This window comes from Bos mutus, chromosome 8, assembly GCF_027580195.1.
Source record: "Bos mutus isolate GX-2022 chromosome 8, NWIPB_WYAK_1.1, whole genome shotgun sequence".
Classification (NCBI taxonomy): domain Eukaryota; kingdom Metazoa; phylum Chordata; class Mammalia; order Artiodactyla; family Bovidae; genus Bos; species Bos mutus.
Window position 1 is genome coordinate 58106686 of NC_091624.1, and position 1094153 is coordinate 59200838.

Genomic DNA, 1094153 nt, shown 5'->3' on the forward strand with positions numbered 1-1094153 from the left:
TTCAGTTTGAATAAGAACTCAGTAAGTAAAAGGCCACTTGACAGAAAAATGGGAAATGCTTGAACAGGCACATCACAAAGGAGAATATCCAAAATAATCAAAAAACATGAGAAGATGCTCATCCTAATGAGGGAAGTGAAAGTTAAGTAATTAAAGCAAACAATAATCAGGGAAATGCAATTAAAACCACAATGTGATACCACTATAGGTATCGCCACATCAGTATAGCTAAGATGAGAAAGAGAGTTGATGAAATGGAGCAACTGGAACTCCACGCACTGCTAGCGGAGCAGTAAATTGGTATCAGCACTTTATGCTGGCCATTCTGTGGGAAGCTGAAGGGATGCCTAGCCTGTGACCTGGAGATTGCACTCCTAGGGTATCCTCAGTGGATCTCTGTACATATATGTCCCAAGAACCACACAGAAGACTGTTCAAAGAAGCACTATTCATATAGTCCCAAACTAGAAATAACCCAAATATGGGCCACGAAGGGAATAAATTGTGGTAACTTCAGTACTACAGTAAACAGTGAAAGTGAATGAACTCTTGCTATATGCAAAAATATGGCTGACTCTCACAAATTTAATGTCGACTGAAAAAAGCCAGATGCAAATGAGTACATATCATATATTGCTTCATAACAAATTACCACAAAATTTAGCAGCTTAAAGCAACACATATTTATGATCTCAGTTTCTGTTGGTTTCAGGAACCCAGGTGTGGCTTACCTGGGTACCTCAGCCTCGTGGCTGTAATTGAGGTGTCAATTGGGACTGTGGTCTTGTTTTTGTTATCTTCATACACACCTGACTGGTAGAACAGTCAGACAGGATTTCTATACTGAGGGCGCTAGTGTCCCAAGTGGACAGTGGGGAATTGTCACGGAGAGATGCCCAACTCCTTTTCCCCAACTCTTGTCTGTATGGGAACATGTAATAAAAATAAAGCTCAGCTCAGTTCAGTTCAGTTCAGTCGCTCAGTTGTGTCCGACTCTTTGCGACCCCATGAACTCCAGCACGCCAGGCTTCCCTGTCCATCACCAACTTCCGGAGTTCAGACTCACGTCCATCAAGTCAGTGATGCCATCCAGCCATCTCATCCTTTGTCGTCGCCTTATCCTACCCCCAAACCCCCCCAGCATCAGAGTCTTTTCCAATGAGTCAACTCTTCGCATGAGGTGGCCAAAGTATTGGAGTTTCAGCTTCAGCATCATTCCCTCCAAAGAAATCCCAGGGCTGATCTCCTTCAGAATGGACTGGTTGGATCTCCTTGCAGTCCAAGAGACTTGCAAGAACCTTCTCCAACACCACAGTTCAAAAGCATCAATTCTTCAGCACTCAGCTTTCTTTACAGTCCAACTCTCACATCCATACATGACCACTGGAAAAAACATAGCCTTGACTAGACGGACCTTTGTTGGCAAAGTAATGTCTCTGCTTTTCAATATGCTATCTAGGTTGGTCATAACTTTTCTTCCAAGGAGTAAGCATCTTTTAATTTCATGGCTGTAATCACCATCTGCAGTGATTTTGGAGCCCCAAAAAATAAAGTCTGACACTGTTTCCACTGTTTCCCCATCTATTTCCCTTGAAGTGATGGGACCAGATGCCATGATTTTCGTTTTCTGAATGTTGAGCTTTAAGCCAACTTTTTCACTCTCCACTTTCACTTTCATTGGCTGCATAATGGCAGGAAGAGGACGACACTGGTACTAGGGAACACTTTCTAGTGCTCTGTGTCCACTCCCTGGGCTCACAGGTGGTATAACGTAGGGGCCATCCTCCATTTCTTCAGAGTTGTACAGAGAGTAGGAAGAATTCTTCTTTAGCAGATGTCACTGACATTAAACACAAGGGGAATGGGACTTCCTGGACCTGGGCTTATTCACCACCAAGGCTCACACCGACTTCTCATGTCATGGCAGCCAAAATGCATGAATTGGCTGCATCTTGTCAGTAAAGAGGACACAACATCCTCAGACCCCAGCTTCTTGGATCACAAAATTTTTTAAATTAGGTACAAATGGATAAACATGCTAGATTGTCACCAGTTTTTATGTCAAACCATATACAAAAGTCCATTCAAAGCTCTTTTTGTCGGAGTGGAAAAAAAAGGAAAGTGTTTGCAGCTCTTACTGTTTTTGAGGGAATATATATATGTATATAGGATAAATCTTCACTTATGAACTAACCCCAGCACACAATGTAGTAAGAAGTGAATTATAATCTCAATTTCTTTGCAACATGAAGTCAAGAATATATTGAAAACTTTAGGTAGTCCAGGATATACAGTTCAGCAAAGCAGCTGCCCAAAGATGGTCAAGTCTTATGGATTGGAGTTTTCTTCTTGCAGCAAATTGTATTTCCCCAAAATGAAGATAGCAGTATTTCAAATTCCACAGTCTCTTCCAGAGTCCTGCTAGTCTCCATTAAAATTTGGAGTTTGTTTACCTTTCCCTTAAAGTTGGGTTGGACTTTGTGGCTGTCTCAATGCATAGAATGCAGCAGATGTGATTGTATTACTTTCTTAGGGCTGCCATAACAAAGTACCTGGATGGTTTAAACAACAGACATTCATTCTTTTACGGGCTGGAAGTCTGAAATAAAGATGTCAGCAAGATTGAGTGTTTTTGGAGAGCTCTGAAGGAAAATCTGGGCTTCCCTGGTGGCTCAGATGATAAAGAATCTGCCTGCAGTTCAGGAGACCTGGGTTCAATCCCTGGGTTGGGAAGATCTCCTGGAGAAGGAAATGGCTGCCCCTTCCAGTAGTCTTGCCTGGGAAATTCCATGGACAGAGGAATCTGATGGGCTACAGTCTATGGGATTGCAAAGAGTCAGACAGGACTGAGAGACTAACACAAGGGAAAATCTGTCCATGCCTCTTAGCTTCTGGTGTTTGCCAGAGATCCTTGGCATTCTTTAGTTGGTAGATGCATAATTTCATTCTCTGCTGTTGTTACATAAGGCATTCTTCCTTATGTGTCCCATCTCCAAATTCCCCTCTTCTTCTAAGAGCACAAGTCACTGGATTAGGGCCTAACCTAATATGAGCTCATTTTAATTTTATTGCCTCTGCAAAGACCCAATTTCCCAGTAACATCACATTCGCAGGTACTGGGGGTTAGAACTTGAACATGTCTTTTGAAGGGACACAGTTCAATGCAAAACAGTGAGCTTAAGTGATTTCTAAAGTTGTCATAAGAGGCACTCCAACTTCTATCTGAAACTTTAAGAATGCTCACCTTTGGAACCCAGCTACCATTTTGTGAGGAAGCCCTGGACACACGAGGTCACATATAGGTATTCTGACTGGCAGCCACAGCTAAAGTTCCAGCCCACAGCTAGTATTAATCACCAGTCATGTAAGTGAAGAGGCCCTCAATGACTTCAGTGCCAGCCTTTGAGCTATACCAGTTGGTGCCGAGATGAGCTGTCTCCATTGATCTCTGTCCAAATTGCAGATCTGTGAGCAGAAGAAATATGGTTTGTCTTTTAATCCATCAGGTTTTAGGTAGTTGATTTAGGATAGCATTTGATTACTGGGACACTACCCAGTGTCCAGTATCCTACCTGAGACAGCTGGAGTCTTCTCTGGTAGGATAGATGTCCTTGAGATCTGGCTGTGGGTTTCTTTGGAGTTCAACTATCCTTCTTTTAGGACACAACCTGAAGAAGATTGACTAGGTATGTAGGCATTACCTGCTTCAGCCTGGCTTAAGTAGAGATGTAGCCAAGTATTTCAAGTTTTTACTGCCTTGCTAGTAAGGAACTCTCATCCTCTGGAGTTCCAGCCAGTGGCATTGAAATGTGTTTTTTTTTTTTTTTAATTTATTTAATTGCAGGATGATTACAATATTGTGATGGTTTTTGCCATACATCAACAAATCTGTCACAGGTCTACATGTGTTCCCCCCCCATCCTGAATCCCCCCTTCCCACCTCCCTCCTCACCCTATCCCTCTGTATTGTCCCAGAGCACCAGCTTTGGGAGCCCTACCTCATACAGTGAATTTGCACTCGCCATCTGTTTTACATATGGTAATATACATGTTTCAATGCTATTCTCTCAAATCATCCCACCCTCACCTGAAGTGTGGTTTCTGACACTTGCTAGCTGTGTGGTCTCAGCCAAAGTACTTATGCCCTCCAAGCTTCAGTTTTTTCACCTGTAAAATGGACATAATGATACTCTTCTCTCCTTTATGTGTTTGTAGTTCTATGTATGACCCATTATAAGTTTGCCATAAGAAAGAGGTGACTGCTTTGATTGAAAATTCAAAATTTTTTTTCTATATGAAATAATCTCATTGATGGAGGTTATACAAATTTATAAAACATATCCATACTTAGTAACTAACTGTAAGACCACACACTACCTTGGAATCATGATTCTTCAGCATCAAATAAAGGACAGTAAATATTTATTACAGCAATATAATCTTTGTTGCTACAGGTCACAAGAACATATTTATTAAAAAATTGGTTGTGCTAAGCCAGGAGTTACTATTTGTCAAAAAAAAAAAAAAAGCCCACATCAAATGCTTGGGAAATTCTGACTAGTTTCTCATCTCTGATGACAAGATTTGTTTCCTATATTAGAAACACACATGGCAGGAGACGTAGTGAATTTTGTAGGCATAAGTTTGGAGACTGCGGGATTAGCTAGATTTGAGAGAAACATTTTCTTAATCCTGGAATTTCAAGTGGGAGCCAAGCTTAATGCTTCCAAGTAATGCTGTTTTTATATATAAGATTCTATGTATTAATTTCTGATCATTTTTATTCAGCCTTTTGTATACATCAGAAACTTGAACATTTATTCATTGCAAAATAAATGTGAATTTCATACACATAAGCTTTTGGCAGGAAGAAGTTTCTTTCAATGTAGTTTATTTAGTTTTGCATATTTTTTCCTCATACTAGTGCTTACTAAAGGGAATCTAGTCTTATTTATATTACTGTCTTTTTTTAAAAAAAACTAAAAAGATCTTTTCCTCTTGCTTTTCACAAACCTAGGTTCTACTGGTTAATGACTTTTCCCCCTTGCTTTCTGTGGAAAGCATACAGACCCTAAATGCTAAGTGGAAAGCAACTAAAAGCCAAACTTGCAATTCCGTGCACTTGAAAATGTGTAGCTGGAATGCATCCTTGGTCTGGAGCCTTGATTCTGTTGCTAGGTGGCAATGTTCCCTCAGCAAAAGGATGGTTATTCGTGTTTGCAGGTCCTTTTCTGAAACAGAAAGGAAAACACTGCCTTACTGCCTTTTCATTAGCAACTTTTCAGCCAGACTTCCTGGTTTCAGCCCACAAAGAGGCATCAGCACTGTCTGAAACTGCCAGGCTGAAATGATCAAAACAAAAATTTCCTCCTGCTAGCCACTGTACATTGCAAAACTGGGCAGCCTATGGTATAAAGCACATGGTTGCTTCTAATAACTGTAAAAATCCACTTTAGGTGGGGACCAGAGTTACCCAGGCCATTGTAAACAAATAATACAATCTTGTTTGTCCGGTGATTGGTGGTATAGTATTAAGTTCACAGAAGAGCTCTAGCATTGAAGTCATGAAACATCTGTGTATGCTATAGCTACAAATTACTGGAGGTTCCTTTTAAAAAAGGAGTTTTTTCACTTCAGTATTAGACAGGAATGACAGATTCAGTAAACTAAAATATATGCCAAAATTTTAATTTCAGATGAAATTAATTTTTTTAAATTAGCTTTATTGATATAATTTACACACATAAAATTTCCCCTTTTAGGTATATACATCTATGAATTTTTACGAATGTATACATGATGTAACTACTACCGTACTTAAGATATAGAATGTTTTCATCACCCCCCAAATTTCTCCATTTCCCTTTTTAATCAATCCCTCACTCACCCTCTGTCCCTGAGAAACATTGATCAGATTTCCATCATTATAAGCTTACCTCTTCCCCTATGTCATGTAAGTAGAATCATATATTACATAACCATTTGTGTCTGGCTTTTTTCATTTAGCATAATACTTTTAAGATTTATCCTTGTGGTTGTAGGTAACAGTAACTAAATTTTTTCTTTTTTTAGTATGACCCATTGAATAATTGAAACTTACTTTTAATTTTTAAAAAAGTATCTTATTTATCTGAACATTTCTAAATCAGTGGGCCTGGAGTAGAACTTAAAACTGCATTTTAACAAAAACCCATGGTATTTCCCATGCAGGTGATTCTTACATCACACCTTCAGACACCAAGAATCTGAAGCAGTGGAGTTGTGAGTCTCCTTGAAAATCTGCTTAACTCATTGAATATCTTTTACCAGAAAGACATTCACAGAAACTCAGTACTTCCACTCAATTTCTGGAGATTGTAGGACTGACCAAAGTTCATAAACTCCAGGTTACAACCTGTAATGTTGTCACGTGCTTGACTGAAAAACTCAAGTTATATGAAAAAAGCAAGTTATTTCAGATTCTCCCACTCTCTTTGCTCATCACCTTTCCCGTACTTCTCAGAGCAGGGCATTTTTTTGTCTTTCTATAAGATTTTAACAGAGCACAGCCATTCGCATCCCATAGCACGACCCGTTGGTATGTACCAGTTACCCCACAGGCCAGTCCCTCACCTCCGCATAACCAAGCAACGATTACCACATGCCTATTAATGGTCCTGCCCAGCTATTGGTTAGGCCTGCCGTGGCCCCTCCTCCAAGCGACCAGCTGCCAATGAGCGACCGTTAGTCGGTCATTCAGACAACACTTGGTAGAGCAGTGGTCATCAGGCGGGCAGTGGAGTAAGATGCGGTCCTGGCCTTCTCTCTGGGATGAGTTGGGGGCCCAAGGGAACATGCTAGGTGCTGTGTCTTGCACGGCTCCAGGATCCTCACCAAGGTCATCCATTGGCCTTGGCCCAAGCCTTAAAGCAGCAGTGAACCTCTCTCCCATCCCCACCTCTGCAACCAATCACAGAGGCAGTCTGCCTGAGTAGGCAGTCTGTATGTAACAGAGCGCAGTGAATTCTGCTCTTAGGCTCTTAACACAGCAGCCATTGTCATGCATCATTACTCCCTGTTACTAAACAATTGGTCCTGCTTAGTCATTGGTTGGTACCTTAGTGGGCCCCGCCCACTGACAACCAACTGTCAATGAGCCACCCATTAGTGGGCCTGCTAGTGCAGCAGTGGGTGCCGCCCACAAGCATCCAACTGTTAAAAAAGGACAGTTAGTGAGGGGATTGAGACAACAGTTAAGTGATGGTTGTGAGGTGGAGAGTGAGGTTGAGGCAGATCCCGGCCTTATCTCCAAGGCCCTCCAGCTCATCTGGCCCTAGGCCAGTGGGTGAGCTGGGGTGCCCAGAGAACAGGCTTGGAGCTGTGTCCTGCAAGGCTTTAGAGCCCTCACCAAGGCCACCCACTAGCCTTGGGCTGGGCCTTGAGGCAGCGGTGAACCTCTCCTCCATCTTGGTCTCTGCAACTTAATAGCAGTGGCATCTGCCTTGTCCCACAATCTGTGGGACCTGGTCTTCCCCTCTTTGGGTGGCCTGAGGACACTGAGGGCCAGTTGGGTTGGGTGCCTGGCTCCCTCAGTGATGACAGCTGACAGAATCTGGGCAACTGGCCCTGAGGGAGCTCCCAACTAGCTCTGCTTCCTCTTAAATCAGGATTGGGACCTTAGAGGGTGAAAGGTCTGTGCCTTGGGACCTCACCCTTCCTTGTCAGAACAGAGAATAATGTTTGTTTGGTAGAGATTTACAGAAATGTCATTACCTGACCATGATATGACCTCAAGAACAAAGAATCTGACACCAAGAAGTTTGCAACAACTAACCACACCCCTCCCTCACCTTTCCTATAGAAGGGCTTTGCTGAAAGCTTTTGGGGAGTTTGGGGTTTTTTAAGGCATGAGTCACTCATCTCCTTGTGGGACTTGCAATAAACCTTTCTCTGTTCCAAACCCCAATGTTTTGGTATCATTTGGCCTCATTGTGCATCAGGTACACAGATCTGCATTTCAGTAACAATATGAAGCCTTGCAACTCTATTCCTATTTGAATGTTATTAAATCAAAAATGGATTAATCATTTACATATCATAAAAGCTATACACAGTTATGACAGAAAGCTAAAATTGCAAAGAAACTTAGAAAATTAAAGAGCAATGAGTAGTCATATCACCCAAAGAGATACTGAGATAATCATTTTATTTTTTTTCATAGTTGTGATAATTATGTAATAATGCTTGGGTCCTGTACCACATATTCAGATTTACTTGATAGGGATATGTTCTGGACACAACATTTTTCTTACTGTTTTAAAAAATTGAAGTATAGTTGATTTACAATATTAGTTTCAGGTATATATTACAATTCAATGTTTTAATACATTATTTTCTGTTTGAAGTATAAAAAACAATGGCTATGTTTCCCTGTGCTGTACAATATATCCTTGTTGCATATTTATTTTTATACATAGTTGTTTGTATCTCTTAATCCCCTATAACTATCTTGCTCCTCCCCTTTCCCTCTTTCTGCTGGTAACCACTAGTTAGTTCTCTATGTCTCTGAATTTATTTTTCTTTTGCTTTACTCATTCATTTTAATTTTAAGATTTCACATGTAAGTGATAACAGATAGCATTTGTCTTTCTCTGTCTGACTTGTTTCATTTAATAGGCTCTGCATCCATCCACATTGTTGCAAATGGCAGAAGTTCATTCTTTTTATGGCTGAATAATATTTCATTATACATATATATATGTATACACACACATACACACACACACACACACACATACACACACACACACATACCACATCTTCTTTATCTATTTATCTGTTGATGGCCAGTTAGGTTGCTTTCATATCCTGGCTAATGTAAATTATGCTGCTGTGAACATTGGGGTACATGTCTGTTTTCAAATTAGTGTTTTGTTTTTTTCAGATACATACCCAGGAATGGAACTGTGGGATCGTATGGTAGTTCTATTTTTAGTGTTTTTTTAGGAACCTCCATACTGTTTTCCAAGGACTCAACATTTTTCAAAGACTCCACAGGTGATCATAACAGGCAGTCGAGTTTGAGAGCCATTGTTCCAAGCACCTGCCATTGACCTGTTCTCTGTACTCTTTCTATAGTCTAGATTAACTCTTTCTATATTCTAGATTAACTATATTTCTACATTCTATATTCTACATTAACTATTTCTATATTCTGGGCCCTGCAGAGTGGGTTGTATAACTTATTGGCAATCAATTGAAATCATAACTGTGCATCAACATGAAAGGGAAAATCTAATAACTAGTCCATGCTGGAGCTATGTCTACAATTGGCCATTAATGATGAACAGGGGAGCCCTGCTTGAAGAAATAAGATTAGGTCAGAATGGGAGAAGATTATAGCCAGAAATTATTAGGTTTCACCAATAACCCCTAGAGTTGCCTGAATTCTGTGATTAGTGAGAACTAATCAGGGCTGAAGAAGAAAAGGGGTCGTTGATAGCAACACTCCAATAAGACTTAATAATAGAGTTAAGATTTGAGCACCAAGGCAGACATAAGGCCCTGGAAATGATACAGGCATGCCCATTGCCTCAACATCCTGTCTCTAACCAGCAACTATGTCATGGATGGGGGATATCCTCAAAAGGGTATACTTAGCACTCCCCCAACCCTAAACTTCTCGAAGGCTGGCATTGAAGACTCTAGTTTGCTTTCCATGTGGTGCTAGTTATCAGAAGGGAAATCACCGTGCAAGTCCAGTTACCCAACCCAAGTTGCAAGAGTTTTAAAATTCAGTGGCAATATTTAAGTACAGAACTTTGAAAAATGGGTTGAAAGGGACTCAAGGCTTATTTTATGAGTGGTCTCAAGGAACCTCTTAAGGTTGGTTGTACTGATACAACTCCAGAATCAGAGCTTCCCTCCATCCTTAGATTCAGAGACCCTCAAGGGAGGCACTAAAATGGTCTGGGATCTTCTCAATACTTCTTCTTCTCAAGGGGCCATGCATCAGAAATAGACATGTTAACCCTTATACTGACGGTGGAAGAAATGTGTCAGGGGACTCAGGGTAGAGATTCTGTTGTGCACATCACATTACAGTCGTTGCAGATACCTTGTAATATAATTTACTATAAAATTTTGGTAGTAGATCAGCTGTTAGATATTGTTTTTTTTTGTTAATAATATGCAGCACTTACATTACCATAAATGTTATTTTAATACTTTGACCATTGCATTTCAGTATTACCGATATTCTTTGTAATCTTATGTGTTTCATTTTATGTATTTGCAGGCACAAACAGGGTTTCATTTTATATTAATCTGAGTCATGATGCTTGTCACTTCTGTTTTTTTAGTCTAGAGGTGTTTTAGAAATTGGGAGGAGAAAACTAGCAGGGGGAAATAGGGAAATTTTATGTTGTTGTAGCCTACATTCTTTCATTCTGCACTTTATTTCTTTTGTTCCAAGGATATTCTTTTATCTGATAGTATGACTTACATATGCTTATTTGCTTTCTATAAGAACCCCATTTGAATTACCTTTCCCAGCAAGTAATTATTTGCCTCCCAATGGGAAGCTAGGACGACTCCTGCTGGTTCTATTGCGGAATCAATAATAGGGTACATTAATGAGTCTCAGAATTGCTCCCAGGAGACTGTTTTCCTTTCTGTGCTCTATCCTGTTGATGTGGCCTCTCCTTTTCACAGCATTGGAAATTGTGAGTCAGGTACAGTCTACTTTTTAGCTTATTCTCTGTGTCTCCAGATCACAGGTGGAGATGTGACTTTTAAAAACATCTCCTATTCAAAGGTCCAAAATTGATAGTAGATAAGTCCAGAAGCAGTTTATGTACCACCTTCCCCACACTGATAATTTAGGAATAAATGTCAAGAATAGAAATGGAAATTATCCATTCCAGGAGGCCTAATCACAAATATTCTCAGGGCTATTTGGGGGGAGGAGGAGGGGGGGGGGGGGCTGGGGCACGTGCTACAGCACTGCTCCTGAGCTCTTTTCTCAGGACACAAGTCAAAATGGCATCTCAGAAGCCTGTTTCATCAAATAGCAACAATAAAGGACCCTTACATTGGTACTAGTGAAAGTTAATGTTCAAAACAAATAGTAAAATGTGTTTATGTGTTTGTTAACACCTCCCTGTATACTGAAGAAAATTGTATTTCACCATATGCTTTTGTGAGTCCCACATAATTTGTTTCTATTTGTCCTAGTATGACATGAGGTCAGCCCTTATCTTATTCAACACCTTTGGTTAACCACTTAGAGACAAAAGGAAGGGTACAGGGGCAGATTAGCACAAAATGCCATGTCGTTAAACAGTTCTTTACCTCATTAGTCCCTTGATCTTTTCTTGGGTCTAGAACCTGAGAAGAAGCTACAAAGATACCCCCTCTGCTGTTGACATTACCTGCTAGAAGAGAATCGAATATGATAGCCTGGCAATGGTGTGGCAGAGAATGTAGAGAATGCCTTTCTGTTTATTCTTTTTATTTACTTTTTTTTTTTTAATGTGGACCATTTGTTAAGTCTTTATTGAATTTGTTACAATGTTGCTTCTTTTTTTATGTTTTGGTTTTTTGGCTGCCAGGCATGTGCAATCTTAGCTCCCTGATCAGGGATCAAATCCACACCCCCTGCAATGGAAGATGAAGTCTTAACCACTGGACTGCCAGGGAAGTCCCCGCTGCTTATTCTTTAAAATTATAAATCTCCTATATATATTTTGCACCCTCCTTTATAGATATTACATAGTATTTATTTCATTTAAATGAAATAAGCTTCAGTGGTTGCAGCACACAGGCTTAGTTACCCCATGTCATGTGGGATCTTTTTGGACCAGGGATCAAACCCATGTCCCCTGCTTTTACAGGTGGATTCTTAACCACTGGACCACCAGGGGAGTCCCTTTCCTGTATTTCAAATGAAAAGTTTTAAGTCAATCTGATTCTTTCTCTGTTATATTTTCTTATTCTCTCTAGATAATTTAGTATATTCATTTTATACTTGAAATTTTTATAGGTAGGACTTTGGTAGGTATTTTAAAAATTATTTTTCTTGGTCATCATCTGGTAGACGGAGTCTTCTCATCTGAATATTTAAGCATTTTCCAACACAGTGAACTTCTTCTGTTCTTCATTCAATTCTTCTCCTGAAGCTGAGACATTAGAGACCCAGAGAAATACTTCTGTGACTTTTATCTTGTTTTCTAATACCTTTCTTCTCTCTTCTTTTGCATGTTATGCAAGAATAATGTGATTGATATTCCAGCCCATTGATTTTACCTTCATAGGGTCCATGCTATTGTTCAGCCCTCAATTAAACTTAGTTTTGTATTTCAGTAAAATTCCTAAGGGCTTATTATTCACAGCAAAATTTTTGCTTGAAGAATATCCTACCAAATCTCTCTCAGGTTACCAACTCTATTCTTCTTATGTTCCCTGTATTGACATCTATGAGGATTAGTTCTGTTTGTTGAGTTTAGCTAATTTTTCCTTGAACAACTTTTTTCAACCTATTTTTGAGCTTAAGTGTATTTCAGGGTTCTTCTTATAAATATTTCCCTTTATCTCATATCAGGTTTAGAATTGTTCAGTTCTGTTGGGTTTTGCTATAAGTGCATTCCCTCTGTTTTGCTTCTTCCAGAAATCCCTAGGGATTTTTGAATTATGGTGGCATATCTTCAGGTCTGCAATACAATGACATAGGTCTATGGTTGTGTATGGTTCTTGTCATTAATAAAGGCTATGTTTCCCACCTGGTTATTCTTCTTGCATACATATGACTTGAAATCCTACAAGGAGAAGAGATGAGCATCTGGGCAGGATTTTTGGATACTTGGCAGTAATAATAGCATCTCAAACCAGTACTTAATGATACCCAATGTGTGCTCATGTGGATATCTACAGAAAAACTGGTATTTATGCCAAAGTACCAGAGAGGAAGGGGCTTCCCAGGTGGCTCAGTGGTAAAGAATCTGCCTGCCAATACAGGAGATGCGGGTTTGATCCCTGGGTCAGGAAGATCCCCTGGAGAAGGGAATGGTTCCCACTCCAGTATTCTTGCCTGGGAAGTCCTATGGACAGAGGAGCCTGGCAGATTACAATCCATGGAGTTGCAAAGAGTTGGGCACCGCTTAGTGACTAGGGAGCAGCAGCAGCACCATACAGGAAGGCTGAGGTTCTTTGTGCACCCGGGCCAGCTGACATCATGACTTAATATGAGAATTCGATTTTAAGGAACAGAGGTACTTTTGGAGTCAGAAAATACTCATCTCAAGACAAACAGAGCTTCAGTTTACAGCTGTTTTAGGTACGAGCAGCGGTGTAGTTTGTCATTGTTGTTACCAGAGCTCGTGTTTCTCTTCATTGTATTACTCAGCTATGACTGTGGGACAGTATTTTAAACTATAAAAACCATTGGATTTCTGAGGACTAGAGAACACTAATTTGTGAAACATTTGGAATTTTAATTCTTGGTACTTGGCATGGGTGCGTGGCTCTAGAATGGTAGTTCCAAATCTAGTTCCTCTTCATGCTACTTTGAAGAGGATACAAGGAAAAGAAAATCACTGTGGAATTCAGTTTTGGATTCATGTGGCTTGTCCTTAGGTCCTGGAATCCACTACTCTGGCCCCTCACCATCATAGTCTCCACCAGGAAATGGCCTCACACAGCTTCTAGTTTGTTCATTTCATAAGCTCAAATCGTAGATGTGAGCTAAGCTTGTAGGTTCAGTTGTGTTGAAGTGTGACTGAAGTTTTGTATGGAAGGTGATTTTGTTTCAAACAAACATTTATGGAGAAATTAAAGCCCCTATTACGTTAACACATAGAAAAAAATTCAATGAGATTATTAAAAATCTAAGAGCTGCAAAGGAAATTTAAAAGCTTGTGCCCAAATACTGTGCCTCCAGGATTCAAGTTTGTTTCAAAACTCAAAGAGGAATATGATTGTCTCATAAAACTAGGCATCAGTCTTATAGTCAGAACCAGAAGAATATGAAGGATGTCTTCTATTTTCTCTCTCCTGTTTCTTGGTCTCCCCTCAGAAATCATTAAGTCTCTGCTATGTTCTTTGACTTCCAACAGCAGTGCAGTCTGGATTATACCATATGCTGGGATCTAGAGAAATAACTTGGCTTAGAAATATTAGAATATACTAGATATTCATATGTACTTTGTAGGGGTAGATTGATTCGTTGATGTTCATGTATGTTCTACTAACCCTATGAACTTCTGAAAGCCAGAGCGGTGAGACAAGTGGGTTTAGATTAATCCAATTTTAGAGCAGTTTGTGGGAGCTCCACCCATCCCATGGAGGATGTTACAGGCCACAGCTGTGAAAAAAGGAATTGAGACTCCATGTGAGTGAACAAAATACGAAACGAGGATGATGAGAATAATGGACTGTAATTTCTTTCAGACTTTAATTTCAACAAAAGGAGGGTGAATTTGTTTTAGGATCCACCTTCTCTCTAGTAAATTAAATGGGAGACAATTCACATGTTTCAAGTTTGGCATATTCTTTATTGTTTTCCTTAGATTTGTGTTACAAACTCTGGTGAACTGGCTTAAACATCATGATTATGCCTGCATGCGTGCTAAGTCACTTCAGTTGTGTCCGACTCTTTACAACCTTATGGACTGTAGCCCTCCAGGCTCCTCTGACCATGGGATTCTCCAGGCAAGAATACTGGAGTGAGTTGCCCCTAGGTTCCCCATCTAGGAATCAACCTGCGTCTCTTATGTCTTCTGCATTGGCAAGCGGGTTCTTTACCACTAGCACCACCTGGAAAAACCCTTGATTGTGCATAGACAATGGAAAATAGAAAGTGAATTTAAGAATCCTGTTAGGCTTTAAGTTAATATATTATTGTACCCATTTTGGAGGCTTTGGGCAGCGTAGCTAAGCTAATTCTAGGAGGGTTCTAAGGAGAAGTGATAAAGTAATTAATATTGCGAGGACTCCTCCAAGTTCCAGGAGGACCTCAGTACTTTAAAGTATTAATCACCTTTGATGAAGTAACCAACTTGTCCTCATTTGCCTGGGCTTTTTTAGTGTCCTATAAACTTTCCCCTTCGCCTTGTGTATTAGGGTTCTCCAGAGAAACAAAATTAATAGGACATATTGAATATATGTGTATAAAGACTTATGTGAGACTCTGCTTCACAAGATTATGGAGGCTGAGAAGGCCCCTAGTCTGCCCTCTGCAAGCTGCAGAATCAGGAATCTGGTTGTATAATTCCATTTGAAACCTGAAGGCCTGGGAACCAGGGGAGCCAATGGTGTTTCATCTGAGTCAAATGGTCTGAGAACTAGGAGCATTCATGTTCAAGGGCAGGAGAGGACAGACATTCCATCTCAAGTAAGAGAGCAAATTTGCCCTTGCTCCACATTTTTGTTCTTTTCAAACCCTCAATGGATTGGTAGATGCCCACCTACTTTGGTGGAGACAGTGTCCTTTACTTGGTCTATTCAAATGCTCATCTCTGCCAGAGATGCCTTCACAGATATACCCAGTAATAATGTTTTACCAACTATCTGGACATTCCTTAGTCTGATCAAGTTGACACACAGAATTAACCATCACACCCTGTGTGTGTGGAGCCCACCATCAGCGACCTTAGTCTCCATGTGCCATCCTGAGGTAATGAGAGGCAATCAAAAAAGAAGGGGAGGGGACATGTAAGTTTCCTCTGTCCACCTGTTCCTGGTTCCTTGAGAAGGACAGAGTCGTTAATCAGCATCATAAGAACCCCAGGCAGGTACTGGCTCTTTTTGTTTGTTTTCTTGTTTACTTATGGGTAGGGTTATTGCACTTTTAAATCTGCAACCCTGTGTGTCTCCTCTTGTCTTACTATCTCAAAACAAAGCAGAGTCTGCTTCCCAGAGACAGACCAGCCATTCTCTTCTCCAGCGGTTCCCAACCAGGAGGATTTTGCCCACCCCTCCTCTCCCCATCCGCCCCCGCCCCCCACAACATTTATCAGTGTCTGAAGATATTTTTAGTTGTCACATCTGGGAGTGGATGTGTGATATTATTTTATGGGTAGAGGTCAGGGATGCTGCTAAACATCCTCCAAAGCACACCCCTCTTCCCAACAAAGAATTATCTGGTCCTAAATTTCAACCGTGGTGCAAGGATATAAAACACTGTTCATCTTCTTCTGTTCCTTGAGGTTGTGCATGTAAATGGGCCAGGGTACAGCCATCCTTTTCTCTGCAAATACAATTGTGTTGTTCACATGTAGAGGAGTAGGAGGACTTACTCAGATCACCCTAGCCATATTTTTGAACATAGAGTCAATGAGAGAACCTTGCATTGTCTATCTTGTTAATGATTTAAAAAGTAATAATGTCTTTGCCTTTTGCCTATTATTCCACCTATTTGGTTCTCTCCATTAGGAATTCTGTAAGGAATTTGGATATTCCTTGTTTCTGGGCTGTAATACTATCACAATATCATGAAAACTTTGCCTTCTTCCATCATCCCTTTCTGATTAAACTACCCAGAATTTGTTTTGTTATTTGTGCCTAATTGAGACTCTTTGGCAAAATGGCAGGCAAATGTAGTATAAATGTAGCAGTCAGTCCTTGTCACAAAAAAGGGGGAAGTTAAATGAATTGTTTAATAAGAGCAGCAAATTTTTTATTAGATTCTCTGCTGTAACTATTCCTTTTCTCCTCTTCCTCCATTTGTAGTAGCTGCATTTGTTAAAGTAGGAATGGTTCAGGTAAAGTTTTTCTCCTGGATCTTAGGGTCAAGTCCGCTCTCTCCCCTGAAGTTATACCTAGGCCTTGGGTAAATGTGTATGCGTGCTAAGTTGCTTCGTTGTGTACTACTCTTTGTGACTCTATGGACTGTAGCCCACCAGGCTCCTCTGTCCATGGGATTCTTCGGGCAAGAATACTGGAGTGGTTGCCATTTCCTTCTCCAGGGAATCTTCCTGACCCAGGGATTGAACCTGCGTCTCTTATGTCTCTTGCACTGGCAGGCGGGTTGGGTACCCCGTGATAGATAATACAGGTTTCCCCTGTGATCCAAATGCAGATTCCCCTGAAACCTTCCTAGGCTGAAATGATACAAAGCAAAGAAGCAGTTACCTTATGACACATCTTGCTAACAGATACACAGAGCAAATCCAGATAAAGCACAGATGCTTATAGACACAGTTCAAGGCTATGGTGGCTTGACGCCGAGATGCTGAGGGAAGTTTCCAGGGAAGGAGCTTGGTGGTGCCACTCACACCGCTCAGGGTTCCTTCCTCTCCTATAAGGGCTTCCTGCAAGACAAACACTATACTATTTTTGCTTTTTTTTTTTTTTTCCTTGGTAAAAGCGAAAATCCTCTTTGGGTTTCTTTTGGTTAGAGAAAGCAGGTGCTAGTGTAGGTCTTTCATAAAAGAGAAATGGTGTAAAGCAAACTTTTGAAAAGTGGCAGATAACCTTTGATAATAAAGGAAAGCAAACAGGAAATAAGGGAGAACTGATAAGAAGTGTGGATGTAGACTGTTCAGATGTCAGTGCTCTATGACAGAGCCTGGCAACCTCTGCATAAGATAGAGAGTAAATATTCTGTACTTGGTTGTCTGTAGGTTTTTTGTCACAGTGACTCTCTCTGCTATCATGGCGTGAAAGCAGCCATAGGCAACATACAAGTGAACAGGAAGGCCTGTGTTCCAATAAAACTTTATTTATAAAAACAGGTGATAGGCAGGATTTAGTCTGCTGGTTATGGTTTGCTGATCCCTAGTTTTATGTTATGCCAGGCTCTTGGGGTTTAGCCCCCATGTTTACACTTAGGGTCAATTTTCTTACAGTTACTCATTCCTTCTATAATCATTTATTGAACACTTATTTGTTTCTCGAAAGATTTCTATAACTCAAGCAGCTTACAGCCTGGGCTGGGTGAAGTATCTCCTCAATCTTGCCCTTTCAATTCACTCAGGCCCAACTTTCTACTGCCAGAACCTACATTTCTTTGTCTCAGGAATTTCTCTGGCCATGAGTTGTATAGACTTGTAATCCTCACTCTTTCCTAATACATACCTTCTCTTGAATCTTGGTGGGCTCTGTGACTGCTTTGACCAATAGAATCCAGCAGATGTGAGTCTATATAATATCTGGGCCCATGCCTGAAAAAATTGCTAGCTTGCATTTCCTATCCCTGGAAACATTTGCTCCTAGAATCTAGTTGCTGTGCTATGACAAAGCCCAGAGAACCTCATGGAGAGACCAGTGTGGAAAAGACCCAGTATGAATTTGCTAGCCATGAGAGTGAACTGGAAAATGGATCCTTCAGCTGTAGTCAAGCCATCCCAACTGATACACTGTGTGGAGTAGGAATGAACAACTAAGCTCAGCCCAAGTTGCAGATTCATGGGCAAAATATATGATGTAGTTGTATTTAACCTTTAAATTGGGGGATATATTTAATAGATACGCAGGATACTCACCTTGTTCTAAAAGTAGTTCCTAATATCAGATTTTAACACATGAAGGAGCTGTGCTGCTGCTGCTGCTAAGTCGCTTCAGTCATGTCCGACTCTGTGCAACCCCATAGATGGCAGCCCACCAGGCTTCCCCGTCCCTGGGATTCTCCAGGCAAGAACACTGGAGTGGGTTGCCATTTCTTTCTCCAGTGCATGAAAGTGAAAAGTGAAAGTGAAGTTGCTCAGTCGTTCCTGACTCTTAGCGACCCCATGGACTGCAGCCTACCAGGCTCCTCTGTCCATGGATTTTGCAGGCAAGAGTACTGGAGTGGGGTGCCATTGCCTTCTCCGGAAGGAGCTGTGGTTCAGAGAAATAAAACATGCTTTGCCCAAAGTTTCACAACTAGTAAATTGGAATTAGGATTTCAAGCCCAGGCTCTATTTAATCCACCTTGCTGTTTCTATAAGCCAGAAACTGAACTGAAATAAAACAGAATAAAAGAAAAAGAGGCAATAATAGTGAAGTTAAGATGATAGGGGAATATAGGGAATTGCTGAACTAAGGTTGTCTGGTGCTGCTTTGAGGGGAAATATTTCAGGACTACCATTCTTTCCACCGCTCCCCTCACGCCTGAGTCCTGCCTGTAATAACTGTCCCTAATTTCTTTCTTTACTGCTGTTCTAATGCTTATGACATGTTCTATTTGTCTCCTTGAAGTGTCTATGCTGCTGCTGCTAAGTCGCTTCAGTCATGTCCGACTCTGTGTGACCCCATAGATGGCAGCCCACCAGGCTCCTCTGTTCCTGGGATTCTCCAGGCAAGAACACTGGAGTGGGTTGCCATTCCTTCTCCAATACATGAAAGTGAAAAGTGAAAGTGAAGTCGCTCAGTCGTGTCTGACTCTTAGCGACCCCATGGACTGCAGCCTACCAGGCTCCTCCTAGATACCTTTAATATATGTATCCCTATTCCTAACTTCCTGGTAGCTCAGCTGGTAAAGAATCCGCCTGCAATGCAGGAGACACCGGTTCAATTCCTGGGTCGGGAAGACCCCCTGGAGAAGGGATAAGCTACCCACACCAGTATTCTTGGACTTCCCTGGTGGCCCAGCTGGTAAAGAATCTGCCTGCAATGTTGGAGACCTGGGTTTCATCCCTGGATTGGGAAGAGCCCCTGGAGAAGGGAAAGGCTACCTACTGCAGTATTCTGGCCTGGAGAATTCCATGGACTGTATAGTCCATGGGTCTCAAAGAGTTGGACATGATAGTGACTTTCACTTTCATGTCTGACTTACGGCTTGACTTATAATAAATATTCAATAAGTGTTCTTTGGATGAATCCTGGAATGTATTGTGGATGCACAAAGAACTTTATCAGTTAGACTGGAGATACAGCTATTAGATGTGCTGCCTATAACCTGGAAAGCCATGCAAAGATGTATAAAGCGTTAATAAGCTCTCCCAATCTATCCAACCCCACCCACACTTGGTTCCCTAGGGTAATCCATGTTAATACCTGGTTGCATCTCTCCATACTTTTCTTCACGTTTGTACGTATTTATACACAGTACATAGTTTTGGGGGTTGCTTGTTAATATTCAAATGTTGTCTCACTTTCCATTTCTCTGCAACTTGTAAGCTAGTATTAGGATAAAAAGCACAATTAAACCTACTAGGCTTGAATCCTGCCTCCTTGCTAACTAGCTCTGGTATGTTCAGAAAATTATTTAACAATCTTTGTGCTCAGTTTTAATCTATAAAATAAAGCAGAGAAAATAATAGTTCTCATTTTATAAGATTGTAAAACACAAAGTGCAGAGCTGACACATACATAGTAAGCATTCTAAAATTGCTGGTTACTATACCTGACATCAGTAGATTGGGATTTAACTCATTTTTAAGTAGCTGTATAATATTCCATAGAATGGAGTTTCCAACATTCATTTGACCATTCCTAGTGACAGCCACCGGAGAAGGCAGTGGCACCCCACTCCAGTACTCTTGCCTGGACAATCCCATGGACGGAGGAGCCAGGTAGGCTGCAGTCCATGGGGTCACGAAGAGTCAGACACGACTGAGCGACTTCCCTTTCACTTTTCACTTTCCTGCATTGGAGAAGGAAATGGCAACCCACTCCAGTGTTCTTGCCTGGAGAATCCCAGGGACGGGGGAGCCTGGTGGGCTGCCGTCTATGGGGTCACACAGAGTTGGACACGACTGAAGTGACTCAGCAGCAGCAGCAGCAGTGACAGCCATTGATTTCCTTGTTTCTCCTTTAAATGTTGCTACAATAAACATGCTTGGACTTAAATCTTAGTGCTTTTACTTCTGTGGGATAGATTATTCAAAGAGGGATTGTTGTGTCAATTTACTTGAATAGATCTATATCTGGCACAGGAAGGAGTGTATCATTGTCCATGTAACTGTCTCAGAAATCAACTATTGCAACTCTAGCCTGTTTTAAGGGGCTTGGCTAAAAACCAGGCAACTGTTGTCTGTAGGCAGAAATCCCATGAGCTGTCATAAGTCATATGTCCATCTTACTTTTGCTTAGACGTTCAGATGGGTTCTTTTGGTCTGAGGTTCAAATACTTAGTGGTGAGAATTTTGTCTTTTCTCTGAAAAGTCTTCTGAAAACTTTTCGAATTTTAATAACCATGTAGGCGACAGTGTCAGAGAAATGTCCAGTAATGAAATCACACAGATACCATCCATTTCTTCAGCTTGGAAGGATAGCTGTATAAAATTAAAAATGCAGAAAGGAATAATGGGCCAATCCTCTACAAACTGAGTATACCATGTTCTTTCATATTTCAATTCCTATGTGATTCAGTTCTTAACTGATCTCTCACTTGGAAATCTATTGGTAATTCAAACAGCCCTGCATGAAAATGCCTATTGCCTAGTACAAAATCTGTATCCAGTGTTTCTTCAGTGGAATAGGCTATCTCTTTTCTAAATTGGGTTCTTCTTGTTCCCTATTTTTCATTTCCCCTTTCTGTTGTACTTAGACCTCAGATCTTTGGATAGACTCACAGTACCACCCCTGAGATTTAGAAATAGATTACTTTCAAATTGCCATTTCCTTACAACAAAAGCAGCTTTCCTGATTTCTCAGGCACTAAGCACTTTCAAAGTTCCTAAAACAGAACATGTAATATTCCTTGACATGCTGCTGCTTATCACTGATCAACCTTTCTAAATATTATTTAAAAATATTTATTGCTCTCTTTCTGTGGGAAAAAAAGGATCTGGCTTCCTTCTGCTACATTCTAGTGGAAATGAATACCAATATGCTTCCCAAAATAAACAGACCTCAGGCACCCATGAACACCAAAAAGCACTCAACCATACAGAGGTATTTGAATCTGTACGCAGCAGCCATTTTTTTGTCCGTGTAAAAACAAAACAAAACGAGGCCAAGCCCTTAGTCTTCATGAGTTACTCCCAGCAGTCTTTTGTCATTCTGAAACTGGAGAACATGGAGCAACAGATATAAACAGTATGAAGAAAAATAAGCAATTCTTAATAAGCTGGTTTACTTTAGTATTTTCTGTGAGAAGCTTCAACAACAGCAATATGGCTTTTGGAAACTTGGCTGAGCCCTGAAATGGACTGAAACTATTGCAGTTGTCTTCAAATAATTTGAAAGGGGAGTTTTATTTTTTGTTTGTTTATTTGTTTAAACCTCCTCTTTTCTTGACCCCCTTTCTACTCTTACTCCAAGTTCAGGCTCTAACCACATTCTGCAAGTATGTATTTTATTAACCAACTTATTTTCGCTTCTAGTTTCTGGCATTGGAAGTAGAAGGGAGAGGAGTTATGAGGCTTTACTTAGGCTGCTTCCACGACTGGAAAAACGTACCTCGTAGTAAGACTGGTTTCAAAAATCTCCTTAAATTAGGTCTCTTTTCAGGGTGTCTTTGCCCCTGGCCAGTTGTCCAAACTGCAAATTGATGTGGCAGCTCTTCTGAAACACAGTCAAGCAGCCACGCCAAACAGAGGAATCAACCGCAGTCACACAGGAAGGCCAGAGCCGGGCCGGCCGTGTCTGTCAGCTCCCAAATCTCCACTCTTCACCTCTGTGCTCATGCTTTCCTGCACCTCACTCAGCTACAGAGCACAAGGGGCTCCTGAGTCCTGAGTTCCTATAATAACATGTTTGTTTAACTTTATTAGGCGAACTTCCCAGGTGTCGGAGTGGTAAGGAATTCACGTGCCGGTGCAGGAGACATAGGCTCCATCCCTATATCGGGAAGATCCCCTGGCAAAGGAAATGGCAACCCACTCCAGTATTTTTGCCTGGAGAATCTCATGGACAGAGAAGACTGGTGGGCTACAGTCCATGGTATTGCAAAGAATCGGATATAACTGAGCATTCAGCATAAAACTTTTCTAACTTCTCGTGGAAAGACAAACTCTTACTTATGCCAAATGATTCCTATCTAATCTTTTTCTAATTTCCTTGCTTTTCCAGGCCAAGTTGTACAAATCTAAGAAGGATGTAGCATTTCACACGTACGAGTAAAATGTCCATGTTAAAAGACATCATCTTTCAAAAAGAGTTTAAAATACCCTGTTAAAAACAAAACAGAATGATTAAAATAGAAGGAAGGGCAAAGTACATTAAGTAAAGGATGACAAAAATAAGGCATATGATGATATTTAGTTAAATATGCCAGAATTAAGAAGTAAATCATTAAACCAAGAAATGTTTATTGAGAAAAGGTAGAATCCTCCAAGAAGATAAGAGTTGTAAGTCTTTATACCCCAAGTAACAGAGAACCACAATACATAAAGGAAATAATGCTAGAAATGCAAAAAGAAAATTTAAAATGCATGGCAACAGTGGCAAACTGTAACAAAACTCTATCATACTTGATATATCAAATACTCAAAATTTAAATAAGAATGCAAAACTTTGCAAATTTTAGTATTTAATCAGTAAGAATGACTTAATAGATACATTAACTATGTTTCCAGTGTGAAGAAAATCACCTTTTTTTCTAATACCTCTGAATAATATGTAGCTCTGGGCCAAATATTAGACCACAAATAAAATCTCAATAAATTCTAGACAAATATACAGGGTTATATTCTTTAAACATAATTAAATAAAAATTTTAAATTGATATTAAAAAGTAGGTATATATCTGCATTTAAGTCACACAACTAGAATAAAGAAAGTTTTTAAAGTGAATTTTGGATTAGAGATTTTAACAACTTATTGACCGGAGACATATTAATACATATTTTGTTACCTGAACATTATTGACCAGAGACGTTCCGGTATTCACTTACATAACAAATTGCCAGCCACAGGCATTAGTTTCTGCAAAAATCCTCCGGTCAATATGTGTTAAAGAGCTAAAATTATGAATTAGATAGAAATAAGTTGGCTTAAAGCTCAACATTCAGAAAACGAAGATCATGGCATCTGGTCCCATCACTTCATGGGAAATAGATGGGGAAACAGTGGAAACTGTGTCAGACTTCATTTTTGGGGGCTCCAAAATCACTGTAGATGGTGACTGCAGCCATGAAATTAAAAGACGCTTACTCCTTGGAAGAAAAGTTAGGACCAACCTAGATAGCATATTGAAAAGCAGAGACATTACCTTGCCAATAAACAAGGTCCGTCTAGTCAAGGCTCTGGTTTTTCCCGTGGTCATGTATGGATGCGAGAGTTGGACTGTGAAGACAGCTGAGCGCTGAAGAATTGATGCTTTTGAACTGTGGTGTTGGAGAAGACTCTTGAGAGTCCCTTGGACTGCAAGGAGATCTAACCAGTCCATTCTGAAGGAGATCAGCCCTGGGATTTCTTTGGAAGGAATGATGCTAAAGCTGAAACTCCAGTCCTTTGGCCACCTCACGCGAAGAGTTGACTCATTGGAAAAGACTGTGATGCTGGGAGGGATTGGGGGCAGGAGGAGAAGGGGACGACAGAGGATGAGATGGCTGGATGGCATCACCGACTCGATGGACGTGAGTTTAAGTGAACTCCGGGAGATGGTGATGGACAGGGAGGCCTAGCAGGGAGGCCTAGAGTGCTGCGATTCATGGGGTTGCAAAGAGTCGGACACGACTGAGCGACTGAACTGAACTGAAGTGATTATGAGAGTGAGGTCCAATAGAATATGGTCAAAAATAAAGCCAGAAAAATAGATTTCAGTATACAGGATATTTTTTAGTCATCAATCCCTGTGGAAGGGAGGAGACAGCAGGAGAAAAAAGCCTGTCATTGGTGTCCTGCATTGGATACAGAAGGGTGGACCATAATACTCATGCCTTGATCAATCACTGGATTTGGAGGAACCCAGGAAGGGTGATCTTATGGCTGAGGTAGCTGTCTGGAGCTGAGGGAAACCCTGGAAGAACTGAGAGCCATAATAACAAGTTCTTCCTTGAAAGGGAATCTGGGCAGTACATCTGTGTACCCACCTTAACTTGATTTAAAAAAGCAGTGACTTAGAGTTATCTCTGAAAGTTTGGCGTGGTGGTCACTAATACCAGTACTCTCCATCATAGCAAACATAAACAATGCAATAAAACAGGAGGAAAACAAGTGGTAAGAGGTTTACATATAAGTAGGGTGTACAAGGTAGGAGAAGACAATGGCAACCCACTCCAGAACTCTTGCCTGGAAAATCCCATGGACGGAGGAGCCTAGTAGGCTGCAGTCCATCAGGTATCAAAGAGTCGGATACGACTGAGTGACTTCACTTTCACTTTTCACTTTCATGCATTGGAGAAGGAAATGGCAACCCACTCCAGTGTTCTTGCCTGGAGAATCCCAGGGACAGTGGAGCCTGGTTGGCTGCCATCTATGGGGTCACACAGAGTCGGACACGACTGAAGTGACTTAGCAGCAGCAGCAGCAGCAGGGTGTACAAGAGGTAATACTATTATATGTAGCCAACATTACTGCTACAGACAGAATGTAAGAAAATAAACCACAAAAAAAGAAAGAATGTATGTTACTAGGTATTTAGAATCAACAGACAAAACTCAGTAGCTTTTCTAAACATCTATACCAGTTATCACCAGAAAAAAAGCACATTAAGTGTGTTAAAATATAAAAAGAAATAAATCTATAATAAGTGTTTATAAGTAAAATAAAATGTTTTAATAACAAGGTGATCAAACCAATATAGACCCCTCTCCCTCAACTATAAGCACTTTGAACTGCTAGATAAAATATGAACAAAAAAGATTAAGTTCTCACCAGCACTAAAAGAAAGGACATCCCCCAGAGGGAGAGCTCAGATGAAACATAGTCTCTTAGGGCTAAGGACTTGGAAATGAGCTCCACCAACCTAGAGGAAACAGAGCACAATGCAAATTCAGCCAGAAGGACAGTTCCCACAAGAACAGTAATTCCCTAGAGGTGTGCAACAAAACAGTCTTGTCGAGAATGATAAATCCTGGATCCAACCAGGTCTCAGGAAGGACTGCCACTTCTGGAAAGAGAAAACTAAAAAAATTATATCCACTGGTCCTGGGAAGCCAAAAGAAAGTTTGAATCTATGAGCCTCAGAGTAGAAATTAAACGTACCTTCTGTAAGACATCAAAGTCTCATGTCTGAACCATACATAACATGGAATTATACATTTAGTATAGCATTCCCCATGCTGAAAAAAAACAAGTGTCACATTAGTCAAAACTCTAGGTAATCACAGCTGAAGCAAACATTTAAACTAATAAAACCATAGACCACTTTTACAATTCCATATTTATAAAATTCCCAACAGGGAAATAAAATCCCTAATGAATATTTACTTATTATAAGAAAATTCCATGCCATATTAGGAAGTGATCAACACGAGACAGCTATCACCAGCAGATAATCAGGATTATTATTACTCTAAGACTATAATAAATAAAACAATCTGAACAACTCTTAAGAATAAACATTTATTAATATTTACATAATTATATTTTTCTAAACAAAGATTGATGATTGGTATCAAATGGATATTATTGATTGGTACCAAATAGCTATGTCTTCCAATTTCTTACTGATACTTTTGTTTACATTATAAGCAGCCCTGTGTATCAGGGGATACTGGGCTCCTCCCCAGCCTTAGGAGGAAAGTTATAATAGTCAGTCATGCTCATTCCATTGCCTTCTGACTTAGGAAGGGCATGTGGCTCAATTCTGGTCAACAAGATACAAGGAAAACCTGCTGCAGGCTTTTGGCAAAGTCTTCATTGATCAAATAAACGTACATTTCAATGTGTATCCCCCTTTTTGCCACATTGGACAAAGTGCATGAGAATAAGGTACTTGAAGCTGCTATAGCCAGCTTGTGCAAAGGCCACATATTTAGGATGAAGAGCAGAAACATGGAAAGACCTTGGGTCCTTGATAATATTACTGATCCACTGAATTTGACTACTCTGGAGCTGCCTAGTCCCTGAATTTTCTATTATACAGGGTAAACTTCTTGTACTTTAAACAATTTACACTGGGCCTTTTGTTACTTACAGTCCAGATCAAATCAATTTATTGATTGTACCAGGAAAAAGAGGAAGGAAGGAAAAGAGGGAAGGAGAAAGAGAGGAATCAAGCATGTTTGAAAAGAACCAAATAATTTTTCTAGAAATGAAAAATATAAATGTTGAAGTTACAAACTTACTGAACAGGTTAAACAGCAGATTAGACACAGCTGAATAACATTAGTGAATTGATGATAGATCTGAGAAATGCAAAACAAAGTCTAAAATAAGAGCAAAATGAAGGAGTAGTATACTGAAAGGTAGAATGAAATGGCCTAATTATATTTAAGTTCTCCAAAGGAAGAAAATAAAAAGAATGATGGGTAAGAGGCAATATTTGCTTATTTAATAATGAGGAATTTTCAATAATTGATGAAACACACATCAGTTCTCAAATGAGAGAAAAACAATGAATCCAGAGCAGGATAAACAAAATAATTCTTTGATGTACTCATCATAGCAAAAACGAAAAGAGGGAAACCTTAAAAAGTAAGATTATCTATAATGAAAAATATAATGACCACCTCTGCAAAAGTATCTCTCTAAGTCTATATACCACTGTCTTCCTTTCAAAACTCAGAGGCACCCAGATTTTGTTCAAGTACTGGATAGAGTTTTATTGACATAACTAACAGAGGAAGGGCTTTCACCAGTAAAAAAATTTTTAAAAGATACATGTAATTAATCATTTTTAGACAATATTCAGTAGACCTTTCAGGACTGAGAGAATGTGGTCCCTGAGAGAATGGAAACAAATGAAATCAGACCCATAAACATTTTGGATTTCTGCACAGACACACTTTCTGCATGATGACGCAAAAATGGAGCAGAGCACAGCAGAGCGCAACAGTCTCAATGAGGCGAAGAGACAGGATCAGAATTCAGGAATCCTAGGATGGCTGGAATCTATCTGGAAGGCTAATGTAGAGAAGAAAGCTCTGTAAAGAAGAAGATCTAGAAATCTACACAGCAGACCCCTTAAATATTGAACAAATACTAAGCTTTTCATTAACAGAATTAGACTTTTTAAGGCCAGAAAAAATTAGTACCAGAGAAAAAACAACTACCGGAGTGTTGGGAGATGAACACCTCCTGGGATAGTACAGGCATGGGAGATGAGCTGTCCAGGGTGGAGAGCAGAAGTCATCAACCACTGAGACAGCCTCTGACTTTGTGTTTTGCCAATCTGAGTCCTTGATTTTCATTCTCAATGTTTCTCTTCTTCCAAGAAGCTTTCTGGAACTCCAGCAGTAGTATCCACCTTCCAGGAAATAGGAAGAAAGAGGGCTGCTGCTGCTAAGTAACTTCAGTCGTGTCTGACTCTGTGCAACCCCATAGACGGAAGCCAACCAGGCTCCACTGTCCCTGGGATTCTCCAGGCAAGAACACTGAAGTGGGTTGCCATTTCCTTCTCCAATGCGTGAAAGTGAAAAGTGAAAGTGAAGTCGCTCAGTCGTGTCCGACTCTTAGCGACCCCATGGACTGCAGCCCACCAGGCTCCTCCGTCCATGGGATTTTCCAGGCAAGAGTACTGGAGTGGGGTGCCGTTGCCTTCTCCCAGAAAGAGGGCAGGTGAGGTTAAAAAGTGTACCAAGCTAGCTGTCCATATTCGAAGGACCTGTCCCAGAAGTCTCACCTATCAACTTCTGCATATAGTCACCTAACCATAGCAAGCAGCAAGATAGTTGCTTTCTTTGTGTTTGTTTTTGATTTTTAGTGAACTTGTTGCTCTCATAAATAGAATTTGCTTCTGTTACTAAGGAATATGGAAGAAATGGATATTGGTAGAGGCTTCTGGTTGCTGACTCAAATTCAGTCTCACTTTCTTCTTTGGCACATGGCTGCTTAGCTAAAGATGGCTTTCCTAGTGTCCCTTATTGCTACATATGACCTGGTCGTTAAATTCTGATAACTAGAATGGGAGCAAAAGCGGCGTGTGTGACTTCAGCTTCACTTAGTTAAAAGAAAATCTCTTGCTCTGGTTATTCCCTTTTCCTCCTACAGTGTGTTTTAATATGGATGTGCCTGCAACTCATCTTTGACAGACATTTGAGGAAAATCCCTTAGAGATGGAAAAGAATCAAGAATGAAGGAAAATTGGTTTTCCACATGGACAAAATAACACCAGCACCGTATCTCAGACTACACATAAATGTAAATGTGAGATGGCTCTAAGACATAAATGTGATAAAATAAAATTTCAAAAACTTTTAGGAAAAAAACCTTAGGGTCTCCAGATCAGAAGAATTTCTAAGTAAGACACAGAAACAAAAATTATAAAGGAAAAGATCTTAAAATTTGACGTTAAACTTGTAATGATAAAAATATAAGTATGTTACAAAGCTAAGATAGGCTGTGGCTAATCTCTGATATACAGATTACTCCTACTCATTGATAAGAAAAACTAACAAATGCACTAGAAATATGGACAAACACTTGCACAATCAATCTAGAGAAGAGAAAATTCTAAATGGCTAAGGAACATACAAAATTAACTCAACCTTGCCTGATGAAACACAAGCTGGAATCAAGATTGCCATGAGAAATATCACTAACCTCAGATATGCAGATGATACCACCCTTATGGCAGAAAGCGAAGAAGAACTAAAGAGCCTCTTGATGAAAGTGAAAGAGGAGAGTGAAAAAGTTGGCTTAAAACTCAACATTCAGAAAACTAAGATCATGGCATCTGGTTGCATCACTTCATGGCAAATAGATGGGGAAACAGTGGAAACAGTGGCTGACTTTATTTTGGGGGGCTCCCAAATCACTTGCAGCCATGAAATTAAAAGACGCTTGTTATTGGAAGAAAAGCTATGACAAACCTAGACAGTATATTAAAAAGCAGAGACATTACTTTGCCAACAAAGGTCTGTCTAGTCAAAGCTATGGTTTTTCTAGTAGTCATGTATAGATGTGAGAGTTGGACTATAAAGAAAGCTGAGTGCCGAAGAATTGATGCTTTTGAACTGTGATATTGGAGAAGACTCTTGAGAGTCCCTTGGACTGCAAGGAGATCCAACCAGTCCATCCTAAAGGAGATCAGTCCTGGGTGTTCATTGGAAGGACTGATGCTGAAGCTGAAACTCCAATACTTTGGCCACCAGATGCAAAGAACTGATTCATTGGAAAAGACTCTGATGCTAGGAAAGACTGAAGGCAGGAGGAGAAGGGGATGACAAAGGATGAGATGGCTTGATGGCATCACCGACTCAATGGACATGAGTTTGAGTAAACTCTGGGAGTTGGTGATGGACAGGGAGGCCCAGTGTGCTGCAGTCCATGGGGTCACAAAGAGTCAGACATGACTGAGCAACTAAACTGAACTGCTGTTGAACAGGTAAATGCCAATTAATAAAACAAGGTGTTTTTCCTCAAAATGACAAAGATTGGAAACATCTGATGCTGTTAGAAAACAAGAAGGCAACCTCACCATCTATACAATGAAAAATTGTTGAATAAACTGGGATAAATTTATACTGTAAAGTATTATGCAGTAATTTAAAAGAATGAGATAACTTTCTATATATTTGGAAAGAAGTCTCTGATATTTTTAGATGAAAAAAGCCTGTTTCCAAAATAATAAGCATAGTATGATCTCATTTTTGTAAAAACCAAACAAACCTGCTCCTTGTAAGCAAGCAAACTCTTGTAAATGTATGTAAAAGAGAAACAGTGATTCCTGTTAAGTGGTTCCATTTATTAAAGAAATTCCTGTTTTACGACATGGGAGATTTCTGGACGCTGTGAGCAATACACTTTCTGCACTGCTGTCCCATTTACTTGTTTTCTATTATTTATACAATTTATTATACAAATTTTGGCTTTTATAGTAATATGATTCCCCAAGGGCATATTCATTAGTAGATGAAGGCTTAGCAGTGAGACATGCACAAGCTTGAATGTTATTAGTGCTTCTTCCATACCTATATGACTGTTTCTGAAATACTTCAAACACAATCACATCCAGATCTTCAGAAGTTAAATCTGTGAAGAATTCTGCTCTCAAAATAATTCTTATCTTATTCTGAGATTGGAATAAACCATTGTTCAAGAAGTTTTCTAAAAGCTGTTAATCTTTGTGGCAGAATCTGGCCCATGGTCAAGTCAGTTTCTATTAGTGCATTTGGCACTTGGGTAGAAACATTAACTTGTTCATGCCATTAGGATGCTATTAGTTAGCTCACAAGTAATGGGCTAGATGGTTCTCCATGTAATGGAGAACCTATTTCCAGGGAGATTCTTAAGCAGAACAGGGTTCATTATGTTCACTGATGCTGTGATATTAGGAACCAGCAGTGAAACAGAGTAATCACAAGGATATACACAAGTGGTATTAGAACAAAGACTTAGAGCAACATAATACAGTAAAAAAATTCACTGGGCTTGATGGGGTTGGACCCCAGACCCAGTTGTGTGACAGTCTGAAAATGAGGGACCTGCACTGACTTTCTAAAGTTCCGTGAGGCTTTCTCAGGGGCACAGGTGGGAGGGGTGACACAGAGAACTCCAACGTGGGGGCTCTGCTCTTAGGTTTGGTGGTAACAGAGCAGCTCTGCTTCTCTCAGTTTTAGACACTAGGGTTCTATGTAATATTTGGTTTGAAGTAACAAAGTTCGAAAACCTCTCCACCAGATTATTTCCTTGTTCCCAAGAAGGTCTCAAACTTTTATGATTACAAACACAAATGGAACGTGTTACAGTGGACTTTCTTTAACTTCCAATTTTCAATTTGTCAATAGGAGTGTTTCCCAAAGTGTGTTCTTTAGAACTCTGGTGTTAATAGAAAAAAACAGGGGGCTACTATCAAGAGAATATGTTTTGTAAAATCTTCACTGCAGTACTTGTCAGAGCCTTTCGTATGTTTAAGCACAATGTGAGTTTTAGACGGACATTCCCTTAAGATGTTGCAATTCTGATTTGCTGCCTTTCTTGGTTTACCAGTTTGGCTCCGTGTATACTAGAAAGTAGCTTTCCTTTCCCAGCCAACTCCAAACTATTAACATTTTGAGTCAGTACAGATTTCCTTTGCTGTGGGAACTTCCAGACCCCTGGTGAACATCTGCTCCCTTGGGTGCTGAGACTAGATTTGATCAGTGTGGGGAAATTAAAAACAGTCCAGCTTGTATAAGCCCGATATCTCTCCAAAGTGGGCTGGACAGATTCCATGCCAAACACAAGTTAGGGCTTCCAGGTATGCTAATAAACTGCTGCCCCTCTGACTATGTAAACAGAAGACTTCTGGATTCTGACAGCCACCTGGCACAGTGGATTTGCTCTCTAGAGTAATCTGATGCTGTCATAACATAAGTAAATAGCAACAATAACTAAAATTATTGCAGTTAGAATCCAGAAGGAAACACAGCGAAATGGTATCTATGTCTTTTCCTAAGTAGAACTAAGAATGATTTTTCCTTCTTTTTAATATTTTCCTAAATTATGTGACTTCTAAACAAAACCAATAATAGGTTTTAATTTAAAATCAGACATAATTTAATTTATTTAGAATAAAGCTATCTTGAGCTTGAAGGCAATCACCACCACCCAACTCAGTGCAGAGGATGGGTAATATACTGAATTGGCTTAGCTAAAAAGAAAATTTCTTGATTAGCTGTTAAATAGAAACAAAACAGAAATACAAGTGTTAATCTTCCCATTCCACCAGCACTAGTTAGAATGCTGTATCAGGTACAAGGCTATGCAATTTAAATTTATCATGAATATATTTGAAAGATATTTATGGCTACAAGGAACAGAATATCTGACTAAAAATAGCTTACATAATAGGGATTTATTCTCACATAACTCGAGTTTGTAGGTAGTGGCACTAGGTTGAGCTTTTCTGAGATTCTTTTGGCCTCCCCTCATGGTCACAAGAGCTTCTTATGTGGCAGTAGTGGTAAAGAACCCGCCAGCCAATGCAGGAGATTTAAGAGACTTCCCTGGGTCTGGAACATCCCCTGGAGGAGGGCATGGCAACCCATCCAGTATTCTTGCCTGGAGAATCCCATGGACAGAAGAGCCTGGTAGGCTCTGGTCCATAGGGTCACAGAGAGTCAGACACGACTAAAGGGACTTAGTTCACTTGCTTGGATGCTCACCAGATGGCTGCTGTAGCTCTAAGCAACATTCTCTCTAGTAACAAAAGCAGGAAGAATGAGAGGATTTCTATTCTATCAAAGGAAGAATTTTCCCTGGAACGTTTCCCATCATATTCTCAGATCCTGTTGACTAGGATTGGGTTATTTGCCCATTTTCTGGCATCAAAGGATGCTAGGAAACTGAATACCTGGTTTCTCTCATCCACGGTGGAAAACAGTATCTTTCCACCAAGAGGGACCATGGGCAGATGGCTGCAGGAGAGGCACCCAGGAGTGTCTGCCACAGTGGGGAATTCTAAGCAAGTCCAAAAAAGAGTATATCCAGAAATATTGTTTATAAAATCCTTTACAAAAATTGAAGCATTTTTAGCTTGAAGATACTAACAGTCAGATTAATGACTCACTTGGAAAGTATGACATTTTAATACAACAGATAGCTAGTCACCATCATCTACAAAGCATTATTCTAAGCCCTTATAAAAAATATGAAAGTGTGATGAGGAATGGAAAGGTATCTATTACATGCTTACTATAAGTTCAGGCACTGAGCTTATAGTGATAGGTGATTTAAATATACCATTTCTATTTACTCCTTTAAGGGAGACTTTATTGGGTTTATTTATTATTGGATTCTAGATGAGGTAATGGAAGCCTCAAAAAACAGTCCATTTATGCTATCTTACCCTCCTGAGCGCTCTAGCCTCATTCCACTCCCACACCTGGCAATACTTCTTCTAGGGAAAAACCATAACCAGATTACACAAGTATAAAGAGCATATGACTAAGTTAAAATATGAATACTTATGCATTAATTAAAGATAGAACAGGTAAATATGGATGATCTTGAAGTTGATTAGGCTTTATTTTCCCTTTAAATTTGCTTAACCTTAACTGTGATTCGAAATAAAAAGAACTTTTGGAAATTTTATATTTGTTCATGCTAGTGTGCAAAAATGGTCCACTTTACTAAATAGGAATAGTTTATTTCTATATCTAGGTTGTATCAATATTGTCACCCTGTTTATTTAACTTATATGCAGAGCACATCATGAGAAATGCAGGGCTGGATGAAGCAAAAGCTGGACTCTAGATTGCCAGGAGAAATATCAATAACCTCAGATACACAGATGACACCACCCTGATAGCAGAAAGCAAAGAGGAACTAACTAAAGAACCTGTTGATGATAGTGAAAGAGGAGAGTGAAGAAAGTTGGCTTAAAACTCAACATTCAGAAAACTAAGATCATAGCACCTGGTCCCATCAGTTCAGTTCAGTTCAGTTCAGTTGCTCAGTCGTGTCTGAATCCTTGTGACCCCATGAACCACAGTACGCCAGGCCTCCCTGTCCATCACCAACTCCTGGAGTTCACCCAAACCCATATCCATTGAGTCGGTGATGCCATCCAACCATCTCATCCTCTGTTGTCCCCTTCTCCTCCCCTCCTCAATCTTTCCCAGCATCAGGGTCTTTTCAAATGAGTCAGCACTTGGTATCAGGTAACCAAAGTATTGGAGTTTCAGCTTTAACATCAGTCCTTCCAATGAACACCCAGGACTGATCTCCTTTAGGAAGGACTGGTTGGATCTCCTTGCAGTCCAAGGGACTCTATATATCTACACTCTATATCTCTCTGTAAACACATGATATCTGTCTTTTCCTTTGTTCCTTTCTTTCACGTACATAATGCTTATTACATATAGTTTTTGCCTGAATTGCTACAGTATAACCAGCCTTTGAGCCATTATAACTAGCTGGACTAAAGTATATTCATTGACAGGAAAATGTTTAACAATAAATCAACTGAGAGACAAAAGATGTCCAATAAGTTAATATGTGAAGATCCAGTTTTTGGTTATAAAAAATAAGTACTTTCCCTAAAAGACATTACCAGATGACAAACACAGCATTTCAGTGGTTACCTCTGAATGGTTTGTAGTAAATGAAGGCATTTATTTTTAACTTACTCTTAGTTTTTCTTCATTTTTAAATTTTCAAATATAAATGTACTTTGATTCTATATTAAGAAAAACAATAACCAAAAAGAAAGTCATGTTTTGACTGAGAAAAGAAGAAATTATGAAGATTGAAATCTTAAATGATGCCCATGTTATTTTCTACAGCCCAGCTATACGATGGGAAAAGTACATTTCTAGGCAAAAACAACAAAATGTTAGGTCCATATCATTTCTGTCCTTTATTGAGCCCATCTTTGCATGAAATGTTCCCTTGGTATCTCTAATTTTCTTGAAGAGATCTCTAGTCTTTCCCATTCTATTGTTTTCCTCTATTTCTTTGCATTGATCACTGAGGAAAGCTTTCTTATCTCTCCTTGCTATTCTTTGGAACTCTGCATTCAGATGGGTCTATCTTTCCTTTTCTCCTTTACTTTTCGCTTCTCCTTTTCACAGCTATTTGTAAGGCCTCCTCAGACAGCCATTTTGCTTTTTTGCATTTCTTTTTATTGCGGATGGTCTTGATTCCTGTCTCATGTACAATGTCACGAACCTCCATCCATAGTTCATCAGGCACTCTATCAGATCTAGTCCCTTAAATCTATTTCTTACTTCCAAAGGGATTTGATTTAGGTCATACCTGAATGGTCTAGTGGTTTTCCCTACTTTCTTCAATTTAAGTCTGAATTTGGCAATAAGGAGTTCATGGTCTGAGCCACAGTCAGCTCCTGGTCTTGTTTTTGCTGACTGTATAGAGCTTCTCCATCTTCGGCTGCAAAGAATATGATCAATCTGATTTCAGTGTTGGCCATCTGGTGATGTCCATTTTTAAGTTTTCTCTTGTGTTTTTGGAAGAGAGTGTTGGCTATGACCAGTGCATTGTCTTGGCAAAACTTTATTACCCTTTGCCCTGCTTCATTCTGTACTCCAAGGCCAAATTTTTCTGTTCCCCCAGGTGTTTCTTGACTTCCTAGTTTTGCATTCCAGTCCCCTATAATGAAAAGGACATCTTTTTTGAGTGTTAGTTCTAAAAGGTCTTGTAGATCTTCATAGAACCATTCAACTCAGCTTCTTCAGTGTTACTGGTCGGGGCATAGACTTGGATTACTGTGATATTGAATGGTTTGCCTTGGAAATGAACAGAGATCATTTTGTAGTTTTTGAGATTGCATCCAAGTACTGCATTTCAGTCTCTTTTGTTGACTATGTAGTAGACTATGTAGTAGACATAGTAGACTATGACGGCTACTCCATTTCTTCTAAGGGATTCCTACCCACCATAGTAGATATAATGGTCATCTGAGTTAAATTCACCCATTCCAGTCCATTTCAGTTTGCTGGTTCCTAGAATGTCGATGTTCACTCTTGCCATCTCCTGTTTGACCACTTCCAATTTGCTTTGATTCATGGACCTGACATTCCAGGTTCCTATGCAATATTGCTCTTTACAGCATCAAACCTTGCTTCTATCACCAATCATATCCACAACTGGGTGTTGTTTTTGCTTTGGTTCCATACCTTCATTCTTTCTGGAGTTATTTCTTCACTGATCTCCAGTAGCATATTGGGCACCTACCGACCCGGGGAGTTCATCTTTCAGTGTCCTATCTTTCTGCCTTTTCATACAGCTCATGGGGTTCTCAAGGCAAGAATACTGAAGTGGTTTACCATTCCCTTCTCCAGTGAACCACATTTTGTCAGAACTCTCCACCATGGCCCGTCCATCTTTGGTGGCCCTACATGGCATGGCTTAGTTTCATTGAGTTAGACAAGGCTGTGGTCCATGTCATCAGATTGGCTAGTTTTCTGTGATTGTAGTTTCAATCTATCTGCCCTCTGATGTCCTCTCTCAGCACCTACTGTCTTAATGGGGTTTCTCTTAACCTTGGACATGGGGTATCTCCTCACAGCTGCCTCTCCTGATCTTGGATGTGGGGTATCTCCTCTCAGCCACCGCTCCTGACCTTGGATGTGGGGTATCTTTTCTCAGCTTCTTGCGGTGCCATGCAGCCACCGCTCACCCCACCAGTGCTGCACAGCCACTTCAGTGCAGGAGATCCCATTCCTGGGGTGGGAAGATCTGCTGGAGAAGGAATAGGCTACCCACTCCAGTTTTCTTGGGCTTCCCTTGTGGTTCAGTTCATACAGAATCCTCTGTATAGGACAAGGAACTCTGCTCAGTAATTTTTAGTAACCATTATGAATGCTCCTGAAGATGGTTCTTCAGGGGAAAAGCTGGAGGAACAGGGAGAAACCACCTCCTGAGATAAATTCTAGAAACGCTACTTTTGTCATAAGAAACTGGCCCTGAGGGTATGCAGTGGACCAGCGAGTTCACGTTCCTGTGACCGACGACCTTGGCCTACCTGAAAGCCATGGCAAGTGCTCAGACAGAAGCGGGCATGGCTGGCCCGGGACCTTCCACCACCTGGATGGAAGGTTATGGCCTTACCAGAGTCTTTATTTGAGCCTCTTGTAGCTGGCTATCAAAAGGTCTCTTTGCCCAGTCTATTGTCTCATTGTAGTTTCTTCTTTATGCCTTTATACCTAGTTGTGAAAGATTTTTTTCTGCTTGCTTTCAGATCTTTTTCATTAATAGTTGCTCTGAAAATAGTTGTAATTTTGGTGTGCCTAAGGGAGTATGTGAGCTCATAGTCTTCCTACTCTTCTGTCTTGGCCATTCTCTATGTCAATACTTTTTGAACACTGGGATGACACTCACATAATTCACTCTTACTTCAAGTATAGAGCAGAGTTAGTCTCTAAATTAATAAGCCATTGTGCGTTCATTCTCTTGTTTTCTCTCTCTCTCTCCACTCCTATGTGTTACATATGAATAATGATTTGGAAAAATGGTACCAAACAATTTGAATGTAGCCAGATCATCAATGTAACCAATCATCTTACATCTATATAATGACTTCTTGGAAATAATGTTCTTGTCCCTTGCAGAGGGAGACAATGACCTTCATTAAACATTAGGAAAAATTAATCTTTTATTTTAAAAAAATTGCACTCAGTTTTTCAAAGGAACGATTAACTTGCTTTTAATAATATGGGAGTGGTAAAAGCTTCTAATTCCACTGTCTTGCTCACAATGGAGAGCCTTCCATTGTTCTGAGCTTAAGTTTCTGGGTTTGAGCCCAAAATCTAGAGAAACTAAAGGCCCTGTTGGACTTTTCAGTATTTGCATTAGTCACCTAGGATGCTACATGCTAATACCGGTCATGTCTGGTGAGGGCTGTAAATGCTGCGGGGCTTAAATACGTTGGAGAAATCTGTATTTTTGAAACCACTTTTGTTTTCTGCTTTTTGTATGCATAAACACTCCAGTCAGCTTGTCAGTACTTGGTCCTTTTACATTTGATGTTCAGGCACACAGAGCTGGCTATTCTTTTCATTTGAGTGTGTACCTTTCTTTGCCACAAATTTTGTGTACACTCCCAAAGGGAGCTAATGTATATGATGCTAAATTACGGTCATGGAAAATATATTGTAGTTTTTGAAAATCAACTAACCTCACAAAATTCTAATCAATGATAAAGGTACAGGCTGTATTTTTATTTATTAGCCCACTCAAAATAACAGACACAGCTGCTTCCACTCCTCTGCTTCTCCATTTATATCACCAAACAATCTTTCCTTGAACCTAAGACTTTTTTTTCCTAACCCTGGGAGTTTGATTGCTTGACACTGTTGCCTGTATCTTGCTGCTCTACTCTTGCTAAGTGAGATAACAGAGTGCAAGCATTCTAGGGGGAATAACAAGTTAATCAGCATTTGGCTTTGAGGCACTGTTATGTGAAAAGAGCTATATTCTATACTAAAACCAATTACATACATCCACCCCATCACTAAAATGAATTCAGAGGACATATAGATAAAATTAATCTAAGATTGGAATAGATTGGGTGAGTGTTATTAATATATGGGAATATGTTTTACAGACTGCCTCAAAAATACTTTCCTCTTGCAGATTACAAGATTGGCCTAGAGACTAGGTATAAAAAGGATGAGAAAATTCTCCTGAACAGATACATGTCTGCTCAAAGTCTCATTTTCCTAAAAACGGAGCACTAGTATATTCTGCTCTGATGCTCACTTTCCCTGAAAGTGGGTGGTGAAAGAAATGAATGGAACTACTAACTTGGACCAATTCTAAAGAAAAGAGAAGTAATTATAATTATGTGGAAATGATAGAAATCTGATTTTTATTAACATGGAGAATGTCAGAATGAAGAGGGGAAAACTGAGAAATAATTATATATATATATACTTTAGACTATAAAAAGTAGTTTAAAAAACACAGAGAAAAGACAAATGGCTAGTGAAAAGAGGTTTCTATAGATAAAATTCTTTCTCTCCAATTGGAAATGTTTCTGATGCAAAAAAGTTTTAAATGTACTTGATGATATAGGAAGCTAATTGTGAGTTTGTAATATCCGTATAGATGCCCTTGTAATCAGTCATTGAATTCCAGGAGGCTTAGACATAGATTAGTAAATAATTGAAGTAGCTGAACTCTTTAGCTTAAGTGTTTTGATTAGTTATTAAAATATCATACCCATTTTTTCCTTCCACCTATGAGAGAGTAAGATTGTGGAATTATCTTTCCACCATAAATAATGAGAAAAATGGAGGAAATATAGGAAGAAACTATTTTTTGGACATTAGACAAAAGGCAAAAATGGTCTTTATCTCTGAGAAAAGAGAAATAAAAGAGGTGATGCCCCTCCCGTTGCCTAGGTATCTCTTCTGGGACAATTCTTGGACTGTGACACAAAGAGCTTGACATCTTGAATTAAGGAGACAGAGATTAAATTTTGGTGACTAGAAATCTGTGGCACTGAGTACTGGAGAGAACGGAGTTACACAGAGAAAGAACCCCTGAAACTTGTGTAGGGATTCCTCCATGTTTGACAAAACACCAGTCTGCAAATGCATATGATAAGAACCCGTGAAACAGGAAAAGAACAACTTCTGAGGAACTTCTGAGGAGTTGTAAGATGAATAGTCCACAGGCTCACACATTGATCATTAGAGTTTCTCCAAGCCACCTGGAGGGACTTCAATTAGTACAAAGGGCATCCAAAGGAGAGCCCCAGATGGATAGACCTGAGAAATGGGGCTAAATTAGCTACAGAAAAAGGGTCTTCAAGACCAAGTCTATAAAAGCTTTCTAACTTCAAAAAGGATCAACCTTTGACAGTAACTTACTTACTAGCAAAAAATATTCAACATGTTTTTAAAAGGAATACAAATGGCCCCAAACAATATAAAATCCACAATGTTCAGTACTCACTCAAAAATTATCAAGGAACAAGACAAAGGTGCTTATATTTAACATAGTATTTAGCAGACCAATTAGGCAGAAAAAGAAAATTCATCCAAATTGGGGAGGAAGTAAAATTTTCAGTATTTGCATAACATGATATTATATGTAGAAAATACTAAAGACTCTAGCAAAAACTGTTAGAACTAATAAACAAATTCCATAAAATCGCAGAATACAAAATCAACTTACAAATCTGTTGCATTTTTATACATTAATATCAAACTATCAAAAAGATAAGAAAATATCTCATTTATATTGTTTCAAAAAGAATAAAATTACCTAGAAATAAATTTTTTAAATGAGATGAAAAACCTGTACAATAAAAGTATAACAAGTCAACAAAATAAATTGAAAAACACAAATAAATGGAAAGGTATTCCATGTTCATAAATGGAAAATTAATATTGTTTTATTGTCCGTATTATCCAAAGCAATGTACAGATTGAATGCAATACCAAGAAAAATTCCAGTGGAATTTTTTACAGAAATAAACAGTCCTGAAATCTGAATGGAACTACAAAAGATTCTGGGTTTCCAGGTGGCACGGTGGTAAAGAATCCTCCTGCCAGTGCAGGAGAACAAAAGATGTGGGTTTGATCCCTGGGTTGGGAAAATCCCCTAGAGTACGAAATAGAAACATGCTCCAGTATTCTTACCTGGAAAATTCCATGGACAGAGGAGCCTGGTGAGCTACAGTCCTTGGAGTCACAAAGAGTCAGACATGACTGAACATGCATGCACACATGCCCGTGCACACACACACACACACACAAACACACAAAAGACCCTAAATAGCCAAAGCAATCTTGAGAAAGAACAAAGCTGAAGGCATTATGCTTTCTGATTTCAAAATTTATTACAAAGCTATAATAATCAAAATAGTATGGTATTGGTTTAAAAACAGACTCATAGATCAAGGGAACAGAATAGAGAGCTCAGAAATAAACCACACATATGTGGTCAATGGGCTTCCCTGGTGGCTTAGATGGTAAAGAATATGCCTGCAATATGGGAGACCTGGCTTCAATCCCTGGGTTGGGAAGATCTCCTGGAGAGGAAAATGGCAACCCACTCCAGTATTCTTGCCTGGAGAATTCCATGGACAGATAAGCCTGGTGGGCTACAGTCCATGGGGTCGCAAAAAGTCAGACAGGACTGAGAGACTAACACACATGTGGTCAATTAATTTACAACAAAGAAGCCAATATTAGACAAGGGGAAATGACAGTTTTTTTCAATAAATGCTGTTTGGAAAACTGGAGAGCCACATGCAAAGAAAAAAATGAAACCCAATCACTTACCATCCATAAAAATTAGGCCAAGATGGATTAAAGGCTTGAACACAAAATCTGAAATCATAAAACTCCTAAAATAAAACATAGCTGATAAACTTCTTGATACAGGCCTTGGCATGACTTTTTTGGATTTGACATCAAAAGCAAAGACAACAAAAGAAAAAAATAAACAAATGAGACCACATTAAACTTAAAAGCTTCCTTACAGCAAAAGAAAACTATCAACAAAATGAAAAGGCAACCTACTGAATGGGGGAATATATTTGCGAGTCATAAATCTCGTAAGGGTTTGATATCCTAAATATGTGAATAACTCATACAAGTCAGTAACGAGAAAACTACAAACAATCTGATTTTAAAACAGGGCAGACGATCTGAATAAACATTTTTCCAAAGAAGACATACAGATGGCCAAAGGCCACATAAAAAGGTGCTCAACATCACTAATCATCAGGGAAATGCAAGTCAAAACCGCAGTGGCTAACACCTCACAGCTGTTAGAAAGGCTATTATCAAAAAGAAAGTTTTGGTGAGGATGTGAAGAAAAAGGAACTTTTGTGCACTGTTGGTGGGAATGTAACAGGCACTGTGGAAAGCAGTATAGAGGTTCCTCAAGAAATTAGAACTACCGTATGATCCAACAATTCCATTTCAGGGTATTTATCAGAAGAGAATGACAGCACTAGCTCAAAAGGATATCTGCATCCCCATGTTCATCGCAGCATTATTACAGTAGCCAAGACATGGAAGCAACCTAAGTGTCCATCAGTGAATGAATAAAGAAAATGTGGTATGTGTATATATATATATATATAATGAAACATAGTTCAGCCATAAAACAATGAAGTCTTGCCACTTGTGACAGTATGGATGAACTTCGAGGGCACTTTGCTAAGCGAAATAAGTCAGACAAAGAAAGGGAAGTACTATATGCTGTCACTTACAGTGGAATCTAACTTCCACAGCGACAACGAAAAACCAACAATGTGGCTCATAGATACAGAGAATACATTGGTAAATTGCCAGAGGTAGAGGGTGTGAGGCGGATCAAATGAGTAAAAGTGGCTAAAAGGTGCTAACTTCCAGCTGTAAAATAAGTCACAGGGAAGTAATGTACAGCATAGTGACTACAATGATTAATTACTAATACTATAATAATCAATTAAAATAACTATCATATAATAGTTATTATATTTATTATTAATATTAATAACACAGTATTGTACATTTGAAAATTGCTAAGAAAATGAATCTTAAAAGATAACACAAGAAAAAAATGTAACTGTGTATGTGACAAGTGTTAACTAGACATTGTGGTAATAACTTCACAATATACCCAAATATTGAATCATTATGTTGTATATCTGAAACTAATATAATGTTGTCTGTCAATTATATTTCAATTTTTAAAACTTTGACATGCCTCTAATGACTCAGGAAAGAGATACCAAAAGTACCTCTCTCACCAGAGACTGACAGACTTAAGTACCCACAGGCGAATGGAGAGAGAGGTATGAGACTGAGAAATATTGCAAATTTAAGACGTGTGGCTAGAAAAGAACTCAAGTGTGATTGTTGATACATTGGGACTGATGGAAATTAAATGGATAAAAAGCTTACCAAACTTTGGAGAACATCAAGAACCAACAGTCTTGGGAGAGAATTGGTCTTCTCACAGAGGGCACGTGGGCCAGTGTTATAGTGGACATCTTGAATATGGCAAACTGCATGGCAGTTTTGTAACATGCTCACCAATTCTTTGACACTTTTCTGAGCCTGTGACTGCTTTACTCAGTAGAGTATAAGTGACACTGTGTTCCCTGGTCACTAGCACACTCTTCAAGGCCTGAGCTGCCATACTGTGAGGAAGCCAAAGCCACGTAGAATTGTGGTCAGCAGTACCATCTGAGCACATACATCAGGCATCTCAGCCCAATCATGAAACATGTGAATGAAAAGCTATCTTAGAAGGGAATCCCCTACCTCAGCTGCTTGTCAGCACCCAGCTGAGAGCCCAGAAATCATGGAGCAGGCAGACCATCCCTACCATACCTCTTCTGAATTTTTGACCTACAGAATATATGAGCATGGAATAAAATTTTGTTTTATACCACTGAATTTTGAGGTGATTTGACAGGCAATAGATGTTATGGACTGAATTATGTACCCCACCCACTCCACCAGTGTAATCTCAATGCCTCAGAATTTGATTATATTTGGAGAATGGCCTTTAAAGATATGATTATGTTAAAATCGTAGGGTAGGCTTTAAATGATTAGGGTAGGCCCTAATCCAATCTGACTAGAGCCCTCAAAAGAAGAGGGTATTAGGACATACAGAGAAACTCCATGAATGCTCAGGTGCAGAGGAAAGGCCACGTAAGGACACAGTGAGAAGGTGTAAGCAAGGAGGCCTCAGGAGAAATAAACCCTGCCAAACCCTGTTCTTGCACTGCTAACCTCCAGAACTAAGAGAAAATAAATTTCTGTTGTTTAAGCCACTCAGTCTATGACACTTTGTAATGGAAGCTCTGGCAAACTCAAGAAAAATCTTTCTTCCCCTGTTCCTGCCTGATCTGGCCAAATCACTGAGTGAAACTTCAAACTCCTTTTTCGCTAAGTAACCTTCATCCTCTTTTTTCTCTTTTTGGTAGTGCTGGGTCTTTGCTGTTGTGCATGGGCTTTCTCTAGCTGCAGTGAGCAGGGGCTACTCTTCTGGTTGTGGCACGCCAGCTTCTCATTGCAGTGACTTCTCTTGTTGTGGAGCACAGGCTCTAGAGCAAGCAAGCTTCAGTAGTTGCTGCATGTGGGCTCGCAGGCTCCAGAACATAGGGTCAGTAGTTATGGCACAGAGGCCCAGGTGCCCTGCGGCATGTGGGATCCTCCCAGATCAGGGATCAAACCGCCATCCCCTACATTGCAGGGCTGACTCTCAGTCACTGGCCCACCAGGGATGCCCCCTTATCATCATTCTTAACTTTTATTTAAAATCTGGCTGAATGGCATCCTCTCACAAACTGGATTTGAGATGCAAAGAAAACCAGGGAATCTCCCCCAGTACGCTGCAAGAGCAGAAAAATCCAGTCTGCAAAGGCAATATACCTGATATCTGATATCTGATAAAGCAGATACCCAGAAACAAGCAGGTAAAAGAGGGGAGATTCTTAAACATTTCATTTTTCTAGTCTAATAGGACTTTCTTGAGGGCCAGCTATATTCCATGTATTCTGAGAGATTGGCCTCATATGCCTATCATGAACTCTCTGTGTGAATTCAGTTGCCTCACATTGGTTTCCATGACATGAGACCCAAATAACCAAAGTGTCAAGTTGGGTTCACTGGCAGGGGACATTCATTCGGTGAGGGCCTAGACAGAAGTATGTGTGAAGACTCCTGACCCCAGCCCTTACTCCTGCACACACACAAAAAAATTGAGAACTTTGGTGAGGTCAGGGAATCTTACATGAGCAAGTGGGCAAGATGAGTCAAAGGAACTTGAGCCATAACTGTAAATGTGATCTCATTTGTACTCATAGCTTTAAGAAGCCTGGGAAAATTTTAGTTGCAGAGAAATAAATTGAAAAGTTTGACAGAAACCTACAACAATAGGGACAAGCAGGCCAAAACCAAGAATGAACTGGATTTTTTTTTTTAAGTCCTAAGGAAAAAAGTCCCCCTCCAAAAAGAAAGAAAGGCAAATTAAATCTGCTGGCAGTGTGTTATGAAATGGTTGACCAGGATGAAAAACATAATAAATAGAAAAACAAAAACATTGTTTCAGAAAGAAGCTGCATGGGCCAAAAAGAAAGCTCAGCTGTGACCCAGTTGCTGGTAGGAAGGGAAAAAGAGTCAGCCCTTGCTCTTTCTTAGCTTGTCAATCCTGACCGAAGCCTGATCCTAAGGCAGGTTCTAAACACACAATGGATTGGTTCTCGGATAGAATGAGAAGGAAAAATACTGGAAACCTGGCCTGGGGAGGAACTAGGAGCCAATATACCAACCAGAAACTCAGTCCTAAACAATGGCCCTGAAGCTTCTTATCCTTAATCAATGGCACATGTATTCTGATGGAGAAGCAGACATATCCTGATAGGCACATGAACCCTGATAGAAAGCAACATATACCCTGATAGCATGAACACTTAGGTAAATTGAACTATTATTCTTGAATACTTGCATCCTATGGGAGGATTATACTTCCTTATGTCATTGATGTCAGGCCAGTCCATGAGATTTCCTCCAGCCAATGAAGCATAAGCAGAAGTAGCATGTGTTATTTCCAGACAGTCACTTTGGACCCAGTGTGTGTCATTTCTCCTTTTTCTCAACCACAAGACTGGCAATGTTCCAGACGGAGGCTGTTCGCAGGGTAAATACCATATGAACAAAGCTGCACTGACTTGTAATGAACGTGAAGTGTAATGAGAAATCTTTGTGTTAGAAACCACTGGGATGGGGCAGGGGATCTATTTGTTACTGCAGCATAACCTAGCTTTTTCTGACACACCCTGCAAGATCAATAGCTTTGGTAATGAGAATAGAGCATTTCTGGTCACCAGGGAGAATCTACAGGTTTCAGGGGTTGGCAGTGAAAGAGTATTATGGGAAAAACCAGGGCAATCCCCGTAAGTGCAGGATCCAAGATAAGATATACACGAGACCTGGCTGGAGAGAGCAAAACATAAGAAATCCCCTGGAATAGCAAGTATATTATTAATTGCCACTCCAACTGAAAATACAAAGAACCACTGACCTCCAATAAAATAGAGATTATTTTAATGAAAAGGATTTGAGGGGATTTTGAAATTTTTTTCTTTTTGTATTTGAGTTAGATTTTGAGTCAAAAGGTAAAGTGAGGCTCAAACTGAATGAATTGAGGAAGACAGTCAAAGGGTGACAGATACACATGTACCCCTGAAACCACAGTTGGTTTTGGATATAGTCTTGAATACGGATCTACTGCAGACCCACGTTCTACTTCTGCCTCTGTTATAAACTCCATCTCTAGCCCCCTATTTAAATAAATTCTTCATTGCAGCCTTGCTTTGCTTTATGCAAGTCTCTGTCTGGGGACAGGAAATCTCCTGAAACTTTGCTTGGGGGCAAGGGTATTTCCCCAGGCACACATTTCCCTTCTGTTGTCTGTCTGCCTGCTGGCTTCTCAGTGTTCCACATCAGAATGCTTCTAGGTTCACTGCCCTCTTGTGAAGATATCAGTACCATTTGGAATCCTCTCAACTCCTACCCTTGCTGGCTTTTTGTCTGGAATAGAACAGAGATTGTTGGGACCCTAGGTCACCATTCTCTGCTTGCCAGCCTGAAACTCTGCAGCCATCTTTTAGTCAGTCAGTCTGCCCCGTGCTGGTCCTGCTGAGTGAGTAACTCCTGTGCCCAGCTCTTCTCTCCTGCTGCTGAGCTGTACTCGTCTCATATGGGCACATAAAAAATCAGAGTGACAGCTGGTGTGAACGAAGGGACACTCAGCCTTCAAAATGACCACAACTATTTTTCATGAGTGATCCAAAACAATAAGAAAGATGCCACCAGGTGGGTTTTGTAAGCAAGCTCAAAAATGTAACTAAAAAATGTAACTCCAAGATGGAGAAGATCCAACCTGACAGGTGTAAGAAATGGACCTGTGGTGTGATTTGTCCGACCACAGAAACCAACTGTCGACAATATTGCAGTTGCTAAAAAACTTTTAAGGAAAGGAGTTATTGATCTTCCTCTAAATTGTTTTTGCCTGTCTTTATCTGGAGGAGGCTCTGGGCTCTGGCTTGTCAGGTTGAGGTTGATCCAAGATGGCTGGATTAAAACTTTAACTTGAGCAATGTCATGACGGAGAAGGCAATGGCACCCCACTCCAGTACTCTTGCCTGGAAAATCCCATGGATGGAGGAGCCTGGTGGGTTGCAGTCCATGGGGTCGCTAGGAGTCAGACACGACTGAGCGACTTCACTTTCACTTTTCACTTTCAAGCGTTGGAGAAGGAAATGGCAACCCACTCCAGTGTTCTTGCCTGGAGAATCCCAGGGATGGGGGAGACTGTTGGGCTGCCGTCTATGGGGTCGCACAGAGTCAGACACAACTGAAGCGACTTAGCAGCAGCAGCAGCAGTAATGTCGTGAAATTCATAGAAAATTGGATGAACTATTTAAGATTAAAGGAAACGAAAGAGTCAGGAAAATCAAATGCAATGTGAGATCTTTTATTTGATCATAGGTTGAAAAAAAAAGCTAAAAAGGCATTATTTGAATAATAGGGAAATCTTATATGGTCTATATATGACATTATTAAATTTATTAAATTGCTGTTAACTTTCTTAAGTGAGTAATGATACTTTGATTTTGAAGACAATGTCCTTACTCTTAGGAGATACACATTGTCATGCTAAAATACTTAACCATAAAGTAATATGATGTTTCTAGCTTTCTTTCAAATAGCTCAGGAAAAATAAGAACTACACATATATAAAATTGAGATGAAGGACACATAGGTGGATATTGTATAGGTCTTTCAACTTTTCTGCAGGTTTGAAAATTTTAAAGAGGAAATTTTATCCTGAGAAACCAAGATAAGAGGCAATTTGGGGTTTTAAAAGATGAAGAATGAAAGAAGCCAAGATTTCTGTGTTCAATTATATGAAGAACTAACTCAGAGGAAAAGAATGGGACTTCTGCAGAAAGTCTCCAGAGAGCAGAGGTAGGATCTAGGCATGGGAGAGATCAGAAAGTAGACTTTGGCTTGTAATAAAGAAAACTGTGTAATAAGACTCTCACACCTTGGTTACAGCTAGCTCTAGTAGCAGAGAGAAGGCATAGTTTTAAAAACAAGGATGTGTTTGTCACTTGATATGATCTTTGGATTTTAACTATCAGAAAATGACCAAGCAGAATCATGAGAGCTGCTCAAATTTTAACTCAAGAGCAAGAGAAGACTCCATTCACAGAATAAAAATTTAAAAAGCAGTGAAGAATTTAAAAAGTATTGAATAAGTGTCTTCCCCTGTGGTCCAGTGGCTAAGATTCCACACACCCAGTGCAGAAGCTCTGGATTCGATTCTTGGTCAGGGAACCAGATCCCACATGCCACAGCTAAGAGATCACAGAGGTAACTAAGAGTTCTCATGCTGCAACTAAGACCCAGTGCAGCCAAATAAGTAAGCAAATATTAAAAAGCAAACACACAAGCAAAAAGCATTCCTCTGCATGACTCTAGAACCTCCCCTTTCCAGGCCCTAAACATGTATTTTTAAATTATTGAATAGAACTTATTCAAAATACTGAAGCAACCTATATATGTACTAGATAATACAACCAGTGGTGTAAGAGATGATTCAACCTGATATACAGATGTTTCTTTCCCCTTTTGATTTTCTTTCATCTCTTCTCAGTAGTCAAGATGAAATGCTGAGTCTTGGAGTTTTATATCTTCAACTTCTCCCCAGAACCTTCAGCAATCTATAATACTTAACTGAAGATTGACTAAAAATTATTTTTTAATTTAATCTGTATTGATTTTAATGGTTACCTTCTTTTAAAAGCAACTTTCCTGGATTTCCATTACATATTTTTTCATTTTAAATAAATGTATTAAAGTTTGAAAAGTTGAATCAACTAAAAAAATCATACCTAGAACTATACTGATTTGGACAAAAAAAAAATGTGCAGGGAATATTTCAATGTTTGGAGTTGAGGTAAACATTGGAAGAGGTTTTCTTTCTCTCCTCTGTAATTGAAATGCTAGATGTCAATCACTCCCAAACAAGACTTATCTTTATGGAGAGTTGCCTCCTTTGACCATGAGCTTCTGAAAGTCTCCAGTTTTGATATGGACAGATGACATCTTTTCCCATGGGATAAAGCTATGAAAGTAGTCTGTCTTCATGGTTTCTTTATTCACTCTCCTGAAACTTCTGCAACTTCCCTTGAATTGCATTTTTTTTCTGCACTCTGGTCTTCAGCTCTTCTGTTGCTTTCTTTGATGGTTTCTAAGTCTTTGAAGACTTACTAGCAAATATTCTAGTAAGAAATGAGAAGACTCAAGAACTTCTTTGATTTTGGCTTCCTGTCCAGTACATCTAATGCCTTAAGCAATGGTTGAGAGATATTACATAATATTGTGGCACCTACATCAGACTCAGGAACCATTATGATCTTTTCCTTATGCTCATTTGTCCTATTGAAACATACAGATGCAAGACAGATATGTTACTTTCTTTGACCTTCTTCAATGTCCTCTCATGTCTCACTGTATGCTTCAGGCGAGACTTTACTCTCCTTTTAATGATTATGACTTCACATAGGCATTTTTCTCTGGTTTAAATATCATATTATCATAAATAGTAGTACCAATGGGAGTTAAAACAAGCTGAAGTAAATCACTGAACCATCCTGTTTAAGAATATAGTTTCATTGGTCACAAAAGAATCAAATGGTCTACCCTATATGTGAGGTCCATGAATCAAGGCAAATTGGAAGTGGTCAAACAAGAGATGGCAAGACTGAATGTCGAGATTCTAGGAATCAGCGAACTGAAATGGACTGGAATGGGTGAATTTAACTCAGATGACCATTATATCTACTACTGTGGGCTGGAATCCCTCAGAAGAAATGGAGTGGCCATCATGGTCAACAAAAGAGTCCGAAATGCAGTACTTGGATGCAATCTCAAAAACGAAAGAATGATCTCTGTTCATTTCCAAGGCAAAACATTCAATATCACAGTAATCCAAGTCTATGTCCCAACCAGTAATGCTGAAGAAGCTGAAGTTGAACGGTTCTATGAAGACCTACAAGACCTTTTAGAACTAACACCAAAAAAGATGTCCTTTTCATTATAGGGGACTGGAATGCAAAAGTAGGAAGTCAAGAAACACCTGGAGTAACAGGCAAATTTGTCCTTGGAATATGGAATGAAGCAGGGCAAAGACTAATAGAGTTTTGCCAAGAAAATGCACTGGTCATAACAAACACCCTCTTCCAACAACACAAGAGAAGACTCTATACATGGACATCACCAGATGGTCAACACCAAAATCAGATTGATTATATTCTTTGCAGCCAAAGATGGAGAAGCTCTATACAGTCAGTAAAACCAAGACCAGGAGCTGACTGTGGCTCAGACCATGAACTCCTTATTGCCAAATTCAGACTTAAATTGAAGAAAGGAGGGAAAACCCCTAGACCATTCAGGTATGACCTAAATCAAATCCCTTATGATTATACAGTGGAAGTGAGAAATAGATTTAAGGGCCTAGATCTGATAGATAGAGTGCCTGAAGAACTATGGAATGAGGTTCATGACATTGTACAGGAGACAGGGATCAAGGCCATCCCCGTGGAAAAGAAATGCAAAAAAGCAAAATGGCTGTCTGGGGAGGCCTTACAAATACTGTGAAAAGAAGAGAAGTGAAAAGCAAAGGAAAAAAGGAAAGATATAAACATCTGAATGCAGAGTTCCAAAGACTAACAAGAAGAGATAAGAAAGCCTTCTTCAGCGATCAATGCAAAGAAATAGAGGAAAACAACAAAATGGGAAAGACTAGGGATCTCTTCAAGAAAATCAGAGATACCAAAGGAACACTTCATGCAAAGATGAGCTCGATAAAGGACAGAAATGGTATGGACCTAAAAGAAGCAGAAGATATTCAGAGGAGATGGCAAGAATACACCGAAGAACTGTACAAAAAAGATCTTCACGACCCAGATAATCATGATGGTGTGATCACTGACCTAGAGCTAGACATCCTGGAATGTGAAGTCAAGTGGGCCTTAGAAAGCATCACTACGAACAAAGCTAGTGGAGGTGATGGAATTCCAGTTGAGCTATTCCAAATCCTGAAAGATGATGCTGTGAAAGTGTTGCACTCAATATGCCAGCAAATTTGGAAAACTCAGCAGTGGCCACAGGACTGGAAAAGGTCAGTTTTCATTCCAATCCCAAAGAAAGGCAATGCCAAAGAATGCTCAAACTACTTCACAATTGCACTCATCTGACATGCTAATAAAGTAATGCTCAAAATTCTCCAAGCCAGGCTTCAGCAATACATGAACCGTGAACTTCCTGATGTTCAAGCTGGTTTTAGAAAAGGCAGAGGAACCAGAGATCAAATTGCCAACATCTGCTGGATCATTGAAAAAGCAAGAGAGTTCCAGAAAAACATCTATTTCTGCTTTATTGACTATGCCAAAGCCTTTGACTGTGTGGATCACAATAAACTGTGGGAAATTCTGAAAGAGATGGGAATACCAGACCACCTGATCTGCCTCTTGAGAAATTTGTATGCAGGTCAGGAAGCAACAGTTAGAACTGAACATGGAACAACAGACTTGTTCCAAATAGGAAAAGGAGTTCGTCAAGGCTGTATATTGTCACCCTGTTTATTTAACTTATATGCAGAGTACATCATGAGAAATGCTGGACTGGAAGAAACACAAGCTGGAATCAAGATTGCTGGGAGAAATATCAATAACCTCAGATATGCGGATGACACCACCCTTATGGCAGAAAGTGAAGAGGAACTCAAAAGCCTCTTGATGAAAGTGAAAGTGGAGAGTGAAAAAGTTGGCTTAAAGCTCAACATTCAGAAAATGAAGATCATGGCATCCGGTCCCACCACTTCATGGGAAATAGATGGGGAAACAGTGTAAACAGTGTCAGACTTTATTTTTCTGGGCTCCAAAATCACTACAGATGGTGACCGCAGCCATGAAATTAAAAGACGCTTACTCCTTGGAAGGAAAGTTAATGACCAACCTAGATAGCATATTCAAAAGCAGAGACATTACTTTGCCAACAAAGGTTCATCTAGTCAAGGCTATGGTTTTTCCTGTGGTCATGTATGGATGTGAGAGTTGGACTGTGAAGAAGGCTGAGCACCGAAGAATTGATGCTTTCAACTGTGGTGTTGGAGAAGACTCTTGAGAGTCCCTTGGACTGCAAGGAGATCCAACCAGTCCATTCTGAAGGAGATCAGCCCTGGGATTTCTTTGGAAGGAATGATGCTAAAGCTAAAACTCCAGTACTTTGGCCACCTCATGTGAAGAGTTGACTCATTGGAAAAGACTGTGATGCTGGGAGGGATTGGGGGCAGGAGGAGAAGGGGACGACAGAGTATGAGATGGCTGGATGGCATCGCTGACTCGATGGATGTGAGTCAGTGAACTCCGGGAGTTGGTGATGGACAGGGAGGCCTGGCGTGCTGCGATTCATGGGGTCACAAAGAGTCGGACACGACTGAGCAACTGATCTGATCTGATACAAATAAATAGTTTCCCACTACTGACCATTTAGTAATGAGTGGATGATTATTAATTTCTCTTGAGCATCACAACATAGCATGTCTTTGATTTTTTTTTTAATCAGAGAATGTTCATAAATAAGAAAACAATACCTAATTTTCTTAATTTAAAAATCATAAAATTGAGCATGTTATACCTGCAAATGAAAGAAAGTATTACCTAACAAGGAGAATGTTTACCTGGTAAAACAACAATTTCCCTCTCATTGGATAGGATCTTTACAGATAGTGACTGGGTGATCAAATGTTAGCTTTACATTAGTCAAGCAGGATGGTGAAATCATTTATGTTCTCACTAATTCAGTATCATATAAAGTTTTATAGCATAAACTAACCTTTTAAACAGAACGTTTGCTTTACTGTATCAAACAACCTAATCAAAGGAAAAAAATAGGAAGATGAATTGTTATTGTTCAGTTGCTCAGTCATGTCTGACACTGTGACCCCACAGACTGCAGCACACCAGGCTTCCTCTCTTTCATTATCTCCTGGAGTTTGCTCAAACTCATGTCCATTGAGTCAGTTCTAGTTCTGTCAAAATTTAAATCAGACAGTACATATTCTGAGTTATTATCAAGTTGGACTAGTAAAAGCAAATTATTTAAATATTTGTCTGATGAAATCTATTTTTCATATTTATTTCCTCTGAATCTTCCCTGTAAAGTAAAGCTTGTGATATCTCATAAGAATGTGCACCATAGCTAGGTAAGTAAAATTTTCAAGGATGCTTAAATAATCCATGAAGCATCACCTGTCATACTCAGGCATGTCAAATTCAAACTTTTGTGTATATTAATGATTCATTTTTTACTTATAGTCACTGTATGAAATTTTACCTTCAGTTAAAAATCATAAAATTAGCTCAGAGGAGAAACCAAGATGCCAGAAATGGGATGGATATAAAACTTTCCCTTCAGTAATTTGTTTCACTATTTCATGTTAAAGGCTTACAGTGAAGTTGGATAGATAATTAAATTGCTTTGGAATTTCTCACCCAAATGAGTGAAGAAACAGAAGTTTAAGAGTAAAAAATACTGTTCCTATACTTTATATTGCTTTGTACTTTTTTCAAACCAAATTTTCCAGTGTTGAGGTTTTAAGGACAACCAAACTGATGTTGGTTTAAGGACAACCAAACTGGAGCAAACTCTCTCCAGATTTGCTTCCTAAAGCTCATCTGCTTGCAGCCTATCCCCATTCAAGCTGGTCTCTCATTGTCACATACACACTTAGCATAGCCACTTACAACTGTGTGTAACTTTCTCCCTTGCCAGCAATACATTTCCTCTCCCTTCTACTTAGTCATATTCTGGAGGAAGGAACTGGAGGAAGAGTTGCGGAGGAAGAGTATGGCTCCTCTAATAGTCAAAACAGTTCTCTCAATTAAAAACTGAGAACCTCTGGCATACACACCAAGGAAACCAGAATTGAAAGAGACACGTGTACCCCAATGTTCATCACAGCACTGTTTATAATAGCCAGGACATGGAAGCAACCTAGATGTCCATCAGGAGATGAATGGATAAGAAAGCTGTGGTACATATACACAATGAAGTATTACTCAGCCATTAAAAAGAATACATTTGAATCAGTTCTAATGAGGTGGATGAAACTGGAGCCTATTATACAGAGTGAAGTAAGCCAGAAAGAAAAACAGCAATACAGTATACTAACGCATATATATGGAATTTAGAAAGATGGTAATGATAACCCTATATGCGAGACAGCAAAAGAGGCACAGATGTATAGAACAGTTTTTTGGACTCTGTGGGAGAGGGAGAAGGTGGGATGATTTGGGAGAATGGCATTGAAACATGTATAATATCATATAAGAAACGAATCACCAGTCCAAGTTCGATGCAGGATGCAGGATGCTTGGGGCTGGTGCACTGGGATGAGCCAGAGGGATGGCATGGGGAGGGAGGTGGGAGGGGGTGCAGGATGGGGAACACGTGCACACCCGTGGCAGATTCATGTTGATGTATGGCAAAACCAATACAATATTGTAGTTAGCCTCCAATTAAAATAAATAAATTTATATTTTAAAAAAATTAAAAATAAAAACTGAGAACCTGTCACCTCGCAGAACCATCTGGAGACTTACCCAATTAAAAAGTGTCAGCTACATCTCCTCTGTGAGGTATCATTATACACATAATACTCATTTATCTTCCTCGTACATGAATTCCCTCAAAAGCAAAGACCTTCCACATCTTTGCTAGTACTTGGTACTGTCAGCCTTTTTTATTTTGGCCTTTCTAGTGTAGTGGTATCTCATTATGATTTCAATTTGCATTTCCCTAGTGATTAATAATATTGAGCATCTTGTCATCTGCTTATTTGCAAGTTGTTGTCTCTTCTTTGGTGAAATATTGTTCAAATATTTTGCCCATTTTCTTCTATTGGGTTGTTGTCTTCTTATTACTAAGCTACAAGTGTTTAATAAATACTTTGAATACAGTTCTTTACTAAGTTTATGTTTTGCAAATGTTTTCTCCCAGTATATGGTTTGTCAGTTCATCTTTTAAAATGTCCTTTGAAAAACAAAAGTTTTCAATTTTGATGAATGCCAATTTTTTAGTTTTTTCCCTTATAGAGAATGCTTTTGGTATCATGTCTAAGAAAAATTTTGCCTAACCCAAGAGCACAAAGATTTTCATATTTGTTTACTTCTAGATTTTTGGTTTTAGTTTTTATATTTAGGTCTACAATCTGTCTTGAGTAAGTTTTTGTATATGGCATGAGAAAAAGAACTAGATTTATTTTTTGTGTGCAGGTATGCAACTTTCCCAATGCCATTTGTTAAAAAAGATGATTCTTATCCTATTGGAATTCCTTGGATACTTTATAAAAAATATATTGGAAATATATAGAAAGTTTATTTCTAGGCTCTCTATATTCTGTTCCACTGATTACGCCTCTCCTTATGCTAATACCACATTGTCTTGATTGCCAAAGCTTTACAATAAGTCTTAAATCAAATAACTATGTCTCTATGACTTTTAGGATCTGCTTGTCAATTTCTAACAACAACAACAAAAAAGCCTCCTGGAATTTTGATAAGAATTGCATTGAACTGATAAGTTAACTTGGATGGAATTGCCAGCTGAACAATATTAAGTGTTAGCCATCCATGAATGTGAAATAAGTCTCTGTTTATCTATCTTCTTAATTTTTCTCCACAATTATTTATGTCAAAGTGTTAGTTGCTCAGTTGTGTCTGACTCTTTGCGACCTCATGGACTGTAGCCTGCCAAGCTCCTCTGTCCATGGAATTCTCTAGGCAAGGATCCTGGAGTGGATTGCCACTCCCTTCTCCAGGGGATCGTCCCAACCCAGGTATCATCCCAACCCTAGGTCTCCCACATCGCAAGCAGTTTTCCCTATACAAGTCCTGTACTTCTTTCTCAAATATATTTTTAAGTATTTCATATAGTATCATGAATAAAACTGTTTCCTTAATTTCATTTTTGGATTGTTCATTGTTAGCTTTTAGAAATAAAATGGATTTTTGTATATTGATCTTGCATACTGGACCTTGCTAATCTAGATTTTGTTCTAGTAGGGTTTTTTGGTACATTCCTTAGGGTCTTTACATACAAGACTATGTCATCACAAGTAAGACAGTTTTATTTATTTCTTTCCAATCTTTATGCCTCTAGTATCTTTACTTCTTGCCACACTGGCTAAAATCTCCAATACAATCTTGAATAGAAGTGATGAGAGTGAATATACTTGTCTTATTCCTGATATTACAGGGAAAGAATTCAGTCTTTCACCAAGTATAATATTAATTGTAAGTTTTTCAGAGATATCCTTTATCAGGTTGAGGAAGTTTGTTGAGAGTTTTTATCATAAATAGATATTGAATTTGACCAGATGCTTTTTCTGTATTTATTGACATTATAATATGGTTTCTGTCCATCATTCTATATTAATGTTGTCCATTACATTAATTTCAGACATTTAACTGACCTTATATTTAGGATAAACTCTACTTGATCATGGTGTATAATTGATTTTATATGGTGCAGAGACCCATTTACTATTTTGTTAAGAATTCTTCCATCTCTATTCATGAGAAATATTGGTCTTTAGTTTTCTTATATGACTTAAAAGCAATATTATATGTGTGTACCTTAAGGTACAATCTCTTATGAAGTTTACAGCCATGTTGGAAAGTCAGAAATAACAAAAGAATATATATTTTTTACATATACAGTTAGAATTTTGATTGCTCTAAAAGAAAGAAGTAACATTATATGAGTTTTTTTTTTTCAGAATATAAATATTTTAATCATTCAAATAGCAAGCTTAATATCTGTTTCAAATTCTTTATTATACATCATGGTTGCACAATTTGAGGCTGGTTAAATACAATTGGTTTTCAATTTTTCTTTGAATATTTTCCAGATTACTACATGCAAGTGACCATGAAAATATTTGGCATTTTAAAATTTTGAAGCTCTGAACAGGCACTTACATGAAGGAAAACACAGGACCAAATGGAGAGGAATACGGGATATACTTAAAAACGTATAAGGAAGACCTCTCCAAAGGTGTGATTGACATTCAAGTTGAAACCTAAAGAATGAGCTGGCTGGAAAAAGGGAGAGAGCTTGTGGCAGGTTTCAGGCAGAGGTGACAACAGGTGTAAAGACTACAGTCAGGAAAAACTTTGATTAGAGAAACTGAAAAAGGTGTATGTGAGCCACCTAAGAGAATAGAAGAGAAAGACATGAATGACTAATGGACTGAGCGGGGAAAGAGGATATAGGATTGAATGGTAAACCTGCCTTTAGGACTTCCCACTTCTGACTGTACATCCCAAGAAAGTGATTTACTCTCTCTGAGTCTCCATTTCTTTATTTAAAGAATGGAAGAAGTAATCTCAACTTCAAATAGCTGTTCTAAGAAATAAGATGGCATCTGTTAAGCACACGGCCTAGTTCTCGGCACATGGTAAGTACACATGAAATGGTAGCTACTAATGTTATTGCCATGGCTGTTTCTTTCTTTTAAAATGGATGTATATTTGATTTACAATGTTGTTTTAGTTTCTGATGCACAGCAAAGTGATTCAGTTATAAATGTATGTATATTCTTTTTCAGATTGTTTTCCATTGGAGTTTATTATAAGATATTGAGTAGCATAGTTTCCTGTGCTATACAATAGGTCCTGGTTGTTTATCTGTTTTGTATATAGTAGTTTGTATCTGCTAATCTTAAACTCCTAATTTATTTCCCCCCTTTTCCCCTTTGATAACTGTAAGTTTGTTTTCTATGTCTGTGAGTCTGTTTCCATTTTGTAAGTAAGTTCACTTGTATTATATTTTGGATTCCACATATAAGTAATATCATATGACATTTGTCTTTCTCTGACTTACTTCACTTAGTATGATAATCTCCAGGTCCATTTTTCCTAAGTTCTGCCTGCCAATTGTTCTACAAACCAACCATCAATGGAAATCTTTGGATCTTATCAGTGGAAGGGAGTTTTAAAATTTTGTTACTCAATCCACTTAATTTACAGGTAGAGAAATTCATCAGTCTATAAAATAGCTAAGAAGACACACACTTGTCCAAGGTTACACTGAATGACAGAGCTGAAGTCTCTTGATTTTCATACTTGAGTTCAATTCTGCTTGAAATGCTGAAGTACTTTGGTTATGTTCCGTATGTACAGAATTATTCCTTCTGCTTTCATATTTTTCTAATTCTTGCTGTTTAAGTTCTAGCTTGCTATCATGTAAGCCTTCGGCTAACCAATGTACTCATTTGAAAAAAATCAGAAAACAGTAAAAAATAATTAAAAGATGAAAAACCTAATTGGAAGAGAAATATTTTGAAAATGGTCAAAAAGAGTACAAGATAATCAGAAGAACTATATATGCAAAAAACATTGTAGGAGAATAATGACTTTGTTATAAATGATGATAGTTTTCTTTTTAATTTTCTAAAGAACATTTTCCAGGAAAAAATGATGTTTGATGCAAAGTTTAATGTATACTCTTCATGTAAGTAGGTTTACACTGCTAAAAAATTTTTAAAGTATTTGTATCCTAAATATTTCAGCTAAACGAGAGTGAAGATTTTGAAGAAGGGGAGGGCGGAGGGAGTGACCTGGTGCTGTTTTTTCCCTATGACAGGAAGAGTTTACCAAGAAACAGAAGATGGATGCCACATTGTTGGGTGGTAGGTACTGTGGCAGGTACTTCTATAGCCAGAAGGACTTCACTAAAGCCCAAAGCAAAAGAGGAAATTCAATAAGTGGTTCTTGCTGACAGCTAAGACACTGCGCAGAGAGCTGAGGAGAAGAAGCATTCTTTTCTTCCACTAGTTCAGCATCACCTCGGCTTTATTCTCTTGGGCCTCCAGCCTGGAGTGTCACCAACTCATCCTTGACTTGGGAGAGTGTAGTGCAGGAAATTTACTGAATACATGAGAACAGTACTAATACTGCTACGGTTACTTGGATCAAATGACATAAGATGAAGTAAGAGTCCTCTTATTCTTATTTACATAAACAAAACGTACTTACTATAAATAATGCAAATAATATGAAAAAGAGTGAAAAACCAAATCCTCTGTACCCACAGTATGTGGTATCTTGTTCTATTTTTTTCATTCAACCATATGTCTTTTTTAGGCTCTTCTATGAAATAAATATAAATCTACCTCATTTTAAAAAATAATTAAATTTATTTATTTTTAATTGAAAGATAATTGCTTTCTAAAATTGTGTTGGTTTCTGCCAAACATCAGCATGAATCAGCCATAGGCAAACCTATGTCCCTTCCTTCTTGAACCTCCCTCCCCATCCCATTCCTCTAGGTTGTTACACAGGCCCAGTTCCAGTTCCCTGAGTCTTACAGCAAATTTCTACTGGCTATTTATTTTATATATGGTAATATATTTGTTTCCATGTTACTCTCTCCATAACATCCCACCCTCTCCTTCCTTCCCCAATGCCCTCCACCCTGTGTCCATAAGTCTGTTCTCTATGTCTGTCTCTATTGCTGCCCTGCAGATATGTTCATTTTTATCATATACTATGAAAGGGAAAGTGTTAGTCACTTAGTTATGTCTGAGTCTTTGTGACCCTATGGACTGTAGCCTCCAGGCTCCTCTGTCCCTGGAATTCTCCAGGCAAGAATACTGGAGTGGGTAGCTCCTTTCTCCAGGGGAATCTTCCTGACCCAGGGATCGAACTCTGGTCTCTCGCACTGCAGGCAGATTCTTTACTGTCTGAGCCACCAGGGAAGCCCTATTATATAGTATTCCACAATATAAATGTACCATATTTAATCTAATCATCCTCTAATTGAACGAAATTTCTCTTTTTCCAATTTTTTGTATTATAAATAAAGCTTCAATGACTAGCTATACTTATATTATAAACGTCTGTGAATATTTCAGAAGAATCAATTCTTAGAAATGGAATTAAGAACTCCAAAAAACTACTTATTTTGAATTTTGATAGCTATTTCTGAGTTGTCATCAAAAAAGATTGTACAAATTTACACTCTAAAACTATGTGAGGGAATTCCTTGGCAGTCCAGTGGTTAGGACTCCATGCTCTCATGGCCAAGAGCCTGGGTTCAATCCCTGGTCAGGAAACTAAGATCTCACTAGCTGTGTATTGCAGCCAAAAAAAAACTGTGCGAAATTGCCCATTTCCACTTGATAATACTGGTATCAATCTATTAAATTTTTTAAACAACCTGGTTGGTTTATAAAGTATACCTTTGGTTTATTTTACATTTTATTTATTATTTTGAGAGTAAGCATTTTTATATTTTATCAGTGTTTTAATTTTTGTAAGAAAATTAAGATCATGGCATTTGGTCCATCACTTCATGGCAAATAGATGGGGAAACTGGAAATGGTGACAGACTTTATTTTGGGGGACTCCAAAATCACTGCAGATGGTGACTGCCGCCATGAAATTAAAAGATGCTTGCTCTTTGGAAGAAAAGCTTTGACCAATTCCTAGACAGCTTATTAAACATAGACATTACTTTGCCAATAAAGGTCAATCTAGTCAAAGCTATGGTTTTTCCAGTAATCATGTATGGATATGAGAGTTTGACTGTAAAGAAAGCTGAGTGCCAAAGAATTGGTGCTATTAAACTGTGGTGTTGGAGAAGACTCTTGAGAGTCTCTTGGACTGCAAGGAAATCCAACCAGTCCATCCTAAAGGAAATCAGTCCTGAATATTGATTGGAAGGACTGATGTTAACGGTGAAACTCCAATACTTTGGCCACCTGATTTGATGAACTGACTCACATGAAAAGACCCTGAATGCTGTGAAAGATTAAAGGTGGGAGGAGAAGGGGACGACAGAGATTGAGATGGTTGAATGGCATCATTGACTCAATGGACATGAGTTTGAGTAAGCTCCGGGATTTGGTGATGGACAGGGAGTCCTGCGGAGAAGGCAATGGCACCCCACTCCAGTACTTTTGCCTAGAAAATCCCATGGACAGAGGAGCCTGGTAGGCTGCAGTCCATGGGGTCGCTAGAGTCGGACACGACTGAGTGACTTCACTTTCACTTTTCACTTTCATGCATTGGAGAAGGAAATGGCAACCCACTCCGGTGTTCTTGCCTGGAGAATCCCAGGGACGGGGAAGCCTGGTGGGCTACCGTCTACGGGATCACACAGAGTCGGACACGACTGAAGCGACTTAGCAGCAGCAGCAGCAGGGAGTCCTGGCTTGCTGCAGTCCATAGGGTTGCAGAGTCGGACACGACTGTGCAACTGAACTGAACTGACTGAATTTTTGTGAATTATCTCGTCATTTCTTTTCCCAGTTTTGCATTTTATGTCTTTTAATAATTTTAGGAACTCGTATGTTTTATATACTGTGTTTTACATATTTTACAGTCTTTCACTGGGACATTTTTTCGGGGGGGTCTTATTTCATAAATTACTTTTTATTTTTTGAAATAAGATCTTTTTATTAATGGCTCCTAGAATTTGAATCTTACTTATTAGGAAGGCTTTCATCACCCCCTAAAATTATACAAACTGATATACTATATTTTACTCAAGTTCCTTTCTGATGTTTTTCTTTTTTAGTTTAGTGTAGAATTTAATTTACTTGGATTTTGTGTGTATGATGTGATACTGGAATCTAAATTATTTTTTTCAGGATTTCTAACCCTCTCAATATCATTTTTGAACAATCTGTCCTTTTTACTCTGATTTGAATTTCTCCCTTTATATATTCTGAATGTCCCTTTGTCCCTGAATTGTTGTTTTTGATTCAATTTTTCCCTATTTTTATTCTGAACCAATACAACATTCTATAATTAGCATAAACTTGGTATATTTTGGTAACTAAAAAATAAGGTCCTTCCTCATTGTTCTTTTTTTTTCCCTTTAGTTTTTTTGTTTGTTTTCATCTTTTTCTCTTCCACATGAACTCTAAAATCAGCTTCCCAAGTTCAGTAAATCTCCTGTTAGGATTTGAATTGGGATTGCATTGAACTTACGGATTAATTTGCAAAGTTGACATCTTTAAAATATTACATCTTTCCTCCAGAAGCATGTATAGCTTTCCATGTATTCGGGTCTTCTTTTGTCTCTTCAAGAAATTTTTTTTTTAATTTATTTTATTTTTAAACTTTACATAATTGTATTAGTTTTGCCAAACATCAAAATGAATCCATCACAGGTATACAAGAAATTTTAATAGTTTTCTTCACATGGATCTTGCATTGTTCTTGTTGGTTTATTTCAAGGGGATTTTTAAAAAACTTATGTTACCATTGGGAATGGGATCTTTAGATTTTGTTTTTCTACAGAAAAAAGCATATGAGAATGAAAAGAAAGCAAGAGTTGAAAGAATATGAGAGAGAAGAAAAAGAGAAATTCAAAAAGTAAGATGAGATGATGCAGGAGGAAGATGGGAGAAAATGTGATTTTTATTGAGTGTTTATGTGACAAGCCCTGTAGCAGAGGCGGTCACAAGCACCATTTCATGCAGTTTTTCTACCAGGTGGCTCATCTGAGAAAATGAAATTTGAAAAGTTCAGTAAGGAAACCTGGAACAGGAAGCGGAAAGAGAGCAGGTTTGAAGTGAGATCTGGGAATCCATCCCAGATTCCATTCTCACCAGCTGTGTGATTTTTGCTCCAGTCACCTAATTACATTCTTTGCTTGTAAAACTTGCATAATATCTGCTCAGGTGATTGTGAGGATTAACTGGAATAATGTATCTAAAGTGTCTGTCACATTAGATGCCATTCTCCATAAATGCCAATTCCCACCCAGGCACCCATCTTCCCACCACTCCCCATCTTCCTGCCAGGGCAAAGTCAGAGTCCGCTCAGAACAGCATGAAGCCTTCATGTCAATATGCAAAGGGATGTTTGTTCCATGGGAACCTTACACCCAAACATACACTGTAGATGAAATAGTTGTTAGGAGCCATGATCTGAGTCTGAAAAAAACCCACAAAAGCCTAAAAAAAAAGTCATTTTTACAAAAGGAGGCATTGTTGGAATGTGAATCCTTATTCAAGTCCAAATCCCCAGTGAGAAACATGCTCTCTTTCTGTCCAAACAATAGCTTCTTGTCTTGAGACAATGCTGGCTACATAGCCCTGGAAAGCATAGAATCCCCATGGCAATGGCAGCGTTTTCTCCCAGGGACTCTGGAAACAGTGTCTGGAGGAACACCTGACCCAGGGCCCTGGCCATTGACAAGAAGCTTGTTCCCAGTCTGAGCAGCAGAACACAGCTAGTCCTGGTGTCTGGCTATGACGCCTCGTGTTTGCTACAGGTCTCCCACCCTCTTGGAGTTGTCCTTATGAGATGTGACTATGAAGTTGAAAGAGAGAAATTAGATAAATCATACTGAGATGCCCCAAAACGGTGTTCTTTTCCGGCATGTACATTTGCTCCCAACATGTCGCTCTTACTCATCTAGCGCGTGTGTGAAGTGGCCTGAGTTTAAATCCTCCAGCTCTGCAGCTGGGAGCTTCTGAGGAAATTAGCTCACCTCACTGAGCTTCCTTTCTCTCATCTGAAAAATGGGGTTAATAACAAGGACCTCAAAGGATTGCTATGAGAATTAAATCACATAAATACAAAAATGTGCTCATAAAAAATCAGAATTGTTCTTTTATCATTCAGGGAATTTCATTTGGAGCCCATAAATATCTCCAGTGCTTCTGTGTTTCACTTTTCAGGGGAAAATTTGATTTCTGCAATAGCCAAATGTCATATGATTCTTGGACTAGTAAATAATGTATGCAATTAAGCTAAGCAGCTGTATTTTTTACTTTTTTTAATGTGAAGATCTCTTATAAACACTGAGACTAGTTCCATATGTAACATGAAAATTAACCTCAACCCATTGGATCTATATTCAAATTGTGTCCAGAAGCCAATCACTTCTCAGCATCACTTCTTCTACTACCCATCCTAGTTAACACTATCATCATCTTTCTCTAGGATTATTGCAAATAGCCTCCTTCTAACAGGTCTTCCAACTTCCACTATTGCCCTAAAAATATTCTGAGCAATGGTAATATCAATGGAATAAATGTGTCATCTCCCCAGAAGAATACTCTGACCATAATTATTTAGATATTCACTTATTCAACAAATAATTATGAAGCCTCTACCACATGCCAGCATTGTTCCAGGCTCTGGCAAAACAGAAGCAGATCCCTGCCTCATAGAATATATATTCTTGAGAGGTGCAATGGCCATTATACAAGTAAACATGCACAGTGTAGCTTATACCAGATGGTGATGGGCATTATGGAGAGAATAATGGGAAGTAGGGGGAAACACAGCACAGGGAGTAAGGGCTGTTATTTTAACATGGTAGCTTGGAAAAGCCTTCTGACAAGCTGACATTTGAGCAGAGACCAGAGGAAGAAGAGGGAGAGAGCCACATGGGTATGTGGGCAAGGAGGAAGGGCTGGCATTCTAGGCCAGCAAGTGCAAAGACCCTGAAGCGAAGCAAAATGGCCAGAATGGCTTGGGCAGTGTGAGTGAAGGGAAAATAGAGAGGTGGTTACAGACATGGTGGGAATGGGAACGGGCTCAGTGTGGGCCTTGTGGGCCATCATGAGGACTCGGGCTCCTACTCTAATGAGTGCAAAGCTACTACAGGATTTTGAAGGGAGAGGGGCCTATGATTCATTTATATTTTAAAAGGATCATCCTGGCTAACGACTTCTGTACAGCAGTGGATCTCCAAGTTGTGTATGCATCACAGTCACTTCTGGGAGCTTGTTACAACTGTGGGCCCATCCCCAGAGTTTCTGATGGAATCGGTCTGATGTGGTGCAGGAGAATTTGCATTCCTAACAAGTTCCTAGGTGATCCTGATCCTTCTGGTCTGGGATCACACTGTGAGGATCACTGATATAGAGAAGAGTTTTAAGGAGAAGCAACAGTAGAAGCGGGGGATCCAGTGAGGTGTATATTTGCAATATTCCAGGAAAAACTGGTGACAGCTTCAATTCAAGGTGGTAGCAGAAGAGGTGGTGAAAGTGGTTGGATTTTGGATGCAGGTTGAAAATAGATCTAATGGGATTTGCTGAAGGACTGAATATGGGGATCTAAGAAATAAAGGAGTCAAGGACTTTAGACTAACCATCTAGATGAACTGCCATTTACTGAGATGGGAAAGACTGTTGGATGTAAGTGAGGCAGATAGCAGGAGTTGAGTTTGGGGAATGTTAGACTTGATGTGCTTCCCTGGAGAAGGAAATGGCAACCCACTCCAGTACTATTGCCTGGAAAATCCCGTGAACGGAGGAGCCTGATAGACTACAGTCCGTGGGGTCTCAAAGAGTCAGACACGACTGAGCGACTTCACTCACTCAGACTTGATGTGCTTATTAGATATCCAAGTGGAGATGTCAAGTAAGCTTTTCTTTTAGGAATGTCTGGAATTCAAGAGAGAGTTCTCATCTAAAGATGGGAAAGTGGGAATCATCAGTATATAGACGATTTCATAAAGACTGGCTGAGATCATTGCTGGAGATAATCTAGAGAATAGGTTTGGGGACTGAGTCCATGGCAGTCAGTCCAAATGACTAGAAGCCAAGGTGATGAGAAGGACCAGAAATAAGACTGAGAAGTGGCCAGGAAAGTGAGAGGAAAATTTAGATAGTGTAGTGGCCTGGGTGTCAGGGAAGCAAGTATTTCAACAAGTTCAGTTGCATATGCAACAAAGCCACCTTATAAGTGACCACCAGATATCTGCTGTGAAGAAGACACTGGCTCCTGTGGAATATGCCAAGTTTTGGGGTGGCTGTTTATGAATAAATGATGGCCACAAGAAAAGATCGTCACTGTGATTTAAATGTATTATTCTGTTTATATATACTTTTGAGTTGATTTTACTTCTGCAACCAAAAAACACAGCATTGACACAATTTAATTATTGACATAAACTAGAATCTTTTCTTTCATCTTCAAATTTTCTGTGTAGCTGACTCTTGTCCTTGAAGCATATTGTCCAATTCTGAGAAATAGAACTATAAATCTAAGTAGTTGAGTCTGTGATCAGATTGGTGGGAATTTGCATGAGTAAATTTGAAAAATGTTTCAGGAGGTACAGACTGTTTTTCTTGCCCCTTCCCTTCATTTTCTAACACTGAGTTTTGGAAGTCTCTGGGTTTTAAGTGGGAAAAAAATGAATTGTGGAAACAAACGCTTCAAATTGTTAATTCATCAAGTTTTGCACAATCTGGTCTTTAATCTTTCACTTTTTCCATATGCATCAGGTTGGAAACTATCATATGGTTGTAATGTTAGGAGGATTGGGGAAGACTAGACTTGAGATCAGGGTAGGCTTTCTGGTAAAGAGGAGAAGCATGGAGAAGAGGATCTAGATTTCTTTCAGAAGCCTGGATCTTTGGAAGACAGTCTACAGTTGGGGTTGAGAGACGGATTCTGTAATTGGTTAGCTTGGGTTTGACCAGCTAAGTAGAGGACATGAAGAATATATTGCCAGAGCCCTGTGCTACTCATCCCAGTGACAAACAATGGTGGGCAAGCCAGTGCCCTGAAGTTCTTACTACAGGAAGCTGTCACTTGCCTCTCAGTGAGAATTACAATGGCAGGAAATTCAGAAAGTGCCAAGCAGAGCCATTTACTGCATCTTTTATCAAGATTTTCGATATATCAGATGGCAAGTCAGCCTAACTCAGTGACCTAGTTATAGAAAATCCATTTCACAGAATTTTACAAGATTTCCTTTTGTGAGTTATAACTTCTAGGAATTCATCTTTAAACCTCAAATAGTATATAAAAACATACACCACAGACTGCATATCGCTTTTCGATGTACGGAAAAATACTACATGTAACTTAGCATTATATTCCCAAAGTAAATTGGGTAAAGAAAACAATGCCCAGTTTTGTGGGTGATGTTACTGATGCGAACTCTGCTTTACTCCAGAAGAAGTGAGTCATACACATAGCATGTTTATTGTATGTTACTTCTTTAAATGGCGGGGAGGGCCTCTAGATGCTGGTAACCAGCATTCATCCCCATTGATGCTGCCCAAATTGACTATAAGGAGAAAACAATTGTTTATCATTCAGGTTTACTTCTCAAATGGATTATTAAAACACTTAGGACAAGGTACATAATCCTTCCATGTCTTCTTCATTCAACAAATATTTCAATTATGTTTCAGGGACTGATCTATGTGCTTGCAGTATGTTCGTAAACAAAACAGATAAAAACCCTTGCCTTGGGCAGCCAGAGCCAGTGCTCTGGGGCAACCCAGAGTGATAGGTTGGGGAGGGAGGTCGAAGTAGGATTCAGGATGGGGGGAGACACATGTATGCCTATGGCCAATTTATGTTGATGTATGGCAAAAACCATCACAACATTGGAAAGTAATTACCCTCCAATTAAATGAGTTAATTTGAAAAAAATATTCTGAGACAACTTAGTGACTACACAATTATAAAAATTTTAAAAATAAATGAGTGCAAAAAAAATTGACAAGCTAATTATAAAATGTACATAGGAACAGACAAAATGATTTAAAAAAATCTGCCTTTTTGGAGCTTATATTCTAGTGAGAGAGAAATATAACTAAAAGCATAATAAATATATTTCATAATATTGATATGTTGGAAAGTTATCAAATGCTAAGGAAAAGTAAAGCATGGCAAGGAGTTGTGCTTACAGACATATTGCCATTTTTAATAGAGGAGATGACACTTGAGTAAAGATTTGCAGATAAACTAGTCAGGTAAGTGGATTTCTGGGGGAAGAATGTTTCAGGCAGATGGATGAGCCAGGGTGAAAGTTTTATGGCAGAAACAAACCAGGGATATGCAAGGCATAGCATGGATACCAGTGTGACAGGAGTGGAGTCACGAAGAGAGAGTTAAACAGAAGACGAGGTCAGAGGTAGATCCAGAAGCAACCCTGCTGGTAGAGGACCTCACTGGCCATTGAAGGAACCTGGTATTTAGACTGGATGAAATGGGAAGCCCTGGGAGGTGTTTAGGCAGAGAAATTATTCCATCTGAGTTACAGCATAGAAAGATCACTCTGGTTTTTGTGTTGGGAATAGTCTCTTAAATAGCCCATTCTGGAACAAGACAACCAAGCAGGACACTGCAGCGATAATCCAGGTGAGAAATTATGATGCCTCAAACCAGGGTGGTGGCTGTGGGGGTGGAAGGAAGTGGTGTGAGTGTGAGGAGCCAGTAGTGAGACCAAAGTTTGGAGTAGGAGCAGTTGGGAGGATGGAGTCTCATTAACTGAAAGGGGAAAATCCTCTGATGGGATTGATTTGTGGGAGAAAATGAGAATGTCACTTTTGGGTATATTAAATTTGACATGTGAGTGAGGCATCCAAGTAAACATGCCAAGTAGGGAGCTGCGTATATGGGTCCACAGTTCAGGAGAGAGTTTGGTCACCTACAAGATAGACATTCGGGAGTCACTGTCACTGGGATACACCAAAATTAATAAGTCTTGGGGAATAGGAGGATTACAATAAAGACTGAGGAGGAAGAACCAGTGACATGGGAGGCAGATGAGAAAACATATGGCATCCTGAAAGTCAAGTGAAGAAATTATAGAGGCTGAAGGCATGAGCAACCATACCACTGGATAAGGTAAATTTCCTTTTCTGTAAAATGCAGGTAACAATATTGCCTGCCTCCTAGGGTTAAAAGGGATAATTTATGTGAACAGCCAATAACAGTATCTGATGCCACTAAAGGCTCAAAAATATTACCTATTATTTTTATTCCTTAAGTTTAAGGTTTAAATGTTAGTTGCTCAGTCGTGTCCAACAATTTGCTACTCCATGGACTGCAGCCTGCCAGGCTCCTCTGTCCATGGGATTCTCCAGGCAAGAATACTGGAGTGGGTTGCCATTTCCTCCTCCAGGGGATCTTCCCAACCCAGGAATTGAACCTGGGTCTCCTGCATTGCAGGCAGATTCTTTACAGTCTGAGCCACCTCTGGAAAAAAGCACTTATGCTAAGGCTGTTCCTGTACAGGCTAACCCCTAGAGGGTGCACAAGGCTTTCCCTTTGTCCCCATTAGTGTTTCCACAAGAGACCTTAATACTAGATGTAGAACAAAATGGACCCCTAATGTCTACAGAACCATTTGTAGTAAAGGCAGAAAAATCCAATGCAGTGGGTGTCAGAGTTCCATGTGGATAAGAATTACACGAGGGGCTTGTCAAAATAGAAATCCTCAGCCAGCCCAGCCGCTAGAGAGTCTAAGTAAACGGAGGGCATCCAGGAATCTGTGTCTTCCCCACTCCAGGTGATTACAATGCTTGCGTCCCCACGCTGCTGCAGTGTGGGAGCAGTGAAAGAGAATAATAACTGGCCTGTCGTGAATATTTGGCAGAAGGCAATGGCAACCCACTCCAGTGTTCTTGCCTGGAGAACCCCAGGGATGGAGGAGCCTGGTGGGCTGCGTCTTTGGGGTTGCACAGAGTCAGACACGACTGAAGCGACTTAGCAGCAGCAGCAGCAGTGAATATTCACTTCCTTTCTTCTTCTTGGAACCTTGAAAAGACTTTTGCTTTTCTTTTTTCCTGTTTCTACAGTGACCTGGTGAGGTAAGCCAACCCTGGGCCTTCCTATAGGTGGGAAGTTCTCCCAGGACCAGGGTGATGCCACAGAAGGCAAGCCAGGGTGGGTGGCTTGGGCTGGCTTTTAGTCTGTTCGGAGGACGAAAGCAATGCCTCCCAGGTGGGGGTGGGGGTGGGGTCCTGTTTCAGTGTTTAACAAAATTCAAATTTATTTCTGAAATTAAAAACTCAGGAGATTTCACATGCAGCCCAGGTTTCCTACTTCTCCAGGACAATAACATTTCAAACCTGGTTCCCCATTCCCACCTAGCAAAGTTGCTTCCTTTAGTATATGGATTCTAAAACTGCCACTCTCCCCTACTTTCCTTTCTGCCCCCTGCCATATCAAGGCCAAGTGCCAGTTGCCATTTACCATCAAACTTATTCTTATCTTTTCCCCAAAGTTGAAGGAAAAATATTTCTTTGGAAAACAAAGATATAACAAGGAGGCCTAGCGTTTCAAGAATAAACTTTCTCACACTAGCCCCTCCCTGTCATTTACATTACTTGCCTGGCTTCTAGGCATTTAAGCTTGCTATCTCCTGTCTACCTCTTAATCCAGATGTGAAAATGTTGTTCTTACACTTAAAAATGATCTGGAATATTATTCAGTATAAAAGGAGTGAACTCTTATACTGAACTAACATGCACAATAAAATGAATGAATTTCAAAAATTAGACTGAGCAAAAGAACAGATCTAAAAACACAATAATGTATAATCCCATTTATATGAAATCCTAGAAAACGCAAGACTAAACTGTAATAACGGAAAGTAGAGCTGTGATTTCCTGGGGTAGAGATTGGCTGCAAAGGGCATGTTTGGGCATGATAGAAATGATTTGTTATCTTAACTATAGTGGTACTTATATATGGCAATATGCATTTGTTAAAATGCATGCATTTTATTTCATGCAAATTTTATGTACTAAAGATGGTTTTTAAAAGTTACGTAGTAGAGTTGTCAGAGAAAAGAGAGAAAATCAAGTGGGTCCTTGTCTAATTTTTTTTTCCCATCATTGTCTACTATAGTAGATGGCATCATGACCAGTATTTAAATCTCCTAGAGATACAAATAAGGAGAAGGCAATGGCACCCCACTCCAGTACTCTTGCCTGGAAAATCCCATGGACAGAGGAGCCTGGTAGGCTGCAGTACATAGGGTCGCTAAGAGTCGGACACAACTGAGCAACTTCACTTTCACTTTTCACTTTCATGCATTGGAGAAGGAAATGGCAACCCACTCCAATGTTCTTGCCTGGAGAATCCCAGGGACGGGGGAGCCTGGTAGGCTGCTGTCTATGGGGTCGGACACGACTGAAGCGACTTAGCAGCAGCAGCAGAGATACAAATAACATTTGGTGCAGGGCAGCAGATCTAGATGAACTTGTGGAGGAGATGCAGAGGTGGGCACAAGTTTCCAGGGGACTTTAAACTGCATGAAGAAATCATTCTGGACCTCCCTCCATATAGAGAGAATCTGCCCTGCCCTGGGAGAGGAACTCATGAGCTGGATGAGGCACTGGCAGAAATGTAGGGGCTTTTGTTCTTTCCCTTTCCTTCATCTCCCTCACCCTCTTTCTACCTTTTCACTAGACTCACTCAGTAACATCAATCTACAAAAGCAATTTTCACATCTGTTGAGTAACATTCCATATACAGAATGGAATGTGGTCATTCTTCTCCAAGGACAGAGCAGGCTTACCTCAAAATACACAGGACATTGCTGTGTAGGCTATTGGTTTGATTGTGTCTCCAGTTTGGTGACAGACACCCTGTTTTCTTTCCTATTTTTTGTGTTCCTTAGTCAAGGTTATGGGAAAAGCCTTGTGGTATATGAAAGAGTGACCTTTTATGGCTAGATTGACCTCCTTACAGGAATCTGTCAGAGCCCTTGGTAAAGTGGGAAGTGACATACAGTAATATGGGGGTGGAAACAGACACCGCGGGTACCCCACCCATATCCTCTTGTTCTTACCGCTTCCTCACTGGCTGTCATTTCAACAGCAGCACCTATGCTTCTTTGCCTGAAGCTTTCCAAAGTGGCTGGACTACTGATTTTCCAGCAACATACCCGAGATTCCAGGTGCCCCTCATCCCCATCTGCAAGGAATGGTCACGTTCTTTTTTTATCAAAAGCTATTCTGTTAAGTGCGTTCTCTTCGGGATTTTAATTTGCATTTCCGTGGCTGGATGGCATCACCGACTCGATAGACATGAGTCTCAGTGAACTCCGGGAGTTGGTGGTGGACAGGGAGGCCTGGCGTGCTGCAATTCATGGGGTCGCAAAGAGTTGGACATGACTGAGCAACTGAACTGAACTGAATGTCCAGTGATGTTGAGCGTCTTTAATGTACTTATTAGCCTATCCACATATTGCCTTTGGGCTTCCCTGGTGGCTCAGATGGTAAAGAATCCTCCTGCATTGAGGAAGAGCTGCATTCAGTCCCTGGGCTGGGAAGATGCCCTGGAGTAGGGCATGGCAACCCATGCCAGTGACATTACTTTTATGTGGAATCTTAAAAAAGTAATACAAATGAACTTATTTACAAAACAGAAATAGACTTATAGACATAGAAAACAAATTTATGGTTATAAAATAGGAAAGCAGTGGGGAGGGAAAAATTAGGAATTTGGGATTAACAAAAACATACTACTGAATATGAAACAGATATACAAAGACCTACTGTATAGCACTGATCACCGAGGAAAGCTTTCTCGTCTCTCCTTACTATTCTTTGGAACTCTGCATTCAAATGGGTATGTCTTTCCTTTTCTCCTTTGCTTTTCACTTCTTTTCACAGCTATTTGTAAGGCCTCCTCAGATGGCCATTTTGTTTTTTTTGCATTTCTTTTTCTTGGGGATGGTCTTGATTACTGTCTCATGTACAATGTCATAAACCTCCATCCATAGTTCATCAGGCACTCTGTCTATCAGATCTAGTCCCTTAAATCTATTTCTCACTTCCACTTTATAGGCATAAGGGATTTGATTTAGGTCATACCTGAATGGTCTAGTGGTTTTCCCCACTTTCTTCAATTTAAGTCTGAATTTGGCAATAAGGAGTTCATGATCTGAGCCATAGTCCACTCCTGGTCTTGTTTTGCTGACTGTATAGAGCTTCTCCATCTTTGGCTGCAAAGAATATAATCAATATGATTTTGGTGTTGGCCATCTGGTGATGTCCACGTGTAGAGTCTTCTCTTGTGTTGTTGGAAGAGGGTGTTTGCTATGACCAGTGCATTTTCTTGGCAAAAATCTATTAGCCTTTGCCCTGCTTTATTCTGTACTCCAGAGCCAAATTTGCCTGTTACTCCAGGTGTTTCTTGACTTCCTACTTTTGCATTCCAGTCCCCTATAATGAAAAGGACATCTTTTGGTGGGGGGTGTTAGTTCTAGAAGGTCTTGTAGGTCTTCATAGAACCGTTCAACTTCAGCTTCTTCAGCATTACTGGTCAGGGAATAGATTTGGATTACTATGATATTGAATGGTTTGCCTTGGAAACGAACAAAGATCATTCTGTCATTTTTGAGATTGCATCCAAGTACTGTATTTCAGACTCTTTTGTTGACTATGATGGCTACTCCATTTCTTCTAAGGGATTCTTGTGCACAGTAGTAGATATAATAGTCATCTGAGTTAAATTCACTCATTCCAGTCCATTTTAGTTTGCTGATTCCTAGAATGTCTACGTTCACTCTTGCCATCTTCTGTTTGACTACTTCCAGTTTGCCTTGATTCATGGACCTGACATTCCAGGTTCCTATGCAATATTGCTTTTTACAGCATCAGACCTTACTTCTATCACCAGTCACATCCACAACTGGGTGTTGTTTTCAGCCCAAAGAATTAGAGGAAAACAATAGAATGGGAAAGACTAGATACCTCCTCAAGAAAATTAGAGATACCAAGGGAACATTTCATGCAAAGATGGGCTCAATAAAGGACAGAAATCGTATTTACCTAACAGAAGCAGAAGATATTAAGAGGTGGCAAGAATACACAGAAGAACTGTACAAAAAAGATCTTCACGACCCAGATAATCATGATGGTGTGATCACTCACCTAGAGCCAGACATCCTGGGATGTGAAGACAAGTGGACCTTAGGAAGCATCACTACAAACAAAGCTAGTGGAGGTGATGGAATTCCAGTGGAGCTATTTCAAATCCTAAAAGATGATGCTGTGAAAGTGCTATACTCAATATACCAGCAAATTTGGAAAATTCAGCAGCGGCCACAAGACTGGAAAAGGTCAGTTTTCATTCCAATCCCTAAGAAAGGCAATGCCAAAGAATACTCAAACTACCGCACAATTGCACTCATCTCACACGTTAGCAAAGTGATGCTCAAAATTCTCCAAGCCAGGCTTCAGCAATATGTGAACCGTGAACTTCCAGATGTTCAAGCTGGTTTTAGAAAAGGCAGAGGAACCAGAGATCAAATTGCCAACATCCGGTGGATCATGGAAAAAGGAAGAGAGTTCCAGAAAAACATCTGTTTCGGCTTTATTGACTATGCCAAAGCCTTTGACTGTGTGAATCACAACAAACTGGAAAATTCTGAAAAAGATGGGAATACCAGACCACCTGACCTGCCTCTTGAGAAATCTGTATGCAGGTCAAGAAGCAACAGTTAGAACTGGACACGGAAAAACTGACTGGTTACAAATAGGTAACATTGTGTGTCAAGGCTGTATATTGTCACCCTACTTATTTAACTTGTATGCAGAATACATCATGAGAAATGCTGGGCTGGAGGAAGCACAAGTTGGAATCAAGATTGCGAGGAGAAATATCAATAACCTCAGATACGCAGATGACACCACCCTTATGGCAGAAAGCGAAGAGGAACTAAAGAGCCTCTTGATGAAAGAGGAGAGTGAAAAAGTTGGCTTAAAGCTCAACATTCAGAAAACTAAGATTATGATATCTGATCCCATCACTTCATGGCAAATAGATGGGGAAACAGTGGCTGACTTTATTTTGGGGGGCTCCGAAATCACTGCAGATGGTGATTGCAGCCATGAAATTAAAAGATGCTTACTCCTTGGAAGGAAAGTTATGACCAACCTAGACAGCATATTAAAAAGCAGAGACATTACTTTGTCAACAAAGGTCCATCTAGTCAAGGCTATAGTTTTTCCAGTAGTCATGTATGGTGTGAGAGTTGGACTATAAAGAAAGCTGAGCACAAAAGAACTGATGCTTTTGAACTGTAGTGTTGGAGAAGACTCTTGAGTGTCCCTTGGACTGCAAAGAGATCCAACCAGTCCATCCTAAAGGAAATCAGTCCTGAATATTCTTTGGAAGGACTGATATTGAAGCTGAAATTCCAATACTTTGGCCACCTGATGTGAAGAGCTGACTCATTTGAAAAGACCCTGATTCTGGGAAAGATTGAGGGCAGGAGGAGAAGGGGACGACAGAGGATGAGATGGTTGGATGGCATCACCCGACGCGATGCATATGAGTTTGAGTAAGCTCCGGGATTTGCTGATGGACAGGGAGGCCTGGTGTGCTGCAGTCCATGGGGTTGCAAAGAGTTGGACACGACTGAGCGACTGAACTGGACTGAACCGTACAGCGTAGGGAGGGCTTCCCTGGTGGCTCAGATGGTAAAGAATCTGACTACAAGGCCAGAGATCTGGATTCAGTCCCTGGGTTGGGAAGATCCCCTGGAGGAGGGCATGGCAACCCACTCCAGTATTCTTGCCTGGAGAATCCCCATGGACAGAGGATCCCAGCAGGCTACAGTCCATGGGACCGCGAGAGTCAGACATGACTGAGCGACTAAGCATAGCACACATTATCTTTAGTGAAGTGTCTATTCAAATTTTTGCTCATTAAACAAAAAAAAAATCAGTTATTTTCTTCTTGTTGAATTTTGATAACTCTTCATAAATTCTGTACACAAGTTTTCTGTCTGATATGTGATTTGCAAATATTTGCTTCCATTCTATGACTTGTCTTTTCATGTTTTTAGTAGTGTCTTTCACAAAGCAAAAGCATGTTGATGAAATACAAGTTAATCATTCAGTTCAGTTCAGTTCAGTCGCTCAGTCGTGTCCGACTCTTTCTGACCCCAAGAATTGCAGCACGCCAGTTTTCTCTTATGGCCTGTACTTTAGGTGTCATACCTTAGAACTAATTTGCCTATCCCAAAGTAATAAACTAGAATTAACACCCAAATGTTTATGAGTCATTTGGAGTTAACCTCTGTTTAAGGTGTGAGAAATGAATCAAGATTCATTTATTTATATAATGATGCTTCTTCCAGGTATTTTACTTATTTGTTTTTATCTTTTTGGTCACACCAGATGATATGCAGGGTCTTAACTCCCCAACCAGGGATCAAACCCATGCCCCTGCATTGGGAGTGTGAAGTCTAACCACTGGACCACCAAGGAATTCCCCTTCCAGGTATTTTTAAATAATACATTTCAGATAGAATCCCTTTCAGTAATCACTTCACTTTTCCAGTCTCTGCTCCCAAGATGTAGCCAATATCAAGATCCAGCTTTTACAGATTTGAATATAAATATGTGTCTATAAAAGTAAGGAATAAATTTATGTTTTTGAAATCCATCCATCTTGATATATGTTGATCTAGTTTAAACTTTTTAACTACCATGTAATATTACGTCAGATGAGTCTATATCACCTTTTACTTATACATCTCTTTTTTAATGGACAGTCAGGTGGAAACCATTTTTTCAGTAATATAAACACTGCTATAATAACCATGCTTGCATATGCTCCCTGTACACATGTCTGACTTTCTTAGGATCTATAAGAGAAATTCAGTGACCAGGTACTAGAATGTGCTTTTTCACTAAAATGGCCAAACTGCTGGACAATCCCACAACGCAGTATGATTTATAATCCCACAGCTTTACCAGCTCATAAGACTGAAATTATCATCACATGATAGGTGTGAAATAGTTTCTTTTTTAACAACTTGTGTTCACCTGATTACTCCTGAGGTCATGCATCCTTTTGAATGTTTATTGGTCATTTCTGAGTTGACTTTTTCCTGTGTGTTCCTCATCACACAGATTTTAAATTTTGATAAGGATATTGGTCAATATTTTCTATATAGAACTTAGTATATCTTGTTTAATAAGCAGGGCACCCAAAGCTGGTGCTCTGGGACAACCCAGAAGCATAGGGTCGGGAGGGAAGAGGGAGGGGTGTTCAGAATGGGGGAAACACATTTATAGCTGTGGCCAATTCATGTTGATGTATGGCAAAAACCATCACAATTTTGGAAAGTAATTATCCTTCAATTAAAATTAATTTTTAAAAAAGAAATTGTTTTCTACTCTGAACTCATAAGGTTTTAAAACCACTTTCTTATAATTTTTCTCATATCTAATTTTTCAGATGCATATTTTCCCCACAAGTTCAATCTGTTGAGATTAAGTGTTCATACAGGGAAACGCACAACTCTGAAGTGTATAGTTTGACCAGTTTCAACAAATATAGTCATATAACCTATACCGCAATCAAAATGTAGAATGTTTCCATCAGTCTAGAAACTTCCTTTGTGCCCCTTCCCTGTCAACCTTCCCTGAAGTCACCACTGTTCTGATTTTTTTTCTGCCATACATTAGATTTAGAGTCTAGAACTTCCTATGAATGGAATCATGCAAAGCATAGTGATTTTTATCTGGTCTGGCTTTGTTGACTCCACACAATAGCTTTGAGATTATTTTTCCCTATTTTGGCATGTATCCATAGTTTCATTTTTATTGCCAAATGATTCTGTGCTGATTCCAGCTTGGAGTTATGATAAATAAATTTACTCTGAACATTCCCATAGAAGGCTTTTTGTGGACTTAGTCTTTCTCTTCCCTCAAATAAATATCCAGAAGTGAAATTCCTGGGTGGCCACTTGAGTTTTAAGTTCAGAGGTGACGGTCACTGGTCAACTGGCATGGATTAATTGATTGCACTTGATGAATAGAAACCATGAAGCTTTTTTCTTTGATTTTCTCAGAGGGAAGGGATTTTGCTGTCCTTTCCCAGCCTCCCTACCCTCCAATGCCCCCAAGATCTATAGCTGTACAGCCCTGTGATTCTTGAATATGAGACATTTATTGGAAATACTCTGGAAGCACTACTTCAGCTTGGAAAACATTATTTTATATGGAAATAGTTTCCAGTTTCTTTCAGGAAGATCAGAACCTGTTTTGCAAATAAGATATTCTGAGGAGACCCTATATATATATATATTACATATATATAAAATACTTTTTAAAATGGAGCTACTTTAGTTTTGTGGGGACACCTCTCTGTTTGCCTACTATTCCCATCCTTGCTAAACACATCTTTAATTTCCACGGATTGTGTTTTGAAACATTTCAGTATAAGGAACTTGATGTTTAGACACTAGCCAATCTTCTTGTCTAAAATGTATGGATATGGATATAGATCTGCTGCTGTGACATTTTATGTGTTCAGGTGATACTGTAACTTTTGGAAAAGCAATACACATAAGAGACTTTAAATTGGAATTCTTCAATCCTCTGACCAGCTACTTGATTCTAATGGAAGCAGCCCTGCATATAGCTTCTAAAAGATGAGAATATGGCAACTAAATGGGACCTTTGTGATTTTTTTCAGAATTTTAATTTCCTTGTGATTAAAAAGGAACTGAATCAATAATGAGAAGAGGTATGCATGTGTGTATGTTTACTGAGCTATCTTAATTGTAATATCCCATTTTATTAACAATTATTATTATTTGCATTCTTCTGGAAATCTAATCAAGTGAGTTTTTTCTTTTGTTCTGTTCTGTTGATTTGTTGGTGCTGTTCAGTCACTCAGTCATGTCTGTTGACTCTGCAACCCCATGGACTGTAGCATGCCAGGCTTTCCTGTCCTTCACTGTCTCCCTTAGTTTGCTCAAACTCATGTCCATTGAGTCGGTGATGTCATCCAACCATCTTATTCTCTGTTGCCCATTTCTCTTCCTATCCTCAATCTTTCCCAGCATCAGGGTCTTTTCCGATGAGTTGGCTTTTCACATCAGGTGGCCAAAGTATTGGAGTTTGAGCTTAAGCATCAGTCCTTCCAGTGAATATTCAGGAATGATTTCCTTTAGGATGACTGGTTGGACCTCCTTGAAGTCCAAGGAACTCTCAAGAGTCTTCTCCAACACCACAGTTCAAAAGCATAAATTCTTTGGCATTCAGCCTTCTTTATGGTCCAACTCACATCTGTACATGACTACTGGAAAAACCATAGCTTTGACTAGACAGACCTCTATAGGCAAAGTGATGTCTCTGCTTTTTAATATGCTGTCTAGGTTGGTCATAGCTTTTCTTCCAAGGAGTAAGCGTCTTTTAATTTCGTGGCTGCAGTCACCATTTGCAGTGATTTTGGAGCCCAAGAAAATAAAATCTCTCACTGTTAATATTTTTTCCCCATCTATTTGCTGTGAAGTGATGGGACCAGATGCCATGATCTTAGTTTTTTGAATGTTGAGTTTTAAGCCAGATTTTTCACTCTTCTCTTTCACCTTCATCAAGAGCCTCTTTGGCTCCTTTTCACTTTCTGCCATTAAGGTGGTATCATCTGAGTATCTGAAGTTATTGACATTTCTCCCAGCAATCTTGATTCAACCTGTGAGTCATCCAGTCTGGCATTTCACATGAAATATTCTTATAGAAGTTAAATAAGCAGGATGACAATATACAGTCTTGACATACTCCTGTCCCAATTTTGAACTAGTCTGTGGTTCCAGGTCTGGTTCTAACTGTTGCTTTTTGACTTGCATACAGGTTTCTCAGAAGGCAGGTCAGGTGGTCTGGTATTCCCACCTCTTTAAGAATTTTCCACAGTTTGTTGTGATCCACACAGTCAAAGGCTTTAGCATAGTCAATGAAGCAGAAGTAGATGTTTTTCTGGAATTCCCTTGCTTTTCCTATGATCCATTGGATGTTAGCAATTTGATCTCTGGTTCCTCTGTCTTTTCTAAATCCAGCTTGCAATCTTGACGTTCTCAGGTCACATACTGTTGAAGCCTTGCTTGAAGAATTTTGAGCATTACCTTGCTAACATGTGAAAAGAGCAAAGTTATATGGTAGTTTGAACCTTCTTTGGCATTGCCCTTCTTTGGGACTGGAATGAAAATTGACCTTTTCCAATCCTATGGCCATTGTGGAGTTTTCCAAATTTGCTGGCACATTGAATGCAGCACTTTCACAGCATCATCTTTTAGGATTTAAAATAGCTCAGCTGGAATTCCATCACCTCCACTAGCTTTGTTCATAGTAATGCTTCCTAAGTCCCACTTGATTTCACACTCCAGGATGTCTTACTCTAGGTGAGTGACCACACCACTGTGGTTATCCGGGTCATGAGGACCTTTTTTATACAGTTATGTTGATAATGCTTAACAAATGGGGAAGAGACTAGGGGAACTTCCTTTGTCTAGTTCATAATGTGACTTGAAATGATGTTTTATCAAGTTTTAGTGGATTCTGTAGCTGTGTTAATGCATCATTCATTTGTGGACTTGAGAACCTGAGTTGTCCCTGTTACTGGTCCCAGATAAATAAGAGAAATAATAGCATGGATTAGAACAGCTGTTTTCTTCTGATTTTCCACTGATATGCCTTTTGGGGGCAGTGGGTAGCAACCACATCACCTTTGGTTGGTATATAGTGTAGATGGATTAATTCAGGAAAGATTATAGTAGAGGGGAATTTTAGCCCCACATGCAAACCCTTAGGGGACACTCAGAGCTTTATGTCTTCCCTCACCACCTCACCATTCTCCCAGAGGAAAAGACCTCAAGTAAAGGTCACAGAAAAAGTGGACAACAAAGATACATATAAGCCACTGTACTAGGGAGCAAAGTTCTGCTGGGAAAAGGAAAGTGTTGTTAGTCACTCAGTCATGGCCGACTGTTTGCAACCTCCTGGACTATAGCTTGCCAAACTCCTCTATCCATGAAATTCTCCAGGCAAGAATACTGGAGTGGGTAGTCTTTCCCTTTTCCAGGCAGTCTTCCCAACCCAGGGATCGAACCTGCATCTCCTGTACTGCAGGCAGATTGTTTACCGTCTGAGCCAGCAGTGAGAAGTAAAGTGTTTATCAATAAAATAGAAATGAGATGAAATATTCCTGGATCTCTTTGGAAATACTTTGTGTTCTTTCTTCCTTTCTCTGAACTTATAAAAATAAATGGTTCCTGACCTCATTCTTTTGCTTGAAAGGAGATGTCCCCATCTTACAAGATTAGGCCTAAAAGTAACTTCATACTAGGCCAGGTAACTTAGCTTCTAGGCCAGGAAAAATGTCCCATGGCTTATGCAAAGTCCATTCTGGTCTGCCTGAGAGTCCATAAGGACAGAGACCCTCGAACCTTGAGCAGGGGCTGTGGTCACAAGAGGACCCTGGTGTTTCAGGTCCTGCCCTTGTACCCACTTGGGTTCTGCTCAGCTTTTGATTCTTGACTTGCCTCTTTTTTTTTGTTTTGTTTCTTTTTCTTGCCCTTTTCACTTTCTTACTTAACCTCTATTTACCTGGCTTGCTCCTTGACATTGTCTGATGCCTTGATTTTGGAATCAAACCTCTGGCCCTTACCTTTCCTTGTCAATTCAGAAGCATCTTCAATTGTAGTTGGTTCCTCTATTCTGGACTCCAAATGCTGGTATGAATGGATGACCAGCACAGGTGCCTCAACTTGGTCAACTCTTCTTGATTTGAATACCAGTAGGGACTGAAAATTTCAGTGAGTACTTGAAATACATTTTGAAAAATAAGCGCTATCCTTGCCTTTAGAGGATTATAAGACAATGGAAACAAAATAGACTGAATACAACATCAGCAAAATTATATAAAGTATTATTATTTGGATTAAGTTTCACCTGGTTCATTAATCCTAAGGTTATCTGAATTCATTTATTGCCTTGGAATAAGGTATTTAAACTTACTTAGATATTTAAGTAAATTTACATTGTAGTAGAATTTGGTAGAAAAAAATTGATCTGTAATTCAAACACATCTGAAAAGAGTTAAATTAGAGTTATAGCTGTACAATGAAAGGATCATTTGAGAATAGCTATCAGGAAAAGGTAACTCACAGGTTTAGAATTAAATCAGGGAAGAATGTGAGTCAGTATTCAATTATTAATTCAGTGAAGTGATAAAGATAATATTATTTTCAATTATTATTGTGAGGTCAAAAGATTTATTGAATTCATATAGCCCTTAGATAAATCCCATAGCCCTTAGAATAGTACTTGGTAATATTATGGCAGACTTTGTCAAAATGAAGCTTGAATATAGACTCTCCTCCTTCTCCCAAGAAAATTAGTTACTAATATGATCTGTAATGATTATTTACACAAATAGGTACAACAAAATGAGAACAAATTACTTGGAACCAAATTGGTTGATTGTTTATAAGACACTGTCTAGCAAATTATAGACACCTTCCCAACCAACTTGAATTTCATCTAAATTAGAAATGCATTCTGAATTTTTGATAAAATGTTTTCTAATCATTTTCTGTCAGTCCAATCAAATAAATGATAACTAATATTAATAAATACAATATTCATGTTGCAAGATATTTGTTCCCAGCACTCTATTAGAAGAGGAGAAAGTAGAATTACAGTATTATGTTAGTTTCCTTAAGTTTTCCAGGTGAAAGGAACACTAGTATCCAATCAACCAGGTTCTGAATGGCTTATACCAGATTATCTCTGAAAATCTTTTCACCATTCAGTTCTTGTTCAAAAAGACTTCTACATAATATTTCAAATTCAGCTTGATTTTGACGACCATCTAGACTGGTTTTTAGTTCAAATAGTTCAAATCCTCATTTGATTTCATCCTCTCCCTCTGATTCTGCAGCTCCTTTATTAGAACACCAAATAAACTCTAAAATACAGAGCAAAAAACACGTGTCTTCCCAGGTAGCTTTAGTGGTAAAGAACCCACCTGCCAATGCAGGAGTTGTAAGAGATGTAGGTTAGACCCCTGGGTTGGGGAGAGTCCTTGGAGGAGGAAATGGCAACATGCCCCAGTATTCTTGTCTGGAGAATCCCATGGACAGTGGAACCCAGTGGGCTACAGTCCATAGGGTGGCAAAGAGTCAGACATGACTGAAGTGATGCAGCACATACAGCAAATACTATTTTTCAAGTGTCATAAAAGATAAATCAAGTGCTTGAAACCAGAGCAATCAATTTTTTTTTTTTTTTTTTTGCGACCACATAGCAGAAAAAGAAATACTCACTCATTTCTCTCTCCCATGCATTTTTTTTCACCAATCAACTTTTTGGTCTGTTTCACTACTCACAGAAATTTCCTTATCAACTCTGATTCTAGTTAGAACAATTCATCTAATCTTTTTAGATCTGCAACGTCAACCACCCATATTTTTCTGACAGTTCAGATTGTAAAAGATACTAGAATGTGTAATCTAATTTCCTCATCTTTCTCATTGTGGCATCCTGTAATAATTGCAAAATCATAGTTAAATACCACTATGATGATACTGTTCATTGCTCTTCAGTTTACTGAGTTGGTCATACAAAATCCGTATGCAGATATGCATTCATGTACAAAGTTAAAAAATAGTCATAGGACTGTAGAATTTTAAAGCAAAACAGGTCTTTCAAAGAGCATTGAGTCTAGCATCTTCATTTTACAGATGAGGAAAATGAAGAACAGAAAGTGTAGATGACTAATGCAAAGTTCTCCAATATTCTTCAAGGTATCGTTTATTGGGTCCAAAAAAATTATAGCAGCTTCTAAACATAGCATCAGCTGACTCCTAAGATTCAGCATTCCTCCTTCTTTCCACCTCAAACATTTAATTCATCATCATGTCTTATCCACCCATCTATTAAGATCTCCCAAATTTGGCTCTTCTCTCTATTCCCAACATTGCAACTATATTTAGGTCATTATTGCTTTGGGAGTAAAGTCCAAACTCCTTATCTTGGCAAGAGTTGTTTATAGGCTTCACCCTGTCCATCTCTCTTTTTGTCTTCACTTGCTTCTTCCATCCAGTGCCCCAACAAATGATAAACTACTTGCCATTCTATGAATAGACAACGTTCTTTCTCATTTTTAGTTCCTTACACTTCTTTCCTTCCATGTCCATTTACCTGACAAGTCTGTTCACTCATTAGATCTTAGCTGTTATCCCTCTATCCCTTCTGATTTGAGGCCCCTTTATGTATTCTTATGGCACTCATATTTCTCATAGTACTCTTTCCCTCTCAGTATTCAGAATTCTATATTGTAATGGTCAGGTAGCTTATTAGGGTCCATGTTTAGACTGTAAGTTCATTAAGGATCAACAAAGAGTGTATCGTATGGAGTTGTTATGTCTTCAGAACCTAACCTAATATCCAGCAAAACAAGTGTGATAATAATAGATACTTTTTATTATTTGCTTTTTATGTTAGACATTGTGCTGTTTGTCACCCACTTTATCAGTATTCCTTCTGTGATAGTTAATTTTATATGTTAACTTAGCTAGGCCATGGGACCCAAATACATCTGGATGTTGCTGTAAAAGTATTTTTAGATAAGATTAACATATGAATCAATACACTTTGGGTAAAGCCGTTGCCCTCCATAATATGGGGGTCCTCATTCAATCAATTGAAGGCCTTAAGAAAAAGATTGACCTCCTCCAAGAAAGAGGGAATTCTGCCACCAGATTGCCTTTGAACTCAAGATGCAGTATCAGTTTTTTCCTGGGTCTTGCCTGCTTCCCTGCCTTGCAGATTGTGAACTTCCCAACCTTCACAATCTTGTAAGCCAATTCCTTAAACTCTCTCTCTCTCTACACACACACACACACACACACACACACTCACTCACCCACCACTCCCTGCCCCCCCCAACACACACATTCTGTTTGTTCTGTTTCTTTGAAGAGTCCTTAACTAATACACCTTCCAGTAACCTTATGATGAAGGTAAAATTATTTTCACTGAGAAATGAGGAAACAGGGTCACAAAGAAGTTAGTAAGTTAATTGTTTGTGGTCATTTATCTAGTAAGTAGAGATACCAAGCCCTGAATCAAAGGACTTGACCATAAAACTCATGATATTAACTGCAGTATGCTAGGAATGAATGAATGAATAATTAAATGAATAAATTAACAGATAAATGAGACTAACTCATTCTTTATGTAGACATCAGAAGTAGTTAAAAAGTTCTGAAAACTGTAATGATTCATGTCTTCTATCTGAAATAGACCTTCAAAATCATCTAATCATGCAATCTGTTATTTTATTATTAAGAAAACTGAGGCTCACTGTTGTCATCCAGCTAGTAAATGACTTGGGAGTTTTAAAATCCAGATCTCCTGAGGGTCAGTTCTTGAATCTTTTCACCATACCAACACAGCCTCTGCCACAACAATGTATGGTCTTTGACTCCACTTCTCTATGGAAAATAGACAACGTGAAGAAATGTCTCTGAGGTAGAATCCTGGGGCCACGATGCTGCCGAACTCTAGGGAGTTCCTTCTCTTCTCTTTAAAAACTGTATATGTCAGAGTACTAATACATGTGAATTTCAAGTCTACCTGATGAATTCTTCAAACCATAGTATGGTTTAACCATCTGGGGCAAACCAATGAGATAAAAAAAGAGAATGGAATTTGATAATATGAAGTTGAACTTTACTGAACTCTTCAGCAGGTTAATAACTTCCCTCTTTCATCTTACTATAGTCAGTGAAAGAGAACTCTGTAATTTGATCCATCACAAAGGATTTTAATTTTTTGCTTACCAATAGGTTAATGGTACCTGTAGGATTTTCATATATACTCAGTGAATACTTTCTAAATAAATGATCTGTGCATATTTAGGAATGATGATTGAAACTGTTAGATGGATGGAGAGTTCAAGACAGAAGGTAAACTCACCACAACTTCCCAAATATGTCTTTTCCTTTATAACCATTGGCTTGAGTGTTTTGAAGCTGCCCAAATATTTTTTTTTATTAAAGTATAGTTGATTTACAATGTTTTGTTAGTTTCTGGTATACAGCAAATTGAGGATATTCTGTTTGGAAAAGAATACAAAACATTAAAGTAACTGTTTTACTTTGAGACAGAACTTGTGGTAATTATAGAGTTGTCATTCTGCAGCAGTGCAAAATAAATAAATGCCTCTGTGAGTGTGTGAGTGTGTGTGTGTGTGTGTGTGTGTGTAAGAGAGCGAGGCAGAGAGACAAGAAGGAGGGAGGAAGAAATAAAGAAGAGTAAGAGGAAGAAGAAAAGAGAATTCCAGCTGGGTGATCTAGGGCTTCTCTGTTGCCAGACAAAGATTGTTGAAAGAATTAGAGCTTAAGTAACTTTCATAGTGTTTTGTACAAATTAGAAATTCTGACACACTCCAGTACTCTTGCCTGGAAAATCCCATGGATGGAGGAGCCTAGTAGACTGCAGTCCATGGGGTCGCTAAGAGTCGGACATGACTCAGCAACTTCACTTTCACTTTTCACTTGCATGCATTGGAGAAGGAAATGGCAACCCACTCCAGTGTTCTTGCCTGGAGACTCCCAAGGACGGGGGAGCCTGGTGGGCTGCCGTCTCTCGGGTCGCACAGAGTCGGACACGACTGAAGTGGCTTAGCAGCAGCAGCAGGAATTCTGAATGTTACCAATTGTATTAAATGTTACCTTATTTAAAATAGTAATAGCAGCAACTTTGCCTCCTGAGCATGAAGAGGATTGAGGGAATAAGGAAAATCTTTATGTCCTTCTGGAACCTCTTTCCACTGCTTTTGGATAAGTAACTAAAATAACAAAAAATAAAAAATAAGGGAACTGCCTATGAGTATCAGGTGAGCGTGAGTTTAGAGTCCAGTTTTTCCAAGTCACTCTTGAATGTGTATGTTCTGAGTAGTGTCATCAGCCTCGTATTCTCTGGCTTTTCAGTTCACGTGTGTGTTATTCTTTGTCTCTCTCCTCAGCTTCTCATGTTGGAGTTGTGATGCTGGCCAATCTTTTCAATTAGCTTAAACAGCCATTAAAACTCATCCATTAAAATTCACTTCCCCACAGAGATAAAGAGCAATTTTCTGCATAAACCTCTTAGGGTTGTTATAAAGATCAAATAGAAGAAAGTGTGAAGAAGCTTTTTGCAGACTGCTTTGCTGGAAGGGCAGAGAAGGAGATTGGAACATGGCATTTAGAATCAAAACTCTTCTTTTTTTAAAGACTTTTATTTGCTTTCTTTGCGCTCTATGCCTTAGTCTCCTCGTTTATAAAACAACAATTACCATTTATTAGACAGCTTCCATCCCATTGGTTAAATTCTGGTCATGGTACTTGATTTATATGTATATATCACTTGACTCCCACAATCATCCTAAGAAGTATGATTTTATTTTATTTTTGGGGTTTTTAAGTGGGGACATAAATTACTGACAGAATTTGGATGAGAATTAATGCTCATATCTTGACTTTTCCTCTGTGCACTTAATATGGGAAAGAATCTATAGCACATAAAAGGGAAAATTAATTTCACTTTTAAGAGTCGGACACAACTAAGCGACTTCACTTTCACTTTTCACTTTTATGCATTGGAGAAGGAAATGGCAATCCGCTCCAGTGTTCTTGCCTGGAGAATCCCAAGGACGGTGGAGCCTGATGGGCTGCCGTCTATGGGGTTGCACAGAGTCAGACACGACTGAAGCGACTTAGCAGCAGCAGCAGCAGTGTGAAAACATGTGAAGATTTGGTAACACTTGGTGGTAGTGATATAAGGAGCCCTTATCTTATTCTAAAAAAAAACTGTGCTCTTTCGAAAAGTTTTATAATGAAGAAGATATTTTTAAAATTTCACTCACTATATCTGCTATATAGCATTAGTAACCTTAACTATTCCTGGAAACATTGCCTTAATATCTTGCATCAAGTGAATTAATAACACCAGTGTTTTAAATAATTTTTTTTCTGTTTCTATTTCTGAGAGAGGGTGTAGAATTATATGGCTTTAAGTTGACCAGACTCAGAATAGTCTCCTGAGAGGAATGAAAAACGTGTAATCATGAGTTCTGGTAATCAAGTTATTTGTACACAGAATAAGTAATTTTCAAACATAGCTGGGAGATTAGAGGTAAATCCAAGGACTCAAGTAGATGTTCTCAGGAATATTTTCTTCTGTTTCTCATCCCTTTACTTTTCTTTTCTCTACTTGGCTTTTACCTCTTGCTCTAATTTTACACAGGTGATTTCCCTCTAACAGAGGAAATTGCTGCCAACGTCCCAAGAAATACATTTTCACAGCACTACATCCACATAGCAAACCTCATGGAAGAACTATGATCGCCCTGCTGGGATCACGTGCTAACCCTTGGCCCAATCACTGTCTTCCAGGCAATACCTGTCATAATTGGTCAGGCCTGGATGCCATGTCCATCGCTGTAATCACCGGAGATTGATATCATCACCAAAATTGCTGGGAGTGGGGGAAGAGTCTTTGTCCCAAAGAAGGGAATGCTAGAAGGAAAAGGAAAACAAAATAAAACATCTAAGACAAGATCTCTCTTTGAAAAATATTATACTATGGTCTTTGAAAGTCTGATTTCACTAAAAGTGAGAGGAAGAATTTAGTAATGAGATTTATTGATACACATTTTTCATTTCATAGTTTTTATGAGCTATAGCAGGGAAACTTTGGAGAAGGAAATGGCAACCCACTCCAGTGTTCTTGCGTGGAGAATCCCATGGACGGAGAAGCCTGGTAGGCTGCAGTCCATGGGGTCGCACAGAGTCGGACACGACTGAAGCGATGCAGCAGCAGCAGCAGCAGGGAAACTATGCTGTACAATTCAAAGAGGGCACAATTCACCTAACTTCATTGTAGAGTTATATGTGGAGTAAAATGTGAATAAAGTCTCCTGATGTTGTACAATGTGGTGACCTTAAGCTAGAATATAATGGTTAGAAATTGGTCTAGTGTGAGATCTTAGTACCCCTACCAGGGACTGAACTTGCGCCTCCTGTGCAGGAAGAACTAAGTCTTTACCATTGGACCACCAAGGAAGTCCCGAAGTGCAAAGTTTTATTTAGCTGATTACATGTACATATAGATCAAACATAATAAGCTGATTGCATATACATATCGATTGGATGTATTTGCAGCTTCAGGACATGTTTTTGGTTGTTAGACACGGTGTTTACATCATGAGAGCTAGAGTTGTAAAGAACAACTGTTGCCTAAGTTGCTTCAGTTCAGAAGAGCTTTCTCTTGACTAAAAAAAAAAAACAACACAAAAATCTCACTACTTCTGTCCAGCCTTCTGCTTGATAAAACATGCTTCTAGACAGAAAATAAGCAGAAGAGAATCCCTTTTACTCTACCTAGAATACATCATTGTTTTCTAGAATGTAAATATTCTGTTTATATATGTCTGCCCAAAAAGATTGACTCAAAATGGTTAATAGTGTTAGAACAATTAGGAGTGCTGTTAGTTTTCAATATTTTAAGCACACATATTTTAAATTATATCAAGACCAAAGCCAATACAGTAGCTGTCCATTTTCTTGAACTTCTGTCTAAATCAATGCTTTTAAAATGGTTAAAAGAAAAATAAACTTCACTGCACATCTGTGTGCAATCACATCTAATCAAACAACATGCAGGACATGAAGGATGTGGGGCTTTCATGGGTTTTATAATTTGCTAAGATGAGAATATGAGTTCTTTAGGCAAAAGAGAAATCATAGCCTACAAATCATTATTTTCTTTTACATGTAATCACTGAATACATATAAATGTGTTATGATAGTAATTCACAAAAGGAAAATAATGCAATTTTAACAGTAAACTTGACAACATGAATAACAATTTAAACTAGTAGTGGAATAGAAAAAGGACTTCAGGGACAATTGAATTTCTCACCAGATGTATTGATTGAACAGGTGTCATTATTCGTGCTTTTTCAACAGGTGGCCTTCAGAGCCAGAACTGTGTATTATCTCATCAGAGTATACCTGGGATGGCATTCTTCAACATCAGTTGGCATCAGGCTGATGATATGATGGTGTCAACTCTTTTAACCTTTATATGCTTTCTTCTCTTTGGCTTGACATGTTCTTGCCTTAGTTCATAACTTTCCTTCTCCCTTGCCTCTGTAGGACACTTCCAGCCCCCTCTTTCTCTGCGTCAAAATTTATCTGTTAATAACATGCCCTTAGCACATGTACTTATTTATAATGTCATTGCCCCTTGCAAGCTTTATGTAAATATTTAAGTGTCAGGGTTGGTTCATTAGTTACTCCTATATAAACCTGAATGACCGATCTGTTGAATAGTATACACTATGAAAACCTACCCCTGAATTCTGACTCTTTATAATGTATGTTCTCTGGCTGTTTCACAACTCACTTGCACATACTCAAAAATTGGCACACCAGCTGCATACAGTAGTTTTGCTCTAGGCCTGGATGACTGTTCCATAGGTTAGAGTCTGCTTCCTGGAGCCGCCTTGGTTTGTGAAGTAGATACCAAAAGATTTAGAATTTAAAATTTTGGAGGAAAAATGACCAATGGGAAACTGATGCCCAGACGTCACTGTGATGTGAGCCAGGCCATACTCTAATTTAAGGCAGAACTCGGGGAAACATTATTTATCCCACCTTCTAAATTAATGCCCTTTTTTCTAGTCCTTTTAATTCCCTTGTGAATTTGATCTTGAAAATTAGATATTTGTAAAGGAAACTGAAATCAACCATCCTCTGTAAAATAGGTTTGAATGAAAAATTACTATTGCTAGACTCCTAAATTTTATTATTTAATGGTCAATATTTCACTAAAGTAAAAAATTATTCCTTAGTTTATCTTCTTTTCCAAACATAATTTTAAAGAATAGTTTCAGACTTACCTACAATTATTGAAAAAATAGCACAAAGAGTTCTTGTATATCTCATAGTCAGTGTCCCCTATTATTAACATCTTACAGAAATATAATATACTAGTCACAATTAATAAAGCAACATTGGTATATTACTATTAATTTCATCTTCTTTTTAACATCATAATTTGGATTTACTTTAATAGAGGCACTTCATAATCTTTATAGAGAATGCTTAAGTTTATCTGAGGTGTTAAATGAAAATGATAAATAACTCATTACTATTTTAAGTTATTCTTCATATTTCTGATCTTATATCCTCTTTTCCAATGGACAATACTCATCCATTTGTTTAACAAATACTTAGATTGGTTTTATTGTGTTCCAGATATTGTTCTAGGTTCTTTACAAATAGTAAGCATTTAACCGCATAATACTATAACCTACATACTATTATTATCTTCAATTTACAGACTGGAAATAGATTATCGAAAATGTTAAGTAACTTGCTCACAGTCACACAGTACAGTCTTGCTCCAGAATCATGTTCTTAATCATGTATTACTGTGCTTCGATCCTAGAAGGCAGAGTCCTGGTATTGTTCATTTCTGTAATCATTCTTCTACTCTAGCACAAATTGCATATGGTAAGGTAAATGTATTAGCTTGTGCTGCCATAATAGAATACCATAGACTGGGTGGCTTAGCAGAAATTTATTTTCTCACAGTTCTGGAGGCTGGAAAGTCCAAGATCAAGTTGCTAGCAAGATTGGCTTCTGGTGAGACCTTTCTTCCTGGCTTGTAGATGGCCACCTTCCCACTGGCCTTTCTCTGTGTACACACATTCCTGGAGTGTCTCCCTCTTCTTATAAAGACTTCAGTCCTATTGAATTAGGACCCTGCCCTTATGACCTCATATAACCTTAATTATCTCATTAAAGACCTACCTCCAAATACAGTTACAGTGGAGGTTAGGGCTTCAATATACAGATTTTGGGACATGGGGGCCACAATTGAGTCCATAACACTACATAATCACAAGTCTATTAAATTGAATTTACATTGTGAAGGAATGCCCCTGGAGAAAGGAATGGCAACCCACTCCAGTATTCTTGCCTGGACAATCCAACGGACAGAGGATCCTGGTGGGCTACAGTCCATTGGGTCGCAAAGAGCCGGACTGTTTGAGAACTCACACACACACAAAGTACTGCGGTCACTGTCATCCAGACATGTCGGTTTTGTTGTCGCTGTTCTGTTTGTATTGCCTCAGATGCACCTTTACTTGAAAGTTACAGCTCAATCCCAGGACTTCCTATTTTGTAGCACTTTCATCCTCATACTTTACCTCTTATTCTTTTCAATTCATTTCCAAGGAACAAGATATTTGCCATTGAAAAAATTGTTATAACTAAATATTTATCATTTTTCCCCATAAGCTCTTATAAACCCATCATACCGAGATCAAAGCAGTTAATTTGTCACTGCTAAAAAAATATTATGCTGTCATTTTAAACAACTCACTTTTATATTTTGGATCCCAGCTGGTGATTTATTTACTTGCTATCTTCTCTTTATGAGGCATTTTTGAACTTCAGAAGTAATTAATTGCAAACAATTTAAACAAAACAGAAATACATAAGTAAAATATGTCATCCGTCTTCATTGTTCTCACTCCATCCCTACCAAATTCCCTTCCCTGAATTAACCATCATTAACAGTTAGGTGTGTAGCCTTCCAGGTTTTGCCTTTGCATAGATAGATAGACAAATGGTAGGTAGATAGATGGTTAGAGAGATATGTCTACACATCCATCTATCCATGCATGCAGTTTTCCTTGCATATCTTTTAACAGTTATATCATACTTGCTGCTCTACAATTTCCTTCTATTGATCAGCAATGCATCAAAGTGATGATTCGCTGTCATCACATAAAGATCTGCAGAGTAGGTTATCTGAACCAGCCCTAAGCAAATGCCTTTGGATTTACCCACCCACATATTTTTTTTCCAACCTCTGAGAACATGTGAACAGGATCTTCAAGGGAGAAAAATCTTTTAGAAATTGTTTCCTATAAACTTAAAGTAAAATCAAACAGTTGCCTTATCCTGCTCCCCAACACTTTTATCAAATTTTCCTTATATTTAGTTATTTGTGGTATACATACAGATGGAAGCATTTAGGCTTCACTTGCTTCACAAATGACTTTTGTTTTACACAAATATTATGAAGCATGTTCTTACCTATCACTGAGAGCAGGGCAATTCCAGCTTCCAGGGCATTTCCACCTCTTGCGTTGTGTACTACCATGGGAGGAGGTGCAACATCAAGCATTAACAATTGAAAGCATTTAATTATCACAGTGATAAGCCCCCTTAATTTGATTGCTGCAGAGCTGCCCAAGAAAGTGCCTAGAAAATGGGAAATGAACTTAGCATAGATAGAAAGCTGAAAGACCACAACATATCATAGCATCTCTTCTCTGCTTAATGGTGAAACCGCAAGTCATTACTGGAAATAACCAACTAGTTCCCTCTGTCTTTCATTTGCCAGTCCGCTCGCCAAAAATACCCACTGTCTTGTGAAAACGCAGATGTGTGGCAAGCTCATGGGAGAGGAACTAATGAATAGAAATGAAAGTAGCAGCCACCAAAAGCAGAATACTGCAGTCAACTTTGGAGTAGATGTTTATGGATTGTTAAATCCTTTAAATTACTAAATTATATGAATTTACTCCAAGGTGGTGATAATAAGCCACCAACACATGTTGGACGAGCCCTCCCTCTCTGTAAGGGCAGGCAATGATGTATTCCCTCTTACACCCTGTTCTTCCTTTGCTTCTCCTGCTACTCCATCTTTCCACGTGTGTACATGTCCACAAGTTCAGTGTCTGCTGAGGTCCACCTACTTCAATCTACTCCTTGTCAAGGAGGTATCTCCCTGTTCTAAACCAGTATCAGTTACCTATACCAAGAGCTTGCCAAATATTTAAGTTTTTTTGGACATATCTTTCAGTGTTGTTTTGTGATTTAACTTTCACCAGTTTTACTTCTTGATTCCCTGTGATACAGACTTTCTGAAGGCTTTGTACTGAGTGTGTTTAGTACTTCAGAGTTTCCAACAGGCTTCCTTCAGGACCAGCTCAAAAAATATCTCTTCTATGAAGACTCACCCAAGCAGTACAGTGAGGTTTATTGTGTACCATGTCTTCAGTATGAACTTTGAAATAGGAAATGAGAAAACATGGTGTTTTTTTTAAACTCATAAAGTATAGAACAGTCTTATTGACTCTATGGGAGAGGGAGAGGGTGGGAAGATTTGGGAGAATGGCATTGAAACATGTAAAATATCATGTATGAAACAAGATGCCAGTCCAGGTTCGATGCACGATACTGGATGCTTGGGGCTAGTGCACTGGGACGACCCAGAGGGATGGTATGGGGAGGGAGGAGGGAGGAGGGTTCAGGATGGGGAACACATGTATACCTGTGGCAGATTCATTTTGATATTTGGCAAAACTAATACAATTATGCAAAGTTTAAAAAAAAAAAAAAACCCAAAAAAAGACATCTTGCAGAGTAACCACAAAAAAAAAAAAAAAAAATAAGGGAAAGCTCTAGGATGGCCAAGGAGGATGATTCTTGGACACAATTTAAGGCTAACACCAAGCAAAAGCATGTTGTAAATGACAGAGTCTAATTTAATGGGCAGCCAGTCAAGGCAACACACATACCTGTAGAGTCAGAACAGAAGGATAAAAACAGAATTAATGTATTCTATCAGCACACACACAAGTGGTGTGCACTAAAAGGAAAACCTGCTCTTTATCACAGGGCTGTGTTGTGAGGAATGCAAATGTATTTAGAATTAGAATCATGATTTTGTTTGGTCATGTCTCAGCTAATGCAGCATAATTTTCTTTTGTTTTTTGTTAATTTTTATTAGAGTATAGTTGATTCACAATGTTGTATTGGTTTTCTGCTGTACAGCGAACTGACTCAGTTATACATGGACATATAGTCACTCTCCTTTAGATTCTTGGCCCATTTAGGCCATTACCGAGTATGAAGCAGAGTTCCCTGTGCTGTACAGTAGGTTCTCACTGGTTATCTATTTTATATATAGCAGTATGTATATGTCAATCCCAGTCTCCCAGTTTCTCCATCTCCCTCTTACCCCTTGGTAACTGTACATTTGTTTTTACATCTGTGATCCTATTTCTATTTTGTAAATAAGTTCATCTGTACCACTGTTTAGATTCCACATATATGCAATATCACATATTTGTCTTTCTCTGACTTACATCGCTCAGTATGACAAGCTTTAGGTCCAGCCATATTGCTGCAAATGGCATTATTTCATCCTTTTTATGGCTGAGTAACATTCCGTTGTATATATGTACCACGTCTTCTTTATCCATTCATCTGTTGATGGACATTTTGGTGCTCCATGTCCTAGCTATTGTAAATAGTGCTGCAACAAACACTGGGGTGCATGTAGCTTTTCGAATTATGGTTTTCTCTGAATATATGCCCAGGAGTGAGTTTGCTAGATCATATGCTAGCTCTATTATTAATTTTTAAGGAACTTCCATACTCTTCTCCATAGTGGCTGTACCAATTTAAATTCCCACCAACAGTGTAGAAGAGTTCCCTTTTCTCCAAACCCTCTCCAGCATTGACTGATTGTGTACTTTTTGATGATAGCCATTCTGATCAATGTGAAGTGATGCCACATTGTAGTTTTGATTTGTGTTTCTCTAATAACTAATGACGTTGAGCATATTTTCATGTGCTCAAGTTTAGCCATCTGTCTGCTTTGAATAAATGCCTATTTAGATCTTTGGCCCATTTTTGGGTTCATTTTTTTACACTGAGCTGCATGAAGTGTTTGTATATTTTGGAGATTAATCCCTTGTCAATCACTTCATTTGCAAATATTTTCTCCCATCCTGTGGGTTGTCTTTTCATTTTCTTTATGGTTTCATTTGTTTTACAAAGTTTTTAAGTTTAATTAATTTTTAATACATTTGACATTAAACATTGTATAAATTCAAGGTGTACAACATGTTGATTGATATGTTTATATATTGTAATATGATTGCCACTGTAGTGCTAGTTATCACCTCTATTATATCACATAATTACATTTTTTAATGGTAATAATTAAGATCTAGAGCCGTTTGATTATTATATTATATATAATATTCTTGTCTATAATTTTATAGCATTTAATATGTAGCTTGTATGTAGGATAATTGTATATATAGACTCTTTAACACATACACACAGCCTAGATAATTTCTCCTTCAAGTCAAATTTCTTAACATTTCTTGGTTTAAACAAATCACAGAAAAAGCAATTGTTTCTTCTATGCTCCTATACCACTGTTTGTATCTTTACTTATTTATTATTACTCTCTTTAATGAATCAAAGTTGTATATTTTATTGAATGTTTATATCTTTATTGAATTAGAGTTCACAGGATAGACCCCCATATTTAAGAATTTTAACTTTTGTGATTCTAAAGATTTGCAAGTTACCCTGAAGTTCTGTGACTTGTAAATATTTATCATTTTATTGGGCATATGCACAATTTTGATTTTTGAATGCTGTGAGGCTAGCATCCAGAAGCAAGTCATGTAGCTACTTAGATAAACTGTGCTCAGCACTTATGTTTCAATGTGACTTCACAGTTCTATACTTATCATGACTTTCCTAAGTGATGAGTCCTATTATGTGGTTATCCTATTAGGTGGGATAATAATCCTTCCAAAACCTAGGGTTTCTTGGGTTCCAAGGCTCTGCTCTTCTTTCTCTTATTACTGGAGGGTAAGTTTCTTTACTGCAAACGTATTAGGGCTTAGCACTATTGTAACTCCTGGTGCTTCACATGCTGCCTGGCATACACAAGTTGGAAAGTTTATCTTCCTCCTCCGAAATAATCACATACACAGTGGTGTTCATGTGTACTTTCATACACACACAAACATCAGATCAGATCAGATCAGTCACTCAGTCGTGTCCGACTCTTTGCAACCCCATGAATCGCAGCACACCAGGCCTCCCTGTCCATCACCAACTCCCGGAGTTCACTCAGACTCACGTCCATCGAGTCAGTGATACCATCCAGCCATCTCATCCTCTGTCATCCCCCTCTCCTCCTGCCCCCAATCCCTCCCAGCATCAGACTCTTTTCCAATGAGTCAACTCTTCGCATGAGGTGGCCAAAGGACTGGAGTTTCAGCTTTAGCATCATTCCTTCCAAAGAAATCCCAGGGCTGATCTCCTTCAGAATGGACAGGTTGGATCTCCTTGCAGTCCAAGGGACTCTCAAGAGTCTTCTCCAACACCACAGTTCAAAAGCATCAATTCTTCAGCGCTCAGCCTTCTTCACAGTCCAACTCTCACATTTAATAGAACTATGATTTTAAAATAATCTGCTCTTTTGGATTCTTTATGAATCTGCTTCGTTTCACTAGGATGAATCATTGAGAATTGATTTGATCTTTACCAAGTGTGACCTTTGGCAGGGGTAAGCATGTATAGAGTAGTGGGTCTCAAATATGGCTGTATATTAGAATCAGCTAGGAACTTTTATAAAAATCCTGATGCTTTGGCTGCACACCAAACCAAAGAGTCAGCATCTTTGGTGGTGGGAACCAGAAATCAGTACTTTCATAGTGGTTCCAGTATGCTGCCAAAGTTGACCACCACTGTACTAGAGATTCTCTCCTAACAAGTAAAAGGAAATATAAACACCCTAGATAGAAAGGCAACATCTGGAATGGCGGAAAGAATGCTGAAGTGAGAATGAGAAAACTTGGATCTCAGTTCCAACTCTACTTCTTACAAGCTGTGCATGTGGCTCTGGGCACTGTTCCAGCTCTTACAGTGCAACAAACCACCCCAAAGAGCAGTAGAATAAGACAATGTTTCTGAGAATTTCATTATGCTCAGAAATCCCATGGTTAAGAATTTTAAAAGTGCATAGTGAGCATGAATTGTCTCTGCTTCACAATGTTCAGGGACTCAGTTGAAAAGATTTGAATGACTGAGGCTGGAATCATCTGGAATCTTCTTCACTTACTTGCCTGGTGCTTGGGCTTGGATAAGTAGACTCAACTATGACTGTGATCCTGAGCACCTACGTGAAGCCTTTCCAAGTGGCTTGGGCTTCCTAACAGCATGGCAGCCTCAGGGTTGTAGGACTTCTTTAACAGCACCTCAGGGCTTCAAATGTGAGTGTTTTATTAATTAGCTCACTTCAAAAGTGAATGTTTTATTAACTGAACATCAAAATTGTGTGTGCCCAATAAAATGATAAATATTTACCTGTCACTGACCTTCAGAGTAACTTGCAAATCATTAGAACCACAAAAGTTAAAATTCTTGAATATAATGGTATATCCTGTGAACTGTAATTCAATAAAGATATAAACATTCAACAAAATGTATAACTTTGATTCATTAAAAAGAACAATAATAAATAAGTAAAGATATTAGTAAGATGTATTTATATCCCTGCCTTAGAAGTCAAATAGCATCACTTTGAGTGAACTCTGTGGACGGAAGCAATCACAGGCCTGTCCAGATGCAAGTGGAGGGGACCTAGAACTCATCTGTGTATGGCAGGTCTACCACAGAATTGTGGCCATATTTCACTATTTCTGCAAACAGGTCACACTCAGCCTCGGACTACCATTGGTATTAGCTCTCTATTGCTGTATAACACGTTGCCACAAAGTGACTTGCAACAATACACATTTATTTTCTCATAGATTCTGTGGGTCAGAGATCTGGCCTGGCTTAGCTGGCTTCTGTACTTCAAGGTCTCCCATGAGCTGCAAGCAACGAGTTGGTTGGGCTGTAATTGTCTCTAGATTTAACTGGAGAAGGATCCACTTGCAAGCTCATATGGCTGTTGGTGGGATTTAGTTCCTTGTCACATGGGCCTTCCCAGCCATGACACCTTGCTTCATTCAAGCAGGCAAGTAGAAAAGCAACAGAGAGAATCTGCTCATAAGATGGAAATTGTAGTCATTTCTAACCTTATCACAGAGTGACATGCTGTCACCTTTGCCCTGTTCTGTTGTTTAGGAAAAAGTCACTAGGCCCAGCCCACATTCAAGGGCTGAGGATTAAACGAAGCCATGAATGATGATTGGGGAGCATTGAGGTCATCTAACAGCTGGCTTACCAAACTCTCCTATAAAACAGAATATTAACCCTGGTCTGCCCAACTTGCAGGCTTTTCATGAGAATTCAATAAACTGGTATGTTTGACAGTGCTTTTTAAGATGCATATCACTGTACAAAAGTGAGTAATTTTCCAAAATATATCATATATTTTGATGGTCTCAGAACAGCATTTCCTCAGAGAGAGGGGGCTCACTGCCCATAAATGGGTACGTTTATATAGTGGGAAGAGAATTTAAGTTCTTTTTAATCAATCATTTCACTGTAATTTTCTTTTCATTTATAGCTACCTAACATTGTTCAACAGAGAAGGCAATGGCACCCCACTCCAATAGTCTTGCCTGGAAAGTCCCATGGACAGAGGAGCCTGATAGGCTGCAGTCCATGGGGTCATGAAGAGTCGGACACGACTGAGCAACTTCACTTTCACTTTTCACTTTCATGCACTGGAGAAGGAAATGGCAACCCACTCCAGTGTTCTTGCCTGGAGAATCCCAGGGACCGGGGAGCCTGGTGGGCTGCCGTCTATGGGGTTGCACAGAGTCGGACACGACTGAAGTGACTTAGCATAGCATAGCATAACATTGTTCAAATAAAGAGTATGACTTCTTGTTCTTGGATAAATGGAATTTATTTTTTATTAAAAGCGTTTGATAATGCTTAGACTCATCACATCTTGTACATTTCCAAAGCAAATAGAGAAAAAGGTCAATGTAAGTGTTCGTAGGAATCAAATTGTAAAATATTCATATCCTATAAAGGCCAGTCTTTAGATAAACTGCCAAGAAACTCTTTTTTTTTTTCTTAATGCTACTTTCTAGTTCTTGAACTAGAGTGAATTTTTAATGGCCACAAAATATTGACTGGTGGGTTTATGTATGAGTTTACCCATTAGAGAAAGATAAATGAATGCCTCGCTTTTTTTTTTTAATCAAACAGCTTTACTCAAAGATGTCAAATAATACTAGTAAAATGTTACACAGTGCAAAAACTGAAATCTTTAAAAATCAATTTTAACTGAAAATAATTTACACCTGATAGGTATAAAAATGAAGTTATATGTGAAGATGTATAATGTGTTATTAATTTTACATAAAAATGTATGGATAACTTTTATATATACAAAGGTAAGGTAGATGCCAAAATGTTAAAAGTGATTACTTCTAAGTGCTAATTTGAATCTTTTCATTTTATTCTATTTCCCTTTTTTTGAGTTTTCTAAATAGACATTCTTTATGTTTATAGACACAGAGAAGCTGTAAAAACTAAAATTGAAAACAATCTGTATGTTTCCACTTTTTAAATAATAAATATATGATCATCAGCAACACAATGATGAATGGGAATAACATGGTCACAGGAAACAGAACTGACTTTGGAGCCAAGCCTCTGGAAGGCCCTAGGGCCCCTGGCATAAGCCCTGGGTTGCTTCTAAGCAGATTAGACCACTGTTTAGGGCAAAGCTGAGCTAATAAGAATGAAAATGCCACCACCTCCCCTCTTTTCTTTCTGCTAAGAAATAAAATTCTGAAAGGATTTGAAAGAACTACCATTGAAATATCTACCTCTTGAATGGTTTCTGGTTAAAACTTTGCATTCATTTAAGAAATAATGAAAGGTGAAGACAGATAATATAAGCTGGCTCCAGGTCACCAGCTTTTCTACTCCTGTGTAAATCAGGATAAGGTGATGTCTGCTATCTGCTCCCAAACCAGGGCACAGTAAAGCCTGTAAGGTCACTCTTAAAGTCACTCCTGGCTGCAATGGTAGAAACTACCTCAAACAGACTGCCTGAACCCAAGTCTTGTGTCAGGGATTTTCTGGGGGACAAACCCTAAAATAGAAACCTAAGGAAAAAGCACCCTAGCCACTTGGGTGAGGCAAAATGTTTCCAAGGAGATTGGGCAGGAGAAGGGCTTCTTGGCAAAATTTTGCCTGAAAGGTTGAAGAATGAACTCAGCACTATGTAGATGCTTCTGGAACTGCTGTTGCTTGACTGTTGCTGTATGGTTAAAAAAGTTTTAATCAAAATTGCTGCAAAGAATAATATAGAGACCCACAAAGGAAATAAGATAAGAACAGTTATGTGGGGTTTTGTGAGAGGAAGAGAGCATAAGAAAAGTCTTGAAAAGGGAGATTCAAAGAATGATTCATTTCTCTAATCTGAGTAGATTATGCAGCCCCTGGCAAGTACCTTTCATTTAATAGCACACAGAAAGTGTTTGCTGAGTCTGTGACTGGAATAGGAGTGGGAGGTGGGGATGAGTATATTAATAAATAAGCAAATATTCATTTGCTCTGCCAAAGAAACCCTCCTGTTACCTGCTCCTGGAGATGAAGAAGAAGAGAAAAGCACACGGTGACCTCCATAATCAAATTAACACAGGATGCCTCATGACGTAACACAGGGCAAGACAGAGTTGAAAGCTCTTATCATGATAAGGCCAGGAGAGGAGTTTACAGAGAAAGATGAATTTGCTAGGTGAACCTGACTGGGCATGGGGACAGATGGATTAAACCTCAAGGAGTGAGACACGTGTGACTTCAGAAGTCTACAGAAGATTTTATGGAGTCCTGGATAGTTAGGAGCTATAGCTGGAGAAGCAATAGTTTTGATCCTCTGTCCCTAATCATTTTAGAAAAGCCTGCCTCACATATTACACTTCTAGAAATGCTTATCCTCTATCCTAAACCATCTCCCCATTCTTCCCGATGTCTCTCCCGACATTTATTCTTCCTTTCCTCCTTCCCTCCTTCCCTTTTTCTTCCCCTCTGCATTCTGTTCCACCTACCTTCTTACCATCCTTTCCTCTTTTCCATCTTTCTTTCTTCTTCTATCTTTTCTATCTTCTATCTTCATTCCTCCCTTTACCCTTCCTTCCTTCCCTCCCTCCCTCCCTTCCTTCCTTCCTCCTTTTTAACTTTCTGTAGATAATGAATTACATTATCATTAAGAAAAGTAATAGCGGACTTAAATGTCCAAGGAAGGCACCATATTTTACAGGAGTGGTAAAATAAGAAGGAACACTTTTGTAGAGAAGTCATTCAGGAGGATCGTCAAAGAAAAGTTCCACACAGCAGGACTGAGGAAGGGCATTGCAGAAAGGAAGTGCTGAATGTGCAAAGGAATGGAGGTATCATATAGGGCACAAGTCAGTCCTTGTAGTGAGAAATGTGATACATGTGGCTAGTGGCAGAGGACGAAGCTGGAAGGTTGAAAGTGCAACAACAAGCTGATACTTTCAGTTCATTTCAGTCACCCAGTCGTGTCTGACTCTTTACGACCCCATGAATTGCAGCACACCAGGCCTCCCTGTCCATCACCAACTCCCGGAGTTCACTCAGACTCACGTCCATCGAGTCAGTGATGCTATCCAGCCATCTCATCCTCTGTTATCCCCTTCTCCTCCTGCCCTCAATCTTTCCCAGCATCAGGGTCTTTTCAAATGAGTCAGCTCTTCACATCAGGTGGAGTATTGGAGTTTCAGCTTCAGCATCAGTCCTTCCAATGAACACCCAGGACTGATCTCCTTTAGGATGGACTGGTTGGATCTCCTTGCAGTCCAAGGGACTCTCAAGAGTCTTCTCCAACACCACAGTTCAAAAGCATCAATTCTTTTGTGCTCAGCTTTCTTTACAGTCCAACTCTCACATCATACATGACTACAGGAAAAACTATACCCTTGACTAGACGGACCTTTGTGGACAAAGTAATGTCTCTGCTTTTTAATATGCTGTCTAGGTTGGTCATAACTTTTCTTCCAAGGAGTAGGCATCCTTTAATTTCATGGCTGCAATCAACATCTGCAGTGATTTTGGAGCACCAAAAAATAAAGTCAGCCACTGTTTCCACTGTTTCCCCATCTATTTGCCATGAAGTGATATGACCAGATGCCATGATCTTAGATTTCTGAATGTTGAGCTTTAAGCCAATTTTTTCACTCTCCTCTTTCACTTTCATCAAAAGGCTCTTTAGTTCTTCTTCACTTTCTGCCATTAGGGTGGTGTCATCTGCATATGTGAGGTTATTGATATTTCTCGTGGCATCTTGATCCCAGCTTGTGCGTCATCCAGCCCAGCATTTCTCATGACGTACTCTGCATATAAGTTAAATAAGCAGGATGACAATATACAGCCTTGACATACTCTTTTTCCTATTTGGAACCAGTCTGTTGTTCCATGTCCAGTTCTAACTATTGCTTCCTGACCTGCATACAGATTCCTCAAGAGGCAGGTCAGGTGGTCTGGTATTCCCATCTCTTGAAGAATATTCCACAGTTTCTTGTGATCCACACAGTCAAAGGCTTTGGCATAGTCAATAAAGCAGAGATAGATGTTTTTCTGGAACTCTCTTGCTTTTCCCATAATCCAGCGGATGTTGGCAATTTGATCTCTGGTTCCTCTGCCCTTTCTAAATCCAGCTTGAACATCTGGAAGTTCACAGTTCACATATTGCTGAAGCCTGGCTTGGAGAATTTTGAGCATTACTTTACTAGCGTGTAAGATGAGTGCAATTGTGAAGTAGTTTGAGCATTCTTTGGCATTGCCTTTCTTTGGGATTGGAATGAAAACTGACCTTTTCCAGTCCTGTGGCCACTGCTGAGTTTTCCAAATTTGCTGGCATATTGAGTGCAACACTTTCACAGCATCATCTTTCAGGACTTGAAATAGTTCGACTGGAATTCCATCACCTCCACTAGCTTTGTTCGTAGTGATACTTCCTAAGGCCCACTTAACTTCACATTCCAGGATGTCTGGCTCTAAGTGAGTGTGAGTGATCACACCATCAGGATTATATGGGTTATGAAGATCTTTTTTGTACAGTTCTGTGTATTCTTGTCTCCTCTTCTTAGTATCTTCTGGTTCTGTTAGGTCCATACCATTTCTGTCGTTTATTGAGCCTGACTTTGCATGAAATGTTCCCTTGGTATCTCTAATTTTCTTGAAGAGATCTCTAGTCTTTCCCATTCTATTGTTTTCCTATTTCTTTGCATTGATCACTGAGGAAGGCTTTCTTATCTCTCCTTGCTATTCTTTGGAACTCTGCATTCAAATGGGTATATCTTTCCATTTCTCCTTTGTGTTTTTCACAAGGGAAGTGTTTTTCACTTCCCTTCTTTTCACAGCTATTTGTAAGGCCTCCTCAGACAGCCATTTTGCTTTTTTGCATTTCTTTTTCTTGGGGATGGTCTAGATTCCTGTCTCATTTACAATGTCACAAACCTCCGTCCATAGTTCATCAGGCACTCTATCAGATCTAGTCCCTTAAATCTATTTCTTACTTCCACTGTATAATCATAAGGGATTTTATTTAGGTCATACCTGAATGGTCTAGTGGTTTTCCCCACTTTCTTCAATTTAATTCTAAATATGGCAATAAGGAGTTCATGATCTGAACCACAGTTAGCTCCCAGTCTTGTTTTTGCCGACTATATAGAGCTTCTCCATCTTTGGCTGCAAAGAATATAATCAATCTGATTTTGTTGCTCACCATCTGGTGATGTCCATGTGTAGAGTCTTCTCTTGTGTTGTTGGAAGAGGGTGTTTGCTATGACCAGTGTGTTTTCTTGGCAATACTCTTTTAGCTTTTGCCCTGCTTCATTCTGTACTCCAAGGCCAAATTTGACTGTTACTCCAGGTGTTTCTTGACTTCCTACGTTTGCATTCCAGTCCCCTATAATGAAAAGGACATCTTTTGGGGGTGTTAGTTCTAGAAGGTCTTGTAGGTCTTCATAGAACCATCCATCTTCAGCTTCTTCAGTGTTACTGGTCAGGGCATAGGCTTGGATTACTGTAATATTGAATGGTTTGCCTTGGAAATGAATAGAGATCATTCTGTCGTTTTTGAGATTGCATCCAAGTACTGCATTTTGGACTCTTTTGTCAACTATGAGGGCTACTCCATTTCTTCTAAGGGGTTCTTGTCCACAGTAGTAGATATAATGATCATCTGAGTTAAATTCATCCATTCCAATCCATCTTAGTTCGCTGATTCCTAGAATGTCGATGTTCACTCTTGCCATCTCTCCTGTTTGACCACTTCCAATTTGCCTTGATTCATGGACCTAACATTCCAGGTTCCTATGCAATATTGCTCTTCACAGCATCAGACCTTGCTTCTATCACCAGTCCCATCCACAACTGGGTATTGTTTTTGCTTTGGCTCTACCCCCTCATTCTTTCTGGAGTTATTTCTCCACTGATCTCCAGTAGCATATTGGGCACCTACTGACCTGGGGAGTTCCTCTCTTAGTATCCTATCATTTTGCCTTTTCATACTGTTCATGGGGTTCTCAAGGCAAGAATACTGAAGTGGTTTGCCATTCCCTTCTCCAGTGGACCACATTCTGTCAGACCTCTCCACCATGACCTGTCCATCTTGGGTGGCCCCACACGGCATGGCTTAGTTTCACTGAGTTAGATAAGGCTGTGGTCCATGTGATCAGATTGGCTAGTTTTCTGTCATTATGGTTTCAGTCTGTCTGCCCTCTGAAGCCCTCTCTCAGCACCTACCATCTTACTTGGATTTGTCTTACCTTGGACGTGGGGTATCTCTTCACAGCTGCTCCAGCAAAGCGCAGCCGCTGCTCTTTATCTTGGAAGTGGGGTAGCTCCTGTCTGCCGCCACCCCCAACCTTGGACGTGGGGTAGCTCCCCTCCGCCACTGCCCCTGACCTTGGACGTGGGGTAGCTCCTCTTGGCGGCTCCTGCGCCATCGATTGACAGGCGTCAGATTTTCCAAAGGCTTGTACCTGACACTGGTAACAGCAGCTCCTGAATGCAAACACCTCCCACTTCCCTTGTAAGGCTGCAGTACTCAGAATGGCACACCCTCATGTCAGTCTGACTGATACAAATTCATACACTTCTCCTAATGTTCAAGTGCCTTTGGATTATGCATCTATGATGGTTGACACTGCAACTGCCTGTGTGGCTTACTCAAATCAGTGTAACGGTGATCCAAATTGAGTTTACAGTAAACCCAAACTATGACCTGTGCCACGTGAGTCGCATGCTTGTATGTGAGAGAGAACGGACCATAGGCTGTCTCTCCATTGGGGATAAAGGTTGCTTTTTGGTCCATCTATTGTGCCCAGGAATTATTGGCAATGAAATCAAAAGTCAAGAGCTCAGTGCATGGAAGAATTTTATAAAGGAGTGATGTGAATAGATCTACATTCCAGAAGGAAAATTTAGGGCACTTTAGAGAACTATGACTTTAAGTTATGGTCAGAATGTAGAACCGAATCCCCTTGGAAGAGGTGACTCCTTAAATCCTCAAAACAGGAAAGAAAAAAATCTCTCAGCATGCATTAAAGTTACAAGGGCTTAATGTTAGTGAAACTGAGTAAATACCTTGAAATTTTTCACCCATTTACTCTCAACACAAAGGAGTTGATAGTTTTATTTTTTAAATGAATTGTATTAAAGTGGCTTTACAATAGTACATTAGTTCCTCCTGTAGAGCAAAATGAATCAGCCATACATATACATACACTCCCTCCTTTTTGGACTTCCTTCGCATTCAGGTCACCATAGTACCCTTAAGTAGAGTTCCCTGTGCTGTGCAGTACCTTCTCATTAGTTGTCTCTTTTATACATAGTGTCAATGGTGCATATGTGTCAGTCCTAATCCCCCAATTCATCCCACCCTGCCTTTCCCTCTTTCTTAAAGAAAGCCCAGCTTGACCACCCAGACATAAATGATCTTTATTTTCCTTCCATTTCTCTTGTTAACTCAGTGGTTCTCAAACTTTGAGGTGCATGAATGTAGCTAAATTGTATACACAAAACCACACATGCTGTGCTTTGTGGGAAAGGACTGAGTCATTTAAAATTTTTGCTTTATGTGCAGTCTCTACCCTCTAAGCTAAGTTTAAGAATCTGATTCCAAATCTTGTACCATAATCCAGGAGAGAGATAGGGAAGCAGGACCCAAGGCAGTGGCTGTGAGAATTAAGAAAAAGGGGCAGTGAAAAACGTCTGTCTGGGGAGCAAAAGCTCTGCTTCCTGGCTCTGCCTCTTGTCTCCTGCTCACTGTTCTCATCGTTACCCCTTGTTTTTGACCCACATTCTCCGTGTCTTCACACTGCCCATCATTTTTAAGCTGCTGGCTTGGCAGTGAGCTTCAAGGATACTCTGATGTCTGGGATAGATGCACATTCTTTTATTTCCTTCCCCTCTGTGGAAGGCAAGGGTTCGTGGCAAGTTCTTTAAAAAAAAAAAAAAACAAAACAACTTATTTGACTGCACCAGGTCTTAGTTGCAGCATCAGGAATCTTTAGCCACAACCAAAAAATGCCTATTTATAGATGCCACACAGCAACTGGCCTTCCCTAGCCTTGTGTAGTGTATAACCTGAGCTACTATATACAGTGACCTGGTATATTTGGTGTCAGCAATAGGCAGAATCTCGACCTTACTAACAACCTGGGAGCTGAGAAATGATCGTTCCTGCACTATAATGTCAAAAATTTTAGTTGGTTATAAGGTTTTCAAGAATAAAACATGCGTAATAATTGCTTTTAAGAAAATATTTTCACCTTTGTTCCTGTAGGCTAGGAGTTCATTCTAAAATGTAACAACTGTGTTCAGCAGAAAATCCATCTTAACACACAGTCATTTGGCAATCAGCCAAAATGTATATATGTATATTCAGCTCACCTCTAAATATATGTGGATTTTCTTTTTCTTTTATTTCTTTTTCTTTTTTTGCTGTACCTCCGGGTTTGCAGAACCTTAATTCAGTGAAAGCACAGAGTCCTAACCACTGGACCACCAGGGAATTCCCTATGTGGATTTTCTTTTCCATATTCTTTTTCTTGTTATCATGAGGATAATAACACTTCATATTAGTGCAATATTCAAGTGTGAAAAATTTTTATTCCTTTAGTTTTCTCTAGTCAAACTGAGCTAAATTCACATAAGCTTCCATTTCTTCTAATAGCTGAAAACATTATCTGGCCATTTCATAGTAAACTCAGCTCCTTATGGATTCAGTTTCTTTTTGGGTAGGTTACCAGTTTTGTTCCAGGATTCTCTTCTCTCTTCATTTCCTTCCTTTCTAGGATTGATCTGACATCCACAGCACTGCTTCTGTATCTGACATAGGGCAATTGATGCTTAACTCTAACCAGTTGTCAACACTTGGTCTTGGAGCTACATGATCATCTCATATGAAGACAGAAACTAGAAATCCAGAATTTTATGTGAAAGTATTCCCATTTGTAAATATTGGCAAATTTTTTGCACCTCCAAATCCACTCTCCACCCTTCTTGACTCTGTTTTGTGCAGAGAGGCTGGCCTTTAATGTCAGTATCAATGGGTTGCTTTGTCTTCTAGCTTCGTGTTTCTCTTTAATATTTATTGGAGTATAGTTGATTTACAATGTTGTATGGGTTTCTGGGGAGCTTCCCTGGTGGCTCAGCTGGTAAAGAATCCTCCTGCAATGTGGGAGACCTGAGTTCCATCCCTGGGTTGGGAAGATCCCCTGGAGAAGGGTATGACAACCCACTCCAGTATTCTTGCCTGGAAAATTCCACGGACTATCATGGGGTCGCAGAAAATCGTATGCAACTGAGCAACTTTCACTTTCATGGTGTACAGTGAAGTGAATCAGTTATACATATACATATATCCACTCTTTTTTTTTTTTTAGATTCTTTTTTCATCTAGTCCCAGCTTCCTGTTGAGCTCAGCCAGTGGGAGTCACCGACTAGTGGGTCACTGAGGGAGGAGAGTGATTTCTCCTTCTCCAGCTCCATAAATATTGGGTTGCTTCAGGCTGGCCCTGGTTACAATCCTCTGCCAAAGGGTCCTGTCCACAAGCCCTCCAGGGATGGGGACACGATGGCTCCTTGCACGTACAAGCCCCTGAGTGTCTTACCATGCTCTGTTGCTTCCCTAACTCTGTCCATATTCCGATAAAATGTTCTGTTTCCTACCAAGACGTGGGTTGACTCAGAAACTAATTCCACCTTTACTTTTTTTAAATATATGAGCGAAATAAACATAAATTCTATGGGCCACGTAAAACCATGTGTATGGGTTTGCCAGATGGGTTGTAAATATTTTATTTATAGCACCTGCTATGATATATTCTTGCCTGAAAAAATTAATCTGAATCTCATCAAGTGTTTATTTTTATATTCTAATTTAGGGGGGAAAAGGGAGGTAGTGGAGCAAGTTAAGTGAGAAGATGCAAAATATGGGACATTGTTCTACAGGACAAATGACCCAGTTTCTCCAATAAATCAAAGACATGGAAAACAGGTAGCTGGGCAAGGGGCGGCCAGTATAGAATAAGAGAAACTTAAGAAACAAAATAACCAAAATCAATATGTGAGTCTTGTTTGGACCCTGATCCAAACCAAATACCTTTGAGACAATCAAAATATTATAAAATAAAAATTTTAAATATAATATGAATGTGGTATTATATAGCATGAAAGGCTTGTTACATTTTCAGCTTACTTATCAATTAGAGATGTTTCATGAAGTACCAGTTAGAGATACACAGTGAAAAGTATTAAAGTCTGACATCTGGAATGACCTTTAAAATACTCCAGTCAGAGTAATAAATGAATAAGGTAGGGGAGGATTAATGAAAGAAGACTGGCAAATTGTGGCAATAGTAGAAGCAGGGTAATAGTACATAGAAATTCATCATTTTTTTCTCTCTACTGCTGTGTCTAAAAATTTCCAAAGTAAAATGCTTTTGAAAATGGGAAACAAAGATTTCCTTATTTGAACTCAAGGAAAATTCTACTATGGAACAAGGCTGTGACCCACACTCTGTGCTAGATCTTCCTCTTCCTAAGAAAGGCCCGTAAGTACTCTGCGCCCTAGGTGAGCCTCTTCCGTGCATGACAGTTCATCCTTGCAATGTCCATCCAGAATGTGCTGGCTCCATTCTGGTGTCCCTTCTCCTGTTCTTTTTGTCTCCTACTTGCTTTTACATCCTTCCCAGTTCATTGGATTGACCCTTCTCTCTGGCCTGATTTAGGCCTTCTCCCTGGACACTGGATCTCCCTACACCCTGACCATGTCCATGGATTTTCAAATCCTATTTGGGATAAAAGTTGGAAAATACCAAGTCTAATCTAAGGGAGTATCAAGTTAGCTGGTGGCCACTAGTCTTTTCTTTCTGGAACAATGAATTTCCATTGGAAAACTACCACAGAAGCTTTGTGACAAATTCATTTTCTTGTATAAGTATGTGAAAATCAATATCATTGTCTTTGTTTCATAGATGGGAAAATGGAAATACAGTGAAAAAGTAACTTGATAAGAGACAACAAATAATTCTTTGGAAATGTTGATACTATAAGTCAAATTGCTCTAACTGGCAGGTATTATTTATAATATTTTAATTATATTATAATATTATAATTATTTATAATTCTATTTTTAAAATCACTAAAAAGCAAAAGGCCAGTTTTATTCCTTAAGGGCAGCTGCTGATAAGTAAAATTTAAAGCTGCACAATTTTATACACTCACACACACATACACATGCTCTTCTAATCCAATTAACCTTTTTAAGGCTATGTTTTTTGAAAGAAACCATTAGATTTTTTATTATCTATACATACGTTATGTGTTACTGAAGAAATATTATTTTGCAAAGGTAAGCTTAATAATTATCTTAAATGCTAAATGACTTAAAAGTAGATTTTTTACTTATGGCAGGACTAGGGGATACAACATATTAATTGATTTTTAAGAACTGGAATATAAAAAGAACTAAGTAATTTTCTGAAAATTCTGAAATCTCTATTCATGTGTGTTATTCTATAAGTTATCTTAGTTTTAGTTAATTAACATAGTAAAAATTTTGATGCAAAATACATACATCCTTTGCATCATTATTAGAGTTATAAGAAAAAATAATGCTTCCAGATTCTAGTTTGATGATATCCCCATGAGGTCAAGTTCATTCTTGTCTCCAGTTGTGGGCTTTTGGCACACTGCTATATTACATGATAACTGTGCAAAAGGCATTTGACTTGGGTCAGAATTCAAGCTCTGGTTTTGCCGATTAGTGGATATGAATAGCAGACGCTTTGACATTTTTGTCTCAGTTTCTATATCTGTAAAGTACAGATGTAATATAATACTCCTGACATTGGATTAAAACATGAAAGGTATATTGGCACATTGGATGCCCTCTCTCATGTAGCTCTTAGCCATTATTTTGTACTTAGGAATGAGGCCCTTAACTTCTTTGATTCTGTTTTCTCCTCGTAACAATAAAGACAATGTCTCCTTTACAGGTTAAGGGTGAAATGAACTACACATGTGAACGTGCACTGTCCACTATATTGGTTCTAAAATGTGGGGTATCATTTTGATGCGTGCCAGGATTCATGCTCTGACATATCATTGACAGTAGTTTCTACTTTGGGGAAAGAGATATATAGAAATTGAGAATAAGGATTTTCAAGCAAGCACTTAAAGCAGTTTTTGCTAATCGACTGTGAAAACAAACCAGCTCCATTGTCTTTTAAATGATATGCATTTTTAAACCAAGGCCCTGTTGGAAGATACACACACACACACACAAACACACACACTCAAACACACACACTCATGGAGATAGAGGGTGAATTTTGGGTGGGACGGGGAGAGTGAAGGTGGAAAGGAAGCCTTGGCACTGCGTCAGAGAGTGTACAGAGGAAATAAGTGGAGCCCATTCATAACATGAACATGTACTTCTTATAAGTATGTGAAACAGGACTCTTTCCATTGCAAGTGTCAAGATCAAATGGGCTTCAGCAAAGGGGTTTTTATTGGTTCATGTGACTGAAAACTCTAGGAGTAGATAGTCTTTAAGCATGACCAAATCCCAAGAGGATAGTTTCCTCAAGGAAAATGAGTCTCCTTTCACCAGAAGATCAATGAATGGACAGTGGGGAGCCAAAAACAATACACATCCACAACAGGAAATATTCTAGGAATGAGTTAGAATGAGAAAGGCAGAACTCACATTCTGTTGATATATTTGATGGACACTGATAATCCAAATCTTGGAGGCTTATTAAGGTTCAGATGAGGACATGGATCCTGTGATCATACTATCTGACCAATTTTGTTTTACTAAGAAACAAATATTCTCAAGAAGATAAATACAAATTCCCTAGCACGAGACTTGGCATATCGTATGTTAACTTTCTTTCTCACCCTTTTCTATACTCACTAGAAATAGATTTGCTCTGAATCAATAAGAATACTTTTGGCTACAAGCATTAGGAAACTGGCATGGCTAAAGATAATTGTGCTGCAGGTCTCAGGAGCTTTCGTCTCCTGAACTCAAGAGGCCAGTTAAGTTCTGAGACAGAAATCTTAACCCCAATTCTAAATCCTCAAGAAGGAATCCGACAGGTCCACTGGGTCTGGGAGCTACCACCAATCCATCCAGTCAGCATTGGCCAGGGGCCAGAGCTACCTACTGTAAAAATGGTGCAGATGGCCACCTCAAGAGCCAGTGAATGAAAAAGCAGAGATTAAGAGAAGTGGAAATCATTGTGAGAGAAGGACACACCCAAAAGTACCTATGAGAGAATATTCTTTTAGGATAATGAGTGAATTCCCTGGCAGTCCCTCAGGGTCTCTGTGCTTTCACTGCAGAGGGCCCAGATTTGACCCCTGATTGGGGAACTAAGATTCCATAAGCTGAATATTGCAACCAAATTAATTAATTAAAAATGAAAATAATGAAAGCTTCCTCTAAACAAGGGCCTACCCCTTTAATATCTCAGAAGCATCAGTGGGACTAAAAACTGTAACTGGCAAGGATAACATCAATATTTCTCCTCCATTTAGCTAAGGAGATCTTTATACTGTGAATTGGCCTGGGAGAGTTAGCAATCTGTCAAACACAGGAAGTCCGCCAATTCACTGGCCAAAGGTAGCTGAATGCTAATGAGCCCAAGAAGCAAGCACTGGAAGAAAAAAATGAGTAACCTTCTATCCAGTTCAGTTCAGTTCAGTCGCTCAGTTGTGTCTGACTCTTTGTGACCCCATGGATTGCAGCACGCCAGGCCTCACTGTCCATCACCAACTCCTGGAGTTTACCCAAACTCATGTCCATTGAGTTGGTGATGCCATCCAACTGTCTCATCCTCTGTCGTCCCCTTCTCCTCCTGCCCTCAATCTTTCCTAGCATCAGGGTCTTTTCAAATGAGTCAGGTCTTCGCATCAGGTGGCCAAAGTATTGGAGTTTCAGCTTCAACACCAGTCCTTCCAATGAAGACCCAGGATTGATCTCCTTTAGGATGCACTGGTTGGACCTCCTGCAGTCCAAGGGACTCTCAAGAGTCTCTTCCAACACCACAGTTCAAAAACATCAATTCTTCGGCGCTCAGCCTTCTTCACAGTCCAATTCTCACATCCATACATGACCACTGGAAAAACCATAGCCTTGACTAGATGGACCTTTGTTGGCAAAGTAATGTCTCTGCTTTTGAATATGCTATCTAGGTTGGTCATAACTTTCCTTCCAAGGAGTAAGCATTTTTTAATTTCATGGTATGATGTACTCTGCATATTTATCCCCACCCACAGTTATCATTAAAAAAAAAAACAACCTGCTATCCAGGAGACCTATAAATCCCCCATCCTGCTATATACAGATACCCTTCTACTGCAGAGACCATTCTTACAAAATAAAAATGTGCAACAAGTTACTTTTTTACTTTGTAGAGGACAAAATTTTAAAAACAAATAGAAAACAAAGCTAAACACCTCCCTCTTTTCTAAGTCCTAGCTTTTTAAAAACAAACTTCTTGTTTTAGAAGTTGTTTTAGAATAGTTTTAGATTTTAAAAAGTTACGAAAGAGACTTCCCATATACTCTGTACCCAGTCTCACCTATTGTTAACATCTTCCATAATGTATCTGTCACAACTAACGAAGAAATATTGATGAATACATTAGTATTATTTACCAAAGTCCATATTTTATGCAGATTTTCTTAGACTTCGAGTAACATTCTTTTTCTGCCTCAGAATCCTATCGAGGACACATTACATATGTGTCACGTTTCCTTTGGATCCTTGGGGACTGTGACAGTTGCTCAGACTCTCCTTGGTTTTGATGACCTTGACAGTCTTGAGGCGTACTGGTCAGGTACTCTTTAGAATTGGTGGGTTTGTTGATGATTCTTTGTCTCTGGTTTGGCTGATGTTTTTCTCACAGTTAGAATGAGGTTAGGGTTTGTGGGAAGAAGACGGTAGAGATAAAGTACCATTCTCCTTACGTCATAATCAGGGTACAGACTATCACCATGATTTATCATTGATGATATGAAACTTATGTATACGGCTGGTGTAGTATTTGTTATGTTTTTCTACTATGAAGTTACTTTTTTTCTCTCTCTTTATGCACTATACTTTGTGGAAAGAAATTACTATGCACAGCCCATAGTAAAGAGTGGGGAGTTATGCTGTTCCTTCCTGCAGGAGCAGGATTTACATAAATCATTTGGAATTCTTCTGTACAAAAGATTTGCTTATTCTCCCTTATTTATTCATTTAAGCATTTATTTGTATGAGTATGGACTCTGGGTATTTGTTTTATGCTTTGAACTACAATTCAATATTGCCTTATTTACTCTTTTGCTCAAATTATTCCAACTTTGGCCATGGCAGCTCTTTTGGTTGGCTCCTGTGTTTCTTTGACACATCTGTTTGTGGTCATTGTTGTTGTTTCTGGCACTTCCTTACTTTCTGGCACTGTAAGATGCTCCAGGCATCTTGTACGTTCCCTGCCCCAGCTGTTGAACTTGTCATTTCTCCAGGGAGGTGTGGTTCTTTTTATTGCAAAATGGTATTAGATACCAAGATCTGGGCACTGAGTGTGTTTGTTGCAATAGAGTTGTTGTTTTTATCTCCAAAGGTCCCACATGGTCAGTTGAGTCAGTCGTCGGGCAGGCATTTCAGTAGAGCTTCTCCCTGTGTGCAATCCTGCTTCCTTTCCTCCTATCCACAGGTGTTGATCCCAAGAGGATTCAATAATAAAGTGTCCTGAACACTAAATTCCACCGGGTGCCTTGCTCTCTTTCCCCCTACTCACTGGTAGTATATGAAGTACATTAGTTAGCTATCACTACATTAATGCTGAATAACAAACAATCTCAGTGGCATATGACAATAAACATTTCTTGCTCATTGGTCTGCAGGTCAGTCAGCCTCTGGTGGGATTGTTAATCCTAGCAGGATTCACCGAGGCTTGGCTCTAGGCCACAGCTCAGTTTCAGGTCTAATCTGCTGGTCTTCTGTTCTAGAACCCAGCCTAAAGGAGCAACAGATTCTTAGTACATGTTCTTTCTATGGATGCATGGCAGAGGTACACAAGGGTTGGTGTGAATTGTAAGACCTCAGCTTAGCTGAAAGGGTCACTAACTGCTTTTATTGCAGTGGCCAAAACAGGTCACATGGCCAAATTCACGACCCTGAGGATTGGGAGGATACTCCATGACATGCAAAGCAAAAGAAGGGAGAAAGGGAGGAGCAAATGACTATGAGGAATTAATGCTTCAACTAGAAGCAGTCTGAGTGGTGGGCAAGTTTTCCTAGAACCAAGGGCCCTTCTGAGAAAAGGGAGACTAGGAGTTAGGCTTTTCTTGGAGTTTCAGAATTACTAACACATTATTGGGATGAACTGAGATGATCCTATGAGCAAGGAAGGGCATAAATCCCTCTGATATAAAAGATCGTCACAAGGATAGAAATGGAGGAGATTCGTAGAAGCTAATTCTAGGCACATGTTGGGCTACTACAAAAATGCTTTCTGAATGTCTTGGGAGAGAAATTGTTCTATATGTATAAAGTGTCTTGAAAAGAGCTTTAACCTTAGGAACTCTGGTCCATCCCCTGCATCTTTCACTTATGGAGGACCAAGAAAGGCTAGTGTGATAGACTGAGCCTAGCACTGAGCCCTCTGCCCTTCCCTCATTGATGTTACGGGGCAATGAAAGGACCCACCCCTGGGGAAGTGGCTGATTCCCCCTCTGTACTTCTTGAGGCACTAATAAGCAAGACTGGACTATTTGACATAGTAAGCACCACACTCCTGTAGGCGTTGGCCTTAGCGTGAGGGACTCATGGAGAAAAGACACATTTGCAATAAACAGAAGAGGTTTGCTTCTCAGAGGAATGTAAATGTAAATCATCTAAATTACTTTGCATACCAAGTATAAAGAAGGAAGTTATGTTGATCAGGTAGAAACAAATAAGACATTGTCCCTGCCCTCTAGAATTTTACAGTGTTTTGGGGAATACATGTAAAATGAGAGTGCAAGGTTTAGACATTCAGTATCTTTTAGCTTTCCTATTCCATTATGATAAGCTATGATGCACCTTCCCTTTGCATAACACTGGCTCAGTCAAATGTACAATACACAAAGCCAAAATGAACAAGATGTCTCATGCCAATATCAGCATTCCCTGTAGGGTAGAGATTTGAGTATCTACTGATCTATAACATCAGCCACCTGATTGCAACATCAAATAGTGAGTTGGATGACTTGCCAACCCATATGAGAAAATACCTGATATTTCAAAATGCATAGCTCTGGGCAAGGCTGTTTCCAGAGGACTAATATCTAATGGGGATAATTGCTCTTGTGACAGTATGCAAGTCTGACTACTCTGTTTTACCCTATGAGCTAAAGTAGTATCTTAACATCAGGCCAAAAGACTGATGTTTGATAAAAGATGTTTGATAAAAATAAAGTTGACTTGAGTGTTACTCCTTGGTTTTTGGAGTTGTCACAGCTCAGACAGCAGTGCCCTATGCAGTTCCTAAGTCTTAACTGGACCACCACAGTGAGTTCACTACAGTCCCATCCACAACAGTAGTGGAACCCAGAGCTGCTGTGTTTGGTTTAAGGAAAAGACTGACTTCTGACTTTGGTTACCTGATTTCACTCCAGGTTCTCTGAGGGGACTGGGGTCTTGGGCTCAATTCTATGCGATGTACCTGGGAACATCCCAAAGTGCCCAGCTCTGTCCACCTTCCTCACCTCAAAACTTAACTTCAGCTTTCATATTTCCCGCTGATGAATACTACTCTATTACAACTCAGAAGCATCATGAACCCATGGATCTTTGAGTAATAGTGTTGTCAGGAGGCCCCTTTAGTTTTATTCTACTCACCTAAACAGAAACATATCCCTTGGCATGAGCAGGTCTGAATTAGCCACATCATTCTCCACGTTGCTCTTCATACTGTTTGCCTCTGTGATTGATAGAAAAGTCCTTCTCAGCCCCAGGCCCAGTACTGAAGCCCCAAAATTCTTCCAAGCTGACCCATCCATACTGTGAAAATTAGATCTGTGTGTGTCTTCACAGAGAATAATAAACATTTGTGCTCAATGAATACCCTTGGCATCTCATTTTTCCTTTTTCCTTATACTGTCTTATCATCAAAAGTGACAGAATTCTGAAGTGTTCTGTATGTTTTGCCCTTGGTTTCTATTGAAACATTTATTAGACTCTTGAGAAATTAGATCCCCAAACTTCATGTGGATTATCTATTCAAGATAGTGAAATTATTTAATCAAAATGTAAAAATGATGGGACTTGGAACTCATACTGAATCAGTGATCAAATCATTGTTACATAATATGAAAATTATCTGCTTGCAAATTTCTGGAGGTTGCTGTCAGATGCCATAAATTACCATACAGCATTAAGTAACCAAGAGGTAATCACGGAAATGAAAATTTTTAAAGCAGAATTGTGACAGGAAACAGTGACCTTTATTTTGGTTAATAACAGTATTCTTTCAAGATAGATAATATTTTAATATAACTTTTTGGGTTTATTTTTATTAAATAATATTAATTTATAATTATTAAAGCCCATAGTTTACATTAAGATTCATTTTTGTGTTACACATTCCATGGGTTTTGACAAATGTATAATGATATTTATCCACCATTACAGTATCGTATAGAATAACTTCAGTGCCCTAAACATTTCTGTGCTTCCTCCCCTGAAAACCTGGCCATCACTGATCTTTTTACTGTCTTCAGAGTTTTGTCTTTCCCAGAATGTCAGAGTTGGAATCATACTGTATGTAGCCTTTTCAGATTGCCTTCTTTCACTTAAAAATATGAATTGAAAATTCCTCCATGTCTTTTCACAACTTGATAGTTCATTTCTTCCCATTCTGTAGATGTATCACTGTTTATTTGCTTATTCAGCCACTGAAGGACACCTTGGTAGCTTCCAAATTTTGGCAGTTCTGAAGAAAGCTGCTATAAACATCCATGTGCAAGTCTTTGTATGGATGAACGTTTTCAACTCTTTTGGCAAAAACCAAGGGGCACAGCTGCTGGATTGTCTGGCAAGCATACGTTTAATTTTGTAAGAAACTGCCAAACTATCTTGCAAAGTGACAATACCATTTTGCATTCCCACCAACAGTGGAGGAGAGTTCCTGGTGCTCCTCACCCTCATCAGCATTTGGTGGCATCAATGTTTTGGAGGTTAGCCATCCTAATAGGTCGGTAGTTGTATCTCACTGTCATTTTAAATTTGCTTTTCTCTGATGACATATGATGTTGAGCATCTTTTCATATGCTTGCTGCTGCTGCTGCTGCTAAGTCTCTTCAGTCGTGTCCGACTCTGTGCGACCCCATAGATGGCAGCCCACCAGGCTCCCCCGTCCCTGGGATTCTCCAAGCAAGAACACTGGAGTGGGTTGCCATTGCCTTCTCCAATGCATGAAAGTGAAAAGTGAAAGTGAAGTTGCTCAGTCGTGTCTGACTCTTCATGACCCCATGGACTGCAGCATACCAGGCTCCTCCATCCATGGGGTTTTCCAGGCAAGAGTACTGGAGTGGTTTCATATGCTTACTTGCCATCTATATGTTTTCTTCAGTGAGATGTCTATTCAGATCTCTTGCCCATTGTAAATTGACTTGGCCATTTTTTTTTGTTAAGCTTTAAGAGTTCTTTATATATTTTGGATACCAGTCTTTCATCAGATATATGTTTTGTAAATATTTTCTCCCAATATATGGCTTATCTTTTCATTCTCATAATAGTTTCTTTCTTAGAGAAGTTTCTAAGTTTAATGAAGTCCAACTTTTTCTTCCCTGCATCATATTGCTGTTGTACCTAAAAAGTCATCACCAAATGCAAGGACACCCAGATTTTTTAGTAAATAAATGTATCCTTTTAATTTGGTAAAATATACATAACATACAATCCAGTGGCATTAAATGCATTAATAATGTTGCATTCTAAGAAATGTATTTCAATATACATACATAATTTTAATTGCAAAAGTAAAATAGGTTCTTTTTGAAACTTTAAAAATATAGGAGAGCAGAAAGTATAAAGTAAAAGTCACCCACAATTTCCCTTCCCAAAGATATAGCTATTGATATTTTGGTGTAGAACCTTTCAAACACATCCCTATTCAGTTCAGTTCAGTTCAGTCGCTCAGTCGTGTCCGACTCTTTGCGACCCCATGAACCGCAGCACGCCAGGCCTCCCTGTCCATCACCAACTCCCAGAGTTCAGTCAAAGTCACATCCATCGAGTCGGTGATGCCATCCAACCATCTCATCCTCTGTCATCCCCTTCTCCCCCTGCCCTCAATCTTTCCCAGCATCAGGGTCTTTTCCAGTAGTCAGCTCTTCACATCAGGTGGCCAAAGTATTGGAGTTTCAGCTTCAATATCAGTCCTTCCAATGAAGACCCAGGACTGATCTCCTTTAGGATGGACTGGTTGGATCTACATCCATATTATATCATATTATATTGTATCATATTAAATATATATAACTTTAACAAACATAATTAGGATCATTCTGTTCACATTGTTTGAAAATCTGCTTTTCAATTTAACAATGCATTTCATTTGATATTATGATTTTAACAATCATTAGGTTTTTTTTTAATGTAGCACACTTGTTCATGGTTACTTCATATTCTATCACATGATATAGCATAATGTATTTAGCCAATTCTCTAACATTTGATTTCTAGAAATGTCGTTTTACTAGGTCAAAAATAATGCCTGGTCTTTTAGGCTTTTATTTACTTATTTATTTTATTGTCACTAAATTGCTCTCCAGAAGAGTGTTGCCAGTTTATAAGATAAGAGCATGTGCATTTCTTCACATTACCACCAACGCTTGACAATTAATTTAAAAAGAAAGCTAAATCTCTACCAAACAAAATGCATCGATACAGCTCGCACTATGGGAAAATGAGAGGAAGGGTTATGTTCAGCGATCAGAAAATCGAAATTAACATAGTCATCTTCTAAAAGCACCAAAAATGGAAGAAATTTTAAAACTCATCTGAGAATGGAAGAAACAAGGATCATCTCCTTTAAATAATAATGTATTTTGAGGAAAACCTTATTGTATTTGTCTGTTAAACGTATTCAGGTTTGAATTTCTTGGCAGGACTTAACCTGAATTTCAAAACCTCCAATGCTTTAAGCTGTATATTTTTCTTCAAACCACTGAGCCATTTAGGTCCTGAGGAATGTGAAATGTTAGTTTTTTGCCTTCTAAACTTGTTTAGGGTCCTAACTACAACTACATTCTAAATGATTTGGGCATAATGCCATAAAGATACATAGGATAAAACTTTATTGTCCTTGATTTTGCAATTACTGTCACTATGAAATGGCTGTATCATCATTTTCAACCCCTTCATGAGGCTTCTTAAATAATAAGAGGGGTTATTTTTCTAATAAGAATAATATTTTCCCATGAAAATTGGATAAATCACCAAAGTAAATTATGAATTATAAAACTTCCTACTTTTGGTCAGAGTAATTGAATTGACCACCAACAGGTAGAAGACTGTCTCTGAGGGCACTTTTTTTTTTTTTCTAATTCAAAGACTTCCAAAGATTTGCAAGAAATTAATCATGAAAGTTTTCCTGGGAATATATTTTTTAATTTTAAAGTTTCTATAAATGTCAAATATTTTACTCATATACATTCTCTTTTGAAAGGAGAAAATTTATACTGATTCTTATAGTTGAACATTTTTTGTTTTTATAAAGGGAATAAAGCAGTGTAAGGGATCTAATTTCTAGGGATCTCTACGGTCACACACTTAAAATGTACAAGCACTTATTACCTGGTGTCCAGCTGTTTAAATGAACCCATGCAGACAGAAATTGAGTCACACGTTTATTCCAGTCACGTGCTTCATTGAGATCCATGCAAGAATTAAGCATGGTGTTGACCATGGGAGCTAGTTTTGACAACCCTAACCTTTTGCAAATCAATTAGGACGCTTGACTTGTAGACTGCATATTGTTAATTAGCAAAAAATGTATCCTGTGTTGGAGAAGGTTTGTAACTCACACTTTCTGTTGCAAATAGTCAGACACGATTGAGGGTGTAATGCTTTTCTCTTTGCCATGACATGGCACTTGAGTGGGGTTATCATGGGGGGCTCAAAAAAGTCAGACATGACTTAGCAACTGGAACAATGAAACAATCATAAAATAAGTGATTTCCACACTTACTCAATTGTTTCCCTCCCCCACCTTAGACTGGATAAACTTCGTCTAAATTGAAAATCTCTTCCTTTAGAAAAGCTTATTATGAAGAGAAAAACCGCAAGCTTCTTTCTTGTTAATTTGAGTGTGAAATTAGCATTCTTCTGACTCTTCAGAAGATCCTCCAAAATTTGAACTGTTTGAAATGGACACCAAGCAAGTGCTTACTTTCTCCTGTCATCTTGCTGCTATAATTGCTTAAGGTCAGGAGCCGCACCCTGCACATTCCCAAGGGCACAGCAGGTGTTCTAGAAATACTTAGGGATTGTAAGGAGCCTAGGAAGCCCACCCCCCGCAAACTGTAATTACCAAAATGAGAGGCCCTGGTTGGCGTGTAATGTACCTTAAACAAATGTCTCCAAATATGCCTGAGATAAACGCATCTCATGATGCCATTCAGCTGTTTGACATTTGCTTCTACATACCTGGATGCACACAAATGCTTTTTTCTTCCCATGGGAGCTAAATCATGACAACCCTGCTGAAGGGGTTATTAATAATAGGCCAGCAAATATGGGTATCCCCTACTTTTCAGAAGTTCACTTTAAGCCACCTCACTTTTATGAAGGACCTACTCTGTACCGAAAGAAATCAGAAGATTTTTGTCAAGAGGTGAAAAGCGACAACATCGTTCAACATTTGTTTTATAGTGAGTTGTTACGGAGTCAGCACGCAACCAGAGCAGCGAGAGTGACCGGGAAAACCTCCCTCCCTGGAAACTACACTCAGCATCTCAGCATCAGCTGCCATAGCTTTGAACTGTGTGAGCATCTGTGCTTCATCTTGATTCATTTTGTGCATCTGTTAGCAATATGCGTCTCAAGGTAATTGCTTCTTTGTTCACACCCTTTTGGCTATGAAAGTTTTTATAGGAATGCTCTACTTTCAGACAGCGGGGAAAACTGTACCTAAAAGTACAAATTTGAGGAACAGATTATGTGGCAACCTGGATAGCCTGGACAGACTAGAATTCATCCTTTCAAGTCATGAACTCAAGAAAGCAGCTGTTTGGTGGGGTTTCTCTAACTGCACCATCCTCCCAATCCAGTGTCCACCATGTGTCTGCTGCTCCTTCTCAAAGTCAGTTGGGACAGGATTCCCAGTCTGCTGATGAAGAGACCTTAGGATTCAGGTAAGTGGTAGTTTAATGCCTTGAATCTTCCCTCTCTTCATAGTCTCTCTTCTTTAGAACTTAGGTTTGGTCATCTGGCAGCCACTGCCAATGCTCATCAAGATTTGAAGTTCACCCTTCCTTCCAGGCTCTTCCCTGGATGTTAGTCATGGCCATGTGACTTGCTCTGACTTGCTCTGGCCAAGGAAATACGAATGAAACCATTTAATTACTGAAGTTGAACTTCCAGTCCTTTCACCCCAGTGTGGCAACTGTAGATAATACAGATTATTATGGGATTCTGGAGTAAGGACGATATACGTTGGAGCCCTCCTGCTGACATGCAGTGGACATGAGGAACAAGTAACATGTTGTTTTAAACTGTTTAGATGCAGGGGTGGCTTGTTCCGGCCGTGTCATTTGCCTGATTTAACTGACACACCTCCCCCTAAATGGGATTTGTACTCCAGTTGATTTATTCATTTATTTGATCCCCAAGTCAGAACATTTTCTCATTCACAAGTATAATCCCAGGTCTGGACCTGCTTCCCTGCTTCCTTGTCAAAACTTTGCCACTTTCTAATCTTGCAGACTGCATCCCTGCCTCTGAACTTTAGCCATGGCTAACCTCACAGACCAAGAAGGCAATGGCAACCCACTCCAGTTCTCTTGCTTGTAAAATCCCATGGACGGAGGAGCCTGGTAGGCTGCAATCCATGGGGTCGCGAAAAGTTGGAGACAACTGAGAGACATCACTTTCACTTTTCACTTTCATGTATTAGAGAAGGAAATGGCAACCCACTCCAGTGTTCTTGCCTGGAGAATCCCAGGGACGGGGGAGCCAGGTGGGCTGCCATCTATAGGGTCGCACAGAGTCCGACACGACTGAAGCGACTTAGCCGCAGCAGCAGCAGCAGCAGCATCCTCACAGACAGATCTTACGAATAATGACAGCCCACCTAATCCTTCAGTAGCACTCATTCTAGACTGCACACAGCTGGCTCATTCCATTTGCTAGAACTCCCTTCTGTAGCGTTGAACAGCCCCAGATCCCGCTGGGCCCCATGGATGCATCATCTGATCCACAGCTGTGACTTCTCCGCCAGTCTGAAGGTGGAACAGCTCCTGCATTACACATCCAGTGTCCTCTGGTGGTTCCAGGCCTGGGTCTTAGCTCCTTCTGCTCTGTTTACCCTGTACTACCAGGTAGCATTCCTTCCAGAGTAAACACCGTGTCTCAGGAGCGGCCAGGTAGGAGGCATGAGACGGAAGGACTAACAGAACAGGTCTCGTAGGTGGTAGGAATTAGGGAGTTTGTTGAAGATAAAACAAGCCTCTCTCTTCTCTATGTTTTGCTGATCTTCTAGTTTTGAATTATCTCCATAAAAATAATCGTAGTATGATTTGATTCCTCTGTCCCAGTCATTAAATTTCTGACTGGGATGACAATTCAGGGGTACTCACAAGATTTTGCAAGATTAAAATGTGCTCTAGTGGGAGAAAGGTGAATATAAATTATTAAATGCTCAATGAAGAAATGTTATAAAATATGTAAGGATGAGAAAAAATATAATAAGAGATTACTAAGTAATAAGAGCAGACATTCAAAATGGGATGTGATACCTAATCCTAACTTTGTTCAAGAAAGCATATTTATATTTTTATAGGGAAATAGAGAGTTCCCTGATGTCTTACTGGTTAGGATTCCAGGCTTTCACTGCTGTGGCTCAGGTTCAATCCCTGGTCAGGGAAGTTCCTAAAAGCTGCACAGTGTGATGTAAAGAAAAAGAAAATAGGTAGATGATATATAGAAAAATATTTGCCATGCTGGGCTTCAGAGTAATTTTATTATCCTCCTTTATACTTTTTTGTATTTCCCAAATTTTTCAGAGTAAGCACATGTTATTTTCTAATCAGAAAATAATATTATAAAATATGCAAAGAAGTATGGTTTCTACTTTGGACATGGTCTAAACTATTATACTGACACCCTAAGGATGATAATTCCTGTCCTTTCTTTGCAATCAAGGATCCTCAGTTTTCATAATGGCTTCTTTCTCTCTTCCTTTTCATCTTTGTTTTGCTCTCTTTATGACAAGAAAATTTAACAAAATTACTAAGTACTAACAATTACCATGCAGAACAAAATATGGAGGCTTCCAGAAATGTATATCTGAGGATGTGTACTATATAATTCTAGAAGCAATAGTAATAATTTTGAAGTTTCATTTTATTTTCTGAAAAGAATACGTGCCTGTGAGTAAAGTGTTAGAACAATATATCCATCTGGATTATTATTTTTAAAATATTTATTTGATGAATAGATAAAAAATTATGAATGATTAATTTTGAAGAAATCTAAAGTTGTTGGAAACTGGTTTTAACTAAACCTAGAATAGGAATTTCTTTTTTTTTTTTTTTTTACTGGGGAAGTAACCAACCACATTAATGAAATTCGGCAAACACATTAAGCTACTATGCCAAGGAGGGTAGAAATCTAAAGAAACTCTACCACCAAATGCCAACTCATAACATCAGTGCCTATGAGATACTAAAAAAAATTGTGAATGCAAAGGTATACTCCTCTTAAAGCTGCTAGCTCCTCCTCTTCCCCTCTAGAATAGGAAATTTTTAAGCAGATCCTGCTTGGAAAGGGAAGGAAAGAATTGTCAAGTGCCTGAAAATAAGTGAAAGTGTTAGTTCCTCAGTCGTATCTGACTCTTTGCGACCCTGTGGACTGTAGCCCGCCAGGCTCCTCTGTCCATAGGATTCTCTAGGCAAGAATACTGGAGTGGTTAGCCATTCCCTTCTCCAGGGGATCTTCCTGACCCAGAGATCAAACATGGGTCTCCTGCATTGCCGGCAGATTCTTTTACTGACTGAGTCACCAGTGAAGCCCAGTGCCTGCTTCCTCCAAATAGCAATGAGTCCCCAGCACAGGAATGGTCCTTCTCCAATTCACAGGACCAATCCAAGACTTACAATTGAGCCTGACTTTCTGGGGATCAGCACCAGCCCTACTGTCTGGGCATAAGTAATATATCACATTGTGCAAAACCCCCTTTGAGGCAGTGTACCAGATTTGGTCTAGGCCCCTAAATTCTGTTTTGCTAACCTCCCTTGAACCCAGTTCCCCAGAGAACTTAGCCTGTCCCAGGAACTAGAACCAGGTTCCAGTCTCCCTGGCTTGTGGCCAACTTTCCCAATCCTGATGCCAGTCCTTCCAGTCACAGTCTTCTTCCTCTTTCTGTATCCTGACTTGCTGCAAAATGGGAATCGGTTAAATATATGAGTGAATGAATAAAAATGATGAAAGGAATAAATGGGGTTATTTGAACTGTGAGCTCATATAGCTCCAATTCTTGGATACTGAGTAATACTAAACAGCCTCAGAAAGAACCTAGAGCAGGATCTGTAAGGCTTCAATGGGCAAAAAAAGTATGATCCTCCCCTTACACTGCCCACTTCTCCCCCTAATACAATGCCTGCCAACTCCAGTCCTAAGACATGCCATGAGTGGTCCCCACGGTTAGATCATCATTTGAATACGATGCATTGAGGAGACACAAATTGTTTTCCTGCCATTTTATTAATATTCAGCCTTCCTTATAGTCCTCAAGCCCCTGTGGATCAACCTGGTATTGAAATACTCCTCTTACTTCCATTAAGAGAAGAGAATGATTCTCGAATCCTCAGATAACCTTTCTTTTTCTGTTCCTGCCTTGAAGAAGTTTAGAATCTATAGTCCTGGAAGTGCAGTTAGTGGAACTGGCAGCCTTGCACCCATCCTTGTGGAAAAATATACACTGAAATAAATACCTTTGGCACAGTGTCATGGCTTAGGTGGCATTTCAGAGCCAACCACATGCATCTGAGCAATCTGCCTTCTCATTGACATTCCACCACATGCCTCAAAATTCTCCAGGCAGGCTCAACTAAAAAATCTTGTAAGGCATGTACGTCAGGTAAATTCTAACTATAATTTAGGTGCATTTGAGTGATTCCAGGCCTTTAGATATTAATCACTTGGCAGGACATAGAGTCCAAGAGAGGTGATGTGTGATGACTTTAAAAAGATTTAGGCACTGAATGGTTGAAAGAGTCCTGTGAAATTGCTTCGCCCTCAGTTAATCTAGCTCTTATTTTTAAAAAATCAATTGAAATGTACTTTATTTGGAGACTTTCCCTACAAATACAGTGGCAAATGTGTAGCATGTAGCCTATTAAATAGTAGCTTAAGTAGATATTAAATAGGACTTCCTCTCTTCCTAGGGAGCATTTTTCCCCTCACTAATTGGTAACATCCTTTCCTTGATCCCTGCAAAATGTCACCATTGAGGTCCAGTCCTCAGGAAGCTAAGTAAACTGATCCTTCCCTTGGACTCCTTGTGAATGAAAGTGAAGGCTCAGCCTATGGAACTTCTATTTACTTTTTACAAACTATATACCCCTAGACACAAAGAGTTAAAAGGGGGCTTTGCATCTTCAGAATGAAGTTTTGGAAATACATACAGAACAAACTCAAGGTGTATCCAAACTAGAGATCTGGTAGATTTGTGTTAAAGTCTGGAATATTTTGGATGTACTACCAAGAAGACTTTTCTCTGAATTATGGGTTTTATTTGAAATCCCTAAAATAAAATGGCTTTTGAGTTTCTAAAACATATTTATCTACATGACTTATTATTCAGTTAAAATACTGTTTGTTGTGATTAGATAGATGCATATGTCTATTAAAAAAACTCTAAAATTATTAAAGACTCAGAGCATTTCATAACGATGAAGAAAGATTACAGTTAGATAATAAATTATAAGTATTTTGAGCCCATACCAATCCCATAATTTTATTTTCCATTCTAATACTTTTTTATTATCATCATTGTTTTATAAATATAGTTGATTTACAATATTATGTTAGTTTCAGGTGTACATCAAAGCGATTTGGTTATATATATATATATACATTTTCAGATTATTTTCCATTATAGGTTATTACAAGATATAGAAAATAATTCCCTGTGCTGTACAAGAAATCCTTATTTGTTGTTTATCTATTTTATGTACAGTAGTTTATGTCTGTTAATCCCATACTTCTAATTTGTCCCTTCCCTGTTCCCTTTGCTAACCATAAGTTTGTTTTCTATGTTTGTGAGCCTATTTCTGTTTTATACATAGATTGATTTGTATTATTCTTTAGGTTACACATATAAGTGATATCATATAATATTTGTCTTTGTCTGACTTATTTCACTTAGTATGATATTATGTAGGTACATTCATGTTGCTACAAATGGCATTATTTCATTCTTTTTAATGGCTGAGTAATGTTCCATTTCATATACACACACACACACCACCACATCCTCTTGAATCAATAGTCTGTTGATGGCTCTTGAGTTGTTTTCATGTCTTGGCTATTGTAAATAATGCTATGAACATTGGGGTATCTTTTCAAATTAGAGTGGGCCAATCCTATAATTTGAAAGTCAATAACTGTAGTTTAAAGAAGATGTGGAAATTAAACTTTTAATATATCACTCATGGAACTTTCTGGAGAACAATTTGGCACTCTATGTCAAAAGCCTTAAGTAGAGTATGTCCTTTGGATCAATAATTATACCCTGTTTCATTTATTCTAGGGACATGCAGATACAAAGATTTATATGTAAGGATTGTTCATTGCATCATCATTCATAATGATAAAAATGGAAACAACATAGATGTCTAACAGTTCAGTATTATTTGAATAGATTATTATAAATTCACACAATGGAATGCCCAGTAGCCATTAGCATAATTTTTGAAGTATACTTAGCAAGTGAAAAAAATTTAAGGGACGAACAAAGAAATAAACACATAAATAAATATTTATTATAAAAGTAGCAGAACATTGGAAACAAATACTCACCAATAATGGACTGGTTAAGAAATTGTCGGGAATCTGCACTGGAAAACTATGCAGGGTCAAAAAGAAAGGTGAAGGCCATGGACCCATCTCTGAGATGTATTGTAAGGAGAGCAAATTATAGAATAGGTTGTGTAGTATGCAACCATTTTTGTAACTAGAAGATATGGCTATCAATATTTCTGGAAGTCTGCCACAGAACTAGTAACACCGGCTGCCTCTGAGGAGGTGAGAGGTGGGTAGGTAGTGGGAGGGGAGATTCACTTCTTGTGTAAAATTTCATCCTATTTGAGCATTTTCCATATGCCTGTACAAATTTAAAAATAAATACATATTATGTCCACTGTGATCTTAACTTGTAAATAACTTCATGTCTATCCATCTGAATAGAAAAGATTCAAGATCAAACAAAAAATGTAAACAAGGGTTATCTTTGGGTGGTAGGGTTATGGATAATATTAATTTTCTTCCATGTATTTTCCTATATTTTCTGAGCCTCCTCCCTTCCCAGGACAATCAATGTTGATAAAGATTTTAAGAATATAATGAGAGGAAAAGGGAAAATTTTAAATGTCTAAAGGTTGTTCAGTGGTTAGGACTCTGCCCTTCCACTGCAGGGGGCATGGGTTCGATCCCTGGTCAGAGATCTAAGACCCTGCGTGTCTCACAGTGCAGCCAAAACTAATTTAATAATTAATTTTAAAAAATGTGTAAAGTCCTAATGAGACAGTTGGTGGGGGAGGGGCTTGCTTGGTTCGGTGATGTGAGCGTTGAGCCTAGCACTGCTGCCGTGTTAGTCAGGACTGGCCTTACTTCCCAGGTGCAGTAGGTAATTATGGCTAACTATTCATCTACTCGGAGAAGGCAACGGCAACCCACTCTTGCCTGGAAAATCCCATGGACGGAGGAGCCTGGAAGGCTGCAGTCCATGGGGTCGCTAAAAGTCGGGAAGTACTGAGCGATTTCACTTTCATGCTTTGGAGAAGGAACTGGCAACCCACTCCAGTATTCTTGCCTGGAGAATCCCAGGGACAGAGGTGCCTAGTGGGCTGCCGTCTACGGGGTCGCACAGAGTCGGACACGACTGAAGCGACTTAGCAGCAGCAGCAGCAGCAGCAGCAGCAGCAGCATTCATCTACTGGCTGAGGTCTACACATATATACTTAGTTTTATTACTGTAACTCACTTCTCAATCTTGCTGGCACATTGGGATACTTTGGGGCATTAAAAAAAAATACCAAAAATATACTAAGCTTTACCCCAAATCAATTAAATCTGAATATGTGAGGTGAGAATTCAGCATCTAGTATTATTAAAGTCTCCTCAGGTGATTCTAATGTGCAGCCAAGGGTCAGAACCACACTTTAACCCAGAGCTTTGATCTAATTGAAAATGCGAATACTCCTGCAAGAGTGCTGTGATTTATCAGTAGGTATAGGCTTCCTGAGAATAAAGGTAAAAGACTAAGTGAACTATAGATTGTTTCCCAAACATGGCAAATTCTGAGACCAGGGAAGCTGGAGGCCGAATGCAACTTCTTCCAAGACTCCTTCAGTTTGGGGGCATAGGGAATAGAAAGCTGAGAATGAGAAACCCAAGTTCTAGTTCTGTTTTTGCCACTTCCTGGTTGGAGAACCTGGATCACTTTATAGAACTTCTAGGTATGACCTTGTTGTAAAATGTGCCAGCTGGATTAGTGCAGAGGTTTGGAAAACAGCCTGAGGGACGAGGAAAGAAGAGGTGTGGGGATTCCATGTTACACACCCTACCACCCACCAGTGGATTGACTTATTTATAGATTTATAGATTGGCTCTCCAGTATGCTTCATTTTAAAGAGATAATTCCAGGATTAAAAAAAAAAAATTCCCTAGAATTTGCTGTATGACTTAGGGAACTCAAACCAGGGCTCCGTAACAACCTGGAAGGGTAGGATGGGGAGGGGTGTTCAAGGGGGAGGGGCACGGGTGAACCTATTGCTGGTCCATGCTAATGTTTGGTAGAAAACAATGTAATACTATAAAGCAGTTATTCTTCAGTTTAAAATAAATACATTAAAAAAAATTTTCCCTAGATCACATGGCTTCTTAGCTCTCCTCATTCTACAATCTTTACTTTTTAATGTAAGCCCAATAGTGAACCTAAAATCTGTAATTTTTTCCTGTATTTTCTCATCATTTGGGGGGGTTTGATTTTCCTGATATCATGTGTTTTAAGGTATTCTGTGGAAGCTTCTACTTCCATTGGATGATCAATGACTTTTCAACCCAGTTTTCTTGTTCCAATGTCACATGCAGAAATCCTGGATACTTTTAAGTTGTAAAAAGTAGATAACTTTCCACAGCTCATTCCTTCCCAGGAGTGACAAATCTCCCACTTGTATACCAACTCATATATAACTTCCATACCAGGGCCAGGATAGGGTAAGGCAGGTGAGCTTTTTGTCTTGGCTGCAAAATTTAAGAGAGTACAAAAAAACTCAGTAATTCATACAAAAATCCATGAAGAACAAATTATAAAAATTTTAAATAAAGGGACAATCACCAATAGTTCTCTGACAAGCCATACTGGAGCCCATGGCAAAAAAATAAAAGTATTTCACTCATCCAATCTATCCTAGGTCCCATTCCGTACTGTTAAAAGTACTCACCACAAATAAGTTCTTAAGAATTTGTATAAGATCGAATGGAACCTATTCAAACTATAAGCTTTTGTCCAGCAAAGGAAACCATAAACAAAACAAAGTGACATACTATGGACTGGGAGAAAATATTTGCAAATAATGAGACTGACAAGGGATTAATGTTGAAAATATACAAACAGCTCCTACAGTTCAGTAACAAAAAAAACAAGCCATCCAATCAAAAACTGGGCAGAAGACCTAAATAGACATTTCTCCAAAGGGGACATACAGATGTCCAACAGGCACATGAAAAGCTGCTCATCATCGCTAATTATTAGAGAAATGCAAGTCAAAAAATGCAATGAAGTACCACTTTACACCAGTCAGAATGGCCATCATTTTAAAAAATCTATAATAAATGCTGGAGAGGGTGTGGGGAAAAGGGAGCCCCCAACACTGCTGGTGAGAATATAAATGGGTATAGCCACTATGGAAAACAGTATGGAAGTTCCTCAGAAAACTAAAAATATAGTTACCACATGGTCCACAATCCAACTCCTGGGCATATATTCAGAGAAAACTCTAATTCAAAAAGATACGTGCGCCCAAGTGTTCACAGCAGCACTGTTTACAATAGGGGAGATGGAGGCAGCTTAGGTGTCCAATGACAGATGAATGGCTGAAGAAGATTCGTGTGTGTGTGTGTGTGTGTGTGTGTATATATATAAATATATATATACAATGAAATATTACTCAGCCTTAAAATATGAAATCTTTGTAGCAATATGGGTGGCCCTAAAGATTACTTATTAAGTGAAGTAAGTCACTTAATAAAGACAAATATCATATGATATCACTTATATGTGAAATCTTAAAAAAATTATACAAATGAACTTATTTACAAAACAGAAATAGACTCACAGACATAGGAAAAAACCTTATGGTTATGAAATGGGAAAACAGGAGATGGGGAAGGATAAATTAGGAGTTTGGGATTAACACAAACACACTACTATGTATGAAATAGAAAAACAAAGACCTACTGTATAATATAGAGAATGGTATTTAATGTCTTATAATAATCTATAATGGAAAATCTATAATCTGAAAAAATATATATATACAGACACGCATACACACACACATATATCATGCATGTGTGCTAAGCTGCTTCAGTAGTGTACTACTCTTTGTGACTAAAAAACAGCAACAACTATATATATATGAATTACTTTGCTGCACACCTAAAACTATGACAACATTGTAAATCTACTACACACTAATTTTAAAAAATGTGTGTGCATGTTAGTCACTCAGTTGTGTCCGACTCTTAGCGACCCCATGGACCGCAGCCTGCCAGGCTCCTCTCCATGGAATTCTCCAGGCAAGAATACTGGAGTGGCTTGCCATGCCCTCCTCCAGGGGATCTTCCTGACGCAGGGATCAAACCCCGGTATCCCACATTACCTCCAGATTCTTTATCATCTTAGCCACCAGGGAAGCACTAATTAAAATTAAAAAATTGACCACACGAAAAAATGGAATTTGTATAAGAATGGAGAGATGGAAATACATTGACAAATTTGGAAGAGGTCTCTCAGAAATTTTGTGGCTCAAATAGATTTTGGTAGGCCTAACAGGAAAAGAAAGAAAAAATGAATGAGAGATATCTTTATGTTTAATTTTGTGGTCAGGAAGAGATATTTTATATTCCTATTTAAGACTGAAAATCCATTAGGTTTCTTGTGCTACTGTGCTCAGTCATGTCCGACTCTCTGCCACCCCATGGACTATAGCCCACCAGGCTCCTCTGTCCATGGTATTCTCCAGGCAAGAACACTGGAGTGGGTTGTCATTTCCTTCTCCAGGGGATCTTCCTGACCCAGGGACTGAACCTGAGTCTCTTGCACTTCCTACATTGGCACGCAGGCAGATTCTTTACCACTGTGCCACCTGGGAAATCATTAGATTTCCTACATCTTGGTAAAATTCAGAATGGCAGATTGAAAAATTTTGGAAGGATAGTAACTAATTAGTAAATAAAGATGATTATTAAGGCCATTTCAATCACTGAGAGGGCAGCATAACATAATTCAATTACTTATGTATTTTTCATCACCTATGTGCTATGTTTCATTAATCTATCATTCAGTTCAGTTCAGTTCAGTCGCTTCAACTCTTTGCGACCCCATGAATCGCAGCACGCCAGGCCTCCCTGTCCATCACCAACTCCCGGAGTTTACTCAAACTCATGTCCATCGAGTCAATGATGCCATCCAGCCATCTCATCCTCTGTTGTCCCCTTTTCCTCCTGCCCCCAATCCCTCCTAGCATCAGGCTCTTTTCCAATGAGTCAACTCTTCGCATGAGGTGGCCAAAATATTGGAGTTTCAGCTTCAGCATCAGTCCTTCCAATGAACACTCAGGACTGATCTCCTTTAGGATGGACTGGTTGGATCTCCTTGCAGTCCAAGGGACTCTCAAGAGTCTTCTCCAACACCACAGTTCAAAAGCATCAATTCTTTGGCACTCAGCTTTCTTCACAGTCCAACACTCGCATCCATACATGACCACTGGAAAAATCATAGCCTTGACTAGACAGACCTTGTTGACAAAGTAATGTCTCTGCTTTTCAATATGCTATCTAGGTTGGTCCTAACTTTCCTTCCAAGGAGTAAGTGTCTTTTAATTTCATGGATGCAATCACCATCTGTAGTGATTTTGGAGCCCAGAAAAATAAAGTCTGACACTGTTTCCCTATCTATTTCCCATGAAGTGATGGGACCGGATACCATGATCTTCGTTTTCTGAATGTTGAGCTTTAAGCCAACTTTTTCACTCTCCACTTTCACTTTCATCAAGAGGCTTTTTAGTTCCTCTTCACTTTCTGCCATAAGGGTGGTGTCATCTGCATATCTGAGGTTATTGATATTTCTCCCGGCAATCTTGATTCCAGCTTGTGCTTCCTCCAGCCCAGCATTTCTCATGATGTACTCTGCTTATAAGTTAAATAAGCAGGGTGACAATATACAGCCTTGACGTACTCCTTTTCCTATTTGGAACCAGTCTGTTGTTCCATGTCCAGTTCTAACTGTTGCTTCCTGACCTGCATATAGGCTTGACCTGCAAGAGGCAGATCAGGTCGTCTGGTATTCCCATCTCTTTCAGAATTTTCCACAGTTTATTGTGATCCACACAGTCAAAGGCTTTGGCATAGTCAATAAAGCAGAAATAGATGCTTTTCTGGAACTCTCTTGCTTTTTCAATGATCCAGCAGATGTTGGCAATTTGATCTCTGGTTCCTCTGCCTTTTCTAAAACCAGCTTGAACATCAGGACATTCACGGTTCACATATTGCTGAAGCCTGGCTTGGAGAATTTTGAGCACAAAGCTTGGCTCCCTCAATATAAAATTCTCCTTGAGCCTGTGCTTTAAGATCTTGCCTCAAATGGCTTCATCAAAGAAAATTAGCCACACTAGGGTATCAAAAAAACTGCGGATGAAACATATTGTTCCAAACCCAGTGGAAATGTATTAATTCCATCTAAATCAACTGTACAGGAAAATTGATTTCCTATCCCCAAATCATTTTTAGTAATAAGAATGATATACATTTAAGATCATGACACAATATATAGTCAATTTGTTAATTACTCAATGTAGCTGGTTTTAGAAAAGGCAGAGGAACCAGAGATCAAATTGCCAACATCCGCTGGATCGTGGAAAAAGCAAGAGAGTTCCAGAAAAGCATCTATTTCTGCTTTATTGACTATGCCAAAGCCTTTGACTGTGTGGATCACAATAAACTGTGGGAAATTCTGAAAGAGATGGGAATACCAGACCACCTGATCTGCCTCTTGAGAAATTTGTATGCAGGTCAGGAAGCAACAGTTAGAACTGGACATGGAACAACAGACTTGTTCCAAATAGGAAAAGGAGTTCGTCAAGGCTGTATATTGTCACCCTGTTTATTTAACTTATATGCAGAGTACACCATGAGAAACGCTGGACTGGAAGAAACACAAGCTGGAATCAAGATTGCTGGGAGAAATATCAATAACCTCAGATATGCAGATGACACCACCCTTATGGCAGAAAGTGAAGAGGAACTAAAAAGCCTCTTGATGAAAGTGAAAGTGGAGAGTGAAAAAGTCGGCTTAAAGCTCAACATTCAGAAAACGAAGATCATGGCATCCGGTCCCACCACTTCATGGGAAATAGATGGGGAGACAGTGGAAACAGTGTCAGATTTTATTTTTCTGGGCTCCAAAATCACTACAGATGGTGACTGCAGCCATGAAATTAAAAGACACTTACTCCTTGGAAGGAAAGTTAGGACCAACCTAGATAGCATATTGAAAAGCAGAGACATTACTTTGCCAACAAAGGTTCGTCTAGTCAAGGCTATGATTTTTCCTGTGGTCATGTATGGATGTGCGAGTTGGACTGTGAAGAAGGCTGAGCACCAAAGAATTGATGCTTTTGAACTGTGGTGTTGGAGAAGACTCTTGAGAGTCCCTTGGACTGCAAGGAGATCCAACCAGTCCATTCTGAAGGAGATCAGCCCTGGGATTTCTTTGGAAGGAATGATGCTAAAGCTGAAACTCCAGTCCTTTGGCCACCTCATGCGAAGAGTTGACTCATTGGAAAAGAGTCTGATGCTAGGAGGGATTGGGGGCAGGAGGAGAGGGGGATGACAGAGATGGCTGGATGGCATCACTGACTCGATGGACGTGAGTCTGAGTGAACTCTGGGAGTTGGTGATGGACAGGGAGGCCTGGCGTGCTGCGATTCATGGGGTCGCAAAGAGTCGGACACAACTGAGCGACTGATCTGATCTGATCTGGTGAAGGAAAAAAAAGAAAGGCAGACCACCATATGGCCAATATATGGCCTCTTTGATTGAAGGGTCTCTTATTATCTTTTTAAATTTATTTTTAACTGGAACATAATTGCTTTACAATATTGCATTGGCTTCTCCCGTACAACAGCGTGAATCAGCCATAAGTATACATATGTCCCTTCCCTCTTGAGCCCATCCCACCCCTCTAGGTTGTCACAGAGTACCAGGTTGAGCTCCCTGTGTTACACAGCAGCTTCCCATTAGCTATCTTTTTTACATCTGGTAATGTATGTTTCAGTGCTACTCTCTCAATTCGTCCCACCCTCTCCTTCTCCCACTATGTCCGAAGCCTGTTCTATGTCTGCGTCCTATTCCTGCCCTGCACATAGGTTCATCAGTACCATTTTTCTAGATTCCATAAATATGTGTTAATACATGACATTTGTTTTTCTGACTTACTTCACTTTGTATAACAAGCTCTAAGTTGATCTGCCTGTAAGGTCTCTTTTCAATTCATTCAACAAATGCTTATTAAGCATCTACTAATTCCAGGCCCTGTTCTAGGCACTGGGTTCAGGAGTGAACAAAATAGACAAAGATCTTGATTCTTATTGAGGTATATATAAGAAATCATCAAAGGGAGGTGAGTATAAATGGGATAAATTATTATTCGATTTAAAGAGAGGGAAATAACACATAGGAAATAAATCAATTGCCTCTGTCAACTACCTGATTAATTTCAAAATCCAATCCTCACCTACCTAATTGCCTTCCAGGGTCCGCCTGGAATGCCCACACATACAGCATGTTACTATAATGTGGAATCTAAACTGGTTTAGGTTTTACAGCAATGGTGAGTAAAGCAGGTGGTAGAAAATGTTGCCATCTGGGAATACAGGGCTAGGATTGCCAGATGTTGACCAAGAACTGAAATACCCATTTCTGTGTGAATCACTAAATGTTTAAGTTATGACAGTTAATTCAATTTTTGCAAAAGTACCACTGAGTCTAAAGCAACCTTTCTATAGCTCAGAGACCACGGAGTTTGTAGCCTTGGTCTTAGGTTGGAGTCCAGCAAAACCAGAGAGTCTTGTGGGACAGATGGCTCCAACTTGTAGTAATTACAGGGCAGGAAGTTCCTATATTAGCTAAGTCATTATTGATCCTTTGCGTGTCAAAAGGATTTTAATCCATGATTTGGATAATCTTATGTCTCACTACTTGATTTTAGTATACATTCATTCATTTGCTCATTGATTCATTCATTAAACCTTAGTAAATGACATTTCTGGCTGAAACATTGGTCTACTCAGCTTAAAAATGGCTCCTGTGTGGTCAACCTTGTAGGTAGGGCCTTCCAGTGCAGTGGGCCTTTGATGGCCTTCACCCTGTGAGATACAATGCTGCCTGTGATAATACTCACCTTGCATGAGTGCATGCTAAGTCGTTTCAGTCATATTCGACTCTTTGCGACCCTACGGACCTTAGCCCGCCATAGTCCTCTGTCCATGGGATTCTCTAGGCAAGAATACTGGAGTGGATTGCGATGCCCTCCTGCAGGGGACCTTCCCGACCCAGGGACCAAACCCATATCTCTTACATCTCCTGCATTGATAGGTGGGTTCTTTGCCATTAGTGCCACCTGGCAAGCCCAATGCAACCCTTGAGTAAGCACAAAATATACAGATACATTTGATTAGAACCAGAGGATCATTTGGGGGCTTCTCTAGTAGCTCAGTTGGTAAAGAATCTGCCTGCAATGCGGGAGACTCTGGTTCGATTCCTGGATTGGGAAGATCTGCTGGAGAAAGGATAGGCTTTCCTTTTTTTTAACTCCAGTATTCTTGGGTTTCCCTTGTGGCTCAGCTGGTAAAGAATCTGCCTGCAATGCAGGAGACCTGGGTTGGATCCCAATATTGGGAAGATCCCCTGGAGAAGGGAAAGGCTACCCACTCCAGTATTCTGGCCTGGAGAATTCTGGGTTGCAAAGAATTGGAGCAATTTTCACTTTCACTTTCAGAGGATCATTTGGGTTTCTGTGTTGGTTCAGATGATAAAGAATCTGCCTGCAATGTAGGAGACCCGGGTTCGATCCCTGGTTCGGGAAGATCCCCTGGAGAAGTGAAAGGCTGCTGCTGCTGCTGCTAAGTCGCTTCAGTCGTATCCGACTCTGTGCGACCCCATAGACGGCAGCCCACCAGGCTCCCGGGTCCCTGGGATTCTCCAGACAAGAACACTGGAGTGGGTTGCCATTTCCTTCTCCAGTGCATGAAAGTGAAAAGTGAAAGTGAAGTCGCTCAGTCGTGTCTGACTCCTAGTGACCCCATGGACTGCAGCCTACCAGGCCCCTCCGTCCATGGGATTTTCCAGGCAAGAGTACTGGAGTGGGTTGCCATTGCCTTCTCCAGCAGTGAAAGGCTACCACTCCAGTATTCTTGCCTGGAGAATTCCACGGACGGAGGAGCCTGGCAGGCTACAGTCCATAGGGTCACCTGGCTGAGCAACTAAACACAGAGGATCACTTGGATGCATTTCTAAGGGTGGTGATGGAAGGATGTCACTGAACTACTCTACTCTATCTAGAATATATGCCTGGTGACTTTGCAGTGTGGGTATCTTATCTTTCAGAAGAAAGCATTCTTTTTCGTGCATTTGTTCAGTCGCTAAGTCGTGTCCAACTCTTTTCGACCCCATGGGCTGCAGCATTCCAGGCTTCCCTGCCCTTCACTATCTCCTGGAGGTTTCTCTAACTCATATCCATTGAGACAGTGATGACATCCAACCATTTCACCCTCTGTTGCCCGCTTCTCCTCCTGTTGACCCTGTAACCTTTCTTTACCAGAAACACCGTAATCTTTCTGCTGTTTATGAGATTGTCCTCTAGGTGGCGCTATTTATAGCTCTCTGAGTCTCCCAGGGCCTGCTTGCCTGCCTTCCCCCAAAGCAAGGCCACTTTTATTCCTTAATCAGCCAGCTTTGCCAGCAAGCACAGAACAGAGGAGCTCTTTCCCAGCTCTTTTAGGAGCTGCAGTGCTTTAGGCGGACTTCTAATTGATCCTTCAGGTAGCCATCGTGTGCCTACCCGTATTTCTTCAGGTTGCTTTGCATGGTGGCTTGGATAACTGCTCCTTCTGCCCAATTCCCTCTAGTAAGTCTTTCTCATTAGGAGCCAGGGCTTCTCACTTCACATTGTTGTTTTATGCATGCAGACTGCCTGCCCAAATAGATTATGAAGACTTTAAGGGCTTTGTATGCCTCAGGCATCTGGCATAGGGCACTGCTTGTGACAGGCACAGTCTGTGAGTTGTTGATGTAGGTTCTGGTATTGTGTTTATTCATCTCTTACTGAGTATCCATTGCAGGCTAGGCACTCTTTTGGATGCCCTGAAAACAGTTATGAAAGATAAGGTCTCTACTTGCAAGCAGCTCTCAATCTTGTGAAAGAGAATGAGAAAGAGAAATAGACAGTGGTGCAGTGTGTGGTGTGAAGCAGCCATGCTAGATGATTCTGGAAACAGGAGAAGTGCTATTCCTTCCCTGGGAGCGTCTTTTGTGAGTGTGGTTGTGGCTTTTTCATTCTTTGACCCTAGCATCACTGCTGGAGACCGAACTGTCCCTTTGATAGTTTCTCTTTGCCAGTGCCCAGAGAGCAGGGTTGCATGATGGTGGAGGTAGAATGCCACAGAGGAGATGAGTTTTCCATTTTCCTCTGGTGTTCCCTGCTCCTAGGGTTTTGTGGTTTGCTTTTCAGCCATCAGTAATTGCCTTTGAATTCTCCAAATGGTTTATCTTCTCACTGTCTATCTGGGGGTGATTTGAAATAGCAGATTTACTTTTAAGTGGTGTAGAAACGTATTTATTGAAAACCTATTCATTTCAAATGACCCCTATCTTGTGAAGTCTTCTTCAGTTCCCCTGAACAGAAGGATCCCTTCCTTTTTATACCTTTATAGTGTTACTTGTCGGAGAAGGCAATGGCACCCCATTCCAGTACTCTTGGCTGGAAAATCCCATAGACAGAGGAGCCTGGTAGGCTCCAGTCCATGGGGTCGCTAAGAGTCAGACACGACTGAGTGACTTCACTTTCACTTTCCACTTTCATGCACTGGAGAAGGAAATGGCAACCCACTCCAGTGTTCTTGCCTGGAGAATCCCAGGGACCGGGGAGCCTGGTGGGCTGCCGTCTATGGGGTCGCACAGAGGCGGACGCGACTGAAGCGACTGAGCAGAGCAGTGTTACTTGTATCCCAACTTTAATACAAATTGATTTCATTTTCTTTTATTGTGTTTAGAGCTACATAATGCCCTGAAACTTCAAGCCTGTTGAAGACAAGGACTATACTCATCCTATTATCTGTCTTCTTGCACTTTCATCTTAGTTATTTACATATGGTAGGCAATGAATAAATACATTTGTTGACTTAATGAACTAAGACTTTGTAACACGATTCACATTTAGTTGAATATTTTAGCATATTTGCTTGTAGAATATGGTCACAACTTCAGTAGTTTCTACCTGGATTTTGTTTGCGTGATTTAGGTTATGTGACTATTTGCTTGGCAAATGCTTTCCAGATACATATGCAAAGGTTTCTGAATAGATCTGGGCTCAGACTTGAAAATTTCCTGTTTCCTTATTGACACTCATATACGACTTTATCACTGGAGAGTGTTGGTTTTCCTTACTTCCCAATTTATTCCCAGTGCTTGAAGGAACATCCTCCTCTTTATTTGTCTAATCCATTCAAATATCTGCTAAATGCCAAGGACGGCCCCGATGCTAGGCATGCAGGGGTGATAAAATAGACTTTTCTTGTTCCACGATGTGTTGAAACAATTTAATTCTGTTCATCAAAAAATCGGTCAATTCAGTCAAAATGGAGTACCTGATAGTGTAAGAGCCCAGGTTGGGAGACATTTTCAAAAATCTTAGATCTTTGGTTAAGAAACCAGACACTTAACTTGAAGATTCTTGACTTTTACTTGATTTTCTAATGTTTTCTATCTCTGCAACTCATGTATAGACATATTTAGAGGATGCAAACTTGTAATTTTTTTTCCCTTGATGCCATTTAAAATTTTGGCATGTTGAATTTCAATGTTTAATTAGTCAGTTAATTTTAAATTTTAATTTCACAGCATTCACATAAGGGGGTGAAGCTGGTGAAGTTTGCCCTTTCTGCTTTCCTAGCCAAGGTGAAATTTTATTACAGTCGACTTCTCCAGGTTCTGCATCCTTAAATTCAACTAAGGGCAACTGCACTTCCTAGGCCAAATATCCTTTAAACGGGAAGTCTAAAACATAGATCTTGTGTCTAGAGGACTTGTTTGATCTAAGTCATGGTATGTGTGTGTCTAGGGGTGGAGGTAATGGTAAATGAAAGAAGGCAGTCACACACCTGTCATCTGACAATATGACAATATCCTATACGCACTCTTGACCTGCAGCAATAGTAGAATCATGCCATCATTTTACATTCTGGATCAACAGGTTGCACCAGAGACTTCTCAGAAACAACATAAACTGTGAAAAACGGATTCCTTTCTTAAGATACAATTTCCTCTGAGGCTCCATTAAGGCAGAAAGCAGTATGAGTTACACCTCTTGTAGCTATTAGATCAAATAAAATTTGAACGAGCAAGGATTTTTTTTGGCTGTCACATGTTACAACAAAATATAAGCAAACCACATTTTAAAGTAAACTACCTCAATCGAAAGTGGAAAAACAAAATACCAGAATGGAATTTTGCTGTGGCGATCCTGGTTTTCCCATTTTTCTTTCATTCTTTCCTTTATGCTTATTTCACATTATTTTGCATTTTCTCATAAGTCATAATTTCATCTCGGTCTAGAATGGTGAAGTCGATTTACTTGGCTGTTGCCTTTTTCAAAAACGAGAGGAGAGCTTGTAAGAAGAAAACAAAAACAACTCCAATGGCATGAAAAGTTGGAAGCTAGCAAGGAGGCTCTTGGAAACTGGGCCGCTTTATTTTTCTGCTCAGGATTTAGATTTCTGTCTCCAGGAACTTTGTGGATAGTTTCACCTATTAAGTCTCCCTTGCCCCTCTGCGAGACAGTGACAATCCCGTGTCCTCCCCAGTCGCACTGCACGGTTGAGTGTATATTATTTTCTACGACTCAACTTGGATCAGAGGTGACGGGACATACTTTCTATCCGAATGGCGTTTTAGAAATAGGAACGGGAAAGAACACTTAACTAGGCGAAGAGCCGCCCCACGGGATCTGCTCAGCGCTGCAGAGCGGCAGGCGGGAGGCGCTAGCGCCGAGGCTGCCTTCGGGGGAACCGGGCGGATGTTCGCGGGGCGGCCGGTGCTGGGGGCTTACGGGGCCGAGATCCCCGCCTTCCCGGAGAAGCCGCGGCTGCGTTTCGGAGGCACTGGGCAGCCGGCTGGCGGAGGCCGCCATATTCCCGGTTTACCACGCCCGGGCGGCGGGGCGGCAGCGGCAGGTCGGCGGCGGCCCGGGCTGCGCCTCGGCGACCCGGCCCCGCCTCCCGCCGGGGGCAGCCGTGACCGCTGAGCCCGCGGGCCCGACCGAGGGCGCGGGAGGGGAGGCGCCCGCAGAGCCCGAGGGGGCCGGCTCAGCCAGGGAGCGGCGCGAGCGAAGCGAAAGCCGCACTGGGAGGCGCGCCGCGGCGGCTGCGAGCCCAGGAAAGCCTTCCAGGAGGGCCGGGCGGCACCGCCTCCCGCTCCCCTCCTCCCGCGCCCGTCCCCTCCCTCCACCTCCTCCCTCTGCCGCCGCCGCCGCCTCCCTCCCGGATCTGTGCTCCAGTTCAGAGAAAGAAGAAAATGTGTGTGTGTGGCGAGGGGGAGGGCGAGCACTGAGCAGCCGCTCTGCGCCTGGCAATCGGGGCCGGGGGTGGGCGTCTGGCGGAGGCGGAGGAGCGCGCGACGGCCGGGCGGGCGGGCCAGCGAGCCGGGTTTGCGCGCGAGCCGGGCGGTGGGCGCGGGCAGGGCCGAGGGCGCCCGGGAGCCGTGTCAGGCGGCAGCTAGGAGCCGGCGCGTCAGGCGCGGGGAGCCGTCGGCGACCGCTCGCTGCGGGGACGCCCCGGTGGATGTGCTCTCGCCGCCGGGCGCACGGCTTAGGGGAGCCTCGGCGGCGGCGGCGGCGGCGGCGGCGCGGGGGGCCAGGCGGGCCGCCTGTTCCCGGGGAAGGAGGCGCGGGCGTCTGAGCGAGGCCGGGCGCGGCGGCCTTCCCTAGCGCGCCCCCCGAGCCAGCGCCCGCGGCCGCCTCCCGCGCCGGCCTCGCTCCTCCCGGCAGCCCGAGCCGCCACCAGCCGCCGCACCCCCGGCCCACCTGGTGGCCCCGGCCCTGGCCGCGGCCCCCGCGGCGGTTCCCCGATCTCGTCCCGGACGCGCGCCCGGGCGGCGGGGGCTCGGCGGCCACCGCTGCCTCGGGGGAGCGAGGGCGGGAGGGTGTGTGTGCGCGCGTGTGAGCAGGGGGTGCCGGCGGGGCTGCAGCGAGGCACTTTGAAAGAATGACTCTGGAGTCCATCATGGCGTGCTGCCTGAGCGAGGAGGCCAAGGAAGCCCGGCGGATCAACGACGAGATTGAGAGGCAGCTCCGCAGGGACAAGAGGGACGCCCGCCGGGAGCTCAAGCTGCTGCTGCTCGGTGAGTACCGCCGTGGCCGTACGCAGCGGGCCCTCCCGCCGGACCTCTGCGCCCCCCGCCCACCACCCCCAGTCCCCGTACTGCGGCCCCGGCCCCCGGGCGCGGGCGGCTTGCCCCTGCCCTCCCCGGGCGCGGCCCCGGCCACTACCCGCACCCTGAAGGGCGCGCGCGCGCGTGCAGACACAGGCACGCGCAGAGGGGTCGCGGCTGCTCTGCCCGGGGCCTCGGCTTGTCCTTTTCGGTAGCCCTGAGGGCTGTGCACTCGGGGTGCGCGTTTGTCTGCTGTGCATCTGCTGAATGGCAAATCGCTTCGGGGAGAAGCGCGGGTGGGAAGGTGGGCAGGAGGGTTGAACTTCCAGTGTCGTGGCCGCGGCGCCCGGTGGGGTGGTGGAGCGGAGAACTGTGTGTGCGTGTGGCCTTAGGTGTCAAGCGGAGCCAGGGCGTGCGGTGGGGTGGCCTGTGTGCATCTTTTATCAGTGCTTTTAGGGGTCGGGAGCGAATGGTGGAACGGTGGACAGACTCGCGACTGGACTCTCCAAGGAGTGATGATGAGGGAGCCGAGTGGTTGGCTCTCTGAGGAAAGGGGGCTAACGTATTCCGGGAGCGGGGAGGTGAGCATGTATATGTGTCACACGAGTGCTGTTCTCTAGCCACCAGACCACCGAAAGGAGGGGCCCAGAAGAGTTTCTTAATGGTGACAGGCGTGTTTCTTGTCTCCACCATCCCTTCCAGATAAAGATGAGGGATACGGGAGGGTTGTGCTGTGTGGTTGTTGACAGCGATGGGTATCTTTTGTTTAATGTGGCAACCCAGATGTAGGCCTGAATTCACAATAGTTGCCAGTACAGCCTCTCAATTACTCTCATGGGAACAAATAGAAACCTTTTGTTTAAAACGGACAGCATTTAATATCTTTGGAATCTGGGCTAGAAGGAAAACGGGAAGTGAACACCAAAAAATGTCCCTTTAATCTCTAAAAAATAACCCACTATTCTGCCTTCACATTAAGTTAGCAAGAAAATGCCATTTCTCCACTAGGAATTTTATTGATTATTATCTCTGGGAGAATGTTCAGAATCAACATTCAGGCCAGCGCGACATAACTCTGAGCTATTGTGTTAGGAAGAACAGCTTTGCAGTAACAGGCCTGAAAAATGTCTGCACTCGTGTTCTGGATATTTGCGTGTATAATAAATAGGTTTCTCAGACATTTCTGGAGGAGAATATTATCAATTCTGATTTGAGAAGCATGCATTTTCCTTCTTATCTTGAGCATTCTGTCTCCTGGTTCAAGGAACCAATTGCCTTTGGGAGGGAACTGCTTATGTACTGGATCGTTTACAAGAAGGAACAAAACATAATGATCACGAATAGTTACAAATGGTTAATTCACATGCCATGCTTAATGTCTTCATTTTGAAACCAGATTAGATAAATGTGCACGTTTATAAAGAACAGAAGGCAAACCCTGGATAAAAGGGGCGGGCTTTAGGGAATGAAGCCAGGGAAGGGGAAAACTGCAATTGCAAAAGGAAGATCTTTTTATTTTTTATGTTTATTCTCATTTTGAGCTACTTCTCATGGCTGAAAAGGTGTAGTTGAATGTTTTCTGAATTCTCAAGATTGAGAAGAAACTAGAGTGGGTAGGAGACAAGAATGGAGTTTAAGTGCATGATTAAGGGGAAAAGCATGTGTTTTAGAAAGACTTGAGGATGGTTTTTCTTTTTCTTTTGCCCTGTGTAGAGTCTTTATTTGTTTGTTTGGCTGTGAATAGGGCGTTTGAGGTCTCTCAGGCCAACCCCATTGCCTGAAATGTGGCAGCCCTGGGTTCCTAGCAGCTGAATTAGAGCTCAGGGAATTTGTCTGTTTCGGGCCTAGGTTTGAATGTCTAGAAGGAGGACTTGGGGAAATACCCATAGATGGATGCTTAGTTACATACTGTGGACTTAAGTAACATATTATGCTTTAAAAAGTGAACTTGGAGATAATTTTATAAGGACAAAAACTAAAGTAAAACAATTTTACCACTGAAGTGGTAGTGTGGAGAACTTTTATTCTCCCCTTCGTATTAGATTTTTGACTAAGGTTTAATACAGCCTCACCCCAGCCCCCTGATACGGCCTATTAGAAGTGGTAGAAAAAGGACATTGGTTTAGCACCTACATTTATTAGCACTTTAAAAGTGTACAACTTTTTGTTAGAAACCCAATCCCTAGACATCACGTAAGGTTTACTACAGCTCCATGTTCTGGGTATGTTGCTTTTGTAACATAACTACTGCAGTACCTATACTATGTAGTCATGCTGTATACTCACTGTAGATTTGTGTGTATGCTTCTGATTTTTGAATCCAGAAGAGGAGTGATGGTTGATTTGGATCAGGGAAGGTATCAGAAGGAGTTCCTTTTGAGGGATGCCTGATGTGCTGCTTTGATGAGTGCACTGAATCTTCATTCATGTAAATGAGGCCCTTCAAAAGATTCACCAATATTTTTAACTACTTTATTTAAATTAAGGGATCACCATTGTATTTAAATGAAATTCAATGTAAAATTATTTTCAAAGTAAATTTTAGTTCAAAGCATGACGCCATTTTAAGGAAAATGGGTGTATTTGGCAGGAGACCCTTGTTCACATAATTAGCTAATTTTATATTGTGAAGAAATTAACAAGAGAAAATAGTGGTTACCTGCCTAGATGAAAGCTTGGCAGTGAAATTTGGTCTGCCTTGATACATATCCAGCAATTATGCCAATATGTTTCATATTCTATGATACTTACTTATTTTGATGCTTATTTTTTAAAAAGTGAACTCAGAAACCTACTGTCATAAAATGTATTAAATTTTGAATTGTTTATTCATTTTCTGAATTCATTTAGTATTTTAGAATTCATGTTAGTATTTATTTTCTTAGACAACTCAAAGAAAACTGTAGTCTACATAGATATACAAGAGAATATTTTAATCTGAAGTTTTTATATACTTCTTAGATGTAATATACATTACTTCCTTTAATTAATTAATATTTATAAATATTAACTAAATATTTCTTTGGTGGTACGTAGGTCACTATTTAATATAATCTGTGTTTAAGTCTTTATAAAACAAGTGCCATTGAATACCTGCTTCCGGTCAACTATATTCTTCTGGAAATTTCGGCTTCTTAAAGATACATTTTTTTCTCCCCTTTAACATGTTCTTCTTTTACATGTTTTAAACTCTTTACTCTTCAGATCTTAATCATCAAATAGAAAGATTTAGCAAGAAAGATTTTGCTGTTTTTTTTATTGATTGGATTCCACTTACTGAAGAGGCAAAGTTTAGGCCAGTTTTAGATGAAAGAATATATGTTCTTGCTCTTCTAACTGAATTACAAATGTGGTTGAAAATTTTCTTCCTGTTCTAGACTGGAAGCTTAGGAGGGTAGGGACAGATTCCCTGTTGCACACGATAAAATCCCAGCTTCTAGCACAATCTCTAACTCATAGAGTGCTCTCAGTAAGTATTTATTGAATAAGTAAGCTTCTTTATAACCTAATAGAAATTGGGACCATAAAACAATGAAGACATTATAGAGACATGGAGAAATGTAGAGTTTTTATTCTGTGATAGAGGAAATCATGACCTTTGAAAATAACTATGTGTAACTCTTTGAGCCAATTGATTACAAATTAGTTTTGGGATCGGAAGTGTTAATGTAAGATGTTTTATCGCATAGTGAACCAGTGTATTACAGTTCTGTGCTGGTTGCATTTGGGAATGATAACAATCATGTTTAAAATATGAAAGTTTAAAGGAAAAAAAAAAAGAAATCATACCATGTCTTGGTTACTTTTTTTTGTATAGAAGCTAGCTTAACCCTCTCATCTTTTTGCCATCTACTTTTCTCCATGACACACTCAGCAGAGTGAATTTTTAAATTCTGTAGCGCACAGGTGGTGACTGAAGAGATTTTTACAATTTACCTATATATAATTACATGAGAAGAACCACAGTGGTTAACTTTTAGGAATTGTAGAAAGAATGATTTTAATTTGAGCAATATACATTTGTACTGAAGAGCGAACAGTTACAGAGCAGGAAGGTACCTGGAAGGTTGGGAGTGTTCTGACAAATTTAGAGTATGTGGAGAGTTCATTCATACAGGTCTGGGTAAAAACACCCACCCCACCACCCCTCTGTAGAGGTCACTGGCGCAAGGATGGGGGTGTCGATTGCCCAAGTTAACCTAGAGGTTAGTGGCTGTCTAGGATGGCTACTCAGAACTGCAGAATGAAAGCTTCCTTCTAAGCCCCCTAATAACAGAATCTCCCTGGAAATACCATAATATGGTGATTATGAGGCTGCTTTAAGATCAACTAATTTTATTTTTGCTACTCTTTTAGTTTCCAAGTTTTGAATATGTTTCTAAACGTCAGGATTTGTTTGAATGCATTTCCTCTTTTTTTTTCTTTCCTTATTTTATTTTTTTTTGGAAACAAAGTATTTATAGTTTGTATCCGAAGAGTGAAGTGGCAGCGTCCCTCATAAAAATCAAAACTGGAGCTCTGACCAAATAACAAAGCCTTCAGAGTAAAATTTTTGCTTTGAACCATGTAGGTTCATTGTCTGGATCTGCCATATAACTGCCAATCTCGTACTTATGTATTAATGTATTGTTTCTTCATATGGGAATTTTGGGGGCAAATTACAACCCTACTGAACAATGAAGCTATCTAGTATATATCTATTCAAATATTTTTAGGTAAACTTAGGAAGGAAAACCAGAAGAATAATTTAGTAGCCATTTTGTTACAAATAAATTTTATAGCCTCTTTTTCATTAAAAAAATCAAACAACCCAGCTGCACTTTATACGAGATGGCTTATGTTCAGTTTTCAGAGATGCCTATTAAATATAGTTATGATTTTTATTACAGATGAATTTTTAAGGACCTTAAACAGCTTTTGCAGTTGTGAGGCTGCGTGCTATGCTAAACTTAGCAGTAAAAAGGAACACATTTTTCTTCATGCTCCAGGCAAACTTATACTTGAAAAGAAATGAACAAGATTTGCCAAGCATGATTTTGATTCCAGCATTCATATTAGTTTTTCTTTAAGGGGAGGTTATTAGTTCTTTTGGTATTAATGGAAGTGTGGATTGAGGGTTACAGAGGAAAAATAAGAGAGCTCAAAGGGTACATTTGAAAGAGAGAGAAGCCATTTTAAGAAGGTTAGGATTGCTTTCTCCCTGAGAAGGTGGAGAGAATCTGTTTTCTCCAGACTCTCTGTTTTGGGTTGAGGGAAATGCAAGTATTTGTAACAACAAATTTTAAGTCTCATTTTCTGGTTGAAGGGGGAGGGCAGTGACTTTTCAAAGGGAAACTTTTATAATGGCTTTAAAGCAATGTTATGATCTCTGCAGAATTAATCCTAGGGAAGTGTGAAATAGTAATAGAAGGAAAAATGTGTGATTGTTGGTAATTAAATCTGTGGCACTAACTGACTACAGTAAACAGTGAGTGTTTTCTTGTTCTGCCGGATGGAGTACCATTAAAGAAAGAGCTATTCTCAGACCCAAACATTATTTTGTGTGAACAGCTGTTACTAATAAAATTATAGGCAGTTGTTTGAAAATCACCTATGATTTGTTTCCTTACCGATATGTAAAGAACCTGTCTGATTTCTTATCTGCCATGTAATAAAAAGGAAAAAAAGGACCTAAATATTCTGTCATAAATGAGTTCATAAATCTTAGGTCGTCATGAATCTGGGCTTTATAAACAAAATAAACATCCATATCAGTGTTGAGAACCAAAGACTGAATTTGCTAAATAGCTCTGGGGTTGACCTTTGTACCTAGCCATAATTTCTGAAATCAGTGCAGAATATTTTGTTAAGAGCCTAACATTTCACTTTGAAGAACAAAATTAATATTATTTAAAAATAAAGTTATCAAGATCTTCAAATTCATTTATTTAACAAACACTTGCCAGTTTAGGGAAAACAAACATTTCCTCTAAAATTTCTTTTTTTTTAAACCAGATGTACCATAAGAAAGAACAGTTGCATATGGAATGTTGGTCAAGTGAACAGATATTAAGCACCTACTGTGTATAAAATAATGTGCTGTGTGGGACACACCCTTGTTTCTTATTTGCCGGCAGGAAAGACTACAAGCAATTTTCACAGTTCTTGTTGTTTTACAGTTGACGCCCTCAGCCTGACATGTCCTTCTGGGTGTTATCCTTCCTGGGGCTGGCTTTTTGATTGGCTCTTAATACAAAGAAAAAGACAAAATAATCTGAAGGCCATTCTAGAAGCTTCCCGGGGATTACACAACTGGGGAAGCAGATGGTCTTGAGAATTTGAACTCCTGAGTGATATATATTATTTCCTCGGAGCCGGTGTATCTTTTTTTTTTTTTTTTTTTTTTGCCTTTAACTGTGAGAAACAGTTAGTGACCATTTGCCCTGTGTTTCTAACTCAAGTGGAAGCTGTATGTGTTTGTTAGTTGCTCAGTTGTGTCCGACTCTTTGTGACCCCATGAACTGTAGCCCCAGTCCATGGGGCTACTCATGTAGCTCCTCTGTCCATGGAATTCTCCAGGCAAGAATACTGGAGTGGACAGCCATTTCCTTCCTCGGGATCTTCCCGACCCAGGGATCTAACCTGGTCTCCTGTGTTGCAGCCAGGTCCTTTACCATCTAAGCCACCAGGGAAGCTACATGAGGACAAAGATAGTGGCCCTTCTTTTCTTGGTAACTCTGCGAAGCACTTTCTCTTGCTCAGTTTACAGTCATTCTGGTATAACTGGGGACTCAGTATCTGGGAACTTGTGGATGTAGGACGATGGGGGCAGGGTGGGCAGCTGGGTTCCCAGAAGCAAGCAGAGAGCAATTGGAGGGAGTGAGTTTAAACATTTTGCTTTCTTCTAATGGGTATCATTGATTTGTTCTCCATTTACCACACCTCTTTGTCCTTTTGTGGGCCACTTGGGGCATGGTGAAAGAAATTCTGTTTTAAAGGCAAAGTCATTTTTGTCTCTCTGCCTGCTTCTCATTCATTGTCTTAGGAAAATGATTCAGTTGAACATTTTCATAATTGTTGCAGGTTGAAAAGTCGATCGTAGTTTATCCAACAATTTGAATGGAAAACTGTTACACAGGTCCTTTGAAATTTGAAGATTCTACACACCTTTATTATAGGATTAATTTTGGATTGTGAGCGGTTTGACTGCTTTGAAAACAAAATAGTTTTTTCAAGGAAGTGTGTGATGGATTGTGGTGTGGTCAGAACCAGAATGTTTTTAATGCTATTATATTTCTGAAACCTCACAGAAGGGAACAATAATTGATCCACAAATTAAAAAAAAAATAGTTAGAGTGAGACTTTTTGTCTCTGTTGCAGGAAGTAGATAGTGATGTTTAGAAACATGTTCATGTATATTTCTGAGAGATAGCCTCATGTTTTTTCCCCCTTTGGAGAACTGAAATCATGAATTAATTGCCTCTTTCCAAAATTTGACACCCCCCCTTTTTTTTTTTCAATCATCATCACTTAGTAAATAATTGAAGGAGAGTTTTTCTTTTGCTTCTTTTATGGTTTTAAATAATTTTTTTTCATGGTTTTCATTTTTACTTTATGTCTTTTACATTTCTATCTGGTGAAGAGGTGGTGGGGTGATTGGTGGCTTTTTCCATGTATTTCCTGGTGACTGCTGCTGAGCAGTTGTTTCTAGAGAGAAATGAAGCAGTCTCATCCACCCATTACTCAGTCTTCCAGCTTTTTGCTGCAGGCCCCCCCAAAGACCCTTCCATGGTATCCCACCCACCCATTTACTCTAATCGCAGTGTCCTTAACCAAATGCAAGGAGGGATTCCTTAGATTCTCTGGTGGGTGCATTTCTTTAAGATTTAGGGAACTTCCAAGTTGGTGCTTCTTTTAAACATCATGTGGCTGTGAGCTGGTGAGAGGGGAAGTTGGGTGCTTTAATGCATTAAAAGACACTTGCGAATATGCTTTTAGGAGATGATTAACTTTCTGCAGCAACGCTGTGGTCTGCAAAACAAAAGACGTTATCAAACAAAATGTAAAATTCTCCTTCCATTTCCAGAGGGCGGGAACTTGAGATTGGTGCGTGGTTACCAGCAGAAAGCTAGCGAGCCCAAGCTGGATCATCTATCACAGGCCACCCGGTTTCAAAATAGGATGCAGTGCGTGTGCTAGAAGGGGAGAAGGAGCTGGGGTCCTCTGTTGGGTAATAGTGCATCTTCTGCATTTGTTGATTTGAATGTCTTCACCTCACTTACTTGAGAGCTTTGAAACATCTCTTTCTGTGTTTCTTTCCCCATAGGGACAGTGGCTTGAGCAGCAGCCTTTGCTTTCGTTATACATTCAGTCTGAGTAGGTTTTTTGGTTTTATTTATTTTTTAAGGTAGAGATGCAATGAAATTTTCTTGCCATGTGAACTGATATTTTAAGATCTACACTTTTCAGAGCTCATTCGTTATATTATAGGTTCTTTCTGCAGATGGCAAATGCAATTTTCCTCTTGTCCTAAAGAGCTGACCCATTTCCTTTGACTTGTTCTAATAATATAGGATGACTTTAATTCTTGTTCCTGGTTTGCCCTTAAAAGAATGCTGAGGTACTTGTTAAGAGTTTAACTCTCTTTTCTCTCTGACTCTTGTTGAATACCAGTAAATAATGCAAAAACAATGGCACCCTGGCTTTGTAAGAGTTTATTTGAGCAAACCACGAAATACTCCTATGGCTCTGCACGTTGCCGCAGTCACGAGTATCTTTTCTAAAGCCCGTAACTGAAAGGCCATCGAGAACTCCTACCCTACCACTCTGAACTAACCCGAGGGTGTTTTGTTCCTTTGTTCCTTTACTGTTTCTATAGAAACCCACAGAATGCAGAGATTGGACCATATCTAAGGGCTGTTTGAACTTGGAAGTTTTCTTTGCTTCCCCTCTGCAGCTTTGGCATCTCAGCCACTTTGCAGCCCCTCTCTTACCCCTGGACAAGGCACCTGAGACTCCACCTCCCAAGAGTGATCAGCCACCATGGGAGGCATAGCCAGGTCAGGTGCGCTCCCCCTGGGCACTCTCACTCTCCTCTCTCTTCCCCACAGGCAGGCACAGACGGCTTGGAGGGTTCTGGGCCAGAGCTGTGAGGCGGCGTTAGCGAGTCTGCCTGGAGCTGCCCTCGTGCTGCCTGGCACACTGCTGATAGTTTCACTGCCTTCTCAGGGAGTGGTATCAAAAGCCTCCTGTCATATCAGCATGAGTCTCTTGCTTCCTGTAGGAAGGGTGACATCCTAGGAGACACGGAGGCTCAGTTCTCCTGAGCGGCCCTGCTCAGGCCTGTGTGTGTTTTCTTAGATACTCTTAGGCAGCTACCTTGGACTCACTCCTCCTCCTGCTCCTCCTCCTCTTTCTCCACTGACGTTTAAGTAATGCTTTTCATTTGCTTGCAAGGAATCTCTGCTGCCCAAGTGCATTTCTGCCCTTTTTCAGTGACGGCAGGTTGCCTTTTTGACCCTGAGCACTGGGAGTGCCTCACACACCTTAGTGGAGCACATTGAGCGATGCTTTGTATTTGGAGCCAGTGGGTCCTTTTTCCAGGGCTTTCTAGGAAAGATTTAGAGTTAACCCTTGGATGGACCACCTGTGTCCTTTTCTTCTTCCATTATGGTGCCCATTTTTCCCTTGGGGCTTTCATTGAAACCAGAAGAATAGATAAGGGTTGACACATTCGTACTATGAAGTAAGACATGTCCTATTTTTTAAAAATGTATTTGTATGTGTGTATACACACACACACACACACACACACACTTCTGTGGCCTCTGAACTGCACATAATTGTCATGACCATGATCAGAGAAACTTCCTGTGTCCTTTGTCTACTTTGTCTGCAATCTGAAGAAAGGGCTCTGTGACCAAAGAAGGAACAGCTGGACTCAAATCCTAGCTTTGGAGAAACATTGTTACAAGAGCCCAGACCCACTGGAGGTGCCAGGCAGGCTCTTTGCATTCCTTGACCCTACTTTCCTCCTGGCCTACGGCTGTCTCATTGTCTTATCGGCTCCAGGCTCACTTTCTTGATTTCAGATTTGGAATGGGACAGGTGCAGGGAAACAGGAGAACAGCTGCAGGTGAGGGAGAGTGATGGGGATATTGAGGGGCTTGGCAGGGCAGAGGATATTGCTGCTTGTAGAGGTGGGGTAGCTAGGTGCTCCTTAAGCTGTGGAGGAAAGGAGGAGAGCAGAGAAGAGGAGCTCTGTGCTGTGCCTTGACTTGGCCACACCAGCAGGCCAAGCCCGGCCAAGGCAGCTTCCACTTCTCAGCTCCACTCAGCTCCCTACGGAGTTTCTGCACTGTCGTCACATCTACCATGCCCTTCCTCTCCCAGATCATGGGAGGCATTTTTGTTGCATGCACTCTTTGGGTCCTTTTGCTCCCAGAGGTGGTTAGATAGCTGAGGTCAGACTGTGTCCTGAGGAAAACCATTCACACATCAAAAGGAAGAGTTACAACCAGACTCCTCCAAGTATTTTTTTTGTTGTTATTGTTGTTGTTTTTTCCCTGTTAGCTGGTTGCTATGCTATGCTAAGTCACTTCAGTCGTGTCTGACTCTGTGCGACCCCATAGACGGCAGCCCACCAGGCTCCCCCGTCCCTGGGATTCTCCAGGCAAGAACACTGGAGTGGGCTGCCATTTCCTTCTCCAATGCATGAAAGTGAAAAGTGAAAATGAAGTCACTCAGTCGTGTCTGACTCTTCGCGACCCCATGGACTGCAGCCTACCAGGCTCCTCCGTCCATGGGATTTTCCAAGCAAGAGTACTGGAGTGGGGTGCCATCGCCTTCTCCGTTAAGGTGATAGAAATGCATCTATTACTGTATAGAGAGCTCTGCTAATCTGGTAATGGGTTATTAGGACGTCTCTTGCTCAGGAAATCTGCTTTCCCAGTGGCTTGCTTCTCCTATAGTAGAGTGCCTTTTCAGTTGCCCAAGGCAGTAAGATAAATTGTATCACGAGATATTCTTGTCAGTGTATTCTTGCTTGGGTGGAGTGATGTAATATAAAAGTCATTTGTAATTTTTAGCTGAGAAGGGCACCTGTGTGTTGGTTGTGTTCTCTTAGGAGCTGTTGACATTCTGGGCTGTCATATCCAAGTCCAGGAGTAGATCATTCAGGGTCCCTAAAGTCTGTTTACAACCATCATGCAAAATGGGCTTCATTTGTCCATAATATAATTAAGTGGATTTCTTGATTCAAAATGTAGGCAAATATATTTTGAATAATTTGAATAATTTTGAATAATTTGAGAGCAGAGCTAATGAATGCTGAAACAAAAAGATACTTGAAATCAGCCTCTTTTTTATTAGAGGCTGATCTAATTCTAATCATTCCCTGTGGATTAAGAGCTAATGAATTAACATAGTATTGGCATCTCTCGAGCCAACCTTGGGCCAGACATGGATTCTAGAGGTGGCAGGGTGTTGATGTGTTCAAAAGTAATGAATGGGATAACCTCTGCACATCCCATTACGTGTTGAGTCACCATCTAAGATGTTGTCTGAAGCACCTTAGAAATGACTAGAACATTTGGGGCACATGTCAACTCTTGTAATAAGGGGTCTCCTTGGTTTCCCATCTTCTGGTCAGAGGAGATACCTGTATCTTGCTTGATCAGTTTCAGATAAATAATTTGTATTTCCCCATCCATATGATTCTTGACAAAGGATTGCATTTTAATGGAGGAAGTCATTAGACTTCAGGGAAATCTTGACTCCAAATACATTTTCACAGAAGTCACCAGATACGTCGTTTGAGAAACACATTTTCTGTAGGGCTTTCCACTCCAGACCATGCTTATGATGGGAACAGGGATTCTTGTCTAGGGTTTTTCTAAATCCCTAGGGTCTATCTGTGAATTGCTACTCAAATTACAATGTATCCTTCCCAGAATTAAAGTGTTATGCACCACTAATACAGAATTACATCATCACACAATCATTTATTTTTTCTATAACAAATATTCTTTCTTTATATATCTTCAAGCAGTATGCTACTACCTGAATTTATATTGCTTTTTATTCTCCTTTTAAAATGAAATAATGAAAAGCATTTGAGAGATATATCCTCTGATGGTATGGTTGCTTAAGGTTTAATAAACTTACTATAAACAAACTATTATATATTAAACTTACTATAAACAAACTTTAATAAACAAACTATTGTATTGAATATACAAAGTTTGAGTCAAGGAGTACTTTTCTTCCAAATAAGAATTTTCTTACATGATTAAGAATTACATTTTGTTATTTTCATGGCCTTTGAAATGACTGTTCATAATATTTTTTTGTTGTGTTTTTCAGTGTTTTTGAAATTTTATGAATAATGCAGTAGTTTATTAGACAAAATATGGAAAATGTTTTAAAGTTTATTCATAAGTTTAAATGCACCATTCTGATGCAAAAAAAACATGATTTTTTTGTGTTTTGTATATTCCTTTCTAGACTGTTTTATTTTTATGTTTCTTGTATGGATGTAATCATACTGTACAATTTAACATGTTATAAGCATTTTCTGTGTGCCTATATAAACTTCATATTAATATTTAGAGTTGGTGTATAATATTCTGTTAGAGGGTATATATTAATTTGCTTGCTTACTCTTTTTTTCTTTTTTAGCATTTAGGTTTCTCCCAGTGTTTCAATTTTCCAGTAACACTGTAATGAAGTTCTTGGCATAGATCGCATTTTTTTAAAACACACACAGTTGCACACTTTTGTTAGAATAGATAAATAGAACTGTTACTTCTAAGTTAGAGGATATGAAAAATTTTATAATTCTTGATTACATACATCTTAAACATATTCTGAAATGACTGTGTATCATTTACAACATCATGAGCATTATAATAAGATTATAATAAATTGGTAGGTACGCACTTAAAACGTGCACGTATTTGATCACTGGTAAGATTGACCGTTTCCTGTATGTTTGTTTCTAGTTGAATTCCTTAGTTTGTAAGTTGTCTCTTCATTTCCTTTGCCTGTTTGTGAACTCGAGCTTACAATGAAATTAGCCTTTTTCATGTTTACTGCAAATAATTTAATCCCCGTCTGTTGTTTTTCTTTTACTTTGTTTTGTATTATTTAATACAGAAGTTTTTAATTACTTTGAAGCCAAATCTGGTGATCTTTTGCTATTCTTTTTTAAAATAAAAATCTTAATCTGGTTTAGATACTCCACAAAAATCAGATTTGCTGTTCTTGTTATGGATGAAACTCAATTGAATATACTGTTTACACATCACTGTTGTATGGTTCTTTTTCTTTCAAAATGAAAATGAAATGCATACACATAAATTTACAGCATCTCAGGTAGTACAGCATAAGTTGTTCTGTATGTGCTCGGCTCTTTTCATCTAGTAACATGTAATGGATATCTTGCCATTTAATATAAATCTTTTGTATCATATTTATGGCTTTTTAGTGTTGCGGTGCATTTTTTTGTTACTGGTCCAGTGCATTAGGAAACATGCAGTGGTGCGCTGTGGCTAGCTTGCACCTGCTCATCAAAGCCAGTTTTATACATTTCTTCTCAACTCTGCATTTACTGACTTCATTTTGGTAGCTTGAAATAGCCATGATTGGGGTATTCATACCACAGAAATAGGCTAATATTACGAATAAGAGCTCTCCCTTACCCACACCTGCAAAACTAGTTAAAAAGTTGCCAGCACACCACCCCTGTATGCCAGCATACCTGACCCCTTGTTAATATATATTTAGTTTGAGGCCATTAAATTTTTTTCATAATCACTGCTTGATATTGTAGGGGATCCGTCTTTGTACATGTATATGTTCAGGTAAGTTCCTCAAAGTTGTATCATTAGTTCAATGATAGGCTTCTTTAACATTCTGATACACATTACCACCCTCTGCCTTTTAGAAAGGTTGTGTTGATTTATTTCCCACTTCTAGTTTATGTTATTAACTGTTTTGGCACATCTTATTATCATTAGATTTTTTATTAATCTGATGGGCAAAAAAATTCTTGCATTTATTGAATTTCTGTTATAAAGCCTTCAATTTCTTTTCTAAACTGCTTATTTACAAAAATAACTAACAGGTGCCTCTATCTGTTATTTAGTTTAGGTTTCAGGTTTACTTTAGATTTAGTTAGATTTTTTAAACCACTTTTAGCTTCAACTTTAATAACTGAGATATTTCTAGAAAATTGACCTTTTTATCTATGGAAGAATGGAGTGCCCTAGGATGAATATCTCCAAGGGAAAAAGAAAATAGAACTGATGAGGTTTGGCTGTGTGCAAAATTGTACTGTAATACAGAAGCTTTTACTTGTAATGAAGTCCAGTTTATATTTTTTCTTTTGTTGCTGATGCTTTTTGTGTTACATATTGCTAAATCCAAGGTTACAAAGATTTACCTCCATGTTTTCTTCTAAGAGTTGTATGCGTGTGTGCATGCTAAGTCGCTTCAACCGTGTCTGACTCTTTGCAACCCTATGGCCTGTAACCTGCCAGGCTTCTCAGTGTATGGGATTCTCTAGGCAAGAAGACTATGCCATGCCCTCCTCCAGGGATCTTCTGGACCCAGGGATCGAACTCGCGTCTCTTATGTCTCCTGCATTGGCAGGCAGGTTTTTTAACAAGTAGCGCTACCAGGGAAGCCCCAAGAGTTGTATAGTTTTAGATTTTACATTTAGGTCTTTGACCCACATTGAGTTGATTTTTGTATATGGTGTGAGGTAGGATTATGATTTCATTCTTCTGTAAGTGGGTATGTAGTTGTAACAGCATCATTTGTTGAAAAGACATTCTTTTTCCATTGTATAGTCTTGATACCCTATTAATTTATTTTTGCCTTATTTTTATTACTTTCTTAAAATTAGTATAGGTTTATTTGGTTGCACTTTTAAAATTTTCTTGAAATTCTTAGATTATTTTAACATTTTATTGATTTAATTTGAAGTGTTTAAAGCTTTGAATTTTTCTGCTTGTTACTACCTAGTGTTCATATCATTCTTTTATAAACATTCTAAATTTATGATTTTTATCTTTGAACCAGGATTAAGACAGTTTAAAATTTTCCAAGTGGTTGTGATTCTTTTTAGCCTTTGTTATTTATTCCTTGTCTTACATCATTTTGATAACAGATTGTGGTCTGTATTGTTTTTACTTTTTGAAGTTTATTATAGCCCAATATATAGTCAATTTTTGTTCTATGGATACATGTATATATTATATATATAAAATAAAAGAAATATGTTGTGTTATTTAATTTTACTGCTTATATTTGGCTTCATTTCTCCATTCTTGTGTGATTTTAAGTTTCTTGTCAGCAACACTGATTTGGCAGTGGTTGGCATATAAATGTCAAGTGTCAGTAAGTACGTTTTGAATGACTGAATACATATTTGATGTATTACATCAAATATACATATTTGATGTAGTGATTTAATTTTAAGTTCTTCAATATTATTTTTTCCTCCTTATTTCCTTTTTTAAAGCCTCTGACAATTTCTTTCTATGTTATTTCTTTAATATCCTATTTCAAACACTTCACATTTCCTTCAATTTTCTTAATAGCAGAGAATAGTTATATTCTTAGTTTTTTCTTCTGTTTCCTAGAGTAAGTCTTCTAGAGTGTTCTCTTTCTTTTCTTTCTGCACGTTCTGTGCCTTGTCTTCATTTTTTCTTAGGAATGCTCCAAATTTTGTCTGGCCCCACTGTTTGTCCAAAAATAGTGTGGGCGGAATCTCATTGACTTCCTTCCCTATTTGTCTTGGGTCTGTGTGTGTCTTTCTCTTAGCACTTGAGCTGGCAGGCTGGAAGATGATAGTATATATTCTATTTTTAGCCATTCAGTTGTTGGAGTGAGGTCGTGGTGGGGTCTGTGGCATCAGGCAGCTTCAATCTGTGGGCTTTGCTTCTTAATTTTGTTGTATTTTACAACCAGTTCCATTTTCCTTTTCCTTTTGGGTGTGGCACCATTTTGATGAGAAATTATTCTCATTTGATGAAAGATGATGCCTTGCTGTTTGTGGGATTTTTGTTCTGTGCATCTGTTGGGTATATTTCTCCTTATTCTTAGACCACTTTGCACAGGACGCCTGCTTTCAGCCCGCAGCACTGCCAGGTCAGAGGGAGAGATTGGGATTGCTTGGCTATACAGTGTCTCTTTAGCCCCTCTGCTAGGAGAGGTGAGTTTCAGTAGGATGTTACTTACTCCTCCAAGTTGAGGGATACCAGGAAGTCTTTCGGAACCTTGGCTACTTGATTCCCTCAAACTACACTGTTTTACCAGCAGAAGAGCTGTGCATAGACCCCAGCAGATTGGTAGCCTGGTTGATAAGTCCTTTGCTATCATTAATAATAGCAAATGAGATGAGCAAGATGAGATTTCTTCTCTACTTTTTTCCTTTTTGTACATTTTGAGGGATGGAAAGGAAGTTGTTGTTGTTTTTAAGAGCACTTTGCCTTCTTTCCAGGAAGTCTGCTTTATGAGTCTCAATGACTATAATTAACACATGTGAAGTCTTTCATAGAGAGTTATAATTATAGTATCTCTTATATGCTTTAAAGTCCAAGCTTGCAGCCTGTACTTGAGTCACCTCTGTAAGATCTCCCAATTTATTGTTATTTTGTTCTCTTCTGTGTTCAGTGGTAGGAACATCCTTCCCCCAAGAGGAATAACTTCTCTTCCGTTATCTGTGTTGCTTAGAAAATATTCGCATACTGGGCTGAAAACTATCCTGAAACTAGTTTCATCAATCCCTTGAAGACACAGGGACTCTCAAAGCCCCTGGAACACATCTACTTTTCCAAATAATTGAAGTTGTCCTTATGACACACCTGGGGTTTGCTTTCTTCTTTATGTTTAACATTGAGTTCTTTCTATCATTTCTTATAAGGCAGGAACATCTTGCCCTTTATCATTCTAGTTGTTTTCTTAAAAAAGAAAAACAAAAACCCAAGTGGAACCTAGCACTTGAGGTATGTTTTTATGAAGTCAGAGTAGTATCTTTTCCCGAACTGAGACACATGTGAATTCAGAAATCTTTGTCTTTTGTCTAAGCAAATCATCCCAAGAAAAAGCAATTTTGAGTATAGAGGGCATCTGTAACTTTCCTCTACCAATACCGTGATGATTCTTATAATTTTTCTTCAGTACAGAACTATTTATTTGTAGCTCTGTTTTTGACTTGTGGTCGTCTATGATCTGCATACAATCCTCTGCATTTTTGCATTTATTATATATTTGCATATGGCTCCCACCCCATCCCCTGCCAGTTGCTGAGAGCACTTCTTTCTATTGAATTTCATTCTGCTTCTGTTGGGAGCATCTTTCCAAGGCTAAGATCATTTCAACTTTTTTTCAACATCTAGTATTTCTAATCCTTCCTAGTTCATTCTCAGAGAAAAGTAGATGAACCTATCATAATAAGATTTATTAAGAATTACATTAAGACAAGTGTTTTTGTTAATACAGTCAGTAAAGATGTGGAAGGTATTAGACTTCAAATCAGATCCCCACAGTCTATCATTCAGAGTGTGAACATGAAAGTGTTATTTGCTCAGTCCTGTCCACCTCTGTGCAACCCCATGGATTGTAGCCTGCCAGGCTTCTCTGTTCATGGAATTCTCCAGGCAAGAATACTAGAGGGGGTAGCCATTCCCTTCTCCAGGGATTTTCCCAACCCAGGGATTGAACCAGGATCTCCTGCATTACAGGTGGACTCTTTGCCTTCTGAGCCACCAGGGAAGCGCCCATCATTCAAACCTCCAGTTGATTTGGTTTTACTTTGTTGTTTGCATCCCTAAACTAAATAGAACCCAAACTATACTACCTGAATTTGACCTCAGTATTTAATTTGTGTTGGTATAAAAGGAAATCGAGAAATCAAGAAAAGTACATCTGCTTTTTCTTCCTTGACTATGGCCTGGTCTCCCATCATGGCAGGCAGTCTGGTTGCCCTGCTTCAGCGGAACTCAGAGTTCCTGCTTTTGGGTGGATGGGGCGAGTGTGTAAAGTGGTAGCACCCCTGACTCTGCACATTGTGACTGGCCAGTTTTAATCTCCCATCCTAAAGTTTAGGTAGCCATTCAGTTTATAAGGGACACGATCATTAAGGAGCTAAGGAGCGTTTTCTAATTCCTTGACCTCTTTGGATTCTAATTTTAATGTAGAAGAAAAAGAATACTTTTGGAGAAACAGATTTCATTTGGTACCTATTTTCTTTACAGCCAAATTGGTTTAATTGCTTTTTTCTTCCCCTAAGGCAAGTAGTTCTTAAAGACAGAAATCAACTTACAATTCTGTGTACTTTGTTTTATAGAATTTGACATCATGTTCACATTTTTAGCGGTTGCATTAAATTTTCTCATGTAGGAAATTCGATGATTGAGTGTAAGTTGTTCTATTCAGTGTGAGTGTGTTTGTGTGTGTGGGTGTATGCATGCATGCATGCTCAGCCGCTTTAGTCGTGTCTGACTTTTTGTGACCCTGTGGACTGTAGCCCACCAGGCTCCTCTGTCCATGGGATTCTCCAGGCAAGAATACTGGAGTGGGTTGCCGTGCCCTCCTGCAGGGGATCAACCTGACCCAGGGAGTGAATCTGTTTCCCCTGTGTTATAAGAGGGCTTTTTACCTTTGAACCCCTGGGGAAGCCTGATATGTGTATGCTGTGTTGTGTCAGTCAGTCGGTTGTGTCTTACTCTTGGCGACCCCACGGACTGTAGCCTGCCAGGCTCCTCTGTTCATGGCCCTGATGTGTATATGTGAGTGTGTAATTGTTTAATATGAAATAAACTCAGTCCTTCGAGTTGGATGGTGGTGGTCATGGTGGGAGAGAAGCTGATAGTAAATTAGTCTGTTTCTTTAGCAAAAACTGAGAAGAGATCTTGTCCTTCCTTACCCCAGTCTCTTGAGTCTGGCCTGTGCCCATGTGGCTCCGAACCATAGGTTGAAGGCTCTTCTTCACAGTGGGTGGATATTGATTTTGAGGTAGTGGGGAGCCCTTTTTCTAGAACTTTTAACTGAAAAGATGACTGTGTGACAGTTTGATCTTGTCACTTTTCATGGGGCAATCTTTCTCCCTGCCCATGTGTGTGTATACACCTTAATATCATTGTTTTGATTCTCGCCTTATTGAAAAAGGCTTACAAGGGCTTGTTCCTTGTAAGCAGTGCTATCAGGAGTAAGTTTATTTCTTTATTAATTTGGTAATTTACCAGAATGTATTCTATTCTAGTCCTGATTGTTGTAACTTGTTGAAATGCCTGATGTCATTTTTGTTTCCTTCTTTCTTACCCATGAGGATTATTCTAAAAAGAATTTGGCCTTAATACCAATGTTTTAAAGTGTTCTATACCTGGATTTACAACAGGACACATTGTCCTAAATCCAGTTATAGTTAACAAGATATACTATATACCTTTCGGGAGATATCAGCCTTGGAAGCCAAACCTGAGTTTTAAAATAATGCTGAGTGTGTACAGATCAGTTATGGCTGCTTTCCAAGAAGTGCGGGATCTCACAAGGTAAGGACTGCACGTGGAAGTGACCCTGATTTACCAAAGTGCTCTTTTAGGAGCTGCCCTTGTTGTAAGTGTGCTTCTTGTATAATTTCAATGATCAAGGTTCCTTTTAAGAGGAAAAAAAAAATGTGGTTGTGCTGACATTTGCTTTGAGCAAGCAAAGTATAGTTTGTATCTGTTGAAATTGAAATTAATAATGCATGGCTCCACAAGCCATGACTTTTCCAATCCTTTTTGTATGTTCTTGCATATAAATTCTTAGGACTCATGGTAAATCAGATGGTGCAGAGGCTGTTTGATTTTTTTTTTTCCCCTCTCTTCCCTGTTTTCCAGTGGGTGGCTTGCCTAAATGAGGGAATGCAATGAATAAATTTATCAGCATCAGAATCTGTATTTATACTATTATTTTATTTTTTATTAAAAATTAAATATTTTGGTCTATTTTTCATTTTTGCAAATGTCCTTTGTCCCCCTCTCCCCCACAAATAATCTTCTAGATAGCTCCTTACTCTGTTTTCAAGTGTTCTTTTCCAGCGGAAAGATAAGGGACAACTATTAGTGCTAATTTCATTTCATTGAATGTTTTTTCCTTGACAGTTATTCCTTTCCTCTTAGTCTCTGGGTGATGAATAGGTTATCTTGAAACTATAAAGACTTAGGTTCTGTGTCAGTGCTTTTGAGGTACAAATGCTGTCTGGCCTCTGAGTGTGAACTCAGTCCTTTCTGTCAACGGGGAGAATCTGCACTGGTGAAAGACTCTGGCAAAACCATATGATCCAGGTTGCAGAAAATTCTTTGCTCCTCTCTTGTTTGCATGAGAAATAACATCACACACTGTGCTAAACCGTACTAGCAGAAAACTGAAATTTACTCCTGGCATGCCAAGAAACTCATCCAGTCACCTCATGTGATCTTTTACCCCATCCAGCTAAAGCCATAGCTCCGAGGTTAGGAAAATTGTGTGTTACATTGCAAAATCTCCTTGTGAGTTGGGAGGAAAGTCTCAAACCTGCCTTTATTTGTTACTTTAGAGAGTTTTAAGTTAGCACACATATGTAAACATCTAAACTTCCTTCATCACTTTGTAGTAGATTTACAAAAGAGAAATTTTAGGAGAATTGCAGATAAGCATTGTTTCTGAAAGTGTGATAAAACTAAAGGGAAAAAGCACTATCTTTAAGTTTAAATGATACTTAAGAATGTTTAAGTCCTAAGATTTCAGATTATTGGTTTTTTTGGCAGTACTAATTAGACATAGGCTGAGAACAGCGTGGGGAAAGCAATACTAGGTTTACTTCTCAGTGTCTGGTAGAGTTTTTTTCCCTCTAAGATTTTTTGTGTATGTTGATGCTCTTTTGGAGGGGGGGCTGCTGGTTCCGTATTTCAGTGGAAGAAGACAGTCCTAATTAATTGGGATCTTACAGGTCAGGGGCTATATGTTTCTTTTAAATTGCAGCCAGATGGAAATGTGTAATTACATTTCTTATTATACACACATAATTAATTTGTTTTATATCCTACTACTTCCTGAAATTAGCCGACAGGTTAGAACAAATTTATGCAGGTAAAACTGGCATACCTACCTACATCCTTGTATTTCACTACTCAACCTCCCCAAGTTTCCCCTAAAAACCTACATGTGAAGTTTGCTTCCGCTTAAGTAGCCAGGACTTTAAATCAATAGCAGGATTAGAACACAAGCTCCAAGAGTGTGTTGTGACCCTGTATAGGAAAGAGTTCACAGAGCAAGTCTGGCTGCTGTCCTTTGAAAGGACAGGATTGGCCCTTGACTGGATGTCTGCAAACTTCGATTTCCAGAGAGTTCCCACCACTCTCAGAACTGATTAGAGTGGCTCACGGTGCCTGAACTGTTTATATGAACAGTGTGGTTTATGTTGAACACCTGCTTTTCCTTTTGGGAGTTTGGAATTTTGGCAGGTGCTAGGCTGACGGTGCCTACGTGACTGACCCTCCGACAAATAGCCTGAACTCCCAGGCTCAGGCAAACTCCCCTGGTGAGTGGCATTTCCCGGCCCTGTCACTACTGGGGCTGGGGGGATTAAGTGCATCCTGTGTGACTCCACTGAGAGAGGACCATCCGAAGCCTGGGCTTGGTTTCTTTCCAGCTTTGCTCCATGCACCTTTTTGCCTTTGCTAATCTTGCTTTGTTGTGATAAATCATGGCCATGAGTGTGACTGCATGCTGAATCCTGTGAATCCACTGAGTGAGCCATCAGACCTGGGGCTGGTCTTGAGGACCCCTGACATAGACTCCGTCATCAACTGCTGAGGGTCTCAGCTTGATTAATATGGGTGCCTGGGGCAGGGGTTCGCACTGCAGTCTGACCTATGGACTGGGGGCTGCCCTGTGTGGGATGGTGTTTGTGTACACTCCTGAAAGCACCAGATCATCACCCAGACACATGCACGGTGATAGGATTATTATTTTCCTTCTTTCATAATACGTTTTGGTCTCTGAAAAATTATATGCATGTAGAATACTCACATATCTACCCTTCAGATAGTATTAGGCCTCTTTCTCCAAACTAGACCAGGCAGATACCAACTTTCCCAGTGGGCTGGCCCTACAAGAATGATAGATAGTGGGGATGTTTTAGATAAGGACTGCCCACACTCTGTCCATTTCCCTGTTGCTCTTAGTGACTTTTCAACTGTATTGATTATGGTCCTCTTCTGTTCAAACTATTAATTACTTACCATGAGTTGCAAAATAAAGACCAGATCTTCATCTGCTGGTCGGATTCATCTGATCCTACCCTTCCTTCCTTATTTTTTCCTGCTTGCCTTCATGCACCTGACACTCTCACTGAACTCTTGGGCATTAATACTTTTCCTTCCTTTCTCCATCTTCACATCTTTGTCATTATCCTTCCTTTGGCCCTCCTCTGTTCCCTGCCTCCCTCCTTTACCCAACCTCCTCCTCTGCCTGTGCAAAAGCCTGTCTCAGCTGCTGCCTCTTCCTCAACAGCTCTGATCTCTGCTGGTCAGAGTCTGTTTTGAGCTCTCATGACATTTTATCTTTGCCATGTGTCTGCATTTATTGGGTATGTGCAGGAAGCATTGGTGGGGGACAGAAGAAGTGCGGTAGTTGAGGAAGGCAGCCAGGAAAGGTGCATTATTAAATCAGCCACCACAGTGGGCAGTCAGAGCTCAAGCCTGGGAAGAAGCTCTGGTTGATGGCGTTGAGCAGGGCTTCTCACACTTTGTTATGAGACTCACCTGGAGGTCTGATTACAAAGTGTAGGCAGGCTCTCACCTGGAGTGAGATCTGAGACTCTCTATTTCACACAAGATCCTAGGTGGTAGTGATGCTGCTGGCATGGGTCCACAGGCCCCATTTTGGAAAACAGTGATGCCACAAAGTTGTCCACCTGAAGAGTGAGGGAGCTGGGGTATTCATATATCAGCTCTAGTGGTCATTAGTTGGGGACTCTTTGCTACCTGTGGCCTGTCAAGTTGCTGTCCCTGACTTGGAGAGAAAGCCCTCAGGCAAAGAGGGTGCAAATATCTGAGGTCTCTGCAGTTGGAAGTCTGCTTAGATGGTTCAAAGTCTGCTCTGTCTTGTAACTGTGATTATTTATGCATTTCTTGTCCTCCATGCCAGACTCTCAGATCCCTGACGGTAGGATCTGTAATTCATCTACTTTCCTGGCAACATCCAGCACACATTATGGTTTTGTATTTTCCCAGTGAATGAGTGGACTGCTGCTGCTCTCTACCTTGATCAGGTATTACAAGTGCAGTTGACAGTCCAGCCCAGTGAAAACTCTAGTTTTACCTTCCTAATCTCAGGGTCTAAGATGAAGATCTATCAGAGCATCCTTTCTGGGCCTAGATCTCTGAAGGCAGCAGTGACCTGTTGCTTGTGGGCCAGGGTTAATAGATACAAGAGAGGAGATAGCCCTGGAAGAAAGCAAAAATTGCCTCTTCAGGATTTCTAAAGCAGTTTTAAGATGGAAATAGCAAATGGCTCGAGAAGAATTTTGGTGCGGAGCTTTAGGGCAGTTGGCGCTGCCTCATCGAGTTTTCCCTCTTGAAGGCACTCTCCTCTCTATTCCTTCAGGGACTTCTGTTCTTTCATTTTCTGTGTTGCTTCATATTTGGATTTCCTAGATGAGGGACAAAATTTTGGTTTTCTTATCATGAAAGTTAAGTCAAATATTTGATCTGGTTGCTAAATTTCCTCTGAGTTGTCAAAGCTCTTTTTTCTTTTGAATATCCTTTCCCAAATTTCATTTTTCTAGTGACACGTAAAGCCCAGCATTTAAATAACTTTCTATGATGTGGAGCTTTTCTGATGTTTGCTGCTGCTGCTGCTAAGTCGCTTCAGCCGTGTCCGACTCTGTACGACCCCAGAGACAGCAGCCCACCAGGCTCCCCCGTCGCTGGGATTCTCCAGGCAAGAACACTGGAGTGGGTTGCCATTTCCTTCTCCAGTGCATGAAAGTGAAAAGTGAAAGTGAAGTCACTCAGTCGTGTCAAACTCCTAGCGACCCCATGGACTGCAGCCCACCAGGCTCCTCCATCCATGGGATTCTCAGGCAAGAGTACTGGAGTGGGGTGCCATTGCCTTCTCCATTTCTGATGTTTAATAACCACTAAATATTTATTTAAGACCACCTATGTATCTGGTTGGTTAGAACCACCTATGGTTCTATGGTTGGTTGAAAGGAAGTATAAGACTTTCTTCTCTTGGCCCTCAATAATAATTTAAATGGGGATAAAAGTCAATATGAATATGACAGAAAACACAGTAAGTGTTTAGGGCTGTCCACAGTAAGTGTTTAGGGCTGTATATCTTTGATTTGTTTTTTTCCATTCAATCCTGATTTCATATATTTCATTTTGTTTTCAGATTGTGTAAATTGTGGATTCAAATTCATAGTTGAAAGGTATAATCTTGTAAATACTGGAATTTATCTGCAGGTGGAACGGTAAGCTGGTGTGACGAGGGAATAAAACAGAGAATGAACAGTATTCTGGTTCATCTTTGGAAAGTGGGCCAGTATAGAAGAGACTGCAAGGAGATCAAGGACATGCAGCCCTTGTTTACCTCAAAACCCGAGGTCTGGTTTGGTGTCCAGATGGGGCCTAAAGTTATGGCAGATGCCTCTCTCTTGTAATGAAACCAGCAAACAAATCAGGATTCTTGATTCTTTTTCAGCTTTATCTTTTCTGTGTTCTTTCTTTGAGTCCATAAATATTTTAAATACTCACTTAATAATCCTGTTCACTTTGGTCCTTTTGGCCTTTGACAGCTGGTATAATCTCTTTCCACGGGTGCCTTCTATAAGGTGACTTAGAGGAAGGAGTAAGTGATGAGAGTTGTTTCTCAGTGTGTTAGGGGAGGAAACGTGCCTTCCTCTGATTCATTCTCATCACTTACTAAATACAATTGGGTTGACTGCTAAAAGTTAAAAGAATACAAAGAAAAAAGTACAAAACACTAAAAATGAAATCAAGTTTTTCCATATTGACAAATCCTGTTGTCTGGATAAGTATATAACCATTATACTTTATGATGGAGAAGGAAATGGCAGCCCACTTTGGTATTCTTACCTAGAGAATCCTATAGACAGAGGAGTCTGGTGGGCTACAGTCCATGGGGTCGCAAAGAATAGGACATGACTGAAGCCCTTCAACATGAGTGATTTCACTTGAAAAATAGAGCATTTTGATGAAATACACACATAGTCCCCATCATGAATGGCCTGGAAAGATTATGTGACCTTGTGGAGTAGAGTCCTCCAGGTCTGAAGCTTAGTCCTACTAATAGTTTTATAACTTTGCTTAAATTCTTAAGGCCTTGGAGCTCTTTTACTTGTAAACTAAGGATAATATCTTCTATGTGTTTTATGAAAAATAGTAGATAAAATGATAAGACTGAACACGTGAAAGTGAAACGGAAGTTGCTCAGTCGTGCCAACTCTTCGCACCCCCATGGGGATCTCTGTAAATGTCTCTTTTTCTTCTCCTCTCTCTAAGCTTCTAATTTTTTTTTAAACCCTGCATTTATTCTTATGGATAGTGTGTCTCTACTGTTTGGTTGATGCCTTTGTTCTGATTGGTTTGTGTCTTTGTTCTAATGGGGTTGATGTGTCTTTGTTCTAATGGGGTTGATTGGTAGGTGTGTTACTGTTGGGTTATTAAATATTTTGAACTTAACTGGGTGTTACATGCTCTTAAACATTTTTCTTATGTAGGGTTTTAGAATATATCTTTTAAAATAAAAGTTTATTTTAGTAAATTCTACTAAATTAAACGATGAATACTAAGAATTTGCTAGTTTCCTATTTATGACTTTATCTGAGCAAGCACTGATAGTTATTTTTCCAAAATAATCTTGAGTTAATGCTAATAGAACTATGTATTATCAGTCCCACGTTGGAAGGCTAATTATCAGTCTGTAATCTTGGCAAATTATTATGCCTGTTGGTATAATCCATGTCAGCGAGGTGACACATTGTAATTACATATTCATTTTGCTTACTCTTCGTCTTCTGCATGTATCATCAAACAAGCTTTCTTTATAATAGTTGTGGTTATTTTAGTGGCAACCACTTTCACTTGAATTGACAGAAAAACTTTCTCATCTCTGGGTCATGTGGCCTTTCCAGAGGCATAAATGTGATATAGCATCTGCTACGTAATCTTTTCTAATGATATATATGGAGACACCTTAAAGCTCCTTTTGTTTCTGTGTGTGAACTGTTGGATCATTAAGCAGATTTACCAGTGGACTGACAGGTTTCTCTGAATTCTACTGGTATGTAATTGTGGGCCTAGTTTTCATCAGTCTGAATCATTTCATCATTTTCAATGCAGGAAAGAAAACGAATTGCCCTCTTTTTACTTCTCTCAATTGTAATTCGATGTGATATGTTAGATTTTGGTTACTAATAGTTTGTTTTCTCTAATATATGAACTGTTACTAGATGGTTTTCTGAAACAGAAGTGTCTTGCTCAGTTTGTTCTACAAGCAAAATTCCTTCATTAATATGTGCTTCTCACATTGTCTAAGCATGCTAACTTATTCTTTTCTTAAGTTATAATCTAAAACTGATGAGGGAGCAGTCTCTCTGGTTCAGGGAAGCCTAGATAACTCATTTACTAAGTGTTACCTTATATTAGAGCTTCAGTAACATTATTCTGTTTTCCAGCTAGGGAACTGCCCTAATTACAGGAAGTTGTTCTTTGTTTATTTGTGTTGACTTCACATTTTCCATATTTTGTGATTTCGGTAGGGTAGTCTATGAAATTTGATTTTAGAGTTGGCTTAGAGCTTCTAAAAGAACAAATCATTTTTTGTTATTTCTTTTTGTCCATGTGTCCTGAGCTCTTAGCTCATGTGTAGGCCCACAGTAGACAGATAAATATTTGTTGTAATAAACAGTTCTCTAAAGGCTTGCTTAAAGTCTGTCTTTTGTTTAGTCACCTGGCAAGAAAATGAGGTCTTTGTATTGATTCTGTCTTTGGAGGCCTAATTCCTTAGTTCTTCTGCAGATTGGCATCATCTGATCTTTTCATGAATGGAGAACGTTTTCTGTGGCAGCAGATTCTTCTGGGTAAATGAATCTCTCTATCAGCTGTGGAAATACTGAATTTGGGTTTGAAAGAATGCAGAAACATTTGTCTGTCAAGCTTAAGAGATTGTTGAGCAGAAGTAGGGGGGAAGTATTTAAATCAGAAAAAATTTGCTTTCTATTTCGTATTCTTCCTAGCCATCCAGGCTGGCCCTGACTTCCCGTCTGGAGCAAATTCTTTTTTTGATGATTGGAATTGGATATTGTAAGCCAAAATTATTTGCTTGCCAATTTGGTTTGCATTTGAGGAGAGGGATAATTCTAAACACCCACAGGTAGTCTACAGTTGTGCCAGACTGATGGCCTCTGTTACAAATTCATCTTTTTCTTCAAGTCTTTATGGTGGTGGTTCTTAAATACAGTTAGTAAACACTTTTGTCTTTGGTTTCACACAGTACAAAGTAATACGGATTATTTTATCCAGTAGTAGTTTCATGATTTATTTTATTGTATGTGGTATACTCTTTTTGATTTGTATATGTTGATATACCATGAAATAATTTCTAAGTGACTCCTACATAGTCATCAGAGTTTGAGTACCTCCTTAGAGATAGTGGTATATGCGTATTTCCTCTGAAGTCAGAGTCACATCCAGTGCTTCGGCCTGACGTGACAGGGAGCTGTTGCCCGTGACAGCCCACATGCAGAAAGCAGAAGGAATGTAGCAAACAGGGATCCTGTTGTCACTGTTTTAACGGCTAGGAGCTGGAGCGTAGATTTACTAAGGATTGCAGCGTAATAGTCAGCATGAATCTACAGTTTATGCAGTTCATGTTGGGAGTATTTCATAGAAACCAGGTTCTAACTTCCAATCTGCTTTGAAAGTATGTACCTTGTAAATTATTTTAAAAATGCCATGAGAGAAGCCGGGTGCCGTTTTTCCTTGGCGTGTGCTGCCCGTGAGCTGAGTGTGTTCTCAGTATCAGTGGGAACGCCTGGGGCCGCCTGCAACAGGAAGCTAGCGGCCTGACCCTGCCCTTCCTGCTGAGTAAACGGGCCACTAGCCCTTCCACAGGCATTGGAGGGAGGGCTGGGGTCTGATTCTGGACCCTGGCCTCAGAGAGAGAGAGAGCGAGCACGTGCTTATTTGATTTTGCGGCTGTTGTGAATGCCTTCATTGAAGGAGATGCAGCAGATCCTTCCCTTTGGCTAGTTCCTTGGCATAAGTCCTGATGTAGGTCATCTTCTTTCTAAGGAAGTCACTTACCATATGCATCAGCAGTTTAACGATCACTTTTGGGAGCCTCTTCAGATTCGTCTCGAGATGCCCTTTGGGATGAGACACAGTGGGGCCTGGGGACAGCCCCTGTTCCCGGGGTCCCCGTGATGAATGGCTTGGCATGATTACACCGTGAATCTAGGTCTTGAGTCAGGATGTAGGCCAGTTCTAGCCTGGAGCTGCAGCCTCCTCCGTCAGGTCATGCATTTATTGATTTGGTGGTTCAGCCTCCTACTTGAGGCCTTGTTCTGGGCATCAGGCACAGTTCTTAGCCACAGGAGGGGGATCCCAGACTGAGCTCTGTCACCTGGTAAGATGCCAAGCTTTGCTGGGGGAGGAGCTCAGCAAGGTAAGAGGCAGCCTGGAGGAGAATCCAGTGGGAGCAGGAAGTTGGAGCTGGAGGTTCCAGAGCACCTAAGCCCTGAGAAACTTCTGGAGACGTGAAAGGCCAAGCGTGGGCATGCGGGTGGAATTTGGGAGGTGGGCCCAAGCCCTTTTGATTTACATTTTATAGAAAAGGGTGACTGTATAATCTGGAGACCTTGGGGGACCCAAACAGGTTCTTTCTGTCTTACTGTCACCTGTTTTGATGAGACAGCTCCCAAGCCATCTTTTAAGATGAATGAAGTAAAGGTAGGGGTGACATTCAAACCCTGCCTGGGTTTGAATTGTGACTCCCAACATTTGTTACCTGTGTGATAAAGAATTAAAAGTTGCTTTCTCTTTCTGAGTCTCAGTTGCCTCATCTGTAAAATGGGGCATAATCACAACGATTACTGTAAAGAATATATGAGATATGTATTAGCTATATTGTATAGGGCTTAGCAATAATAAATCCTCAACAAAAGTTAGCTGTTGTTATTATTACTGTGCAGCCCTTGTTGATCTATATCTGACTCAGGTCCATAGAAGAAAGTTAGTGACTGTAGGAAACACATTAATTATTTTCTAATTTAATGAGATCAGAACAAGCTGTAGCCTTGAGTCTGATTTTTTTTGTGAAATAGATTATGAAATTAAGTTTTATGTGTATAAGCAAAGGAAAGATATGTGAAAATGTTAATTTATCTAGCCACGGCTTTTTTCTGATAGCTGGGTACGTATGACTTCAGTGTCATTATTTGTGCTTGTCATGTGTGCAGTGAAAAGCAGTGCATTTTCTCTCAAGTTGTAAACTTATTAGTAAATACGGTAAAATGAAAAGAAAGTCCTTAATCACTGCAAGTCCCAGTTAATTCAAGAGAAGGAGGTAGGAGATAGGCCTGGGAGTATTTTTAGGTACGTATTGAGGAACTCTTGGGTCCTGATTATTGTTAGGCTGCAGCCTCTTAGGCCCTAAACTGTGTTCCACTTCTCTGATGAATGCTGTTTCCTGTTAATTCTTGATTATGTTCTGGTAGATAGAGGAATTGCTAGATGCAACTGAGGTGACACCTTCTTTATAAGTAATAAATTCTTCATTCTTATTTCTATATGCAAATAGAAAGAGGGGCAAAGACTAGTCACATAAATGCCTTACAGGTTTTTTTTTTCTTTACTTTTAAGGAATTAAATTTATAAAACCCTGTTTCCAAAATGAAAATGTCAGTTTTTGAAACTAAGGCTTTAACGAATTCCAGAAATGAAAATTCCCCATGATATATAGCTTTAGGTCTTGATGTAAGAATATTGTGTTAATGATATCCTTATGCTTCTACCTTCCCACCTTAATTTTATACCCTGAAAATTTCTTGATGATGCCGTCCTCCAACCTGTATTATTTCATCCCAATTGTGCCATTATTGGTCATATTATTTTTATTCCAGTTTTATTGAGATATAATTGACAGACAGCACTGTATAAGTTTAAGGTGTACAACATAATGATTTGACTTACATCATGAAATGATTGTCATAATAAGTTTAATAAACATCCCTCATCTCATATAGATACAAAATTAAAGAAATAGAAAAAAGTTTTCTTTGTGATGAGAAATCTTAGGCTTTTTTCTTTTAACAATTTTCATATATAACATACAGCAATGTTAATTATATTTATTATGTTGTACATTATATCCTTAGTATTTACTTATCTTATACCGGGAAGTTTGTACCTGTTGACTGGCTTCATCCAGCACCCGCTCCTGTCCCTTTTGCCTTTGATAATCGTAAATCTGATCATTTTTTCTATGAGTTTGCTTGTTGTTGAAGTATAAGTCACCTACAGAACTATGTTAGTTTCAGTTGTACAACATAGTGAATCCATATATCTATGCATTTCATAATGATCACCATAATAAGTCTAGTTACTATCACCATACAAAGAGATTACATAGTTACTGCATTCCCCACACTGTACATTTCATACCCAATGACTCCTTTATTTTTTAACTGAATGTGTACCTCTTAATCTTCCTCACCTGTTTCTTTCCTCCTCCACCTCTTTCCTTCCTCTCTGGCAGCCACCTGTTTATTCTCTGTATCTATAGCTCTATTTCTGTTTTGTTATGTCTGTTCACTCGTTTTGTTTTTTAGATTCCACATATAAGTAAAATCACATAGTATTTGTCATTCTGTGTCTGTCTTATTTATTATAATACCCTCTAGGTTCATCCATGTCATTGCAAATGGCAGGTTTTTATTTTTTATGGCTGAGTAATATTCCATTACACATATATATCACATCTTTATCCATTCATCTCTTGATGGACATCATTGGTTGTATTAATGTTCCTTTGAATTCTACAAATTTGAATAACATAACATATCACATAGTAGTTAAGGCATGGATTCTATAGCTGTAGAACTGAGTTTGCATCTGGATCTCCTGCTTAATAGTTATAGCATTTTGGACATTTGCAAGGGTTCTTTTTGTCCTAGTTTCTTCATTTATAAATGGGGGTATTAACAACAGTTTTAGCTCATCTGTACTATCACTGCTGTGAGGATTAAATAATATGAGTTTTTGTATAATGAGTACTTATATTTGTCTGGCACAAGGTAGGCACTACCTGTTAACTTTTATTTTAGAGTATTATAATAGAGTAATATGATCTGCTGTAACAAAAGTAGGAGCTTATTTCTCATGTATTTTAAATGGAATTTCTTAGTTAATGAGGACCTATCAAACCAAGTAATACTCATTATTAATAAGAACATTCAAATGTTAGAATAGCTACCTTGAGGAAAAATTTCGTATGTAACTGTGTAACTAGGATTTGGTTGTATATGGTCCTCATTTAAACCTAGAATCAAGAAGCTACTTAAAGATGTACTTACGGTATGAGAATGGATTTTTCAGGTGGAGTTTTATGAAAGCCCTTACAGGAGGTACACTAAATGATTTTGAAAAGGGGGAGAGAAGTAATAAAAATAAGCTAAAATGCAGGAAAACAGAAGTAATTCAGCATAGATGAGAATGGAATTGTGGTTCATTTTGAGTTTGGGAAGAGATGACTTGACTGGGAAGTGGTATTAGTGGGGGAGGTGTATTGTAAGTGCATATAGGAGTAGGAATTAGTAAAAATAAGTTAAAGTGGGCCCTAGAAGCCAGTAACACATCAGGAAATAAATGAATCTGAGATAATGGTAGTTCATTCAGGAGGATGGTTAAAGTGTCCCACTTCAGCTCTGAAGAAATAGTAACATTTGTAAATGTCTTATCATAAAGTGAAGCAAGCAGAATAATAGGGCTAATTAAGCCCCTAAAGAACATTAGCATATACCTGGTGTTCAGAAATGAACTCAACATAGTTGAGTTTACAGAGCAGCTTCGTTCAGTTCAGTTCAGTTCAATTCAGTCACTCAGTCATGTCTGACTCTTTGCGACCCCATGAATCGCAGCAGGCAGGCCTCCCTGTCCATCACCATCTCCTGGAGTTCACTCAAACTCACATCCATCGAGTCTTTGGATGCCATCCAGCCATCTCATCCTCTGTTGTCCCCTTTTCCTCCTGCCCCCAATCCCTCCCAGCATCAGAGTCTTTTCCAATGAGTCAACTCTTGGCATGAGGTGGCCAAAGTACTGGAGTTTCAGCTTTAGCGTCATTCCTTCCAAGGAACACTCAGGGCTGATCTCCTTTAGAATGGACTGGTTGGATCTCCTTGCAGTCCAAGGGACTCTCAAGAGTCTTCTCCAACACCACAGTTCAAAAGCATCAATTCTTCAGCGCTCAGCCTTTCTTCACAGTCCAACTCTCACATCCATACATGACCACTGGGAATATTATAAATGTCTCCTCACTTCATAATTTTATTGTAGTTGTTTTTCATCCTTTATTAGTTTAAAATGTGGTATTAGTAACTAATTTTAATTTTATATAAATCATTTCTAAAGGATCTTTTACAGTTAAAAGTCCATGTAGCTAAACTGGTCTTGAAATATTATTTTTTCTGTCAAAGGAATGCTTCAGGTACTACTGTAAACATGAATGGATACTTTATAATAAATGATACGTCTACCTGTACTTTAATGTACTTTTTTCCTCAGAGCAATACATGCAAAAATCAATAGTGTGTTTATTTTCCTTTGTTATTTGCTTTGCTAAAGACTAATGCAATTATAGCTGACACAGTCTACGTATATAATGATTATTAGTATTTTCTCACAACTAATTAAAAAATTGGATATCAAAGCATATTTTTGCATTAGAGAGAAGGCAAACTATAAATTCTGTGGTTTAGACCTTTAGAGTATGAGCTAAATTAAGTTGACTTGTATTGAATTTAATGAGCTTCTAATGCAAATAAAGTCACCATATTTTATATGAAGCCATTAAGGTAGCTGGATATTTAAGGTAGCAATATTAGAATGTGTCTTGTTAGAGGATAAGAAATGTTTTGATTAGAACAGGAAAATTATACAATATAATGTGAGCTACAGTCTACCTGTTTCCTCTTTTGCTTCAAATCTGCTAGCTTTTAAAAAGTTACAGACAGAATAAATTATTTCTATTCCTTTTGTAATGGTTTGTTGAATCAAGAATTTTCATCTTAATTTTTTAGAAATTTTTCATATATTTTTGGACTTTGGCCAGATCACTGTCCTGTCACTCAGAAGTCTGAGAGTCTTTAAAAAAAGGTAAAAAAAAAACCCAGTAAATTTTAGGGTTTATTATTCTTCCTTTTTAGAATAAAACTCATGTCTACAAGGCAATATAGTATTTGGTGGCCTCAGTCTTTGTAGTTCATGGCTAACTTGGATGTGGCATAAATGCCAAAAGCCCAGTGGAAAACTTTAACTTTCTGATGGAAATGACAGTAATTGGCCAATTTTAAATGTTTCTTGCATGATTTTACATTGCAGAGGAAAATGATAGAAACAAAATGAGGAGAGAGGTAAACCAGGAGGGAAATAAATTCTGAAAGGAGTTGAAAATGTAGTGAAGATGTGAAATGCAGTGGAGATGTGAGGATAGAAATTAAAAAGCTGATTGTCGCTGTGATCCTGTCTCCTGCTGCTGGCTGGAGTGCTCGTCCCAGTTAAGGACTGTAGTGGTTAGTGTTGAAATGTGACTGAATTTAAGCCTTCTCTGGTATTTCAGGCCATTTCAATTCTACTGTAGCCTCTAACCTTTAGTATATTCTTTATGCTATGGTGAGAAACATCACTGAAAAAAAGAAGAGAAAGCAGGCAGGCATCAGTAAACTTTTGGTGTACCTCTCAAGAAGCTACCAGGTTAGCTTGAAGAGCCACTGCTTCAGCCACCTGCACGTCCGCATTCCATTGAAAACCACCTGCTTTGCTATGAAGAGTTCTCTAAGCAAGTGATATGTCAGCTGTAAATGGTGAACAGTGCTGTGTCAATAGGGCTATTCTCTAACCAGTGTAAAAGCAGTTTTATTGCCAAAATTTTTTTGTTTCACTTTATGCAGTTTCTATTGTGGATACTTGAAAGCAATTCCTATACTTTAAATATGTACACTGCTTTGAAATCTGAAATTCACAGGACTCTCTACTAGGAACATGTCAAAGGAAATTCATTTGGCAGTGAGATAAGTGGCTCTAGTGGAGATTTTCTTTTCTACATATAAGAAAGATCTATTTGGAGTTATGCAAGAAATGCATTCTTAGGTCATGTGTGTCTAAGAGAGCAAGCAAATAAATATCTTCTCTGTGTATGAAAGGAAGGAAATGATGTTTATTAGCATACTGTAACCACACTTGGCTTCTGTGAATCCATTTTGTAGGAAGGTCGTCATCTAGTGAAACAATGAGGCAAAATTTTGGATTCCAACTCCGGTTGTCTCCAAGGACAGAAACGTCTGATAATGTAGATTCACGCATGCCTTGTATGTGTACATGCACCCACACGTGCATGCACACTTATATCCCATGGAATTCTTGAGACACTGATGCAGGGGTAAGTGTCAGAAGTCTGAGACCTTTAGGAAGGACTCAGGTAAAGGCCCAAAAGAGACTAATTTTCAACAAAAACCCTGTAATTCCATGAGGCACTGAATACCTATAGAAAAAAAGCACAACTCAGAAGTTGTAGTAAATCTTTCCAGCCTTATAATTATGAGAATACCATGAACATATATGGATACAGAGTTATCATTGGCTTTTGTAAATAAACCAGAACGTAAGTTTCATAAAAGTGAAGACAATTAAAAAAAAAACAACTCAGACTTTACTCAGTTCTTTTATGAGATTTAAAAATGATTTTCAGAAGGGGATTACATTACACTTATAAAGTAGAAAGAGGAAAAAGTGATCTGTTTATTCATTTGTACAAGTGTGATGTCATTTACCAAAATGAATTTTCAGCAATAATACTGTATTAAAAGAAAATTAGTAATTGTTTATTAAACCACTGTGTTAGCAGATTGATGGCAGCAGAAATACCTGATTCTAATTGCCCTCAGCAAGGAGGAAATTAGTTTTTTCTCGTAACAAGCAGTCCAGAGGTAGGGAAGGCTTCAGATGTCACAGCTGGGGGCTCTGGCTCCAGCACTGGTGTCTCTGGGATTCATAGGTGCTTAGCAGGCCAGCCATGAGGCTTCTAGCTCCATATCCAGATGCAGCAGATCTAGAGACAGAAAGATCTCTTTCTTCTGGTGTTTCCTTCTTGGAAGCAAGGCAAACTTCCCCAAGCTCCCTCCAATAAAACCGTGGCCACTATTGGTTTTCAGCCCTTTCCTGAGTCTCAGAGTCAGACCTGCCTTGCAAGGTCAGCTCACTCCACTTGCACATCAAACTGGACCTTGGATGCACCCATGGTCCTGCGTGGGACTCAGAACTGAGGGCAGGGCCACCGACTATCTTTTGAGGTGTGTGGGGGAGGAGTGGATGTTCTAACAGAGTCGGACATGACTGAAGCGACTTAGCAGCAGCAGCAGCAAGAGTTAAGGGGGAGTGGATGTTGGGTTGGCAACCAGAGGTATCTGCCTTTGTAAACAGAAAATGATGGGAAAGAATGGAATTTTGGAAAGATTATGAAATGTGTCTATCAAATGAAACTTTAGCTGTCTGGGTTACTTTTAGAAAACAACAATCTATTTTTTGTAAAGAAAAGACATGTTTTGCCAAAAAGTAAGAATTTATTTTTAAAAACCTTCCCCAGTTGAGCAGTTATCCAAGAATTCCTATGTAGCATCTGGCATAAGGTTAGGATCAATCATCATTTTGTCTCCATCACCAAGAATAATGGAGTTCTAAGTCCATGGCTGTCCCTTATCTTTGATCTTCTTAGGATCACTGCCATCCTCCCTGAATCTCATGAGTTAATTTCTCAATGAAATGTAAGTATTTAGACTTGCACTTGCTTTAAAAAAAATCCCTAGTACTGTACTTTAAGAGAGTCTTTCAGATGAGATGCATAAATGAGGAAGGTGTTACTATGTCTTTGTTGACCTTCTGCAGCTTGTGGGGTTTTGTAAAAGCCTTGAGATCTCTGATCATTGTTCCTACAGAGGTTAATGGTCACAGCCATTCTTTATTCATCATGCGCATGCTCTGCCAGGCCCCATGCTTGACAGGTAGTATGTTCACCATTTATTTTCTTCCAAAGGAGAAAACATAACCTTGTACATGCTCCCCATCCTACAATTGGAGCAGGTAGGATTCAAAACCAGGTCTGTCTGGTCCTAAATCCTATGTTTCTGACGTATCCTACTTCTTCAAAAGAAGCAAGATGAGAAAGCCGAAGTTCTGTTCTCCATTGATGGAAAGATGCTAGATCTAACCCTTCAGCAGGTTAATCAATATGCTCCAAGATGCCTTTCAGTCACAGCACAGAACAGAGCTGTACTCTGGCCAATGTGGCAGGTATTCAAGGAAGCTTTCTGGCCCTGCCTCCCTCCCAGTTTACTCTTCCCAGAGAGTCAGTTATCCTGTTAAAGCACAAAGCAGTTGTGTCTGATCTGCTGAGAACTGTCCGGGGCCTCCTGTCCCACCCTGAGTAGAAGCTGATGTCATGGAGGATCTGCTGGTTGTCTGCCTTCCCTGTCCCTGCTCCCTCCACTCTCTCATTTCACCTCCTTCTCCTCTTCCCTTCCTCCTCTGGCTCTGCTCCTTGCTCCATTCTCCTTGCTACCCCTCAACCTATCAGCCTTCTTTCTGGGACTTTGCTTTGAGGTGTGTCTATCCTGGACTGCTCTTGCAGCAGGAATCAGCATAGCTCATCCCTTCCTCTCTTTCAGGTTTTCACTTAGTCATCTCTGTGAGCACCTCATCACCACTCTCCATGGCAACCTCTAATCCTTGTTCTTCTTTCTTTTCTTCTTAAGAATTTTCAGTAGTTTACATCCTGTATGTTGATTGATGTCTCTCTTTCCCTATGTGAGGTTTTATCTGTTTTGTATATTGCTAGACTCCCAGTGCTGAGAAGGGAGCCTGGTACAGTGTGCCATCTTTGTAAATGTTGTTGCCCAATTGAATGAGTTGGGTGATTTGTCCATAGATTAGATCTCTGGCTGTGATCAAGCAGGTGGACTGCTGAGAGATACTCACAAGGACATGGTGTTACTTAATTGGAAAACCTCCTTTAAATGTTTCTACCAGGTTAGCAGTATCTAGTCCTTTTCTGTCACCAAGAGTGAATCAGAGTATCTGATTTCACTCAGCATATTTTACTCTTGATATTCCTCCAAGCACGGGACCTAGATGTTAATTCTCAACTGCATAAAAACTTATCCAGCCTAACTGACTTTGAGCATTTGGAAGCCTTGAAGACAGTCACCCTGATACTTCCATGTGCCAATGATGCTGCCGACGAAGAGACACTTAAGATGATACTGACATTTCTGTAGTGTGCATGGTGCTGCCTGCAGATGATAAGCCAAATGAAGGCAGGACTTCATATGGAAGTAGTACTGTTTTTGCTACCCCAACAGCGTGATGACAGGTAAAGAAGAGAGCACTAAGTCAGGTTAACCAACATGTTCAGCGAGGAAGGAGAACAGATGCCCCTCCCATTCCAGACCAGACTGGAGATACATATGGCAGTGGTGGTCACCAGCTTTGACAGATGAGGCCTTTGTACTTATGGTATCTTGAGTAGTTTCTATCATTTAAAAAATGTTTCTTTCACCAGGAACTGTGCTACCAGAAACTGTGCTAAGTGCTAGGAATATAGTGGTATGAATAAATAATGTTATAAGATCCCTGTCCTCTTTCCCTGGTGGTCAAATGGTTAAGACTCTGTGCTTCCACTGCAGAGCGCACAGGTTCTATCCTTGGTCAGAGAGTTCCACATGCCACTTGGCCAAAAAAAAAAAAAAAAAACCAAGAAAACGAAATCCCTGTTCTCAATGGAACTTCTCAAAAAAAGTAGGGAAAACAGATATATAACCAATACACCCGTAAGTAAATAACTAATAAACCGTGATCAAAACTCTGGAGAGAAAGAACAAAAACAGAATTAGGGAGTGATGGTGGAAGGGCTGGGGTGGATCTCGCCTAGAAACTTAAGCTTTGACCTTTGAGTGGGTGTGAGAGTCCAGTTTTAAAGAGATTATTTTGTTGTTTCACTAGCAACAGTCACAGTGAGCCTTGCATATTAGGTCCCTGTAACAGAGTACATAGTATTGGGAAGTTCCGTGAGATTCAAAGGTTACTTAGGAAGAATGGCTGTTTACAGGAGGTTGGTTATGTTGCTTAGAGCAACAGGATTCTGTTAGAGGGAGAGATTGTGTGCAAACAGCATGTGTGACCAGGATATCTAGGCAGCGGCTATGTGACAAGGGAAAGGGCGGTGGCGGCTATAATTGACATGGTCGAAGAATAAGCAAATATTGATGTGGGACTTTAAACCATGGCAATGCTAGGAAATTCAAGGAAGTAACAACAGCAGTAAGGTATCTGTGTGCTTCAAATATAAGGTTTGTATAAAGTTAAATTCTTCAGCTAAATAAATAGGAAAAAGTCTTCATGTTTTTGTCTTGTTGGGAAGATCAAAGTTCATTTAAATTTGGATTGAATGACAGCTGGTTGGAAAAAATTGTACTTGCACTAATCTAGCAAGAGCCAGTTGCTGGCAGTGTTTTGCACCATGTAAGGGTGAACCCCTTGTACGAGTTAACAGTATGGTATATTGTAATTGACAAAACTGTCCTTTACTCTGTGGGATAGGAATTTCTGCAGAAATGAGCGCTAACGATGGATTCTTGAGTCTGCTCCATGATGTAGTGTGACTTGGGTTTCCATAGGAGGAAAACCAAACCTCACCAAAACTCCACAAACTGCTTTCAGAGCAAGTGGTTTATGTCCATGCCGTAGAATGGCCGTTTCTCTCCCATAGCATTGAGGTCATCAAATGGTAGTTCCCATTAGTTATGTAATTCTCTGCCTTCTCTCAGTTCTTAAGTACTGAAATATGATTGAGAATTGCTTCAATGCTGACCCTGGAACTTGGTCCCGTTGCTGACCTACAGCAGTAGGTCAGAGAGTTTCTGTCTCTCTGGCTCTGCTCTGTGCCCTCCACAGCAGGGTTTCCCAATGTATGGAAGGAGCACCTGCACCAGAGCATCTTCACCAGAACCTCCTGGCTGCCCCTGCTAAAACTGCAGATCCCTGCATATATTATATTCTCCCGAATACAAAACTCTAGGATCCAAATAAGGGTTCATGTTGTAGCTTGGTGCCCACAAGTTCTTAGGACTGTGTAATTATCATGACTTCATCCCACACATTTGAACATTATTGTGATAATTCTATGGTGGCAGAGAGCATCAGAAGCTTAAACAAGTCCACTCCAGAGCTCTAGTCTATACTTATAAATATTATCTAAAATGTTACTCACAGCTGGTTCTTTTCAAATTTTGACCAGATTCTTTTCAGAGTAGATCTTATGATTTACCTGCCTGTTCTCCATGAGCCAACTTGTAGAGAAGTGATGCTGTAAAGAAGGGGAATTTTTTTCATGATGCTTAAAAAAAGATATTTTAAGACAACAAAGGCATGATAATTTGTGTAAGGTTTCTAAAGAAAACAAAAATAAAATGAATTTTTTTTTTAGGAATCTCATATATTTTGAGGACTTGATTAATTATCACATCAGCTCTGTATGATACTTTATAATATTAATAATCACAGTTCTATAGGTAGCTCACCTGAGAATCAGCCATTTCCTGTTGGTAGCCTGCTTGGCTACCTGACCACTTGGTCTACTGGTTTTTTTGAAAATTTTCTTCCTCAATTCTATTTGCATATATGGTATTGATCCAGTATGATTTTTGAGGGAGCGGAAAATAGTCTTTGGATAAAAGGATAAAAAAATTGGGTCTCTTAGTTCCGTATCCCCCAGTACTGAGCAAAATGCCTGGTAAGGTAGCGGAATTCCCGGTCAGTCCTCCGCTCCCTGAGATGTCTGGGCGTGGACTTTCTCTTGGACACAGTGAGTTCCAACTGTGACTTCTCAGGGAAAGATCTCCTCTGCTGAGAGAGTGCAGTTGAGTGAATGGTCATTGGAGTCCCCAGAGTCTCCTCCTGATGATGCCACAGCCAAGGCCAGACATGCCAGTGATGCGGATTATACCTGCATAGGTTGCTGGTACATTTATTGCATTTCCATAAAATATCAGAAAATGAGCACGGACCAGGTGCTCGTAAATCCGCCCAAGCCAGTGCCACAGGCAGGAGGGCCTTGAGAGAGAGAAGCACAGCACACAGCCACCCGCTATGAGGAATGACGGCTCTTCAGAAAGGCCCAAGGCCACAGCACTTCTCTCAGTGGCGGGAGAAAGGGCTTCGGGGGAGTGTTCCAAACATGGTAGAGATGCCTGGAGGCCACCCGGAGAGGAATTTGGAATGGAAGTAAGAAGTTGGCTTGAAACTCAACATTCAAAAAATGAAATTCGTGGCATCTGATCCCATCACTTCGTGTCAAATAGAAGGGGAAAAAGTGGAAGCAGTGACAGATTTTATTATCCTGGGCTCCAAAATAACTGTGGATGGTGACTGCAGCCATGAAATTAAAAGACGCTTACTCCTTGGGAGAAAAGCTATGACAAACCTAGACAGCATATTAAAAAGCAAGAGACATCACTTTGCTGACAAATATCCATATAGTTTTTCCAGTAGTCATGTACAGATGTGAGAGTTGGACCATAAAGAAGGCTGAGCGCTGAAGAATTGATGCTTTTGAGTTGTGTTAGAGAAGACTCTTGAGAGTCCCTGGACTGCAAGGAGATCAAACCAGTCAATCCTAAAGGAAATCAGTCCTGAATATTCATTGAAAGGACTGATGCTGAAGCTCCAATACTTTGGCCACCTGATGTGAAGAGCAGACTTATTGGAAAAGACCCTGATGCTGGGAGAGATTGAGGGGAGAAAGAAAGAAAGACAGGAGGAGAAGGGGACAACAGAGGATGAGATGGTTGGATGTCATCACTGACTCAACAGACATGAGTTTGAGCAAACTCCGGGAGATAGTGGAGGACAGAGGAAGCTGGCCTGCTGCAGTCCATGGGGTCACAGAGTCAGACATGAGTTAGCGACTGAACAACAACAACAAAAGAGCCACATCCACACAATCTCTATCAGATTTTTTGAAGCACAAATTGGCTACTATAACATGGGCTCTGTTATGTGAGAACCTTTAGAAAACAATGAAGTTGCTTTTTGTTGCTATTTGGCAGTCTGTGACTATATACCACGTGAATGTTATCACCGTATGTGAGATCATGCTATTAAAGAAAACTAGCTGCTAAGTTAAAAACGAAATCTGTTTCTACAAAGGAAGTGTTTGCACAGTTTCTTCAGTTTTTTATACATCAGGACAGATGAGTGCTGGAATGTAAGTATCTGATGAAGTCAAGCACCGGTACATTATAGAGGCAGCAGTTAGAGACGCTTTTATGTATTGTCTTTATGAGGCTTCTCATAAAGATAAAAAACATTTAACTTGGGGCCTTCCTGGTGGCTCAGCGGTAAAGAATCTGCTTGCCACTGCAGGAGACACAGGTTTGATCCCTAGTCTGGGAAGGTCCCACATACCATGGGACAGCTAAGTGCATTCATCATGACTACTGAACCTGTGCTCAAGAATCCCGGAGCTGCAGCTACTGTGCTCATGTGCTCTAGAGCTAGCACGCTTCAACAGAGAAGCCACCGCAGCGAGAAGCCCACACGCTGCAACTCAAGAAAAACTGGCACAGCAACAAAGACCCAGCCTAACCAAAAATTAAAACAAAAGCAAAAACATTTATCTTGGTAATGCTTATGTTGGCATTGACATTTTTTTTTTTTAGATATAGAATCGAACACTGGATCCAGGTAGAGGATTCACTAATGAAAAAGGATTTTTTGCTACTGTGCAGTGAATATTTGATGGCATTTTTGTTACCTTGAAACGTTAATACCTTTACAAAAGCTTTTCAGTAACTTCACATTACTTCTCAGAAAAGGCTCATGTTTGTTTAATTTGAGGACATGACTGCAGTTTCCCTTTCCCCCATGTTACGTACATCTGTCTCGTGTATTCTTGTCAGTCCCATGAAATGATTTAGAGTTTCTGTGTGAAAAATACCTTTATGGTTTCTGTAGTCCATAATGCCATTATCATAATTGATGAATCTTTGACCCCCTCACGTCCTTAGATAAAAGGATTCACGTGTGTGTGTGTGTGCACGCATTTTCCCGGCATCAGTGGTCAAAAGGTTCCCCCCTTTTTTTTGTTTAAACAGTGTGTGTCAGGAGTGGAATTTGAGCCCACACCTCCTCACGAAGACCAGAATCATTTCCTTTTTATAAAATTCTTTCTGAGAATAGTGATTCTGCTTTGCTAAAAATGTTCTGTAGAAAAGACTTTTCATAAGCACGTAGACAAACAGGATGAGTGTGTATGAAAAGTTACCAATAATGGTAGCCACCCTTTGCAGAGACTGTGTAATTGTTTTGTGCCTGGAGTGAACAGTAGGTTCTTAAAACATCTGCCTTGGACGGTTTAGATGTGGCCCTGCCTTCAGATAGGAACCTGAATCAAATTCCAAGAAACATTTCCACCTCAGGAGGCTGAATACAGAAGCAGAACACTCCCCTCAAAGCTACCAAATCAGTTAATTGTTAGATTTATAATTCCATCATTTGTAAACTCTTATGGATGGTTAGGCAGTTAACAAGCGAGATGGAAATGATGTGGTATTATAATCAAGGTAAAATTGAGCAGCAGAGTAAAAATCCAGCAGCTTTCTGGTTTCTGAGCCATAAGAAAAAAAGAGTTCTGGAGTAATGATGAAAACATGGAGATTCAATTCTTGTTAACTACCTAATAGCTCTTCTTTAAGATTTGGGCTATGAGTAATAACCTTGAAATATGAAATGAGATTTAAGATAAGATTGGCCAAAGGGATGAGTATTTTAAAACCACTTCTGCTGCTGGGCTTTTAGTTGGCTACAAAATTGAATATACAAACCTAAGAGTGGGCAACCACCCATGAATTTACTTGATTCACAGTAAGGGTTATTTTTGTGCCTGTTCATTTCCATCTACCATGTTCTGACCTACCCCGGAGTACAGTGGATATTCTCACCTTCTGCACCAGGGCTCCTGGCTGTTGCCTTCCTGTAGGACAGCATCTTGTCAGTTGTCTTCTACAGAGGGAGTACAAAGAAGTTCTGTGTTGAAGTGAATTTCTGAGATAGTTGAAAGTATCACCTTCATGAACACAGGTATCTTTCTTATTTTCTTTCCCTCTTCCCTTCTTTTGATGAGTAAGAGGGAGAACATTTTAGGTATTTGCCATTTTTCTTCTGTCTTGGCTGATTAAAAGAAACATGGTTACATGGCAGAATATTGGCAGTGAGGAGACATGGAAAGTAGATTTAACGTTAACCTTTTGGAGAAACAGTGGAAGGCCAAGAAATAATGAAAGAAAAGGCTTGCTAATAATATTACATACTAATATAATTAAATATGGATAAGTTCATGCATTTAGATGGTGGTCCAGATCTTAACACCTCACCACTCACTTTCAAACAGAAGTTATTTTTGTAAGCATGTAGGAGTAATATGATTTTGGCTTGAAATCATTTTAAGTTTACATCACTGATACAGCATGGATTAAGCAAGTGCAAGCAAATTAAAGAAGAGACTTTAGATTTCAGATCTAAAATCAGTATAACTGTGAGAGGTGGGGCTTGAAATATTGCCGTGGTTTTGGAAAAGTTTTAGTGACACCACATTTTTTTGCATGATTCTTACATATGTACAGTGTGTGGGAGTATTCATCAGCCAGAGTTTGAGAATTCATAATTTTGTGATCAACTTAAAGTGATTCATACAAAGCCTCTCTCTCTCTCGTTAAACCATACATTTGGTTAAATTTTGAATTATAAATTGTTTTTTTTCTTTTTTGCTGGTAAAGTGGTGTCTTTTGGGGTGATTTCTTAATTGTCCATGGTGTAAGGTATATGTTGCCTATGAAACATTGTCATAAGTGTAGTTCAGAATTATAATCAAAGAATGGTCTTTAAAAAAAATCTTCCCAAGTCTAATTGCAAAACAATTTTGTAGTAACTTTTTGTGTGTGTGTCTAGTATTATATGTCTTTCTTCATTTTGTACATTTCCTTTAGTTTTATGACTAGATTCTTAATATTACTTGCCAGCCACCTCACTCTCCTGTTTCTTCCTAGGACCTTAATAAATATAACTTGCTGCCCAGTCTCATATATTATAGCTCATTTGAGAGATAGTTGCTCCTAGGCATGTAAGGTCTAGTGTTAGTAAGCACTGATTAGCTGATTAGCAAGTGCACAGACTCTCCTGGTTGAATTATACGTAATCCTGTTTTGTCTTCATAGTACTCTTGAGAAAGAAGTGTGTTTGGCCTGTTCATAGATTTGGAATCAGAAGTTCAGAGAGCTTCAGTAAATGTCCCAAGACTACAAAGAAAGCCTTTATCTAGGATTTAAACCCAACTTTGTCCTACCCCTAAACTGTTGTTCTTTCTACTATGCAACATTGCTTCTCCTGTAACTTTTACCTAGTTCAGAAATTAATATGTCTTCCGGAGCAAGCAGTTTTCTCTCTGCTAGATGTTATGACCTATTTTCTGTTTTGTAATGTTGCTAAGTATATAATTTAAGATTATGCATGTTTTTTATTATCTTTTTTTTTTTAAAGCAAATAATAAAAAAAATTAGGTAGTCAAGAAGGTGATCACATAAGCCAACCTGCACGCAGAGGGGAAAAAAAAAAAGACAAAGTAGCCATGCTAAGTGAGTCATCTCTTCACCTGGTGTCATCTCTCCCCTTGGACATATACCTTGGAGTTTTCAGGCCTCAGGGATGCTTTTTATTGTCTTAATAGTATAAGAAAAGAGAACTCGTTTGACCCTGAGGTCTAGCCAGCTTCACTAAGGATTCTATTTCCCTCTTCAGGAGTTGAGTACTGTTATTGGTTCTGCAGGAAGTAGCATTTGCATAATCATAATGTTGTAAATGCAGGTAAATAGTTGGGTGGTTCATCTCTACACAAGACAAAGAAGATGTAATATAAGTACAAGGGGGGAAAAAAAAAATCTAAACCCAAGATTTAAAAACCTGACAGTGCAAAAAAGAGTGGAAGACTTGACAGAATTTGTGGCTGGCTAGATGGTAGGAGGGAAAGAGAGGTGATAGGGGATATGTCAGATGCTAATTTCCTTCTCTTTCATGGTGGGATGTCCAGAAATACTGCCTAATGCTGTTGAAACAAGAGACAGCTAACCAATTGAAGAACTAAAAATAGCACAATCAAGAGAACTAGGAAAGAATTAGAGGTGAAGGAAGTGTGAATGTGGAAGATAGGAGGAAGGCAGGCAGTAAGTCAGTAGATTTTGTCTGAAGTTGACAAATCAAGATGAGATACATGCCTATTTAGTTAAGCTGATAACCACAGGACAGTAAGAACAGTAGTAATGGAAGGGAGTAGACTTGGGGAATATGGGTCCAGAGACACTTAACACATTTATTACTATCTAGTTCTGTTTGGAAGAATTCAGCTGCATTTGCGTTACTTTTAGAATAAGGAAAAGGAAGAATTTCACCAGTTGTGGATGTAGGGTGTCAGGAATAACTTTCCATACGTTCTGTGACATCACTACTACCACTAGGCTCCTAGGGACTGCTCTTGCCAGCAGTGGAGGCTCTAGTTTCCAAAGAACTGGGCAGAGCGGGGTGAGGCGACAAGTAATGTACACTCACAACCCCTTTCAAGTAGTCAGCTGTTTCTATGGTTGGTTCCTGATCAAAATGGGGCAAAAAACCCACCACCCTTCCTCCAAGATGCAACCTGGACGGCTTTTCTGATCAAAGCCTGCCCGAAAAGCCCAGCACCTGTGCTAATAAGGCTCCTGCAGGCTCAAGATCCTGCTTCCTTTTCTAGAATGCTGTAGCCATTCTGGAAAGTAGAGGCCGGCATTGCCTTTGTTTTCTCTGGTCTGAGGAGTGGCTGAGCTTCTGGGCACCGACTTCCTTCCAGGAACTTCCTGCGAGGGGAAATTTCTTGACTTTTCTGCGTGAACCTTCCAAACGCCTGTGGGCTGAACAATGGCTGCAGCGTTGTTTTTCAAGCAGGGGCTTGGTTTTGTTTTCACCCAAGTGTGGATTGTTGTGTTCATGGCGCCTCCAGGTGGGCGGTCAGGGAAGGTCTTGCTGAGGTAGGAGGCCTGGGAGGATGATAACTTGGTTGTGCCAGTTTTGCTTTTAGCTTTAGTCTGTGTGTCTTGGGATCAGCGAAACAGTAATGGGGTTTGGGTGGGGAATGGAGTCTGATGAAGGAGGTTAAACCAGGGAGTTCATGCCAACGGCTCAAGGATGCACCCTGGCTTAGGAGAATGTGTAAATAGGTGCCTTTATCTAGTCCCTTTTTGCCTCTTTCCAACCAAATTTCTAAATAACCCCCACCTTTTTGAGATAAGAGGAGATAAAAGAGGGTACACTCCGAGGTTCCCCCAGCAGGTGGAAAATCCTGCCTAATTATAGTTGCAGATTTCTCTGTCAGGAATTGACTTGCCGTTGACTTAATCCAGGGCTGCAAAGTCAAATGCCACAGCAGGTGGTTTTAAATGTGTAGCACCATCAGGGTGGGGACTCTGGCATACTAAAATCTCATGGTTCGTTGAACCCTTTGTTGAGCTTCCAATGTTGTCATGTATAGAGAACAGGCTTAGGGTTTCCAGAGCTTCCAGTTTTTCAAGAAAAACAAGGAATCTAGATATGTGTGTGTCATCTCTTAGACGTTAAATGTTGCCACCTAATTTTACAAAATGAAAACTACTGTCTAGAATTTTAAAAACAAGCCTGTTGGGTGGATAACGTCCATGGGCCATCAGTGTTTTCCTCTGGTTGGGACTCTAAATCCTCTCTCCCAGTTGTTCTGCCTTGATTGTCCAAAACAAGCTGTACATCTCCTGGGCACTTTGCTTTCATTCCATCTTGTCCTCAAAGCAATTTAAAGATACTCTTGATTCTCCATAAGATAAATTAGAAGTAGGTGAAAAAGTGAGAACAGAATATAAATGGAATCAGAGTGAAATTATTTGTACACGTATATAAGCATTTCAGTGAAGCACAGATTGGGCAGCTTGCTTAACGGAGAAGTCTTATCAGATATACAGTTTGTAGTGTCTTTGAAACAAGTTGTTGAATAGAAGCATGGCTTTCATTGAAGCTGAGATCAGGGTCTTCAAAGGAACTTGCTGAATCATATGAGAGCCCAGACCCTCATAGTAGGGTAAGTTTTGTAGAACTGTTCTTTCTATTGCCTTCACTAAAAAGCTGGTAACATTTTATGCTAAAGTGTGATTTAGGAGATGAGATCTTGAGGAGGACTGGGCTGTAGGAAAAAAGCGTTCTGTTGGTCTCATGTAAGCTAGTGGGGAGCCAGAGTGGAGATAAACCTAAAATGGTTAGGGAGACAGGCAGTTAAGAAAGAGTCCAGCCTCTGAAAGTAGAGAGCCTGGGTTTGAATCCTAACATAATCCATAATTAGTGGTGGAACCTTGGATAAGTTGCTTTCTTTTCCTAAACCTCAGTTTCTTCATCTGTAAAATGGAAATGTTTATATAATGGACTCACTGTCATAGGACAGTTGTGTGGCTGAACTGGCTTAGTTTGAGTATAGCACTCATTGTAGTTCCTGGTACCCTGTAAGTGTTCTGTCTGTGTGATTGGGTGAAAAAATTGCTGATAGTGGGAAGTTAATTGTCAAAATGATAAAATGTGGCTATCCAAGATGCATTTATAGAGCTTAGATGTTTTGGTTTGTTTGCTGCACACACACACACACACACACACACACACACAAATTTGTTCCACTTTATCCCTGGCCACCAATAATGTGTTAAGTACCCATGTACAGAGTATTTTGTGAGGTTCTGTGGGGTGGCCCCTAGTAATAGACACTCTCAGGGAGTTTGTATTGTGGTTAACAAGGTGAGTGTACACAAACAGTACAGACAGGCTGTGCCAAGGACCATCCCAGCCAGTCAGAGAGGGATGGTCACCGTGGACTTACACCAGAGTAAGATTTCACACAGTGACTGACTGTATTATTTTGGAGCTAGATTTTTATAGTTTGAATAATTCTAAACACTGTACAAGTATATTTTCAGCTATATAAAAAGTACAATGAGGACTTACCTGAGTATTTTTATATGCATCATTAGAGGAGAGAGTGGAACAACAGCAATTAGCTATGCTTTGCAATTAGTAATAATTAAATCTTATCACAGGTAATTTAGGTTGGGCCATCATACTCATCTTTTATCACTACAGAGACTGCTGTTAGATGGCTTTGGGGTATGCAGAGAGATGGAAATCTGTTAGCAGACGTGACTCGTGGCAGGCTGGCGCCCAGATCCAAAGCACAGGCCCTGGAGCAGAGCCCCTGAGATCTTAGGGAAGTTAGGTGCACTCTCTGTGCCTCAGTTTCTTCATCTCTAATTGAGGTATGATTGTACTAGTTTTTCATAAGGAGTGCTGTACAGATTTACACGAGTAAGAATCTTTGAAGTGCTTAGAACAGGGTCTGGCAAACAGTAAGCACAACATGTGTTAGCTATTACCATGGGTCCCTCTTGGAACAATCAATATTAAAATTTTAAAGACTGCTGTTTGGTCAGGCTTGGGCATGCAGCCTATAGTTGCAGAACAGAATACAGCTGCCTGAGCACAGGAGGATAGAAACTCATAACTTTACGGCACTCTGGACCTCATTAGCTCCATGACTGTGGAAACAGATGGCGGCTGGTCGGGGGGTAGTTTGGAGGGGCCCTATTTCAGACTCAGAAACTGAAACCTCAACCCCAGTCTCAGCTGCAGCTCACTTGTTCTGTGATATATAACACAATCTTAAGGCTCTGAAAGTTTCTTATCTGTGTCTGTAAAATGGCCTAACTTCTTACTCTTGATCAACTGTACTGAGTTTCCATCCACTTGGAAAGCATTGGGAGGAGGTAATGGTTGAGAAGGGGGTGGATGAATGAATTATACTGTAAAACACTACTAAAAACGAAAGGAGATGTAAATGTAACTACTAAATATTATTGATTTAATTTTAGGTTTTCATAGGAATCCAAATATAAAGTATTTATCGAGTGAGGAAATTAAATTAATTGCCAAATAAACGCTTTTTATTGATTGCTCAATTTTTGTGTTTCCTGGAAATCTTTAATATTGAACATGAAGACCCAGAATATACAATCACCAGGTTTCCCCCACCCTCATGAACAGAGGAGCCTGGCAGGTTACAGTCCATGGGTCACAAAAGAGTCAGACCCAACTTAGCAACTAAGCCACAACCACCACCACCCCTCTTTTACAAGGAATTGACTTGAATTTCTGTGTGCATTAGAATCCTACCTACTGGAGGTGTGTTCTTTGTGCTGGCAGAACTCTCTCATACATATTAATGGCCTTGCACACATCTGGCTTCTGAGGCCTCCTTTTTGGGGGTGCTTCTCTGCCACAGGGGTTATCTAGAGATAAAGCAGTACACTGGCTGCATATAAAAATACACAGCAGCCTTTAGAGCTGCACACACAGCAGAGCTGAGCTCTCAGCCCACTTGTGTCTGAAAATTTGTGTATGATGTCATGACATCTCTTTTGGAGCACTTCATGTTTTCTCTTAAAGAAAAAATTTGAACATTCTCACGCATTCCTCAAATGAAATTTAGAATCGTTTTGTCAACTTCTTAAAAAAAAATCCCACTGATAATTTTAAGTGTGATTGCACTAAATATAAAGATTAATTTAGGGGAAAATTTACACTTCTACAATCCAGGAACATGGCATGGTATGCCTCCTCCTGCTTAAAAAATGCCTTCTCCTTTTTTACCTCAGTAAGTGAAAACTTGTACTTTTATTTATATAGGTCCTACACATTTCCTGTTAAATTTATTTCTAGGTATTTTAAATTGCTTTTGATTGCTGTAGCAAATAGGCTGTTCTTAAATTATATCTTGCAACTGATGTTTGCTGATTATAGAAGAGCTGTTGATTTTGTACATTTGTAAGTGGGTTTCCAAAGCCCATTTTCTGAATTGCCTGAAAATGGGAAATGATGTCTACATGTGTTCTGTTCATGAACCTAGGAAAAGAGCATGAGGAACATGTATTTTTATTTTATTCTCTGTTAGATTCAAAAAGGTACCTGGGATCTCTAGTTTTATTCACTGCTGTATCCCTAGCATCTGCTTCAGGATTTACTGTGATCCAGACTCAGTATTTGTGGACTGCTTCTTAACTTCCTTAATTCCATTGTTATAGAATTTTTCAGTTGTTTCTCTTGTCTTTTACAAGAAAAGCAATTCTATTATTTCTTAATAGTAATAATTTTGTCTCCTTCCTTTCTAGGACTTGCTTCTTTCGTTTTAATTCTTGTCTTAGTATTTTGCTAGACTTCCCTGTGCAGTGTCCAGTGACAGTCACCATAGTAGGCTTTATTTTTGGTCCTGAATTTAATGGGAATATCTTGAGTGTTTTACTGTTGGGAGTTTGAGGAAGATTTTTATTTAAGTTACATTAAAGATATTTATTTCTCTTCCTAGTTTACTAGAGTGTTTTTTTTTTTTTTTTAAGAACAGGAATAGAGTCAGTACACATATATTGAGGTGATTATTAGATTGTCCACTTTTGAATTATGTGATAATTTATTTTTCCCTCTTTATAGTGCTATTATTAAAGTATTGTTGAATTACTAGAATAATCCCTGTTCTAATATATTACTGAATTTAATTTGCTATTTTTAATGATTTTATGTCTTAAGAAATTAGAATTCCTTCAGTATTTTTTTTATGCTAGCCCAATAAAATAGACGTTAAAAATGCCACTTTTTTTGGCTTTGATAGAATTTAAATCACGTCAGTCCTTAATAGTTTGCCAGAACTCATCTATAAAACTGACACCAGTGGCAGCCTTTGATTTATTTTTTCTTAATATTATTTAACACGGTGTATGTATCATGAACGCTCAGTTGTGTCTGATTCTTTGCCACCCTTTGGATGTAGCCTGCCAGACTCCTCTGTCCATGGATTTTTCAGGCAAGAATACTGGAATGGTTAGCAATTCCCTTCTCCAGGGGATGTTCCAGACTCAAAGATCAAACCATTTTTGGTTCAGTATCTGCCCTTCCAGGCTTTGGCTGGTTGTGTGTTTTCTCTGCAGGAACATAAATTGGGGGGCAGATAATAACAGCAGGGAAAGTAACACTGATGGAAAAGTTCTTTGCTTACTTCAGACATTTCTCCCACTAACATGCTGCTTTACACTTGGGGAGTAACAAGAAAGTTTGAATAGCTTGCTTAAGTTTGTTAGGAAGTAGCAGAGTTGGGATTTGGACCAGGGTCTGTTGCCATGATTCTCATTCCTATATCATGGACCCTGTCTGTCTAAACCTGCGCCAAAATGTAGCCATTAGCCACACATGGCAATTTAACTTAAAATTAACTGAAGTTAAATAAAAATAAAAAATTCAGTCCCTTAATTGCACTATGTTTCAAGTGCTCAATAGGCACGTTTAGATGGTCACTACTGTGGAACGTAAAGACCAGATGGATAAAGAACATTTGTATCATTGAAGAAAATTCTATTTATCAAAGATAGAGTCACTGAAATCTGAAAAATCATGAGTATAGGATTTTTTTTTTAAGCTCTGTTTAGCACTTTTGTTGGTCTTTTTTGTTCTAGACTTAAAATGATAGCTCTGGAAAGCTTGCTTGTTTAAGAAACAGGGCAAACCTGCTAAGTCCAAAATTTAGAGAAGAATTCTTGATCACCTGTTATGTTTTTAGCTCTCCGCTGGGATGGGGATAAGGTTGTTCTAGGAGATGTGTCCACTGTGGTTTGGATGGATCCGAATGTGGAACATCCAGAACAGGAAAGTGCTTCTTCTTTCATCTGTTTTTCTGAGAAAAGTGAAGGTGATGGATTTCTTTTCCTACCATATACACATAAACCCCACAGGATGGGAGCAGGACGAATCCCTACCAACGCCCCCAGTTTTGACCGTGGCCCACAGATGCTGCCTTTGAGAGGCTCCAGGTGCTCTCTGAGCGGTGTGTGCACTTGGCCTTCTCATAGCTGCGTGGGGAATGGAACCGGGGAAGCAAACTCATGTCCAGAGCGGAGGTGATGCAGGTTGACAATGTGTAACTGAGCCCACGTTGGAAGAGGAGAGGTTGGTAATGATGTCAGCTTTCATCAGACTTCAAACCTTTAGCATGAGTTGCTCATGAAGAACTTGACAATGAATTGGGGAAACAGGGATGCTGGTCCTCTGTATCTCTGAAACACATGCTTGAGAGAGATGCTTCTGTTTAGTAGATGCTCAGTAAATAAATGTGCCTTCATGTGTTTAAACACAGAACTGCCCTAGATTTCCTGGAAAATCCATAGGATTGAACTGGTGATGTGGCTAGTAAGTAAGCCAGGTTGGTTTCAGTGCTGCTAAAACCTCAGAAACCATTTCGCCGTATGGTATTTAAATCCTTCGTATGTTAGTAAAACCTGTGATATGTACTAACACACACACACATTTGTAATCTCTCCTCCACCGGTTTTCTCCTTCACCAGATGAAGGATTGGACATCTGAGTTATTTATTGCCTCACGTGGTCCTCTCTGTTTTATGACTTTCTGTTTACACATTGGGCTTAGTTTTATTCTTCAGTGTTGAACCGTCATGTTGGACTAGTTGTACAGGGGAGACAACATCTTGGGCAGTAAGCAAGCTCATTCCCGAGTTTAAGTTGGAAGCTTTGATGGTTGCATTAACTTTCAGGCCCGCAGAAATTCTTACATTGCTGCTTTAGGATCCAGGATAGTCGTTTGGGTGTGTTAGGAAATTATGGGGAGTCGCAGGGGTGTGAAATCATGAAGGGAGCCACAGTTATATTTCCTACCTTCAGGTGGCAAGGCCAGAGGGAGCATTTAGGGATGGAATGAGGCTGAATGGGCTGCTTGGCCACTTTCGGAAGGAATTATTCTATCTCCCAGTGCTTAGAAATAGCAGACCTGGGCACACTAAGGGAGCCTCAGAGCAGACATGTATTTGAATTTCTTCAGTGAAAAAGTACTATGCTATCATGATTTGTCCAAATTAGTTTTTATTTGGAGTAAACTCTTGCACCCTGCAATCGTGCATCACTGGGAAGGATACCGACCTCACACAGATGCAGACACCGGTGGCATCTCTTCCCCTGGCCTCTGTGAGGGGAATGAACTTTCCCACAGGATGTGATTTCCTGTAAAATCCCCACACTTAGTAATTACTCACACAGTGAACCCTAGCTCTGGTTTTCTCCGTGAGTTCTCTTTAAGAGGCCCGGCATATTAGTGCAATGCAAACAGCACCATCTTTTCTTTGGTTTGCCACACTTGTGAAGATTAATTTGGAATGAAATGTAATTGAAGGGCAATTACATCTGATGGCCAGATCTATTAGAACAGAGCAGGGTTGTTGATTGGGAAATGGAAAGCATTTGAGATGGTGTCTGGGAAATACATTAAATGTATCAAATGCCACTGCCTTGTCTAATAGCCTAATTGAAATGACTTTTTCCTGTACTGTTGCATTAGGTTGTTCGAGATAGACTTCAGAGCCCAAGAGGAAGGAAACTTGGTAAATGAGTGCTTAGGTATCTTGATTCATTTGTTATTGTTGGTCTAAGAATTAGAAAACACCTAAAAGAAATCTTTAGTTTTTGATTTTCTGCAGAGAAAAAGAGGAAAATAATCCACTCTGAATTTAGAGGTTCATTTAGCTTGTAGGGACTTAATTTTATCAGAAGTGGCCCTGAATACTTTATACTAAGGAAATGGCATCCTAGGTATCTTTGTTTCACTCTTTGTACAGTTTTAGTTCTTTAGATATCTTTTTTAAAAAAATTAAGGTATAATTTACATAAAATTCACCATTGTAAGTATACAATTAAGTGGTTTTAGAATATTCAGAGAATATTAAATGGTTGTAAAACCATTGCTGCCATCCAATTCCAGAATATGTCATCAACCCCGCCCCCCCCTCCCCCCAAGGAACCTGTCCAACCCTCAGTCACTCTCCCTGCCCCTCTCCCCCAGCCCCAGGTCACTGCTAGTCTACATTCTGTGCCTATGAATTTGCCTGTTCTGGACTTCTCATGTACATGGAATTGTACAGCGTGTAGCTTTGTTCACTTGCCATGTTTTTAAGGTTTATCCCTGTCGTAGCAAGTAACCAGTACTTCTCAGCTTTTTATGGTGGCTGAAACGGGGTAACGGAGGCACTCTGAGCATGGTGAAGTGTGTGGAGTGAGCATCTGCCAGTGAGATGAAGAGGGGCTGATTCTAGGTACAGCCAGTGGCTGAAGCCTAATAGTTGTGTGAGTGACATTCAAATACAAAAAAACTACAGCCTAGGGACATGGACCCTTGGTGGTGTAATGCAGGTTGGCTTTGACCTAGAGAATAGAATCCCCCCCACCCCTCCACATGAGAAGCTGATGTTTGGTCACCAGGCGTGCCAGTGTATTCAGGACAAGGTTAGCTTCCTACTCTGCATTTCCTGTGTTTTGTCCTAGTCTCAAGAGGCATTTAGGGTTAAAAAAGGTTCCTCACCTTTATTTTAGATTTTTCTTGAAGGTACAAGTTTTGAAAAGCAAGTGAAATTAAAAAAAAAAACTGGAAAAAAAAAAGCCCATAGGGAGAATAATGCAGAATGAATCTGAAAGAGGCCGCGAAAGAGGGAAGGAAGTGGCAACTGGTGGATGACTGACCAAACCCAGGCCAAAGAAGGACCCAGGATAGGAATTAGTGTTGACCATGGCAGAGAGCAAGTCGGGCATCATGCGAGGAGGGCAAAACCTTTGACCTCTGCTGAGAAAGCATGTCTGGACACTGGGAAGGAACACAGAGTATTGGAGAATAATGAGATTCATGGTCCCTCATTCATGCTAAGGATTATTATTGGAAAACTGACATTTCAAGAGGCAAGTTTGCAGTTACACACTGACTGTCATTATTTTCCCCAAACTCAATTAATTGATCTTTTAAAGGCGGATTTTTTGTCTTTCTAAATATACGTATTTGGTGCTGTTAGTTTCTAAGTACCACTTTAGTGGCATTTCACTTTTGACATTTTGTGTTTTCTTTTTCATTTTTTTTTAATGCTTTCTTATTTCTCTTGATTTTTAATATGTTGTTTAAAAATGGGCTTCTTAGTTTTTCTGTAGATATCTTTGTGTTATTTATTTTTAAAGTTTTTATTGTTAAATTTTTATTTCTTCCAGTTTTATTGAGATATAATTGATATAAAGCACCATATAAGTTTAAAATGTATAGCATAATGATTTGAATTACATACTCATGAAATGATTACCACAATAAGTTTATTGATTTTTTTTAAAAATTCCATTATACTTAGAGAACATATTTTCTATGAATCTTTTTTTTTTTTTAATTTTGTAGGAATCTTACAAAATTTAAGACTAGTTTTATAGCTCAGAGTATGGTCTGTCTTAATAAATGGTTGTATGTACTTGAAAGTGTTTTTTTTTTTTTTTCCCCGTTGTTCCTGGGGAAAGTGTTCTAAAATTGTATAGTAGATAAATTGGATATTAGTATTGTTCAAGTCCTCTTTATATTTCATGCTTTTCTATTTGTTGTATTAATTTTTGAGAAAATATATTGAAACCACTAAATATAACTGTAGAGTTGTTTATTTCTCTCTGCAGTTCTGTCATATGCTTCTTATATTTTCAAGCTTTGTTATTAGGTACATAAACATTTAGGACTGATATGTCTTTTCCATAAGTTAACACTTGTCTCATTATGAAATAAATTTTGTTATTTTCTTTAAAGTCTGCTTTGTCTATTTTCACTGTGCCTACTATCATTTTGACTTGTGTTAGCATGGTATATTTTTTCCCTCCTTTTAATTTTAAACCATTTTTATCTTTATATTTGAAGTATTTCTTGAAAGCAATGAATAACTGAGTCTCTATATGTAACGTGTCTTTTTTCCTGTTTCTTAAAAAAAAATTTGTTTTAATGTCCCTACTTCATTCTTCTCCCCTTCTAGGACTCAAATTCTAAGTATGTTAGAATCAGAACAATATCAGTAACTTGATATTGTTTCACACATCACTGAGTCTGTTAATTTCTTTCCAGTTTTTGTATCTCTGTGCTTCATTTTTTATGATTTCTCTCACTTTTTCTTCAGATTTACTTATATTTTCTTTTTGGTTTATTATCTGCTATTACTTTCTTCTTTTGTATTTTTCATCTTAGATATTGTGCTTTTAATCACTGGAAGTTCCCTTTGGATTTTCTTCTGTATTCCTTTCTTTCTTCATTATGGTTATGTTTTCTTCTGCTTCTTAAGCTCATAGAACAGAATTAGTATAGCTTTTTGAAAATATATTCTTGTCTGCTAATTCCAATGTGCTTATCTTTTCTGATATAATTTTAGTGATTTTCTCCTACTTCTACATCATCTTTTCTTGTTTCTTTATTTACCTAATAGTTTTGGATTAGATGCCAGACATTGTGAATCTTACACTGTTGGTTGCTGGGTTTGGGGGAGTCCTTTAAATAGTGGTGGATGTCATTCTGTCATGTAGCTAAATCACTTGGAATTAGTTTGATAGTTTTTAGACTTGCTTTTAGGCTTTGGTAGGGTGAGTTTTGATCGAATTGCCAACATCCGCTGGATCATCGAAAAAGCAAGAGAATTCCAGAAAAGTATCTATTTCTGCTTTATTGACTATGCCAAAGCCTTTGTGTGGATCACAATAAACTGTGGAAAATTCTGGAAGAGATGGGAATACCAGACCACCTGACGTGCCTCTGGAGACACCTGTATGCAGGTCAGGAAGCAACAGTTGGAACTGGACATGGAACAACAGACTGGTTCCAGATAGGAAAAGGAGTACGTCAAGGCTGTATATTGTCACCCTGCTTATTTAACTTATATGCAGAGTACATCATGTGAAATGTTGGGCTGGAAGAAGCACAAGCTGGAATCAAGATTGCCGGGAGAAATATCAATAACCTCAGATATGCAGATGACACCACCCTTATGGCAGAAAGTGAAGAGGAACTAAAAAGCCTCTTGATGAAAGTGAAAGAGGAGAGTGAAAAAGTTGGCTTAAAGCTCAACATTCAGAAAACGAAGATCATGGCATCTGGTCCCATCACTTCATGGGAAATAGATGGGGAAACAGTGGAAATAGTGTCAGACTTTATTTTTCTGGGCTCCAGAGTCACTGCAGGCTTTTATTGCAGCCATGAAATTAAAAGACGCTTACTCCTTGGAAGGAAACTTATGACCAACCTAGATAGCATATTCAAAAGCAGAGACATTACTTTGCCAACAAAGGTCCGTCTAGTCAAGGCTATGGTTTTTCCAGTAGTCATGTATGGATGTGAGAGTTGGACTGTGAAAAAAGCTGAGCGCCAAAAAATTGATGCTTCTGAACTGTGGTGTTGGAGAAGACTCTTTAGAGTCCCTTGGACTGCAAGGATATCCAACCAGTCCATTCTAAAGGAGATCAGTCCTGGGTGTTCTTTGGAAGGAATGATGCTAAAGGTGAAACTCCAGTCCTTTGGCCACCTCATGCAAAGAGTTGACTCATTGGAAAAGACTCTGATGCTGGGAGGGATTGGGGGCAGGAGGAGAAGGGGACGACAGAGGATAAGATGGCTGGATGGCATAACCGACTCAATGGATGTGAGTTTGAGTGAACTCTGGGAGTTGGTGATGGACAGGGAGGCCTGGCGTGCTGTGATTCATGGGGTCGCAAAGAGTTGGACATCACTGAGCGACTGAACTGAACTGAACTGAACTGAGGGTGAGTTTTGGAGTTCCCTGGTGGCTCAGATGATAAAGGATCTACCTACAATGCAGAAGACTGTGTTTGATCCCTGGTTCAGGAAGAGCCTCTGGAGGAGGGCGTGGCAAACCACTCTAGTATTCTTGCCTGGAGATTTCCATGGAAAGAAGAGCCTGGCGGGGTATAGTCTATAGGGTCACAAAGAGTTGGACACAACTGAGCGACTAACACTTTCATTTTCTTTTACTTTCCGGGGCTTAGAGCAGTCTTTATTCTGTGGTTACGTAAATTTAACTTCTGATGATTCAATGACCCGTGTATTATTCTCTCTGACTGGTGGGAATGTGAACATGTGTGAACTTTGGAGATTGTTTGGATTATGCTTTCTAGTGCTTCTTTTCCAAGCCTCATGGAATGTTACCCCACTCATTCTTAGATCATTTTTGAGTCAGAGATTCAAGAATGTGCCTCTTCCCATCTCCAGAGCTTTCTTTCTACTCATCTCTCTCTGCAACATGCTGTCATGCAGATTTTAGCATTCTCAGCTTACCTGAACTCTCACCTCTGTCCTTGACATGCTGTTGTGTAGAAACTGCATTCAGGCAGTTATCTGAGGGCAACCATAGGATTTACCTTATTAGTATTCCTGTATTGCCTATTACTCAGTATCTTAAAATAATCATTTTGTATATTTTATTTGATTTTCTAGTTGTTTCCCATTGTTTGTTTTTAATAATGAATATACATTCACACTCTGTTGTAATCAGGTTTGAAAGCATTTATCTTTGTTACTTTAATTTTGTATGGAAGAATATTACCAACTATTATTTTTAAAGGAAAGAATATCTTGTTTACTTCTGTTAGGTGTGCTTACGGAAGAGAATTTTCAACAGTTTTGTTTGTTGGATCCCTAACTGTGTGTTTGAAAAATGAAATACATTAAAGATATCTCATACAGAGACTGATATCATACATCTTTTATGAAATGGTTGCTTGTACAAAATAATTTCCAGGCTTTCTGTACCCATTAGTCCTACATTAAAAAAAAAAAAAAAAAAATTGGCATTAAAAAAATGAAGGAAAGAAAGTGAACTTTTTTTTTTTTAAGCTGTCACTCTTAAAAAAGCCCAAAAACATGTGTCTGTTTATTTTTGGCTGTTGGTTCTTCGTTGCTGCATGAACTTTTCTCTAGTTGTGGTGCGTGGGGACTGCTCTCTGGTTGTGCTGTGAGGGCTCCTCACTGCGATGGCTTCTCTTGTTGCAGAGCACGGGATCCAGGGCCCACAGGTTTCAGTAGTTGGAGCGGCTGGACTCTAGAGCGCAGGGCTCAGTAGTTGTGATGCATGGGCTTAGTTGCTCCTCGGCATGTGGGATCTTCCTGGACCAGGGATTGAACTCGTGTCTCCAGCATTGGCAGGCGTGTTCTTTACCACTGAGCCACCAGGAAAGCCCAGAAAATGAACTTTTAAACTTGTTTTAGTGTTAGTGCAGGGACAGTTGATGTAATATGCTAAAATGATCCTTTGGATTCTCTGTGGTGTTAGTTTAAATAGGTTATCATATCTTTTTCAAATGATATTTTGTGTTAGCCATATATTCTTGACCATCTTGCATCTAGGGCTTTGCTGATTCTGGAAAGACTGCTCCTCTCAGGGCTGGCTAATTCCTAGAGATAGCAACTGACTTTCCTGTGAGCATACTTTCCATATGCAAACCAGCCAGTCTAGAGCCCACACCTACCCACTATCACATTTAGAGCTCTTATAGGTGAGCCATTATCCTCTGCCCTAATATCACCTCAGGACTTGGTATTAAACAACTAGGGGCAGTTCCTCCACACCAGAGCCCTGGAGATGGTTCAGACTAGCCCATCCCATCTGCTGGCCTGTTTCTTCCTGTGAAAACCGCAGTGAGGACTCTGGCCCGCACTTCCCCTCACTGTCTCCTGCCTGGCCCTGGTGCTTCCCCTTTAGGCCCCATGTGGTGTGAGATGTCCATTCTTGGGAACTGTGAGCAACAAACTGTGTTTTCAATGGCAGTTGTCTTCCTGATCTGTTGGCCTCACTGTATCTGAATAAAAATAAAACCCAGGGTACATTTTATACCATTTGGAAATTTTTTTCAAATCTATTAAAATTCATAGAGTAAGCCAAATATATTAAAATAAAGATAGGGCTTGAAAAAGAGATTCCTATCATAACCAACCAATTTCAGTTATTTCCCCAATCTTTGATTTTGAGGGGGTTAGGAGAGAAGAAAATGAAGAGAGTAGAGAAAATGAAAGAATGGAAAGATTTGAAAAGAAAGGGCAGAATGATTCAGTAGAGCATTTTAAGTAGAATTATACAGCTTCTTTACCTCTAATAAGAAACAAACCCGAAGTTGCACCCGTTTTCTTCTCTGATACCCAGAAGTGTGCGTGCATGCTCAGTGGCTGAGATGTGTTTGACTTTGAGACCCCATCGACTGTAGTCTCCCAGGCTTCTTTGTCCATGGATTTTCCAGGCAAGTTGCTAGCCATTTCCTTCACAAGGAGATCTTCCCAACTCAGGGATTGAACCTGCATCTCCTACACTGACAGGTGGATTCTTTACCACTGACCCACCTGGGAAGCCACGGTACCCAGAAGACTAATGATAGTTGTCACACTTAGTTCAGGGTTATTCTTATGTGAGTAAAAAGTAAAGAACTGGCATTGAATGAGAGGCAAGGGATCCATTTACCTTTGCCGTGCAAATGAGGGTGGTTGCGACACAGCAGGTCCCATTCACCTTCCCCCTGCAGGCCCTGAGGCCCCACAAGAGAGGCCCAGGCTGAACATACAGGATTCCCAGAACTGTGGAGCCCCTTTTTCTTTGGGTCTGAACGTTGACATTCTTAGTTTCAGAGAATATTATTGTAGGAAATTGATTTCATTATAGTTAGATTTGTCAGCAGGTATTTGGAAAGCAGAGATTTCCCTGACTTTTAAAAACTTTACTTTGGGTATTTATAATCATAGTGTAAATATTGTGGGGAGTAGAAAGGAAAAAGTAATTATAAATGAATTAAAGATTCTTTAATTCTAAAGATTCTAAAACTTTAGATTCTAAAGATTCTAAAACTAAAAAAAAAAAAGATTCTTAGTAATTATAGAAATAAAAAATAAGTGAGAATAAAACAGTGAGTAAAGGAGGTCAGTCCTGGGTGTTCATTGGAAGGACTGATGTTGAAGCTGAAACTCCAATACTTTGGCCACCTGATGCGAAGAGCTGACTCGTTTGAAAAGACCTTGATGCTGGGAAAGATTGAGGTCAGGAGGAGAAGGGGACAACAGAGGATGAGATGATTAGATGGCATCACCAACTCAATGGACATGGGTTTGGGTGGACTCCAGGAGTTGGTGATGGACAGGGAAGCCTGGCGTGCTGCAGTTCATGGAGTCACAAAGAGTCGGACACGACTGAGTGACTAAACTGAACTGAAAGGATACTCACTGGGTGTTCATTATATGCTGTGCTATAATGTTTTCGTAAACATTCAAAACTGTGATTTCCTTAAAAGCATACTTTGAGGTAGATTAATATTTGCAAGTATTAGTATAAAAATTTATTCAAAGAACTATTTTTATAAAATCCTGATTTGTGATGGCAGTCTCTTTTTATTTAAAGATCTTTTTGTATTTTATGGAGATTTTCAATATTACACACTTAATATTTACACATTTCACATTATCTCCAAGTATAAAGAGATAATAAGACCTATAAAAATAAAAATTATATATAGTAAATGAGATGAAATAGATGATTACAAACTAATAGTTCTTCAATGTATAGTATATGAGAAAAGAAAATATATTATTATAGAGTGAAAGTTGGAAAATTTAAATGAAACTAGAGACTTTGGAGTGACAGAACACAACTAACAAGTGAATAGGAAAGGAAAATTTTACAAAATAAAAGAATTATTATAGGGAGAAGAGGGTTCTTTTCAGTGTTGAATAATCACCCCGGGAAACTTGTTAAAAATGCAGGACACTCTCCCAGCATGATTCGGATGTAGGTATTTATTTGTACACCACTCTTTGGAAAAAGTGTGATATTGAGGCTTATATTGTATGCATAATGAAGTCTTTATTTCTCCTTATTTCTTTCATTTGTTTCTTTATTTCTCTTTTCATAAGTACATGTAATTTGTGGAGTACCTTTGAGGGGCTTCCCTGGTGACTCAGATGGTAAATAATCTGGCTGCAATGCAGGAGACCCGGATTCAAACCCTGGGGCAGGAAAATCCCCTGGAGAAGGGAATGGCTACCCATTCCAGCATTCTTGCCTGGGAAATCCTATGGACAGAAGAGCCTGGTGGGCCACAGGGGTCTCAGGGCTACTAACACTCCTACTTTCACTTTGATTTGGGAAAAGGGAAGTCATCAGAGAACTGAGTTTATCAGGGGTTGCAATATGCTAGTCTCTGGGTTGAAAATCAGCCTCCAGGGGTATTTTGTTTTTTGTACATGATGGTCTCCTCACCTCTCACCCTTCTTTACGTTTTGAGTGACTTTAAACAGGCTAAGCCGTCTGCTTGGCCACTGACTCTACCACTTCCCGTTGGCCTGCACTCCCGCGTCCTGCATGTCCTCACCTGGCTCATTGTTAATGACGTTAGATTGTGACTGACCTTAGAGTCACTTAGTCACAGACATCTTGGCCCAGTTAAGAACTTTAGCAAATAATTTAACCTTAGTTGGTTCTGTAAATACATAATCAGTCTTGCATATAATCATTCTTACATTTGGTCAATTTCATAACCTCCAAAGGAAGTTTTAAAATTTTGGCCTAATGCAGACCAGAGTAACCCATAATAATGTAAAATTTGAAAATCATTTTTTTAGCAGTGTATTTTATGGCTTAGGGCTATAGCTGTACTTTAAAAATACATTTTACTTGATCAATTGTTAAAAATAATCTTTATTCTCTTTGTATTAACAGTAGGATATAGAAGACACATAGCCCATGACTGATCATGGAAAGAGTAAATTCTAGGCCTTGTAGGGCCTTGTTTAAAAAACAATGGAGAATAACCAGCAGCATTTACTGAAAACTTACTATGGTCCAGGTGCCAAGCTGAACACCATTATTTATATTTTTTAATCCTTCCAACAAGTTTATCAGTTAATAGCTGTGCTATTGCTGCTTTTATAAATGTGAAGAAAGTGATATTTAGAAACATCAAGTCGCTCACATTTCATTTATAAAGACAAAATTTGTGTTTTAAAAAACATGTTTGTGAATTTAATTTGTTAATTAAATTCAGACACACTCATTTGTGTCTGACTCTTTGTGACCCAGTGGACTGCAGCATGCCAGGCTTCCCTGTCTTTCACCATCTCCTGGAGCTTGCTCAGACGCATGTCCGTTGAGTTGGTGATGATGCCACCCGCCATCTCGTCCTCTGTTCCCTTCTCTTCCTGCCTTCTATCTTTCCCAGCATCAGAGTCTTTTCTAACGAGTAGGCCCTTCATGTCTGGTGGCCCAAGTATTGGAGCTTCAGCATCAGCCCTTCCAATGAATATTCAGGGTTGATTTCCTTTAGGTTGGACTGGTTTGATCTTCTTGCAGTCCAAGGGACTCTCAAGAGTCTTCTCCAGCACCACATTTTAAAAGCATCAATTCGTCAGTGCTCAGCCTTCTTTATGGTCCAACTCTCACATCCATACGTGACTACTGGAAAAACCATAACTTTGACTATATGAACCTTTGTCTGTTAAGTAATGTCTCTGCTTTTTAATACGTCGTCTAGGTTTGTCATAGCTTTTCTTCCAAGGAGCAGGCGTCTTTTAATTTCATGGCTGCAGTCACCAACTGCAGTGATTTTTGTAGCCCAAGAAAATACAAAGGCTGTCACCTTTTCCATTGTTAACCATAGACTAATAATATGGTATTTGATCTTGTAAGAATGCGCCTACCATTTAATATGTGTTTTTTTTTTTTTAGGACACTGTATTACATGTAAACCCACACAGTTGACATATCACAGAGACAGTGTGGCCAGCAGAAATGTCTTGGTGGCACCAGCTGCTTGCTTAAACAAATCCTATTTGGATTGGACTTTGCCCCTGGGGCTCCCACAGTTTGCTCCCTTTAGCAGGTGCAAACCTATTCCTCCTTCATCCTGTAATGGAGGGCCCACCCTAACGCCAGAAGGTGGGCTCCTGATGCCTGTAACCTCCTCCTTCCTTCAGATGCCTGACCTTCCTTTCATTCAAGTTACTCATGAAATCCCATCCTCTCTGTGAATCTGACCTAGTTCGAAAAGAATAGGCAAATTCCCCATGCTCTTCACCGCCCTTGGAGCAGTCACTTCTCATTAACTGCTTCCCATGCAAGCGTGACTCTGTTCCTTCCCAGGTGTAGTGCAAATGGTGACATGCTGCATGCCCCCAGGGACAGGGGCCTTATCTGTTGTGGATATTATTATTTTATTTTTACACTGCCAACATTTATTTCGATCTTACCGTCTCCAACGGTCCTTTGAAATGAGGTTACTTGATCAGCTGTCATCTCCATTCAGAGTACTGCATCAGGGCTTTATCATACCTGTGCATGAGCTGTACCCTTACTATTTCTTTTGCCCATCCGCCCAAGCACTTGGGACACACTTCTTCCTATTTCAAAAGCCAGAGTAAGTGATGCTGCCCTATGTGACTCTTTACACCTTTCTTCTGTTTCGTTCAGTTGCTGTTTTATGAGTCAGGTGCTCTGTAACTCCCTCACCTGCTGTCTTTGAGGAGGGAGGCAATGTATTCCAGGTGCCCAGTGTTAGGCATGGAGGGGCCCTCCTGAAATGTGGAGTATAGTGAATACGTGTTGCATTGCTGAGGTATGGTCTCCTCCACTTCCAAAACTGTGGTTAGTTTATATATTTTCTCTTCTTTTGGCTGAGAGTAGGGATGAGGATGAGAGGGTGTCATCCTTTGTCACCTTCTTGGGACTCTGTATTCGCCACTGGATTGGGAGAGGTTGAAAACTAGAATTTAGAATGTCAAGAAATGATTCTGTGATTGAGCAGTGCTAATCTAGAAGTGTTGTAGTGTTTGCCTTAGAAATGGATCTTCTCAGGATACATGGCTTCAAAAGTAAGGAACATACTGTATTAAGTGGAAAACATGATCTTCTGGAGTTTGAAACCATTTTCTCAACCCTTCCCACATTCTGAGGATATGAGAAAGGAAACCCGGCAAGGATCATGACAGGGCCTTAACAAGGTGGCTAGGGATTTAAATTTGCATAAGAAATCACCAATTATTTTACTAGTGGTTACCTTCAGATTCCCTGTTTTGGGGGGCTATGCATTTCTCCCTCAGTATGGGGTCTAGTGAGTCATGCCAGTCCATTAAGATGGGCTGATGCTGGGTTTCAATGTAAAAATAGTAATATTATCTACCTTTTATAAGGTTGTTAGAAAGGTTAAATTAGTTGACAAAGGTAGAGGAGGTTAGAACAAAGCCTGGTAAGGAACAAGTGCTCAACACCCATATTGGTGTTACTATTTAATAATGAAAAATGACTCTTTGGTAAAGAAAAAGAGAAAGCAAAACCATTTCGCGTGAAGTTGTTTATCATGGATGTGGCTTATTCATGGACTCACTGAAGAAGAATGGAAGAAAGGAAACATCTTGGTTTTGCGTGGAAACAGAGATCACCTGTCAGCCGTGTGTCAGACAATTTTATGTGCTGGTGATTTTGTACAAGTCTAAATCAAAAAAGTGAATGTTGTAGGCAAAGTGATTAGTAGAGAGCACTTCCTTTATGTCCTGTAAATCTCAAGTGTTAAATTTAATGACCCTCTAAATCTAAAGGTCTATAATGCCTATAAAAAGAGTTAGGATCAATCCATAAAATTAATCTACTAAGTGAATTGAAGTAGGCAGATTAAATACCGGCTTTAATTTTTTCATGTTTATACTAGTCAAACTTTTAACAAATTGATTTAAGCTTTTTGAGAATTATTGACCAAACATCTTGGTTTGCCAACTTTGCTTAATAGAACTTTCTGTTATGTATTATTCATATAAATTGCTTTGCATATGCAGAAACAAAATGTAACAAATACTTTTCTTTGATGACTTCACTAAGAAGTAAAGATTCTAGAAAGTGTACCTCCCCCTGACCCATATGTATCTTGGAGTAATTGCTGTAGATTTTGAACATTTTCAAAGTGGATAGTATAACGGGTGTCATACCTGCATCTTCTTAAACTATTTCAGGCTTATTTTCTGGCTAGCTTTATTATTCTGTGGTTATGCAAGAGAGACCTGGTTTAACAGAAATCATGTAATGGTCGGGATCAAATTTAATGAAAATTGAGCATGTTACCCAGACTGCTAATATAGCATTTTATCTGGATTGCCTTCCTTAGAAGGGCTTTGTTACTGTGTTGGTGGTTAACACAGGAATGACTGAGGACATTTTGTCAGCTGAATAGCACTGTAGCAAAAGTCAAGAGACCTTGTTGCTAGACCTGGTTTTGTCGTTAGCCTGATCTGAGTTTAGTCTGATCTTTTGATAGCTCTGTGCCTCAGTTTATAGATCTGCAATAAATGAGGGTTCGAGGTGGAGGATCTTGAAGGCCTTTTGCAATACTGGGATCCTAATTTTGTATCTCTTTAGCTCTAATGTTCTTTGAAATATGATAAGCCTTGAATACTGATCTGAGTTAATTAGGATTTGATGGTAAACCATCCAGGAAATTTTGAGACACAGTGGAAAGTCACCCAGCTGGCACACTCAACAGTGTCACTGAGCCCAATTCTTGGCTATCATTCGCCTCTTTTATCAACCTTGAGGGTGCTCTGAAACACCAGTCTGAAAATGCAAGTACTCTCAGTTCTTTTCCTTGAGACCCACTATGGCGGCACCGTGACCAGGTTGACGATGCATTCGACACACTTTGCTTTGACACCGATTTAATGAAAGGAATATGACTTCCTATTAACTGGAATTCTCTAAAACCACTTGGTGTACGGTGGGTGAATTGTGAAGAAGACAGAATATTCCAGAGAGGATGCAAATCTAATTTCAGTGCCTCTTCATTGCAACCTAGGGGGATTCAGTCTCCATGATGATATGACCATTTGTCAGTATCAGATGCAACCAAAGCATGAAAAACTCAGGTGATGAGAAAACGAAACAGCTTTCATTATGTAGTTTCAAAGACATCTTAAATTTTTTTTTTCTGGAAGAAAGCATGTTTTCTGCCATTCAGTTAAGTGGGATACAAAATATTTGTGGCCAGACTTTGGAGTTTGATGAGAATAGAGACTTAAGTATTGTGATGTTGAGTGATAACAGTTTAATCAGTTGTTCTTTAACAGTGAGTTCGCGTTGAGGGAGGAGAAATCCCAAGGGCCGAGTTTGGTTTTCAGGGCAGGCCACGCCACAGCAGGTATTAAACGAGGTCACTGGTGCAAGAGTTCATTGTAATTGTTGTTTGGGTCTGTCTCATTGCCAGCCAGCTGTATTCGATTTACTTCCTTAGTTTTGAAAGCACAGCACTTATTATCTGTTCAAACATAGGCAGATTAAACACCAAAAGAGGATTATTTTACTTAACAAAGCAGTCACACATGAACTATCTGCTCAAATATTTTATTTTTGTTAAAAAAGGAAAAGAAGGCTTGCCACTGGGTTTAAGAGCACAGAGATTCACTGCAGGGTAGGGCCAGTTGGGAGACAGGCCCTTGAAGCAGTTTCTGATTTTCACCCCTTTCAAATGGGCACACTGCCAGGCCAGCCTCCTTTAGATTTCGTTCTGGGAAAGGGCCAAGGGGAGACTGCACCTCTCCTTCATGCAGTTTTTTAGTCTAATGGACACCACCTTTTGGTTATTACCTTAAAAACACTGAACTATTTTTACAGCATACAAATTATCATTTTTTATATCGTAAACACGGGAATCACAATAAACACCCACAAATGATTTTGTTGAGAGACAGCAGGGAATACCCAAGGGATCTTGCACTTTGATGCACATCAGAAGCATTTCAAGTCCTTGCCAAAATACACCTGACCCCACACCTCCAGGGACGGGCCCCACTGGGAACACACTTAGACAGGAGGGAGTGACTCCAAGAGCAGCGTTAGCAGCACTCTGCCTTCTCTAACCTCACCTCCACATTGTCCGCATGATTTCTTTCCAGTATTGGAGATAATGGACTTGACCACGCAACATGGTATGTGCAGCTGTTATTGGAGAATGTGATTTTGTCCATGTCTAAGGTAAAAATTTTTTATGTTTATTAAAACCTCTGAGTAGTGAATTATAGAGAACTGCTCATTTTGATAGGGTTCTTAAAGATACATTTTATATTTCTCTGTTCTCTCTGTGGGAAGTGTTCTTCATATTTTCCCAGCCTCAATCTTGTCTTTTGGTTTGAATCACCAGCATGACATCTAATATTTTGTTTTTGTTCATTATTTATTGATGAACAATTCTTAGGCATTTACCTATGAATTATTAAGCATTAGATGGAACGAAACGAATGTTGAGTTTAGTGGCCAAGTGACATATTTCTGATTTAGCATGGTAAACTGAGTTTGTGTGTAATGGGCATTTTGTGTTGAAATTTGGTAAACAACTTAAAGAATAACTTTATAAAAGCTGAAACTTAATTTTCCTGCAATCTTCATTTTCGTTTCCTGTTTTAAGTTAATCCTTTAAAAATGTATGATTAACTTAAGAGTCCTTTGGAATAAAGGCGCAGTACGTTATAGTAGTATATACTGCTAATATACTTTTTTTCTTTCCTATTGTTTGTGTTCCATCACTCTATTTTTGTGGTAGAATAACTAAAAGTTCAGTTCAATTCAGTCGCTCAGTCGTGTCCGACTCTTTGCGACCCCATGAATTGCAGCATGCCAGGCCTCCCTGTCCATCACCAACTCCCAGATTTCACTCAGACTCACATCCATCGAGTCTGTGATGCCGTCCAGCCATCTCATCCTCTGTCGTCCCCTTCTCCTCCTGCCCCCAATCCCTCCCAGCGTCAGGGTCTTTTCCAATGAGTCAACTGTTTGCATGAGGCGGCCAAAGTACTGGAGTTTCAGCTTCAGCATCATTCCTTCCAAAGAACACCCAGGACTGATCTCCTTTAGAATGGACTGGTTGTATCTCCTTGCAGTCCAAGGGGCTCTCAAGAGCCTTCTCCAACACCACAGTTCAAAAGCATCAATTCTTTGGCGCTCAGCTTTTTTTACAGTCCAACTCTCACATCCATACATGACTACTGGAAAAACCATAGCCTTGACTAGATGGACCTTTGTTGGCAAAGTAATGTCTCTGCTTTTGAATATGCTATCTAGGTTGGTCATAACTTTCCTTCCAAGGAATAAGCGTCTTTTAATTTCATGGCTGCAGTCACCATCTGCACTGATTTTGGAGCCCAAAAAAATAAAGTCTGCCACTGTTTCCACTGTTTCCCCATCTACTTCCCATGAAGTGATGGGACCAGATGCCATAATCTTTGTCTTCTGAATGTTGAGTTTTAAGCCAACTTTTTCACTCTCCACTTTTGCTTTCATCATGAGGCTTTTTAGTTCCTCTTCACTTTCTGCCATGAGGGTGGTGTCATCTGCATATCTGAGGTTATTGATATTTCTCCTGGCAATCTTGATTCCAGCTTGTGCTTCTTCCAGCCCAGCGTTTCTCATGATGTACTCTGCATAGAAGTTAAATAAGCAGGGTGACAATATACAGCCTTGACGTACTCCTTTTCCTATTTGGAACAAGTCTGTTGTTCCATGTCCAGTTTAAAGTTAGGAGATAGAAAAGAGAATTTCTTGTAAAACAAATATCCTCTGTGTTGTTTTCATTTTTATGTTGGGTTTGGCATATGCAAGAAAAGTTCAGTTTGAGTGCTTGCTTTATTTTCCACTGTTTTGTAGAACTGCTTGGTTGTGTTCTACCCTAATGTTACTTTTAGAACAACAGTAACACAAAAACTACCTCTTCAATACAAAAATGATTATATTTCCTATTTTGAATCAGCCTAGTTTTGGCATATTTTTTCACTTTATTGAGAGGGATAGAGAAATACAAAATACAGATATTCAATTCTGAAATGTAAACTTTCTTTGAGATCATTCAGAACTCTTGGATTTGGTGGCTCATCAAGATGATCCCCTTAATGGTCTTTCCTACTAATTGAGTATGGAGAGTCTTAAGTTTGAGAGTTGAAAGGACCTTGGAGTTCAACTTTGTAGCCCTTGCTCCTTTAAGAAACTCTTTTCCTGTCTAGTGTCCAAGTGAGGGCTCATTCCAACCATGGACTGAGAAAAGATTGGGCTTTATACAAAGAAGTTTCCCATCTAGAAGAAAACATTTGAGATAAATAAAACTGTAAAGCTGAGAGACTTTGTTTGTCTTGCGTAATCTGTAAACCGACTGTGAAGGTAATTGTGAAAGATGAGTCCACATGCATATTTAGCAATGGTTGACTGATTAAAATATGTCAATGAAGATCATTCTGGTAAAAGTTGACAGTGTTCAGCATTCATATTTTATCGATGCATCTTAAAGCACACTGGGGTGAAGGTAGGTATAGAATGTAAATCTTGCCTTCATGATGCTTTTCATCTTATTAAAGATGGAGATTTAAAAAATAAGATATGTGTTATTTCATAACCTGTTTTTAATACATGTTTTAATGTAATACATGTTTTAATACCTGTTTTTAATGACAATATAGTATTTTTAGGAGCTGCCCAGTATTGTCTTTTGATGGTAAAAAATCTGCCTGCAATGTGGGAGACCTGGGTTTGATCCCTGGGTTGGGAAGATCCCCTGGAGGAGGGCATGGCCCACTCCAGTATTCTTGCATTGGAGAATCCCCATGGACAGAGGAGCCCGGCAGGCTACAGTCAATGGGGTCACAAATTGTCAGACATGACTGAGCAACTAAGCACAGTGCAGTATTGTCTTTTATAGATGTAATCTGACTTATTGCACTGACACCCTATTTATTGACTGACTCAGGTGTTTCTGGTTTTTACCTGTTATTATCTACCCTTACTTTTTTTCTAGACATAATGACAGGGCAGTGACTATCCCTGTACATATATTTTTCTACACTAGTAACTGGTTCTTTTTTAAAAAAATTATTTTTAATTGAAGTATACTAGATTTACAATGTTCTGTTTCAAGTGTACAGCAAAGTGAATCAGTTCTGCATAATATATGTATATATATTCACTCAACTGGTCCTTTCATAATAAGTATTTATTAAGAAATTTCACATAGCACAGAGATGTATAAAATGAGGGGGAAAACTGCCTTCCCTTTTCCTAGTCCTTCCCTAGAGGGAGGGTAACCAGTTCTAAATGTTTTCTTCTTTATCTGTCAAACGTTTTTGGTTTTTAATACACAAGAAGGCAGATGTTAGAATAACGAAGGTTTGGAGTGGATCCACAATGAGGGTGCAGAGATGAGCCTGAAAGTGTAGTTGTGGCCCTCACAGGAAAACTTGCTGGAGCAGATTCTGAGATGGAATTTAAATATGTTATAATGTGATTTCCTGAATCACATAGTGACAGCCATTTAGAGTGGAGGTACAGAAACAAATCAAGAAAGAATCAGAGAAGAAGTGAGCAAGCTTAACCTACTGTAGACAGGGAATGATGTTCCCTGAAGTGGAAAATTTCCTTTGTTGGGAACTGAGGATTCGGTGATGACTTTAGAGCTGACCAACACATGGATGGAAGCTTAATGGAATTGTTTATAATAGCCTCCAGAGGAGCATCATTTCAGGAAGGGAATCTGGTGAGAGCATTACAGTAAGTAGTTTAAACCAGATATGATGAGGTTTTTAGTAAGGGAAGGGTCGGGATAAATAAGGAGGTACATCTGTAAGAAATAAAGTACAGGAAGAAACAGTGGTGGGGAGCAGGGTTGTTTTACACCAGATTGGTTAAGTCTTGGCCACCTGAATGAGGAATCTTCTGAAGGTAGTTCCTTCCTTAGGTTCAATACCAAAACCAGATTCCAGGGAACTGGGGAAAAGGATTCTGAACCAAGCCATCGTTTCCTCTCAGTTTGAATATGAATAAAGATATAAAAAAATATGGAAAAGCTTCCTACCCACAGGAGAATATACATACAAGTCTTTTAATGTTTTTCTTTTGATATATAGTGACGCACCCAGCTCTGCTGGATTTGGCATTAGCCCCACGTTCTCTACTGATGGAGCAGTACATGTCCCCTCCTGTAGCTCTCCAAAACCCACCTCCCAGAGATGTGATTGGGGGGGTCGGGTGGTGTGAGATATTGGTGTGCCCTGCCCCAGCTGCTGTCATTCACCCCCTTATCCCAGCCAACTGCTTTAAGGCCCTCATTGTGAATGAATTTAGGGTTGTGGGGATGGGGGGAATGAGGGGGTAGTTAGGAAGTTTAAGACTGACATGTATATATTGCTATATACAAAAGAGATAACTAACAAGGACCTTACTGTATAGCACAGGGAACTGTGCTTAATATTCTGTAACAACCTAATTGGGGAAGGAAATTTGAAAAAGAATAGATACATGTATACGTATAACTGAATTACTTTGTCGTATACCTCAAACTAACACAATATTGTTAATCAAGTATACTCCAATGTAAAATAAAAAGTAAAAAAACCCAGAGGTGCTCATTGCTGCTGACCTGTGGTATGGTCCATCCCGATCTCGGGCTCCTGCCTCACTCCCTGAGTTTTCTGCTGGGAGACTCACCTGATCTGAATCACTGTCAAATTTCAAGACTTGATTTCCGATTGGTTCCTGCAGTGAGCCACTGCCACGACAACCTGCCTCCCTCTCCAGCGGCCCGTGAGTCCTGTGGTCCTGTTGCACTCCTCCTTTCTTGTTTCTGTCCTACCCTTGAACTTCATCTCCATGTCTGGGTGAAACTCTCTGTGACTGTTCTCTTCAGATCTTGACTTCCAGGCTCCCGAGTGTGGCTGTTGCTCTGTGGCCTGGTGGCACAAGTGCCTGTGCTGAGGTCTAGCACACCTGGGTTCTGGGACCAGCTTTGCACGTGGTGTTTCTATGGGTTCAGGCAAGTGACTTATCTTCTCAGCATCAGTACCCTCATTTTGTTTTAATAAGAATTTTTGTTTGCATGTAATGGATCTCATCCTAAGAAAATGGCTGCTAGAGGTAGACGTGGAGGGATTGATTTAAAATGTGGAGGATTTCATTTAAGGCTTCGAGGCATGTGTGAAATTCTCTTGGAGAGATCCTGGGCCACCTTGAAGAGATCACAGTTGTACGGGAGAGGTGTGCCATCTTTATCAAGATACGTGAGCAGAGAAGCAAATGTCAGTTTCCAACAGGAACCCCAGATTGAAAGTGTCAAGAGCAACTGCCTTAGAAGAGCCATGGGTTTGGGGTCAGATTTCTGCTCTCTTTTGTCCCGAGGTTCCAGGGCCAGTAGCTGTGGGATTATTCATTTTGAGGATGGATCAAACAGCACTGGGAGGCCTCCTACTCTGCACGCTGGAAGTGATCAAACTTAACTTCATAGGGTCACTGTAAGGATGAGTGGGACAAATGGAGCCTGAAACATCATGGATAACCAGTCCATGGCATTGGCCATCATTCTTCTTTACTCTGCCCTCTTGTTAGGGCCCTATGCTAGTTCTTGCATCCCTGGGAGCCTGGATCATCACTTAGAGCCTGTTCTAGCCCAGGGAGCTTAGGCTACCCAGCTGGCTCACCCCACGTCAGCTGCAGTCCACTCCAGACCTTCAGTCCTCTTCATCCCCACCTGTCTGGCCCCCGCATTCCCCCGTAGCCCCATGTCGGGTCTCAGCCTCCCTCCTCTACGTGGGAAAAGGGTAAAAGGCCAACAAGTACCTACAGTTTGTATCCTGGAGTTGGGGTAGTGAGCTGAAGCAGTCAAAGATCTTGAGATGTGGAGGATGTGGATGCCACTTCTTATCAGTTTAAAAATGTGTGGGTGTTAGTGGCTCAGTTGTGTCCAGCTCTTTGCAACCCCATAGACTGTAGCCCACCGGGCTCCTCTGCCTATGGAATTCTCCAGGCAAGAAAACTGGAGTGGGTAGCCATTCCCTTCTCCAAGGAATCTTTCCAATCCAGAGATTGAACCTAGGTCTTCTGAATTGCTGGTGGATTCTTTACCATCTGAGCCACCAGGGAAGCCCCCAGTTTAAAATAAGTAGTCTTAAATCTTGTCACTGTTTTATTACAGTACTGTCCTCTGGCGATTTTAATGTAGTTACTGCCTGCAACGCAAGAGACCCAGGTTTGATCTCTGGGTCAGGAAGATCCCCTGGAGAATGGAATGGCAACCCACTCCAGTATTCTTGCCTGGAGAATTCATGGACAGAGGAGCCTGTCTAGCTAGAGTTCCTGGGGACTTTAAAACACACATACACTGTTTTATTTATTGTTCATGCTGTCTGATAAACATGTTAGTGTTATTCAAAAATAGCATTTCATTCAAAAACATTAATTTCTGCTTTTTAAAATTTCTACTATTATGATAGGTACAGGAGATATTAAGAGATGCATGTTAATAAGAAAAATGGTAGCATTAATCTAGTACTTTCTCTGTGCCAGGTACTCTTCCGGGCATGTTCACTCATGAATCGTCAATAGCTACCTTATGAAGTTTTCTCTTATGTACAGATGAAGGGAAAAAGAGACTCAGAGAGCCTAACTAACTTGCTCAAGGTCACACAGCTATTAAGCAGCAGAGCCAGGCTGTGAACACAGACAGCCTAGTTTTAGTATCTGCTCCGAGGTCTTGCTGCTAAAGTGGTGCCTCAATGTCACATCACCTGGGAGCTGGTTAGACAAGCAGAATATCGGGTTCTACCCCAGCATCCTGGAAGCAGAACATGCATTTTAGTAATATTTTCAGACTGGACTGAAATGCACAGTCAAGTTCAAGAATCACTGCTCCAAACCACTCTGTGTTACCTTTCTCCAGCCATGAGAATTTGATGGCGGGGGAACAGTGTAAGCTGGCAAATGGGCATATAAACATTTATAACTCATGGTACATGGTAACTTTCTGCCCTTTAGACACTTGACTAAAACTTAGCCTGAATGCGAATTTAGTGCTTGGGGCATTTCAGAACCTTTCCCAGACATCCTCGTGGACGCACTTGTGCCTCTTGTCTTTCTCTGTTCACATGCATACACACATATTGTTGTTGCTGTTCAGTCGCTGAGCCGTGTCCGACTCTTTGTGACCCTGTGGACTGCAGCACCCCAGTCTTCTCTGTCCTCCACTATTTCCTGGAGTTGGCTCAGACTCATGTCCATTGAGTCAGTGATGCTATCTAACAATTTCATCGTCTGCTGCCCGCTTCTTTTGCCTTCAATCTTTCCCAGCATCACTCATGGTTTCCAATGAGTCGGCTCTTTGCGTTAAGTGGCCCAAGTATTGGAGCTTCAGCTCAGTCCTTCCAATGAATATTCAGGGATGATTTCCTCTTGGATTGACTGGTTTGATCTCCTTGCTGTCCAAGGGACTCCCAAGAGTCTTCTCCAGCACCACAGTTTGAAAGCATCAGTTCTTTGGCACTCAGTCTTCTTTAAGGTCCAACTCTCACATTCATACATGACCACTGGGAAAACCATAGCTTTGACTATAAGGACCTTTGTCTGCTAAGCAATGTCTCTGCTTTTTAATACACTGCCTAGGTTTGTCATAGCTTTTCTTCCAAGGAGTAAGTGTCTTTTAATTTCATGACTGCAATCACTGTCTGCAGTGATTTTGGAGCCCGAGAAAATAAAATCTGTGACTGCTTTTTGTGAGATTTAATAACAGGGCAGTCACATCTCATGTGTGGCTTTTTGCATTTTGTCATCTCTGCTTTCCTGTTGAGACAGACCCTTTTTAAAGCCTCTTCTCTCTGGGAAGTGTAGCCTGGCCCCTTGGCACAGTAGCCTTCCTGTGCTCCTTTTCCCCCTCCCTTGCCTCATTCTAGTAAAGAAACTTTTTTCTTGTTACATGAGTAATTATAATCCTAATGTAATCACATAACGAGCAGCTAACCTGCCTCGGGGGTGTTGGCCAACTTCAAGAACAAGAATGAGGGAGATTTTTGCCAGACGGAGAAGGGCATATGGAACAAAGGGAATAGGGGTCTGAAGAGCATTGCCTGTTGTGGGTTGAGGGGAGTTGCGTGCGGCCTGGAGCATGGCCAGTGTGTGGGCAGAGATGGGAGATGAGGCTGCACAGTGAATGGCTGTAGGCTTTATTAACCATAACGTGGCAGCCAGTCTGGTAAGAGCTTTACATGAATTTCATCGGCAGAATTGCCTTTGGTGAGATAAGCTTCATTATCTTCATTTGCAGATGAGGAAAAGTTACAGCAGAGATTAGGTAACTTGCCCTAAGGCCACACCGCTAATCATGGTGTCTGGATCTGTGAGCTTGGGCTTTAGTCGTTGTGCTTCCCAGTGTGGGGCCAGCGGTCTGTTTAGCAGCAAGTACTTTGCAAGTCATCATAAATAGACTGCTATGTTTAAAGTGAATACAGTTAACACCAGTACAGAACACGTTTTATTTTTGTTGCTGTTGTTTGATTCTGGGTCATTTTGAGAGACTAGTTTTCCAGTGGTAGAGTGTGTGGGTTCATATGCCCAGGGTTTGTACGCAAGGGCTGGGGTTCAGGTACTTACTACCACTGCAGCATGACCTATCTTTGGGGTTTCCTTTGCCTAGGTAGTTTGGAGCAGTCTTTAAAATATAGAATCTTAAGAAGAAGAAAACACAAGATTCCTCGAGCTGGAAAAGAAGTGTGTTCTGTGTATTCTTTAAATCCTTTATGGACATAGTGGTGATTCTGCTGTTGTGGTCGATAGTGTCGTACTATCTTGTTTTAAGTGAAAAACTTTCTTCTGTCAATAGGTAGAGTAGTAATAGGGATATTTTATTCACCTTGAAATTCATAGGAACTCTCTCTTTCTAGACACAGCAGATTTAATAAGGACTTTCTATTTTCTTTAGTTTCTGCTGCTTCTGCCTTGATTACCATCAGCTAACAGCGTGGTGGTTCTCCTATACTTGGTGATGTTACCACCTCAGCATTTGGTCCTCTCTCCTCTGCATCAATTCACTTTACTTCTAATATTTTGCTCTGTGAACTGCTCTGGGAATACTTACCCTCCTTGGCTCTGACAGCAGCAGGGCATGTTAGCATTATCTGTTTAGAACCAAGAAATACATGCAGTTCAGGAAATGTGGCAAGCATGTAAGTGGTGGGAAAGTTAGTTAGTGGTTGTGAACTTATACAATTCACTTAACTTCAATAGACCTCAATTTCCTCATTTATAAACGAGGAGGCAGGTCTAGGGTCTTTAGAAGAGGCCTTTAAAGATCTCTAAGGAGGTCTAACATTCATGTACTTCTAATGAAATTTCACCACCAGTTCTTAGCTGTCTTTATGTTTAAGAGGGTTTAACACTCCTGTAAATTTAACTGTAATAACCATTTTCTCATGTACATTTTATTAATAGCTGTAATGAATTGTGAATGACAGTTTAATTAGATCATCCGTGTATAATTAGGACAACCATGTTTTTTTCCTAAGAGGATCTATTTTTCATTTGAGTATGCGGCTTACCTTTAACCTAGGTAATTAAGCATTTTACAAAGTAGAAAAGCTTTTTCTACCTTCTTAATAAACATAAAGATCATCTTACATTTTCTTGAAAAGCCACATGAATAAAATACAGAGAGCAATTCTGGCATACGTTTTGTGACCTTAGGCAGTATATTTGGTAGAGTGGTAACAAAACAGTGTGGAATTTAAGAAAATCTGTTTTCTGTTTACTGCTTACTTTCCTACTTTTTGTGTAAAGCAGCTTTGCAGTCACTTCATCTGTGTTTTGAGTGCTAACTTTTTAAAGTTGGCAAGTAGATTTTCATTAAGTGTTCTTATCTCTTGTGAAGGTGCCATATTAAACACGTAGAAGAAAATCAACCTTATCTGATGGATGGCCTCCAATTAACAGTGGAGGAGCCCTTTGTATTTGGCTTTGCAGTGTGTTTTTGTACTTAGATTTGAGCATGGGTGTGCCTGATCTTCTGAGAATTTACACCACTTCCAGCAAAGAAGGAAGTCCCACTCTGAAGATAGACTCAGAAGGAACTGGAACACTGACAAGTAGACCTCTCCTTCCCAGATAGTTGGCTGAGTTGTTGTCTGTGCTGGGCCAAGACCCTCCGCGTTCTGGGGTCAAACATCCTCCCGAGCTGAATGGCTCTCTTTTCCTGCAGCGTCTTTGGATTTATGCCCCCCCAGTGCATCTTGGAGTATTTAGACATTGAGTACCTGAATTATTCAGATGTTCTTGTCACTCCAGTCATGAGGAGGTAATTATGGGATCACAGCTGCTGTAGAGAGGCAATGTGTCATATTATGTCCATTGATTGTTTGAGAGCACTTCATCTGGTTAATCCCACTCTGTGCCAATACGGTGACCCCAGTGTGTTCTTGCATTACAGTGAGTGGCCGAGGTTGGAGCAATACCTTGCAGGAGAGATGGCAGTTGACACGAAGGCCCCATGAAGCTCCACTTGCCCCCAAACATCTTCCCCACGGGCCCAACCAGAGGGGCCTCAGAGAATATGTTGTTTGACCAATGGTTAAGTGTAATGGGGAGAGGGTAGATGAGTGGTTCGGTGTCTGGTCTAAAGAGAGGTGGATGGAGAGAGGCAGTTTCCTGGTGCATAGATGCCTGGTGATAACCTGCATCTTATACTAAGCTTTACAAAACAGTCTCTATTGTTCACCTCTTCGGCTTCTGAATTACCTTAGAAAGAAGACGAATGGAGCCAGATTACCTTGTATGACTGAAAATTGGTGAGCCCTTTTAAAATAGTTCTAAAATATGCTTTATTATTAGATTCTGATTGTAAAAATAGTCTACCGAATTTAGAAAATACAAAATAAGTAGCAAACATCACTTGTGTTGCCACCAAGCAGATGTTGCGTTGTTATTGCTTTGTGTCTGTTTTATATGCTTCAGTAGATTTTGAACAGGTATCATGTGTTCATACTGCCTACCTTCTCTCCTAATAGATAATGAATGTATTCTCTCACTATTAAATATTTCTAAAGCTTTACTTTTATAGTTGCCTAACATGATGTGGGATAACCTTAAAATAAGACGTTAGTCACTCGTGACAAAGGTACTTGAGTAAAAAACCCAGTTTGCATTGTAGGGAAAACCCAGCTTTAATTAAAGATAGCCTTGTATGAATGTGGGTCCTAGAGATTTATATCATGATAGAAATAGAAGGAGCTTTTAAACTTATTTAGTCTGACTCTCTTATTGTATATATATATAAGGGAATTATGGCCCATATTATTTATGTGACTGCTCAAAGTCAAATATCTTTAATGGCAAAAAAGGGACTAGCATTCCTGGTGTTCCTTGTCCACTATATCACCTAACACTTGACAAATACACCATACCTTCCTTTTCTCAAGACATAGTTGAACATGTGACAGCATATACTGTAGTGAGTATCTCTGGGTTTCTTCTGTGGTTTGTAGGTTGGCTTTAAAATGATCCTGAGATTTAAATTTGGCCCACAAACCAAAGCCTCCGAGGGGAGCCCATTTTTTTTGGTTCTATAGGTTAAAAAAATCTTCAGATCTGTTTTGACTTGAGAGCTTTAGAGGCCAAAAATGGATTCTACACTGCCTGGTACTTGCCCTTTGAGGTTATTTGCCTTATATGCTAACCTGGAATTAGTGAAACTACAATAAATAATAATAACAAATAATATTTTATTCACAGATACTGTTCCTATCCATTAAACAGGCATCACTCTTAAAGCAGTGTGTCCTTTGTATTAGACACTTTAAATGTCTTCAGTCAGCAATTACATGTGTCCCAGCTGTTGCCTAGATTTAATTTGAAGAACATGAACCCTGGGTAGGTAAATCAACTTGTCCACAGTCATATAACCATTGGGCTCAAGTGCAGTAGATTTAATTTAATAAATGATCATTTGAAACTTATAAAATAGAAAAAAATAATATCACCTGTATTCTCCTAGCTCTCAAACAGCTATTAGTACCATTTTGGTAAATTTCAGTGTTTGTTTACTTTTGATAATGTTGTATGCCTGATTTTTTTTTTTATTAATTATTGATCAACCTTTTTTTTTGTTTGAACCCCTACTGTGTTCAAGGTCCTAAAAGCAGGGACTTCTACTAATGTATTTAGTGGAAATTGATTCATTTCCTATATTTGAGTGAGTTCCTTAGGAAACCTGTTGTGACTGTCTTACATATTTTTTTTCCTTCCTTTGATTAGAACAGGGGCTAATGAAGTGAGGTTATAGTTTTAGTCCAGCGCCAGTTCACTTTATACTCTCATAAACCGTGTGCACATTCATCACAATGCTCGTAACGTGGAGTGCTGGATCACTGTACAATTAATAAGAAAACAGCACAGCCCACGTTTAGTGGCAGACCGTCCACTGAAATCATTTCTTATACCAATCTTGACTTCCTGTTAAGATTTTCTTATGTGTTTTATCTCATTTTTATCCTCACAAGACTGGGTCTTGGGGAAGTCCAAATAGAGCTCTAACCCACCTCATTTTTTTTTTTTTTAACTTCTGACTGAGAGCTCTTTCAGTCTTTCAGCTCTTTGACTGATGCTGCTCCATCTGTGATGTAAAGCCCTCTGTAAAGGGGTAGAATATATTTTTTCAGTTTCTTTTTAATAATTTTTCTTTAACAAAATGATACCTGTTCTGTGCATTAAATTGTGAAAATACATTAGTAAAAAGAAAAGTTGGTCATCCACCACACAGGTAACCACTTGTAACACATTATTATAAATCTTTCTACCCTACCTTTTTTTGTGTATAGATGTGTGTGTGTGTGTGTGAGAGAGAGAGAGAGGGAGAGAGAGAGAGAGAGAGGGAGAGAGAATGTTTCTGTTGTTGTTGTTCAGTTGCTAAATCATATGCGACTCTTTTTGACCCCACGGACTGCAGCACACCAGGCTCCCCTGTCCTTCAGTATCTCCCGGAGTTTGTTCAAATTCTTGTCCATTGAGTTGGTGATGCTGTCTAACCATCTCATCCTCTTTCGTCCCCTTCTCCTCCCTTCAATCTTTCCCAGCATCAGGGTCTTTTCCAACGAGTTGGTTCTTCACATCAGGTGGCCAGAGTACTGGAGCTTCAGGTTCAGCATCCGTTTTTCCTTAACATTCAGGGTTGACTTCTTTTAGGATTGAGTGGTTTTATCCCCTTGCGTTACAAGGGTCTCTGAAGAGTCTTCGTCAGCACCACAATTCAAAAGCATCAGTTCTTCAGTGCTCAGCCTTCTTTATGGTCCAGCTCTCACAGTTGTACATAACTACTGGAAAAACCATAGCTTTGAATATATGGACCTTTGTCTGCAAAGTGATGTCCCTGCTTTTTAATTTGTTTCTGAGTTTGTCAAAGCTTTCCTTCCGAGGAATAAGTGACTTCTAACTTCATGGCTACAGTCATCATCTGCAGTGATTCTGGTTGTGTGTAATTAAGTTTTCAAGAACTGGTATGTTGTTTACATACGGATTTGTATTCCATGTTTTCCATTTCCATCTTCATTTATCATGAACATTTTCATACTTAATAATGTAATAAAATACCATTTTTCACGACTGCATGTGTATCACATCATTTATTTTACCCATCCTTTCCTGGTGAATTTTTAGATTAATTTTTGTTGTTTTTAACCAATTATAGGATTCATATCCTATATAGCTAATATGTACACAATTTGTAATTATTTCCATGGGAAAAGTCCCTAAAAATGGAGTCACTGGGACAGAATACATGGAATATTACAAGACATGAGAGCTATTGCTGAATTTGCCTATAGCTATCTTTATTTCCTCTAGAAGTGTGGAATGCCAATTTCGCCTAGATTTGTGAGCCCTTCATATTATCATTTTCAACAGTGTTTACCAATTTAATGAGTATTAATTATATCATTGTCATTTGAATTTGTGATTTTTTTTTAACACTAGATGAGGCTAAATTGCTTTTTAATTGATTAAAGGATTTTCCCCCCTAACTTCTCTTCATTGGGAGATTTTAAAATATGATTTACTAGTGTTTTATGCGGTTTAGTATAAACTCTTTGCAGTTTTGCAGATAGTTTGTCCCAGTGTATTAGATCCTACTTTCAATGCATTGTGTGTTAACGAGAGTTCAGACCCTTTGTAGAACTGATTCCAAGGAATGAGCTAACATTAAGTTTATGAGGTCTCCTAAGACTTCCCTGGTGGCTCAGACAGTAAAGTGTCTGTCTACAAATGCGGGAGACCCGGGTTCAGTCCCTGGTTTGGGAAGATCCCCTGGAGAAGGAAATGGCAATCCACTCCAGTACTATTGCCTAGAAAATCCCATGGACAGAGGGGCCTGGTAGTCTACAGTCCATGGGGTCGCAAAGAGTCGGACACGACTGAGCGACTTCACTTTCACTTTCATGAGGTCTCCTATTTCTTAGAGACCATTTCCTTATTAATATTTTTATAACTTAAAAATATAAAATGACTCGATCAATCATTCAGCCTGGAGTTGGTCTTCTCTTTTCTCTTGTGATCACATAATAAGGCATTACCTATAAAAGGGCACAAGCTATCTGATGCGAGCTGCTATCCTGACTTCCTCTCTAGTGTAAGGCAGTGAAGGTCCCAGTCCAGAGTTTGTAAGTGAACTTTTAATAAGGTGACTGAAATGTTCCTGAACAGGTTTGAAGAAACACATACAGTTCTTTGTGAGGCAGGATCACAATTTTCTGATCAAACTGTGAAGGCATGTGGCTGAAGCCCAGTGTTGGATGCATTAATAGGATTCAGAAATTTACTATGGCAAATCACATGGACGGAGGAGCCTGGTGGGCTGCAGTCCATGGGGTCGATAAGAGTCGGACATGACTGAGCGACTTCACTTTGACTTTTCACTTTCATGCATTGGAGAAGGAAATGGCAACCCACTCCAGTGTTCTTGCCTGGAGAATCCCAGGGACGGGGGAATCTGGTGGGCTGCCGTCTATGGGGTCACAGGGAGTCGGACACGACTGAAGCGACTTAGCAGCAGCAGCAGCAGCAGCAGCATCAACAGCAATGGAGCTTCAGAGGTGGCCGCCAGTGGCCATTGCCAGAAGGGAATACACATCTAAATGTGTGTGTATATTCAGCATTTCTAGAACCTTCCTCACTCCTCAGTCCTTATGCTGCCATTAGGAAGACATGTGGGGACATGCCTGATACTGGAGCAATAATGAGAAAGAGGTGACACTGATTGGCTCGATTTGTCCTCTTCCAGGGTATCCTAGGCAGGATTTCATACCCAGCCCTTCTCTGCACCCCTCTTTCTTCTCTGTGTACCCATGTGCATATAGAGAGACTGTGGGTCATTTCAGTCCCATCTGCCTGGTTCCCACTGCTCTCTCCACCCCATCAGAATTGTAGGAGACACTTTTGTCCCCTGTCTCGTAGATTCAGCTGTGCACAACACTGAGCATCCTTTCCCTTCCATAAGCCCAACCAGATGGTTTTTGGCAATTACACTTTCTAGTCTCTACCATGCCCTGGAAATGCATTTGTCAACATCACACATCTAAAAGTGGCCGATCAGCTTCCCCCCTGAAATGAGTGTTTCCTCCTGGGTTCCCCTTTAACACCCTGTGTTAAAGGTGCCCCAGTTTACCCACTCTCCCTCCATGAGCCTCAGTGCCCTCTGTGACTCCCTTTTTCTCTCCCTCCACCACAGACTGGAGTCACACCTGTCCATTCTGCCTTTTCAGTAATGTTCACGTTCTTCCGTCTTGCCTATTTTCACTACAGAAGTTAAGGCTCAGACCTCCTGTCTGGACTTTTCAATAACTTTCTTTGGTCTCATTTCATTGTCTTGTTTCTCCCCTGCAAAATGCAAAATCTGAGCCATCTATCACGCCATGTCCCTGTCTTCTTAGTGGATTCCTAGGATGGAGTTCAAACCACCTCAGAAATTTTCAGTGATTTCTTATAGGCTGTTGAATCAGACTCTTCAGCATGTGCTAAGCAGAAAAAGAACAAAACAGCTACAACAAAACCCAAATCTAAATACGTACTTTCAGAGAGGAGGGAATGCATTTAGCAGCAAGCTCTTCTAATAAGTAGTCAGATATTTTGGCAAGTTAGATATTTGGCAGCTCATTGAAGTTTTATTACCCAAGATGAAAATGTTCTAGAGTTGATTGTGGTGGTGGTGAATCTTTAAAGATCATTGAATTCTACACTTTAGCTGTATGAATGGAAGGTTATATGAATTATGTCTCAGTAAAATTGCTACTAAAAAATTTGCCATACTTTATAGGATTCTAGTTGGAGAAGGCAATGGCAACCCACTCCAGTACTCTTGCCTGGCAAATCCCATGGATGGAGGAGCCTGGTAGGCTGCAGTCCATAGGGTCGCTAAGAGTCGGACACGACTGAGCGACTTCACTTTCACTTTTCAGGAAATGGCAACCTACTCCATTATTCTTGCCTGGAGAATCCAAGGGACGGGGGAGTTTGGTGGGCTGCTGTCTCTGGGGTCGCACAGAGTCGGACACGAGCAGCGACTTAGCAGCAGCAGCAGTGGCATCTGTTATAGTACAATACAAACAGTAAGCAATGACTTAATCACCTTAGAAATATTTATTAAGAAAAATGATAAACATGATAAGGAAACATTTCCCACCTATATTCTTAACTGTGTAGAGTATCCAAAATATTGTAATAGTCATTTCATTTAGTATGTAGTATATTAACAGGCTTTTAAATAATCAATGGTGAGTATACTTGAGAAAGCTGTTTGTAGATCACAAGATAAGCAAGTGATTATAGGGTTAGCATTAAGCTAAAGCATTTGGATTTTCAAGCTGTGCCCCAACTCTGTGTATATGTAATGAAAGAGAAAAGGCTGCACCTAAGATGGTCAGTTTCTGGTTGTTTCATTTTTACTCAAACTACTATTATACAATGACAATGTTATATTAATGTATTACTAGGTCAATTTATAAGAAATCACCTATGAGTATATACTAATATAATTTGGACAAAATTTGTTGGATCTTGGGGTCTTAAACCAGGAGTTTAGTGAGTTTACACATTATCTTGGATTATGAGTCTCTTTCCCTTTAACTCTCACTTTTGTTTCTTGGAACAGTCCCATGGACTGTGTAGTAAGAGGAGAGACTCAGTTTAAATCAAGAGAATAATTAGTTTTACTTCCTCCTTTATTAGTCAAATGGTAAGAAGTCATCATATGTGCAAGCCTTCCTAAACCTTAGTAAATTGTACCAGTGTGCTTCTCTCTACTTTTACTTCCTCACGGAGCAAATGTAGTTTTAAGTCTGCCCTTTCCTTTTTCCTGCCCACTGATTTTTACGTTTCTAGGTGTGATCCTTTTGAGCAAAGAGTGTGTCATTGTCTCCTTTCAGGAAAAAGACATATTTCTGCATACAACTTACTAAAGAGTATGGAAAAAGGCCTTTCTTGTTCGAGACTCAGGTTGACCATTGCTGCTTTTGAAGAAGCCAGGGAGAGAAAAAAGCAGGAGGAAGGGGCCTGCTCCATTACTATTCTGCTGCATGTCTGTTACTGTCACTGGCTTGGACAGTGGAGAAACATATGGCCATTAGGCAAAGTAAATTAGAGGATACAATTTAAATTAATGAAACAAATCATAGGGCAACTCTTTAATGGACTGGGAAATTGTCTTGCCATCAGTTGGTGGAACCAGATGTTGCCACCTTTTCTTTGGGTGACACGAATGTCCAAGGTGCAGCAATGGGTTGCTTTGTTGCTGTTGTTCTTCAGTCACTCAGTAGTGTCTGACTCTTTGCGACCTATGAGTTGGCTCTTTGCATCAGGCGGCCAAAGTGTTGATGCTTTAGCTTCACCATCAGTCCTTCCAGTGAATATTCAGGGTTGATCTCCTTTAGGATCGAGTGACTTGATCTCCTTGCAGTCTCCAAGGGACTCTCAAGAGTCTTCCCCAGCACCACAGTTCAAAAGCATCAATTCTTCAGCGCTCAGCTTTCTTTATGGTCCGACTCTCACATCCATACATAACTACTGGAAAAACCATAGCTTGGACTAGACAGATCGGCAAAGTAATGTCTCTGGGCTTTCTAATATGCTGTCTAGGTTTGTCATAGTTTTTCTTCCAGGGACCAAGTGTCTTTTAATTTCATGGCTGTAGTCACCATCTGCAGTGATTTTGGAGCCCCCCAAAATAAAGTCTCTCACTGTTTCCATTGTTTCTCCACCTATTTGCCTTGAAGTAATGGGACCAAATGCCATGATAATTCATTTTCTGAATGTTGAGTTTTAAGCCAGCTTTTTCACTCTCCTCTTTCACTTTCATCAAGAGGCTCTTGAGTTCCTCTTCATTTTCTGCCATAAGTGTGGTGGTATCTGCATATCTGAGGTTATTGATATTTCTCCCAGCAGTCTTAATTCCAGCTTGTGCTTCCTCCAGCCCAGCTTTTCTCATGATGCACTCTGCATAGAAGTTAAATAAGCAGGGTGACAATATACAGCCTTGACGTCCTCCTTTCCCTATTCGGAACTAGTCCATTGTTCCATGTCTAGTTCTAACTGTTGCTTCTTGACCTGCATACAGGTTTTGGAGGAAGCAGGTAGGGTTGTCTGGTATTCCCATCTCTTTCAGAATTTTTCACAGTTTGTTGTGATCCACAGTCCAAGGCTTTAGCATAGTCAATGAAGCAGAAGTAGGTGTTTTTCTGAAATTCTCTAGCTTTTTCTGTTATTCAGCAGATGTTGGCAATTTGATTTCTGGTTCTTCTGCCTTTTCTCAATTCAGCTTGGACATCTGGGAGTTCTTGGTTCATGTACTGTTGAAGTCTAGCTTGGAGAATTTTGAGCATTACTTTGCTAGTGGGTGAGATGAGTGCAATTGTGCAGTAGTTTGAACATTCTTTGGCATTGCCCTTCTTTTGGATTACAATGCAAACTGACCTTTTCCAGTCCTGTGACCATTGCTGTTCACTTTGGAGTAATTCAAATCTAAAAGAGTGAGCATTTCGTGTTCCTGTCTTCAGAACTCCCTGAGCATTAACTGCAAAGATGGCACTTCTCCACTTTGTTGGTAAATGAGCCAGCTTTTTTAAAAAAGTGGAATCTTAAATTTGTTGTTGTTGTTGTTTTATGCTTCTTGGGGAATGGAGAACTCGAATGATTAATTTCTCTCTCCATGGTGTGGTTTTTGAGTCCTCCCAAGTAACCATTTGGAAATGATTAATTTTAAGTCTTTAGTGAAAGTGAAAGTGTTAGTCCCTCAATCATGTTAGTCCCTCTTTTCGACCTCTCGAACTGTAGCCCACCAGGCTCCTCTGTTCATGGAATTCTCTAGGCAAGAATACTGGAGTGGGTGGCCATTCCCTTCTGCAGGGTATCTTCCCAACCTGGAAATCAAACCCAGATCTCCTGCATTAGAGGCAGAGTCTTTACCATCTGAGCCACCAGGGAAGCCCTTAAGTCTTAAGCTGGGTGGTGTTCATGCTAATAATGGCACCCCCAGCAGGTACTATGGTTTTTGATCAACATCATCATCCCCGCCCCCCACCCAGAGAGAAATTTAAAATTGTGAATAGTGCATAGATTTGGCTCACTTTTATACATTTTAAAACATGTTCTTTTTCCTCAAGTTTAGTTTTCATTTTAATTAAATTTCAGATGATTCATGAACTTTTGAAAGTCTGTCCTTCCTTGGGAACCACACTCTACAGAAGTAAGCAGATTCACTAACTCTTGTTTTCCATAGTATAGTCTCTTCAGTATCCTTTCCTGGTTTTTTTGCTTACTAGGCAGACTTGGAACGTATAGAAGCCTTTCTCAGTATTCCTGGTGTCACTAATTGAAATGCTGCTGCTGCTGCTAAGTCACTTCAGTCGGGTCCAACTCTATGCGACCCCATAGACGGCAGCCCACCAGGCTCCCCCATCCCTGGGATTCTCCAGGCAAGAACACTGGAGTGGGTTGCCATTTCCTTCTCCTAATTGAAATACTGGAGTGATCCTAATTCAAAAACATGCAATCTGAATACCCATGTATCTTGTGAGACAGCCCAGATCATTGCTTCTCTTAATTGGAGCAATGCTCGCTCCCTCCAGCACCTTAATTCCCCTACCTCAAAAGATAATTAGTTTTAGAAGCTCAAAGTGAAGAACCACATGAGTCAAAGGAAAAAAATCTTGACATATTAACCTTGAAAGAAGGCTACTGTAGTTTTTAGTCAAGTCACTTGAATTAATATTTGAAAACATAGTGAAAATAATAGGTCAGTTTTTTTCCCCTGCCTCATGAGAAATATAATGAATGATTTTTAATGTTGTACCATATACAGAGAAGGAACATAATCATCAAGTCCAAAAGCTGAAGGGAGCCCTTGAGGCCTTCCAGGCATGTTCTCCTCCTCTATAGCTGAGTGAGCACATGAGGTTCACTGCTGACCATGTGGCCAGCCTGGGTGGACGCTCTTTCCACACACCTGCCTGTAGATCATCTCACGAGAAATATGAAATGAGGCAGAAAATGGCATTTCAGATCTGTCCTGGGCCTTTCCCTCCATTGCCGTTTTCATTTGTTGCTTTCCCTGAGGGAAGGCCACGTGAGCCATTCTATCCTGAGCAGGAATTTACTGGTTTGATGAGGCCTTCACAGTGCTTTCCAGAGCATGGTGTCTGGTCATTTTCCAACTCGTGCATTTTTAAAGTATGCAGTTTATGATTGAGTGTAACCTGAAAGTCTGGGCCACTTACATTCATGTTTTTTATGGCCTGAAGTAATCAATGCTAAACATCTGTGGGTAGGTATTCTGACTGGTTCCTACTTCTTAAAATGTTGTTATGATGATGACTTGGTATTTTTATGGTATCTTCACGCATCCAAATAATATTCCTTGAATTCCCAGTCTTCTCTAAAGAGGTGTGCATGTAGCAATATAAATAGAAGCCTATAAAGTATGTGTGTGTGTGTGTAACTTAAACCTTAAAAAGTCTCTCTCTCTTTTTTTTTTTTTTTTTACATAAGGAGCTTTATCTCACAGGAAATGAAATTATAGCCTCAGTATTGCAGTCTGGTCTGACTCATCCATTAGCGTAAAGACCTCAGTCATGGCTGTGTCCTTGCTTTTGTTGAAGTTCCAGAGAATGTAGGACAGAAGCAGAATTTTTCATTTCATGTGTATTGCCTACATCAGTGTGGCAAACCTTGTAAGTGTACAAAAGTGGCTATTGTTAGAGTGAGTAAGCATTTTAAACTGAACATACTTCTTTCTACCCAAATTTTTTTTTTTTTTTTTTTTTGCAGTCTTTATATTTTATTAACCATAGAAGATACTTTCTTAACGAGTCTAATAGAGACATTAACTGTGCAAAAGCTGATGAGATTTACAGTCTTAAATACAAGCACCAAGACAGAAAGGATATTGTGTCAGTTCAGTTCAGTTCAGTTCAGTTGCTCAGTCGTGTCCGACTCTTTGTGACCCCATGAATCGCAGCATGCCAGGACCCCCTGTCCATCACCAACTCTTGGAGTTCACCCAAACTCATGTCCATTGAGTTGGTGATGCCATCCAGCCATTCATCCTCTGTCGTCCCCTTCTCCTCCTTCCCCCAATTCCTCCCAGCATGAGAGTCTTTTCCAGTGCGTCAACTCTTCACTTGAGGTGGCCAAAGTACTGGAGTTTCAGCTTTAGCATCAGTCCTTCCAATGAACACCCAGGACTGATCTCCTTTAGAATGGACTGGTTGCATCTCCTTGCAGTCCAAGGGACTCACTCTCAAGAGTCTTCTCCAACAGCACAGCTCAAAAGCATCAATTCTTTGATGCTCAGCTTTCTTCACAGTCCAACTTTCATATCCATACATGACAACTGGAAAAACCATAGCCTTGACTAGATGGACCTTTGGTGGCAAAGTAATGTCTCTGCTTTTGAATACGCTATCTATGTTGGTCATAACTTTGCTTCCAAGGAGTAAGCGCCTTTTAATTTCATGGCTGCAGTCACCATCTGCAGTGATTTTGGAGCCCCCAAAAATAAAGTCTGACACTGTTTCCCCATCTATTTCCTATGAAGTGATGGGACCAGATACCATGATCTTAGTTTTCTGAATGGTGAGCTTTAAGCCAACTTTTTCACTCTCCTCTTTCACTTTCATCAAGAGGCTTTCTAGTTCCTCTCACTTTCTGCCTTAAGGGTGATGTCATCTGCATATCTAAAAGTCCATTAATTCTACACTTAAGAGGATCATTTCTTTATGTAAGCACAATCTCATTTATGAATTACACATGATATGTAGTTTAGGATCCATCTACATATATTATGCTTATAACTGCGTGCTGCTGCTGCTAAGTCGCTTCAGTCGTGTCCGACTCTGTGCGACCCCATGGACTGCAGCCTACCAGGTTCCTCCGTCCATGGGATTTTCCAGGCAAGAGTACTGGAGTGGGTTGCCATTGCCTTCTCCTTACCCAAATCTTTTCCTGTTCAGGCTTCTGTAACTAAGAATCTAGAGTGTTCATCCATCTAGTTACTTAGGCCAAAAATCTAGTCGGAGTTCTCTCTGTTTTATCTCCTTCCTTCACCACCCACTTTTCATCCAACTCCAGACTTAATCCTGAATTGTTCCACTTTTCTCCATCATGTCTGCTGCCATCCTAGTCTGAACTACCATTCTTTTGCTTGGATTACTGAAATACCCTACTTGCTTGTTCTTACACTCCATTCTTTACTTACCGTGTGTGTGTGTGTGTGTGTGTGTGTGCGTGCTCGTGCATGCACGTGTACTCACTTAGTGTCCAACTCTTTGCGACTCCATGGCCTGTAGCCTACCAGGCTCCTCTGTCCATAGAACTTTCCAGGAAAGAATACTGGAGTGGGTTGCCTCCTCCAGGGGAATCTTCCTGACCTAGGATCTAACCTGGATTTCTTGTATTTCCTGCATTGGCAGGCAGATTCTTTACAATTAGCACCACTTAGGAAGCCCTTACTTAGCATAAGTCAAACCATATCACTTCCCTGGTTAAAATTCTCCCAACTAGGGCTGGCTAGTGCACTTAGAATAAAATTCAGGCGTGTGTCCTGAAATACAGCACCCTGTGTGCCTTAGCCTCTGTATTTGTAGCTGACTCGCCAGTATTCTCTCCTCCCTCCTTCCCCAGTAACTAGTACACCTCGGCCACATTGACCCTCTTGTACCTCCAGTGTACTGGCCAAGCTTGTTCTCACCTTGACCTCTGTGTCAGCTGGTTTACTTCCTGGAATGGTGTTTCAGTGTTTGCTGCTCTAATTTTTTTTTTTTTTTATGTGTGTGTGAGTGGCTAGATCTTGAATATTCAGATATCAGCGTTAAATGTACCTTTTTAGAAAGGCTGTCCCTGACTTCCCAAATTAAAATCCCTCCCAAGTCACTCTGTACTTCATTTTTCTTTAATTCTTCAATGCACATCACCTGTCTCCATCAGATTTTTTTTTTTTTTTTAAATTCATCTTCCGTGTGTCATTTGCCAGTCACACTTGGGTGTTCTGTTTGTTAAAACAAGGACTGTGTATCTTGGATCCTGATGCCTATAAGACTGCATGGCATGCAGCTTACACCCAATAAAGTTGTGAATAAAGGATTCAAACTAAAAGTCTCTGAGTAATGTGACTTCAAATATTGAAATACTGGGGATGATTATCTCAGTTATTTTGGGGAATGGAGAATTAGGATCAGGGCCGAGACTAGAATAAGATGAATAAAGTACTTGCCTTGAATACAAAATTTAAAGCAGCTTCTCAGATATCAGTCTGGCACAGGGCAGCACTATGTTTTATTATAAATAAAGTATCCTTATTTAAATTTGTGTTACTTTGTTCATCATGGATTTGGGAGGATTAATTTCCACTTTGAAAAATACTGCATTAAACTATTCTCTCAATTATTTAGTTTTTGTCTTTTCCCCCAGCCCTGCCTGTAACAGACTGTTCTCTCATTTTCCCATTTGATTTTACACTGTAAATTATAGCTAGAATTTATTGAGTCCTTACTGTGTATCAGGCACTGTGCTTTTACTTGGATTAACTCACTGAAAACTCACAGTAAAGCAGTAGGTAGTGGTATTTACAGATGAGGAAATGGGCTTCTAGAGGCCAAGTACTTTCCCAAGGTCTCAGTGCTGTGAAGAGGAATCAGGATAGGCAGCTTATGTGGAATATATCATATGGATAGAAGCAGACTTCTGAGTAGATTGGGATCTCTCTACCTGGAGATAGGGTCAGATCCCATAGATTAAAAATTCAATCCTACAGAACTGTTCTTCACTTTAGATGTCAATCTCAAGACAAGGCTGCTTCTGATTGAAGGGCTAGAAATCAGATATTTCCAGGACCAACTCCCACCCCACCCCCCACCCCCGAGGTTGGGGTAATTTGCTTGAGCAGCTCACAGAACTCAGGAAAACATTTTTCTTACTAGCTTGTAGGTTTGTTATAAAAGAGTCTAACTCAGGACCAGCATCATGGAAGAAATGCATAGGGTAAAGTAAGTGGGAAAGGGCACAGAGCTTGCACATCCTCTCCAGAGTGTGTGTTCTCCCCAAATCTGAAAGCTCTCTGAACCCTGTCCTTTTGGGTTTTTATGGAGGTTTCATCATATAAGTATGAAGTGATTAAATCATCAGCCTTTGGTGTTTGTGGGTGCGTGCTCAGTTGCTCAGTCATTTCTGACTCTTTGTAACCCTGTGGACCGTAGCCTGCCAGGCTTCTCTGCCCATGGAATTTTCCAGGCAAAAATACTGGAGTGGGATATCATTTACTATTCCAAGGGATCTTCCTGACTCAGGGATCGAACCTGAGTATCTTGCGTCTCCTGCATTGACGGGCAGATTCTCTACCACTAGTGCCACCTGGAAGCTTCCTGATGGATTCAAAGGATTAGATCTGATAGACAAGAGTGTCTGAAGAACTATGGACGGAGGTTTGTGACATGGTACAGGAGTCAATGATCAAAACCATTCCCAAGAAAAAGAAATGCAAAAAGGCAAAATGGTTGTCTGAGGAGGACTTGAGAAGAGAAGTGAATGGCAAAGGAGAAAAGGAAAGATTTACCCATCTGAATGCAGAGTTCCAAAGAATAGCAAGGAGAGATAAGAAAGGCTTCCTCAGTAATCAATGCAAAGATATAGAGGAAAACAATAGAATGGGAAAGACTAGAGATACTTCAAGAAATTTAGAGATACCAAGGGGACATTTCATGCAAAGATGGGCTCAATAAAGGACAGAAATGATATGACCCTAACAGAAGCAGAGGTGGCAAGAATACACAGAAGAACTATACAAAAAAGATCTTCATGACCCAGATAACCATGATGGTGTGATCACTCACCTAGAGCCAGACATCCCGGAGGGCAAAGTCAAGTGGGCCTTTGGAAGCATCACTATGAACAAAGCTAGTGGAGGTGATAGAATTCCAGTTGAGCTATTTCAAATCCTGAAAGATGATGCTGTGAAAGTGCTGCACTCAATATGCCAGCAAATTTGGAAACCTTAGCAGTGGCCACAGGACTGGAAAAGGTCAGTTTTCATTCCAATCCCAAAGAAAGGCAATGCCAAAGAATGCTCAAACTACCACACAATTTTGCTCGTCTCGCATGCAAGCAAAGTAATGCTCAAAATTCTACAAGCTAGACCTCAACAGTACATGAATCAAGAACTCCCAGATGTTCAAGCTGGATTTAGAAAAAGCAGAAGAACCAGAAATCAAGTTGCCAACATACGTTGGATCATAGAAAAAGCAAGAAAGTTTCAGAAAAACATCTGCCGTTTTATTGACTATGCCAAAGCCTTTGACTTTTGATCACAACAAACTGTGGAAAATTCTTCAAGAGATGGGAATACTAGACCACCTTACCTGCCTTCTCCAAAACCTGTATACAGGTCAAGAAGCAACAGTTAGAACCTGACGTGGAACAACGGATTGGTTCCAAATAGGGAAAGGAGTACGTCAAGGCTGTATATTGTCACCCTGCTTATTTAACTTCTATGCAGAGTGCATCATGCAAAATGCTGGGCTGGATGAAGCACAACAGGAATCAAGATTGTTGGGAGAAATGTCAATAACCTTAGATATGCAGATACCACCACCCTTATGGCAGAAAACGAAGAGGAACTCAAGAGCCTCTTGATGAAAGTGAAAGAGGAGAGTGAAAAGGCTGGCTTAAAACTCAACATTCAAAAAACGAAGATCATGGCATTTGGTCCCATCGCTTCATGGGCAAATAGATGGGGAAACAATGGAAACAGTGAAAGAGTTTATTTTGGGGGGCTCCAAAATCCCTGCAGATGGTGACTGCAGCCATGAAATTAAAAGACACTTGGTTCTTGGGAGAAAAGCTGTGACCTACCTAGACAGCACAATAAAAAGCAGAGACATTACTTTTGCGACAGAGGTCTGTTTAGTCAAAGCTGTGGTTTTCCCAGTAGTCATATATGGAGGTGAGAGTTGGACCATAAAGAAAGCTGAGCGCAGAAGAATTGATGCATTTGAACTGTGATGTCAGAGACTCTTGAGAGACCCTGGGACTGCAAGGAGATCAAACTAGCCAATCCTAAAGGAAGTCAGTCCTTAACATTCATTGGAAGGGCTGATGCTGAAGGTGAAGCTCCAATACTTTCGCTACCTGATTCGAAGAACTGACTCATTGGAAAAGACCTTGATGCGGGGAAAGATTGAAGGCAGAAAAAGGGGGACAACAGAGGACAAGATGGTTGAATGGTATCACCGATGCAATGGACATGAGTTTGAGCAAGCTCTGGAAGTTGGTGAAGGAGAGGGAAGCCTGGAGTGCTGCAGTCCATGGGGTCACAAAGACTCGACTGAGGGACTGAACTGAACGGAGCCCTACCTGGCCTTTGGCGACTGGAGTCAAATTGTTGATCCCTTCTCCCTTCCCCACTGGTCAGGGGGTGAGACTAAAAGTTCTGCTTCTCTGTTGGAGGCTGGTTCCTGGGACCAGCAGAGCCATTCCTTAGGCTCTTTCCAAAAGTCACCTTATTAACATAACAAAAACACCCTTTTGCTCTCTTCCCTTAAGAAATTCCAAGGGTTTTAGGAGCCCTGTGCCAAAAACTGGGATGGAGACCAAATATATATTATAAAACTGTATATCAAAGATGTTGCTTTTTTAAAAAGTGAGGTAAAGAAAGGTCTGATGGATGTGTCAACTGATAATACATATAGGCTGGCCAGAGCCTTTACGTCTGTTTTCACCTAATTGCATTTTTTTGATGCCTTCCTTCAGGGATGTTTATCACAAAATTATTTATAAAACTGAAAAACTAGAAGTACTCAAAACGTGTTATGACAGGAGAATTGTTCAGTTATCACACATTCTTATGATGGCCTTTTAGACAATCATGAACTGTTTCTGAAGAATAATTAGTATCTTGGAATAATTAGCAAAATATGTTAAGTGAAAAATAACAGTATACAGGACTATTCCATTTTTAGTTTAGAAAATGAACAAAAAAAGGAACATTTGTGAAGTGAAAGTTGCTCAGTTGTGTCTGACTCTTTGTTACCCCATGAACTATACAGTCCATGGATTTCTCCAGGCCAGAATACTGGAGTGGGTAGCCTTTCCCTTCTCCAGGGGATCTTCCCAACCCAGGATCAAACCCAGGTCTCCCACATTGCAGGTGGATTCTTTACCAGCTGAGCCACAGGGGAAGCTCTTGCTCAGAAAAGGAGTCTGGAAAGAAATATACCACAATATTCAGATTTTAGGAACTTTGAAAACTCTCTTGTTTTTCTGAATTCTCTATAATAAATAATTGTAACTTTTTAAGTTGGAAAAATGTTTAATAAAAAGAAAGTTTACAAGGACTTAAGATCAAGAGCCCTGGACAAACAGGAGGCCTTGGTAGATTATAGTCCATCTTCTTCCTAATTAGTTTTCAACCAGAAAAATCCTTGAACAAGTCACTTTGCTTCCCTCCTCTGTAAAATAAGCGAGTTTGGAGCTTCTTAAAATTTTTCTCTGAAATATATCCAGAGGCAGAAGAGAGTGAACAAGCTCTCCTAGAGGAGAGGGCTGGGGGGCATGTTGGCTCAAAGAAACTTGAAAAAGTTTTAGCCTGAATATTTGTATAAACCTCCTGTTCTCCGAACTATACTATGTGCATACAAGCTAAGTTGCTTCAGTCGTGTCTGACCCTTCGCAACCCTATGGACTGTAGCCTGCCAGGCTCCTTAGTCCGTGGGGTTCTCCAGGCAAGAATACTGGAGTGGGTTACCATTTCCTTCTCCAGAGATCTTCCTGACCAAGGGATCGAATGCTTGTCTCTTACATCTCTAACATCATACTGATGTTAGTTTAAATTTTCTTAAATTAGTACGAAGTGTACATACCATAAAGTTCATCATTTTAAACTGTACATTTTAATGGTGTTTGGTATAGTCACAAAATGGTACAATCAACTGATGATAGTTTTTAATACATGGATGTTTACCATGAACATGGTCTGGTAAAATGGACATTCTAAGAAAATGCTCTTGTATCTTTGAGTAACCTTGGAAGCACCTTTTTCAGGAGGATTTTCTATTTTAAGAAGCCTGGACGTGAAAGTGAAAGTTTCTCAGTTGTGTCCGACTCTGAGACCCTGTGGACTGTAGCTGCCAGGCTCCTCTGTCCATGGGATTCTCTGGGCACGAATACTAGAGTGAGTTGCCATTTTCTCCTCCAGGGCATCTTCCCAACTGAAGGACTAGGTAATCTCCCTCTTCCAAAACATTTTCAATAAATTGCATTCTCAGTGCATTTTTGCCTGTCTTTTAAAAATAATGTGACTGGGTGAGTTTTTATTAACAGTTCTGGTTACTACTAACTTATTCATCTCTTCAGTTTCCATTTACAGTGGGTGATTTTCAATTCAGTTAATTTCCATGTTACATTTAAAAAACTATCCAGTACCTTATCCACTACCTTCTTCAGCCTTGCTGGGGATAAAGAGTTAAGTATTACCAGCCCTTGCTCTCCAACGACAGTCTTTAAGGAGAGGAAGTCATGGTGATTGTGGTATTAGAGCTGCTCAGTTTCACGAGCAGGCTTCCAGTATAAGTGGAGGAAAATGAGTGGGAGGCAGAATATGTGTATTTTAAAGTACATAAGCCAGAATGTGGACAGCACATGGATTGCATTTTGACTCAGTGTTATTAAATCACTTTTATCTCAGTGCTATTAAGTCTTTGCAGGTGTGGGTTGATGATGTGCTTGTGGGTAGAAAATTCCTCCTTGAAATTTCTAGTTCTGCTTTATCCAAGTTTATGTGGAAGTAGCCCAAGTTCAGCTTTGGTGGTGCTGAGATTCCATATTTTAAACTCTTGGCCTAAACCAATGGACCTTAAGTGCAGATACTTGGATTACAATTGAGCTCCATGAGACTTGGGTTTGTTCTTAGCAGCTCTTTGTCTGGGTGCTGGCCAATCAAGAGGGCAGGGCAGGGGCATTTGGCCTGAGCTTTCACATTAATTAAAGGCTTTAGATGTAGACTTCTGATGGTTTGACAATATCTCCAAATACAGTCATGAAAGGCACTGGAAGGATAAAATGGATATATTCACTGTACAACTTTAAATACCACAGTTTTTAGAGCTCTGTTTTGGCATTTCTTCTTTTTCCTGGGAGCCTAGAAAAAGTGGCAGTGGTGTGGGTCTCACTGCGCCTATGAGAGGCCCTGAGAAGGTCTGTTTTCTGACTTGTAGAATAAAAGAAACGAGCCCTGCAGCGCCTGCACGTGCAGCGGTCAGTGACTGTTTTCCAGGGGAAACGGAGCACAGCGTGTTCCTCAGACACTGACAGTGTAACTGACATTTTTAGGACACTGAGCAATTCTTGTGTATGTGTGGATTGTGCCTCACAGCCCTTTTGATAAAATGTAGCCCAGGAAGCCAACTAACACGAGAAAGAAGGAACCATTGAGTCCTTGATTGCTTTCAACTACAAGTGACAATTCATGAAACCATTAAGAAGGTAATATGTTATTGGATTTAGAACTGTCAGGGTATGGGATAAGAAAAACTGTCTTCTAAACAATAAGGCTCTATTGTAAAGTGATGAACCATAATGAAAAAGAATGTGTATATACATACATACATACATACATAACTGAATCACTTTGCTGTGCAGTAGACATTAACACATTATACGTCAGCTATACTTTAGTATAGCTAAAGTGTATTCTTGCCTGGAAAATCCCATGGACAGAGGAGCCTGGTAGGCTGTAGTCCATGGGGTCGCTTAGAGTTGGACACGACTGAGTGGCTTCACTTTCACTCTTCACTTTCATGCATCGGAGAAGGAAATGGCAACCCACTCCAGTGTTCTTGCCTGGAGAATCCCAGGGACGGGGGAGCCTGGTGGGCTGCCGTCCTTGGGGTCGCATGGAGTCGGACATGACTGAAGCGACTTAGCAGCAACAGCAGCATACTTTAGTAAAGGCTTCCCCGGTAGTTCAGTGGTAAGGAATATGCCTGCCAATGCAGGAGTCGGGATTCGATCCCTGGGTCGAGAAGCTCCCCTGTGGACAAAGAAGGACATGACAACCCACTCCAGTATTCTTGCCTGGGAAATCCCATGGACAGAGGAGCCTGGCAGGCTATAGTCCATGGGGTCGCAAAAGATTCAAACACGACCTAGCGACCAAACAGTAAGGCATATTAATACTTCAGTAAATTAAATTTTAAAAGATTATGCTGAGCAAGAAGCCCCAAGAAAGAAAAACTGGGTTGCTTTTAGAATTGGATGGAACTGACTGCAGACTGCATCTTGAGAATGGGCAGAGTAGTCAGTGTAAAGGTATAGAGGCTTAGTATGAGTAGGATACATAGAGTGAATATGGATTTGTGGCAGCAGCTGTATACAGGAATACTCTTGTGTTGAAAAGATCTTGGCAAAACCTAAAGTATCAGATTGTGTATTAGAGAGAGTCTGTACATCGAACATGCTGTATTCTAATACCTTACAAAGTGATGCAGTCCACAGTAGGATATTAAATTTATATATTATGTTTGTCCTGATGGAAAGACATGTGAAATGAACTGGGATTGCTCTCGTGCCTTATCCTGATCCAATGGGTAGGGAAGAAAAACAGTATCCCTCAAAACCAATTGTACTTGTTAGATGAAGTGGGCTTTTTAAAAAGCATGATTCTTTTTTTCTGGACATACCGTGCAGCTTGTGGGATCTTCATTCCCTGACCAGGGATTGAAACATGTCCCCTGCATTGGAAGTGCAGAATTTTAACCACTGGACTGCCAGGGAAGTCCATAGCATTGTTCTTAAATAGTCTTATTTCTGGGTATTTAGATGGGCTGAGATAAGAAAAGGCGTAGTACTCGACAAAAGGTGCAAATAACTTTTGGTGAAAATTATCAGCCACATTTATAGAGACTAATGAAGATGAAAAGTAAAATTTTTCTAGACTCACATCCTTCCTTGTATATCTTGATATACTTGTTATTATATAATATGATTGGAGATATATTCAAATTAGCAAAGATGGAACTCCTACCCCCAGATTTAATGTAAGGGCTCCTTGCTAGATTTTATTTCATCAGTGGCTTTGGAAACAGTAGATTTGTATTTCTTGAGGTAGGTCAAAAGTTGCTTCTGCTCAGTACTGTGAAAAGAGATTAGACAGCACCGGATTCACAGACCAACCTACTAGTAGAAGTGTGCTTTCGTTCATTCAGAGATAAAGAATTATGAAGTCTCTCATTGTGCTTTCCATGTGGCCTTAGGAAACAAAGTCATTTTTATAATCTGGAACAGCTGGGTGTTTTTATTTGTTTGCTTTTAAACAGATTTTAGAAATTCTAATCCAGAATAGATTTTTAAAATGTCTGTTTCAAACCCCAAGAATATTGTGTAAGTTTATGAAAATAGGAGAAAAACATGAAATTTGGTTTACACATTTGTGAAGAATAGTTCATTTGTCTCCCATGATAGAACTCTTCCTGGAACAAAGAAGCTGAGTTTTTTGCTTGGTTGATGCTTTATTCCATAGTACAGAATAATACTTTATTTGACTACTTTTATCATTGTACCTGTAGCATTTGCATTACATAGATTTTCTCTTAAGTGAAGCGCTGTATTCGCTTTTAATTTGCAGCAGTTATACAATAGCATCAAAGCGTGCTGCTGCTAAGTCTCTTCAGTCATGTCCGACTCTGTGCGACCCTATAGATGTCAGCCCATCAGGCTCCCCCATCCCTGGGATTCTCCAGACAAGAACACTGGAGTGGGTTGCCATTTCCTTCTCTAATGCATGAAAGTGGAAAGTGAAAGTGAAGTCACTCAGTCGTGTCCGACTCTTATCGACCCCATGGACTGCAGCCTACCAGGCTCCTCCATCCATGGGATTTTCCAGGCAAGAGTACTGAAGTGGGTTGCCATTGCTTTCTCCGATCAAAGCATGAGTATTAAATTTGTATGTGAAATTTACCTGGGAGGGATGGCCAGTCTTGGAAGATGACACCAAGATTCAAAATACTATTAATTGAAGTAATATTTGGAAATTCAGAATTTGGTTAGATGGATGAAAGTTGAATGTAGTCAGGACCACGTGGAGACATTTTTGGACTGCAGGCAGTAGAAGTTAATTATCTTGGATTTGCACAGCCGTGATTATGAAAGTATCGCCAAATCCAGGCTGGGCAGGTGCAGGCTGGGCTCGAGCCCTTGTGCTGGCACTTACCAGCCTTGTCATCTTTGCCCGGACGCTTCACCTCTCCAAGGCCTTTTCTTTTCCATGGAATGAGGGAAAAGTCATCTATCTCAGAGTTTTGAGAGGATAGTGTCAGTCTATTTCACAGTGGCAGAATTTAAAGGGTTGAACACGGATTTATTCTTTATATTTTTTTATTGGAATATAATTGCTTTACAATATTGTATTAGTTTTTGCTGTACAACGAAGTGAATCGGCTGTTAAATATATGTATACATACATCTCCCCCTTCTTGAACCTCCCTGCCTGCCCATCTCACCTCTCTAGGTCATCACAGAGCACCAAGCTGAACTCCCTGTGCTGTACAGCAGCTTCCCACCAGCTAGCTATTTACACATGATATTGTCTATGTGTCAGCGCTACTCTCCCGATTCATTTCACCCTCCCCCTCCCCTTCTGTGTCCACATGCCTTGAACACAAATTTCTTTAGTTTCCTTTACAAGAGACAGGATATTCAGGGAGTGGAGACCACCATTTGCCCTGTCAGATTAGAGATTAGTCTTGAAGTATGTGTTGCTGGGGGGCAGGTGGGCTCAAGTGTACATGCTCTGGAGGACAAGTACTAGATTTATTAGCACATTTGAAGATGAATTGGGAGCCCTGGATTCTAGTTTGGGCTCTATCATCATGATTGGCTTCCAGAAGAGTGTTAAAAGAGTGAATTAGCGACTAGAAAAAAGGAAGTACTTTGTAAACAAGAGAGCACCTTATAAATAAGATTTATAGAGAAAGAGCAGAAGAAGAAAAGGCACCCCCCCTTCCCTTGCCTTCTTATTTGTTCATTTATTAAGCTGCCCCTGCTCTCCATTGGGTATTTACACATGTCAGGGTCTCAGCAGGAAACAAATGGTCCACTCCAGCTAGGTGACTGAGCAGAGTTTTGTTCAGGGACTGTTTACAAGGTATTAATCCAGTGTAGGCAACCAGTAAGAGCTAATGAGTGCAGTAACCAGGGGCCAGCAAGGCAAGGGAGCAGGTACAGGAGCCCAGAGAGGGCCACCTGGCAGGAGCTGTAGACTCTTGAAGGGGACACAGCGTATCTGTGGGGCCCTTATAGGAAGCAAACTGGGGAAATAGATGCCCCTTTCTCATCCTCCTGCTCTGTGGTCTCTTCCTGGTGTCTCCTATGGATTAAACCCAAGAAGACTTAAGCCAAGAGAGCTGTTAATGTGAAAACCTTCCCAGCCAGCCTCCTGGGGCACCAAGCAAGATGATATAATGGAGAGAGAGGATCCCAGGGTGTGTCCGGGGCAACAGGAAAATATCTTAACCTTGGAGTTAGGTTTTGGATTCTTTTCTCCTTTCCTCTTTCCCCATTCCATTCATTCATGTGTCCTGTGTTCCACCTGTATTTGGAGTCTTCATTAGCCCTGGAGCTTAGTGTAGATCCCAAGAACGGCCAGGTGTTGACTGCTCTTGCCCAACATGACTTAATTGAAAACAGCCAGCATGGTTTAGATGTCTTCTCTTTACTTTCTTGATTTTATTTGGGTGTGGGGGGAGTATATAAAAGCCTTCAGCTAGGAGAAAGCGGCCTCTTGCCTGACTCTCTTTCCTTTTCTTTTCATGTCGTTCAGTTCAGTTCAGTTCAGTCGCTCAGTCGTGTCCAACTCTTTGCGACCCCATGAACTCCAGCACGCCAGGCCTCCCTGTCCATCACTAACTCCTGGAGTTCACTCAGACTCACGTCCATTGAGTTGGTGATGCCATCCAGCCATCTCATCTTCTGTTGTCCCCTTCTCCTGCCCCCAGTCCCTCCCAGCATCAGAGCCTTTTCCAGTGAGTCAACTCTTCGCATGAGGTGGCCAAAGAATTGGAGTTTCAGCTTTAGCATCAGTTCTCCCAAAGAACACCCAGGACTGATCTCCTTTAGAATGGACTGGTTGGATCTCTTTGCAGTCCAAGGGACTCTCAAGAGTCTTCTCCAACACCACAGTTCAAAAGCATCAATTCTTCGCACTCAGCCTTCTTCACAGTCCAACTCTCACATCCATACATGACCACTGGAAAAACCATAGCCTTGACTAGACGGACCTTTGTTGGCAAAGTAATGTCTCTGCTTTTGAATATGCCATCTAAGTTGGTCCTAACTTTCCTTCCAAGGAGTAAGCGTCTTTTAATTTCATGGCTGCAGTCACCATCTGCAGTGATTTTGGAGCCCCAAAAATAAAGTCTGACACTGTTTCCACTGTTTCCCCATCTATTTCCCATGAAATAGATCTATGCCATGACCTTAGTTTTCTGAATGTTGAGCTTTAAGCCAACTTTTTCACTCTGCTCTCACTTTCATCAAGAGGCTTTTTAGTTCCTCTTCACTTTTTGCCATAAGGGTGGTATCATCTGCATATCTGAGGTTATTGATATTTCTCCCGGCAATCTTGATTCCAGCTTGTGCTTCTTCCAGTCCAGCGTTTCTCATGATGTACTCTGCATATAAGTTAAATAAGCAGGGTGACAATATACATCCTTGACGTACTCCTTTTCCTATTTGGAACCAGCCTATTGTTCCATGTCCAATTATAACTGTTGCTTTCTGACCTGCAAATAGGTTTCTCAAGAGGCAGGTCAGGTAACCTCACATGTTAAGGTTTCTTTCTGTTTTTGGTGTGGAAGAAACTGGCAGAGGTTCTGATTCGACGATTATGTCTTTAGTTGGGCCCTCAGAGCAAGGATAAGGATATCTGGGATAAGGATAATAAACAGAGAAGCAATTTGGATCTTTTTCTTCCATACTTTGAATTGCTCAGAAAAGTAAAGATACTGATTTCTTCCTATAAATTGTTGATTGCTAATGATAAACAATTTCCTAGCTTTATTTCCATTGGGGATACTTCTCTTTAGATATTACCCCCCCACCCCACCCCCACGGTAGTATTCATGGATGGAATTATATGTTCATTTTTAACTCCTTGCATTAATCTTGTTAAAATGTGTTGATCGCATTCATATTGCTATGAATATGTTTTTCATATACTTTATACTTCAAGGAATTCTGAATCACTTTATTAAAATCATATGAAAATGATAAAGGAAGTGTTAACTTAATATTTCAAGAAATTCCAGATCACTTTATTAAAGGTCATATGAAAAGGATTAAGAATTGGCGACCACAGGACTATGGGGCTAGAAGTCATCTTTGTAATTATGTGAGGCTTCTGTGTTTACCAAGACATCTGTAGTCGTTTAAGAATGCTTCTATGAAAACTGTAATACTTATTTGAATTTTTCATGATTGTTTATAAAGATAGTAATGAAATCCAACCACCAGAAAAACCAAACAAAATTAGGACAGATGTCGTATTGCTAGTTTTCAGTTCTCCTTTTCCACCTTTTTTTTTTTTAATGTCTTGTTGATAGGAAATGGCAGCAAGGGTACTACAATCATCTTGAGTATTATTATTATATTCTGCTTTGCTTACTATCCTAAAAACTTTTATTTTTCTCCCCACATCGTTAGGGGAGGACATTTATTATTTTGAAAATTTCAAGGAGATTTGAAAGTGAGTGAGAGATATTCAGAAATGAAGTTGCACGCCCACCAAAACAACTTACGTTTTAAAAAATGAAGTTTTTAGGTTTAAGTTTCAGATTCACCGTAGAAGAAATGTGTTGTCATTCAGTGAAATGATATCATCTTTCTGTCTTTCCTCCTCCCCAATGGGCATTGTAGCTTTGTTATGAATTCTCTGTAGGCTCATGGTGACCAAAAAAGAATACTGAAAAAGGGGAAAATGAGAACACAGAAGAAAAAAATTCAGTAACAGTGAATTTCTGTGTCATAGTTAAGAGTGGGCAGAAAGAAGGAGAGTTCCTGTATCTTTCCTGAATTGAGTGATTCCTTGACATAACTCAGCCAAGCAAACCCCCTGGAAATAAATACAGTTGCTACTTGCTATCCTGAAGGATCTGGATTCTTACCTGGATACTGTGCTCTCCATATACCCCATTTTAAAGTAAGAGAAAGTGTCTAGAAATTTTCCTGCATGTTGTCTTACTGATGTCTGAACTGCATTTGTATGAGTGCATTGTCATCTCCAGATCCAGATCCTGGCTAAACATCCCAGTCTGCTGAAAGCATTTCAGACATACTGCAGGGAAGAGAGCTTTATCAACTGTTTATTCTGTTCAAACCATGCTGCTTTCATTGTGTTTCTTATAAGATGCATGGTTACAAATCACTATCAAAATTCCATGCTGAGTGGCTTCCAAAAAGGTGACAGTTGTTTATTTATTTTTTTAAACTCTGCCTCTGAGCTGGAGTCTCACTCCTGTCATCTTGCTGAGTGTTCACCCTCGGTGGCACTTCCCCCTCTGGTAATGCTGCTGTCCTGTGATGCTCCTCTCAGCAGGCCCTCAGGATGCCACATCCAAGGCCTGTTCCTGTTAATAGTGTAGTTGTCTGGAAGACTGTGAGCAGGTCTCATGGTCTGATGAGCTGCTGTCGTTTCTCTTGCAGGGACAGGAGAGAGTGGCAAGAGTACATTTATCAAGCAGATGAGAATCATCCATGGGTCGGGCTACTCTGATGAAGACAAAAGGGGCTTCACCAAGCTGGTGTATCAGAACATCTTCACGGCCATGCAGGCTATGATCAGAGCCATGGACACGCTCAAGATCCCCTACAAGTACGAGCACAATAAGGTAGGCGTGGCTCCTCCTGAGAACGGCTGGCAGAGCCATCCCAGGGCGAATGGTCTCTTCACATGTCTGGGATGCACACTGTCTTTTTTAAATGGGCATTTTCCATCTCATCCTAAAATGGGGTTTTTAATAGCTCAGCACAATTGTTTATAAGTGTTTTTTCCTCCTTAAGTCTTTATAAAGTCACAGCTATAAAAGATTGGAGTTGTATTCTTAGTGATATCAGTGAAGGACATGTCTGGATATTTGACAGTAGGTGTATGGATGTTTAAAATGTGGGGGCGTATGTTACATTAAGAAGAGAGTTTTATCAGTTCAAGACAAATTGACCCAAGTGAGGGGATTCAAATGAGAAGTGGTGGCCTTGCCTCAGCCTCCCACTCTTTGTGCTTCCTTGAACAAAGAACAAAACAGCTTCAGACCATTCTGTCCAGTTTAATTTTGGATTTCGTGACTTCCTTTCAGTAGTACCACAGGCTTAATTTTATTTCAAAATAAGCCCATCTGTCACTTCCAGTAACCTTTCAAACACGTTTCCCTGCAGTTGTGTTAAAATAATGGAAAGTTCTAAAACCACTTGAGAAAGGGTTAGGGGAAAAAAATCTAAATTTTCAGCTTTTTAAAAACCAAGCAAACTTTCCCAATATTCAGCATTATTTCTTAATTGAAATAGAAAGCCAGATTTTTTTCTTCAGGTGAAAACAAATGCTGTCATTGCTTACCCTCCAAATATTATAACTACATGATCCCTAACAAGTTTGGTGCATCTGAGGGTGTCCTCAGGTTTGAGTTTATGCTGGGAGTGTATGAGGGAAGCAGAATTGTAGAAACGTCTTCCCTTCCTGTTAATCAATCAGAATGTCTAAGGGTGGAGGCAGTCTTCATTCCTTACAACATGTAGGTGCTGATCTTGCAAGTTGATAAAACCTTAACCTTTTGTTGACAAAACACTACATTTGTACCTGCAGTTGTTTGAGGACCTTCAATCAAAGCATTCATTTTCATTCTCTTAGTACTCGTGATAGTCTGCTCTTGAGGATATTTTCATATACCAGGATCAATGGGTACTAACAAGAAGTCTGCATGCCCAGTATGACTCATATGCTGAGATGTAACTCACAAGCATGAATCATTGGTAAAATAAAGCAGTTCTCTGTACCTCCACTTCTTTTACTATTTAGAAGCTTCTAAATATACAGATCATTTTCAAATCAGGCATTTCTTTTTTTGGAGGTGGTTCCTTAAAATGAACTGGCTGTTTCTTATCTAATTGATACCTTCACACTTCATTTTCCGATGGCAGTGAGAGTCTCTCCACAAATAACAGCGAGGCCTTCCACAAATAGTCCTCCCAGCTTCTCCTCTCAAGAATGGAAAGATCTGAGTAGGTTCGTGGAAATATGGTACCTGAATCACAGGAAGCTGTCTGGATACGGAAGCAGTCTGACTTTAAAAGGATCAGGACATTTCCCCGTCAGAAATCTTAGTGTAGTGGGTTTCTAAAATAGGTGGCGTGCTTGTTTTGTTGCAGTTGTGAGTATTCTGTTGAAGAAATTTTTTTTTTTTTTTTAAATACCCTATGACTACAGTTGGTTGATAATGTGATCTGATGAATTCTGGTTATCGCATGTGTGGTGTAATTGATGTGTGTATATATGTCTTATCAATACATATATATATATATACACATACATAATGCCAGTCCTTGGTGGCTCAGAGGTTAAAGTGTCTGCCTTCAATGCGGGAGACCCTGGTTCAGTCCCTAGGTGGGCAAGATTCCCTGGCGAAGGAAATGGTAACCCACTCCAGTATTCTTGCCTGGAGAATCCCATGAACAGAGAAGCCTGGTAGGCTACAGTCCATGGGGTCACAAAGAGTCGGACACGACTGAGCGACTTCACTTTCTTTCTACACATTAAAGTACAATACCAACTCCTTAATTATACCTCTAAACCATTGTGCTCCAGAAGACTCTTTCAAAGGGATCTTGCCTTGATGTTAGATTTTCACATGAAGACATTGTACAGTCATATAGATGTAGAAGATGATGTGAAATTTATGCCTTAATCATAGAACACATAGAAGAATGCTCAATGTATGTTATTTGAGCTCTTTTTATCACTTCTAGTTAAGTAGGCTTTATTGTGTTGGATACCATTCAGTTAAGAATCAACATCATAAAACATTACTGTAATAATACAAATTTTTCTCAGAGATCATAATTAGCCTATGAAATCTTCCCATGTCTCTTGGTTACTTAACATACTACCTAATACAGTGATATTAGAGTGTGCTGACCCCTGAATTCCTTAAAATGTTTAATTCCTTTCAGTTCATAACAAAAATCACTCTCACATTTGCTCCATTTCTCTACAACACACATGAGTTTTAAAGTATCACCCCTTACTTCCTCCATTAACTTCCTGAGCTCTGCCCCTCCTTGCCTTTATTAAAGCTTATTAAGGAAATAATGTTGTCTGTCTCCTTGCTTTTCCACCCAGCTGCCGCTTCGTCCCGGAGTTCTTCTCTGCTCCCTATGTAGCACTAAGTGATCCCACCCCCTTTAGCAGAACCTACAGTGGAGTATTGATAATTGCCTAGCTTGTATTAGTTGTGATGATTTGGGTATTAATCTTATTTTCCTGACTAGCTTCTAGGCTCTTTGAAAGTAAATCTTGGCATTCTTTGCAAGTTCTATCTTGGCATTTTTCATTGACCCTGGCATAGTATCTTGTACACAATAGTGTTCGTAAAAATACTTGCTTTATGAGTAAGTAAATCATTTGTAAGCATAAACAACTGAAAGCCTCCTCTTCTGCCCTGACACCACTCCACCCCCCGGCCCCCCGCCCCCCCCCCCCCCGCCCCCGGCCCCATTGTTGAAGTGATTATTCAGATCCATAGATAGCTGTTGATGCATAAGGGAATAAATACAGTGGGCTGCCAGGGAAGCAGAGAGGGTCAACCAGGCCTAGGCAGAAATTTGCAGTCCAGAAAGATACAAGGGCAGAGCTGAGGGAGAGGCAATTTAGAGAGGAGGAATGGCTGGCGTAAATGTTCAGAGAAAGGGATGTGTATGCAATGTATAAACTGGCCAGTTTAACTTGAACAGAATTCCTATAGAAGATAACTGGAGAAATAAGAACAAAATAAACAAAAGGCTTAAAATATGCTTCTGAAAGGTTTTGAATCCAGGCTAAGAAGTTTGGAAGGCAGCTATGCTAACCACTATAACACTGACGCCTTGGCCAGGCTAAGAAGTTTGAATTTTATTTTCTTCTATTTATGATAGCTACTCAATAATAATCATAATTTGTGTTTTGGTTAGAATTTTCTACAAAAGTTTCTGGTTACAGTGTGCTCTAATATTTTGTAAATATTTTAATGGTTAGTGTGCATTTTACTAGCAATTACTTGGAGGCCATGCCTTGTGATTTGTATTATTTTGTGACCCTAAAGATATAAAATATATAACTGATTGATTTATTAAAAAGCTTCTTTAGTCTATGGCAGCTGCATAAATAAAAACAAACATTTTCCAATATTGTCCAGCCTAATTTTGTTCTTGCTTCTGAGTTCATATATTTTGTAAAGCAAAATGTAGCTTACAAATGATGTGGCCCATTCTTAACTGAGAAATTGTTCACTGTTTTTTGTTTTTTTTTTTTTTACTGTGAAATTGGTCTAGTCTAGGGGACTGTTGCGCCAAAATATTAGAATTTGTTTTGCTCCTGTGTGTTACTTCACTGAATGGAAAGTCTTACTGGTTAGTTAGGGGCTCGCACAGTGGTCAGAGGGAGTCCAGGCTGCAACCTTTGCCCAGGTGATGGCGTGACATTGCAAGTCTCTTCACAGCCCTTGCTGAGTGCTCCAGGGATCTTCAGTTCCAGGGGAGCTCGTAATAAATTGAAAACTTTTACCAAAAATAGATTAATTCTTCCCTGGTTGTGTTTCCACTATCCTGTTCTTGGACGTTTTTTGCCAAACAAGTAATATTTATAGGTGAGCTGGTTGGACTCAGCCCAAGTAAGAGAGCATGTTTGAGGACTTCTGAGTACTTGAACTTGAGTTTATTTATTTCTAAATATTAGTTTGCCTTTTCCTTAAACACAAGTGTTAATAGTTAACGCTGAAAGGGACTAACTATTTGTTGTTTAGTCAAATCAAAAGATCCATTTAAGACTCCACTGGATGCAAGGCATTCAACACTGAAATAGATTACTCTGTCATTTCTTACTTTCCAAAAGAAAGGATGTTTTCATCCCTATTATTTTATGCTTTCCTATTGAGCACAGGCATGCTCTTCTGATTATTCTTTAGTTGAGGCCTTGAAATCAGCTCAATAAAATTTCTTTGTTAACATGGCTAAGATAAGATTGAGTTACAGCTCAAGGGGGCAGATACCAAGGTTTTGAACCCTTGATTTGTGTGTGCTTCCTGTGTGTCCCTGGCAGTTGGCATTCTTGCTGCTTTGCCTGTTGTTGTTTCACACGCACGTGCCTTATTTTCTTAGTTGATTGCCGATTACCTCACAATGAGGAAGCGTCTTGTTGTCTCCCACAGCATGCCAGGAATGTTATAGGAGCTTTTGTACCCTGAACAAATTACTCTGGCTAGTGGGTTCTGGTATCCCTTTACTATTGGCTTATGATTTCTGTGAAATCCAGGTATTCTTACAGCAGTTTTAAAGTATTGGCAGGCCTTTGCTCACGTTGCCAATCCCAGGAAGAGAAAAGAATCTGATGAGTCCTCATGCAGTGAACTCAAGATAGTTATGAGTAGAACTCAGCCATGTGCTGATGTTGGGTAGACATGGCCCTCTTCTGTTCTAGTTTCTACTGTTAGACTCGAAAGTCCTGATGACCAGGGCTCTCTTGGCACCTAGGCTGCAGCTGCCTTTGACCAGCCAGCCAGAAAGTTTCCAGGGTGGAGAGATTGAGGGGACATGTTACTGTAGAACCTCTTGTCCTCCCAGAACCTTTCTAAGAAAGGGCATGTCATAGGGAAAGGACCTGGTTAAACACATTTACAGCTTTCTGAATTTTCTCTAATCCCTGAGAAATCTAAGCTTCCAGAAGCTATTTTTCAAAAGAAAAATGTAGCCAAGATTCTGGAAGATTTGCCAACTTGTTTCTGCCTGCCTTTGATCAGTTGAACAAGAAATTACTGTACTACATTTTTCAACATGGGGGAATTTTCTAAGAGACTGATTTCAATTTAATATTTGTCATCTCTATGATAAGAACATGATAAAGGCAGACCTTAATCAGTATATTTCGGTATCTATCCCTCTGAAGAGTTGTCAGTCAGTGTTCTTTGCTTGCAAGCAACAGAAGCCAACACCAGCATTTAATTAATTTAAGTAGAAAAAGAATTGATGGGCCTATGAGGTCACTCAGAGAATTGAAGAGAAGCAAAAGGACCAACTCCTGGAAACCAGGACAGGTCTGTGGAACTCATGGGAGAAGCATGAACTCTGACCATTTTCAGTCTTTGTCACCCCACTCAGGATTCAAATTCCTGGGAAAACTTGCTGGATTCATCCAGCCAGGCTTCTGTGCTAGCTGTCTGGACTAGGCTGGGCAATTTGATTGACAGTCCCTGAGGGAAATCTGGGTACAGTTAGTAGAAGAGGAATGATGCTGGCACAAATCACAGTTAACCACTGCAAAAATCATGCCACCAATTTAAAAAATACAGTGACACACGGATTCTCCATCAGTGCAGGCTCTCCAGTTGCGCTCCACATTTACTAAGCCTGTTGTAGGATGTGGGGGAAGTAGAGGAGTTAGCGGCATAGCAACACTTATAAGTGAGTAACTGAGCTTGGGCCCACACACTGAATAACTGCATAACCTTGGGATTGTCACATTTCCTCCCTACACATGAATTTCTTTACTCTCTTTAGCCTGAATGTCCTCATCTGTGTTATGGTACAGATGATAATAGGATTATATGAAGGGCTTAATAGATAATCTATGTGAAAGTGTCTTGCAAATGATAAAAAGAATAGTTTGTCAACTATTATAAGATGAATTGGTTATCATGGAGAGAATGAATGCTACTCATCTTCCATCTTTATTAAGACTAAAGCAAACTGAAAATAATTTAAACAGTACAACCAGATTTAGGAGGTATCTAAAGAAAACTTTCCTCAGAGTGACAGTCATTGAAATGGGATACCAAGGGAGGTACAGAAATCTCCTTATCTGGATGTGTTCAAAAATAGAATGTATTTTTAACATGTGAAATACTTTAAGGCAATTTTGCTGAAATAAGACCAGGGATGGACTAGACAACCTCTCAAATGCTTTCCAACACAATTTTTTTTTTTTTTCCTATGCTGATTCTCTGATTCCAGGACTTTAGCAAAGAGATGAACTGTTGTTAAAGTTACTTTATTATAATTTAAAGCTCCTACCTTTTTTGGACATTGTCCATTCCAAAGTACTATGAAAATTTAAGGGAACAAAAAAAGACAATTAAAAACAGATTTGTTTTGATAGTGGTCTGTAGTGAAATGGAGATTTTTCTTTCTTTGAATCTCAGTCCTGTGCTGCTGCTGCTGCCAAGTCACTTCAGTCATGTCTGACTCTGTGCAACCCAATAGATGGCAGCCCACCAGGGTCCTCTGTCCCTGGGATTCTCCAGGAAAGGATACTGGAGTGGGTTGCCATTTCCTTCTCCAGTGCATGCATGCGTGCTAAGTCACTTCAGTTGTGTCCGACTCTGTGCGACCCTAATGGACAGCAGCCCACCAGGCTCCTCTGTCCACATGATTCTCTAGACAAGAATACTGGAGGGGGTCGCCATTTCCTTCTCCACTCAGTCCCATAAGTGATTATAATATTTGTATCTATCTAAGTTTTTTTTTAACAGTGTTCAAAGTTCAAAATCACATGCAGGTTTTGTGGGTATTAGTAGTGATAGTTATTTTAATTGGGTCGTTGGCTACTGGCCACCAAAGACAGCCTGTAATTTTTCACAGGGCAACTGTCAACTCCTGCATCTACAAATTTTTGAGAGTTTTCTTTCTGATAAAGAGTGTAAAGGAATCTGGAGACTTTTCATGGCCAACTTGATCTGTCAACCACATTTTTTTTCTGAGGCTCATTTACCACTTTTTCATTTCTCTCTAAGGACTCATGTTGGGGAGTTGATCAACATGGATTCTCTACTACCTATATCTGCTTTCAAAATCCCTTTGTATACCTTCACTTTTAATATCTTGCAAATACGTCCTAGCCAAATTTTTTCCTCACTCTGTCCTTGTTCCACTGTAGTTCCTTATTCATTTTACACCCATGGCAGTCATATAAAAATAGAAAATGAATATGAGATTTTGTAATTCCCCCTTCCTTGGCCAAAATTAATCCGTAATCCCAAGGCATGCCATATCATTTATGCAGGATGAGTTATCTTGAGCTCATGTTCATCAGAGGAGAACTCTGAAGCAAAGAAAGACTTGAGCAATAGACTGAGGCTGATTTCTTTTCTTATTTTGGTAATTTTTGTATACAGAAAGGTGCACACATCATTCGTGTTGTTCATGTGTTTTTTCCATATGAACACATTTGCATACAGATCTGTTCATCCAGATTAACATGACCAGAAATTCAGAAGCCTCCTCAGGCTTTCTTCAAAATATGCCCAACCCCCAAGGGGGACTACTATTCTGCCTTCTAATAACATAGATTAGTTTTGTTAGTTTTTGAACTTTATATGAATGGAAGCATACAGTATAGACTCCTTTGTGTCTGGTTTGTTTAACCCAACATTACATTTGTGGAATTCTCATTGGTGTTTAATAGCAATGCCCCATAGAACTTTATGAAAGTGGTTTATGTCTGTGCTGTACAGTATGGTAGCTGTTAGCCACATGTGACTTTTGAGCCCGTGAAACGTGGCCAGTGTGACTTAGGTACTAAATTTTTACTTCACTTAATCTTTTAAATTTATTTTTACACATGACTAATGGCTACTGTATCAGATAGTACAGTTGTATAATATTCCATTTTATGAATATACTACAGTTGCTTACATATCCTATCATAGAAATTTGTTGGAGTTTCTCGTTATTATAAATAATGCCATTATAAACATTCCTGTACCTGTCTTTTGGTGAACATAAGCATGTGTTTCTTATCTGTGAGAGTTCTCTTTGCCCTGTATCCTTGGCAACACTTGGTATTACTATTCTGGTGACTGTATAGTGGTGTCACATTGTTGTATTTCTTTGATAAGTAGACATGTTGAGCAACTTTTTTATATATTTATCAGCCATTTGGTTATCTTTTTAAAAATACTTTATACCTTTTTCTTTCCTATTGGACTGTCTGATTTCTTATTTTGTAGGAGTTCTCCATACATTAAGGAATCTCAGTTGAGTAAATGTATTTCAAATATTGTCACTACCTTGTGGCTTTTTATTTTCTTCATAGTTCTTTAAGTGAAAAGAAGTTCTTAACTGTAATATAGTCCAGTTTATTATATATATATATTTTTTTTACCCTTTTGACTTGTGTTTTTGTATCCTTTTGAAGTAATCTTTGCCTATTTTAAGGTTGTGTAGATAATCTGCAGATTTTTCTTCTAAATTCTTAGTTGTTTCGCTTTTTACATCCGGATCTAAAAATCTATTTCAGATGGATTGTATTATATGGTGTGAGGTGGAGTTGGGGATCAGGTTTTATTTTTTTCATATGGATATATAATTAGTTCACTTATTGAAAAGACCATCCTTTGCCCAGTGCAATGCAGTGTCTGTCATCTTTTACTTTGTCATTCAACAAATATTTAGTAAAATTTCCTGTCTGAAAATCAACATAAACCAATTTGGCTGTTTTTAAAAAGGAAAAAAGCAAGTGCTCTAAGGAACATGACCAACTTGTCCAAACACATGCAAGAACTCTGTTTAAGCAGTCTCCTCTAAATCCCTTTCAGCTGCTCAGACCTTGGATGTCCGGGGACTGATAGCCACCATATAAAATACATGTGGCATAGTTTAACACATTTTAGTAGGAAGTTGTGAATCCGGTCATTAGGCTGTTCTTAGTTAACTACTGGCAAAGCATCACATAAATATTTTCCTTGTTCTTTTAAACCAAGTAATGCATGACTTTCCCCTTTAATTTTAAAACAATGCATCTATTTCCAATTAGAGAGTCAGAATCTGTTTGTTGGAACCAAAGAAAGTGAATGCCTAATGGAGTTTGAAGTGATCTAGTCAGAGTATGGGGCTGCCCTGTAGCTCAGATAGTAAAGAAGCCACCTGCAATGCAGGAAACCTGGGTTCGATCCCTTGGTCAGGAAGACTCCCTAGAGAAGGGAATGACAACCCACTCCAGTATTCTGGCCTGGAGAATCCCATGGGCAGAGGAGCCTGGCAGGCTATAGCCCTTGGGATCTCAGAGTCAGATACGACTGAGCGAGTAAACACGAGCGTGAGTGAGAAATGCTAGCGTTTTTCCTCTTCATTCTCGTACCACTAAAGAAATAATTTCAGCTCTGAACTTACTTTTTGCTGTTGTTGACGTTTAAGGTGAGACTTGCTTAGGATTTAGCAAAAAAGGCAGCATGGTCACATATATCAAAGGCTGAAATCTTGTTTCTGGTACTCTATTCTTCTTTGTATTGTTTACCATAAATCACTTATACTACATAGTTGTGCTTTTAAATAGCACATTGTCATTCTCCTGTAATTTTCATGAATATATGCATGTATCCAAACATGAATATCCTCAAGGAAATGTACCCTAAGGAAATAATGACAAGTTTCGTGTCACATTATATGTGACACTTTGCTTTCAAAGGATAAAAAAGAAATGCTCCATTTAAAGCTATGATCACTAGTTTTGACTGATTCATTGTAAACCTATACTTCGAACACATTTATTTTCCTGATTTTATGTTGTCACTGCCACTACTTTGTAAGATGATTACGCAGTTTTCTTACAGTCTTGTGATAGTTGTTAAAAATGTAAAATAACTTAGAAAGGACTGGCGTTAACGGCATATATCAAGAAACTTGACACCATGACTTTGTCAAGATGTGTATGATTATAGACTGGTTGGTGGGTTATCTGCTTCGTTCAATGTACACACATCCTCTGTGGTAAAAAGTATAATGGTTCTGAGCAAAAAAGAAGGCTGTGCCAACTGTAGTAGGCACGAGTCTGTCTGGGAGGTGGTGAACAGTCCTTGAAGTCATTGGTTCTATGGTAGGAGTTTGGCTGTTCAGGTCATCGTTTTCCTCATGTGTATCGAAGGCATTTCATGGGGTCGCAAAGAGTCGGACACGACTGAGCGACTGATCTGATCTGATCTGATCTGATCGAAGGCATTAGCCCTATCTTCACTCTCAGGCTATACTCATGGCAAAGGCATCAGTGTGTCACTATTTGGTTATATTACACTGCAGCCAAACTCTCACTAAAGTTGGGTATTACAATATTTGTAAATTGAGTTGTCCTTCACTTGACCTTCATCTTTTATTCCATATTGTAATGGAAAATGTAGTGTTAACAGTGGTTGTCAGAGTTTTAGGAATTTTGGCTTTAGCAAAGCTGAGTGCAGTGTTGGTGTGCTATTTAGCCAAGAATTTGATATTGACATAAAATGGCCAATACCGTATACTTTGCTGATGGCCTGTGTAGATATCATGTGATGTGTGCCCATCTTTGGGGGAGAAGGGTGGCCTGAAGGAAGAGTTCTTTTTCTTTGAACAGTGACACTTTTTGAGATGCCTTCTAATTTGCATATAGGTGCCATATAGTCCAATAGCAGCTTTGGGTCATCCTAACTGAATATGAGGTTGGAAATGACAATTTTATATTCTTGTAACAGTGCTTCTCAAATGTCAATGTATGTGAACCAAGTGGAGATCTAGCTAAAATGTGGATGGTATTTCAGTGTATCTGGGAAGATTCAAGATTCTACTTCCTCACAAGCTCCCAGGTGATACTGAAGTTGCCTAAAGTAGAGTTATCTTTGAAATAACTGACAACCACCAGAGGCAGTGTGAAATTATCAGTGGGCTTCTTTGAGTAAAGATCCCAGAACTGATACATCCATAGGATTTCAGTTAAGGACATTCAGCAGATTACAGACTTTCTAAGCTATGCCTTCCTTATCTGAAGAGTGAGAATGATAATGTTACCCACTTCCTATAGTCGATGTGGGCATTACTAAGAGAATATAGATACAAAACTTTTAGGATAGTAACATCAGTATAGTAAGTGTTCACTGGATAGTTGGTGTCAAATTGTTCCCAGAAAGTTTTGGGACAGGGAAAACATATGGGCCCTTGGATAAAGCGCAGAATGTGTGAGGAGAAACTGCTAATGTTTGAAAATGTTGAAGAGGCTATGACACAACAATGAAATGTGAGTTCCCCATTATCAAATGTACCAGTGGTCTCCAGTAGTGGCCTGGCCTCTGGTAAAACCTAGGACAGCTGGTCTAGAGTATAAGTAACAGCGGGGACTCAGAAGAGGTTCATGGTTGATGTTGCTGCTGGGGTCAAGGGACACTGACGCTTTCCTGGTGGTCAAGGTATCTCATCCTGACTCCAGGGTGTTTGCAAGTAAGAGGGGGCAGCTAGTCCAGTGAAGAAAGTGGAAGAGGGTGTGCAGGAAAGAAAAGGGAGAGAAATAACCTTTGCCCAGCAAAGCCAACCAACCAGCCAAACAAATAGACTTGAGCACCGCGTCTGAGCACACATGCTCAGAAGTGTGAGATGTAGGTAGTATTCTAATTTCACTAATAAAAAAAGTGTTTAAAATGTATATCTCCAATCTCCATTTGTAAGTTTATGGGGCTGGATTTTAAAACTAGAGTTGGGCTTAATAATTTCCAAAAGGCAGCACTGTGCTTGACTCCATGCACACCTTTGGTACCAGGACACACACATACAAATTTCTTATGAGAGAGCAAGTGAAGTTCTCTGCAGCCACTGCAGCTGTCCATCTACCATGCCCCTCATGGCCGGAGAAAAGACTGCACTGCTCACTGCCGTGTCTCAGAACCTAGCACTCTGCCTGATACACATTCAGGAGCAGTAAATGTCCAAGCAGAATGAAGGAACCAAATCTAATCGAACAAAGCTGGTTGTGTGATTGTGAGCCTTTAAGCTCTTCATTCTTATAATCATCCATCTGACTGCTGCTTCCTGACTATAACTCATGGGGGCTTCCCTGGTGGCTTAGATGGAGTAGGAAATGGCAACCCACTCCAGTATTCTTGCCTGGAGGATCCTATGGACAGAGGAGGTTGGTGGGCTATATAGTCCATGGGGTCGCAGAGTCGGACATGACTGAGCACACACAGATTTTCAGTTAATAGCGTGGTTATTTGCTTCACAGCTGTGCTGTGCTTAGTCGCTCAGTCGTGTCTGACTCTAGCCTGCCAGGCTTCTCTGTCCATGGGGATTCTCCAGGCAAGAATACTGGAGTGGGTTGCCATGCCCTTCTTCAGGGAACCTTCCCGACCTAGGGATTGAACCCTGGTCTTCTGAATTGCAGGCGGATCCTTTACCATCTAAGCCACCAGGTAAGCCCATTTAACAGCTAGTTAATTTTAAAGAACTAAGTGTTTTTCATTTCCTTAGGGCTGAAGGAAATATGAGACATGTATTTTGCTTCAGGGACTTGGAGTCTCATTAGAAAGAGAGAGATAAGATACCCAACAAATTTTTAAATTATCTAATTTTCAGTCAAGACAAGGATTTCTACATGAAAACCTATGTTTTTCTTCCTTTTGTGATTTTCCCTTCTTTTGTCCTCCTTCCTGTCTGTCTGGTGGTACATGTGGTGATATATTTGGCACTGTTGGGCGTCTGTCTGTCTTCTGACAATTGCCCAAGGAGATATCTCTTATGGGAGCCAGGGAAGGTCTCAGCTGCTGCACTTCTGGGCTGCCAGTCCATCTTGCTACATGATGTGAACTTGATCACAAATCAAGAAAGAGATTGGAATGCTTACTCAGCAGAAAAATCACTTGACTCTTAATTACAAAACACACAGTTATGTGAACAGAGCTATAATATGTGAAATTAAGAAATTTGATTGAGTGTTTTCATAAGGACCAGATTTTTCCCCCACCTCTTTTTCTAACATTGAATTTTATAAGAATGAAGATAAATGTGCTTATTATGAAATTTCACATCTGAAAGCAAAGGAAGAAAGTGAAAGTGAAAGTCACTCAGTCATGTCTGGCTCTTTGCGACTCCATGGACTATACAGTCCATGGGATTCTCCAGGCCAGAATACTGGAGTGGATAGCCTTTGCCTTCTACAGGGGATCTTCCCAACCCAGGGATCGAACCCAGGTCTCCCACATTGCAGGCGAATTCTTTACCAGCTGAACCACAAGGGAAGCCCATGAAAAGAAAGTTTAGACGACATCTGAAAGCAAAGAAAGAAAGATCGCTTGTATTACCATGTGGGAAAGTCACTGTGAATATTATGATGGGCAGACATACTAAAATTCAACTGTACACGTATAAATGTAGGATCACTATCTTTTATCCAAAACTTTGTAGTCCAGATTGTTTCTGAATTCAAAGATTTTTCTCTCTTTAGATTTTTGGAAGGTAACCTGAGAAATATGTATTTTGTAAAACCACCATCAATGTATGGAATAGGTCCCTGTAATCAAATACATTAATGTTTCAGTACCAAAGTATTTATAATTAAGGGTATAAAGACTATTAATATTCTTGGAGTAAGTCACATTTTCCTATAAATGCATCATAAAAAAATATCTTTCAGTTCTTGGAACTTTTGAGAATTCAGATTTTAGATACGGGAGTGTGGACCTGTATATAAATACTAATTGTTTTTATTGGCTGTACACCACAAATACTTTTTTTCTGACTTGCTTTCTCACTTGTGCCATATTGAACATTCTTACAGGATAAATTGTTAGAAATGGAGTTGCTGGGTCAAAATGTGTACATATTTTTAAGAGTTTTGATAAAGCTTGCTGAATTGCCATCCTGAAGTGCATACATGCTGTCACTCAGTCATGTCTGACTGTTAGTGACCCCATGGACTGTGGCCTACTAGGCTCCTCTGCCCATGGGATTTCCCAGGCATGAATGGTATTTCCCAGGCAAGGAGTGGGTTGCCATTTCCTCTTCCAGGGGATCTTCCTGACCCAGGGATTAAACCTGCATCTCTTGCATCTCCTGCATTGTCAGGTGAGTTCTTTACCAGTAGCATCACCAGCGAAGCCATCCTGAAAGATCATACCAAGTTTCAGTGTAGGGTCTGAACATGCCTGTAATTTACCACATCCTTGCAAATGCTGCATTTTATTGATGTTTTAAATCTTGCCAATCTAATAGACTAAAGCAATACTTTACCTTTTTCAGTACTAATGGTGTAGTTCTTTTGTGTGGGAGGGGGGATTATGCATGGTGGCATGCTGGACCTCAGTTCCCCAACCAGGAACTGAACCCTTATCCCCAGCTGCTTGGACCACCAAGGAAGTCCCTGTAGTTCTTTTCATAAGTGTTTGCCTGTAGACTTTCTTGTAGATTGCAGAGGTTGGGACATTTTCAAGTCATTAAACTGAGACTACCACCTCATGATGTTTTTGGAGCTGCTATATATGTCAGGTATGATCACTTGCAGTGGTTGTTTCATTTAAAAAGTGAGTGGTGATATAGAACCAGTGTCTCTGTTGGTGTCAGCAAGCTGTGTTTAATCCCTTGCTGGCTCATTCTCAAATGTGGTTCATCATAGTGTCCCCTTGGTTCTTTTAACCTGGACAAGTACGGTTGTGCCAACTGTGAGGACTCTTTCAGGGATCATTTGCACAGAAATTTCCTGAATACAGAAGAGGTATTGAATGGCATTCACACCTGAAGTGTTTGGTTTGAAATCTCTTTAAGCGTATCATCAACTTTTAGGTAAGAATGAGTAAGACTGTGCCCTCAAGCCCTGTGCACTTACTCATTTGGTTTTCTGACAGCTGTAAGATAGTACAGCCACACTTACTCTAAAAGAGGAGTTTTGAAGTTTTATCCTTTCATTCTGTAGGGTCTGAAAAGATTTCCCCTAAATCTGAGACAGTGGTTCTTAGATGTTGGTAACCAGGTCTGGAATCACCTGGGGAGTTTAATTACCATGCAGGTACCTGAGGTCAAGCACTAGAGATTGAACCCTGCAGGTCTTAGACTGCCTTGAGAAAAATAGCTCAGTTCTGAGTTTAATCAGGTTATAACAACAATGGTAGTAATCACAGAAGTGATTTTATACTTTTAATTGAGGTATTGTTATTATAATGGTAGTAAAGATCATAAAAATTCTTAATGGCACTCTTAGGAATATCTTAGATGTATGTGATAACTCAGTATTAGTCAAAGTCTCATATAAATGAATGAGGCAGTTTTGGATTCACCGTCCTTAATATCTGGTGGAGTTTTATTTCTTGGTAATAGAAAATAAGTACTTGAAATAAGGACCATTCTTAACTTTTAAACACAGACAAAACAAACACATGCAGCAGTTTTTTATGATAAAGAAATTTTTGTGAAGTGTTTAGTTTTCTAAGCTGAGCAATAGGATACTAGAAGCAAACTAGAAATTTTCCTGTTGACGTGATCTGACTCTTCTGTAATTAAGTTTACATTTCATTTCCTTACAGTTTGTGTATGTATAACTTTCTTAATTTTTCTATTTTGAAATGAGCCTGTGTGGAATCTAGCGGCTTCCTTGGGGATCTTGTTGCAAGCATGTTTGTGAACAATAGATAAATCATTTGTATCATTTTCCAACATGACTGTGCAGGTCAGCACTCTGGAGCAAAGAAACATAAAAGGGTGTTAGCCTACACCACATTAATTTGGGTCAGCCCAGGATACTGCTAATTATGTGACCCAAGGACTAATTATTTTGTGAACCTTGTTCTTAAAAACATAAGCAGATGTGTGAACTCCCATCTGCTCAATCACCCAGATCCCTTTGTGTCCTGAAAACTCATGATTTATGGTCCCCACAGTCAGCTTTTGACTCCATGAAAAGCAAAGGTAAGTCCGACTGATAGGAGAGTCCCAGTGGGAGCAGGGTTATCGTTGATTGCCTCTGCACTGCAAGTGTTCACCGTTGCAGGAAAGGGGGCTCTGCATTCGCTCAGATCAGCAAATATGATCTGGCTTGCCAGATTACCCAAATAGATATGAAAAGTCAAACGTCATCCCTTCACTGTCCTTGTAAGGGCATTTACATGCGTGCGTACTAAGTCACTTCAGTTGTGTTCGTCTCTTTGCGACGCTATGGACTATAGCCTGCCAGGCTCCTCTGTCCATGGGATTCTCCAGACAAGAATACTGGAGTGGGTAGCCATGCCCTCCTCCAGAGGATCCTCCCTAGCCAGGGATCGAACCCACATCTCTTATGTCTCCTACATTGGCAGGCAGGTTCTTTACCCCTAGCAACACCTGGGACACCCAAGGGCATTTACATTTTGCATTCAATTTTAAAATGATTCGACAGGAGTTTTGGTTTGGTTTTGCGTTTCTCTCAAACATGGACAATACATGTAGCCTGGCTGTTAGGTGTGAGGAACAGAGGCATACATGTGGCCTCCCCAGAGTCATACAACCCTGGAGTTGCATTTTGAAAACTGACAATTTACTTTTGGACATTGTTTTTTCTCTCTTCTTTTGAAAGTAAGGTAGATTTACCTGTAGTGATGGGTTTGGACTAGAATGACCAGTGTCAGATTATTTTGCTTCCTTACCCTTTGCAGTCTCACAGAGTGGGTCACTTGCCTACCTGTAAACCAGAGAGAGGCTGAGTGGAGAGTCACCGGTAACCTCTTGGGAAAGGGAAGGGAATTATCATTTAATAAGAGCTTTACTTTTATCTTGGCTGTCTGTCCAATACCAGACAGGTGCTAGAGATCTTAGGAGCTTCCTTGAGGTGTCCCACTTTATTCCTCACACTTTCTGCTACTTACTGTATTCTCCCTCTATAATAAGAAAACCAAGGCTTTATGAGGTAAGATAATATTCAAGGCTACAAAGTGAATATGTGGCATCTCTCGATGGGTATAACACCCACACCACCTGGCTCCATGGCGCAGGTCTTTGTCAGGCCACCTCAGCCATCAGGCTCCATCCTTGCTCACTTCCCTAATCTTGTGTCTGTGACTGAACCTCGTCGGATGGGCTGGGACCTGGGGTGCCTCAAAGCTTAATCTTTTATGTCCAGTCTGCCTTTCATCCACAGGTGCCTGAGGTACCACCCTGAGTCGATCTCCTTCCTATGACCTCTGACCCACATTGCTCGCGGTACCTTCCAGCCCTTGTTCTGACTAGCTGAGATGCTGGCCACTCCTCCCAGGCCTTGCTTCTATCACCACCTAACAGGCCATGATGTCTGCCTGGAGATTGGTGACAGCTATGAATTTTACTTCCTCTTATGGTTATGAACTGTATGTGATACCGAAGGCTGGGCCAAATTGCAAAATAATTAAAACAGAAACTCCAAGATTGCATGTTGAGCTGGTGAGTGAAGTAAAAGAGAACTGTGAAATAAGTTAACTCAGTTACCATGACTCGTGGTAAGAAGCCAGGCTGACTAATTGGGAAGGATTTGTACACACTCTGGGGCCACCACAGAAAACCTTGGTGAAATTTCACAGTCTCCACTTAAATTTACCGTTTTATCCAAAAATAAATTCATGTTCAGTTTTCTACCCTAATTTAGTTTCTGTAAACCCTGTTCTTAAGTCTCAGATGATTACATATCATTGTCATTGATAACATTTTGTGGATTCTTGATTTAAAAAAAATAGATTTCCTTTCCTTTATTATTTTTAACATTTTTGCTTACTTTTTTTTTTTTTTTTTTGAACTTAAACATTTCAGCTGATGTGCCATGTCAGACCAAGTGTCTCATCTGTTACTATCATAACCTGTTAAGGTATATCTTGCACAGCAAGGTTTTTTACTTTTGTTTTTTAATCATGGATGTCCACAAAAAGGATGAGATTTTAATTAAGGAAGATGCTAATTCTAATAGTCAAAGTAATATTATTGACTAGCATGTTTGATGAAACAGAAAAAGGTATTTTTCATCAGATTAACTATATTATTTTGGAATGAATTATGATAACAGCAAGTAGAAAGTAAACTGGACATATCTTCTCTATATGCGAAGCTTCCCTTCAGTTCAATTCAGTTCAGTCGCTCAGTCAAGTCTGACTCTTTGCGACCCCATGGACTGCAGCACGCCAGGCCTCCCTGTCCATCACCAACTCCCGGAGGTTACTCAGACTCATGCCCATTGAGTCGGTGATGCCATCCAACCATCTCATCCTCTGTCGTCCCCTTCTCCTCCGACCTTCAATCTTTCCCAGCATCAGGGTCTTTTCAAATGAATCAGTTCTTCGCATCAGGTGGCCAAAGTATTGGAGTTTCAGCTTCAACATCAGTCCTTCCAATGAATATTCAGGACTGATTTCCTTTAGGATGGACTGGTTGGATCTCCTTTCAGTTCAAGGGACTTTCAAGAGTCTTCTCCAACACCATAGTTCAGAAGCATCAATTCTTCGGCGCTCAGCTTTCTTTATAGTCCAACTCTCACATCCATACATGATAGCCTTGACTAGATGGACCTTTGTTGGCAAAGTGAAATCTCTGCTTTTTAATATGCTGTCTAGGTTGGTCATAACTTTTCTTCCAAGGAGTAAGCATCTTTTAATTTCATGGCTGCAATCACCATCTGCAGTGATTTTGGAGTCCAGATAAAGTCAGCCACTGTTTCCCCATCTATTTGCCATGAAGGGATGGGACCGGATACCATGATCTTTGTTTTCTGAATGTTGAGTTTCAAGTCAACTTTTTTACTCTCCTCTTTCACTTACATCAAGAGGCTCTATTTCTTCTTCCCTTTCTGCCATAAGGGTGGTGTCATCTGCATATCTGAGGTTATTGATATAAAGGAGCTTCCCTTATGTACACAGAAATTCTGAGAGGATTTCATTTTGCTTCACCCAGTGGGTTACAATAAATATAATTTAAATTTAATCCTAAAAAGGTGGGTATTTTTAATAACCCCAGTTATCGATAAAGAGCTTAAGTAACAAGGCTGAAGTTGCAAAAGTGCAGAAAAGATGGATTCATGATGAGGATCCTAGGCCAGCAGTGTGAGGAACACAGGAGTGAGTGTGCTGCTCAGTGAGAGACATGGAATGGGTGAAGTTGAAGAGAAGAGCTCTCATGGGTGAGGGGGGCCAGGGAAGCTCTGCCAGGTGACATTTGCAGTGGTTGCTGAAAGATGGAGAGAATTCTAACAGATGAATGGGAGTGGTGGGGAGGTGAGGAGCAAAGATACAGAACAGGAAAGCACAGGGCAGTTCTGGGGCAGCTTGTGTGACTTGAGGGACAAAGACAGCAGGATGGGTAGGTTTTATGGTGGGAGTTCAAGCTTGAAAGATAGAAGGGAGTCAGATTGTGAGGAGCTTCAACTTCCATACTCCTGAGACTGATTTTTCTTGCCACAGGGCTACCAAGATCCAGGGGTAGAAAAAGGAGGTGATGGGAGTCTATGTTTTCAGAGTTCAGGTGGGCTGAAAGTGTGCCAGATGGCAGTATCTAGAAACTGGAGGAACGCCTGGGAAACGGGGTGATTCGAATCGTAACCAGGATGAAAGGGATGGGCATTGGGTTGAAATGGCAGCTTGAGCGGGGACCCAAAAGCAGGATCTAAACAAGTTATTTTGTTTGTTTTTTTAGTGTAAGAAGAGAACTGAGGGTGTGTATAGGTCAGGGGAAGATGGCTGGTAAAGAGGGCAACTGTTGACAATATGGAGAACATAAAAGAAAACAAAGCCCTGAAGCATTGCTTGAAAACTGTTAGAAGTGAAAAGAGAACTGGCAAAGTTGGGAAATTTGAGGCAGAGAAGGCAGCTTTTACCAGACGTCGTAATCAGTTTCATCAGAACTGATAGGTAGGATCATCTGCTCAGAAAGATGGGCGTGAGTAAAGCTCGAGGAGGTTGGGGGAGCGGTCAGAATTCCGGGGAAAATGAAGGAAAATATCTCTTGCAGGTAATTGGTAATTAGTGAAAGAAAGTGAACCTGACATGAATTACCGTGCACCTTATATCTAACCACGCCTGGACGTTATCGGCTTGCCCTGCTGGTTAGCTGGACTCCATACAGTCATCCCTCAATTTTCCATGATAAATGAGAACAGGTATAACATGAATGATTTAAATATCCAGGGGGTCCCAAAATCTCATCAAGTATTAAGCTTCTTTTGCAAAATGTCTTCGTGTCAGAAGCATCTTTTTTTGACCATAATTGTACGTGTGGTTCTGTCAGGATGTGGAATCCCTCTGGCCCGTGACAGCCCAGTGACCCCAGGATCATTGATTGACTTAGTAAAGAACTTTGTTGTTCTAAGGAACTGGATTCAGTCAAGGAATAGCTTTGAGGAGTCTACTAACCCAGTGAACAAATGGACCCTGCCCAAAGAGAGCAGCAGTTTGGCAGCATGTAACAAAACAAAGTATATAGTCTCTTTTAGCTAGCACTTGCTCTGTGCAGTATTTGCTCTGCGAGAAGGAAAGCTCTGAGATGGCAGGGGTCGTGTCTGTTAGTTCATGCTGAGTTGGAAGTGCCGAACCAGTTCCATGCATGTAATACATGCTCAGTACATATTTGTTACAAAAATGTGTGACCGGAGCTCTTATCAAAGAGTGCAAAGACACCATTCTCCACTACTGTTCTCTGACATCCAGCCAGATCATCTGTCACTTCTGTACTTCTGCTGTGGTCCCTCCTGCACTGGGCCTTTGCACATGCCACCTGCCTCCCCATTCCTCTAGATTCTTTGATGAGATGCTTTCATATGATTGTATCCTTTGCTTTCTGAGCATTTATTCCATTTGGTGATTGTTTATGTGTTAATGTGGTTCTCTAAATAATGTCTTTCTCTCTCATCAAGCTCTGATCTTCCTGAGAGCAAGATGGTATCTGTTCACCATTATATCCCAAGGCCTGGCTTATACAGTGCTTGGCGCAGAGTCAAATACATGTGTGCACACAGACACATGCACACGCTAAAAGTGAGCTTCTCTACAGCATTATTTACAATAGTGAACACTTGGAAATGACCCAAATATCTCTCAACAAAGAAATAGGTAAATTATGCTATAGTCACTGAAATTTAACGCAGCTGAGATAAACAGTGAGAGGAGTTGTATACACTAAATCTGAGAAGTCATATGTGACATATTTATTATTGTATTCTTTAAAAAGCAAATTGCAAACTGTTATGCATAGTGTAATCTTTTTTAATAAAAAATAAAACCCCCCAAATGTATATATTGTAGGTGAATGAGAAAAAGACTAGATGGATACACAGTGAGCTCTTAATAGGTTCATTTTTGAGTTGTGGAATCAAAGCTCCACTTTCAGTTCTTTTGTATGTAATTTATTTGAAAAAAAAATGTAGCTTTTTTTTTTTACTATAAACTTCATTCTCTGCCCTCTTCATTCATTAGTTCATTCAAGATATGTGCCGGGCACTGTGCTAAGCATTTTGTATTTAACTAATAACAAGCTGCTCTTGGGTTGCTAAACTGCTGGCTGGGACCACAAGCAAGTACATGGCCAGTTTAGTATAAGTGTTATAATGGGAGAAACTATAGCATACCTTGGACTGGCAATGGTCTGGATGGGTGAGGAGCACAGAGAGGCTCCCTAAGACTTTTTTGCTCAAGCTTTTATTTTTTGAGTGCCTACTCTGTGCAAACCTTTGGGCTTATTTCAACAAATTCCATGTCCCCCAGAAACCCATAAGCTCTTGGAGAGTGTGTGCCTTTATTTAGCACTTAGTAGCCAAACTGTTCACCACGTGAGCTAATAGCCTCAGATTGGCAAGAAAGAGGGAGAATAACCTGGATGATCCAGTCACAGAACAGTTGGCCCCTGTGTAGTTAAGAGGGCTGTGTGTCATTGTCTATAAAGATGTCACTCCCCCCTGGATTCAGGATCCATGACACTCCTGAGTCATGTTTCCCTTCGGGCCTCCTTAGCCTTTCTTATTCAGTTGCTTTATTCTAATGAAGCATGTCTTGGATTGCCCTTTTTTTTCCCCCTCCCAGAGAAAGTCTTTTTAATTGTTCACTAATTTCTTTTTAATCATGGTAATTTTGAAATAAAATAATTGATTTGAATGAGTAACTGTGGCGTGCCAGGGAGTGGGAGGGGGAGCCAGTGCCTTCTAGCCTCGTATCAAGGACCACTTGTAGCAGCGCCCAGATCCTGGATGGCCTCACTGCCCTCAACATATGCCTTTTTTGGTGTTTTGTTTCGTAGAATATAATCTACGAGTGTAAATAGGGCACCCTTGATGAGAGTCTCTGGGGACAATCCCACAGGAAGCTTAACTCGGGGCCTCTGTCAGGCTCGTCAACCCCTGGCTCCAGCCCATTGCTGCAGGGCTAGCTGTATGAGGGCAGAGCGGAGAGAGCCATCCCCACAAAAGGCCATTCCAGAGTCACTTGGCCTCTGGTGGCTTCCATGACACAATCGGATTTGCCATTCAGAGTTGGCTAATTCTCCCTTTTTTGTTTACAGACCTGATGGGCATTACCAGTCCCTAAAAACTAGTCAGAAGCCCTGACCCTCTCATCCTGCTCTCAGCAAAGATTTAATAGCTGTGTCCTGCTGCAGCGAGGTTTTGTGTTCCTCAGACTTCATTATTATTACAAAACATGCAGTGGAGCTTCATCCTAAATAATTAAAAACCTCTGACAAAGAAAATGATCCCAGTACATCCTGTGATACAGCAAACTGATTTTCCCCTGCACCACAGTCGTCTGTTGGCCTACTAATTCCCCAAGCTCCAGAATTAACAATGGGCAGCTCTGTTCTTAAGAGAATTACCCAGGTTTGGCTCTGATTCCTTCTTTGTAATGGGGCAAAGGGGGTGAGTTGGCTGGGTTCCTACCAGTCTCTCAAGGAGGACTTCAGTGTGCTTCCCATTGTAATTAAGTATCACTGTAATAACAGACATGCCTAGTCCTTCATGATGTGGATCACTTCTGGAAGACAAAACACAGCTGCCCCTATGGTGTGTCATATGTAGTTGTTTTCCACTTTAAAGACAAAAAGTGAGGGAAAAGAAAAACCGAAGAACTGAAGACCAAAAGTGAGGCTGGAAAGTCTCGGGCAGGTCCACTATGTTCTGAGGTGCATAGTAAATGATCAGGGACATGAAGTGACTAAAAATGATTATAATTGTGCTAGTTTCTCCCTTAAGTTGATACCCTGATTAAAAAAGGGAAGTTGAGGAGGGGCTGTTATATATTAAAAGGAACTAAAGAAATGAAATGCAGTAAATATTCTTTGTTTGGATATCCTGATTTGAACAAAACAAGTTTAAAAAGAAAGTAATTCTTAGATAAACAGTGGAATTTAAAAGTGGACCAGGCCTGATACCAATGATTATTCAGCCTGTGTTCTGTGTAATGAATATATTCTGAAAACTGGAGGGGTAAATGACCACTTTAGGACAAATGCCATTTACTCTGAAATGCTTGAGCCGAAAAATTATAAAGGGTGGAGTGGTGAAGCAGATAGTACAGTCTGGCAAAGTTTGGATGATTGTTGGGTTATGGGGTTGGGTTACTGGGTTATGGGGATTCATTTGACCCCTCCTCAGACTTTTATGTATGTTTGAATCGTGGTGCCTTAAGATGACTGAGTTTGAGTAAGCCCTGGGAGTTGGTGACGGACAGGGAAGCCTGACGTGCTGCAATCCATGTGGTCACAGAGTTAGACACGACTGAGCAACTGAACTGAAGGTGACTGAGACGTAAGTTCTTTAGAAGGAAATAGCTATTGTATTTTGTTAAGTAATTTACAAAACATTCCATTTCAACTTCTTTGGTTGTAAATTCCTACATTTTAAAATGGGGATAATGGATTAACTAAAGCTAATCCCCACCCTCACCCTCAAGATTTGTATGTAAAACGTATGACCAGGTTTCCCCTCAGGATACCTCACTACCTCATCATACCTCTGACCATTCTCTACTGAATCGCCTACATTTAGTATTTTCTAACTTAAGAATTTTCCATCTTGCTCTCTGCCTAGCCCTCTCTGTTCCTTGTCATCTGTCACAAGAAGGAAGGGGGAGTGTCAAGAGTTCTACTCTCACCAAAAGGCTATGCTGGCCTGCCCCTACCTTTCTGGGGGCTGGGACCAAGGGGAGGGTCTCTTGGGAGTGCCTCCACCTCACTGCTCACGTCTGAGGCCTCCTGTATCTGTCACGTAACCAGGGTGAGTTCCCTGAATGTGACAGTATTGCCCAGGGATCAGATCCCCTAACACCACGATTTGGGTGTCACCACCGCCATTATTAGCTGTGATCTTGGGCCAATCAATTGCGTTCCCTGTGCTTCAGTTTTTTCCTTGGTTAAAGTGATGATAATAAATAGTTAGCTCACGAGGTGATGATTAAATAAAATAAATATATAAAGTAACTACTAGAGTGCTTTTCATAGAATAAATACTCATAAATATTTGTTACCATTCTTAGGTTTTCTTATATAAAAAACATTTTTGGGAAATAATGCTTATATGATTGATGAAAAAAGTAATTTGTTATTTAGTCTCCCCATCTTATCGCAAAGTACAGAAGAATTCTGTTCAGTCAGTGTATTACTAGCAATACTATTTTTTACTATTAGTGACTTAAAATTGGTATTTTGGGGATTTAGTAACACCCTTTTCTATGGGGTACAGTTAATATAAAGAAATAGCATGGATGACATGCCATTCTAGAAAGAAAAATAGTATAGAAACTAGACATCTGAATTGGAATGCTAGCTTTTTATCTTATTGCCCTTTTGGATAATTTCTTGAAGCCACATCTCCCTCAACTCTGAAATGGGAACATGAGGCCTGCGGGGAGGTCCATGGTGGGGGTAAAGAGAGCTCCAAAGCCATCACAGAGTTCCCGGTTTGTGAGAGGCGCTCTCTGCAGATGTGTCCAAGGTTATGGCAGCTTAGCACAATGTACTTGCTGAGAATGTGGGCAGGGGAGGTGACATACAGGACTGGTAGCCCCTGTGAGAAGATCTGCTGCACCCTTGCTGATGCTGAGGCTGCAGAATCTAATGGCCCAAATCCAAGAACCTGCTTTTCTTGAATTCTTCTCAAGGTGTCAAACAGACAAGAACCTCTACATTCACCAAAACTTGTGCTAGAAATATTCATATGACCTCCTAGTTCACCTCTTCATGACCCAGCTGGGGCAGACTGAGGTTTCTAAACCTCATAGTTAACCTATGAAATGGACAGTTTACCCTCAGAAAGTCAGGAATTGGATGGAAGAATAAAACCATATGACATTTCAGTGGAATTCTCCTTTTACTAAATTCAAACATGAGTGTATTCTATCCACTTCTCCTTAATTTTTCTCCTATGCCAGAGGTTAAGCAAAAGCTTTTGCAAGATATGACAAAAGATTTTTCTTTCTTTTAAAAATCTGTGTTATTAACTAAATAGCTGTATTATTTCCAGAAGGGATTGTTCAAGAATCTACTCAGAGATTCTTATCTATGTTGCATAAATGAAGCATTATTCGCATAAGAATGGCCAGCATATATTTAATTTCCACACCAGTAATGCCATAGAATAAAACCCAGGTCATGTTGATAGTCAATAATGCTCTTCAGCTTCAGTTTTTAACAAAGCATTGCTCATGGCTATTGTTAAAAATCACTCTGCAACACTGAGGGACTTTGTATGGGCTGTGATTACAAAATTCAGTCTCGTAAAATGAAAACATCAGCTCCCTCTAAATGCTTACATGAAAATGGGCATTGACCTAGAAGAAGTCAGTGTGGACGCAAGTGGTAGCCAACATTGAATCTATTAATTTAAGATCATGTCCTCCTTTCTGTTTATTTTACATGTGATGATCAGTTGTAAAAGTTGAAGGAGAGCTTCAAACCTCCTGAATGAATGTGCATGGTCTAAGGAATGGAAGAAGGCGTTTGTGATGGGTGGAGCGCTACAGAGGGATGGGGGGAGAGCGGAGGGGTGGGGACTGACCATTGGCTGGAAGGCCTGACTGTAAAAATGAGGTGAGGACAGAGGCGTCGAGTAGGTCGGATAACACTGGACACAACTCAGTGGACCTGAGATCTATTTACGAGACTAAATTTAAGATTCCCTAGATGCCAAGAAGGCCAAGTGAAATTAGAATCCGTTAAGTTTTTAAGAAACAAATTCGGTGCTTTCAATCTGTTGGAAAGCTGAAAAAGGAGACTTTCTGGATATAAACCTTGGCTTCTGAAAAAGGCAGAGTTTGGTGAAGTTGGTAATTGAAGACTTATTTCTCATCCTGTTTCATGCCTAAAGCAATGACCTGGCTTCAAAGCTCTAGTTCAAAGGGGTCTGTCCACAAGGATCCATTGCTTAACAGTTTAAAATGGGCTTAAAGAGTGGGGGAAATACCAACTGAGAAATGAGAGGAAGGGATTTTTGGAATATGCTCTAACCATATTACACTGAAAGAACAGCACTGCACATATTAGCATGTTCTGTATGCCTGGCATGGAGGCCTCTGTTTTAAGAAATAGTGTGCTTTGCAAAGTTGTGACTGCATGTTTCCAGTAGGGCCAGCAAGGTGGAAGGAGAGCCATCTTTTTCCTTCCTATACTTGAGGGCAGTGAGTGGACCCCACTCACTGGCAAAGGCAAGGCCCCGAAGCTGGAGCACTTATGAAGGTATTAGGCATCATTCACATAGAAAGACACAATGGCAGTGTGTGCTGAGCTTTGCAAAATGAACTTGGACACTAAATTTTCTCTGAATATATGTATAGAGGCAAGATGAGTAAATTGCTAGATTTTTAAGATTTAAAATAAGCACTTCCCTATCTTTTGCCCCCTGCCCCAAACACGGCAAAACAAAACAAAACACCACCCTATTTTGCACAAGGGAAAGCATCCAACGACAATATGCAAAAACTATTGAAACTTTCAGAGGAAAGATAAGAATGCTGTTAGAAAAGCTAGAGATAGGGAGTATGTGTAATGGTTTGGTCAGTGAGATTAGGCATGATAAGAATAGTTGAGAGTATGTATGAGGATTTAAAAAATGGCAAAATGGATGCTGTTAAAAAAATAAAAGCCTGAGTAAAGAACACTAAAGCTGCTTTAGTTTTGCTGAAGTGCGTTTTATCTTTGAATGTTTATGAATTAGAAAGTTAAAGAAGGTCTGAAATAAGGACAGTTTTTTGAAAAACAGATTATGGAAATGAAAGCATTTTCTTTTAATACTGTGACTTTGAATGAGATGCTCTCACTTGACGAGTCTCTGGCCAAATGATTCCAGCACAAAGATGTCAGCTCTTTTGAACACTCAGCGTGGGTATCCCCATCACCTCTCCTCCGTTGCATTTGTGTTAGACATTTTTTAACACATTTCTGATTCTCCTATTTCTCTTAGGAAGTTAGGAAATGACTACTATCGAAACTGCCTTACGCACAGCTTAGGCAATGCTGGGTTGCTTGGGTAAACTTATGAAGTTTTTACAGTCAAATCAAATATTTGTTTGGGGTTTGACAGAGACTGTGGGGGATTCTAGGATCATGCTGTTCTACCTGCCCAAATAACCAATGCAAAGATATGTGCAAAGAGGAGATTAAAACTAGAAGAGAATTAAGATACATTATTTCCATGAGAATGTGGTGTTGAGGAGAAAAAAATATTTTGAATAAAAATTTTACTAAAATGCTAAAGGATAAAGTATAAAGTGTGTCAAGCAAATAAGTCATTGTGTGTTTGGAGGATTAGTTTTTATGTGTTTTGTTAGTAAATAGATAAAAGGAACAACTAAATTGTAGTTTTAAGTTCACTGTGTATGATTTAGTGTGTTACAGAATTTCTGCATATGAAATTAATACAAATTGACTTTGACAGAAACATTATCTCATAACTGGAAAATTATTCTAAAGATCAAGACAAAAGCTCCAAACCGGAATGAGTTGGCAATTTATTAAAATTTCTAGGCTATGGTAACTTAAGATTCTGGGGAAACATAACAAAAGAAGTGATAGATGGCAGTGCATTAGATAAGAATAAACAGCGGTTTATTTTGACAAAGAGAAACAAACTAATTGAATACAGCGAGCAGAACTCATTAGAGACTATGATAATAAAGGGAAAAGAGAAAAGCGTGGAATGATTTTGCCTCATATCAAGGGTCTAGTGAGACAGCAAATTGAAAATGACCTTGCAACAGGACATGGAACGAGGAGTGATCAACACTGTGTCAGCATAGGGGTAATGATTCTTCTTTGAAAATATCCTGAAAAACGCCTGGAATGCCATATTTACAGGCAAAGGCAAGATGCTAGAAACAGGTCAGAAATTAATAAACATTCTTATCCAAGATTAGGTACAATTAATTTTTGAAATATTCAATTCAGTATGTATATTTTGACTAAATAGGGGAATAAATTAAAAACTGTTTTTGAGGGGTTTAGTTAAAAAGATGATACATATTGTTTCAAGGTCTAAACAGTTTTTTCTAAATGTTTTCTAAAGGAAACTGGTCTAAAAAATGACAGTGACAAAGGAGAGTTCAGGCTTATAAGTAGAATATTAGATTTTTCTGGTTTTCTGATTTAATTCTTCGTGTTGCAAATACAATCTCTTCTATGACCCCTCCCATTCTCTCCTCTCTTAGGGGCACATGGCTTTAGTGCTCTGTTGCATCAGACACTTAAGGGACTTTGCTGGGCTAATTGCTAATGAGTCATCTGGAGGCTCCCACTCTGTTCTTCTGATTTACAGGAATGATCATCTTCCTTATCTTTCTCGTAAACCCATGCCAAAGACTGTTTTCCAAAAGCAGACAGTCTTCTCAACCAGAGTCCCATGTGCAGAAGAAACAGACTAAATGTTGAGTGTTTTAGATTCAGGTACTTTCCTTCTTTTTTTTTTTCTTTCAAGGCAAGCAGAACTCCAACCACAAGGTAACCCCAAATAGGTATTTTAAGAGTGACCTTACACTGAGGCATTAGGGGACTGGTGACAGTTAACAGACATTTAAACTGTTCGCTCTTGCAGCTAACCACTGGCCTCCTTCCTGCCTCTCTCCCACCACACCCAGTAAAGTTGTTTAGCTGAGCTGTTATTGCTATACTTTCTTAATTAGATATTTTCTCTGGGAACACTCATTTTGAAAGATAAGAGTTCCAGAAGTCATCCAAGAATTACTACCTTGAAATAATGTATAGTTACAGGAGGAATTGTTGGTAGTTATCTAGAATGAGATTCTCAAACCTTTTAGTCTCAGTACCTCTTTACATTCTTAAAAATTGTTGTGGGCTCTAGCATGGACTTTTGTTTATATGGGTGAGGTCTACTGATATTTACCCTATGAGAAATTAAAATTGAGACACTGTCAAAACACAAGCATATACAAGCACACATGTCATTAATTGTCAGAGCAACAGGCATCATCACATGTTTTGTCGCCTCTGGAAAACCCCAGTGTACCATCATGAGAAAATGTGAACAATAAAAGCACAACATGTCTTACTGTTAACCGTGAAAGCAATTAAACCCCTCAGACCTTCTTCAGGGATCTTAGCAATCCCAGGGGTAGCCAGATCATACTGTGAGAGAACTGCTGATCCAGATTGCTAATTGCTAAGAAATAGAATTATTAAAAGAGCTAATAGTTAGCTCATAATGAGTGTTTAATAAATGCATATTTTAAAGTGTAAGGATGAAATAATACTAACAACATGATATTCAGTAAAAGTACAACAGAACATTAAGTTTATGTATATTATATGATTATATATACTAATTATATAGTAACATCTTGTAACATGTGTAGCATTCATATAATATATTAAGAGTCTGTGTATTTAATATTAAGGCTAATAATATGAACATTTTGCTTCATCTGGTAGGATTGCATATATTCCAAGATTCTCTGAATCTCCGGCTGTGACAGCTAGAACAGACGAATTGTGCACCCTCAGCAAATGTTCCCCGTGTAACTGGCATTCCTTACCTGTGTGCATGAGCATCAAACTACATGTGAAGCAGCAAAACTAGTCTTGTCTTTGGGGAAGATAGAAATTTAGGGAGTAAAGCAGTCGGACAGGAAACGATCTGAGGATTTGTTTTAAGCCTAATAATTAGTCTTTGACTGAGCCCTAAAAACTGTTTATTTTCTTTGATAAAGGCAAAAAAAGGTATTAAATCTATTTTGATTTAAAATTATAACCTGAAAGAACAGGTAAATTTGCTTTAAGATCTTTACCTTTAAATCCAGGATATGTGTCTTCAGTTTTTAGCAACATTAAATGTATCTGCCAGTGTTCAGAAATTGTGCTTCATTCGTTATATCATCAGTCAAAGCAAGCACAGAGCTCTTTGACAAACGTGGGAGACCCCACTCAGCTTTTCTAGGCAGCTGCTTTTCTATGTTGGGGGAGTTGCTGAAGTGGTAGCTGTGCTAAGCTTTACTGTAACTTTAGTAGAGCAGATACAAGTAGCTTGTCCACAGCATTTTCTTTCTTTCTTTCTTTTTGATTGACTATACAGCCACTGATATTTCAGTCTTAATAAAGTTTATTTTACATTCCTTATTCCTTCATTTGTTTTCTAAACACCCTATTATTAGATAATATAAGTTTGAATGTCTCACCAACCAAAATCTTTCCTGCTAACCTTTGTTTTGAGCCAGTGGAATCCATTTTTTTTAAAAATTGAGAATTCATTCTAGGATTCTCAGGGGCATTCTTCCTGCATTGTAGCAACTCATAATGCTCTGACTTTCTAGGAGAAATGGTTCAAATGTGAGAAATTAGATACTAAGCTGCTGCTTTTTTCCTGAAACTCATAGTCACTGCTAAAATTTCAGTTTAAGTAAGTTGTGTTAATATATTTTTCTGACAGGTTTCTCCAGTTTTATTTAATTTTTCAAAATTAAAAATGGCACTGCCTTTCTTTTTAAATGCTGAGAACAGTATATTAGAGCATTTTAATAGGTCACTAAATCATATTAAAAGTTGAAACCTTAAGGGGAAGATTTTTATGTTCTTTTAACATCCGCGTTTATTGAATTTGAATCTGCTTTCAACAAAAGACATATTGTCAAGATGATACCACTTTTCTTGTCCTTAAAGGTAAAGCTCTTATTCCTCTTCTCTGTGCTCTGCTTATAGTCAGTATTCCTGATCACCAAATGTGAGGGGTCACCCCCACACCAAGCACTTCTATGACACCAGCTAATGTCCTACAGTTCAATTCAATTCTGACACTTCTTTACCTGTAGTTTGTTTCAGAGCCCACAGGCAAAAGGTTCAGTATCACAAGACTGCCCCCTAACCTCACTTTTGGTGCTGATCTCAAATCCTGGTTATTCCATGGGCTTCTGACCAGCCAGCTATAAATCAGAGCTTTCCCCAGCCCTCTCCTTGGGTTTGGCAATTTGCTAGAGTAGCTCAAAGAACTCAGAATACAGTTTGCTTACTAGAATACTGGTCTTTTATAAAGGACTATAACCCAGGAAGGGCTTCCTAGGTGGTTCAGTGGCTGAGACTCCATGCTCCCAAGGCAGGGGGCCTGGGTTTGATCCCTGGTCAGAAAACTAAACCCTACATGCCACAACTAATAAATTTATTTGGGCTTCCCAGGTGGTGGTAGTGGTAAAGAATCCTGCTGCCAATGCAGGAGATGCAAGACACACAGGTTCAGTCTTTGAATTGGGAAGATCCCCTGGAGGAGGGCATGGCAACCCACTCCAGTATTTTTGCCTGGAGAATCCCATAGACAGAGGAACCTGGCGGGCTGCCGTCCATGGGGCCGCAGAGAGTTGGATACCATTGAGTGGATGAGCACATACATAACCCAGGAACAGCTAGAAAGAGGAGATGCACAGAGCAAGGAATGTGGAAGGGCATGGTGCTACCTTGTCCTTTCCATAGGAGATATACCACCCCCCGAGCCTGCCCAACCTGTGTGGGAGGAGGTCCTCAAACCTCCTACTTTAGGGATTTTTATAGAGGCTTAATGATACAGGCATGGTTGACTAAATCATTGGCTGTTGGTGACTGATTCAATTGAAAAGTGAAAGTGTTAGTCGCTCAGTTGTGTCGGATTCTTTGTGATCCCATGAACTGTATGTAGCCTTCCAGGTTCCTCCGTCCATTGGATTTTCCAGACAAGAATGCTGGAGTGGGTAGCCATTTCCTTCTCCAGGTGATCTTTCCAGCCCAGGAATCGAACCCAGGTCTTCTGCATTGGAGGAAGACTCTTTACCATCTGAGCTACCAGGGAAGCAGGGTCTCTCTAATCCTGTGGTTACTTTCCCCAGAGCAACCAACCCCCATCATAGAGGCTTTCCAAAAATCACTCATTAACATAAACTCTCTTGTGTTTGGAAAGGGCTTGTTATAGATAACAAAAGACTCTCCTTTCACCTTAATGAAAAGTGTCACTTAAGAAATTCCAGAAGTTTTAGGAACTCTTTACCAGGTATGGGGATGAATACCAAATATATATTTCTTATTATAAATCACAGCAATCACAGTCCTCATCCTTTTCTTTTTCTCTCTCATCCTGGAGGTTCCCTCTTTCACTGTCATTTAAAAAAAATCAGTTTTAGGGAAATACAAGTTATGCACAATCATGAATGATTTAGTGAGTTTGAAAAGGGACTTTTCCATCTCTAGTGAGACAATAACTGTAGATTTGGGGGCTGGTAATTTCAAAATCATAAAGACAAAAGATCATTTTTGTGAGTTGTAAATCTGGAATAGCTCCTGAGAAAGTTAAAAAAAATCAAATTTATAGTATCATTTAAATCTAATTTATACTGTTATTTAAATCTAATTATAAATCTAATTTATGTATTTCTAATTTATTTTTTGTGTGTGCTTTTTCTCTCTTCCCAAACTCAGTTACTAAAACACAGTTAACCCTCAGGAGAGCTGTACGGGTCAGGGATAGACCTTTTTGGTGTTTTGTTTTGTTTTTCTTTTCTTTTCTTTCCCCTTACCAATAGAAAGAAACGAGTTCATTAAAACCTACAGAGCCCACAATGTTCAGCAAAGCTCTCTTACAATTCCAATTTGTTTTGGGACTCTTGTTTTCATCTTCATCTTTATTTTGCTTTGTATCTGGCTTGTTTGGCATTATTAGCTCTTGTGAGCATGCTGATTTCCTAAGAATGAGCAGAACTTACAGGTCTGTGTACTTATGTGTCTGAGGTTCCCAAAAAGCCAAGACCTTGAGCACATCTCTTTTTTTCCCTGAACTCCAATTTTCTTAGTTGTAAAATGAAGATGTGGGACTAAGAGATCTCTAAAGTCCATCCCAGCCCTGCTATTATAGGAACAGTAATAATCCCTAATTTTGAATAGCTTGTTATGGACCAGGAATCTGTGTCTTATTTAACCTTTAGAAATTTAGCAGGTAGACACAACTGTTTTCTCCATTTTACATATAAGGCTTTGACAAGTCACTGGATATTCCCAAAGTTACAGAACTCTGGAGTCGTAGAGCTGGGATTTCAAGCCGTGATCATCTGATACAATTGCTTTTCTCCACTCTGCCTGCTGCTTCCTAAAAAGGGGAAGGTCATTAGCCACCATTTTTATTGAGGGCTTAACTCTATGGCCTGCAAACTGCTAGGCACTTTGTGCAGAGTCTTATGATATAAATATTATTAGCTTGGTTTTGTAGACAAGGAAATTGAGGCTCAGAGATAATAAACTTGTTTAAGAAACAGCCACTAGTAAATGGTAAGGAAATTTTTGAATCAAAATCTCTTAACAGAGCTTTCACTCTTAAATACCCCTGAGGGATCCTAACTTATGAAGGCTTGGTTGAGAAAGGAGGAGAAGGAATGGGAGGGACAAACTCCTCTCATCAGCTTCTGTGATTCCGGGTTGCGGCTGTCCATGAAACATCTGTCTTTCTGGATCCAAGGTGACATGCAAGGAGGCATGGATGAACAATAATGGAGCTTTGACAAGCTGTTAGGGACTGGAAGTCAGTGACCATATTCTGGATAGAATAAGTACCAAGTGCTTGAGTTTGTTTCTTGCCAGGACCACTTTGATGGCCTATGGGTTAGCTAGAGGGACCCAGCGTTTTAAAAAACTGCACCAGAGCAGTGATTCTCAAATTATGGTCCCCAGACCAGAACCATCATCATCTCTTGGGAACTTGTTGGAAATGTAGATTCTCAGGCCCTACCCCAGATCCACTGAATCAGGAACATGAGAGAAGTGGGGCCCAGGAATCTGTTTAAACAAGCCCTTCAAGTGATTCTGATATAGACTCAGGGTTCTGAGCTGCTGCAGCAGACAGTGGGCACTTTCCTTCTGTCAGCATTGTGGCTACCTGCAAGACACGAACATGGGTAAAGGGTCAGTCTTCAAAATTGAAGTTTTGAACGTGTTGCTTTTGTCTTTTACTATTGCACACACAACATTTTATCTTTGCGAATAAATGAATGTCCTAATTGTAAAATACCTGCCGCTTCTCCAAAACAAGGTCACTTGCAGTTTGGTATTAAAGTGCACATCCTTAGAGACCTGATTTAAGAGTAGGAAGATGGGTCCAGGAGGCCTGGACAGATGGGTTTATTGAATTTCTCCCATTTTACAATCTTTTTTCCCTTCATGGAAACAGCTGCCACAACTTTGGCTGTCTGAACAGTTTAGGAAAGAGAAATGAACTGCAATCTTTTGCCCTTAAAGAAAACAGAACCAAGGAGAGAGAGGGTCAGTGGTAGCCAGTACTAGGAGACAGTGAACGCTTCTGGCTTTCTTTTGGAAGAAGCTTCACAGTCAATTGTCATTTAAGGGCTAAACTGTAACACAAAATTGAAAGGAGAGAAGAGTACTTCCTCCTCAAAGTCTCCCTCTCTAAACCCTGACCCTTGTTAAGCTACATGTTACTGATTTCTGGCAAGTTTCTTAATCCACAGTGTCCTTGGGACAGTGGCCCTTCCCTAGTAAAAGGAATGAAATGTTGGGTGTATCACCAGGAGACTAGTGTGCCAACTAGACCTCAAAACTGAACAGCCACAGCCTGCCCTCTCTGGGAACAGATGAGCTTTCCTAAGGCAGTGATCAAAGGCACAATGTATAGACTGGAGTTCTGACCTCAGTTTGAAGGGGGGAGGTGTGGCAGACAACGTATTCTCTAGGCATCTCCATTCTTTGCCACTGGGAAGAACCGAGATTCCTAACTCCTTATTCATCATTATGGAAAGTTTTGCTTTTGTTGCAGCTTGCTTCATTCATTGTGTTCTTTGATGCTTTAATTTTTTTCCCTATTTCAAATAAATCCCCTTTGATTTCATAATCATTTGCCTTTGCTCTTGCTCTGAAATACAGCAGAATAGAGACTTTGGGCAAAATGGCCAGTGTGCTGACTAGAGCCAGCCAGTACGGAACGTCCTGAAGGCAGCTGGTGCTCCAGGCAGACTGGAGGAGAAAGGCTTCACACCCCCATAGGAACTTGCCAGAGCAAGTGCAGGAAGACTCACCTATACAACTTAACGGAGGAAATGTATAATATATCTTTTTCTCCCCCCATTTCCAAACCCGAGGGTATTTCTGAAGTTAAGAAATGTTAGTAGCTTTGAGCATGTTCTTGGGCTGGCTGTTGCTTCTGGCAGTTTTGCATGACTTTTTTCGCACTTAGAACAGCCACCCATTCAGGAATTCAGTCTGTCTTCAGGGAAGTCTCCCTCCATGTCTGTTTAGGGAGCATACTGGGTAAGGCAAGACATCCTTTGTTCTCAGATAAACTCATTTTTCCTGAAACACCAAAATCTTGAGAATTTGAAAGCCTGTGGCAGTGTTAGATGAACTTGGTAGTTTCTACTTCACCAACTATTATTTTGGGTGGGGGTTGGCAGGGAGCAGGAATTGGGCAGTTTGGGATGGGAGTGAGTCAACAGAGCACTGACGAAGGTGTGACAGCCTGAAAGGAAGGAAATTTTCCTCAGAAAATAAAGACTGTTCATACCCTGGTTCTCAAGTGATCCATAGACTTACCAGGGAGGCAAGTATGTTGAAATCCAAGCCTAGAAAAAAAAAAAAAAAAGCCAGCCCCTTTTTCCTGTGAGAAGGAATCACTTACTGATCCTCAGGCTGCCTAGAAAAGCGCCCTTAGCCTGTTTCTTTGTTTCTTCTCTGTGAAAGGGGCAGTGAGCATTCAGGTGAGTGAAACATTGGGGTATCTGAGATGCTGCCGAAACAGTTCTCTGACTCCATATGTCGTGTGATGTCACTTCCCCAGGCGCTGGGAGAGGGGAGGCTGAAGCATGCTGTGGAGAGTTGGGCTAAAGCCTGTGTTGTTTATACTGGGAGATGAGTAGATGGGGGTATGAATTTGATTTCAGTTAACTGATGGAATTCAGATGGGGAAAATGTTTGTTCCTTTATATCTCCAGCTATTATACTATATTTTCCCAGTCACCTCAATATCATAATTGATTTTACTCATCACTTTGTTTCTCTTATAAGAGAGTTTCTTGGGAGTTAAAAAGCTATGAACTGAAATGTTTGCATTGTGATTTCAAGAATTTGCTTTTTCTGTAGAAGGGCGCTGAGTCTGTTAAGCATGCCTTTGGTATATGTGTACGCTAAGAACAACAGACTTGGTGGAGTGGAAATCATTAACAGAGCTAAACTCTCTGTTTCACTCTGAATCAGTATCATGTTCTTAGGTATCTCTTCTGCACATGGATACTTTAAAATAATTTTTCTCCATTACAAAAATAATTAGAAAATACAGATAAATGAAAAGAAAAAATTTCTATCAAATAGCCTTATCATGAATACTTGTGGAATATATCCTTCTCATCTTTTTTTCTCTTGCTTTTCCTCTTTTTCTCTCTTATCAAAAACTGGAACTCAGCCTGTTTTTGAACCTGTTTTTGAGGTTCAAAAACTTGAACCTCATTGTGAATGCCTTCTTATGTTATTTGACCATCATTTTCTAGCCCTGTGTTGGTAACTATGCAGATTCCCGTTGTATGGCTTATAAATAGCTTGTGTAATCCACTGAGATTGTGGGATATTTAGACTGTTTCTAGCTGTTCACTAATACAAGCAATGCTGCAGTGAAATTCTTGAAAAACTTTTACACTCGCTCGATTGCAACTTTCAGATAAATTCCTGGAAGTGTTATTTGCTCATTCCCAAGCTTCTGTGACATCCCCCTCCAGGAGGGCTTATTTTTCTGGGATTCTGTGTTCAGTTTAGATCACTTAAATATAAGATTTCAAACAGCATTTCTCCTCTCTCATTTTGTGTGTTACTTTTCTATTTTGTATTTCATCTGGGGAAAGAGAAAAGAAATTCAAATGGACTCCTTTGTTAAGTGGGCCTATTTTTCTCAAAGCTGAAGTCTTGGCAGTGCATTCATAATATCGTTTAAAATCTCAGCTGATTGAGTCAACAGCACTTAGAGTAGGAATCCTCTATACACCCTTGGTTGGTGTCCATAAAACTCCATGAAAGACAATAATTGGGCAGAAAACAGGTTGTGACTGACAGGGTCAATCAACTCTTTCATCTGACTAAAAAAAATTAGAGGGTCACCATTCATTAATTCACCAAAGAGATTTTGAGCCCCTCCTATGAACCTTTCTGGGTGCTTGGAGCAAACCAGTGAGCAGCTCCTGTACCTGTGCAGCTGACGTGGCAGCATACAGGGGGAGGTGGTGTGCAGTAGTTTGCATAGTGTGTGAGAAGATATCAGTGTCACAAGAGCAAAATAGACGGTAGTGTAAGGAGGATGGGCCACAATGTACAGAATGAAGGAAGATGTTGGCCTCAGTGAGACGCTGACATTTGGGCCAACAAATTTGTAGGCGAGAAGGATGGAGTATGCCGACCTATACCTGGCAGGGACGTGCCATGGGCCAGGACTGCAAGGGCTGAAGAGTTGTTGCATACCCAGGCACACCAATCCAGAATGTACTCAGCCCCAGTGCCTGCCTTGCTTATGGTCATCTGGAGGACAGCCTTGAGCAGCCAGGCCCGTCATGCTGGGGCAGGCCCTGGGAAGCCTATCTTTTTCATGTAGAAAAGTACAAAACATCCTCTGTGTGTACCTGCGTCAGCCGGGTAAACGAATGGAAAAGAAATTGGGCCCAGAAGGAACCAGAAGCTGTCTACAATGAATGAGAATTCTTTCCCCTCATGAGCTAAATAAAATTTAGGATGCCATGAAATTCATGAACTAGGCTTTCTGAAATGAAATATAGTCTAGTGAAATATTTAGGCTTATTGGTAACATCTAAATTGCATGAGAAAGGGTATAATCCCATTTGGAATTCAGTGGACTGTATAGGTGATTTTGAAACCCTAAACCCAAAAGAATCAGCCAGGGCATCTTTCTCAGCTCGCCCCATTTTACAGTGGGGAAACTGAGGTATAGGCAGTTGCAGGACTTGTTCCCAAGCTGGCATGAACTCACCGCTGAGTTGCTGTGAGCCGGATTCACAAGAGACCTGCGTTTCCTCCCTCTGTGGGTCTCTCCCAGGGCCTGTGTGTTTCCATTTCCATCACACTTCCTTGTTCATCAAAAGGACTGATTGATAAATACATTTCCAAATAACATCAATTATGAGATAATTTCCTCTCACCGTTCCTTGAACTGATAATCGATTTCTACTCATTAATGTGCTGTGTGGCATGCTTGGAAACTATAAACAAATTACTGAACTCTATTTTCCTTGAAAGAAAATGTGCTACACACATCATGAAAACCAGATGGAGCTGGTAAAATTCATCTAACCAGGATTTTTCAAACCCAGCAACACAGCAGAACCCAAGGGGTAAAATTAAGTTCCACCTTAGTGAACTGATTAGATGAGATTGTTCTGTTCTGGTCTGATTTGTTTATAGACACAGCTCAGATCTTTCTGTTGAAGCTCACTCTGTCAAATCTGTCCCTTGAGTGGTAACATTGTAAGAATATGGTTTTGTCATCAATAAAGCCATTGTGTATAATATCTATTAGATATTGAGTGGTGGTTGTCAAGAATATAATCATCAGAGCTAGAATTTGCCATTATAATAAGTCTGTATTAGATATTACTCAAAGGCGTTATGTTCAGTAAGAGTAATCCATCTCTAGGAAGAAGAGTTTAAGAATGACTTGCCACAGAAAAATAAGCATTGTAGAATTACAGTTAAAACTGCAGTCTTTTCCTGTATCTTTTCCACATTTTTCACATGGTCCTTGTTATTACTTTTCAGACTCATCATTTTATTCATTTTAAAATATTACTCAAAATCTCTTATAAACTTCAAAATTTCTGTCTTAAATAGTTTACTTAATAGCTCTATGCTCAGTTGCTCAGTTGTGTCTGACTCTTTGCAACCCCATGGACTGTAGCCCACCAGGCTCCTCTGCATATGGAATTTTCTAGGCAAGAATTCTGGAATGGGTTGCCATTTCCTTTTCCAGGGAATCTTCACCCCCCAAGGATAGAACCTTCAACTCCTGCATTGACAGGTGTTTTCTTTTCCACTAGCGCCACCTGGGCACCCCAAATAGCACTGTGACTGACCTTAAGTTTTACTCCTCCCCACTTAATTAAAACCCTGCTGCTGCTAAGTCGCTTCAGTCGTGTCCGACTCTGTGCAACCCCATAGACGGCAGCCCACTAGGCTCCTCTGTCCCTGGGATTCTCCAGGCAAGAATACTGGAGTGGGTGCCATTGCCTTCTCCGAATTAATACCCTAGGAGAGTATTTATCATGATTTCTTTGTCAAATGATTAGAGATTAAAAGGTGGCCCTGAGAAACACAAGAAAGCCAACATACTTGGTGTGTTTTATGGCCCAGGAAGTGTGCACATGTTTTATATGCTACACCTTTAAGTCCCTCAGACACCCTGTTTTAGGGATGAAGAACCCAGCCCACAAAGATTAAACTGCCCAAGTCATATAACCTGTAAGGCGCAAAGGTGCATGTGGACCTCAGCCATTCTGAATTTAAAGCACATAGTTTTCCAGTCTTCTTTCTCCTTCCTTTTATGGCATTACCCTGGACCATTTTTTCCAGACTGAATATAAAAATTTTGAGTAGCATTTTTATATTTGGAGGGGCTTCTGAAAAAAAGTTTTTTTTTTTCCCTACACTGCTTTGGCATGATTCCTACCAGAGAGCCAGAACTTTATCCATCTAATATTCCTGTGTATACTGGCAGTCAAGGTAGATACTAAACAAAAGCAGTAATTCATTCAACAAACTTATTAATCATGACATCAAATTATGAAAACTGTGCTAGGTGCTCGGGTTCAAGGGGAGAATGAGACTCTTCACTTCCGTCCTCATGGAGCACACCATCAGGGGAGGGATGCGGTCATTCCAAGTGTGATGACCAGGTCGAATGGGGAAGCAGCTGGTGTGTGGGAGAGTTAAAAGGTAAGCTTTGAGACTTCCCTGGCAGTACGGTGGTAAGGACTCCACGCTTCTACTGCAGGGGGCATGCATTCGATCCCTGGTTGGGGAGTTAAGATCCCATACGCCATGTAGAGTGCCCCCCGTGCCCACCCCCCTGCTGAGAAAAAAGTGAGCTTTAGTCAGTGGACCAGACTGAATGCAGTGGACATTGTGGGGGTGGGGTAGGGGAATGACTCACTGACTGGAGCTAATAGAACTTGAACCTCAGGGCAATAAATAAGAATTAGGATGACGGAGGTAAGTGGTCATGGCAGAGGGACTCTGTCGTTTGCAGGGCAGTTTAAACCCATTTCCTCCTGCCCTGGCTCAGTGAAAATGTTTTATTCCTGTTAGATTGTTTGAGTAGAAAATAGGATCATAATAGTTTCATATGAAAATTTTTTGGTTACAGCAGAATACTTCAGTTGTATCACATCTCTCCTCAAATAACAACCTTCATTTCGGGAGCATGAACATTTATTATCCACCTGTGTTTCTTCCCACTTGGCAGAGTTCCCAATTTAAAAAAATAATACAGCAGTCTCTCAACAAATGTATAGAATCTGTGCTTGAAAATGTATTAACTTGTCAGCTATCAGTTCCACTTCCCTGAAACTTGAATCTATTTCAAGTGTCCTTTGAAAAGAACTGATGGGTTTTTACCCACTCTCGTCGTTACATCCAATGTTTGAGGAGCTGTTACTGAGGCCATGCAGTGAGTATTCAAATCTCATGAAAAACGTATAGTAATCATGACCTTCGTAATGACAGTCTCTGAAATGAAACAGGGAATGTAAACAAGTTATATGAGAGTGCAGAATATTTGAATAGCTACCCCAGTATTCTTTGGAGAGAGTTGGTCTGCAAGACAAGCATTGGACGCATTATCAGAGAATAATGTTACAGGATAATTACAGTGACCCATTCATTCATAGGACTTTCATCCTTCTTGGGAATGTCAGTATTAAAAATGGTTCATCTCAAGTGTTTCCAAGTATGGCATTTTTTGGCTAGTATATTGAAAATAAATTTAGTTGAAAGGATTTATTACATTTAATTTGTAATATAATAGACATGAAGATCTATTTTAATTGATTTTTCCTCAGTTGCTCTGTATGGAGGATTTTGGCCTTTTAAGGCTGTATTTTGTGGTTAGGAGGTAATGAATGTCAAGTGGAGGGTAGTGCTGTCGTAGAGTTTATGCTCCTGCAGTTCTCCAGTTTTTAATTGCTTTCACAGAGACCAGAGTAGAAGCCAGCTCACTGATTTATTACCGGATAACCAGGGGCAAGTCCCACTTCTTTCTTCTGTAGAATAGGCCTACTTACCTTATAGGGTTATTGGGAGGCTAGAGAGAGATAAGGATCAAATGAGCATTAAAGTTCTGTGCTTAGCATAATGCCTGGCACCCAGTAAGCAATCCCTTCATAAACCTTAGCTGAAAACAATGACTTTAGGTTAGTTCTTACTGGAGCTGTGTTTGCCTGTCCTTGTTTTAGAGTTAAAACAGCAGCAGGAGCAACTGTAATAGACATCTTTTAAAAAGTCAGCAATTAGACTTTGTGTGAATGGGGAGGGTTACAAAGAATGTGATATTTGTTTTTTCACTTTAACTATGATATAAAGTGTCTTTTAAAAGATGATGAAATAATCCTGGTGGTATGCAGATATGGCAGAAAATGCTTTGGTGGAATATGAGGGTGACTGGATTGGGGAAACTGCTGCCTGGCATGCACCTCACTTTGTGTAGGTCTCTCTCTCCATTGTCTTCCTCTTTTCAACCGAACTCTCCTTTCCCCCTGCACCCCAAAAAATAACAGCAGTGAGTTAAGTCAGCCCAATTGTCATGTGAATAGAGAGTGGCTTGGGGTTGGGTTCTTAGTTTATTAATTGACTGACCATGGCACTAGGCATGTGGGATCTTAGTTCCCTGCCCAGGGATTGAACCTGCACCCCCTGCATTGGGATCACAGAGTCATAACCACTGGTCTGCCAGGGAAATCCCAAGGTTCTTTGTTTGTGTACTTAGATGTTCAGTCGTGTCCAACTCTTTGTGACCCCATGCACTGCAGCCCGCCAGGCAGGCAAGAATACTGGAGCAGGTTGCCATGCCCTCATCCAGGGGATCTTCCCAACCCAGGGATCAAACCCAGGTCTGCTGCATTGCAGGTGGATTCTTTACCATCTGAGCCACCAGGGAAGCCCAAGAATACTAGAGTGGTTAACCTCTCCCTTTTCCAGTTTGGCTTTCCTGAATTCTGCAATGGAGCATGGTCTTTCTGTCACTCACTCTGAGAGGTTCCCATCATCTGCATGACTGAAATGTAAAGTGATGCCTCCGCATTGTGGCTTCTGTTATTCTCCTCATTGCCAGGAAAAGGGTGATGAGCTCAGCTTCTGAGGCTCTTTATTGGCATTAAAGTTGGCTCTGATCTATGGAAGTGGGCATTTTCCAAGACATTTCCCCATTCCCAGGAGCTCCATGGAGATGTATTTGCGGGAAGCAAATCCAATCAGCAGATGGACCCGTCTGTAGTGATGGTCAGACTCTCAGCCTAGTAGCTTGTTGGCCTGACTTGTGGTTCCTTCCTTCCTTTGGGGGATGGTTAGCACAGATGATTGTTGTTGAGCCTAATAAAAAGTTAAATTATATTTATGTTTACTGTTCTAACTGCAAGCAAGTAGCAAGTGAAAGTCGCTCAGTCGTGTCCAACTATATAGTCCATGGAATTCTCCAGGCCAGAGTACTGAAGTGGGTAGCCTATCCCATCTCCAGGGGATCTTCCCGACCTAGGGATTGAACCCACGTCTCCCTTATTGTGAGCGGATTCTTTACCAACTGAGCCACAAGGGAAGCCCTACTAACTGCAAAGATGTGGGCTAATGTAACCGCCTGCCCTTTGACTGGAGAGATTCACATAGACTGTGTAGAGTATTTAATTTCTAACACAAGTGGAAGTAGTTCTGGGATGTAGGGTATCCAGCTGACCTTTTTAAAATTTGAAGTGTGTTGGTTATCTGAAGCAATGATAAAGTTGTCTCTTAACCTCTCCTTTGCTATTCACTCAGGCCTAACCTGAGAATTTGTTTTTCAGTGATCTCAGTGGGTCAAATAAATCACACTAAACTTGAAATTTTCGATGGCTTACCTTGCCAGCCTACCCTGAATGTAAGTAGAAATGGTTGGGCTGCAGTCCATGGAGTCACAAAAGAGTCGGGCGTGACTTAGCAACCAAACAGCTGAGTCCAAGGGGCTCTGAGAACCATGGGGAAAGCCGCCTGCCTCAGAGGCTGCCTCCATCCAGCCTTGACATGACCAGTTCCTTTCTCTTGAGGCTGCTGTTAACTGGCTTTGTCTGGGCTCCTGGGTTAAGGGGATAGATTGAAATCGGGTGGGCAGTACGAGGAGGTGGAAGGAAGAGCATCTTGGAACCTGGGTCACTGTCCCAAAAGTTCATACCTTGTCCAGAAATAGGTAGAAAGTTCCCGAGAGGGTAAGTGAGACAGACTCATTTCACCTTCTTTATGGATTTACACAAGGCAGGTCAGAGCCTAATATCCTGTGTGAGGTGCCTGGTCTTTTCTCTGCTTAAGAACAAGAAGTGGTGGAAGGCTTTAGATGCGTTTGTGTAAACCACCCGTGCTCATGAAGTCTGAACATAATGCAAGAGATGTTGTGTTTCTGTCCTGAGCTTGGTCAGTGCCCTGGCACACAGCTGCTTTGGGGTATTTCGTCTCGTCTTGCCCCCGGGCCCAGGTCAGCGGCTGCCTTTCTTTGTCTTCTCCATGCAGCATTTCTTCTTGACTGGCTCCTTCCTCCTGGCCCTTCCCATCCCTTCCTTACCCTTCTGTGGAAACACCTTCTGACGAATCCCTAAATGGCATTATTTGCAGTAAAAGAAGAGCAGCTTGGTGATTTGATTCCTGCATATGCTTTCATTTGGCCGGAGGTGGGGGGTATTTTTTAACTCCTGGGAACACTGCAAATAAATGTAAAATAAACAGACATCTCTGCCTTTAGCCCTGTTAGAGAACACATGAGCGTTTACTTCCTTGGGGCAAAGTCCAGCCTCAGAAAGGATGATAGATATAATAAGGTTTATTTCCTATTTGTGCCCAACCACGAGTAGGTATCAGCTGTTCTACTTTGCATACGAAAACCGATAAAGCTGTTTCTTTGTGTGGGCAAGCATCTGCTCACTGTTACTGCCATTCCATTTCTTTTCTTCAACCAGCTTCAGCTGTGTGGGGTGTTTGAGTATTGTGACATCCTCAGGGTTAGACCCCAAGGGAGGAACACAAAACCTCACCATCCTATGCTCCCTTCCAGTACGTTCTTCCTTCCATTGAGGCAAATGTGCTCCATGTTCCCTCCTCCATTGCCTTTTGTGGGCACATTCTCATAGCCTGGAATATCCGTGTCACTGTCTTCTCAGCCAGGCCTTCCTTCTGCCGGATTCTACCTTGGATGTTCCTTTCGCATTAGTCCTTACCCCTGGAAGAGTGTGCCATCAGTTTGCCCAACCTCAGGGGGCTGCTGTGTTGCTTACTGTGTGTATGGAGCCCCTCTCCTGCCTCCACGGGATGGTGTGTATGCAGAGGCTGGTGTGGTGTAACAGCAGAGGACCAGAGGTCAGAACCGCCGGGAGTCCTTGGGTGTGGGACCTTGTGTGTATCTCCGTTTCACTGGGCTTCAGCATCCCCATCTGTGAAATGGAGGGTCATTTCTTCAGCACCAGACCCACAAGTGTGTGGTCGAGAACTCAGTTTGCTGAAGTGAGTTTAAATGTACCTTGTAATCTGCACCTCATGAAATACATATTTGTAGTGTGAGTTTACTAAAATCAGAAACAGCTTCTTAACCCAGTGGAGCTGTATCATATACACATTTAGCAGCTGCCAAAGTCACCTTACTTAGAAGTGCCCCCTGAAGCTAACTTTGGCTTCCATTGCCCTAGCTGTAGAAAGCGACAGCTGACATGCTAAAAAAAAAAAAAAAAAAGAAATCATTTTTGTCTTTAAGTGTTCAAGAATTCACTAGTAAGTTAAGGATAATTTGACAGTGATTTTAGGGATTTTCATGGGTAATTTTGACCATATATAATTTTTACTTCAAGTGCAGACTTTACAACCAAACCATAGTGTGTTTGCATTTTACTTCACGTAGTTTGCATTACTTAGCTCAGTGCTGAGTGAATGCCTGCTACTGCTGCTGCTAAGTCACTTTAGTCGTGTCTGACTCTGTGCGACCCCATGGACGGCAGCCCACCAGGCTCCCCCGTCCCTGGGATTCTCCAGGCAAGAACACTGGAGTGGGTTGCCATTTCCTTCTCCAATGCATGAAAGTGAAAAGTGAAAGAGAAGTCACTCAGTCAGTCGTGTCTGACTCTTAGTGACCCCATGGACTGCAGCCTACCAGACTCCTCCGCCCATGGGATTTTCCAGGCAAGAGTACTGGAGTGGGGTGCCACTGCCTTCTCCAGAGTGAATGCCTAGATAATACTAAATAATACTATAATAGAGTAGGAAGTTCTAAGACTTTGACAAACAAGCGATAGCATTTGTCCTTCAGGAAAGTTTGGATGTTCATGCTTCCTAGTATTTGGTTTGGAGGAACTGTTAAAACCCATTCTCTATTATCCCTGGAATAAAGTAAGCATTTAGATTCAGCCTACTTGAGATGTAATTTAGGGCACAGCAGTGTTTTGTCCAAAATTTTGGCCTCCATTCTTGTCCCTTCCCTGTACTGTAGCGATTTTTGTGAACACCCACACCCTGGGGAAAGTTGCTCCAATAATTAAAAAATCTCAAGTTGTCCTACGGGAGTACTTTTTCCTCTTATGACAGCTGGTCTCTGATAATAAAGACCCACAGGTTTCACATTTGTCCACTCAGGTAATAAAATTCTACAGTTCTGTTACAGATCAGAGGAGAGTGATATCTTTGTAGCACACTTTGGGTTACTGACACATCTTTACCACTCCATCTGGGAGCTCACCATGGAATCAGACATCAGAAGCAAAGCAAGGTGAGGGTATGGAGGGAGGAGGTCACCAAAGAACAGCTCTGGAATACTTGCCTTTGAAGAAGACATTGGGTCAGCTAAGCCCTTGGCTCTTGAAGACCCCCTCTGAGGTTTCCTAAGAGATATCCCTCTACCCTTCCAATGCCCCCCAAACCCGAAAACTCTGTGCTTTAGAGAGGCAAGGAGAAATATAAGCCAGTCTAAGTGTTTTGAGATGACTTCTGAACAGTGTTTAACCCGTCTCCTCTGAGCAGACCACTGTTCTGGCTGCTTGTTCCTGGTTCCTGAGTGTGGTACTGGGAATGAATAGTGGTTGTGATTTGGGAAGAGGACAGTGCTGAATGAAAGGCTATCATTCTCTTCCCATGAACCCAGAAGATATGTTTTTAAACAATATTATCATAAGAAAGAAGAAACTGAATTGTCTTTTGTCAACTAATTTATAGTTTTTTTTAGCAACCATGTGTAGCCTATTAAATGTGTTGTAGGCAGAATCATAACTAAGATTTTTTTTAAAAAATTTAAATTTGAGATATATTTCTCATTTGATAAAATGTGCCTATTTCAAGGATACAGTTTGAGGTTTTACAACTGGGGTAAGGTATGTGCCGTTGGTGGATAAAAAACTAACACCTAAAAATGGCATCAAACTTTTATCTAGCATTTCAAACATACTTCTCAAACTGCTTCCTCTAACCTCATTTATATGTCACAAATGTATTTATCAATATCACATAACTAAATCATCCCCAAAGGTGACTATTTAAAAATTTTCCATTAGCTAATTAAGCTCATAGCCTTCTTGACCCAGAAGATAATTTTTTTATCCTAGTCTTAAAAACTGTCATATCAGCATATTACTTTCAAAAGTTATTGAACCAAGTGATGAAGGAAAGCAGTTATTTATCCTGTTCAGCAGTGTTTCTTATTGCAGATGTTTCAAAGATCTCAAAGTCCCCACTATCATGACCCTTCTTAGAATCTATATATACATTTAGATATACAAATTAAAAATTTCACATCTATCTGTCTAATTAGAAATTCTAAATATTTTCAGCATTTTCTGTGGCTTGAGTGTTTGGAAGAGCTTAGTGGCAAAGTGGGGAGACCCTGTGTCAGGCCTTGAGTGATGGTAAGTGTGGAGGGCTTCCAGGAAGGGGATGGTGTTGAGCATAGAGAAGGCAGTAAAGTCCTTTGAGAGGAGAGTGAGTCATGGCCCTGTTGAAGGGTATTGGTTCATAAAATTATATACTTAGGAAGTGACCAAATTAAGGAGCATTTTATAGGCTGCACAGGGAAGTTTGGATTTTATCCTAGAAGCATTTGAAAGTAGTTATGAATTTTTCAGCAAGACAGTGATGTCATTAAGGTAGTATTTAAGAAGATTTAATTCCTGTTTTATTCTCTACATTTTTATGTAACAGATATGGTTGTTTACCAATTTAGCTAAGTAAATTATCCCAAGAGGGGATAATTCAAATTTGTCCTTAATCTGATTACCCTGGTTTAGCCTTTTTGACCCCAAAATTATGTTCCTATATAACCGGTCTTCTATAAATATTGTATATGTCCCTGGAATATGGTAAACATAGGCAACCGTGACCTGTTAGTTTTCTCATTCTTTGTCCAGCATTTTCTCCTAGAGCACTTTTGGTTGAGGCTTGTTATTTCCACTTAAAGAAAATGGCTTAATATTGAGGAGTAGAAAATAAAATTGTCTGACTTCATTTAATCAGGTTTGTCCTACAAATTACACAACTAAATTTCCTGTCTTAGATGTGAATTCTTTGTGGTTTTTTTCCAATCAAAATAATGGAAGAAAGAAGAGTTTACATGATTAGTTTATTTAGAAATTAAAATTTTATGTCAGTAAGCATTAACAAAGGCAGTCAGTGGGGAAATAGTTGAAAATAATATTGTTGATAATAAATATATAGACTAGGTCAATAAATACAACTTATCTCCTACTATTTAGCATTCATATTTCTTGAAGAGTTAAATTGTATATTTAAAGTTAATTTGGGGAAATGTCATCATTTAAGAAGAAACTTAATAAACTTTTCTTATTAAAAATAAGCCTATTAACTAAACTATGCTATAAATCATTAAATATCTTCTGATTCATAATTCATAAAGGTTGGTCTGTTTCAAAACGTGAAGGTTGACTTTTTATTTGAAAAACATTATTGCAGTTGGAAAAAACAGGTGACCATCAACACCAAAACCAAAAATTGGTGGAGTGTGTTATTTTGAAGTATAACCGTAGAGCTGTCCTTAGATTAAATTGGTTTGTGAAAGTCATTCAGTCTTGTCCAACTCTTTGTGACCCTGTGAACTGTGCAGACCATGGGATTCTCCAGGCCAGAATACTGGAGTGGGTAGCCTTTCCCTTCTCCAGGGGATCTTCCCAACCCAGGGATCAAACCCAGGTCTCCCACATTGCAGGTGGATTCTTTACCAGCTAAACCACCAGGAAAGCCCAGATTAAATTGGTTTAGTAATACAATTTGCTAGTATTTCTATTACTAAGTAACACACATTCATACACTATATCCTATGATACATATTTACAAAGATGAAGGTATAGTTGGCCTTCTGTAGCAGCAGTTTCTGCATTTGTGGATTCAACCAGCCATGGATCAAAAATATTTGGAAAAAAAAGAAATCCCAGAAAATTCCAGAAAGTAAAAATTGAATTCACTGCATACTGGCAACTATTTATGTAGATTTACATTGTATTTGCAACTATTTACAAAGTGTTAGGTATTTTAAGTAATCTAGAGATTATTTAAAGTATACCGAAGGAAATACATAGGTCATATGCAGATACTATGCCATTTTATATAAGGGGCTTGAGCATACCTGGATTTTGGTATCCAAGGGGGGCCTGGAACCAATCCCCAGGGATACTGAAGGAGGACTGGATTTTGTAATATATGCTGGTGCTTCTTTTACTGCATCTGTGACTAGAGATCAGAGTCTCGGTAATTCACATCTGTTGACTGCCGGTAAGCAAAATTAGCCCTGTTGAGATCTGAGAGGGCTGATATTTGTGCCTGCGAGCTGGTAGTTTGGGGACTGGTTCATATTGTAAAGCTACTTTTTGGTCCAGGTTGATTAGTGATTTGTGCCCATAGCCTACTTGAGTTCTTTCAGTGGGACTTAATGATGTTGAGATGTCTGAAAGGCTTGGTTTATTCCTGAGTGTCTTCAGACCTGTCTCCAGTCCTCCTCCATAATTTAGATGGGATTAAGCCAGTTCTCAATCACAAACAGCTTTAATTCATAGAAAGGACTGCACTTTAAAATCATGATTATTTTTCTGAATCTGTGCTCTTTCGGGTGATGCTCTCACACCCAGTTATTGTCACTCTTCCTCCCATTAACAGAAGAAGGTGCCTTTGTCCTCCTGAGGGCCACACCATTGGAGATGCATTCACACCATGGGCATAAGCCCCTACCACATCCAGGACACTGTTCTGGCCCTTACTGGGAGATCCTTTATTTCTTTTGTTTATACTCAGCCTTGATCCAAAGAGCAAAATAACAGAAATTGAAAGTAGTTGAAAAATGGAAAACAGTATTTGTGATTCAAGAAACTCTGGAATCTGATGTTAGTTTCTGTGGAAGCTTCAGTTGAGAGGATACAAATGAATAGTTAAAGCAACAACAGAACTGTCATTACATGTTGAGGGGCCCAAATGGGTGGCACAGGCAGTCAATCTGAGTGTAGAGTTCCTAGAGAAATCGGATGCTCAGGCAAGAAGAGGGGGCATTTGAGCTGGGTCTTGAGATGGAGCACAGGGTGGGGCAGGGTGGCAGCTGATAAAAGTTGTTGTCTGCACAGATGAGAGATACAGAAAGGATGTTCAGAATGTACTCCATCTTACTAAAGGAGCTCTGATGTCACCTGGTATGTTCTTCGAGCTCAGTAACTACTGTTTTAAAGTCTAATGTGGAGCATATCTTTTAATTCTCAGTTTAAGATGCAAAGCATGAGTATATTTCTTTAAGACAATGTTAATAAATTCTAGACTATTTCAGTAAAAAAGATAGCTTTTATATGCCACCATTTTTAAGTTTTTATTTTAATTTAGACAAAATATTTGACTAAATTTTTTATCAGCTACTTTCTAAGCCTGTATGTATTTTAATTCATGATGCGTGTGCTGTGCTAAGTCAGTTCAGTCATGTCTGACTCTTTGCGACCCCGTGGGCTGTAGCCCACTAGGCTCCTCTGCCCATGGGGATTCTCCAGGCAAGAATACTAGAGTGGGTTGCCATGCCCTCCTCCAGGGGATCTTCCCATCCCAGGGATCAGGTACAGGTCTCCCGCATTGCAGGTGAATTCTTTACATCTGGACCACCAGGGAAGCCCTTAACTCAATGATAGTGATGCTGAATTTAAGACTCCCTCAGTTGTTATTTTTATGTACCTTTTATAACTCATTGTTGTATGCAGCTATAAAGTTATTGTGTGACATTGCTAGAGAAGTTCTCTTGACTGGATTATTTTGTCCATCAATGTGGTTCATATATACCATATGGTTAATATATACCAACTGGTAATGTGATAATTTGCTCAGCCTTGGCAATCAGTAAAGATTGACAAGATAACACAACAAACACTTTTGGCTGTGATGATCTGTTTTATTTTGTTGTTAATTGTTTTTAACCACTGCTTGTCTTTATTTTACCAGCTAGCGGTAAATAATTAAAGTATTATCAAGCATGGTTGTTCCCTCCACTTCCAGGAACATTAGAATCGAACACTATTGTCTGTGTCCCCTTTAAACCATATGTAAAATTCTAATATAACGATGTTAACAATTTAATATGTAATCCTCTTCAAAACAAGTTCTTCATGGGTAGGGATAGGTATCTTGATCATCATTTTAGTTCCAGCACCTGAAATAGTACATGGCACAGTTATCTTCTTTGACTACTGAATGAGTGAATGAGTAATGCTAAAGCTGATTATAATCATTACTCACCTCTTCATTAGCATTTTGTAGCACTTTCCAACTCAGTATTTCATATATAGCACATGAGAGCTGGAGTGATTATTAAAGGTGATCTAATTCCTTTTATTATGAATGGGGAAAAGCTGAGATCCAGAGAAAACATTGACCTGCTGAAGGACACAGAGCCTGTGACTGGCAGAGTTCGGCGTAGAACTCTGGGTGCCGTGTGGTCAGACCATGTTCCCATTACACTCCTTGCCACTGCCCACTGACTACTCAGTCATTTCTCCCCAACAGTTCAACGTTATACATAGTTGGTAATGCTGCTTTCTACACGTATAGCTCCAAGGACTTTGCTCCCTGGTATTTACAGTGTCTAACTGGATTATCCTGAAGTAACATTTTTCAAACCAAGGCTGACATCTAATAGAGCCAGAAAGTTCCAGAAGTTCCAGAATACAGATTATATGAAGCAAAGAGCTTTCTTGCTCTTGTAAGTTCAGTAATTTCACAAAAATGCATAGATAAGATTGGGAGAAGGACACTTTTATTATCATATTGTAAACTACATGCAGTTCTTGAAATAACATTCTGAAAAAATTTGTGCCAGATGTCATCAGTTTGAGCTGAGTTGGCCTATGGTGGTTGGCCTAGTGACCATTCAGGTATGGGAAGGAAACATGGAATAGCACCATGAGTTGTTTGTTAAGAGAAATAAATTAACCAGTTACTGACAAATATAGAAGAGGCCTGGGTTTTAATTTGGCTTCATTTGGAGTTTAGAGTGAAACTGGATTTATTTTCTTTTAGTGTTGTTCAGTCGCTAAGTCGTGTCTGACTCTTTGTGACCCCAGGGACTGCTGCATACCAGGCCTACCTGTCCTTCACTATCTCCTGGAGTTTGCTCAAACTCATCTCCATTGAGTCAGTGATGCCATCCAACTATCTCATTCTCTGTGGCCTCCTTCTCCCCCTGCCCTCAATCTTTCCAAGCATCAGGGCTTTTTCCAGTGAGTCAGCTCTTCACATCAGGTGGCCAAAGTATTAGAGTTTCAGCTTCAGTCATTCCAGTGAGTATTCAGGGTTGATTTCCTTTAGTATTGGCTGGTTTGATCTTTTTTTAGTGGGAAAAAGCCTAATGATAAGGTAGGTCTGTTTACTCTGGGTTCCAACAGGAGTGCAATCAAAATGGGTAGAGTATGGTTTATTTAAAGAAGCTCTCTGCAAAGGTACAAATGGGAACCACCAAGGAGAGTCCAGTGACCTAGGCCGAAAGGAGAATGAGTGGCCCAGAACCTGAAAAGAGTGTATTAGTTTCCTGTTGCTGCTGTAACAAATTAGCACGAAGTCAGTGGCTTTTAAAACAAGACTTCTGGAGGTCAGAAGTCTGAAGTGGGTTTTATGGGCCAAAAATCATTGTATCAGCTGGGCTACTTTCCTTTTTAGAGGCTCTAGGAGAGAATCATTTTCTTAGCTTTCTGGCTTGTAGAGGGCTTTTGCATTCCATGGCCACTGTTCCTTCCTCCATTTTCACAGCCAGCAGCAGTGGGTCAAGTGCTTCTCACATAGCACCCCTCTGACCTCTTCTGCCACCCTTTTAAATGTTTAAGGACTCCTGTGATTATATTTTCACCCAGGGTAATCCAAGGCAGTTTCCCTATTTAAGATCATGTAATTAACTTAAATTTCATTTGCAACCTTAATTCCTTTTGTCATGTAAGACAATATATTAACAGATCCTGGAAACTAGGACATGGGTATTGGTGGGGGGCATATTATTCTGCCTACCACAAAAAGTGAAAGGTGCATAGAGTTTGTTAGCTTCAGCAAGCTGTGAACTTCAGTCGGGAATCCATCTAGCCTAAGGTAACCTTGTAGAAAAAAGCCAGGGAAATAAATGCTGTGCCTTCAAGCCTGCTGCCAGAGCTCGCCATTGGCTGAACCCATCTGAAAACCAGAAGGTGTAGGCACGCTGTTGATGTAGTGGACTCCATACAGGGAGGCAAGGGAGAAGGAGGGACCAGAAGGGGCAAACTGAACCTGTCCCACAAAGGAACTGTAGGCATTCTAGGTCTTGACTTCTGGAAGACTTTCTGCCTCAGTATAGTTTTTGTGCTTGCCTGGTAGCTCAACTGGTAAAGAATCTGTCTGCAGTGCAGGAGACCCGATTCAATTCCTGGGTCAGGAAGATCCCTTGGAGAAGAGTTAGGCTACCCACTCCAATATTCTTGGGCTTCCCTGGTGGCTCAGATGGTAAAGAATCCGCCTGCAAGGTTGGAGACCTGGGTTCGCTCTCTGGGTCGGGAAGATCCCCTGGAGAAGGGCATGGCAACTCACTCCAGTATTTTTGCCTGGAGAATCCCATGGACAGAGGAGCCTGGTGGTCTGCAGTCCACGGGGTTGCAAAGAGTTGGACATGACTGAGCAACTAAGCAAGCAAGCAAGCATAGTTATTGTGCAGTCATTGCTAATGAAGTGCCCATCACCCAGGAGAGGAGTTAGGATGATGGAAGAAACTGTATCATTTAGTTTTGTAGTTCAGCCAATATTTGCTTCCCTTTTGTTATCTGCAAGTATTTATAGTAAAGTCTTCTTTAAATAGTTCCTTCTAGTGTTGGCTGCATGCTGTTAATTAAGAAAAGTTTCATGTGTGTTCATGTAGACACCAGTGTTAGTGAACTTCCCTGCTGCCCCCAGGCCACCCCAAGCCTACTGAGAACAGTAATTGATGAGGCCTCTCAAAGCAGTTTCTCTCCCTTCAGTCTCCAGGAGCTTAATGGCAGAGTGTTTCTTGATGGGGAGCTGTTGCATGTGGGGCAAGACAGTTCTTCCCCCCGCCCCGACTGTGCCTCACAGTGTGTGAGATCTTAGTTCCCCAACCAGGGGTCGAATTGACACCCCTGCTTTCAAAATGCAGAGTCTTAACCACTAGACCACCAGGGAAGTCCCCTTTCTTCCTTAAGTGAGGACTGTCCAGTGTGTTACAGAACATGTAAAATTTGTTGTCTCCACCCACTCAATACCAGTAGGGTCCCGCAGTTGTAGCAACCAAAATGCCTGGCGGAGGGTAGGGGGAGGTGGTCAGCCTTCATTGAGAACCACTGGAGGTGAAAAGGGTAGTATTGGTATTTAGAGGCACACCAGTCTCCCCAGTAAAGGCATATGACTTCCGTTCTCCTGGATTTAGTTTCCTCATCTGTAAATCAAAGATAATATCCACTTCTCCAGGTCACTTGTGTCACTAGTAATAACACGTGTGCATAGTCTGGCAGAAAACCCAGTCAGGAGGGTGGGCAGTCTGAGCCTCAGGTCTGAGAAAGCCCTGGGGATGAGACACCAGCTGATCTCCCTTGGCTCCCTGCCCCGACTGGCCAGCAGATGCCCTATGGGCCATGGGCTCCTCTACTGAGAAATACCCATTTGGCTCCCGTGCAACCTTGATGTGAAATCTCAACCTACGAGTATTTCTTGGCTTCTGTTATATGTGGAAGAAGAATATCTGGATGAAGTCACACTTCATTTCTTTCCTGACCTTCCTAATATAGAGGATAAATTATATATATCTGTGCCTAGGGATTTTTTTTTTTCTTTGCTCAAGCAGTTGAATGTTGCTACCACTACATAATTTACTAAATTCAGCATAAACAGTTGTAATTTTGCTCACTCACAAGTGGCTTGCTGGGGCCATTGGGAGCTTCACTCTCTTAGGATTCGGAATAGATGCAGGGTAGGTTCAATGCAGTTACTCTTCATCCTACACAGTTGGCCTTATACTTCTCTGCATTCTGTATGGCAGGTGTCAGCTTAGCAGTACTTTAAAATAGCATTTTAAAATCTTGTCTTCTCTTGAAAAAACACTGTTATATATAGCTTGTCCACATCTATAAACACGTGAGCATCTTGACCGTAGCTAGTTTTCTTAACTTTGGTTGTTTTTTTTTCCAAATTTATTTATTTTAATTAGAGGATAATTACGCTACAATATTGTGATAGTTTTTGCCATATATCAACACGAATTGGCCACAGGTATACATGTGTCCCCCACATCCTGAATCTTCCTCCCACTTCCTCCCTACCCTATCCCTCTGGGTTGTCTCAGAGCACCAGCTTTGGGTATCCTTCCTGCTTCATGCATCAAACTTACAATGGTCATCTATTTTACATATGGTAAGGTACATGTGGAGAAGGCAATGGCACCCCACTCCAGTACTCTTGCCTGGAAAATCCCATGGACAGAGGAGCCTGGAGGGCTCCAGGCCATGGGGTTGCTGGGAGTCGGACACGACTGAGCAACTTCACTTTCACTTTGCAGTTTCATGCACTGGAGAAGGAAATGGCAACCCACTCCAGTGTTCTTGCCTGGAGAATCCCAGGGATGGGGGAGCCTGGTGGGCTGCTGTCTACGGGGTTGCATAGTCGGACACGACTGACATGACTTAGCAGCAGCAGCAGCAAGGTACATGTTTCAGCTTTTCTCTCAAGTCATCCCACTTTTGCCTTCTCCCACTGAGTTCAAAATTTTCTTGAACTTTGGATCCCATTATAATTGTGGAACTTATGGTTGCCAGGGCTTAGAGTTGATATTTTTATATTAAACAAAGCAACTGCTGCTTCTTTATGTTAAAACAAAGATTCCAAGTTACACAAATGGAGAGAATTTCTACATCATGTTTTCAGGTTTCATACTAATGAGCTAATCAGCTTGATCTGTTTTTTATTATACACAGTGTGACCAAACAGAGATGGATCATAGGTGTGGGGTTGATTTATTGAAATTATTATATGTATCATTATTTCTCATTATCCTGTTTCTGTAGTGAAAGCAAAACCAACCAACCCATTAGGGGAACGAATAGGTTAACTTTTCTGACTATACTGTAAGGATAAACCTTCCTTGACTCTTAGCTTATGAGTTTCATTTTGTTGTTACTTATTAGTAATTCATCAGTGTCACAATTGTGCTATAGATAGTAATCCTTAGAAGAGAGGCCTTGTGTTTGAAGGGTACTGGAGAAGACATCTTCCAAGAGTTAGTTTTTAAGGAGGTGTAGACACTCACGCAGCTGATGTGAACTTAGGGATGTTAGCACAGGGGGACCATTCTGGGGAGGAACAGGCAGGATGCTGCCACTGTGGTTTGGTGTGTAGGGCAGAGCCACAAAAACAGATCAAAAAGCTGAGATTTGTAGCTGGTGTGTTGGGCCCTAAGTATAAAGAGGGAATGACAGTTACAGAAACAGAGAAGGCCTAGGGAAGGAGTTAATTGACCTGAGGTACACACAGCCCTCACCGACTTAGAACACTAAAAATGCTGGCAGGCTGTCACCAAGCAGGACCAGGAGCTTTGAAGGATGAGTGGGCTGGTGAAGCCAGAGACATGGGTGTTGATAGCTGCAGCTCAGGGAACAGCCAGGACATTCAAGGAGAGAGAGAAAAATAGTGGGCTCAGCACAAAATTCTGGAGGAATGATTGCATCCGGGGGTCAGCCAGAGGAGAGAAAGTGGCCAGAGAGTAAACATGTGGAGCTACAGGGGTGGCTGAGAACCAGCCAGTAGTTTCAAGAAGGAGGAGGTGACTAATGGTGTCAGGTATTATGGAAAAGAATGAAGACTGAGGCAGGGTGCAGGTAGATCTTTGGAGACTTATGTTGGCTGCCCATTGAGAGTGAAAGATTGATTGAGAGAGAGGGATTAAGGAATAGTGAGAAGTGATGCACCAACCCTTGGCCTGGCAGGGAAATAAAGATATCAGTGGTCACTCTAGGTATCTGAGGGGGACCAAGTGGTAGCATCCAAACCCTCCTCTATCTTTGATTCGCTCCTTGCTGTGAATGTGGTGCTGTGGTTCTGTGTGGGAGATGTGGGGTTGGCTGTGTGCTATGTTGAGAAGCTCTCCCAGGTTCCACGGTCTGGGTTCCAAGTCTCCGAATGAGCATCCCAGTGCTAGAGAATGAAACACAGAACCCATACTACTGTCCCATCTGGGGACTTAGTGCCATGGTGGAGCCAGGGCAGAAAACCATCCCCTTCCCCATCCCATCTTGGCTCCACATTGTACTGGGGGTGAGCTGGGAGCATCACTGTGGAAAGCAAGAAGGGTCAATTCCTACTCTTAGTTCACAAGCAGGTTTGTAGTGGAAATGCAGCAGCAACTCTTGAATGGGTGCTCACTCCCATCCACGGGCTCTTTGTAAATCAGAGATTGGAACAAACAGAACTGACAGCTCTGTTTAAAAAAGCTTTGGGGGAGTTTGTAAGGAAATTAAAAGAAGCCTAATGCTATGTGAAACATGTAACCTAAATTCAAAACAGAAAAGAAAGAGCTGTTATTGCCTTTTCAACATGCTTTACCTATTGTTTTTGTTTTTCCATTAGGTTAAACAGCAGAAAAGAAAATGGCCTTTTACAAAGAACAGGAAGCTTTCTCCTTTTATTATTAACAGGCATTACCATTCAGGGCAGGAATTTAGGTAGATTCCTCTCTTCCTAGAAGAAGGTGATGGCAACCCACTCCAGTACTCTTGCCTGGAAAACCCCACGGGCGGAGGAGCCTGGTAGGTTGCAGTCCATGGGGTCGCGAAGAGTCATACACGACTGAGCGACTTCACTTTCACTTTTCACTTTCATGCATTGGAGAAGGAAATGGCAACCCACTCTGGTGTTCTTGCCTGGAGAATCCCAGGGACGGGGGAGCCTGGTGGGCTGCTGTCTGTGGGGTCGCACAGAGTCAGATGCGACTTAGCAGCAGCAGCAGCAGCCTCTCTCCCTCCCTCCTTGTCCTGTGGATTATAATGCAGTGGGTACCACACAGGGTCTGGATCCCTGCAGGTTAGACAGAGATCTAGATAAGAAGCATGATATTGTTAAAAAAATGGCATTTCAGAGAATGGTACACCACTAATCTCACAAAACTGAGAGATGTAGGTCAAGCTTTAGATGCCTGTTGAAAATAATTGAATTTTACCATAGAGAATTCCATGTGTGGTAAAGCAAAGAGCCCGAGGTAGCAACATGCTAAGGCCAACAGTGATAAAGAACCCAGTCAATTCCATGTTTGGGTTTTCCGTCACATGTGCATCAGCGTGGGTCTGAATTTCCCTCCCTTGCCTTCCCTAATTGCCTCACTTGGCTTCTCAGCTTTTCTGCAGTTTTAGAGAAGGTGGTGATTCCATTACGTAGAGGGTCCACTTTCCTTTTTTCCATAATGGAAGGGAGAGCTCAGTGAGAGAGGGAATTTGAAAGAGGTATGGATCCAGATGGTAATAATACCTCTTGATTTCATGAATTATTTCCATCCTCTTCACAGAATTCCCTTTCATTTGAATAAATGTTTAAAAGAACTGCCAATAAGAGGTCATGTTTAAATCCCTTCTGTATTTCATGTTGTTGATTTTCAAGGTAAAATAATTGAAAAGTAACAAAGGCTTAATACCCAACCTTACTATTCTAAGAATAATTTTTAATTGCTTACTAAGCAGACCCATTTAGAAGATGCCGAGAGTACAGATACAGGGGCTTCCCACGTGGCTCAGTGGTAAAGAATCCACTGGCCAATTCAGGAGACATGGGGTTGGATCCCTCGGTCGGAAAGATCCCCTGGAGTGGGAAATAGCAACCCACTCCAGTATTCTTGCCTGAAAAATTCCATGGCCAGAGGAGCCTGGTGGGCTACAGTCCATGGGGTTGCAAAAGTCAGCCATGACTGAGCAACTGAGGACGCATGCAGAGTGTAGATCATAAAAATAACTTTAAAGTAATTATCTAAAGAAGTCACCTTGCTGTATACCTGAAACTCATACAACACTATAAATTAACTATACTTTAATTTTTTTAAACGGTTAAAAAAAGATGAAAAAAAAGTTATCTTAGTTTTGATAATCTTTCTTTGTCCTTTCCCTTCTCTGCCACCATCATGTTGGAAGTTTAATTAGGATATCATGTAAGTGGAAGTTTGGGGTAAATTTCATCCTCTTTAAGGTGTTCTCCATCAGAAAAGAGTCACTTAGATGTTACATGCTGCCAAAGGTAAATTATTCATGTCTGAAATGCTGATTATAATCCATTACTCTAGAAAAAATTTCTGGTTTCCAGTTTGTTTGAAGATTGAAATAATCTGCTGAATTACTTGTTAGTAACAGTTTAATAGTTTGTGTAATAGTTTAATAAGTTTACATATAGAATATATATATACCTACCTTTCATTCCTAAGCAATACATACATGTTTCTAAATCTTTCAGTCTTTATATATACAACACATATATATATGAATATAAAATGTACGCCTCCTTTGTTCTAGGCTATCACACTTGGCTTTCATAGGGAAAAGCTGAGGCTGAAGTGAAAAGACTAAGAACCTAGACATCTCTTCAGTTCCTCCAGAGGTAGTGGTTCACAGTAGGGTAAAAACCATATCCTTAAATCACAGCCTCTGCCCACAGCAGTCAGGGAATGAAAATAGTTGTGTGGGCCCAGGAGTGCCTTTCATTGAAAAGCAAGCACTTTCCATGCAAAAATAGAAAGCAAATATAAATGATACTTAGATTATTTATTCATTCAACAAGTATTTAATAAACAAAACCTGTGAACCAACCCCTATGCCAGGAATTTAGCTATAGTTTGTGTTATTTTCATATTCCTTTGACTGGGTTTACTGAATGTATACTTTGATTAAAGTCTATAGTAAATAAAAGAACTAATTATAAGAATCAAATGCTTTCCTATGTTTAATGCAGTTATAAAATATCAATAGGTGCATCTGATAGATTCACTTCTTTTTTTGTTCTCATAGATGGTTATGACATTTATAGCAAATGGCAGAGGGCTTCTCTTTATAGTTCATTTTATTGCATTTTTAAAATTATTATTGGAGGTAGTGGAACTTTCACTAGGAAATTAAAACTCAGCATCTTTGCCCTTAAGTGTTCTACTAGATTACCATTACCAGTGACGGCATTTGTTTCTTGCTGTGAGTAATCTATTTGTTTCTGCATGTTTAATCATGGAATTTTCATTCTAATGATGGGTATATCCCATGTTTTCATGCAAAATACATCTCATTTCAGCCAACAAAGAGGAAAAGAGGTGAGATAATGAACTAGTTTCATGGATATACCAAGCATCATCAAAATGTAAACCTGGAAAATCATTCTTTAGGGGCCATGATTTAAAACATAGCTTACTTCTCTAGCTAAGAAGATGCTTTAGTTTGCTTTTATTGATTCCTATTTTTTTTATGAAAGGGAACTTTTTGTGGGAGGGGAAAAAAAAAAAACTTTTTAAAGTCTTTGACAAGGTTCTCTGGTCTCTTTAATTGTTTGTATCCTCTGCGATTACTTTTGCTGGCTTAATCCTAATTTTTCCTGCACCATTATACCAAGTTTCCTGTCTCTTCTTGTTTTCCTTCTATATTTCCATTTGTGTTTTCAGAGAAATTTTTTTACTAAGATGCCATCTGGCCATTCTGTGTAATTTCTTTGGGTCTGGGACAAGGGCACAAGGCACTTTCATATCACTCCATTGAAACCATTTTTGGGGCAAAAGACAGTAACCAATAAACAATTTGCAGAACTTTATCAAATTCTCTCATTTCCTAGTTTTAAAGTGCCTGGTTATTTGTTCTTTGAAAATACAGGGTTGGATTTTTTTTTTTCTCAGTTACACTAGACTTTCCTATTCCACACAAAACATTGAACTTCTAGGTGAGCAAATCTTCAGATCAGATCAGATCAGTCACTCAATCGTGTCCGACTCTTTGCGACCCCATGAATCACAGCAGACCAGGCCTCCCTGTCCATCACCAACTCCCGGAGTTCACTGAAGACTCACGTCCATCGAGTCAGTGATGCCATCCAGCCATCTCATCCTCTGTCGTCCCCTTCTCCTCTTGCCCCCAATCCCTCCCTGCATCAGAGTCTTTTCCAATGAGTCAACTCTTCGCATGAGGTGGCCAAAGTACTGGAGTTTCAGCTTCAGCATCATTCCTTCCAAAGAAATCCCAGGGCTGATCTCCTTCAGAATGGACTGGTTGGATCTCCTTGCAGTCCAAGGGACTCTCAAGAGTCTTCTCCAACACCACAGTTCAAAAGCATCAATTCTTCGGCGCTCAGCCTTCTTCACAGTCTAACACTCACATCCATACATGACCACAGGAAAAACCATAGCCTTGACTGGACAAACCTTTGTTGGCAAAGTAATGTCTCTGCTTTTGAATATGCTATCTAGGTTGGTCATAACTTTCCTTCTAAGGAGTAAGCGTCTTTTAATTTCATGGCTACAGTCACCATCTGCAGTGATTTTGGAGCCCAAAAAAATAAAGTCTGACACTGTTTCCACTGTTTCCTCATCTATTTCCCATGAAGTGATGGAACTGGATGCCATGATCTTCATTTTCTGAATGTTGAGCTTTAAGCCAACTTTCTCACTCTCCACTTTCACTTTCATCAAGAGGCTTTTGAGTTCCTCTTCACTTTCTGCCATAAGGGTGGTGTCATCTGCATATCTGAAGTTATTGATATTTCTCCCGGCAATCTTGATTCCAGCTTGTGCTTCTTCCAGTCCAGCGTTTCTCATGATGTACTCTGCATATAAGTTAAATAAACAGGGTGACAATATACAGCCTTGACGTACTCCTTTTCCTATTTGGAACCAGTCTGCTGTTCCATGTCCAGTTCTAACTGTTGCTTCCTGACCTGCATACAAATTTCTCAAGAGGCAGGTCAGGTGGTCTGGTATGCCCATCTCTTTCAGAATTTTCCACAGTTTATTGTGATCCACGCAGTCAAAGGCTTTGGCATAGTCAATAAAGCAGAAATAGATGTTTTTCTGGAACTCTCTTGCTCTTTCCATGATCCAGCGGATGTTGGCAATTTGATCTTCCTCTGCCTTTTGAGCAAATCTTACATGTTGTAATTGTACTTTCTCAGTGGGAAAGCAGAATCAATGTTGGCATACAGGCCATGCCAACCTATGCATTATACCAGCTACATCTTTGTCCCTAGAGATTGCATGAGGTGCACCTTTCCACCTGAGGTATAGGACGTGCTAGTTTAGTGTAGAGAGAAGGAAAACACCTGCCTTGGCCTCATCTCCTTAAAAGGCACTCGGGCATTTATTCATGAATGAGTAGAACAGACCAGGGCAGAGAAAATAGGACATTTTCACATCTTCCTGCTTTGTGTCTGGCTTTTGGGGCCATTTAAAAAGAAAGAGTAAGCATTAACAAATGAAACCTGAAGTAGTGAATGAACAGGTCATTACCCCACCGTTCATACTACTGACTCTTCACCTGTGTTTTAGTCTGGCCACATGACGAATATTGCCTATTTTCATTTCTTTCTTTTTCTTTTTTTGGCTTCACTGTGTGGTATGTGGGCTCTTAGTTCCCTAACCAGGGATCAAATCCACATCCCCTGCAAGGCAGACTCTTAACCACTAGACCACCAAGGAAGTCCCTCTGTTTTCTTATGAACATTTCCAGAATTTTAATTTTGAAATTGATGTAACCTATAATTTCTAAGGAAGTAGAGACTATAAATTATATTACATCTAACCTCAAAGTTGATAAACATGAGATAGTGTTTTTCAACTATTGCATTTTTTCATAATCTTAAATACATTCATCTCTGGGCTAAAAGTGATTTAAAACAAAAACAAATCAGAGTCCTTTTCCAGAAAGGGATTCAATACACTTATACTGTGTATTTATGAGTCTACATTTTAAAGTTACAAAAATATAAAGCATGCAAGGGAGATGTGTGATCTGTATGAAATATTTGTATTTGGGTGGCAGGGTGAAAATCAGAAAGAGATTTTTCCAATTTAGGCTCAAAAATAGTTTGAGCCCCTAACTCAGTTTTTCCTATAGCAATAACTTGTCGTTATCATATCCACAGATCTGCAGCAAGCTCTGTCCTCTTGCCTGGAGGTGCTCCAAAATTCATTTAGGTGGTTTATGTAATAGTGGAAAGATTCTTAGAAATGGGACAGGCTGAATATAATAAGATAATTGCTTTTTTCTAATGAAATAGTGCTGTCGTTTTTTTGTCGTAGTTTTACAAAGATCCTAAATTGAAATTTAGTGGAATAATAGGGCATTCGAGTGTAGCCGTTGTACGCTATTCTGTATTATACCCAGCATGTCTGTATCTGTGACTTATGGTTATGAGTACATAGGTCCATTTTTCAAACTGCCAATTGATCAAGATTTCTCAGGGTATGACGCAAAATCTAGCATAATGATGACTCTTCTGATCTATCTGTACTATTAGAAAGGCTGTCAAGTACCTGGTTGAGAGAATAGTTTCCATGGTTATGGTTTTGAAAACAAAATGTTATGCTCACTGTTACTGAAGTCAGGATCTGTTATGCCCGCAGTGGTATAAATAATAATAAGAACTAATTTTATTAACGGTTTGCCTTGGACTAGGTTGTTAGCACTATCTACATACATCATTTCATGTACGTATCATCCCTTTAAGGTAACCACCCCATCCTTATTTTCAGATGAGGAGCTAAGAAGTTTAAAATTTGCTGGCAGAGCCATACAGTCATACGACTCCAACTCATATCGGACTCCTGACTGCTACCAGCAGATTCTCTGTTTTTCTGGGTTAAAGAAAGTGACCTATAGTATGCCCTTCTAAAATTTTCTTCCTGTTGGTATCATTTGGTTGATAACAGTGCTTCTCTATCTTTGTCTCTCTTTTGTTTTTATAAAATGCCTTCAATTTTTATAGAAAGAGAAAATAAAAAATATGTGGCCTACTGGAATGTCTTTTCTCCGTTTGTGAGTGCCTGAATGTATATGCTAAAAGAGCCTCTATTTTGACAGCCTTACCACTGACTACCAGGATACAAATCCATCAGCCTTGTCTCAGTTTCCCCACTGGTAAAATGGAAATCAAGTCATCTCTGCGCTGACTTGAAGGGATTGATGTCATCTTCTTTCAGCTCTTTAGAAAAAGTATAATTGTAAATACAAGGCCAGGGGTATAATTGCAAACATTAGAACAAATATCTGAGGTTTCCTCCTCAGATATTAAGATACCTGAGCTGCCTGCAAAAGGTACTGTGTTTTGAAGGACAAAAGAGAAGAGTTGGGACCACGGGCACTGTGCCAGGAGTCTTCCCAAGGCCCCACAGCTGAGCAGTAATACTTCTAGAGATGATAAATGGATACCTGGAAAGAGGAGGTAAATTCATGCTGTAGGTGGACTAGAAGAGCCAACTGTTTGAGTCCTGCTGCTAGTGGAGGGTGTGAGAACCAGGAGCAGTGGGCACGGGACTCCCAGACCTTAGCAAGGCAGAACAGTTTGCCAAACCATGGTTACCATGGCTATACTTCCTCTGTACAACGACAGTATGTCCCTTTTCTTTAGCACTCTGCCAAAGCTCTTGTACCTCTGAACCCAGAGTCCAGGCAAAGCAGGTACTGCCATAAGTGGGGAAAGTGGTCAGGTGGCCTAAGGGACAGTCTGTTGAAATGAGGGTGGGGCAGAATGGTGTATTTCTTGTCTGCATATACAGACGAGAGTGTTCTTTCAGTGAGAGGAGGAAATTCTGTCCAAGTTTACAAAAGCATGGACCTTTACCTGGCCAGTTAGATCCAGGCAAACCAAGCCTGTCCCCTTTGTGAAGTTCTGGCCCTTTTCCCCTGTCATGCTTTCTCACCAAGTGTGAACTCCTGATTGTGTGTCAGCAGCGGAACCCCGTTACAAATAATCTTCAGCAAAATCTCGCTTTCGATATCCTATTGACTCTGGCACCTGCTCTGTTTACTTAAGCACTCAGTTGATAAGAACAGGAATCTGTGCTGATTTCCACCCAGGGCTGAAAGAGAAAGCCTTATAAGTCAGGGGTGGAGGTGGGGGGGAAACACCTTCTTCTGAAGCTTTACATTGAAGGGGAGATGCCAGGTCATTTGGTATACGGGGTGTGTGGCTACATGAGGCTGAAAAATGATGGAGAGAGGAGAGTAAAGGGAACTTTTAACAAATAGAAGGAGGGAAGCAGCAATTAAAGGAGGTAGAGCAAGCATCCCACTGTCCCACTACGTGCTGCCACCAGCACTTGTAATCACCTCCCCCAAACCAAGCAGGGTAGTGTTGGTGGGAGAGGGGGTAATCAAGGTGGAGACTGACAAGAGGGACCACACAGGGACACAGCCTGCAGATAGAAACAAAAGCAGAACAGTTAGAATAGTTAACTGGCTGTTAATTAAGTTGGCTTAATGTAATCTTCCCAGGTGGCACTAGTGGTAAAGAATCCACCTACCAATACAGGAGGTGTAAGAGTTGAGGGTTCGATCCCTGGGTCAGGAAGATCCCTGGAGAAGGAAATGACAGCCCACTCCAGTTTTCTTCCCTGGAGAATCCCATGGACAGAGGAGCCTGGGCAGGCTACAGTCCATAGGGTTGCAAAGAGTCAGACACAACTGAAATGACTGAGCGTGCACACAATGTAATCTACCCGTCCCATTGAATTTGGGTCCTTTTCAGTGACCTCTAGTAAGGACAAAAATGACCTTAGAGCATGTGTTGTATATACTCTCCATGGGACCAGAGATCTCAACCCCTCACATGGTGATGCCCAAATACCTAGGTAATGATACATTTCAGAAGACTTAACACTGAATGTTTCCAATTTTGTTTCCAGGGAGTTTTATTGTAGAAACTTTTTGTCAGTCATAAAGGAAAAAAGCAGATCTTTTATCTGAAAATCTGGGTTTCTGAATCTTTGCCTTCTAGATGTTAGGTTAACCGTACAACTTTGCCACTCCTTCCCCATCTTAGACTTGTGTTTGTTGGGTGAAATGAACATGTGTGTGTGTATTCCCATCACAGGTTTGGATGGAGAGAGAAAGGATGTAAATTTACATACACCCATGAAGCTCTAAGATGGGCAGCATCTTCTTTTTTATAGTAAGTGTTTATTTATAGTTTAAAAGGTGCTGATCACTTTAGGAGCTAGAGAGAAGAAGAGGAAAGAGAAGTGGTGGTCTCTGTCATCAGGCCAGCCTAGATCCTCTGTGAGACTGACCAGGTGAAGATGCACATTTACTGAAGGAGTAAAGAGATAGGAGTGACTGCCTGGGAGTGGGCATGGTGAGGGGCAGGAAAGACTTCAGAGAAAAGGAGCCATTTGATTTGGGTAGGGAAGGACAAGTAGCAGTTTTGAAGGCTGAACTGGGGGATTGTCGAGAGAGAAGCATGGTGATACGAGTAGGCTTGCCAGGGAAATGAGAGGGGTCCTCTCGGCTAAGATTAATAGTGCAGAGTGGGAGCTGAGGTGACCAGGAGGTTCTTCGGGGTTTACATTGGAAATTCTGTCCTGTAGAGAGTGGGAAACTGGGATGGGAGGTGGGGGATTTTGAGTAGATGAGAATGTGAGTGAGTTTATGTTCACGAGAAACTCTTGGATAGTGGTGTGGAAGATGGATTTCAAAGAGAGCTCCCCCAGTGCAGGAAGAGAGGACAAAGCTGCTGCCGTGGTCCACACAGAGCAGAATGACCTCCTGACCCAAGGCAGTGGATGAGGAGGTGGAAAGGAGGGACACAGCTCAACAGGTGGGTAGGCGGTAGACTTGAGTAATACTTAGTGACTGAGAGTATGAAGTTCAGGAGGCAGAAAGGAGCCAGAACCGTCCGGAGTTTCTAACTGAGGTGATTGGGTGAATGAGAATGCCATTACCTGTGACAGATAAACAAGACTTGCTTTGGGAGGGTTGGGACATGAACAGGAAGTATTTGGAGGACATATTGGGGTAGACGGTGACTAAGAACATCAAGTAGAGTGCCTTGCAGATGTTTGGAAGTTCTGCTAGGAAGACAGGGTGCTATTGGTGTTCTGGAAAAAAACACCAGGTGCTACTGGCATTTCTACATTTTGATGCTAATGTCGTATCAGAAAAATCACAGAATACTTGGTTTGAGATAGAGCGGTCAGTATTATCAAATATTGAAAAAAAGACAAGAACTGAAAAGGGCCCCTCAGATTCGGTCATCTTGGTTAGTGCGGTGGTGAGGAAGTGGAAGGTAAGTTCCAGCAGGCTCGGAGCTGGTGGGCTGGGGACAGGTTGAAATACCAGTTCTGGTGACCATTGTAATTCAGTTTGGCTGGGGGAAGGGACAGAGGGAACTGGAAGATGGGGAATCTCGGGCTCATGGTTAAACCAAGAGCAAATTTTAGATTCTACATGACCATTAATTGAACTGCCAGCCCCACCCCAGTGTCGAGGCTTTGCCTATAGCTTAGGAATTTTGGTGCACTATGAAGCATATACAGCCTTTCATAAAAGACTTTTCATTATTTCTAAATGATTATATTTTAAAAATAGTTTTAGGATGCTTGTTTTGAGAGTCATGTTTTAATTCACCCATCTGTGCGATGAGATACTATGTTCCTTTCTAGAAAGCCCTTGAGAGTCATCAGTCATCCTCTCCCACAGTTAAATAAGTGATGTCCTTTGCTGTCAACTCGAGTCAGGGGGATGCCATCCTGTGACTCATGCGTTCTCGTTCACGGCGTGTTGAGCTGTGTGCTTGGTGCGAGTGCCTAATAAAGCCTGTTGAGGACCTGTCACTGAGCTCGGATTTTCCTCAATGGGCTGGATTCCTGTCACCACACATTCCTTATGCATGCTCTGAGGCACTTCTCAGAGAAGGAAATGGCAACCCACTCCAGTGTTCTTGCCTGGAGAATCCCAGGGACGGGGGAGCCTGATGGGCTGCCATCTATGGGGTCGCACGGAGTCGGACACGACTGGAGCAACTTAGCAGCAGCAGCAGAGGCACTTCTCAATGAAACATTTGTCCTTTTTCCCCTTTATTATGTCTAGAATGATGTAGCCTCTAACATACTGCATTTTGCTGCCAAATATTTATCTCTGGTTCTAAGTTGAATTTTCAGTGATACTGGAGTTCTTTCATCTTTCTTGTTCCTGAGCAAAGAACTCCTTGGAAGGTCTTCTATCCTGTGAAGCAGCCCCCCAGGCTGCTTCACAGGGGCCCAGAAACCTCCCCAGTGCATCTTATGATGCAGACGCGGGCTCCAGCTAGAGGCCAGTGCCACATCCCTCAGAAGGAAACAGCAGAGGCTCGGCTCCTTGGAGAGGCAGCTCCTCGTTCCCCGCACACTAATTAACGGCCATCTCAGAAGGCAGTGAGACCAGTTGTTCTAGTGTCACCCTGGCCAGGCCAACTCTGGAAGCAGTCTTGAGCAGCCAGCTCTCTTGCAATTGGTCAGGAGCCTGTGTCCCAACAGTCTGTGGGGAAGCAAGCCAATTTGGCATTTGATTTGCAGCCTCAGAGATGCCAGCCATGGCGTTGCTTAGGGAAGTTGCACCGTGAGGTTCTAGTGAAATGACTTGAAGATCTGTGGCCGTGGTTGGAATTTAGCCTCAAGAACGAGTATGATTTGCTTGGGAAATGGAAGTTGTCCTATTAAAATGGGCCAGTGGTCCCTGGCCACATAGCACATCATGGAAGTTACATTCTTTCTTCTTTTATTTCCTTGGAATGTAAATGAAGAAGGGGAATGTGATGTTGATTTGCGGGAAGGCTCAGTGGAAGACATTTCTGGACACGTTGGAGAGAGAAATAGGATTAGCCTTTTGGCACTGGCTTCACAGTGGCCCTGAGGAGATGGGTAAATGGGGCTGTTCTCACTGCTCTGGCTGGAGAAAGTCAAGCAAAAGAGCTCTTACCTGGTTTGTGTAAGGCTCTATGTGGCTGGTACTCAAGTTCAGGACATCCAACGTGACTCTGTTGCTTAAAATGACTCAGGCTCGAAGGGCCAGAAGCTGACATGCGCAGACCTCCACCCAGGTCGGGGCTGCTGCTTACACAGCGAGAGCCTTTGTGCAAATGAAGACAGGCGTCCGCTTACAAGAAGGTGTTTCTTCCTGGCTCAACGAGGCACACAGCTGGGTAGGCAGAATGGTGGAAGGGTTTCAGGCCCTGGATTGACCCCACTGAGCGTTCACTTTTACACAGGGCACAACACAAACACAACCATATGTGAACAACTGAGATGGGCATCTGTCTTGACAAAGGACTGGTTTTCATGCATTTGCAGCCAGTTGAGCAAAATCTTTATCTCCCCACTCCTTTTATTTCTAACCTAAAAAAAAAAGTTCATCCTTTAAAGAGTTATGCATGTCCCACCTTTCCAGCATTCTTAAAGAACTCATTCTTTGAGCCATTTTTCTTTGCCTGCACATACCCCTGCTGCCCTTCCTCTCTGAATCTGCTGTAGCAAAGGGGAGGGCCGCAGCCTGCCCATGGGACGAGGTCTTGGAAGCAGCCGTTTCCCTTTCCATCCCCTCCAGGCCGTTCCCGGTGTGTTTTTTGTGGCACCAGCCACAGGAAGGCACATTGAATAGCAGCGCTGAAAAGGCACTTTGTTGGTTATGTTATTACCGTGGGTTTGTCTCTGCCTAATAATTAGTGTTTCCGGCTTTCTGAATTTATTTGCCAAAATATTTGCAGGCCTTTCTTGAACAAATAAGGAATGTTTCTAGACACAAATGACCACTGCTTGCAGGCTAAGTGAACTCCTGGCCCTCTGAGTTTGGGGGTGGGGGCGAATCGGCTCAGGGGAAATCATCCTAGTAAGGGAGAAACCTCCTCTAAGTCACTGGCCACTCTTGTGTCTGAGCAACCTCTGTCCGGGCCGGTTGAAGTGGCCCAGTGTTCCTCCTGGTCTCGGATGGGTCTTTGCCAAGGACTGGCAAGTCTATGGGCTGTGGTGACAAATGCCTGGTCTGAATCCCATCAGAGTTCCTCAGCCTGTTTTCTCCATTGTGTGTGTATCCGTGATACACAGTAATACTGTTTGCCTAGTCCAGCTCACAAAATTATAGTTTGGGACACATTAAAGAAAATATACGTAACAGCGCTTTACTAATCCTAAAGCACTGCAACAATGTGGCTTGTATTACCCTCTAAAGACACTGCTGTCCACAAGCAGACTAACCAGGGAGAGACCCTTACACCTCACACTTAGGTCAAAGTGGATATGCACTTTATCTTTGTTTTCTCCCTATTTAAAGCAGAAAATAAGAAGATCCACATTTCAGCCACCTCCTTGCCCCCTCAGTGACTACTGTGCCCTCCCAACTTGTTCTCTATTGGTCTACCCAGGGTTGCCCGTGCCGATTTAGACCCATTCCCCACCCAAGAAGATCTCACCCCTGCAGTCCTCTCTTTTCTGTCATGATCAGCCTCTCCCGGCCAGCTTGTTATCCTAGCTGCATGTGTGCCTGTGAACTAAGTAACAGAGCAGGTTGAGAGGGGTGGTGGGGATAGCAGCAGGCCAGGGGTGTGTGTCCATTGCAGGGAGGGGTGGCTGCACTTGGCTTTAGGCAGCTCAGCCTCTGACTCTCACTCGTCTCCAGAATTTTCAAGAGAAGGCAGAAATCCCAAGTTTTATGTGACATTTTCCAATTTTTAATACTAGGATCTACTTCATTATTTTTTATTAAAGTATAGTTGATTTATAATTTGTGTTTAAGGTGTACAGTGAAGTGATTCTTATTTTTTCAGGTTTTATTTCATTATAGCTTATTACAAAATATTGAATATAGTTTCCTGTGCTATACAGTAAATCCTTGTTGTCTGTTTTATATATAGGAGTGTGTATCTATTAATCCCATACTCCTAATTTCTTTCTCCTTCTCCCATTTGGTAACCATAAATTTATTTTCTATGTCTGAGTCTGTTTCTGTTTTTCTACATGGATTCATCTGTATCATTTTTAGATTCCACACATAAGTGATATAATACAATATTTGTCATTGTCTGACTTATTTGGGAGAAGGCAATGGCACCCCACTCCAGTACTGTTGCCTGGAAAATCCCATGGATGGAGGAGCCTGGTAGGCTGCAGTCCATGGGGTCACTAAGAGTCAGACACGACTGAGTGACTTCACTTTCACTTTCCACTTTCATGCATTGGAGAAGGAAATGGCAACCCACTCCAGTGTTCTTGCCTGGAGAATCCCAGGGACGGAGAAGCCTGGTGGGCTGCAGTCCGTGGGGTCGCACAGAGTCGGACACGACTGAAGCGACTTGGCAGACTTTTTTACTTAGCATTCTATGCTCTAGGTCCATCCACACTGCTACAAATGGCAGTGTTTCATTCTTTTTTATGGCCGTCACTGTGTTTTTAGTAATCTGCGAATAAACAGAGTGTACCTGAACAACACATTTGTGAGCCATGCTTCACTATGGAGCTCCTGATGTGTGACCTTCTTAGGTGTTTGAGCACGTTTTGGATGGTACATATGATGCAATACTTAGCTAGACCATCAGCCTCCTTTTGGAGAAGGCAATGGCAACCCACTCCAGTACTCTTGCCTGGGAAATCCCATGGACAGAGGAGCCTGGTGGGCTACAGTCCATGGGTCGAGAGGAGTTGGACACGACTGAGCGACTTCACTTTCACTTTTCACTTTCATGCATTGGAGAAGAAATGGCAACCCACTCCATTGTTCTTGTCTGGAGAATCTCGGACGGAGGAGCCTGGTGGGCTGCCAACTATGGGATCACACAGAGTCGGACACGACTGACGTGACTTAGCAGCAGCAGCAGCAGCCTCCTTTTCTGCCTCTGCCTGTCTACAGCCTCCCTTGGCTGTGTCTCTCTCCAATCTACTGTAATATAGCTCCCACTCCAGGCAAGCAACTCTTTCTTTAATGGATGATGACATTATCTTGGGATCTTTTGTCTACACTGCCTGCTTGCTAAGTTGCTTCAGTTGTGTCCAACTCTGTGCGACCCCATAGACTGCAGCCCACCAGGCTCCCCCGTCCCTGGGATTCTCCAGGCAAGAACACTGGAGTGGGTTGCCATTTCCTTCTCCAATGCATGAAAGTGAAAAGTGAAAGTGAAGTCGCTGTGTCTTGTCCGACTCTTAGCGACCCCATGGACTGCAGCCCACCAGGCTCCTCCATCCATGGGATTTTCCAGGCAAGAGTGCTGGAGTGGGGTGCCATTGCCTTCTCTACACTGCCTAGACCCTTCTAATCCTAGGTTTTTCTGTGGTTGACACTCCAAGGAACCACTCTTTCTAGTGGGATGACTTCTTACACCCATCACTGTCCATCTGTTCCTAATTGTTTACACCGTGTAAAAGTTTACAGTAAGGATATTTTCTTCTTTCCCTGTTCCTGGGTAGGAGGTCATCTTTTTTTTTAATAAAGAGATGCCTGTGAGATAGTGAGAGATGGATTGCAGAGAGTGGATACAAGCCTTACAATTATGTGGTGAACTTTAAATTATTTCCCGGGAGTGACTTTTTAGGGGTTTATGTGAGGATATAACCCCTGCTCAGGTGAAGCTACTTTTTAAAAATAATGTCCACAAAGGAATTGGGTAGATTTTTCTGTTGTTTCCGGTGTGAACATACCAATTTAATCTACATCTGTTCTTGGTGCCAGATGGATTGTAAGGAATTTCCATGATTCCACTTCAAGTTTATAATGAAAGTGTATACACTGAAGGAATTCACCACCAGAAAATTGTGTTTAAAAGGGAAGACTCAGCCCCAGCTTACGTTCCACAGTTGCTTTTGACACTTGCCACTGATTTATTACAAGGAGCGAATCATAGACATTATTACTGGGGGAAGTGAAATGGAATATAATTTTAGATTTTCTAACAAGATGGCACCAAGAACCAATGTAAAAATGGATTGTTTTAACAACTTTAGCCTTTGAGTTATAATCCCAATGAGTCACAGCCTTGACGTACTAAAAAATAAGCTGATGCTAGAGTATCACACAGAGGTTCAAACATTCTTTAGGATCTCACCTCATCCTGTACTTTTATGATGAGGTAGATAAAATAGTTTTTGAAAAGATTTCTAATTTTATTTTATACATTAAAAATAACCGGATTCAGAGTTATGATATGACTTGCCCAAGGGCACACAGAGAGATGATTCAAATATTCACCTTCCATTTTTAATTTCTTCCTATAATTTCTGATTTTCAGAATGTGAGGGATCCATCCTACACTTAGCAGCTGAAGCCTGAAATGTTCCAATTAGAATTTATCTGGATGGTTTCTTCTATTTCTCTGTATTTGTCTCTGGTCACAATACACATGTCCCTGGAAAAATAATATAAAGGATAACATAAACATCCATTCAGTCAGCTGAATGGATCTTTTTCTCCATAGACTTTATTTTAATGGGGGAAGAGTCAGAGTGCACAGGGTGGTTAAGGAAAAGGATGAGGAACCCTTTTCTGCCTCCTTGTCCTCTTGCCCAGGAGTGCAATCATTATTTTAGAGGTGAAACTCTTGGTACGTCTCATTGTTTCCTACTCAGGAAAGGCTTAAGGGGGACCCGTTATATACCATAACCCACTGGAACTTGGGGTTGTTATTCGCTTTCATACCGTAGGCATTGCTGTGTAATAGAAGTTGCGGGTCAACATGGTGCCGCTCATAATGACTATCCTTGCAATGAGGTTACCTACAGAATTCTGGGAGCCTGGCAGAGGGGCACATATCTGTTAGAGCCTCACAGTGCATATACTCATCAGAGCATCCCTGGAAACTGATGCCAACTCAGCTTGGTTGAGCCACACACCTGGTCTCTGAGGAAGTGGAGGGGCTCTCCTGCCAAGACTGAGAGAATCCCAAGGTCCAGGGTCAGCAGCATGTGGGGTAGCAGGCAGATGTCTCAGGGTCCCAGCATCCCCAGCCTTGTAAGGTGTGTATCGTCAGCATGATCTTTCAACTTTCCTACCTCTCTAGGCAGTCTTCAATGAAACATCTTCAAAACATAACAAATAGAAATCAGAATTAAGAAAAATCTCATTTCTTCAAAACAGTTGTTTTCCATCCCCAAATATTCACCAGGCTTCTTTCTACATTTTACCCAGTAACATGCTGAAACTGGTTTTGATGAAGACTGAGTTCATATTCTCAGCCAAGGAATGTTGTTTGTTGAGTCTATGCCCTTCTGTTCATACTGTACTGTCGGAATTGATCAGGCCATAAAGAGGGAACGCATTTGATAGTTTCAGTCCAGCTTTCCTCACTTGGGTTAGAGCACTGGAGATTGGGTTGTAGCTGCCAATCCCAGTTCAAGGTCAGCAGCAGATACTCCCACGCCTCCTCAGAACAGGAGAGGTTAGAACTGGAAGCCAGGATAGGGGCTGGGGGACGTTGCTGAACTGTGACATCTGCCTGTCAGGGGAAAGATCCTCAAGAAGTTCAATTTCATATCATTTCTTCTGGCATATGAACCCTCCTAGTAGGGTTTGTGGAGAAGGCAATGGCACCCCACTCCAGTACTCTTGCCTGGAAAATCCCATGGATGGAGGAGCCTAGTGGGCTGCAGTCCATGGGGTCGCTAAGAGTTGGACACGACTGAGCGACTTCACTTTCATGCATTGGAGAAGGAAATGGCAGCCCACTCCAGTAGTCTTGCCTGGAGAATCCCAGGGACGGGGGAGCCTGGTGGGCTGCCGTCTATGGGGTCGCACAGAATCGGACACGACTGAATCAACTTAGCAGCAGCAGCAGGAGGGTTTGATTTATTGAAAATGAAACTCCCAAGTCAAATAGTCACTGAATGCTCTCTAAGCTATATATCTATGGATGAGTAAAAGGGCTATTCTTATTTTTTAAGATTCTGTTATATATCACACAGAGCCTCCTGAATAACATAACTGAAGCCATGGTTTTGAAAGGCACTCCCAACTTTAATATACAAACCAAAATTTTTTTACCTCAACCTCAACTACTGGGCACCCGTGGTAAGAATTTACCTCTGCCTCAGTTTCTCATTTTTTTTTTTTTTAAATGAAATTGTTTTTAAAAACAGTGTCAGGGATTTCTGTGATGGTCCAGTGGTTAAGACTCAGCCCTTCCAAGGCAGGGGATGTGGGTTCAATTCCTGGCTGGGGAACTAGGATCTCATATGCTATACCATGTGACCAAAAATAAACAAATAAAATTTTTAAATAAGTAAAAATGTAATCTCCGTGTGAAGGGTGGTGCCTAATCAGAGTCATTCTTATAATGAAGTCATTCTTTGTCAGAGGACTTTTATTAGTGCCAAGCTATCATTCTAAAAGCTGGTGTAAATTACATATGATTTTGTTTTACTAACTGATTTTTTGTGTTTAATTACTTAATAATTTGGTGTAATAACCCTTCATATATCTGGAACAAAGTAATAATGATTATTGTAGATTTGTTTCGAATGAAAATTCTAGAATGCAACTAAGTCAAAGGCAAGAAGGGGGAAAAATTGGAATAAAATATAATGGCTACTCTGAGAAATACACCTGAAAGGGACATTTATACCAAAATTGCAGTGATTTTTCCCCAGTTTATTGTGTGAAAATTGCAGAATGATGATTGTTTCTTTGCCAATCATTTCTCTGTGGCCATGCTGTTTTAAATATATGCTGAAAGATTTGGCCTTTTTTTCCCTTCCCATTTGTCCTTGCAGGATATGTCAATGCAAAATTTGACTTCAATATGAGATGCTCGATAATTTTTTTATTTAAATGTTTCCAATGTCTATTTTTAATGCCAATCTCTCACCACAAAGCAGTTAAGAAAGGTTCTTTAATATGTGTGTTATGTGTACAGAGATTTTTTTCTTTTATAGGTCAGCATAAACTCCCATAGGAGGCAGAAAATATTATTGAAAATTTTTTATGTGTGGGTCTGTGCTTCAGTCCATTTTGGCTGGGCTGAGTGTTTTTTTTAAACATGAATGCATGAGGCATAAGATCTGGGGGATCTAGACCAGGAGGGACTAGGCAACCACTGCAGGAGTGGTATTCCTCCTACTGTGTCTCTCCACAGTTGAGAGGCCTTTCTAGTGATCAGGTGTAGCCAAGTCTGATCTGTTTTCCTTGCCTGCTACCTTGTTCCCGTGCTGCCTCCAGTGCTGTCCCTGAAGGGAAAGGAGGAATCTGACTTGTGACCTTGGGCTCCAAGAAAAAGGAACTGCCGCTGCCAACTTAAGTCCATGAGCACCTCATTTCCTCTCACCCCTTCCCTGAGACTGGCACAGTGACATGACCTAGACTTGAACATTAATGATGGAAGACTGATCATTTGCCCATTCACTTTTTTGTTTTAAAATATTTGATTAAGACATAAGACTCTACCTAAAATGTTACAAAACATAATAAACTGCACACATTTGCACCAAACACCCAATCCAGGAATGAAAACTGAGATAATTTGCACCTATCTACATGCTAATCCATTCTTTTTTTTTTTTTTTTTTTTACACAGAAGGAAATGTTCTATTTAGAAGTACATGCATTTTTTCCATAGCACCAGACTTATGTATTTTAAAAAGATTATTCAATCAACCATTGACTAAGTGCACTGTGTATCCAGAATAGCAGAGGAAGAGCTGTAACATTTTCTTTAAAAAATGAAACATGTCCTTCTTGAGCATTTGCAGAGAGAAATGTCCAGGTTCCCAGTCAGGAAGAATTAATTAAAGATAAATCACTGAGTCATTTGGAAAGGTCTCTAGTTGCTGGTGAAGAAAATAAAACAGAAAGTCAAAAGTTGAACTTGGCCCTCTCAGAAATCTCAGCAGTGTTAAAAAACAAAGCTCCCTGTCATCATAAATTGGGCACAAGAATGCTAGAGTATTGCTAAGTTAATGTACTAATTAAATTCAAAGTTCTTGTGTGTTTTTCAACACTCTTATCAGAAAGGTGAGGATAACATTCATGTTTCTAACCCACTATGTGGAGTAAGATGTTATTTCTTAATAGAAAACTTTGCCCATTATCCAAATCTAATCACATGTTTTCTCCAAGGAAAGTAGAATTAACTCTTGCCATCAGAACTGCACTTACCTGCCTGCCTGGTTCTCTCCCATCCATAGAGGGTCTTTAGGTCGTGGCACACAAGAGGTTTAAGGCTAGGCAGCACATGCTGGAAAGTGCCCTTTTTCAGGATGCCTGTAGTTAAATCAATTGAGGAATCCTAAGCCAACTCTGGCCTGAGTATGAAGGCTATAATTTGGAAGTGTCAGATTCCCCACCCTCTTTTCTCCCATGTGGTCAGCCAGGACTTTGGGTACCTTGTAGCTCACAGACCCGCTGAATGAAGTTGAGAGGTATAATGATTTATGGAGAGTAGATTCCAGTCCTTCGGAAATTATCCAATCAGTCCTCCTTTAATTAATTATCTTAGTCCCAGGTAAGCTATTGGAGGATTCTCAATATTTGAACGACTATCTCCTTTCACTTTAAAAATCAAGATTCTTGATGAGGTCTTCTGGTCTTGACCAATCAAATCTGACTCCAGTTTGGGTTAGCATAGCTCAGAAAAAGATTTGTTTTTTTGTTTGCATGCATGCTCAGTCTTGTGTCTTACTGACTCTGCAACCCCATGGAATGTAGCCCGCCAGGCTCCTCTGCCAATGGAGTTTTACAGGCAAGAATATTGGAGTGGGTTGCCATGTCCTCCTCCCGGGGAATCTTCCTGACCCAGGGATCGAACCCTCATCACTTGCATCTCCTGCATTGCAGGCAGATTCTTTACCACTGTGCCTCTGGGAAGCCCTTTGGTTATTCACTTGCTAATAATATAGTGTAGTCAACCAGAAGACCCGAAGGGAAAAGAGATGGAGCCTAAGAACCAGAAATGGAAGTTTTGGAGCAACAAAAGGAGAGAGAAGGGGAGTCTCCATCTCAGCCAGCATGGACCTCAAAGATGACGATTGTAAAGATGGCTCCATTTATGTTCAGTCCACAAAATCAGTTCTCAGAAATAAAAGCTGTTTCACGATAGTTCCCCACCCCCCACCCCATTAGACTCACAGGTGCTATCTTACTCTCTTCAGAGTATCCATTAGAAATTACACCCCAGTAAAAATTTTCAAGTTACTATTTAGAATGTGTATGTTTATCTTAAATTGCATGAGTAATGTAATTCTTTGTAGACAAATCAGCAAATGCTGATGAAGATCAGTTTAGAAATTAACCATCCTTATACATTTGCTCTATTTTTGTGTGTGTGAATTTATTTCATGTATATAGATTTCAAAACTAAAAATGACATTTTACTATTTTACAATCTATCATTTAGTTCCTGTATTACATTTTTAGCACCTTTTCATGTCAGTTAATATACATTTGACGCTTTTTTAAGGGTAATGATTTTATTCCTCTTTTGAAAAATAATACACTGTTTTTTTAAGTCAATCACTATGAAGAAACAACTTTAAAAGGATACTCAGAATTCCACCCTTGAGAAATAGCTGTCATCAGCATTTGGTGAACATCATTCCAAATGGATAGAAAGACTGATTGACTTTATTATATCTTTCTACATAAATATTATATATTAATTATTTAATTTTACTTCAACTCAGAAGTAGTAGAAAGAAACTGAGACACTGAAAAAAAAAATCACTGAATTTCAGATATACATTTCATCATAGAGAAAATTAGTTCCTAATAGTTTCTCCTGATAAAAGTAGAAGGTAATAGAAACATCATAATTTTGAAATAGTTTTCAAAGCTATACATTTAATATATACCTTTTCTGTCTACTTGCTGCCATTGAAAGATAGGAAATTAGAAAAATTCTGTGACCTACTTCTCCTTCACCCATCTTTCAGTATGTGAAGGTTATTGTATTATTTTTACATTGTCAAGCTAAATGTAAACATAATTTCCACAATTTAATTTTAGTGGTAGGCTTACTAGATACAGGAGTTACTACTAATTCTTTTTTCAAGTTCAATGAATTTAAACATCTTGTAGTTTTGTTTTTATTATTTCAGATTCTGTTTTTATTTTACTATTTACTTTTTGTTTGTATTATTAATTTTTATTTTAAGATGAGTACTATATTCCCAGTATTATTGTCTTCAGAAAATCTTGTTGAGTACCCTCCTCAATTTGTAGACATTGCTCTAGTATTCCTGGCATTGATAATTACGATGGAGAAGACTGAGGTCAGGAAGATTTTTTTTTCCCCCTTGAATCTGCCTTGATTTTTCTGTCTAGAGGTTTGGTGTATAATATAAAAGAAGAAATGAAAATGATTATTTCAAATCTAACACTGCCTAAACAATGGTGTTTTTTTCTGCTCATAGTAATCTGCATGAGCATTTTCTTCCTATCACTTTCATAATTCCCCCTCATTCCAAGAATTTGACCAACTAGTGTAGTCATGGGATGTCCAATATATTGGAATCCCTTGGAGTTAGAAAAGAGAGCTTTGGTAGATCCCGGTGGCCTGTAATCATGGAGATCAGGAAATGAGTGTATTTGCAGAAAAGTGTAGGAAAAAGTTTGCAGGTCTAATTTACTTCACCTGGTGGCTTCCATCCACTCCTGTGTCTTCAACCGTAGTTCCCCAAATATAGCTGCTTAGCTTGGTTGTTTTGGCCTAAGTATATAATGCTGAATGTTCAGACCTCAGTTTTTTTCTTTTCTTTTTTTCCCTTAATATCTTAAAATCTCTTATAGGAAGCCCATCTCATAGTCACTTTTGGAAACATTTCCACTGTATCAACAACTTGGAATTACTATCTTCAGATTATCTAAATTATAAAGACAAGTTACTTTTGCTCTTTCTCCATTATTAGTGTATCATTATGATACAGGCATTCTGGAACCAGCTTTATAAAGTTGAATGTTTATTCTGCCATTTATATGAGTGACCGTGGGCAAGTTAGTTAACAATTCCTCCACTCCCACCCCAATGAGTAAAGCTAAGAATAGTACCTAGCTTCTGTGGTTGTTGTAAAGATTAAATGCATATTCTATATTACAGCTCTTAGAACTGTGTCTGCCTAGCACACAGTAAGTGTTCAAAGATAGACATTTTTCTGCCCTTACTATCTATGGTTATACATAATTTTTCAGTATAAAAATTTTTCCCTTCTTTGGTTCAAAATGATACTATAGAAGTTATTCTCCTGTCCCAGTACTTTGTCATTAGATTTAAAGTATTAGATTTCATCTCCTCCCTAGTCAGTTCTGCTCTAAAGTTAGTAATGAGTGTGTATCATGCACAGTTACTTCAGTTGTGTTCGACTCTTTGTGACCCATGGATTGTAGCCTGCCAGGCTCTTCTGTCCTTGGGATTCTCCAGGCAAGAATACCGGAGTGGGTTGCCATATATGGGTTTCTCCCAGTAATGTGTTCTTTTGCTAATCTGAAGTTGAAAACTCAACCAATAAGAAGTTGCCTGTAGTATGCATGCTAAGTCGCTTCACTTGTGTCCGACTCTTTGCAATCCTATGAACCGTAGCCCGCCAGGCTGTCTATTGGATTCTCCAAGCAAGAATACTGGAGTGGGTTGCCATGCCCTCCTCCAGGGGATCTTCCCGACCCAGGTATCGAACCCGCGTCTGTTAGGTCTCCTGCTTTGGCAGACAGGTTCTTTACCAGTAGCGCCACCTGAGAAGCCATAGTTCTTTTAAAACTCCAGTTCAAGGACCTGAAAGTAGATCTTCACTATTCCTATCTCCCTAGGCATTAAAAAAAATTTTTTTTAAGAGCAGATTGGAGGTGGGTCAAGCTTTCTTGTTCATTCCAAAGATACTTCCTACCAGATGCCAGAAGTCACTACCTTTCCAGTACTTGCAGGCGGCTTCTCTGCCAGCATCCATGCCAGGAATCCAATTGCCTTGGGACACTTTAGGCAAATGTGGGCCAGGCTTTGTTCTCAAAATAAGATTTGCAATTCTTTCTAAAATCAACCAAAGTTGCAGAATGTGGTACATTAAATTTGGCTAATGATGTATATCTTGGCAGTGTTCTGTTGAAAATAGGTGGAGTCATAGTATATGTGAAAGAACAGTCCCCAATTTTAAAATTCTTTACCAAAATTCATGTAAGCCCTGAAATCTCAATTGTGGGTAGCCTAAAGGTATAAAGTCATATCTGCTAAGAACTACAGGCCTTAAACAGCCGAATAAAAAAGTACTGTTATTTAACAGTTCATAATTTATGCCAGATGACACCACCCTTATGGCAGAAAGTGAAGAGGAACTAAAAAGCCTCTTGATGAAAGTGAAAAACGAGAGTGAAAAAGTTGGCTTAAAGCTCAGCATTCAGAAAATGAAGATCATGGCCTCTGGTCCCATCACTTCATGGGAAATAGATGAAGAAACAGTGGAAACAGTGTCAGACTTTATTTTTTTGGGCTCCAAAATCACTGCAGATGGTGACTGCAGCCATGAAATTAAAAGACGCTTACTCCTTGGAAGGAAAGTTAGGACCAACCTAGATAGCATATTCAAAAGCAGAGACATTACTTTGCCAACAAAGGTCCGTCTAGTCAAGGCTGTGATTTTTCCAGTGGTCATGTATGGATGTGAGAGTTGGACTGTGAAGAAAGCTGAGCGCTGAAGAATTGATGCTTTTGAACTGTGGTGTTGGAGAAGACTCTTGAGAGTCCCTTGGACTGCAAGGAGATCCAACCAGTCCATTCTAAAGGAGATCAGTCCTGGGTGTTCCTTGGAGGGAATGATGCTAAAGCTGAAACTCCAGTACTTTGGCCACCTCATGCGAAGAGTTGACTCATTGGAAAAGACTCTGATGTTGGGAGGGATTGGGGGCAGGAGGAGAAGGGGACGACAGAGGATGAGATGGCTGGATGGCATCACCAACTTGATGGACATGAGTTTGAGTGAACTCCGGGTGTTGGTGATGGACAGGGAGGCCTGGCATGCTGCAGTTCATGGGGTTGCAAAGAGTCGGACACGACTGAGCGACTGAACTGAACTGAAGTGAATGTATGTCATAATTAATCTCTCAAATAGTCAGTGTGTCCCCTAAATGATTGTAAACTACAGGGAAACAAGATGAGGAAGTAGAAAATATTATAACAACTCCTTCCATCAAAACTCACCTGCTATGCGTTTGAGGGCTAAGACAAAAATCTTAAACTCTTCTCACTCAGCAGTTACAAATGTATAGTTGTAGTGTGACAGGAAGGCATTATTGCACAATGGCTTTCTTTTTTACCTTCTTTTTTAACACTGAGAATTTCAACACTCAGTTTCAAAAACTGATACTCTTCATTAGTATCCAGTACTCAGTTTCTAAATGTATGATTACATATTTTTCTCCATGTTAAAAAAAAAAAGGAAAAAGAAAAACCAACTCAACACCATTCAGCATGTGGTTTTAATTTTATCAGACTGTAGGAATTTTGGACATTGTCTTTGCCTAGATGTTAGAAGAAAATATTTTTTCTACAACAGCCAAGCCTTTCATACTTTAACCATTGGATCAGCTTCTCCTTGTGAAGAGCCTGTTTCTACAAAAGAAAGAGTGGCAACTGTAGAATTTACATAAAACTTTTGCAGTTTGCCTTATTGAGCAAATTGCCTCCTTAGCAGTAGAATGTTGGATTAAAAATAGTTGTGTCTATGACCAGACTCACTGCCTAAAGAGGAAATGGATCTTGCTTCCTCACTCTTCAAAGCCATTGCTATATCATGCGAGGGACATTCTTAGAAAAACTTCTCAGTTTCCAGTTTTTCTTCAGCAGGAGCATGTCAGGAAGTGGAAACTAAACTTTCAGCCTGGATACATATTTTCAGGAATGGCTTCAGGTCTATTCATGGCCAGGGACAAAGGTGTGAATCAGAAAGCCGTGGAAAGCAATGAACATGATTTCCCACACACCCTGTGTAATTGTCATTAACCTTCAGTGGCTGGGTACAAAGCACAGTTGTTTACTTTGCACTTCTGATCCAAACAGGTTCTTGAAACAAAGACATTCAGAACCAACTAAGGGAACCCCCTGAAGGAATGACTCACACAACGGAGAGACATGCCACCCAAGTGAAGTCTAGCTAGGGAGATGATATTTAAAAATATAAAAATGAGAATAGCACAAGACAGTGTATCATTAGCACATGCCGTAAATGCTACCTGGAGGCAAAAAGAGAAGTCTCTGTGGGCTATAAAGTTGCTGCCTCTCCTGCAGGCGTGCCCTTATCAGGGCAGTGCCTTTGTGTGACATGGAAAAGGCCTTCCTGGGAGTGGACCCCGTGTGTCTGGCCAGCAGCACGTGGGCAAGGCTTCGGTTCCCACTGCCCCCTTGGCTCAGGACCACGTGCAACAAGTCACATGACTGTGCGAGGCAACCTGCTCGCTCAGCGTCCTCCCCTGGGGGCATCACAGATTTTAGTGTGAGGTAAACCTGTGAAGAGCTCCCAGAAGGATCTGAATTTTTCCCCAGAATGTGCACTTCAGGGATGCCTCTTCATTGAACCCTTCCATGCCCGAAGTCTTTTCCAGCTTCCTTCCTTTTATTATTTGTCTTTATAGCTGTCTTTCTAACCACGTGCACCTGTGTCTGTCCTGAAGTGCCTACCGCAGTGCTGGGCACGAAGTAGGTGCTTAGATGCAGTAAATGGAATAAAGTATTTCCCACGTCACTCCCTGTAAATGATAGGTGGATTAGTAGCAAATAAAAAAGAGTCCAGAAGGACTGGGAAATACCCATTCAGTCAGCCTTCCCCAAAAAGGGGAAGAGAAAGTACCTGTTGTCATGGACTTGAGTACTCCCAAATTCACGTTTTGGGGTTTCCTTGGTGCTTTTCTAAAGATGCATTTTAACAGTATGGATGCTGTGAAGTCTCACTTATCCAAGTAAAATTTTGTTCCCATAAACTTTGACTCCAGGCACCCTGAATCTTCTACCAGGTGTACCCCATCCATTTCTTTCCACCCACTAGGTTGGCACCTCAGTGTAGTATATATAGGTCTACAGAGCTGGATATCTAGTCTCTATCCTAACTTTCAAACCAAGTAGCCATTGTGAATAATTAGAGCAAGAGCTGTGTTATTGAACATCTAGGTTTAAGGAAAAATAAAATGTCCTGGTGGGTGAAGCCTAGACTGGATTTACTTTGTTCCTTTTCCGTCTCTTCTTCCTCATGAATCAGCAAACAGGGAGCAAAAAACAAAAGGAGTATAGCAGTTGTATGTGATGGACACTTGGTGGAGAACCATAAGGAGCGTGAGGTTTTTCTCTTACTAAAATTCAGATTTTTGTGCCCCATATTGAAAAATAGAAAAGCAGTGGAAGGTCGGAGGGATGCTCTAAATGCTGCCTGAGGTTGGGGATGGATTTAAATCTTTACAAAGTATGTCTTTGACCTACATGTGCTATATCCTCAGTTACCCAGAGCAGGGGCACCTCAGGTGAGAGAAGCACGTGGTCCCAAGCCAGTGGAGGATTCTCCTGCTCATTAGTGTGTTCTGAGAGGCGAGCTGGTGAGGACAGTTGCATGCAACTAGTTTAGGTCATGAGAGACCCTGACATTGTAAAGGAACCAAAGGCAAGGTTATATGGAATATATAAAACTGTTCATGAATACTTATTGCTTGTACCTAATACATTTGCATAAAGATTTGCTTTTCAGGGCAAGATTTCACAAAAGCAGAGACAGTGTTTCTGTGATCATATAAGATGTAATCTCTATATAACAGTAGGAGCATTTTTAAAGAACAAGACGTTTTAGTGATTTTAGCAGCTAAAGCAAACATTAATACATGGGGTGTGAAACAGATAATTCTGACACATTGAAAGTGGGTGTCTTCTGGGGCTCAGAACACTGTCTCGTAGTTTTCCACTGTACTATATTTAACAGAGGCTTTTTATAACTCAGGGAGACCAGTTAATAATTTTTCCACTTCCCAGTGGCTGACCATTGTAGATATTGATTCAGAACGCGTTATCCATTGATAAGAATGGTGATTTTGTGTTCCATTAATAGAAATGGACCCCACCAAGATACTGCAAAGGTACAGTTTTTTTCACCAAAGTCATTGTTTTTGTCAATCACGTCTCTTGCTCACCTACCATATAAAATCATCATACGAGATGCTGAGACAAAGAAAATAGGGGGCACAGTCCCTCCACAGGTTCATTGAACTAGTGAAATGTATACCTACCTGCTGAAGCAATTATGCTTGATTTCTAAGCCAGTCGTTAGCAAAGTTTCTTCATGGCTCACTCTCTGGCATAGGATTTCTAGTGTTTCCTATTCTACACTACCAACCCACAGGTAGCAGTGTGCACCTCCTCTCTCCTCGCTGCACATCAGATCTTGGAGTGGCTGAGTGAATGCCCAGGGTCTGTTAAATGGTCCACACTTTTTGGAATCACATACCCCATCAATAAAAATTATTTTGACTTTTGTTGAAGTTATGTTTGATGATGTTTTTGAGTTCTTTGTGATGTAAAACATTTAAATGTTTTAAAAAATTGATTAATTCTGTGTGACAGTGATTCAGTGGTCTGGTTCTAAGTTCAGTTTAAGTCAGTACTTATTTTTAATGTCTTATAAATAAAAAGATACCACACAAGATACGTACCTGTCAGTGGAAGGAGCTCCATCGTTGGCTGTGCCTATGAAATCCCAGTGCTCGTTTTCAACCCTGTTCACCAATTATGTGAAAGTTTTTCATTGAAATTTTGCTAGTGAATTTCCATCTTACTGGGAATTAGTCAGCCCTTTTTTCAAACCAGCTGAAGAGTGTTACATTATTCATCTTTAACAAATGGGATAAAAACCCCACTAAAACTCTTTCTTTAAAATATGGTTTACTCAAGCTTTTAAAGTTTACACATAAGATAGTTTTTTTTTTTCACCTGGTATCACACCTTATGTTGATTTTAACAGCAAAATCACATCATGGTGAGAACATTTCCAAATATCCATTTCCACAGCGCAAGTTTCCTAGCAGTTTCTCTCTTATTCATTTCTAAAATGCTCTTTGGCCTTAAAGAGATAGTTTAAATATGTTTATTTTTATAAAAGTATCAGCCAAAAAACCCTGCTCCTTCATCCCCCTTGTCATGACAAAGAAAAAAAAATATTTGGAACACTTGTCATTTTATAAAAGAAAAATGTGTAACTCTTCTTTGAGTTCTACAGTTCTTGTCAGTAGTTTGCCATCACGTAATTAGGAAACCTCTCATGGCTCAAAATGTCTTCCTGATTAGTTCCCTTCTCCTTATAAATCATCAGTGTTCTTCGCTTTAAGATACTAGAATCTGTACCTCAGCCACTGGGGACATACTCCTGGGGGTGTGTAGCAGCGCGCCAAAAATGCACAAAGGGCTGAAGACTCCCTGGGAACTTCCTGCCTTTCTCTGAGGACTCACACCGTGCACCACCAGACATCTGAGGGCACCATCGTTACGCCATCTGTTAAATACAGGACAACTTCATATCTTTCTCCTTTCCATATTAAACACACAGGTTTTGATAGCGCCTTCCTGTACCCAGTGGTTAGTTATGTGCCCGATACTCGGGAGACCAAGGTGTCCACCAGTGTTTCTCTGCTCTGGCTGTACGTTAGACGGCCTGGAAAGTGGTGTAAAACCTTGACCACTTCCCAAACCAATTAAATCAAAATGCTGTTGTTTTAGTTGCTGAGTCATGTCCAACTCTTTGCAACCCCATGGACTGTAGCCCTCCACGGTCCTCTATCCATGGAATTTCCCAGGCAAGAATACTGGAGTGAGTTGCCATTTCCTTCTCCAGGAGATCTTGCTGACTCCAGGATTGAACCCATATCTCCTGCATTGCCGGGTAGATTCTTTGACCGCTGAGCTACCTGGAAAACCCAAATCAGAATGTGCACACGCTATATTTTAAATGGATAACCCACAAGGACCTACTACTGTACAGCACAGGGAACTCTGTTCACTGTTATGTGGCAGCCTGGATGGGAGGGGAGTTCGGGGGAGAATAGACACATGTATATGTATGGCTGAGCCCCTCTGCTGTGCACCTGAAACTGACACAGCGTTGTTAATCGGCTATATTCCAGTGTGAAATAAAAAGTTTAAAAAAATTAAATAAAGCTATTATGAACAGAATCTAAGAATCTCCAAGGGTGGGACCTAGGCGTGTGTGTGTGGATTTTAAAGTTCCCAGGTGATTCCAGTGTTCACTCGAAGTGCTAAAACTCAGTGACACTAATGCTTAGTACCACTTTGGGCAAGGGTTACATCAGCCCTCCCCACTTCTCCTCTTCATCTTCTTGGCTCTCGGGGCTGCTAGTATGCCATGAGCTGTGTCCATAGGGGCCTCAAATCCCTAGATGGAAACGTTATTGCTGTCACACGTCACAGGGAATTTTATTGTGAACAGAGAATAGCACTTTCTTCATCTGTGAAGCCAAGGTTGTAGTTAGGTCTGTTCTTGGATGTTATGCTTTATTTATTTAGCAAAGCAGGACATGGAGCATGGTTTGGGCTCCTCATTGCAAGATGCTTGTTTGTGTGCTAAGTCACTTAGGTCGTGTCCAACTCCCTGTGACCCTACGGACTCTAGCCTGCGAGGCTTCTCTGTCCATGGGATTCTCCAGACAAGAATACTGGTGGACTCATGCTCATGAAGGAAAGCCAGAAGTTGTAGAATGGCTACCTTAAAAAAAAAAAGGATTGAGTTAGAAGTATGGGGAGGAATGGAAACAAGAAGATTCATTATTGTTAGTATTGGTGGGAATTTATTTTCATTTTATTGTAAGCTCTTAGGTAGTCCTGCACCATCAGATGAATAATAAGTTTTTAATAAAATCACATCTATCACTCAAAAGACATTACTTATAAAGCTGGTATCCAGCCCTTACCTGTTACCCGTTGTACCAGCATTAAAATTTTTAAAATTTCTATTATAGCCACTGCTCCAAGTTACTTCAGTGACCACAGCACCTGAGACCCTCTTGACCACTTCACAGTCCAGGAGCTAAAAGTTGATGTGTGGCATGGCAAGGGAAGTCCAGAGCCCTGCTCTGTTCTGTTTGACTTAGGGTCCATGCAATACCATTGGATGAATAATTTCATCCTAACTTAGTTTGAATGTATATCACAAAGGCACGGCACTTCTGCCATTCTCTAGTCCAATAACTTATTTACAGAAGTCAGTACTTAACCTATACAGGTTAAGAAACTAATGTTAAAAAAAGAAAAGAAAAGAAACTAGTCTAACATCATGCCAGAGCCCCAGCCAGACCTCCCAACTTCTTGGGCAGAACTGTTTCCTCTGTTCTGTATTGGTCATTTTTTTCTTCTTATCCTCAGTTCAGTTGAGTCGCTCAGTCGTGTCCGACTCTTTGCGACCCTATGAATTGCACCACGCCAGGCCTCCCTGTCCATCACCAACTCCCAAACTCATGTCCATCGAGTCGGTGATGCCATCCAGCCATCTCATCCTCTGTCGTCCCCTTGTCCTCCTGCCCCCAATCCCTCCCAGCATCAGAGTCTTTTCCAATGAGTCAACTCTTCGCATGAGGTGGCCAAAGTACTGGAGTTTCAGCTTTAGCAATATTCCTTCCAAAGAACACCCAGGACTGATCTCCTTTAGAATGGACTGGTTGGATCTCCTTGCAGTCCAAGGGACTCTCAAGAGTCTTCTCCAACACCACAGTTCAAAAGCATCAATTCTTCAGCGCTCAGCTTTCTTCACAGTCCAACTCTCACATCCATACATGACCACTGGAAAAACCATACCCTTGACCAGACAGACCTTTGTTGGCAAAGTAATGTCTCTGCTTTTGAATATGCTATCTAGGTTGGTCCTAACTTTCCTTCCAAGGAGTAAGCGTCTTTTAATTTCATGGCTGCAGTCACCATCTGCAGTGATTTTGGAGCCCAAAAAAATAAAGTCTGACACTGTTTCCACTGTTTCCCCATCTATTTCCCATGAAGTGGTGGGACCGGATGCCATGATCTTCATTTTCTGAATGTTGAGCTTTAAGCCAACTTTTTCACTCTCCACTTTCACTTTCATCAAGAGGCTTTTTAGTTCCTCTTCACTTTCTGCCATAAGGGTGGTGTCATCTGCATATCTGAGGTTATTGATATTTCTCCCGGCAGTCTTGATTTCAGCTTGTGCTTCTTCCAGCCCAGCGTTTCTCATGATGTACTCTGCATATAAGTTAAATAAGCCGGGTGACAATATACAGCCTTGACATTCTCCTTTTCCTATTTGGAACCAGTCTGTTGTTCCATGGCCAGTTCTAACTGTTGCTTCCTGACCTGCATATAGGTTTTTCAAGAGGCAGGTCAGGTGGTCTGGTATTCCCATCTCTTCCAGAATTTTCCACAGTTTATTGTGATCTACACAGTCAAAGGATTTGGCATAGTCAATAAAACAGAAATAGATGTTTTTCTGGAACTCTCTTGCTTTTTCGATGGTCCAGCGGATGTTGACAATTTGATCTCTGGTTCCTCTGCCTTTTCTAAAACGGGCTTAAATGTCTGGAAGTTCACGGTTCACGTATTGCTGAAGTCTGGCTTGGAGAATTTTGAGCATTACTAGCGTGTGAGATGAGTGCAATTGTGCGGTAGTTTGAGCATTCTTTGGCATTGCCTTTCTTTGGGATTGGAATGAAAAGTGACCTTTTCCAGTCCTGTGGCCACTGCTGAGTTTTCCAAATTTGCTGGCATATTGAGTGCAGCACTTTCACAGCATCATCTTCCAGGATTTGAAATAGCTCAACTGGAATTCCATCACCTCCACTAGCTTTGTTCGTAGTGATGCTTTCTACGGCCCACTTGACTTCACATTCCAGGATGTCTGGCTCTAGGTGAGTGATCACACCATCGTGATTATCTTGGTTGTGAAGATCTTTTTTGTACAGTTCTTCTGTGTATTCTTGCCACCTCTTCTTAATATCTTCTGCTTCTGTTAGGTCCATACTATTTCTGTCCTTTATCGAGCCCATCTTTCCATGAAATGTTCCCTTGGTATCTCTAATTTTCTTGAAGAGATCTCTAGTCTTTCCCATTCTGTTGTTTTCCTCTATTTCTTTGCATTGATTGCTGAGGAAGGCTTTCTTATCTCTCCTTGCTATTCTTTGGAATCTGCATTCGAATGGGTATATCTTTCCTTTTTTCCTTTGCTTTTTGCTTCTCTTCTTTTCACAGCTATTTGTAAGGCCTCCCCAGACAGCCATTTTGCTTTTTTGCATTTCTTTTCCATGGGAATGGTCTTGATCCCTGAATCCTATACAATGTCACAAACCTCCATCCATAGTTCATCAGGCACCCTATCTATCAGGTCTAGTCCCTTAAATCTATTTCTCACTTCCACTGTATAATCATAAGGGATTTGATTTAGGTATACCTGAGTGGTCTAGTGGTTTTCCCTACTTTCTTCAATTTCAGTCTTCTTATCCTCAGTCTTGTTAAATCTCATTTCTGGACAAATACATAACAAAGGAAGACAGTTCATTTCCATAGTAGAATATTTATTGAGTAGCCCTAGCATTGTGCTAAAATTTAGGCAGTCCGTACCCTGAAGTAATGAGAATTGTTGGAAATTCTATACATATAAACATGGAGCACTTAAATATTAGCAGTGCCAGACGGTATATATTTTGGTGCCCCACAAGTGTTTTATGAAGAGTGTAAATGCACCAGAAGATAGGAATAATTAAGAAAAGCTTAAGTGGGAGGATGGCTAGGATTCTTGGAAGACTGAGTCCCCACTCTGTATCCTTTCTTCACCAGATCTGTAGGTTACCTTTTTAATTAAGGACTGCAGGCTCCTTAGGACCAGTGGTTTCCTTCATAAATGCAAGGCTCCTATGCTGCCGTTTACTGGCTACACACTCAGATTGTTTCTGCCTGCAGTCAACCCACCATATCTGCAGTTGAATCCACGGATGCAGAAACCATGGGTAAATAGAGGGCCAGCTGTATTGATTGTACCACACCATTTTATATCAGTGACTTGTGCATCCACAGAGTTGGTATTCTAGGGGCTCCTGGAACCCGTCTACTGCAGATAATGAGGGATGACTGTATTGCTAGAAGTTACCTCCTCCTACCAAAGTTTTCTTATGTATATAATTCAAGGTATTAAATATGATATTAATGAGTGGAAAATAAAAAGAGAAGAACATTTTCATAGAATGATAATTAATCTAGATAAACTAGTCTCCAATCCCTAACTACATGTGTGCCATTGTTTTTAACCTCTTCATCTGCCTAAGGTTAAAAGAGGTGAATTTCTTCCTTTAACTCATTTTCCTAGTAAGAGGTCATTCTGGTAAAAGATGTTGATGTTCTAGAACAGTTAATATTTCCTACCACCAAGTGAAGGTAATTTTAAAATATATGTAGATGGTGCCCGCAGAAACTGCCGAGGGAAGACAGTGGTCACCTCGTGCTACGTGCAGGAAGAGGTTAGTGTAAGTCAGCCTTCTTTTTGAGAGTCAGTTTCTATGGAGGTTCTTCGGAGTAAAGATCAGAATGTTATCAGAGATGGATTATAGCTCAGATGGTACAGAAAAAGAAAGTAGGAGCTAAATTTAGAAATTACATGAAAACGTTTCAAAATAGATATATAGCTAAGAACACATAAAAAAGGCAATATGCATTTTTATTTTCAAAAAAAAAAAAGCAGTGAAAATGCTAAGTCTTTTTGAGTTATATAAAGGTGAATTTGGTTTGATTTTTATTTCATGACCCATGTGCTATCTCACCAATCAGCCAGTCATGGGAAGCTCATCAGAATTTAAGGGAAAGAGAACATCTGTATATAAAATATCTGATAAAGTCTTCATGCAAGTCTATTTCGGTGTCTTAAGAAAAAGTTTCAGTCAAATTACGACCTTTGCATGTTTTGAAAACTCAACATTGAGATTAATACAGTGTAATGAGGTTTGGGTTTACCTGTGGAGATGAGAAAATTTGTATGTGAATAAAAGTGTGCTGCTATTTGGAAAAACAATTTTAACTGTAAAATAATCACCATTGTCACTCTAAATACTGTATATAATCCATAATTTAAATAAGAGTTTAACGTAGCATTTCCTTAAGATATTAGACTGTTGGAGATGTAGCGTATTTGGTAGGAATCATGGAAATTATTTTATATTTTTGAAATAGATTCCCCAAAGTTGAACCCCCGAAGTGTTCGTTCACTAAATGTAAGAAAAAGGCTGGGTAGAAGGTATTTCACCATAATTCCCCTTGGATCATATCTGAAGTACAAATTAAAGGCTGCTTCTATTTACTGAGACATCAGTGTGTGCTTTTTACTGTGCTGTTTCAGGTATAGTATTACCTTCAGGCTTTATGACAGTGCTGTAATGAAAGTATCATTATCTCAATTTAGGGATAAGGAAATTGAAGCTTGGAGAAGCCCCAGAGCAAGTAAATAGAAGCATGGGTGAAAGGGCTCCAAAGCTACAGACCCTGCCTTAGCTACACCTTGTGATGGTCCTGACCACTTGAAACAACTCAAGCCACACAGTGGCTTTTCCACTGTTACCATTTACCTAACACAAGCCCTGGTTCCCTTGATTAAACCAGAGTGGGTGGGAACTGATAATACAGACATTCATAGTTCATTGTAACCACGGCTTCAGGGTACAATTTAAGGGGATGATAAGGAGAAAATACTGGACAATCACAGGTGCGAAGCATTTTTTAATGGATCGTGACCAGGACACTGAGAAAATGCTCGCTGGTAGGAATCAAATGCGATGTGATTCTCAGTTCCTCTTATGCAGATGTATAAGCCTCCTTATCACACTAAGGATGCACAAATTACACAAACTGTGTGGGAGTTGAGGGTAGAAGGTAGAGAGTAAAATCAGATTTCTTCAGGGCCATGCAGGTATTGTGGAGAAGGAAATGGCAACCCATTCCAGTATTCTTGCCTGGAGAATCCCAGGGACGGAAGAGTCTGGTGGGCTGCTGTCTGTGGAGTCGCACAGAGTCAGACACGGCTGAAGCGACTCAGCAGCAGCAGCAGCATGCAAGTATTGTGAAGCTGCTCAGATTCTGTTGACACAACTCAGTTAATTAGGTAGTTTTGGCCTTAACAGGACAGAGGATATTCTTCACTTTCAGAAATAATTACGCTTTTTCTTATAATTATTGACAATAGTGAGAGGCAGGTAGTAGCTTTCTGACTGTGGCCTCTTGTCTTCTTGGAACATGGGCAGTGTTGCTGATCCTACAGTTTATCAAGAGAAGTAGGGAATCTGTTTTATCTGTCTAATGGAAAAGTTCTCAATTTTAGATGTTAATGGCTTTAAAAAAAAATCATTTGTACAAGACCAAGCAGGTCTACAGACCATCAGCTCACTTCTAGTTTTCTTGACCTTCAACCCCAAGTCTTCCCCACACAGAGGTCACCCCTGAGTCCCAATTTGCCTGAGGCATTTGTAGTTTATACCTCTTGTCTCAGCATCCCAGTTGTTGAGCATTTGTTCTAGTTTCCTGTTTTTTCAAAAATAAATATTATTATTTATTTACTTGACCACATTGGGTCTTAGTTGTGGCATGCAAGATCTTTCATTGTGGCATACCAACTCTAGTTGCAGGGCGCAGGCTCAGTAGTTGAGGTGTGCAGTCTTAGTTACTCCTCGGCACATGGGATATTAGTTCCCAGACCAGGGATCAAACCCTGGTCCCCTGTATTGCAAGGCAGATTCTTAACCACTGGACCACCAGGGAAGTCCCCCACCCCCATTTTTAATGGCGCATTCTTATTATTAGCTGCATTAAAATAATCCAAGATGGATTTGATAGACTTTCACTTAGTATTTCCAAACCCTGCCCATGCAGTTGAACAGATTTCTCAACTTTAGCACTTGGTTAAATCTGAAAGATGTTCCAGCTCTTTTCCAAATCCTTTCCAGATGCAGTGTAACTACATCTTTTTTTCAAAGACAGCATGTGGGCACTCACCGCTAATAATGGAATAAGTGTGGACAAGAGTGACCATGGATAGCCAGTTCCTTCCGGTGTCTAGGGTAGTAGTGAAGGATATGCTGTTGCTGCCTTTATCAACCTTTTGTCATTAGCCAGTCATGCTGTGCTCTGGTCTATAAGCTAAAAGGTCCAGTAACACACCAGATCTTCAATGAGCAGAATCAATGGTAAATTGTTAGGTGTATGTGAAATGTATGTGTAAAATCAAGGTTGAGCAGTCTTGCTATGGTTTGTTTTGTTGTTTGATAATGCTTTTATTTTGTAATAAATTCTTTTGGCCACAATAAGTTTTTTTAACCCTGAAAATGCATAGGTAACAAAATTTAGTACTGAATTTTTGCTCCTCAAGAAAATGAATGGTAATGTATAACTTATACAAAACAGCTTGTTGATATTTAGCATCCACCATTACAGCCAAAGTGATATCATCAACCACAAAAAGTTTGAAAGACACAGATCTTCTGAAAAAAAATCAGCATCTACTTCAAAAGTTAGCTTTATATTCAGTAGATTGTGCCCAAAGATGACATTTTAGCATAGTCAGCTGCAGAAAATGCATTTTTATATTACTGTGTGAAGCATGACTTTTCATTTAAATCAAGTGACTTTCCTTCAAAGTTAATTTAGTTCATTTTTTATTCCAAGTTTTCTTCTGCAGGTGCAAAAAAATGAGGCAATAACTATTCATCTGTTAACTCCCTTAGCAGAAGGAAATCTTTGCAAACAATTAATAATTTGGTGTTCTCTCTTTTTTAATTTGTGGAATCAAGGTACAGCTTTTGATAGTTAATTTGGATAAAGTGAAATATCTATTATTATTTTGAATACTATAAGTGTTTTTGTTTTAAAAATGTTGAAAATAAAAATATTTCATGGTAATGATAAGAATATATCGTTTGGTGGTGCAGAGTGTCATTGTAAAACAATTATTAAATTAAGCCTGTGGAGCAGAAATGTACTTGCAATTAGTTATGACTCACACACAAGTCGTACTTGTGTTCAGACAAGCTGTGATAATCTACCAATCTTGAGTTTTGTTTCCTCAAAGTATCTGTGAAAGAATAATATTATAAATTGATAAAGGAGATACTTCTTATGAAAATATGTGGTCTGAAATGTTTACAAATTTGCATTTGAAAAAATGATAGAGTTAAGAATATCTACCATGTAGCAGAATTTGTTTTGTGCTTACCAGATTCTTCAGCCCCTAAGAGAGAATATTTTTCAATTAAAAATATTAAGGTCTGTAGGGTAGGACCCAATTGAAAATGTTATATTTTCAAATTTATTAACCTAAAATGGTTAATGCAATTTTTAAGAATATTTCAGGCAGTTTTATGAAAGTTAAATATATAATATATCCATATTGAAAAAATAGTCTTTTTTTAACTTTATATGGATATATGAAAGTTTTATTCTTTTAGAAAGTACTTTATGTTTGAAAATATTGTAATAATACCTATATAATATACCTGATGGGACCCGATGCCATGATCTTCGTTTTCTGAATGTTGAGCTTTAAGCCAACTTTTTCACTCTCCTCTTTCACCAAGAGGCTTTTTAGTTCCTCTTCACTTTCTGCCATAAGGGTGGTGTCATCTGCGTATCTGAGGTGATTGATAATTCTCCAGGCAATCCTAATTCCAGCTTGTGTTTCTTCCAGTCCAGCATTTCTCATGATGTACTCTGCATATAAGTTAAATAAGCAGGATGACAATATACGGCCCTGACGTACTCCGTTTCCTATTTGGAAGCAGTCTGTTTGTTCCATGTCCAGTTGTAACTGTTGCTTCCTGACCTGCATACAGATTTCTCAAGAGGCAGGTCAGGTGGTCTGGTATTCCCATCTCTTTCAGAATTTCCCATAGTTTATTGTGATCCACACAGTCAAAGGCTTTGGCATAGTCAATAAAGCAGAAATCCATGTTTTTCTGGAACTCTCTTGCTTTTTCCATGATCTAGAGGATGTTGGCAATTTGATCTCTGGTTCCTCTGCTTTTTTCTAAAACTAGCTTGAACATCTGGAAGTTCATGGTTCACATATTGCTGAAGCCTGGCTTGGAGAATTTTGAGCATTACTTTACTAGAGTGTGAGATGAGTGCAATTGTGCGGTAGTTTGAGCATTCTTTGGCATTGCCTTTCTTTGGGATGGGAAATAGATGGGGAAACAGTGGAAACAGTGTCAGACTTTATTTTTTGGGGCTCCAAAATCACTGCAGATGGTGACTGCAGCCATGAAATTAAAAGACGCTTACTCCTTGGAAGGAAAGTTAGGACCAACCTACATAGCATATTCAAAAGCAGAGACATTACTTTGCCAACAAATGTCCTTCTAGTCAAGGCTATAGTTTTTCCTGTGGTCATGTATGGATGTGAGAGTTGGACTGTGAAGAAAGCTGAGTGCCGAAGATTTGATGCTTCTGAACTGTGGTGTTGGAGAAGACTCTTGAGAGTCCCTTGGACTGCAAGGAGATCCAGCCAGTCCATTCTGAAGGAGATCAGCCCTGGGAATTCTTTGGAAGGAATGATGCTAAAGCTGAAACTCCAGTACTTTGGCCACCTCATGCGAAGGGTTGACTCATTGGAAAAGACTCTGATGCTGGGAGGGATTGGGGGCAGGAGGAGAAGGGGATGACAGAGCAGTTGAGATGGCTGGATAGCATCACTGACTCAATGGACGTGAGTCTGAGTGAACTCCGGGAGTTGGTTGATGGACAGGGAGGCCTGGCGTGCTGCGATTCATGGGGTCACAAAGAGTCGGACACGACTGAGCGACTGAACTGAACTGAATATACCTGATATGTTGGTCAACAAATAATATTTCAAAGATATATAGCATTAACTATTTTTAATAGTCTTTTTCATATTCAAAAGTGTTATATATAGACTATTAACTATATTATAGTCTCATTAGAATGTTAATTTCTCAACACTGGTCCAAATAGTACATTTTACAATTGATTCTTATCCATAATCGTCCTGAAATTGGGTTCTTCCTCAAGGTGACAAATTATATCTATTACTATTTGCCCCCCAAGAGTGCCTAGTGAGATAGGATTCTCTTATTTCTCTTCCTTTCTTCCTATTCAGATTCTAGATGTTCATTACCCTTCTTCATTGGACAAGTAAGCATAAGTGCTATTGATTCTCTTTACAGTCTTACTGTTGGAACAACTTCTTGGTCTCTGAATTAAAGAGACCTTTAGACATGTGTTCTAGGGAATTTCTTTTCTTCTGCAAAATTCTGGGGCTAGGAGCCTTTCACTTTGAGTTTTCTTGAACACAGTTTCTGAAGCCGCAGTGATCCAGTTTTGTAGTGGGCGTCCCAGAAAGACTGTAGGATCCTGAAATTTCTGGGGACACCTGGGCCTCCCTTCATTGAGAAGCTTGTCCTTTCTATTATTTTTTCCATCTTTGTCTGAATGTCTGTCAAGCTGGGCAAGGAAACCTTCTTGATCTGTTTTTCCTGTTGTCAAACAAAATAAAATTCCAAACCAGCAGCACACTCCTCTGGCTAATAAGATTGTAGGAGTCCAGACATTGCAAAGGGCTAAAATGATTATGTTTTTTTCTGAGATGTAATATCAGGAAATGAACCACATGCAAAATGTGAACTCAACAATGAGGATGATGTGAATCTATAAAGCAGGCATTAGCCTATTATGCCAGTGTGGGGGGAGAACCGGTTAGTTGTTTTGCTTGTGTAAAACCAGTCCCCACTTGGTTATTGGGAGTCTCGGTGTTTGTTCACTGTTTTGCAAAGTGTGATTCAGAGAACACCAGTCTCATCAACTGATTTGAGGGGGAAAATGCTGCCATGGTCATACCGTGATGTCTTCACCCTTACTCCATACTCATGGATTCCTAGCAGCATTATCTTATTAAAGGTACTGAGTCCTGTAGTATGAACCATCTATTTTACTTTTTATAAATATTATTCTCTACAGTTGGGCTTCACTTGTGGCTCAGCTGGTAAAGAATCTGCCTACAATGAGGGAGACCTGGGTTCAATTCCTGGGTTGGGAAGATACCTTGGAGAAGGGAAAGGCTTCCCACTCCAGTATTCAGCCCTGGAGAATTCCACGGACTGTACAGTCCGTGGGGTCGAAGAGAGTCAGACATGACTGAGCGACTTTCATGGTACAGTTATTTGACTTTGGCTATAGAACCCACTTTTCAAACAGCCATTAAAATCCCAGGTAACTAATAGTCCTCAAATATTCTTTGACAGCAGCCATACAAGTATACCTGATTCTTTTTAATCTTAGTAAACACGTATAACTTTAAAAGAATCTTCTATTTTTTGTCACTATGACTTTGAATAAACTCTTTGAAAATAAACTTTTTTGTAGCATTGATAATGTATTCATGTGTATTACCATCATAATCATGAAGGTAATAAGTAGCATTTCAAAGAGTGCACAGTTTTTTATTTCATCCCAAGATTTTGCAGACCTGAGGGCACAATTCTTCATAATGGAACCATGTAATTACATCAGTCAACAGACTCTTTGGAACTGCTTGGAGTGTGTGATGCCATAGTGCATCAAGCTCTGACCTACAGATGTTGCTGATCCTGATAATTATGACATGGCCTGCAGACATGAAAAGGGAAAATGATAAGCAGAGGACGAAATAGAAGAATATTTGCGTGTGAAAGGTATAGTGGTAGAGCCAAGGAAGAGATGGAGTTCTTTAAAAGAAAAAGAACATCTTAAATAATAAAGGAGTGTTTTCTCCAGCAAGGAAGGAATCCAATATATGTTAGAATAAGCAAATGTACCTTTTAGTGAAACAAAACCAAAAAGAGAGGTGTTCTGGGGGAAAGCAGTGTGCTTTATACTCATTGATTACCTTGGTGAATGCCACAGTAACGATTAAAAATAAAACTCTAGGATTTCCCTGGTGGTCCAGTGGTTAAGAGTCTGCCTGCCAGTGTCAGGGACATAGGTTCGATCCCTGATCTGGAAAGATTCCACATGTTGTGGAGCTACGGCAAGAGAAGTTGCTGCAACGAGATGCCCATACGCTGCGACTAGAAGGTGGTCCCCACGTGCCGCAACTAGAGAAAACCTTGCACAGCAGTGGAGACCCAGCGCAGCCATAAATAGGGAAATAATGTCGGAGGGAAAAAAATAATGTCAGGGGGAAAAACCTCTCACCATAGAAAAGCAAATCGAGTCATGAGAATCAATTTGTAAAATCTTAAAGTAGAACAATGTGCAGCAGTTTAATAAAATTTTATTGAATATTTTGCTCTCTGGAACATTTTACTTAACACAGATTCACTTCATTAGTATCTAGTATATTGCCTGACACATAGTAGATAAGTATTGTGTTTGTTGAAATAATTAATATTTATTAATGATAATTTTGAAATACCACAAGGTTTCATAGCAATTATAGTACTTGTATTTTATGTATTTTGTTAACAGTTCTTATAACTTTCCTAACTACCCTAAAACAAATTGTTTTTTTGTTTCATAGATGAGGTAGCTGAGGTTCAGGAAACTTGAGAGACCAGCCTGAAGACACAGGGCTGAAATGTGCTGAAGTCTGGTTGGTTCTCAAGCTATTGTTCCTGGACTTCCTCTTTGCTACTTTGGTTCTCTGGGTTACTCAGTGAGAGAGAGATTCTGTATAGTTGACCCTAGATATCAGCAAAGTCAACCAACTAAGGATGAAAAATATTGTTAGGGGGAAGGAATTCCAGAAAGCTCCAAAAATCAAAGCTTGAATTTGTTGTGCCCTGGCAACAACTAGCATAGCATTTACGTTGTATTAAGTAATATAAGTAATCTAGAGATGATTTTAAATATACAGGCGGATGCATAGGTTATATACAAATACCAAGACATTTTTATAAGGGTCTTGAGCGTCTGCACATACCTACTCTGTTCTGATACTGCGTGCAGAGGGATGTGGGTGCTGTAACAAAGGAGAATCAGTAGACCCCTAGCACTGAAAGATTACATACAGGATTCAAAATTTTCATCAGAGACTTCAAAAGGCTGTGTCATGTAGTAATTTGTAATTTTGCTGAGCCATGAGTTGAATCATAAGTGTGGAGAGGCTGTACTATAGGAATGAGTCACTGGCTTCGAGAACCCAGCCAGCAGTAGCTCAGTGTGACTTTGCTATTCTTTGTCAGTTTTGCAGTCATGCCCATAAGAAAATGCAGCAACAGCTGTCACTCTGTGTACAGTGCACCGTACACAGAGAAGTGTACACTGATGAAGTCAGAGAAGGTGAAATGGTCTAAGAAATGACAGTTCTTGCCAAGTTTTTGGTAGGAAATTTTACGGAGTATTTGCAAATTTGAGGACTCATTGATATCCATTATCCAGGATGATCTCTAGAATGTTCTTTCACTTTGAGCAAATGTGGGCAGTTTGCCCAAAGTCTCAGAGCTAAAAAGTGCATATATACCAAGCCTTTTGCACTTTCTGTGCTATTTTCCTTTTCTTTTGCTTTCTAAACAATTAGCTTTGGGTGTTAGATGCTGTCTTTAAATGTTTTACATCCATTAGGTCATTTAACCATCAAAGTAAGTACTGTTGTTACCACATTTAATAGATTAGGAAATAAAGGTTTACAAATGTTAAATAGCTTGCTCAAGGTCATGTTCAACCAGTTCTGGCTGGAGGTGGTATTGCAACGCAGAGATTTGATCCCATCTCTGTATTTCCTTTGAGAAGAAAACAAAAAAAGCCTGAGATTTTTCTGTTTCTTCCCCCCCCCATAATTTAGAATCAAATGCCAAAATGGAGATAAGCACTGAGAGTGGGGGGAAGAAAATGTGCTTCTCAGTTCAGGATTGAAACATACTCAGACAGAAGTTCAGAATTTTACTAAATCAGAGGCCCTCTGTCTGTGCTGGGCATCCTTTCAAATAGAGCTGCCCTAATGAGCTGAATATTTGTGTCTAAGAGCTTCAACAAATGTGGAAATTACCATTTGGTTTTCTACTTCTGGAGTGTAGGAACCGGAATAGGTGTGACATTCCAGCCTAAAGCCGCCCTGAGCTGTTAATGAGTTTTTGAAAATCCTTCCAAAGTGACTATAAGATCTTTTTTATTTTATCTGAAGACTTGGCCTTCTGTGGGCAGGGTAAGACTCACTGTGGTGGGAACTCAGTTCTTCCTTCCTTTTGCTGAAGCAGTCTTGGAAATATCAACAGACCTAAGATTTACCTTAATTTTATGACCACCGAATCGCAAAAACAAGACATTACCACATTGGCACATCCTGTGGTTTCCATGTGGTCTTTCCCTAGAATTCTGCCAGAGTTCCTAAGAGTAGTTACTTGGTTCTCACAATGTTCCCTCTGAGGCTTGCCACCAGCTTGCTAAGAATTCTGAAAGCTCACATTCATTATTAAATATTTCCATCCAGTGTGTTCAACTGTAACTTGAAATAGAGTTATATTTTGCATTTGGTTTATATGATTGATTAACTCATACCTGTTTTGCTTTTATATGTACGATGTTCAAAATAAAAAGGGTAGTCAATTTTAATTTTTATTTGTATTATTAGAAATGACTCCTTTCCTTTTCATCATAGCCTATTTCATTAGTAAGTGGTTTAATTTTGCATAATTACTTGTGATTTTTACTACTTCACATTTGATATTTGGAAAAATAGAAAAGGGTCTAATTTATCTTCCTACTCTAACACACTAAAAAATATTCTTTTCACAGACAGAATACTTTTTACCAAAAAAAGAGAGAGAGAATTACACTTTTGTTGAGGACATTTATATAGGCATTTTTGAAATTCTATGTGTATTTTGTAAAATGCTGTCATAGTTTTAAATAACTTGAGAACTTCAGGTGAAAGCTCTTACATAAATGCAAATTACAGTAGATTATATTTGAATGTCATTTTACAAAACAGCAAGGATAGAATTAAAAAACAAAGCTAAGGAGGCAATAAAAGTGACTTAGAAATTCAGACCTGGATGGAGGCAAAGTAGTGATCTTTGCATATTTTGAGGCCAATATACTTTCATAGATGGTAGACATTGGTTATGGTTCATTGTTGTTGTTCAGTCGCTTAGTCAGGTCCGACTCTTTGCAACTCCATGGGCCGCAGCGTGCCAGGTCTCCCTGTCCCTCACTGTCTCCCAGAGTTGGTGGGAGTTCACATTCATAGCATCAGTGATGCTGCCCAACCATCTCATCCTCTGACACTCTCTTCGCCTTCTGCCCTTGATCTTTCCCAGCATCAGGGACTTTTCCAATGAGTTGTCTGTTCACAGCAGATGACTAAAATACTGGAGCTTCAGCTTCAGCTTCAGTCCTTCCAGTGAATATTCAGGGTTGATCTCCCTTAAAATTGACTGGTTTGATCTCCTTGCTGTTCAGGGGACGTTCAGGAGTCTTTACCAGCACCACAGTTCAAAGGCATCAGTTTTTTGTTGTTCTGCCTTCTTTACGGTCCAGCTCTCACAGTCACACGTGACCACTAGGAGTACCATAGCCTTGACTGTACAGACCTTTGTCAGCAGGGTGATGTCTCTGCTTTTAGCACACTGTCTAGGTTTGTCATCACTTTTCTGCCAAGAAGCAACCATCTGATTTCATGGCTGCAGTCACCGTCCACAGTGATTTTGGAGACCAAGAAGAGGAAATCTATCACTACTTCCACCTTTTCCCCTTTATTTGCCATGCAGTAATGGGACTGGAGGCCATGGTCTTAGTTTTTTTAATATTTAGTCTTAATATGGCTCTTTATCTCTCCTTCACCCTCATCAAGAGGCTCTTAATTCCTCTTTACTTTCTGCCATTAGAGTGGTACCATCTGCATATCTGAGGTTGTTGATGTTTCTCCCACCTATCTTGATTCCAGCTTATAACTCATCCAGCCCAGCATTTCTCTTGATGTGCTCAATGTATAGGTTAAACAAACAGGGTGACAGCAGACAGCCCTGTTGAACCAATCAGTTGTTCCATACAGGGTTCTAACTCTTGCTTCTTGACCCACATATAGGTTTCTCAGGAGACAAGTAAGATGGTCTGGTATTCCCAACTTTAAGAGCTTTCCACAGTTTGTCATGATCTACCAATACTTTGGCCACCTCATGCGAAGAGTTGACTCATTGGAAAAGACTCTGATGCTGGGAGGGATTGGGGGCAGGAGGAGAAGGGGACGACAGAGGATGAGATGCCTGGATGGCATTACCGACTCTATGGACAAGAGTTTGGGTGAACTCCTTTCTTGAACCAATCAGTTGTTCCATACAGAGTTCTAACTCTTGCTTCTTGACCCACATATAGGTTTCTCAGGAGACAAGTAAGATGGTCTGGTATTCCCATCTCTAAGAGCTTTCCACATTTTGTCATGATCTACCAATACCTTGGCCACCTCATGCAAAGAGTTGACTCACTGGAAAAGACTCTGATGCTGGGAGGGATTGGGGGCAGGAGGAGAAGGGGACGACAGAGGATGAGATGCCTGGATGGCATTACCGACTCGATGGACAAGAGTTTGGGTGAACTCCAGGAGTTGGTGATGGACAGGGAGGCCTGGCGTGCTGCGATTCATGGGGTCGCAAAGAGTCAGACACGACTGAGCGAGTGAACTGACTGACTGACACAGTCAAAGGCATTACTGTAGTCGATGAAACCCAGATAGATGTTGTTCTGAAATTCCCTTGCTTTATAATCCAGCAAATGTTGGCAGTTTGATCCCTAGTTCCTCTTCCTTTTCTAAACCCAGCTTGAACATCTGGAAGTTCTTGGCTCCCATAATGCTGAAGCCTAGCATGCAAGGTTTTAAGCATGACCTTACTAGCATGGAGGGCTTCCCTAGTAGCTCAGATGGTAAAACGTCTGTCTGCAATGTGGGAGACCTGGGTTTGATCCCTGGGTCTGGAAGATCCCCTGGAGAAGGAAATGGCAACCTACTCCAATATTCTTGCCTGGAAAATTCCATGGATGGAGAATACAGTCCATGGGATCACAAAGAGTCAGACACAACTGAGCAACTTCGCTGGTGGTTACTAGCATGGGAAATGAGTGCAATTGTCTGATGGTTAGCACATTCTTTGGTACTACTCTTCTTGGGAATTGGGGTGAGGATTGACTTTTTCCAGTCCTCTGGCCACTGCTGGGTCTTCCAGGTTTTCTGACATAATGAAAGCAAAATCTTGATGGCATCATCCTTTAGGAATTTGAATAGTTCTACTGGAATATCATCGCATCCACTAGCTTTATTAATAGCAGTGCTTCTTAAGGGCCACTTGACTTTGCACTCCAGAATGTCTGGCTCAGGGTGACTAACCACACCATCTAGTAATCCAGTTCATAAAGATCTTTTTTATACAGTTCTTCCATGTATTCTTTCCCTCTCTTCTTGATGTCTTCAACATCTACTAGGTCTCTACCATTTTTATCCTTTATTGTGCCCTTCTTTGGGCCGAATGCTCCCTTGATGTTTCCAGTTTTCCTGAAGAGATCTCCAGTCTTTCCCCTGTTGTTGTTTTCTTCTATTATTAAGCACTGTTCATTGAAAAAGGCCTTCTTGTCTCTTTAAGCTGTTCTTTGGAACTCTGTGTTTAATTGGATGTACTTTTCCCTCTCTCCCTTGCTTTTCACTTCTCTTCATTCTTCTGCTGTTTGTAAAGCCTCCTCAGATAACCGCTTTGCCTTCTTGCTTTTCTTTTTCTTTGGGATGGTTTTGTTCACCGCGTCCTGTATTACAGACTTCTGTCCATGGTTCTTCAGGCACACTGTTAACTATATCTAGTCCCTTGAATCTATTCGTTACCTCTACTTCAAATTCATACAGGATTTGACTTAAGTGGATATTAGTTATGGTTCACAGGTGAGGTTAATATTGTAGCTTTCACTGTGGAGGTTAATTTGCATTAAGGGTCAGCATGAAATTTCCTCACTAGACTGTTTTCCCACAGTTAAGAGAGTGCCATGTTTATTTTGTCTACCAAACCTTTGTTCATCTATTCCTCCTCCTCTCGTCACACATCTTTATCTCCACCTGCCAGCTAACTCCTGTCTTCTCTCTGACGCCTTGTCTGGCCATACTGAGTTCTTCTTGTTCAGTCCCAATATACCATCACTCATACAGACTTCCTCATGTTCTGCCCTGTATTCTCAGGCACTTTTGAAATAGTGAGGTTTTGTTGCAATAAACGATAATATTATGTGCTCCTTGAGGGACAAGATCATAAGTCCTTGGTGCTCTGTGTATTCTAGATGTATTTATTTATGATCGTGGAGTATATGTCTAGATGAAGCCATAGGGAAATGATTTGTTTCAATTGCATAACCTTATAGACCAGGAAAATGAAGTTGTAAAGAAGTAAATAATTTCTTCTAAGGGTTATTGCTTGTGTTAGGTGTAAAACCAGGCCTAGTATTTAGGTGTCCCTGTTTCCAGCTCAGTATAATTTCTACTGTTCCTTCCTGTATTCTTCATTGAACAAATATTTATTGAGCATCAGTGACAGGCACTCTGCTAGACCCTGATACTGCAACACTGAGTTTGTCTCGGAACTTGTACTGTGATTAGGGAGAAGGATACTAACAAATATCATCCGGATAGATATACACTAGCTACTGACGTAAGTGCTATTGAGGATTGTGTGGTTCTGAGAGAGTAGGTAATGGGTGGAAGATTTCCTTAACAAACTCGACTTTGGCTTGTAGGAAGTTGGGTTTATGTATGACTTTTAAATCTGACAAATATTTGTTGTCTGCTCACTCTGTGCTGGGCCCCAAAAGAAACGAGAGCCAGGAGCTACAGCCCCTTCCTTCAATGTATGGTCTAGAAGACGGTAAGTCAAGAAATGTAGAAGTTCCATGGTTCAGAAGATGCAAAGATCACATTTTGGGGGAGAGGAGGAACACTGGGAATATCTTCTTGTGAGAGACAGCATAGGATATGGTGCCTGAACAAAAGCTAAAAGAGATATGGAAGGGAATAGAGAAGGTCTTCCAGATGTAAGAAAAAGCACATTGAGGTAGATCAAGAGAGAAAATTGGAGGAGTTTTCCAACAGTAAAAAGTAATCTCATTTTACAGGAAGACTTTTCAGTTATACAACTGTTGAGAATGTTGTCTCTTTCAGTCAACTGAAATTAAAGATGGAAATGCAAATGTTCCCTCTTGTTTCTCCTCCTGGAGCACATAATCCTGTGCTTTGGTTGCCAGCTATATGGACTGTTCCCCCTACCGCCAACCTACCCCTACACCTCACAGGAACTGTGTCTGTGGACTGTCCCCCCACCCCTAACCCTACCCCTGCACCTCATAGGAACTGGGTCTAAGTCTTTAATTGCTGTATTACCTAACATTTCTTTGGGGTTCAATAAACATTTAATCATCATCTTGAAAAGTGTCTGCTCTGTTGAAACTGTTTTCTCTAAGTTCCCTACCTTAGAAACAGAAATAGAACTCCTTCCATATGACATGGTTGGCCCGTTGTAATGAGTATCAAATTCAGTTTTTAAATATTGCCTACACTATTCTGTGTCATCATGTAGCTTTTACCCAATTTAAAGAAGTCTCGGCCATTTCTCCCTATGGATAGTATAATAGTTTGTCTAAATATTATTGTAGGAAAGTGCTGCAGAATTACTTCCCCATTAGCATGTGTTAAGTGGCCAGCTGCTGTATCCCAGGTTCAGTGTAAGACATGGTGTTATTGGTCAATCTTATTAGGGAAGTCCGTGGAGAAGCAAATGATTGGTACCTGATCCAGCTCAGCCACAGATACACTTTATCTTTTATAGCGTTGCCAAGAATAAAAATTAGGGATATCTCATGGAAAGATCTAGATTTTTGGCTTCCCTTGATAACTCAGAAAATCTGGCAACACTCAGCTTGTATCCCAGTGGCAACAATTAGTTGGAGCTAACTAGCAGCTGTCCTCTTTCTTTAGGGTCTGTGTTTCTCAGTGTGCTGCAGTTCTCATCACTCACTATTACCTACATCCAGCCTGTTTTACTCATTTCTGTGGCTTCCTGGCCCTTTTAACGCCCCTTGTTTTGGAGTGCTGTTGCCTTTCTGGGCCTCTTCTCTTAGTTTCCAATAACAATTTCATGGCCAGCCAGACAGTTAATTATGACCACAACAACTAGTGTCTACGTGATGCTTGATAGCTTGCAGTGGTTCTCAAACTTTGCCATGCATCTGAATCATCCAGAGGGTCTCTTGAAACAGATTGTTAATCAGTTTCTCATCCAGAAAGTTTGATGTAGGATTAAAGGATTGCATTTTTATGAAATTCCCAAGTAATCCTGCTGGGGTGTGGACCACCTTTTGAGAACCACTCACCTACTGTATTGTAGCACAGTAATAAGCCACATGGACTTGGTGTGACAAGATGTTGCCCACCAGAGATAACATTTGGAAAGATTAAGCAACTTATCCAGTGTCAAAAGAGGAAGCAGAGTCCGATGAAAACCATGTCTTTAGAATGTGTCCAGTAGGAGACCATCCTGTGCATGCCTGTTTCTGCCTTGCATCTGTCTTCTAACTTCCACAGAATCCTCCAGAGAACCCTGTAAATCAGATGTAGCCAGGAAATCGAATTTAGGATTATACCATGCATGATCATTGTCATATCTCAGGACACAAAGAATTAGAACTTGTTTGTATTCAGTGAGCAAGGGCAGAAGGACAGGGCCTAAAGCTTGACCTTAAGATATAAGGTATGAGACATACCTGCTGGGCAGAGTGGAGCATGCCCCATACCTAATGTTTTGTGCTTGGAGGAGGTCCACTTGAGCAGGTGGGACCAGGACAGTCTTTGGTATCGACATAGAGCAACGGGTGCCACAGAGCCAGGCAGAGCATAGCACTGGGGATTCGTTGGGGAACCAGTGACATATTTTCAAAGCGGGGGTTTCCTGGAAAGCTATGATTGGCCTAGGCCCACCTGGAGTGACACTTGGAAACAGGACTTCAGGATAGTCAGATTGCTGGGATAGGACAGATTGTCTGGGCAGGAACTAGGTACATAAAACAATTTTAGGGATTCATCTTCCAATGTTGGGGTGCAGGGCAGAGCTATAGGGCTTCTCACTTACCAGATCTGATGGTCACAGTCAACGTAGAACCAGCAAGAAAGGTGGTTTCTTCAATTTTGGCACTTTAGGCTTTGTAAAATCTTATTTAAGTAAAGATTAGTCTAATGACATGGATTCCCTTCCGTCTTATGGGATGAGAAGGAAGAGAAAGATTGGGAACCAGACATGCCTAATCACAAGTTTAAATTTATTAAATTCTATTTGCTTGAAACTCTATGGAAGGAATAATTAGGTCATCATGTAATCAAGATAGCCATTCACTAACCTAGTTCAGAAGTTTGTGCAAAATCAAGACTGTTTTAATAAATTAGTAGCCATCTGTCTCCAGTTTTCAAGATAATTAGTTATTATATCTGTTGATTTGCACATTTATGTACTGTATAATTTACATGTGTACTACACCTATGAAATCTATTTTGTTAAGATTGTTAGGCAGTGGTGTATGCTGTTTAATTTGGAGGTTGACCATACATTTTGATTTAAATCTTGTTGAAAATTTTTTAAAAGTCTGTTTACCTCTTTCCTACTAAATGTTGTATATAATGAATATAACAAAGTCCTTTTTCTGTGTTAAAAATTGAGTAGACTCTTCAATCTGATAAGATATGAGGTAGATATAAAGTAAATATTGAAAATTTGGGTGTGTGGGAGTAGAGGGGGCATGGTCACTATTGTGAAAATCAAATCATTACTATTAACTGTTCTTCTAGTAGTTTTACACCCTAATCCTCACAGTGAATCATAGAAACTAATGCTGATTAGTTGAGTCTGACTGAGTTTTTGCTAAGATATAACACTCATAGGCTGCGTATATTATGTGTTTGATTATAATAAACTATAAACATAGAGGGGATAAATAACCCAGTCTTTTTCCCTTTAATAATATGAACTGTTTTAGGATTATGATCATCACCTGAAAATAGTCATTATTTGTAGCATACCATCCTCATTGTTCCTGTGGGAGCTGAACAGTCTGCTTTTCTCTTGTCATCTTTAGGTAGCTTCAGCATTTACTCTGGAGGAAAAGATTTGGGACTGGGTTTTATCTAAGGAAAAGAAAAAAGAAGCAGCATTACTTTATTACAAACCAGTTTGAAAACCAGTATATGAGGAAAGACCATAATGCAGTGTGCAAGCCAAGGCAGTTTTCTTCAATGGAAAGGAGATTAAAACTGCTTTTTTTTTTTTTAAACAGGCTCATGCACAGTTAGTTCGAGAAGTTGATGTGGAGAAGGTATCTGCATTTGAGAATCCATATGTAGATGCAATAAAGAGTTTATGGAATGATCCTGGAATCCAGGAATGCTATGACAGACGACGAGAATATCAGTTATCTGACTCTACCAAATAGTGAGTATTCCTCCAGAAGGCCCTTTGCATCTTCCTCTTTTCTTTCATGGTTTCTGCAATGAGACCGTCTCGGTCCTGTGTATCGTATCTGATTCTGACTGCACAGTTAGGAATTATAGATATTAAATTTGTGCCAGCTTTATAAATTTAGACTCTATGTAAGGGATTGGCATCATGAGTCAGGGAGAGTATTTCTTTTATTGTTTTCTGTTTGAAAACCAACTGAAGACTCTAGGAATCTGCATCCACTAACCCATCTCTTCCCCCAAATTGTAAACCAGTGATTCTCAAACATGTACTTCATTGTGATTTGAAATCTGATAATAATCAATTTTAATGCAAGTTTCTAATCTTATTCATGTGTTGGAAAGCACCTACACAGAAGAACCTCTAATAAATACACTTAATTATGGCTTCTCAAACATCAGACTTCCCGGTTTCCAGACATAGGATCTTGACTGCTTTCTGGGACCCACTGTTTTGTTGATGGATAGGTTTGCTTTTGCATGGAAATTGCGTGTGAGTCTAATTTTGCATGCATCCCAGGATTATTTTGTGAGCTGTCGATCACAATCATGTGTCCCAGGAGGGATTTGCATCCTAGAGAGATTTGTTAATTCTCTAGATTAAATCTTGCCTAATAAAAAGAAAAGTAAAGATTTGGCAATCATTGGATTAATGTAATCAATGTGGTCAGCAATGTAGATAATCAGGCGCCTGAAAAATGGAATTTTGTTTTTTTTAGTGTTTTTTTTCAGATTTCTGTCTCCATTATGTTAACCCAGCATTTGCCTCTTCTATTGGTTCTGGGCAGACAGAAGAAAGGGTGGAAAGTATTCTGCAGCCTTAGGCCAGTTTGTATGTTGAAATGACCCTCTGAACAAGGGCCGGACTATAGGGGAAATAAGGAGCCCTACGTGCAGATTGACATCGCTTAACAGTGCAGGGAAGATCCAAGAGCAGTTGGGCTCTGTTTTTGCAGTAAAGTAGATCACGCTCTTACCCTAGTTCTAGGCATTTGTTTAAGATGAATTATGATTCAGGTCAGCCACAGAAATATTGCCTGGCCAAAACAGTACTTGGATTCCCAAGGTAAATCTGAATTACGTCATTCTGAAAAGTGATGTGAAATGCTCAGGAGACCGTGTCTGTCGTGTTTAAGCCAGTACCCACCTCGTGTGTCTCTGAAATGCGTGCTTCCTCATTCCTGGCTTCCTCTGTCCTCCTTGCACGCTGCCTGTCTTCCTCTTCTATGTCTGCCTGCCTTCCTTCGCCCCGCCCCCTTCCTCTCTCCCTCTCTCCTCTCCCCTCCCCGAGTTCCAACTGTGTAAGTTTCTGTAAGTACAGAGATGAGAAGATGCATTCAGCTCTTTTTTGTTCCAAATTCTGCCCCCTCAACCTTTGACCAGCTGTCTTCCTTTTCCATGCTGCCCCCTCTGTCCTTCTGTTTCCTTTGCCATTTTGGATCTCATCCATCTCCCCACGTTGCTGCTGTGTTTTACCCCTTGTCCTTGTCCCTGCTCACTCTGCCTTCCCCTGCCTGCTGGTTTCCTCATCCGCTCTCAGCTCTGGTCCTTCTTTAACTCCTCCACTTCTCGATTCACTACTGTGATGCCTCTCCTGGCCCCTACCAATGAAGAACTCCTCCATTAAAAAGTTACATTCACCAAGAAATCCTCTTGCCTCCCATCATTTCTAAATCCCTTTCTTTTTACTTTAGCGTAAATCCTGTCTCTCCCCCTCCTCACCTGTTCTAGTCTCTACCTGTCCCCCAGATCTCTTCTCCCTACAGAGAAGTCCTGTGACTAGGGCATCAGAGCACCAGTGTCCGATAATGATGTGCTTACCGAGTTAGGGCTTCCCGTTAGGAAACGATTTGCCTCCTGCTCCTCGTAGGCCCTCTGAGAGATTCCTGTTTGCCCTGAGGACACCTGGGTCAGCTGCTGCAGCTGTATTCTTGAGACAAAGCTCCACCACATGTCTGGTGACATTACTTCAGCTCAGATTTGTGGATTCCTAGACAGGTACCCATGAGTTGCTTTAAGGCTAAGAGTTATCCGCGACAGTTACTCCAGGCCCGTGTTAGCACTGTGATGCTGGGGAAAGCCATCATCTTAGACCTCGGTCACATGGGCTGCATCTGCCATAAAAACACGCTCACTCTGTAGGCACATCCCTCATGTTAGAGCTCAAGATGTGGGGGCACCTGGGACGGGCTGATATCAACCCCTGCAAATGATGACTGTTTAAACAGTTCTAGTTTCCCTTGGTGGGGACAGGGAGAACTCTATTTTCTAAACATGTGGATATATGTGTGTATGCACATACACCTATTTCATTTTGCATATGTTTATGCAAAAGTAATAAAGTACGTTGTAACAACATGTCCCTATATCCACATTTCAGTGTGCATCTTTAAAAAAATGGACATTTTCTTACATAATAAGTAATACCATATTATACCTAAAAACTAATCATCAGTCCTTTTTATCATTCTATATCCAGTTCATTTTCATATTTCCCAAATTCTTCCAAAATGTTCTTTAGAGTCAGTTGATTTTAGGACAACACGCTGCATTTGGTTTTTATGTCCCTTAAGTCTCTTAATCTAGTAGAAGCCTGTTCCGCGTTTCACTGGCATGTCAAAAAGACTGGCCTGGATTGGGTCTGACTGCTGCCTCATTGCATGATTTAACTTTCTCCGCTGCCTCTTGGATTTTCTACAAACTGAAAGTCACATTTAAAGGCTTGGTTAGATCCCAGTTAAACACTGTGAGTAGAGCACACAAGATTTTGTGCGCTGGTTTACACGTCATTGGTAAGTTAATGTTCACCAGTGAGTAGAACATACTCTAAGTGATCTCCTGCACTGGTTTACTTATCATTGGTAAGTTAAGGTTTACCAGTGAGCAGAACACACTCTAAGTGATCTCATGCATGGGTTTATCTGTCACTGGTAAGTTAAGTTTCACAACAGTGTTTGGGCACTGACAGCCTCCATGATAAACCTGTATTTTTTTCCTCCTGCCACCAAAAACAATCTGTGTGGTGTGACTTTGTCATTGTGTAGTCTCCAGTTCCCCATAAACTCTTCACCTGATGTTTTAATTCCAATCATTAAGTCTTGTCTGATATAAGAATTCCAAATTTTATCCGTTGGTCTGCGTTGGCATTCTTCTGTGAAGTACAAGGTTTTCTTCTCTTGATGCTATTTGATTATCCTGAAATACATTTTCTGCCAAAAAGTATATGTTTCAATCTTTTTGTTACAGTAATTTGTTACATAGACTAAATAGCTGGTGACTGTATAATTTATCATCAAACCAGGACATTTTGTGAAGGAAAGGGTTACTATTAATAATTAGAATGAAATAGCAGGTGTAAACTGGAAATCTCCTAGTCAAGCAGGAACATTTGATCATCTTAGCTAAATGAAACCTAGGGAGGTTTCATTTTCCCCTTTGTTTTCTCTAGAAGACTCTTGTTTACTTTCAGGGATTAGAACCAATCACTTCCTGCCAATTATGGAAATTGTGTGTGGAAACCTGAGTTAGCTGGCCCCATGTTTCTGTTATCTTCATAGGATATTTTGGTACTTTTTGTCTTATAGCTCAGTGCCCAAGATGCCTAGCTGGCCTACCTTTAATTCCATTGTGCCAGGAGGCCAAGTATTGGAGTCTCTTTATTCTTCCCCATCTTAGTCCTGGGCACTTTCCTTTTCTTAGCCAGGAAAACCCTCCAAGCACACAGAAAAGACCAGTGGCTCTTTGGATTCACCCATTTGCTTGTGTATTCCACATGTCATTCCATTGTGGTCCAGGGAAGGTCCCCTGAAGTTCGGGAATACTGCTGATGAGGCTGTAGCTCACCTGTCTTGAGCATCACTCATTCCCAATACTGAATTCATTTTCACAGGGTGACTCAACACAATTCCTTTCTCTGAATTCGAGATAGTTGTTAACCGTTTCCTTTCTGACTTTTGTGTACTTTCCACTGATATATCTTTAGTATTTTATCCTGCATCTTTACTTCATGTGGGGGCTTCTATGTTGCTCTATCTTTATGATAAAAATTTTAAAACTTTGTTGATATGCTGAATCTAATTTCTTAGACAGTATCACCACCTTACAGAATTTAAGACCAGCCTTCCTGAGTACTGACTGTCTCTCTTGTGGCTCTTCAGTTTAGATTTGGGGAGCATGTAGATATTAAATCTGATCTCTAGCAGTTTGAGAATTGGTGCCTGCCATGCATATCTGCGTAAAGTTTGCAGCTTAACAGCAGTTTCCTCCAGAAACATGCTGGTTGTGAGAGTCAGGGCAGGCCACTTGCCAGGAATACTGAGAACAGAGCCCAAGCATGCCTCTCTTCTTCTTTCTCTCTGGTGAACTCCTATTTATCCTTCAAGACCCAATTCAAGAGTCACAGCCTCTGAAAGTCTTGCCCAATACCAGAGGTTATATGACACTCCGCCATGTATCTTTGTCTTTTAATGGCTGTGCTGGGTCTTCGTTGCTTCGTGGGCTTTTCTTTGGTTGTAGCAAGCAGGGATGTCCCTCTAGTCATGGTGCACAGGCTCCTCATTGTGGTGGTTTCTCTTGTTGCCAAGCATGGGCTCTCGGGCACACAGGCTTCAGAAGTTGCAGTTCCCAGGCTCTGGAGCTGAGGCTCAGTAGCTGTGACACACGGGCTCAGTTGCTCTGTGGCATGTGGGGTCCTCCCGGACCAGGGATTGAGCCAATGCTCCTCCGTTGGCAGGCAGATTCTTTGCCACTGAGCCATCTGGGAAGCCCTGCCCTGTATCTTAATATTTGTACAAATCTCTTTTGTAACTGTTATCATATTTACTGAAGTGTCTCTCCCCTCTGCCCATTAGAGCGTAACATTGGGTGCTCACGTTTGACCTTTGTGAATGATTGTTCCTTGAAATCACACTTAGATAATTTCCACAGTTTCAGTGACCATGATGTAGGCACTATCTGTCTTTGGCTGTTATAAATGAACTATGATGTGCCAGAGCTACAGGCATTTAAGTCTCTTTTTTCCTGCCGTTTTTGAAGGTCTAGCATCCTTGAAAAGCTATTACCAAAAGAGCTTGAACACTTTATTTTTTTTTTTGCTGAACGCTTCTATGTGTTAGATTCTGTGTAGTTGTTTACATGCAAAGCTGTAGATATTTCTTATTATCTCCATGAAACAGAGGAGAACATAGGGTCTCAGAGGGTCACACAATTAGTAAGTGATAGAAGTAAGAACTAAAGTCAGATTTGCTGCCTCCGGAGCCTGAGTTTTTAATCACTGAAACCTACCCTCACAAAGGAGGATAGATGGCTGGATGGATAGAGAGTTGAAGGAATGAATAAGAGATTGATTGATTGATAATTGACAGGTATATTGATGATGGACTAATAGATAAATTTTTTGTTTGCTTAGTCCCTGATTCATGTCCAACTCTTTTGCAATCCCTGGTGGACTGTAGCCCACCAGGGTTCTCTGTCCATGGGATTTCCCAGGAAAGAATACTGGAGTGGGTTGCCATTTCCTTCTCCAGGGATCCCACTCAGGGATCAAACCCATGTCTCCTGCATTGGCAGGCAGATTCTTTACCACTGAGGCACCAGGGAATCTAGTAGATAAATACCTATGAGTTTAAAATCACTCACCATGAAAGATGCAAATAATTTATTAATCTTCATAATGTTATTGCAGTGCCAGGTGGTACAATGGTAATGAACCTGCCTGTCAATGCAGGAGATGCCGGAAACATGCATTTAGTCCCTAGGTCGAGAAGATCCCCTGGAGTAGGAAATGGTAACCCACTCCAATATTCTTGCCTGGAAAATTCCATGGACAGGGGAACCTGGCAGTCTACAGTCCTTGGGGTTGCAAGGAGTCAGGCATGACTGAGTATGAGCACTATATTGTTGCCTGTATGTAGTTCTATATGTGTAAGATCAAGGGGAAAATTAAGTAGAATTTACTGGGAAATACACCCACAAGGGTTATGATTATCATCGAGAAAATTTAACTGTGCCACCTGGGAAGCTCGATCTATGTTTAACAATATATCAGTTGTTCATACAACATGGAAGATGTAAGTCACAAATAATTGAGAAATACTGTTTCTTTATTTTAGTCTAGAGTTTTAACCTTTTTTTCCCATATTTCATCCAATAACTTTTTACTGGAGTCAAACTAGAGCCATAAAAACACTAAAATAATTTGAGCTTTCCTTTTTCTACTTTGATTAGCCAACTTGCTGATCATAATAAAACAATCAGATGGCTCAAAGGACAGGCAACACTGGTAGAAGCAAAGAGATGGGAAATTCTAGATGAGCAGTTTAGGAAAAATTTGCAGTTGGCTTTCATTTGGCATATTCCTCCAGTTCTATTTAATGAAAGACTAAAAAAGCATTCTAAGATGCAGGAGAGTTTTGTGGATTCCCTTATTACCTTTTTTGTTATTGATTTTTTTAAAAAAAGTCTGAGGACTCTTGACTATCTTTAGGTAAAGAGCACAATAAACAGATGGCTGTAGGTTTACTTTTTTTCCCCCTTTTTTTGCTGTGGTTCACCACCTGCCTTAATATAGTGAGACATCAGGTCAAATGAGTTCACTGCCTACAGTACCAAAAGCTCCCTGACTAGCTAGAGAACACGAATCTCAATCAACTTGTCATGTAGTGTGAAGTCTTCACACTGCAGGCGCTTGGCAAAAGACCGCTCTGTCCATGTTGACTGTAAAGTGAAAGTGAAAGTCATTCAGTCGTGTCTGACTCTTTGTGACCCCATGGACTATACAGTGTATGTTCACCGTAAGGGACCAAGTAATCCCTAATCTTGCTTTCCTGAAGTGCCCTCCAAGGTTGTCAGTAAATCAGAAACCTTTTTGAAATTTCCACATGTTTCACAGCCCATAAATCCAAAGTACATAATTGACTTTTGAGCATAAGTCAGGTTTGGAGTTTACTTCTAACTTCATGTTTAAATTTTTAATTTAAAAATGCACAAGGAATTTGAATGTTGAATTTTAAGTGCAAAATGAGTTTTTGGAGGTAGATTAGCATATCTACCTGATTTCAGGCTGAATCCTTGAGGAAGTACCTTGTTAATTGACTCATGTGCCAAACACTTGAACCCAAGAGTGTGTAGGCTCTGACTCTCGGAGCCATTATAACTTTACTCTTTGTCTGATGGTTAAAAAGAAATGTAAGCCTACTGCAGGCTTTTAGAGGCAGATGAGACATCATATGGTGAGACCATTGAGTCACAGTCTAGCATTTAGTGGAACTACATCTGCCTCTCCTCACCTGTGGGACTTTGGCTCTGTAAGTTTCATTTGCCTCCGATAGTGGTATGTGCTCTGTAATCTCTAAACTCCCTTGTAAATTCTGAAATCCTTTGATTCTGTAACAGTAGATTGCCTTTATCTGAGAAACCATTATCCTATGCAGTCAAGTGAAAACCTGGCACTCCCCAAATTTACCTGGAAATGTATAGGCAGAGAGATTATTCTCTACATAGTTAAATTACTCAAAATGCTATTTTGAGCTCAAAAGAGGATAATTGATCTTGAATATGTTTGCTTCCCCCCAAAGAGTGACAGTAATAACATGGAATGGACCTTTTTTCACCTGAGTGACATATTTACTTCTATTTTTGTTTTCTTTTATCTAATGATCTCCTAATAACCTTTCACAAGAATGAAACAAAATACACCCTGTAATTTGGGCTGTCAGCTGGCTCAATGGTAAAGAATCTGCCTGCCAATGCAGGAAATATAGGAGACCCTGGTTTGATCCCTGGGTTGGGAAGATCCTCTGGAGGAGGAAATGGTAACCCACTCCAGTATTCTTACCTGGAGAATCCCATGGACAGAGGAGCATGGCGGGCTACACAGTCCATGGAATCTCAAAGAGTCGGACACAACTGAGCATGCACGCATCCTGTAATTTGTCTTCCACAGTGAAGAATCCATCAGATTCTAAGACTTGGTCTCTAGTATTGCTTTTTCAAAATGCCTGGAGCTGCTAGAGATGGTAAGACTTAGATAAGACTAACTTCTTTCTAACCTTTATTACAGAGATGTGATAGGGAAAGGGTTTACCTCAATACCTGGTGATCATTCATTCACTCTGCTTGAAGAGTAGACTGGACACGGGAGACACGCTTCACTCTATCACTTTGCTGCTTGCTCGTGTTTTGGCAGAGCGTTTGCATGTTCAGTTGCTTGACCTCTTCTTTACAGCCCTTACCACAACCCACTCAGGATGACATGGTACCCAGATGAAAACAGGGGTGCTGTTACTACAGAACAGGATTGGAAAACCTGTAGGCCAGACTCTGCCTGCTGCCTGTCTTTATAAATTAAGTTTTATTAGAACATAGCCAAGCCCATTTGTTTATGTATTGTCCAAAGCTTGTTTTGTGCCCAGTGGCAGAGTCTGAATCATTGCAACAGAAGCTGAATGGCACATAGAGCCTAAAATACTTACTATCTGATTTCAGCCCCCACCCCGACCCCACAAAAGAAAAGAAAAAAGTTGGAACTTCTTCGTCCATGGAAGAAGACTGAATATTAAAAGGCAGCTAATATTCTTTTTCCATTTCTGCCATGTAGAGAGACCCTAGCTTATGCGTGGGATGCTCAAAATCAACCTGGAGATTCGTTTTTGAGAACGGAGAAAGGAGGGCCTGCTGTCCCTCCGCAGTACGCCTTCAGTAAACTTGCTTTGCCCAACAAAACTTCAGATAGGAAGTGAGCTTCAGGGAGTGCTAGATTGTATTCCCTGGCACTACCTCTAAATGCCATGCAAAGGATGTCCAGTACTAATGATGGAATAAATGACCAGAAACGTTGACTGAGTAGATTTGGCTCTGAGAACAAGGATTGTGTCTCATGTGTCTTGGCTTTGGCCCCATGTGGTGCCTGGTACAGCTGGTTTAGGAGGGCGTGATGGGATTTAACAGTCAGTGTAACCAAAGGTAGGACTGACCTGCTTCTGAAAGGGGCCTAACATAACATGTGCCTGACTGGGAGGTAACCCCACGTCCAGTCTCAGGGGAGCCCAGGACCGTTGCTTTCTCCATCTGGCCCGTTCCTTTATTTTGACTCCTCACCTGCCAAGCCCTTTTTGAACTCTGATGGGCTTACCCTGATGTTCTTCATGAGCACAAGGGCTTCTTGATTTAAAGAATTTTGGTCTATAATTAGTTTAACTAGCTTAATATGACCAGCTCCTCAAACCCAGACATCCTTGTTAAAATGAAAGTTTTGATTCTACAGAACCAGTATCCAAGTTACAGAGACATGACCATGAGAGACCCGCTTTGGTCAGCAACCTTTTGCTCATGGCCATCTCTTGTCTACCATCACTGGAAGCTCTCTTATGAGCCACATCTTATCTGCACTGTAAGATGGCTGTTAGCCGGCATGTTTATCTCCATTGCTAGAACACAAGCTCCTTGAGGACAGGATTCACATCTTTTTTTTTGCTTTGTGGCTCCCACCCAGTGCTATGCACTTCAATATAGGTGCCTAGCCTTCAATATAGGCTTTCAGGGAAAGTTGTTGAATGATAAAAGAGTAAGTCATTTATGTGTCTGCTGATTTCTTCCCATCTCTCTTCTCTTTCCTCTTTAGCCTGTTCTAGTCCCCTTAGGTCTGCACCGTGTAACTCATCCTCCACTTTTCTACGCAATTCTCCAGTGACCAGTTCATAATCATCTCTCCCTTCTTAATGCATTCATAGTTAGCACCTCATAATTTGGCACTTAATTATTTCTTAATTGATTCATCTGTGCTGTCTTTACTTCCCAGGTAACCTGATGTCCCTACAGGCAAAGAATATGTGTGTGTATATATACACACGTATAAGTATTTTTTACCAGCTCCCTGTGCGAGCCCCACTCCTCCAACACACACAGTGATTTGAATTTGACAAAGAACAGATTTTCAATAAATATGTGTAAATTAACTGAAAAATGAATTAAGCACTGTCATTACAGTTCAAGAGAGGCAGACTAGAATAAAAAGTAGCCTTCTGATGCTTGATACATCTTAGAAGTATAAAAATTGTGTCATAATTAGTCAACAGCTTTGAAAATTGTCATATAAAAGATGAATAAATTAAGAAAGCCAAACAGGCAAATTGAAAAGGCCTTTTTCCCCTCCTCTTCTCTTTCTATATCTCTCTTTCACTCTCTCTTCTGTTGATTTTGTCGCTGTTGTATAGTTGATTTGGGACTCCATGGTAGCTCCGTGGTAAAGAATCCGCCTGCAATGCAGATGATGCAAGTTCAATCCCTGGGTCAGGAAGATCCCCTGGAGAAGGAAATGTCAACTCACTCCAGTATTCTTGCCTGGGAAATACCATGGACAGAGGAGCTTGGTGGGCCACAGTCCTTGGGGTCCCCAGAGTCAGACCCAACTTGGTGACTAAACCACCAGCACACCACATAGTTGATTTACAGTGTTAGTTTCAGTGCACAGCAAATTGATTCAGTTATACATGTACATACATTCATTCTTTTTCAGATTCTTTTCTCACATAGCTTATCATAGAACCTTAAGTAGAGTCCCCTGTGCTATAGAGTAGGTCCTTCTTGGTCATCTATTTTATATATAGTTGTGTGTGGATATTCATTCCAAGCTCCTGATTTATTCCTTCCCCCACCATTGTTGTTTGGTTTTTTTGCTCTTTTAATTACAAGGTCAATTTGTTTGAGCAACAGACTTAGTTAGGAATCTTTTGCTGTGACCTAGGCCTGGTCCTAGAGCCTGCCTGAATCACATATAGCTGCCAGCTCCTTCCCCACTTGACACCAGTAGTCAGTCCCTTTATGGTTGACATTGAGATCAACTATCCATATATAACATTCTGAAACTGTTTATAAATGTAGTGATATAGTATCTTTTTATGAGCTATTTAATTTACTTTCAAAAAAATCTGATTTTCTGAGTTGGTTTAGTTTTTTGGCAAAGAAAGATTGAAATACATGCTCTTTCCTGTTTTATCCCACAGAATATTTTCCTTTGAGTAGCTTTCATAAACTGTGAGACTGTAGCCCCCTGCTACCACTAGGTGATCTTATTTTAAATCTGGAATTTTGTATTTAAAACAAATAATTTCTTACAAACAAATTCTCTTCTGTACCTCCTTGAACTCTGATCATGGTGTACCAGATGTTAAAGAGGAAAAATGAAAGTTGAGCTCTTGAGAAGATAAAAGTGTTTGTGTAATGAGTAATCAGAAATCCTGGGCAGCTAAGCCACCTAACCAGATTACCAGCCAGGCTCTTCTGAACAGCAGGATCTACCAAAGGAGAAGGGGGCACATAGGTGGGTCTTCACCAAAACCTGTGCTTGACCATCCCCGCAGGATGGCAGTTTTGCAGAATGGTTCCTTTCTTTTTTTAAAAAAAAAGTTCACTTTGACAGTTTCTTTTACTTTTTTCCTTTGAATCCTGTAATCACATTGCAACCATACGGAGACTGTGTGTTTCTAGTTTCTTAGCTTCCAGTGCTTTAGACAGTGTCAAACAGGATCTCAAGTACCCTAAAACTGTTCCTCTTACAATGAGGTCTTAGTTTTTTTTTTTTTTTTTTTAATGAAGTCGACCTAGTTTTTCTAACCTTCTTTTCAATAATTAAAAATGTAAAATTCTACCCAGAATCATTTTCTGTGCCAGGACTTCATCTTAATATTTGACTTGAACTGCAAATCTCTTATTAATACAGCCTTGGTAGGAGGCTCTTACATAGGAGTTAAAGAACCCCAATACATGGGCCATAGTGTTGTTACATTAAATGCTCCAAGGTGCTATATTCAGTTATCTTACTGTGTTTGGTTGGATTTAGACCCAGTGTCAGAGATTTCTTTTTCTACTTACCACCCATAGGTTCTTTCCCCCTTTTGGTATAGGCTTGTATGCCTAATACTTGTGTTAACTTTTTTAACCCTGGCTGTAATATGGTACAGTTTACTCACTGAGTCATCTCAAAATTTTATTCATGTTTCTTTCCCAAAAAAAAAAAAAAAAAAACTGCTTGAATTTCTAATTTCTATGCTATTCTTGGCTTAGATTTCAATTATCCTTCTAGTCATAGGTAGTAGAGTAGGACTTTTTCTTTTTACTTTAAAGAAGTTCTCATTACATGTCAGATTGGAGCATAAATTAAATTTGAAGGTCAACTCAAAATAGTATTCCTGCCTAGAGAATCCCATGGACAGAGGGCCCTGACAGGTTGCAGTCAATGGGGTCTCAAAGAGTTGGACACGACTGAGCGACGAACATTTTCAAAATTGTTACTGACAAATTTGTCAAAAAATAAGGAATCTCTTTTAAAAATATTCAGAAGAGAGATACCATATTTAATTTGGAGCATATTATTATAGTGATATTCAAGTTTATCCCATATATTTTTTATCATTTAAAGTAATGGATTATATCCTGTTTATGAATTTATTATTGTTCTGCAACCAGAGATGGGATCCTGAAGTTAAGTATAAAAGGAATTTAGCAATTACAAAGTATAATTATAAACAAATGGGCATCATTTTCTTAAGTCTTTCATATAAATCAGTCATGCAAGAGAAGGATGTTTCGTGGATAATCCCCAAGGATTAGAGACACATCAGAAAGTTTCCCAGAAAATGACTCTTTCCAATATACACATTCTTTCCTTCCCTGATAAACTTCCCTGTTCCTCCTCTTCATATAACCCTTTTCTTCCCACAAGTTGGTAAACTTTCAAGCAGGGATCATATCCTGGGGACCTTCATTTCCTCAGCTCCCATCAAGATAGTTGTTGAATTTCAGAATGACCTTGCGTTTTTTCATGGTAGGAAAGGAACCATGGAACTTTTACAAACACTAGTCTCTTTGTTGTCTTGCTTTTCACTGAACACCATCAGAAGCCTGTTTCTTCCATTAAAGATATTGTGTCACAATCATCTGTTAATAAGGGACCACTCCCTCTGTTTGCCCTGGATTAGAGTGAATTCCAGGGCCTGAAAGCTTGATACTGATAGGCATAAAACGGATATACCAATTATATCATTCAGTGGCCAGGCCCTAAAAGAATATTAGGAAGCACATCAACTCAATGAAGTTAAATGGATACTGCCTTTCCTTTCTGTGTTGTCTTTACATTCATCAGAGTCATGTTAATTCAGAATTTGGTTCTTGCACAATGCAGGCCCCTAATAACCCAGAGAGGTAGTTACATGAAGATGGGTACCTAACAACCCCCATCCTCTTTTGTTTTCTCCTAGAAGGTATAACCTACCTTTCTAACCACTACAGTGTTTTCTATAAAATAGTTTTAATTTGGGTCACATGTTGAGCAATTGCTATGTTCCAGTCCCTTGGTGGAGTATTTGTGACCAGCCACTGACAAAGGGAGTCATGGTCCCTGACCCCATGGAGTTTGAGAACCCTAAATGGGCAGTCATCTGTGGGGAAAATGTTGAGTTTTTTTTTTTTTTTTAAAGCAGTTATAAAGTTTTCAATTATTAAGTGTCTCAAAGCAGTGACAAGTGATTAAATCCCCATGAATGGATTGGAGTAAAATGAGTTTAATCGACTAAACGTCCCATTTTCTAGCACAATCCTAAATAAGTGTTCACTCCTAGACAGTTAAATAAGTCCCATGTGAACCATGGAGTTTTCTCTCTCTGACATCAGGAAAGAGCTACTACCAGCCACTTGTTACATACACATTGCCTTGGAAATGTACCTTGTACCTGTCACCATAGCAACATCCCAAGAATGACCTCAGCAGCCACTCAAAATCATTCCTACAAAACAAATTATAGCTATAATTAACTCTCCGAATTTACTCTGCAATATAAGTTTGTCCAGACCTCAGTGTTTCTCTGTTACAGGTTAAATGAATGGAATAATCCAGCATGAACCCATCCCTCCCATATTCCATCAAAATTTTCCTCCCAAATAGGAGGTGCTTCGGTGGAAAGTGCAATTCAGTTAAGAGATTATTCCATTGTTACCTCTTCTCAGAATGAGATGAGAATCAACAAATGAGCATGCACTAGTCTTATCGTGCTAGAATTCCATTTCTAAAGGAATAGAGTGGCTTTTTTCCCTAAACAAATGTGAAATGCAGGAGGTGCTGTGAGTCCCTCCCAAGTCCTGAAGCCCGGGATGAGGGGGCCACATGGGATTGAGGCTAATGCAGGTAGAAGCTGTCCACATTGGCCTCTCTTCAGTCCTGGTATAGCTTCTGAGCCACCCAGATCTTCCTGTAGGAGAAGAGAGTTCATATGTCTTTTGTTTGGTTGGAGGGTTTGTTGTTGTTCTGTTTTTCTAGTCTTGTTTTGGGGTGTTCTAGGTTGAATTTTGTTTGACTTGGTCCCAGTTCTAGATAATGTATGTTGCAACTAGCAGACCTTGATACCAGTTCCTTTTGTGTTTTTTTTTTCTTTTGTTGGACTACATCAGTGAATTGGACCTTTCTTTCCACCATCCAACTGAAGCAAGACAACAAGAATGTCAGACAAGAAGTGCAGTTTGCTTTCAGCTAATTGGAAATGTATGAGAATCTTTAATGACCATTTCCTTGCTTTGAAATATTTTGAAACCTGGGCAATGAATGGACAGAATAGAGCCTAGCAAGCAGCAGGTGCCCAGTATAGGCTAATTGTTAGGTTGATGTTGTTACTCTCTGAACTATGCTTATATTGAAAGGTAGCAAAAGAAAGATGAAGGGGGAAAATATTCTTGCAAGTGTGAATGCTTCAGATATTTAGCTACTATCTCAGTAGTGCCCGAGGTTCAGGAAGACACACCACTGACAGTACTTTTAGGGCAGCCTCTGAACTCAGGTCAGTGGCTTTCAGTCGCAGATGTGTATCCTGACTCTCTCTTACTCCAACATGTTTTTCCCAGAGCTCAGTTCCCCTTCTGAATTGGAGAGAGAGACCTGCAAGGTTCTCACGTGCAGTGTGACAGGAAATCTCCCACTTCATATGCTGGTTCTTTCAATTCTGTGCAAAGTGCATGCGCCTGCATGCTAAGTCACTTCCGTCATGTCCAGCTCTTTGTGACTGCATGGACTGTAGTCCTCCAAGCTCCTCTGTCCATGGGGATTCTCCAGGCAAGAATACTAGAGTGGGTCGCCATGCCCTCCTTCAGGGGATCTTGCCATGCCTTCAGGGGATATTCCTGACTCAAGGATCAAACCCACATCTCTTATGTCTCCTGCATTGGCAGGCGGGTTCTTTATCATTAGTGCCACCTGGGAAGCCCTCTGTGCAAAATGCACATTTAAAAACAAAGTGGCAATGCGTGTTCTGTTGAGTTCATCTTCAAGAAGCAGAAAGCCACAATTTCTCTTCCCACTGGAACACATGAACACCTTGTGTACAAGACTTGGTCACTTTCTGTTCTGACCTCTGGATAAGGTGAAGTGAGTAGAAGTGGTTTATTGGGCAGCTTGTTTCTAAACAAGCTTGCCAATGGGAACTGGAAGTTCTCTGATTCCTCTCAATTAAAGTTTTGTAAATGATAGTTAAATAAATGATGATCTTGCAGATTTCAAAATGTATGTTCATTTCAAGTTTTTCAAATTAGTACCTGGTAAATCAGAATACTCCATTATACAGAGTAACCAGTTATATTTACATTTATGGAGTGATGAGCTGGTTTATCTGTAGAATGAGATACAGGCCACCTCCCAGAACATTGACTCATTAACCCCATCAGGCACCTCCAAGACTGTGCCAAGAAATTGCCTCAAATTTGGAGTCCAGTCCATTTTTATACTTCTTTCCTGCCTTTCAAGCTCATATTCTCCCAGCCTCTCCCTCCTTTTGTCCCCTAGCTACTTTTGTAATAATTAAAAGTATCAGGCTGGTTCCTATCAGTCAGCAGAGAGCTAATTGCCAGCTAGAGCATCATTGATGTGTTTGAGGTAAGGCCACTAGAATACTCATTAGTTGTTTTGTATTAAAAATTTCTAGACTAATACTTTTTTGTCTTAAAGAATTGATACAGCTGCAAAAAGGCGGTAATTTATTTCTTTGTTAAAGCCAGACTTGGCTGTACTGTTTTAGGATCCCATGAATCTTAGAGACTTAATATGGTATTTTTTTCACTACTCAGTTTCAAATTTAACTGTATCATTGATATGGAAACACCACTAGTAAGAAGGATATTTGAATAATGTTAAAACTAACTCTCAGCATAGGAAATCATCCATCCAATCCGCAAATAATCACAAAGTACTATTTGCCAGGCACTCGTTTAGGTAGTAAGGAATAACTGAGGGTGAGACAAAGTCTTTATCCTGGATAGGTCATGTCAACTGAGTATTCCTGCTCTTGCTAAGTTATGCCTCACACCAGACATTCCCTGTTCTGTGTCTCAGAACTCACTCTGTCTTGTTCGTGGGCATAAAGGTACTGAGGATATAGTCTCTTTTGTGTCTATAATGGTTCTACCTTTTCTTTAAATCTTATTCACATGTTAGTTACTTTCTGTATATCCTTTGTAGTTGCATGTTTTGAAATCTTATCTGTGCTCCATCCCTTTCAGGGCCAAAGGGAATATAGGGTCTCTTTGAAATCATGAGGATACCATGTAGAACAGTTATATTTACCTGTTTCTCATCAGTTATGTGATTTCTCACCAATTATGTGATTCTCACAGTTGCAAATATTTTTGTAATTTTAGAGAATAAAATATAACATTTTTGAAATGACAAAACTCTACTGATAGAGAACATGTGTGTGGTTGCCAGGGGTTAGAATTGGGATAAGTAACATAAAGAAGTTTTTCTGATAGCAGAACAATTCTGTATCCTGATTGTCGTGGTGATTGCACAGATCTTTATGTGAAATAAAATTTCATAGTTGTATATACCCTCCAAAAATGTGTGTGTGTGTGTAAAAATTGACAAAATCTAAATAACGTCTGTAGTTTAGTTAATATTATTGGATCAGTGTCAGATTCCTGGTTTTGATAATGTACTATGGTCACATAAGATGTTTTGGGGGAAATTAAATAAGGGCACAGGAGAATTCTCTGTAATATTTTTGCAGCTGCTTGTGAGCCTAAAATTATTTCACAGTGAAAAAGCTTTTTTTTTTTTTTTAATGGAGAAGTGTTATATAAGCAGATAAATTTAAAGTTTAGGTGTGATGATTCTATACACTGGGAATATCTGGCCTTAGATATTGATGCCTCAGTAGCTAGAAATCTTGTGGCTTCACATTAATTGTGAATGACTCAAACTTTGGATAGAGTTGAGGCCATAGTATACTCTTGTCTTATAAGGAAATACATTCCAGGAAAGGACTCTGGTGTTCTGTAAAAAAGCAAAAAAAAAAAAAAAATGCATCCTGACCTTATGTGTCACTCTGTTATCTGTTTATTTATACAAATAACATTTGTGTAAATAATTAAAAAGCTATTTGCTTAAAACTTCAATCACCAGACCTGCTAAACAAGTAGAGGGCAGGAGACTGATTTAATTCTTTTCTTCTCCCCCTTTACTTTTGGTCTGGGTTCTGTTTGATTGTAAGAGAAGAAATGAGAAATACTGTGAACCGTACCATCATAGATGGACAACCTTGCTCTGACTTGCGGAAGGTTGACTGCATCTGTCACTTTGTGATTTTCTCTTTCTTTTCTCTTAGGATGCATTGTTTCCCTTCCTTCTCCACCAGCAGGCCATGTGTGATGGTGTCACTGATGTTCTTACTGTGTCTTCCCTCCTCCAGCTATCTTAATGACTTGGACCGCGTTGCCGACCCTGCCTACCTGCCTACGCAACAAGATGTGCTCAGAGTTCGAGTCCCCACCACAGGGATCATCGAATACCCCTTCGACTTACAAAGTGTCATTTTCAGGTAGTAACTGAGTCCATAAAATCCACTTCCGAGCTCTTAAACACCTAGAGCACGTTGGCGAATATATATTGAAATCATGTATAGATTTTAAAACAATAACACCTTTATACCAATTATTATCATTAGATACACAAATGAAGTAATGTGTCCCTGAGAGAGGAAGTAGAAGAAAAATGCATGAACAGGTTTCTTATTTCAGATTAAATCACTTAGAAATCAGTGAAATCAAAATAAGTTGCTTCAAAAATTTAAAACTACATGGTTTTAAAAATGCATTGATTAACCTAGCCTAAATTTACATAGGAAAATAGAATGAAAATTTATTTATTTCTCCTTCACTACTGCTATTCTTTCTGGGTCTTCAGCAGAAGTAGTCTAATTTTTTTCAAGATGAGAAAAAATAAGACTGCTTTCATTTAACCTCTTATTACACAATCACTCAGATGTACTTTTAGTTAGAATACAAGCCACATGGTACATGGAGGAATGAAACCGTGTGAATATGTTTTTGGGTCTAGAAAGTTGAGTTACTTGGAAGAACCCATCCCATTTAAGGCAGCTACATAGAACACAGGGTTGTGAAGTGGGAGTTAATGTAACTTCTACGGTAACTCTGCCATGTTACTCTGATAAGCGGGTCCTTCATCATCGCCTGCAAAGCACTGTGTGTTTTATTCTAGTCAGTCTCAGCACCTGCGGTGGCATCTGGCTGCCATACACTACTCTGTTACACATATCCATAAAGAGGGTGACACTTCGGAAAGAACTTCTGAGCATCATTTTTTTCATCAATAAAATGGTTACATTAAATGATCACTAAGGTTCCTTATATCTTCAGCATTCTGGATTAAGTTTTGAGTTCATAGCATTTAGAGATCTTTAATTTGAAACACCACATTTCCATCTGCTTCTAACCTTGCTAGAATATTTTCAGAAAACATGTAGCATTTCATGGAGATTTTCATCTCCTCTTTGCTTTATGATTAGTGAAATCTGAAACCATGTCACTATTCCATCTTGGGAGGTTGTTTCCTTCATTTTGTGCACTAGCTTTTAAAGGACATTTTTTGGTACTTCAATAAAAGTAATGACAGAATAATAGTTTCTTGCTACAATCAAAAGCTTATAGAGCTTAGCATGACAGGATTTCAGGGAATGAGGATTTCATATAAATGAACATATTATTCACTCAACACCAGAGAAGAGCCAGCATTTTAATATTTATAAAGACCTAAGAATCTAGTTTTGATGTCTGTAGTTCATAGATCTCCCTGGATCCATTGTTTTGCCCCTCAGATATCTCTTTCATGAAAACTTCTCAAAACAATCACTGGAACATCCTTGATTTCTTAATGTAGGTTTGACACTGAGAGCCAGGAAGACACCAAGAACAACTGCAGTCTCAACACACACTTTCAGAACCCACCTCTCAAACTTTTGTACCTAAAACTCTCATTTTCTGAAAATATTTATCTTGTAAACGTTGTGCACATTTTAGTCAACAGTTTGAAGAAACTTTGATTCAATATTAAGTTCTGCTAGATATTTTCATGTGTACATTAGCATTCAAGTTAATTGATGTTGGTTCCTGAGCAATGAGTTAGCACAGAGTTGATGTGTAAGAAACAAATTCTTGAAATAATTCATATGGTGGCTTCTTACAGCATTTTAATTTTATACTCATGACTTCTAGCAGCATAGCAAGTTGATTTGTGCATAAGGCTTATTGCACCGTGTTGTCGGCATGATTGCACAAATTATTGTCAATATTGGAAGGAAAAAACAGCCTCAAATGCTTGAAGATCAGTGGGATTGTGTTTGCATTTACTTGAATATTTACACACTCATGTTGAAATGTATGGCATCTTGCATCTTTTAAATGCCTTTGATTAACCTAGCCTAAATTCACATAGGAAAACAGAATGAAAATTTATTACTTTCTCCTTCACTACTGCTATTCATTCTGGGTAATACTTTTAGCTTCTGGGTAACATTTCTAGCTTCCTTGAGAAATACATGAAGATCTTCATTCTCATTTTATAGGAAAAGAAACTGAAGACAGTATTTGCCATTAGAGCTGAGCACAAATAAAACTCATTTTATTTCTGACTCTTCTGTGCCTGGTCAAATAAAACACCCTCTTTGCTTGGCTTAGCACAGGATTTCTTTCTTTTCTTTTTCTTTTTTTTTTTTTACAAAGTCATAATTTTCATACATGCCAGGTAATTTTTTAGTAACTGCAATGATTTGTTATGTGGAATGTCTTGACTTTGATTTTGGGTAAAAGAAAATTAGTAGATGGTCAATAAATATTAATTGAATTGACTTTGGTGACCATTCTCTTCAGAAAGTATATTTCTTAAGTTTATAAGTAAAGCTGTATTTATATTAATGCTTTTCTTTATGTGCTATTAATATGAATGTTATTAACCTTGCAGAATGGTCGATGTAGGGGGCCAGAGGTCAGAGAGAAGAAAATGGATACACTGCTTTGAAAACGTCACCTCTATCATGTTTCTAGTAGCGCTTAGTGAATACGATCAAGTTCTCGTGGAGTCAGACAATGAGGTGAGTGTTCTGTGAACAGGCAATGGATTATCATTTTAATATCTGATACAAATAACTGACAGGGCTTGGGGTAAACTGACTTTATTGCTTTCTTGAGTACTGATTTGAGAATTTTTTAAATAACCCAAATAACTCTGTTGTACCACTTAGAACAATAAGATGTTTGAGCAGGTCTGTGTGTTCAGGTCTAATTAGACCCTATTTGATACTTTTTACACTAGACAGAGGCTCTGAAAATGAAAATAACCAAGAAATCCCTAGGCTAATCATCACACTATTCTATAGCCTTCTTCCTACAGGATGGAGCTAAGAGTGCTGGAGTGAGTCAGCCTGTTTTGTTTTGTTTTCATTTTGTTTGAATCATTGTTTGTGTGAGGGGTGGGTCCCAAAGAATACTCAAAATCTCTCTTGGCAAATGTGAGTGATTTTGCAGCTGGGCTCTAAATCAGTTTGTTCTGGAGCCAAGAAGTGTCCTGGTGATGTGGCCTCGCTGCTCTTACAGAATTCTGGAGGCTATTGCATAACTTTATCTCTTCAAAGCACTGAGTGAATGAAAAAGCATCCTTGATATGACTGTCTGGAGAGCTGATTCAGGCTTGTCATCTCCCTATTGCAGGAAATTCTAACAAGTATAAATAAGGATTTTTAGGATGATAAAGGCGCCATCATGAGTCAGAGTTGACTGTGGGGAATAATTAAGGGGCATATAAAGCTGTGACTTTGATCTGGAGTGCAGTGTGTGTATTGGGGAAATGGAGAAGACACCATTCTTTTCCCGCTAGAGGCAGAGTTTGCAGACTGACATGCCAATAGCAGATGTTAAATATCATCCTAATAGGGTAGAAAATAAAGAGAAGGACGTGAGAAATCCCCAAAGGCTGATTAAAATAAGATCTGGCATATTAAAATGTACTTCTTATTTTGTACATTTTGGGGGTACACAAGAATTCTGGCTTCTTGGTCCTTTTAAATATTTTATTTTTCTCCAGGTGTTAGTATTTCCATTAAAATACAGACCCAGTCCTCCTTAGCATTTCTTTTGTATATAAGATTGATAAAAAGTTGATGAACAAATATCCCATATGGAGATAAGTTACCTATTCATAAATTTCAAATGTTTCCTGGGTTACAAGTATATGGCTTTTGAACCAAAGAAGTTCTTTTTTCTTTTTCATGTATATCTTGTTATTTAAGGGACTTCTTTTTAATAATGAGGTTTAATCACCATTTGCCTTCTGCAACACAAAGTGCCTGCAAAGTATAAGATATATGAGAATTATCACACTTTTGAGTTAAGCAGTCGCCATCAGAATTTTAGCTATGATATCTCAACATGTATTTTTATTTTTATATCTTTTTGTTATTCCATAATCTTTGGATATAATATTTTAAAGACATTACATATTTTGGAAGAACATGACAACATTTTTTACTTATTTGAATGTTGAATCAAGACAAAAGATATTTCGAGGGCTCATTCTACTATGTGCTCGATACCAGGGTATCTAAAGAGATACAGAAATGGGGGGAAAAATTGACACTGGCCTAAAGGACCTCATAAAAAGAAAGATGCCTTTGTCAGTATAGAGAGTAGGAGAAGAGAAAGTCCTTAGTTATAAAGGTCGTCATTTCTCTTCTTTAATTTGCTGTCCAGTGAAATAAAATTTTAAGATGTTTTCAGCTACACAGAAAATATAAGAAGCATGCATAATTTAATTTCTTTTGCCACTATTTACCTATAGCTAGAGGAAAACAAATGTTTACCAATACATATTTTATATAAGATAAATGCATTATATTTATAAAGAAATATATTTTGTGATTTAATGCTAATGAGTTTACCACTTCAAAACTTGCAACTCATCAGCTAATTCTAACACATAAATCCAGTTAAAGTTTCCACAGAATGAAAGTTTCCACAGTAACTTGCCATTCAATGTATAGGTACGTATGTACATCTAAAAATACATCAGTTTCTTGATTCCTGTGGTGATGTCTTATGCTGCAAATTAAAATAATAAATCGATTACTATTCATTAGGACTCCCTAATCGCTTGTGCATACTTTTTAAGCCTACCTTGTAATTTTATGGTGTTCTTTTCTCAAACATCAAGTCAAGTCTGATTGATAGTACTAGAGATGGTCTTAAATATAATAAGAAAAAATAATACTGCTCATTAATTTCTTCATCCATGTTATCCATAGTCATCACTGTTGGTAATTGGGAAACACTATCAAAAGTATTTTTAAATGTCAGGATGTAGTCCATTATTCTTTTTTATATTCCAGTTAGAATAATATATGAAAATGTCATTGCCTCTCTACTTTCTTAAATCTTTAACAAAACTCAGAACTATAGAATTCTACTTTCCCCACATTTTTAGTATTTGGTGAGACAAAGCTGGAATAAACTCCTAAAACATTGTGTTCTTTTGAAATCTGATGTTCATAACTCTAATCCAAAGCAGACTTTGTTGTACTTCCCTTGATATATATTCATGAGAAAAAAGTGGGAATGGATGCTGACAGTTGCTTTTTATCTTGGAGAACTGTGGAAAACGCATTGCAGACCACTAGCAAAAGCACTTAAAGGACGTATTTTATTTTAGGTTATTGCTTTGGCTTTTAATATTTTAAAGCTTTATGTATTCATCCTCAGAATTTTTATGTAGATATGCTTTTGTCTGTCTAGATTCTGTATTCCAAGAGTTTGGGGAATGAATTTCTTTATTTTTTTTCTTGGAAGAAGGAAATATGAGGTCAAACAGTGGGTGAGCATAATCAGGGTTGTAGAGCTGTGTTGATTTCCATATTCCTTTTGCTGTCGTGGTTTCCCTGTGAGAGCATACCAGCATGGAGCCAGCTGTTCTGCTGTAATCCTTTCACATGTACATTATTTCAGTGTCCATGAAAGTCCAGAAAACACAATAAAGCATTTGCATAACATAGTTCAGGTCATCAGTGTGGATCCAAACTCCATCTTTTAATCCTGTTTTTGTGGTTCTCTGTTATGTGAATATCTGAGCACTAATATGTTGTTGTTTCTCAGATACTCACTCAGGGACTGTCTTAACAGACCAAGCTTTTTATAGAATCACAAAAACTCGGACTCTTTTTCTCCAACACTTCTTTTTTGAGTGTATGCTTCTCAGTTCAGTTCAGTCGCTCAGTCGTGTCTGACCCTTTGCGACCCCATGGACCACAGCACTCCAGGCCTCCCTGTCCATCACCAACTCCCAGAGTTTACCCAAACTCATGTCCATCGAGTCGGTGATGCCATCCAACCATCTCATCCTCTGTCGTCCCCTTCTCCTCCTGCCCTCAATCTTTCCCAGCATCAGGGTCTTTTCAAATGAGTCAGCTCTTCGCATCAGGTGGCCAAAGTACTGGAATTTCAGCTTCAACATCAGTCCTTCCAATGAACATCCAGGACTGATCTCCTTTAGGATAGACTGGTTGGATCTCCTTGCAGTCCAAGGGACTCTCAAGAGTCTTCTCCAACACCACAGTTCAAACGCATCAATTCTTCGATGCTTAGCTTACTTTATAGTTCAACTCTCACATCCATACGTGACTGCTGGAAAAATCTCAGCCTTGACTAGACGGACCTTTGTTAGCAAAGTAATGTCTCTGCTTTTTAATATGCTCTCTAGGTTGGTCATAACTTTTCTTGAAGGAGTAAGCGTCTTTTAATTTCATGGCTGCAATCACCATCTGCAGTGATCTTGGAGCCCAAAAAAATAAAGGCTGCCACTATTTCCACTGTTTCCCCACCTATTTGCCATGAAGTGATGGGACCGGATGCCATGACTTTAATTTTCTGAATGTTGAGCTTTAAGCCAACTTCTTCACTCTCCTCTTTCACTTTCAAGAGGCTCTTTAGTTCTTGACTTTCTGCCATAATGGTAGTGTCATCTGCATATCTGAGGTTATTGATATTTCTCCCAGCAATCTTGATTCCAGCTTGTGCTTCATCCAACCCAGTGTTTCTCATGATGTACTCTGCATATAAGTTAAATAAGCAGGGTGTGTATGCTTCTAAATTACATTAATCCTCTTGAAATGGTCACAATAAATTATGTTTTAGTTTTATTAAAATATTGAGATAGTTTCCTATATCCCAGGTCCTCCTTTGCACCAAGACGGATTCCCCAATATTGGTTCCCATAAACATTTATTCTTCAAATGTGATTCTTAGCGTTGCTTAATTGATTAAAAAAAAAACGTAAAAGGAGAGCGTAGACATTTGTAATACCTTAGCACTTAATGCCTGTTCAAAACTTGTTTAAACCATTACTTATTTGGATCTCACTGGCTGGCCTCCTGTGCAGAGATCAGGTTTGCTGAGAATGGAGAGATTAAGGCCATGGGCAAGATCATTCAGGGTCCCATTCCCCTGCCCTTCTAGACCAGCTTTCTTTCCCCTGCTTCACAGTGTCTTCCAGAAGTTAGGGACGAGCTCAGAGAAAAAGCAAGAGGAGCTATAAAATGTAGCCAGGAACACAGAGGTAGAATGAAAATACTGACCCTGCAAGGCATTGAAACCACTCTTTTCCATCTCTAAGCTCTTGTTATACTCGTAGTAGATCAGCCAGAGATCCTTCACCAATCATTCAGTTTCTGTATTGCTCTTGTGATTTTAAACTATCTTCAAACAGTAAAATGTGCGTTTCCTTCAGATATTTCTCCTCTGTGAAGTCTTTCAGTTCAGTTCAGTCGCTCAGTCATGTCCTACTCTCTGCAACCCCATGAACCACAGCACACCAGGCCTCCCTGTCCATCACCAACTCCCAGAGTCTACCCAAACTCATGTCCATCGAGTCGGTGATGCCATCCAACCATCTCATCCTCTGTCGTCCCCTTCTCCTCCTGCCCTCAATCTTTCCCAGCATCAGGGTCTTTTCAAATGAGGCCAAAATATTGGAGTCTCAGCCTCAGCATCAGTACTTCCAATGAACACCCAGGACTGATCTCCTTTAGAATGGACTGGTTGGATCTCCTTGCAGTCCAAGGGACTCTCAAGAGTCTTCTCCAACACCACAGTTCAAAAGCATCAATTCTTCTGCTCCCAGCTTTCTTTATAGATTAAAAATGTCTTTATAAATTTTTTCATATTTATAAAAAGTCTTTAAATAAAGCCATTTTGAAATTATTCAACTGCAACCAAAGCCTGAACATTTTCTTTGAAAGTGTGAAGCACATGCTTTGTTCTGCTCTAAAAACTCCAAGTGAAGTTTGGAAATTTTTCTCAGATAAAATTTTCCTCTGGGGGGAGGAAACTGACTAAAAATTGAGGAGAAGAAACCCAAACTCCAAAAGTAAGAGCTAAAGTTAAGGTATCCAATCTTGGCGGGATTGGTTCTAACCCGCCTTTATCCACTCTCAATCAAATTATGAAGTCAGAAACTACATCTTGCTCCTCAGTCATTAGTATAGTTATCTCTGAGTCATGGCCTGATTAATAGGAATACCCCTGAAAGATGTCCTACTTAAAAAAAAAAAAATTAACCCCTTTCCCATTTCCTCATTCCTTTGTTCACTTTCAGCCACTTGTTTCTTTTCTAAATGCCATCACACACCCTTTTCATTCTGTTTGCTCATTATTTTGCTCCTTCTTAATTTCTTTGTTCTCAATGCTTGAAGGGAGCCAGGAGGAAGTGTTCTGATCACCGTTTATGAGTCTGAACCAGAGGCCTGAACTTGGTGCTGGTAGGGGTGTGGGGAAGTAGATACACAAGGATACTTTCTGTGTGGATGTATATTGCAGATCTTTTAAAGACTTTACATGCAACCTGTATTAGTATAATCTCTGAAATAGGTTTTTATTAATTTAATGGAAAATATTGTAAAATACTGTATTTGGTATAATCTGATTTCTGTAATCGCAACAAATTGCATATATATGTAAGTATTATATAGAGAAGGTTATTAGCATCCACCCCTTCCCCTGAAAAAAGAAAGGAAATAGAAGATTTTCTACCAAGACCAAAGTGTAAACAGTGATTGTCACTGTTGCTAAGTGATAGCATTACAAATAAGTAAAATGATAATTTTTTTAAGTAAAATAAAATAAGGCATCAGATTGGAACTTTAGTTCTGCTGTCTACCAACTTTGTTCATTTTTCTTTTGAATTATTTTTTTTTTTTTTTTTTTTACTAATTTTGGAAGTTGCTTATATTCTTGGGTTTGAGCCTTTTGTTATGTGTATTTCCAACGTCTTATTCTACTCTGTAGCTTGCCATTTATTCTCTTAATGATATCTTTTGATCAACAGAAATTATAAACTTTAATAAACATATATTAGATTTTTCCTTTATATTAATATTATATGCGTCTCTCTGTGTGTATATCTGCTTGTGTGTGTGTACATAATCACATACACACAGTAGGATAAAATAAATCACCTAAAAAATCTGGTTGAAAAGACAGTAAGGATTGGAGAGTGAGATTAAGAATTGAAATAAAACCACACAATTAGGTAGCTTTCCAGTGGTAGTTCATAGATTTAGTCAAGTGTCTCTTAGTAACCAATAAAAGGAAGTAATCATAGTCTGTTACAGGGTTCACTTTGTCTATTTAAAAAAAAAAGTTTCTCCTGGGACAGAGCCCTCCAAGTGACTGTTCCAGCAACTTTGTACAGAGATGCTGCAGGAGGTCGTAAATTGTATCTGTAAAATACTCTTCCAGGAAACCAAATATCAGAATTTCTAAAGCCAGTTTATCTCAGTGTAAGTCAGTGTTGTAACATCAAAGTTTGTGACAGGCCAGTAACATGAAGTCTAAATACATAACTTGATGTAAGAATAAAACCAAAAATGGTCAGTAAAGTAGATTTTGTTTACCTTTGTTTTTATAAACTATTTCAGTGATACAGTAAAATTCTCCATGTGTGGTTTGTCTTTTCACTTTATCTTAGAGAAGAGTTTTTATCATAATGTGGTCAACTCACTCTTGGCTTTTACTGATCATATTATTGTATTTTCTTCAGGAATTAACTTTATCCCATAGAATATGATGATTTATCCCATAGAATATGATGAATACAAGCTGTGTATTTAGACTTCATGTTATAGGAATTAACTTTACCCCATAGAATATGATGATATATCCCATATTTTCTAGTAAAATTTAAAAGATTTTTGCTTTTCCTAGGTTTTTTATACACCTCTAGTTGATTTTTGTGTGTGATAGGAAGTAAAGATTTGATATACTCTTGCCATATTTCTGTTCAGTTGATCCAGTATCACTTATGGAATGATAATATCCATCATCCATATCCACTGATGTTTTCTTACCTTTTTAATTATTGAAAGATACACATGTATATAAAGAAAAGTACACAAATTTTAAAAATGTACTGCATATTGGTTTATCACAAAGCATCTGTGTGTCCAACACCCCTGTCAAGAAATAGACCATTGCTTTTTGCAAGACCACCACAGCCCTGCTAGTGCCTCTCCGCCAGCAGGTAAACACTGTTCTGTCATGTCGTCTTAGCTTTTCTCTTTAGTTTTAATGCTTTAGTATGTATCACTGAACACCACAGTTTTTACTAGTGTTTAACTTTTAAACAAAGGGAGTCAAATAGTGTGTTTTTTGACCTTTATACAGATGAAATGCTATTTGTGTAAACTTTGATATCTGGCTTCTTTTATTCAGTGTTACATTTGTAAGCTATATATATTTTATATAGTTGATTCATTTATCAATACATTGCCAAATAGTACTCTGTTGCCTAAAAATACCACAAATTGTTTATCCATTCTACTAAGCATAGACTTTTTGTGTGTTTCCAATAGGGGAATATTACAAATCATGCTACTGTGAATATTCCTGTAAAAGTCTCTTTGTGCACCTTGGTTTGCATTTCTGTTGCCTATCTACGTAGGAGTAGAATTGAAGGCACCTAAGGAATACATATCTTCAACTTTAGTAGATAAGTATTATAAATATAATATAAAGTATAATATAAATAAATATAAAGTATTTGGAAAATATAAGTATTTTCCAAAGTGAATGAACCAATTTACAGCCCCACCAGCCATGCCTGAAAGTTCCTGTCGCTTCCCATCTTTGCCAACCCTTGATATTGTCGTGTTAGCGCTTTTGGTGGCCGTAGACCTGAGCTGAAGTGCCTGCAGGGGCATTGGACATACCCTCACTCCTAGTGCATAGCCTGCGAGATCCCTCATGGTTCACTGAGCCTCATCCCTTGAAGTCTCTCAGCTGCCATCTCCAGAATCAGCAAATAACTCCTTGGGAAAGTAGCCCCCAAACCTGGGCTCATTCCTCCAGACTTGTCCCTCCCCAAATCCTGACCTGTGTTTCTTGACTACTTTGTAGCTCTCCAAGAACGTTAAACGGATGTTTTTTGTTTTTGTTTTTGTCAGCTCTTTCGATAGTCCTCCTTCACACTGATATTAGTGACATAGGAGATGTGCATCAAGTTTTATTACAGGCCTGAGTCTTCCTCTGGGCCCTCTATTTGATCTATTTACTACTCCTGTAGCAATATAGAAGTTATAAAATCACTAGTTTACGTATCTGGAGCATCAAATCTACCTATCTCATTGTTCTTCAGAATTTTCTTGGGTATTCTTGGTCCTTTAGTCTTTCACTTGAATTTTAAGATCAGCCTATCAAATTCCAAAACACAAATTTGATTGGGACTTTAATAAACGTATAAGTAAATTTGAGGTTTGTTTCTCAACTTTATTAAATATCACCATCCATAAATATGACATTGTATAGCTCACCATTTATTGTTTAGAATGCTGCTTTTGTCATTGAAGTGGCCAATTTTTATAAATGTTCCGTATGTGTTTGAAATTGTGATTTCTTATTTTGCGGTGCAAAGTTCTAACATTATGTATGTTAAAACCATTCCATCCCCACTTTGCCAGGGTACTATTTTGACTTCTAACATTGTAGCTTAATTTTGCCTATTTTGAACTTCATATAAATGAAAGTAAATTCTTTTGTGTTACCTTCTTGTGTTCAGGATAAGTTTATTAGATAAATCCATGCTGTGTGTAGCTGCAGTTTTTCATTTTGATTACGGTATATTATTCAGTCGAATGAATATATCACAGGTTATCTTTCCATCCTATTTTTGATGGATAGCTAAGTGGTTTTCTCTTTGGGACTGTTGCAAATAATGGTAATATGAATATTCTTCTCATATTTTTGTCTTATATATGCCTCATTGTCTCTTGGATAGAAGTAGAATTGATCATTCACAAGGAATGTGTATGTTCAACTGTACTAGATACTGCCTGTATTCATTTCCTAGGGCTGCTATAACAAATCACCATAGATTTGGTGGGTTACAACCAGAGACATTTACTAGCTCGTAATTCTGGAGGTTAGAAGTCTAAAGTCAATGTATCAGCAGGCTGAAATCCCTCTGAAGGCTATAGGGGAGGATCCCTTCTTTTTCTCATCCTGTCTCTGCCTGTCTTCACATGGCCTTCTCTTCTGTGTCTGTGTCTTCTCTGCTGTCTTATAAGGACTCTTGTCATTGGATTTAGGGCCTAGTAGATAATCCGAAATGATCTCAAGATCTTTAACTTCATTATAGTCACAGACTCTTTTTCCAAATCAACTTGCCTTCACAGGTTCTAAGGGATACAACATGGACGTACCTTTTGAGGGGGTCACCATTCAACCCACTTACGCTACCAGTTTGCACTTGGAAAACAGCAGTATATGTGTGTTCCAGTTGATCAGTATCTTTGCCAGCATAGATATTGTCAACTTTTTAACTTTAGTCATTATATTAGGTGTGTAGTAGCATCTCTTTGTGGTGTCAGTTTGCATTTCCCTGATTATAATGAGTTTGAGTTCTCTGTATATTTCTTTACCATTGTATGTTCTCTTTTTGAAGAGCCTATTCACTTCTATTGCCAGTTTTATATTGATCTGCCTTTTTGGAAAAACATTAACATAGAGTTCTTTTTATATTCTTTTTTTTTCTTTTTATACTCTTGATGCAAGTTCTTTGTAAGTTATCTGTATTGCAAGTAACTTCTGCTACTCATTGACTTGCTTTTGTATGTCCTTAAATAATGTGTTTTAGTGTGGTTCATTCTATTGGTCTTTTAAATTTTTCTTTTACATATCCTCCATAAGGAATCTTTCCTCCCAATTGTAGTGCATAGCATGTATATTTTGGAAATGGACTTCTTAACATGACATTTGCTATAATGTTTTTGTTTTTTGATTGCTACCTGTACAGTTCCACCTTTATTTTTTGATTCTGTGTTGTTGTTCATTCACTTATTCATGTCCTACTCTGGGACCCCATGGACTGCAGTACCCCAGGCTTCCCTGTCCTTCCCTTCATCTCCTGGAGTTTACCCAAACTCACGTCCATTGAGTCAGTGATGCCATCCAACCATCTCATCCTCTGTCGTCCCCTTCTCCTCCTGCCCTCAATCTTTCACAGCATCAGGGTCTTTTCAAATGAGTCAGCTCTTCGCATCAGGTGGCCAAAGTATTGGAGCTTCAGCTTCAGCATCAGTCCTTCCAATGAATATTCAGGGTTGATTTCCTGCAGGATTGACTGGTTTGATCCCCTTGCTGTCTGAGGGAACTCTTAAGAGTCTTCTCCAGCACCACAGTTTGAAAGCATCAGTTCTTCAGTGTTCAGCCTACTTTATGGTTCAACTCTCACATCCACACATGACTATTGGAAAAACCATAACTTTGACTATATGGACCTTTTTTTAATTCTAAATTCATTTAAAAATTAAATGCTAATATTAACACCAGCATTTTAATGTTATAAACATAAGTAACCACTCGCTTGTGATTTTTCTTTGATATTAAAATAATTTGCATAGCAATTACCCATTTATGTAATTTGGGAACACTGGAGAAAATTTAAATAATTTAATATAAATTAAACTTTTATTTTAAGATATATATATTTCTTTTAGGCAAATGAAAATATATGTGTAAAGTAAAAGTTACATATACTGTAGGGTAATTTGGTATATAATACACAATCATGTGTTATTAAAAATATAGTTTGTATAGCTTGATTGACTCATAAAAGTATACAGAAATGAATCCCTGAAAAGAAGGGGAAAAAAGAGAAAAAATGCCCTCTTGCTTTGGGGGTAAAAAAATAAAGCCATCTGAAAAATAATATGTGTGTTCCCCTCCCCCAACTTAGTTTTTTTTTCTTTCCCCTAATATCCCACTTTGGTCATAAACTTGTCTATTTTTTAAATTCCATACTTTTATGTTTTGAGACTTTGTTATTATGTACATTATAAGTTTGCAAATTTTATTTTTCCTGTTGATTTATCCTTATTGTCATCAAGAAGATGACAGAAATGCTCTTTGCTGAAATAAAGCAGTCATGCAAGAGCAAACCAGAAGTGCTAGTGTCCTTTCTTTCAGCCTAGGTGAGTCTACCGAAGACGCTCAGTCTTTTTTTTATAAGAGGTGGGGACTGAGTAGTAGGAAGCCAGTTGGTGGCAGCATCGGGGCGAGGACAGCAATGGACAGACTATACACATGAGAGACATTTGTTAAACTGATGACATACCTGGGAGGGAAAGAGTATGTCAGAAGCAGAGTCCAGCCATATAGGAAGTAGAAAAGATTCTATTGCAAAGTAGTAGAAAAAATTAAGAGGTTCCCTGGTGGCTCAGATGGTAAAGAATCTGCCTACAAGGTAGGAGACTTGGGTTTGCTCCCTGGGTCAAGAAGATCCCCTGGAGAAGGTGTCACACAGGACCGCTGTGGTGTCACACAGGACAGTTTTACTAGTCTCAACCCCTCTGTGCTCGGCCTCTTCATCCTTGCTGTCTCCCTCCTGCCTGCTCGCCAGCAGCGACTGTTCTTTTCACTGTCTTCAGTAAATGTTGTGTAGTTGGGATTATACAGTATGTAGACTTATCCTATTGGCTCCTATTACTTAGTAAAATGCATTTAAAGTTCCTCCATGTCTTTTTATGGCTTCTTTTTAGTGCTGAATACTATTCCGTTGTCTGGATGTACTGTAGTGTATTAATCTATTCACCTGCACAAGGACATCTTAGTTGCTTCCAAGTTTTGGCAATTACAGATAAGGCTGCTATCAACATCCATGTCCAGGTTTTTGTGTGAACCTAAGTTATCATCTCCTTTGGGTAAATACCAACGAGTGTAATTTACTGGATCATATGATAAGAGTATGTTGTTTTTTTTTTTTAAAAAAAAACAAAACTACCAAACTGTCTTCCAAAACTGCAACACCATTTTGCATCTCCAGTAGCATTTTATGAAGACTGTTGCTCCACATCCTCCCCAACACTGGATGTTGGCAGTGTTCCAGATTTGGGCCATTTTAATGAGTATGTAGAGATATTTCTTTAATTCACATTTCCTAACGGCCTGTGATATGGAGCATCTTTTCATAAGCTTGCTTGTCATCTGCATATCTTCTTTGGTGAGTTGTTTGTTTAGATATTTCGCCCGTTTTTTTTTTCTCATTGTTAGTTTTCTTACTATTGTATTTTAAAAGTTCTTTGTATATTTTAGATAACCCTCTTTATCCATTACATCTTCTGCATTTTCTCCTAGCCTGTAGTTTTTCTTATTATTTTACATTGTTCTTTGCAGAGTAGTCTTTAATCTTAATGTAGTCTAGTTTATCGATTATTTCTTTCATAAATTGTGCCTTTGGTGTTATAGCTTAAAACATCATTGCAATACCAAAGTCATCTGGATCTTATCCTATGTTTTCATAGTTTTGCATTTTACTTTCAGGTTTATGATGAATTTTTTAGTTAATTTTTGTAAAAGATCTGTGTTTGGAGTCCTTTTTTTTAATGAATGGATGTCCAGTCATCCTAGCAACATTTGTTATAAAGACTACCTTTTCTCCATTTTATTGCCTTTGTTCTTTTGTCAAAGATCAGTTGACTATAATTATGTGGGTCTGTTTATGGGTTTTCTGTTTGTTCTTTCACCAATATTATCTTGATTATGACAGCTTTATAATAAGTCTTGAAGTCAGGTAGTGTCAGTCCTCCACTTTATTCTTCTTCAATATGGTGTTGTCCATTCTGGGACTTTTACTACTCCATATAAACCTGGGATCAGTTTGTTGATATCTATAAAGTAACTAGCTATGATTTTGATTGGGATTTTGTTGGATCTGTAGATCAGTAAGGAAAAACTGATATCTTGGTGTTACTGAGTCTTCCTATCTGAGAACATGAAATAGCTCTCCATTTATTTACTTCTTTGATTTTTTTCATCAAAATTTGTAGTTCTTTTCATTTAGATCTTGTACATATTTTGTTAGATTTACACCTATGTATTTTATTTTTTTCTGCTAATGTAAATGATACTGTATAATTATCATGTCATCTAGGACAAACAAAACCTTTATTTCTTCCCAAATTATATACCTTTATTTCCTTGTCTTGTCTTACTGCATTAAGTTGGCCTTCCATTACAGTGTTGAAAAATATTGGTGAGAGAGGACATTCTTGCTTTGTTTCTGGTCTGAGCCAGAAAACTCCTAGTTTCTCACCGTTAAGCATGAGGTTAGCTGTAGGACTTTTTTAGATGTTCTCTATCAAGTCAGATAAGTTCCTTTTTATTTCCAGTTTTGCTGAGAATTTTTATCATGAATAGGTATTGGATATTGTCAAATGCTTTTTTGTCATCAATCAATAGGATCATGTGATTTTTCTTTTTTAGCCCATTGATGTGATGAATTTCATTAATTGATTTTAAGGTATCAAATTATCCTTTCCTACATGGAATAAATCCCGTTGGACATGGTGTGTGCAATTCTTTTCATACATTTTTGCATTTGATTTGTTAATGTTTGTTGAGGATATTTTCGTCTTAAGTTCATGAGAGATACTGGTCTGTAGTTTTCTTTTAATGTCTTTGCTTTTGCTATTTGAGTAATGCAGTTTCATGGAACAAGTTAGAAAGTATTCCTTCTGCTTCTGCCTTCTGGAAGAGATTACAGATAACTGGCATAACTTCTCCCTTAAATATTTGATAAAATTCACTAATGAAGCCATCTGGGCTTTTTGTTTTCTGGTTTGGAAGGTTATTAACTGTTGATTCAGTTTCTTTACTGGATATTTAGATTGTCTTATTTCTTCTTGTATAAGTTTTGCAGATAGTATCTTTCAACAAGTTGATCCATTTCATGAAGATTATCAAATTTAGGGAAATTATAATCTTTTATTATCCTCTTAATGTTCTTGAGATCTGTAATAATGTCCCTTCTTTCATTTATATCAGTAATTCATACCTTCTCTTTTTTCCTCAACCTGGCTAGAAGTGTATCAATTTTATTTATTTACTATTATTATTAATAATCTAATGTGATCTTTTCAATGATTCAGTTTGTGGAAAACAACTAGGTAATTTTCTGATTTCAATTTCATTGACTTCTGCCTAATATTTATTATTTATTTTTGTCTGCTTACTATGGATTTGATTTTCTCCTTTTTTCCAGTTTTCTAATGTGGAAGCATATGTAATTATCTTTCTTCTATCTAATCTCTTATATGATCTTTTCTAATATATGCATTCAGTGCTATAAATTTCCCTCTAAGCACTATATACTTTGCATCCCACAAAGTGTGATAATTTTTTTTTATTTAGTTCAAAATATTGTAAAATTTATCTTAAAATTTCTTTTTCCCCTTTTGTGTGTTTTTTAACCTCTACATATTTTCGGATTGTCCAGTCATGTTTCTGTTATTGGTTTCTAGTTTAGTTCTCTTGTGGTCTGAGAGCATACATTTTATCATTTCTTATATGTGTTAAGGTGTTTTATGACCCACAATGTGGTCTGTCTTATTAATGTTGAGTGTGAGTTTGAGTAGAATTTCTATTCTGCTGTTTTTGAATGAAGTAGGCAATAGCTGTCAGTTTTATTCAGTTGATTGATAGTGCTATTGAGTTCAGCTATGTCCTGATTTTTTGCCTGCTGAATCTGTCCGTTTATGATAGAAGGATGTTGTTATATCAGTTTTCACCTCATATATTGTGACACTCTAATTTTAAAGTGCAGGTTTACATTAAACTGGGGCTTCCCTGGTAGCTCAGAGGGTAAAGCCTCTGCCTGCAGTGCATGAGACCCGGGTTCGATTCCTGGATAGGGAAGATCCCCTGGAGAAGGAAATGGCAACCCACTCCAGTACCCTTGCCTAGAAAATCCCATGGACGGGGAAGCCTGGTAGGCTACAGTCCATGGGATTGCAAAGAGTTGGACACGACTGAGCGACTTCAGTTTCACTTTCATTTACATTAAAGTATTGTTATATCTTCTTGGAGAATTAAGCCCTTTATGTAATGCCCTTCCTTATTCCTGATAACTCTCCTTGCCCTGAAGTCTGCTCTGTCTGAAATTAAAATAGCTACTTCAGCTTTATTTAGATTAGTATTAGTGTAGTGTATATATTGGCAACCCACTCCAGTATGCTTGCCTGGAGAATCCCAGGGACGGGGGAGCCTGGTGGGCTGCCGTCTATGGGGTCACAAAGACTGGGACACGACTGAAGCAACTTAGCAGCAGCAGCTGCAGTGTATATATCTTCATCCATTTACCTTTAATTGACATGTGTCTGAATATTTGAAGTGATTCTCTTGTAGATAACATATCAATTCAGTTCAGTCGCTCAGTTGTGTCCAACTCTTTGCGACCCCATGAATCACAGCATGCCAGGCTTCCCTGTCCATCACCAACTCCCGGAGTTCACTCAACTCACATCCATCGAGTCAGTGATGCCATCCAGCCATCTCATCCTGTGTCGTCCCTTTTTCCTCCTGCCCCCAAACCCTCCCAACATCAGAGTCTTTTCCACTGAGTCAACTCTTCGCATGAGGTGGCCAAGTACTGCAGTTTCAGCTTTAGCATCATTCCTTCCAAAGAACACCGAGGACTGATCTCCTTTAGAATGGACTGGTTGGATCTCCTTGCAGTCTAAGGGACTCTCAGGAGTCTTCTCCAACACCACAGTTCAAAAGCATCAATTCTTCAGTGCTCAGCTTTCTTCACAGTCCAACTCTCATATCCATACATGACCACTGGAAAAACCATAGCCTTGACTAGATGGACCTTTGTTGGCAAAGTAATATCTCTGCTTTTCAATATGCTATCTAGGTTGGTCATAACTTTTCTTCCAAGGAGTAAGCGTCTTTTAATTTCACAGCTGCAGTCACTATCTGCAGTGGTTTTGGAGCCCCAAAAATAAAGTCTGACACTGTTTCCACTGTTTCCCCATCTATTTCCCATGAAGTGATGAGACCAGATGCCATGATCTTTATTTTCTGAATGTTGAGCTTTAAGCCAACTTTTTCACTCTCCTCTTTCACTTTCATCAAGAGGCTTTTTAGTTCCTCTTCACTTTCTGCCATAAAGGTGGTGTCATCTGCATATCTGAGGTTATTGATATTTCTCCCGGCAATCTTGATTCCAGCTTGTGCTTCTTCCAGGCCAGCGTTTCTCATGATGTACTCTGCATATAAGTTAAATAAGCAGGGTGACAATATACAGCCTTGACTTACTCCTTTTCCTATTTGGAACCAGTCTGTTGTTCCATGTCCAGTTTTAACTGTTGCTTTCTGACCTGCCTATAGGTTTCTCAAGAGGCAGGTCAGGTGGTCTGGTATTCCCATCTCTTTCAGAATATTCCACAGTTTATTGTGATCCACACAGTCAAAGGCTTTGGCATAGTCAATAAAGCCGAAATAGATAACATATAATTGGTCTTATTTTTTTATCAACTTTTATAATTTCTGTTTTTAAATTAGTATATTTAAACCAATAACATTTAAACTGATTATTAATATGGTTGGATCAGTATCTGCCATATTTGATATTGTTTTCTATCTATTGCCTTTATTCTTTGATCCTGTTTTGTCTTCTTTTCTGTCTCTTGTGGGTTTAATTGAATATTTTATTTGAAAGCATATAGGTTGTATATATAACTTATAACAAGACAATCTTAATTCATCCCTTCCATCTCTTGTATCATTGCTGTCATTCATTCCTACTTATGTAAGAATGCATAGGCATATATATAAGCACTCATAGTCAAATACATTATTCTCTTATTATTTTGAGCAAATGGTTAACAATTAAGATCAATTAAGAATAAGAAAAGCAAAAGTTTTTATTTGACCTTCATTTATTCTATTTCCACATAAATCTGAATTTCTGACCTATATCATTTTCCTTTTAAATAATTTCTTTTCTTTCAAGGCATATCTGCTGGCAATAGGTTTTCTCACTTTTTGTCTGAGAAAGGTGTTATTTTTCCTTCACTTTTGAGGGATAATTTCATAGGGTACAGAATTCTATGGTGGTTATTTTTTTCCCATCTCAACACTTTAAATATATCACTGCTCTCTCTTCTTGCTTACATGGTTTCTGAGAAAGGGTCAGGTGCAGTTCTTATCTTTGCTTCTCTATGGGAGCTTTTTTCCCCTCTGGCTTCTTCTAAGATTTTTTCTTTGTCTTTTTTGCAGCTTGAATATAATATGCCTACATTTGGTTTTTCTGTTTGTTTTTGCTTTTTAAAAAAATATTTATCCCACTTAGTATCTGAGTTTAACTTGTGGAAATACCCAGTTGTTATTGCTTCAAGAATTTCTCCTGTTCCTTTTTCTCTCTCACTTTCTGTCCTTCTTTTATTCCCGTTATGCCTATGTTACACCTCTTGTCATTGCCCACAGTTCTCGGCTATGCTCCTTTAATGATTTTAGTCTTTTTCCTTTTTGCTTTTCAGTTTTGGAAGTTTCTATTGAGATATTATCAAGCTCAGCAGTTCTTTCCTCAGCATGTTTTTTCTAGTAATCAAATGCTCTCTTCATTTCCGTTACAATGTTTTTGACCTCTAGAATTTCTTTTTTATTCTTTCTTAGAATTTCCATCTCTCTCCTTATATTATGTGTTCTTGCATGCTGTCTGCTTTATCCATTAGCTTCTGTAGCATATTAATCATAGTTGTTTTAAATTACCAGTTGGATAATTACAACATTCCCTACCATATCCGAGTCTCATTCTGACACTTGCTCTCTTAAATGGAATTTTAGCCTTTTAATACTAATTACATGTATCTTGTAATTTTTTCTTGATAGCTATTCAAGATATACTGGGTGAAAGGAACTTCTGTAAGTAGGTCTGTTAGTGATGTGGTGGCCAGGTATAGGGAAGGAGAAGCATTCTGTAGTCCTATGATGAGGTCTCAGTCTTTCATTAAATCTGTGCTACTAAGTTATGACCTTTGCAAGTACTTCTCATATCTTCCCTGTCCCCTCAACAGATAAACCTGCCCCATTACGTGGGATAGCATGGCTCAAATTATTTGAAAGTGGCCGTTTCCTTTCCCCAGCTTCAGTTCAGTTCAGTTCAGTCGGTTAGTCGTGTCTGACTCTTTGTGACCCCATGAATCACAGCACGCCAGGCCTCCCTGTCCATCACCAACTCTCGGAGTTCACTCAGACTCACGTCCATCGAGTCAGTGATGCCATCCAGCCATCTCATTCTCTTTCATCCCCTTCTCCTCTTGCCCCCAATCCCTCCCAGCATCAGAGTCTTTTCCAATGAGTCAACTCTTCGCATGAGGTGGCCAAAGTACTGGAGTTTCAGCTTTAGCATCATTCTCTCCAAAGAAATCCGAGGGCTGATCTCCTTCAGAATGGACTGGTTGTATCTCCTTGCAGTCCAAGGGACTCTCAAGAGTCTTCTCCAACACCACAGTTCAAAAGCATCAATTCTTCGGCACTCAGCCTTCTTCACAGTCCAACTCTCACATCCATACATGACCACTGGAAAAACCATAGCCTTGACTAGACGGACCTTTGTTGGCAAAGTAATGTCTCTCCCCAGCTTAGTTAAGCTGTAATAAAACCCCAGTACTTTAGACTCTTGTAAAATAGTTTCTCTTGAGGGCAGCCCTTGTTAAGAACAACGGAATGCTCTGTTCTTTTCATAATGGTCTTGTCTACATTGAGCCTCCAGCAGTTTGTCAATTACAATTTAGGTTTTCCTACCTCATCAGTGGTTCTCATAGAGATTTTTTCTCATGGTCTCTCCTCTAGCAGATTATGATTCTGTACCCATATAATCTGTCTCTCCAGTTTGGGGGACAGTGGTTTGCTTTATGTCCGTCCTTCTCTGTTGGATTTGAAGAGTTGTTGATCTTAAGTTTTTGTTCACCTTTTTATTTGTTAGGATGGAGTGGCAACTTCCAAGCTCCCTACATGCCAGACTAGAAACAGGAAGTCACTACTCTGTTATTTCAGGGTATTTTAATCACCCAAAGTGAAACTCTTTCATGATCATGTGTCATTCCCTCTTCCTTCCACTCCCTACCTTTAGGCAACCACTAATCTACTTTCTGTCTCTATGGATTTGCCTATTCTGAACAATCATGTAAATGAAATCATATATTGTGGTAACATATTTAAGTGCCTTTTCATTGCCATGTAATATTCCACTGCATGGCCATTTGGGTTGATACACTTATTGTTACAAATAATGCTGCTGTGACCATTTGTGTACACTTTTTTCTTGGGATATGTATTTCCACTTCTTTTGGATACTCCTAGAAGTAAAATTTCTGGATTGTTTGGTAATTCTGTGGTTGCATTTGAAGAATTACCAGACTGTTCTCATTGTAACTGTACCACTTTGTAATCCTACCAGTAGTAAAGTTTACCAGTATTACTTTACCAGTATTAACTAACTTCTCCGTATCCTACCCAACAGTTGTTATTGTCTGCTTTTTTAAAATTTTAGCCATCCTAGTGGTTATAAAATGACATCTTATTGTAGTTTTGATGTCCTCAATGACCAATAACATTTTTATTTGTTTACTGGCCATTTGTATATCTTTTTGTGACAAGTATCTATCCAAATTTTGCCCATTTTAAATAGGCTTTTTTGTCTTTTTATTGTTAGGTTGTAAGAATTCTTTATATATAGTACATTCCAGGCTTTCACTGGGCTTCCCTGGTGGCTCAGATGGTAAAGAATCTGCCTGGAATGCAGGAGACCCAGGTTTGATCCCTGGGTGGTCAAGATCCCCTGGAGAAAGAAATGGCAACCCACTCCAGTTTGCTTGCCTGGGAAATCCCATGTCCATGGGGTTGCAAAGAGTAGCACATGGCTTTCACATTCACTTTTCAAACTTTTATCAGAAATATAATTTACAAATATATTCTCCCATTCTCTGGATGATCTTTTCACCTTCTTGAAAGTGTCCTTTGATGAACAAAAATTTTTAATTTTAATGAAGTCTAATTTCTCTTTGGGCTTCCCTGGTGGCCAATGGTAAAGAATCTTCCTGCCAGTGTAGGAAGCATGGGTTTGATGCCTGGATTGGGAAGATCTCCTGAAGAAGGAAATGGCAGCACACTCCACTATTCTTGCCTGGGAAATCCCATGGACAGAGGAGCCTAGTGGGCTATATAGTCCATGAGGTCAGATACAACTTAGCAACTAAACAACAATTTCTCTTTAATTGCTTATGCTGAGGTATTATATCTAAGAAATATAATTTAAGGTTATGAAAATTTACCCCTATGTTTTCCTCTAAAAAAAATGAGCATTTAGCATTTACATTTTAATTCTTGATCCATAAGAGTTAATTTTTAAATATGGTTAAGGAAAGGCCTTTCCTTAATGCAAAGGCCTTATTCTGGGCCTTTCCATATAAATTTTAGGATCAGCTTATCCATTTCTTGAAAAAACAATCCAGCTGGGATTTGATAGGGATGATGTTTAAGAGGTCTTTCAATCAGGAGAGTATTGCCATCTGAACGTTTGAGGAGAGTGTGAATTCTGTTGTTGTGTCTATTCATATGTGTTGGTTCTAGTTGTTTTTTGTGTTTTTCAAGTCTCCTTTCTATTTGTTGATCTTCTGCCTGGTTGTTCTATCCATTATTGAAAGTGAAGATGTGAAGCTTTTAAACTCTTCCATTGTCTTTCTCCTTTCAATTTTGTCAGTTTTTGCTTCATGTATTTGGGACTTTACGTTTTGGCATTATGTGTTTATACTTGTTAGATTTTCTTGATGAATTTAACTTTTATCATTATAAAATGTCCCATTTTGTCTCTAGTAACAATTTTTTGTCTTAAAATCTGTTTTGTCCCATGCTACTGTAGTCACCTCAACTCTTTTTTGATTACTTTTGTGTAGTATGTCTTTTTCTATCTTTTCTATTTTTAGTCCTTTTGTATCTGAATCTAAAGTAAATCTCTTGTAGCCAGGATATGGTTGGATCATATTTTTTTCCCCATTCTGCCAGTATGCCTGTTGGAGTGTTAGTTTATTTAAATTTAATATTATTGCTGGTTTTTACAGCTGCTGAGGCTGGGAGACTTGTCAATTTTCAAGACTACTGTAGAGCTGGGAAGAGGGGTGGGAATAGCACAAGTTAAGATGCCACAAAACTCACTGTTCTCACCCAGTTCAGCAGTTTTTCTTAAGTAATTGCTCTTTAGATTGTAGCAAGCCTTTGATTCATTTTCAAAGTTTTAAAATTATTGATAATTTTAAAACTTTGTGTGCTACTTCATTTCTTTTGTGGAAGGGTGGAGTTGTGGAGGTTCTTGGTCCATCCTCTGTATGTGCTTCTCTAAATTGATTATTAAAGGTAAATTTGATCATTCTATAGTCACAGAAATACAGTTGATGTGTGAAAGTGTCTTTTTTAACCAATTAGAATGGCAATGATTAAAAAGAAAGAGATGTAGAGAAACAGACATTCTTATATACTGCTGGTGAAATTGATAGTCACTCAGTCATGTCCAACTCTTTGCAACCCCATGGACTGTAGCCCACCAGACTCCTCTGTCCATAGAATTCTCCAGTCAAGAATACTCAGTGAGTGGCCATTCCCTTCTCCAGGGGATCTTCCTGACACAGGCATCAAACCCGGGTCTCCTGCATTACAGACACATTCTTTACTGTCTGAACCACCAGGGAAGCCCTATACTGCTGGTAGAAGGATAAACTGGTACAGTCTGCCAGTTGTATGGTAATTTGTAAAACCCTTTGAGGTGGTTATACCCTTTGATCCAGTAATTCTACTGCTAGAGATTTATGCTTTCATGCTCAATGGCTCAGTTGTATCTGACTCTTTGCGACCCCAAGGCCTATAGCCCGCCAGACTTCTCTGTCCATGGGATTTTTCCAGCAGGATTACTGGAGTGGGTTGCCATTTCCTCCTCCATGGAATCTTCCTAACTCAGGAGTCAAACACTTGTCTCCTACCTTGATAGGCGGATTCTTTACCACTGAGCCACCTGAGAAGCCACGAAAGTGGTCCAGATTCCTCCACTTCACAGCATTTTAAGCATCTGCAAAGGGAGAGCTTTTATTTATTTTGAGCTTTAAATCGTCTGCATTTGCTCCATCTAAGATGAACAAACAAATATTGAGATAAATCGTAGCTTCATAAAACTCTCTCCCTTACTTCAATGAACTCCTTAATTTGCATTATCTCTAAAGGCTGTCTCAGTTTTGAAGACATTTTCAGCAAGTTGACGGAAAATGGATGTTTTCTAATATGGCTAAGCTTCTTTGACTAGCCATTTCATCTCCGTCTTTAGGATTCTCCAGGCAAAAATACTGGAATGGGTTGCCATTTCCTTCTCCAGGGGATCTTCCCAACCCAGGAATCAAACCCAGGTCTCCCGCATTGCGGGCAGACACTTTAACCTCTGAGTCACCAGGGAAGCCCATTCACTCACACCTCCACTTTATGCTTCTTAAAGCAATTAGGAAAAGAAAAGGCAGACTAAAAAGCTTTTTTAAAAAATTTAACCACATTTAATCCATAAGCTTAAAAAATAAGATTTCCTAAACTTTAAAAATATCATTTCATCCTACAAATAATAAATGCTGGAGAGGGTGTGGAGAAAAGGGAACCCTCTTACACTGTTGGTGGGAATGCAAATTAGTACAGCCACTATGGAGAACAGTGTGGAGATTCCTAAAAAACTGGAAATAGAACTGCCTTATGATCCAGCAATCCCACTGCTGGGCATACACACTGAGGAAACCAGAAGGGAAAGAGACACGTGTACCCCAATGTTCATCGTGAGCACTGTTTATAATAGCCAGGACATGGAAGCAACCTAGATGTCCATCAGCAGATGAATGGATAAGAAAGCTGTGGTACATATACACAATGGAGTATTACTCAGCCACTAAAAAGAATACATTTGAATCAGTTCTAATGAGGTGGATGAAACTGGAGACTATTATACAGAGTGAAGTAAGCCAGAAGGAAAAACATAAATACAGTATACTAACGCATGTATATGGAATTTAGAAAGATGGTAACGATAACCCTGTGTGCGAGACAGCAAAAGAGACACTGATGTATAGAACAGTCTTATGGACTCTGTGGGAGAGGGTGGGAAGATTTGGGAGAATGTCATTGAAACATGTGAAATGTCATGTATGAAACGAGATGCCAGTCCAGGTTCAGTGCACGATGCTGGATGCTTGGGGCTGGTGCGCTGGGAAGGCCCAGGGGATGGTATGGGGAGGTTGGGAGGGAGGAGGGTTCAGGATGGGGAGCATGTGATTTTTTTTTAAAAATAAAATAAAAAAAAAAAATATATCATTTCTTAATTCACATAATATATATGTTCATGGAAAACATCAGAAAGTGCAGAAGAGTAAAATAAATGACACAAAAACAGAATTGGCCTTAATCCAACCATTCAGAGATAATCCCCACTAACAGTTTCACATTAACCTTCCAGAGATTTTGTATGCATCAATAAAAATAAAACCTGTATTATATCATCAAAATCAGATGTATTTAAAAATGTATTTAAATAATTAAATCATTAAATATTAAAATAATTAAAATGTAATAAATCATTAAAATTATTTTAAAAATAATGTTATTTTGAATTTATTTTTTACATCAATATATAATGAACAACTTTCTATTTGGTATTAATTGTACATCCATAATATCATTTTTAGTATCTAAAATAGTATTTTTTTAAGATGCAGTCTGATTTGTTTCACCAGTCTTCTACTTTTGGGTAATTTAGTTGTTCTCAATTATTTACAGTTATATACAATGTTGTGATGGATTATTTTCTCCAGAAAAATAGCACATTTGATGGGACTCCAGACTCAGTATTTAATAGGAGGTCCGGATTGCATGAAATTTTCTTCAAAGAGATTAGATTAAGACTCTGTCTGAGGCAAGAATAGCCACCATTGTTTACATTTTTTCTGCTGCCTTAGTTAAATCTGCTACAGTGACATCACTAGTATGTTTTTATCAAGAAGTGATGAAACGAATGAGAGCAATATTTTATTTTTTGAATTGCCAGTTCATGTGATGTGAATTGTCACTTTCAAAAAGGAATAAGGGAACAGAGATTTCTTTTTAGGAACATTAGAATACAGTCCTTTAAGAGGCAACAGGAAAGTAGGAAGTAAAAAGAGTCCTGGTTTGAATTGCAGCTACACCCATTTCAAGCTGTGTAATGTTTATTTTTTTTAACCTTCTTATTTTATATTAAAGTATAGCCGAAGTATATTAGTATCCCTGTGCCTCCCTTTTAATGCACAAAATAAGGATGCTGTTTGTCTCAGTGTTATGAGGATTATTAAAATAAATAATATGTAGAGTAATTGGAGCACATAGCTGTCCATTTGGCAAACGATGATTCATATTATTGATAATTTTAATGGTGAAAGAAATGCTGTTATAAGTTTCATTTCTAAACATCAGCATCTGTGGCTAATTCAGTAGGGATGAGTTCTTTAAAAGAACTCTAATTTGACATTTATGCCTTATAGCTAGAGTAATAGACCTAATTAATATTTGTTCAATAAGATAAAAACATGATAAAAAGTGTTATTTGTGCAAATGCTAAAAAAAGAAAGCTTTTTTTTTGTAAGAAAATTCCTTTAAGAACAGAAGGAAAGGTTTTTTTAATATGCATTAATAAAGGAGCTGAAGTCAATATGCTTTTAAGATACAGCTATTCATATTCATAACTTGTTATCTGCTTACATGTTTTGCTTATCATAGTGTTTATGTTAGTACTTTGGAATTAAAGAGAGAAATTCTCACAAACTTACTCAAGCACATAGTGGTTAATGCAGCTGGGAAGCTGCCTTCCAAGTTCCTTGAACCAGGAATTTAGTTGGTAATCTCTCTTTTCTCCTCCTCAAACAACCCCAAATGACATCTTCCCAGCTTAGCAACCCAACAGAAAATGGAGTTTCCACTCCAACTCAGAACTGAAAATCTCAAGGAGGGTCCGATACACTGACCTAGTGGTCAGAGGCAGATTGGATTTCCAAAAGACTGGGGCACGTGGAAGAGAACACACCTGGCAGGAAAAAAGGAAAACAGTAGCCACTGTAACAGCGCTTCCAAATTGTGGTTTCAGTACAATGAGTTGGAACTGTTACTGAGTTGTGAATTCCATATGGTGAGTCTTGAGCAGTCTCATTAAAAAATAATATTTTATTTTTAAAGAGAAATGTAAATGAAATTGTATAGAAGCTGTCAAAGAATGTCACAGTCAGGAGAATGATCGTTTCATGAAACTTCAATTTCTGTTGTATCTGTGTGTGTGTGTGTGTGTGTGTGTGTGTTTGGACCAAGTGCAATGTAAACTTTAGGTTGCAGTTTAGAAGGATTCCAGGTCTGCATTGCACAGTGCTCTTCACTTGCAAGTCATTGTCATCTGTGGGAAGATGATCTGCTTGTTGCTGGGATCTTTGTCTCCATTAGGAAAAACAGAAAGTTTGGAATAGGCATGTGGAAAATAGTTGCCTCCCAACCTCCCAGTTAACAGAGTTGGGTTCGGGTTTTGTTTTTGGTTTGAGAGTCTGGGGACATATTTTTTCCTGTGGCTCAGTTTAAGGTAAAACTGTCAGAAACTGCTGCAACCGTAAACTCCATTCGGTTTGTAGGTTTTAACTTACAGAATCTCTTCCAGTGACGGGACCAGCTTCCCAGGTTGTTAAAGCACATGCAGTCACACAGGGCCTCACTTTTGGTTTAATGCTCTGATGTCACCATATTAGCTTCTGAATGTGGGCCACACATTTTTTGTTTTGCACTGGGCCCTGCAAATTACGTAGCCAGTCCGGTCCACTAAACACTGAATCAGAGGGATCAGTAGTTTGAGTCAGTTTTGTCCCACCCAGAAGATTGTAGACATCCTTCCCGCTCACTTGTGCTCATGGGGCATGTGATACTGACAAGAGGAATACATCTTTAATTCTCTGTTTAGTTTCACCTGGTGCCTCTTAGTTTTCATTAAAAAAAAAAAAAATAATGACACTAAACATGCTCTTTCTGATTAATTTTCAGCATGTTAATGCATACCATAATCAGCAGCTGGTTTCCTGCCTCACTTCCCCAGCGGTCCCAGGCTGACATGCCCAAAGAACTCAGGCTAAACTAATCCTTGAATCTGTGGCAGCCCAAGCTTATGTTTAATGTATGCCCTATTTCTCCCCATCCCTTCACTGGCCCTGCATCCTTTAAGCAGGCTGTCAACTTACTAAAAAGAAAGAGACAGCATCAGATTTAAAAGTCACACATGCTGTGTATTCATTAAACTGAGTTTTTAACAGATAGTGTTCATGTACCAGAGTGCTTCTCGGCTCATCTTAACGATTGTCCATGAAACTAGGTTAATGGCTAGACCCGGTCCACTGCTAACACTTCCCTGCCAAGAAAACCCCCAGTAATTAAAAACAATACAGGAAACGGATGAAGCATGTTTTATTTTTCATAACCTGAAAAATAAAAATCTTAAAAGTTTTCCCTTTGCTTTGTGATTGAATGTCCAGATTGCCCAGTGCCCAGTAAGAGTCCCATTGGCACAGATATAAAACATATATAATCTTTTGTTTTGATTCAGATTCACTACAGTGACCAGAGGTTCCATGCCTTAAGTTGCTTTCCTACTGGGAAGGAAGGTCTTGCCTGAGGTCTTGCTCTGGAATTTGTCAAACCAAAAGGAAAAGCTCCTAAAAGCCAAAAGCCAAAAACTTCCTGAAGTTGGAGCAGGAATTTAGTGCGGTCTGAGCCATCAGCTCAATGATTCACAGGTTGGAATTTCAGACGCTACCTCACACAGAAGTGAGCTCTTTCAAAGGGAAAGACAGTCAGAGAAAAGAACCAGGGGGAGGAGGTCTTTTCTGACAAAGGCCTGTTGTTGACACTAATAATGAGTTCCCTGGTTTTTTTTTTTTTTGAGTCAGGCAGGCTCTGGTCTCTGGTTTAATTTGTGTTTTTGGGGTCTGGGCACGTGAAGTGAAGTGTTTACCTGCCTTTCCACAAATCCTCCAGACAACAAGCAGATTATAAATGAACCAACATCTAGTTGAATAAAACTCATACATTCTTATTGGACCTTATGCCTGTCTGGGGATGGCTGTGTGAAGGTCAAGGAGAGTTTGCAGTTTCTTCCCTCCCCTTGCTGTATTGTGTGGCAGATTTGTTCTTGTTGAGTGGTGTAATGTAGGGTGCTACTCTAGTGCGGTACAAGGAACAGAGGCAGTCTTTGCTCCCTGCCTTCCAGGATAGTTGACTGATCTAGTTGTCTGATCATCATTCATGATCAGACAGTGAATGAATGTTTGTTGTTAGACGTGATCATTGTCTTTCTTCTCTTGAGAGCACCTTTTAAACCTTAACTGAAGATAAATTTGTAAACCTAATCTTGTTGAATGATATACATAATAAACGCTGAAATTAACATTCAGTTAAGTTCAGTCGCTCAGTCTTGTCCGATTCTTTGCGGCCCCATGAACCGCAACACACTAGGCTTTGCTGTCCATCACCAACTCCCGGAGTCCACCCAAACCCATGTCCATTGAGTCGGTGATGCCATCCAGCCATCTCATCCTCTGTCGTCCCCTTCTCCTCCTGCCTTCAATCTTTCCCAGCTACAGGGTCTTTTCAAATGAGTCAGCTCTTTGCATGAGGTGGCCAAAGTATTGGAGTTTCAGCTTCAACATAGATTTATCAATATTCCAGACCATATGCTAAATTCTTAAGCTAACCTGAAATTTCTCAAGTTATGCCAATCATTTTGCTCATTATTCAGTTCCAGTAACCAACATACATCATCACTAGGGGAAAAACTAGTGGTCATCACTATTTCATTAATCAAGTATACAACCCTCCATTAAGAGTCCGTTTCTTTGAAAAAAGGTAACTCTTTTTGGAATTATTACAATTGGTGTTCTTCTTTTGAGAGAGTATAACAGTCTCTGTAGATAAGAAACTCAGACATTCTTATTGTGCCTTAGGCCTGTGACACGACTGAAGCAACTTAGCACGCACACACCTGCGGGGGATGGCTGTATGAAGGTTGCGGGGAGTTTGCAGTTTCTTCCCTCCCCTTGCTGTGTTGTGTGGCAGATTTGTTCCTGTTGAGTGGTGTAATATATGGTGCTACTCCAGTGGGGTGCAAGGAACAAAGGCCAGCTTTACTCCCTGCCTTCCAGAGCAACACAGGCCCTTGTTTTCAAAAGCTACAACCTGAGGACTTCCCTGGTGATTAAAAATCCACCTTGCAGCACTGGGGAAGTGGGTTCCATCCCTGGTTGGAAAACCACGATTCCACAGTCCACAGGGCAGCTAAGCCTGAGCACCATAGCAAAGAGCCCATGTGCCACAACTAAGACCCAATGCAGCCAAATTAATTGAAAACAAAAGGTACAGCCTCAAAACATTAAAACATGAATTATCTGCATTAGAGGATATTGTAGGGCTTATTCCCTTCTAGAAGGAGCCAGATGGAGGGCAGGGGGTACTGTTACTTCAAAACTTCATAGTCTTGATTAAATATTCACGATGGGTTGAAGGGGGATGAAGAAGGTGGAAGGTTTTGCACATGAGATCTCATGAAAATAGTCCAATTTGAGATCTATATTGTTCTTTCTCCTTTAAGCAGTTTTGTCGTCTTAAAAGGAGAGACTTCTCCTTAGACATTAATATTCTCATTCCATTTAATCAAATTGCACTGGAAGGTCCTTGTGGAAATCTGACAAGAGTTACTGTCATTGTTTCACTTTTGAGCAGTTAATCCTGTATCCTGGTGTGTGTCATTTTCTAATAGTTTCTATGTAGATCTGAATTCCTTAGTAGCTTATAAGCTCCCTGGCAAGAATAGCTCGTGATGCCTATTGGTAGAGCAGCTGACCACCTACATGGTACGTTTACAGCAGTGGCAGTACAGCAGGGTTGCGGGGGAGACCCTTTGCTCCCCAGGGAACATTTGCCGATGTTAGAGACGTTTTTAGGTCTCACAGTTAGAGGAGTACCGCTGGCGTCTAGTGGGAAAGGTCAGGGTTCTGCTCAACATCCTGTAATGCACAGGACAGCCCCTCAGCATGAAGAATTATCCTGCCGCAAATGTCAATAGGGCTGAGGTTGGAAAACACAGCTTTAAAGGAACCCAGAGAACCACCATACCTTTCCCCTAGTTCATCCGCTTGCCAGCTCACTGAATCAAGGATTCCAAAGTTAGAGGTTCCTACATTTGGCCTGTGTCAGACCTCATTAAAATGGCAACACACATCAGGCTTCCCCTGGCACTATATTTTAGGGCTATGTCAATTGCCCAAGATCTCTTCCCAAAGGTAGATTTTGTAGAGAAAGATGAAGTACAGGAGCACAGAGAGTATTTCAGAAGGGAAAGGCACTGGAAAGGCCCTGCTGCTGCTGCTGCTAAGTCACTTCAGTCGTGTCCGACTCTGTGCAACCCCATAGACAGCAGCCCACCAGGCTCCCCCGTCCCTGGGATTCTCCAGGCAAGAACACTGGAGTGGGTTGCCATTTCCTTCTCCAATGCATGAAAGTGAAAAGTGAAAGTGAAGTCGCTCAGTCATGTCCGACTCTTAGCGACCCCATGGACTGCAGCCTACCAGGCTCCTCCATCCATGGGATTTTCCAGGCAAGAGTACTGGAATGGGGTGCCATTGCCTTCTCTGGAAAGGCCTTACCAGAACCTAAAGTTAGTTAATTTTTGCTAAGGACAGCCATTTTTTATAAACTGCCCCGGCCATGGGCCCCATGCACCACCTCATTGAAAACAAGAGCACAGGGTATTCACATAGAGTCAGTCACTCTTTATGGAGTGCTGGTCCGCTCCAGCAGAAGCAGTTCAGCTGTTGCTAGCTTTCAACCCCTCCTCCCTTGGGCTGCAGACCATGGCAGCAAAACCACATAACCAGCACCCTGGCATCTGAGTGCCATGGGCTTGTGTGCCCCTGGTGCTGAACCCAACCTGAAACCAAGTGTTTGTGCGGTTAACACCTCTTCCTTCTGGATCACACTCAGAGAACGTCAGGGACACTCGGAAGTCTCATCAAATATGCCTTATTTATTAGTCAACAATCACAAGGGACTGACTTCCCCGGTGGCTCAGACGGTAAAGAATCTGCCTGCAGTGCTGGAGACCCGGTTCGATCCTTGGGTCAGGAGGAGCCCCTGGAGAAGGGAATGGCAACCAACTCTAGTATTCTTTAGTATTCTTGCCTGGATAACTCCACGGACAGAGAAACCTGGCAGGCTACCGTCCTTGGGGTCACAAAGAGTCAGACACAACTGAGCGACTAACACTTTCACAAGGGACAATGATGGTTGTTTTCTTTCTCCCAAATTCTTAGAAGTATACCTTCCTCTTTTGAAAGTGTTCCAACAGTTATCAAGAAAAAATTCACTCTCTCGTATGTATTTTGAGTTAATGATAAAAGAACTAGGAGAGTTTAAAAATAAAGTTTTAAGGAAACAAGTTTTTTTTTAAAAACAGTCTTCAATTTTTTGCTTCTTACTGATACCAATTTTTTTTTACATATAATTTCCCACTTTTTAGGTGTATAGTTCAGTGGTATTAAGAACATTCACACTGCTGTACAGCTGTCAGTCCACCATCCTTCTCCAGAATTTTTTCTTTGTAAACAAGCCGAACCGATTAACTGTTAACTCTCCAATTCCCCTCCCCTATCCCGCCCCTCCACTTCCCCTCCCCTATCCCGCCCCTGATGACTATTCTACTTTTTGTCTCTAGAAATTTGACTACTCTTGGTATTTCATAAGTGAAAGTGAAATTGAAAGTCACTCAGTTGTGTCCGACTCTTTGCAGCCCCATGGACTGTAGTCCATGGACTTCTCCAAACCAGAATACTGGAGTGGGTAGCCTTTCCCTTCTCCAGGGGATCTTCCCAACCCAGGGATTGATCCCAGGTCTCCCGCATTGCGGGCGGATTCTTTACCAGCTGAGCCACAAGGGAAGCCCAAAAATACTGAAGTGGGTAGCCTATCCGTTCTCCAGGGTATCTTCCCAACCCAGGAATCAAACCGGGGTCTCCTGCATTGCAGGCCGATTCTTTACCAACTGAGCTATCAGTGAAGCCCGTTTCATAAGTGGAATCATACATTATTTGTCCTTTTTTGACTGAGATATTTTGCTTAGCATAATGTTTTCAAGGATTGTCCATGTAGTATGTATCACAGTTTCCTTCCATTTTGAGGCTGAATAATATTTCACTGTATGTGTGATCCCTTGGACTGTAACCCACCAGGCTCCTCTGTCCCTGGAATTCTCCAAGCAAGAATACTGGAGTGGGTTGCCATTTCCTTCTCCAGGGGATCTTCCCAACCCAGGGATCAAAGTCAGGTCTCCCACATTGCAGGCAGACTCTTTACCAACTGAGCCACCAGGGAAGCCACTGTATGTATACACCACATTTTATTTATCCATTCATCCATCAGTAAACATTTAGGTTGCTTCTGCTTTTGGCCATTTGAATAATGCTACTATGAATTGGGTGTTTGTTGTTGTTTAGTCATTCAGTTGTGCCCAGCTCTGCAACACCAGGGACTACAGCATGCCGGTCTTCCCTGTCCTCTCTTGGAATTTGCTCAAACTCTTGTCCATTGAGTCAGTGATGCCATCCAACCATCTCACGGAGAAGGCAATGGCAACCCACTCCAGTACTCTTGCCTGGAAAATCCCATGGACGGAGGGGCCTGGTGGGCTGCAGTCCATGGGTCGCTAGGAGTCGGACACGACTGAGCGACTTCACTTTCACTTTTCACTTTCATGCATTGGAAAAGGAAATGGCAACCCACTCCAGTGTTGTTACCTGGAGAATCCCAGGGACGGGGGAGCCTGGTGGGCTGCCGTCTATGGGGTTGCACAGAGTCAGACATGACTGAAGCGACTTAGCAGCAGCAGCAACCATCTCGTCTTCTGCTGTCCCCTTCTCCTCCTACCCTCAATCTTTCCCAGCATGTAGGTCTTTTCTATGAGTCAGCTCTTTGCATCAGATGGCCAGAGTATGAAATGGATATTTAAATATTCAAGTTCTTGCTTTCACCTCTTTTGAGTTACTGCTTTTAATTCTTTCTTCTTCCCCAAAGTAGATTGTTGGATTATATAGTATTTCTATTTGTAATTTTTTGAGAAACTCTCATACTGTTTTTCATAATGGCTTCAGTATTTTTATTCAAGTATAGGATTCAAATTTTACTCTGTCCTTGCCCGACAGTTATTATTTTGGGTTTTTTTTTTTTTGTAAAAGCAATCCTAATAGATATGAAGTAGTATCTCACTGTGATTTTGATTTCCCTAATGATTAGTGATGTTGAGCATCTTTTTATGTGTTTATTTGTGTGTCTATGGAGAAATGTCTTTCAGTTCTTCTGAATCAGGTTTTTTTTTCTTATGGTGTTGTGTTTTAAGAGTTACTTACATAGTCTGGATATTAAACTCTGTGGTATATGATTTGCATATTCCTTCCCATTCCATAGGTAATTCTAGCTTTTTGAAGTCATTGTTCTTCTAGCATTCTACTAATGGCACACAGTCACTTTAGTAATAAGAAGATAGATTCGTACATGTCAATGATAATCATTCTGACCCATTCTGAAGGCAGGGAGAATGATCAGTATGATCTTTGAATGTCCTTCCAGTCCTTTGGTATTTTGAAAGTGAATAAACAGTTCTTGTTAGCGCTTTTGTAAGTTGAAGTTCTTATTGCTTGTTGACTGTCGAGTCAACCGCATGTCCGCTAGATGGCACCCTAGCTAAAGAACGAAAGTATTTGCATAAAGCTGAAGGTAAACTCCAAAGTCGTTCTGACAAAGACTTGCTGCCTCACACAAATATGGTATTTTTTTTTCTTTTTTGACAAACTGACCACATTTATAAAACGTTAGAACTTAAAGTTAGAGTTTACCTCTATTGACCTACTCCTTAAAAATGAGAAAATTGGGATCCAGTGAGGTTAAGTACTTGCCAAATGTCATAGCTAGTTACCGACAAAGCCAGGGTTTTACTCCGCATCAGATATTTAATCTAATTTCCCATATTGCCATTGCTGACTATTAGAAAGTCTTCCTAGAGTGTCCTGGAGGGTGCTAGGACATAGGCTAGTGTAACTTCTTCCATGCATAAAGCAAACTACGAAAATGAGCAAAATACTGTATTGCTCTTGTGAAATATCCTTGAACTATAGATTAAGAAAACAGAATTCACTAGTTTACCTATTAATCCTGGGAAAATCATTTAATATCCCAGTCTGAGTACACTTATCATTAAACTAAGAGATTGAATTAACTGTATGTAAAAGGAAATGGCAACCCACTCCAGTATTCTTGCCTGGAGAATCTCAGGGACAGAGGAGCCTAGTGGGCTGCCATCTATAGGGTCTCACAGAGTCGGACACGACTGAAGCAACTTAGCAGCAGCAGCAGATGACCCTCAGGCTCTATGTTATGTAAAAATGTAGTCCAGAATCCTGCTATTTCCTTGCAGGCGTGCTAAATCACTTCAGTCCTGTCCGACTCTTTGCGGTCCATGGACTGTAGCCTGCCATGCCCCTCTGTTCTTGGGATTATCCAGGCAAGAATACTGGAGTGGGTTGCCATGCCCTCCTCCCAGGGATCTTCCCAACTCAGGGATCAAACCAGCATCTCTTATGTCTCCTGCATTGGCAGGCAGGTTCTTTACCACTAGCAGCATCTGGGAAGCCCAATACTTCCCTAATTTAACATTTTTTTTCTAGTTTCAGAGCGTAGCTTTATATTTCTTTTTCCACAGTAAAATGGTATGAATTTCTGTTTATCTTTTCTAATGGCTTTGGATGAAAATTTAGGCGCCAGCTAACCATTTTTAAACCTTTTGCAATTTTCACATTTACTAGTGTTGGCGCTAAACAGTACCAGTAATATGTAAGCCTACAATTAAAACAGCACTACTAACAAGATGCTACAGTACTATTTTATAGCAATGTATTGCAGGATGTATAAATATAGCACTTATGTGGAACATTTCTATGGGCTTTCCAGAGCAGCTTGCAGTCCTCAAGGCTGCTAATCATTTACAGATTTTCACTTGCTGTTTCTCACCTGTCTTCTAAGGAAATTGTGACTGCATTACCAGGGTGCTTTGCTTTTCACTTCATGTATGTCTGTTTACAGAATCATCCCACCAAACAGGACATTTTCAGCTTCACATTTGTACAGCTCAGTAATGTTCAGAGTAACAGTTTTTGTTTACCCTGGCAATGAATGTAAGTGATATCTCTTCACATTTGATCTATCACAATATACTAATCCCTCACCAAAGTCAGAGTTATTACCTCCTTGAAAAGTACACCAATTAGTGAAATCACAAATGGCAAGATCATTGGCTCACAGAAAACAGGGATGTGGAGAAAACAATTTAAATTGCTGTGTGCATAAAATACTATTCTCACAGTATATATAGTTCTTGAAGGCAAAGGGAGGTGAAAACCTTGTTCTCCTTTCATGTACTGTACTCTTATTCAGTACAGTATTGCAGTCTTGAGCTTTGTTTTACATTTTTAAAAATTTCCAACCAGCTGCTTTGCTTCTGTGGCTAGCCTTTTCCTTTGTTTCATTCTTCTAGATATCTGGAAAGTATCTGTGTCACTGTCCTTTTCCTAAGTTGTCCCAAGGTTGAGGGCGTGGTTTCCTGGGTTACGTGTTGAAGGAGGACACATCAGTCTGTCCTCTGACCTGTTCCACAGACCTACCTCCTATTTGCAGTAGAGAGAGCAGTAATTACAGGAACATCCTGCACTTGATGATTAAGGAAACCAAGCTGAACAGGGGCTTCTAAATATTTGGCATATAAAGAGAAAAACATGTTATCTCAAAATTCTGATTGACAAGGGACTATCCCATCTTTGTTTTTTGTTTTGAAAAATACCCTAATGAAGAAAGTTCACTTTTTTCTGTGATTGAATTTAACAGAAATGTAGAAGATTTTGGATTTGTCCTGTTTGTTTAACACCCAATTTTCTAATTACTCATTGAAAGGCCAAAAAGATAATGATTTACTAAAATGTGTAAAGATATTAGAGAGCTGTAAAATTATGATTTCTTTTCTGCACATAATGGCATTAGGTTTGGATTACTGATAACATTTGCATGATGTTGTTTTGAATACCTTATTTACATTGATCTATAAAACATAACATTGATTTATAAAATCTGAAATGTGTAATTTCAAGGGGAATCTGTTGAATTCTTCCAAGAAAGTATGTCTTTAGAGGCTTATACATATCCAGATTGGTTCATATCCTAAGGACACGCTGTTAAGTTATTTTATTTACTTTTATCTGTATATTTATTTTAATGGGCTGTTTTTAGTCTTTACAAATGCCATGATTTGTTTTTTAAATCAAATATACAGCAGTCTCTTTTGAAAGCAATTTGAATGTCTTTCAAAATTTCAAATACACATGCCCTTTGCCTCAGAAGTTTTACTTGTTTGTACACATTTGTGCAAAAACTTATGTGCAGAGAATGAAAAGACTAGGGAAAAAAACTGAATGATCATCAAAATGACGGACTTAGAAAATTACTCAAACTTTTCAAAAACATGTAAGCTAGGTTTACATGTGCTAACATAGAATAGTCTCAAAAGCATATAATTAAGTGGAAAAAAACCAAAGCATAGGTAGTACATATAGTATATTTCCATTTATCTAAAAATTATGAATACCTAATACATATTATATGTTTGTATGTACATACTATTTTTCCAAAATGATAGAAGGAAAAATGGGAAGTACTGTGGATCTGTAACAGAAGGAATTCCTACTTTATTTTTTGATGTTAAAATTTTTTTACCATGTATATGTAAGTTTCATTTTAAAATCAAGCAATTAGTTTAGAAACAAATACTTTCATATTTATTAACTATTAAAACATAGATGTGTCACGCATATCATTTGTGCCATCTCAGTTTACTTCTGCTTTTTACTTATGAAATGTTTCTTGAATGTATTCCTTGACGTGTTTTGAATGTTTATGTCTTCAGGGCTTTTAGTTGAGTTGCTGCTTTAACTCAAAGATGTTGATACCTACGCTCAGTAACTTTAGGGAAAATCATGTAAAAAACACATGCAGCTTGTATAAAGGAAAAGATAATTTGGAAATGGGTAGTAAAAATAAAATTGTCAATTACCACTGCTGGAGGTAAATAATCCTTTTTACTTGAGGTTTTCAATAAACTTTTAGACTTTAATTTGACTTAAGTTTATATAATATTTTTAGACTAAGTATTTAATCAAGAACTTGCAATGATTAATATTTGTATCTTTTAGAATTTTACTTTTAGCTCTTAGGGACAAAGGTGAATTTAAGCAGGCTTAGAAAATTTCAAAGCAATTCAAATGTGTGTGATATTTATATCTTGGGAGCTGTATGTTGATTGGTAAGAACTAAAAAAGGGCTTCAGTTGTGCCTGGAGCTAGTTATTGGACTCTTGGAAGTTGAAGAAATAATTGGTGTACAGTGGGAGGTATGTATGCAGTTAGTGAAACTGAAGAACATTTGTGTAGCTCATGGACTCACAGAGCTGGTGGAAGCCAGAAATGCAGCTTTGGTTGATAAGGTCCTTATACAAATTGATATCTGAGATGCACTGAGAGCTTTAAGGTGATAGCTGATGGCTTGGTAGTAGTGATAGAAAATATTGTAATGAGTATTTCCTGTGCCAGTAAGAATTGGAAGCCCAAGCCTATAAAAACAGATACTGGACTCTAAGAGATACAGATATGAAAGTCATATTAGCAGTTCTCTTTCTAACAGGCACTATTTATGAGCTAAGGAGGAGGCAGAAAGGGAGAGAAAATGACTTGGTGACATAAGAATAACTGTAGAAATAGGGAGAAGAGATGTTTAACCTGGGAGAACGTTGATTATTTGTAGGGCTGCTGAAGGTAAATAAATATTGGGGTAGTCGAAAGTGACAGAAATCATTATGTGATCATAGGTCCTTGAGGATGGATCCTTTGCTGGTTAAAAATAAATAAAAAAAGGGGATGCAGTTTGTAGTACTTGGGATAGATTTTAGCCTGTTAGAAAACAGTTATTACAAATTTACAGCATGTTTATGTTTTTAATACAAGCAGACCTTAACTTGAAGGTTCTGTTTCACTAGAATAATTTCATGGAGTCCTTGCCTTTCTAAAATCTCATCAATTCCAGTTGGTACCTGAACTTTCAAATACGAACTCAGTCTTAAGGCTTTGATCCTCAGTAAATGACACAAGCTCCAAGTTGAGATAAAAAGCTGTTACCAGTGTAAATGAAAGCTGTGGAGCAGATCTTGACAAGTCCCAGTAAAAGCAAGCTGGAGGAAGCGGAGTGCTTATTAGGGTGGGCTTGGGCAGGTCTCATGGGAAGGAGAATAACAATGAATCATAGAATTTTGCAGCCAGAAAGGATATCAGTTACCCTTCTTATTTCACAGATAAGGAAACTTAAAGCACAGAAATGTGAAAGGGAAATGAGGCCGTCATCTTCTCCTAATTCATGTTCTCCTTAGTTTATTAGGGGAAAACTCAGCTTCTGTAACAAAGCATCCTGAAAATACAGTGGCCTCAAGAGTTATAGACATTAATTTCTTTTCTAAGGAAGCAACCCAGTTCAGCCCAGCAGTTCTGCTGCTTGTGAACAGTCAGGAGCCCAAGTTCTCTCAGGTCATCGTTCCACATTCCCTAGGGCACGGTTATCATGTGGGCAGGTGAAGCTGGGTCACTGCCCCCATCAGGGTTCATTCAACAGGAAGTAGAGGACAACATGTGGATTACATCTGTGGTCTAAGACCCAGACTCAGACTGGCGCCCATCACTTTGTTCTATCCCGGTGGTAAGAATTTAGTCAGATGGTCACATGTAACTTCAAGAGATGCTTGGACATGGAGTCTGGCTAGAAAGTCAGTTGTCTGGCTACAATTCTGTTATTAAAAGGAAGAAGGAGAAAGCCGTTCGGATGGACAGCGAGTGGTCTCTGCCATAGATGAAGACCAGACTCCCAGTCAGGTGTGGTCAGCAGTTTTGGTTTTCAGAAATCCACAACCATGTCACATGGTTTCCATCCAGGTTATAATGTGCCCTTGAAGTCAGTTTCCTAATTTGACATACATGGCAAGTCTTAGAACTATCTTTGCTGTTACTAACTCCTGTAGATTCCCACATCCTATGCTGGACACTCAGATAGCAAAGAGCATCACTTTCCTGGTCATAACATGCCCACAACCCAGAATCACATGGTGTCAGCCATCAAGGTCCTACTATTATATCCAAACCTGGGAGGATTCTTATGTTTTTTTGTTTTTTTTTTTTAACTGGGGTCAATAAAATAAAATAGCTGTTTTGATTTGGGAACTTGTTATGAATGTTAAGGGAGATAAGACCCATAAAATGTCAGGAAATACTTACAGAGTGGAATGATCCAGGAACTGTGCTAGAAGCTTAGGCTGTTCTTGTCTGTAAGATATCACCCCTGTCCTTAACCACCTCCCAGCCCTCTAGAGGAGGCATGCAAGTAAGTGGGCAGCGATAGTGCAGAGTGACAGCAGAGCACTTCCATAGCAGTACACGTGGATGATGTGGGGACAGAAACAAAAAGGCACCCAACCCTGGGTTGGAGGGGCCTAGTCCCAAGGAAGCATGCCTGGACTGACGCCTAACAGGTAGGCATTTGCCAGACAGACTCCGAGACCTTGAACGTCCTTTTTTAATTTGGCCTCCCCACACTCCTCCAGTGTTCCTTCTCAATAGTCCACTCATCAGGAGTCACAGGGATAAAAAAGATCGAGATTTTTCCTTCATAAGATATTTTTTACCTTTACTTTGGCATTGTGAAGTTGATCCCCACACACAAAGAAAGGAAAGTGGTTTGATAAAGATAACATCAGGACATAATAGTTCTGGGAGATTTTGCTTTCACTGTTTCAAATTAGGAAATCAGAATTCCCTGGGGGTCCAGGGGTTAGAACTTGGCACTTTCACTACTCTGTCCTGAGTTTGATCCCTGGTTGAGGAACTAAGATCCCACAAGCCACGAAGTGTGGCCCCCCCAAAAAAATCAAGTTAGTAAATCATTGTAACATATATATATATATACACACACACACACAGAGACTAACATTGTTAAATATCCCAGTGGCTTGTGAACATTGCAGTTAATTCAGATGTATTGTTTTTCAAGGGAGAATATCCACTGGCTTTTCTGCCATTCATATTATGTAATTGTAGTTTTAGGAAGCATTTTAAATAATGATAAACATAATCACCAGCTACATACCATATCGGTATTTCTGGACTTCTCTAGGGGAAAAAAGTATTTTTATCTACCCCATGAGAATGGTTTAAATTATCAAACTATATACTTCCTCTCCCTGTCACCCCCAATCATATCACGATATTCTCAAGGATCCTCCCAAAACAATTTTATATTTATATTGAATGTATTTAATTTAAAATATATTTAAATATGCAGAATTTAAATATATATAAATTTGAGTCTATCTGCTGGCATCTTTTAATCTTTGAAAGCTTATTTGTGCTCTAATTAAAGAAACTCTGAATCTTAGCCCTTATTCTGAAAGGAGTGGTATCCACAGAGCCATCCATAGGCACAATAAGCGTGACTGTTGATTTCATGAAAGAACTGTCCGTCATCAAAGCCAAGAAGACACGTTAGACTAGTAAAAAGTGAATACTAAGACGTACCTTTTGTAGCTATTTCATATTTTACCCTGAATACTTTGTCAAAACACACACACACATGTATAAATTAATGATTATACCACCTCTCAATAGTCATACTGAAGAATGTGTATCTCAAGTATATGTCTGAGCAATGTCACTCCAAAACTGGACTTAAATTCCCTACTCTACCTATTTATGAAAAAAAGTCCTCAACAAATGCATCTATAATAACATTAATTTTGAAATTGCCCTCAATTCAAAATCACTGTGGAGTAGGTAAAACAAAAATCATAGGCAGAATAACATCTATAGAAAGCCAGCAAGTTTGCACAACGGTTACAAGGTTTAGCAACAGACACTGTTCTACGTAACAGAGCAAGGAAACAGAGAGCCTCGGGGTGAAGGGTGGGAAAACCAGTTCTCGTCTTGGTGTTGCCAGAAATGCTTTGTGGGTTTTTGAGCCAGCTCTTCAACCTTGCAAGCTGCAGTTGGAGCTGTGGTTAACAGAGGAGATTGCGTCTGAATGAACTCAGTGTTCCTTCCTATTTATGTCTTAATGCTTGAGTAGGAGTGTAAAGCTACGTTCACATCGTCCTATCAAACCTTTATCAGGCTGGCCTATCATTGATTAGGAAACATTTATTGTGTACCTCTATTTCTTTGCATTGATCGCTGAGGAAGGCTTTCTTATCTCTCCTTGCTATTCTTTGGAACTCTGCATTCAGATGCTTATATCTTTCCTTTTCTCCTTTGCTTTTCGCTTCTCTTCTTTTCACAGCTATTTGTAAGGCCTCCCCAGACAGCCATTTTGCTTTTTTGCACTTCTTTTCCGTGGGGATGGTCTTGATCCCTGTCTCCTGTACAATGTCACAAACCTCATTCCATAGTTCATCAGGCACTTTATCTATCAGATCTAGTCCCTTAAATCTATTTCTCGCTTCCACTGTATAATCATAAGGGATTTGATTTAAGTCATATCTGAATGGTCTAGTGGTTTTCCCTACTTTCTTCAATTTCAGTCTGAATTTGGCAATAAGGAGTTCATGATCTGAGCCACAGTCAGCACCTGTCCTTGTTTTTGCTTACTGTATAGAGCTTCTCCATCTTTGGCTGCAAAGAATGTAATCAGTCTGATTTTGGTGTTGACCATCTGGTGATGTCCATGTACAGAGTCTTCTCTTGTGTTGTTGGAAGAGGGTTTTTGCTATGACCAGTGCGTTCTCTTGGCAAAACTCTATTAGCCTTTGCCCTGCTTCATTCTGTATTCCCTGCTTAAAGCTCAACATTAAGAAAACTAAGATCATGGCATCTGGTCTCATCACTTCATGGGAAATAGATGGGGAAACAGTGGAAACAGTGTCAGACTTTATTTTGGGGGGCTCCAAAATCACTGCAGATGGTGATTGCAGCCATGAAATTAAAAGACGCTTACTCCTTGGAAGGAAAGTTATGACCAAACTAGACAGCATATTCAAAAGCAGAGACATTACTTTGCCAACAGACGTCCGTCTAGGCAAGGCCATGGTTTTTCCAGTGGTCATGTATGGATGTGAGAGTTGGACTGTGAAGAAAGCTGAGTGCTGAAGAATTGATGCTTTTGAACTGTGGTGTTGGAGAAGACTTTTGAGTCCCTTGGACTGCAAGGAGATCCAACCAGTCCATTCTAAAGGAGATCAGTCCTGGGTGTTCATTGGAAGGAATGATGCTGAAGCTGAAACTCCAATACTTTGGCCACCTCATGCGAAGAGTTGACTCATTGGAAAAGACTCTGATGCTGGGAGGGATTGGGGGCAGGAGGAGAAGGGGACGACAGAGGATGAGATGGCTGGATGGCATCACTGACTTGATGGATGTGAGTCTGAGTGAACTCCGGGAGATGGTGATGGACAGGGAGGCCTGGCGTGCTCCGATTCATGGGGTCGCAAAGAGTCGGACACGACTGAGCAACTGAACTGAACTGAACGGATTGAGTACCTGCTCACCTGCCCAGTGCTAGTTACTGTAACCCATCAATGCATGAGACACTCCTAAGTCTTAAGAATGTCACTCTTTAATAAGGCTGTTAATGAACCATTGGAACACTTTATCTTCAGTTTTTCAAATTCTGTAGTATTTTGGAATGCTCATGCCATTTTTTACTGAGGTACAGTTATTCCAGTTTTGCAGAGAGACCTTTGCAAGCCGTTTGTTTTATTGTCTGTTTGACAATTCAACTGCAAACAGAAACACATGCCACGGTGATTAACTTGCAGATGACTTCAGATTTTTTTGAAATGAGCTTTTCCTTCTCAGTGTGTAAGACTTGGTCATCCACTTCCAAGGGAAGCATTTACTAGCTCTCTTTTATGTACGAGTTTCTCACACTGCCTGAATGCAGGCACGGCAGACCTGCAGCCATCATATATCAGGACCGTGGCACCACATTTCTCACTCCGTTTTACATTTCTCACTCCGTTTTACATTTCTCACTCTGTTTTACATTTCTCTTGGCAAAGCTACAGTTCCTGTTAGAATTAATATAATAATTTCACTTGGAAGGCGTGTTTTTTTGGAGGGGTGTTTTTTTTTTTTCCCTTTGGAGGTCTGTCTGTTCCTCGCCTCCTTTCCTAGTTGTCCTGGCAACAGCCATCAAACTGAAATTACAGGAAGTAGAAGGTCTTCCTTGTTTATTACTAAGGAGAAGGAGAGCTGTGGACTCAGACACAGATTGACTTGTGGTATCCACAGGGTGGCAGCATTACTTTGAGTGAGGTCGAGGCTCTCTAAACCCTTCTCTCCTCTGCCCGCCTACCCATCCCATCCCCATTATAAAATTTCTGCCCACTTCCAGACTAACCACTGTATTCATATCTTCCGTTCACTGGGCTTTACTCAGCTACCTCAGAGTGCATTCAGGTTGCTTAAGTGACGATTATAGCATCTGCTTGTTCATTTTACTGGTTACATGCCAGGCTCACCTAGAGTTAGATCTCAGTACAGGACTCCTTCAGGGCCAAGTGTTCAATCAGAGAAGCCACCCATCCCACTCTAGAATAGTTCTGTTCTTTTGGTAGCCCCTCCTTGTCACTTATTGAATCACCATAGACCTCAGCAATGTAAGACCACAAAGAAAGCTAGGCAGACTCTTCCAAAATCAAGGTATGAGGCATTAGGTTTGGGGGGAAAAGTAGAATATTACTGATTCCCGTGTCTGGAATAATATTGAAAGCAAGTGCCTAAGTGCACCCTTAAGCACCTCTAATTGCTAAATGGGATTCTCCTGACTGTACATGTTGCCTGATGTATTAAGACTGTTAAGGGAAAGAGATTTGTAAAGGAGTACACTGGAAGGGGAAAACTGGGAAAGGCAAAGCATACCAGGTCTCCCTTTATTAGACTTATGAGTGAGTATGTTTTCAGTTACTTTAGAGTTGAATGAATTACTGCCACTGTTTTAGGTATGTGCCATTTTTTACCCCTATTCAAAATGTATGCTCACCCAACAGACTTCTTGTTCACCTGCCATGATGAGGTAGTGTTTGGGTTTGGTGAGAAATAAGAAGTAAGACACAGCCTTTACCCTCCAAGAAGTTCCTGGTCTGTCTGCGTTGATGTAACATATACATGAATAAATGTAAGGAAATTTGTTAAGGGGGTTGATATCACAAGTGATGTTAACAAACCATGTGTGATTTCAGAGATCTTTTTCCAGCTTGATGAATGAGGAGGCCTCAAGAAAGAGGTGGGTTTTAAGCTGAAACTTGAAGATAGGGCAATTTTCAAAAGAGGGAGATAAGAATTAAAGATATTCTGGACAGAACAGTGACGATACAGGCAATAAATCAAAATATATATATATAGGCCTATTCAGGGAAGGTTGAACCACTGCCTTTGGTTAGAGTGTGTGGGGTCAGCCTCTGTATACCATCTTGGGAATGACCTTGACTGATTCATATTCTTTCTTTTTCTAAGTTACATACTAATGGTAGTCTGATGATTACCAATGGGGCTTATGATCACAAAAGCCTCTTTACTTTAAAAATGTTTTTATTAATTCCCTATCTGTATTTGGGCTTCCCTGGCACCTCAGCTGGTTAAGAATCCGCCTGCAATGCAAGAGACCTTAGTTCAATTCCTGGGTTGGGAAGAGCCCCTGGAGAAGGGATTGGCTACCCACTCCAGTATTCATGGGCTTCTCTGGTGGCTTAAATGGTAAAGAATCTGCCTGCAATGTGGGAAACCTGGGTTTGATCGCTGGGTTGGGAAGATCCCCTGGAGGAGGATCTTCCATGCCTGGAGAATCCCCATGGATGGAGGAGTCTGGCAGGCTACAGTCCATGGGGTCACAAAGAGTCGGACGTGACTGAACAACTAACCACAACATAGCATTTGTATTTGCTAATTGGTTTCTTTAATTTATTTGGCTACGTTGGGCCTTAGTTGCAGCACATATGGTCTTTCTTGCGTCTTGTGGGGTCTTTTGTTGCAGCCTGCGGGCTCTCTAGTTGCAGTGCACAGGCTCAGTGGTTGTGGCACGTAGGCTTCTTTGCTCCATGACATGTGGGATCTTAGCCCCCCAACCAGGGATTAAACCCATGTCCCCTGCATTGCAAGGCAGATTCTTTACCCACTGGGCACCAAGGAAGTCCTTATATTTGCTAGTTAAGTAAAGCTGCTGCTGCTGCTGCTGCTAAGGCACTTCAGTCGTGTCCGACTCTGTGTGACCCCATAGATGGCAGCCCACCAGGTTCCTCCATCCCTGGGTTTCTCCAGGCAAGAATACTGGAGTGGGTTGCCATTTCCTTCTCCAATGCATGCATGCATGCTAAGTTGCTTCCGTCATGTCCGGCTCTATGCGACCCCATGGACAGCAGCCCACCAGGCTCCTCCATCCACAGGATTCTCCAGGCAAGAACAGTGGAGCGGGTTTCCATTCCCTTCTCCATAAGTAAAGCTACATTAGGATTTAAACTGTTGAGAAGAGGCAGGTTCATTTTCTTGCTTGAATGTTTTTCCTATTTTACATTTAAGATTGGGTATCCAAAACATCTGTTCTTGATAATCTACCAGTACAAGGATCAGTACAGTAAGTTATTAGTCTATGCATTAGGAATTTTTCCACATTTATAGAAAAGAATTATAAGGTTACTTCTTTAAAGTAATATTAATTTGGCATTTATAAAAGGAAAATGTTTGCAGCTAATTTTCAGTGGAAATTTTAATAGTTTTTTTTTTTTTTTAAAGATGATTTAGTTGTGACTGATCAGCTATACTTTTGCCAATCAGGAAGTCTACTGCAAGATTTCAAACCTGTGTATCCATTTGGCTAGAGATTTTTAGCCCCGTGTTGCAAAATATTTGCTGCTGTAGTATGACTGAGGAGACAACAGTCCAAATTAGTGAAGAAATACAGAATACCTACGATATTTTTCTTCAGCACATCAAGACCCATCACAGAGTATAAAATCACTTTAATGGATCTTGTTCAGCATTTTTTAAAAAAATACGAGTGGTTGGAATAGCCTAGAGAAGACAGAATGCAATTGAGTAGAGGAGAGTACATTGCATATTATAAGGAAAAATACTGTTTTGTAAAACTTCAGCTTCAATTGTGTGGTTTCTGTGTGCATTTGTTACTGGATTGCTGCATAAACTGTATTTTTTACCAAATTTCTTAATAATGTTTGAAAAACATTGTTTTAGAGAAATGTCTATTTCTTTCTTTCAACTGTATACATAATAAGTAGAATTACATCCACAACTGTTGGTCTGGAAGACCTGTCTAAGGCCTGGTGTCAGTGACTAGAGCTATCATTTATGTATATAAAAGTTTCTAAAGTACTTCCATTCTTATCAGGAGCTTCTTTCCGTACATACATGTTCCTGAGAAACTGAGAGCAAAGGAATGATGAGAAGGACTTGCTAACATATTTAAAGCTTGCTGCCTATTTTTCTTGAAAACGTTCTGTTACCTGGTTAAGGGAATTCTGACCAGGGGTACACTGGGGTGAACACCCAGGAGCCTTACTTTGTGAGGTTCTAGTTGGCATCAACAGCTCATTGTTCCTGTATGGTCGAGCCTTTTCCCCCACAAGGGGCTGGTACCAGTCTGACTGGGCTACAAGCAGGAAAGGGGCATAGGCCAGTGGGGAGAGAGGAGAAGAATGCCAAAGCCATGCATAGTATGGAGAGTCTAGGGGGCAGAGTGATGAATGAAGACCCCTGTTATTCCCAAATGCAGAGGCTGAGAACTAGGGGAGTGGAGGAGCCAAGAGCATTGGATACTCCAGCCTTTGGAAATGTCAGCAGCAAGGATCCAAGGGTCCTTCCTCATCTCAGGCCTCCTCCCTGCTTACCTTGTCTCCAGCTTGCCCTGAGAAATCTCTCCATCCCTGTGCTCAACTTCTTAAAACTGGAGGCATCTGACTATAATAACAGAAACAATCCTGATACAACACCAGCCACTGTGCCTGGACCATGTGGTACACTTCCAATAACCACTTACTAAACACTTACATCGGAGAAGGCAGTGGCACCCACTCCAGTACTCTTGCCTGGAAAATCCCATGGATGGAGGAGCCTGGTGGGCTGCAGTCCATGGGGTCGCTGAGAGTCGGACACGACTGAGCAACTTCACTTTCACTTTTCACTTTCATGCATTGGAGAAGGAAATGGCAACCCACTCCAGTGTTCTTGCCTGGAGAATCCCAGGGACGGGGGAGCCTGGTGGGCTGCCATCTATGGGGTCGCACAGAGTCGGACACGACTGAAGCAACTTAGCAGCAGCAGCAGCAGCAAACACTTACATATATTTACTATGGAACTTATTAAACATTTGTCCTGTGCATACTGTGCTATTGATTTCCAAATTCTTTTTATGCAAGAACGTTTGATATTTTCTCTAAAACTAGGAAGGGTTGGGAGTTTGAGCAAAGAAGGGTTAGTTAACTTTGTCTATTACCCAGTGTTTTAAAAACTACCAAAGCCCTAGAGTCATGGTAAATTTTACTATGCAGCCTACTGGGCAGGGCTGTTCAAAACTGACCCACTCATCACCCTTCACAGTTGTTGAATGGGAGGCAATTCATGCCCCTTACTGTAGTGCCTGCTTAAGGCATCAGCTCTACAAAGCTTTTTGTACTTGTCCTTAAAAGTTAATTAGGGGTGTCAGGGAAGAAGCGAATGCTAGGTACATCTGTTTCCTTTTCCCAGAATGGCAGTGAATCCTTTGATCTTTCCAGGGCATTTAAGGAAAGCCTCAGTCATTGACTGTACTTTCATGGCCTAGGTTTTAGATTTTCCACTCCTTGAAACGATGGCATTACAAAAAGATACTATTTGAAGTGCAGTGAGATGTAGACTTAAAAGAAAAGGTTAAGTATTGAAATAGTCCATTTAAAAATAAAAGCTGGAAATATTTATCCTGTTAGTATTTCTTTCACTGAATGTTGTTTCATCTTAAAATGTTAGCTAGATGGGCCTCTAGAGCAGGAAACTGGAGCCTCTAGAGGTGAATGGGCTTCCCTCAAAGTGGCTCTGAGGACCTGGCTGTCCTGACACCCGTCTCTATACCACAGTGTCTGGCTAGATTGAAACATGGGGAATGTCCACTAGCAGCTTAAACATGTTGCTTTTTCATGAGAGTGCATGCTAAGTTGCTTCAGTGGTGTCCGACTCTTTGCAACCCCATGGACTGTAGCCTGCCGGGCTCCTCACCTACCCTTCCTGTCCATGGGATTCTCCAGGCAAGAATAATGGAATAGGTTGCCATGCCCTCCTCCAGGGGGTCTTCCTGACCCAGGGATAGAATCCGCATCTCTTATACCTCCTGCATTGACAGGCAGGTCCTTTACCACTCGTGCCACCTGGGGAAGCCCTCTCAATGAGAATTCTGTTTAAAAATTCTTCTCCAGTTGATATCCAGCATGGCTGCATTGGAAAAGCATGGACCCAGTAGCCAGGGAAATTCAGAATTGGGCCTCAAGTCTCTCCATCTGTACCGTGGGAAAAATGAATATTTCATCTCACAAGGTTTTGTGAATTAATTGAGGTAACATGTGAACCACCTGGCAGAAAGCATATGCTCAGGAAATAAGTTCCTGCACAGGAACTACCAGTTCTAGGCACATTCGTAGAATCAGGGGGGTTGATCTCTAGTTCTACCTCGCCTACCCTTGCTGTTGTCTAGGAGGTCCTCTGGATAGATGCATGGACTTTCATGTTGCCCCCACAATACCTAAGGTTTTCCGAATAGCTTGGATTCATTCCATGCTGGTCTTGCTAAAGTTATAAACTAGTATTCATGAGGACAGTAATAATTAAATCCAGATTGATGTATTGCCTTAGAATGTCATCTCTCCAGCTAGAGATTTGATCTCATTTAAAGAAACTATAGTGCTCTCTCATAATCTCCTTGCCAGTCTTATTTTCTTCTTATTGATCTTCTCTTTGCCTTTTTCTATATGAAGTCGTCTCCTTGACAGAGTAATCAAGAGCAAAGTAGAAGTTAAAAGGTTTGGTTTTGTGTGTGACATTTATCTAGCAATGGGCTTCTCTTTTCCTTGGATTTCTTGCTTTTTTATTTTTATATTACTTTTTAATATAAAATAATTATATTGTTAATTTCTAAAGTATATTAGTCCACTTTTTACCATTTTAATAACCAAAGGGTATACATGTTCATCATTTAAAATTCTTTATATACAGATGACTATAGAAGAGAGTAAAAACTGTTTCATATTCTTACTCAGTATTCTTCGTTTCTAAATTTAGAGGAATACTAAGCAGTTTAGTGTACATCTTCCCAGAACTTTATTTTTTCCACATGAACCAGTACATCTTTTTTTTTTCCTTTTTTAGTTTAAAAATTAGTTTGTATTTTTAAATCAATAATGGTGACAAAGGTGAAAAAGTTAGGGTATAATTTTAAAAATAGCACTTCGTCAGCTGACAACCCACCACCAGTCTGATAACCAGATACACTACTGCCAACTCTAATCTCTTGTTTTTTGTTATTTCCCTCCTATTTCTAAGTGCTGTATTTATACCACTATTTGTTGATTTATTGTTTATTTTCCTTCTGTTTTGGTGGGTAAAAATCATACTGTCTTAACACGCCTACCCCATTTCTTCTCCCATACTTTCCACATATGTAGAGCACAATTTTTGTATAATTCAGTGTTTACGCTGTGTGACAATATAAGTGGTGTTCATTGATGAGCTAAGTATTAATAGTAGATTGTGGTTTCAATCATTTTGTGGTAAACTTTCTTTGGAGTTAATAATTGCCTTATATTTTTCTTTTATTTTCTTTGTGCTTGTGTATGTTACTGATTTTTTTCCTAATTCATCAACAGATCTTTGAAATCTTACAAAAACATCACTAACATATCTGATAACATATCAGCTCCTTTTTTTTTCTCTTTTAATTGAAGATCTCCCTTCTAGTTTCCTTTGTCCTCCTTTTCTAATCATGACCAGCTACATCCTATACACATATCATTCTGGAACTTTGTTTCACCATCATCCTGGGAGTTCACAACATCTTTCCTATGTTGAGTACCTTGTTTCTGGATCCAGTGTTGCCTTTTTTCTTGGTTTATTTCCTTATTTTACTGGGGCATATCCTCCTGTAGCTTTCTGAGTAAGAGTCTAAGGGAGATAGTTTTAAAATTCCATCCATTCTAAAAATGTCCATATTCTGACCTCAAATTTGATTGCTCTTTTGGCTGGGTATAGAATTCTCAGATAGAAACCATTCTGAAAATATTGCATTGTCTGCCAGTATTCCCTTTCAAAAATCCAAGGCTCTTCTGCTTCCTTATTCTTTTACATGCAACCTGTTTCCTATGGAAGGTTTTAGAAACTTTTATTTATCCTGCTGCTGCTGCTGCTAAGGCACTTCAGTCGTGTCCGACTCTGTGCGACCCTATAGACGGCAGCCCACCAGGCTCTCCCGTCCCTGGGATTCTCCAGGCAAGAACACTGGAGTGGGTTGCCATTTCCTTCTCCAATGCATGAAAGTGAAAAGTGAAAGTGAAGTCGCTCAGTCGTGTCCGACTCTCAGCGACTCCATGGACTGCAGCCCACCAGGCTCCTCCGTCCATGGGATTTTCCAAGCAAGAGTACTGCAGTGGGGTGCCATCGCCTTCTCCTAGGTATTCTCGAATTTGAGGAAAGATTTGTTTTGCTGTAGCTCTCTTCCTACCTCTCCTCCCCTCAGCTCTTCTGGGACCCTTTTACCTAGAAATTTAATTATAAGAAATTTTACTTAGAACTCACATGAAAATTTTCTGTTTTCTTTTGCTATAACTTCTTTTGACTAAATGGAGAACTACTTTTGCTTTTTATTTTTCTGAACTGTTCTCTCCAATTTTCTATTTCTTTTTACTGCCTGACAAATTTCCTGAAGTAATCTTCCAAACTATCTTTTTTGATTGTTTGTATTTTAGCTTTTATAGATCTTTTTTAAAAACCTCTCAGAGCTCTTTTTATTCTCCATATGTTCCCTTTTAATTTAGTATCCTTTTAGTTTCAAGAAGGGAGAAGGCAATGGCATCCCACTCCAGTACTCTTGCCTGGAAAATCCCATGGGTGGAGGAGTCTGGTAGGCTGCAGTCCATGGGGTCACTAAGAGTCAGACACGACTGAGCGACTTCACTTTCACTTTCCACTTTGATGCATTGGAGAAGGAAATGGCAACCCACTCCAGTGTTCTTGCCTGGAGAATCCCGGGGACGGGGGAGCCTGGTGGGCTACAGTCCATGGGGTCGCACAGAGTTGGACACGACTGAAGCGATCTAGCAGCAGCAGCAGCAGTTTCAGGAATGTCTTCCTGAGGGTTTTTTTTTTTTTTTTCCCTTTTCAATGTATTTTCAGTTTTTTCCATTGATTTCTTACCTAAGGTTTCTTTTTCTTCCTTCCTTCTTTTTCTTCCTCTCTCTTTGCGTAGGTTTCTCTTTCATGCTGGAAATTTTTTTCAAAGGTTTGGAATTCCTAAGTATTTTACAGTTATTGTTGTTTAGTCACTAAGTCATACCTAACTCTTTTTGCAACCCCATGGACTATAGCCGGCCAGGCTCCTCTGTCCATGGGATTTCCCAGGCAAGAATACTGGAGTGAGTTGCTATTTCCTTCTTCAGAGGATCTTCCTGACCCAGGGATTGAACCTGCGTCTCCTGCTTGGCAGGCAGATTCTTTACCACTGAGCCACCTGGGAAGCCCATATTTTACAATAATGAAACAGTAAGCAGCTTTCTTCTCCATGTGTCCTCTCCAGGCAGTTCTCTGAGTTAGGAGTCCAGGTTTGAGAAGTATAAAAATGGCATAACCCTGCTGTTCCTCTCACCAGTCTCAGTTTCTATACAGCCATGAGTTATAGAGCTTGACTCCACTGGGTTCTTCTTCGTCTCCTAGGACCAGTGCAGTTCCAGTCTTCTGTTCTCAGTGAAAAGTTAGCACTGATAGAGTCTTAGCCTGCCTGACATATGAAAAGGTGTATGATAACTTCAGCATCCTTTCTGGATCAGTGCAGACATGACATATCTGACATATATTCTTAACACATCTGCAGCTAGATTTGTTTCTGTTTTTTCATTAGACTTTGTTGGTGTTTCATTTTGATTAGACATCATGTAATTTCCACCATCCACCCTGATCCTAATTTTATTAAACTCCTAAAGTCATGAAAACATACAGGTATAAGACTTATGCACCTCTTCTTTTATCACAGCATGAATGAGCACATGGTCACTATCACCCAAAATCCATTCTACTTTGTTTCTGAACTTCCACTGGGGACACAGAGCTAGATCAGGAATAGCAGTTCTTACTTATTTACTTGGCTTTAGGGGCTTCCCAGGTGGTGCTAGTGGTAAAGAACCCACCTGCCAATGCAGGAGACAGAAGAGACACAGGTTCAATCCCTGGGTCTGGAAGGTCCCCTGGAGGAGGGCATGGCAACCCACTCCAGTATTCTTGCCTGGAGAATTCCAGAAACAGAGAAGCCTGGCAGGCTCTAGTCCATGGGGGTCACACAGAGTTGGACACAGCTGAAGTGATTTAAGCATGCATGCAGGAAGATGAAAATATTGGTGGGGTGGAAGAGAGAGATTGGGGGATTTCAGATGTTCTTAGAGTTGAATGAAATTTATAGCTTATAAACTTGCAAAACCTTAAAAATGTATTGAATATTTGACAAGTTTGGCACAAGTCAATCTGAAAAGATGATCAGACACAGTGGACATTGAGCATCAATTGAATGTTAGCCAGTTTACAACACACATCCATCCTTAAAGTTGAGCTATTGTTGCTCAACTATGTTTCGAGATCTGTGGTGTCCATTTCCCTCATCTGGTCCTTTTCAACTGTAGAATTAGTTCTAATTGTTTCTCCTTTTATCTCTCATCAAGTCTCCAACGCAATAGGATTGTGGGTTCATAAATTTCTTAACACCTTTGTATTGTCCAGATACCTGAAAAGTTACTTAACCACAAAGGTTTTAAGTTGGATGTACTCTTTCAAGGCTGTGTGCCAGTCGTGTGCCCTCTCCCACTGAATCTCCATGGTAACACCATGTGAGTCTAACAATGGTGTGTCTGTGACCACAGGCACAGATTTTCCTATGAGAATTGCTGTTTGCTCATGTGCTCGTCTTTCCAAGTCTTCCTTCATGTCTTTCAAAGTTGCTTTCTTCATGATACTTGAATTGTTCACCCACACCTCCCACCTCTTTTCTTTCACTGTAAAAGAAGTTGATTCTGTATGTTTTTAAGGTTTCTGTTGGTTTTATTCAAATGGTGTTTTTGTTGGACTTGTCTCGGATCTCACTTGGTTTTTAGTTTCTGGGAGAGATCTTATACCTTCTCATCACCTGCAGAATACGATTTTCCATACATAGTGGAACATTGATACTTTAAATTTTTTTTGTCTGATTGCACAATTTAGTAATAAGATTATATTGCAAATGTTTTGTAAAAAACATTTCATTGAAAATAATTCATCAAGGTTTTGTCAGAATAAAGAACAAAGAGAAGAAGCAAACTCTTCTCTTGGGCAGAATATTGAAACTTTCCACTTTAGCAGTTTACAACCAGTTTTCAGTTTTTCATTGGTGGAATTAATGCTTTTTTGGTGGAAAAATAATAGTTAATCTTTATGAATTTTATAATATATCCGTTGTACCTTCTGTTAATTCCTGTCATGTGCATATTATACAAAATGCTGGGAATTACAAAAGGGAAAGAGCCTATTGTTTCTTAAAGTGTTTCAGTCTAAAGCATAATTGAGTACTTTATTGTTTTTCAAGGAGGGATCTCTTGAATTGGCCCACAGCCTCGGGTAAAATTCATCTGGTGAATTTCTTGTGCCTCCGAATAAGTCATTCAAGATGCGGATACTGATTTTTTTTAAGCAGACAGTAGACACTGCTTTTAAAAAGAGCCAAGACTTCGTTCTAGTGTGCAGTGTCAAAACAAAAGCACTGGTGATACAACAGGGATCAAACAGATCGCTGAAAACTGCAGATGATGCATGCAACAGAATTTTAGCCAAAAGTTTACCTTCAAATCCTATAATCGTGTTTTAGTAGACACACAAACCGAAGTTGAGTGGTTTGAATTTTTTGTGTTTATTTTCTCTGCCCTTCCTCCATGTTGTCTTCAGTCCTCTGGAAGAAAAGAGTAAAAGCAGAGACAGAGCCAATCCACACATGGATTCTTAATAATGTTTTTTTATTAACTAAGAATGTTTGTAGAATTAACTTTTTTAAGAAGCTACTTAAAGTAATATGAAAAATATATCTCCCATCTTCAAATGAGGACTATTCCACAATAACTTTATTGGTTTAAAATGCCAGATGTATGGTGTTGAAACAACTGGAAAGGCATTTTTACATGTGTGCAACATCTGAGTAAATAGATCTATTGCCCTGACCCTGAAAATCAAGCAAATGAATTAAAACACTGAATGTCTTTCTCATGTTTTATCCTCCTCCATGCTGTAGAAAGAAAGAAAATGGAAACTTTTTCCTGGGGAGAAGAAAAGGAAAATAAATTTAGAACCTCAGTATCTGACTAAAAATTATAGAAAAAAAGGTAAATAGGGGGGAAAATATAAGATGAAGGATATTACAGCAAAGATATATGTGCTTTGTCATACATTATAAATTTTCTGAACATAAATTGAATATAAAACATATAGATATAAATTTGCTAATGATTCAGATAGTTTTGTAACTACATACTAGGTGTGTCACTTTAACTTGCTTTGTATCAGTCTCCCACCTAGGAAACAGGAGTCACAGCAATGCCTTCTGCTTAGGCTTGGTGTGTGAATTAAATACTGTTCTACACCAAGGGTCAGCAGACTGGCCCTCAGGCCAAATCCAGCCCCCCATCTGTTCATGTACACCTTGCAAGCTAAAATTGGTTTTTACATTTGTAAATGGTTGGGAAAAGAGTCAAAATAATAATAATATTTTGTGACACATGAAAATGATTATAAAACTCAGTTTTATTGGAACCTAGCCTCACTCATACATTTGTATATTGTCTAAAGATGCTGTACTGATCCATGGGCAGTTAAGTTGTTACAATAGAGACAGTGTGTCCTGCAAAGCCTAAAATATGTACTGTCTAGTCCTTTACAGAAAAGACTGCCAACTCTCTTCACATACTAAAATCCTTTGAATAATGTCTAGTATATATGCACACTAAAACAAATATTAGGTATTATTATTAATATTAGACCTTATACAAAATAAATAATATTCAAATAGCCAAAAATACATGTCACAGTCTGAAATATTTCATCAAATATTGTTCCTGAAAATAAACTAAAGATTTTTAAACAATTTTTATTGTTTAAAGATGTTTAAAAAAAAGCCTTAGGAATAAAATACTCCAAACTTACTTTATAAGGGGCTTAGTTTTAGAATATGTATTCCTTTTAAGAATACGTTACATCTCCTTTCTCTGTAACTTTTTGTTATGTGTTCACTTTATCTGCTCCAATTCCAGACTTATTTCCTGTCTTAATTTTCCATTTTTACCTATTGTCGGATCCTTCTGCAGTGGAAGAAGAGAGAAAAGGCTTAGGAACCAAGAATTAATGGCAAGACCTTTGATGTGTGATCAGGGATGAGTCAGGTCAGGTAGTACCCGCATTGAACAGGGCTCAAAAATGCAGTCCGTACGAGTTCTTTGAGCTTATCTCTGTGGACACAAGACAAACCAAACTCCTACGTAACACCTATTGCTTTGGGCAAAGAATTAGGCAACCACATGTTTCTGGGCCAAATTTGACCCATCCCTGAAAAAATTTTAAGTCAGCAAAGGAGATATTTTACTTAATTGCTTAGATTATTTCATTTTACTGCTGTTTTTCCCAGACTTTACTAACACACTAGGAATTTAGTCAGATTCAATCTGATGTACTAATATGTACGTGATTGCTTTGTGTAGATCAGTCAAATCTTCCTTGGACCTTTTCAGGCTGTTCAGTGTTTACAAGCTCAGTTGTATTGTCCATGCCTGTTTTCATTTTAATCTCTTACCTCTACATCCTGACAGCCTGTTTCTATTTCTCTTTATCCAACTTCTCCAGCAATTTGGCCAGGTCCCTATTCATTAACTATAGAACCAGAAAGTGGACAAGTGAAACAAAGGAAGCTGGCACTCAAACACACTTTGCTCCTTGCTTACAGCTCTAGTACAGTCTGCAGAATCCTTTTTCAGTTTGAGGTATGGGTGGATTACAGGAAAGATGGGGGGAAGGTCAGTGAATTGAAAAGTCAATGGTGTGACTACTCAAGGCATGAACTGTCTGAATCCTAGCTCAGTAATTGAGGAGCCTTATAGGCTTCTCTGGTGGCTCAGATGGTAAAGAATCTTCCTGCAATGCAGGAGACCTGGTTCAATCCCTGGTTGGGAAGATCCCCTGGAGGGCATGGCAACTCACTCCAGTATTCTTGCCTGGAGAATTCCATGGACAGAGGAGCCTGGCGGGCTACAATCCATGCAGTTGCAAAAAGTCAGGCACGACTGAGCAACTAACACTATTGGAAAAAAAGAAGGAATTCGCATATATGTTAAGGAGAGACTTTGGCTTACTGGCATTAAGCATACAGTTAGTAGGACTTGGAGCGCAGGGTATATTGTAGCTATTGAAATTAAACAATAGCCAGATCAATGTGCTATAAAATAGTCTTTGAAAGGAGGTTGCTATTTGGTCACTTGTTGTTGCTTTACCACTGAGCCACCAGAGAAGCCCTGAAGTAGAATATTAGAAAATATGAAAGGAAGTAGTCCTGTCTTCTGTAAGCTATGGGACTGTGGGCTTCTACATCATTTGTCATATTTCTTCTCACCTGTGTTGAGGCTCTGGGGTCTCCTTAGTCTGACAGTGACTGCTTCTCCTTGCCCTGTCCCTCCAATCTCTCTGTCTTCCCTTTTCTGTCCTCCCTGCTCTCCTACAACACGCTCTGGTCTGCACGAGTTCATTGCACAAGGGCCTGCCTGCTCTGTGACCTCATCTCTGCTAGAAACCTTAGACCTGGAGGTCACAGGCAAATGTGCTGTGTTTCTTTGCTTCTCTAAACATCCCGTGCAGGTAGAAGACATCAGTTCATGCACGGGTAGAAATTATACTATTAAAACCTTCAGGACCTGTCTTCAAGCCTAAAGAGTTTGCCAAATTTGATCTCCAATAATCACTTGCAAATATTTGCAAAGACTAAGAAAATTACAGAGGAAATGATATCTGTCCAGCCAAGTTTAGTATCTTTATTATTTCTCTTCCTGTTGTCAATTTGGATAGCAGAAGTGGGATGGCTAGGGAGCTGTCCTTAATTATTTCTCATTACAAATGCTCCACTTACATATTAATCAGTTGTTTTCTTGGTTTACTCTGGGGTTGAGAGTTGTCAGGCTACAAGTCCAGTATTTGCCAGTCCCAAGAATTAGGCAACAGCCCTGAGTCAGCAACAGAGACATCTTAATGGTTTCATAGATGGGGGATCTTACACATCTGAAGTTCAGGGGCCCTGCAGCGAAACCCCCCTGTGGCGGCAGACAGCATGCGGGACAAAGCAGCAGTCTTCTCTACCCAAGGGTGGAGGGAGACCATCCATTACAAGGGGAATTGACATTAGGTTGGCTCATCAGTTACCAGGGAAAGCAGATGGGTGTGCCCTTCTCTGGAGGCCCTTTGATAAACTATCACAGTGGAGATGTTCTGATCCACAGATTAGAACAATCACTAGCTGAGGCCTAGGGGCAAGTATGTTTAGGTTCTGTGATTAAGAGGGAAGGTCAGTCATGTGAGTACCGTGTCCTTCAAGCAGGGACTGGTCAAGCAGGGGATGTACAGAGAGCAAGAGAACAATCGTTTTGGATAGACCAATTATATAAGTATTAACCATTTATAGAGATTTTGAAGATACTCCCCCTTAACATGTGGAGAATCTTAGGCAGAAACCTGGATGATTTTTCCAGTTTTTTATAAATCAGATGTATCTGGACTTGAAACCATGGATAGATTAACTTTGTGCAATTTCAGGAAATAGATTTTACTGGATTTATAGTTTGGCTAAAGATTTGAGGTCAGCGATCACCTTACCAGGAGGTTCTTACATAGCAATTTTGCCATGTCTGATAGTACACTATAGAAAACTGCTATGTGCTGGGCTCACAGCTGAGCGCTTTCCATGCAGCATTCCATTCTGTCCTCCCAAACCTGGGAGATACGAGGAAACTGAGGTGCAGTCACTTGCCCAAGGTCACAAGAGTCATGTTTCAAACCAAGGGAGCTCACAGTCCTGGCCCTTCCCACTCCCACCTCCCCCCAGCAACAGGAGCTCAGCACAGGTGTTTTGAATGTGCGTTGATGTCAGCTCCGACACATATCAATGAGATCCTACTGGAGATACAAAGTACATCAAGCTTTTTCCTAAATAATCAAGGAAAGAAAGAGATGCAGACCAGGCTTGCAAATTTTTTTTTTCATAAAGGCTTTGGAGTTCCTGTCTTTTGAGTTGGTACATTTATTTACCCAAGTGACATATGTAAATGAAATCAATACCTGAGAGTGTGTTCCTAAGTCCTTGTTAAGGATGTGTGTTTTTCAAAGTATTCAGTGTTTGATAAACTACAAATGATAATGATTGATTCAAATTTGATATTATTATGAATCATTATATTAAAAGTCAACTAGTCTTTGCTCTTTTAAAATAACCTTTAATAAAGTAATTTATGAGGTATTCTTTGATAAATTGTGACAGAAGAAATAGTGAAGCTTGTCATGGCAGTAAGAGTGAAGAGTGGTATTTAAAATGCATATCCTAATAATCCTGTATCCTGTATCCTAATAATCTCCTTTCCTGATCACTTTCAGAAGCAGAAATGATGCTAATAAAACTGGTACCTTGTGGAACGTACCTTGGCAGCACATTTTTCATCATGCACAGTATATAGACGCAGCCTTACAAACAGCTAGGCATTAAAATTGAGCGTGATTGTATGACCAGCAGATGTCTTAACTTGTAACTGAAGAATATTTAAGGCATGATAAAATGTGTATCTTTCCCTTTGGCTAAATAGCCTGTTACTTTACCAAAATGCCCACGTAACCACTCTGTCCATGTATCTGGACCTCAGTCATTTAAATCAAGTGTGTCACTTGGCCTTTTTTAGAAGAAAACTCACGAAATGCAGAATCACTGAATTGTGAACACAAGTTATAAGCAAAGAATCACAGGCCCTTGACCCAAGTTCTGGCATCAGTTAGTGCATTTGTGGATCACTCAGACCGTCTGCATCTCTGAGCCCTGAAAAGCTGCATCCCATTGTGTCTGGAGTGCATCCTACCTCAGAGAGCAGCTGAGAACAACTCCTAGATGACTGTAAGGCCCTCAGTGGTGATTGAGCAGTCTTCACGCTTATTTCTTGTGTCTAGTTAAAGGCTATGTTCTAGACCTTACGGAGAATATAAATGAATAAGGCTCTGATATGAGGGGGAAATAGCGACAGGGAGAGGCTGGCAGGTGGGTGACTTGGATCATAGAAATGAATGAGGGTCTCATTTAAATTGTATTCTTTGCAAAGTGTGAGAACTTGTATTTACTGGCAAAGTAATGACTTGCAAAAGTTAGGAAAACTGATGTTCAGATCTCTGGTTTAATGCTGGTTCTTGCTGGAGGGAAATACCACCTTGGCAGAGTGCCAACCCATGCTGTCACTGGCAGCAGGACTACAAGGGCTAGAGACATGAACTAGTGTCCCTTGAGGCCCGTTGATAATTTTTTGTGCAGAGTTTTGGGCAAAGTCATAGCCTGAAGAAAGCCAACTTCCTGTAGGGATCTTGGGCCACGTCCACAGGATCTGGCCTTTTTCTTGATAGGAGGGAGATTTGTACGAGAGCCAAAAGGAAGGAAGGCAGAGGCTGCTTACCTCCAGGCAGGTAATTGTGTCTCTCTGCAAGCCACACTGGAGATGTCTGATAGAGCTTCCTGTTGGCCTCTGCTCCCTGCCAGCCCTGGAGACAGGCAGGCAGTGGGAGCCAGCAGCTTCTTTCATGACTGGCGGGGGCAGGAGTGCATACGTTCTTCATGGGGCCCAGTGTGTTTATGCCTCCCAGCCCCCACTGTAAAATGTAAATGAAGAGGAATTGTTTCACAGTCTCAACATGGAAAATTTTCTTACTTGATACCTAAGTTGCAGAGATCAGAATGCCACAAAATGTTTTACACAGAATCATCACAGGTCCCTCCAGTTGGTCCTGGATTTCAATTCCCTTTTGCTTTTGCTCTTCTTTTTTCCTTGTAATCTCTCCATCTCTCGAGTCAACTCAGAACTACATTGCTTTTAAGCCTTCCCCACTCAAACCTTTCCTGCGTATGTGACCCCAGCCTCTTTTTAACCACTCTTAGGCGCTCATCCATAGACCTGTGCTTCCCTGGTGGCTCAGTGGTAAAGAACTTGATCCCTCCTGGGTTGGGAAGATCCCCTGGAGGAGAAAACAGCAACCCACATCAATATTCTTGCCTGGAAAATTCCTTGCGTAGAGGAGCCTAATGGACTATAGTCCATGGGGTCACAAAGAGCCGGACACCACTGAGCACGCATGCAGATGCAGGTGGCAGATAACATTAGTTCCAGGTGTACAGCATAGTGACCCAGTGTTTGTATATATTGCAAAATGATCACCACAATAAGTCTAGATAACATCCATCACCTCACAGTTTTAACTTCTTTTCTTGTGATGAGGACTTTTAAGATCTACTGTCTTAGCAGCTTACAAATATATAATACAGTCTTGTTAACTGTAGTCATCATGCTGTATGTTACATCCCCAGGACTTACTAATTTTATAATTGGAAGTTTGTACCTTTTAACCACCTTTACCTGTTTCACCCATCTTCTGCCTCCCTACCTCTGGTAACCAGTCTGTTCTCCGTATCTATACTTGTTTTTATTTTTTTGTTTGTTTAAGTTAGTTAGTTAGTTTGGGCTGTGCTGGGTCTCTGTTGCTGCACGCAGACTTTCTCTAGTTGTGGCAAGCAGGGGCTGCTCTCTAGTTGCAGCGCTCAGGCTTCTCATCGTTGTGGCTTCTCTTGTTGCAGAGCACAGGCTCAGTAGTTGTGATACACAGGCTTAGTTGCTCAGCAGTATGTGGAATCTTCCTAGACAATGCATGTCTCCTAAATTGGCAGGTGAATTCTTTGTCCCTGAGCCACCAGGGAAGCCCCTGTTTTTAAGAATCAACATAAATGAGATTATATGGTATGTCTTTCTCTGTCTGATTTATTCCACTTAGCATAATACCCTCAAGGTTCATCTATTTTGTTGTAATTGGCATGGTTTTCTTTTTTATGGCTGAATAACATTCCATTACATGTATATGTATGTGTGCATGTGTTATATATATTATACATATACACATTGTAAAGAACTGACATGTGTGTATATTAAATGTGCTATATATGCATATATACACATTATACATAAATAATTATACATATACATGTATGTATGTTATACATATGTCAGTTTTCTTGATCCATTCATCCATTGATGATGCAGTTTGCTTCCATGTCTTAGCTAGTGTAAATAATGTTGCAGTGAACATGGGTGTGTAGATATCTTTTCAAGTTAGTGTTTTTATTTCCTTCAGATACATACCCAAAAGTGGAATTGCTAGATCATATAATAGTTCGGTTTTTCATTTTTTGAGGAACTTCCTTACTGTTTTCCATAGCAGCTGCACCACTTTAATAGCTCTACCAACTGTCCACAAGGGTTCCCTTTCCTCCAATCCTCGCCCCTACTTTTTTTTTTGGCTTTTTGATGCTAACCATTCTGACAGGCGTGAGGTGATACCTCACAGTATTTAGATTTGCATTTCCCTGACGATTAGTGTTGTTGAGCATCTTTTCACGTAGTTACTATTGGCCATCTGTATGTCTTCTTTGGAAAAATGTCTCTTCAGATCCTCTGCCTATGTTTTAATCAGAATTTGTGTGTTTTTGCTGTTGGATTTGTGTGAGAATCAATATGGGATGTTAAGGATTAGAGGTGTGAGACCCCCTCAACAATAGCCTGAACCAGTCCTTTTCTGATGATCTTGGTTCCACCATTCTGCTTGTGATTTACACGGTGGGGAGCAGGGAGCCTCTCCTTCAGCCCAGGCCAGAGATCAAGATAGAGATTAGCACTCCACCTCTTCACTGATTACAGGCTTGGGAGGAGCAACTCACCTGATCAGTGTTGTCTTAAGTCTGTTTCAGCTTAGGTAACAAAACACCATAGACCAGGTGGCTTATAAATGACAGATATTTGTTTCTCACAGCCCTGGGGCTGGGAGGATCAAGCCTTGGGCAGTTTCAGCATCTGGTGAGCGCCTGCCTCGTGGTTCATAGATGGCCATCCTCTTGCTGTGTCCTCACATAGCAGAAGGTGTGAGGTCTCTTTTAAAAACGTTAATCCCAGTTACCTCCTGACGGCCTAGCTTTTGAAAACTTACATTGGAGGTAAGGATTTCACCATATGTACGTCAGAGTGACAGAGTTCACAGCAAATGGTCTGGGCAAGACTGACATTTCTGTGGCCACGTTTACTTGAGGCAGGGTGACTGCGTGGAGACCACTCAACCCACTGTGCTCACTCTCAGGCAGACTGTCCTCGGTCTCTGTGACCCTTTGCTTTTTCCATGTCTCTAAGGGTGGGGACTCAGTCAGTTCAGTCGCTCAGTTGTGTCTGACTGTTTGCAACTCCATGGACTGCAGCATGCCAGGCTTCCCTTCCCCCAGCTTCACCAACTCCCAGAGCTTGCTCAGACTTGTGGGTGGGGACTAGGTAGGCCCATTGATCTCTGCTCCCTCTGTTCCAGCTCTCTCACCAGGCCACCCTTCATTGCTTTCTGTTCAGGAGAAGTGGTATATGGGGTCAACAACAAGTCAGAAACCTCCTTGGGCCTCAAGTATAAGCAGTCCCATCTGGTTAATAAAGAGCTTTAGTGTTTGGAAGAGAGTGAAAACCTTAATTGACATCCTCTTTCAATTGACTGGTTTTAACCCCAAGAGGAGGAGCATATGATTGCACCACTTCCCTGAGACTGCAGGAGAAGGCAGTGGCAATCCACTCTAGTACTCTTGCCTGGAAAATCCCATGGGCGGAGGAGACTGGTAGGCTGCAGTCCATGGGGTCGCACAGATGGACACGACTGAGCAACTTCACTTTCACTTTTCACTTTCATGCATTGGAGAAGGCAGTCACAACCCACTCCAGTGTTCTTGCCTGGAGAATCCCAGGGATGGAGGAGCCTGGTGGGCTGCTGTCTGTGGGGTCACACAGAGTCAGACACGACTGAAGCGACTTAGCAGCAGCAGCAGCAGCAGCCTGAGACTGCTTTTAAACTTGTCTTCAGAGGTGAACAGATCCTCACGTGTATGACTGATAAATTCAGTGTCTCATATGTTGTTATTTTGTTCTCTTACTTGCAACTCCAGGCCCTAGAGAATTACTAAAAAGCAAGTGACACCAGTCTCCTGGGACACATCATTCCCCCACAGACTTGAGTTTTTACTGAGCAGAGTGGATTGTGCCTCCCTCTCTGCACAGTCCATCACCTTGCAAGATGTCATAAAAACCTGATGTTAGTCTCATTTAGGATTTAGTCTGGGGGCTTTTAGCAGGAGTTTATCAATTTGTTAACATTCCCCTGGGGGTTAAAAATATTAGAAATTCTCACTGTGGAGTGAAAAACAACTTACACGGCATAAAGTAAGAATCGTAATTCAGTTCAGTCACTCAGTCGTGTCCGACTCTTTGCAACCCCATGAACCGCAGCACACCAGGCCTCCCTGTCTATCACCAACTCCCGGAGTCCACCCAAACCCATGTCCATTGAGTCATTGATGCCATCCAACCATCACATCCTCTGTCGTCCCCTTCTCCTCCTGCCCTCAATCTTTTCCAGCATCAGGGTCTTTTCAGATGAGTCAGCTCTTCACATCAGGTGGCCAAAGTATTGGAGTTTCAGCTTCAACATCAGTCCTTCCAATGAACACCCAGGACTGATATGCTTTAGGATGGACTGGTTGGATCTCCTTGCAGTCCAAGGGACTCTCAAGAGTCTTCTCCAAAACCACAGTTCAAAAGCATCAATTCTTTGGCGCTCAGCTTTCGTTATAGTCCAACTCTCACATCCATACATGACCACTGGAAAAACCATAGCCCTGACTAGATGGACGTTTGTTGGCAAAGTAATGTCTCTGCTTTTGAATATGCTATCTAGGTTGGTCATAACTTTCCTTCCAAGGAGTAAGTGTCTTTTAATTTCATGGCTGCAGTCACCATCTGCAGTGATTTTGGAGCCCAGAAAAATAAAGTCAGCCACTGTTTCCACTGTTTCCCCATCTACCTGCCATGAAGTGATGGGTCCGGATGCCATGATCTTAGTTTTCTGAATGTTGAACTTTAAGCCAACTTTTTCACTCTCCTCTTTCACTTTCATCAAGAGGCTTTTTAGTTCCTCTTCACTTTCTGCCATAAGGGTGGTGTCATCTGCATATCTGAGGTTATTGATATTTCTCCCAGCAGTCTTGATTCCAGCTTATGCTTCCTCCAGCCCAGCGTTTCTCATGATGAATCTTAATTGGGAGAGACAAAAAGCAGGAAGCCAGCACGGTTAGATTTTCATTGCACGACTCGGGCACTGGGCTGGATGTGTGACTAGCACTTCTTATCATGAAAACAGGACAGAGCGTCGTGTTTCTCGCCTTGGTCCCTAGCTCAGCAAGCTCTCTGCACTTTCCACCTCCAAGTGCATGCTGTATGTCAGCAGCATCAGCCTCACCTCCAGGCTTATTAGAAATGCAGGCTCCTGGGTCCCACCCCAAGCTGAGTCACAGCCCGTGTCCCCAGGTGATTCATAACACATGCTAATTTGGAGAAGCCCACCTCCATCACAGTGCTTCCCAAAGTTAACCCTACATCAGAATCCCCTGGAGGGCCCGCTAAAAATGTAGATTCCTAGGGCTTACCCCCTAAGATTGAGGGGGTTTTTTGGTGGTTGTTGTTGTTTTGGCAGTGCTGCACAGCATTCAAGATCATAGTTCCCTGATCAGGGATTGAAGCCATGCCCACTGCATTGGAGGCATGGAGTCTTAACCACTGAATCACCAGGCAAGTCCCTGAGACTGAATTTGGTAGGTCTGGTTGGAGGTATGTGGGTGCTAATGCTGCTGATCAGCCACCCACTTTGCTGCTCTTTAGCTTTCCCCTGAGGGAGAAGCTCCTGCCGAGGCCACACAGCATTTGCCAAGTTGGAAAACAGCCTAGAGCAACCCCAGACTGCAGACACTGGCAAAGCTTCAGTGGGACCAGGCCAGTCAGCAGGCTCACCTCCACCGTGGCCCCGGCTGCAGCAGCCCCGGGCACAGAGGGATAGGCACCGCCACAAGACATCTCTAGGACCCAGGGCTGGGCATAGTCCACTGTCTCTACTGTGTCCTAGTATGAGGCCCCCCTTACAGTAGACCTCCATCTGGAGCTTGGGGGATCCAGTTCTGACTTGAACTTAATCATAGAGGCCTCAGGTGCCTCCTTGTTCGTGAACTCAAAGTCAGGACCACTCCTCTCCCCTTTCTAGTCTCTACCCCGGTCTAGCCACTTACCATTAGACTTCAATCTAAAAACGGTCCCAGTAGGGCCCTCCCCTGGGGACCCCATCATACCCCTTCTGGAGAGTGCTAATCACAGTGATAAGCCTTTCGGATGGAGGCTATCTGGTTGAGGCCAAGGTGTACATACCCGCTCTTTAGACATGACTTCTCTGAAGGCCACAGTATGATTTTCTGGAATTGCTACAACTGTAAATAAGAAAAAAAGTTAATTCTTCCATCAGGGATGTCACTATCTAATTAACCATCTTTAGATCCTTTAATTCTTTCAGTTTTATTAGGGCCTTTGCTTTCCTTCAGTCATGAAATTTTCAACCTGTAAAATCTCAGGCTACAAGAGATCATTTCTCAGTGAATATTGTTTCCAGGCTTAAACTTTTGTTACTGGTGATGACAATCGGTAAAAGGCATATAGATTGTAAAAATACTGTTTTTAAAGGCTGTTCATATTATTTATATTAAATATGGGCTGAAATAAACACTGTCCCTTGAAGTAACCCATCCCTCCATATTTAATTATCTAATGGTAGGCACAGAGTGTAAAGGTAAAGAGATTGTGATGCCACAAACTTGGCCTCTGTGCACCAGAGTCGAATTGAATCGAATCTCAGAGACAGTTTTGAATGAAACAGAAAAGAACAGCTTTATTGCTTTTCCAGGCAAAGGAGGCCACAGGGGACTTGTGCCCTCAGAACGGTGTGTCCCAACCCACGGGGACTTGGTGAGCAGTTTTATAGCAGTGTTCAGGGTGGGATTGCTGGTGAGGACCAGGGTGTGTGCAGGACCTGCATTCCTTTCATCTGGCCTAAGGTGGTCTCCTGATAAGCTTCTATGATTCTGGGGGTTATCCCATCTGTGACCTGTTCTCTGGAATGAAGCGTGTTTCATCTAGTAATTAATATCTTTCATTTGTTGGGGGTTTTAGTTCTGCAGACAAGCTCAAAGGTGTTGTTATGTGTATTCCTTGAGGCAGAACCGGGACCCTGTTCTGAGGCTGCATCCCTCACTTCCCTGATTAGCAGCTGTTTGCCCTTTGAAACTCAGGGAAGGCTGAAGCCTGTTTCCTACAAACAAGAAATGGGAGACAGAGGAAGGCTTGCATGACCAGGAGCCCACAGCATTCTGCTCAATTTCGATTGGTGGTGATGGACTTTATCAGGTTTGGTAAAGGTCTCCTTTTGAACAGTAGGCCTTTTCAGCTTGATTTGAATTGGAACACTTTACAGAAGAAAAGAGCAAGACATATTCAGGATATAGGAAATTGCTTGGTGAGCTTAACTTCCCAGAACTTTTTCTGGAACAGCGGTCATAGGGTAATGCAGAAGAGTGTAGTTGGCCTCTATAATGCTGAACTGTGAAACTCAGGACACATTCTACATCGGGAAGGTAAAAGCTGAGCAGAATGTGTTAACAGCTTGAACCGTTAGTCTTCAAGATCATCCTTCAAACATCTTTCATTCACTTCCTTTTAGAAATTTGAGAATGAAGTGGATCCAGCTATATCAATCAAAAGCATTAGATTTTTTTTTAAATTTTATATTGAACTAGAGTTACCAATATTGTATTAACAGTTTCAGGTGTACAGCAAAGTGGTTCAGTGATAAATAGCATTCTTTTTCAAAGTCTGTGAGCCTGTTTCTGTTTTGTAAGTAAGTTCATTTGCATCATTTTGGGGGAGATTCTGCATATAAATAATATATTGTTTTTCTCTGAGAAGTATTTTATATATAATAAGATCCAGAAAAAATACAGTTCAAACTAGCTTAAAAACTAAAGAGTACTTAATTGGTTGATGTTACTAAAAAATGCAAAGCATCACCAGGTTTTGGCATGGTTTGACCAAGAAGTTAAAACCTAGTTTCTTTTTCTTCCTGTTTCAAAATGGTTTCTGGAAGCTCAAGGCTACACGATGCTTCTTCCACTTTTTTCATGAAAGCTGGTTCTCTGTTCCAAAGCTCTTGGCAAAAATCCTGGAGTTTAACTGGACTGGTTGAGCAGCTTGGCTACACTGGTAACCAAAAAACAAGGGAAGCAGTAGTCCAAGTGACAGGAACCTGGATTCAGAGCCCAGCCCTGAATCACCCCAGGTACAAGGAGAATAGGATTATTTGTTTAGTTGCCAAGTCATGTCTGACTCTTTGTGACCCTATGGACTGTAGCCTGCCAGGCTCCTCTGTCCATGGGATTCTTCAGGGAAGAATACTGAAGTGGGTTGCCATTTCCTTCTCCAAGGGATCTTCCTGACCCAGGGATTGAACCCACTTTTTGAATAGGATCCTCTGGCTTAAGCCATTAAGCCACCTGTTAGCAGTAGACATGGGCTCAATCCTCAGCAGGCTTTTCCATTGCCCCAGACTTGGTCATAACACATAGATCCAAGACAGGGGAATGGAGAGTGTTCTCTGTTGTCTGAGAAAATGCAGGCCCAAGGAGGATTCTCCAAATCTGCCACCTTGGTCTGTGACCAAGGGCAGGAATGATTTCGAAGCAAGTGTGTCTGTAGAAGGAAGAGCTGGTGAATAGATGTGGGCTAAGCAAGGAGGCTGTCTAGCTTTTGGCTGGTGAGTGATCACCCAAGTCAGAAGTACCCTTGAAACATCTTCATTTGTAAGAGCAAGCTGACTATTCCTTAAGAATTCATAGAGGTTTTCTGTTACCTAGACTGACTTGATAGATAGCTTCAGTTGAAAACACTGAAGGTGGTGAGCAATATTACATTTGTATTTCCAACTAATTACTATGTATAGGTCCACAGTTGTGTATGAAAATTATAGTGAAACTTAGGGAGACAGTGTGTTCTGATAAATAGGAAATGTGTGATCTAAAAATATTTTTCCATGTGTTTTTCTAATCAGGGAATGTGTGTGTGTATGTGTGTGTATATATATATATATATGTATAGTAAAAAATAATACTTCTAAAAAATATTGATGCACTTTGGGCAAAGAATAAAGTAACTTTGTTTTGACTGTTATGTAATAGACTAATTGTGAAGTCCCTAGTACATATAGGTTAAGAAATGCAAAATGAAGCCTGGTTCTTAGTTTTTGATACAGACCTTAAGTATTTGGCCATGAATGAATAATTCTTGGTGGGCATTTGTGACAGTGTGCCAGGTACAACTTGATTCTCTAGGCTTTGATGATTCTTTTTCTACCTTAAAAGTTCTATCAGTAGATATTTATTATTATTATTCTCTTCTGCTCGTCAGCCTGAGAGTTTGCCTAATGAAAAGAGCTGCTGAGCCTTTTGCATGTAAATCCTGATGCCATGGAAGCTCAGCCCAAGGCCACAGAAATTGAATGCATACCAAAGATGGGTTGGACTTACAAAGCAAACAGTTCCCAGGCTGAGTGATCATGTAATTCACGTCTTGTTTTTCTGCTGATTTTTTTTTCAGAACCGAATGGAGGAAAGCAAAGCACTGTTTAGAACAATTATCACGTATCCCTGGTTCCAGAACTCCTCAGTTATTCTGTTCTTAAACAAGAAAGATCTTCTAGAGGAGAAAATTATGTATTCCCACCTAGTTGACTATTTCCCGGAATACGATGGTAAGTCTTCACTCTTCAGCCAGCGTGTTAGCCAGGGAAATATCCCACCTCCTGAGACCAGGGCCAGAGCTGACACACTCCTGTACTCCATCAGTGCCTCAGAAGCCCACGTGTTGATGGAGTATGAATCATTGTTTGTCCTGTCTTTTAATGACCTGAAATGTTTCACTTACCAACAGTGATGAAATTTACACTTACTTCAAAATACATAAGAAGCTTTCTTTTATATCAGAGGATGGAACCATCCCCTAGTTTTGACTATGTATCAACCATTATAGTTCCCTCTTGAGTTCCCTTTCATTTGGTAACAGTCTGCCTGTCCTTCTCTCTGGAGAGAAAACAGAATTTTGTGGTCAAGAGCCCATGGTCTGAAGTCGATCTGTCAGCTTCAAATACCAGTTCTGATACTTCCTATTTGTAAACCTTGATCAAGTAACTGAATTGCTCTGGGCTTTAGAACCAAACTTTTGTTTTGTTGACTGTAATAGATAACATAAGTGTGAGATTTCAGCATGATGCCTGACACAGATATTTTCTTTGGAGGGCTTCATGACCCCATGAAGCCCCATTATCCTGAGAGAAGGCACCCATCTTTTAAGCTCTGCCTGTAGCACCCACTTTGGGACTCCTGTCTATGTACTTTGCATTATTTACTTCCTTCTTATAACAAATCTTGCCTCCTCAACTAGACTGAAATCCTGGATGACTGAGCACAACACCCAACCCCTTCTGCAAAATATTACTTGCTGACAGATTGGTAACAAAATGCATCCGTACCAGCCACTCTGAAACAGGTGAAAGAGTCACAGCCACTGCCCTGTAAGAACTTATCTGCAGAGTCCACACTCAGCTCCCCACACACGCTCGAGTATAGATTAGGAGTGGCTAACTGTGGGCTTCCTAGGTGGCTCAGTGGTAAAGAGTCCACCTGCCAAGCAGGAGACTCGGTTCTGATCCCTGGGTCAGGAAGATCCCCTGGAGAAGGAAATGGCAACCCACTCCAGGATTCTTGCCTGGGAAAGCCCATGAACAGAGGAACCTGGTGGGGTCGCAAAAGAGTCAGACATGACTGAATGACTAAACAACTAAGTAAAATTCTACTGAAACAGCCACACCCACTCATTTATATGCTGTCTGGCTGCTTTTATGCTACAGCAGCAGAACTAAGTGGTTGTGATAGAGCTCAAGTGGCCCAGAAGCTCAAAATATTTACTCTGTGGTCCTTAAACAGAGAAAGCTTGCCAAACCCAGATCTAAGTGAATAGCATGTAAGAGGACAAACTTTGAATGTCGCACAGCACTGCACCAGCTCGGCCACTTACCGGCGGTGGGGCCTCAGTCACGTTTAAGTACTCAGTTTCCTCCTGGGTAAAAAAGAATTGAATGGAATCACGTATGCAAGTCACGTAGCTCGGTGCCTGGCAGAGAGAAGAACACAAACCCAAAAGTACCTATTCTAGAGGTGCAACAAGAGAATGGGCTGTTTTTAAAAAATACTTTATCAGCATAAGCTATCTGGTGTGTATGTCAACTCAGCAGCGTTTTTGTACTTCTAGGAACTCCTTAAGAAAGGCAATTACTTATTGTAAAGTTTAAAAATAAAATAAAATTTAAAAAAAAAAAAGAAAGAAAGGTAATTACTTCAAAACTAATACTCAGTTTGGCCTCATAGCTTTCCCCAAAGATGCCAACACATTGAGGATGGAGTTTCACTCATCTTTCATCACACGTGTGTTTGGTGTGATGCTGCTCTTGGAAGGGAAACGTTACATGTTAATGAACTGAAGTTCCTTCTCAAATGCACATAGAATTCTAACTTGTAGGGATGTTATCATGCTGGTTTTGTCTGCAGTGTGTTCCCATCCTCTGTCCAAGTAGCTTTTCCTTTGTGCTTTGAGGTCCCTTTAAAAACAAATACTTGCCTATCCTGTTCTCTTTTCCTCCTTTTACTTGGCCACTAGCCTGCCACCAAGTCACAGATGCCCGAGCCTGTAGTCCTCAGTGCTCCTGAGCAAAGCACGGAAGGAGGCAACCTAGCACTGGTTCTCTCCCTCAGCAGCAGGCTGACTCCTTAAACACGAGACCAGCCCAAATAAGGTGGGCACGAAGCGTCCGGCTTACACCTAACACACATGCTTGCCTCGTATGGCTGGAAGGGGAGACTTGTTTTAGTCTTTCTCAGAATTTGGTGAAAATCCACGAATGAGAAATGACCACCACCCCCTGACATAGCACAAGCCTGTAGGCAGCATGTTTTCATTATGTGCATACTTATGGGATGACAGAGCAGACCCACCGAGGCTCAAGGCACCCACACAGCACACATAGAACAGCACACCAGGGTTGGTTTTCCTGCGATAAAGACCCGAAGTAAGTGTTAGAGTACTGTTCTTCCTTCTCTGTGCGGCTTCTTCCTCTTCTTTTTACATTTCTCCTTTGTCCAGTGAGTTCCCGATTCCCCATCACTACAAATAAGAGCATCTTCCTTCCAACATGAGCCCACTGTGAATGTTGTTAAATCTGAAGTTCATTTTTTTTTCACTGTCCATCTTCCCTGGTAACACACGTCACGCATATAGGAAACTTGTCTGTGGAAAAAGAATAAAAGACGCTGATAGTTATTCCTAAAGCAGATGCAGCTGTCATTCCAGGAGACTTCAGGCCCTTGTAAGATGAGCTGAGAGAAAAAATTCTAGGCCCACTCTGCAGTGACATGTTTATAATACACATGTTTATAGTATTATAAATTTCACACTTCCACATTTCTGTACTTACAAGGTCTTAATCATAATGAATGTCATTTCTTTATTTCTCTTCAGAAAGGAAAATTACCATTTCCACATGGACTTGAATTGCAAAACTGTTCATAGAGACTATGGGATTTTTGTTCCTGCTATAATGGCCGTAATGATTTCTTTGTAGTTTATGTTTATTCAGATAACAAATTATGCTTAAAAGCATAACAGACTCCACGTGCTCTTCTTCAGTGAACTTGAGTTATGTTCTAATATACTTTAGAGTTAAAAAAAGAACAAAAGAGTCAAAAGAATAGACTTTCGTTTCCCAAAAAGAGCAAGTAAAATTTCATTCACAAGCCAGAAAGATAACGTTCTTTTATGAAAATGGAAGTCTGCATCAGTTCTAACAATCTACTGGTCCATCTCCGGGAGATGGTGAAAGATAGGGAAGCCTGGTGTGCCGCAGTCCACGAGGTTGCAAAGAGTTGGACACGACTGAGCAACTGAACAATAACAACAATGGAATTAAGTTAAAAATAGTACATTAAATAAGCTAGGACACTAAATTTATCTCTCTCTCTCTCTCTGTCTCTCACATATTTTTAATTGGGGCACTCTTTAATTCAGTATGGTGCCAGTCTTCTTAATCATTGACAATTTCAAATCTGGGCTAAGTCAGGAATTCAAACATTCCTTTTGTAACCTGTACAAGTGAGAATAATCTGCTTTCATGACTCTTCCTCCCAATGTCTGGCAGTGTTGGATATAAGCTTATTTGCTTATAAGATTGGTTTGAAAAGTTTTCAAGTTGACTTTCTGAAGCTTACCATGTATTTTGTTAGAATCTGTAGGCCCTCAGTAGAATTGTCAAAGATTTCTTTATCCCAACCAGTAAATAACAATACTGATTAAAAAAAAAAAAAAAATCTAAGCTGTGGATCCCAAGCGGGTTTTCTGGGAGAGGAGGAATAGAGCTTATAGTGCTTACCCCTCTTTCATGGTATAAAGCTAAATGGAAAATGGGAGAAATTCAGATGCATAGTGCCAAAAGATGCATATAAGAAAGGTGCTTATTCTAGAACAACAGACAGAAAATGAAATAAATTATATAAAGAAAAAAGAAAGAAAGTGCTCAGTCCTTGATAGGTGGTAATGTTTTGGTATTGCTTTTAATTTACAACAAGTTTTAAATTAACATATTTATCAGGGTCTATTATGTTTTTAAAACAGTTCTGCTAAGATATGATTCACATACAATATATAATTCATCCATTTAAAGCATACCATTCAGTTGTTTTTTGTATGTGTCATTAGTTTCATGAATTATTGTAAAATATATGTAACGTGAAAGTTTGTCTTTTTAACCATTTTTAAGCATGCAGTTCAGTGATACTATAATTACATTCACAGTGCAGAGCTGCTGCTGCTGCTGCTCCTTAGTCGCTTCAGTCATGTCCACCTCTGTGCGACCCCATAGACGGCAGCCCACCAGGCTTCCCAGTCCCTGGGATTCTCCAGGCAAGAACACTGGAGTGGGTTGCCATTTCCTTCTCCAATGCATGAAAGTGAAAAGTGAAAGTGAAGTTGCTCATTCGTGTCCGACTCTTAGCGACCCTATGGACTGCAGTCTACCAGGCTCCTCCATCCATGGGATTTTCCAGGCAAGAGTACTGGAGTGGGGTGCCATTGCCTTCTCCACACAGTGCAGAGCAGCCATCTCTATTTCCAAAACTGTGTCATTGCCCCCCAAAATTCTATAATCATTAATTAATATCTCCCCATTTTCCCTTCTTCCTAACCCCTGTTAAACTCTAATCTACTTTCTATCTCTATAAATGTGCCTTTTCTCAATACTTCACCTAAGTGGAATCCTGCAGTATATGTTGTTTTATGTCTGACTTATTTTACCTGACATATTTTCAAGATTCATGTATGTTGTGGCATCTGTCAGAACTTACTTTTTATGGCTGAATAATATTCCGTTGTCTGTATATACTACCCTTTGCTTTTCCATTCCTCTGTTGATGGATCCTTGGGTTGTTTCCTTCTTTGGGGTAGATACCTAGGAATGGAGTTGCTGGTTCATATGGTAATTCTGTGTTTAGCTTTTTGAGGACCCATCACACTGTTTTCCATTTTATATTCCTAGCAACAATGCACAAGGGTTCAGATTCCTCCACATGCTTGCTAACACTTGTTATCTTCCACTTGATTTGATTATAGCCATTCAGGTAGATGTGAAGTGGTATCATACTGTGGTTTTGATTTGCATTCTCTCATAGTTAATAATGTTTATCTTTTCATGTGCTTATAATGAACATCTTTTCATGTGCTTATTGGCCATTTTTATATCTTCTTGGGAGAAATGTTTATTTAAATCCCTTGCCCATCTTTTATCAGGTTGTCTTTTTATTGTTGAGTTGTTGGAGTTCTTGGTATATTCTGAATATTTATCCATTATCAGATGTATGATTTGCAAATGTTTTGTCCCATTCTGTAGGTTGTCTTTTTTAGTCATTCTTTTTTAAATTTATTTTTATTGAAGTATAGTTGAATTATAATGTGTTAGTTACTGCTGTACAGTCAAGTGTGTATGTTGTCTTTTTACTTTCTTAATAATGTCCTTAGATGTGCAAAAGTTCTTAATTTTGATTAAGTCCAATTCATCTGTTTTCTTTTTTGTTGCCTGTGATTTTGGTGTCATGTCTAAGACTCTGTTACAGAATTATCAAATAACTTCGTAATATATCCTGATAAATGTATCATGATCCTTTTTAAAAACATCTAAGACAGTGCTTGGCACTTAAGAGACCCTGGATAAATGTAAGAAAACATAAACCAGCTTTTTTTAATCATCACATGTAGTGAATTAAATTCTACGTAAATGTGGTTTTTTCAGAAACACCAGAAATGAGCCTGCAGAGGACAGTTGTAGACAGACCAGAGGTTAAGAAACAGGTTTTCTATTCTTAAAGAGATTTCAGTCTGGAGAATGTAAAATGATCGATAAAAAAGTGGGAGCAGGTTGGGTGGGGAGCACACAGGGGCAAATTGACGAGAGAGCTTGAGGCAGTTATATGATATGCACACTTGTTATGCAGCTGAAATCAGCACAGTTAACTCAGTCCAACCAGAAGTAAGCTAATCACATCCCTACCTGAAGATTCTGTAGTAGCTCCTTATGTCCCAAAGAATCAGAGCTAAACTTAGCCTGGCCTTCACACTACCTGCCTGTTCTCACAAGATCACATTCTGTGGATAGATGGAGGTGGATGCATGGGCAGCTAAAGTGAGAAAGAGGAGCCGTGACACACAGTCGTGTCGGGGAGGACGCTTATAACAGATCAGATCTACAGTGAAGAGGTCTTCATGAGCATTAGTAACCATGGAGCAAGTGCATTAACAGATCAGCTGGCTGACAGATGTCCCTCTTCTCTCTTGGCCAACAGGACCCCAGCGAGATGCCCAGGCAGCTCGAGAATTCATCCTGAAGATGTTCGTGGACCTGAACCCAGACAGTGACAAAATCATCTACTCGCACTTCACGTGCGCCACAGACACCGAGAACATCCGCTTTGTGTTCGCCGCTGTCAAGGACACCATCCTCCAGCTGAACCTGAAGGAGTACAATCTGGTCTAGTCGTGCCTCCTCGACACCGCCCTTCCCTTCCCTGGTGGGCTAGTGAAGCTAAACAAGAGGGACTGTATTTCTGTGGAAAACAATTTGCATAATACTAATTTATTGCCGTCCTGGACTCTGTGTGAGCGTGTCCACAGAGTTTGTAGTAAATATTATGATTTTATTTAAACTATTCAGAGGAAAAACAGGATGCTGAAGTACAGTCCCAGCACATTTCCTCTCTTTTTTTTAGGCAAAATCTTGTGACTCAATGTATTTTAAATTCTCAGTCATGCACTCACAAAAACAAGAGCTGTTTCTTCCTCTCTCTCTCTCTTTCTTTTCTATTAAGCAAAATGAAGTTGATTTTCCTTTTCCCAACCCATCCCTTCCTCTTGATTTTTCCCACATTACGATGGCCTTTATCATAGTTCCATTCTTGGTCAAGTTTTTCTCTCAAATGATAGAATCAGGACAATGTCATTCAATTTAAGCCATTGACATCAGCTTAATTTAACAGTTTGTGGTTTTTGCTGAAGGATTATAAGTATTAATACTGTGGTTTTAAATGTATTGATCTGGATACACATATAGAGGTCTTTTTATATAAATATATTGTCTTGCCTCACTTTGGGCTGGGACAGTGGATGCCCGTTTAATGGTTAAGTGTCTTGTTTTTTGTTTTCTTTTTTTTGAAGTTTACCTTCAGCCATAACTGGTTGCTCTGCAAACCATATAGAAGTCAGTAAAGCAAGGGCCAAGACACACAGAAGGAGTTCTTCCTTTTGAAATATCATGTGCCATTGTTCTTCCTCTGTTTCTTGCCATTTTTTTCTCCGCCCTCTTTTCTTCAAATTGCAGATGCCAAAAACATATGCCAAGAGACACTACATTATCCCAATGGCTGCTGCCCAGATCCTTCTCATAGGTTGCTCTTAATTTTTTTTTTTTTCCTGAAACTTCTTCTCCCTCTTTTTTTTTTCCCCCTTAGTGTTTGGGCCACAATTTTAAAATGACTTGTAACTATGGATATGTGTTGCCAAAGCTGGCTTTTAAAAAAAAATTAATGAGAGCTTAAAAGATGAAAGCCAGAATCTTAAAATGTGAGAGAGTAAGACTGTGAAGCCTAAAATGTTTGGCTGAGAATGAACCTGAAACACCAGTTGCCAAACTGTTGGTCACTGTAGATTTGATTCTTACAGTCCATCCTTTTATTTGCCCTTAAATCACGTTGTTTAGTGTCCACATTCCATGTTGAGCGTCTGAATCAGCAATGTGGAAAAGCTGTCTTGTGTGATACCCCATGAAATCTGCTTTTATCTTTTCATTTGAAGCCAGTTTACTCTCTCTCTGTTCTTTAAGGTCAAGTAGGTCTGCCAAAAACACTGGTCAATAGTATTACTCTGACACCTTTAATTTGCAGACTCTGAAGTTACTGCTAGTTTACCATCTTTAGGATCTTAAACTGGTGACTGATTGAGTTGAACTTAAGGAAGATTTATGGACCGAAACTCATAAGTAACCTCTCTGTTCTATAGAATGTGTATCTATGTAACTGAACGTAGTAGGAGAGAGATCTAGAATTCTATATGTGCAATTTTTCAACCAATGCAAAAAAAACAGCACATGTATTGATGATCTTCTGTCAAGCAGCTTGAATTGAAATATAATTTAAGAAAACAAATCATGATGGTTTAAACCTGCTGGGAAGGTAGAATTAGGCCATGATCCTGGTCTAATTTTACTACAGTACTATTTGGCAGGAGTCTATAAACTTTTATGTAAATCACTGTTTTGGAACAACAAAGGAGAGAGAAAATTAATGGCTTATGAGATGAGTACCAGAGTTATTCAGTAATAATGGAATGTTCCCATTCTTTGCTCTGCCAGCCTCAAAGTACACAGGTTACCTGGTTTTTCTCTCCTTATTCAGAAAGCACCTGTAATTTAAGTAAGAAACAGACTGCCTATAGGTATAGTGCAATTATGAATGCTCTAATCATTGTACATACATCTCTCTCTTGATATTGCATCATCCTTACTGGCTTTGTAATCATTAATTTTTTGGCAGATTGAATGTGCTGTATTGATATGTATCTATGTAATTGTATGTCTCATAGCTAATTCACATTTTGAATAATGTTATTTTATTTACTTTTTTAAGAGAGGAGAATGTAAATTTGTCAGTTTATTTCTGACTAGGGATTTTTTTTTTCCATTTAGAAAAGAAAAAGAAAAAAAAACCTTACTATCGTACAGAGCGGTACTAGCATCGTGCTATATAAAATCATTTGCACATTCCTAAGCAGAGGTATACTGATTATAAGACCCAAAGGTAATTTCATAGCAAAATACATAAAAGCAGTTGGAGCTTTTATACAAACATGGAAACCAACTTTGTAGAACTTTTGCCATTTGACCTAGGATTGGAATATGAGCTTTTATACAATTCATATTCTTATTTGGCAAACGCACAGTTTAGTATTACCTCTCTGATGGCCTTTATTAGAAAGGCAGTTTTAGAAGCTATTGTGATCCACTAAGGAAATGTTTTAATAGCTAGCGACCACTGCTTGCCTGAAAGGGCGATCTTAAATTTGGTGCAGCAAAAAAAAAAAAAAAAAAAAAAAGATAAAAAAGGAAAAAAAAAAGTATAAACAACATTTGAAGGCCTACAGTGTGTATAGAGAAAACCTCATCACAAGATCATAAGTGTTAACAGTTTTAGGGAATCAGGATATTCTATTTAATAGAGCTATAGTAGATGTAGTCAATTAAACCTGATCTCAGAGCTCCAAGAAGCTGAGCAAAACAGGGAAAGATTGTTATATTTGTCTTCATGAAATTGGGATGGAATTGCTATGCAGAATTGAGGTTTGTGGTTTCACTGTTCATCTTAGGGTGCATGATAAGATCCCTTTTCTTGAGAAGGGAAAAAATTGATCACCCTGGTTACAGTGATGCATAGAAACCGATTGTATCCACACTAGTCAATTGAAGCTAAAGGATTTTCTTTTTTGTTTCTTTGGGGTTTTACTGAACGGGCTGGGGTGGGAAGGGATTCTTTTCAGTTTTGTATAAAAACGAAGTTTACTCATGCTTTATATTATTGTGATTGCAAGCGTTCTAAGCGTGTGCCGCTGGACCCCTCTTGTTGATGCTCTCAGTAACGGAGGCCTGTGGCAAGTTGTGTGGTGACTTGGGCATGTCTTATTCAAAAACAAAAACACAGAAACCTTTCTTCCGCAGACCAAGGCAAGCAGCCGTCTCATGACTCACTTAACACATTGCAGTGTACCAGTTTACAGATGATTTTGCCCTTTTTTGCGTGACATGGCAGTTCCAACCCACAGAGAATCCCTTGTTTGTAAATTGGAGGTTTGTACTATGCCTTACAGAGCTTAAATTCAGAAGTTTGTGCCTCATATCTGAAACAAAGGGAAATAACACACCCATTCAAAAGTAAATAACTCCCTTCAAAGTTGTTTGTTTTTCGATACATTTTCATATAAAGAGCTCTGTTGAATGTCATGAATTGAGTGGGGGAGAAAATATTCTAGAAACCTGCATATGTTGTTTACTAGCAGATGACATCTACAAAAGGTATTTGAAGAACACCGAAACTTGCAATTTTTTGTAGATTAGCTAGCAGGTCTGATATTTAAAAAGGTAATTCAGCTAAAGGACAATTTACTTTTTGTACTTCAGACTATCTTGATTGTCAAGGTGTACGAACTGTAATTTTAAAATTTATACTGCCACATGATTGTAAATTTTAGTTGTCTTAAGTTAGTAATGGGTGAAAAGCTATTTATGCTGGATATGGGTCAAAAATGACTATTATTTGCAAAAAAATATATAAAAATAATGGGAAGAAAGGGCTGCATAATGAGATACTGCAAGACTCAGATACTGGTTGGAAATAATCTTCAAGTTACCCTCAATTTCCCTTTGTTTTCAGTTTCTCAAAAAGAATGAATGAAATGAAATATAGCAGAATGTTAACCCATATAAAAATAAAGTGTACCCAAATATTGTAACGTATATTGCTGCTCTTCTTAAAATTAAATAAGGGTTTAAAACCACTTAATTGGTAATTGACAACATCTCAATTGACAGATAAGGTGTGCTTGGTATACATATTTTCTTCCAAAGACTTTTCTTTGGTTAGAAACACACAAAAATTGAAACTAGTAATATTGTATGTTTATCTATCTCTACATATTTCCAGCATATGTAGCATTAATAGATCTGTCCTGGTAACTATGTCTTTGGGATTTCATTTTGATTCCATCAATTTAGGAAAAGAAATGGCTTAGTTGTATACGATTAGCTAGAGATTTTTGGAGCCAGGCACCTGCTGCTTCGTAGATACTTAGTATAAAGTTGCCATTTGTTTTTCTCACAGGATAACAATTTCTTGCTGTCTCAACTACCAATGCTCTTCAGTAACCCTCTTGCCTCTAGAATCATCTGTTCAAAGTATGCATACACACCTAGCACATAGTAGGTGCTCAAGTATTAATTTTCTTCTTACCTCCCTTACCATGGATCCTCCATTTCCCTGTATGATTCCAACCCAATAGTAAACAACATGTACACGTTATGAAAACATCTATGGGTAAAATTGGATCTCACTTGGATGAAGGAATTCTAACTTCCATATAAGCTTTGGTAGACAGAAAAAAAAAAAAAAACAGGGAGGAAGATATTCTTCAGTACAATATTTTTAAATTTAGAAAAGAAAGATGGAAAATTACTATGTAACTTTGTTCAGGTTACTTTGACTGAAACACATGTTTTTGGTGGATTTCTTTTCCTCAGAGAACTCTCTAAATGCAACTTGCTGGATTCCTCACCTGTCATCATGTTGGAAACCCTTCCTAGACTTATGTATTTAGGGAGTTTTGTCAGAAAACATTTTTAACTTGCAGTATTTAAAAGAATCATATTTACTGTTCTTAAAATGTCATTCAAATGCATGTATTGTCTATTGTTTGGGGATGGGAACTAGTTTTGCAAAAAAAAAACACCTAATGTTGTATAATAATGCCCCAATGATCTTGCTGGTTAAAAATACAGTATTTTTGGCCATAAGTTTGTACTACAGTATTCTTCATTCTTGAGTTTTCCTTCTCTTGAAGTTGCCTAAGCCTCTCCTAGAATGTTTTTGCATTATAAGGAGTATTGGGATCAATCGTTCCTTCTCTAAAGCACTATACGATGCACGTCCATGTCCCAAAGTAGATAGGTTCAATAGTTTTTAAACAAATAAAAAAGAATTTCCTTTCTGAATATAATCAGAAATTTCCAACTTCTTTAGTGGAAACATTTATATTGATAGTATTTATCAAATTTTTTTTTTTTAAATCTTGCCCTAGTTTAGGTTGCAAGCAATTTGTTAAAACAAGGTTAAATAGCTGCTCAATAAAGATTTATAACAAGCCACGTGTCTTCACCCTGAGGCCGTCTCTTCAGAGAAAGAACGCAGGCCTCACAGGCAGAGGCTTGGCTAGGGTTTCCTGTCTCAGGCCTGGGAGCGTGGGTCCACTCCACGTGACAAAGGACCTGAGGTAGATGTCTTTTAAGACGGTGACTTTTAGAAACCATCAAGGCTTTTGAGAGAAGCTGAAATCTAGCTCTTCTTTTTCTGGCAGTTTTGTGAAGTTGGGGTGATAGCACCAAGTTCTTTCCAGAAAATTGGTGTGTATGGAGGGATGTGAAACCAAAACAGGAGACTCCTGCTACTTGTGATAAGGTTTTTGTATTTGGCAGCCCAATCCTTGCTTATGGAATTTTCTGTCTTTTAAAATCATATTCTGTCCATACACTTTTGAAAAGAAAGTGTCATTTTTCCTTAAAAGCCTTAGTTTTAAGGCTCTGCTATCCTTCCCATGTTTTAGAGACTATTTTCAGTCAGTGGCGTCCCTTCTCTTTGTATCTTCCTATGAAGGAAATGGTGTGCTGGGGACTGTCATTATTAGTACGGGCCTGGGGCGTGATAGTTCTCACCGCCTCTCTGCCCAGAAACAGGGATGTTAAGCAGTACCTCTAGCGCTCCTCACTCTGACTGGGGTTTGACCTACCAGGACCTGACCTTTGGTCCATCTCTATCATCATCTTGAAGACCCCTCCATGCACAGAAAAAGACAGGAACTCACTGAATATTATTTGAGCCAAATATTTTAACTTGACCTTTCAACTCCTAGAGTAAGCCTGCCTAGTCAGATTTTTTTCTGACCTATCCTGGAAACAATTAAAAGTTGCTGAGAGCTGCTCTGCTTGGCCCTTCATCTTCCCAGCCTCCTCCCGTTTTTCTCTTAGGATGTGATAGGCAGTTTCTCCTCTTGAAATGCCAATTCAACCATAGCAAAGAGGTGGGAGTAGAACTTGACCCCAAGGAACAACAGTGGTTCATTTGACAGTGTGTACGGAGCAACTTCTATAGTTAGCCAGCGTCTTATTTTTCTCTTTTGTTGTCTGATTCTGAGTCATTTTCATGTTCATCAGCTACTCCGTATTTATTTAAAGCCTTTACTGAAGTGTTGATCAGGTTTGGAGAGTGAAAGGCCGTGGTTAAGGGTAGGTTCTCTTAAGTTATGTATGCATTACCTTTGTTTCATTGCCAAGGCTAACTAAAATTTGGCTCCAGGTATTACAGGGCACTGAAAAGTGAAAGGCACTCAGTCGAGTTAGATTCTTTGTGACCCTGTGGCTCCTCTGTCCATGGAATTCCCCAGGCAGAATACTAGAGTGGTTGCTGTGCTTAGTCTGTCAGTCATGTCCAGCTCTTTGCGACCCCATGGACTGTAGTCCACCAGGCTCCCCCGTCCATGGGATTCTCCAGGCAAGAATACTGGAGTGGGTTGCCATTCCCTTCTCCAGAGGATCTTCCCAACCCAGAGATCAAACCCAGGTCTCCCATGTTGCAGACAGATTCTTTATCATCTGAGCCACCAGGGCAGCCACAAGGCACTGAACCCAGTCTATTTCAGGGAGCCTCCTAGATCCCTGCAAAACAAGGCCTTGGTTATAAAACGAGGGTCTCTAAAATCTAAGAAGATACACAGGCAATTCTGAAAAGATTCTTTTTTTCTTTGAATTCTTATCCCTCAAGACTTGAAATCTGATCTGGGTTGATTTTCTCTCTTCCTGTTTTCTTCAAGAATGCAAAGGCCAGATATTTTTCTGTTCCAAAAACCCATGGGTAAAATAAGGCAGCTTACCCTCTTTAATTAAGAGGGTAATTAAACCAAACCATAGTAGCAAAGAGCTGATGGGGTTCCCTTTGGCACAGGCCTTTGACCACACTGCTTTGGCCCTTAGGAGCCTTGAAGGAGCACTTTTGCAGTTTAGAGGACTATGGGCCTGTCCCGTTGAGATGGGCTGCTGAAACTTAAAAGGTCCCTGAAACTTTCATTCTGTTTTCAGTTTGCCCAGTATATTTCTATGGTGGGTATTTTAAGCATCTTTAGAGATGAGAGTTCCAGGATAAAACAACGGCAAGTGAAACTTGGCAAACCCTAGAAGTCTGCAATTGGAATTCCACACTGTATGCGTAGCTGCTAGGAAGCTCCCATACCTACTGATAAGACCATGTTTGTGTCTACTCTGAGGTCCCCTGACCTAGGACACCATGCATCTTAGGAATCCCACACTTGCCGTTGGGGCACATCTGAGGTGCAGGGCCCACATCAGTTGCTGGAGATGCAATGGCTATGTTCCCAGGCTCAGAGCAGCATTAGCAAAAGGGGCCTGCTTTCTTTTCATGATATGAGACGACCCACCCAGTGGTATCCTGGTAAATGGTTAACAGGGAGCCGTGCAGGACTGTGGTACTGGTAATGAGCACTGATTTCCATGGTTGAAATACTCCTCCACCATTCCCAATTTTAAGCTACTGATTTTTAAGGTCACTACTTAAGTCCCAGGTAGCACAGTGGTCAAGAATCTGCCTGCCAAGGCAGGAGGTACAATAAATGTGAGTTCTATCCCTGGGTCCAGAAGATCTCTTGGAGGATGAAATGGCAACCCACTCTAGTATTCTTGCCTGGAAAATCCCATGGACAGAGGAACTAGGCAAGCTACAGTTCCATTGGGGTCCCAAAGAGTTAGACATGACTGAACATGCATCCACACACAAGTGACTAATGATGTTAAGCATCTTTTCAAACTTTGGTTTATCTTCTTTGGAGAAATGTCTATTCAAGTCCTTTGCCCATTTAAAAATCTTAAAAGGGTTATTTGTTTTTTTGTGTTGACTGCAGGAGGTCATTATATATTCTGAATATTAAACACTTATCAGACATATGATTTACAAACATTTCCTTCCCTTCCATAGGTTGCCTTTTTACCTTAATAATTTTCTTTTTATGCATAAAAATTTTTAATTTTGGTGAAATATAAGTTATCTATTTTTTTCTTTTCTTGCTTTTTGGTATTATATCTAAAAGACCATTGCCTAATCCACGGTCACAAAGTGGTACTCCCGTGTTTTATTCTAAAAATATTATAGTTGTAGCTCTTACATTTTAAGTCTTTGATTTATTTTGAGTTAAGTTTTGTGAAGTAAAGTATGTGAAGATGTGAAGTATAAAGTATGAAGTAACATTTTTAAGTTATATTTTAAATAATCACGTAAGTGGCAATGTAAGATGCACTTTTGTCTCTTGATTCATAAAGCCAAAGTATTTACTATCTAGCCCTTTATAGAAAAGTTTGCCAACCACTTTGGCCAGGTGCAGTCCTTGCAAATAGAGTGCTTAATAAATGTTTAACAAATAGACTCATTCAACAAATATTTAACCCTTCTACTGACTAAAAAGACTTACCAATAGATTATGGGGTGGGAGGGGTTTCAAAATTGGAGTGAGAACTCATTACATCCAAGCAGGAATTAATTGTACCTAGGGGAGAAGAAGCCAAGTACTAGAGATTAAATATTTTTCTGGGCAAAGGCTAATCCTGAGCAGTGATAAAAACTGAGATATAAGAACTATTTCACATATTTTTGGAACAGGACACATAACAATTTGGAAAGACATATGCCATAGTGTACACATGTACACACACATTTCCCTTTCCACGCTAAAGTCACAGGAAATTTATAGAGACAGTGAGCCACCAAAAGGGCTAGAATTACTATCTCATGAGAAGGAAAAAACATTTGTAACACAGGGTAAGGCAAGTCTTGGGTTCACTCTTTTTTGTTAGTAGGCTTTAAGGGCATGGGGCACCTGGGTGGAGAGTAGCAGGGTAAGGAAACCCAGGAGAACTGCTCCGCAACATGGCTCAAAGTCTCAGGTTGTTCCCAGCCAATCATTCGGACTCGAGGTCCCTCTGGTAACCTGAGCAGCACTCAGCCGAGATGGAGATTCCAGCGAGGATGATTCTGGGAGGTTAGCAGGACAGATGGGCTGACATCTCCTCTCTCCTTTTGACCTTTCCCTAATTCTTCTGGTTGGTGGTAGCTTGTTCGTTCTGCATTCCTTACCAGGACCTCCTGTTGTTAAAATAACCCATGTATGTGGTTACTGTGGTAGTGTTTCCCCTAATGAATCCTCACTCTTTTCTAAAACCTTCCGCCAGTGACTTTCATTTCCATCTCATCAGCCACAACTGTGTCACATGGCAACTTCTAACTTCAAGAGAGATTGAAAACATAGCTTTTTAGCTAGGTACAATTTTTCCTTTAAGTCAGGAAAAAGAGGAAATGGATATTATGTCCTAAGAGTGTCTGCCACAAATAAACCTTTGATTTGGAAAAGCCAGTATGCCAGGTGTCCATCTTCTAGTTAATATCTTGAATTGGTCCTTCTCAAATTTTAACGTGCATGCGAATCACCTGGGAATATTGTTAAAATGCAGATTTTGATTCAGTAGATCTGGGGTGGGGGGGTGGGGCTGGGGCTTTAAATGTCGGAAGTCTGCTGACCACACTATGAATAGCAAGGGGTCAAGTCACTGGGTTTTCTCATCCATCGATCAGAAAAGAAATCAACTATACTCTTGTTTTTGGTTTGTTTTAATGTATGAGTTTAATATTTTAAATCATATTCCCACTGTGTGTGTGTGTGTGTGTGTGTGTGAGTGCTCAGTCATGTCTGACTCTTTGTGACACCATGGACTGTAGCCCACCAGGCTCCTCTGTCTGTGGAATTTTCCAGGCAAGAATACTGGAGTGGGTTGCTATTTCCTACTCCAAATATAATGAAATAAGAACTACCCAAATGACCTGTACTGTTCTTGCCAATATTTTTTAACTAGAATCAAATAATGAGGAACCCTCAGATAAATTGAAGCTGTGGGATAGTCTACAAGTGGCCTGAACTTGTCAAAAAAAATCAATAGCATGAAAAGCAACAAAAGGCGGAGGGAAGGCTCTAGATTAGAGACTAAGAAGATAAAAACCAACTGCAGTGGGTAAGCTTTGATTACATCTTAGATTTTTTTTTTAAAGCTATAAAATATATTTTTGAGGCAACTGGTTAAAATTAAATATGCACTGTACATTAAATTATATTATGAAATTGTGAAATTTCTTAGGTGTGATCATCATACAGAGCTTTTGTAGGAAAATATCCTAATTCTTAGGCAACACTGGTTGAATTATACAGGGGAGAAGTATCATGATGTCTGTAGCTTACTTTCAAGTAGTTTAGCAAATACACATTTTGAGAGAGTGAGAGAAGATAAAACAGATATGGGGGAAGTGTTCACAATGGGTGAAGAGTTTACTGGTGTTCATTATAGCATTCTTGCAAATTTTTTCTACACTAGAACAATTTCCAAATAGCAAGTAAGGAAAACTTTAGTCATATTAAAGTTATATAGCACACAGAGATAGAAATTAATTTTTAATTTTATTTAGAAGTATTCTGAGTAACCACCCCCCATCATGTACCCCCCACAGGGCTTCCCAGGTGGCTCAGTGGTAAAGAATACTCCTGTCAAGTAGGAGACATGGGTTTGCTCCCTGGGTTGGGAAGATCCCCTGGAGAAGGAATGGCAACCCACTCCGGTATTCTTGCTTGGAAAATCTCATGGATGGAGGAGCCTGGTGGACTAAACAATAATTCCACACAGACACCCCACCCTACCCCCACCCCCGCATCCTCACAAGGGAGGCTCTAAAGTAGCCCAGTATATGATTATGGTTAAGAGTAAAGATGTGAGAGGCAGATAGTTCTGGATTTAACAGTTCTGGGTCCACCACTTCCCTAACCTTAACCTCTACAAACCTCAATGTTCGCGTCTTTAAAGATGGATAAAGGTGGATAAGCCTAGCACCTTTAAATGAGATGATCCACCAACAGAATTTTATGCTGTGCCTGGAACATATTCATGACAACGAATGGGGGTGTTGTTGCTGTCTTTTAGTGTTAAGAGGTGAGGGCAGGCAGGAGCTGGATGGAAAAAGGGAGGCAAATCAAGAACCCTGAGAGCCTCAACATTCATGCCACCACGGGTGACAAGCTCCTCAGCTCTTGCCCCAGCCAGACCTTTAGGATGAGAACAAATCATGACAACCTGTTCTGGGGCACCGGGAATCTCTCTGGATAGTCCACGTCTCTGAGAAACCTCAGCAGGCATATGAGCAAAACTCCCAAAAAAGTAACAGAGCTTAAAATGAATTAGTTAATTGTTTATAAAAGAAGTATTATGCTGAGTAAGGACTATGTCCAAGGAAGGAGGTTAAACACTAGTGTACTCATTAAGAGAATATTTGTAATAGAGAAAACATTCTCTCCCAAAGAGCTCCCCTCCTTTGTGATCCTGGAGCCTATGACCCACATCTAAGTACTTTCAGGGTAGGCTAAAAATAGTGCTAGACCAGTCTCCCTGCGGACCAGGAGTTGCATTTCTCTGATCCCTGCCATAAGGATAAACATGCATGGAAGAAGATGGCATGGCTTGACTGACAGCATTTGTCAGGGTAGTCTGGAAGACAGCCTTGCAGCCCAAGTCAGAATTTGAACTCAGAAATACCCCTGGACCTGTTTGCATACCGCTGGATAACAGCCCATGCCTGGCTGGCTCAGCTCTTTGTGGGAGAGGTGGGGGGCGGGGAGGTCACTGAACCTGTCAGACGTGTTTGCGCTGGCCAGTAGGTCATTTGGCTCCTAAGGCAGCTCAGGGTCCTAGGCCGCTTCTGGCACACATAATGGTTAAAGAGCCAAAGAAAATAAAGACAATGGCCAGAGGGAAACCATGTTACTCTTACATAAATCAGCCAAACAGAAACAAACAGCACTCAGACTAAAGCGAAGTCTTTTAGTTTATGTAATCATTTACCAGGATGCCTTTGCTCTCTAAATTCTACAGTGCCGGTGCTAGACTGACTGGCCTTACTAGCAATACACTTATTGTTTGTATTTCTTCAGATTCAACGATGTAATCTTGATACAAGTACAGATCTTTCTGACAAGCTGGCTTTTAAAAATCAACTGACACCATATTAAAGAGAGCGCTTGTTATACAATTTGGTTCAAATGTTTAGTTCTTTTACATATTCAGAAATTTTTGTAAATTTGCCACTCCTAAAAATTTACTAACACATGCATTTTTAAAAAACCTATCTGACCACAGATCCTTAAGTAGCAGTAATCAAGAAAGAAAATTTGGTAGGAACTCAAACCAAAACACAATCCCCATGCCAACTCTAAAAAGACCTATTTGCTCATTTATATTGATTGCTTCCTGATCCATGTCCAGCTTATTCTTATGACAAAGTAGGAAGAATTTGATGACCATTTACCATTAGTCTTTCTTATAGAAGGTAATAAAGTAGGCATTGAAATATTAGGGCACTATAAATTATCAATAGAAATCAAGGTATTCAATTTTTTCTACAAACTAATACCCACCTCTTAATTTCTTATGGGTCAGATACATTAGCCATGATTCTTTCGGTTGCAAGACATAGAAATCCAATCTACCTGGCTTAAACAATCAAAGAAATTCACTGACCTAGTAACTAGTTATCTGAATTCAGGTGTTCAAATCATGAGAAGAATATTCTCTTTCTCTTCATTTCTTGGCTCACATTCTATCTATGTTGGTGTCATACACAGGGAGAAATGCCCCATATCTTTGCAAAGATGGCCATCAGATTATTTCATATTTTCAAACTTGTTCTTCTAGAGAATGCGGAACACAGACTTTAAGATGGCTCTGGGAAGTTTCAAGAAGGATTTCCTTTAGCATTCCCTGAACCAATCTCTGGTTAAAAGATGGAATGTTCTCATTGGCCAGGCATGTAGGTCATGTGCACAGCTCTAAACCAATCTCTGTGATTAAGGAGATGGAGTGCTCTGATAGGCCACACCTGGGTCATGTGTTGTGAATGGAACCAGACGCCTTATTTATTATTGTTGTTGTTCAGTCGCAAGTCATGTCCAACTCTCTGCAACCCATGGACCTCAGCACGCCAGGCTCCCCTGTCCTTCACTATCTCTTGGAGTTTGCTCAAATTTATGTCCGTTGAGTGGGTGATGCTATCTAACCATCTCATCCTCTCTTGCCCCCTTCTTCTCCTGCCCTCAACCTTTCCCAGCATCAGGGTCTTTTCCAATGAGTTGACTCTTTGCATCAGATGGCTAAGAACCCTTCTTAGTTCCTTGTAATCCTCAGGGATGAGATAGGATTTCCATATAATGCTGGACACTATCTCCCATAGGGATGCCAAACAAACATGTCTTTTGCTTAGACCATCTACTTTTTCTTGGACTGAAAAATTGCTATAACAATGGTGAATCAGTGTTCAGGGCAGATTCAAAGTTAAACAGCTCAACATTATTCCCAGAAAGACAATGTGAATTTATTTTGAATGCACAATACAGCCCAGGCACGTGGACTCCAACAAAAAAGTGAAATATATTCTAAATAAATAGTAGTGATTCCTGCACCAGATCCACTTCTGTGTTTGTTTGTTCATTGTAGGTAGCATAGTATAGTGGATAAGAGCATGGGCTCTGAGGTCAGACTGGCGTTAGAATCCCAGTTCTATCACCCTCCAGTTCTGTGAACATGTCAATTGTACCCTTTTTTGTACCTTAGTTTCCTCATCTGTAAAATGTGGGGGAAAAAACAGCACCTGCCATACAGGGCTGTTGTGAGGATGACGTGACTTAGGCTGTAAAAAGTGATTAGCACAGTTCTTGGTGCCTGGTGATTACTCATTGCATGTTAGCTCTGTTCATTCAACAACTCTCTTTAGTACTTCCATATGTTTGGTGCCAGGTTTTCCTGCTAAGTCGCTTCAGTCGTGTCCGACTCTATGCGACCCCATAGATGGCAGCCCACCAGGCTCCCCCGTCCCTGGGATTCTCCAGGCAAGAACACTGGAGTGGGTTGTCATTTCCTTCTCCAATGCATGAAAGTGAAAAGTGAAAGTGAGGTCTCTCAGTCGTGTCTGACTCTTTGCGACCCCATGGACTGCAGCCTACCAGGCTCCTCCTTCCATGGGATTTGCCAGGCAAGAGTACTGGAGTGGGGTGCCATCACCCTCTCCAAGGTTTTCCTGAGGGGATGAAAGAGGTGTGAAAATGTGCCTCCTGTCCTGAAGGAGACGAAGTATGTCAGCAGAAAAACAACCACCACCACGCCATCACATTGCAGTGTGCGACATTACAATGATTGCTGCTGAACTGGGGAGGGGGAGAACAGGGATTCCTGGGAACCCTTTCTGAAGACAATTTAATTTGTGCCAGACCTGGGAGCAAAGTGAAATTCCTAGGCCTTGTGTGGTGGGCTGGCACTGTATGGCAGAGTGTGGTCAACTGACAGAGGCACTGGCATCACTTGGGAGACTCTTAGAAATGCAGGGTCTTGGTATCCATATCATTATTTTGTTTCTCACTTTCAGTACAGTATTCTATGAATTCTCTGAGGTATTCAACACTTTATTATAAAAGTAGACCCTGTGTGAGATGATTTTGCACAACTGTAGGCTAATGCTGGTGTTCTGAGCACCTTTAAGATAGGCTAGGCTAAGAATGGTGGATTAGGTGTATTGTTCAGTAGATTAGGTGTATTGAATGCATTTTTTACTTATTATATTTTCAATTTTTGATGGGTTTATTGTGACATAACTCCATAATAAGTTGAGGAATATTTGAATAGTTCATATGGAAGAATAAATATCTGAACACAACTAAGAGTTTGATAACTCTAAAAGGGTGATATGGCCTGCTGATGCTAAGTCACTTCAGTCGTGTCCGACTCTGTGCGACCCCATAGATGGCAGCCCACCAGGCTCCGCCATCCCTGGGATTCTCCAGGCAAGAACACTGGAATGGGTTGCCATTTCCTTCTCCAACGGCCTATCAGATATCAAAATGTTTCAAAGAGCCCCTGTAATCAAATCAGGATGGTATTGATGTAGAAAGAAATAGCTAGCTCAGTGGAACAGCGTAGACTCAAAGAAATGGATCTCAATCAATATGAGAGTGTAATACATGACAAAGATTGAAGTTTAAGTCACTGGAAAAAGAATGGACTATTCAACAAATGATGTTGGTACAACTGGCAATCCATCTGGAAGAAAATAAAATTACTGTCCTATCTTACATATTTTAAAAAAATAAACACCAGATGGATCAAATATTTAAATTTCAAAAGTGAAATAATAAAAGTGCTTGCAAGAAAATCTAAGATGTTGCATGTATAATCTAAAAATGGAGAGACCTTCTTACAAAGACTGGGGCTCTGGAAGTTACACAAGAAAATAGAGATACTTGGATATGTAAAAATAAAATTTTTGATGGCAAAAGATTCCATTTAAAATGATAAAAGAACAAGCAATATATTTGAAAATTTGTAATTTAGATAACAAAGAGTTGATATGTACTACCGAAGACCTCTTACAGATTGTCAAGATAAAGACAAATGACCCAATTTTTAAAAATGAGCAAGGGATGTGGATAGACAATTCACAGGGTAACAAATGTAAATACTAACAAGCTATGAACAAATGTACAAATTCACGAGTAGTCACAGAAATACAAAGTAAAGCAACACTTTAATATTATTTGAATCCCTTCAGACAGCCAAAAATTCATAAGTGGTCATATTTATTGCTAGTAGGGACATGGGTATTTCTATTTTGGGTAGAAATGTGAATTATTTTCATTTTTTTGGAAAGGAATCTGGCCACATCTATGAAATGAAAAATGTATGCATCCTTCAGTTCAGCAGTTTTTTCCCTGAGAATCTATCCCACAGAAATAAAAACACAAGTGCATGAAGACTTACATACAAAGATGCTATTACAGCTTGTTTTTGGTGGCCAAAATTAGAAATAAAAGAGAATGTCCTTCAAATGGGAAAAATGAATATACTATAGTCCTTTCACACTGAGGAATATTATGTATGAAAGACTGAATCAGAGTTTACTTGGATTTCCACAAGAAACTGTTAAAAGAGAAAATCAAAATACAGAGTTCATGTGATACAATACAGTCTCATTTTTAAACTAAGATGACAAACTCTGTCCATATATACAGATTTACATTAACGAGTGTTTGTAGGTCTATATGTATTTACATTAATGAGTGTTTATGAGTCTATACATGATTATAGGAGTATAACAAAGAAGAAAACATAGGTTATTAACATTTGTTAATTCAGGGGGAGTGCGACTTAAGCAAAAAGGGGAAGAAAAGCAAAATAAAAATGTCCAAATTCCTCATCTTAAAGATTTCTACTTCTTAAATTCTTCAGATACCTAACTCCCATAGGAAGTCAGATTCAGAAACAAACAATAGCAACTCCTGCCCACTCACAGTCTTGTGTGTTTGAAGGCAGGCTTCATTGTCTATGATTCTAGCCTTTTCAGTAGAAGTTACATAATAAATAGTTTCTGGTCTTTAGGCAGAAAATATTTTGGAGAAACATGTTAACATGTTGACTGTCTTAGAAAAATGGATGTTAAGTACATTCTACCACCAGGTATAATTATTACCTATTTGTCTAAATACCCATCACCAACCACCCCACTGACTTTTACATTCCACACTCATCAAAACTGAAAATGACTGGGTGGAGAATGAGGGGCATAGAGAGGGGAGAGGAGGGCGCACAACATTTTAGAGAACACACTGAACTTATAAAATTGAATGAAAAATTGGGAATATGTTGGTCTCAGAAAAATGAATTAGAAAATTGGGAATTATTTAGACCAACCCACTTAGCATATGGAGAAGCAAACCCCCACTAATGACTTGTCTGCTTAAGAGTTGATACTTATGTTTACAACTGAAATACACATTGCATTTTTGTTATTTCCTATTGATATACTACTCTTTTTCTTAAAAAATGCTGGTCACAACCTAAGAATGGGTCATATGTGCAATTTGAAAAGCATCATAGGTGTATTATTATTAGTGCTATTTTAGCCTTGTGGACTTCAAAGTCATGTTTTTATTCTATTTGGTGTGATGTGTGTTTTAGTCACTAAGTCATGTCCATCTCTTGCAACCTCATGGACTGTAGCCCACTAGACTCCTCTGTCCATGAAATTCTCCAGGCAAGAATACTGGAGTGGGTGGCCATTCCTGTCTCCAGGGGATCTTCCCGAACCCGGGGTCTTCTGAATTGCAGGCAGATTCTTTGTAGTCTGAACCACCATGGTGCCCATTTTATTCTCTGTTATTTGTTAAAATTCTAACATGCTACCTTTGTCAAAGAGAATGATGTCTTTCTAGCCCTCTACACGCACATTTCCTTGGAATTTCCTTAGAAACAGGGCACTCTTTCCCTCTAAGGGACAAAGTCCTTCCTAAACACATATTGATTTGCTGTGGACTTGCTTGGTTTTTTGTTATTGGGGTGGTGCTAGGTTTTTCGTTTGTTTTGTTTTTTACTATTTTCCACCGCATTAACTTTATGTTCTTCTAGTTTCCTCTTTCTCTTATCTCAGCTAATTCTTTGTGGTTTCAGTTTTATTCAGTCAACTACATTTTATTTAGAAATACCGAGATGAACAAGAAAAAACTCTCTACCTGTAACTAACGAATTAGGAGAAGAAACAAAGAGGCGTAATAAAGCGAGATGTTGAGAGGAACACAGGAGGTGCTCAGGCAGCGGAGAAAGATGTGTCTGACTGACAAGGGGTGGAGATGGTTTCTCAGAAGAGACGTGTTTGGGAAAGAAAGTACCTAATTTTGTCTTGGGTGAAATATAGCATTCCTGGAAGAGGGAACAGCATGAACTGAGACATAGAGGTGGGGAGAACACATGGTTACGTTTGTCTGAAATTCCAGGAGTGATGGCAGAGGTGAGGCTTAGCGGAAGGGAGATGTTAGCTGAAGGGCCCACCGTTTACCTCTGGAGGACGTGGGCAACCACCCAGATTATTCTGTGCTCTACTCTCTGGGAGGAAGCAAGGAGGGCTGTCTTCAGATTTTACAGTCTTAGTCTTATTTCTTTCTACTATCTATAGCCCACTGAAAGTCTGGAATGTCTCAGTGTCTGAATTTTCAGAGCCTGGTAATAGCCTTGACATGGGCTCAGTGGACATTCAGGCAATTAATTCACCTTTGCAGCCCAGCACTTGGCAGATATCAGAAAAGTCATGTTCAGGCTGTGCTCTGATCTTCAAGAGGAATGAAATGGGATTGCAGCACCTTGGGAATAACCTAAGAAAACAAATATTCTTTTTTACTGAGACTTCTTTTCAAAAACCCCCTTCTTTTAAAGATGTTGTAACTGAGCAGGACCCCAGGAAGCCTTCCCAGAAAAGACCTCCATCTTTGTCCTCTGTTTGCCTTTTATCGGTAGAAAAACTTTAGTCAAGGAATATGTTTAATCAAGAAGTGAGAAAATGGAGAAAGGAGGAAAACAGTCAAGCAAGACAAAATAGTACTTTAGCTATTAAACAAAGTCAAGGTTCTTTAGTTCTTCCTCAAGGGCTACAGATAATATTCGGAGCCACGTCCTTTGAGCTGTTTGGCAGATACTGAAACCCCTACCAGGTGGAAAAAGTTAACTGTGTGTTGCACTTAAGACTCCAGACCAGTTGGAACCAGAAGGTTGATGATGCTGACTCCTAGTTATCTCACTAACAACCAATCAGACGAATGCCCACGAGCTGATCACGTCCTGCTCCTTGCACACAGGAAGACTCCTCAGTACCCCCTCCAGAGGCCAGACACACAGCCTTGAGGCATGAGCCTGCTGTGGCGCCCGGTTGCCACAGCAAAGCAATAAAGCTATTTCTTTCTGCTTCACCCAAACCTCTATTTCTGAGATTTAATCCCGCACTGATGTACAATAAACTGAATTTCAGTAACAATGTTGCAAATGAAGCAGTAACTTAAAAATTATTCCCATCCCTTCCCTAGATCTTAAAGGAAAATAAGAGATGTGAATAAAAAACATAGAAATATAAAAATAATTGACTTGTGATATATTAGTTTTACAATCCTCTCTAGTTATCACTGGTCAATAACTTTTGGTTTATGATTGTTTTTATACTACCTTATAAGTGAAAAATCTTCAAAGAAATAATTGATGTTAGAGCCGGGAGATTTCCGTGAGTTTATTCTGGTTCATCCCCTTTCATTTTTACAGCTGAGGAAATTAGGGCCTAGATTACTCTATGCAAGCTGCCCCAAATAATTTTATGTCAGAGAATTAAAATCAACGAAAAAGCTATGACTCAGAGCAGGTTAACTTGCTGGTGTATGTTCTTTTAGTCCCTTAAAGATGCATATGTGCGTTCCCATAATAAAATTTGTATTATACTTTTACATTCAACATATTTTGTGGTTTTTCCACTAAATCATTTTTATTCACATATTTGTTACATATTCACGTATTTAATGACTAGTGTGGATCACAAGAAAATGTGGAAAATTCTTAAAGAGATGGTAATACCAGACCACCTTACCTGCCTTCTGAGAAACCTGTATGCAGGTCAAGAAGCAACAGTTAGAACCGGACATGGAACAACAGACTGGTTCCAAGTTGGGAAAGGAGTATGTCAAGGCTGTATACTGTCACCCTGCTTATTTAACTTATATACAGAGTACATCATGTGAAATGCCAGGCTGGATGAAGCTCAAGCTGGAATCAAGATTGCTGGGAGAAATATCAATAACTTCAGATATGCAGATGACAAAACCCTTATGGCAGGAAGCAAAGAGGAACTCAAAAGCCTCTTGATGAAAGTGAAAGAGGAGAGTGGAAAAGCTGGCTTAAAACTCAACATTCAGAAAACTAAGATCATGGCATCTGTTCCCATCACTTCATAGCAAATAGACAGGGAAACAATGGAAACAGTGAAAGACTATTTTCTTGGGCTTCAAAATCATTGCAGATGGTGACTGCAGCCATGAAATTAAAAGAGGCTTGCTCCTTGGAAGAAAAGCTATGACCAACCTAGACAGCATATTAAAAAGCAAAGATATTACTTTGCTGACAAAGGTCCATCTAGTCAAAGCTATGGTTTTTCTAGAAGTCATGTATGGATGTGAAAGTTGGACTATAAAGAAAGCTGAGCACCAGAGAATTGATGCTTTTGAACTGTGGTGTTGGAAAAGATTCTTGAGAGTCCCTTGGACTGCAGGGAGATCCAACTAGTCCATCCTAAAGGAAATCAGTCCTGAATATTTACTAGAAGGACTGACGCTGAAATTGCAATATTTTGGCCACCTGATGCGAAGGACTGACTCCTTGGAAAAGACCCTGATGCTGGGAAAGATAGAAGGCAGGAGGGGAAGGGGACAACAGAGGATGAGATGCTTGGATGGCATCATCAACTCGATGGGTATAAGTTTGAGCAAGCTCTGGGAGTTAGTGATGGACAGGGAAGCCTGGCATGCTGCAGTTCATGTGGTTGCAAAGAGTTGGACACGACTGAGCGACTGAACTGAATCGATATATCTCATTGTATGAATGTACTATAATTTATTGACCTATTCTCACCCTTGTTGGGCATTTAGATTGTTTTTGCATTATTGTCGTTATTAGAAATAAAACCTTTGGCTTGTCTTATTATTTCTTAAGGGGGGAATTACTAGTTTGGTTAAAGGGGATAGACAAGTTATGCTTTCTGATACACACTGCCAAGTTGGTTAGCTCAGGAAAGTTTTGCAGATTTGCCATAAGCAATAAGCTTCAAGTCTTTCTTGAAATCTTAGCAACTTTAGATCTAACAGGTCAGTTATTCCAGTTAACTTGGGAGTTCAAAATTTCCCTAATTTTCATCATTGAAAAAATACTAATAATTATGATGCCATTATTCATTTGAGAAGCTAAGGGGTCTTATCCTTAAATTGTCAATGCATCTGTAAGAGCTAAGAGAGAAATGTATGAATAAATGGATAATGATCAAGTAAGAAATGTCCAGGAGCTTTCCTGTAGGGGTCACTATTACTGTCAATTTATGCCTGCAAGGTAACTAAAATAGTTATGCATTTAAGAATGCACCTTTGCCCGCAGGTCACAACTACAAATTCTGTGCAGGAAAGGAAAGATTCCCCATGACGCAAAGAAGATCCTGCCTGCAGCAACTAAGACCCGATGTAGCCTAATAAATAAATATTTAAAAAAAAAATAATGTAGGCACATCCATTTTAAATGCCTGATCCTCTACATTCCCTAAATTGTAAATAATAAGACCTTTGCAGCCAGATAGTATCCTAATGTCAAGTTCTTTATATAATGACATATACCACTCTCTTCATTCAATATATTCCTCAGTTTGAACTGACTGGGTTTCCCTTGGGTGTCAGCTGGTAAAAAATCCGCTTGCAATGCAGGAGGCCTGGGTTCGACCCCTGGCTTGGGAAGATCCCTGGAAAAGGGAACGGCTACCCACTCCAGTATTCTGGCCTGGAGAATTCCAGGGACTGTACAGTCCATGGGGTGGCGAAGAGTCGACTTTCGCTTTATGCTACTCCTAGGAAAGGTACTCAGGCTTGCTCTTAATAGAGGAAGCATTAACTAATTGCCTAACTCCAAAAAGTGTTTTCATGGCACATGCTGATTTGAAGAGAAGGAAAAACAATTTTCATTGCAATGGACAATAGGTTCCCTTCCTTCCACCTGCCCTTTTCTGCTTTCCCCATTAACCTCTTTGCCTTCTGCCTCAAAATGTACACAGAAGACAAAAATCAGTTGTTATAATACGGATTCTATCGTTCCATTTGGGTACAAAGAGATGCATTTTAATGTTTAAGGTTTTGTTAGTGCAGCTCAAATCTGATCCCGACGTTCCAGGAGATAGGCGGCCGTCAGGCTTCAGGGCTGGGGCAGGGAACCTGCTGCAAACGGGTCAGCCCTCTCTCCAAAGAAGGAGTCTTTCCCATCATGAAATGCAAAGTAGCCAGCCGTTTTCCATTCCCCCATCCCCGGCGGCGTAGGAAGGGGCCGGGAGAATATTTACCCCCCGCTTTCGCACTTTTCCTATAGAACAGAACCCGGGGGCAGCGGCTTCTCCGAGAGCAGCGCCAGCCGGCTCAGGCCCAGCCGAGGCTCACACAGGCTTTTGCCCGAGCCCGCGCTGGACTGGGGCGTCCGGGAAGCCTAGGGATCCCGTCTAGGAAACCGCGGGGTGCGTGGTGCTGAGGCTGGTTGTGAGAGCCTCAGTTTCAACTGGGCGGAACTCAACCTCGCCCCTGGCGCGCTCGGCTCCTCTTGCAGCTGTGAGGAGTTGAGGCTGGGAGTTGGCAAACCTCACTCACCTGTCGGGACCTGGATCCGGACAGGGAGCGGGTTCTGGAGATCAGGGCACGCTGGTTACCGCAGCCTCGACCTTCCCCGCGCCGGGACACCACGGCCAAGGGGTGTGGGGGCTGCTCCCCGAGACTCGAGACGCCTGGGCTCCGCTTCCCAGCTCCCTACTCCCCCCTCTTGCCCCCGGGCGCCATCGACTTGGCTGGCAGCGAAGGCCAGCTCGAGCCGACGCCAGAGCTGCGGGTTCGAGAGGCTCCGCCTCCTTCGGCCACTTCGAGCCACAAGAGCCTCCGGGAAATTTTCCAGTCTGTCTTAGGCTGCGGTCACTGCTGAGGTTTTCAGAACTTTGCAGGAGAGGGCCAGCTAGGACCTCTGCCTCCAACCCACTCCTTGCCTGCCGCCTGCCTGGGACATCCCCGAGTCCAGGAGATCCCGCTCCCCGACGCCCCAACTTTTGGCGAGCAATCTGCGCTCCCAGACTGTCGAGCTCCTGTGCCAAGGGGCGTGCTGGTTTTCGGGGGCCGGCAACACTCTCCCTCGGCTCGCCTTCCACCTACCCCGGCGTGGGGCTGGGTGAGTTGGGATCTGCGGTGCACTTGAGCGTTCCCAGAGCTCCGGATTCGCCCTTCCAGGGGGGATTGAACCCGGGCGGTCCCGGCCTCTTACTCCGAAACTCGAGTCGGCCCCGGTCTTTTCCCTCCGAACTCCGGTGCCGTCGCGGGTCGGCCGGCGGAGCGTCCGGGCGCTCGAGACTTCGTGGCCTGTCGGGGGCTGTGTGTACCATGGCCGGCTGCTGCTGCCTGTCAGCGGAGGAGAAGGAGTCGCAGCGCATCAGCGCCGAGATCGAGCGGCAGCTTCGCCGGGACAAGAAGGACGCGCGCCGCGAGCTCAAGTTGCTGCTGCTGGGTGAGTGAGCCTCTCCCACCCCTGAGCTCCGGGCGTTTCGCTCCCGGCCGCTTCCCTCGCCCGGATCCCTGGCTGGAGGACCTGGAACCGAGCGGTATGCTGCTGCGCGGCTTCCTCCTCCTCCCAGGGGCTCGCGGATGACAGCAAGTTGGGCCCTTAGGCAGCAGTCCTTTGCACCTCCAGCTGGGTGACATTGGAAGGCAACCCCTTCCTGACCCCAAACAGAGCTGAGAGGTAACATTTGACCTCTGTTTTCTCCGTTGTTTGCTTCTCTCCCTAAAGCCTCATTCACCTCACCCCTCCGTCCCCAGCACGCACCACCTCTGCAGGACGTATTTTGGATGTTGCGGGTTGGTGGTGGGGAGCTGTTTAATCTACATTTTGGGTTCATCCTGGCCCCTGCGCTCTCGAGTCTAAGTAAGTAGGTTGATTGAGCGCTAACGAAGTGTGGAACTGCGCTCTGTTCTTATGCGCATTGCCGCCCAGTGATGCGGACAAGTGATATCCCCATTTTAGAGAATTAAAAACAGGACGCGAAATTGGCGAACTTGCCCAGACTGAGAAAAGGCAAAGCAGATACCGGGTCTGTCGTGGGGGTGCAGCCCAAGCCTTAACCTCTCTCCCCGCTGTGACGGCCTCCGCCTGCCTCCCCGAGCTCCATTTGGGGAGGCCTGTTTGCGTAAAGGCCCAAACCTCCCTTGCTCAGCTCAGCTCACCTTGTGTTCGTTCCTAGGGTTGGGACTCCGGTTCCCCAGCCGCTCTGGCTAGTTCTTCATCGGGCTCTTTGGGCGTCCGCACAGGTCTAGGTAGGACGCTCACTTTCAAAAACAGAAAGAGAATGTTAAAAGTTTGCCCAGTGTACGCCTTAGGGCAGGATCCCTTCTCTTGTGACTTTCTAGAACCCTGTTTGCTGTTAAGGAATATTTACCTTTTCCTTCTTTCATATCAGAGTAGTAGCTGTCAGATCTTTCTAGATAGCTGCAAATATTTCAACTTTTTTCTTTCAACTGTTCTGGACAGGAACCCTTGCTTATATCAGAATCTTTAATCTTTTCAAGGAAAGAAAAGTGCATCTAGTTAGAAAAAAATAGAGAAAGTTTTTCTTCAGTATTGCCTTCAGACCTGGACAAGGGAACCCCTGTGTAATTATTCTTTGGGTTTCGGGGGTGGGGGCGGGGTGTCTGGTCTTCCTCAGGCTGTGCCCCTCCCCACTGGAGGAGTCTGTCTGCAGGTGGATGGTGCTGCCCACCCAGAGTCCACATTGCCCACCACACCCCAGACCCTCACTGGACCCAAAGGCCCAAGCCTGCTCTGTGCACGTTGGGGTGGGGCAGGCCCCACCCCTGAAGAGTGCCTAACCAGGCAGCTGTGCTGGAAGTGTGGGCTCAGGTCTGCAGGTGGGCCTGAGGCCACTCTGGGAGGAGATGGAGCCTAGGTGGGGAAGGGAAAGGATTCTGTTCACTGGCCTGGGCTGCCCTTTCCTGCCTGACCCAGAACTCTGAGGGGTCTGAGAATTCTAATCGTACTTGGCCTTCCAGGTTGTTATAAAGCTACATTTGCCAAAGAAGGAGGATTTTGTGACCGTCTGTTGGTGGATAGCCCACAAAGTAATTATGTGGGCCCCTAGTGTCCTCCTGTCTGAGGCTCCAGGAAGATTAGGGGCAGGCCTGGCTTTAGCTGCATTGTTGTTATTGTTTAGCCCCAATCTTTCCCACCCCTTGGACTGTAGCCCACCAGACTCCTCTGTCCATGGAATTTCCTAGGTAAGAATACTGGAATGGGTTGCCATTTCCTTCTCCAGGGTATCTTTCCAACCAAGGGATTGAACTTGTGTCTCCTGCATTGCAGGCAGATTCTTTATCACTGAGCCACCTGGGAAGCCCTTTAACTGCATACTTTTTCTTTTTAAGGACAGACTGACTCCTCTTTCCTTGTGAAATACTTTATGATCTGTGTCAGTGTGTAAAATTCAGTGCCTGAATATACCAGGAGCTTGACAAATGAAAATTAAGCAGGAAGCTGACCATATTACATGTATTGGTGATAAGACTGTTTAGGGCTAAAATGCTTGCATTTACTTACAATCAAACTAGGGTAGGGATGTTTGTAGGTATGTTTTCCCTGGAAGTCATACTTAATCCAGGTGACTAGAATCTGTTTTTGTACCTGCCAGGCCTTTGCCCTAACCCTCTTATTGCCCCAGCCCTCTTATTGCCCCTTTCAGCACTGCCTGACCTCCCAGGAACCCCTTTTTAATCATCCTCAGCTGTGACTAGCAGGCCATCTCAGTGCTAATCACCCAGAACTTGTTAGAAAGTTGCTATACCACATGAAACTATCCAAAACCCTAAGAATGGACTTTGAAACCTCTGGTTTAGTTTGCTCTGTAAGGGAGCAAGGCATACTTGCATTTCTTAAGACAGAAGAGGAGGAGGCCATGACGCCAAAAACACAGAAATCAGAGAATCCTTTTTTGTCTAAAGTCATGCAGTTTGAGTGAAAATAAAAATCATCTGAACTGCTATAATGGGTGCATTAGATGAGCCACTGCCTGAGTATCTCAGGTGAAAACTGTTTTGCAAATAGAAGTTGAGGATCCCGTGTGGAGGGTGGAATGAGCCAAAAGGCCACCAGCTCTTGACAAGGAAGCATGCTGTTGCAACAAAGTGATTTAAGGACATTTCCAAAGTACATTCAGTGGGGCCATATCCTGTTTGTGCTTAATAAAATCATGGGTCGGTGTGCACAGGGAAAGATAAAACTTGCTGTCCATTTGGGGCTGCTATTTGCAAGGTGTCAGCGTGGTACTTTCTTGTGGAAGGAGATAAGGGAGAAATAAAGGAGATGGCTAAAATTAGTAGAAAGAAATTCTTATCAGTTCCTCAGATAAACGTGGGACAAAAGAGTTCTGATAAGAACCTTGATGAACATCACTCGGTGTAGGAAGAAAGTGTCTCGACAATAGCAATGAAATGGGGAGAAATGTGATTTTTATTGATTTTTGGTATCAAATGAGGCTTGGAAAAGTGCTGCTTGTTAATCAGTTTGAATGTCTCTAGCAACTCTGATGTCTTGATTTTGGATGCAGACCTCATGCTGGAACTGGAATGTGTACCGGGGAATTGGAACTTATACTGGTATAGGGATTAAAAATGTAGGTTCTTAGGTCTGACTGCCTGAGTTCAAACTCTGGTTCTACCCTTTCTTAACTGCAGACTAACTTGGCTCTGTCAACTAGTAAGTGTCAACTAGCATCACCCCATTTTGTAGCATTTTTAGCCACCGGTGAGGTGTTATTTCCATTTTAGTTGACCAGTTGTAGGTTGCTAGCAGTTTGTATAAGTTGTCCTGGTTGTACTTTAACAAAAATGTTTTGCTTGGAGTTCCCCTTATTATTTTCTGAGCCTTAAGCTGACTTTTAAATCTCTTACTCTTCTTACACTAATGAGTTGAAAAATCTGAGTCCCCTAAAGTTTTGTTGCATTGGTTATAACAAAGTTCCATTTCAGAACTATTTGTCATGTTCCTGGGCTGCAAGTCTATTTAGGCTTAATGGCTAGAAAATTATTTTCCAGCTCCAGCTTCTCTCCACTGACCGGTTGGCACCAGACATTCTGCTGTAAGAGCCTTCCTCTGTCCCTTTTTTGGTTTATTTATTATCCATGTTAACTTACATATAGCTAGGATTGTGTGTGTGTGTTTGTGTGTGAGAGTTTTACTGGTGGTTTTTATTTCATTACTGAATCATTTTGGTACTCAAATTGTACCCAATTTGCACACTAGTTCCCGTATCACACCTCCATCAGTTTTTGGAGCATTTCCTTACTTTCTGGCATAACTACATGCTCCAGGTTCATCTTGTACCCCTCTTCTGAGTCCGGAAATCAGTCATTTCACTGCTGGGCCTTGATCATTTTCAGTGGAAAACTGTACATTTTTTTTTTCTGAAGATAATTAAACACTTGAAACAAAGATATCAACTCCCCTAATTCAAATTAGTCGCCAGTATGTAAGTATCTGAAAAACCACATTTTTAAAGCTCTGAGTTAGAAGATGAAAATTTTAAGGTTGTAATGCTATGAGTAGATATAAAAGGGAAAAATCTAACCGTAAAGTTAGATGAAAAACAATGTAAAAAAGTCTTCGTCCTCAAAGGGTATTTTTTTCATTTTTAATGGCTTCTAGTCTGTATCGTCTTTTGTTTTCTCTTTTTCTATGATACCTGAATCACAAGAGAAAAGTTTCCTTGTAAGAACTCCCTTGTGTGGGGTGGCAGGGAACGAGGTGGCTGGACTGAGAAGACAGGAGTGTACAGCAAGTCAGTGTAGCAAAGCTATTGTGTTACTAGAGACAGATTGAAATTCACACAAAAAGAGGACTTTATTGGAAGGATTCTTACAGCAAAGCTATTGTGTTATAAAGACAGATTGAAATTCACACAAAAAGAGGACTTTATTGGAAGGGTTCTTACCAGGGCGTCTAATGAAATGAAAAGAATCAAATAGTAAAAACCAGGACAGCAGATTCCCAGGGCACAATCACTAACGTGACTTGGCTTGGTTCCCTTCCACGCTCTAGAACCCTCTGGGCCTTTCTTGTCCCTGTCGTTGAGCCTGCGGCCCCATGTGAGTGAGGGTGTGAACCTGAATCATTCAGTTTAGTCTGGGAGATCCATAGCACAGACAAAGCTTCATCTGAATGCACATGGCCTGAAGCTGGGTGTCCTGTAAGGCCAGCAGCCGCCGCCGCTGCAGACAGTTTAAGGAATTAGAAGCGCACCAGCGGAAATCCCAGAGTGCTAGAGGAGGAGTAGTGCTCTGAAGGACTCTGTGTGGAACCCCAACTTTCATTACCACAGTTGGCTCTCTGCTAATGGGTAAATTAATGACTTATCATGTTGGCCAGGGTTCCTGGTTGCAGAAGAATAATTTCACTTAAGAATAATTTATTGGAGGGGAAATAGGAAGCTCGAAAAATTGATGGGAATTGAAGAGCAGGCTAAGTGAAAGGGCAGGATCCAAGGGAGTCTTGACACTGGAATCAGACCAGGCTGCAAGAGCACAGCCAGAAACTTGCCACCCAGAGAGCTGAGAGTCACTGACACTGCGCTGGATGCCTACCTCCACGTGAGTGCAGCAGATCATCTGTGATCATCTCTTGCAGCTTTCTGTCACTTTGCAAAACCTCAGGCCATCTGATTTTTCCCATGGATTCGATCCCTGGGTCGGGAAGATCTCCTGGAGAAGAGCATGGAAACCATCTCCAGTATTTTTTCCTGAAGAATCCCATGGACAGAGGAGCCAGGTGGGCTACACAGGGTCACACACAACTGAAGAAGCGACTTAGCATGCACACATATGCACAGGGAGCTTGGGGAGAGGTAGGATGGGGTAGTGGTGAGAACATGCTCTCTGGAGCCAGCCTTTGTGAGTTTAAAATCTAGGTGGTCTAGTGGTTAAGACCATGCTTCTAATGCAGGGGTTTCAGGTTCAATCCTTTGTCAGGGAACGAAGCTTCCACATGCTGTGCAGTGAAGTAAAAAAGTACAAAATAATAAAAATAAGAAACAATAAAATCTAGGCAATGAATAGTCCCCATTGTGCTGCCAACCCTCTGTCTGGGCTCAGTTACAACTGTGTAACTGGGCTCAGTTACAAGGTCACTGATAGAGGCAGAGTGCTTTTTCCAGAAGGGCATGCAGATAGGACAGTCTGACATGAAATCTCCACTGATGTCCCTTCTCAGAGAACATGGACCTGCCATGTAGTCATAACGCAGCATCATGAAGTGAGCAGCATCTTAAGGCTCTGGGAACTTGAGGGGTTGTTGTTTTGTTGTTGTTTTGATGGAGGTAGCCCCTGAGTAGTAAACATATGACCATGAGCAAGACATTCCCTTTTGAACCCCAGGATCCTCACCTGTAAAATGAAAGTTTTGGATCAGGTGACCTCTATTATTGTTGTTCAGTCGCTCAGTCATGTCCGACTCTTTGTGACCCCGTGGACTGCAGTACACCAGGCTTCCCTGTCCTACACCATCTCTCGGAGTTTGCTCAAACTCGTGTCCATTGAGTCAGTGATGCCATCCAACCGTCTCATCCTCTGTCATCTCTTCTCCTCCTGCCTTCAATCTTTCCCAGCTCATTAGAAATTTCTAATGAGTCAACTGTTTGCATCAGGTCTCCAAAGTACTTTAGCTTCAGCATCAGTCCTACCAATGAATATTCATGGTAGATTTGCTTTAGAATTGACTGGTTTGATCTCCTTGCTGTTCAAGGGACTCTGAGGTCTTTCCAATTCTGACATCAGATGGTTTATACCAGTGGTTTTCAAAGTGTGCTCCCAGGACCAGCAATATCAGCACCTCTGAGAACTTGTTGGAAATGTAAACTCTCAGTCCTCAGCTGGCCTTCTGAATCAAATTCTAGAGTAGGGCCAGCAAGCTGTATGTTAATAGGATCTCCTGGTGATCCTGATACACATAAGTTGGAGAACGTGTCTTATAACCTTGGCCTGGACCTCAGGATGGACCAGCCTCTGATTGCCACCCTGGGCTCTAAAGCAGGTACCTTCTCTTTCAGTGGATATCTGGGAGGCCCCTGGGATCAACCTGCCTAGGGGATGCTCTATTTTTTGATGTTAAAGTAGTCTCTCTCACCAACTTGATGAAGGGTCTTCAGAATGTGAACTGGGTAATCTGTAGGAACTGTTCAGGCTTTGTCCCCAGGTGTCATGTTGCTGGGCAAAAAGGAAAGCAGGCACGCATGTACCTACATCTTACCTTGGCAAGAGTCCTTGCAAAAGCAACAGTGTGTGCATTTGCGTGAGCCCTTGAACTTTGATGTAGAACTCCTAAAGTTGTGTTCCTATACATTGTAATGGTTTTATGGCCTATTATCATTAAGTAATTATCTTTCTATTATGGACTAAGTGGTGCAGGGAAAGCCTCTTTTAGTACAAGCCACCAAATATCAGTCTGCTCTTTGAAAATTCAACCTCTTTGGAACACTGGGGCTTCCCTGGTGGTTCAGATGGTAAAGTGCCTGGAATGCGGGAGACCTGGGTTCAGTCCCTTGGCTGGGAAGATACCATGGAGAAGGGAATGGCAACCCACTCCAGTACCCTTGCCTGGAAAATCCCAGGGACAGAGGAGCCTGGTAGGCTACAGTCCACGGTGTCACAAAGAGCAGGACACGACTGATATGGATAAAGGAAAATGGAACATTAGCTGTATATTCCTGGTTGTCAAGTTTTTTGGGTCCCCCCCCCACCCCCCGCCAAGTAACTGATACATTCTGGTATTTTGTATTTGGTCATAAATGAGAGAAAAAGAGAACGTTTATCTTCTATTGTTTTGTCTGAAAGGTATCTTTTGTATGGTTAAGTTAGTTGTCCAAGACCCAAAGAGGAACTATGCCACCGCTTTCTCGACCCTGCCATGAATGACACCTTCATTTTGACATTTTATGTAACTCATCTCCAGAATGTTTTTCTGTTGCTCAGCTACTATGTAACTGGGAAATATAAGCTAATTGTATTCCTAAACAAAATCAGACAAATGGAGATGATAAATCATTTATGGAATCATCATCTAATGTTCCTCGTAGTCTAAATCCTGGTTATCTAAGTCAGTGCCACTCAAAAAGCAGTCATGGGTCCTGGGCCACTATGCGTGTAAGACAAATACAGAAATCAAGAATAAGCATCTAGAAACTTTTCTAGCAATTTAACATTGATGTAGCATCGGGGGTGTTTTATTGTATTTCATTGATGTAATAATCTGCAACTGAATGGGAAAAATTTAAAAACTGGTCCCTTACCACAGAGTTTGAGAAACAAGAGTGCAGACTTTTAAGGATGGGATAGAAAAAGACCAGAGGAGTGTGACTAGGCTCAGCAGATTTCATAGGGTTTGGTGATCAGTAGCTATTTGACAGTGAGCCACAGTGAGGAGGCCAGTTTCTTAGTTGCCAGCCAGTTCTAGTCACTCCTGAGTCTTCATGTTGTGAACTTCATTTCTAAGGAAACATCTGTTCTAAGATGTGCCATTGATTTGAAAGCAGATTTTCATTTACTGTATTGTACACATCAATGCAAAGGCCTCTTGACCTTAAAAATGTTAATTTGTGTGGCAGTAAATCTCAGAATCAAAAATATAAGGCTGTTTCATTTCTTTTTCCCTCTAATAGTACAAATTTAAAATAACGCAAAACTGTTCCAATTATTGACAAATAATTCAATTTCATAAAACTAGTTTAAGTGCTGAAATTAGATTGGAAAATATGCCTCTGTTTTATTTCCATCAGCCCACTGAGTTCAAGTAATCTTATTCTGTGAAACTCTGAAAAGGGTTGCTTCCTGGGTTAGTGGGACTGTTATGAATATAAAGAGCAAGAAACAAATAAGAGCAACCACATGTGGGAGCACTAATGTATGCTCCTGTTTGCTCCAGTGTGGATGGGCCACGTCCAGGTGGTTGGTGGAGTCCAGGAAGAGCTTTACATGAGACCTTGAAATCCATGATGGCTTTGTTCACCACTGAACCCGCAAAGCTGAGCACAGAGCCTAGCTAAAACAGAGGTTGAATAAATATATGTCTCTCTCTCTGTAGTGGCTTCCATGAAATACCAGATGAGTAGTGTGAATGCCTTACAGGCGCTGGCGGTCTCTGTTGTTTGGGGTGTCACAGAAACATTCATGGAAGGAAGACTGGCTTGAAGGGTGAAAGTCACTCAGTTGTGTCTGACTCTTTGCAACTCCTTGGACTATACAGTCCCTGGAATTCTTCAGGCCAGAATACTGGAGTGGGTAGCCATTCCCTTCTCCAGGAGTTCTACCCAACCCAGGAATCGAACTGGAGTATTTAAAGAATTTATCAAGTGAAAATGTTATTTAAACATTTCAACAATTTACCCAGTGAGAATGTTAAAAATATTCTAGTGTATTCATCTAAAAAGCAACTTAAAAGGTGATATTAGACATATTTCCCAACTCCTTTCTTAACATATCCAAAATAGAACACACTGAACCAGATTGAAGGGTCTTCTCTTTTCCTCTCCCTGATTGATGGCATTTCTACTAACAGATGGTACCCCTGATCACCCAGTGCTCAAACCAGAGTCCAGGGAGTCTTTGTTGGTCTTTCCTTTTTTTCCCTTGTGTTATTGGAGTATAATTGCTTTACAATGTTGTTGGTTTCTGCTGTACAATGGAGTGAATTACCTATATGTATACATATATCCCCTCCCTCTTGAACCTCCCTTCCAACCCCACCCTACCCGTCTAAGTCGTCACAGAGCACCAAGCTGAGCTTTCTGTGCTGTACAGCAGGTTCTCAGTAACTGTCTGTTTTATACATGGTAGTGTATATATGTCAATTCTACTCTCACAATTTGTCCCTCCTAACCATGTCTATACTTCAGTTCTGTGTCTCCTGATCTTCTACTACACGTAACACCAGAAATAAAATAATGATAATAAAACATTTATACATCCAGTCACCATTCTAGGCACTTGAACAGTCTCATTTATTTCTTGCTGTGCTTGTAGGTACAGTTAACTATTGTCCACCCCATTATACAGATGAGGAAACTGAGGCTCCAAAACCAGGTTCACCAGCTAGCTTAGACCCAGGGTTTGAAGCCAGACAGTCTGACTCCAGAGTTCTGGTTCTTAGTCACAGTCCTGTTTCTGTTTCCTAGAGCCAACATGTCACCAAAATCTACTTCAAGAGGCCAAATCTCTCTGTGTGCACTTTTTACCATCCTATTTGCCCCAACTCTTGTCTGGATTACTTCATCCTCTACTGCTCTTTGGCCCTGAGTTCACTCTCCACATTGCAACCAGAGTGACTTTTTAAACGTGAATTGGAAGAATTGATGCTTTTGAACTGTGGTGTTGGAGAACACTCTTGAGAGTCCCTTGGACTGCAAGGAGACCCAACCAGTCCATCCTAAAGGAGATCAGTCCTGGGTGTTCATTGGAAGGACTGATCTTGAAGCTGAAACTCCCAATACTTTGGCCACCTGATGTGAAGAGCTGACTCATCTGAAAAGACCCTGATGCTAGGAAAGATTGAGGGCAGGAGAAGGGGGCGACAGAGTATGAGATGGTTGGATGGCATCACCGACTAGATGGACATGAGTTTGGGTAGACTCGGGAGTTGGTGATGGACAGGGAGGCCTGGCGTGCTGCAGTCCATGGGGTCGCAAAGAGTCAGACACGACTAAGTGACTGAACTGAACTTTCCTGCTCACAACCTTTCTGTGTCTTCTCTTTGCCTTCGGATGCAAATATAAAACCTGTGCATGGACCGTGAGACCCTCTATCCAGCCCCTGCCACCTCTCTGCCGTTATTCCCTTCAATCACTAGCTTCTGTCCATAGAGCCTCCTTTTAGGACCTTTCATGGGCCACATGCTTCCTTTTTATATGTCTGCACACAGCAATTGTCTGCTTCCAACATGTGTCCTTCCTAGTCTTCTAGCTACTCATTTCAGAATGCATCTTAAACATCCCTTCCTCCTGGAAGCCTTCACTGACTCCCTGATCCAAAATAAGTCCCCCCAGAATATTCTCCCATAGCCCATTCTACATTTTTTTCTGAATTTATTTTTTTAATTGAAGGTAACTGCTCCACAATAGTGTTGGTCTCTGCCATACGTCAACAGGAATCAGCCATAGGTATAGTCTACATTTCATTTTAAAAATAGTTGTCATTGTGGCTTAAAACTCTATTTCTGATATTTTATTTACTCTCCGTCTCCCCCTCTAGACTCTATATTTGTTGAGCATAGGTACTGTTAGAACCAGTGAATCCTGAAGATCTTGTGCTTGGATGTTCCAGAAACATTTGCTGAATTAACAAATGTACTGCCATTTAGCATCAATATTATTGCTTAAAAGAAAGAATATTTTACCTTCAAATAGTGGGAAGCGCTTATTCTTAATAGACGATACTTTTAATTGGATAAATATACATTATAACAAATTCATATTTGTTCATATTAAACTTTCCCTTTTGGACTAATGAAAATTTTATTACATACTGACATTGGAATGTGGGCTGATGTTCTGGAATCAGTGATGTATTGCATGTGTCTTATTTGTTTTCTAAATTTTCACATTTTCTTATGCACAAAAGTGAATATTTGAGTGTTAAAAAAATTTTTTTTTAGCTTAGAAAGTGGCATATTTATAGCAAAGACTGCTATCAGTCTCTTAAATATCTTTCCTCCTTCTGTAATAAGGTAATCTCTTGACACATGACATGGAGGTAAAGACTATATTTCTCAGTTTACCTGCTGCTAGGTGTGGTCATTTGACTAAGTTTACAGCCCATGGGATGGAAACTGTAGTCATATAGGTGATTTCTGAGTTGTTACCTTAAAAAGAAAGGAGGCTTTTTTTCCATTCCAGAGAAGGATGTTGATTTGGTGGTAGCAGTTAGAGCAACCATCTTTTCCCATGAAATGGAAGTTGGACGTTGAGGATGAAAAAGCAGCAAGGTAGAAGAGGCCTGTATTCCTGATACTGTGAAGGTGCCATACTAGCTCTGAGCTAGGAATGATGGCACCCTTTTTCAGCTAAACTGGTATCCTAGCTAATAAAATATTATGCAATCTGTTTTGCATTCAGCTTTTAAATTCCTAATATCTGGGAGTTCTTTCTCAATCACATGCAATTCTAAGGTAAAAAAACCAGAATGTAATATGTTTGGGGCAACCGTACTCCTGTGTGTGTGTTGTTGTGTCTGACTCTTTGAGACCGCATGGACTATAGCCTGACAGGCTCTTCTGTCCATGGGACTTTTCTGGCAAGAGTACTGGATCGGGTTACCATTTCTTCCCCAGGGGATCTTCCCAACCCGGGGATCAAACCTGAGTTTCTGGTGTCTCCTGCGTTGCAGGAAGGTTCTTTCCCACCGCACTACCTGGGAACCCCTGTTTGTGGAGGAGGGGTCCAATATCCAGTATGATGGGGTCTTGGCTGGCTGGAGGTCAATACCGTATCTGGGTCTCTCATTCTCCCAACATTCTGGTGATGATATGACATTCTTTTATCCTGCAGTTGACTTTTCAGGTATTTGAAAGGGTCTTTTTTGCAAGCAAATAAACATTTGAAGCTACTTGTTTTACTTGATATTGAATTTGTTGAAGTTGAGAAATGTAAAACCCTAGTTGTCCTAAACCTTTAACATTCATTTCACTTTTTAAATATGTATGCCATGACTTTGACTTAGTTCTTTGATTAGCTTTTAATTTACTACTAAGTTAACTCTACTTATTAATTCAGTGAAATTTCCCTTAGACAGTTAAAAACCTATTTACACATTTAAGAAGCCTGAATAGCCTCAAATATATCAACCCCCTGACAAAGCTGGCAAGAAAAAGCTAAGCATTTAAGTGTCTCCAGTGATCTCATAAAAATAAAGCTATATATTACATTAATCTTGTTCTTTTAAACAGTTAAAACTGTCTCTAAAGGTAATAAAAAAATCCTGTTCCTAAGTGTAATCAGAGCAAATCATTTATACTATTAACTCCTATAAATTAATCACAGTTCTAATACTCAGATTACTTTACATCAGATTAAATAAACAATAACAGCATCAAAAAAACCTCAGTGCTGCTCATGATTACTATACCTATTCTTAAATTTAACTTGAGTATTATTACTGTATATTTGATTCATTTCTGATTCCTTCACCTTTTGTGGGTTCCAAGTTCGATGCAATCAAGAGGAGAAGATTTACAATCTCAGTATGAATGTTAGGATAATTTTTCAAGCCCATAAATTTTGTTGAAAGCCTCACTTATTTCTTCCAATTTTTATCATTAAAAAAAAAACCTCCATTTAACCAGTTCATTTTAACTGCATTTTGTATCCATTCCCACCTGCAGGACAACTAGTTTCTTCACTACCTAATTTGTGTTGAAGAGATTGTACAATTTATAAACTCTTCTAGCTGTCTTGTGACATCATCATTTCTGATTCTTTTACTCTCACTGAACCTTGGTCTCAGATTCAAAAATGAGCTATGAGATTGTTCCTTTTTAAATTTATGTTTAATTGAAGAGTAATTGCTTTACAATATTGTGTTGTTTTCTGCCATATATCAACATGAATTAGCCATAGGTATATATATGTCAACTCTTCACATGAGGTGGCCAAAGTACTGAGGTTTCAGCTTTAGCATCATTCCTTCCAAAGAAATCCCAGGGCTGATCTCCTTCAGAATGGACTGGTTGGATCTCCTTGCAGTCCAAGGGACTCTCAAGAGTCTTCTCCAACACCACAGTTCAAAAGCATCAATTCTTCGGCGCTCAGCCTTCTTCACAGTCCAACTCTCACATCCATACATGACCACAGGAAAAACCATAGGAGGGATTGGGGGCAAGAGGAGAAGGGGACGACAGAGGATGAGATGGCTGGATGGCATCACTGACTCGATGGACGTGAGTCTGAGTGAACTCCGGATGGACAGGGAGGCCTGGCGTGCTGCGATTCATGGGGTCGTAAAGAGTCGGACACGACTGAGCGACTGATCTGATCTGATGTATATGTCTCCTCCCTCTTAAACCTGCCTTCCACCTCCCACCACATCCCACCCCTTTCGGCTTTTACAGAGCTGTGCTTTGAGTTCCTTGAGTCATACCGCAAATCCCCTTTGGGTGTCTATTTAACATTCGGTAGTGTGTATGCTTCCATGTTACTTTCTCCATTTGCCCCAGTCTCTCCTTCCTACCCAACCCCCATGTCTGTAAGTCTGTTCTTTATGTCTGTGTCTCCATCGCTGCCCTGCAAATGGGTTCATCAGTACCATCTATCTAGATTCCATATGTATGTGTTCGTATACAGTATTATTCTTCTCTCTCTGACTTCACTTTTTAACAGACTCTAGGTCCGTTCATATGAGGTTGTTTCTTAAAGCTTGTCTGGTATGGTAGAAACCAGTACAATATTGTAAAGCAGTTATCCTCCAATTAAAAATAAATACATTTTTCCAAAAAGCTTGTCTACATTCTGCTTTTGTTATTCTGTGTTTGAACACATCAGTCTAATATTTATATGTTTCTTCTCTTTCAATAGAAACATTGTTATTTAAGAATGAAAGAACAAGATGAATGGAGTGAATTAAATATAAAGCCCTTGTCACAAACCATAAGCCTATCCAAGGTCCACCAGCTGTTAAGCCTTTAAAGCAAGTGTTTGAGTTTAAATGCTGCTTCTGCATTCTAAGATGTCTAGAAGTTGACCTAATCACCCCTTTCATGTCTTCTCTCTGCCTTTGGATTTGTTACTGTGGAACTGCAGACTGTCTACAGGTAGCTTATGCATGAGGAAACTGCTGGAACTTTCCCTGACCGTTTTCAAATTACTCTTCATTTAGGGTAATGAGGAAGTCTTTCTGCCTTGCCTAATAAGTTAATTTGTGTCTCTATTCAAGGATTGACAGGTGGAAGAAAAGAGGAGGCGGCTTTGCTTTGACATAAATTCATCAGGATAATACTGGACACTAAAGGAAGTGTCTATCAATTAGGCATGGCCTTGATAAAGCCAATTTGTTTGTACACATATACACAAACTACCACAACTACACAAACTACCACAACTACCACCAGATAATTTGCAGTTATAAGGCATTTTGAATTTGCCCTTAGAAGAATTAAATCAATTCTGTCTGCATACATTGCAGTATGTATCAAGCTGCATCTTGATACAAACCAGGAAATGGCCAGAAAACTTATTATCCAACACAAGTATGTTTACATGTTCAAAGTGTTTATTTTGAGCATCTAAAATTTCTGTTTAAAGTCATCTTCTCTTTAAGGAGAATCATGTTGACCAAAAAAAGAGAGAGTTTTGTGTTTTTTTTTTTTTAGTTTTTATGATTCAAAAAACTCAAAGAATACTTTAATTTATATTATGCTATCCGATAAAGCAGTAATCAGTAATATTATTTCTGATTTGTATGTTTTCCAGAATTCTAAACATTCTCCACTTCATTTGATACATTGCCTATTTAATGAATTACTTTTCCCTTTAATACTTTTAAACTTTCAACTACTTGAAAAAGCTGGATGTTGTCTATATGCTTGTGATGAATTGCCAGAAATCTTTGATGTAGGTTCAAGAATGGTTTCTGTTTTGGAGTGTGACCTTGGGCAAGTCAGAAAGGCATAGAAGCTCCTTGGTGGTAAAAGGAAGAGGCTGGATTCATCAGTCTCTAAAAATTCTTCCAGCTCTGAGTTTCTGTGGTAACTCTTCAGCCGCAGTGAAAGTGTTACCTTGATCACTCGGGGCAGAAACTGACCCTGAGTGTGTGTGTGTGTGTGTGTGTGTGTGTGTGTTTAGTGCCTGCCCCAGCATAACTGAGGAAATAGTACCTGGTTGCTGTTTTTCTGGGTAACAAGTGGCAGAAAAAGAATTCTTCATATTCCTTTGTTCTCTGTGTTTGAATTTTCCAGTAACATGAGACTTTACATGTGCGATAATCTCAGGATATCAGAACAGGTTTTTCAGGGACAGAAATGTTTCGAATTGGTAATCTAAGTGGAACTTCTGTTTGTAGAAATAGCTATTGACATAAAAATGATTCCTGGGGGCAGGGTAGGTACAATGGGTGAAAGGAGTCCAAAGGTATCAACTTCTAGACATAAAATAAATAAGTCATGGGTGTGTAGGGTACAAAAATAAATAAATGGTAAGTAAATAAAATGACTCTGGGACTTCCCTGGTGGTCCATAGGTTAAGAATCTACCTTCCAATGCAGGGGATGCAGGTTGAATCCCTGGTTGGGGAACCAAGATCCCACATGCCTCGTGGCAGCTAAGCTCATGTTGAAACTGGACAGCCCATGCTGCAACTACTGAGCTTCAACGAGGACCCAGCATAGCCAAAATTAAAAAAAAAAAAAAATGAAATGACTCTGAACTTTCACGATTTGTCATTAGTCAAAAACTTTCTAGCCTTTAATTTACTGTCAAGTATGTGAACATAAAAAGCAGAGACATTACTTTATCAACAAAGGTCCGTCTAGTCAAAGCTGTGGTTTTTCCAGTAGTCATCTATGGATGTGAGAGTTGGACTGTAAAGAAAGCTGAGCACCAAAGAATGGATGCTTTTGAACTGTGGTGTTGGAGAAGACTCTTGAGAGTCCCTTGGACTGCAGGGAGATCCAACCAATTCATCCTAAAGGAAATCAGTCCTAAATATTCACTGGAAGGACTGATGTTGAAGCTGAAACTCCAATACTTTGGCCACCTGATGTGAAAAACTGACTCATTTGAAAAGACCCTGATGCTGGGAAAGATTGAGGGCAGGAGGAGAAGGGGATGACAGAAGATGAGATGGTTGGATGGCATCACTGACTCAATGGACATGAGTTTGAGTAAACTCCGGGAGTTGGTGATGGACAGGGAGGCCTGTCATGCTGCAGTCCATGGGGTCACAAAGAGTTGGACACGACTGAGCAACTGAACTGAACTGACGGATAAGAACATTTAGGGCTTCCCAGGTGGCACTAGTGGTAAAGAACCCACCTGCTAATACAGGAGACCTAAGAGATGTGGGTTTGATCCCTGGGTTGGGAAGATTCCCCTGAAGGAGGAAATGACAACCCACTCCAGTATTCTTGCCTGGAGAATCCCATGCGTAGAGGAGTCTGGTGGGTGACAGTCCATAGACAGGGAGGCCATGAAAAGAGTCAGACATGACAGAAGTGACTTAGCATGCACGCATATGAACATTTAATAATAATAATGGGAGTAAACTCATATAACACTGCTTATATGTCAGAATGATTCTAAGGGTTTTATGAGTTCGTTTGATCCTTACAAGTTATTGAAGTAAGCAATATACTTTTTTTCCATTTTACTGATGAGGAAACTGAGGGTAAATAAATGATTAAATGAGTTTCCCAAAGTCACTTATTACTAGATGTGAAACTGGGATTTGATTGAGCAGGTAGTTCGACTCAGGGATTCCTTACTTTTCTTACGGGCTCTTCTCTCCTGCCCCTGGTAACGAATCACTGTAGGGCATCGTGACTAGGCAGTGGAAGGTAGGTGGAGTGCAGGCAGAGGTCTGGCACCTGCTTCTGGGTCTTCTATTACAGAGCAGTGGCAACGTTGGGCAGGTCATCTGATCTCATCAGTGGTCTCTAATGGAATAGAATGTGAATTGCGTATGTGAGCCACACACCTAATTTACAGTTTTCAAGTAGTCACATTTAAAAAAGAAACAGGTGAAATTAATTTTAATAATATATTTTGTTAAATCCAATATGCCAAAATATAATCATTTAACATGTAATCAATAAAATGCATCAATAAGATATATTCTTTTCTTCATATTAAATCTTTGAAACCTGGTGTATATTTTACACTTGTAGCACATCTCAATTCAGAGTATCCATATTTTAAGTGTTCAGTACCCCTGTGTGGCTGGTGACTGCCATGCTGGACAGCATAGCTCTGAACCCTTGGAAGCTCCTGTAAAGTGAGACCATGGTGATGGATACTCACTAAAAGCACTGCTCTGAAATTGTAGGAATCTATGATGAGAAACACCTGTACTGCTTAAGCGACTTACTGTGAGGTGACTTATTTCTTCCCTGCTTAAGTAGCATGGAGAATACCTTCTAAGATAAGGAATTTTTTTCACTGTTGAATTCTGAAGATTCACAAAGGCAATGTAATGTCAAGATAACATGTACATACCAAAGAAGGATTTTCAGAAAGTAATTGTGCTTTAGTAGGTAAAATAATAAAACTCAATTGTTTCCCCACAAAATTTTGGAAGTTTGCTGTTGATCATCTCTTGTTCCAGGTCTCTGGGACTGAGAAGAGAACCTGATTCAAAGCCCCTGCCCTCTTGATGCTTACACTTTAGTGTGACAATAAATAGATGTGTACGATGATTTGAGATAAAGCAAGAACCATGAAGAAGCAGACTAGGGGGTTAGAAAATGGAGTCCTGGGGGATCAGTGAGTCTAGTGTTGATAAGAAGACTTCTGTGAGGAGATGACTTTTGAGGGGAGATGGCGTTGAGAGATGGGACAATCTACATGAAGACCTAGAGAACAGAGACCAGGGAGTGACAGAGTATTCTAGGCTGGGGAGAACCTAAGGAGGAAATGGGCTCAGTTAGTTTGAGGAAGAGCTGAAGGTGTTGAACTGAGCAACAGAGAAGATGACAGGAACCATGATTGGGAAGGAAGAGTTTTTAAATGCTCTGGGAGGCCAAGGGAGAGCAGTGATTAGCAGAGAGAGGAGATTTGATTGTTTTTTATAAAAGAAAACTCAGGTAATAGGACAGATAATAGACCGTATTTGGTAAGAGTGTAAGCAGGAGGACCAGTCAGTGTGGTATGGAATTGTTGAGGTGATCTGTCATGGTGACTTGATTGACATTGGAGTGATGGAGGTTCCTGGGTCTTTTGGCTTGAGCCACCATGCCAATGGCAATGCCATTTACTGAGATGACTGAGGGTAAGGTGAAGACAGATTGGGCAGCAGGGAGAAGGGGGCATGGAATCAATAGTTTTGGTTTTAGACATTTTCAGATTGGTGTCTAAATGAATGTAGGAGTTAAGATTAAAATTGAAGCTAGAGAGGTTTATCCGGTTCACCTTAGATGTTTGCAGAGAGCACTTTTCTATGACACAGAGAGCTGGCAGTACATTGTTTCATCTGGGAACTGGGTGATTTTCCCCCCTGGGATTTGGATGAAGGCTTTACGATGCATAGCTCTAGATAATGATACACGTGACAAAGCCGAGGATCATGACTTAGCTGGAGGAGTATTTCCCTTTATTGGTACAGGGTTTTGGTTCTGTGCTTGGGAAAGAGCTGTAACCAGCACTAGTAATCAGATGGTAAGCAGGCACACTGGTACAAGGTGTTTGATATTGAATATTCCTATACCAACTGGTAAATAACCATTAGCCTGAGTGCCCCTCCTCTTGATGTTGTCAACCTAGCCATCAGGGCCTCACCTCTGGAATATTCCACATCTCCCTCTACTTGGCAACTAGTAAGTAATGCCTCACACAGTGATTAGCTTCCTTGGCCCCATTCCAGCCACTAGAATGAACCAGCATCTGTTCTGATTCATCAGCACTCATACCACACCATTAGCACTGTTAAATATTTTGAGTGTAACTGGTTCTACCCCTGGGTAGGCCATGACCAAGTCATGTGAAGTTAAGAAGAGTCACCTTCATGGATCAATCACTTGCAAACAATCCAGAATGGTGATGTCCTTGTTCTCTTGCATGAATTATGTTTCCATTCTACATTAGCGTCCTGTGAATATGGCGCAACATGTTTTATGGTAGCCTGTGTCTGGGTTGGCAAGGACTTGACACACATCCTACCACAAATACTACAGATGGCACTCCCTGTCTTACAGTGTGAGCAAGCACTATGAGATTCCAGACAGACCCTTTATTCCTTTACTTCACATTTATACCATGCTGCTGCTGCTGCTAAGTTGCTTCAGTCGTGTCCGACTCTGTGCGACCCCATAGACAGCAGCCCACCAGGCTTCCCCGTCCCTGGGATTCTCCAGGCAAGAACACTGGAGTGGGTTGCCATTTCCTTCTCCAATGCATGAAAGTGAAAAGTGAAAGTGAAGTTGCTCAGTCGTGTCCTACTCTAGCAACCCCATGGACTACAGCCTACCAGGCTCCTCCGTCCATGGGATTTTCCAGGCAAAAGTACTGGAGTGGGGTGCCATATTTATACCATAAATCAAACTTAATCTTGGCTCCAAGACTAATACAAGAAATATCTGAGTTACTACAATGAATCCAGTCCCATCAGTCCATGGCTAATAGTTGGGGAAAGGTGGAAACAGTGACAGATTTTGTTTTCTTGGGTTCCAAAATCACTGCAGATGGTGACTGCAGCCATGAAATTAAAAGACGCTTGCTCCTTGGAAGGAAAGCTATGACAAACCTAGACAGCGTATTAAAAGGCAGTCACTTTGCTGACAAAGGTCCATTTAGTCAAAGCTATGGTTTTCCCAGTAGTCATGTTTGGATGTGAGAGTTGGATCATAAAGAAGATTGAATGCCTAAGAATTAATGCTTTCAAACTGTGGTGCTGAGAAGACTCTTGAGAGTCCCTTGGACAGTTAGGAGATCAAACCAGTCAATCCTAAAGGAAATCAACCCTGAATATTCATTGGAAGGACTGATGCTAAAGCTGAAACTCCAATACTTTGGCCACCTGATACAAAGAGCCAATTCATTGGAAAAGACCCTGATGCTGGGAAAGATTGAGGGCAGGAGGAGAAAGCGGTGACAGAGGATGAGATAGTTGGATGGAATCATCGACACAATGGACATGAGTTTGAGCAAACTCCAGGAGACGGTGAAGGATAGGGAAGCCTGGTGTGATGCAGTCCGTGGGGTCGCAAAGAGTCGGACACAACTTAACAACTGAACAACAACAAAAAATACAATGAAAAAAGAAAAATCATGCTATCTCCTTTTGACTCCACCTTATCTTTTATACTTTGAGCTCTCTCTGTTAAAAATGAAAACAAGAGCAAAAGAGCTAGTGATTCAGTTGTATTTTGAGGGCTTGCATGCAAAATAAAGCCTTAGACTTGATAAAATTCTTTACTCGTAATTTAAATATATGTACACAGATATAAGGGTGTATGTGTATATATAATATGCAGTAATATAATTTTACATCATTTCTAACCACCATTATTGAGTTTGGGGATGTTTTGAGTACAGACTGTGTATGATGATAAACTGGCTGGTGAAGGGAGTTGGGTACCGGGAGAGTGTGGACACAGCTCCTCCTTGATCATCCTGCTCGACTGGAGGATCTCGTCTCCTTAGAGAGGGGACACAGATATGGAGTGATAGAGCTGGATGAAGCACATCCTGAGGGCTTGGTGATGAAAGAGCTGAAAGTGCTGTTTGCTGAGGCCTGCGCTTGGGAAAGTTTGCCTGGAGGTAGGATAACTGATCAGGACCTTGCCATGCTGGTGGTCCTTAACTAAGGAGACAAAGAGAGAAGGCAATTACCATATTCTAGACCATAAATAGTCCTTAAGATTGATTTCCCTTTAATGGCTTAAAAACCATTCTCTCCAGACATACCAATTAACTTGGGATAATTTCTGAGTAGCGCTGGGAGAATTTATTCTCTAAATTTGACGGCTAGTTTGGAGCCTCATGGACTCAAGTGGTTGTCATGTTGCTTACTGGGTCAAGGTTTGATGATGGTGCTTCTGTCACATTTGTTTCAGCCACAGATCCATTTGCCTTTATTCTACAGGCATTAGGGAATTTTCTCTGTGCTAAAAGCTGTGGGTACAGAGAAGAGTAAGATTGACAAATATAAGTGGATTTTCAGTTAAATTAGACTTTTAACCCCCCTGGTCTTCCCAAGTATATAACCATTTAGGAGGCAAGCTGGCTTCCACTGCTTTAAATGCTTTTGGGATTTACAGTAACTTATAATTATGGGAATATTTGCAGTCTACCACCGCCAGCTCTTTCTTTGAGGACAAGACTCTTTTTTACTAGGTCAGCCAGTAGCTTTCCCTGGCATGCCGAGAGAATGCTAAGGAAGTGAGGCAGGCCAGGTTGATGGATAACATAACCGAAGTGGGGAAGACGATAGAGAGAGGCCATGCACTGTATGGCAGGGGACTTTCGAGGCAGGGAGGTTTCAGATTAGGAGAATTTCAGAGAATGTTTTCTGTGGGGAAGATATTCAGAGGAACAGTGATGAGAGAACATTTTGAGGATACATTTTGAAAAATAATAGTATACCTCCCCTTTGGCAGTCTATAAAGGTTGAGGAAGAATTGGAAAATAAAATGGGTGTTTGTTGCCTCACGGTGTTTATTTGAATGTGACACAATGTCAAAACCGAGCTGCACGGGGCCCCAGGATTTATTGAGAAAATACAGTGCAAACACAAATACGTGGACCTCTGACCCAGATGTGCCAAGAACTGAAGGAAGCAGAGTTGTTTGGCTGACCCCTGGTGACAGAGACAATGAGATGGATAGAACATATGTCCAGTTTTGGTCATTGGAATGTGAGTGGATGTGATGTACACCATTTCCATGTATTACTTGGGACATTAGGAGATAATTTCTTTAAGTCATTAAAGGGAAATCCATCTTACGGGAGATTTATTTACAGTTTTCTCTCTTTTTCCACTTAGGCGAGTATCACCTATTTGGCACCTTTAAATCTGGCCCACAATAAACCTCCCATTTCACAATCCTCTTTATTTCCTGTAGTCATCTTTGAAGTTGGAAAGCATATGGTTACAAGATCTGAGTTACCACTTAGAAGGAAGCTGCCTAACCGTGAATGCGTGCATTAGACTTTATATATATGAGTAAAAAATTTCATTGTGTCAAGTCATTGAGATTATGGGATTTCTTTTTGTTACTACATCAGAGCTAGCCCACTCTGACTAATACACTCTTGTTTCCAAGCAAGAAGTCCAGTAGTAACCCTTCTGCTCCTCTCACGGTTAACCACACTGCTAGCTGCTGTTTCTTTCCTCACACTGTGAGAGAAACAGCTGCTAATCCTAGTGAATATATTCCTCTCATATTCAATATGGTTTACAACAGGATTATAATAATGATGTTGCTTTGTCAACAAGAAAGGAGATAAAGTATGGGGGACAGTTTACTGTCAAATTATCAGTACCTACCAAATTCTGGTAGAATTTTCCTGAGGCCAGTTCTGGTTCTACAGGTTTCACTAATGAATGAGTGAGTCTTTGTCTTGTTTTGCCCTGTGACTTCATATTTGTTTGCATTTTAGATCTTGATATTTGCTTTTTATATTACCCATTTTGCCTGGTTTCAGCCTCAAAAAACATGAGAGTTCTCAGGAAGGTGTTTGCCAGATACAGAGAGCATTTGGAGCTACGTACCCTCCCAGGTTAGTAAGAATGATGTCTGAAACAGGATCTTGGGGGAAAACCTTTCCCATTTGTCTCACTTTGACTAAGTGCCAGCCTTTGGCTTTTTGAATGAGCATGATCTTATTTTTTCTTTCTGGTCAGAGGCAAATTGGTAGGCTGTGGAAGCATTTAGTTTTTGATGTCTATATTTCAAGTGTCACTTACTGTCTAATGAATGCTTTAGTGACTCAGAGAGTAAAGAATGTGCCCCCAATACAGGAGACTCAGGTTTGATCCCTGGATCGGGAATATCCCCTGGAGAAGGAAATGGCACTCCTCTCCAGTATTCTTGCCTGGATCCATAATTAGTAGCTTAATTTTTTAGGACTCTATTTACTTTCTTATTTGTAATATATATATTATATATGTATGTATAGCACAGCAGAAAACTAAGATCATGGCATACGGTCCCATCACTTCATGGCAAATAAATGGGGAAACAGTGGCTGACTTTATTTTGAGGGGCTCCAAAATCACTGCAGATGGTGATTGCAGCCATGAAATTAAAAGACGCTTACTCCTTGGAAGGAAAGTTATGACCAACCTAGACAGCGTATTAAAAAGCAGAGACATTACTTTGCCAACAAACGTCCATCTAGTCAAGGCTATGGTTTTCCCAGTAGTCATGTATGGATGTGAGAGTCGGACTATGAAGAAAGCTGAGCGCCGAAGAATTGATGCTTTTGAACTGTGGTGTTGGAGAAGGCTCTTGAGAGCCCTTTGGACTGCAAGGAGATCCAACCAGTCCATCCTAAAGGAGATCAGTCCTGGGTGTTCATTGGAAGGACTGATGTTGAAGCTGAAACTCTAATACTTTGGCCACCTGATGCAAAGAGCTGACTCACTGGAAAAGACCCTGATGCTGGGAAAGCTTGAAGGCAGGAGAAGGGGATGACAGAGGATGAGATGGTTGGATGGCATCACCGACTCAATGAACATGGGTTTGGGTGGACTCTGGGAGTTGGTGATGGACAGGGAGGACTGGCATGCTGTGGTTCATGGGGTTGCAAAGAGTCGGACACGACTGAGCTACTGAACTGAATAGCATAGCTTCTGGTTTATTAAGTCTATTAAATAAAAACTCTTGTTGATATTATTATCAGCAAGAATATTATCTGTTGTTTCCTCTCTAGTTTTTTTTCTTTTTTTTTTAATAGATGTGAGATGATACCTTACTGTGGTTTGTTTATTTACTTGGCTAAGTTGGGTCTTAGTTGAGGCTTGTGAGCTGTTTGTTGCATCATGTGGATCTTTTGTTGCAGCTCGTGGGCTCTCTAGTTGTGGTGTATGTGCTCAGTTGTTCCTTGGCATGTGGGATCTTGGTTCCCAAACCAGGGATCGAACCCTAGTCCCCTGCATTGCAAGGCAGAGTCTTAACCACTGGACCACCAGGGATGTCCCTCTAGTTTTTTCTTATGTTGATGTTTTCTAAGTTGTAGCATCGATCATAGATCTTTGTACTTTGCATTTTGAGGGCAGCTGAAGTTTAGAAACTTCCAGATTATGAGAGTATTCCAAGTAGATCTGTGTCCATAATGGCAGCTCAGTGTAGAAATCTAAAGGATAAATGCTGTTTGGATTACCCAAAATAGTCTTTTCCATTTTTAACTTCAGCAGCAGGCTGTGGTGGGTACAAGTTACTCAGATCCACCAGTAGCAGAAAGATGACTTATAATTTTCATTGCCTTGGCTTTGCTTCCTTCTTCATTTTCTCTGAATATCACATGTGTAAGAAAAGGACTGGAAAGGGGGCAGTACAAAGGATAACCATTGAAACTGAGGGAAATTCATTGTCTGAAATTTGTTTTCCACCTCTGTGGTCACTGTTGGGAGGTAGTTCCTCAGGGATGTCTCCTGTGTCTGCATGTCTTGAAAGAAAGGCACCACTGTCCTTTCCTCAGGCTTTCTTTTCAAGGGTGTTGGTATAACAGTCTTGGAAGACGGTGTCATTTTCCCAAGTTAAGGGCATGCCTGTTCACTGCTTACTCTAAACAACTCAGGTTTCCTAAACTCAGAGTTCCTCTCCTGCAGTAAAACCACAGAGCTTTCTGATATCCATCTGTAGCCATCCTTGATTGGGCAGGAGAACTGATACAAATATGCTGGTGCTCAGTTTCCCTGGTGGTTCAGACAGTAAAGAATCTGCCTGTAATGCAAGAGACCCAGGTTTGATGCCTGGGTTGGGAAGATCCCCTGGAAAGGGAATGGCTACCCTCTCCAGTATTCTTGACTGGAGCATCCCATGGGCAGGGGAGCCTGGTGGGCTACAGTCCACAGGGTCACAAAGAGTCAGACACCACTGAGTGACTAAGCACGTCTTGCTTCTTTCAATGCTCTTTGTGATAAAGGCCTTTGTCTCTGAAACTGGAGTTTTGTGCCTCCTGCCAGCTCTGTGAAAACTGCGGAAGGCTAACTTGTTAGCCTGCAAGTAGGGTAAAATCCCAGACTCTTCTTGTTCTTGACAGTCACCACTGTAGTCCCAGTCTTCTAGGGGCCTTAAATCCACTTTAGAATAAGACAGAGTAAGACAAATGTAACTGGATCTAATCCCTGAGTCATGCTGTTCATTCTGAGTGTGTCTTTAATTCACTTACTTCTTATTCTTCTACTACTCTTTTTTCCTCCTAGTTGTGCATTATAATTTGACATGGGCAAAATCATCCTTAAAGGATGAAGAAGGAGAGAAAGCTTAAGGAGTGAAACCAGAATTCTTTTTTACACAAGTGAGAAGGGGAAGATGGGTAGCATCAGATGTGAATCCCCTCTGTCCCTTTCAAGCAGGAGTCTAATCTTAACATCTCACAAATACTTTCAATAGATGGTTATCGTTTTTCTTTGCTCTGGTCTATAATATTATAACAGAATTATGTATAAGTAGTTTATTTGATCGCCTGTACTTAATCAAACTTATGCAAGCATTGGCACTAATGACTTTTTAAAATTTAAGTTTGTGAATGTAGAGAAGCATGTTATAAACTTCATGGTTGTGTTTTTCCCCACCCTGTTCATATGTTGAACCCATAGTCCCCAGTGAGATGGCATTTGGAGATGGGCCTTGGGGAGGTTTAATAGGGATGAGGTCATGGGAATGGGCCCCTAGTCCAGTGAGATTAGTACCCATATAGAGACACTGGAGAGCTTGGTCTTTGTCTGTCTGTTGGTCTTTTTCTCTCCCCACTGGGAGCACACCATCTACAAAGTAGAAAGAGGGCTCTTGCCAGCCATATGGACCAGCACCTTGATCTTGGACTTGCTAGCCTTCAGAACCATGAAAAATAAATTTAACCTAGTTGTTTAAGCCACCAAGCCTGTAGTATTTTGTTATGGCAGCTCTGAGAACTGAGTATAGATCAGGAAGCAGGCGTTGAAGAGACATTACCTAGTCAGAAAAGCTTGTGAGGGTCTATGGAGTTGATCTCCCTGGGAAACCTTCTTCTGGTTTTCACAGTCATTCCTTATAGTATGTTCAAGTGTGTGAGGCTCAGATGATGTTAGTCTGCATAAGATATGTCTGAAAAAGTTTGGCCTACTCTGCCCACCTCAAGAGCCTTCACTAAGACATTTCAATTCCCATGCCTCAGATAGTGGCTCTATCAAGTCACTTTCCCGGCTCATTAATTTATAGTGGTTTCTGTTTTCAGGCTTCATCAGCAATCACTTATTATTCTGATTTCTTACTATGCCTTCCCAGCATGTCACTTGATATCTCTGTCTTTATGAGCCAGTGATTAATTTGAAATTCTCTTATTATACTGCTCTGGTAACCTGTCCTTTCTTTTATTATCATCGATGGTTGCAGCTTGAGAGAATTTCAAATCATCCCATGCAAATCCATTATTTTCTAGATAAGGAAAGTAAATTGTTTTAACTTGAGCTGCTATAGCAAAATACCATAGGCTGGGTGGCTTAAATAACAGCATTTATTTCTTTACTTCTGGAAGCTGGGAAGTCCAAGATCATGGTTGAATTCTGGTTAGAACCCTGTTCCTGGATGGTAGAAGGCTGCCTTCTTGCTGTATCCTCACATAGCAGAAAGAGGACATTCTGGTATCTCTTCTAAGAAGGGCACTAATCCCATCATGAAGGCTTCCCTGAAGGCTCAAGTGGTAAAGAATCCCCCAAGAGATGTGGGTTTGATCCCTGGGTCAGAAATATCCCCTGGAGAAGGAAATGGCGACCCACTCCAGTATTCTTGCCTGGCAAAACCCATGGACAGAGGAACCTGGGGGCTATAGTCCATAAGGTCACAAAGAGTCATACATGACAGAGCACACAAGCACGCAGTCTCATCATGGGGGCTTCACACTCATGGCTCATCTAAACCTAAATACTTACCAAATATTTCCACCTCCTATAACTGTCACATTGGGGATTAGAGATTCAACATATGACACACAGGGAGACACAGCATTCAATCTAAAACAGAAGGCTTAGGGAAGTTGAAGATTTTGAACCATAACAGCATTTTTCCTTTTGTAGCATCTACTCAGAAAATGACTCCCCCATGAACTCTAACTAATTAAGCCCTTTATAGCCTATCTGATGGCGGCATTCATGCAGAAATTCTCTTTTGAGCTTTGCTAAGACCCAGTGGGTATGCTAATATGTAGGAGACATGGTATCCAAAGACAGAGATCTCAGCTTTGATATTCATTATACTTGTTTTAATGATAATGGCCATCCACCTCCTGAAAAGAGGGGAGCTATGCATATTAATGAAGAAGGAATTCAAGAGGTTGAGATTCTGATTTTGTATCATCACGGATAATATTCATTAGCTAGTTATTCCAAAAATAACCAACATCATGGGTTCATAGGGAGAAATGTTGGTTGACTCCAAAGAAGTTTGTACACACTTGGACTAGAAAGATTTAGTAAGAATGAGGTGGTTTTTTTTTTTTTTAACCCTGATAACAGGAAAATTACTTTCTAATAATAAATATTTTGGTTTGATATAGCCATTTTTCCTTTTTAGGAAATAGTAGCTTTTAATTGCTGGTAATTTATCCAGATCAGTTATAATGCCTTCTCCTGGGTCAGTTCAGTTCAGTTCAGTCGCTCAGTCGTGTCCGACTCTTTGTGACCCCATGACTTGCAGCACGCCAGGCCTCCCTGTCCATCACCAACTCCCGGAGTTCACTCAAACTCACATCCATCAAGTCGGTGATGCCATCCAGCCATCTCATCTTCTGTCGTCCCCTTCTCCTCCTGCCCCCGATCCCTCCCAGCATCAGAGTCTTTTCCAGTGAGTCAGCTCTTTGCATGAGGTGGCCAAAGTATTGGAGTTTCAGCTTTAGCATCATTCCTTCTAAAGAAATCCCAGGGCTGATCTCCTTCAGAATGGACTGGTTGGATCTCCTTGTAGTCCAAGGGACTCTCAAGAGTCTTCTCCTAGGTCAAGGCCTTAAAAAGAAAGATTTTCTTCCTTTCTGGAGTATAACAAAGCATCTACAATGTTTCTGTTTCATTTCAAAGGCTGCCCACCTAAAAATCTAGTTCATCTTGCTCTGGCAAACATTTCCTGAATCACTTCATTGTTAGAATGGCTCCTGCCACCCCTCCCCTCACCCCCTACCCCAACCCCATTAACAGGAAAGGGAGATATCTCTCAACAGAGTGTATTAAACTTATCAAGACGTGCTCTTTGCTAATTGACAGTCTTCTATCTAGTTTTGTTTTGGAATGGAAAAATAATGCTGCTTATAATAGGATTTTAGGACTTGGAAGGAATTTAGAAATCTTAATAGTTCAACTTTGATTTCAAGCTGAGGTTACTGGGACCAAGAGGAGAATTTTGCTAATTAGTAAAGAATCAGAACTAGAACCAAGGGTCCTTGGCTCCCGTCTCAGTGTGCTTTCTGACCCAAGATACTGGCCTCCTTTCTCATTGGCTAGGTCTTTGTTAGCTGTATTTTATCCTCATCTGTGAGAAATGACAGACAAAAGAGCAACTCTCCGTGGCAAACTTCATGCAAGGATTCTTTTTTGAGCCTTCTATGCGACGCAAGAATGTATGAGACTTGTCACCAGAAAACAGGAATCTTGGCTTCTTGAAATATTTCCACACTTATTTCTTTGTGCCAAACACAGGTCGCAGGGTCAAAATGGCATTCACTTAACTCCCAGTGACTATCATGGGCACTAAGCATTCTTGCTTAGTTCTTCTTAGGAAAAAAAAAAAAAACTGAAGAAAAGAAAATTATGATAGTGACTCTTGTCAGTGGGGAAATGATAGAGACTTTATATGCCTTCAAATACAGAGATCTGGTGCATGAAAGGAGAGAGAAACGTGAGGGAGTCTTAAGGTACTTTCTCGGTTCATCTTGCTCTCTGAGTTAGCCCAAGTGAAAGTTCTCTGAGGTTTCTTATCTCTTCTTCCATCACCTTTTCACCTCACCCCTGTATATTTGCTTCATGTCATTCTACTTCCTTGGTAAGAACTGCAGGACTTCCAGGTGGTTAATGATAAGTGAAAACCAGATGGGCTTTATCTTGTCATGTTTTCAGACAATATCTGGAAATGCAGCCTTGTCGGGATGATCAGCTGGTTCTGTTGCCCACATGACCAGACTTACCTTAGTGGCGGTCTGTAAAGAATAGCATTCACCCTGACTTCTACCTGTCTCTGTGACTTTGGACCTCTACTTAGGGCTTTACCAAAGTGAGAGCAGCTCAACCTCTGCCATTTTTATAGGATTTCAGGAACATCTGTTTCCACCAGATATTTGCTTTCTTTTAAATACAGACGACAGGACTGTCTTTCTTTGAGACCTTGTCATACTGTAGTTTTGGACATAAGGAGAACAGAGCATCTCAAATTTTTCACCCAAGTGTCCTTAGCCGCAGAGGAGAGTGAAGGAAGCACTCTGGGCACTTGGGCCTAAGCTCCGGATAGCTCAGAAGGAAATACTTCTGAAGTTTTATATTTACAAAAGTGAATAGAGATTTTACATTAAGCTCTCAAACATTCATTCCCATATTAAAAAATAACATTTCAGAGACTTCCCTGGTAGTCCAGTGGTTAGAACTTGGCACTTTTCACTGCCATGGCCTGAGTTCCATCCTTGGTCAGGTAACTAAAAAACAAAAAAAACAAAAAAAAATCTTTTTTAGATTAATTGCATTGAGTGTTAACGACTTTCTAGACATTTCATCTGTGACTTTGTGAACCCAGCACACTCACACTGCTGACTGCCCTTGGGTTTCTCGTCCCCAGTTTAAGAAGCACAAACCCAGGCTGGTACTCGAGTTCTTCTGTTTTGCCAGGACATTGGGAACCTGTGGTTATTCCTGATAACACAGGTGGGTGTGGTTTGAGAGGCTGCATCAGTGGCTCATCAGACCAAACCATGTCACACCCACCCACTCTCCATTTTCTATACTCCTAAGCTGTCACAGCCATTTGTCCAGGAGGAGGGGCATTGCTTCTATAACAGTAAGAAGTGATGCCTAATTTTAATATAAATGTCACCATTCATGGAAGAATATAAGTGGGCCCACAAAGCCGATCAGTGGGAGCCTGCCGACTGTGAGAAGAGCTTCATGAGGCAGTCTTTGACAGCCACAGATTTGTCAGGAGCCTAGCGTGACCGGATGTTTGCCCTGCTTTAACGAAGGTAATATAATCCAGGTCAGGTAACTAACAAATATAATATAATCCAGGACAAGCAAATATAATCCAGGACATGTAGGGTGTTTATGATTTGGGTGGCAGGTGAAATGATGTTCAAGACTTGTTACATAATTTGAAGGTGCTAAGTGAAAATGTCGAGTCACTTGTGCAAAAACGATGAAGAATGTCAAGATGGCAGCAGCAGAGCTTTAAACTAAGCCCAGGGCTCCTCCGAGTGGGAAGCACTGGGCAAATCACGCAGCTCACATGTCATGTAGCTGGCCCTGACAAAGTTTCTTCAGTTGGGAAAGTTCTGAATGTGGCTAGAAAGTAAAGGAAGAGATCATAAATATGAAAGTTACAAGAGAAAAAAGGGAATGAGGATGACACAGGAGCAGTTTTCTTGTAGGTAGAGGGCAAAAAGGTGGTGGTCCTGACTCAGAGGAGAATGATGCAGGCTGAGAATGGAAACGGAGATCCAGCCTCAGGGTTATAACCAGGTATCTCCCAGGGATCAGCGGTAAGCACTGATGGGTAACATCCTCGTGGACAGAGTAGCACCTCCACAAAGCACCAATTCTGGCTGGTTAATTAATTACAAGATTGCTTTTCACACCTTTCTTTGAAACTCAGTGGCAGTTGTGTTTGCTTTGAGGTCAGAGAACCGTGAGTGAGCTTTGACTATTTGTTCTATCCACCTTGGGAAAAAAACTCAGTCTATAGTATGGAGAGATTGAGGGAATCGTCATGGATGGTGATTTCCATGTCTTAAACGATAGAAACTTAAGCATCACTGAACTCTAAAGGCCGTGAGCATAATTCAGGCCCTAGGACAGAGAATAAGTAAATGCAGTGCTCATTTAATCAGGCAATACCATTAAAGGAGTGAGAGGCCAAACTGCCACATAAATATGAGCAGGCAGGAAAGTATATTTGTGAGCACAATGAGGAGCAATGGTGACTAAGGCAAACCAGAGAGTGTCGGGCCTGTTGAAAGATGCTCAGAAGCAAATACTTCTAGAACCAAGTGGGGACTGAGCAGAATCCTCCCAGAGGTTAGGTTTAATTGCTTGGCCATCAGTCTACAAGCCCTGATAATGAGTCGTTGAGAAAAAGAAGACCCTATGGTAGTTCAGAAAAGCACTGAATCAGTATCTGTTAAGCAGGAGGTAGGCACAGGGCCTCTATTGGGTGTATACAGAGCTGCTTTTCAGCGTTGACGTTGTTCTGTGTCCCTAAGAAGGCTGTAGGCTACCTTCATGGTCTGCTAGGGTTTAATTACTAGTCAGGAAGTTCTTTTATTGCTTTAGACAAACTTACTTCATTTTCATCCTGTTTCCTCTTTGTGTAGAGCTATCTTCTCCTAAGGTTGACATATCTTTCTACATGGAAAGACATATTTTTCTACTTTTGTTACAAGAGTATGTGTTGTTTTCCCCGTTTGAAAATATTGGAAATCCTAATTTGTAAAACATGGTGTGCGGGACCAAAGAGTTTCATTTCATCAGAATAAATGATGGTTCTGTCTGTCAACAGAGATGTTAGTGATTGATTAATCTTAAGTAAAAAGGATTCTTCCTTTGATTTCACTTTTTGCCAAAGATCCTTAGATTTTTGCATCATTCATACTCTGCTTTTCACACTCTGGTTCCTCATCTTGCTCTCTGGACTCCTTTTGCTTCTCAAGAGGAATTGCCTGAATATGTTTTACCAGCTCTCAGTGTTAGGTGACAAGCATTACAGAGTTTTTACATGGCAGACTGGGAAGGAGATACTAGAGGCCATGAGTTTCCAGTTGTGTCAAGGAGAACCTTTATACATTCCTATGTACTCCAGGCATTAGTAAAAGGAGAAATCAATTGCTCTCAAACTTTCCTAAGAATCAGTTCAGTTCAGTTCTGTTGCTCAGTCGTATACGACTCGTTGTGACCCCATGGACTGCGGCTCGCCAGGCTTCCCTGTCCATCAGCAACTCCCGGAGCTTGCTCAAACTCATCTCCATTGAGTCAGTGATGCCATCCAACCATCTTATCCTCTGTTGTCCCCTTCTCCTCCTGCCTTCAATCTTTCCCAGCATCAGGGTCTTTTCCAATGAGTCAGTATTTTTCATCAGGTGGCCAAAATATTGGAGCTTCAGCTTCAGCATCAGTCCTTCCAATGAATATTCAGGACTGATTTCCTTTAGGATGGACTGGTTGGATCTCCTTGCAGTCCAAGGGACTCTCAAGGGTCTTCAACACCACAGTTCAAAAGCATCAATTCTTCGGCACTCAGCTTTCCTTATAGTCCAACTCTGACATCCATACATGACTAGTGCAAAAACCATAGCTTTGACTAGACAGACCTTTGCTGGCAAAGTAATGTCTCTGCTTTTTAATATGCTGTCTAGGTTGGTCATAACTTTTCTTCTAAGGAGCAAGCATCTTTTAATTTCATGGCTGCAGTCACCATCTGCAGTGATTTTGGAGCCCCCAAAAATAAACTGTCACCGTTTTTGCTGTTTCTCCATCTATTTCCCATGAAGTGATGGGACCGGATGCCATGATCTTAGTTTTCTGAATGTTTAGTTTTAAGCCAACTTTTTCACTCTCCTCTTTCACTTTCATCAAGAGGCCCTTGAGTTCTTCTTCACTTTTTGCCATAAGGGTAGTGTTATCTGCATATCTCAGGTTATTGGTATTTCTCCCGACAATCATGATTCCTATGAATAAAAAGGTTTAAATAGTCAATTTTATTGTCAAAAGCTCTTGGTAAGAATGCTTGAGCTCTTGATGTCAGGACAGAGACTTGACCATTGTTAATTTTTACTGGTTTAAATTGTGAAGATGAAAGGGGACATGCTCTTGCTCTCCTCTCTTCTTTCTCTCCATTAGGGAGATTGAGTTTCAACCTCATGGTCAAATTTGGGCTTCCAATACTTCTTTTAAACTAAAGAATTGAAAAACCCTCCATACAAGGAGATTCAGACCATTTATAGCTGGATCTTAAATAAAACAGGAAGAGAAGTGTTGTTACCTCTCTTTTAAAATTGAGATACTTCATGATGTAAATGCATACTGTAAATGCATGATGTAAGTGCATGATATAAATGCATACTATACTCATCACTCTTTGTTTTGCTAGTTTAAAATTTTTAATTTGCTTTATTTCTGTCAGTAGCCCCATGTCCTGGGAAAGGGACACCCGTGACCTTAAACCCTCATGTTACTCAATATGACAGAAGATGATGGTAAGAAAGGAATGTTTCACAGGAGAAATGCCTCAGATTGAAGGAGCCCCAGTGGCCACCAGCAGCCAGTAGTCCACACACCAACACAGCCCTACTTGACTGTTATAGGAAATAGATCACAATAGACCAGGGCAACTCCCTTGGGGTTGGCAGAGCCTGTGTTCTCAGGGCTGGGCTTATCTCAGCGATAAAACTGTTGGTATTTGTTCCCACTCTCCTCTGTTTTCTGCATGGCAATCAAATTGTGTTAACTGGCAGAGCTGCAGTTGACTCTGTAGTGCCTTTGTGGGCATTAGGAAGGGTTACCTCTCAGAGCAAATCCAATGTCCAGATTTGGCCTGCTCATCACCCTTTGTGTGGGGCGTGAGCTGCCTACAGTCCCTTACAAGGGTGCTCAGTATCACGTCATCCTTGGGGCATCTAGCCTCTTCCCCACTTAAGATTTCTCTGTTGTGTGGCTTTCTCTTCCAGGGCCTTCATTTCCCTGAATGACCTAACTACACAATGAATAAATTCACATTAAGATGTTAACAGCAGTGGTTGTTCCAGGTGTGCAGTTATATTGCCAAGACTGTTTTTCATGGTCCAGAATACTGTTTCCTGGCTTGACATCTGCTAAAATTCCTATTCATTTTGCAAGACTTAACTCTAATATTAATTAATCTGTAAAAAAAAATCCTGAGACTCTCAGCTGAGTTAGGTATTTCCTTTTCTGAATGCTTGTGGTACTTGCTGTGCTCATCTGTTTTCATATTTCTTATATTGCTTAATAAGTATTTTTCCTGTCAGTCTCTCCTAATGGGAGAATTCTGCTGAGATCAGAGGCAGTGTTACTCATTTTTATATCCCTGGCTCATGGTTTATTATTTACAGGTAAATAGGTGCTCAACAAATAAATACGAATCAGAGTGTTGAATGAACTGATCAGTCAGACTTAGTGCCCACCATGGTGCTTTTGGCTTCCATAGGGGCCTTCTGGAGACTACTTGTTAAAGCAGTCTCCTTGATCAAAGCATGGACAGCCTGAGGCCAGAACCCTCTTGGCTTTTTGCCTGGATCACAGTTGGTGTTTTGCATTCCATTTGTAGTTGGATCAGGAATTAGTAAGAACTCTATAAAGAGGTATTTTATCCCTGTTCCTTGCTTTTTAGATTTCTTGAGCCTCAGAAGCAATGGGAATATATGTCAGGAAATTTTTTGGTTTTCTGGATTTGAGGCACATTTACCACTTACATTTGTTAGTGTCTTTTTGAGCAGGAAGCATGTCTGTAAGGTAACATACATTGTTATTGGGAAGCTAAATCAACGAAGTGATGAACAGTTCACTCTTCAGAAATCACTTCAGTCTTTAGTGACCAAAGAAGTCTTTGTGGAAGTAGATTTTTGAGCCAGATCTTGAATGATAAGTATGGTTTCTGTTTGTTCATTCAACTGAGAAATACTTATCTGATGTGCTCCATTCTGTCCTTGGGTGTGAAGATACAAAAATGATTCAGTCAGGAGTATACTTGTATTGCTGCTGCTGCTAAGTCACTTCAGTCGTGTCTGACTCTGTGTGATCCCATAGACAGCAGCCCACCAGGCTCCCCTGTCCCTGGGATTCTCCAGGCAAGAACACTGGAGTGGGTTGCCATTTCCTTCTCCAATGTATGAAAGTGAAAAGTGAAAGTGAAGTCACTCAGTCGTGTCAGACTCTTCGCGACCCCATGGACTGCAGCCCATCAGGCTCCTCTGTCCATGAGATTTTCCAGGCAAGAGTACTGGAGCGGGGTGCCATCGCCTTCTCTGGTACTTGTATGAGGTCCAAACTTTTGAAGTGGTTCAGCCCCTGTAAGTTATATAGTTCTCTGCCCAACCTTATGAAATATTGCCAAATTAACAAAAGATAGTTGACTAGATGGGCTCAGTAGTATATCAGCCAGGTTTCAGTACAAACAAAAGGAAAGAGCTTCCACATGGTCAAAGTTTTTTTTTTTAATTTAAAAATAGCAGTGAAACATGTATATTACCATATGTGAAATAGATCGCCAGTCCAGGTTCGATGCATGAGACAGGGCACTCAGGACTGGTGTGCTGGGATGGCCCTGTGAGATGGAATGGGGAGAGGTGGGAGGGGGGCTCAAGATGGGGGACAAATATACACCCATGGCTGATTCATGTCAATGTATGGCAAAAACCACCACAATATTGTAAAGTAATTAGTCTCCAATTAAAATAAATTAATTAATTTAAAAGAAATTTGTTGGAGGAAGTTAGAATTTTATCAAATATCTCATCTTTCTGTATATGGGGAAAGATTCTACCAAGAAGGGCACTGAGGCAGGAACACCAGGCAAGACCAATATTTTAAAAACTTACTGAAAAAGATGTCACAAAAACAATCTTAAATTGAGTCAGAGGCTGTTCATCCATGACTGGATATGATGTTGTGGGTTTTATTTTCAAAGTCAATTTTGCCTTTGAAGTTATACTGTGCCCACTTCAATGCCACTTAGAGCCGGTTCTGCTAAATGTGTCCATCAGTTCTCCAGAGAAGGTTGGGCTGTTGGTAGAAATGCAGCATCTTAGAAGGCACCTAAATGTGGGCAAAATGTCGGCTTTGATGGTGCCGTTCTCGTGGGTCGAATTAGGCTGTCTCAGGAATGCTGTTTGAAGTGCTGCCAGTAGCTATTAAATCAGCCTTCAGCAAATTCAACCAGGATTGAAATTCAAGACTTGCTTCAATATAATAAAATGGCTGGACTTCCTTTTTCTCCCTCTTGGAGTATTTTGGAATTGTCTCAATCTCATTCCTGTTTCTTGCCCTGATGCTTCCACCTGAAATGCATCCTGAGGAGCCTTTGATGTGCTCTAGTCACGGTGCGTCACGCGGCAGCATCAGAACCACTCGTTGTAGGATGCTGGGGGTGTGGCATGGGGAGGAGGCATAGAAAAGAGCAAGAACGTTGGTTAAAAGGGAGCCTTTTTGATATCTCAGTCAGGGCTTTATTACTTATCCTCAGTAAGATCAGTCAACGCATACCAGTTCTGCAGTCCCATGTGATTTGCACCAAGTCCCTTTCTTTATTTCCAGAGAAATAAAGAAATTAATAGTCATCCTTCCAAGGTTGTTATCATCAACTTGCTGAACCACAGCTTAATTTCTTAAGAAAATGATATCTTTGTATTGATGCCACCATTTACATTTATTCTTGGTGCGGTGAATAACATGTTTGGTAACACTGTCTGTAGAGGATGAGCTAAGGCATACTGGCTCTAAGAGAGAAGCATGTCATCGCACAGAGAGACGTGAAGTGGCTCTGAATGTTTCTGTTCAGAAGCATCTGTGGCGCTGGACTTTGTCATGCAGTGCACAGTGATGTGCTCATGGCCCCTGGCCCACAGCGGAGATAACAGCTCCTTCCCTGAAGGTCTGCCCGAGCCCCGATCTGCTGTTTCCAATCTCCTTGTCCTGGGAAACAAAGCCCTGTGCTTGAGCCATCTTCCAAAGGACTCATATCTTGTCTTTGTTAAAAAAAAAAAAAATCACTCAGGCCATGAAGAGGTGCTGTCTTTTGAAAACACCCCTAAAAGCCTTGAGTGCGTCTTTGCTATCTGTCTCTTGTCAGAATGGTTGCAATTTGCATTTCACCACAGTAAAATTCATTTCCCGTCCATGGTGCTGTCCAGATTGACTTTATCACACTCACATGCTTGTCAAGTGATAGCGAGGGTTAGTTGAGAGCAGCAGGAAGTGGAAAGGAAATGAGAGGCGTGGTGTTTTCCAATCTCACGATCAGCATTTGCTTTGGGAACAACAGTTGGGAAGAGAGTCTCATAGGATGGCTCGATAAGAGCAGGGGCCTTGATGACCAATCACACTGCTGTATCTTCCTAACTGTGAAGTCTCAGGCTCAGAGACGTGAAATAGCCACTGGTTTCATCTTCTGCAAGGAGTGTGTGTGTTGTGCTCAGCACAGTGCATGTAATGCCCTTGATAAATGGTCGTTATGTTAACAGGAGCTAAGAGCTAAGGAGAGTTGCTGAAGGCATTTATCACTCTGTGCTCATGAGCGATGATGACCCATTTTGGGTAGGGAAGGCACAGTCCCATCTGTAATTCATTCATTTCACTCCTTAAATCCTTGGTGAGCTAAGCCAGAGCATAAATCTAGAGGTTAATTTAACAAATGTTCATCAGGCTTCAGCTGTGTACATGCCAAGTGGTGTGGGGAATGCAAATATAGAAGATGTGGCAACAGTAGCCACCAGTCTAATGGGGGCATGACACATGGCAAGCAGCTACATCACAGGGCATTTCTGGTGCCAAGTGAGGGAGGTAAAGCATTGTGGTTTGGAAGTAGTCAGAGATTTCTTGCAAAAGGTGACATATAAGCTGGGCATTGAAGAGTGGGAGAAATCCTGGGGACAGATATTTCAGACAGAGGCTTTGTTTATCCCCCATACTTACACATAAATTACTGGTCACTTATTTCTGTTCCCAAGGGCCAGCAGTACTCTTTCTTTTTTATTTTTTAAAATATAAAACATTAGTATCTTCTTCGGAGAAGGCAATGGCACCCCACTCCAGTACTCTTGCCTGGAAAATCCCATGGATGGAGGAGCCTGGTAGGCTGCAGTCCGTGGGGTCGCTGAGTCAGATACGACTGAGCGACTTCACTTTCACTTTTCACTTTCATGCATTGGAGAAGGAAATGGCAACCCACTCCAGTGTTCTTGCCTAGAGAATCCCAGGGACGGGGGAACTTGGTGGGCTGCCGTCTATGGGGTCGCACAGAGTCGGACACGACTGAAGTGACTTAGCAGCAGTAGCAGCAGTATCTTCTTGCTTTAAAAAAACCAGAGCTGTTTGCAGTGGGCATGGACTTTGCAGGGTGCTGTTCTCCCACATGTAGGGAAGATAACTGTAGTTGAATAAACTTGGCCAGGCCAAGGTCAAGCCCAGTGTCCTCCATTCTAAGAAAGGACTGTTAGTTACGAATTCAGTTGTAACTCAGTAGAGGGTTTCTCATGGTAGTTGATAAGTCCTTCGGTTGCTTTCACTTATTGCAGAAACCAGCCAAGGTCTTGTGGTTTTAAAGTGAGTGCAGGACCCTTTTCAAATTGGAAAGGCTAGGGAAGAAGTGGTTTTACCAAGATCGACTGTAGCTTTAGAGCTTAATGTCATCTCAGCTTGGGTTCTTCAGAATCCAGGGGTTCTACCGGTAGACGCTTGAAACTTTGGGTGTAGGATATGATTTGATTTGTTTTTAGTTGTTAACCTGATTTAGTGCTAGTTGGAGACCAGAGCCATAGGTTGGTCTGTGGAAACATACCTTTTCCTTCCGATACTCTGAGCCAAGGTAGAAAGGGCTAGAAACAGTGGTGATCTTCTGAAACTCGGACCCTGCCTTTTTCTTCAGGGCAGACAGGATATTATCCTGGAATTAGAAAAACTGAGTATCTGGAAGAATGTTAGCCTAGATTCAAGGAATAGGCCTACCCAGTCCTGACCCATTTGAGGATCCAACATGATGCTACTGAATTATTTCCTTATCCCTATAACTGTTTACAATTTAGTCTGTACAGTGATGAAATCTCACCCCCATCCACTCACCCCCTTATAAGAAGACTGTAGCAAATGAGGCCTTGCTTGTGAATGGACTTTTCAGATTCTGATGTTTTAGGCAAAAAGCAAGCAGTTCTAGGAAGTACTTTCTAAATGGTGAACAACTGTAGAATAAAAGCATAATCAGACCATCTCATTTGCTCACTAGGAGGGAAGAGTTTTTAAAAAAGACTTTTAAGCAAGCTTTAAAAAACTATGTACACATTTGACCTGAATTTGTTTTTTCTTTTGTCTTTTCTCTGCATTGCCAGTGTGTAGTTGAAGAGCACAGTTAAAAAGGAGAATCTGTAGAAAAGAGTGATTGTGATTCTTTGCAGGATGTGTTGTGACAACCCTGATGAGAGCTGAGATGGTGAAGACTAACATGTTGCCTTCAGCTCAAACACACACACACAAGAATATTAGGGGATGGATTCAAGCACTCACTGCTCTACCCCTGCAGGTCTTCAAATCATTTCAACCTTCAGCAGTTAGGAGCTGCTAAGGGAGGGCATTTGGCTCATGCCCAGTGTGGTTTCAGCTTCCACCTCTGTAATTGGAGTCCATAGCCCTGCCTTGACCTCGTGGATTTGTGTGATTCTACACAAATAATATTTCTGAGAATACACAGAATAAAATAAAGTACTACTGCTAAGCTGCTAAGTCACTTCAGTCGTGTCTGACTCTGTGCAACCCCATAGACGGCAGCCCGCCAGGCTCCCGTCCCTGGGATTCTCCAGGCAAGAACACTGGAGTGGGTTGCCATTTCCTTCTCCAATGCATGAAAGTGAAGTTACTGAGTCGTGTCTGACTCTTCGCGACCCCATGGACTGCAGCCTACCAGGCTCGTCTGTCCATGGGATTTTCCAGGCAAGAGTACTGGAGTGGGGTGCCATTGCCTTCTCCAAAATAAAGTGCTAGCTGGATACAGAATTAAAACGCATCTGCTATTGAAGAGTTTAAGGAATATCTTCGTGCAAATGAATCTAGGACAAAATTTGGGAGTCAAGCTTATAAATGTGACTCTCTGTCCTTTCCCAGTGGACCCAGCCTCCCCCACCACTTCTTGCCATCTTCCCTACTCCAGCTCCCTGATAACTGTTCCTAGGAGGAATAGTTGATGACTGAAACTTAGCCCATCCCAGGGAGAAAAGTGTGCTTGACTTGTTTGATGTGGACTTTCCCATGATTAAATACTTGATTTAAAAAATTTTATTAAGTATAGTTGATTTACAAAGTTGTATTAATTTCTGCAGCATAGTAAAGTGATTCAGTTATATATATTCTTTTCCATTATAGTTTTTCATAGGATATTGAATATAGTTCCTGTGCTATACAGTAGGACCTTGTTGTTTGATTTTTGTTAAAATTATTAATCAAATATCTGCGTATAATATCTGATGCTAAGCCAGGCACAGTCCAGGCATGAGTTGTGTCTCACAGGGTTTGTACTTCAGGAAGGGCAATGAAGTAAACATATAAAGTGTTACACTTCAATGTTCCGTAGTGCTACTTTTATGGGAGTGACACGCCTTAACAAACACAGCTTATGGGGGTTGAAAAAAATACAATTATTTATGATACAGTAGAATCAAGGAAGAATTTATGAAGGGCTTAGGATGAGTAAAACTTAGATCAGGAATTGCAAACTCAAATGCCTTTGGAATTCCAAGCTGATCAGCTAATGAGTAAATCAGGCTACTGTAATGCTGTAGGGAGTGGGGGTATAACACTATAGGGAGTTGTGGTGACTGGGCTAAATTGGAAAAAGTTTGTGTCTCTCCTGAAATGTTGGCCACTACTCAAGCCAATTCAGTGCTTTCCGCCTAATAACGCGGGCCCCATGTACTCAGAACTCACATTTCATGAGAATGCAGAAATCTACTCAGGTAAAATCTTCTAATTTTTGACAATTGATAAAAACAAGCTAAGGTTCCATGCAAGTAAATTTGTGCATGCACACAGACAGACAGACATTTAAATTTGGGGGGATGGACTGAAAAGCACTCCAGGCAGAGAGAGTGAAGTGTTGTACATGAACAAAAACTCAGGTGGTTCACATGAAACTCAAATATTGAGTGCAAGGATTACTTTGTGGCAAATCTACTTGAAAAGTAGGTCAGAGACCTTACATGTCACATAGGAAATTTGAACCTTATCCTCTCAGAATGGGGAGCCAACGAAGTTTCTTGAGCAAGGGAAAGGAATGACCAGATACTAGAATAATCTGATCCACTACAGAGATGCATTAGATCACAGAGAGCTAGGCACTGTCCTATTCTATTACATACCACTGGCCACATGTTTTCTACAAATTATACCATCTCACCCTAAGAAGCTAAGGTAGAGTTAGATACTGTTAGTTTTGTCCACTTAACTCATGAGCAAATGGAGGCTTCCAGGAGTCCCCCAAGGTCACATAGCTAGGGAAGAGGAGGGGATCAGGATTTGAATCCAAGGATGTTTGATTGTTAAGCCTAGATAATTAGCCTCTCTGGTGTACCCAGATTTAGAGAGAGGGAAGGAGAGGTCTAATATTTCCTTTAGTCTGGTAACTTTGTCTTCCTGTCGCTTTACCAGATAATCAAAGATCTGAGCAGAAGGATGGAGCAGCTAGTAATCAGTTCACCCAGAAAGGCTGAAAGTGTTAGGAAGCAATTTGCCATAGGAGGGAGAGCTCTGGCTACAGGAAGAGCGTAGTCAGTACAGTTCTCCTTAGAAACAGTAGGTGATCATCGTCCTGAAAGAGCATTATGTCTCTGCAGCATCTGCCTTCCTGGAGGATGAGGCCCGTCTTCAAGGGCATGTTGACATTGTCATTCATCATCCATCACTATATATGAGATGTCTGAGTTTACTGATTCCTGCTAGGCTGTGACCCACATTTCCTGTTTCATGAGAAATGTGGAATCTCTCACCCCAGAGATGGGTTTGGCATGTAGTCTACGCTCCTAACCTGTGACAGCAGTGATTTCAAAAATCACTCCAAGGAATCTGTCCGCATTGCAGAAGACCCAGGTTCTATCCCTGGGTTGGGAAGAATCCCTGGAGAAAGGAATGGCAACCCACTCCAGTATTCTTGCCTGGGGAACTCCGTGGACACAGGAGCCTGGTGGGCTGCAGTCCACAGGGCTACAAAGAGTCAGACACAACTGAAGCAACTAACACTTTCACTTTCACCATGCTCCCGACCTGTCACAATAGTGATTGCAAAAATGATTACATTCAAAAATATGTTTAAGGTGTACAATATCATTCATACTTATTCGGATACTTGGCTGTGTAGTTTTCTAATCAGGAAAGTGAGTAAGATAAAGTTCCACTAAGTTCTGTAATTTCTTAGTTCTTTGAAAATGAGCTGACTTGGAGAATGTTTATATTGATAAGTAAACTTCCTCGTAAGTTTATGCATAATTTCAAATTTTAAAATGTGCATGACCCAGGAGTTCCGTTTGCTTGTCCCCATAAATTCTTTTAAAAGGTGACATCTCTCACTCCATGCTATGCTACATCTGCCCCTCATTCTGACAGAAAACCAATGCATGCATTTGGATAACTCTCAGGAGACCTGTGGGATAGCTGGAAAGAACACATGAAGTCAAGCTGTCACAAAACACATGGGACATCTGGTCGACATGCCATTTCTCCAGCAGAGAAGCAGAGAGGAGGGACAGTTTGAGGCTCATAGAAAATATGAAATTGCTCTCACCATCTGTGTCTTTAGATCACTTGGATTTTTGTTGAAGGTATTTCCTCAACAGTGTGCACACAGCGTTTCCTTCATTCTGTCTGGAGACAGCAGGGGACTTTCTGGCACTCAGGAGATCTCTGATACAGATTCAGGCTTGACAGTAGGAGGGTGTCACCCCACAAGGAAGGGTTGTGGCTAACTTTCACGCTGGAGGTTCGAAACAGTGCTCTAAATTGGATTTTTATATTTTAATACATTTTCCCGACTGTGCAGTCTTACCCTTGGCTTCTATGGCCTCTGATTCAATGCTTTAGTTAAACTTTCTGTATTTTATCCTCATCCTTTTATTTATTCAGCCACCAGACATTCATTAAGTATCTGTTTGTCTGACCTCTTTGTTTCCAGGGAAAGAACTGTACCAAATATGCAATTGTTACATATTTCCTTAGTTATTCTCCCCTCATGGCCAAGACAGCCAACTCCTGCTGGCTACTGATACTTTTATGTTCCCTATTAATTCAAAATGCAATGCTGAAAAATAGAGAGCATTTTACTGCTTGAGGTTCTGTGGTTACAAGCAACAGACCTCCACTAACTTAAGTAAGAAAAGGAATTCACTGAAGGGGCGGTGGGGTGTGATAGATAGAATAATGGCCTCCCAAAGTTGTTCATATCCTACTTCCTAAAGCCTGTCAGTGTATTACCTAATATGGCAGAAGGGACTTTGCAGGTGGATTATGGATCTTGAAATGAAGAGAGCAGCCTGGATTATCCAGATGAGTCCAGTGTAATCGCGGGGTCCTTACAGAGGGAGGCAGCAAGGTCAGTCAGAGAAGGAGATGTGATGACAGAAGCAGATGTCAGAGGGATGTCATTGCCAGAAAGAGGCTACAAGTCAAGAGTGCAGTAACTCTAGAAGCTGGCAAAAGCAGGTATGAGTTGTTCTCTAGAGCCTCTAAAAGAAAGGCAGACTTGGCAGCCTTTTGATGATAGAACTTCTGACCTCTAGAATTGTGAGAGTATACATTTGTGAGTGCATGTGTGTTTATTGAGGTGAAGTTTACATACATAAAATTAACCACTTAAAAATGATCAGTGACATGTAGTACATTTTCCAAGTGGTACATCCCCTAATTTGTCTAGTTCCAAAACCTTCCCATTACCCCTAAAGGAAACCTTGTACCTATTCAGAAGATGCTTCTCATACTTCTGTTCCCCCTTTTCCCCTGGTCACCACCAATCTGGGTTCTGCTGTATGGATTAATCTATTCTGGGTATTCCACATAAATGGAATTATATAATATGTGGCCTTTTGTATCTTGCTTCTTTCACTTACCGGAATGGTTTTGAGGTTCATCCATGTTATAGCCCATCTCACCTTCATCTTTTGTGCCTGAATAATATTCCATTGGGTGAATGTACCACGGTTTGTTTATCCATTCGTCTACTGATGAATATTTGGGCTGTCTTGACCTTTTGGCTGTCCTGACTAGTGCTGCTATACACATGCATGTACACATCTATACTTGAGTATCTGTTTTCAAGTCTTTTGGATGTAAACCTAGGATTGAAATTGCTGGATTGTGTGGTAACTCTATGTTTCACTTTTAACAGCCAAACTGTTTAGCAACTGAATCACTCTATAGTCCCATCAGCAAACTCCAAGTGTTCCAATTTCGCTACATCCTTCTCAAAACTTACTCTTTCATTTGTCCTCTTAAAAAATTTAGCTATCTTAATGGGAATGAATGGTATCTTACTGTGGTTTTTTCATTGCATTTCCCAATGACTAATGCTATTGAGCATGTTGACCATTTGTGGTCATGTGCTTGTTGACCATTTGTATATCTTATTTGGAGAAATGTCTTGAAGTCCTTTGCCCATTTTCTGTTTGTTTTTATTCTCAACCTTTTATTTTTAAACTTTAAACTTTTTATTTTGTATTGGAGTATAGCCAGTTAACAATGTTGTGGTGATTTCAGGTCAACAGAGAAGGAACGCAGCCGTATATATACATGTATCCATTTTCTCCCAAATTCCCCCTTCCATCCACTTTTGCCCAATTTTTAACTGAATTTTTAGTTTCCCCAAGTTGTGGGAAAGATGCTCTGGGATTCTGGGTCATAGGAATTAATGGACAGTCCATTTGAGACATTTCTTTTATGATGTATGTATTCACATTTCCTTCAGTTCTTATGTCCCTGATTTAAGAGGGAAGAGTGACTGGTATAGCCTGAGGGATGTTCAGTGCCCAGGTCAGAAGAAAGCAGACTTCCTTGATGTCTAGTACCACTAAGACTGCTTGTAAACAAAATAGAAGTGCTACTACCAAAAGAAAGGCAGATGGCTACTAGAAAGGCAAAAGCAAAAGGGACCCACATGGGCATACAAGTAGGTAATAGTTCAGGAAAAGAAGCAAACAAATCATAATGTGATAGAGACTTAAAAGCTCTGATAGCTCAAGAGATAAATCTGTAATTATGAGATAAGGAAGACATAGCAGAAGACAAGCACCACTTAAAAAAGGCTTAGTGGATGGGCATCACAGGCTCCATCATTACTGCCATAGCATCTGGAGGAAAAGGTGATGATCGTATTTGTTCTGCACTGGTCATGCCCCACTTCAGATGAGGAACTCCGTTTTGTGCTCACCACCTTGAAGGCAAAATAGAACGTGTTCAAAGGTGAGAGGCCAGGAGGCTGGATTCATGCCATTAGAGTAATGGTCAGAGGAACTGGCATGTTTACCTGAATAAGTAAAGATTCTAAGCAAGAAGATGTAAATTGGGATAAATGAACTCAAAACGGGGAGGATCAAGACCAAGATCTAAGTAGTTGAAGGAAATAGAAATCTATTTCTCACTTACGTCACAATTCTGTTAGGTCTGTGATGGAAGATATGAGTTTCGTTTCTTGGATCAGATGTCTCCAAAGTCCTTCAGACCTTTGCCTCCACATGGAGTTAGGGAAGGGGAGAAAAGAACATCTGTATGTGTATGTGTGTTCTTGGACCATGGCAGGCAGTTGTAGGCTAAAACTCATTCACGTGGATACACCTGCTTCAAGGAATGCTGGGAAATGTAGTCTTATTCAGAAAGAAATGGTGACACAGACATTAGTGGGCATGATCACTTTCTCAGGGCTGCACAGAGTGGGCCCACAACTCTGGAAAAGCAAGGTATGTTAGTTATTGACCCCCTAGTAGGAAAAAGTAGGAAGCAAGTAAGAATGCCTGCCTTTGGTCTTTTGTTCTCATTAGCTTGGCCTCTTCATCACCTTCTCTTGTCATTTCTTTCTCTTTTCCTTCACCTTCACTGGTTTTAATTTTGTGTTGACTCTGACTTTATGACTTATGAAACTTGCTCTTTTTTTCCTGCCTCTCTGATTTTTATTAATTATGAATAATCTTATTAATGAATTATGACTGTATTTATAACATACACAGTGGATAAAGCAAATTAATATCTCATGGTCCAAATGTGCCTTGAAATCTTGGCAAGTTCAGGTGTGTGTGTGTCTGTGCGTGTGTCTGTGTTCATGTGTGTGTGCATGCACACCTGTTTAAACATTGTATAGTGTCCAATAAAATTTGAGATATATTTTTTCCTTGAAATATCATAAAATCTGACCACTCCAGGTCTGCATGCCCATAAGAATAGCAAGAATAGGAGGTATACATTCTCCATGCTGCCAATCTCTCTTAATCCCTTTTGCTTCTTAATGCTGAGACCTAAAGTCAGTTTCCCGGAGAAGGCAATGGCACCCCACACCAGTACTCTTGCCTGGAAAATCCCATGGACAGAGGAGCCTGGTAGGCTGCAGTCCACGGGGTCACTAAGAGTCGGACACAACTGAGCAACTTCACTTTCACTTTTCACTTTCATGCATTGGAGAAGGAAATGGCAGCCCACTCCAGTGTTCTTGCCTGGAGAATCCCAGGGACGGGGGAGCCTGGTGGGCTGCCGTCTGTGGGGTCGCACAGAGTCGGACACGACTGAAGCGACTTAGCGGCAGCAGCAAAGTCAGTTTCCACTTAACACATTGTACTGTGTGTGTGTGCTTTTTTAAAAACACTCTTCCATTTTATGATCTTGTGATCCCTTCCTGACTGTTGTGGGCACTTGAGTTTGGAATCACTGGCTTTTCTTACAGCTACTTCATCTGAAACATCAGTTAGAGTGGAGGGTGGGGGGGTTGCAGCACTAGAGACAAGATAGGATGAGGGTGGGGTTGGCCAAAGGATGCCAGGATGTTTATTCCATGTGCAGGGGAGCCCAGCTGATAGTATATAGAGCAGTGGTCTCCAAACATTGATTGTGTACCTCATCAGAAAAATAATATTTGCATATATACCCTTCAAAGTAGGAGTTATGACTTAAAAATTATATGTATATACTCCTGTTATTTCCAGATGCAGTATACTCTCAAGGTCATAATTAAAGAAGACTCTAAATCCATATTCCAAATAATTTTCATTATAATTTTCAATTTCTGGGCCAACTTTTCGGTTGGCAGATGTACTTTCTTAATGGCATCTCTAATTAGCAGTTTCTTCGCATTATTTAAGCCTCGTACATTTTGTGATGGTTAGTTCAATTGAACTAGATAATGCATTCCATAAATTCTGTGACATACACATCTCAGCTTATGGCAGTGAGCTGAATGGGAATGAAAAAGTTGGTTCACCTCTGCTAACCCTTCCTGATTTGCACAATTTTATTTCCACTCTTTTCTTAGGAATTCTTTCATTCATCCTGATGGGAAGCCATCTGAGAGATGTAGGTACTTGTATGTGTTTAGATTTTGAAATTCTGGATAAAATTAACATAAATAGAGTTTTTAGAAACATTAATTAATGGGACAAACAAGGATCTGTGTGTGTCGTGGGCAGGGGTATCTTAGAGGGCAGGAGACATGTAGAGCATAATGGGATCTCATTGTAGCCTTATAAACGCTAGACACAGGAGTTAGTACGTTCAGCCTCTGCCCATACCCACACTCAGGTGTGGGTCAGTTGACTATACTTCCCCAGACAGTCTGTAGATTCAGTGCAATCCCTATCAAATTACCAATGGTATTTTTTCACAAAACTAGAACAAATTATTTTAAAATTGTATGGAAACACAGATGTCCCTGAATAGCCGAAACAATTTTGAGAAAGAAGAACGGAGCTGGAGTTATTCCACTCTCTGACTTCAGACTATACTACAAAGCTGCAGCCATAGTGTGGTACTGGTACAAAACAGAGACAAAGATCAACAGAATGGGATAGAAAGACCAGAAATAAACCCATATACCTATAGTCAGCTAACCTATGACAAAGGAGGCAAGTATTTACAATGGAGAAAAGACAGTCTCTTCAATAAGTGATGCTGGGAAAACTGGACAACTGCATGTGAAAGAAAGAAATTAGAACATTTTTAAATATCATGTACAAAAATAAACTCAAAACTGTAAATGTTAAACTGGGTACTATAAAATATTTAGAAGAAAGCATAAGTAGAACACTTTTTTTTTTTGGGGGAACACTGACATAAATCACAGCAATATCTTTTTGAATCCATCTCCTAGTGTAATGGGAATAAAAACAGAAATAAACAAATGGGACCTAATCAAACTTAAGTTTTTGCATAGCAAAAGAAGCCATAAACAAAAAACCTACAGAATAGGAGAAAATTTTTGTTAATGGTGCTACTGAGAAGGAATTAATCTCCCAAAATATAAACATCTAATGCAGCTCAATATTAAAATTAAAAAAACCCAAATCACAAAATAGGCAAAAGACCTAAATAGCCATTTCTGCAAAGAATATGTAGATAGTCAAAAGGCACATAGAAAGATGCTTAACATCACTAGAAATGAAATCAAGACTATAATGAGTATCACCACCCACTGGTTAAAATGACCATTATCAAAATGTGTACAAAACAGTAAATTCTGGAAAGGATGTGGAGAAATGGAAACCATCTTACACTGTTGATAGGAATGTAAATTGGTATAGCCACAGTGGAGAACAGTATGGAGGTTCCTAGAAAACTAAAAATAGAGCTACCATATGATCCTACAGTCTCTCTGCTGGACATGTATCTGGAGAAAACCATACTTCAGAAAGATACACGTGAGAACAAGATGGAGGAGGAGTAGATGGATGTGTAGTACTTCTGTCTCCATGGAAATATCAGGAATGCACCTTCAGACACAGAAGTGCATGCCGAACACCAGCTGAGAGCCGACAGGAGTACCTGACCAGAGGAAAACAATATATAGAACCATGCAGAACTCGGTAGGACGAAGGAACTAGGGGGAAAAACAGGAGTGTTAGTGGGACTGGACCTGTCCCCGGAGGGTGGGGGAACTGAAGCAGGGGTCCGATCCCCATGTTGGGGCAATTGTCTGAGCCAGAGGAGAATCCTTTAAGGCTGAGAGTGAAACAGCTGATCTGTGGCAGCCTAAATGGAATGAGGTCCCCTGGAAGGAGCAGCGGCTGGGTGCTGGAGTTTAGGGATTGTGGAGCAATCCTAGGGCAAGGGCTGCTGTTGACTGCAGAGAGATGGATCTAGGAGATGTGAGGGAGGAGATTGTGGTGGGAAATGCCTGTGGAGGAAAGCCAGGCAGCCATGGAAGCAAGGCGATACTGCTGAGTCACGCGTAGGGGGTGGAGCCATCACCATAGCTTCTGTCTCCCTACACACCAGCATTAGCAGCTGAACAATAGAGAGGCTGGCCCATAAAATGCCTGACACACTAAACTACAGAGCAGGACCCCACCCAGAGTACTCCTTTAAGTGACTGATACAGGGAACTACAGAGTAGGACCCCATCCAGGGTGCCCCTTTAAATGCCTGATGTGCCAATCTACAGAGTAGGACCCCAGCCAGGGGGGCCCCTTTAGGTGCCTGACATACCGAACAGCAGATAAGGACCCCAGGCAAGGGAGCCCTCTAAGTGCCTGAATGGGCCGAGCTACAGAGAAAGACTGGCCAAAGAGGCCTTCTGATTGCCAGCTAGAAGAGGCTCAAAAATAGATCCCGATAGGGCCATAACTCCTGCAGGGGAGACAGTCCATATTCCTGCACACTTGGCGCCGCCAGAGTCCCTGCAATCCAAGCAGCTGCACCACCTTCATGCTCAACTCTCACTGGGGCAGAGCTACCACAGGCAAAAAAAAGTCTTCCATCTGTGCATGCAGGGTTGCTTCGGTCGTATCCAACTCTTAGTGACCCTGTAGACTGTTCCCTGCCAGGCTTCTCTGTCAGGGGATTCTCCAGGCAAGAATACTGGAGTGTATTGGCCAATACTGGTTGCCATACCCTGCTAGAGCTCTAAATTACCTGCTGCCCCAGCCACAACTCCCCTGAGTACCTGGTGCTGCCAGAACCCCTGTGACCCAAGCAGCTGCACCACCTCCACACCTGGCCCTCACAGGGGCAAACCCAAGTCCTCCAGGGCAGCCCCAGGAGCAAACCCCCAGTGGATGACCCACATGTAGAGGTGGAAATAAAACCACAGTTGAAACCCAGGTGCAGTGTGGCTAAGGAAGAAGACCCAAAACCTTCCCACCAGCTGTACAAGCTGCAGATTAAATCCACACAATCAACTAGGCAGAGTGTGTCTATGGAATATATAAAAGGTCACTGAAAGCTCCCACAAAAGAAAATACACTAGCTCTGATAGCAGTGGACATTGGAGAAAAGAACACACAGGAGTAGGACCAGAGTAGAGCCTGAGCTGCCCCCACAGCAGGTCCAGAGATCAGCACAGTGTTGGAGGGCATCCTAGGGAGGTGAGGTGGACTGTGACTTGCAGCAAGGGAAAGGACTCTGACAGCAGTGACTCAAGAAAAATATTTGTTATTCTTATGTTTTGACTTGTTCTATAGATTCTTTTGGATTTTTTTCTTTGTTTTCCCCCTCTGTTGTAGTTGACTTTATTGGCACTATGAAATCTAATTAAGCTTTTGAGATTTTTTTTTTCTCAATCACATTGTTTACTGTTGTTATAAACCTCTGCCTCTACGTTGGGCCTTTGCAGTTCTATGGAGTTTCCCCCTTTTTTTTTTCTTTTTTCTTTTTTTTTAAATTTTAATTTTTAAACCTATTATTACTTTTCTACATTTATTCCTTTGTTTGCTTTTGCTACTGTTCTTTTCCCCTTGCAGTTAATCTTTAATGTATATAAATCTTCTTTATCTATTTCTATTTAACTTTGCATACGTATTTTTTCTTTTTTTTCTTTCTTTCCTTTCCTCTCAACATTTTGTTAGTTTCGTTTTCATTGCTTTATTCCCCAGTTGGCACCTTGCTTTAGTTTTGTTTTCCAGTTTGTGCCTTTGTTAGTTTTCTTCTGGTAGATATAATTTTGGTTTCCTTGGTTCACCAGGTCAGTCTATTGTACTTTATTTTTGTTGGACTGATTTGATTTTGCTTATGTGTGTATATGTATATATTTAGTCACACTTTTTATTGTTGTAAACCTCTGCCTCTACACTGGGCTTTTGCAGGTCTATGAAGTTTTCCTTTTTTCTTCCATTTTTTTTTCTCATTTTTATAATTTTAATTTTTTTAAACCTATTATATGTTTTCTACATTTATTCCTTTGCCTTTCCTACTGTTCTTTTCCTCTTGCAGTTAAATCTTTAATGTTTATGAATCATCTTCATCTATCTCTATTTAACTTTGCATTTCTATTTCTTTCTTTTCTTTCTTCACTTTCCTCTCAACGTATTTGTTTGTTTTGTTTTCATTGCTTTATTCCCCATTTGGCACCTTGCTCTAGTTTTGCTTTCCAGTTTGTGCTTTAGTTAGTTTTGTTTTATCTGGTAAATATAATTTTTTATTTCCTTTGATCATCAGGTCAATCTACTATATTTTTGTTGCACTGTTTGACTTTGCTCATGGGTGTATATGTATATGTGTTATATTCCATCATTTTAATTATTATTTGCCTGATTTTATAACTGCCATTTCTCTGGGGTTCATCTTTGGCTTCTCATTTTTGGATATGTGTTTTAATCTCAGTTAATGCCATAACAGACCACTTGTGGAATCTCCATTCCTAACCAGAGATCAAGCCCTGAGCCTTTGGTGTGTGAGCACTGACTCCAAGATCCCAGACTACCAGAGAACCAACCCTGCTGCTGCTGCTGCTACATCGCTTCAGTTGTGTCTGACTCTGTGTGACCCCATAGATGGCAGCCCACCTGGCTCTGCTGTCACTGGGACTCTCCAGGCAAGAACACTGGAGTGGGTTGCCATTTCTTCTCCAAGGCATGAAAGTGAAAAGTCAAAGTGAAGTCGCTCAGTCGTGTCAGACTCTTCGCGACCCCATGGGCTGTAGCCTACCAGGCTCCTCCACTCATGAGATTTGCCAGGCAAGAGTACTGGAGTGGGTTGCCATTGCCTTCTCTGAGAACTAACCCTAGGGAGTATCAAATAGTGAAAACTCACAGAAAGGAAACCACTTGACTACAAGATCCAGCATCACCCAGTAGCACCCTGTTCAGGATGCCTCATCTGAACAACAAACAAAACAAAAATACAAACACAATCATCAGCAGACAGGATTACCACCTCACTCAGCCTTGGCCATCAGAAGAAAAATAAATAAAAACTCGGCACAACTCTCATATGACCCTTACACAAACCACTGGACAAACCTTAGGAGGGCAGAAACCAAAAGGAAGAAAGAATTCAATGGTGAACCCTGGGAGAAGGAGACCTCAAACACAATAAGTTAAAAAAAAAAAAAGAAAAGGCAGAGAAGTACTACACAAATGAAGGATTAAACTAGAAACACAGAAGTCCAGATAAATGAAGAGGAAATAAGCAAACTACTGAAAAAGAAGTCAAAATAATGATAGTAAAGATGATCAAAAACCTTGAAAACAAAAATGGAGAAAATGCAAGAATCAATTAATAAAGACCTAGAAGAATTAAGAATAAACATGTGGAGACAAACAATACAGTTACTGAAATTAAAAGTACACTAGAAGGAATTAATAGCAGAATATCTGAAGCAGAAGAATGAATCAGTGAGCTAGAAGATAAAATGGTGGAAATATCTTCTGAAGGGCAGAATAAAGTGAAAAGAATGAAAAGAACTGAGGATAGTCTCAGAGACCTCTGGGGCCATGTCAAACACACCAACATTTGAATTATAAGGGTCCCAGAAGAAGAGAAAAAGAAAGGGTATGAGAAAATTTTGAAGAGATTATAGTTGAAAATTCTCCCAACATGGAAAAGGAAATAGTCAATCAAGTCCAAGAGGTGCAAAGAGTCCCATACAGGATAAACCCAAGGAGAAACACTCCAAGACACATACTAATCAAACTAACAAAGACTAAACACAAAGAAATAATATTAAAAGCAGCAAGGGAGAAGCAACAAGTAACATACAAGGGAAACCCCATACACTTAACAGCTGATCTTTTAGCAGAAACTCTGCAGGCAAGAAGGGAATGCAGGATATATTTAAAGTACCAAAAGGGAAAAATCTACAACCAAGGTTGCTGTACCTGGCAAGGATCTCATTCAAAATTAATGGAGAAATAAAAAGCTTTTCAGAAAAACAAAAGTTAAGAGAATTCAGTATCACCAAACCAGCTTTACAACAAATATTAAAGGGACTTAAATAGTCAAGAAATGGAAGAGAAGAAAAAAGATCTACAAAATCAACCCCAAACAATTAAGAAAATGGCAATAGGAACATATATGTCAATAATTACTCTAAATGTAAATGGATTAAATGCTCCAATGAAAAGACACAGACTGGCAGAATGGATACAAAAATAAGACCATATATATTCTGTCTACAAGAAACCCACTTAAAGACTCATTTAGACTGCATGTGAAAGGATGGAAAAATATATGCCATGCAAATGGGAAGCAAAGGAAAGCTGGAGTAGCAATCCTCATATCAAACAAAATAGACCTTAAAGAAGATTACAGGACTTAAGGAAGGACACTACTTAATGATCAAGGGATCAATCCGAGAGGAAGACATAACAATTGTAAATATCTATTCACCCAAGATGGAGAAGGCAATGGCAACCCACTCCAGTACTCTTGCCTGGAAAATCCCATGGACAGAGGAGCCTGGTAGGCTGCAGTCCATGGGGTTGCTAAGAGTCAGACATGACTGAGTGACTTCACTTTCACTTTTCACTTTCATGCCTTGGAGAAGGAAATGGCAACCCACTCCAGTGTTCTTGCCTGGAGAGTCCCAGGGACGGAGAGCCTGGTGGGCTGCCATCCATGGGGTTGCACAGAGTTGGACACGACTAAAGTGACTTGGCGGCAGCAGCATTCACCCAACATAGGAGCACCTCAATACATAAGACAAATACAGACATAAAAGGAGAAATTGACAGTAACAGAATAATAGTAGGAGACTTGAACACCCCACTCACACCAATGGACAGATCATCAAAACAGAAAATATATTAGGAAACACAAGTCTTAAATGAAACATTAGATGAGATTGATCTCATTGATATCTTCAGGACATTCCATCCAAATGAAGAAGAATACACCTTCTTCTCAAGTGTACATGGAACATTCTCCAGGATAGACCACATCTTGGGTCACAAATACAACCTCAGTAAATTTAAGAAAATTGAAATCATATCAAGCATCTTTTCTGACCACAACGCTATGAGACTGGATATCAATTACAAGAAAAAACTGTAAGAAACACAAACACATGGAGATGAAACAAAACATTTCTAAATAACCGACAGGTTACTGAAGAAATTAAAAGGGAAATAAAAAAATTTCTAGAAACAAATGACAATAAAAACACGATAACTCAACACCTATGGGATACAGCAAAAGCAGTTCTAAGAGGGAAGTTTATAGCAATACAAATTCCTACCTTAAGAAACAAGAAAAACATTGAATAAACAACCTAACTTTACACCTAAAACAACTGGAAAATGAAGAACAAGAAAACCCCGAAATTAGTAGAAGGAAAGAAATCATAAAGATCTGAGCAGAAATAAATGAAAAAGAAATGAAAGAAACAGTAGTAAAGATAAACAAAACTAAAAGCTGGTTCTTTAAGAAGATAAACAAAATTGACAAACCCTTAGCAAGACTCATCAAAAAAAAAAGAGAGAAGAATCAAATCAACAAAATTAGAAATGAAAAAGGAGAGGTTATAAGAGACAGTGCAGAAATACAAAGGATTACAAGAGAGTATTATGAACAACTATATGGCAATAAAATGGGTAACCTGTAAGAAATGGACAGATTCTTAGAAAAGTTCAGTCTTCCAAGACTGAACCAGGAAAAAATAGAAATTATAAACAACCCAATTACAAGCACTGAAATTGAAGCTGTGATCAAAAATCTCCAAAAAAGAAAAGGCCAGGACCAGATGGCTTCACAGGAGAATTCTATCAAACAGTGAGAGAAGAGCTAATGCCTATCCTAAAAGTCTCAAAAAATTGCAGAGGAAGGGACACTTCCAAACTCATTCTATGAGGCCACCATTACCCTGATAACAAAACCAGACAAACACAACACAAAAAAGAAAACTACAGGCCAGTATCACTGATGAACATAGATGCAAAAATCCTCAACAAAATTTTAGCTAACAGAATTCAGCAACACATCAAAAAGCTCATACACCATGATCAAGTTGGGTTTATTCCAGGAATTCTCCCATATACACAAATCAATCAATATGATACACCATATTAACAAATTGAATGATAAAAGCCATATGATAATCTCAATAAATGCAGGAAAAACCTTTGACAAAATTCAGGACTCATTTATAATGAAAACTCTTCAAAAAATGGGCATAAAAGGAACCTACCTCAACATAGTAAAGGCCATATATGATAAGCCTACAGCAAACATTATTCTCAATGACGAAAAACTGAAAGCATCACCCCTAAGATCAGGAACAAGACAAGGGTGTCCACTTTCCCCACTATTATTCAACATAGTCCTGCAAGTCCTAGCTACAACAATCAGGGAAGAAAAAGAAATAAAAGGTATCCAGATCAGAAAAGAAGTAAAGCTCTCACTGTTTGAAGATGACATGATACTGTACATAGCAAACCCTAAAGATAGTATCAAAAAATTACTAGAGCTAATCAGTGAATTTAGCAAAATTGCAGGATACAAAATCAATACACAGAAGTCACTTGCATTTTTATATACTAATGATGAAAAATTAGAAAGAAATTAAGGAATCAATTCCATTCACCATTGCAACACAAAGAATTAAATATCTAGGAATAAACTTACCTAAGGAGACAAAAGAACTGTACACAGAAATTTGTAAGACACAATGAAAGAAATCAAAGATGACATCAACAAATGGAGAGATAATCCATGTTCCTGGGTAGGAAGAATCAATATTGTGAAAATGACTATACTACCAAATGCAATCTACAGATTCAATGCGATCCTTGTCAAATTACCAATGGCATTTTTTTCACAGAACTAGAACAAAAAATTTCACAGTTCATATGGAAACACAAAAGACCCCAAATAGCCAAACCAGTCTTGAGAAAGAAGAATGGAGCTGGAGGAATCAACTTCCTGACTTCAGATTACACTACAAAGCTGCATTCATCAAGACAGTATGGCACTGGCACAAAAACAGAAACGTAGACCAATGGAACAAGATGGAAAGCCCAGAGATAAACCCGTGCACCTGTGGGTACCTTATTTTTGACAAACGAGGAAAGAATATAAAAGGGGGCAAAGACAGACTCTTCAATCAATGGTGCTGGGAAAACTGAACAGCTACATGTAAAAAAATGAAATTAGAACACTTCCTAACAACATACACAAAGATAAACTCAAAATGGATTAAAGACCTAAATGTAAGACCAGAAATTATAAAACTTTTAGAGCAAAACATAGAACACTCAATGACATAAATCAAAGAAAGATCCTCTATGATCCACCCACTAGAGTAATGGAAATAAAAACAAAAGTAAACAAGTGGGACCTGATTAAACTTAAAAGCTTTTGCACAGCAAAGGAAACTATAAGCAAGGTGAAAAGACAACCCTCAGAATGGGAGAAAATAATAGCAAATGAAACAACTGACAAAGGATTAATTTCCAAAATATACAAGCAGCTCATACAACTCAATTCCAGAAAAACAACCCAATCAAAAAGTGGGAAAAAGCCCTAAACAGACATTTCTCCAAAGAAGACATACAGATGGCTAATGAACACATGAAAAGATACTCAACGTCACTCATTATTAGAGAAATGCAAATCAAAATCACAATGAGATATCACCTCACACCGTTCAGAATGGTCGTCAAAAAGTCCAGAAACAATAATTTCTGGAGAGGGTGTGAAGAAAAAGGAACGCTCTTGCACTGTTGGTGGGAATGTAAATGGATGCACCATTTACATTGGAAGATGTATGGAGATTCCTTAAAAAACTAGGAATAAAACTACCATATGACCGAACAATCCCACTCCTAGGCATATACCCTGAGGAAACCAAAATTGAAAAAGACACATGTATCCCATTATTCCTTGTAGCAATATTTACAATATCTAGAACATGGAAGCAACCTAGATACCCATTGACATATGAACGGATAAAGAATTTGTGGTACATATACACAGTGGAATATTACTCAGCCATAAAAAGGAACACATTTGAGTCAGTTCTGATGAGGTGGATGAACCTATAACCTATATACAGAGTGAAGTGAGTCAGAAAGAAAAAGATAAGTGCCATATTCTAACATACATGTATGGAATCCAGAAAATGGTATTGAAGAATTTATTTACAGGGCAACAATGGAGAAAGAGACATAGAGAATAGACTTATGGACGTGGGGAGAGGGGAGAAGAGGGTGAGATGTATGAAAGAGTAACATGGAAACTTACATTACCATATGTAAAATAGATAGCTGACAGGAATTTGCTATATGTCTCAGGAAACTCAAAGAGGGCCTTTGTGTCAATCTAGATGGGTGGGATAGGGCAGTAGATGGGAGGGAGGTTCAAATGGGAGGGGATATATGTGTCCCTATGGCTGATTCATGTTGAGGTTTGACAGAAAACAACAAAATTCTATACAGCAATTATCCTTCAATAAAAAAAATAATAAAAAGAAAGATACATGCACCCCAGTGTTCATTGTAGCACTATTTACAATAGCCAAGACGTGGAAACAACCTAAATGTCCATCGACAGATGCAGGGATAAAGATGTGGTATATATATATATACATTGGGATATTACTCAGCCATAAAAAAGAATGAAGTAATGCCATTTGCAGCAACATGGATGGACCTATAAATTGATATTAAGTCGTAAAGACAAATCCCATATGTTACCACTTATATGTGGAATCTAAAAAATGATACAAATGAACTTATTTGCGAAAACAGACTCACAGTTATAGAAAGGGGAAAGGTAGGGGCAGGAAAGGATAAATTAGCAGTCTGAGGGTACCATATACCCATGCCTGTGTATAATATAGATAAACAACGGGAACCTACTGTACAGTGCAGGGGCCTATACTCAGTATTTGGTAAGAACCTATATGGGGAAAGAATCTGAAAAGAATGGATATATGTATGATGAATCACTGTGCTGTACACTTGAAATTCATACAACATTGTAAATCAACTATTTTCCAATTAACATTTTTTAAACTGAAAAAGTGGGTCAGTTGGAGCCACATAGAACGAATATGAAAAGATTTTTAAAAATCTTCACCTCCTCAGCCAAAATGAAGATAAAACAAAAATAATTAAAATCCCAAACAGAAGTTTACTGGAATTCATGAACTTACAGAGAAAGCCTTTGTTTTGGAATTTGGAGTCAGAGGAGTCCAAATCCCTCAAATGGGCTGTTGTTTTTGTTGTTGCCAAAGCTTCCACATTTCTCAGCTGCCTGTGATTTATCTGCCTTCTTCACTGAAGGGCTAATGACCTCAGGATTACATTTAATGCTTTCTTGTCTCTCTTGATTGTTTTCTTTCTTCCCATACCTCCAAACTTGAACTCTTTATGGCCTTGCCTCCTTTTCCTGAGCAGATTTAAAAAAAAAAAAGGCTTTGCTGTCTCTTACACTGTTTGGGAATTAGGCTTGTTGGATATGTGGTAAAGCTCGTGCTTTACCAGGACACCTAGGCCTAATGGGGAAGCCTGTGCATCGTCTATATGCAGTGTGACCAGAACACATTTCAGATGCCAGCACTGCAGAAAGCAGCGGGGAGACTTTGACATAATTGAGTGGAGATGTGAAAACCCAGCCCTACCAGCCAGACCAGGTTTCTATCCATACAATCTTTGGTTTTGAGCACCTTCTGGAAATTCTTAATATACTGGGAATGCAGTCATAATCAAGACCAGGCCTCTGGCCTTATGGAGGTCAACTTCTTATGGCAAATAAGATATGCAGACAGATACTTAAGCCACCACATATACCTTATTTTGTGGTTCTTATTTAGTCGCTAAGTCACGTCCCAGCTCTTGTGACCTCATGGACTACAGCCTGCCAAGCTTCTCTGTCCATGGGATTTCCCAGGCAAAAATACTGGAGTGGGTTGCCATTTTCTTCTCCAGGGGATCTTCCTGACCCAGGGATTGAACCCAGGTCTCCTGGGTTGGCAGGTGGATTCTTTACCACTGAGCCACCAGGGAAGCCCATAGATACCTTATACAACCACTGAAATACATAGAAGGTGTCACAAGATAAGAGGGAAGTGAAGGATTAGATTTTATGGCAGCTGAATTGATGAGGCAAAGAGGATTGTGTTTGAGAAGTTGAATATTTGTCAGGTGGACAAGGGAAAAGAAAAAGACATTTGGATAGATACAATAGCATACACAGAGTGGATGTGCAAATTGGCATCGAGTGTTGGCCGACTACAAGGCCAGGGGGCTGGACAGGATTGCAGGAGAATCAGGTGGACAGCAACTGAGGACCCTGGATTTTATCCTGATGGACAGTGTTTCCTAAACCAGAGTCTATATGCCTGGAATGCAAAGTGGTGGAGGAGAGAGAAATCCATGAGCTGAGGGGGAAAGATTGGTACAGTTGTAGAATGCAGTGATGAAGGCGAGAATATTAGTGGGCGAGTGACTGACCACAGTGCAACACAGAGGGCCTGCTGCGATTGTAAACTGTAATTTGAATAGTAGCACACATCTCAGATATACTGTAGCTGCTTTGGGGCTTTCGTGTGCAAAGTAGGATTAATTCACGGTTGGGGGACTTCCCTGGCAGTCCAGTGGTCAGGACTCGAGTGCTTCCACTGCAGGGACACGGTTTTGATCACTATGAATGACGATCTCACATGCTGCGTGACCCTCCGACCCCCCAAAAAACAACAGGTTGGAGGAACACTGAAAGGTGAAAGTAAAATGCCTGTGAAAAGGAGTTAAAATGGTAGGACACGTGATCCAGACTGTGTAGGAAAGAAAATGAAGCCAGGAGGGAAAATAATTTGAGGAACACTGAGGGTTTCAAGGAAGTCATGGTATAGATGAGCTGCAAGGAGCCAAGTTGATCGGAAACTGTGGTCAGAAAGTAGGGTGAAGAATTTCCAGTTTCACAAGTGTAAGGTTCCAGTTGGGGTCCCAGATTTTTCCTGCACCTCTAAGATTGGCCTGTCCCCCTCTGCTGAATTTATTTAAGATGGCAGAAGAGACCCATCAACAGATGAAATTGGGTGCTGGGAGAATATAACAAGTGTCCACAGGAATGTGGAGTCAAGGTTTCTTTCAGGGGTTCAGGAACCCTGGGGCCTTAGGATTGGGTCAAACTTTGGGAAGAGAGCCTTCTGTTACTTGAGATTCGACTTCAGTGACCTCCCTTATTCATCGGGCATTTGTGTCCTAAAAGGGAGAATCTCATTGGGTTGATTTTTGTCACCCAAACCAAAGTCTTTTGCACCAGTTCTCTGAAGGTAGACCTCGTTTATGCTTGCCAATGTGTCATTGACTATGACTAGGATCTAGGTGCAGGGCAATTCTTTGTGGCAGAAAACCCTTTACAGCAGTTAGTATGCACGGGCCCATTGTGTCATGTCATTCACAACCACCTCATGAAGTAGGTACTATTATTAACTTTATTGTTTTTCTCTTTGAGATACTGATTTTATTTCCTTTGAAAATATATCCAGAAATGGAGTCGCCATATCATATGGTAGTTCTGAACCCACTCCAGTACTCTTGCCAGAAGAATCCCATGGACAGAGGAGCCTAGTGGGCTACAGTCCATAGGGTCACAAAGAGTCAAACACGACTGAAGCGACTTAGCACGTGCACATGCATAGTAGGTCTATTTTCAGTTTTTTGAGGAACTTCTAATCTATTTTCCATAAAAGTTATACCAGTTTACATTCCACCAACAGTGCGCAAGGGCTCTCTAGTACCTTCATTTCACACAGGAGGAAACTGAGGTACAGAGAGGTTAAATAACTTGCCTGTGTGCACATAGCCTGGAAATGGCAGTGCCAGCTTATCTGGCCATGGAGTCCGTGTGCTCGTCTTCTCTATGTGGCTGTGTCTGCAAAGAAATGATTCTAAGCTTGTTTCTTCAAAGGTGACAGCAGGGTTCGTGGTTTCCTCCTACAGCCTGTCACAGCCTACCACATAACCATGGTTTCTTGTGATCCCTGTAATATGGGTCCTTCTCCTCCCCCTTCACTCCAGCCAAGCCTATGAAAACTGCAGGTGGATCTCCAGTACTTGTCTGGGGGTGATGCAATTTATCATTCAAACTGAGACAGTCTGAGAGTGAATGTGGACGCTGTTAATAGATTTGCTAGCCCCACAGGCACACATGAGGACTGTCTGAGGCAAAGCACCTCATATGGTCACTCTAGTGATACATTATAAATTACATGAGAATTGGAAGGAGCTGTAAGTGGACCCATGATATTTCTGATCTGCCAGAGGGAGACAGAAACTTCCCAAACCCAAATTCTAAAAGATCTGGTTCATAATAGGTACTTAATAGATGGGGTTTCATTATATCCCAAAGAGATGTATGGAGGACAGAAGTATTGGGTTGGCCAAAACGGTTGGTGCTTTTTGGCAACCCAGTACATAGCCAGATATAAGGAAGGGGCAGAGCTAGGAAGTGCCAAGGAGCTACTCCTAGCAGTAACTTCTGTCCAAGCATTTTGCAGTTGAATAAACTAATGCTTGCTGTTAAACTGAAGAAATTACTCAGCAGACCCAAAGGAAACTTATTAAACCTTGTTTTTGCCTCTGTCTCTGAGACTGTCATTAAAATATCTGTACCTGGGGAAGAACTTGGGGTCCACTCAGCATGTCCTACTGTAGAAAGGCTAAAGGAGGATTAATAGGTCTTTGAAAAGCCCAAGACTAGGGACTGCAGGCATCATCAAGATTGCCTTTGAATTTGCAGAGCAAACTGCTTCACAAAACCGGGGAAACTTGATTATTGGGAAATTGAAAGAACATGGCCCAAGGGGTTCCCAGGTGGCGCAGTGGTAAAGAACCCATCTGCCAATGCAGGAGACACAAGAGACACAGGTTTGGTCTCTGGATTGAGAGGATCCCCTGGAGGAGGAAATAGCAACTCACTCCAGTATTCTTGGCTGGAAAATTCCATGGACAGAGGAGTCTGTCAGGCTATAGTCCTTGGGGTCGCATAGAATCAGACACCTTTGAGCATGCATACATACACGCCCCAAGGTCACTGAGCAGACAGAAAACAAGCAGCTTGTCTCTGACTCTAAGCCTTTCTTCTTCTCTGTTGTTGGAGGAGGGCAGGGCTTGGGCCACCCCTTTTCCTAGAGAGTCTAGTCCCAGTGGTACTGGGGTTTGGGGGAACAGTTGCAGTATGTGAGAAGGGCAAGTTGTTCTTGTAGGCACAAGGTATTCTCACCTGAAGACAGCAGCTTCACCAGCTCTGCTCCTTTGCACTTGGCTGTACCCAGCCTTAGAGGAAAGACCCCTCGTTTTTGCAGGGTGTCAGAGGGCCAGCCACATAGTTTGGTATTCCAACTTTACAGGAACAGCAGAGGATGAGACTAATGACAAGATTTTAGTGATCCTGATTAGAGACAGCCTGTCCCATCTCCCAGCCTCCCAGGGCTGGATGCCCCAAGAACAGGACAGAAGAGTGACCCGGCAGTTATCTTAGGCATCATGACCAGTGTCATCTTATAGTCTGAGATAAGGGCCACAGTGTTCTCTAGGCCCAAGAGGCTTTTCTTGAGATGAGAATTAATTTGGAAAGATGTATTATTATGAAAGCAATGAATTTCAAGTTCTACTAGCGTATTTTAGGTGAGTCCATAGTCTCTGCCCCTCTCGACCAACTGGTTCATTCCCTTTTCTGGTAATGAATCCTCTTTGTGTTTAAAACCTATTTCTTTTTTTAAAAAATCTTTTTACTTTGTATTGGGGTGTAGCCAATTAACAGTGTTGAAATCGTTTCAGGTGAAGAGTGAAGAGACTGAGCCATTCATATACATGTAGCCATTCTCCTCCAACTCCGCTCCCATCCAAGCTGCCACATAACATTGAGCAGAGTTCCATGTGTTATATACGGTAGGACACTTACTTCTTTATAAGGTCAAAATATGTGCAGAAATAAGGCACTGAAGTATTTCAACTAAACTACGATATGGGAAACATTAAATGAGGGCAAGGTTTTAAGTGAGATAAGTGTTGGAAAAACAGTCATTACTGTTCAGACTGAGAATCCAGATGTAATTGCATAAACATATTTTTTTCACTCTCGTTCAACTTAAGAAATTTTGTCTTTTAAGGTAGCTAATCTATAAGATTGTAGCAACTTGTGACCAAACTTGTTCTTTTCATGTTATAGATTAATATTTTTTCACCGTTATACTTATTCCAACAGCTGAGTCATATTGGAAGCACAATGTAGAACAAGTTCTAAACAAGTTTTTCAAATGATATAAAACTGTCATTGGCCCTAGACATAATACAGTTTACTGGAATTATGTGAGAGACCAGAGTCACTGAGTCACTGATGCAGAACAGTCCCAAAGGTCTGCATATAAAAGTGAGGCAAGACTTCATCTAGTTGCCGTCCTCATTCATAGTTTCACTGCATCACCCTTACTCTGTTTGTGAGTTCTGATGATGAGTGACTTCACATTAAAGTGATGGGAATGCTTAAAATGGTGAGAGAGAAGTATTTATGATTTCTTTGTTTACTTCCATAAAAAGTATGACTCCTTGGAGAAAAGAGTTTTGAGATCATTTTATGGGAAACACAAATTTACTACAGAGCTGTGTAAGCAGCTGAGCCAGACACTGGCGTAATGGGATCTATTGGAACATGAGGAAGTTATGAGTTTACCATTAAAATCAGCCCCCTGGAGCTCTGATTTCTGGTGTGACCAGAAATTTCAAAGAACCTCCTTCAAAATCTTTTTCTGTCTTCCTGCTTCTGAATTCTACAGAGCCCTCTTTGAAAGTGGTCAGTAAATAGGTTCCCAGAGTGTTTAATCTATAGATAGGAAATATCAGTAGTTTAAAGAGACTATGCTCAAATGACTAATTGTGTTGATGGTAACTAACTCTCTCCTGAGAGCCCTTTTGGCAAAGAGAAGTCTTATCTGACTTATGACAGCCTTGGAGTGGGGAGGGGCACTATTGGAATACAGTTGGACTTGACTCTTTTTAAAAATACCTTGATTTGAATCCACTAAAGCCTTGTGGCTACAAGACCCATTCATTAAATGTCTGAATAGATGAAGGATAAGCTGTGTTCAAGGTCTGAGAACTGTACTCTGTTTTATTGCTATGCTAACCAGATGGGCAAAGCTCTGAATGTTCATTTAGGGAGAATGGGATGTATCTGAAATTCTTTCTTTGAAGTATAGAGTGTTTAAGATGAAGAGTATTTGCTCCATACTTTTTTCCCCAAAAGAGGTAAATTCAGGTGTTCAAGTTATGAGTTCTTGAGTGATTTAAACTTAAGGGATATTTTCCCCTCATTAACTCTTCAAATAGCCCATGGATCATATGAGCAAGTGCCTTGGTGTCTAGCTTAAAGCTCTTAGTTTCCAATTGTTTAGAGAGCTGGGAATGTAATTGCTCCAAAGGAAACTCCTGTGTGATATATTAGGTTTCATGCATGCACATACTACTCCCTTATTGGAAACGTTAGCATTTAGCAAAGAAGAGGAATATGTTTCCGAGTTGTTTGCTGATAAAGTGGCATTCAGATGTTTGGCATTTTCAGATTAGCATATCAGGCTCGTATTTTCATAATGTCATTCACTCTGGAAAACGTTTTCTCTGTTTGAGAGAATGGTCATAAATTAGGGAAGGTTTAAAGTTTTCATCCAATCCTTTTGTTACTGAGTTGTTATTGGATAGAATCATGGAACATATGGTATCTCCATAGAAGTTTGAAGGGATAATCATAGGTTTTTAGTTTTTAGATCATGGAGATTATAAGAAATTGCTGACTGGGCAATTCAGTTGTGGTCATTATATAAGGAATGTGGACAAAATGGTGGGAAACATTATGTCTAATTATTGAAGTTATAACACCACGTTAACTCCTTTTTAAAATAAAGCTCACAAATGCATCAACTAGAAATCTTCAGTGGTAGTATCATTAAATACTGTTAATAGTATAAGGTAAATGTTATCCCATTAAAATAGACTGTTTTTCAAATTATTTCACTTTGATCTTCTAAAGCAGAAAAATAAAAACGATAAATATTTATGCTTTTGAATTTTAGATGGAAAGTAAAGTACTTTATATTTTTAAAAATTCTGGTAATTTGAACATTAAAAAATATTCAGGACACTATTATAGCTAACAAATAATAATATGTCGGTTTTCCAAGAGCACCAGTCATAATTATTTTCATCTTCACTCTATCTGATCGTTGAGAAAATAGCAAAGCATCCTCTTTCTTTTAAGATCTCTCTCCTTTAACAAGTCATAATATAGAACTGAAAATACACAGCAGTAGTTCTGTGTTTAGAAGAACTTTTATGTTTCTCAATTTAAAAATACGCAAGGAGGTTCAAGAGGGAGGGGACATATGTATACCTATGGCTGATTCATGTGGATGTATGGCAGAAACCAACACAATATTGTAAAGAAATTATCCTCCAATTAAAAATAAAAAATTAAAAAAGAAAAATGTGCAATAATAGATTTTGTTTCATCATGTTTAAAATAAATGCTTGTCATTACCAATTAAAAATTCCTTGCAGTGGCATTTCAGCACCACGGATAGCACCACCTGGTGCTGTCCCCCGCCCCCAGTTTTAGTCAGTCCACCTCTGACAAGGGTCTTTAGGTATGACTGTATTGCCATAAAGGCTTCCCTGGTGGCTCAGTGGTAAAGAATCTGCCTGCTAAAGCAGGAGACGCAAGAGACATGGGTTTGATCCCTGGTTCAGGAAGATCCCCAGGAGAAGGAAGTGGCAACCCACTCTAGTATTCTTGCCCAGAGAATTCCATGGACAGAGGAGGCTGGCAGGCTATGGTCTCTGGGATTGCAAAGCATCAGACACAACTAAGTGACTAAACAACAAGAGTGTTGCCAAAAATAGTACTTATACTATTAGTGTTACATTAAAATTACCTGAAGAATATCCCAGTTTCCAGCCCCTACCACTCTGACCAATTAAACCAGATTATCTATGGCGGGTTCTGAGCTTTCTAGCATTAAAACCAATAGCAAGTGATAATTTCTATGAGATGGGGTGGCTTTCTTCTAAAACAGAGATTTTTAAACTTAATGGTCTCTTAGAATTGCGCAGGTAACTAAAAAATTATAACCTGGGTTTGTCTCTAAACATTGTAATTCAAGTAGCCTGAGTTGGGGCACAGACATCATTAGTTAAAAAAAAAAATCATCTAGGTGATCCTAAGTAGAAAGGGTTGATAAACAGTAGTCTTCTTTTTTAAAATTTATTTATTTTTAATTGAAGGATAGTTGCTTTACAGTATTGTATTTGTTTCTACCAAATAACAGCACTCTTAAGTAAGACCTGGATTCAGTTTTTTTTTTTCATGTGGAAAGTTTAGGCAAATTTGATATTTCAGTAGGAGCCCTACATTCTAGAAGGAAGCAATGTCTAGTTTTCATGATATTGAACTTGAAGTTGAGAAACTTGGATTTTAGCCAGATTTGAAATCAAATGGGACTCCAGCAGCTACTTTCTGTACCTTGCCTGGACCAAAACTCCAAGCCTAAATGTTGAGTAACAGCATGAAGTGTGAAATCCTTATGCTCCCATCTATTCAAATTAAAAGAAAAAAACCCAGTATATACAATATATGGATTCCAGATTGTGTAAATGTTGTTTCTTCCGTTACTCTTAGCAGTACTGCTCCTGTGTACTTTAGCTGTCTGTGTGCATGCGTGCATGCTCAGTTGTGTCTGGTTCTTGGTGACTCTATAGACTGTAACCTGCCAGGCTTCTTTGTCCATGGGATTATCCAGGCAAGAATACTGGAGCGGGTTGTCATTTCCACCTCTAGGGGATCTTCCTAACCAGGGATCGAACCCATGTCTCCTGCATTGCAGATGGGTTCTTTACTGCTTGAGCAGGGCCTCTTCATTTCACTTGAAATTACCAAACAGGTTCTTTAGTTCAGAAATATAGCATGTATCTTGCTTTGTCTTTATCCTTACACTGTAAATACCCATAAAGTCAAGCATATTCTTTTGTTGCTGAGACTAGTTTTTACACCAAACCCTTGTTTATATTCAGTGCCACCTTGTCCCCTGTGTTCCCTGCAGGTCCACTCTTTCACTAGGCAGATTGTGTTGCATTCCCTTCCTCCCTGAGCTGAAACTAGCAGTATGTCAACACCCAAATGTTTCCCCACCTCTGATCTAGTGACCATAGAGAAGCAGGTACAGGTTTAAATAAACAAATGGTAACGCCTGGAGGAGACAAGGAGTCCAGTTGTTTTTGGCCACTGACTGTCTTTGAACTTTGATGGTTCTCCACCTGACATCAAGGATATGAGTCTCTTAGAGGTTTTGGTGAAAGATCTTTCTCATTCTACTGCTTATCCCTTTACCGTCCCTCCTCCCCACTTCACTCCCTCACAGAGCCTGCAGGTGCCCTGGGAAGTGGAGCCAGCTTATTTACATTCAACCCCTTGAAAGCAAGTCGATTACATCCCAGTGGAAGCTGAAACCTAGATCTTCACTATCAATGTTCCCCTTTCTACATCTCCAACATTCTTTATACAGAAAGGTTTAACCTAGATTATTCTCTTGAAGTTTTCAAGGTTTGAGGAAAGTAATTTTCAAGCAGGGTATTAAAGTAACCTATAAACTAATTTTAGCTGAAATAACTCACTAAGTATTCATTTAACACTAACAGTGTGTTAATAACGGGCTTATTATTCATGGCTTCTACCTGCAGTTCCTAATCACTTACAGACCTGTGCTTGTCTCCCTGCAATATTATCTCCACAAAACTACCAATGGAACATTTAGTAAATTATTACTATAGCTCATTAAATTATGACCCAAAACATTCAGAAGCATTCTGTGTTCACCCTTCTATTTGGATCTGGCTTGACCTCATTTTTAAAATGTGCAGAGTCCCCAGGAGACACACAGGCAGCAGGTTTTTACAAGATTTGCGAGGCATAGAATGCCTTTTAGGCTAATTGACTGCTTTAAAATATTTAATGTCTTTGATAGACTTCATTACCTTGGCTAATTCAAACCAATTTGATTTTTTTATTTGTAGCTAGTTAATTTCAGTTTTTAATTACAGAGTGTGACTCTAACGTAAATATTTTTAAAAACCTTGGGTCCCAGGTCAGAGGTCAGTTTATTGCATTTTGAAGCAAAGCTGCCTCTTGTAAGGTATCTTTTGGAATGTACTTGAAATGACTATCTCATTACATAGTCTGTAGAATTAAGAATATATGTTTGTTCTCATTTTATGAAAGAAAGAGAGGAGGAGGAAAGAGAGAAATGTCTGAAAGTTAAGACTGATCCAAGATAGGAGGAAGATGAAAGATTTGTCTGAATTTTTTTTTTTTAATATATTTCCCAGTCTAAGTACTTTTATGGACACATTTTATAATCCCTTCTCTCTCCAAGTTAAGTCTCTTTCTTCTGCCTTTTTTTTTTTTTTTGGTGTGTGTGTGTGAAACATTTGTTGTCACTATCACTGTCCTTTTTTCAATCACTTTTTTGGCCAAAAAATCACTCACTGCCATTGAAAACCAACTGTAGTTTTCCAAATGGCCTGATTTTGCTGCTTAAGCTGGGGAGTTTTCATAAACTTTCCAGTTCGTGCTGCTTAGGGCTTTCACCAAGTCCTCTGATCTCAGCCGCCTCTTTGAATTGCTCCTCAGAGTTCTGCTAGAATACCAACATTCCCACAGTGTAAATACACTCCAAGTGAAGACAGATTTGCCTATAATATGACACCCTAGCAACAAAGTCAGGGGTTTCTGACTTTCTTCAGTCCATCTGTGACCACCTTCTAGCTCCTGAAAAAAAAGGACCAATGACTATTTTCTTGGTTTGTCTATAAACAGAGGCCTCAAACTCATTGAATTCAAATTCTCTGGACAAAGCTTTAGTTTCAGGTTGAGTAAACTGCATTCTACTCTTTTTATATTCTCATCCTCCAGAAACTAGCATGTTGTAGGAATACCAGAATGACTGAATGAATGATGAAATTGAAAAGTGAAAGGGTTGAAGGAAATCAGTTGCTATATTTTAATATTTCTATGTCTTTTCCCACTTGTGAGTTGACATAATGCTTACCATTTACCCAAATGACTACACTGTTGGGGTTACATAAAAATGGCAAAATAAGTATTTCTTCTCATTTGACTATTAACTGCTTGTAACATGTAAGCAGCACAAAGTACAGCACATGGCCTTTGCCCTGTGCTGTATTTTGGGGCCTTTGTGTGCCTAGTCTCCCAGTCTTTCCCTCTAGTTTTGTTTTGCTTTTCTGTATATCCAGTCTGAATTCTTAGCAAGACTTCACTTCTTCAACATTCTGTGGGTACTTTTTCACACCTAGTTCGGGAAACCCTGGGTCACCTCAGTGTTTGGGCCACTCCTGAGATGGTGTTTATGGGAGAGTCCAGTGGCAGCCAGGCCCTCCCTGCCACTCACCACTATTTCTGGTCTCAATCCAACAGCATGAGACCTTCTTGCATGCCCTTAGCCACTGTGCCCACCACTCCAGAATAACTCCATGGCCTAAATGACATCACTTGGAGCCTCAGTGGACATGAGCGCTTTTTACCTTTTCCAGGACTCCATCTGCGTTCTTCCTCCTCCTCTCACCCTGCTCCTTCAGTGATGCTTCTTGTTGCCTTGATCTTCAGACTCACTCCCCTGTCTGACTGATTTCCTCTAAATGGTTCTTGTTGCTGAAAAGAAATTCCTTTGATCTGTTTATGTCTTCAAGCGACCAACAGCCTGTTCTCCAGTTCACTTCTAAGCATTCAGAGAACTTCATGTTTGCTAAACACTGCTTTTTTTTCTGCTCAGCCACCGTGCTCATCCTGCTCTCTTTGAGGCCTGTATGACAAAGACAAAGTACATGCGTGCTCAGTCGTGTCTGACTCTCTACGACCCCATGGACTGTAGCCCGCCAGGCTCTTCTGTCCATGGAATTTTCCAGGCAAGAATACTGGAGTGGGTTGCCATTTCCTACTCCAGGGGATCTTCCCAACCCAGGGACTGAACCAGGTCTCCTGCATTGCAGGCCGATTCTTTACCACTGCTCCACCTGGGCCAAGTCCCCATCTCCTCTTGGTCTGTTTTCACTCCTGCTCAGCATTTGTCCTCACTGGCTCCTGTCCTTCTTGACATTCTTGACTTAAGCTATCTCCCAATTTTCTTGTACTCTTTCTTTACAAGATCCTACATTGGCTCCTTATCTTTTTAAAAAATTTATTTATTTATTTGGCTGCACTGGGTCTTAGTCGTGGCATGCAAATTCTTAGTTACAGCATGTGGGATCTAGTTCCCTGCCTAGGAATTGAACCCGGACCCCCTGCCTTGGGGCCACATGTTACATGATCCTACTCTGAAGTGTTCAGGGTAGGCAAATCTCTAAAAATAGAAAGTGGGTTAGTGGTTGCCTGAGCTGGCATGATGTGGGCCTAGGGAATCTCTGCTGATGGGTCCAAGATTTCCTTTTGGGATAGTGGAATGTTCTAAGATGATATTATGTGCAATCAAGTAGTGATTGCACAACTTGACACATACACAAAACCACTGAATTGTACACAATGATGGATCAACCTTATAGTATGTAGAATACGTCTCAAAGTGACTAAAAATTGAGGGGGACATTATTTTAGAATTAAGAGCATGCATATTTACTTGTCTACATTAAAGGCATAACTTCTGTCGCGTTATCTATCCCTCACCATTCTCTAGGCTCCCTGGGAGCAGGGACCATGTCCATCTTATAGCCATTTCACAGGACCTGACATAGTAGCTGCTCAGGAACCCTGTTGGGTGGGACAATTCTGGCCCCTCCAGCCCAGGAGAGGAGCAGCTAAAACCCAGCCACATCTGGCAATGTATACTTCTGTTTACCAGTTGTGCCATCTTAAGACACCAAAGTACCAGTGGCCTCAATGCTACTGTGCCAACCTCTTAGTGCCTCATGTTAGTTACTACCTCACTGCCAGGATCAAGATAAGAGCACACCTGAGATGTTGTTACTATTATAGCACAAGTACATTCAAGCCACTTTCTATGGGGAAGAAGCATTTCTTCTATCCCATTTGGAGAAAAAAAAAAAAAATCACAGGCAAAAGAGATACTAGAGCCTGGATATTCAGCCTAAAACGCATCTGGAGGACTTCCCTGGTGGTCCAGGGGTTAAGACTACGAGCTCCCAGTGCTGAGGGCAGAAGTGTGAGCCCTGGTAGGGGAACTAAGATTCCACATGCTTGAGGTGTGGCTAAAAAAGCAAATAAAAAGAATACATCTGGAGCAGTAGCTTGTTATGAAATCAGAGTGTGCATATGGGACTTAGGTTTCTCATCAAGACTTGGCTGAATAGGAGGTCCTTGCTGCCTGGGTGTTGATGAACTTGTTTGATGTGAAGTTCAACCTGAAACTATCAAGTAGGAGAGGGTTCTCTGCTGATCTCAGAAGTGATGGGACATTCTGTTTACAAATAGAATCCCATGAAGGTTTTCTGAAGAGTTATTCTGATTTCTAAATTGTATCTGTGCCGTCTCCACTGGGCCAGCCAAAGAGGGTCTTCTGGGCACAGCCCTGTTTGCTCTGAGCAGGCTGCAAAGAGTGAGCAGCAGGAGAACAAGGGAGGGCCCCCTGGCAGATCCCGGGAGGCTTTACCGTGCCTGCTCACCTCCTGTACCCCCGGTGCTGCCTGAGGCTCTGCTTACCTCCCGCCAGCCTATCCAGTACTCCCAGTTTGGCCACGTGCTCATTTGTTTTTCTGAATCAGTATTTTACTCTAATCTGTGTGCTTTTTTAATCCAGATAATTATTTTTCTCCATCTTGAATTTTTTTAATTTTTTTTTTGAAATTGGCATATAGAGGATTTACTGTATCTGTTAGTTTCAGATACACAGGACAGTGATTCAGTTATACATATGTATGTGTTTACACGTATATATTCTTTTCCGGATTCTTTTCTCTGATAGGTTATTACAAAATCTTGAGTATAGTTCCCTGTGCTATACAGTAGGTCTTTGTTGGGTATCTCTTTTATATGTGATAGTATGTATTCCATCTTGCATTCTTTAATCACATGTTTGAGTTAGGTTAGCTATGTGAGACCTGGGCTAGAAGCTATGAATGGAATGATAAACAATAAAGATGAATCTCTTTCCTCTAGGAGTTTCCAGTCCAGCTTTATTCTTTCTCCTCTTCCTCCCCTTCATTTTTTCTTTTATTATCTGTTATCTTTCAGGCCCCAAAAAGGAAAGTCAATAAATATCAATTTATACCAAGACATGATAAAGGTCATGAGAACTCTTGCTGGCCCCAGTTTGAATACTTTACCCAGAAAACCCCAAAACATACCTTTTAAAACCTGTGGAGGGAAATGGTGGCAAGTCAGAACAAATTGTAACTGTTTCTAGTACTCGTCTCATTTTGCACGCTCTCATACTGAGAATGAATTCATGATTCAAATTCACTCCAGGAAGAAAGTTAAAATTAGTTCTTTATGAAGAGTTCATAACAGAGGAAGCTTGGAAGAGTGACAGTTCTCCTAAAAAACTTTATGGCTGTAGACTACATTTGTCATGCTGAGAACTTGGAACAGGAACTGTGTTTGCTACGGTGTGCATTTTTGTAAATGTGGAAGTTGAAAATAGGAGAAGGTTAATAATCCTGCTTTCTGAAAAAGATTAGTAAAATGTAAGTATGGGGACAATGCATTTCCTCTGGATTTGCAGAACAGATTGGGATCTGTAACATATTTCTACATGCTGCTTTGTCAAAATCATCTGTAACTAATAAATATATGGTACATTTAAGAACAAATGCCTGGTCATGGTGCGTGACTTGTATTATCAGTTACCACACATGGAGGTCATCTTATGGGTGACATTTGCTGCAGAAAGAAATGGCAACCCTCTCCAGTATTCTTGCCTGGAGAATTCTGTGGTCAGAGGAGCCTGGCGGGCTACAGTCCATGGGGTTGCCAAGAGTCGGACACGACTGAGCGACTAACACTGCTTGGAAAACAGTGCTCTGGGGTTCTGGGTATGGGTGTAAGATAAATACAAATAATTCTTAAAACACTGGCAAAGTATTTTAGGCTTGCAGTTCACTCTCCCAAGATTCAAATTTTAGCCATAGTTGAAAGCAGAGAGATAGACTAGTTGTTTGATTTAGTTACAAATTAACTGTGCCAGGACCCCACATGAATTGTGTTCTGAGAGCAAAGAACACAGTTTTGAAAAGGATGGGAATAGGATAAACTTCCAAATATTACTTAAAACTCTGGGACTTAGAATTGTGTTGTCATTCCTGTTGATGATAGTAAGAACTCAGAATATTGAGTGGACACTTTTGAAGCCTTTTGAGCTTTTCTTGGCTAGGTTTATTTGTCTATTAATGATTAATTTTAGTATTTTCATGCACTTCTGTTGAGATATGCTGACTGGCATCACCACTCTGGAGGGCAGTTTTGTTCTGTCCATAAATGTTTTAAAAGCACAGGCAATTTTTTGACTTCAGGTCTACCTTTGAGAAACAACTCCCACATGTGGACAATGATTCGTGCATAACTTGGTTTTTCAACCATAGCACTATTGATATTTTGGGCCAGATGATTCTTTATTGTGGGGGCTGTGTGCATCATAGAATGTTTAGCAGCATCCCTCTACCCACTAGATCCCAGTGGTGTGCCCAGTTGTGACAACCAAAACTGTGTCTTCAGTTCAGTTCAGTTCAGTCGCTCAGTCATGTCCGACTCTGTGCGACCCCATGAATCGCAGCACGCCAGGCCTCCCTGTCCGTCACCAACTCCCGGAGTTCACTCAGACTCACGTCCATCGAGTCGGTGATGCCATCCAGCCATCTCATCCTCTGTCGCCCCCTTCTCCTCCTGCCCCCAATCCCTCCCAGCATCAGAGTCTTTTCCAATGAGTCAACTCTTCACATGAGGTGGCCAAAGTACTGGAGTTTCAGCTTCAGCATCATTCCCTCCAAAGAAATCCCAGGGCTGATCTAGACATTGCCAAATGTCACCTGGGGGGCAAAATTGCTCCCTATTGAGAACCATGGGTGGGACACTTCCTTTGTAATTTCAAATGAACTGCAAATATCCTAAATACCCATCTTTTAAAACAGAGCCATTCAATAGAAATATGATAGGAACCATATAAGTAGTGTTATGTTTTTTAATCACTGCATTGACAGAAATAAAAGGCAACAGGTGAAATTGATTTTAATGCCATATTTTATTTGATCCAATACATCCAACATGTTTTCCTTTCAATATGCAATTAAGATAAAAAATTACTAATGAGATATATATATATTTTCTTAGTATTAATAGTATTCAAAATCTGGCATGTATTTTATGACACATCTCAGCTCATGCCAGCCTGACTCAAGTATTTGATAGCCACTTGTAGCTAGTGGCTACCATATTGGATGGCACAGATTTAGAGGAATGGCTTCTAAAAGTAACTGTGGCATGTTCCTACTGTGTACCAGTTACAGATAATGAGACAGAGAAGTACTCAATGAAAAGAGCTCAAAGGCATGTTGTTAAGTGAAAACAGAGCAGAGGAATAATATGTGTGCTATGACATATGTTAAAAAATTATTTTGAAAAATGAAATGTACATGTATTTTCATATATATGTATATTCACCAATATACCTGTGAAAATACATATATATGCAAATAAACAGAAAATTTTCTAGAAGCGTGCCCATCACTGAGAGAGGACTGGAGGTGAGGGGAGAAGTGGAGGTGGACAAGGCAGAATTTAAATGTCACGTGTTAACTTTTTAAAAAAGGAGAAATGTATTTATGTACATGTGTGTGTGCATGCTACGTTGCTTCAGTCGTGTCCGACTCTTTGTGGCCCTATGGACAGTAGCCCGCCAGGCTCCTCTGTCCATGGGGTTGTCTAGGCAAGAATACTGAAGTGGCTTGTCATGCCCTCCTCCAAGGCATCTTCCCCACACAGGAGTTGAACCCGAGTCTTTGGGATCTCCTGTATTGGCAGGCTGGTTCTTTAGCACTAGCGCTACCTGGAAAGCCCGTGTTTATGTATAACTTGTATAATAGTACGTGCTTTAAAAAGTGAACTCACTAGATTCTGATAGCCTCTGGATATTGCTAGTCTTCAACCTGGGCTGTACCTTAGACTCACGGGGGTGGGGCTTTCCAAAAATATCCTGCCTGGACCCCACTTTGGACCAATTAAATCAAAATCCCTCAAGGTACTTTCTGTCTTAAACACTTCAGATGATTCTAAAGTGTGGTCAGGATTGAGAACCACTTCTTCAGAGGAAGAGGTGGAAGGTGTGTTCATTAAATGATTATCTGTGGACATTTCTTAAGAAAATAATTTGATAAGGATCTGATGGAAATTACCTTGAGACATGTTCTTTGATGAGGGTTTTTTGTTGTTGAATAAGGGCAGATTCATATTTTAAAGATAAACACATCAAATGAGCTGAGGGATGGGTTTGATATTGTTTTGTGAAAATTGAAGTTTTTGACAAGATTCTTCATAATCCATGGCAATCAACTTCAAGTAAAGTCTGCCTAAGAGTCTGTAAAAGTAATGCTAGTCTTTCTCTAAAGCAAGTCTATATGAACTCTATCAAACTAACATACATAGAGACATGACTCAAAGTTGCACTCCATAGAAAATTGTCCAATAGGTGGTTCACAAAAGAAAGGATCATGTAGACTTAAAAAATTATTTACTTAGATTCTTGAGCTCATCATCACCATTTGAAAACATGAGATTAACCATCCTTGGTATTTAGAGAGCACCACTTCAGTTAGACTGATAGGAAAAATCTCATTAACATTTTGTTGCCTATTGCTTGTTCTACGTGAATGCATGACAATTACAATGTCAGTGCCATCCAAGGTGAAGCCAGTGTAATTTCATTTGACAAGATAAGCCCTTCTGAGAATCGGGCCTGAGATCCAGGGTCAATATTGGTTTGGGATGCAGTTCTCATATATTTATCCATCTTTGGCTTCCTCAGCACTTTTAGAAATGAAACAAATCAGTGTTTGGTAAGACTTACAGCCAATGTCTCTCTGTTCCAGGGCTTTGAAAATGCCCAGAAATCGCTTGATTTACTGAATGCTCCATTCATTTGTCCTGTGGTTTAAAGGAGTACACTCTTGTCACCATGGAAACAGACTCACATCCTAAGGAAACTGATTCAGTACCTCCCTCCAAATGATAGTATTGATACAGCATGAGGTTTGAGGAGAAAAGGGTCTACATCAAGTTGAGATGATGACACCCCCTTGATCCACAAATCTCTCCCTTCCTTGGGTTTAGCCCCTAGGTTTACATTTGCGGAACAGTGGTACATGGTGAGAATCGATACTTTAATCCATTGCCACGGAGCTATTGCATTTGTGTGAACAATCCAGATGCCCAGTTGGTTGACTGAATTTGCTGAGCATTTGAGAACAGGTACCCGTGTCTGTTCCCAGAAACCTAGAAATCTGGTATAGGGCTCTAACTCTGGGGTTGGAATACACTAGTTAAAACCTTTAGGAGGCTCTGTGATCTGAAAATGGTTGATTCAGGGAAAAGACTACTTAAAGTGAACCTAGTTAGAATGAGTCCCAATATTTCATATTAAATACTGGGAGTGAGGTGTCTTAACTGGAATTTCATTTTAAAAAATAAAACAAAAATTATAAAGTTATTCGATATTATAGTTTTAAAAATTAGGTTTTAGTATCAAGAATGGTTGTAAATATAGTTTGAATCAAGCATGAAACAAGTATGGCATTAAAAAAATTTATATGTACAATACACTGTGATAAGCATGTGTAGATTTTGATGCCACCTCCCAACTCGCCACCTACAAAATAGACACAAGTATGTTACTTTTGGTAAAATTTCCAGCAGAATTTGGTAGCTAATAGGTATGTTCTGGCATATGGCACTTTTGCCACATGCTAGTGTTTTTATATATATATATATATATAAAAACAGTGCAAATATATGTCAGCTACAAATTGGCACTTACCAAGAGCATTGTCAAAGACTGAACAACAAAGGCATTTGCCATCTGCCTCTAAGGAGATTGAATCCCATGTTGCTATAGCTGTTGACCTTCAACAACCCCTGAGAGAGTTCAGGGTAGAGTGAGACACTCTGTGTTCCAGGAAATCTTGTGGGACAGGTCTTCAGATATTTGGATGTTTTTAGGAACAGATGGAGAGAAGGCAATGGCTCCCCACTCCAGTACTCTTGCCTGGAAAATCCCATGGATGGAGGAGCCTGGTAGACTGTAGTCCATGGGGTTGCTAAGAGTTGGACATGACTGAGCGACTTCCCTTTCACTTTTCACTTTCATGCATTGGAGAAGGAAATGGCAACCCACTCCAGTGTTCTTGCCTGGAGAATCCCAGGGACAGGGGAGCCTGGTGGGCTTCGTCTATGGGGTTGCACAAGAGTCGGACATGACTGAAGCGACTTAGCAGCAGTAGCAGCAACAGGAAGATGACCATTATATCTACTACTGTGGGCAAGAATCCCTTAGAAGAAATGGAGTAGCCATCATAGTAAACAAGAGTCCAAAATGCAGTACTTGAATGATCTCTGTTCGTTTCCAAGGCAAACCATTCAATATCACAGTAATCCAAGTCTATGCCCCAACCAGTAATGCTGAAGAAGCTGAAGTTGAACAGTTCTATGAAGACTTACAAGATCATCTAGAACTAACTCTCAAAAAAGATGTCCTTTTCATTATAGGAGACTGGAATGCAAAATGGCTGTATGAGGAGGCCTTACAAATAGCTGAGAAAAGAAGAGAAGCTAAAGGCAAAGGAGAAAAGGAAGGATATACCCATTTGAACGCAGAGTTCCAAAGAATAGCAAGGAGAGATAAGAAAGCCTTACTCAGTGATCAGTGCAAAGAAACAGAGGAAAACAATAGAATGGGAAAGACTAGAGATCTCTTCAAGAAATATTAGAGCTACCAAGGGACCATTTCATGCAAAGATGGGCACAGTAAAGGACAGAAATGGTATAGACCTAACAGAAGCAGAAGATATTAAGAAAAGGCAGAAAGAATATACAGAAGAACTATACAAAAAAGATCTTCATGATCCAGATAACCATAATGGAGTGATCAGTCACCTAGAGCCAGACATCCTGGAATGTGAAGTCAAGTGGGCCTTAGGAAGCATCACTACAAACAAAGCTAGTGGAGGTGATGGAATTCCAGTTGAGCTATTTCAAATCCTAAAAGATGATGCTGTGAAAGTGCTGCACTCAATAGGCCAGCAAATTTGGAAAACTCAGCAGTGGCCACAGGACTGGAAAAGATCAGTTTTCATTCCAATCCCAAAGAAACGCAATCCCAAAGAATGTTCAAACTACCACACAATTGCAGTCATCTCACACGCTAGTAAAGTAAGGCTCAAAATCCTCCAAGACAGACTTCAACAGTACATGAACTGTGAACTTCCAGGTGTTCAAGCTGGATTTAGAAAAGGTAGCAGAACCAGAGATCAAATTGCCAATATCTGTTGGATCATCAAAAAAGCAGGAGAGTTCCAGAAAAACATCTGCTTCTGCTTTATTGACTATGCCAAAGCCTTTGACTGTGTGGATCACAATAAACTGTGGAAAATTCTTCAAGAGATGGGAATACCAGACCACCTGACCTGCCTCGTGAGAAACGACAACAGGAAGCAACAGTTAGAACTGGACATGGAACAACACTGGTTCCAAATAGGGAAAGGAGTCCGTCAAGGCTGTATATTGTCACCCTGCTTATTTATCTTATATGCAGAGTACATCATGGGAAACGCTGGGCTGGAAGAAGCACAAGCTGGAATCAAGATTGCTGGGAGAAATATCAATAACCTCAGATGTGCAGGTGACACCACCCTTATGGCAGAAAGTGAAGAGGAACTAGAGAGCCTCTTGATGAAAGTGAAAGAGGAGAGTGAAAAAGTTGGCTTAAAACTCAACATTCAGAAAACTAAGATCATGGCATCTGGTCCCATCACTTCATGGTAAATAGATGGGAAAACAATGAAAACAGTGAGAGATGTTATTTCCTTGGGCTCCAAAATCACTGCAGATGTTGATTGCAGCCATGAAATTTAAAAAAAATTTGCTCCTTGGAAGAAAAGCTATGACCAACCTAGACAGCATATTCAAAAGCAGAGACATTACTTTGTCAACAAAGGTCCGTCTAGTCAAAGCTATGGTTTTTCCAGTAGTCATGTATGGATGTGAGAGTTGGACTATAAAGAAAGCTAAATGCCAAAGAATTGATGCTTTTGAACTGTGGTGTTGGAGAAGACTCTTGAGAGTCCCCTGGACTGCAAGGAGATCCAATAAGTCCATCCTAAAGGAAATCAGTCTTAAATATTCATTGGAAGGACTGATGCTGAAGCTGAAGCTCCAATACCTTGGCTACCTTATGTGAAGAACTGACTCACTTGAAAAGACCCAGATTCTGGGAATGATTGAAGGCGGGAGGAGAAGGGGATGACAGAGGATGCGATAGTTGGATGGCATCACTGACTAGATGGACATTAGTTTGAGTAAGCTCTGGGAGTTGTTGATAGACAGGGAAGCCTGGCGTGCTGCTGTCCATAGGGTCACAGACTTAGACATGACTGTGCGACTGAACTGAACGGAGGAACAGATTTTATGATCTCAATCCTTGCATCTCCTCATATCTAGAGAAGCACTAAATCCCGTCATGGTGACATTAGATCCTCATGACTAACAAAAAAGCCTTTTGCAACATCAGTGCTTCATGGTATTGAACTCTACCTTCACCAAACCTTATATATTGAATTCATAGTGTTAGCCTATAATTTTACTTTTTTTTACAACTGCTTAAGTTTTCTAACAAAGTCTCACAGGCAGCCATTCCAGATAAAGACTCATAGGACATTAGAGGGAATCATTTCTAAATATATGTATATATAGAGAATTCAGGTGGCTGAAAATTTGTGGATTAAAAACTTCCTCGTTCATCAGGCTTTGAAATCTTCCTAAGAAAGTCAGTAATACAATGTTGAGCTTTATTCTAAAGTTAAAGATGAAGCAATGCTGAAGGGGAGAGATTTCCTAAGAAAGAAAAGCTGTTTGTAAGGCCCTATTTGACTGGTAGAAATTAGGCAACAGGAAAATAAGATATAGATTTGATGTTTGTTAGAACCCACTCCAGTACTCTTGCCTGGAAAATCCCATGGATGGAGGAGCCTGGTAGGCCGCAGACCATGGGGTGACTAGGAGTCCGACACGACTGAGTGACTTCACTTTCACTTTTCACTTTCATGCATTGGAGAAGGCAATGGCAACCCACTCCAGTGTTCTTGCCTGGAGAATCCCAGGGATGGGGGAGCCTGGTGGGCTGCCGTCTATGGGGTCGCACAGAGTCAGACACGACCTAAGCAACTTAGCAGCAGCAGCAGTATAATAATAAACTAGCTAGCTGAAGGAGAGTGGAATCACATCTTAGCTTCCTGGGTTTTGTGCTAAGCATTGACTTAAGGGATAGAAAATATTATTAAACACTTTTTAAAAATTGAAGTACAGTTGATTTACAATATTATTTTGGTTTCAGGTGTATAGCGTAATGATTCACTTTTATAAAGATATGGAATGCTTCATTAATTTCATGTTATCCTGCTGATCTCTGTATATACCAATTTTAGTGTTCATATGTGTGCTGCCAAAGTGAGCACCACAATTTTTTTACTGTGATAAAATCTATATACATCTTGTATATATCTTAGCCATTTTAAGATGTACAACTCAGTCATTAAGTACATTTACAAAATGGGTGACCGTCACCACCATCCATTTACAGAACTTTTCCATTATCCCAAAGAGAAAATCTGTACCCATTAAACAATAACTCTCCATTCCTCTTGCACCAACCCCTGGAAACCTTTATTCTATGGATACATTCTGTTTCTGTGAATTTGCTATTCTAGCAAGGTACTTCATGTAAGTGGAATCACGTATTTTCCCTTTTTATGGCTGATCTATTTCACTTGGCATAATGTTTTTAAAGTTCATCTGTGTTGTAGCATGTATTGGAGTAGCCTTCCTTTTTACAGCTAAATAATATTCCACTGTATGTATATACCATATTTTGTTTATCCTTTTTTCTGTTGATGGATAAACAATTGTTAAGCTGTGAAATATTGGGATAACTTGCTTGCCTTGTAATAGTGGTTTTTCTAATTCACCCTCATCCTTCTTCCTCTTTGAAATATTTCTTATCCTCTGTTTGACCTCTGCAGAGGGATTTCTACATCCCAGTAAACAAGTTTGCTCAACTAGTCTGGGAAGGCATTATGACCCCACAGATTGGGACGGCTGAGACCAGGTGTGATCAGCTTAACCAAGCCCCATCCTTATTGTCTGGCCCTGCATGGAGGTGCCTTTGGAGGCCTACAGGGAAAGATACCATATATTTTAAAGAGTGCAAGGTGACACTTGTGAACCTTGTTTAAATCTCCATGTAAAAACTCTGGAAAAGAACTCTGATCTAAGTTTGTGTTTGTGAAAGCTCTGGGAGGGAAGACTAAACATTTGAGAATTATTATTCTGGCTGAGGGAGCTCTCTGGAGTAATATGAATTGAGACTCAGAGGAATTTGTGGAGAAGAGCCAAGAATCCCGAGAGACGATATTTCCTCTGGTTCATGTGAAAGTGTTAAGAGCAGAAGACTTTAAATCAGGCTCAAAGAGAAGAGAAAGAACAAAGGCAGGCAGCACTGGAGGAGACCCAGGTACTCAGCCCCATCTGCTCAGGGGAGGGTTTCCATTTTCACTAATGGTACTTCCTAGGGGAGATTCAGCATGGGCTTAGATGCTGGGAAGTTGCTGCTTTAGAATGCAGAGGAAAACAAAGGTAGTGAGTGTCTGAATTCTGTTTCTTATAGGCTTCTTCTGCCTTGCAGTAGAAGGCAGGCCTCAGACTCCATCCCCACAGCAGCCTTTTATGGGAGGAGTGGCAACCATTGCATCTGGATGTAACGCCTCCCCATCTATGCTGAGTGGACAGCCTCTCCTGGTTTCTACCACTCCCTATACACACTTCCTAGACATGATTTTGATGCCTTTAGGTTTAGACATACTGTCTGGGAACCCCTGAAACCCCCTTCCCTGGAAGACCTGCTTAGCTGTGTCACATGAAATGTCTGAGCAGCTGGGCACAGGGTTGAAGTCTGTTACTCAAAATTGGAAATGCTTTAAAATAATGATTTTTGAAAATATATCTACATTTCCTTATTTTTATTTTGCAACAGTTATAAAAATAATAAAGCCCATGGTATAATAAAGACCCCCTTTCTTCCATCTAAATTCAATAATTGTAAACATTTTGTGATATCTTTCTATCCATCTATATTCATATCTATCTTTTCTGTTTTGCTGAGCCATTTGAAAGTTAATTGCAGACATCATAGCATGGCAACTCTAATGCCTTTTAGTTAACATTTTTATATAGAAACAAAACACCATTATCACACCTGAGTATTAATCACACTTCCTATTACAGACTATCCAATTTAGATTAATATTCTTAATTTTCTTAATAAAAAAAATTAGCTTTGTAACAGAAACCTCAGAGACTGGAATACTGAGACAGATTTCAGAGGTTGGAGAATTATAAAGGGAGGAATGAAATGGTGCCATGTGGAAAATATGAGACTTGGAGAGGGAGTCCTGGGTTGCGGTTCTAAATTGTTACATGGCCCCAGGGAAGTCATTTAGCTTTTTGAGTTCATTGGCAAGTTGAGGGGGGGTTGGTAAAATAATCCCTAAAGTCCCTTCTGATTCTCTCGTCAAAAGTGTGATTATAAGCTGCTAATGTAAAGATGTTATGCAAATGATAACCTGGTTTTTTTAGAAAGTGTTTTTTTCCTCTCTTATTCTTGATTAGGGATTGTCTAGTGTTGAAAGGTAACTTACCCTTTTCTCTCATGAAATAATGATCTATTAGCCACTGTACCCCTTGTTCCACTGGAGGAAGAACAGTTTTAAACTTAGCTGACTTCTTTGTACCATTTATCCAGGCCTGTTCTTGTTTTTCTATCATATTTTTGTTACTCGTTGAAAAGACAGTTTTATCCCCTGCCAAAAAGGCTCCCTATTGTGGGCCATTCATATTCCCTGCTAGCTGATATTTTGTTCTTAATGAAACATTGTTTGAGTAATTATGGAGTGCGAGTGCTCAGTAAAATGTCTGGACTTGGCCCTGGTACACGAAACACTGGGAAGGCCACGATGGTCTTCTCTAACTTGACTGTGATTTTACTGATACACGTCGTGTTCTGGTTGTTTTCCAAGTGGGCCAGAATGATTATACTCTTGGGTATAGTAAGTCTGGGAGTTGTGGCTGACTGTGGTAACACAGTCCCACTGAGTCAGTTGCTTCTTTTTCTATGCATCTATCATCCTTTTTTCTCTCTCCCTTCTCCATTCTTCCTTATTCACTTCGTTTGTTCATCTCTTCCGTATATGCTTTTATCATGTGCCTCCTTGGCCTCAGGCACAGGGCAGTTTATTTCTACATTGACTGTAACACATGTCAAAATCAAGGGCTGTGAAAGGGTCATGACCTTGAGAACCCTACTTGAGTCCCATAATGAGAAAGGAAAGGGACCCATGGAATGTGTGTGTGTAGTGTATTAGTTACATGGCAGTTTCTAATCAAGCTTCTGATTTGAGAAACCTGGGACTGGTTGGGAGAGAGAAGTGGGGCCCCTGAGAGCATACGGTGGTGACCAGCCTCAGCTGTGAAGAGGAGGAAGGCTGGTTCTCTCAGGTTTGCTAATGCAAATGGAGATGTGTTGTGATGCTTTGGGTGTGGCCTGGAACAGTCCAGTTTTTTGATGAGTCCACTTTCTTCCGTTCTAAAACCTTGGTCCATTAGGTTAAGAAACTAATCATAAAAATAAAACCTTCCCTAGATGTGGTGCTTGGAATTGGATTGCTTTTATCAATGTCATCTGTAAGCTCATGGCCTCTCCCCTTCCCCACCATAGCATCCATCTGGATGGATCCACCATGGTTCTTTGAATCCATTCTCCATATATTCCATAGCTATGCAACTGTGAAGTACATTTTGGTTCACTTAAAAATGAATGTCGAAATAAATGGTATGTAAGACTTGTTTGGCAACCTGTTTATTGATGTATTTATCTTTTACTAGGCACTGCTTTATTAAATCCATCTATGTGGTTGTGCTCTAGATTCCACACACTCCTATTCATTGCTATGAAACATTTCATGCAACAGAAACACATTTCTTTGGACACATGGACAGTTTTCAGTTCTTCATATTAATAAACAATCCCGTAGTGGTGCATGTGGTCTTCTGCATATGAAACTTTGCTACTTTTTTCCCCCAACTCTTGATTTGAAAATTTTCAAACCTGTAGGAAAGCTGAAAGAGCATTCAGTAATCACCAGCCTATTTTAAAACCAAAATATTCAAGTATTTAATTTTGTTAACATGTTTTCAGCCTTCTTCCCTTCACCGCTATACCAGTCCATTTGGGCTGCTAGAACAGCATACCACAGACTGGGTGGCTTGTGAACAACAAAAATCTACTTCTCAAAGTTCTGGAAGCTGGGAAGTCCAAGATCAAGGTGCCAGCAGATTCTGTATCTGGTGAAGACCTGCTTCCTGGTTCGTGTGTGTGTGTGCGTGTGTTAGTTGCTTAGTTGTGTCCAACTCTTTGCAACCCCATAGACTGCAGCCCACCAGGCCTCTCTGTCCATGGGATTCTCCAGGCAAGAACACTGGAGTGGGTTGCCATTCCTTCTCCAAAAGGAACTATAGAAAGAAAGAAAGTGAAGTCGCTCAGTTGTGTCCGACTCTTTGTGACCCCATGGACTGCAGCCCACCATGCTTCTCATAGGTTACCATTTTTTCACCATATCCTCACTTGGCAGAAGGAGGAAGTGTTGGTCTCCGCAGTCTCTTTTATAAGGGCACCAACCCCATGTGATATTGGTGGGAATTCTCATGACCTAAGCACTTCCTAAAAGCCTCACCTCACAACACCATCACCCTGAGGATTAAGTTTTAACATAAAAATTTTTGGGGACACAAACATTCCATCTATAGCATTCTTGCTGTCTTTCTCTCTAGATAGATACAAACATATATATATACACACACACACACACACACACACAGCGTATATATATATGTGTGTGTGTTTAAGTTTTTTTTTAACTGATTCTTTTAGTTTTAGACCTCACTCCTAAATATTCCTGTCACTGATATCCTAGTAACAAGGCCATTCTCTTATACAACCATAATACAGTGACCATGCCTAAGAAAATTAAACCATTGCATAGTATATAGGGTACCAATTGAGAATATACATGTTTTTATTTTAAAAAATACTGCCAAAATCTCTCCAAAACATCTGTACCAATTTATTGCTCCCAGCAGCAATGCATGAAAACTTCCCCACAGGTTCACCAACACTTTATTATCTCAGTTTAAGTTTTGCTAGTTAGATGGATAGAAAAGTATCAACTTTTACATTTGCATTTTAGAAAAGAAAAATCAGCCATAAAACATGTAAATCAAGTGTAAGGTTTTATTTTTAATTGTCAAAATAGAAATGAGATCCCAGTTTGGCTTCTAGCACAGGGTAATAAGCTCCATGTCTATGAGCAATTTAGATCAGGATTCTTATATTTTTTCTGAAAATTTAGGGAAAAAATATATAATGTAGCTCAATTCTTCATTTTATAAACATAGACCTTTCAGCCAAAAATCTTGTCAGAGAATATTTTGACACAATTATCTTGGGGATCTGAAGTTTTTTCAGTGATGTATTAATAGTATCACTGTAAAATTCATATAAACCGTTAACTTTAATATTAGAATAGCCTACAGGATATGAAGCCCTCATATTGAGAATAGTGAGGAAGCAGAACAGATTGTGTTCCTGCTCTCTGTGACAGTAAAATGGATGCTAAAACTTAAAAAAAAAAAAAAAATTTTAGCAAAAACTTTAAGGTTTGACCTTTGATAATGATAAACATGGACACTCATGACCAGATGTGGATAGAATTTTGTTTATTTTTTATGAATAATAATAAAACCAAATACTGTATCTCTGCTACCCAGTGATTGAAAGTTGATGATAATTCCAACTTAGAAGTGTGTGTGTGTATGTGTGTGTGTATGAAGCATAAGAAGAATCTAGATCACTTTCACCTCAAAGTAACACTGACTGTCATTGAGTGTTTGCTAAGGATTAACCTCTGGCCTCAGTGCTTGTAATAATGTCATCTCCATTTTGCAGAGTCAGTCATTGAGGTTCAAGGTTAGGCAGCAGGTAATTGGAAGACCTTGAATTTGAGTACCAGGAGGCCTCTTCACCTTTAATGTACTCTCTGCCAGTTTTACGTGTTATTTTTTCTCATTTACTATACTAGAAACATCATTTCATGTCAGTAGGTATCCATCTACATTGATTTTCTTAGCTATATAATATTTCTATTGTATAGATTCGCCATGACTAATTGATGGCATCACCTACCACTTTGAATTTTTTTTTCCTGTTGTGTTTAATGCTGTGATCACTGTCCCATTGTATTTACATATGGCTACTTGTCCTACAGTTTCTTTTGAAATCCTAGAATTGGAATTTCTGGATGGCATGATGTCACATTTTGAATGATGCTGATCCACATTACTGTGTTGCTTCATGTTGCTGCACAGGTACTGCAGGAATAGATGGAGTGGGTGTCTTTTTTCTTATACTCCCATTAACACTGGAGTTTTTTTTTCAAATTTGCCCCTCTAATAGACAGAATACAGTATCTCATGGTTTTCATTTGTACTCTTTCATTACAGAGAGGCCAAATATTTTTCATGTGCCTACTTGTATTTTCTTTTCTTGAATTGCCTTTTTTGTATTTTCCTTGTTTTCTCTTCTATTGATGTTGTCTTTAAAAAATTAATTTGCATAAATGAAGAATGAAGAATATAAACTTCAATTTCAGTGAAGAATATAAATTCTTTGTTATGTTAGAACAGTTTTTGCCTAGCAAAGCCTTTGATTTTTCATGTTTTTTAATGGTGTATTTTATATTTCGTTTATTCTTTAAAACTCTGAATTTTGCTAATGCAATATTGGACAAATGTCCACCTTTACTTTCTTGGCATATTGATTATTTAAATATTTGCATATAAGTCTTTAACTCACCTGAGATTACTTTTGACATGCCACACAGATACGGTTTTTCCCCTAATGCCACTCGTGAAAGTGGTAGTAGCAGTGCCTAGCAGCACACGAACCGCGAGCTTCCAGATGCGCAAGCTGCTTTAGAAAAGCCAGAGGGACCAGAAATCAAATTGCCAGCATCCACTGGATCATCGAAAAAGCAAGAGAGTTCCAGAAAAACATCTACTTCCACTTTATTGACTGTGCCAAAGCCATTGACTGTGTGGATCACAATACACTGGAAAATTCTGAAAGAGATGGGAATACCAGACCACCTGACCTGCCTCTTGAGAAACCTCTCTGCAGGTCAGGAAGCAACAGTTAGAACTGGACATGGAACAACAGACTGGTTCCAAATAGGAAAAGGAGTCCGTCAAGGCTGTATTTAACTCATATGCAGAGCACATCATGAGAAACGCTGGGCTGGAAGAAGCACAAGCTGGAATCAAGATTGCCGGGAGAAATATCAATAACCTCAGATATGCAGATGACACCACCTTTATGGCAGAAAGTGAAAAGGAACTCAAAAGCCTCTTGATGAAAGTGAAAGAGGAGAGTGAAAAAGTTGGCTTAAAGCTCAACATTCAGAAAACGAAGATCATGGCATCTGGTCCCATCACTTCATGGGAAATAGATGGGGAAACAGTGGAAACAGTGTCAGACTTTATTTTTGGGGGCTCCAAAATCACTGCAGATGGTGATTTCAGCCATGAAATTAAAAGACGCTTACTCCTTGGAAGGAAAGTTATGACCAACCTAGATAGCATATTCAAAAGCAGAGACATTACTTTGCCAACAAAGGTCCTTCTAGTCAAGGCTATGGTTTTTCCAGTGGTCATGTATGGATGTGAGAGTTGGACTGTGAAGAAAGCTGAGCACTGAAGAATTGATGCTTTTGAACTGTGGTGTTGGAGAAGACTCTTGAAGAGTCCCTTGGACTGCAAGGAGATCCAACCAGTCCATCCTAAAGGAGATCAGTCCTGGGTGTTCTTTGGAAGGAATGATGCTAAAGCTGAAACTCCAATACTTTGGCCGCCTCATGCGAAGAGTTGACTTATTGGAAAAGACTCTGATGCTGGCAGGGATTGGGGGCAGGAGGAGAAGGGGATGACAGAGGATGAGATGGCTGGATGGCATCACTGACTCGATGGACGTGAGTCTGAGTGAACTCCGGGAGTTGGTGATAGACAGGGAGGCCTGGTGTGCTGCAGTTCATGGGGTCGCAAAGAGTCAGACACGACTGAGCAACTGAACTGAACTGAACTGAGTGCCTAGCACACAGTGTCTCCATAAACAGTGCTAGCCTCCCCCTCTCCTTGTCTCTTGGATAGTCTTAGAGGTTCAAAGGAAGGGGTTTGCCATATCCAAGAGCTGAGTTGGGGCAGGGGATATAAGAGGAAGACTGATAATTGGGATTTTACCATTTTGTCAACAGTAACTGTTTATGATGCTCCTCTGAGTGATGTCTGAGAATTGTTACCTTCCACTAAGCTATTTTGGGATCTTGATAGGCATTTTTTCTTGGGACGTGTTTTTCCAGAAGGTGACATCATCACTAGGTAAATGGGAGTTGGTCCTTACTTGGATTTTCATAATGCTATAGCAAGCTTTAGAAAACCCTGATAGAGTTATTACCTTTGCTTTTCCCCTGTTAGCCTGCATTACAGTGGTTCATTTTCATTGTCTGGCAGTGTTTCCATTGCTTGATGCTAAATGGAAACTAAATTAGACTCTCATTGTTATAGGCATGTTGGTGCTTAACCAGACTAATTTAATTTGGTTACAAGCACCTGACATGTCTGAGGTATTAAAAGAAAATCTAAGGTAAAATAATCATGATTTTAAAATTAGCTCTTGTTTCTCTAATGTATCAAGGCTAAATAGAGCTACAGTGGTAGATCATCTGGGGAGAGATGACTCCTGCGCACTTACTGGGTAAATTGGATTTTTGGTAGCATTTGTTTCTTTTATTGTATCAGAGAGTCATCATTCTTTGTGAGGTCATCTTGGAATTCGTAAAGGAGCAGAAAGTAATTATTATAACTAGTGTCATTGTTGTTGTTCAGTTGCTAAGTTGTATCTGACTCTTTGCGACCCCATGGACTGCAGCATGCCAGGTTCCTCTGTCCTCTGCTGTTTCCCAGAGTTTGCTGAAATTCGCGTCCTTTGAGTCGGTGATGCTATCTAATTATCTCATCCTCTGACAGCCCCTTCACCTTTTGCCTTTGATCTTTCCCAACATCAGGGTCTTTTCCATTGAGTCTGGTTTTCACATCAGATGGCCAAAGTACTGGAGCTTCAGCTTCAGCAAGTCTTTCCAGTGAATACTCGGGGTTGATATCCTTTAGGATTAACTGGTTTGATCTCCTTGCAGTCCAAGGGACTCTCAGGAGTCTTCTCCAACACCACAACTTGAAGGCATCAATTCTTTGGCATTCAGCCTTCTTTACGGTCCAATTCTTACGTCTGTACATAGTAGGCCATAACAAAAAAGATAACCTAATTTACCAGTTAATGTATCTTGTATCATACCTCAGAATATAAGACTGTTAGATTTCAACTCTAGTTAGGAAGATTCATCAACAAATTCTGCTGTATGCCAAAACCCAACATTTGATGATTCTAAAATTGCTCAGAGCATCTTTTCTCACATTATTTTCATTTCTGAATCTTTTTCTCAGATTTGCTCATTTCCCAATCTCTCAAAAGCCTCCACATTTCCTTCACTTTTCACCACTAATGCCCCCATAAAAATAAACCAAAAAAAGCAAACACATAAATAATCTCCTAGAATTTGGATATTATAGATTCTTTCTATTTTATATAAGAGCTTTTTGGGAATAGTTGACTGCCTGAATATCTTTGTATTAAGGCTGTGTTGTAAATATCATCATTCTAAAATCACTGTACATATTTTGTATCAAATATGCCAAACAAATGAAAATAATTGTCTTTTAACAAAAATAAAGAACATGCCACCAAACCCTTTTTCTTATTATTTTTTTGTTCACTAAAGATGTTTCTCAGATCTGGTATGAGAATAATCCTTTAATGCCTTTTTAAAAAAACTATATTTCTTCCTGAGGAGCTGGAACTGACCAGACTTTAGGAGCAAGGGAGGGTCCCATGAAGGAGGGCTGCAGCTTCAGTTTGGGGACAGCACTTCAGAATCTGATAGTCTAGTGATTTGGGGTCACTTGGAAAGGTGAATGGGTAAGCCATGTGTATATGACTATGAGGAGATAGTAATTGATCTGATCTTTTGACTAATCCTAAGCCTGCCACAGATGTACTTCATGAGGGAAGAGGGCAGGCTGGGGTGGGAAAAAGGTGAGCTTATGCCAGCTGATGGTTAACTGGATGTCCCAACCAGGATAAAGTTATTTAAAGACCTTAAGTATCTGTAGCACAGAATTTGGATTGTAAAAACTTAGTGGATGAATAGAAATTGTATCCTCCAAAAACCCAAGAAGATTCAGAATTTGAAAAAGAATGAGGAAGGGAGAGGAAGAAATGAACAGTTAGAAGGATGTACATCAAACTGCAAAAACATGAGACAAGGATTCTTGATTTGGTTGGTTGTTGAGTTGCAGACACAAAATTTCTGCAAAAAGTATAATGAAAATTCTTAACCTGCCAGAGGTTGAAATTTTTGCTCTTCTTTGGCTTTAGTATACTGTATTGGTGTTTTTCCTTCTGGCTTACTTCACTCTGTATAATAGGCTCCAGTTTCATCCACCTGATGTATAGAACAGTCTTATGGACTCTGTGGGAGAGGGAGAGGGTGGGAAGATTTGGGAGAATGGCATTGAAACATGTAAAATATCATGTATGAAACGAGATGCCAGTCCAGGTTTGATGCACGATACTGGATGCTTGGGGCTAGTGCACTGGGAAGACCCAGAGGGATGGTCTGGGGAGGGAGGAGGGAGGAGGGTTCAGGATGGGGAACACATGTATACCTGTGGCGGATTCATTTTGATATTTGGCAAAACTAATACAATTATGTAAAGTTTAAAAAAAAATAAAAAAAACATTGCTGTCAAAAAAAAAAAGAAAGAAATTTTTGTTCTTCATTGTCTCATGGAAAAACATTCATCCATATGTGTTCAAAAGGGGGCAGGAACAGGGGAGACAAAGCAGACTATTTGCAAATATATACTGTTTGCATCAAGAAAATCAGAATTGAATTTTTATTTTCATAGAGGATTCAAAGCAGGAATTAGACCCACAATATTCTAAACAGAGAAAATTTCACATCTGATCTTGAGATATAATGTAACTAAATTTTCAGTGTATAAGCATGAGTGTGAAAGTGGCCCTTTCAATATGCACACTGTAGCTTATAACTCATCTTGTTTCTCCTGTGGACAGCCTGACCCTGGCAAAAGTCCTGCCAAGGCCACCCCATTTCCATCTCCCATTAGATTGTTTGGATTTCAAAGTGTAGATAATGGTTACATTATAGGAGAAGATACAAAGTGTGATGTGATGGCTACTTTGAAGATACTTTAAATGCACTTTTAATTAGCTTTGTCAAATTGACTTCATGCTGCACTGCCTAACTTGAATGCATTTTATGATAATGCCCATGTTTGGATGATTATTTCAGGGTAGATATTGATTTAAATGTGATCACATGACATCATTCCCAGTTGTCCTGGGAAATATGGCTGGTCCAGAAACACTGGTTGACTCAGAAAAATCTTAGCATAGTGAGCAAATAACAACCATTCTTATATGCTTTTGAAGTTTTCTTCAGTTTTTAAAAGCTCTAGGTGAAAACAAATATTCTTTCTTTTAGTCTGCCATTCTTTCACCAAATAACAAGAAGTCAGATGTTTCTGTACTGGGTAGATACATATCAAAATATATCCAGGCTGGGAGAGTATATCCTGGTAAAATGGAGAAATAGAGTATTTTGCCATTGATATTTAATCTTTCAGTGCTATGTGTGTGTCGAGCCAGGGAGGCACTTAACGTTTTTAGGGCCCCGTTGTTTTGTTGCTCAGTTGTATCTGACTCTTTGCAACCCCATGGATGGTAGCCTGCCAGGCACCTCCGTCCATGGAATTCTCCAGGCAAGACTCCTGGAGTGGATTGCCTTTCCCTTTCTCCAGGGGATCTTCCTGACCCAGGGACAGAACCTGCGTACTGGCAGGCAGATTCTTTACCACTGAGCCACTGGGAGGCGCTTTAGGGTCCGGGCAGGAGTGCAAATGGAAGACCCTGGCTGGTGTCCCTTGTCACTACCACTTCCCAAGCACATGCAAAGGTCTCTGCATGCACTCAGGCCAGCACATCCAGGCTTTGTCCACACCCCCTCTAAGACACCTGTCTCCTGGCAGGCCCAGGGATGTGCAAACCTATGTCATATTCACCCTCAAGAGGATGGATTGGAAAGGGCCTACGTTGTAAAATTCCAGGATATTAAGTGCCTTGAGCATGGCCTTAAAGCTGGGGACACGGACTAAAAGTGGATATGTGTCCTTGACCCTGGGGCCTCATGGTGCTGTTGGATGAGGAGAGATGGAAGAGAGCCAGAACATGGCTTTCTGCTGGGGGAAGCTCTTTTGTCCCACTCTAAAGGTGGCAGTGTGTCGAGCTCTGGAACATGAGAATAATTGCAGGAGGCTGTTTTGCTGGCCCTTTCGTTTCTAGCCAGCATGCATCTGAATGTCTGTTCTGTGCAGATTGTGAGGCTGGGTATTGTGGGAGGATACGAAATACAAAGCTATTTTTAATTGAGTTGTGGGGGAGATAAGAGCCAAACTGAGAATAATTACAAAACAACTGGTTAATGAGGGAGAAGGGGTAGCCCCTAATTGTTGAGGAAGGGAATTTGGGGTGAAATGGAGTAAAGTGATGTGACTGATTTTGTTACCAACCTGCTTTCTTGAACTCTTTAATCAATAGAAATTGATAGGAAGAATTCAGGCAGAATTCAGGCAAGGCTTTATTGGGAGGGGGAGCAAAAACAAACAACAGATTTCCTTGCGGCTGGAGGGTATGCAAGCTGATGCTTTAAATGGGGTGAGGGTGGGGGTGGATCTGTGGATCAGGTGGAGGGGTGACTTTGGTGGTTTGCTCACCCCTTTGGTGGTATTGTGGGCAGGGTTCGTGTGCAGTACCCTGCTTTTGCTCCCAGCACCTCAGAAATGGCAGTTGGGTTTTGGCTTTTTTGTATCTTATTGTTTATAATTTGCCCCAACTGCCCTTGCATGATTATTTTAGATCCTTATAGCTTCCTGGTATTCTGTTACTGAAGGAGACTTTATCTTGGAGACTTTGTCTGGTACAGGGTTCCAGGCCTGTTTTAGGAACACAGGGTTTAGGGATCATGGAGATCAGAGCTGGCAACTTGTGTTTCTGGAGCTCTCACAGGTATCATAAATGTGGGACTGGACCAGACACTAGGCAGTGAGGACTAGGGAGAAACCGTGGGTGTGTTTGCATTTAACTAGTGAGTGTGTGCCCCAGCAAAAGACGTTCAGGTTAAAAAAAAAAAGCTGAACAATGTGCTGACCAAACAAAATAGGTATGCGATCCCTAAGCTTCTGGGATTGTTGCTGATGATGTTAAAGTGATGTTGCCACATTGAGACAAAAGCTTACTTGCTCACCCACATTTAGGCCTAATAAAGTAACTTGAGTTACGGAAGGTGCTTCATGTAGAAAATAAGTGTGAGGGGAAAAGCTGTAAAATGAAAATTCTTAAAGTTCAGTTCAGTTTCTCAGTCGTGTCTGACTCTTTGCGACCCCATGAACTGCAGCACACCAGGCCTCCCTGTCCATCACCAACTCCTGGAGTTTACCCAAACCCATGTCCATTGAGTCGGTGATGCCATCCAACCATCTCATCCTCTGTCATCCCCTTCTCCTCCTGCCCTCAATCTTTCCCAGCGTCAGGGTCTTTTCAAATGAGTCAGCTCTTCGCGTGAGGTGGCCAAAGTATTGGAGTTTCAGCTTCAACATTAGTCCTTCTAATGAACACCCAGGACTGATCTCCTTTAGGATGGACTGGTTGGATCTCCTTGCAGTCCAAGGGACTCTCAAGAGTCTTCTCCAACACCACAGTTCAAAAGCATCGATTCTTTGGTGCTCAGCTTTCTTTCTAGTCCAACTCTCACATTCATACATGACTACTGGAAAAACCATAGGCTTGACTTGACAGACCTTTGTTGACAAAGTAATGTCTCTGCTTTTTAATATGTTGTCTAGGTTGGTCATAACTTTCCTTCCAAGGAGTAAGTGTCCTTTTATTTCATGGCTGCAGTCACCATCTGCAGTGATTTTGGAGCCCCCCAAAATAATGTCTCTCACTGTTTCCATTGTTTTCCCATCTATTTGCCATGAAATGATGGGACCAGATGCCATGATCTTGTTGAGCTTTAAGCCAACTTTTTCACTCTCCTCTTTCAGTTTCATCAAGAGGCTCTTTAGTTCTTCTTCACTTTCTGCCATAAGGGTGGTGTTATCTGCATATCTGAGGTTATTGATATTTCTCCCGGCAATCTTGATTCCAGCTTGTGCTTCATCCAGCCCAGCGTTTCTCATGATGTACTCTGCATATAAGGTAAATAAGCAGGGTGACCATATACAGCCTTGACGGACTCCTTTTCCTATTTGGAACCAGTCTGTTGTTCCATGTCCAGTTCTAACTGTTGCTTCCTGACCTGCAGAGAGGTTTCTCAAGAGGCAGGTCAAGTGGTCTGGTATTCCCATCTCATTCTTTAGTGTCCAGCAAACAGTTCAAATGATGGTTAAGACAAGTAGAATGAAGAGCCCTTTTCTCTTTCATACTGGAAGTATTAAAAATTTGCTTTGTTTGGAAAACATAGAGGAATCCCCAATTGTCTTTTCATTTCTGTAAAATGCTACAAATAATTATTATATCAAGTTTTTATGAGTGTGAGCCTGTGATCACCTTTCCCAAAGAGGAACTGCACAGGGTTAATTGGAGTGCCCCTAATTCGTGGTGAATTTGGAACCTGTGAATGTGAGCTTATTTGGAAGTAGGGTCTTTGCAGATGTAGTCAAGTCAAGATGCAGTCTTCCTGGATTAGGGTGGGCCCCGAATCCATTCTGACTCGTGTGCTTATAAGGGGAGTTCAGTTTGAACACATATACACAGGAATGATGGCCATGTGAGGACAAAGGCAGACCGGAGTTATGCTGCTCCAGACCAAGTAGCATCAAGGATTGTCAGCCACCACCAGAAGCTAGGAGAGAAGCTAGGAATGGATACTCCTTCAGAGCCTCTCTGAGAGAATAAATGTCTCTTGTTTTAAGTTTGTGGCACTTTGTTATAGCAGCCTAGAAAATGAATACAGGCACCACTTCTAACTTCCTTGTTATTAGAAATGCCACTGAGTTCCTGGTCTCTATGTTGATCATTCCTGCTTCTAACCTTGTCTTACAAATGCATTCAGTCTTCCAAACTATTACATTTCCTTCTTCCTCTTCTTCCACAGTTATCATGCTTATTACTTATCATCACAATTAATATTTGAATTCCACTTTCTGGAATTAAAGCAGGTTTAATTTTGACAACAAATGATGATGGGGATGGTATTGTTACTGAACACAGGTTCTTGTGCCCAATGCGCATTGAAGCCAAACCATAACGTCACAGTTGGAGTAGAGAAGGGTTTATTACAGGGCCATATAAGGAGACAGGTGGCTCATGCCCCAAAAGCCTTGAACTCCTCAAAGTGTTTTTAAAGACAAGGTGAGGGAGGGATGTGGTTTGTTGTTGCAAACTTCTTAGTGTTGGAATCCTTTGTTTTTGCATCTGTCAACGAGAGTCAGGTCACCATGTTCCTGCAAACCTCCAACAAGACAAATGCTATTTTCTGGTCAGCAGGTTTTATGTATTTATTTTTGGCTGTGCTTGGTCTTTATTGTTGCACATGGCTTTCTCTAGTTGCAGTGAGTGGGGCTATGCTCTAGTTTTGGTGCTCAGGCTTCTCATTGCAGTGGCTTCTTCTGTGGCAGAGCTCTAGGGTTCATGGGCTTCAGTAGTTATGGCACACAGGCTTAGTTGCCCCAAGGCATGTGGGATCTTCCCAGACCAGGGATCAAACCTGTGTCCCCTGCAATGACAGGCAGATTCTTAACTACTGGACCATCTTTCTCTCTATGTGTGTGTTTATGTGGGTGCTCAGTTATGTCCGACTCTTTGTGACCCCATGGACTGTCACCTCTGTCCTGCCAGGCTCCTCTGTCCATGGAATTTTCCAGGCAAGAATATTGGAGTGGGCTGCCATTTCCTTCTCCAGGGTATCTTTCCAACCCAGGGATCTAACACATGTCTCTTGTGTCTCCTGCACTGGCATGTGGGTTCTTTACCAGCTGAGCCACCACGGAAGCCCCATCTCTGTATGAATGAACTCTTAAAGGTCAGAGCCCTGAGACTAGGCTATCTTGTATATTTCAGGCTACAGGTGACACTCTTTCACAAAAGGTGCAGAGCCAGCATGACTAAGCACAGGAAAAGCGATATATCTAATGTGGTGTCAGATTTGTTCTTCCCTATTACAGTATTATTCTGCCCACTTAATTGATGAGGAAACTGAGGTTCAGAGAGTTTAAGTAATTCATCCAAAGTCAAACAGCTTTCTAGCATATGAAAATTTTGGGAATTCAGCAAGAATGGGCCCTTTACTCCAAGAAAAAATACTGACTCCCAAACGGAGTGCTCATCTTTAATTAGTTTTCCATACTGCTTTCTCCATCATTCCAAAGAAAAGACAAAAAAGAAACAAAAGAAAGAAAATACAATAAGAATTTATCTGTATCATTGGGGTAAAATGAAAATAATCAAGTCATTCTCCTTTGCTTCCCCATACCTTGGAGGAGTGGGGTGCCATTGCCTTCTCCAATACCTTGGAGGATTAACCCTTAATTATCCCAGCAAAGGCATCTTGGTGTTGATGGAACAAAAAAGAGAGAGCTTATTTGCCTCTTTTTTTTTTGTAACAACAAAATTTCTTTTATATGTTTAATTACAGCCTTAGATGAGACATCAAATTGGCTTTTGGTGGGAAGGGTTTTTTCCCCCCCATAAGTAGGTCACTAGAGATATAATTAACACAAATAATAGCTATCATATACAGATTTCTTTTAGTTGAAGTGACCTCTTTTGCATATACTTTCCCACTGTCTATAACAAAGCAGCTACTTGGATTATGTTGTTCAGCTGGTTTTATAGCAAAGTGAAAAAGTGCATCCTTCCCATAGAAGAAACATGTTACTAACTCCCACAATTGTCTTACTGAAAAACTGTTTTTTTTGTTAAGGTGGAAGTTTATGAAAAGGAAAAACTGATGCGTTATTGATTTTCTTCTCTTAGGCTATATGTTTAAGCAGGAAATTAGTGCTGTAATGCCAGAAGGGGCTGTAAAATCTCTCCCAACCCCAATATGCAAAGTTATACTGAGAGTGACTGCATACTTCATTATCCAAACCAGGGCACTTTTGAGAATGAGAAAGGATATTATTAATAAGTACCTCAGGACAACTGGTATAAACTAGATCTGGTCTTAAACAATGAGGATGCGGTCATCCTCAAGCTATTATATATATAGAATGGATAAACAATAAGGCCCTACTGCAGAGCACAGGGAACTATGTTCGATATTCTGATGGAAAAGAATGTTAAAGAAGAGAGTATACATATATATATATATATGTATGTATGTATGTATGTATTTGTACAGCTGAATCACTTTGCTGTACAGAAGAAATTAATACGTTATAAACCAACTATACTGTTACTATTAAGTCACTTCAGTCGTGTCCGACTCTGTGCGACCCCATAGACGGCAGCCCACCAGGCTTCCCCATCCCTGGGATTCTCCAGGCAAGAACACTGGAGTGGGTTGCCATTTCCTTCTCCAATGCATGAAAGTGAAAAGTGAAAGTGAAGTTGCTCAGTCGTGTTCGACTCTTAGCGACCCCATGGACTACAGCCTACCAGGCTCCTCCATCCATGGGATTTGCCAGGCAAGAGTACTGGAGTGGGGTGCCATTGCCTTCTCCGAAAACCAACTATATTTCATGAAAAAAAAAAAAAATATGGCCATCTTGGTCATTTTAACCCACACTGGAGAAAGGAGTTCAGCCTGTTTTTGCAAACATCCCCTGAAATAGATCTTGATGAGTCAGGCTAGAGATTATTATCATTCAGGAATCATTAGGTTGTCCCTTGGAAATTATGTATGTAACTTTTTTGGATATTAGTAAGACATTGAAAAATTCTCGACCAAATGTTTTGGTTTTGGTCATCCTGGAGCTCATGGTTCTGAGTGGACTGAGGCTCAAATGGCTCTTGGGTGGGAGGGAAGGAAATGAGGGAGTTGGTCTTCTCCACTGGATTGAAACTCACACCCTAGAATTAGTGCCCAGCCCAAGCACTCAGTATATGCTGAATAAATAATGATTGGAATGATTCTAAGCACTTCCTGAATTGGACTGTGATCTTACTTGAGTCACAGCTATACACCAGAAAAGAAACTTCTTCAGAAGGTGAAGCCATAATGAAGACCATGTGATGAAAACTCAAATTTCTGAGTTGGCACAAACTGGTTTGTTGTTTTGGAAATTGAGAGGAGAATTAAAGCAGGAGTAATATTTCATTTACATTTGAGGAAGGCCCTTAGGAAAGAGTCCAGGGTTTTGTGGTGATTAGATGAGGAATGCTAAGGAAAGTGGTATTAGGGAGTTCTTCAAATATTCAGACATTTAGTGAGCACTACTCTAGGGCTTCCCTGGTGGCTCAGATCGTAAAGTGTCTGCCTGCAATGTGGGAACCTGGGTTCGATCCCTGGATCGGGAAGATTCCCTGGAGAAGGAAATGGAAACCCACTCCAGTATTCTTGCCTGTAAAATCCCATGGACAGAGGAGCCTGGTAGGTTATAGTCCATGGGGCCGCAAAGAGTAGGACACTACTGAGCGACTTCACATGGTTCCATGGTTCATGGTTCTATACTCTAGGGCAGGGATTGTCCAAACTGCTAGGTAGAGAAGAGAGTTATTTCCTAATCTAAGGAAAATCGCAGACTAATAGGAAGACAAATAAATGTCACGACAAGACAATACTAGTGATATGTAAAGACCTGATAGGAACAGGAAGAAGAAAATGAGTCTTCCTACTCAGGAATGCAGGGGGATTCACGGTAAAGTGATGGTGGTACAGTGTGATGAGCTGGACGAGTTGGCCCAGGGGCCAGGAGGCCTCCTGGGTTAAAGAAAGGAAGGGGGAAAAGAACATGGGCTGAGTTTTATGTGGTTGATACAACATTGCCAATGTCTTCCTGCTACTTAACCCATGTGTTCTTGAACTGGATCTTTCAAAGGTCAGTTCACATATTTTGATCACAGTGGTGTTGAAAGACACCATGTACCTATTTGGATATCTATAGAAGTCTCTCTCTGAAAATACTGTAAAAATTTAACCCCTTTCCCATGTTAGCTAAAGAATCACACACTGTGGCCATAACTTTATCCATAGAGGATGTATTCTAAGACCCCCAGTAGAGACCTGAACCCACATAATATTAACAGTACTGAATTCTACAAATACTGTATTTTATCCTACATATATGTATCTATGATTAAGTTTATAAATTAGGCCCAATAAGAGATTAACAATGTAACTAATAATAGAACAATTCTAACAATATACTATAATGCAAGTTATGCGAACTTGGTCTCTCTCTGAAAATATTGTATAAGGAATGCCTTTTCTATCTTAGCTAAGGACTTAAACATTGTGGCCATAACTTTTGCAGTTTGAAGTATAGCAGCAAAACTAGCATGGATTTCTTTTTCCTTCTTCACAACTTCATGGATAGAAGATTAATTCTTAACATAGATCTTAGCCACCTCAGCATACAATTTTTTTTCCTTTCCTGATTAAGTCGAGAATTTTTACCTTTTCTTTTAAAGAAAGTACCTTATGGCTTCTCTTTGGCATATTTAAGTTGCCAGCATTGTTACTCTTGCGTGTTGGGTCTATTATTAAGTAAAATGAGGGTGACTTGAACACGAGCAGTGTGATAACTGGACAGTCAATCTGATAAACACATAGCTGCTGAGTGACTAATGGATGGGATATGTTGGATAAAGGAATGACTCACATCCCAGGCAGGACAGAGCAAGACAGTGCAAGTTTTCATCACACTGCTCAGAAGGGTGTGCATTTTAAAACTGAAGAATTATTTGTTTCTGGAATTTCCTATTTCGTATTTTCAGAGCATGGTTGACCACAGGTAGCTGAAACTGCACAAATTCACTTCGTGAATAAGTGGGGGGCGGACTACTGTACTTACATCTGAATAAAACTCGTTTCATGTTCTGCCAGGATGGTGAGCAGGACTTCAAGAGAATGATTGTTTAACCATCCAAAGTGGACGATAGTGCATTGTACTTTGAAAGACCTGCAGTTTTGGGATTCTCTATGCTTTTATTCTTAACCCGAACCTGCATTTAATTACACTAGTATCCACTTTTGCTTCAGTATAGTTTAATTTATTTTCATCTAAATTTATCTTTGGGGTGGAGGAGGATGGATAGACCAGTGGGCCAGGTACTCTAGTTACTGGTGTTTCAGCAAAATGCTTTGGTGTTTGGAAATGGACACCTTGTCTCCTTGCCTGCTCTTATTGAGGCCTGAGGATTTTAAGTCCATCCTTTCTTCTTGTCAGCTCTCGTTTTAGAGCTTCTTTCTTTCCCTTTAAGTAATTTTTGTCTTTGCTTTATTCCTTCTCCAATTATTTTTCAACATGAGCAAACATCAAGCTTTTCTTAGATAATCCATAACTTATGTAGGAACAGGTTTCTGACTTTAGATTCATCTCTGTGTTGACTAGTCTGGGTTTATATGACTCCTCATATCCTTTCAGAGATTGAGAATCTGAAGTCTTATCAGTGCCCAGGTGGTGTTATTTCTTGGTAAACATTTCTGTAAGAATAGAGGAAATGGCAATTTTCAGGAAGAGCCATGAACTGGAAGATTCTAAAATCATTTATGAAAATGCTTACAGTTTGTCTTTTTAAAAAGAAACAATTTTGAGTCAGAATCATACACTAGAAAGTGATCTCCTAACTGTCCTTAGAAGTGAAATGAGCTGTACTTCTAATAGGATTGCTAATATTTTAGCTATAAGCCACAAAGATTATTTGAATAGTTTTCTCCCTATCCTTTGTGTGGTTTATTCATTTTTAGGGAAAAGTAATTGATGTCCTGGGCATTTTCCAAAATAGAGTTTTGCCATTAACAAGCATTTGATTCTTAGGATTCTGTATATTTTATTACTTTTCCAAAATCTTATACAGATGAGCTATTGATACAGAATGAGCCAAATTGTATAACTCTTTGTAGAAGTGTCAGAATGTTTCGCTAGTGATGAAGATCTCTGAATCATGTTGACTACATACAGGAGATGCATGTCAATTAATGACAGCTGTTTCCTGACTTAAAGCAGTTAATGCTAAACTGAATATTTCTATTGATTTTTTAATGAGTACCACATTTATAGCAAATTATAGAAATTTGGCTGTATAGGTAGATAGCTCAAATTAATTTTGAGCAAAAAGTAGCCTTATCTTCTTGCATTTGAACTTTTAAATGCACTTGTGGCAAATATGAGAAGTATATTATTTTTGATACTTCAAGTTGGCAAAACATCTATTCAAAAATTCTTTGTGATCGAAAATTGTTAGCATGATCTGTTGGCTTTGCTTCATATAAGAAGTACTCAGAAATCAAGTTTGGACTTGAAAATACCATCTTGATCAAAATGAGGCCCCAGAAGAAAAGTGGCAGGAAATACTTAGCATTGCTGTTTTTCTTGGTTAGGCAATAAAAATGATTTTGTAGATTAATGAAACAAAAGAACTATAAAATATGAGACAGCAATTAAAACATCTCCATTGTTTTAATTGGTTTTTAAAAGAATCTCAAACTGTGTATTGAGCCTCATCACTTAAGTTCTTTCAGCTTTTCTGTTTCAAAAGCCTTGTACTTACCTCATATGCTGAGAGAGCAGCCATGAACTCTGTCTCCAGTTGTTTCCAATTCTGTGTTGCCTAGGACACTGCCACTTCTTCTTTCATGGTGAAAATAGCACTGTTTCTCTTTATAAGAGCAGAGCTGGGGAAGGTGACATGATTGTGATGGTGAATGAGGGGTTGGGGAGAAGCAGGCAGGACTGATTTAAATAAGTGAATCTTTATGGCACCTTAAAAATGTTTCCTCTGTGGAAACTGAAAAACAGAGCTCCTGCGGAGATATTTTATTCATGTAGAAATGAGATTGGAACTTGGTATGGAAACCCATCAGCTAAACTGAAAATGATGTAAAATCTCTAGTATTCCAGCCCCAGGCAGATTACATTAATAGAGGTTCCCCTTAGAGACCTGGAGAAAGGCTTCCCAATCACTCCATGAACTGGAAACATCAGAACCCCTGGAGCTCTGTTTAAAATGCATATTGCCAGGCTCCTGAAAGGGCCAGAGTTGAACTGAGGAGGAGCCCAAGAATTTGCATTTTTATTGCATATCTCTCCTTCCATTGGATTGCACTTGGTTAAATGTCTTAGGTTGTTTGAGCTGCTATAAAATACTACAGACTGGGTAGTTATTGTACAATAAAATGTATTTCTCACAGCGTGAGGCTAGAAGTTGGAGATGAGGGTGCCATCAAGGCTGGGTTGCAGACGTCTCCTGGTGGCCTCACGTGGTGGAAGGAGCAGAGGAGTTCTCTGGGCTCTTTTATAATAAATATAAGGGCACTAATGTTGCTCATGAGGGCTCCATTCATGACTTAATCACCTTCAAAGGCCCTCCTAATACCATCTATTTGGGCATAAGGTTTTCACCATACGAATTTTTGGGGGAGGTGGGGCACAAACATTTTGACCATAGCAGTAGGAGAATCATTTGGAATTTTCCCCAGCATTAGCCAGATTCTCTCATAAATCAGTATCTTTAGAATAGCAAGTACCAGGAATGTAGCACTCACAGGGACAGAAATGCCCAGCACATGGCATAGCTGCTGCCCAAGGTCAGTGTAATAGGATCCAAGCAGAGTGCCCCCAATTCCAGGTGTTCTCCTCTGGACCACCCTCCTTGCTACTGAGAACCACTCCTGCTTAAAGATTCCAAAAGGAATTTTCTTAAACCATGTGAGTCATTACCAGGAAACCCAGTACACAACCTAAGTTGCCCTGTGTGGCTGGCCCCGGGTCCCGAGAGTCCTCATCAGAAGGGGCAAATGGCAGCTCGCCTGCCCCCATGTGAGGATGCTTTGTTACTCAACAGACTTGTCCAATTAGTCCTGAGTTTTCTCTTGGCCAGACAAACCCTCTTCCTATTGCTTTCCCAAACCGTGATCATCCTGGTTGTCTTAGTCAATACATACCCATGCACGAGTATTTATTGGACTTCCGTGGTGTCTCAGACGGTAAAGCGTCTGTCTACAATGCAGGAGACCCGGGTTCGATCCCTGGGTCGGGAAGATTCTCTGGAGAAGGAAATGGCAATCCACTCCAGTATTATTGCCTGGAAAATCCCATGGACAGAGGAGCCTGGTAGGCTACAGTCCATGGGGTTGCAAAGAGTCGGACACGACTGAGCGACTTCACTTACTTATGTGCTGTGTTATAGGATCCAAAGGATTCAGAGAACAAGAGAAATAAGGCCCTGTCCCCAGAGAGCCAACCTGCCAGTCGCATCAGAATGTCCATACTCTCTTTTGCTTGCTGGTCTCATAGATCATTTACACCAATGTCTAGAATTGTGTCCCCATTTCTGTTCTGTTTATGTATCAGTATATCATCTTCTGTAAAACTGACCTAAAACAGAAAGACTTCTCCCAGATGGTTTCAGAAGACATCACAGACTATGGGAGATGGCTGTGTCTATCTGGGAAGCTTTATCAGCATCTCGATTTGACTCTCCAGGAGGTGGTCTTGACTAAAGATTGTAGTTAAACTTGAGAACAATTGGCTTTCTGTTTAGATGTCCTTGGTCTATCACTTGGAAAAGGATTTATTTTGCTTTGGCCTCTGTTCTTTCCTGGCTCCTAAAAAGAAACTTTTTTTTTCCTCCATGATCCTTTCTGAGTGTTATGCTGAAACTTGAACCTCATATTGCTTTCTCAAATCTCAGAAAGAATTTAAAGTTTTAGCACTAAGACATTTTTCTGGCTCCCTTTTAGTTACATGAGTTTCAACCCTCAGTTTTTTTGTATGTGCATGAGATTCCTGGGTAGAATATCAGAAGCCCCTTGAGAGAAAGAGGGGGAAAGCTTCTTTCAAGATAAAGAGTAAAGGGGCACATTTCACATAAAGAGGACAGTAATTCATGTGTATCATTTTCCAAAATGAAGTACCCAGATCACTGGGGATAGACCAGATGTTTGTAGCTAAAATCTCACTAAAGTCTTATTATAGTGTATTTAATTTGATTACTCATGGAAAATGATACTGGTTTTTCACTCATTACAATCATGTTTCCTTACATAACAAATTTATTTAAATAAAAATTTTTAATATTATATAATCCTACAGATGGTACATGGATATGATAAAAATAACAAGGTAGGTACATAAATAATTGAGTTTGGGGAAACACTGGGTAAATGAATGCCAGGAACAAGCATCCTGAAGGAAAGCTCCGAGTCCTGCAGAAGGCAAGCCCCTCAACCAAGGATGCAAGAAGCCTGCGGAGGTGAGCTTTCGCTTAAACAGAATGGGTATCCATGTGTGCCAACCATGCTGGAGTATTTGTGTGGATTAACGACTTAGCATCTACTCTGAAAAAGGAAATAATTCACATTTAAGGCTAGAGCATGGCTTCCCTGGTGGCTCAGTGGTAGAGAATCCATCTGCCAATGCAGGAGACATGAGTTTGGTCCCTGCTTCAGGAAGATCCCACCTGCCGCAGAGCAGCTAAGCCTGTGCACCACAACTATTGAGCCAGTGCTCTGGCTCCTGGGACCCACAGCCACTGCAGACCCTGTGCACGGCATGTGGGATCTTCCCAGATGCAACAAGGGAGACCGCCACAGTGAGAAGCCCGCACACTGCAACTGTTGAGTAGCCCCACTCACCACAATTAGAGAAAAGCCCACACAGCAACAGAGGCTCAGCACAGGCAAAAATAAATATATAAAATTCTTTTTTAAAAAGGGACTGGGGGTGGCAGAGGATCTCGGCAGAGCATTACAGTGAGAGACTCAGGAGAGTATGAGAAACTCTAAGTGAGAAGCAGGCTGGTCTCCTGCCCTGAGGTTACCAGGCACAAAAACAGAGAACCCACACAGGCCCTCTGAGGAATCTCTGTTACCAGCCAGACCATGGGACCCAAAAGTTACCTCCTGATTTGATTGCAGATCACATCTGCAATAAAGGATGACAATAAGTAAGAACCTCAAGCTAGCAGGCTCTCAATGATAATAAAAGTTTTGAAGTACTTATAACCCATAGCTGTTTTTTTCCTCCCAAGTATGAAAACAGTGAAGGAAAAGCTTCAGTGGAAGAGAAGAGACATTTCCCTTATTGGTATTTGGAACAGAATCTAGAGATAGAATTGTAATTTTATTCCTTTCCCTGCTCTGTGTTTTACCAGCATTGGGTCCTGGAATGAAAGTCCTCCTGGACTGTGCTCTCCTCCCCCCTTACCTCCTTGTCACATCTGGTTATATCTCTTGGTCACCTGATACCAGAGTTTGCCTTCCAACCAGAGGCTTCAGCTTCCCTGTGAATCAAAATGTTGCTCCCTGCTTGAGGTCTCTGGTTCTCCTGCTATCTGCAGAGGCTGTGGAGAAGCGTGCACCAGCATGTTGATTTTGTGGAGGAGTCAGCGAGAACATTCTTACAAAGAGATGAGAAATAAAGCAAAGTGGACTTGTGTTACTGGCCCCAAGCACACATTCCAATACACAATTAGGTGTGATGTCAAAGCTAAGGCCCTATTCTTCCAATCACCAATAATTTTCATTCTGAAAATCACATCCTTTAGATTTTTCTTTTGTGCAAAATAAATGAACAGTGGTGCTCAATGTCTCAGTGTTGAGGTTCTGTTTGGAAGTGATGATATAAAACCAAGACCTGTATATATGCTGCCTGCAAGAGATTCACTTCCGATTAGAGCCACATACAAACTGGGAGTGAGGGGATAGGAAAAGGCATTCCATGCAAATGGAAATCAAAAGAGAGTCAGTGTGACAATACTTATATCAGACAAAATAGACTAAAATAAAGACTGTTACATAATGACCAAGGGATCAATCCAAAAAGAAGATACAACAGTTGTAAATGTATAATACCCAACATAGGAGCACCTCAATATGTAAGGCAAATATTTAACAGACATAAAAGGAGAAATTGACAATAACACTAGTAGGGGACTTTTAACACTCCACTTACATCAATGGACAGGTCATCCAGACAGAAACTCTGTTCAGATCCTTACCTTGAGTTAACTGGTGCCTGTGGTCCCGGTCACGGCTGTCATTGCAGAGAGTGACTTACCTCTCACGTGTCCACGGCCACCTCAGCCCCTAGCTGCTGTTGGGGCCATCTCATTTAGAGCAGAACTCTGAAGAATTAAAGATAAAGCCCCAAGTGTTGGAATATCTGAACCAGGTGAAGACAGTACTCAAGATGATAGGAGGGTGTAACTTGGCCATTTATTTTGGGAAACACTCAGGGTAAAACTGCTGCTGCTGCTAAGTCGCTTCAGTGTCTGACTCTGTGCGACCCCACTGACGGCAGCCCACCAGACTCCCCTGACTCTGGGATTCTCCATGCAAGAACACTGGAGTGGGTTGCCATTTCCTTCTCCAGTGCATGAAAGTGAAAGTGATGTCTGACTCTTCGTGACCCCATGGACTGCAGCCTACCAGGCTCCTCCGTCCAGGGGATTTTCCAGGCAAGAGTACTGGAGTGGGGTGCCATTGCCTTCTCCGGGGTAAAACTAGCACATGGTGTTATCATGGGAAGTGCATGCATCAACAGAGACCTAGAAGTAGACCCAAGACTCAACAATCACTTCCAAGCTGAGTCACCTTGGACAGAGATTAAATAAACTAATCTTTCTGATGTTCAGTTTCCCTTCTGGAAAAAGAGGATACTAACTGGGACATGGAACAACAGACTGGTTCCAAATAGGAAGAGGAGTACGTCAAGGCCGTATATTGTCACCCTGCTTATTTAACTTATATGCAGAGCACATCATGAGAAACCCTGGGCTGGAGGAACCACAACCTGGAATCAAGGTTGCTGGGAAAAATATCAATAACCTCAGATATGCAGATGACACCACCCTTATGGCAGAAAGTAAAGAAGAACTAAAGAGCCTCTTGATGAAAGTGAAAGAGGAGAGTGAAAAAGTTGGCTTAAAGCTCAACATTCAGAAAACTAAGATCATGGCATCTGGTCCCAACACTTCATGGCAAATAGATGGGGGAATAATGTCAGACTTTATTTTTGGGGCTCCAAAATCACTGCAGATGGTGACTGCAGCCATGAAGTAAAAAGACGCTTACTCCTTGGAAGGAAAGTTATGACCAACCTAGATAGCATATTAAAAAGCAGAGACATTACTTTGCCAACAAAGATCGGTCTAGTCAAGGCTATAGTTTTTCCTGTGGTCATGTATGCTTGTGAGAGTTGGACTGTGAAGAAGGCTGAGCGCAGAAGAACTGATGCTTTTGAACTGTGGTGTTGGAGAAGACTCTTGAGAGTCCCTTGAACTGCAAGGAGATCCAACCAGTCCATCCTAAAGGAGATGAGTCCTGAGTGTTTAATGAAAGGACTGATGTTGAAGCTGAAACTCCAATACTTTGGCCACCTGATGTGAAGAATTGACTCATTGGAAAAGACCCTGATGCTGGGAAAGATTGAGGGCAGGAGGAGAGGGGGACAACAGAGGATGAGATGGTTGGATGGCATCACCGACTCAATGGACATGAGTTTGGGTGGACTCTGGGAGTTGGTGATGGGCAGGAAGGCCTGGCATGCTGTGGTTCATGGGGTCGCAAAGAGTCGGACATAACTGAGTGACTGAACTGAACTGGGTTGTGTTGAGGCTTAAAAGAGAGTAAGAGGATCCCCTCGTCTATACCCGCGACCCCACAACTCCTCACCCAACCCCCTACCCAGGCCATGGAGTCTCTTTGCTCTGTGACCTCAGTTCCAGGTGATATGTCTTTCAATGTCTCCTCTTTGCCTCTAACCTATCCATTTTTGCCCCATGTTTGTTTTTTAATTCTTCAAATAACCACAATGTAGAATTGAAGACTATTTTAAAAGATTGGTATTGATCAAATAAATTTATATCATCATTTTATTAATCTTTAAAATCATTTTTAACCTTCTCTTTTCAAAATGTTCTGTGTCCAAAAGCAAGATCAATGACTTTTTAAAAAATGTTTCCGTTTTTGGGGCTGGTGACAGGTTTGGCTTTAACCTCTTATAAGTGAATGGCCTTATAACTTAAGTTTCTCTACCTTGGTGAAGAACTTTGGGGTGTGTCGAGTGATTCTTCTGACTTAAGAGTGCCCAAATCACAGCTTGCTATGTGAGAGTTCCATAATTTCTTTGTTCATGTCAGCTTTGTGGTGTGTAGAACACTGAAGTATTAATCTTTGCTTTGGGTAAAGTAGCACTGGGCCTGAGGTCAACCTTGCCGGGTGGAATAGAAGCAAGCATGGCAGCATCATAGATGGAGGAGATGCAGGGACCCCAAGATTCTGCAAGAGTGGAATCCTAATCTGATCCAGGACTTTCGACCAAGCTCTGACAGTGCAGGGTCTTCCCTCAGGTCCTCAGTTATCATATAGGGCCTTGACAGCCAAGAGTCGTCATGAAATTGGTCTCATCACAATTATACTTAGTTCATATCTCAACTTTCTGCAGTTGTCCATAATATAAGAACTGTGGAGGACTTCTCATGTTTCTTCTATCCATTTAACCATATTTTAAGAGCTGACTATATAGTGGGCACAATGATCATTGTACCCAAATGAGTGACTCCCAAGCCCTACCCTTCCTGGACTAAAGGTGTAATAAGAGACCTATCTGCAAACAAGCAGTCAGGGGATGTGCCCCACTGGGGTGTCCACAGGCACTTTGAGAGTTTATACAGGGCAGGACTAACTCTTGAAGGGAGGAAGTAGAAGACAGTTCCTTCAGAGGGTGGGAAGATCGCCTGAAGAAGAGAAGAGCTACCCACTCCAGTATTCTGGCCTGGAGAATTCCATGGACTGTATAGTCCATGGGGTCGCAAAGAGTCAAACACAACTGAGCGACTTTCACTTTCCCGGGCTGAGGCATTGACAGTCTGGTTTCTAGCTACAGCTCTGAATTTGCATCAGCTTCGCCCTGTTGGATGACTCAGAGCCAGTTTCCTCATCTCTGATGTCAGAAGACAGTACCCACCTTTGCCACCTCTGGAAGTGGAAGTGGAGCAACAAGCATTTTGCTTCACGGTTTGTTAAGACTGCTCTAGAGGACACACACCTGTCAGGAGGCTCTTCCTTGGGCCCCAGCAGCAGCATGTGTCTGCAGGACAGTGGGTCTGCCTGGGCTTAGGCTTCAGTGTGTGGCTGTGAACTTCACATTTGTCCTCATTAGACCAGCATGACTAAGTCTATAACCCTGACATTCTTTTCTGAAAGTAAGCTTTGTCCTTAGAGTCTGATTCGGTAAATCCCCTCTGTCTCTCTTGCTGATCCTGGGCACTTGCAGGGGTTACTAAACAGAATGAGCCCCAGGTTTCTCATCTGTATAGTAGAGATGATAATAATAATTCATATATTGTAGGATGGTTGTGAAGATCAAAGGACATAGTGTGTGCAAAGTACCAGGCACATCGTGACTCTAATGTTCAGCATTGTGGGGACTAGGGGAGTAACCAGAGAGGGTCACAGAGGGTCAGGATAAGGCTTCTGCTTGGCCACTTTCATAGTTGTTCCTGCCACGGTTGACGTCACTGCTACCCATATAGCACCCTGGGTGGTTGAGAAAGGATGAGCCATCTATTTTCCTATTTGTAGATAGTGCAGGTGGCCAAGACTGTGTAAATTCCTTATCACTATCATGTATTCAAAAATACTAGAATATAATCCAAGCTTTCAAAAGGAAGGAAATGCTGTCTCCAGAATGAACTTTGAGGGTGTTGTGTTGTACGTGTGTGCATCTTCAGTCGTGCCCAACTCTTTGCAACCCCATGGACTGTAGACTGCCTGGCTCCTCTGTCCGTGGGATTTTCCAGGCAAGAATATTGTAGTGGGTTGCCATTTCCTCCTCCAGGGGAGCTTCCTGACCCAGGGGTCAAACCTGCATCTCCTGCATTGGAGGCAGATTTTTTTACTGTGGAGCCATCAGGGAAGTCCCGTTGAGGGTATCTAAGTGAAATAAGCCAGTCACCAAAAGTCAAATGCTGTGTGATCCATCCCACTTATGTGAGGTACCAAGAGTAGTTAAACTCCTAGACACAGAAAGTAATGAGGTGGCTGCCACGGGCTGGGAAAAGGGGGGAAAGGGGAGGGGGACTTGTTTAAAGGGGATGAGTTTCAGTTCTGCAGGATGAAATGAGTTGTGGAGATTGGTTGCATAATAGTGTGAATATGCTTAACACTTCCAAACTGCATACCTACAAACAGTGAAGATAGTAAATTTTGTTATGTGTATTTTACCATAATCTTACAAAAGCTTATTGAGCATGTGCCAAGTGTACAGCATTCCTGGCCCAAGGGGAAAGTGAAAGTGAAAGTTGCTCAGCCGTGTCCTGGCCCAAGGGGAAACAATGTGATAAAAACAAACATGGCCCCTGTCTCCCCTTATGAAACTTACAGGCGAGTAGAGGAGACATGTCAAAGGAAGAATGACATTAATGAGCAAAAGTGCAGCTGGAACAGGTGCTCCAATGAGAAGTTCATGGTCCCTTGAGAACCTAGAGTACAGGGACTTGACCGCAACAGGAAAGTCAGGCCAAAAGCAAAGATGAGCAAGATGAAGAAAGACCATCCTCAGAATCTGCAAAGCATGAACCAAAGCTACCTCAAGGAGGCCAGTGTGGCTGGAGCACAGAGGGTGGAGAAAATGTGTTGGGAACAGAGGCTGGTGAACACGGAGGGGCCAGACCCCACAGCCTCGCTGGCCACAGTAAGGAGTTTGATCTTTCTTCCTGAGCCACAGGGACCCCATTGAGGGTCTTGAGCTGAGGATGGGGAGACAGAAAATCAGGTTTGTGCTTTGAAAAGGTCAGTACAAAAGAATATATATTTTTTCCCTTACAAGGAAAGATCTTATCAAATAGTTGTCTCAGTCATCCACATGGAAATATTGAACGAGTCCCCTAGATATTTCTCTGGGGCCTGATATTTAGAAGACACTAGCAAGAATACAGATGAAGACCCACATCCCATAAGTCTAAATAGTTATAGGCTATAATCAAGCTAAGAAACCATTATTAATATGTTGAATCCTCTTACCATGACAAACATATAACTCATGTCAAAAAAATATGAACAAACTATGGTTTTTAATATGACTAATAGTCAACAAAGTATCAAAGATGATTGAATTTAACCATAACTACATTCTCTGGATATTCTGTTGGGTCAATGAAATGTGAATGACTAATAAAATATTTTATAATTAGCCATTTTCTATTTTATAATTTTTGGCTTTTATAGTAAAAATCATTAATTATATTATTTTAATTAAGATTTTCATATAACTCATGTTATTTTACTAGCAACGCTGAATTAAATCACTTTTTGTAACAAGTATATTGAATATATATTGTATATATTACAATTCATCCATTGGAAATATCCAACTTTTCTTGAGTCATTTTAGTTCTCAGATCATTTTTCATTAATTCCAATTGAAGAAACTTTGCCCTATTGAGGTCATATCAACCTGAATTTGTTAAAAAAAAAACCTTCTTTAAAGCAATATTTAAATTTGAAAATGAACCATAAATACATTATGTTCCAAACATGGTGATAAGATCTCATAGATAAATTATCACAAAAACTATTAGCATGTATTTTAATTCCATCACTCAAGTCTACCACTTATATTGCAACTTTTTCTGTCTGTCCAAGCAATATCTCAGTCTAATATTAATGTAAAGCCCCAGCATCATGTTTCATACAGGTTGTCTGGGCATCTATACATATTTAATGGCGATAGGAATGGTTTGATATTGCAAAATGCTCCTTGGCTGCTATGAACAAGTGTCATGAGTTTGGAGGGCCTCCTGAACAGCAAATTGGAATCTGAGGAGGGGGAGGAATATAGACATTTGGTACAACTTGGGAAGGTGCTTTATTGTACAAGGATCAATTGTGCTCATGTGTGTGAAAGAAAGGAATCGGCAAGTCAGCCTTTTCTCCTGTCCAGGTATTTCTGCTCCTCAGACCCTCCCTGCCCTCTGAAGCAGCACCCCAGCCCTGCCGTGGCTGGGATTAGCAATAGGAAAACCCTTAAATATTTAGGGCTTTCAGGCACAGTGGCCAATTGTTTCAAGGTCTTAGGACAAGGGATGTGGGGGAGCAGTTCCCTGGGGCCTAAACAGTGTTAGTCACAAGAGCTGATGCTTAAGATTACTCCAAGTGACATGGACACTTATGTGTCCTTAATAAATTGTGTGTGTGTGATATTTGTGACCCTCTAAAGCACAGGCCCTGGGGTTTAGGATGGCACTACCCTGCAGCGTAAACTGCATAAGTATTCAGCAGTCCCTTTCCAAGTCCCCATGTTAATTTACTAATCCTGATATTGACCAGCACTGCCACACAGTCCTTTCTTCTCACTCCATGCCTTTTAAAGGCTGCTGACTGCATTTTTCACTTGATTTGTCTTATTAGGAACTGGTGAAAGTGGCAAAAGCACCTTTATCAAGCAGATGAGAATCATCCACGGGTCTGGGTACAGCGACGAAGACAGAAAGGGGTTCACGAAGCTGGTTTACCAAAACATATTCACTGCCATGCAAGCCATGATCAGAGCCATGGACACCCTGAAGATACAGTACGTGTGTGAGCAGAATAAGGTAACGTGCTTAAGAACTTTGGAGCCATTTGTGAATGCCATGCTGTCCTCCTCTGGTTAGTCTGTCTCTGAACTGAAAGATTTACTGAGTGCTTGCATCAGAGGCCAGAAGAAGCTCTTGAGCTCAGACTCTGGGGTAGAGCTCCTCCAGAGGAGTATGATGAATTTAGGCACAGTGTTGTGGTCTTATTTCTGCAGAAGCTCTGGCACAGTGGTGGTGTGGTGTGGCCTGGCGTGCAGTCATTTCAGTGCTTTTTTTTTTGGAGTGCTGAGAAAAGGAAGACATATATTTACATTTCCTCTTTCAGCTAAGATACCTGGTTACTTTCTTGCTTTGAGCAATGGTGGTCTTGGGTTTACAATGGACTTTTTAAGAATTCCTAGTCTTAGGAGATATTTTCATAAATGTCCTGCAGACTACTCAGAGAAGTCAGTGGGTTTTGTTTGTTTCTTTTGGAAGCTAGCCCTTCTTAGGAGCTAACTGATAATTTAGGAAGAGTCATGCTTGTGTCTCGACTAGCAAGGGACTCTCCCAAAGTAATGGTATCAAGTTGCCATTTGCTTTCCTCTCTCTGTGGGTTATTTAAAATCCGTATCTGTTTGAGACTATAGGAGAATAATGAGACAGGAAGGTGGGAGAAGGAGACAATATTTTCTAGGGTGTATAGGAATGTAAATCCATGGGAAAATACTATGAGCTCATTAAGAATCTAGACGACAGAATTTCTTTAAAATAACTCATACCAAGTTATAACACGACATGATGATAAAGAGAAAAATTCCAAGATGAGTCCCTTGTGAATTGATTAGAAAGAATTTAGCTGCTTAAAAGCTGGAATAGTGGCTTAAATATGGGCCTCAGGAACTGCTTTATCATCAGCTTGTGGCATTTGTTTTTATGTGTATTATACAGAGTTTCAAAGCAGTAAGTCTAATTTTTTTATTACTCAGTGACTGCATTACACAGGAAAACTCAACATGCACCAAATTTTAGACGTACCTTTATAGTGTGACTACAGCTTTGTGTCTTTACTGTTTCCTTGTAATCTTGAGGAAATGGAGGAATGTATAATATCTCACCCACAGCTTCAGCCTTCAACAGCGTTCTGTTGAAAAGCATGTGTGTGTGCGTGTGTGACAGGCGGGGGTGGTGGTAGTGGTGGAAATTAACCTTTAGAATATCTGGTGCCAAGTAATATGAGAGGTGTGTCATGAACTATTGGGAAATTCTACAAGTAACTATGATTCCTTTACAAGTTGGCTTTGAGTATGTGCATTATATCTTTTTGGGTTTTTTTTTATAAGCATATTTTAATTTTTTGAATTTTCATTATATCTATTTGAATGTGTGCAATTAAAAAAAAAATCACCCTGTACAAGCTATTTTAAAAATTAGGTCATCTGCGGAAATTTAAGATTATTTCAGAGAAGAGATAGGTCAGGAACATCCTCGTGGTGATGTTAGTTAATCTACTTTCCTCTTTGGTAAAAAGGCATTTTGTTTCCCAGTCGTAGTGGGGTGACTGGGAGAAGCTTGGAGTTTAGGAATGGGTTTGTAAACAGGCCTGTTGGGAAGAGAAGACTCAAGTGTGAGTCAGTTCTGCTTACATTGGCAACATGTGTTTGTAAAAATCCAATCAGATTTAGGAATCAAGGTCTCTGGATTTTTGTTTTGTTTTCCCTCAAGGTCTTCTAGAGGTACTCTGAGTTTGTGTCTCAAATAGAAAGGTTTTACATGGCTTGACATTCCACCGCTTTCTTCTGTTCTCTTGATCTGAATTCTTCTTCATAAGGCCATGTCCCCTTGCCTGCTCATCTGCATTACTTCCCTCCAGCTGCCATAACAAAGCACCTCAAACTGGGTGGCTTGAGACAGATTTCTTCCTTCCCAGGTCTGGAGGCTTGAAGTCTGAAACCAAGGACCTGGTTCCGGCTGGAGTCTCTGTTCCATGCATCTTGCCTGGCTTGTGGGGGTTGCTGGCAATCCGCAGTGTCCTTTGGCTTGTGGAGGCCTCCATTCAGTCCCTGACTCTGTCTTCACGTAAAGTTCTCCCCCTGTGTCTCTGTGCTCACAGGGCATTCCCCACTGTGTGTCCATTTCTCCCTCTTCCCATAAGGACAGCAGTCATTGGATTAGAGCCCATCCTAATTCAGTGTGACCTCATCATAGCTTGATATATCTACATAGACTCTGTTTCTCAATAAAGTTACTTTCTGAGATTTGGGGTTTGCATGGATTTCAAGGCAATACTATTCAACCCAGTATGGCCTGACCTCTGCTTGCTCCCATGAATGTCATGTCCATTAGCAAAATACTTTCACTCCATTCTAATATCCCCCAAAGATTTAACCCTAAAAACAGCAGCAACTCTAAGCCTCAAATCTGATCTAATATCAATTCAGAAGGCCTCCAGTCTTTTTTTTTTTTGAGGTCTGTTTGTGTTTAATCAGACAATATGCAAAGTATTTACAACCAATTCCAAATTCCCCCCTCCCCCACCCCAGGCCTGGGCCATGGAATGCGGGACCCCCTGGCCCTGCCCAGAGCCGGGGGTCCCCTAGGCCTCTGCATAGTCATCTGAAATCTACAAAACACTGTTCGCTTAAAAAAAAAAAAAAAAAAAAAAAGGACAGTATTAGGATACCTTATACAAAGGGCGCTGGGCAGTTGGAAGGGGATTTGAGAGCACGCTGGAGTGAACCCAGATTTTGACTGGGACAGACAGGAGAAGACTTGGGTAATACACATGTATGAAAGGAAAAATTGAAATTTCATAGGCAGGCACCACTTGGCCTCCTTCCCCACTGGCAGGGCCTGGCTGGCTCAAGAACCCCTGGCAGCAGGAACGTTATTGCTATGATGAGGGGCAGGGGGTGAAATGTACATGGCTGGGGGACAGAGTAGGGGACATTTTTACATGTTAAATATGGACACACATGGAGGAGGAACACACACGTGTACACACACACATACACACACACAGGGGCCCTTGGCAGAATGCCTACAAAACTGTCAGCTGCCCCATTTAAGAAGGGCAGGATGAGGCCCAGGGAGAAGCCACCACATAGCCCAAGGGCCAAAACACGGTCTCTTGATGCCACGGGCTGGACTCACCACGTGATGCCAGGCCATAAGGTCTGGACAGGAGTGGAGTAGTTGCAGAGGCCATGGCCACATATGGAGGCAGACACTGAAGCCCAGAGAAGCAGCAGGGGCTGCCTGAGGTCACACAGCCAGTCCTGGTATGTGGCAATAGACAATCTGTCCTCTCTCACCCCAGCCTACGCACTCCCTCCCCTACTCGTGAGTTAAGGGTGCCAACTTGGAGAGGAGAGCAGGGGCCAGGCATTGAAACAACACAGGACAAACTGGGGGAAGGAGGACCTGGGGTTCCGTCCTGAGGCCAGGGTCTCACAAACACTTGGATCTTCCTTCTACTTCTGCTTGATTGCCTCCAGAGCCTGTGAGCTCCTTTTCATGATTGGCTAGCGCCAAAGATAAAAAACCACCCACATTCTGATTAAAACCTGCTTCCCTATCCTTATACCCTTCATTTCTAGCTCAGCCCCACATCCACCTCCACTTTCTCCCCGACAATAGCCCCACTGAGCGAGCAGTGGCAACAGGACTCTGTCTGCTATCTCTGAGCCATTCTCAGGCCCCTTGTCCCCTGGGCTACCCCAGTCTGTCCACAATGCCTCCAAGGACAATTGCAATGGTTCCTGAGGAAGACAGAGGGAGCACCGGGTTCCAGTTCCACCTCAACCCTGAAGTGCTCTGCTGCCTCGGGCAAGTCACATCCTCTCTCTGGACTCAGTGTCCCCATAGGTAATACGAGGACAAGGAATTGATGATCTCTGAGGATTCCTCAAGCCTAAGAAGGGCAGGGTTTGAGGACGGTGTCCAGCCCCACCCACGATCATCAAGTCAGGCTAGGCCTCACCAGCCTGGGAGCCACCAGCAGAGAGGGCTGGACCCAGGAGGAAGGCCTCCAGTCTTATCATTTAAATCCTCTATATCAGGTATGGTGAGACTCTGGATGTGGTCCATCCTAGAGCAGAATTCTCTTTCAAACATGCCTGTGAAACTAGGAAGTGAATTAATTTGTCCCCTCCTCATTTGCTATCTCTGGCTCCATTCTCAATGCCTTCTTTCTACTTCAAGTACCTGCATTCATGAAACCTGCAACTTCCTCTTATCTCTCAAACATATGCCAGGGGTGAACCACGTATTGAAATGGCTTAAAGAGATGCTTCCCTGGTGGGCTCAGACGGTAAAGAATCCACCTGCAATGCAGGAGACCTGTGTTTGATTCCTGGGTTGGGAAGATTCCCTGGAGAAGGGGATGGCTATCCACTCCAAACTGTTGCCTGGAGAATCCCATAGACAGAGGAGCCTGGCAGGCTACGCAGTCCATGAGGTCGCAGAGTTAGACATGACTGAGCGACCAACAAGGAGAGTAAAATGTTGAGTAGAAAAAAATCACTGGATTGGTCCTACAAATCTGGGCTCTGTTCATAGCTCCCTTGTAGGTCTCAGATGGGAGTCTATAAACTTTTTCTATAAAGCGCCAGAGAGGAAATATTTTCAGCTTTGAAGGCTGCACAGTCTCTGCTACAACTGTTCAACTCTGCTGTTGTACAAAACCAGGCATGAGTGATGCATAAAAATGAGTGAGGCTTGCTTATAAACTGTTTGCAAAATGTGAAAACTGTTCTTAACTCATGGGCCAAACAAAACAGACCAGGAGTGGATGGAGTCCATGGACTGGAGTTGCTGACTCAGTCCTAGGGGAAGCTGTGGAACCTCTTCCACGTGGAAATTTTGATCAATTTCTTCTCTATTATTTTCTGAATGATTTCCTCTGCGGGTTAGTCCCGATCACAAATGTGAAACTATAACCAATTACCCTTCTTAGGTCATAAAATGATCAAATGATTAATGCTCTAGGGGTTTAAGTAATTACTTAAGAAACAGTATTTTCTTTACAAAGTATTGCTTCATTTAAAACAATTGACTAGTTAAGATGAGTTTGAACAAAACTAATTAGTTTTTCTTTTCAGTCCTCTAACTTCTGGTTGCTGAATATTTATTTCTATTGGATTTTTTCACAGCTAGAAACACTTTCTTAAAAATATGTAGAGGAGGATTAAGAGCCCTTTTAGAGGGTTTTATTTTAAATGTTAGCAGGATTATGGCTCAGCCAGTTTGTTGAAAATCTTTGCTTGTTACTTGACAGGCTGCTTTTGAGAGGAAATTTATCAGAAACTCAGTGTAACATTTGGTTTTTAACCAATATGTTTACTCAATTAAGATTTAGCTTTGAAGATTATTTTCTTATACATTGCCTGCCTTTTTTTCCTAAAGAAATGATTCATATGTATTTGCTCACTCTGTTGATAAGCCTTAATTTTTATGAATGTCTCTCAAGAGTGTCATGAGCACATATTAAAATTTATGACTTCTTGAATAAATATTACAGAGGCGTTTACTCAGTGTCAGGACTCCTAACATTGAATTAGCTTATATCTTACATTGCCTGGTGATGATTTCATAGAAAAGCTTCTTTTTTTTTTTTAACTCTTTGTAGTGTCTCCAGTTTGAGAAATTCTTACTCTAGGCCTGTAGTATGGTGAAGGAAATCCTAGCTCCTTTTAAGGTTCTACAGAATCTGCTTGGATGATTTAGATAAGAATTTCCCAAGGGCAAAGGACAGCCCTGTCTGACTTTTCAAAAATGCTTGGTTTTAAGAACAAGGGCTACAGATTCTTTTGGTAGCTGACCCCAGCTTCTTCCCTGCCCTCCCACTTATAGGAGCTCACTGGGGTCACATCATATGTGCATGTAACTTGTTGTTATTCAGTCGATAAGTTATGCCTGACTCTTTGCAACCCCATGGACAGCACACCAGCCTTCCCTGTCCTTCACCATCTCCTGGAGTTTGCTCAAACTCATGTCTATTGACTCAGTGATATCATTCAACCATCTCATCCTCTGTTGCCCCCTTCTTCTGCCTTCAATCTTTCCCAGCATCAGGGTCTTTACACACATTTAACTGCAAGGGCTCATCATAAAAACAAAAACAGTGTCTTTAAAAAGGAGAGTTACAGCTAAAGAGACACTGATGTATAGAAAGTCTTATGGACTCTATGGGAGAGGGAGAGGGTGGGAAGATTTGGGAGAATGGCATTGAAACGTGTAAAATATCATGTATGAAACGAGATGCCAGTCCAGGTTCGATGCACGATACTGGATGCTTGGGGCTAGTGCACTGGGACGACCCAGAGGGATGGTATGGGGAGGGAGGAGGGAGGAGGGTTCAGGATGGGGAACACATGTATACCTGTGGTGGATTCATTTTGATATTTGGCAAAACGAATACAATTATGTAAAGTTTAAAAATAAAATTTAAAAAAAAAAAAAGGAGAGGTAAGAGGAGTATTTTGCCTGCTATTTGCCTCAAGTACTTAATTTGGAATTCATTGTTTCTAGAAGCGTGAAGTCTGAAATTCCCTTCACAAAGCATCTTTGTCTTCTTTTTTTTTTTAATTAATTAATTTTATTTTTTAACTTTACAATATTGTACTGGTTTTGCCATATATCAAAACCAGAAGCTTGTGCTGTATTCCAAGTCACACTTGAGGCAGGGGACTTGGGCCCTCCAGCCAATTACAGCTCTTGAAAGCCTGAATTTGGGGGTTTAATTGACTCGGAGAAGGCAATGGCAACCCACTCCAGGACTCTTGCCTGGAAAATCCCATGGACGGAGGAGCCTGGTAGGCTGCAGTCCATGGGGTCACTAGGAGTCAGACACGACTGAGAGACTTCACTTTCACTTTTCACTTTCATGCATTGGAGAAGGAAATGGCAACCCACTCCAGTGTTCTTGCCTGGAGAATCCCAGGGAGCCTGGTGTCGCACAGAGTCAGACACGACTGAAGCGACTTAGCAGCAGCAGCAATTGACTCACAAGGTCTCTGCTAATTTTGTTTCAAGTTTTTCAGGTTCTACATTTAGGTAAGCAGACCTCTTTGTTGTCAGTTTCCTGTAGTGTCTTGAGTTTCAGGCCTTTGGAACAGGATGCCCCCTCTCCTGACTGCTAGGTATATCAGGAACAAGCAAAACAATGGCCCTCAGCCCTGGCTGCACATTGGCATCTCCTGGGAGGCTTCTCTGTTGCTGCCCAGGGTACCACCCACCAGAGAGCTGGAGCTAAGTATTCTTGGCATGCAGCCAGAGCTTTGGATTGTTTTAGAAACCTCCCAAGTGATTCTTGTTAGGCAATCAAGTTTGAGAACCACTGATACTCTATATGTATCTTATCACTATCCGGAGGCATTCAGTTTGGATTCTACTTTATCAGTCTTTCTGTAGAGGAAAGGGAGGCTTCTGGTCATCTCTTCCGTGGGCTGACCTAATTAATCTCCATCCACAGGTAAACTGTGTAGCCAGCATTGAGGATGTTTGTTTAGTTCAGCAGTACGAGGGGGCTTCGGTGAGATGAGGTCATGGTAAACTCGACAGCATCTGCAGGTGAAGTTTTTGAATTCAGGGCAGACTCTGTGTTTGTTTCCTTTGAGTCTTGCATGAGCCTAGCACAGCATCCTGCGAGAGATTCCAGGGGTGGGGTGGGAGTCGGGGAAGGAGGAGCTGCATCTTGTTCTCTGAAGTCATGTTACGGGGCCTTCTCGCCCTCCTTTTCCTATTGTTGCTACATGGAAGTTATTTCTTTTTATTCAGAAAAGACTCAGAGATGCAGGTTATGTTGATAACATATGCAGTGTACAGATATATTTTATAATAAAAATACCTTACAATTTTGTTTTGTAAACAGAGACATTTTATTAGGAAGTTAATATATATTATATATAATATATAGGTTATATATAAGTATATGCAATATATATACATGTTATACAATACAAGTTATATATTTTTATATGTTATATATTTTACTCCTAATTAATAGATAGTTTTATTTATTGAGATGGCAGTTCACTAGGTATATAAAACTTAAACACCAAGCATCCAACTTCACGTTTAAGCAATAAAGTCTGATATTTATGGAGTAGGATTGCAGGAGATGTTTTCTAATACCAAAAGGAGCTCCGATCATGTCTCATATCTGTGTATGTCTAACTCTTCCAGCTTAACTTTTCTCAGAAACCAAGGCTGAATTTCCAGAAGGGTCTATCAAAGACACATGTGAGGAAATCGAGCATAGTTAGGTAAAAATGGTCAATTTACATGCCTCTTTATAGAAAAGTTTCTCAGAGCTTGATGTATCTTAAGACCCCTTATTTTCTAATTTTTATAACGCCTGTTTAAATATACTTTTCAGTCTGACTTCCTTATCCAGTTTGAAAAGTCAGAGTCTGCATGAGTCTCTTCGGAATAGGGAGGCCAATATTCAGACTTCGGCTGTAGCCCAGGGTCACTGGTTCTCTGGCACGTGTTAAACCCAGGCTCTTTCTTCTTGTGTCTTATTGGATATTAAAAATGGCGTGGCGCATTTTTCTCCTTACTAAAAACTTGGAATTCTAGCCAATGTCACAACAATCCTGTGCTGGAGTTTTTCCATTTATCCCAATAGTTCTCTGATTAATCAATGTTGACATTAGTGTGAAAATTGCTTAATCAGCTTGAAATATAATAAGTTGGAAAATGAGAAAGAACAGGATAAAAATGAGAAAGAACTGATTTTCTCCTTAATCATTATCACAAGTAAATCTGACCACCCACTGCCCATTGGGAGATGAAGAAGATTTGAGGTCAGTGATGAGTAATGAGATAGTCTGGACCATTGAAATGTTAATTTCTTCCCTAAACTCAGGGCTAGATATGAACCTACCACATGCAAAGAAATGCTTTTAAAAATCTAGTGAAAAGGGAAAATCTCACAAAGTTACAGTCCAGGAGCTAGTGTGACCATCAGGCTATTTGAACAGCTATCCATTCATCTAATATATGTGAAACATTTTCTTTGCATCTTTTAAATTGCACCCAACTTTGTTGCTATCTTAATATACAAAGGGGAACATGTGAAACTCACAATTCAAAACTCCTTGACAAAAGTTAGAATCATCATTGATGATGCTAGTAAAATTCTTTTTTTTTTTAAATCTTATTGCAGTATAGTTGATTTACTGTGTTGTGTTTTGCTGCTATACAGCAAAGTAACTCAGTTACACAAAATGTACTTTTTCATATTCCTTTCCATTATGATTTATCACAGGATATTGAATATAGTTCCCTGTGCTATACAATAAGACCTCGTTGTTTGTCCACGAAAATTATTATATCCAAGTTCAGTTCAGTTCAGTCTCTCAGTTGTGTCTGACTCTTTGCGACCCCATGAATCGCAGCACACCAGGCCTCCCTGTCTATCACCAACTCCTAGAGTTCACTCAGACTCACGTCCATTGAGTCAGAGATGCCATCCAGCCATCTCATCCTCTGTCGTCCCCTTCTCCTCCTGCCCCCAATCCCTCCCAGCATCAAAGCCTTTTCAAATGAGTCAACTCTTCGCATGAGGTGACCAAAGTATTGGAGTTTCAGCTTCAGCATCAGTCCTTCCAATGAACACCCAGGACTGATCTCCTTTAGGATGAACTGGTTGGATCTCCTTGCAGTCCAAGGGACTCTCAAGAGTCTTCTCCAACACCACAGTTCGAAAGCATCAATTCTTTGGTGCTCAGCTTTCTTCACAGTCCAACTCTCACATCCATACATGACCACTGGAAAAACCATAGTCTTGACTAGATGGACCTTTGTTGGCAAAGTAATGTCTCTGCTTTTCAATACGTTATCTAGGTTGGTCACAGAGAAGGCAATGGCACCCCACTCCAGTACTCTTGCCTGGAGAATCCCATGGATGGAGGAGCGTGGTGGGCTGCAGTCCATGGGGTCGCTAAGAGTAGGACACGACTGAGCGACTTCACTTTTACTTTTCACCTTCATGCATTGGAGAAGGAAATGGCAACCCACTCCAGTGTTCTTGCCTGGAGAATCCCAGGGATGGGGGAGCCTAGTGAGCTGCCGTCTATGGGGTCGCACAGAGTCAGACATGACTGAAGCGACTTAGCAGCGGCAGCAGGTTGGTCATAACTTTCCTTCCGAGGAGTGTCTTTTAATTTCATGGCTGCAATCACCATCTGCAGTGATTTTGGAGCCCAAAAGAATAAAGTCTGACACTGTTTCCCCATCTATTTGCCATGAAGTGATGGGACCAGATGCCATGATCTTAGTTTTCTGAATGTTGAGCTTTAAGCCAACTTTTTCCCTCTCCTCTTTCACTTTCATCAAGAGGCTTTTGAGTTCCTCTTCACTTTCTGCCATAAGGGTGGTGTCATCTGCATATCTGAGGTTATTGATATTTCTCCCAGCAATCTTGATTCCAGCTTGTGCTTCTTCCAGCCCAGTGTTTCTCATGATGTACTCTGCATATAAGCCTATGCCCCAACCAGTGATGCTGAAGAGCTGAAGTTGAACAGTTCTATGAAGACCTACAAGACCTTTTAGAACTAACACCCCCAAAAAATGTCCTTTTCATTATAGGGGACTGGAATGCAAAAGTAGGAAGTCAAGAAACACCTGGGGTAACAGGCAAATTTTGCCTTGGAATACGGAATGAAGCAGGGCAAAGTCTTATAGAGTTTTGCAAAAAGAACGCACTGGTCATAGCAAACACCCTCTTCCAACAACACAAGAGAAGACTCTACACATGGACATCACCAGATGGTCAACACCGAAATCAGATTGATTATATTCTTTGTAGCCAAAGATGGAGAAGCTCTATACAGTCATAAAACAAGACCAGGAGCTGACTGTGGCTCAGATCATGAACTCCTTATTGCCAAATTCAGATAAATTGAAGAAAGTAGGGACCCATTCAGGTATGACCTATATCAAGTATGACCTAAATCAAATCCCTTATGATTATACAGTGGAAATGAGAAATAGATTTAAGGGACTAGATCTGATAGACAGAGTGCCTGATGAACTATGGACGGAGGTTCGTGACATTGTACAGGAGACAGGGATCAAGACCATCCCCATGGAAAAGAAATCATATCCAAAGTCCTTCACAATTTGCTTTCTCTTCACGGCAGAGCCACACTCGTTTTCCAATGGCAGAGAGGTAACAGATGTGTTGAACTGCTCTGTTTTCAGCCCTGCCTTTTCTCATCACCCAGTTTCCTCACTGTGAATGAAAGCCATAAACATGTGCCAAGAGATAAATTAACCCTTGGGTTTATTTTGGAGTCCTGCCGAGAGAATCATCTGCTCACCTGGTTTTACTGAATTTAGAGGTAGATTTTTATTAACTGGTTAATAAACTCCACAGTATTATCCTAGGCAAACCATTCTAGAAAGCATCCTCTATAAAAAGCTTTTCCCAATGCAGGGGGCCCCGGTTTGGTACTTGGTTGGGGAACGGAATCCCATGTTCTTCGAATAAAGATCCTGCATGCCACATCTAAGACTTCTGTGTAGCCAAATAATTTTTTCTTTTTTTAAAAAGCTTTTTGAAAAATTAAGACAGGAACTCAAATGGGACACAGTAACTAATCAACAGAAACAAATTGTTAAAGGTTTGTGTATATGTATCTGTGTGCATGAGTGTGTGTGTAGGCGTGAGTGAGTGGGCATATTTACCAATAAACCTACCTTCAGAGTTAAAAGCATATTCATTAGAAGCCAAAACAGTTGGCTTTTTTTTTTTTTTTTTTCACTGACATGTCCTTTTGGAAACTCAGATGTTTCCAGGGAGCTTTGAGACATTGCATCTTATGTACTTCACCTTGATTTCCTTTTTCTTTACATTTTTATATTCTATTGGATTATAGTTGATTTACAGTGTTGTGTTTCAGGTGTACAGCAAGGTGTACATATATCCACTTTTTCAGATTCTTTCCCCATGTAGATTATTATAGAGTATTAATAATCCCTGTGTTATACACTAGTTCCTTGTTGACTATCTATTTTGTATGTAGCAGTGTGTATATGTTAATCCCAATCCCTTAATTTATCCCTCCCTGGTGGCTCAGACAGTAAAGTGTCTGTCTACAATGCGGGAGACCTGGGTTCCATCCCTGGGTCAGGAATATCCTCTGGAGAAGGAAATGGCAATCCACTCCAGTACTATTGCCTGGAAAATCCCATGGACAGAGGAGCCTGGTAGGCTACAGTCCATGGGGTCGCAAAGAGTTGGACACAACTGAGCGACTTCACTTTCACTTTCACCCCTTTGGTAATCGTAAGTTTGTTTTCTTAGTCTGAGTCTGTTTGTTTTGTAAATACGTTCATTTGTGTTTTCTTTTTTTTTTTAGATTCCGCATATAAGTGATATTGTGTGACGCATGTCTTTCTCTGACTATCTTCACTCTGACAATCTCTAGGTCCAGCCATGATGCTGCAAATGACATTATTTTGTTCTGTTTTATAGTTGAGTAATATTCCATTGTATATATGTACCTCATCTTTAGCCATTCCTCCGCTGATGAATATTTAGGTTGCTTCCATGTCCTGGCTGTTGTAAATCGTGCTGCAGTGACCACTGGGGTGCATGTAACTTTTCCACAGTAAGGTTTTCTTTGGGTATATGCCTAGGAGTCGGATTGCTGGGTCAAAGGGCAGTTCTATTTTTAGTTTTTTCAGGAGCCTCCATACTATTCTCCATAATGGTTGCACCAATTTATATTCCCACCAACAGGGTAGGTGGCTTCCCTTTTCTCCTACCCTCTCTAGCATTTACTGTTTGTACACTTTTTGATGATGGCCATTCTAACTTGTGTGAGATGATACCTCATTATAGTTTTGATTTGCATTTCTCTAATAATTAGTGATGTTGAGCATTTTTTCATGTGCTTTTTGACCATCTATTAATAGAGAAGTGACCTCCTATTGACCTCCTATTAACAGGAGAAATATCTATTAAGGTCTTCTGCCCAATTTTGAATTTTTTTTTTTTTACTTTTGATCCATTTGTATTTTGGAGATTAATCCCGTGTTGCAAATATTTTCTCCCATTCTGTGCATAGTCTTTTCATTTTATTTATGGTTTCCTTTGCTGTACAAAAGCTTTTAAGTTTAACTAAGTCCCATTTGTTTATTTTTGTTTTTATTTTTATTATTCTAGGAGGTGGATCCAAACAGATATTGCTAGTGATTTATGTCAGAGTGTTCTGCTTGAGAGTTTTATAGTATCTAGCCTTACATTTAGATCTTTAATCAATTTTTAATTTATTTTTGTATATGGTATTAGAGCATGTTCTAATTTCATCCTTTTTACATGTAGCTGTTGAATTTTCTCAACATCACTTATTAAAGAGACTGTCTTTTCTCCATTATATGTTCTTGCATCCTTTGTTGTAGATTAATTGACCAAGGGGTGTGGGTTTATTTCTGGACTTTCTATTGACCTTGATTTCTGACACCTAAAACTTTGTCAGATTTAATTAAGTATGATCTAAAATAATGTAAAATAGGTTTCACATCATTACCATTGCTTTGTCTCTTCCCTAAATTTTTAAACATTCTGGCATTTTATATATCTGTAATTAGCTATAAAGATATAGGCACATTTGTTTCAGTTGGCCATTTATAGATTTGGTTAGAAAATTATTTGCTTTTGTGTGTGAAAGGTTGTTGTTGAATCACGCTGAAGACACCAGGATTCTTGGCCCCCGGAGGAGAAGAATTTAATCCGGGGCCAGAGATGAGGCTTGATCGCTCAGAGCTTTTGTGTAATAAAGTTTTATTAAAGTATAAAGGAGATAGAGAAAGCTTCTGACATAGGCATCAGAAGGGGGCAGAAAGAGTACCCCCTTGCTAGTGTTAACAATGAGGTTATATAATCCAAAGAATGTCTGGAGGTTGTAAAGACCTCATCAGACCTACTCCCATAATTTACGTTTTAAGATAACAGAATTAGCCAGAAGGTTTAATCCGAAGACTGTCCTCAGGCAGGATACATTATTGTTATATAATTCTAAGGAATGTGGAGAAAGAAAAAAAGTTTGTCCTTTCTTCCTCCTTGAGAATTCCAGACCCCTCTCTCCTTGGGGACCCCGAGACTCCTTATCAACCTGCCTAGGAACTGACTCTCTCATGTGTGTGTGTATAAAGAATGGAAAGCTAATTCGTTTTTCTAGATTCTCTTTATTAAAAAACACATCTAATCTAGTCTTTTAGTCATTTAAATAGTTACAGTGGAGCTAGTTGCAAAGAGGTTGAAATCAATAGGAATAACTTGGTTTTTAGGAGCCTCAAAACTCTGCCTTCCATTTATTCTGAGCTCAGGTGGTTGAATGATGTCATTTGTGGGAGACCATCGTGATTGGCCAGTGGTCACCAGTCCTCCCCACGACCCCAAACTCTCCAGCTCCTGTTGTATCTCTGCTTTGTGTTGACATGGACTATCTTTCCTAGTGAGCTGTGTGGAGGCTTCACTTTGGGGGTTAATCATTATTTATCATTATTATCATGCATGATCACTATAATTTGGATCAGTCCATTTGTAGAGCCCTGACAGTGTTAGGAATTGCCCCAAACAAGAAAGTCTTTCTTTGCAAGTTCAAGTTAGTTCTTGGTGTGCTAGAATGAGACCATGAATGACATAAAGTTGAATTTGCCTCTGCCTCTCATCTACATCTTCAACAACCTTGGACGGGTCACCGATGCTCTCAGTCCTTATATTTCCTTCCTTAACTGAATGCTATGTTGGCTCCCTGTGATAGTCCAAAATTTAAACATGTAAGTAACCTACCTTCAGAAGCAAAAAATTGCATTTTTCTGTGTCCTAAAAACATTACTTTTCTCACCAAGATTTTTTTGTTGTTATTTTATCTTACTAACTTCCTAATTAATAAGACATTACACCAGGTATTAATATAATGTTATATATAGCATGTCAGCATAAGTTATTTTATTTCATATAACTTAGGAGTTCTTTTCAGATATAGTACTGCGTCTCCTGCATCTACTCTCAAATTTCACCACAAGAACAAGCATCTGTGGACGAGAATGTCCCTTACAGAAATCTTGGGTCACAATGATAGAAAGATGAGGCAGGATTCATGCAGTGTCTTTCAAGTTGCTTGATTTCCTCAAAAAATTTTAAATGACAAGGTTAAAGGATTGGAGAAGAATCTTGCTTAGCATATTGTCTACTGAAAAAAATAACCACAACATGAGAGTTATGAGTTAAATTTTATTTGGAGCAAAATGAAGACTATAGTTCCAGAGACAGCATTTCAGATAGCTCTGAGGAACTGCTCCAAAGAGGCAGGGTGGAAGGTCAGCATGTATGTGATTTTGGTGAAGGGGAAGTGCATGCAATCAGGCACATACCTCTTTTCAGAAGGTTGCTGCTAGTCATGAGGAGCAGATGTCACCATGAAGGATGTTAGTGCTTTTCTAGATATGAGGAGATGCAAGAATTGGGCTCAAAATCTTCTTCTGACAGTATCTAAGTATCTGAAGACCTGTTCTGACAGTTTTTTCCAGAGCACAGAGTGCCTCATTCCTGATCTCTGCCCTGAACTCGATTCAGGGGATGTTGAAGATCAGCTGCATGAGCTCATGATTTAATTCTTGTGGAGGGCGATGGTAAGTGCCAATTTGTAGTTGGCAAAATGATGTGATTTCTGGTGATTTCTTCACTCCCTCCCTCAAAGAGAAGTGTCCTGGTTGGACCAGAAAGTTGGTGGCTCTGGTTGTGAACATCTGATTCCAACCCAGATGGCAGGCTTTGTTTCAGGGGAAACCAGGAACTTGTCCTTTTGATTACACTCTCCATTGTCTTATCCACTAGGGACAAGTCATCACCACTGTAGTTAGAGTTGTTCATTTTTATTTTTCCCATTTGGCCAGAGATGACCTTTCTCACTATCAGTAAAGGTGATCAAGCACCCCTAATCCCATTGCAAAGTCCGTTCGATTTGGGTATGAAAGTCTGCTTATGCTAGTTTTGCATCCCTGCTTCCAGATGGGTAGTATTTCTGCCACTAGAGGTTAATGTGAATGTCTGATGATGCCTAATACTCATTGCCACCTAGGAAACTTAGAGATGAAGACCCAACCCATATCAATAGTAGGCACTTGCTGTGTCTTTGGTTTATGAATCAAGTGAATGTACAAGCTAAAAGTGCTTTCTTGATGAAAATCTGGGCCCAGGAGGCGATAAAACAGACAGCTAGCCTAGAATCCTAGGGCTTCCGGAGTCTCACATTGACTGGCTTTCCTTGAAGCAGGGTGCCCTGAGTGAAGATCTCCTAGTGGCCCCCATCTCCTCAGTGACTGTCCACAGCTCTTGCAGGAACTCCTGCCCCATGCCTCTGTCAGTGGTTCTCTTTCCAGTGGTTGAGAGCATTACAGCGCTGTCTGTCCGGCTGCTGTATCATGTCTGTTTCCTTCAGCTCTCAGATAAAGGTGGTGCCCCCCAAAAATATGCCTTTTAAATTCCAGATGGGCAGTATTAGAGATCTCCTGTTGTTACATCATAGTTTTGGCATTAAAAACAAAATATAATCATCCAAATAGGCTTTTAAAAATTTTTTTTTTACAAGCATCCTAGCTTTGACATCAGCATCTCGACTGCTACCCTCTCTCTCCTTCAGCCCTGGACACAGTGACCTCCTGTCTCTTGACCCCAGGAGTCCTGATGCTCCTTCAAGTCCAGGACTTTGCACATGCTCTTCTTTGCTCTTCCCTCCTCTCTTTGCCTAGCCAAGTCTTTCTTGGTCTCCACTAGACATGAAGGCCAAGAACATGTATGCATCCACATACCTTTGCAACTCCAGCACTGACATACATGCAGGCCAGTTTGCTAAAAAAACTATTCACTGAAGAACCAATTTCTGGGGCAAAGAAATCTGATTTTTAGGATCCCACACATAAGTTTTTTTTTTTTTTTTTTTAACAAGCATCCTGGCTTTGGCATCAGCATCTCAACTGCTACCCTCTCTTTCCTTCAGCTCTGAACAAAGTGACCTCCTATCTTTTGGCCCAGGTGATCTTAGGGCGACATTCTGGCCTCTCCTGAGCTTGTCTCTGACAAGCCTTCCAACCTCATCTGCTCTCCCTGGTGGATGATGTCTTCCAGCACATCCCATGCCTCTCTGTTTGCTCATCTTCTCCATCCATGGAGCATCCTGACACCCGTTCCCTCTGCACTCATAAATAGCTAACTTCATTTATTTGTCTTGAGTAAGGTATCCGCTATAGTAGCAAACTTTCTTTGATACCTTCCTCTCCCATCTTCCCTGGGATGAGGCATGCTTTCCAATACACTCAGAGCAGGTTGTATTAACAAAGTACATTGTAATTATTTATGCATCTCTCCCACTTCAGTCTAGGAGATCTTTGAGAGTAGAAATCATATTCTGTTTATCTCTACATCCCTTTGGGCTCAATAATTATTAGCAAAGTGACATTAAGACCTTGTGTGAAGTTGTCATGAACCCTACGTTTCCTGAGAGCTTTGTCCATAGGGTGAAATCCACAATCTCAGAGGATGACTGAGCTGTTCTTTACATGATGGTTTTTGTATTCCCTTTGGAATTGTGATAATGGGCAAAAAAGAACAGAGACTATAAAACCATAGTTTTCTTTTTCTAAGAAATATTGAGCAATTGGAAATATTGCTTCTGAGTTTCAAGATAGTTCAAAAAAGGCTTGCAGAGTCATGGGGCTCCAAATCCCTTGCAGTAAGCTTGGGATAGGGCATATTCAGCCCTTGGGGTGTGTTTAGTGAACTACAAAAGTACTCCGACTGTGAGAATTGGGTCGGTGGTGATGATTCTTCAAGCTGAATCACCAGGCAATGGTTTTGGAATCCCACGGGCTAAAAAAAAAAAAAAAAAATGGTGTCATAGGAAGAATGGCTTTTTGATGAGCTTGAGAGAGACTCAATAAATAACCCTCTTCAACAACCAAATTCTAAAGTAATCAAGAAGTAAGACAAAGAATTAAGGTGATCAGTTCATTATTGCTAAAGCTAAGGGTAGAAAAGATGGCTCATAACTAAGGCATCTGACCTTTCTAATACCGAATCCAGAATGTGATAGACTGACCCATGGGGTCATCATTAGCTCTGGGAGACCCAGGCTTTACCCGCAGGGGCAGGACTCCAACAGCACAGAAGAGAGGAAGGAGCATAGGGCAGGACCACCCCTCAGCTGACATGCCCCCTAGGGAGAGTGGTTGTCGCCTGTGTCATGGCATGTGTCAGAGGCCCTGTCTTCCCGTACTTCTCTCCCTCAGGGAGAGGACTGTATGTACTTCTGGGCATTAAAATGAGTGTGAATCTGTGCTGTGCTTTATTGAAGATGTTTCATGGTGGCTCGGTGGTAAAGAATCTGTATGTAATGCAGGAGTCACAGGTTCGATCCCTGGGTTGGGAAGATCCTGGAGGAGGGCATGACAACCCACTCCAGTATTCTTGCCTAGAGAATCCCATGGATAGAAGAGCCTGACAGACTATAGTTCATGGGGTCGCAAAGAGTTGGACATGACTGAGCAACTAAGTATGCATCATTTTATCTTAAGCAATTCTTCAGTGTGGGTGCTAGCAGTTGCCCCCACTTTAGAGATGCACAAACAGAGGTTTATGGAGGTTGAATGACATCCCCAAGATCACACAGGTTTTGTGTGTCAGAACTGAAGCTGAACCCAAGCAACTTCCCAGGCAGAGCTGTTAACCCCTATGCTTTGAACTTCTCTATGGTCATATAAGGCCATGTGCAGTGGAGGTCCTGGGTCGTCATTTACAGTTAATTATGAAAGCAGTAAATGATGTGAAAGGAGGATTCTCTGTCTTGAAATCTCTGTTCCTGGCTTCTCTCATTAATTCCTTTTCCTCTGGCTGGAATCCAACCAGCTCACACAACTGTCAGTGCTATCTCAATCAGTATTTACACAAAAGGGTCATGCAATTAAAAAAAAAAAAAAGTCAGAAATATCAGAATGTTAATACATCTGTTGGATGAAGTTTAAGGATTGGTGAGCTCTCTGTTAAGTGAATTTGAGATGGTTGTCTGGAGAATACATTTTTTTCTTTCCTTAGATGAGAGAAGTAAACAAGCCAGAAATGATTTCAAATTTGTTTTGCAAATTGGAACAATCAAAACATAACAGTGACCTTCGAACCAATGCCAGAGAGTTAGGAAAGATCAAATAAAATCTGAAGAATATATTCTGGTAGTGGCATAAGTGGGGTTCTTTTTGGCTTTGACGTTCTGCCTGGATTGCATATCAAGTGCAGTTATGTGTTTTAACCCATTTCACCCCGATCTATTCAGACCTCTAGACCTGCTCATGAGCACAGTTTAATTCAGCTGGAAAAATCACAGGAGGAGTAAGAAGGGGGCTGAGAACATGATCTCTTTCTGCATGCTAAGCTGCTTCAGTCATGTCTGACTCTTTGCATTCCTATGGACTGTAGCCCACCAGGCTTCTCTGTCCGTGGAATTCTCCAGGCAAGAATATTGAAGTGGGTTGCCATGCGCTCCTCCAGGGGATTTTCTTGACTGAGGGATCAAACCCACATCTCCTGCGGCTTCTGCATTGCAGGCAGATTCTTTACCACTGAGCTACCAGGGAAACTCATGATCTCGCTCATCTCCCCCAAAGGCGCACATACTTGCTGCACCTCCAAGCTCTCTGTCTCAGGGAAGAGCAGTCCCTGCCTCCCAGTGCCTTAGTGAGCTGGCACAGGGCACCTGCACAGAGAACATGGATCTTCTGCTTTTTGTCCAACTTTATGGACCTTTTGACACGGTTGGGGTCTAAGAGTAAGGGAGCAAAGCAGGAATTGAAATTGTGTCCAGCTAATTAGCTGGATACTTTGGACAAGTTACTGATCCACTCTAAGCTTGCTTCCTTGTTTTAAAAGGAGGGACTGGACTGTGGATCTTTACATTTTTGAACTGTAGAGGCATGAAGGATCCATCTTAGAACTAGAGAATAGCACAGTGAGGACATTTTAGAATTTCATAAGGTTGTGGTCAGCTTGGGAAAATTCTTTTAACTTCTATTCTTTCCTGCCTTAAAAAAAATAAACTTTTTTTTTTTTCTTTTTGAGACAAGAAAATGTCTGGTGCCCTGCAGTCTTAGAGCTTGAGTTTCAACTCCCATAATATGGAGATAGTTTGGTGCCTTCCTGACTTTGGCTGGTTCTGAGACCTTCTTCCTTGGCCCTCAAAGGCTGGGCTGCTTCATCACTTATCACATAATATTTGAATCCAAGGGCTGGACTCCATCATCACCTGTCACATAATCTTTGAATCTTAGAACATCTCCAGACAAGATGTCTGCTCATTCTCTCCCTTTTCTCTCTGTGGACACTTTTCAACTTTTGTGCTTCTGTCTGCTCTGGGAGCTACCTCCTAATTATATCCTAGGAGCCTGATATAGAAAAGGCCAAAGGAAACATTGCTTCTCTGTCTCCCTGGCTGTCCCAGGGGCATCTTGGAGGCTGCTCCTTAGTGAGATGCCCAGAGGCCATTGACTGGGAATCAAACTTTAATGTGTGACAAGGACCCATCTGAGAGCAGTGTGCTTTGGCATAAGGACTGAAGGATATTCTAACTGTTCTCAGGCTTATCTGTTTAAATGTGATTAAACATTCTTGACTAATATTGAAATAAAGTACTTATTTCATCAGTTCTGGTGAAGCAAAAGCCCTAAAGTGTCAACCCAATGAGAATATATTCAAAGGGAGATTCATCCTGAATCCCACTCGGGAAGTATGATTATAGAGTCGGATTTTCAGAGCTTGAAAGAACCCTCAAGTATCCTCTAGGTCAACTCAAGATCTTTTCTATTTGGTTTAGGTAATTGAAGTCTAAAGAGATTAAAAGCTGTGCTAAGGCAAGTGAGGACCGGAAAGAATCCCATAGGGTTCTGTTTCATGTCAATCTAGTAGGGATCTAAACATAAGGCTTCAAGTGAGGTTCCGAGGTTTGAAAAACCACCTTGTCAGTTGTGAGGATCATAAATTGAAGAGGCATCTATAAAGTACTGTCTCTTTCTTTTTCAATTCATGCTTTATATAGATTGGGGCATTATTTTATTTTTGTGCTTTTCAAGTAACTGTTCCTCTCAATATTTTTAAAGAAAAATTTCACAACTGGAAAAAATGTTGAAAGAATAGCACAATGAACACTTATGTACCCACTGTTAGTTTTTGGTATCTTGTGATTCTCTCCCTTCCTTCCTGTCCCTCTCTGTACTTTTTGCTCATGTACACACACACACACACACACACACACACACACACACACTTTATGTAAGTAAAAGTCAGCTGTAGGCATTGTGATGTCACCCTTAAGTACTCCAACCAGTGTCTGCTCAGAGCCAGAGCATTCTCCCACAGAACCACAATCGCTTTAGCATACCCAGGGAAGTTCACTTTGTAGCTTTAATATTATTCAGTAAAAAAGTGCATATCCAGATGTCTCCATATGCCCCCAATATGCCCTTTATAGCCTCTATTTTTAATTTAGGAAAGAATCGGGAATTGCATTTAGCAGTTATCCTTATTCTCCTTTAAATTACAATATCCCCCATCTTCTAATTTATGTCTCAAGTGATATTGATAGTTTAAAGAGTTTTGGCCAATTACCTTATAGAATGTCCTGCAATCAGGATTTATATTTTTGTTTTCTCATTAGCTTTAAATACTTTGGCAAGAAAATAATGTAGAGGAAACCCCATACACCACAGGTAGGAGTGGAAAAGATGCAGTCACTTTGAAAGAGAGTCAGGCAGCTTCTCAAAAAGTTAAAAGAGAGTTCCATATGACCCAGCAATTCCTTTCTTAGGTATATACCCAACAGAATTGAAAACATAGCTTCACACAAAAACCTGTAAATATATGTTCATAGCAGCAGTATTCGTAATAGGGAAGACAACACAAATGGATAATAAAAGGTGGCATATCCATACAATGGAATATCGTTTGGCAATAAAAAGGAACGAGGTACTGATGCATGCTACAACAAGCATGAAAACATTATGCTACATGAAAGAAGCCAGTCACAAAATGTCATATTTTATAGAATTCAATTCATATGAAATTTCCAGAATAGGCAAATCCAGATAGAGGAGATTTGTGGTCATCCAGGGCTGGGGGAATTAGGGGAAATGGAAAATGACTGCTAAGAGGTATATGGTTTCTTTTGGAGGTGGTTAAAATATTCTAAAAACTGTAGTGATGGATGCACAATTCTGCAAATGTAACTAAACATTACTATTGAATTGTGCACTTTAAGTTGTATATGATATGTGTGTGGTATGTGAATTGTATCTAAACAAAATTTTTACTAGAAAATAAAGAATACTATGTGGTGATGTGTCCTCCCCATTGGGCACTTTCAGATCAGATCAGATCAGTCGCTCAGTTGTGTCCGACTCTTTGCGACCCCATGAATCGCAGCACGCCAGGCCTCCCTGTCCATCACCAACTCCCGGAGTTCACTCAGACTCACGTCCATCGAGTCAGTGATGCCATCCAGCCATCTCATCCTCTGTCATCCCCTTCTCCTCCTGCCCTCAATCCCTCCCAGCATCACAGTCTTTTCCAATGAGTCAACTCTTCGCATGAGGTGGCCAAGGTATTGGAGTTTCAGCTTTAGCATCATTCCTTCCAAAGAAATCCCAGGGCTGATCTCCTTCAGAATGGACTGGTTGGATCTCCTTGCAGTCCAAGGGACTCTCAAGAGTCTTCTCCAACACCACAGTTCAAAAGCATCAATTCTTCAGCACTCAGCCTTCTTCACAGTCCAACTCTCACATCCATACATGACCACAAGAAAAACCAAAGCCTTGACTATACGGACCTTTGTTGGCAAAGTAATGTCTCTGCTTTTGAATATGCTATCTAGGTTGGTCATAACTTTCCTTCCAAGGAGCAAGCATCTTTTAATTTCATGGCTGCAGTCACCATCTGCAGTGATTTTGGAGCCCAGAAAAATAAAGTCTGACACTGTTTCCACTGTTTCCCCATCTATTTCCCATGAAGTAGTGGGACCGGATGCCATGATCTTCGTTTTCTGAATGTTGAGCTTTAAGCCAACTTTTTCACTCTCCACTTTCACTTTCATCAAGAGGCTTTTGAGTTCCTCTTCACTTTCTGCCATAAGGGTGGTGTCATCTGCATATCTGAGGTTATTGAGATTTCTCCCGGCAATCTTGAGTCCAGCTTGTGTTTCTTCCAGTCCAGCGTTTCTCATGATGTACTCTGCATATAAGTTAAATAAGCAGGGTGACAATATACAGCCTTGACGTACTCCTTTTCCTATTTGGAACCAGTCTGTTGTTCCATGTCCAGTTCTAACTGTTGCTTCCTGACCTGCATACAAATTTTTCAAGAGGCAGATCAGGTGGTCTGGTATTCCCATCTCTTTCAGAATTTTCCACAGTTTATTGTGATCCACAGAGTCAAAGGCTTTGGCATAGTCAATAAAGCAGAAATAGATGTTTTTCTGGAACTCTCTTGCTTTTTCCATGATCCAGCAGATGTTGGCAATTTGATCTCTGGTTCCTCTGCCTTTTCTAAAACCAGCTTGAACATCAGGAAGTTCACAGTTCACATATTGCTGAAGCCTGGCTTGGAGAATTTTGAGCATTACTTTACTAGCGTGTGAGATGAGTGCAATTGTGCGGTAGTTTGAGCATTCTTTGGCATTGCCTTTCTTTGGGATTGGAATGAAAAGTGACCTTTTCCAGTCCTGTGGCCACTGCTGAGTTTTCCAAATTTGCTGGCATATTGAGTGCAGCACTTTCACAGCATCATCTTTCAGGATTTGGAATAGTTCAACTGGAACTCTATCACCTCCACTAGCTTTGTTCGTAGTGATGCTTTCTAAGGCCCAGTTGACTTCACATTCCAGGATGTCTGGTTCTAGGTCAGTGATCACACCATCGTGATTATCTGGGTCGTGAAGATCTTTTTTGTACAGTTCTTCTGTGTATTCTTGCCATCTCTTCTTAATATCTTCTGCTTCTGTTAGATCCATACCATTTCTGTCCTTTATTGAGCTCATCTTTGCATGAAATGTTCCTTTGGTATCTCTGATTTTCTTGAAGAGATCCCTAGTCTTTCCCATTCTGTTGTTTTCCTCTATTTCTTTGCGTTGATCACTGAAGAAGGCTTTCTTATCTCTTCTTGCTATTCTTTGGAACTCTGCATTCAGATGTTTATATCTTTCCTTTTCTCCTTTGCTTTCGCTTCTCTTCTTTTCACAGCTATTTGTAAGGCCTCCCCAGACAGCCATTTTACTTTTTGGCATTTCTTTTCTATGGGAATGGTCTTGATCCCTGTCTCCTGTACAATGTCACGAACCTCATTCCATAGTTCATCAGGCACTCTATCTATCAGATCTAGTCCCTTAAATCTATTTCTCACTTCCACTGTATAATCATAAGGGATTTGATTTAGGTCATACCTGAATGGTCTACTGGTTTTCCCTACTTTCTTCAATTTAAGTCTGAATTTGGCAATAAGGAGTTCATAGTCTGAGCCACAGTCAGCTCCTGGTCTTGTTTTTGCTGACTGTATAGAGCTTCTCCATCTTTGGCTGCAAAGAATATAATCAATCTGATATCAGTGTTGACCATCTGGTGATGTCCATGTGTAGAGTCTTCTCTTATGTTGTTGGAAGAGGGTGTTTGTTATGACCAGTGCATTTTCTTGGCAAAATTCCATCAGTCTTTGCCCTGCTTCATTCCGTATTCCAAGGCCAAATTTGCCTGTTACTCCAGGTGTTTCTTGACTTCCTACTTTTGCATTCCAGTCCCCTATAATGAAAAGGACATCTTTTTGGGGTGTTGGTTCTAAAAGGTCTTGTAGGTCTTCATAGAACCGTTCACCTTCAGCTTCTTCTGCGTTACTGCTTGGGGCATAGACTTGGATTACTGTGATATTGAATGGTTTGCCTTGGAAACGAACAGAGATCATTCTGTCGTTTTTGAGATTGCATCCAAGTACTGCATTTCGGACTCTTTTGTTGACCATGATGGCCACTCCATTTCTTCTGAGGGATTCCTGCCCGCAGTAGTAGATACAATGGTTATTTGAGTTAAATTCACCCATTCCAGTCCATTTCAGTTCGCTGATTCCTAGAATGTCGACATTCACTCTTGCCATCTCTTGTTTGACCACTTCCAATGCCTTGAATCATGGCCTGACATTCCAGGTTCCTATGCAATATTGCTCTTTGCAGCATCAGACCTTGCTTCTATCACCAGTCACATCCACAGCTGAGTATTGTTTTTGCTTTGGCTCCATCCCTTCATTCTTTCTGGAGTTATTTCTCCACTGATCTCCAGTAGCATATTGGGCACCTACTGACCTGGGGAGTTCCTCTTTCAGTATCCTATCATTTTGCCTTTTCATACTGTTCATGGGGTTCTCAAAGCAAGAATACTGAAGTGGTTTTCCATTCCCTTCTCCAGTGGACCACATTCTGTCAAATCTCTCCACCATGACCCGCCCGTCTTGGGTTGCCCCACGGGGATGGCTTTAAGAGCTCCTTAATCCCAGTTTGTCCTGCTATTGTTGATGCTAAGCTTTGATCACTTGGGTAGCATGGTTCCTGTCAGATCTCACCATTGTAAAGGTGTCTCTCACCTTGAAATTAATAAGTAATCTGAAAAGTGACACTTAACCACTGTGTGGACATCTTTGTTCTCCACCTATTAGTATCCACTGGTGATCTTTGCAAGTAAGATCAATTTCACAGATGAATACAAAATGATGATTTTTAATGGTCATATTTCTTCCATTTATTAACTAGTAGCTTTCAGTAGAGAAACTATGCTTCTCTCTCTTTTCAGTTTAGTTCAGTCACTCAGTTACATCCGACTCTTTGCAACCCCATGGATTGCAGCAGGCCAGACTTGCCTGGCCATCACCAGCTCCTGGAGCTTGCTTATGTCCATTGAATCAGTGATGCCATCCTTATTAAGCAGAATTATCATATGACCCAGCAATTCCACATCTGAGTGTATCCCCAGAAGAACTGGAAGCAGAGACATATACTTGTGTGTTCATGCCAGGATCATTCATTGCAGCCAGAAGGTGGGAACAGCACACATGTCCAGCTACAGATGAGTGGATTAATACAGGTGATGTATATGTTCAATGCATATCATGCCACCTTAAAAAGGAATGGAATTCTTATACATGCTACAGCATAGGTGAATGTGGAACATGTTATGCTGAGTAACATAAACTGATACAAATAATGTTTGATTCCCTTTATATGAGGTACATGGGGTGATCAAATGCATAGACACAGAAAGTCGAATGGTATTGGCCAGGGCTGGGGGGAGGCAGGAATGAGGAGTTGTTGTTTAATAGATACAGAGTTTTGGTTTTCAAAGATGAGAAAATTCTGGTGATGGATGATAGCTATACAACAAGGTGAATGTATTTGATTCTGCTGAACTACAGTTAAAACTACACTTAAACTACACTTTAACTACAGTTAAAACTGCTGAACTACACTTAAAAAGTTAAGATGGTAAATTTAATGTTTATGCATATTTTATTGCAAAATCCCCTCATTAGATTCTTGTTTACTCATTTTTGTTTCGATATATTATCATTATTACTCTTTCTGATACTGGAAATTGGCCACCAGGAAGCCCTTCAAGCTACTCTTATTCCCTCTTGGACATGGCCATCTCTCCCGGATTCCAATTACAGGGGGATTGTAGTCAGAAACCAATATCGGGATGCTTAGTGAGCTCATCATTTAGTCATCATCCGCTTCTCACACTTTGAGTAGATACAGCTAGGAAAACAGACACACACTCACGTATATGCACACATACCTAGTACTTATACACACACATGCACATATGCTGTTGCTGCTGCTGCTGCTAAGTCGCTTCAGTCGTTTCCAACTCTGTGCGACCCCATAGATGGCAACCCACCAGGCTCCCCCATCCCTGGGATTCTCCAAGCAAGAACACCAGAGTGGGTTGCCATTTCCTTCTCCAATGCAGGAAAGTGAAAAGTGAAAGTGAAGTCGCTCAGTCGTGTCCGACTCTTAGCAACCCCATGGACTGCAGCCTACCAGGCTCCTCCGTCCATGGGATTTTCCAGGCAAGAGTACTGGATCCGGGTGCCATTGCCTTCTCCGTGCGCATATGCACACACATGCAAATATATTTAGACATATTCTTCATTAGTCTCCAATTTAAATCTAATACTACATTTTCCCCACCTCACCTCAGTTCATATTTATCCCCCTTCTTCCATAGTAACAACTCTGATTCTCAAGAATACCTACATATATACTAATTTGCTCAATCCTTCAGTGAGCAAAAGAGTTTCAGATTTATCATACTAACACCACAAATCATTTTAAACACTAAAGAATAAAATTCACATGTTCAGATTACTAGCAGTGCTAAAAGTATTTTCTGGACCTGTTTTCCTTTCTTCCTTACTGAGCGGGGAGGGTGAAATTAAGGTCATGGTGGTGTTTGTGTTATTCAGTCGCTAAATTGTGTCCAACTCTTTGCAACCCCATGGACTGCTCCTCTGTCCTCCACTATCTCCCAGAGTTCGCTCAAATTAATGTCCATTGAGTTGGTGATGCTATGGTGGTGTTGATAGAGATTAAAAAGAGAAAGGAAGGGGAGAGTGGGAGGGATGAGGAGAGAGAAAGAGAATGAGAGAGCGTTTCAACATTTAAAGTTTTCACATGAAAAACCCCACTAAATAAAAGTGAGGTATAGTAGAAGTAAGAATTGGGAGGAGAGGAGCCAGTTGATTTTTTAAAATTTTTTTAAAGAATCTGGTTTGCTGACTTTTGGAGTAAATGCTTTGTATGTTTACTTAGACAAGAAATAGTACAGAAGGTTAGACTCAGTGAAACAGAGAGAGAAAGACAGATGTTTTTTATGAATTCTGATAAGATTTTTATCCTGTGTGGGGAGTTCAGTTGCTGCATTTGGCTTTGATGGTGACATTTTCTCAGACGTGGCATTTGATCCGGCAGACATGCTCTACATGGTTGTTCTTGAAACGAGGAATTGATTTATTTTTCAAAGGTTCTCCTGCCTTTGGAAGAGAACCAAATCTTTCTTTCAAGTTGGGGAAAGAACTTCCTTTGGAGACCTAACCTCTTTCTCACCCCAGCAAGCCATTTGGCCTTTTGTGTACAAGTTGGGTAAGCATACTTAAACATGAGATTCTTTTTCTTCCTTACTGAATGCTCAATCAAGCTGTTTTTCCTGCTATTGGAGTATACTGATTTCTAAGAGAGATGGTGAGATGGTAGTGGAGACACTCTGAAACAGGCATCCTAAGACCTATCTTGGTCACAGGTAATGAGTCTTCTCAGAAGCTTTTTCCTCTGTAAATATTCCTGGCACTTGGCCTTCACAAGAGAGCTCTGTGTGGTCCTGACAAGGTTGCCTTGCAGGCTGAAGGCCTACGGGAAGCAGGTTCCCTGTGAAAGCAGGCTTCATGAAACAACGCTCCGGTTTGTATAGTCTCAAGTGTGTGATCAAATATTTAAGGCCTTTAAAAAATGACAGTGTTTATAAGGGCCCTTGCAAAGAATTTCTGATGGAAGACAGTGAAAAGATTTGTTTCCATTACTCATAGCTTCAGTCTGCTATGATGGGGGTTGTTTAAATTTTCAGTTCTTAGATGGAAACTTAACAAAAGTGGGTGATGAAAGTTGTTGGAATGGGTAATTCGGGGCCAGGATGAGTAGAGAGGTGACAGCGTTCTCCCTGGAGGCAACTTTATGTGCAAGCCATCCATTGCTTCTCCCCTGGAATCCATGTGTTCTGGCCTGTGTAAGGATGTAAATATCTTTGTGTGCTCAATCAAGTTAGATATTTGTTATATTCCACAAAACATTTTTAGAAATCAGTGCAAGCACATATTAATAGTTCATGTCCGAAAGAGTGGGGAAATGAGAGGGATATTAACATTATGTATTTCCTGAAGTCAATTTTCACTTAGCAATTTCTTCTGTATTCCTATGGGAAGTTCAGTTGAAGCTTTTGAAATCGTTGCACAGAAATGGTTTACTCAGCATGAAAGCGTTTACTGGGTGCCTCCTATCCAGGTTCCTTACCTTTTACAGCTTTCTCTCTCCCTAAAACTCCTTGAGGGTCAACCCATGAGGACTGGTATTCATCACACCCCACCGGAAACAGTTGGTTAACTCATGAAGACTGGCATTCAAAATAGGTCCTGCCATGTTTGTGCAGTAAATGCACTACCATGGGGAAAATAAATGGCTCTTGGGAACCTGCAGTATAGCACAGGAAGCTCAGCCCAGTGCTCTGTGATGACCTAGAGGGATGGGAGGGGTGGTGAGAGGGATGTGTAAGAGGGAGGGGATATATGTATACATATGGCTGATTCACTTCGTTGTACAGCAGAAACTAACATAATATTATAAACCGATTGTAATCCAATTTTTTTAAAAATAAAGAAATGGAGTCTTCTGCTTCCTGAAAACTGTAAAAGACATACTTTTCCCTATTTGTCCTATTAAGTACAAATGAAAGGCCTGAATGTTACATATAAAACAAACATAAGAAGACTCTGAAAGGTAGAGAGAAGAAGGAAGACTGGCAGAGACCTCAGGACCCCAGAAGGAATACAATGCAGAGTTCCTTGAGTTTCTGTATTACATCCTATATTCCAGACTTGGGTCTGAAGATGCCAGTAACTTTGCAACACAACAGGCACAGATGAAAAGTCACCCAGCAAGGCTACTCTTTCTAGCTGAGAGACCAGGAAAAGGCAGCCCTGCAAGACAGAAAACTTCTAAGCAATAACCACTCTACTCCAGCCAAATACCACAAAAAACTGGTTCATCCCACTCATGCCAGCAAAATGTCAGAAGGGAACCAAGACATCTACCGTCACCAGGCTGTAACAACACGCCTCAACCCCTCTGCTGGAACAGTGTCAGAGAGAGCTAGGACTTACTTTCCCTAGGGAGGTAACGAAGGGCCCTGCCTCTCCCACTGGGTTGATGTCATATCAGGCCAAGTGAAGGTTCAAGACTTTTATCATGGCTCACCAGTGTTTTCAGGGTAGCTAAGATTTATTTTAACCAGATGTGGCAAGACATGAAGATTCAGAAAGGACTCATGAAGGGAGAAGTTGATCGTGACAGTTCTCTCGAAACAGGAGGCACAGCACACCACTCAGGGCCACATAGGGAATCACTGGGGTGTGTCAGATGCAGAAGGAGCAGGAGAAAATTTGGCAAGACTCTATTGTGGTTTCCATGCCGAAGAATGGATGAGGCAGGGTACATAGACCTAAGATTGACCAGTTTGAATAACTGCAGCAAGCTCTGTACTGTTGGGCTTCCCTGGTGGCTCAAACAGTAAAGAATCTGCCTGCAATGTAGGAGACCCAAGTTCAACCCCTGGATCAAGAAAATCCCCTGGAGAAGGGAATGGCAACCCACTCCAGTATTCTTACCTGGAGAATTCCATGGCCAGAGGAGCCTGATGGACTGTAGTCCATGAGATCACAAAGTCAGACACGACTGAGTGATTAACACTTTCACTGGACTTGAGGGGTTATCCTGAGTTACCTAGTACCTGGTTCTGGGGTATATAGGTCAGAGGAACAGGGTCACAACATATAAGAGCCCAATATAGGAGGTGGTTGTAGGTTTGGACTCTGAATTGGTTGGTTTGTGTATGAAAGGTACTCTCACAGGGAAGTAATTTATTTTCTCTAGGGGTTGCCTAGCTGTGGAGGGGCCATTCCTCCTGGGTCAGCAAGGCTCCTGATGTCAAAGCTTCATAAAATGAAAGGCATGGTTAATACAAAGAATAACAAGTCCACCCCTCCCAGTGGTGGTGTTGGTGGTGATCACACTGGGATCAGCAATGAGGCTCTCCTACCTCTCCCAGCAGAGAAGTGTCCATAGAGGTCAGGAAGGAGCCAGGATTCCCATCCTTACCATGCATTATCAAGCAGCCCTGGCCTCCTCCACTACTGGAGCAGGGTAAACCAGGTAAAACAGAATTAAGAGTCTCAAAATATAATATCCAAAATGTTCAGATTAATTGAAAATCATTCATTATGCCAAATATTTGGAAGATCTCAGATTGAATGAAGAAGATAATATATGTCAACAGCAAGGTGGCTGAGATGTTAGTATTATAATTATAAGATTTAAAGCAGCCAAGGTCAAAATACATGACCAATTACAAACATGCTAGAGAGAAAGATTTAACAACAAAAATAAAGATATAAAGAAGAAGCAAATGGAAATTAAAGCTACAGAATACAATAACCAAAACAAAATACTCAGTGATGAGCTTAATAGCAGCATGGATGAGACAGGAAGAAGCCATGAATTGGAAAACAGTCTAATGGAAATTACGTATAATCTGAATAACAGAAAGTAGACTTTAACATCATGTTAAAAGAATGAAAACACAACCTAAAAACAGGGAGAAAATATTTTCAAACCCTATATCCAATAAAAGACTGGAACTAGAATATATTAAAAAAAAAAAAACACCTCTCAAAACTCAGCACTAAAAAAAAAGCAATCCAATTATAAAATAGACAAAAGACATAAGGAGACATTTCACTGAGGAAGATATATAGGTGACAAACCCATGAAATGATGTTCAACATCATTAGCCATCAGGGAAAAGCAAATTAAAATCACAATGAGCTGTCTCATCAGAATGGTTAAAATAAAAAGTAGTGAAAACACCAGATGCTGGGGGAAAGGTGGAGAAACTGGGTCACTCATACACTGCTGGTGGGAAGGTAAAATGGTACAGCCACCCCAGAGAAGAGTTTGGCAGTTATCTTAAACAAATTAGTATGACCATATGACCTGCGAATTGCACTCCTGGACATTTATCCCAGAGAAATGAAAACTGTGTTCACACAGAAGCCTGTACACGAATGTTCATAGCCACTGTATTTGCAGTAGCTCCAAACTGGAAACAACCCAGATGCCTTTCTCAAAGGTGGATGGTTAAACTGTGGTGCCTCTATACCATGGAATGCTACTCTGCAATAAATAAGAAGGAACTGTTGCTGTTCTGGGTGAATAAAGCCAGTCCTAAAAGATTACATGCTATATGATTCTGCTTGTGTAATATTCTTAAAATAATATACTTACAGAAAAAAAAAAATATTAGTAGTCATCAGAATGGAATGGAGCCAGGATGAAAGCTATGCCTATGAAAGAACAACATATGGGATCTTTATGATAATTGGAGATGTTCTGTATCTTGACTATATTAGTGTTGAGACCTCTCTGTATTGTTTTATTTATAACCACATATGAATCTACAATTATATCAACATAAAAAGTTTGAATATATAAATAGTAATATAGTCTTCTTCTCGCTGTAGGTTCACTCCCCAAAATTTATCCTAAAGGAATAATCAGAGATTGGCACAAAAAGCCTAGATTCTAAATATTTAATAAGAGAAAGATTAAATTATGACACATCCATGGATTAAATACTATGTAGTTGGCAAGAATCATATTCCAGAATGTTCATTTTATTTTCCTTATTATTTTTTTTAATGCACATAAATGTTATGTAGCTTTTTGTACACACGTCTTGCTTTCTGTCTCTGTCACTCAGTTGTATACAATGCTTTTGCAACACCATGGACTATAGCTGGCCAGACTCCTCTGTCCTTGGGGTTTCACAGGTAAGAATACTGGTATCAGTTGCCATTTCCTCCTCCAAGGGATCTTTCTGACCCAGGGATCAAACCTGTGTTTCCCGCATCTCCTGTATTTGCAGGCAAATTCTTTATTGCTGAGCCATCAGGGAAGCCTGTTTCTTGCTTTACTGGTAAAAACATTCAAAAAATTTCAGTCTACTTAATAACATAAGATTTACACAGTCTAAATGGAAAAAAACACAATATTCAGTTCTCTGCAATGTAGTCATGAATTTGTTTTGAAAAAGTTTTGTATAAATTATAAAATACTGAAGGAGATTTACCAAGATGTTGACAGTGGACATCTCTTGTGGTAGTGATGTTTTTATATTTCTTTAATTATTCTTCTGGAATTAATAATTCAAGAATTTACAGTGAACTTTTTATAATTATGATAAATGGAATGAGCTTTTGAAATCAGGGAACAATACAAATATTATTTAACAGAGCAGTGGTCTGATGACAGTGCTTGAAGTGTGAAGGCTAAAGACTTGGAGGTAAACACATGGCTAAGTTACATATCCTTTCCTTAATACCATCTTATATTTCCTGTATGTTTGTGGAATTCCCCACATAGTAGCATTTTGCTTATTACTCTTTCCAATCTAGAATATTCATGGCAAATAGATGGGGAAACAGTGGCTGACTGTATTTTTCTGGGCTCCAAAATCACTGCAGATGGTGACTGCAGCCATGAAATCAAAAGACGCTTACTCCTTGGAAGGAAAGTTATGACCAACCTAGACAGCATATTAAAAAGCAGAGACATTACTTTGCCAACAAAGGTCTATCTAGTCAAGGCTATGGTTTTTCCAGTGGTCATGTATGGATGTGAGAGTTGGACTATAAAGAAAGCTGAGAAAACAGAAAGAGAAATTAAGGAAACAATTCCATTCACCATTGCAATGAAAAAAATAAAATACTTAGGAATATATCTACCTAAAGAAACAAATCTGGTTCCATCACTTCATGGGAAATAGATGGGGAAACAGTGTAAACAGTGTCAGACTTTATTTTTGGGGGCTCCAAAATCACTGCAGATGGTGACTGCAGCCATGAAATTAAAAAACGCTTACTCCTTGGAAGGAAAGTTATGACCAACCTAGATAGCATATTCAAAAGCAGAGACATTACTTTGCCAACAAAGGTCTGTCTAGTCAAGGCTATGGTTTTTCCTGTGGTCACATATGGATGTGAGAGTTGGACTGTGAAGAAGGCTGAGCACTGAAGAATTGATGCTTTTGAACTGTGGTGTTGGAGAAGACTCTTGAGAGTCCCTTGGACTGCAAGGAGATCCAACCAGTCCATTCTGAAGGAGATCAGCCCTGGGATTTCTTTGGAAGGAATGATGCTAAAGCTGAAACTCCAGTACTTTGGCCACGTCATGTGAAGAGTTGACTCATTGGAAAAGACTCTGATGCTGGGAGGGATTGGGGGCAGGAGGAAAAGGGGACAACAGAGGATGAGATGGCTGGATGGCATCACTGACTCGATGGACGTGAGTCTGAGTGTACTCTGGGAGTTGGTGAGGGACAGGGAGGCCTGGCGTGCTGCGATTCATGGGGTCGCAAAGAGTCGGACACGACTGAGCAACTAAACTGAAAGAAACAAAAGGCCTATATATAGAAAACTATAAAACACTGGTGAAAGAAATCAAAGAGGATACTAATAGATGGAGAAATATACCATGTTCATGGATTGGAAGAATCAATATAGTGAAAATGAGTATGCTACCCAAAGCAATCTATAGATTCAATGCAATCCCTATCAAGCTACCAACAGTATTTTTCACAGAATTAGAACAAATAATTTCACAATTTGTATGGAAATACAAAAACTCTCAAATAGCCAAAGCAATTGTTAGAAAGAAGAATGGAACTGGAGGAATCAACCTGCCTGACTTCAGGCTCTACTACAAAGCCACAGTCATCAGGACAGTATGGTACTGGTACAAAGACAGAAATGTAGATCAGTGGAACAAAATAGAAAGCCCAGAGATAAATCCACACACCTATGGACACCTTATCTTTGACAAAGGAGGCAAGAATATACAATGGAGAAAAGACAATCTCTTTAACAAGTGGTGCTGGGAAAACTAGTCAACCACTTGTAGAAGAATGAAACTAGAACACTTTCTAACACCATACACAAAAATAAACTCAAAATGGATTAAAGATCTAAACGTAAGACCGAAACTAAAAACTCCTAGAGGAGAACATAGGTAAAACACTCTCTGACATAAATCACAGCAGGATCTTCTATGACCCACCTACCAGAATATTGGAAATAAAAGCAAAAATAAACAAATGGGACTTAATTAAAATTAAAAGCTTCTGCACAACAAAAGAAACTATAAGCAAGGTGAAAAGACAGCCTTCAGAATGGGAGAAAATAATAGCAAATGAAGCAACTGATAAAGAATTAAACTCAAAATTACACAAGCAACTCCTGCAGCTCAATTCCAGAAAAATAAACGACCCAATCAAAAAATGGGCCAAAGAACTAAACAGACATTTCTCCAAAGAAGACATACAGATGGCTAACAAACACATGAAAAGACATTCAACAGCACTCATTATCAGAGAAATGCAAATCAAAACCACAATGAGGTATCATTTCACTCCAGTCAGAATGGCTGCTATCCAAAAGTCTACAAGCAGTAAATGCTGGAGAGGGTGTGGAGAAAAGGGAACCCTCTTACACTGTTGGTGGGAATGCAAACTAGTACAGCCACTATGGCGAACATAGTAGAGTGTGGAGATTCCTTAAAAAACTGGAAATAGAACTGCCATATGACCCAGCAATCCCACTGTTGGGCAAACACATCGAGGAAACCAGAATTGAAAGAGACATGTGTACCCCAATGTTCATCGCAGCACTGTTTATAATAGCCAGGACATGGAAGCAACCTAGATGTCTATCAGCAGAAGAATGGATAAGAAAGCTGTGGTACATATACACAATGGAGTATTATTCAGCCATTAAAAAGAATACATTTGAATCAATTCTAATGAGGTGGATGAAACTGGAGCCTATTATACAGAGTGAAGTAAGCCAGAAAGAAAAACAGCAATACAGTATACTAATGCGTATATATGGAATTTAGAAAGATGTTAATGATAACCCTGTATGCGAGACAGCAAAAGAGACACAGATGTATAGAACGGTCTTTTAGACTCTGTAGGAGAGGGCGAGGGTGGGATAATTTGGGAGAATGGCATTGAAACATGTATATTATCGTATGTGAAACGAATCACCAGTCCAGGTTCGATGCATGATAGAGGGTGCTCGCAGCTGGTGCACTGGGATGACCCAGAGGGATGGGATGGGGAGGGAGGTGGGAGGGGTTCAGGATGGGGAATACATATATACCTATGGTGGATTCATGTCAATGTATGGCAAAACCAATACAATATTGTAAAGAAATTAGCCTCCAATTAAAATAAATAAATTTTTAAAAAAATAAAAAATGAAAGATGAAAAAAAAAAAGCTGAGCACCGAAGAATTGATGCTTTTGAACTGTGGTGTTGGAGAAGACTCTTGAGAGTTCCTTGGACTGCAAGGAGATCCAACCAGTCCATCCTAAAGGAGATCAGTCCTGGGTGTTCATTGGAAGGACTGATGTTGAAGCTGAAACTCCAGTACTTTGGCCACCTGATGTGAAGAGCTGACTCATCTGAAAAGACTCTGATGCTGGGAAAGATTGAGGGCAGGAGGAGAAGGGGACGACAGAGGATGAGATGGTTGGATGATATCACCGACTCAATGGACATGGGTTTGGGTGGTCTCCGGGAGCTGGTGATGGACAGGGAGGCCTGGCATGCTGCGATTCATGGGGTCACAGAGAGTCAGACATGACTGAGCAACTGAACTGAACTGAATCTAGAATACGCTTGACATTTACCTTCTCACTTCAGGCCAAGGTGCCAGAAAATCCTGCTCATATAATTCCTCCCAGCTGTAAACATTTCTCTGCCACTTTCTGGGTTCTTGTATGTCTTATCCAGTGTCCTGGACACTTATTCCAGGAAGTTTGATAGAATGGGGATGAGGGTGGAGGCGAAGGAGTGAAAGGACAGATCCACTCATGGCCTGTGGTCTGTCCTTCAACACGTGATCCTAGGAGGTATACCATGCAAAGCCAAGAGAACTAGACAAACCCATCAGTGTCTCCAGCATTGGTCACTATGCTGGGGCAAAGCCGAGCTCATGCCACGTCAGTCTGGGGGAGATCCCAGGGCTCTGAGATCAATATCAAGACTCACTGACGCTGTGGCATTCCCTCAGAGCCACGAACTAGTAATCTCAGCTGTTGTATTATAGATGTAGAAAACAAACATGTTTATAAAAGGGAAAGGGGAGAGGGATAAATTAGGAGTATAAAATTAACAGATATATACTACTGTATATAAAACTGATAACCAACAAGGATTTACTGTATAATACCAGGAACTATATTCAGTATCTTATAATAATCTATCATGAAAAAAGAATCTGAAAAAGAATGTGCATATATATACACACACATATACACACACACACATATATATATCTGAATGGGCTTCCCAGGTGGCGCTAGTGGTAAAGAACCCACCTGCCAGTGCAGGAGACATAAGAGATGCAGGTTCGATCCCTGGGTTGGGAAGATCTCCTGGAGAAGGGCGTGGCGACCCACTCCCGTATTCTTGCCTGGAGAATCCCATGGTCAGAGGACCCTGGCAGGCTACAGTAGTCCATGGGATCTCAAAGAGTCAGATGCAACTGAAGCAACTTTGCATGCACACATATTCTGAATCATTTTGTTGTATACCTGAAACTAACACAATATTGCTAATCAATTATAGTTCAATTTTAAAAATACAGAGACACCATTTCATACCCACAAAAAAACCCCAAAATGAAAAAGCATAGTACATAGTTGTGAAATATACAGCAGGGCTTCTGCTGTACGAGGTGCCAAGTGTTAGTCACTCAGTCATGTCCGACTTTGTACAAGGTGCCAAGGAAGCACACCACAGGTACACAGACTCAGCCCCAGGAGGCTTGCAGCTCGGGCATGTGGTGTATTTGTTTTAAAGGTAAATAAATGGGCTCAGAGAGGTTAAGTGTCCTGCTCATGGTCACATTGCTAGGAGCTGGAGGAACTCCAGTTTGAAATCAGGATTTCTGACTGTTAGTCTAGTGTGGTCTTTGTCTCCTTAGAGGTGTGATTTCTAGTATCTATATCAGGCCCCAGTTAGCTTCTGGACAAGCAAGGAGCCAAAGGGCACATCAGATCCGGGTCTTTTTTCCCTCACCCTCTTAGGTTTTAAGCCTCACATGATCTTCTGAAAAGAGTTGGAGTTTGAGACAAAGCCAGAGTGCTTGAGCCTTCAAGCCAGCCTCATTCAGAGAGTCCATGAAAGGCATCTGTCTTGGAGAGGAAATAAGAAGCAGAGGATACAAAATCCAAATTAGAGAAATGAGTGTTGTATCTCTGGAGAGAAAGAGAATACAAAGTAGAAGGCTACCTAGGAAGCTTCTATGTGATATTAAGACCTAAAGCAAATACCAAACAATGTTATGATTTGACAAAGCAGGAAAGCAGATACAATAACATTTGTTGTATTACTCTTTGTACCTTTCTGTTTGCTTGAAATATTCCATTAAAAACACAAAGCATACAATGATTGGGGCATAAAATGGAGATAAATCCCAACCCACAGTAAGCACTTTACTGATTTTCAATAACCTTGACTTTTCCTGAACAGATTGATTGTTTCTCTAAGGTCTGGTTCAAATGTCACTTCCTCCATGAAAACAGCTCTGATTCTACTCCGTGGCTGAAAGAACGTGCCCAGGAACCTGCCATACAAATTAGTGCCTTTTTTGGGGGCAGATTCAGGTCGCACCTCTGCTACTGCGCTGTCTGCTCTGTACTCCCGCAGCATTGCTTACAGTGTTCTCCATCAGTTTGCTAAATGGAAAAACAAGCCTCTGATGCCAGAGGTGGAAGCCAGTTGTTCGGTAGTTTTAGCTTCGGTAGTTTTATTTCCTTGAATGGATCACTGCAGCTGAATGTTTGTCACTATCAAAAGTGAAATCATGGAAGGAAAATGGACCCAGGCACACCCTCCCAGCACCAGCAGTGAGGTCACAGGAACTCATGTGGGTTTTCGTGTTGTTGATCCCTCTCCCAGGGGAGACCCCTTATCCTTGTCTCAGCCACTCCTATTCCGGGGGTGCTTGGGAACATCTCAGGAGTTTGTACATCTTAAATAATTGTGGATCTGAGCTTTATATAAGCAGGGCATTCTGGGACAAAGCTCTTCTTGAAGGGACATAGTAAAAAGTAGTTAAGGAACCTGTGAGGACTTGACTCTTATACCTGTGGCTTTAGATAAATCGATCAAGGGGAAAGTAACCCAGCCATTGTTCATACTTTGACTATGCAGGCAGATGACATAAGTTTGCTAAAAGTCAACTGTTTCAAAAAGAGTATTTTTCCACTATCATGATGTGAAATGTCATTGTTTGCCAAAGGAAGGAAAAACAGTAAATTCCTTCCTTATTTGTTCATCTTCAGAGGGTACAATCAAAGATTCCAACAGCAGTGTAGATATGCCACAACAACCCCCCCCCAGTACTTGCCAATACAGACAGTGTCATGGACATCACTCCTGATTGCCTTGGGTCCAGTTGTGTAGAGCAAGTCCAAGGTCATCGTAGTATCATAAACTTTCTCCATCCCTTCCATGAAACATTATTCTCCCTGGGGAGAAAGCTGACTAATTAAGAAATATGATTTATTGTTGTTTAGTGGAACAAGCAGCCTTTCTTTTGTATTCGGCTAAGTTATCTCAGAACAACTTGTTTTTAAAGAAATAAAGCATTAAATATAGTTGAAATCCCTTGTGTATACTTTCTCCTTCCCATTTGCTTCTTTTTCCCAAACTGTGACCTGTAGTGGATTTCTCATAGTTTCTAAAGGTATGGAGCATCCTGGTTTCTTATTTACTATGAAATATTCTAAGTAGGTAGCAAATTGTAGAGAATAAAGTAGATACCTTTGTGCCTACTTTGTCAAAACCTGTTGGCCGTATTTGCTATATCATCAAGGAAAGTAATATTAGCTGCTATAACAAAAGAGTCTCAAATCTTAGTGCCTGGACACAACAGAAGTTTATGTCTTATTTATACAATATTCATGTACTCTGTCAGGCAACTTTCCAGCAAGAGGTGACTCAGGATCCAGGCTACATTCTTATTGTGCTTCTGCCATCTTGAACATGCTGTCTCCAATCGCTGTGGCACAGAGGCTAACTAATTAAGAAGTTTCCTCCTGACGACTCTGTACTATGGTGGGTGACAAGAATTTGTTCTTGAGTAATTAGTTGCTCCTGCCACATTTCAGTGTTTTGGGGGGGAAAGGAGTTTTGTTTTTTTTTTTTTTAACTTCTCTAAGGCAGCCTATTCACTGTGTAGCAACCCAAGGACCTTAGAAAGTTCTTCTTTGATCTCAATTGAGTCTCTGTTGAGTCCAAGCCCCATTTCTTTGTGTGTGAACTTCCCTGTTGTGTGTGTGAACTGTTCTTCTGATTTTGTTCATGTGAAAGGCAAGGAAGAGCCAGCTGCCATGCTGAGCTCTGTGGCCACCAGAGGTGAAGAGTGTGTTTTCTACTCTCCAAGAGACTCCCTCCTTTCACTAGAGATGGCAATGCTGGTTTTCGGTATCCTTGTTTTCTTCTGCAATTTGAAAGTACCAAAACAGATATTTTGGTTGGTATAATTTAGCCATTTCAGTATGTTAGAAAATCTAAAATCGAAATCATTTCCCCAGTAAGTTGGATGCTACATGTAGGATCAGATTATTTCATTTCTAAAGCATTTTGACCACATCTCTCCCCTGTTTAAACCCTTCCAAGCTATACTACTGTTTGAATTCCTATTTCCCAAATTACTTCTAAGGTGTGAAGCATCTATTTTCTTTGTCATGTGCGTTTCTACCAAACCAGTGTAAATTCTCAAAGACTCAAGCTGGAGGGCTCCACTTGGGCCTGCTCCTTCAAGGGTTTAAAGAGGCAGAAGGATCATGCCCACCTACAGCTGGTATCCTGCTTCTAGATCATCTCTGGGTACCCGGTTCCCTAGAGTCTCCTGTCCAGCATGCTGAGTGGCTTCCAGGTCCCCGTGCGGCTCTCTTCTCCCGGTGCCTCTAGGGGACAAGGGAAGCCACATGACCCTAGGGCATGGGAGCTGTGTAGGGACCCAAGAGAGCATGCCATGTCCCCTTTAACTGTGTACCCCGAATTCTCTTATCTCCGCCTGGTCCTGCCCTGGGGAGGGTGCTAGGGAAAAAATGAGGAAGAGTGCTGGGAGTCAGAGAAAGAGGTGGGCAGAGAGGGAAGTAAGTTCCCGTATTCAATTCTCAGCCCTGTCATTGGACTCAGACTATTCACTACCCCCAAGGCCAGGATCCTCCACTCTGTCCCCTCTGTTACCGAAGATTCAGAGCTACTGCTAGGATCTTCAGCCCCAGAATATGTTTGAGATTATGCAAATAAATACTAAAGTATGGCTATTTTCATTTGCTTTAATGTTGCAAGAACTGTCATCAACGTAATAAGCCTTTTCAAATTTTGAGTCCAGTGACCAAAATTTTCTTAATAAAAGCATTATGTTTCTGCTTATCTTTATAAAAACCAACCTGACTATAGGTACGGGTGATTATCAGGTAAGCAAATTCCCTTGTAAAGCTACACTGAAGAGGAGGGTTTATAGCAATACTTCATCATCCAGGTCAAACCCTTTTCTTGTTTTGTTTTTTTCATGATTATAGTATGACTTTCCATCACTACAGTGATGGCAAGCAAAGCAGGTCAATTGTCTCACTCTTGCTTCTGTGTGTCATCAACACAGACAACTCTCAGGCAATGGCACTCCTACCTTTTGGAAGAACTGAAACACTTCTCAAACGTGGGTGTGCTTCAGAATCACCTGGAGCACTTATTATATACATGGCTGGATCCTACCTTCAGAGGTTTTGACTCCATAGATTGGGGTGGGGCAGAAAAATTTGGTTTTCTGACAAGTTCTCAGATGATGCAGATGCTGCCAGTACAAAGCACACCTTGAGAACTACAGGTATCCCTCAGAGACACTGCGGTTTTGGTTCTAGACCACTGCAATACAGCGGATATCACAATAAAGTGAGTCATACAAATTTGGGGGTTTCCCAGTGCATATAAAAGCTATTTTTGCACTGTATTCTTAAGTGTGCAATAGTATTATGTCTAAAAGCCATACCTTAATATAAAAATACTGTCTTTCCAAAAAATGCTAACCATCATCTGATCCTTTAGTCATCTTTTTTGCTGGTGGAGGGTGTTGCCTGATGTTGATAGCTGCTGACTAATCAGGGTGGTGTTTGCTGAAGGTTGGGGTGGCTGTGACAATTTTTTTTTTTAATTTATTTGGCTGCGCTGAGTCTTAGTTGCAGTACACAACTTATCTTTCCTTCAAGTACGTTTTCTTTCTTTCACAACTTGGCTCAGTGTTTGGTGCAAGAGGTCTAGCTCTTGGCCTGCCTCAGGTTTTGACCTGCCTTCCTCACTGAGCTTCATCATTTCTAGCTTTTAATTTGAAGTAAAAGATGTGTAACTCTTTCACTTGCACACTTGAAGGCCATTGTAGGGTTATTAATTGGCCTAATTTTAGTATTGTTGTGTCTCAGGGAATAGAAGGGCGTAAGGCTATGGTTTTTCCAGTAGTCATGTGTGGATGTGAGAGTTAGACTGTGAAGAAGGCTGAGCGCCGAAGAATTGATGCTTTGGAACTGTGGTGTTGGAGAAGACTCTTGAGAGTCCCTTGGACTGCAAGGAGATCCCACCAGTCCATCCTAAAGGAGATCAGTCCTGGGTGTTCATTGGAAGGACTGATGCTAAAGCTAAAACTCCAGTACTTTAGCCACCTCATGTGAAGAGTTGACTCATTGGAAAAGACTCTGATGCTGGGAGGGATTGGGGGCAGGAAGAGAAGGGGATGACAGAGGCTGAGATGGCTGGATGGTACCACTGACTTGATGGACGTGAGTTTGAGTGAACTCCAGGAGTTGGTGATAGACAGGGAGGCCTGGCGTGCTGCTATTCATGGGATCGCAAAGAGTTGGACATGACTGAGCAACTGAACTGAACTAAACTGAAAGAGGAAAAGAGACTGTGGAACGGCTGGTCAGTGGAGCAGTGAGAACACACACAGCCCCTGTCAATTAAGTTTATTGTTTAATGTGGGTGCAGTTTGCAGCACCCCAAAACAGTTACAATAGTAACATCAAGTTGGATCACTGATCACAGATCAATATAACAAATATATTGATAATGAAAGGTTTGAAATATTGCAAGAATTATCAAATGTGACACGGAGACACAAAGTAAGCAAATAGTCGGAAAAATGGCACCAACGGACTTGCTTGTTACAGAATTGCCATAAACCATCACTTTATTTAAAAGGCATTATCTGTGAGGCACAATAAGGCAGAACATAATAAAAGGAGGTGTGCCTATAGTGGAGTAGAGGAATTGTTGACCCTTGCCGTAATTAATTACCTGAAAGTAAATTGGTCCATTTTATTTTTTTAAAAGTTTCTTTTATTGAAGTATAGTTGCTGCATGATATTATAGTAGTCTTGCCTGGAGAATTCCATGGGCGAAGGAGCCTGGCAGGCTATGGTCCATGGAGTTGCAAAGAATTGGACATAACTGAGCAACTAACACACACACACACACATTATAGAAGTTACAGGTGTACAATATGGTGATTCACAGTTTTTAAAGGTTATGTTCCATTTATAGTTATTATAACATACTGGCCATATTCCCGTGTTATGCAGTTTATCTTTGTAGCTTATTTTATGCCTGACAATTTGTACCTCTTAACTCCCTCTCCCTGTATTAGCCTTTCCCTCCCCACTGGTAACTGCTGGTTTGTTCTCTGTAAGTCTGCTTATTTTTGTTATAGTCACTAGTGTGTTGTACTTTTCAAGATTCCACATATAAGTGATATCACACAGTATTTGTCTCTCTTTGTTTGACTTATTTCACTTAGTATGATAATCTCTAGGTCCATCCATGTTCTGAAAATGGCATTATTTCATTCTCTTTTATGGCTGAGTAGTATTCCATTGGATATATAGGCACTACATCCTCTTTTTTTTGAGATTATTTTTTAAAATTAATTTATTTTAATAGGAGGCTAATTACAGTATTGTGACACTACATCCTCTTTACGCATTCATCTGTTGATGGAAGTTAGGTTGCTTCCATATCTTGGTTTTTATAAATAGTGCTGCTATGAACATTGGGGTGCCAATGCCTTGAATTTAGATCTGAACACCTGAAGGGAGGAGTAACATACATAAGTAACTAAGGTATCTTCACCATTAAGCAGTCTTAGTTATTGCTTCAAATATCTTTCCTATGGTCCTGAATTCCAGATGTCTGTGTCTTCTCTCTTCTAGCTCTTCTTTCTAAATTACTGTTTAAAAATTTTACACCTTTATTGAGATATATTTTACATACTAAACAAATCACCATCTAAATTATACATTTTAGTGTATGATTAAATGTTTTTTAGAATTTTTTTGCCTCCCATAAAAGAAACCGTATTCCCAGCGAACTTCCCTTGTGGCTCAGCTGGTAAAGAGTCCACCTGCAATGAGGGGGACCTGGGTTCAATCCCTGGGTTGGGAAGATCCCCTGGAGAAGGGAAAGACTCCCACTCCAATATTCTGGCCTGGAGAATTCCCTGGACTGTATCATCCATGGGGTCGCAAAGAGTCAGACATGACTGAGTGACTTTCGCTTCACTCCCCACTCTGCCCCTTGCCATTCCCCTCATCACTGCCCAGTCCTAAACAACAACTAACCTTTTTCTCTTCATAGATTTGCCTATTGAGACATTTCACATAGATAGAATCATACAGTATGTGACCTTTAGTGACTAGCTTTGTTCATTTAGCATAATGCTTTCAAGATTCATTCATGTTTCTGTTGTATGGATATATAACATTTTGTTTATGAATTTTTCAACTGAAGGGTATTTGAGCTGTTTCTACTTTTTGGCTATTATGGAAAATGCTGTAGTGAACATTCATCAGCAGGTTTTTTTGTGGACATATATCTTATATGATGTATATACCTGGAGCCCCCTGAACATAGCTTTGGGGTTTTTTACACAATGCTGTGTGTACATACATGTCTGTCTCCTTCCAAAGGCTGAGAACTCTTTGCAGAGCAAAGACTTTTTTTTATCTTTATAACATCAACATCTAGTCATCTGCTTGGTATTCAATAAATGTTTGAATACATGAAAACAAAATACAGGAATGCCTTATAATTCTAAAAAGGAAATTGATGAGTGAAACAACTAATCAAGCCAAGATTGCCTCTGAGCAATATTGCCTCTTGCCTGTAAGCCTCCTGAGAAAGAAAAATTGTCCAAAACAGGTCTGCAATAGAACTTTCTGCATGATGTAATTTTCAACCTCCTTCTGGGAAGTAATTTGCATTCCTGATTAAATGCTTGAACAATTCTCTGATACTCTTAAATGATTAAGAATTGGGAAGTTAGCGTTTGTCCACCCAACTGACTGACTAATAGTCTTTGATCATACAATTTTTTTTTCTTACTGTCAATCTTTTCAGAGTGTTTGAAATAAAACTTTAACACATGCTTGTAAATAATTTGGGAAGTTCCTTCTAAAAACACAGTTTGTCTTAAGACTGTCTCTGAGCCTTCTCACTTTCATAACAATTTACATGTGAATGCAGGCTCTTATTTATTCTCTCTCTCCACTCCATCCTTCCTTCCCAGCCATCCCAGGCCTAGAAAAAGGCTGAGTCTAGGACAGTGGATGGTGGTACCATGTGAAGGAAGTGGGAAGTGGACAGATGGCTAGTATGAGTGTGGGGGTCTCATGCAATTATACACAGCAAGAGAGGAAAGGGGAGCTAACGCATCCTCAAAGGAGTGGAGACCAGTAGATGACCAGGGCACAGACCTTGTGGACTTGCTAAGAAGCTTGGATTCCATACACGTACCAATGGATTAAATTAACACTAACCAGGATCTTCTGAAATTCAGAAAAAAAATATACTGCATGTGATTGAAGTTTTAAAAAGAAAGTATTCCTGTCAATCAGGATAGGCTAGGATGTGGTGAGCAGTGAACAGTTCCCAAATCTCAGTGGCTTAGAATATCTACAATTTTTTTTTTTTTTTTTGCTTATATCACATGTCCAAGCAGCAAGGTGAAGGCTCTGCTTCACATGATCCTCACTCAGGACCCAGGATAACAGAGGCTTCCCCATCTTATGATTCCATTACTCCAAGGTGTGTTACAACAGAAGAGAGAAAATAGAGAAACATAGCAGCAATTAAGCAATTAATTCCAAGCAAATGATTCTTTTTGGAAGTGACAAAAGTCTCACATGTCTTTGGCCAGAGATTGCAAGGTCACACCCAACTTCAAGGCAGGCAGGAAAAGATAATCATTCCATGTTCCTGGAAAGAGAAAAGTACTTGAAATATTTCTGAAGACTGGGACTGTTTACCCCACATAGCTAACATGGAACAAAGACAGAATAGTCACTTCAGACCGTGGAGGATGTGCTAGATGGTGGTGAAAAGGATTTCAGACCTTCAGCATGGTGGTGTGAGGAGCTTGGTAGACCCTTTCTCCAATAAAACCACTGAATTGGTGAAAATTGTAACAACTATTGAAAGTCTGTGGAAATTGTCCCCAAAGCATCCAGCAAATACAGAAATATTTTTTTCAAGAAAATATCTTAGTAACTATTGAGAGTTGGTAGAATTGGAACCATGGCCTGTTCTCACCTCTTCTCCTTGCTCCATGTGATGAAAGCTCTGTTCCAAGAGAGAGTGGCTGAGAAGATGCAAGACGCAGCTCCTGGTCTCCCCGCTGCCCACCCTGCACCCCCAGCTCCTAGCTCAGGTTGGTGGTTTTGCTCTGGGAGGGTCAGACTGACTGTATCCTCTCCAGTCCTGTGTGTGGAGGTGCTGTCTCTGACAAGTATGAATGAGAGATCTGGGCTCCCTTTCTCCACTTCTCTTACTCATGTGGCGGGGGCTCTGTCCCAGGAATAAAAGGCTGAAGACACTGGGGCCTCAACCATCCCCTCCCAGGCCTACTTGTAGGGTGGACTTTCCATGTCAGATGGGCTAAGAAAAGAAGACCAAAGATTATCAGTTCCCAAGTAGAGCAGAGGTTTTGCTCCAGGAGAAGTGAATTATTGTCCCTCCCCCTAACTCTGGTACAGGGTTCTATCCCAAAGGAGAGGCAGGACGTGAAAATGACATTTCCTCCAAAGAGGGTGGTCGTTACTTGGAATAGAGCAGAGAAATTCATGCCGAAGGTCATTGCCAGAAACAATAGAAGTCTTGGTGGTTAGCAGTTAAAGAGTTGCTGATAGCTCAGCGATAGTAGAGCAGTAAGAAAAGTGGCAGGTTGAAAAGAGACAGCCAGCTAAGAAACCCTCCTGAGATTATACCACCCCAAGGAGTCTAGAGGGCTTCTGTTGTAGCTTGGTTGGTAAAGAATCCACCTGCAAATAGGAGACCATAGCTCAATGCCTAGGTCAGGAAGGTCCACCGGAGAAGGGACAGGCTACCCACTCCAGTATTCTTGGGCTTCCCTGGTGGCTCAGCTGGTAAAGAATCTGCCTGCAATGTGGGAGACCCAGGTTTGATCCCTGGGTTGGGAAGATTCTCTGGAGCAGGGAAAGGCTACCCACGCCAGTATTCTGGCCTGGAGAATTCCATGGACTGTATAGTCCATGGGGTCGCAAAGAGTTGGACACGACGAGCGAACTTCACTTCACTTTCAAGGGTCTGGAAGACTATTGTGCATGCATAGTGCTCGAAGGAAAAAAAATTGTCAACCTAAAAGCTACCATCCAGAAATGATGGCAATTGTCAACATTGTTGGTGGGAATTTAAAAACTGGAGCAGCTGCTTTGGAAAACAGTTTGACAGTTCCTCAAAAAGGTAAACCCCTAGGTCTTTACACAAGAGTAGTGAAGGCACAGGCCACACAAAACATTGTACATGAATGCTAAGAGCAACGTGGTTCATAAACAGCCAGAAGGGGTACAAAATCCAAATGGCCATCAAATGTTAAGAGGATCTATGTGATATAGTCCTACAATGGAGTAGTGTGCGGCGGTAGAAAGAGAGGACATCCTGAAGCATGCTGCAGTGTGGGTGAGCCTTGAAAACACGATGCTAAGTGAAAGAAGTCAGTCACAAAGGCCACATATTGTATGATTCCACTTCTACAAAATTTCCAGAATAGACAAATCCATAGTTGGTTGCCTCGGTTGGGAAATTCCGGAGGGAATGGAGAATGAGTGTGTATTAGCTTCCTATGGCTAGTGTAACAAAAAAATACCGACAAACTGGATAGTTTAAAGCAAGAGAAATTTATTCTCTCACAGTTCTGGAGGCTAGAAGTCCAACATCAAGGTGTTGGTAGGGCCACGTTTTCTCCACAGACTCTAGAAGAAGGTCCTTCTTTGATTTTCTGTCTCCGGGGGCCCCAGGCCCTCCTTCACTGTGGCTGTGGAGCTCCAGTTTCTGTCCCCATCTTCCCTCTGTGTCTGGCTTCCCATGCATTCTCCTCTCTGTGTATGTCAGTCTCCATATTCCCCTCTTCTTATAAGGATACTAATCAGATTTATTAGGGCCCACCCTAATGGTCTCATCTTAACTTGATTACATCTATAGACATAACCAAATAAGGTCACATTCACATGTTACTGGGGTTCATACTTCAATGTATCTTTTGGGGAATGTAGGGTTTCTTTTTAAAGGTGATAAAAATGTTCTAAAATTGGTTATGATGATGGTTGCACAGCTCCTTGACTATTCAAAAAAAACCCTGAATTGCAGATTTTCAGTGGATGAATTGTATGGCATGTGAATTATATCTGGTTAAAATTTTTTTAAAAAATGAAAGAGATGGACTTTCCTGGCTGTCCAATGGTTAAGACTGTATAGTTCCAATGCAGGGGGGCACAGGTTCAATCCCTAGTCAGGGAACTAAGATCCCACATGGTGCAATGCAGTGGGAAAAAAAGAGAGAGACATTCCCAGATTTCGAAAGGAAAAACAAAACAGAAAATTCATGATTAGCAGGCCTTACTTAAATACTAAAGGAGGTTCTTTCAGCTGGAAAGGTAGGGGCATCAGTAATTCAAATCCACAGGGAAAAGAAGAGTTTCAGTAAAGGTAATTGCGTAGGTAATGAGAAAAGACAATATAATTACACATTTCTTTTTCTTTCTTCTTGCTGATATAAAAAGCAGTTGTATAAAAGAGAGGAACCTGCATATGTGCTTTCACTCATATGAAGCCAGAACGACTCCAGCGTTTCTCCTGAATTTTAGCTGTTTACTTAGACTGGTTCTGTCCGGCTTCCAAGATGCTCCCAGCTACTGAGATGTCCTGGCGTTGCTCAGGGCTCATGGGATCTCGGCCTGTTGAATCGGGCATTATTCTACCAGCACCCCTCCTGAAATGGAAACCAAATAACTGTTTTTGAGATGTTTCTAGTTGCTTTTGATATCGGTGGGGCTTCCTTGATGGCCTGGGGTCACAAAGAGTCAGACACCACTGAGCATAGCACGCCCACATCCATCCTTGGTATTGGTGAAAAAACTACAGATGTTCTTTGCTGAAGGAAAAAAAATAAAGCTTATCTAAAAGCTAATCACCCTTTCTAAATGACAGAAATATTTGACTGGAGTTAAAAACTAAAGGTTAAGGATAAAGGTCCGTTTTCAGAGATTTAATCCCTTGGCCATGGTCCTGCCCTCTGTTACATGGAGAGATTTTCTAAAGCAAAGGTCAGCATCTGTCTGGGAAGTGACCAGTCTGCATATAATGCAGCCTCTTCTTTTCTTTTTTAAATGGCATCAATGGATTCCACACTGTTTTCATTAGCCTGGCTCTTGGGTATCTGGAGAGGAGAGTTATTGGCATCGTCCAAATTGGCGGCAGTTGTTCTGGATATTCTGTTGGGGTGTCTGATTGTGATGAGGATCCAGGGTATTTTTTCATCCAGAGAACAAGTGAGGCTATGCATTGGCCTGGGAGTTTTTTGATTCCCATGTTCTACTGCCATTTGTTCTAAAATCTAAAAGAATGCCAGTACAACTCTATCCTGAAATGGTTTGTATTAGCAGCAGAGGATCAAGGACTTGGCTTTCCAAACCCTGCTCTCTTACCTGTGCTTCCCTCTCCAAGCTGTTTAATGTGCCTGAGTTGCTGCCACTGAAGGACCGTGGGGTGGAGGTGAGGCTGAAGTCACAATTACCTTACCTCATGAGGGAACTCCATTCAGTTCAGATCAGTCGCTCAGTCGTATCAGACTCATTGCAACCCCATGGACTGCAGCACACCAGGCTTCCCCTGTCCATCACCAACTCCTGGAGCTTGCTCAAAGTCATTTCTAGTGAGTCAGTGATGCCATCCAACCACCTTATCCTCTGTCGTCCCCTCCACTGGTCCTCCCCAACAAGAGGAGCCGTCTCCTGAGGGACCCTCAGAGTGCAGTGGGGAGGCCCAAGGACAGCAGGGCTGGAGGAGGAATTTGGTGTCTGGGGATCTGCGGATCCTGGTGGAAGTTTGAAGCTACTTATGCTCTCTGAGCCCTAAAAGGCTAAGAGGGGTTGCAGAAAGGGTGAACTGAGTCTTTCCTGACCAAACTTAGGGACCTCTAGAGAGATTCCATTTCATTATTCCAAGAGGGAGCTGATGACAGGAACCATACTACTGGGAACGCTGCCATCACTGGCAGTCTAGTCACTAGACTTGGGCACAGGCGGCTTGCAGAGAAGAACTATTGAGCTGGCTGAGCCCCAGGCCAGGGAAAGAGCCAGCAGTCAGCAATCAAGAACTTGGCAGGGCTGCTCCTTCTGGCCTCTCTGAGGGAGAACCCATCCCCACTTCTCCTCCCAGCTTCCTGGTGGTCCTTGGCTGGCAGATTTATCAGGCAGTCCTGCCCCTTCTTCCCTGCATCTTGGTGTGTCCTCCTCTTACAAGGTCCTCTAACTGGAGTTGGAGCCTCCCATTAATCCAGTGTGATCTTATCTTGATTCTTAATTATATCTACAGAGGCACTACTTCCAAATAAAGTCAAATTCTGAGGTAGACATAAATTTTGTGGGGATACTGTTCCACTGACTAGGGTAGGGAAGAGCTTTCTGACGGGTTTGTAGGGAGGGAAACCAAAGCAGAGAAGAAAACGAACTTGTTCAGGAGGAGTGCCGGGAGCACTCCTGACACAGAGACGTCGGTGCTACCGAGGACTCCCCACATGGCTCCGGTGGCCTCCCAGGATCACAAGTGGCCCATGGGCAGGTCACCTCAGCTCTGGCCACTGTATGGAAGGGCAACAGGGCAGAGCATGGAAAGGCCTGGCAGAGGGCATTGTGAGATGCCAGGAGGATAAAGAGGCACTTTGTGGGCCCCATGGGTTGTGAGAAAGCTTTGTACCTGTAAGTCGGGGGAGTTTGGGGTTGAATAAGGATACATTTTTATGCTTGGTGACTGAGAAGCTGATTTGACATTTGGAAAAAAAGCAAATGAAAATTGCTGAGGGATCAGGCATTGCTAGTATTTCATTAAGAGCAGGAAGAATCCTGGCCCAGCCTCTCCTGAAAGGTGGATTGACGGGGGTGGGGGGCGCTCAGGAAAGGGTTTGCGGATGGAACCTTAGAGATGGGGGCTGAGAGAAGTGAGAGTTCCTCAGGCCAGAGATGGTGCGCAGGGAGGGAGCACCCGGGGACATCCGGAGGCAGAAAAGGCTGGGGTTTGTGCACGGGTGCAGGAAAGAGCATGTGAAGGCAAAAAGGAGGTGGTGAGGCGAGATGTCACTTTGGCTGCATTCTGCAGGCAGAATTCAGGCCATCCTGAAGTAAGAGCTCTTAGTCCCTACTTTTTCTTTTCTAAAATTGCAATGAAATATACACAGCATGAAATGTACCACTGTAACCATCTCCAAGGGCACAGTTCAGGGCATTAAGTCCATTGTTGGGCGTGTTCCTTCCTGTCACTCACGGGGAGTGGAGGGCAGTGGTGGGGACATAAGTGCTGACTGTGGGCAGCAGAAGGATCCTGTGAGGAGCCTGCCTGGGGTCTTGGGTGAGGGGATGAAAAAGTTGATCCTCCCCAACTTGTTCTACAGATAAGTGAACTTTCCAGAACACGGGAAAGCAGGGCAGAGACACCATTCAGAAGCAAATGGGTACTGAGTTCTACTTTTTCCCCTAGAGGAGGTAGCCTTGCTAATGCCACATTTGCTTCAAAAACCTGGGAGAAGCCCTGAAATTGATAAACAGTCTACATACAGAAGCACTCGGATTTCTTTAGTATCTTTACAACAGTAAAATACTCCAGTAAGTTGAAAAGGTATTTGAGCACAGTTCAGTTCATTTTAGTCACTCAGTCGTGTCTGACTCTTTGCGACCCCATGAATTGCAGCACACCAGGCCTCCCTATCCATCACCAACTCCCAGAGTTCACTCAGACTCACGTCCATCGAGTCAGTGATGCCATCCAGCCATCTCATCTCTGTCGTACCCTTCTCCTCCTGCCCCCAATCCCTCCCAGCATCAGAGTCTTTTCCAATGAGTCAGCTCTTCGCATGAGGTGGCCAAAGTACTGGAGTTTCAGCTTTAGCATCATTCCTTCCTAAAAAATCCCAGGGCTGATCTCCTTCAGAATGGACTGGTTGGATCTCCTTGCAGTCCAAGGGACTCTCAAGAGTCTTCTCCAACACCACAGTTCAAAAGCATCAATTCTTCGGTGCTCAGCTTTCTTCACAGTCCAACTCTTACATCCATACATGACCACTGGAAAAACCAAAGCCTTGACTAGACGGACCTTTGTTGGCAAAGTAATGTCTCTGCTTTTAATATGCTATCTAGGAGTAAGCATCTTTTAATTTCATGGCTACAGTCACCATCTACAGTGATTTGGGAGCCCCAAAAAATAAAGTCTGACACTGTTTCCACTGTTTCCCCATCTATTTCCCATGAAGTGATGGGACCAGATGCCATGATCTTCATCTTCTGAATGTTGAGCTTTAAGCCAACTTTTCACTCTCCACTTTCACTTTCATCAAGAGGCTTTTTAGTTCCTCTTCACTTTCTGCCATAAGGGTGGTGTCATCTGCATATCTGAAGTTATTGGTATTTCTCCCGGCAATCTTGATTCCAGCTTGTGCTTCTTCCAGCCCAGCATTTCTCATGATGTACTCTGCATAAAAGTTAAATAAGCAGGGTGACCATATACAGCCTTGACGAACTCCTTTTCCTATTTGGAACCAGTCTGTTGTTCCATGTCCAGTTCTAACTGTTGCTTCCTGACTTGCATATAGGTTTCTCAAGAGGCAGGTCAGGTGGTCTGGGATTCCCATCTCTTTCAGAATTTTCCACAGTTTATTGTGATCCACAGAGTCAAAGGCTTTGGCATAGTCAATAAAGCAGAAATAGATGTTTTTCTGGAACTCTCTTGCTTTTTCAATGATCCATCGGATGTTGGCAATTTGATCTCTGGTTCCTCTGCCTTTTCTAAAACCAGCTTGAACATCTGGAAGTTCACAGTTCATGTATTGCTGAAGTCTGGCTTGGAGAATTTTGAGCATTACTTTACTAGCGTGTGAGATGAGTGCAATTGTGCGGTAGTTTGAGCATTCTTTGGCATTGCCTTTCTTTGGGATTGGAATGAAAACTGACCTTTTCCAGTCCTGTGGCCACTGCTGAGTTTTCCAAAGTTGCTGGCATATTGAGTGCAGCACTTTCACAGCATCATCTTTCAGGATTTGAAATAGCTCACCTGGAATTCCATCACCTCCACTAGCTTTGTTTGGCCCACAGATGCTTTCTAAGGCCCACTTGACTTCACATTCCAGGATGTCTGGTTCTAGGTGAGTGATCACACCATTGTGATTATCTTGGTGGTGAAGATCTTTTTTGTACAGTTCTTCTGTGTATTCCTGCCACCTCTTTTTAATATCTTCTGCTTCTGTTAGGTCCATACCATTTCTGTCCTTTATTGAGCCCATCTTTGCATGAAATGTTCCCTTGGTATCGCTACTTTTCTTGAAGAGATTTCTAGTCTTTCCCATTCTGTTGTTTTCCTCTATTTCTTTGCATTGATTGCTGAGGAAGGCTTTCTTATCTCTTCTTGCTATTCTTTGGAACTCTGCATTCAAATGAGTATATCTTTCCTTTTCTCCTTTGCTTTTCGCTTCTCTTCTTTTCACAGCTATTTGTAAGGCCTCCCCAGACAGCCAGTTTGCTTTTTTGTATTTCTGTTCCATGGGGATGGTCTTGATCCCTGTCTCCTGTACAATGTCATGAACGTCAGTCCATAGTTCATCAGGCAGTCTATCAGATCTAGTCCCTTAAATCTATTTCTCACTTCCACTGTATAATCATAAGGGATTTGATTTAGTTCATACCTGAATGGTCTACTGGTTTTCCCTACTTTCTTCAATTTCAGTCTGAATTTGGCAATAAGGAGTTAGTGATCTTAGCCACAGTCAGCTCCTGGTCTTGTTTTTGTTGACTGTATAGAGCTTCTCCATCTTTGGCTGCAAAGAATATAATCAATCTGATTTTGGTGTTGACCATCTGGTGATGCCCATGTGTAGAGTCTTCTCTTGTGTTGTTGGAAGAGGGTGTTTGCTATGACCAGTGCATTTTCTTGGCAAAACTCTATTAGTCTTTGCCCTGCTTCATTCCGTATTCCAAGGCCAAATTTGCCTGTTACTCCAGATGTTTCTTGACTTCCTACTTTGTATTCCAGTCCCCTGTAATGAAAAGGACATGTTTTTTGGGTGTTACTTCTAAAAGGTCTTGTAGGTCTTCCTAGAACTGTTCACCTTCAGCTTCTTCAGCATTACTGGTTGGGGCATAGACTTGGATTACTGTGATATTGAATGGTTTGCCTTGGAAACAAACAGAGATCATTCTGTCGTTTTTGAGATTGCATCCAAGTACTGCATTTCGGACTCTCTTGTTGACCATGATGGCTACTCCATTTCTTCTAAGCGATTCCTGCCCGCAGTAGTAGATATAATGGTCATCTGAGTTAAATTCACCCATTCCAGTCCATCTTAGTTCTCTGATTCCTAGAATGTCGACGTTCACTCTTGCCATCTCCTGTTTGACCACTTCCAATTTGCCTTGACTCATGGACCTGACATTCCAGGTTCCTATGCAATATTGCTCTTTACAGCATCGGACCTTGCTTCTATCACCAGTCACATCCACAGCTGAGTATTGTTTTTGCTTTGGCTCCATCCCTTCATTCTTTCTGGAGTTATTTCTCCACTGATCTCCAGTAGCATATTGGGCACCTACTGACCTGGGGAGTTCCTCTTTCAGTATCCTATCTTTTTGCCTTTTCATACTGTTCATGGGGTTCTCAAGGCAAGAATACTGAAGTGGTTTTCCATTCCCTTCTCCAGTGGACCACATTCTGTCAGCCCTCTCCACCATGACCCGCTCATCTTGGGTTGCCCCACGGGCATGGCTTAGTTTCATTGAGTTAGACAAGGGTGTGGTCCTAGTGTGATTAGATTGACTAGTTTTCTGTGCTTGAGCACAAGTTCTTCCCAAATACATGAGCATGCTTAGATGAAAAGAGGATTTGTTGTGTGTCTGAAAATCGAACTTCACTAGCTGTCCTCTGTTTTCATTTGATAATCATATTCTGATGAAACTTTGATATCTGGGCTAATTAAACCTGGACGTAGGACAACCGTCTGCAGTTGTGGTGGGTTCTCTTTCCACCAGCCCACGACCCCGCAGAAACGCTGCAGACATGTGGTCGGCCCACCTCTAGCCCCCGACTCTGCAGTGTCACAAATGCCACCAAGACAAAGCACTCATGGCTCCAAATACCCCTCAGGCCACATGGAGTTCCTGGGAGACCCCTCTTCTCCCTTCAGAGCTATCTACGTGGATCTGATTTCACCTACAGAAAGTGGGTAGTAGTTGATGAGGACAGTATGGGCCAGCCTGGTGCCCCCAGAGGCAGTCACCCTGTCCCCACAGCCCTATCTAGGACATACTCTCTGAGAATTGCAGGGTCAGAGTGCTAGAAGAGGCTCCTCAGAGCCAAGGATAAGGGATTCCTCAGGAAATCTGGGGTGCCCTGCTCTTTTTAATGCTGCTCCCAGGCAGAAATGCTTGTGGGTTTTCACTGCAAAAGGAAAACAACAACCTAATATGCATCCAGGATTAAAACCACCGTTTCAAAAGCGCATCATTAAAATAAGCTGTGACCCAAATATTTGTTGTGGTGTGTTTAAGAGTTTTTCAAGCTAGTGAAAAGAACGGAAAAAGTGAAACACCGAAAAAGTAAAAAAAAGGAAGAAAGAAAGGAAAAAACACCCCAGAGCAAGGAATGTTTTTGGATGACTCTCCGGGAGTTGTGTGGCAGGCTTTTTTTTTTTTTTTTTTTTTTCTTTCAGAAATGTAGGTTCAGTGTGGAGACAGGACCATTGCAGAACTAGATGCAGGGCATCACCGGAGCATGGTTTTGACAGTTTACAGGCTGGAGTGTCTATAGCCCAGATACGTGTGCGTTTGAAATGAAAGGTGCACCAGTGGGAAACATGGTGTTCAAGTCAGCGCAAGGAGTAGGACGACCTCACACAGCTCCTCGGATGCCATGGGAGCTGGCTGTGCTCTTGGGCGCTTTTTTGCACACTGGTAGGGCCTTGCCTGTCAGCTGCCCAGAGCTGGCTGTTAGAGCATCCGGGAAGTCACATGGACAGCTTGGAACATGGACAGCTCGCCTCAGTCCCATTGCCACTCGTTTCCTTACGGCTAATGAAGACAACTTAACCTCCCTTGTCAATTTTTGTACACTTCAAAGGACATGCCAATAAAATTTGAATTTATAGAGCCCTGTCCTCCAAGTGGTTAATATTCTACTGACCTGGAAAGTAGCAACAAGGATGTGCCTTCTACTAAATTCTTAACTCTCAAACCCTCTCTCTCACTCCTATTCACTAAACTATCCTATCAAAGAGTGAGAATGTCTGGGTCTATTCCATATATGGTAACTGTGAGACAGACTCCAAGGTAAAAATCTGACCGCATGATTGACTGAAACTTGATGATTATAAAGCAAGCACCGCGTCTACTGTCAGCAGATGCAATCAGAGACGCCGTCACTAGGTGGCGCCTTGGGTCACAGTGGCGTGAACCATGTTGCCAGATTCCTACTCATTGCTGTCTGTGGGTTTTGATAAGCATGGAGACTAATCAGTGAAGCTTATTTTTTTCTATAAACATCACATTGATACTGATTTTTATATAAACCACCAACGACAATCTATCTGATTGTATTTCATTTTATTTTTCTTGTATAATGATATTCTTTAGAGGAAAGGTTATGTGGACTGGCGCCAGTGGTGGTCTTCAAAATGCACATTTCTAATTCTAGTTTCCCATATTCTGTGTTAAGAAGAAGACATGTGTTCTCAAGTGCGTGGTAAATACCTGGAAGTCTTCCGTGTGGAAACAGTCACATCATGCTGGAGGCTTGGTATTATATAGTCTCTTACAGTTGTTTGCAACTCACTGTGGAAGAAGCTTACTTAATTCCAAGTTCCTATTTTATCTCTGAAGGCCCTTTTCTTCCTTTTTTTGAGAAGGGCTTGCCTATTGAATGCTGTATATTCCAAAACACTTCATTTTACCTTGGAGAAGAGCAGTTGGCAGGCAGAGGGTGAGGCTCTCCTAGTACCTAGGGTAATCCTGTCTAGTCTGGAGGGTTTCAGGCAACCACTACCCCAACTCCTTCCTCCCTTTAAAATGTAAATGTTGTACGTCAGCTGAGCATGGTGGTTGACTGTATAGACTTTGGGGCCAGGCACCCTGCACGCAAGCACCGTGGACTTGAATGGCTAGTCTACCATCTCTTCTCTCTAAGCTTTGGTTTATTTACTTATTAAATCAGGATATTCAAAGTATCAAATTTCATAAGTTTATTGTAATGATCGAATGAGATAATGTTTATATAAGGTGGTCACATAATGGCTCAGTTTATACTAGTATTGATGTTATTTTGTAAGTTCATTTGTATTTATGCCCTATTTCCTTATGTAACACAGGGAGAACTACTGATAAGAATATATATCTTAAAAAAACTCAATGCCAGAAAAAGTTTGAGATAGAAGAGTGAGACTGGGGGAATATTAGAACACAGGTGTTTCAGGACATGAGTCCTCATCAACTTCTACTGAGTTACTTAGACTTTGCCACATATTTATCTCTGAGCTTCCCATTAGCTGAAGTGAAAAAAGAATCAGGTTCACATGTATGATTCCCATAGACCACAAGGCAAAACCTGCCATTCCCTCAAGGAATCTTGATTGTTCTTGGCTCTTTTTTAAATTATGATTATTGATATAGTTGATTTACAGTGTTGTTAGTTTCTGATAGGGAGCAAAGTGCGATACATACACATACATGTTCTTTTTCAGGTTCTTCTCCCTGATACAGTAGGACTTTGTTGTTTATCTATGTTCTTAGTTCTTAATTCCAAAAATATGTCTTAATTCCTAAATAAGATATCATAGGTACTCCTTTCTTATAAGCGGAGGGAAAAGTAAACAGCAGTTGTGCTCCCCAGAACTGTGAATAAGCCCATGTGGTAGGCAGAATTCTCAGATGGGCCCCAAGATTCACACCCCTGGTGTACTCACCTTCATAATCCCCTCCCCTTGAGTGTGGGCAGGACCATGATAGATGTCCCCCATGATTAGAGTATGCCACGTGGCAGGTGAAGATGTCCTTAATGAGCTGACTTTTTAAAGGTTTGTATTTCTTCATTTGCGGCTGTGCTGGGTCATTGTTGCTGCGAGGGCTTTTCTCCAGTGGCAGCAAGCAGTGGCTCCTCTCTAGTTGTGGTGCATAGGCTGCTCATTGTGGCGACTCCTCATTGCAGAGCACAGGCTCTAGGTGCGTGGGCCTCAGTAGCTGCAGCCCATGGGCTCAGTAGCTGCGGCTTACAGGCTCTAGAGCACAGTATCAGTGGTTGTGGCACACAAGCTTAGTTGCTCCCCAGCTTACGGGATCTTCCCAACTCAGGGATTGAACCCATGTCTCCTGCATTGGCAGGCAGATTTTTTACCACTTGTGCCACCAGGGAAGCCCCCTAATGAGTTTAAGTTAATCAAAGGGAAGATTGCCCTGGATGGCCTGCCCAAATCAGCCTATTGGAAGTCCTAGAGGCAGGGAGATTGTCCTGCTGGCCTTGAAGAAGTGGCTGCCATCTGTGAGAGGGCCACGTGGCTGGGACCTGAGGCAGCCCCTAGGAGTTGAGAGTGACTTTCAGGGGGCAGCCATCAAGAAAACTAGGACCTCACTTCTATCATCACAAGGAACTGAATTCTGCCAACAACTTAAATGAACTTGGATGGACATCCTGAGCTCCAGATGACCATGTAGCCCAGCAAACACGTTATTTCAGTCTTATGAGACCCTAAGCAGAAAACTCAGTCACCCTATGCCTGGGTCCTGGCCCACAGAAACTGCAAGATAGTAACAAGAGATTGTTTTTAGCTGCTAAGTGTGTGGCAGTTTTTCATGGAGCAGTGGGAAACTAATTCAGATAATATGGCTGAAGTCTACATAGCCTTTGGATAGATTCAGAAATAAAGCCTAGAACATCTAAGGTTATTTCCAAGCTGAATTTAATATAATATTAATAGAGGGAGATGTTACAAGATGTGCCATGAAAAAAAGTCTTATTCTGAAGACCCTAACTGTTCACATCAGAGAGAAGGCCTTTGTTCTTCTGGTGGGACAGGGTCAGGTTCTTGGGTTGTGAGCAACAGGACTGAGCTGGCCTATGTAAGCCCAAGAGAGTTATGGAAAGCTATAGTGGAGGTCATGGAATCAAGGAGAAGGCTGAAAAAACAGTCACAGAGTGGGCAGAAACCCAGAAACACCTGGGCTCTCACTACCAAGAAAATCCCTGATGAAGCTCTTGCTCCCCAAATAAAAGAATTTAACCTGTTCCTTTCCTCTGTGTCTACTGCTATCATATAACTTCTGCTCCAGGCTGATGGTCTGTGCCAAGTGTGAATGGCCTGACCCTGAGCCACCAGAGAGCAGGACCCCTGAATCAGCAGACCTGCTGGGACCCACAGGATAGCTCTCCCCAACCCAGGACCACTGTTGCCAGAGGGAGGGAGACTGCAAGGTGGACCATCCGAAAGCTAAGGGGATTCACAAAGTAGGCTTGAACTTGTAGATGTGGGGTAGAATCTGAGTTCTTCTCCCTTTCAACTGAATATTAGAGGAAAGCAGAAGTCACTCTTATAAGAAATGGTCTGGAATTCGGAGCCTCTAAACCGCAGAGCTGCAGAAGAGTGGGCTGAGAAGGTGGACAAGGAATCGAGGGGTGGAGTCTCTGAGGTGGTAGGGAGCTGCACGGGGCAGCCCTGTCCTGTGCAAACCAAGGTTGTGAACAGTTGGATGCTCTGGGTGAGGGATGGAGAAGCTGAGCTTTGTGCCTGAGCAACTGAGTATAGGTGTTGAACCGTGAAGACATAACCCTTGGAGATTAGCAGAAATTGTGGAAGAGCTTCTGGCTTTCACAGGCAATGGAACCTGCCGGGGTCTGAGCCAGTAAGACCCCATGAGAAAATGGCTGCTGCTTTAGCTATGTTAGTTTGGCATGTTGTATATCCTAAATCTCTTCGGAAATTCGTAATAGGCAGGCCCATTGAAGAGTCTCTGCTTTGTTTGGGCAGTTTTACTTAATGTTATTCAGTTTGTTGTGGTTCTGTTTGTTGCTGCAGGCTTTTCACTGCTACATTCAGTAAGTTGTCACTAAATGCTGCATTTGTGAATGGAGTCCTGCCGTGGTTTCAGGGATTTTTCCCCTAGCATGCATATATCCATTCTCATGTTAAATGTTCTCATGAAACATTCCAGTTTAAGAATTGAGTGTGCACAGTTACACAATTTCAGGCACTGTTGTATCCTATTAACACACATTGTCCCTTGATTTAATATATTCTGTCAGTATTGACTAAGGTAATGATTTTCACGTGTTCATTTATTCATTTATTCATTCCAGCAACACAGATGTGCCAGCCACTGCTTTGAGCACTTGGGGCACATCGATGAGAAAAAGAGACCAAGATCCCTGCCCCCTTGGGATTCACGTGATACCCACACGTGTGTACATGTGCATGCACACACGCACACACACACACACACACTCTCTAACTTATCAGAAGTCCTGCAGTTTAAAAAAAAGAAAAAGTGGGTGATTGTTTCAGACCTTGTCCTAAACTTAATTGGACAAACTTTTGTGTGTGTACTCATAACATTTTGTAGAGTCATGGTCTGTATAATATAGCCCTCTGAGAAATCCTTTACAAAGGTATAGCCAGATGGTGTGTACTTCAGAAAAAAATATCCATAAATATCATTTGTTTCAACATTTAATAAGAGATAGCAGGGAGATTACCGATAAATTCTCCACCAGGTTCTGGAGTGCAGATCTTCTTTGCTGCTGCTTAAAGTCACATCTGTATGCTTCCATGTCCAGTGAGCAGGTGACTTTGGCCAATACTGAGGCCCCATCTGGAAGCTTCCCTGGTGGCTCAGATGGTAAAGAATTTGTCTATAGTGTGGGAGACCCAGATTTAATCCCTGGGTCAGGAAGATCCTCTGGAGAAGGAATTGACAACCCACTCCAGTAACCTTGCCTGGAGAATCCCAGGGACAGAGGAGCCCAGTTAGTTACAGTCTCTGGAGTCGCAAAGAGTCAGACACACTGAGCGACTAGGTGATGAGGTCCTATCTGGGACTGCTGTTTGACTAGATGTCAGTCCCTCACCCACTGGCAGGACAGGGATATTTTCAAGGAATTCTGGATCAAACAGTGTTGTGGTCAGATGTGCTGGTCTTCATCTCTTCCTGGACTGTGACTCTCAGATCAGGATCTGTAGATTTATATCCACCTTCTGAGGGACCCAGCATGATATCTAGCATGTAGTAAGCACACAATCCACTCAGTTGACCTTAAGGGACCACATCCAGTCCTTTACACAAATATCTACCACCTCGATGTGCTCAGCTGATTTCTCGGTTGGAAGTTTTGGCAAGAAATATGGAACTTGGTTAAGCGTCTGTATTACTGTGTGATGCTTGAGGATAAGGTACTTTGCATTGACCCCAACAGTTTTCCTTATTTCCCCAGTTAATGCAAAGAATCTCATGTCATTGCTTGGAAGGGTAGCTGAGTGGCTTTGGACAATGTTGGCACAATTGACCTGAGATGGAATAACCTGAGGTCTGGAGCTCCCAGGATTACTAATGAATGTGTCATCAGGGAGGGAAGATAGTCTGGGCTGATACCATCTTTTGGAGGTATCTGCTTGTGACCTTGTGTTTGGGGGTAGGGTCTGAATCACTCTGAGGGGCACAGAAGGGATTTCTAGAATTATGCCTGGGCCTAAGATGGCTTGGAAAGAGACCAATGCCCAGATACAGCTCTGGCCCCATGTCAGGGGGAGAATTTCATTCCTTAATGTTTCTACTTTCACTTTCATCAAGAGGCTTTTTAGTTCCTCTTCACTTTCTGCCATAAGGGTGGTGTCATCTGCATATCTGAGGTTATTGATATTTCTCCCGGCAATCTTGATTCCAGCTTGTGTTTCTTCCAGTCCAGCATTTCTCATGATGTACTCTGCATATAAGTTAAATAAGCAGGGTGACAATATACAACCTTGATGTACTCCTTTTCCTATTTGGAACCAGTCTGTTGTTCCATGTCCAGTTCTAACTGTTGCTTCCTGACCTGCATATAGATTTCTCAAGAGGCAGATCAGGTGGTCTGGTATTCCCATCTCTTTCAGAATTTTCCACAGTTTATTGTGATCCACACAGTCAAAGGCTTTGGCATAGTCAATAAAGCAGAAATAGATGTTTTTCTGGAATATCTTGCTTTTTTGATGATCCATCGGATGTTGGCAATTTGATCTCTGGTTCCTCTGCCTTTTCTAAAACCAGCTTGAACATCAGGAAGTTCACGGTTCATGTATTGCTGAAGTCTGGCTTGGAGAATTTTGAGCATTACTTTACTAGCATGTGAAATGAGTGCAATTGTGTGGTAGTTTGAGCATTCTTTGGCATTGCCTTTCTTTGGGATTGGAATGAAAACTGACCTTTTCCAGTCCTGTGGACACTGCTGAGTTTTCCAAATGTGCTGGCATATTGAGTGCAACACTTGCATAGCATCATCTTTCAGGATTTGAAATAGCTCAACTGGAATTCCATCACCTCCACTAGCTTTGTTTGTAGTGATGCAGATGGTGACTGCAGCCATGAAATTAAAAGACGCTTACTTCTTAGAAGTAAAGTTATGACCAACCTAGATAGCATATTCAAAAGCAGAGACATTACTTTGCCAACAAAGGTCCGTCTAGTCAAGGCTATGGTTTTTCCTGTGGTCATATATGGATGTGAGAGTTGGACTGTGAAGAAGGCTGAGCACTGAAGAATTGATGCTTTTGAACTGTGGTGTTAGAGAAGACTCTTGAGAGTTCTTTGGACTGCAAGGAGAGCCAACCAGTCCATTCTGAAGGAGATCAGCCCTGGGATTTCTTTGGAGGGAATGATGCTAAAGCTGAAACTCCAGTACTTTGGCTACCTCATGTGAAGAGTTGACTCATTGGAAAAGACTCTGATGCTAGGAGGGATTGCGGGCAGGAGGAGAAGGGGACGACAGAGGATGAGATGGCTGGATGGCATCACTGACTCGATGGACGTGAGTCTGAGTGAACTCCGGGAGTTGGTGATGGACAGGGAGGCCTGGCGTGCTGCGATTCATGGGGTTGCAAAGAGTCGGACACGAGTGAGCGACTGAACTGAACTGAACTGAATGTTTGTTCTTCAGCTTAGTCTTGGATGTACCTGCCTGGCTGGTGTTACTGAATTAACTGTTGAATCTAGCATTTCCTTCTCTTTGCCTTTTTTACATGAGTAGGAGGGAGGATCTTTTTTGGAGCTGCCTTAAAGAGATCTCCCCCTCTTCCTATGGCATCTCTTGAATGTCAGCAGTGCCCCAGGAAGAATATGGGGACTTGTACCTACTCCAGGGCCAGCCTACTTGTCTTGGATTTCAGGGTCTCTGGAAATGTCTGGTCTGGGACACAGCATAGACTTAAAAAAAAAAAAAAAAACAACAACAAAGAATGTAATATGGTACCTTGGGAACAGGGGCAGAATAAAATCTATTTTATTGTCTGCTTAAGGAAGTAAAGAAGGGAAAAAAGAAATGGGAACATTCTCTAAATGTTGTGAAAAGGAGTCTGTATCAGAAACAATTCTGGCTTTTTCCACTGGGTGGTGTTTTTGTTTAATTTTATTGTATCCCTTCAGTCTCAGGGCAGGCAGGTTCTTAATCCAAATTAGTTCTGGGCGTTGCCCTAGGAAAATTTTGAAGTCTTGGGGAAATTTACTTAGGTGTAATTATCTTGCTTTTTACATATAAATACATTTACTTTTTACATATAAATACATTTACATATAAATACATTTACATTTAAATACATATACATATTTATATATTTTTAGAGGATCCTTCTATGTCCTATTTGCCTATTACCATCATTCCCATAAAGACAAGAAACTCTAGGATAAAGACAACATTTTTTCCATAGTTGTAGACTCATCCCAAGCATCGGGTCTGGCAAAGAGTGGGTGATTCATAGTGATGTGGCCACTGATTGAATGAAGGAGGGAGTGGAAGCTGCAGCAGAGTCCTCCTTAGATGCACTTGGGAATTATCCGTCTCTACCAGAGCCGGCAAACATTATCTGTAAAGGGTCAGCGAGTGGTTTTGTGGACCATAAAGACTCTGTTGCAACAACGTGACACTGCCTTTGTAGCTGTGCCATCAGCCCAACAGTGTGACAGGGTGTGGCTATGTCCTAATAGAACTTCATTTACAAGAAGAGACAGAGAGCTGGACCCGGCCCATATGGTGTTGACCTCGGTTCATACAAAAGCACACACGGGCACCTGCAGACCTTGATGATCTCTGTGACAAAGAGGGAGTCTGTGAGTGGCAGAGACAATGCTGTGTGTTGATCATATCTCATGTCACCTTCCACCAGAGCACAAGAAGCACATCCCCTAGGCTCCTTTGCAGTTAGATGGTGTCGTGTGACAAGTTCTAGCCCGTGAACTGTATGTCTGCCGTGTTCAGACCTGCCCCATGAAACGTCTTGCCTACTGCTCCATGTTCTCTTCCTCCACCCGCCTACTGGGTGCAGAGGATCCAGTGTGGGCCTGGGAGTTGAAGCCACTTGATGGAGGAAGCCTGGGTCCCTGGATAACTGCATGAAACAGAGTCCTCCCCACTACCACCCTTGCTGCATGGCTGGGAAAGAGTGTAAAATAAACCTGTGTGTGTTGTAAGTCCACATACTGAAACTGAGACCATTAGCTTGCTCTCTCTGGTATTACCATATTTGGGCTCAGATATAGATAAAGACACTGAAAAATAACTGCTGTGTGTATAGAAAGTAGTCATGCTGTTTCATTCTGAGAATCTGGGGCCTTGAAGAGAGATCCACTGGGAGGTAGGATGGGAGGATGGCAGAAATGAAATCAAAGGTGAGTGATTTTTTAAAAATCGTGCATGATCCACACTAACCCTTGTATCCCGGCTGTGGTCCATGCCTTCAGCTCATTGGTTTGTCTCTGTGCTGGTTCACATGGGTTTCTTGGAGCTAGCTCTGGACTTCTCCATTCTCACATTGCTCCTCTCTCTCTCAGATCAGATCAGATCAGTTGCTCAGTCGTGTCCGACTCTTTGCGACCCCATGAATTGCAGCATGCCAGGCCTCCCTGTCCATCACCAACTCCCGGAGTTCACTCAGACTCATGTCCATCGAGTCAGTGATGCCATCCAGCCATCTCATCCTCTGTCATCCCCTTCTCCTCTTGCCCCCAATCCCTCCCAGCATCAGAGTCTTTTCCAGTGAGTCAACCCTTCACATGAGGTGGCCAAAGTACTGGAGTTTCAGCTTTAGCATCATTCCTTCCAAAGAAATCCCAGGGCTGATCTCCTTTAGAATGGACTGGTTGGATCTCCTTGCAGTCCAAGGGACTCTCAAGAGTCTTCTCCAACACCACAGTTCAAAAGCATCAATTCTTCGGCGCTCAGCCTCTCTCTCTATGGATGCATAAACTTTGATAGCCTCTAAGAGTGGATCAGAGAAGGCGATGGCACCCCACTCCAGTACTCTTGCCTGGAAAATCCCATGGATGGAGGAGCCTGGTAGGCTGCAGTCCTTGGGGTCGCGAAGAGTCAGACACAACTGAGCGACTTCACTTTCATTTTTCACTTTCATGCATTGGAGAAGGAAATGGCAACCCACTCCAGTGTTCTTGCTTGGAGAATCCCAGGGACGGGGGAGCCTGGTGGGCTGCCATCTATGGGGCCGCAAAGAGTCAGACACAACTGAAGCGACTTAGCAGCAGCAGCAGAATAGATCAACATCAAATCTTTAGAGGCCTAGCAAAATCAGTGTTTATTTCTAGGCCACATCCACCTCAATTCCATGGGAGCTGCTGGGAAATGGGCTGTGCTGCACACAGCCTGTGAGGGATCCAGGTCCCTTGTGCCTGGGGGCTCCCCTCCTCCCAGCCCTCATCATCTTGTCCTTTCAGCTGAGAAATGGGAAAAGACAGAGTGAAGGAGGATTGCGTGGGAGGCTCGGAAAGTCAGCCCTGGTAGTGGTGTGCATCACGCCAATCACTCAGAACACAAGTTATGTGACTGCAAGGGAGACTGAGAAATAGGGCCCGCCTATGTGTTCAGTAGGAAAATAAAACGGGATTGGTGGACCCATAGCAGTCTGTTAGTGTGAAAACACTGAACTCCAAATAACTAACTCTACAATATTTGGATCCAGCATATTCTGAAATTGAGAACTTGCCAGTGCTTTTTGTGTCTGTAAGCCTTTATTATGCCTTATTTTCTGGAAGGACCACAAATATAATCCGATATCAAAGAGAGACTTAAGATTTCTTGCTGCTGATTGTGATGCTATAGGAAGCCAGCAAGGTGAGCAAGGCATTTGTTTTCTCTTCGAGGTGGGTGGTGGAGGGCTGGGGGCTATCTTTTGTTGTAGGAGCCCCCCACCCACCTCACAGCACTGCTTCAGTGGCCTCTCTTCTTTTTCTGCTCCTCTTTCTCTGTAAGTTCTGGTCTTCCCACCATCTAGGCCCTGGCTGCAGTCATTCGGTTTTATGTGGGAAGGACCTGGGTGTGTCCTGCATAGAAGCTCCAGTTCCCCCAGCAGAGTCTGCAGAGGTAGAAACACAAAAGACACATCTTCCTCTTGCTTCTTTGAACTGTTTCTCATAACCCAATTTTGGTGTGCTTAAAAAACTAAAAACTCTCAAGGGAGAGAGAGGAAGATGATGATAAGGATAGAACATCCTATCTTGCTATGTAACATGACCATATTATGTGATCACTGGGCACATGCAGTTAAACTGGCCTGAAACAAATGATTTTCTGAGAGGCAGTTTCCATTGGTCCAATATATACACTTTGGAGGGGTTACCGGATGCTGTTGGTAAATTACACCTTGAATATATTCAGCTACCTTGGGACCTGAGGGAGTTCGGGTGCTTTCCAAAGCATCTCAGGGGAAGGACTGTTCTGTGAAAGGTGATAAAGAACTGGTCTGCTCCCTGCACATTCACGGTGCCACCTCTGACAAGCAGTCAGGAATCCACATTCACGAATACGGGAAGGGCAGACACAGCCCTTCTCCTTATAAGCATCTGGCCACTTCTGGTGGGAAATCTTAGCCCATCCTCTCACTCATCCCCAGTTGAAATGTCTTTGATCTCTTAGCATGTGTGTGTGGATCTGATGTATTAATAGTTATTCCAAAAGGCATCGGTGTAATTCTGGGATCCTCGAGGGCAGGGCCACGGTCTAGCGTGGAGCCGGCATGTGCTGTGTGCACGGAATGATGGTAGAGTCTGGCTGCCAGCGTCTCACTGAGTTTGGGACGTTCAGGTCACTGCAGCTGAGGCCTAAGTTGTTACCATCACCCAGACCTAAGATTATAGGGAATTTTTGCCCCTAAACAGAATTGAATGGGCCAGAATAGAGGATTCCTGGTTTGGTCAGGAAGTCAGAGGGCAATGAGGAATAATGGATTCATTGTAGGGATTGCACTGTATGTGGCTGTTAGAGCTGTGATGGTGTCAGAAGGCTACTGCCTCTGCATATCTGGTGTCTGGTCAGCAGGGCTGGTCGTCAGGAAGAAAAACTGGATGTGGAAGAGGCAGAGCAAAGATGAACCAGAACCAACAAAGGCAGTTTATCCCCCTGGGGATAAACTGGACCCTGCACCTGCCTCTCACATCTGTGCTGACGGTGCAGGGGAGTTGCAGCAGAAACTGGCGACCTTTGCTGTGAACCTGCATGTCTGTCTGCCCCAGGATGTGGACAAGCTGAAGGAGAAGGCCCAAGTAGGGTGCTGAGGGCCCAGCTGCTGCCCTTCTCCAAAAGTGAAGTTGACCAGAAGACTAGCCACAATGTGTGTACGTGTGTGTGTGTGTGTGTGTGTGTGTAGGAGGTGCGTGCCCCTTCAAGTGGAGCTCTGACCTTCGGAACATGACCACCGGCTTCTCCCGCCTCCCCTTCAGATTCCTCTTACAGCCCATTCAAACCCAGAATCATGCTGGGAAGCACTGCTGGGAAGTGTCATGACAGCTTCACCAGGTTGACACGGTACAGGGCCAAAGCTTCGACGTCCTAGCTGCATTATTTAGCACTCATTGTAGCTTTGGATGTTTGTGCCAGAATAATTTATGGCAGGACTCTTTGAAAAGAACTTTTTAAGTTAAACCCACTGAAGTTTAGACTGACATGAAGAGATAAAGTAACTTGCTTGGCCTTTCATGCCAACAGTTTGTGGCTAGTGAATTCTGTTCTTTATTTTTGTTGGAGAGAAGATAAGGAGAAAGAGGGCAAAGGTTGGAGTAGAAATAAAGGTTTCTTTTAATCGTGAATTGGATTAAAAAAAACTTACTTCCCATTCTGAGTGTGGTGGAAGACTGCCTTTCTACAGAATCTAGGCAGCTTTAGCCCCATGGTTAAATATTCAGATGCCTGCACCCTGAGTTGGGGTGGACAGCAAAGGCTAATGCAAAAGTGCATTCCTGTTGAAGCTGAGTTGCTAAAGAAATTGGAATTGGAACTTGATCAAAAGAAGCTAGAAAACCAATTTTTTAAATGTGTAATCTCAAATGGCCATTTTGATAAATATTCTAGGTGCTTGAGAAAAGTCTATCTTCTATAGTTATTTTAAATATAGAGCTCTACATAGGTCCATGGGGCTTCCCAGGTGACTCATGGTAAAGAACACATCTGCCAATGCTGGAGATGCAGGAAATGCAGGTTTGATCTCTGGGTGGCGAAGATCCCCTGGAGAAGGGCATAACAAGTCACTCCAGTATTCTTGCCTGGAGAATTACATGGGCAGGAGCCTGGTGGGCTACAGTTCATGGGGCTGCAGAGTCAGACACAACTTAATGACTAAGCATCATGTGTCCATAAAGTCAAATTGCTGATCATTACATTTGAACTGTATATATCTTTACTGAATTTTTGTTTATTCTATCAGTTACTGAGAGATGTGTGTTTCAATTTCCTGTAAGATGAAAATTTGTCTGTTTCACCATTTAGCTCTAAGAGATTTTGTTCCTATATATTTTAAGCCTATATCATTAGTTGCATAGAACTTCAGTATATCTTTCTGAATCTTTTCGTCATTTGAAATCTCTCTATCTCCAGTTATACTTTTAAAGTCGTCTCCACCCCCAGCTTTATTGAGGTATAATTGACAAGTAGACCTTAAAGTCCATTTTTATGATAATAGATTCCTCCTTCCTGTGGGTTGGAGGAACGTATCTTTGCATCTTTTTACTTGTTGCCTCTTTTCGAAGTTGTCTTATATTCTTATGCTTATTTTTGTAAGTGTGTTGGACACTCATGAAAAAGTAATTTGAGGGTGAGGAAGATGTTCTCTTCAAAAAGAAATCCCTTTTTCTTGTTGGGTGTCTGGAGACACTCAGTTTCTGAGATCGTGGTGATTCCAAGCTGAGTTGAAACTCCCTAAGAGCTACCCCTTGGATCCCAACCCAGAGCCGGAGGGCTTCCAAGGGCCTTTTGCTCTTGCTAAACCCAGCCACCCTAGTCCTGTAATGTTGAAAAGGGAGCTGCTCAACCTCACAACTGCTCCTTCAAGAGCAAGCTGAGCCCCAGGGAGGAAAGTTTCCTAAATGCTGTTCCAACTCCTTGGATGCCATTCTTCCCTATATTCTGGCCCAGCAGTTACTTATTCATTAGTTCCCTGGTATTTTCAAGCATACTTTTGAAAATATTTTGTCCACCATTTCTAGCTGTCCTTCGTGGAAGAGTTGATCCATATTTCCCAGTCTTCGTTTATCAGAGCGGAAGTTGTTTTTTATAGGAAAAAAAAATCCTTTCTCTAGCATAATTCACCAGCATTTTCTTTAGTATGCAATTTTTGAAATGCTTTCAAAGCTGATCATTATGCAACACTGAAATTTTTATTTCATAATTTTTGTTTAATAGAACATGTAGTATAGTTCTGGATCTTGATGTGAGATGTTAAAACAAGGAGGGGGGATTTTGTCAGTCAGAAATACTATGTTACAGGGAAGCTTCATTTTTAACTGTATATTTTAATCTCATTTGTTTTTAGAAAGCTTTTGAGGTTCATAGGCACTACAAATGACAGTAGGCTCTTGAAATATCATGCAATTAGGCTTTTATTATCTAGACCTGTGTTAATGAATATAGATTTCAGTGAAAACTCTTAAGTATCTGATGAAAGAACAGGAGCTCTGGTGTCCTGACGAAGGAGGCGACAATCTTCCCTATGAGTGAGCAGGCTCGGGGTCCTGCAGTGCTGGGTGATTAATGGTACAGGGACTCTCCCTGCGAGGACCTGGTGAGAACAGGGCTGCCCACTGGGCCCTGGATTCCAGCCGGAGGGGCTTGCTGGGCTCGACAGGGACTGTCACCTGGGCAGCCAGCCATCCTTGTGTGCAGTCAGCAAGGCATCACTTCATAAGCAGCTCCTTCCACTGCCACCCTGGGAATTTCTGAGTGAAACGCACATGTAGGACATCTGTTTTCAGTGTTCTTCTTTCTTCAGAGCAGTGGAAATGGTTTTGTTTGAGAAAGGAAAAGAGGAAAAGCCAGATATGAACTCAGTGTTTAAGAAACTGGTCATGTTTCTGTATCTGCTGAATTTGCTCCAATAATATTTACTTTTTTGTGATTTTTCTTTCCAAAGAAATGTATGAATTAGGCAATTTCAAATCAATGTGTTCCCCTAGCGTAGGGCTTTTGCATGAACTACAGACCCATTTTATTTATCTGCTTCCTAGTTTCTTCACTTAGATACCAGCCACCTCAGACTCAGCCTGTCTCCCACCCAAATCCTACCATTTCCCTAAATCTGACCCTCTGAGAACATTTCTTCCCTCTTTCCAGAAAGTCCAACTACATGACACAAAACCATTCCCTGATCTAGATGGCGTGCACTGCAGAGGTGGTTTTAACAGGAACGTAAAAATGCTCACACTCTGTGTATAACACTATTTAACCAAGTCAGAGGGAAATCTGCCCAAAACTTCACTTAAAAAAATTTTTTTTTAATTAATCATTTTAACTGGAGGCGATTTACTTTACAATATTGTAGTGGTTTTTGCCATACATTGACATGAGTCAGCCATGGGTGTACATGTGTCCCTCATCCTGAACCCCCCTCCCACCTCCCTCCCCATCCCATCCCTCAGGGTCATCCCAGTGCACCAGCCCTGAGTGCCCTGTCTCATGCATTGAACCTGGACTGGCAATCTATTTCACATATGATAATATACATGTTTCAATGCTATTCTCTGAAATCATCCCACCCTCACCCTCTCCCAGAGTCCAAAAGTCTATTCTTTACATTTGTGTCTCTTTTGCTGTCTTGCATATAGAGTCATTGTTACCATCTTTCTAAATTCCACATATATGCGTTAATATACTATATTGGTGTTTTTCATTCTGACTTACTTCACTCTGTATAATAGGCTCCAGTTTCATCCACCTCATTAGAACTGATTCAAATGCATTCTTTTTAATGGCTGATTAATACTCCATTGTGTATATGTACCACAGCTTTCTTATCCATTCACCTGCCAATGGACATCTAGGTTGCTTCCATGTCCTGGCTATTATAAACAGTGCTGTGATGAACATTGGGGTACATGTGTCTCTTTCAATTCTGGTTTCCTCGGTGTGTATGCCCAGCAGTGGGATTGCCGGGTCGTATGGCAGTTCTATTTACAGTTTTTTAAGGAATCTCCACACTGTTCTCCGTAGTGGCTATATTAGTTTGCATTCCTACCAACAGTGTAAGAGGGTTCCTTTTTCTCCGCACCCTTTCCAGCATTAATTGTTTGTAGATTTTTTGATAGCAGCCATTCTGACTGGCGTGAAGTGGTACCTCGTTGTGGTTTTGATTTGCATTTCTCTGATAATGAGTGATGTTAAGCATTTTTTTATGTGTTTGTTAGCCAGTGGTATGTATTCTTTGGAGAAATGTCTGTTTAGTTCTGTGGCCCAGTTTTTGATTGGGTCACTTATTTTTCTGGAATTGAGCTGCAGAAATTGCTTGTATATTTTTGAGATTAATTGTCAGTTGCTTCATTTGCTATTATTTTCTCCCATTCTGAAGGCTGTCTTTTCACCTTGCTTATAGTTTCCTTCATTGTGCAAAAGCTTTTAAATTTAATTAGGTCCAATTTGTTTATTTTTTATTTCCATTACTCTGGGAGGTGGGTCATAGAGAATCCTGCTATGATTTATGTCAGAGTGTTTTGCCTATGTTCTCCTCTAGGAGTTTTATAGTTTTTGGTCTTACATTTAGATCTTTAATCCATTTTGAGTTTATTTTTGTGTATGGTGTTAGAAAGTGTTCTAGTTTCATTCTTTTACAAGTGGTTGACCAGTTTTCCCAGCACCACTTGTTAAAGAGGTTGTCTTTTCTCCATTGTATAATCTTGCCTCCTTTGTCAAAGATAAGGTGTCCATAGGTGTGTGGATTTATCTCTGGGCTTTCTATTTTGTTCCATTGATCTATGTTTCTGTCTTTGTGCCACCAAAACTTCACTTTTTAAAAAACACACATTGTTAATGTGCAAAAGTCATTCATCTGATATCTTAATAGAATTTATTTAAAAACCGGGGCACCCTTTTTCTCATTCCTGTCTGCCCTTTATAATATTTGGCCTTGGAACATTCTCTGGGGCTCGGCTGTGCCGCTCCACCAGCCATCTTCATGATGGCTTGTGACTGAAGAGTACATCCTTGCTGGAGCATTCTTTTTTGGCTGCACCATGCAGCTTGCAGGATCTTAGTACCCCCACCCTGCCCCCAACCAGGGACTGAACCTGGCCCTGGCAGTGGAAGTGCAGAGTCCTAACGACTAGACCACCAGGGAACTCTCCCCTTGTCAGTCATTTTTGATCAGAGTGACACAAACAACTCCTTTGACTACAGTCTTTCCAGGTAAATGGAGACTAAAGAGATAGCTGACTAAATGCAATACATGAGTCTAGAGCAGGCCAATGAAGGACATTTATGGGACAACTGCCAAACTTTGGGTAAGGTTGCGGATTAGACTACAATATTGTGTATCACTGTTAATTTCCTGATGTTGATCATTATATATGATTATACAATGTGATTATGTATGTTTGGTTTTAGGAAACTGCACTGAAGTCTTTAGAGATAAAGAGGCACTGAGGCTGCAGTTTTCTTTCAGGTATTTCCAGGGAAAAGCGTATGTGTGAGTTACGTGAGCATGTGTGGGTATATGTATGAACACATATGGAAGGAGTGAGGATGAATGATAAGGTTAAGTAGGAGAGTATGGATGTTTGGGCAATCTTGAAAGGCAGAGAAGATCTTGTTCTACCATGTTTCCCACCTTTTTCCAAGTCTTAAATAGGAAGTTAAAAAAAAATGATCTGGACAGGTAGAACTAACCAGGGGGAGACAAAGATGGACAGGAAAACCTCTGAACTTGGAGTCCTGGGTGGCAAAGTTCAGTTAGTTCTAAAGTCCCAGTTGTTGGGTTTCTAAGGAGCCTCTATTCTCTTCTTCTAAGCAAGATGTCCCCCAAATCTCCTCCCTTGGCTGAACAAACAATATGTCTTTCTCACCAGGCTGAATTCCCTTGGTTACCTGAAATCCCAGGTCAATGTCTTTTCCCTAAATTCCTCCCGCCCCAGAGCTTATGTAGAAGGCTGCATTCCTCTGTGATAATTTCCTGGGAGCCACTTTTTATCCACTGAAAGAGCCAAACACTGGTGTGGGCAAATGGGGTATCCTGGGAAGCTCCACCATCCGCATTCTTCAGTGGAGACCATCTGCTCCTATGTGGGAGGTGGGCGAGTGGCAAGTGGAGGGAAGAAGCGGGAGAAGCCCTTCTGCTCCATACAGGCACAGTCTATGGTCTCCATTCATTGTTCTCTCTGGTTGAGAATCGGGCATGTGACACAAATGTGCCAGCAGGCAGAACTAGAACTCCTGGTTTGGGGGCTGTCACTGTGTTCTGTTTTGGCAGACAAGAAATATTTATTAGGCATGTATTGCAATAATAAGGCTAGTTCTGCTTATATTTGGGTGATACTTTATAAACCAGGTTCCCATGGTTTATAAACCAGGCTCCTCTTACAAATGACGATGCTGAGGCAGGGAACCTATTGGGTTCCTTAAATCCCACTGAACTACTTAGACGTCAGGGTCTTGATTTTCAGCCCAGGTTCTTTCTGCTCACCCATCCTGCATAGACCTTGTTTGAGACTCAACAAAGGGGATCCTCGACCTACCTGAGGATACCACAGTCTGGGAGAAGATTATATTCACTCTTGATGGACGGAGGGCAAGGCCATGTTGATTTAATCATGGTTCTGGGTTTTACCAAGTCAAGTGAATCTATAAGTTCTTCCTTTCCTCTAGCCTTCTGTTGGGCTTCCTGATAAAAAATGCAAGAAAAGAGTGACTTTTCAAGGGGTGTCAGTTCAGTTCAGTCACTCAGTTGTGTCTGACTCTTTGTGACCCCATGAATCACAGCACGCCAGGACTCCCTGTCCATCACCAACTCCTGGAGCTCACTCAACTCATGTCCATTGAGTTGGTGATGCCATCCAGCCATCTCATCCTCTGTCGTCCCCTTTTCCTCCTGCCCCCAATCCCTCCCAGCATCACAGTCTTTTCCAATGAGTCAACTCTTCGCATGAGGTGGCCAAAGTACTGGGAGTTTCAGCTTTAGCATCATTCCTTCCAAAGAAATCCCAGGGCTGATCTCCTTTAGAATGGACTGGTTGGATCTCCTTGCAGTCCAAGGGACTCTCAAGAGTCTTCTCCAACACCACAGTTCAAAAGCATCAATTCTTCAGTGCTCAGCTTTCTTCACAGTCCAACTCTCACATCCATACATGACCACTGGAAAAACCATAGCTTTGACTAGATGGACCTTTGTTGGCAAAGTAATGTCTCTGCTTTTGAATATGCTATCTAGGTTGGTCATAACTTTCCTTCCAAGGAGTAAGCGTCTTTTAATTTCATGGCTGCAGTCACCATCTGCAGTGATTTTGGAGCCCCCCCCCCCCAAAAAAAAAAAATTTCTGACACTGTTTCCACTGTTTCCCCATCTATTTCCCATGAAGTGATGAGACCAGATCCCATGATCTTTTTTTTCTAAATGTTGAGCTTTAAGCCAATGTTTTCACTCTGCTCTTTCACTTTCATCAAGAGGCTTTTTAGCTCCTCTTCACTTTCTGCCATAAGGGTGTAGTATATACTTAAAGAGACCACAGCTGCCAAAGGATGTTTTGCTGACTCCCAGCTGCCAGTGAATTGCCCTGAAATCCAGTGAAGAGGGCAGGCTCCAACTTGCAGCCAAGGATGGGATGCTGAGTCTCTCAGGCCAAAGCAGGGTAGTGCTGTGGATGCAGGTCAATCTTACCACTTTAATTTGCTAAGGTTTGGAAAAATTTCTGGCTTCTTGCTTGCCTTCTGTTGATCAGATGAGATGATATATGCAGAGCCCTGGGTACACAGTGAGTGTAATAAGTGATAGCTGCTGTAGTAACAGTAATTAAAGCAATAATGATATTAACACTTACTGTAATAATAAAGCAATAGTACTAGAGCAGTCAGTGGCATGGGGTCAGGAGTACAGTGGGTGTGGTCCACCCAGTAGGAGAGTGTTTTATTAGTGATGCATGATAATAAAAAGCATGAGAACTCTCTGTACTTTCCTCTCAGTTTTGCTGTGAACTTAAAACTACTCTAAAAAATAAGGTCAATTAAAACATTTTTAAAAAGTAAAGGAAAGAGCAGACTCATGATTAATTGCTGGGACGTGATTTTTCAATTCTCTGAAGATGATGACGCACTCCCTTCTTTCTTGCACTGGGGTGGACCTGCTTATCCTACCCTTGGTATGCCACTAACAATACTGTTGTTTTTTAATTGTTCTATGGGCTGTGCAAATATTCAAACGAGTTGCATGCTAATGAGGAAGTAATGTTGGTTGGTACAATGATGATCAATCACTCCAGTGTTTCTCCATGCACAGTTGGGTGTTGAATGCTGGTAACACTGACCCCCAGGTACTGCTGGGACCAAAGGCCACAGGTCTGGGGCTCTTTGTGGCTCTCTCCACTGAGCTAAGCAGCCACATCATCTCCACCCAGTGGAGCTGCAACTGAGTGACTTTGCTGTGAGGAGCTCTTCTGGAGGGCACCCACCACACCCTGGCACCCAGGGGACATCTTCCCTGATCCACAGACAAGGGCAAGTCTTGACCCTACGTCACCAACCGTAATGGTTTCCTTTCCTTTGCCAAATGAAAGGTTCTTTTCCCTCTGAGCAGGAAAATGCCCAGCTAATCAGAGAAGTGGAAGTAGACAAGGTGTCCACACTCTCCAGGGACCAGGTGGAGGCCATCAAGCAGCTGTGGCAGGATCCTGGAATCCAGGAGTGCTACGATCGGAGGCGGGAGTACCAACTGTCAGACTCTGCCAAATAGTGAGTACAGAGCCCCGGGCTGTGGCCACACTTCAGTGGAGATTCTTACCAGGGAGAAATGACCTACCTGCTAAAATGCAGGCAGCACGGCCTCCCTCTGCTCCTCTGTGTTTTGATGCCTCGCTTCCCACCTCCTCAATTCCGTCCCCCCAAGGAGCCCCCTAGATAGCTCTCCTTGCCCACACCTACCTTTCCTCATCTAGTTTTAAGGATCTCATCTGTCCTTTCACTGAGAGGCTAAGTCAATTGTGGGCTTTCCTTGGTGGGACTGATCTCATTTGGGGTGCTGAAGTTATATGAGTTAAACCAGGACTACACCTGCTTCTGGTTTCTCCTTTCCCTTCTCCATATCCCTCTGCCTTCTGGTTTCCTGACTGGCAAACAGCAGGTCCAATTGCCCTAAAATCAAGAGTTTAGACCCAACAGTGCAGTACACCCATCCGTGGCTGATCTGGTGCTGCCCTCAAGTGGACAAGATAGTCACGGACGACAGCTCAGTTTGGGAGCTCTTTGTTCATTAACTCCTTGTGAAGGAGTAATCAGTAATCTATTAGGGTAAAAAGAAATAGATAGTTCTGCATGCAGACTATCCCACAGAGATCACAGAATTTGATTTTAAGAATTCCCCAAGACAATGCCTCTGCCCAGATCACTGGGCAAATAGCTGGATCATGGTCCTTCTTTGAAGGGGTGAGGATTCCTGCTTCTGCAGCTCAGCTCCTTCCTTCTTGCTCTGGGTCATTTCCACTCTCTGAGGGCCCCGGAATTCTTTCCCTAGGCCCATCCCCTTCCCTTATGTGCTGCCATCACCCTCCAAAGTGGTGTGGGTAATTCACCCATCCTGACAAGCCAGGGGGCAGGAAAGGAAACCAGAATCTTACCTCCTTAATGTCACTGGCCTTCCTCTGGTGTTTGTCCCAGGCTGAGTGCTGAATGACATGAATCCAGGTTAGTACAACACAGCAGCAAAGCAGGAAAAGGAACTAAAAGAAACCCCAGTAAGTCGTTAGATCAGCACATAAGACAGCAGGGACCCCTGAGTCCTCCCTGGTCCAGCCTGTGTCACTGGCTTCCGGGAAGGCCCTGGGGAATGGCTAGGGCTCTTGATATAGATCAGCTTGGGAAAGACCCACCAGGCGTGCTGTAGAATTCAGTTGGGCCTGACAACTGGGGCAAGTGCACGAAGTGTGGAGAGTGACTGGAGTGGTGGACAGGGCTGTACAGAGAAAAGGGAACTCTCAAACCTGGCACAGGTGAGACCCCAGACGCTTCCGAGGTCCAGGTCAGTGGTAATCATCTGCTCTGCTGCCACTGTCTGCTTCTTTGGAGAGGTATTTGATGTGTGTCTGCTCTGTGCCAGGCACGGAGGAAAGGGCTATAGGTACAACTGCTGCTTCCTGCCCTGAAGGAACACACGCTCTGGTGGGATGACACAGAGATTTGCTCAGTCATGCCCGACTCTTGGCGACCTCACAGACTGTGGCCCAGCAGGCTCCTCTGTCATGGATTTTCCAGGCAAGAATACTGGAGTAGGTTGCCATTTCCTTCTCCAGGGGATCTTCCCGACCCAGGGATTGAACCTGGGTCTCCCACAGTGCAGGCAGATTATTTACCATCTGAGCCACCAAGGAAGCCTGACAGGCATAAGTTAAAGCATCAGAAGTCCATGGCGATAAGCCCTGGGGCTGTGGTCACAGACGGCTGCCCTGGTGGTTCACCTGTTCAGCCCCGGCACACCTGGTGAGCTCTGCCTGTGTGGGGGGTGCGGGAGAAGGTGGGGCCACCTCCATGTGCGGGGGCTCCAACTTATCAGCACTGTCACTGTCCAGGGCCTCAGTTATTTACTCAAAAGTGCCTTTTTTCAAAGGCCTTAACATTTAAAAAGAAGTGTCTTCTTGTTTTACCACAGAAAAAGAAACTTGTTTTAAGCCTGGGCTGTAATATATGGCCCAAAATAATCCAAGACAAGTTTGGGGTTATTTTAGGAGATGTTCAGTTTCTTAGTGTAACAAGGAACTTTTTGAGAGGACTTCCCATTGGCCTGATTTATACTTTTATATTTTCCTTACCTCTAATTCATTGAGCAAAGTAAAGTATCCAAGCACAGCATCTACATTTTACAGTGTTCTTGGAGGAGGGCCTGTGAGAGGAGAACAGATGAAATGTCAGAGAGCCAGGTGCCATCTCTTGCCCCTGTGGCCTGGCTGGCTCCCTCCCCAGCAGAGTGCTGCAGCTGAGAACCAGGAGGGGAGACCAGAGCTGCAAACTTGAGTCTCAGCAGGCTCACCAAACTCTCCACACAGTTTTAGGAGGGCGGGATGGTTGCTTCTCAGGAAAGTCACTGATGAATCCATGAACGAGTATGGGTGGCTGGGAGCTGGGGTGACTTTCCGGGTGGGCATTCCCCCTTCTCAGCATCTTGCTCTCTAACACCAGTTACCTGACGGACATTGACCGGATCGCCATGCCAGCGTTCGTGCCCACACAGCAGGATGTGCTCCGTGTCCGAGTGCCCACCACTGGCATCATTGAGTATCCGTTTGACCTGGAAAACATCATCTTTCGGTAAGTCTGTCTCCTTGACACGGTCCATTAAGAATCTGTCTCTCCAGGCTTGGAAGTCCCCAGATGGATTCTTCAGTGTGTTATTGCTAAAAGGGCTTATGTCTCTTAGGGCAATAATGGCCTTCACCATCACAGGGTATTAGAATTGTGGTTGGTTTCAAGTTGTACAGTGGATACAAACACATCTTTCTATTCCCCTTAGAGAAGAAGACATTCCCTACTGATGTCTGGAATGCTTCTCGTGTGTAACACACACACACACACACAGATGTATATTTCTGTAACCCACAGATTGGCAATACTGGGGTCTTTTCCCTGAAGTTGACTATTTCTCTTCCCTTCTATTCTCAGCTCCAAGATTTATCATTGCAAATTTCAAAGCACTTTTATATCTGTTCGTTCCCTTGTTCCTCCTAATACTTGTTACACATGGTTGTCTGGAGACAGCACAAGTACAGTCCTGCCCTGTCTAGCCTGCATCTCATGCTGCTGGAGTGCTGTCAAGCTGGGGGAGCCCTCTGGTCTAGCCCTCTGGTCTGATACTCGGCATCTCTGTTGAGCACATGCCCTCTGCCTGTGTGCCCATGAATTTATCTAAACCTTTTCAGAATCAATCTCTGCTTAACCCTTCCAAAACCTCCCTCTAGACGGGCCCAGCACAGCATGCTTGAAGTGTATCCTTTGCTACCTGAGAGAGGTCCCCGGACTCATTTCTGTAAACTGCCTGAGCCCTGGAACATTCAAGCTTGTGACTGATCCTTGAGCTATGACACCCTGAACTTGTCCCAAAGACACAGATTAAGGCTTTGGGTCTCCACATGAGACAGAGGGCACCTGCAGGTCTTTCTAGGGAAGGGGTAGCATTCAGCTAACGCACAATCTCTGGATTAACTGCAGGGGCCAGGAAACAAGAGGTGGCGAGTAGTCCAGAAGCCTGCCTGCCTTTCTGCCCTTTTGTGTCTGGTATCCTGGCACTCTGGGATGGTTTGGGCACCACCCAAGTGATGCCTGAACTTCTGCTTGGACTACTGCAGCAAATCCCTGACCAGTACCCTCAAGCAGGCTCCATCTGAGTGACCTCTGCATGCATCCTCAGTAACTTCACTTACATCCTGCTGCCTCCTTTGCGAGGAAACACCCAGCGGCTCCTCATGCCTAAAGCAGTGGTGCTCAAGCATTTTAATCTGAGGATCCCTTATTCTTAACGATTACTGAGGACCCTAAAGAGTGCTGATTTCCATGTGTTTTCCCCCAGAGAGTCCTATGTTTATTCTATTGAACAGGATGGTGGATGTTGGTGGCCAGCGATCTGAAAGACGGAAATGGATTCACTGCTTTGAGAGTGTCACCTCCATTATTTTTTTGGTTGCTCTGAGTGAATATGACCAGGTCCTGGCTGAGTGTGACAATGAGGTATGCTGGGTGGGGAGTCTGGTTAGCTGTGGAAAACAAAACCTATTTCTGCAGTTTGCAAGAAGCCAGCCCACTCTGGCATGAGGCCCTATCCCTTAGGTTAAGTCGCCTCACTCCTGGAAGGGTAGCTTGTGGGCTGGCAGTCCTAGCATCACCTGGGTGCTTGTTAGGAATACACACCTTCCGAATCACTCCAGGCCAAATAAAGCAGGATCCTCAAGAAGATCCCAGGTAATCCGAGAATCACTGACCTAGAATCCTGATGGACACTGAAATTCCCAGGGGACCTTAAAGAACAACTATGTGTGGCCTGACCTTGGACATCTAGTCTTCATGAAGGGTGGAGACACTCAAAAACATGGGTCTCGGCCTTGGCTCCATAGTGGGAGGGGTCCCCCCCCCCCCGCCCCGCCTTCTTAAAAAACATCTTTAGTACCCTATTGTTGAGATTCTTATTTCCTGGTTTAGAGTTGGGGGTTACCTTCACTAAGCCCCCTGGGGATGCGCATATACAACCAAAGTTGAACAACACTATTTCTAATAGACTTACCTGAGACAGGCTTCCCAACCTCCATGGTGCTCTCAAATTAGGTCCTGAGCTAAGCTGGCCAGGGGAGTGGTACCAGATGCTTGGAGCTGTCCGGGGGCAGCATCTGACCTCCACTTCCCCTGGAAGGGACTTGCTCAGCGCAGCTGCCACTGATCCACCCCAGCCAGGCATTCGGTGCCCTCTGCGGAGCTGCCATGGCACTGGCTGGTTAAATTCCATTAACTGGATCTGCCAGGAAAGTGAAGAGAACCATCCCGGCCCCTTCCTTGTGAGGTTAGGGCTATTTTCTGTGTGATAATCACCGTCTTTTCCTCTACCCTTTTGCACCAGACCTCTTGACCTTTTAGAAATACCTCTTGCCTGCAGGGAATGAAAGGAAATCAATAAAGAATTCTGTCCAGGATTAGGCAATAATTATGAACAAATTCTATCTTGTATTTCTTGAAAGCAGACTTTTCTCTGAGGAGCACAGTTACATTAGCTAATTAGTGGTGGATTAGCCCATTTACTAGTGTCATTGTGCAAAGAAGAATAGAAATCTTGGCTGCCACCCAGCTCTCCCAGTGGAGAGATTTTTTATTTTTTTTAAAGCAAAGGCATTGAGTTATCAATATGAAAAATTAGCTCTAAACTTGTCTCAGGAATTAGACCGTTTCTCAGGGAAGATTAGTCAGGTGAGCCAGGGATGAGTATCTTAGCCTGATGTGCTTAGAAATTACTTTCTCCTCTCTGAAAAATCTAGGTATCTGGGCAAAAATGAAGTGGTTGCCACTCCAGACTTTTCTATCCTGGTTGGAGATATGTCTTGCATCCACTCACTATGGTATATAGGAATTGTTTTTTTCATATGTTGTAGTTCCTTGGAGCTCATTATTGATAAGATCATAATTAATGCTAAAGAAGCTTTAAAAACAAGTGAAACCTTACCTTTTTGGTGACAGATTCCAGAACTGATCCCTAAAAACGTACTGAGTGGGAGAATGGGCCCAGGCATTGGGAGTCATAGGAACAGAAATTTAGGGAGTGTCCCTCTGTAGCAGGAGGGCTGTGTTTCTCAGTCTAAAGGAAGGAAGGAAGGAAAGGGTTTCTTTCTTCTTAGAAATACTTGGGAGAGGGCGGAATGCTAGATTATTGTCACCAGAGAAGATTTATACATACCCTATCTACTTTCATTTAATATTTTCTTGCCAGTGTCTAATATTCAGAAATTATTACTGTCTACATAGCTTCCACTGGATTGTGCTACTGTACAGTCCAGGGAAAGCATTTACATCCTTGTGAACAGTATGCTCCCCCTAAAACGGGGACCCGATCCCTCGGAGAGCGTCGGCTGTGTTACCCGCCTGCCAAACACGGTGCAGGGCAGGCGCTCAGCAGTTAGTGCTCCTCTCCACCAGCGTCCCTGAGGGTGGTGGCCCTGCCAGAACAGCCTTCCTTCCTCTCATTGTCACTGCACTCCTGATGCCCAGTCTGGAAGCCCACACCCAGTGAAAGGGCATCTCAGGTCTCTGGTTCTGAAGGATCCCCCGACTTGGTAATCCCAGTAGTTATACACAGAAAACTTGTGTCAATTCTGGGCTGCAACCTTCCTTTTCCAAGTTACACAAAAGCCTTTCTTATATGCTTATGTGTTGAGGGCCAGAGAATTTGCATGAGAGGAGTTCCAGAAGAGGGTGATTAATGGGAGGGTGAGGATGAGGGAAATAGAAGCAGGGACCACCTGCCACTCTCTCCCCGGCCTGAGCAACGCCAGTGACCTGGAGACGACAGCTGGGTAAGAGGACAGATGGATGGAAGCAGGCATGCTGTTCCCAAAGCATTGTTTTTCTTCCTAGTTTATCCTAAATCGCTTGTTTTTCATTTAGAACCGCATGGAAGAGAGTAAAGCCTTATTTAAAACTATCATCACCTACCCCTGGTTTCTGAACTCATCAGTGATTCTGTTCTTAAACAAGAAGGATCTTTTGGAAGAGAAAATCATGTACTCTCATCTAATTAGCTATTTTCCAGAATACACTGGTAAGTAAGTGTCCATCCTGTGGCCCTGACCTCCCTGGCACCAGTTCAGAGTTCTCAGCATAGCTTATCTGGGCCCCCTTGATCTGCCTCTGATGGACTTTCTTACCATCCCTCACTTCTGAATGGAAGCTCCAGTCAAATCAGCGTGTTTTCACCACAGCACCTCTGCACACGCCTCTCCTACTGCCTGGGGTGTACTGCCAACCCCTTGCTAATTCTGCTTTGTTCTATGAGACCCAAATCAGGCACCTCCTCCTTTGGGAGGGCCTTCTGGTCCTCACTCCACCTCCTTCCACAGTAGGTGCCCCTCCTCAGGCTCCCTTGGGGGCCTGGGCTTGCCTTGCTCTCTCTGCCTTCAGCTGTCTTGTCCCAGCAGACCCTGAGGGCAGAGACTGTGCCTGACTCATCTCTGCACTTCTAGTGCCGAAATGTGGCAGCCCCTTCACCAGACAGGGTGGACACAGAAGTTATCTTTATGACCTCTCCAAGGTAGAGAGAGGGTTTAGACCCTGTCGCTAATTAATTCTGGTGCAGAAACATTACCAAGTTTGATACGGATATGTAGACAAGTGGTGTTTAAACGCTCTTTTTCCTTTTATTAACCACATTGACAATATAGCATACAGCTCTCAGGCTTCACAATCAGACTTGGGAGCTTAGCTGTGTTAGGCCTCATATTCTCTCTTTTCCCTCCTCTACTTCACTTAAGAACTACCTCTTCAGGGACTTCCCTGGTGGTCCAGTAGCTAGGACTCTGCGCTCACAGTGGAGGGGGAACTAGATCCCGCATGCCGCAACTAAGACCTGGTGCAGCCAAATAAATCAGTATATTTTTAAAGAGTAATTACCTCTTCAAAAATGGTCCAAATCAGAAAATTAAAGTAGGTCACTATTTTTCAACAAATCTTCAAGTATGATTTTTAGATACCAATGGACACTTCAAATACCCTTCTGCAAGTTCATAATAAAATAATATCCCAAGTAAAAAAGTCTCTAGAAATAAGATGGCTCAAAGAAGGATTCCCAATAAAAACAAGAGTACACTGAATATGACTTCTGAGGGGGCCTGGTGGTGAGCTGGTATCTCTCTTTTTGATTCTGACTGCCCTCATGACAGGACCAAAGCAAGACGTCAAAGCTGCCAGAGATTTCATCCTGAAGCTTTATCAAGATCAGAATCCTGACAAAGAGAAGGTCATCTACTCCCACTTCACATGTGCTACAGACACAGAGAATATCCGCTTTGTGTTTGCTGCTGTGAAAGACACAATCCTACAACTGAACCTGAGGGAATTCAACCTGGTTTAAAAGCTGCTGTGCACCCCTCACCCGGGCCAGAAAACCAGATTTGTTTTATTTGCAAGTGCTCTGACATCACCCAGCTCAGCCCACTTGGTGGCGCCAAGTCCATCATGCAGCCATGGGGACAAGGATGGGTGATGGAGCTTGTAAGATGTTTGAATTCAGCAAAACTTTTTCAAAGTCTTGCTTTTATATTTCTTTTCTTAACTTTAAGCTGTAAGATTTTTGTATAATTTTTGAATTGGGTATTCTACAGAAGTCTAAAAAGCCACTGTGATTTACGGTTTGTTTTTTTTAATTGAAGTGTGTGTGCTAATAGCCATTAGAAAAATCACATAAGAGGCGCCTGTAAATTTATGGATCCTGCTTTGAGACCTCTAGTATTAGATGGGTAACCTTTTTTTAAAATTAAATATTGTAGTTGTTTTTCTCTCTTCATGCTGAAGTATTCAACATGCAACCAAAGATTTTTTTAAGAAGTTTGTTCTTCTTCGTGTTAACTTCCTAAGTCAAATTAATGATTGTATCAGTACCTCTAATTTGGTTTTGCCACAATTTGATTACTATGGGCTCACAGATAGTATTATGTTGTATTCGTGAAAAATGTGTGGTAAAAACTTACACACACACACATATATATATATATGCCAATGTAGATGACCAGGCCTTATAAACTTATGAAACGGCTAAAAGCCCAAATTGTTTAACGGATGTACTGTAACCTCTCTGATGGCTACCACAGATCTCCTGTTTGAACCATGTATGTTGCGCCTTTCTGAGGAGGCTAAGAATATACCATTTTGCCATTAGCACTGGATTATGTTTCTTTGAGCTCATGGTTGATTGATAGTTCTGCTCCTAAAAAGAAAAATGCTGTGACTGTAAAAACTCAGAAACTTCCAAATGTCCCTATAGGGGAGGAAAAATAATTTTCCTTCCACCCTTCTAGGTTCTTGGCTGAGACATCACCCCTCTAATAATAAAATAATGTAAGTCTAACACCATGTATCCTCCTGTATACATGGGAGATATCCTGAAAAACTGAGTTTAACTCTCCTAAAAGGACTCAAGCCATCACCTTAAGTACTTTCTTCAGCTGAAGATGCAAGAAAGATGGAGGAGAAGGGAAGGTCACTTATGGGAGATTAATAGGTAAAGCACAATAAAAAAGGGTAAGGTTGTTGAGCTGAATTAAGAGGGGCACCGTCTACATTGATAGTTTGTCATTTAGAATCACCCTTTTAGGAACAGAGAAGGAGACACATTTAAAATGGAGAATTTCTTAAAATAAATGTATATTTCACTTACAAAAGGGTAACTTCTACAAGATTTTCAGAGCTTTTCCTGTGTCTCTTGTTTCTTAAAAACAATCACCAAAAGCACATGAAAAGATGTTCAACATCATTAATTAGTAGAGAAATGAAAATCAGAACTACAATGAGGTACTTCTTCACACCGGTCAGATGGGCCATCATCGAAAAATCTACAAACAATAAATGCTGGAAAGGGTGTGGAGAAAAGGGATCCCGCAAACACTGTTGGTGGGAATGTAAATTAGTGCAGCTACTATGGAGAACAGAACAGAGGGTCCTCAGAAAACTAAAAATAGAACTACCATAAGATCCAGCAATCCTACTCCTGAGCATATATCCAGAGAAAACCATAATTGGAAGATAATCTGCACCCCAATGTTCACAGCAGCACCATTCACAATAGCCAAGACACAGAAACAGCCTAAAGGTCCATCAACAGATGAATGGATGAAGAAGATGTGCACACATATACAATGGAGTATCACGCAGCCACAGGGATGAACAAACTAGCGCCACCTGCAGCAACACAAACCGACCTAGAGGTTAGCATACTGAGTGAAGTCAGAGGAGGCAGATGTATGCTGTCACTTACATGTGGAATCTAAATAAATGGTATAAATGAACTTATTTACAAAACAGAAATAGAGTCATAGATTTCTAGATGTTGGAGCAAAAGAATCTTCCAAGTTTGAGTGCTTCTGATGTCATCAGATGTTCAGGTAAACTTCCTGAGTGGCCTACAGAGCACCAGGCACAAAGATGATCTAAACATGAGCCTTTTGGGCGGTTTCTCTGAAGTTTATAGCAATCCACTTAACATTTAGTTTGCAGGACTTTGGGAAATACTTTTGTATTTGCAGAAAACAAACTTATGGTTACCAAGGAGCGGCGGACGAATTGAGAGCTTGGGATTGACACATATACACTATATATAAAATAGATAGCTAATAAGAACCTATCATATAGAACAGGGAACTCTACTCAATACTCTGTAATGACCTATATGGAAAAGAACCTAAAATAAATAAATACATTTAAAAAATCAGCTCTAAGTAATTCTTATACCAAAGAGGTGTATATTTGGGTCACATATTCTCTTCCCCTTCAGTCCTCTCTTTAAAAGTTCAGTGAAGTTTTACAGTCCAGAAGCTGATAGACTATTAAATTTCATTGAACCAACCTCTTAGTCTTGAGAGTAGGTCACTTCAGTTGAACAGCTGTCTCATTTCAGGAGCTAGTGTTGCAGGTGGGGTCCTGAGGTTAGCCTTACATGGTGTGAGCAATTAGGTACTTATTAACAAGCACGTCTATGGAAACAAAAGAAAAACAAAAGTTAGTCGTTGGGGCAAATTATAAACTCAGCCTGAGTCCTGAAGGCCGATCAGATTTCTAGATGTTGGAGCCGAAGCATCTTCCAAGTTTGAATGCCTCTGATGCCATCAGATATTCAGGTAAACTTCCTGAGTGGCCCACAGAGCACCAGGCACAAAGATGATCTAAACATGAGCCATTTGGGCTGTGTCTCTGAAATTTATATCAATCCACTTAACATTCAGTTTGTAGGACTTTGGGAAATACTTTTGTAAAAGCAAAACAATAACTTTCGTAAATGACAGAAGACTTAAAAATAGTCATGATTAAAAAACCGATGAGCCTTTGTCAGTTGGCAAAGAAATTCGGTTAACTTCTATGACATACATTGTAAGAAAACTGGAATTACATATGATGGTATTATTAATATATAAGGACATATCAGATTTCTTACCAGGCTTCCCAGGTGGCGCTAATGGTAAAGAATCTGCCTGCTAATGCAGGAGACATAAGAGACTTAGGTTTGATCCTTGGGTTGCAAAGATCCTCTGGAGGAGGAAATGGCACCCCACTCTAGTATCTTGCAGGGGGAATCCCATAGACAGAAGGGCCTGGCAGGCTACAGTCCATTGGGTTGCAAAGTCTTGGACTCAACTGAGCATCTAAGCACATTAGATTTCTAGGAATGTCATAACAATTTGACTTTGATTCCAAGTCAAAGAGTAGAAGAAAATTGGTAACAGTTTGAAGAGATGTAGCCAGATTATTTGAGGAAAGTAGAATAATTCAGGATCCCGTCTAATTTATAGGTAAAAAAGGAAACAGACAATTAATAGGACTAGAACCTTATACCCATAAGAGTATGTTATTTACTGAAGTATCATTTTCTGTCCACAATCACTCCCTTTTTGCCAAGAAGATTTCCATTCCAACTAAGAAGGAAATAAAAAGACTCCTATGTCCTGGAGCTTTAGGGTTTGGTGCAACTTGTCTTTGTAAAGTCTGTATAAAGCATTCAATACAGAGGCCTCTGAATGCACTCCTTGAGTGTACAATCCAACTTTGAACAACTTTTGCTTCTATCAACCCCTGAACACGGACCTCTAGCTGATCCATTTCTTGATCATCTGCATGACAACTTGGGAGAAATTCTGGTCATTTTCTTGGGGTGCAGTTGGGAGGTCCATCTATTAGGGGGCTGTCTGGCTTGTCTGATAACTGCAGTATAATTATAGATGAGAAGAATACCTTTGAACATCCAATCAAGGTCCTGTGGGACCTCCTTGGTGGTCTAGCAGTTAAGACTCTGCTCCCAATGTAGAGGGTCTGGGTTTGATCCCTGGTCAGGGAACTAGACCCCACACACCACCACAAAGATCCCACATGCAGCAACTAAGACCTGGCACAGCCAAAAAGAAAATATATTTTTTTTAAAAAAGGTCCTTGTGAGTGAGGTTGTGAATGGCCATTGACCCTAACGCTTTTCTAAATCTGGTAGGAACTTCTGAAAGTAGGCAAAAGGGGCTTTGTAACTTTATCTTGTTAAAGAGTTAAAGGTCAGGGGTTGATAGAAGCAAAAGTTGTTCAAAGTTGGATTGTACACTCAAGGAGCACATTCAGAGGCCTCTGTATTGAATGCTTTATACAGACTTTACAAAGACAAATTGCACTAAACCCTAAATTGGTGGCTCAGATGGTAAAGAATCTGTCTGCAATGTGAGAAACCTGGGTTTGATCCCTGGGTTGGGAAGATCCCCTGGAGGAGCGCATGGCAACCCACTCCAGTGTTCCTGCCCGGAGAATCCCTATGGACAGAGGTGACTGGCAGGCTACATTCCATGGGGTCGCAAAGAATTGGACACAACTGAGCATCTAAGCACAAAGGCTAGACACAATATTCCTTTGTGTTCTCTTTTCAACTTGATCTTCCCATAGGTACCAATAAGACAATTCTTTAGAATAAGAGCTCTCTAAAATTTTTTTCAAATACAAAAGTTTTTCCAATTCAAAAGACCCATCATCTGGCCATTGATGAGTAGGATCTTCAATGGTATTATATTAATCTCAATAGCAAATCAATAAACCTTTTCATGGCTTAACTGTGGGTGCAAGAGGTGTGCCCTAAGGGGATGCAAAAGAGCATAAGATCTAGAAAGTTCACTTCCAGAGTTAGCCCTAAGAAATTAAAGACCCTCTTTGTCACAGGGAAGAATGATGTACTGAAAACAATCTCTCAGGTCTTTCTATGAGAACATGAAATACCTCTAGTCACAAATCTGCTAATCTGTAATACTAGGCAGACACTAGTGGAATGGGACTTTTCCACCACTAACAAGACAACAAAGGTTGACATGCAAACAAAAGTTGGCCCCCCCTTATGGACTGGGGCCCCTTCAGACAAATTCTCCTGAGAGCTACACAGTGGGAATGCTACCTGTCACTGTGTTTCAAATCTCCATCCTACTGTGTGGCTGCCAGGTACAAGTCGATACTAGGATCTTCCAGCTGGTGATGACTAGAGATAGTTCTCCAGTCGAAAAGCCAAGATCTCAAGACAAAGAACAAGATGAAAGGAAAACCTTATCTTGACTACGGTTCTCCTCCTTATGAAAAGTGACACAAAAGACAGACAATGTAATTCAGTGACCATCTCTGGAAGGGAAAGGGATCAACAGAAAACACGAGTACTTATAACAAAATCTCTACCAGAGTCTTTATACTCAAGGAACTAATGCACACGAATATTTTCTTCTGTAAATCTAAATTTGGAAAGGAAAGAATAAGGTGCAAGTTCCTCTTCCTCTCTCTACTGAGCCTTATAGACAGAGATCTGAGCTTACTTCCGTAAGAATTCTTAATCTTTGCTGGCTTCTGCTGGTTTTCCAGGTTCCCATCTTCAGGCTCCGAAGGAAGTACAGTGTTTCAGCAGGTCCCATCATGGGTCACCAAACTGTCAAGTGAGGAAGAAAGATTACCCCCCTACCATTCTAGGTTCTTAGTTGAGACCCCATCCCTATAATAAAAGATTAACAGGAGAAAAACAAATAGAAAACAAATAACATATATACCTCCTATTTACATGTGAGACGCCCTGGAAAACTGAGTAACTCCCTCAATGGCCCAAGCCATCACCTTAAATACCTTTTTCAGCTAAAGGCACCAGAAGAATGTTGGGAGAAGGCTATTTATGAGAAGTTACCAGGAAAAACATAGTAAATGGGGTAAGGTTGTTATGCAGATTTGAGCTGGGTATCTTCTCCATTGATAAGAGTTTCTTGTGATTTAGAGTCATCATTCTCTTTCTGGTACAGATTAGGAGACACACCCTTACAAATAAGTTTATCTCGTAAATGTCTCCTGCAAATGAGTAATTTCTACTAGATTTTTAGAGCTTTTCTTGAAAATAACCTGCTCAAAATAATCCCTTTGCTAAAGAGGCATATTTGGGGATGGCATATCCTGCTCCCCTTCATCCTCCTTTTTGAGGCATTAAGCTTTAAAAGCTAACCTTCATTCAAGAAATGAAGGCAAACGCAACAGTTTTTGTGGAGCCTGACAATGATATCAAAATTTAATCTGGAACAGTAACATTCGGGGAATAGCCAAGGCCATTTTGCATAAGATAACAAAGAATGGGAGACACAGGACCAGGTGCCAATTGCTGTCCTGCTAGTGTGCATGCTGCCACCATCATTAAGAAACCCAGGAGCAAGTACCAGTCACTGCCCTGCTGTCCCAGGGGTGCATGGGCGACTGGGAGACACATAAGCAGGGGCCAATTGCTGCCCCCGCCCTACTGGGAGCGTGCCTAGGCATCTGCACACCCCATATCACCAAACCCCATATCCACTGGGAAGGTGACCCACAAACTGGAAAGTAATTATACAGCAGAGCTTCTCCCACAGGAGTGAGAGCTCTGAGCCCCACATCAACTTCTCTAGTCTGAGGGTCTGACATCAGGAGTAGGAGCCCCCAGAGCACTGGGTTTTATTTTGTTGGTCAGTAGGACCTCCTACTGTGCAGGAACTCCACAGGACTGGGGGCAACAGAGACTCCACTCTTAGAGGGTGCACACAAGATTTCACATGCACTGGGACCCAGCCCAAAGCAGTGACTCCACAGAAGCCTGGGCTAGATTTACCTGTGGGTACTGGAGGGTCTCCTGGGGTTGTGGGGGTCAACTGTGGCTCACTATGGGGGCAAGGATACTGGGAATGAAGGCCCGGGGAATACTAATCAACATGAGCTCTCCCAGAGGTAGTCATTTTGGCACCAAAACCTGGCCCCACCCAACAGCTTGTAGGCTCCAGTGCTGGGATGCCTCAAGCCAAACCACCAGCAATGGCGGAGAACACAGCTCCAATCATCAGCAGACAGGCTGTTAAAGTTGTACTGAGCTCACAGCCACCTCTAAACACACCCCTTGACATGGTTCTGCCCACTAAAGGGACAAGACCTAGCTCTACCCACCAGGGGGCAGGCACCAGCCCCTCCCACAAGGAAGCCTGCACCCCTGGACCAACCAACCTCACCTACCAGGAGGCAGAAGACACCTGAAGCAAGAGGAACTATGATCCTGCTGCCTGAGGAAAGGAAACCACAAACACAGAAAGTTACACAAAATGAAATGGCAGAGAAGTATGTTCAAGATGAAGGAATAAGATAAAGAACCAGAACAACAATCAAGTGGAGACAGGCAGTCTAAATGAATAACAACTCAGAGTAATGATAGTACAGATGACACAAGATCACAGAAAAATAGTGGAGGCACAGACCAAGACGACATAGAAACATTTAACAAAGAGCTAGGAGACTTTCATGCATTGGAGGAGGAAATGGCAACCCACTCCAGTGTTCTTGCCTGGAGAATCCCAGGGACGGGGGAGCCTGGTGGGCTGCCGTCTATGGGGTCGCACAGAGTCAGAGACAACTGAAGCGACTTAGCAGCAGCAGGAGACTTATAGAACAAATAAACAGAGATGAACAATACAATAACTGAAATATGAAAATATACTAGCAGGAATCAATAGCAGAATAACTTAAGCAGAAGAAAGAATGAGTCAGTTGGCACATAAATGGTGGCAATAGCTGAGGAGCAGAAGAAAGAAAAGAGAATGAGAAGAAATGAGGACAGGCTCAGAGACCTCTGGGACAAAAACACATCATATTAGGATTATAGGGGTTCCAGAAGAAGAGAAAGAGAAAGTGTCTATGACATAAATCAGAGCAAGATATTTTTTGATCCACTTCCTAGACTAATGAGAATAAAAACAAACAAATGGGACCTAATTAAACTGAAAAGCTTTTTGCATAGCAAAGGAAACCATAAACAAAATGAAAAGACAATCCACAGAACGGCAGAAAATATTTGTAAATGAAGTGACTGACAAGGGATTAATCTCCAAAATACACAAACAGCTCATGCAGTTCAACAACAAAAAAATGAACAACCCAATCAAAAAATGGGCAGAAGACCTAAGTAGGTATTTCTCAAAGGAAGACATACAGATGGCCAGAAAGCACATGAAAAGATGCTCAACATCACTAATTACTAGAGAAATGTAAATCAAAGCTACAATGAGGTACTACCTCATACCAGTCAGCATGGCCATCATGATATATGCTGGAGAGGGTGTGGAGAAAAGGGAAGTCTCCTACACTTTTGGTGGGGTAAATTGATACAATCATTATGGAGAATGTTATGGAGGTTCCTTAAAAAACTAAAAACAGGACTACCATATGACCCAGCAATCATACTCCTAGACATATACCCATAGAAAACCATACTTTGAAAAGACACATGCAGCCCAATGTTCACTGCAGCACTATTTACAGTAGCCGGGACATAGAAGCAAACTAAATGTCCATCAAAAGATGAATGAATAAGGATGCAGTACATATAAACAATGGAACTACCATAGGATCGACCAATGTAATTCCTGGGCATATATCCAGGGAAAACCGTAACTGAAAAGATACATGCACCCCAATGTTCACAGCAGCATAGTTTACAACAGCCAAGACATCTAAGCAACCTAAATGTCCGTCACAAGGGAACGGGTAAAGAAGACGTGGTACTTATAGACAATGGAATGTTACTAAGCCAAAAAAAGAATGAAACAATGCAATTTGCAGGAACATAAATGGACCTAAAGATTATAATACTAAGTGAAGTCAGACAGAGAAAGACAAATGTCCTAAGGTATCACTTAAATGTGGAATCTAAAAAAAAAAAAGTACAAACGAACTTCTTTATAAAACAGAAATAGACTCCCAGTCTTCAAAAACAAACTTCTGGCTACCAAAGGGTAAATGTGGAGAGTAGGGATAAATTAGGAGTTTGGGAATAACATATGCATACACTATTACATATATAACAGATAATCAACAAAGACCAACTATATAGCACAGGGAACACTACTCTGTATTCTATAATGATCTACACTGGAAAAGAATCAAAAATAGAATGGACATATGTATAACTGAATTCTTTAGCTGTATACCTGAAACTAACATAGCATTGTAAATCAACTATACTCCAAAATAAAAGCTAAAAAACACTGCATTACTATGTTGTATACATGAAACCCATATGTAAATCAAGTCTATTTTAATACAAAATAAAAATTAATAAACAATAAAATACCTAAAGAAAGAACATACCCCCAAAGGATGGAGAAGTCACTCTCAAGGATATCTAGAAATGAAACAAACAAAAAGCAAAACAACCTGAGGTGGGAGTTGGGCACCATGCTCTAAAGGTCAGGAACCGCTTCTGATCATCCAATTAACATGTGAAAAGGGCTCAAGAGAATCAGTTACCAGGGCATTTAAACAATGAGGAATTTTGTTTTTAAGCACTTTCTAGCACTCGGTTATTATTTTTATCTCTGGCTGACAAAGCACATAAGAAAATGGCTTTGAGTCACTTTAAGTATGAGTAACAAGTCATAAAAAGGCTGAACACTTCATATTAGAAGCAAATTACTTATTTCTGTCAATATTAATTCTGCAAGTAGGAAATTCTCTCTCCTAGCCCTCCTTTCAAAATATAATCATTACTTACCTTGGAAATGAGCCGTTGGAAGTTTTCTGAGGCTGGGAGGCACAGTCTTGGTGCTTACGAATCAGGTAGGTATTACCACTCAAGCTCTTAGTCAGCAGGGATCATGCTGGGCTGGAAAGCTGTCAGTTTTGACTGCAAAACCAGGACCCTGGGCAATCTGTTAGTTATCCAGGTTTATTTAGGACCCAAAGAGGGCAGAGTTTAGATAGGTGAGAGAGGACTTAATGGTAATTTTTCTAGTTCTATCCAGTAACTAAAAAACAGAGGCAGACTGAAGATCAGAAATTTTTATTTTACTCAATTTATTTGAAAGAGGTACACGGAGTTAAACCGGGCAGTCATGTGACCAAGCAATTCAATTCTACCAATAGCAAGAAATCATTATTTAGAAAAAAGTCATTGGTGAGCATGGTGAACCAATTTTCAGGAGGAAAAAGACTAAGTTCAATTTCAAGAACTTCACTGTGATTTTTGTGTTTATAAATTAATTATCTCATCAGAACACACAAAATCAAGGCAGGGACTGTATAACAGGCAACTGGGTCAGACATAAGTACAAGGAAATATTGCACTGAATCAGAAATAGACATTTAAAATACTATCATCATCATCAAGAACCATATTTTCACTAAAGAATAAGCATTCCGAAGAAGCAAAGACTATTTGGTCAATACAAACATTAGTAAGGAAATATTTTTAAAGTGCACATTCCCTGAAAAATTCAATTTTATATGTAAAATACATATTCACATACAGAGGACCATTTTAAAAAGTCTTAACAATCTGATCTTGCAACAAGTCCCAGGTACAATTTCTAACAGTCTGTGAGTGCAGGTATAAAACTGACAATGAGAACATTTCAATGTAGTCTGCATTTTTACTTGAATGTTCTTCAGCTTGCGAGTTGGAAACTTCTGGGTAGCCAGTGGAATGCTAGCGCTATGACTGCATAAGAAGAAATGCTGGATTTTTTAACATGATGTCTTTTACATTCACTTCTGACGACGGGACGTTTTATTATAGCACTCTCACAGGGTTTCCTGTTACAAGGACTTCAGGAGAAGAAGCCCATTATTAAAGGTATCAAAGCAACAGTAAATGAATGTGAATGGTGCTCAGTGACAGGGGTTTTCAGGTTGACAGACATCACAGCAGGTGCTAAACTATAATACAAATGACTTTGTGTAAAGTGATAAAAACTTTAAAAATATATGAGTATCAACCTATAAAACCCGAAGTTTCATATCTTACATGGCTCACTGGGTAACCAAAATTATCAATTTTTTGGAAAACGCCATAATGCTTTAAAAAGAACTAATTTGTAATTCTAAAATGAAACATTTTTTTAAAAAATGACATGGGACAATTTATTTTACAAAACAGGAAATAAGGTAAAAAACAGTTTCAGTTAAAGAAATGTGACGGTTTGCAAAAGAGTAGGATCCAGTGTCTTCTCAGTCCTTGCACTGGCCTTTTAAGATAGCCCTGGAACAAATACTACTTTATACCAACTGGGGTAGAGAGACAGAAAGCAGGAGAAAAGGTCTGCACTGATAGCTGTTTGGGGCAATGATCAAAGATAAAGATTATAAGAATCCTAAAAATTTTAACCAATCAGTGTTAGCTTGATTAGGTATAGCACTATCAGTAAGGTATAATTTCAAAAGCATATTTCAAAGGATTGGGCAGGAGGGCAGATGGTTCTCATTTAGGGTATGCAAAAGAGCGATCAGTGATACTGGGTAGCACCAAAGAAAACCAGATTCAACAAATTTTGCATTGAATCTTGCAAAAAGAATCAAATTATCTGTATTTTCTACTTGAATCCTACGTAAATTAGGAAATTCAATTATTTTCAGCTAAAAAGTGTTGGCATTTGTCTGGAACTCTGCAGAGAATAAGTATTTTGGCCCTAAAAGATTGTGACCTATGAATCAGCTCCCCATTTGCCTTTGTCCATTTGGTGACTCAGATGGCAGGTAGATGGAGCAAAGTCAATATCCTTAAAAGGAGAACTTCTGTGCCCAATCCTAGTAAAATGCTTAGTGGGAGAGAGGAGGAAATACACTAAATTAAAGGATATTCTGTGATCTTTTTTGGGAGCTGTTTGTGGATCTCAATTTTCTATGCTTTTTCTAGACCACTGGTGGGACATATTACACAGGCATCTGATATATACCAGAAAAGGAAAACATTTCCAAAATAAGAGCTATCCTATCTTCTCCCTCAATAGAAAAAGACAGTGCTCACAGCCTAAAGACTCCCTGAGTTGTGGGTCTGTTGCGCCTTACCCAAGGTAAAGTAAGGCTTGGCACGATCCAGATTGTTTCAACAATCACTGAATGCTACATGCCTCCTACAGCAGTGGCTTTCAGGTTCCTCCTCCCCAAACTGCAATTCACAATAACAAATTACATTTTGTGACCCAGTATACACAGTATATAGATTATTTAACTAACTATTTAACTAAAACAATATTTAACCTTGTTACCTGCAAAGCTCTTTTCTTTTCTATTCCATTAAGAAAATATGCTGGTCTTGAACTGATTGCATGGCTCACTAATGGGTTAAGACCTACAGTTTGAAAAACACCATCCTTGAGGATTTTAGCTGACCTTGAGAGAGAATGTAAAAGCAATGGCCCTGGAATCCAAACAGCTTTCTCTGCCCTATGGTGGCTGGGGCATAAATATGTCCATTTCCAAAGAGCTACTTCTACCTTCAGTGTATTTGGCAAACACTTTCAGTTCCTACAGGCAAACTAGCCCAGTACCTTGTGGCAATCTTTTTAATACTGGGGCCTGAAAAGTACTAACAAAAGCTGGTCATTGATGACTGAATAAATAAGGTTCATAAAATTCAGCACTAAGTAGCATCTTTACTTTTTACCAGACAGTAACAGGATACTACTTCACAGGATATTTCTAAGAGATGAGTTAGGTACGTGTATACTCACTGGGACGGTATTATTACTACTACTGTTGGAAAAAATGATGGAGATAATTATGATAGAATTGACAAATAAGTTTCAGAAAATCTTCTTTGGAGGCCACAGGATAGTTTTGGGATTGATTAGGATTATGGAGGAGAGAAGGACAGGGAAGTACTGCCACAGATAATCATGATTATTTAGGGACCAGAAAATAATGCAGTTGTACTGAAGTGAGCCTGGGAAAAATTCCAAGGTCTTGCTAACACCAGAGAAGGAGCAGTCAATATACATACTGTAGTTGGGAAGCCACTGCAGAAGCACACATGCTCTTTGGTTCACGGAGTATTTTGTAAATGTGAAGCAATTACAAGCTTCTTTTTGTATCAGAAATCAAAGTTGCTATGTTTAGTGATTATAGTTTTCTGGAGGTGAGTTGGCTAGGGACAGACACTCTGCCTTCAGCTTCATACATAATCACAGATCAGGATACATGAAAGATATAGGGAAACAGCTAACATATAATAGAAAGAGACGAAGGACAGAATACTCAGGCCCCTTTCCACAGCAACTACCAAACAACGAAGACAAGTTTAAAGTTCTCAAGCTGAGAACCACTAAACATAGTTAAATATAATTCAAGGTAGGTTACTTTTTAAATACCATAGATTATAAACTCTGTAATATTCAAGAAAAAGACTACAGAATCAAACATATAACTGTAAATTGTAAAATGTTACGCTAAAAAGACTGACTCATTATCTAGTGATTTACTTATGTTCTTTGTTTTAGTTGAAAAAAAGCTTCTAAGACAACTGATGAAACTATTGCTTTTGAAATTGTGGGTCTTTCTATTCCAGAGACAGGAATGGATTGGAGGTGTTGATGGACAGATGACTGGTGGCTGAGAAAGAATAAGATATTTCTAGGTTGTCATTGGCATGGGAACAGGAAAAACAGGCACACTGGCTTTGCATATGTACTACTGACAAGACCCACTCTGGCTGGCCTCCAGAGGATACCAGAAGGATTTCTCTCCGTACACTATTAAGACTTTTCCCCTTTACCATGGGATACCCAAAGAGTGATGGGTCTTTATTCTGAGAATAAAACCGTGAAACTGGAGTAGGTAATGAGGCACTTGACTAATGACACTGACTAGAACTCCAGCAAAGGAACATTTCAGATGAGGACAATCTGATAAAAGATTTCTGACCACCTCTATTCCTAGGTTTAATTCTAATGTATGCAAAATTGGCAGAGCTCAGCAAAAGACAAAAAGTATGTTACTTTGAAAAAAGGCCATCAAGGGAACATGCACTATCATGAGATTCGAAACTTCTCATCCTGTGATTATGTTCAGCAAAGAAAAAAAAAATCCTGAAGGAACTATTATTAATAAACAATGTGTTTTTATAATCAGAGGAAAATCAGTAGTATTTAGTAGCAAGACTTGGTCAGGAAGAAATACAATTACAGTCTGGCATGCTGTTTATTTTAGCTTTTACAACAAACCAAGGGTTCAAGGAATATGAGAATTTCACAACCATTAACTTCTTATACAGTCTCCAATTCTAAAAACAGCTTATAGTAATTTGGTGGCATGTACAACATGCATCAAATACTCTATTATTCAATAAATAAGATACTGCATTGTTCTCTTCATGGTTTACAATCATGTATTTATCCTCTTTCACTTGAAAACTCTCATTAATATAAAGGTATAAGGATCTTGGGTAAGAACCAAGGGAAAAAAACCCCATGACATTTTTACTGATTTGCTGCCCATGGTTTTTGTTTGGATGAGCTATACACTTAGAAAGAGTGATTCTCACTTGAATAAGACAAAGCAAACCAGAAATTCTCAATTTATTGCCAACAGAATAGGTTACTAGGTTAGATTTTAGGGTACACATATTTATCCTACATTTGTACAGAGAGGGGCTATCTGTTCTGAAGCATAACTTGTATTAAGACAGCAAAATTTTGTTTCATCCTACCAGTGAATAGGAAGCTGGTATTGTTAAGGCCTCAGGAATTTTCCTTTAAGGTCAGCAATCTATTAAATCTATTAAAAATATAACCTTGGGAAACCAAGTAGATCTCAAGATGCTGGCTTGAGGAAGTATTTCTAAGGCTTTGAAGTTTTGAGAGGGACTTTCCCTGTTCAGGGATGACACTCATTTCTTCAAGCCTTTCTTAAGATGAGGCTTGAAGAGGTATTTGTCAATTTGTATCATATAAAATAAAAAAGACTATTTTTCATAGTCATGCTGTGTACTTCAAATAGTAATTTAAATCTACCCTTTATTTAAAAAAATAAGGAAAATCATACTAAAATATTTATCTGTAAAATGAACTTCATGTTTCTAAAGAAACTACCACCAAAGTTATCTTGATAGCACTAAGGCAATGTCTGATTTCATCATCTACTTATCATTCATTCAGGGAGTTTGATGTAAGCATGATAGAACTTTAAAATGTGAACTAGGAATATTCAATTTAGCTCCATTAAATTCAGGCTAAATATGTGCAATTTCTCCACCATTACAGAGAATCACCTGGAGCAAATACTTAAGATTCATAAAAGAAATACTTCTTTTATAAAGTAATCAGAATTTAACCGGATGCATGATTCAAGTTAGAAAACCAAACAGATCCCCAAAGAATTGAAATAGTTGAATCATGTAGCTGTTTTACTTGATTCTGAATTTTTTAAAAAAGTACTTTAAATTACTTCTGTACTACACTTCCCAAACAGGTTTTGGAAGGTACAAGGTAGAAACTGTAATGATTTATTGCTGTACATCTTCAGGCAGTGGTCTCTGTCAGAGGTTCGGGGAAGGTTCTCTTGCTTCTTCTAGCTTTCTGAGGATCCACTGTAGTGGGGAAATGAAGCAACATTTACTTAACTTCAGTGAACTTGCAATGACAAAATGTAATGAGTGAAAATCTAGAAGTTATCTTCCAGTTTAGTCAGGAGTATACTGAAATAGCCAAGAACTAAATTCACTATGTAGGAGAGATCATTCATTCACTTAAATAGTCCAGGTGACTCAGGAACAATGGTACTGGGTTTAACAGTAGTAACAATACCATTCTAAGGTCTTTGGACTTAGATGTTCATCTTCAGAATAAGAAAAGTAAAATGATCCATCCCGAGAGAGAAGGGTAATTTGACAGCTGGATTGAATAACTCTGGCATAGTGTAAAAATCATCCATGCAGAATTCCTTCCAACCTATGCCAATTCTGTATCACAAACCTTCATCATTCTATATATTGGGATCTGACTGAGTAGAAATAATACATATAGTTCTACAGTAAGTAGTAGCATAGCAACATTCTTGAGCATATTAATAGGTGCTTTCATGATGTATTTTCTATTTTCAAAGGATCTGAAATTTCAAAATGCAAATGAAGGGAAACTTTCTGCTGATAAAGTCTATTATCATTTGGCCTATATGACAAATAAAAGCCATGGAGTCAGTGATAACTGGGGTTATCCCATTAGGAAAATCTTAAGCAGATATATTTGTGCTTTTTTATTTAAGAAGAACCTAGTGGGAACAACTCTAAGATAAGTAGAGAAAGAGAACTAGGCTCAGTAGCTTTTTCTGGATGTTTCTGGCTGAGCTGGGAGATTAAAAAGAACTTTCTGAGATAAAATAATATGGTGAGAGATTAAATGGAAAACTTATTACAGAGAAACTGAAGGTAATGTCCCCTTCAGCAACATGAAGAAGATGGCCTGCAAGTCATATTATCATCATGCTTTACACTGTCTCCCTGTTCCAGGCAACATGCATACTGAGACTCTAGTCACTTTATCAGTCTTTCTTTGTAACTTGTCCACTTTTCAGTTTTGTATTGTTAGTATGTCAATGTTACCTTATATCACAATGTCTACATAGAAAATGGCATTGCTGCTGCTGCTGCTAAGTCGCATCAGTCGTGCCCGACTCTGTGTGACCCTATAGACAGAAGCCCACCAGGCTCCTCTGTCCCTGGGATTCTCCAGGCCAGAACACTGGAGTGGGTTGCCATTTCCTTCTCCAAAGCATGAAAGTGAAAAGTGAAAGTGAAGTCACTTAGTTGTGTCCAACTCTTAGCGGTCCCATGGACTGTAGCCTACTAGGCTCCTCCGTCCATGGGATTTCCCAGGCAAGAGTACTGGAGTGGGGTGCCATTGCCTTCTCCAAGAAAATGGCACAGCACTTGCTAAATGATACAAGGCACACATGTATGGGTGAAAGAGGTTCCTGCTTTGACCTCCAGGTGTGAGAAGTGAACTGGTAAATAGTCATAACCAGCCAGGACCAACGCAGAGAGGCCTAGGGCCCAGGGATTCAGCAAAGAAGCCCTGTGTTCTTATTTGTAAGTTTCACAACACAGTGAGTACAATTCAGTGTCAGGAACAGCATCTAAGTTGTGACCAATGAGGTAGATAGTCAATTCGTCTTCCTTTTCTTGACAGTGCATATACTTTTAATTGCCATAATCCCTAAAGTATGTGTCCCAACCTTTCCTTCCCTGGTGGCTCAGATGGTAAAGCGTCTGTCTACAATGCGGGAGACCTGGGTTCGATCCCTGGGTTGGGAAGATTCCCTGGAGAAGGAAATGGCAACCCACTCCAGTACTCTTGCCTAGAAAATCCCATGGACGGAGGAGCCTGGTGCAGAGAAAACTGAGGTTAACTGTCTTCCCCAAGGTCCTACAGTCAAGAAGGAACAGAACCAGTATTTAAAAATCAGATTTTCTGACTACAGGCATGGCTCTTCTTCCTTGTGCCAGGCTACAGTAATTAAAGAAAAAAAATCATTACATCTACACAGTAGAGAAATAAACAGTGTGGCGCTATACTTTCCCTGCTGGAGCTGGTAGATGAGCATTAGAGTGAATTAATTTCTTTTGTTTGTTGGCTTTTTTTTTTTTGGCAAAGTATTACAGTTAAGATTTAAAATAAGAGAGCAATTTGATTTCAAAAACAAGTAGGTATGTGAATTCAATCTAATGAAAAAATAATTTGGGGGAAATATTACATAGTTACATATATTAAAATCATCAAAACACAACATGAAATTGAAAAACTAACACAACTTATCTGCCTTAAAGACATCAATACAACTTACACGGCTTTGAATGAGCAGCTGCTACGTGTTTAAGTAAAAGATTGACTATATTTACCCTCGCATCCTCCGGGGTTCTGAAGTTAACTATTTTTCCAAACTCTTTGGCATGGAATACAGACTTCACCCGTTCCTATAAACAGAGTAAGTTCTTCATTAAAATGGAAATCTAGTTGCAGAAATACAAATAAAGAAATGCCATTAAAAAAAAAAAAAGAATGAGAAATCAAGAAGAATCAAATACAAACAAAAAAAAAGACTAAATTCTAACCCATCCATTACCACTAAACCTAAAACAAAAAATTTTAGGTGAGATTTCAATTGCTTTGTGAAGCCATAAAAGGTTGGTGCAGAGGATAGGAAGGAGATACATCTAGAAGCAGTGCCACTATTTTCCCTCTCTCAGATAGTTCTTGATTTCTGGCCATGGACTCATGATAATCAGCTGAAAAATAATGTACACATGTGTGTGAGTACATATACACATGGTGTATAAGTATGTGCATGTGTGTTTGTGTTTCTGTAACTTCTGACATTTTAAACCAATGCATTTCTTTTTATTTAAAGAATGCAATAAAAATGTAGCTTCAGAATCAAAGAAATCACAGTGGGTACTATGTGACTGTCCTCCAATTTTTTTTTCACTCTTTTAGTATTCTGTTCAGTACTTGTGGGAGAAGAACTGTTGGATGGTGGTGGATGTTACGTATTAGAGGGACAAATAGAAAGAATGGGATTATTAAGAAGAGAGAGGGGTGGTGATTACTTCTATTAACCATGGGTAAGGACATAGAAGAAGCAGTATATTACTAGTCTAACAATTTCTATAAGTAATTAAACAGGCATATACAGACTTCAGAAGAAATCAGATTCTTCTATTTTTTTTAAAAAAAGGAATATTGCTGGTATTAGTGGAAGAGGAAGAAATCAAGGAGATAAGAAGTTTATCCTTGTAGATTACAAAAATGCCGAAAAATGCAATATGGGCTAAAGCAGAGCCTAATAGCCACTCAGGTGAGTCGCTCAGTCGTGTCCAACTCTTTGCAACCCCACGGACTTCAGCATGCCAGGCCTCCCTGTCCATCACCAACTCTGGAGTTTACTCAAACTCATGTCCATTGAGTCGGTAATGCCTCCCAACCATCTCATCCTGTTGCATCTCCTTCTCCTTCTGCCTTCAATCTTTCCCAGCATCAGGGTCTTTTCAAATGAGTCAGTTCTTCGAATCAGATGGCCAAAGTATTGGAGTTTCAGCTTCAACATCAGTCCTTCCAATGAATATTCAGGACTGATTTCCTTTAGGATGGACAGGATGGATCTCCTTGCAGTCCAAGGGACTCTCAAGAGTCTTCTCCAACACCACAGTGCAAAAGCATCAATTCTTCAGTGCTCAGCTTTCTTTATAGTCTAACTCTCACATCCATACATGACCACTGGAAAAACCACAGCTTTGACTAGACGGATCTTTGTTGGCAAAGTAATGTCTCTGCTTTTTAATAAGCTGTCTGGGTTGGTCACAACTTTTCTTCCAATGAGCAAACGTCTTTTAATTTCATGCTGCAATAACCATCTGCAGTGATTTTGGAGCCCAAAAAGTAAATTCTGTCACTGTTTCCACTGTTTCCCCATCTATTTGCCATAAAGTGATGGGACCAGATGCCATGGTCTTAGTTTTCTGAATGTTGAGTTTTAACCAACTTTTTCACTCTTTCACTTTCATCAACTCTCTTTAGCTCTTCTTCGCTTTCTGCCATAAGGGTGGTCATCTGCATACCTGAAGTTATTGCTATTTCTCCCAGCAAACTTGATTCCAGCTTGTGCTTCATCCAGTCTAGCATTTCTCATGATATATTCTGCATATAAGTTAAATAAGCAGGGTGACAATATACAGCCTTAATTACTCCTTTCTCGATTAGGAACCAGTCTTTATACCATGTCCAGTCCTACCTGTTGCTTCTTGACCTGTCTGTAGATTTCTCAGGAAGCAGGTCAGGTGGTCTAGTATTCCCATCTCTTTCAGAATTTTCCACAGTTTGTTGTGATCCACACAAAGGCTTTGGCATAGTCAATAAAGCAGAAGTAGATGTTTTTCTGGAACTCTCGTTTTGATAATCCAACAGATTTTGGAAATTTGATCTCTGGTTCCTCTGCCTTTTCTCAAACCAGCTTGAACATTTGGAAGTTCATGGTTCATGTACTGTTGAAGCCTAGCTTGGAGAATGTTGAGTATTACTTTGCTAGTGTGTGAGATGAATGCAATTATGCGGTAGTTGGCACATTCTTTGGTATTGCCTTTGGGATTGGAATGAAAACTGACCTTTTCCAGTCCTGTGGCCACTGCTGAGTTTTCCAAATTGCTGGCATATCGAGTGCAGCACTTTCATAGCATCATCTTTCAGAATTTGAAATAGCTCAATTGGAATGCCATCACCTCCACTAGCTTTCTTCATAGTGCTGCTTTCTAAGGCCCACTTGACTTCACACTCCAGGATGTCTGGCTCTAGGTGAGTGATCACAACATCGTGATTATCTGGGTTATGAATATCTTTTTTGTATAGTTCTTCTGTGTATTCTTGCCACCTCTTCTTAGTATCTTCCGCTTCTGTTAGGTCCATACCATTTCTGTCCTTTATTGAACCCATCTTTGCATGCAAAGTTCCCTTGGTATCTCTAATTTTCTTATCTCTAGTCTTTCCCATTCTATTGTTTTCCTCTATTTCTTTGCACTGATCACTGAGGAAGGCTTTCTTATCTCTTCTTGCTATTCTTTGGAACTCTGCATTCAAATGGGAATATCTTTCCTTTTTTCCTTTGCCTTTAGCTTCTCTTCTTTTAGTAGCTGTATGTACGACCTCCTCAGACAACCATTTTGCCTTTTTGCATTTCTTTTTCTCGGGGATGGTCTTGATCACTGCCTCCTGTACAATGTCATAAACCTCTGTCCATAGTTCTTCAGGCACTCTGTCCATCAGGTCTAACCCCTTGAATCTATTTGTCACTTCCACTGTATAAGGGATTTGATTTAGGTCATACCTGAATGGTTTAGCAATTTTGCCTACTTTCTTCAATTTAAGTCTGAATTTGGCAGTAAGGAGTTCATGATCTGAGCCACCGTCAACTCCCGGTCTTGTTTTTGCTGACTATACAGAGCTTCTCCATCTTTGGCTGCAAAGAATATAATCAATCTGATTTCATTACTGACTATCTGGTGATGTCCATGTGTAGAGTCTTCTCTTGTGTTGTTGGAAGAGGGTGTTTGCTATGACCAGTGTGTTTTCTTGGCAATACTCTTTTAGCTTTTGCCCTGCTTCATTCTGTACTCCAAGGCCAAATTTGCCCATTACTGCAGGTATTTCTTGACTTCCTACTTTTGCATTCCAGTCCCCTATAATGAAAAGGACATCTTTTTTTGGATGTTAGTTCTAGATGATCTTGTAGGTCTTCATAGAACTGTTCAGCTTTTTCAGCATTACTGGTTGGGGAAAAGACTTGGATTACTGTGATACTGATTGGTTTGTCTTGGAAACAAAGAGAGATCATTCTATCATTTTTGAGATTGCATCCAAGTACTGCATTTCAAACTCTTCTGTTGACTCTGAGGACTATTCCATTTCTTCTAAGGGATTCTTGCCCACAGTAGTAGATATAATGGTCATCTGAGTTAAATTCACCCATTCCAGTCCATTTCATTTCTCTGATTGCTAAAATGTCGATGTTCACTCTTGCCATCTCATGTTTGACCACTTCCAATTTGCTTTGATTCATGGACCTAACATTCCAGGTTCCTATGCAATATTGCTCTTTACAGCATCAGACTTTACTTCCATCGCCAGTCACATCCAAACTGGGTGTTGTTTTTGCTTTAGCTCCATCTCTTCATTCTTTCTGGAATTAGTTCGCCACTGATCTCCAGTATCATATTGGGCACCTACTGACCTGGGGCTACTCATTATTTCATAAGTGGCCACAGGGTCTTTCATTTTCTGAGTGAATCAGAGAAATTCTCAGTGGGTAAATTGGACTAAGATGCTCAAAAACTAACATGCAGTCTACTTAAGAGCTGCCCCATGTCTTTGAAATTAATGGTAAGATTGAACTAAAGGTCTTCACTAGTTAAGCATCGGAGAAGGCAATGGCACCCCACTCCAGTACTCCTGCCTAGAAAATCACATGGACAGAGGAGCCTGGTAGGCTGCAGCCCATGGGGTCGCTAAGAGTCGGACACGACTGAGTGACTTCACTTTCACTTTCATGCATTGGAGAAGCAAATGGCAACCCACTCCAGTGTTCTTGCTTTGAGAACCCCAGGGACGGGTGGGCTTCCATCTCTGGGGTCCCACAGAGTCGGACACGACTGAAGTGACTTAGCAGCAGCAGCAGTTAAGCATAGGACCTAGGCACAGTTCTGTTCTGTAGGCTAGCCTAGAAGAAATCTTGTTTCTGACTGTGTCCAATGCCCCTTCTTCCAGTAACAATTCCTTGAATCACCTCTGGGTAACTACTTCTCACCATCTCTTACTGCCAAAACTTCATATAGAGCTGACCCTTCCTTCCTGGCAGCACCATACTGATCCCATGACCATTCCCTGGCCAACTTACAATGGATATTGAGACTCCTTATGATTTACCAAATGACTAGCAATTTTCTGTATTTTATATCAACATCTAAGTACCAGGTACTGCACTAGCTGCTAAAGATCAGAGAAATGGTCTCTGCATTCAAGAAGATTACAATTGAATTAGGAAGATAATATCTATAAAAAGATAAAAGAATTATTGATAACAGGCTGTTAGAGTGAAAACTGAGCATTTCAGGGAAAAACATTCTGTAGGCAACTGCCAGGGATTCTAAGGTATACAAATATCTCACTTTAGTGCCTTAGATAGCAACGAGGAAGGTACAGTTCTGTTACTGAGTATGAAATGAGGACCCACAAATGTTGTCAATGTGACAGAACAAAAGTGCATTTCTTCTTGGCCTAAGTTTCTTTTCTTTAAGCCTGAGTAAGACAGCAGTGCAAAGAAAAACCATAAGAAGATGAAGCAACATCTATAAAAGAGGTAGAAAACATTACAGAGGTCAAGACTATTTTAATGTGTTGTTTTCAGCACCAAGTGTTAAAAAAATTCTATTCAACATACCTTTGCTTCGATGCGTAGTCTTCTCTCATGAACAATGAATGGCTCTTTGGTAAACTCATCAAAACTATATTGCCACTCACAAGTAAGCTGTCCAAATGTTCCTTTTGTTACAAACAACACACCACTCAAAAAGAGAAAAAAGAATCCACTTTAAAAACTGAAGGATTTACATCCAATAATATAATAAAGCAGTACACACCTTTTTTGCAAGGGCATGTAGAACATTCACTAAGAGACACCACATTCGAGGTCATAAAAGACTATAATGAATTTAAGGGAACTGAAATAAAACAAAATATGTTCTCAGTATGTTTAATCAAATTAAACCAGAAAACAGGTAACAGAAAAGGATACTTCCAAATGTTCACTTAACATTAGAAGAATACTTCTAAAAAAAAAAATACATGGGTCAAAGAATCTCAAAGGAAATTGGAAAATAACTGAACTAACTGAGAATGAAAACATGAAATCTGTAGCAATGTTTAGTAGGAAATGTACAGCATGACATACTTATATTAGAAAAACTAAAGTACTTATAAAGTGAAATATATTAGAAATTTTTTAAGAAACAGGACAAAGTTAAGAGAAACAGTTACCAAGCAATATTTTGGAGAACTTCCATGGAATTAGTGCTTTAGAAAAAAATGCTGTTGTTGCTAAGGCTCCATAAAATATATTTACCAAACTTTATCAGAAAGAGATTTTTAAAAGTAATTCTTGTTCTCCCCCAATTATTTTGAGGAAAGAAATCAAGAGATACAAATAATTCTGTTTATAATAATTCTATTTAATTCTTCCTTCAAAGGCCTTTCTTCCTCAAGTCGTCTTCCTGGCTGAAACATCAACTGTAAGTACAATCAGAGGTTTCTTTAAGTGGCATATACTTTAAGTTAAGGGACTGAATTAAAGAAACAGCTGATACATGGCTAGAATGGAAAAAAAAAGACAGCTAATCAAGATTTATTTCTTTCATCTCCATCTTCTGTCTCTGATCCCTTCTTTCACCAATCGGATTATAGAGACTGTTGGACTAGACCCACTGGTCCTCCAGAATATCTACAACCATGTGAAAAACCAAAGCTAAGCTAATTTTATTGCAGATACTTAGTATCTCCTCTCCTGATTCAAAGCTCCTTTATCTTCAAGTGCAAAACTTGGAAAGTACACCCTAAGTATAAATATCATTTTTCAATCAACTAACTCATTACAGTTACTGTCAAGGTTTATATGACCACACTTAAAGAGGTCCACTATGTTGAGAAGAAAGTTATTTCTAAAATGTTGCAAGATGTGGAAATAATAAACTTAGCAAATGATTCTTGTTTAACTCTGATGAGTCACCCTTCCCTTAGTCAATGGGGAGAAGGGTTAATAAAACATGACTGAATGCTGCTGTGAACAAAAACGACTGAAGCACTGGTCTTTAAATATAAAAGTTCAGAAACAACTTAGGTGTACATTATAGTACATATTTCTAAATGAATACTAGGCAGTCATTTACAAATTAAGAAAGATCTCTTAATCATGGAATACTCTTTAAGACATAGGCCTTAAGTAAAGAATTAAGGTACAGAATGGTGTTTAATAATGGATTCCCATTTACATTAAAATATGTATTTGTATGCCTATACAAAAAACTAAGATAAGGGCATACGGTCCCATCACTTCATGGCAAACAGAAGGGGAAATAGTGGAAGCAGTGGCAGATTTTATTTCTGGGGGCTCCAGAATCACTGCAGATGGTGACTGCAGAAATTAAAAGATGCTTCCTCCTTGGAATGAAAGCTATGACAAACCTAGATAGCATATTAAAAAGCAGAGACATCACTGTGCCAACAAAAGTCAATATAGTCAAAGCTATGGTCATGGATGGATTTGAGTGTTGGACCATAAAAAAGGCTGAGTGCCGAAAACTTGATGCTTTCAGATTGTGGTGCTGGAGAAGACTTTTGAGAGTCACTTGGATAGCAAGGAAATCAAACCAGTGAATCCTAATGGAAATCAACCCTAAACATTCACTAGAAGGATTGATGCTGAAACTAAAGCTCCAAACTTTTGGCTGATGCAAAGAGCTGACTCACTGGAAAAGATTCTGATGCTGGGAAAGATGGAGGGCAAAAGGAAAAGGTGGTGGCAGGGGATAAGATGGTTAGATAGCATCACCAACTCAATGGACATGAATTTGGCCAAACTCCAGGAGATAGTGAAGGACAGAGGAGCCTGGAGTGCTGCAGTCCATGGGGTCACAAGGAATCAAACATGGCTTAGCAACTGAACAACAGCCACAACATGCCTATTCAGGCAGACATACGCTTTTAGAGGCAGACTTTTGCTTGCACAGGCATAGAGTATTTCAAGGACACAAAACAAACAAAAGCAAGTCGCCTCTAGGAAAAGAGGGACTAGTAGCTGAGATGGAAAGAATACTGCCTCTCGCATCTACACCTTCTAAATACTGTGAGTTTTCTACTTTATGTTACTCTTTAACAAGAAAATTAAGATAGTGTTATAAATTTGGGGCTCAGAAATTATTAGGATTAAAAACAGTAAAAATGACTGCTAAGTTCAATAATCAACTTGAACCAACAAGATGCTTATATAAATTCACCCTTTTGGCAGTGAACAAACCTGCATCAATCAGTCGGCCACTCCTTTCTATTTAGTTGTATTTCTCCTCCTCAGCTACATTTCTACTCCCTACCATCCAGAAATCCATCTTAAAACTGCACTTGCTTATTCTTTCCCCAGGTTTCATAATATCAACAATAACTCCTGTGAACACTTGCTGTTCTGAGGCTATGCCACTGTATATTTTTATGTTTCCCTCTACTACCTACAGGCCAAAGTGAGGATCTGGCTGTAAAAACTAATCTGTCTCCAATGGTACACCTATCTATGTGATTGAGTTTCTCTATATATTCTAATGGTCAGATACCACCAGAAGATTACTGACTTCTGGGGTAACCTGAAATTGTACACTTTTTCAGAGAGGTGAAAGGAATGGTATTGCCCACCCTTTAGAGTACAGTTTTATGGGGAATTTCTGTATTCACTTAATTGGTTGAAACAAATAAAAGTACTTAAAGTTATGCTTGTGCATGGTTATGCATTTATTTGTATGCATGTACAGTTTTAGGCACGAGGCTTGCAGAGCAAGAGAATCACAGTTACTATGAAGTGAGCTGTTAGTTGCGTCTAACTCTCTGAGACTCTATGGACTGTAGCTCACCAGGCTCTTCTGTCCATGAGATTCTCCAGGCAAGAGTAATGGAGTGGGTTGCCATTCCCTTCTCCAGGTGATTTTCCTGATCCAGGGATCCAAACCAGGTCTCCCGCATTACAGGCAGATTTTTTAACTGTCTGAGCCACCAGGGAAGCCCCATAGTTACTATGAATCAGTGTTAAATATGTGGAATAAGATGTGAATAACAACTGCTTCACTTCATGAGTGATTGTCAGTTAACCTGTTATCAAATTATACTAGAGAAAGGAGGTTACCTTCTGGTAATCATTAACATGTCTGTCTTATTGATCATGACATGGGTAAAATATTTGTATTTTGCAAATCTTCCGTTTTCCATGACCTAAAAAAGAAAGGTGAGAGAATGAGAAAGTTGATAATATCCTCTTCTAATGCAAATAATGCTTTACTGATCCTCTAAAAACCCTTCTCAAGGGGGCAAATTCATTAACACATTTACACAGTAAACATATTGTTAGAAAGTTGAATATTCACAAAATCATTGCTGCTCCTTCTTAAAAAGCACCTTTTTGTACTACTTTATTCAAGATTACTCAACAGCCGCTATACTGGCATTTAATGCTAGTTTTAGAAGATATTGTTATTTTACAAAGTTTAAGTGAAAAGACCCTGATGCTGGGAGGGACTGGGGGCAGGAGGAGAAGGGGACGACAGAGGATGAGATGGTTGGATGGCATCACCGACTCAATGGACATGAGTCTGAGTGAACTCCAGGAGTTGGTGATGGACAGGGAGGCCTGGCGTGCTGCGGTTCATGGGGTCACAAAGAGCTGGACACGACTGAGCGACTGAACTGAAGTGAAACCTACTGAAGTTAGTATTAAACAATCACATTCATTCTGTCTTGGAAAACAGATTAGTATTTGATCATATCTGTACAAAACCACATATAAACACTAATACATATTTAAACATACGCATCACATAAACTACTATTAGCTCCCACTTTGCCTCTTGCCTATGATTCTCATATCTGCCTTACAAACATGCTTTTCTTTGCCAATCTCACAGTTCATTCAAAATTAGGAAGCAAATTATTTCTGGAAAGACAGGAAACCCCAGAACCAGCCCACAGACTAGACTTTCTCTTTTAAGACTGCTGAAACATTGTCTGTACATGATGTGATTAACAGTTCTTTGTCTCACAAAATATAAAGTTAACTACATAAACAAGATAGACTTAATATTCTCAATATAATGTGCTCTGAAAATGGAATTACTCTGGCTATTTAAAATGTATATCAGGCTAGACTATTATTTATTAAAGGCAAGCAATGTAACTGTGACTAAGATTCCTTAAGAATTTAGACAAAAATGTTAGATCTCTTGAAGAAATTCCAAAAGGGAATATAAAGATTCTAGAAAACTGTATTCCATGAGGCTATATCAAAAAACTCAAAGTATATAATTTAGAAGAAAGCTAACAAGTGAGGTTAGCTAACAAGAAAGCTAACAACCTTCACAGTAAGGTTGCTTTAGAAGGCTGATACAATAGACTTTTTTATTAAAGAAGTTAAAAAAAAAAGCAGAATAAAACATACAAATTAACTGCACGGAAGCATTTTCTAACTTCAAAAATCATAATATTGAGGAAAAGAGTAACTTTACTATTTACTGTAGTGAGTAGGGCCATTTAAACTTCAATTCCTTGAGTTACAAATGAAAAAGGGACATAACCACAGATTCAGAAAAATTAATAACATATAAATTATGCAAATAAATTTGCAAAACTAGTGGTAAAGTGGGTCATATTTTAAGAAATTATTTAAAAAAAGAAGCATCAAATATTAGAGAGGAAGAGTAGAAATTACTTGCAGATAACCGTATCTGGAAAATCCAAATACAAAATCCAGTTAACTTTACTTTAAAACACAGTAATCAATTTGAAAAATGGAAGGAAAACAAACCTGCTTACAAAGGTAATAAAAAGATAAATGTTTATATATTACATTTAATAAATAACATGCAGAATTTGTATGATAAAAGCTGTAACACTCTATTGAGAAGAATAATAGAAAATTTGAAAATGGAAATCCATCTCTTATTCTTGGATATAAAAATTCATTATAATAAAGATTTTATTCTTCCATCCTATTTTTATACATGAACTCTTAATGTGATTCCAAGATGGTATTTGTTATTTGTTTTGAGGAGGGGAAAAAGTGATTTGACAAAATTATAAGATTTATATGAAAATAAGTGATAATATAAACTATGAAAGGAGAATAAGAACTACCCTAGCTGACATTAATACAATTTATAAAGTTGCAGGCGTGAAACAGTCTGGTGCTAGTGGAAGTTATATACAGACATATCAATAGAAAGCATACTGATTCCAGAAACTGACCAAAATACAACAGGATTTTATAAAATCCTATATATCCAAACACAGGTATTTATAAAATCAAGACATTTCAAATTATTGGGCAAAAACATGCATTTCCAAATAAATGATGTTTCAAGCAACTTGCTGGCTAAAGGTAGATCTCTGTTTCTCTCTTTCCACCAAATTAATTCCAAATGTATCACTAATTTAACTACACAAAATGAAATTACAGAAGTACTAGAATAAAATAACACTTTTACGATTTTACAGTAAAGGTCTAAATGTAAAACACAAAGTCCATAAGAACTGTTAAGTATGTGGAAATTAAAGACCAGTGAATAGCAAAACAGTAAGCAAACAGAAAGAAAATAAAAATCAAAGGATAAATTAGGAAAATATCTGTTAATACAGTGACAAAAAACTAATATCATAACACATAGAATTCTAGTAATATGAATGAACCAATGGAAGAAAAAGGAGTCAGTCTATAGGAAAATGTATAAGGATATGACCAGGTAGTTCAACAAAACACAAAATCCGACAATAAACATGAGAAAATGTTTAACCTAACTCAAAATCAAGAAAAGTCAAGTCAAATAAATGTATCCTTTGGGTTGGAAATTGCACTGCTATGATTTATCTTATGCAAAGCCATGCCAAGAAATATATATAGGAATCTTCGTGGTAATGTGTTAAATGCAAAAAACCTAAATGTTCAAAAACAGAAGACTGTTTAAATAAATTACAGCAGGCATACAACAGGACACTATACAATCATGAAAAAGAAACAATCCTGCTTACAAGGGTAATAAAAGGTAGATGAGTGTGTACTGATACTGAAAACTAGGCAAGATATACTATCTGAAAAGAAATTAAGTTACTGAGAATGAATGAGGGGAGTAGCAACACATATATTTGCATAAAAACAAATAATTTCTGTAAGGGTTGGTGGTAACACACCAAATCTGTTCACAGCATTTTCCTCTGGGCTTAGGAAGGATAATGATGGGGATGGAGGTACAAGTGAAGCTTTTATTTATAATTTTACATCCTTCATTTCAGTTTTATGGTATTGGAAGAAAAATAAGCTTGCAAGTATTTATTTTCTTTTGTTCAGAATACAAATGTTTATTTCCTCAAGAACAGCACTACTAAAAGAAGCCAAGAGTCTATAAACCCCATTAATAGATTACAATCTTCAAATAATTTAAAATCTAATGGTTCAGTTCTAAGTAACTTTTATTTCAATATTAGGTTTGGGTATTTCAACTTAATTTCTTTTCATCACCTTTCACTTTTCAGTTCCAATCTGATCTGTACATTTAAGTAATCAACCACCTTCAACAGTCACAATAAAATCTGATAAAAAGAAAGCTAATAAAAAGTAATTCATGCAATGCTTTTTAGAGTTCATCAAAAATCTCAAATGCAAAACTTGAAACATGAGTGCTCAAACAAACTGCTTAGAAACATATAATGAATTTGAATGTATTTGAATAAACATCAAAGATAACTCAACACGCAGCAAAATTTTACTGATCAGTCTCCATTAAAACATGTAACTATGGAAGAACAACAGGATTAATAAGCAGAAGTGACAACTTTGGAACTAAATCCCATAGACAGGAGAGAATGTGATAGCTAATCATCTTTCATCATGCTGTAAAGAATCTACAAATGTCATGCCTTTGGTCACAACTTCCTGATAAAATTATTTGACTCTATAAACTCACTACATATGAACATTTATACTTTTCTAAGCATAATTTGTATTATTTTTAAAATCTGGAATTTCAGACCTGAAGGAATATTACTGTTCATCCAAACTAATCTCTTCCTCTTATACATGAAGAAACCAAGGGTCATTTAAGTGTCCTTCCTATCTAATCCTCATGACAACCCTGTGTTATTAGGTTAAGATTACAGTTAACTGACATGCTTGGGGTCACTTGGTCAGTACTTCAGACATGTAAGTTATGGAAGTGGGCTCAGGAAAAGTGGTTTATTTATTTCTAATTTCAATGCTTTTCACTACACCATGTCACATGTTTCCGTGACCTCAAAAATGTCTTCAATATCCCTGGATGCTGGCTGTTGCCTTGGAAGGCTGCTAAAGCAGCTCAGACTGGCTTAATTTTTTTTTTTTGGGGGGGGGGCTTAATTTTTTTTAGGTTAACAGGGTTCCAACAGTAAAATATTAATACCCTATCTTCTTCTACTCTAAATAGATGTTAGGTATGAATGTTTTTCCTAAAATAATTTGTGATATCCTTTAAAATAAATGAATAATTAGCAATACCAGGACTAGGAATCACATGTAGTCTTTGCATCAAGACCAAAGTCCGGCAGAAATATCAATGAGTTCGTCTGAGGTTTCAGGTACAACTGCCAGTACTTTAGACATGTTCGTTTCATCTATATGCTATAGTGTTAAAAGAAAAGGATTTTTTGCCTTACTCATTAATAGAATATATGAATTATCCATCATCATTTAAGTATTTTCTTAACGAAATAAACAGAAACACTAAGGAAACTGCATTTGTTGTATATAATTGTCAGAACCTACAGGTAACAATTAAAATGTATGGTTATTGGTAAGGGTTCCTTTTACAATAGAAAAGATGTGTATGTAAACCTTAGTTTGCTAGATATAAAAAAATCCAAACCAAATTGACTATACATTAGAAACACACAAAAAGTAGGAACTGGATAGGCAGTTGTATCAGTTATTCTCTACTAAATCTGTATTTCCTGCCAGATAAGTTCCAGTACTTTAGAAAAAGAACATACCTAACAACTACAGTAATATAGAAAACACAGCTAATACTTTCAAACCATCCAAATGCTATGAAGTAGCAGAGTTCTATAACAAAAACATTTCTGAAAGAAAAAAGCAAAATATGAAAAGGCAGATGATAGGAACAACTCATTAACATGGAAGGCTTTAAATCCCAAATACAAGGTGATAATATTCAGTCTAAATATATTTAAGAAAATTAGGTAAAGATAGGAATACAGTTAAGCAAAAAACAAAACCAAAATCTGATTACTATCTGACTTTTTAAGAAGAGGAGTTTCATAGAGGTATATATTAAGATACATATATTACATATATTAAGGTAGCTCATATTATATATATATAATATATATAGTTCATATATTATATAATATATACATATATTAAGATAGCTCAGTTGGTAAAGAATCCGCCTGCAATGCAGGAGACCCTGGTTGGATTCCTGGGTAGGGAAGATCCGCTGGAGAAGGGACAGGCTACCCATTTCAGTGTTCTTGAGATTTCCTTGTGGCTCAGCTGGTAAAGAATTCACTTGCAATGTGGGAGACCTGGGTTCGATCCCTGGGTTGGGAAGATCCTCTGGAGAAGGGAAAGGCTACCCACTCCAGTATTCTGGCCTAGAGAATTCCATGGACTCTATAGTCCATGGGGTTGCAAAGAGTCAGACACAACTGAGTGACTTTCACTTCACATGAGTGGTAAAAGGAAAATGAAATTTATCTAGATGAAAAAAAGATAAAATGCTATTGAGCAAGAAAATCTACTGGATAACCAATAAATGGTTTTACAGATTGGCTAATCTGGTTAGGAGATAATGGGGGGAAAAGTGAAAGGTTTATGAACAGATTGTACTAAAAAAATTAAGTTTACTTTAAAAATGACAAAATTCAGGGAAGTAAACATAAAATTAAAATGCTAAATGCTGCCATTTCTCAATTATTTAAGAAGTAAATAAGTAGATGAACAAATCATCTACTTGTTCAAGATGAGTTGTTCATCTACTTACTCATCATCTACTGAGAAAGTCAATAAGTATAATTTCCTTAGAGTAATATGATAAAACTTAGGGATAAAAAAGGATTTATCAATTCACTTCAAGTGTAAGAGATATGAGGGCTACAGCCAGGAAGAACACGGTATTCAACTAAGCTTCATGGGCAAATATAGTAGACATTCATTACCTGAAAGCTCAGTGATTTCATACATACATACATATATAAAATAGAATAGATATAAACACAAGTGAAGAGATATTTAGCTTATTGTGTGAGGCAATTTTTTTTAACTAAATCTCATTGACTGTGTCATCAAATCTGAAGAGGATTCAGTTCAGTTCAGTCACTCAGTCGTGTCCGACTCTTTGCGACCCCATGACTTGCAGCACGCCAGGCCTCCCTGTCCATCACCAACTCCTGGAGTTCACTCAGACTCACGTCCATTGAGTCAGTGATGCCATCCAGCCATCTCATCCTCTGTCGTCCCCTTCTCCTCCCGCCCCCAATCCCTCCCAGCATCACAGTCTTTTCCAATGAGTCAGCTCTTCGCATGAGGTGGCCAAAGTACTGGAGTTTCAGCTTTAATATCATTCTCGCCAAAGAAATTCCAGGGCTGATCTCCTTCAGAATGGACTGGTTGGATCTCCTTGCAGTCCAAGGGACTCTCAAGAGTCTTCTCCAACACCACAGTTCAAAAGCATCAATTCTTCAGCGCTCAGCCTTCTTCACAGTCCAACTCTCACATCCATACATGACCACAGGAAAAACCACAGCCTTGACTAGACAGACCTTTGTTGGCAAAGTAATGTCTCTGCTTTTCTATATGCTATCTAGGTTGGTCATAACTTTTCTTCGAAGGAGTAAGCGTCTTTTAATTTCATGGCTGCAGTCACCATCTGCAGTGATTTTAGAGCCCCCCAAAATAAAGTCTGACACTGTTTCCACTGTTTCCCCGTCTACTTCCCATGAAGTGATGGGACTGGATGCCATGATCTTCGTTTTCTGAATGTTGAGCTTTAAGCCAACTTTTTCACTCTCCTCTTTCACCTTCATCAAGAGGCTTTTTAGTTCCTCTTCACTTTCTTCCATAAGGGTGGTGTCATCTGCATATCTGAGGTTATTGATATTTCTCCCGGCAATCTTGATTCCAGCTTGTGCTTCTTCCAGTCCAGCATTTCTCATAATGTACTCTGCATATAAGTTAAATAAACAGGGTGACAATATACAGCCTTGACGTACTCCTTTTCCTATTTGGAACCAGTCTGTTGTTCCATGTCCAGTTCTAACTGTTGCTTCCTGACCTGCATACAAATTTCTCAAGAGGCTTAGGCTTTGTTTAATCCACTCCCCCCCGTATCTTTGTCTCCTCCCATGCAAACAGGGTATTTTGACTGTCAGCCAAAGTATAAACCATGCTAACACCTTACACAGCTGAGCATAACAGTTGACTTTTCAAACAGAAGAAAGTATTATCTTAAGAAATGTGAATTGTTACCTACTGGTTCAACTAAAACAGTCTGGAGAAAGGACAGAAATAGCTCATGATTATGTGCACTGAGAACAGAAGACTATTAATCAACAGACCTAATGCAATCTAGAAGTATAGCCAGACAAAGTGGCTTGTGTAAGTGGATAGTTACAAAAGTTTTTCTAATGCATTTCCAGCAGAACCTCTACTGAACAACATTTATTGACTCATGACACTATATAAACATTTACTGACCCATGACACTATATAAACTTGAAAACAGTAACCTTTCAAAATATTAAAATAATCAGATCAGTCCAAATTACTGAGGTTTTATTGTTTCCATACAATTAATGTGTGGAAATTGTCACTACATTCTAACTATTCTATTAACCTTAAAAGAAAAAAAGGGCAAAATTTAGTGATAATTTTGGCCAAGAGGAGACAAATGAGGAAAAATGATGACCAAGAACTAGCATAAAATTATTATTCATCTAGAATAATGAAAATATAACAATGAGTTCCTATTAGAGACTGTACTAATAATCATATACATGACCTAACTTTTAATCCTAGCAATACCATCAAGGTATTATGTACCCAGGTACTGTTAGTACAATGATCTCCATTTTATAGTCTAGAATATAAGATCAGACTAGAATAAAAGACTATAAAGCTAGTAAAAACAAAAGACCGGTACTGAATTCAGGTTTACATAGTTCCAGAATCCAGGCACTGAGCCATATTGTACTACTGCACCTCCAAGTATTTTTACTACAAAAATGTGTTCACATAGAAGAACTGCATGTATTCCAGTAGATGCAGTAGGATCCCATTTTAACAGCTCATTGAAATATGGACTCAGATAGTCCACAAGCTGTGTCATGCCTCTTATAATGCTTCAATTTCAAATAATACCCAGGGATAATTATCTGTTTGGAAGATAATAAGACTAAGAATGGCACCCCACTCCAGTACTGTTGCCCGGAAAATCCCATGGATGGAGGAGCCTGGTAGGCTGCAGTCCATGGGGTTGCCAAAAGTCAGACACGACTGAGAGACTTCACTTTCATTTTCCACTTTCATGCATTGGAGGAGGAAATGGCAACCCACTCCAGTGTTCTTGCCTGGAGAATCCTATGGACGGAGAAGCCTGGTAGGCTGCAGTCCATGGGGTCGCACAGAGTCAGACATGACTGAAGTGACTTAGCAGCAGCAGCAACCTTTTCAACTAGGACTTAATGTAGAAATTTAACTCTATTTGCATACCCTTGGTAAGCAAAAACAAGACTCAAGTTGAACCTATTTAAGCATAACACTTCTATTTCTTTTAAAGTTAAATGTGCTACATTTCCTATTTTAATAACATTTATCCTTCCTTAATATATTTATAAATTTATGGGATGAGTGATTTAGCACATATCACTTCAGCAAGCTGAGCTGTTTTCCTAACTTGTGAAGACTGAATGATCATGTATGTTAAATAGCTTTGCAAACTGTCAAGCCCACACAAATACAAATTGCTATACTGATAAGTTATTTTAATTTATGGGATGAAATGATGACAAACTTTTGAAAATGATTTAGTAATCAAATTAGCCTCATTTCAATTATTGGATTAAAAAATAATCTAAAAATCCATTGTACACTGGAATAAGGAAACTGGAACCTCCCCTCAGTGAAACCATCACCTCCAGAAAAAGACGTAATTTCAAAGTCCTATTCACACAATATTTTCATGTAATTCTGGAATGTTCTAAGTGGGGTGAGTTACTCCACTAGCCCAAAATATGTTAGTGGGGTTCACTATTAAATGTTCAAAAGAATAAGCTTTCAAAAATGATGTGTCAAAGACTCTCCAAGAGAGTTCTATCAACTAACAAATGAAATATGAGGACTGTATCCAAATGGACAGGTCATCATCTTTTCAGGGGATCTGCCTTATCTGAGATGCTAACTTTAATTTGCCTTGAGAACAGAATTTGGCTCTCTTCAGTTTTCTCATCCCATTCAGAAATAAGATTCTGGAGAGGAAGAGTTAAAAATGAAGCGTAAGATCCAATGGTCCTTTATCTCCTAGTTCTTGTCCACTTACTCAAAATTTCAGATGAAGTCAGGAAGAATGTTCAGCACTACTCTGGTATCTGACTGCCTACGATAAGCCCTTTTTTCCAGATCAGTTGTAATTCTCCTCCCGAAGTAAAGGGAAAGACCACATCAGCTGAAGGCAGTTGTCTTCCAATTGCTATTAAGGCAGTGTTTGTAGCTACTTATAAACATCTGTAATTTCTGAAAGAAAAGAAATATACAACAAACAAAAACAGCCTCCCTTCTACAACAACTTATATAATGGCAACTATGATATCTTTATAAGAGATAAAAGAGATTCAAAGACAACATAGAAAAAATTTTTAAATGTCTGAAATGGTTGAAAATTAGTAACTCCATGGGACAACATAGCTGTCAATATTCATACATAATGAAAATCATAAGGATCATATATACATGTAAATACATAATTGAATTTTCAGAGAAGAAGATTTATTTAAGGGATAATTTTTTTTAAAAGGCAGAGTCAAAAGGTAAAAATACTTTCAATGAAAAAGAAAAAGCTTCAAAAAAAACAACAAAAAATATAAAATAATCTATGAGATTATCAATAAACAAAAAGAAAAATCTTCTACATCAGCTATAAAAATATAGAAAAGTTCTGCTGGCTATAATGTATTGTAGAAATAAAGACCAGGTTTCCTACATTGGGATGGAATGAATCACTTTTTTTATCTTTAGAAATTAAAAATAATTCTTTAAAAAGTGATTCAATTTATAAAAATTTACAATAAAATAAAAATATGTAACAGAAATTTATATATTTGAATCATAACTAATATATAAAATTTTAAAGTGAAATTCACTATAATAAATAGTGGGGAGATAGGGTAATTTTTTCTTTTCTATTCCTATTTTTCTTTACTGAGCATATATTACTTTAACAATGAAGAAATAATCTAGTTTTTGAAAAATTTCACATCTTCTATAAAATACTGAAATTGTAGATTGAGAACCAATGTAAATCAGTGATTCACAAAAGGGAATTACCTTTTTCCAGGGAGTGTGAGTCTCTATAAATTCTTTTAATTCAAAGAAACTCCAAGTTCTACTGAATACATTAGAAAAATCTTTGTAGACATAATATATGTAACAAGTTATTCATAAATGATAACTTATAGTAGAAAACCACAGCATTCCCAATTAAGAATTATATATACTATCCTGATTATCTGGTGATAAAAACAAAATGACTATATTATAAATGCTCAAATAATTAAGGATCTCTAAGATTCAGATAAATAGCATAATGCACACTTAGTAGATATCTGTTACCATTTCACTGTATAGAGTATATATATGCAATGAAGAGGGGTACATTAAAAACCAGTTTTACAAAATTATTAAACTTTTAAAGCTGATACTTGGAGGTACACTATTCCTATATATTGGTTGATATGAAATAAACTGTTAAATTTATCATACTGATTGAGAGATAAATATAGACATAAAAATGGTTTATCACATTAAGACAGACCACGTCATAAATGTCTACATATGACCATTATAAATTTTTCTAATTAGCTCCCCCATCATGGTCTCTGTTACTTGAAATAATGTATTTCATTCTTCTTTGATTCAGGACTTTCTATAATGTTTTGTATAGTATGCTTTGTACTCACTGCACTTCATAAATCTATATATTCATCCACTGAAATTAAAAATTAAATTAATGACCTATACATTTTAATTGATCTCCATTTATTTCAAAGGTGTAGGGATAGAATAATAAATAAAACTAACATTCTTTTTACATATCCATCATAATTATTATTTGACCTAAATGAACAATCTGTGCATCTTGTTTAGACCCTACAGGATCTTTAATATTTTGGACTTTTATAATAAACTATTAATATGCAAGGAGACCTGTAAAACAAAAAGCTGAGGCTTGAAGGTACAGTAGAAAAATAATCAACAACAGTTGGGATGGTTGTTTCTGGTCCTCCTCCCATCACTACAGGAGAGTATAACACAAAATTTCACCATAGGATGTAAATCAGACAAAGTACTACAGCAGCTATTACAGCAGTCATCATTTGACAGTGTACATGACAGTGTACATGACTTTGGGACATAAAATACAGCAGCTCATATTTCATGTTGCACTTTGATGTCCTAGTCACAGATCTAACATGGCTCCATCTGTAAATTTTCATAATGTGACCTTAAAGTCAACACTCAACACTGCACAATGATATATGTATTTTGAACAATTTCAGAAGGTAAAATTTATAAAATTCTGATCATTTTAAAAACAGGAGCAAACTGAAAATTTCAACTTCCTTTTTAAATAAGGAATATTCAAAGTCAGTAATATTATTTGGGACTTCATTTGTTATATCTATACCAATGTGAACACTAAATAATTTCATTTACAGGTTCTTATAATCAGATTATTTATCCATGGTAATAGGTATTCACAAATTCAGGATTTTTATAGATTTCTCTTCCTGTCAGTTTTCACTATGCTATTCAAATGTCAAGTAGACACCAAGGAAATAGAGAATGAATGATTATTCCCTTCAGGAAGAAGACAGAAGAACCCTCCAACTCCTGTTCTAAACATAAGCAATGACTGCACAGAAATTTAAAATATAAATAAAGTTAAAGGATATGGAAAGGTATGGTATTACATAGTCAATCTTTCAAACTCAGCTTTCTAACTAGACTTTATTAGATGGAAACTCTCAGTTTTAAAGTTCTAATTAATTATAAAGCCACTAATCAACAAAATAACTGTTCATTTTATTTAAAATCCCAAAATTGAACTCATTTTCTATATATTTGATGAGGAATAAGAAGATATTTTTGTCAAAGTCCTATATCTCCATCAAGAAACCATACAGCAATCCTCAGTCTTGAGTTTTTCTCAAATAAAAGTAACAATAAATGTATTTTTAAAACTAGAAAAATAATTAATACCTGTCAGCAGAGAAGTTTGAAAAGATTATTTCACTGGGACAAGAAAACAGAAACAGAACAAGGGCAATTATACTGTTAAAAGAATATATGTCACTTTCAAGGGCTAAAACCTTAAGGATGAATCCCTAAGGCCACATGAACAAAATGTACAAGTTAATTTAAAATATTATTTTAAATCTCTTTACTATTCAGGAAATCTTAAATAAATGTAATTCTACCTCCAGTTTTCATTAATATGGTAAGGCACTGCTAAAATATCCAGAACTTTCTCCAGATAAATTCTTATGGACCTTTATGAAATCTGTAACACAGAATTAAGTGTCACAGACCAATCAAAGGAAACTCAGTTGTAAATGTCTTGCAAATAGGCAGTTTAGCATTCTCCCCTTTAGAAAGGCCTCATGCTTATTAGCAAAGCCGCGATCTAAGAAGTCAACAAAGAAATTAGCAGACCCTTCCTTCCTCAGGCACACACCATACATAACAACAGACTCTTTCAGCTTCCAGGAGAAGCAGCAGGCTTTGATTTTGACCAAGGGTAAGAAAGCAGTGGATGCTGACAAATACAAATTGTCTCTGATTCCAGTAGTGACTACTTTAATGGTCAGTGTTTTAATTTATTTACTTATTTTAAAAGATAAGAATATAATATTTTGAGGAAAACAGTAAGTAAATTCTTTGACAGTCACATATTTCTTAGTCCTAGCATACATAACCTTGATTTCTACTTAATTTGAGTCAATGCTAGGCAGGTACAATTTCAAGAGCTAAATTTTTAGCTTCTTTTTTTGGTAACCTCAGTATTAAAAATTTGAAATAGCCATTTCCTAAGAATAGGGAATAATAATTTATAGAGATAAAATCTTGATAAACCTAAGAATCAGAAGAGATTCAATTAATTATTGGCTGAATAAACCAAAAGCTGAACAATTATGGCAATTATCTACTACAATCTGATATGTTTATTATAAGCAAAATGCTTAACATAAAGTAAATGTTCCTCTTGATCCAAATGCAGAGCAGTCATAAGCGATTATACATCATACTATTAACAGTCATTAACTGATGTACATTAAATACTCAGTTATTTAATGAATATTAAAAACTAGGAAGCATTATAATAATGTGCTACTTTCTAGACAGATATACAATGACAGATATACATTAGAACGATGTGCTTTTTAAGTACATCTGGTATAACAGAAAGACAGAACAGAAATTTTCATCTAGGTTGATATTAAAAAGAAAGCCTTCGGCACAAAAAACATAAAACAGATTTCCTTATAGAGCTTTCAGAAACATAGATTATGACATTTTTCCAATATTACCCAAAAGAAAAACATATCTATGCTTACTATAAAAATTCTTCTAATGTCCTGAGTTAATTCATAACATTTTACAATAAGAATATAGCACATGGATATGTAAGTTAAAATATAATGACTGTAAAACCAACTTTTTTCAGTTTCACAAAACCTATACATAATAAAATGAAATTATAAGGAGAACCAAACAACATATTTTTCACTCTCAGACTATAAATTATTTCACTGTATAACCTTAAAACAAATCATGAATGTTTCTTATAATAGTAGTTAAACCTATTAGATTTTGGAATAGAACAACAAATTTGTATTGCTTCAAGTTACAGAAGTTTATTATTATTAAAAGAAATTTGACAAAATACTTGTGAAATGCTGAATAAGTATAAATTATTGACTGGCTACTATTCTTTTTCTTTTTTTCAAAACTCAATGACATTATAATACAGCCCAGAAAATCTACAGAGAACATTAAAAACAGCATTTTGCTAACAAATAAGCAGATAATTTAAAATGAAACTAATGAACATTAAAAAAAATTGTCTAACTTTAAATCTTAAAGACAAACTGTTATTGCAAAGCTATAAAATACATACAAGCAAATGCTGTCATATATGGCATGCCCTACTTTGGCTGTAAAATATATTTTTTTGTGTTTAATGCAGTAATTTTTGTTTGTGAAAACAGAAAAACATTTTAAAAGGAAAAAATACTTTTATCTCTCTAAAAATGGACATACAGGTATTATGGTAGTAATCATACAAAACATGTTAAATGAAACATCCCAAATAAAATGTCAAAGAACATATAGATTTTAACATTTCAGAATCTAATCATCGTCATCATTATCATCACTACTTCTACTGTGAGTCACAATCCACTCCCTGTAGACCTGAATTTTCTGTAAGCATGGTAAAGAAAAAAAGAAGCACAAAGGTTAGTTAAGTATGGCAAACTGCTTGGAAAACATGTACAATTATGAAATGGTCAAGAAGTCAATAATTTTGAAGACTTCAGCTCTAAGTGGGGTAGTAATTATGGATATTATATTTCATAATCTAATAGATTTAACTAAACTCCACTGGTTGGCACATTTAATGTATAAAATAACTTGATGATATCAGTAAATTATTCCATGACTGTGTTAGAAATATTTTCTTTCTCTAGTAGGCAACTTTAATAGACTACTAGGAAGTACTATAATAATGTTTCACTTTCTAGACAGAAAGATATACAATCAGAGTGTATCTCATATTTAGTTATCAAACATAGGCACATATAATTTAGTAAAAACAGAGCACCCTTTTTAGAAAGTTAGAAAATAAAAGGACAAACATCTGAAAGTACTAAATATTTTCTAAGGGCATTGTTATTAAATCACTTAGGTTAAATTGAGGTAGATGAGATTTGAAATACTGATTATGTGTCACCTACTTCTTTGCAACAGTACTGGTATTTATATATTTTAGTGTTTGCTAATAGTAAAGTTTTAATTCAAAAATCACTGTTACCACTAAAGCAACAACCCACTTCTTACACCTGTGAGGGAATAATGCCAAACACAACATCCTAAAACATCTGGTGAATTCCTATAGGTATTCAGACTAATACAGTGCTTATTGCACTTGCTGAAAAATAAGTAATGGCTGACAAGGATTGTGAATTTTTAGTCATTTAAACAGCTCTTTCAGCAATTAATACTAAGACTGCCCCTCTGAAAATAATAGGCATGTTTAAAAATACAGTCAATAGTCATGGCCTTAAATCCCAAACTTTAAAGCTTTCAAAAACAATCAATGGAAAAAAGTGTAGGACAAACTTATTTATTACTGAAATCAAGAAATCAACCACGAGAAACTTTTGGTATCTCATGGCTTCCTTGTCATCTGTTCCCTAATAATGAGGATGTATGTCTAAACTTTCTTCACCACTCTAAATTCTCTTCACTGAATATTAACTATTCAGTATAGTAAAATGAATTAATAATATGTTAATTATGTTCTAATAAGGGAAGGCAGGTACTGAATAGGTATGTATGTTTCAATTGTCTAACTATGGGGGATTTCTACATTTCCAAGGAATGATATACTGTCCTTATAGAGTCTGTCAACATGCTATTTAGAACATGCTCTCTCAGTAGATTGCCAGTTTTATCCCAACATGCAATTATTTTGATGCTTTAAAAGCATTTTAACACAATGTAAACACAATGTAAAACCACATAACTAAATGTCATATATTAACCCATTGCTTATAGTTTATGGAAGCACATTTAATGCAAAATTATATACTGGGCATGTAGTGGGTAAAATATTAAAATTTGAAATCTTTACCCTTATCACTTTAAACATAGTAATATTTAAAATATCAAAGCTATAGAGGAAAGACTGTATCTCCCCACAATGTATTATTACTATGAATATTTTCAAGTCTGTACAACAGAATGACTCCTTGTTTTAAAATAAATCATTTAATTTACGATTCCATATCTAAACCACAGAAATGACTTTAAATTGGTATATCCTCTTGTGAATGTTATCTACAGCATAATCCAGATTTTAAAAGGTCCAATTTACAAAGTAAAAGCTATATAAACAGATAAAATACTCCACCTTCAAACTTACTATTGCTCCAAAAGCTAAATTTCCTTACTAAAAGATGCTGGTTTTCATGTGAATTGCTTATTAATTTCACAGGGTTTTAAACAGACCATACAAACACAGAGCAGGAAGAAGAGTCATGGCCATTTAAACAACTTCAAAAGAAAAGGAGAACCCAAGAATTCACAATAGCAGTAGTCATGATTTTTTTCCAGTATATTGTCTAACTGGACAGGATTATATCTGGAATATTAATGGTTTGAAGGAAGTACCCTAAACAGAAATGGTCTAACTGAGTAAATAAACACCATCAACTATGAAGGAACATAAGGCACAATGGCTTTCAACAAATCTAGCAAATCCAGTACAGGACTAAGAATATCCTATAAAAAGATCAGATCTGCTAAAAATTCTATACAAAATGTTACCAATATAAAAGCTTTTCTTTGCATTCAAAATACTGAAACAGCTGTTATGTAGTTTGTAAATTTTAAGACTAAAATCTATTGTTGGCTTTCACTTGCAAAGTCATGCATTAACTGTTTTCATATCAAACTTTTTGATGCCTGTAAAAAAGAAAAAAAAAATCTTATAGCACATTTAAAACCTAAGTAAATTTAAGAAACTTTAAATTAAATTAAGCAGAAGTATAAAAGCCCAAATATCCTAATACATATTTAAAGCAATATATAGCTACCTAAAAAAAAACACTGATGACTAAATTAATTTTAATTAATAAGTTATTTCTTCACCCACCTGTAACATTTGATTTCCAGTACCATCCCTCAATCTGTAAGGTCTGATAACTCCATCTTCATTAAAGAATCTAGGGGGTCGCAGACTCTCCACTTCATCAGAGGTCTCTGTAGCTCTAGAGGAAAATGTATAACTTGACTTTAAAATTACTCAAAAACTCCTAGTATACTTTAAAATGTAACTGTTAATACTAAAAAAGATCTTTTGGACAAAATGAGACTATTACCTCACTTCTCCGTTTTAAAACCTGTCTTCTGACACAAACAGTGTAAGTTTTCTAGAAAAATGTAGAACTGTAAAGAAGTTTTTTTTATAGATTCTCTTGGATTTTCTTTGTAGACAAGAATCAGAGAATCAGCATATGAGTACTGCTTTTTCTCTTCCGATTTAAGACTTTTAATTTCTTTTGCTTTTCCTATTTCCTACTATATTGCACTACTATATTGCATTATTAGCTTCTCCAACACAATGCTAAAGATGGCGTTCAAGCACCCTTCTCTTGTTTCTAACCTTTAAAAAGAAAGCTTCTAAGAGTTCTTCATGAAGTATAGATATCAGCAACTTTTTTTTTTAAGGCACTTCTTGTGAAGCCAAGTAAGTTAATTTCTACTTTTAGTTCACTAACAGTTTGTTTTTGGCCACTGTTACTGAAATCTTGAATGAGCAATGGATTTTAAATAGAGAATTTTCCCCAGGTCATTGCTGTAATTCTACAGTTTATCTCCTTCGATCTATTCATGTTTTAAGTCACATTACATGATTTTCTAATGTTCAAATACCTTCACATTCCTTTCTGAGGCTTGATATGTACTGTTTGAAACACACACATTGCTGAATTTGGTAATATGCTAATATTTTTGACTGTATGGACCTACATGAGATTGACTCACTTATTTGATCATTCATGCATTCAACAAATGTTCACCCATTCAATAAATATTAAGAGCATGTAATGTATCCAGTAGTCATGTATGGATATGAGAGTTGGACTGTGAAGAAAGCTGAGCGCTGAAGAATTGATGCTTTTGAACTGTGGTGTTGGAGAAGAATCTTGAGAGTCCCTTGGACTGCAAGGAGATCCAACCAGTCCACCTTAAAGGAGATCAGTCCTGGGTGTTCATTGGAAGGACTGATGTTGAAGCTGAAACTCCAATACTTTGGCCACCTCATGCGAAGAGTTGACTCATTGGAAAAGCCCCTGATGCTGGGAGGGATTGGGGTCAGAAGGAGAAGGGGACAACAGAGGATGAGATGGCTGGATGGCATCACCAAGTCGATGGACGTGAGTTTGAGTGAACTCCGAGAGTTGGCGATGGACAGGGAGGCCTGGCGTGCTGCAATTGATTCATGAGGTTGCAAAGAGTCGGACACGACTGAGCGACTGAACTGAACTGAACTGAATGAATCCATAGTATAAACATATACATATGGATCAATTCTCCAGGTAAAAGCAAAAACTGGCAGAATGGATAAAAAATGTGATCCAATTATATGCTGCCCATAAGAGGCTCATTTTAGAGTCAAAGACACACATAAATTTAAAGTAAAAGGATGGAAAAACATATACAATGTAAATAATAACCAAAAGAGAGCTGAAATGGCTCTACTAGGAGACAAAAAAAAAAAAAGAAATGGCTCTACTAAATCAGAAACAATTAGACTTAAAAAATTCCTGTTAGACACAAAGAAGGACATTTTACTTAGAATTAATTTCTATTAGAATACAGATGATTTACACAGTTGTATTAGTTTCAGGTGTACAGCAAAGTGAATCATTTACACATACACCTACATCCATTCTTTTTTAGATTCTTTCTCCATATAGGCCGTTACAGAGTACTGAGTAGAGTTCCCTGTGCTATATAGTAGGTCCTTAGTATTATCTATTTTATATATAATAGTGTGTATATGTCAAACCCAATCTTCCAATTTATCCCTCCCTTCCCTACCCCTTGGCTTCCTTCGTATCTCAGATGGTAAAGAATCCGCCTGTAAAGCAGGAGACCCCAGTTCGATTTCTGGGTTGGGACGATCCTCTGGAAAAGGGATAGGTTACCCATTCCAGTATTCATGGGCTTCCCTGGTGGTTCAGCTGGTGAAGAATCCACCTGCAATGCAGGAGACCTGGGTTCCATCGCTGGGTTGGGAAGATCCCCTGGAAAAGGGATAGGCTACCCACTCCAGTATTCTGGCCTGGAGAATTCCATGGACTGTATATAGTGCACGGGGTCGCAAAGAGTTGGACACGACTGAGCGACTTTCATTTTCTCGTTCCCTTACCCCTGGTAACCAGTTTGTTTCCTACATTTCTAACTATTTATGCTTTGTAGATAAGTTCATTCATACCATTTTTGTAGATTCCACACGTACGCAATATCATATATTTGTCTTTGACTTACTTCACTCATTCTGACAATCTCTAGCTTCATCCATATCACTGCAAATGGCATTATTTTATTCTTTTTTATGGCTAGTAATATTCCATTGTATATCTGTACCACATCTTCTTTATTCATTCATCTGTTGATGGACATTTAGGTTGCTTCCATATCCTGGCTACTGTAAACAGTGCTGCAGTGAACACTTGGGGGGCATGTATCTTTTGGAATTATGGTTTTCTCCAGATATAAATGCCCTTGAGTGGGACTGTTGTATCATACACTAGCTCTATTTTTAGTTTTTTAAGGAACTCCCATATTGTTCTCCATAGTGGTTGTACTAATTTATATTGTCACCAACTTGTAGGAAGGTTCGCTTTTCTCCACACCCTCTCCAGCATTTATCGTCTGTAGATTATATTGATGAAGGCCATTCTGATCTGCATTTATCTAGCATTAATAATCAGTGATACTGGCATCTTTCCATGTGCTTTTTTAGCCATCAGTATGTCTTCTTTTGAGAAATGTCTGTTTAGGTCTTTCACACATTTTTTGATTGGGTTGTGTCTTTGCTATTGATCTGCATGAGCTGTCTGTATATTTTGGATATTAATCCACTGTCAGTTTTCATTCCGATCCCAAAGAAGTTCAGTTCAGTCAGTTCAGTCACTCAGTCATGTTTGACTCTTTACAACCCCATGAATGGCAGCACTCCACGCCTCCCTGTCCATCACTAACTCCTGGAGTTTACTCAAACTCATGTCCATTGAGTTGGTGATGCCATCCAGCCATCTCATCCTCTGTCGTCCCCTTCTCCTTCTGCCCCCAGTCCCTCCCAGCATCAAGGTCTTTTCCATCCCAAAGAAAGGCAATGCCAAAGAATGTTGAAACTACTGCACAACTGCATTCATTTCACATGCTAGCAAAGCAATGCTCAAAATTCTCCAGGCGAGGCTTCAAATAAGCAGGATGACAATATACAGCCTTGACATACTCCTTTCCCAATTTGGAACCAGTCTGTTGTTTCATATCCAGTTCTAAGTGTTGCTTCTTGACCTGCATACAGATTTCTCAGGAGACAGCTCAGGTGGTCTGGTATTCCCATCTCTTTCAGAATTTTCCACAGTTTGTTGTGATCCATACAGTCAAAGGCTTGGCATTTTCAATAAAGCAGGAGTATATCATGAAAAATCCTTGACTGGATGAAGCACAAGCTGGAATCAAGATTGCCGGGATAAATATCAATAACCTCAGATATGCAGATGACACCACCCTTATGGCAGAAAGCGAAGAGGAACTTCACCCATCTGTTGTCAGTTGCTTTGCTTGCAAATATTTTTGCCCACTCTCAGGGTGGTCTTTTTGTTTTGTTTACGGTTTCCTTTGCTGTGCAAAAGCTTTTAAGTTTAATTAGGTCCCATTTGTTTACTTTTGTTTTTATTTTAATTTTCATTACTCTAGGAGGTGGATCAAAAAAGCTCTTGCTGCAAATTATGTCAGAGTATTCTGCCTATGTTTTCCTCTAAGAGTTTTATAGTATCTGGTCTCCAGTTTAGTTCAGTTCAGTCACTCAGTCATGTCTGACTCTTTGTGACCCCATGGACTGTAGCACACCAGGCCTCTCTGTCCATCACCAACTCCCAGAGTTTACTCAAACTCATGTCCTTTGAATCGGGGATGCCATCCAACCATCTCATCCTGTTGCGTCTCCTTCTCCTTCCCCCTTCAAATCTTTCCCAGAATCAGGGTCTTTTCAAATGAGTCAGCTCTCCACATCAGGTGGCCAAAGTACTGGAGTTTCAGCTTCAACATCAGTCCTTCCAATGAATATTTAGGATTGATTTCCTTTAGGATGGACTGATTGGATCTCCTTTCAGTCCAAGGGACTCTCAAGAGTCTTCTCCAACACCACAGTTCAAAAGCATCAATTCTCGGCGCTCAGCTTTCTTTATAGTCCAACTCTCACATTCATACATGACTACTGGAAAAACCATAGCCTTGACTAGACGAACCTTTGTTGACAAAGTAATGTCTCTGCTTTTGAATATGCTATCTAGGTTGGTCATAACTTTTCTTCCAAGGAGTAAGCGTCTTTTAATTTCATGGCTGCAACCACCATCTGCAATGATTTTGGAGCCCCCAAAAATAAAGTCAGCCACTGTTTCCACTGTTTCCCCATCGATTTGCCATGAAGTGATGGGACCAGATGCCATGGTCTTAGTTTTCTGAATGTTGAGCTTTAAGCCAACTTCTCCACTCTCCTCTTGCACTTTCATCAAGAGGCTCTTTAGTTCTTCTTCACTTTCTGCCATAAGGGTGGTGTCATCTACATATCTGAGCTTATTGAGATTTCTCACAGCAATATTGATTCCAGCTTGTGCTTCATTCAGCCCAGTGTTTCTCATGATGTTAAGTTAAATAAGTTAAATTTATAAGTTTATAAACTGCATATAAGTTAAATAAGCAGGGTGACAATATACAGCCTTGACGTACTCCTTTTCCTATAGTATAGTATCTGGTCTTACATTTAGGTATTTAACACATTCTGAGTTTATTTTTATGTATGATGTTAGGAAGTGTCCTAATTGTATTCATTTACATGCAGCTGTTCAGTTTTTCTGGCACCACTCATGGAGGAGACTGTCTTTTCTCCATTGTATATTCTTGCTTCCTTTATCAGAGATAGGGTGACCATAAGTGCATGGGTTTATCTAAGGACTTTTTATCCTGTTCCTTTGATCTGTATCTCTGTTTTTGTTCCAGTACTATTCTGTTTTGATTACTATAGCTTTGTAGTATAGTCTGAAGTCAAGGATCCCAATTCCTCCAGTTCTGTTTTTCTTGCTCAGGATTGCTTTGGCTATTCATGGTCTTCTGTGCTTCCACACAAATTGTATCATTTTTCTGGTTTAATTCTGTGAAAAATGCCATTAGATTCATAGGGATTTCAATGAATCTGAAGATTGCCTTGAGCAGTATAGTTATTTTGATTTTCCCAATCCAAGAACTTGGTGTATCTTTCCATCTCTTTGTGTGGTCTTTGATTTCTTTCATCAGTGTCTTATAGTTTTCAAAGTACAGGTCTTTTGCTTCCTTAGGTAGGTTTATTCCTAGATATTTTATTCTTTTTGATGTAATGGTAAATGGGAATATTTCCTGGATTTCTCTGATTTTTTGTTGTTAGTGTATATGAATGCAAGAGATGTCTGTGTATTAATTTTATAGCCTGCAATATTACCAAATTCACTGATGAGCTCCAGCAGTTTTCTGATAGCATCTTTAGGATTTTCCATGTACAGTATCATGTCATCTGCAAACAGTGACAGTCTTACTTCTTTTCCAATTTGGATTCATTTTATTTCTTTTTCTTCTCTGACTGCCATGGAAAATTCGTTATTTTTATTGACTTTTGAGTTTATCTGATGACTCAGATCAGATCAGATCAGTCGCTCAGTTGTGTCCGACTCTTTGCGACCCCATGAATCGCAGCACGCCAGGCCTCCCTGTCCATCACCAACTCCCGGAGTTCACTCAAACTCATGTCCATCGAGTCAGTGATGCCATCCAGCCATCTCATCCTCTGTAGTCCCCTTCTCCTCTTGCCCCCAGTCCCTCCCAGCATCATAGTCTTTTCCAGTGAGTCAACTGTTCGCATGAGGTGGCCAAAGTACTGGAGTTTCAGCTTTAGCATCATTCCTTCCAAAGAAATCCCAGGGCTGATCTCCTTCAGAATGGACTGGTTGGATCTCCTTGCAGTCCAAGGGACTCTAACACCACAGTTCAAAAGCATCAATTCTTCAGTGCTCAGCCTTCTTCACAGTCCAACTCTCACATCCATACATGACCACTGGAAAAACCATAGCCTTGACTAGACGAAACTTTGTTGGCAAAGTAATGTCTCTGCTTTTGAATATGCTATCTAGGTTGGTCATAACTTTCCTTCCAAGGAGTAAGCGTCTTTTAATTTCATGGCTGCAGTCCCCATCTGCAGTGATTTTGGAGCCCAGAAAAATAAAGTCTGACACTGTTTCCACTGTTTCCCCATCTATTTCCCATGAAATGATGGGACCAGATGCCATGATTTTCGTTTTCTGAATGTTGAGCTTTAAGCCAACTTTTTCACTCTCCACTTTCACTTTCATCAAGAGGCTTTTTAGTTCCTCTTCACTTTCTGCCATAAGGGTGGTGTCATCTGCATATGTGAGGTTATTGATATTTCTCCCGGCCATCTTGATTCCAGCCTGTGTTTCTTCTAGTCCAGTGTTTCTCATGATGTACTCTGCATATAAGTTAAATAAACAGGGTGACAATATACAGCCTTGACGTACTCCTTTTCCTATTTGGAACCAGTCTGTTATTCCATGTCCAGTTCTAACTGTTACTTCCTGACCTGCATACAAATTTCTCAAGAGGCAGATCAGGTGGTCTTGTATTCCCATCTCTTTCCTAATTTTCCATAGTTTATTGTGATCCACACAGTCAAAGGCTTTGGCATAGTCAATAAAGCAGAAATAGATAGATTTCTGGAACTCTCTTGCTTTTTCCATGATCCAGCGGATGTTGGCTATTTGATCTCTGGTTCCTCTGCTTTTTCTAAAACCAGCTTGAACATCTGGAAGTTCACGGTTCACATATTGCTGAAGCCTGGCTTTGGAGAATTTTGAGTATTACTTTACTAGCGTGTGAGATGAGTGCAATTGTGCAGTAGTTTGAGCATTATTTGGCATTGCCTTTCTTTGGGATTGGAATGAAAACTGACCTTTTCCAGTCCTGTGGCCACTGCTGAGTTTCCAAATTTGCTGGCATATTGAGTGCAGCACTTTCACAGCATCATCTTTCAGGATTTGAAATAGCTCAACTGGAATTCCATCACCTCCACTAGCTTTGTTCGTAGTGATGCTTTCTAAGGCCCACTTGACTTCACATTCCAGGATGTCTGGCTCTAGCTGAGTGATCACACCATCGTGATTATCTTGGTCGTGAAGATCTTTTTTGTACAGTTCTTCTGTTTATTCTTGTTATCTCTTCTTAATATCTTCTGCTTCTGTTAGGTCCATACCATTTCTGTCCTTTATCGAGCCCATCTTTGCATAAAATGTTCCTTTGGTATCTCTGATTTTCTTGAAGAGATCCCTAGTCTTTCCTATTCTGTTGTTTTCCTCTATTTCTTTGCATTGATTGCTGAAGAAGGCTTTCCTATCTCTCCTTGCTATTCTTTGGAACTCTGAATTCAGATGTTTATATCTTTCCTTTTCTCCTTTGCCTTTCGCTTCTCTTCTTTTCACAGCTATTTGTAAGGCCTCCCCAGACAGCCATTTTGCTTTTTTGCATTTCTTTTCCATGGGGATGGTCTTGATCCCTGTCTCCTGTACAATGTCATGAATCTCATCTGATGACTATGATTCAATAATTATATTTGTGAAACCAAAGTTATAGGCAGAAGAAACTGAGGCTTTTTTCTAATCTTAACTTTAAACTAAAACAGTAAATACTGAATCATGGTAATAGTATGAAATATTGACTTAAAAGGAGCAGCTCACTTAATGACAATGATTATTCCTATAGAACAGAACGTGAAAGATAATACAAAAGAAAAAAGATCAGGGAGATATTCACCCACTAACTATGTAAGTTAGGTTTTAAGTTAAATTCATTAGCATGAATTTAATAAATTGTTTTATATTACAAACTTGTAGAATAGAGGCAGCAATAATGTAACTAAATTTTAGTCTTATAATAAATTTAATTTGGAGGAAAAAAGAACATGTTTTAAAATTATTTGCACAAGTGAAGAGAAACAGAAAAGATCTAATAGTTCACAGCAAATTAAATCATAAAAAAGGTATGAACACAAGCTGAGTTTGCATGAGGAATATAAAAAGTCATTATTTCTCAGAAAAGGAATTAGAGTATTACATTTGCTAATTTTATAACTAATGTATAGAATTACATTATTGTAAAGTATTTCAATCAAAGTAAGTAAAAAGCTGAATTTGCCAAACCTTTCCTCCCAAGGCTGCTGGGAATGAATGATGAATAAAGCAGAACTGAAGCTGAAATGATGCAATGCAAAAAAGTATCAAAAGCAATTAGGAAGATCAGATCCAACTTACTGTTATTATTGGGTTCATAGTTAAGTGCCTTGGGTCAAACAGATTTACCTCATTTCTCTTGGTTGAAGCATTTTACATCAGGAGAATTTACCTTTTTATTCCCTGAAATGTACTGCTAGCCATGTCTATGATGCCTCCAGTTGGCCTTGTCACTGCTCCAACTAAACCTTTCCCAACACCTTTAAAGAAACCAGTTGCTCCTTCTTTCTGAGCTCCTGGAAAGAAAAAAGACAAGAGGTTTTGACAACTGGATTAAGAATGAAAATGGAATTAATTCATGAAATATATATATCACCCAAAAGAATTATTATACTCACCTTTGATTGGTTTTGTAACAATTCCTGTTATGCCACTTACAAAACCCTAGAGGAAAAGCACAAATGAAAATTTACAATAATTTGATGTGATATTTTGAAGAACCAAGTCTGGCTTACAAAAGAAATGCAGAATTCTGCTTTCTAGATGCCACAAGAATTAATGTATTTCCTACATATTCTATTTAAACAGAGTATTTTGAAGGCTACTGACATTTTTTTATATATGACAACCCACTGCTCCTCTAACATCCAAATAATATTTGAGTGAATGCAAGTTTTCTATTTCCTTTCTCACAGAATGTGGCTTTAAAAGATATTCCTCAAATGTTCACAACTATGGGAAATTTCTTACAGAAACTAGGCCTTTTCCTCCACGAGTGATGCCTTCCCTAAGACCAGCTGGTTGCTTATTCATGGCTTCTCTTCTCTTCTGTTGGTAGTCTTCATCCATAGTCATAGCTGCCACCCCTTTAGCCATAGCACTGGTGATTTTGGAGGCAGCACCAGCTAGTCCACCTGGCAAAAGTATAACACCTTTAGTAAAAACCAAACATATCCTTACTTTCTAGCATAATGATCCTTGGTGGGCATTCTGTTTCTTACCAACAGCTCCACCAACTAGTGCTTTCAGTCCTAGTGCCATTCCTTCCACAAACTCTTCAGGACCCTGGATGGCTCCCTAAAGGGTCAAAATATAACAACAGTAAATAAAGTTACTGTTACTTTTAAAGGTAAATTTAAAAAAGAATATACAAGGAAGGCAGTAGTGACAAAAAGAATAAAGATGTCCTAGAGAAGTGACATCAGAAGAAAACTTCACATTAACAGAATTCTCAGATATTTCATGACTTTTGAAGTACAAAGGATAAAGTGCTGGAAGTTGATCCAAACTTAGAAAGAAATATGACTATTCACCAAAGTGTACAAAAGATGCTTACATGGATTATAAGCTATATATGAGAAGGTAACCACAAACTACTCTTGAAAAATTTTCAGAAAAAGAAATAAAAACACTTTAATTCTTAGTATTTCTAATGTTTTAGGTTACAGTGTACAAAATAAATATCAAATGTATTTTATTTTTCATTATCCTCTATGTTTAAAAGTCAAAGTGGGAGAGTTTTGAATGTTTTGACAGGAATTTTTAAGGGACATAGACCAATCATAATTTCTGCCACTGAGTATCAAGATTGCTTCGCACACTGTCAGCTTACGTGGTTATTTTTACTGTCCCATACCACTGTGCAAAGCAAGACTGCATGTCCATGGGAATCTTGATTCTACTATAGTGTAAACTTTATCCACTTTTAATATTCCAACAGATCACTTAAAATTTGGTATTTCTTAGTAAAGTCTTAAGTTTTGAAGGAAAAGGTAAACATTTCCTCCAAGATTTTGCAAAACCTCTTACCATTGCTTCAAAATAATGTCCTTTTGTTGTTTTCAAAAATCTATTTACACCTACAACTCAAGTTAACGATTGGGGTGCATTATTCTCACTATTTTTAATTGAAGTATAGTTCATTTACAATGTTGTGTTGGTTACCAGTATACACTAAAGTGATTCAGTTATACATATTTGTGTGTGTGTGTATATACTTCTTCATACTCTTCCCATTATGGTTTTTTACAGGATATTGAATATACTTCCCTGTGATATATACATTAGGAACTTGTTGATCATCTGTTTTATATATAGCAACTTCTATCTGCTAATGGAATGAATTATTTATTCAAAAGGATTAGTGTCATGTATTGTACAAGATTAACTATATTACCTGGTAAGGTTCATAAAAAAATGCTTCTACACCTTCAGAAAATTCTCTTATCAAGCCAAAGGGATTTCCCAAAACATCAAGTCCAAGAATGAGTACGTACATCTGTTTAATGGCCTAAAAATGAAATATAAACATTAGTCAAATCAGATAATCAGAGTTAATATTTTTTTCCTTACATTTAGTACACATATCTAGTTTTTTTTTCAGGCTAACATTCTCACCAGCAATTTCAAACTATCCCATATCACCTTATTCATCACTAGTCTTAGTTTAAAAAAGCAATTTGGTATTAGAATATGAGAAATAATATGACCTGTTTACATAGAGTTTTGGAATATTCAAAATACTTTTACAACTATGTGCGACAGTTGTTATTACTGCCACCATTTTATAAACTACAGAAGCACACAGGTCAAATGATGCTGAGTCATATAGACAGTAAAACTGAGATCCAAACCCAGATTTCTTTCTTTTTTTTTAAAAAAATATTTATTTTAATTGGAGGCTAATTAATTTACAGTACTGTAGTGGTTTTTGCCACACATTGACATGAATCAGCCACAGGTGTACATCTGTCCCCCTGTCCCAAACCCCCCTCCCTCCTCATCCCATCCCCCTGGGTTGTCCCAGTGCACTGGCTTTGACTGCCCTGTTTCATGCATCAAACTTGGACTGGTCATCTATTTCACATATGGCAATACACATGTTTCAATGCTATTCTCTCAAATCATCCCACCCTTGCCTTCTCCCACAGAGTCCAAAAGTCTGTTCTTTGCATCTGTGTCTCTTTTGCTGTCTTGCATAAGGGTCATGCTTACTATCTTTCTAAATTTCATATATACGCATTAATACACTGTATTGGTGTTTTTCTTTCTGACTTACTTCACTCTGTATAATAGGTGCCAGTTTCATCCACCTCATTAGAACTGACTCAAATGCGTTCCTTTTTATAGCTGAGTAATATTCCATTGTGTATATGTACCACAACTTTCTTATCCATTCATCTGCCAATGGACATCTAAGTTGCTTCCATATCCTACCTATTGTAAACAGTGCTGCGATGAACACTGGGGCTCAGTTCTGGTTCTCTTGGTGTGTATTCCCAGCAGTGGGATTGCTGAGACATATGGCAGTTCTATTTCCAGTTTTTTAAGGAATCTCCACACTGTTCTCCATAATGTAAACCCAGATTTCTTAAGTCATGCTCAGTGATCTGTCCACCATACAACAGTTATCCTAATGCTCTGTAAGTTATACCATAAAATATAGGACTCCTTAGAGATGGAGAAAAATCCAATAAATATCTAGCTTGACTAAACAATTACATTAAAAATATCCTGTGTTCAGTTACTTACTGATAAATAGTTCCCCTTGACCTATTTTTTTTTAAGTAAGTGAAGTGAGTTAGTCAGTTAATTACCATTTAAAGATTTATATCTAGTTCACACTGATCCAGGAAGATTTCTGTCAAAGACTAAAAGTAAAGGTAAAATCTGAAATGGTAGTAGGGCTTAATTTCTTTCCACAACCCTGAGGAGAAAAACCAAGTTCTAAAATTTTGAAAATGGCTATTCATTTACTTGCCAAATCTAAATTATATATTACATATGTGGTTTCACTATTTTATATCAGTCTGTCCCTCTGTAAAATAATCTCAGACAAACCTGCTTTGAATAGTGTCTTATTACTTCAGACTGTAGTTCAGCTGTTGTATGGAACTGATAATTGAGTTCAAAAAATGCTAGCCTAAAAAGAAAACACAACAAAAAACATAAAAATGCATATGGGTCTCACTCATGAACATGAACTGCACTTCTCAATTCTGTCCTACTGTGACCTACACAGAAAATGCTTGATTCACTGAGACAAATAGAAATTGCTCAAGAATGGCCAGGATTCAATTGTTGCAGGTTTTCCCTGATTAGCTGACAGCTGAAGAATCACCCTAAGTTTGTATGTGTGTCCTCTGTCACGTCCAGCTCTTTGCAACTCCATGGACTATGGCCCACCAGACTCCTCTATTTGTGGGATTTTTCTATCAAGAATACTAGCAGGTTGCCATTTCCTCCTCCAGAGGATCTTCCCAACCCAGAGATCAAACCCACATCTCCTCCCTAGGCAGAGGGATTCTTTATCACTGAGCCACATGGAAGCCCTCACCATCATTTTATTTATAACCTGTTCACAGCATATACCTGGATCCACTAGTTGGGAAGTTTTATGCTAAGGCTATAGTCCATGGGGTCACAAAGAGTCGGACATAATTGAGTGACTGACACTTCCTTTCTTTCATGCTAAGGACAGGACAGCAGCAAGATTAGAAATCTCATCCAATTTTTCATGTCTGCAAATCTATGTTTTTTACTTTGACTATTTCCTTTTATCTAGATTTACAGTTACCACTTTGGACTCACTGATTCTTACTACTATTCTTTTTTTTTTTTCTTTAGTTTTTTTCTTGATTCTTACTACTATTCTTAATAACAGTTCTAGGTGCTATCTGCAAAGGTCATTCTCATCTATAGACTCCACTCAGACTCTGAGTCTCTGGTCAGATACTTCAATAGCTTACATTATGACACATTAAAGTATAAATTCTTGACTGTACCATTTAAACAGATTCCTTCATTTCTGCTATCATAGTATTCATTTTCTCCTAGTTACATATGCTTTAAAGAGTCTTGATACCATAGGCCTTAAAGTAGCATCTTTAAAAGCACTACACATCACATCTTTGAGTATATACATCTTCTTAGGAATCCTTGCCTAAGTAAAAAAGGCATTGCATAACACATAAACTTGCACAGCCTCTTTTTTTCTTTTTTCAACCATGCCATATGGTGTATGGAATCTCTGGACCAGGATTCAAACCCTCTCCCCCTACAGTAGGAGCTTGGAGTTTTAACCACTGGACCACCAGGGAAGTCTCTGTCCCTCTGTATTAAGGAAATTTTTTAATAATTACTCTGCTATTTAATAGTTAAGGCAATATATTAAATTATATTTAGCCTTTGATCTGGAATTTACATACTTTTTTACTTACAAAATTTTAAAGTAAATATAAAAATGGGCTTTTTGTCAATTTATAGATTTGAATTATAAACATACTTAAAAACTACATCTTGTACATCTGTGAGAGTGGCACCAATACTCTTCAGCAAAAGATGTAAAGAACGAATTGCCATCAGTCCTTCATGCTGTTCTGAATCTTTCGGTTCTTCACCACCTGAACTCAGTGAAACACTTAAATGCAACTAAAGAAATAAAGAGATAAATATTTAAATCACTTTATTCATAATAACTCTTAAAATTCAATCTCATTCTAAATTTACTATACCATACATAAGATTTCAAATAACCTAGATATTAATTTTGATATAATTAATAAGTGGAATGTTAAAGGAATTTAAAATCTAAACAGCACCTTTAAAAATTTTAAATCCAACAATGTAATGTATGTTATTTAGCTCAATCCAATTCTTTTGGTAAACCTAGGAAAATATTAATCTTTATAAATTTTTAGTAACAGTAACAATCTAGAAGTTGAAGTTGTGGAAAATAACTCAAATATCTCCAAAATTTCTCCAAGTTGAATGTTTCAACTATTAGAATTAAGTTATCATGGTGAAAGAAAGTGAAGTAGCTCAGTCATGTCCAACTCTTTGTGACCCCATGGGCTGTAGCCTACCAGGCTCTTCTGTCCATGGAATTTTCCAGGCAAGAGTATTGGAGTGGGTTGCCATTTCCTTCTCCAGGGGATCTTCCCAAACCATGGATCGAACCTCCCGCATTGCAGGCAGACGCTTTACCATCTGAGCCACCAGGGAAGCATGGAGAAGCCAGTTAAAAACATTTTTATATTATATGCATATATGTGTGTGTGTGTGTGTGTGTGTGTGTGTGTGTGTATACATATATATAGAAGTCACTCAGTTGTGTTTGACAATGTGATCCCATGGACTGTAGCCCACCAGGCTCCTCTTTCCATGGGATTTCTCCGGGCAAGAATACTGGAGTGGATTACCATTCCCTTCTCCAGAGGATCTTCTGGCCCAGGGATCAAACCTCGGTTTCCTGCATTGCAGGCAGATTCTTTAGTCTTTCAGCTACAGAGAAGATCAGCATGGTGTACACAGTTATACAGCAATTTTCTTTAGATATTATGCAACTCATAGAAATTTTATGTTAAGAACTTACTTTTAGTTCCGTTCAATCTTCAGTTTTTAAATCAAGGTTATTTTATAAAATTATTTGAAACTTTAATATCATATATAAAAGTTTGAAAATTATCAGTCAACACTTTAATAGATAGTAAATGAACATAATGTTAGGTCAAATGTAAACATATAAACAAATACTATAGGTGGCTTTCACATATAAAAGAGTATAAAAATAAATAAAAATTAAAAGTATCATTCCTTTCTAACTTATATTTGAATGGTGAAGTTGCAGAATTTATATACTATCAAAGAACAGAACTGAAATGCTATATTCCCCAAAACTGATCAAATCAATTTGCTATTAACTAGATTACCAAGGATAATAAAAATGACTTTTATTTTCCCCCTACCTTGATAGGAGATATATGAAAGTATTCATAGAGACTGACTTGTGATGAATCTACTAATGAGACTATTTTATATTCTTCTTGGAAAGCTTCTATGTCTTTATGAAAAAGCTCAACCTATAAAGGGACATAAAATATTAAAAACTTAAGGAATATATCTGTGTAAGTATTAAGCCAATACATTTGCAATGGAAAAAACAAAAATGAGATTATGATAACAATTTTGTTCACAATACTATAAAAAGAATAAAATACTCAAATTTAGCAAAAAGAAGTATAAAACGTATACTCAAATGATAAAAACTCTCTTGAAAGAAAATGAAGATCTACATAAATGGAAAACATCCCATGTTCAAGGGTTGGAAGACTTAATACTGTTAAGATGGCACCTCTTCCAAGTTGATCTGTACATCCAATGTAATCACTATCAGAACCCTACATGACTTCTCTGAAGAAGGCAAGCTGATTCTACAATTCATATGGAACTGCAAAGGGATCGAAAATAGCCAAAACAATCTTGAAAAAGAACTAAATACCAATATTCATACTTCTCAATTTCATAATTTACTGACGTCAGACTCTTAATTATACCATATACAGAAATTAACTCAATATGAATGAAACACCTAATTTTAAGAACTTAAAGTTTAAAATGCTTAGAACACAGGGCTAAATCTTTTAACTTTGGATTTGGCAAAGGAGTCTTAGAAATGACACCAAATACATGAGCAACAAAAGAAAAAATATTTTGGACTTCAGTAACATCAAAAGCTTCTGTGCTTCAAAAGACAAATAGAAAGTGAAACACAACATAAAGAATTAGAGAAGATATTTGCAAATCATATATCAGACATGGATGGGGCTTGCATTCAAAATACATAAAGAACTTTTACAATTCAATTAAAAAACAAACCCATTAAATAACAGGCAAAAAATTTGAGCAGACATTTCTCCATAGCAGATATGCAAGCAGTCAATTAACAAATTACCAAATCAAAAGTATCCAACATAATTACTCATTAGATAAATGCAAATCAAAACCACAGTGATATATACTACTTCACACCTACTAGGACAGCTTGAATTAAAAGGACAGACAATTACAAGTATTAGTGAGATCTGATGAAATCAGAATCTTCATATATTCTGCTGAAGAGTATAAAATGATGCAGTAACTATGGACAACTGTCTAGAAGTCTTGAAATTATTAAACAGAGCTACCAACTTCCCAGCAATTTCACTCCTAGGTAAATACCCAAGAGAACTGAAAACATATGTCCACATAAAAACTTGTACAAAAATACTCACAGCACCATTATTCATAATAGCCAAATTGTACAAACAACCCTAATGTCTACTAACTGATGAATGGAGAAACAAAATGTGGTGTATCTATACAGCCGAATATTACTTGGCCATAAAAAGGAATCTGATACATGCTACAACATGGATGAACCTCAAAAGCATTATGCTAAATCAAAGGAAATACATCAAAGAGCACTATATAGTGTATGATTCCATTTATACTAAATATCTGTAATAAGAAAATCCATAGAAAGTACATTAGTGTTTGCATAAGGCTCAGGCAGTTTTCTTTCAGGGGTGAAGAAAATGTTCTAGAATCAGTGGTGATGGTTGCATAATTCTGAATATACTAAAAACTACCAAACTAACAATTTAATTGGGTAAAATGTATAGTATGTGAACTATAGCTCGATGAACTGTTATTAAAAGGAAAAAAGGTATAATTTCCTTGTCTTTATCTGTGTACAACTGACCCTTGAACAACAGAGATTTGAAGTACAAGGATCTACTTATACATGTTCCCTTCCCCCCACCCCATGCTAAATACTACGGTACTATACAATCCTCAGTTGTGTGACTCCCTGGATGCAGACCCTTGGATATGGAGGAACTAGGTGTGCACAGGGCCAAACATACATTATACACAGATTTTCAACTGAGAACAGGGTTGGTGCCCATCACCCCCACACTGTTCAAAGGTAAACTGTAGTTTGTTTTATCTTCAAAATTCTTTCTAAAAGAACAGCTGAAAAATAAAACATCTCTTATCCACCTAACAATCGTAATTTTATCATCTATCAGTTACAAAGAACATATTATATTTATTTTCCTTATCTCTTTTCTCATCAAATATCCTGATCATATCCAAATTTCTAAATTATCAATCAACACAAAAGTAACACAGGAAAATAAAATAGGAAGAAATAAGTGATGTAAACATGACTGATTATCCTCTTCCTCTTTTACTGGTTTAAAACTTTTCCTCTTATTTGTTACCTTATCTTCAGAAGGTTAGCTGTCTTGCTTCCAACTTCTATCATTTGAGTATGTGATTTCCACCAACGTAGAACCATGGTTGCAGAATAAAATTTTTTTAACTTTTAAAAACATGTTAATACATTTAAGAATGTATAGTGTTATCATTGTTTTCTAAAGTCCCCCTCTTTCCCTAAATCAATGCTACTATTTTAAGTCTCACCTCTGTTTTTTCAGTGACTTCAGCTGGTGTCATAAGTTCTGATACAGCATAGACAAATCCAAGATCTAACCTGAGATCCATTTCTTGGATCAACACTTTGAAATACCTATAAATAGCAAGGTAAAACATTTTAAGGTAAAACAAGGTAAAACATTTAAAAATTATCGATTAATTGAATTAACAAAATTATAAAAGAAAAAATATAAGACATATATTAAAACATTGACACTTAAGACTTTCTAGGTGAATGAATTAAAAACATAATGCCAACACTGTTCATAATAGAAACAAACTCAAAATGTGAAAATGCCTACAAAGAGAAAATTGATAAGTAAACTGGCACAAAGTAACACAAGGAAATATGACATACAAGTGATAATAAACTCTAGCTATATACAACAAAATAAATTAATTTTAGTAAAAATTTGAATAGAAAAAGCAAGCCCAAGGCATATATTTACAGTTCGAAAAAAATTTAATTAGCACAACTTTTGGCAAAGTAAGAAGCATAATGTTTAGCTACACATAAATAATAAACCAGTATTTTTAAAAGGGAATAAAAACAGTATTTATCTTGGTGATAGGGTGGAGGAAACAAGAAATATGGGAGTGATACGTAGATGGATGCTTCTGTCACTGTTCTGTTTTTTGAAATGGGTGGTGACTGAATTTGAATATACTATTTTCTTTCTTGTTTATAAAACAGTATGCAGTAATGATAGACAACAGAGAAAACAAATAAAAAATAAAGTAATAAAATACACATAATTCAGAAATGACTATTATTAATATCTATGTATAATTCATTTGAAGCCTTCTGACTTCTCAAGATTATGAAATAATTGATTTTTTCTATGACCTTTCTAATTTAACATTTTACTTTTAAATCTTTGACTCATCTAAAATTTATTTAAGAGTACAATTAGCTCACATATTTAAACAAAACACTGTGCTTTAAATGTACACAAAATAAACATATTAAGACACTTACTTAATACGTGATATCTGCGAATGTCCTGCAGATCTCATGACAATACTGACATCAGTAAAGGGTTTTGGTGCTGTAAAGGTTAACAAATATGATTAATCTAATGATGCTTTAAACAAAAGATAAGCATTTTCTTGTAATTTAATACACACCACAATGGACACTTAAATTATGTATTAAATCATAAGTATGAATTAAAATTACTGATATTTGTAAGATCTACCACAGTCTTAATTTCAGACTGCAGGATTGTTTTTTTTAATTATCTGTATTCACTTTTAGGTTAACTGAACCTTTTTTATTTTTTTTTTATTTTTAAACTTTACAATATTGTATTAGTTTTGCCAAATATCGAAATGAATCCGCCACAGGTATACCTGTCTTCCCCATCCTGAACCCTCCTCCCTCCTCCCTCCCCATACCCTCCCTCTGGGTCATCCCAGTGCACCAGCCCCAAGCATCCAGTATCATGCATCGAACCTGGACTGGCGACTCGTTTCATACATGATATTATACATGTTTCAATGCCATTCTCCCAAATCTCCCCACCCTCTCCCTCTCCCACAGAGTCCATAAGACTGATCTATACATCACTGTCTCTTTTGCTGTCTCGTACACAGGGTTATTGTTACGATGTTTCGAAATTCCATATATATGCGTTAGTATACTGTATTGGTGTTTTTCTTTCTGGCTTACTTCACTCTGTATAATAGGTTCCAGTTTCATCCATCTCATTAGAACTGATTCAAATGTATTCTTTTTAATGGCTGAGTAATACTCCATTGTGTATATGTACCACAGCTTTCTTATCCATTCGTCTGCTGATGGGCATCTAGGTTGCTTCCATGTCCTGGCTATTATAAACAGTGCTGCGATGAACATTGGGGTACACGTGTCTCTTTCCCTTCTGGTTTCCTCAGTGTGTATGCCCAGCAGTGGGATTGCTGGATCATAAGGCAGTTCTATTTCCAGTTTTTTAAGGAATCTCCACACTGTTCTCCATAGTGGCTGTACTAGTTTGCATTCCCACCAACAGTGTAAGAGAGTTCCCTTTTCTCCACACCCTCTCCAGCATTTATTGCTTGTAGACTTTTGGATCGCAGCCATTCTGACTGGCGTGAAATGGTACCTCATAGTGGTTTTGATTTGCATTTCTCTGATAATGAGTGATGTTGAGCATCTTTTCATGTGTTTGTTAGCCATCTGTATGTCTTCTTTGGAGAAATGTCTATTTAGTTCTTTGGCCCATTTTTTGATTGGGTCATTTATTTTTCTGGAGTTGAGCTGTAGGAGTTGCTTGTATATTTTTGAGATTTTAACTGAACCTTTAAATCAGTGATTTTAAACCAGAAGTATACATTAGAATCATCAGGACAACTTTGTGAAAATAGACTTCATGGTCTTATTGCTTTATTTAAAGGTTCTAGTGGCTTTTAAATTAGGAATTTACAAACTTGTAATCTTTTAAAGAAATTAATGTCTCTAAAAATTATATATACATTTCTAATCAATCTTTTCTTCAGTATTCACTCAGTTTTATTGAAGTTAGTTGAGTACTTCCTGGTCTTTTTTCAAGCCACTGAATTTTCCAATGATCCTATAGAAACTAAACTTGAGAAGGGTTTCACTTCATACTTTTATAGTAAAATAAATCAAATAGCTAATACAACCATTTTTATGGCAATCTAAAAATAGAAACAAACCTGAATCCAAGGTGACGGACTTGGGCGGTTTAATGGGATAAAACACGAATGGAAATATAGCACCATGTATTTGGTTTTGGATCTAAGAAACAAAAAGGTCAGTATATTAATATGTTAATTATAGAATCTGACTAGAATAACAAAATTTAAGAAGTAGAAGGCATCAAACACTCTAGTCCAACAAACTACAGACAAAACAGACTGTGGGAATACATTTATTGTATTGCCATATTTCTTTAGAATATGATTTGAATATCTTTTCAAACTTACCTGTATTCTATAAATTTGAATTCTAAACGATGACTGATGTGCAGATGTGCTATATTCTACTTTTAATGCTGGAAGATAATTTCTTCTTATAGCTATTACATGTGGCTGCAGAATTTTCATGTTAGAAGCACCAGGTGTGAAGCGAACCTGAAAAATATGCCCACCGCCCCCAACAAAAAAAAACCCACAGAATTTCTCTTTATTAATTGACTAAAGTTAGAAATCTGTACCAAAAAAGTTTTATGATAATATTAATTTAAATAGTAGGCTAAATATTTGATAAGATTTGGATTGAGATCTTTATATCCCATACACATGCAACTCACAAATATTCATATAATATTCACAAAATATTCATATACCCCTGGTAACTTGATTTTATCACTTTTTATATAATTTTTTTTACTTTATTTCTTTAACTTTTACTTCACTAAAATTCATCAAAAAATAAAGCAATATAAGAAAAATAACTTTAAAAATAAAGCAAAACAACTTAGATCATCAGCACTTAAAAAAGTCTGAATCTTAAGACAGAGAACTATTCCTTTAAAATATTCTATATAAAGTACGTATAAGATTCATTGTTTTGTAAGCAAACTTGTCTTTCCTTAAAAACGAACTCATGGTTCATCTAATTACAACAGATAGAAATTAAAACTTCATATCAGTACTTAAAAATATTACCAGAATGTTGGTGTCCAACTCAATAACCTTATCTTCTGATGGTGAAGATTCAACATATTCCTTAAATTCCTTCTCTAACTTCTCAGTGTGCTTTACACTCATTGGCTTCCATCTTGCCTTCTTCCTGGGCTTTGTCTCCCAAACCACATCAGAACTTATATATGAAAGCAAAAATCATGGTACTAATTTATAAACAGTTTCGTTTTAACTGGTTTATTACATGAATTACAAAACCGTCAGTGAATTTTTGCATATCTCTAGTTGTAAGCAAGCACATTTTAAGTTTAAAAACATGAATTCATTCAACCAATACTTATTAAACTCTTATTCAGGCACTATTCTAGGTGGCAGCAATATTATTAGGGAAAGTTTCTGCCATTTTGGAACCTTCTTTTACCTGAGGAGAGACAGACTGACACTAAACAGTAAATTAGCATATTTCAATATATTAGGAGGTAAACATGGCTTTTGAAAGAAGAAAAAGCAGATAGGTTAAGGAGGATCTAGAGTACTGGGATATGCAAAGTGGTGGGGGTTGCAGTATCAAAACAGAATGGTCATTGGAGGTGTCATTAAGAAGGTGAGATTTCAACAGCCTGAAAGAAGATGGGGTAGTTATCCAGGCGGACATTTCAGGTAGAGAGACAAGCTAGAGCAAAGACTACAAAGCAGAGCATGCCATAGCACAGGACAAGCAAGGGGGCTTGGCATGCTTGGAATACACTAAGAGTAGAAGATGAAGTAAGATAGATAATGAGAGGCAAAACAATGTAAAGCCTTGAGGATATGGTAAAGACTGAGTTTTATTCTGAGATGAGAACCCATTGAATGATTATGAGAAGATAATCAGCAATATGATCTGACTTAAGGTTTAAGAATAAACTGTGTGATGGGATGGGAAGCAAGGGAAAAAAAATAAAGGATGAAGACTAGGACAGGAAAACTTGTTAGGAATGTAATACAGTAAGCTAGGAGAAAAATGGTGATGGTTCTGCCTAGGGTGGTAAGACTGAAGCATTACAAAGTGGTCAGATTCTATGTGTGTTCTGAAGCAAGATCCAAAACAATATTTTCAGATAGATTAGAGGGGGTAAGGGCAAATAAATTAGGGGGTAAGATAAAGAAATCAAAGATGATTCCCCAGATTTTGACATGAGCAACTAGAAGAATGCAGATGTCATTACCTCCAGTGGGAAAGAAGGTTTTGATAGAATGAGGAAGGAGTTTGGTTTTACCTACTATAAAGCTTAAGAAGTCTCTTAGATATCTAAGTAGAGATTTTATGTAAGCAGCTGGACAGACAAGTCTGTCCAGAACTCAGAACAAAAATCTAGCCGAAGATACACTTCAAGAAGTTTTCTGCATATATATGGTATTTGAAATCATAAAACTGAAACAGAGAAGAGAAGCGGACTCAGGTCTGAGAGCCTCAAGATACCCAATATTAAGCAGTTGAGAAAATGACAAGGCACCAAGAAGTGTGACTAAGAATGCTGGAACAGAAAGAAAAACCAAGGCGGTGAGCTATCCTGGAAGTCAAGTCAAAGAAACTGGGTCAAGGAGGGATCTGTGTAGAATGTTAGAATGTTATAAACTTAAGCAACATGAAGACTGGTAATTGTACAATGCACCTGGCAAAACATAGGTCTCTGGTGCTCTTATCAAGACCAGCTTTAAAAGCCTGTTCAGAACTGTTAAGAAAAAATGGGTAAAAAAAAGAACTGGAGAGAGTGAAAATATTTTTTTAAATAGATAACACTTCTAGTGAGTTCAGCTATAAAGTAAAGCAAAGAAATGTACAGTAGGTAGCAGGGAAAGTAGGTTCAAGAGAATTTTTTTAGTTGAAAGATATTAAACTTATTTGGACAATTCAGTAGGGAGCCAAAAATTATTGAAGTAGGACAGAGAAAGAAGAGGATTGCTGGGTCAGTGTCTCAAGAGGCAAGAGTGAATGAGATATAGTGCAAAAGAAGAAAAATATGTTTAAATAGGAGCACATACAATATATCTATGATAAGTGGGAAGTATGTTGCTGCAATATATAGGTAAAAAATACTGGTACATAGGAAGCTGAGATGTTGGGAGGAGGTCTTTGGAAGTTCCTTTTTGACTACATCAGTTTACTTGGTGAAACAAGACTCAAGGCACTGAGCTGAGAGAGAATGGGATTTAAAAAGAGCCAAAATGTGAAATGGGCTTCCCTTGTGGCTCAGCTGGTAAAGAATCCCCTGCAATGCAGGAGACCTGGGTTAGAACCCTAGGTTGGGAAGATCCCCTGAAGAAGGGAAAGGCTACCAACTCCATTATTCTGGCCTGGAGAATTCCATGAACTGTATAGTCCATGGGATCACAAAGAGTCTGGCTCAGTGATAAAGAATCTGCTTGCCAATGCTGGAGACTTTAAGATGTGGGTTCAATCCCTGGGTTGGGAAGATCCCTGGGGAGGAAATGGCAACCCACTGCAGTATTCTTGCCTGGAAAATTCCATGGATAGAGGAACCTGGCAAGCTACAGTCCATGGGGTCTCAAGGAGTCTGACAGGACACATGCATGCAAAGTGTGAAATAGTAATAGAGGAGAGAGAGTGAATGGAACAAATCTTATTTACTAAAAAACCACTGAAAGACTTAAAGACAAATTTAAAAATCTATCCACATTCTAGGGACTTCCCTGGTGGTCCAGTAGTTAAGACTCCATGCTTTCACTGCAGGGGATGCAGGTTTGATCTTTGGTCAGGTAATTAAGATCCTGCATGCCATGCCACATAGCAAACACACACAAAGGTGGGAAAAGAGGCTCCTGAACAGCTTCCAGTTTCCACACCTCAAAGAAAAATCTATCCACATTCTAAAATCACTTCACTCATTCTGTTTAAGTATGTAAATTATTTAATTTTATTAATTCTAAAATTTCTTGTTCTCTTTCTTCTAAAATTTATGTTTTCTTAATAAACAGAAAGATAGAAACCATGTACTAATTCCCTTTGCATTCACATCATTTAGCATAGGAGACAGCACGTTAGGTTTCACAGGCTTAAAATCTGTTGTCTATTTGAACTTTCTATTTCAGTAATAAAATATTTTTTGAGAACAATAAAAATTTCTAAGAAAATAGTTTTAACATGCTTATTTATTGATTTGGCTGCACTGTTTGGCACACAGGTTCTTAGTTCTCTGACTAGGGATCGAATCTGTGCCCCTCCAATGGAAGCGCTGAATACTAACCACTAGACTGGAATTTCCTTTAATATGCCTTTTTAAATGGCATAGTTACCATTCAAGAAGTTAGGGACATTTCTAGACAAATTTACATAGAAAAACGAATTCAAATCTGTATCATAAACCTTTAATTTATATGTCTGAGAGTTTAATTCAAGAGATTAAAACATTATCCTTGTTATGCAAACTGGAATCTAGCAACAGTCTCAAATTAGGCAGTACTATAAAAATACTAATTTCAAGTAGTTACGAACAGAAACATTAAGTGCATAAAGGAAAGAAGAGAGTTTTACTGGTGATGACTTATATGGGAAATGGTAAATACAATATTAACTTATTAGATCTTAAAGTGCCAAGATCAAAGTAGAAAGTGATTAGAAAGTAAGATGTATAGAGTGGGGAATACAGTCAATAATAATGAATAATTTTTGTATGGTCACAGACGGTAATTAGACTTATTGTGATCACTGTAATAAACAGAAATACTGAGTCACTATGTTATGTAACAGGAACTAACACAGTGTAGCAAATCAAACACGCTTCAAAATAAACTCATAGAAACAGGTGGTAATGAACAATTAAACATTTCCTTGTGACATGTTAAAGAAAGAAAATATACTTTTAATAAGTTGAATAATTCTAATTTTCAGAGAGTTGGGAAAATAACATGATGAGAGATGTATAAATCTGATTTTTGGTATATCTTTATCTTGAAAGGCAAAAAAAGTATCAAGGCACTTTTAAATTAGCATTACCTTTGATTAGTATCACTGAATAGTCAAAACAAAATTTAATTCATTTTAGACTTTACAATCACAATTCTTAATGATTAAGAACTTACACTTAAATGTATCCAAATTCTAATACATCTAACCTTGTAATGCCAATATAGGCTACTTCTTGCTTTGTATAATTGTTGACAAGAGAAATCCCAACATCTTGTAACGCCAACACAATTTCTTGCTCTGCTAACTCTGCTTTCTCACTTTCATATGTCACTTTAAATACTCTTGGATCTTCAGTGAATAAAATTATGCGTTGTAAGCCTTCAAAAAATGAAACTAAATAAATGGTCGTTTTCCCCAAATTTATAGGTGTCATCATATCCTGAAATAAAATCATCAAAAAAATAAGAAAATTAGGGTTTGGTCCCAACCAACATGAAATCTACATTCCACACTTGAAAAATGAGAATAGTAATGGTAGCTCCTTCATAGGAATAAAATAAATTAACAATTGTGTAACATTTTGAAATTTACATAATTCAAATTAGTTAATGAAATTTTTTGCCATAATCATTATGAAGTCAGGAAGACAGGTAAACTTTTAATATCATAGTAAAATCTAATTAGTCTTCCTTTGTAGGCTAATTAGTAACACAATTTATCTTCTCTGCCTTATTACAACACTAATCAATGTGTTATGCATTAAAAGTTGTTTAGTCAGAAACTTCTATTCCTTTTCAGAGGTGAACTAAATAAGATAAAAGAATATTTGACACGCCAGTTGCATGCTCTACAAAGCACAAATACTACAGGGTTAATACTACAGAAAGACTTTCTATATAAGCATTGTGCTGATATCAGGGTCTTGAGTTTAAAATAATTAACTTCTAATAGTTAACTGTCAGCCATTAATTCCTAGTTAATGAACATTCTGATTAAACAAGGTATTATAATATACAGTACACATTCATGTTATAATCCACTAAAATTAAAAGTAAGTTACTATAGTCATGTTACTTAAAACACTCTCTAAAATACAACACTCTCTAAAATACAATACACAATACTAAAACTACATTAAGATGTAAATAAGCAAATTTCCAAGTAATTCTGAAATATTTCTGTTATAGTGGATTACAAGTTTATCTTTGCAAACTTCAACTATCATTGTGATATAAGTATGCAAAAGTACTTATTGAAGCTGAGGCACCAATACTTTGGCCACCTGATGCAAAGAGCTGACTCATTTGAAAAGACTCTGATGCCGGGAAAGACTGAAGGCAGGAGGAGAAGAGGACAACAGAGGATGAGATGGTTGGATGGCATCACTGACTCAATGGACATGAGTTTGAGCAAGCTCAGGGAGTTGGAAATGGACAGGGAAGCCTGGCGTGCTGTAATCCATGGGGTCACAAAGAGTCGGACACGACTGAGCAACTTAACTGCACTGAACTGATGCAAAGGTACTAATCGACATGTTAAATAGCTTATTATTTTTAATATTAAAATGAATTATTTTTTAAAAAATAAATCTAATAATCATGAATTTAAAAAATAAAGTTAGGCCAATCATGGGCAACTCTCTCAAATACATTTAAACAACACTGGACTTCACAAGAGCAACACTGGAAAGACAATGGAAAAGTACAATCAATATTCTAAAAGAAAATAACTCGGAACTCAGAATTCCTTACTCAGCAAAAGTATTCCTCAGTGAAGAAAAGTACAAGAAATAAAGATGCTTGAAAACAAATGAAAACTACTAAATATCACCACCAACAGAAATTCACTCGAGCAAATTCTACAGGAGGAATTAAATACCAGCAAGAGTAAAATGATCCAAGATGAATGTATGAGGAAAGGAATGTTATACAAATAAAATGTGAGAGAAAACATTTTACAAAATTCAATATTCAGGAATAATAAAAAATTTTGGCAAACAAAGACTACATGAGAAGTTCTTTAACCTCTTATCAAACTTCCCAAACACATACCAAACTTCAGCAAAGATCACACTTAAAGGTAAATGTTGATGTCATATAACATGAGACCAGAAATAAGGCAAAAATATATGTAAACATCAGTTTTATTAAACAGGACAGAGAGATGCAAGCCAGTCCAGTAAGGCAAAAAGAAATTAAAGATGAAAGGACTGAAAAGGAGAAAACAAAACTCTCATTATTTTTAAGTGTCATGATTGTACATGTGGAAAAATAAAAAACAATATTAATAAGAGAATTCAGTGAATTTTCTGGATTAAAAAAAAAATCAATACACAAAATGCCATTATACTCCCATATGCTAACAAGCTTAATTTTAAAAAGATATCATGGGTTTCTGTTCTGGCAACTGATGACTAGGTGGTCTGAGACAAACCCTCTTGCTAACAGCAAAAAGTTGGAAAACATCTAAAAAGGAAAAATATGTGTCTGAAAAGACAGAAAAGCTTCTAAGATAGCATGAATTAATGGCACCAAGATCTGAGAGATAAAGAAAGCCAATAAAAGTGAACTTTGTGGGACTTCCCTGGTGGTCCAATGGCTAAGACTCTGTGTTCCCAATGCAGGGAGCTCAGGTTGGATCCAGGGTCTGGGAACTAGATCCCACATGCGGAACTAAGAGTTCACAGGCCATAACTAAAGATCCCTCATGCCACAACTAAAACTCAGTGTAGTCAAATAAATAAATAAAACCAAGAAACAAAACAAAAAAAAGTAACAGAAAAGACAAAGTGGACTTTGTATCCAGAGTTCACAACTGTCAGTTCAAAAAGTAGAAGCAAATACTGAGAAGTTAGGGAACATCATTCAGAGTCTCAAATTATCTTTAAAATTTTTCATATACTGTGTTCAGCACAGAGTCAAAAACAAACATGCAAACAGAATGGATTTTAGTGAAAACCAAGAAAAGAGAAAATTTTAAAATATCCAGAAGAAATCTAGGTATTGGAATTGTCAGTCTTTAAAGTAGTTATGATCAGAACATTCAAGAAATTTTGTAACAAGATAGAGAATATGGGAACAAAAACTTTTATAATAGAAACCTTAGAACTGATATTTCAATAACTAAAATTAAGAACTCAATAGATGATTTTAAGAGGAGATTAGACACAGTAAAAGAAGTACAGTGAAAAACAAGTCAGAAGGAAATATTCATACTGAAGGAAGGAGAGAAAAGGATTAAAGAACACATAAAAGTCGTAAGAGACATCATAGAACATGTGTCTTAGAACAACACGTAAAAGTCGTAAGAGACATGATGAAAAGTCTAACATTTATGCAATGGTGAATTCCTAAGAGGAAGAGGAAAGAGGTGCTGAAACTGAAATTTGATATCTGGCAGAAATACTTCACTAAAAACAGAGCAAAATAAAGACATTTTCAGACAAATGAAACTAATCAGCTATTCACTCTGATAAGTGGAATACTGCCTGCCATATTAGTAAACAAAGGATGTCACAGTCAACAATTACAGTCGCAGTCTAGGATGAGCTGGTGAGCCCCGAGGGAACTCAGAATATAAAAACACAGGATACTAGTCCCAGATAGCTGAGGTGAATATCAGAAGAATGAGTTCAGTGAGCCCAGACTCTTGTACCTTCCCATACACAGAAAAGTGCTCAATGCCTTAACTTGACCTATCTGCTTTTCTTAAATTAACAATAATCTTTTGATGTTCAGACTACCTGTCCTTTGTTACAATACTCCTATATATCCTGGCTCCCTCAACACCGCCTTGCCACTTCAGAGTAATTCTCTCAGAGATACTTTAGATGCTGCCTCCTGGGATTGAAGTCCTAAAAATTCCTGCCGAATAGAACATAACTCTCAACACTTTTAGGTTTTGAATAATATTTTAGTCAACAACTCTTGCCTGGAAAATCCCATGGACAGAGGAGCCTGGCAGGCTACAGTCCACAGGGTCTCAGAAGAGTCAGACACAACTTAGTGACTAAACAACAACAATAATCCTCCCAGTTAGGCAGTTGCAAACTGTGGCCTATGATAGTTTTATAAGTCTCAATATTTAAGCCCAAAAAGATACTGTGGTGGGCACTGCAACATTATACACTAATAAGAATCAACTTAACAAAAGACAACAATTCTAAATTTATATCTACCTAATTACATAGTTGCAAGGAGATCCAACCAGTCCATCCTAAAGGAAATCAGTCCTAAATGTTCATTGGAAAGGCTGATGTTGAAGCTGAAACTCCAATACTTTGGCCACCTAATGCAAAGAGCTGACTCATTTGAAAAGCCCCTGACGCTGGGAAAGACTGAAGGCAGGAGGAGAAGGGGATGACAGAGGATGAGATGGTTGGATGGCATCACAGACTCAATGGATATGAGTTTGAGTAAACTTTGTAAGTTGGTGATGGACACGGAGGCCTGGCGTGCTTCAATCCATGGGGTCACAGAGAGTCAGACACAACTGAGCGACTGAACTGAACTGAATCACACAGTTTCAAAATGTAAGAGCCCAAATTAAGAAAACCAAAAAAGGTATGCATAGATCCATGATTTCAGACACCATTCTCACAGCAACAGAACCACCACAAACAAAAAACTTAATAAGATAGAAGATCTAAACAACTCAACAAAACTTGAACAAATTGACATATATGTATGTCAATATGTATGTCATATATGTATGCCAACCACAGAATATGTATTTTTTTCAAATACACATAAAATATTAACAAAAATTGATTACAAGCCCACAAAGTCGATTTCAACAAATTTCAATGAACTGATTCAGAGTATGTTCTCTGGTCACAGTGGAATTAAATTAGAAATAAATAAACAAAAAAAAATACTTTTGAAAAGTGATAACCTAAGTAACCATGAAACCAAAACATTAAAATAAATCACAATGAAATTCAGAAAATATTTTGAACTAAAAAATAATTAATATACAGCCAAATTTGTGAGAAAGAATTGCTACTGTTTTTGGAAGAAGTTTGTGACTTTGCTGCTGCTGCTGCTGCTAAGTTGCTTCAGTCGTGTCCAACTCTGTGCGACCCCATAGACGGCAGCCCATCAGGCTTCCCCGTCCCTGGGATTCTCCAGGCAAGAACACTGGAGTGGGTTGCCATTTCCTTCTCCAATGCATGAAAGTGAAAAATGAAAGTGAAGTCGCTCAGTCGTGTCCGACTCTTCGCGACCCCGTGGACTGCAGCCTACCAGGCTCCTCCGTCCATGGGATAAGTGACTTCAAATAAAAAGTGAAGAAAATCTAAAAAGCAATGATCTAGGTATCTGCTGTGAACTCATTTGTGCTGCTCCCCTCTCCCCATTCATATGTTACAGTCTCAGCCTCCAATATGACTATATGGTGGAGGTAATGACATCATGGTTAAATGACACCATGGGGGAGGGGAAGGGTGTAAATAGGGCTCTGATCCACCAGTATTCCTTTCCTTATAAGAAATACCAGAGAGCTCACTCCCTCTCTCTTCACCCTGTGAAGACATAGCAAGAAGGCTGCCATCTGCAAGCCAGGAAGCATCCTCATAAAAGTTCACCAGAATTTGACTATGCTAGCATTCTGATCTCAGGCTTCCTGCCTCCAGTACCACTAGAAATGAATCTCCACTGTTTAAGGCATCCAGGCTAAGGTATTTTGTTATAGCATCCTGAGCAGATTAATACAATTATCTATCTCAAGAGTTTAAAGGAAAATTACCAAATTAAAACAGAAGAAAGGTGAAAGAATATAATATAGATTAGGCAAAAATAGGTGAAAATGAAAACAAATGTATAAAAGAGATCAAAAGGGAAACTGATGGTTTTCTGACAGACAAAACCAAACTGAAACTAATTAAACTAATAAAATTTCAGCAAAACTTAGGGAAAAAAGGAATGAAGGCACAAATATCCTACACTAGGAATGGAACAAAAAGAAGAATCATCACCATAAATCTTAAAAAGATAAAAATATGGATATTATAAAAACATTTATATCAATATATTAGAAAACTGAGATGAAATAAATGCATTCTTAGAAAAACTCTTATCAAAACCACACAAATAAAAGTAGAAAACTGAACTGCCCTGTTAATAAATAGTAGCATTCCTAATTTAAAAACTTTCTTATAAAGACTATTGAAGGTAAGATGACTAGGCTTCACTCGTGAACTCTACAGCAAACATTCCAAACATTCTACAAATCATACCAGTCTAACATGAACTCTTTCAAAAAACAGAAAAATTGTAGATAATTCCCAACATGTATTAGAAGTCAGGATGACCTTAATATTAAAATCTGGTAAGATTATTAGAAGACAAGACAGTGACAGGCCAACTTCTTTCATGAATACAAGCAAAAGTCTTGAATAAAACATTAGCAAGTCAATTCCAAAAATACAAGGCTGGCCTAATATTAGAAAAAACCACCAAATAAGACAAAGCCCCAAAAGCATATAATCATCTCAAAAGATAAAAAGCAAAAGACATAAAAATTAATAAACATTCAGTACTCATTCATTTACTCATTTGATAAGAAATAATAACTAGTGGCAAGAAAAAAGACACTGGAATAGGGAACAAATTAAGATAAATTTTGAAAGATCAATGAAACTTTAATAAAACAATTTCTGAAAGTCATTTAATATGTTACTGGAATATGTTTATACCTAACTTTATTATTATAGAAAACTGGAGCCTATTATACAGAGTGAAGTAAGCCAGAAAGAAAAACACCAATACAGTATACTAACGCATATATATGGAATTTAGAAAGATGGTAACAATAACCCTGTATACGAGACAGCAAAAGAGATACTGATGTATAGAACAGTCTTTTGGATTCTGTGGGAGAGGGAGAGGGTGGGATGATTTGGGAGAATGGCATTGAAACATGTATAGTATCATATATGAAATGAGTCGCCAGTCCAGGTTTGATTCACGATACTGGATGCTTGGGGCTGGTGCACTGGGACGACCCAGAGGGATGTTATGGGGAGGGAGGAGGGAGGGGGGTTCAGGATGGGGAGCGCATGTATACCTGTGGAGGATTCATTTTGATATATGGCAAAACCAATTAAAAAAAAAAGAAAAAGAAAACAACAGTCTGCCATTCAGAGATAAATCCGTATGTTAACAGATTCTTAAATGTCCTTCACAGAAGCAACACTGACTTAGATGACCTTTAATGCAATAATAATTTGTATCTGTTTATAAATTGAATGCTGAAAGTATCTAAGTTTACCCTTTATAATATAATAGCAAATAAGAAGGTAGAAGAAATAAGACTGCTTCCAGTTTTAAACATTTTTGGTTAAGTTAAAGCTTGAATATTGCTTTAAAAATCTTCAGCAGTGTTTAAGAAGTATAAACACAAAAGGCCTCAAAACTAATGAGACTGAAAAAGTAAATAAATAAAATCCTGCTAAGAACACCATAATAACCCAGTACATACATCCTTTTGTGTTACTTCACCGTGGCTTTTTCCACATTTCCACTGCAGCTTTCTAGAGCCCACTGGATCAGCCCATGTATAAAATACTGCTTTTCCAGGAGGGAGGGAATCTTCTATTTCACTGAGGGAACTGACATAAATAGGAAAAAAAACACAGTAAATTAAGTGCAAGTATACAAATATATTAAGAATCTAAAATAATACTTCATTAATTCTGAATCCATTAATTAAGATTTATGATAGTTCTGAGTAAAGTAGACTGAAATTTTTCCTTATACAATAAAAAAGTGGTTTTCTGAGAAAATAATGAGAATATTTTAAGGGAAATGTTTGCCCTAGTTAGGAAGTAAATATCTCAGGTTGGGTTTCCCTGGTGGCTCAGAGGTAAAGAATCCACCTGCCAATGCAGGAGACATGGATCCCTGTCTGGGAAGATCCCAGATGCCACAGAGCAACTAACTCCATGAGCTATGACTACTGAGCCTGTGCTCTGGAGCTGGGGAACCACAACTACTGAGTCCCTGCACCACAAGGACTGTGAACCCCAGAGCCTATGCTCCACAAGAAGAGAAGCCACCACAATGAGAAGCCCAAGCACTTCAAGGAGGAGTAGTTCAAGCTTGCTGCAACTGGTGAAAGACCGCACAAAGCAACAGAGACCTAGCACTGTCAAAAATTAATTTAAAAAATATCTCCAGGTTTCTGAAACTCCTCTGTCAACTTTAAATACTAATTAATTATGAAAGAAAACTATTTCAATTACTTTACCTTATCTATACCAAATCTAAGAGAATTTAACTGGTAATACTTTCCTAAGAATCGATTTTACTGTGTCAAAATTCAGTTCAATTATTTTTAAAAACCATAAGACACAGGATATAAATCTAAGAAACTCAATCAACTCACAAAACAATTCAGCAAAAGAAAATGGAGAAGTTAAAAATCAAAAAAATAATACAATATAACTTTTCTGAGCTGAAAAAGCTGACTCTGCAGATTAGACTTCATTGGGTATCAGACTAAATGAATGGAAACAATATCATCCAACACAGAATGTAGGACTTTGGGAAATATCAAATTTTAAGAAGAGGGAAACCTGCCTACCCTAAACCTGATCGAGGGAAATCATAGTTACCCTTAGAAATAAAAATAAGACTTTTCACTCTGTTCTGTAATACTGAATGCCAGAAAACAATGCAGCAATGCCTACACAAATTTGAGGCAAGAGTTATGACTTAAAATTTTATGCCAAATTGTTAATTTCCAAAGGTAAGACATTTTGAAATAGGCAACAGCATAAGGTATTACCACAAACCCTTACTTTTTCCAACCAAGCCAGAGAGGAGTCAAAATAAAATTTTAAGAACTGTGTTACATTAAACTAAACCAGTCAAATAAATTAACTCGTTAATATTGTGAAAGTCGTGTCCTATTCTTTGCGACCCCATGGACTATAGGGTCCATGGAGAATACTGGAGTAGGTAGCCTTTCCCGTCTCCAGGGATAGTCCCAATCCAGGGATCGAACACAGGTCTTCTGCACTGCAGGCAGAATCTTAACCAGCTGAGCCACCAGGGAAATCCAAGAATACTGGAGTGGGTAGCCTATCCCTTCTCCAGCAGATCTTCCCAACCCAGGAATCGAACTAGGGTCTCCTAATTGCAGATGGAGTCTTTACCAGCTGAGCTACCAGGGAAATCCAATTATAAATCAATCCAAATATCTTCAATAACATAGTTTTGAAAAATTAACCATATATTACTCTGGCTCAAAAATCCAAAATTATATTCATAAGAAACTGAATTTGGAAAGAGAAATTGAAGGAAATGAAAAAGTACTCTATATTTTTCATGGAAAATTAGCAGATACTGTTTCACTCTCAAAATTTTAAATGCATCAAAATCTTCAAGAACACAAAAAGTAATCATATACTAGAGAAATAAAATTATATTTTCCAAATCATCATTAGAAGAAAATAATCCATATGACAAAAAAGTATGGCAAGGAATCATAATTAGTCTTTAAAAGGATTACAAACAGGATAAAAACTTTTACTAAAAGACAGATTTTTAACATTATAAAATCAGAAACAAATTCTCAACAATAGAAGAACTTTTAATTATAGTGCACCTAAATGATGGAATATCATGAATTCATTTAAAATTGTGTTTCTGAAGCAAATTTACATGCTTGCAATAGCTGTTAAAAACAAGAGATTCAGAAATATAAACAGAGAGCAACAGTAAAAAAAGAACTCAATCAAAATGTCAACATTTTTGGTATCAAAGATTATGCTTTGCACAGTTTTTCTACAAAATATTAAAAAAATAAACGGACATCCAATGATATTATTTTTTATATGTAGGACAGAGTATTAAAAAGCAGAGATATCACTTTGCTGACAAAGGTTCATATAGTCAAAGATATGGTTTTTCTGGTAGTCATGTTTGAATGTGAGAGTTGGACCGTAAAGAAGGCTGAGCCCTGAAGAACTGATGCTTTTGAACTTCAGTGCCAGAGAAGACTCTTGAGAGTCCCTTGGACAGCAAGGAGAGCAAATCAGTCAATCCTAAAAGAAATCAACCCTGAATATTCATTGGAAGGACTGATGCTGAAACAAGCTCCAATACTTTGGCCACCTGCTGTAAAGAGTCGACTCACTGGAAAAGACCCTAATGCTGGGAAAGATTAAGGGAAGGAGGAAAAGGGGTGACAGAGGATGAGATGGCTGGATGGCATCATCGACTCAATGGACATAAGTCTGAGTAAACTCTGGGAGATAGTGAAGGACAGGGAAGCCTGGTGTGCTACAGTCAGTCCATGGGGCCTCAAAGAGTCAGACATGACTGAGAAACTCAACAACAGCAACAAGAACCACACTAACAACAACAAAAAAGCCAAGGGAAGGGAAGGCAGAGGAAACAAAAGTTCTATGTTCCTTACTTTTCTATGAAAGAATAGCAAATGTAACAGTGTTGTTCAGATAAATTAGGTTGGATGTATTTACAAATGCTTTAAGTCTATATCACTCACCACGGAACATTCTTTATGAAAAAATTAATCTCAAATTGACCTCAGGGAATTCAAAGAAAATAAAAAGCAACCAGGATCCTCAGAATATTAACTATGTACAAGTAGTAACTTCACAAGAAAATGACAATAGAATGTGACAAACGCTTTAATCTATGTGTACAAAGATGCAATGGAAAACTGGGTATACAGACTAAGGAGGTGACGGAAGGGACTGCATGGAAATGAAGCTTTTCTAGCAGAAAGGAGCAACTGGAATGGTAATAACACATGGAAGATCCCAGAACATTCAGGAAACAAACACTTCACTTGGACTTAAGTACAGGGTAAGAGACAACAGAAAGAGAAATGTTTAGAAAAGTAGTATACAAACATTTTAAAAGAATGGAAAATCACTAAAGAACTTTAAATAAGAAAGAGACATGATTACATTAGTATTTTTATTTATTTTTAAAAATTCAATTATTTTGGTATTTATTTTTTGTGTATGTGTGTGCATGCATGTGCATGCATTCATTCACACAGTCATGTCTGACTCTTTGCAACCCTATGGACTGCAGCCCCCCAGTCTGTCCATGGAATTTTCTAAGCAAGAATACTGGAGTGGGTTGCCATTTCCTACTCCAGGGGATATTCTGGACCCAGGGATTGAACCCACATCTCTTGCACTGGCAGGCAGATTCTTTACCACTGAGCCACCTGGGACGCCCCTATTTAGTATTTTTAGAAACCTACCTCTGGAGGATTTACTAGAGATAAGACTAGAGAATCAGACTTAAAATCTACTCAAGAAATAAGTGCTGGACAGAGTAGCTATTTGAAAAGACAGCAGAGAGTAGACAAGAAGAGAAAATTTTTTTAAAAAATAAGAGTTTAACTGGATGGCATGGTGAGGCAGGAGAAATCTAGAATCACAAGGGTGGATGACAGTGTCATTCACTGAGATAAGGATATAGAGGAGAAAGAGATTTTGCAGTACAAATGATGAGGTCAGCTTTGAATCATGTTAGCTTCTTATGTAATACAGTATTTAGGAAAAGGTGGTAGCGTGAAACTCAATAGAAGGCTACACTGGAGTAAAGATTTGGGGATCTGGATTCAATCCTCTTTTAAGCCAAAATTCCATGTTCTTGATTTAAGAAGTTCTTCAAATAACTGGCCTTCCCTTGTGGCTCAGCTGGTAAAGAATCCACCTGCAATGCAGAAGACCTGGGTTCAATCCCTGGGTTGGGAAGATTCCCTGGAGAAAGGAACAGCTACCCATTCCAGTATTCTGGACTGGAGAATTCCATGGACTGTATAGTCCACGGGGTTGCAAAGAGTGAGACACGACTGAGTGACTTTAACCTCACTTCACTTCTTCAAATAATTATAAATCTAAATCCCATGTTCATTCTTGCACATTGTTATTTTTATAAACTCCCTTTACGACTAATTTTGCAGTTTCAGAATTTCTACACAGGATCACATTTTAGTTTCTCTTACACCCCTTACTTTTATAATTATAACAATGCAGGAGGTAAAATTTTAAAACATTTCATATCTGAACTGGACTATAAATAAGAGTGCAAAGTAAAGCCCAAAGAAGGACTGATAAAGTCTCTTGTTCAGATTAGCCAGGCTCAACCAGATGTCAGAGAATTAAGCTATGATGCCCTATATTATCCACAGTATATAAAGAATCAACTTAGCTCCTATGTATCTTAGAATGTTACCAGTTATGTAATATGTTTGAGAGAAATGAGAAAATAGTCACTCAAATCATTTCCTGGAGGTCTTAATTTTGTGAAAATTTCTTTGAGAAAGGCTAGGCGAGGAAAATGAACTGAAGGGCAAATAAGTAAAAGCCATTTCTACTTGTTTTGCCAGTTTTAATCAACCAATTTACTATTTTTATAATATGGATAATCATAAAAAACAGGCTCTCTTCTCTCTCAACATATTCACAAATGAGAGAACTGATGGGCAAGGAGGAATTCTAGGTATATGCTAGATCAACCTGGGGTTCTCAATCAACGCCTATTTTATTTTAGTCAATGATTAGAATGTACAGTTAGCAGTGGGAAAAAAAAAGCAGAAATGCACTGATAAACATGGGCCCACTGGTAAGTGACATGAAAACAAACTAAAAAAGTAGACAAAATAAATTCAAGACAAACTGGGACCCATAAATAGAGGAAAAGGTTACGTTAACTGTAGTGGTACTAGGAGGATATAATATCACATTATATTGAAACAAATGATGTTATGAGTAATCCTGAAATAAATATATAAACACGGTCTTTAGCAAAGCTTAAAAACGTAGTGGTCCTTTCCCATATGCCTCAGCAAGAAAAATGTTATCTACTGTTTGAAAAAAAATCTGAAGAATCAATATTTACATTATGTTCATTAAAAATAAAAAGTTTCAAAACTAGACAAAATGCTTATGATAGACTCTGACAATTTCCTCACCAGATTCTGCACTGATCAAGCTTTTGCCATAGTTGCTTTTTTTTTTTTTTCTGAAGTATTTAAAAGTAAATTATATCACTAATCATCAAGGAAATGCAAACCAAAACCATAATGAGATATCATCCCACACTATTAGAATGGTTATCATCAAAAAGATAAGAAAAAAAATAAATGTTGGTGAGGATTTGGGGAAAAAGGTATTGTGTATTGTCAATGGTAATGAAAACTGGTGCAGCCACTACAAAAAACAGTATGGAGGCTTGTCAAAAAACTAAAAACAGAACACGTGATCCAGCAACTGGATATCTATTTAAAGGAAATGAAAACACTAATTCAAAACAAATACGCGTACTTACTGCAGTATAACATATAATCACCAAGACATGGAAACAACCTAAGTGTCCACTGATGAATGAATGAAGAAAATGAGGTATGTATATAAATATACACACACACACATATAATATTTCATTCTAGATACAGAGAATTCAATAGTATTCAGCCATAGAAAAGAAGGAAATCTTGCCACTTGAAACAACATGGATGGACTTTAATGGCATTATGCTAAGTGAAATAAGCCAGTGAGAGAAAGACAAATACCATATTATCTCAGTTAAATGTGAAATCTAAAAAAGCAAGAAAAAAAGAAAACCACCAAAAGAACGAAACACATAGAGACTAGATTGGTAGAAGCTACAGGCAGAGGCAGGGACAGCTGAAACGAGTAAAGGGGGCCAAAAGGTACTAACTTACATTTCTAAAATTAGTCATGGGGGTGTGAGGCACAACAGGATGACTGTAGTTAATAATACTCTATTTTATATGCAAAAGTTGCTAAGAGTAAATCTTAAAAATTCTCATCACAAAAAAAACCTCTCAATATACAGTGATGAATGTTAACTAGACTTATAGTTGTGATGATTTTACAAAATATATACAAACATTTAATCATTAGGTTGGACAACTGAAACTTATGTTTTATGTCAATTATGTTAAAACTTTTCAAAAAGTAAGTTACAGATATCAAGTCAGTTATAAACCTATATATTTCAGTATACATTTTTTTAAACGAGGACATTGTTTTACATGGCCATAATGCCATTAGTGGTTTTTATACTCTTAAGAAAGTATTAAAAAGTCAAAGTTTTATCACCTAGACTCTGCTAAAATCAGAGGATACTGTATCTGTAATAACCCTCTTACCTTTGCTTATACTGAACAATGTCATTCTTGGTGTGATTTATTAACAGAAATGTAGCGGCTCCATCACGATAATCTGAAAATGTAATAACTGTAGAATGCTCAGCCAAATTAACTTCTGCTATAATACCTCCAAGCTAGAAAAAAGGAAAAGAAAATATTCTCTAATGTGATCATTTCCAAAGAACATTAACCAGTAACATTTAATAATAAAACTATTCTTAATAATAAAACTGTTATAGCTAATACAGTTGTTCTTATGATTTAGAAAGTAATTCAGGATTTTATACTGCATGTCTGAAAAACCATGACTCTCAGTTATCATAGATAGATGGGTCAAATTCAAGATGTGGTTTATTCCAGGCACTGTAACTTTCTATGCAACAATTAAATTGTTTATATCTCTTGTGTCCTTTTAGAACTTTTCCCTTTGCAAAGAGAAATGTTTGTTCATTTTTGGTAAAACAAACAAAAATCACTATTAAAAAATTAGTAAGTATATTTTAGGTTCTCTAACCACACACACACAAAAATCATTTACCTCGTTGTCTAGACGCAGTAAAATACAACTTTCTTCCTTATTAAAATGTATCTTATGGGGAGGGCTTTCACTTCTTTCAACTCGAATAAGAAGTTTATTAGAAGCATCCTCAGGCCAAAAGGGGACACACTAAAACACATATTACACATATTTATTTTTTTTAAAAATGATTTCACCATGAAGACCTTTATCATTTTAATAAACCCATTAGAGTAGACTTAAAATAGTTTAAAATAAACCTCTGTCAACACTACTCTGGTTACTGTATTACTTAGCTATAAACTGTTGATTTTGAGATGGGGCGCCACTTGTGGGCACTTTGAACACAAACAGTAATGGGTAGTAAGTTGAAGAGCTAAAATAATTAGAGTGCTGTGAAGAGATATTAATGTGGTCCAGAGCTAGAGTCAGACTGAAAAGTAAGTAAGTAAACTGAGCCAAAGTGATCAGTTTAAAATAGGGGAATGTTCTATTATGAAAAAATCACAATTGGGTTGTGGGTACCAGTAATTTAAGCAGTAGTCAAAGTACACACAAATGTTGAGTCAGGACAAATACTAAATCCAGAGTCTTAGAAGTCAAATAAGGATAAAACAAAAACACGTGTGTACCTGTGGCAGATTCATTTTGATATTTGGCAAAACTAATATAATTATGTAAAGTTTAAAAATAAAATTAAATTAAAAAAAAATCAAGAGAAGTATCTAAAGTCTTAAAGTTCAGAGTAGAAAACAGGCTCAAAATCTTAAGAAACAACCTGGATATCAGTGATCTGGAAGCCAAACTAACAGAACAGGAGGAGTTAATGCACCTACAAAGAAGACAACAGGAGCTGGAAACAAAAGAGCTAAAACAACAGGAAAAGAGAATCAGCCTTGTCTGTAAACTATTATGTAAACCAAGTCTTAGAGTGATAGGCTCTGACCAGGCTGGTAACCACATAATTCAATGAGAAGTATGAGATCATCATCATATGACCTGAGGGCAATGTAGTAGAACCTTGATGTTAGTGCCAAGTGCCTTAGCTTGTTGAAGTCAGTTTTATTCAGTCATAAAAAGTAATTAATGGAACTAGACATGGGACATGGTTAAGGCTGTAAGAGGCTGAGAAAGTTCCCATTCAGGGCTTCTTGAAACACTTATCTGGGAAAGTCATCTGGGAAACTTACCTGGGAAACTCAAAACAGTAATAATACTAAGCCAAGCATATTTCCCAGGAGGAACTAACAAGACTAAAAATTATGTGCTCTTTGAAAACCCCCAAGCCTTGCTACTTTCTGGTACACTTTTTTATGTTTAGTAATATATGCTATACCTTTGGAAAGAGTTTTCTGCTCGACCTCCTGAGACTAGAGAAAGTACCAAAGTACTTGTCTTTTGTAGTGGGAAAAAATATATATATATATATACAAGTTTAACAAATCAACATAGCTAATAACCATAAATTGCATGTTAAGGTTGACTACTGTAAGCCAAAATTAAAATGGAAAGATTTTAAACTAGCAACAGAAGTTTATCTTAAGAAAAGCTGAAATTGACAAAAGAGAAAGTAAAGTAAAAAATAATAAGCTGTTATGTGTTTGTAATTGCAGTTACTGTAAACAGAAACTATCAGAAGATAGATGCTATAGATTAGGTTTTTAAAAACAGAAAAATACTCTTATCTGCAACTGACGTATAAATCAAGACATAAAACTACTGTAAATGAAAGTATGGAAAAAGATATACCTAAAAAATATATAGAGTAAAACAAAGCTGGAATTATAATCTTAGCATCTAGATGTATGGAGAGTTCTATGTGGTGCTAGTGGTAAAGAACTTGCCTGCCAAGGCAGGAGATGTAAGAGACACGGGTGGGATCCCTGGGTCAGGAATATCGCCTGGAGGAGGGCAACCCACTGGCAACCGTTCCAGTATTCTTGCCTGGAGAATCCCATGGACAGAGGAGCCTGGCGGGTGGCAGTCCATAGGTGTGCAAAGAGTTGGACATGACTGAATCAAACACCGTAGCATGCACACATGCACTACATCCAACAAACTAAGAATCCATGGACTCAAATGAGCACACGTGAAACATCTGCCAAAAATATTCATATATTCACTCAACAAATATTTGCTGAGAGCCTACTGTGTTTAATCACTGTTCAAACTTTCCAACAGCCCTCTCCATTTCACTCAGAGCAAAAGTTAAAATCCTTGTAATGGGTCTCAAAGTTCTACAGAATTACTTTTAATCATTGGTAAGTCTTGTTCTCTTCTACTTTTCCCTCTCCAATAATACTGGCCTCTTTTGCTATCCCCATGCCAAATATTCTCTTACTTTAGATCATCTACCCTGGGCAATCTTTTGTCTTTAATGCTCTTTCCCCAGATATCCACATTGCTGAGGGTTCCAGCAATTTATTTTCTTTATTTTCTTGGGCTCCAAAATCACTGCAGATGGTGACTGCAGCCATGAAATTAAAAAACATCTGCTCCTTAGAAGAAAAGCTAAGACAAACCTAGACAGCATATTAAAAGGCAGACATTACTTTGCCGACAAAGGTCCACATAGTCAAGGCTATGGTTTTTCCAGTAGTCGTGTATGAATGTGAGAGTTGGACTATAAAGAAAGCCGAGCACCAAAGAATTGATGCTTTTGAACTGTGGTGCTGGAGAAGACCCTTGAGAGTCCCTTGGACTGCCAAGGAGATCAAACTAGTCCATCCTAAAGGAAATCAGTTGTGAATATTCATTGGAAGGACTGATGGTGAAGCTCGAATACTTTGGCCACCTGATGTGAAAAACTGACTCATTAGAAAAGACCCTGATGCTGGAAAAGACTGAAGGCAGGAGGACAGTGGGACGACAGAGGATGAGATGGCTGAATGGCATCACCGACTTGATGGACATGAGTTTGAGCAAGCTCCAGGAGTTGGTGATGGACAGGGAAGCCTGGTGTGCTGCAGTCCATGGGGTCACAGAATTGGACATGACTAACTGACTGAAATGAACTGAGGGGTCCAGGTCCTGGCTAAAAATCTATGTGCAACTTTTCAGGTCATACCAGTGGCAATTATAAAGGCTTTATCTTTATTTGACAGGTTTCACAGGGCAAAGCAGCCCTCCCCACACCAGACTAGGTGCATGGCCAGAATGCAGTGTACTTCATTCTCAAGAATTCAACCCCATTTCTAGTCATGCCCTTACAAGTACCTGCATTCCTACTATGGGCACCTGTATTCACAGGCCTTTTTATCAGGGCTTTTGGCAGAGGCCTTCCTCAGGAACTTCTGCAAGATCTCTATTAAGGTAAGAGGGGGATACGATGATATTTTTTTCTCTATTCTGACTTAGTACTCAGAACTGTTCCACACACAGCCCCATTCCTTTGCTTTCTTCCATCCCCTAGATCCATAAAGCAGTACCAGCTTTTTGTTCAGGGCTCCTCTGACAATGACACTACCCTCACTGATCCACCTCACCCCTAACCAACTGCTGTTTGTTTCATAGGAAAAAGAGTACAAAGGGAGTTGGTGCATTCTTCACTTTAGCCTCTTACTTATACTACTGCAGTAAGTCATTAAAGTCCTGACTGTCACTTTTACTTTGACTTGTTGTCTTAATCAGCTTAAAGCTCAACATTCAGAAAACTAAGATCATGGCATCCAGTTCCATCACTTTGTGGCAAATAGATGGGGAAACAGTGGAAACAGTGGCTGACTTTATTTTTCTGGGCTCCAAAATCACTGCAGATGGTGATTATAGCCATGAAATTAAAAGACGCTTACTCCTTGGAAGGAAAGTTATGACCAACCTAGATAGCATATTCAAAAGCAGAGACATTACTTTGCCAACAAAGGTCTCCGTCTAGTCAAGGCTATGGTTTTTCTAGTGGTCATGTATGGATGTGAGAGTTGGACTATAAAGAAAACCAAGCACCAAAGAATTGATGTTTTTGAACTGTGGTGATGGAGAAGACTCTTCAGAGTCCCTTGGATTGCAAGGAGATCCAACCAGTCCATCCTAAAGGAGATCAGTCCTGGGCGTTCATTGGAAGGACTTATGTTGAAACTGAAACTCCAATACTTTGGCCACCTGATGCGAAGAGCTGACTCATTGGAAAAGACCCTGATGCTGGGAAAGATTGAGGGCAGGAGGAGAAGGGGACGACAGAGGATGATATGGTTGGATGGCATCATTGACTCGATGGACATGGGCTCGGGTAGACTCCGGCAGTTGGTGATGGACAGGGGGGCCTGGCGTGCTGCGGTTCATGGGGTCGCAAAGAGTCAGACACAACTGAGTGACTAAACTGAACTGAACTTAATCAGTTATTTCTGTATCTAGCAGCTGAGCTTCCAGCTCTGCTGCACTCTTGACAAGCATACCTCTCACATTTTCTTCAGTATGTGTGTGCTCAGTCATGGCATGGCCTATAGCCTGCCAGACTCCTCTGTCCATGGAATTTTCCTCTCAAGAATACTGGAGTGGGTTGCCATTTCCTACTCCAAGGGATCTTTCCAACCCAGGGATCGAATCTGCATCCCTTAAGTCTCCTGCATTGGCAGACAGATTCTTTACCACCGTGCCACCTGGGAAGCCCTGCACATTTCTTCCACATCTGTTCAAATGTGACCTCAACAAGTCTCATCCTTGACTACATTATGTAAAATTACAGCCCACTCCTTGCACATTAGAACTCAAAATACCTCTTAGCCCGCCTTATTTCCTTTCTCTCTATTAGACTTTTCACCTTTAAATATACAATGTATTTTACTAATTGACTATGGCATTATCAATATAATGGTTCCACCAAGCTCCCATTGAAATGTAAAATATACAGGACAGGGACGTGTGCTTTTGTTAAAATATGGCACCTAAAGAGTACACAATAAACATTTGTGGAAAAATGAATGAACAGGTAAACATGAAAAAAGATACAACTTCTAAAAATGAGAAATATAATTATTCAAATAAAAAATTCAGTTGAAGGTTCAAATAGCATACATACACACACACTGTATGATATATACAGTAAAACCGTAAATTATGAAAGCTATATATGCAGAATTTATCCAAAATAAAGGAAAGAGTTATACAGACAGAAAATGTAAAAAACAATAGTAAGATATATAGAAGACAGAATATAAAGGTCTAGAATAAATTTGATTAAAAATCCAGAAGGAAGAAACAGGAGTATTTAAGAATGGCAATATTTAAAAACATAATCACTGCAAATTTTACATAAGGTATGAAATAATCTATAGATCTAGGAATAAAGTATCTCAAGCAGGATATCTAAAAAGAAGCCACATGCAGACAAATAGCTGTAAGACTGCAGAACAAAGACAGAGAGAACTCCATGAAGGCAGGAGAGAAAAAGATAACTTCCAAAGAAATGACAGAATCACAGCAGAATTTTCAACAAAAATGGAACCCAGAATATAATAAATGCTACAACATGTTGCAGAAAACAGGAATTATCAGGAAGAATTATCATAAAGGAAAGATGATGGATAAACAAAAACTGATAGTATTTACCACCAACCAGCTCAAAAGGAAATGCTAAAGGATATAACTCAAGAATAATGAATGATTATAGAGGATAGCTTCAAAAAGGCATAATGAATAAAAATAGCAAATACTTCTCTTATAATCATAGCATACTTAGAACAAAATTTCTTTAGAAGTAAAATATTCTATTAACTTCAGGCAGTCTTTCAGAAAGCTCTTATCTACATACCTAACAACTACAGAGAGAGCAGAATCAAAACTTCATTCCTAAAACACTACTATCATTTTAAAGTAATTAGCTTAATCTACCCTATAAAGGCATTTCTAAAATCTTCCTGAAGAAAATAAATTTACCAACTTATCTTCATCAATTTGCTGCATTGATACTTTATCCCGTCTTCTACTGCTATATATTTAACCCCATCTAGTTAGTGTCCACCTCTTTTACAAAGCAATGCATTCCTAGATGACAATATTCAGGTTAAACAATTAAAGAAATCATTTATTTGGTTTATTCTGGTACAAATAAATACTCAAAATGTTCATGGAACTGAAACAAAATTGGGAGGTGGGGGTAGACAGATAAAACACTACACAGTGATTTCAGGTATCCAACTTCAAGAAATAACAAAAGTTGAAATTCATTTACCCACCTGCTCCAAATCAAGAGCGAGCCATTTATCATTTCCCTCTTCAGCCACTGATATATGATATTTGCTTTTGTTTTTAATCAAAAAAAAGGGGGTAAATGTGACAATTCTGGTAATGTTAAAACTGCTAAGGTCTATAGTGACACCAACCTATGGGGGAAAAAAAGTAACATTTCAAAAACTATTTCATTATCATAACATTCTTATAAAAATTAATTACTTAACAGAGCTTAAATAAAAGTTTCCAGATGAGCACAGAATGAACTCACTTGATATTCCATTTTTGGGCCTTTACATTTAACCGCTCCATGACTACCAACTGTATCAATTGAAAATTGATCTGACAATTCACTATCAGTTACCATAAGCTGAACCTAGAAAAAAATATTTCAAATATGTTAGTATTTAGGTACCTTTAAAAATTCCTACCTAAGTTGATATACTTTTTTGCTTTTTAGCCTAAACTAATGTTATATTCTGGAGAAGGGAATGGCAATCCACTCCAGTATTCTTGCCTGGAGAATCCCATGGAGAGAGGACCCTGGCGGGCCACAGTCCATGGGGTCACAAAGAGTAGGAAACCACTGAGCGACTAACACCACGACTACTGTTATATTATTAGTGCACTAAAACTTTTCCAATACTAAATTCCAATCTTTCTAATCTCAAATATTTCACAAATATTATTTCTACCTGTTTCATAATATTTTATTTTTCAAAACAAACTAAAAAGGAGTGAAAAGTAGCTAAAGAATAAAAGTTTAAAAAAAACTTCACATACCTTATTGTTATTGAAAAAGTGCTTTGGCTGAAATGAAAAGAGAACTGGCTTTTTATAATTAGGTGGATGCTTTCGATGAATTCCATCTGCTTTATACTGTAACATTCGACCAGTTTTATTAACCATCCAATAAGGACTATGAAATGCCATAATAGTCTGGCCAGTATTATAAGTCACATGGACAGCAATATCTAAATCAGTCTTTTCTATTTCTGTAACACAAGTAAAACTGATGAAACTAATATCTTGTTGATTAGGTTTTATATGATATTCACTTTTCCAATCATGATTAAGATAGTCAAGTAATTTTAAATGTAGCCTGGCTTTATCCAACTGTACAGTACAAAGCTGGGCTGAACGGCCTTCATGGAGAGTAAAAACTCTATGTTCAATCCCCTATAATAAAAAAGAAAATACAGTCAATTTTTAATGCTTCAGAATGATATGCTAAAATATTCTACTTAATGATTTTGAATGCTATACAAAATGCTTTTGAAATACCTCTGTCAGAAAAAGTCATAAGACTTATGTTCAAGTTCTAATTCTGTCAACTGTGTAAACTTCTATAAATCATTTGAGTTACTGTATTTGTAAAAAGGTCTAAATGATCTACTTCAAAGGACTATTGTGAAAATAAAATTAAATAATATAATGAGAAATTCTGCTGGCAATAATTAAGACTATAAAACACTATAATTAGTAAAAATAAATCTTATCTATTAATACTAATGATTTTAGTTGTGAAAAGTATAAAATAATGAAAACTGTATGTAATCCAAAATAAGCAATCGCTACCAACTTCAATTCTTGATTTTTAACAAACTCTCATAACCTATTTCCAATAAGTGTTTATATTGCATCTGACATAATTCTCAAAACTGTTCATTTCTCTCCATCCACACCTGCATTACCTTAGTTCAAGTCATTGTAACTCCTCCTTTTAAAAGTCTCCTAACTGCTCTTAACTCCTCTAAGCCCTTCTCCATACCACAGGTAAACTATCTTTCTAAAAACTGATCATCTCTTTTGAAAACTAGCAAACAGTGTTATCCCTAAAAGCATCAAGTTAAAAGTTCTATTAAAATGGAACAGATAGCCCATCTGGGGATTTCACCTGTTTTTCTAGCATCTCTAATCTGGTTCCCTCCTGTTGTTATAACATAGGAACCTCTTCATCTTAAGACTTTAAATTACTTAAAGCAAAAACAATGTTAAGTTTATCAATACCTGACATGTTCCACAAAAGAGAATAGTGTTGCTGGTGGTGCTAGAGAGGTTAACCAGTAGAAACCATATGCCTGTCAGGCACTGTGCTAAGTCCTTTACTACATATTTAATTTGATTTTCCCTATATCCCGGTCATGAAAGTTTTATTACCATCCCTCTTTTATAAGATAGGACAAATGATTTAGAAAGATAATATAACTCACCTAAAGACCCAGGGCCAGTAAGAGATAGAGCTAAGATTCAATCTCAAATCTATCTGATAGTAAAGAGGTAATTCTTAACCACTATCTTAATTGTCAACTATATGGAAAATAGATATTCTTAAACCACAGATGTGTTAACTCCCTCACCCCCAAAAAAAATTTGACAGAAAAGTATAAACACATAGTAAATTCCAATCATTAATAACAGACTCCAACAAAACAAATAACAGATTACAGTGAAGAACTACTTTTTACATATGACAAGCAATGGTAAGTGGAATATTCACTGAAAATCCTAAGATGGAGAGATTCCTATTATAGCAACAGGAAGGAATCGGATGTAATCTCTTCAAGAGTATTTAAAAGAAAAAGCATTTTTATAATCATGAAATCCTTTTAGAAACCTAAAGGTACAAGAATAATATAATGTAGCAGGTTTTAAGTCTAGTATTATTATTTTCATACTAATTCTCATACTTGTTTGAAAAGTTAGTATCCATCTTTCAAAAATATATAAAATATACATGCATGGGAAAGACTGAAAAATATATTTTAGAACTGAAATGATATCTTCATCAGAAGTGCTACCTTCAGATAATGCGATTACAGACAATCTATCTCTGTTTTCTAAAATTTTCTACAGGAGTATCTAGTACTTTCACACATGATTTTTAAAATGGCATATCATAGTTGTAGATATAAATTATATCCAACTTAGTAACCATATTTCTAAGGTAAATCAATGGAAAAAAATTTTTAAATCTTCTTTTATATAACATCATTGAAACATTTTCATTTAATGAAAATCTATACTGTCTGTTCACCAGTTCTAAAATTTTTATTAGAATTTTAAAACACTGCTTTATTACTCATAATTTTAAATAACTAAAGCTACAAAATCAAAGACAAGAAGGCATTAAAAAATACCAGGATACCTCTATGTAATAAGCAATTTTGTAAGGAAGAAGATTTCGGAGTAGAATAGGTGGCCACAAATGTATTATATATGGTAAGTCCCAACGGTCTTCTGAATACACTGACATATATGTCAAATTATCTTTTTCTGGGACTATATTAATGATAAATGGCTTCCTGGAAGGGTTTATAGGTCTACATTTTTTCTTGAAAGAAGTACCATCTTGTTTTATAATTTCTTCAAAGTCAATTCCTTCACACATCTGATAGTCTGCATCTTCTGGCTTCAGAGAAAGTAGTGATCTGCATAAAAGATTAAACAATATGCTTTAAAATTCTTCAAAAGAAAACATAAATTATTTGATTGCAGCTTTAGAACAGTGAAGTTATCTTTCTCCATACTACTGTAATAAATTTTTATATTTTCACATTCTTAGAGATAGGTAAGACAGATATACAGATACATATTTGCATTTTAACTTTCTGTAAAGTAATGAAGTTATTTGGCTTTCAAAAGGAGAGTATTTTTCTTACAAACATGCTGTCTTAAAAGTATGTTTACAAGCTCATAACTGGTTACTTGCAGAAAATACATTATCATACAGGTCATATATGCAACACACACACCTACAGATGTGACTTACACACTTAAAGAAGTTGGCTTTCCTGGATACGTGGTCCCAAGTATGTACCATGACTGAGTTCATGAACCAAAAATATATTTCTGTTGAAAAATTAATCACCAGCTTTTCAAGGTTAATCAAATGAAGGCTTTCAATAGATACTTAACTTTATTGAGCAGGAGTAAGAAACAGCAACCCACTCCAGTATACTTGCCTGGAGAATCCCATGGACAGAGGAGCCTGGCGGGCTACAGACCATGGGGTCGCAAAGAGTTGGACACGACTAAGCAACTAACACTTTAACTTTACTGAAATGTTGGACAGCATTATAGAAGTTAGTGCAGTGATTGCAAGAAGACAGTGATAAAAAGTACTGGATGTCACATATGATCGGTGGCTTCCTTGGTGGCTCAGAGAGTAAAGTGTCTGCCTGCAATGTGGGAGACTGTGGTTCAATCACTGGGTCGGATAGATCCCCTGTAGAAGGAAATGGCAACCCACTCCGGTACTCTTGCCTGGAAAATCCCATGGACTGAGAAGCCTGGAAGGCTACAGTCAATGGAGTCGCAAAGAGTCAGACACGACTGAGCGACTTCACTTCACTTACAATTAAATCTTATACTTAAATATCACATTCTTTGTTTACATTGCAACTGTACTAGGGTTTAGTAATTTTTTTAAGTCTAAAGTGTTTCCAAGTGTAAACACTTAAATGTTTTTATACTTGTAAAACTATAATTAGTGTGACTGTGACACTATCCCTTACTGTGTGACAACTGTCAATACTATCTCTAGCTATCATTATTTTCTTAAGCTCCATCCCCAAATTTTACGTATCTAATACATATTCTGTAATGATGTCTGATAGTACCTTAAATCTGCTAGACTGAACTATGAACCGTCCACATCCACCTCTCTGTGTGTCTTTTTTTTTTTTTCCAAGAACTTTCAGCTACTGGCATTCTGGACAGTAAAATAATATTAAACTCTTTTACCACCACCCCCTCCTTAGACCCATAGAGTTACCTGTCAAATCAGTTGCAGATTTAGCCTTTTTTACTTCTACATTCTCTGTATTTTATTCTTTTTTCACTCTTACTTCTAACACTTAAAAATAAAAGCTTAATTGTCTCTACATTAAACTAATGCCAATACACTCACATCCAGTTTATCAAGACATTTATTGGACCCATTATTTACCAATGAGAGGCAAAACTGAAAATGCACAAGTTAGTCATTCTTTCCTCTTAAAGAGATACCAGTCACATGGGAAATGTAATGTTAAAAGATAACTACTGGTTATAAGATAACTATAGGTACCAAAAAACAAAAACAATTGTACACTGTAGACCGAGCATATGAAACTATAGTTAACTCTTTCTAGACTGGCGCAGAGTATTTTGCAGAGGTGACAATTTTCCTCAAAAATTTTCTTTCTGAAGGACAGAGCTGAATTAGAGAAACATGCAAAGTTAAAGGACAAGTTTAAGAAATAAAGAGAAAACGAGAGTGACAGATAATCAGCAAGAGGTTTTGAGTAAGAAGAACTGAATACTGAGGGACAACTGAATGTGGATATTTGACTGCATGAGGGTCATATATAGCGTTCAAGAATGAACTGTCTAGTTCTATTTACATTACAATTCTATCAATGAGCAATTAATAGATAAATAGGCAGATAAAAGCTTCCCAGGTGGCTCAGTGATAAAGAATCTGCCTGCCAAGCAGGAGATGTGGGTTTGATCCCCGGGTCAGGAAAATCCCCTGGAGAAGGAAATGGTAACCCATTCCAGTATTCTTGTCTGGAAAATTCCATGGACAGAGAAGCCTGGAGGGCTGTAGTCTATGGGGCTGCAAAGAGTTGGACATGATTTAGCAACTGAGCATGAGCATGTAGATAAAAAGACAAAATATTTCACATTTTCTAAATAAATTTCTAAAAAATTAATTATAAAACATTTGAAAAGCAAAAATCACTTTATAATAGTATATTAAAATCTAGAAGGCACCAATCATGTTGTTAGAAATTTGTTAAAAATCTACATGACTATGACTCTCATAGTTATATTGCAAGCATGTAATTTGTATTGACTAGGAAAAGTAAAGATAATTTATATGTTATGTACATTAAGTTAAATATTACTTAAAAATTTAAAGAGTGCCAAAACTTAAATAAAGAGATATTGACAAGATAAATTTGATCACAGTTTGATAACTTAAAGATAGATATCACATAAACTGTCTATAAGAGATCACAGGGCAAACAAAAAGATAAAGAAAACAAAATCACCGGTAAGATGCTAATGGTATGTTAAATTCACTTCCAGGTGAGGCCGTTCCCAATAACGTGTCTCCTCCATAAACAGAAAGTGGTATTGAAAAATGATTTCTAATCTGGGAAAGAAAAAATAACATTTAGTATCATTAATCTAAGACTCTAAAGACATAAAGTATTCCATCTAAATATCCCAAAAAAGGAATTACCAGGCAATATTTATTTTCCTCATATAAATTAGAAAAACAATTCAAACATGAAAATATCCATGCTAAAAAATAAAAAAGAAAGTTTCTACAGTCTTAGAGAAAAGGAATTTCAAAAACAAAACTTCTAAAAATCCTAGAAAAAAATAAGATAACATCTTCTTGACTGTGATACAGGAATAACTTTTTCCTTTAGACAAACACAGGAGAAAAAATTAATAAGAAAAATATGACATCAAAGTTTTAGATGCCTATATGAGAAAAGTGCAAAAAAGCCACTGTCTGGCAAATGTCTATTTTTTTACATCACTGTTGTACACTACTCATTGAATGAAAAAGTATGTAAAGAGTATCTCATCCAATGAGTTGCATACAACAGTGATGTAAATGATTAACGTTATTTTGCTTAATATACATTATCAGATAAAATTCTACTTGTATTTGTCTTTGGGACAGATAAAGACACATTAGTTAGTAACACTATTTTCTTATATTATTTCTATATCTTACTAAAATCTATTTTAAAAATCATATCAAAATATAAAATATGCTGAGTGCAAATTAAGAATTGATAAATACATAAACTTAATTAACTACATTATATTTTATTTCTAGATAAGCTGCTTATTTGAAAGAAGAGAAATATATTTTAATTTCTATGAAAGTACTTATAAGAAATTAAACATTAATATTTTACTGTTTAATAAAATTAAAAAGTAATCAACAATAATGAGAGCAGCCTAACAGTCATCTTTAATGCAGTTCATTGTAAGAGAAATGCTTCCCTGATGGCTCAGATGGTAAAGAGTCTGCCTGTAATGCAGGAAACACCGATTCAATCCCTGGGTCAGGAAGATTCCCAGGAGGAGGAAATGGCAACCCACTCCAGTATTCTTGCCTGGGATATCCCATGAACAGAGGAGCCTCGTGGGCTATAGTCCATGAGGTTACAGAGTCAGACAGGAGTGAGCAACTTAATATCAAACTGGCGATGTTACCAGAGATATGAAACGTGATGTATGAGTAAATTTCATGCCTAACATCTTCAAACTGTACATATATATCAAAATCAAAATGCTTATATATCAGGGCTTCCCTGGTGGCTCAGACAGTAAAGAATCTGCTTGCAATGCAGGAGACCCAGGTTCGATCCCCAGGTCAGGAAGATCCCCTCAAGGAGGAAATGGCAACCCACTCCAGTATCTTTGCTTGGAGAATCCCATGGACACAGCAGCCCACTGGGTTACAGTCCATGGGGTCACAAAGAGTCAGACATGACTGAGCGACATACTAACATTATGTATTATTGTAAATCAAATATAAGAGAAAGAATCTCTGTTTTCAGCTCCGACGGAACAATATAGGCCAGATATAACCTCCCAATATACTAGTAAACAAACAAAACACAGGGGTTAAAAGTACACATGAAGTAATCGTTTTTAAACAGTGGACAAAGAGCACAGGAAAGAAAGACCCAGGGTGGGGGAAGGCAGGAAGGAAAGAAAAGAAGGAAAGGAAGAGAAAAATACTACTAAGATAAACCCTAAGACTGTCTCCCCATTCTGTCACCCCATCTTACTGTCTTTACTAGGTGGTAAGAGTTCTAGATTACTATGCAGAGAAGAAATCAAACAGAGCCCAGTCTGAGTTGAAGAGAGAGATATAAGAATGCGGGAAAGCCAATAAGACTTAATCTAACAGCACATTATATGAGAGAGTGAGAGAGGAGATAGCTGCATGGAGAGGTGAGAGCTGTAGAGAAGGAACTCATGAGACTTTAAGAGTTCAGCGGTATCTGGCATATGCCCATGAGTACACTAAGTAAGGCTCAGTAAAGATCCATTTGAAAGGGGGAGGCAGAACAATCTCTGCTGTTCATGCATAATTCCTTTTCTCACCAAAGTGGTAAAATCTTGTTTAGTACAAAGGGTATTGGTTCTATCCTTCATCAGCATGGCAAAATTAGCCCTAGACTACAGACTGCTTGCTGCTGCTGCTAAGTCGCTTCAGTTGTGTCCGACTCTGTGCGACCCCAGACAGCAGCCCTGGGATCCTCATAGACAACTGTCCCTGGGATTCTCCAGGCAAGAACACTGGAGTGGGTTGCCATTTCCTTCTCCAATGCAGGAAAGTGAAAAGTGAAAGTGAAGTTGCTCAGTCGTGTCTGACTCTTAGCGACCCCATGGACTGTGGCCCACCAGGCTCCTCCGTCCATGGGATTTTCCAGGCAAGAGTGCTGGAGTGGGGTGCCATTGCCTTCTCTGACAGACTGCTTGAGCCTCACCTAAAATGTTTTTAAACAAGCATTGGGAGGATCACTTTCCAACTCACATAACTGTATTGAGGAATTAAGCTCAAGAATACATAAAGGAATACAAAGACATCTAAAGAACCTGACAAAGTAAAATTCACAATTTTAAGCATCCAGTAAAAAAATTATTAGACACACAAAAATTTAAAAATAACCCATAAAAATAGAAATTAATAAAATGAAACAAATCAGAAATGATACTCATGATCAAATTAGTAGACAAGAATATTAAAACACTTATATAACTATACTTGATATATTCAAAAGTTAGGGGAAAGATTGAAGATATATAAAAAGACATGGAAATTGTAAATAAAAATGCAAATTAAACTTTTAGACATAAAAATACATTGGATGAGATTAAGACAAATGAGACACTGAAAAGAAATGTAAACTTAAAGACTTAACAATAGAAACTTAACATCAATACAGAAACATGGGGGTGGGGGGAAGCTGAAAGAAAAAGTGAACAGAGCATTAGAGAGCATAAGTTTAAACACTCTAATATCTGTATAAACCTACTGTGGACCATGAAGAAGAGAAGGGGAAGACAGAAATAAAATTTTTGAATACAATGGCAAATTTTTTTTCTAAAGTTGATGAAAACTATAAATGCATAAATTCAAGTACAAAAAAATATGAAACAAACTCAACTAAGATTCATCACAACCAAATTGCTTCAAACCAGTAATAAAGGGAAAAAAAATCTTACAATTAAATAAAAATAAAATTACACGTTTCATAAAAAAGCAGAGAGCACACTCTGGTCAGAAACAACGTAATATAGTTGACAGTGGAATGACATTCTATGGAAAAAATAACTGTCAATCTAAATTACTACAACCAGTGAAAATAACTTAAAACATAAAAGTGAAGTCAAAACAAAAATACTTCATTGACAAATTTCATGGAATAACACATAATCACTACAAGAACTCACTCAAAAAGTGACAGATAATATGAATAGCCCTTAAAGTGAAATTGTGGTTTAAAAACTTAACATAAGAAAAACACTACCAGAAAACTCTAAACCAATACACCTCAAGAATATAAAAATTCTAAACATGAATTTAGCAAATCAATCAAACAGTACTTCATGAAGGTTAACACTTTCATGAGCAAATGAGATTTATCCTGGGAATGCAGGGTTGATTTAACATTAACGGTCAATCATTATCTAATACAGTAATCAAAAAATAATCAATGGTAATTAATTGTATTAACAATTTTTTTAAAAAGATCCTTTTAGTAGAAACATGGAAATTTACAATATCATATGTAAAACAGATAGCCAGTGGGAATTTGCTGTATGACTCAGGGAACTCAAACAGGGGCTCTGTGACACTCTAGAAGGGTGGGGTGGGATGGGAGATGGGAGGGAGGTTTGGGAGGGAGGGGACATGGGTGTACCTATGGTTGCTTCTTACTGATGTATGAGAGAAAACCACAAAATTCTGTAAAGCAATTATCCTTCAATTAAAAAAATAAATAATGTGCCCAAAATTTTTTTTAAAAAATCCTCTCAGTAAAGACAGAAAATCATTTGACAAAATCCAACATTCATTTTTGATAAAAACTCTCAGTAAACTAGGATCATGAACAAAAAAAGCTACAACTCAAAACACATTCAATGGTGAAAGACCAAATACTTTTCCACTAAGACTGGGAATAAGACAAAAACATCCCCTTTCATAATTTCTATTCAAATTGTATCGGAGATTGTACCTAGTACAATAAACTAAACAAAATAAAATAAGACAATAAACACCGAGATTGGAAAGGAAGAAGGAAAAATGTATTTATCTGCAGGTATTGCAACTATCTATAGATCTAGAAAAAAGTTACTAGAAAAAAATTATCCAGTAAGGCTGCGTAATACTAGTTAATACAAAAACCAAATGTACTTCTACTAGCAAGAAAAAAAGTCAAAAAATTAATATTAAAAATGCTAATTTCATAAAAGTTAAAATTTAAATGGAAATGGAAAGGACTTAGGCTAGCCAAAACAACTTTGAAAAAGAACAAAGTGGGATAACTTGTTACTACCTGATTTCAAGACTGAGGATAAAGTAGCAATCAAGACAGAATGGTACTGACATAAATAGAGCAATGAAGCAGATTAGAGACCTTACACAAAAAGATAATGGTCAATTTATTTTTGACAAAAGTATCAAGGTAATTTAATGGAAAAAGGATAATCTTGGTCAGAACGAATAGCCAAGTGAAAAAAATGAACCTCAACACTTACCTCATATCATATACCAAAATTCATTAATTTTTGTATATACCACATGCTGTATATACCACGGCATGTGGTATATACATAGAACAGATTACTACTCAACAACATGTAACTGTGTGCAGCATTAAAACATGAAAACTGATACGTACAAAATTTTCCTCACTGACAGAGGTCAGACTCCATTCTGTACTTCATTCATTTATATAAAATTCTATATTGTATAAGTAATGTACCACAAGTACATGTTAAGTAGATGCATGGGAATGGGGAAAAAGGGGATGAGGAAATTTTTGGGGTGATAAGTGTGTTTATTACTTGGATTGTGATGACGGTTTCATAAGTGTATTTTTTGTCAAAATTCATCAGCTTTAAATATATGCAGTTCATTGTACATCAATTTTACCTCAGTAAAGGTATACAAAATTTCTGTGATTAAAACAAAAGAATACATACCACAAAGACCTAAAACAAATACTGATGCATTTGTTTTTACAAAATAATATTCAAAAAACTTACAAAATATTCCTATAAAAATTATGAGACGTATATTCAACAAAATTCTTCAAATATAACAAATGTTCATATTAGAGTAGTATAATTACTGATAATGATTATTCTTTTTTAAGCCATTAGCTGTATTTCTATTACAATTTGCATACTTTTGGTGGTAATTTATTTTTTTTTTTTTTCAATAGCACATAAATAGGCAAAGTATGACCTCAGAAAAAAGTGAATCATTCCGTACCTGCACTGGAGAGCGAACTGTTACCTTCTTACTTCCTTCCACTGCATCAATCTGACAAACAATTGATCTTTCAACTCCAGACTCTCTGTGTCTTACAGTGTACAGTCGTCGTCCCACTTTTGTTAAAGGGATTTTATCAGCAGTAGAGTGGTTAGCAGGGGCTAAATTAAGTATACATATTTAAAATTGATCATAAATCATCATATATTAATTTTAGTAGACATTTTAAGCCAGAAACATCAGATGATTTCTTAAATTTTTAAACATTATCACTGAAAACTATACAAAGGGATGTTTTAAGAATCCACAATGCATTTCTACACCATTCACTGAAACCCTTCAAAGTATTTTAACAAAAAAAGTTTTTAATTGAAAAAAACTCATCCAAAAGTTAAACCTAAGACAACATAATCTTTTAAAAATAACTGACTGATGAGAGAAACTGCTAGAAAATACAAGAACACTGATCTTTGGTTTGTTATCATATAAAACAGGCAGTCACAGGCAATTACCAAATAGCTGCAGTTTTTCAGTTTTTAATTTTTCCAACAGGCTGTGACACTTTGCCATATCTAAGAATTGATTACGATTTTATATAGCCTTACCTCATATATACATATATTGTATTGGGGATAAATTATCTATTTTGGAAGTTAATTATTTATTTATAGATTCCTCTCCCCTAGAAAAGAAAGTGGCAACCCACTCCAGTATTCTTGCCTGGAGAATCCCATGGACAGAGGGGACTGGCGGGCTACAGTCAGTCCATGAGGCTGCAAAGACTGCAACTAACCTGTCTGCCTCCCCTACTATCCCATAAAAATGTTAGTTTAAAAGCAAACAGAAATACAATTGATGAGAACAATTTACAGACAATGTTGGGAAAACATGTTAAACCTAGGCACTGTTAAGACTAGGAAAAAGCACAAGCTGTCAATTTTAGCACCCCTCTTCCATGCCTAAGTAACTTTTCTAATGTCCCTCCTTCCATAGCTACTTAATTGTCAAAATGTCATAAAGTTTTGTGAGTGAGGATTTGGGACTATTTAATATTTAACTTCACAACGAGTTTTGTTGTTCAGTCACTTAGTCATGTTTGACTCTTTGTGACTCCATGGACTGCAGCATGCCAGGCTTCTCTGTCCTTTACTATCTCCCGGAGCTTGCTTAAATTCATGTCCATTGAGTCGATAATGCCATACAATCATCTCATCCTCTCTCGCTCCCTTCTCCTCCCAAGAGAAGAATGAGTACATACTACAATGTACATACATTGAAGAATACAATGAGTACACACTACGACAGTTTTAAAATGTATTTACTTTTACTTTTTACCTCTCTTCTGAGAAACATAAAGAACAAAGGAAAAAAACAAACCTCTACTTCAACAGGCAGAAGATAAAAACCATTCACAAACCCCAAAACCATTATCTGTGCCATTGGCTGAATTCAAACCTTATTCTCAATTCATTCAGTTGCAAAACTGTTGGAATTTTACTAAGTTATACTAAAAGTGGTTAAAACAACCACTGATAGTTATTGTCTACAAATGCTGACTGAAGATAAGATCTAATAATTTTCTTCTCCAAAGGAGAAAATTATTATGCTCTAAATAAAGCAGTGGATAAAGCCAGAATTTGAAATTGAGCAATACAGTGACAACAGCAACCAATGCCCTGCAAAGGAAATAATAAAATTTGCAACATATTAGGAAGGAAATAAATAACCTGTGAGATACCAGGAGTAAGTAAAGTGGGATATAAAATATAATTTAAAAGAAAATAAAGCCCCAGGACGGTAATTTATCACTTACTAAGAAGAATGAAGAAATGTTTGCTGCTTAGGCTGGTCATTGCATTGAAATGATCATTGTCTTTAGTTCGCATATAATCCATACTTAAACTCTCCTCATTTTTCAATACATATGATTTTGCCATAGGTACGTTGAGTACACTAAAAGATTCACTTGGTGAAACAGAAATACTAAGTCCAAGAGAATTTAAAATCATAAAAGGTGCCAGATCCCTTATGAAGGTAGCTGAAGATCCAGTGGCAGCTTCTGTAAATGCCTAACAAGGAAGAGTCATCATAAATACAAGAAAATGTAGAAAACTAAACGACAAGCAGAGTACTAACAGACATATGACAAACAACTAAATTAACAAAAACTTCTTTTTTAACCAAAAGGTTAACTCAGACTGGTACCCCAAAATTAAAGTTTCAAGTAACTTTCCTTACCTCAGCTAAATTATTTAACATTATAAGGCCACATTTAGATAATGTAATGTTTAGCTGGTCTTTCGAATAGAAAGTGATGACAGTTTTGTATTCTGGTACTCTGTAATTTTCTTCTTCAGTACCTGACTCAACAATGGCCTTTTTGGCTTTCTTTTTCATCTAAAATAATATAAATTACAGAAATGTGAGAACAATTTGTTTCTAGGAGCATGGTATAACTCATTTTACAAAGGAAAAACAAACATCAGACAAATTTCAACCAAAACATTAGAGAAAGCAATACATTTTATCAGTTCCACTGCCTTACTGGAATAACTGGGACATAAACCAACGAATGCCGCCTGGACAGAGGCAGTACTGGAAGAAAAGTTCTTCTCCTCCTCAGTTACACTAAAATGGCAGACATAATTTAGAAGGGGAAAATAAAACCCTAATAAGTAAACGCATGTAGCATCTGAATGAAAATCAGAAGCACATACATCATAGCATGTGGAAATTCAGGGCAAGAAAAGTTAGCCTACTGGTGGTATAAATGCTATATATAAAGAACAGAAACCTAGGGACTTAATAAGTCCAACAATAGTTGCAGAACAGTGCCACTAGGACCTAGGCTCCTGTGAATCAAACTACCTACCTCTTTTTAAGATTCGCAAGTCTACTACCTGTAAGTATCCTGACCTAACAACCACCAAAGAAATTCCTTTATCCAAATCCTCTATCTAAAATAAGCACAATCAAATGTACTGGTCTAATATAAAAAGCTGGAAATACCATGCTACTCACCTTCACTGTTCCTTTAACTGGCTTTAAGCCACTGAAAATTTGTCCATTATTTCACAGAATCATTATTAGGGAGGAGATACGCTAATAATCCTACAATCTCTTGCTTCAGAAGCACAATTTCATCCATCTAAAGGTTCTGATTTATATGATTACATAAATTCACATTATATTTTAAGTAAATAATGATGTGTTTTCTTTTATATACACACCCTTCAGATACCAAGGAAAACCTGGGATAGACAACAACCTAAAAAAAATGCTAGAAATATTTTAAGATGATAGTTTATAAGTGGGGACTTTGCAGCCAGTATTGCATTCCACCTCTTCTAATTTAAAGGTATTATTACTTTATGAAAGTCCTTTAACTTCAACAGTTTTAGTTCTATCATATATTAAAATGAAGTTTAAAACTGTATCTTCTTCAGAAGTTTGTTTTAAGTTTAAAGCAAAAGTAGATTATTTAAGACAGTATCTAGTACATAATAAATGTTACACAGTATTTATATTAGAAGCCCATGAGGCAACAGTCTTGGGTTTGAAAATTACATTCAGAGGTCAAACAAGGAAGCATGTGGAAAGGTTCATAATGAAATATCTGAACTCCGCTGTGATTAAAATTAAAGTGTGCGTGATGTGGACATCCTCAATATTTGAAAAAAATTTCCAGATATCAAAAATACCTTGATTCCAAGATTCCATGGTCTAAAATCCTCAGTCTGATCAATTTCTAAGGGTTCAAGCAAAGGCTCCCACACACCAAACATTTCATTGTAATAATGTACCTAGAGAGAGAATTTAATTTTTTAAATAAAACATTCTGGTATTTTCTAAAATCATCTTCCATGTTGTTCCCCACACCATTCCTTTTGGCTGTGCTATTTGTTCTGTATGAAAACCATCGACATGCCCTTAGTTTCCTATACATGCTTTCTCAATGATTTCCTCATCTGGCTAACTTCATGGTCTACTCTTCACCATTTATTCCAGAAAAAAACTCTCTTTTAAGTATCTTTCCTTGATTTTCAGGCTGGGTTTAACAGTGAAAACTGTGTTCATCAATCAAACATTACTGGAATTTTAAAAACATGTTCTATCTACCTCCACTAACTTTTAGAAAGCTTTTGAAGTGAAGGCAAATAACATATGATTCAATAAGCATGTACGTATTTGAATTCTCTGAACTTCCTGGACATCTCAGATCAAATTCTCTGCAAAATATAGATAATTCTAGCTAAAACTTGGAAACTTGAAACTCAGTCTGTCAGTTCCACCTCTATTAGTATATAATTCTATCATCACAAATATTGTAGTGGCTTATAAATTTTCATACTTATTGACTGAAGTAGAATATCAGATTAGTTTCTACTAAACATAAACTAAATACTTTAAAGCAAAGTATCCCTGGGAAGACTACATGTAGAAAAATTCTGATGCATAATATATGTTGGCTCAAAGTAAGTATCTTCCATAAAACTAAAGGACTCTCACAGAAATGTGAAAGACCTTGGTGGAGCCTACCAGAGTATGAAGATCTGCATTATGTAAATGTATAAAGCATATTCTTCTAATTTTTTAAGTCACTATTTCCAAAGAGAAAAGAAATAATCTATTATCACTTTAACGAAAAAAGGATACTTAATTTTTAAAATTAAGAATTTTACATCTACCGAACAGTCTATTTTATACACCTAAAAGAAGCAATAGATATTAAGAAGAGGTGGCAGGAATACACAGAAGAACTGTACAAAAAAGATCTTCACGACCCATGTAATCACGATGGTGTGATCACTAACCTACACCCAGACATCTTGAAATGCAAAATCAAGTGGGCCTTAGGAAGATCACTATGAACAAAGCTAGTGGAGGTGATGGAATTCCAGGTGAGCTATTTCAAATCCTAAAAGATGATGCTGTGAAAGCGCTGCACTCAATATGCCAGCAACTTTGGAAAACTCAGCAGTGGCCACAGGACTGGAAAAGGTCAGGTTTCATTTCAATCCCAAAGAAAGGCAATGCCAAAGAATGCTCAAACTACCGCACAATTACACTCATCTCACATGCTGGTAAAATAATGCTCAAAATTCTCCAAGTCAGGCTTTAGCAATATGTGAACTGTGAACTTCCAGATGTTCAAGCTGCTTTTAGAAAAGGCAGAGGAACCAGAGATCAAATTGCCAACATTTGCTGGATCATCAATAAAGCAAGAGAGTTCCAGAAAAACATCTACTTCTGCTTTATTGACTATGCCAAAGCCTTTGACTGTGTGGATCACAATAAACTGTGGAAAATTCTGAACGAGATGGGAATACCAGACCACCTGACCTGCCTCTTGAGAAATCTGTATGCAGGTCAGGAAGCAACAGTTAGAACTGGACATGGAACAACAGACTGGTTCCAAATAGGAAAAGGAGTACATCAAGGTTGTATATTGTCACCCTGCTTATTTAACTTATATGCAGAGTACATCTTGAAAATGCCAGGCTGAAAGAAGCACAAGCTGGAATCAAGATTGCTGGGAGAAATATCAATAACCTCAGATATGCAGATGACAACACCCTTATGGCAGAAAGTGAAGAAGAACTACAGAGCCTCTTGATGAAAGTGAAAGAGGAGAGTGGAAAAGTTGGTTTAAAGCTCAACATTCAAAAAACTAAGATCATGGCATCCAGTTCCGTCACTTCATGGCAAATAGATGGGGAAACAGTGGCTGACTTTATTTTTCTGGGCTCCAAAATCACTGCGGACGGTGACTGTAGCCGTGAAATTAAGACACTTGCTCCTTGGAAGCAAAGTTATGACCAACCTAGACAGCATATTAAAAAGCAGAGACATTACTTTGCCAACAAAGGTCCATCTAGTCAAGGCTATGGTTTTTCCAGTAGTCATATATGGATGTGAGAGTTGGACTATAAAGAAGGCTGAGCACCAAAGAACTGATGCTTTTGCACTGTGGTGTTGGAGAAGACTCTTCAGAGTGCCTTGGACTGCAAGAAGATCTAACCGGTCCATTCTGAAGGAGATCAGTCTTGAGTGTTCGTTGCAAAGACTGATGCTGAAGCTCCAATACTTTTGCCACTTGATACGAAGAGACTCATTTGAAAAGACCCTGATGCTGGGAAAGATTGAGGGCAGGAGGAGAAGGGGATGACAGAGGATGAGATGGTTGTATGGCTTCCGTGACTCAATGGAGATGAGTTTGAGTAGACTCTGGGAGTTGGTAATGGACAGGGAGGCCTGGTGTTATGTGGTCTGAGGGGTCATGAAGAGTCAGACATGACTGAGCAACTGAACTGAACAACAGTCTATTAATTTAATCAACTTAAGATGAATGAAATCAGTTGAAATATAAACTTCATATGTACTCTAAAAGTAACATACACATAAAAACAATTATATCAAGGGCATAAATAGGTACACTTTTTTCCAAAAGTTTGGGAATCAACATCGTATTTATTATAAACTTAATTTAAATGTTTAAATGAGATTTCCAAAATAGTTCATATGTAGCATTATTTCTTATATAATCTGGAAAAATACTATATATGCTTACTTCTAGCTCAAGCTGACAGTGGAGATTTATTAAGGAACTCCAGTTTTTGCCTTCCCCTGAGAAACGTGATTTTGCCAATAGCATAGGTACTGTTCTATGACCAATTCCAGCCTCAAGAACCAGAAAAATAGAATCAATGTTCATTTTTATTATCTCTCCTTTGGGTACCAATTCAGGCATGGGAGCTCTTTTTACAGCTTCATTTGGTTCTTCAAGAAACCACATATTTAAATCTTTTGTATCCTTCTTTTCCCATAAATGTGCTGTAGAAGAAGCAGTTTCTTTGGGGATGGTTTCCTTAGCAGTATAAAGTGCTGAAGTTATGGTAATCACAGTATTTATGATAACTGGTGAAACCTAAGGAGAAAAATTCAAAGCAATAAAAAAAAAATACAAAAATCACTTTCCAAACTACATACTTCAAAGAACATGAAATATATTTGCTGATAGATCAAGAGAAATTAATACTGAAATAATATTACTACCAAGAAACAGATACAATTTGCTGCCTACAAAATCTTTTTTTATTATGATAGGTAATTTCAATAGTTAAAATATTTACATGTTGATATTAAACTGACCAATTTCAACTATATATACTATAAGGAAGCTACCTACAGAAGCAGTCAACTGCCAATAATAAAATACATGAAAAGATTCATCATAAAATGTAAATTAAGTATCATTTAAAAATTATGTGTCAAAAATATTTTTAAACAGCTTCCTTTTGCTTAATGATTAATATTATTGTTATAATTGTTTATTTCTAAGTTTTATTGTTTTTTCCAAAAGGGCACTAAAGATCTGAATGACTGATTACATTATAACTTACCTTCAGTGTCAGGGATTTTACTGATAATTCAAGTACTTGTGGATCTGTACTTATCTGAGTAGCTTGACAGAACAAGTCACAGGGTTGCAAAACCTATAAGAGAAAAATCAATACTATCAAATTAACACATTCTTAAAATATTTTTACTTAAAGACTTGTCCAACAGGAGATAACTATGCTAAATAAACAAGTTAGTAAAAATAATCTACTTCAAAAACAAGTCAGTCAATAAAACATTCCTTTCTTATCCTCTTGTTCGTTATTTATAATAAACAGAAAGTACTTATATTAGCAACACTACTGACAAAGAAAAAGAATTTCTTAAATATATGAAAAATTCACAAAACTTGTATTCTGTATTTTATTTTATAGCAGTCCCTTGGTATCCCTTCGGGACTGGTTCCAGGACACAAACACCTGTCCCCTACCTGCTTCCTCCCACCCATGGCAGATACTAAAATCCAAGAATGCTCAAGTCCTTTGTATATTGATAAAATGGCACAGTATTCAACAACAATGAAACAAACATCACAATTTTAAAAAATGGCAAGAGAAATTGAATAGATTTTTTTCCCAAAGAAGACAGAAGGCCAACAAGCACATGAAAAGATGTTCAACATCACTATTTATCAGGGAAATGCAAATCAAAACCAAAATAAAATATCACCTCATATCTGTTGTAATGGCTATTATCAAAAAGGCAAGAAATAAGAGTTGGAAAGAATGTGAAGGAAAGGGAATCTTCATTCACTAGATGTGGGATTTGTGTAGTTACTGTGGAAAAACAATATGGAGAGTCCTCAAAAAATTAAGAATAGCTATCATATGATTCACCTATTTTACTTTTGGGTATTTATCCAAATAATACAAAAGCACTAATTCAAAAAGATAAATGTCACCCCCTTTGTTCACTGCAGCATTGTCTACAATAGTCAGGATTTGAAAACAACCTAGAGTGCCTATCAACAGATGAAAAGATAATGCAAATGTGGAGTGTTTCTCTATGTTTGTATGAGAAGGGAATACTACTCAGGCATAAAAAGGTGAAACCTTGCTATCTGCAACAATATGATGGACCTTGAGGGTATGATGGACCTAAGAGAAATGAGTCAGATGGAGAAAGACAAATACTGCATGATTTCACTTATATAAGTAATATAAAAAAGAAAAAAACAAGAAATGAACAAATCAAACAACCACATAGTTACAGATAACAGATTGAAAGTTATATAGGGGAAGGTGTGGGGAACAAATGGGGTCAAGGGTGTCAACTGTATGGTTACTGGTAAAAACTGAATTTTTAGTGGTGAACATACTTTTGTGTACGCAGAAGTAGAAAAATAATACTGTACCCATGAAACTTATATAATGTTATAAGTCAACATTATCTCAAGAAAAAAAAAAAAGACCAAGTACAGTCAGCCCTCTGTATCTACAGGTTCTGTATTTGTGGATTCAACCAAAGATTGAGTTACTAAAATAAAAGTTTTATCGTGCTATTTTTTTCCATTATAAAAATAAATGAATGCTTGGTTGGGACTGGTGCGCTGGGACGACCCAGAGGGATGGTACAGGGAGGGAGGAGGGTTCAGGATGGGGAACACGTGTATACCTGTGGCGGATTCATATTGATATATGGCAAGACCAATACAATATTTTAAAGTTAAAAAAAATAAAAAGATAAAAAAATTAAATGAAATATGTTAACCTATATAGGACAAACTACAAAAGAATAAAAAATTATAAATAAATTAGACTTGCTAAATAATTCTTAATATAAGTGTAAATTAACTGAGTCTGCCCTAACTATAGTAAACATAAATCTGTCCTGTAGCCCCCAGTACTCCTCCCAAATGCAACATATGTTTACCTCCTAAGGATCTTGATAGTCACCTCCCAATATTATAGCATGAAGTCCAAAATCTTGAGAGAGTTAATTCTTATGCAGATTGATAAGGAGAAAGGGGGTCCAGGGCTCTCAAGGAAGAGAAAGGGGCAAAAATTTTTTTTTAACATTGCTTTGTCTTAGTCACATAAGACATTTTTTCTTAAATTCTGAGTTGTTATGACAACAATCTTTAAGACTAACTTTCTTTAAGCCCAGAGCTAATGATTACACAACAAAACAACTCATCCTGCTCAAGGGTATGTTTTTCCTTAAGTTCTGTGCAGTCTCCTTGGACTGCAAGGAGATCCAACCAGTCCATCCTGAAGGAGATCAGTCCTGGGTGTTCATTGGAGGGACTGATGTTGAAGCTGAAACTCCAATACTTTGGCCACCTGATGCGAAGAGCTGACTCATTGGAAAAGATCCTGATGCTGGGAAAGATTGAGGGCAGGAGGAGAAGCGGATGACAGAGGATGAGATGGTTGGATGGCATCATCGGCTCAATGGACATGGGTGTGGGTAGACTCCAGGAGTTGGTGATGGACAGGGAGGCCTGGCATGCTGCAGTTCATGGGGTCGCAAAGAGTCAGACATGACTGAGTGACTGAACTGAACTAAACATACAACTCAATATCATTTTTATTTTTTTACCAAACGCTCCAATTAAAGATGGGCAGCAGAACTGAACAGACATTTTTCCAAAGAGGACATGCAGATGACCAACAGGCACATGAAATGATGTTCAACATTGCTAATCAGTAGAGATACAAATCAAAACGACAGTTAGCTTTCACCTCACACCTGTCACAATGACTATAATCAAAAGTACAAATGCTGGCAAGCGTGTACAGAAAAGGGAACCCACTGTTAAAGTAGTCTTTACTGTCAGGATGAAGATAGGATAGACAAATGACAGATTAGTAAATAAAACAAGAGTTCTGCAGCAAAAATAAAAATAAAAACCTTCCATGAATAAATAACAGCTTTGGTTGTTAAAGCTACTTATATATGGAATCACCAAATGGTTAACAAACTAAGGATTGCCAAGGAGACCAATACTTGGTATATAGAAGTTTTTTAGTATTAAAACTGCTAAAATCACCTCCAAGTAGTAAGCTCAACAGAAAGCAAGCTGTGACAACAGTGTTTATCCTGAAAAAGACAACAGTCACTTTACATATGTCTACAGTGGATAACGTTTAAAAAAAGAGAGAGAGACAGAGCCACGTGAGAAAATGTGAACAATGCTCTTTCAAGAGAGCAAAAATCAAAGACTCCAACATGGGCTATCCAAGGAATTTACTCCATTGCTGGAGCTTCAAGTTTTCACAATTCAATTCAGCAGGATATTTCAACTGTTATGAAGCAACGACTACAAAGTGTTTCCTATTCTTTCTTTTTCTGAATGGGTTTTTAAGCTTTGAGTTTTCAGTCCTTGTACCACTGTTAAACTAGTCATTGTGTACAGTGGTGAGGTGTGCGTCTGTCAAAAATTGACAACTTATTTGTCTATTAGTTAATATATTGCCTGGGCTTCCCTGGTGGCTCAGAGGGTAAAGCATCTGCCTGTGATACGAAAGACCCAGGTTTGATCCCTGGGTAGGGAAGATCCCCTGGAGAAGGAAATGGCAACCTACTCCAGTACTCTTGCCTGGAAAATCCCATGCACAGAGGACCCTGGTGGGCTACAGTCCATGGGGTCGCAAAGAGTCGGACATGACTGTGCGACTACGCTTACTTAATATATTGCCAAATCGAAAGAAGTCATATGCAGACACAATAAAGCAAACTATCATCTAGGAGGAGGAACAAAATGGTGGAGGAGTAGGTGGACATGGAGTATATCCCTCTCCATGGATACGTCAGGAATACACCTTCAGACACAGAAGTACATGCAGAACACCAGGTAAGAGGGGACAGGAGTACCTGACTAGTGGAAAGGAATATAGAACCACCCAAAACTCAGTAGGACAAAGGAACTAGGGGAAAAAACAGGAGTGTTCAGAGGACTGGACCTGCCCTTGGCAGGTGGGCAAACTGAAGCAAGGGTACGATCCCCACATTGGGGCAATTGTCTGAGTCAGAGGAGAAACATTTAAGGCTCAGAGTGAAACAGCTGATCTGTGGCAGCCTAAATGTTATGAGAATCAGACAGTCCTTGCCACAGCCATACACAGTCTGGACAGGGACGCAGGTCCCATGGAAGGTACAGCAGCTGGGAGCTGGAGTTTAGAGACTATGGAGCAATCCCAGTGTGAGGGCTGCTGTTGACTGTGGAGAGAGGAATTTAGGAGATGTGAAGGAGGAGACTGTGATGGGAAATGCCTGTAGAGGAAAGCCAGGAAGCCATGGAGGCAAGGTGATCCTACTGAGTCACACATAGTGGGTGGAGCCATCACCATAGCCTCTCTCCCCACATGCCAGCATTGGCACCTGAATGATAAAAAGGCTGGCCCATCAAACACCTGATGCGCTGCACTACAGAGTAGGACCCCACCCAGGGTGCCCCTTTAAGTGCCTGAAATGCCGATCTACGGGTAGGACCCCAGCCAAGGGGGCCCCTCTATGTGCCTGACGTGCTGAACAACAGAGAAGGATCCCAGGCAAGGGAGCCCTCTATGTGCCTGAACGGGCGGAGCTATGGGGAAAAACTGGCCAAAGAGGCCTTCTGATTGCCAGCTACAAGAGGCTAGAAAAAAGACTGATAGGGCCATAACTCCTGTGGTGGAGGCAGTCCATGTCCTTGCACACTTGGTGCTGCCCAAGATCCCCACAAGCCAAGCAGCTGTGCCACCTTCACGCTCAACTCTCACTGGGGCAGAGCTGCTACAGGCAAAAAAAGTCTTGCATCTATGCACACAGGGTTGCTTCAGTTGTGTCCAGCTCTTTGCGAACCTGTAGACTGTGGCCTGCCAGGCTTCTGTCAGGGGGGTTCTCCAGGCGAGAATACCGGAGCATATTGGCCAATACTGGTTGCCATACCCTTCTAGAGCACTATATTTCCTGCTGCCCTGGCTGCCAACTCCCCTGAGTACCTGGTGCTGCCAGAACTCTTGCAACCTAAACAGCTGCACCACCCCCGACATCTGGCCCTCACAGAGGCAAATCCAAGTCCTCCAGGGCAGCCCCAGGAGCAAACCCCAGGAACAACCCACATGCAGAGATGGAAATAAAACCACAGTTGAAACCCAGGGGCAGTGTGGCTAAGGAAGAAGACTGCAAAACCTAACCACTAGTTATACAAGCTGCAGATTAAATCCACACGATCAACGAGGCAGACTCTGTGTCTACAGAATACATAAAAGGACATTCAGAGCTCCCACAAAAGGAAACACACTGGTTCTGATAGCTGTGGATATTGGAGAGAAGAACACACAGGAGTAGGACCAGATTAGAATCTGAGTTGCCCCCACAGCAGGTCCAGAGATCAGCAGTTTTGGAGGGCATAAAAGGGAGGTGAGGTGGACTGCGACCTCCAGCAAAGGAAAGGACTCTGACAGCAGTGGCTCAAGAAAAACATTTCTTATTCTTATGGTTTGACTTGTCCTGTAGATTCCCTTGGATTTTTTTTCTTTTCTTTTTTGCCCCTCTGTTGTAGTTGTCAATTTTTTGGCACTATGAAATCTAATTAAGTTTTTGAATTTTTTTTTCCTCCTCAGACACATTTTTTGTTGTTGTTATAAACCTCTGCCTCTACATTGGGCTTCTGCAGTTCTGGGAGTTTTCCTTTTTATTTTCTTTTTAATTTTAATTTTTTAAACCTATTATTATTTTTTATACATTTATTCCTGTTTGCTTTTCATACTGTTCCTTTCCCCTTCCAGATAATCTTTAACATATATAAATCTTCTTCATCTACCTGTATTTAACTTTGCATATCTATTCTTTCTTTTCTTTCCTGTCAAACATTTGTTAGCTTTATTTTCATAGCTTTATTCCCCAACTTGCATCTTCCTTTAGTTTCATTTTCCAGTTTCTGTTTTAGTTAGTTTTGTTTTTAACTGGTAGATATAACTCTTGATTTCCTTTGTTCACTGGGTCAATCTATTCTACTTTATTTTTGTTGGACTGTTTTGATTTTGCTTATGGGTGTAATGCATATGTGTATATTCAGTTATACTTCTTATTGGTGTTATAAACCTCTGACTCTGTGTTAGGATTTTGCAGTTCTGTTTTCCTTTTTTCTTTCTTCTTCCTTTATGTCTTTCTTTTTTTTCTTTGCTCTTTTTTATAATTTTAATTTTTTAAACCTATTATTTTTTTCTCTACATTTATTTCTTTGTTTGCCTTTCCTACTGTTCTTTACCCCTTACAGTTAATCTTTAATGTATATAAATCTTCTTCATCTACCTGTATTTAACTTTGCATATCTATTCTTTCTTTCCTTTCCTCTCAATATATGTGTTAGTTTTCTTTTCATTGCAATAAAGCATATTTGGCACCTTGCTTTAGTTTTGTTTTCCAGTTTGTGCTTTAGTTTTGTTCTTAACAGGTAAATATAATTTTTGATTTCCTTTGTTCACCGGGTCAATCACTGTACTTTATTTTTGTTGGATTGTTTTGACTTTGCTTATGGGTGTATATGTATATTGCATCATTTAAATTATTATTTGCCTGATTTTGTAACTGCTATTTGTCTGGGGTTCATCTTTGGTTTCTCGTTTTGGGGTATTTGTTTTTAATCTTACTTAATGCCATAACAAACCACTTGTGGAGTCTTCCTTCCTGACCAGGGATCAAGCCCTGAGCCTTTGGAGTGGGAACACTAACTCCAAGACCCTAGACTACCAGAGAACTAACCCTAGGGAGTACCAAATAATGAGAACTCACACAAAGCAAACCACTTGAGTACAAGACCTGGTATCACCCAACCATCAGTAACACCCTGTACAGGATGCCTCACCTAAACAACAAACAAAAAAATACAAACCCAATCACCAGCAGACAGGAAGGATCACCACCTCACTCACCCTTGCCCATCAGAGGAAAAATAAACAAATGAAGGAACAAAAACTCATCACAAATCTCAGCCTATAGGAAGCTCACACAACCACTGCACCAAACATAGGAGGCCAGAAATCAAAAGGAAGAAAGAAGTCAACCTTTTACCCTGGGAAAAGACCACAAACACAGTAAGTTAAAAAAAAATTATGAAGACTGGCTGAATGTATACAAAAACAAGATACATATATATGCTGTCTACAAGAAACCCACTTCAGACCTAAAGACACATAGAGACGGAAAGTGAGAGGATGGAAAAATATACTCCATGCAAATGGAAAGCAGAAGAAAACTGGAGTAGCAATCTTCATATCAGACAAAACAGACCTTAAAATAAAGATGATTACAAAAAATAAGGACACTACATTGATTGATCAAGGGATCAATCCAAGAGGAAGACATAAAAATTGTAAATATCTATGCACCCAACATAGGAGCACCTCAATACATGAGACAAACACTAAAAGACATAAAAGGAGAAATTGACAGTAACACAGTAATAATAGGAGACTTGAACACTCCACTCCCACCAATGGACATTTCATCAAAACTGAAAATTAAAAAGAAACACAAGTCTTAAATGATACATTAGATGAGATGGATCTCATTGATATCTTCAGGACATTCCATCCAAATGCAGAAGAATACACCTTCTTCTCAAGTGCACATGGAACATTCTCCAGGACGGACCACATCTTGGGTCACAAATCAAACCTCAGTTAATTTAAGAAAACTGAAACCATATCAAGCATCTTCTCTGACCACAACGCTATGAGACTAGCTATCAATTACAAGAAAAAAACTGTAAGAAAAACAAACACATGGAGATTAAATAACATGTTTCTAAACAACCAACAGGTTACTGAAGAAGTCAAAAGGGAAATCAAAAAACTTCTAGAAACAAATGACAATCTAAACATGACAACTCTAAAACCTGACGGGATGCAGCAAAAGCAGTCCTAAGAGGGACGTTTATAGCAATACAACTCTACCTCAAGAGACAAGAAAAATATCAAATAGACAACCTAACTTTACACCTAAACTGGAAAAAGAAGAACAAAAAAACCCCAAAATTAGTAGAAGGAAAGAAATAATAAAGGTCCACGCAGAAATAAATGAAAAAGAAATGAAAGAAATAACAGTAAAGATTAATAAAATGAAAAGCTGGTTCTTTGAGAAGATAAAGAAAATTCACAAACCATGAGCCAGACTCAATAAGGAAAAAAAAGAGAGAAGAATCAAGTGAACAAAATTAGAAAAACAAAGGAAAGGTTACAACAGCAAATGCTCTTGCACTGTTGGTGGGAATGTAAATGGATACAGCCACTATGGAAGACAGTATGGAGATTCTTTAAAAAACTACGAATAAAATCACCATATGACCCAGCAATCCCACTCCTAGGTACATACCCTGAGGAAACCAAAACTGAAAAGACACACGTATCCCACTGTTCACTGCAGCACTGTTTACAGTACCTAGAACATGGAAGCAACCTAGATGTCCATTGACAGATGAAAGGATAAAGAAGTTGTGGCACAGTTTCAAAGTGTTTTATGAGTGCTAGGAGTCAGATAGTTAACTTGAAAAGATGTCTTTGAAGAAACAAATTTTAATCAGTTATGAAGAGGAAGAAGGCCAAGAGGATACTAGAAAATAAAATACAAATGGGAAGCATGCCAGAGCACATGATTGACGGTTCAAACAAGCCATAGGGAGAAAAGCAAGTAGCACATCTGAGAAAAATAGGTCTAGATGGGAGAAAAAATTAAAATAATAAAACTGAAACAACACAACAAACAATTGGTAGAAAGTCTTAACCGCCTAAAAGCAGTGTGGAATTGGCATGGAAACAAAATCATAGTCTTCACTGAGAAGTATTTAGATAAAATCAACTTTTCAGTGTGACTGTTCCCATAAATACACAAAACAATGAGGAACAAATGGAAAAAACGAAAAGAGAGTTTAAAAGCTGGTGCAATAATAATCTAAATTAGGCTCTCCAAGACGAAAGAAAAGTATTTTATAGAGTAAGTTGGAGAGTATGTAGCCACTTTCCTAAAGTGATACACGCTAAATATAAAACAGTTTACAATTAAGCTGACAAGTAAATAGAAAACTCACAGTAGTGATTTTTCCTTTTCTCTTGACTGGAAGAAATGGGCATGCTCTCACTTGGAGATCTTTAATGGCAGCAGTCATTGTATCATTTTCAAAGTCACCTAGCCAATATATTTCACACTGTGTTGTAATGACTAAGGCAGGAGCATCATTTCTTGTCATATCAGCGACAAACACAATTTCAGGATTTTTAATAGTGATGTTCATTTCCCACTTTTCTGATTGCTGTTTAGGTACTAAAATAAAAACACAGATAATGTCTTAAAACAGCTATAAATCTTTCTTATATTATGAAAAATTATTTATAGGACAATGATATCTCTATTTGAAGTAAAAGCAAAATAGAAATACTTAGATCCCAAAAGAATTTACTGAAAGTCTCCTAGTATAAGATTTAAAGAACTCATAGCCATTAGAATATTTTAAAATGTGAGGGGAAATCTCTACTATTTAATGGCAGAGCTAAAAATAAACTAGTTTCTAACTCTTAGCTTGACACTCTTTCTACTACACTACAAGGAATGAAATATATAAAAGATAATAGAAAATTATAAATGTAACAAGAATAAAAGAACTTTAGGGACTTCTCTGTGGGGTCCAGTAGGTAAGACTCTGCACTTTCCCTGCAGGGAGCATGAGTTCAATCCCTGATTGAGTGGCCTGGCCAGAAAGCAAACACAAGTATATAAATAAAAGACAAGTTTAAGTTACAATACTATCTTTAATTATGAAAAGGAGTCATTGTTTCATTATTGTCTCCTTCCAAGAAAATCTTTCAAATTATTGTCTTCAAAGAAGTACAATTACTTATTTTAACATGGGTCTCATAATTTTTGAACCCAGTATTTACTTATGACTTGAAAAATACAGAAACTGTCTATCTTATCAGAAAACACATTTAAATTTTCCTCTTACCTCTGAAAAATAAGGATTTCTAACTTATTGATCCTGTTATCCTCATCATCTAGAAGGATAATCAAGCTAAGTGTTATTATAGCACTTCAGTAACAGATATGGAATATTTTAGCCAATAACTAACCTTCTTCTTTAGCAGACCATGTTTGAACATTGGTTTCTACAGCAGTGCCTGTAGTGTAGGCCTCAAGAAAGACATTTGCAACTGTCAGCAGAAATTCCACACTTGCACAAATATACATTTCTTGAAGGACTATATCAGCCACCCAACCATCTCGGATCGTCCTATACCTTACATCCATCATGTCCTTTTTGTCAAACCCAACTGTCAGTCCTATCATTCTGAAAAACACAATCACAATTTCTATGAGTGTCCTGCACCTAATCAAACACACCAATAAAACTCAAAGGTCTCTCATTGCTTTCACCGACAGCAAGCCAATGTTCTGAAGTCATTTCTCTTAGTAGGATAAGAGAAATAATAAATTTACAGACTTCAGGAGCACAATTGTTTCATAATATAGGAAGTATATCCTTAAGAAATTATCAGAATTTTGAATCTCAGCATATTTTTTCTACAAATTTTCATATATTACCCATTACAATTGTATGGATTCATAATTCAGATAATAGATATTAATTTAAAACCAATTTAATTACACTGATTATTTCTATTTAACCATTTTTTTCTATTCAACCATTCAACAAGAACAGCACATAAACAGAGCATTTAAAATGTTGACTGAGAACTATGGAATCAACTCCATTAAAGCTTTGAAGATATCAGATTATACCCAGAAAATGCATATGCAACTTTGAGAGTAAGTTCTATAAAATACACCAACCATTGCTCAATAAAAATTTAAAACACTATTACCTAGGAGTTGCCTTCTTGATATGAGGCCTTTTGTCATCTAAAATACAGTTTTTTAATGAGAAGGAAGAAAGTATTGAGTCATCTGTATACATTTTTAAAGTGCTTATAATATTCTCCAACTTAAATTCAGCAAGTTTCAGAGAAGGATCACGAATATCTGTAAACGAAGTCTGAGGAAAAAGAAATCAGTACAAATGTTTTACATTTGTATGTAAATATGTATACATTTGTATACATATACATTTATATACATTTGTATGTAAATATGTAAATATTTGTATGTTTTACACAAACATACAAATTTAAAACATATTTTACAATATGAAATACCACATTCTCTATTTCCAAGAGCTCATAATGAAAAGCATATATTAACTTTAAAATATCACTTTTCATATCAAAGGCTATATGTAAGAAAACTCATTTTAAAAGGCAAATAGTTAATGTGAAAAGTGCAACAATTTTTCTCAAAGGAACAGATACAACAAAACACAGGAAACAGCAAAAATATAGTTTTTCTTCTTCAACTTACCTGTTTAGGACCTGGACTATACAGTACCATGGTGAGATAATCGGTTCTGAAACTCATATTTAGTGTTGTCTTAACTTGAGAAGCATGTGAATGTACTTCTACCACAGCAGCTGTCACTACAGTTGTTCCTTGGAAAAATTAGTTAGTGGATAAAAGAAAAAGGTCAGGAATGGTAGAACTCATTAAAATGGAATTAAAAGTAGATTTACCATAATTATTAAATAAATGGGTATTGTACAATATTTTTCCAAAAATTCAAAAAGATTTAAAAATTCAGATGTTGAACTCACTTAACTCCAGGGTTGGCATTCTTTACATAATAATCTGGGAGTCTAAACTCCTGGTTTACTTTTAATAAACTCTTGGTTTAATTTTTGTAAAATGAGAATAAAGGAACTAACCCCTGGGTCTGTTTTGGCAATTCAGGGAAATAGCATGTGTAAAATGCATACCAGAGTACCTGGCATATGTGTTTTGTATTTACATTTTACTTCAAAAAAAACTAAAACCAAACAAGATGCTTTAGATGACATTTTAAAAATGTTCCACTAACCAAAAGGATCCAAAATTCAGTCTTTTCTATATTTCATATTTTGGGGCAAGGTATTATATACACATGGTACATTTTAAATGGATTCTGTAGACCTATTAATCCTTCTCTTGGCTGTATTGCTCTGTCAATGATTTCTGGTTGAATAGGAATGTGACTGTGGACACTTGCTTTGTTCCTACTTTAGGTGGAAAACTTTCCATTTCACCTTTAAATATACCTTTTCGATATTTCTACTTTTTATCACAAATAGGTGACTTATTAAATGCTTTTTCTGCATCTATTCAGGTGATATAACTTTTTCTCCTTTTTCTATTAATTTGGTGTTACCTTAATTGATTTTTGAGGGTTAAATGAACTCTGCATTTCAGGATAAGTCTAAGTCAAGATGACACATCCTACATGCTTATTGCTGGATTTAGTATGATATGCTGTTAAGAATTTTTATTCCTGTGTTCATTAGGGATATTAGGTGCAATATTCTTCCCTCAAAGTTGTTTTTTATTTTTTATTTGGGTTTTTGGTATCAGGCTAATGCTTGCTTTATAAAACGACTAAGGAAGTGTTTCCTCCTCCTGTATTTTCCAAAAGGTTTGTTTAACACTGGTATCTTACTTAAATGTTTAACAAAATTCACCACTGAAATTCAATTCTTTTAACAGATGCAGAACTATTCATCTTATTTCTATTTCATCCTATGTCAGTTTTGGTAACTTTTTCAAAAAATTTGTACATTTCATGTAAGCTGTAGAGTTTATTATCACAAAATTATTTATACATAATAATTTCTACACAGTAGAAAGTAAAAATGACTTTCTCAGCATTACTGACTACATAGAAAACCCTAAAAAGTCTCCAACAAATTACTAGAATTAAGAAATCAATTTAGCATTTATACAAAGATATAGGGTTACTATGCAAATATCAATTGTATCAGTAACAACTGAGAAATATACTTTTAAAAATATTTGCAGTAGCATCAAAAAACATACTTAGGAAGAAGTTCAACACAATTATGCAAGACTGCTACACTGAAAAATCTCAGTACTGAGACTGAAAAATCTCAGTATTTTAAATGAAGAGACTAATGTGTGCTCAATCACTCAGTAATGCCCGACTCTTTCTGACTCTCTGGATTGTAGCCTGCCAGGCTTTTCTTTGTCCATGGAATTTCCCAGGCAAGAATAACTGGAATGGGTTGCCATTTCCTTCTCTAGGGGATCTTTTAGACAGGGATCAAATCCACATCTCCTACATTGCAGGTGGATTCTTTACCTGCTAGGCATCATGGAAGCCCCAATAGCTTATTATTTTACTTCCTCTGTTGCTGCAACACAACACATGCATCTCTCAAGGAAAAAAAAAAAAATTATCTCTTCACGCATTCTAAAAATGGCTCAAAATCATGCAAAACAGTTCACTTCACTTCTGCACCAGAATGTACTGTATATATATTTCTCCCTTCTTGGAACAGAAAACATGTCTTCCTCTCCCATATTACTTAATGTGGCATAGTTAACACCTCATTCTACATGTTATATAGAATTTATGTCACTTTTCTTAAGACATCTGTCCTTTTTTCTTAAAGCATTCTAAATTCCTTTTAATGAAAACTAAGTACTTTCTAGCCCAGTAACAGATAATCTGGGGATCCTTTTTAATGCTTTCTGTATTTGAATCCCATGTTTTCCCTTTTCCTGGATTCCTTATTTGCTTTGCTAGAATATATTTTCAAACTACCAGTATACCTCAGAGACTGCAAGATTGGTTCCAGACTACTGCAATAAAATGAATACCACAACAAAGCAAGTCACACAAACTGGTTTTCCAGTGCATATAAAATGTTATGTTTATACTATATTATAGTCTGTCATAACACAATAGCATTATGTTTTTAAAATATATATACCTTAATTAAAAACTAAGTTTGTTAGAAAAATGGAACCCAGATAGACTTTCTTGATTCAGGGTTGCCACAAACCTTAAATTTGTAAAAACTGCAATGTCTGAGAAACACAATAAAAATGAAGTGCAATAAAATGAGCTGTACCTGAATGGGTATAAAGAAAGTAAACTTTGAGTCACTGGAAATCTAAAAATTGTTTTCACATTTGGATGATGGTTGGACCATATATAGAATTCTAACTTCAAAATTATTTTCCTTAGAAATATATTTTCCAATATTACCCCACTGTCTTTTATCCTCCATCAATCCTACCCCATCCAGTTTCATTCATGATGAATCTGATTCCAGTCACTTTTTTTTCTAAGCCCTAACAGGCAGCCTGGTATTCTTCAATATTACTTCTGTTGCTCTGACATTTCACAAAAATGTGTTTGCATGGAAGTATTCAATCAGCTTGAAACTGGGTAGATTCTTTATATCCAAGAATTTGTTTCAATATTTACTTAGTTCTATAGAGTTCTCTTCTAGGAACTCTTTCTTATCTTAGGAAGACAGAAGGTAGTGATGGTAGGATTCAGTTCTTATACTCCTAGAATTCTGTTTTTATGAATTAGTTTTCTGTTCACATTCTCTTTTTTTTCTTCAATTATTTTGTCTCATTCAAGAAACACTATTCTGTTTATCCTGCCTGCTTTTATGCTTGAGTTCTTATGATTTTCTTTATATCTGACCATTAATATTTAACTATAAAGTACTGGGTTGGTTATTCTACCTAGTAAGAATGATGATTTCTATAATGTTATAAATAAATGTAAGGTTGTTTCTTTGCTGGGATTCTGACTGGAAAAGCTGTGCAATATGATTTCAGTTTGAGGTAGGGAGACTTGAGGTTCCCCCAAAATGCCAGAATGAGGAGAATTTATTTTAGTGAAGCAAAATCATCTAGTAGTTCTAATTAATCCAATTTCTTTATGTGCTGGTATTGAACTTAAGCCCTAGTTAGGTTTCTACATAATAAATTAAATCCAACATTGGATGCAGCCTTCTACTGAGTAATGATTCCTTCTGCTCTATTTTATCCATGTATCTTCTAAATATTTGCTGGAGTCCATCACTAATGGTCATCCTCTTTTGAGACTGCTAATATTTTGATACTTCTAATATTAATATGAAATATTCCACTGGAACATATGCTTCACTAGGAACAAGGGAGAAGAGAAAGGATGAGGAGAAAATTTGAAAACTGAAAAATAGGAACTTACAGGGGAGTTAGGATAACCAAGAAAAAAACACATACTAAGGAATTTTGTCACAAGAATTAGAAATTTGATTCAAAAAAAAAAAAACAACAGAATGACTAATAACAGATAAATGAGAACTACTTGAGTAAGATTAGCTAAATAGAAAAGGTTTATAAATTTTACTTTACCCAAACCTACAGTTAGGGAGAATGAAAGGAAGGAGAGAAGGAAAGGAGGAGGGGGCTAATTTAAGGTTAAGACGTACCTGCCGCATGGTGTGACGCAGTAGTAGCACCACTAGTAACACTGGACTGATCCTTTGTTACCTCATGTGAAGCACTATCACCTTCATACCATATGTTGCCATATAATGTTTTAAAAATGGTCGTTATATCTTCTTGACTAAGAATGAACTGTTAAAAAAATAAGATTTGACCATTTCAACATTACTACCTCATGTAGTGAAAAAGTTTTATACAAGGAAAACTGTTTCATTTCAAACCCCTGCAAAACCAACTTTTAACACATTAGATACTTCTATTAACTGAAGGTTTCATTTTCTAAATGACCATGTATTCTTTAGTACCCTGTGAAATACAGAACTAAATTAAATGCCAGTATCAATACCAGAAGCTATGAATGATAAACTTTGTTATGAATGCAGCAATTAGCCTACTAGTTTTAAGCCTTTAAAATGAACTTTTATCTTTAAGTATCCATGTAGCTACTCTATATTTTTTTTGGTTAGTAAGCCCCTCAATTGACAAATATGGAATAATAAAAAATAATAAATTCAGAACACTTCCTAACACCATACACAAAAACAAATTCAAAATGGATTAAAGACTTAAACATAAGCCCAGAAACTATAAAGCTCCTAGAGGAAAACACAGGCAGTACACACTTCAGCATACGTAACAGCAAGATTCTCTTTGTCCCACCTCCTACAGTAATGGAAATAAAACAAAAATAAACAAATGGGACTTAAATAAGCTTAAAGGCTTTTGTACAGTAAAGGAAACAATAATCAAGATTAAAAGATAACCCTCAAAATGGGAGAAAATAATTGCAAACAAAACTGACAAAGGATTAATCTCCAGAATATACAAGCAGCTCACACAGGTCAACATGAGGAAAACAAAAAACCCAATAAAAAAAATGGGTAGACGAACTAAATGGACATTTCTCCATAGAAGACATTCAAATGGCTAATAATCACATGGAAAGATGCTCAACACCACTCATTATTAGAGATATGCAAGTCAAAACTACAATGAGGTATCACCTCACACCGGTCAGAAGGGCCCTCATCAAAAAAATCTACAAACAATAAATGTTTGACAGGGTGTGGAGCAAAGGGAACCCTCTTGCACTGCTGGTGGGAATGTAAATTGATACAGCCACTATGGAGAACACTATGGAGACTCCTTAAAAAACTAGGAATACAACTATCTCATAACCCAACAATCCCACTATTGGGCATACACCCTGAGAAAACCGTAACTGAAAGAGACACATATATGCCATGTTTTCTGCAGCACTATTTACCATAGCTAGGACATGGAAGCAACCTAGATGTCCATCAACAAGATAAATGGATATAGAAGTTGTGGTACATATACACAAAGGAATATTACTCAGCCACATTTGAGTTAGTCCTAATTAGGTGGATGAACCAAGAGCCTGTTATTCAGAGTGAAGTAAGTCAGAAAGAGAAAAACAAATATCACATATTAATGCATATATATGGAATCTATAAAGATGGTGCTGATGATCCTATATGGAGGGCAGCAACTGAGATGCAGAGATAGAGAACAGACTTGTGGCCACAGTAGGGGAAGAAGAGGGTGTGATGAACTGAGAGAGTAGCATGGAAACATAAGAATTACCAGATGTAAAACAGCCGGTGGAAATTTGTTGTATGATGCAGGGAGCTCAGATAAGATGCTCTGTGACAACTAGAGGGAAGTCCAAAAGGAGGGGACAGATGTATACCTATGGCTGATTCATGTTGATGTATGGCAGAGACTAATACAATACTGTAAAGCAATTATCCTGCAATTAAAATTTTTAAAAATACATTTAAAAAATTGAAAATATTTTACAATATGTTTTACATGAATTATTTTACCTGAACCTCACAAAAGTTCTAGATACAAAGAGTATAATCTTGATATTATAAGAAGATGAGACTTAAATGATTAAGTATCATGCTTAAGTACACTTAAAGCAACACACTAACTCAAAACTCTATGCTTTGCAAATTCAACATTAAACCACTAGCATAAGACCTGTCTTGAAAGCTGTGATGGTTAATTTTATGTCAACTTGACTGGGTCATAGTACATAGAGATTGAGTCAAATATTATTCTAGATGTTATATATACATATGGTATTGTAGACCATCTACAAATGCTCAGCTCCCTTCTCGGGGGGCAGATTCACTAGAATGAAATTGAGTCGTCCCCTATCAAGATACCCCAAGTAGCAGCTGTTGCAGGATATCACATATTTAACTTCTCCTGAATCTCAACTTCAGAGTCAGGGACAGGTTAAAATTGAGTCTTCAGGAAATCAGTCTAATGCACCCAGATCAAGAGTATACAGACACACACACACACCATAGCCTTGATTAGATGGACCTTTGTTGGCAAAGTAATATCTCTGCTTGCCGGGAGCCGGCATATTGTATATTGAGTGCATATTGCATACTGAGTGCAGCACTTTCCACAGCATCATCTTTCAGGATCTGGAATAGCTCAACTGGAATTCTATCACTGCGGGGAGCCAGCGTGAGGAGCTCCACCCATGACAAAGGTCATGAGGAAGGAGGCTCGGCACACGCAAAGGCGGGATCAAGCCTCAGGAGTCCCCCTGGATATTCTCGAGCGTCTACCCCCCAAACCAGAGTTTGCCTACTTTCTGCTTTGTGCTTTCACCTACACCTCTGACTTTACGGGGGGCTGTCCCCCACTACCTCTCTCTGAAAAAAGAGTTAGCTTACAGCTCCAGTTAATAATTCCTGGGTGTGACAGTGTTCAACCTACAAACTCCTTTGGAAGTCCTCTAGCCTGCCTGAATAGGTTTTTCCGGCACATGTGATTGCTCAGAGCCTCCCAACTGTGAGAGGCAGGAGATGTTCTAAACTGTCTAAACACAGATTCCTTTGAGTAGTTAAAAGATTGATTAGAAATTGTATTGGTGAAGGGATTTTCACTTGTTGGGCCAATGTATGCTGCTAAGTCTCCATATCCCTTACCTGCTGTGTCCCTGGCAGTGTATTGATTAATATAATTGGTGTAAGTAGTAGCTTTAATGTTTGTAACCTGGGACCCTTGAGTTAATTCTTTTTCTTGTTATAGCCCACCACACCTTTACTCTGTAGAAATGCAACTTTATCTAATGCTTTTGGAGGGTGGCTCCTGACCAGTCACCTTTAGAGAAAAATAAGTTTTCTGAAGAAAGGGTCTTAAAATGTTAACAGGCCTCCAGGCCAGAAGATGATGCAAATCACCTAAGCTTTTGCATATGATAAGTTTGCAGGAATAAAGCCTGGCTTGCTGCATGACTCTACCCCTTCCCCCATTATCTTCTATGCATAACTTAAGGTATAAAAACTACTTTGGAAAATAAAGTGCGGGCCTTGTTCACCGAAACTTGGTCTCCCCATGTCGTTCTTTCTCTCACCTTCTGGCTGAATTATTCAGCCTCTTTTCTTCACTGAATTTTCTTACTGAGCTATCCTTATTCTATTACTCTTTATATCCTTAATCAACGTTTAATTAAGCAGTTGTTTCCTGATCCTCGCCGACGCCGTCCCCGCTTCAAATTCCCTGGATCCACCGGGGCTGGACCCCGGCATCTGCTTTTTAATATGCTACCTAGGTTGGTCATAACTTTCCTTCCAAGGAGTAAGCATCTTTTAATTTCATGGCTGCAATCACCATCTGCAGTGATTTTCGAGCCCCCCAAAATAAAGTCTGACACTGAGATTTGTAAAGTAATATCAAATGATTTATGTCTAAGTTACTGACTCATTTGCCACTTCATCTTCAACATCTCCATTCTTCTAGGACCTCTGCTAGGTTACCTCATATATTCCCATGGCTTCAAATACAATCTGTAATTTGATGATTTCCAAGTCATTTCTAGCCTTAGACTGCTCCACTAAGATCTTTATTAAAATATCTGACTGATTACTTATAATACCATGTCTAATATTGTTTCCTTCATGACATTTACCATAATTTTTAACTATTTTAATTATGTGCCTGTCTATCTCACCTCTGGATCACCACCATCCCCTGCATTATACTGGTAAGCTCCATGGAGCCACCAACAATGTCACAATTCCTTTGTAATCAGATTTCCAATATCCAGCACAGGGTCTAACACATAGCAGGCACTCAAATATTTTTTGAATAAGTGATCAACATTCAGAGAGAACAAGATGGTGGAGGAACAGGTGCACGTAGAGTGCATCTCTCTCCATGGATACATCAGGAATACACCTTCAGACACAGAAGTGCATGCAGTACACCAGCTGAGAGCGGACAGGAGTACGTGACCTGTGGAACACAATATACAGAACCATGCAAAACTCAGTAGGAGGAAAGAACTAGGGGGAAACATAAAAGTTTACTAGGACTGGACCTGCCCTCGGCAGGTGGGGACATTGAAGCAGGGGACCGATCCCCACATCAGGGTAACTGTCTGAGTCAGAGGAGAAACATTTAAGGCTGAGAGTGAAACAACTGATCTGTGGCTGAATGAGAAAAAGACAGTCCTTGCTGCAGCTGTTGACTGTGGAGAGACCCCCCTCCCTTCCCTGAGGGTAGGTGATGGAGGAGATTGTGGTGGGAAATGCCTGTGGAAGAAAGCCAGGCAACCATGGAAGCAAGGCAATACTGCGGAATCACATGTAGCGGGTGGAACCATCACCATAGCCTCTCTCTCCCCACAAGGCCAGCATCAGCAGCTGATCAATAGAGGCGGCCCATCAAATGCCTGAACCACAGAACGGAAGAGTAGGACCCCACCCAGGGTATCCTTTAAGTGACTGATGCCACAAACTACAGAATAGGACCCCATCCAGGGAGGCCCCATTCTATGTGTTTGATGCCCCAAATGACAGAGAAGGACTTCAGGCAAGGGAGTCCTCTAAGCACCTGAATGGGCGGAGCTACAGACAAAGACTGGCCAAAGACACCTTCTGATAGCCAGCTATCAGAGGCTCAAAAAAAAGACTCTGATAGGACCACAGCCCCAACAGCTGAAGCAGTCTGTGTCCCTGCACACTTGATGCCACCAGGGTCCCCGCGACCCGAGCAACTGCGCCACCTACACACTCAACTCTCATTGGCTCAGAGCTGCCACAGGCAAAAAAAAAATCTTGCGCCTACGCTACACACACGGGGTCGCTTTGTGTACTGCTTGTGTCCAATACGGGTTGGCAAATACTGGTTGCCATACCCTTCTAGAGCACTGTATTTCCTGCTGCACTTGCCACCAATCCCGAGTACCTGGTGCTGGCAGAACCCCTGCAAACTAAGCATCTGCACCACCTCTGCACCTGGCCCTCATAGGGGCAGATCCAAATCCTTTAAGGCAGCCTCAGGAGTAAACCCCAGTGAACGACCCACAGGCAGAGGTGGAAATAAAACCACAATTGAAACCCAGGGGCAGTGCAGCTAAGGAAGAACACCCAAAACTTTCCCGTCAGCTATACAAGCTGCAGATTAAACCCACACAATCAACTAGGCAGACTCTGTGTATATGGAATATATAAAAGGACATTGAGAGCTCACACACACACACAAATGCAATAGTTCTGATAGCTGTGGACACTGGAGGCCAGAACACACAGGAGGAGGACCAGATTAGAATCGGAGCAGCCCCCACAGCAGGTCCAGGGACCAGCACAGTGGTGGAGGGCATCCTAGGGAGGTGAGGCAGTGTGACTCCCAGTGAGGGAAAGGATCCTGACAGCAGGGACTCAAGAAAAACATTTATTATTCTTATGTTTTGACTTATTCTGTAGTTTCCTTTGGATTTTTTTTCTTTCTTCCTTCCACCCCTCTGTTGTAGTTGTCAATTTTATTGGCACTATGAAATCTAATTAAACTCTTGAGATTTTTTCCTTCCAATCACATTTTTATTGTTGTTATAAACCTCTGCCTCTCCCTTGGGCTTCTGCAGTCCCATGGAGCTTTTTTTTTTTTTTTTGCTTTCCTCCTTTTTTTGTTCTTTTCTCTTTTACTAAATTTTTAATTTTTTAAACCTAGCATTATTTTTTCTACATTTATTCCATTGCTTTTCCTACTGTTCTTTTCCCCTTGCAGTTAATCTTTAATGTATATAAATCTTTGTTGTCTACTTCTATTTAGCTTTGCATATCTATTCTTTCTTTCCATTCCTTTCAACACATTTGTTAATTTTGTTTTTATCGCTTTATTCCCCAACTTGCGCCTTGCTTTAGTTTTGTTTTCAGTTTGTGCTTTAGTTAGTTTTGTCCTTAACTGATAGATATAATTTTTGGTTTCCTTGTTCAACAGGTCAATTTATTGTACATTATTTTTGTTGGACTGTTTTGATTTTGCTTATGGGTATATATGTATATGTCTATATTCCATTATTTTAATTATTATTTGCCTGATTTTGTAACTGCCATTTGTCTGGGATTCATCTTTGGTTTCTCTTTTTAGGGTATCTGGTTTAATCTCACCCAATAACAAACCATTTGTGGAATCTTCGTTCCTGACCAGAGATCAAGCCCTGAGGTTTTGGAGTGGGAGCACTGGTTTGAACCCTGGACTACCAGAGAACTAACCCTAAGGAATATCAAATACTGAGAACTCTCACAAAGGAAACCAATTAAATACAAGACCTGGCATCACTCAACCACCAGTAGCACCCTGTGCAGAATGCCTCATTCAAACAACAAACATCACAAAAATACAAACCCAATCGTCAACAGACAGGATGATGACTTCACTCACCGTGCCCATCAGAGGAAAAACAAAAAACACAGCATAAATTTCACCCTATATGAAGCTTATACAAACCACTGCACCAACCTTAGAGGGCAGAAACCAAAAGGGAGAAAGAATTCGACCTTGAAGCCTGAGAAAAGGAGACTTCAAACACAAGAAGTTTCAAAAAAATAATGAAAAGGCAGAGAAATACTACAAAAATAAAGGAACAAACTAGAAACACGGAAGTCCAAATAAATGAAGAGGAAATAGGCAAACTACCTGAAAAACATAATCAAAATGTTGAAAACAGAATGGAGAAAATGCAAGAACCAATTAACAAAGACCTAGAAGAATTAAAGAATAAACAGAGACAACACAATTACTGAAATTAAAAATACTCTACAAGGAAACAATAGCAGACTATCTGGAGTACAAATAAGTAAATTGGAAGATAAAATGGTGGAAATAACTTCTGAAGAGCAGAATAAAGGAAAAAGAATGAAAAGAACTGAGGATAGCCTCAAAGACCTCTGGGACTGTATCAAACGTACCAACATTCAAATCACAGGGGTCCCAGAGGAGGAAGAGAAAAAGAAAGGGTATGAGAAAATTTCTGAAAGGATTACAGCTGAAAATTTCCCCAACATGGAAAATGAAATAGTCAATCAGGTCCAAGAGGCACAAAGAGTCCCATATAGGATAAACCAAAGGAGAAATACACCAAGAAACATACTAATCAAACTAACAAAGATTAAACACAAAGAAAAATATTAAAAGCAGCAAGAGAAAAGCAACAAGTAACATACAAGGGAAACCCCATACGTTTAACAGCTGATTTTGCAGCAGAAACTCTTCAGGCCAGAAGGGGATGGCAGGACATATTTAAAGTAAAGAAAGGGAAAAATTCTACAAGCAAAATTATTCTACCCGGCAAGGATCTCATTCAAAATTCATAGAGAAATAAAAAGCTTTTCAGACAAGCAAAAGTTAAGAGAATTCAGTACCACCAAACCAGCTTTACAATAAATGTGAAAGGGACTTATATAGTTAAGAAATACAAGAAAAGAAAAAGATCTACAAAATCAACGCCAAACACTTAAGAAAATGGCAATAGGAATATATATATCGAGAAGGAGAGTTATGACCAACCTAGATAGTATATTTAAAAGCAGAGACATAACTTTGTCAACAAAGGTCCGTCTAGTCAAAGCTATGGTTTTTCCCATGGTTGTGTATGGATGTGAGAGTTGGATGGTGAAGAAAACTAAGCGCTAAAGAATTGATGCTTTTGAACTGTGGTGTTGGAGAAGACTCTTGAGAGTCCCTTGGACTGCAAGGAGATCCAACCAGTCTATCCTAAAGGAGATCAGTCCTGGGTGTTCTTTGGAAAGACTGATGTTGAAGCTGAAACTCCAATACTTTGGCCATCTCATGCGAAGAGCTGACTCACTGGAAAAGACCCTAATGCTGGGAAGGATTAAGGGCAGGAACAGAAGGGGATGACAGAGGATGAGATGGCTGGATGGCATCACCGACTTGATGGACATGAGTTTGGGTAGACGACAGGAGTTAATGATGGACAGGGAGGCCTGGCATGCTGTGATTCACGGGGTTGCAAAGAGTCAGAGACGACTGAGCGACTGAACTGAACTGAACTTTAAATGTAAATGGATTAAGTGCTCCAACCGAAAGACACAGACTGGCTGAATGGAAACAAAAACAAAACCCACATATATGCTGTCTACAAGAAACCCACTTCAGACCTAAAGACACATACAGATGGAAAGTGAGAGGATGGAAAAATACACTCCATGCAAATGAGAAGCAAAAGAAAGGCTGGAGTAGCAATCCTCATATCAGACAAAATAGACCTTAAAGAAGATTACAAGAGATAAGGAAGGACACTACATAATGATCAAGGGATCAATCCAAGAGGAAGACATAACAACTGTAAATATCTATGCACCAACATAGGAGCACCTCAATACATAAGATAAACACTGCTGCTGCTGCTGCTAAGTCGCTTCAGTCGCATCCGACTCTGTGCGACCCCATAGACAGCAGCCCAAGAGGCTCCCCATCCCTGGGATTCACCAGGCAAGAACACTGGAGTGGGTTGCCATTTTCTCCTCCAATGCATGAAAGTGAAAAGTGAAAGGGAAGTCACTCAGTCATGCCCGACTCTTAGCGACCCCATGAACTGTAGCCTACCAGGCTCCTCCATTCATGGGATTTTCCAGGTAAGAGTACTGGAGTGGGGTGCCACTGCCTTCTCCAAGACAAACACTAACAGACATAAAAGGAGAAATTGACAGTAACACAATAATAGTAGGAGATTTGAACATCCCACTCCCACCAATGGACAGATCATCAAAACAGAAAATTAACAAGGAAACACAAGTCTTAAATGATACATTAGATGAGATGGATCTCATTGATATTTTCAGGACATTCCATCCAAATGCAGAAGAATACATCTTCTTCTCAAGTGCACATGGAACATTCTCCAAGATAGACCACATCTTGGGTCACAAATCAAACCTCAGTTAATATAAGAAAACTGAAACCGTATCACGCATGTTCTCCAACCACAACGCTTTGAGACCAGATACCAATTACAAGAAAAAAAATGTAAGAAAAAGAAACACATGGAGATTAAACAACACGTTTCTAAATAACCAATAGGTTACTGAAGAAATCAAAAGGGAAATTAAAAAATTTCTAGAAACAAATGACAAAGAAAACACGACAACTCAAAAGCTATGGTATGCAGCAAAAGCTGTTCTAAGAGGGAAGTTTATAGCAATACAATCCCACCCCAAGAAACAAGAAAAACATCGAACAGACAACCTAACTTTACACCTAAAACAACTGGAAGTCCTAGCTACAGCGATCAGAGAAGAAAAATAAATAAAAGGAATCCAGATCGGAAGGGAACAACTAAAGCTCTCACTGTTTTCAGATGACATAAAAAACCCAAAAGACAGTATCAGAAAATTACTAGAGCTAATCAGTGAATTTAGCAAAGTCAAAGGCTACAAAATCAATACACAGAAATTACTTTATTTCTATATACTAATGATGAAAAATCAGAAAGAGAAATTAAGGAATCAATCCCATTCACCATTGCAACAAAATCAAATTAAATATCTAGAAATAAACTTAGCTAAGGAGACAAAAGAAGTGTACACAAAAATTACAGGACACTAATGAAACAAATCAAAGACAACATAAACAGATGGAGAGATATTCAATGTTCCTGGGTAGGAAGAATCAACATTGAGAAAATGACTATACTACCAAATGCAATCTATAGATTCAAGGCGATCCCTATCAAATTACCAATGACTTTTCCACAGAACTAGAACAAAAAATTTCACAGTTCATATGGAAACACAAAAGACCCCAAATAGCCAAACCAGTCTTGAGAAAGAAGAATGGAGCTGGAGGAATCAACTTCCTGACTTCAGATTATACTACAAAGCTGCATTCATCAAGACAGTATAGCACTGGCACAAAAACAGAAACGTAGACCAATGGAACAACATAGAAAGCCCAGAGATAAACCCAGGCACCTGTGGGTACCTTATTTTTGGCAAACGAGGCAAGAATATAAAAGGGGGCAAAGACAGACTCTTCAATCAATGGTGCTGGGAAAACTGAACAGCTACATGTAAAATAATGAAATTAGAACACTCCCTAACAACATACACAAAGATAAACTCAAAATGGATTAAAGACCTAAATGTAAGACCAGAAATTATAAAACTTTTAGAGCAAAACATAGAACACTCAATGACATAAATCAAAGAAAGATCCTCTATGATCCACCCACTAGAGTAATGGAAATAAAAACAAAAGTAAACAAGTGGGACCTGATTAAACTTAAAAGCTTTTGCACAGCAAAGGAAACTATAAGCAAAGTAAAAGACAACCCTCAGAATGGGAGAAAATAAAAGCAAATGAAACAACTGACAAAGGATTAACTTCCAAAGTATATAAGCAGCTCATACAACTCAATACCAGAAATACAAACAACCCAATCAAAAAGAGGCAGAAAGACCTAAACAAACTTTTCTCCAAGGAAGACATACAGACAGCTAACAAACACATGAAAAGGTGCTGAACATTGCACATATTAGAGAAATGCAAATCAAAACTACATGAGGTATTACCTCACATGGGTCAGAACAGCCATCATCAAAAATCTACAAACAATAAATGCTGAAGAGGTTTGGAGAAAAGGGAACAGTCTTGCACTGTAAATGAAAACAGTCACTATGGAAGACGGTATGGAGATTCCTTAAAAACTAGGAATAAAATCACCATCTGACTCAGGAATCCCATTCCTAGGCACATACCCCGAGGAAAGCAAAATTGAAAAAGACACATGTATTCCACTGCTCACTACAGCACTATTTACAATAGCTAGAACATGGAAGCAACCTAGATGTCCATCCACAGATGAACGGATAAAGAAGTTGTGGTACATATACACAATACAATATTACTCAGCCATAAAAAAGAACACATTTGAGTCAGTTCTAATGAGGTGGAGGAACCTAGAACCTATTATACAGAGTGAAGTAAGTCAGAAAGAGAAAGATAAATATCATATTCTAACACACATATATGGAATGTAGAAAAATAATACTGAAGAATTTATTTTCCAAAGCAAACCATTCAATATCATGGTAATCCAGGTCTATGCCCCGACCAGGAATGCTGAAGAAGCTGAAGTTGAACAGTTCTATGAAGACCTACAGGACCTTTTAGACTAACACCTAAAAAAGATTTCCTTTTCATTATAGAGGACTGGAATGGAAAAGCAGGAAGTCAAGAAACACTTGGAGTAACAGGCAAATTTGGCCTTGGAGTACAGAATGAAGCAGGGCAAAGGCTAACAGAGTTTTGCCAAGAGAACACACTGGTCATAGCAAACACCCTCTTCCAACAACACAAGAGAAGACTCTACACACGGACATCACCAGATGGCCAACTCTGAAATCAGACTGATTATATTCTTTGCAGCCAAGATGGAGAAGCTCTATACAGTCAGCAAAAACAAGACTGGGAGCTGACTATGGCTCAGATCATGAACTCCTTATTGCCAAATTCAGACTTAAATTGAAGAAAGTGGGAAACCACTAGACCATTCAGCTTTGACCTAAATCAAATCCCTTATCATTATACAGTGGAAGTGAGAAATAGATATAAGGGACTAGATCTGATAGACAGAGTGCCTGATGAACTAAAGACATAGGTTCGTGACACTGTACAGGAGACAGGGAGCAAAACCATCCCCAACAAAAAGAAATGCAAAAAAAGAAAAATGGCTGTCTGAAGAGGCCTTACAAACAACTGTGAAAAGAAGAGAAGCAAAAAGCAAAGGAGAAAAGGAAAGATTTGAATGCAGAGTTCCAAAGAATAGCAAGGAGAGATAAGAAAGCCTTCCTCAGTGATCAATGAAAAGAAATAGAGGAAAACAATAGAATGGGAAAGACTAGAGATCTCTTCAAGAAAATTGGAGATACCAAGGGAACATTTCATGCAAAGAAGGGCTCAAAAAAGTACAGAAATGGTATAGACCAGACAGAAGCAAAAGATATTAAGAAGAGGTAGCAAGAATACACACAAGAACTGTACAAAAAAGATCTTCACGACCCAGATAATCACAATTGTGTGATCACTCACCTAGAGCCAGACACCCAGGAATGTGAAGGCAAGTGGGCCTTAGGAAGCATCACTATTAACAAAGCTAGTCGAGGTGATGGAATTCCAGTTGAGCTATTTCAAAGCCTGAAAGATGATGCTATGAAAGTGCTGCACTCAATATGCCAGCACATTTGGAAAACTCAGCAGTGGCCACAGGACTGGAAAAGGTCAGTTTTCATTCCAGTCCCAAAGAAAGGCAATGCCAAAGAATGCTCAAACTACTACACAATTGCACTCATCTCACATGCTAGTAAAATAATGCTTAAAATTCTCCAAGCCAGGCTTCAGCAATATGTGAACTGTGAAATTCCAGATGTTCAAGCTGGTTTTAGAAAAGGCAGAGAAACCAGAGATCAAATTGCCAACATCCACTGGATCATCAAAAAAGCAAGAGAGTTCCAGAAAAACATCTACTGCTTTATTGACTATGCCAGAGCCTTTGACTGTATGGATCACAATAAACTGTGGAAAATTCTGAAAGAGATGGGAATCCTAGACCAACTGACCTGCCCTTTGAGAAACCTGTATAGGTCAGGAAGCAACAGTTAGAACTGGACATGGAACAACAGACTGATTCCAAACAGGAAAAGGAGTACATCAAGGCTGTATATTGTCACCCGGCTTATTTAACTTATATGCAGAGTGTATCGTGAGAAATGTGCGGCTGGAAGAAGCACAAGCTGGAATCAAGATTCCTGAGAGAAATATCAATAAGCACAGATATACAGATGACACCCTCCTTATGGCAGAAAGCAAAGAGGAACTAAAGAGCCTCTTGATGAAGGTGAAAGAGGAGAGTGAAAAAGTTGGCTTTAAGCTCAACATTCAGAAAACTAAGATCATGGCATCCGGTCCCATCACTTCATGGGAAATAGATGGGGAAACAATGGAAACAGTGGCTGACTTTGTTTTTCTGGGCTCCAAAATCACTGCAGATGGTGAGTACAGCCATGAAATTAAAATGGAAAGTTATGACCAACCTAGACAGCATATTAATAAGCAGAGACATTACTTTGTCAACAAAGGTCCGTCTAGTCAAGGCTATGGTTTTCCAGTGGTCATGTATGGATGTGAGAGTTGGACTGTAAAGAAAGCTGAGCACAATAGAATTGATGCTTTTGAACTGTGGTGTTTGAGAAGACTCTTGAGAGTCTCTTGGACTGCAAGGAGATCCAACCAGTCCATCCTAAAGGAGATCAGTCCTAGGTGTTCATTCTAAGGACTGGTATTTAAGCTGACAGTCCAATACTTTGGCCCCTGATGCGAAGAGATGACTGATTTGTTAAGACCCTGATGCTGGGAAAGAGTGAAGGCAGGAGGAAAAGGGGATGACAGAGGATGAGATGGTTGGATGGCATCACCAACTCAATGGACATGAGTCTGTGTACGCTCTGGGAGTTGGTGATGGACAGGGAGGCCTGGTGTGCTGCAGTTTTGGGGTCACAAAAGGTTAGACATTACTGAGCAACTGAACTGAATGGAGAAACAGACATAGAAAATAGACTCATGAACATAGGGAGAGGGGAGAAGGTGAGATGTATGGGAAGAGTAACATGGATCTTACATTACCATATGTAAAATAGAGAGCCAATGGGAATCTGTTGTTTTGCTCAGGAAACTCAAACAGGAGCTCTGTACCAACCTAGAGGGATGGGATGTGAAGGGAATTGGGAGGGAAGTTCAAAAGGGAGGGGATATATGCATACCTATGGCTGATTCATGTTGAGATTTGACAGAAAACAACAAAATTCTGTAACGTAATTATCCATAATTATAAAATAAATAAATTTTTTTAAAAAATGAAAAAAAATCTTTTTACAAAAACAGAAAAGAAAAAAAAGATCAACATTCAATGCATTCTAGTTTATATACATGAGCTACTATCTCTTTTCTGACCAAGGTATGTTTACATAACTTGTACATACAAAATGACTTATGTCCCCAAACAATAATTTTTAACCAACAAAAGATACATCAATAAGGATTTAAAAGTTACCTCCATGGGCTTTAGCTGAGCATTTAGATTGAAACAAGGAACTTCCTGGAACCACTCCCACGATAAATTTCGCTCAACCATCACCTCAAGATTTAATGGCAATAGTAGATCCAGTACTTCCTGGTATGCATCATTAATATATTGAGTCCTATGAGTAGAAATAAAATTGTTTTTAATAAATTTCATACAGTATCAGAAAAAATTAATCATTTTATATATAAATAATAGAAATAAATAATTTGTGTGTGTGCAGAGGAAAATAGAATCAAATAGTCTTTCCATGAAAATGAGAGACGTTCCACCTCCTAGAAACTTAGGTGACTTTTCTCTGAGCTGAAGTTCTCTGTGTTAAAGAAAAATAAAACTTTTAAATAGGATTTTTATAATATATTAAAAAGTGCCAAAAATATACATGTTGGACAATAAACTCTTAAAATGAGAATGTTCTCTACATAAAACATAAAATGCATTATACAAGACCTTAATATGAAAACATTTAAATTCACAGATTTACACATATCAGAAGATTACTACATATCCCTTTACTTTATAAGAAACGAGTCTGCAAATATGAAATTTCTATTTTTGCAGATCAAATACAGTTGAATATGTATAATTTTATATTAAGGTGTACCATATTTGCCTTTCCAAGTCCGTGTAAGGGTAGGACTGAGCCTCAGGAATTATGAAAAGACTAGTTGGTTACCAAACACCTTTCAACTAACATGAGACCAAAGCAGCCTCCCAATATACCTTCAAATGACAACCTCAAAGTGGTCCTCCTAAATAATACATCTACACTTTAATTGGTATCAATCATGTGGCACTGGAATGGCAGCTGCGTGGCGCTGGAGTGGTGGTGAGGAAATACCCCACATCCAAGGTCAGAGAAACCCCAGTAAGACTGTAGGCACTGGAGTGGCAGCTGTGTGGCACTGGAGTGGCCGTGAAGAGATACCCCACGCCCAAGGGCAAAGGAGAAGCCCCAGAAAAACAGTAGGAGAGGCGAATTCATGTTTATTTTTTTTTTAATTTTATTTTATTTTTAAACTTTACATAATTGTATTAGTTTTGCCAAATATCAAAATGAATCCGCCACAGGTATACATGTGTTCCCCATCCTGAACCCTCCTCCCTCCTCCCTCCCCATACCATCCCTCTGGGTCGTCCCAGTGCTCTAGCCCCAAGCATCCAGTATCGTGCATCGAACCTGGACTGGCATCTCGTTTCATACATGATATTTTACATGTTTCAATGCCATTCTCCCAAATCTTCCCACCCTCTCCCTCTCCCACAGAGTCCATAAGACTGTTCTATACATCAGTGTCTCTTTTGCTGTCTCGTACACAGGGTTATTGTTACCATCTTTCTAAATTCCATATATATGTGTTAGTATACTGTATTGGTGTTTTTTCTTCTGGCTTACTTCACTCTGTATAATAGGCTCCAGTTTCATCCACCTCATTAGAACTGATTCAAATGTATTCTTTTTAATGGCTGAGTAATACTCCATTGTGTATATGTACCACTGCTTTCTTATCCATTCATCTGTTGATGGACATCTAGGTTGCTTCCATGTCCTGGCTATTATAAACAGTGCTGCGATGAACATTGGGGTACACGTGTCTCTTTCCCTTCTGGTTTCCTCAGTGTGTATGCCCAGCAGTGGGATTGCTGGATCATAAGGCAGTTCTATTTCCAGTTTTTAAGGAATCTCACACTGTTCTCCATAGTGGCTGAAACCCCATTCCCACCAGAGACGCTCAGAGGGCTCAAACAAACCTCGTGCACACCAGGACCCAGGGTCCCCACAGAAACTGAGTCAGGACTGTGTTTGACTGTCTCCTGTGGAGACGGTCAGCAGTGGACTGCCACAGGGATTGGAGCTCTGGGTTCAGCAGACTTGGGTACTAAGCTCTCTTAGAGGAGGTCACCACTGACCCCACCATAAAGCTGCCAGAACTTGCACAGGACTGGGAAATAGACTCTTGGAGGGCACAAACAGAACCTTGTGTGCACCAGGACTCAGAAGAAATGAGCAGTGACCCCCAAGACTCTGACCCAGATTTTCCCAGAGTGTCCAGGAGTCTCCAGCAGAGGTGTGGGTCGGTGGTGGCCTCCTTCAGGGTTGCAGGCAGTGAGTATAGCAGTATATGCACAGGATCATCCAAAGGAGGTGCCCATTATCTTCATTACCTCCACCATAGTTTGGGCCCAGGTAAACAGCAAAGAGGGAATACAGTTCCACCCATCAACAGAAAATTGGATTAAAGATTTACTGAGCATGGCCCTGCTCATCAGAACAAGACCCAGTTTCCCCCCTCAGTCAGTCTCTCCCATCAGGAGCTTTCATAAAGCCTCTTAATCTTCTTCATCAGAGGGCAGACAGACTGAAAACCACAATCACAGAAAACTAACCAATCTGATCACATGGACCACAGCTGGTCTAACTGAATGAAACTATGAGCCATGCTGTGTAGGGCCACCCAAAACGGACAAACATGATGGAGAGTTCTGACAAAACGTGGTCCACTGGAGAAGGGAACGGCAAACCACTTCAGTACTCTTGCCTTAAGAACCTCATGAACAGTATGAAAAGGCAAGAAGATAGGACACTGAAAAATGAACTCCCCAGGTCGGTAGGTGCCCAATATGCTACTGGAGATCAGTGGAGAAATAACTCCAGAAAGAATGAAGAAATGGAGCTAAAGCAAAAACAACACACAGTTGTGGATGTGATGGGTGACAGAAGAAAAGTCCGATGTTATAAAGAGTAATACTGTATAGGAACCTGGAACGTTAGGTCCATGAATCTTGCAAGGCATACCGGAAGTGGTCAAACAGGAGACAGCAAGAGTGACCATTGATATTTTAGTAATCAGCCAACTAAAATGGACTGGAATGGGTGAATTTAATTCAGATGACCATTATATCTACTACTGTGGGCAAGAATCCCTTAGAAGAAATGGAGTAATATCATAGTAAACAAGAGAGTCCAAAATGTAGTACTTGGATGAAATATCAAAAATCACAGAATAATCTCTGTTCTTTTCCAAGGTAAACCATTCAATACCACGGTAATCCAAGTCTATGCCCAACCAATAATGCTAAAGAAGCTGAAACTGAATGGTTTTATGAAGACCTATAAGCCCTTCTAGAACTAACACCCCCAAAAGATGTCCTTTTCATTATAGAGGACTGGAACACAAAAGTAGGAAGTCAAGAAACACTTGGAGTAACAGGCAAATTTGGCCTTGGAGTACAGAATGAAGCAGGGCAAAGGCTAACAGAGTTTTGCCAAGAGAACACACTGGTCATAGCAAACACCCTCTTCCAACAACACAAGAGAAGACTCTACACATGGACATCACCAGATGGTCAACACCGAAATCAGACTGATTATATTCTTTGCAGCCAAGATGGAGAAGCTCTATACAGGCAGCAAAAACAAGACCAGGAGCTGACTATGGCTCAGATCATGAACTCCTTATTGCCAAATTCAGACTTAAATTGAAGAAAGTGGGGAAAACCACTAGACCATTCAGCTTTGACCTAAATCAAATCCCTTATCATTATACAGTAGAAGTGACAAATAGATTCAAGGGATTAGACCTGATAGACAGAGTGCCTGAAGAACTAAAGACGGAGGTTCATGACATTGTACAGGAGACAGGGATCAAGACCATCCCCAACAAAAAAGAAATGCAAAAAGTCAAAACAGCTGTCTGAAGAGGCCTTACAAACAGCTGCAAAAAGAAGAGAAACAAAAGGCAAAGGAGAAAAGGAAAGAAAGATTTGAATGCAGAGTTCCAAAGATTAGCAAGGAGAGATAAGAAAGCCTTTCTCAGTGATCAATGCAAAGAAATAGAGGAAAACAACAGAATGGGAAAGACTAGAGATCTCTTCAAGAAAACTAGAGATACCAAGGAACATTTCATGCAAAGATGGGCTCAATGAAGGACAGAAATGGTATGGACCTAACAGAAGCAAAAGATATTAAGAAAAGGTAGCAAGAATATACAGAAGAACTACACAAAGAAGATCTTCATGACCCAGAGAATCATGATGGTATGATCACTCACCTAGAGCCAGACATCCTGGAATGTGAAGTCAAGTGGGCCTTAGGAAGCATCACTATTAACAAAGCTAGTGGAGGTGATGGAATTCCAGTTGAGCTATTTCAAATCCTAAAAGATGATGCTGTGAAAGTGCTGCATTCAATATGCCAACAAATTTGGAAAACTCAGCTGTGGCCACAGGACTGGAAAAGGTCAGTTTTCATTCCAGTCCCAAAGAAAGGCAATGCCAAAGAATGCTCAAACTACTACACAACTACACTCATTTCACATGCTAGTAAAATAATGCTCAATTTTCTCCAAGCCAGGCTTCAGCAATATGTGAACTGTGAAATTCCAGATGTTCAAGCTGGTTTTAGAAAAGGCAGAGGAACCAGAGATCAAATTGCCAACATCTGCTGGATTATCAAAAAAGCAAGAGAGTTCCAGAAAACAATCTACTGCTTTATTGACTATGCCAAAGCCTTTGACTGTATGGATCACCACAAACTGTGGAAAATTATTAAAGAGATGGGAATCCTAGACCAACTGACCTGCCCTTTGAGAAACCTGTATGCAGGTCAGGAAGCAACAGTTAGAACTGGACATGGAACAACAGACTGATTCCAAACAGGAAAAGGAGTACATCAAGGCTGTATATTGTCACCCGGCTTATTTAACTTATATGCAGAGTGTATCGTGAGAAATGTGCGGCTGGAAGAAGCACAAGCTGGAATCAAGATTCCTGAGAGAAATATCAATAAGCACAGATATACAGATGACACCCTCCTTATGGCAGAAAGCAAAGAGGAACTAAAGAGCCTCTTGATGAAGGTGAAAGAGGAGAGTGAAAAAGTTGGCTTTAAGCTCAACATTCAGAAAACTAAGATCATGGCATCCGGTCCCATCACTTCATGGGAAATAGATGGGGAAACAATGGAAACAGTGGCTGACTTTGTTTTTCTGGGCTCCAAAATCACTGCAGATGGTGAGTACAGCCATGAAATTAAAAGGAAAGTTATGACCAACCTAGACAGCATATTAATAAGCAGAGACATTACTTTGTCAACAAAGGTCCGTCTAGTCAAGGCTATGGTTTTTCCAGTGGTCATGTATGGATGTGAGAGTTGGACTGTAAAGAAAGCTGAGCACAATAGAATTGATGCTTTTGAACTGTGGTGTTGGAGAAGACTCTTGAGAGTCTCTTGGACTGCAAGGAGATCCAACCAGTCCATCCTAAAGGAGATCAGTCCTAGGTGTTCATTCTAAGGACTGGTATTTAAGCTGACAGTCCAATACTTTGGCCCCTGATGCGAAGAGATGACTGATTTGTTAAGACCCTGATGCTGGGAAAGAGTGAAGGCAGGAGGAAAAGGGGATGACAGAGGATGAGATGGTTGGATGACATCACCAACTCAATGGACATGAGTCTGTGTATGCTCTGGGAGTTGGTGATGGACAGGGAGGCCTGGTGTGCTGCAGTTTTGGGGTCACAAAAGGTTAGACATTACTGAGCAACTGAACTGAATGGAGAAACAGACATAGAAAATAGACTCATGAACATAGGGAGAGGGGAGAAGGTGAGATGTATGGGAAGAGTAACATGGATCTTACATTACCATATGTAAAATAGAGAGCCAATGGGAATCTGTTGTTTTGCTCAGGAAACTCAAACAGGAGCTCTGTACCAACCTAGAGGGATGGGATGTGAAGGGAATTGGGAGGGAAGTTCAAAAGGGAGGGGATATATGCATACCTATGGCTGATTCATGTTGAGATTTGACAGAAAACAACAAAATTCTGTAACGAATTATCCATAATTATAAAATAAATAAATTTTTTAAAAAATGAAAAAAATCTTTTACAAAAACAGAAAAGAAAAAAGATCAACATTCAATGCATTCTAGTTTATATACATGAGCTACTATCTCTTTTCTGACCAAGGTATGTTTACATAACTTGTACATACAAAATGACTTATGTCCCCAAACAATAATTTTTAACCAACAAAAGATACATCAATAAGGATTTAAAAGTTACCTCCATGGGCTTTAGCTGAGCATTTAGATTGAAACAAGGAACTTCCTGGAACCACTCCCACGATAAATTTCGCTCAACCATCACCTCAAGATTTAATGGCAATAGTAGATCCAGTACTTCCTGGTATGCATCATTAATATATTGAGTCCTATGAGTAGAAATAAAATTGTTTTTAATAAATTTCATACAGTATCAGAAAAAATTAATCATTTTATATATAAATAATAGAAATAAATAATTTTGTGTGTGTGCAGAGGAAAATAGAATCAAATAGTCTTTCCATGAAAAATGAGAGACGTTCCACCTCCCTAGAAACTTAGGTGACTTTTCTCTGAGCTGAAGTTCTCTGTGTTAAAGAAAAATAAAACTTTTAAATAGGATTTTTATAATATATTAAAAAGTGCCAAAAATATACATGTTGGACAATAAACTCTTAAAATGAGAATGTTCTCTACATAAAACATAAAATGCATTATACAAGACCTTAATATGAAAACATTTAAATTCACAGATTTACACATATCAGAAGATTACTACATATCCCTTTACTTTATAAGAAACGAGTCTGCAAATATGAAATTTCTATTTTTGCAGATCAAATACAGTTGAATATGTATAATTTTATATTAAGGTGTACCATATTTGCCTTTCCAAGTCCGTGTAAGGGTAGGACTGAGCCTCAGGAATTATGAAAAGACTAGTTGGTTACCAAACACCTTTCAACTAACATGAGACCAAAGCAGCCTCCCAATATACCTTCAAATGACAACCTCAAAGTGGTCCTCCTAAATAATACATCTACACTTTAATTGGTATCAATCATGTGGCACTGGAATGGCAGCTGCGTGGCGCTGGAGTGGTGGTGAGGAAATACCCCACATCCAAGGTCAGAGAAACCCCAGTAAGACTGTAGGCACTGGAGTGGCAGCTGTGTGGCACTGGAGTGGCCGTGAAGAGATACCCCACGCCCAAGGGCAAAGGAGAAGCCCCAGAAAAAAACAGTAGGAGAGGCGAATTCATGTTTATTTTTTTTTTAATTTTATTTTATTTTTAAACTTTACATAATTGTATTAGTTTTGCCAAATATCAAAATGAATCCGCCACAGGTATACATGTGTTCCCCATCCTGAACCCTCCTCCCTCCTCCCTCCCCATACCATCCCTCTGGGTCGTCCCAGTGCTCTAGCCCCAAGCATCCAGTATCGTGCATCGAACCTGGACTGGCATCTCGTTCATACATGATATTTTACATGTTTCAATGCCATTCTCCCAAATCTTCCCACCCTCTCCCTCTCCCACAGAGTCCATAAGACTGTTCTATACATCAGTGTCTCTTTTGCTGTCTCGTACACAGGGTTATTGTTACCATCTTTCTAAATTCCATATATATGTGTTAGTATACTGTATTGGTGTTTTTTCTTCTGGCTTACTTCACTCTGTATAATAGGCTCCAGTTTCATCCACCTCATTAGAACTGATTCAAATGTATTCTTTTTAATGGCTGAGTAATACTCCATTGTGTATATGTACCACTGCTTTCTTATCCATTCATCTGTTGATGGACATCTAGGTTGCTTCCATGTCCTGGCTATTATAAACAGTGCTGCGATGAACATTGGGGTACACGTGTCTCTTTCCCTTCTGGTTTCCTCAGTGTGTATGCCCAGCAGTGGGATTGCTGGATCATAAGGCAGTTCTATTTCCAGTTTTTTAAGGAATCTCCACACTGTTCTCCATAGTGGCTGGAAACCCCATTCCCACCAGAGACGCTCAGAGGGCTCAAACAAACCTCGTGCACGCCAGGACCCAGGGTCCCCACAGAAACTGAGTCAGGACTGTGTTTGACTGTCTCCTGTGGAGACGGTCAGCAGTGGACTGCCACAGGGATTGGAGCTCTGGGTTCAGCAGACTTGGGTACTAAGCTCTCTTAGAGGAGGTCACCACTGACCCCACCATAAAGCTGCCAGAACTTGCACAGGACTGGGAAATAGACTCTTGGAGGGCACAAACAGAACCTTGTGTGCACCAGGACTCAGAAGAAATGAGCAGTGACCCCCAAGACTCTGACCCAGATTTTCCCAGAGTGTCCAGGAGTCTCCAGCAGAGGTGTGGGTCGGTGGTGGCCTCCTTCAGGGTTGCAGGCAGTGAGTATAGCAGTATATGCACAGGATCATCCAAAGGAGGTGCCCATTATCTTCATTACCTCCACCATAGTTTGGGCCCAGGTAAACAGCAAAGAGGGAATACAGTTCCACCCATCAACAGAAAATTGATTAAAGATTTACTGAGCATGGCCCTGCTCATCAGAACAAGACCCAGTTTCCCCCCTCAGTCAGTCTCTCCCATCAGGAGCTTTCATAAAGCCTCTTAATCTTCTTCATCAGAGGGCAGACAGACTGAAAACCACAGTCACAGAAAACTAACCAATCTGATCACATGGACCACAGCTGGTCTAACTGAATGAAACTATGAGCCATGCTGTGTAGGGCCACCCAAAACGGACAAACATGATGGAGAGTTCTGACAAAACGTGGTCCACTGGAGAAGGGAACGGCAAACCACTTCAGTACTCTTGCCTTAAGAACCTCATGAACAGTATGAAAAGGCAAGAAGATAGGACACTGAAAAATGAACTCCCCAGGTCAGTAGGTGCCCAATATGCTACTGGAGATCAGTGGAGAAATAACTCCAGAAAGAATGAAGAAATGGAGCTAAAGCAAAAACAACACACAGTTGTGGATGTGATGGGTGACAGAAGAAAAGTCCGATGTTATAAAGAGTAATACTGTATAGGAACCTGGAACGTTAGGTCCATGAATCTTGCAAGGCATACCGGAAGTGGTCAAACAGGAGACAGCAAGAGTGACCATTGATATTTTAGTAATCAGCCAACTAAAATGGACTGGAATGGGTGAATTTAATTCAGATGACCATTATATCTACTACTGTGGGCAAGAATCCCTTAGAAGAAATGGAGTAATATCATAGTAAACAAGAGAGTCCAAAATGTAGTACTTGGATGAAATATCAAAATCACAGAATAATCTCTGTTCTTTTCCAAGGTAAACCATTCAATACCACGGTAATCCAAGTCTATGCCCAACCAATAATGCTAAAGAAGCTGAAACTGAATGGTTTTATGAAGACCTATAAGCCCTTCTAGAACTAACACCCCAAAAAGATGTCCTTTTCATTATAGAGGACTGGAACACAAAAGTAGGAAGTCAAGAAACACTTGGAGTAACAGGCAAATTTGGCCTTGGAGTACAGAATGAAGCAGGGCAAAGGCTAACAGAGTTTTGCCAAGAGAACACACTGGTCATAGCAAACACCCTCTTCCAACAACACAAGAGAAGACTCTACACATGGACATCACCAGATGGTCAACACCGAAATCAGACTGATTATATTCTTTGCAGCCAAAGATGGAGAAGCTCTATACAGGCAGCAAAAACAAGACCAGGAGCTGACTATGGCTCAGATCATGAACTCCTTATTGCCAAATTCAGACTTAAATTGAAGAAAGTGGGGAAAACCACTAGACCATTCAGCTTTGACCTAAATCAAATCCCTTATCATTATACAGTAGAAGTGACAAATAGATTCAAGGGATTAGACCTGATAGAGTGCCTGAAGAACTATGGACGGAGGTTCATGACATTGTACAGGAGACAGGGATCAAGACCATCCCCATGGAAAAGAAATGCAAAAAGTCAAAACAGCTGTCTGAAGAGGCCTTACAAATAGCTGCAAAAAGAAGAGAAACAAAAGGCAAAGGAGAAAAGGAAAGATACACGCATTTGAATGCAGAGTTCCAAAGATTAGCAAGGAGAGATAAGAAAGCCTTTCTCAGTGATCAGTGCAAAGAAATAGAGGAAAACAACAGAATGGGAAAGACTAGAGATCTCTTCAAGAAAACTAGAGATACCAAGGGAACATTTCATGCAAAGATGGGCTCAATGAAGGACAGAAATGGTATGGACCTAACAGAAGCAGAAGATATTAAGAAAAGGTAGCAAGAATATACAGAAGAACTACACAAAGAAGATCTTCATGACCCAGAGAATCATGATGGTATGATCACTCACCTAGAGCTAGACATCCTGGAATGTGAAGTCAAGGGGGCCTTAGGAAGCATCACTATTAACAAAGCTAGTGGAGGTGATGGAATTCCAGTTGAGCTATTTCAAATCCTAAAAGATGATGCTGTGAAAGTGCTGCATTCAATATGCCAACAAATATGGAAAACTCAGCTGTGGCCACAGGACTGGAAAAGGTCAGTTTTCATTCCAATCCCAAAGAAAGGCAATGCCAAAGAATGCTCAAAGTACTGCACAACTACACTCATTTCACACGCTAGTAAAGTAATGCTCAATTTTCTCCAAGTCAGGCTTCAACAGTATGTGAACCATGAACTTCCAGATGTTCAAGCTGGTTTTAGAAAAGGCAGAGGAACCAGAGATCAAATTGCCAACATCTGCTGGATTATCAAAAAAGCAAGAGAGTTCCAGAAAACAATCTATTTCTGCTTTATTGACTATGCCAAAGCCTTTGACTGTGTGAATCACCACAAACTGTGTGGAAAATTATTAAAGAAATGGGAATACCAGACCACCTGACCTGCCTCTTGAGAAATCTGTATTTCTCAAGGTCAGGTCAGAAAGCAACACTTAGAACTGGACATGGAAAAACACACTGGTGCCAAATAGGAAAAGGAGTACATCAAGGCTGTATATTGTCACCCGGCTTATTTAACTTATATACAGAGTACATCATGAGAAATGCTGGGCTGGAGGAAGCACAAGCTGGAATCAAGATTGCCTGGAGAATTATCAATAACCTCAGATATGCAGATGACACCACCCTTATGGCAGTAAGTGAAGAAGAACTAAAGAGCCTCTTGATGAAAGTGAAAGAGCAGAGTGAAAAAGTTGGCTTAAAGCTCAACATTCAGAAAACGAAGATCATGGCATCTGGTCCCATCCCTTCATGGCAAATAGACGGGGAAACAGTGAAAACAGTGGCTGACTTTATTTTTCTGGGCTCCAAAATCACTGCAGATGGTGATTGCAGCCATAAAATTAAAAGACGCTTACTCCTTGGAAGGAAAGTTATGACCAACCTAGATAGCATATTAAAAAGCAGAGACATTACTTTGCCAACAAAGGTCCGTCTAGTCAAGGCTATGGTTTTTCCAGTGGTCATGTATGGATGTGAGAGTTGGACTATAAAGAAGAGCGCAGAAGAACTGATGCTTTTGAACTGTGGTGTTGGAGAAGACTCTTGAGAGTCCCTTGTACTGCAAGGAGATCCAACCAGTCTATCCTAAAGGAGTTCAGTCCTGGGTGTTCATTGGAAGGACTGATGGTGAAGCTGAAAGTTCAACACTTTGGCCACCTGATGCGAAGAGCTGACTCATTTGAAAAGACCCTGATTCTGGGAAATACTGAGGGCAGGAGGAGAAGGGGATGACAGAGGATAAGATGGTTGGATCGCATCACTGACTCAATGGACATGGGTTTGGGTGGACTCTGGGAGTTGGTGATGGACAGGGAGGCCTGGTGTGCTGCGGTTCATGGGGTAGCAAAGAGTCAGACATGACTGAGCGACTGAACTGAACTGAACCTTTCCTGTGTAATACCACAAGTATCCTGAGTTTTACTACCACTTTATATATTTATTATTTTAAACTTTTTATTTTGTATTGGTGTACAGCTGATTAACAATGTTGTGACAGTTTCAGGTGAACAGAGAAGGAACCCAGCCATACATACACACGTATCCATTCTTCCATCCAGGCTGCCACCCAACACTGAGCGGAGTTACATGTGCTGTACAGTAGATCCTTGCTAGTTATCCATTTCAAACTTAACAGAGCATACGTGTCAATCCCAAACTCCCCAGCTATCCCTTTCCCCATCCCTCTCCCCAGCAACCGTAAATTCATTCTCTAAGTCTGTGAGTTTCTTGCTATTTTGTAAATAAGTCCATTTGTATTTTTTATTTTTAGATTCCACATTTAAGGGATGTCATGTGATATTTCTCCTTATTTGTCTGACTTTCTTCACTCAGTATGACAATCTCTAGGTCCATCCACGTTGCTGCAAATGGCATTATTACTTTTTAATGACTGTTCTACCACTCTTTAATATATATTTAATTGGTCACTGTCTGTAGTTTCAAATAGAATGATTCATGAGGGTAGGGACTATATCTTATTCTTTGATGTACTGTCAGTACCTGTCTCAGATGATAACAATATGACATGTACTCTTTAATTATTTGCTAAATTCAAGAAAGTAAATCAATATATCAATTTATAAACAACATATGAGAGTATCTATCTCCCTGCACCCAGATTGAGAATTACTGATTATTAAGATCTGTCAAATTTAATAGGCAAACTATACTATTTCACTGTATTAATTTTCATTCCCTTGATTACTAATGAAGTTGAACATTTCTATTAGCTAGGTACCAGAAGGAAATGGCAACCCACTCCAGTATTCTTGCCTGGAGAAACCCAGGGACAGAGGAGCCTGGTGGGCTGCCATCTATGGGGTCGCACAGAGTCGGACACGACTGAAGTGACTTAGCAGCAGCAGCAGTAGCAGCAGCTATTATTGTTCCTGCAAAGAATAATTTAGTCTTGTTCTTTACTAATTTTTTTTTGTCTTACTGTCTTAAAATAACTAATGATTTTCATTGATTATTAAAGATGTTGCTAATTATCCTATATGCTAGCATTTGGTTTTGGTAATTAATATTCAGAAACTTATATTTTGAACAGTCAAAGCCAACTGATATTCTTCCCTTATCATTTTCCTTCTGTTTTCAGTGCTTAATTTATCAAGTTTTTCTCTACCATATAACTGGTACTTATGTTGTTATTTGTCCTTAGTTTTTTAAGATCATTCTTGAGATAATTCATTAACATATGATTCACTCCATTTTAGTTTTTTTATTACTGGCATTATGCTCTGGGGACATTTTAAATAGCAAAATTACCAAGGAAAATACCCTAAATGCAAAAACAACAACAACAACAAAAAAACCTCATGTCTACAGCAGAAGAGCTTACATAAGATGGCAGGGTATTCTTCTTTAACACCTCAGCTGGGAACACAGGCCTTGGGAGACTCAAACATCTTGCAGCTAGCTCTGTGCATGCCCAAAAATGACTGTGGAAGTGACATGAATATTGATTTTGGGGTTACACGTAAGTTTCAACAAGCAGAAACACTCACAAATGTGGAATGTATGAATAATGAGCTTGACTGTTATATATGAATAATGGTGATACACACTCACGCACCCACACAGTCAGCTGGTGAGTTTTATACTATTTCACTATCTTAATTATTGTAGTGTTATAATATATTTTAGTAGTATTTAGTGAAATTTAATATTTTAGTAGTACTTCTAAGATTGTTATAATTCTTCCATATGCTATCTCAATTCTTTCTTTCAAAAAATCTCTGCAACATCCTGCCCCCTATTTATATTTCCAGAAAAACTTTACAATAATTCTGAAAGACTTTAAAAGAATTGCTGTTGTGATTTTTTATTGAGTGCATTAAATATACAAAATTAATTTATAAGAAACTGACACCTTTATAATACCAGGTATAGGAAAATATTCTATGATTATTTAAGATTTCTTACTGGCCCTTAAATTCTACATCTTTCCTTACAGAAGTATTATATATATATTTTTTAATTTTATATTACAATTAACATCTTTGCAGTAAAGTTATTTCAGGGAAAATGGTTTACTCTATAAACAAGTAATTCTATTTCGAGGAATTCATCTGAAGGAAACATATTACCCTAAAGAAATGAGCAGAAAATCATGTAAGTATTGATAAAGAAATCAATCAGCATTATAATGCTATTTAAAACAATAAAAATGAATCAACTTAAGTTTTTAACAACAGGAAAATAGATTTTTAAAAAAATTATAGTTTAAAATATTTAGAAAAAATAATGCACTCAAAATGGGGCTTCCCATGTGGCTCAGTGGTAAAGAACCTACGTGCCAAAGCAGCAGACTCAGGAGATGTGGGCTCAGTCCCTGGGTTGGGAAGATCCCCTGGAGGAGGAAATGGTAACCCACACCAGTTTTCTTGCCTGAAAAATTTCATGGACAGAGGAGCTTGGCGGGCTACAGTCCACAGGGTCGCAAAGAGCCAGATACAACTGGAGTAACTTAGTATGCACACACAATCTATTCACCTCTTGTAAAAACTGCTCACTATGATACTTCATGTTCCTAGCACAGTGCCTGGGATATATTACATGCTTAATAAATACCCAAATATTCCACTGATGGAAATTTATCCTTCCATTTAAGATAAAATAACATCAACTAGATTTACCCTCCTGCCTGAAAGAATTCCTCTGTCTCCCCCTGCAAAAAAGACACACATACAAAATATATTAACAAATGATTTTCAAGACAAAGGACATCAGGCAATGGGCGGTGATTACTGAGGAACAAGAAAGAAAACGAGATGAATCCCATGACTACCCCAACTTTAATTGTTTTGAGATAATTTAAAGGTCCTGAAAAAGCAAGGGGGTGGATAAGCCAAGAAATAACCAAAATAAGTCCATGATTTAAGAAAACAGCTGAGAATCCAGGGAAACCAAGGCAGGTAGAGATCATATGGTAAAATGACATAGAGGACAGGGCTACAGAGAAGAACCCCAAAATTTCAGCACTAAATGCATATACAAGAAAAGAAATGTTCAAATCAGTCATCTGAATCACCACCTAGAGAAAATCAGAACAAGAGGAAAATTAAAATCAAAGGAAGCAGAAGGAATAAAAAATATCAAAGCAGGTATCAATGAAAGAGAAGACAGATGAGAGAAATCCAAAAGCTGGTGCTTTAAAAGCAATAAAACTGAATGTTCAAGAATGGATAACCAGGGAATGGCCAACGGAGAATAGAAAGATTGGAAGATCACCTCCTCTTAGTGGCACACCAAACTTACAAATATTTACAGAGCAGCTCTCAATGAGAATGACCTGAAGACTAGCAGAAAATCTCTTTAAAACTAAAGATATAAAAAGGATCAAGACAGGCAGAAGGAAGGTAGACACAGTGCAGTAAAGAACCATACCCCCAGGTAGGCCACAAACGGAAGGATCATTATAACTGCAGAAGTTGTCCCCAAGGAACTAGGGGTACAATCCTCATCAGGCTGCCCAATCTAAAGTCCCCAGAATGAGACTTTAAAGACCAGTGGGGCATACTTTTGGGAGAGTCAGAGAGCAGTTGCAAACAGACTCAACTCTTAAAGGGCACAAACTCTCACGTGATCTAAGATCAAGGGAAGAAGCAGTAATTTATTTACTTATGTATTTTTATTTTATTTTTTTACTTTCCAATATTGTATTGGTTTTGCCATACATCAACATGAATCCGCCATGGGTGTACACGTGTTCCCAATCCTGAACCCCCCCTCCCACCTCCCTCCCCATACCATCCCTCTTTAAAAGGAGCCTGGGTAAGATCAACTTGCTATTAGCGAGCCTCCCAGAGAAGCAGGAATCTTCTGGGACTCACACTGGGGACAGAGACACTGACAGAAGCCATTTTTGGGCCCTTATTCAAACACAAGGACAATGCTCTAGGAAGCACCATTTTGGAATCTTCTCTCTAGCTCATAACACTGGGACCTGGCCTAACTCACCAGTTAGTAGGTACCAGTGCTGGGACATCCCACATCAAGCAGCTGGCTGAATGTGGGCACAGCTCCACCTACTCACAGCAGGCCAACTCCTATAGGATCCCCTGAGCTCCGAGCTGGCCCAGGAACCAGCTCTGCCACCAGTGGCCCAACACCAGCTCTGGAACCCTTGAGCTCTTCAACCATCCAAATAACTGACCTTGACCCTCCCAACTCTGCAACACCCCAAACACCGCAGCCAGCTTTGTCAGGAACTAGCCCTGCTCAGCAATTCCACTCCTGAGTATTTAAAATGTGAACAATCTAAATGTTCATCAGTAGGTAAATGGATAGAGATGTGTGTGTGTGTGTGTGTGTGTGTGTGTGTGTACACACACATGCACACAACGAAATATTACTCAACCATTATAAAAAGAATGAAATCTTGTCATTTGTGACAACATGGTGTCCAAGAGGATATTAAATCAGACAGAGAAAGATAAATACCGCATGATTTTACTTATATATAAAGAACAAAAGAAATGAACAAAATAACAAAAAAGAGTCACTGATATAGAGAACAAACAAGTGGTTGCTAAAGAGGAGAGATGGGGGAGGAAAGAAATAAGCGGAGATTAGGAGGTACAAACTTTCAGTTACAAAATAAATGAGTCATGGGTATAGTGTGGAGAATATAGTCAATAATTATGTAATATCTTTGTATGGTCACAGATGTTAGCTAGAGATGTAACATGGCTATCTTTTTGAAATGTACAGAAATGCTGAATCACTATGTTGTGTAACAGAAACTAACATAGTTCTATAGGTCAGTTACACTTCAAAACAAACTCATAAAAAAAGGAGTTAAGATCTGTGGTTACCAGAAGCAAGGGTTAGGAGGAGGGCAATCTGGATAAAGGTAGTCAGAAGGCACAAACTACCAGTTGTAAGATACATAAGTATTACAGATATAATGTACAACATGATAAATTAACACTGTTGTATGCTATATAGGGAAATTGTTAAGAGAGTAAATCCTAAGCACTCTCATCACAAGAAAAAATATTTTCTATTCCTTTAATTTTGTCTCTATATAAGATGATGGATATTTACTAAACTTATGTTGTAATCATTTCATCATGTATGTAAGTCAAATCATTATGTTGTATACCTTAAACTTATATAATGCTAGATATCAATAAAACTGGAAGGGAAACAATAATGGATACCATTTATCCCACAGGAAAAAAAAAAAAAAGAGCAGTAAAACTGATAAACCTCTAGCCAGAATAATTAATAAAAAAGTATAAATTATAAAGATCAAGAATAAGGGAGATAGTATCAATATAGGTATTAATGAATAAAATAATATTATTAACTTTATGTCATAAAACTCTACAATGTAGATGAAAGACATGTTTCTTAAAAATATTAACGATCATTCATAAAATAATTCATATAGCACCAAGCTTACTAAAGAAATGGAAATTGTAGTTACAAATCTTCCACAAGCAAATCCCAGCCCCAGTGGCTTCACTGGTGAATTCCACCAAATATTTAAGGAAGAACATAACTGTACTCAAATTATCACAAGTGTATACACAAACTTATCAAACTGTATACTTTTAAAAATACTCTATTATATACTAATTACATCTCAAATAAGGCTGTTTTTAAAATGTTCAATTGATGGAAAGTGGCAGGAGGGACACAGACATGCCAGGAGCCAAAGAGAAGCAGCAAAAATAAAAGGAAAACAATAAATAGAATGAGATTAAAGAAAAAGTACACAAAGAAAAGAGCAAGTGAGAGGTTTAAATAGAAATGAATCCCAGTTGTAAAAGGAACAGGGTATTAAATCTAGAATGTGTGATTAGAAATAGCACAGTAAAAGTTTTGGAACTATCTGGATATTCACTTAATTCCGCTATTTACTAATCCTATGCAGAGTGAATATATAAGATTGTACTCTACTCTGTGTGGATATGTATGTGTGTGTGTGTGTGTGTTTAATTAGCATATCAGAACCACAGCACAAAGCTGATAGAGTACTTTGGGCATGCTGTATTTCCAGAGAGAATGAATATATTAGAAATTCTCCTATTTCTTCTATAACCTCCTAATTTATGAAGAACTGACAATAAATACAAATATACTTCCTCAGATAACAAATTTTACAGCATGTCTAATTATCTAATATTTTCCTAGGTATTTATTTATTTAATCACTAAATTTTTTTTTATTGGAATATAATTGATTTACAACATTTACTTTCTGGTATACAACAATGTGAATCAGCCATAAGTAGACATATACCCCCATCTCTCTTGAGTCTCCCTCTTCCCCCCATTTCACCCCTCTAGGTCATTATAGAGCACCGAGCTGAGCTTCCTGTGTTTTCTAGGTTTTTAAAAACTACAAGACAATAATTGATTTTATCAAGAAATACTTGAGGAAGGCGAAAAAAACCCACAAAATTAAGTATAGTTATAATAAAATTAAATTCAATTCTAAAAAGAAAACTCAAGATACCAAAGCCTTTAAAAGAAAAAAAATTAGAAAAAGACTGCATTCTACATAAATATACTGGTGAAAAGCTTACCTGTATAGTCGCATTTCACTTAGCTTTATCGTTATCAAATCAATAATGGGTGGGGGGTTGGTCGGACTCTTTGTTATTACATGGAATGTATTTTTCATTGTAATTAGTCCAAAATCAGCAACAAAAATATTTTCAGAAACTGGAGACTGTGGGATAACCACAACAGGGGCTTTGATGTGAACATCCAATGCCATTCTAGAACTCCTCTGTGCCAGTTCTTTTACACCAGTAGCAGCCATTCCTGCTGCCTGAACAGTTGCCTCCGCTAAGGCTTGTTTACCTGCTTGAAAATTATCTATAAAAGCCTATAAAGAAAACAGAATTATATTCTTAAGGCTACCATTAATGAAAGAAATTATTAAATGTATCACTATTTATGATTTTACCTCCGTAAGAAAAACTTTCTCTTAGTACAACTAAGCAACATTTATTCAAAGTCTGCTTACATTAAACCTTAATCTTCTGCAATAGAAGTTGGGAAACAAAAAGATGCAGATACAGAAACACAGTAAAACAATAAAAACCTAGTCCTTGGAACAAAGCAGCGTGGGGATACTGCAATGTTTCACTGGTATCTATTTCTCTTTTAATTTCACTTTCCTAAGGGCTAAACAATTGTATTGTATTTCCCTATAAAACCTCAATGCACACAGAGCTTATTTACATTTGTACGGTAAAACAGTAATAAAAATGTTTGTCAAGAAAAACTGCATGATAACCTCAGTTAAAAAGATCACAGAGACAACAAGATTATTTATTTAGAATCAAAAGCTGACTCATTTGAAAAGACCCTGATACTGGGAAAGATTGAGGGCAGGAGGAGAAGGGGATGACAGAGGATGAGATGGCTGGATGGCATCACCAACTCGATGGGCATTGGTTTTGGTGGATTCTGGGAGTTGGTGATGGACAGGGAGGCCTGGCGTGCTGCGGTTCACAGGGTTGCAAAGAGTCGGACATGACTGACTGACTGAACTAACTGATTATTTAGTTTATACCACAATTTAGTTAAAGGAATGAATAGTGAAGTCAGAGACAGGCATGACAGTTACAGGAAAAAATATCAGCTGCCAGCAAAAGAAAAACAAACTATGAAAGGCAGAAATAGAGTTTATATACCTTAGGGAAATGTCATAGGGATTAAATCTAAATCCCACAAAGCCCCAAATATTCATAGACTACCATAGGAAATGTAATTTTCCTAATGATTATCTGAAACCAAACTGGACTTCAATTGTATATTTAGCACTTTTAGTAAGAGCTGAAAGGTAAAATACTTAAACAAATTATACATAAAAGAAAGAATTAAATATACATGACATATATAAAATGTACATATATTTAATGTACATACATATTTCAATTAACTAGAACATTCCCATGTGAAAAATGATAGTATATAAATGATACTATACATTTCAGTCAGGATAAATGGTACCCGGAATATTTTTAAAAAGCAGGGGGAAATAATCAAGCAAGGAATTCCTTATCTATGCTTGAGAAACAGCAAACACTTTCCAACTAGTAGGCAAAAATAAATAAAAAAATCAATTAACATACTTACCAATATAGAATACAGAAATTTTTTGACAAGAACTACTTCAATGCAACCAACAGTTAAATTAACTTGCATATCAACTACATTCATATCTGTGTATGCAGAACCAGCAGTTGCACCCATATAAGAAACCATTTTGAAGCTGAAAACTTCTTTTCCGGTAATATAAACAGCCTTAAAGAGAGAAAATTTCAATCGTCAAAATCCACTTTGGATAGAATGTCTTCAGGGCAAAAATAAAAGCAAAACATACACACATATTTGGAAAATCTTCAAAACAGTCAAGCCAAGTATAAATAAGACAACAATTCTAACATCCTTACTAGAATCTACACAAGATTATTCAAAACAGAAGTGGCAGTTCCCTTTGGGGATGAAATCAATTTGGTAGGTTTGGCAAAAGATTTTTTTAGTGGGAAAAAAAAAAAAAAAAATCAGACTACACCTTTTCATTTAGTGAGTATACTTTTGTACTGAGAACTGCCATATAAATGTATTTTTCATTCACTGTCAAAACTGATAACCTATTTTCTTGATCTGAGGTATGTGAATAGATTTTCCAGATCCTTCAAAGGAGTCTTCTCCTATCACAAAACTTCTGTTCCTTATTAGTTTGTTGAGTCATCTCAACTGCCAAATAAGAATTATCTATAGCAGTATGACGTCTCAAGCTCCGCAATAAATTAAAAATGGTTGGAGATATTAGCAGATGTGGAACGACAGAAATATTTTGAAAGACAAACAGAGTACTCACTAACTTAATTTTTAACTACGTTATAGTTTTCCTGACCCTTCTAAATGCTAGAAGCAGGGCAGAGGGCTGAAGAACCATAAGTAAACAAATTCCAACCATGAAACAAAAAAAACCTTAGGAATCAGAGATAGTTGACTGAAGGCTGAGGTGTAAAATGAGACTCTACTTAAGTCTATAGGTATTCTGCTTCTGCCTAGGATACAGAATGCTGAAGAGAGGTCATTGCAAACCTTAAGAATGAGAAAAACAAAAACAGACAACCTATAAAATTTTTAACTTTTCTTAAAGAAAGAAAGAGAAGTCACTCAGTTGTGTTCAACTCTTTGTGACCCCAGGGACTGTAGCCCACCAGGCTCCTCCATCCATGGAATCTCCCAGGCAAGAATACTGGAGTGGGTTGCCATTTCCTTCTCCAGGGGATCTTCCAAACCTAGGGCCTGAACCTGGGTCTCCCGCATTGTAAGCAGACACTTTACCCTCTGAGCCACCAGGGAAGCCTCTTAACTTTTCTTAAAACCATTAGAAATCTGAGGCTACAAGCCAACCAAGTGGCCTGAAATCTAAAGAAAAAATAAGGTACCTTCAAGAAAGACAGAATCTTAAGCACCAGCTCACCTAGGATAAGGGGCAGGAGAAAAGAGATGCCATATACCATAACATTAGGTAAGAAGAACTGAGATAAAATGGTAAAGGTTGACTATGAACTAATAATGGGAGACACAGAATCCCTGGGAGTCACAGACACAGAGGAGCTCACACTCAGTCAGTTGTAAGCATTTCATTGTGCACTTTATGTTGGGAATTCCTAAGTGACTAGGGTCACAGTGGAATACCAAAGATTTCCTTGCTACAATCCTCAAAGAAAGGAGAAGCCTCCACCCTGGAAAAGGCCCAAAGTACCATCAGGAAAACGATGGGAAAGGCACTAACCTTGTTGCCCTCAGCTCTCCATTAACGTGATTTAACTCCCCATGCTAAAACATTAGCAGAAAAAGGCGGCACACTCACTTTCAGACATAAATACTGTTCATTACCATCTCTGTTACCCTATACATGATGTCTGACAGTCAATCATTAGCTACAAAACACCCCAAAAAGAAAGAAAAAAAAATGAATGACAAAGCAATCAACAGAAAGACTTGCCTATAACATAGATGTTGAAACATTCAGCCAATGGATTTTTAATTATTATCATTAATAAGGCAGGTGCTTTGAATGGAAAATGTGGAAAATATGAATGAACAGACTAAAGAATGTGAGCCAAGAAATGGAAAAAAAAAAAAAAAAGGTAAACATTAAAGATTTAAAAACAGGGTAGCTGATGAAGAATACTTTCAGTGGGTTTATCACTATATTCAATGGAGCCAAGGACACAATGAGTGAACTTAAAAACAGGTGAACAGAAATTATACAAATGAAACATAATGAGAAAAGAATGGGAAAAGAACAGAGGATCTAAAGGTCATGAGATGATCTCTAACAAGAATCTAAAAGTAATTTTTGGAACCCAAGAGGAAGAATAGGGACGAGATGGAGGAGGAAAGGGAGGTGAGGGAAGAAGGAGATGGAGGTAGGAAGAACTACCTGAAAAGACATAAAAAATATATAGAGAGAGATCCAAAAAGCACAGAAAACTTCAAACAGGACAAATATGAAAATATACTTACATCTATATAGACACACTATACACAAATCCAGAAAGGCAGTCAGATAAAGACAAGAAATTATGTACACCTAGCAAAAGTATCTGGAGAAGACAATGGCACCCCTCTCCAGAACTCTTGCCTGGAAAATCCCATGGATGGAGGAGCCTGGTAGGCTGCAGTCCATGGGGTCGCTAAGAGTCAGACATGACTGAGCGACTTCACTTTCACTTTTCACTTTCATGCATTGGAGAAGGAAATGGCAAGCCACTGCAGTGTTCTTGCCTGGAGAATCCCAGGGACGGGGGAGCCTGGTGGGCTGCCGTCTATGGGGTCACACAGTCAGACATGACTGAAGTGACTTAGCAGCAGCAGCCACAGCAAAAATATCACTCAGATAATGAAGGTGAAATAAAAGTGCTTTTTCCCCTAGTTCTGATCCCTCCTTCCTGCCAAAAGATGAGATAAATCATAACTAGCAGAGATGCATTATAAGAAATCATTAACTTCTTCAGGTGGAAATAAAAATAACAGAACTTTGAAGCTACATGAAAAAATTAATTCCAGAAATGGTTAGAATAAAGGTAAGATAGTATATGTCTTGTAAAAAATTAATTTCTCTAAAAGAAAACTAAACCTAAATCAGTACATATACACTGAGAACTTTCAGCATACACAAAAGTAAAACATATTATAATAACACTGTGAAAGGCAACAAAAGTAGGAACTGATAGTAGAGTGTTGCTAGGATATACTATATAAGCAGTAAAATATTATCAGAAGGTAGACAATAATATCCCTAATACTATTAAATTAATCAATGAAAACCAGAATAACTTCCGTAAGTCACATGAGTGACTTATGACTACCTCCCTTGAGTCCAACAGAAGAGAAGAAATTTTCATAAAACAGTGTTTAGTGCAGAGATTGTGGCCTAGGAGACAACAGGCATAGATAAAGGGTAAATAAAAAGATCATACTAAAAGATGGGTATTTTAAGTAAAAACCTGTATTGTGAAACATAAGGTCCCCTCATTCTTCATCCAACTGGCTCCCTGAACTTACACTGTCAGGCCTATACTTATAATACTTTTCTAAAAGGAAAATGACTGGCCTGAGAGAAAAAGAAAACAAACAAACAAAAACTCTATAGACACTCAAGTTTTGAGGCTATAAAATCACTGCATTACTGCCTACAATCTGCCATTATGTTCACCTGTCCAAAGTCCTGCCTACACAAAGCTTCCAATCAGCTCTGAATATTTAGGCAAAATTACCAAGTCCTTCTAAGAGAAAGAAAGTGAAACTGTCAACAGGCTCAGCAGCAGCAGTTTGACTGAACATTCACACTAGGCCAGAAAATATAGAATAACATGCTTAAAATCATCTAGAAAAGAAAATGCAAGCTAAAGAATCAAAATCCAGTCAGAGTACTTTGCAAATATAAATGTAATGCAACATATAAACGTTCATGGAGTATCATTCTTACAACTATGAGCCCTGACTAAGAAATCTACTGGGGCATAAACTTATGATAGCCAAAATTTTGAAGATGTCAGCATATAAACTGGTGAAGACTCCCATTTAATAAAGAAGAAATTTTTTTGAATATTCTGAATCAGAGTATTACCATTTTGCAACCCTTAATGAAATGATGGTTTTTAACATTACAAAGATAGCAAGAAACTGTGCATCCTTTGAAGATACTCAACACAATCTATGAAGTATTCTTGTCTTCCCCAATCCCTGCAAAACAAACAAAACAAAACAATCTCCCTGAATCTCACTGAATGAAATTTAACTTATCAATTTTATTTTCTTGGGCTCCAAAATCAATGCAGATGGTGACTGCCGCCATGAAATGAAAAGATGCTTGCTCCTTGGAAGAAAAGCAATGACCAACCTAGACAGAGTGTTAAAAAGTAGAGACATCACTCTGCTGACAAAGGTCTGTACAGTCAAAGCCATGGTTTTTCCAGTGGTCACGTATGGATGTGAGAATTGGACCATAAACAAGGCTGAGCACAGAAGAATTAATGCTCTTGAACTGTGCTGGAGAAGATTACTGAGAGTCCCTTGGACAGGAAGGAGATCAAACCAGTCAATCCTAAAGGAAATCAAGCCTGGAGAAGATTATTGAGAGTCCCTTGGACAGCAAGGAGATCAAACAAGTCAATCCTAAAGGAAATCAAGCCTGAATATTTATTGGAAGGACTGATGCTCCAATACTCTGGCCACTTGAAGCCAAGAGCCAACTCATTGGAAAAGACACCGATGCTGGGACTGAAGGTGGAGGGGAAGGGATGACAGAGGATGAGATGCTTGAATAGTATCATCAACTAACGGGACACAAGTATGAGCAAACTCCAGGCAGGGAAGCCTGGCATGCTACAGTCCATGGGGTCACACAGAATTGAACATGACTTAGCAACTGAACAGTAACTGTACATGGTAAGAAAAGGATATCTATTAAATAAATGATGCTAGGAAAAAAGAAGCCAATGTCCAAAAAGTGAAAACGGATTCCAGCCTCAATCATATTAAAACAAAATCAGTTTCAAGTAGGATGAAAGATGTAAGTGAAAGGCAAAATCATATAACTTTTAGAAGGTGACGTAGGGGAATACCTTTATGAATTCAGAGAACTGATTGATTTAGAAAACGTAACACTCTCAAACCAACAAAGAAGGATAAAATTCAACTTCATTAAAATTAACAACTTTTGTTTCTCAAAAGACATCATAACCAAACTGGGAGTAACTATTCAAAACAAAAATAAACTAAGCAAGGAATAATACAGAACATATTAAATGATTTCTTACAAATCAATGAGGAAAAAAATTAACATTCCTTCACCCAAAACTGGTAAATCAAATCAGGGATCAGCAAACTATCAACAGTAGGATTAGGTAAGAATGATTTTTGTATCTGTAAGTAGTTAAAAATAATCTAAATAACAGTAATATTTTGTGACACATGCAAGTTATATGAAATTTTCATTTTATTATCCATAAAATAAAATTTTATTGGAACACAGTCAAATCATTCATTTACACATTATCTATGGCTACTTTCACATTACAATAGCAGAGCTGAATAGTTTTAACAAAAACTGCATGGCCCACAAAGCCTAAAAGACTTACAATCTGGCTATTTACAGAAAAAGTTTGCTGGCACCTGGGTTTAACAGACATTTCATAGAAAAGCAAACATAAATAGTCTATAAGTATATGAAAAATATGCAACTTCATTACTGGTAAGAAAAATACAAACTGAAAACACCGTATTATATACTCCAGATCTTCAAAAAACTTAACACAACAATTTCGAGCACTGGGATGGAAATAAAATACCAGATCTCTCTTCCACTGCTCCTGGGAGTACATGACTCTCTGGAAATGCTTACATGAGACATGTCCAAGAATATACCAGGAGACATGTATAAGACTAGTTACAGAAGCAATGCTCATAAAACAAAAGAACAGAAACCAAATATCAATAGAACAATGAATAAATAACAATATACGCTGGAATCAAAGTTAACAAAAAAGGAAAGGAAAATGGGGGTAGAGTGAGAAACTTCATTTTGTAGCTTTTTTAAAATTGGATTTTTAACCTTAAATATGCATACAAATAAAATTATAGAGGGAAAAAAAGTACAAGTCTTTTGGATCACTGAAAAACTAAGACAGTTCCAGAAAAACATCTATTTCTGCTTTATTGACTATGCCAAAGCCTTTGACTGTGTGGATCACAATAAACTGTAGAAAATTCTGAAACAGATGGGAATACCAGACCACCTGACCTGCCTCTTGAGAAACCTATATGCAGGTCAGGAAGCAACAGTTAGAACTGGACTTGGAGCAACAGACTGGTTCCAAATAGGAAAAGGAGTATGTCAAGGCTGTATACTGTCACCCTGCTTATTTAACTTACATGCAGAATACATCATGAGAAACGCTGGGCTGGAGGAAACACAAGCTGGAATTTAGATTGCCCGGAGAAATATCAATAACCTCAGATATGCAGATGACACCACCTTTATGGCAGAAAGTGAAGAAGAACTAAAGAGCCTCTTGATGAAGGTGAAAGTGGAGAGTGAAAAAGTTGGCTTAAAGCTCAACATTCAGAAAACTAAGATCACTGCATCCGGTCCCATCACTTCATGGCAGATAGATGGGAAACAGTGGAAACAGTGTCAGACTTTATTTTTTTGGGCTCCAAAATCACTGCAGACGGTGACTGCAGCCATGAAATTAAAAGACGCTTACTCCTTGGAAGGAAAGTTATGATCAACCTAGATAGCATATTCAAAGCAGAGACATTACTTTGTCAACAAAGTTCCATCTAGTTAAGGCTATGGTTTTTTCCGTGGTCATATATGGATATGAGAGTTGGACTATAAAGAAAGCTGAGCACAAAAGAATTGATGCTCTTGAACTGTGGTGTTGGAGAAGACTCTTGAGAGTCCCTTGGACTGCAAGGAGATCCAACCAGTCCATCCTAAAGGAGATCAATCAGTCCTGGGTGTTCATTGGAAGGACTGATGTTTAAGCTGAAACTCCAGTACTTTGGCCACATGATGCGAAGAGCTGACTCATTTGAAAAGACCCTGATGCTGGGAAAGATTGAGAGCAAGAGGAGAAGGGAACGACAGAGGATGAGATGGTTGGATTGCATCACTGACTCAATGGACATGGGTCTGGGAGGACTCCAGGAGTTGGTGATGGACAAGGAGGCCTGGTGTGCTGCAGTTCATGGGTTCGCAAAAAGTCAGACACAACTGAGCGACTGAACTGAATTGATGACTCATCTTAAAGGACAACTATATTTAATAATGTTAATTAATAGAAACAAGTTCATACCTTTTTGTATACAGCTGTTATATCAGAATCCAGGACAATTATATTCCTTAGCTTTGCATTTGTTTCAGTCACTGATGGCCTCATAATGATTTCACAATCAAGCCCTAAGGGGAAAAAAGAATCATTCAATTCCTTTTCCTTCATTTAGTAGTTCTGAATTCACTTTTTATCAAATCCTGTTACCTTCTATCTTAATTTCGGAAATGTTACGTTTCTGATCTTGAATAAAGATCTGTAAACATGATAATTCTGCTAAAATCTGCAAGGTAATAGTATCTTCATTCTTGGATGATTTTAAAGCTGCAAAAAGAAACTCATATTGTAAAACATAAGACAAAATTTTTAGTAGTTATCTTACTACACTTATAAAGTAACTGAAATCACAACAATAATGCAAATACTAGAGGAACATCTGATTTGCCAATTGAAAGCAAGCAATAATATGTTACCTACTAAGTTATGAATTCTAAAAAAAAATCAAATCCAATGAAACCAAAGTCAAACAAATGTAGACAGAGACAAAACAGAATAGTTCTAGATGAGAATAATATGTGAAACTAAGTCATAGCTGTAAAATCAGTCTTTGGCAATTTACTGATAACAAGGTGATACTTGTTATTATCCAACTTATAACTTTTGACTGCTTAAAAATAGCACTTGGTTTAAAAATATATACTCATATTATTAAAATTTTGTTAGTTCTATGTTTCTAATCTAAAATAATTTTTTTTTGTTCAGTCATTCAGTCGTTTCTGACTCTTTGAGACCCCATGAACTGCAGCACGCCAGGTTTCCCTTTCCTTCATCATCTGCTGGAGTTTGTGCAAACTAATGTCCATTCAGTTGGTGATGCCATCCAATCACCTCATCCTCTGTCAACCCCTTCTCCTCCTTGCTTCAATCTTTCCCAGAATTAGGGTTTTAAATTAATGAAATCTAACTATATTAAATTTATAATTTTCAGATGGCACTAGTGGTCAAGAACCCGCCTGCCAATGCAGGAGATGGAAGAGGTGCAGATTTGATCCCTGGGTCAGGAAGATTCCCTGGAGAAGGGCATGGCAACCCACTCTATTATTCTTGCCTGGAGAATCCCATGGACAGAGTCAACTAAAATGAATGACTAGATAAATAAAAGCTACTTTCTTCAGCAATTATCACTTTACTAATATTTTTTAAAATTAACTTGGTACATAATGAATCTTTCCAGATATTAATCTAGGCAACAGAATTCTGAAGTCAATATCATAAGTTAATAATAAGCCAAGAACCAAAATTTATTGATCTACTTGGTAAAAATTTGAAGTTGAATTTTAAAGAAACATACGTATTTTTTTAACAACCTCCTCTTTGTCTTCAGTCTCCACAACATGCACTGGGGCTGGTTTTTCCTCCAAATATGGAAGGATATTATTAAAATAATTTATTGTATTCAAAAGTGCTTCAGTATGTAAATGAATATCCAAAGAGGAAAAATTCACCTAAGGAACAAAACTGATTTTAGTAACACAACAAATATTTGTTTGCCAGTTCTATGTTCTTTGTGGTATAAAGGATACAATTTATAATAGTCAATTTTTATCCTCAAGGATCTTACAGTTCCAGTTAACATTTTTATAATACATTTGCTTAGAAATACAGTATCTAACTGAAAAATAAATTATTATTCACTTATACCTTTATCAGTTGCACAACACTGTTATAAGCATTCTTCAATATTGTTGCGGGTAAATTATTTTCAGCCTACACAAAGTGAGAAATACAAATCTGTTAGATTATCACAGGAACACAACTGCACATACAATTACACAATGGTCCTACTACACATTTATATAATTTTTTGAGCTATTTACATACATATAATTAAACAACTGCTTCACCAGAACAAAAGAAACTTGGTAAGTTTAGAGCAAGTATTCAATAAATGCTACATACTATCTTATTACCAAGAGTAGAAATCTAGATAAAGAAGATATGGTGAAGAGTGAAGTGAAGTTGCTCAGTCGTGTCTGACTCTTTGCGACCCCATGGACGGTCGCAAAGGAGCCCTACCAGGCTCCTCCCTCCATGGGATTCTCCAGGCAAGAGTACTGGAGTGGGGTGCCATTTCCTTCTCCAGGGGATCTTCCCAACCCAGGGATGGAACCCGGGTCTCCTGAATTCCAGGCAGATGCTTTAACCTCTGAGCTGCACCAGGGAAGCCCATATAATGAAATATTCGTCATAAAAAAAAAGAACGAATGTGAGTCAGTTCTAGTGAGGTGGATGAACCTAGAGCCTGTTATACAGAGTGAAGTCAGAAAGAAAAAAAACAAATATCATATATTAATGCATATATATGGAATCTAGAAAAATGATACTGATGAATCTATCTTCAGGGAAGGAATGGACATGCAGATATAGAGAATGGACTTGCAGACAGTCGGGGAAGGAAAGAGTGGGACAAATGGAGAAAGTAGCACAGACATATATACACTACCCTGTGCAAAACAGACAGCTGGTGTGAAGCTGCTATATAACACACGGAGCCCAGCCAGGCATTCTGTGAGGACTGAGATGGGTGGGATGGTGGGAGGGGACGCAGGCTCAAGAGGGAGGTGATAAATGTATAATTATGGCTGGTTTGTGGTGTTGTATGACAGAAACCATTACAACATTGTAAAGCAATTTTCTTCCAACTAAAAAGTAAATTTAAAAAAAGAAAAAAATTCCCACCAAAAAAAAGAGTGGAAATTTAGATATTATCACACGTAGAGGACAATCATTTAATCATCCGCAACTCTGTAAGGTCCTTCCCAAATCTTCCTGAATGTTAAAATTCTGACAGAATGATCCATCAGGTATCAAATATTCTGTGCTATATTTAGATCTGAAACATTTTTATATTGATAAAAGTTGTTTAATTCATAAACAATACAAACACTAAAAACTGCAACAATAGTAGTAAAAAATGGTCTTTAAAGTTATATAATGCTTACTGAACATTATTCTTACTATAAAGTACTATAATTATTAAAATAATGTGGCACTTATATAAAAACAGGTCAGTGAAAACAAAGGCGAAATCATATGTAGATGACAGTACCCATAAATATTTAATAAATGATGACTTGGTTATCACAAGTCAACAGAAAAGGAATGGAGCCACTGACAGCAGGAAAATTAGGTAACTTCAGACTATCGTGGGAAATCAAGTGAAAGCTTCATCTTTTATAGTATACCACAACAAATTCCATCAAGATTAAAAAGTCTGTAGATTCCCTGATGGGGATAAACAGTCAAACTGCAGGTCATATCTACTTAGAAAGTGGGCTGCTTATTGTCCTGATACATTAAGTGTTTTAAACCACAAGTTATCTAATAGAGGATGACAAAATAAAACATCTTAAAGTTTTAGGAGTTACAGTGATCACATCGGGATGGAGATTAAACTGAGTATTTCTGAACTTATAAAACTTGATTTAAATATCTCAACAGTATCCTCACCACGCTTGCATGCAAGGTAAGTTGCTTCAGTCGCGTCCGACTCTGTGCCATCCCATGGACGGTAGCCCGCCAGGCTCCTCTGTCCACGGGATTCTCCAGGCAAGAACACTGGAGGGGGTTGCCACGCCCTCCTCCAGGCCATCTTCCTGACTCAGGGATCAAACCAACATCTCTTAAGTCTCCTGCACTGGCAGGCAGGTTCTTTACCACTAGCAGCACCGCTTGCTTACCATAGCAAGTATGTAAATCAAACTACTTACCTTCACATATTCCAGTGTTAAGAGATCTTCCATTGTGTTATCCAGTGTTGTAATCAAATAAACTGGTTTCTTGTTTTCATCTAAAAATAATTTCTCAAATTATTCTTTCATAGAAAAACTAATAGGAAACAAATGCAGGAAATATTAACAATTATAGAATTGGAAAAGAAGTATTTCCTGTATTAGTTCTGAACTCTGATCTCTGTATTACTCAAATCAGGTGGTCTTTCTTCCTTTATTTTAAAATCTACAAATGTAATTCCATCTTATGATTCCCTTTTCTTATGCCACACTACAAAAGATTATCTTACCTTTCTAAACTTAGATAGGAAGTTAAGTAAGAAAAAGTAGCAATCAGATAGAGAAAACAATGTTTATGAGGAACAATGAAAGGACATGAAGCGATTCTGGTCCTGAATCACAGAAATAGTCAGAATCTCTAAAAACGACTGTATACAAAAAACATCAGATAGTTGATGAGAAATAAGCTGTTATGTGTATTAGTTTAGATTAAAATAAACTTGAGTACCATATTATCAGTCTTTACAAATTATATTGTAGCTTCTGCTTAAAATCTAAGAAAATAATCAAGGAAACTGCTGAAGAAGAGTATTTTGTGTCAAGTCTTTATAACCATCATTAGCAAATTACTTATGCCTTTGAAATCAATAACAAGATACTGGAAGATAGGACTACAAACCAGTCATACTACTCATGAGGGAAAAAATACAGTGTATTTCCACAGAACCCTCCAGATTTAAGTTCATTAGTATTTAAGCTAGCCTTCTACTGCAGATGCTAATCACATTTCAATCCTTAAAAAAGTCCCCACTTTTTCACACATTCATTCATTCACTGAACAACTATTTACTGATTATTTACTTTGTGTAAGAAATATTGTATTCGCTTCTTCCTACTCTTTCTAAGAAAACATAAGCAAATGTATTACACAAATAGGGGAACTGTTAGTTGTATATCCTGTATTATGTATGCAAGGGTTATCTTACCCTTTGCTCTTAGGGAAACAAACAATTATAAAAAACAAATATTAACAACTTCTGTAATACTTCTGGATTACTGCAAAGCACTATCAAGTTGGCTCATTTTTCAACTGTCAGAGCAAACTTTCTTGATGTAAAAAGCATAATAAGGCAGAATTCTGTTTCTTGCATGTATGATAATTTTTTCAGGAAGAGATAATCATAACACAATTCACCAGATACAAGTTCTGAAGGGCCACAGAATAAGTGTAGTGTATGGAACTAAAAATGTGTAAATCATTTCCAATAACTAAGTTTTCAGGCCACAATACTTAATCTGCTTCCCAACATACAGAGATCACATTTAATCCAGGGCTCACAGAAAAGGGGAAGTTTCGTTATAACAGTTAACAGACATTTTTTGTCTGAGAATGAGTTCCCACAGAAGATGACACTTTCAAATCCTTGATATGTATACAAGCATATTCTTCACCTTTCTTATTCCCACAGAGAGTTCAGCTTAAGTTTTTAACTCCCTTATTTTAGTATCAGTTCACCACAGGGTGGTAGTGGGGTGGGGGAGGGGGGGACTCCTAAATGAGTTCGAAAGATTTCACAGGATAGCTTCCATTTAGAGGGAGAGGGTGGGAAGATTTGGGAGAATGGCATTGAAACATGTATAATATCATGTATGAAACAAGTCGCCAGTCCAGGTTCGATGCATGATACTGGATGCTTGGGGCTGGTGCACTGGGACGACCCAGAGGGAGGGTATGGGGAGGGAGGAGGGAGGAGGGTTCAGGATGGGGAACACATGTATACCTGTGGTGGATTCATTTCGATATTTGGCAGAACTAATACAATATTGTAAAGTTTAAAAATAAAATTTTAAAAAAATAAAATAAAAATTAAATAACTTATAAACATTAAAAAAAAAAAAACAACAATCAAAAGGGAATTTCCTGACAGTCCAGTGGTTAGGACTCAACACTTTCACTGCCAGGGCCCAGGTTTGATCCCTGGTCAGGGAACTAACATCCTAAAAGCCACAAGGCCATGCCCATCTCCCCCTCCAAAAAAAAATTTTTAACTTTAAAAATTAAAAAAGACCCAATTTCCAACATGAATAATAAAAAAAAAGACCCAAGTATATACTGTCTGCTTAAAAACCCACTTTAAATACAAAAGTACATATAGTTTCAAAGTAAACAGATGTTGAAAACCATATTATGCTAACACTAAAAGGAAGAAAGCAAGGATAGCTATGTTAATTTTCAGACAGAGCAGACTTCAAGGCAAGCAAAAGTTGTAAGGGATAAAGAAAGGCATTAAATAATGATAAAGCAGTCAATTTTCCATGAGAATACAACAATCCTTAAGGTGTACTTATTGAACAATAGAAAGGAAAAAATGATCATAATGCAAAGAGAAATAGATGAACCCACTACCTTATTAGAACCCTTCATACTCTTCTATCAGAAATGAAAAAATATATATAAAATATATATATATATATATATGTATAATATATCAGTAAGGACATTTTCAGCTCGGTAACACCATCAAATAACTGGAGGTAATGGATGTCTAGAGACTACTTCATCCAACAAGAGCATAATATTCATTCTTCTTAAGCTCACGTGGAATATTTACCAAGATCAACCACATTCTGAGCCACAGAACACAGCTTAGCAACTTTTAAAACCAGAAATCATACAATGTCTGCCTTCAGACCACAGAAGAATGAAAACAGAAATCAGTAACAGAAAATTAGTTGGAAAATTCCAAAATATTTGGAAAATAAGTAACACATTTCTAAATAACACATGACTCAAAAAAGAAATCTTGAAGGAAGAGTTAAAAACACTTGAAATTAAATGAAATGTCCATGCTCTAATTCCCCCAAATCTGAGAATATGTTATCTCATATGGTAAATGTAACATTACAGAGGTGATTAAGGTCAAGATTAAGGGGAAATGACCTCTGATTATCCAGATGCACCCAATCTTAATTACCTTAGTTTTTAGAGTGGAAGAAAAGGTTAGCGAGACTACAACATAAGAAGGACCTAACACCTCATAATGGTTCTGGAATACAAAAAATTATTCGCAACGATTCAGAGAGGCCTGTAGGAGCTAAGCCCAATCTACACCTTATAAGCAGTAAGAAAATGGACTCAAATCAGATAAAACTGATGTCCTGCCAACACCTGAATGAAGAAGAAAACAGATCTTCCCCTACAGCCTCCAAAACAGAAGTCCTGTTGATAGCTTGACTTTTGCCTATTGAGACTTGTCAGACATCTCAGTTACACAAATTTAATAAATTTGTGGTAAACTGTTGTAATATCAATAGAAAACTATTTCATATTTTAGTATTCATTAAGTAGATTTAAATTTCACCATTTTTCTTAATGAAAAAAGTTGTCTTCATATCCCTCTAGCCTACTCCTTAGATCAAAGTATAATATGAAAGTTGAAGACTAACTCATAATATGTCTTTGATAATATCAAATGTACTGACTAAATGTCTAGAGAATTTATATCTAGAAGCTAATCAAATATTAAAATTAATTTTTTAATTAATCTCAGATATGCAGGTGACACCACCCTTATGGCAGAAAGTAAAGAACTAAAGAGCCTCTTAATGAAAATGAAAAGAGGAGAGTGAAAAAGTTGGCTTAAAGCTCAACATTCAGAAAACTAAGATCACAGCATCTGGTCCCATCACTTCATGGCAAACAGATGGGGAAACAGTGCAAACAGTGACAGACTTTATTTTTGGGGCTCCAAAATCACTGCAGATGGTGACTGCAGCCATGAAATTAAAAGACGCTTACTCCTTGGAAGGAAAGTTATGACCAACCTAGATAGTATATTAAAAAGCAGAGACAACAAAAGTCTGTTACTTTGCCAACAAAGTCTGTCTAGTCAAAGCTATGGTTTTTCCAGGAGTCATGTATGGATGTGAGAGTTGGAAAGCTGAGCGCTGAAGAGCTGATGCTTTTGATATGTGGTGTTGGAGAAGACTTTTGAGAATCCCTTCGACTGCTATGAGATCCAACCAGCCCATCCTAAAGAAAATCAGTCCTGAATACTCATTAGAAGGACTGATGTTGAAGCTGAAACTCCAATACTTTGGCCACCTGATGTGAAGAACTGACTCATTTGAAAAGACGCTGATGCTGGGAAAGACTAAAGGCAGGAGAAGGGGACGACAAAGGATAAGATGGTTGGATGGCATCACTGACTCAATGGACATGGATTTGAGTAAATTTCAAGAGTTGGCGATAGACAGGGAGGCCTGGCGTGCTGCAGTCCATGGCGTCGCAAGGAGTCGGACACAACTAAGCGACTGAACTGAACTAAATTATTTTTAAAAACAGAGATACTTACCAAAATAATCTGGACATTTTAAGCAGACCTCTTTCAAAAAGGCATTTGCTTTCAAATCAAATGTTCTAAGCTCAATATCTGTGCCCAATCCTAAGACATTAATTTCTACCACGGGTAGTTCACAGTCTCCAACAAGGTGACAGAACTGAATCAAAACCTAGAAAAGAAAGAAAAAAGAAACAACTATCTAACACACACACAAAAATATTTACGCAGATGGTGGCCATATATGGATATATGAGGTATACATATGATATAAATGATATAGATTTCAATTTAGGAGAGATCTTATACATATAAAATACATGCACTAGGCAAATTATCTTCAATAAATATATACTGAATAGTAATAATACATATAAACTCTTAATTATTTTTTTAAGTGAAAGAGGATTTATTTAAACTTTCCACAGACAGAATGTGGTCCCTCTCAGAAGGTGAGGGTGGCCAAATCTTTAATTATTAAGGAAATTAATCTTCAAAGGGGAAGAAGAATCACAAAGTAACATCTGGATTGAGCTTAAATAGGATTAAAACAATGTCTATTAGTAATAAGACTATATAAATAATCTGTGAATAGCAGAAATGACCAAAATTTAAATAAGCCATATTAATTTTACTACGGTACATATAAGGCATACCTCTGGCACTTCAAATCTTATTTTATACTCAATCATATTTTTAAAACAATCTGGTTTCTGAAGATTTTTCTGTTGAGGACTTTTAATTCTAGATGGTGATTGAAGAGGCTCTTCCAATGGACTACATGGTGCATCAAAAAACTCCTCATCTGAATCTAAATACCACAGAACATTTTTTAAGTCAATAATCTACAGGACTGATTTAATAATAAAATTTTAATAATTTATCTGAAATAAATATGAACACTACAACACTTCTTCAAAAAACTGAAATGTCAGTTTTCAAAAAACTGCAACATCAAAATAAAAAGAAAAGAATATAGAGATTATAGCTGCAAAAATAAATTCTTAATGACAAAATGTATCAAAAATTACAAAATGCAATCTTTAGAATAGGCATCTTTAAAATCAATAGTCTAAAAACTGCCAAAGAAAATTTTATAGCAAATGCCAAGGCCAATTACTACCTACATGATGAATACTCAAAGGAACATACTAATATGCTCACTCTATCTGGAGAGCAAAACAGAACTTAATTACAAACTCTGAAACAGTAAAAGCAGGGGGCAGGCCCTGCAGTTTAAACAGAGAAACTAAGATTAAGCACTATTTCACATATGGACAACTATTTAGCCATATATATGATAATAAATTTTTTAAACATACTTTAAAGGGTCCAAAATCCAGTCAAACTATTAAAAGAAGGTTTAAGAGAAACTAAAACCATCTAATATATCCCTAAAAATATAAAATTGAATATAAGGATAGATGATCTCACAAAAACATTTCCTTCCCCTTCCCACCAAGCCTGATCACTACAGAGAAAGGTAAACATTCTCTAGAAAACTGAGGATCAACATGGCAATTTCTGTTATTTAACATTTAGCAATTTTTAAACTCTTAAAAATAGTAAAATATATTTATTTTTCTTTCCAGTGTGGCCAAAAAAACCTGTATTTCATAACAAAATATTTACAAGTCTTCATAGGTGAATGTATATATTAAGGCTTGATTATTTTCCTTTAATAAGTGAAAATAAAATGTGAAAAGTTAAAAAAAATTACTATAATGAAGATCTCCAAAAGCTAAGTAACAGGTTATAAATTAGACACAAACTTTCATGGGTTCTTTTAGATCACAATAGGATAGAGAAGATTAAAACTTACTAGTGGTCCTTGTTACTATGGGATTCAATTGTTTTTTGAAGCTTATTTTTAATTGAAGGAAAATTTCTTCACAATATTGTGTTGGCCTCTGGCACACATCAACATGAGTCAGCCATAGGTATACATGTGTCCTCTTGGTCTTTAACCTCCCTCCCACCCTTCCCACCCCTCTACATTGTTACACAGCCCCAGTTTGAGTTCCCTGCGTCATACGGCAAATTCCTTTTGGTTACCTATTTTACACATGGTAGTGCATATGCTTCCATGTTACTCTCTCCAGAAAATCCCACTGCAAAAGGAATTTAAGTGAAATTTTCTAGATAACATGCATATCTACTATTGCCTGAAATTGTTTATGTGGTCTCCAAATGAAAATTATTTTTATAATCTATTTATAACAAGGAAAATTTCCTAAAGTAGCTTCATTTTACCATCTTCAACACATGGAATTTCCAAAAGAGGAAATTTCTTCTGTGACATCTGTGATGTTCCCAAAGAAGTGGATCTTTGAACCTGGAAGAAAAGTTAATTCACTCTCAACTGGTACATAGACTTTTATTGTAAGTTCTAGGACGACTGTGACAACAAACACACACACACATAAATCTGAATTAACTGGAAAAATTCCAGTCTGAACTAGAAAATTTGTAAATGTAAATTTAAAGAAGTGCTTTTACAATTTAAGGCTAAATATAAATTTCACAACTGTTACAATCATTTCCTCGTATAGGAAGAAATCATAGATATATCTTAACATCTTACTAAATAAAGGAAGCCACCTCTATGGCATCCACAGGAAACAACCAAAGTCTCAAAATTTAAAGCCTCTGTGGTTAGGGAGCCTGTACTTTTATTTTTAATTTTTTAAAGATATTTTAGTAAATTACTTTTCTACTGTCCTGAGCCAAGTAGAGCATACAAAAAATATATAATTCATTTGAAAATGTTAATAATAAAAGATACCCCTGAATCTTCCATCCAGGCCAAAACCCAAAATAGTACCAGATACTTACCTAGAAGCATCTTATGTGCTACTTTCTTGATCACATTCCCTAAAACTGATTTATTTTATTTACTTGTTTTTAACCTTCTATGACTGATTTTATAAGTAAAATATTATTTAACCTGTTTCTTTCTAAACTCAGAAAGAGGCAATAATATTGCATACATTTTCCTGTGACACTGTTTCAACAAAATATTCTTTAAATTTTATCCATATTGATACTTTACTCATTCTTACTGCTATACATTGATGAATATAAACCACTGGTTATTTGTCCATTACAATGTTGGCAAATACTTGTGTGGTTTAGATTTTTGCTTTTACTCACATTACCAGTATAACCATCATTTAACACATGGGCTCAAATGCAAGATTTTCTATCGTGTATATATCAGAGTGGAATTTTATATATTCACTTTAATAAGTACTATCAATATGTTTTCACAAGTGTTTATAAGACATTATATGATGTCATCAGTAGATTAGTGTTTGTATGGCTCCACTTCCTCATTAACATTTAGCATTCTCAGACATAATCTTACTGGCATTTTCACCCTAGTTTTAATTAGAATTTCACAAATATAGTTACACATGGTTCATGGATTGTTTCTGCTTCTCAGAATCGTATTCATTTGGCGGAAACATTTTTACTGAAATATAATCTACTGCATATGAGTATGTAATTTAAGTATAAAAACTAAATTTCAAAAAGAAAACACACCCATGCACCCAAAATTCAGATCCAGGAACAGAACATTACCAGCAACTCAGAAGCTGCCCTCAGAGTCCTCAATCATCAGGCATACCACCACAAAAAGTAACAACTCTGCTGCCTCCAATTTCAATATTGAATGTTTTGAAGTTTTTTACACTACATTCATTAAAGAAGATTTTGTTTTATGAGGTGAATAATAAAACTGAACATCTTTCTTGTCTGTTTGCTCATTTCTTATTGGATTCCTGGTCTCCTTACATATTTTGGATAGTCTTTCTCTTGTGGCTCAGATGGTAAAGAGTCTGCCTGCAATGCAGGAGACCCAGGTTCAATCCCTGGGTTGGGAAGATCCCCTGCAGAAGGGAATGGCAACCCACTCCAGTATTCTTGCCTGGAGAATCCCATGGACAGAGGAACCTATGGAGCTACAGTCCATGGTGTTGCAAAGAGTCGGATTCGACTTAGCGACTAACAGCTTTTCTAAGTTGTATGGGTTGCCAATATTTTTCCCAGTTGGATGGACAGCCTTTTTTCATTATTAACAGTATCATTCAAAAGGCAGAAAATTTTAGTATCTAGGAATTTACTTTTTTTCTCCTATATTTGTACCTATTTATCCCAAGACACTTTTATCCACCACAAGAACTCAAAGATTTTCTCTGTTTTTGAAGGTTTTCAAACTTTACACCTTTGGGCATTTACATTAAGTCTCTGTTCCATTGCAGGTTAAATTCCATGTTTGGTATATGTTACAGGCTGATGTTCACTTTTTCCCCACATGGAAATCTAATTATTTTAAAACAATTGTTGAAAAGACTTACTTAGTTGCACTGGAAACTTTGTAAGAAATAAAATATATACATTAACCATATTGTTAATTTATTTCTGAATTCTATTCTACTTTAGTTATCTTTATGTCCATTCTTACGCTGAAACAACACTTTCCTGAATAAAGCAGCTATAAAATAAGCCTTGAAATCAAATATTAGAAACCCACCAACATTATTCTTATCCAAATTTTTTGGCCAACATATGTTCATGTATTTCCATATGTGTATTATAATAAACTTGCTAACTTCCAAAAGAAAAATCTGGTATTTAGATTGGGACTGTGAGAAATCTATAGGGTTTTGAGAGAACTGTCATTTTAAGAAGGTCAGTCCTCCAATTCTTAACTGTATCATTCCACTTATTTAGGTCATGATCAATTTTTTACAGAAATGTCCTGTAGTTTTAGATTCACAGGTCTTATTATTCCTTTGCTACACTTTTCCTAATTATTTAATTTTTTAATGCTATTACAAAAGGAATATTTTTCTTAATTTGATTTTTAGAAACAACTTACTATTTACATTGATGATATAGACTGCAACCGTGACAAATTCGCTATTGCTAGTTGTATTTTTCTACATTCCTTAGGACTTTTTGCATAAATGATCATATCATCAGGAAACAGTTTTACTTTTCCCTTTCTATTCTGTCATTATTTCTCTTAAGTTACTGCAGAAGCTAGAATCTTCAGTATGAATTTGAATAGAAGTAGTGAGAAAAGCCATCATTCCTGCACTATCCGTGATATTACAGGGGAAGCGTTCAGTCTTTTTCAAAATAAACTTTATCTTAGTTTCCTAAATTGATGGGGCGCCCTTATATTCTCAGTTTGATATCATGAATGGTTGTTGGATCTTATCAATGCTTTTTCCTTGTCTACTGAAATAATCATACATTTTTTATCCTTTATTCAATAATTGAATAAGTGTACTTAACACTGATTGGTGAACTATTTTTGCTTTCATGGGATAAATGCTTTCCTGGGTGTTTTAAAGTATCGTAGTATCTAATCTTTTTAAAATATCATACTATTTGACTATAATATTTGCTAAGTATTAATATTTTAAAATCTATGTTAATGAATATATAGATCTGTAATTTCCTCATAATTCCTCTATCTAGTTACAACAGCAGGGGAACAGATGCAAAGAAACAAAGTGTGGCCTATGCACAGAGGAAAATAGCAGACATAGTTCAAGCAGAAGCAAAGGCATCAGATTTACTGGGGGAAAAAAAAACGTTAAATAAATTGTCTAAAATGTTCTCAGAGAGCTAAAATGAGCCATTGAGAAAGAGATAAAGGAAACCAGGTGAATGTTACAACAAATGGAAAGTATCAATAAAGAGACAGAAATTATAAAAAGAAACCAAGCAAGTTCCAGACCTGAAAACTACAATAACTGAAAGAAAAAATACATTAGAGAATTTCAAAAGCAGAGTTGAGCTAGCAGTAAACATGTGCACACATCAGTCAAAATTATTAAAAAAAAAAAAAAAGAAAAGAAACAAAGGATAAAGAAAAATGAACACAACCTAAGGGGCCTGTGAGATACCATAATGTAAGGTGATGTATGCATTATGAGAACACCAGCAAGAAAAAGACGAAGAGAGGGCACGAAAGCATATCTGAAAAAATAATTACCAAAAATGTGCCCAAATATGATGAAAAACTGGGACAGAGGAGCCTGGCAGGCTACAGTTCATGGAGCCGCAAAGAGTTGGACACAACTGGGCAACTGAGCAAAGCACTTACATAAACCTAAAAAATCTAAGTTTAATAACTGAAAGTAACATATATTCAAATACATCCACTCCAAAACATATTATCATCGAACAGCTGAAAGACAAAGTAAGAAACTTGCAAGCAATAAGAGAAGTGAGCTGCCTATGTTAAGACTCTCAGTAAACTATTAAAAGCTAATTTCTTACCAGAAACCATGAAGGTCAAAAGGTAATGGAAAGTCATATTTGACACCAAGGATTATGTGTCTGGCAAAACTATCCTTCAAAATGAGAGAGAAATTAAGATATTTCCAGACAAACAACAACAACATAAGGAGTGTATCATCACTATACTTGTCCAATAAGAAATCCTTGCCAGAGCCCTTTAGGTAGGGAAAAGAATACTAGATAGTAACTCAAAGCTATATAAAGAAGAAATCTCCAGTACATATAATTACATGAATAAATAAATAAGGAGATGTTGTATTCTTAGTTCAGAGTCACCTTTTTCATTTCCTGTACACTTAAAAGAAAACCATAAGAATAATTATAACGACACTACTGAATACACAATGTATAATATGGAAATTGTGACAATACCACAGGAAGTACAAAGCTGTACAAAAGTTTCTGGCTGCTTTGCAGTTAAACTGGTATTAACTCAAAACACAGTTTATAAATTCAGAATGTTAAAAGAAAAAATTTCCTAATCAGTAATGACTTTAATGCTTAATATTTTACTTATGTATTTGGTATCTGTACAGGTGTCTCTGACCTCATCTTTATCTCTGTATTCTTACTGAACTGCAAAATTCCTAAAGGATAAGACTTGTATCTGTTTAACTCAATTTGTACACTATAGGCAGAGCACAAGCATCAAATGAACATCTGGTATAGTTCAATAATGACAAACACAAGAGAAAATCAAATATAAGTCAACAAGAGACATTAGAAAAAAGCAGATGAAAATACAAAATCCCTTATTTTAGGATCATGCTATATATAACTTGTAAAATCTACTTCTTCAAGTTTATATATGAGATTATATTGGTTTTATTACTTAAAACAAGAGAATTTCAATGAGTCACAGGAATAAAATACAAAGTAAAAGTAACAAATATTTTGGACTCTTAGACTAAAAAAAAAAGATCAGTGAGGACAAACAAGAAGTGAAGAGGAATGAAATAGATTTACATTTCACTACTCTGATTTTCTCTTCATGTTAAAAAAAATAAAAAAGGCAAAACATTACCTTTTAGTCTTATTTGGATCAACTGGAAATGGGTAGTGGACTAAAAAAGCATTAAAAAAGCTCATTAAAACAAAAGGCGCAAAAGAACAATAACCAAACCACACTTGTATGGTTACTTCTAATATGGAAGCATCAGGGGGTAATAAAAGCACAATTGCATCCTCCTCAGTTCAGGGAGACACAAAATGGCACGGAAAAAACATCTTATCCAATTAATCCAGAAACCTGTAAATCTCCATGACACTTTTGGAAAAGTTAACAGGGACATGAGTTTGAGCAAGCTTGGAAGTTGGTGATGCACAGGGAAGCCTGGCGTTCTGCAGTCCATGGGGTTGCAAAGAGTGAGACACAACTGAATGACTGAACGGAACTGACCAGATTTAGTCCAGTATTTAGCATGGCCATTTCATGGCTGAAAATACATGGCGGTGGCGGTTCAGTTGCTAAGTTATGCCCAACTCTTTTGATCCTATGGACTACAGTCCACTGAGCTCTTCTGTCCATAGGATTTCCCAAGCAAGAATACTAGAGCAGGTTGTCATTTCTTTCTTCAACCAATGGCTTTAAATATCAATGGATGGAACCATCCAATCAAAAGGAACAAACTGACAAAATGGATGAAAAAAAATTGGATCCAACTACATGCTGTCTACTTTGTTGTTATTCAGTTACTCATTGTGTCTGTTTGTGACCCCATGGACATGGACTGCAGTATGCCAGGATTCCATGTCCCTCACCATCTCCTGTCACCATGCTGTCTACTAGAGATTCCTTTTAGATCCAAATACACAAATAGAAAAGTGAAAGGACTGAAAGAAGGGACTCTATGAAAACAGTAATCACAACAGAGGACCATAAAGAAGGTTGAGTGCCAAAGAGTTGATGCTTTTGAACTATGGTACTGGAGAAGACTCTTGAGAGTCTCATGGACTACAAGGAGATCAAACCAGTCAATTTTAAAGGAAATCAACTTTGAACATTCACTGGAAGGACTGATGCTGAAACTGAAGTTTCAATACTTTGGCCACCTGATGCAAAGTGCCAATTCACTGGAAAAGTCCCTGATGCTGGGAAAGACTGAGGGCAAGAGAAGATGGGGCAACAGAGGATGAGAGAGATGGATGGCATCACTGACTCAATGGACATGAGTCTGAGCTAAGGCACAGGAACCAGAGGTCAAATTGCCAACATACGCTGGATCATAGAAAAGGCAAGGGAATTCCAAAAAAAAACAGCTACTTCTGCTTTACTGACTACACTAAAACTGTCACATTTGTTTATACTCAAGACTAATGAGAACTGAGAAACAACATTTAACGCTGGTGGGACTAAACATTTGTAATCAAAAAGCAAATTTGGCAAAATTCATTAAAAAATAAAATTCACATATTTCACTCAACAATACCACTTCCAGAAATGTATCCAATGGATAAAAAAAATACTCAAATATATGTATAAGAAAGTTCAAAGCACTGATATTTTTTATAACTAAAAATATAACAAAATAAAAGCCCATCAAAAGAGAATTACATTATACAAAGGATGGTACACTCACAAAATTTAACACTGTACCACCATTAAAAAAAAAAAAAGGCATATCTTTATATGCTGAACAGGTAAATATCTCCAAGGTAAATAACATATGTTAATAATGGTGAAAAAAGATTTAAAACAGGAAGTATAATTATCCCATTTATGTAAATTTTAAGAACATTATAATATAAACATATATATATGTATACACATAGATACATATTTGTACATGTGTGTATTAACAAAAGCTATAAACATTTTCAAAAAACTAGAGAAGCAGAAGTTAACCACCAAGGAAAGGGATTAAAGATCGGAAAAGTGAAGAAAGGTAGACACCATTTTACACTTTTGTTTACTATTTGCATCTTTAACTATTTTATCATTTTCTCTTTCAAAACGTAATTTTAAAAAGTCTATTACGGATGAACTGTTTCACTCCAAATTTCTGTGGTTACACATACTCTTTGTGAAATCTGTTTTTAAATTCTTCTTTCATTAATTTTGAAAATACATTACCTGAGATGATTTGACAGGCACATTTACTTCAGTTGCAGGTGAGGGTTTTGGAATGCTTTCAATCAGTTCCAAAATCCCTTGCAGTTTTTTATCTGAGATTCGTAAAGAAATTAATGGTAAGTTTCCATAAATCTTGAATCTGTTTCAAAAAGACAGAAATCACTATTTAAAAAATGACTATTCATCTTATATTATCTAAGAATAATCAAATGTGATATTAAGTACTAAAAATTATCTACACGGTCCACGGGACAAATTATTTCACAATCTAAGAATTCCCATCATTTTTCCAATCTCATCAGCTGAATTAACAACATTATATTTAAAAGGCTTATTTTCTATTGTTATTATGTTTACTGCTAAGTCACTTCAGTCGTGTCCAACTCTGTGCGACCCCATGGTCTGCCGCCTACCAGGCTCCTCCGTCCATGGGATTTTCCAGGCAAAAGTACTGGAGTGGGGTGCCATTGCCTTCTCCAATTATGTTTACTATCCTTCTATTATTTTGTCAATGCCAGTTGACAATTACTACTTGTAAGTGTTTATTACCAATAGGCATTAAGGAAAGCAGTTGATATGTAATACAATAAATAATTCTCACAATCTATGAGGCAGAAATGTATTTCTGCTCCCTGTTTCTTATAAGTTCCCATATATACATGGTTCCTAGCAGGAAATTAGGTTTGGCAAGTACAAATTACCTGTCCAAGAGATTATATATTTAAAACCAGGTTTAAAAGTCAGATCTGAATGAAAAATCACAATCATATAGAGAAATATGTAACAAAATTCAACACCCATTCATGATAAGAACTCTCAGTAAATTAGAATTAAGAAATATCTTGCAAAAACCTACAACCAACATCAGCCTTAACAGTGAGAAACTGAACGTTTTCCCAGCAAGACTGGGTACAAAACAAAGATGTCCCTCTCACTAGTCCTTTTCAACATCACACTAGAAGTCATGTCAATGCAGTAAGCCAAGAAAATAAAATTTAAAAGTATACAGATTGGTAAAGACATAAAACTGTCTTTGTCAACAGACAACATGATCATCCTTGTAAATTATCTATTAAAACATTCCTGAAACTAATAAGCTAATATAGTATAGTTGTACGATATAAGATTAATATAGAATAGTGAACTGCTTCCCTATATACCAAAGGACAAGTACAATATGAAATTAAAAATACAAGAACATTTATATTAGCATCCAAAGAAAGTAATACTTAGGCATAAATCTAACAAATACAAAATTCATAGGAGGAAAACTGTAAAATTCTGATAATAAACAACTAAATAAATGAAGAAATATTCCACATTCAAGGGTAGGAAAATTCAATACTGTCAAGATGTCAGTTAATCCCCAACTGAGCTATAGATTCAATGCAATCACAATCAATATCCCATGAAGTTATTTAATGGATATGGACAAATTGATTTTAAAATTTATATGGAGAGGCAAAAGACCCAGAACATATTAGTCAACATAATACTGAAGAAGAGCAATGTTGGAGGATTGACATTCCCTGATTCAAGACTTACTCTAAAGCTACAGTAAGCAAGACACTGTGCTACTGTCAAAACAATAGACAAACAGATCAATGGAACAGAATAGAGAGTGCAAAACAGACCTCCACAAATACAGTCTGAATCTCTGACAAAAGAGCAAAGACAAATAATGGAGCAAAGACATTCTCTTCAACAAATGGTACTGAATAAACGAATATTGAAATGCAAAAACATTAATTTATACATAGGCTTTATACCTTTCACAAAAGCCAACTGAAAGTGGACCACAGACCTAAATTTAAAACCCAGTACTATAAAGCTCCACAAAGACAAATCAAAGAAAACTTAGATGACCTTTTCAGATACTTTTTAGATATCACTTAATAGATACAATGCAAAGGCACAATTCATGAAAGAACTAATTGATAAACTGGATTTGGTTAAAATTAAAAAACTTATGGAACTTCCCTGACAATTCCTGGTTCTACTGCAGGGAGCAAGGGTTTGACCCCTGTTCAGGGAACTAAGATCCTATATGCCACAGCCAAAACGGAGAGTAATGAATTAAAGAAAAAAAAATTTAAAGCTTCTGCTCTACAAAAGACAATTCCAAGAAAATTATAAGACAAGCTACCAAGTGGGAGAAAATATTTGCAAAAGAAAGATCTCATAAAGGAACACTATCCAAAAAGTTCAATACTACTCAATAAGAAGGCAATCTAGTTGAAAAATGGGCCAAAGATCTTAACAGACACCTCATCAAAGAAGACACACAGACAGCAAATAAGCAAAGATGTTTCACATTATATACTATCAGAGAAATACAAATCAAAATAAGAATTACTGAGATACTACTACACACCTACCATAATACTGACAACACTAAATACTGACAACACTAAATAATGGCAAGGATGTGGAGCAGCAGGAACTCACAATCACTGCTGACAGCAATGCAAAAGGGTATAGCCACTTAGAAGACAGTCTGAAAGATTCTTATAAAACTGAAGATGCAGAGCACATCATGAGAAACGCTGGACTGCAAGAAACACAAGCTGGAATCAAGATTGCCGGGAGAAATATCAATAACCTCAGATATGCAGATGACACCACCCTTATGGCAGAAAGTGAAGGGGAACTAAAAAGCCTCCTGATGAAAGTGAAAGTGGAGAGTGAAAAAGTTGGCTTAAAGCTCAACATTCAGAAAACGAAGATCATGGCATCCGGTCCCATCACTTCATGGGAAATAGATGAGGAAACAGTGGAAAGTGTCAGACTATTTTTCTGGGCTCCAAACTCACTGCAGATGGTGACTGCAGCCATGAAATTAAAAGACGCTTACTCCTTGGAAGGAAAGTTATGACCAACCTAGATAGCATATTGAAAAGCAGAGACATTACTTTGCCAACAAAGGTCCGTCTAGTCAAGGCTATGGTTTTTCCAGTGGTCATATATGGATGTGAGAGTTGGACTGTGAAGAAGGCTGAGCGTCGAAGAATTGATGCTTTTGAACTGTGGTGTTGGAGAAGACTCTTGAGAATCCCTTGAACTGCAAGGAGATCCAACCAGTCCATTCTGAAGGAGATCAGCCCTGGGATTTCTTTGGAAGGAATGATGCTAAAGCTGAAACTCCAGTACTTTGGCCACCTCATGTGAAGAGTTGACTCATTGGAAAAGACTCTGATGCTGGGAAGGATTGGGGGAAGGAGGAGAAGGGGACGACAGAGGATGAGATGGCTGGATGGCATCACTGACTCGATGGACATGAGTCTGAGTGAACTCTGGGAGTTGGTGTTGGACAGGGAGGCCTGGCGTGCTGAGATTCATGGGGTTGCAAAGAGTTGGACACGACTGAGCGACTGATCTGATCTGATACTCTTACCATATGATCCAGCAATTTTGCTCCTTGATATTTACCCCAGAGGAATTTAAAGTTCAGTTCAATTCAGTTTCACATCCATACATGACCACTAGAAAAACCATAGCCTTGACTAGACGGACCTTTGTTGGCAAAGTAATGTCTCTGCTTTTGAATATGCTATCTAGGTTGGTCATAACTTTTCTTCCAAGGAGTAAGCATCTTTTAATTTCATGGCTGCAGTCACCATCTGCAGTGATTTGGGAGCTTATGGGTATTTATTCATAAATTTATCCATAAATCCATGGATGTCTATAACAGCTCCTTGATATTTACCCAAAGGAATTTAAAGTTATGTCCCCATAAATCCTATGGGGATTTATCCATAAACTTATCCATAAATCCATGGATGTCTATCATAGCTTTGCCCATAAATTTATATGAATCAAGTTTATCCACAAAAATTTTATATTTCAGTTTTATAGCTAAACTTGGAAGCAACCAAGATCTCCTGCAGAAGGTAATGGATAAACACCCTGTGATACATCAGATAATGGACTATTATTCAGCATTTAAAAATTGAGCTATCAAGTTATGAAATGATAGGGAGGAACCTCAAATGCATATTACTAAGTGAAAGATGCCAACCTGAAAAGTCTTTCTCCTCTATAATTCCATCTATATGACATTCTGGAAAAGGCAAAACTATGGACACAGTAAAAAGATCAATGCTTGCTAGGGCTTGTGTGATAGAGGAGGGATAAAACAGAAGACTTTTTAAAGCAGTGAAAATGCTCTATAAGATAAAGTCTATATGATACCATAATGATGGATACATGTCACGCATTTGTCCAAACCCATTCAATGTACAACATCAAGAGTGAAATATAATGTAAACTACAGACTTTGCCAACAAAGGTTCATCTAGTCAAGGCTATGGTTTTTCCAGTGGTCATGTATGCATGTGAGAGTTGGACTGTGAAGAGAGCTGAGAGCCAAAGAATTGAGGCTTTTGAACTGTGGTGTTGGAGAAGACTCTTGAGAGTCCCTTGGACTGCAAGGAGATCCAACCAGTCATTTCTAAAGGAGATCAGTCCTGGGTGTTCATTGGAAGGACTGATGCTAAAGCTGAAACTCCAATACTTTGGCCATCTCACGCGAAGAGTTGACTCACTGGAAAAGACTATGATGCTGGGAGGGATTGGGGGCAGGAGGAGAAGGGGACGACAGAGGATGAGATGGCTTGATGGCATCACCGACTCGATGTATGCGGGTTTGGGTGAACTCTGGGAGTTGGTGATGGACAGGGAGGTCTGGCGTGCTGCGATTCATAGGGTCTCAAAGAGATGGCCACGACTGAGCGACTGAACTCACCTGAACAGACTTTGGGTAATTATGATGTGTCAATGTAAGTTTGATCTGTTAATGTAAATCTAACAAGTTTGCCACTTGGTGAGGGATGTTGTTAATGGGGAAGGCTATGCATGGATGGCTCAGTTGGTAAAGAATCTGCCTGCAATGCAGGAGACCCTGGTTTGATTTCTGGATCGGGAAGATCCACTGGAAAAGGGATAGGCCTTCCCACTCCAATAGTCCTAGGCTTCCCTGGTGGTTGAGCTGGTGAAGAATCCACCTGCAATGCAGGAGACGATGGTTTGATTCCCAAGTTGGATGATACCCTGGAGGAGGGAACAGCTACCCACTCCAGTATTCTGGCCAAGAGAATTCCATGGACTAGTCTATGGAGTCGCAAAGAATCGGACACAACTGAGCATTTTTCATTTTCATGCATGAGTGGATGCAAGGGGTATAAGGACAATCTCTGGAGCTTCCTATCAACTTTTCTGTGACTCTGAAACTGCTGCAATATGAAGAAAATCTTTAAAAACAAAACCACTATGAGGTACCATTTCACGCCAGTCAGAATGGCTGCAATCCAAAAGTCTACAAGCAATAAATGCTGGAGAGGGTGTGGAGAAAAAGGAACCCTCTTACACTGTTGGTGGGAATGCAAAGTAGTACAGCCACTATGGAGAACAGTGTGGAGATTCCTTAAAAAACTGGAAATAGAACTGCCTTATGATCCAGCAATCCTACTGCTGGGCATACACACCGAGGAAACCAGAATTGAAAGAGACACATGTACCCCAATGTTCATCGCAGCACTGTTTACAATAGCCAGGACATGGAAGCAACCTAGATGTCCATCAACAGATGAATGGATAAGAAAGCAGTGGTACATATACACAATGGAGTATTACTCAGCCATTAAAAAGAATACATTTGAATCAGTTCTAATGAGGTGGATGAAACTGGAGCCTATTATACAGAGTGAAGTAAGCCAGAAAGAAAAACACGAATACAGTATACTAACGCATATATATGGAATTTAGAAAGATGGTAACAATAGCCGTGTATACGAGACAGCAGAAGAGACACTGATGTATAGAGCAGTCTTTTGGACTCTGTGGGAGAGGGAGAGGGAGAGGGTGGGATGATTTGGGAGAATGGCATTGAAATACGTATAATATCATACATGGAACGAGTCGCCAGTCCAGGTTCGATGCACGATACTGGATGCCTGGGGCTGGTGCACTGGGATGACCCAGAGGGATGGTATGGGGAGGGAGGAAGGAGGAGGGTTCAGGATGGGGAACACATGTATACCTGTGGCGGATTCATTTTGATATTTGGCAAAACCAATACAATATTGTAAAGTTTAAAAATAAAATTAAAAAGAATATATTAAAAAGAGACTGATGTCAAAGACAGAATAAATTTTCATTCACAATTTTTATCCCTCATTTTTTAAAACGTACTTTTCAGTCAAACACAATGACTGCTAAAAATATATCTGAATTCCTTGAGAAAGTTATACCTTTCATTTATCTCTAATAGTGTAAGTATTTTTAACTAATCCAATACATCCTAATTTAATAGGTACACATTATGGATCCATCTCATTAATGAACCTAAACTTATTTTCAATTTCTTTTAGTAAGGCAGCTGAACAACGTGAAGATGACAGGTGCCAAAATACTACCCACCAAATAATAAGAGGATTTCCTTTCATTTGCCTTAAACTTTTTAAGTTCAAACTTCAAAGAAAGTTCCCTGATACTTGTAGAGTTCTAGGATTTAATGTAATGTCATATCCACTTTATACTGCCCACATTACAAAACTAAAATCAAATGCTTCTTAGATTTCATCTTTCTAAATCATTATAGTTTCTGCCTGTGATTATTTCAGGCACACATCTCTGGTCCTAACTTATAGCCATTTTAGTATCATAAGGATATGAGTACAAAGAGCTTTCCTGGAGGATTTTTCCTTTTGTTGGTTACGTAATGCACTGAACCACAGTTTGGCAAAATATGGCCATGGATTAATCCAGCATGTTGCTTATTTTTGTAAAAAAAGTATTCTGGAATACAACTATACATATTCATTCTGTGCTGTTTACAGCTGCTTTCATGCTAAAACACCAGAGCTGAGTACTTGTGACAGACAATACAACTTCAAGCTTAAAATATTTACTATCTGGCTCTTAAAAGAAACAGTCTGCTTAGTGTCACATTGAACTAATCTTTCACATACTCTTGATTCCATTATCTATATAAAGACATCTTAATCAGCTACTTTAATTTCTGCTATGCTATACATATTCCCTATATTGCTGCTGCTGCTGCCAAGTCACTTCAGTCATATCCGACTCTGTGGGACCTCAAACGGCAGCCCACCAGGATCCCCCATCCCTGGGATTCTCCAGACAAGAACACTGGAGTGGGGTGCCATTGCCTTCTCCTATTTCCTATACTACAGGACATAAATTCTCCCTCATCATATATTTATAGAGAAATCTAAAGCAAGGGACGTTAGCCATTTCTTCTGTCAGTAATATCATCTTTTTTGGTACCCTGTAACATCCTAGATTCTAGCACACTTAAGTAAAATGCTGGAAAAAAACTTTATTCATAACCATGTTTACAACAGGAAATCACATGCATCTTTGACTTCTCTCATGTACTGACTAACTTTAAAAGAAATATCAGACAATAGTAAATAGGCAGGAGAACATCTAGAAAGGAACCCAAAGAATGTAAGCCTTGCATCTAAAATTAACCTACACCTAATGCTTGATTATACAAAATAGCAAAATGTATGGAATGGTCTTCTTTCCTTCTTTCTCAAACCAAATCCTGGTATTCTTCTACTTTAAGACTCTCAGAGTCCCAGTTTGATATTTTCAATTAAGGAAGTATAAGAGAATGAGAGTTAGTAAACTGTACAATGTTTCCTAGAGAATAGAATTATTATAATTTGAAAGGCAGGAAAAAAAAAAAAAAAGTACACAGGTTTCTTTTAAGTCTCTTCCCTTCACATGGCCACCATAGTAAAACAGTATGAAAAAGGTCCCTAACACAGCATATGCAAAAGAGACCAAGCTATCACTACTTCCTACTATCCCTCCCACCCATACTTCAGGCACAAAACCTTGACCACTACTATATGAACATTCTCTTGTTGCCTCTCTGATAACAATTCCCCTTAGACTGTCTACTGTCTGGTAGCTGTTAGATGTGTCTTTCTTTACACTTTTAAGTAGATCTGTAGCTGAGGTTTGAATGTTTGCAAGGGAGAAAAATTACTGGTGGAAAGAAAAGGTGAAAGGGCTAACTAGCTATAGTCTAAAACTATTTAGAACTAAATCAGTTAAACAGCCCAGCCTAACTCAATAGATAAAATCAACTATTACTATGATTTTTCATTCTAACTCCACCTTTTATTTCCTACAGGATTTAAAAGACAAATGCATGAAAATAACTATAAATCTATGATAATGGGTATAAAATATACAGTAAGGATATAATTTCTGACATCAATGACAAAATGGAGGGGGTTGAGCAGTAAATAGTAGTTTTTGTATGCAATTAAATTAAGCTGATGTCAATTTTAAAAAGATTGTCAACTTTACAATGTTACAGGTAATCTCCATGAAAATAACTAATAAAAAATTACCTATAGAAGATGTGTATCTGGAAAAGAGAAGGGCATCAAAACATGTCAAAACAAGAAAATCAACTAAACAAAACAAAGGCCAAAAATGAGGGAAAAAAGGGACAAAAAAGCTATAAGACACACAGAAAGTAACAAAATGACTTAACAAAATTAAACTGTTTATCAGTATTTATTTCAAACATAATGGCTTAAACTTCACAAAGATATAAACTGACAGAATGGATTTTTTAAAAAACAGATCAAACTATATGCTTTCTGCAAGAGACTTACTTTAGATCTAAGGACACAAACAGCTTGAAAGTGAAAGATATTCCATGCCAATAATACCCAGAAGAAAGCAGAAATGGCTATAATAAGATCACTCAAACCAGACTGGTAGGTCAAAACCTATAATTACACAAAAGATACTGTACAATAAAAGGTAACTTCATCAAGAAGATATAATAACTAGAAATGTATACACACCAAATATCAGAGCTCAAAACTACATGAAATATTGATAGAACTGAGGAAAAAATTCACTCTACAGTTAACATGAGACTTCAAAACCTACTCCACTTTCAATAACTGACAGAAGAGCCAGAGGAAAGATCAGTAAAGAAATAGAGGATGAAAACAATACTATCAACAAACATAAACAGAATACTCCTCCATCAACAGCAGAATACACATTGTTCATACATGTACACAGAACACTTTGCAGGACAGACCAAATTTTAGGTCCTAACACAGGAGTCAAAATTTTTTTAAAGATTGAAATCATAGAAAGTATCTTTTCAAATCACAATAGAATGAAACTAGAAATCAACAGCAGAATGAAAAATGTAAAATTACAAATATGTATAATTTAACACATTTACTGTTAAACAATGAGTCGAAGAAGTCACAAGGAAAACAAATCTATTGAGACAACTGAAAATCAAGATTATGTACAACATACCAAAATTCATAGCATTAAGCAATAACTATACCGAGGGAAATTTATAGCTGTAAACATTTATACTGAAAAAGAAAGATCTCAAGTCAACAACACAACTTTATATCTTAAAGAACTAAAAAAGGAGCAAACTAACCCAAAAGTTAGCTGAAGTAAAGAATACAGATCAGAGAGAAATAAAATAGAGAATTTAAAAATAATTGAGAAAATCAACAAGAGTTGGTTCTTCAAAAAGATGAACAAAACTGAAGAATCTTTAGTAAGATTAAAGAGAGAATCAACTAAAATCAGAAATGAAAGTGGGGACATCACCACTAATTCTACCAAAATAAGAGGGTTTTTATGCCAACAAATTGGATAACCTAACGTGAACAAATTCCTAGAAACACAGACCAATCAACACTGAGTTTTGAAGAAATAGAAAATCTAGATAGATCTATAACTAATATAGAGAGTGAATCACTAATCAAAAATCGCCTAAGAAATAAAAGCCCATGATCAGATGGTTTCACAAGTGAATTCTACCACACATTTAAACATTTAAAGAAGAAACACACATTTTTCTCAACCTCTTCCAAAAAACTGAAAGGAAAGGAATACTTCCTAAGGCATCTTAAGGACAGCATTACTGATACCAAAACCAGACAAAGATACTACAAGAAAAAAAACAAAACTACAAACCAATATCCCTTATGAACACTGATGCAAAAATCCTCAAAAATAAGAGTAAACAAAATTCAACACCATATTAAAAGGATTATACACCATGACCCAGTAGGACTTATCCCCACTGGGATAAGGAATTCAAGAGTGGTTCAAACATGAAAACAGATCAACGTAATACACCACATTAACAAAACGAAAGGACAAAAATAACATCTGATCATTTCAACTGATGAAGAAAAAGCATTCGAAAATTTTAACACATTTCCCTAATAAAAATACTCAAAAATTATAAGCAGAAGAAAACTAACTCAGAATAATAAAGGTCACATATGAACAAACTACAGATACCATACTCAAGGAAAAGATGAAAAGCTTTTCTTCTATGATCAAAATAAAGGATGCAAACTTAAATTGACTTTATTCAACATAGTACTGGAAATTCTACCCAGAGAAATTAGGCAAGAAAAAGGGAAAAAAAGGTATCCAAAGTAGAAATGATGAAATAAAATTGCCTCTGTTTTAAGATAAAGTGGTCTTATATGTAGAAAGTCCTAACAATTTCATACATACACACACACACACAGAACTTATAAGCAAATTCAAAGTTACATAAGATAAAATCAACTCAAAAAAGTCAACTGAGTTTCCATTTATAAAGAAATTAAGAAAACAATTCCATTTATAATAGCATCAAAAAGAATAAGCTTAATCAGGGAAGCAAAAGACATAGTGAAAAGTACAAAATAATGTGGAAAGAAATAAAAGATACAAGTAAATGGAAAAATAGCTTGTATTCATAGATTGGAAGACAATGTTAACATGTCACAACTAAAAACACCTGCAGATTCAAAATCTCAATGACATCTGTTGTAAAAATAGAAATATTCATCTTAAAATTCATGTAGAATCGCAATAGACTCCAAGTCACCAAATCAATGTAGAAAAAGATTAACATTGGATGATTCACGCTTCCTGATTTCATTATTACAAAGCTACAGTAATCAAAACAGTGTGTTACTAGCATAAAGACAGACACAGAGACCAAAGGAACAGAACAGAAAGCCCAGAAATAAACCCTCACATATATGGGCAAATGATTTTCAACAGGGGTTATCAAGACTACTGAACAGAGAAAGAATAGTCTTTTCAACAAATGGTGCTGAAAAACTGCATACCCACATGCAAAAGAATAAAACTGATTGATTACCTTATACCATATCCAAAAATTAACTCAAAAAGATTTCCTAAGAGTTAAAGTATAAAATTCTTTGAAAAAATATATAGGAAAAACTTCAGGACACTGGATTTACTAATTTCTCATTTGACACAAAAGCACAAGCAACAAAGATAAATTAAACTTAATCATACTTTAAAGCATTAGTGCATCAAAGGACATATTAAAAGATTATAAGACAATACAGAAACAAAAGAAAATATTTGCAACTCATTTATCTAACAGGGAGTTAATATCCCAGAAAGTATTAAGGACAAAACAAAACAAATTTGCTGCAACTTGACAACAAAAAACACAAACAATGTAATTAAAAGGTGTGAGGTGGTGTGGTAAAGAATCCATCTGCTGATGCAGGAAATGCAGGTTTGATCCCTTGGTCGGGAAGATCCCCTGGAGAAGAAAATAGTAACCCACTCCAGTATTTTTGCCTGGAAAATTCCATGGACAGGGGAGTCTGGTGGGCTATAATCCATGGGGTTGCAAAGAGATGGACACAATTTATGTGACAGACTACACACAAAGGACTTGAATTGAAGGTAATGCTCAAAGTCCTTTAAGCTAGGCTTCAACTGTATGTGGACTGAGAACTTTCAGAGGTACAAGCTAGATTTAGAAAAGGCAGAGAAACCAGAGATCAAATTGCCAACAACTGCTGGATCACAGAAAAATCAAGAGAATCCCAGAAAAACATCTGCTTCATTGACAATGTCAAAGCCTTTGAATGCGTGTATCACAATAAACTGTGGAAAATTCTGAAAGAGATGGGAATACCAGATCACCTTACCTGCCTCCAAAGAAACCTGTATGCAAGGCAAGAAGCAATAGTTACAATAGTTACATTGTTCTAGACATAGAAAAATGGACTGTCTCAAAATTGGGAAAGGAGTATGTCAAGGCTGTATACTGTCACCCTGCTTAATTAACTTATATGCAGAGTATATCATGTGAAATGCCAGGCTAGATGAATCACAAGCTGGAATCAAGATTTCCAGGAGAAATATCAATAACTTCAGATAGGCAGATGACACCACCTTAATGGAAGAAAGCAAAGAGGAACTAAAGAGCTTCTTGATGAAAGGTAAAGAGGAGAGTGAAAAGGCTGGCTTAGCACTCAACATTCAAAAAACTAAGATTATGGCATCCGGTCCCATAGCTTCATGGCAAATAGATAGTGAAAAAATGGAAACAGTGGAGGATTTTACTTTCTTCATCTCCAAAATCACTGCGGACAGTGGATTGCAGCCATGGAATTAAATGATGCTTTCTCCTTGAAGAAAAGCAATGACAATCTAGACAGCATATTAAAAGGTAGAGACATCACTTTGCTGACAAAGGTCCACACAGTCAAAGCTATGGTTTTTCCATTAGCCATGTACAGATGTGAAAGTTGGACCATATAGAAGGCTGAGTGCCAAAGAACTGATGCTTTCAAACTGTGGTGTTGGAGAAGACTATTGAGAGTCCCTTGGACAAAAAGGAGATCAAATTAGTCAATCCTAAAGGAAATTAACCCTGAATATTTACTGGATGGATGCATGCTGAAGCTCCAATACTTTGGCCAACTGATACAAAGAGTTGACTCATTGGAAAAGACCCTAATGCTGGGAAATATCAAAGGCAAAAGAAGAAAGAGGTGACAAAGATGAGAAGTTTAGATGGCAACATCAACTGAATGGACATGAGTTTGAGCGAACTACCAGAGATAGTAAAGGACAGGGAAGCCTGGTATGCTACAGTCCATAGGGTCACAAAGAGCTGGGCATGATTTAGCAAATGAACAACAAAAAGACTTGAATAGACATTTTTCTAAAGAAACACGTAAACTGCCAGAAGAATGTGAAAATATGTTCAACATCAATTATCATTAGGAAAATGCAATTCAAAACTATAATTAAATACTACTCACGCCTGTTAGAATCATTATTATTTTTTTAAAAAAAGAAAATAACAAGTGTTGGCAAAGAGTTAGAAAAGTTGGAAACTTTGCACATTGCTGATGGGATTATAAAATACTGCAGTAGCTACAGAAAACAGTAGGGGAGCTTTTTTCAAAAAATTAAAAATAGAATAATCCAAGATTCTACTTCTAGATACCTAACCCCAGAAATTTAAAGCAAGGACGCCAACAGATATCTGTACACCAATGTCCACAGCAACATTATTATCATAATTAAATGTTCATCAATATATAAATGGATAAACAATATATGACATATATGTGCAATGAAATTAAGCTTCAAGAACAAATGAAATTCTCATGTATATGTATGGCTGAGTCCCTTTGCTATTCACCTGAAACTATCAAACACTATTAACTGGGTACACTCCAATACAAAAAAAAAAAAAGAAATTCTGATGTATGCGACAACATGGGTCAACATGGAGACATTATGCTATGAGAAATAAACCAAGCACAAAAGGAGAAATATTGTATGATTCCACTTACACAAAATACCTAGAGTAGTCAAATTCATAGAGAAATAACACAAAATGGTGACTGCCATGGACTTCCAAGAGGAGAAAGTGGAGCATTATTGTTTAATGGGTAGAGTTCTAGTTTGTGAATCTGATAAACTTCTAGAGACAGATGGTGGTGTGGTCAGGAAAAAGTGTGTATGGACTTATTAATACCACAGAATTATACACTTAAAATGGTAAATTGTATGTTATATATATTGTACTACAAAAAAAATCAATGAAACATGGTATTTCTTAGCTACATAAGAAAATTTATGAACACATGAAACAGATAATACATACTTGGGCATACTTATATCCATGAAAACCATGGCCTTAGAGAGCTCCACATTGAAGTGCATAGGTACCAAGATATGCTGTGCAGACACATTGAGTTTTCGTGCTTCTTTCCAATTATCACCTAATTGCAGAAAACAGTACATGTTTAAAGAAAGCAAACTAAAAAACACACTGAACCTAAAATTACCATTACTACTTTATACAATACATGATATGAGGAAATCTTCCTACATCTAGATAATCTCAATGCCATATTCTCAAGTATACATAATTAGTAGGTAAATTCTTTTCCCTCCTCAGTTTTCTTCTTCTGCTTCAGACTATATTTTAACAGGAAAGTGAAAGTGTTAGTTACTCAGTCGTGTCCGACTCTTTGTGACCCCATGGACTGCAGCCTGCCAGGCTCCTCTGTCCATGGAATTCTCCAGGCAAATACTGGTGTGGGTTGCCATTGCCTCCTGCAGGGGGATCTTCCTGACCAAGAGACTGAACCTGATTTCTTAACTGTCTGAGCCACCAGGGAAGGACCAGATAGCAGTAGTGCCCAAACCCCCTGCTTCTCACAACAAAAAATGTCTCCAGACATTGACAATGTCCTTGAATAGTAAAATTTCTCCTACTTGAGATACCACTCCTGGGAAAAATCTATCACTTTTAATTCAAAAATACAAAATGTCTAACATATCTTATACCAAAGTCTTCAGAGAAATTGTCCAAAATCCCAATTAATCACTTCAGCAAAATGAATCAACAAATAATGCCTTGTGTACTTACCAACTCTGCTGAAAAGCAGCTGTATGCTTGTAAGCTGAATATCAAAGGAATCATAAGCTCTATGCATTATCTCTTCACGATTGGCTCCACCTTGTTTTAAATCTGGTAATTCTGAACGAATTTTACTTGTCACCTTTAAGTTAATTTTAACAGTTTAGACTATGCAAATTACGTCAAATGAAAATATAAAGTTTTTATGTTTTAGACTATACTATAAAAACGTAACAGGAAAAGATAAACTCACAAGCTGACATACATTGTAAGACAATTAAAAACACCTTTATCCATGAAATATATAATGAGAAGGAAAAGTATAAAGTTTTTACATAATAAGTTGTATTTCCTAATCATTTATATTAAAAAGGGAAAACAAAGCCAGTTCTGGTAAATAATGCATGTAAATTTTTTTTAATCTGCTAAGAAGACTTTTGCCTGTTACCCCAGGTGTTTCTTGTCTTCCTACTTTTGCATTCCAGTCCCCTATAATGAAAAGGACATCTTTTTGGGGTGTTAGTTCTAAAAAGTCTTGTAGGTCTTCACAGAACCGTTTAACTTCAACTTCTTCAGCATTACTGGTTGGGGCATAGACTTGGATTACTGTGATATTGAATGGTTTGCCTTAGAGACGAAGAGAGATCATTCTGTCGTTTTTGAGATTGCATCCAAGTACTGCATTTCAGACTCTTTCGTTGACCACGATGGCTACTCCATTTCTTATAAGGGATTCCTGCCCACAGTAGTAGATATAATGGTCATCTGAGTTAAATTCACCCATTCCAGTCCATTTTAGTTTGCTGATTCCTAGAATGTCGACATTCACTCTTGCCATCTCCTGTTTGATCACTTCCAATTTGCCTTGATTCATGAACCTAACATTCCAGGTTCCTATGCAATATTGGTCTTTACAGCATCGGACCTTATTTCTATCACCAGTCACATTCACAGCTGGGTATTGTTTTTGCTTTGGCTCCATCTCCACTGATCTCCAGTAGCATACTGGGCACCTACTGACCTGGGGAGTTCCTCTTTCAATATCTTATCATTTTGCCTTTTCATATGGTTCATGGGGTTCTCAAGGCAAGAATACTGAAGTAGTTTGCCATTCCCTTCTCCAAGCGGACCACATACTGATTGTGGCTCAGATCCATGAACTCCTTACTGCCAAATTCAGACTTAAATTGAAAAAAGTATGGAAAACCACTAGACCATTCAGGTATCACCTTAATCAAATCCCTTATGATTATACAATGGAAGTGAGAAATAGATTTAAGGGTCTAGATCTGATAGATAGAGTGCCTGATGAACTATGGACAGAAGCTGGTGACATTGTACAGGAGACAGGGATCAAGACCATCCCCATGGAAAAGAAATGCAAAAAGACAAAATGGCTGTCTGGGGAAGCCTTACAAATAGTTGTGAAAAGAAGAGAAGCGATAAGCAAAGGAGAAAAGGAAAGACATAAGCATCTGAATGCAGAGTTCCAAAGAATAGCAAGGAGAGATAAGAAAGCCTTCCTCAGTGATCAGTGCAAAGAAACAGAGGAAAACAACAGAATGGGAAAGACTAGAGATCTCCTCAAGAAAATTAGAGATACTAAGGGAACATTTCATGCAAAGATGGGTTCAATGAAGGACAGAAATGGTATGGACCTAACAGAAGCAGAAAATACTAAGAAGAGGTGGCAAGGATACACAGAAGAACTGTACAAAAAAGAGCTTCACAACCAAGATAATCATGATGCTGTGATCACTCACCTAGAGCCAGACATCCTGGAATGTGAAGTCAAGTGGGCCTTAGAAAGCATCACTACGAACAAAGCTAGTGGAGGTGATGGAATTCCAGTTGAAATATTTCAAATCCTGAAAGATGATGCTGTGAAAGTGCTGCACTCAATATGCCAGCAAATTTGGAAAATTCAGCAGTGACCACAGGACTGGAAAAGGTCAGTTTTCATTCCAATCCCAAAGAAAGGCAATGCCAAAGAATGCTCAAACTACCACACAATTGCACTCATCTCACACACTAGTAAAGTAATGCTCAAAATTCTCCAAGCCAGGCTTCAGCAATACATGAACCATGAACTTCCTGATGTTCAAGCTGGTTTTAGAAAAGGCAGAGGAACCAGAGATCAAATTACCAACATCCACCAGATCATCGAAAAAGCAAGAGAGATCCAGAAAAACATCTACTTCTGCTTTATTGACTATGCCAAAGCCTTTGACTGTGTGGATCACAACAAACTGTGGAAAATTCAAGAGATGGGAATACCAGACCACCTGACCTGCCTCTTGAGAAACCTGTAAGCAGGTCAAGAAGCAACAGCTAGAACTGAACATGGAACAACAGACTGGTTCCAAATAGGAAACGGAGTACGTCAAGGCTGTATATTGTCACTCTGCTTTTTTAATTTATATGTAGAGTACATCATGAGAAACACTAGGCTGGAAGAAGCACAAGCTGGAATCAAGATTGCCGGGAGAAATATCAATAACCTCAGATATGCAGATGACAACACCCTTATGGCAGAAAGTGAAGAGGAACTCAAAAGCCTCTTGATGAAAGTGAAAGAGGAGAGTCCAAAAGTTGGCTTAAAGCTCAACATTCAGAAAACTAAGATCATGGCATCTGGTCCCATCACTTCATGGGAAATAAATGGAGAAACAGTGGAAACAGTGTCAGACTTTATTTTTGGGGGCTCCAAAATCACTGCAGATAGTGACGGCAGCCATGAAATTAAAAGACGCTTACTCCTTGGAAGGAAAGTTATGACCAACCTAGATAGCATATTCAAAAGCAGAGACATTACTTTGCCAACAAAGGTCCGTCTAGTCAAGGCTATGGTTTTTCCAGTGGTCATGTATGGATGTGAGAGTTGGACTGTGAAGAAGGCTGAGCGCTGAAGAATTGATGCTTTTGAACTGTGGTGTTGGAGAAGACTCTTGAGAGTCCCTTGGACTGCAAGGAGATCCAGTCAGTCCATTCTAAAGGAGATCAGTCCTGGGTGTTCTTTGGAAGGACTGATGCTAAAGCTGAAACTCCAATACTTTGGCCACCTCACGCGAAGAGTTGATTCATTGGAAAAGACTCTGATGCTGGGAGGGATTGCGGGCAGGAGAAGAAGGGGACGAGAGAGGATGAGATGGCTGCATGGCATCACCGACTCAATGGATATGAGTTTGAGTGAACTCTGGGAGTTGGTGATGGACAGGGAGGCCTGGCGTGCTGCAATTCATGGGGTTGCAGTAATTCGGACACGATCGAACGACTGAACTGAACTGAAGAAGACTTTTTATTAAAAACAATATTAAGATACAAATACATCTTATAAAATATATCCATGGCATGATAAGACATTTAGATAACTTTATAATGATAAGTGAGATTCCAGGATTAAATATTAGTATACCTGATACCTGCATCAAAAAAGCAAGAGAGTTCCAGAAAAACATCTATTTCTGCTTTATTGACTATGCCAAAGCCTTTGACTGTGCGGATCACAACAAACTGTGAAAATTCTGAAAGAGATTCGAATACCAGATCATCAAACTTGTCCCCTGAGAAATCTGTATGCAGGTTAGGAAGCAACAGTTAGAACTGAACATGGAACCTCAGACTGGTTCCAAATAGGGAAAGAAGTACGTCAAGGCTGTATATTGTCACCCTGCTTATTTAACTTATATGCAGAGTATATCACTGAGAAACACTGCTGGATGAACCACAAGCTGGAATCAAGATTGCTGGGAGAAATATCAATAACCTCAGATATGCAGATGATACCATCCTTATGGCAGAAAGTGAAGAGGAACTAAAAAGTCTCTTGACGAAAGTGAAAGAGGAGAGGGAAAAAGTTGGCTTAAAGCTCCACATTCAGAAAACTAAGATTATGGCATCTGGCCCCATCACTTCATGGCAAATAGGTGGGGAAACAGTGGCTGACTTCATTTTTTAGGGCTCTAAAATCACTGCAGATGATGACTGCAGCCATGAAATTAAAAGATTCTTCCTCCTTGGGAAAAAAGTTATGGCCAACCTAGTTCAGTTCAGTTCAATCGCTCAGTCGTGTACGACTCTTTGCGACCCCATGAACCACAGCACACCAGGCCTCCCTGTTCATCACTAACTCCCAGAGTCCACCCAAACTCATGTCCATTAAGTCGGTGATGCCATCCAACCATCTCATCCTCTTCTCCTCCTGCCCTCAATCTTTCCCAGCATCAGGGTCTTTTATAATGAGTCAGCTCTTCGCATCAGGTGGCCAAAGAATTGGAGTTTCAGCTTAAACATCAGTCCTTCCAATGAACACCCAGGACTGATCTCCTTTAGGATGGACTGGTTGGATCTCCTTGCAGTCCAAGAGACTCTCAAGAGTCTTCTCCAACACCACAGTTCAAAAGCATCAATTCTTCGGCACTCAGCTTTCTTTACAGTCCAGCTCTCACATCCATACATGAGAGAGAGTCCCTTGGACAGAAAGGAGATCAATCCTAAGGGAAATAAGTCCTAATATTCATTGGACTAATGCTGAACTAATGCTGAAGCTGAAACTCCAATACTTTGGCCACCTGGTGCGAAGAACTGACTCACTGGAAAACACCCTGATGCTGGGAAAGACTGAGGGTGGGAGGAGAAGGGGACGACAGAGGATGAGATGGTTGGATGGCATCATCAACTCAATGGACATGAGTTTGAGTAAACTCTGGGAGTTGGTGATGGACAGGAAGGCCTGGCATGCTGCAGTCCATGGAGTCACAAAGAGCTGGACACGGCTGAGTGACTGAACTGAACTGATACCTGAATTTTAATTCCATCTCTGCCATTTATGCAACCCCAATGGGCTTCCCTAATAGTTCAATTGGCAAAGAATTTACCTGCAATGCAGGGGACCCCGGTTCAATTCCTGGGTCAGGAAGATCCGCTGGAGAAGGGATAGGCTACCCACTCCACTATTCTTTGGTTTCCCTTGTGCCTCAGCTAGTAAAGAATCCACCTGCAATGCAGGAGACCTGGGGTTCGATCCCTGGGTTGGGAAGATCCCCTGGAGAAGGGAAAGGCTACCCACTCCAGCATTTTGGCCTGGAGAATTCCACGGACTGTAAAGTCCATGGGGTCACAAAGAGTCGGACACAACTGAGCGACCTTCACTTTTCAAGCAAGTTATAGTTATATAACTCTTCCACGCTATATTCTTTATGCTACTTTTTCACTCAAGTATCCTGGAAATCATTTTACAGTAGTATATAAAGATTTTGTTCACCCATTCATTCACACACACACACACACACACACACATATGCATATATATGTTTTGTATTATAAAATTCTCCCCTTTATTTTACAATTCATCTGAAGTACACAGTCAAAATTGACTATGTGTTTGAAAGTAACAAATTTTAGGCAAAATGTTATGCAAATTGCCTAAGGTCATAAAACTAAAGATATACTATTACTTTTGACCACTATACCTTTTCACTGGCTATTTCCACTATGCCACACTGCCCATGAACCAAATCCATAAACAAGTTCAAATATGAATTATTAGCTGTATAAAATTTTATTATGAATGTAAATCCAGCACTGTCTACATAATTACTAACTGAGGAGTAAAAAAATACATAAAGGAGAATACCAAGGAAAGACACAAATTTATTAGGTAGCCAGAAAGAGCATTCCATATCTATCCCTCTTGGGTCTTAAACTGTTAGCTAGTCCTCTACATTTAATGATACGGAGTACTCCTTTCCAACTGAGCTTCCTATGATGATAAAAATGCTCTCCACCTGTTTTAATACAGTAGCCATAAGCCATTTGTGACTATTAAATGCTGGAATGTAGCTAAAGTATAACTAAGAACCGAATTTAAAAAAAACTTTAATCAATTTAAATAAATAAAAGTGGGTACCATATTGAACGGCATAGAACCAGAAACACAGAAAAAAGTATTCTCTACTCAAAACTGATGGAAAAACATACATAACTGAACAGGAAGGGAAATGAAAGAAGACCATCTCTCAATTTTAGGATTATTTAATAGAAATACTAAAATGTCAATATTTATAGTATATACACAAATAATTTCAGAAGGGTGAAAATACATTTGATGACTTCTAGAACTTCCTCCTACTCTATACATTTTAATTGATCAAGCAATAAATTTAAATTGAAAAGGAAATAAACTCCTCAAGCACTACTCTCAAACTTTACAAATATAATTCTTAGGTTTGCCTCTGACCTTCAGCGTTCAATCGGTCATTTTCATGTAAGAAATGTAGAAAACTACCTAACTAAATGAAACCACTTTATTCGTTACAAAGGGAGGCTTTCTCAAATCTTAGTTTCTGCTACTAAGCTAAAAATTAATTTATCAAATCAAACATCTATAAACCAAAAGACATCTTAAACAAAGTAATATCATAAATGACATATAAAATACTTAATAGTAGTATATACCTTTAGATGTCCAAGATCCAAAAGAAGGAGATTTGACGTAGGGCTAAAGATACCATCTTGTGGGATAATGATATATGAAGCATTCAAGTTAATTTTGAGATCAAGAACTTTCTGTGTTTCAATAATATATACCAGACCTGCAGAAAATTTAAATCTTTACAATGAATAATGTTCACAAATTAATCAAGAAACAGAGAATCACTAAACACATGAATTAATAACACAATTTTAAAATAATGTGAAGTTAGTATTAATTTTTAAATAACCTTCAGCAAGATATTTTCAATATAAAGTCAATGTGTATGCTCCTAATTAAATATTAGCCAAGTATAAAACTGTAACAATCAAAAAGAATTTTTGATCCATGAACTCAATTGGGTAAAACTTGGAAGATACACATCTAAAAAAATTAAGTTCCATGAAATAGTTATTCATATCTGTGATATTAGAATCTCTATAATTCTCCCCAATTTTTGAAATTAACACAGCTACATCTGCTATACCAAACAATGAACTCAACCTTTATATTACTTGAGACAATGAAAAATTTTCAATTACTAAATTGTCTTCAATAAAACCATATGTAAACCAAAATAAGCCACCAGAGCTTTCTGTAAAAACAGATGAATCTATCCCAATGAATTTTAACTAAAATAATGTTTTCAACTTATATTAAAACATTTAACTAGAGTTTAAATCCTGGTAACATCAATAAGTAGATAGCCAAACTTTTTCTTCCACATAAAGCAATAAAAATTGTGGGACATAGAGCAAAACAAACAGCAATGCAAATGAAACATTAAGAGGAGGCAAGAGAGTAAGCATCTATCAAGTAGAAAATCAAACTGAAAGAGTTAGCCAAAAGATTTCAAAGGGAACCAAAAAAATTTTATCCTGAGACCATGTTCTGCACTTGGTAAACTTTGGAACTCCTTTCCATAGTCTCATAGAGCATAGGGAACAGATGACAAAAAAAATAAGAGTCCAGCAGGAGTTCTCATAAATCTGGGATCTAAAACATACATACTAAAATTAAGAGCCATACAGAAGTTAAATCTCCCTCTCCCTAAAACCTATCCATAAGAGAATGCAAAGAAGGTCTCTGAGAAAAACTTGGTGCTGCAGAAGACTCCTGAGAGTCCCATGGACAGCAAGGAGATCAAACCAGTCAATCCTAAAGGAAATCAACCCTGAATATTCACTGGAAGGACTGCTGCTAAAGTTGAACCTCCAATACTTTGGCCACCTGATAGAAAGAGCCAGCTGATTGGAAAAGACCACGATGGTGGAAAACACTGAGGGCAGAAGGAAAAGGGGGTGAAGAGAGAATGTTTAAGTTTCAAATGGTACAAAGGTGGGAGCTGAGGAAACAATGCTGTAATTTATCCAAAGACAGGCAAAAAACAGTCAAGAAACAGAAAAGACTGAATATCACAGCTTGAAAAACACCTCATATATGTTGTTGAAATGACACATCTAGAACTAAAGATAGACGGGAAAAGAATATAGAAGAAGAAAAAAAACATGTAGCAGCCAAATTACAACCAAAGGAAACCTAAAATATATATATTAAAATCAGAACAAAAAGAACATTGAAAAAGTAAAGCATTACTAAAAATACTGAAAATTTCATACAGATAAAAGATTTGGTTCACAGGAAAAAATTATCTCTATATGTACCTAATTAGCAACAAAATCTATAAAGCAGAAAATTACAGATCCACATGAAATTTACAAATCAACTGACAGTGAGGTGTTTTTCATGTACTTCTCTAAATAACTGTTAGAATATGGTAAAAGGGGGAAAAAATCTACTAAGGGTACAGAAAACATGAAGTACATACTTTTCAAACATATATGGAACATTTTTAAAATTACCATATATTGAGCCAGAAAGCAAGTCTCAACAAATTACAAACCATTAAAAACCACAGAGATCATCTCTATAGTCATCTATATTTAAAAAAAATGAACCTCTAGTTTAAAATTGTTCCCAAAGACATCTCCTAGCCCAAAGACTGAAAAAAGAAATGAGACCCAATCTTATACAAACTCTCCAAGATAATAAAAAAGGGTGGAACTTCTAGGTTCTGAGACCAATAGACTAAAATCTGGAAGTCATTACAAGAAAGGAAAATACAGGCCAGTTTCTGTCATAAACAGAATTTCAAAAATCCTAACAAAATTTTGCAATTAACATGAATGTGGTTCAAAGGTCAGACCTTGCTAAGTGTAAGACATAATTATCATTATATTTGAATTTAAATATATAAAAGCACCACACTAAGTTTCAATTAAAACTGTATCTAGTCTACAAATATAAACTCAAAGAATACTAAAATCAGTATAACATGACTCAAACTGTATTAAATGATAAACCAACAATAATACTGGCATTTACCTGTTGCTGTCTTATCACGAAATTCTTCAAGTTTTGTCAAAGTTACTGAAGTCAGCTGTGCTAGATTTACCTCTTTTGGAGGTCTGAAGAATTCTACTATACTATTCACTGTTCTCTGTTAAAATAAGTATAAATAACATGAGGACAAACTCAAGGCAAATAGAAATATATTAAAACTTAGGAATTGCAAAAAATGCTTACTGCATCATATAACATTTCTAAAGGTTCAGCTTCTATGATACACCTCTGAGCAACAGTTTCATCTAAAGGATTTATCTCAAACATAATTTTCAAGAGTGATGCAGCATCATCTAATGAAGACAGGAGGCGGGGTTTTGTTGAGTTATCTGGTAAGCCAGTAACATGAAATGAATCTATTTTGGTTTCAAATCTGCATGAAAAAAAGACAGGAAAAAAATTAGCAATCAATATAATCTTAAAGTATTTTTCAAATTAAAAATAGTAAAATAAAAAAATTTCACTCTGCATTTATTGCTACTCTGTTTCATGCACAACAAAGAAAATACACAGGTATTTGATCTAAACTGACAGATTAATTCACAAAGAATTCTATTCACATTTTAATTTCTAGATTAAGAAGTTTTGAAGGGTTTGGGGTTTCTGGTTCCCTATGAAAGGAGTTTTAAGTTGCCACTCCATACTAACAAGTAAAAAGCTGAAGAACTGAAAAACCAAAAAGTCTTCTTGGATATGCAAGAGGGGAGGACACAGGGTAAACTGCTGCCCCTAAGACTGGACAGACAGACAGACAGTCACGACTTACCAGAGCAGAGACCTGCAAAAGGAAGACACCATGGACACCAGAACCAAGGCTGGAAAATCTAAATTGTAACTGATGAACTGCTGGAGATGTTAGTGTAGATAACTGAGAGTTAAAAACTCTAGAGGGAGCCAGCCATTGGGAGGCCCCAAATAATTTGATATATACCTACAGGAATTTGACCAAGTTCTAACAGTAAAATCTGAAGAAATATCTCCTCCTCAGGAGAGGAGTGGTCAAACAGGAGATGACTGAACATTGACATTTTAGGAACCAGTCAACTAAAATAGACCAAAATGAGAGAATTTAATTCAGATAACCATTATATCAACTACTGTGGGCAAGAATCCCTTAGAAGGAATGCAGTAGCCCTCAAAGGCAACAAGAGTCTGAAATGCAGTACTTGGGAATGATCTTGGTTTGTTTGCAAAGCAAACCATTCAATATCACAGTAATCCAAGTCTATGCCCCAACCACTAACACTGAAGAAAGTGAATTTGAATGGTTCTATCAAGATCTACAAGACCTTCTAGAACTAATACGCCAAAAAGATGTCCCTTTCATCACAGACGAATGGAATGCAAAAGGAGGAAGTCAAGAGATACCTGCAGTAACAAGCAAGTTTGACCATGGAGTACAAAATGAAGCAGGGCAAAGGCTAATAGACTTTTGCAAAGAGAACATGCTGGTCAAAGAAAACATTCTTTACCAACAAAGCAAGAGACGACTCTATACATGGACACTACCAGATGGTCAATTTCAAAATCAGGTTGATTATATTGCTTGCAGCTGAAGATGCAGAAGCTCTTTCGAGTCAGCTAAAACAAGACCAGGAGCTGACTATGGCTCAGATCATGAGTGCCTTATTGAAAATTCACACTTAAATTGAAGAAAGTAAGGAAAACCACTAGCTCATTCAGGTATGACTTAAATCAAATGCCTTATGATCATACAGTGAAAGTGAGAAATAGATTAAAGGGATTAGATCTGATAGAGTAAAAACCTATGAATGGAGGTTCATAACACTCTGCAGGAGGCAGTGATTAAAACCATCCCCAAGAAAAAGAAATGTAAAAATGCAAAATGGCTGTCTGAGGAGGCCTTACAAATACCTGAGAAAACAGTAGAGGCAAATGGCAAAGGAGAAAAGATATACCCATTTGAATGCAGAGTTCCAGAGAAGAGCAAGGAGAGATAAGAAAGCCTTCCTGAGGGATCAATGCAAAGAAATAGAGGAAAACAACAGAATGGGAAGACTAGAGATCTCTTCAAGAAAATTAGAGATACCAAGGGAACTTTTCACGCAAAGATGGGCACAATAAAGGACAGAAATGCTATGAAACTAACAGAAGCAGAAGGTATTAAGAAGGGGTGGCAAAAATACATAGAAGAATTATACAAAAAAGAACTTAATGATCCAAATAACCATGACAGTGTGATCCCTCACCTAGAGGCAGACATCCTGGAGTGTAAAGTCAAGTGAGCATTAGGAAGAATCACCACAAACAAAGTTAGTGGAGGTGATAGAATTCCAGCTGACCTATTTCAGATCCTATAAGATGATGCTGTTAAAGGGCTGCACTCAATATGCCAGCAAATTTGGAAAACTCAGCAGCAGACACAGGATTGCAAAAGGTCAGTTTTCATTCCAATCCCAAAGAAAGCACTGCCAAACAATGTTCAAACTACCACACAATTGCCCTTATTTCACATGCTAGCAAAGTAATGCATAAAAATTCTCCAAGCTAGGCTTCAACAATACATGAACCGAGATGTTCAAGCTGGATTTAGAAAAGGCATAGGAACCAGAGATCAAATTGTCAACATCTGTTGGTTCATAGAAAAAGCAAGATAATTCTCAGAAAAACATCTATTTCTGCTTCATTGACTACACAAAAGCCTTTGTGTGGATCACAATGAAATATGGAAAATTCTTAAAGAGATGGGAATACCATACCACCTTACCTGATTCCTGGGCAATCTGTATGTAGGTTAAAAAAGCAACAATTACAACTGAAAATGGAGCAACAGACTGGTCCAAAATTGGGAAAGAAATACATCATGATTATATACTGCCCCCTGCTTATTTAACTTCTATGTAGAGTACATCATGTGAAATGCTGGGTTGGATGAATCACAAGCAGGCATCAAGACTGCTGGCAGACATATCAAATTTCCTCTGATATGCAGATGATACCACCCTAATGGCAGAAAGCAAAGAGGAACTAAAGAGACTCCTGATGAAGGTGAAAGAGGAGAGTGAAAAGCCGGCTTAAAACTCAACATGTGGAGAGGGGAGGTACAGCTTCCAAGAGAGAGGAGGCCAGGAATGGGGACCAGAGTAATAGGTGGTGGATGGGATGCTTGGGCTTCACAGGAAAGAAGATGGAGAGTGCACAGCAGGTGTCTGTGACTGGATTTGCATTTGAAATTTGGCCTCCGCAGAAGAACTGTTTACTGGGACAGCAAGAGCAGAAGATGGACCAGAGCAAGGCTGATGAGTGGCCCAGGTGACACATTCACATGGAAAATCTCCTTCCCATTCTTATCTTCATCTCCAAGAACAGGTACTCTGCATGCCGTGGAGAATATATCAAGCCCTGAGCCTTTGGAGTGGGAGCAATAACTCCAAGACCCTAGACTATCAGAGACTAACCCTAGGGAGTATCAAATAGTGAGAACTCACACAAAGGAAACCACTTGAATACAAGACCTGGCATTACCAGGTAGTACCCTGTGCAGTACACCTCATCTAAACAACAACAAAAAACAAAAATACAAAACCAATCATCAGCAAACAGGATTACCACCTCACTCAGCCTTGCCCATTAGAGGGAAAAGAAACACTCAGCACAAATTTCAGCCTATAGGAAGCTTACACAAACCACTGCACCAACCTTAGGAGGGCAGAAATCAAAAAGAAGAAAGAATTCAACCATGAAGCCTGGGAAAAGGAGACCTCAAACACAAAGTTAAAAAAATAACACAAATGAAGGAACAAACTAGAAACACAGAAGTCCAAATAAATGAAGAGAAAACAGGCAAATACCTGAAAAAGAATTCAGAATAATGATAGTAAAGATTATCATAAACCTTGAAAACAAAATGGAGAAAATGCAAGAATCAACTAACAAAGACCGAGAAGAACTGAAGACTAAACATAGAGACAAAAAACAGAATTACTTAAGTTTAAAATACTCTGTAAGGAATCAAGAGCAGAATATTTAAAGCAGAAGAATGAATCAGTGAATTGGAAGATAAAACAGTGGAAATAACTTCTGAAGAGCAGAATAAAGGAAAAAGAATGAAAAGAACTGAGGATAGCATCAGAGACATCTGGGACAATATAAAATGCACCAACATTCAAATTATAGGGGTCCCAGAAAAAGAAGAGAAAAAGAAAGGGTATGAGAAAATTTTTGAAGAGATTATAGTTGAAAATTTCCCCAACATGGAAAAGGAATAGTCAATTAAGTCCTAGAGGCACAAAGAGTCCCATACAGGATAACCTAAGGAGAAACATGCCAACACACATACTAATCAAACTAACAAAGACTAAACACAAAGAAAGAATATTAAAAACAGCAAAGGAGAAGCAACAAGTAACATACAAGGGAAACCCCATATGCTTAACAGCTGATCTTTCAGCAGAAACTCTGCAGGCCAAAAGGAAATAGCAGAATATATTTAAAGTACTGAAAGGGAAAAATCTACAACCAAGATTACCCAGCAAAGATCTCATTCAAAATTGATAGAGAAATAAAAAGCTTTCAGACAAGCAAAATTTAAGAGAATTTAGTACCACCAAACCAGCTTTACAATAAATGTTAAAGGTACTTATGGTCAAGAAATACAAGAAAAGAAAAAGATGTACAAAATCAACCCGAAACAATTAAGAAAACGGCAACAGGAATATATATATAATAATTACTTTAAATGTAAATGGATTAAGTGCTCCAACTGAAAGACACAGACTGGCTGAATGGAAACAAAAACAAAACCCACATATATGCTGTCTACAAGAAACCCACTTCAGACCTAAAGACACATACAGATGGAAAGTGAGAGGATGGAAAAATACACTCCATGCAAATGGGAAGCAAAAGAAAGGCTGGAGTAGCAATCCTCATATCAGACAAAATAGACCTTAAAGAAGATTACAAGAGATAAGGAAGGACACTACATAATGATCAAGGGATCAATCCAAGAGGAAGACATAACAACTGTAAATATCTATGCACCAACATAGGAGCACCTCAATACATAAGATAAACACTGCTGCTGCTGCTGCTAAGTCGCTTCAGTCGTGTCCGACTCTGTGCGACCCCATAGACAGCAGCCCAAGAGGCTCCCCATCCCTGGGATTCACCAGGCAAGAACACTGGAGTGGGTTGCCATTTTCTCCTCCAATGCATGAGAGTGAAAAGTGAAAGGGAAGTCACTCAGTCATGCCCGACTCTTAGCGACCCCATGAACTGTAGCCTACCAGGCTCCTCCATTCATGGGATTTTCCAGGCAAGAGTACTGGAGTGGGGTGCCACTGCCTTCTCCAAGACAAACACTAACAGACATAAAAGGAGAAATTGACAGTAACACAGTAATAGTAGGAGACTTTAACACCTCACTCACACCAATGGACAGATCATCAAAACAGAAAATTAATAAGGAAACACAAGTTTTAAATGATACATTAGATGAGATGGATCTGATTGATATCTTCAGGACATTCCATCCAAATGCAGAAGAATACACCTTCTCAAGATTGACTTCCTTGGTGGCTCAGATGGTAAAGTGTCTGTCTACAATGCAGGAGACCCGGGTTCAATCCCTGGGTTGGGAAGATCCCTTGGAGAAGGACATGGCAATCCACGCCAGTACTATTGCCTGGAAAATCCCATGGACAGAGGAGCCTGGTGGGTTACAGTCCATGGGGTCACAAAGAGTCGGACACAACTCAGCAACTTCACGTCACACCTTCTCAAGTGCACATGGAACATTCTTCATGATAGACCACATCCTGGGTTACAAATCAAACTTCAGTACACTTAAGAAAACTGAAACTGTATCAAGCATTTTCTTTGACCACAACACTTTGAGATTAGATATCAATTACAAGAAAAAAAACTGTAAGAAACACAAACACATGGAGATTAAACAACACGTTTCTAAATAACCAACAGGTTACTGAAGAAATCAAAAGGGAAATCAAAAAATTTCTAGAAACAAATTACAATGAAAACACAACAACTCAAAACCTATGGGATGCAGCAAAAGGTTTTCTAAGAGGGAAGTTTATAGCAATACAATCCTACCTCAAGAAACAAAAAAAAACCATCAAATATACAACCTAACTTTACACCTAAAAAGCTGGAAAAAGAACAAAAAAAACCCAAAAATTAGTAGAAGGAAAGAAATCATAAAAGATCCAACCAAAAATAAATAAAAAAGAAATGAAAGAAACAACAGTAAAGGTTAATAAAACTAAAAGTTGGTTCTTTGAGAAGATAAAATTCACAAACCTTTAGCCAAACTCAGTACGAAAAAAAGACAGAAGAATCAAATCAACAAAATAAGAAATGAAAACAGAGAGGGTTACAACAGACAATGCAGAATTACAAAGAACTATAAGAGACTATTATGAACAACTATATGGCAATAAAATGGATAACCTGGAACAAACACACAGATTCTAAGAAAAGTTCAATCTTCCAAGACTGAACCAGAAAGAAATACAAATTATGAACAACCCAATTACAAGCACTGAAGTTGAAGTTGTGATCAAAAATCTCCCAAAAAACAAAAGCCCAGGACCAGATGGCTTCACAGGAAAATTCCATCAAACATTTAGAGAAGAGCTAATGCCTATCCTTCTAAAATTCTTTCAAAAAATTGCAGAGGAAGAACACTTCCAAATTGATTCTATGAGGCCACCATCACCCTGATACCAAAATCAAAGACAGCACACAAAAAAGAAAACTATAGGCCAATATCACTGACGAACATAGATGCAAAAATCCTCAACAAAATCTTAGCAAACAGAATTCAGCAACACATTAAAAACCTCATACACCATGATCAAGTTGGGTTTATTCCAGGAATGCAAGGATTCTCCCTTATATGCAAATCAATCAATGTGATACACCATTATTAACAAATTGAAAGATAAAAACCATATGATCATAATAGATGCCGAAAAAGTCTTTGACAAAATTCAGCACCCATTTATGATGAAAACTCTTAAAAAATGGGCATAGAAGGAACCTGCCTCAACATAGTAAAGGCCATATATGATAAGCCTACAGCAAACATCATTCTCAATGGTGAAAACTGAAAGCATTCCCCCTAAGATCAAGAACAAGACAAGGTTTTCCACTTTCACCACTATTATTCAACATAGTTCTCAAAGTCCTAGCTATAGCAATCAAAGAAAAAGAAATAAAAGGAATCCAGATTGGAAAAGAATAAGTAAAGCTCTCACTGTTTGCAGATGACATGATACTGTACATGAGTGAGTGAGTGAGTGAAGTCGCTCAGTCGTGTCTGACTCTTAGCGACCCCGTGGACTGTAGCCCACCAGGCTCCTCCGTCCATGGGATTCTCCAGGCAAGAATACTGAAGTGCATTGCCATTTCCTTCTCCAGGGTATCTTCCCAACCCAGGGACCGAACCCATGTCTCCCGCATTGCAGGCAGACACTTTAACCTCTGAGCCACCAGGGAAGCTTAGTGATACTATACACATGCTATGCTAAGTCGCTTCAGTCGTGTCCGACTCTGTGCGACCCCACAGACGGCAGCCCACCAGGCTCCGCCATCTCTGGGATCCTCCAGGCAAGAATACTGAAGTGGGTTGCCATTTCCTTCTCCAATGCATAAAAGTGAAAAGTGAAAGGGAAGTTGCTCAGTCATGTACGATTCCTAGCAACCCCATGGACTGCAGCCTATCAGGCTCCTCTGTCCATGGAATTTTCCAGGCAAGAGTGCTGGAGTGGGGTGCCATTGCCTTCTCCGGATACTATACATAAAAAACCCAAAAGATAGTTATCAGAAAATTACTAGAGCTAATCAGCGAAATTAGCAAAGTCGCAGGATACAAAATCAATACACAGAAATCACTTGCATTTCTATATTTAACAATGAAAAATCAGAAAGAAATTAAGGAATTAATCCCATTCACCACTGCAACACAAAGAATTAAATATCTAGGAATAAACTTACCTAAGGAGATAAAAGAACCGTAAACGGAAAATTACAAGACACTAATGAAAGAAATCAAAGATGACATAAACAGATGGAGAGAGATTTCATGTTCCTGGGAAGGAAGAATCAATATTGTGAAAATGACTATACTACCAAACGCAATGTACAGATTCAATGCAATCCCCATCAAACTACCAATGACGTTTTTTCACAGAACTAGAACAAAAATTTCACAATTCATATGGAAACACAAAAGACCCCAAATAGCCAAAGCAGTCTTAAGAAAGAAGAATGGAGCTGGAGGAAATCAACCTTCCTGACTTCAGATTATACTACAAGCACAGTCATCAAGACAGTATGGTACTGGCACAAAAACAGAAATACAGACCAATGGAACAAGATAGAAAGCCCAGAAATAAACCCATGCACCTATAGGTACCTTATTTTTGACAAAGAAGGCAAGAATATACAATGGGGCAAAGACAGACTCTTCAATCAATGGTGTTGGGAAAACGGGACAGCTACCTATAAAAGAATGAAGTTAGAACACTTCCTAACACCATTCACAGAGACAAACTCAAAATGGATTAAAGACCTAAACATAAGATCAGAAACATTAAAACTCTTACAGCAAAAACATAGGCTGAACACTCAATGACATAAATCAAAGAAAGATCCTCTACGACCCACCTCCTAGAGTAGTGGAAATAAAAGCAAAAGTAAATAAATGGGACCTGGTTAAACTTTAAAGCTTTTGCACACCTAAGGAAACTATAAGCAAGATGAAAAGACAACCCTCAGAATGGGAGAAAATGATAGCAAATGAATCAACTGACAAAGGATTAATTTCCAAAAATACAAGCAGCTCATACAACTCAATGACAGAAAAACAACCCAATCAAAAACTGGGAGAAAGACCTAAACAGACTTTTCTCCAAGGAAGACATACAGATGGCTAACAAACTTATGAAAAGACGCTGAACATTGCTCATTATTAGAGAAACGCAAATCTAAACCACTATGAGATATCACCTCACACCGGTCAGAATCAGTTCAGTTCAGTCGCTCAGTCATGTCCGACTCTTTGCAACCCCATGAATCGCAGCACGCCAGGCCCCCCTATCTATCAACAACTCCCGGTCATCATGACCATCAAAAAGTCTACAAACAATAAATGCTGGAGAGGGTGTAGAGAAAAGGGAATGCTCTCACACTGTTGGTGGCAATGTAAATGGATACAGCCACTATGGAAGACGGTATGGAGATTTGTTTAAATAATGGGAATAAAACCACCATATGACTTGGCAATCCCACTCCTAGGCACATATCCTGAGGAAACCAAAATTGAAAAAGATACATGTATCCCACTGTTCCTTGCAGCACTATTTAGAATAGCTAGAACATGGAAGCAACCTACATGTTCATTGACAGATGAATGGATAAAGAAGGTGTGGTACATATATACAATGGAATACCACTCAGCCATAAAAAGGAATACATTTGAGTCAGTTCTAATGAGGTGGATGAACCTAGAACCCATTATACAGAGTGAAGTAAGTCAGAAAGAGAAAGATAAATATCGCATTCTAATGCATATATATGGAATCTAGAAAAATGGTACTGAAGAATTGATTTACAGGGCAGCAATGGAGAAACAGAGAGAATAGACTTATGGACATGAGGAGAGGGAGGAGAGGGTGAGATGTATGGAAACAGTAACATGGAAACTTAATTACCATATGTAAAATAGACAGTCAATGGGAATTTGCTGTATGGCTCAGGAAACTCAAACAGGGGCTCTGCATCAACTTAGAGGGTGGGATGGGGAGGGAGATGGGATGGAGGTTCAAAAGGGAGTTGATATATTTATACCTATGGCTGATTCATGTTGAGGTTTGACAGAAAACAACAAAATTCTATAAAGCAATTATCCTTCAATAAAAAAAAATAATTAAAAAAATAAATAAAACTCAACACATAAAAAACGAAGATCATGGCATCCAGTCCCATCACTTCATGGCAAACAGATGGTGAAAAAATTGAAACAGTGGCAGATTTTACTTTCTTCATCCCCAAGATCACTGCAGACAGTGATTGCAGCCATGGAATTAAAAGATGCTTGCTCCTTGGAAGGAAAGCTATGACAAACCTAGACAGTGTATTAAAAAGCAGAGACATCACTTTGTCAACAAAGGTCCATGCAGTCAAAGTTATAGTTTTTTCAGTAGTCATGAAGAGATATGAATGTTCAACAATAATGAAGGCTGAGTGCCAAAGAACAGATGCTTTGGAATTGCAGTGCTGGAGTCTTGAGAGTCCCGTGGACAGCAAGGAGATCAAACCAGTCAATCCTAAAGAAAATCAACGAATATTCTTTGGAAGGACTGATGCTGAAGTTGAAGCTCCAATATTTTGACCACCTGACGTGAGGAGCCAACTCACTGTAAAGACCCTGATACTGGAAAGATTGAGGGCAGGAGAGGAGGCGACAGAGGATGAGGTGGTTGGATGGCATCACCAACTAAATGGACATGAGTGTGGCAAACTTTGGAACATAGTAGGGTAGGCATGCTGCAGTTCATGGGATCACAAAGAGGTGAACACAACTTAACTGACTGAACAACAAACAGCAATGTTAAGAGGAAGAAAAAACAGCAATGTACAGGGGAAAAAAAAATATTTTAAAACAACAAATCTGGTAAGGACCTATTGTCTGAAATACACAAAGAACACATAAAACTCAATAAGAACAAAACGTACACAATTTAAAAAATGGACTAAAGAACTTAACAGACACCAAATAAGACTGACAAAAAGTTTATGAAAAGATGCTCTACATCATGTCATTTGCAGAAACACAAATTCAAATAATACTGACATACCACTACATACTTACTACAACAGCCAAAACCTGGCATATGACAATACCAAGTAATAACAAAGATACAGGTGGAGCAATAGGAACAATCATATGATGCTCTTAGGAATTCAAAATGGTATAGTAACTGTGGAAAAAGTTTGGTTGTTCCTTACACAATTAAGCATATTGTTATCATGTAGGTGTGTGTGTTAAGTGGCTTTAGTCGTGTCCGAGTCCTTGCTATGCTAGGGGCTGTAGCCCGTGAGGGTCCTGTATCCATGGGATTCTCCAGGCAAGAATACTGGAATAAATTGCCAGGCCCTCCTCCAGGGACTCTCCCTAACTCAGGGATTGAACCTGGGTCTCCTGCACTGGCAGGCAGGTTCTTTACCACTAGTGCCACCTGGGAAGCCCATTGTCACCATGTGAACCAGCAATCAGCTCCTTCTTGTTTACCCAAAGGAGATGAAAACACGTTCATATAAAACCTGTACACAGCTGTTTATAGTGTTTTTATTTTATTCATACTGTTATGATGTAGATGTCATACTGTCATACTGTCATACTACTGATGTAGATGTCATACTGTCAAAATGTAGATGCAATCAAGATGTCCTTCAGGAGGTGAATGGATGAACTGTGGTACATCCAGACAAAAAAACAATGGGTTATCAACTCATGAAGACATACAGGAAGCGTAAATGCCTATCACTAGTGAAAGAAGTCAATATGAAGAGACTACACACTGTATTTCAGCTATTGGACATTCTACAAAGGGCAAAACTATGAACACAGTAAAACTGTGGTTGGGAGGGTAGGTAAGGAGTAAGTACACAAAACAGGATTTTTAGAACAGTGAAAATACTATGTGTGATACTGTAATACTAGATACTTGTCATTCCGTATTTGTTCGTACCACAGAATATAAAATAAGAGTGAATCCTGATGTAAACTATGGACTTTGGGTAACTATGTGAGCATATGTTCAGTTTTAGTAAAAATGGACCATTCTCTAAGTAGAGTTAATATGGGGGTATTTATGAGTAGGAACAAGATTTATATGAGAAATGTCTACATCTCCATCTCAATTTTGTTGTAAACCTCAAACTGCTCTAAAATAATAAAGCCTTCAAAAAAAAAAAAAAAGTTAGTGTACGAGTACTGTCACTGAAAGTGGCAGGAAATGGTGCTCAAATAATCAAGTTTATCCACTGAAATAAACATTAACCTAGCAAAAACTGCTAAAATCAACTTTTTTCCAAGTCTGGAATTTAATTAAAAAAACTTAGAGCAAACAGGGAAAAGTTAAGTAAAAGACAAATTAATTTCAGAAAGGTAGCCCATTGTATTTCTGCTTAACTGTCCATCATCCCCATTTCCTAGCAAAGAAGAAACTACAGGAACAGTGGGCCATATTTAGGGTCTGTCCCACTAGAGCGAGGGGACTAACAAAAGGTGCTATGTTATGAATGTCTGGGGCCTCAAAATTCATTTGCTGAAATTCTAATGCCTAATGTGATACTATTTAGACTTAGGGCCTTTGGGTGGTCATTAGGTCATTAGGGCAGAGACCTCATGAATGGGATTCAGTTCAGTTCAGTCGCTCAGTCATTTCCAACTCTTTGCGACCTCATGAATCACAGCACACCAGGCCTCCCTATCCATCATCAACTCCCGGAGTTCACTCAGACTCACGTCCATCGAATCAATGATGCCATCCAGCCATCTCATCCTCTGTCGTCCCCTTTTCCTCCTGCCGCCAATCCCTCCCAGCATCAGAGTCTTTTCCAATGAGTCAACTCTTCGCATGTGGTGGCCAAAGTCCTGGAGTTTCAGCTTTCATTCCTTCCAAAGAAATCCCAGGGCTGATCTCCTTCAGAATGGACTGGTTGGATCTCCTTGCAGTCCAAGGGACTCTCAAGAGTCTTCTCCAACACCACAGTTCAAAAGCATCAATTCTTCAGCACTCAGCCTTTTTCACAGTCCAACTTTCACATCCATACATGACCACAGGAAAAACCATAGCCTTGACTAGACGGACCTTTGTTGGCAAAGTAATGTCTCTGCTTTTCAATATGCTATCTAGGTTGGTCATAACTTTCCTTCCAAGGAGTAAGTGTCTTTTAATCTCATGGCTGCAGTCACCATTTGCAGTGAGTTTGGAGCCCCCCAAAATAAAGTCTGACACTGTTTCCACTGTTTCCCCATCTATTTCCCATGAAGTGATGGGATCGGATGCCATGATCGTAGTTTTCTGAATGTTGAGCTTTAAGCCAACTTTTTCACTCTCCACTTTCACTTTCACCAAGAGACTTTATAGTTCCTCTTCACTTTCTGCCATAAGGGTGTTGTCATCTGCATATCTGAGGTTATTGATATTTCTCCCAGCAATCTTGATTCCAGCTTGTGCTTCTTCCAGTCCAGCGTTTCTCATGATGTACTCTGCATAGAAGTTAAATAAGCAGGGTGACAATATACAGCCTTGACGTACTCCTTTTCCTATCTGGAACCAGTCTGTTGTTCCATGTCCAGTTCTAACTGTTGATTCCTGACCCGCATACAGGTTTCTCAAGAGAGAGGTCAGGTGGTCTGGTATTCCCATCTCTTTCAAAATTTTCCACAGTTTATTGTGATCCACACAGTCAAAGGCTTTGGCATAGTCAATAAAGCAGAAATAGATATTTTTCTGGAACTCTCTGGCTTTTTCCATGATCCAGCAGATGTTGGCAATATGAGCTCTGGTTCCTCTGCCTTTTCTAAAACCAGCCTGAACATCAGAAAGTTCATGGTTCACATATTGCTGAAGCCTGGCTTGGAGAATTTTGAGCATTAATTTACTAGCGTGTGAGATGAGTGCAATTGTGCGGTAGTTTGAACATTCTTTGGCATTGCCTTTCTTTGGGATTGGAATGAAAACTGACCTTTTCCAGTCCTGTGGCCACTGCTGAGTTTTCCAAATTTGCTGGCATATTGAGTGCAGCACTTTCACAGCATCATCTTTCAGGATTTGAAATAGCTCAACTAGAATTCCATCACCTCCACTAGCTTTGTTCATAGTAATGCTTTCTAAGGCCCACTTGACTTCACATTCCAGGATGTCTAGCTCTAGGTGAGTGATCACAGCATCATGATTATCTTGGTCTTGAAGATCTTTTTTGTACAGTTCTTCTGTGTATCCTTGCCATCTCTTCTTAATATCTTCTGCTTCTGTTAGGTCCATACCATTCCTATCCTTTATTGAGCCCGTGTCTGCATGAAACGTTCCCTTGGTATCTCTAATTTTCTTGAAGAGATCTCTAGTCTTTCCCATTCTGTTGTTTTCCTCTATTTCTTTGCATTGATCGCTGAGGAAGGCTTTCTTATCTCTCCTTGCTATTCTTTGGAACTCTGCATTCAGATGCTTATATCTTTCCTTTTCTCCTTTGCTTTTCGCTTCTCTTTTCACAGCTATTTGTAAGGCCTCCCCAGACAGCCATTTTGCTTTTTTGCATTTCTTTTCCATGGGAATGGTCTTGATCTCTGTCTCCTGTACAATGTCATGAACCTCTGTCCATAGTTCATTAGGCACTCTATCTATCAGATCTAGGCCCTTAAATCTATTTCTCACTTCCATTGTATAATCATAAGGGATTGATTTAGGTCATACCTGAATGGTCTAGTGGTTTTCCCTACTTTCTTCAATTTCAGTCTGAATTTGGCAATAAGGAGTTCATGATCTGAGCCACAGTCAGCTCCTGGTCTTGTTTTTGCTGACTGTACAGAGCTTCTCCATCTTTGGCTACCAAAAATATAATCAATCTGATTTCAGTGTTGACCATCAAGAGTCCACGTGTAGAGTCTTCACTTGTGTTGTTGGAAGAGGGTGTTTGCTATGACCAGTGCATTCTCTTGGCAAAACTCTATTAGTCTTTGCCCTGCTTTATTCCATATTCCAAGGCCAAATTTGCCTGTTACTCCAGGTGTTTCTTGTCTTCCTACTTTTGCATTCCAGTCCCCTATAATGAAAAGGACATCTTTTTTGGGTGTTAGTTCTAGAAGGTCTTGTAGGTCTTCAACTTCAGCTTTTTCAGCATTACTGGTTGGGGCATAGACTTGGATTACCGTGATATTGAATGGTTTGCCTTGGAAACGCACAGAGATCATTCTGTCATTTTTGAGATTGCATCCAAGTACTAAATTTCACACTCTTTTTTTGACCATGATGGCTACTCCATTTCTTCTAAGGGATTCCTGCCCATAGTAGTAGATACAATGGTCATCTGGGTTAAATTCACCCATTCCAGTCCATTTTAGTTCGCTGATTCCTAGAATGTCAACATTCACTTTGCCATCTCCTATTTGACCACTTCCAATTTGCCTTGATTCATGGACCTAAGATTCCAGGTTCCTACGCAATATTGCTCTTTACAGCATCAGACCTCGCTTCTATCACCAGTCACATCCACAACTGGGTATTGTTTTTGCGGCCGAGAGGAGCAACCCCACGTCCAAGGAGTGGTGGCTGCATGGGTGCAGGAGGGCCAAGAGGATCTACTCCACGTTCAAGGTCAGAAGGGGCAGCAGTGAGGAGTACCCCTCGTCCAAGGTAAGGAGCAGTGGCCGTGCTTTGCTAGAGCAGTCATGAAGAGATACCACACATCCAAGGTAAGAGAAACCCAAGTAAGACAGTAGGTGTTGCAAGAGGGCATCAGAAGGCAGACACACTGAAACCATAATCACAGAAAACTAGTCAATCTAATCACACAGACCACAGCCTTGTCTAACTCTATGAAACTAAGCCATGCCCTGTGGGGCCACCCAAGACGGGTGGGTCACGGTGGAGACATCTGACAGAATGTGGTCCACTGGAGAAGGGAATGGCAAACACTTCAGTATTCTTGCCTTGAGAACCCCATGAACAGTATGAAAAGGCAAAATGATAGGATACTGAAAGAGGAACTCCCCAGATCAGTAGGTGCCCAATATGCTACTGGAGATCATGGAGAAATAACTCCAGAAAGAATGAAGGGATGGAGCCAAAGGAAAAACAATACCCAGTTGTGAATGGGATTACTGGTCTTTAAAAAGAGGTACTGAAGGCTCTGGAAGAGATGACAAGCTGCTGCTGCCCTCATGACTCCAGGAGCAATCTTGAGCTGCCACTGACACCCTTGCAGGTTCCAGGAGCAGTCATGAGCCATCTCCATTGCCATGGCGGGCTCTGGAGGCATGCACAAGCTGCCACTGCACCCAAGAGTCCCAGGAAGGGGCACCAGCCACTGCATGTACACATCGCCTATCAAGGGGATAACAGCCAGCACACGCTGAGAACAGAGGCAGCAGACATCCATATTAAAAACAGCCCTTGCCCAAATATATTATTAATCCCACACAAGCGACGAAAGAATGCTCCCACATATAAAAAGCCCTCAAAGATCAGAGTAGACAATTGTTTCTCCTAACTTTACATAGTAAGAGAAGTATAAGTAAAATGAAGAAGCAGAAGAATGACTCCCAGTAAAAAGATCAAGAGAATTCCCCTGAAAGAACAATGACACAGACCTCTTCAGTCTAACAGACACCAAATTCGAAAGATAAAATTAAATATAAAATATAGGGGGCAGTCCTAAGATGGCGGAGGAATAGGATGGGGAGACCACTTTTTCCCCTACAAATTCATCAAAAGAACATTTAAACGCTGAGTAAATTCCACAAAACAACTTCTGAATGCCGGCAGAGGACATCAGGCACCCTGAAAAGCAGCCCATTGTCTTCGAAAGGAGGTAGGAAAAAATATTAAAGACAAAAAAAGAGACAAAAGAGGTAGGGATGGAGCTCCATCCCGGGAAGGGAGTCTTAAAAAGAGAAAAGTTTCCAAACACCAGGAAACACTCTCACTGCCAAGTCTGTGGCAAGCCTTGGGAGCACAAAGGGCAACATAACAGGGAGGAAAAATAAATAAATAATTAAAACCCACAGATTAGGAGCCCAATGGTAACTCCCCCAGCAGAGAAGCAGCGCAGATGCCTGCACCTGCCACTAGCAATCGGGGGCTGGGCAGGGAGGTGTGGGCTGCATTGCTTAGAGTAAAGACTGAGCCTGAATGCCCAGAGGGCAATCTGAGTGAACTAACTTGGGCTAGCAACCAGACTGTGGGATTGCTACCACGCAAAAAGCCAGCCCTAACCTAAGACACCACCAGGCCCGCGCACAGAACAAAAGACTGAACAGAGATAGCCAGCTGCAGACCATCCCCTCTGGTGACAGGCAGCCAGAGCCGGAAGAGGGCAATCGCAGCCCCAGAGAGACATTATCTACAAAACTGCAAGCAGGCTTCTTTCCTAACTAAGATTTCTTGGGGTTCAGGACAGTCAACATCCGCCTGAGAAGGTGCACCAGACGTACACCCAGAAAACCGAGCAGCAGGGAAGGGGGAGGGGATAAATCACAGCGACCATGCTCGCCAAACACTTCATCACCTGAGCTGCTCGGACCTGGGAAGGGCACAAAACGCAGGCCCAACCGAGTCTGCGCCTCTGAGGACTACCCGAGTGCCTGAACCTGAGTGGCTTAGACCTGGGAGGTGCATGCAGCCCAGGGCCGGCCTCAGATGGTTCCCCGCGGAGCAACCTAGAGCCTGAGCAGTGTGCACAGGGAGGGCACACGTGTGGTGAACGGGGGCAGGCCCAGTGTGGCCGAGACATTGTGAGCACACGCCAGTGTTATTTGTTTGCAGCGTCCCTCCCTCCCCACAGCGCGACTGAACAAGTGAGCTGAAAAAAAGTGTCTACCACCGACCACCTTGTGTTAGGGTAGAATCAGACACTGAAGAGACCAGCAAACAGAAGAAGCTAAAACAGAGGGAACCGCCTTGGAAGTGACAGGTGCAATAGATTAAAACCCTGTAGTTAGTACCAACTACATAGGAAAGGGCCTACAGATCTTGAGAAATATAAGCCGGACCAAGGAACTATCTGAAAATGAACTGACCCCACACTGCCCACAACAACACCAGAGAAAGTCCTAGATATATTTTTACTATTTTTATGATCATTCTTTTCTTTTTAATTTGTAAGTCCTCTATTACTTCTTTAATTTTCATTTTTATAACCTACTATTACTTTGAAAAAAAAAAACCCTACTTTTTTAAAGCAAACTTCATATATGTATATATATTTTTTAATAATTTCTGTGACTTTTTTTTTCTTCTTCTTTTCTTTAATATTGTATTTTTCAAATTCCAACCTCTACTCTAGATTTTTAATCTTTGCTTTTTGGTATTTGTTACCAATTTTGTACCTTTAAGAACCCAATCTTCAGTACCCATTTTTACTTGGGAGCAAGATTAGTGGCTTGACTGCTCTCTCCCCCTTTGGACTCTCCTTTTTCTCCACCAGGTCGCCTCTCTCTCCTCCCTCCCCCTTCTCTTCTCTACCCAACTCTGTGAATCTCTGTGTGTTCCAGACGGTGGAGAACACTTAGGGAACTGATTACTGGCTGGATCTGTCTCTCTCCTTTTGATTCCCCCCTTTTATCCTCCTGGCTACTTCTGTCTCCTTCCTCCCTCTTCTCTTCTCTGTATCACTCCGTGAACATCTCTGAGTGGTCCAGACTGTGGAGCGCACATAAGGAAGAGATTACTGGCTAGCTTGCTCTCTCCTCTTTTGAGTCCACCTCATCTCATTTGGGTCACCTCTAACTCCCTCCTCCCTCTTCTCTTCTCCATGTAACTCTGTGAACCTCTCTGGGTGTCCCTCACTGTGGAGAAACTTTTCATCTTTAACCTAGATGTTTTATCAATGGTGTTGTACAGAAGGAAAAGTCTTGAGACTACTGTGAAAATAAGACTGAAAACCAGAAGCAGGAGGCTTAAGTCCAAATCCTGAGACTACCAGAGAACTCCTGACTCCAGGGAACATTAATTGACAGGAGCTCATCAAACGCCTCCATACCTACACTGAAACCAAGCACCACACAAGGGCCAACAAGTTTCAGAGCAAGACATACCACGCAAATTCTCCAGCAACACAGGAACACAGCCCTGAGCTTCAATATACAGGCTGCCCAAAGTTACACCAAAACCATTGACATCTCTTAACTCATTACTGGACACTTCATTGCACTCCAGAGAGAAGAAATCCAGCTCCACCCACCAGAACAGACACAAGCTTCCCTAACCAAGAAACCTTGACAAGCCACCTGTACAACCCCACCCACAGTGAGGAAACTCTACAATAAAGAGAACTCCACAAACTGCCAGAATACAGAAAGGCCACCCCAAACTCAGCAATATAAACAAGATGAAGCGACACAGGAATACCCAGCAGATAAAGGAACAGGATAAATGCCCACCAAACCAAAGAAAAGAGGAAGAGATAGGGAATCTACCTGATAAAGAATTCCTAATAATGACAGTGAAAATGATCCAAAATCTTGAAATCAAAATGGAATCACAGATAAATAGCCTGGAGACAAGGATTGAGAAAATGCAAGAAAGGTTTAACAAGGACCTAGAAGAAATAAAAGAGAGTCAATATATAATGAATAATGCAATAAATGAGGTCAAAAACACTCTGGAGGCAACAAATAGTAGAATAACAGAGGCAGAAGATAGGATTAGTGAAGTAGAAGATAGAATGGTAGAAATAAATGAATCAGAGAGGAAAAAAGAAAAATGAATTAAAAGAAATGAAGACAATCTCAGAGACCTCCAGGACAATATTAAACGCCCCAACATTCAAATCACAGGAGTCCCAGAAGAAGAAGACAAAAGACCATGAAAAATACTTGAGGAGATAATAGTTGAAAACTTCCCTAAAATGGGGAAGGAAATAATAACCCAAGTCCAAGAAACCCAGAGAGTCCCAAACAGGATAAACCCAAGGTGAAACACCCCAAGACATATATTAATCAAATTAACAAAGATCAAACACAAATAACAAATATTAAAAGCATGAAACGAGTCGCCAGTCCAGGTTCGATGTACGATACTGGATGCTTGGAGCTGGTGCACTGGAACGACCCAGAGGGAGGGTATGGGGAGGGAGAAGGGTTCAGAATGGGGAACACAGGTATACCTGTGGTGGATTCATTTCGATATTTGGCAAAACTAATACAATATTGTAAAGTTTAAAAATAAAATTAAATTAAAAAAATAAAATAAAAATAAAAGCAGCAAGGGAAAAACAACACCACACAAAGGGATTCCCATGAGGATAACAGCTAATCTTTCAATAGGAAATCTTCAGGCCAGGAGGGAATGGCAAGATATACTTAAAGTGATGAAAGAAAATAACCTATAGCCCAGACTACTGTACCCAGCAAGGATCTCATTCAAATATGAAGGAGAAATTAAAAGCTTTACAGACAAGCATAAGCTGAGAGAATTCAGCACCACCAAACCAGCTCTCCAACAAATGCTAAAGGATATTCTCTAGACAGGAAACACAAAAAGGGTGTATAAACTCGAACTCAAAACAATAAAGTTAATGGCAATGGGATCATGCTGCTGCTGCTGCTGCTGCTGCTGCTGCTGCTAAGTCGCTTCAGTCGTGTCCGACTCTGTGCGACCCCAGAGACAGCAGCCCACCAGGCTCCCCCGTCCCTGGGATTCTCCAGGCAAGAACACTGGAGTGGGTTGCCATTTCCTTCTTCAACGCATGAAAGGAAAAAGTGAAAGTGAAGTCGCTCAGTCATTTCTCACTCTTAGCGACCCCATGGACTGCAGCCCACCAGGCTCCTCCGTCCATGGGATTTTCCAGGCAAGAGTTCTGGACTAGGGTGCCATTGTCAATAATTACCTTAAATGGGTTGAATGCCCCAACCAAAAGACAAAGACTGGCTGAATGGATACAAAAACAAGACCCCTATATATGTTGTCTACAAGCGACCCACCTCAAAACAGGGGACACATACAGACTGAAAGTGAAGGGATGGAAAAAGATATTCTATGCAAATAGAGACCAAAAGAAAGCCGGAGTAGCAATACTCATATCAGATGAAATAGACTTTTAATACAAAAGCTGTGAAAAGAGACAAAGAAGGTCACTATATAATGATCAAAGGATCAATCCAAGAAGAAGACATAACAATTATAAATATATATGTACCCAACATAGGAGCACTGCAATATGTAAGACAAACACTAACAAGTATGAAAGGGGAAATTAACAATAACACAATAATAGTGGGAGACTTTAATACCCCACTCACACCTATGGATAGATCAACTAAACAGAAAATTAACAAGGAAACACAAACTTTAAATGATACAATAGACCAGTTAGACCTAATTGATATCTATAGGACATTTCACCCCAAAACAATGAATTTCACCTTTTTTTCAAGCGCACATGGAACCTTCTCCAGGATAGATCACATCCTGGGCCATAAATCTAGCCTTGGTAAATTCAAAAAAATTGAAATCATTCCAAGCATCTTTTCTGACCACAATGCAGTAAGATTAGATCTCAATTACAGGAGAAAAATGATTAAAAATTCCAACATATGGAGGCTGAACAACACGCTGCTAAATAACCAACAAATCACAGAAGAAATCAAAAAAGAAATCAAAATATGCATAGAAACGAATGAAAATCAAAACACAACAACCCTAAACCTGTGGGACACTGTAAAAGCAGTGCTAAGGGGAAAGTTCATAGCAATATAGGAATATCTCAAAAAACAAGAAAAAAGTCAAATAAATAACCTAACTCTACACCTAAAGCAACTAGAAAAGGAAGAAAGGAAGAACCCCAGGGTTAGTAGAAGGAAAGAAATCTTAAAAATTAGGGCAGAAATAAATGCAAAAGAAACAAAAGAGACCATAGCAAAAATCAACAAAGCCAAAAGCTTGTTCTTTGAAAGGATAAATAAAATTGAAAAACCATTAGCCAGACTCATTAAGAAACAAAAGAAGAAAAATCAAATCAATAAAATTAGAAATGAAAATGGAGAGATCAAAACAAACAACAGAGAAATACAAAGGATCATTACAGACTATCAGCAATTATATGTCAATAAAATGGACAACGTGGAAGAAATGGACAAATTCTTAGAAAAGTACAACTTTCCAAAACTAAACCAGGAAGAAATACAAAATTTTAACAGACACATCACAAGCACAGAAATTGAAACTTTAATCAGAAATCTTCCAGCAAACAAAAGCCCAGGTCCAAATGGCTTCACAGCTGAATTTTACCAAAATTTTAGAGAAGAGCTAACACCTATCCTGCTCAAACTCTTCCAGAAAATTGCAGAGGAAGGTAAACTTCCAAACTCATTCTATGAGGCCACCATCACCCTAATACCAAAACCTGACAAAGATGCCACAAAAAAAGAAAACTACAGGCCAATATCACTGATGAACATAGATGCAAAAATCCTTAACAAAATTCTAGCAATCAGAATCCAACAACACATTAAAAAGATCATACACCATGACCAAGTGGGCTTTATCCCAGGGATGCAAGGATTCTTCAATATCCGCAAATCAATGTAATACACCACATTAACAAACTGAAAAATAAAAGCCATATGATTATCTCAATAGATGCAGAGAAAGCCTTTGACAAAATTCAACATCCATTTATGATAAAAACTCTCCAGAAAGCAGGAACAGAAGGGATGTACCTCAATATAATAAAAGCTATATATGACAAACCCACAGCAAAAATTATCCTCAATGGTGAAAAAATCAAAGTATTTCCCCTAAAATCAGGAACAAGACAAGGGTCCCCACTTTCACCACTACTATTCAACATAGTTTTGGAAGTTTTGGCCACAGCAATCAGAGCAGAAAAAGAAATAAAAGGAATCCAAATTGGAAAAGAAGAAGTAAAACTCTCACTGTTTGCAGATGACGTGATCCTCTACATAGAAAACCCTAAAGACTCCACCAGAAAATTACTAGAGCTAATCAATGAATACAGTAAATCTGTAGGATATAAAATCAACACACAGAAATCCCTTGCATTCCTATACACTAATAATGAGAAAATACAGTAATTAAAGAAACAATTCCATTCACCATTGCAATGAAAAGAATAAAATACTCAGGAATATATCTACCTAAAGAAACTAAAGACCTATATATAGAAAATTATAAAATGCTGGTGCAAGAAATCAAAGAGGACACTAATAGATGGAGAAATATACCATGTTCACGGATTGGAAGAATCAATACAGTGAAAATGAGTATACTACCCAAAGCAATCTATAGATTCAATGCAATCCCTACCAAGCTACCAATGGTATTTTTCACAGAGCTAGAACAAATAATTTCACAATTTGTATGGAAATACAAAAAACCTTGAATAGCCAAAGCAATCTTGAGAAAGAAGAATGGAACTGGAGGAATCAACCAGCCTGACTTCAAGCTATACTACAAAGCCACAGTCATCAAGACAGTATGCTACTGGCACAAAGACAGAAATATAGATCAACGGAACAAAACAGAAAGCCCAGAGATAAATCCACGCACCTTTGGACACCTTATCTTTGACAAAGGAGGCAAAAATATACAATGGAGAAAAGACAATCTCTTTAACAAGTGGTGCTGGGAAAACTGGTCAACCACTTGGAAAAGAATGAAACTAGAACACTTTCTAACACCATATACAAAAATAAACTCAAAATGGATTAAAGATCTAAACATAAGACCAGAAACTATAAAACTCCTAGAGGAGAACACAGGCAAAACACTCTCAGACATAAATCACAGCAGGATCCTCTATGACCCACCTCCCAGAATATTGGAAATAAAAGCAAAAATAAACAAATGGGACCTAATTAAACTTAAAAGCTTCTGCACAACAAAGGAAACTATAAGCAAGGTGAAAAGACAGCCTTCAGAATGGGAGAAAATAATAGCAAATGAAGCAACAGACAAACAACTAATCTCAAAAATATACAAGCAACTCCTGCAGCTCAATTCCAAAAAAATAAACAACCCAATCAAAACATGGGCCAAAGAACTAAATGGACATTTCTCTAAAGAAGACACAGAGATGGTTAACAAACACATGAAAAGATGCTCAACATCACTCATTATCAGAGATATGCAAATCAAAACCACAATGAGGTACCATTTCACGCCAGTCAGAATGGCTGCGATCTAAAAGTCTACAAGCAATAAATGCTGGAGAGGGTGTGGAGAAAAGGGAACCCTCTTACACTGTTGGGGGGAATGCAAACTAGTACAGCCACTATGGAGAACAGTGTGGAGATTCCTTAAAAAACTGGAAATAGAACTGCCATATGACACAGCAATCCCACTGCTGGGCATACACACTGAGGAAACCAGAATTGAAAGAGACATGTGTACCCCAATGTTCATCGCAGCACTGTTTATAATAGCCAGGACATGAAAGCAACTTAGATGTCCATCAGCAGACGAATGGATAAGAAAGCTGTGGTACATATACACAATGGAGTATTACTCAGCCATTAAAAAGAATACATTTGAATCAGTTCTGATGAGCTGGATGAAACTGGAGCCTATTATACAGAGTGAAGTAAGCCAGAAAGAAAAACACCAATGCAGTATACTAACACATATATATAGAATTTAGAAAGACGGTAACGATAATCCTGTATGTGAGAGAACAAAAGAGACACAGATGTATAGAACACTCTTTTGGACTCTGTGGGAGAGGGAGAAGGTGGGATGATTTGGGAGAATGGCATTGAAACATGTATAATATCATATAAGTAACGAATTGCCAGTCCAGGTTCGATGCAGGATACAGGATGCTTGGGGCTGGTACACTGGGATGAACCAGAAGGATGGTACAGGGAGGGAGGTAGGAGGGGGGGTTCAGGATGGGGAACACATGTACACCCGTGGTGGATTCATGTTGATGTATGGCAAAACCAATACAATATTGTAAAGTAATTAGCCTCCAATTAAAATAAAATAAAATATACCAGACCACCTGACCTGCCTCTTGAGAAACCTGTATGCAGGTCAGGAAGCAACAGTTAGAACTGGACATGGAACAACAGACTGGTTCTAAATAGCAAAGGGAGTACGTCAAGGCTGTATATTGTCACCCTGCTTATTTAACTTCTATGCAGAGTACATCATGAGAAACGCTGGACTAGAAGAAACACAAACTGGAATCAAGATTGCCGGGAGAAATATCAATAACCTCAGATATGCAGATGACAAAACCCTTATGGCAGAAAGTGAAGAGGAACTAAAAAGCCTCTTGATGAAAGTGAAAGAGGAGAGTGAAAAAGCTGGCTTAAAGCTCAACATTCAGAAAACTAAGATCATGGCATCTGGTCCCATCACTTCATGGGAAATAGATAGGGAAACAATGGAAACAGTGTCAGACTTTATTTTGGGGGGCTCCAAAATCACTCCAGATGGTGACTGCAGCCATGAAATTAAAAGACACTCCTTGGAAGGAAAGTTAGGACCAACCTAGACAGCATATTAAAAAACACAGATATTATTTTTCCAACAAAGGTCCGTCTAGTCAAGGCTATGGTTTTTCCAGTGGTCATGTATGGATGTGAGTTGGACTGTGAAGAAAGCTGAGCGCCAAAGAATTGATGCTTTTGAACTGTGGTGTTGAAGACTCTTGAGAGTCCCTTGGACTGCAAGGAGATCCAACCAGTCCATCCTAAAGGAGACCAGTCCCGGGTGTTCATTGAAGGGATTGATGCTGAGACTGAAACTCCAATAACTTTGGCCAACTCATGTGAAGAGTTGACTCACTGTAAAAGACCCTGATGCTGGGAGGCACTGTGGGCAGGAGGAAAAGGGGCAACAGAGGATGAGATGGCTGGACAGCATCACCGACTTGATGCACATGAGTTTGGGTGAACTCCGGGAGTTGGTGATGGACAGGGAGGCCTGGCGTGCTGTGATTCATGGGGTTGCAAAGTGTCGGACACGACTGAACGACTGAACTGAACTGAAGATAAAAATACTTAAGTAATTAAGAAAGGCTATTAATAGAAATGCAAAGTGCTATTAAAAAAAAAACTATACAGGGGGAGGCAAGAAAAAGAAGAAAACTCATTTACTGAGATGGAAAGTGAGCTAAAGGCAATGAACAGCAAAATGAATAATTCAGCAGAATAAGCAATCTGGCAGACAGAATAACGTTGTTACCCAGTCAGGACACCAAGTGAAAGCCAAATGAAAAAAAATTAAAGTATAAGAGACCTATGGGATAATATATAATCTATACATAATAGGGTTTTCAGAAGGGGAAGAAAGAGACAAGGGGATTGAACAACTATTTGAAGAAATTATTGGGCTGAAAACTTCCCAAACATAAAGAAGAAAACAGAAATTCAGGTACAGGAAGCACAGAGAGTCCCAAACAAGATACACCCAAACAGAACTATACCATAGTTCATTATAATAAAAATGGCAAAAGTTAAAGAGAGGATTCTAAAAGTAGCAAGAGAAAAACAAAAAGTTAACTACAAGGGAATCCCAGTAAGACTATCAGCTGATTTTTCTACAGAAATGTTGTTGGCCAGAAGGGAATGGCAAGATACATTCAAAATCCCAAAAGGGAAAAATATGCAACCTAGTATACTCTGACCAGCAAGGTTAGAATAAGAGAGAAAAAGAATTTCTCAGATAAGCAAAAATTAAAGAGAATACAACAATACTAAACCCACCTTAAAAAAAACATGGAAAATCTTTTCTAAATAAGAATGTAGGGGAAAGATAAAATCACAACTGTAAAGTAAATCACTTAAATAAGCTAGTGCATTTTTTATGTAACAAAAAAACAAAACAAAACAATTTCATGAAAACAATGATAACCCCAATGAAATAGTAAAAGGATAAACATAAAGATGTTTAAAAAAATAAAAGGACATCAAAAACATAAAATGTGGGGAAGAAGAGCAGGAAAAGGTAGATTCTTTTTTTTTTTTTTTTTTTTCTTTTTTTAGAATGTGTTTTAACGTATATGACTATCAGTCTAAAGCAAGTAGATATAAGAAGCAGTTAACATACTTAAAAAACAAGACAATCTCAAATCAAATGCACACAACAGATTGACTAAAACCAAAGATAAGAAAACATAAACATAAAAGGAAATCATCAAACCACAAAAGAGAAAAATGGGAGGATTCCCTGGTAGTCCAATGGCTAGAAATGTGCACTCTCCAGTACTGCCAAGGACTGGGGTTTGATCTGTGGTGAGGGACCTAAGATCCCATAAGTCACCTGGTGTGGCCAAAAGAAGAAGAAGAAGAAATATAGCATCAACAGGAAACAAGGTTTCAGTTCAGCTCAGTTGCTCAGTTGTGTCTAACTCTTTGTAACTCCATGAACTGCAGCACACCAGGCCTCCCTGTCCATCACCAACTCCTGGAGTCCACCCAAACCCATGTCCATAGAATCAGTGATGCCATCCAACCATCTCATCCTCTGTTGTCCCCTTCTCCTTCTGCCCTCAATCTTTCCCAGCATCAGGGTCTTTTCCAATGAGTCAACTCTTCACACGAGGTGGCCAAAGTATTGGAGTTTCAGCTACAGCATCAGTCCTTCCAATGAACACCCAGAACTAGTCTCCTTTAGGATGGACTGGTTGGGTCTCCTTTAGGATGGACTGGTTGGATCTCCTTGCAGTCCAAGGGACTCTCAAGAGTCTTCTCCAACACCACAGTTCAAAAGCATCAATTCTTCGGTGCTCAGCTTTCTTTACAGTCCAACTCTCACATTCATACATGACCACTGGAAAAACCACAGCCTTGAGTAGATGGACCTTTGCTGACAAAAGAATGTCTCTGCTTTTGAATATGCTGTCTAGGTTGGTCATAACTTTCCTTCCAAGGAGTAAGCGTCTTTTAATTCCATGGCTGCAATCACCATCTGCAGTGATTTTGGAGCCCAGAAAAATAAAGTCTGACACTGTTTCCACTGTTTCCCATCTATCTGCCATGAAGTGATGGGACTGGATGCCATGATCTTGGTTTTCTGAATGTTGAGCTTTAAGCCAACTTTTTCACTCTCCTCTTTCACTTTCATCAAGAGGGTCTTTAGTTCTTCTTCACTTTCTGCCATAAGGGTGGTGTCATCTGCATATGTGTGGTTATTCATATTTCTCCTGGAAATCTTGATTCCAGCTTGTGTTTCCTCCAGCGCAGCATTTCTCATGATGTACTCTGCATATAAGTTAAATAAGCAGGGTGACAATATACAGCCTTGACGTACTCCCTTTCCTATTTGAAACCAGTCTGTTGTTCCATGTCCAATTCTAACTGTTTCTTCCTGTCCCGTGTACAGGTTTCTCAAGAGGCAGGTCAGGTGGTATGGTATTCCCATCTCTTTCAGAATTTTCCACAGTTTATTGTGATCCACACAGTATGCCATAAATACATGTCTATCAATAATTACCTTAAACATCAACGACCTAAATACTCCAACAAAAGAGTGGCAGACTGAACAAAACAAACAGCCTACAATATGCTACCTACAAGAGACCCACCTTAGGGCAAAAGACCCACACAGATCAAAAGTGAGAGGATGGAAAAGATATTCCATGCAAATGAAAATGACAAGAAAGTAGGGGTCACAATACTTCTATTAGACAAAATAAACTTTAAAACAAATGCCATAGAAGGATATTAAAATGATAAAGGCATCAATACAAGATGATTTTACACTCAACATACATGCACCTAATACAGAAGCACCCAAACACATAAATACTAACAGACATAAAGGGAGAAATTGATGGGAATACAGTAATAGTAGGAGATTTTAACACCCCACTCACATTAATGAAAAGATCTTTGAGACAGGAAATCAATAAGGCAATAGAGATCCTAAATGATAGAACAGTTAGATTTTTAATTGATATTTTCAGGACTTTACATCCAAAGACACATTTTTTTCAAGTGCACGTGGAATATTCTCTAGGACTGACCACATAGTAGGGTACAAAATAAGACTCAACAAATTTAAGAGTAAAGAAATTATCTCAAGTAACTATTCTGACCACAAGGAAAAAAAGGAACATCTTTGGCAAGTGGTATTGGGAAAGTTGGACAGTGGCAGGTAAATCAATGAAGTTAGAACATACTCTTACACCATGCACAAAAATAAACTCAAAGTGACTTAAAGACTTAAACATAAGATATGACACCATAAAAGTCCTAGAAGAGATATAGGCAAAACATTCTCTTTTTCTTAGGTCAATCTCCCAAGGCAATACAAATAAAAGTAAAATACACAAATGGGACCTAATCAAACTTAGAAGCTTTTGTACAGCAAAGGAAACCATAAAAGAGCAAGACGATAACTTGGCCTGGGAGAAAACATTTGCAAAGATGTGAATGACAAGGGCTTAATTTCCAAACTATACAACAGCTAATACAACTCAATAATAGCAAGAGCATAAAAATATAATCAAAAAATGGGCAGAAGATCTAAATAGACATTTCTCCAAAAACAGACATACAGATGAACAACAGCACGTGAACCGATGTGTAACAACACTAATTATTAGAGAAACACAAATCAAAACTACAGTAAGGTACCACCTCACACTGGTCAGAGTGGCCATCACTGAAAATCTACAAATAACAAATGCTGAAAAGTATGTGGAGAAAACAGAGTCCTCCTACAGTGTTGGTGGGAATGTAGATTGGTATAGCCACTATGGAAAACAATATGGAGATTCCTCAAAAAACTAAAAGTGGAGTTGCCATATGATCCTGCAATCCCACTCCTGGGCATACATCCAGAAAAAGCTGTAATTTGAAAAGATACATATACCTCAGTGTTCAATACAACACTACTTACAATAGCCAAGACATGGAGACAACCTATCAAATAGATGACTGGATAAAGAAGATGTGGTACATATATACAATGGAATATGATGGAATATTACTTAGACATAAAAAACAGACAATGTCATATGCCATATGTCAACATGGATGAACCTAAAGATTATCATGCTAAATGAGGTAATTCAGGAAAAGATAAGTACCATATGATATCACATATGTGGAATCTAAAATATGACACAGATGAACTTGTCAACGAAATAGAAATAGACTCAAACCTGTGGTTGTTGAGGGGGAGGGGTGGATTGGGATTTTAGGATTAGTAGATGCAAACTATTACCTAGAGAATGGATAAAAAAGAGGGCCCTACTGTATGGCATAGGAAACTACACATAGTATACTATGACAAACCACAGTAGAAAAGAATATGAAAAAGAATATACAGGGATCAAGACCATTCCCATAGAAAAGAAATGCAAAAAAAGCAAAATGGCTGTCTGGGGAGGCCTTACAAATAGCTGTGAAAAGAAGAGAAGCAAAAAGCAAAGGAGAAAAGGAAAGATATAAACATTTGAATGCAGAGTTCCAAAGAATAGCAAGAAGAGATAAGAAAGCCTTCTTCAGCGATCAATGCAAAGAAATAGAGGAAAACAACAGAATGGGAAAGACTAGGGATCTCTTCAAGAAAATCAGAGATACCAAAGGAACATTTCATGCAAAGATGAGCTCGATAAAGGACAGAAATGGTATGGACCTAACAGAAGCAGAAGATATTAAGAAGAGATGGCAAGAATACACAGAAGAACTGTACAAAAAAGATCTTCACGACCCAGATAATCACGATGGTGTGATCACTGACCTAGAGCCAGACATCCTGGAATGTGAAGTCAAGTGAGCCTTAGAAAGCATCACTATGAACAAAGCTAGTGGAGGTGATAGAATTCCAGTTGAGCTATTTCAAATCCTGAAAGATGATGCTGTGAAAGTGCTGCACTCAATATGCCAGCAAATTTGGAAAACTCAGCAGTGGCCACAGGACTGGAAAAGGTCAGTTTTCATTCCAATCCCAAAGAAAGGCAATGCCAAAGAATGCTCAAACTACCACACAATTGCACTCATCTCACACGCTAGTAAAGTAATGCTCAAAATTCTCCAAGCCAGGCTTCCGCAATATGTGAACCATGAACTTCCTGATGTTCAAGCTGGTTTTAGAAAAGGCAGAGGAACCAGAGATCAAATTGCCAACATCCTCTGGATCATGGAAAAAGCAAGACAGTTCCAGAAAAACATCTATTTCTGCTTTATTGACTATGCCAAAGCCTTTGACTGTGTGGATCACAATAAACTGTGGAAAATTCTGAAAGAGATGGGAATACCAGACCCCCTGATCTGCCTCTTGAGAAATCTGTATGCAGGTCAGGAAGCAACAGTTAGAACTGGACATGGAACAACAGACTGGTTCCAAATAGGAAAAGAAGTACGTCAAGGCTGTATATTGTCACCCTGCTTATTTAACTTCTATGCAGAGTACATCATGAGAAACGCTGGACTGGAAGAAACACAAACTGGAATCAAGATTGCCGGGAGAAATATCAATAACCTCAGATATGCAGATGACAACACCCTTATGGCAGAAAGTGAAGAGGAACTCAAAAGCCTCTTGATGAAAGTGAAAGTGGAGAGTGAAAAAGTTGGCTTAAAGCTCAACATTCAGAAAATGAAGGTCATGGCATCCGGTCCCATCACTTCATGGGAAATAGATGGGAAAACAGTGGAAACAGTGTCAGACTTTATTTTTCTGGGCTCCAAAATCATTGCAGATGGTGACTGCAGCCATGAAATTAAAAGACACTTACTCCTTGGAAGGAAAGTGATGACCAACCTAGATAGCATATTGAAAAGCAGAGACATTACTTTGCCAACAAAGGCCCATCTAGTCAAGGCTATCGTTTTTCCTGTGGTCATATATGGATGTGAGAGTTGGACTGTGAAGAAGGCTGAGCGCCGATGAATTGATGCTTTTGAACTGTGGTGTTGGAGAAGACTCTTGAGAGTCCCTTGGACTGCAAGGAGATCCAACCAGTCCATTCTGAAGATCAGCCCTGGATTTCTTTGGAGGGAATGATGCTAAAGCTGAAACTCCAGTACTGTGGCCACCTCATGCGAAGAGTTGACTCATTGGAAAAGACTCTGATGCTGGAAGGGATTGGGAGCAGGAGGAGAAGGGGATGACAGAGGACGAGATGGCTGGATGGCATCACTGACTCGATGGACGTGAGTCTGAGTGAACTCCAGGAGTTAGTGATGGACAGGGAGGCCTGGCATGCTGCGATTCATGGGGTCGCAAAGAGTCGGACACGACTGAGCGACTGATCTGATCTGATATATATATATATGTATAGCTGAGTCAGTTTGCTGTACAGCAGAAATGAACACAACACTGTAAATCAACTATATTTCAGTGTACGTTTTTAAAAAATAAAAGAGAAAAAATGGGCAAAGGAATTTAATAGTTCTAAAAATAACTATACAGAAACAGCCAATACACATGAAAAGATCCTCAACATCATTAGCCATCAGGGAAGTGCAAGTCAAAACTACAGTGAGATACCACTTTACATTCATTAGGATGGCTAAAATCAATAATCAAAAAGGACAAAGAAGTGTAGGAAAGGATGTAGATAAGTGGAAACCTCACACAATGCTGGTAGGAATATAAAATGATGCAGTTGTTTTGGATAACAGTCTGGCAGTTCCTCAAAATGTTAAGTACAGTTACCATTTGAGGCAACAATTCCACTTCTGGGTAATACCCAAGAAAATTTGAAAATTGTCCTTATAAAATATTGCTCGTTAATATTCACAGCAGCATTATTCATAACAGCCAAAAGTGGATACAAACCAAATATCCATCATCTGATGAATAGTCAAACAAAATGTGGTATATTCATATAATGAAATATTAGGCAATAAAAGAGTGAAGTACTAATTCATGCTATACCGTGGATGAACCCTGAAAATATCATGCTAAGGGGAGGAGCCAAGATGGCGGAGGAGTAGGATGGGGAGAACACTTTCTCCCCCACAAATTCATCAAAAGAGCATTTAAACGTCGAGTAAATTCCACAAAACAACTTCTGAATGCCGGCAGAGGACATCAGGCACCCAGAAAAGCAATCCAACTCTTGAAAGGAGGTAGAAAAAATATAAAAGACAAAAAAAGAGACAAAGAGGGAGGGACGGAGTTCCGTCCCGGAAGGGAGTCTTAAAAGAGAGAAGTTTCCAAACACCAGGAAACCTTCTCACTGCGAATCTGTGCCGAGCTTTGGAAGCACAGAGGGCAACATAACAGGAAGAAAAAAATAAATAAACAATTAAAACTCCAAGATTGCGAGTCCTACGGTAACTCCCCAGCGGAGAAGCAAGCGCAGACGCCTGCACGCGCCATTTAGCAAGCGGGGCTGGGCAGGAGGCGCGCGGGCTGCATTGCTTAGAATAAGAATCTGGCCTGAATACACTGAGCACTATCTGAGCGAAATAATTTGGGCTAGCAAACCAGACTGTGGGATATCTACCACGCGAAAAGCCAGCCCCAACCTAAGACACGGCCAGGCCCGTGCACGGAACAAAGAATTGAACAGAGATAGCCGGCTGCAGACCTTCCCCCTCTGGTGACAGGCAGCCAGAGCCGGAAGGGGGCAATCGCAGCCCCAGAGAGACATTATCTATAAAACTGTAAGCAGGCTTCTTTGCTAACTAAAACTTTTGGGGGGTCTGGACGGTTAACATCTGCCTGAGAAGGTGCGCCGGTTTTACACCCAGATAACCGAGTGGCGGGGAGGCGATAAGTCGCAGCATTGGCGCTCGCCAAACACCTCATCACTTGAGCTGCTCGGACCTGGGAAGAGCACAAAACTCAGGCCCAACTGAGTCTGCGCCTCTGAGGACTACCCGAGTGCCTGAACCTGAGCGGCTTGGACCTGGGAGGTACATGCAACCCAGGGCCAGCCTCGGATTGTTCCCGGCGGAACAACCTAGAGCCCGAGCAGTGTGGGCAGGGAGGCTACACGCGCCGTGGTGAGCGGGGCAGACCCAGTGTGGCTGAGGCACACTGAGCGACGCCAGTGTTATTTGTTTGCAGCATCCCTCCCTCCCTCCCCACACAGCGACTGAACAAAGAGAAGAAATACAGCTCCACCCATCAGAACACCAACACAAGCTTCCCTAACCAGGAAACCTTGACAAGCCACCTGTACAAACCCACACACAGCGAGGAAAAGCCACAATAAAGAGAACTCCACAAACTGCCAGAATACAGAAAGGACACCCCAAACTCAGCAATTTAAACAAGATGAAGAGACAGAGGAATAGCCAGCAGATAAAGGAACAGGATAAATGCCCACCAAACCAAAGAAAAGAGGAAGAGATAGGGAATCTACCTGATAAAGAATTCCTAATAATGACAGTGAAAATGATCCAAAATCTTGAAATTAAAATGGAATCACAGATAAATAGCTTGGAGACAAGGATTGAGAAGATGCAAGAAAGGTTTAACAAGGACCTAGAAGAAATAAAAAAGAGTCAATATATAATGAATAATGCAATAAATGAAATTAAAAACACTCTGGAGGCAACAAATAGTAGAATAACAGAGGCAGAAGATAGGATTAGTGAATTAGAAGATAGAATGGTAGAAATAAATGAATCAGAGAGAATAAAAGAAAAACGAATTAAAAGAAATGAGGACAATCTCAGAGACCTCCAGGACAATATTAAACGCTACAACATTGAATCATAGGGTTCCAGAAGAAGAAGACAAAAAGAAAGACCATGAGAAGATATTTGAGGAGATAATAGTTGAAAACTTCCTAAACTGGGGAAGGAAATAATCACCCAAGTCCAAGAAACCCAGAGAATCCCAAACAGGATAAACCCAAGGTAAAAACACCCCAAGACACATATTAATCAAATTAACAAAGATCAAACACAAAGAACAAATATTAAAAGCAGCAAGGGAAAAACAACAAATAACACACAAGGGAATTCCCATAAGGATAACAGCTGATCTTTCAATAGAAACTCTTCAAGCCAGGAGGGAATGGCAAGACATACTTAAAATGATGAAAGAAAATAACCTACAGCCCAGATTATTGTACCCAGCAAGGATTTCATTCAAGTATGAAGGAGAAATCAAAAGCTTCTCAGACAAGCAAAAGCTGAGAGAATTCTGCACCACCAAACCAGCTCTCCAACAAATACTAAAGGATATTCTCTAGACAGGAAACACAAAAATGGTGTATAAATTCGAACCCCAAACAATAAAGTAAATGGCAACGGGATCATACTTATCAGTAATTACCTTAAACGTAAATGGGTTGAATGCCCCAACCAAAAGACAAAGACTGGCTGAATGGATACAAAAACAAGACCCCTACATATGTTGTCTACAGGAGACCCACCTCAAAACAGGGGACACATACAGACTGAAAGTGAAGGGCTGGAAAAAGATCTTCCATGCAAATAGGGACCAAAAGAAAGCAGGAGTAGCAATACTCATATCAGATAAAATAGACTTTAAAATAAAGGCTGTGAAAAGAGACAAAGAAGGTCACTACATAATGATCAAGGGATCAATCCAAGAAGAAGATATAACAATTATAAATATATATGCACCCAACATGGGAGCACCGCAGTATGTAAGACAAATGCTAACAAGTATGAAAGGAGAAATTAACAATAACACAATAATAGTGGGAGACTTTAATACCCCACTCACACCTATGGATAGATCAACTAAACAGAAAATTAACAAGGGAACACAAACTTTAAATGATACAATAGACCAGTTAGACCTAATTGATATCTATAGGACATTTCATCCCAAAACAATGAATTTCACCTTTTTCTCAAGCACACATGGAACCTTCTCCAGGATAGATCACATCCTGGGCCATAAAGCTAGCCTTGGTAAATTCAAAAAAATAGAAATCATTCTAAGCATCTTTTCTGACCACAATGCAGTAAGATTAGATCTCAATTACAGGAGAAAAACTATTAAAAATTCCAACATATGGAGGATGAACAACACCCTGCTGAATAACCAACAAATCACAGAAGAAATCAAAAAAGAAATCAAAATTTGCATAGAAACGAATGAAAATCAAAACACAACAACCCAAAACCTGTGGGACACAGTAAAAGCAGTCCTAAGGGGAAAGTTCATAGCAATACAGGCACACCTCAAGAAACAAGAAAAAAGTCAAATAAATAACCTAACTCTACACCTAAAGCAACTAGAAAAGGAAGAAATGAAGAACCCCAGGGTCAGTAGAAGGAAAGAAATCTTAAAAATTAGGGCAGAAATAAATGCAAAAGAAACAAAAGAGACCATAGCAAAAATCAACAAAGCCAAAAGCTGGTTCTTTGAAAGGATAAATAAAATTGATAAACCATTAGCCAGACTCATCAAGAAACAAAGGGAGAAAAATCAAATCAATAAAATTAGAAACGAAAATGGAGAGATCACAACAGACAACACAGAAATACAAAGGATCATAAGAGACTATTATCAACAATTATATGCCAATAAAATGGACAACGAGGAAGAAATGGACAAATTCTTAGAAAAGTACAACTTTCCAAAACTCGACCAGGAAGAAATAGAAAACCTTAACAGACCCATCACAAGCACGGAAATTGAAACTGTAATCAAAAATCTTCCAGCAAACAAAAGCCCAGGTCCAGACGGCTTCACAGCTGAATTCAACCAAAAATTTAGAGAAGAGCTAACACCTATCCTGCTCAAACTCTTCCAGAAAATTGCAGAGGAAGGTAAACTTCCAAACTCATTCTATGAGGCCACCATCACCCTAATACCAAAACCTGACAAAGATCCCACAAAAAAAGAAAACTACAGGCCAATATCACTGATGAATATAGATGCAAAAATCCTAAACAAAATTCTAGCAATCAGAATCCAACAACACATTAAAAAGATCATACATCATGACCAAGTGGGCTTTATCCCAGAGATGCAAAGATTCTTCAATATCCGCAAATCAATCAATGTAATACACCACATTAACAAATTGAAAAACAAAAACCATATGATTATCTCAATAGATGCAGAGAAAGCCTTTGACAAAATTCAACACCCATTTATGATAAGAACTCTCCAGAAAGCAGGAATAGAAGGAACATACCTCAACATAATAAAAGCTATATATGACAAACCCACAGCAAACATTATCCTCAATGGTGAAAAATTGAAAGCATTTCCTCTAAAGTCAGGAACAAGACAAGGGTGCCCACTTTCACCATTACTATTCAACATAGTTTTGGAAGTTTTGGCCACAGCAATCAGAGCAGAAAAAGAAATAAAAGGAATCCAAATTGGAAAAGAAGAAGTAAAACTCTATTTGCAGATGACATGATCCTCTACATAGAAAACCCTAAGACTCCACCAGAAAATTACTAGAACTAATCAATGATTATAGTAAAGTTGCAGGATATAAAATCAACACACAGAAATCCCTTGCATTCCTATACACTAATAATGAGAAAACAGAAAGAGAAATTAAGGAAACAATTCCATTCACCATTGCAACGGAAAGAATAAAATACTTAGGAATATATCTACCTAAAGAAACTAAAGACCTATATATAGAAAACTATAAAACACTGGTGAAAGAAATCAAAGAGGACACTAATAGATGGAGAAATATACCATGTTCATGGATTGGAAGAATCAATATAGTGAAAATGAGTATACTACCCAAAGCAATTTATAGATTCAATGCAATCCCTATCAAGCTACCAACAGTATTCTTCACAGAGCTAGAACAAATAATTTCACAATTTGTATGGAAATATAAAAAACCTCCAATAGCCAAAGCAATCTTGAGAAAGAAAAATGGAACTGGAGGAATCAACCTACCTGACTTCAGGCTCTACTACAAAGCCACAGTTATCAAGACAGTATGGTACTGGCACAAAGACAGAAATATAGATCAATGGAACAAAATAGAAAGCCCAGAGATAAATCCACGCACATATGGACACCTTATCTTTGACAAAGGAGGCAAGAATATACAATGGATTAAAGACAATCTCTTTAACAAGTGGTGCTGGGAAATCTGGTCAACCACTTGTAAAAGAATGAAACTAGAACACTTTCTAACACCATATACAAAAATAAACTCAAAATGGATTAAAGATCTCAACGTAAGACCAGAAACTATAAAACTCCTAGAGGAGAACATAGGCAAAACACTCTCTGACATACATCACAGCAGGATCCTCTATGACCCACCTCCCAGAATATTGGAAATAAAAACAAAAATAAACAAATGGGACCTAATTAAACTTAAAAGCTTCTGCACATCAAAGGAAACTATTAGCAAGGTGAAAAGACAGCCTTCAGAATGGGAGAAAATAATAGCAAATGAAGCAACCGACAAACAACTAATCTCAAAAATATACAAGCAACTCCTACAGCTCAACTCCAGAAAAATAAATGACCCAATCAAAAAATGGGCCAAAGATCTAAATAGACATTTCTCCAAAGAAGACATACAGATGGCTAACAAACACATGAAAAGATGCTCAACATCACTCATTATCAGAGAAATGCAAATCAAAACCACCATGAGATACCATTTCACACCAGTTAGAATGGCTGCGATCCAAAAGTCTACAAATAATAAATGCTGGAGAGGGTGTGGAGAAAAGGGAACCCTCTTACACTGTTGGTGGGAATGCAAACTAGTACAGCCACTATGGAGAACAGTGTGGAGATTCCTTAAAAAACTGAAAATAGAACTGCCTTATGATCCAGCAATCCCACTGCTGGGCATACACACTGAGGAAACCAGAAGGGAAAGAGACACGTGTACCCCAATGTTCATCGCAGCACTGTTTATAATAGCCAGGACATGGAAGCAACCTAGATGTCCATCAGCAGATGAATGGATAAGAAAGCTGTGGTACATATACACAATGGAGTATTACTCAGCCATTAAAAAGAATACATTTGAATCAGTTCTAATGAGGTGGATGAAACTGGAGCCTATTATACAGAGTGAAGTAAGCCAGAAGGAAAAACACCAATACAGTATACTAACGCATATATATGGAATTTAGAAACATGGTAACGATAACCCTGTATACGAGACAGCAAAAGAGACACTGATGTATAGAACAGGCTTATGGACTCTGTGGGAGAGGGAGAGGGTGGGAAGATTTGGGAGAATGGCATTGAAACATGTGAAATGTCATGTATGAAACGAGATGCCAGTCCAGGTTCAATGCACGATGCTGGATGCTTGGGGCTGGTGCACTGGGACGACCCAGAGGGATGGTATGGGGAGGGAGGAGGGAAGAGGGTTCAGGATGGGGAACACATGTACACCTGTGGCGGATTCATTTTGATATTTGGCAAAATTAATACAATTATGTAAGGTTTAAAAATAAAAAATTAAAAAAAAAAAAAAATAAAAACAAAAAAGAAAATATCATGCTAAGTAAAAGAAGCTTGACAGAAAAGACCATGTATTATATGATTCAATTAATATGAAATACCCTAAAAAAACAAATTCTTAGAAACAGAAAGTAAATTAGCTTTTACCAATTTTACACTGGAAAGAAGGAGCAATGGGGAATGACTGCTAATGGGTATTAGCATTTCCTTTTTGGGGTGTTAAAATGTTCTGAAATTAGGTAATGATAATTATTGTACAATGTTGAATAAACCAATGTGAATTTTGTATACATTACAGTGTGATAAAAAGTAAATTATACAATTTAATGGATGAATTGTATGGTACATGAATTATAACTCAATAAAGCAATTTTAAAACAGGAAGTAAAATAAAGACATTCCCAGATAAAAACAAAATTTTTAATGCTATTTCTTCTTGAATAGTGTGATTACTGACATTTTTGTATTATTCTTTAATGTCCTTCATGTTTCCTCTGCATAAAGTTTTCTATTGAACATATGCTATTTTAATAATTACAAAATATATATATTAATGAAAAACACCAAGTTCCTAAAAATACAAAAGAATAAATTAAGCCAAAGTATTCTTTACAAAATACCATATGACTCTAATCTACATTCAACCTTACAATGAATTTTTTTCTTATAGATAAGAGAAAATAAATTAATACTTACTTAACTGCTTGTGCTCCTGGTCTTTGCACAATCAAAGTACTAAATTCTTCCACTACAATATCTAGCAGTTCAGGTTTTTGTTGTTGTTCTCTTAGAATAATAGACATACTTTTCAAGTGAACAAAGAACTTCATTGCTTCAAACTAGAATATAAAGAGGAAGAAAATGAAAAAAAATTATATATCTATAATACTCCTACTTATACAATTTATTCTTTCCAAAAATCAGAAAAATACATCAAAAACAACCTTTACATATTTAAGGATCACCACATAATACTAAAACTAAACATAAACTAAAATTAAACATAACATAAAATTTTTTTAAAACCCACGTAACACTAAAAATTTTATTCCTACTGTGGAAACTCAAATAAATGCAATATTTACAGACTCAAAGATCACAGAACAAGTCAGTAACATGTATTTCTGAAAGGATTAAAATTAGGCGAATCTATCAATAAATACTCAGGTATAAGGCAACAAAACATTTTTACTGTTTTTGGCAAGGTTGGATCAACTGCTGTTTCACTATAGCCAATTGCTTCATACAGCAAACTTTTTTCTTTAGGTGTCAATATTTCTTCAAGACCTACAAATCATAAAGAATGTTTTATGTTATTAACTGGTAACAAGATAAAACCAAATCCAAATTTAGCTGCTTTTAATAATGTAAATTTTACTCTTTTTTATAATACCTTTAAGAAATTATATTCACAAATGCTAAGATGGCATTGGCAATTTTAGGTTTATTTTTCAAAAATATAAATGACTAACTACATTAATTTAGCAATATAAATTTCTAAATGTTTTGTATTAAGCACACAAAATAGCTACCTGTATTAGGTACTTAACGGCATGATGCTAGTCAACATAAGTAGCATATAAAATACGAAGTATTAATATCATGCCTACCCATTTTAAAGTTGGTAAAATTGAGTTTTAGAGAGCTTAAATTTGCCAGGGTCATATTGCTAATAAATGATATATCCAGGATATAAACCTAAGCCCCTAAGCCTCCAAAGTTATGATGTTAAGCATTTGGTTGGGAAGTAAAAATCTTTCCAAGAAATAATTTCAATGAAAATTTACAGTGGTTTATACTCTTTTGAAATTTTTATTTATAACTGTGCTATACACACTTACTAAAACTTCTAGACATAATACTCTTCTGAAAGTATTAGTAAATATTAAAAATTTTTTGATTTTTGACATACATTTAAAATTTTATTAGTAATTTTACTTATAGTAAGAATTACTTATCATATGTATATATACTTTCAATGTCTACTTAATGAAAGAGAACACTTGGCTCCTCCCTCCATGGGATTCTCCAGTCAAGAGTACTAGAGTGGTTTGCCATTTCCTTCTTCAGGGGATCTTCCCGACCCAGGGATCAAACCTGGGTCTCCCGCATTCCAGGCAAATGCTTTAACCTCTGAGCCACCAGGAAGCCCTGATGGTTAGCTACACTACCACAGCTTGATGATTAACTGCACTACTGTAAATGAAATGAACGTACTTCCAGGTTTAATATCTAGTTGTTGTTTACTATGCGATTCTGACCAACTCCACATCCAGCTAAACCATCCTTTATTGCCCTCGGACTCTTCTGCTCCTTCTCTGAAAATCCTGTATCCAGCTTTCTTTACCTAAAATAAATAAATTTTCAAATAAATGACAAATTATCCTTTATTTAGCAATTCAAAGAAACAGGATATTTCCAAAACTTATCTGCTTTAGTGGATAAGTATAAACAACAATCATACTGACAATAAAATACAGTAGCTGTAACACTGGCCAAATATCAGAATTTAGAATTATCTGGTACTTATTAGCACATGGTCTTACAAGCAATAATAATGGGCGGGGGGCGGGGGGTGGGGAATTGGCTTTTCACCTTTAAGCCCAATCACTGAGAAAGAACTTTTTTCCCCCACTGAAACTGTCTTGAATAGATGTGGCAAATAGATGGTTTAAATAGATGTCGCAAAAGAATACATCAAATTTTCTTGTAATATGGTGTTTTTGTTCAGACACTAAGTCATGTCCGACTCTGTGACCCCATGGACTGCAGCGTGCCAGCCTTCCCCGTCTGTCCTTCACTATATCCTGGAGTTTGCTCAAATTCTTGTTCACTGAATCAGTGATGCCATCCAAACATCTCATCCTTTGTCTCCCCCTTTCTCCTCCAGCTCTTAGTCTTTCCCAGCATCAAACAGGGTGTTTTCCAATGAGTTGGCTCTCTGCATCAGGTGGCCCAAGTATTGGAGTTTTAGCATCAGTCCTTCCAATGAATATTCAGGGTTGATTTCCTTTAGGATCGACTGGTTTGAGCTCCTTGCTCTCCAAGAGACTCTCAAGAGTCTTCTCCAGCACCACACTGAGAAAGCATAAATTATCTGGTGCTCAGTCTTCTTTACGGTCCAACTCTCACATCCATACATGACTACTGGGAAAACCATAGCTCTGACTATATGAACCTTTGTCAGCAGAGCTTGACGTCTCTGGTTTTTAATACGCTGTCTAAGTTTGTCATAGCTTTTCTTCCAAACTGCAAGTATCTTTTAATTTTTTAGCTGCAGTCACCATCACTGGTGATTTTGGAGCCAAAGAAAATAAAATCTGCCACTGTTTCCACTTTTTCCCTGTCTATTTGCCATGAAGTGATGGGATTGGATGCTATGGTTTTAGTGTTTTGAATGTTGAGTTTCAAGCCAGCTTTTTCACTCTCTTTCACCCTCATCAAGAAGTTCTTTAGTTCCTCTTCACTTTCTGCCACTATTCTTATAATACAAATAAGCAAATTAGAACCCCTTTTAGGAAATAGTATAATACAGCACAATACCAATAAATTCTATATAAATTATAGATTTATTTTATACTAATTGAAAGACAATCTGGAATTACCTCAACTTCCGCCTGTTGTCTTGCCACAGTTATATTAAACACATCCAAAGTCTTTTCCAAATCCTAAAAATATAAATAAAATGTGTTTACATAACTTTATATAGATAATTTTCATATATGCTCTATCAAACTGCTGCACTAAATATGGGAAATTGAAAATAAGTCATCCATCAATATGATATTTCTCTTAAATTCTGAGAAGCAATGCTTGTACATGTCAGCTTGGAAATTTGGCTTTGAAACCAACACAGAGAAGACTGGAATCAATGTAGCAAATACTTTCTAGGATTCTGAAGTTTATAAATGTCATAATAATGTGAGGCTTCAAGTTACTATTTTCATAAACCCAAATCTCTCCAGATTGAGAAGAATCTCAAATTCCAAATGATCACCAGAGTTTCTATCATCCAACTGAAGTTAAGGAGTATGAAAAAGTCTAAGTAAAAGAGACAGAGAATGACCAGTCAAAATTAGAACAAATAAGTAGGAAGTGTTAATCACTAAAGACTGAGGACTTAAGTATTACAAAATATTCAACAAATTTTTATAACACTAACCTCCAAAGAGTTGAGAAGTTCACCAGATGGCTTCTTACTTGTTAGCTTTTTTTTATACAGTTCTTTATATTGCTTCATTTTTTGCCTATGTTCTCTAATATGCTTCCAGGACCACATCCGTAAGTGGGGGCGAATGTTTACTTCAAGGATACCATGTATAGCATAAGCCCACCTAGTTAAAAAATAAAAACAAAAACTCTCCCCTTAAAAACACCCTCAAACCAACAGTATGAAATACAACTGACATCACTTCTGTTCTAACAACATACGTAATACAGAGACTGTGAAAATATTATCTAGCATTTGCTTCTTACCAACCCTATTAGTAATTAAGAACACATATTTAGCCTTATCTTTTTCCTAAATGAAAATAAGCAAAATTACAGAATTTTGTTATAACACAGTTCTACCAAAAAACTATTAAAGTATTAATTGGCAACTAGCCCTTTAGCCACCTGAATAGTAATTAAAATAGTCAACTGAAAAAGTAACTGCAACTTTGAAAACCTAGGTTAAGACCTTAATAACTAAAAAAATAAGACTACTTCAGAATTTTTAAAAGGGGCTGCACTTTACAGATTCCCATAATTTTTTCAGATTTATAATAGTGTTCTGATACCAAAGTTTGAAAACTAAAAAAAGACATAGTTGAAAAAGACATGTTTTTTTAGTAATTTCAGAAATACAGTAAATGAATAGAATGCTAGTATTTCCAGTTGTAAATTCATTATAAAGAATCCTTTATAATAATAAAGGATTAATAATAATTAAGTCAATTTTACTAGTATAATAAGCAAAAGCCACTACAAGTGTTTCAGGCCAAATATCATAATATAGCTTGTATCAGCCTTTAAAGAGAGTATCTTAAAATTCTTAAAAATTCAAGAAATTCACTTTCATGCTGTCATTTTTTAATACAATTGGAGACATATTAATGCCACGGACATTAGTATCTGCAAAAATTCCCTGGGCAATAAATAATGTGCTAAAAAAAATTTCACTGAGCAATTCCACTTCTGGGTATTTATGTGAAGAAAATGAAAACACTAACTCAAAAAGATATATGCAACCACGTGTTCACCGCAGTATTGTTTATAGGAGCCAAGATATGGAAACAACCAACTGTCCATAGATGGATGAAAGGATAAAGTATACACATACAAACACACACACACACATGCAAATGTTATTTAGCCATAAAAATGGAATAAAATCTTGGCATTTGTTACAACATGAATGAACGATGATGGGCATTATGCTAAACGAAATAAGTGAGAGAAAGACAAATACTGTAGCATTCACTTATATAAAGTTTTTTTTTTTTTTAATGATCTCATAGATACAGAGAATAGACTGGTGAGAGACAAAAGGAGTGGGTGGGGGATGGGTAAAATGGGTGAAGTGGGTCCAAAAAACTTCCAGTGATAAATAAGTCTGGGCATATAATGTACAGCATTTTGACTACAGCTTATAATACTGTATGGCATATTTGAAAGTTGCTAAGAGAGCAGATATTAAAAGTTCTTATAACAAGAAAAATAGTTTTGCTATCTATGTGTGGTACTGGACGTTAAGGACTTATTGTGGTGATCCTTTCTCAGTATGTACAAATATCTAACCATTATGGCGATTATACTTCAATTTTAAAAGTTTAAAGCATATTACCATTCTTTGGCATGGTAACGAAGAGGTACATCAGGTTTGAATTTCCTATATGGTACATTTTGCGTCATCATATCAACCGATTCAAGAAGTTCCATAAAACTGAAATACTGAAGAATGAAAAAATTAAATCTTTAAGATTTTTTGTTTAATTGTCAAAGATAAAAATTAAATTACTAGCTTATTTAAGGTAATGTTTATTATATACCATTATGAATCTTAACATTTAAAATCTTAGCTCTGCTTTTATCAAACTATAACCTACAATTTAAAATTTCATTAAAAAAATCACCTGTGGTTTATTAAGTTGAATTGTTATGTCATGTAACTCAACATCCAGGTCTATTTTGGGGGCAGAAAAGTCAAAATCCGATCTGCGATTCATCTGAAGTTTGGCATTGGCAGATATGGGGCGAAATACTGAAAAATAACACAAATTTTTAAAAATTATTTTAAAATAATGAGTTCTTTTTCCAAGTCACAAAGTGCTAGAGGAATCAAGCTGAAAATGCTCATTTTCATTTCTTCTATACCCTTTCCAGTTTCCAATTTCCATACTGCTATAACTTGATCAGATGAATTATCACTTAGTCTTGAGGAGTCTTTTGCCTTTATCTATAACCCATATTGCTTTTTGCAAGTACAATAAATACAATTGCTTTTTGCAAGCTAACTGCACTCCCCCTCAAAAAAAAAATAAATAAATAACCCTAAGAAGCAGGAACACACTCTAAAAGGCAAAACAGGTAGATGAAAGTGAAAGTGGAGAGTGAAAAAGTTGGCTTAAAACTCAACATTCAGAAAATGAAGATCATGGCATCTGGTCCCATCACTTCATGGCAAATAGGTGGGGAAACAGTGGAAACAGTGTCAGACTTTATTTTTGGGGGGCTCCAAAATCACTGCAGATGGTGACTGCAGCCATGAAATCAAAAGACGCTTACTCCTTGGAAGGAAAGTTATGACCAACCTAGATAGCATATTCAAAAGCAGAGACATTACTTTGCCACAAAGGTCCATCTAGTCAAGGCTATGGTTTTTCCAGTGGTCATGTATGGATGTGAGAGTTGGACTGTGACGAAAGCTGAGCGCCGAGGAATTGATGCTTTTGAACTGTGGTGTTGGAGAAGACTCTTGAGAGTCCCTTGGACTGCAAGGAGATCCAACCAGTCCATTCTAAAGGAGACCAGTCCTGGGTGTTCTTTGGAAGGAATGATGCTAAAGCTGAAACTCTAATACTTTCGCCACCTCATGCGAATAGTTGACTCACTAGAAAAGACCCTTATGCTGGGAGGGATTGGGGGCAGGAGGAGAAGGGGACGACAGAGGATGAGATGGCTGGATGGCATCACCAACTCGATGGACACGAGCTTGGGTGAACTCTGAGAGTTGATGATGGAGAGGGGGGCCTGGTGTGCTGCAGTTCATGGGGTCGCAAAGAGTCGGACATGACTGAGCGACTAAAATGAACTGAGAGGACATGGGAGAGATATTGCAGGGGGGAAGGAGTTATGCTTTGTGGTACTACTGTGCTCATTCAGCAGACTCTTGCTGTGCCATGGTTCCAATACACAGCTCTTAAAGAAAATGGCTTCTCCAGTGTCCAGGTCCTGCAGCACAACAGATATCTTCAGCACTAGACTCCTGCAGCACACAGCACCACCCAAGAGCCAGCAAATTCTCTTAATACATTGCTCAGGAGGTTTTAGAGTAGAGTACCTTCTGGAGACAACTCTCCACAAGACTTCCTAGTGGGTCAATTTCCCAAAAGTTCCTTCAGGGTAATTTACAAGTTTTACCAATAGGGCATCAGGGACTCCCCTGCCAGTCAGTGACCCACAGCAATCCCCTCTCCAACAAGTTCTAGATCTCAGTGTTGAAGGAGACAGACACACTTCTTTGGGCACTCCACCTAACTCCCAGGGTAAAGGCTGTTTCTTCTAGCTATTGGGATGGCCAAAAAGTTCACTCAGATCTTTCCGTAAGATGCTACAGAAAAATTTAAACAAACATTTTGGCCAATCCCATACTATTCTTGCATTCCTTAGTGTTCTCTCTACACTTTGTTAGCCAATCCCTTGTTACTCTAATACCCTCTTATATTTAGTAATTCTTCATAAATACTTTCCGTTCTCAAATTACTATGTGCTTCCTGTCTCTTCATCAGACTCTGAATGAAACAGCCAGAAATGACAGTAGGGTAAAGGCGAAATAAGTCAAAATTAAACTGATATATTTGAGAATCATCAACACACATGATACAGCAAAGTATTTTGCTTTTGTGTATATATTAGAAATACATTTAATTTTATGAGAAAATCAACATGAAATACCACAGTGACATCAACAATATTCATTTCAAATTTATACTGATTAAATTGTACATTTATCTTATGAAATTTACTTACCAAAATCATAACCTTCTGGAACAATATTTTCATCAACAATGCCATTCCTCAGGCTGCTCTATTAAAAGTCAAATTGATATTACTTATATTCATGCTAATACTAGTATATGCAAAAATGTTTAAAAGCAATTTTAAAAAATAACTCAAACTTAGGAGAGTATAGCTAAGAAAATATTAAAGTGACTAAATACTATTTCATCAAACTACTATTATGTAAGAAGGCTCTAGAAATTATTAAGATAGGAATGTATTTATATATATTTGCATACAAGCACATACACAAAATTTCATAAAATTCAACATCTCTTTAAGACAAAACAAAGTGGGTACAAAAGTAACATATCTCAATATAATGAAGGTCAGAGATGACAAGCCCACAACTATCATCATACTCAAGGGTGAAAAGCTGAAGGCTTCTCTTCTAAGATCAGGAACAAGACAAAGATGCTCATTTTTACCACTTTTATTCGACACAGTATTAGAAGTCCTAGCCAGAGAAATTAGGTAAGAAAAATAAATAAAGCATACAAGTTGGAAAGGAAGAAGTAAACTTTCACTATTTGCAAATGACATAATAATATATGGAAAACCCTGAAGTCTCCACCAAAAACTGCTAAAACTAATAATGAATTAAAGTTGCAGGATACAAAAATCAATATACAGAAATCTGTGGTATTTCTGTACACTAATAACAAACTATCAGAAAGAAAAAATAACAATTCCATTTACAATTGCATTAAAATGTAAGAATACACTTCACCATGGAGGTAAAAGGCTTGTACCCTGAAAACGACAAGGCACTGAGGAACAAAAATAAAAAGGACACTAACTAATGGAAAGATATTTCATGCTCATGAATTAGAATAAGTAATACTGTTAAAGATTCATATTACCCAAAGCAATCTGCAGATATGTTGCAATCTCCATCAAAATACCAACAGCATTTCTCACAGAAAAAACAATATTAAAATTCATATGGAACCACAAAAGAACCCAAATAGCCAAAGCAATCCTGAGAAAGAACAAAGCTGGAGTTGTCATCTTCCCTGATATCTAACTATATTACAAAGCTAACAGTATTAGTATCTGTCACACAAACAGACACACAGATCAACAGACCAGAACAGACAACTCAGAAATAAACCCATGCATATATGGTCCAAAAATCACTGCAGAAAGTGACTGCAGCCATGAAATTAAAAGACGCTTGCTCCTTGGAAGAAAAGTCATGACAAACCGAGACAGCATATTAAAAAGCAGAGACCTCACTTTGCCAACAAAGGTCCATATAGTCAAAGCTATGGTTTTCCCAGTTGTACACAATGTACAGTTGTGAGAGGTGGACCATAAGGAAGGCTGAAAGCTAAAGAATTGATGGTTTCTAACTGTGGTGCTGGAAAAGACTCCTGAGCGTCCCTTGGACAGCAAGGAGATCAAACCAGTCAATCCTAAAGGAAATCAACCCTGAATATTCATTGGAAGGACTGATGGCTGAAGTTGAAGCTCCAATACTTTGGTCACCTGATGTGACACGTTGACTCATTAGAAAAGATCCTGATGCTGGGAAAGATTGAGGGCAGGAGGAGGAGTGAGTAAGAGAGGATAAGATGGTTGGATGGCATCACCAATTCAACAGACATGAGTTTGAGCAAAGTCTGGGATATAGTGAAGGGCAGGAAAGCCTGACACGCTGCAGCACATGGAGTTGCAAAGAGTCAGACACAACTTAGCAACTGAACAACAACATACAGAGTCAGTTACAACTTATGACCAAGGAGTCAAGAACATACAATGGGAAAAGGACACTCTCTTCAATAAGTGGTTTTGAGAAAACTTGACAGCTATTTGAGAATGAAATCTGACTACCTTACACGATAAATGAAAATAACTCAAAATGGATTAAAGACTTGAACATAAGGCCTGAAACCATAAAAACTCCAGAAGAAAATAGGTGGTAAGCTCCCTGACATCAGTTTTAGCAATAAGTTTTTAGATTTAACAGCAAAAGCAACAAAAGCAAAAATAATCAAACTGACTACATCAAATTAATAGCTTTTGCACAGCAAAGAAAACTATCAAATACACGAAAAGGAAACCTATGGATGAAAGAAAATATATGAAAATATTATATCTGATAAGGAGCTAATATCTGAAATATATAGTGAACCCATATAACTCAAAAGCAAAAAAACTCAAACAACCCAATTAAAAATTTCAAAATAGAAGTACAGATGGCTAACAGATACATGGAAAGATGCTCATCATCCCTAATCATTAGAGAAATGTAAACCAAAACACAATGAAATACCACCTTACGCTTGTTAGAATAGCTATTATCAAAAACCAAAAAAATTATAAATGTTGGTGAAAATGTGGAGAAAAGAAAACCCTTCTGCTCTGTTGGTGGGATGCAAATTGGTGCAGACCCTATGGACAATATGGAAGGACCTCAAACAATTAAAAAACGGAACTATCATATAACCCGACAGCTCCACTTCTGAGAAGAAAATAAACATCCAACTTGAAAGCATATCTGCACTCCATGTTCACTGCAGCATTATTCATAATAACCAAGATATAGAAATAACATAAATATCCATCAAGAGTGAACGAAGAAAACGTTTTATACACACACACACACACTAAAGTGAAATCTTGCCATTGGGACAACACAAATGGACCTTGAGGCATTACACTAAGTGAAATAGCTTAAAGACAGAAAAACAAACATATCTTGCTTTTATGTGGAATTTAGAAGAAAAAATAACATAGAGAACAGATCGATGGTTGCAGGGAAGTGGGGAGGGAGGTACTGATAGGAAGGGAAAAAAATTGACAAAGGGAGTCAAGAAGTCCAAACTTTCAGTTATAAAATAATATTTATTAACTCATGGAGATGTAATTATACAGCATGGTGACTATCATTAATAATACTGTGTTGCATATTCAAAAGTTGTTATGAGTAAATCTTGCAAGTTCTTATCACAAGAAAAACAACTGTATAATTACATATGGTGATGGATTAACTAGACTTATTGTGTTGATCATTTTGCAATATATACAAATATCAAAACATTATGTTGCAGACGTAACTAACAAATGTTTCATATCAGTTATACCAAAAAGGTATGTTTATATATGTCTATGTACAAACATATATATTCACCTACTGCTGGAAATTTTAATGGATTTTTGCCTAGGAAAAAAAGGACCACTGACTAACATATTATCTACAGTATGTTAGATAAATGACAAAGAATAAAACTATGCAAAATATGATACCAAAGATATATATGCACGTATCAAAAAAATTTACTTACCACTGATTCATCATAATTACTAAGATAAAACAACTGAGTCTTCACATTCCAATAGGCAAAAAGGTTATCCAATCGGATTAACTGAAAATAAATCAAATTTATTATAAGCCTCATTTTCAATGAAGATTCTTTAGCACATGCTTTTTCAGAAGTCTCAAATAATTGGTCATATAACACTTAAGTCAATACAATTCATAAAAATCCTTATCTATGTATTATCACTTGTCTTAAAAGTATCTTTTGTCAAGCCCATTGACTGACAAAACATAGTATTTTTTGTTTTGTCAAAAATAAACATTGTTTATTTTACCTTACGAAATAATTTCTCAGTTTCATCATGTAAACATGGAATCCAGTATTGATCAGTTGTCTGAAAAGGAAAAAAAGAAGCAGTAAAAACTGTCACTTGCATGTGAAATGGCAGAGTGATAAACAGAATCTATCCTGCCCTAGACCAATCTACCATTAAAATGTCCTTGAAAACATAACATTTAGTCAAAGAATATTAACTGAATATTCTGTATTCAAGAATCCCATTGCCTGGTGAAAAACAAACTAGAAAGCAAACTACAAACTGGTTAAGTGCCATTACGGAGGTTAAATACGCAGTACTCTGGGAGAATAAAGTCCATAACTAAAGACTCCACAGTAGGAGCCTCAATTTCAGGTATGTGATGGTGAAAGTGATACATAACCTACTAAGTGACACATTAATGGAAGTTATCAATTCTAAATTTAGTAGGGAATATGATTCATGGTAGGAAGATATCTGAATGTATGGTATGTTCAAAGAACTGAAGTAGCCCAATACGGCCCAAGAACATATTCAAAACATAGAAAAGAGGTAAAATCAGGTGTCCTACCTAGGGTCAGATTACACAGGGATTATAAACTATTTTGACAAAATTATAGACTTTAAAAGCAATAAATTGCTATCAAATGCTTATATTTATAAGATGGTTTTCATTTTTTCTAGAGAACTAAATGGACTGGAACAGTGGTGCTCAAATTTTATCATGCAATTAGGATGACCTGGAGGGATTTTTAAACAAAACAGCTGGGTCTCAGCCTGAGTTTGCAATTGAGTATGGCTTGGGTGGGGGACAAGTTTCCAAATACCTCCAAAACCAGTGGTGAAAACCACTGCTGACACTGTTACCAATCACCTTCACAATGCCAGATCCAATGGCTAATTTTCCAACCTTATTTTTCACTGTTACAATAGCATTTGACAGTTTACCTCACCCAACTTTATTGAGTAACTTTTCACTTGACTTTTCTCTTTTCCTGTTTGAGGTAGATCCAAATTTTAAAAACCATACACAAAAACTGAATGAACATAAAAAACAAAAGCATATAATGAAATACTATACAGCAGCTGAACTGAATCAATTAAACTACATGTGGCAATAAACACGTCACAAACAATGTGTAGCAAAAAAGGAAACTCAGAAGAATCATGTAACATTTACATGAACTTTTAAAAATCTACCAAATACTACACATTTTTAATGGATATACAGTGTAAAGTTTAAAAATGTAAGATGTTTACCTCTTGGGTGGGAGAGAAGAGTGGAGCAGAATACAAAAGGAATTTAAACTTTATTCATAACAGCTTATTCTTTAAAAGTATTTAAAATTTAAACTAAATGACAAACTTAACTATCATCCATTCTGGATACAAGCAAGTGTCTCTTAATTCTTATGTTCTCCTACAGTTTTAAAGTTTCTTAATTAAAAAACTAAACAGGAAGAAAGTATGCCACAATTACTAGTAATAGTGATGATGAAATGATTTGATTCTGTATACTTTCCACAACTAATCAAAGATTTTGAAATGAAACATTACTTTTATTTTGTACTTATGCATTTAAAATTCAGAATGGATTTTTTAAAGTAAAATAAGTATGAAATATCATAATTGGCAAATAGTCTCTCACATATGAAACTAAATTTGATTATCAACCATTTTTTAAATATGAAACTACCTACCCCCAGTTTCAATCCAGTCTATGTACTTTCTGTATGAATTCTATATAGATACCTACTCCTGATGCTGGCATACATTAAGTAGTTATTAGTAATTTAATTAACTATACTACAAAACTAAATATGGTTAAAATTTTTTTTAAACCAAGTACCTGCATGCTGAGATTCTGAAGGGAAATACCAAATGACAGAGGGTTTTCTCGATTTGTGACCTAAAGAGGAAGGAGAGTAAATTTTACTCAGATTTTTAGTAGATGGACAAAATTTATATTGTAGAAAAAGTTCACTTTCTGGTAAGTAAGCTATTTCAAACATTCATAAACATTTTCCTAGTTTCTGGAATAATTTTTATTTCTACATTTTTCCTAACTACATATAAAGTACCAATGTATTAGTGTGGTACAATAATAATGTATCAATATAATGTTGCCGCAGTCCATGGGATCACAAAGAGACATGACTTAGCAACTGAACAAAAAAATACTCTTTTTCAATCTACAAAAAAGAAGTTTATTAAAAATGAGATTGACCCTCACAACAGAGCTGTGAGAAGCCAACAATGATGTGTTTGAGATACAATATATGATCTATTTGAAATCAAACAATTAGTTAAGTCTAACTAATGATTCCTAAACCATTGCTTTTTCCAGGAAGTAAACACAGTATAAAGTATTTTAAAAACATGTAACTGCTAAATCTACCAAAGGTGATAATAAGAAAGAAATTTTCCTTCATTATCTGATGCTTGAACATTTTAGAAAAGTGTAATCAAGGCACTGAGGACTGCAAATTACAACTAATTATAAAAAATAAAGATCATGTCATGTTCAGCTCTATATCCCTCCACTTGCCAGCATCTCATATGTTGACCACTACAGAGCAGGTGTCAATAAACAGCCAAATAAATATAAAAACAGTTATTACCTATTAAAATACTTACATCATCTTCATAGCGAATATGGATGTTGGAAATTTTCACTTGAAGATTTTTTATGATCTGGGTAATTAATTTTTCTGTGAAAGTGTCCTGTTTCTCCACAAGCTGTTTTTCTACAATTGCAAATATTCATTTTTAATATGAATGAAAAAAACATTCTATGAGTATCTGTATTGAAATAACAGAAATGCTACCTTCTTAAAGAAAGAAATCTGTAATTAGACTATTAAGTCTCCTTTCCAAGTATCTTATATACCAAAAGACTTTCCTGGGTGACTAAATGCACACAGTTTTCAAAACCTACTTTCTTGTCCAAACTAATGCTTATCATGTAGAATTTATTGGCATCAAATTTTATAATTTCTGTAGGTATACCTGAGTACATAAGGACATGAAAAACAGTAAGATTATTAGGTAAGAATTATAACAGGATCATATTAGAAGAGTCAGAAACAGTAGCAAAGAAAGAATCTCCCTTAAAATTTGTACTATCATCATAAGGTGTCTGTGGATAGAAGTATAAAACAGCTGAATATGCTCCTTCTCTAATAAACACAAAATAGGAAGATATAAGATTCTCTCCCTCTCCCCTTTTAAGCAAAAATGAAAGATGTTCATTTGTTTCATTTTTCAAAATGAGATTAAACAATCTTCTTCAATACTTTCTAGGAAAATAGAAAGAATAAAAAATCGAGGTTCCTAATTTTTTTTAATATGCTGATAACCACTAATTACTAACACTTTTGCCCCCACTTAAAAATGCCAATGAAAGCGATCTTTTTCTAGTCCTATTTCACCTGTATACACTTATTATTTATCTTTTCCTCTAATGACCTGCTGCTGCTAAGTCACTTCAGTCGTGTCCAACTCTTAGCGACCCCATGGACTGCAGCCTACCAGGCTCCTCCGTCCCTGGGATTCTCCAGGCAAGAACACCGGAGTGGGGTGCCATTGCCTTCTCCGACTACTTCCTAATTCAGCTGACCCAGAAAGTCTCAGAGAAAGAAAAGCTGATGAAGGTATTCTCATACTTGCATCAAAGGGAAGCATGAGTGAACGAACATACTGAACAGGACTTTAGAATTAATAAACAGAAGTAGAAAAAAACTCTTTGAAGATGAGAGTTTTTTATTTTAAATGTTGAATCCCACCACTACCTAATAAAATCCTCTGCTCTATAAATTTAGTTATTCAATTAAATGCTAAATTTTTCTTTCCCTATCAACTAGTTTCTTTCGGACTTCCTTACCCAGCTCAGATTCCTTAATACATTATTTCACCAACATTTTAAACTCTTCTGCTTTCTTTTTTCTCCTTTTTCTTCTGTCAATAAAGTTCCAAGCCGACACAAATCCAAATTCTACTTTTTATATAAACGTGTATGCCTTGCCAGGTGAGTAGGGGAGAAGAAAATTACCACAAAACAGACTGCAATTACTTTAAGTTAGTCATTACCAACTTCAACTAACCAACAACCTTACTACATTTCTCCAATCAACTTGTTCACACTCCAGAGTAACCATCTTAAAATTCCTCTTGGTACTCTTCAAAAGTCCAACAATTCTTTCACTGCTCTTTTTACTCTTAGCAAACCACTTTACAACTATGAAGAAACCAAAGCTTCCTCTCTGCAATCATCACTAAATCGAAATAGCAATTTCTAAGGTAACCAAGGACCTCCATGTCATAAATAAAATGATTATTTCTTAATCCTCAATATACCTGATAAATCAGCAGGATCTGACATATTCTTCACTTTCCAAACCACTCTTTTCCCATCGAAATGTAACCTCCAAATTTCCTACTGTAATACTTACCTAACCACTCTTTCTTGGTCTTTTTTTTTTTTTTTTTGCTGTTTTCCTCCTCTACACAATCCTTAAATGTTGGCTTTCTTTAGGGCTTAGTTCTAGAAATGTTTCTCTTCTCATTTTATACTGTTGCTGCAGAGAATCTCATCCATACCTTACAGCCTGAACTATCTTCCTAACGCTGACAACTCTCAAAAGTATATTGAATAATGCAGGAAGTAAGATATGATCACAGAGTAGTTGGTACATTCAGTAAACTACAAATAGGCCAGTATGGCTGGAACAAAGAACAGAAAAGATATGAAAGGGATGGGGTCAGTAAAAGGCTGGAAAGGTAGACAAGATTCAAGTCATAAGAGCAACAAAGTATTTTGTTGAAGAGTTCAAAATTCTATCTGATAACAGGTATAATGGATGAATCTTAAGCATGGCCATTTATATTTTAGATTTAAGTATAACTAGGAGGCACTTCTGATTAAACATGAGTTTGCATCTATTTTTCTCTTCCTCAGTAAAACCCCATGAAGGCAAAAGGGGAAAAATGGATAAATCTCCAAGACAAAAAGAAAAGAGTGTAGAAGAATAAGAGAAAGCTTAAAAAATTCAGAAGCTGGAAAGCAGATGGGCTTAGACAACATGACAGAAGAAGAAATTTGATCTCAAATGCCCATAAATTGAGATGCCAATAAAATACAATATGAGCTAAAAAAAGAACCCTGGGAAGATTCAGTAACTGGAATCCTCTGAAAATATAAATGGCAAAGAGGTGGAAGAAGAAGGTGATCATATAAGGATTGGCTTAAAGTCTGTATATTGAGTAGTTAGATTTCTAGGTATCCTTCCTCTTCCAATCCACAGGATCAAGCAATTATCCTTTTTCCCACTCCATAAGAAGCAAATGTTTATTCTGGAGACAATAAAACTGACAGGCTCCAGACTCTGAGACTATGTATGTGAAGGTACAAGGAAATCCATCATGCCAAAATGGACATACTAAGTAAAAGGTCTATGTAATAAATGTTAAGACCCACATCCAACTGCTAATCAAAACTAGGGATCTGACTTCCCATGATAAGCAAATGGTCAATAAGCAGACAAAAAGATGCTAAAATACTAATTTTTACACACAGATACACAATGGAATCTTATTCAGCCTTAAAAAGAAAACTGTGACAAATGCTACAACATGGATAAACCTTGAAGACATAAAGTGAAAGTAAAGTCACTCAGTCCTGTCCGACATTATGAAGACATAATACTTTACATGGGGAAATAAACCACTGAAGAAAATACAAATACTATATGATTCCACTTGCATGATTACTCAGAACAGTCAAAACCAAACAGACAAAAAGCAAAATTGCAGTTTTTCCCGGGTCTGGGGGTAAAGGGGGAAAGAATGGGTGTGTTATTGTCTATCGAGTGTAAAGTTTCAATTTTACAAGATGAAAAGAGATATGGGGAGAGATGATGATAGTGGATGCAATACAATAAATGTATTTAATACCACTGAACTACTTAAAAGTCATTAAGAAGGCAAATTTTATATGAACACTACAATAAAAAATTTTTTAAAAAAAAGAGGATGAGGGTATGGATGAAAGACAATAGAGATGAAAACATAAGAAGTATTGCCAGGAATTGTGGTAAATCTCCTTTTTTTAATGCCTTTTTTTAACTTGTTTGCCAACCAGTAAATCGTTTATTATTGCTTTCTTTTTATTTAAAAAGTAAGTTAATGGCAAGGACATTTTGAGCAGTACACACACAACTCTTCTAAGATGCTTAGCATCAAAGGATGGAGGAGCATAAGCTAACCATAGGAACATGACTTGATGCTTAAAAGATAAGAGAGGCTATGGCATATTTACATGTCAAAGAGAAAGCTTCACTAGAAGGAAAAGTTAAGAGTCAGAGTACAGGAGTGTAGATGTTGATGGTTATATAAAGAACTCCTACCATTACTCCATTATCATCAACAGCAATAAGTGGAAAGGGGTTAGATTTCTGCAGGACATCTCTAATACTAACAAAAGAAGGGGACTAAAGTAATGGACCATTTTGGTCTAAGCTGAACAGGAATGTATGTGACGCCAGAGGGTAAACAGATTTGGAAATATATCAAGAAACTAAGTATCTCCAAAAGGTGAAGAACTGATAAAAGTGGAATAAGGAAGAGAAGACTAGAAAGGTAAAAAAAAAAAAACCTCATGAAATTAACTACTAAAAAACTAACCTCATCCTTATAAGTTTGGAATATTATTTGCACTAAGGTAAATTTCTATAAGGTAAAATTTCTATAAACATGATAAAACATAGAAACCACATTAAAATTCTTGTAATAAGACTATCATATTTTTAAAGTAATCTCAGTGCTTCCAGAAGAAAATAATATAGTAATGTAATAAATATTTAGCTCTTTTCTGCTTTTCTTATTACCATTCTTATTGTTATCTTTACCTTGATCAGCTACTTTTCGTTTTGCTTCTTCTATTCTTTTCAATTCCTGTTGCTTTGCTTCAAAGAGTTGTTTTTCTTCTTTTATAGGATCATATTTTATTCCTGCAGAAAGTATAAAAAAGGAAGACTCTTAATTACCTTAAATTTAAATATACTCATTCCAAAAATATCCTGCAAAATAATCACTAATTCAAAGTTCACAAAAATTGAGGGTAAAAACCAATTTACTTTATATTACCAAAATAACACATTTAAATATTAAAAAAGCTCAAAAAATTCACCAAAATTATTTGAACAAATTATCAAATATAAAGATTTTTTCACATTAAAAAAAGGAGTAATTGAAATGACAATGTTTAAAATTTGACTTACTAGAAGAAGGCACTATGAGTAAATAAACGCCTTCCAATACAGCTTCAACTGGTTGGGTATAAAGGTTTTTCCATGGAATTATAAGATTAAGAGTACCTATATGAAAAAAAAGAAAAAATATTATTCTTTCAATCTAGATTTACTATCAGCCTATTTTCTATCAAGCACTAAGGGAGATAACAAAGTAGTCTTTGACTTTACGAGCTCATTAACTTTATAGAAAGCTATTTTACAACAATAAACTAAAAGTCTTTTTAGTGATGATTTGAAATTATCTGTATTAGTATTGTTGGAAAATCTACTAAAAAATGTTCTAAATATTTACAAGTTTCTATTGTGGTGATATGTACCACAAACCTATCAGTATTATCCTTCCGTTAATCAATAATCTTTGATAAAATAAGATTGATTTGTACCAATTCTTATTCAAAATCTCTAAATATTTTTCTTATACGATAAAAAGGAAGATTACATACTTTATACAAGTATATTTTATAGCGATTTTACACACTATGTACATATTTGTATATATATGATATTTGTATAAGTATGATTATCATAAGTGTATATACTCATAAATTCCTATGATAATAATCAAGGATCCTGGGCAATATTAGAAAATCATTTCAACTAATAAAAATATTTTGCTACAACCCAACAGCAAAGTATTTTAAAAGCATTAGATTTCTTAAACTAAAGAATATGATGTAAAGGACTCATTATACTATTAATTCTAGTTTTATGTATTTTATGTATTTAGTATATGTAGAAAACTTCTACAATAATTTTTAATATTAAAAATATTTTTAGAAAGTATGAATCTCTAGATTTAAAATTAGTTGTCATGATCAGGGAAGGAAAAGACTTACTAAATACATTATTGGTGCATTAACTCCTTAGAAGGAAACCTACGACAAATCTAGACAGTGTATTAAAAACCAAAAACATCACTTTACCAACAAAGGTCAGCATAATCTAAGCTATGGTTTTTCCAGAAGTGATGTATAGATGTGAGAGTTCAACCATAAAGAAGGCTGAGCACCCAAGAATTGATGCTTTTGAATTATGGTGCTAGAGAAGACTTGAGAGTCCCTTGGACTGCCTGGACCAGTCAATCCTAAAGGAATCAGTCCTGAATATTCACTGGAAGGACTGATGCTGAGGCTAAAGCTCCAATACTCTGGCTACCTGATGTGAAGAGTCAACTCACTGGAAAAGACCCTGATGCTGGGAAAGATTGAAGGCAAAAGGAGAAGAGGGGAGCAGAGGATGAAATGGTTAGATGGTATCAACGACTCAGTGGACATGAATTTGAGCAAACTCCAGGAGATAGTGAAGAACAGGGAAGCCTGTGCTGCAGTCCATGGAGTCTCAAAGAGTCAGACACAACTTAGTGACTGAAAAACAATACTACATACTTAGACATACTGTATTATATAACTCCAAAAACCCATGTTTTTAAAAATGCCAAATCAAGAAAAAGATTTCTCCATACTAATTTAGAGAAAAATAAACTACCTGACTTCTAAAAGAGGAATAGCTTTCTAAGTTTTAAAATCAGAGAAGATAGTGACCATTTTAAATTTCTATACTACCAATATACCATTTGTACCACTAAGCATTTGTTTTAAACCAAATCATTTTTTCCTTCCTTATGAAGGGCAGGCTTCTTATTATAGAAAATTTAGAAAAATCAGAAAAAATACATAAGAAGGTACTTTAAAAATCTTCCACATGAAAACAATTACTTTGAAAGTATGTATGTAAGTATATTTGATATGTATGCAATTCTGCATCTTAAATGAGGAAAACTTTGAAAAATCAGTAAGATTAACAACCCCCATTAATGGCAAGGGGACAATATGTTCTTATAAAACTGGTTGCACCACTACATCACTCATTTGGAAATGTGTACTTCATTTAGCAGACTGTGTTCCTACTATAAGCCAAGTATTGTGCTAAGTGAAGATATTAAAATTTTAAAATTAAATCCACTTCTCAAAAAACTTACTGTCTAGAAGAAAAAATAATGATATTAAATAATGGCAGTTTCTATGATAGAGATATGCAAATGAAACCTTAAATGACTCTCAAGATTATCTTATGTATTAGGTATCAGTTCAGTGTACTTTCTACCACCTTACATTAACACTGAAAATTTACCCTGTCATCATTTTTAAACATGGTCAGAAAAGAAAAGAGAAAACAGAAATAATGAAGGCACTAAATGAAAGCAAGTCTACCTACTGTCCTTATATCGTTTTCTAGAATAGATGTTAAATTTATATACACTGATTTACAATGATCATAGTTATAAAATTCAATGACTTTCAAAATACTTTCAAAAAGTATATGAAAATGTTTACTGTAAATTTTTGGACCAATAGAAATAAGATTACATTGTTCAAATTTTGTAATATGCAATATTGAGAAATAAGGGAGGTCAAATCAATATGGATTATGAGGAATCTTTATTAATGATAATTTAAAAATATATAAAATCCTACATACACCATGATTACAAGTCAAAATGTTCACATGTAAAAAACCTTATAAAAATTTGCAAAAATAAATATACTAGGTAGAAAAGTAATGGGTGACATTTTCCCCATTTTATTTATACTAAGTAGTGTTTAAATTATGGGGGCAAAAGGAAGAAGAGAAACAGAATTAAGAGTCCTAGCAATGTAAATGAAAAAAGCTTCTTTGGCATATGGTCTAATAACAACTATAAGAGCACAAAATTGTGGAGATTTTCATTAGGTAATTTATATAAGCTTTCAAAACACCTTATTCTCCAAGTGACACCAATACATTGCAATAACATTATATAAATTCTTCTACACAAATTATCTGCATACTACTACTTTTAAGTCACAGATAATAATACTATAATCTTGCACAATATGTAAACCAATAGTTTAAACAACAAAGTTAAAACAATAAACTGAAATAATTTAAGAAATGAAACATATATGTCTTTATTAAACACATTTGAATCAATTTCTGCTCAATGTAATTCTGCTCAACCAGTATATGTAAACTACAAAAACTAGAAATGTAATACAACAAAATTAGCATAGTGTTTCCTAGAAAACTAACAGAACAGAAACCAGGTTTTTGACTGGTTCCTGACCAAACTGCCTGGAGGATCCAGACCCAATTCCTTATACCACTTATCCATGGCCAATCAGAATACAGCAATGATAACTAGTCAGAAACTTAAGAAACTGAGACAGTCATGCTCTCCACTAGTTTTAATGCTTTGGATCTCAACTCATTTCAACACTTAACAAGATGTATAATTTCACAAGTATTGGGGCTTCCCTGGTGGCAGGGGTTAAGAATCCACCTTGCAATGCAAGGGACACTGGTTTGATCCCTGGTCCAGGAAGACACTACATGCCACTGGGCAACTGGGCATGTGTGCCAAAACTACTGAGCCCACACTGCACTCTGGAGCCCACAAGTTCTAACTACTAAGCCCATGTTACAACTACTGAAGCCCATGTGCCCTAGAGCCTGTACTCCACAACAAAAGAAACTGCTGCAATGAGAAGCCCTCACAGCACACCGAGAGAGTAGCTCCCACTCACCACAACTAGGGAAAGCTCGCCTGCAACAACGAAGCCCCAGTACAGCTAGAAATATGTTTTTAAAGTATTTCACAGGTATTCAACAGGGATATATGGACCACAACAGACATTAAGTTACACAACAAAGTTTTATATAGGTGAAAACACATGATTCTTTTAATTTATGCTCAGAAACATTATATCACATTATAGAGATACTAGACATACTATTCTGGTTACATGTCTAACAGGAGGACATACAAATAACAAAGACAGCTTACCTATATGGCCAACTTTAATTTTAAATGGTACGTCCAGTTGACTCTACAAAAAAATATATATGCAAAATCTTAGTACATACACAGTTTGCAAAACACATAACTAATTTTTTCTTCCCAAGATTACTTAAGGGATTTAAGTTAACTTAGCCTGGTAGGCTGTAGTCCATGGGATCGCTAAGAGTCAGACACGACTGAGTGACTTCACTTTCACTTTTCACTTTCGTGCATTGGAGAAGGAAGTAGCAACCCACTCCAGTGTTCTTGCCTGGAGAATCCCAGGGACAGGGGAGCCTGGTGGGCAACCATCTATGGGGTCGCACAGAATCAGACACGACTGAAGCGACTTAGCAGCAGCAGCAGCAGCAGCAACATCTTCTCTTTACCTTCAATACTTATTTAAGTTTCTAAATACATAACTGCAATATCTTCAAATCCATAAAATTCAGAGCCTGATCACCTTAAACAGCGAAAGATTCTACAGCAATACTGACCACCAAAGTTACTCATACCAGAATCACTACAGCTTTTACACTGTTTGAAAAAGAAAACAAAGTGGGAAATTTCACTGTCAGTGTGTATTTGAAGGGAAACTAAACCACTAGTGCAAAAAATGTCCTCAAATAAATTTCTCCTCATTCAATAGGAGAAAAGACAACCTTTTCAATAAATGGTACTAGGATAACTGGATATCCACTTGCAAAAAGAATGTAGTTGACCCTTATCTTATACCATATATGAAAATTAACTCGGAATGAACCAAAGATCTAATGTAAGAACTAAAACTATAAAATGTTCAGAAGAAAACAAAATCATGTGATTTCTTGGATATCACATGAAAACCACAGGCAACAACAATTTTTAAAAAAAGATGAATTCGATTTCATCAAAATTTAACTTTTTACATAAAAAATGTTTGTATATAACACTGTTAACAGAAGCAAAAGACAACCCACAAAATGTGAGGAAGTATTTGCAAATCATATCTTCTGACAAAGGGAAATACCCAAAATATGTAAAGAACCAAAGTGCACCACCCCCCCAAAAAAAACCATGATTTTAAAAAATCAGCAATGCTTTTCAACAGACATTTCTATTTCTCCAAAGAACATATAAAAATGGTCAACAAGCACATGTAAAGATGCTCAACCTCACTAATCATTGGAGAAGCAGTAAGGAAAACCAGTAAGATTTACCACTTCATGCTCATTAGGATAGTTATTATCAAAAAAACAGAAAGTAAATGTTTTCAAGGATATGGAAAATTGGAATTCACGTACTGCTGGTGGGAATTCAGGTATACTTCATTTTACTGTGCTTTACTTTGTTGCACTTCCCAGGTACTGCTATTTTTTTTTTTTTGGTTTTGTCTTTTTTTTTTAATCAAATTGAAGGTTTGTGGCAATCCTTCATCGAGGAAATCTATCAGTGCCACTTTCCCAACAGCATTAGTTTTTAACTGATGTACGTACACTGGTTTTTTAGACTAGGTAGCACAGTGGTAAAGAATCTGCCTGCCAATGCAGGAGATGCAAGAGACGCGGGTTTGATCTTCAGGTTGGAAGATCCCCTGGAGTAGGAAATGGCAACCCATTCCAGTGTTCTTGCCTAGAAAATTCCATGGACAAAGAGCCTGGTGGGCTACAGTCTGTCAGGTTGCAAAGAGACACACATGACTGAGCAACTGAGCATATACACACAGAGTGTAAATATAATTTTTAAATACCCTGGGAAACCAAAACCTTCCGTGACTTGCTTTTTTGTGACCATATTCACTTGACTGTAGCGGACTGGAAACGAACCTACGAAATCTCCAAGGTGTGCCTACATAATGTGGCTCAACTGCTTTGGGAACAGTGTGGCGGCGGTTCAATGGCTCAGCCGTGCCCGACCCCTGTGACCCCATGGACTGGAGCCCAGCAGGCTCCTCCGTCCCTGAGCTTCCTGAACAATAGTACTGGAGTGTACTGCCATTTCCTTCTCCAGGGCAGTCTTCCCAACCCAGGAATCAAAACCGGGCCTCCTGCATTGCAGGTGAATTCTTTATGGACTGAGTTAGTGTGGGGGGTCCTAAAAAGGCTAAACGTACAATTACTAAATAATCCATCAATTTCACTCCTAAGTATTTACCCACAGGAATGAAAGCTAGGATTTGAACAGACATGAATACTAATATTCATAGCAGCATTATCCACAAGACACAGAGGCAAAAACAACCCAAGTGTACATCAACAGAAAAGTGACCAAAATGCAGTATATACATACAATACTATTCAGCCTTCATAAAAAGGAGTGATTTCCTGATACCTGCTACAACATGGATGAACCTCAAAGGAATTATGTTAAGTAAACTAGATAAAAAATGACAAACATAGCAGGAGTCCATTTATATGAGGTACTTGGAATAGGCAAATTAAGTGAAGCAGAAGTTAGCAGGGTGAGTGGAGAAAGGGAATGGGGAGTTATGTTATTTCTTACTGGTGACAAAGCCTTCCTTAGTGTAATAAAAATGTTCCAGAAATACATACTGATGATGGCTGCACAACAGTGTTAATTCTACTGTATTCTATGGCAAAAAATATATATATATGATTAAAATGGTACCAGGAAAAAAAAAAAAAACTGAAGATGACTGGAGAGGTAAGTTAAAAATCTAAAATGAAAGCATACGGGAAGAGACAAATTTTAGAAATATTTTTAGTGGGGGAAATTACAGTCAGGTTGTATTTCTATGGAGATTGAAAGTCCATTTTGCAAAATTCACAGTTTTTAAAAATTACTTTAAGAAGTTTTCTTAAACTTAAATAATTTAAGATGACAAATCAGGAAGATGTTCATGTAACCTAAATGTAACCTGTTCATGGAACCTAACATAAGAAAGTGCTTATTGTCAAAACATACCAGGGCATTTTCTTTAATTTCAAGATTCTTCAGGGCCACAGCTCCTAAAAGAAAAAAACAAAATGAATAAAAAACTAAAAGTGAAATATTCAAATAAACTTTAACAAGGTAGGTATACTTCATTCCTAAATGTCCTATCAAGGAAAACAGTTATCAAAATGTAAATAGAAACAGAATCCAACTATAATTGTTGGCTCCCCTTCATTCTTCAACTTAGTCTAAGATTCTACGTTTGAGCAAACATCATTTAAGTTCTGACCTATACAGCGTAGCTCAAGGATAATGGATATATTTTCATCAAAATTATACAAATAATATGAATCTACCAACATAGCATGATGTAAGAAATTACTGGAAAAAATGACTGCTTAAGTATATTTGCAATGAGCAACTGGAAAGATTTTTAATTCAACCATGTGAGATTAATAAGGATTTCTTATTAATTAGAGATACTGAGTGTTGTCCTATCTTGCTCTGTTTTAATTCTGCTACAGAAAATGAATGCCTTCACTTTTAGGCAGTAATTTGAATATGAGTAACTCGATCACAATAAACTGTGGAAAATTCTGAAAGAGATGGGACTACCAGACCACCTGGCCTGCCTCTTGAGAAACCTATATGCAGGTCAGGAAGCAACAGTTAGAACTGGACATGGAACAACAGACTGGTTCCATATAGGAAAAGGAGTATGTCAAGGCTGTATATTGTCACCCTGCTTATTTAACTTCTATGCAGAGTACATCATGAGAAACGCTAGGCTGGAAGAAGCACAAGCTGGAATCAAGATTGCCAGGAGAAATATTAATAACCTCAGATATGCAGATGACACCACCCTTATAGCAGAAAGTGAAGAGGAACTAAAAAGCCTCTCGATGAATGTGAAAAAGTTGGCTTAAAGCTCAACACTGAGAAAACTAAGATCATGGCATCTAGTCCCATCACTTCATGGGAAATAGATGGGGAAACAGTGGAAACAGTGTCAGACTTTATTTTTTGGGGCTCCAAAATCACTGCAAATGATGACTGCAGCCATGAAATTAAAAGACACTTACTCCTTGGAAGGAAAGTTATGACCAACCTAGAAAGCATATTAAAAAGCAGAGACATTACTTTGCCAACAAAGGTCCGCCTAGTCAAGGCTATGGTTTTTCCAGTAGTCATGTATGGACGTGAGAGTTGAACTGTGAAGAAAGCTGAGCGCCGAAGAACTGATGCTTTTAACTGTGGTGTTGGAGAAGACTCTTGAGAGTCCCTTGGACTGCAAGGAGATCCAACCAGTCCATCCTAAAGGAGATCAGTCCTGGATGTTCACTGGAAGGACTGATACTGAAGCTGAAACTCCAATACTTTGGCCACCTCATGCGAAGAGTTGACTCATTGGAAAAGACCCTGATGCTGGGAGGGATTGGGGGCGGGAGGAGAAGGGGACGACAGAGGATGAGATGGCTAGATGGCATCACTGTCTCGATGGACATGAGTTTGGGTGAACTCCGGGAATTGGTGATGGACACGGAGGCCTGGCATGCTGCCGTTCATGGGATCGCAAAGAGTTGGACACGACTGAGCGAAAGAACTGAACTGAACTGTTATCTAGATGTTCACATGATATACGGGGAAAACACCAAGAAGTAACATCAGTGAACATCTAATAGAAGTGACTTGTACAATTAGAAACAAACATTAATATATTGGGGTACTGACCAATATATATTGGGTGAATGACACAGGTATATAGAGTATCATTTACTGTTTTTTCTTTTTTTTTTTAATTATACATTTTTTATTGTGGTATAATACAAACAACAAAATTAACCATCAGCTGTTTTAAAGCATCTGGTTCAGTGGTATGAAATACATTCACATTTTTGTGTGGCCATCACCACTATCCATCCTCATAACTCTTTTTATCTTGTAAAACTGAAACGTTATAAACAATAACTTCCCATTTCTCCTCTAACCCCAGCTCCTGGAAAGCACCATTATATAATGTTCAACAGTATAGCTTAAACTTTCCATTTATGGCTAATTCTTTGAACTGGCAGCTTTGAATTTTTTTTAAATCAATATACTACACAGACATAAGATGAATTAGTACAACCGGAAAAAGTATTATACTGTAAAATGTTATTTTACATTAAAATGTATCTTCTCTAAATAAATAGCTTTAAGTCTATAACGTTATATATCTCTATATACTGGTTAAAAATTAAACTTGATAGAAAAAATATTTCTATCAAATATATTTTAACAAATTTTAAAAGGGCTTCCAGTGCAACAAAATGAAAACTACATGATACTGAAGAAAAATTAAGAGGTAACAACATTTAATTTGTCCAAAGTTAATATCCACATATAAAACTAAATTTAGATATTAGCAGTACCATTTAAAGTACAAGTGATTTTAGATTTGGGGTTTTTCTGATTACGACAAGTTTTGCACAGCAATCTATGCAACTGTTTTAAGTTGCCGATCTCAAATGAATTTTTTAAAAACATGTATTTGCACTCTCCTCCCTTCACTATGACTATTTTTGATACTAAATTTTGTATCTAATTATTTTTTGTATCCCTTCACAATGACTATTTTTCATACTATGTTTTGTATCTAATTATTTTGTGTATCCGCCGTCTATGGGGTTGCACAGAGTCCGACACGACCGAAGTGACTTAGCAGTAGCAGTAACAGCTTATTTTGGGCTTCCCTGGTGGCTCAGTGGTAAAGGCTGCCTGTCAATGCAGGAGACACAGGTTTGGTTCCTGGGGAAGATCCCCTGGAGAAGGAAATGGCAATCCACTCCAGTATTCTTGCCTGGGAAATCCCACAGAGAGAGGAGCTTGGTGGGCTATAGTCCATGGGGTCACAAAAGAGTTGGACAAAACTGATTGATGAAACAACAACAGCTTATTGTGGGTGTCGATAACTTTTCTACTTTCATCTTTAAACCTCCCTACTAGTTTTGTGTGTGTGGATGACTTCCTACCTTTACTGTCTGTTTGCCTTTACCAGTGACCTTTTTGTTTAATAATATTCTTATTTTCAATTACGGTCTTCTTTTTTCACCTAAAGAAGGTTCCTTTAACAACTGTTGTAAAGCTGATTTGGCAGTGCTGAACTCTTTCAGCTTTTGCTTGATTGTAAACTTTTGATCTCTCCATTAAATCTCAAGGAGAGCCTTGCTGGGTACAGTATTCTTGAAGGTAGATTTTATCATTTAATCACCTTGAATATATTGTGCCATTCTCTTCTAGCCTGCAGAGTTTCTCCTAAAAATCAGCGGATAACCTTATAGAGATTCCCTTGTATGTTATATGCGTTTTTTTTCCCTTGTTGCTTTTAGTATTTTCTCATTGTCTTTAATTTTTGTCAATTTGACTAATATATGTCTCTGTGAGTTCCTCCTTGGGTTTATCATGCATGGGACTCTGCACTTCCTTGACTTAAAAGTATTTCCTTTCTCATGTAGGGATGTTTGGGCTTTTATGTTTTGCATAGACTGCTATACACAAAAACATCACTGTGACCACAAACCAAAATCTATAATAGATATACACAAGGAATCCCAAACATAACACAAAAGATACTCGTCAAATCACAGGAGAACAAAGGTGGCGGGGGGCGGGGGAGAAAGGGAGAAAACCTACAACAACAAATACAAAACTGCTAACAAAATGACAGTAAGAACATACGAATCAATAATTAAGTTAAATATAAGTGGACTAAACACTCCAACTGAAAGACACAGAGTGGCTGAATGGATACACAAACAAGACCCACTACACAAGACTCACTTCAGATCTAGAGACACACACACTGAGAGAGAATGAAAAAAGGTATTTCATGTAAACAGAAATCAAAAGAAAGCCTAACTAGGAATATTTATATCACATGAAATACTTTAAAGATTGCTACAAACTAGTACAACCACTATGGAGAACAGTGTGGAGATTCCTTAAAAAACTGGAAATAGAACTCCCATATGACCCAGCAATCCCACTGCTGGGCATACACACCGAGGAAACCAGAAGTGAAAGAGACATGTGTACCCCAATGTTCATCGCAGCACTGTTTATAATAGCCAGGACATGGAAGCAACCTAGATGTCCATCAGCAAACAAATGGATAAGAAAGCTGTGGTACATATACACAATGGAATATTACTCAGCCATTAAAAAGAATGCATTTGAAGCAGTTCTAATGAGGTAGATGAAATTGGAGCCTATAATACAGAGTGAAGTAAGTCAGAAAGAAAAACAACAACATAGTATATTAACGCATATATATGGAATTTAGAAAGATGGTAATGATGACCCTATATGTGAGACAGCAAAAGAGACACAGATGTAAAGAACAGACTTTTGGACTCTGTGGGAGAAGGCGAGGGTGGGATGATTTGAGATAGCATTTAAACATATATATTATTATCATATGTGAAATAGATCGCCAGTCCAGGTTCAATGCATAAGACAGGGTGCTCAGGGCTAGTGCACTGGGATGACCCTGGGGGATGTGATGGGGAGGGAGGTGGGAGGGGGTTCAGGATGGGGAACACATGTACACCCATGGCCGATTCATGTGAATGTATGGCAAAAACCACCACAATAGTATAAAGTAATTAGCCTCCAATTAAAATAAATTTTTAAAAAAGATTGCTACAAAAAATAGAAAAGAACATTACATACTGATCAAAGGATCAAACCAAGAAGATAAAACAACTGTAAATATATGTGTACCCAAGAGAAGAGCAACTAAATACATAAGGCAAATCTTAAAAGATGAAAAAGGAGACATCAACAGTAACACAATAATAGTTGGGATTTTAACAACCTTATGTACATCAATGGACAGATCATCCAGACAGAAAATCAAACTGGAAACCCTGGACTTAAAGGACAGACTATACCACATCTACTTAACTGATATATAGACAGAATTCAATCAAAAAGCGGCAGGATACACATTCTTTTTAAATGCACATAGAACATTCTCCAGAATAGATCACATGTTGGACCACAAAGCAGGCCTCAGTAAATTTAAGAAAACTGAAATCGTATCAAGCATCTCTTCCAACCACAAAGCTATAAGGTGAGAAACTCACTAAAAACAACTGCAAAAAACACAAATACATGGGTTAATCAATATGTTACTAAACAATCAATGGATCACTGAATAAATAAAAGAGGAAATTTTATTTTTTTTATTTTTAAACTTCATATAATTGTATTAGTTTTGCCAAATATCAAAATGAATCCGCCACAGGTATACATGTGTTCCCCATCCTGAACCCTCCTCCCTCCTCCCTCCCCATACCATCCCTCTGGGTCGTCCCAGTGCACTAGCCCCAGGCATCCAGTATCGTGCATCGAACCTGGACTGGCATCTCGTTTCTTACATGATATTTTACGTGTTTCAATGTCATTCTCCCAAATCTTCCCACCCTCTCCCTCTCCCACAGAGTCCATAAGACTGTTCTATACATCAGTGTCTCTTTTGCTGTCTCGTACACTGGGTTATTGTTACCATCTTTCTAAATTCCATATATATGCGTTAGTATACTGTATTGATGTTTTTCCTTCTGGCTTACTTCACTCTGTATAATAGGCTCCAGTTTCATCCACCTCATTAGAACTGATTCAAATGTATTCTTTTTAATGGCTGAGTAATACTCCATTGTGTATATGTACCACAGCTTTCTTATCCATTCATCTGCTGATGGACATCTAGGTTGCTTTCATGTCCTGGCTATTATAAACAGTGCTGCGATGAACATTGGGGTACACGTGTCTCTTTCCCTTCTGGTTTCCTCAGTGTGTATGCCCAGCAGTGGGATTGCTGGATCATAAGGCAGTTCTATTTTCAGTTTTTTAAGGAATCTCCACACTGTTCTCCATAGTGGCTGTACTAGTTTGCATTCCCACCAACAGTGTAAGAGGGTTCCCTTTTCTCCACACCCTCTCCAGCATTTATTATTTGTAGACTTTTGGATCGCAGCCATTCTGACTGGTGTGAGATGGTACCTCATAGTGGTTTTGATTTGCATTTCTCTGATAATGAGTGATGTTGAGCATCTTTTCATGTGTTTGTTAGCCATCTGTATGTCTTCTTTGGAGAGATGTCTATTTAGTTCTTTGGCCCATTTTTTGATTGGGTCATTTATTTTTCTGGAGTTAGGAAAAAAGGAAATTTTAAATATACCTAGAGACAAATGAAAAAACAACAATCCAAAACCTATGGGAAGCAGCAAAAGCAGTCATGAGGGAAGTTTATAGCAATACAAGCTTACCTCAGGAAACAGGAAAAATCTCAATTAAAAAAACCTAACTTTATACCTAAAGCAACTGAGATAAAGAACAAACAAAACTCAAAGTTAGCAGAAGGAAAGAAATCATAAACATCAGAGCAGAAATAAGTGAAATAGAGACCAAGAAAATAGAAAAGAAAAAGTAAACTAAAAGCTGCTACTTTGAAAACACACAAAGTCTCCAAGACTGAACCAGGAAGCAAAAGAAAGCATGAGCAGGCCAATGACAAGTACTATAATTTAACCTGTGATTAAAAACTCCCAATAAACAAAAACTCCAGGACCTGATGGTTTCACAGGCAAATTCTACCAAACACTTAAGAGTTAACACCTATTCTTCTAAAACTACTCCATAAATTTCAGAGGAAGAACACTTCCAAACCCATTCCATGAAGACACCATCATCTTGATACCAAAACCAAAAATACCACAAAAAAGAAAACAAAATAACAGGCTGGTATCACTAATGACCACATATGCTACAATCCTCAATAAAATACTAGTAAACTGACTAAAACAATACATTAAGAGGCTTATACACCATGATCAAGTGGAATTTATCCCAGGGATGCAGGGAATTTTCAATCTCCACACAACAATCAGTGTGATGCAGCACATTAGTAAACTGAAGAATAAAACCCTTATGACTCTCTCAACAGATGCAGAAACAGCTTTTGATAAATTTAACATGTATAAGAAAGATGCTCCAGATAATCTCAACATAACAAAGACCATATATGACAAACCCACAGCTACTATTATACTCAATGCTGAAAAGCTAAAAGCATTTCCTCTAAGATCAAGAACAAGACAAGTATGTCCACTCTTGCCACATTTATTCAATATAGATTTGGAAGTCCTAGCCAGAGCAGGGAAGAAAAAGAAATAAAATGAATCCAAACTGGGAAGGAAAAAGTAAAATTGTCACTGCAGATGACATGGTACTCTACCCAGAAAATCCTTAAGATGCACCAGAAAACTACTGGAGTTCATCAATGAATTCTGTAAATTGTAGAATACAAAATTAACATAGAGAAGTCTGTTGCATTTCTATACACTATAAAAAAAAACAACCAATATATTACTGCATCAAAAAGAATAATGTATCTAGGAATAAATCTAACCAAAGAGGTACAAGACCTGTATTCAGGAAAAAAACAAAAAATAATCATACTACCCAATGCAAAGATAGACTCAGTGTAACCCCTATCAAAATACCAATGGTATTTTTCACAGAACAAGAACAAATAATTTTGCATGGAAACACAGAAGACCCTGAATAGCCCAAACAATCTTGAAAAAGAACAGAGCTGGAGCAATCACCCTCTCTGACTTCAGACTATACTACAAAGCTATCATTATCAAACTCCAGGAGATAGTTAGCAAACTCTGGGAGACACTGAAGGACAGGGAAGCCTGGCATGCTGCAGTCCATTGGGTCGCAAAGAGTTGGACATGACCAAACAACTAAACAACAAAAAAATCATCATCCAAACAGTATAGTACTGGCACAAAAACAGACACATTGATCAATGTAAGAGCAGAGTCCAGAAATACATGCCCATATTTACAGTCAATTAGTCTACAAGAATATACAATGGAGAAAACAGTCTCTTCAGTAAGTGGTGCTGAGAAAACTGGACAGCCACATGTAAAAGAATAAAATTAAAACATTTTATAACACCATATACAAAAATAAATTCAACCTGGATTAAAGACCTAATTGCAGCAGTATTTTTTTGGATCCATCTTCTAGAGCAAAGAAAAAGGCAGAAAACGTGTATTTAAGCTTAAAGCTTTTGTACAGCAAAGAAAATTATCGACAAAACAAAAAGACAAACCTACTGAATAGGAGAAAATATTTCCAAATGATAAGACCAATAAGGAGACAATACCCAATATATATTAACAGCTCATAGACCTAGCAATCCCAATACTGGGCATATATCACAAGGAAACCAGAACTGAAAGAGACGCATGTACAGCAATGTTCACTGCAGCACTATTTACAATAGCTAGGACACGGAGAAGGCAATGGCGACCCACTCCAGTATTCTTGCCTGGAAAATCCCATGGATGGAGGAGCCTGGTAGGCTGCAGTCCATGGGGTCACTAAGAGTCGGACACGACTGAGCGACTTCCCTTTCACTTTTCACTTTCGTGCATTGGAGAAGGAAGTAGCAACCCACTCCAGTGTTCTTGCCTGGAGAATCCCAGGGACAGGGGAGCCTGGTGGGCAACCATCTATGGGGTCGCACAGAGTCGGACACGACTGAAGCGACTTAGCAGCAGCAGCAGGACATGGAAGCAACCTAGATGTCCATCAACAGATGAATGTATGAGGAAGTTGTGGTACATATACACGATGGAATATTACTCAGCTAGTAAAAGGAACTCATTTGAGTCAATTCTAATAAGATGGATGAACCTAGAACCTATTATACAGAAGTGAAGTAAGTCAGAAAAAGACAAATACTGTATATTAACGCATATATACAGAACTTAGATGGTACTGACAATACTACATGCAGGCAAGCAAAGGAGACACAGACATAAAGAACATACTTTTGGACTCAGTGGGAGAAGGAGAGGGTTGGAAGACTTGAGAGAACAGCACTGAAACATGTACATTACCATATGTAAAACAGATGACCAGTGTGAGCTCAGAGACCAATGCATGAAGCACCACCCAATTGGTGCTCTGGGACAACATAAAGGGATGGGGTGGGGAAGGAGCTGGGAGGGGGGTTTAGAATGGGGGGACACTTGTATACCCGTGGCTGATTCATGTTGATGTATGGCAAAAACCATTACAATAGTGTAATTCTCCTCCAACTAAAATAAACTAATTTTTTTTAAAAAAATAGCTGATACAACTCAATATCAAACCCCCCCACTGAGAAATTAAATTCCCTGGGGGTCCAGTGGTTGAGACTCCATGTTTCCACTGTATGGAGGGGACCCAGGCTTGACCTCTGGTCAGGGGACTAAGACCCCACATACCACATAGAGTGGCAAAAAAAAAAAAAACCAAGACTGAAAAATGAGCAAAGGAACTGAATAGGCATTTTCCCAAAGAAGACATGAAGATGGGCAACAGGCATAGGAAAACACACCCAAGATCATTAATCATCAGGGAAATGCAAATCAAAACCACAATAAGATACCACCTCACACCTGTCAGAATGGTTGTCATCAAAAAGAAGACAAGTAACTAATGTTGCTAAGGATGTGGAGAAGAGAGAACCCTGGTACACAGTTGGTGAGAATGTAAAGTGATGCAGCCACTGTGGAAGACACTGTGGAAGTTTCTCAAAATCTAAAAATATAACTACCAGATGACTCAGCAATTCCACTCCTGGGTATATATTCAGAAAAAAAAAAACACTAATTGGAAAATATACATGCACCCCAATGCTCATAGATTGGCATTGGGGTGCATGTATAATGCCCCAGATTATTTACAAGTGCCAAGAAATGGAAGGAACCCAAGTGTCCATCAACAGATGAGTGGATAAAGAAAATGTAATACACACATAAAATGGAATAATAGCCATAAGAAAGAATAAAATATTGCCATTTGCAGCAACACAGACAGACTTGGAAGGCATTATGCTAAGTGAAATAAATCAGAGAAAGTATATTACTTACATGTGGAGTCTAAAAAAATGCAACTAGTGAATAAAACAAATAAGAAGCAAACTCACAAATATACAGAACAACCTAGTGCTTACCAGTGGGGAGAGGGAAGGAGGGAGGAACAATACAGAGATGAAGGGGGAAAAGGTTATTATGCGATTATATGAAATCATATATGTGAAACTTTTGAAAATTGTAAAGCACTAACAGACTTAAAGACTCTTTCCTTCAATGAAAAAATAAATTAGAAATAAAAATAAAATGTGACTATGTGATAATTTCTATTTTGTCCTGTCCATAAATTTACAATACTGAACAAGTTTGAAAATGTACATTTTAAATAAAGTTTAAGTCATTTCACATACTTTTTTAAAAATCAGCAAGCTTAAAGATATGTAAATATTAATAACATAGCTTCCAAATAAACTTCCATAATAAAATAATAAAAACTTCTGAACTGAAATGTAAAGAGAAAGATAAAATTAAAATGATAAAACAATGTCCAAGAACCGTAGGACAATTCTAAAAGCTGTAACCTAGGCATAATAGGAATACCAGAAGGCAAATAAGGAGAGAGGAGCAAATGTATACATTTGGAGCAATAATGGCTAAGAAATTTCTGAAATTAATTATAAAGTCACCAAACCACAGAGCCAGGAAGCTCCAAAAATACCAGGCAGGAAAATAATAAAAAGTTTACCCTTAGGCATATCATAGTCAAACTGCAGAAAACGGTGACTAAAAAATCTTGAATATGATTCAGAAAATCCATTTCATATATATTCAAAGGCAAAGAAAATGGGGTACCAGAAAGATTCCTGCATTCCCATGTTTACTGCACATTATTGACAATAGCCAAAATATGGAAACCAGTTAGTGTCATCAAGATGAATAGATAAAGATGTGGTTTATATATAAAGGGAATATTAAGCCATGAAAAAGAAAGCCTGTCATTTGGAACAACATAGATGGACCCCCTTTAAGGGGTTTATGGTGACGTAAGACAGATGAGGAAAGATAAACACTGTATGATATAATTTATTTAAAGAATCTAAAAGAGTCAAACTTAAAGAAACAGTAAAACAGTGGTGACCAGGGATTAGAAAGTGGCAGAATTGGGGAAATGTTAAAAAACACAAACTAGCAACTAGGAGATAATTTAAGTTCTGGAGATCTAATGCAGAGCAGAGTGACTACAGTCAAAAATACTGTATTATATACTTCAACACTGTTGAGAGACTAAATCTTAAGCATTCCGACCACACACACACACAAATGATGTGTATGTGATATGATGGAGGTGTTAGCTAAAGCTATGGTGGTAATCACACTGCAATACACAAAGTATCAAGCCAACACGTTGTACACCTGAAACTTACACAACGTTGTATATAAATTCCACCAACTGTAAGTCTTGAAAGAAAGTAGAAAACACACACACACTCCAATAGAGGTATAAGAATAACTGGATTGAAAACTCACTAGAGAAAATCCAAAGCAATCTTCAACAGGCAAAAAAAAAAATTAGAAAACCTGAAGACAGGTCATTTGAAAATACTAGGAACAAAAAAGAAAACAATGAAGAAAAGGGAAGAGAGGCTAAGGAACTTATGGTACATCATTAAGTGGGTCAATACGTACACAATGGGAGCCCAGGAGAAGAGATACAGCACATTAATCATGGACTCCACGAGGAAGAAAGATAAATATAGAGTTATTTGAACAATAATAGCTAGAAATTTGAGGAAACACACGAATATACAAATTTTAAGAATCCCAAGCAAGAAACAGAATAATGAAAGAGAGACTATTAAAGGCAACAAGAGAAAAGCAACTTCACATGTACAAAGGATCCTCAATAAGATTATCATGGGTTTCTCAGCAGAAACAGTGCAACCAAAGTAACAAGGTAATGATATATTTAAAGTACTGAATTAAAATTGAAAAACTGTCAACCAAACATTATACCCAGCAAAAATGAGGGTAAAATTAAGATACTAATGTCAGATAAAAATTGAGGGAGTTCATTTCCAAGACAGCTGCCTTACAAGAAATTTTAAAGTCCTATAAGTAAAAAAAAAAAAAAAAAAAAGAACACTAGGTGCTAACTTGAACTTACACAGAAATATAAAGTTCTCCAGTAAAGGCAGATAAATAGGCAAATATAAAAACCAGTATGACAGTGGTCCTCTTCTCCTTTGCCTTTCCCTTCTCTTCTCTTCACAGCTGTTTGTAAGGCCTCCTCAGACAACTATTTTGCATTTTTACAAAGGAGAAAAGGAAAGATATACCCATTGAATGCAGAGTTCCAAAGAATAGCAAGGAGAGATAAGAAAGCCTTCTTCCGTGATCAATGCAACGAAACAGAAGAAAATAATAGAATGGGAAAGACTAGGGATCTCTTCAAGAAAATTAAAGACCTACGGAACATTTCATGCAAAGATGGGCTCGATAAAAGACAGAAATGGCATGGACCTAACAGAAGCAGAAGATATTAAGAAGAGGTGGCAAGAAGACACAGAAGAACTATGCAAAAAAGATCTTTACAACCCACATAATCATGATGGTGTGATCACTCACCTAGAGCCAGACATCCTGGAATGTGAAGTCAAGTGGGCCTTACGAAACATCACTATGAACAAAGCTAGTGGAGGTAGGTGATGGAATTCCAGTTGAGCTATTTCAAATTCTAAATGATGATGCTGTGAAAGTGCTGCACTCAATATGCCAGCAAATTTGGAAAACTCAGCAGTGGCCACAGGATTGTGAAAGGTCAGTTTTCATTCCAATCCCAAAAAAAGGCAATGCCAAAGAATGCTCAAACTACTGCACAACTGCACTCATCTCACACGCTAGTAAGGTAATGCTCAAAATTCTCCAAGCCAGGCTTCAACAGTACGTAAACCATGAACTTCCAGATGTTCAAGCTGGATTTAGAAAAGGCAGAAGAACCAGAGATCAAATTGTCAACACCCACTGGATTATCAAAAAATCAAGAGAGTTCCAGAAAAATATCTACTTCTGCTTTAGTGACTACGCCAAAGTCTTTGTGTGGATCACAACAAACTGTGGAAAATTCTCAAAGAGGTGGGAAAACCAGACCACCTGACCTGCCTCCTGAGAAATCTGTGTGCAGGTCAGAAAGCAACAGTTAGAACTGGACATGGAATACAGACTGGTTCCAAATTGGGAAAGGAGTATGTCAAGGCTGTATATTGTCACCCTGCTTATTTAACTTATATACAGACTACATCATGAGAAATGCTAGACGGGATGAAACATAAGCTGGAGTCAAGATTGCTGGGAGAAATATCAATAACCTCAGATATGCAGATGACACCACACCTATGGGAGAAAAGGGAAGAAGAACTAAAGAGCCTCTTGAAAAAGTGAAAGAGGAGAGTGAAAAAGTTGGCTTAAAGCTCAACATTCAGAAAACGAAGATCATGGCATCTGGTCCCATCACTTCATAGCAAATAGATGGGGAAACACTAGAAACAGTGACAGGCTTTATTTTGGGGGGCTCCAAAATCACTACAGATGGTGACTGCAGCCATGAAATTAAAAGATGCTTGCTCCGTGGAAGAAAAGTTATGACCAACCTAGACAGCTTATTAAAAAGCAGAGACATTACTTTGCCAACAAAGCTATGGTTTTTCCAGTAGTCATGTGTGGATGTGAGAGCTGGACTATAAAGAAAGCTGAGCACCTAAGAACTGAATCCTTTGAACTGTGATGGTGGAGAAGACTCTTAAGAGTCCCTGGACACAAGGATATCCAACCAATCCATCCCAAAGGAAATCAGTCCTGAATATTCATTCATTGGAAGAACTGATGCTGAAGCTGAAACTCCAATACTTTGGCCAAGTGATGCAAAAAACTGACTCATTTGACTCTGATGCTGGGAAAGATTGAAGGCAGGAGGAGAAATGGACTGGAATGGGTGAATTTAACTCAGATGACCATTATATCTACTACTGTGGGCAAGAATCCCTTAGAAGAAATGTAGTAGCCACCATAGTCAACAAAAGAGTCCAAAATGCAGTACTTGAAAGCAATCTCAAAAACGACAGAATGATCTCTGTTCGTGTTTCCAAGGCAAGTCATTCAATATCACAGTAATCCAAGTCTATGCCACAACCAGTAATGCTGAAGAAGCTGAACTTGAATGGCTCAATAAAGACCTACAAGACCTTCTAGAACTAACACCCAAAAAAGATGTCCTTTTTCATTATAGGGGACTGGAATGCAAAAGTAGGAAGTCAAAGTCAGTCACTTTGCCTGAAGTAACAGGCAAATTTGGCCTTGTGCTAACAGAGTTTTGCCAAAAGAATGCACTGGTCATAGCAAATACCCTCTTCCAACAACACAAGAGAAGACTCTACACATGGACATCACCAGATGGTCAATACCAAAATCAGATTGATTATATTCTTTGCAGCCAAAGATGGAGAAGCTCTATACAGTCAGCAAAAACAAGACCCAGAGCTGACTGTGGCTCAGATCATGAACTCCTTATTGACAAATTCAGACCTAAATTGAAGAAAATACAAGAAACCACTAGACCATTCAGGTATGACCTAAACCACATCCCTTAAGATAATACAGTGCAAGTGAGAAATAGATTGAAGGGATTAGATCTGATAGAGTGCCTGAAGAACTATGGACGGAGGTTCGTGACATTGTACAGGAGGCAGGGATCAAGACCATTCTCAAGAAAAAGAAATGCAAAAAGGCAAAATGGTTGTCTGAGGAGGCCTTACAAAAGAGCTTTGAAAAGAAGAGATGTGAAAGGCAAACGAGAAAAGGAAAGATACATGAGGAGTGGAATACAACTGACTCTTGAACAACAGAGCTTTGCATTTTGTGGGTACACTTGTATATGGATTTTTTCCAATAAATACATACTTCAGAATTATAGGTGAATCTGAGGATGTGAACCACAGCTATGGAAGGCCAACTGTAAAGTTATATGCAGGTTTTCAACTGTGTAGGGGTTTGAAGCCCTAACTCCTTGTTGCTCAAGGGTCAATTGTAACTAAAATAAAAAATGAAGGAGGGGATAATATTACCAATTTCACAAAAATAAAAAGGACTATAAGAATACTATGAACAGCTATGTGTCTACAAATTTGATAGCCTAGATAAAATGGATAAATTCCTAGAAACATGCACACTACCACTAATGAATCAAGAAGAAATGCACAGATTTGTAATGAGATTTCATCAGTAATCAAAAAAAATCCCAACAACAATGACAACAGTAAAAGCTTGGAAAAGAAGAGTTTCACTGGCGAATTCTACCAAACATTTAAAAGAGACCACCAATCCTCCTCAAATTCTTCCAAAAAATGAGAAGGAAACACTTCCAAATTGCATATAGGTCTCCATTAATCTGATACCAAAGCCAAGGATACCACAAGAAAACTACAGATCAGTATCCCTCATGAATACTGAGGCAAATATCCTCAACAAAATACTAGCAACCAAAATTGAATGGTACACTAAAAGAATTATCACTATTATTCAATGTAATATTCTAGGAATGGAAAGATAGTTCAACATACAAATTCAATCAGGGTAATACACCTCATTAACAGAATGAATTAACACAGGATCCCTTCAACTGATGAAGAAAATGCATTCAAAAAACTTCAACATTCTTTGATATTAAAAACATTCAAAAAATTAGGAATAAAAGAGGATCCCCATGCCCGAAGGGCGGCGGCCAAGAGGAGTTACCCCACGTCCGAGGTCAGGGGCAGCAGTCGAGAGTGCCAGACTGCGACGACGCAGGAACGGCCGAGAGGAGCTACCCCACGTCCGAGGTCGGGGGGGCAGCCGAGAGGAGATACCCAGCATCCGAGGTCAGGGGCGGCGACGAGAGGAGTTACCCCGCGTCAGAGGCCAGGGGCGGCGGGCGGGAGGAGCTACCCCATGCCCCGACGCCCGAGGCCAGGGGCAGCGGCCGGGAGGAGCAACCCCACGCCAGAGGCCAGGGGCGGTGTCCGGGAGGACCAACCCCACGCCCTGGCTGTGCGGGCACCGGAGGGCCTAGAGGAGCTATCCCACGTTGAAGGTCAGGAAGGACGGCAGTGAGGAGATACCCCTCGTCCAAGGTAAGGAGCATTGGCTGAGCTTTGCTGGAGCAGCCGTGAAGAGATATACCCCACGCCCAAGGAAAGAGAAACCCAAGTAAGACGGTAGGTGTTGCAAGAGGGCATCAGAGGGCAGAAACAGTGAAACCATACTCACAGAAACTAGTCAATCTAATCACACTAGGACCACAGCCTTGTCTAACTCAACGAAACTAAGCCATGCCCGTGGGGCAACCAAAGATGGGTGGGTCATGGTGGAGAGATCTGACAAAATGTGGTCCACTGGAGAAGGGAATGGCAAACACTTCAGTATTCTTGCCTTGAGAACCCCATGAACAGTATGAAAAGGCAAAATGATAGGATACTGAAAGAGGAACTCCCCAGGTCAGTAGGGGCCCAATATGCTACTGGAGAACAGTGGAGAAATAACTCCAGAAAGAATGAAGGGATGGAGCCAAAGCAAAAACAATACCCAGCTGTGGATGGGACTGGTGATAGAAGCAAGGTCTGATGCTGTAAAGAGCAATATTGCATAGGAACCTGGAATGTCAGGTCCATGAATCAAGGCAAATTGGAAGTGGTCAAACAAGAGATGGCAAGAGTGAATGTCGACATTCTAGGAATCAGCGAACTGAAATGGACTGGAATGGGTGAATTTAACTCAGATGACCATTATATCTACTACTGCGGGCAGGAATCCCTCAGAAGAAATGGACTAGCCATTATGGTCAACAAAAGAGTTCGAAATGCAGTAGTTGGACGCAATCTCAAAAACGACAGAATGATCTCTGTTCGTTTCCAAGGCAAACCATTCAATATCACAGTAATCCAAGTCTATGCCCCAACCAGTAACGCTGAAAAAGCTGAAGTTGAACGGTTCTATGAAGACCTACAAGACCTTTTAGAACTAACACCTAAAAAAGATGTCCTTTTCATTATAGGGGGCTGGAATGCAAAAGTAGGAAGTCAAGAAACACCTGGAGTAACAGGCAAATTTGGCCTTGGAGTACAGAATGAAGCAGGGCAAAGACTAATAGAGTTTTGCCAAGAAAATGCACTGGTCATAACAAACACCCTCTTCCAACAACACAAGAGAAGACTCTACACATGGACATCACCAGATGGTCAACACCAAAATCAGACTGATTATATTCTTTGCAGCCAAAGATGGAGAAGCTCTATACAGTCAACAAAAACAAGACCAGGAGCTGACTGTGGCTCAGATCATGAACTCCTTATTGCCAAATTCAGACTTAAATTGAAGAAAGTAGGGAAAACCACTAGACCATTCAGGTATGACCTAAATCAAATCCCTTATGATTATACAATGGAAGTGAGAAATAGATTTAAGGGCCTAGATCTGATAGATAGAGTGCCTGATGAGCTATGGAATGAGGTTCATGACATTGTACAGGAGACAGGGATCAAGACCATCCCCATGGAAAAGAAATGCAAAAAAGCAAAATGGCTGTCTGGGGAGGCCTTACAAATAGCTGTGAAAAGAAGAGAAGTGAAAAGTAAAGGAGAAAAGGAACAATATAAGCATCTGAATGCAGAGTTCCAAAGAATATCAAGAAGAGATAAGAAAGCCTTCCTCAGCGATCAATGCAAAGAAATAGAGGAAAACAACAGAATGGGAAAGACTAGAGATCTCTTCAAGAAAATCAGATACACCAAAGGTACATTTCATTCAAAGATGGGCTCGATAAAGGACAGAAGGGTATGGACCTAAGAGAAGATATTAAGAAGAGATGGCAAGAATACACAGAAGAACTGTACAAAAAAGATCTTCACGACCCAGATAATCACGATGCTGTGATCACTAACCTAGAGCCAGATATCCTGCAATGTGAAGTCAAGTGGGCCTTAGAAAGCATCACTACGAACAAAGCTAGTGGAGCTGACAGAATTCCAGTTGAGCTATTTCAAATCCTGGAAGATGATGCTGTGAAAGTGCTGCACTCAATATGCCAGCAAATTTGGAAAACTCGGCAGTGGCCACAGGACTGGAAAAGGTCAGTTTTCATTCCAATCCCAAAGAAAGGCAATGCCAAAGAATGCTCAAACTACCGCACAATTGCACTCATCTCACACACTAGTAAGGTAATGCTTAAAATTCTCCAAGCCAGGCTTCAGCAATATGTGAACCGTGAACTTCCTGATGTTCAAGCTCGTTTTAGAAAAGGCAGAGGAACCAGAGCTCATATTGCCAACATCCGCTGGATCATGGAAAAAGCAAGAGAGTTCCAGAAAAACATCTATTTCTGCTTTACTGACTATGCCAAAGCCTTTGACTGTGTGGATCACAATAAACTGTGGAATATTCTGAAAGAGATGGGAATACCAGACCTGATCTGCCTCTTGAGAAATCTGTATGCAGGTCAGGAAGCAACAGTTAGAACCGGACATGGAACAACAGACTGGTTCCAAATAGGAAACGGAGTATGTCAAGGCTGTATATTGTCACCCTGCTTATTTAACTTCTATGCAGAGTACATCATGAGAAACGCTGGACTGGAAGAAACACAAGCTGGAATCAAGATTGCCGGGAGAAATATCAATAACCTCACATATGCAGATGACACCACCCTTACGGCAGAAAGTGCAGAGGAACTAAAAAGCCTCTTGATGAAGGTGAAAGTGAGAGTGAAAAAGTTGGCTTAAAGCTCAACATTCAGAAAACGAAGATCATGGCATCCGGTCCCACCACTTCATGGGAAATAGATGGGGAAACAGTGGAAACAGTGTCAGACTTTATTTTTCTGGGCTCCAAAATCACTACAGATGGTGACTGCAGCCATGAAATTAAAAGACGCTTACTCCTTGGAAGGAAAGTTATGACCAACCTAGATAGCATATTCAAAAGCAGAGACATTACTTTGCCAACAAAGGTTCATCTAGTCAAGGCTATGGTTTTTCCTGTGGTCATGTATGGATGTGAGAGTTGGACTGTGAAGAAGGCTGAGCGCTGAAGAATTGATGCTTTTGAACTGTGATGTTTGAGAAGACTCTTGAGAGTCCCTTGGACTGCAAGGAGATCCAACCAGTCCATTCTGAAAGAGATCAGCCCTGGGATCTCTTTGGAAGGAATGATGCTAAAGCTGAAACTCCAGTACTTTGGCCACCTCATGCGAAGAGTTGACTCATTGGAAAAGACCCTGATACTGGGAGGGATTGGGGGCAAGAGGAGAAGGGGACGACAGAGGATGAGATGGCTGGATGGCATCACTGACTCAATGGACGTGAGTCTGAGTGAACTCCGGGAGTTGGTGATGGACAGGGAGGCCTGGCGTGCTGTGATTCACGGGGTCGCAAAGAGTCGGACACGACTGAAGTGACTTAGCAGCAACAGCAGCTGGATACACAATCAAAATACAAAAAGCAGTTGTTACTATACACTTAACAATCCAAGATAGAAACTACGAAAACAATTACATTTACAATTGTTTTCGTTAGTTGCTAAGTCTTGCCCAACTCTTTTGCAACCCCATGGACTGCAGCCTACTAGGTTCTCTGTCCATGGGATTTCCCAGGCAAGAATACTGGAGTGGTTTGCCATTTCCTTCCCTAGGGGAACCTCCACACCCAGGGGTCGAACCGACATCTTATTACAGGCAGAATTTTTACCACTGAGCCACCAAGGAAGCCATTTACAACAGTATCAAAAATACATAGGAAAAAACAATGGGGAGAGAGAAGAGAAGAATGATTTATATCCCAAAACCTGTAAGACACTGTTGAAATAAAGAAAACACATATATAAATGGAAAAACATTCCATTTTCACAATATTGTTAAGATATCAATATTACCCAAAGCAACCTACAGATCCAATGTAATCCACATTAAATCCCAATTCTTTTCAGAAACAGAGAGATTCATTTTTAAATTCATATGACATCTCAAAGGACCCACAGTCAAAACAACCTTCAAAGGAACGTTGGCAATCTCACATTTCCTAATTTTGAAAGTGATGCAAATGATGTAACTGACAAGGGGTTATTGTCCAAAATATGCAAACAGTTCACATCAAAAAACAAACAATCTAATCAAAAAATGAGTGGAAGACCTGAATAAATATTTTTCCAAAGACAACATACAGAAGGCTAAATAGGCATGTGAAAAGATTCTCAGTATTGATAATTATACAGAAATGGAAATCAAAACCACAATGAGGTATCACTTCACACCTGTCGGAATACCTATCATCACAAAGTCTACAATAACTGATGTTAGAGAGCATACAGAGAAATGGCAACCCTTGTTGGTGGGAATGTAAATTGGTACAGCCACAGTGGAAAGCAGTAAGGAGGTCCCTTTAGAAAGTAAAAATAAAACTAGAATATGGTCCAGCAATTCCACTGCTGGGTACACATCCAGAAAAAAAGAAAACTAATTGAAAAAGACAGAGGCAGCCCAGTGTTTAGAGCAGCACTACTTACAACAGCCAAGACATGGAAACAACTCAACTGTCCAGCAATAGATGACTGAGTTAAAAAGATGTCTCACATACATACACGCACACACAAAATAAAATAGTACTGAGTCATAAAAATGAAATATAGCCATGTACAGCAATGAAGATGAACCTAGAGAATATCATGTTTAGTGAAAAAAGTCAGAGAAGGCAAATATTATATGATGTCAACTATACATGGAATATAAATAAGTGTATATACAAAACAGAAAGATTCACAGAAATAGAAAATAAACTTGTCGTTACAAAAGGAGAGAGGGAAAGAAGGAAGAACAAACTAGGGATATGTGATGAAGATATACAAACTGCTCCCGGACTGGATGAAGCACAAGATGGAATCAAGATTCCATTCCATTCCATTTCTGGGAGAAATGTCAATAACGTCAGATATGCAGATAACACACCTCTATGACAGAAAGCAAAGAGGAACTAAAGAGCCTCTTGATGAAGGTGAAAGAAGAGAGTGAAAAAGCTGGCTTAAAACTCAACATTCAAAAAATGAAGATCATGGCATCAGCCCCATCACTTCATGGCAAATATATGGAGAAACAATGGAAACAGTGACAGACTTTCTTAGGCTCCAAAATCACTGCAGATGGTGACTGCAGCCATGAAATTAAAAGAGGCTTGCTCTGTGGAAGAAAAGCTATGACCACCATAGACAGCATATTAAAAAGCAGAGACATTACTTTGCCAACAGAGGTCTGTCTAGTCAAAGCTATAGTTTTTCCAGTAGTCATGTATGGATGTGAGAGTTGCACTATAAAGAAAGCTGAGTGCTGAAGAACTGATGCTTTTGAACTGTGGTGTTGGAGGAGACTCTTGAGAGTCCCTTGGACTGCAAGGAGATCCAACCAGTCCATCCTAAAGGAAATCAGTCCTGAATATTCATTGGAAGGACTGATGCTGAAGCTCCAATACTTTGGCCACCTGATGCAAAGAACTGACTGATGCTGGGAAAGATTGAAGGCAGGAGGAGAAGGCGACGACAGAGGATGAGATGGTTGGATGGCATCACCAACTCAACAGGCATGAGTTTGGGTAAACTCCAGAAGCTGATGATGGACAGGGAGGCCTGGCGTGCTGCAGTCCATGGAGTTGCAAAGAGTGACACAACTGAGCAGCTGAACTGAACCTAAGACTATACATAAAGAGAAACATTTTAACAGATTAACATTTTAAAAACAGAATATGCAATTTGTTTTTTGTTTTTCAAAGAAGTCTGAGCTTCTAATGTTACACAAAGATGTCAGGCATAACGAATTTTTTTAATTTGCCCAAGTATTGTCATTTTGGAGCAAACAAACAAAATGAGTGAGAAGAAATAAAACTATAATATAAAAAGGTACACTCTATGTTACAAATGATAATTCTATTACACAAGGCATCCTTACCACTACTTCTGCCCCTGAATTTCTAATATTTTTGCCCTAAAAGTGCCCTTAAAATGCACCTATTTGGACATCACAATCCCCTGTGTCATTTGGTTAAAAAACATTGGTGGGGAGTGTCTTACTTTCAATAAATGAATTATAGTATCTGGGAAGTAGTTCCAAAAAAAATCTGTATTTCTAACAATCACATATGACTGATTCTGATGCAGCCTAGCTCTTGAATGAAATATTAAACACGAGATGGTTTAGCAAAGTTGGGAGGCGAATCACAGATGTGTCTACGAAGTACTACCAACTCCCTAAATGGATGATACACAGGAAGGGTGGAAAGGTGGAAATAACACTGTTTAAAATATATACTTTATCAACATCAGAATCTGCCAACAGTTTGAGAAAAAACTCAATTTCTCTTTCTCCTTCCACAAAATAGATGCTTCCAGGACTCAGTCTACCTAGGGCACAGCACAGCACAGCGGCCCTGTTCTACTGTGTTATAATTAGCTTTGTAAACTTCATATATAACAATGTTTCTAAGGAAAAGAGAATTCTAATTTTCAAAGGAACATCTCTGAAACAAATTTTCCATTAGTAGATATGAAACCATCAATTTAACTTCTGTATACTAATTATACTATTCATATGCCAATAGTGATATTAACTGGATTACTATATGGAAGCCTAGCAAAAGCACACGTTTACTAACAGGTCCTTCTGACACTAGACCATAAAATATTAAGTCCATGATCTTAACATTTTTCCTATGTAGCACCTAGTTTCTATTATTGAGATTTTCAAAGAATGTTTTGGTCCTCTAAGTTTATCAAGAATTATTATTGCTTTTTAAATCCTCCAAGAAGATTTTAAATTCTACCTATTACTCAAAAACCACAAAATATAAAATTATAAAGCTTCTGGAATAAAACACAGGAGAAAATCTTTGTGACTTTGGGTTAGGGAAAGATTTCACAGATATAACACCAAAAGCATGACTCAGAATTCTGATAAACTAGACTTGATTAAAATTTTAAACTTTTGTTTTGCAAAAAACAGCCTCGGAAACAACTCCGAGAAAGTATTTTTCAAATCACCTATCTTAACAAAGGACTTGCATCCATAATACTTAAAGAATTTTCAAGGGTTTGGAAATTCCTTAAAATGTCTAAACAGAGTTACCATATCACTCAGAAATTCCACCTCTATACACAAGAGAACTTAAAGTATATGTCCATGAAAAACCTGTACATGAATGTTCACAGCAGCATTAGTCATAAAAGGAAAGGTAATAATAATTTAAATGTCCATCAACTGATGAAAAGATAAACAAAATGAGTTACACCCATACAATGGAATGTTATTAACAGCCACAAAAAGGAATGAAATACTGATATATGCTACAATATAAATGAACCTTGAAAATATAGTACTAAGTGAAAGAAGTCAGAAACAAGAGGCCATGTATATTATGATTCCATTTACATGAAACGTCCAGAATTGGCAATCAATAGAAGACAAAAAGTGTATTAGTGATTGTCAGAGGAATCACTGGCAATGATTAGTGGGGATAAATTTGTAGTGATTGTTAACAGGTATGAGATTTATTTTTGGAGTGTTGAAAATGTTCTGGAATTAGATGTAGCGACAGTTGCACAATTTTGATGCATGCCACACACACGAATGCCTCTCAAATTCATTTCATTTAGTAAGTGAAAGGAATGAACTAAGAAATCAGGTCCACAAAGAAACATACCATATAATTCCATTTATATGGCACTGTAGAAAAGGGAAAACTGTAGGGATGGAAAACGACCAATGGTTGCCAGGAGGAAGGGTAGGAGTTGGGTGGGAGACTACAAAGGGGCGGCAGAGGAAGTTTTGAGATGTGGAAACAGTGGCTGACTTTATTTTGGGGGGCTCCCAAATCACTGCAGATGGTGACTGCAGCCATGAAATTAAAAGACGCTTACTCCTTGGAAGGAAAGTTATGACCAACCTAGACAGCATATTAAAAAGCAGAGACATTACTTTGCCAACAAAGGTCTGTCTACTCAAGGCTATGGTTTTTCCAGTAGTCATGTATGGATGTGAGAGTTGGACTGTGAAGAAAGCTGAGCACCAAAGAATTGATGCTTTTGAACTGTGGTGTTGGAGAAGACTCTTGAGAGTCTCTTAGACTGCAAGGAGATCCAACCAGTCCATCCTAAAGGAGACCAGTCCTGGGTGTTCATTGGAAAGACTGTTGAAGCTGAAACTCCAGTACTTTGGCCACCTGATGCGAAGAGCTGACTCATTGGAAAAGACCCTGATGCTGGGAAAGATTGAGAGCAGGAGAAGGGGACAAGAGAGGATGAGATGGTTGGATGGCATCACCAACTCAATGGACATGAGTTTGGGTAAACCCCGGGAGTTGGTGATGGACAGGGAGGCCTGGTGAGCTGCGGTCCACGGGGTTACAAAGAGTCAGACACGACTGAGCGACTGAACTGATGTTTTTTTCTGTATCAAGATCGTGATGCTGGATACGTGCTTCCTTGTATTGTCAAATTGATAGAATTGTGCATCACAAGAGTGAATTTAGTGTATGAGTATTTCATATGAACAAATCCACTGATAAATCAAACTCTACACCAACCTCCACTTTGAAGTAGAAGCAATTTTCCACTACAGGTTAAAAGCAAAGCACACCACAAAATGTTCTTAAGGCTTCCTACTGAGGTGGGTGGAGACAAGTTTTATCATTATTATTTTACAAATGAAAAACAGCACAGATTAAACTATCTGTAAATTTCTGGTACTAGTCAGAGATGCTGAGCTAGCATTTATGTTCTTCATTCCTGCAGTCCCACTCTCTACCAAGGTGGATATCAACAGCAGTTAACAAGAGGTTTTCTTTATCAAACTAAATTACCTATTTACACTATTAAATAAAGGAGAAATATCACGATAAATAAGTATTTTAGAAGAAAGCTGTCAAGTGTGTGCATATTCAAAAAGACTAAAATTTAAATATATATATATATTACTCACACAAGGAGATTAACCCTAGCTTTGGCCTGGGAAAGACATTTCATAAGAAAAAGAATCTAATTTCTAATGGGTGTTTAAAATAGATAAGGGTGTAATACAAAAACAGGTGGAAGCACAGCACTAAAAATGAAACTCCAAATAAGGAAACACACCAGAATAAATGGATACAAAGTAAAGCATCAGTCCTTCACCATCCAACTTCACATCTCACTTAGCGTAAGGACAGAGCACCTAGCTTCTTTAAAAATTCAGTAACTCTGCGACCCACAAAGCCCCAAACCCTTAACAAGCTTGACATATTGCTGGTCAGGTTGTAAATTGACAACCAATCTTTCGAGCGATCCTGCACAGGAGTTTTCGCTGTTATCAACCGAACCCAGGCGAGCCTCCCGGACTCGAGGCGGTGAGGCCGGAAGAGGGAGCCGAGCAGCCAGCAGGGTTTGGCCGTACCCGGAGGCTGGGCGCGGGAGGAGGACGGCATCTCCGGTCACAGCTCCTTGCTTTCACGTGCGGGGCGGCGTGCGGCCCTCCGTGGGCTGCCCGGGCCTCCATCACAACCCAAGGGGCGAAAATGACAGGGACCAGACCAAGCCCAGGTGTGTCTAGAGGCCGCCCCTCGCCCAACACAGCTGAAACCGGACCTCGAGGGGCTGAAAAGGGCGGTTCGGTGGAATTTGAACTCCAGACCCTTGGAGCCCACTCTGGGTCCCTTCGGCGGAAAGCGGGGGGCGGCCTTTTCATCCAGCATCAGAGACCCTAATCCCCTCCGGCCAAAACGCTAACTCGCCGGTGGAGGCCCAGCAACTGCCTCCCGGCTCTACGTAACATGACCCCAAACGAGTCGGCGGCAGGTGGCAGAGTGGGGCCAGAGGCCCCAGTAAGGCAGGGCCGGCTGTCAACGGAAGCACGGGAGGCGAGATGGAGAGACTGCGGCGGTCTCGTTACCTGCCCAGATGCCCAGACTGAGCTGGGACGTGTCCAGGTTCACCACATAGTCCCCCAAGAACCGGTTCAACACGTCCACGACCACCGACTCGAACACCATCTTCCTCAGCCGCGGTGGACGCGGCGCTCCTTCTTCCTGAGCCTGCCCTCCCGAGCCCCTCTCACGAGACTGCTCGGTTCACCGGCTCCTGGGCGGCTCCGACCGTGGTGCCACCAGCGCCGAACGCGTAGCCCCACCACGAGCCCTATGAGGGGCGGAGGCGGTAGCTCGCGCTACGCATGTGCGGCTCGCGATCCAGGGTTGGGTGGAACGCGAGGCCGGAGAGAGAGCTAAGGCGGCTGCGCGGCCGCCTCTCCAGCTCTTGCCCTAGTCGGGCGGAGTGCGGCTCCTTTTTCTCCTCGGCCCCGCCTCCTCCCCCATCGCCAGGCAACCGGACTGGTACCTGAAGTTGCCAGACATTTCTGACCCCGCCCCCACCGGCAGTCTGGCCTCCCCAATGGCGGCTAGGGTGGGGAGGGGGCGGGGCGTCAGGGGGCGCGGCGGTTACTCCCGGCCGGGAACGCCCCGCCCCTAACTGAGGAGACACGCCCCCACGTGGGCCGGGAGGTCCTAAATCCGAGTAAAGCGGCGGCTGATTAAAAGTGCCTTCCACATTAGTTAGGCTGGAGACTCTCAGGTGGAGTCCCAGGGAGCTTCGCACTTATTATTACAAGTTGGGAGGTACAGGCGGAACCCGGGCGGTGCTGGGCTTCCTAGGTCAGTCCAGCCTGAGTGTCTGGATGCGGGTAACTGCCCTGTTCAGTCTTACGAGCGCTTGGAGAGGTTACGCAGTTGGTGACAACTTCCGTAGCTGCAAATCGAGAGAGGAAAGTAAAGTAAATTCTGGGTTGTAATCCCATGCTCCCTTCCCTGCATCTGAGATCGCACTCTTTCTTGGTCTGGTTATTTAGACAGAGCCGACTTTCATCCCTTAGTCAACCAGTTTTGACTGACAGTGCGGAGCGCCCTCCTACGAACATCTGAAGACCTAAGACTCACAACCCCTGAGCCTTCACAGAATGACCTTAAATAAATACATAAAAAATAGAGCTCTTTCAGAACCACTCCCACAGCCCTATTTGGTTTTATACAGAAAGAGGGCCAAAGGCCTGAGGTTGTGAAGGCCAAAGACGCTGGATGTGAAGTTTGGAGAACTATAATTAACAACCCTCTAAGGATTTAAGATGTAGGAGTGTAGTTTAAATTTCTTTCTGCATAGCAAATGATGACTTTCCTGTTAATTCTTGCATCATTTTGTGCATAGTCACCCCAATTTTTTAAGGTTTGAAGGTTTACCTTTCCAAGTAAAATGTCTGGAAAATACAGTGTAAAATCTTATTTTACATTAGTTGATGTATTGCTTTCCTATAATTTCATATTTAAAGGGACCTTAATTAAGTCACAATTCAAGCTTTTGGGCTTTAAGATAATAAAGCTGCAATGTTAGGGATTTGTCCAAGGTGACAGGACTCATTTTCTGCAGAAACAGATGGAACTTGTTACTTCTGGATGACTCCACTCCATCGTCTCACCTGCTCCTCTTGCATTTGGCTAATGACATTGGAAATCTACCTCAGAATACCTGAACAGAGAAATTAATGGAAGCTAAAATGCCTCCTGCTGCTGCTGCTAAGTCGCTTCAGTCGTCTCTGACTCTGTGCGACCCCAGAGACGGCAGCCCACCAGGCTCCCCTGTCCCTGGGATTCTCCAAGCAAGAACACTGGAGTGGATTGCCACTGCCTTCTCCAAAATGCCTAGCAAAGGGGAAAACTTTCTGTCATCAGGGATTTTGCTACTGTACTATGATAAACCACATCTACAGTAGCTACAAAATTCCACTGTTATATCTAGCACAAGTTTAAAGTACAAGAAATTCCAGAACTCAGTCAAAAAATATGCTTTAGTAGCTTGCAAACACCTCACACTAAGTTTTATACAGTCCATGAAAATCCTATAGAATTGGGTGAGGGGAGTCCTTTTATTTGCTAAAGAGACCAATGAAAAAAATTCTGAGAAACTGTTGGAAATAAAAAACAAGATGCATGTTGTAACAATTCTTGTCTACTGTTAGGTGCTACGTCATGAACATGTTTCCTAAGTATTAAAAGGTACAATTTTCATGTTGCTTAATCCATCTTAGAAATTTTGTAAGCAAAAATAATGTCATCATATAAAAGATAGGTGTTTATTTATTAAACCATTAAATCAAATCTCTGTTAAACCTTGAAAAATAAGCCCAGGGATTACCAAAAAGATGCTGAAGTTTCAAATTTGAAAATGTACCAGTGTAAGGTGTTTTTCCCTCCATATCCTAATTCATTGTTTGATCAAATAAAAAAGAAAAGGTTTTTTAGTGACCCCAAACTGCAATATCATACAACTGTGCAATAGATTAATAACTTTGTAAGTTAGATTTGCTATGATCTTGACAGGGAGGCCTGGCGTGCTGTGATTCGTGGGGTTGCAAAGAGTCGGACACGACTGAGCAACTGAACTGAACTGAGCTGTGTTTAGTTTACACACTACAGCTTTCTATCTCTGAAGTTTGGGTATGCCGGTGGTAATGCTGGATAGTTTTTCCTCCTAGTTGTAATTCCTCAGTCCACAAGTGCATGTCATTGCTGTGCTACTTGTGTTTATCATCCCCCTCTTGAGGTCAGTATTGAGAAACTAAGCTAGATGTTCAGATAACAAAGCCAATGAAGCACACCACCTTCCTGAAAACTGTCTTGGAGGAGCAAGTCTAGAAGACGGCAATTTTATAGGACTTTTACTGACCTGGCCTCATAAAGCTCTACACTCCTATCTCAGTTAACAGTTTAAAAATTATAAACAATCAGAAGTTATTTGGATGTGTGTGTTCCAATCCGAAAAAAAAAAAAAAAAGAGAAATTTTTTAGAAGAGAGACCTATGGAAAAGGTTGAGAAACTTGTAAAAACCTTATTCAGGCAGTGCATGTGAAAATTTAAATCAGTGTTTCTAAAGGGCAGCTTAAAACATGTACAAACTGACATATACATGTCTATATACATACATGTGCATATGATTTAACTCAGCAATCCCACTTCTAGACATTTACTCTAAGAAAATAATTATAAAAATTCAAAAAGCTATCCCACAAACACATTCATTAAATCATTATTTATAATAGCAAAAAATTAGGAACAATCTAAATGTCCATTAATAGGGAACATGGTTAAGTAAACACACACATGTTACTATGCTGCTGCTGCTGCTGCTGCTAAGTCACTTCAGTCGTGTCCGACTCTGTGTGACCCCATAGATGGCAGGCTCCCCTGTCCCTGGGATTCTCCAGGCAAGAACACTGGAGTGGGTTGCCATTTCCTTCTCCAATGCATGAAAGTGAAAAGTGAAAGTGAAGTCGCTCAGTCGTGTCCCCAGTGACCCCATGGACTGCAGCCTACAAAGGCTCCTCCATCCATGGGATTTTCCAGGCAAGAGTACTGGAGTGAGGTGCCATTGCCTTCTCCGACATGTTACTATACAAGCTTTAAAAATGATGAAGATCTATACTAATATGGAAAGAAGTCAATACCTGTGAGAAAGTTGATACACTTGTGAGAAACAAGGTACAGAATAGTATATGAAGTATATAAATTATGGATGTGTTTTAAATGCTCAGAGAATACATATAATATACATATAAAGAATATATATATATTATATATATGTATAAAGAAATCTAGATGTATGCTCACCAAATGTTAACAGTGGTTATCTAGATAATGAGACTTTGGGTAATATGTATTTTCTCTGTTCTTTCGAGCTTAAAAAGTGAGTATGTATCTTTTCCCCAAAACAAGAAATCTGTCTAAATAAAGTAAAAAGATAACTACAAATCAAGTATAATAACATTTCTTTTACTCATACTAATTGAAATTCTTTTAGTCTAAAGCAAATCATCTTTGGAGATTTTGAACCAAAGAAACTGAGTTTTGTTACATTTGGCTATATGCTGTACACTTGGAACATTTTTAAAAAGATGCAAAATTAATTTATTCTAAACTGGTGAAGAGGGATGTATCAGAAATGTTATTTTAGTGTATATTCTTTTGTAATGCTTCAGGAAACTGCATGTGCACATAGATAAACTAGTCTTCCTAAAATCAGAGCCAACTGAAATTTGTTAGCAAGGTCCCAACCCTGGTGGAGAATTGATATAGAAAAATATGTGAATTCTCAAATTTTAGCCAAAAGACATGAACAGACATTTCCTGAAAAGGATATACAGGTGGCAAATAATCACATAAAAATATTCTCAACATCATTAACCACTGGGGAAATGGCTAAAACCGCAAATGAGCAATCACTACATACCATCAGAATGGCTGTAAAAAGAAAAAGTGATAACTCAAAACGCTAGTGGAACCTTAAAAGCTTCTGCACATCAAAGGAAACTATTAGCAAGGTGAAAAGACAGCCTTCAGAATGGGAGAAAATAATAGCAAATGAAGCAACTGACAAACAACTAATCTCAAAAATATACAAGCAACTTCTACAGCTCAACTCCAGAAAAATAAACGACCCAATCAAAAAATGGGCCAAAGAACTAAATAGACATTTATCCAAAGAAGACATACAGATGGCTAACAAACACATGAAAAGATGCTCAACATCACTCATTATCAGAGAAATGCAAATCAAAACCACTATGAGGTACCATCTCCCACCAGTCAGAATGGCTGCGATCCAAAAGTCTACAAGCAATAAATGCTGGAGAGGGTGTGGAGAAAAGGGAACCCTCTTACACTGTTAGTGGGAATGCAAACTAGTACAGCCACTATGGAGAACAGTGTGGAGATTCCTTAAAAAACTGGAAATAGAACTGCCTTATGATCCAGCAATCCCACTGCTGGGCATACACACTGAGGAAACCAGAAGGGAAAGAGACACGTGTACCCCAATGTTCATTGCAGCACTGTTTATAATAGCCAGGACATGGAAGCAACCTAGATGTCCATCAGCAGATGAATGGATAAGAAAGCTGTGGTACATATACACAATGGAGTATTACTCAGCCATTAAAAAGAATACATTTGAATCAGTTCTAATGAGGTGGATGAAACTGGAGCCTATTATACAGAGTGAAGTAAGCCAGAAGGAAAAACATAAATACAGTATACTAACATATATATGGAGTTTAGAAAGATGGTAACAATAACCCGGTGTACGAGACAGCAAAAGAGACACTGATGTATAGAACAGTCTTATGGACTCTGTGGGAGAGGGAGAGGGTGGGAAGATTTGGGAGAATGACTTTGAAACATGTAAAATATCATGTAAGAAACGAGTTGCCAGTCCAGGTTCGATGCACGATACTGGATGCTTGGGGCTGGTGCACTGGGACGACCCAGAGGGATGGTATGGGGAGGGAGGAGGGAGGAGGGTTCAGGATGGAGAACACATGTATACCTGTGGCGGATTCATTTTGATATTTGGCAAAACTAATACAATTATGTAAAGTTTAAAAAAAAAAAAAAAAACGCTAGTGAAGGACTTGCCTGGTGGTACAGTGATAAGAATCAGCCTTCGATGCAGGAGACATGGGTTTGATCCCTGGTCCGGGAAGACTTCACATGTCACAAGGCATCTAAGCCGGGATGCCACGACTACTGAACCTGCATGCCTAGAGCCCGTGGTCCACAACAGAAGAACCCCCACATGGCAGCAAAGAGTAGTACCCCTTCTTTGCAACTAGAGAAAGCCTGCACACAACAACAAAGACCCAGCACAGCCAAAAAAATACTTATTTTTAAAAACGCCAGTAAGGTTGTGGAGAAATTGAATCATTTATGCATCAGTGAGTGGCTTCCCTGGTCCATGGGATCACAAAGAGTTGGACACGACTGAGCAACTTTCACACACACACACACACACACACACACACACACATCAGTGGAGTGCTTCCCAGGTGGCACTAGTGGTAAAGAATCCGTCTGCCAATGCTGAAGATGCAAGAGAAGTGGATGCTATCCCTGGGTTGGGAGGAACTCTTGAAGAAGGAAATGGCAACCCACTCCAGTATTCACCCCTGGATAATCCCGGAGACAAAGGAGACTGGAGGGCTACAATCCACAGGGTCGCAAGAGATTCGGACACAACTGAGTGACTAAGCATGCAAGTACGCATGCATCAGTGGTGAGAAGGTGAGATGGTATAACCATTCTGAAAAACAGTTGAGCAGTTTCTAAAAAATAATAATAAAATAAATACACACATCTGAACCAGCATTTATAGTCCTGAACATTTATCCCAGAGAAAGGAAAATATGTGTTCACAAGAAAACTCATAGGTGAATGTTTGTAGCAGCTTTATTCATAATAGGCAAAAACTGGAAATCACCCAAATGTTTTCCAACAGATGAATGGTTAAATAAACTGTTATATACCCATACCATGGAATACTACACAGCAATGAACATAACAAACTCTTGATATATGCAACAATTTGGATGGATTTCTGGGGAGTTAAGCTGAATGAAAAATATACGTATTATAAAAATAGAGAACAGATTAGAAGTTGCCAAAGGTTAGATATGGAATGGAGAGACAGGCGTGGCTATAAATGAATAGCAGCAAGGGACCTTGTATTTTTGGAATAATTCTGCATTTTGATTGTGGTAGTGATTACATATAAATGCATAAAGTCATATATACACACACAAAAAAATGAGTGCATATAAAACTGATGAAATCTGAATAAGCATTGGTACCATAAGTGGTACCAATATATTTATTTCCTGGTTTTGATATTTCACTATAGCTATGCAAGATGTTGAAATTAAAAGACACTTACTCCTTGGAAGAAAAGTTATGACCAACCTAGGTAGCATATTCAAAAGCAGAGACATTACTTTGCCAACAAAGGTCCGTCTAGTCAAGGCTATGGTTTTTCCTGTGGTCATGTATGGATGTGAGAGTTGGACTGTGCAGAAAGCTGAGAGCCAAAGAATTGATGCTTTTGAAGTGTGGTGTTGGACAAGACTCTTGAGAGTCCCTTGGACTGTAAGGAGATCCAACCAGTCCATTCTGAAGGAGATCAGCCCTGGGATTTCTTTGGAAGGAATGATGCTAAAGCTGAAACTCCAGTACTTTGGCCACCTCATGTGAAGAGTTGACTCATTGGAAAAGACTCTGATGCTGGGAGGGATTGGGGGCAAGAGGAGAAGGGGACGACAGAGCATGAGATGGCTGGATGGCATCACCGACTCGATGGACGTGAGTCTGAGTGAACTCCAGGAGTTGGTGATGGACAGGGAGGCCTGGCATGCTGCGATTCATGGGATCGCAAAGAGTCACACACGACTGAGTGACTGAACTGAACTGAACTGATGCAAGATGTTACCATTGAGGGGCATGATGAAAGGTAAGTGGGACCTCCCTATAAATTTCTTTTGCAACTTTCTATGAATGTATAATTAACTTGAAACAATATTTTTAAAGTTTTTGTTAATTTGGGGTCCACTAAGGGTACATTTAAAGATCAAATGAGCCTGAATTAAGAGCTTCCATACAGAGCTTTAATATTGTTATGCAAGATACTTGGTAAAATATTTATCAACTGAAAAAAAATGCACAACCCAAATAAAAGTTGAGAATTTGGTGAATATTCTGACACAGCATCTCAGGTAATGCTGAGAAACTGTTCTGAAGAGGCAAGGTGGGGAGCCAGGGTATATAGGAGTTTTTGCAACAGAAGTCCAGGTATTCAGAATGTCAAAATGTTACTGTTAATAAAAGAAAGTCAGATATCTCAAATTAAGGAATTTAGTATTTTTCTATGTATGGGAAGATGCTGGGCTCACTTAAATCATTCTTTCGATATCCACCTTAGCTGTCTGGGGTCAGTATCCTATGTTTCCTCATTCTGAGCTTCCTCAGGGTACACCATCAGGGGGTGGCTGTAGTGGCTGACTGCTAGATGGTCTTGGCCAAGAGCAGCCCGTTTGTCTCCATTCTGAGTTCCTTCAGGGTTCACCATCTAAGTGGTTGTAATGTGATGGCTTGATGGCTGTAACATCCTTTGTTTACTGAAATGGCAAACAATATTTTAGTTCACATATTTAAAAAGGAAAAGTATCTGAATGTGATGCCTTATCAGGAAGCATTAAAATATCAATTACTCTGCATTCCCAGTAAAATACTAGAGAGAGATACAATAACGGATTTTTCAAGCATCTTCCTCTGGCTCTAAATATCTAAAATGACTGACACCTTCCCAGATTAAAAGAAGTCCCAAATGCTGATGTCCATCAGTGCTTGCTGACCCCAGATTTTCACATGGCTGATTGTTTATCATTCAGGTCTCTGCTCAAATGTTGTTTTTCAGTTGCTAAGTTGTGTCCGACTCTTTGGGACCCCATGGACTGCAGCACTCCAGGACTTCCTGCTGCTGCTAAGTCACTTTAGCCATGTCCGACTCTGTGTAACCCCATAGACGGCAGCCCACCAGGCTCCGCCATCCCTGGGACTCTCCAGGCAAGAACACTGGAGTGGGTTGCCATTTCCTTCTCCAATGCATGAAAGTAAAAAGTGAAAGTGAAAGTGAAGTCGTGTCCGACTCTTAGTGACCCCATGGACTGCAGTCTACCAGGCTCCTCCGCCCATGGGATTTTCCAGGCAAGAGTACTGGAGTGGGTCGCCATTGCCTTCTCCGCCAGTTCCTATTCCTCACCATATTCCAGAGTTTGCCGAAGTTCATGTCCATTGGACTGGTGATGACATCCAACCATCTCATCCTCTGCTCAAATATCTAAGGCCCAATCAGGGGACTTCCCTGCCCTTTCATTCTCAGTAGTCATCTGTCATACTCTGCCATAGCCACCTTTTTTTCTTCATGTCATTTATCACTCCCTGAAATTATCTTCTTTAGAGGTTTTAAAAATTTCTGTCTCCCCCATCACCGCTACTTCTAGACAGGGTGCTAATGTGTCTAGTCTACTGTTTTTTTCCTCAGTACATGGGTGTTTGGCACACAGTAGGTTTTCAATACATTTTTGTTGAAAGAATGAACAAATGTTGGATAAGAAGTCACCCCCAGCTCTCACTAGACTGAACATGTCACCAGAGGAGTAGGTTAATAAGCCGAGGCCAACTTAAGGAGAAGGTATTCGTAGGATACAAAAAACAGAGACTGTTTGTGGAGTGAAGTTGCAGCCCAGGAGAAGAGGCATCAGAACCTCGGCTGGTTGCCTGCTGCAGTGCTATAAGAGGCATGTGTATACGTGCTTAGTAGGGTCTCTTTGTGACCTTGTGGACTGTAGCCCACCAGGCTCCTCTGTCCATGGAATTTTCCAGGTAAGAATATTGGAGTGAGCTGCTATTTCCATCTCCAGGGAATCTTCCTGACCTAGGGATGGAACTCGAGTCTCTTGTGTCTCCTGCGTTGGCAGGCAGATTCTTTACCACTGCGCCACCTGGGAAGCCCATGACAGGCAGGTACAGAGAGTTACAGAGAGACAAAAAGGATGTATGTGGAAGACCAGACTCTAGACCTAGAATTAGGTTCCTGATGGTTGAGCCAAGGTGAGTCCAGAAAGGACAATCTAATCCCAAACGAGCACCCAGAAGGATCCTTCAAAAGAAAGTGAGCTTATGTCACGTTTGTGCTCCAAAGCTGCTAACATGCTGCCCATATTACCATGGTAATGGCCACAGCCCTTCTGATGGCAGATAAGGCCTTCCCTTCCACCCTGCCCTTATCTAGAAGCTCTTTCATCAGACACTTGCGTGACTCACTCCCTCCATCTTTGTTTGATCTGTGTCATTTTCTCAGCCCTTCCTTGAACAGCCCAGTTAACCTTGATTCCTACTCCTCCTACTCCTCAGCTCTCCTATTGCCTTACCTGCTTTACCTTCCCTCAGAGCACTTACCACTTGACATGCTGTTTTTTACTTATTTTATTTTCTGTCCACCTATCTGTCTGCATTATCATGTAGTAATACAATATATTGTAAGCTACTCAAGGAAGAAATATTATTACTATTGTTTTGCTCATTGTTCTATCCTCTGTGCCTAGAGCAAGGTAGACATTCACATATTTGTGGAAGGAAGGAAAGGCATACCTGCCCAGTATTGAATCATTGCCAATCGGCTCCAAACTTATCCTTGGATTTGTAGCTCTAGGATGCTGAAGCACTCTGCAAATGACATTAGCAGCTGACTCCTATTTAGGTTTTGTTCAGAATAGGCACTAGAAGGGCCAGAGGAGGAAGAAGAGACTTGCTCCTTTACGTTTGTTCCCCATAAGGCTTCCTGTCTGCTTCCTTTGGTTTTGATTGATTCACCAGCAACCCTCCTTCCCCTGACAGCAGCCCCTGCCTGAATCTGCCTTGCATTTTCCCCAACTTGCAGAATCAGTATCATCTCACCATTTCAAAGACCTCAGAACCAATCTCGTTGTTCCTGCTCCTGAGGATGCTTCTCCTAACTTGGAGACACAGCCTCCTCAGAGGTCCTTGGTTCATCTTGAGGGCTCCTCTCAGTTTCCATGTCTGTCCATTTGCTTACTCAGTGTGTGTGTGTGTGTGTGTGTGTGTGTGTGAAGTCGCTTCAGTCTTGTCTGACTCTTTGCAACCCCATGGCCTGTAGCCCGCCAGGCTCCTCTATCTATGGGATTCTCCAGGCAAGAATAGTGGAGTGGGTTGCTGTGCCCTTCTCCAGGGGATCTTTCCAACCCAGGGACCACACCCGCGTCTCTTATGTCTCCTACATTGACAGGCATGTTCTTTACCATTAGCTCCACCTGGGAAACCCTTGCTTATTCAGTCCTTGGTGTTATATCCACTTCCTGCAATAACTACCTCCAAAATTCTTTAGAACTCTCTTTTCACTCTTTCATTACTTAAAGATCTTATGCCTAATTAACAGTTCTGTATATAGCTCTTTTGTGGAGAGCTGAGTCAGTACCTGCAGTTGGGTCTGTGCCCAGGGAGATGTTTGGCTGAGACAGAGAAGCATTGTCATCAAAGGGAGTAGAGACAAATCATAGGTGAGGAAAGAAGCCAGACTCAAGGCCAGAGACCAGATTAAGTATCAGGACTGGCAGCAAACTGCCCGTCTATAAATAAGTAATGAGTCCAGGGATCAAGAACAGGTCAGGCAGTAAAGTGTGAGATGGGCCAAGATGGAGACTGCAGAAGATAGCCTTCCCGGATGAAGTGCCGAGGTCTGCTCTAAATGGTCCTGTGAACAGGGGCTGCCTGAGAGCATATGACACCACTCCCCTCCTTCTCCATTCAGGGCAGCCTCTCCATTCCAGAACCTTAGGTAGGAATCAAAAGACCCCTAAGATATGAAATCTCTGCCTCTCTGGACTTTTGAGTATTGACCACAATCTCGATTTCCTGCTTTTATTCTTTATCCTCCCTCTGGGAACCACTGACTGCACTGGAGGCTTTGTGACCCTGTGTATGCTTCTGTGAAACCCTTTCCCAGAGCCTAAAGCACCTCAGTGTGCAGTTCTGAAGCCAGTCCCTAGCCTCCTCTACCTAACCTATCTGTTAATGCAAGTCATCTGAAACATACAGATAGAAAGCACTGACCAGGATGGAGTGGGGTGGAACAGTCCAAAGTTAGAGAGCACCCAGGTGGCCATGTTGAGACTGAGGCAGGTGTCAACTATGGATCTCAACTAGGTCACGGCAGTTTACACAAATAGAAAAGCATAGAGGAAATGGAGAATTTATGAGCCTTGGGAACATTAATGATAATGGGTAATTAAAATAATAACAAGATTTTATCATTCATAATAGCTGAAATATGAAAACAAGGCCTTGGTTTTACAGGAGATGATAAGGAGTTCAGTGTTTGCTTCATTCCATGAGATTTGAAATCTAGGGGAAAATATTCAGAAATGGTGCAATTTGTCTAAGAACAATTAGAAATTAAGAAATAAAGTCCCATGTGAGACCACCTGACCTGCCTCTTGAGAAACCTGTATATAGGTTAGGAAGCAACAGTTAGAACAGGACATGGAACAACAGACTGGTTCCAAATAGGAAAAAGAGTACATCAAGGCTGTATATGGTCACCGCACTTATTTAACTTATATGCAGAGTACATCATGAGAAACGCTGGGCTGGAAGAAACACAAGCTGGACTCAAGATTGCTGGGAGAAAGATCAATAACCTCAGATATGCAGATGACATCACCCTTATGGCAGAAAGTGAAGAGGAACTAAAGAGCCTCTTGATGAAAGTGAAAGTGGAGAGTGAAAAAGTTGGCTTAAAGCTCAATATTCAGAAAACGAAGATCATGGCATCCAGTCCCATCACTTCATGGCAAATAGATGGGGAAACAGTGGAAACTGTGACAGACTTTACTTTCTTGAGCCCCCAAATCACTGCAGATGGTGACTGCAGCCATGAAATAAAACGACTCTTGCTCCTTGGAAGAAAAGTTATGACCAACCTAGACAGCATATTAAAAAGCAGAGACATTACTTTGCCAACAGAGGTCCGTCTCGTCAAAGCTATGGTTTTCCCAGTGGTCATGTATAGATGTGAGAGTTGAACTATAAAGAAGGCTGAGCACCGAAGAATTCATGCTTTTGAACTGTGGTGTTGGAGAAGACCCTTGAGAGTCCCTTGGACTACAAAGAGATCCAACCAGTCCGTCCTAAAGGAGACCAGTCCTGGGTGTTCATTGGAAGGACTGATGTTGAATGGAGTAATCATCAATCCAGTCGACTCAATGGACTCGATGTCAATGTCCAGTCGACTCAATGGACATGAGTTTGGGTAGACTCCGGGAGTTGGTGATGGACAGGGAGGCCTGGCGTGCTGCAGTTCATGGGGTTCATGGGGTCACAAAGAGTCGGACACGACTGATCGACTGAACTGAACTGAGAGTCCAAGACAAGAGATGAGCTCCCTACACCAAAGCAATTATGTACACTCAATGTGAATGACACTTAGGAGTAAAGGAATATAAAGAAAGAAAAGCAGACCATGAATAGAACAGTGAGGAAGCATTCTCATTTAGGGACAAGCCAAATGGACATGAGAGAGGACACCCAGGATAGGAACCAGAGAGCCTGGAGTAGGATGACACAGAAATTCAAGAAGGATTTATACCAAGAGGAAATGGTCAACAATATAAAAATTGTAGAGCTGTCAGGAAAGATAAAAACTGAGAAAGCTCAACAAAATTTAGCTATTGGTGAGTACTTGGAAGGTCTTTTGATTTACCCACTGATAGAGTAGATTTTAAAAATAAGAGTTACTACCAAATCCAGACCTTATCTTTGCCAGTAGTATGCTTTTATTTAGAAAATTAAGTTCATGTCAACACCTAACTAGTTAAAAATACACAGCTTCCATATCTAAAGATGCTTTATTAGTGAGGGTTCATTAATTCAATGCTGCTGCTGCTGCTAAGTCGCTTCAGTCATGTCCGACTCTGTGCGACCCCAGAGACGGCAGCCCACCAGGCTCCCCTGTCCCTGGGATTCTCCAGGCAAGAACACTGGAGTGGGTTGCCATTTCCTTCTCCAATGTATGAAAGTGAAAAGTGAAAGTAAAGTCACTCAGTCGTGTCCGACTCTTAGCGACCCCATGGACTGCAGTCCACCAGGCTCCTCCATCCATGGGATTTTCCTGGCAAGAGTACTGGAGTGGGGTGCCATTGCCTTCTTCACATTAACTCAATGAGTAGCCACATTATTTTTGTATTTTTTCAATATTTTAACACTTCCCTTTCCAGTATATGCTTTTATCACCCCAGTATAACATAATTCCTGGTAAGAATCTTAACTGATCCATAAATAAACTGAACAGTCATCTCCACATATCTTATTTTTTGGCTGTTTTAATCACAGTTTGTCTCTGCATACTTTATTTAAAACTTCTTGCCTGGAAATATGCTAACCTATAAATAGACATTTAAGAAGCTATATATAAACCTGCTTTCTAAGTTTTTGTACTTATGTAAATCTTGATAATATATGTTATTACTAAAAGCAAAGGTATGTATGTGGGGTTATGGGAAAACTAACCCCTTGCCTCCCAGTCTGCATGTACATGCACACACGCATATGTGATATAGAAGTTGCAGTATGCTTTGGTATTTTCATAAGTAATATTATCTGTGTCATGTAGAGATAGCTTATGTACTTCATATGTATACAATTCAATTTTATATTATATTACGTATATAATTCACTCAATATCACAGATGGAGGATAGATTTTTTTAATAACAAAAAAAGGCTATTGGCAAATTTGAGCCTCATGTATATCAGTACTATGTTTTTATTAAATTTTATAAATTCAGCAATTGCTTATTAAGTAAAACCTGATATTGCCTAAAATTTCCATGTTCACATTTTATGAAATCTTATTTTCTAAAGAGAACAACATAACATTCCCAGAATCCCTTCCTTGAAAATAATAATGGTATTTTTCTACTGCTAACAAAGTAGTATTCATAAATTAGTTATCACAATTATACTGTTTATAGATTATATACTGTACTTTTTATATCTAAGAAAATTCTGAGTCAGATGCACTAATTTGGTTTTCATCAATTTTCCTTTAAGGAAGTTAAAAGATCACCATCTAGTGGAATTTTTGACCTAAAAATTTTCCAAATTGAGCTTCAAATTGAAGTAATCAATATTTTAATCAAAAAAATTTTAAATGATAGTGATTATAAGTTAATTTTTATATATTTTCTAAAATAAACCCAAAAAATATTTTATATATTTTCTAAAGTAAACCCTAAAAGTAAACTTCAGATTAGAAAATAAAAATCAGTATTCATTTATGATAGATATTTTAAAAGTGATTCTATTTATTTCTGGCTGCACTGGATCTCGTTGCTGTGCAAGGGCTTTCTCTAGTTGTGGTGAGTGCGGGCTACTCTCTAGTCATAGAGCTCAGGCTTCTCACTGTTGTGGCTTCTCTTGTTGCAGAGCTCAGGCTCTGAAGCGTGGGCTCTGTGTTGTGGCACCCAGTCTTAGTTGCTCCAAGGCATGTGGAATCTTCCCGGACCAGGAATCGAACCTGTGTCCCCTGCGTTGGCAGGCAGGTTTTTTTCCACTGTGCTACCAGGGAAGTCCCTCATTTATGATATTTTTAACCACATAGTTTAACAACTGAATTGGTTTTTCTTTCATTTAAATGTTAACTATGACTTTCTAAAATTTTTCTTACTTTTTATGTAGATTCATATTTTTAAAGAAGAAACATCATTGCTTGCAATTTTATATTATTGAATACAAATTTGTCTTTATTTTTTCCCCACTATTTTTTGTTAATGGAATAAGTCCTAAACTAGGAAGATTTAATTCTACTCACTGACTAGTATTTTAATTTTAAACATTTGATCTGGTCTTAAGGAGGTTCAAAAAATTTAGGTATAGGAGTCTAATTTATTTTTTAGTGGCTATGCCCACTACAAAGTATTTGACTTTTTCCCTAGTTGCATAAAAACCATTTATATGTTTGGTATGAAAAGACAAACATGGTAGATGGCCAACAGATACATGAAAACTGCTCAGCATCACTAATCATCAGAAAAATGCAAATCAAAACCCCAATGAGCTATCCCCTCACACTGTGAGAATGTATTAGCAAAAAGACAACAAATGAGTAAGTGTCAATAAGGACTGGAGAAAAGGGAACCCTTGAGCACTGTTTGTAAGAATGTAAATTGGCACGATGCTATGGAAAAGAGTGTGGGGATTTCTCAAAAAATTAAAAACAGACCTACCATGTGATCCAGCAGTTCCAGTCCAGAGTATTTTTCCAAAGAAAACAAAAACACTAATTTGAAAAGATGCCTGTATATATATATTGCAGAATTATTCATGATAGCCAAGATATGAAAGAAGCCCAAAGTGCTCATTGATAGATGAATGGATAAAAGGATATATATATATATAAATATATATATATAAAGTATATAAAATAAATATATAAATATATATATATAAATACATATATATATATTCCAAGGTGTGTGTATATATATGGTATATATATATGTATGTATGTATGTGTATATATATATATTCAGTGGAATACTACTAAGCCCTAAAAGAGAATGAAATCTTGTCATTTGCACAACAAAGATGGACATACAGGGTATTATGCTAACTGAAATAAATCATAAAGAGAAGGATAAGTCCTGTATAACCTCACTTATGTGTGGAATCCCAAAAATAAAACAAATGAACAAACACAATAAAACAGAAACAAAGTCATAGATACAGAGAACAGGTAGTTGCCAGAGAGGAGAGTGGGTGGTGGGGGAGAATAAGTGAAATAAGTGAGGGAAATTAAGAGGTAGAAAATTTCAGCTTTGAAATAAATTTTAACTCTTAAAAACCTTAATTGCTAGTGACAACCAAGAAGCAAGTAATTATGTATTATTTGTCATATCAGCATTTCCTGATCAGCAAACTTAGGAATAGTCTATAGTGAAAGTGAAGTCACTCAGTCATGTCCGACTCTTTGCGACCCCATAGACTGTAGCCTACCAGGCTCCTTTGTCCATGGGATTTTCTAGGCAATAGTACTGGAGTGGATTGCCATTTCCTTCTCCAGTGGATCTTCCCAACCCAGGGCTTGAACCTGGGTCTCCCGAATTGCAGACAGATGCTTTACCATCTGAGCCGCCAATTTATTTCTTCAATATGGTATAAGATATGTGTCTAATAAACCCAGGGGCTTCCTTGGTGGCTCAGATGGTAAAGAATCTGTTAGCAATGCAGGAGACCTGCATTGATCCCCGGGTTAGGAAGATTCCCTGGAAAAGGGAATGGCTACCCACTCTAGTATTCTTGCCTGGAAAATTCCATGGATAGAGAAACCTGGTGGGCTACAGCCCTCGGGGTTGCAAAGTGTCGGACAAAACTAAGCAACTAAGTGCACAAGTTAGCTTTAAGCTACCAAAAAAAGAGACTATCTTAGATTGACATACCCCAAACATAAGTATTCCTGAAGAGTTAAAGAGTTCATCTGAAAACCCCTACCTCACTTACCTCTATTTTATAAATTATTAAAATATCATCATACCAGTTACTTTTTCTTTTTGACAGATTCTGCAACATATATAACATGAATTTATTGACCTTCAGTAAACCTAGGAACAATAAAAGTAAGACATGTCTGTAATGATTAAACCAACAAGCTTAAGCTACCGTTGATAACAAATGATTAAACCAACAAGCTTAAGCTACCATTGATAACAAATATTAATTTAATACTGAATATTTCCTAGACCACATGGATCTGAAATTCATCCTGGCCAGTTTCCTTTATATTTAGAAATGTTTAATTTGTAAGAACTTAAAGTCAATTAAATAGAACTCCTATAATTTAATTTTGATAATACAGTTCTAAGGTACAGACATACCATATGCCTAACATACACACAGACATAAAAGCAGACATAATTAGAGATCTCATAGCTTCACTTTAAAACTTGATTATGAATCGGGTATTACAATATTATCTTTGTTCAGTTGCTCAGTCATGTCCAACTTTTCGCAAACCCATGGACTGCAGCACACCAGGCTTTCCTGTCCTCTACTATTCCCAGAGTTGTTCAAACTCATGTCCATTGAATCAGTGATGCCATCCAACCATCTCGTCCCCTGTTGTCCCCTTCTCTTCCTGATTTCAGTATTTCCCAACATCAGGGTCATTTTCCCATGTGTCGCTTCTTCGCATCAAGTGGCTAAAGTATTGGAGCTTTAGCTTCAGCATCAGTCTTTCCAATGAATATTCAGGGTTGATTTCCTTTAGGACTGACTGGTTTGATCTCCTTGCTGTTCAAGGGACTTGAACAAGAGTTCTTGTCCAGCATCACAATTCAAAGGCATCAGTTCTTCAGCACTCAGCTTTTTTCACTGTCCAACTCTCACATCCATACATGACTATTGGAAAAACCATAGCTTTGACTATATGGGCCTTTGTCAGCAAAGTGATGTCTCTGCTTTTTAATACTTTGTCTAGGTTTGTCATAGCTTTCCTTCCAAGCGGGTTTCCCTAGTGGCTCAGCTGGTGAAGAATCCACCTGCAATGCAGGAGATGTGGGTTTGATCCCTAGGATGGGAAGAGCTCCTGGAGAAGGGAATGGTTACCCATTGCAATATTCTGGCCTGGAGAATTCCATGGACTGTATGGTGCATGGGTTTGCAAAGTGTCAGACATGACTAAGCAACTTCCACTTCACTTACTTCCAAGCAGCAAGCATTTTTTAAATTTCATGGCTGTAGTCATTGTCTGCAGTGATTTTGGAGCCTCAAAAAATGAAACCTGTCAGTGCTTTCACTTTTTCCCCTTCTATTTGTGATGCCACCAGATGCCATGATTTTAGTGTTTTAATTAAAAGAAACAGGTTAAAGAAACCTCTTAAAGCTCAACATTAAAAAAGAAACAGGCCTTTCCTCAAGGTAGGTGCCCTCGTGTTGCCTCCTGCAGTTGCCATCAGACCTTCCTAATCATTGACACGTCCCTAACCGCCCATCAGTGGTGACTGGCATGGCACCCCTCTGGCTTTCCTTTCTTTTCAGAAACAGGTTTCCGTTTCTTTCTTTTTTAATGTTGAGCTTTAAGCTACTTTTTCACTCTCCTCCTTCACCTTCATCAAGAGTCTCTTTAGTTCCTCTTCACTTTCTGCCATTAGTGTGGTATCATCTGCATATCTGAGGTTGTTGATATTTCTCCCATCAGTCTTGATTCCAGCTTGTGATTCGTTCAGCCCGGCATTTCGTGTGATGTATTCTGTTAAGTAAGCAGGGTGATGATATATAGCTTTGATCTATTCCTTTCCCAATTTGGAACTAGTCAGTTGTTCCATGTCCAATTCTAACTGTTGCTTCTTGACCTGCATACAGGTTTCTCAGGAGACAAGTAAGGTGGTCTTCCCATCTGTTTAAGAATTTTCCACAGTTTGCTGTGATCCACAGAGTCAAAGCCTCTAGCATAGTTAATGAAGCAGAAGTAGATGCCATACTGTTCATGAGGTTCTCACAGCACGAATACTGGAATAGGTTGCCATTCCCTCCTCCAGTGGACCATGTTTTGTCAGACCTCTTCACTATGACCCATCCATCTTGGGTGGTTCTGCATAGCATGGGTCATAGCTTCACTGAGTTCACAAGCCCCTTCACCATGACAACACTGTGATCATTAAGAGGTTTAACCATATATATATATATGTATATGGTTATATATATATATACACACATATATACATATATGTATATACATATATACATACACACACACACACACACACATAAATAAAGCAGACTTGTTTGGGGCTTTTTATTGTTGGGGGCCAATAGGGAATCCCTTTGGCTCATCCAACCTTAGCTAATGTATCAAACTTTAATTTTAATCATATTTATATCTACATTACTTATCCCATTAATAACCAGCTAAAGAGTTCTTATCCTTTTGGGATAAGTCTCTTTAAAATTTCCACCTTTTGGGGAAGAAGCTTCCAGACTTTCTCCTCAGATTTTTCTTATTTCCCTGTTAATCGACCTGCTGCTTAATTGACCTAATAAGCATTAATTAAGCTAATGTTTTTATTAGACCCCTTTAAGTGGAGCTGAGACAAATCAGGCTTCCTAAACTGGTTTATTTTGTTTGTTTTAGGTCTTAGATCAGTCATACATATATATAAAATTTATCCACCTTCTAATTTGCCTTTTCATAGGTACCAATAAAATAGCTGTTGATAATGAGAACTCTCTAAAAGTTTACCAATTTAGAATTCCTTCAATTTAAAGAATCCATCATCTTTAATACCAATGAGTATTATCTTAATAATGATTTAATTATTTAAATCATTTAATACCAACGAGTATTATCTTAATAATGATTCAAATCAATAAACGCAAGAGGCACTCCACAAGAGACTGCAGAAGAGGTAGCCTTCATAAGATATATAAAGTTTATTCTCAAAAATGTCTAAGAAAATAAAGGTCTTCTTTGTACAGATGGGCACAATGAAAGTTAAGATGACAAAGTCCCTTGAGAACTGGCCCAGCCAGACAAAAGGCTTCTCAGAATTCCAGTCTATTTGACTGATTGCCAAATATACACTGTATGCACACATTCTGGATGGCAGAGACCAAGCCCTCAAAACACAGGAAAAATAGGCTAAGAGCAGGTAGAATATTTATATCTCAAAGACACAGGGAGAGAAATGCAGGTACCCCCTAGAAGGGCTCTTGTTCCTTTAAGGTCAGAATTCTGAAGAGATATTTTCCAAGCTGGTTTTTTCAAGCTGTGCATGCAAAAATGATAATAATAATTTTGGAATGTTAAAAAACTCTAATTTGGCCATTTTTAGAACAACATTTTCTTTAGTTTCCAATTAAGTACTTTTGAGAATATATTCTCTACATATATAGTAAATCCTCCCAGTGTCTTTCAACTAAGGATAACTTAGGTGCTGCTTCTTGAAACTAAGTTTCAAGGAAAATGTACTCCTGTAGCAAGGAGCTTAACACCACTAAATAAAACTTAGGATCATCAGTCAATAATGGCAGATCCGAGACCCAGAAGAGACTGACCCAAATTCGTCTGAACTCTCCAAGGAGGCCTCTCTGCCGGTACCAAGGCTCCAAATTCTAATAGAGTTCAAGTGAAGGAGAGAAGCTTGTTCTGGGTTCTTTCATTGGTCACCAAAACTGTCAACTAAAGAAAACAAAAATCCACAGCCTAAAAGCTAAGAGTTATGTTTTATTTGAGGACCTTATTGAGAACTGTAGACCGAGAGACAGCCTCTCAGATTGCTGTGATCCAAAAAGGTAAAAGAGGAGCCAGGATATATAGGAGTTTTTGCTAAAAAAAAAAATCAAGTGGTTACTGCTAATCACAACAAACAGACATCTCAAGTTTATGATTTTAGTGCTTTTCAATGTGTAGTAAAATGCAAGAGTCTGGGTTCATTGAAATTTTTTCTTTGATATGTATCAACTCTCTAGGGTCGTTATCCTGTTTTTCTTCATCCTGAATTCCCCTTAGGGTGCACTGACCTGGCTGCTGCAGTGACTGACAGCTTGACAGCAGGCAACAGTCTTTGTCCACATTATATTTAGCTTTCTTACATTTCTATTGTTTTTATTTTGTTTTGTTGCTAAGTCTGTCCAACTCTTTTTCAACCCCAAGGACTATAGCCCACCAGCCTCCTCCGTCCATGGAATTTTCCAGGTGAGAATACTGGAGCGGGTTGCCATTTCCTTCTCCAGGGGATCTTCCCGACCCAGGGACTAAACCCCATCTCTTCTGTCTCCTGCACTGGTGAGCGGGTTCTTTACCACTGTGCCACCTAGAAGGCTGATACATTTCTATATGTGTACCTGAAAAGAACCAATAAAGATAAAATATGCTGTCAGAATTGATTGTTTTAATACATCTTAAGCAATCTGAATATTTTCTTCCTCAAAAATTTCATTCAACACCATGGAATCTGAGAAAGTAGCACCTGGTCGGTATAAAGCAACTCTATTTAACTAAGTTTATGTTCCAGTCTTACTAGAGCCCAAACATTGTAAAGGGTTAAAATATATGTATACCATCTGTATATGCATAGTTTAATATGTGAAATTTTACAATTTTTCTCTTCAGTACTATTTAAGAAACTGGGTACTTAATCACTATGAACTCAACTATAGTTTCCTCCTCAATCTTTAAATTTCTATTTTCCCAGATGACCTACTCTAAAGGTTTCTTTTCAGTATTACAGAAACCACCAAACAAATCTATGCAAGCAATTAAAGCGCAGTGTGTGAGATCTGAGGAAATCATTGATATATGCACTTGCCTTCATTTTAAATCAATGAACTAATATGGATCTGTATACAATATCTATTTGGTGGGCAAGCTCACCTTGTTTAAAAAACAAGCTACTTCTGTTAGCTCTTATCTCAAAACTAGTGAAAGTTAATGGTGGTTTTTATCCCGAAACCAGATTCATTAGGGCAGCAGGATGGCAGAGCAGCTGAGAGCATTCCAAGGAAAGCCAGAGGGGTGCCATGCCAGGCACCACTGATGGGAGGTTAGGGACGTGTCAGTGATTAGGAAGGCCTGATGGCAAGTGCAGGAGGCAATACGAGGGCACTTGCCTTGAGGAAAGACCTGTTTCTTAGTCCCTGGTTGCTTCGTATCACTGGTATCTGTGTGCCCTGAATACCTGCCCCTCCCAATACCGTACAAAGAATGATCTTTGTACTATAGCCATTATTCTCTTGGCCTCAAAGGACAGAACACGTTGAGTTTATTACCCTGCTTGGCTGTGCACAGCCTCTAATCCTAGTCATGGTGGAAACCTGCCCAATCTTTTATCCAAGAGCACACAACGAACGGCCAGAAATATTTTTAGTTCTGACTCATTGAGACATGAAAATAAATATAATAGGAATAATATGTAAAACTTAAAACACATGAATCATACCCTGATATGGATATAGCTTGGAAAAGGAAATGGCAACCCACTGCATTATTCTTGCTGGGAAAATCCCATGGACAGAGAAGCCAGGAGGGCTACAGTCAGTGGGGCCACAAAGAATGGGACACGACTGAGCACAACGCAGCAGCAGCTTGCACATAACTAGGAGATGTAGGGCAAATGTCCCCAACCTCCGGGCTACGGACCCGTACTTCCTGTCACATCAGCAGCAGCTTTAATTAGAAATAAAGTGCGCGAGAAACTCAATGTGCTTGAATCGTGCTGAAACCATCCTCCCTAACCCTGGTCCGTGGAAAAATTATCTTTCACGAAATCGGTCCCAGGAATCAAACAGTTGGGGACTGCTGTATAATAAGGGCACCGTCCTGCTTCCTTTCAGAACCAAGATTCACTCCCTCAACTTCTGAGAGCTGCAGATGATTTACAGCTGAGTCCCTCTCTGAGCATGGCGCTGGGCAGGAGAGAACTCCCTCCTGAAAGTTTGTGCTTCCTCTTCAGGAGCTGCCAGCATCCAGTGACTGGTTGATAAAAGGGAGCAATGACTCACCTCCTGGTCCTGATACAGGATAACCTCTGGAAAACCAGCTCAGCTTCAGAAACTCTGGTAAAATCAGCTGAGCTCTCTCCCACAGCTGCTTTGCATCTCAGCTTCTCTCTCTGCCCAATCTAGTTCCTTTGCTTCCTTGTGGGGGATCGTTCTCAAGAGCCTTCCTATAAAAATTCTGAGTGCAAATCTCCATCTCAAACATTGTTTTCTAAGAACTGACCTAAAACAGTACCTGTTCCAAAGCGAAGAAAAGTGTTCACTGAAGAGAATTTTATTGAGCTAATTCTCATACTCCCAGTTTTATTAAAAGTATGGTATGTTTAGTAGAAATGGCTTGAACAAGGTAAAGTTTGATTTTTCTCTCATAAAAGAAGTCTACAGGAGACAGTCTAGAGCTGAGATAATAGCACCATGAAATCTCTCATCAGAAATTTAAGTTTCTTCTGTATTTTTTCTTCACCATGTTGAGCCTTTGACCTCCATCCTCATTTCAGCTCAGAATCCAAAGCAGCTGCTGAAGCTCCTGCCATCCTGTCTGCATGCAGGTAAAGGAAAGATGGAGGACAGAAAGGTTATTTCTTTGTAGTTGTCAACCATCTTTAAAGAATATTCCCCAAATCCAGTCCGTAAACTTCCACAAATATCCCTCTGGTGACTGCTGTCTGCCAGCGAGGAGGGAAAATAATTTTTAGTTGGGTCCATGCCATCCATGATAATATTTATATCAGTTACTAACAAAAAAGGGGAGAATTACTAATGAAAAAGGAGGTGAATCCAAGAGTAGAGAATGCAACTAGCGGGCTCTGCCTTACATAGGTTAAAAGAAAAGTCTCTACTTAAAAAAAATAGAGAGAAAGCAAGAATGATTAGTATCTGACCACAGGCTCCATGTGGGGAGGTAACAGGAAGTGATGAGAACTACGTTGAGCCAGAGAACACATCTAGTCTAATGGGCACAGCAGAGCCTGCCTGGCCAGGTGAGAATGAAGTTCAGTTTGGTTTGACATTCCAATTTTCCAAGAGAAACTAGCAATCCAGATTTTTATGTGAATTTTCCTTACTTTAAAATCAACACCCACATTTTAATAAAGTTCTATGTCTAAATTTTGTAATCTGGATCTCACCTTCAGTTTGCAATCTCTGAAAGAAAAGTCAGTTTTCCTTGGGGCAACTTTTTTTAGTATATGTGCTGTACAATAAGAAATGGACTATGTATCAAATCATGTTGTATACCTGAAACTAATGTAATGATATATGTCAATTATACCTCAATTAGGCAAAAAAAAAGAAATGAACTCCATTCCTTTGCAAAGGTGTGGGAGGAACAATGTGAAATGAAGGGGCAGGAAACCAGATCCTTCAATCAGGACAAACTCTTATACATAATCTGTGAGCAGCGAACCCACCAGTTACCTGGCCCTCATATCCCCTCTGCCATTCAGAAGGGGCTTGCTCTGAAGTCGGCGTGGGGTGGAGTGGGGTGAGGTGGGGGTTGGAGGTGGGGGTGGCTAAGCAGTATTTTTACATGCACAGTTCTGGATAATTAACCCCTGCCTGCCCTCAAAGTGCTGAGGCACAAACCTGTTCAACTTTAAACTGCATGTCCATTCCTTGTAGTTTTCTTTCGTAACCAGCAGATGGCAGCAAATATTGATCGGATTTGGGCACTAATTTACACGTTATTGGAGAAGGAAAGAGCAACCCACTCCAGTATTCCTGTCTGGAGAATCCCATGGACTGAGGAGCCTGGCGGGCCACAGTCCACAGGATCACAAAGAATCGGACATGACTGAAGTGACTTAACATGCATGCATAGCACTAAACGTTTATAGTTCTTGTTGATTCATATTCTTTGATTTGTGTCAGTTAAAAAAATGAGTCATTCACATTTGCCTCACTCATTGCTTTTCACACTAACAAGCATTTTACACCTGATTTATACTTTTGAAATGATCATTGTGAGTCAACTATATGAAATAATAGAGCAAGCACCTTAATTTGTTCCTTGATAACACAAGAATTATCGAGGCTTCAACACTAGTGAACCGGGAACTTCCAGATGTTCAAGCTGGATTTAGAAAAGGCAGAGGAACCAGAGATCAAATTGCAAACATCTGCTGGATCATCGAAAAAGCAAGAGAGTTCCAGAAAAATATGTCTACTTCTGCTTTATAGACTATGCCAAAGCCTTTGATTGCATGTATCACAACAAACTGTGGAAAATTCTTAAAGAGATGGGAATACCAGACCACCTTACCTGCCTCCTGAGAAATCTGTATGCAGGTCAAGAAGCAAAGTTAGAGCCGGATATGAAACAACAGACTGCTTCCAAATTGGGAAAGGAGTACATCAAGGCTGTATATTGTCACTCTGCTTATTTAATTTATATGCAGAGTACATCAAGCGAAATGCCGGACTGGATGAAGCACAAACTGGAATCAAGATTTCTGGGAGAAATATCAATAACTTCAGATATGCAGATGATTCTACCCTTATGGCAGAAAGCAAAGAGGAACTGAAGAGCCTCTTGATTGAAAGAAGAAAGTTGGCTTAACCCTCAACATTCAGAAAACTAAGATCATGGCATCTGGTCCCATCACTTCATGGGAAATAGATGGGGAAACAATGGCAACAGACTTTCCAATGACAGACTTTATTTTCTTGGGCTCCAAAATCACTGCAGATGGTGACTGCAGTCATGAAATTAAAAGACACTTGCTCCTTGGAAGAAAAACTATAACCACCCTAGACAGCATATTAAAAAGCAGAGACATTACTTTGTCGACAAAGGTCCATCTAGTCAAAGGTATGGTTTTTCCAGTTGTCATGTATAGATGTGAGAGTTGGACTATAAAGAAAGCTGAGTGCTTTTGAATTTTGGTGTTGGAGAAGACTGAGTGTTTTTGAATTTTGGTGTTGGAGAAGACTCTTGAGAGTCCCTTGGACTGCAAGGAGATCCAATCAGCCCATCCTAAAGGAAATCAACTCTGAATATTCATTGGAAGGACTAATGCTGAAACTGAAGCTCCAATAGTTTAGCCACCTGATGTGAAGAATGGACTCATTAGAAAAGAGGCTGATGCTGAGAAAGATTGAAGGTGGGAGGAGAAGGGGAAGACAGAGGATGAGATGGTTGGTTGGCATCACTGACTCGATGGAGATGAATCTGAGCAAGCTCTGAGAGTTGGTGACGGACAGGGAGGCCTGGTGTGCTGCAGTCCATGCGGTCACAAAGAGTCAGACACGACTAAGTGATTGAACTTAACTGACACAAGGATATAAAGTTTAATACATACCACCAAATAAGGATTACCTATTTAATCTTGACTCTGGGAGTTGCTCTTAGTAAAAGACTATATTTTTTGATGTTTCTAAATAGAATACAACCACTTCAGTACATGAATATTTACTATTATTATTTTATGAATGATACCCACAGTTGCCCAAATCCATCCCTTTTAAAATGCACAGCATCTTTTTACTCACCTGGAGATGCAAATAATGAGATATATGTTGGGAATAATTATTAAGAAAAGCTCCTACGTGGCATTAAGTTAAACTTTTTGTATTATCTTTTGAAGAATAGCAGTTTTTTGAGTTTTTGTTATGTCAGCAGTGATTATGGCATAAATAGATCTCTTTGAAGAGAAACAAAAGCCAAACCCAATAAAGTAATGCAGATCTTAACAGAGATTTTGTCTGTGGAACAATTACTTCCTTATTTCATGGTTCAAAATTTTATACAGCATAAACTAAAATCTCAATAACCTATGAGGAAGGAAATATGGAAAATGAGCAATCAGGCTACACAAGAAAGAAGGAGCCCCACCATGAGAAATAGGAATTACCAGTGCCTACAGATGCCAATGGTGTTTACACCTAAGTTGTTTGGGTTTATTAAGAGATGCAATGAAACCTAAAAATGATTGTTTTCATGTATGAAAAAGTAATAGACCGGAAGATCCCATGATAGTTTTAATCAAAAATTTTGTGAAGTTTAAAAAAAACAACAAAGGAGCACATTTGTTATGGATTGCATCTCTGAATTACAGAATCACAAAAGTTGAATAAGTGTGGAAAGTTTCCTCATTGTAGCTTTGAGCCTGCCAGAATCCTATGAATTTCTTTATCTTTGGCCATATTTATCTGGCCTTTGCTTGATTGCTTCCACTGATCCAGAGCTCTGGATGTTTTACTGTAAGATTTTATTTTCAAACAGCTCTCCTTGTTATAAATTCCCTCTTTACAGAGATCTGAAACTGGTCTTCCTGTAATATCTGCTCATTGGTCTCTTCTGGAGGAGTAGTTTTAAACATTTTTATTTTGGGTCACAGACTGCTTTGTGAGATTTATGTAAGTTATGTACCCTCATCTTAGAAAAAAGGCATTCCTACTCCTGAAAGGATAAAATCTTTTCTACATGATAATTCTTCAAAATGTTACAACAACATGACATTCTTCTTAAAAACAACCTTACTAATTTCTTCAATTCCTTCTTTCCTTCCTTTCTTCCTCTCTCTGCCCCTTCATTCACTTTTTTTGGAACAAGCATCATCCTAAAACCTATTCTGTGCCAGTTACCATGTTAGACCCTGGGGACACCAAGAGGACTAAGATGCTGTTCTGTCCTTGAGGAGTTCACAGCTTAACCGGGGAGACGGATCTGTAAACAATGAGTGGTACTTAGTTGCTCAGTCGTGTCTGACTCTTTGCAGCCACATGGACTGTAGCCTGCTAGGCTCCTGTCCATGGAGACTCTCCAGGCAAGAATACTGGAGTGGGTTGCCAAGCCCTCCCCTAGGGGATCTTCCCAACACAGGAATCGAACCAGGGTCTCCTGCATTGCAGGCGGATTCTTTGCCAACTATCAGGAAAGCCCATACAGTTCCTTTAGGCATTGGAAATATGGGTCTAAAATTTGGGACAGAAGCCTCCACTGGAAAGAAAAGATTTAGAATTTATGTCCTTGGCGTCCAGTCCTGGGAATGGATGAGTTCACATGGAGGAGGCACATAGCGGTGAAGAACAAGGAAGGCCACCAAGGAGAGAACTCGGGGGAATACTGGCATTTAAAGGGCACTGGAAGAGGAGGAGGAGGGAGTGTTAATGAAGGCAATTGACAGTAGAAAGTTGGAAAACTAAAACGCAAGGGTATTAACAGCAACAGAAAAAGCTATCGCTCTTTAAAAAAAAAACATTGGAATGCCCAGTAAGCCCCAGGCATTCTGCTAATTGCTAATCTTATTTCTGTCCCCCCCCCCACTATGACTAGCCCATTGCCCAGTGCGATTGTTTTCTGTTGATCTACGGCCACCCCTACAACAAGTCAAGGCCCCTCCCGTGCCTCAATGTTCCTTGCTCTTTGTTAGTTTCCACTGGGCTAGGTGCTTATGTTTGCACTAGTGCCACGCCATTTATATTGCTCAATTATAAATCCTTTCAAACATTCTCTCCCTAGATTCCACGATAAATATGTTACTGTCATATTTCAAATGCACAAAGCTGTTGGCACATTTTCAGCCCTATAGGTATGTGCTGCATAGATGTATTGATTTAAAAATCCTTTCTCTGTGATGCCACCTCTAAAATGAAATTAGAGAAAGGGTTAACATACTATATGATGCACTTTATCTCATTCCTCTTTGGATCTACATAAATCATATTCTCTTCGACAGTGATTCCCAAACCTGGCAGGGTATCAGAATCACCTGGGGAGCTTTTTAAAAAATATAAATTCCAGAGCTCCGTCCCAGATGTACTGAACTAGGTAGCATGGGACATTTGGGGCCAAGAGATAGGTATGTGCAATATTAATAAAATATTCCTTAGGTGACTGTGATGTGTTCACTTCATGGGCTGCCATTTGGGAATCCTTGACTAGGGTTAGAAACTTCTGAGAACATTGATTAAAAATTGTCAGTGATTTTAGAATGCTATTTTCTCTCTCAGATTCTCTCTCAGGAAGCAAGCAATTAAAAAAAAATTCTTGCTGTTTTTCTTCTTGTTATAAATAATAATGTTATAAAAATTATAAACATTGTACAAATAAAAAGGAAGGTAATGTAGCTTCCTAATTCCCTCTTGATATGAACAATTCGGTGAACACTTAGTATTTTTTTCCAATGCCTTTGCTAGGTCATTTTTTCTGAAAAAAATTAGGTCATATTCTACTTTGGGAGGGGTTTCCCTGATGGTTCAGATAGTTGAGCATCTGCCTGCAGTGTAGGAGACTGGGGTTCAATCCCTGGATCGGGAAGATCCCCTGGAGAAGGGAATGGCAACCCACTCCAGTATTCCTGCCTGGAAAATCCCATGGACAGAGGAGCCTGGCGGGCTACAGTCCGACACAAAGAGTCGGACATGACTGAGTGACTAACATTAACTATACTTTGGGAATCTAGGTTAAGAGCCTGCATTTGGGAGCCAAGCTTATCTGGGTTCAGATCTCACATCCAGTCCTTACTGGCATCCTTGGACAAATTTTTAAGCCCTCTGAGTCTCAAATGGAAATAAAAATACTATCTACATCATAAAATAGAGGGCTTAGTACAACATGCAAAATCAATTCTCAATAAATATTAACTTTTTATTATGGTTATTATAATGGCTTCCCAGGTAGCATAGTGATGCAGGAGACATAAGAGATGTGGGTTGGATCCCTGGGTCGGGAAGATCCCCTGGAGAAGAGAATGGCAACCCACTCCAGTATTCTTGCCTGGAAAATCTCATGGACAGAGGAGCTTGGCAGGCTACAGTATGTGGGGTCGCAAAGAGTCAGACATGACTGAAGCCACTTAGCATATTTGATTATTATTATAATTGCAATCGCTACCACTAAACTTGCTAATACTATAGGCATTTTTATGTAATATATATTGAACATCCTATTACTATAAGCTTTTCTTAATTCTTTTATATTTATGTGCAATAATTGATTTAACAAATGCCTTACTCACACTTACTTAGTTTTTTACCCCCAATTTTTCATGATTGTAAACAATCCTGCAGGGAATATCTTTGTAAATCTGTCCTTTCATATTTGTACAAGTGTCTCTCCAATACAGGGGATTTTTGAGTCAATGAGTATGAATATTTTAATAAACTTCTTCCCATTAGCTCCACAGTTTATTTATAAATAAAATGATATATCACTTAACAGTGTAGGATACTGTTTCTTCACATACTTGTCCAAACTGAATATTAATATTCTTCCAAAGTTTTGCTAATAAGCTAGGCAAAATTATATATCATTGCTGTATTGTTTTGCATTTATTTATTAGAGAAAGGAAGCATTTAAAACAATCTATTTGTATCTCTTTTTTTAAATTTAGCTTTGTATTTTCCTGTGTGCCCCCTGGTTTATCTTCTTTTTAAGGAATATTTCTCCTTTATTACCTTACTCTTTTCATTTTTTTTCTTCCACTCACCTTCTAATTTTCTTTCTCCTTGATTTAGCATTTGAATGATATTTTATGTCAAGGTCATTTTCTATATTCCCTTAATATTAGATGTTCTCTCAGCCCCTTCAATTTATTTCCTCTTTATTTGCCTTTTTTAAGCAGAAAACTCCAAATGATCTCATTCCATGATTTATTCAAGTCAGTGTTTTCTTCTTCCCTGAGGTTTGCATTTTGTAGAAGAGGGGAGGTGACCAGTATTATAGCTTTCTCAATACCTGTTTGAAATGGAAAAGAGCTGGTTTGTTATATGTTTCCTTCCTTCCCAAATCAAGGTATTTTCTGCAGCATGTCATTGTTTACTTGACTCTCCAGATATTACTCATCTGCTGATAGAAAATGTTACAGCTTGTGTGAGTGCCAGCAGCAGCCAATTATATCCTAAATGATGTGCGTTGGCATGAGCAGGGTTGGCAGAACACGTTCTGCTTGGTGAGATGAAAATTTGCTTCAATATGTGTGCCTGTATGGGATTGACCACGAACAAAATCACATCACTGTAGGAACTGAAGCAGTTGTTGCCACACGGTATTAAACAACCATGACATCATTAAAAACCAAATGGTATTTTAGATGTTGCTGTTATAGCATATTACAATAACAATGTCACCGAGAGGGCTCCATTCTTAATATTCCAAATTCACTGTATTCTAATTTTACCAAAGCTACTATCTTTTCCTTGTCTTATGCAAAGATAATATATAGATAAATACCCTAAACAAACATGTAACACATTCAAATTTTATGTTAAATAAATTAAAATCATTCAGTGTTTATTGTGAAGGTAATTTGTACCTTCAAGGTACATTTTCACATTTTTCAAGTTGAATTAAGTTAGTTCACCCTTAGGATTCCAGTGTTTTCAAGAGCCTAAATCATTAAAATAATAACTAACTGAAAAAATATTTTTAGTGGCTTATATTGTATAAGTTCAAATGTATGAGGTACATAAAAATATTATTACCATTACATCTAATCTTAAAGTGATAATGTCATAGTTAAATCAAAACTTTTTACATTAAAATGGTACACAGCCATTGAAATATGATTAGAAAAACTACATGGAGGTAAGGAAATATTTGTCACCATGTAAAGTGAGTAAGTGGAGAAGAAATGGCAACCCATTCCAATATTCTTGCCTGGAGAGTGCCATGGAGAGAGGAATCTTGTGGGCTACAGTCCAGGGGGTTGCAAAGAGCCGGACATGACTAAAGTGACTGAACACACACACAAGGTGGATAAGGTATAATATTAATATGATCAGTGGCTTAACTATAAAGTCCAATGAAAATAGTTACCTTCTATTTGGGGGATTAAGTTCTTTTCATTGTGCTATTATATTGCCTTCTCAATAAAAAAAGTTTTGTGTAATAAATCTAAACAATGGCTCAATGCTTATTCAGTAACTCAACAGTTCTATCTTTCATTAAACAAAAATCGGTAACAGTCACCTGACTCATGTTGCAGTCACCTGACTCATTTTGCAATTAATCTCCAGAATGCATTTATTCCCTGTCTTCTTCATAATCTTAGAAACTTGGCCCTGAATGGGTTTGGCTAGAAACAAGGGTCATATATAAAATATTAAAAAATCAATGAGTCAGAAGACACAATAAACAAGGAGAACAGACACATCCATAACTGAGTGCAGAGGCTGAATATCCATGTTGGATGGAAGTGAAAATGTGCATCTAGAAACAGTCTGCAGGGAGACCTGATTTTTTGGACATCAACACAGTTTGATTAATAAAACAAACACTTGATTTGCAAAGAGAAGGCACAGGTTCTGGTTCCAACTTTGCTGCATAATTCCATTGAGTTTTATTTTCTAGATCAATAAAAATAAACTATTGAAAGAATGAGGTAATACATTTGGGAAAATACTGGACATTTTAGAGTACAACAGAATCCATAAGATCTTGGTCATTCATGAAATGTTAACATGTTTATTTACCTGTATGCAATAGACACAATAAATATTCTTATTTTTCTCACATATGTCACTTAATAAGTCTAGTAACTGAATGCTGACTTTTCAAATAATGCAGATTTCAGATGCTATATACTGAATTAGTCAGAAATCTGTCCTTGTGAATTATGAATGAATAAAACCAGTCCATCCTAAAGGAGATCAGTCCTGGGTGTTCATTAGAAGGACTGATGTTGAAGCTGAAACTCCAATACTTTGGCCATCTGATGGGAAGAACTGACTCATTTGAAAAGACCCTGATGCTGGGAAAGATTGAGGGCAGGATGAGAAGGGGACGACAGAGGATGAGATGGTTGGATGGCATCACCGACTCAATGGACATGAGTTTGAATAAACTCCGGGAGTTGGTGATGGACAGGGAGGCCTGGCATGCTGCGGTCCATGGGGTCGCAAAGACATGACTGAACGACTGAACTGAAAACTGCCAAATGTATAGGAAGTTATCTTCTTTAATTATAAAACCATATTTGTGTTAAGTGAAATAAGAAGCATATACCACATATGGTCACGAAGCTCAGAGTTTAGACACATATTTCCTGTGTTAAACTCTTCTAGGACTGATTAAAATTTGCTAAACGTTTATAAATAGTGTTGATATTTTATTAATTCTATGGAGTTCTGCTATTTTTTCTCATTCATTTTTCTTTCTTCAGTGTGCTCTAAGCCACGATGTCAATGTGGAGTTTTGGTTGGTCTCCTGGTCCATTTGATCTCAGCTATGACATTTCACTGGGATGTCGACTGTAGATTTTCTGGTTTTTTATATATGTATTTAATATAAAGCAGTTTTATATACTTCTAAGACTTCTAAAGCCTTCAACTTTTGACTTACCTTGAAAATGCTTAGAAAGCACTACAAAGTTAAGTAAGTGGTGGGAAGTAAAGGAAAAGTCTTCATGAAAATATTTGGCACTCAAACTTGGCATACTACAAAAATTTTGAATTTAATTTTAGAAAACTTACTTAAGCAAATGCTCAGAAACTCAAACAATTCTTACTTCACTATATGGACCATCTATCAGTGTCAACTTTTAAAAAGTACTTGACAATCATCTCTGGATAACAATATGTCTATATATTATATGTATAATTATATATATTGTATATCTATACATTTGGATATATTTCTAGGAATAGTACTAGGGACAGAATTAGTGATTGTAGTAGGACAGAAAATTTTGAATACCTTATAGAGAGTATAACCCAAAACAGTATTTATTTGTCCCAAATGGTTAAAGCAAATCTTGCCTCATGCATTTTATCACCAAAAAGCAATATTGTCCTAAAACCCCTACCACTTAAGTATTTATGTCGATTACAGGTCTCTTTTATTATTTAAAGAAAACACATATATTATATCCTAAAGAGTCTCTTTTCATAAGAACTACTTAATTTTTCTAACATTGAAACAATATGGTATTACAGATAGACTCCTGTCATGTAATCTGTCTTAATACAAATACACATACAGCTCGTTTTCATGTGTCCTTTACAAATTACCAACTCATTTTATACACAAGCATACAAACAACAATAATAATACAGTTACAATCATACAGTATAGTCTTAATTATTCTTCTTTCCAAGGAAATGATTGCAATGCTTATGTGAACTAAGGCGGATGCTCTAGCCTCCCCACACTTCCTCTTCAGGGGTTTGCTTCTGACAGAGAATATGTCACATTGCCACATCAAAAATAACTATCTACACATAAACATACAAGCACAACAAACGTTAAATCTGCATCTTTCTCTCTGGTCTTTTTGATATTTTCATCGTCTAGTTTGAAGGAATTAATATTTTTATATAACATCATATTTTGGCTCTCTGTTATCGTTCACGGTTCCCAAATCAGGAATCGTGAAATTACGTCCTACTGTTTCCTATACTCATTTGTAGTTGTAGTCCAGCTAATTTTCATTATGTTCAAAACAAACAAACCAAAAAAGAAACAATGGTTCCATCTTCCTTTTTTTTCTTTTTTTCAACTGTCAACCTCTCATCGACAAGTTATAATACGTTGGGCAAGCCAGCCTCTCTGGGCATCAGCTTCCCCTCTATAAAACAGTGGCTTAAATTAAATTAGACTGTGAAATGCTGTGTTTTACCCCATAGAGTCCGTTACTCCTAGAACCTGTTCCTGAGGATGATACAAAAATGGAGTTACTGTACCCTGAGATTTTCACTGCTTCCTTTTGAACTGTTATCTTAAACTGACTTGCATGCTGTTTCCCAAACTCTTATGTCAATTTCTTTGCCTTGGGACTACTGAGTTTGTTCTATTTATGGCTTTGCCTCACCTCTTCAACCAGAAATGTTTGGATACTCCTCTAGCACCAACTCTGATTTCCCTCCAAGTGATCCCTCACCTCTTATTTCTTTGCTGTGGCCTCTGTAAGCAAAAACTTTGTCTTGACCACGTATCTGATCTTGGACCTTGCGCCTTTGGCAGGGGCACTTGGGGCCCATGCCTTTGCCAGGTTTAGTCTCCCAGGAATGGGAGGTTGCCATTACGATTCTCTGTTTCTCTTACCTCCAAATTTCTCTATTTCTTACACAAATGCTGCCCATCCTTCAAAGCTCAGCTCAAGTTCTAAGAATTCTATGAAAATTTCCTACCTTTACTCTATCAGTTATCATTGATCTTTTCCATTTTGGACTCTTACCTGCATCACATCTGGCATCAGACTACAGGATAAATTTTTCTTTTTAGTAAACTTAGAGGTCATTGTGTCAAATTACATCATGCGATACTCATTCTTGTTCCTCACCAAATCTTAGTTGGGAAAATAGTCAACCTATTTGAATGAAACAAGTGTCTCAAATATCATTTTCTTCTCTAGACAAATTGGCTCTGGGATATTTCCAATGAATGTGTATCAACTCATTTTTAGAAAATGTAAAATGAATTCCCAGTAGAGAGGAAATTTCTACTGTTCAGAGCACACCTGCTTTCAGCTTGAGGTAAACGTCAGGCATAGAGGATTCAGACTAAGGGATGAGGTAAGATGTTTAATGGACAAACGATGGGAATCTTTTTCTGAGGTCTCCCAGTGGAGACAAAGAAGGTGAAATTCCTAGCAGTTTACTCTTTAGAGGATGAAATTTTTACATGGACAGGTCACTTTTTTCCCATTAAATACTTCATGATGATGATACATAAGTAGGTTAAAGATGACTCCAGTACTTGGTCCCTATACTGTCTACTTCTTTCCAGCGAGCTAGGACTATTAGTTCAAAGCCCACTGATGCCAAACTCAAATTTTTACATATCTAAGTGCTTTGAATATAGCCCCAATAGACATTGTTTTAGCCATTAAGAGCTGAGTGTTTTGCATACCCCACGAAACTGCACCTAACATCTGCTAGCCATAAGTAAGGCAATCCTTGTAGCTATAAAAGACCCCAAACCACTGCTGCCCTTTGGAGTTCTCTGACCCAAAGACTCCCCTGTTTGCTACTGGGCAACATTGCTCAGACATGTGAATCCTCTCTCAAATTCCCTTCTCCTCCAAGAACTCTGCCTCTCTTTCTTTTCTGGGTAGTGAGCCACTGTCTCTGGAAGGTCATCTGCTGTGTGAGACTTCCTCTCTCAAGCAAGCTTGTCCCAGTGCTGCCCAACAAAACTTGTGCAATACTACCATCTCCTGGTCCTGACTTTTTCCAGCTCACATCTGAAATCCTCAAACTCACCACAGATGTACATGGTAAAATTTAAAGCAGTACCAAACTTAGTCTTTCCTCCTCACACCTCTAGTCACCCTAACTACATGATTTAATGAACTTACTGCATAATTACAAATTGAATCATTTGGCTCATAACACATTTTTCCCTAAAAATTGAAGTCTCAGTTTCAATCAGTAAATCTGCCTGGGAAGTGGAAGAATCATTCATGTTGATAGGATCAAAATTTATGGAATGTATCTCTAAATCTTAAAGGATATGTTTGAAAGGACCACATTCCTTTCTACCATTAGCCATTTGTCATGGAACATTTTCCCTTCTGCATCTTCTCATCCTTCACAATCTAGTTTAAATGCCCTTTCTGGGACTTCCCTGGCAGTCTCGTGGTAAAGACTCCATGCTCCCAATGCAGGGGGCATGGGTTCCATCCTTGGTCAGAGAACTAAGATCCTGAGTGCTGCACAGCATGGCCAAAAAAAAAAAAAAAAAAAAACAACACATTTCCTAGCACTTATCTATCTCCTAGGCTGACATAGGCCATTCCCACTAGACTCTCAAAAGTACTCTATTCTACTCTTTTTAGCATTGAACAAAATTGGTAGTCATACATGTATTTATTTATCACGATGTCTGCTACATATTAGACACACTACAGAGTTGATTACATAAAATGTAATTCCTCTGGGTTCTAACATTATACAATTTTATGAAATGTTAAGTTCTAAAGAAGCCACAGACGTGTTTTTATAATTCATGAGGTTACTGTAAATACTTTGCTACAAAAACATACGTATCTGGACAAAACTTGACTTTCCCTATTCATTTTCATCCATATTCTTGGGAAACAAGTATCTGATACATCCCTGACTCTTGTCATGTTGACTCCATAGCAACCCTTCTCTGTTTTGAACTCTCCACAAGTCTTACCTTATAACTTAGAAGTGAAAAAGTGTGAGAGGAGGCAATTAAAACATCCAGATCTCTGCTCCAGTGTAGGGACAGGTTAAATGTCTTTTTCTTTTTACTACAACAGACTTTATGACTGTAATAAAGATGTGAGTGCTTTCCTCAAAGATAAACATCTGAAACAGAGAGTGGGTTACATTCTAATAGCCTGTGGCTGCTGTCAGAAATAATTTAGTGCTTAGTGCTTTGTTGGCTGACCCAAGTCTTTTGAAGAAGCGAAGCATGCTGCTTACACCATCATGGCTGCCCAGAATCCACTCATTTATGTGAGGTGTTCTGTAGTGCTGCTCAATGAAGGCAAGAAGCCTGAACTTGGTAATTGAGAATGAATGTCAAGTAGTGTCAAGGCGCCTCAATTCATAAGGCTGATAACTCCTTCTGTGATTGCATTTCCATTTTTACAGCTGCTTCAGTGGCCAAGTTTGTAGCCTTGTTTGGGAAAGTGTATACATTACAGGACTCTTGGCACTGCCTGAGAAGAAGCTAGTCGTTTTATTCATTTTTAAGGGTTGCGGAATTTTCCAGCTATTGTGAAGATCAGTTTTATAACATATATAAAGAGATAGAAAGAAGAGAGAAACTTTTTAAAGGACAAGAAATAAAAGAAAAGCATTCATCTTTGTGCTGCTCTTCCAGCAATCACACATTTAAAAAACTTTTGACATTGGCAATAGATTTCTTTGAGAGAAAGAAACTTCCTTAAATGAAAATATACAAATGATTAAATGATGGTGAAGAATAAATTCAATTTCTAAAATGTTTTGCAACTGTAGTCATTTAAATTGAATGATATATGTGTTATCTCTAGCAGAGGGTCTAGCTTCTCTTTCTGTAAAGAGCTAGAAAGTAAATATTTTAGGCTATGGAAGCCAAATAGTGCCTGTAGCAGCTATTCTGCTCTGGCGTTGCACAAAAGCAGCCATAGAAAATGTGTGAACGAATGAGCATGGCTGTGTCCCTGTGAACTTATTTGTGGGCACTGAGATTAGAATTTTTTAAACCTTCTTGTATGTCATGAATGGGCTTCCCAGGCGGCACAGTAGTAAAGAATCTGCCTACCAAAGCAGGAGATGGAGGAGATAACAGGAGATTCAGGAGACACAGGTTTGATCCCTAGGTCAGGAAGATCCTCTGGAGGAGGAAATGGCAATCCACTCCAGTATTCTTGCCTGGAGAATCCATGGACAGAGGAGCTTGGCCAGCTACAGTCCATAGCATTGCAAAGAGTAGGACACGACTGAGCGACTGACCATGTATGTCATGAATATTATGTTTCTTTTAATTCTTTTAACTATTTAAAAATGTGAAAACCATTCTTAGCTCATGTGTTGTACAGTTAATAGGTGGTATGCTGGATTTGGCTCACAGACCTGGTTTGCTGATTCCAGGTTTAAACATGGTAGATGCTCCATATATGTGCCTGAGCCCCTTCTAAAAAAGTTATGTCTCATGGATCAGCCACCTTGATGGGCAGGAACTGAATCATACTTAGCAGGGTCTTTGGTCAGCACTTTATGCAAGAGTCTCTGAGCTTTGAGCTACACATAGTGGTATCTGTTTTTTTATCAACAATTTGCTCCACAGACAGCAAACTATCTGGGTAAAGTTAATAGACAGAGGGAGGCATGAACTGTCTCAAAGACTCATCCCTCACCTTCCTGCCCTGATCTTTCAAAAAACATTTTTCTTTTTGTTTCTTGGACTGATCTGGAAGTCAGAGATGACATAAAAAGTATTGTGACTGAATATTATTCTGAAGTCAAGGTACCTTCTTAAAGAGAGGTAATGGTGAAGATTGGAAAACAATTTGTAAACCTGCAAAACTGAAAATTTCATTTACTGTCATATGGTTGGTTTTTACTTACATACTGAGTCTACCTACTGCCTTCTTTTCTCCCAAATTACGTAAAATCAATTAGCAGAACTTCTCTTTCATTAGAAGTTTTTAAAAAGAGATTTTGGTTTTAAAGGATCTTTTAGGAAGAGTCTATTTTTTTCTTATTGTTTTATAAATTGTCCTGGTTGGCAGACAATATGGAAATCAGCCGAAAAGATGTATTGATTAATTATTTTTATCTTTTCCCTGAGAGTAGAAACCTGAGACTTAACTCTAATCGTTGTGAAATTAAAAACAAAACAAACAAAAACGCCCAAAACATTGAAGTTGTTTTCACAAAATCAATCCGGGTGCCCCCTTAATGAGACTGGGGCGGCTGTAGAGATGTCCAATTTTAAACCATTTTGTGCTGACTGTATACCAACTGTGGTAATGATGAGAATCAAGTCTGCTGAATTGCAAGAGTGACTGTCTAGTTTGTCTAAGAAAAGGAATTAATATATAAAGCACATATTCAAAATCCAGTTTAAGATTTGCATAACAAATTCTAGTAGTTTAAGGAAGCAGCTTCAACTATGGGCTATTTGATAGTTTTGAACATAACTGAGAGTCAGTGTAAAAGCTTTTATAGTTTTGTTGTGCCGCTATTATTCTGTCTTAGAAAGCAAATGGCAAAAGTCATGTTTGCTTTCATGTATTTCATATGCCTTGGGAGGCCCAGATAAAACTCCATCAAGGATCTGGATAAAAGTTTCAGGCATTTATTTACATGTTTCCCAATCACAAAGTCAGCTTACTATCTAGATGTTTCCCAGTAACAAATATGCTGATAATTGAGGAGGTCTTTGGTTTGGCCTCGGATGTCAGCCATTGTCCGGTGTCTGAGGCTATTTAGCATTTCTATGCCACTTTAGAGATGCTTTCAGACTTTGGGTGGCTAACAAGCTGTTTTGTATGACACTAAGAATCTTAATCTGATCAAATGGTGGTGCTGAAAGGCTCCCTTGGTTTTTAATATGATGATCTAATGCTAGGAAATTGCAGTCCCTTGTTTCTATACATAGATCAAGACATTTTATTCTGGACATAGACTGTCACCTCTGCTCTTGAAGATTAGAGGATCTCAAGGCCACAGGAGAAGTGTAAATGTCTTTATTTTGTCTACAAGCGTCCCTCCTTCTACTCCCATCCTGAACGCATTCGACTCCAAAGCACAGCCTTAACAGAAAAAGGGATGGTTCGTGTAGTTTTAGTTATAATTCGCATATTGTTGGATATTTAAATAATTCCTTATGAATGACACAAGCTAGATTTATTTTTAAGTGTTGTTTTGTTTATAAGCTTTCCATTTGCCAGCTGTTTAAGTGACAGTGTTAGGCATTCAGCTGTGTCTGACTCTGCATCATGGACTGTAGCCCGCCAGGCTCCTCTGTCCGTGGAATTCTCCAAGCAAGAATACTGGAGTGGGTACCCATTCCTTCTCCAGGCGATCTTCGTGACCCAGGGATCGAACCCATGTTTCCTGCATTGCAGGTGGATTCTTTAGCATCTGAGCCATTCTTTACTATCTGAGCTGTAGTGAGTCTTCATAGTCTTGATTAGAAAATACTCATGAGTCTTAATCTCACATAACTTAGGTGAAATAGTCAGTATTTGATAAGTCCCTGAACTGCTTCCATTAACTTCTTGGAGAGTTTAATGCTTGCTCTGCCCATTCCCTGTGACCATTTTGATCAGTTCTTGTCATCATGTGTTTTTATTTTCAAGTAGATTCCTTGGTTCTCGCCATTGAGAAAACTGTTTTGCTTTATCCACCATCTGGTTAATAAATACAATACTACATTCTATTTTACCATAATAGTTTTAGTTTAGTCAGATTCAAGAGAGTCCTATTAAAGTAGATCATGGTCATAAGTAATGTCCACCTTCCTGAAAATCAACTCACCTGAGAGCAGCTAAGTATGTCCTAAATGAAACAAATCAAATGCAAAGGTTTTTCACTTGGGTAAGCTATAAACTTGCTCCTTTTCTTCAAAGCTTACTCTCTTTTTCAGTCATGTACTAGATTTTTTGGTGATTTTTTAAAACTTTCTTCATTTGTCATTTTCAAAAGGCAATTTTTCTTAAAATGAAACTTAATCTTAGAATTTAAAAGAAATTAAATGCTTTTTTTCCTTTCATTATATTATTTAGATAGTTTGCAATTTTTTTTTAAACCTCAGAGTCTTAGTATTTATATGTAAGATTTCTTATTTGGCCTCCCAAATATTGCATTATAATACTGATACAGTTAATGTGAAATAAATAAACAAGCTTAGTTTTGACATGGGTTCTATGACACAGGTGGGTCTTGGGCATCAGAGACCGGTTTTCTTTATTTTCCTTTTCTTTCTGTTTTTTTTTTTTTTTTTTTTGCTATTACAAAGAGAAAGAGAACTTAAGTAAAAATTGGAGGTTGCTGCAGCTGCTAAAAGCTCTCTGAAGCCCATTGAGCAGGAACAGAGCTGTTGAATAATGCAGACAAGATAATGAACAGCAGACAAATGATCCCAGGAGGCTCCCCACTGGGTAAAGGGAGTGTATACTTAAAGGCTAGATTTATTATCCTAACATCTTTTCTGGTGACCTCCAATTTATTGGAAATACCTGAGACATTTATAAACTCTGCGTTTTCCTCTTCAACCAAAGCCAAGTGTGTTCATCATTTCTACCTCAGCTTCTTTAAGTCACATAGCAAAGTTTCAAAATCCAAAACTTCCCCTCTTTGAAAGAAAAAACTGAGATTTAGGCAAAGAGAAAAGAACCAAGAATGCAACCTTGTGATGGATTTGTTAACCGAAGTACAGACATGTTTCCCGAGACTGATGGACAGCACTACAGATAGAAGGCTTTCTTGCTTACTAGAAATTGCCAGTACAGTTTAAACCCTAAGTAACTGGATTTAATAATGCAGCACTTTACAGGTACACTCTATGCCCAGCCAAATTTGGGCTATTTTCTAACAAAGGCAGATTTGTGAGATATATAATATTCAGTTCAGTTCAGTCGCTCATTCGAGTCCGACTCTTTGCGACTCCACAGACTGCAGCACGCCAGGCCTCCCTGTCCAGCACCAACTCCCGGAGTTCACTCAAACTCATGTCCATCGAGTCGGTGACGCCATCCAGCCATCTCATCCTCTGTCGTCCCCTTCTCCTCCTGCCCCCAATCCCTCCCAGCATCAGAGTCTTTTCCAATGAGTCAACTCTTCACATGAGGTGGCCAAAGTACTGGAGTTTCAGCTTTAGCATCATTCCTTCCAAAGAAATCCCAGGGCTGATCTCCTTCAGAATGGACTGGTTGGATCTCCTTGCAGGGATGACAAATCACCTTTGTTTTAAAATGAGCATTCTTAAAGGCAGGTTTTGATGTGAAACTTATTCTTTGCATGCAATTCATCAAATTTGATTTACACAATCTCACAGTCAAATTTAGTGAGAACTTCAATTTGGGATTGAAGAAATTATTCCATAAAAGAAGAGATTAGTTTACAAAGCCATGTGTACAATTGTTTTGAGATTCTTTGAAATATCCTAATGAGCTCCTAAAGATACCGGGTCCATTTTTTCCCCTTAACTCCACATTGCTGGTTTTCTTAGAAAAAAACAAACAAAATCCTACCTAATTTTAAACCTTAATTGTCCTATCAGGCAAATATTCCTTCTTAAGATTTTAGAGCTTAACAAGTGCTAATTATATCAGTATATTAATTTAAGACAGGAAAATTCTGACCACCATTGTTGCTTGAAAAGTACTATTCTAAGTGTTTATTGATATTTGTATTCATCATTTCAGGCATATTAAGAAAAAAAGTTTGAGAATTTTTAAGTTAATACTAAGTGACAATATTTAAATAATAATAAAAAACCTTTTTTGGTATTTGTGTATGTGAATAAATGCAATGGAAAAGTTTTAGTTTGCAGAAGGGGTTAAACTGAATAAGATTAAATGTGAACTTGGAATAATTGCAAGTTTTTCCCATCCTCCTGAGAAATACTGGAAAGAAGAAAATTAGGGTGAAGATTTGCAGGTGGCTGGTGGAGGGGGTGGGATTCTTAACTACAATTTGATGAATTAAATTTAGTATAGCTGAAATAAAATAATATAGTAGGTGCTTAAAGCACCTAAATGGCTTAAGCAGGTATATGATTTTAAGTGTCCAACAATATCACAAAATCATTAAGGCCATGTCTATATAAGGAGTCCATTTGTCCTTTCTTCTTTTCCTTTGTTTTGACTTCTATAATGATTGAATTCTGAGTTCTTGATCAGTTGATGTTTATTTGAATCACATTAATGAACTGATTGCATTGACTACTTGCTAGTGTCACTGAGGGCACCACTGATTTCTGAATAATCAAGCAAATGTACATAAAGCCAATCACAGACATTGAGCAGCAAGCTGCATAAATATAATTAAGCCTGTAGAAGTATATTATGTAAACTGTGTATGTCCCTGTGAATTAAATACAATGGTAAAATATAACAAAACAAATGAAACAGATGTGCTCAAGCTTATGAAATTAAAATTCATTCACTCATTCATCCTTCAACTATATTTTTAGCATCCACCATGAACAGGCATGTTTATGATCTGTGTCCAACTATAGTGAACAGGATCTACATGATCCTTGCTGTACTGCAACTTTAATTTTACAAGTAGAAGAGAACAATAAATATGTGCATATTAAGTGGACATATCACATATTAAAATGACAATACTTTTTGATGTATTGGGTTTAAAAATATATGAATAGCATTAATTTGTTTTATTTTAAAGCTTTAAAAAATGTAGCCAAAACACTAAATATTATATATGATGCTCACATTTGTGGTGTAAGTTACTTTCTATGGGACAGGACTGATTTAGACACCCTTCTTTCTACTTACCACATTTTTTACCCTGTCCCAAGTAGGCAGACAACTACCCCTCCAACATACTGACAAAAGACAGGGTAGTCTATAAAGAGCTTGAATTGGAAAAGCTCTGGACTTTGAAGCATTTTAAAGCCTCATTCTGGACAGTAAGAGGTCATCAGACATTTGAGGAAAGCCTCAAATGTGATATCCAGAGGTCAAAATAAAAAGAAAATAAATTTTAAAAGATTTATAGGGCATAGAAAGAAATGTCCACAAGAAAAAGAAATCCATAATTATTTTCCCTAGAGAAATAAGAAAGTATATATCTTCTGTAAAATAAGAATGCAGGGTGATAAGAGGAAAGCATTCTGTTTACAAGAATATTGAAATTTTTAATACTGAATTAAAATTCAAAGAAAGTTTTGAAACTAAAACCAAGGAAAATTCAAAGAAGGTTTTTAAAAATTAAAAGACATCTTGGAAAATAAAGCCAAGGAACTAGTCTAGATGATAGAACATGGAGACTAGGAAAAAAAATAGATAATTTTCCCATGTGGTCCAAAATTTAAATAATGTTCAAGGACTTCTTAAAAAAAAAAAACAGGGAAACACATGGGATAAAAATCATCAGAGACATTTTTTTTTTCAATTTCTAGAACTGAAAAATCCAAGTCCAGATTGAAAGTTCAATGAAACTCCCATACAGCAAATGAAAAAAAGTGTTACCTATTATGCCTCAGGATGGAGAAGGAGAAGATCCTGAAAAGTTTTGAATATAAATGAACAAAAACACCTGCCAAAGGATCAATATTAGAATGGTATTATATTTTACAATTGCAAAGTTGAAAACCAAAAGACAATGGAGGAATTCTGAGGAATTCAGAGGAAAAATTATTTCCAATTTAAAATTCTATACCCAGAAAACATATCCATCATTTGAGAAGGTTGCAGATGTTTAATGTCCCCCCAAATTTAGTCTCATTCATCCTTTCTCAGAAAATTCTTAGAGGCTGTATTCTACTGAAATAAAAAATCAAACCAAGAAAGAAAAAGTATGGGATTCAAAAAACAGGGGATATGAGACATAGAAAGGTCAAAGAAATTCCCAGAAGGATGGTGAGAGAAGATTCTGAGGATGACAGCTATGAAGCAGGCCTAGAAAGCAGCAATCCAGAGTGGAGCAAAGGAAAGTGAACTCCAGGAGGAACATATCCCAGAAGAAAAAAGAGATAAACTCTGTACATATCTGATATATTTGAATATATCAAAGGATATACTGAAAGATTTTTTTTCTCATTTACAGAGTTGGGAATGAAATCGTAATTGATTCATAGAAATAAACAAAACAGACGCAAAAAGTGAGGGGGAGTCTAAGGGGAAAAAGCATGCAAGGTGCAAGGTAGGAAAGGAAACAGTACTTGATGTACATCACTGTGAATAATAGTTATCTAGTTATGATCAAATTGCCAACTTCTGTTGGATCATCGAAAAAGCAAGAGAGTTCCAGAAAAACATCTACTTCTGCTTTATTGACTATGCCAAAGCCTTTGACTGTGTGGATCACAACAAACTGTGGAAAATTCTTAAAGAGATGGGAAACCAGACCACCTTACCTGCCTCCTGAGAAATCTGTATGCAAGTCAAGAAGCAACAGTTAGAACTGGACATGGAAAACAGACTGGTTCCAAATTGGGAAAGAAGTTCGTCAAGGCTGTAGATTGTCACCCTGCTTATTTAATTTATATGCAGAGTACATCATGAGAAATGCTGGACAAGATGAAGCACAAGCTGGAATCAAGATTGTCAGGAGAAATATCAATAACCTCAGATATGCAGATGACACCATACTTATCGCAGAAAGCAAAGAAGAGCTAAAAGAACCTGTTGATGAACGTGAAAGAGGAGAGTGAAAAAGTTGGCTTAAAACTCAGTTTTCAGAGAACTAAGATCATGACATCTGGTCCCATCACTTCATGGCAAATAGATGGGGAAACAATGGAAACAGTGATAGACTTTATTTTCTTGGGCTCCAAAATCACTGCATTTGGTGACTGCAGCCATGAAATTAAAAGACACTTGCTCCTTGGAAGAAAAGCTATGACCAACCTAGACAGCATATTAAAAAGCAGAGACATTAATTTGCCAACAAAGGTCTGTCCAATCAAGGCTATGGTTTTTCCAGTAGTCATGTATGGATGTAAGAGTTGGACTATAAACAAAGCTGAGGGCCGAAGAATTGATGCTTTTGAACTGTGGTGTTGGAGAAGACTCTTGAGAGTCCCTTGGACTACAAGGAGATCCAACCAGTCATCCTAAAGGATATCAGTCCTGAATATTCATTGAAGTACTGATGCTAAAGCTCCAATACTTTGGCCACCTGATGCAAAGAACTGACTCATTGGAAAAGAGGCTGATGCTGGGAAAGATTGAGGAGGAGGAGGAGAAAGGGACAACAGAGGATGAGATGATTGGATGGCATCATTGACTCAATAAACATGAGTTTGAGTAATCTCCGGGAGTTGGTGATGGACAGGGAAGCCTGGCATGCTGCATTCCATGGGACTGCAAGAATTGGATAGAGTGACTGAACTGAACTGAACTGAACTGAGTTGTGATCATGTAAACACTGAATATTTACTAAAAACAGATTTATGTAGAACATATTTGGATAGAGTGATAGTAATGTATGTGTGTGTGGCAGTGATATAAGAGAATAAAAATCTGTAGGATGTCAATAGATAAAACCAAAAGACTAAAATGGGCTTCCCAGGTGGCACTAGTGGTAAAGAACCCGCCTGCCAATGCCAGAGTCATAAGAGACACAGGTTTAATCCCTGGGTTGGGTAGGTCCCCTGGACCTGAGGGCATAGCAACCTGCTCCAGTATCCTTGCTTGGAGAATCCCACAGACAGAGAAACCTGGAAGGCTACAGTCCACAGGGTCTCAAAGAGTCTGACATGACAGAAGCAACTTAGCATGCACACAAGCAAAGACTGAGATAATAGAAAAAAAGGATTAAAGAAATTGAAATTGCTATCACTGGGAAAGGCCACCCATTACTGTGGTCCATCCAAGTCAATTCTTGTGGTCCAGAGTAGTGAAATGGAGAGGGCTGAAGCCAGCATCTGAAGGAACAAAGAGAAGAAGATATACAACACAGGAAATTCCAGAGGAAAAAAATGGGAAAGATCATAGAGAAGTAGATCATAAAGAAAAGGAAAATGAGATGTTAAAATAATCAGAATTCTTAATCTTAGAGAAGAAAATGATCAAAAATTTCTAGAATATGACGTTTCTAGACTAGAAAATAGCTATTTTATGTGGGCTTTAAAAATTCTGGAACATAATGAAATGATTTTTAATTCCATAGATTAGATAGTATGACAATCTACATGTCAGCAAGATATATTAAACACCTAAATGATTCCTTGGAATGGGCCTTTTCTCATGATACTTACAAATTTCTCTGAAAGCTATTTAAACCTTCCCCTTTTAAGAGCAAGAAGAATTTATCAGCTCTTTTGCAGTTCTAGGTTTTTTTTTTCCCAATATGCAGCCAATTTAAAAGCCATATTATTTTTTTAGGCATTTGTAATGTCATTAGAAGTTGTATTGGTTTTCTATTATTTTGCAACAAACTACCACAAACTTAGTGACTTAAAACAACACATATTTATTATGTCACAGTTTCCACAGGTCAGGAGTCTGGGCATAGCTTACCTTGGTCCTCTGTCGAAGGTCTCACAAGACTGCAATCAAAGCCTCAGATAGGCTATGCTCTCATTTGGAGGCTCAAGGGGAAAAATCTGCTTCAAAGCTTATTCTGGTGTTGCCAGAATTTATTTCCTTGGCTGTCTGACGGAGGGCTCAGCATTTTGCTAGCTGTTAGCTGGAGGTTGCTCTCAGGTCCAAGAGGCTGATTGAAGTCCCTTGCTGTCTCGGCTTCCTCAGTATGACTGCTGACTCGATCCACCCAGGAAGATGAGTCTCTCATCTCGGTTGGCTAAAATGGAGTCTTATGTAACAGAACCTGATCATAGGAGCCATAATCCACCACCATTGCCATATTCTATTTGTTAGAAGCCTGACACTGGTCCTGCTCACACCCAGAGGAGGGAATTACACAAAGACATGGACAGTAGGGAGTGGGAAATCAATAGGGACCACCTTACATCTGTCTGCCTCAGAAGCATAAAAAATATAGAGAAAGTTAACATTTGCAAAGTTTTAATGTGCAATGTAGTATTTAACATGATAATTTCTCTACACATATATATATATTTCAAATATTTTGAAGTTTAAGAGCACTTTATTGACAAAACAACCCATAACTCTGCTCTATTTTCATCATCTCTTTGACTTGCAGTGCAGTGGAACCCAGCTCAGTGATCATGCATGGTATATGTCTTACTTCCCATGCCTGGCACAGTGCCTGACTCATAGCAGCTGATCAATGAATGACTGATAATCAAACGAATCCCCTAAAATGTTTCAAAAAATCAGTTGTATTAATATATCCACAAATTCTACTCCAGCTTTACATTGTCAGGACCTGCCATGTAGTTAATGATTGTTACTATCACTCAGAATAACAATAAAAACTCAAATTTATTGAGTGCTCCCTCTATCCTAGGCACTGGTCAAAGAGTATATATGTTTAACTATTTAACTCTGATAACAATTCTAAGGAGACAACATATATTTTTTAAATGGTTCATTCCTCTAAAAATCCCATGTTTGTAAGTTTCATAGACTGTGAAGCTGAGATTTAAGCATTTCACTCTTTCTTCTCCCTTTTAAGGTAATGGTTGTCTAAGCAAACAGTAACCATGACATTACAACATCTTTTTTTTTCCTTTGACCTCAGGTGTTCAACAGGTCTTTGCCCTTTGCACGAAAAGTAGCCTTTCATATGTAAACCAGGAATGATTATTTTCCACATATCCTAAAATGTACTTATAAATAATCATGCATTCAAACATATTAAATCATTTAAGACTGTAATTAGTCATTGTCAAGTCCTGGCGAACAGCAGGATTCTAATTGGAGAGCAGTGTTTGCCCTACTTGTGCCTCAATGAAACTTTCAGAGAAGGGCAGCGTGTGCTTCTTAATCTGTTTTTCTAACAGCTAGTAAATCAATGAAGATGAGGCTGGTGGGTATGACAAATTAATATGCACACTGACAACTTATAACCGCACAATCGCTTAGGGAATTACTATGCGACTATATCCAAGTAATTATATGTTTTAAATGATTTACCTCATTTTGTTAACAATAGCCCCCTAAAATGGAAATAAAAAGAGAGAAAATGCTAATAGCATGTTATACCAACTTTATGTTGAACTTATTAAGAGGTTGCCCTTTTAATGAAGGATTTAATGAATTAAGAGATTTGTTATGAATAAGCATTCTTACTACTTGTTAAGTATTTGTCACCACAGACCTGTCATAGTCATTCTAATTATGATTAATACCTTATCTTGAATTCCATCTTCATTCACATTTCAGTAACAAATGTAACTTCTATTATATGATCAAGGTTCATGAAAACAGGATGATTTGCCTATGACCTTATATTTTATTCATTTTTACATTCATATTTAACAGATTTCTCTGAAAGTTAACCTTATGCACCTTCTAATTTTTAAAGTGCATGTTATTCTTGACATGCTTTTCAACCCTTTATGCTGTTTCAAATCGTGGTTATGTACTCAAGCTAAATGAAATATCCTAACATTTTGATTAATCTTATATATACCTAGGAGCTGCTACTTTCAGGCATTATTTAAGAATATTTTTTGTACCCTATGGAAAAGTTACTTTAATTATCTCAAGCATTGCTAACATTCTTAGTGTGGAAGACACAGTTTTATGAAGTTCAAAGAACCATGCATTAAAATTTTCAGATTTTTCATTGTAGTCTATGTATAAACTGTGGCAAATACAGAGCTTTTTTGTAGGTGGGGTTTTTTTTAGTGGTACAATACAATCCACATCCACATGATATTATGTCATGTGTCACAGATATCTTTCTTTTCAGTTCTTTCTTTTTTCCTTTAAATCTTTTCTACTTACTTTTCTCCTTTTTTTTTCCTTTTTGTCCTATTTCTGTCCCTGTTTCACTCCCTCTTCTTTGAATTTTTCCCTCCGTCTTAATTGTTCTTCCCTTCTCTGCAGTTCTCCTTTGTCCCTGTTTCTACAGATGTGTTCTCACCATTTGCATCCTCTTCTTTGTCCTGTTTCCCTCTCATCCTTTCCTTTTGAGCCCGTTCATCTGCCTCAAGGGAGTTCATACTCTCCACCTTTGTAAAAGGAGATAAGCCATCTTTGCATTTGATTTTTGTGGTTTTAAGAGTCCTCAATTATTCACACTACCAGGTGTTAAAAGCTCTGAAAGGAAGTAAAAGTAATAATATGACTTATTTTTGTACCCTTTTTATTATATCAAGAGAATCTCTACGAGAGTATAAAGGGTTACATTAACTAATAAGCCCACTGGTATCGTCAGGAAAATTAAGCCAGTTAATTAGGGGCAATAATAACAACAATAATAGTAACAGTGGGCTGAAAGAAAACTGGATCATTTATCAGACATGAAGTATGCTCTCCTAAGGGCTTGGTATCACAGAGGGGCAGCTTCTTTAGCAGGAAGAAGCTCTCTGGTCCCCAGAGCCACTGGATCCTTCCCAGTCTCTGGTGTTGATGAGGAACACTCCACACACACATTATCAAGGCATTTGTAGTAAGCCAGGTAGTATGAGCGAAGTGTATGCAAATTGGAGAAATGAACCCTCTCCAGAGGTCTTCCAAATCACTCAATTCTTGAAGCAATTAGCAGATAGTCTATTTCCCCTTAAACTAGATGCATTTACATTTTCTTCATCATTTGAAGCATGTCTTCACACATTTCATGTTCTCCATTATAGGCAGAGATAAGTACTATGCACTTTATTGTTGAATTCAGTGGAATAAAGTCAAACACTCGTGGTATGCAATATTCTAATGTTGTAAAGATCTGATGAGTTTTCCCTTAAAAAAATAATGCAAAACAGACTACATTTTAGTTACATTTTCTCAGAAGTATCTGGGAGAAGGAGGGTCCTGTGTTTAAGTGTTTAATGTACTTAAAAATTGTATCTTCTAGCAGTCTCCAGTACTGATTTAACAGGTCTGATCTTTTGAAATGAATCCCATATCATATTTATGATGATGGCTTATTTGAGAATGAGGCTAAATCTAATGAGAGGCAATTCCTTTGATGAGAGTGACAATTACATCACTTGAACTAACATATCAACAGCTATCTCTTCTTATCAATAATAAACTCATTGCTTTGGAAATAAATTTAATGTTATCTCAGGTGTTGGTCATCATTCATGAACAAGCCTGCTCTAACTTAGGTATGTCCCTAATCATGTGAAAACAAATAGTAAATTGAATACCAGAGATAAACCAGAATTTCTCATTCACCATCATTCTCAGTTTCCATAAATCCCAAATCTTTGCTCTAAATTCAAGTAAGCAGAAAGAACTAGTAAATATGGAGTCTCTACACATGGCAGACTGTGCTATAACTGATTTTATTTTAATCAAATTCTTTTATTTCTTCCACAAATTCTTTGTAGTAAGAACTATTAAGTACTGAAATGGCAAAAGTGCCAAAGGCAAGAAAGCATCGCAAATTTCTATGTGCTTCATGATCTTTTGGTACATTTTACAAAAATCTAATTTAATACTATGTAGTCTAGATCTCTGAATGCTTAATTGAAATTTTTAAAAAGGTAACTCTTTTGTTTAGAGAAAGAGTAATGAGAAGTACAATTCACAGATCTAACTTCACCAAGTTGAGTACAAAGCCAGCTCACAGTAAAATATGTATTAGTCAATAAATAATGTTGAGACAACCGTTCAAGTAACTATAAACAAAACCCCCCAAATCCTTGACTGAGTTCTAATATCATTACAAATTCTAAATGGACATGTGGAATCACAATAACAAAAATAAACTTTTCCTAACTTACAGGTATTTTGATTTGAGAAATGGAGTTTCAAATTGTTTTTTTTTTATTTCTATGAAGAATATTAATAAAACTGCAAAGTATATAAAATAAAAGATTGATTATATCATGTCTAAATATATATTTTATTTGTAGATTTTGTTCATCCATCTGTGTATTTGGCAGTCAGTGCAAATGTATAGTTTGGCAAATTACATTCAGTCTATAAACTTCTCATCAAAGAAAATGAGATTTTATCAGCTAGATGTCCTGACACCTTGACACAACATTGCTAGAAAGAGGTGTGATTTGCTCACCTGTAACATTGAGACCTTCATAGTGCAAGCTTTGGATCACTTTTCATTTTCTGCAAAACCTGCAGAGACACTTAATGAGATTTTTGACTTTACAGAAATGAAAGGAGTTAGCTTCCTGAAAAAAGTGCCTACAAGATGGCAATCACTGATGCTGAGAAAAGATGTTAAAATGTTGACCTGGTGTAAAAATCAGATTTCTGAGGTGTGAGACAAGCAGAAAGTCCTTATCTTGTTTGGAAATATATTGAGAATGAACATTGAGTAAGGAATTACAGTAAAATATAAATTTAGTTGCCGTTTAGTGACTTCAGGTAATATTACACAGAGCAGCCAAGCCCTTAGCAAAACTGGTTTAATTTTCTCTGAAGAGGTCATAAACAGCCTTGTAAAGATGGATTGATTGATTTGTCACCTGATTTTTCATATTATGCGTCAGTTGCAAGGAAAAAAATGACTCTTTTTTGGGAACCAAACTGCCTCAGAACTAGAAAAATCTGCCACCAGAAAAGGGCAGTCAGGAATGAGGACTTCCTTGGTGGTCTATTGGTTAAGACTTCATGCTCCCAATACAGGGGGTGTGGGTTCAATCCCTTGTCCGGGAATTAAACTCCCACATGCTGTCAGGCACAGCTAGAAAAACCCAGTAAGAATAATGAAATAATTTTTTTTTTAAAGAAAAAGGCCACCAAGTTAAACAGGACCTTTTCAACCAACTTCTTTACTGAAAGTGTGACTTATTTGAGCGCTTCCTTTGATTTCATACGTTCAAATTAGCTCTGTGTGTTAAAACCATTTGTCCTGAGAAAGAGAGGCTTAATTAATGATGATATTTAATGTGCTTCAGAGTGTTTAAAAATTATGGGCAATGTAGATATGGATAGCCTGTAATAACAAAATTATAGATGGAAACTACCTAACAATAAGCTGATCCCCAGAATAAGCTGTGGTGCAGAGTAGCTGGGTATCACTAAGAGGCTACAAGTCTAAATGATGCTGTTAGTAACTTTTTAAAAGAAACATAAATACAATAGGAATAATAAAGGATATTACCTTCATTAATTAAAAAAATGATAAAATGTTTCTTTCTGTCTCATGATACAGCAGAGCTTCCCTGGTGGCTCAGATGGTAAAGAATCTGCTTGCAATGTGGGAGACCTGGGTTTGATCCCTGGCTTGGGAAGATCCCCTGGAGAAGGGCATGGCAACCCACTCCAGTATTCTTGCCTGGAGAATCCTGATGGATGGAGGAGTCTGATAAGCGACAGTCCATGGGATGGCAAAGAGTCGGACATGACTGAGCACAACACAACAGCATGATACAGTAAGATATTTTACTCTGTTGTCTTTTCCATAACGCTGCTTTGAACTACCTGCAGCCTGGACGATGTCCTTTTTAAAACAAACTTTTACTGGAATACAGTTGATTTACAATGATGTGTTAGTTTCTAGGTATTCCATGTACAAATGCCTTTGCTGGGAGGATATTCCACTTGACTGACATCACACTGGACGGATACCAGACATCTGCTTTTTTTGATTAAAGCAGATCTGCAAGTCAAAGTGTATCTTACTTTTGACTGTATTCAGTTTTACCACCACCAAAATGAAAAAGGACATCCTATTGACATATACACACTACTATATATAATGTAGATAACTAATAAAGACCTACTGTATAGCACAGGGGACTTTACTGAAGACTCTGTAATGACCTATATGGGAAGAGAATCTAAGAAAGAATGGATATATGTATACATGTGACTGATTCACTTTGCTGTACACCAGAAACTAACACATCATTGTAAATCAACTATATTCCAGTAAAAAAAAAAGTTTTAAGGACAATCTCCAGGCTGCAGCAGTTCAGAGAAGTGTTACGGAAAAGGCATCAGAAAGAGTAAAACAGCCTACTGTATCATGGGACAGAAAGAACCATCTCATCATTTTTAAATTAAATAAAGGTAATATCTTTTATTATTCCTATTGTATTTATGTCCTTTTAAAAAGTCATTTATGTAGCCTACGAATGCACAATAAAAATCTAAAAAATGTGAAATCCAATAAAGGGCTTTAAAAAAGAGTCTCATTAAATTGCTGTATCAAAAAACAGAAGCGGACATGATAGCCCTAGGTATGCTGAGCCTCTGTAACTCGCCACTCCCCAGTAGCTCCTCCCTCACATACTCAGGTGGGGGGTGTGGCTAACAGCAGGTGCTCAGTAAATATTAGCAGTTGGGATTATGATCCTCAGGTAGAAGGCTTATTGTCCTGCCCCCTCCCTGGTATAATGGTTGTGCAGCTGCTCGACCCAGGACAAGTCTCCCTGTCCCATCACTAAGGTGAGTCCAGAGAAGGGACTTACAACCCTACCTGCTCAGGAGTGTGACCTGGGCCAGGGAGGAGGAGCTGAGCCTGTGCCGGGAAAGATAACCCAGAGCCCCAGTTTGGAGGTGGGGGGCACCTTGATGGCAATGCCAGGTGTGGGTGGGATACGGAGGGGTCAGTGCCGAGCAGGGCAGTTAGGGCTTTGAAAATCATCGTCTCTGGCAGGCTTTGGGACTCACCTATCCGAGGAAACCCTCACGCAGGAGGAGGAGCAATCGGAGGACACCGGAGAGCTTCCTGAGGAGAGGGTGTGAGGCTGCAGGAGAGAGGATGGGGGTGGGGAAGGCCCTGCTCATGCTGGCATGACCAAGGCCACGCGAGTAGGGGTAGGAGGTCTGATCTTGGAGCGGGGAAAGAAAGAGACATCCTAATATACTGTTACAAATTCTCACACATCATATATTATTTATTTAACTAATCCTATTATTCACTTCTTATTATTGTTAGCTGGGCTTATTTTTGTTTGGTGTAAATAACAGTTTTCATTTAACATAAAAGTAAAACAGAGTATACAATTTCAAGTAAGCACCTGTTTTCATATTTTTATGTTGAAACATAAGTATAGAAACATAAAAACATAGTAACATATTTGGAAATAGTTATTTATTATGTGCTATTATGGTGTTCGGCAGGGTAGGGGGGTGGTGGCGGTATTTTTAATATGGTGTATCTGTGTCCTGGGTTAACTCTCTAAGAAGTTGCTCACCATCCTGGACAGGGTTCTTACATGTCAGTCCAAGGCTCCCAAAATGCATGTCCCAGGGGAGAGCCATTCAGGTGAAAACTGCATTTCCTTGTAGGACCTGATGTCAAAAATCTCACATCTTCATTTGTGCTGTAATCTATTCTTTAGAAGCAAGTCATTAAATCTGGCCCACATTCAATGAGAGAATTAGACTCCATCTTTTGATGAGTGTCAAGTTGTAAATATGTTTTACTGCATAACAAAATGGTTGTTATTATATATCCGTCTTTTTCATATTTTTTCCATTATGATTTATCACAGGACATTGAATATATAGTTCCCTGTACTATACAGTAGGGCCTCGTTCTTTAATCATTCTGTATATAATAGCTTGCATCTGCTAATTCCAAACTCTGTCCATTCCTCACCCACGTAAGAGCCCATCCTTTAGCTGAAAGCCACAGAGTGGCTTCAGTAATGCCACATGGAGCCAGAATAATCATCCATCCCAGTCCTTCTTAAATTCCTGATCCAAGAAATAATGAAATAAAATGGAATGGCCACTATTGAGCTGCTAAGTTTTGGAGTTGTTTCATATGCAGCCACAGGTAATCAGGATGACCCCATACCCTTCATCCCACATTCATCAACTGTTAACATTTTGCATGTGCTCTCTCTTTCCCTGAATCATTTAAAAATAACTTGCAAGTATCATGACACTTTATCTCAGTATTTAGCATGACTTTTTCCTTCAAAATTACTATACCATTATCACTCCCATGATATTTAAGATAGATATTATATGATATACAGTGTGAGTGTGTGTGCGTGCTCAGTCACTCAGTCGTGTCTGACTCTTTGGGACTCCACGGACTATAGCCTATCAGGTTCCTCTGTTCATGGAATTTTTCAGGCAAGAATACTGGAATGGCCTGTCATTTCCTTCTCCAGGGTATCTTCCTGTCCCAGGGATGGATCCTGAGTCTCTTGCCTCTCCTGTGTTGGTAGGGAGGTTCTGTACCACTGCGCCACCTGGGAAACCATTTAGTGTGAACTATATAGCTCTAGAAAAAAGTCCAATATCTAATTAAGGATTACATGTAGCATTTCTTGAGTTTTGTTTTAACTTGTTACACTAAGCTGCTGCCTTTTTGTCTTTCATGTTATTGATAACTTTGAGGAGTCCAGAGCAGAATGTCCCACCAACTGGATTTATAAAATTATTTCTTCATGATTATCTTGGGCTTAAATATTTTTTATAAGAGTGCAACCCGGGTGATATCACTTCCCATTATAACCTATGAGGAGGCATGTAATGTCAGTTTGTACCATCATTGATAATGCTTGATCAATTTGATAACTTGATTAATGTGATGTGCATGAGATGTCTCAGTTGTGGTTAAGGTGATGTCCATGATATATATTATATATATCTATCTTCCTTTATAATTAATAAGAACTCTGTAGGCTGATACTCTGAGATTGTGTGACTCTCCTGTTCCCCTACAACTGTTCCCAAATTGTTTGTAGCATTCATTCATGATCCTTGCTTGACTCAGTTATTATGTAGGTGGTTGTATAATAGTTGTTTGCTAATTCTGTGTTTCTTTCTACATTTGTTACTTGGCATTCTCTTGAAAGGAGTTCTTCAGTTATTGTATTTTCATTTCTAAAATTTCCACTTAGTTCTTCTTTATATCATCTATTCCTTCACTGAGGCTCCCTATTTTTTGTTTCAAGCACATTTGTAACACTTGTTGAAATATTTTAATCACATGCTCAGTTGCTAAGTTGTGCCTGACTCTTTGAGACACCATGAAATGTGGCCTGCCAGGCTCTTCTATCCATGAAATTTTCCAGGCAAGAATACTGGAGTGGGCTCCTGCCTTAAAATATTTGTCAGCTAATTCTGTTTCTGTTGGTATCTATTTGGTGTCTTTTCATAGTCTGAGATTTATTCTATAGCCAGCCCCCTTTGTAATTTTAACCCCTTCACATTTCCCAGTCCAGTATGAAGGTGAAGGTGAAGTCTCTCAGTCGTGTCTGACTCTTTGTGACCCCGTGGACTGTAGCCTACCAGGCTCCTCCATCCATGGGATTCTCCAGGCAAGAATACTGGAGTGGGTTGCCATTTCCTTCTCCAGGGGATCTTCCCCACCCAGGGATCGAACCCAGGTTTCCTGCATTGTAGGCAGACGCTTTAACCTCTGAGCCACCAGGGTATGGCAACCCACTCCAGTATTCTTGCCTGGAGAATCCCAGGGACGGAGGAGCCTTGTGGGCTTCTGTCTATGGGGTCGCACAGAGTTGGACACGACTGAAGTGATTTAGCAGCAGCAGCAGCAGCAGCATAGTTTGAGATCTTTCTAGTTCTTAGTATGATGAGTGATTTTTTGTTGAAATATGGACATTTTCATATTACATTGTATGACTCTGAATTTTATTACAGTTTCTTAGTTTTCTTTGAGGCTACTCCATCAGAGTGGATAGGTTATAGTCTCATTACTACCAGGTGGAGATATAAGTCCAGTTCCAGTCAGCCTCAGTTGATATGTGATTCAGCAAGACTTCTTGTTACAGCTCAGATGGGGTTAGAGTTTTGGCTCCTGGTGTGGTCTCCACAGTCTTCCCAGGTGGTGCTAGTGGTAAAGAATCCACCTCCCAAAGCAAGAGACCCAAAAGACACAGGTTCGATCCCTGGGTTGGAAAGATCCCTGGACCTGAGGGCATGGCAACACACTCCAGTGTTCTTGCTTGGAGAATCCCATGGACAGAGGAGCCTGGAGGGCTACAGTTCATGGGGTCACAAAGAGTCAGACACAACTGAAGTGACTTAGCACACATGCACATGTTCTCCGCTACTACCGCTATGCAGGTGGCCCTGTTACCGTTGGGCAGTGATGACAGCCCTGACTCTTTACTAATATCCCCCGAATCACCTCCCCCCACTCCCGGGGGAGAGAAGGAGGTCCCCATGACTGCCACGTGGGGGTGGAAGCCCAGGCTCCCCAATATCTCCAATGACACAGCAAAGGTGTGGAGAAGGCCTCGTTACCAGACAGTGGGGTTGAAAGTTCTAGCACCCTATTTGGCCTTCTCTGATACTACAGGGCAGGTTGCGGGAGGTGTCCTGTCACAGCTTTACAAGGATGGAAACCTAGGCTTCCTGCTCAGTCTGTGCTGGTGAGGCTAAGAAGGGGCCACAGTCTTTTTCAGTGGTCCTTGGTTGGAGTAGGGTGGTTATTAATTAAAAGCTTTCACCTGCTAGATTGTCCCTTTCCTGGCACTTTGCTAAAAAGAGCAGGTTTTGTTGGGATTTCCTTTGGTCTGTGCCCACCTGTGTTTCAGGTTTATCGTCTTCTCCAGCTCTGAGTCTAAGTTGTATGAGATAAAAAGAAAGCCTAGGGAATTATCACTAGGTCATTCCTTGGGTCCCAGGATCCCTATCCAGTTTGCCCTCTTCTCTCCATCTTTCAGAATCTTAAGTTTGTTTAAAATACAATGTTCAGGGTTTTCAGTTATACTTAGCAGAAGGAATAGGGAAAAGTATATTTACTCCATTTTCCTGGAAGCAGAAGTTCCATAGTGTTGAATTTTATCAGAAGTTTTTAGAAAATATCTGTTGAGATAATCTTTTTTTTTGACTTTTTGATGTTTTGATTTCAATTGTAGATATATTATTGGTCATAACAGATGTTCTGAAATAAATACGTAGTCCTAGTTTAAAATATATATGTATACTAGATTAAAGGAATATGTATATGTAAATTAGATAAACTTTTTAAAAGGAAGTCTTGTATATTTAACATAATTATTGATTATGCACAAAATGGCTTATATGAAATATTATTCTTCAGTTCTAAAAAAAATCATCAGGATATATTTTAAAGAGGATTGCTTATTATCGAATTTGCAAATACAACAATGCCCATTTTCTTTTTCTTCTCATTTCCCTATGAGTTTAAAAATTAAATTTATAATTGAATTTAGAAGAATGGGGCCCAGAATATTTTAAAACTTGGTACATTTTTGCCCACAGAAGGTCCTCATTAAAATGGCAACCTGATTCTTGCAGTTGCTTGGGGCAAAAATCTTGGTATTCTTCTTGATTCCTCTCATTCTCTTTGTCTCATTATCTCTTTAGCTATGGATCCAAGTATCTTGTGCTCGCTTCGTTTAGGTCTTCTCTGCCCCTTCCTGGCCCTTCATTTAAAATAATCCCCCACATCAGCCCCACCCTACACATAAGCTTTCCCTTTCTTCCTTACTTTGCTTTATTTTTTTTTTCTCCATACCATTTATCCCTACCTGGAGTGTTCAGCTTGTGTTTATACAAACTGTAAGTTGTGTCAGGGTCCAGTTCAGTTCAGTTCAGTCACTCAGTCGTGTCTGACTCTTTGTGACCCCATGGACTGCAGCATGCCAGGCTTCCCTGTCCATCACCAACTCCTGGAGCTTGCTCAAACTCATTGTCCATGGAGTCGGTGATGCCATCTAACCATCTCATCCTCTGTCACACCTTTCTCCTCCCACCTTCAATCTTTCCCAGAATCAGGGTCTTTTCCAATGAATCAGTTCTTCACATCAGGTGGACAAAGTATTGGCGTTTCAGCTTCAGCATCAGTCCTTCCAATGAATATTCAGGACTAATTTCCTTTAGGATGGACTGGTTGGATCTCCTTGCAGTCCAAGGGACTCTCAAGAGTCTTCTCCAACACCACAGTTCAAAAGCATCAGTTCTTCAGCGCTCAGCTTACTTTATAGTTCAACTCTCACATCCATACATGACCACTGGAAAAATCATAGCTTTGAACTATACAGACCTCTGTTGGCAAAGTAATGTCTCTGCTTTTCAATATGCTATCTAGGTTGGTCATAGCTTTTCTTTCAAGGAGTAAGTGTCTTTTAATTTCATGGCTGCAGTCACCATCTGCAATGATTTTGGAGCCCAAGAAAATAAAATCTGTCACTGTTTCCATTGTTTCCCCATCTATTTGTGATGAAGTGATGGGACCAGATGCCATTATCTTAGTTACCTGAATGCTGAGTTTTAAGCCAACTTTTTCACTCTCCACTTTCACTTTCATCAAGAGGCTCTTTTAGTTCTTCGCTTTCTGCCTTAAGTGTGGTGTCATCTGCATATCTGAGGTTATTGATATTTCTCCTGGCAATCTTGATTCAGCTTGTGCTTCACCCTGTCCAGCATTTCTTATGATGTACTCTGCATGGAAGTTAAATAAGCAGGGTGACAATATACAGCCTTGATGTACTCCTTTCCCAATTTGGAACCAGTCTGTTGTTCCATGTCCAGTTCTAACTGTTGCTTCCTGACTTGCATACAGATTTCTCAAGAGGCAGGTAAGGTGGTCTGGTTTCCTATCTCTTTAAGAATTTTCCACAGTTTACTGTGATCCACACAGTCAAAGGCTTTGGCATAGTCAGTAAAGCAGAAGTAGATGTTTTTCTGGAACTCTCTTGCTTTTTTGATGACCCAAAGGATGTTGGCAATTGGATCTCTGGTTCCTCTGCCTTTTCTAAATCCAGCTTGAAAATCTGGAAGTTCATGGTTCACATACTGTTAAAGCCTGGCTTGGAGGATTTGGGGCATTACTTTCCTAGTGTATGAGATGAGTGCAGTTGTGCGGTGGTTTGAGCAATCTTTGGCATTGCCTTTCTTTGGGATTGGAATGAAAACTGACCTTTTCAGTCCTGTGGCTGCTGCTGAGTTTTCCAAATTTGCTGGCATATTGAGTACAGCACTTTCACAGCATCATCTTTTAGGATTTGAAATAGCTCAACTGGAATTGCATCACCTCCACTAGCTTTGTTCGTAGTGATGCTTCCTAAGCCCACTTGACTTCACATTCCAGGATGCCTGGCTCTAGGTGAGTGATCACACCATCGTGGTTATCTGTGTCGTGAAGATCTTTGTGTAGTTTTGTGTATTCTTGCCACCTCTTCTTAATATCTTTTGCTTATGTTAGGTCCATACCATTTCTGTCCTTTATTGAACCCATCTTTGCATGAAATGTTCCCTTGGTATCTCTAATTTTCATGAAGAGATATCTAGTTTTTCTCATTCTATTATTTTCCTCTATTTCTTTGCACTGATCACTGAGGAAGGCTTTCTTATCTCTCCTTGCTATTCTTTGGAACTCTGCATTCAAATGGGTATATCTTTCCTTTTCTCCTTTGCCTTTCATGTCTTTCTTTTCTCAACTATTTATAAGGCCTCCTCAGACAACCATTTTGCCTTGTTGCATTTCTTTTTCTTGGGGATGGTCTTGATCACTGCCTCCTGTACAATGTCACAGACCTCCAGTCATAGTTCTTCAGGCACTCTATCAGATCTAATCCCTTGAATCTATTTCTTACTTCCACTGTATAATCATAAGGGATTTGATTTAGGTCATACCTGAATGGTCTAGTGGTTTTCCCTACTTTCTTCAATTTAAGTCTGAATTTGGCAATAAGGAGTTCATGATCTGAGCCACAGTCAGTTCCCAGTCTTGTTTTTGTTGACTGTATAGAGCTTCTCCATCTTTGGCTGCAAAGAACATAATCAATCTGATTTTGGTGTTGACCATCTGGTGATGTCCATGTGTAGAGTCTTCTCTTGTGTTGTTGGAAGAGGGTGTTTGCTATGAGCAGTGCATTCTCTTGACAAAACTCTGTTAGCACAAGGACAAATTTGCTGTTACTTCAGGTATCTCTTGACTTTCTACTTTTGCATTCCAGTCCTCTATAATGAAAAGAACATCTTTTTTGGGTGATAGTTCTAGAAGGTCTTGTAGGTCTTTATTTAGCCATTCAACTTCAGCTTCTTCATCATTACTGGTCGGCATGAGGGTGTGGAGTTTACTTTGCTGCTTTATATTAGAGTTCAGAGCAATATCTAGTATGTTTTAGAGCCTCAGTAAATATTTGTTGGATGAATGGATTAACAAGAGGATGGAGATTCTAATGCATAAATGACTTTAGTGAAGATAAGCTTCTCTTTGTATTTTTCATTCTGATTTGTTATTTGTGTTTCTTATATTGCTTCATTTTAATGTTACGAAGCCAAAACTTACACTTTAAGACATAAAATTAAATACCCTAATAAGACAGAAAGACACTAATGTTTATCACAAACCACCAAAATAAAGGTTTGTCTCCATCTTGATATGGTATGTATTATGGACTGTAATTATGGTACGTAGTATGGGCAGTATGCTAATAATGGCTTTGCAGAGAATAACGGGGAGTTTAATTGCAAGTCATCACTGCGCTTGAGTCCAACCTTTCTGTGTGGAGCCATTCATCATGAGTGACAGCCCAGCACAGGAGGGGAAGCAGTGGATTCTTCCACAGACCACTCTGCCCCTTATTTGCCTCACCCCGTCTTCAGTTTACAGTCCTCTTTGTTGGCTGCAGTCATTCCCAGAGGACGTACTTATCACCATGGAAAAAACCCAAATGACATCAGCAGCAGCACTTAAAACTCTGTGCTCTGATCCAATAAATAATGTGTGCTCAGTGTGTGAAAGTGTTGGCGCAGCCCCTAATGTTATCAAAACCAAGTAGGGTGAGCACACACTGACCAGCCTTACTTGGGAGCTGGTGAGAAGAGCCATCTCAAGCCCTGCCCCAGACCTGCCTTTTTGAAGTCTCTGTTAATCTGGCTGGACACAGGAGCCTGAGAAATGCTGATCTATAGAAGATCCAAATAGTGCCTAAAGCACCAATTCTTTAGGATTTAAGAAGCATCATATCATAAATAGAATTCAACTAAGGTGAGAAAACTAAGCTTCTCGTGTCTCACCTGGGGGAGTGTAACAGAAATAGAAGTTGAATCAACACTGAATTGACCTATGTGGTTTGTGATTCCCAAAGCTAAATCTCAGTTCATTTCCTGTAAATCTCAGTTCATTTCCTGTAAAACGGGTATTATCATTCCTGTTTTCAGTGGAGTAAACCATTTTTTCAGAAAAGTGAGCTGACTCTCCTAAGGTGACACTGCTAAGAAAAGGCATTAAAAATCAGCAGGACCGATTTTCGGACACCTCCCTCATTCCAATTCAGTTTTCTCTTACCTCATTATAAAATTTCACCTCTTTTTAAAGATTTGCCTCCTTCCTCCCTCCTCCACTCTCTCCCTCCTCTCTTCCTTCCTCTTTTTTCTTTCTTTTTCTTTCATCCTCTTGATAAAGAATTATACATAGCTAGTCAAAGCAATTTTTTTCCTTCCTATAACTGAATCCCACAATCATTTAATGTCGCACAGCTCTGAGCAGATCAATTTTGGATGCTTCTTTACAAATCACTTAATTGAATCCATTTGAAAGGCCTCTGCCTCTGGTGAATGTTCATCATTTGGTTAATGTTGTATAGATACAGACTAAGTGTACATTTGGGATCAGCTAAGTGGGTACTCAGCACTATAGCAATTGGTAAAGAGATCCCTAAATAAATGGGACCACTTGTGAAAGTCGCTCAGTCATATTCGACTCTTTGTGACCCCGTGGACAGTAGCCTGCCAGGCTCCTCTATCCCTGGAATTCTCCAGGCAAGAAGTGGGCAGCCATTCCCTTCTCCAGGGGATCTTCCCAACCCAGGGATCGAACCTAGCTCTCCCACATTGCAGGTGAATTCTTTAGCCACAAGGGAAGCCCTAAATGAGACCATGTAGTTTTGGCTTATTTCTTAAATATGTATATTCATATCATAAATGTTTTTGCTGCTACAAAGGAAAAATGTAACATAATTTTGGAAGGAGTAATAAATTGTGAGAATTTGGGAAGAGTGAAGGACATGTGTAGTAGTTTCCTAAGAAGATTTTCAAAGCATATATGAAAAAGTAGAAAGTATCTCTATTTGACTTATTGTGTGTTGGCAGGAGGGTAGGAGGGGAGACAGCAGAAGGCTATGCTCATGTACACCTATGGGGTAGGTTTAATACCTACTTAAACATCTTTCCTGGTAGCATTTTAGGACATCCTGGATACTTTAGCTGGTATCTTTGCAAAATTTGGGGATGATTGACAATAACATCACTGACTGGATTATACTTCAGTTGACAAAATATTCAGTGATTAAGATAGAGTGTACTTAGATGATCTGCAGTGAATTCTGATGACTACTAGCATGTTAACTGGAGAAGGCAATGGCACCCCACTCCAGTACTCTTGCCTGGAGAATCCCATGGACGGAGGAGCCTGGTAGGCTTCAGTCCATGGGGTCTCGAACAGTCAGGCACGACTGAGCGACTTCACTTTCACTTTTCACTTTCACGCACTGGAGAAGGAAATGGCAACCCACTCCAGTGTTCTTGCCTGGAGAATCCCAGGGACGGGGGAGCCTGGCGGGCTGCTGTCTATGGGGTCACACAGAGTTGGACACGACTGAAGCAACTTAGCAGCAGCAGTAGAAGCAGCAGCATGTTAACACTCTACCAGCTCTCTTCTGTAGATTTTTTGCTGAAAATAATGGGAAAACTGAAGGTTTTTAAAAGCTTTTTATTCCTTCACAAACCTCACAATGGCTGTTGGTGGAAGGGAGTACACAAAACATTAAATGTAACAGACTTACCGGGTTTGTTTAAGTCTCAAAACTGGTTCTGTTTGGGAATCTAAAATCCAATTTTGAGGAAATACCACTCGGGTAGCCTCTGTGCTCCCATCAAGATACCAGAAAGCTTTAAGTTACAAAAATATGGCACAAGGAATAAGAGTTGACATTCCGTACCTGCACTAGTAGGTCTCGAGGGCCAAGCAATGTGTATGGTCTAAACGCTGGGTACATCATGTGAATTCTTTATGCACTCTGTTTTTCCATCAGCCATATTTCATCAGCAATCTTTTAATTAAAAGTTGGAGCACTATAGGAGGTTCATACCTTATTGCCATTATTTAATATTTGTTTTATGACCAACTAGGAAGGGGTTGTGGAAACCAGCAATTTTTCTCTTGGGAAATAGTTACAATCAGAGCCATCAACCCCAAATGTACATAAAACAGGATCTAAGTCACATTTATCTCCCACCAGAGAACCAGAAACTCAGTGACTATGTCTCCAGAATTAAAAATTAATAGCCATAAAAGGGACTATAAAAGAGGTGAAAAGGATGTAGGTTTTGTAACAATACACAAGGAGCACCTAGAGGACCATTTATTTGCATTTTGGAGCTGGTGAGTTACAAAGATGGTCAATTCAGGCTAACAGTTTTTAAAATGAAAAAGCCTTTTTAAAAAGCCTGTTTGGAAAAACCAACTTGAACTCAGTGAAACCATGTTTCGAAATGAAATGTTTTTATCCTGAATTTCTAGTTCAACTGACAATGAAATGCAACCCAATAATTATAAAATATCTTTATTTTGTAATGCTTGAATACAATTTTATTGTAATAACATTACTTTTTGTTCCAATTTTATGAGTATATGTAAAATCTAATATTGACTCTCTCTAAGTGGGAAAAATCACTTTGGTCTTTTTTAAAAATTAATTTGGTTATTTTAATTGGAGGCTAATTACTTTACCATATTGTGGTGGGTTTTGCCATACAATGACATGAATCAGCCACAGGTGTATATGTGTCATAATGCAATAATAGTATTTTCTAATTCATTTCATAATAGTTATCACAAAGTCACTTATTTATCCACCTGGAAATATTTTCAGTATGCTAGATTTCTGAAAAAAGAAGCCTAGAAATTAAAAACAAATTATTGGAATACAGTTGATTTACAGTGTTGTTTTGTTTCAAGTATACAGCAAAGTGAATCAGTTTTTCATATACATATATATTTATATATGAATATTCATTTCCCATACAGGTTATTACAGAATATTGAGTAAAGTTCCCTGCACTATAGAGTACGTCCTACTGAGTTATCTATTCTATATATTAATGTGTATATGTTAATCTCATTCTCCTTATTTATCACTTTCCTCATGTTTCACCTTTAGTAACATGGTAATCAAACCATAAATTTGATTTTCAAATCTGAGTGTTTCTGTTTTATAAATAAGTTCATTTGTATAATTTTTAATTAGATTTCACATATAATTTATATCATATATTTGTCTTTGTCTGACTTACTGCGCTTAGCATGATAATCTCTATCCATCCATGTTACCACACATGGCATTATTTCATTCATTTTATGGCTGAGTAATACTTCATTGTATATATGTACCACATCTTCTTTATTTATTCCTCTGTTGATGGACATTTAGGTAGCTTCCATGTCTTGGCTACTGTAAATAGTGCTTTAGTGAACACTGCATTGCATGTATCTTTTCAAATTTTGGTTTTCTCTAGGTATATGCCCAGGAGTGGAAATCTTGGATTATAAGCCTTGGAATTTTGAACATTATATTCAACAGGACAATTGGTACTTTATGCTGGTCAGAGTAAAATTAGTGGTATTTCACTGAATAAAATTGTTTCTATAGCTTCATATGAGAAGGATTATACTTTATATTTATATGTATTTACATTTATATTAAAAAATGTTTGATATAAATTACATTTATATAGACTTCCCTGGTGACTCAGATGGTAAAAAGTCTGCCTACAATGCAGGAGACCCAGGTTCAATCCTTGGGTGGGGAAGATCTCCTGGAGAAGGAAATGGTAACCCACTCCAGTATTCTTGCCTGGAAAATCCCACGGAGGGAGGAACCTGGTAGGCAACAGTCCATGGGGTTGCAAAGAATCAGACGTGACTGAGAGACTTCACTCACTCACTCACATTTATATCAGGTTTCTCTCATGGCTAAGTGGTAAAGAATCCACCTGTCAATGTAAGTGCATTGAGTTCGATCCCTGGGTTGGGAAGATCACCTGGAGAAGTTTGACATCCCTACTGCCTCAGTAACAGAAGTACAGGAAAAGTGGCATGATTCACAGTGCTGGCAGCTTTCTGTGGCCACAGAGCAACCAGAGCTAGGAGGTCAATAGGAAGGATATTGCAACTTCCGAGGACAGTGGGAAGGCAATCGATGCATCAGGAGACAGTGGGAAAGAAGTAGAAGCTTCAGAAGACAGCAATCAGGAGGTGGCAACAAAAGTAGCAGATTCCAAAACAAAAGGCCAGAAGCAGAGTTTTAATAAAGCATTTGAATAGTAATTTGAAGTAGAGGATTTATTTGGTAAAAACAGAACTATGTTCAGCAACATGGAACTGAACGTTATTTTTCAGACAAAGTTAAAAGCACACTGTGTTTCCTTCCTGACCATTTGCCCAGTCCCCATCTCTTCGAGAGAGAAAAGCTTCATCTAAATTATTTCATCTGATTGATGATTGTCATTTATAACTTTATTGCTACTTCTGTCTTGGGTATTCCTTTGGAAAATGGGTATGGATTCATTACATATTCGAATGTATTGTCTATTGAACATATTCTAATGTTCAAGGTCAGGAGGGGCATCGGTGAAGAGATACCCCTCGGCCAAGATAAGGAGCAGCAGCTGTGCTTTGCTGGAGCAGCCATGAAGAGATACCCCACATTCAAGGTAAGAGAAACCCAAGTAAGATGGTAGGTGTTGCAAGAGGGCATCAGAGGGCAGACACACTGAAACCATAATCACAGAAAACTAGTCAATCTAACCACACTAGGACCACAGCCTTATCGAACTCAATGAAACTAAGCCATGCCCTGTGGGGCCACCCAAGATGGGCAGGTCATGGTGGAGAGGTCTGACAGAATGTGGTCCACTGGAGAAGGGAATGGCAAACCACTTCAGTATTCTTGCCTTGAGAACCCCATGAACAGTATGAAAAGGCAAAATGATAGGATACTGAAAGAGGAACTCCCCAGGTCGCAGGTGCCCAATATGCTACTGGAGATCAATGGAGAAATAACTCCAGAAAGAATGAAGGGATGGAGCCAAAGCAAAAACAACACCCAGTTATGGATGTGACTGGTGATAGAACCAAGGTCCAATGCTGTAAAGAGCAGTATTGAGTAGGAACCTGGAATGTCAGGTCCATGAATCAAGGCAAATTGGGAGTGGTTAAACAGGAGATGGCAAGAGTGAATGTCGACATTCTAGCGAATTAAAATGGACTGGAATGGGTGAATTTAACTCAGATGACCATTATATCTACTACTGCGGGCAGGAATCCCTTAGAAGAAATGGAGTACCCATCATGGTCAACAAAAGAGTCTGAAATGCGGTCAATTCAGTTCAGTTCAGTCATTCAGTCGTGTCCGACTCTTTGCGACCCCATAAATCGCAGCATGCCAGGCCTCCCTGTCCATCACCAACTCCCAGAGCTCACCAGATTCACATCCATCGAGTCAGTGATGCCATCCAGCCATCTCACCCTCTGTCGTCCCCTTCTCCTCCTGCCCCCAATCCTTCCCAGCATCAGAATCTTTTCCAATGAGTCAACTCCTTGCATCAGGTGGCAATACCGAAATGCAGTACTTGGATGCAATCTCAAAAATGACAGAATGATCTCTGTTCATTTCCAAGACAAACCACTCAATATCACAGTAATCCAAATCTATGCCCCAACCAGTAACGCTGAAGAAGCTGAAGTTGAAGACCTACAAGACCTTCTAGAACACACACCCAAAAAGGATGTCCTTTTCATTATAGGGGACTGGAATGCAAAAGTAGGAAGTCAAGAAACACCTGGAGTAACAGGCAAATTTGGCCTTGGAATACGGAATGAAGCAGGGCAAAGACTAATAGAATTTTGCCAAGAGAACGCACTGGTCATAGCAAACACCCTCTTCCAACAACACAAGAGAAGACTCTACACATGGACATCACCAGATGGTCAACACCAAAATCAGATTGATTATATTCTTTGCAGCCAAAGATGGAGAAGCTCTATACAGTCAACAAAAACAAGACCAGGAGCTGACTGTGGCTCAGATCATGAACTCCTTATTGCCAAATTCAGACTTAAATTGAAGAAAGTAGGGAAAACCACTAGACCATTCAGGTATGACCTAAATCAATGACCTTATGATTATGCAGTGGAAGTAAGAAATAGATTTAAGGGCCTAGATGTGATAGATAGGGTGCCTGATGAACTATGGACTGAGGTTCATGACATTGTACAAGAGACAGGGATCAAGACCATCCCCATGGAAAAGAAATGCAAAAAAGCAAAATGGCTGTCTGGGGAGGCCTTACAAATAGCTGTGAAAAGAAGAGAAGCAAAAAGCAAAGGAGAAAAGGAAAAATATAAGCATCTGAATGCAGAGTTCCAAAGAATAGCAAGAGATAAGAAAGCCTTCCTCAGCGATCAGTGCAAAGAAATAGAGGAAAACAACAGAATGGGAAAGACTAAAGATCTCTTCAAGAAAACTAGAGATACCAAGGGAACATTTCATGCAAAGATGGGCTCGATAAAGGACAGAAATGGTATGGACCTAACAGAAGCAGAAGATATTAAGAAGAGGTGGCAAGAATACACAGAAGACCTGTATAAAAAAGATCTTCATGACCCAGATAATCATGATGGTGTGATCACTGACCTAGAGCCAGACATCCTGGAATGCGAAGTCAAGTGGGCCTTAGGAAGCATCACTACAAATAAAGCTAGTGGAGGTGATGGCATTCCAGTTGAGCTATTTCAAATCCTGAAAGATGATGCTGTGAAAGTGCTGCACTCAATATGCCAGCAAATTTGGAAAACTCAGCAGTGGCCACAGGACTGGAAAAGGTCAGTTTTCATTCCAATCCCAAAGAAAGGCAATGCCAAAGAATGCTCAAACTACCACACAATTGCACTCATCTCACACACTAGCAAAGTAATGCTCAAAATTCTCCAAGCCAGGCTTCAGCAATATGTGAACCGTGAACTTCCTGATGTTCGAGCTGGTTTTAGAAAAGGCAGAGGAACCAGAAATCAAATTGCCAACATCTGCTGGATCACCGAAAAAGCAAGAGAGTTCCAGAAAAACATCTATTTCTGTTCTATTGACTATGCTAAAGCCTTTGACTATGTGGATCACAATAAACTGTGAAAAATTCTTCAAGAGATGGGAATACCAGAGCACCTGACCTGCCTCTTGAGAAACCTATATTCAGATCAGAAAGCAACAGTTAGAACTGGACATGAAACAACAGACTGGTTCCAAATCGGAAAAGGAGTACGTCAAGGCTGTATATTGTCACCCTGCTTATTTAACTTCTATGCAGAGTACATCATGAGAAAGCCTGGGCTGGAAGAAGCACAAGCTGGAATCAAGATTGCTGGGAGAAATATCAATAACCTCAGATATGCAGATGACACCACCCTTATGGCAGAAAGTGAAGAGGAACTAAAAAGCCTCTTGATGAAAGTGAAAGAGGAGAGTGAAAAAGTTGGCTTAAAGCTCAACATTCAGAAAACGAAAATCATGGCATCTGGCCCCATCACTTCATGGGAAATAGATGAGGAAACAGTGGAAACAGTGTCAGACTTTATTTTGGGGGGCTCCAAACTCACTACAGATGGTGACTGCAGCCATGAAATTAAAAGACGCTTACTCCTTGGAAGGAAAGTTATGACCAACCTAGATAGCATATTCAAAAGCAGAGACATTACTTTGCCAACAAAGGTCCATCTAGTTAAGGCTATGGTTTTTCCTGTGGTCATGTATGGATGTGAGAGTTGGACTGTGAAGAAGGCTGAGCGCCGAAGAATTGATGCTTTTGAACTGTGGTGTTGGAGAAGACTCTTGAGAGTCCCTTGGACTGCAAGGAGATCCAACCAGTCCATTCTGAAAGAGATCAGCCCTGGGATCTCTTTGGAAGGAATGATGCTAAAGCTGAAACTCCAGTACTTTGGCCACCTCATGCGAAGAGTTGACTCATTGGAAAAGACCCTGATACTGGGAGGGATTGGGGGCAGGAGGAGAAGGGGACGACAGAGGATGAGATGGCTGGATGGCATCACTGACTCGATGGACGTGAGTCTAAGTGAACTCCAGGTGTTGGTGATGGACAGGGAGGCCTGGCGTGCTGCGATTTATGGGGTCGCAAAGAGTCACACACGACTGAATGACTGAACTGAACTGAATGTATTGTCTATAGATTATAAGATAAAGTCAAGCATATATCTGATGATACTTTTTAACTTCACCTGTCTTTATACTTAGAAATGTTTCTCAATAGTAGGGTTCCCTAGTGGCTCAGATGCTAAAGACTCCACAGCAGTGCAGGATCCGTGGGTCGGGAAGATCCCCTGGAGAAGGAAATGGCAACCCATTCCAGTAATCTTGCCTGGAGAATTCCATGTATAGAGGAGCCTGGCAGGCTACAGTCCATAGAATTGCAAAGAGTCAGGCATGACTGAGCAACTCTGACTCACCAATATGCTTACTCGGGAAATCCCATGGACAGATGAGCCTGGTGGGCTATATAGTTCACGGGATTGACTTAGCGACTAAACAGCAGCAACAACATTTATATCACCCATTTCTAAGAATTCCTATACTTTGGGATCTCAACAAGGTTTGTTGAATGACTAACCATCTTCCATTATTGTCCTTGACGAATGAGGGCAATAGGAGAAACGGCACTACTCATTCCCTTGGCAGATGATGAGCATGAGAAAACAGAGGCTAGAGGTTTGCCAACATCTTACATTTAAACTGTACAACATATCTTTTGGCTGCTAGAAGAAACATAAGTGGAGAGATATAGGGGATAATCTGGATGTTGATTGCAGCTCATCTTTGACTGGAAGTTCAGGAAACCTCTTCATACCTCAGTCATCACAGATCTGGTTGCTTCCAAAGAGTGGCAGTCAAGTTTCTTACAAATTGCCTTTAGTTTTGTACTATTTGGTCTTCCCTAGTGGCTCAGACGGTAAAGCGTCTGTCTGCAATGCAGGAGACTCGGGTTCAATCCCTGAGTTGGGAAGATCCCCTGGAGAAGGAAATGGCAGCCCACTCCAGTATTCTTGCCTGGAAAATCCCATGGACCCAGAGCCTGGTAGGCTACCGTCCATGGGGTCGCAAAGAGTCGGACACGACTGAGCGACTTCACTTTGTACTATTTATTCACAGACCAAAGTAGATTTCTCTAAAGTAAACAGACACACCAGCATGATTGAATTTTTCTTGTTCTGGACAAGATTACTACTCCTTAATGAATTTTATAAAAGCAATTTTACAAAGGCCAAGAATGTACCAAGGTCAAGAAGACTTGGGTTTGAAATCTATGTTATCAGCCGTGAATCCTTGGGGAAATTGCAAAACCTCCATGTGTGTTAGTGGCTCAGTCATGTCCAGCTCTTGGCAACCCCATGGACTGTAGCCTGCCACGCTCCTCTGTTCATGGAATTTTCCAGGCAAGAATCCTGGAGTGGGTTGCCATTTCCTTCTCCAGAGGATCTTCCCAACCCAAGGATCAATCCTGGGTATCTTCCATATGCCTCAGTCTCCTCATCACCAAAATGGTAGTAAAAGAGTTGCTAGACCATAGTTCATCGTGGAAATTGAATGAGCTAATTCTTATAAAGAATATAGAATAGTGCCTTTCACATATAACATGTAATGAATGGTAAGTATTATTAAAATTTCTCCTGACTTTGTTTTCACAATCATGAAATATAATAAGGCAAATTGAAATGCTTTGTTATGTTTTATTTTGAAAGGCAACAATATTAGAAAAATTTTCAAAATTCCCTTTAATGCTAGTACTGTAACACAATTATTTTTGTTCATATATATTCCTTCCTGTTTTTATTGTATGTGTGCATGTTTCTGCATAGTTGGTAAACTCACAGTCAAATAACAAATTCAATGTTTGTGTTTTGCTGTTTCCAACTTAGCATAATCTATGCATATTTTATATACTTCTATAGGCTTAATAATAATTTTGTTTAATGGATACATAGTATTTCATTCTTTCCACTTTTACAGATAATACTATAATAGATAGTTTTGTTGAAATATTTTTGTAATATAAATCCTCAAAATGAAATAACTAATAGTGATATAATAATAACAACCACTATGACCATCACCTATCCCGATATTTCTGATTTTTGAAATCTCTGACAAGGTCTGAGATTCTTGTCTTCTTTCCTTCTTTCTACCCACCACCACACATCCCACTCAGAACCAAATGTCTTCATAGTATGCCTGACAGGGCAGGATGGTATATTCAGGGTTGAGAGCTGTGCTGATAAACTGGTCCTCTGCAAAACACAACTCTAATTTGTAGCATTTGCCAATATCTGCGGTGTAAATATTCCCACTATGTCTAGTTTCCACCTACCAATGGTGTTAACAGTTGGCTTACAAAATTCCCGAGAACTTAACTGGTTTGGGGGAGCTGGCTCCAACATAGCAATCAAAGTGGAGCTGAAGCCTTTTGGTATGTTGTGAAATGAAGATATTCAATAGGCCAGTCACCACCAGATCACTGAGTTAATTCTATTATCTGTGCTTTTGCTACTCAGCGCAGTGGGTTAAAGGACCAGCAGCTTTGGCACCATCAGGGAGCTGGTTAGAAAAGCAGAATTGTGGGCCCTATCCAACCTGTAAATTTGTTTATTTATTTATTTATTTTGGGCTGTACTGGGTCTTCGCTGCTGCACACAGGCTTCCTTTAGTTGAGGTGAGCGGCGGCTACTCTCTAGTTGCAGTGCTCGGGCTTCTCATTGTGGTGGCTTCTCTGGTTGAGGGGTACAGGCTCTAGGGTTCATGGGCTTCAGTAGTTGAGGCACACAGGTTTAGTTGCCCTGCAGCATGTGGGATGTTCCTGGATCAGGGATTGAACCCATGACCCGTGTATTGGAAGGCAGATTCTTAACCACTGGACCACCAGGCAAGTTCCCCCACATGTAATTTGTTCAAAGTCACAAAGTAAGTATTTCCGGCAAGATTCAAACCCAGGCCTTCTAACATAGTCCAGCTTATAGCCATTATTTGTTCTGCTCTGCTAGTTTTTCCAATACTAGTTTTTTGTTTTGTTTTTTTTCCTGAAGTAGAAAAATTGAGGATCTTAAAAGCTTTTGTCTCATAGAACCAAACCCAGATGGAATTGAGAATGGAAACTCTTTTGTCTCAGAGTAAATGGTTCTGTATACTGGAACCGGAAGAATTCACCATGTGATCTTTATTCATATTCGGGTGGGTTAAGTATTGGTTGATTAAAAAGCCTCATGTCTAGGGGCTTCCTCCAGCCAGCTGTATCCACATCAGTGGGATTTTCTTAATTTTCAACTCTCAGTTAAATCTCCTTCACCCAATTCCCTAGCATTTAAATTTTTCTTTAAGTTATTAAAGAAATACATTCTTATGAAAAAACACATTTTAAATATGCTAAGTTAAATAGACAGAGAAAGACAAATATAGTATGATTTTACTTATATGTGAAATCTAAAAAACAGAATAAATGAAAAAAACATAACAAAACAGAAAAAGAGTCAGATACAGAGAAGAGACAGGTAGATGCCGGAGGGCAAGGTGGTGAGGGGAATAGGTGAGGGAAATTAAGAGGTACAGACTTCCAGTTGCAAAATAAATGAGTCACTGGAATGAAATGTACAGAGAAGGGAATATAGTTAAAAAACTTGTAATATCATAGTATGATGACATGTTGTAACTAGACTTATCACAGTGATCATTTTGAAATGTATAGGAATATCAAATCACTATGCTGTGTAATAGGAACTAACACAGTGTTGCCAGTTAATTATACTTCAAAAAGAAACTCATAAAAAGAGATCAGATTTGTAGTAATGGGAGGAAGCAGGTGAGGGGAGGGAGAATTAGACGAAGGCAATCAAAAGATTGTTGTTTAGTGACAAAGTGAAAGTGAAAGTCGCTCAGTTGTGTCCGACTCTTTGCGACTCCACGGACTATACAGTCCATGGAATTCTCCAGGCCAGAATACTGGAGTGGGTAGTCTTTCCCTTCTCCAGGGGCTCTTCTGAACCCAGGAATCGAACCCAGGTCTCCCACATTGCAGGCAGATTCTTTACCAGCTGAACCATAAGGGAAGCCCAAGAATACTGAAGTGGATAGCCTATCCCTTCTTCCCGACCCAGGAATTGAACCGGGGTCTCCTGCATTGCAGGTGGGTTCTTCACTAACTGAACTATCAGGGAAGCCCAAAGTCATGTCCAGCTCTTTGGCGACCCCATGTACTATAACCCATCAGGCTCCTCTGTCTATGAGATTTCCCAGGCAAGGATATTGGAGTGGGCTGCCATTTCCTTCTCCAGGGGATCTTCCCAACCCAGGGATCAAACCCGAATTGAACCCACGACTCCTGCTCCGCAGGTGGATTCTTTACTACTGACGTACCAAAAAACCTCAATCATAAGATAGAAACCCCCAGTTATATTACTATGGGTATAATGTATAATATGATAAATACAATGAAAACTGCTGTATATTATGAAACACTGAAAAGTTAAGAGAGTTATTTTGAGTTTTCATTGTTGTTGCTCAGTCGCTAAATCGTGTCTGACTCTATGCAACCCCATGGACTGCAGCACGCCAGGCTTCCATGTCCATCACTGTCTCCTAGAGTTTCACTCAGACTCATGTCTGTTGAGTCCGTGATGTCATCCAACCATCTCATCCTCTGTTGCCCTCTTCTTCTCCTGCTCTTAATCTTTCCCAGCTTCAGGGTCTTTTCCAATGAGTCGGCCCTTTGCATCAGGTGGCCAAAGTATCGGAGCTTCAGCTTCAGCATCAGTCCTTCCAATGACTATTCAGGGTTGATTTCCTTTAGGATTGACTCGTTTGATCTCCTTGCTATACAAAGAAAGATATTCTTTTTCTATTTTTTTTAAATTTGTATTTTTACGAGATGATCACTGTTCACTAAACTTATTTTTTATGATAATTTCATGATGTATGTAATTCAAGCCCTTATGCTGTGCATCATGCGTGCTCAGTTGCTAAGTCGTGTCCGACTCAGTGACCCCATAGACTCTAGCCTGTTAGGCTCTTATGTCGATGGGATTTCCCAGGAAAGAATACTGGAGTGGATTGCCATTTCCTTCTCTAGGGGATCTTACCAATCCAGGAATAGATCCCATGTCTCCTGCATTCACCAGCAGATTCTTTACCACTGAGCCACCTGGGAAGCCCTGTTGTACACCTTAAACTTATACGATGCTGTTCAACAAATTATATCTTGCTAAAACTGTAAGAAAAAACACATTTTAAAATAATATGAAAGGCTATACAGTGAAAAACGGGAATATCCCTTCCTTCTCCCCACCCTGTCCCATTCTCTGAGTTAACCTCTGATGTTGCTTCTATTACCTCTATGAATGCTTCTAGGCATTTATAAATAACATTTTTGATAAATATTATCACACTACACATGATATCCTACTTCTGTTTTTTTATAAGTTGACAATATATCTCATATATTATTTCTACAAATATTTATAAATATATCAAATATTGCATCGCTTGAGAACACCTACTGGGGCACTAGCAAAGCAAGGCAGGAAAGAAAGAAAAAGGTAGGAAGGGAGGGAGGAAGCAAGGAAGAGAGAGAAAGAAACAAGAAGGAAGAGGCCTATTTTGATTGATTTATACATAGTGTGCGGAGAAGGCAATGGCACCCCACTCCAGTACTCTTACCTGGAGAATCCCAGGGACGGGGGAGCCTGGTGGGCTGCCCTCTATGGGGTCGCACAGAGTCGGACATGACTGAAGCGACTTAGCAGCAGCAGCAGCATACATAGCGTGTTGCAAAATATTTTCAGAATCTAAAAAAATAAAAAAGAAGCTACTTTGATTTCAGCTTGCAGGGAGTTCTGAGTTTTGTAGCTTAAATTTATTTTAAATTAGAATCAGATGCAATTTAAGCAGTCCCTATTTACATTATTTCCAACTTATGATTGCAAACAGTGCTACAATGAATAGCTCTCTCTGCATCTGTTTTTGCATACTATTTGCATACATGCATGTTTGCATGCTAAGCTTCTTCAGTCGTGTCCAACTCTGTGACCTTATGGACTGTAGCCTGCCAGGCTCCTCTGTCCATTGATACAGGAGTGGGTTGCCATGTGCTCCTCCAGGGGGTCTTCCCAAACCAAGGATCAAACCTGCCTCTCTTACAGCTACTGCATTGCAGGCAGATTCTTTACTGGTGAGCCACCCTGGAAGCCCCACCTATTTGCATACACAACTGAGTGACTGAACTGAACTATAAATATCCATGCTACTGCCGCTGCTGCTGCTAAGTCGCTTCAGTCGTGTCCGACTCTGTGCGACCCCATAGATGGCAGCCCACCAGGCTCCCCTGTCCCTGGGATTCTCCAGGCAAGAACACTGGAGTGGGTTGCCACTTCCTTCTCCCATGCATGAAAGTGAAAAATGAAATTGAAGTCGCTCAGTCGTGTCTGACTCTTAGCGACCCCATGGACTGTGGCCCACCAGGGTCCTCCGTCCATGGGATCCTCCAGGCAAGAGCATTGGAGTGGGGTGCCATTGCCTTCTCCATAAATATCCATAAATTACTACAAATCCTGAGATTTCCTTGACAATTGAAGAACTTTTATGTGAAAGAGGAAACAATCTTACATGAGAAGATCACATATTAAGGTTCTGGAGAGAGGGGACAGTCTCCTCATTCATTGCTCTGATGTTTAACTTTAGGAAATACTGTTGGGAGAACACCACAAATCTCCTTCTACTTGGTAGAAAAAATTGGAGAGCTTTTTGCACAGATATAGTTGATGGTGTTTGGAATCCCCCAGGAAATTTGACTCATCATTTTCAGCAGTTGTTGTTATTATTCAGTCATTCAGTCATGTCCGACTCTTTGCGACTCCACAGACTGCAGTACGCCAGGCTTCCCTGTCCTTCCCCATCTCTTGGAGCTTGCTCAAACTCAAATACTTAATATTCTTTCCAGTTTGCATCTTTTTCCTTTTCACATCTCACAATAACCCATAGACACAAGGAAATAAGGAGGAAGGACAAGATTCTTGATCAACTTTTTAATTACAATGTTCTATTGAGATCCATTGACTTTTTCACTAGGATGTGGGAGGGGCCATTAATCAGGAGCCCTGCGTAGAGGACAGCCTCAGAAATGAGTCCCTTACTTTATGATAGGTTCCATTAAAAGTTTCTTCAACAGGTCCCATTCTAAAACTGCTTCTTGTGCTGCCTTATGCCAAATCCTACTTTAGAACAAATACATGTGATCACACAAGGTCCTGTTATGTTTTACAGCCAGTATCAATATTTTTCATGGAGAACATGCTGGTATATACTGAGAAATTTGGACATACACAGCAGAGGACAGAATTTAGCTGGGAGCAATGAATTTGTAAGCAGTCAGCTAAGGGTGTGTGAGTTTGAAGGCACATGTTCTAATATATCAATACTAGTCATTGAATATTTACCCTGAGCTTCCTTTGTAAATGATGCTAGCCTAGCTGTGTGGAAAGAAAAACTCTTAGCATTGTAGAACTCTCAATATTTCCATAGGTCACCATTTTTCTCTTACCCTCAAAAGATTGGTTTTTGAGGAATTAAATCCATTTTATACTCACTTCTGATTTTGAAACTGGATGGCCATATTGGGACCCCTTGTTTCCTGGAGAATTTGCTGTTTTCACAGAGCAAAGAAGCCTCAGATTCCTAGTTGCTTTGTAAAAAGTGACTTCCCAAAATGATTCAGTCTTTAGCACACGTAGCTTACCTGATTAGTTTGCCATTAAAGCTAATGTAAGACAAATACTCAGCCTGTGAGGAGAGTGCCTGTAACTTTAATAATGCCCACGGGAATATGTATGACCTCACACCTCCAACCCAGACATTGTTTAACCATACTCCACAACTTGTGAATTTCAATTATTTGTTCTGAGGGGCCATTCATAATTGCCTGGTGTAAGCCTGCCTTTAGGATGCAAAGCAGAAGACAATGAAAATGCTACCCGAGCGAATTAAGGCAGCAGCACTTAAACATATAAATTAACTAGGCCTCTTTTCACATCTCCCTCTTTCTATTCTGAGAGGTTTCAGTCTGGTGACATCAAAGACAGGATTATGGGAGAAGATAAAAACTTGATCTAATGTCCATGTTTGAAGTCATGAAAGTCCTCCTCCCTCCATGGCAAAATAGCCCTCTTCATAACACACACAAAAACCAGGGCCCAGGTGCAAAGGACTTGGGGGAGGGGTGAGGGTGAGGGAAGCCAGCGAGAAGGCCCGGCTTCCTGAGGTTGTCGGAATAACTGGGTGTTAAAGCTCTGCATTGCCAAATGTGCTAATAGATTGTTTGTAGGCTTGGGCTGGCTTTGTTCTGCAAATTAATATGTTAAATCTTTCTTTTAAACCCCTATGCTGTTGAGATGGTTCTTTAATGAGATTTTAACTAGGTTTTTCCTACTGTCAGCAAAGCCTAGAACAGAAATGTTTCTTAGGTGAGAGAATGATCTTTAACTTCAACACCATTAAAATATTTCCTTAAATGTCATTTTTCAATCAAATGTCTTGCCCCGTAACCACCTATGATATTTGTGTTCACTGCCCCAATGGGATATGAGGTATATGTATTCATGTTAAATGGGCTTAAAAAATGTACAATAAATAGGTTTTTTTTTGAGGACTGAGAGTTTGAAGAAGGTAAATAAACTATAATTTGAAGATATTGAAGTCTCACTTTCTTTGGAATTCACAGAAATAATCTGAGATGAATACAAACCTTGGCTGTTTAAAAATAAATGCAGCTGCACTGCCTGGCATTACAGCCTAGAAGATTTATTTTCAAAACTCTGCAAGCTACAGCCCCATGACTTTTAAAGTCTTTAGTCCTTTAAGCACTAAATCAGCATTCAAGTGGCTGGTTAATCTCCCAAGGGCCAAAATGAAGTGCTCCATCCTAGTTTATAACATAGACTGACTGTTAGAAAACTCTTTCTTAGCACCAAACCTAGGAAGTGTGGAGTTTAAACACAGCTTTTAGACAAAATTGATGTATTGGCTTCCTTCCTTATTTCTCCTTTTTTCAAACTTTGTAGATTCATATACACTTGAACCAAAAAATAAGAAAAAATAAAATCTTTTATTGTGGAAGGGAAGTAGCAGGTATTACAATTTGGTCTGACAAACTTGGGTGAAAAGTGAAAGTCGCTCAGTAGTGTCTGACTCTTTGTGACCCCATGGACTATATAGTCCATGGAATTCTCCAGGCCAGAATACTAGAGTGAGTAGCCTTTCCCTTCTCCAAGGTATCTTCCCAACCCAGGGATTGAACGCAGGTCTCCTGCATTGCAGGTGGATTCGTTACCAGCTGAGCCACAAAAGAAGCCCAAGAATACTGAGTGGGTAGCCTATCACTTCTCCAGGAGATCTTCCCGACCCAGGAATCAAACAGGGGTCTCCTGCATTGCAGGCAGATTCTTTACCAACTGAACTATGAGGGAAGCCCATATACCATGAAAGCTCTTCATTTTAGCCTGTGTTCCCAGCTTTCTTGTTGGAGAGCTCGTAGACTTCATTACTGCTCTCTCTGTACTATGACCGCACCTCTCCAAAGGGAAAAGGCAGCCTATGGAGGGCGGTCCAATCCAGCCAGTGATACATTCCATCCTGAACCCTGGCTCTTTGCCTCATAGTGGAGGAAGTCCTTAATCTCCTTTCATTTATCCAAGCTGAATAGAAAAGTCAAACCTACTAGTTTACCAAAAGGGTGGGTCTTTGCTATGTGGTAAAGGTGTGAATCTCACCATTTTCTAGAAGAGTCAAGTTCTTAGAAGGAAACCTAAGAAGTCCCAGGGCTTAGAAGTCTGAGCATCCCCCAGTGACTTCCCCCAGCTTAGTTTCACATCTTTACACACTCATTCAGTTTTACGTTTATATATTTACTTAAAACTTGTTCGATTAAATGTTATAAGGGTCAGTCATTTATGCTGCTTTAAAAAAAACTGTGTTAATCTACTGATTTCTGCTTCCAAAGACATTTAAGACAATTAGAACATCCGAAGCTTGAAAACTGATGTGAACAAGTTACAAATATGGTCTACAATGAGTTTTCAGAATGTAAGCCATGTAACAGAAACCAGTGAATCACACTCGAATCAAAGAAATAGTCAAGTAACTTTTCCATTTACATCTTCAAGGTCCTCTCTGTTTTGGATTGATCTTGGAGAGAGAAAATGGCAACCCACTCCAGTACTCTTGCCTGGAGAATCCCATGGAGGGAAGAGCCTGGTAGGCTACAGTCCATGGGGTCGCAAAGAGTCAGACATGACTGATCGACTTCACTTTCACTTCCCAGGGTATAGCCATACCTGTGTAACTTCTTTCCCTTTTCCTCAAAAACCCTTCATGGCTGACATAACATATGAATTACTCTGCACTGAGTATTGACTATCTCACGGCCTCAGGTAAAGGCTCAGCCTCAGTAAACAATTAGTAAACAGTTTTGTTGAGAACACATGTTATCTGTGTGCTCCACTGCCGAATAGCTACTGTGGGTCAGGCATTCTTTGCTGTATGACTCATACATTTGCATACACAGTCTTATGGGTATGAGTGTTTCTTCTGGGCCTAGAACTTGATCTTTGCTAATCAGTGGAAACAAGAGAAGATGTATCATGAGTTTTCTATATTTCCTAAAGTTTGGAATAGCTCTGCAGCGTAAGAACTTGAGCCAGAGTGATTTAGAGGCGAGCTTTCACACTTCATGATCGTCACAGTCAGATCTTCCGTTAGGGCACATCCTTCTAGTCCAGTTTCAGGCATCGTTGCTACTGTGTAAATTCCTGTAAGAGTAAAGGCAAAGATTTTCATTTCTTGATGGAGTTCTAGAAATCTTGGTTTTCCACGATTTCTTGGATTTCCAGGACTTTGCAGCTACTGCTGCTAAGTGGCTTCAGTTGTGTCCGACTCTGTGCAACCCCATAGACAGCAGCCCACCAGGCTCCTCCATCCCTGGGATTCTCCAAGCAAGAACACTGGAGTGGGTTGCCATTTCCTTCTCCAATGCGTAAAAGTAAAAAGTGAAAGTGAAGTCACTTAGTCGCTTCCGACTCTTAGCGACCCCATGGTCTGCAGCCCACCAGGCTTCTCCGTCCATGGGATTCTCCAGGCAACAGCACTGGAGTGGGGTGCCATTGCCCTCTCTGTCCAGGACTTTGAGGGAGGAGCAATTCTGGTTTTTCAAGAGGCCCTTGAAGGTCCTTGTAGCACAGTAGCCCGGGTGGCCCTCCCCTGGTGGTGATGGGATTGCCTGAAATGTTCTTAAATCAGTGCAGTTCCTGGAAATTCTACAAGTTTCTGAGACTTGTACACTTGTAGTCACTTGTAGTGACTGTTCAATTGTTTAATATGATCTCAACACCCTCAATCTCCTGAACTGCTATTCAGCTTTTATAGTCTCATTTTTCCAGGTTCTGAACCTATCAGAAGCTGAAAGATCACCTTAAGCATATACCTTACTTTTTATTCTCCCCTCCCCTCAGCCCTGGCAATGACCATTCTACTTTCTCTCCCTATGAATTTTCTACTTTAGATATTTCATGTAGGTGGAATAATATAATACGTGTCTTTTTCTGACTGGCTTATTTCACTTCTCATAATGTCTTAAAATTCCATTTATGTTGGAGCATTTATCCGAATTCCCTTCGTTTTTAAGACTGGATAATATTCTATTGTTTATATGTTCCAAACTTTCATTTCTGCATTCATTCATCAGTAGATACTTGGGTTGCTTCTACCTTTCAACTACTGTGAATAATGCTGCTACAAACATGGATATACAACTGTCTATTCAAGTCTGCTTTCAATTCTTCAGAATATACACCTTTCCATATACTTTCAACTTTGAATTCTGTATTTTTTTAATATAAAAAAATAAAATAACTTGAAAGAAAAATTGAAATCAACCTCCCTCCCCCCAAATTGAAAACACATGAAGCTATCAAATTGGTATCATAGCCACACAGGGAAAAATTGTTATTTCAAGCTTTTCACAGAAGAGTGAAAACCAGTCAATGAAGATGAAATGGTAAATGGAGGGATCATCAATTGATTATAAAGCCTTTAAATGAAAAGATGTAGTGGAAAAGTGTTTTAATAGCGCCAAGTATAATCCTACAGATTTTTTGCTAAAATCTGTGAAATAGCTTTGTAAAAGAGAGATCTCATTGTCACCATGTGTCATCACCATTGTAACCAGTGTCGAACTTAGATAAGAAAGAATGACAAAGATAAAAAAAGAAAAGGAAAGAATGACATACATGATATTGTGTCTTCCAAGCATGAAAGCATCATCCATGAAGTGTTCTTGCCAGAAATGTCTAACCAAAACTTACTTGAGCCTTTAACTTTCAGTTTACAGGAAATATAAAAGCTAAAGGAGCAACTATGGTTTTTCTTGTGGTCATGTATGGATGTGAGAGTTGGACTGTGAAGAAGGCTGAGTGCTGAAGAATTGATGCTTTTGAACTGTGGTGTTGGAGAAGACTCTTGAGAGTCCCTTGGACTGCAAGGAGATCCAACCTGTCCATTCTGAAGGAGATCAGCCCTGGGATTTCTTTGGAAGGAATGATGCTAAAGCTGAAACTCCAGTACTTTGGCCACCTCATGCAAAGAGTTGACTCATTGGAAAAGATTCTGATGCTGGGAGGGATTGGGGGCAGGAGGAGAAGGGGACGACAGAGGATGAGATGGCTGGATGGCATCACTGACTCGATGGACGTGAGTCTGAGTGAACTCCGGGAGTTGGTGATGGACAGGGAGGCCTGGCGTGCTGCGATTCATGGGGTCGCAAGGAGTCGGACACGACTGAGCGACTGATCTGATCTGATCTGATCTGAAAGGAGCAACTTAAACGGCTCCAGGAGTAAACAATCCAACACGCACAGAATGTGGAGCTGCACAAGAAGTTGTTGGTATCTTCAAAATGTTGGTGTCCAAGAGGAATGAGACAAAATTACTCTCGAATAAAAAATTCTAAAGTGATATAATAACCAAATGCAGTACATACACACAATTTTAATCCTGGTTTTAAAAATTAGCCATAAAAAACAGTTTGGGGACAAATGGAAAAATTTAAATTTGGAGTGAGTACAATGTGATGTTAGAGAAACACTGTTAATTTTTTTAGATGTGTTAATGTTAAGTGATTATGTAAGCGAATGTTCTTATTCTTAGATTATGTGTATCTAAGCATATAGTAGTGAAGGGTGATGATAAATAGACATAGTCAAATAAGCCAAAATATAATATCTGTGTAGTAGGTATATCAGTGTTGAATTTGAGTGATGGGTCTATGGCTGTTCATTGTACTATTTTAATACTTTGATTTTCTCTGCATGTTTAATGTTTTTCATAATATATAATTGAAAAATAAAAAATCAAAATTTGAGAGTCAGCACAAAAGACATGTACATATGACTTTCAGAGTCTTCACCCTCAAATTCCATATCAGGGAATTGTCTCAGTTGAACTGTGGAAAAAAGACTTGAGACCAAGAAAACTAGCATTTATGTAGTGATGGATATTCTTCCCCTCAAAGAGACAGGATTCAGTGACTAAGTTTTAATTCTAGGCCCGCAAGCAAAAGTTTCAGAAAGGTACCTTTTAGCCTTTGCTAATTGTGAATTAATCAGCTCTCCAGAGGTAAGAAGACCCCTTCTTTCTTCATCCCTTCTTACTCCCCAGTGTTTATGCCTAGGGCAAGAACAAGACATTTCATAGAATGCAAGGAAGCTCTTAGAGAATAAGATATGGTTACTTAGTTGTTAGTGATGAATACAGCGCCGGCATAAATATGATGGGTAAAGTTTTTAAGGATAATGAATACCTTTTCCTTTATTGAACGAAGTGGATGGTGAAGGAGTGGTTAAAAGGGTGGACTGTGGAGTTAGATGATCCAGATTCAACACTGGGCTCTGCCACTTAATCACTGTGTGAAACAGGAGCTGTCCAAACCATGTTCTGTACATTTAAGTGGAGATAATGAAAGCATCCACCTCTGAATCCTGGGAGAATGAAGAATGACAAATAATGCACTAGTATCACAGAACCTAGCAAAGAGTTAAGTCCAAAAATGTTAATGATGGTTGTTATAATATTACTCACAGAAGGAAGTGAACATACATGAACCAGTTGAAAGATAGACTCCTACTGAGTCTAGAATATCCATAGGCAGGAAGTAAATTTCTGGTCACTTAATAACTTAAATTTATTGTGAGTTTAACTATTTCCCTGAGCTTCCTGAGAATTCTTTCAACACAGACCTGGCACCACCTGTCCATCTCCAGCATCCTGAAGTCAGGACATCATGGAGAAAGCTGTGACGACATTCGTTGTCACTATACGACAGTGATGCTCTGTTTCACTAGCTTGGTGTCTACAAAGCAAGTTGTTAACCCGTCTCAGTGATAATTGCTATCTTAGTGCTTTTTCCCAGCAGGTGCTAAAATGTAAACCATTGTTAAATTAGCTGATGGTTGTTAGAAAATAAAAACTTGTCTTAAATACATTTTTTTTACATTTCTTGCCTGAGACCCTATTTCAAATACTCTGGGGCTGCTGGCAGTTGAGATGGCATTTTGTGCCATGATTTTACTGATTATGCACCAGGCACTCAAAGATACCACCTTATCTTCTAATTTTATCTTATCTTATCTTATCTTTATTCTCAAAGATACCACCTTATCTTCTAATTTTATTTAACATATTTTTAAAAAGTTGTAAGTGGCCAGTGACATTCATGTATTTCTTAGGCTGGTGAAGTCTTTTGGAGTGGAAATCAATTAGTAAACCACTTAATTTTAAGGATTATCTTGAAAAATAAGACTTTTCACTTAACCATTAATCTTCAAACTTCTAAAAATGTCTTTGATAATAAAATCTGTAAAAGTCACAAATAATGAAAGGATACTTCTCCAAATTAATAGCATAAGAATTTAGCACTGCTTTAAAAATAACTTTCTAAGGAAAGTTTAGTACTAACAAGAATGGCAACTCCACAATCCTCAAACTGAAAAGGCTGTAATATAGATGCAAATTGAGTAGGACACCCTCATTATAACTGCCTCTCTTAAAAAAGAAGGGTCATGTATGATAGAAACAACAAAAAAGCTGCTTTAAAAAAATGATGCAGAACACAATATCAGTGGAATGAAACTGACATGAAACGAGCTGCTGGGTTTGTAAAAATATCTTCTATTTTCAAGTTATAGGTTTAGAGTAAGGATGGAGGAGCCTGGTAGGCTGCAGTCCATGGGGTCGCTAAGAGTCAGTCATGACTGAGCGACTTCACTTTCACTTTTCACTTTCATGCATTGGAGAAGGAAATGGCAATCCACTCCAGTGTTCTAGCCTGGAGAATTCCAGGGACGGCGGGGCCTGATGGGCTGCCGTCTATGGGGTCGTACAGAGTCGGACACGACTGAAGTGACTTAGCAGCAGCAGCAGCAAGGCTTATCTCAAGTGCCCTGCATAAAACAAATACTTTTATAAGATCACTGATATCAATGGGATCAGTTATAGGTTAGTTGTATGTATATTGTACTTATATACAACTTTCTTTTTTATTTTTAATTGGAGGATAATTGCTTTACAATATTTTGTAGGCTTCTGTCATACAACAACGTGCATCAGCCACAAATACATGTGTCCCCTCCCTCCTGAGCCTTCCCCATCCCGCCCCTCTAGGTTGTCACAGAGCACCAGGTTGAGCTCCCTGTGCCCATACAGCAGCTTCTCACTGACTGTTTTACACATGGTAGCATATACATGTCAATGCTACTCTCTCAATTCATCCCATGCTCTCCTTCCCCTGCTGTGTCCAAAGTCTGTTTTCTGTGTCTGTATCTCTATTCCTGCCCTGCACATATGTTCATCAGTACCATTTTTCTAGATTCCTTATATATGCGTTAATATACAAAATTTGTTTTTCTCTGTCTTACTTCACTGTGTATAACAGATTCTAGGTTTATCCATTTCACTAGAACTGACTCAAACATATTCCTTTTTATGGCTGAATAGTATCCCACTGGTGGGAATGTAAATTGATACAGTCATTATGGAGAACAGTATGGAGATCACTTAAAAAAAACAGGAATAAAAATTACCATATATCCCAGCAATTGCACTACTGAGCATATACCCTGAGAAAATCATGATTGAAAAAGACACATGTACTGCGGTGTTCATAGCAGCATTATTTACAATAGCTAGGACATGGAAGCAACCTAGATGTTCATCAACAGATGTATGGACAACTTTCTTTTGACTGACTTTCAGACCACAATTAGAAGACTACTGGTAATTCTACTGCAAGGAGAGAGATCAGAATTATAAATGAGTCTGCTATTTAAAAGTTCTGGCCAGAGATTCAGCAACATCTATTTCAAAGTAATTACATACAATGTCTGGGCTTCCCTGGTGGCTCAGATGGTGAAGAATTACCATCCCCTGCAATATAGGAGACCCGATTCAATTTCTGGATTGGGAAGATCCTCTGGAGAAGGGAATGGTTATCTACTCCAGTATTCTTGCCATTCCTCCATGCACAGAGGAGCCTGACAGATTATAGTCCATGGGGTTGCAAAGAGTTGGACACATCTGAGTAACTGACACACACACAGACAAGATCTATGATTATATTTTAAACATAATTTTGAAAATGTTCATAAGAAATTTTGACCATATTAGATTTGAAAGCCTTGTACTTTAAACCAGGATGGTGTAGGCCAATTTGCATTTATCAAAGCAACTGAGTGGAATCAGCCTTAAGATTGACAAAAGCTTTTGCTTTTTGTTTTATAATTATTATTAAAGAAAAACAGGCAGTATAATAGAATACCTAGACATCAAATTTTGCTTTCTAGGATGGATGTGGCCAGGAAGGGGGAATAGGAAGACCTTAAGCTCACTTCCTCCCATGGGAACACAAAAATTACAACCATTTACAGAGCAACTTTCTATGAGAACAAACTGAAGAGTAGCGGAGAAGAGTTTCCACAATAGCCCTAAGAAGGAACCACAATGAGACGGTAGGAAGGCTGTATGCACAGTACACTCAAGACCCACAGCCCTAGGGAGATGATCCACAAGTGGAAGGAATCTCCCATGGAGGGAGGGATCTGAGTCCCACATCAAGCTCCCCAACCTAGGGGTCCTGCACTGAAAAGACGAGCCCCCAGAATGGCTGGCTTTGAAGACCAGCATGGCTTCCATACTGGTAAGCTGGAGGGCTGTAGGAAACGAAAACGCTGCTCTTAAAGGGCACACACAAAATCTAACAGGCACCGTCCCAGTGCAAAGGCAGTAATATGGAAGGAGCCAGGGTCAGACCCACCTTCTGATCTTGAAGAGCATCCCAGAAAGGCAGGAGGCACCCGGGACTCACCCTGGAAACATAGATGCCAACCGCCATTACCATGAGGACACTGGTGGTGGCAAGCACCATTCCAGAATACTCCCTCTAGTCTTTTAGCATGATGGGGTTACCCACCCACCAACAGGCCAGCACCAGCCTCCGCTCCTCCAGGTCCCCAGAGCACGCTGCCCTGGGACCCAGTCCTGCCCACCATTCAGGCTGGCATCAGCCCCAAGAACACCCCAGGTCATGCAGCCAGCTGTCCTGGCATCCAGCCTCACTCATAAGGGGCTGCAACCATGCGCAAGGCTGGCCTTGCAGTCACCTGGGCAGGAGCCAACTCCACTACCTATGCATACCCACAGTAGTCCACCCTGCCTCAGCAGGACGGCAGGGAACAAACCAAAAGTGTCTATTCATCTGAAAAGTCGTGTTCAGATCTTTACCAACAAATAACTGTACAACATTAACAACTTCTCTCAGCCTCCATTTCTTCATCAGAAATATAAAGCAAAAGCATCCATCTCAAGGGATGGATGTTAAACAAAAATAATTCGTGGTAATTCCCTGGCTGTCTAGTGGTTAGGACTCTGCAGGTTCACTGCCGAGGGCAAAGGTTCAATCCCCGGTCAGAACTAAGATCCCACAAGGTTCAAGACATGGCCAAAAAAAAAAAAATGTATAATCCAGATAAAGTGTTTAACATAGAGCTCATTACACAATAACCATTTAAGACACATTGACAGCTACTATTATTATTTCTTTTATCTTACAGACATGGAGATCTCACTGTCTTTCAGAATACTGAGTTTGTGCTGACCAAGGAAGTATGTAATATTTACAATTTATACCCTTCCTGATACCCTTCCCCCAGACAGAACTCAGGCTGCCTATTGCTGGCAGTGAATGTGAGCTATCTCACTGGTTTCAAGAACTGATATGTACCATGAAAAATTCCTCCCACATGAAATATTTATGTGTTTTTTCTTCAGAAAGCTACTCTGCCTCAAGGCTTCAGGTGTTTCTTCCGTTCAAGTCAACAGGTATTTTCAAAACTTTAATGGTTTTAGATACTTTTTTGAAAGCATACTGCTGCTTTTTAAAGCAGTTGGTGAATTTGGATTATTTATATTGCATTAAAACTAGTGGCTTTGCTCTCTGTGTTGTAAACTATACTCCATGGGAAAAACAACACAAACTTGTATCACTTAAAAACTTCACCGTGACCAAGGCCACTTAGCATCTCAAATGATCCTCGTTGCCTTTTAACATCTAGTTAATTCCCTTAAGGTGCAAAAAATTTAAATTAGAAAAAAGAACAAGAACAGGACATGAATACAAAGTCATGAGAAGTGGCGGAACCCAGCTGAAGGCATAGTTGCCCAGGTGCCTTTATTTGTCTGCTGCAATTTGTTCTGTGTGTCAGACAAAAATGTAGCTTTCATTTCCAGATGACAAGAATAATGGAGTGCTTTGTGAAAAATAGCAGCATTATTGATGGTACTTTATGATAGCGTCTCACGGACAACTCACGGTTATCAAATTTAAGATACTTTATACTAGGTGGAAAATTAGCAAAGCCTTCAAAAACATACATTTGAGGGGAGGAGGCACTTGAAGTCTGAACTGATGGAGTTTCTAACAGTATCCCCATTTTAACCCAATTCCAGGAGTTGAGTTGATTAGAACTTGGGAGGATTCATGTGGGGAATAGTCAAATATACTCTAGTTCTGGGAGGCGCTGCCAAGCTTCAGGTAGTCTAGAAATCCTCTATGGAGGGCAAGTGGAGCCTCAGGCAAAAGTTCTTCTGAAATATTTTGGGAGATTTTCTCATGTACAGTTCTTGGCATGTAGTAGGGGCCCAACAAATATTAGCTGAATTGTGGTGGTTGTTCTGTCCTTAAGTCATGTCTGACTCTTTGTGACCCCATGGACTGCAGACCACAGCCTTCCCTGTCCTTCACTATCTCCTGGAGTTTGCTCAAACTCATGTCCATTGAGTCCGTGATGCCATCTAACCATCTCATCCTCTCCCACCCACTTCCCCTGCTGCTGTCAATCTTCCCCAGCATCAGGGGCTTTTTCAGCTAGTTGGTTCTTTGCATCAGATGGTCAAAGTATTGGAGCTTCAGCTTCAGCATCAGTCCTTCCAATGAATACTCAGGCCTGATTTCCTTTAGAATTAATTGGTTTGATCTCCTTGCTGTCCAAGGGACTCTAAAGAGTCTTCTCCAACACCACAGTTTGAAAGCATCAATTCTTTGGCTGAATCAGATCAGATCAGATCCGTCGCTCACTCGTGTCCAACTCTTCTCGACCCCATAAATCGCAGCACGCCAGGCCTCTCTGTCCATCACCAACTCCCGGAGTTCACTCAGACTCACGTCCATCGAGTCAGTGATGCCATCCAGCCATCTCATCCTCTGTCGTCCCCCTTCTCCTCCTGCCCCAATCCCTCCCAGCATCAGAGTCTTTTCCAATGAGTCAACTCTTTGCATGAGGTGGCCAAAGTACTGGGGTTTCAGCTTTAGCATCATTCCTTCCAAAGAAATCCCAGGGCTGATCTCCTTCAGAATGGACTGCTTGGATCTCCTTGCAGTCCAAGGGACTCTCAAGAGTCTTCTCAATGTCTAAATTTGTAATGATCATCTTCCTAGTAGAAATCTAGCACCTAAAGCCATTTTATGGCTTAACCTATAGTGGTCACAAGTACAGTATGAATATATTTCTACTGATTTTCTACTGCCTCTCACTAAACAGAGTTCTGTGCTGTTTTCATTCCTCCTTTTTATATTCCCTCCTTCCTTTTGAGTGGCCAGTGACACACATGGGAATTCCATTCTTTGTAGATAAATCTCATCATTAGACAAATTACTGACCCTCTGACTGGTCATCAGATAATGTAGATGAGGGATGACGCCCATTTGGGGTGATTTTACAAATCAGGGAAGCCTCAAACTGTCATCTCATCCACTGATTATGTGGAATGCCACATGCAATTAAAAGCTAATTTTTATGATTTAGTTACTACTAGAAAATGAGCTGCTTTCACTAAGGACAGTCTCAGAGCCACAGACACACATTCACAGAAACAAACGTGATCAAGTTAGCTCTCTCTATTGCTGTTTAAATCTTGATCGTGCATTGGAAGCAGTAGTGTTGCAGGGTCAACTGAAATGTTTCCTGTTTCCAGTTGCTTGTATTTGAGGCATTTGTCACAGTATGATCTAAGGATTGAATAAAGCCCATTTGTGGGGGAAAAAAATAAAATGAGTGTCATAATTTCTCAATCAACAATCGATATTATTGAATGTTTGCTATAAACAAGATCGTGTACTAAGTCCTCTGAAGGTTATAAAAATTAATAAGGCAATGAGACAATGTCCTGATCAGATGTGCAATGTAATAAAGAGCAATTCAGCTGGACTGCAGAAAAAGAATTATGGCTGGGAGAGAAGGGACTAGTAGAACTAGTCTACACAACTGAAGCAACTTACGATGGAGGATGGATAGTCACTAAGTTATGTCTGACTCTTGCAGCTCCACGGACTGCAGCCCGCCAGGCTCTGCCTGGGACTTCTCAGGCAAGAATACTGGAGTGGGTTGCCATTTCCTTCTCCAAAGGATCTTCTCCACCCAGAGATCGAACCTGCATCTCCTGCATTGGCAGGCAGATTCTTCATCACTGAGCCAGGGACAGGGACAGAAGACAAACAACAGTGGCTTCCACAAGAAAGATTTACTTCTCTCTTACACAAAACTTTGAGTTGGTGAATAGTCCAGGAGTAAAGGGTCCCATTTATCTTGTGGCTCCTTCATCCCCTATTGTGCTGTTTTTTCCCTGCAAAGTGTAACTTACCACCTCCTTAATACAATCTAGTCTGCAGAGAGAGAAAACGGAGAGAACAAGCAACTTTATATGAAGGACGTGGTTCAGAAGGTGCACACATCACTTTCATTCTCACACTAGTGACTGTAACTTACTTCATAGATGACTTTGTAGCTTGGCCATATGGAGCCCCCAGAGAGGCTGGGAGGCATGGTGCTCAATTTACTACCGAAAGGAAGAGGGAGTATGGATATTAGATATAATTAGTAGTCTGTTCTATAAGGGACAAGACTAGAGGCAAAGACATAAATTCACTGTTTATGTCTTAGATTATGTTTATGTTTATGTCAAGTTCTAGTATTTCACAGACATAGAAAACAAATTTATGGTTACCAAAGAGTAAATGGGGGAGGAACAAATTAAGAATTTGGAATTAACAGATACACACTACTATATATAAAGTAGATAAACAACAAGGGCCTACTGTATAGCATACGAAGTTTCAAGGTGATTTTTTGATGGGTGCCAGGAGACTGCAGATTATTGTTTCTTTTTCCTTCAAAGTTCTCAGTATTTTAACTAGTAAGTACTATATAAGTACTGTATCTTGCCATTTGGTAAAGGATCTGTTCGAGAGGTGGGTTTGAGATGAAAGTTGCATCGTATACTTCACTGAAAATTTTAAACCATGTTCTTAGGGGAAACTATACCATTTAAAGTTTTAGGTCTTAGATTAAAGCTTGAAGGAAGACATTTCTTAAAAATTACTTACAAAATTGATGTTTTGTGGATAAAAGAAGCTAAAACCAAACCATATGATAAGTGTTAAGGGATCTTGGGGTTTGGACAGATGGTTTGCAGCTACCTGTTGGACTTCAGGATTTATTTCTGGGTAAATCTCCCCTTCCTGGACCCACAACAGCTCTTTCTGGTGAACACCAGCTTGAGGCAGGTCTGCCAGGTCTCCTTCATTCGCTCCACACCACACTCTCCATTCTTTTCCACCCTGCCTCCTTTCTCTGGGAGGCTAATCTCTGATTTCCATGCCTAATGGTTTCCTGTTGAGTTTGGCCACGGGGAGCCTTCCAGGGAGATCAGAGAGAAAAGAGTGAAGCCAGGTATCTCTTTGTAGGGTGGCCTCAGGTTGGTTGTGTCCCTCCACCCAAGGTTGCTGCTTAACAGAACTCTCTCCTATGTGGTTCTAGTAACCACTTTCTTCCCTCAGGTCAAGGGGTGGTAAATTTCAGTTGCTACAAACCCCAGGTTGATGTGTTATTCCTTGTGGTTCCTTTACAATCCCTTCATAAATAAACCCTCCTAATTAGTCTAATTGAAATGTGTATTCTGTTTCCTACTGGATTTTCTTTTTAAATTTTCTTTATTTTTTAAAATTAATTAATTTATTTTACTTTACAATATTGTATTGGTTTTGCCATACATTGACTTGAATCCACCATGAGTGTACATGTGTTCCCCATCCTGAACCCTCCTCCCACCTCCCTCCCTATCCCATCCCTCTGGGTCATCCCAGTGCACCAGCCCCGAGCACCCTATATCATGTATCAAACCTGGACTGGCGATTAGTTTCACACATGATATTTTACAAGTTTCAATGCCATTCTCCCATATCATGCCACCCTCGCCCTCTGCCACAGAGTCCAAAAGACTGTTCTATACATCTGTGTTTCTTTTGCTGTCTCGCATATAGAGTCATCGTTACCTTCTTTCTAAATTCCATATATATGTATTAGTATACTGTATTGGTGTTTTTCTTTCTGGCTTACTTCACTCTGTATAATAGGCTCCAGTTTCATCCACCTCAGTAGAACTGATTCAAATGTATTCTTTTTAACAGCTGAGTAATATTCTTTTGTGTATATGTGCCACAGCTTTCTTTTTTTAATTTAAATTTATTTATTTTAATTGGAGGCTAATTACTTTACAATATTGTATTGGTTCTGCCACACATCAACATGAATCCGCCACGGGCATATGCGTGTTCCCCATCCTGAACCCCACCTCCCACCTCCCTCCCTGTACCATCCATCCAGGTCATCCCAGTGCACCAGCCGCAAGCATCCTGTATTGAACCTGGACTGGTGATTCGTTCCTTATATGATATTATGCATGTTTCAGTGCCATTCCCCCAAATCGTCCCACCCTCTCCCTCTCCCACAGAGTCCATAAGACTGTTCTATACATCTGTGTCCCTTTTGCTGTCTCGCATACAGGGTTATTGTTACCATCTTTCTAAATTCCATATACATGTGTTAGTATACTGTATTGGTGTTTTTCTTTCTGGCTTACTTCACTCTGTATAATCGGCTCCAGTTTCATCCACCTCATTAGAACTGATTCAAATGAATTCTTTTTAATGGCTGAGTAATACTCCATTGTGTATATGTACCACAGCTTTCTTATCCATTCATCTGCTGATGGACATCTAGGTTGCTTCCATGTCCTGGCTATTATAAACAGTGCTGCGATGAACATTGGGGTGCACAGATCTCTTTCAATTCTGGTTTCCTCAGTGTGTATGCCCAGCAGTGGGATTGCTGGGTCATATGGCAGTTCTATTTCCAGTTTTTTAAGGAATCTCCACACTGTTCTCCATAGTGGCTGTACTAGTTTGCATTCCCACCAACAGTGTAAGAGGGTTCCCTTTTCTCCACACCCTCTCCAGCATTTATTGCTTGTAGACTTTTCGATCACAGCCATTCTGACTGGCGTAAAATGGTACCTCATTGTGGTTTTGATTTGCATTTCTCTGATAATGAGTGATGTTGAGCATCTTTTCATGTGTTTGTTAGCCATCTTATGTCTTCTTTGGAGAAATGTCTGTTTAGTTCTTTAGCCCACTTTTTGATTGGGTCTTTTCCTACTGGATTTTCATTTGGCACTTGAATATTTCTAATGCATCCAAAGTGTACTTGATTTTCTGCTTTTGTTTATTTTCAAATGATGAACAAGGCCTTCTCCCCTATCCTCTCTGAGCCACATGCAGAGACCCAGGGTAAGGGTCATAAAGGGTGTAAACTAAGAAATGAGATAAAGGATGGGGCACCAAGAGATAGAATTTGTTTTAGGAAGGGGATGAGCTCAGAGTGGAAATCAAAGCTATGGTCAATGTGTTCCTTGATAATGAAAAACAAAATGTTTACATTTTAGTGAGATCTAGTTTAACGCAGTTCATAAAATTTCTCTTACTCTTTTTCATACAATTTTAGAGAGGCAGTAGAGAATTATGGTTAAAACATGAAGTTTGGAGTTAGTCTTTCCAGTTAAATCCTGATTCTGCCACTTATAAGTTGTATGACTTTGGACAAGTGACTAAAGGTCTCTATCTCAGTTTCCTTGTTTGTTAAATGTGGGTAATACTTTTACTTATGGATCTGTGAAGATTAAAGTAGTTGGTATATGGAAGGGCTTAGAATAAGGGCCCGATACATAGTAAGCACTCTTTACATGTTGACATTAATATTTAGAACCAGAATAAATCTTAGAGTTTATTTAGAAGGCAATGGCACCCCACTCCAGTACTCTTGCCTGGAAAATCCCATGGACAGAGGAGCCTGGAAGGCTGCAGTCCATGGGGTCACGAAGAGTCAGACACAACTGAGCGACTTCACTTTCACTTTTCACTTTCACTTTTCACTTTCATACATTGGAGAAGGAAATGGCAACCCACTCCAGTGTTCTTGCCTGGAGAATCCCAGGGACAGGGGAGCCTGGTGGGCTGCCGTCTATGGGGTCGCACAGAGTTGGACACGACTGAAGCGATTTAGCAGCAACAGCAGCAGACAAAGAAGTAAAGGAGTAGAGACCAAATCACTTGGCCAAGGTCCTATTGCAAAGGTTAATTTTGGGTTTATTCAATGATTCATTTGTGCAACAAATATTTATCTCACCAGGATACCTGAGATAACAAAAGCTCCATTAATTTGGCCAAGTCTATGTAAATGGGTAAGGCCAGAGTGAGAACTAAACAAACAACAGCAATAGCAACAGACATAACCACAGAACAAAGCCCTGGATCTCACCTGTTCAGCCGTCTTTCCCCTCATTGTGCTACCCATGGTGTCACTTAGCTGTCAGAATGCCATCTTGGATTTTAATCAGTTCCTGTCTAGCATCCTTTGGAAAATCCACCATCCTATACAGAAGGCTTATGATACTACAGTTAATGCTGAGATCTTGGTTTTTGGCTGATATGCAAAAATGAAAAATAGCAAGAAATTCCCCCAGAGATTCCACAGCTGTGCATGTGAAAGAACACAAATCTTTCCAACTAAGATCTAGCAACAATGAAAGCTCCAAGTAATTTATGCTCTAAGATTTCCACCTGGATCTACATTTTCTAAAAGTCTCAGATGGTATGTTTTGTGTGTATGTGTGTGCTAATTTCATCCTCCTTGGTCAAATGGTCTACTTCTGGGAGTACTGAAGTCCTGCCGATTGTGGGGCTCTCTCTGCCACTGGGGAGGGCAACATTTCAGTAAATCCTCATTTAACTATGAAGACAGCTGTAAGCCCTTTAAATCCATAAATGAAATTAAATCACAGAATTCTGTAGGGTGGGTTTGATGCTACCCAAACATTCCCAAGTGCAAAGCTAATCCTTGAGTTAAAAAGTAGCAAATTTAAATGCTCCATCCAAGATGGATGATTCCCCTGACTGCCAGTAAGAAGAGTTACATGAGACTTAATCAAATAATAAAACAAAGCAAAAGCCATTGATAAAAAATCTGTTGGCTGGGTCAACATAGTATAGGGCGAAGTGTACAGTGGAAGTAATTTTCCAGGGGATTTGTCTTTGAAACACCTTCGAGGATAAAAAAAAAAGCTTTATATTTTTGTTTTAAACCTACAGTCGATAATTTTAATAAAAAGTGCTCAGCATTAGGGAGAAAGTTGATATATTTTCACAATCGTGACTGAAAGTCAGAAGTCTGGTGTCTGAATTGCGTGCAGGCGTTTTGGGGTCAATCATTTTTCCTTCTTGTGCCTCAGTTTTTCTCTTATTGGGAATAATAATGTATACTGTGTGTATGCTCTGCTATTAATATGCACATACATAGTGGGAAGTTCAGGATTACTAGCATTCAGTCTGATTTATAAAATAGATTTTGTATTTTTAGGAACACAACTATTAAAACAAATGATGTACACTATCACATGCTATTATTGGAAAGGATATTTACAGTTTTTTAGGAGAAAAAACACTATTTAGGATTCAAAACACTTCCCCCATGCACTCAGCAATGACAAAAGTAGAGAATGGAGCACTATGTTAACCTTTAAATGAGCAGATCTATCTTACGTGAGAAAATGTTATAAATCCTCTTGAAAATAAAATCACCTCCTGCACAATTTTATGAATAAAACTTGTCTTATTTCTGAGAGACGTCTGCTCTACGTCATAGGATTTGAAAGGGGTCATCAGGTATTGTCACCTGAGCTCTAGAAACTCTTGAAGTACATTTAGTATTAAAACACACACACCCCCTTTAAATGCGGATATGTGAAGATCCTTACGTATTACAAGTAGTAAAAACCTCTGTCTTTTCGCTGAAGTACAGAGCAGCTGTCCTTAGCAGTTTTTTCCCTTCCTTATTGTTTCTTTGCCTCTCAATACATAAAGGTGGATTTAAGGTTCTCAAACCCATAGTGATTTTTAAGGTCAGATATACACCCCTTTAAGGGATGGGATCCTAAATGTTGGAAAGATCAAACACTCCCTACCTTATAATCCTCACTTCAAAGTTCAAAAGAAGATTCTCTTATAATAGCTTTGCATTTTCCTAACAAGGTTAAATATCTCTATTGTTCACTCATCAGGATTCTGTCAGATACACTTTATGGTTGCTCTACAGACTGGCGTGGCAACCAACTCCAGTATTCTGGCCTGGAGAATCCCCGTGGACAGAGGAGCCTGGTGGGCTACAGTCCGTGAGATCACAAAGAGTCAGACCCGACTGAGCAACCAAGCACAGCACACAGCACAGACCAGTCAGATTGTATATATTTGATCTAGGTATTTGAGGGCCCAACAGATTCCGGGAATTAGCCATTCTTGGAAAATTGATCTTCTTTTTAGGTGGCTCTTTGGAATCAGATTTTTGATTTGCTTATTCATATTATGTTATTATCAAAAACTAAGAGAAAATTGTTCCAAGAAGAACCACTGAAACAAAGAACTAACACATCTCCACTGAGAATCTTTTGTTCACTCCTGAATATTTTCAACGTGGGTTGGCTTCCATTGGCTTTGAGTGTGTCTTTAAGGAGATGGAGATTGAGGGCAAGTGAAAGATCTCATTGGATTTAAAATCATCTTGTCCTCAGTTAATGTGAGTTATGTGTAATGGGATTTTTTTTAGGTATTACTTTCTCTTTTATTTTATTCTTTCCTGCCTCATGATCTTGAATGCCAGCTGTTCTAGCTGGAGTTCTCCTTAGAACTCACTCTGAAGAATAAATCAAGACATGAAATGAAAAGTTGTTCTATCATTTCATGTAGTGGAAAACCTGAGTGAGGTCTATATAAGCCCTCAATTAATGAATGATTCACTTGTGTGGTAGACAGGATAATGGCTCCCCAAAGCATCCACATTCTAATTCTCAGAACCTGTGAATGCTTATTTATATGACAGAAGGGATTTTGCAAATGTGAATAAATTAAGGATTTTGAGATGGGGAGATTAACCTGGATTATTTTAGGGGTCCTAAATGTTACCATTAAGTGTCCTTATAAGAGAGAGACAGAGGGAGATATGACTACAAAAGAGGATAAGCTGATGTGATGATGGAAGCTGGCTTTGAAGATGGAGGAAGGGGCCACAGGCCAAATACAGGTCGCTACTAGCAGCTGAAAAAAGCAAAGAAACAGATTCTCCTCTCAGAGCCTCCAGAAGGAGTCAAACCTGCCTGAATCTTGACTTTAGCCCTGAAACTGATTCCGAATTTCAGACCTCCGAAACTCTAAGAGCAAATCTGAATTGTTTTAAACCACGAAGTTTGTGGCAGTTTATTATAGCAGGAGTAAGAAACAATATCTGGCATTCAGCATTTGGATTTGGATCTATACAAATAATTTTGAACTTTTATTTTGGATTCTTATCCACACCAATTGTATCCACAACATCACATCATTACAAAAAATAACACAGATATTTGGCTGTAGGGTTCTGAATCTTGGCTTTGTATGAGTCATGATGTGATATACATTTAGTCATCTAATTTAGCAATTTAGGATCTCAATTATTGTTATTTCAAGAATGATAGTAATAGAGTGTAATCACTTTGGGATTCTTTTTTAGAAACTTTATCAATATCATATGTAAAAAATATGAAAGAGAAAATTTTCTAATTCCTAGATTTTTCTTTAACTCAAGGAGCAAGCTAGCTGTGGATGTCAAGTGTTTCATATTTGTCTTTTATAGCATAGAGTGCTCAGTGTACTAGAAATAATACTCCGTATGTGGAAGAGCAAGTAATAAGTGCTGGGACTGTTTTTTCCAGTGAGATGTTCTAAAAAATATTCAGCCTAAAAATTTCATTGAGCAGCTTAGAAAATTACAGTTCAGTAGGCCCTTAGGTATCCGAGTTTCTGTCTAACTCTGTCTGGAATCTTGTCTGTGAAACGTGCTAAAAAGCTGCTTAGTGTTTTATGTAATAGAGAGCTCAGCAATCTGATCTCTGAGAACTTGAACTCAGTGTTTACATACGTGCTATAGGCTCCATGGAGTCTACATGAGATCAAGGCCCAAACTTCTCCCGTTTCCTATCCTATTTCCATGCCCATAAAGGTTTTGTTTGTGTCTTTGAAATCCTCAGTGAGACTGGAAGAGCAGCACCAACCCTCACCTAAGCTCAGGATGGTAACTATTCACAGCATCCTTATGGCCATTACCATCCTCATGGTCATCACCGCCATCCCCAAGGCTAGTTGTAGCACACTTAGTTCATAAAGAGCTTTCATGTGCATGGCAAGATGTGCATTTCAAGCTTGTTGGCATTCAGAGCTGGGTGGAGAATTTCATCTTGCAAAGACTTTGTGGAGGAATCAGGGCAGCATTATTGTTTTCCTCGCACACCTCCACACTATGAGGGTCTGTAGAACTAACGTTTGTAAATAAGGGATCTACATTTCAGAGAAGTTCCATAGTTTTTCTTCTGACAGGCAAAAAGGGAAATGCAGACACTAGAACTCAGTGTCTTCATCTACTACATCAGAGACCAAGAAAAAAAAAAAAAAAAAGTCGTATGTAAACCCATGGAAATGTCTCCATGATACCTAGTTGAATCAAAGTTAAAGAAAAGATCAAAGGCAATGATTCATCAAAAAGTACATGTTCCTACCTTATCTCACTGTATGTGCAGAACAAAGAAAAAAGAAAATTAATGAGGCACCAGCTTAAAAAAAAATCAACATCATAATATTGTCACTGGAGGGTGATGGAAGAAAAGGAAGGGATTTACCAATGTTACTATAGGTCATTTGTTCTTTTTTTGTCCATGATTTTTCCCAGTGGGAAGCAGGAGTAAGATTTCCTCCCCTTTATGAAACTAAAGACAATTTCCATTCTAGACTTTGGTTTTCCTCACCAGTGGCTAATACAGAGCTAACCCAACTTGGGTTGATACATATGTAAATTCATACAGTTGTTTCTGTTTGTAAAAGGAAATGTGTTAGTTGCTCAGTCCTGTCCAACTGTTTGTGATCTCATGGACTGTAGTCTGCCAGGCTCCTCAGTCCTTCGTCCGTGGGATTCTCCAGGCAAGAACACTGGAGCAGGTAGCCATTTTTTACTCCGGGAGATCTTCCCAATCCAGGAATGGAACCTGGGTCTCCTGCACTGCAGGCAAATTCTTTACTATCTGAGTCACCAAGGAAAAGGTATTGTCAGTAAAATGTGGCAAGTGCTTTTTTAAAACATCCTTAATCACTCAGCAAATATGTTTAAATTGCTAAGGACCAAGGAAGGCATTTCTGAATCTTGTGCTCTGTTGGAGACCCAATTCTGCAACCATAAAGCACCCGGATCATTGGGATACCAACAAACAGTTGGAAAACGGGATGAAATTTAGGGTGTTATGCAGAATGTTCTTTTGTTTCCACCAAAGATCTTAATTCAGATCGCTTTAGCTTAATGAAGTTCCACAGTTACAGGTGAAAGAAAGTTCAGGTTCATTGGAATGCTGCAATAACCCACTGAAGTAGAAATTATTTGTTTGATTTTTAAGATGAGAAAACTGAGAAATAGAGAGGCTTAGAAACTTAATGAGACAGCATAGCATTGAAGTTGAAAGTTGGGACTTGGGTTTGAGTTCTAATCCTGACTCAGTTATTGAATTAGCTGTGTGATCTTGGGAAGAAAGTTAACTCTGATCTTCCACTTTTTTTTACAGATAAAATGAGGATAGGATTTAGGACTAGGACTTAATAATTCAAAAGTTTTGAGGATCCAAGTTAGACTATAACAATCAATTACTATCATTAGAGTGTTGAAGTAGTAAAGAGATGAGGTTCAAAGCTCAAGCCCTTTTCATTATACCATGCCACCCTTTGGGTAATATTCACAAAATCCAGAATTTCTCATAGTGAGACAGGATGAGAACATAGTCTAGGATGAGAACTTTAAAATGATCTTTATGGTCAATTAATTAACTAAATTTTGCATACACGCATTTAGAAAAAAATGTTGGAGTACAGTTGCTTTACAATGCAGTGTTAGTTTCTGCTAAACAGCAAAGTGAATCAGCTCTATGTGTATACATATATCACCTCTTTTGGGGATTTTCTTCCCATTTAGGTCACCACAGAGCATTGAGTTGAGTTCCCTGTGCTATATAGTAGGTTCTGATTGGTTATCTATTGCATACATAGCAGTATATATACATGTCAATCCCATTCTCCCAATCTATCTCATCACACCTCTACTCCCCTTGGTGTCCATACATTTGTTCTCTATGGCTGTGTCTCTATTTCTGCTTTGCAAATAGATTTATCTGTGCCATTTTTCTAGATTCCACATATATGCATTAATATATGATATTTGTTTTTCTGTTTCTGACTTACTTCACTCTATATGACAGTCTATAGGTCCATCCATGTCTTTCCAAATGGCATAATTTTGTTTCTTTTTAAGGCTGAGTAATATTCCATTGTATATATGTACCACATCTTCTTTATCCATTCCTCTGCTGATGGACATTTAGGTTGCTTCCATGTCCTGGTTATTGGGCCAATTTAAATCTGTTCTGGAGCAAGTTGGCCACCTAGAGTTGGGGCCCCTGTTATGTCTTAAAGTTGAGTGCTGTCAATGACTATAAGAATATGGGATTAAAAGCCACCAGTCTCACATAATTTCATGTCACAGGAAATGGAATGGGTACCAGAAGATACAAATTGAGTTGGACAACAGAGAATCTACCTGTCTCTTTAGGAATTAGCTTTGAAGGAGACCAGCTAGGGTCAATTTTATTTGTATACATACACACCTCTTAAGTTTATACTGTATGAAAAACACCATACAGGGAGGAATATAAAGATTTCATCATAGGTAGAGTGCATACTATTCTACAGTTCATTTTGGCAGGAGACCCAGTGATACACTCAGTCCAAATCAAGGCACCTTGTACCATGGATCTTACAATATGCTCTGAGAATAAGGAAAAGGGAGATTAGTAACTGAATAGAGGACATCTGTTAAGACTTCTTGGGAAAAAAGATAGAAAGAAAACATTTGGTTCTTATCATCTATTAGGTACATTAACAGTTGGTTTTTACACTGGGTTTGAAGGAAAGATAAAATTCAATAGAGAGAGACTATGCCTGGGCTGCAGAGAGCAATTATGACTGATGTGATGCAGAGAATTACTCATCGTCTTGGTGGATCCACGTTTTTAAAAGAACTTTTAATTACAGTTATGTAAGTTTTGCCTTGTCATGATGCATTCTAAAATTTTATTTTAAATACTGTTCAAATTGTTTTCCAATTTTTCATTTAGTATGTTTTAAATATTTTTGAAACCAGGAAATGTTACTTTTAAATAAATGCCATATAATATCAAAATTAATTTTGAAGTCAGGAAATTGTTCCTATAAATAGGGTTTTAAAACCATCACACAGCTTTGAAATATTGTAAGAAATATTGCCTGGATCTAGTTGTTTTTTAATATTGTCCAAAACAATTTCCTCTTTTCAGCTGGTCTGCTTGACTGAATCATATTAATTTTTAAGTTTCTCCAACCTGTCTCCAGTTACTAAGAAACATTTCTCAATTGGTTTTTGAAAATATGAATTTCAACTTTGATTGTCAGCATACTTGATGTTATTTATTGGTTAAATTAAAGAGAATTAGATAGGCATTTGTCCAGGTTTACAGATGTGAAAACTAAGAAACAGAGAAGAAACATTTCAAAGCAGTTTAACACTGTGGCTAAGAACTGGGCTTGAGTCTACCCTGAGACTCAATCTTGGCTCCATCACAAGCTAGTTAAAGGCCTTGGCAAAGAAGCTGAATATCTGTCTCTCTTGAAGCCATTTAAGCTAAGTAGAATTTAGTTATCTAATTTTTTTTTTTTTTAGCATTTAATTGACATGCCTGAATATTTGTTAAGTAATAGTGGCGGTATGTATTAACCAAATTCTTCTTTCTCCTCAACAAACCTTTATTAAGAACTTAACCATGAGCAGATTATTATACTAGGCAGTGGAGATACAAAGATGAAAAAGATATCTTTAGAAACCTTGAAAAATTTCCACAAATATTAATATCAAATCAACAAAATAATATACAGAGGGTCAAAATAATTCTTGCATGGACTCCCATAGTACACAAATATGTCTTGAGCTTCTTCATCAACTATTTGGTTTGTTAGGTGTTTGAATACTGTCAAAACTACCATTTCTAAGTAAGCCTTTCTTGCCCTAGCAGGAAACCACAGAAGTCCCTGAGGTGAATATATTCTAACTTGCTATCTTTTGTGTGTGTGTGTGAGTCTCTTAAGGAGCTGGAGACGAGACAGGATCCCTCCAGTGGGGAACTCGGACTGGTTCATTCGAGTCTGAGTTCTTATTCCCATCTTCTACTTCACATAGTCTTGGGCAAGCTCCTTCAGCAACCTATGCCTCAGCTCTCTCATCTGTAACACGAGGAGACCATCTTATGCTTCAGACCATCTGGTCCTTGAGGGCAGATATATTAAATAAAGTCTGGTGAGAAGACAGAAACCATGCGAATCGTTTTCACAGACAAAATTTACTATAAAGAATTGATTACTGGGTATAAAAGAAACTGAAAATGTTAGCTGCTCAGTTGTGTCCGACTCTTTATGACCCGATGAAGCCCACAAGGCTCCTCTGTCCATGTAATTCTTCGGGCAGAAATACTGGAGTGGGTAGCCATTCCCTTCTCTAGGGGATCTTCCTGACCCAGGGACAGAACCTGGGTCTTCTGAATTGCAGGTGGATTCTTCACTGTCTGAGTCACTAGGGTATCCCAACTAGGTGTGAAGATGTTAATAACTGAAAGGGTAAAAAGACAGCTCTAAGATATGGCAGACTGTAGCCACTGCAGGAAGCAGCTACCACCCTTAGGGTAGTGAGTGCAAAGGGAAGAAGTTGAAATTATTAACACTTAGACCATTATAGGGCATCTCTAAGAAGCTAAACCTCAGAACCTCATAAGAAGCCTTGCTGATGGAAGTGGCGTCTCTGAAACAGTTTGTGATAAAGCTGCTTCTTCAAGTGTTTAAAAGACTTCCAACTGATTCAACTGCTGCCATAGGAAGGAACTGCAGGTTGCTGCAACTTTGTAATGCTTCCAGGAATCCCAAGCAGAAAGAAGCCCCCAAAAGAACAGACAGATGGAGCAAATCCCTTCTTCTTTGTCCACTTTTGTTAACTCCCTCTGAAAGTGAAAGTGTTAGTCACTCAGTTTTGTCCAACTCTTTGCAACCCCACAGACTGTAGCCCACTAGGCTCCTCTGTCCATGGAATTCCCCAGGCAAGAGTACTTGAGTGGGTAGCCATTCTCTTCTCCAGAGGATCTTCCTGACCCAGGGACAGAACCTGGGTCTCCTGCATTGCAGGCAGATTCTTGATGTCTGAGCAACCAGGAAAGTCCTAACTCCCTCTAGAGCCATCATATTACCAGATCCAATATAGAACCAACTGGCAAAGCAGAACTGCGGTTTGCAAAATCCCAGCCCCAGTATCTGAGAAAAGAGTAAGAAGGATGGGTTTGGAGATGAGAAATAATAGCTTAATAATTGAGGTAGGCAACAAGTAGACAACTTGCTTTATTGCCAGCACCTGGTGTAGTTCCTGAACTGTACTATGGTATAAATGCTCATGGAATGGATTTATGTATAGTTAGATTTTAAAACATGATTTTAATAGCTAGCATCTTAGTTCAGTGTATAAAGATAGCTGTCTTCATGTAGGAAAATAACTTGATAGACCACTTTCATTATAGAGAGTGAGGTCCCAATGGCTACAGTCTGAAGAGAGTTAGAGACACAAAGAATTAAACTGTCCATAAAGTTAGTGGATAGTGGGGTGGAGCAGGGTGAGGGACAAAGCAAGCAGCTGGAGAGGAAAGGAGAGATCAAACAGTCAAAGAAGAGGGTGAGGCCAAGCAAACTATATGAAGGGTAGAGGTGATGGAGAAAGGGAACCAGTGAGAAACTCCTGGTAGAGATGATAGAAGGACTTTAAGAAATGATGAATATTTGACTTCAATTTTTATGACTAGGAAACTAAACTCAAATCTTCACAACATTGACCTTTGCTACTCACACTAGTTTACATCTGGAGTATTTGCAAATAAAAAGGCAGTATATTCTGGACATTGAGATGATCCATAAATTTAAACAAGTCTCTGAAAGGTGGAGTTATAAGTCAGAGACAACTAGGACCAATGAAGCCTACATGCTTTGTTTGCCACTGACTAAAATTCCCCAGAGATACAGGGCTGTGAGTTTATTGCATCAGTCTATCACAGTACATGGGATGAACTATGGAAAATTTCATAAACTCTAAAAACATCAGAGGGGCCCCTACTTCCTATTCTGGTAACATTCTCATTGGAATGTGCATTGTTTGATGCCTCAGCCCTGAAAAACTAAGTATTTGGCTACATGGCTCCATTTTTAAGTAAAGTGTGAGTCTACTGAGTTGATGCATCATTTGTACATCTTCGTGAACTCTAGCCTCCAAGTTGCAGATCTGAACCCGTATAGATTTAAACTCAGAATAACATCATCTCCTCTATATAAAATAGTAGATATGAAAATCCCTCAATATAATGCATAAAGTGTCACATACAAGTGTGATGTGCCAACATCATAGCATCATATGGAGGAAGAAAATGAAGTAACAACTCCTTAAGTTTATTGGTTAAAATGCTTTGGGGAAGGGGTTGGCTTATGATGAAAAGATGGGAGTGGGAAGACTTCTAGTTTTCAATCATTTGCTTTTCAAGTGCTGCTGTCTCAGTTGCCTCCTTGAGGAAATAAGTTTGCTGCTGCTTTCTGATCTAACATTTCTGTCTTTAGGTGACTTACAATGGGAAGTATTCCAACTCTGGAGGATATGGAGTTTTTCTGTTTCTCCTGTGCATTAATATTAATATATCATGTTATTATTATACTGTAAATTAGTATATATAGACAAGGAGATGAGTACATTTGATAGGCACCAATGAACTTTTGAGAGAAAAGGGATAGAGATATTAACGCCTTTTCTATATGTTCAAAGTTATTTGGGTATTTCTGATAGACTGAGATGGCTGTAACTGAGGTAACCAACACAATATTGTAAAGTTAAAAAACACAATAAAATAAATATATTATTACCAAAAAAAAATCTTATGCAGGACTTCTCAAAGTGCCCAGAACATCAGCATCACCTGGGAGCTTGTGAGAAATGTACAACCTGGGCCCACCTCACACCTGCTGAATCAGAATCTTTGAAGATGGGGCTCAGCAGAGTGTGTTTTTAAAAACCTCTCCAGGTGATTCATATGCACCTGAAGTTTTAAGAAGCAGTATTAGCAATGGATTAAACTTTCCATTTTTTTCCTTTGCAAGCCAGGAGTAAGCAGGTCCAAGTCAGCCTGGGGTCCCCTGGCAGCTAAGAAGAGAAGAATTTTCTAGTAATAACTGAAATGAGGGTTCAAAATTTTTGCATCTCAAAGAAGTAGAATCTCATTTTGTTCTCCACACTGGCAAAGCAGATACATTTGATTCTCTGTTTCTTGGGTTAAACATAAATTCTTATATTTTCAAGAATTTTAGTTGTTCAATGCAACTTATTAAAAACCCAAGTATCAATGATCTGTGATCATTTTTAGAGGTTATCAGACTTCTAGCATAAAAGTTGAGACATTTAATCTGAAAATATGCATATTCCGAGTAGTTACATGCTTTTGCATTTTGTGGGGGAAAATAAACTATTTCAAGGTAGATAGGGAAGAAAAAAATGCAAGTTTACTCAAACCAGTATGTGTGTGTGCATGCTCAGTCCCTCAGTTGTGTCTGACTCTTTGTGACCCCATGGACTGTAGCCTGCCAGGTTCCTCTGTTCATGGGATTTTCCTGGCGAGAATACCAGAGTGGGTTGCCATTTCCTTGTCCACAAACTAGTATAAACAACAGCAGCTAAAACTTTTCCCTTGAAAATATTGTCATTACACAAAAAGTATTTGCCAAAGAGGAAAAAGAAAAATTATATTGCTGTTTTGGAAAACCAACGTTATTTTTTCATTTGGAAGAAAATGCCTGAACTTGTAGACTATATTTACTTTGTGTTCATTATCTGCCTAGTTTCAAAAAAAGTTCAAGGCTACTATAAAAGTTAATGAAATGCAAAAGATGAAAAGAAAGGAAGCTGGTAAAGGTAATAAAATTATGTGAGATTTATACTATAGCCAGCCCCCTTTGTAATTTTAACCCCTTTACATTTCCCAGTCCAGTATGATGGGACAGCAAATCTCTGAAATGTACTCTGAAAGGAGGATCGGCTGCCTGGCCTCTTGTCAAAGGCACAGCGGGAGAATGGCAAGGTGTGTGAGGTTCATTTGCCTTTCTCGCTTTTTGCCTCTAAAGTATATTTCTTCAGCTAGTTCTTCTCTCCTCCCCCTACATTTTACTACATTTTAAAATTATAATTCATAGTTTGTTGAAATCCCAGTTATTTTGGCTGGATAGATTTGAGTAATCCTCTCCTTGGTTATAATAGTAAATGTGATTGTTATATGTAGACAACCTAAAAACACTCTCAAACATATGGGAAACAGGAAAAGAAAATGACTCTGGATTTCACCAGTCTAAAGGTACCACTGTTAATAATTGGTGTAGTCTCTTTGAATATATGTTCAGTGATGTTAGAGGGTTGAGATTATTCCCTCAATAGGATTTCATAAGCATTTTCTGTATGAGTGAAGTTTCATAAGCATTATTTGTAATGGCTGCACGATATTCCACAGTATGCAAATAGTATAATTTATTTATTTATTTATTTTTGGTGCACTGGGATGACCCTGAGGGATGGGATGGGGAGGGAGGTGAGACGGGGGTTCAGGATGGGGAACACATGTATACCTATGGCCAATTCATGTCAATGTATGGCAAAAACCATTACAATATTGTAAAGTAATTAGCCTCCAATTAAAATAAATAAATTAAAAATAAATAAATAAAGCTTTTCAGAAAAGCAAAGTATCATTTAAACATCTCTCTCTAGGGATTTAGGGTAATCCCTATAAAATAAATTGTGACAAAGTTAATGTCACAAAATCCTCACCTAGGTTGAATTCTTCAGCAGACTAAAGCCTCATCTTCTTCCATAAATGAAGCTGCTGGTTTGTTCTGCAATGCTCTGTCCTCTCTAGCTAAGAAAAACGCTAAGAGAAGAGGAATATTGTTTTTAAGGCAAAATGACTTCAGTCACATGGTTATAGATAGAGCCACATACATTGAAAGAATCGATCTATAGTTTTCTGAGAGAAAACCTAAAGCAGTACCACGGTAAAAATTGTAATAAAAATTGTGTTTGCTCTGTCAGTACTCGATGCACACATCGTCTCTCACTCTCCCCTTCCTTCCTTCCTTCTTTCTTTCCTTTCTTCTGTCCATCTTTCCTCCTTCCCTCTGTCCCACTGTCTTCCCTCCCTTTTTCATCTGTATATGTCAGTGTGGTAAATTCTTTCTAGAATAAATCTAGTTCAGCTGTGCCTGGACTGCAGCTCTCCAGCTTCTTACTGAGCATCTATCCTCAGTAACAGTAAAATCACCCTGTCTGTGAAGGTGCTGACAGGACTGGAAGTGGCTCAGATGAGAAAGCTTATTCCAAAGCATTTTAAAAATGATGCTGCCATAATGAGATTTGTGACTCACAAGCAAAGCCTGGGTGTCTTGTGCACATAAAAGACCTGTTCCTCGTGTCAGGAAAGAACTATTTGGCCCAAACTAAACGTAACCAAAATATCTTCCTAGCAATATTCTTTTAAAAGTATTTGCATGAGTCACTAAGTCAGCTTCTCGAATTTTTTGATAATTTTATAAAATCATTTTTTAATATGGCACTCTCAGCATGGCTCTTCAGTCTAAAGAAATGTTACTATAATAATATGACTACAGTTCTCAGAGGCTTTATTTTCTGCTTAATGATATATGTGCATATCATGTGACTGCTTGTAGACCATATGAATATATTATGGCTTAAAACTCAGAATTTAAATTTCATGGACCATGCTAAAATTCAATAAAACTACATTTGAATGCAAGGGGGAAAGAGCAACATGTGGCTTGAATTTTCCTTAAAATACACAGAGGATAGTTAAGGGGGAAAGTGCTTGGGACAGAGTACATCTGGAGTTTTGCCAAACTCATACACTTAAACAATGGCTTAAGACTGAATTCAAATCCAAGCAAATCTCTTCAATCTCCCCCAAAGAGTACAAGGTAGTATTTCAGCTTTGAAAGATAAAGTTAATGAAAATACTTTCAATGAACAAAATGAAAATGTTGGACTTGAAGAAACAGTTTTGCCCTTTGGATTCCCATTCTGCATTTTCACCCACAAAGAGGTTATCATTGACTTTTGGAAGCCATTTCTTCAGTTTTCCATCTTCAATGCCGATTCCACTCTGACCCACACCCCATGTAGAATCATATACACACAGTCCGATGAGCACTAACACTGCTTCAAACCCTTGACATAACATCCAAACCTGAACATGACCCCAAACTACCCTTTCTGCCTATCTCATAGTCAGGTGTAATGGGTGAGAATTCTTACCGACAGAGAAGTCAAACCCCAGCACAGTTTACTGGGATCTCTGTATAATTTTTGCATCTCGGAAACGGCAGTTTTGTCAGGTGAATGGACTTTAAAAGGAACCAGTAGCTTTGGTGGTCAAGGCTTCTTCTCCTAAGGCATCACTTCTATCGTTTTCTGCAGTCTTGCTGTACTATTGCCAAGCAGGCAAATGTCACCTTTGAGTCCCAGCAGAACATGCGTTGATCTGCTTTCTAAACCTCCCAAATGCAAAGATGCTTGGAGTTGAGCAGTGCCACTTCCAGCTAACTGGCTCTGATTTCAATGGATACAACCAGCCCTCCTCCCTGGCTGGACTAATGCCAGTCTACTTAAGGAGATAATTGACTGCAAACCAGCCTGACTGACAGGCTTCCTAAGTGCCAGATGACAAATGTGCCAGTTCTGGCCTTTGCAGGAGGGCTTGTTCTCCTAGGGACCACAGCTAAAATAGCTTTGGCCTCCCTCTACCCTGAGCGCTCTTCTCAGCTCCCCAGGGAAATGTTATCAACTAGATCATTCCAAGTTGTTTTCCTTCTATTTTGAAGGGCAGCTACATTAAAATCTTTCTCCCTGCTCTTTGCTTCTCCCCGTGTTTCTCAAGTTTCTGTGCCTCCGGTGAAGGAGTATACAGGCTAAGCCACTACAGTGTTTTCTATCGTCCTGGAAACAAGGAGCATAATTTCAGGTTATCTCCACTAGAACTTAGTAAACCAAGAGTGATTTTATTAATGTTCTGAACTGAGATGGTCATACATTTGTAAGTGTCTCTATTTCTATCTCACTGATGTCCAGTACTTACTTTCTCTCTATTCCAACAGCTAACTAGAGGGAGAACCACATGAGAGATCATAATGAGATCACAAGTCAGTTGAGAGTTACACTTAGACTTCAGATTCCACGCTAGTTAAGAAGGGGATCTTCAGGACTGTCAGTATGAGGGTTTAATTGGGACCTCCCTTGGGATCAGAGCTTTGACAGAAAGCTCCCTCCACTTTGTTTATTTCCATGAACTCCTTTGTTCTCCAACATCAATGCCATGTATAGCTCCTGTTGGGTACCAGGTTCTCCTCTTGGATGAAAACTTGAGTAGAATCATCTCTCAGCTCACTTTACCTTTCTTTCTCCTTTCTCTCTCTCCTTAAAGTAAAAACAAAGCACAACAACCATGCTTTCCCCACAGAGGGAGGAGGGGTTCCGGGAATTTGGGGGTGTGAGACTGAGTTGCTAAGAGTGTCCTGGGAAATGCAGAGGGTCAATTACTCATCCTTCTCTGCCGAGTTGGCCCAGAGGCTCCTTGCTTCTCAGGAGAGACTGTCACTTCAGCTAGCCCCTGGCTGCCGGATGTCACTTTGGACTGTGCCCCTCTACAGAAAGTGGGAAAATGGCCACTGCTAAAAAAAAGCCCACTAGCCCTTTGGGGCAGGTGGAGAAGGAAGAAATGTTCTTTTGAAGAAATCACTGGGATCCAGTGACTGCCATTGTTTGGCCCTTACACTAGAGGTCCCAGCCTGGAGCTTCCGGGCACCAACTCACCTAGAGGTGGAAGAAGCAGTCAGGCTCCCAAGTCTCCCCAAGTCTATGCTGCCCTTTTCTATCTTTCAACACTCTCAGATTATTGTAAAGGAAAACCCTGCAGGAAACTTTGCAGTCTCAAGCTTAAAGTTGGGATATACTACAGCTGCTTGGGCCTCCAAGGAGGCAGTGACCTCCTTTGAGACTTGTCTCCCAGGCGAGCCCAAAACTTAGCGGAAGGGGTGCAATTTATTGAAAGACAGTGAAAGTGAAGTCGCTCAGTCGTGTCCGACTCTCTGTGACCCCATGGACTGTACCCTACCACGCTCCTCTGTTCATGGGATTTTCCAGGCAAGAGTACTGGAGTGGGTTACCATTTCCTTCTCCAGAGGATCTTCCCAATCCAGGGATTGAACCCGGGTCTCCCTCATTGTAGGCAGACGCTTTATCGTCCGAGCCACCAATGGACTTGCAAATAAGGGATGTGTGGAAAATTTTATTTTTAAGAAGCAATGCAAATCCCCTTAGTGTCATTACTGTGAGCAGGTCATTTCGTTGGCAGTTTATTTTCTTCTGATGAAAAGGTTAGAGGCGGGCTGCTGTTGGGCTGGTTCAAGATGGAGCCCTGTTCGAGGTGCCCCACCACTTCCCAGCGCAGCTCCGCCAGGGTTGCAGCCCTCAGGGTCTCTCCAGCGAGCACCGGCTGCGGTTGGCTGCGGGGCCCCCGGCTCTTCCAGGCTGCTGAGGATGAGCAACAGGTCCCCTAGGCCGCCGCGGCTGGGCGCGCGCTTCTTGGGAATGTGGCCCGCGGCGGCAGTGGTGGTGTCGGAGCGCCCTTGTCTCCGCCACGAGCCCGCCCCGCAGACTTAATGGGGCGCCGCGGCACCCATCCAATGACACAGGGACCCGGCCGCGGCCCACTCTCAAAAGAGGGTCAGAGAAACCCTGAGAAAAGGGAAAGGGTATTGGTGATAATGTGTTGCTAATAAACCTCATGTAGGAACAGAAAAAGTTCTTGTTGCGGGTTTTTTTTTTTTTTTTTCCTAATCCGGCCTCTCCCACTGAGGTGGACTAGAGCTTGGTTAGGAAAGCAGCGGAAGAACGGGTAGTATAGTTACTGCGCCAACTGATAAAAGGAGCCATGGAGGAGGGAACCTGTGCTGCTGCCGCTCCTCCTGTGAACTCACCCTCTTGATGCTTTCAAGTTTGAAATGAAAAGGGAAGAGGGGGGTTTGGCACGTCCCCAGACTTTCCCCCAGTGGGCACTCACACCGCGGCCTCGTCCCTTGAGAAGCGAAACACCTTTACATCGGCACATCCAGAGAGAAGCTTTAATGGAGAACACCGCGTACAACATAGGCAGACATGAACTTGGCACAAAGTCACAACCCGAACGCGGCGCGGACACAAGCCAGAGGTGACTCGGGGCACAGGACAGTGGCCTCCTCCCTACCCGCCCCCATTCGTTCCCAAACGTTTGTTTCGAGTAAAGTGCTATTCCGGGGCTCAAAAACGAGGAAGAGCAACAGCGGCAAAACAAGTTTCTTTTCCATTCACCGACTGAAACTGAAGAGTTCGTCTGAAAGACGAACGCGCCCAAAGAGCACAGGTAATACCAAATCAACGGTCATCCTCACACGTCTGTCCCAAGGAGGCTGGAGGGCAACGGTCACGAAACGCTCCTGGAAACGTTAAGAGCAATCTTGTCGGGTGAGACGGCAGGTTTTTCTTGCATTCTAGAGTTACGGGAACAAAATCCAGCGATGCAAGTAATTAAAGAAAAAAAAATCCGAAATGGAACGGATCATGGGAATTCACATTATCTGGGGGCTCTTCAATTGTCTCATCCGATTGATTAACAAACAAATTGCAGGTAGAAAGTCTCCTTTAATCTCTCTCTTTGGTTATGTTTCCCGAACTTACTTTTGGAATCTGAGGCTTTGTGCTTTAAGCTGCGGCCATTCTCTTTTGTGCAAACTAATTGCTTTAGCCGTTCCTTCTATCCTTCTCGACCCTCGGGTCAGAGCCAAGAAACTTAACTGTTGTTCCCAAGATCCTTCGTGAGGTTCCCACTATCCCCCCCACCCCCACCCCAGGCTTTATTCATGCTACCGTGTCCTTGTCCATTTCACTGACCAGGAAAATAACAGTATCAAATGCTCCCTCTTTTCCTTCTTAAGTAAAACGAGATTTCCTTAGCGAATAGCAGTTTTGTCTAGAATACTCACGAGGGGAGGCTGTCTGGGGTTGAGACCCGCCGGGAGAAACGCGGTGGCTGAGGGTCCGCCTCAGCCTCACTCTGTTGGATTTCTCCCAGGGAGGTTTAGCTCTGCTGGCGTCTGCTCCCGGGAATAAGAATCGCAATCCATTTCTATTTTGTCAGCGAATGAAGCTTAAACTCTTTTGTTCCCTTCCCGCATAACTTATGGATTTATAATATTAATTACAATAGAAACTCTTACCTGAAAACTGGTTTTCATTAATCTGATTGTACAATATAGTATAAACACAGACACAGTGTTATATTTATTCAGACCACTGGAGAATCCACTTTCGGGTTGGTTTGTCTGTTTAAATACATTCCTTTCCCCGCAAAGACGGACTCGCCAGCTGTGCCCGACCTGGGCAGGGCGCCCTCACCCTCTCCGGCGGGCGGTCCCGGGCCAGGCGTTTGTTCATCAGAACCCGCTGGGTATTCTAAGAGTGCACCAGCACCGAGTGCAGAGAGCCGCCTTTGGTCTCAGCCGCGCCCGGGGCGGTGGGCTCCAGCAAGGGGGCGGCGGGCGAGGCGGCGGCTGCCGGGCACACGGTGGACGGCGCCGGCGGCTGCTGTGAGGCCCCGGGGACAGCGAGCGTCGGCGGCAGCGCGGCCACTGGAGGCAGCGCGGGAGTCGGCTTGATGGGCACAGGCACCGCGGGGAGGCTCTGGCTTGCCGAGTGGCACAAGGCCTTGACCGGCACCCCGAAGGCGCCGTACTCCGGACCCACGGGGACCCCCGCGGCTGCAGCGGCGGCGGCAGCCGCGGCCACCGAATCCATGACGCCGACGTGCGGCCACACGGAGCTGACCACGTTGCCGAGCTGGCCCGGCACGGGGTAACCCAGGTGGTGCATGACCGACGCCAAGGGCAGCCCGCCCGCCTGCAGCACGCCCTTGTAGTCCCGGCCTATGATGTTTTCGATGGCAAACGGGTGCTTGAAGCCCGACGTGGACGCGGCGGCAGCAGCGGCGGCTGCAGCGGCCGACCCCAGCCCGTAGGGCGGGAACTGGGACAGGCGCCCCACGCTGCCCACTGCCGCCGCCGCCGCCGCTGCTGCCGCCGCTGCCACGGCCGCTGCCTCCTGCATCTTGCCGGGGTGAGACTGCTGCGGAGGCTGCGGCGGAGGCTGCTGCGGGGGCTGCGAAGCGAGGGGCGGCGGCGGCTGTGGAGCGGGATGCGGCTGCTGGTGGAAATAGTGCACCATGTGCGGCGGGGGAGGCGGCGGCGGCGGGTGGTGGTGGTGATGGTGATGGTGCGCCGCGGCGTGGTGGTGATGGTGCGGGTGGTGCGCGTGGTGGGGGTGCACGTGCCCTCCGGGCCCAGTGCCCGGCGCGCTCTTGGTGCTTCCAGCCTGCAGGTGAGGGTGGTCCGCGCGCAGCACCTTGAAGCGCTTGCGGCGCCGCAGAAAGCTGCCGTTCTCGAACATGTCGCCGCAGTCGGGATGCAATGCCCAGAAGCTGCCCTTGCCGGGCTGGTCGGGCCGCCGCGGGATCTTGATGAAGCAGTCGTTGAAGGAGAGGTTGTGGCGCAGGCTGTTCTGCCAGCGCTGCGTGTGCTCGCGGTAGTAGGGGAAGCGTTCCATGATGAACTTATAGATGTCGCTCAGCGGCAGCATCTTTTCCGCTGAGTGTTGGATGGCCATCGCGGTCAGCGAGATGTAAGAGTAGGGAGGCTTTTGGTCGCTGTACGAACTTTCCCCGGCCGCGGCATCTCCCCCGGCGCCTCCACCGCCCTCTGGCCCACAATGGACCGCAGCGTCGCTCCACACCCCACTCCCGGGGCCTGGCTGTCTTCGCTAACCCGCACTCCGCCTTCCCAGGCCCGCCACCCTGCCCTCTTTTCCCCCTGACCCTCTCGCCGTTTCTCTCCCGCCTTCTCCCCGCTGCCTGTGGTCTCCGCGCTTGGCCTTTAGAGCCAATTTAGTAATCCGACGCTCGCAACTTCTTGCCTCGACGGCTGCGAACCCGCGCGCACAGTCGCAAGCGGGGCGTGCCAGCTTCACCGCCACCCCCCCGGCGTCTTCCCGCGGGTGGCCAGAGGTTAAGCGTGGGAGCTGGCGGAGGAGCAGTCGGGAGGGGCCATATTTCCTTCTGGCTTCGTCTCGTCTTTCTCTCGGTCCGAGGGAAGCGCAGGCCCAAAGAGCAGGAAGGAAGGACTGGGCAGTCAAGACTCTGGCCCTTTAAATCCGAGTTGGCCCTCGTTGTGCAGGAGGCCGGGGGCGGCGGGACTGAACAGCGCGCTGCACGCTGACCGATGACCCGTCCCTTAATCCGCCGTGCGTTCTCGTGCCCCTGGAGAGGAGAGGCGAGGTAAGGAGAAGGGAGCTCGGCTCTGGCAGCCCGCGTCTCCCTTCTCTCCGGCAGCTAGCAGCGGATCCGGGGGGTAGAGCTGTAGGCGGTCGCCTTGCGGCGGGGTTGCGGGGGTCGGGGGAAAGTTTGTAGGTTTCTGTAGCGGCGGCGGCGCTTGCAGACCCTGAGAAGGGGCGGGGGCGCTGGATGCGGCGCGCAGGCGGAGGGGCTTCTGCGAGCGCCAGGAGGGCGCGGGGCTAGCCCGGCCCGCTCAGTTGCAGCCGCTCTCCCGGGCCGGTCTGGAGCTGGAGAGGCGGCGGCGGCGGCTGTGGCAGCGACGCGCTCTCCTGACTGCGTTTTGTAATGGTCCCCGAGACGCCGAGACCCCCGCAGCTCGCGCTTCGAGACTATCACATGACCGAGGCTGTGGGACTCCGCCGCCGCCGCCGAGTCTCATGCTGAAGAAGGGGCGAGAAAGCGCCGAGCCTCGCCCCCGCCCCCTCCTCCACCTCGGCTCGGGCGCCCCCACCCCCAGCATTTACCACCGGCTCCGCAGCCCCCAGCCGCGGCGGAGTAGGGCAGGGGGCGCAGGCTGTTCGCAGGGTGGGGCATGGTGCCCGGTACGGTCCCCGCCACTGCACCCCACCTGGGTCGCGACGCACGGTAGAGGGGGACCGAAGATTGCTTTCTTGTTCCTCCCCTGCACCTCCCGCCTGCCCCCGCCCTTTCAGGCTTCCCTCTTCCCAGCTACCCGCTCTGGTCTTCTCTCTCCTTACACTGCTTTCCTCCTGGACTAACCACTGTGGGTCAAGTTCACAGCAGGGTGGCCTCGAGACCTCTCTCTGCACGTAATCTCAAAGGCCGGAGGGTTGGAAGGAGAAGCTATCGCAGAGGCGAGACAGGGACGTTTTCGCCAAATGTCAATTTCATCACAATTTTATTGCGCGCCAACTGAGTGTCGGCCTCAGTATAGGCACCTGGTACAGGGAGGCCTGGAACAGCTCTTTACGCTCCAGAACCGCAATCTAGTGGGAGAGACTGACAGTAGCTGGGAAATTTGGATAGATACTAAGGGCTTTATGGATGGAGGCCTCACCAAGAGCGGGTGAATGGGACAGCGTTTCTCTGGGTGGTAACATCTGAGTTGGGGCCGGAAGGAGGGCTTGGAAGCTCAGAGGTCTCATCACCTGGGTGTGTCAGAGTGCAGTCTTGCTACTTTCAGCACATCAAGGGAGAAGGAAATAATTAAAATTAAATAGGAGGTCAAAATGATCAATCCGCAGGGCCCTGATCTGACCTGTGAGGTTGGATGAGCCATGGCGCTGAGGTCCCCATGCTTGATGGGATTCCTGAAGCAGTTTCCTGCTCTACATTCTCTTGCACACCCATGAGCAAATCCCAAGTGATTGGAAAGAACCTGCAGTTGTACTCTGGTTTTGATTGTCTTTGCCAGAGGAAAAGCAGAGTTTGGAGATTGTATGTGTACATATATACATATATATGTATATACAGATACACATACATTCCTTCTGTCTCTTGGCCTCAGTTTCTTTATTTGTAAAATGAGATGTGTGAAGTTGGAAATTTCACGGGTGCCTTCCAGTTCGGAGATTTGAGGAAAAAAAGGAGCAGTTAAGGACTGTATTTAATTTCTTCTATTCCATGCCTAAATTTGGAGGCAGAAAGCTGTTGGCCCAGACTGTTTCCGAGACTGCCCCTTGCTCTTCCACCTTGAGGACACAGGTCAAGTGGTTTTAGCTTCCGACGTTTGGTGAGCTGCCCAAGAGAAAGAGTAGGAGAAGGGCTGTTTGCCCGTCGGGTTGCAGGAGTGCGGTGAGCGGAACAGATTGACAATATTCATCTTCAGGCAGGAGCTGGATTTCTGGCCAGTGATATTGGCCAGTTTTTTCTAGGTCCGCAGACGTTTTAGAATAGGCGTTAAAACTGGAGCGTGCCAGAGGGCCCCATGGGGGGAAAGAGCAACTTCTTGGTTTGTCCTAAGGAAAGGAGACCCTTTCAGAGCAGGATGCTTTCGCTGTCACTTCAAGCCGGGAACGCTCCTTCCGCCAGTGGAGTTTTTGCGGGATTTTTGGTTTGCTGATGCAGTTTAAAGAACCAAGCAGCAGACGGTCTCCTGGCCTCAAGAAGTCATGGAAAAATTCCGAGGAGGTCCACAGTTACAGTGACAGCTAGAGCCCGCTGGCGCCGGGTGTCCCCTTCTCCCTTGACGGATGTGGTGCGAGAACAGCCCTGTCCAGGTCCAAGAGCCGCCGAAAGGCTGCTGGTGGGAGCTCGGCATGCCCAGAGCGCAAAGGCTCTTCCGGCCCTGGCCCCGCATGCCTCGCGGGCAACGGCAAATTTTGTTAAAAGATCTCCGCACACTCAGGCAAAAGCCGTGCCTCCTGTTTGGAAGCAGCTTGAGGACGTTCTCGTCTGCCAACTGGACTCCGAGGCGTCTGGGGACAGCGAGGGGAGGGGGCCTTGAAGGATGTTCCGGACCACCCGCGGGCGCATATAACCTCAGTACTACAGCTGGAGCCGGACACTCGCTGGGTGAGCTCGGCTCGGCCCACAGACCTGCCGCCACCACCTCGTGGGGACGCGAGCCGTGTGACCGGCACCTTCCGCCTCGGCGAGCCAGCGGCGTTCAGCTGGCTGAGCGGCTCCGAGCAGCTCGAACCCAAACAGAGCCGCGAAGGTCGAGCGAGAGCCCCAAGCCTTACTCTTCCTCGTCCCGGGTGGACTTGTCAAGAGCAGAAAGTACTTCCCCGCCCTGAAGCCCCAGCCAGCTCCCGCGGCCCGGGCCCTCGTCGCAGCGGAGAGCGCGGCCGAGGAGTATTGTGGGGGATTCCCGGGGCGCGGGGCCTGGCAGTCAGGCTCCGGCCGCCGTGGGGGGTGCGCCCGCCCTCTCTCCCCCTCCTTCCCCCGAGGTTGATTTAATTCCGGCAAGTTTTGCAGGCGCTCAGCAGCACCGGCGGGGGCCGGTACGCGCGCGCTCCAGCTGCCTGCAGACAGACCCCCGTTCAAGAAAAACAGATCAAGTAACCACCCTGGCACCAACCAGTCGGTTTCAAGTTTCCGCGTGTAATTTTTTATTTTTTAAAACAACCACTACGCTATACAAATATTGGCTGGCGCTGAGGACGCTGGCAGGCAAATCATCGCCCCGGGCTTAGTGTAATTATCTCAGGCGTATTTGGTTTACCCCTTAGGCAATTGTTGGCGACGCTCGGC

General features: G+C 39.5%; 4 protein-coding genes and 2 long non-coding RNA genes across 14 annotated transcripts; 2 read left to right on the forward strand and 4 right to left on the reverse strand.

The window, feature by feature from the left end:
• Positions 1 to 143464: 143464 nt before the first annotated feature.
• Positions 143465 to 459552, forward strand: LOC102287414 (guanine nucleotide-binding protein G(q) subunit alpha). 2 transcript variants are annotated; one of them, XM_005892987.3, is made up of 7 exons: positions 143465 to 143726; positions 249118 to 249302; positions 358756 to 358910; positions 376657 to 376785; positions 379224 to 379353; positions 447945 to 448098; positions 454286 to 459552. In XM_005892987.3, exons 1-7 carry the CDS (start codon positions 143591 to 143593, stop codon positions 454474 to 454476), a joined length of 1080 nt encoding a protein of 359 aa, XP_005893049.1. In that variant the 5' UTR covers positions 143465 to 143590; the 3' UTR covers positions 454477 to 459552. The 2 variants fall into 2 exon arrangements, with proteins under 2 accessions (XP_005893049.1, XP_070231839.1); XM_070375738.1 differs by lacking the exon at positions 143465 to 143726 and adding an exon at positions 212065 to 212085.
• On the reverse strand, positions 442506 to 479470 carry LOC138988898 (uncharacterized). Of its 4 annotated transcripts, none has more exons than XR_011465143.1 (6): positions 478970 to 479470; positions 478758 to 478859; positions 450395 to 450686; positions 449421 to 449462; positions 444675 to 444733; positions 442506 to 443512 (listed from the first exon to the last, which is right to left on the reverse strand). It is a non-coding gene; the product is annotated as an uncharacterized lncRNA (long non-coding RNA). The 4 variants fall into 4 exon arrangements; XR_011465140.1 differs by having other exon boundaries at positions 449421 to 449516; XR_011465141.1 differs by lacking the exons at positions 478758 to 478859; positions 478970 to 479470 and adding an exon at positions 477144 to 477283 and having other exon boundaries at positions 449421 to 449516.
• Positions 477149 to 677721, forward strand: GNA14 (G protein subunit alpha 14). Its single transcript, XM_005892986.3, has 7 exons — positions 477149 to 478041; positions 591904 to 592088; positions 668909 to 669063; positions 671500 to 671628; positions 672912 to 673041; positions 675457 to 675610; positions 676728 to 677721. Exons 1-7 carry the CDS (start codon positions 477918 to 477920, stop codon positions 676916 to 676918), a joined length of 1068 nt encoding a protein of 355 aa, XP_005893048.1. The 5' UTR covers positions 477149 to 477917; the 3' UTR covers positions 676919 to 677721.
• On the reverse strand, positions 662155 to 671493 carry LOC138988897 (uncharacterized). 3 transcript variants are annotated; one of them, XR_011465139.1, is made up of 5 exons: positions 670308 to 671493; positions 669945 to 670046; positions 666858 to 667003; positions 666211 to 666580; positions 662155 to 663121 (listed from the first exon to the last, which is right to left on the reverse strand). It is a non-coding gene; the product is annotated as an uncharacterized lncRNA (long non-coding RNA). The 3 variants fall into 3 exon arrangements; XR_011465137.1 differs by lacking the exon at positions 666211 to 666580; XR_011465138.1 differs by having other exon boundaries at positions 662155 to 666580.
• Positions 677722 to 691009: 13288 nt separating the features above from the next.
• VPS13A (vacuolar protein sorting 13 homolog A) lies at positions 691010 to 974505 on the reverse strand. 3 transcript variants are annotated; one of them, XM_005892982.2, is made up of 72 exons: positions 974164 to 974505; positions 948289 to 948332; positions 945391 to 945433; positions 941535 to 941630; positions 941163 to 941264; positions 936895 to 937004; positions 936107 to 936166; positions 934276 to 934335; positions 933966 to 934046; positions 930646 to 930703; positions 928530 to 928657; positions 928241 to 928347; positions 926576 to 926747; positions 926019 to 926081; positions 924631 to 924760; positions 923606 to 923700; positions 923110 to 923252; positions 883547 to 883736; positions 883346 to 883460; positions 880945 to 881081; positions 874498 to 874630; positions 873727 to 873844; positions 859740 to 859878; positions 852599 to 852680; positions 851002 to 851156; positions 850361 to 850517; positions 845985 to 846064; positions 843916 to 843981; positions 843566 to 843719; positions 842422 to 842538; positions 842239 to 842342; positions 834983 to 835150; positions 833419 to 833723; positions 821139 to 821286; positions 800624 to 800771; positions 796662 to 796789; positions 796130 to 796299; positions 795377 to 795594; positions 794341 to 794573; positions 785330 to 785422; positions 784498 to 784854; positions 781628 to 781729; positions 780165 to 780323; positions 779740 to 779995; positions 777927 to 778087; positions 772438 to 772541; positions 769545 to 769827; positions 767180 to 767575; positions 766668 to 766772; positions 766402 to 766548; positions 760253 to 760381; positions 759715 to 759848; positions 753028 to 753157; positions 745755 to 745987; positions 741663 to 741816; positions 740979 to 741125; positions 740709 to 740790; positions 739009 to 739078; positions 738018 to 738123; positions 735518 to 735631; positions 734056 to 734201; positions 732612 to 732693; positions 730948 to 731061; positions 729773 to 729848; positions 729522 to 729685; positions 729170 to 729215; positions 728944 to 729067; positions 720362 to 720476; positions 703300 to 703385; positions 699802 to 699925; positions 694718 to 694792; positions 691010 to 692410 (listed from the first exon to the last, which is right to left on the reverse strand). In XM_005892982.2, exons 1-72 carry the CDS (start codon positions 974261 to 974263, stop codon positions 692360 to 692362), a joined length of 9522 nt encoding a protein of 3173 aa, XP_005893044.1. In that variant the 5' UTR covers positions 974264 to 974505; the 3' UTR covers positions 691010 to 692359. The 3 variants fall into 3 exon arrangements, with proteins under 3 accessions (XP_005893044.1, XP_005893046.1, XP_005893047.1); XM_005892984.3 differs by lacking the exons at positions 691010 to 692410; positions 694718 to 694792; positions 699802 to 699925; positions 703300 to 703385 and adding an exon at positions 717319 to 717906; XM_005892985.2 differs by lacking the exons at positions 691010 to 692410; positions 694718 to 694792; positions 699802 to 699925; positions 703300 to 703385 and adding an exon at positions 717319 to 720171.
• Positions 974506 to 1089067: 114562 nt separating this feature from the next.
• On the reverse strand, positions 1089068 to 1091531 carry FOXB2 (forkhead box B2). The gene is made up of 4 exons (XM_070374938.1): positions 1091462 to 1091531; positions 1091103 to 1091371; positions 1090580 to 1090994; positions 1089068 to 1090365 (listed from the first exon to the last, which is right to left on the reverse strand). Exons 1-4 carry the CDS (start codon positions 1091529 to 1091531, stop codon positions 1089068 to 1089070), a joined length of 2052 nt encoding a protein of 683 aa, XP_070231039.1.
• Positions 1091532 to 1094153: the final 2622 nt, after the last annotated feature.

What these genes read in the sequence shown, in the direction of transcription:
- LOC102287414 (XM_005892987.3), top strand. Translation starts at nt 143,591, where the DNA reads ATGACTCTGGAGTCCATCATGGCGTGCTGCCTGAGCGAGGAGGCCAAG. An exon ending in GCTCAAGCTGCTGCTGCTCG is followed by an intron (nt 143,727 to 249,117) that starts GTGAGTACCGCC and finishes TTTCTCTTGCAG; the next exon opens with GGACAGGAGAGAGTGGCAAG. An exon ending in TTATCTGACTCTACCAAATA is followed by an intron (nt 358,911 to 376,656) that starts GTGAGTATTCCT and finishes TCCCTCCTCCAG; the next exon opens with CTATCTTAATGACTTGGACC.
- GNA14 (XM_005892986.3), top strand. Translation starts at nt 477,918, where the DNA reads ATGGCCGGCTGCTGCTGCCTGTCAGCGGAGGAGAAGGAGTCGCAGCGC. An exon ending in CTGGAAAACATCATCTTTCG is followed by an intron (nt 671,629 to 672,911) that starts GTAAGTCTGTCT and finishes TCTATTGAACAG; the next exon opens with GATGGTGGATGTTGGTGGCC. An exon ending in TGGCTGAGTGTGACAATGAG is followed by an intron (nt 673,042 to 675,456) that starts GTATGCTGGGTG and finishes TTTTTCATTTAG; the next exon opens with AACCGCATGGAAGAGAGTAA.
- VPS13A (XM_005892982.2), bottom strand. Translation starts at nt 974,263, where the DNA reads ATGGTGTTCGAGTCGGTGGTCGTGGACGTGTTGAACCGGTTCTTGGGG. An exon ending in ACTAGATATTAAACCTGGAA is followed by an intron (nt 923,701 to 924,630) that starts GTACGTTCATTT and finishes TATGATTTGTAG; the next exon opens with GTCTTGAAGAAATATTGACA. An exon ending in TTCCGAAATTAAGATAGAAG is followed by an intron (nt 842,343 to 842,421) that starts GTAACAGGATTT and finishes TTTTCCCCTTAG; the next exon opens with GGCTTGATTGTGAAATCATT.
- FOXB2 (XM_070374938.1), bottom strand. Translation starts at nt 1,091,531, where the DNA reads ATGCCCCACCCTGCGAACAGCCTGCGCCCCCTGCCCTACTCCGCCGCG. An exon ending in TGGGGGCTGCGGAGCCGGTG is followed by an intron (nt 1,091,372 to 1,091,461) that starts GTAAATGCTGGG and finishes CTTCAGCATGAG; the next exon opens with ACTCGGCGGCGGCGGCGGAG. An exon ending in CGCCCCCGCCCCTTCTCAGG is followed by an intron (nt 1,090,995 to 1,091,102) that starts GTCTGCAAGCGC and finishes ATCCGCTGCTAG; the next exon opens with CTGCCGGAGAGAAGGGAGAC.